Source organism: Athalia rosae, chromosome 2 (assembly GCF_917208135.1).
Source record: "Athalia rosae chromosome 2, iyAthRosa1.1, whole genome shotgun sequence".
NCBI classification, from domain to species: Eukaryota; Metazoa; Arthropoda; class Insecta; order Hymenoptera; family Athaliidae; genus Athalia; species Athalia rosae.
Window position 1 is genome coordinate 14,646,991 of NC_064027.1, and position 1,153,433 is coordinate 15,800,423.

General features: G+C 42.7%; 57 protein-coding genes, 8 long non-coding RNA genes and 1 other non-coding gene across 186 annotated transcripts; 43 read left to right on the forward strand and 23 right to left on the reverse strand.

Moving 5' to 3' along the window:
• Nucleotides 1-16,398: 16,398 nt before the first annotated feature.
• LOC125499994 lies at nt 16,399-17,837 on the forward strand. Its single transcript, XM_048650893.1, has 2 exons — nt 16,399-17,744; nt 17,819-17,837. Exons 1-2 carry the CDS (start codon nt 16,399-16,401, stop codon nt 17,835-17,837), a joined length of 1,365 nt encoding a protein of 454 aa, XP_048506850.1.
• Nucleotides 17,838-17,903: 66 nt separating this feature from the next.
• Nucleotides 17,904-44,209, forward strand: LOC125499804 (uncharacterized protein K02A2.6-like). The gene is made up of 2 exons (XM_048649407.1): nt 17,904-19,590; nt 43,116-44,209. Exons 1-2 carry the CDS (start codon nt 18,016-18,018, stop codon nt 44,016-44,018), a joined length of 2,478 nt encoding a protein of 825 aa, XP_048505364.1. The 5' UTR covers nt 17,904-18,015; the 3' UTR covers nt 44,019-44,209.
• A 28,320-nt stretch (nt 44,210-72,529) lies between these two features.
• On the forward strand, nt 72,530-98,976 carry LOC105684837. Of its 2 annotated transcripts, none has more exons than XM_048650788.1 (4): nt 72,530-75,536; nt 88,315-88,488; nt 95,277-95,463; nt 95,863-96,670. In XM_048650788.1, the coding sequence occupies exons 1-4, from the start codon at nt 72,732-72,734 to the stop codon at nt 95,952-95,954; spliced, it is 3,258 nt and encodes a 1,085-aa protein (XP_048506745.1). In that variant the 5' UTR covers nt 72,530-72,731; the 3' UTR covers nt 95,955-96,670. The 2 variants fall into 2 exon arrangements, with proteins under 2 accessions (XP_048506745.1, XP_012253921.2); XM_012398498.3 differs by lacking the exon at nt 95,863-96,670 and adding an exon at nt 96,677-98,976 and having other exon boundaries at nt 72,545-75,536.
• Nucleotides 98,977-99,051: 75 nt separating this feature from the next.
• On the reverse strand, nt 99,052-99,882 carry LOC105684786 (mediator of RNA polymerase II transcription subunit 22-like). Its single transcript, XM_012398414.3, has 2 exons — nt 99,653-99,882; nt 99,052-99,552 (listed from the first exon to the last, which is right to left on the reverse strand). Exons 1-2 carry the CDS (start codon nt 99,753-99,755, stop codon nt 99,233-99,235), a joined length of 423 nt encoding a protein of 140 aa, XP_012253837.1. The 5' UTR covers nt 99,756-99,882; the 3' UTR covers nt 99,052-99,232.
• Nucleotides 99,883-99,934: 52 nt separating this feature from the next.
• Nucleotides 99,935-108,999, forward strand: LOC105684853 (gamma-aminobutyric acid type B receptor subunit 1). Of its 3 annotated transcripts, none has more exons than XM_012398532.3 (13): nt 99,935-100,642; nt 101,073-101,220; nt 101,317-101,415; nt 101,504-101,638; nt 101,766-101,936; nt 102,051-102,549; nt 102,636-102,763; nt 102,840-103,132; nt 103,234-103,477; nt 104,447-104,690; nt 104,762-105,156; nt 105,232-105,370; nt 107,217-108,999. In XM_012398532.3, exons 2-13 carry the CDS (start codon nt 101,083-101,085, stop codon nt 107,234-107,236), a joined length of 2,505 nt encoding a protein of 834 aa, XP_012253955.1. In that variant the 5' UTR covers nt 99,935-100,642; nt 101,073-101,082; the 3' UTR covers nt 107,237-108,999. The 3 variants fall into 3 exon arrangements, with proteins under 3 accessions (XP_012253955.1, XP_048506746.1, XP_012253954.1); XM_048650789.1 differs by having other exon boundaries at nt 104,483-104,690; XM_012398531.3 differs by having other exon boundaries at nt 105,232-108,999.
• Nucleotides 108,873-112,532, reverse strand: LOC105684854 (synaptic vesicle glycoprotein 2B-like). 2 transcript variants are annotated; one of them, XM_012398534.2, is made up of 11 exons: nt 112,376-112,532; nt 112,195-112,275; nt 111,907-112,068; nt 111,573-111,735; nt 111,147-111,268; nt 110,804-111,042; nt 110,131-110,291; nt 109,682-110,049; nt 109,438-109,597; nt 109,220-109,347; nt 108,873-109,140 (listed from the first exon to the last, which is right to left on the reverse strand). In XM_012398534.2, exons 1-11 carry the CDS (start codon nt 112,410-112,412, stop codon nt 109,079-109,081), a joined length of 1,683 nt encoding a protein of 560 aa, XP_012253957.2. In that variant the 5' UTR covers nt 112,413-112,532; the 3' UTR covers nt 108,873-109,078. The 2 variants fall into 2 exon arrangements, with proteins under 2 accessions (XP_012253957.2, XP_048506747.1); XM_048650790.1 differs by lacking the exon at nt 112,376-112,532 and having other exon boundaries at nt 112,173-112,266.
• A 756-nt stretch (nt 112,533-113,288) lies between these two features.
• On the reverse strand, nt 113,289-115,418 carry LOC105684873. The gene is made up of 2 exons (XM_012398563.3): nt 115,228-115,418; nt 113,289-114,702 (listed from the first exon to the last, which is right to left on the reverse strand). The coding sequence occupies exons 1-2, from the start codon at nt 115,273-115,275 to the stop codon at nt 114,328-114,330; spliced, it is 423 nt and encodes a 140-aa protein (XP_012253986.1). The 5' UTR covers nt 115,276-115,418; the 3' UTR covers nt 113,289-114,327.
• LOC105684872 (nuclear pore complex protein Nup54) lies at nt 113,719-119,053 on the forward strand. The gene is made up of 5 exons (XM_012398562.3): nt 113,719-113,940; nt 116,323-116,784; nt 116,985-117,901; nt 118,044-118,271; nt 118,364-119,053. The coding sequence occupies exons 1-5, from the start codon at nt 113,841-113,843 to the stop codon at nt 118,484-118,486; spliced, it is 1,830 nt and encodes a 609-aa protein (XP_012253985.2). The 5' UTR covers nt 113,719-113,840; the 3' UTR covers nt 118,487-119,053.
• A 795-nt stretch (nt 119,054-119,848) lies between these two features.
• Nucleotides 119,849-127,720, reverse strand: LOC105684845 (zinc finger protein 43-like). Its single transcript, XM_012398516.3, has 3 exons — nt 125,404-127,720; nt 121,792-121,935; nt 119,849-121,672 (listed from the first exon to the last, which is right to left on the reverse strand). Exons 1-3 carry the CDS (start codon nt 125,784-125,786, stop codon nt 120,487-120,489), a joined length of 1,713 nt encoding a protein of 570 aa, XP_012253939.1. The 5' UTR covers nt 125,787-127,720; the 3' UTR covers nt 119,849-120,486.
• Nucleotides 127,721-155,746: 28,026 nt separating this feature from the next.
• Nucleotides 155,747-159,059, reverse strand: LOC105684747 (myrosinase 1-like). 2 transcript variants are annotated; one of them, XM_012398370.2, is made up of 9 exons: nt 158,543-159,059; nt 158,252-158,464; nt 158,079-158,179; nt 157,872-158,005; nt 157,460-157,799; nt 157,028-157,355; nt 156,784-156,934; nt 156,449-156,690; nt 155,747-156,356 (listed from the first exon to the last, which is right to left on the reverse strand). In XM_012398370.2, exons 2-9 carry the CDS (start codon nt 158,299-158,301, stop codon nt 156,170-156,172), a joined length of 1,533 nt encoding a protein of 510 aa, XP_012253793.2. In that variant the 5' UTR covers nt 158,302-158,464; nt 158,543-159,059; the 3' UTR covers nt 155,747-156,169. The 2 variants fall into 2 exon arrangements, with proteins under 2 accessions (XP_012253793.2, XP_048506608.1); XM_048650651.1 differs by lacking the exons at nt 158,079-158,179; nt 158,252-158,464; nt 158,543-159,059 and having other exon boundaries at nt 157,460-157,811; nt 157,872-158,009.
• A 372-nt stretch (nt 159,060-159,431) lies between these two features.
• Nucleotides 159,432-162,252, forward strand: LOC105684763 (T-complex protein 1 subunit zeta). The gene is made up of 7 exons (XM_012398388.3): nt 159,432-159,661; nt 159,950-160,541; nt 160,704-161,039; nt 161,128-161,193; nt 161,360-161,582; nt 161,685-161,853; nt 161,992-162,252. Exons 1-7 carry the CDS (start codon nt 159,525-159,527, stop codon nt 162,062-162,064), a joined length of 1,596 nt encoding a protein of 531 aa, XP_012253811.1. The 5' UTR covers nt 159,432-159,524; the 3' UTR covers nt 162,065-162,252.
• Nucleotides 162,253-162,401: 149 nt separating this feature from the next.
• Nucleotides 162,402-164,662, forward strand: LOC105684820 (beta-ureidopropionase). 3 transcript variants are annotated; one of them, XM_048650654.1, is made up of 5 exons: nt 162,402-162,939; nt 163,110-163,357; nt 163,443-163,831; nt 163,906-164,223; nt 164,471-164,662. In XM_048650654.1, exons 1-5 carry the CDS (start codon nt 162,872-162,874, stop codon nt 164,552-164,554), a joined length of 1,107 nt encoding a protein of 368 aa, XP_048506611.1. In that variant the 5' UTR covers nt 162,402-162,871; the 3' UTR covers nt 164,555-164,662. The 3 variants fall into 3 exon arrangements, with proteins under 3 accessions (XP_048506611.1, XP_048506612.1, XP_012253890.2); XM_048650655.1 differs by having other exon boundaries at nt 162,402-162,928; XM_012398467.3 differs by having other exon boundaries at nt 162,402-162,917.
• On the reverse strand, nt 164,249-168,407 carry LOC105684818 (peregrin). The gene is made up of 8 exons (XM_012398462.3): nt 168,146-168,407; nt 167,588-167,870; nt 166,628-167,471; nt 166,240-166,539; nt 165,958-166,132; nt 165,456-165,874; nt 164,943-165,356; nt 164,249-164,862 (listed from the first exon to the last, which is right to left on the reverse strand). Exons 1-8 carry the CDS (start codon nt 168,263-168,265, stop codon nt 164,682-164,684), a joined length of 2,736 nt encoding a protein of 911 aa, XP_012253885.2. The 5' UTR covers nt 168,266-168,407; the 3' UTR covers nt 164,249-164,681.
• On the forward strand, nt 165,649-166,247 carry LOC125499968. The gene is made up of 2 exons (XR_007277128.1): nt 165,649-165,790; nt 165,869-166,247. It is a non-coding gene; the product is annotated as an uncharacterized LOC125499968 (long non-coding RNA).
• A 38-nt stretch (nt 168,408-168,445) lies between the features above and the next one.
• LOC105684821 lies at nt 168,446-169,333 on the forward strand. The gene is made up of 2 exons (XM_012398468.3): nt 168,446-168,772; nt 168,957-169,333. The coding sequence occupies exons 1-2, from the start codon at nt 168,714-168,716 to the stop codon at nt 169,213-169,215; spliced, it is 318 nt and encodes a 105-aa protein (XP_012253891.2). The 5' UTR covers nt 168,446-168,713; the 3' UTR covers nt 169,216-169,333.
• Nucleotides 169,232-179,801, reverse strand: LOC105684819 (apoptosis-inducing factor 3). Of its 4 annotated transcripts, XM_012398463.3 has the most exons (10): nt 176,098-176,197; nt 176,007-176,039; nt 174,451-174,597; nt 173,424-173,716; nt 172,929-173,265; nt 172,428-172,778; nt 172,168-172,370; nt 171,202-171,418; nt 170,856-171,108; nt 169,232-169,960 (listed from the first exon to the last, which is right to left on the reverse strand). In XM_012398463.3, exons 3-10 carry the CDS (start codon nt 174,527-174,529, stop codon nt 169,804-169,806), a joined length of 1,890 nt encoding a protein of 629 aa, XP_012253886.2. In that variant the 5' UTR covers nt 174,530-174,597; nt 176,007-176,039; nt 176,098-176,197; the 3' UTR covers nt 169,232-169,803. The 4 variants fall into 4 exon arrangements, with proteins under 4 accessions (XP_012253886.2, XP_048506581.1, XP_012253887.2 ...); XM_048650624.1 differs by lacking the exons at nt 176,007-176,039; nt 176,098-176,197 and adding an exon at nt 179,674-179,801; XM_012398464.3 differs by lacking the exons at nt 174,451-174,597; nt 176,007-176,039; nt 176,098-176,197 and adding an exon at nt 174,256-174,411.
• LOC105684868 (anaphase-promoting complex subunit 7) lies at nt 176,063-180,651 on the forward strand. The gene is made up of 6 exons (XM_048650649.1): nt 176,063-177,695; nt 177,808-178,134; nt 178,198-178,607; nt 178,683-179,097; nt 179,167-179,441; nt 179,537-180,651. The coding sequence occupies exons 1-6, from the start codon at nt 177,627-177,629 to the stop codon at nt 179,769-179,771; spliced, it is 1,731 nt and encodes a 576-aa protein (XP_048506606.1). The 5' UTR covers nt 176,063-177,626; the 3' UTR covers nt 179,772-180,651.
• LOC105684867 (coiled-coil domain-containing protein 174) lies at nt 180,416-182,821 on the reverse strand. Its single transcript, XM_012398558.3, has one exon. The coding sequence runs from the start codon at nt 182,422-182,424 to the stop codon at nt 180,652-180,654; it is 1,773 nt and encodes a 590-aa protein (XP_012253981.2). The 5' UTR covers nt 182,425-182,821; the 3' UTR covers nt 180,416-180,651.
• A 230-nt stretch (nt 182,822-183,051) lies between these two features.
• LOC105684848 (serine/threonine-protein kinase 11-interacting protein) lies at nt 183,052-191,298 on the forward strand. Of its 3 annotated transcripts, none has more exons than XM_048650620.1 (19): nt 183,052-183,199; nt 183,314-183,938; nt 184,034-184,330; nt 184,497-184,690; nt 184,985-185,309; nt 185,398-185,817; nt 185,971-186,049; nt 186,138-186,312; nt 186,413-186,545; nt 186,667-186,858; nt 187,222-187,305; nt 188,021-188,156; nt 188,396-188,520; nt 188,592-188,759; nt 188,926-189,116; nt 189,196-189,293; nt 189,449-189,651; nt 189,758-190,062; nt 190,246-191,298. In XM_048650620.1, the coding sequence occupies exons 2-19, from the start codon at nt 183,473-183,475 to the stop codon at nt 190,438-190,440; spliced, it is 3,786 nt and encodes a 1,261-aa protein (XP_048506577.1). In that variant the 5' UTR covers nt 183,052-183,199; nt 183,314-183,472; the 3' UTR covers nt 190,441-191,298. The 3 variants fall into 3 exon arrangements, with proteins under 3 accessions (XP_048506577.1, XP_048506576.1, XP_012253946.2); XM_048650619.1 differs by having other exon boundaries at nt 183,057-183,199; nt 183,311-183,938; XM_012398523.3 differs by lacking the exon at nt 187,222-187,305 and having other exon boundaries at nt 183,074-183,938.
• A 1,609-nt stretch (nt 191,299-192,907) lies between these two features.
• Nucleotides 192,908-195,617, forward strand: LOC105684773 (carbonic anhydrase 2-like). Of its 2 annotated transcripts, none has more exons than XM_012398400.3 (8): nt 192,908-193,390; nt 193,969-194,050; nt 194,122-194,160; nt 194,258-194,425; nt 194,515-194,671; nt 194,806-194,911; nt 194,975-195,202; nt 195,289-195,617. In XM_012398400.3, the coding sequence occupies exons 2-8, from the start codon at nt 194,011-194,013 to the stop codon at nt 195,460-195,462; spliced, it is 912 nt and encodes a 303-aa protein (XP_012253823.2). In that variant the 5' UTR covers nt 192,908-193,390; nt 193,969-194,010; the 3' UTR covers nt 195,463-195,617. The 2 variants fall into 2 exon arrangements, with proteins under 2 accessions (XP_012253823.2, XP_012253824.2); XM_012398401.2 differs by lacking the exon at nt 192,908-193,390 and adding an exon at nt 193,469-193,610.
• A 180-nt stretch (nt 195,618-195,797) lies between these two features.
• Nucleotides 195,798-216,537, forward strand: LOC105684826 (intermembrane lipid transfer protein Vps13). Of its 6 annotated transcripts, XM_020851709.2 has the most exons (61): nt 195,798-196,154; nt 196,292-196,468; nt 197,104-197,190; nt 197,616-197,813; nt 197,911-198,143; nt 198,240-198,378; nt 198,461-198,707; nt 198,785-199,019; nt 199,085-199,202; nt 199,312-199,558; nt 199,663-199,917; nt 200,015-200,114; nt 200,232-200,471; nt 200,589-200,775; nt 201,017-201,102; nt 201,236-201,359; nt 201,472-201,713; nt 201,800-201,937; nt 202,024-202,168; nt 202,232-202,449; nt 202,548-202,700; nt 202,788-202,922; nt 203,050-203,222; nt 203,307-203,602; nt 203,702-203,838; nt 203,941-204,235; nt 204,392-204,666; nt 204,770-204,892; nt 204,992-205,094; nt 205,198-205,344; nt 205,461-205,660; nt 205,802-205,939; nt 206,021-206,140; nt 206,216-206,392; nt 206,510-206,692; nt 206,793-206,954; nt 207,021-207,178; nt 207,311-207,431; nt 208,005-208,181; nt 209,152-209,376; nt 209,455-209,670; nt 209,932-209,976; nt 210,267-210,332; nt 211,294-211,497; nt 211,654-211,791; nt 211,868-212,014; nt 212,144-212,292; nt 212,361-212,472; nt 212,556-212,794; nt 212,892-213,054; nt 213,161-213,377; nt 213,447-213,622; nt 213,712-213,831; nt 213,988-214,100; nt 214,175-214,488; nt 214,800-214,921; nt 215,015-215,184; nt 215,263-215,377; nt 215,534-215,665; nt 215,760-215,927; nt 216,070-216,537. In XM_020851709.2, exons 2-61 carry the CDS (start codon nt 196,369-196,371, stop codon nt 216,115-216,117), a joined length of 10,011 nt encoding a protein of 3,336 aa, XP_020707368.2. In that variant the 5' UTR covers nt 195,798-196,154; nt 196,292-196,368; the 3' UTR covers nt 216,118-216,537. The 6 variants fall into 6 exon arrangements, with proteins under 6 accessions (XP_020707368.2, XP_020707367.2, XP_020707369.2 ...); XM_020851708.2 differs by having other exon boundaries at nt 195,798-196,468; XM_020851710.2 differs by lacking the exon at nt 210,267-210,332 and having other exon boundaries at nt 195,798-196,468.
• On the reverse strand, nt 214,509-217,130 carry LOC105684827. Of its 2 annotated transcripts, XR_001102956.2 has the most exons (3): nt 217,001-217,130; nt 214,740-214,952; nt 214,509-214,586 (listed from the first exon to the last, which is right to left on the reverse strand). It is a non-coding gene; the product is annotated as an uncharacterized LOC105684827 (long non-coding RNA). The 2 variants fall into 2 exon arrangements; XR_007277129.1 differs by having other exon boundaries at nt 214,509-214,952.
• On the reverse strand, nt 215,534-216,911 carry LOC125499971. The gene is made up of 2 exons (XR_007277132.1): nt 216,779-216,911; nt 215,534-215,947 (listed from the first exon to the last, which is right to left on the reverse strand). It is a non-coding gene; the product is annotated as an uncharacterized LOC125499971 (long non-coding RNA).
• Nucleotides 216,785-224,540, forward strand: LOC105684851 (vacuolar protein sorting-associated protein 54). 5 transcript variants are annotated; one of them, XM_012398526.3, is made up of 13 exons: nt 216,785-217,027; nt 217,885-218,263; nt 218,346-218,448; nt 218,558-218,742; nt 218,951-219,150; nt 219,262-219,447; nt 219,556-219,682; nt 219,760-220,002; nt 220,085-220,507; nt 220,615-220,913; nt 220,990-221,207; nt 221,293-221,509; nt 221,590-224,540. In XM_012398526.3, the coding sequence occupies exons 1-13, from the start codon at nt 216,930-216,932 to the stop codon at nt 221,849-221,851; spliced, it is 2,940 nt and encodes a 979-aa protein (XP_012253949.2). In that variant the 5' UTR covers nt 216,785-216,929; the 3' UTR covers nt 221,852-224,540. The 5 variants fall into 5 exon arrangements, with proteins under 5 accessions (XP_012253949.2, XP_012253951.2, XP_048506579.1 ...); XM_012398528.3 differs by having other exon boundaries at nt 218,558-218,721; XM_048650622.1 differs by lacking the exon at nt 216,785-217,027 and adding an exon at nt 217,066-217,208.
• Nucleotides 224,540-227,741, forward strand: LOC105684852 (cytoplasmic dynein 2 light intermediate chain 1). Its single transcript, XM_012398530.3, has 7 exons — nt 224,540-224,550; nt 224,795-224,912; nt 225,518-225,619; nt 225,727-226,062; nt 227,134-227,291; nt 227,364-227,613; nt 227,670-227,741. Exons 1-7 carry the CDS (start codon nt 224,540-224,542, stop codon nt 227,739-227,741), a joined length of 1,047 nt encoding a protein of 348 aa, XP_012253953.2.
• Nucleotides 227,742-229,062: 1,321 nt separating this feature from the next.
• Nucleotides 229,063-284,925, forward strand: LOC105684843 (protein numb). 5 transcript variants are annotated; one of them, XM_048650626.1, is made up of 11 exons: nt 229,063-229,231; nt 229,420-229,473; nt 245,844-245,888; nt 276,472-276,636; nt 277,604-277,675; nt 278,037-278,255; nt 278,357-278,543; nt 278,658-278,915; nt 279,404-279,580; nt 279,669-280,105; nt 280,214-284,925. In XM_048650626.1, exons 4-11 carry the CDS (start codon nt 276,499-276,501, stop codon nt 280,502-280,504), a joined length of 1,779 nt encoding a protein of 592 aa, XP_048506583.1. In that variant the 5' UTR covers nt 229,063-229,231; nt 229,420-229,473; nt 245,844-245,888; nt 276,472-276,498; the 3' UTR covers nt 280,505-284,925. The 5 variants fall into 5 exon arrangements, with proteins under 5 accessions (XP_048506583.1, XP_020707357.2, XP_048506584.1 ...); XM_020851698.2 differs by having other exon boundaries at nt 229,063-229,473; XM_048650627.1 differs by lacking the exon at nt 245,844-245,888.
• LOC112694792 lies at nt 239,267-239,430 on the forward strand. The gene has a single exon (XR_003150184.1). It is a non-coding gene; the product is annotated as a U1 spliceosomal RNA (small nuclear RNA).
• On the reverse strand, nt 253,402-254,659 carry LOC125499966. The gene is made up of 4 exons (XM_048650657.1): nt 254,500-254,659; nt 254,203-254,394; nt 253,813-254,082; nt 253,402-253,664 (listed from the first exon to the last, which is right to left on the reverse strand). The coding sequence occupies exons 1-4, from the start codon at nt 254,542-254,544 to the stop codon at nt 253,440-253,442; spliced, it is 732 nt and encodes a 243-aa protein (XP_048506614.1). The 5' UTR covers nt 254,545-254,659; the 3' UTR covers nt 253,402-253,439.
• Nucleotides 284,926-285,009: 84 nt separating the features above from the next.
• Nucleotides 285,010-329,076, forward strand: LOC110116932 (DBF4-type zinc finger-containing protein 2 homolog). Of its 14 annotated transcripts, none has more exons than XR_007277103.1 (8): nt 287,381-288,209; nt 288,300-288,365; nt 323,150-323,437; nt 324,337-324,417; nt 324,726-324,932; nt 327,839-327,963; nt 328,568-328,694; nt 329,060-329,076. XR_007277103.1 is itself a non-coding variant. In XM_048650660.1 (7 exons), the coding sequence occupies exons 2-3, from the start codon at nt 286,884-286,886 to the stop codon at nt 287,369-287,371; spliced, it is 381 nt and encodes a 126-aa protein (XP_048506617.1). In that variant the 5' UTR covers nt 285,010-285,438; nt 285,509-286,883; the 3' UTR covers nt 287,372-288,209; nt 288,300-288,365; nt 327,839-327,963; nt 328,568-328,694; nt 329,060-329,076. The 14 variants fall into 14 exon arrangements, 1 of the variants encoding a protein (XP_048506617.1); XR_007277104.1 differs by having other exon boundaries at nt 287,381-288,165; XM_048650660.1 differs by lacking the exons at nt 323,150-323,437; nt 324,337-324,417; nt 324,726-324,932 and adding exons at nt 285,010-285,438; nt 285,509-287,042 and having other exon boundaries at nt 287,150-288,209.
• LOC105684788 lies at nt 328,502-444,004 on the reverse strand. Of its 15 annotated transcripts, none has more exons than XR_007277114.1 (7): nt 441,366-442,038; nt 440,396-440,629; nt 393,874-394,143; nt 338,708-339,312; nt 338,159-338,255; nt 329,933-330,024; nt 328,506-328,656 (listed from the first exon to the last, which is right to left on the reverse strand). It is a non-coding gene; the product is annotated as an uncharacterized LOC105684788 (long non-coding RNA). The 15 variants fall into 15 exon arrangements; XR_007277115.1 differs by having other exon boundaries at nt 393,874-394,120; nt 441,366-442,036; XR_007277125.1 differs by lacking the exons at nt 393,874-394,143; nt 441,366-442,038 and adding an exon at nt 443,867-444,004 and having other exon boundaries at nt 328,507-328,656; nt 440,396-440,626.
• LOC105692034 (CUGBP Elav-like family member 2) lies at nt 439,585-713,892 on the forward strand. 19 transcript variants are annotated; one of them, XM_048650635.1, is made up of 16 exons: nt 439,585-440,334; nt 472,161-474,064; nt 573,890-574,059; nt 617,146-617,228; nt 640,006-640,054; nt 688,356-688,561; nt 692,447-692,578; nt 694,107-694,368; nt 696,660-696,749; nt 697,813-697,854; nt 700,347-700,376; nt 701,751-701,873; nt 702,159-702,206; nt 703,335-703,574; nt 703,731-703,877; nt 706,343-713,892. In XM_048650635.1, exons 2-15 carry the CDS (start codon nt 473,895-473,897, stop codon nt 703,856-703,858), a joined length of 1,773 nt encoding a protein of 590 aa, XP_048506592.1. In that variant the 5' UTR covers nt 439,585-440,334; nt 472,161-473,894; the 3' UTR covers nt 703,859-703,877; nt 706,343-713,892. The 19 variants fall into 19 exon arrangements, with proteins under 19 accessions (XP_048506592.1, XP_048506594.1, XP_048506590.1 ...); XM_048650637.1 differs by having other exon boundaries at nt 697,813-697,842; XM_048650633.1 differs by having other exon boundaries at nt 439,586-440,334; nt 694,107-694,377; nt 706,346-713,892.
• LOC105692036 lies at nt 686,097-687,730 on the reverse strand. Its single transcript, XM_012410932.3, has 3 exons — nt 687,592-687,730; nt 686,601-687,015; nt 686,097-686,528 (listed from the first exon to the last, which is right to left on the reverse strand). Exons 1-3 carry the CDS (start codon nt 687,635-687,637, stop codon nt 686,165-686,167), a joined length of 825 nt encoding a protein of 274 aa, XP_012266355.2. The 5' UTR covers nt 687,638-687,730; the 3' UTR covers nt 686,097-686,164.
• Nucleotides 713,893-714,222: 330 nt separating the features above from the next.
• Nucleotides 714,223-715,057, reverse strand: LOC105691982 (flexible cuticle protein 12-like). The gene is made up of 2 exons (XM_012410837.3): nt 714,919-715,057; nt 714,223-714,606 (listed from the first exon to the last, which is right to left on the reverse strand). Exons 1-2 carry the CDS (start codon nt 714,997-714,999, stop codon nt 714,301-714,303), a joined length of 387 nt encoding a protein of 128 aa, XP_012266260.2. The 5' UTR covers nt 715,000-715,057; the 3' UTR covers nt 714,223-714,300.
• A 3,392-nt stretch (nt 715,058-718,449) lies between these two features.
• On the forward strand, nt 718,450-720,935 carry LOC125499967. 3 transcript variants are annotated; one of them, XR_007277110.1, is made up of 4 exons: nt 718,450-718,608; nt 719,360-719,456; nt 720,563-720,665; nt 720,877-720,933. It is a non-coding gene; the product is annotated as an uncharacterized LOC125499967 (long non-coding RNA). The 3 variants fall into 3 exon arrangements; XR_007277111.1 differs by lacking the exon at nt 718,450-718,608 and adding an exon at nt 718,695-718,829 and having other exon boundaries at nt 720,877-720,935; XR_007277112.1 differs by lacking the exon at nt 718,450-718,608 and adding an exon at nt 718,857-718,907 and having other exon boundaries at nt 720,877-720,935.
• Nucleotides 720,936-721,573: 638 nt separating this feature from the next.
• On the reverse strand, nt 721,574-755,429 carry LOC105692107 (carbohydrate sulfotransferase 11-like). Of its 4 annotated transcripts, XR_007277095.1 has the most exons (9): nt 743,542-743,887; nt 742,605-742,808; nt 742,389-742,537; nt 741,968-742,139; nt 741,734-741,893; nt 725,217-725,313; nt 723,219-723,319; nt 721,976-722,102; nt 721,574-721,610 (listed from the first exon to the last, which is right to left on the reverse strand). XR_007277095.1 is itself a non-coding variant. In XM_012411106.3 (7 exons), exons 2-7 carry the CDS (start codon nt 742,788-742,790, stop codon nt 740,628-740,630), a joined length of 1,113 nt encoding a protein of 370 aa, XP_012266529.2. In that variant the 5' UTR covers nt 742,791-742,808; nt 755,293-755,429; the 3' UTR covers nt 740,563-740,627. The 4 variants fall into 4 exon arrangements, 3 of the variants coding, with proteins under 3 accessions (XP_012266529.2, XP_012266528.2, XP_048506610.1); XM_012411106.3 differs by lacking the exons at nt 721,574-721,610; nt 721,976-722,102; nt 723,219-723,319; nt 725,217-725,313; nt 743,542-743,887 and adding exons at nt 740,563-740,873; nt 740,973-741,172; nt 755,293-755,429; XM_012411105.3 differs by lacking the exons at nt 721,574-721,610; nt 721,976-722,102; nt 723,219-723,319; nt 725,217-725,313 and adding exons at nt 740,563-740,873; nt 740,973-741,172 and having other exon boundaries at nt 743,542-743,879.
• Nucleotides 734,169-735,728, forward strand: LOC105692108 (larval cuticle protein 65Ag1-like). The gene is made up of 2 exons (XM_012411107.3): nt 734,169-734,324; nt 734,894-735,728. Exons 1-2 carry the CDS (start codon nt 734,313-734,315, stop codon nt 735,200-735,202), a joined length of 321 nt encoding a protein of 106 aa, XP_012266530.1. The 5' UTR covers nt 734,169-734,312; the 3' UTR covers nt 735,203-735,728.
• LOC105692106 lies at nt 735,923-759,624 on the forward strand. Its single transcript, XM_048650617.1, has 19 exons — nt 735,923-736,838; nt 737,622-737,911; nt 737,994-738,281; nt 738,371-740,437; nt 746,239-746,403; nt 746,477-746,662; nt 747,413-747,589; nt 747,657-747,822; nt 748,308-748,422; nt 748,504-748,627; nt 750,934-751,199; nt 751,280-751,445; nt 751,503-751,702; nt 751,787-752,188; nt 756,990-757,099; nt 757,931-758,229; nt 758,315-758,830; nt 758,989-759,228; nt 759,292-759,624. Exons 2-19 carry the CDS (start codon nt 737,726-737,728, stop codon nt 759,475-759,477), a joined length of 5,859 nt encoding a protein of 1,952 aa, XP_048506574.1. The 5' UTR covers nt 735,923-736,838; nt 737,622-737,725; the 3' UTR covers nt 759,478-759,624.
• On the forward strand, nt 748,884-750,927 carry LOC110117362. Its single transcript, XM_048650659.1, has 4 exons — nt 748,884-749,712; nt 750,128-750,200; nt 750,346-750,465; nt 750,562-750,927. The coding sequence occupies exons 1-4, from the start codon at nt 749,659-749,661 to the stop codon at nt 750,810-750,812; spliced, it is 498 nt and encodes a 165-aa protein (XP_048506616.1). The 5' UTR covers nt 748,884-749,658; the 3' UTR covers nt 750,813-750,927.
• LOC125499995 (TOG array regulator of axonemal microtubules protein 2-like) lies at nt 759,513-761,620 on the forward strand (the record flags this gene model as incomplete). The annotated part of the gene is made up of 5 exons (XM_048650894.1): nt 759,513-759,727; nt 759,789-759,984; nt 760,067-760,215; nt 760,321-760,479; nt 760,597-761,620. Coding segments are annotated over 5 exons (840 nt in total), but the record flags the coding sequence as incomplete, so codon positions are not given.
• Nucleotides 761,621-762,273: 653 nt separating this feature from the next.
• On the forward strand, nt 762,274-767,621 carry LOC105692033 (GMP reductase 1-like). 3 transcript variants are annotated; one of them, XR_007277096.1, is made up of 7 exons: nt 762,274-762,541; nt 763,255-763,374; nt 764,851-765,108; nt 765,443-765,631; nt 765,712-765,914; nt 766,053-766,299; nt 766,330-767,621. XR_007277096.1 is itself a non-coding variant. In XM_048650656.1 (7 exons), the coding sequence occupies exons 1-6, from the start codon at nt 762,455-762,457 to the stop codon at nt 766,246-766,248; spliced, it is 1,053 nt and encodes a 350-aa protein (XP_048506613.1). In that variant the 5' UTR covers nt 762,274-762,454; the 3' UTR covers nt 766,249-766,293; nt 766,330-767,621. The 3 variants fall into 3 exon arrangements, 2 of the variants coding, with proteins under 2 accessions (XP_048506613.1, XP_012266344.1); XM_048650656.1 differs by having other exon boundaries at nt 766,053-766,293; XM_012410921.3 differs by having other exon boundaries at nt 766,053-767,621.
• Nucleotides 766,841-780,472, reverse strand: LOC105692029 (far upstream element-binding protein 1). 9 transcript variants are annotated; one of them, XR_007277094.1, is made up of 16 exons: nt 780,158-780,469; nt 778,756-778,834; nt 778,191-778,406; nt 777,241-777,370; nt 776,197-776,451; nt 775,828-776,008; nt 775,501-775,701; nt 774,993-775,194; nt 774,676-774,833; nt 774,053-774,167; nt 773,738-773,908; nt 773,402-773,598; nt 772,961-773,275; nt 768,153-768,193; nt 767,434-767,516; nt 766,841-767,188 (listed from the first exon to the last, which is right to left on the reverse strand). XR_007277094.1 is itself a non-coding variant. In XM_012410912.3 (14 exons), exons 1-13 carry the CDS (start codon nt 780,239-780,241, stop codon nt 772,994-772,996), a joined length of 2,271 nt encoding a protein of 756 aa, XP_012266335.1. In that variant the 5' UTR covers nt 780,242-780,472; the 3' UTR covers nt 766,841-767,516; nt 772,961-772,993. The 9 variants fall into 9 exon arrangements, 6 of the variants coding, with proteins under 6 accessions (XP_012266335.1, XP_020711559.1, XP_020711558.1 ...); XR_007277093.1 differs by lacking the exon at nt 768,153-768,193; XR_007277092.1 differs by having other exon boundaries at nt 766,841-767,516.
• A 171-nt stretch (nt 780,473-780,643) lies between these two features.
• LOC105692032 (glutathione synthetase-like) lies at nt 780,644-784,276 on the forward strand. The gene is made up of 11 exons (XM_012410918.3): nt 780,644-780,985; nt 781,240-781,423; nt 781,552-781,627; nt 781,726-781,859; nt 781,931-781,973; nt 782,070-782,143; nt 782,296-782,460; nt 782,527-782,680; nt 782,764-782,871; nt 782,949-783,226; nt 783,328-784,276. Exons 1-11 carry the CDS (start codon nt 780,886-780,888, stop codon nt 783,452-783,454), a joined length of 1,443 nt encoding a protein of 480 aa, XP_012266341.2. The 5' UTR covers nt 780,644-780,885; the 3' UTR covers nt 783,455-784,276.
• LOC105692031 (cytochrome P450 4C1-like) lies at nt 783,974-788,371 on the reverse strand. 3 transcript variants are annotated; one of them, XM_012410917.3, is made up of 13 exons: nt 788,214-788,371; nt 787,255-787,436; nt 787,064-787,170; nt 786,899-786,989; nt 786,261-786,446; nt 786,117-786,186; nt 785,782-785,908; nt 785,616-785,700; nt 785,396-785,511; nt 785,192-785,260; nt 784,909-785,086; nt 784,645-784,824; nt 783,974-784,572 (listed from the first exon to the last, which is right to left on the reverse strand). In XM_012410917.3, exons 2-13 carry the CDS (start codon nt 787,430-787,432, stop codon nt 784,382-784,384), a joined length of 1,578 nt encoding a protein of 525 aa, XP_012266340.2. In that variant the 5' UTR covers nt 787,433-787,436; nt 788,214-788,371; the 3' UTR covers nt 783,974-784,381. The 3 variants fall into 3 exon arrangements, with proteins under 3 accessions (XP_012266340.2, XP_012266339.2, XP_048506607.1); XM_012410916.3 differs by having other exon boundaries at nt 787,255-787,443; XM_048650650.1 differs by lacking the exons at nt 786,899-786,989; nt 787,064-787,170; nt 787,255-787,436 and having other exon boundaries at nt 788,214-788,369.
• LOC125499969 lies at nt 786,726-790,371 on the forward strand. The gene is made up of 2 exons (XR_007277130.1): nt 786,726-787,004; nt 790,080-790,371. It is a non-coding gene; the product is annotated as an uncharacterized LOC125499969 (long non-coding RNA).
• Nucleotides 790,372-790,419: 48 nt separating this feature from the next.
• On the reverse strand, nt 790,420-801,362 carry LOC105692119 (vitellogenin receptor). Of its 2 annotated transcripts, none has more exons than XM_020855896.2 (32): nt 801,123-801,362; nt 800,388-800,454; nt 799,923-800,050; nt 799,632-799,766; nt 799,443-799,551; nt 799,138-799,284; nt 798,307-798,420; nt 798,088-798,213; nt 797,749-797,964; nt 797,464-797,635; nt 797,187-797,388; nt 796,896-797,087; nt 796,689-796,809; nt 796,403-796,543; nt 796,045-796,303; nt 795,761-795,957; nt 795,529-795,681; nt 795,304-795,434; nt 795,043-795,167; nt 794,747-794,940; nt 794,439-794,617; nt 794,112-794,356; nt 793,694-794,007; nt 793,378-793,617; nt 793,143-793,304; nt 792,903-793,048; nt 792,714-792,805; nt 792,401-792,638; nt 792,134-792,314; nt 791,765-792,047; nt 791,372-791,492; nt 790,420-790,791 (listed from the first exon to the last, which is right to left on the reverse strand). In XM_020855896.2, exons 2-32 carry the CDS (start codon nt 800,452-800,454, stop codon nt 790,675-790,677), a joined length of 5,247 nt encoding a protein of 1,748 aa, XP_020711555.2. In that variant the 5' UTR covers nt 801,123-801,362; the 3' UTR covers nt 790,420-790,674. The 2 variants fall into 2 exon arrangements, with proteins under 2 accessions (XP_020711555.2, XP_012266547.2); XM_012411124.2 differs by having other exon boundaries at nt 790,421-790,791; nt 793,143-793,301.
• LOC125499970 lies at nt 800,057-803,520 on the forward strand. Its single transcript, XR_007277131.1, has 3 exons — nt 800,057-800,463; nt 802,900-803,271; nt 803,438-803,520. It is a non-coding gene; the product is annotated as an uncharacterized LOC125499970 (long non-coding RNA).
• On the reverse strand, nt 801,693-803,523 carry LOC105691984 (zinc finger protein 880-like). The gene is made up of 3 exons (XM_012410839.2): nt 803,321-803,523; nt 802,251-802,935; nt 801,693-801,941 (listed from the first exon to the last, which is right to left on the reverse strand). Exons 1-3 carry the CDS (start codon nt 803,379-803,381, stop codon nt 801,773-801,775), a joined length of 915 nt encoding a protein of 304 aa, XP_012266262.2. The 5' UTR covers nt 803,382-803,523; the 3' UTR covers nt 801,693-801,772.
• A 429-nt stretch (nt 803,524-803,952) lies between these two features.
• Nucleotides 803,953-815,453, forward strand: LOC105692073 (ATP-dependent RNA helicase me31b). 2 transcript variants are annotated; one of them, XM_012411028.2, is made up of 8 exons: nt 803,953-804,321; nt 805,876-806,044; nt 806,387-806,593; nt 806,810-806,981; nt 807,083-807,233; nt 807,455-807,650; nt 807,764-807,934; nt 808,143-815,453. In XM_012411028.2, exons 2-8 carry the CDS (start codon nt 805,904-805,906, stop codon nt 808,437-808,439), a joined length of 1,335 nt encoding a protein of 444 aa, XP_012266451.1. In that variant the 5' UTR covers nt 803,953-804,321; nt 805,876-805,903; the 3' UTR covers nt 808,440-815,453. The 2 variants fall into 2 exon arrangements, with proteins under 2 accessions (XP_012266451.1, XP_020711513.1); XM_020855854.2 differs by lacking the exon at nt 803,953-804,321 and adding an exon at nt 804,982-805,002.
• Nucleotides 815,454-819,077: 3,624 nt separating this feature from the next.
• LOC105691986 (leucine-rich repeat, immunoglobulin-like domain and transmembrane domain-containing protein 2) lies at nt 819,078-826,443 on the forward strand. Its single transcript, XM_012410840.4, has one exon. It carries the CDS (start codon nt 820,327-820,329, stop codon nt 822,172-822,174), a length of 1,848 nt encoding a protein of 615 aa, XP_012266263.2. The 5' UTR covers nt 819,078-820,326; the 3' UTR covers nt 822,175-826,443.
• Nucleotides 826,444-837,215: 10,772 nt separating this feature from the next.
• Nucleotides 837,216-842,614, reverse strand: LOC105692016. 2 transcript variants are annotated; one of them, XM_012410883.2, is made up of 7 exons: nt 842,138-842,606; nt 840,647-840,769; nt 840,046-840,108; nt 839,920-839,982; nt 839,622-839,663; nt 839,018-839,092; nt 837,216-838,578 (listed from the first exon to the last, which is right to left on the reverse strand). In XM_012410883.2, the coding sequence occupies exons 1-7, from the start codon at nt 842,195-842,197 to the stop codon at nt 838,504-838,506; spliced, it is 501 nt and encodes a 166-aa protein (XP_012266306.2). In that variant the 5' UTR covers nt 842,198-842,606; the 3' UTR covers nt 837,216-838,503. The 2 variants fall into 2 exon arrangements, with proteins under 2 accessions (XP_012266306.2, XP_012266308.2); XM_012410885.2 differs by lacking the exon at nt 839,018-839,092 and having other exon boundaries at nt 842,138-842,614.
• A 58-nt stretch (nt 842,615-842,672) lies between these two features.
• LOC105692118 (arginine kinase-like) lies at nt 842,673-845,746 on the forward strand. Its single transcript, XM_012411122.3, has 3 exons — nt 842,673-843,342; nt 843,455-843,620; nt 844,279-845,746. Exons 1-3 carry the CDS (start codon nt 842,845-842,847, stop codon nt 844,728-844,730), a joined length of 1,116 nt encoding a protein of 371 aa, XP_012266545.2. The 5' UTR covers nt 842,673-842,844; the 3' UTR covers nt 844,731-845,746.
• Nucleotides 845,747-850,972: 5,226 nt separating this feature from the next.
• Nucleotides 850,973-871,246, reverse strand: LOC105692131. 6 transcript variants are annotated; one of them, XM_012411146.3, is made up of 13 exons: nt 862,335-864,215; nt 860,764-860,989; nt 858,617-858,732; nt 857,686-857,922; nt 856,681-856,832; nt 856,010-856,226; nt 855,522-855,683; nt 855,136-855,333; nt 854,914-855,029; nt 854,252-854,574; nt 853,864-854,166; nt 853,061-853,373; nt 850,973-852,222 (listed from the first exon to the last, which is right to left on the reverse strand). In XM_012411146.3, exons 1-13 carry the CDS (start codon nt 863,154-863,156, stop codon nt 852,045-852,047), a joined length of 3,363 nt encoding a protein of 1,120 aa, XP_012266569.2. In that variant the 5' UTR covers nt 863,157-864,215; the 3' UTR covers nt 850,973-852,044. The 6 variants fall into 6 exon arrangements, with proteins under 6 accessions (XP_012266569.2, XP_048506570.1, XP_048506569.1 ...); XM_048650613.1 differs by lacking the exon at nt 854,914-855,029 and adding an exon at nt 871,179-871,246 and having other exon boundaries at nt 855,136-855,683; nt 862,335-863,207; XM_048650612.1 differs by lacking the exon at nt 854,914-855,029 and adding an exon at nt 869,894-870,508 and having other exon boundaries at nt 855,136-855,683; nt 862,335-863,207.
• A 595-nt stretch (nt 871,247-871,841) lies between these two features.
• Nucleotides 871,842-886,203, forward strand: LOC105692121 (icarapin-like). The gene is made up of 4 exons (XM_012411129.3): nt 871,842-872,154; nt 876,656-876,805; nt 885,433-885,548; nt 885,641-886,203. The coding sequence occupies exons 1-4, from the start codon at nt 872,088-872,090 to the stop codon at nt 885,917-885,919; spliced, it is 612 nt and encodes a 203-aa protein (XP_012266552.2). The 5' UTR covers nt 871,842-872,087; the 3' UTR covers nt 885,920-886,203.
• A 3,789-nt stretch (nt 886,204-889,992) lies between these two features.
• Nucleotides 889,993-890,796, forward strand: LOC105692021 (BLOC-1-related complex subunit 7). The gene is made up of 2 exons (XM_012410891.3): nt 889,993-890,336; nt 890,427-890,796. Exons 1-2 carry the CDS (start codon nt 890,199-890,201, stop codon nt 890,604-890,606), a joined length of 318 nt encoding a protein of 105 aa, XP_012266314.1. The 5' UTR covers nt 889,993-890,198; the 3' UTR covers nt 890,607-890,796.
• Nucleotides 890,797-890,949: 153 nt separating this feature from the next.
• LOC105692005 (60S ribosomal protein L9) lies at nt 890,950-893,065 on the forward strand. Its single transcript, XM_012410867.3, has 4 exons — nt 890,950-891,099; nt 892,011-892,155; nt 892,407-892,734; nt 892,940-893,065. Exons 2-4 carry the CDS (start codon nt 892,018-892,020, stop codon nt 893,044-893,046), a joined length of 573 nt encoding a protein of 190 aa, XP_012266290.1. The 5' UTR covers nt 890,950-891,099; nt 892,011-892,017; the 3' UTR covers nt 893,047-893,065.
• A 5,326-nt stretch (nt 893,066-898,391) lies between these two features.
• Nucleotides 898,392-911,893, forward strand: LOC105692095 (ATP-binding cassette sub-family G member 4). Its single transcript, XM_012411081.3, has 13 exons — nt 898,392-898,654; nt 903,140-903,489; nt 906,398-906,581; nt 907,083-907,206; nt 908,480-908,625; nt 908,818-908,941; nt 909,045-909,159; nt 909,224-909,352; nt 909,439-909,557; nt 909,707-909,875; nt 910,066-910,322; nt 910,428-910,561; nt 910,661-911,893. Exons 2-13 carry the CDS (start codon nt 903,285-903,287, stop codon nt 910,872-910,874), a joined length of 1,920 nt encoding a protein of 639 aa, XP_012266504.1. The 5' UTR covers nt 898,392-898,654; nt 903,140-903,284; the 3' UTR covers nt 910,875-911,893.
• A 2,539-nt stretch (nt 911,894-914,432) lies between these two features.
• LOC105692113 (ATP-binding cassette sub-family G member 1) lies at nt 914,433-936,405 on the forward strand. Of its 3 annotated transcripts, none has more exons than XM_012411115.3 (10): nt 914,433-914,724; nt 925,345-925,784; nt 928,529-928,646; nt 929,966-930,161; nt 930,293-930,440; nt 930,752-930,991; nt 933,650-933,763; nt 933,852-934,130; nt 934,222-934,478; nt 934,900-936,405. In XM_012411115.3, the coding sequence occupies exons 2-10, from the start codon at nt 925,559-925,561 to the stop codon at nt 935,236-935,238; spliced, it is 1,917 nt and encodes a 638-aa protein (XP_012266538.2). In that variant the 5' UTR covers nt 914,433-914,724; nt 925,345-925,558; the 3' UTR covers nt 935,239-936,405. The 3 variants fall into 3 exon arrangements, with proteins under 3 accessions (XP_012266538.2, XP_012266537.2, XP_012266539.2); XM_012411114.3 differs by lacking the exon at nt 914,433-914,724 and adding an exon at nt 919,694-919,978; XM_012411116.3 differs by lacking the exon at nt 914,433-914,724 and adding an exon at nt 924,960-925,103.
• A 4,075-nt stretch (nt 936,406-940,480) lies between these two features.
• LOC105692126 (ATP-binding cassette sub-family G member 4-like) lies at nt 940,481-956,822 on the forward strand. 2 transcript variants are annotated; one of them, XM_012411134.3, is made up of 10 exons: nt 940,481-941,391; nt 947,518-947,635; nt 950,098-950,281; nt 950,780-950,925; nt 951,146-951,384; nt 952,347-952,645; nt 953,166-953,334; nt 953,433-953,689; nt 954,116-954,270; nt 954,524-956,822. In XM_012411134.3, exons 1-10 carry the CDS (start codon nt 941,301-941,303, stop codon nt 954,705-954,707), a joined length of 1,842 nt encoding a protein of 613 aa, XP_012266557.2. In that variant the 5' UTR covers nt 940,481-941,300; the 3' UTR covers nt 954,708-956,822. The 2 variants fall into 2 exon arrangements, with proteins under 2 accessions (XP_012266557.2, XP_048505173.1); XM_048649216.1 differs by lacking the exon at nt 940,481-941,391 and adding an exon at nt 941,516-941,534.
• A 2,100-nt stretch (nt 956,823-958,922) lies between these two features.
• Nucleotides 958,923-964,720, forward strand: LOC105692004 (ATP-binding cassette sub-family G member 4-like). Of its 2 annotated transcripts, XR_007277052.1 has the most exons (12): nt 958,923-959,584; nt 960,659-960,978; nt 961,552-961,725; nt 961,818-962,028; nt 962,101-962,214; nt 962,278-962,441; nt 962,528-962,696; nt 962,786-962,886; nt 962,980-963,135; nt 963,319-963,651; nt 964,204-964,322; nt 964,411-964,426. XR_007277052.1 is itself a non-coding variant. In XM_012410866.3 (11 exons), exons 1-11 carry the CDS (start codon nt 959,407-959,409, stop codon nt 964,637-964,639), a joined length of 1,935 nt encoding a protein of 644 aa, XP_012266289.2. In that variant the 5' UTR covers nt 958,930-959,406; the 3' UTR covers nt 964,640-964,720. The 2 variants fall into 2 exon arrangements, 1 of the variants encoding a protein (XP_012266289.2); XM_012410866.3 differs by lacking the exon at nt 963,319-963,651 and having other exon boundaries at nt 958,930-959,584; nt 964,411-964,720.
• A 296-nt stretch (nt 964,721-965,016) lies between these two features.
• LOC105692071 (unconventional myosin-XVIIIa) lies at nt 965,017-1,067,484 on the forward strand. Of its 7 annotated transcripts, XM_012411014.3 has the most exons (25): nt 965,017-965,650; nt 966,240-967,214; nt 980,352-980,486; nt 1,020,042-1,020,230; nt 1,020,907-1,021,083; nt 1,021,231-1,021,431; nt 1,022,889-1,023,041; nt 1,023,158-1,023,735; nt 1,023,821-1,024,003; nt 1,024,091-1,024,353; nt 1,024,436-1,024,598; nt 1,024,693-1,024,867; nt 1,025,440-1,025,598; nt 1,025,716-1,025,931; nt 1,058,065-1,058,193; nt 1,058,283-1,058,426; nt 1,058,621-1,058,710; nt 1,063,471-1,063,830; nt 1,063,979-1,064,133; nt 1,064,534-1,064,657; nt 1,064,750-1,065,204; nt 1,065,300-1,065,612; nt 1,065,697-1,065,960; nt 1,066,044-1,066,381; nt 1,066,486-1,067,484. In XM_012411014.3, exons 1-25 carry the CDS (start codon nt 965,516-965,518, stop codon nt 1,066,490-1,066,492), a joined length of 6,081 nt encoding a protein of 2,026 aa, XP_012266437.2. In that variant the 5' UTR covers nt 965,017-965,515; the 3' UTR covers nt 1,066,493-1,067,484. The 7 variants fall into 7 exon arrangements, with proteins under 7 accessions (XP_012266437.2, XP_012266439.2, XP_048506393.1 ...); XM_012411016.3 differs by lacking the exons at nt 965,017-965,650; nt 966,240-967,214; nt 980,352-980,486 and adding an exon at nt 1,006,006-1,007,306; XM_048650436.1 differs by lacking the exons at nt 965,017-965,650; nt 966,240-967,214; nt 980,352-980,486 and adding an exon at nt 1,013,398-1,013,418.
• Nucleotides 1,067,485-1,068,782: 1,298 nt separating this feature from the next.
• Nucleotides 1,068,783-1,076,810, forward strand: LOC105692002 (facilitated trehalose transporter Tret1-like). Of its 5 annotated transcripts, none has more exons than XM_012410864.3 (3): nt 1,068,783-1,069,073; nt 1,073,862-1,073,955; nt 1,074,362-1,076,810. In XM_012410864.3, the coding sequence occupies exons 2-3, from the start codon at nt 1,073,862-1,073,864 to the stop codon at nt 1,075,717-1,075,719; spliced, it is 1,452 nt and encodes a 483-aa protein (XP_012266287.1). In that variant the 5' UTR covers nt 1,068,783-1,069,073; the 3' UTR covers nt 1,075,720-1,076,810. The 5 variants fall into 5 exon arrangements, with proteins under 5 accessions (XP_012266287.1, XP_012266285.1, XP_012266288.1 ...); XM_012410862.3 differs by lacking the exon at nt 1,068,783-1,069,073 and adding an exon at nt 1,069,346-1,069,787; XM_012410865.3 differs by lacking the exon at nt 1,068,783-1,069,073 and adding an exon at nt 1,071,986-1,072,678.
• Nucleotides 1,076,601-1,090,213, forward strand: LOC105692088 (facilitated trehalose transporter Tret1-like). Of its 10 annotated transcripts, none has more exons than XM_012411062.3 (3): nt 1,076,601-1,076,810; nt 1,079,412-1,079,520; nt 1,079,687-1,081,515. In XM_012411062.3, exons 2-3 carry the CDS (start codon nt 1,079,460-1,079,462, stop codon nt 1,080,985-1,080,987), a joined length of 1,362 nt encoding a protein of 453 aa, XP_012266485.2. In that variant the 5' UTR covers nt 1,076,601-1,076,810; nt 1,079,412-1,079,459; the 3' UTR covers nt 1,080,988-1,081,515. The 10 variants fall into 10 exon arrangements, with proteins under 10 accessions (XP_012266485.2, XP_012266490.2, XP_012266494.2 ...); XM_012411067.3 differs by lacking the exons at nt 1,079,412-1,079,520; nt 1,079,687-1,081,515 and adding exons at nt 1,087,625-1,087,701; nt 1,087,821-1,090,213 and having other exon boundaries at nt 1,076,602-1,076,810; XM_012411071.3 differs by lacking the exons at nt 1,079,412-1,079,520; nt 1,079,687-1,081,515 and adding exons at nt 1,085,096-1,085,171; nt 1,085,341-1,087,270 and having other exon boundaries at nt 1,076,745-1,076,810.
• On the forward strand, nt 1,082,680-1,084,877 carry LOC110117363. Its single transcript, XR_007277053.1, has 2 exons — nt 1,082,680-1,083,529; nt 1,083,620-1,084,877. It is a non-coding gene; the product is annotated as an uncharacterized LOC110117363 (long non-coding RNA).
• A 1,373-nt stretch (nt 1,090,214-1,091,586) lies between the features above and the next one.
• Nucleotides 1,091,587-1,095,329, forward strand: LOC105692006 (facilitated trehalose transporter Tret1-like). The gene is made up of 2 exons (XM_012410869.3): nt 1,091,587-1,092,544; nt 1,093,885-1,095,329. Exons 1-2 carry the CDS (start codon nt 1,092,472-1,092,474, stop codon nt 1,095,237-1,095,239), a joined length of 1,428 nt encoding a protein of 475 aa, XP_012266292.2. The 5' UTR covers nt 1,091,587-1,092,471; the 3' UTR covers nt 1,095,240-1,095,329.
• A 28,287-nt stretch (nt 1,095,330-1,123,616) lies between these two features.
• Nucleotides 1,123,617-1,127,113, reverse strand: LOC105692091 (phenoloxidase 1). Its single transcript, XM_012411074.3, has 9 exons — nt 1,126,827-1,127,113; nt 1,126,563-1,126,755; nt 1,126,249-1,126,472; nt 1,125,948-1,126,150; nt 1,125,449-1,125,866; nt 1,125,237-1,125,365; nt 1,124,816-1,125,143; nt 1,124,494-1,124,726; nt 1,123,617-1,124,416 (listed from the first exon to the last, which is right to left on the reverse strand). The coding sequence occupies exons 1-9, from the start codon at nt 1,126,935-1,126,937 to the stop codon at nt 1,124,165-1,124,167; spliced, it is 2,091 nt and encodes a 696-aa protein (XP_012266497.2). The 5' UTR covers nt 1,126,938-1,127,113; the 3' UTR covers nt 1,123,617-1,124,164.
• A 2,186-nt stretch (nt 1,127,114-1,129,299) lies between these two features.
• On the reverse strand, nt 1,129,300-1,139,739 carry LOC105691987 (somatomedin-B and thrombospondin type-1 domain-containing protein-like). The gene is made up of 5 exons (XM_025747173.2): nt 1,138,432-1,139,739; nt 1,133,896-1,134,093; nt 1,133,732-1,133,804; nt 1,132,413-1,132,489; nt 1,129,300-1,130,115 (listed from the first exon to the last, which is right to left on the reverse strand). The coding sequence occupies exons 1-5, from the start codon at nt 1,138,679-1,138,681 to the stop codon at nt 1,129,910-1,129,912; spliced, it is 804 nt and encodes a 267-aa protein (XP_025602958.2). The 5' UTR covers nt 1,138,682-1,139,739; the 3' UTR covers nt 1,129,300-1,129,909.
• Between the last annotated feature and the right edge of the window lie 13,694 nt (nt 1,139,740-1,153,433).

The window sequence follows — 1,153,433 nt, forward strand, 5'->3', positions numbered from 1 at the left end:
CCAGAGTCGATAAACACCAAAGACTATAGTCTTTGAAGTTATTGATGCGATTATTCGAGATATCAGAATCGAAAAACATTGAAGTCTATGATCTTTGAAGTTATTGATGCGATTATTCGAGATCCCAAAGTCTAAAAAAATCGAATTTTATAATCTTTGACGTTATTGATGCAATTATTTGAGATCCCAAAGTCGGAAAACACCAGAAACTATAGTCTTTGACGTTATTGATGCGATAATTTGAGATCCCAGATTTGAAAAACACCAAATACTATAGTCTTTGACGTTCCTATGTGATTCTCTGAGATCCCAAAGTCGGAAAACAACGAAGACTATAGTCTTTGACGTTATTGATGCGATAATTTGAGATCCTAGAGTCGACGAACACCAGGAACCATAGTCTTAGACGTTTTTAAGTGATTTTCCGAGATCCCAAAGTCGAAAAAAACCGAATTTTATAGTCTTTGACGTTATTGATGCAATCATTTGAGATCTCAAATTTGGAAAACACCAAATACTATAGTCTTCGACGTTCCCATGTGATTTTCTGAGATCCCAAAGTCGGAAAACACCGAAGACTATAGTCTTTGACGTTATTGATGCGATAATTTGAGATCCCAAATTCGAAAATCACCAAATACTATAGTCTTTGACGTTCCTATGTGATTCTCTGAGATCCCAAAGTCGGAAAACACCAAAGACTATAGCCTTCAACGTTATTGATGCGATTATTTGAGATTCCAGAGTCAAAAAACACCGAAATCTATAGTCTTTGACGTTCCCATGTGATTCTCTGAGATCCCAAATCCGAGAAACACCGAAGACTATAGTCTTTGACGTTATTGATGCAATAATTTGAGATCCTTGATCTGAAAAACACCAAATACTGTAGTCTTCGACGTTCCTATGTGATTTTCTGAAATTCCAAAGTCAATAAACACCAAAGACTGTGGTCTTTGACGTTCTCAATATGATAATTCGAGATCCCAGAGTCAATAAACACCAAAGACTATAGTCTTTGAAGTAATTGATGCGATTATTCGAGACCTCAGAATCGAAAAACATTGAAGTCTATGGTCTTTGAAGTTATTGATGCGATTATTTGAGATCCCGAAGTCGAGAAAAACCGAATTTTATAGTCTTTGACGTTATTGATGCAATTATTTGAGATTCCAAAGTCGGAAAACACCAGGAACTATAGTCTTTGACGTTATTGATGCGATAATTTGAGATCCCAGATTCGAAAAACACCAAATACTATAGTCTTTGACGTTCCTATGTGATTCTCTGAGATCCCAAAGTCGAAAAACACCAAATTCTATAGTCTTCGACGTTCCCATGTGATTTTCTGAGATCCCAGAGTCGAAAAACACCGAACATTATAGTCTTTGACGTTTTTGATGCGACTATTTGAGATCCCAGAGTCGACAAACACCAAATTCTATAGTCTTTGACGTTCCCATGTGATTCTCTGAGATCCCAAATTCGGAAAACACCGAAGACTCTAGTCTTTGACGTTATTGATGCGATAATTTGAGATCCCAAATTCGAAAAACACCAAATACTATAGTCTTTGACGTTCCTATGTGATTCTCTGAGATCTCAAAGTCGGGAAACACCGAAGACTATAGTCTTTGACGTTATTGATGCGATTATTTGAGATCCCAGAGTCGACAAACACCAGGAACCATAGTCTTTGACGTTTTTAAGTGATTTTCCGAGATCCCAAAGTCGAAAAAAACCGAATTTTATAGTCTTTGACGTTATTGATTCGATTATTTGAGATCTCAAATTCGGAAAACACCACATACTATAGTCTTTGACGTTCCTATGTGATTTTCTGAGATCCCAAAGTCGGAAAAAACCGAAAACTGTAGTCTTTGACATTTCTAATACGATTATTCGAAATTCCAAGGTCGAAAAACATCAAGGACTATGGTCTTTGACGTTCTTCATATGATTATCCGAGATCCCAGAGTCGAAAAACAACGAAGACTATAGTCTTTGACGTTCTTAATATGATTATCCGAAATCCCAGAGTCAATAAACACCAAAGACTATAGTCTTTGACGTTCTTAATATGATTATCCGAAATCCCATAGTCGAAAAACAGCGAAGACTATGGTCTTTGAAGTTATTGATGCGATTTTCCGAGATCCCGAAGTCAAAAAACACCAAATTCTATAGTCTTCGACGTTCCCATGTGATTTTCTGAGATCCCAGAGTCGAAAAACACCGAACATTATAGTCTTTGACGTTTTTGATGCGATTATTTGAGATCCCATAGTCGACAAACACCAAATTCTATAGTCTTTGACGTTCCCATGTGATTCTCTGAGATCCCAAATTCGGAAAACACCGAAGACTATAGTCTTTGACGTTATTAATGCGATAATTTGAGATCCCAAATTCGAAAAACACCAAATACTATAGTCTTTGACGTTCCTATGTGATTCTCTGAGATCTCAAAGTCGAAAAACACCAAAGACTATAGTCTTTGACGTTATTGATGCGATTATTTGAGATCCCAGAGTCGACAAACACCAGGAACCATAGTCTTTGACGTTTTTAAGTGATTTTCCGAGATCCCAAAGTCGAAAAAAACCGAATTTTATAGTCTTTGACGTTATTGATTCAATTATTTGAGATCTCAAATTCGAAAAACACCACATACTATAGTCTTTGACGTTCCTATGTGATTTTATGAGATCCCAAAGTCGGAAAAAACCGAAAACTGTAGTCTTTGACATTTCTAATACGATTATTCGAAATTCCAAGGTCGAGAAACATCAAGGACTATGGTCTTTGACGTTCTTAATATGATTATCCGAGATCCCAGAGTCGAAAAACAACGAAGACTATGGTCTTTGAAGTTATTGATGCGATTATTCGAAATCCCGAAGTCAAAAAACACCAAATTCTTCAGTCTCCGACGTTCCCATGTGATTTTCTGAGATCCCAAAGTCGGAAAACAACAAACATTATAGTCTTTGACGTTTTTGATGCGATTATTTGAGATCCCAGAGTCGACAAACACCAAATTCTATAGTCTTTGACGTTCCCATGTGATTCTCTGAGATCCTAAATCCGAAAAACACCGAAGACTATAGTCTTTGACTTTATTGATGCGATAATTTGAGATCCTGAATTCAAAAAACACCAAATACTATAGCCTTCGACGTTCCTATGTGATTTTCTGAGATCCCAAAGTCGGAAAAAACCGAAAACTTTAGTCTTTGACATTTCTAATACGATTATTCGAAATCCCAAGCTCGAAAAACATCAAGGACTATGGTCTTTGACGTTCTTAATATGATTATCCGAGATCCCAGAGTCGGAAAACAACGAAGACTATGGTCTTTGAAGTTATTGATGCGATTATTCGAAATCCCGAAGTCAAAAAACACCAAATTTTATAGTCTTCGACGTTCCCATGTGATTTTCTGAGATCCCAAAGTCGGAAAACAACAAACATCTTAGTCTTTGACGTTTTTGATGCGATTATTTGAGATCCCAGAGTCGACAAACACCAAATTCTATAGTCTTTGACGTTCCTATGTGATTTTCTGAGATCCCAAAGTCGGAAAACACCGAAGACTATAGTCTTTGACGTTATTGATGCGATAATTTGAGATCCCAAATTCGAAAAACACCAAAATCTATAGTCTTTGACATTCCCATGTGATTCTCTGAAATCCCAAATCCGAAAAACACCGAAGACTATAGTCTTTGACGTTATTGATGCGATAATTTGAGATCCTAAATTCGAAAAACACCAAATACTATAGTCTTCGACGTTCTTAATATGATGATTCGAGATCCCAGAGTCAATAAACACCAAAGACTATAGTCTTTGAAGTTATTGATGCGATGATTCGAGATCTCAAAATCGAAAAACATTAAAGTCTATGGTCTTCAAAGTTGTTGATTCGATTATTCGAGATCCCAAAGTCGAAAAAAACCGAATTTCATAGTCTTTGACGTTATTGATGCAATTATTTGAGATCCCAAAGTCGCAAAACACCTGGAACTATAGTCTTCGACGTTATTGATGCGATAATTTGAGATCCCAAATTCGAAAAACACCAAATACTATAGTCTTTGACGTTTCTATTCGATTCTCTGAGATCCCAAAGTCGGAAAACACCAAAGACTATAGTCTTCGACGTTATTGATGCGATAATTCGAGATCCCAAATTCGAAAAACACCAAATACTATAGTCCTTGACGATCCTATGTGATTCTCTGAGATCTCAAGGTCGGGAAACACCAAAGACTATAGTCTTTGACGTTATTGATGCGATAATTTGAGATCCCAAATTCGAATAACATCAAATACTATAGTCTTGGACGTTCTTAATATGATAATTCGAGATCCCAGAGTCAATGAACACCAAAGACTATAGTCTTCGAAGTTATTGATGCGATGATTCGAGATCTCGAAATCGAAAAACATTGAAGTCTATGGTCTTTAAAGTTATTGATTCGATTATTCAAGATCCCAAAGCCGAAAAAAACCGAATTTTAGAGTCTTTGACGTTATTGATGCAATTATTTGAGATCCCAAAGCCGGAAAACACCTGGAACAATAGTCTTTGACGTTATTGATGCGATAATTTAAGATCCCAAATTCGAAAAACACCAAATACTATAGTCTTTGACGTTTCTATGTGATTCTCTGAAATCCCAAAGTCGAAAAACACCAAAGACTATAGTCTTTGACGTTATTGATGCGATAATTTGAGATCCCAAATTCGAAAAACACCAAATACTATAGTCTTTGACGTTCCTATGTGATTCTCTGAGATCCCAAAGTCGGAAAACACCAAAGACTATAGCCTTCAACGTTATTGATGCAATTATTTGAGATTCCAGAGTCAAAAAACACCAAAATCCATAGTTTTTGACGTTCCCATGTGATTCTCTGAGATCCCGAATCCGAAAAACTCCGAAGACTATAGTCTTTGACGTTATTGATGCGATAATTTGAGATCCTTAATTCGAAAAACACCAAATACTATAGTCTTCGACGTTCCTATGTGATTTTCTGAGATCCCAAAGTCAATAAACACCAAAGACTGTGGTCTTCGACGTTCTCAATATGATAATTCGAGATCCCAGAGTCGATAAACACCAAAGACTATAGTCTTTGAAGTTATTGATGCGATTATTCGAGATATCAGAATCGAAAAACATTGAAGTCTATGATCTTTGAAGTTATTGATGCGATTATTCGAGATCCCAAAGTCTAAAAAAATCGAATTTTATAATCTTTGACGTTATTGATGCAATTATTTGAGATCCCAAAGTCGGAAAACACCAGAAACTATAGTCTTTGACGTTATTGATGCGATAATTTGAGATCCCAGATTTGAAAAACACCAAATACTATAGTCTTTGACGTTCCTATGTGATTCTCTGAGATCCCAAAGTCGGAAAACAACGAAGACTATAGTCTTTGACGTTATTGATGCGATAATTTGAGATCCTAGAGTCGACGAACACCAGGAACCATAGTCTTAGACGTTTTTAAGTGATTTTCCGAGATCCCAAAGTCGAAAAAAACCGAATTTTATAGTCTTTGACGTTATTGATGCAATCATTTGAGATCTCAAATTTGGAAAACACCAAATACTATAGTCTTCGACGTTCCCATGTGATTTTCTGAGATCCCAAAGTCGGAAAACACCGAAGACTATAGTCTTTGACGTTATTGATGCGATAATTTGAGATCCCAAATTCGAAAATCACCAAATACTATAGTCTTTGACGTTCCTATGTGATTCTCTGAGATCCCAAAGTCGGAAAACACCAAAGACTATAGCCTTCAACGTTATTGATGCGATTATTTGAGATTCCAGAGTCAAAAAACACCGAAATCTATAGTCTTTGACGTTCCCATGTGATTCTCTGAGATCCCAAATCCGAGAAACACCGAAGACTATAGTCTTTGACGTTATTGATGCAATAATTTGAGATCCTTAATCTGAAAAACACCAAATACTATAGTCTTCGACGTTCCTATGTGATTTTCTGAAATTCCAAAGTCAATAAACACCAAAGACTGTGGTCTTTGACGTTCTCAATATGATAATTCGAGATCCCAGAGTCAATAAACACCAAAGACTATAGTCTTTGAAGTAATTGATGCGATTATTCGAGACCTCAGAATCGAAAAACATTGAAGTCTATGGTCTTTGAAGTTATTGATGCGATTATTTGAGATCCCGAAGTCGAGAAAAACCGAATTTTATAGTCTTTGACGTTATTGATGCAATTATTTGAGATTCCAAAGTCGGAAAACACCAGGAACTATAGTCTTTGACGTTATTGATGCGATAATTTGAGATCCCAGATTCGAAAAACACCAAATACTATAGTCTTTGACGTTCCTATGTGATTCTCTGAGATCCCAAAGTCGAAAAACACCAAATTCTATAGTCTTCGACGTTCCCATGTGATTTTCTGAGATCCCAGAGTCGAAAAACACCGAACATTATAGTCTTTGACGTTTTTGATGCGACTATTTGAGATCCCAGAGTCGACAAACACCAAATTCTATAGTCTTTGACGTTCCCATGTGATTCTCTGAGATCCCAAATTCGGAAAACACCGAAGACTCTAGTCTTTGACGTTATTGATGCGATAATTTGAGATCCCAAATTCGAAAAACACCAAATACTATAGTCTTTGACGTTCCTATGTGATTCTCTGAGATCTCAAAGTCGGGAAACACCGAAGACTATAGTCTTTGACGTTATTGATGCGATTATTTGAGATCCCAGAGTCGACAAACACCAGGAACCATAGTCTTTGACGTTTTTAAGTGATTTTCCGAGATCCCAAAGTCGAAAAAAACCGAATTTTATAGTCTTTGACGTTATTGATTCGATTATTTGAGATCTCAAATTCGGAAAACACCACATACTATAGTCTTTGACGTTCCTATGTGATTTTCTGAGATCCCAAAGTCGGAAAAAACCGAAAACTGTAGTCTTTGACATTTCTAATACGATTATTCGAAATTCCAAGGTCGAAAAACATCAAGGACTATGGTCTTTGACGTTCTTCATATGATTATCCGAGATCCCAGAGTCGAAAAACAACGAAGACTATAGTCTTTGACGTTCTTAATATGATTATCCGAAATCCCAGAGTCAATAAACACCAAAGACTATAGTCTTTGACGTTCTTAATATGATTATCCGAAATCCCATAGTCGAAAAACAGCGAAGACTATGGTCTTTGAAGTTATTGATGCGATTTTCCGAGATCCCGAAGTCAAAAAACACCAAATTCTATAGTCTTCGACGTTCCCATGTGATTTTCTGAGATCCCAGAGTCGAAAAACACCGAACATTATAGTCTTTGACGTTTTTGATGCGATTATTTGAGATCCCATAGTCGACAAACACCAAATTCTATAGTCTTTGACGTTCCCATGTGATTCTCTGAGATCCCAAATTCGGAAAACACCGAAGACTATAGTCTTTGACGTTATTAATGCGATAATTTGAGATCCCAAATTCGAAAAACACCAAATACTATAGTCTTTGACGTTCCTATGTGATTCTCTGAGATCTCAAAGTCGAAAAACACCAAAGACTATAGTCTTTGACGTTATTGATGCGATTATTTGAGATCCCAGAGTCGACAAACACCAGGAACCATAGTCTTTGACGTTTTTAAGTGATTTTCCGAGATCCCAAAGTCGAAAAAAACCGAATTTTATAGTCTTTGACGTTATTGATTCAATTATTTGAGATCTCAAATTCGAAAAACACCACATACTATAGTCTTTGACGTTCCTATGTGATTTTATGAGATCCCAAAGTCGGAAAAAACCGAAAACTGTAGTCTTTGACATTTCTAATACGATTATTCGAAATTCCAAGGTCGAGAAACATCAAGGACTATGGTCTTTGACGTTCTTAATATGATTATCCGAGATCCCAGAGTCGAAAAACAACGAAGACTATGGTCTTTGAAGTTATTGATGCGATTATTCGAAATCCCGAAGTCAAAAAACACCAAATTCTTCAGTCTCCGACGTTCCCATGTGATTTTCTGAGATCCCAAAGTCGGAAAACAACAAACATTATAGTCTTTGACGTTTTTGATGCGATTATTTGAGATCCCAGAGTCGACAAACACCAAATTCTATAGTCTTTGACGTTCCCATGTGATTCTCTGAGATCCTAAATCCGAAAAACACCGAAGACTATAGTCTTTGACTTTATTGATGCGATAATTTGAGATCCTGAATTCAAAAAACACCAAATACTATAGCCTTCGACGTTCCTATGTGATTTTCTGAGATCCCAAAGTCGGAAAAAACCGAAAACTTTAGTCTTTGACATTTCTAATACGATTATTCGAAATCCCAAGCTCGAAAAACATCAAGGACTATGGTCTTTGACGTTCTTAATATGATTATCCGAGATCCCAGAGTCGGAAAACAACGAAGACTATGGTCTTTGAAGTTATTGATGCGATTATTCGAAATCCCGAAGTCAAAAAACACCAAATTTTATAGTCTTCGACGTTCCCATGTGATTTTCTGAGATCCCAAAGTCGGAAAACAACAAACATCTTAGTCTTTGACGTTTTTGATGCGATTATTTGAGATCCCAGAGTCGACAAACACCAAATTCTATAGTCTTTGACGTTCCTATGTGATTTTCTGAGATCCCAAAGTCGGAAAACACCGAAGACTATAGTCTTTGACGTTATTGATGCGATAATTTGAGATCCCAAATTCGAAAAACACCAAAATCTATAGTCTTTGACATTCCCATGTGATTCTCTGAAATCCCAAATCCGAAAAACACCGAAGACTATAGTCTTTGACGTTATTGATGCGATGATTTGAGATCCTAAATTCGAAAAACACCAAATACTATAGTCTTCGACGTTCTTAATATGATGATTCGAGATCCCAGAGTCAATAAACACCAAAGACTATAGTCTTTGAAGTTATTGATGCGATGATTCGAGATCTCAAAATCGAAAAACATTAAAGTCTATGGTCTTCAAAGTTGTTGATTCGATTATTCGAGATCCCAAAGTCGAAAAAAACCGAATTTCATAGTCTTTGACGTTATTGATGCAATTATTTGAGATCCCAAAGTCGCAAAACACCTGGAACTATAGTCTTCGACGTTATTGATGCGATAATTTGAGATCCCAAATTCGAAAAACACCAAATACTATAGTCTTTGACGTTTCTATTCGATTCTCTGAGATCCCAAAGTCGGAAAACACCAAAGACTATAGTCTTCGACGTTATTGATGCGATAATTCGAGATCCCAAATTCGAAAAACACCAAATACTATAGTCCTTGACGATCCTATGTGATTCTCTGAGATCTCAAGGTCGGGAAACACCAAAGACTATAGTCTTTGACGTTATTGATGCGATAATTTGAGATCCCAAATTCGAATAACATCAAATACTATAGTCTTGGACGTTCTTAATATGATAATTCGAGATCCCAGAGTCAATGAACACCAAAGACTATAGTCTTCGAAGTTATTGATGCGATGATTCGAGATCTCGAAATCGAAAAACATTGAAGTCTATGGTCTTTAAAGTTATTGATTCGATTATTCAAGATCCCAAAGCCGAAAAAAAACCGAATTTTAGAGTCTTTGACGTTATTGATGCAATTATTTGAGATCCCAAAGCCGGAAAACACCTGGAACAATAGTCTTTGACGTTATTGATGCGATAATTTAAGATCCCAAATTCGAAAAACACCAAATACTATAGTCTTTGACGTTTCTATGTGATTCTCTGAAATCCCAAAGTCGAAAAACACCAAAGACTATAGTCTTTGACGTTATTGATGCGATAATTTGAGATCCCAAATTCGAAAAACACCAAATACTATAGTCCTCGACAATCCTATGTGATTCTCTGAGATCTCAAGGTCGGGAAACACCAAAGACTATAGTCTTTGACGTTATTGATGCGATAATTGAGGATCCCAAATTCGAAAAACACCAAATACTATAGTCTTCGACGTTTCTATGTGATTCTCTGAAATCCCAAAGTCGGAAAACACCAAAGACTATAGCCTTCAACGTTATTGATGCGATGATTTGAGATTCCAGAGTCAAAAAACACCAAAATCTATAGTCTTTGACGTTCCCATGTGATTCTCTGAGATCCCAAATCCGAAAAACACCGAAGACTATAGTCTTTGACGTTATCAATGCGATAATTTGAGATCCCAAATTCGAAAAACACCGAAATACTATAGTCTTGGACGTTCTTAATATGATAATTCGAGATCCCAGAGTCAATAAACACCAAAGACTATAGTCTTCGACGTTATTGATGCGATAATTTGAGATCCCAAATTCGAAAAACACCGAATACCATAGTCTTTGACGTTCCTTTGTGATTTTCTGAGATCCCAAAGTCGGAAAAAACCGGAACTGTAGTCTTTGACATTTCTAATACGATTATTAAAAATCCCAAGGTCGAAAAACATCAAGGACTATGGTCTTTGACGTTCTTGATATGATTATCCGAGATCCCAGAGTCGGAAGACAACGAAGACTATGGTCTTTGAAGTTATTGATGCGATTATTCGAGATCCCGAAATCAAAAAACACCAAATTCTATTATAAATCTTCGACGTTCCTATGTGATTTTCTGAGATCCCAAAGTCGAAAAACAACGAACATTATAGTCTTTGACGTTTTTGATGCGATTATTTGAGATCCCAGAGTCGACAAACACCAAATTCTATAGTCTTTGACGTTCCCATGTGATTTTCTGAGATCCCAAAGTCGAAAAACACCGAAGACTATAGTCTTTGACGTTATTGATGCGATAATTTGAGATCCTAAATTCGAAAAACACCGAAAACTATAGTCTTTGACGTTCCTATGTGATTTTCTGAGATCCCAAAGTCGGAAAAAACCGAAAACTGTAGTCTTTGACATTTCTAATACGATTATTCGTAATCCCAAGGTCGAAAAACATCAAGGACTATGGTCTTTGACGTTCTTGATATGATTATCCGAAATCCCAGAGTCGGAAGACAACGAAGACTATGGTCTTTGAAGTTATTGATCCGATTATTCGAGATCCCGAAGTCAAAAAACACCAAATACTATAGTCTTTGACGTTCCTATGTGATTCTCTGAGATCCCAAAGTCGGAAAACACCAAAGACTATAGCCTTCAACGTTATTGATGCGATTATTTGAGATTCCAGAGTCAAAACACACCAAAATCTATAGTCTTTGACGTTCCTATGTGATTCTCTGAGATCCCAAATCCGAAAAACACCGAAGACTATAGTCTTTGACTTTATTGATGCGATAATTCAAGATCCCGAATCCGAAAAACACCGAATACTATAGTCTTTGACGTTCCTATGTGATTTTCTGAGATCCCAAAGTCGAAAAAAACTGGAAACTGTAGTCTTTGACGTTTCTATTACGATTATTCGGAATCCCAAGGTCAAAAAACATCGAGGACTATAGTCTTTGACGTTCTTAATATGATTATCCGAAATCCCAGAGTCAATAAACACCAAAGACTATAGTCTTTGACGTTCTTAATATGATTATCCGAAATCCCATAGTCGGAAAACAACGAAGACTATGGTCTTTGAAGTTATTGATGCGATTTTCCGAGATCCCGGAGTCAAAAAACACCGAATTCTTTAGTCTTCGACGTTCCCATGTGATTTTCTGAGATCCCAGAGTCGAAAAACACCGAACATTATAGTCTCTGACGTTTTTGATGCGATTATTTGAGATCCCAGAGTCGACAAACACCAAATTCTATAGTCTTTGACGTTCCCATGTGATTCTCTGAGATCCTAAATTCGGAAAACACCGAAGACTATAGTCTTTGACGTTATTGATGCGATAATTTGAGATCCCAAATTCGAAAAACACCAAATACTATAGTCTTTGACGTTCCTATGTGATTCTCTGAGATCTCAAAGTCGGGAAACACCAAAGACTATAGTCTTTGACGTTATTGATGCGATTATTTGAGATCCCAGAGTCGACAAACACCAAATTCTATAGTCTCTGACGTTCCCATGTGATTTTCTGAGATCCCAAAGTCAATAAACACCAAAGACTGTGGTCTTTGACGTTCTCAATATGATAATTCGAGATCCCAGAGTCAATAAACACCAAAGACTATAGTCTTTGAAGTTATTGATGCGATTATTCGAGACCTCAAAATCGAAAAACATTGAAGTCTATGGTCTTTGAAGTTATTGTTGCGATTATTTGAGATCCCGAAGTCGGAAAAAACCGAATTTTATAGTCTTCGACGTTATTGATGCAATTATTTGAGATTCCAAAGTCGGAAAACACCAGGAACTATAGTCTTTGACGTTATTGATGCGATAATTTGAGATCCCAGATTCGAAAAACACCAAATACTATAGTCTTTGACGTTCCGATGTGATTCTCTGAGATCCCAAAGTCGAAAAACACCAAAGACTATAGTCTTTGACGTTATTGATGCGATAATTTGAGATCCCAAATTCGGAAAACACCGAATACTATAGTCTTTGACGTTCCTATGTGATTCTCTGAGATCTTAAAGTCGGGAAACACCAAAGACTATAGTCTTTGACGTTATTGATGCGATTATTTGAGATCCCAGAGTCGACAAACACCAGGAACCATAGTTTTTGACGTTTTTAAGTGATTTTCCGAGATCCCAAAGTCGGAAAAAACCGAATTTTATAGTCTATGACGTTATCGATGCAATTATTCGAGATCTCAAATTCGAAAAACACCAAATACTATAGTCTTTGACGTTCATTTGTGATTTTCTGAGATCCCAAAGTCGGAAAAAACCGAAAACTGTAGTCTTTGACATTTCTAATACGATTATTCGAAATCCCAAGGTCGAAAAACATCAAGGACTATGGTCTTTGACGTTCTTGATATGATTATCCGAGATCCCAAAGTCGGAAAACAACGAAGACTATGGTCTTTGAAGTTATTGATGCGATTATTCGAGATCCCGAAGTCAAAAAAATCCAAAAATCTATAGTCTTCGACGTTCCCATGTGATTTTCTGAGATCCCAAAGTCGGAAAACACCGAAGACTATAGTCTTTGACGTTATTGATGCGATAATTTGAGATCCCGAATTCGAAAAACACCAGATACTATAGTCTCCAACGTTCCTATGTGATTCTCTGAGATCCCAAAGTCGGAAAACACCGAAGACTATAGCCTTCAACGTTATTGATGCGATTATTTGAGATTCCAGAGTCAAAAAACACCAAAATCTATAGTCTTTGACGTTCTCATGTGATTCTTTGAGATTCTAAATCCGAAAAACACCGAAGACTATAGTCTTTGACGTTATTGATGCGATAATTCGAGATCCTAAATTCGAAAAACACCAAATACTATAGTCTTCGACGTTCTTAATATGATAATTCGAGATCCGAGAGTCAATAAACACCAAAGACTATAGTCTCTGAAGTTATTAATACGATGATTCGAGATCTCAAAATCGAAAAACACCAAATTCTATAGTCTCTGACGTTCTCATGTGATCTTCTGAGATCCCAAAGTTGGAAAACACTGAAGATTATGGTCTTTGACGTTATTGAAGCGATAATTCGAGATCCCGAATCCGAAAAACACCGAATACTATAGTCTTTGACGTTCCTATGTGATTTTCTGAGATCCCAAAGTCGAAAAAAACTGAAAACTGTAGTCTTTGACGTTTCTAATACGTTTATTCGGAATCCCAAGGTCAAAAAACATCGAGGACTATAGTCTTTGACGTTCTTAATATGATTATCCGAGATCCCAGAGTCGAAAAACAACGAAGACTATAGTCTTTGACGTTCTTAATATGATTATCCGAAATCCCAGAGTCAATAAACACCAAAGACTATAGTCTTTGACGTTCTTAATATGATCATCCGAAATCCCATAGTCGGAAAACAACGAAGACTATGGTCTTTGAAGTTATTGATGCGATTTTCCGAGATCCCGAAGTCAAAAAACACCAAATTCTATAGTCTTCGACGTTCCCATGTGATTTTCTGAGATCCCAGAGTCGAAAAACACCGAACATTATAGTCTTTGACGTTTTTGATGCGATTATTTGAGATCCCCGAGTCGACAAACACCAAATTCTATAGTCTTTGACGTTCCCATGTGATTCTCTGAGATCCCAAATTCGGAAAACACCGAAGACTATAGTCTTTGACGTTATTGATGCGATAATTTGAGATCCCAAATTCGAAAAACACCAAATACTATAGTCTTTGACGTTCCTATGTGATTCTCTGAGATCTCAAAGTCGGGAAACACCAAAGACTATAGTCTTTGACGTTATTGATGCGATTATTTGAGATCCCAGAGTCGACAAACACCAGGAACCATAGTCTTTGACGTTTTTAAGTGATTTTTCGAGATCCCAAAGTCGAAAAAAACCGAATTTCATAGTCTTTGACGTTATTGATTCAATTATTTGAGATCTCAAATTCGGAAAACACCAAATACTATAGTCGTTGACGTTCCTATGTGATTTTCTGAGATCCCAAAGTCGAAAAACAACGAACATTATAGTCTTTGACGTTTTTGATGCGATTATTTGAGATCCCAGAGTCGACAAACACCAAATTCTATAGTCTTTGACGTTCCCATGTGATTTTCTGAGATCCCAAAGTCGAAAAACACCGAAGACTATAGTCTTTGACGTTATTGATGCGATAATTTGAGATCCTAAATTCGAAAAACACCGAAAACTATAGTCTTTGACGTTCCTATGTGATTTTCTGAGATCCCAAAGTCGGAAAAAACCGAAAACTGTAGTCTTTGACATTTCTAATACGATTATTCGAAATTCCAAGGTCGAAAAACATCAAGGACTATGGTCTTTGACGTTCTTCATATGATTATCCGAGATCCCAGAGTCGAAAAACAACGAAGACTATAGTCTTTGACGTTCTTAATATGATTATCCGAAATCCCAGAGTCAATAAACACCAAAGACTATAGTCTTTTACGTTCTTAATATGATTATCCGAAATCCCATAGTCGAAAAACAACGAAGACTATGGTCTTTGAAGTTATTGATGCGATTTTCCGAGATCCCGAAGTCAAAAAACACCAAATTCTATAGTCTTCGACGTTCCCATGTGATTTTCTGAGATCCCAGAGTCGAAAAACACCGAACATTATAGTCTTTGACGTTTTTGATGCGATTATTTGAGATCCCAGAGTCGACAAACACCAAATTCTATAGTCTTTGACGTTCCCATGTGATTCTCTGAGATCCCAAATTCGGAAAACACCGAAGACCATAGTCTTTGACGTTATTGATGCGATAATTTGAGATCCCAAATTCGAAAAACACCAAATTCTATAGTCTCTGACGTTCCCATGTGATTTTCTGAGATCCTAAAGTCGGAAAACACCGAAGATTATAGTCTTTGACGTTATTGATGCGATAATTCGAGATCCCGAATCCGAAAAACACCAAATACTATAGCCTTTGACGTTCCTATGTGATTTTCTGAGATCCCAAAGTCGAAAAAAACTGGAAACTGTAGTCTTTGACGTTATTGATGCGATTTTCCGAGATCCCGAAGTCAAAAAACACAAAATTCTATAGTCTTTGACGTTCCCATGTGATTTTCTGAGATATCAAAGTCGGAAAACACCGAAGACTATAGTCTTTGACGTTATTGATGCGATAATTTGAGATCCCAAATTCGAAAAACACCAAATACTGTCATGTGTGCGCTAAAATATAATATATATATAATGTAGAGTAACGTAGGTGTAAGGAGACTATGTAATGATATTGTAAAAGTGCTCGTCAGTTCGTCGACGGCACGCTCACGGGAAAGACGTAAATAAAGATACACCTATATTAGTACATGTGTCTTTCAGTCCTTAACCCTGGAACCCAACTCACCCGTACATAACAGTTGGCGACGAGGACGGTTCAGGGATGGTATAATTGACAAAACCGTAATCGAAGAAAAAAAAAAAAAATTGTGTCTTCGGTCAAATTTTTAAAACGGAGTCGTTACAAGCGCCCGAGTTTTTCCAAGAATTCGTACACTGACTGACGTTGAATTTTCAACCGTGAGCCCGTGCGTCGTCGGAAAAACCGAGTTCTAAGCGAAATTTGAGGTTTTTCCTTACGTTATTTATGGCATTGAGCGCGAAACCAATACAAGTGGAAAAGCGCGAAGTTTTTTGTTGGTAAAATTACACGAGGACGTTACAAGAAAGCCGGAAGTGGAACGCCATTACATGTGTTCGGTTAATTTTCATTTATCGGCAGTGAGTTTTAAAAATTACAACGGTGAAAATTGCACGTGCAAAGAGATACGCAGTGGCCAAAGCGCGTGGTATACCTTTCTTACAAAATGGAACCGGAGTCAAAGGTTCTGGTTGAATTGTTCGATCCCGCCTCTATGCCATGGAAGCGATGGTTACAAAGGTTCGACGGTGCCATGACCATACATAAAATTACGGGTGAAGATAAAGTGCCTTATATTCTGCACCACTTGGGGGTTGCAAATTACGCCAAATTGTGCGATTTCTGCGATGATGTAGATCTCTACAAGCTAAAGTATACAGATTTGATCGCTTATTTGGCATCCTTGTTCGAAGATAAAGTCGTCGAGATTGCAGAAGCCTATAAATTCCACTGCAGGAAGCAAGGCCAAGGTGAATCCGTTAAAGATTATGTGACAGCACTCAAAAAGTTGTCACAGACATGTGGATTCGGGAGTTTTTTACAAACGGCGATTCGAAATCAGTTTGTTTACGGGTTAAATAACCCGGCGATTCGTCAACGTCTACTGGAAACGGAAACGCTGACCTTGGAAAAAGCGTTAAACGTCGCGTCGGCAATGGAATTGTCGAAAAAGGAAAACGAAGGCTTGAGTGGGTACGACGAGAGTATACAATTCGTTGCTACATCAGGAAGAAGAAGAGGTTCGCAGTTCAACGACCGAGATAAGTCTAGAAATTCAAATTTTAGAAGAGGCGGTAAGCAGTTTGGCGGTAAGAAGGGTAATGAAAGTTTTTGTTTTCGTTGCGGCTCCCCGGATCATATCGCAAATAAGTGTTCGTTGGACAAAAACGTAAAGTGCCGAGCATGTGGTGTCCTTGGACACATACAGAAAGTATGTTTCAAAACTAAATCGCCTCACGTTGGATTATTAGATTCCGAATATAATAACAAACAGTCGGGCTCGGAAAGCGACGAAAGTGAGCCGTTAAATGTTATCGAGGTGTTTGGTATCGAACACCCAGAAATGCGAGATAAAATTACGGTAAAGTTAAATGTAAACGGTCACGACGTTATGTTCGATCATGATACAGGCGCGGGATTTACGCTTATGAATGTTGATCAGGCAAAAGCGATTTTCAAACACGGAGTCATTTACGCGACAAAATTGACTGCTATTTCATACTGTCATACACCGATACAAGTTCAAGGTTTTATGATTGTTAAAGTAAAGTACAGAGATTCAATTTACAAATTAAACTTATATGTTACAAATTTAGTACGGCCCCCGTTGCTTGGCCGCGAATGGATGCGAATAATGCGGATGTTCCCGTTCGACGGTACAAATGAAGTGTGCAATAGCGTGATGGAAAAAGAGTCAAACATTGATAAAAAGACAGAGATTGAAAAGCTTTTTCAGAAATATCCAAATTTGCTTAAAGAGGACATGAGTCCTATTCATGAATTTAAAGCCACGTTGGTTTTGAAAGAAAATGCTACGCCGGTTTTTATAAAAGCAAGACGCGTTCCTTTTAGATTAATTCCCTTAGTCGAAACAGAGCTCGATAATTTAGAAAAAAAGGATATAATTGAGAAAGTTAACACATCTAAATTTGCCACGCCATTCGTGCCAGTTCTAAAAAAAAATAATACGGTACGTATTTGCGGTGATTTCAGCATAACCATAAACCCGCAGTTAATTGTCGATGAATACCATTTACCGACTACGGATGAACTATTGGCAGATATGGCTGGCTGTAAAATTTTTGCTAAAGTTGATTTATCTCAGGCTTATTTACAATTGTGTTTGGATGAAAAGAGCTCTGAAATCGTCGTATTAAATACGCATCGCGGTTTGTACAAATGTAAACGACTGTGGTATGGTTTAGCGCCCGCAGTTGCTATTTGGCAACGTTTTATGGAAAGCATTTTAGCGGGGATTAAAGGAGTCTCTGTCTTTATCGATGACATTAAGATGGGTGCGGCAAGTAGTAGTTTGTTAATTGAAACAATTGACGGTGTTTTTTCTCGTTTGAATGCATACAATGTACATGTGTGTAAAAGTAAGTGTACATTTTTTGAAAAATCTATCGTTTATTGCGGTTTAGTTTTAAGTGAACTAGGTATACGTAAAATGCCGGAAAAAATGATTGCTATCGAGAATATGCCGCGGCCAACGAACATTAGAGAATTGCAGTGTTTCATTGGTATGATAAATTATTACAATAGATTTATCCCGAAAGTTAGTTCGATTTTACACCCATTTTTTGAAATTTTACGTGGGAAGAAAACTTTTTCGTGGAACATTGATTGTGAAAAGGCTTTTCGTAAAGCTAAAAATGTTTTTCAAAGCGATGTTTGTTTGGCCTATCTTGACCCCAAACTTAAACTACTATTAGCTTCGGATGCGTCGCCCACCGGATGTGGGGCAGTTTTGTCCCATTCCTATCCAGACGGATCGGAGAGGCCCATTATGTTTATTTCAGCGACTTTTAATTCAACGCAGAGAAATTGGGCTCAAGTAGATAAGGAAGCTTATGCGATTGTCTGGGCTGTTAAGCGTTTGTACCAATACGTATATGGCAGAAAATTCGAATTGATAACAGATAATAGAGCCATTCAGCAAATTTTTTCACCGGATAAAAGTTTGCCTGTGTTCAGTGCGATGCGTATGCAGCACTATGCAATTTTTTTGCGGGGTTTTACGTATACCATTAGATTTAAGAAATCGGAACATAACGCTAATGCGGATTGCCTGTCACGTTTGCCGGTACCGGGCAGCGTAGAGAGTGTTGATGCACTGAGTGTGTTCTACATTAACTTGGTGTCCACCATACCAGTTACTTTTGAGGAAATTAAAAAAGAAATTGATTCTAAGCAAGATGCTGACATTTGTAAAGTCATTAATTTGATCAAACAAGGGAAAAAGTTAGAATCAAAAGACACTTGGAATTGTAACCCTTTGGAATTTAATTTGGAATTTGGAATACTGTTAAGGGGACACCAAGTTGTAATTCCACGCAAACTTAGAAAAAGTATGTTAGATCAATTACATGTCGGTCATTTTGGTATTGTCAAGATGAAAAATCTGGCTCGCGGGTACTGTTGGTGGCCAAATATCAGTTTAGATATCGAGCATAAGGCACGAAATTGTTACGAGTGCAATTTACATAGCAGGAATCCACCTGCGAATAAACTGCATATTTGGGAACCAGCCAGTGTTCCTTTCGAAAGAGTACATTGTGATTTTGCGGGGCCTTTTCTTGGGAAAATGTTTTTTCTATATGTAGATGCTTTTTCTAAGTGGCCGGAAGTACATGTGGTAAAAAACATAAAGACTGAAACAATTATTTTAAAATGTCGTGAAATATTTGCTATTTTTGGACTACCTAAAAATATTGTGTCGGACAATGGTCCGACGTTTAAAGCTACAGAATTTCATGAATTTTTACACAGTCACGGCATTTTGCATCGATTTTCTGCCCCTTACAATCCTCAAACAAACGGGCAGGTAGAAATTTATGTGAATACGATTAAACAATCTCTTAAGAAAATGTGCGAAAAAGTCTCAGATGTGCAAGAAGCATTATTACAAGTGTTAACGCAGTATCGTATCACACCTCAGGTTACAACGGGCAAAGCTCCTTCTGAGCTATTATTTGGTACGAAACCGAGGTGCACTTTAGATCTTTTAAAACCTGTACAAATAAAACAAACGATAGTGGAACATAATAATCAAATTCCGGTAAGAAAATTCAAACTGAATGATCGAGTCGCTTGTCGTAATTATGCAAATACACAAAAATGGTTTTTTGGTAGAATATTAAAAATTTTGGGAAAATGCCATTATTTGATTAAGTTAGATGATACCAGAATTTGGAAAAGACACGTAAATCAACTTAGAAAAATTGGAGAAGGCATTGAAAATAGAAGTACGCCCGATTATGATTATTATGTTCCACCTGAAGAGCAAATGGTTTTTTATGAGACTGTACAAAATGATGATGTATCTAACGCAGAGATCGCGAATGAAAGCGCGAATGCTTCGGCGGGTGAATTGGATGAAACCCCTCCGGTTGGCCCATCGGTCACGGAAATAGATAATCCTGTTGTAGAAAGGCCTATTTTAATACCTAGGCGAAAGCGAAAGCGACAGCCAAAATTTCCGGGAAAGTATGATGAATTTATTTGCGATATACCACCTAAAAGAAGTAAGAGTCAATAAAAATATGTATGTATTGGGATTTTTTTTTTTTTTTTTTTTTTTTTATTTCGAGGGGGAGTGTCATGTGTGCGCTAAAATATAATATATATATAATGTAGAGTAACGTAGGTGTAAGGAGACTATGTAATGATATTGTAAAAGTGCTCGTCAGTTCGTCGACGGCACGCTCACGGGAAAGACGTAAATAAAGATACACCTATATTAGTACATGTGTCTTTCAGTCCTTAACCCTGGAACCCAACTCACCCGTACATAACAAATACTATAGTCTTTGACGTTCCTATGTGATTCTCTGAGATCCCAAAGTCGGAAAACACCAAAGACTATAGCCTTCAACGTTATTGATGCGATTATTTGAGATTCCAGAGTCAAAAAACACCAAAATCCATAGTTTTTGACGTTCCCATGTGATTCTCTGAGATCCTGAATCCGAAAAACACCGAAGACTATAGTCTTTGACGTTATTGATGCGATAATTTGAGATCCTTAATTCGAAAAACACCAAATACTATAGTCTTCGACGTTCCTATGTGATTTTCTGAGATCCCAAAGTCAATAAACACCAAAGACTGTGGTCTTCGACGTTCTCAATATGATAATTCGAGATCCCAGAGTCGATGAACACCAAAGACTATAGTCTTTGAAGTTATTGATGCGATTATTCGAGATCTCAGAATCGAAAAACATTGAAGTCTATGATCTTTGAAGTTATTGATGCGATTATTCGAGATCCCAGAGTCTAAAAAAATCGAATTTTATAATCTTTGACGTTATTGATGCAATTATTTGAGATCCCAAAGTCGGAAAACACCAGAAACTATAGTCTTTGACGTTATTGATGCGATAATTTGAGATCCCAGATTTGAAAAACACCAAATACTATAGTCTTTGACGTTCCTATGTGATTCTCTGAGATCCCAAAGTCGGAAAACACCGAAGACTATAGTCTTTGACGTTATTGATGCGATAATTTGAGATCCCAGAGTCGACGAACACCAGGAACCATAGTCTTAGACGTTTTTAAGTGATTTTCCGAGATCCCAAAGTCGAAAAAAACCGAATTTTATAGTCTTTGACGTTATTGATGCAATCATTTGAGATCTCAAATTTGGAAAACACCAAATACTATAGTCTTCGACGTTCCCATGTGATTTTCTGAGATCCCAAAGTCGGAAAACACCGAAGACTATAGTCTTTGACGTTATTGATGCGATAATTTGAGATCCCAAATTCGAAAATCACCAAATACTATAGTCTTTGACGTTCCTATGTGATTCTCTGAGATCCCAAAGTCGGAAAACACCAAAGACTATAGCCTTCAACGTTATTGATGCGATTATTTGAGATTCCAGAGTCAAAAAACACCGAAATCTATAGTCTTTGACGTTCCCATGTGATTCTCTGAGATCCCAAATCCGAGAAACACCGAAGACTATAGTCTTTGACGTTATTGATGCAATAATTTGAGATCCTTAATCTGAAAAACACCAAATACTATAGTCTCCGACGTTCCTATGTGATTTTCTGAAATTCCAAAGTCAATAAACACCAAAGACTGTGGTCTTTGACGTTCTCAATATGATAATTCGAGATCCCAGAGTCAATAATTACCAAAGACTATAGTCTTTGAAGTTATTGATGCGATTATTCGAGACCTCAAAATCGAAAAACATTGAAGTCTATGGTCTTTGAAGTTATTGATGCGATTATTTGAGATTCCAGAGTCAAAAAACACCAAAATCTATAGTCTTTGACGTTCCCATGTGATTCTTTGAGATCCTAAATCCGAAAAACACCGAAGACTATAGTCTTTGACGTTATTGATGCGATAATTCGAGATCCTAAATTCGAAAAACACCAAATACTATAGTCTTCGACGTTCTTAATATGATAATTCGAGATCCGAGAGTCAATAAACACCAAAGACTATAGTCTTTGAAGTTATTAATACGATGATTCGAGATCTCAAAATCGAAAAACACCAAATTCTATAGTCTCTGACGTTCTCATGTGATTTTCTGAGATCCCAAAGTTGGAAAACACTGGAACAATAGTCTTTGACGTTATTGATGCGATAATTAAGGATCCCAAATTCGAAAAACACCAAATACTATAGTCCTCGACAATCCTATGTGATTCTCTGAGATCTCAAGGTCGGGAAACACCAAAGACTATAGTCTTTGACGTTATTGATGCGATAATTAAGGATCCCAAATTCGAAAAACACCAAATACTATAGTCTTCGACGTTTCTATGTGATTCTCTGAAATCCCAAAGTCGGAAAACACCAAAGACTATAGCCTTCAACGTTATTGATGCGATGATTTGAGATTCCAGAGTCAAAAAACACCAAAATCTATAGTCTTTGACGTTCCCATGTGATTTTCTGAGATCCCAAAGTCGGAAAACACCGAAGACTATAGTCTTTGACGTTATTGATGCGATAATTTGAGATCCCAAATTCGAAAAACCTCAAATACTATAGTCTTTGACGTTCCTATGTGATTTCTGAGATCCCAAAGTCGGAAAACACCAAAGACTATAGCCTTCAACGTTATTGATGCGATTATTTGAGATTCCAGAGTCAAAAAACACCAAAATTTATAGTCTTCGACGTTCCCATGTGATTCTCTGAGATCCCAAATCCGAAAAACACCGAAGACTATAGTCTTTGACTTTATTGATGCGATGATTTGAGATTCTGAATTCAAAAAACACCAAATAATATAGCCTTCGACGTTCCTATGTGATTTTCTGAGATCCCAGAGTCGGAAAAAACCGAAAACTTTAGTCTTTGACATTCCTAATACGATTATTCGAAATCCCAAGGTCGAAAAACATCAAGGACTATGGACTTTGACGTTCTTAATATGATTATCCGAGATCCCAGAGTCGGAAAACAACGAAGACTATGGTCTTTGACGTTATTGATGCGATAATTCGAGATCCCGAATCCGAAAAACACCGAATACTATAGTCTTTGACGTTCCTATGTGATTTTCTGAGATCCCAAAGTCGAAAAAAACTGGAACAATAGTCTTTGACGTTATTGATGCGATAATTAAGGATCCCAAATTCGAAAAACACCAAATACTATAGTCCTCGACAATCCTATGTGATTCTCTGAGATCTCAAGGTCGGGAAACACCAAAGACTATAGTCTTTGACGTTATTGATGCGATAATTAAGGATCCCAAATTCGAAAAACACCAAATACTATAGTCTTCGACGTTTCTATGTGATTCTCTGAAATCCCAAAGTCGGAAAACACCAAAGACTATAGCCTTCAACGTTATTGATGCGATGATTTGAGATTCCAGAGTCAAAAAACACCAAAATCTATAGTCTTTGACGTTCCCATGTGATTCTCTGAGATCCCAAATCCGAAAAACTGCGAAGACTATAGTCTTTGACGTTATCAATGCGATTATTTGAGATCCCAAATTCGAAAAACACCGAAATACTATAGTCTTGGACGTTCTTAATATGATAATTCGAGATCTCAGAGTCAATAAACACCAAAGACTATAGTCTTCGACGTTATTGATGCGATAATTTGAGATCCCAAATTCGAAAAACACCGAATACCATAGTCTTTGACGTTCCTATGTGATTTTCTGAGATCCCAAAGTCGGAAAAAACCGGAACTGTAGTCTTTGACATTTCTAATACGATTATTAAAAATCCCAAGGTCGAAAAACATCAAGGACTATGGTCTTTGACGTTTTTGATATGATTATCCGAGATCCCAGAGTCGGAAGACAACGAAGACTATGGTCTTTGAAGTTATTGATGCGATTATTCGAGATCCCGAAATCAAAAAACACCAATTTCTATTATAAATCTTCGACGTTCCTATGTGATTTTCTGAGATCCCAAAGTCGAAAAACAACGAACATTATAGTCTTTGACGTTTTTGATGCGATTATTTGAGATCCCAGAGTCGACAAACACCAAATTCTATAGTCTTTGACGTTCCCATGTGATTTTCTGAAATCCCAAAGTCGAAAAACACCGAAGACTATAGTCTTTGACGTTATTGATGCGATAATTTGAGATCCTAAATTCGAAAAACACCGAATACTATAGTCTTTGACGTTCCTATGTGATTTTCTGAGATCCCAAAGTCGGAAAAAACCGAAAACTGTAGTCTTTGACATTTCTAATACGATTATTCGTAATCCCAAGGTCGAAAAACATCAAGGACTATGGTCTTTGACGTTCTTGATATGATTATCCGAAATCCCAGATTCGGAAGACAACGAAGACTATGGTCTTTGAAGTTATTGATCCGATTATTCGAGATCCCGAAGTCAAAAAACACCAAATACTATAGTCTTTGACGTTCCTATGTGATTCTCTGAGATCCCAAAGTCGGAAAACACCAAAGACTATAGCCTTCAACGTTATTGATGCGATTATTTGAGATTCCAGAGTCAAAACACACCAAAATCTATAGTCTTTGACGTTCGTATGTGATTCTCTGAGATCCCAAATCCGAAAAACACCGAAGACTATAGTCTTTGACTTTATTGATGCGATAATTCAAGATCCCGAATCCGAAAAACACCGAATACTATAGTCTTTGACGTTCCTATGTGATTTTCTGAGATCCCAAAGTCGAAAAAAACTGGAAACTGTAGTCTTCGACGTTTCTATTACGATTATTCGGAATCCCAAGGTCAAAAAACATCGAGGACTATAGTCTTTGACGTTCTTAATATGATTATCCGAAATCCCAGAGTCAATAAACACCAAAGACTATAGTCTTTGACGTTCTTAATATGATTATCCGAAATCCCATAGTCGGAAAACAACGAAGACTATGGTCTTTGAAGTTATTGATGCGATTTTCCGAGATCCCGAAGTCAAAAAACACCAAATTCTATAGTCTTCGACGTTCCCATGTGATTTTCTGAGATCCCAGAGTCGAAAAACACCGAACATTATAGTCTCTGACGTTTTTGATGCGATTATTTGAGATCCCAGAGTCGACAAACACCAAATTCTATAGTCTTTGACGTTCCCATGTGATTCTCTGAGATCCTAAATTCGGAAAACACCGAAGACTATAGTCTTTGACGTTATTGATGCGATAATTTGAGATCCCAAATTCGAAAAACACCAAATACTATAGTCTTTGACGTTCCTATGTGATTCTCTGAGATCTCAAAGTCGGGAAACACCAAAGACTATAGTCTTTGACGTTATTGATGCGATTATTTGAGATCCCAGAGTCGACAAACACCAGGAACCATAGTCTTTGACGTTTTTAAGTGATTTTTCGAGATCCCAAAGTCGAAAAAAACCGAATTTTATAGTCTTTGACGTTATTGATTCAATTATTTGAGATCTCAAATTCGAAAAACACCAAATACTATAGACTTTGACGTTCCTTTGTGATTTTCTGAGATCCCAAAGTCGGAAAGAACCGAAAACTGTAGTCTTTGACATTTTTAATACGATTATTCGAAATCCCAAGGTCGAAAAACATCAAGGACTATGGTCTTTGACGTTCTTAATATGATTATCCGAGATCCCAGAGTCGGAAAACAACGAAGACTATGGTCTTTGAAGTTATTGATGCGATTATTCGAAATCCCGAAGTCAGAAAACACCAAATTCTATAGTCTTCGACGTTCCCATGTGATTTTCCGAGATCCCAAAGTCGGAAAATGACGAACATCTTAGTCTTTGACGTTTTTGATGCGATTATTTGAGATCCCACAGTCGACAAACACCAAATTCTATAGTTTTTGACGTTCCCATGTGATTTTCTGAGATCCCAAAGTCGGAAAACACCGAAGACTATAGTCTTTGACGTTATTGATGCGATAATTTGAGATCCCAAATTCGAAAAACACCAAAATCTATAGTCTTTGACATTCCCATGTGATTCTCTGAGATCCCAAATCCGAAAAACACCGAAGACTATAGTCTTTGACGTTATTGATGCGATAATTTGAGATCGAAAAATTCGAAAAACACCAAATACTATAGTCTTCGACGTTCCTAATATGATAATTCGAGATCCCAGAGTCAATAAACACCAAAGACAATAGTCTTTGAAGTTATTGATGCGATGATTCGAGATCTCAAAATCGAAAAACATTGAAGTCTATGGTCTTTAAAGTTATTGATTAGATTATTCGAGATCCCAAAGTCGAAGAAAACCGAATTTTATAGTCTTTGACGTTATTGATGCAATTATTTGAGATCCCAAAGTCGGAAAACACCTGGAACTATAGTCTTTGACGTTATTGATGCGATAATTCAAGATCCCAAATTTGAAAAACAGCGAATACTATAGTCTTTGACGTTTCTATGTGATTCTCTGAGATCCCAAAGTCGGAAAACACCAAAGACTATAGCCTTCAACGTTATTGATGCGATGATTTAAGATTCCAGAGTCAAAAAACACCAAAATCTATAGTCTTTGACGTTCCCATGTGAATCTCTGAGATCCCAAATCCGAAAAACACCAAAGACTATAGTCTTTGAAGTTATTGATGCGATGATTCGAGATCTCAAAATCGAAAAACATTGAAGTCTATGGTCTTTAAAGTTATTGATTCGATTATTCGAGATCCCAAAGTCGGAAAAAACCAAATTTTATAGTCTTTGACGTTATTGATGCAATTATTTGAAATCCCAAAGTCGGAAAACACCTGGAACTATAGTCTTTGACGTTATTGATGCGATAATTTAAGATCCCAAATTTGAAAAACACCAAATACTATAGTCTTTGACGTTCCTATGTGATTCTCTGAGATCCCAAAGTCGGAAAACACCGAAGACTATAGCCTTCAACGTTATTGATGCGATAATTTGAGATCCTAAATTCGAAAAACACCAAATACTATAGCCTCCGACGTTTCTATGTGATTTTCTGAGATCCCAAAGTCGGAAAAAACCGAAAACTTTAGTCTTTGACATTTCTAATACGATTATTCGAAATCCCAGGGTCGAAAAACATCAAGGACTATGGTCTAAGACGTTTTTAATATGATTATCCGAGATCCCAGAGTCGGAAAACAACGAAGACTATGGTCTTTGAAGTTATTGATGCGATAATTCAAGATCCCAAATTCGAAAAACACCAAATACTATAGTCTTTGACGTTTCTATGTGATTCTCTGAAATCCCAAAGTCGGAAAACACCAAAGACTATAGCCTTCAACGTTATTGATGCGATGATTTGAGATTCCAGAGTCAAAAAACACCAAAATCTATAGTCTTGGACGTTCTTAATATGATAATTCGAGATTCCAGAGTCAATAAACACCAAAGACTATAGTCTTTGACGTTATTGATGCGATAATTTGAGATCCCAAATTCGAAAAACACCGAATACTATAGTCTTTGACGTTCCTATGTGATTCTCTGAGATCCCAGAGTCGGAAAACACCGAAGACTATAGCCTTCAACGTTATTGATGCGATTATTTGAGATTCCAGAGTCAAAAAAAACCAAAATCTATAGTCTTTGACGTTTCCATGTGATTCTTTGAGATCCAGAATCCGAAAAACACCGATGACTATAGTCTTTGACGTTATTGATGCGATTATTTGAGATCCCAGAGTCGACAAACACCAGGAACCATAGTCTTTGACGTTTTTAAGTGATTTCCCGAGATCCCAAAGTCGAAAAAAACCGAATTTTATAGTCTTTGACGTTATTGATTCAATTATTTGAGATCTCAAATTCGAAAAACACCAAATACTATAGTCGTTGACGTTCCTTTGTGATTTTCTGAGATCCCAAAGTCGAAAAAAACTGAAAACTGTAGTCTTTGACATTTCTAATACGATTATTCGAAATTCCAAGGTCGAAAAACATCGAGGACTATAGTCTTTGACGTTCTCAATATGATTATCCGAGATCCTAGAGTCGGAAAACAACGAAGACTATAGTCTTCGCAGTTATTAATGCCATTATTCGAGTTTCCAAAGTCAAAAAAAACCGAAGACTGTAGTCTTTGTAGTTATTGATGCGATTATCTAAGATCCCAAAGTCAAAAAACATCGATCAACATAGTCTCCTACGTTTTACGTGATCATCTGAAATTCCGAAGTTGAGAAATATCAAAGACTATAGTCTTTGACGTTTTTGATGTGATAATTCAAGTTCCTAGAGTCGATTAACACCATTAACTACGGTCTCTAAAAATCCCATGTGATTTTCTGAGATCTCAAAGTCAATAAACACTGAAGACTGTGGTCTTTGACGTTCTTAATATGATAATTCGAGATCCCAGAGTCAATAAACACCAAAGACTATAGTCTTTAAAGTTATTGATGCGATTATTCGAGATCTCAAAATCAAAAAACATTGAAGTCTATGGTCTTTGAAGTTATTGATGCGATTATTTGAGATCCCGAAGTCGAAAAACAACAAACATTATAGTCTTTTACGTTTTTGATGCGATTATTCGAGATACCAGAGTCGACAAACACCAGGAACCATAGTCTTTGACGTTTTTAAGTGATTTTTCGGGATGCTAAAGTCGAAAAAAACCGAATTTTATAGTCTTTGACGTTATTGATGCAATCATTTGAGATCTCAAATTCGAAAAACACCAAATACTATAGACTTTGACGTTCCTTTGTGATTTTCTGAGATCCCAAAGTCGGAAAACACCGAAGACTATAGCCTTCAACGTTATTGATGCGATTATTCGAGATTCCAGAGTCAAAAAAAACCAAAATCTATAGTCTTTGACGTTCCCATGTGATTTTCTGAGATCCCAAAGTCGGAAAACACCGAAGACTATAGTCTTTGACGTTATTGATGCGATAATTTGAGATCCCAAATTCGAAAAACCTCAAATACTATAGTCTTTGACGTTCCTATGTGATTTCTGAGATCCCAAAGTCGGAAAACACCAAAGACTATAGCCTTCAACGTTATTGATGCGATTATTTGAGATTCCAGAGTCAAAAAACACCAAAATTTATAGTCTTCGACGTTCCCATGTGATTCTCTGAGATCCCAAATCCGAAAAACACCGAAGACTACAGTCTTTGACTTTATTGATGCGATGATTTGAGATTCTGAATTCAAAAAACACCAAATAATATAGCCTTCGACGTTCCTATGTGATTTTCTGAGATCCCAGAGTCGGAAAAAACCGAAAACTTTAGTCTTTGACATTCCTAATACGATTATTCGAAATCCCAAGGTCGAAAAACATCAAGGACTATGGACTTTGACGTTCTTAATATGATTATCCGAGATCCCAGAGTCGGAAAACAACGAAGACTATGGTCTTTGAAGTTATTGATGCGATTATTCGAAATCCCGAAGTCAAAAAACACCAAATTCTATAGTCTTCGACGTTCCCATGTGATTTTCTGAGATCTCAAATTCGGAAAACACCAAAATCTATAGTCTTTGACGTTCCCATGTGATTCTCTGAGATCCCGAATCCGAAAAACACCGAAGACTATAGTCTTTGACGTTATTGATGCGATAATTTGGGATCCTAAATTCGAAAAACACCAAATACTATAGTCTTCGACGTTCTTAATATGATAATTCGAGATCCCAGAGTCAATAAACACCAAAGACTATAGTCTTTGAAGTTATTGATGCGATGATTCGAGATCTCAAAATCGAAAAACATTGAAGTCTATGGTCTTTGAAGTTATTGATTCGATTATTCGAGATCCCAAAGTCGAAAAAAAACCGAATTTTATAGTCTTTGACGTTATTGATGCAATTATTTGAGATCCCAAAGTCGAAAAACACCTGGAACTATAGTCTTTGACGTTATTGATGCGATAATTCAAGATCCCAAATTCGAAAAACACCAAATACTATAGTCTTTGACGTTTCTATGTGATTCTCTGAGATCCCAAAGTCGGAAAACACCAAAGACTATAGTCTTTGACGTTATTGATGCGATAATTCGAGATCCCAAATTCGAAAAACACCAAATACTATAGTCCTTGACAATCCTATGTGATTCTCTGAAATCTCAAGGTCGGGAAACACCAAAGACTATAGTCTTTGACGTTATTGATGCGATAATTTGAGATCCCCAATTCGAAAAACATCAAATACTATAGTCTTGGACGTTCTTGATATGATAATTCGAGATTCCAGAGTCAATAAACACCAAAGACTATAGTCTTTGAAGTTATTGATGCGATGATTCGAGATCTCAAAATCGAAAAACATTGAAGTCTATGGTCTTTCAAGTTATTGATTCGATTATTCGAGATCCCAAAGTCGGAAAAAACCGAATTTCATAGTCTTTGACGTTATTGATGCGATAATTTGAGATCCCCAATTCGAAAAACACCAAATACTATAGTCTTCGACGTTTCTATGTGATTCTCTGAAATCCCAAAGTCGGAATACACCAAAGACTATAGCCTTCAACGTTATTGATGCGATGATTTGAGATTCCAGAGTCAAAAAACACCAAAATCTATAGTCTTTGACGTTCCCATGTGATTCTCTGAGATCCCAAATCCGAAAAACACCGAAGACTATAGTCTTTGACGTTATCAATGCGATAATTTGAGATCCCAAATTCGAAAAACACCGAAATACTATAGTCTTGGACGTTCTTAATATGATAATTCGAGATTCCAGAGTCAATAAACACCAAAGACTATAGTCTTTGAAGTTATTGATGCGATGATTCGAGATCTCAAAATCGAAAAACATTGAAGTCTATGGTCTTTAAAGTTATTGATTCGATTATTCGAGATCCCAAAGTCGGAAAAAACCGAATTTCATAGTCTTTGACGTTATTGATGCAATTATTTGAAATCCCAAAGTCGGAAAACACCTGGAACTATAGTCTTTGACGTTATTCATGCGATAATTTAAGATCCCAAATTTGAAAAACACCAAATACTATAGTCTTTGACGTTCCTATGTGATTCTCTGAGATCCCAAAGTCGGAAAACACCGAAGACTATAGCCTTCAACGTTATTGATGCGATAATTTGAGATCCTAAATTCGAAAAACACCAAATACTATAGCCTCCGACGTTCCTATGTGATTTTCTGAGATCCCAAAGTCGGAAAAAACCGAAAACTTTAGTCTTTGACATTTCTAATACGATTATTCGAAATCCCAGAGTCGGAAAACCACAAAGACTATGGTCTTTGAAGTTATTGATGCGATTATTCGAAATCCCGAAGTCAAAAAACACCAAATTCTATAGTCTTTGACGTTATTGATGCGATTATTTGAGATCCCAGAGTCGACAAACACCAGAAAACATAGTCTTTGACGTTTTCAAGTGATTTTCCGAGATCCCAAAGTCGAAAAAAACCGAATTTTATAGTCTTTGACGTTATTGATTCAATTATTTGAGATCTCGAGTTCGAAAAACACCAAATACTATAGTCTTTGACGTTCCTATGTGATTTTCTGAGATTCCAAAGTCGGAAAAAACCGAAAACTGTAGTCTTTGACATTTCCAATACGTTCATTCGGAATTCCAAGGTCGAAAAACATCGAGGACTATAGTCTTTGACGTTCTCAATATGATTATCCGAGATCCCAGAGTCGGAAAACAACGAAGACTATGGTCTTTGAAGATATTGATGCGATTATTCGAAATCCCGAAGTCAAAAAACACCAAATTCTATAGTCTTCGACGTTCCCATGTGATTTTCTGAAATCCCGAAGTCGGAAAACAACGAACATTATAGTCGTTGACGTTTTTGATGCGATTATTTGAGATCCCAGAGTCGGAAAACACCAAAGACTATAGTCTTTGACGTTATTGATGCGATAATTCGAGATCCCAAATTCGAAAAACACCAAATACTATAGTCCTTGACAATCCTATGTGATTCTCTGAAATCTCAAGGTCGGGAAACACCAAAGACTATAGTCTTTGACGTTATTGATGCGATAATTTGAGATCCCCAATTCGAAAAACATCAAATACTATAGTCTTGGACGTTCTTGATATGATAATTCGAGATCCCAGAGTCAATAAACAACAAAGACTATAGTCTTTGAAGTTATTGATGCGATGATTCGAGATCTCAAAATTGAAAAACATTGAGGTCTATGGTCTTTAAAGTTATTGATTCGATTATTCAAGATCCCAAAGTCGAAAAAAAACCGAATTTTATAGTCTTTGACGTTATTGATGCAATTATTTGAGATCCCAAAGTCGGAAAACACCTGGAACAATAGTCTTTGACGTTATTGATGCAATAATTTAAGATCCCAAATTCGAAAAACACCAAATACTATAGTCTTCGACGTTTCTATGTGATTCTCTGAAATCCCGAAGTCGAAAAGCACCGAAGACTATAGTCTTTGACGTTATTGATGCGATAATTTGAGATCCCAAATTCGAAAAACACCAAATACTATAGTCCTCGACAATCCTATGTGATTCTCTGAGATCTCAAGGTCGGAAAACACCAAAGACTATAGTCTTTGACGTTATTGATGCGATAATTTAAGATCCCAAATTCGAAAAACACCAAATACTATAGTCTTCGACGTTTCTATGTTATTCTCTGAAATCCCAAAGTCGGAATACACCAAAGACTATAGCCTTCAACGTTATTGATGCGATGATTTGAGATTCCAGAGTCAAAAAACACCAAAATCTATAGTCTTTGACGTTCCCATGTGATTCTCTGAGATCCCAAATCCGAAAAACACCGAAGACTATAGTCTTTGACGTTATCAATGCGATAATTTGAGATCCCAAATTCGAAAAACACCGAAATACTATAGTCTTGGACGTTCTTAATATGATAATTCGAGATTTCAGAGTCAATAAACACCAAAGACTATAGTCTTTGAAGTTATTGATGCGATGATTCGAGATCTCAAAATCGAAAAACATTGAAGTCTATGGTCTTTAAAGTTATTGATTCGATTATTCAAGATCCCAAAGTCGAAAAAAACTGAATTTTATAGTCTTTGACGTTATTGATGCAATTATTCGAGATCCCAAAGTCGGAAAACACCTGAAACTATAGTCTTTGACGTTATTGATGCGAAAATTTAAGATCCCAAATTCGAAAAACACCGAATACTATAGTCTTTGACGTTTCTATGTGATTCTCTGAAATCCCAAAGTCGAAAAACACCAAAGACTATAGCCTTCAACGTTATTGATGCGATGATTTGAGATTCCAGAGTCAAAAAACACCAAAATCCATAGTCCTCGACAATCCTATGTGATTCTCTGAGATCTCAAGGTCGGAAAACACCGAAGACTATAGTCTTCGACGTTATCAATGCGATAATTTGAGATCCCAAATTCGAAAAACACCGAAATACTATAGTCTTGGACGTTTCTATGTGATTCTCTGAAATCCCAAAGTCGGAAAACACCAAAGACTATAGCCTTCAACGTTATTGATGCGATGATTTGAGATTCCAGAGTCAAAAAACACCAAAATCTATAGTCTTTGACGTTCCCATGTGATTCTCTGAGATCCCAAATCCGAAAAACACCGAAGACTATAGTCTTTGACGTTATCAATGCGATAATTTGAGATCCCAAATTCGAAAAACACCGAAATACTATAGTCTTAGACGTTCTTAATATGATAATTCGAGATTCCAGAGTCAATAAACACCAAAGACTATAGTCTTTGAAGTTATTGATGCGATGATTCGAGATCTCAAAATCGAAAAACATTGAAGTTTATGGTCTTTGAAGTTATTGATTCGATTATTCGAGATCCCAAATTCGGAAAAAACCGAATTTTATAGTCTTTGACGTTATTGATGCAATTATTTGAAATCCCAAAGTCGGAAAACACCTGGAACTATAGTCTTTGACGTTATTGATGCGATAATTTGAGATCCCAAATTTGAAAAACACCAAATACTATAGTCTTTGACGTTCCTATGTGATTCTCTGAGATTCCAAAGTCGGAAAACACCGAAGACTATAGCCTTCAACGTTATTGATGCGATAATTTGAGATCCTAAATTCGAAAAACACCAAATACTATAGCCTCCGACGTTCCTATGTGATTTTCTGAGATCCCAAAGTCGGAAAAAACCGAAAACTTTAGTCTTTGACATTTCTAATACGATTATTCGAAATCCCAAGGTCGAAAAACATCAAGGACTATGGTCTTTGACGTTCCTATGTGATTTTCTGAGATTCCAAAGTCGGAAAAAACCGAAAACTGTAGTCTTTGACATTTCCAATACGTTCATTCGGAATTCCAAGGTCGAAAAACATCGAGGACTATAGTCTTTGACGTTCTCAATATGATTATCCGAGATCCCAGAGTCGGAAAACAACGAAGACTATGGTCTTTGAAGATATTGATGCGATTATTCGAAATCCCGAAGTCAAAAAACACCAAATTCTATAGTCTTCGACGTTCCCATGTGATTTTCTGAAATCCCAAAGTCGGAAAACAACGAACATTATAGTTCTTGACGTTTTTGATGCGATTATTTGAGATCCCAGAGTCGACAAACACCAATTTCTATAGTCTTTGACGTTCCCATGTGATTTTCTGAGATCCCAAAGTCCGAAAACACCGAATTGCATAGTCTTTGACGTTATTGATGCGATAATTTGGGATCCTAAATTCGAAAAACACCAAAATCTATAGTCTTTGACGTTCCCATGTGATTCTCTGAGATCCCAAATCCGAAAAACACCGAAGACTATAGTCTTTGACGTTATTGATGCGATAATTTGGGATCCTAAATTCGAAAAACACCAAATACTATAGTCTTCGACGTTCTTAATATGATAATTCGAGATCCCGGAGTCAATAAACACCAAAGACTATAGTCTTTGAAGTTATTGATGCGATGATTCGAGACTCAAAATCGAAAAACATTGAAGTCTATGGTCTTTGAAGTTATTGATTCGATTATTCGAGATCCCAAAGTCGGAAAAAAAACCAAATTTTATAGTCTTTGACGTTATTGATGCAATTATTTGAGATCCCAAAGTCGGAAAACACCTGGAACTATAGTCTTTGACGTTATTGATGCGATAATTTAAGATCCCAAATTCGAAAAACACCGAATACTATAGTCTTTGACGTTTCTATGTGATTCTCTGAGATCCCAAAGTCGGAAAACACCAAAGACTATAGTCTTTGACGTTATTGATGCGATAATTCGAGATCCCAAATTCGAAAAACACCAAATACTATAGTCCTTGACAATCCTATGTGATTCCCTGAGATCTCAAGGTCGGGAAACACCAAAGACTATAGTCTTTGACGTTATTGATGCGATAATTTGAGATCCCAAATTCGAAAAACATCAAATACTATAGTCTTGGACGTTCTTAATATGATAATTCGAGATCCCAGAGTCAATAAACACCAAAGACTATAGTCTTTGGAGTTATTGATGCGATGATTCGAGATCTCAAAATCGAAAAACATTGAAGTCTATGGTCTTTAAAGTTATTGATTCGATTATTCAAGATCCCAAAGTCGAAAAAAACCGAATTTTATAGTCTTTGACGTTATTGATGCAATTATTTGAGATCCCAAAGTCGGAAAACACCTGGAACTATAGTCTTTGACGTTATTGATGCGATAATTTAAGATCCCAAATTCGAAAAACACCAAATTCTATAGTCTTTGACGTTCCCATGTGATTTTCTGAGATCCCAAAGTCCGAAAACACCGAATTGCATAGTCTTTGACGTTATTGATGCGATAATTTGGGATCCTAAATTCGAAAAACACCAAAATCTATAGTCTTTGACGTTCCCATGTGATTCTCTGAGATCCCAAATCCGAAAAACACCGAAGACTATAGTCTTTGACGTTATTGATTCGATCATTCGAGATCCCAAAGTCGAAAAAAAACCGAATTTTATAGTCTTTGACGTTATTGATGCAATTATTTGAGATCCCAAAGTCGGAAAACACCTGGAACTATAGTCTTTGACGTTATTGATGCGATAATTTAAGATCCCAAATTCGAAAAACACCGAATACTATAGTCTTTGACGTTTCTATGTGATTCTCTGAGATCCCAAAGTCGGAAAACACCAAAGACTATAGTCTTTGACGTTATTGATGCGATAATTCGAGATCCCAAATTCGAAAAACACCAAATACTATAGTCCTTGACAATCCTATGTGATTCCCTGAGATCTCAAGGTCGGGAAACACCAAAGACTATAGTCTTTGACGTTATTGATGCGATAATTTGAGATCCCAAATTCGAAAAACATCAAATACTATAGTCTTGGACGTTCTTAATATGATAATTCGAGATCCCAGAGTCAATAAACACCAAAGACTATAGTCTTTGGAGTTATTGATGCGATGATTCGAGATCTCAAAATCGAAAAACATTGAAGTCTATGGTCTTTAAAGTTATTGATTCGATTATTCAAGATCCCAAAGTCGAAAAAAACCGAATTTTATAGTCTTTGACGTTATTGATGCAATTATTTGAGATCCCAAAGTCGGAAAACACCTGGAACTATAGTCTTTGACGTTATTGATGCGATAATTTAAGATCCCAAATTCGAAAAACACCAAATACTATAGTCTTTGACGTTTCTATGTGATTCTCTGAAATCCCAAAGTCGAGAAACACCAAAGACTATAGCCTTCAACGTTATTGATGCGATGATTTGAGATTCCAGAGTCAAAAAACACCAAAATCTATAGTCTTTGACGTTCCCATGTGATTCTCTGAGATCCCAAATCCGAAAAACACCGAAGACTATAGTCTCTGACGTTATCAATGCGATAATTTGAGATCCCAAATTCGAAAAACACCGAAATACTATAGTCTTGGACGTTTCTATGTGATTCTCTGAAATCCCAAAGTCGGAAAACACCAAAGACTATAGCCTTCAACGTTATTGATGCGATGATTTGAGATTCCAGAGTCAAAAAACACTAAAATCTATAGTCTTTGACGTTCCCATGTGATTCTCTGAGATCCCAAATCCGAAAAACACCGAAGACTATAGTCTTTGACGTTATCAATGCGATAATTTGAGATCCCAAATTCGAAAAACACCGAAATACTATAGTCTTGGACGTTTCTATGTGATTCTCCGAAATCCCAAAGTCGGAAAACACCAAAGACTATAGCCTTCAACGTTATTGATGCGATGATTTAAGATCCCAAATTTGAAAAACACCAAATACTATAGTCTTTGACGTTCCTATGTGATTCTCTGAGATTCCAAAGTCGGAAAACACCGAAGACTATAGCCTTCAACGTTATTGATGCGATAATTTGAGATCCTAAATTCGAAAAACACCAAATACTATAGCCTCCGACGTTCCTATGTGATTTTCTAAGATCCCAAAGTCGGAAAAAACCGAAAACTTTAGTCTTTGACATTTCTAATACGATTATTCGGAATCCCAAGGTCGAAAAACATCAAGGACTATGGTCTTTGACGTTCCTAATATGATTATCCGAGATCCCAGAGTCGGAAAACAACGAAGACTATGGTCTTTGAAGTTATTGATGCGATTATTCGAAATCCCGAAGTCAAAAAACACCAAATTCTATAGTCTTTGACGTTATTGATGCGATTATTTGAGATCCCAGAGTCGACAAACACCAGAAACCATAGTCTTTGACGTTTTTAAGTGATTCTCCGAGATCCCAAAGTCGAAAAAAACCGAATTTTATAGTCTTTGACGTTATTGATTCAATTATTTGAGATCTCGAGTTCGAAAAACACCAAATACTATAGTCTTTGACGTTCCTATGTGATTTTCTGAGATTCCAAAGTCGGAAAAAACCGAAAACTGTAGTCTTTGACATTTCTAATACGTTCATTCGGAATTCCAAGGTCGAAAAACATCGAGGACTATAGTCTTTGACGTTCTTAATATGATTATCCGAGATCCCAGAGTCGGAAAACAACGGAGACTATAGTCTTCGCAGTTATTAATGCCATTATTCGAGTTTCCAAAGTCAAAAAAAACCGAAGACTGTAGTCTTTGTAGTTATTGATGCGATTATCTAAGATCCCAAAGTCAAAAAACACCGATCAACATAGTCTCCTACGTTTTACGTGATCATCTGAAATTCCGAAGTTGAGAAATATCAAAGACTATAGTCTTCGACGTTTTTGATGTGATAATTCAAGTTCCCAGAGTCGATTAACACCATTAACTACGGTCTCTAAAAATCCCATGTGATTTTCTGAGATCTCAAAGTCAATGAACACCGAAGACTGTGGTCTTTGACGGTTTTAATATGATAATTCGAGATCCCAGAGTCAATAAACACTAAAGACTATAGTCTTGAAAGTTATTGATGCGATTATTCGAGATCTCAAAATCGAAAAACATTGAAGTCTATGGTCTTTGAAGTTATTGATGCGATTATTCGAGATCCCGGAGTCGAAAAACATCAAACATTATAGTCTTTTACGTTTTTGATGCGATTATTTAAGATCCCAGAGTCGACAAACACCAGGAACCATAGTCTTTGACGTTTTTAAGTGATTTTTCGAGATCCCAAAGTCGAAAAAAACCGAATTTTATATTCTTTGACGTTATTGATGCAATCATTTAAGATCCCAAATTCGAAAAACACCGAATACTATAGTCTTTGACGTTCCTATGTGATTTTCTGAGATCCCAAAGTCGGAAAAAACCGGAACTGTAGTCTTTGACATTTCTCATACGATTATTAAAAATCCCAAGGTCGAAAAACATCAAGGACTATGGTCTTTGACGTTCTTGATATGATTATCCAAGATCCCAGAGTCGGAAGACAACGAGGACTATGGTCTTTGAAGTTATTGATGCGATTATTCGAGATCCCGAAATCAAAAAACACCAAATTCTATTATAAATCTCCGACGTTCCTATGTGATTTTCTAACATCCCAAAGTCGAAAAACAACGAACATTATAGTCTTTGACGTTTTTGATGCGATTATTTGAGATTCCAGAGTCGACAAACACCAAATTCTATAGTCCTTGACAATCCTATGTGATTCTCTGAGATCTCAAGGTCGGGAAACACCAAAGACTATAGTCTTTGACGTTATTGATGCGATAATTTGAGATCCCAAATTCGAAAAACACCAAAATACTATAGTCTTGGACGTTCTTAATATGATATTTCGAGATCCCAGAGTCAATAAACACCAAAGACTATAGTCTTTGAAGTTATTGATGCGATGATTCAAGATCTCAAAATCGAAAAACATTGAAGTCTATGGTCTTTAAAGTTATTGATTCGATTATTCAAGATCCCAAATGTCATGTGTGCGCTAAAATATAATATATATATAATGTAGAGTAACGTAGGTGTAAGGAGACTATGTAATGATATTGTAAAAGTGCTCGTCAGTTCGTCGACGGCACGCTCACGGGAAAGACGTAAATAAAGATACACCTATATTAGTACATGTGTCTTTCAGTCCTTAACCCTGGAACCCAACTCACCCGTACATAACAGTTGGCGACGAGGACGGTTCAGGGATGGTATAATTGACAAAACCGTAATCGAAGAAAAAAAAAAAAATTGTGTCTTCGGTCAAATTTTTAAAACGGAGTCGTTACAAGCGCCCGAGTTTTTCCAAGAATTCGTACACTGACTGACGTTGAATTTTCAACCGTGAGCCCGTGCGTCGTCGGAAAAACCGAGTTCTAAGCGAAATTTGAGGTTTTTCCTTACGTTATTTATGGCATTGAGCGCGAAACCAATACAAGTGGAAAAGCGCGAAGTTTTTTGTTGGTAAAATTACACGAGGACGTTACAAGAAAGCCGGAAGTGGAACGCCATTACATGTGTTCGGTTAATTTTCATTTATCGGCAGTGAGTTTTAAAATTTACAACGGTGAAAATTGCACGTGCAAAGAGATACGCAGTGGCCAAAGCGCGTGGTATACCTTTCTTACAAAATGGAACCGGAGTCAAAGGTTCTGGTTGAATTGTTCGATCCCGCCTCTATGCCATGGAAGCGATGGTTACAAAGGTTCGACGGTGCCATGACCATACATAAAATTACGGGTGAAGATAAAGTGCCTTATATTCTGCACCACTTGGGGGTTGCAAATTACGCCAAGTTGTGCGATTTCTGCGATGATGTAGATCTCTACAAGCTAAAGTATACAGATTTGATCGCTTATTTGGCATCCGTGTTCGAAGATAAAGTCGTCGAGATTGCAGAAGCCTATAAATTCCACTGCAGGAAGCAAGGCCAAGGTGAATCCGTTAAAGATTATGTGACAGCACTCAAAAAGTTGTCACAGACATGTGGATTCGGGAGTTTTTTACAAACGGCGATTCGAAATCAGTTTGTTTACGGGTTAAATAACCCGGCGATTCGTCAACGTCTACTGGAAACGGAAACGCTGACCTTGGAAAAAGCGTTAAACGTCGCGTCGGCAATGGAATTGTCGAAAAAGGAAAACGAAGGCTTGAGTGGGTACGACGAGAGTATACAATTCGTTGCTACATCAGGAAGAAGAAGAGGTTCGCAGTTCAACGACCGAGATAAGTCAAGAAATTCAAATTTTAGAAGAGGCGGTAAGCAGTTTGGCGGTAAGAAGGGTAATGAAAGTTTTTGTTTTCGTTGCGGCTCCCCGGATCATATCGCTAATAAGTGTTCGTTGGACAAAAACGTAAAGTGCCGAGCATGTGGTGTCCTTGGACACATACAGAAAGTATGTTTCAAAACTAAATCGCCTCACGTTGGATTATTAGATTCCGAATATAATAACAAACAGTCGGGCTCGGAAAGCGACGAAAGTGAGCCGTTAAATGTTATCGAGGTGTTTGGTATCGAACACCCAGAAATGCGAGATAAAATTACGGTAAAGTTAAATGTAAACGGTCACGACGTTATGTTCGATCATGATACAGGCGCGGGATTTACGCTTATGAATGTTGATCAGGCAAAAGCGATTTTCAAACACGGAGTCATTTACGCGACAAAATTGACTGCTATTTCATACTGTCATACACCGATACAAGTTCAAGGTTTTATGATTGTTAAAGTAAAGTACAGAGATTCAATTTACAAATTAAACTTATATGTTACAAATTTAGTACGGCCCCCGTTGCTTGGCCGCGAATGGATGCGAATAATGCGGATGTTCCCGTTCGACGGTACAAATGAAGTGTGCAATAGCGTGATGGAAAAAGAGTCAAACATTGATAAAAAGACAGAGATTGAAAAGCTTTTTCAGAAATATCCAAATTTGCTTAAAGAGGACATGAGTCCTATTCATGAATTTAAAGCCACGTTGGTTTTGAAAGAAAATGCTACGCCGGTTTTTATAAAAGCAAGACGCGTTCCTTTTAGATTAATTCCCTTAGTCGAAACAGAGCTCGATAATTTAGAAAAAAAGGATATAATTGAGAAAGTTAACACATCTAAATTTGCCACGCCAATCGTGCCAGTTCTAAAAAAAAATAATACGGTACGTATTTGCGGTGATTTCAGCATAACCATAAACCCGCAGCTAATTGTCGATGAATACCATTTACCGACTACGGATGAACTATTGGCAGATATGGCTGGCTGTAAAATTTTTGCTAAAGTTGATTTATCTCAGGCTTATTTACAATTGTGTTTGGATGAAAAGAGCTCTGAAATCGTCGTATTAAATACGCATCGCGGTTTGTACAAATGTAAACGACTGTGGTATGGTTTAGCGCCCGCAGTTGCTATTTGGCAACGTTTTATGGAAAGCATTTTAGCGGGGATTAAAGGAGTCTCTGTCTTTATCGATGACATTAAGATGGGTGCGGCAAGTAGTAGTTTGTTAATTGAAACAATTGACGGTGTTTTTTCTCGTTTGAATGCATACAATGTACATGTGTGTAAAAGTAAGTGTACATTTTTTGAAAAATCTATCGTTTATTGCGGTTTAGTTTTGAGTGAACTAGGTATACGTAAAATGCCGGAAAAAATGATTGCTATCGAGAATATGCCGCGGCCAACGAACATTAGAGAATTGCAGTGTTTCATTGGTATGATAAATTATTACAATAGATTTATCCCGAAAGTTAGTTCGATTTTACACCCATTTTTTGAAATTTTACGTGGGAAGAAAACTTTTTCGTGGAACATTGATTGTGAAAAGGCTTTTCGTAAAGCTAAAAATGTTTTTCAAAGCGATGTTTGTTTGGCCTATTTTGACCCCAAATTTAAACTACTATTAGCTTCGGATGCGTCGCCCACCGGATGTGGGGCAGTTTTGTCCCATTCCTATCCAGACGGATCGGAGAGGCCCATTATGTTTATTTCAGCGACTTTTAATTCAACGCAGAGAAATTGGGCTCAAGTAGATAAGGAAGCTTATGCGATTGTCTGGGCTGTTAAGCGTTTGTACCAATACGTATATGGCAGAAAATTCGAATTGATAACAGATAATAGAGCCATTCAGCAAATTTTTTCACCGGATAAAAGTTTGCCTGTGTTCAGTGCGATGCGTATGCAGCACTATGCAATTTTTTTGCGGGGTTTTACGTATACCATTAGATTTAAGAAATCGGAACATAACGCTAATGCGGATTGCCTGTCACGTTTGCCGGTACCGGGCAGCGTAGAGAGTGTTGATACACTGAGTGTGTACTACATTAACTTGGTGTCCACCATACCAGTTACTTTTGAGGAAATTAAAAAAGAAATTGATTCTAAGCAAGATGCTTTTTCTAAGTGGCCGGAAGTACATGTGGTAAAAAACATAAAGACTGAAACAATTATTTTAAAATGTCGTGAAATATTTGCTATTTTTGGACTACCTAAAAATATTGTGTCGGACAATGGTCCGACGTTTAAAGCTACAGAATTTCATGAATTTTTACACAGTCACGGCATTTTGCATCGATTTTCTGCCCCTTACAACCCTCAAACAAACGGGCAGGTAGAAATTTATGTGAATACGATTAAACAATCTCTTAAGAAAATGTGCGAAAAAGTCTCAGATGTGCAAGAAGCATTATTACAAGTGTTAACGCAGTATCGTATCACACCTCAGGTTACAACGGGCAAAGCTCCTTCTGAGCTATTATTTGGTACGAAACCGAGGTGCACTTTAGATCTTTTAAAACCTGTACAAATAAAACAAACGATAGTGGAACATAATAATCAAATTCCGGTAAGAAAATTCAAACTGAATGATCGAGTCGCTTGTCGTAATTATGCAAATACACAAAAATGGTTTTTTGGTAGAATATTAAAAATTTTGGGAAAATGCCATTATTTGATTAAGTTAGATGATACCAGAATTTGGAAAAGACACGTAAATCAACTTAGAAAAATTGGAGAAGGCATTGAAAATAGAAGTACGCCCGATTATGATTATTATGTTCCACCTGAAGAGCAAATGGTTTTTTATGAGACTGTACAAAATGATGATGTATCTAACGCAGAGATCGCGAATGAAAGCGCGAATGCTTCGGCGGGTGAATTGGATGAAACCCCTCCGGTTGGCCCATCGGTCACGGAAATAGATAATCCTGTTGTAGAAAGGCCTATTTTAATACCTAGGCGAAAGCGAAAGCGACAGCCAAAATTTCCGGGAAAGTATGATGAATTTATTTGCGATATACCACCTAAAAGAAGTAAGAGTCAATAAAAATATGTATGTATTGGGATTTTTTTTTATTTCGAGGGGGAGTGTCATGTGTGCGCTAAAATATAATATATATATAATGTAGAGTAACGTAGGTGTAAGGAGACTATGTAATGATATTGTAAAAGTGCTCGTCAGTTCGTCGACGGCACGCTCACGGGAAAGACGTAAATAAAGATACACCTATATTAGTACATGTGTCTTTCAGTCCTTAACCCTGGAACCCAACTCACCCGTACATAACACCAAAGTCTAAAAAAACCGAATTTTATTGTCTTTGACGTTATTGATGCAATTATTTGAGATCCCAAAGTCGGAAAACACCTGGAACTATAGTCTTTGACGTTATTGATGCGATTATTTAAGATCCCAAATTTGAAAAACACCAAATACTATAGTCTTTGACGTTTCTATGTGATTCTCTGAAATCCCGAAGTCGGAAAACACTAAAGACTATAGTCTTTGACGTTATTGATGCGATAATTTGAGATCTCAAATTCGAAAAACACCACAGACTATAGTCTTTGACGTTCCTATGTGATTCTCTGAGATCTCAAGGTCGGGAAACACCAAAGACTATAGTCTTTGACGTTATTGATGCGATAATTTAAGATCCCAAATTCGAAAAACACCAAATACTATAGTCTTCGACGTTCCCATGTGATTTTCTGAGATCCCAAAGTCGAAAAACAACGAACATTATAGTCTTTGACGTTTTTGATGCGATTATTTGAGATCCCAGAGTCGACAAACACCAATTTCTATAGTCTTTGACGTTTCCATGTGATTTTCTGAGATCCCAAAGTCGGAAAACACCGAAGACTATAGTCTTTGACGTTTTTGATGCGATAATTTGAGATCCCAAATTCGAAAAACACCAAATACTATAGTCTTTGACGTTCCTATGTGATTCTCTGAGATCCCAAAGTCGGAAAACACCGAAGACTATAGCCTTCAACGTTATTGATGCGATAATCTGAGATCCCAAATTCGAAAAACACCAAATACTATAGTCTTTGACCTTCCTATGTGATTCTCTGAGATCCCAAAGTCGGAAAACACCGAAGACTTTAGTCTTTGACGTTATTGATGCGATTATTAGAGATTCCAGAGTCAAAAAACACCAAAATCTATAGTCTTTGAAGTTCCCATGTGATTCTCTGAGATCACAAATCCGAAAAACACCGAAGACTATAGTCCTTGACGTTATTGATGCGATAATTTGAGATCCTAAATTCGAAAAACACCAAATACTATAGTCTTCGACGTTCCTATGTGATTTTCTGAGATCCCAAAGTCAATAAACACCAAAGACTGTGGTCTTTGACGTTCTCAATATGATAATTCGAGATCCCAGAGTCAATAAACACCAAAGACTATAGTCTTTGAAGTTATTGATGCGATCATTCGAGATCTCAAAATCGAAAAACATTGAAGTCTATGGTCTTTGAAGTTATTGATGCGATTATTCGAGATCCCAAAGTCGAAAAAAACCGAATTCTATAATCTTTGACGTTATTGATGCAATTATTTAAGATCTCAAAGTCGGAAAACACCAGGAACTATAGTCTTTGACGTTATTGATGCGATAATTTGAGATCCCAGATTCGAAAAACACCAAATACTATAGTCTTTGACGTTCCTATGTGATTCTCTGAGATCCCAAAGTCGAAAAACACCAAAGACTATAGTCTTTGACGTTATTGATGCGATAATTTGAGATCCCAAATTCGAAAAACTCCGAATACTATAGTCTTTGACGTTCCTATGTGATTCTCTGAGATCTCAAAGTCGGGAAACACCAGGGACTATAGTCTTGGACGTTCTTAATATGATAATTCGAGATCCCAGAGTCAATAAACACGAAAGACTATAGTCTTTGAAGTTATTGATGCGATGATTCGAGATCTCAAAATCAAAAAACATTGAAGTCTATGGTCTTTAAAGTTATTGATTCGATTATTCAAGATCCCAAAGTCGGAAAAACCGAATTTTATAGTCTTTGACGTTATTGATGCAATTATTTGAGATCCCAGAGTCGACAAACACCAGAAACCATAGTCTTTGACGTTTTTAAGTGATTCTCCGAGATCCCAAAGTCGAAAAAAACCGAATTTTATAGTCTTTGACGTTATTGATTCAATTATTTGAGATCTCGAGTTCGAAAAACACCAAATACTATAGTCTTTGACGTTCCTATGTGATTTTCTGAGATTCCAAAGTCGGAAAAAACCGAAAACTGTAGTCTTTGACATTTCTAATACGTTCATTCGGAATTCCAAGGTCGAAAAACATCGAGGACTATAGTCTTTGACGTTCTTAATATGATTATCCGAGATCCCAGAGTCGGAAAACAACGGAGACTATAGTCTTCGCAGTTATTAATGCCATTATTCGAGTTTCCAAAGTCAAAAAAAACCGAAGACTGTAGTCTTTGTAGTTATTGATGCGATTATCTAAGATCCCAAAGTCAAAAAACACCGATCAACATAGTCTCCTACGTTTTACGTGATCATCTGAAATTCCGAAGTTGAGAAATATCAAAGACTATAGTCTTCGACGTTTTTGATGTGATAATTCAAGTTCCCAGAGTCGATTAACACCATTAACTACGGTCTCTAAAAATCCCATGTGATTTTCTGAGATCTCAAAGTCAATGAACACCGAAGACTGTGGTCTTTGACGGTTTTAATATGATAATTCGAGATCCCAGAGTCAATAAACACTAAAGACTATAGTCTTGAAAGTTATTGATGCGATTATTCGAGATCTCAAAATCGAAAAACATTGAAGTCTATGGTCTTTGAAGTTATTGATGCGATTATTCGAGATCCCGGAGTCGAAAAACATCAAACATTATAGTCTTTTACGTTTTTGATGCGATTATTTAAGATCCCAGAGTCGACAAACACCAGGAACCATAGTCTTTGACGTTTTTAAGTGATTTTTCGAGATCCCAAAGTCGAAAAAAACCGAATTTTATAGTCTTTGACGTTATTGATGCAATCATTTAAGATCCCAAATTCGAAAAACACCGAATACTATAGTCTTTGACGTTCCTATGTGATTTTCTGAGATCCCAAAGTCGGAAAAAACCGGAACTGTAGTCTTTGACATTTCTCATACGATTATTAAAAATCCCAAGGTCGAAAAACATCAAGGACTATGGTCTTTGACGTTCTTGATATGATTATCCAAGATCCCAGAGTCGGAAGACAACGAGGACTATGGTCTTTGAAGTTATTGATGCGATTATTCGAGATCCCGAAATCAAAAAACACCAAATTCTATTATAAATCTCCGACGTTCCTATGTGATTTTCTAAGATCCCAAAGTCGAAAAACAACGAACATTATAGTCTTTGACGTTTTTGATGCGATTATTTGAGATCCCAGAGTCGACAAACACCAAATTCTATAGTCCTTGACAATCCTATGTGATTCTCTGAGATCTCAAGGTCGGGAAACACCAAAGACTATAGTCTTTGACGTTATTGATGCGATAATTTGAGATCCCAAATTCGAAAAACACCAAAATACTATAGTCTTGGACGTTCTTAATATGATATTTCGAGATCCCAGAGTCAATAAACACCAAAGACTATAGTCTTTGAAGTTATTGATGCGATGATTCAAGATCTCAAAATCGAAAAACATTGAAGTCTATGGTCTTTGAAGTTATTGATTCGATTATTCAAGATCCCAAAGTCTAAAAAAACCGAATTTTATTGTCTTTGACGTTATTGATGCAATTATTTGAGATCCCAAAGTCGGAAAACACCTGGAACTATAGTCTTTGACGTTATTGATGCGATTATTTAAGATCCCAAATTTGAAAAACACCAAATACTATAGTCTTTGACGTTTCTATGTGATTCTCTGAAATCCCGAAGTCGGAAAACACTAAAGACTATAGTCTTTGACGTTATTGATGCGATAATTTGAGATCTCAAATTCGAAAAACACCACAGACTATAGTCTTTGACGTTCCTATGTGATTCTCTGAGATCTCAAGGTCGGGAAACACCAAAGACTATAGTCTTTGACGTTATTGATGCGATAATTTAAGATCCCAAATTCGAAAAACACAAAATACTATAGTCTTCGACGTTCCCATGTGATTTTCTGAGATCCCAAAGTCGAAAAACAACGAACATTATAGTCTTTGACGTTTTTGATGCGATTATTTGAGATCCCAGAGTCGACAAACACCAATTTCTATAGTCTTTGACGTTTCCACGTGATTTTCTGAGATCCCAAAGTCGGAAAACACCGAAGACTATAGTCTTTGACGTTTTTGATGCGATAATTTGAGATCCCAAATTCGAAAAACACCAAATACTATAGTCTTTGACGTTCCTATGTGATTCTCTGAGATCCCAAAGTCGGAAAACACCGAAGACTATAGCCTTCAACGTTATTGATGCGATAATCTGAGATCCCAAATTCGAAAAACACCAAATACTATAGTCTTTGACCTTCCTATGTGATTCTCTGAGATCCCAAAGTCGGAAAACACCGAAGACTTTAGTCTTTGACGTTATTGATGCGATTATTAGAGATTCCAGAGTCAAAAAACACCAAAATCTATAGTCTTTGAAGTTCCCATGTGATTCTCTGAGATCACAAATCCGAAAAACACCGAAGACTATAGTCTTTGACGTTATTGATGCGATAATTTGAGATCCTAAATTCGAAAAACACCAAATACTATAGTCTTCGACGTTCCTATGTGATTTTCTGAGATCCCAAAGTCAATAAACACCAAAGACTGTGGTCTTTGACGTTCTCAATATGATAATTCGAGATCCCAGAGTCAATAAACACCAAAGACTATAGTCTTTGAAGTTATTGATGCGATCATTCGAGATCTCAAAATCGAAAAACATTGAAGTCTATGGTCTTTGAAGTTATTGATGCGATTATTCGAGATCCCAAAGTCGAAAAAAACCGAATTCTATAATCTTTGACGTTATTGATGCAATTATTTAAGATCTCAAAGTCGGAAAACACCAGGAACTATAGTCTTTGACGTTATTGATGCGATAATTTGAGATCCCAGATTCGAAAAACACCAAATACTATAGTCTTTGACGTTCCTATGTGATTCTCTGAGATCCCAAAGTCGAAAAACACCAAAGACTATAGTCTTTGACGTTATTGATGCGATAATTTGAGATCCCAAATTCGAAAAACTCCGAATACTATAGTCTTTGACGTTCCTATGTGATTCTCTGAGATCTCAAAGTCGGGAAACACCAGGGACTATAGTCTTGGACGTTCTCAATATGATAATTCGAGATCCCAGAGTCAATAAACACGAAAGACTATAGTCTTTGAAGTTATTGATGCGATGATTCGAGATCTCAAAATCGAAAAACATTGAAGTCTATGGTCTTTAAAGTTATTGATTCGATTATTCAAGATCCCAAAGTCGGAAAAACCGAATTTTATAGTCTTTGACGTTATTGATGCAATTATTTGAGATCCCAAAGTCGGAAAACACCTGGAACTATAGTCTTTGACGTTATTGATGCGATTATTTAAGATCCCAAATTTGAAAAACACCAAATACTATAGTCTTTGACGTTTCTATGTGATTCTCTGAAATCCCGAAGTCGGAAAACACCAAAGACTATAGTCTTTGACGTTATTGATGCGATAATTTGAGATCCCAAATTCGAAAAACACCAAATACTATAGTCCTTGACAATCCTATGTGATTCTCTGAGATCTCAAGGTCGGGAAACACCAAAGACTATAGTCTTTGACGTTATTGATGCGATAATTTGAGATCCCAAATTCGAAAAACACCGAGATACTATAGTCTTGGACGTTCTTAATATGATAATTCGAGATCCCAGAGTCAATAAACACCGAAGACTATAGTCTTTGAAGTTATTGATGCGATAATTTGAGATCCCAAATTCGAAAAACACCGAATACTATAGTCTTTGACGTTCCTATGTGATTCTCTGAGATCCCAGAGTCGGAAAACACCGAAGACTATAGCCTTCAACGTTATTGATGCGATTATTTGAGATTCCAGAGTCAAAAAAAACCAAAATCTATAGTCTTTGACGTTTCCATGTGATTCTTTGAGATCCAGAATCCGAAAAACACCGATGACTATAGTCTTTGACGTTATTGATGCGATTATTTGAGATCCCAGAGTCGACAAACACCAGGAACCATAGTCTTTGACGTTTTTGAGTGATTTCCCGAGATCCCAAAGTCGAAAAAAACCGAATTTTATAGTCTTTGACGTTATTGATTCAATTATTTGAGATCTCAAATTCGAAAAACACCAAATACTATAGTCGTTGACGTTCCTTTGTGATTTTCTGAGATCCCAAAGTCGAAAAAAACTGAAAACTGTAGTCTTTGACATTTCTAATACGATTATTCGAAATTCCAAGGTCGAAAAACATTGAGGACTATAGTCTTTGACGTTCTCAATATGATTATCCGAGATCCTAGAGTCGGAAAACAACGAAGAATATAGTCTTCGCAGTTATTAATGCCATTATTCGAGTTTCCAAAGTCAAAAAAAACCGAAGACTGTAGTCTTTGTAGTTATTGATGCGATTATCTAAGATCCCAAAGTCAAAAAACACCGATCAACATAGTCTCCTACGTTTTACGTGATCATCTGAAATTCCGAAGTTGAGAAATATCAAAGACTATAGTCTTTGACGTTTTTGATGTGATAATTCAAGTTCCCAGAGTCGATTAACACCATTAACTACGGTCTCTAAAAATCCCATGTGATTTTCTGAGATCTCAAAGTCAATAAACACTGAAGACTGTGGTCTTTGACGTTCTTAATATGATAATTCGAGATCCCAGAGTCAATAAACACCAAAGACTATAGTCTTTAAAGTTATTGATGCGATTATTCGAGATCTCAAAATCAAAAAACATTAAAGTCTATGGTCTTTGAAGTTATTGATGCGATTATTTGAGATCCCGAAGTCGAAAAACAACAAACATTATAGTCTTTTACGTTTTTGATGCGATTATTCGAGATACCAGAGTCGACAAACACCAGGAACCATAGTCTTTGACGTTTTTAAGTGATTTTTCGGGATGCTAAAGTCGAAAAAAACCGAATTTTATAGTCTTTGACGTTATTGATGCAATCATTTGAGATCTCAAATTCGAAAAACACCAAATACTATGGACTTTGACGTTCCTTTGTGATTTTCTGAGATCCCAAAGTCGGAAAACACCGAAGACTATAGCCTTCAACGTTATTGATGCGATTATTCGAGATTCCAGAGTCAAAAAAAACCAAAATCTATAGTCTTTGACGTTCCCATGTGATTTTCTGAGATCCCAAAGTCGGAAAACACCGAAGACTATAGTCTTTGACGTTATTGATGCGATAATTTGAGATCCCAAATTCGAAAAACCTCAAATACTATAGTCTTTGACGTTCCTATGTGATTTCTGAGATCCCAAAGTCGGAAAACACCAAAGACTATAGCCTTCAACGTTATTGATGCGATTATTTGAGATTCCAGAGTCAAAAAACACCAAAATTTATAGTCTTCGACGTTCCCATGTGATTCTCTGAGATCCCAAATCCGAAAAACACCGAAGACTATAGTCTTTGACTTTATTGATGCGATGATTTGAGATTCTGAATTCAAAAAACACCAAATAATATAGCCTTCGACGTTCCTATGTGATTTTCTGAGATCCCAGAGTCGGAAAAAACCGAAAACTTTAGTCTTTGACATTCCTAATACGATTATTCGAAATCCCAAGGTCGAAAAACATCAAGGACTATGGACTTTGACGTTCTTAATATGATTATCCGAGATCCCAGAGTCGGAAAACAACGAAGACTATGGTCTTTGAAGTTATTGATGCGATTATTCGAAATCCCGAAGTCAAAAAACACCAAATTCTATAGTCTTCGACGTTCCCATGTGATTTTCTGAGATCTCAAATTCGGAAAACACCAAAATCTATAGTCTTTGACGTTCCCATGTGATTCTCTGAGATCCCGAATCCGAAAAACACCGAAGACTATAGTCTTTGACGTTTCCATGTGATTCTTTGAGATCCAGAATCCGAAAAACACCGATGACTATAGTCTTTGAAGTTATTGATGCGATGATTCGAGATCTCAAAATCGAAAAACATTGAAGTCTATGGTTTTTGAAGTTATTGATTCGATTATTCGAGATCCCAAAGTCGAAAAAAAACCGAATTTTATAGTCTTTGACGTTATTGATGCAATTATTTGAGATCCCAAAGTCGGAAAACACCTGGAACTATAGTCTTTGACGTTATTGATGCGATAATTCAAGATCCCAAATTCGAAAAACACCAAATACTATAGTCTTTGACGTTTCTATGTGATTCTCTGAGATCCCAAAGTCGGAAAACACCAAAGACTATAGTCTTTGACGTTATTGATGCGATAATTCGAGATCCCAAATTCGAAAAACACCAAATACTATAGTCCTTGACAATCCTATGCAATTATTTGAAATCCCAAAGTCGGAAAACACCTGGAACTATAGTCTTTGACGTTATTCATGCGATAATTTAAGATCCCAAATTTGAAAAACACCAAATACTATAGTCTTTGACGTTCCTATGTGATTCTCTGAGATCCCAAAGTCGGAAAACACCGAAGACTATAGCCTTCAACGTTATTGATGCGATAATTTGAGATCCTAAATTCGAAAAACACCAAATACTATAGCCTCCGACGTTCCTATGTGATTTTCTGAGATCCCAAAGTCGGAAAAAACCGAAAACTTTAGTCTTTGACATTTCTAATACGATTATTCGAAATCCCAGAGTCGGAAAACCACAAAGACTATGGTCTTTGAAGTTATTGATGCGATTATTCGAAATCCCGAAGTCAAAAAACACCAAATTCTATAGTCTTTGACGTTATTGATGCGATTATTTGAGATCCCAGAGTCGACAAACACCAGAAAACATAGTCTTTGACGTTTTCAAGTGATTTTCCGAGATCCCAAAGTCGAAAAAAACCGAATTTTATAGTCTTTGACGTTATTGATTCAATTATTTGAGATCTCGAGTTCGAAAAACACCAAATACTATAGTCTTTGACGTTCCTATGTGATTTTCTGAGATTCCAAAGTCGGAAAAAACCGAAAACTGTAGTCTTTGACATTTCCAATACGTTCATTCGGAATTCCAAGGTCGAAAAACATCGAGGACTATAGTCTTTGACGTTCTCAATATGATTATCCGAGATCCCAGAGTCGGAAAACAACGAAGACTATGGTCTTTGAAGATATTGATGCGATTATTCGAAATCCCGAAGTCAAAAAACACCAAATTCTATAGTCTTCGACGTTCCCATGTGATTTTCTGAAATCCCGAAGTCGGAAAACAACGAACATTATAGTCGTTGACGTTTTTGATGCGATTATTTGAGATCCCAGAGTCGACAAACACCAAATTCTATAGTCTTTGACGTTCCCATGTGATTCTCTGAGATCCCAAAGTCGGAAAACACCAAAGACTATAGTCTTTGACGTTATTGATGCGATAATTCGAGATCCCAAATTCGAAAAACACCAAATACTATAGTCCTTGACAATCCTATGTGATTCTCTGAAATCTCAAGGTCGGGAAACACCAAAGACTATAGTCTTTGACGTTATTGATGCGATAATTTGAGATCCCCAATTCGAAAAACATCAAATACTATAGTCTTGGACGTTCTTGATATGATAATTCGAGATCCCAGAGTCAATAAACAACAAAGACTATAGTCTTTGAAGTTATTGATGCGATGATTCGAGATCTCAAAATCGAAAAACATTGAGGTCTATGGTCTTTAAAGTTATTGATTCGATTATTCAAGATCCCAAAGTCGAAAAAAAACCGAATTTTATAGTCTTTGACGTTATTGATGCAATTATTTGAGATCCCAAAGTCGGAAAACACCTGGAACAATAGTCTTTGACGTTATTGATGCAATAATTTAAGATCCCAAATTCGAAAAACACCAAATACTATAGTCTTCGACGTTTCTATGTGATTCTCTGAAATCCCAAAGTCGAAAAGCACCAAAGACTATAGTCTTTGACGTTATTGATGCGATAATTTGAGATCCCAAATTCGAAAAACACCAAATACTATAGTCCTCGACAATCCTATGTGATTCTCTGAGATCTCAAGGTCGGAAAACACCAAAGACTATAGTCTTTGACGTTATTGATGCGATAATTTAAGATCCCAAATTCGAAAAACACCAAATACTATAGTCTTCGACGTTTCTATGTGATTCTCTGAAATCCCAAAGTCGGAATACACCAAAGACTATAGCCTTCAACGTTATTGATGCGATGATTTGAGATTCCAGAGTCAAAAAACACCAAAATCTATAGTCTTTGACGTTCCCATGTGATTCTCTGAGATCCCAAATCCGAAAAACACCGAAGACTATAGTCTTTGACGTTATCAATGCGATAATTTGAGATCCCAAATTCGAAAAACACCGAAATACTATAGTCTTGGACGTTCTTAATATGATAATTCGAGATTTCAGAGTCAATAAACACCAAAGACTATAGTCTTTGAAGTTATTGATGCGATGATTCGAGATCTCAAAATCGAAAAACATTGAAGTCTATGGTCTTTAAAGTTATTGATTCGATTATTCGAGATCCCAAAGTCGGTAAAAACCGAATTTCATAGTCTTTGACGTTATTGATGCAATTATTTGAAATCCCAAAGTCGGAAAACACCTGGAACTATAGTCTTTGACGTTATTCATGCGATAATTTAAGATCCCAAATTTGAAAAACACCAAATACTATAGTCTTTGACGTTCCTATGTGATTCTCTGAGATCCCAAAGTCGGAAAACACCAAAGACTATAGCCTTCAACGTTATTGATGCGATAATTTGAGATCCTAAATTCGAAAAACACCAAATACTATAGCCTCCGACGTTCCTATGTGATTTTCTGAGATCCCAAAGTCGGAAAAAACCGAAAACTTTAGTCTTTGACATTTCTAATACGATTATTCGAAATCCCAGAGTCGGAAAACCACGAAGACTATGGTCTTTGAAGTTATTGATGCGATTATTCGAAATCCCGAAGTCAAAAAACACCAAATTCTATAGTCTTTGACGTTATTGATGCGATTATTTGAGATCCCAGAGTCGACAAACACCAGAAAACATAGTCTTTGACGTTTTCACGTGATTTTCCGAGATCCCAAAGTCGAAAAAAACCGAATTTTATAGTCTTTGACGTTATTGATTCAATTATTTGAGATCTCGAGTTCGAAAAACACCAAATACTATAGTCTTTGACGTTCCTATGTGATTTTCTGAGATTCCAAAGTCGGAAGAAACCGAAAACTGTAGTCTTTGACATTTCCAATACGTTCATTCGGAATTCCAAGGTCGAAAAACATCGAGGACTATAGTCTTTGACGTTCTCAATATGATTATCCGAGATCCCAGAGTCGGAAAACAACGAAGACTATGGTCTTTGAAGATATTGATGCGATTATTCGAAATCCCGAAGTCAAAAAACACCAAATTCTATAGTCTTCGACGTTCCCATGTGATTTTCTGAAATCCCGAAGTCGGAAAACAACGAACATTATAGTCGTTGACGTTTTTGATGCGATTATTTGAGATCCCAGAGTCGACAAACACCAAATTCTATAGTCTTTGACGTTCCCATGTGATTTTCTGAGATCCCAAAGTCCGAAAACACCAAAGACTATAGTCTTTGACGTTATTGATGCGATAATTCGAGATCTCAAATTCAGAAAACACCAAAATCTATAGTCTTTGACGTTCCCATGTGATTCTCTGAGATCCCAAATCCGAAAAACACCGAAGACTATAGTCTTTGACGTTATTGATGCGATAATTTGGGATCCTAAATTCGAAAAACACCAAATACTATAGTCTTCGACGTTCTTAATATGATAATTCGAGATCCCGGAGTCAATAAACACCAAAGACTATAGTCTTTGAAGTTATTGATGCGATGATTCGAGATCTCAAAATCGAAAAACATTGAAGTCTATGGTCTTTAAAGTTATTGATTCGATTATTCAAGATCCCAAAGTCGAAAAAAACTAAATTTTATAGTCTTTGACGTTATTGATGCAATTATTTGAGATCCCAAAGTCGGAAAACACCTGAAACTATAGTCTTTGACGTTATTGATGCGAAAATTTAAGATCCCAAATTCGAAAAACACCGAATACTATAGTCTTTGACGTTTCTATGTGATTCTCTGAAATCCCAAAGTCGAAAAACACCAAAGACTATAGCCTTCAACGTTATTGATGCGATGATTTGAGATTCCAGAGTCAAAAAACACCAAAATCCATAGTCCTCGACAATCCTATGTGATTCTCTGAGATCTCAAGGTCGGAAAACACCGAAGACTATAGTCTTTGACGTTATCAATGCGATAATTTGAGATCCCAAATTCGAAAAACACCGAAATACTATAGTCTTGGACGTTTCTATGTGATTCTCTGAAATCCCAAAGTCGGAAAACACCAAAGACTATAGCCTTCAACGTTATTGATGCGATGATTTGAGATTCCAGAGTCAAAAAACACCAAAATCTATAGTCTTTGACGTTCCCATGTGATTCTCTGAGATCCCAAATCCGAAAAACACCGAAGACTATAGTCTTTGACGTTATCAATGCGATAATTTGAGATCCCAAATTCGAAAAACACCGAAATACTATAGTCTTAGACGTTCTTAATATGATAATTCGAGATTCCAGAGTCAATAAACACCAAAGACTATAGTCTTTGAAGTTATTGATGCGATGATTCGAGATCTCAAAATCGAAAAACATTGAAGTTTATGGTCTTTGAAGTTATTGATTCGATTATTCGAGATCCCAAATTCGGAAAAAACCGAATTTTATAGTCTTTGACGTTATTGATGCAATTATTTGAAATCCCAAAGTCGGAAAACACCTGGAACTATAGTCTTTGACGTTATTGATGCGATAATTTGAGATCCCAAATTTGAAAAACACCAAATACTATAGTCTTTGACGTTCCTATGTGATTCTCTGAGATTCCAAAGTCGGAAAACACCGAAGACTATAGCCTTCAACGTTATTGATGCGATAATTTGAGATCCTAAATTCGAAAAACACCAAATACTATAGCCTCCGACGTTCCTATGTGATTTTCTGAGATCCCAAAGTCGGAAAAAACCGAAAACTTTAGTCTTTGACATTTCTAATACGATTATTCGAAATCCCAAGGTCGAAAAACATCAAGGACTATGGTCCTTGACGTTCCTATGTGATTTTCTGAGATTCCAAAGTCGGAAAAAACCGAAAACTGTAGTCTTTGACATTTCCAATACGTTCATTCGGAATTCCAAGGTCGAAAAACATCGAGGACTATAGTCTTTGACGTTCTCAATATGATTATCCGAGATCCCAGAGTCGGAAAACAACGAAGACTATGGTCTTTGAAGATATTGATGCGATTATTCGAAATCCCGAAGTCAAAAAACACCAAATTCTATAGTCTTCGACGTTCCCATGTGATTTTCTGAAATCCCAAAGTCGGAAAACAACGAACATTATAGTTCTTGACGTTTTTGATGCGATTATTTGAGATCCCAGAGTCGACAAACACCAAATTCTATAGTCTTTGACGTTCCCATGTGATTTTCTGAGATCCCAAAGTCCGAAAACACCGAATTGCATAGTCTTTGACGTTATTGATGCGATAATTTGGGATCCTAAATTCGAAAAACACCAAAATCTATAGTCTTTGACGTTCCCATGTGATTCTCTGAGATCCCAAATCCGAAAAACACCGAAGACTATAGTCTTTGACGTTATTGATGCGATAATTTGGGATCCTAAATTCGAAAAACACCAAATACTATAGTCTTCGACGTTCTTAATATGATAATTCGAGATCCCGGAGTCAATAAACACCAAAGACTATAGTCTTTGAAGTTATTGATGCGATGATTCGAGACTCAAAATCGAAAAACATTGAAGTCTATGGTCTTTGAAGTTATTGATTCGATTATTCGAGATCCCAAAGTCGAAAAAAAACCGAATTTTATAGTCTTTGACGTTATTGATGCAATTATTTGAGATCCCAAAGTCGGAAAACACCTGGAACTATAGTCTTTGACGTTATTGATGCGATAATTTAAGATCCCAAATTCGAAAAACACCGAATACTATAGTCTTTGACGTTTCTATGTGATTCTCTGAGATCCCAAAGTCGGAAAACACCAAAGACTATAGTCTTTGACGTTATTGATGCGATAATTCAAGATCCCAAATTCGAAAAACACCAAATACTATAGTCCTTGACAATCCTATGTGATTCCCTGAGATCTCAAGGCCGGGAAACACCAAAGACTATAGTCTTTGACGTTATTGATGCGATAATTTGAGATCCCAAATTCGAAAAACATCAAATACTATAGTCTTGGACGTTCTTAATATGATAATTCGAGATCCCAGAGTCAATAAACACCAAAGACTATAGTCTTTGGAGTTATTGATGCGATGATTCGAGATCTCAAAATCGAAAAACATTGAAGTCTATGGTCTTTAAAGTTATTGATTCGATTATTCAAGATCCCAAAGTCGAAAAAAACCGAATTTTATAGTCTTTGACGTTATTGATGCAATTATTTGAGATCCCAAAGTCGGAAAACACCTGGAACTATAGTCTTTGACGTTATTGATGCGATAATTTAAGATCCCAAATTCGAAAAACACCAAATTCTATAGTCTTTGACGTTCCCATGTGATTTTCTGAGATCCCAAAGTCCGAAAACACCGAATTGCATAGTCTTTGACGTTATTGATGCGATAATTTGGGATCCTAAATTCGAAAAACACCAAAATCTATAGTCTTTGACGTTCCCATGTGATTCTCTGAGATCCCAAATCCGAAAAACACCGAAGACTATAGTCTTTGACGTTATTGATTCGATCATTCGAGATCCCAAAGTCGAAAAAAAACCGAATTTTATAGTCTTTGACGTTATTGATGCAATTATTTGAGATCCCAAAGTCGGAAAACACCTGGAACTATAGTCTTTGACGTTATTGATGCGATAATTTAAGATCCCAAATTCGAAAAACACCGAATACTATAGTCTTTGACGTTTCTATGTGATTCTCTGAGATCCCAAAGTCGGAAAACACCAAAGACTATAGTCTTTGACGTTATTGATGCGATAATTCGAGATCCCAAATTCGAAAAACACCAAATACTATAGTCCTTGACAATCCTATGTGATTCCCTGAGATCTCAAGGTCGGGAAACACCAAAGACTATAGTCTTTGACGTTATTGATGCGATAATTTGAGATCCCAAATTCGAAAAACATCAAATACTATAGTCTTGGACGTTCTTAATATGATAATTCGAGATCCCAGAGTCAATAAACACCAAAGACTATAGTCTTTGGAGTTATTGATGCGATGATTCGAGATCTCAAAATCGAAAAACATTGAAGTCTATGGTCTTTAAAGTTATTGATTCGATTATTCAAGATCCCAAAGTCGAAAAAAACCGAATTTTATAGTCTTTGACGTTATTGATGCAATTATTTGAGATCCCAAAGTCGGAAAACACCTGGAACTATAGTCTTTGACGTTATTGATGCGATAATTTAAGATCCCAAATTCGAAAAACACCAAATACTATAGTCTTTGACGTTTCTATGTGATTCTCTGAAATCCCAAAGTCGAGAAACACCAAAGACTATAGCCTTCAACGTTATTGATGCGATGATTTGAGATTCCAGAGTCAAAAAACACCAAAATCTATAGTCTTTGACGTTCCCATGTGATTCTCTGAGATCCCAAATCCGAAAAACACCGAAGACTATAGTCTCTGACGTTATCAATGCGATAATTTGAGATCCCAAATTCGAAAAACACCGAAATACTATAGTCTTGGACGTTTCTATGTGATTCTCTGAAATCCCAAAGTCGGAAAACACCAAAGACTATAGCCTTCAACGTTATTGATGCGATGATTTGAGATTCCAGAGTCAAAAAACACCAAAATCTATAGTCTTTGACGTTCCCATGTGATTCTCTGAGATCCCAAATCCGAAAAACACCGAAGACTATAGTCTTTGACGTTATCAATGCGATAATTTGAGATCCCAAATTCGAAAAACACCGAAATACTATAGTCTTGGACGTTTCTATGTGATTCTCCGAAATCCCAAAGTCGGAAAACACCAAAGACTATAGCCTTCAACGTTATTGATGCGATGATTTAAGATCCCAAATTTGAAAAACACCAAATACTATAGTCTTTGACGTTCCTATGTGATTCTCTGAGATTCCAAAGTCGGAAAACACCGAAGACTATAGCCTTCAACGTTATTGATGCGATAATTTGAGATCCTAAATTCGAAAAACACCAAATACTATAGCCTCCGACGTTCCTATGTGATTTTCTAAGATCCCAAAGTCGGAAAAAACCGAAAACTTTAGTCTTTGACATTTCTAATACGATTATTCGGAATCCCAAGGTCGAAAAACATCAAGGACTATGGTCTTTGACGTTCCTAATATGATTATCCGAGATCCCAGAGTCGGAAAACAACGAAGACTATGGTCTTTGAAGTTATTGATGCGATTATTCGAAATCCCGAAGTCAAAAAACACCAAATTCTATAGTCTTTGACGTTATTGATGCGATTATTCGAGATCCCAGAGTCGACAAACACCAGAAACCATAGTCTTTGACGTTTTTAAGTGATTCTCCGAGATCCCAAAGTCGAAAAAAACCGAATTTTATAGTCTTTGACGTTATTGATTCAATTATTTGAGATCTCGAGTTCGAAAAACACCAAATACTATAGTCTTTGACGTTCCTATGTGATTTTCTGAGATTCCAAAGTCGGAAAAAACCGAAAACTGTAGTCTTTGACATTTCTAATACGTTCATTCGGAATTCCAAGGTCGAAAAACATCGAGGACTATAGTCTTTGACGTTCATAATATGATTATCCGAGATCCCAGAGTCGGAAAACAACGGAGACTATAGTCTTCGCAGTTATTAATGCCATTATTCGAGTTTCCAAAGTCAAAAAAAACCGAAGACTGTAGTCTTTGTAGTTATTGATGCGATTATCTAAGATCCCAAAGTCAAAAAACACCGATCAACATAGTCTCCTACGTTTTACGTGATCATCTGAAATTCCGAAGTTGAGAAATATCAAAGACTATAGTCTTCGACGTTTTTGATGTGATAATTCAAGTTCCCAGAGTCGATTAACACCATTAACTACGGTCTCTAAAAATCCCATGTGATTTTCTGAGATCTCAAAGTCAATGAACACCGAAGACTGTGGTCTTTGACGGTTTTAATATGATAATTCGAGATCCCAGAGTCAATAAACACTAAAGACTATAGTCTTGAAAGTTATTGATGCGATTATTCGAGATCTCAAAATCGAAAAACATTGAAGTCTATGGTCTTTGAAGTTATTGATGCGATTATTCGAGATCCCGGAGTCGAAAAACATCAAACATTATAGTCTTTTACGTTTTTGATGCGATTATTTAAGATCCCAGAGTCGACAAACACCAGGAACCATAGTCTTTGACGTTTTTAAGTGATTTTTCGAGATCCCAAAGTCGAAAAAAACCGAATTTTATAGTCTTTGACGTTATTGATGCAATCATTTAAGATCCCAAATTCGAAAAACACCGAATACTATAGTCTTTGACGTTCCTATGTGATTTTCTGAGATCCCAAAGTCGGAAAAAACCGGAACTGTAGTCTTTGACATTTCTCATACGATTATTAAAAATCCCAAGGTCGAAAAACATCAAGGACTATGGTCTTTGACGTTCTTGATATGATTATCCAAGATCCCAGAGTCGGAAGACAACGAGGACTATGGTCTTTGAAGTTATTGATGCGATTATTCGAGATCCCGAAATCAAAAAACACCAAATTCTATTATAAATCTCCGACGTTCCTATGTGATTTTCTAAGATCCCAAAGTCGAAAAACAACGAACATTATAGTCTTTGACGTTTTTGATGCGATTATTTGAGATCCCAGAGTCGACAAACACCAAATTCTATAGTCCTTGACAATCCTATGTGATTCTCTGAGATCTCAAGGTCGGGAAACACCAAAGACTATAGCCTTCAACGTTATTGATGCGATTATTTGAAATTCCAGAGTCAAAAAACACCAAAATCTATAGTCTTTGACGTTATTGATGCGATAATTTGAGATCCCAAATTCGAAAAACACCAAAATACTATAGTCTTGGACGTTCTTAATATGATATTTCGAGATCCCAGAGTCAATAAACACCAAAGACTATAGTCTTTGAAGTTATTGATGCGATGATTCAAGATCTCAAATTCGGAAAACATTGAAGTCTATGGTCTTTAAAGTTATTGATTCGATTATTCAAGATCCCAAAGTCGGAAAAACCGAATTTTATAGTCTTTGACGTTATTGATGCAATTATTTGAGATCCCAAAGTCGGAAAACACCTGGAACTATAGTCTTTGACGTTATTGATGCGATTATTTAAGATCCCAAATTTGAAAAACACCAAATACTATAGTCTTTGACGTTTCTATGTGATTCTCTGAAATCCCGAAGTCGGAAAACACCAAAGACTATAGTCTTTGACGTTATTGATGCGATAATTTGAGATCCCAAATTCGAAAAACACCAAATACTATAGTCCTTGACAATCCTATGTGATTCTCTGAGATCTCAAGGTCGGGAAACACCAAAGACTATAGTCTTTGACGTTATTGATGCGATAATTTGAGATCCCAAATTCGAAAAACACCGAAATACTATAGTCTTGGACGTTTTTAATATGATAATTCGAGATCCCAGAGTCAATAAACACCGAAGACTATAGTCTTTGAAGTTATTGATGCGATGATTCGAGATCTCAAAATCGAAAAACATTGAAGTCTATGGTCTTCAAAGTTATTGATTCGATTATTCAAGATCCCAAAGTCGAAAAAAACCGAATTTTATAGTCTTTGACGTTATTGATGCAATCATTTGAGATCTCAAATTCGAAAAACACCGAATACTATAGTCTTTGACGTTCCTATGTGATTCTCTAAGATCCCAAAGTCGGGAAACACCAAAGACTATAGCCTTCAACGTTATTGATGCGATTATTTGAAATTCCAGAGTCAAAAAACACCAAAATCTATAGTCTTTGACGTTCCCATGTGATTTTCTGAGATCCCAAATATGAAAAACACCGAAGACTATAGTCTTTGACGTTATTGATGCGATAATTTGAGATCCTAAATTCGAAAAACACCAAATACTATAGTCTTCGACGTTCCTATGTGATTTTCTGAGATCCCAAAGTCGGAAAAAACCGAAAACTGTGGTCTTTGACATTTCTAATACGATTATTCGAAATCCCAAGGTCGAAAAACATCAAGGACTATGGTCTTTGACGTTCTTAATATGATTATCCGAGATCCCAGAGTCGGAAAACAACGAAGACTATGGTCTTTGAAGTTATTGATGCGATTATTCGAAATCCCGAAGTCAAAAAACACCAAACTCTATAGTCTTTGACGTTCCCATGTGATTTTCTGAGATCCCAAAGTCGGAAAAAAACGGACATTATAGTCTTTGACGTTTTTGATGCGATTATTTGAGATCCCAGAGTCGACAAACACCAAATTCTATAGTCTTTGACGTTCCCATGTGATTTTCTGAGATCCCAAAGTCGGAAAACACCGAAGACTATAGTCTTTGACGTTATCGATGCGATAATTTGAGATCCCAAATTCGAAAAACACCAAAATCTATAGTCTTCGACGTTCCCATGTGATTCTCTGAGATTCCAAATCCGAAAAACACCGAAGACTATAGTCTTTGACGTTATTTATGCGTTCATTTGAGATCCCAAAGTCAAAAAACACCAAATTCTATAGTCTCTGACGTTTCCATGTGATTTTCTGAGATCCCAAAGTTGGAAAACACCGAAAATCATAGTCTTTGACGTTATTGATGCGATAATTCGAGATCCCGAATCCGAAAAACACCGAATACTATAGTCTTTGACGTTCCTATGTGATTTTCCAGGATCCCAAAGTCGAAAAAAACTGGAATCTGTAGTCTTTGACGTTTCTCATACGATTATTCGGAATCCCAAGGTTCAAAAACATCGAGGACTATAGTCTTTGACGTTCTTAATATGATTATCCGAGATCCCAGAGTCGGAAAACAACGAAGACTATGGTCTTTGAAGTTATTGATGCGATTATTCGAAATCCCGAAGTCAAAAAACGCCAAATTCTATAGTCTTCGACGTTCCCATGTGATTTTCTGAGATCCCAAATTCGGAAAACAACGAACATCTTAGTCTTTGACGTTTTTGATGCGATTATTTGAGATCCCAGAGTCGACAAATACCAAATTCTATAGTCTTCGACGTCCCCATGTGATTTTCCGAGATCCCAAAGTCGGAAAACACCGAAGACTATAGCCTTTGACGTTCCTATGTGATTTTCCAGGATCCCAAAGTCGAAAAAAACTGGAATCTGTAGTCTTTGACGTTTCTCATACGATTATTCGGAATCCCAAGGTTCAAAAACATCGAGGACTATAGTCTTTGACGTTCTTAATATGATTATCCGAGATCCCAGAGTCGGAAAACAACGAAGACTATGGTCTTTGAAGTTATTGATGCGATTATTCGAAATCCCGAAGTCAAAAAACGTCAAATTCTATAGTCTTCGACGTTCCCATGTGATTTTCTGAGATCCCAAATTCGGAAAACAACGAACATCTTAGTCTTTGACGTTTTTGATGCGATTATTTGAGATCCCAGAGTCGACAAATACCAAATTCTATAGTCTTCGACGTCCCCATGTGATTTTCCGAGATCCCAAAGTCGGAAAACACCGAAGACTATAGCCTTTGACGTTATTGATGCGATTATTTGAGATCCCAGATTCGACAAATACCAAATTCTATAGTCTTCGACGTTCCTATGTGATTTTCTGAGATCCCAAAGTCAATAAACACCAAAGACTGTGGTTTTTGACGTTCTCAGTATGATAATTCGAGATCCCAGAGTCAATAAACACCAAAGACTATAGTCTTTGAAGTTATTGATGCGATGATTCGAGATTTCAAAATCGAAAAACATTGAAGTCTATGGTCTTTAAAGTTATTGATTCGATTATTCAAGATCCCAAAGTCGAAAAAAACCGAATTTTATAGTCTTTGACGTTATTGATGCAATTATTTAAGATCCCAAAGTCGGAAAACACCTGGAACTATAGTCTTTGACGTTATTGATGCGATTTTTTAAGATCCCAAATTTGAAAAACACCAAATACTATAGTCTTTGACGTTTCTATGTGATTCTCTGAAATCCCGAAGTCGGAAAACACCAAAGACTATAGTCTTTGACGTTATTGATGCGATAATTTGAGATCCCAAATTCGAAAAACACCAAATACTATAGTCCTTGACAATCCTATGTGATTTTCTGAGATCTCAAGGTCGGGAAACACCAAAGACTATAGTCTTTGACGTTATTGATGCGATAATTCAAGATCCCAAATTCGAAAAACACCAAATACTATAGTCTTCGACGTTCCTATGTGATTCTCCGAAATCCCAGAGTCGAAAAACAACGAAGACTATGGTCTTTGAAGTTATTGATGCGATTATTCGAGATCCCGAAGTCAAGAAACACCAAATTCTATGGTCTTTGACGTTCCCATGTGATTTTCTGAGATCCCAAAGTCGAAAAACAACGAACATTATAGTCTTTGACGTTTTTGATGCGATTATTTGAGATCCCAGAGTCGACAAACACCAAATTCTATAGTCTTTGACGTTTCCATGTGATTTTCTGAGATCCCAAAGTCGGAAAACACCGAAGACTATAGTCTTTGACGTTTTTGATGCGATAATTTGAGATCCCAAATTCGAAAAACACCAAATACTATAGTCTTTGACGTTCCTATGTGATTCTCTGAGATCCCAAAGTCGGAAAACACCGAAGACTATAGCCTTCAACGTTATTGATGCGATTATTTCAGATTCTAGAGTCAAAAAACACCAAAATCTATAGTCTTTGAAGTTCCCATGTGATTCTCTGAGATCCCAAATCCGAAAAACACCGAAGACTATAGTCTTTGACGTTATTGATGCGATAATTTGAGATCCTAAATTCGAAAAACACCAAATACTATAGTCTTCGACGTTCCTATGTGATTTTCTGAGATCCCAAAGTCAATAAACACCAAAGACTGTGGTCTTTGACGTTCTCAATATGATAATTCGAGATCCCAGAGTCAATGAACACCAAAGACTATAGTCTTTGAAGTTATTGATGCGATTATTCGAGATCTCAAAATCGTAAAACATTGAAGTCTATGGTCTTTGAAGTTATTGATGCGATTATTCGAGATCCCAAAGTCGAAAAAAACTGGAATCTGTAGTCTTTGACGTTTCTCATACGATTATTCGGAATCCCAAGGTTCAAAAACATCGAGGACTATAGTCTTTGACGTTCTTAATATGATTATCCGAGATCCCAGAGTCGGAAAACAACGAAGACTATGGTCTTTGAAGTTATTGATGCGATTATTCGAAATCCCGAAGTCAAAAAACGCCAAATTCTATAGTCTTCGACGTTCCCATGTGATTTTCTGAGATCCCAAATTCGGAAAACAACGAACATCTTAGTCTTTGACGTTTTTGATGCGATTATTTGAGATCCCAGAGTCGACAAATACCAAATTCTATAGTCTTCGACGTCCCCATGTGATTTTCCGAGATCCCAAAGTCGGAAAACACCGAAGACTATAGCCTTTGACGTTATTGATGCGATTATTTGAGATCCCAGATTCGACAAATATCAAATTCTATAGTCTTCGACGTTCCTATGTGATTTTCTGAGATCCCAAAGTCAATAAACACCAAAGACTGTGGTTTTTGACGTTCTCAGTATGATAATTCGAGATCCCAGAGTCAATAAACACCAAAGACTATAGTCTTTGAAGTTATTGATGCGATGATTCGAGATTTCAAAATCGAAAAACATTGAAGTCTATGGTCTTTAAAGTTATTGATTCGATTATTCAAGATCCCAAAGTCGAAAAAAACCGAATTTTATAGTCTTTGACGTTATTGATGCAATTATTTAAGATCCCAAAGTCGGAAAACACCTGGAACTATAGTCTTTGACGTTATTGATGCGATTTTTTAAGATCCCAAATTTGAAAAACACCAAATACTATAGTCTTTGACGTTTCTATGTGATTCTCTGAAATCCCGAAGTCGGAAAACACCAAAGACTATAGTCTTTGACGTTATTGATGCGATAATTTGAGATCCCAAATTCGAAAAACACCAAATACTATAGTCCTTGACAATCCTATGTGATTTTCTGAGATCTCAAGGTCGGGAAACACCAAAGACTATAGTCTTTGACGTTATTGATGCGATAATTCAAGATCCCAAATTCGAAAAACACCAAATACTATAGTCTTCGACGTTCCTATGTGATTCTCCGAAATCCCAGAGTCGAAAAACAACGAAGACTATGGTCTTTGAAGTTATTGATGCGATTATTCGAGATCCCGAAGTCAAGAAACACCAAATTCTATGGTCTTTGACGTTCCCATGTGATTTTCTGAGATCCCAAAGTCGAAAAACAACGAACATTATAGTCTTTGACGTTTTTGATGCGATTATTTGAGATCCCAGAGTCGACAAACACCAAATTCTATAGTCTTCGACGTTTCCATGTGATTTTCTGAGATCCCAAAGTCGGAAAACACCGAAGACTATAGTCTTTGACGTTTTTGATGCGATAATTTGAGATCCCAAATTCGAAAAACACCAAATACTATAGTCTTTGACGTTCCTATGTGATTCTTTGAGATCCCAAAGTCGAAAAACACCGAAGACTATAGCCGTCAACGTTATTGATGCGATTATTCGAGATCCCGAAGTCAAAAAACACAAAATTCTATAGTCTTCGACGTTCCCATGTGATTTTCTGAGATCACAAAGTCGAAAAACACCGAAGACTATAGTCTTTGACGTTTTTGATGCGATAATCTGAGATCCCAAATTCGAAAAACACCAAATACTATAGTCTTCGACGTTCCTATGTGATTTTCTGAGATCCCAAAGTCAATAAACACCAAAGACTGTGGTCTTTGACGTTCTCAATATGATAATTCGAGATCCCAGAGTCAATGAACACCAAAGACTATAGTCTTTGAAGTTATTGATGCGATTATTCGAGATCTCAAAATCGTAAAACATTGAAGTCTATGGTCTTTGAAGTTATTGATGCGATTATTCGAGATCCCAAAGTCGAAAAAAACCGAATTCTATAATCTTTGACGTTATTGATGCAATTATTTAAGATCTCAAAGTCGGAAAACACCAGGAACTATAGTCTTTGACGTTATTGATGCGATAATTTGAGATCCCAGATTCGAAAAACACCAAATACTATAGTCTTTGACGTTCCTATGTGATTCTCTGAGATCCCAAAGTCGAAAAACACCAAAGACTATAGTCTTCGACGTTATTGATGCGATTATTTGGGATCCCAAATTCGAAAAACACCAAATACTATAGTCTTTGACGTTCCTATGTGATTCTCTGAGATCCCAAAGTCGAAAAACACCAAAGATTAGAGTTTCTGACGTTTTTGATAATTTGAGATCTTGAAGTCAAAAAACACCATCAACTACGGTTTTTGACGTTCCCATGTTATTATCTGATAATTGCAAAGTCGAAAACACCGAAGACTATAGACTTTGACGTTTCTAATGCAATTATTCGGGATCTCAAAGTCGGAAAACGCCGAAGACTATAGTCTTTGACGTTATCGATGCGATTTTTTGAGATCCCGAAGTCGAAAAACACCAATGACCATGTTTTTTCACGTTTTTACGTGATTATCTGAGATTTCAGATTTGAAAAACATCGAAGATCATAGTCTTGAAAGTTACTGATGCGATTATTTCAGATCCCAAAGTCGAAAAACACCAGAGACTATAGTCTTTGTCGTTCCTATAAGATTTTTTGAGATCCCAAAGTCGAAAAAAACCAAAGACTATAGTCTTTGACGTTATTGATTTGATTATGTGAGATCCTAATTTCGGAAAACACCAAAGACCATAGTCTTTTACGTTCCTTTGTGATTTTTCGAGATTTCGAAGTCGAAAAACATCAAAGACTATGGTCTTCGACGTTATTGATGCGATTATTTGACATCCCAGATTCGAAAAACTCCAGGAACTATAATCTTTGACGTTTCCATGTGATTTTCTGAGATCTTAAAGTCAATAAACACCAAAGACTACAGTCTTCGAAGTTATTGATGCGATTATTCGAGATCCCAAAATCGGAAAACATTGAAAACTATGGTCATTGACGTTCTTCATGTGATAATCCGAGATCCCTGAGTCGAGAAACACCCAATTCTATAGTCTTCGACGTTTTTAATGCGATTATTTGAGATCCCAAAGTCGAAAAAAACCGAAGACCATAGTCTCCGACGTTATTGATGCAATTATTTCAGATCCCAAAGTCCAAAAACACCAGAGACTTTCGTCTTTGGCGTTTCCATGTGATTTTTCGAGATCCCAAAGTCGGAGAAAGCCAAAGACCATAGTCTTTGACATTCTTCATGCGAATATTTGAGATTCTAGGGTTAGATTACACGACTATAGTCTCCGGTGTTTTCCGACTTTCGGATTTCAGAAAATCACACTGGATCGTTAAAGACTATAGTTCCTGGTGTCTTTCGACTCTGGGATCTCAAATAATCGCATCAAAAATGTCAAAGACTATAGTCTCCGGTGTTTTCCGACTCTGGGATTTCAGAAAATCACATGGGAACGTCAAAGACTATAGTTTCTGGTGTTTTCCGACTTTAGGATTTCAGAAAATCACATGGGAACGTCAAAGACTATATTTTAGGTTGTTTTCTGACTTTGAGATTTTGGAAAATCTTATGGGAACGTCAAAGACTATAGTCTTCGGTGTTCTCCGACCCTGGAATCTCGAGAAATCGCGCGAAAAAATGTGCGAAGACTATAGTTTCAGGTTTTTTTCCCATCTAAGTATGTGCAAAATTTGAATTGGTCTTTAGGTCGATTCCGAATCATGGGTCAATGTAACCTGTGTGGTAAGACCGAATAAGTGCGGAGAGTCAGAGTCATAAGGTACTAAGTTTCTGATGATCTCATATCGGTAAAACAGACCCTACACCAACATTTAAAATTCATTTTCAGAATTTTTTGATTGTTAGGCCAAAATTCTACATTTTTTTTCATCTGGGTTTGCATATCATCTCAATGTATCCTGAGCTCATCCTTAGGAATCTGAATCTGCAAGTCATATTAATCTTACTCCGAAATTGATCAAGGTATCGGCATCTTTTCGCTTTTCGGAACAGAAAAACTGAAATATCTTTATGAGATCAATTCGTAGGTTAATTTAGTCAGCGGTTTCGTGTTCTTGGAATGATTTTTTTCCCTTGAGTCTGCATCTTCTGTTTCAAATATTTTGCAAAAAAGTCCTCAGTTTTCTTTGAAGAGTGCGTTGCTTTAAAATTGACCAATTGAAACGTACATTCGTACATCATACATGACTAAACTTCGCATAGACATTTGCGTCAGATTGTTTCATGCAGTTTTAGCATTACATGTAGTACATCCCAATTGTTAGTCGTATTTCAGTTTCTCTATGTAAAGCCAACTAACATGTGCCCCAACGGGCGAAACCATCAATTTCAATATTCTCCATTGTTATTTTTACATTTGAATGGCATGCATGAAAACCAAACGCCACCGACAATAAATATACATATATCCGCTTTCTAAGCGAAGCATGACAATTTCGTCGACCCTTTTTCAATGACGTTTTACAAATTGTTACTCATCAACTTTCCACATCCAGGAATGATGGATTCGCGGTACCTAATTACGATATTTGCGTAACCCGTTTGTACTCATACATAATAGGCATGATGGCACACGTCGAATCTGTACACCATCCATGGATAGAAGAGAGTATCCTCGTTGGCGGCGGTCCGATTCTAAAGGTTGTGGAATCAAGAAGTGCAAAAATCAATGTAATGAAATTTGAAAGAAAATCCTAAAATAACCACCAAGGTAAAGCAGCATTCTTAAATGATTCTCTCTGAAAAATTCTTCTAAACTGCCAATTTTTGATTCGATGGTGGAAATATTCGTCCAGTTTAGTCCGTTGTGCATTGTTTTGGATTTTTCGGGACAGTATTTCATTAATGACTTCCACAGTAGAATACCATGGATATGTTGAACATATCTATGATAATATAGCACAACTCAATATCACGCAGAATTCAAATCCTCAAGCTTCACCGATTGGAGTACATTTTGTGGTCCAACTTTACATGCCAGCGATGACACGCGCTACATAAATGCCATTATATACGTGATATGTGAGCATTATGTATCCGCCTATAACTTAATGGTATAATTGATGGCCGGGATCATTGCGCCTTTTCACTTGGGCGGTTGTTATGTTCTTCTCTTTCGTTAGCACGTAGTAACATGTTTCGTTGAAGGGAGTAAAATATTCTACTCTGAACAAATTTTGGTTGACCTTTGTTACTGTAACAAAACTCGTATCGGTGGACGAAACTGTTTTTTATTTTTCGATTACAAAAACCCACAAGTTTAGCTAAAAATGTTGATGCAAGTTCGTAATTATGGCTTATTATGGCATCGAGAATTACTTGTAATCAGGTTTCGATAATGATAATAACTGGACACCGAAGGCCTTTTACTCAATTTCATTGAGATTTTAATTCGATGCATCGCTACCCATGTAATTTTTGTCGTTCTCATAAAAACTGATAAATTTAGAATATCATTGTCTAAATGACGATGTAACATCATCATTCTGGTAAAAATAATTCCTGCTAAGAGTAAGATAAGATTATCATCAATAATCAGTAATTGATTATAGATCATAGAAACAATCGCTGCGAAGTGATGAAAATTCGCGATTAGCAAAACCTACGAAAATGATTGCACCCAATCAATATGATGTACGGAGGGAACGATTGAATGAAATCATTTCGTTGAGTCAATTTGTGTGTTTTTTATTAGGTAATTGAAATCGAAGGTTCCATCACTGAGTCAGTGATAAATAATTTGGGTCTTTCGAGAGAATGCCTCTCTGGTTGTGAATAATGAACGGAATACAGTTAAAAATGAGCGGCACCGTCCCGACGTGGAAACTGGAGTTGTTGCAGGTGTTGGATTCGGAAACTCGGCAGTTGCCCGCGCCGGTGTAAAATGGTTCGAAGTACGAGGTGGGGCGTTTCGATTTTCTAGCATCAGACTTCATTCGAGATACGTAGAGATTCGAGACTCGCTTAGTGTCTGCCGTCTGGTTAGTGTGACGTCAGATTGGGGGCGCGGGGCCCCAGAGTTGGACACGCAGGGTTTTATCGGTGTCGGTGTCGGCGGTGTCGGTGTCGGGCAGGTGTATCGGGTAGAATTTGTCAGAGTATTTCCCACTAAAGTACAAATTAATTTAACTAAATAATTAAGAGGGTTTTCAACCGGGTGCAAAGCAGCTCGGCCAAAGTGCGTGATATGATATCGGCTGTAGTTAAATAGTAAATAAAGTAACGAACGAGGGGAAACATGGCCTCTACTACGAGTAGCTCGTCAAACAACATCCCATCGGAAAATATTCCTCAATGGAAAAAAGACCTTATCCAACGCAGACGACAGCAGACCAAGGTCTTGGCTAATAACGGAGCCAGCGTAAAACTGTGTACGGCAGTTATCGCCGGTTTGGGAGGGGCTGAAACGTTTGATAACGGTTTGACAAGTGTTTCACATCAAGAATGTGTTGGTAATAGCAGCAGTTCCAACAGTGGTGGTGTTGGTGGGAACTCACGAACGACTGCTACTACTCACGACTCAAAATGTGTTGGTGTTGTCGCTCAGCATTCAGGAGCTTCAGGAGGGACGGCAACTGGCGCCGCTGACGGAGGATTGACTCATTTTCAGCCACAGAATACAGTCGCGGGCAACATGCGCCTTGAGACGGACGTGTTGTGTTCCGATTCGGATTATGATTTGAATTCGGTTAATAATAAAATGGTCGACAACAGATCCGAGACTAAAAACGTTATAACTAAATTAAAATCAAGCAAGTCTGACATGGAGCTGTCAAAGTTTAAAGCGCCGAGTGAAGATGGGGAAAGTGACAGTTCGGAGGAATTGCAGTATGGACCTGGAATAGTGAACAGATTGAGGAGTAAATACTTGAACCTAACGCTTCGGGAAATGAATAAATCGAGACCAACGGTACAGAATTTTCGACGAGCCACCAGCCTTGAGGATCTCCTAGATTGTGACGATGATCCCCCTGAGAAATCACCGAGGAAATACGCAAAACGTAATGTACCCGGTGTTTCGGTTAAAACCGAGAGGTACAGAAACAGTAACCGTGGTAATGATTCTATGAAGAGAGCTCGCAGTGTTGAAACCCTCCTTCGATATAATTCTGCCTCAGATGATGTTACCCCTCATATTGTGCCCAGCAGGTTTGTGGCCAGCATTCCAAAGCACGAACCACCCAATGATCACATTATTTTGATCGATAGGACCTCTGTGAAAATTGAAAACAAACTGGCTGATCCCGACAGGCCAAAACCGCTCAACAAACCTAGAAGAATAAAGTTGGTGGTCGATGAAACGGAGAGACCACCTCCAGATCTAGTCAAAACTACTATGCGGATCTTCGAGGGTTCCACAAAGAAACTCAAGCCAAAGGGAGAGGTCGCAGCTAAGGTGGCTACCTTCAAGACTATAAATGATACCTTCAAAGCTCAGAACCAGAAAAAGTTAATCCCCAAACCGCCGCTGCTATCTAAACCGTTTTCCAATGGTATCAAGCTGCCTACTTCCCCAAAGAAGATCGCACCCTCGATACCGACGGTAGAGAGATTAGAACATCCTGAACTTCAGCACGACAACGATGGTGTCATCACGGATCCTATTGTCCAGTCGGTTTCATCAGTTGTAAGCAAGTTCAGGCAAATAGAAATGTCTCAGTCGCCTTCTTCGTCTCCTGAGCCTCTTTGTAAACTCAAGTCATCTCCTATACCCAGTCCTGAGCCCCCGGTCAATAAATACAAGCTTTCACCAGAATCCAAAGTAAAATCACCTTCATCTACACCTGAACCAAGGCCTGTACCCGACCCGAGAATACCCTCTCCACAAATCCTCTCCCCTTTGTCTCCCAAGAAAGAAATACTCAGGCAAAATTCAACTCAATCAGTTGCTCCAAGTGTTGACCAAGAGATAGCAAGGCCTACATCAGCACCCGAGTTACCTAAGTTAGCTTGCGGTTCAGGTGAGTTAGTTGAGAGAAATTCAGAGGCTCCAAAGTTAAACTCTGCTGATTCGAGACAACAAATACCAGAAAGAATCGAGAGTCAGGATGATTGGAGAAAGGAAATGCCAAGGTCATCATCACCGGTTGACTCAAGTGCTGGCCAGGATGAGGAGAGCGAGGTTGTAGATGGCATAAAAAGCATTTCCAAAACCGCTTTGGAGAATATTGGAAAGGCTGGTACCACGATGCAGTTCAGCTTTAATAACAAGGCCGAAACGAATAAAAATTATTTACCCGGTAGAGGTCAGAATGGGCAGAATGCTAGCGAAAGTGTTTCAAAGCCTGTAATGGAGAAGCTTACAGACACCCAAGACGGAACCGCAATTCCTAGCAAGGCAATTAACAGTTCTTCTGCGGAAATTTCGGCAACAAATAATTCATTCTCAGTAGGAAATCTAATCGCCGTCCCAGATTCTTTCGTGGACTCATTGGAAAGCTCGGCGAATTTACTACAGGACAGGTTCGAGTCGACGGCGAATGGCGAAGCGAAAACTTCAGCCGAAAATGAGGACTCGGTTGTTGTTGCCGAGCCCCAAGTACGACACGAAATAAAAAGTTCGACTAACGAAAGTAAGCCAATCGGCGCTATCTCTAGCCTTGGATTAATGAAATCCACCACAACGGCGGCTAATCCGTCATACACGCAATGCAACGAAACTAAAACGATAAAGACACAAAAGACTGAAACGTCGTCGCCACCCCAAAAGCAGATCGGCATAATCCGGCCGTTAGTTTCTACCAAGACTCAGCCTTCGCAGCAGCAGCAAAATCTGAGCAATAGGGAGATGGAGAAAAACCTGATAAACAGGGTCAAGAGCATCGAACAACCAACGAAAGTTGTCGTCAGTTTAAAGAGTGCCGAGGAAATTCAACCAGTGAAAAAAACAAATACCGGTAGTGGTGGTGGTGGACTGTGGGATACTAAGCCGTGGAACGATCAGAACAACACTATGGTATTTAATTTCAGCAACCGAAAAGAAGTGCCGGATTACATAGAGAACGACGGATTACGAGTAAGAAGAAAACGTTCTAAACCAAAGGTGAGTGTCTACACACCATACGCACGCCGGTATTGTTCTGTCCAATACGAGGTGCAATATCTACACCATTGTCCTACAGGTATAAATAAAAATGTGTTTAATCTGCGTCTCGGTGGCGCATTCACCGGTCTTTTCAAAAGACTGAAACTCTTACGATATTCAGCGGAATTGAGCAGATCGTTCGATATACTCGTACACGCCTTGATGACAGAGTTGGTCTTTCACTTTTCTCCATGTACCTTGCAGCATATTGAATCGTGCAGTGCCTGAGGGAATTAACGAACGCCTTTGGAATTCTAAAGGCATTTCAACATTCAAAACGTCAAACGTTAACTGGTCAGGCACGCCGGTATTCCTGAGTTTTCGATTTCATCGGCTAACTGTACACCTACTCAGAAACAGGCGTACGCGTTAACAAAGGTTACAGCCTGTACAATTCATTTCCTCCATTAAATGAACAGCGTTTGTGCATATGTCATGTAATATCAAGGTTCAAAGCTTTATCGCGGGATAAACGGAATTCGCACTTTACGTTTCGGACAGTTACACGTCACGTTTCGAACATTGGATTTTGTTGAAGACAAAAGAGGCAGTCCACACGCATGAGCATGGTATCGCTGTATTGTCTCGTATTTCCAGTTCGATTCGCAAACGTACGTGCTTCATATTCTACAATTAAAGAACCTTACGCAGTTCCCTGAGAAACTCTAGAATCTCGCGTATCCAGCTAAATCAAATTTAAATCGAATAGTTTTATAAGACATCAGGGATACCTAAATTTGCCACTGCATGGATAAGTTTTCACCTCTGACGTCAAATTGCACAAGATCAGCATACATTCTTTAGATGTCGTCGATATAGTGCATAACGTACCTATGACATAAACAATGACATTCAGAACCCGAGATTCGAGTCGGTTACGAATTACAATGATATGATAAATTATGGTATCGAGTTACCAAAACTGTCTTTATGCAGTAACCGAAATTAAATCCTTCGATAGGAGAGAGAAAGAGAGAGAGAGCTACTTAATGAACTTCTTCGACAGTCATATACGCAAGCATATGACCAGTGGCACCAGTTTTCCGTGACGTCGCCCTTTGAAGGGCTTCGCCTTGTAGTACCTGGGATTCTGTGTTGATCGTTTTACGTGTTATACACAACTACTTAAGAGTGACGATTTGTCACATTAAAAAAAGGATTGACCTGAAAGTCCTACTCCTATACTCTTTCACATCATAGATATGAACTTACTTTCCTTCTTACGCACAGTACGTTAAGTTTCTCAGGAAGTTTGACCTCTCGTGTGAGTATCCTCATCATAGTACGTCATAGCACGTCTTTCATTTTATTTTTGACTTTGAACTCACCTAACGCGTTCCGCCTTCAAAATTATATACGTTTATCCGTTGCGTCTGTCGCGTGTCTGTAAGAATGGCCAACAAGTGGCGGTGAACAATCGAGTTCTTTCTCGCTTGGTTTCTCACATTTTATTTTTTTATCCCCCTTCTAATTGCATAATTAATTGTATCACAAACATTGAGCTCGCCTTATACCGAGTCTGACTATCAGTAAAATTAATAAAATGAAGAAAGAAAAAGAAAATGCTATCAAAGAAGGAATAACATTGTGTAACCTTATGTGGCGCGTGTGCGTATTGTGCAGCGCTATAAGTTTATCCATTCCAAATTGAAGTGAATGAAAAACTAATTGGCTAATTAAGTAACAGAAGTTTGTTGATAATTGAATGCCAGTGCATCCAGCGTGCATCGTTTTATCGCAGACCGACCTTATAACAATGGTACACAAACGACTGAGAAATGTGAATCAACAAACCTGTGCGCGATAATTAGATGAAGATTCTCGGGTCAGTCTGGATCAATTTTCGCAATTTCGGGAATCGCACGTTCCTGCATAAACTCGTATCACTTGTGATAGGGTAAGAAAAATAAAAAAAAAAAACAAATTGAGGATAAAAAATCCGACATTGTAAAAAATGATGAACTTGTCAGTTTTCATTATCGCTTTTTGTTAGTAAGATGTAACTGAAGCGTGTTAGCGATGGTGTTTTGGAACGTTTTTACCACGAATGATCAAAGAGGGCATATCTGGAATGCCAATGGTTAACAAAAGATGTTAGTCAACGAACCGGAAACTGGAGCATGCATCGGGAACACCTCTTCTCCCTGCACCGGGAGAATTTAATATTTCAGCTGGCGCTCACTGCATACCATGGGGTTGGAATTTTATAATCCCAACATTGCGCACATCGGCATTCGGAACAGCTATCCTATTCCGACTGTAGATTCCGCAGTCGCAGACATGTGCAGAGATGGTCTTATCGTAAATCGTTTCTGAGAACGAAAGGGGAGAAAAGAGACGGAAGTTCAGAACACTCCCGCTTATGCCTACTTGCCAACTTCCGTCTTCTTCTCAGCTTTACATCATGTCAACAAAAACGGCACAAAGGAGGCGAAAAAAGCCTCTAATACCGTGCAACCCGATGCGTGCGGTGAGCTCACGTCACGGCCGGCTGCCACGGAAAATCGCGTGTTTAAATTTCTCGTTAGTATTATACCTTTAGAAATAAAACGTCTAATTCAACCTCTTATCCATTTCACAGATATCACATGATCTTCGATGGACCAAAACCGATTGCAATTTTCCTAAGAAAATTCATCGCCTGCAAATTCAGACAATATGCATAATCTGTCTATTTCATATTCTCCGTGTGTGTATGTTAGCTCCGGCGCTTGAAGAAAACGATAAGATCGTTATCAGTTTTATGTTATCGATATTCTTTTTTTCTTCACGTCTGTTCTGTACGTGCGAGTAAAATTGATCCACACCGGTCGAGAAGACGTTACACGTATAAGCCACATGGACGGATTGCGGTTTGTAAAGTTGCTTGGATCAGATAATTTGTGTGTCTTATTACATAATTAGACGTAAAATCACGCGTTCTTTTCTCTCGTCTCTCTTCGAGTGGATATATCTGATTGAAAAGAGATCTATACATGCACGAGTATACCGATACGCGAGCTCGGTGCCATTGGAACTTTTTTGTAGCCTACGCCATCGCGATTGAGATCAATCGATACAAACGAATAAAAAGATATGACTAATCTTCCGATTAACCTATAACCATTCGCTCGATCAAAACCCTGTTAACTTTAATTAAATCCCAACGATGATTTTTTCTTTCATCATTTTGATGTATACTTATATATATTATGTATAAATACATAAATAACACGCGCGCTGTCCGTACACCGTAACGCGCTTTCCTAACAATCTGCAACAATTCTTAATTAGCATTTTTTGTAATTAGTGACGTCATTAGCAGATCGTACTACCTCAACGTACACTGCACCGTATACAAAAGTGATCAGCGCGATAGACTCGAAAATCGTGTACTCGGTTTCTTTCCTCTTTTTTTTCAATTACTTCGATAAATATCGCAAGCCATTTTTTCCAATGGTCGACCGATTTGCCTCGTTGAACAGAAAAATGTTACAGAGTCGACGCTTTATGTGGAAAAAATAAATGTCAATGCAACCAAAAATCCGCGATCGGTTCGCGCAAGGTGAAATTTCGTAATCGCGCCAGCTGGCTGTTCCGTTGTATGCGTATAATTGGTGGAAAGTGAACGTAGGTACGCATAATTACGCGTTATTATATGACCCAGCTGCCGCGGCCGCTGCGATTCCCTCCGACCTCGTGGAACTTAACGAGCAATTTTTCTTCGTACCTCTAATTGACAAAAGTTAAAATCCCACCTATTATACGGTGCAGTTCCTTATGAACGATTGACAATCGACGACATGTATTGTATAAGCAATTGGTTCACAGATTTTTCGTTTTTATTCATTTCATTATTCGAACAATATAGTTACACTTTGTTTCTTAAGTTCATATAATAGAAATGATGTAACGAGGAAATACTGTTGCCAGTAACATGTATTAATGCGTTTGATAAGAAACTTCAGAGTTGATAATTGCGGTCTGCGAATATACATATCATCACTCGGTTACGGGATTTTCTGTTTACTGCATTCGAGTCGTCTAGTTTTAATGATCTTTTGGGTAAACAGCATTTTATGGCAGGTTTGAATTCTACCAACGCATCGTACTTCATCAAATTCGTACGGATGCGCGTGTCCTTATCATATTGTATCTTACATTAAACGAAATGATTTTTCGCACATCTGGGACGACAAGTTTCACCGGTTTTTTCCATGATAATATTGTGTTCTTTTCCTTAAACCGTTCGACCGACGCAATACGCTGTCGTTGAAATGGACACGCGTGCGATATTATTCAAATGAAAATGATATCGTTCATTAGCTGCTTCAAACGCGGAGATATGGTTGTGGAAGTTCCCGCCATAAGTGAGAGGGACATCCTACCACCAACGTCCTGTTTAACTAAACCACTGATAACATCGCATCCTCTCTTCATATTTACTTCTGTCGAAGATAAACGTAGTTTCGATGCCATCGCTTACATTTTCTAACTCACTGACTTCGTTGAATAACTCTTGATACCAGTCAGAATTCCCCGATACATCAATGTCGACGGCTCTCGTCGAAAATATTTTTTCCTACACTCACGTACACGCGTATTACGTGTCACTCGTATGGCGTAATCTATTTTGGAACGAAAAGGTCGAATTTATTCCATGATACTCTGAAATGAAATTATGACAATGTAAACGAGTTTAATCATACGATCGAATTCAGGGTCGAGAGCGATTATCTCGACGTTAATCTCAAGTTCAAAATTCACCTTGTAATTTCGTTTTTTTTCTTTGTCTGCGAAATCGCAGTGCTCATATCGAAGATGCTGCGCGAATGTTCTTTTCTTGAAAATATATACGGGAAAGACTGCTGAATAAAATTTCTGCAAAAATGGCAATATTCGTTCGTTGCAGAGGACATTTCCACAGGTACATATATTGTTTATCGAGGGGTGTAAAAAAGTAATGCAAAAGATACAACGCTATTGTGTCGCAATTGACAGGAAATTGACACGACATTATAAACTCATATCTGACAATGACATAGCGTTATTATCACTATTATACACGTTAGGGTGTAACCTGTAAGCTTAAGCAGCTGCGCGACATGAACTCAGGCGAATAAACTTCGCTGTCATCGTCAGGTATACACGTAATGTTCCTATAATACTATCTGAGCGTGGGCGATGAAGAACAACCGGTGGTTATGCAATTTGACGTATTTTCAAATCAAAAGGAAAGGAAAAAACTTTATTTATTATTTCATCTACGGCCAGGTAGCAACGCTTAATCTTGTCTAAAAAGTGCTCAAAGTTCTGATGTAGTGTGCAAGCTCGTGCAGCGGTGAAGTTGCCGCATGCTGCTTTACTGCATAGGCGGAATGTGGCCTAGGTTGTAACATAACTGGACCCAACGACTGGCTGAGAGCTGAAACCAAGCTTGGAACTGAACTATCCAGCGACTTCAAGAGACATTTCGTCACCCGTGCACTCGACTGGACTGAAATGAAGCTTCCTAGTACACCTCACATTCTACTATTTTTACCGCATTTTACTCCATCCGTAATATATACTAATGCATCACTCTTTTTACCTCACATGCGGTACCGTCGCCTTGTGACCTCGGAGTAAACGAAGCCAGCAAGTTATGTCCGTTTAACCCGCGTTCCTTTTTCGTTCCATCCGTCATCGCTGACGACGATTTTCTTTTTCACTTTTCCGCATAAACGATTGAATTCGATGTTAAAGGCGACGCGTAGATCTACGTAGTTATAGATTTTAAAGAATTGAACAACGCGAATCAAAAATTCTCTTCCGGTCTTCGGCGGAAAATATTCTCTTCCACGCGTAAGTAGAGCGCGCCGACGACCTCGTGAAACGTGAAAAAAAAAATCGACGAAAGAAAATTTCTTCTCCAAAGCAATCTCGAAATGATCATTCGACGCGATGACGTGAAGCGTGTTCTGCAGGCGTGGCAAAATATCGTGCGCGTAAAAACGTTTTTTACCACGCGCCTATATTGATCGGAAAATTTATACGAACGACCGGTGATTGTAATGTACCGATATCGTGTGTAATAATCTCGTGTATATCGGTACGTATACATGGCTACACCTCATCAAACAAATCATTTTATGTACTATAGCCGCCAAACTTCCACGTAGGTATGATACACCTATGGGTGTTGATTGCGGATGTGTGATATCGATAAGTGATTATTTACAGCTTGAAAAATTCTGAACGATATTATCGATTTTCGAAGGAGCGTCGTGTGACTCATATTTACGACGGCGGTGACTGGTCGTTGCAGTAAAATTACACCGAATACGCTCGTCCGAAGGCACTCACGAAATTTTCATTCGAAAACCGTTACCTATTAGATTAGGGAATGGCCTAAATTCTTGGTTTTTCGAAACATTTATATATACTAAGTATTCGATCTTGTCGATAATTACCGTCCAGACGGGCGGGCGATGATTGCAAATACGCACGTAACACGGAGGTATGTGCATCACAGGATGTATTTCCGATCGGGGAATATTCAACTTTCTTTTCGACGATCATTTCTACTTGCGCTTAATTTATATTACGGTACGTATACGTGTGCAATTCACAGTGTATAGTGTAACGGGCGCGACTCGTGCGCAACCGGTATTATTGTTATTATGTACTTATGTACTCATAGCTATGTAAGTAATGATATTCTTTGTACGGACACACAGAGTTGTATGTACGTACGTACGACACGTTTTAAAATTCATGTACATAGCGCGGCCTTCGACCAGGAAATTGGATCGCAATAACTACGAGCGAAGATAACATTTACACTTAATATCGACTGTATCAAATATCACGCGCGCGCCATAATCTAAGCGAATAGTTAAGTATCGTAGAAATACCATGATTTAATTAAAAAGTTCAACTCAATGATCGCGCGATATCGATCGGTCAATAAACTCTCTGAATCTCATCTGCAAACTTGCTTCAAAATCCTGAATACCGTTCGATGTACTTGTAACGTCTATAATATCCTCGCCGATTATGCGGAGCTGATATACATCCTCTGATGTAACGTAGTTGAATCAAAAAGGAGAAGAACATTTGAAACAAAAAAACGAAAATATACCTTTCGTCATAATTAATTTGCATCCTCTCCCGCGTGCAGAGCCGTTTCATTTTCAATGTCTTATCCTCATATCTCTACGGTTCTTATTTTTTCTTTTTGTTTCATTCTGAGTGCAGTGCAGGGTGAATTAGAGGTCATTCGAAATACCTCAAATACTAATTTTCATAACGACCGTCGTTATCGTTCCTCGCCTCGTTATTATACAGCTTGTAGATCTGCTCGCATCGGATACTTCGTCGAAATATATTTTCATCATTCATTCACGCGTGTCCACTAATTCTTTGTCAACTTTCTACAAAATTCCGCTGGTTTCTTTTTTCTCCTGTATGTGAATTTTGTGTACCTCTAAGGTCAAAGCATCGTGACTATTTCGATTTTATTTTTATTTTTTTTTTCATTTTCTATTTAAACGCGTAAATTAGAAGTCATTTCTATATTGAAATATCTTTTAACAATGAGATCGAAAAAGCACGAATTATAATAGATCACGTACCGCATAGGTGAATGGTTTGTGAATTTGTGTTGAAAATTTTTTCTTAACTTTGAAAAAACTTATTTCATATGCGGAAGTTTGGCGTTAATTATACTGTGCATCCTACGTGTGAGAGAAAAGAATGGCACACTCGTTATCATATTCCCAATGTTATGTTATTAGCGGAGTAAAATATCTGCCGTTCACTGTTCAACAAAACGGTTGCATTCCGCGTAAAACTTGCGATCTTTGAAAACTACTCTCCAGCTTTTACTCGGATCGCCATATAACATGTACAAGACGTTTCTTCGTAAGACGTTGGAATGCTGTCAATGACTGGCGGTGGTTGCCATTTTGAAATAAACTTTGTCTCCTTTTTATTTATTTTTTTATCCTTTCTTCGCTCCGGTCTTTTTCTTTTTTGTTGACGTCACATGCAGTCAAGTTGACCGGGCACCAGAGGTTTACCTCATATCCTACGGAGTGACAGAAAAAGGAAAAAAAACCGTACCACAATTTCAAAATGCGATTCTAATTTCAGATATACCAGAAAAAAAAAACTGCGAGCTTTCATTCACTGTGCACCGAAATAAACGACAGCTTTTTTTTTTGAGAGCTTCGATTTTCGAGAGTCACAAGGGGTATAGTAGGGGATTTCTCCGGATCTTGAAGATATGAAGAATAGTGGATTTAAAAAAAAAAAAATAAATAAGTTCTGTGTACCCGTGTATAACATAACGCTTTATTGTAACGCACGATCGAGGAAAAAAGAATAATTTACTCGACCATAGTTAGATATATATATTTCTCGTACTTTTTATGTAGGTCGTACATACCCAACTACTGTTATCCGAAACATTGTGATTCACGGTATTAGTCTTATTAATTACACTAACAGAGCTGTAACAAAATGTGTAAGGTATTCGCGTACCGCGAGTAATTGTACATACGTGTAATAAGACGTGACAAATTGAAATACCGCTAATCCGATCTGAAGGAATTAGCATGCGGGCACTTTGTGAATCTGTTTGTTAATTTACCGAGCAATAGTTCTACTTCTTTTTCGACGTCAGAATCGACGGTCTATCCGCTCTTTCCTGAATTCCTGTAATAAAAATGAGAGTAACAAATGTGTATTGTACGTGATGATAACGAGGACGTATTTTGATGCGAAAAATTACAACGATGATGTTACTTCCTGGGCAAATTAAGTTAAGCAGTTCAGTTTTGCGGGGTTCGAATTTCATCCGGTAGTTCAGCGCAGCTGGTGCCCATTGACTGAAATCGAAAGAATGAATGTATATCGCCCAGACATATGGTCATTCCCTGGTGTATTAAGAAAGTAGAAGAAAAAATTGTTACTTTGAAAAAATCGAGGAAAAGGTGTAAAAAATGAACGTGCGAAAGGGAGTCGGTGTGACGCGCCTACTATTTCAGTTTCGAGAATTTGTAATCCTATATCCGGCGTCTAGAGCAATCCGAAGACCCTGACTCACAAAATCGAGAACGCTGACCCGCTCGGACGAGTCAGCGAAACTGAAAAAGGAAAATAAAAATGACAAGTCATTCTCGTATGTCAGTCAGTTTCGTGACTTGCGACAAATAATGTTGTTTTCGTAAAATTGGAAAAATCAACTTTTTCGATTAAAATTCATTCCCATCGATTTTTATTCCGATCAAGCGATGTGTCCTCGCTCTCGCTCCAGGTTATCTACGTCCCCATCTCCTTAATCATCGCTCGTTTTCATAATTTTTCATTTTTTATTCGAGTTTGGAATTTCCGTTTTTAACATTATCTTCGACGATAAAATTTATTTTCAAACACGATCCCCGTCGGCTTTTGCCGCTCTGCTCAGCTAATAAAATACAAGGTCCCGCAAGACCGGGCGAAGGACCGCGCTGCACCTGGAGTTTCTACTGCAGGTATACGCGCATATATTATACCCACAGGTATACGCTCGACCGGGCCACTTTTTTGGGACCGAGATAGTCGATTTCGACCGACAGCAGACATTTCGTAGCAATATCTACAACTGCGGAATCGTGCGACGAACCACATGGCCCCGCATGACCCCCCGGTGACCTACCCGTCAAAGCTCATGGAGTTGTGATTTGTTTTCGCTAACTCTTATTTTTGTTTTTGTAACTTCGCATCGGGTTTGAGGTAGAGGGGCGTTCGAAGCTTCCTTTTTTATATATAGGTACTCTACGTAAAGCTGCCACGTCGTCGAACGATTATTTTTAAAAAATCTCTCTCCTACTTTCGATCACGTTTGAAAAAATAATTAATAACTCGGAAGAAAGTTGTCGATAAAATATAAACACCGGTGCATGAATATTATTAATTAACGGAGAGGGAGACGGCCGAAACGAGTGTTGGACGTTTTTTTTATCTATTTCCCTCTCTCCGACTGAACGCATTTGACCGTAGAAGTTGAAAAAAATCTTCGCGAAGTATTTGCAAGAAGTTCTGCGACTTTTCCTCGGTAATTATATGCGGGTAAACGTCGAGGAAACTATGAAAGTTGTAAGACGAAGAAAAAGAAAATCCCGCATCGCTTCGATATACCGGAGTGGCGTATAATGACGACGACAATGAACTTGGCACGTTTATAAGTCCCTCTTTCTAGGCCCGTAGGCCCCGACGCGTCGCGGGCCGGGCGCCATGAGAAACTCCCATACTATTTTTCCATTCAACTGTCCACCGCGTTGGTCTTCGTATCACTGACTTTAGACCTTGAACCCCACTAGGTGTCGGCATCCTGCTGTCGCTGTTGCCGCTGCACCAGGCGTTCGTTAGCTATGTGTATCGGGCGACCGTTTGTCGCGTCCGATATACGTATACGCAGAATGCAACACGAGCATTTTACACATGGTAGACGTACGCGCGCGCGCGCGAATATTTTTAAAGAAGTCCTTTGTTCCTTTTCTTCGCGTGTTCAGCTCCGTCGTTCGTGATTATTTTTTTTCCTTTTTTTCTTTTTTATTAGATTATTTCGTACGGATCGTGTATGAATAATCAAATAAAGTTGAGACTTTCTCCTATAATGTAAGATATCTAAATCTGTAATCGTTGCTTTGCCAGCAGTCACGTGCTGCAGCTCGCCTTATAGTTTATCAGATCGAGATAGGGAAAATCGTGTTATCGTGAAATTTGGTTATCCGTATTGCTGTCGAATGAGGGAACAAAAGAACTGATAAAGGAAAACAGAATGAAAAGAAGAAGCGGCGGCTGCAGCTTTACAGCTTCGTCTGTAGTTCGTCCAATACTCTAAAAATCCATTGTTGACCCTAATTCGACGCTGATAAGTCATAATGCGGTCCAAGTTTAACCTGAATTCTTAAAAAAAACATTGTGTTCTCACTTCCGCCGAGGTCACTCGATCGGCTGCCCGCACGGGAGTCGCGGAAACGGAGCCCTGCGCGGGAATCAGGTAAAAAAATATATACCTGCAGTTAGAATTTTAACGCGATTCCGTATCCACAGCTCTGCACGGTCCATCGAATATTATCGTCGGATATTCATGCCGCTTTATGTTTATTGACCGAGATGAGGAATACTTTCATACCTGTACCTAACTTCCTACAACTGCAAGGCAGGCCGGCTATATCGCACCGCGTCCAAAATCTACGATCCCTGTAATCGCTTTGATGCCCCTGTTTCCAAGCGGAAATGGACCGGAAATTCTTCACGCAGCGACGCGCTCGAAGATGCCTACAATTTTTACACGCACGTAGCACGGCGTAACAGGGGATTCAATTCCGAATCGACGAGGCCGCGGCCCTGAATGTCTCATGCGTTTTTCACTTGCATATAGATTTATAAATCTCTTTACTTACTGATATACAAAGAGGATGGAAAAAAAAAGATGAAATGATTTCGAACCAAGAATATCCGTATAACGGCTCGAAATTATTTTCCCGAATATTAGCACCTCATAAATATAATATAATCCGAACGAGTGCAGCGCGTTTGAATAATTTAAATGATAATTTTTTAATCTGCGATGATTCCAATTGGAAACTTTTACTAAAAAGTATGTCGTACGTACACATGGATGAGTGCGTTGTTGGTATATAAATATTACGGAGTTCGTGTAAGTGAATCGTAATGTAATTACGTAGTTAATTAGGTGAAAAGAAAAAAGAAAAAAGGCTCAAATAAGAGGAGAAGAAAAAAATAAAACGTACAATATACGCAGTTCTAACGGCTGACCGTGACACTCGCCACCTCTCGCGGCACCGTGCACTGCTCTACTTTTGTTTGGAACATTCAAATCTAGATGAATTCATGTCACACTCAGACACGTGATAAAATAGTTTTACAACAACTGTACTTCCGGTTTGTAAATCAGCCGCTCAGGTGTGCTGCGGTCCCTCCATGTAACGACCACCTGCACGATGGCTCTTGACCTCCGCACGAACCGCACGCAACGGATCTAATTAATTTAAAGAATTTGAAAATTACACCACGCGTCAGCGATCATCGAGTCTGCTTTGTTTCGCACCGGATATTGGCGGTGAAAGAATCGAGAATCAACAGAAAAAATCAACCCTCGACGCCGTTTGATAATGCCCGATCCTGAAAGGGATTATCACTTGGAATTTTGTGATCGGGGTAACGCTTGTCTGCATCAGCATGATCGACAATCGATCGAGAGTACAACAATCACGCCCGTTATCGCGAGTCTTATTCATTTATTCACCGTGCCGTACGACAAGACACAACGTGATAATTCGTTGCGGGCGCTCATTGAAAAATTTAAATGACAAAACCTCTGCTCCGCTCTGCGCTCGCTGCATGGGAGATGAATTATTTGAATTCATCTTTTCAGTTCGTACGTTAACGCGCGTGTGTATGTGGTCTCCTTTTGCGTGACTGGAGACGACAAGATGTTTTATTGACGGAGGAATTGAAAAGAAACCGTAATAATAAGCCTTCCGGTATAGGCGTATAGATGCGACGATATACTTACGCATCCGCCCTACACGCCCGCTGCATTCGTTGCTGCTGCTGCTGCGAGCGCCGCCACGCCATGCCGTATCGACTTTTTCATTTTACTTTTTCGCATAGAAATCTTGAGAGTCGTACAGAGACGTGAACGGAATCGCGCAACTTGAACGATGTGAATTTCATTGGATTATTTTTTTTCGTTTTCCAGGCCAACGAGGGAGGCATAATAGTCTTGGACGCAACTTTGGATGCGTCGTCGACCGACGATACGGAATGGGAGATGACCGGAGGACCTCCGTCGCCCTGTAACGTCAGTTTCCTCAATGACAATATCCTCATCAACGGGAGAAGCAATTTGTCGAAACAGCCGCGCAACCACAAGGTAATCGATGAAAACCTCAAATTTTTCAATCCGAACAAATTCCGAAAACTAGATCTATTATTGAATCGTCGAATCCGTGCGGGATTGGATACGTACGCGTTACATGTGTAACTTCGGCGATATTGCAGGTCTATATTCTCGGAGTGAAACGAAAATTTCTCTCTCACTGGCATTGGTCCAGAAAAGTTCGATTCCGGTGCAGCGGCCGGCGTCGTTATATCGTGCCACTCGAATTCGGGGTGCGTCATCTTCGGCTTGACAACCCCCCTTATAGTCTGCGGTACTTTACACCGATCATGACGCACAGCGGATTTTCCCTGTAGATATATGTCTATCAGAGGACACGAGGACGCGTCTACTAACTCGACGATTTTACGAACAAATATTTTTTTTCATCGATATAAGTCGACAGCTTCTTCAATTAAACATCGTTGCGATACGATTGTAATTTATTTTTGATAACTAGCCGCCTGCTCATCGCCGATACTTATATAATAATCTGCGATAGTGAAACGCTGCGCATAACATAGCGAGGTCTTTTTCCGTTTTATATATGATCTATACGTAGGTTTATATTCGTTCCTAGCTTAGGCAGATAACGCACGTAAGATCTCCGATCTAAAAAAGTAATTATCGATATCATGTTTACCGAGAGTTATTAATACACATTTTTCTAATGACACCGAACCAATTTTTACACATGTGTGTGAAGAACTAGTTTGCCGAGAGGTTTCGTTTCATTAGTTTAATTGATTCGTCGAATTCATAGCGATCGGCCAATTAAACTTCGTCAATTCGCTGAATAATAATCTCCGCTGCACACGGCATTGGGAGATTGATTTTTTATAGCGACGCCGAGTAAATGGAGTACTTTCGCCATTTATTATATACCGTATATATACACCTGTGTACGTATACTATACACGTATATCCGATTGAAACGATGATCGTTACACACCGATTGTGAGAAAACGAGATGACGGACGTCAGTTGACGATGAAATATGGCTTATTGGACATTGTAAATTCGATTTAGCGCAGTTATTTATTATACGAGGTTTCGTAAAGAAAATTTTACAATGGAAAATCCTTTTATAGAATACTACAGAGACTCGCCATATATCATATTATGCCCGATAGAATTTTTATCTGGACGAAAATTTATCGTCAATTTATTTATTCTCATTCCATCTTCAATCCGTCAATCTTTACATGTTCATTTTTGTCGTTTTTTTTTTTGCATTTATTACATTTCTTTATTCATTTCTCCTTTGTTACGAACACCACACGCCATTGCGTCTGGCCAGATATATGATATTATATAAATTTTAGTCTTGAAATATTCCAAATGTGATATCCCGCAATGCGCATAGGTAAATTTTGACGAATAATTTAGCTGTGCATAAAGTATAAGGTGTGATACGATTTTATACGATAAAACAGGTCGATAAATATTTATCTTATTGATTGCGATACGTAATTATAACAATAGACCTTATCACGGTCGTACGCAGAAAATTTTCGACGAGACGAAGGAATTTTTTCGCCCCCTTCATGATCTTATTTCTTTTAACGGAATGTAAGGCGATTTTAAAGTCGAGACTGCTTTCCCATGGAAACTATACCATTACTCCTCCTCCTCCTCCTTCTCCTCCTCCGCTTTTCAGGTTGCGGAGAATGAGAAACGGATAATTGTGTTTTACGATCCATTTTGTTAGGATGATCGAACAGTAATTTCTCTCTGTGCAATTCCAACGGGATATATAATATAATTTAGATAAATTTTCTCAATCGCTTATCACTTTCACGGGATAATGCACAAGGATCGCGGAAGTTCGATGAAATATTATAACGATTTCTTGGTAAATCTCACTTCCGGTGTTATATTCATACCTCATTTACCGCTCGCTTTTCATCGTCATTAATTTTAAGTCACTTCGGGCAACTAATTGTGCAACTCCCAACAAATTCAACCGCCTACAACGGAAAATATCGGATTCATTGTCGGCTGCGCGAACAAAAGATAATAACGATCTTATCGTAATTCCTATTAGAAACTTGCATAAGAAACTTTTTTTTTTCTCTTCGTTTTTTATATCCTCATTCACGATCTGTATCTCGGCTCCGCGCGGCAGATAAGATACACGAACTTGAGCTGCACGGGCGTTTCACGCCGAATTACTTGAACCGAAAAATTGCACGAAGGTCGATAAAAAAATTATTCCTCGTTTCTTTTGCCACGAACCGACAAACGATGAAAATAAAAAAAACATGTACGTGCGAACGCTTAGTGCATATTTTTCGAAAAAAAACATCCGCCGCTTTCGTGCGGAATTTTTTTCAGCTCGATTTAGCTGACAATCGTCGGTAATTTTCTATCACCGTACATCGGGGACTGTGAGAAATCCTGAATTTATGTAACGATTCGCTAACGTATACCTTCTTCAACGAGGATTTTATAACTGTTGTACAAAGTAAAATAATGGAGTTGTAAGCGTTGCGGTCTCGACGTTTCCTCGCTCACTTTATACCCTACGCGACGAGGTCGTATTCACCGTTTATCCTTGGTTAATGTCGGAAATGTTTCGACCTGCGGAACATGACGATATTTACCGGCATGAACCTGGGAAGCGTTGAACTCCGCACCGCTAATTGGCTACTCCTCTTATAAATTGTACGCGGAAACCTGTCGCGCAATAATTGACATTCATAATACGTATAATATGGCGCATTTGTATCTCTCGGATATTTTTTACTTTCGTCTCTAGAGAATGAAAGAATAAAATGGACCGTGTAACATCGGTATCGGAGTGCATGGAAATCGGTTACAATGCCAGCCAACATTTCGCGCTCCACTTTGTCGTTTATACATGGTCATTGCGTTCGCTATGTCTCGCCCCTGAATCAATCCGTGTTTGAGTAACATGTCTATCGGTTTCATAAATATTTCTTCTTTCTTTTTAGCCGATGAATCACTGCATCACGACATTATTTTTACAACGTTCGTTTGAACCCGACTAAAGCACGGTATACATAATTTATTGTGCATAAAAACATTTTTAGAGTGATTTAGTACGAGGTGAATTGTTGCGATCCGCGTTCGACTATAGGTACGTTGCGTCACTGATGGGAATCGAGGTGACTTATATTCGCTGTTTTGCAGCAGCAGCTCCGAAGTTTCACCAAGATTATCGTTATAATTTTACCGCGGTATACGAGAGAAGATCTTGCCAAACTGTGCAGTGCTGTATACCCGTGCGATTAACGGAAAAAAATTAGAAGAAAAAAGGAACATCTTTCAAGCTGCGATCGTGCGCGGGCAGTTGGTGTTCCGTAGGTACACCCGGTTAGGTTGATTCTGGATCGCTTCGCGGCCAGGTGCGCGCTTGGACAACTTTTTTTCGTAGCTGGACGGCCCACGAAAAGTTGTCCGAACGAGCTTGGCTGCGGAGCGATTCACAATCGACCTAACCGGGCGTACTTACACGTATTTGTAGGTATGGATGAGGTACACAATGTAAGAAAAATCTGCTGTTAGTCAACGGTGAAAATGCTGGGCTTCCAGCAGCCAATTGTGAAAGGTAATTCTGTAAGGTATTATATCTATGCCTGGATAATGTTACCACAAGAGGCAATATCGCAATAATAAGCGTTAACTTCGATACGGTCGATTCAAGGCTGTGCAGTCATCTAATATACCGGTATCAAGAACCTTTTAGTTGTCCGTTAACAATTAGGTATTGTTAGGCGTTCTTTCACGCTTCAAACTAGGCGCATGCGGTTCATTCAAATTAGGAAACGTGTAGGTACCGCCATGCGAAAGAATATACGAGGCACCGTATCCAATTGTCGATGAGGTGAGTCCAAGATGTAAATCACAGGAAATGTAGATTCCAAGCGCCCGTCAGAAGACTGTGGAAGAAATTGTCTTTACTTTATTTTCAACGGTTTAAATTTTCAGTTCTCGAAAATTGTCAGCTTTCAAGCAAATCTATACCGCAAAATTTGAGATGACAAAAAAGAATTGAGAAAAAAACGTGAATCGGATGAAGAATGGCGAAGGAAAATCATGGATCGCGCGAGTGGTTGGCGTGTGGAATTCCTCTCACGTAGTCCGCTGCCGTATCGAAATACCGGTTGATATTTCGATTAATCTTTCGTTAGCTCCAGGGCGGTAAAGACCGACGAAGAATGCGAATCCGTAAAATACAGCAATAAATACGGGAATGGAAACGAGAAAGCAAGTTACACGTATTCGTGGTTTCTCGCTATAAAAGAGAGAAAGGAGAAGGCTCAACGGGCCGCGTGTAAGCACACGAGCCTCGGGCTAGGTCGTTGCGTATGTAAATGATAGACAAATGGATACCCGAGACGCAATGAACTCCAACACGCAGTCGTCCAATTGCCGTATAACGGTACTTATAGTAGCTCAATTCCTATGGGTATACCGTGCTAAAAGCGTCGAAGAAATTGAACTCGGAAGATTTCAACATTAGTTAAATATAATTTATAATATCATAAATGAATGCGAAAAGTGCGTGAGGATTTGCGTTTTATTGAAAAATATTTCCGTCTATAGGTTTCATTTTTTTTTAGATATATATAAATTTCTTTTTGGTCCTAAACCATTTTTATTTCTTCGTCAGTTTTGCCGTATATCGGATAAAATTATATTAAGCTGTCTGGGTATGCGTTATATTATATCATTTCATACGCGGTATGCGAAATATTTCGAAAAAATGAAAACTACGATCACGGTAAAGCAATTTACTTGAGGAATGAAATAATTTCGTAATTACTGCCTCTTGAATGGGAAACAAGTTTGCGTTGCAATTTCTTTAATGTATAATATATTCGCAACATAGCTGTGTAGGCAGCTATATTTCTATTTCTTTGCATTTATTCAATTATTTTAATACCATTTTTCAATTTCGATCTCTTACATTTGTTCCCAAAAATTTCAAGCTTATTTCCTTCGCCCGCTTAGATTTTCATTGAAAAAAATTCAGAACACTATAATACGTAGGAGGAATAGCGAGCTGATCGTCTATATGCGAAGTCGGGAAAGGAGTTTACTTTCTATCGATATTCGCAAACTCAAGCGTTGTGTTTCACTGCGGACAAAATCAACGATCGGATCATGGGGACACGAGTGCGGACACGTAATAGAAAGCCTTTGGTGATAAAATTTCGTTGAGAATGTGCTTCTTTATACAACACATGAGTAGAGAAATTCTGTTGCATAGATTAGTTGGAGCAACATACTGCGAAGAAAAATATTGTTGTATCATATTATGCTTTGGCACGCGACAATAACCGACGTCGACATGTATGCAATTATTGTCCATTATTCAAATTACTTAGCTATCATGGATAATATTTAGAAATCTCTATTTTGAATTCCGCTGCAGCAAACTTTCAAACGATCGTGGTTAAACTGCATATACACACGATTGATACGGCGTTGCGTGGGCGAGTGATCATTAGAAATTCTCTGCAGCTATCGCGAGCACCGTATTCGGAAACTTTTTATGAATTTATTTCTCGCGCTTGTCAGACTCGCGAATAACTTTTCTTTCCCTCGTGCCGGACGAAAATTTTTCGGGCGAAGAAGTTTTCTTCTCTTTATCGAGTAGAACTTTTTCTCCGAAGAAACGCAGTAGAGCTCTAAAATATCGTATTCACTTTTGAAAATTCGATGAATACAGATATGATCCAACAATTTGTTTACTGTTGTTTTCGAAATTCATGTATTTATATCGCATTTCAATTTGCAGCGTCGCGCTTTTTTACATTGTTTATAAGATACCGGAGCAGGAAACTGTTTACGAAGTTATGTTGTAATATTATAAAGAAGCTATACTTATCTCATAAACTTACTTCTTTTGCTACACATAAACTGCGCGTGCAAAGTCAGCGCTTGAAAATGATATCATTATAGTCACAGCAGCGTAAAGCAACGGTGGATTCATTTAATTAACCGCTGTAAGCAGTCATCTACTTGAAATAATCACTGGTACGGTTACGAGGTATTCAGAATTATTGCAACTATTATACGAATTTCAAACAACGTATTTATTTATAAACTTATGCAGAAATGAAAAACAAAAATGATCGTTCTTAAAAAAAAGCGACAACGATTTGCACGTATTCGATCGACCGATAATTTTGTCGTAGTTGATTGAATTTTCCACAATTAGAACGGAAATTCACATTTATTGTAAATATTTTTTGACACGTCACATTGGCATTTTTCTTTCGAGCTGATGTTTCCCCGGAAGACATATTAAATTAAATTGGTCGCGTAGACAAAATTTACTCGAATAGAGCTGGACCAGCAGTTTAATTCGTAGGTACATATTTCCGTTATGTTTAAAATTAAAACCTTGCAATACTTTTACTACGAAATGAAAATGACGCTCTTTACGGTGAATGAGTGTTGTTATGACGTCAGTTGGCCAAAAAGTCAGCTAGTGTGACTAGTTACTGTTATAAATGAAATGCTCCTGCGAGCTGTTATAAATATAGTCTGCTGTCCATAAATTTTATAACCGTTGATTGTAGCTGACTGATTTATTTTTAATACATGAGTTCGCAGGTATCATAGTTTGAAAAGTATCACTGCAGTACAGTACAACGTGTTATAAAATTAACACTGGAGTTTCTCCCCTGTTTGAAAAAAATAAAATAAAAAAAACAACTGTCCAAAGATTAATTGGAGTATGATTAAATTGTTCTTATTTCATATAATTATTACACTCAAAGTATTTCTTTCATTCCATTTTACAGTACCGCATCCAGTTTGACGATACAGCAACTAGAACATTTGAATATCCGAGTGAGGCATCGATGCTTATTGGTGAGGGCAGTAATGTTGCTGCAGAATCTTCCATTGATCGAACCGATGCTGTTAGAGATTCTGTCGAAAACAGACCATCATCGGTTAGCCCAACGCCTGGTATTCCATCGCTTTTAGGTATGTTTGAAGAAGATTTCCTTTATTATTTTTATACATTATTTATTATGAATTCCGAAATCTGATGTACGGGGTATCGTTTCATACCAAGTGGTCGTCAATAACACCAACTGATGAGCGCAGCAAAACAACGTAAACAATTCGTAATTTGCAAACTTGCAAATCCTCCGTCTACTTTGAAAAAGAATTTTGTTGTTCTTAGAAAATGACTTGCAAATTTCCACAATACAGGATATAGCTCCATGAAATTAAACTCAAAATCAATGTTTGACGTGTAATTATTCCTATCAGCACTCTTGCATGATTGCGTAATATTTGAGGTCATTAATCGTCCGTGATTAGTCTCATTGGCTCTTTCATATTGTTGAACTTCTTAATCTTTTTTCGGGTCTGTTACAGACAAGGCTTCGGGTGTTAGCTTCGACTTCACTGATCCTATTTCCTTAGAATTATCGCTTGGCTTAGACCCATCGGAAGAATCCTTTGTATAGTTCACTTCAACCATGTAATCGTCAGAGATCAGATGTAGTCATGTTTTAATTATGTCCAATTAGAATTATCAATCGCTTGTGATGATTCGCCATCAAAAGCAGTGCCAGAGATATCAGTTGTACTCGCACTTATACCAAAATGTTTTGGATACCTTGCTTCATATTTAGCTATTGAAACTAGAACTTTGCTCGTGAAAGTCCGTTCGTAGTTGAATCATTATTTCATACACGATTCGTCCTAAGTAATAATACTTCGCGATAAAATATGCACGACGAATGCACGAAGTCGATCATTATACCTCAAACAATCATTTCTCCGAATACCCAGCTCTTGATTTCAATCTCCATTCTACAAGATTAATGGCATCGCAGGTGCGAGTTTTGTGACCATAAAAGGACATCCATTTTTTTTAATAGCCTTGGTTAGATTAACAAAGATAATCAATGCCTATCGGTAGTTATCAGCTTCGTCAATACCATACTGTATTTGCACTCTGTTGAAAATGATTGGTCTTGGTATCTATAGTACAAGACTGTTACTCAAGTTCACAACTACCATTTGATATCAAATCTCGACAAGTTTTCATAGCTTCCCAGTTGTTTTAGAGCACGATTTTTTTCACTTGCTAACCAATTCTTCCGATGTTGTTAAATGATGTTTCATACCCCTATCAAAAACCTTTTATGTAGCTTGCTTATGGTTAGTGCTTGTCTCCTCGCAGGTGGAGGTGGTCTAGCCAGCTACACGCCAAGTAAAGTAGACCTGGCCTCAGACGGATTTGAACTCGGGGTTACCAGAGCATCGCCATCAACAACTGTCATTCGTGTGGAACAACCAGAAAGTCTGGGCGACGTTGACTACTTAAAACCTGCACAGGATGCTGGCGCATGGGGGTCTGAAACAACAGCGGACTTGTTGTTTTAAATTTGTATAGTTCGATAATGAATTTTTCGAATGGTCAAATTAACGGAAGAACTATTCATGTGCTTAGTCAAGCAGGATTCTAGTTCGGCGGAAGCTCACAGTATAAAAGCATGATAAAAACAAAGTAATTACACTTAAAGAGTATACTATGGTAGTGATTTAAGTTGGAGGTAAAGTAACGAAAGTCAAAAAGAGAATGCTTAGCAAGCAAATGAAATTTGAACAGTATCATTCCAAGTATATGCATTTACTCTATATATCTGTTATAAGTCAAGTTTTTCTAAATATTGAATTAAAATACTGCCAAATGAAAACACCTATTAAGTAATGTTTATCGAACGCCCATGATTTCGTCTTCCATTAGGGGTGGAAGACAATGGTGCATATCAGTTGTGAGAAAAGTCGAGTAAAAGGTTTTTTAAAATAAATTCAATATCACTTTTGAGATTGTTTAAAACATAACAATTACGGTATTTTAGCCAAAAATTGGAAATTGTATGTACGATTTATAAAAACTAGAATTAAAAATAACGCTAAAAATAAGAATGGAATAATGTCAGGTCGTAATACAATTGAAGTACACTGAAATGTAGACTTGTAAATCTTTTGCCAAAGTAGAACTTAAGTCTACTCAAGATAAATTTACGTACTTGTCATTTTCAAAGTAAAATTTTTAATTCCAAATTTTTGTCATTCCGTAAATGCGGTTTCACATTGAAGCGGACTTTCAATCATTCCTAGATTCTGTAACGAATTTCTAATTTGATAATGACTTAATAAGGTAATAAATAACTCACATCTGCTAATTTTATTGAGCATTATTTAACCCGGTATTAGTGTGAGTGTAAAGAAAAGTAAGCTTTTCAATTCGACCCGTGCTTAATTCTCATGCGTCGTGTTTGGATGTGGACCAAGAGCATATATTCATCAAAATCAGTCGTTTCTAACATAGAGTACTAGTTCGGAAAGTCCAATTGTTAATTATGATTATTAATTTTAAGTGACTTGAATTGTGTACATATTAAATTATTATTGGTCTTAAGTTGTGTCGGAACACAGTCTTTGTTAACGTTTCTGGGAAGCAAATTTCAATACCTAACTGCTTATTAATTTAAGTATAAATCATGATAATTGGATAATAATTTGTCATTTCGCGTACTGTCCGTTAAGAGATTTTTGATTCATGTTTCGGAGCTGAAATCAATAAACCCGTAATGTTCAAAACATCCTCTAAAAATGTTAAGTGTAGTATTTAAAGTGTGATTGAATTAAGATATGGTAAGCATAGTAGTAAGTATAACTTGAAGCTACGGAACGATTCAATTTTTTATAAACAGTGCTGAATAATTAGTTTTCAGTCACCATAACACTCCGTCAAAAGTCAAATATCATGCGTTCGGGAATCAAGTATACAAGTTGAGAATCAATGTAGTATAGGCAATAATAATCGGAACTGCAAATTTGTATGAAAATACCGAATCATTTTATGGTACTTCATCTTTGTGATGTAATGTGTTTTACTCCCTCATACTTTCCTTCTATTCTTTTCTAATTCTTGTCGTGTAGCCTAGTAGCTGGTATGTCAATGTCACGGCGTTCGCCCGTCATTGTGATATATTTGTTCGCGTGTAGAACGTTTAAAATTTCTCTTTGAGCCCATGCATCTGAACAAACCTGTTTTCCGTGTGTATATTTAGAGAACATTTAGTGAACATGAAAAAATTATGGGCGAGTAGTTGGCATATTACATCCCCGAATTTGGTGAATCTCCAGGCCCCTAATCATGGAAAAGAAATTCATTATCTTTTCTTGTTCATTCAATACTTGCATGGGCTTCATATCTTTATGTAAATTATTATTGTACAGTATCGTAATATACCCATCAGCGTAGTATGCAAGATATATAATTACATCATCATCTGAGTAAAAAACCTAGTATTATTCTAATTCTAAGATTGTAATTCCCATGAAGCATTCATTTACATTACAAACATACTTAATAATTAGAAAAAAAAAAAAAACAATTGTGTGATGTATCTACTGTACTGGAACTACGTGTTACGAAATATTAAAGTAATAAAGAAATAACGAAACTGATAAGCATCACTAACATTCTTTTTCACTCATTCGACAGACTCATAGTCTGCCTACCAAAAAAATAAGACAAGTGGGTTGTTTTTTTTTGTTATTGAAAACAGTTCTTTATTCAATTTTGTAAAATATTCCATTGGAATAATCTGAACAATCACCTTGTATACTGTGATCCACTTTCTTCAACTTTCTGGGACAAGCCAAGGTTCACAATAAAAGTTGTCACACCTCTCATACTTTCGAGTTTCACAAAATCACTAGTTCACTTATATATTGACGTATAATATTCTTCTTCCAAATCATAAAGATCAGCAGCCATGTCATCTCGTAGAGAAGCAAGTTTTTGATCGCATTCAGCCTGCTTGGTTCGAAATAATTTGCTATTTTGCGTAATAGCCTCGTTAACCGAGGGAAAGTCATTCAATATTAAATATTGCTTTATATCGGAGACTAGTTTCATTAAAGATTCTCCAGCACGCACAATATTTGCCGCACGAACATGCATTTCGTAGGTATCTTGCTCACACTGGGTCATACGTGACAGTTGCGTATCATTCTCACCCTTAGCTAGTTTTACGATTTCTGTAACAATGAAACGATGTCCATCAGTGAAGAATACCTTACTCAATAACAAATACTACATAACATGTACATAATAGTTTGAGGCTAGGTTACACTGTACCTTCAAAGTTTTCCAACATTGATTTCACATCGTCTTTCAGTCTTGTTGTATAAGATTTTAACAGTGCCTCCTTGCTCTGGGGTAAGGCTCGCTGAGCGGACATTTTGCGACAAATATTTACTATTTTTTATTGATAATAACATTAAGGTGAAAAAATTACAACGGCTTAGAATGTCAACAACACAATCAGGACTACAGCTTCGACGGGTTGTCGAGTACCATGACAAAAACATCAGCTGATAATCAGGCAGACGGTCATCTAGCGGACAAAATATTTACTTTTTCGTTCGACTGTTGTATCTGCTTGAATTCGTGTTGAATTTTATCGACCATTTCAAAAATTTGAAATGATGATTTCAGTTGGAATGTCGTTCCAACCGTTTGATCTTTTATAATCATATCAGATCATATCCGTTTTCATTCCAGAGTTATGACAGATATCAGTCAGGTATTCACACGAATGCTGCTCCTACATGAGAATCTTCATCTCTTTTCCCTGGAGTTTCCGACACACAGTTTCTACCCTTATCCCCACCACATTTACAACCCTCTTTGGCCAGGGCCAGAGCTCAAATCAATATGAACTGAATTACTCACAGGAGCCTCTCTGCTTCAGTGAAATCATTTTAGAAGAAGCACTTGTATTTGGTCACATTAAAATTGTGGAACATGAAGCTGTGCCAATAATTTTTACTTAATGACTGTATAAACCACCCTGTGACGTTGATTTTTTAAAATAGTATATATCGATTGAGTCAAACTATAAATATATAGTCATAGTTGAGTGTAGTTTATATCCAGTCAAAGTGAACTGCAATTGACACATTTTTTGACAGTACCTGTTGACATTTATTATATGTATGTATATTTTACCATGGATATTTTCTGCCACTTACGTCGCAAATTCCATGGCTCAACGATCTATAGTTGAGTTGATGTTGGAGGGTAGTTTTAAGGAGTTTTATCTGCACATCTTTGCCACAAGAAAAGGTATACTAGTGAGTTTATAGTATTTTTAGTTCAATCATTCTGATTAATTGTCAGTACAACAGTTGATTCATTTGATATATATTACACATACGATAAATTAATATAATTATTATACCATCCTAACATTTTATTTCTAATTCATTTTGTATCTCATACACATATAATAAATTGATGTGATTATTATACCATCCTGACATTTTATTTCTCATCCATTTTATACTTAATACTGCATATATAATGAATTAATAGAATTATTATACCATCCTGCCATTTTATTTATAATTAATTTTGTATCTCATACACATATAATAAATTGATACAATCATTATACCATCCTGCCATTTTATTTCTCATCCATTTTATACTTAATACACATATAATAGATTAATATAATCATCATACCATCGTAACAAATGGTTCATAATTCTAGGTATTCCACAATGTTGAAATTGTTGTTTGGCCTAACTACGTTAATTACGACAATTATCGAGGCATCGTTGCCTCCTGCAGAAGATAATGTCCTTCACATTGGTGGTATATTTCCAATTGCTGGTGAAGGGGGATGGCAGGGTGGTCAGGTATGGTGAATGTAGAATTATCATATTTTACGCATCTTGAAGGGCTTTTTGCAAAGGTAGAATGAAATTTTAATCAAACTACTGATATCATCACAGGCATGCATGCCAGCGGCAAACCTGGCCATGGATGATGTTAATCGTCAAAAGGATCTATTACCTGGGTTTACTCTGAAACTCCATTCTAACGATAGTGAGGTATAAAGATCCAAGTCCCAAATAAATATTGGTTTATCATAATCAGAGTATTTCATTTGATCTAATATTTTAATCTTATCAAAATTAGTGCGAGCCGGGTTTGGGAGCATCTGTTATGTACAACTTGTTGTACAACAAGCCACAAAAGCTGATGTTATTAGCGGGGTGCAGTACAGTATGTACCACAGTTGCAGAAGCTGCTAAAATGTGGAATTTGGTAGTTGTAAGTATATACGCGAATCACAATTGGCCGAAGTATAGCGAGAGGATACGTTATTAGATGAACGTATGAATTTATATTACCTCGCAACCTATTGCTAAAGTCTGTATAATTCATGTGATATTTTTAGTTATGCTACGGAGCTTCATCTCCAGCTTTGTCAGATCGAAATCGTTTTCCAACATTATTCAGAACTCATCCATCAGCTACAGTTCATAATCCGACCAGGATCAAGCTACTCCAAAAATTTGGATGGTCCCGTGTGGCTATTTTGCAGCAAGCCGAAGAAGTCTTCATTTCAGTGAGTCTTATTTTTAAATATCTGTAAAGGATCATGATGATGATGCAAATTCTCATCGCGCATCTGCTAAGAGGAGTGATACAACTCGTCGCAAAAATACATTTCTGCCCACAGACAGTGGAGGATTTGGAAGCTCGCTGCAAGGAAGCAGGGATTGAAATCGTAACTCGACAGAGTTTTTTGTCTGATCCTGCGGATGCGGTTCGCAATTTACGGCGTCAAGATGCTAGGGTCATAGTGGGTTTATTCTATGTCGTTGCAGCGAGGCGAGTGCTCTGCGAACTTTACCATCAAAATTTGTACGGCAAAAGTTATGTCTGGTTCTTCATTGGTTGGTACGAGGACGATTGGTTTGAGGTAAATTTGGATAAAGAAGGTATAACTTGCACTAAGGAAGAAATGCGGCAGGCAGCCGAAGGTCATTTAACGACAGAAGCTCTTATGTGGAATCAAAATAATCAGAAAACAATCAGTGGTATGACCTCAGAGGATTTCAGACAACGATTGAACAAAATGTTAGCGGAAGATGGCTACGATATTAATAACAATAGATACCCAGAGGGATACCAAGAAGCTCCACTTGCCTACGATGCTGTCTGGTCTGTAGCTTTAGGTAAGAATCTTCACAGCGACCGACAAAGCAAGGGTATTTCATTTATACAGGAGCCGTTCATTTATACAAAGCCGTCTGTTATACAGCATTCAACAAAACCATGGAAAAATTGAACAAACTTGGAAAGAGTTTGAAGAATTTCACTTACACCGATAAAGAGATAGCTGACGATATTTATTCGGCGATAAATTCAACCCAATTTCTCGGAGTTTCTGTGAGTGGCGAAAATAAATGAAGTCGAGCTTCTCACAAGACGAATATTCAGGTTTGAATTGAAAAATATTTTCCAGGGATACGTGGCGTTCAGCTCTCAAGGAGACAGGATCGCTCTGACGCAAATAGAGCAAGTTATAGACGGTGGTTACGTTAAACTTGGATATTATGATACCCAAAGTGATAATTTAACATGGTTAGGCAGGGAAAGGTGGAGAGGTGGCAAGGTTCCACAAGATAGAACAATTGTTCGCAAAGTTTTGAGAACGGTATCCTTACCGTTATTCATATGTATGGGAACAGTTTCATCGGCAGGAATTGTTATAGCCTTAGCCCTGATCATTTTCAATAGTTGGAATAGACATAGAAGGTAATCATGAACAAGTTGTTCATCGGAGAGTGATACCTACGTTTTAAAAAAAAATTTGAGTCAAGTTGATTAATAATTGTTTCTAATTACTCTTGCTCCAGAGTCATCATGTCATCACATCCTGTTTGCAACACGATAATGTTAACAGGTGTTATCACTTGTTTAGTTTCCGTGTTTCTTCTGGGCGCTGATGGCCGATTTGTAGATCCTTCAGAGTATCCAGGGATTTGTCAAGCGAGAGCTTGGATGTTGTCGACCGGATTCACTTTGGCGTTCGGAGCAATGTTTAGTAAAGTTTGGAGGGTGCACAGGTTGACGACGAAGACTAAAGCTGATCAAGCTAAGGTAAGGCTCAATTATTAAGACATTAATTGTACTATCCTAATGATTACACAAGTGTACATTTTTTATTCAAAAGTGACGTTATTTAGGAACCTTCGAAAACCAAAAATGATATCTGAGTACTCTATAGTCTTCGCACATGTCCTTAAATTACCACCAAAGGGTTTGAAGAATGATCAATTAAAAGATCTATTTTTTTCTGTAATCTCTTTATTATAAAATGAAACGGTATATCTCGATATAGCTAGGCTACAGCATAGGTTTTGAAGAATATTATCAATTATCGTGTAAAAACAAGGGTCATTCCACGTGAAACGGGCCACTTTTTCCAAAATATTCTTTGAACTTGATGAAACTTTTTTGCCGACGTAAGAAGTCTCAGAAATCATACACAGATCACTCATTAATGCCAAAATTCAAAAATTCCAAAAGCTACGATCGAACGATTTGAGATAAAAATTGCGAATTCGACAAAGTTTCATCAAGTTCAAAAAACTTTTTGCAAAAAGTACCCTGTTTAACGTTGAAAGCCCCGCGAGTAGCATAGAATCATCCCTCTATTTAAATGAATCAATAATGTAGCGATTTAGTAGCATGCTCACCAGCAAGTAACAATATCAATTTGTTATCATACAGCAGTCTCAGTTAAAGTTTGAATGCGAACTTTTCACCCTTGAAATTTTTAGGTAATGGTTTTTTGTGTACATTGCCCAACAATTGATATCTATTTTTCATCCACGTTACAACTTATAATATTTCCCACAATAAATGCTTTGCCCAATCACATGCAACGTATTGTATGTAAATTTATATGCACCACCTGTAAGAATTTTGGCATAGAATAGATGACACCGATTTTTAGAAATGTTTGGTAACACAAATACTAATATGGTATATTAATATTTAATCCTGCACGCTTTCCAGATCGGTTGCATTCCAATCCTGTATTCGTAATGTTTCCCCTTTTTCTAGTTATTTTTGGTTAAACAAAAAGTTTCATCTATACAGAAGAAGATTCAGCCGTGGAAGCTTTATACAATGGTGAGCGTCCTGCTGGCAGTTGACGTGATGATTTTAAGCGCATGGCAGATATTAGATCCATTGCAGCGACGTATTGAAATATTTCCATTAGAATCACCACTCTTTGGAGATGATGATGCCAGGATCCGACCTGAGTTGGAACACTGTGAAAGTGATCATAACATAATATGGCTCGGTAAATGGCACTCGTAATTTTTTATTAGTATAATTTTTACTCAGGGTTGAACTAATAAAAATCTCTTTCAGGCTTGATATATGGGTACAAAGGCATTGTATTAGTGTTCGGTCTATTTCTCGCCTACGAGACACGCAGTATTAAAGTAAAACAGATAAATGATTCGCGTTATGTTGGAATGTCGATCTATAATGTGGTAGTATTATGCCTCATCACAGCTCCGGTAACGATGGTAATTGCGAGTCAGCAAGATGCTAGTTTCGCCTTCGTAGCATTAGCTATAATATTCTGCTGTTTCCTAAGTATGGCTCTGATATTCGTACCGAAAGTAATAGAAGTTATACGGCATCCGAGAGATAAGGCAGAGTCAAAGTATAACCCAGATGTTGGTACATGCAAAGAAGACGAAGAACGATATCAAAAATTGCTGAACGAAAATGACGAGTTGCAGAAGTTGATCACTGCGGTAAACGATAACAATTTATCAATATTTTTCTAATCTACAATTCATAGGACCCGTCGATCTTGTTTGGTTTTGCAGAAAGAGGAGAAAATCAGGATACTGAAACAACGACTAGCTGAAAGGGATGCTGCTAAAGGAGGTACTACAAATATTCCAAAGGATTCTCTGATCGTAGCTGACTTTGTAACTGGAGAGGGAACGTCTGATAGTGCAATTGGTGGGGGTATTTCTATACATACACGATCATCTCGTGCTTCAGCTTCAGATATTGATTTTTCCGAATCGTATTTGTAAAATTTTTTAAGTTATTATATCTCATATAGATCAAGAGATTCCACAGAGCGTTATAGAGCATTGCAGAGCATGAAATTGGTTAATTAATCAATTCCCAATTAAGGATAAAATCAAACGCCCAAAACTTTTGTTACGTCCATCAAAAATGATTTCGTTTAATGCTATTCAGGCAAACGATATAAATTGTTCATTTTCTAACAGGTCATTATCAGATTAAAGTATAAGAGATAACTGCACAATCTCATAGAATGCCAAACGCTTAATAGTTAGAGTCCATTTTCGGGTTCGTTACAAAAAGAATTATTATTGGCTACCTGAAAAATCTTCGATCATAACTTTTAACTAAGGCTTTGAAAATAGAAGAAGCTTGCATGAGAACGGTTGCGCACACACAATATTTGAATACTAGATGATAATTAGTTCACAATTTTATGAATTTTTGAAAATATCAAATCGCACTTATAGATCACGAGGCTTTTACTTAAATTTCAAACGATACACAAACTAACGAAGTTATGGGAATTCTATAACTCTCATGAATGAGCTATTACGGTTGGCTTGAATGTCGATTAATCTCTGAATTATTAGTTTCAGGTAGCTAATTTAAGAAAATCTAATTACTACAAATATCGATCATCATGCATCGCTTCAGATCAATTTTTCCCTGATTATTATTATTATTATTTTCTTATTATTTACGATGGTAAATTGCAATACCGAACGCACGAATGTTGTACCTTTAGCCGTTCCTCCATTATGGATTTTTAGAAATACATATGTAGGTATGTAGAAATATTTAGAATGATGTGTGCGTACACATTCAATCATTAACTATGTGTATTGCATAAACTGGTCTACATATAACGAGATTAACGGAAAGTTCGAGTTAAATTCTGTGACTCTTAATGAATCGCGACCTTCACATTTATTACGAACGTTATTCTTCGCGTAGATGGAATCCATCTTGAGTAGGAAATATCGCGGCCTAAATGATTTTATTCGGATATCCTAGCAACGAAAATCTAAAATACGACTTGTTGCACGGTATAATTACGCCTACTTAGAACGAGTAAATTTGATTTTTTCACACTCAAAATTTGAATCTCGCCGCACCAAAAATTTGAGGATGAACTTTTATCATGACTATATCGAGAGAATAAAACAATAATCTCAAAATGAGCAAAATAAAACGAACTTAAAAATCGCAATTGTTGCCTCTGACATTTAGTCTTATGGGTCCAAAATAATAAAAATAAAAAAAATAAATACACTTTTGTACTATTTAAAGATACCAACTGGAACTTCTAGTTGAGTTGGAATTACGAAATACAGTCAAATCCGAGAAAATGATCATGTATATCTTCATTCTCAGAATTTATAATAGTAACTGTTTTGAAATTAGGTGAAATATAATTGCAGTTAAATCTCGTTAGACGATTAAATGCTGAATGTTTGCAGATTAATGTAAACCTCATGAAGCTTACTCCCAAATTGAAATGAATTTGTAGAAAATATAACGAATAGAAAAAGTGGTAATTGAACGTGCTAACGAGATTTAAATGCTTGATTTTTGAGTCCATTCATAAATTATTTGGGAGTCTTAATGAGGTAATACTCTACAGATATCATGTGATTGATTTACAATAGCCAGGAAGGCTGAAATACTCGTGTATAGTCAGAGACGTCAAAATTGTTTATGAATGGGACTAATATGTGTGTAGGACGATTATGCTATTTCAAGAAAACGGACTTTCATTTTTTGTTTTTAGAAACGGACCACGCTGGGTGACCGGGGGCTGTCGTCTATTAAACGAAAGGTTAATTAGTGAAAGAATGTATACCAAAACGAACAAAAAATAAATGAAGCATTCTCAGCCAATTATACAATTTCACTTGTATAAGATTTTAAGAAACCGACTGTAATGCAATATCGGATTTACTTACATGGTTTCATTACCATAGGGGAGGGATTTGTTTTTATCCTCATATTTAACATTTCGATCGGGAGTGCGTTACGATTGCTTATGACCATTGTTGTGTTATTCTGCGGTTCTCAACTTTTGAGTTCCTAATTGTTCGAGCAAGAGAATCTGTAGTCTGTCACATAATGAAATCATATCGCACAGGTTTCAGCACATCCAGTAAATCCGACGTTGTGTATACAAATACTTACAGTGCGAGGAAGGTCGTCTTTGTTGACATTCCTCACATCGAAATAATTAAATAAATACGAGTGTTTGATGCCACCGTGTGATTTTGGTATCATCTGTTGATTGCGATGAATCAATTCTACGATGTTTTCAAAGCTGTAAAACGATGAAGCGCACTACATGTACTGCAATTTTGATCATATGAATATCATCTCAAACGTTAATGTGATTTGACTGCAATTAGAAAATCCAGTGTAATTGATATACAATGTATCTAGCAATGTTTAGCGTACTTATTAGTGTATCGTAAGTAATAATCTATAGTAGAATATGACAATTATGAATACGTAGATAATCAAGGATAACAGATTATATCGTAAATTCGATATAATTATTGTACTTTTTTATTTCAATTGTATCAAAATTATACTTCTTTTTCTTAAACGTTAATACGATTCACCTACATACTTTCACGAAAATCAAGAGATTGTCTTCACATTTCCATTAATACATCTTTCACAAAACTTGAACACAAGTTATTGATAAATTTAATCAATAGATGTATGATTTGCGTAGCGTTTTTTACGCGTCTTATGTCGTATCTATACTGATTATTTATTGCACAAGTGAATTAAGTCGCAATTTAACGATAAATAAGGTGCTGTTTAACGGCCAACTGCCATTCTATGGAATGTTCTAGTTTCTGCTCATATTTATACCTCTAAGCTGAATAACTTTTGCTGGTATAGTTGACAAAGTTTATCTGATAATTTTTGATTTCTAGATTTGCTAGATTCGTACTGGTGTAGATATATTGGATGAAATTCGTTGAAAATATCTATATAACTTCGAATAAACAGTTCAACAGTTCAACGTTAGGTCCATATAATGAAGTTGATAATTATCATTCGCGTTTTGCAATACCTCACAAAAAATTCATCATTCTCAAAGCTATGGGTACCAAACTACAAACTTGGAACGCTGCTGAATAGTTTATGACGGTTTCATATTAGAGAAAATTATTTAATGAATGAATAAAATATCAAACGTTGAAGAAAGTACTATTATATTGTATATGTACGTTATAGAGAAATTAGAAATTTTTAATAAGTGTTTCTAAGAAATGGAATTTCATGAATGTCGTTATCTGTTATAATGAACTTGACGGAATCACTAATTTACAGCTCATGTATGACAGCTATTGTTATGTAATAATGCATAATGTACATTATGACATTTTAAAATCATACAAATATGTAACATACATGATAGGTGTGTAGTATTATACAGCTGTTTATTACACGCAGAAACTCTACAAGAGGTCCTAAACTCTACTGGATTACAAGATACAATTCATTTATATTTCAGTCAATAAAGCGAGTATGATTCGATAATACCATAATTCGTTCTTCACGAAGAACTTTTTTTTACATTTAGAGAGGTGACACCAATTTATTGTTGACTTTACTTCGTATTCGTTTCTACGACGGTTTTGGCAAAGCCAACGGATGTGTCGGCACAAAGAACGCAATAATTCCTCCAGCTGAAACAAATTTCGGGGTAGACATGAAAAAATAATTTTAAATTGATGTTTCGCATAATAATGGAAATCTAATACCGACCTATTACGACACTCCCGACGAAAAAAATTGGAACTTCGCAACTAACATCGAGCAACAATCCAAACAACACGTTGCTCAGAATTGCACCTGCTCTTCCCGAAAGTGTTGCTACTCCTGAAGTTATCGCGCTGCAGAAAAATCAATGAGATGTCTAAGAAATTTGATGATATAACAATATATAGATAGAACGTATGATGTTACAATTGTTATAAACTTACCTCACATTTGTTGGAAACAGGTCGACAATTCTACCGATAATTATCATATTTGCCATGGAACTGAATGCGGAGAACATGGAGGCAGCAATTAAATTTTGCGTCGAAGTTTTCAGCAAGTAGATCGCGCATCCGGATAGCCCGGCGAGCAACTGCGTTGCGACTATCGAGGAACAAATGGGCAAAAGCGATTAAAACATGTCGCATTTGAAAAATAGTTCGAAATAACATGACAAAATATTTTTACTTGGAAGAACTCTGCGATCCATACGATTCATCAAGTATCCGCTAGCCAGATTTCCAATAAGACAACTGAATCCTATTATTATCGTGTTGACGAATACTTTCTGATCTACAGAAATATTACAAAGTTCTGTGGTGCTCTCAGTTAATACCTGCATATACGGTAAGATAGTCGTCGACATGTTTTGAGGCTCAAGCTCTCTCGTCCACATCGAATTTTCAGTCATTCCAAGCACAGGAATCGTCGATTTATCATTATCTGATTGCAGATACGCCATTTCGCATATAGTTAGTGATTCATTCGGATGAGATACGTGAAAATTTTCGAATCGATTGAACAATTCTGGAAACCACAAGCCTAATCCGTAGTAGCTACAACAATGACACGTGTAGTATTACTTGATTATAAATTGAACCCATTAACTACAGTCATATATAAAAATTAATACCCACCCGAACATGTTTGCGCCTAGCATGCTTGCTACCAAAATCGTGTATTTTAATAACGGGGAAGAAAATATGCAGCAAAGTTGTTTCCACATATTTTTAAAAGGTCCTGATAGTGAATCACCTCGCTCACTGATTTTAGCATCATCGAAAACGAGTCTTTTAACCTGGAATGCGAAAAATATTCGAAATTAAGAGAATGCGTTCAATGTATCCATGTTGTATTTAGGATTGGTAGCAATCATTGTGGTGAGAAGATTGAAAATTTGTCCATTAGAGATTTCGATAAATTCGGTAGGACTTTTGATTTCCTCTATTTCATAGTAGAATACGAGTCATAAATATAAGGCATCAAGGTGTCAGCCAGCTGATAAGATCTAACGCGATATAAGATACAGAATTTCTGGCGCATGTGAGTATGAGTTGTCATATAATCGTATTTACAGAATCTACAGAAACACGACAAAAATTTATATCAATTACCCCTGGATTAAAGATAACCATAAATAGACGTGATTCTAAAGCACTACAAGAAATAGATAAAATATCACGAATACATGCGGTACAAAAGCTGGTCTGCCCTTTACAATGTCATGGAAAATTATGCGTATTATATATACTTATAATGAAGTGTAAGGATCTGTGTAGCTGTTCATCATTTCAGAGATAATATACGTACTGGAAAATCTTGTGTAATCCTATTTGTGTTCGCTGCATATATTTGCTTCATAATCTCCAATGCTTTAGCATGTTCTCCTTGAGAAAGTAAAAACTTAGGAGTTTCTGGATATAACGATAGGAGAAACCCGCTGATCAAAAGAGGCGCAGCAATTATAGAAATAAATAATTGCCACGAATTGTATGTGAACCCATACACCACAATATTCAATTCAATTGGAATTACCATCCACGCAAGAGCTATAAAATCAGGAAAATTTTTATATCCAAGGGCTACAGCAATTCAACGATGCATTCGCCAAAATTTGAAAAGTAACTAAAACTTCGATGAAAAGTAAACTCACCGGGTAAAACTATCCACGATACTGACCAAAAGAATCCCAGGTAACAAATACCAGCGGCTCTGAATTTTTCGCCATGAAACTCTCCGAACATTGTAAACAATAGGGATGATGGTCCTCCAATTCTGCAATGTGAATCGAATCTCCTAATGATTGCGTATTATACTTGCCACTTTCCAAACCTGCTCAACTTTTGAATCTCGATTTCATTCATCTTTTGTCTTCCAGTATTAACATTGAGATGATCCTATACATCTCTTGTATAATACTTGAAATAGAATTAGCAAATTAGCAAGCTTTTCAGAAAATTTGTGTTTTTAGAAAGTATTGAAAGATCGCAAATTGAATACACGTATCGTCGTTACATTCTCACAAAATTAGATTGTGCTGTAGCTGAAGGTATATTGTCATAAATAACTGCGAACGTACACAATTCCGTTAATAAAACGAAAGATGAACAGTGTAATGAAGTTTTGAGATAAGCTGGATAACAAAGTGACAAATCCATCAATGACAAGGGACCAAAGCATAATTCTTCTTCTGCCCATCGCGTCTGCAATAGCTCCTGAAGATATAGCGCTCAGCATGGCTCCTGCATGAAATTGAAGAATTGTACAGGCAGTGAAAATAGAGTCGAAACAATAACACTAAAAATACTGTGTGTTTAAAAAGACAGTACTATAGAACCATCATTGATTGTCAACCAAAAAATTTATGTTGCCATATGAATCGACTAATAAATATTATTCGACGATCAACTAACCGATTAAGAATGCTGAGTTCAGGTATCCCATTTGACTCGATGAAAGGCTTAGATCACATTGTGCGGAGGGCAGAACATAAGCAGTTGTACTGTATTGACAACCAACAGCAATCGCAACGAATCCGCAGACCAAAAGGAAGACTATGTTATACCGACCATATCCTGTAATTTTTGGATGAATTAAAAATTGTACCTTCGGCGATTTTAGTCGATAAATTAATCATGTAATTATCACAGCTCTGATTTATATTATCTGATGTACAAACGTATATGGTATGTGTGGTATACCCGTCAAAAGCATTGCTTCTTCAAAATTTGCCACCCCATCTCCATCTCCATCCACATTAAGTTTAACTCCCATCTGCACTTCTGGAAGCCGAATATATCGTGTCAATAAAAATTTTAAATTTGTCAATTTATTTGCGGATCATATTATAACACCACAGAATATCGATGAATCACAACGTACTTGCTGTAGTAACTTCTGCTCCACCGTTATAGGCCATCAATCATATTCCTAAGAAATTTTGGTAGAATATGCTTATATATATTGCCGCGCATGCAATGTCTCCTCCAACTTATTGTACGACTGTCACCGCTGATTTTTATTTCGAATCTTTGTATACTTTTTTTTTCTCAGTTGTATAACATTCGAGATACAGTGGCATAAATTACGATTATATACATTATCATTATTTGCATTTGATACTATCATAAAGATTGGGGAGTAGGAAGATGCTTAAGATATATGATTGTATGCAGAACGTGGTGTATGATGAGTCACCTCTTATATGGTCGACACCCAGCCAGGGCTACGGGCAGTTTTCGAAAGGTGGTTCAGATTGAAAATCGTGCTTTTCACAGTTTTATACTATCATAAAGATTAGGGAGTCAGAAGATGTTTGAGATATATGATTGTATAACGAAACTCTAATAAAACTTTGAATTCGAATCATCGACCCTAAAAATCGTGAGGTACCGATTCGCATGTAATTTCAAAAATTCAGTAATGGTAGCATGTGGTAATTGCATATGCCTTATATCACTTGAGTGCGAAATCTGGTAAGTTTGAGGATTTTTCATTGAGCCCTTTCGGAAATCATTGCGAGAGTTCGTCGTGATAAAATAACAGACCGACGTCTTTCCGGAAACCTGTTTTGATTGTTTTAAATTAGAAAAGATGATATTCGACCTATGCCAATACTTGTTTCCTATCATAAAATATGATGAAAAGAAAAATATTGTGGAGTAGAATCGGGCGCAGTCTAGATAATATTGGAAAATTTTTCTGCACCCTTGTATACGCTTTTGATGACCCAACTGCAAGTTATCGCGGTTGTATGCGCTGGTTTGTCAAATATGATGATAAGAATGGCAAAGTATCGGAAAAAAACATTGTGTTTATTCACAAAAATTGTATATGCAATCAATACAGTACAAGAGATGTATAGTATATATGTATAAATAATATATGTATGTACATGATACATGAATAAAATGGATTTCAGCCCTCAAGGTGCTATTATTGCGTATCTCATTACAACCTATGTAGTCATGTGGTTATTGGTTTTAAATAAAGTCAAGTTTATTCATCATTGATGGTTGAATGCGAATTTAGTGGTCCAGAATCATCCGGGCGAATCATCGTTGAAATGTAGTCATGTTCACGCATGCTTTTATTGTTAGACAGGTTTAAGTTCAATAATTTGAAATTGAGCGCCACGAAAAAGTATTCGCCGTTCTGAAAATATATTAGCCTTTGATGGCAGCACAATCGACCAATGACAACGCAAGGGACTTCTGCCTTTCTGCTTGTGAGGCGATTCCGCGTCTGGCTCCCAGTATAGAATGACTGCATGAATGTCCCTCACGGTCGTTGTTTAGAAGGTTATGTTTCGTTAACGTGTGCATTTATTTAAATAAAAGTAATTAATATGTCGTTTGGGACCGGCTTTGGAACTTCAACTCCCGCTGCAGCTCCCAATTTTGGATTTGGTACGCCCAGTTCCACTGCAGCTACCCCGGCTAAACCGAGTAAGTTAGAAACACGAACAGAATTTTCGAGTCCAATTGCGACTCATTTTTATACCAACCTCCCGAATGTTTCTGATTTGAAATCTCGAGATTTACGTGTTGCGTATTTTCTTAAATTGTAGCTGGAAATATCCAACTTTTCACTTTCCATATTCAATGTTTTACATTCTACAACACCGCTTTGATCAAGAAACGCGATGGATAACTGGTAAAAAAAAAATTGACATTTCAAAAGACATCTAAAGGTTAGTTAATATTGGTGATAGAATTCTGCCTGTATGGCTGCTAACATCTGATATCCTAATCACACATCGCTATTGCTTTCAAAATATTTTCGAAACGGATGAATAACTTTGAAGCGTACCAATCAAATTTTCAAGCGACCTGTTACTTAGTTAGTAATTTATCTGATGAAGAGTTGATTGATTTTGCCGAAGTCATAGATTCCTTTGGGGATACTTCCGAAGACATTCCATTCTCTGGGCAGTCCAAGTCGCACGACTCTTGATTTCTTCCATCCACAGGGCAGAATCCTTTCCTCCTCATCCTTGCAAATATGAAAGCAAGGACGCAGCACACCAAAACCAGAATTCCCAATAGTACTCCCATTATTATTAACACCGTGTTATTGGATTCGGAATCGGTGTGAGATGCTACAGCATCTGTCATTTCCGTCATATAAGTAGGAAATGTTATTGGCGTTGTTTCATCTAATTCATGCTGTTGGTCAAAAGTTGATTCTGTTGTTCCAGTTGTAAAACCCTATGTAAGATAGTGTTAGCATGAGTACATATCACAGGCTAGGTCACTAATGATAAAATTGGATGTTAGTAAATTTTTAAATATTACTGAGCTTCAATAATAACAAGAAATCAAAAGAATACCATTCATTTGTCAACACTAACAAACTGCCAAATATATGTTGGAATACGGTCCATATTATCAAATAAAAATCAATATTTAGATTCAGCAACATCTATAATAGCATTGAAGCACAGCGAGCAGACGTACTACTATTATGAAGATTAATGGAATCTTGTTATTTACGTCAAGTGGTTCGTCAGTTTCAAGTTCATGTATAAATTCTGTAGCCTCGTCCGGGGAACTTTCGCTAACTTGCCGAATAAAGTGACGGATGGGTTCATTGTAAGAGTCAGGCTTTTGCTGCGTTGGATCAAAATTAGACTTACTTTGACATAATGTTGGGCAAGAAACTTCTTAATTTGTCAGTCAAGAGATTAGGCTTATTTAATTTGTATGAATATGTGCTAACAATAAGATACGTACTTTAATGGCACCTATGCCTTTCACTAGTTTAGCTAGTTGTACAGACATTGTTGAAATTGTGATTGAAAATTTTCAATATCGTATGCACCGTGGACGAGTTCACTTGATATTCTCCACACTCTAACAGCAATCAGTGTTAGCAGCTCACATAAGTATACCACAGCCTTGATGTGAAGTAGAAATGGACTTCCGGCGATGAACAAGAGTCACGTGTTACAGGATATGTGGATTTCCCACCACAGAGATAAGTGGAATCGTTGAGGAACAGGATAACCCAAAGCATGAATTCCGATTTGCATCAGCCTTTGGTACTCATGGATGTTATTGAGATCCCAGTGGCTCTAAAATGAACTATAATCTTTGACTTGTCACAGTTCGATATCTCAGCCTCTAATACAAATTATTATAATTTTTTAAATTAGGTGCTCTTTCACTTTTTGACATTTTTGATTGCTGTATCTAACTTTGTTTGACATGGCTATTTGTCATTTGTTAATAGACAATACTCATCACCATACCATCTATGATTTAAATCCTCAACTTTGAAATCAATTGGTAGGTGATAAACAGCAAACATTTGGTACACAAACTTTAATGCTGATCAGAAATATTATCTTTTACACTATGGAACAAATGCTCAAGGTTTCTTTACATGTCATATTCGGCACTTTAAGATTTCAGTGTTAGTATTATTACCAGTTTCGAATTCTTGAGAGAGTTGGAAGTATCTTGTTTATGCTAGAAACATCATCATCGCCAACTTGGGACAATGTTAAAGTTCATTTGTGACAAATTTGAAATATTGCAAAAATGGGATTTTTATCTGAATCATTTATACAAACTGATGTTGTTATGACTCGAACATCTACACTTGGATTGTGATACATTCAGATATTGCTACTTCTAATGATTTCTTATTCATCAATAAAGCAATCCAATCGGACTTTGTCTGGGGAAAATTTCCGCCTCAGTTTTGAATGTAAATGCCACATATACGTGACCTCACAAATTTCCCTTATGTACAAAAAGTGAGAATGTTTTTTTCACTAAAATAATTTGTATTCCATGAACATTATTCTATCCACGTTATTCCAGCTGGGTTTGGGACACCATCGTTTGGCTTTGGTACACCAGCTACTTCAGCTCCAGCATTCGGGGCATTTGGTACTCCAGCAACCCAGACGCCTGCTTTTGGAACCAGCAGTGGATTCGGAACTTTAGGAGCAGTGGGATTTGGTACCCCCACCACAAGCTCGATAACATTTGGTACTCCAACTTCAACTTTTGGCTTTGGCACAGCTGGAGGATTTGGAAGTACACCGGCAACGGCATCAACGGGATTTAGTGGATTTGGAACAACTACGACTACAAGTTCAACAGGCTTTAGTGGATTTGGTGGATTTCCAACCACAGCAACTTCTTCAGCACCTAGTATGTTTTCTAGTTTTGCCGCTCCATCTACAAGCACAACAGGATTTGGAACATCATCCGGTTTTGGAGGATTTGGCACTAAACCAGCAATAACCAGTACTACCGGATTTGGTAGCTCGGGAGGAGGTATTGTATGATATGAGATAATATTATTGTTTACCTTGTCGATTCATAGTTACTATAGCCATGAGCCTACCAATGAGGGGAAAAAATTTGGTATCAATTCTAATCCATTTAGGACTCAATCTACCTATTTACTACAATGTGATGTCGCGATTCATAAAACCATTGGTAAAATCATGATTGCGAATAATCTTATTTTTCAGGAACTGTACTTCCCGGGTTCACATCAACTTTAACTCAACCTCACCAGCAGCAACTTCAGCAACTTCAGCAGCAACAGCAGCAACAATCTGTGAATACGATATCAGAAGCACTTTACAACGCAGTATTTAACTGCCAAATATTCAATGACGAACGTGATAATACTATCGCAAGATGGAACTTGATCCAAGCCTTATGGGGAACTGGAAAAGCATACTATTCGCTATCAGGACCCCCTATAGAATTGACCCAAGAAAATCCCTTGTGCAGATTCAAAGCAATTGGATATAGCCGTATGCCAGAAGCGGATAATAATGAAGGGTTGGTCGTTATTTGTTTTAACAAGAAGGAAAGTGAATTGAAAGAAGGAAAACAGGGGCTAATTACATCTCTTAACGGTATATTGGGAAATAGATCAAATTTAACAATAACCGTACATGGTATAAAGTCTATTGGTGAGAAAAAGAGCCAGATAACGGTCTGTACATCAGAGAAAGGTATCACGGGACTGCCAAGAAAAATACCAGCAAATGAATTGGTGAGTTATTTCATGCAACCTATGCAAAAACAACAACTTGCCCAGCTTGGCGTGGAAAATATTTTTCCACAAGTCAAACTGGACCCTATTCAGCTGAAAGAGTACTTGGATAATCCACCATCGTGTATCGATCCAAGATTATGGAAACAAGCGCAACTGGATAATCCAAATCCTGAGAAGTATATTCCGGTGCCTATGATTGGTTTCAATCAAGTTCAATATAGACTGAAATGCCAAGAAGAAGAAACTGTTAAACACAGAGCATTTCTTGACATGGCAGCTGAAAGAATACAAGGCTTGCAAAGACAGCATATTGCAACGCAGGCACGGTTGAAAGAACATCGAAGAACGCTCCTTGAACTGCAACATAGGGTCTTACAGGTGAATATAATGTTCATGATATTATATAATTTGAAAATATATGATCTTTCAAATGAATAGACTTGACTATTCATTATTCATTGGATAGACTAGAATTTATCGTTGATATAGATTTTCAGCTAAAAATTGACTTCCTATATAGGTACTTGTGCGGCAAGAAATAACGAGAAAAGTCGGTCTTGCATTGCAGTCAGAAGAAGAAGTATTAACAAATAGGTTTGAAGCGATGCACTCACAAATAAGTGCTCCGACACAGTTCAAAGGCAGAATAAGCGAAATGTTATCCCAATTGAGAATGAGGCGGCACATGGATTCGCAGAACCATGAACGATATACTATGGATCCTATCGCACAAGATGACATTAAAACTGTGAGTACATTCAACTATATAATGAACTGATGCTTACTTTAACTAGTTAGTTAGAATCATCTCATCATAATCTACCGTTATTCCTGATACAGTATTTGAGTATGGAACAGCAAGGAATGGCTCAACTAATTGCAACTATAAATGCCGATCTGGAGTGCCTGAAAATAATTAAAGATGGTATGTCTGACCTCCTCACCGGGCATAGCATCTCCTGAGATCACCAGTTGTTGCTCGTCCAACATATCAGGGATAAGCTATATGAAAGTCGGCTTTGTTTACCGTCTAACAAAAAAAAGAAAAGTGACTTTCTTCTATTACAAACAGTTACGTAACAAAGTGAATTACAGGTTTGTTAATCTGTTGAACTTTGAATCTCTGCCGAACTATGATTGTGGACAACAATTTTCGCCCTATAATTACCTTCGGCAAACTCGAAGTTTGTTAAGACATTACGAAATTGTGTTTAACCACCCAGCAATGCCAATATGATTCTGTGAATAGGGATTTCCAAAATAATTATAATTTATATTATCAGATTATTTTGTAATGTTATGCACAATCTTCAAACGAAAACAGTGAATTTCTTAGGTTCAAGATTTGTATAATTGTTAGATATAAAATGGGTTGTGTCAAATCAGACAACTGTAAAATGCTACTGTTGATTTTTGTTTCATAAAGTGCCAGGACATGTTGTAAATGTTCTTCAAATAATCTTGAAGAAAAAGAATTGTGAATAAAATTGTAAATCAATAAAAGTGAAGATGAATTCATATCGAAACGTATGATGTCTTCGATAATATTCACGCCATCGTGTATAATGTATTCACGATGAGGCTTAAGAACTCAAATTCCAACGAAATCCTTAATCTTCCCGTACCGGCGCTCCTCTGCTTTAATTCCGTAACTTATTGTTAGTCGGCGATCAACTTCCATAAGGTGAACACGTGTATCGAAATCATGTATTACTTAATTACTCGAACGTGAAAAATGTAGTAAATAAAATTATACCCCAAACATTTACGTGATGGTCGTTCAAGTCAGATGTGTTAAAAAGAAATTGTAAGAGTGCGTCATGATTGTTGCAGTGGATACGCAAATATCTTAAAATCCCATTATTCAAATATGACGTGATCCAACAGTCGCTGGAATTAAGAAGCTCTAAAGGCAGTTTATGGATCCGATGTTCGGAAGAGTTTTCGAAGAAATTCAAACAAATAATAATGAATACACACGTGTTTCATATTTCGACCTTCATTTGAAGAGGAACGAATGTGAAAATATAAATTTATTATCACTAGCTTACAAAGGTCAAGTTTTCAGTAGGTCAAGTAGAAGAACTGGTATGGAAGGATTGATCTTCTGACCTGACCTAAACAGATGACGTTAACAGGTAAATATTCACGTTTGAATTGATCTATCAGTACGCGATAATTTAAAGATACGTGTGAAAAGAACTATTTTATACCAAAAATTAGTGCAATGTAATCAAATGAATCGGGAATTATCTACTCACCTGTTTCCAACGACCTGAACTTGGATTCGTTGAGGTAAAAATAACTACAAAGAAGTCAAGCGGGTTCTTCATATAAATAATACGGTTTATTAGGTAGTCACATTGTTATACAGCTCATCTTGTAGAATAAGGCACTTCTTTTCACATTTTTATGTTTTTTTTTTATTTTTTTATTTACATTCGAAACAAAGTGAAGAATGCTTCTCACTTTTGTATCATGCCAGTTCAAAGGTCGTGATTATATATATGCATACGTATTCTGCGTAAACATATGAATATACATAGGATATACCAATGATGGTCTAAGGCAGCAATCGGTGATAACATTTTGGTACAAACTTGGAGCATAACATAACTTATCGTTAAAGCATGATAAGGCAAATAGATTATATTGAGCAAATCGTATTTGATTTCGAATATTTCTGATTGATTCGTATACATTTTAAATATATTTGGCTTTACTATTTGATCAAAACAACGGAATTTGTACACCGGTGGAATAGATTGAAATCTTTTTCAACGACACTTAGCCATCTGTGAAATTACCATTAAGATTTTTTTTTCGTTTTTTTGTTTCTTCTATTTGGTTTTCACATTTGCGTTTGAAATGGTAAGATAACAGGGCGGATAAAAGAATCGTGATAAGTGAAAGAAATTTCAATCTTGCATAGTATTTGGTAATCATGATCATTGAGTAGGTAATCATTTATTAATAGTCAGATCTAACGGCAGATCTTGTTCCATTTCTGTAACTGTGTCATTATTCTTCACCCTCAAATCTTGCCCGCAAGTATTTGTCGTGTCAGCCATGTTATTCCACATATTTTGTAAACCGTATTGGAGATCCACCGAACCAAGCAAATGCCTAAATAATGGATTTTGCGCTTTCGATATCAAGTCGGAGAGAATTTTCGTTTTTTCAAGTATGCTTTCGTTGCTATGATTACAACATTTATGATGACAGCAGCATTCCGTAGTTGCCTCTTTGGTCTCTTTCGGTTGTTCGATTTCCATTTTTACATCTTCAGCCCTTTTTATCACAGAATTCCTCGTCTCACATGTCGAAAGTTCTTTTCTTGGAATGCTGTTAACGATCGACTCTATGTTTCGATAATCAACCGTTGCTGCTGTTGTTATTGATCTTTGATATTCGCTCGGTTCCTCAATTTTTATTGGCGTGGATTGCATCGTGATTCTTGGGAAAATGTCGTGCGGTGGACTAGTACGGGGTGAAACGTCGGTATTCGGACACTGTGCGTAGAGTGGATTAGCTTGAATTCTTTCCGGTAAAATATAATTCTCATCGTATATTCTCGTATATACTTTTACGTCGTTTTCGAATTTCGAAGGGATAACGTGGCCCTCCTTCCTCTCAAGATTGTAAAAATTATTCCGTTCGACAAACTTTTGTTGTTCTTCAAAACTGTAACTCATTTTAGGACTCGAACTCGCGTTGCTCTCGATACTAGAATCCTTCTTATCCGATTCCGAAACATTCTGTTTCTCGGGGGTTTCGAATATCATTTTTTCCTGACTACTATTCTCGTCGAAACTTTTCTCCTGCATTTTATCGTTGTTGTTCACATAGTGTCTGTAAGTTTTAACGTGTTTTCTGAGGGACGAAGGATCCGTGTATCTCTTAGGGCAACCCGGTACTTTACAACAATACGGTTTATCCACGGCGTGTGTTCTCGTGTGTTTGAAACGATCCGACGAATTTGAGTACGCTTTGTTACATCCCTCAACCGGACAAACGTAAGGCCGTTCTCCCGTGTGAGAGCGGGCGTGAATTTTTAAATTCTCCGCGCGGCTGAAACTTTTGTCACATTGGAAACAATGGTGCGGCTTCTCGTTCGTGTGAGTACGGACATGCACCAGCATTTTGTACCTGGAAAAATGATGAAAAGTGTTAGCGTAACGTTTGAAGATTAACTAACGAACGACGAATCGCATTAGCCATCTTTTTCGAATTCCAGGGGATCTTAGCTATCGGGAAACGAATCTCACCTGGCATTAAATCCTCGATCGCCTCTCGCGCAGCCTTCCCATCCACAGTAAAACAACCCTTTCGGTCCAGGAGCCGCGTGCAATCTAGCAACGTGTCCGGCAAGTTGTTCCAAAGATGTAAACCATCGACCGCAATTGATCCATCTGTGAACAAAGATAAAAGGAACGTGAGCACGTTAATTAACTAATTTATTTCGATTTTTATGGCTCGCAGTTTATCTATTTATTTACAGCCCCTTAAAGTCTTCGTTTAAATTCCGTAATTACCGGAGAAACGAGAACTTCGAACGTTCCCAATCAGTGAAACAAGTTTTCGAGGCTCAACGGAATGGTGGGGAACGTGTGATTTGTGTTTTATCTTATTCGTTTCGAGTTTCACTTTTTTACTTTATCTAATTTTAAAAAACAAGAAGTTTGGCTACTCTCCTTCTGCCTTCATCATTATTGGTGGAAAGTCGCGATTATGATCAAGTATGAAATATATTTTGATCCAAATGAATTTCATATCGGTACAAGGGGGAAAAATATTTCCGCGTCATCGGGATTCATTGAAATATTTTTCAATTGATATGAGTTTTAATTTTGCAATTGCCTTCGTTTGACCCTACTTTATTTCTAGACATCTACTTGTTGTCGGTATCTATGGAGACGCTGTGTAATACTTTCATACCTATACGTGTGCATAATGTTAGCTGCTATTCCGATCATATTGGTATCGTAATAGCCGTTATATTTCTGCAACGAATCAATTCGAAGCATCGCTATAATTAACGGAAATTGTATTGCGTTCAATAAATATAAACATTGGCAAGTGATACGTGCTTTATACGCTCGCCTTATGAAGTGTTAAACGGGTCAAAGAGTCAGGCAATTTTAAATCCATGCGCATGCATTTGCTAATCACTTCAAATACTAATCAAAATCTACGAATGTAGCTTTTCCCCGTACATTAAGATGTGATTGACATTCGACCGAGTATTTTTTCTCGTCATTTCTGATATGATTCGGACTATTTTGCAGTTTTATCCAAGTTTCTTATTTCTGTAAATATTTATTTCTGAAAAACTGCAAAAATTTAATCGATATACTGATCATCTGTATGTTAGTTTAAAATTGAAAAAAAAAAAACAAAAAAGCTCAACGATTACTAATGAGAATGAGAAGATGAATTTCAGGCGTCAAAATTTATCTGTCATATGTATCCAAGCTGTAATAGACGGAATGAATGAAATTCCACTGCACATTTGACGTCGCGTTATCATTCTCTCTATATGTATAGTGCACCATAATTGTCAATTCTCTACGATCGAGTTTTGTACGTGTAAAAAACCAGAAGACACACGGTAACAAAAATCGTTCGTTTATATATCCTGAGAATACCGCGAATACACAATCTGAATTTCCATTAGAGCGGACTCCGTAATCTCCGTATTTGTACACGTGCCCGTGTACATTATTTCTGCGTTCACTATATTCGTATAAGCTGCACATATGCCGCCGCAGGTGCTTTCATCGGTTAACATTATGCTCCTAAATACGTACATTTGAAGATTATATTGACTAGATATCAGTATCTGCGGATGCAGTTCTCCATAATTTGAATCCCCGCTGCGTGTGGCCGTGATCGAACCATGTACGATTTCTACTTGCGGCAAAGCTAAAGGTTTCATGATTCTCCGTGTGCGACACAACTTATAGATAATTTGTACAAAGGCGTTTCTTCCTTGAACTTCGGTACTTACCATAAATGAACTCGTGAAAATATAGAATAAAAATTGAGCAAGGCTATCGTTATTTTACCAAATGAAGCCTAGTTTTTTCACACTTAAAATCTGACGCAGAATTTTCAAGTTGCGGTTCATCACATTTTAAGTATATGCACTGCGAACGTTCACAGCCTTTATCGGAATTCCAAAGATGAAGAAAAAAGGGACGCTATCGCATGAAAACAAATTCAAGACCGAAAAAAAGAACAGTGAGAAAGGGGGTGGGTCAGAGTTGACGTGAAACGTCCCTACATGTGTCTAGATGAGCATATAAGTATATAGAGCATTTATTTCTTCGACCAATAATAGCAGTACGGAGCTTTCTTCATTTATACATGCGACTATCTTTCACGTGATGACCGCGTGAATCAGAGATTATATGCGAACTTTTGCGAAAGTATTTTGCATACAAAATGGCGGTTCTGTTTGAACAATTTCTGCAGTTGTGAATTATTGGAATCGAACGATATCTGGAAATTCTGAATCAAATTATGTCGTGATAGGTACGTCAGCGAATATTTCCGGAAATCTACGTCATTTGAATTTACCGTAAATTAATCATTATACTACAACGATCATCGTCTTCAGACAGTTATTGATAACCGTAGTGGCAGATAAAGATACTGGATTTATACAGTAACCAGTTGTAACCAGAAATGAGACAGATAACGAGAAGAACGTTAATGCAGAGATAGCGCAGGTTTTGTTCGATACTTCATTATTTTTGCAGCAGTTCATCCCAAACAACGCGTCAGGAAATTGATTGACAATAACATTGAAACGCGGCGTTTTCTTTTATTCATACATTATTGTTTTTTTTTTTCGAATCATCGTCGAATTATAAATGCATATAACGGGAATTGAGACGATAATTGCGAGCGCGGCAGACTAATTAACCGAATGTTTGTATAGCAAATCGTAAGTCCGTGGAAGCGATAAATTGCACCTAGAGTTTATGGAAATGCAGGATTTGAAAATGTTACGTAAAAAGCTATTCGAAATTTGTCATTTTCGGGCAAAAATCGAGAAACAAATAAATGAGCGTTCATTTCTTCACTGATTTATTCACGACCATACTCGACGAAGATCATTGCAGGGGGTCTCGCAAGACTTGCTAATTCGAGATGCTCGCGGCCTCTGGATCGAAGTGCTAATGATACGCGATATTGGTACGGTCATTTACAGATTTTTATTTATATACCCAAAACCAATTAGCGCCTAACTTGTAGAACGTCTACTTTTTAATTACGGAAAATTCCACGCACGTTCGATTCACGTGTCAATCTTTGTTGTTCGCTGTCTGATTCGATTTACAAGGTTTGACGATAAAAAATGGAAATAATTTTTGGGAGTGAAGTCCTAACGGTAGAGAAGTGGAGATATATCTAGTCGCAAAAGCGCATGCGATTCTAAAAAGCAAACCAAATGTAGACATGAAATTCACCTCGGATCAAAGAGGACTATATGTAGGATCTTTATTGTATTAACTCAAAGAAAGACGTAACCCTCAAAAGTCGAGAAAGTTAAATTTTCAACTCTATGTATGCGACTTGAATGATCAACGTTCTTTTCAATTGGGTTCGTATATGGGCGTATACTCATGTAGGATCAGAATGACATAAAAAACGGAAAAATCCTGTGTGTACTCAGGAACCTCAGTGATCTCTTTTTTCAAAAAGCTGAATTGAAGAACCAAAGAATTTTTCTTATCATTCATTCCAACTGAGGTTTTTGGCGGTTTCTGGGAGTTCTGTGGCCGCTATATACATACGAAAATGAAAAAATGTGGGTTACGTCCTTCCGGTTGTTAGCCTTCGATGATAATAATAACTGATATAATTCTGACCTGCACTTGAGCTGCGTATTTTCTCCCCTCCTAACAGAGCCAAGTTCCAAGCTAGAATTTGAGGCGTCTGAGTCGCTGTGGGCCGGACTCGGAGGTCCTGCGGTTCCGAGGCTGTTGGGTGAAGCTCCAAGACTCGGAAGTCCTGCGGGTGGGGAAGTTCCTAGTTCTTCTTCAACGGGCATCCTGCGTGGCCAAGCCGAAAAGTCCGGCCGAGGATGGTCCAGGTTCAAATTTGAATAGTAGTTCGCAATTGGATTTCCCGAAAATGGAGTCACCAGGCTCCTGTACTCTGCAGGAGCGCTCCCCAGGAAGCTACCTGGGTAGCGAGCCACGCCGTAGGGACTAACGTGGTTTGGCATTCTGCCGGGTACGTAAACAATCATTTTATTTAGTTATATTTTTCCCTTTTCACAATTTCAATATGATTCTTTTGTTTTTTTCTTTTTCAATCTTTATACTTTGCAGTTATATACCCCGTAGACGTGCAGATTGTTTTTTTTTTGATCTTGTCTAAATTTTTTTTACAACGACGCGTAATCTAAGAGCATATACAAGGAAAACAAAAATTTCAATCGATGAAACGTGGAAATTTTGAGCTGGAATTTTACGCTTTTCCTTCCGATTTTTTTCCTCAAGTCCAGTTACGGACCCTACAGCGAGGTCCAAAATCCGCACCTCTTTCGACGCTAGATTTTCTTCGTTCTCATTTCTCTTTCTATGGTGAAAATAACAATGGGATAGGATGTACAACGGCGGTACGATAAGGGTGTTTCAATTAAACAGGTACAGTTACGGTATTGATATTAATGTTATCTGAATTTGAATTATGTCCAAATGTATGAAACTCGTGTTACTTTTTTCACATACGTACGACGATACGTATCACTGTTTTTTTCATCTTTAGCCAATTACCTTCTTTATTTTCAAATAAATTACAATTTTGTATCTCTATTTCCTTTTGAGAAAGGGGTTCGCCCCCGCCCCCGTTGATTTTATATTCGTTTATTCTGACCCTGAAATTTTCGTCTAACTAACGAATTTCAATGGGTCGGATTGCCCGTTTCGTCGACTCTAGCTGAAACCTTGTTAAATTTTGGCTTTGCTCAGACGACCGGACAAGAGGCGGCAAAATTTCTCCCCCGTATCATTCGAATTCCTCTAATTTTTTTGATATTAATTTTGTTCACTGTTTTTTTTTTTTTGTTTGTTTTTCACCCCTTTCTTCGCAAGACGTTTCAGGTCTCGCCAATCGGTTGCAGTTTGATTTTTTTCACGCTGTTGCAGCCGCCGCAACGCAGCCCGGCCTTCGAACACTATCGCGCACTAATTAAACACTTTGTCCGAGTCCGTATCGTCAGATGTACTTGAAACGGTTGGATTTTAGTATGCGATAGCTTAAGAATTGCTTGCTGTATTCTATGGAAAACATAACTACACTCGAACGAACAAATTCGTTTAACAAACACGGTTGATCCACCTTGGAAAGAATTTTTACAGATTGTTTTCAACGTGAGATTTTCTCTCTTTTCTTATTTTGTTCAAAGAATTCAGTTTTTTATTTTATTATTATTGTAATTCACAATCTATATGTATATATATGTATAAATAATGGCCTATGTATATCACGCGATTAAGTCGAACTTGAAGTCGATTTTAGTTTTTAATTACACTCGTAACCAAGATTTCCTGGACACGAGATTGTTCTCCTATGCTAGGAAAATGCTTTGTCACTATTAGTAGCCATGAGGAATGTTGGTGAGTTGATAACGTATGACTTTCAATCGATGACGTTAAAGTTGAACCGATTTCCTTTGTTCTCTTTCTCTTTCCTTCAGTTTAACGTATCGGAGTATTCAGCAGTGATATACAATTTCAAAGTCTCTCCAGACCGCCAATGACGTTGTAGTTTCAATTATTTATCGAAATGTTTCTCTGCGTTATCCAATGAATGTAAAGTTATGTAGCAGAAAGTAGAATTTTCAAATTTTTCTGATTTTTCATAAATGGAATCGATACTCATCAGGTCGTTCTCCTTTTCTATTGATTCTTTGACTTGCAACAGGTGGTACTTCCCTCCTTGGATATCAGGAACTGGACAACACCGCTGCAGTTTTACTCGTGAAATGAGCAAACAAAGACGCTGGTCTTTCAAAAACTTCTCGAGGAATTTATCACCGAACTCGATGGAATGATGTTATCATTAGACCGGTTTCGTTTCGTTAACTTCGATGAATTTTGGTATAAAGTAAACGAGAGATTGCGGTAGCAGGGGATAGTTTCGAGCTTCTAAATACTCGTCGGACTACCGAGTGGCAAACTAAGCTCGCCGTGTCCGTGGCCTCTCTATATACCAAGTGGCTATCAGTCCATCCCCACTATTTTTATACATTACAACCGTTTTGATAACGCGGAATATGCTTGAAACGGTGCGACACGTTTGACTTAGTAGTCAGTTGATCACACATAGCAGCGAACGAGTGCAAAGGCCCGTGTAACAGACCTACAACCGCAGACGACGGTGCTCTCCGAACGTAAAAATGAACTCATATATACGCACGTACGATGTACGTTTCTAGCTCAGATAACGTACCTTCAGATCTCACGAACACAATCGTCATATTATTTATATACATTATAATTTATACGGCACATGCAATCAGAATCTACTCGCTGCACTCGCGTTACGCGTTACACGTAAGTGTGCGTCGTACGCGCGTGTAATATTATCACCCCCTCAGCGTTAACACAGATAAAGATACCGCGAGATAAGGCGCAGCGCTCTTTTGCGGCATACATTCGTTAGAGCTGCAACATTATTATAAACTTACACATCTAACGGCTTCCAGAGCGAACGATGTTCAGCAGAATTATTACGACATCGTCTGGTTTTAACCGGATGTAACCGGTGATTTATAATCTATACACATATAATTACACACCACCCCCCCGAGGGCCGAACTATCGTCTTCACTGGACGTCGAATCCCCGATTCCAATTCTACGCGAATATACGTGCGTTGTCCGGTTGGTTCCACGCCGGATCAGCAATTAGATTTGGAAAATTAATCGTCTGACGGGAGGGTGACCGAGCGCTCAGCTACTTCATGGCTCCCGCTGTAATAATATTGTTCATTGAAAGTTGGGTTCGGCGTCGAATCTAATCGCTGGTTGAATTTGGAAAAATGTCACGGAGTCTGGGTACCGAGATGCTGATTTCGGTTGATTCACAGGGATATCGTTATCGAGGTTTAAGCTCGTTATTAACCCGTCGTCTGGCGGGTGCACAGCTTCGGTCTCGCAATTGTGTCTCGTTGAAATTTTTGCACCGAGTTCATTCCTATAGCAGGAATTCTCGAATCAAAATGCTTCGAGAAATGCACCCCGAGACTTGAGCTTTTTTCGCATTTCTCGTGAAAGGGTTTGAACCGACCAATTAGTACGTTGCACCTGACTTATTCTAACTTCCGATTGGTCGCGGTTCTCGTCGCATCAAATCCTGCTTGCGGGACAGTTCCTGCAGAGCCTAGTGTTCAAGCTTTTGACACCAAGGTTCATACCAAAAAATGGCGAAAAGACTCGGACTCTTCAAGGATGATCTGTACCAATGTTGGCCTCTGATGTTATATCTGTACTTGGGAGCTCTTGCGATTTTGGTGTCTAAAATTACGATGGACGCAGTATAGTTCGTTTGGTCAGCAGTCTTGATCAGCGTTTTCGCGAGTCAGGGCGTACGTGATGGAATAGCGTTTTAGGCCAGGAACGGTGCTAACGTACCGTCTACTCGAATTTCTTCGGTACCCATACTGATGGAAATCAAGTAGTACATAGATGTAATAGGAAACCTCGTACCTTAGTATAATCACACATTCAAAACTACGAAGCGAAGTTTTATTCATTCTTAGTTTTTGTTTTCTACGTCAAAAATAATTCTTGAAAATGTTCAATTTTCGAAAGAAATATGAAAAGATCTGAGGGAATTTATCAAGATATTTCTTTTAAAAGCTATTACCCGGACTCTTTATTGCGCCTATCAATTATTTCGTAATCACGTAATTTATAGGTCGAATCGGTCGCGTTTCAAATTTTTATGGGTTTGTTTAAAACAAATCCGAAGTTACGTCATACTTCCGCCAAACTTTCGACGTTCGCCATTACAAACCGTTTCATAGGTATAGGTAATATATGTTGTATCGTATGTACAGCTTGATATTCAAATGGAAAAGTACCACAGATTAGACACACTGATTTCGTGAAATTTCATATGGCGCGTGTCTGTTACCATTGCTATCCAGACCGATTTGGAAGATTGAGCGATAATGAATTTTGAATAGTCGAATGCAAAATTAATTTGACGTTGCTATAATATGAATATACGTGTATAATGCGCGGGGTTGAGTCGGAAGTCGATAGATGTTGTTATACACTAATTGACAAGTTGAAAATTACCTAACAGCATAATGTAAAAAACAGAGCTTCGCCGACTGATATCTATGCGAAATTTTCGTAAACTTTTTTCTTAGAGTTAGTCTTCCGATACTGTACATACACACACATCTTATATTGAAGAGGGCACAAAAAAGCATTCAATGTGCACGTGAGCACTAATATATAATGTGTACACTTTGCGTATCTACAAATGCTGTCTTTGTCATCTTTTATAGTTATCGGTATACAACAAATTCCTTGGTACACTGTACGACGTCCATATCCAACAATTACTTTATAAATCAGATAAATTAACACTAGCTACGTTACGCGTCACCAGACGTTTTAATATTTGTCATTTCTATTACACACCCAGGGTATGTACGGAGATCACGTACAACAAATTATTATTCAATACTCTGTGGGGGGGAAGGTATAATCATAATCAACAAAATTGAACTACGAACGAAATCGTGCGGCGAAAGATTCATCCTGAAATTCGGAAATTTTTATATTGTCGTTGCGTATATAAGTTATTGGTATTTCGTTATTTCGATTAATCCCGTTATCAGTTGGGCCGCAGAGTTATCCTTGATATAACTAGGTATGTATAAATGTGTTTATAGAATTCGTCAACGTAGTGTGAAATCCGGTCTTTGCGGGAGAGGAAAATTTTCGGGTCTACCGCAGATAAATAGTTTATCTTTATACTTATCTGTGTTCGTTATACCGGTGACAGAGTGGGGACAAACACGAATTGTGTATTATGTTTAATTCATCGCAAATTAACGAACGTTATTCCCGGCTAAATGACAGCCGTAAGAGCGATATAACGTCACGGGTGTTTAACCGTATAAATGATAGCCGCGTATTTTACACACACCCTAAATATTCCATCCCTATCATATTTTAACATTTTAGGTCACAAATATTATACCAACGCGGCGATTTCGCCGTAATATGTAATAATATGTTCGTGTATCTGTAAGCGTATAATGATTTATACACGAGATCATTAAACTTTGCGACTTTACGATTTTTTTAAAGGACATTCTGTCAAATTTATTGAATCGTGTATATCAAGAACCTAGAGCATTTCATTTTCATCGACTTCTCGATGTCATTGAAGCGGTCTGTAAACTTCAAGCGAACAAATTATCGCTTGGATATTTATTTTGGTAGAGAACAAATCGATCGAAGGCCCTGTCGTGCGTGGCATGTGACGATCGTCTAAAAAAAGAGCGAAAAATTACCCGATAATTTGAGGATTTCGATTTCGAAGTAATAAATCGAATATCTTTTTCAATCGTCTGAAAGAATTTCGACCTACAAAAAACGCAGAGTTATACGAAAAGATCGCGGATGATGCCTGAAGAAAAGCGAACAGGGAAGAAAAAAGAAAATTCGGAACAAGGGACGTTACGGGGGAGAAAAGAAGAGGAAAAAACTCGACCAATTTTTCGTCAACGCGCCCTACAGATGCCGAGATTAAAGATAAGATTTAAAAAATGAAAACTGTCCTTGAAAACACAACCGCGGCCATTGTCCAGCCTTTTTAACTACCGAGATGATCTTTTTGGGACGCATGTTATATACCATAAGTTGAGTTTTTCCTAAACGATTTTATCCCACCAGATCTTAACGACTTTTTTCGGTTTTTTCTATTACGGTAAGATTGAATTTTATTACTTGTAGCACATAATCCCCATCTCAAATTGACGTCCGATCGTCTACAGATACTTGACCGAGAATAGAAAAAGAAAACTATTTTTCTCTTTCTTTTTTAGGTCGCGTTCGAAAATTAAAAAATTCTTAAACTTCGGACCCATAATGTGGCGACCGTTTTTCGCACAGTTTATTTCATGGAGAAGAAAACCAAAGCCACGCATTCGCCTTTTTTTATTTTAAATTCATAAGAAATTTAAACGAGGATGCTCCATGAGATCAACTTCGATCGGATCGTTACCAGCTGCAATCGTTTTTCGTATTTTTCGTATGGCAAGAATCGAATCTGAAGTTATACAAGGTGTACCTACTTACGGCTCTCCCACGGCCCTCGTAGTCTGCAGGGACCACTTCTTAGCCTCTTGGAGGGCCAGCGAAGGGTATTTAAAAAACTGCTTTGAGCCCCCAACAGCGAAACTAAAATACCTTATGGTTCTACTCGAAACATACCCCCGCTGTGCAAGACCTTATACGCGTTACGTTGACGTTACGTAGGTATGGTGTACGAACATACCTATATTCCACGTAGTACCCATGCATAGAGTCGTTTCCATATACGTGTACACCTCCCCACATACATACACCTATGTATATCGGTGCGTGCGATCTCGCGTGCACTTTTCCGAAGGGGTATTTATACGAGAAAATCTACACCCCACCACGTGAATCTCCTCGCGTCGGTTCAAAATTAAAACTTAACATATAACGTACGCACCTATACCTACGAACACAGGCATCAATGATTGTTCTCACGCGTCTTCAGACTTTCGTAGAATACCCTTGACATCCCTTGATAGGAAATATATTATACGTAGAATGGAGTTTTTTGGTCAAAAGAATTCGAGTATGCAACCCATGCAGGTTTTATTATTTCACATATCGTACAATACATTCATCTCTCATTTGATTTTTTCTTTTCTTTCTTAATTGCTTGAAAATGAATCGATTGGATGAAAATTATTCCGAAACTCCGACGGGCGAAAAGGGCGATTAATACCCCCTACGACGCAGTGATAAGAATTCGGTAGTGTACTTCTAATTTTTTTTTGTTTTTTTTTTCTTTGTCCATAGGATTCGGGAACCTCGCTATACGAATGGGTTCGGCGTTGTCCCGATTCCTCGTCGAAATGGAATGTCATTTATTCAGATCTTGGATGATCATAAACGCATGATATCGCAGTTCCGGAGATCTCTGTAAGAGGTATCAATTCCGTACAGATATATTTACGTTCCATTAAACAGTGAGGATTCGTACACGGGCCATTAAGAAACATTATGGGAGGGCCGGTGTTCCTCCCCCTCATCCTCGCCACTCTATATGACACCCCAGGAAGAACGACGCCGCCTTCAGCGGTGCCTTTTGATCTCTCGAACGGAGCAGCAAACAGGTAGAGAATAAGATGCCGACTATACGGCGACCCGGTTCTTTCGTTTGGTGATCCTCTTGGAGGTCTTGGTTCCGATCTCTCGGTTTGGCTATAGCTCTCTCGTGAGTAAGTGAACCTATATAGGTGTATAACTATCACGCACACCCCTCGCTCCTAGCTGACGTTGCTGCACTGTTGCATTATGTGCAGGCGCGTCCTCCGGTCCTCCGTCCTTCGGTCCAGCGATCATGCATCGGTGAAAAGAACGTCGTGCACGTATCTCGAATCCTCTTCCTTTTCTTACCCGCTCACCCCAACGGGAAAATACGGTGGGTATTTATAGATTAAGATCCTGACGACAGGGCAAAGATTTTTCATTTAGATTTCATACCGATCCTAAACATATTTTTCGGCTCTTCAACGTCAACTGTATTTGTTGAGAGAACTTGCAGCGTACGATGAGTCTTCGAATTAGTAATCTGCTCCTTTAATTTTCCATCGTAATGATATCGTAAATTTCAATTTTTCTTGCCTATAAGACTGAAGTTTCATTGAAATTATTTCAGTTTGCTTAGCGGGGTTACAGATTTCTCGGTATGAATAGTTATTTAGATATAGTGTAGTTTCGCGTGAATGTGGTTTACGCGTAGCTGGCCCGCATGATTCCCGAGGATGTCGGGACAAATATTAGACGCCACCATGAGGTATACAGGGCATAACAATCTAAATTACAAACGTTACTCGTTGGGGAGGGTCGACGGAGAATAGCGGTGGTTGTTGATGATGCCGCGGGAAAGGAGAAAACCGAGAAGAAGAATAAAGGGGGTGATGGGGGGGATGGGGGGAAGAATCTTCTTGGTAGCAACAGCATCGGGATCGGGATCGGGATCGGCAGGAGCTATAGCAGCCGGTATAAGAGGCACCGGCGAACCTGGACCGGGACCCCTACCGTGGTCTCCCGCTGCGACCGGTAGCCATACTCTGTCTCGTTCGTTATACTCGGGCTCGACACGCCATTGCGATATTAATATTCCGCTTTTAGCTGAGATAAACGATAAATTAACCTCACCGTATACAATTTCCTACCGATCAAATATTTTTAATAATCTCGATAATCGACCCTGCCCAGCGCAGCCCAAAATTCAACATTTGTCGCTTATCAACTAATTCTTCTACGCGAATTACCCTCATGGATGTATTTTTTTTTCATCCCCGAAAAATTTTGTGATCATTTTTTATGGTTTCATTACAATTTTTCTATTCGTAATTTTGAATATTCGCAGTGATTTCAATAGGTACCATGGTAGCTGTACATGTTTCACCATATTCTTTGATACAGAAAACTCAATATTAGGAAACCGCAGAATTTGGAGTTGAAACTCGAAGAAATCCGAACTCCCAATATTGTTCCAAGAGACTGCGGCGGAAGTTTCAGTATTTACGCGGCGGTCAACGAATGTGAAACATTGGAGACACCGGCTACATACCTGCAAGCTGCAAATGCAAATCTCCTTCAAGAGGCGGTTGTGCGGAGACCACACGCGCAGTCTGATTCTTTAGAGGGACAACGTCGTGTTTAAGGTAAATATGAGAGTCAGGAATATACGGGCACCGGAGTGTTTACGCTCACCCCCTGGGACTGAGATCCCAACACCCTACAGCTTTGAGGGCAGATGAAAAAACAACTTTCACCCGTTTGTCTGTTTTTCCGCCTTTATTTTTTTGTTTCCTCTTTTTTTGCGAACTAAGTTAGAATGTTGAGAAAAATTTGGCGCTGAGGTGAAGTTTTCTAATCTCGTTCTGGTACATTATTGTAAAATCAAAACTCGGGATTATAACTAAAACTCACTTGCCCGGCCTTTGTCGGTTGCTGGCGCCAGGAACCTATTAAAAATAATGTTTAAAGAACGAATTATGGAAATGCATTCTGCGGGGGGATATACCATATCGCCGGATCCATCCATTCGGGTTCAAATTACAGGGGGCATCCGGCCCCCTGGGAGGAATATATTATGTTGATTTTCAAAATGAAGAGGGCGGTAAGGTGCGCGAGAGAGGCATTGCTTTTTTTCATCGCGATCATTTCGAGTCGTCATCTTCTTGCGCGGCGCATCTCCTTTTCTTTCTTTATTTCCGGTTTTTTCACAAGTGGCGATACCAGAGCGATCGATCTCCTTTTCTCCGTGGATATCCAAATGTCCGAACCACCATAAACTCGACAATATTCCGTGATATCCAAAGTTGTTCGTTATATCAAGGGGAAATACGAGCTCCAATTAACACAGAGACAACAAAAATAAAAAATAAAAAAAACAGAAATCGATTTATGGCAACGTGATTTCCCATAACATGGGAAAGGGTAAGGCGAGTCAATTAATTACAACACGGTGGCTACGACGTCGTTACATCCGTTCTGTCCTGTACTTTTAAGGCTTTGCGCGTAAGTAGAGGGACGTTGGTCGGTGGCTGGAAAATTGGAGAGGACCCTGTACCACACATCCTCTCTCTTACGGGCCCCCCGTCCCCCCGTCTTCCTCTCTCTTTTTCACTCTCTTTCTCTCCGTCCTCGTCTTCGTCCCTCTTGACCCAGCCGACAGCAGACGGGGCGACGTGGGAGGTCTCCACACCTAGACACTGCGAGAACCAAATCATTTGTCAATGCGGGTCAGTTTACCGATTCGTCCCACTACCACGGTGTTCCATAGAGAGTTTCATGCCGTTTTACGGTTAAACTTTTTTCAACCTATTCATTCGTGACCCCTCGGTATCGAAGGAGAAGACCCGCACGAAGTGTTGGTGTCTCGCGGGTAATGATGTTCATGGATTCGAGAGACGGGGTTTCTCAAATGTTCAAACATTTGCCAGGTCGTTATAGTTATGCGATTTTTTTTTTTTTCTTTTTCCATTTTTGTTTCCTCTTGTCGCGTGGTGTTTTTCTCCTCCGTTTGATTATGATATGAATATTCAGTCCTTTCGCGAGCGGATGCCCAAAGTTTCAAGTGGCTTTGGAAGACTTGGTGAAAAAATGGTAATAAAAAAAAAAGGAGAATGAAGAGAAGAAAAAAAAAAAAAAAACGTACGAAGAAGAAGAAGTTCGCTGGATACAGTACGGTGAAAGATTTATGAGAGTTGAAAGGTCGTATAACGCGGTAGAGCTCGACTGCATCCTGGCAGGGGGCCACCCGCCATTGTTGCTAATTGCGTTGCGGGCGAGGCCAACTCGTGGTGGTCCAACGCTTCGTTGCAGAGCCTAAGAAAGAGCAAAAGAAGAGGAGAGAGAGAGAGAGAGAAAGAGAGAATAAGAAAAATAAGAGAAAGAGAAAAATAAAATGAAAAAAAATTTTTGCTCCGCAGACTGCAGTAGGTAGCACACTGAGCTGACTGAGATTTTTACAACCTTTAAGAACTGCCTACCCCGACCACAAAAGGTCCCAACAGAGTTAGTTTTTGCACAAACATACGACAGCGGGTGCACCGAAGACGAGAGAAAAAGGTACAATAATGCGGTCGCGTTGTGTATATACAATACTTTGGAAATTTCCCGTATACCTAAACAGCGCATTGTTCAAAATACTATACTTGTTTTGGGTACATTTTCAAGACCCCCGCAGACTCTTATTATTTCCTGGAGAAAAATTCATCTCTTCCTTTTTTACAAATAGTTGTACCGTATTCCGTCCCACAGCGTTTGGTACATATCAGACGGCAGGTACCCAAATAAATACAAAAATGAAGATTCGCGCGACCAGTTCTCAAAGGACGACGAAAAGACCGTTGAGATCGCCATCCAATGACACCGCGGCACGTGCAGTATTTGTGAATCTTTTTAGAATTTATTTTTCGTTTGTTTTTTCGTCAACGGTGCAGGAGTATCTCGCGTTTTGTTCCCACGGGACAGGAACCCGGGATTCCCTGAGCGGGCCGAAGGTATGCAAATGCATCAACGCGTAAGATTCCTTAGTGGGACACCGCGGAAAGTTTGGGGGGAAACACAGCCACGGGACAGGACGCGGAGCTCCCCTTGCACTCAAAAAAACCTGAAGGAATATTAATATACGGATAAAAGAAACCTGTATTCGGTGCCTATCCCTTGTAGACTGGGACAAGTCACACCCCATACGGTGTAAGTTGTCTTTCCCATTTGGGACCCGCAGGGGAGAAATCGCAACGGTCCTGCGGGAAGATACCGGTTACCCGGGATCGCCGAGCGGGACCTTTCGTCCCGAAACCGGGAACTGCCTCCTGCCGCCGGTGCGGACTACGATTTTCTAGCTCTAGGACCCATGAGGTGTCGTTCTTGTCTAGCCATACGATTAGAGAAGTTCCTCGAACGGTTTGGCGTGTCGGACTCGATCCAACGGTCGGCGCTGGGTTCATAGGTGAGTCTCCTTTTCTCATTGCTTTTTTTTTTATTTTCAGATCTTTTATCTCCTGGAAGCAACGGCTATTCTAATCCGGCCGAACTCGGACAATCTCACGTAACTGTGCACCGTACGTTAAACATTAACTCGAATATTTTACCGGCTAACGAACAAAGTTCCGGTTTTTTTTTTTTTTTTTACCAAGTTTTTGTTTTCGTTTCTCTTTCCAACTTACGCTCCATCTGGTGCGACCAGCCGTATAGGTCTTCGGACACTCTGTGTGAGATATCGCCGAATTCAAGTTTGTCTCAATGACAGAGTCAGAAAAAAGATATGTGGGAATTCGGCGAGTATCGCAAATCGCTTCTGAGCTGGTTATTCATTTCTGTTTTTCTCATCGATACAAGCATACGGGCAAAAAGGTGAAATTTCTTCTATTCCTTTCCAAAATCTGGGAGAATGAAAAACGCACGATTCTCCCCTAACTAGGATCACACTGCGAGGCGACATCGTCATGAGATTCGCTACACCATAACAATAACGCGGGGTTTACTCTGCACCCCTGAGGTTACAATTTTTGTCCATGGGGGACCGACTGCAGTGTATTCAATGGGGTCCCAGGATGGGATTATCTCAGGTCAGGTACAGAGATCTCGGATTGTACGTACCTCCGAATACCATAACAATAATCGATTGTCGAGGTTTCGTGTCCCATGGAATCTCCTCAATGCCCTTGCGCAAAATTTTACGTCCATTCAAAAGTGTGGGAGATTGCTGACGGGGCAAAGCCCATACTCTCGATCCTTATGTCACATGAAAAAAGGCAGCCAACGGATTTTTCGTTCAGATAAAAATGAAGAAATGGGGAAAGAAGAAAATCGAGCGAAGTAAAAATAACATTGTACGCGGATCTTCCACCCCCACGAACCCGTGTGTCCCAAAAAGCTCAGAATGTAATATTTTTCGCCCGTTGATTCACGGTGGTGAAACTTGTTTTTTTTTTCATCATTTCCTCGTACAATTTGCACTTATTGTTAACAGTTTCAATTGTTATTCGCTTCTTTTGATCGTCAAATTGTGGCTATTAACAGAAAGTAACGATGCGGGTACGATCGGACCAGAGTTTGGTCTTTACGTTCTCACTTATCTTTTTTGTAGCCCACTTGCGATGAGTGGAGTTAATTGAAACACGGTCCACTAATTTTCATCGTCTCCTACTGTACCCGATGCCCTGATTATCTTTCAAACTGATCTGTTCCCCAAATCGATTCAAATTCGATTCTTCGAACAAAATACGAAGGTGATACAAAAATGTTATCCTGCCGGTGAACAACTATTCATTCGTAGAGCACAAAAAATAGATTCAATCTGCACGTCTTTGGGTTTTATGTTGAAATTTTGGATCCCAATAATTACTCGCCATTCGTTACCTGTCGTCCCAACGAGTAACAAATTTCTACACAGAATCATCCCTTCAAATTATAATCACGAAAGTTTGTAATAACTACTTGTATGAAACTCGTTTGTGTTTGTTCATTGAGGCGACCAAGTAAGGTCCGGTACAGTATTTCCGAAATCCTTAAAACTTCGATGTTACCGCAAGAACAACAATAACATTTGTTGTTATTGCTGTTATAACAATAACTATAACAATAACAAATTTTGTTATTGATGTTATAACAATAACTATAACAATCACAATTGTTGTTATTGTTGTTATTGTTGTTATACCAATGTCAATAACAATTGTTGTTATTGTGATAAAAAGACATTTACTCACCAATGGTATGTCGGCTGGGCAAAAAAAAACTATCCGTGAAGCGTTTAACAATGAAACTGAAGAATATTCCCCATGACACTTTTTTCCTCGTTTATGCTGTTATTTTATCTCCTTCGTTAAATTTCACTTATTTAAAAACAAAACCGGATATATATTTTGTTACGTATGTATACGTATTTTAGTTTTTTTTTTAACTTGGGTGTGAAAATAAGAATGTTTTCTTACGGTACAGGTCAAAAGTACAAGTTTGACAGTCTCACAGGCTAACAATAACAAACGATCTCGCGATCGTCAAGGGCAACCGTCTACTTACTCCGTAGAAAGAATGAGACCAAAACAATGAAAAAAAATGAAACCAAAAAACAACGTCAAATGAAACAAAACTGTTTATCCGAAACTGAAACGTTCTCGGACAAATATTAATTAAATAATTAATCAATGTCGCTTTAGAGAAATTACAGTACGACACGTGGGTCTCTTTAACTCTTTGGAAAGGTTCGTCCCTAAGAGCTCACAGCCTGATCCGTGTGATCCAAAGGATGATTTCAAACTGAGCAACGAGTGAGTAAGGAGGAAGGTCCTACCCGACTCCGAAGAGCGGTTCGTTGATTCGATGAGCATGGGCATCGGCATGGGCATGGGCATGGGTATGGGATTTGGGTCTCTCTTTTTTCAGGGTCTCTCCGCGTGGTTGATGGTGTGGCGCGGGCCCCGAGGGTCCCAAAGGACCCCGATATACGCGCCCCGCGGAGTGCGCAGGGAAAAAAGGGGGACCGAAGGATGGGCGGTGGCTACGGGGGAACGGAGTGGAGGGATCGGCTCCTACACTCTTCGCTCCACCACGTACGGTGCGCCGTACGCGCGCGTTCTCTCCACCAGCCTACGCATTTCTTGAGATGTATGCGAAGAGAAAGAGAGAGAGAGAGAGAGAGAGAGAGAGAGGGAGATGAAGAGAGACGAAGAAACGGATACATGCATGTTGCCGCTGCACTAAACACATACGTATCTATGGGAATAAGGAATATATCAGGTACGGGGTATATATGGGTTCATTCTCTGCCACCACTTTGCTTTTATACGCGCTTTTATCTCTGTGTGAGCGCCCCCACGATGCCGCTGCGCATAATCTTACTTATAGGTATACAGTAATCGCATGGGCCGGTAAGGCGCGGGGCCCCACAGAAACAGAATCCCCTGGAATAACCCTCGGGGATAGCTGAGCCTGCCATCGGTAGACATGCTGCACTTATAATACGTGCTTCCAGCAGCAGAAGCAGCAGCGGCAGCAAAAGCAGAAGCTTCTTCTTCGTCTTCGTCTTCTTCTTCTTCTTCTTCTTCTTCTTCTTCTTCTTCTTCTTCTTCTTCTTCATCTCAGCGAGGTGGAGCACGCCGCCACCAAAGCGCAGCCACACGCACATACAATGTTCATATTGTATGATATACCTTTCTATACCTATATATCATGTACACACATACACTGGTCACATATTTAGCCTGCACGAGCGCATCATCCTAATATACGACGGCCCCCTGCCACGGTTTGATACTACGAGAAGCTCCTTCACAGTCTTCACCCCGAAGAAACTTACGGCACTCGGTGTTCCTCTTTGTACGTAAACTTCGTTCGCCCTGAGATCGGGGGATTCCGTCCGTCCTCCATGTAATACAAAGAACGAAAATAAGAAACAAAACGGAAAAAAAAAAAAACCGCCAACAAAGATCTCGAAAACCTCGGCGATACGCGACCCAGAATAGTTGCCGAAGACCTGCGTACACACATACCGGGTGACAATGTTCGGTATTTCAAGTCCTGAAAAAATCGTCTGAAAATTCAACTCGGGCGTGTACAACGCGTACCTATGCAGACTCCGTACGCTTTGCCGGTGGTCGGACACGAGCACTTTTTCTTACGAGTTGCATGTCCTTAATAACACTGACAATCTGGCATCCCCGGAGTCCTCTATAGTCCAATACACCTAGCCGTAATACCCACGCGAGTACCTGCGCTGCGGTGCGCATCGTCGAGGTGGTATCGGTATTTTATGAATCGTATAGATATATTCAACGCACGCATATCCCACGCACGGGATCGTACCGGGACCCTCCGGCTCTCTTGTCACCCGTCTCGCATATGTTTCAGTAGAGGCGTGTACCGCGCTACACTCTTGCGGCTCACTGAAAGATCGGCTTTCTTCCTGAAGGGGAATGCTGATCCGAAGGGGTTAGAACCTGCAGCACATATTATACGAGATGAGATTGGTACTCGCGCGTTGCACGCCGCAGCACCTACAAGACTAAGCGATTAACCGGCGGTATGTGCCGATGCGCGTATGCCGGGGGATGGGAAAAAATGTAACGAAGCCGCATTTTATTATTTAAGTTTTTTCTATCTGTTTTTTTTTTCGTCGTCGATATTTTAACCTTTCGTTTTTCGAACCTCCAGCTATGTATTACAGTACGTACATCGTCCGAGGGTCTTCCGAATCAGGATACAAAGATTTGCCTCCTTTTGGTCTATACGTATACGAACATCGATCGAGACGAAGAGGAGGAATTATACTTTCGTCTGATTGTTTGTATCCCGGGGGCATGGTAACGTCGTTACGGCCGGGCAAACGAAATAATATGGAATATTTTGAACAAGTGGATTCGAATCGGTCGCTCATCAGATGGGGATATTAAGCGCATTATCCTCGGTGTCGTTCAGCAATTAACGCAATGACAGGACGTGGAACGAGTTAATTTACCACTGGTATAATATGATGTAACACGAGGGGACGAAACAGATGCGATTCCCTGAATGAAAACCTTTTTCGAGTCTCTGAGACGCTCGAGTAGCTGAACTACCCTATTGAATGGAGGGTTCGGTTAGCGTATACGGTTGAGCTTTGTGTACCGTGGACGTTTCAACCTCGTCAAAATTCTTGGCCTTTTTCCAAGTTGCGCCGCGCATTTCGCCAATGCGGTTTTCTACAGCTAACGCGATAATGTGCCCGGATACTCGTCAAGGAATTTTGGAAAACTTAAGCGGTTTATATCGATAGCTTCTTGAAATAAATCAAGCCAATTAGAAGCTAGAAAATCTCTACGGAACGGTCTCTGATTGGTCGAGTGATTTTCGGGCAACCCCGGTGGTCCCAATTAGGTCACTCGGGATCACGAGGAAGGCTCAGGTTGCGATCCTTCTGGGGCCCCCCTTGAGACCCCTTCGGTAAACCCCATCCAAACACCGCGATGCGAAGGAGGAAACCATCCGTGACGCGACGTCAGTTCTTGATCGCTAAAATTCGGTTACGAATTTGTTCGGCACTGTCAAACCGTGACACGCTTGTCTTTTTTTCCTCTTCATTCTTCTCTTTTTCTTAATTTTTTTTCTCCTCTTTTTTCAACTATGAGACATTCATGCCGAAGAATCGTTCCGATTCGTTAATATACGGACACGTGCGGGATAACCCTAACGAAGACTAATTTCCTCCTCGGTGCACATCGTTTTTGGACTAGTCGAAATTCCGCGAAATGTATCGGATAGAGAGTGTTAAGGACAAATGAAAGACGTTGGATGTCGACAGTTACGAATAAAAGAAAAGTAAATAGAAGAAAAGAAAAGGGCGTGCAGATCATTCGTGACGCAAGTATAACAGTAACGAATGATTTATCGTACGCATATACAATATTCGCACTTTAGAAGAAATATAAAAAGTAATTATATACTCAAGATCGCAACTGATCGATTACGGGATGACCTATATCTTATCGCTTTTTCCATAAAAGTATAACAGATTGTTGACGTTATCGTTTGGCAACTATACATATAGGTATATACATGAATGTAAGTAGTTATTGAAAGTTGCAAATAAACACTTGATACGATGAATCTTGAGATTAAATTTTTCTGTTTCGCGACACGGTTGTATCGTGCACGGTACATTAAGATACAGATACAACGATAGCAAGCGAAAATAGCTTGAGAATGGCCGACGAGAAAGGCTTTCATTAACTTTTCGTCACCAGAGTTTATTCATTAATTTTTTTTCACAGGGTTTCCGATAAGCAGACGACACGGCGAAAACCGACTCGCTTTTTACACCGCAGACACATAAACGTCTACGAGGGGCCCCCTTATCGCCATGGCTTGAGATGACACATTTCTTTGTTGTTTTTTTTTTTTTTTTTTCTCTTTTTCCCGTTTGATAAAAATCCAGTTTACGAAGCCTCGGGAGTTTGTTCTCGGGCCGTGAGACCGTCTTATCTAATCGCTTATGAAATCGTCTTGTAAAACCTTGGCCATAAGGGCCACACCGGCTTCGGAAGGGACCCACCGAGCGACGATAACAATTCCAGGGGTTCAGATAAAATAGGTTGTTAACCTCATTATTACAATTCTGAAAAGGGAAGAGTATAAAGTAATTCACGAGTTGCATATGTCATCCGAAAACAGTTGACCTACATGCAAGTTGTCAAACTATGGCTAACCAAATCTTGCATATATACTTTATTGTGATATTGAAATTACTTATGTTGTTTTTTTTACTCGAAATTTCAGGCCAAATAGTCCGACTTGGGTTACAAAGTTTTTATATTTAGCATTCTGAACGCGTGAAAGTAAAGTCTCGGATTCTGACCTCCGGAAATTCCTCCCGCCTGGACCCGTCGCGAAGGACCATCTGCCAAGAACCGTTGACAACATTTTGGTTCTCATGGGAATTCAATCGGGAATAATTGTAACGTCGCACACTCGTGCATTTTTCACGTTATACACGCCGCGCGTATAGATCCGATCGTGCAATAGTCGCGGATGAATTCTCGTCGGCTAATCAACGGTCATCAATTCCCTTTCAATCGAATGTATACGCCGCTCCGATATTGCGCAAGGTTTTTTACTCGTTTCATTTTTTTCAACTTTTTACTCTCAACGAAAACCCTTTTGTAATCGACGCGCTAATTCCTCCCGGCGAGGATCCCCGGTTCTATCTTTTTTTCTTCTCCTTCGCCGCGAGCTTTCTTGTTACGATGTGATTGTTGTGTGTAAAAAAAAAAAAAAGAAGGACACGAAAGATTCCGTTGCAGCACGTTACTTCGCTTTATATCGCGTGTCAGAGTTCGTTAGATTATCATATTATTATAATCGTATAACGTCTGCGTGGTATAGAAAACTGTTAGAAAAGGTTCTAATTCGCTTTCTCAATCGCCTTGCTCAGGCCCAAGAATTCCTCTATTCCTCGTCATTGCTCAACTGTGCAAACAACAGTTACAAATGGTCTTCCTGAATAAGCGCGCGTCTCTGCGGTACACTTCGCTTGTAAAAACGAACGTATCTCATTGTTAGTATCGTACCTTAGAGAAGGTCAGTCGCATCAATGTTCCGACAGACTCGAAGAAAATCTTATCTCCTCTCGATATAACGTCGAGAAAAAAATGACGAAGAATAATGATAAAAAATTAAATAAAAATTAGCCACACCTGTGGCACGTGGTTATCGATCAGTCTCGGCTCTCTTTTCTTCTAAACTAAAAGTATCAAAGTATACAACAATATTCGCTGCTCTAGATAATTTTGTACAAGGTAACCCATTTCTGTTACCTAGAGGTAATAAAATTCAACTCGTTTACTCGTTGCCGATAATACTTGAACACTTTTGAGGTGAAAAAGTGAGCATTACCTATCCAACAACAAATCACACCGGCAATAGACCAAGTCGACTGATCGTCGTTCGTTCACGGAAGGAAACTTTTCGTCTACTCCGTTCGTTCGGGGGATTGAGCGGGTCATCGGTCTCTTGGAGTAAAGCATCCGCATAAATTATCGCGTTCAAAAAAATTAAGTTTTCTTTCTCGTTACAGCGTTTAAGTTCCTCGTTACAGAAGTAAATGCCAACCGTAGGAACCTCGGTTGAGCGCAGCGTGTCTTGTCGTGGGCCAGCAGTGAGGAGGACTGAGAAGGATGAAAGAGGATGAAGGACGTGGAAGTGGAGAAGAAGAAGGAGAAAGAGGAGGCTGCCGGCTCGGCTCTGCTGGGGGCGGCTTGCTTACTTTTTTTTCTCTCTTTTTTTATCCCTCTCCTTCTTTATTTCTCTTCTTTTTCCTTTCTCTCTCCGTTCCTCGTCCGCGGTGCCGTCCGTCAGGGTCACCCCTCTTCTTCGTACACCGCCTAAAGGGACTCATCCCGGTTTCCTGGGGCCTGGGCGAGCCTGCGCCCCGTGCGTACGTGTTCCGTGTACGTGATATTTCTGCTTATGTGAGTGAGGAGGTTCTATGTATGGATGGAAGGGGAGAAGAGAGAGAGAGAAAGAGAAATGAAGAGAAAGAGTGAAAAGGAGACAGAGAGGCAGGCAAGGCTCCAAGGATGTAAGGGAGAAAGGGGGGCAACAGGTGGATACGCAGTCTGGGTTCACGGAGGAGCACCCGTGCACCCGCCTGGAACCCCTCTCGGTTTCTCTCTTCTCTTCTCTTCTCTTCTCTTCTCTTCTCTTCTGTTTTCTTACTCCTTTTTTCTCTTTTCTTGTTTTCTCTTCTCTTTTTACTCTTACCAAAGAGGTAAAGGTGCTCGTGGTGCACCCAGCAGCAGGATTTGACGTACCATCATATCCTTGCCTTTCGTACTGTATGATAATCTGAGTCGCATGCGTAATACGCGACAAAAGGGCGTAATCCACAAGATATCACACTTGAAGAAAACTCTGTGAATCTATCATAGGACTTCCTATCCCAATAGGTGCTTTTTTTGAATCAAACCTTCTGCTGTCAGAATAACGAAAAATTTCAAAGAAATGGAATTCTTGTTCAGCTAATCGAACGAAACTGGTTTCCATATTTATTGTTTGAGTTAAATTTTTCACAAATTATTCCATCGGGCGGGACGAGAGGACCCGAATTTCCAAAGAGGGTGAAGAATATGGAGGAGGCGTTGATCTAAAATATTGAATCGTTCATCGAGTCCACACGTTATACGGCTTTTTGTGGTTTACGACTTTTTGCTTCTCAGCCCTCGAGGATATCAAAGTCCATTTCACGTCGGCTACGTATATTCAATGTGCGATCTCATTCCTACACGTACATACAATGTTGGGATTGATAAGAAGATTACAAGCAGACGGGAGAAGTCCGATTTTCTTTCTTTTTATTTCCATCGAATTTTTTTCTCTCTTCGTTTCTTTCAAGCAAGATAGCCACGCGGTTGATGATGGGTAATATCTACGGGTACGTGACCGTGACGCCTGCAGCATGAAAGGAGTTGTGTCGTGCGCTTCGATATCATTTTAAACGTGTACGTATACGTATGTAGAACGTTGGTACCTGAGCTATGGAACATGCGTATGAAAATTACGTATACATACGTCAAGCGTTATTATGGTTTTAAGAGCGGTTATTCGTCGCGATAATAACCTTGTTAGGAAACTATACATGTCCGCAGACAGCTACATTGGAACCGTACCTCACGATATACGTATAAAGGCGATAAGCTGCAGTTGTTCGAAAATGTGTCGAACGAACGAATTTAACCTAGGTCGAATCGAACGGTGTCGTTTTACGTATAGCGCGGCGTTGAACTCTCCAGATTACGTGCGATGCTCCGTATGAATAATATACATACGGGGTGACCCATTTCGATCGTTCCAGCCGAATGTATTCGCCAGCGAAAGTCGATTCGAGGAAAAAAGTTGCATCGCATTGAGAGGGACAAATGATGCGGCTGAATAACTTTTTCGCTTTTTAATTTCTCTCCTCTCGTTTTCCAGATTCAAAGGAACATTTCAATTCACCGATCGATATGAATGAAAGGCTATTTTAAAACACCGATAAGAGAAAAAAGAAAAAACAACGTGAGATACGGTATATGCGAAACGATATACTTTTTGCAAATACTATTCTGATTCGACGGTCATTTTTAGCCATAAATATCACGCCACTTTTACGGTATAACACCCATTTCGGTTCACAAAAGTATACCTGCTACGGATGTTCAAAAACTTTGAAATGGGCCACCACGTACATAACTGTGATGTTGAGTAAGTTCGAGCCTCGATGTCAACGCGGATGTTGTTATCGGTTCGTCTCCTAATTTAAAGCGTATTATATAAATGCAATTGACGTTGAATCGGAATAAGAACAGTTGTGTCATTTGAAACTATGTATACCTACAATACGAATCACTACAGGTGAAACGAGATCGAATGAGAAATAAGTACAATCTCTGATGAAATGTCTCCGGATTCCGTAAATATTTTGTTCAATATCACGATGTCCTTGACCGAAAAATCGTTTAACCGTTCGCCCGCGGTTATTGTTATATCAAATTCAAAGATTTCGATGACATAACCGATGTCGTTCAATCTATACGATCGGGATTATGACGGGCGATTATCGCGATAACAGCGGTGGAAAATTTTTATAAAATACGATCCACGTGTTCGAAGTTAAAACACCAGGTGAATCGCGTACATATATATATACTAACCGAAAAGCATCATGTATTTTTGTAGGAGGCTTTTGATATTTTTTTAATACGCATATACACAATATATAAGGAGTGGGAGTTATCACACACATATATCCAAAAACATATACGTATACTCGTTCGGTAAAATAGGGCGACTGAGGTTTTTTTTTTTTGAAATTTTTTTGTATTCTTTTTTCTCTCTCTCTTTTCTATTTCCAAACTCTATTCAAAAGAAGGTTGAATAGAAGACGAAGAAGGCGCCTAGGAGAGCCCTAGGCTCGCATTGTGTAGACGCCTTTGCCGGTAACTAGTTTCCTTATGGCCTCAGGACCCTTTCTTTAATTTTTTTAAATTTCTATGCATCGTTTCGTCTCCCTCTTGGCCCATTTTTCTCGTACGGGTCCAGCTACGAAATAAGGTGCCCCCAAGGGCCTGCGGAGGCTACCCGGAGGAGGACCTGGAAATCCTTATTCTTTTTCTTTCCATCCTCTTCTTTTTATACTTCATTTCTTTCTCTTTTTATTTCATTTTCTTTTGCAGCAGCGAGCCGCGCGAACTTGTTTAAAGAGCTGGCTGGGTTGCGCGTATTATAACCAACGATGCGTCACCGCGTAGACGCGGTAAGGAATTGATACGGAAGGCACCAATAAGAAAAAATCTAATTGAACGTCAAAACAATATTTCTCGGTGGGTTATGCGTCGGCAATTATCAAAGGAGGGTCCTCGGCTCCAGTCACGCTCAAGACGGGAGCCATTCCAGATCCTATCTCATATAGTTACGTATCCAACCTCCCAACCACCTCTATTTCTCTCCTTTTTCTTCCCTCTCTCCCTCTCTCCCTCCCTCTCCCCCTCCCACTCTTTCTCTTCTTTTCCTCCTACATTTTCGTTTCGTCCCTTCCAGCCCTTTCAATTCATTCCAGAGATTCATCTCTAACCTGCAGTATCCTTATAGCCGGACCGCAACGCGCTGCAGGGTGACCATGTTAACCTTGGAATTTAAACGCGTCATGACTTTCCCCCAGATTATCAGCTCTATCTTAAATCAAACGGTTACGGTGAAGTTAATTTTTCCTTCACCTTCTTGTTTTATCTCGTAAAGTGGGGCTGCGGACAACCGTCGCGCAAGGGGTGCGTATACGTATGTTGTTCGCGAACGGAGTACAGCCAATAATCTTAAAGTCGTTCGTGGTCAAATTCCCATGTCTCCTACTACGCAGTGTAGTTTTCCGTTGTCCCTGTTTCCCATGGACTTCCTAAACATTGACTTCCTTAAGAAACGGAGCAGATGGCTTATTAATTCGATGACCACAACCCGCGTGCCCTCAAGTTCCCACCCCGACCAAAAGCACTTGTTACTTCCTTACCCAAACTCCAAGGTGGTGCCGGAGAGTTTTTGGGCGGGTACGTTACGTTCGTTCCCTTCGTCTCCCTCTTCATCTCCCTCTTTTTTCGTTATTTTGTCGTTACAACAAAATTCCGGTCGCTTCTCCATCGCAAAATTATTGTCTCTCGAAATTCAAGTCTCGATTAGGATTCCCATCCTAAGAATATTTCGCACGTCGAAATATAAAGATAGAAGCGAATCGTTTTTAGCAAGTGAGTAAAACGACATTGGTTTTCGGGAAAAGACGGTAGTTTCCACGAGGGTGAAACATCGGCTTACTATATGTATCGAGTGCATGTGCAGGAGGGCATATGGGTAGTGTGGCGTATACAGAGGTTTGAAAGAAAGGCGCAAGGTGCTGCCTCCACACTCGATCTCCACATGCCCACGTTGCAGTTGCGTTACGATCGCCGTCTTCTTCTGCTTCCACTTCTTCTTCTTCTTCCTCTTCTTCTTTCACTTCTTCTTCTTCTTCGACTGGGAGAAGCGCGGTGCGGTGAGGTCTTGGCCGTTACGGCAGCTGATTGTCGGACGAGCAGCAGGTGAATGTGGGAGAAGGTATTTCTCGCGTGTAAAGGTGTGTCCTTATACTATTGTTGCCAAGCGATCGACGAGAGTTCTTATAATTTTTTAACTATTCATTACCTATTTTCAACCAAGTCCGTAAAACCGAACCGTCGATCCTATCGGCTACCTGGTCTAAAATACGCCGATAACAACCACATTTCATTTCACACGCGTAGAAATGCGTGAATAGCGAGGTCTAGCTGTTCTCTTCTCGTCTCTACGATCGGTCTCTTATTCTTCATTTTATTCTACTGAATTTATTGGACTTTTTAATTTCGTTTTTTGAGGCACTTTGACCAGCTGCGAATGCAGAAATCAGGGTGCAGCAATATTAATCGTTATAGTTGTCTGTCGTTAATATCCAGCAGCTGCAACGAGCTAAAAAGTACAAGATTATACGACTGCATCGGGTCCTCCCGTAAAACCGAGAAGCGTAGTTATAAAATAGCCGATTAATTATCGGTGAAATGGTTGTACGCTTTGACTCGGATAAGATTACCATTTCATTCGTGGATAGGGTTACCGGTGCACCGATTATGTTGATCGCCCGAATTGTGGCCGTTACTAAACTTCGACGTCGTGTTTCGCTGTTTGAATTTAGTTCGTCCGTGCGTAATTTGTATCCTCGATCGAACGTCGATGAAATTCAAATAGCTGTATAGTCAGTGAAAACGATCCATCCGCGTATCGATTTCATTTGACCCCCCCCCCCTCAACCGAAAAAGGAAGTAAGAAGCAGGTCTTCGTCGGCGGTTCAAAAGGGTTGCTTATACTTTCCCACAACACCCGCGTCTGCGCATCAAATACATTTCCTTCTCAGGGTGCGCTGAGCGCTCTCACCTCATCCCCCGAAGACAGGAACCTTAAAATGCTCTCGTCGACCCCATGGATTTATGACCTGGCAACTAAAGATCTTGGATAGGTTATAGAGTCTCTGAAGAGTCCCGGTACCTACTGGCTTTTAGTTGTGGGGAAAATCACTGCTCTCAGTTTTCTCAGATTTTTTTTTTACTACTTCCTCTTTACTTTTTGTTACGATAGACAATGTAATGACGATGAATCTGGAGCACTTTCACTTTTGGACATCGATCGTTATGAGATCGATTATTTTTATTACGAAAATAAGAATTTTTTTAACGTTCCGAGTAAGAAAAAAAGCAAAAGAATTGAACAATTATAATGCGATGGATCTGGTGACGATAATTAGTCGATTTGATATATCGATTGGCAGTTATGTGCATGGGTGTTTTTTTTACGAAGCAGGCATCGTCGCTCGTCTCTCGCGGCATCGTCGTGTGTCAACTGTCAAAGAATTGTTTATGCCGGCTAAGATCACAAAGCCGAGATACAAAAAAAGGAATATAAGGAGCAGACGCTCGCGCCCGAGAGAAAGGGAGACGTACGACGAAGGATGAAGAAATAGGGAGAGAGGGAGAATGCGATATAGCTTGGGGTGATGCGTTTCACCTGTATGCTCGATACAGCTGCTGCTACCATGGCCTAAGCAACCTGCCGACCGACCACCGGTCGGTTGGCCCTTGGACGGTAAGGTGCTTCTTCGAGAACATCGAGAAAGTGGGGGGGGTTTGGGTCTCCTGCAGAAGACGTTGCTCGCAACGGAAATTTGTAGAAAGTGTGTATCGTTCGGTTCAATTTTTATAGGCATACCCATACGGAGCACGCCGAGTGGAGATCTGTCGTTGAGATGGCGAAGAAGGGAGGAGGGAAGGGAAGAAAAGGAAGCGAGAGAATAAGACGAGGGTGCGAGCTGGCCGGTGGAAGAAACGACTTTAAGTGTAGCACCACTTAAGTACACTTGTTCGATACACTTGTAGACTTTATACTTCTGACCAAATGGCACCTGGTGCACCTGACTCGAGGGCGAAGGTTTCAACGGTTCTTACCTTTCAATCTCTAATTATATTCCGTTCCTTTGTTAACCGATTCTTCGCGAGGGTCTGTTATCGAACATTGACCGCATACGTGTTCCATCATTTTTCCTCTTTCACTGGTTTATCGCTGGATTTGGTGTAACCGTGCAAAATTTGCTTCCCTTCTATCTACGGATCACGGTCCTGAATCCTTCGATCGGAACTATCGACGCGATGACATGATCGAATGGACGGCGGTTGCAGTACGGGGTTGAATATTCGTGTTGGGCTTCCGGAGACACGGGCGATGATAGTCAAGAATCAGCGATCGTCCGACAGACGATAATAGCTCGCGGCGACCATTAGATCGGGGACAGATAGAGAAGAAAAGAGTCTTCGCCAATGGACTAATAATACATACAAAACTCACTCCTCGCGGGTCTCCAGATCGTACGGGTTGCGAGCAACAGGTGTGTAGCAGGTGCGCGAGCCTCCGGATCGCCCAACGTTCGATGCTCTACGGGCGTCGTTCGCCACGACGAAGTTCCTCCGCGTTCACCTGACCCTCCGAAGGTCCCACGCGGGGCGGCGAGTCACCCAACGAACTTCCAACCGCGCGTTGTGTCTTTCGCCTCCTTCGGCTTCAACGCGGGAACCTTACGATGTAACCGCCTCATTCCTTGGCGCCCTTGCCGCGTGCATGCGATCCCCGCCATCCCCGTCCCTGGATAACCCGCCCCCGATTCCCTCCGACCGAGGCCTAGACGTAGAACGGAAAGGTTGCCAATGCTGTCGGGTGCGAGGCACCACCATCATCATCATCATCATCATCATTTTCTCCGAACGTATGGGACGCCCGATACAGTTTTAATACGTGAAGCAGAGGTGCAGCAGAGCCCCCTGCGCAGCAGGTGCACCGCAGGTGATTCTCCCTCCCCACTCTTTTATTATATATCGCGGGTCTCGTTTCTCCTTCTTGGTCCCCGTGGGACTCTTAGCTCTCCCGAGAGAGTGCCGCAGCACAACCGCACTCCGATGAACCGCGGCACAAGCCTCGTCTCTCCTCCCTCCTATCCTCCGGCCCCCGCAGTCGACCTTTTTCACCACCAAAAAATCGTTTCTCCAACGGTGGAATTTCGTACGTCCGGGACAGTACCGAAGCTAAGAGTCGACGAGCGAGTGACGAGCCGCCTCCGACGACACGTCCGCAAAGAATAATTCATTCTGGCGCTTTTTTTTTTTTACTCTACTTTTATCTTTTGTCCTGTTGTTTTTGTTTTTTTTTCTCCCTTTTCACCCACTCCCGAGATTAACCTTCTTCGACCAACAAGAATCTGATTCAAGCTCATTTGTCTCAATAGGTAAAACTGAACGTAGGTGAACCGAATGTAACGTCGTGTATAATAATTCGTCAATGACGTCACCATTGGTAACAATATTGAATCGTACATGGCATTACACTCCACTTCTGTGCTAGGAGGCGGATTGTTATTTTCCTCTCATTTATTAAGTAAAAAAAAGTCATCCATATCCTGATTAAGGACCACCCTAGTTGAGTAAGAAGGTACTTACATGAATTTTTACCTCGAATTTTTTCAGCCCTTGTGTTGAATTTCATTCCCAGGCGTAACCCAGCTATTGGACTATTAGGCTTCTGAGAGAATTACGTAATGATCAAAGTATCGTATGACCACCGTATGACCACTAATGGTGACTGGTCAATCCCGGCAATCGAAGCCTAACAAGATTTAATTCAAAAGCCGAGCCATGAAAATGGAGCTTTTCCAAATATATGGCTATTAGATGGACCATGCTTGACATAGAAAAATGGGTTCTGCTTAGAAATAAATTTGTTCATCTCAATTCAAAACTGAAAACGGATTAGAATTGGGGCGCATTTCGATCAATCGAAGTTTCCTTCCTCTTCTTCTCTTCCCGCGTTATTTCCTGGGTTTACACAGACCGACGTGATATTATTTTGATTCGGTTCGATTCAACAGGTGACTCTCTGCCATACGGAGAGCGCCAAGTGAAGCTAGACTGAAAGTACCTGCGGCTGAGGTTACGATTATTATTCGATAGAAAATATAACATGTGTTGGACACGCGCGACAGATGGCAAAAGTGTTGCCTTGTGCATCCGCAACAAAATTCGAACAAACTATTCTCAAGGCCATCTAATACCGTTCCTGGGGCAATCACACCTCGACAAATCATTAACGCCTCGTCGTCATTAGGCCAACTCGTCGATCTAAACCCCGATGAAGTCGGGTTCGGGTTCGAGTTTACCGGCGAAACTTTCGAACATCGAATCCTCCCGATGAGCTTGATAAATATTTGTACGCACGCTGTACAATCGATGATTATTATACGCTGCATTATTCATCTAATTTTGAACATTGATGGAGCAAGGGCTACAGAATCCCTACGAGGCGGGAGTCTACCGTATACGTTACTTCAGCGAGAATGAATGCGAGTTTGTTAAAAAGTTTAAGAATGGAAGAAGATTTTTTTGAATGGTACTAAGAATCGGCTGCCGAGCTTCGTTCTTTCATTCTCGAATGAAACGGCCAAAGACGTTATATACCTATACATATGTACAGTTGAAAAATGATCAGAAGTCGTAATAATCAACATAATGAAACACGATCTTTGGCCATCATTGATAAATTGTCAATCTATCAACTTTGAACCATATCTTGATTGAAATTATTCAATAACATTGTATGTATTTGATTTTTTCCTTCTCACGGCCCACGTTGCGTAGATAAATTATAATTGAGTTAACTTATTAATTATTACAAAAGAGCTGACAAGTCAGGCAATCATATTAGTGAAACGTTTAACCCCCCGTAAACACGTTATGCACACGTAGCTATAAGTTGTTTTACAATACAGAGGGTAGATTTATGGATGAAATCTCAAATAAACGCCTGCTTCCGTGCGCCCCGACGCGTGAAATGACCCCTAGCCCTCTGAGCCGCATGTAAACGCGCATGGGTATTTTCGAAGTACCTGCTCCACCAGTTATATCAGCAACTTATATAGTGCTAACGCCAAGTTCCGGTGGGACCGGAAACGGGCCCATATTCAGCGATATTCATAACTCAGACGCTTGACGCCGCGCCCACCACACCACCGTTCAGTTCGCCTGGCCCTACCTTACTTCATATGTATACCAGTCGGTGCAACGCGTCTAGGTATACATAAGTATTATAAATGCCGCACTCTGGGAAAACGGTTGAAAAGTGGGCAGATATTTAAATGCAGGTGGATTCACACCAGGGTTTTCACTCTATCGATGCGAACGAAAAATATAAATTCACCCCTTGATGTCCCTTGATTTCATGAAAGTCATTTCAACGGTAGTAGAAAATTCTTTCTAGATCAGCCTAGACGAACACTTCTCGATGCTTATCCATAGAATTGAGTTGTTGCTAATATATGGGACTGGCACATTGACCTGTGAAATAAATTGTCATCTCAATAATTGCCAACATATAATGTGTGGAATGAGTATTATGAAAAATGAGTATTATGAGTATTATTGTATTATGAAAAAGACCTTTAACCGTCACAGCTTCCTTGTGTTGGCATATTTGAGATAACGCTCGAGCTTCGGCGGCGATATAGGTGACGTCAATCGATTTTATATTGGTGTGTATATATACATGTATAATATATACATATTTTTATGAGGAATCGATTAACTCAAGTTCTTCTCATCAATCCGAATCTCGATTTAAAATATATTCACGAGACATAATATGGATCCGTTCACTGTTGCATACGAGTTTCTCTACATTATACGTATATAATGCAGTTGGATTCAGCAGTTAATTTTTTTTTTTTTTTTCTCCTTTATTCCATCAGTTCTGTTCATTGTTAATAAAGGTTAGATAAATGCAGCGAAGAAAATGTTCTAACCAATAATTCATCAGCTATTCATTACTGCGGGTTAAAGATCGTCGAATGAAAACGTCTCATTAATTAAATAAGACTTCTTTTTCAACGACGGCCATGTTCTTAACTGATACATCATATTCGCATTATTGACGATCGCAGAAGCGTCTGATTATCTTTACGACAATTTTTGCTAATTAGGAGGAATGAAACCGCTTAGATTATATCATGTTGTTGGACTAATCTAGTTATTGGAGCGAAACGAATTGGACATCGACATTTTGTATTCCAGACGATATTTATTTATACATTTCATATGCAGAATTAAGACGAGAATACATTGATTGATGGCGAGTCTATTTTGTCACGAATAATTTGAAGTCTGTTAGAGTTGGACAAAATTTTGAAAAACTAAACGTTGCTAATTTGGTATAGATGGTGGCAGAACAATTTCGAATAAAAGGAAATTCGCTTTTTAATAATTCAATGTATTTATTGTTTGCGTTGCTGTTTGTTTGCTTTCCACTGTCGATGATGTCAAGATTTACTCATCCAACATAAAGTACATAACCATCGCCGATAATGTAGACGAATGCCTGTTCTGTAAGGAGTATCTCTTGGTATCAGGGAATATTTTATACCATTGGTCGATTTTAACAAATGTGTAACATGATTATCGTCAATATTATACATAAGTGAATCTGATGGATAATTTTTTTTTAATATCTATATATTATCATAAAGAAATTGCCAACTGAGTGTCAGTTACTGAAATCAATCATCTTTCCCATCGAATCCGGAAAAATCGAAAGATTTCGATGTTTTTCTTTCTCGTCACGCCATTTCTAATGAAATATTTTCTTCGATAATGATCGTAGTAAAATTACATATGATAAAAGTTCGGAAATTTTTATTTGCAGATGATCGAAACGTGTAAGAACGAAATTCATGAAAACGGTCCCGATCTCGCGTGACAAGAGGAAAATTCTTTTTTCAACATCATCGACGAGTTTGTAGGTATCGGCAGAAGTTTACGGGATTTTATGACGTTTTTCCACCAGTACGTTGACAGTTTCGGGCTCCTCGGTGTTGAAGGATCATCGAAATCCACACTAACGATTCCGAATTTAACTCTGTGAATCAATAAGCGTGAAGGGAAAAAACTACTGAATTTTCATGCGCATATTCGAAACGTTCCGAAATATGTAAGAAGTTATGTACTTACGTGAAACCGGAGTTCCATTCGAAGAGATCAATGATGCTCCAAATAGTGTAAGCCTTTACATTACAGCCATCACGTTTGACCGCTTTCAATAATTCCGTCAAATAGAGGTAATGATACCTAATGCGATTGTAATCTTCAATTTCTCCGTGATCAGGACACCCATTTTCCGTTATCCATACCGGTGGGTTGTCATATTCGTCTTTCAACTTGCGAAGCAAATCACCAAAGGCGGAAGGCAAGACCTACAAAAAAATTCGCCGCAATGTCGTAATGGACGTATATTATTGTAATCCTAATGCATGATAAATGAGTAAAAATTTCAAATGGATAATTACATAAAAACCAATACCGGCGGATGCCTCCCAGCTAGGAAGAATACCATTTATCAAACCAGTGTCGGAATTATATATTCCCTTCCGTTCGTCGGGATCACGTGTAACGTAAACTGGTGTGTAATGATTAAAGGCAAAGTAATCCCAAGTTCCTCTGTAAACCATCAAATGAAAGAGAGTAATGAATATTTGTTCGGTAATGATCAGCGATTCGTAACCGCATATAAGTATGTAGGTATGAACTCACTTGATGTAGGATATCCACTTTTTAGAGAATCTTGGTAATCGAGAACGTGAGTAGCCTTGAGCTTTGCTGACCAAAGCCACTCTGCTTTTCATGATTTCGGGATAATCTCCCTTATAGATCGGATGAGCCATCCATCCACAGTCAAACTGAAAAGCAGTATCTACATCATTGCCATCCGCTGCAACATATCCCATGCATTGGAGTGCAATGCTAAGCTGACCATTTTGGGTTGCTCGAAACTCTTTGTCATACATGTGATAAGTCTTGGCATGGGCTTTCAAAATATTGTGTCCGCAAAGATACACCCCGACATCCCCGAGGTCTTTACCTGAATAAAAAAATGAACCAATAATAAAAACGATAGGCTCTAATCAGTTTTTGGCCATTTTTTAATCCATAATCGCCAAACTCGAAACAGAAATTTTCAAATACCCGGTGCTATTTGTAGCGAGTTCACGTAATAACCATAACGGCAAATTAAGGTGGGTTCGTTAATCGTTACCCATCTTTGCACCTTATCGCCCAAGGCTTTAAACATGATCCTAGCATAATCGACGAACAAGTCTACAATTATTTCGTTAGTCCATCCTCCCATTTCCTCCAAGAATTGCGGATGATCCCAGTGGTACAATGTAACGATCGGCTCGATACCGTTTTCCAACAGTTCATTGATCAAATTTTTATAATACTGGATTCCGTCTTTGTTTATTTGATTTGTGTATCCAGTTGGGAGGATACGTGACCAGCTGATTGAAAATCGGTAATAATCCAACTGAAACATTTACTGGAAATTCATTGTGATGTCACGTGCAATGCCGTATATTTTTCAAACTTTTCAACTCACCCCTAAGGATTTTATGTACTTAACATCCTCCTTGTATTTATAGTACGAATTGCTGGTGGTATCTCCGTTGCTTCCATCTGCTATTCGCTCTGGCTTGGTTTTTGTGAACCAATCCCATACGCTTTCGCCTCTTCCTGAAATCATCGATGATTTTACAGTCAGTGGATAACTGATATCTATATCAATTGTGTAAGATTCGTTTATTACCGCTGACGTTCCAAGCCCCTTCTACTTGATAAGATGAAGTTGCAGTCCCGATTAAAAAACCTTTGGGAAAAGTGAGATCCACACCTTTCCCCGAAGTAATTCTGGACGGTGATTTTTGAAATAACAGTGCAAAATTCTACATAAATTGAAGAATTAAAATGAAGAATACAAACCCAACGAAAGCCACATAGCTGAAGATCACAATTATCCAGACCTGCTTCATGGTAGCTTATGAATTCACTGCGAAATTCCTTTTTTACTGAAGCGTTTGTTCAACTATAACACCAGTTCCTTTCACAGCAGTTGTTTTTATAGGGAAGCATTAGTTTTAATTGGTCGATTGAATTAGAACTTTGCTTTTGAGACATGATCTGATAGGGTCGAACCTATGTGTGATAAAAACAGAAAAACAATTGTCCCGAGGCAATCAACAATTTCGATGATCTGTTTGATAATACCTATACCTATTGAGCGCAGTTAATTAGAGTTATTGATTCAGATTTGTCTCTAAAACATTAGAGACTGACCCAAATTTATCGATGAGGAGACGTGGCTTCTCTGCCGTTATGTATACAGCTGGTATGTTGCGCTCCTCGATATTTTTTTTTGTTTCCGATGTTGAAAAATAATTTATAGAAGAAACAATTAGGTTCACAGTATCGATGTGTAGATATTGCAATTGATAAATAAAACCTTGAAGTACTTCTGTGGATTTTTTCAAAACCTTAGTAAACTTTTCAGTAATTTTACACGCAGATGCGGAAGACCTATGTGAACTGTTCTACCTAAAGGGACAACAGATCCATTGACATTATTTGTAGTGCACGACTGCGAAGAAAACAACAATTTGCGGTCAAATCTAGCAGAATTGTCAAGAAAGGAGTTTAGTAACGTATACACTTCAGTATTGGGTTTTCTTCTGCAGGAAAAGATCTCGAATGCAAATTTGAATAGTGATGGTAGCAACATTGAGTAACTATACTATGGTAACGATCATGATTTTTCATTGCTTCTGCGGTCCTTTGAATTTTAAAGCAATTCTTAATTTGTAGAGCGCTGTTCAAGACATTTTTCGTGGTCAGCATCTGCAAATTATAACAACTGGATGTATAGAACGACGCTTGGAAATTCAATTTTCGAAAAGTGAAGAATAAATGCTCGCTGCGTCGCGTTCACATCGTGTCATAATCTTCTGTCAACATCAACCGTTGTCAATGACGTCAGTAGGTATGCTTGATTGCTCGCTGATCTCAATCCTAGGGAACTCAGCTTCGTCACTAGAAGTAAGTAATACATTGTGTTGCTTCGTAGTTGGCTAACTGGTCCAAAGTAATATAGGGAGATTGTATTTCTGTGATTCATGAGGCAGTGCAGTTGTTTCTCGAAGCGGGTGTATTTGCAGGCTAAGCTTTTGTAGAATTCACCGAAAACAAGAATAGTTAAGAAATGGCAGCGATAAGTCTTTTGAATCCCAAAGCTGAGTTTGCTCGAGCTGCTCAAGCTCTTGCAGTAAATATATCAGCAGCAAAGGGCATCCAAGATGTGATGAGAACAAACTTGGGGCCTAAGGGGACCATGAAAATGTGAGTATCTCCGCCGCACATGTGATTTGTCTTCGGCGATGTCAATGATAATTCACATTTATGGATCGTTATTTGAATTGATGTTCTGTATTCGTACAGACTCTCATCCCATTTTTTGGTGTAGAGTTGAATCGAAAAGTATCTCATTTTGAAATTCCTAACACTACATGACCATATAAGGCAATTTCACACCCACGGCATGAAACCATTTCGAGTCTGTCATGCCCCATTATTCGTTGATTAAAAATGATGAAATCAATGAACTGATAAAAAAAATTCGTTTTTTAGGCTGGTATCTGGAGCTGGTGATATCAAAATCACAAAAGATGGTAATGTCCTTTTGCACGAGATGCAAATCCAGCACCCTACAGCCTCACTCATTGCTCGTGCATCAACTGCCCAGGATGATATGACCGGTGATGGAACAACTAGCACTGTTCTGGTTATCGGAGAGCTTCTAAAGCAGGCTGATCTCTATATTTCTGAGGGTCTTCACCCTAGAATGCTTACAGAAGGATTCGAACTGGCCAGGGCTAAAACAATCGAAATTCTTGACTCACTAAAAATTCCAATTGAACCCACCAAGGAAGGCCTTCTGGATATAGCGAGGACTTCGCTAATGACGAAAATTCATCCTACTATTGCTGAAAAGCTTTCACATGTTTGCGTTGATGCTGTATTGACCATTAGACAGGGTGAACAACCGATTGATTTACATATGATTGAGATAATGGAAATGCAGCACCGAACTGCAGCTGATACTACTCTCGTTCGAGGCATTGTTATGGATCACGGATCCAGACATCCCGATATGCCTAAACGAGTCGAGAATGCTTACATTCTCACTTGCAATGTCAGCTTAGAATATGAAAAAAGCGAGGTATGTTGTTTTGAAGTTTATTCATACTTTATCTTCCTCCTGTGATTTTTATAGCGCATGAATTGTCTTGTGAAAAGACCCTCACAATATTCATATGACCAGTTTAAGATTGATTATTATCACTTTAAGTGGACACTAATGTCTTGTCCGTATATGCTACAGGTGAATAGTGGATTTTTCTATAAAACAGCAGAAGAGCGGGAGAAACTTTTGGCAGCAGAACGTGAATTCATTGAGAATCGTGTCAAGAAAATTATTGATTTGAAGAAAAAACTTTGTGATGGTACTAACAAGTCATTTGTTATACTAAATCAAAAAGGAATCGACCCACCTTCTCTTGACATGCTTGCTAAAGAAAACATTATTGCATTACGTCGTGCTAAGCGCAGAAATATGGAGCGTTTGGCACTTGCTTGTGGTGGAGCTGCTATGAACTCCGTCGATGATCTAGTAGAAGAAAATCTAGGGTGGGCTGGTCTGGTTTACGAGCACGTGTTGGTGAGTAGTACAAATATTTACCACCAAGATCGAAATTGCTTGTACCTTGAATTTTAATTTTGCATTGGCTTTTATTTTTTATCTTCAGGGTGAGACAAAGTACACTTTTGTGGAAGAATGCAAGAAGCCCACGTCTGTAACAATTCTCCTTAAAGTAAGTCAACCGTTAGATTTTCGAAAATATGAAATTGATATCGTTTTCTATCAGTGAATTCAACTCATGTTCTAAGTTAAATTCTAAGTTTAATTTCCTAATAATTCAATTGAACTTAGTTTTCTGATTGTATAAAGGCATTCGGTCATCCATTTTCCTTTTTTAGGGCCCGAATAAGTACACAATTGCGCAGCTGAAGGATGCAGTTCGTGATGGTCTCAGAGCAATCAACAATGCTATTAATGATCGGGCTGTTGTTCCTGGCGCTGGGGCAGTGGAAGTAGCTGCAAGTAGGGCACTTCATGCTTACAAAGAGCAAGTTAAAGGCAAGCAACGTCTCGGCGTACAGGCATATGCAGAGGCACTGCTGGTCATCCCTAAGACTCTAGGTGAGTTCCGATTCTTAGCATCGTAATTATTCTAATGCAAAAACCACTCATTCATTAATGACACATATAACAACTTGGGTATATGTTACGCTTATGTTTTAGCTATAAACAGTGGATTTGATGCGCAAGACAGTATTGTAAAGCTATTAGATGAATCGACAGCCTTAGGGGAAGCTGTTGGTCTGGATGTTTCGACTGGCGAAGCTCTTAAACCAGCTGATGCAGGAATATATGATAATTATGTTGTAAAAAAGCAAATTATCAATTCCTGGTGAGCCTTATTCATTTACATAGATAGTGTTCCGAATATTATTTTTTTTAATTATCGGTGAAGTATTGGGTACTTGTCTGTACAAGAATGTATATGGACTCTTAATTAACTTATGTATGTTTCTCTTCCAATTTGCAGTACCGTAATCGCCAGCAATCTCCTTCTGGTTGACGAAATAATGAGAGCGGGGATGTCTTCGCTCAAAGGATAAGAGACACTATATTCTTTAAGACTTGAATATTTATACATTTAATCACACCAGCTTACGAAAGTTGAACTTATCGTTCAGTTCACATTCAATTTTTATCCAGTTCACACGCATTTTGGTATACCGAATTTAAGCGCAGTATAACAATTTGTTACTAATTATGCTTGCGATCAATGAGTTAATATTTCTTACAAACGTCGTTTTCCTGTGTCACTCACCCCTCCAGTAAATACGTAGTTTTATTCTCTCAATTAAGGCGTTGAACGGCTAATGAGCTAAAAAAACATCAGAGGTAAGTCTGAAAAATCTATTATCTACAAGATTAGCCGATCAGAGCTGTTTGACAGTATCTATCCTGATTCAACGTTTTATTATGTCAAGTAAAGTTGTGTATGTATTATTACCGATTCCACAAGTGCTTTCAATTGAACGTTTGTGTATCATTAAATGCTCAATCAGTAGCGACTATAAATGGGGCACACCAAAGAGCAAAGGCTCATTCACCGTTTACTTTCAGTGAGACGACACTGCTGAAACGCGTCAGTTTCTTATCGCGCGGCAGTGGGTTCGGCAATAAATATTCGGGTTGCTCGTTATTCGTGTCCCGGTTGGTCCGCCACCATAAAAAAAAAACCAAAAAAATTCTCATATTAGTGGCATTTGAGACTTTTGATCCACTTCATATTGGGTTTGTACACGTCACTGAATACATACTCTTCTTTCATTTGAGAATTTGTGTTTAGTTGAATTCTTTTCATAAAATGGAATCTCGTACGTTGGAAGATATATTGAGTAAACATATACCAGAAGATGACCTACGTGAAGTCAAAAGAATTTTATATGGAGGAGAACTGGAGTGAGTATGATGTATGGAAAATGTAGGTCATTCTCATTTGTATTTGTGTTTTTGTTGGGTTACTTTTAAGTTTATACAACCTATTGGTAAAGGATGTACCAAAGTTTAAATGACAATTTTTGCTAGTCTGCCCTGTTAATCATGCCGGAGACTGAATTATTCATTTACTAACTAAGTTAATCATGCAAATAGGAAATTGGCCTTTGCAAATTCTGACAACAATCAGGATCTCGAGGTTCAGGGATGGAAATTTGATGCTTCTAAAGAACAGCTGCGACCGCCTCGTATCATCAGAGTCGGTTTGATACAACATTCTATTGTATTACCAACTACAAGCCCTGTAAAAGACCAAAGAGAAGCCATATACCAGAAAATCACAGCATATGTGACAGAAGCAGCTTCATGCGGTGTGAATATACTTTGCCTTCAAGAAGCATGGCGTGAGTGTGGGATTCAAAACAATTTTCAGCCTCGCAGCTAGTAAAATGGTTAATACTACAATTCTAAATGATTGGGAGTTTACAGCGATGCCATTTGCATTTTGCACACGGGAGAAAAAGCCATGGTGTGAGTTTGCAGAAGACGCTTTGACTGGACCTAGCAGTGAGCTGCTTCGAAAGTTAGCACAGCGCTATAATATGGTAATAATTTCACCTATTCTGGAACGGGATAGTGATAAAGGTGACACGATATGGAACACATGTGTAGTAATCGGTTCAGATGGTAATATTATTGGAAAACATAGAAAAAATCATATTCCACGCGTCGGAGACTTCAACGAATCAACGTATTACATGGAGGGTGATACGGGACATCCTGTCTTTGAGACACGGTTTGGTAAAATTGGAATCAATATTTGTTACGGGCGTCACCATCCACAAAATTGGATGATGTTTGGCATAAACGGAGCCGAGGTGTGTGCACATGATATGTACATACATGTCAAATAGAGGACATCTGAAGAGTTATCGTGTGTAAAAATTAATAGGTAGTATTCAACCCTTCTGCCACGGTAGGCTTACTTTCTGAGCCACTATGGCCAATTGAGGCCCGCAATGCAGCTATAGCAAATAGCTACTACACTTGTGCTATAAACCGGGTTGGTACGGAAGTTTTTCCCAACGCCTTTACATCTGGGGATGGCCGTCCTGCTCACAAAGACTTTGGTCACTTTTATGGGTCAAGTTATGTAGCTGCCCCAGATGGAAGTAGGACACCTGGACTCAGCCGTCATCGCGATGGTCTTCTTGTTGCTGAGCTAGATCTCAATCTTTGTCGCCAGAGCAAAGATTCTTGGGGATTCAGGGTGAGACTTGAATAAAGTTAGAAGATTACGTTTCAAAATTTGTATTGGGCGATAACAAAAACTCTACATTGCCTATCTCCAATTTCAAACACAAAGTATACCTTAAATTCATTATATAGATATTCTCTGTTATTGATTTACATAACTTGAAACTCTAGTCATATTATCGTATAAAATTGTACGTGGTACACGTAGTGTAAATTCTTAAGTAGGTACCTTGTTTGTAAAGTTTGTTACAAAATTTCAGATGACTCAAAGACTGGACCTATATGCTCGTGAACTTGCAGAGGTAGTCAAATCTGACTACAAGCCACATATAATACGCGAATGAGGCTACTAGAGTGACCCATCTTTAATATGTTCAGTTGCACAAAGTTGTACATTGATCATAAATACATGAAGTTCTCAATTATTTTAAAAATAAATACGTATTTCCAAAGGCTGTGAATTAAAAATTGTCACACGGGTGACGCCGCAGCAACAGTAGAGTTATGAGTTTGCTTACGGTAATGCAGTGCCTCTTGATATGCCTTTTTCACCGCTTTTCTGTCCGCTGGTTTTCGAGATTCTATTAATTTCCCTTCGTCCACCTCTTTTGATACTCCTAATTTTTCTAACTTTTCACCAGGTAGCCATTGCCTATAAAAATGTTAGTGAGCCAACACGAATTAGAAAAAATCTTTTGAATACCGTAAATAAATCAGGAAAGGTATACTGACCAGGTACGTTTTGTGTCAAAGAATAAAACAAGAAAAACTGGATCCTTGTAATTAGCTGCAAGTGCAAGTACGTCATCAGGGGGTGCTGGAATAGGTACACCTTTGTGTACGGTTCCTCTAGGCGTACCAGGATCTATGATCAGAGCAGGATACCAAGGATAGCCTCGGCACTTTGCCCACACGAGCTGTAGAGCCTCCAATCGATCATCATCTTCTGGTTCTTCATCAACTTCTTCTTCACCTTCTTCTTCTTCTTCGGCACTCTTTTCTTTCTCAGCTTCCAATTCTTTTTCAGCCTCTGTGTCAGCATCTTTCTTTTCAACGTCTGGGCTCGACGATCGACTCGTCGAACAACTACTGCAGCTAGAAGACTGACTTTCTGCTTCTCCTCCATCGCTATCCATTACACCACTCCTGGGTTAATATATGAATCATTGAGGAGAATTCCGCTACGATTTTTATCGCCCACAAAAGAATTCATGGGTGAGAATATTGATGAACAGTTTAACTCACCTGTAGACCCTGAAACTGTCTCCTTGTTTTTTCTGTTCCCCTTCGGATGCAGTAGGGACACCACTTCTGCTTGCGCGAGCTCTGGCCTTTCGCGTAAACAGTACAGCTGTGCGCCGATTAACTCCACCTCCACCTGTTTCCCTTTCGCCAGTTTGTGATTCGGAGTCACCTCTAGTTCGACCAGTTCTTTCTCGTTTCCGAAATTTAGAAGCTGTCGATTCTACTTCAACAACAGGATTAAATTCAGGATGGTCCTTGCGAGCTTGTTCGATGAGTGTCCCACCCTGCTCACGCATTCTAACTCCTGCTCGATAGAACATGGTATCCTTTCGATTGTAAGCAAGACAGTTTTTCACCATCAAGTTGAAGTCAGCTTCAAATGCTCCGATACTATCATATTCTTGTCTTTCTAGCTTCGCCTATGTTAGAGCAACAATATCAGAAGATCAGAATAGTAGATGAAGCAACTTATCTATTACAAATGAATTGAACTAATTCATACCTGCATTGTGGATAGATCCATGGGGTGTGATACTATGTCGAGATAATCTGTTACTTGTTCAGTATCAACTGGTTGACCAAATACATCATTTGTATCCCTGGATTTGATCCCCTCCAGAAGTGATCTGAGCACACTTTCCAGTGGACGAAGCTCATACCACATACACTTCTCCTTTCTATAATGAAAGAGTATGAATTATGGTTTGTTTCACTGAAAATTGGATTGAACTACGTAATTTGTACTCTACATTCTACAGATAGAATCAAATTAAAGCTTACTCACACTTTGAATAACTCTTTCTTAAGTTTTTCACGTTTCCGAACTAGTTCACAAAGAAGTCTTGCACGCTCCAAATCCTGACGTAAGCATTGCCAATATTTAAGTTGACGATAAAGTTCCCCCCTCAGCTCACCATCGGCTGGTGGTGATAAATGACCTCCTAATATTGGTGGGCGGGAATGTGGATGCGAACTCTGAAGCCTCCTCAGAAGAGGTACCCCATTTCGAAATTGACGTTTCAGAGTCCAATAAGCTATCAGCCTTTGTATCAGCTGGCTCTTTTTAGGTAAGCCTTCAGCTAGACTATTAAGTATTATCAAATATAGTAATTGTTAATTTCAAACTAACTCATCGAAACAAAATTTCCTCATAACACCTCCTTTCTTCTTACCTAGCAATTTCACGTATTCGTTCAGGTGGAATAGTGGGGATCGAAATAACTGGCGCTGAGGAACTCTTCTTGTTAGCTATAGCTCGTCGTCGGGCATCGGCTGGATTATTGGAAGGCTGATAATCTGGTGGCGCATGCCCCTCGCAGTACGCTGTCTTCTGCACAAGCATTGGTTCTCCATTGGCTGGCTGTACGGTACGCATTCTCATACAAAGTCCAGCTTGTTGGGCACATGTAACATGGAACGCTGCATAACAGCTGCTTTTATGACATTGTATGCATGCGCCTGCACCTCTTCTCTTACAAACACTGCACGTCAGCTTCCAACGTGCAGATGGAATACTTTCTATGCTGTCTATCGGCTCTAGAAATACTGTGTTGGCAAATCGCACCTCTGGGATCCATAGGGCACAAACTACATGTGCCCATGTTGCGGGACGATCTGTTTGCTTGAATGCTCCACCTCTATTGGGACATAAGACGCAATCTACAGCTCTAGATGGACTCTGTAAGCATCTTCTGCAGAGCCACTGCCCTTCGGGTATATAAGGCACTCCGTAACAGTCTTGATGGACAGCCAAATTGCACATGTCACAAAACAGGATTGCATTGCTGTTCTGACATTCGCCATCCATACAGATACAGCAAACGGCATCTTCATCCGCTGCAACACCTCCTCCTCCATTTGTTTGTTGCTGAAAATAGGACTCTTTTTCCAATCGATCCATCAATAACTCAAATATGTCAGCTGCTAAAGGTGGTTGAAGTCCCGCCGCGGCACGACGTTCATTAACAATCGCCAGCCATGCAGAGTCCTCTTCATCAAGATCATATTCGACCTCACCTGAAAAACGACTTGTTATCTATGTGGAATTCTCAAAATACTACCTGACTATGGCTTAAACAACCGACGGTAATTAAAGTTTACAGTATATTAGATGCTTGTGAGCTGTACACTACCATCAAGTTCTTCCCCACTGCGTTCCATGAATCGAACGTATGAGTTTGGAAGGGGTTCAGCTTCTCCAATTTGTCCTTCGTAGCCATCTAATGCTTTAACCGTGGCAACTGGCAATGAGCTAAGTATCGCCTTTTCCTCTCTGTCTTTATCAATCATTGAAGCATTTTTCTTATGGCTAGGATTTTTCTCATCTGCTTCAAATTCTTCAGAAGAAACAATGGGAATAGCTTCAGATATTGCAAGCTGATTCGACTTATTTCCTTCTTCTCCGATGGAATGCACCTGTGAGAGTGAAAATTAGATAGTTAGAGTAAAATTCGACGAGAAATGTTTCAGAGATTTTAGTTCGTAATAGAATAGTTATAACATGTATTAGTATTATCCTTCAGTTATTACTCTGTAACAAAATACCCAAACAAGAAAATAGTGAATTGAACAAATGTATGGTCAAACTGTAGATATCTGTGACTAAACTCAATGGCACTATCAGTATTCAAAATTGACATCATCAATTAACAAATAACATGTATTCGAAAGGAAGTACAGCACAAACGCACCAAAACAAATCGCGCGGCCTCCTGTGGACTTAGGATTTCCGAATCGCCTGGTACAGCAGAATCCCCAGGAGCGCCTATTCTGTTCCTTCCTTTCTTCTTGCTACTCTGAGGGGTGTTCATACTTGAATTATGATTTGATAATCATTTGAAATCCAACGCGTGTAAACGTCAACTGCTTGTTTATGCCAGGGTAGGAAAAAAAATGAAAACGAGCTTTGCAGCGAGGGTTATGAGTTAACGCGCTTTTACCGCCGACAGCGCCACGCGCCACTATGGGCCTGATTCACTGATCTCTACACTAGATCAGTGGCCTGATTAGGCCTGATGACTTGAACAGCGCTCCGTTAAACATAACTATTTGTAACATTACCAGTTCGGGCAAAATAACGCGTTGATCAGCGCCAATCAGCGAATTTCAGACCATGGACATATGAATAGTTCCAGACCTGAATCGCTTGCCTGTACTCTAGCACCAAGCTAGCACTAATTAATTAGTGGTTTTTCTAGAAAACCAGCTTCAGAAGAACTTTTGATATACACCAATAGTACAGTGAGTTAAGAGAAAAAAATGCGGCTTACTGCGATTTTGTTGCGAAAAAAGCTACCCAATGGTCATATCTTCAGAGGGTAAGAAATTGACTGATATTTTCTGTACAAATAGACTAACCTCCGAACTCGATCCCTATGAAGTTTTGTGTTAATAGGTAATCAGTCTTTATGGCAAATGTCAAAATTGGCTGATCCACTGTCTTGATTCGGAACTTCACTCCACGCCAACATAGGTACTTACCAAGTAACGATTTCTGTTTAGAAAAAATCGGCTAGTGAAACAAGTTGATGAGAAAAGCCTTAAGCAACTTCGATGGGACTACGAATTGGAGGAGCAAAATATGCTATTCCTGCGTCACCCTTATTTAACGGTAGAACAGTCATATGGCCACGCAACAGCTTACGGCAAACCTGAAAAGAGAATGGAAGGTTTGAAACAGCTTAAGATTGATAAGTTTTCCAGAACAACAACCCTAAAGGATAGACTTATGCATTTACAGACAAGTGAAACTTGGGATTGAAAGTGATAAAACATGATCTTTGATAGATACTTTAGAGTTGTTAATGCTCTGTTTACCTTACAGCAGATGAACAAACAATATGTACAGTAATATTTCAATTATAATACATTAAGAAGAACGATTCTTGTATAATGATATTTTTCTCTAGACTTCCATATCCTAACAATATTTTTTCAAAATCTCCAAGTATATTTTAGTTAGCATTCTAATTAATCAAAATTAGCATGACAAATGAACTCACTTATCAGAGGAGCCATAAACACTACCATTCATCCGTGTACAACAATTTCTTTCAAAGAACACGGTTTATTATGCTTCAGTACTGTGTTTTAATTTGAAAACAATTCAGAGGCAAAAGAGAGAGTCCATAATACCAATTGAATTACTCAGTTTTTCCGTGTGATAAATTTTATGTAACTGACCACAGTATGCTTGGAATTTGCCAGTACGGTATAGCATTGTTTTATGAACTCCTGAGTAAACATGAATTATCAATGGAAGTGGAAAGTTTTAAAATTTTTTAAATCATATTCCAAGTACATTGATAGTTTGCTGCTATTCTCCATTCAGCCAGTTGATGTTGGGCGTTTAGAGAACAAGGATTTTAGTCATACGAAAGTATGTACTAATCTGCTTAACATGACGTACATGGCTTATACTATTCTTGATTTGTCTAACGTTTTGTGGAACTATTGGATGTGTGTGGTAATTTCTTCTCAATAGATTTCCAAGACCCAACCCATTCCTAAAACAAGTACGCGTATGTTTTATAAAAAATAATATTATGAATATTTCGTTCACAAAATATTGATGAATGATTAACAAAATATAATAATTATAAAAGATGTACAATTCTTTAATGATAACTATGAACGGACATTTAACTGAAGGCCCCAATTAATTATTTTTACACTTTCTGTACATGTTACAAAATGGGTTCTCAATTACAAAATAAGACACAGTTATTTTACTTTCATAACGTGAAGATTTGTGTCTGGAATTGTGCTGTATACATATCTAAAATATAAATTTCAATGCTAGTGGTTTATTGGGATATTTCAACTTCAACAAAGTTGTTCTGCCTGCATTTAATGTAGATGCAATTGTGATATTTCCGACTAAATTTGAAAGTCAATAATCGATCACATCTTTCATAAAATATTCTGGCTGGAAAAAGGATTTTGACAATAATGCTTGGGAAGTATTCGTCCCTGTTCAATTGTGCTCATAATTTATTATATATATGTTTGAAAATTAATACTGGCTGTAACATTTAAAGATCATTTTCAATTCTATCTGTAAGACAAGATATTAAAAGTATGTTCACGTGTTCTGCACCATTAATTTCTTATTATGAAAAGATATAAACACTACAAGAGCTGTCAAAAGTCTCATTAATATCCAATTTGGTACAAATTAGGCTTTCTGATCAATTGCTGATAGTTTCTTTAAAAGCTAATGATTTTTATAATGCAAGTTCTACGACTGCGTGAACAGATCATGTAACTTTTGACAATTTTCATAGAGTAATGTACTTTTCTAAATGTATAGATGTGTTATTGACAGATTTTGTGTATACATATTATTTTCAGTTATGAACTAAATTGTGTTTGACCACCCTTTAAGAATCAATTTCTTACGACTTATTTTCTGATGCAGAGGCTGCTGGTAGCAAATCTTTCGGTTTGTTCGTCATCCAACCAAATGGGTCATTTTCCACTTCTTCTTCTGTCAACTCTCGTCCTTGGTACAATAGATTTGCAAAATCTGCTACTATTGGATCTCTGCCTACACTGCTCATAGCTATTACTTTGCCAGCTTTGAAATAGTAAGCAAAAAACTTGAAATTTTCTAATGAACCAAGAATCTTTATTCCAGTTGGTCTACCATGTCCTACAAAATAATTTATTCATCATGTTATGTGGCTATCAAATTCTTACATGCACACCATTAACTACATTGAGAAAGGAAGCTGTTATGACTCACCTGCATATCGATAACTTTTCCCAAATAACATAGTCCAAAAGAATGGCACTGCTCTCAATGGGGTTTCTTTTCCACAAATATTCAACGCAGCAATTTTCCCATGGTAATGTGCCAGTCCATAATGTCCTATGGCTGCCGGCAAATCTTTGGAACTGAACACGGGAGCGTATGCAATGTCACCACCAGCATATATGTTTTCAACATTTGTTTGCAGGTACTGCAAGAAAATGAATTTTGCCAATGATTTATTGAACTACTACTATACTGTTGAGCTACTTTTAACAATTCACAATTGAAATTTACTACCAGCCAACCAGCAATGCATTGTAGGTTTTGGATTATAAGATTCGATATATTACCTTGTCTACTAGAACACTACCATCTCTGTGTAGCTCAATCTCTTTCATTGGGACATCTTTCTATTACCATTAATAGTTTTTTTTACTAATTTTATATAAACGTTTTTCTTTGTTAGACATACCTGTGCGATTTGCTCAGCAATAGACCTCTGAGCTACAACTTTGAAGTGCGTTTCATTATCCTAGTATCACGAATTCAAGAATATTTCATTGATATTGCGACTTTTTCAGAAATTCAATTGGCGATTATAGTAGAGGAAAAAAAAAAAAAAATTGATTCTAATTACATAAACTGCTGTACCATTGACTTTGCAGATGACTAAAAATTTTTACTGACCTTTGGTAGTTTTTTGAAAGCCACTGTACTATCTCCCTAAGATATTGGATTAGTAATTGATGATGTAACGTAACTTCTGTATTAACTGAATTTATGGTTTTCATTTGGTTCATATGGTTTTTACCTTAGATTTCCGTTTACCTAATGCTTTTTTTTTACTCCTCGCATCTTTCTTACCATTAGTGACGCTTTTATTTTTCACATCTGGCTCCTCATCTGCCTTACAAGTTTCATAAGATTGAGTTTTATATTCAAATAATAATGCAATACCTTGTCTGTAGCTATGGTACCATCAGGACGAAGTTGCAACTGCGTTTCTTTCAGCCAGTCCGTACTGAATGTACAGCCAATTCCTAAAATAGCCATATCGCACTCGAGGTATGTTCCATCTTTCAGTTCAACTTGATTTAGAGTTTTTCCATCATCCTTTGGTATAAATCGAGCGATCGTGTTATCCAGAATGAATCGAACACCTTGGAAGAAATAGGATTATTCAAAATTCAGCTCCTATAATCGTTCAGGGTGTTCACCTTTCTGCTCAAATTCTTGTTTGATCCTCAATCCGATTTCTTCACCGTAAACAGCCTTGAAGGGTGCTGAATCCCGGCCGACTACTGTGACTGATGCACATTTGCCAACACAATAAGCAGCAGCTTCCATTCCAACAAAACCAAGTCCCAAGACTACAACATGCTTCTCAGAACCTATCTGGGCATAGACAGCGGCACTATCAGTAAATTCTCGCATAACAAATATATTGGCTAGGTCAACGCCAGGTACATCAGGCCATCTTGCAACACCTCCTGTTGCAATGAACAAATGATCATAAGCTAAGTCTTCATTAGTGCTTAGCTTCACAATTTTCCGATTTGTATCCAGCCCTGGAAGCGACAAAAAAAAAGTGTTCAAGAGAGTGAAATGTAAATTGTTTATATTTTTAGAGTATCTTCAGAGTAGAGAAGAGTATTGATTTCAGAATTCCAGCAACACATACACCTTACAATTGTTCATGAGGAGAATTTTTGACCTACCGATAGCCGGATTTCCAAGCAGAGTTTCAATGTTATGTTCATCGTAAAAGAGTTGGGACCTTAATAGGAGTTTGTCAATGGTTCCATCAATCACTTTGGAAACCTTGGGTCTGTCGTATGGAAGAGCAGATTCTTTGCAAACCATGACGATACGACCAGTAAAACCTTCTTGTCGCAGAGTTTCAGCGCAAGTTGCACCTGCTGGACCTCCTCCGACAATTACAACTGTCTTGGCACTCTCTGCTTTGAATGCAACCATTTGCTTGGTACGCTTGTTGGTTTCCAGTTCCTTGCGCTTAGCTCTTACTTTAACATCTCCATTATTGCTTACAGATACCTGTAAGTATGAGTATGATGAAAATTTGCCATTTTACAAATGCTCGTTACACTTGAATATGCAGTATCTATATTAATATCTATGATAGACACTTTTTACCACTGTCCAAATGATAAAAGTTTAGAATATGTCATGATATGTCATAATGGACAACTCACATTGTAGCATGGCAATGAATCTAAGCCAGGATAGTCTTCTATATCTCCAGTTTTGATGTTAAAGCAGGCTCCATGCCATGGACACCTGACTCGACCCTGACCTAGGGCACCGGTACTAAGCAAAGCGCCGTAATGCGAGCATTTCGTTCCTACGGCATGAAGTTCCCCGTCCTGTTTAATTAGTAGAATTTTACCACCATCTTCACCTAGGGGTAATAATTTCATCTCATTGTCCTTGATGTCGTTTTCATTGCAAACGACTCCTTCGACATAGTCTAGATCCATAGATTTACCTAAAGTATAACAAAATGATTATTATCTAATTCATTCAAAAAAACTTAACCATTGCATCATGAAATGAGTGATTTTGATTTACGTCAAGGTTAAATTCTTTCTGATATATTTTAAAAATCATGTAAAACTGAATGGTTTAACTGTCATCACGATAACTCACAAGAGCAACAACAACTTGCCACATTATACGATTCTCGGGGATTTGGTTTTATTGGCTTGTTACATGATGTACAATTTTCATTTTTTGTCAAGCTATTTCCACTTGGTTTTTTATCGGTCATTATTGAGTATTCCAAGTAAATTGAAAAGTAATGCACGAATTCAAAACGAGGAATCCTTTTAAATTGACCGATGGCAATTTAAAAAATTGAATGTGACGGAAATATTTTGGCGTCTGCTTGATCAGCTGACACCTGTCAGAATTTGAATCAAATTCTTATAGGTATTGTATGGTGTATTTGTATTTTTCTGATCATTTCATTGCTGATTCGAATGTGAAAGAATGAAAAAATGAGAGAATTATTCTCTTTGAACTTACTTTCAAATTCTTTCGAAGTCATAATTATTACACTTTTTATCAGAGACTTCCCGAATTTTCTATCGCGTATTTTTTCGTTGCTGTGTGATGAAGAAAAAACGAAGTTTGGAAACGTAGTTCAAAATTAGAACACGTCCTTTCTCTTGGATTATGTTCAGCGTATTAAATTATAATCAAATTATTATTACTACTTACTACTCTTCGTCGGTGACTTCTCCCCACTTTGTTTTTGTGCTTTGCTGGGGGAAAAGGTTTTACCACATTTGGCACCCATTTTCTTCTCATTCGTTGATACGATTTGATTTTGTATAGATATGCGGATCGCCGGCGTTGAATGTGGGCCTATTAGTAACATGCGCGAAGAAAACCACAAAATAGATTATAGTATATCAAAACAAATACATAGTGTGTCCCATTTCGAAAAACCCACTCAAATATCTCTGACTCAGCGGGAATATAAAATCAAATTTCAAAAACACAAGATCGTGAGTTTGAATTTAGAACAAAATTAGCGCTGTAAAATTGGCATCGGTGAGGTCAGATAATTATTTGGTTGAGTCAGTTTTAGCGGTAACAATTTGACTGCGTTTTCCCGATAACTAACAGAGTCATCAATTTCGCGTCGAAAATCGAATAAATTGGTATGATACTAGACAACTTTGAAACTGATGTGTTTTGAAAATATAAGATTGCGCAGTAATAATTTCGAACTCCTTTGCGCAGGTGTAAGAGGTATTGAAGGTATGAGCTGGTTTTTCTGTTTTCGTTCATTTTAATGGCGTAAAAGTTCGGACACTTTGCTTTCTCGATCAGGGTACATAATTACATTCACGGATGTGTCCCGACATCTGATGAAATACATTACTAATCCGTAATTATTGCGTACTTTCTTATCTGACATCGCCGGCTTCTTTCATCAAAGAGCTTCAACTAAAACTTCTCTTTCTATCGGCTAGTCTAGAAAATATTTATAAACGGGTTAAAAAGAAATCGGAACAACCCGTACAGACATAGATAAAAGTGATTATGCAATGGAAATATTAATGTACTATGACGACTACATATTTTGTATGAATAATTGTTGGTTTCATATGTTTTTATATGATATCGTAAACCAGCAAGGACATTATCAATATCTATCATCTATTCTAACGTAAAAGTTGTTTCTGATTCATAACTATCTCTGCGGTTTAACATTTTATAAATCTAGTAAACAATTACTGCGGTTCAACTACATGAATGTTTATTCAACGCCGGAAACTTGACCGATTTCAGGGAAGGAAAAAAAAATTGGTGAAAATCGTATACGAAACACTATAATAACGGTTGATTGTATCTCATGTTAATCTGTCTATTTATAAATATTGAGAAATATTGAGATACATTATAACACGCCTATCAAAGCTGGCTCATCAATAAGAAATTATCAACGACGCGATATCCTCTCACCGTAATATATTCTGTCAATATTTGCATTACGCGTGTATAAAAAATGGTGTTAAAAAAGAATTAAAAAGAAAGAACCGAAAGTCAGCTTTGAATAAAATTTGACACAGATTTCTGTAGATGGTGTTGACATAATTTGGTTTCTCAACATCTCAATGAACTATTGTCAATATTATCTTCTTCTCTATCACGAAATGTAATAATGTGAGAATTATTGCTACCGTTATTAACATTTTTTTTGTCTTGGCACGCTAATAAGAACTGTGGTATTTAAATAATATGTGTTGAATGTAAGTTAAGCCCACCTGTTACACCGCACGATACCCGGCTGGAACTGACTGAAACTGAGAGTGAGATATCTCAACTTCCTTGAAAGAGAAAGGATCACATACTTACAGCGGCTATCGGCCTTGTCGCTGCAAAATTTAGACTGGCACCGATCACCATGCGTTTTATTTCTACTACTATTCGTTTCTAGTTTAGGTCTAATTGTAAGCTAGAGCGAGTACAGATTTCTGGAATTCTCGACTATGGTTCATTAACATCTGAGCCAGTATATGTGTGTATACATATGCCTACTGCATCTATATCGTAACGTATAGTTGAAGATCGATAAATTACAGTTAACGTTAGCTCATGATGATTCCAGAACGTTTTTCAACTTCATAAGTATTAACAAAAACTTCATGCGTTTCACGAATAATGATCATTTGCATAATTATTACAGAACCTGCCCAAATTGTATTGCATCAAATATCATATTATGGGATTCCATATGGGACTTTATTTAATCGTACAAGTTTTCTTTAAGTTATTTCGAGCGAATTAAATATTATTTTATGATAGTTATTGCCAGTCTGAAATGAAATCTTTCACAAAGTAAAGGAATGTAGCTTTAAATTATAGATCATGACAATTGTGTATAATATATGCACAGATTGAAAATTGTACTTCAAACAATACAAGAACTAATTCCGAAGTTTTTGTATTTTATTAGATTCCACGTTTCACGTATCTCGGAAAAATTACAATGCACATATAATAATTATTAAGCATTGAACTTTAGGCAAATAATAAAACGACTGAGCTGAATATAGTTCAATATATCTATGATATTTAAAAAAAAATGTACGCTTATCTGATTAGTACGTGTCGGTTATAGTTTATCTGTATATCTAAAACGTGTAGACATTGTCTAGAGCGAAGAATGATTGATTCCTCGTCACAGTATCGTTGGCTGAAAATTGTCTTTCAATCTTCAGTCAACGATAGTATAGAGGTCTCAAATATGAAGGCGTTAACTGAAGATCAATACTCTTACAACATTTACAATCGACTTTATATTAAATATGAATACATGGAAGGCCGATAACGTGTCGCAGCACCGTTTCCGAGAATAGATTCAATCAGAAACGAGATCAGAAACGTTTAACATGACGCATAAGCTGACGCTTTCTCAAAAATTTTTTCGGTTTAATTACATTTTATAAGCACGATAAGTTATATCTATAGTGATAAGCGAGGTTCATAAAGTGTTCGCTGCTGTTTTGGCACACATTCGCAAATGATTACGTCGGTAATGCTGAATTTAATGCAAAATTGAATATTTTTAAAGCATATGCTGACTAGGAAACAACTACAATTTGTATGCATTGTCTGATGATTATCAACGACTGATGACATTGATTAATCTTCAGTCAACGCTGATGATTAGTTATTCGTTTGGGGTGGACTGTTCAAAATTACCGCTGACAGATACCGCCGACGACCGCGAGCGATCATCGATGACGTCATGACGTCAAAGTTCTACACTACGACAGCGTAGAGTGTACCCTAGTGTACTCAAAAGTGTACCATTGTGGTTAGTGTGCTTGTACACAAAACGAGCTGCTGTCAAAATAGCGTTTCTTTGGTTATTTCTAAAAATGTCGACTTTGTATGAACAGATAAAAATTTTATACGATCAAGAATTGTATTCGAATGTTATTGCCCTAGTAAGTTTAGTTTATTATTTCAATGTTCCAAAGAACAAAAAAAACCTCGAATTCATCGAAAAAGGGTTAAGTTTAATCTCCGGTTGTGAAATGTCACCATTATTATTTCCAGGCAAATTTTGTTCTGTCTTTGAGTGATCATAACAGTGAACTATTACCAGCACAGGCTAGATTCCTTACTTACGTCCACTGTGCAGATTCATATTTTCATCTATCCAAGTATCGAAAGGCTGAATCACTGTATAAAAAATCACTGCAATTTCGAAAAAGTCTTTTGAAATCTAAGGGTGCTACCAAACCCCCACCTGAAGGACAGAAGGAAATCATGTCCGACATCGATATCAAATATCAAATTCATTTATGCCTGGTTCAACTAAAGAATACTCAAGAAGCACTACAAGTATTACAGGGGATACCTGGCAAGCAGAGATCAGCTAAAGTAGGCACATTCTTTTTCACACAGCCCTTCTTTCATGCACTCATACTCTTAAATGTTCTTCAGGTTAATATGGCCCTGGCAAAAATGTTTCAAAAACAAGGAATGGAACGGTCAGCAATTGCATCGTATAAAGAGGTTTTACGAGAATGTCCACTGGCTTTATCTGCAGTGGAAGGTCTCCTTGCCCTAGGGGTTAAGGGAATTGAAGTTAATTCCATGATTGTCAATTCTATTACTAGTGTTCCGAGTCTGGAATGGCTGAATATGTGGATTAAAGCGCATGCCCATGTCCACAATCGAGAATACAACCATGCTATTACCTCATTCAGGTCATTGGACAATGCTAATTTTCTCAAAGATAATGTGACACTCTTGACAACAATGGGAGAATGCTACTACTTTGCTGGTGACAACAAAAATGCCTTGGCCTGCTTACGAAGAGCTAGGACGATAGAACCAGATTTCACTAAAGGGTTTATTTCATTTGCTGTCTGGTAAAAATATATGTTCATTGCAACCAGAATATTTCATTTCAATACTTTTTACAGCCTGGACATATATGCTGCTGTTTTGTACAAGACACAAAATATAAAAGAGTTAGAAAAATTAATACCGGTCATCACTCAGACTTCAGAATACACAGCTGAACTATATATTGCTATGGCTTATGCCCTTTATGCTGCTCATAAATTCAGTAAAGCATGCACGCTAATTGTTCAAGCACAGAATTTAGACCCATGTAGTATTGAGGCCATTATATTATGGGGAAATGTTCTCATAGAACAAAAGAAGTATCAGGAGGCATTACATCATTTTAGACAAGCTGCACTACTCAAACCTCATAGATATGAACCACATAAAGGCCTTGTGGATTGCTACATCGGAATGCATAGGCTAAGAGAAGCTCTCAATATTGCCAGTACAGGCTGCAAATTACTTGGACATACACCTCGAGCTCTAACGGTATTATTCTCTTTATGAAAAGATGCCGACGTATGATTTGACCAATACATTAACATAATTGTATTTTAGCTGTATGCATCAGTGTTAATGAAAGATCCAGTATCAGTTGGCAAGGCAAAAAACTTATTGGAGAAAGCTTTAAGTCAGGATGAATCATTTTTACCAGCGGTTTATTTGCTTGCTGAAATATATGAGCAAGAAATGAATTTAGAAGCAGCCATTGAATTACTTGGAAGACAAGTCGAGTTACAACCTACTTCAAAATTCCATCAAATGTTGGGTGATCTATGGGCTAGAGTTCACAATCAAGAGAAAGCTTTGGACCATTATGCCGTTGCCTTAAAGTAAGTGTGAACTTCCTACTTTATCTTATTGATTTGATCCCTCATTACTATAAAACTAGCTGATCTCATTGGATTTTTGCATGTTACTGTTCCAGTCTAGATCCACATAATAGACGCGCTCTGGAAGGACTACATCGGTTAGACAGCACTTCCACAAAATTGGAATCAACTTATTACATGTCAGTAGGTGACGAACATGCGGATGCAACGTATGACGTTGGAGACGGCTTACCAGATACGGATAACGATGAGGCAGCCGATGAAAGTGAAACAGAAGAAGTTTGGTCTGATATGGACTTGGAGGCAAACAGTCAACAGGGTAACTTGTGATTCACAGTCAATTGAACTAGCATGCATCTGGAAAGAAGGACGAAATCTTGTATCGAGTATTGTATGTTTGCGGTTCATTCTACGATCTTATAGAGGTAAATTCTCATTTCTGGAATAAAACTAGCATCATCAACACTTAGCAACACCAGTTGTATAATCTCAGTCTGATAATTCTACCAGGGCTTCTGAATCTTTACTAGGACTAAAAAAGTATTTGAATAACTGTGATTCAATTCATATTAATGAATATTAATGAAATTGTATAAAATTGTTAATGAATTAGATAGAATCTTGATTTACGGTGTGAACTATGCTTTACGAACAGGTAACACACTATGACAATGCATAAAGCATTGTGATAAATTTTTGTTTATGCTCCCACCAATCATTGATGATAGCTTAAGCGGTAGGAAATTACATTTGAATAGCAAAACTCTTTTGTGATTTTTGTTTTCACATTCGATAATTCTAAACATGTGGTGTTTGATGGATGACGATAATAAATCACAGCCGACGAACAGCCTGACTACAGCTAATATTAGAGTTGCGAATTAGCTTCCCGTTTCACATAGATGCCGTTATTTGGAAATATGTGATATTACTGGTATCATATGTGTCTCTTAACTACAAGTAAGTAAATGGTATTTGATTGATCAGTAATAAATCATGTATTTAATGCCTAAGTACATTATCCTTCTAAACAATCAAAACTGAGGCAAAATAGAAAAAATATCCTTAAAAATTAAATAATAATATAAGAAGTCAAAGATTTGAAACAACTCTCACAACAAAGGAAAGAAGATGAATGGGAAAATCTGAAATATGCTATGTACATGAACAGAAAGATTCTATTATTAAATAACTTATTGATATCTCTCAATCAGCTATACTTTTGCTTCTCGAAATTAGCCCTTAAATATTTGAGTCCTGCAGTTATTTTATCTTCATCCAAGTTGGATACCGAATCCCTATCACCTGGATTAAGTGACGAATTATGTACGTAATTTGGCTGTGTACCCAAAGTTACTTCAAGTTCTGGAACACTAGGTGGCATGGAATTTTGAAGGTGGTATTCCGTGGGTAAATATGTAAGGTTTGGGGGTGGAACTGGAGTCGGCGCCATTTGATCTGAGCCAGGTAACAAAATCTGCGAAGTGTTTGCAATGTCCAAATGGGGAGGGGGCTTGGAAAAATCAATATTAGATAACAATGTTCTCACATCATCTGATAGTGTCGGGAAAGACTTTTGCACTTGGGGTTGTTGTATGGGTGGTTCAGGGCATGGAGGTATTGGCCCGATCAAGTCAGAATCATTACTATTCGATGAATCTACATCAATCAATTCTGCTGTATATGGTTTCTTCACTGCCAGATCTCCTGATGTATCACCACATGTTGTAGTGTTACCATCAGAGGTATTGTTTGGATGAAAAATTGATGTATCATCTTGAGACACAGTTGTGGGGCTTTCCTCGTCCTTTGGTTCTAACTGACCTGCTTTTCTAAAATTTCTGTACAAAGGCCCGAATTCATCAATTCTGTCTTTTCGACGCTTGTTAATCCATTCCTCTTGTGACATCTCACGCCATCCTGGTCTTTTCCCTAGTAATTCACCGAAAGCTTTAATCTTATTTTCCACCTCAACAAGCGAATTCTTCTCTTTATATTCGATCATTTCTTTCTCAGATGTATCTTGTTTTTCTGCCTCGTGAGTTTCTTTAGGTTCAGTAGCAGTTTCATTATTCCGGTCACAGCTGTCACTTTCAATTTTTTCTTCTTCAGCTAGCTCTGGAGGTAATCCAGCTCTAATTCTCTGTCGTATTCTAGCTGCTTTCAACCTGTTCTGCTCCATCTTATCTTTCAACTCTTTAAGTCTCTGCATTTCCTTCTGTTTCTGGAGTGTTTCCTTCCTTAATGCATCTAAGTTCAGTTGCTGTTTAGCTCTCACTTCTTCATCTTGCGAAAATTCATAATATCCAACACCATGGGCTCTTGCTTCGTCAAAAAGGACATCTTGGTAATGAATATTCACCTTTTCAGTCAACTTTGCTGTCTGTTCCTCCCATTTTCTTCTCATCATTTCGATCTCTGGTTCTTTAGGAATAGCTTTGACAGTTTCTGCTGGCCTGGTATCCTCCACATCTACAGTGGCCTCTGATCTTTTCATTACTTCCTCTTTAACGAAATCATCTTTTTCTTGCATCCTTGACAAATCTCGTCGCAGACACTTTCTAGTACGTCCAAAACAATCCTGATACTCCACCCAATCTTCTTCTGGATCAGAGTTTGTCTCTTCATAGTCATCAGAGTGTATGAATTCTTCTTCTGATTCAGATTTATTCTCAAAGTCAACCAGAAAGTGTTCATTTTTATTGCTATGTGTTTTTTTTAAAGTCTCATATAGCCTAGTTTTAGCTTCTAGCATCAGTTTAGACTTTTTATGAGCCTTGATGTCATCGGTATCGGTAGGTTCTTTTTTAATTTCCAACTTAATAGTTCTGGGTTTTGGATTCTTTGCTTTATGCTTTGGTTGTATCAGGATAGGGTCTGCATTTACTTTTGCATCTTTAACTTCAGTTTGTTTTCGCAATAGTTCAGCTTTTAACCCGACCAGTGATGAATAATTAACGTTTATTTTTTTAGAATTGTTCATGATGAATATGAATATTCCTCAGGCAGTTGAAGATCTTTATGTTCATGATACGTGCACTTAATCAGTATATTTTAACCTTCTATTAATTTACTAGACAAATTAACATGAGTAGTGAGAGAATAAAATTATTTTCCAATATTCAAAGGTTAGAAGACGTATGTACATACGTCAAATATTTATGGTCTTCACAACCTTCTCTAGCCCTCCATATTTACAACATGGTAACAATCACTAATGCTTCGGGCATCTTCGGGTTACTACAGAGTGCTATATAGAGGCATAGAGAGCGTTGAGAGTAGATCATAAGTAGATAGAGTGAACCTTACGCCCTCTCACTAGACTACATACTAGTCTAGCTCTAGCGGCTGTTGACTCGTTGACACAAGATTAGTACTAACGTTGTACTACCAATGTTCAGTCAACGTTAGTACCAATTGGTACCAATAGCGTTGAGTCGTTGAGTGTAGATAGGTATACATACATATGTATACATATATATACTAGCGTTGACTGATGATCGGTACAGGATTGGTACTAAACTTCAGTCATCGGTAGTTCGTTGACGGTACTAAAGTGCCCGGCTGGCGCTGTTATTTTGCGACTTACCACCTTATGACTCTTACTTTTTGCAACTTGTCCGATGTTTCAGAGTGACAAGGAATTAGCTACAAGGAATGTATTGTATGAGAGTGATTTGATCTTGCATCACTGGTCAATTAAATAATTATTGAACTAATTGATTCCGTAAAATAATTCATAAGGATTTAATACTTCGGTGCGTTTTGACTGAAATGTATGAATGTGCAATGACTGATAATAATCAGTTATTGGAGGTTATAAGATTATATAATGAATTAAAAATTTTGTTATTGTTGTGACGATATAGTAGATTCCGCAGGATTGCGAGTTTTTTAAATGATTCATCGGTTCAACAAAGCTATTATGACCAGCGAAGATATCATTTTTGTTGAGTTGAGCTGCCTTTGAAGACCTAATATGCAAAAGAGGCGAGAACTATAATATTGCTTCATATAAAGAACTTCAAGAAATGTCCACTGCATCAAACAATACCCAGGGAATGCCTGGGATGGTTGAAATAATAGAACTTGCAAGACTATTGCGACAGAATGGTGACAAAGTGCTGAGTGCTACTAGCAAGTTATCTTTAACCACATCACTTTTGAATGATTTAAATGAAGCGTTCAGCCTAATTGTTGACGAAAATGAAGATTTGGAAATCTCTTTCCAAGTATGCAATAGCTCCACAAGTGACATATTCAGAGACCTTAAATTTCTTCATGATTTCGTGCAGAAGACCGTCAGCCTTAAAATTACACATAGGCAGAAGGATCGCAAAACATTAGTCGATATTACTAAATTTAGGCATTTGAAATACTTGGAATTGCAAAAGGTTTCTATTGAATCTGTCCATGGACTGCAAGGAATTAGAGGACAATTAGAAAGTGTAGTCTGCTCTGGTGGCAGAGGCGTTGGCTCCGTTGGAAGACTATTAGGTTTCAGAATTAATTATTCTCTTTTTTACATGAAAGGTTCCCTACCTAGTTCAAAAATGTTTGTTTGACTCCATTTTATTTTCTTTTGTCTGCAGCTGCTTGTGGTGGTGACGCAGGTGTTGGTTTTCTATGGGGATCGTTGCGTTCTTTGGCATTACCTTACAACGCTTTAGTCAGATTAGACAAATCTCTAGAACTAGCAACATGGTTACAGACATTAGACTTGAGCCATAATTTGATATCATCTGCCACTGAAATCAACTGTTTGCCAAACTTGAAGAATGTCAATCTTGGATATAATAAACTAGAGACTGTTCCAACTTTCAGTCAGGCTGTCTTTCATACCCTGCAAGTGGTGATATTGAAAAATAACTATATTGATAATCTGAGCGGTGAGTTTACATTGTTTGAAAATATTCTAAAATTTTATATTTTCAGATGAACTAAAAACCAACACATATCTGCTCAGCATTATTGAAACAGATAACTCATACTTTGTGATACATGAGTCATATCATGCATGTGTAAAATGGTATGTCATTTCATATTTTTGTGTAGGATTACAGGGTCTGGATTTCCTGTCTGAATTGGATTTATCGTACAATTGTTTGACCGAACATTCAGTTTTATGGCCCTTGGAATCAATGTCAGCCCTACTGTGGATATCCTTAGAAGGAAATCCTCTGTCATATCATCCAAAACATAGACTCTTATCTATAAAACATTTACATCCAAGCATAGCAGACAGTAAGGTACTTTGTGTGGCTTGTTATTATTATTTGTGATTATTTCAAATTTTATTCTACTATGAATCAATAAGTAAAATCCAACACTTGAGTCTACTTGAGTCTGAGTTGATCATAGGAGTAGACGAAACATCATATTAGAGCAGTTCATAAGTTATTGCCCACTTGTTCTCAAATCAAGATTTTTTCTTTCGAACTTAGATGAGCATTGTTATAATTTTGAATATTTTAAATACAAAATAACTATTTATTGTTTGATCGGTCTATTTTTGGGCTAATAAACAGATATTCTGATTATAGTTCGTCCTGGATCACATTTTGCTCTCTAAAGTTGAGAGGCAGGTGGTCAATGAAAACCGCTTCTTTTCTATTAGACCAACACGTTTTTCATCTGGTGATGATTTATCGTCCTTAACAAGTTCTGTAAGATCTGATCTTACATCAACTTCCATTGAGACCACAATGTTTACTGAGTCTATGATACAAAGCCAATACTCTGATCCTCCAGAAAGCGTACGCAGTTCTAAAGGCCGAAAGAAAACAAATGTAACAGTAGCAGTTATAGCGGGTGATGATTGCGATAAGGACGAAATTACGTTGAGTTCCAGTATCGCTTCGAGCATAGGTAATTAATCCCAACCTAATCACGTGTATACCTATACAGAAATTTTGATAGGAAAGAAAATAAATACAAATCTATATTCGTTGAATAGAAACGTCTATGGATCATTTGGAAACAAAAAAGCAAATTGTCGCACTTCGAGAAAAGTTTGGTGCAGATAACTGGCTGCATAGTCATGCGGCGACATTTGTTCAAGAAATCATGGGAATGCAAAACACATCTCGTCCTCTACTATCATCTACACCAGTCACTATGACTCCAATAGATACACCGCGTGTAACAACTATTTATGATTCTTCAACGTCCAAGTTAGATACTTCTACCTTGCCAGTAGACGCTAGTGTTGAGATCGAATCCATAGGAAAGTTTGGGGAAAATAAAGAATCATTAGATATTCCCGATGAAAAGGAAAAAGATATTTCTGATAAGACTGATTTGCTTGTCAGCAAAATTGTAGAAGTAACTACCGATAGCCAGTTGCAATCAGAAGGTCTATATGATCCTGATGAAGGTGGGTTTTCTCATTTTTGTGTCGTATTTTAATGCTATGCGATGAAATTCATATCCTGAGCTTATAATATGATGTGAAGTGCCAAGATGTTAGGCACGATTAAAATTGATACAGCGTTAGTAATAATCAATTACACTTCACTTCCATTATTAGAAGAAGGAGATATATACATAGTGCAGAAGAAAAAGACCAGAGATGAAACTGAGGAATTGTTTTTGATAGTCACTCCAAAGTAAGTTCTTTTTCATGTTTCATCTCTTGTGTAGCTATTTCTGTTGTCAATGCTTAATATATTCTATTTGTTTGGACTCTTATTGCAGAAATATAAAGGAAAAAGATTCGATAACCAGAAGGGTGATATGCCGGTGGGCTACCAATACTGTGCTCTCATGTGTAATGGGTAGAGGTGAAACAACTAGTGTAGATATTATTTTTGATACATCTAGAAGAGATCGACAAAATAGAACTTACTTCATGGAGCCTCACGATGCCAAGGTATTACCTATCCACAATTTGCATATCTTGAAAGTATATGTGTCCATATTAATTACACAAGTTTTCTCTTGATATGTCGCTTTATTTCTCGATTTTACAGCAACTTGTGGCCACAGTTGGTGAAGTAATAAATGCGCAGCCCATTACATTGAAAGTCTTCAAATGTATGAAGTGCTCCACACACTTTTCAGAGGATTCAGATAATACATTATTGATTTCAGCTATTGTACCAGGTGAGTATACTACTTTTATTTTTCATCGTAACAAACGTTCTAGCTAAGCAATGACAATACTTTCAAGGATAATATATTACAGTAAGCGATGGCAAACTAATATTCATGACAATTCTTTCAGAATCTACAGGACCAAAGTGCCCCACATGCAAAAGCACCTTAGTCATACAAACGGATGAATTGGCGACCCCTGTGATATTTGATGACACTGCTGCTATCAAAGGAAACGAAAGCAATGAATTGTCACAAGATCAATTAACAAAAGCTCCAAAGGATCAGGATTTAGAACATTCAGCATCGCATTCTAGTATTGGTGAGCTTTGAACTCATTACAACTGACATCTGGTAGAACAGTAATAACTCTTTCAATAACAAAAGACTGCTATTTGAGTATCCATTGTGCTCATACCACTTCTACGAGAATTCAGGACTAGTCACGTTTTGTTCAAATAATTTGTTCACCGATATTTATACGTATATATATATTGAATTAATAATAGGTGTTGTAGAATTCTGCCACATCAGTCATTGTTTTCTATTAACAGTTGCTCAGATTTAGCCATTTTCACGAAATATTATTTGATTTTATATCCCTGAGAATAGCGTTATTTTTGAAGTGATACTCCATGGTGCTCGCGACTTGCACCATAATATAATCTACTCATCCTCGGTGCAGGTACAATGGAAAGTGATATGCTAACTCTTACCAGTTCTATGGTGTACTTCGAATTTCACACCCAAGCCCAAGTCCAAGTTCAGTGTAAGCTTTATTCATAATAATTCATATCATCGAACAATCATAATGCTCTCATTTCCTTTTGCTAGTTGATTCATTTGTGTATGTCATCAATTATTTATAAGCAAAAACTGTAACAATATTAGTGGTGTTGAGGGCTCATCGAAATGCAATATAGCCCAAGTACATCATTAATAACTTTACTTTGCTACCATGTTCTCATCACCATTAACGTTTTATGGGTAAACTGTTGGCATGGTCTCGAATAAACTTTGTAGGTTCCAGAAAGTATCTCAACAAGTACGTATAACAGGACTACCTTGTTTAGCATCTGCACAGACTCACATCAACGAGTTTTAATATAATGATAATCAATTGTTTTATATTCTTCACTACAACGATGTCAAATTAGGACTATGTATGTTCTACAGATGTGATCAGTAGAATCAGTAGTATCCTGATATGTAATTCATTTATAGTAAAAAAAAGAGGATCTTTGAGTAGTTTGTACCAGACTAATTTTCGAATTTTCATGCTTACTTAATTTGAAGATTTGTCAAAAAGAAGCATATAGATTTAAAAAGTACCGAGCTGAATAAGTTCTGCAAGATGAATTTGACGTGACATTGTGAACGTATAAACAAAGAAAGTAAAAGTCATGTTACTCCGATAGTGAACTTTCTTCATGTCAATAATTACTGACCAAGAAAATATCAACTGCTTATTCTGTTTAAAATAGGCTCAGCAACTAGTCTTGATGAATCCAGGGAATCTACACCATCTGCCGGAACCATGACGAAAAAATATGAAAGTGACATAGAGATCTTGAGTAATCCGAGTCAGAGCAGTATTGAAGTGTTGGATGAAAATGCAAAGTACGTATTGAGTAAAAATTACTGCATTGCACTCTTGTCGTTTCATAAAAACTTCTGGATAGTAATGTTCTGTGGGTTTTTGATTAAAAATCAGTACATGATCTACTATTCTCATTGTGAGTCAAATAACTGATTGGCTGAACGGTCAAAACTCCATTTAGATTCGTCATATGATAGACTTTGAACTTGGAAAATGGATGTGCATATAATTTTCTGATTCAATTCATTTCTGCATGCAGATCAAATTTGACACCCAGTAGAAAAAGGTCATCTGAAGAAAGGCGAGTTGCAGTTGCTCCGTCTTTGTTGACAATTCCAGACACATCTCTACTCCCCGCTGGTTTAACGGAAAGCAGTTCTTCTGGTACGGTCTGGGAATATTTATTCCAATTTAGTTATGCAGACGTATTCTTATGCACCTGAACTTCCTTATAGGCTCTTTAACAGACAGCGTGTGTACTGCATATGAAAATAAAGCTTTGAAACTCATAGAACCCAATTTAAAATCAACTAAAACGTACAGAGAGATTGAACAAGAGGTACTGCGTGAAGAAAGAGAATCAACACCCCAATCTTCAACAAATTTGAGTGCAATGCTAGGAGGTAATATTCTTTTGAATAATAATTATAAGCAAATTCTGAATGATATAGATATTTTGCTAGTGATTTTGATACGGAAATTAGCGAGCACTTGCATCAGAATATTTCAAACAGTGTTGTGTTAGTTAAATTATTTAATTACATAATCATTTGATTTGATTCATTGCAGGATTATTGGAAACCCTAAAAATTGGCACAAGTAAATTATCATCACCCATATTGGAAACGGATCCAGTATTTTCAGGTAGCGCTATTCAATATTCATATACCGATTACCGAAGTGTTGATCACAGAGTGAAACTCCACATTATTCTGAATATTTTTGAGCACGAAAAAGAAGATCTAGTCCTTCTGCTTAGGGTAAGCGTATTTTGATCTCTGAATTCCTAAGCTTCCAACATGAACTGATTTGTGTTTTTTTGTTATTTTAAATTTTCAGGCGGAAATTTTAGCGAAAGATTCGGCAGAAACGTTTCCTGGATGTTTAATTTTGTCCACTTCTAAAGTTTACATTCTAAGGATTACTGGATCGGAAGGGTATGTCTTCAACTCTATAATTCCATTCAATGTCAAGGAATTTTTAAATTCCCAGACAAAACACGTATAAACTAACAACAGGATTCTGAGATAATGAGAGTACAATGAAAATACATTCTTATAATCATGAATAAGTAACATTCTTCAAATGTTAGGGAGGATCCCCAAAAATGGCTGCAAAAAGAATGTAGTTGGACTATGGATAGATTGCGAACGTTTGCTCCATTGCCTTTTAAACAAGGCATTCTAGTTGAATTGTATCAACCTGGCAAAGTCGGAGAGGGACCGTCAAATGCAACTGTTGTTTGTATTCTCCAAGATTTCCAAAGAACATCAAATTTCTTATCGTACCTCACTGGTATAAACCTCCTTTCAATCTACTTTCCATATTTCTTTGGTATTTGTATATTAAAATCTCCAAACTTCGAGGTAATATCCATATACTTGCGTTTCTTGTGTTACAGATTTACCATTACCTGGAAGTTGCGAGGTAGAATTCTCAGTACCCGAGCATTGTACGTCACGACTTCATCATCTCTTGACTTTTTCTGAAAATCACCAAGATGGTGACGCTGTGCGTTTACTTGCTCTGTTTTCTTGTTGTACAATAAAATACGACGATCAAACTATAGTTACGAAGGTTGCTGGATTGATAATAACAATGTCTGCATTATTGGTTATCGAAGATAACTTACAATGGCTAGTACTTGGAAGTCAAGAAACTCCTGCAATCAAAACTGAACAACCTATGAGCAACCTAATCTCAGTGGTCAGTAATTTTCATCAGATTGTAATTCATGTGAATGCATATATATTTAAACTGAAATTTACCACTATTATTTGGTTGCTTTTTGACTATCAAACTTTTCAAAAATGTACAATGATTTAGTTAATCATCATTTCATTTCGATACTCTCTGACCTGGTCGTTAATTGAAATATCTCATTTTTAGGAGCACAATGGAAGTTTGCTGAAGTTGAGCTATCTGGATGAACTAGCAAATAAAGAAGAAATTTGGACACTTGAATTTGTATCATCAGGGGCCGTTGAAACTGTAATAAATTCAATACAACCGCCATGGGAGGAACTTTTTTCCGTTCCTCTGCAAATCACCTCCGGAACGTCTCCAGATACTTTGAAAACATGAAAAGGTAGGATAATATTATAGCATATCGGAAAATTTTATTTATTTGTACAGAGTTAATCAGAAACATATATTCTTATGACCTAAATTTCATCGTAGACTCAAATGATGTAGTTAGCCTATTACGGTACCATTTTTTACTTTGTTGAACCTTTTTGTGATAAATAAAAAAATCATAGTTTTAGTCATAATGGCAATAATATAATATGACTTTTGTCAGCTGTGACCATAGCGAGCCAAAGCTTGGGTTGGTTCGTGTTTATTGTTAACAGTCCACCTGTTATTCTGATAGTCGATAGAAAATCATATCATATGAATTCTGATTTCCTATCTCCTATCTTATCTGTGCTTTTTGCATATTAATATTTTTTTTTTAATCTAGTTGAGGCAATCTAGAACTGTGTTGAAAACACTGAGTATTCATTTATTTCATATGAATGGTAAAGATTAACCAAGCCTACAAGTTCACAAAACGATTTTTTTGATTTAATGACGATTGATATTGATATAATATATTCACGCACATCTACTGAAAAATATTAAATATAGCCTGATCAGTAATGAAGAACTATTGGCATTATTATTGTTGGGCTGTGATGACACATATTCACCACTGAGTAATATAATAAATAGATGTTGCTGTAAATACCAGTGTTGGAATTGAAATGATACGTTTTATCAAAAGTTCGACAGTATACATACATTTATACACGCAATCATACGGTCTATTTCGGTGTAAAACTAAAGTATCACCATTCGTAGTTTAAATGATTTTCAAGTGCTGTAATAAAATCAACTAGACTATTTTATAAAACTAACAAATTGTATAAAAATAATGTTGAATAAATATTTTTCTATGAATATCTGAAATTCTTTTTGATGTGATGAAATCCAAATTGATGATTTGATCAATTCCGTTCAATTGATACAATCTATAAGATTCATGAAATGCCTTAAATATTCCGAGACACTTATCAAGATGTAGTAAGTTATTGCGTATCAATCAAATGGCGCCCATCACTTCATGTCAAGAGTAGTAATAGTTCACATGACGTAGGACTTTGTGTTTCAATGATTAAATGGTCAAGACACTGTAGGACTATACTAATGTATTCGGATACGATAATATATTTTCTTACATACAGATCCTCTATTCCGCATACTAACAATTCCGGGCATTGCTATTTTTCATGCATAGCCTGACTTAGTAAATATCTACTGATTTCAAGCATCACTATTTGCCTATCAAAGTACTGTCTGGTGAATGAGAAAAAATTGAGATTCATTGCGTTCTCCACAGTGAATTAAACATACTACGCGTCCTTTTCAGAGATGATTTGCCTAAATATGGATATATCAAAAATTGATCCTACTCTAAAAGATGCTGTGACACTAGAAACACTCTATTCAGAGATATTGGTGAACTAGATAGCAAAATAGCAAGTCTTACTCTTGCTTTTCATGCATTATTGGTAAATCTGCTGTGCGAAAATATCTGTCCAAAAATTCTCAATTCAAAACCTGTGCTTTCATTGACAGCTTGAGACTGATGGGTCTGTTTTATATGCAGATATTTCTTTTGTTTAACTTATATCCGCCCATCCATTCAGATAGCTGTTATAGGAGTTGCATATCAAATTGGTTTGTTGAACTTAAATGGACATTGGTCAAATTTAATGTTAACCAATTAGGACTAACATTGTGATTTAATGTCGAGGCGATGAGATGCCTCTTCATTAGTATATCAATCGAAAAGACAAATACATTTTTCTTCCAAGAAAAACTCTGTAATAATCATTTTGAAAAATCTATTGTTTGAGGAATTTATGATCTTTCTATGCACCATTCGGCAGAGATAGTTTCTTCTCTCTGCAGATCTGAGGCATATGACTGGAAATCTTAAAGCAAGAAGGCCTAAATTATCAGTTGAGGGATATGGTAATTTTGAATGCTTCATTGCTATGCCGTTCAGCTTGTAGATAGAATTCCATTATGTATGCTCAACACATAAGACTATTCAAATGTTCAGGAGACTTAATGTTTATTGCGGTGTAACGATCTACTATTGTAAGATAGAATGGTCCATAATTAATCGTTAATTTGATTAATTGGTCGTCAATTTTGCTGTTGATTTATATCACAGAACATATTCTATTTTCTTCATAAAATTGGAGTTGAATGTATCCATTTTCTTCGCTTACACTTTCATGTGATACATCATCATCATGAATAAAACTGCGATTTTCTATGAAAATTGATAAAAAAGAAGAATGTTTAACAAATCTTACTTAATTTGTAGACTATGGTCTGAAGATTTCCATACTTTCATGTTTCCAAGTAGATTTCATAAAATTCATTTTCGAGCTCTATATTTTTACCAGAGTTTATTGAGACATGGGTGAGACATCTCGATGTCTGATAAAATTAGAAGTTTCAAATTCTTTTTCGAAATTTGCTATTAATGATTATTTTATCAAGTTAAATGAATGTCGTAACACATTTCAATGGTTCATCTATGATAAAGGTTCCATTTGTTCTAACAGATGATAAAGCTAGAACCTTGGTGCATACTGCACTACTCATATTGCATAAGATGTGATGCTTTGCATTGTAATATTGTACTAGATATTATGCTAATCAAACTGCACGCAGTTTCGTTGCTTGTATTTCGTAAATTAGTTGAGGTACTGGGAATAACTCATTTAATCTTGCATTAGTTATCGATCCACTCAGTAGCATTTGTGAATATTAGGGATCTTGTCTAATCTTGCTAGATCAGACTCGAAAAATCCTAATATTAGATCTATGATATTAGTGATAATCACTTTTTTGAATCTGTAACTTTTCCCTGTTTTCATTTTCATTGAGCAATTCTTGATTTACTTTAGTGTCTTACTACCATGGTTACCCGTTCCAATATTTGACTTTATGAATTTTTTTAACTGCGAGAAGTGTGAGCTCATTTCCTTCAACCATTGACGATATTCATAAGTGTAGCTTTGAATAAGAAATTTTGTCACCTCACTTAAATGTGTTTATCTCTTGTAGTGAGAACAAAAACTGACCAATCGGTTCACTCGCATGGTAGTGTCAAAGTGTTGCCAGAATGTATTTAGGTTGGTCTCGATCAACCAATGCTATCACAGTCAGTCGTACACCTTTGAGAGGATAAGGTCAGTTCTCACGAATATTTTTGCGAGACCCACCATTGATCATTGAAATATTTTCAAACTTATGTCTTATAAGATGTTGACTGCAAAGTATGATTTTATTTTGGTGTTCGTTTTTGTCAAAATTTTTCCAGACCGATAGCACATTCTCACATTTTTACACTTAAGTGTACTTTCTTCCAATGAATACATTCAATTTGATAAGGGTTGTTGAGAAATATTTTGATTTTATTTGATCAACATTTTTTCTATCATTATGCAAACAATATTCGCAGAAAAGTTTTTGTTTTCAATACTTCTTATTTTTTAAACATTTGAAAAAGTATATAGAATTTTAAGTAATAACTAATCATTTCTTTAGATTTAACAGATTAGTTTCACAGTTACTCTCAAGCGGATCAACATGCATTATTTGATTCTTACAGCAGCATTATTTGCAATTTGTAAGTTCTTGAATACTGTTGCTTTGTTTCTAGAGTATAAATTATTTGTTGCAATTACTTTATACTTCCAGTGCAGTTTGTGAATGGAAATTTTGGCTACAGCCCGCGCCGTACGTACATTATTATCAATGTCAAGTACTTTGTTCCATATAGAATCCCAAGAATTTTTTGACAAATAGTGAATTATTTCTTGACTATTTGATCTAGATCAACACACTTGGGCAAAAGAGCACAAACACTGTTCTGGAGAATGGCAATCCCCTATAGCTCTTTCTTCAGCTCGAGCAGTACCATTACCTTTGCCAGCTTTGGAAATGATAAGCTTTCATAATCTATTATCTGGTCCGATAAATGTTACTAACAATGGGCATTCAGGTGAGTTTTAAAAAATTGTATCAGTGGCACTATAGTTAAATATTTTTGTTCTAAAAACAAATTATTCTTTTTCTTTTACACCCTGCTAGTGGCTTTATCAATCCCAAAAGCACACTTGGAAGAGCGTCTACCTCATGTATTCGGTGCCTTACTAAACAAAGGCCAGAACTATGAATTTGAGGGGCTTCACTTTCACTGGGGCATGAAGAATAATCGAGGCTCAGAACATATACTGAATGGAGTTAGGTATGCTTATTGGTATAAATTATACTATGTTAGTCAGAAGTTATCGCCAACACACATTAGGAAGATTGTTCCTTTCAATACTTGCTCTTTGCTTATTAGCTAGTAATTATGGAAAAGTGTATTGCTGATTTCAGGTACCCAATGGAGATGCACATTATACTTAGAAATGTTAAATACCCTAAATACGATGAAGCAGTACAATACAAGGATGGTCTTACTGTTTTAGGAATTTTTTTCCAGGTATATATCATCTTGTCTTGTGGGTCTCCATTCAAAGCATTGATCATATTATTTATTTTTTAGTTGCAAGAGGAAGACAATGAAAAGTTTGATCCCATATTGAGAACGTTACCGAATGTTCAATGGGTCAATTCTGTTGTACGAATGAACGCATCATTCACTCTGGCTTCTGTGATCCCAGAGGATACTGATATATTTTACACTTATAAAGGTTCACTTACTACTCCCCCCTGCAACGAGGCTGTCGTCTGGATTATTTTCCCCACTCCTGTGCAAATTTCTTTCAGACAAGTATTACAGAATTCCAAAACATTTTGATTAATGAAATTTTATTTAAAAAAAATTAGGTGATTTGAGGTGAATGTACAACTTTTCAGATGAGTAAATTCAGAATGCTTTCAAATGGGGAGGATGTATTAGCAGACAACTATAGACGGCTTCAAGATATCAGAAATAGAAAAGTATATGTAAGAAGACTGGATTCAAGGCATATGAATTATGAGGATGCGATCAACTTAGATATTGAGCAATTAGAATGGATCTGGCGGTAGGCACGTGGACTGAAGGACATCAAATCGGCAAATTTTCAGACATAGTTATGAAATAAGCATAGTAGCAGGTTATCTACTAGATCGATATTAAATGTGAATGAATTTTATGATAGATTATATTGTCTTTGATAAGTTAATAAAAAGCAATTCTCAGATTCAAGTTCTCCCTCCATGAAGTATTCTCTAGCCATCAATGCTGGTTACTGTCGGTAAAATAGGTGTTCATTTATAAATAATACCGTTGATCCTACACTCGTAACGATATATTATTACTTATTTTCAGTTGATCAGTAAGCTCTCTGTCATAGCTGTTACAAATCGGATATTTTTGTTACGAGCGTTGATCAGCGTTGATTGATACGGTTAGGTGCAGTGTCCGCATCGTAGCATGAGGTGAAATATCACCTACAGCAAATGCACCATCGAAAATACGCACAATACATGCATGTCATCAGCTGCTGACATTCTAGCCGATGCATTCTATGGAAACGACATGACATGAGTCCAGAAGTTGTGTTGTGTATGGCGTAAACTGACCGGACATAAAACGTAGATTATCCGGTCCGAAATAACGTTATCGGCTATAGTTAGCTAGTGCGTACAGTGGACTATGAGTGGACTATAATTTACGTCAGCTCCAAATTTAGCACTGCGGAGTGCCGTGTATGTGCTCAACACGTGCGATTCTTCTTGTACGTGACACACTGAACTCTACACATTGTGAACACTGATTACAGAAAGATGTTTTTTTACTCAACACTTGCAACGAACCTAAACTTAAATTTCAAAGTAATTGGACATTAGAGTTTCGATCAATTATTTGTTGCAGCGTGGAGTCAGTGCTGTTTGGAAACTGGAAGCTCTTACGTCATTTCAAGTGTTGTGTTTACAAAGCAAACGTCAAAAATGGTTTTTGAGTCTGTTGTCGCTGAACTCCTTAATAAGGTGTTAGGCGATTATGTTCAAAATCTTGATCACAAACAGTTAAAACTCAGCTTATGGGGAGGTAAGGATGATATGAAGACCATAGAAATTTCTTATTTTTCTCAGCAATGCAATATTGATGTTTTTTACTCATCAAGGGGGGTTCAATCATAGAATTTATGCAAATTCCTTACGTCTTATACTTTGTATAAGCTCTATGGGTCCAATAGCCCAATGTCAGTGCATTGATTGGTCTTTTTGAATCGGGTCAATGGATAACATGCTTAAATAGTTGACCCCCCAGTAATAATTTTGAATATTTAATGCAGCAAGGCATGCCTAATTGCTGTAATTACAGTTGTCTGTTTGTACGTACAATGTATATTGTATCATTGCTTCCCTATAGTTGAATAAGCCAATATGCAACCAAATATGTCATATCTAGGTGTTCCAAATCAGTGACAAACACAACTTGTGTCAGCACGAAAAAGAACAAGGAAGAGCAACTACCCTATAGATAGATTTTGAATGAAACTAGACTTTTTTTTTAATTGATACTTGTAACAATAGAGTATCATAGGACAATGAATTTGGAAATGACAATTAATGTAATATCTTGAACATTAATCATGCATTTACAATATCAAGAGCATGTGTAGGCATTTTTTTTAATTCTTGAACTAATGCTGCTAAGAATGTGTATTGTTCATATTTCAGGTGATGTAGTCCTGAAGGATCTGCTGATCAAAGACACAGCGCTCGATAAACTTGATCAACCTGTTAAATTAGCTTACGGCCGCTTGGGTAAATATTCTGATTATTGGGAATTCTCAGAACAATAGCGATGATACAGTTTTTTGCAATATTAATCATTAATTGAATCGCAGCTTCGTGTTTAGCGTCATTCAACCATGGGTTGATAATGTCATTGGTGTGGCTTGAAGATTTTATGCTTAGTTTATGATACGTCATTCTCAGTTTAACTAGCTCCACAATTATCAAGTACTAGGCTTATTATGTTCTGCTGAGATCACCGAGGCAAGACGTGGATTGAATATTAAATAATCATAATCAGATCCATGTATCCAATACGACTTTCATTAGAATAATAAAATCAAATAATTTTTATTATCATACAAATATGAAATCTGAGTGAAAGTAACAAACAAATTTTAGATTTCTTTCTTAAGGTATTTAGTTCTACACATTACATTTTTCAAACTTTTCAGGGAAGTTAATACTGAAGATCCCATTCAAGGATATGTGGAATGGCCAAGTCGATGCTATTATTGAAGAACTCTATCTACTGGTTGTGCCATGCAGCCAAACACAATATGATGCAGAAAAAGAAGCAAAGGCAGAGCTTGAAGCTAAGCAAGCGGAAATTGCAAGAGTGGAAAAATCTAAGCAGCAGGCTGATGTTAAAAGTAATTCTAATCCTCTTACCTAAGCTAGTTCATTATCATCAAGCTCGAATCTCATAACGATAAAATGTTTGATGTAATATCTGTTTCTTTTCTGCAGATCAAGAAAAGTTAGATGATTCAATGGTTGAAAAATTGGTTGCACGTATGATAAAGAACATTCATGTTGAAGTGAAAAAGATACATGTCAGGTATGAAGATCACACAACATTCAAGGATGCACCTTTTTCCGTTGGTCTCACTCTCAGCAACTTTACAGTTGAGAGTTGCAATGAGTCCTGGACAACAGGCGGAAACCTTAAGGATATGCATGCCATTGCACAAATATTCAAAGTCAGTTAAAACTAAGAATACCACTTGTACATTGATGTATGTAACACTCAATATTGTGCCAATATTATAATTATTGTGTTTAATTATTTCCTCCAGTTATGCACATTGGATGGGTTAGGAGTATATCTGAATCCAACGTTCAATCAGTTCAGTAAACAGCCTCAATCGGAATACAGTCAACTTTTTTCGTTAGGAATTGCTACTGTTGACTACAAACCTGTTGATTACCAGTATTGTGAGTGGAATTTTCTCATATTAGTTAATTTATATAACGTAATAACGTAACGATTTGATGATAATTGGCATTTTCATCTTAGTGTTGGGACCAATAAATGCTAACGTGAAATTGAAATTGAATCCAAAACCTGAAACGGATGGAAGCAATTACACGATTCCCAAAGTGTGGATGGATGCAGAAATGCAAAAGTTGAAAATTGGATTGAGCAAGATTCAATACCAAACAATAATGCGATTGGGTGAAGGGTTGGACAGAGCACAAAAGGCTGCCCCATACAAAAAATATAGGCCAAATTTAACATCGTATAGAGGCCATTACAAAGAATGGTGAGAATCCTTTCCCTTGTTTACAGTTCTTATCTTCACAAATCCTTATATGTAAACTGATAACTAATATTATATAGGTGGCAGTTTGCCTATACCTGCATTTTGGAAGAAACAGTGCGCAGGTGTCAAAAAAATTGGGATTGGAATCATATGAAACTGCACAGGGACACGTGTCGTAGTTATGCCAAAGCTTATCATGCAAAACTAACTAATAAAAAAGTAGCCCAAGAAATTGTGGATCACCTTACGCATTGTGAGCGGATTTTGGATGTCTTCAATTTGGTTATTATTCGACAACAAATCGAACTCGAGGTATTAATTGCATACATAAACAACATTTCAACACGTCATTCTAAATTTGAACAATAATATTCTAGGTAGAACGCCTTGCAGAGAAGGAGAAAGATCTCAAGGCAAAAAAAGGATGGTTTGGCTTTTTGTGGGGAAGTGCGCCGACGGAAGAAGAAGAGGATCTCAATTCAGCAGCAGCCATCAGTGAGTTTGAGGATGCTGTTATGTTTGTCTTTTCCAATTGCTGGAGTAATTTTATAGTACATAACAATTGTAACATTTATCAAATTCACAAAACATTCCTATTTAACAGTGCGCAAGTTCGAGGCAGCGATGACTCCACAGGAGAAAGAGAAGTTATATCGAGCCATTGATTACCAAGAAAATAGTGGCACCACACATTATCCAGAAACATACGAGGATATTGATTGCCGCTTCTTTTTACATGGCCTCGAGGTTTTTGTTCTGGATACTGAAAAAGAATATCCGCAAGTCCTAGACCTACAGTTCAACGGTGTTCAAGTTGGCTTCAAATCTCGGCCTTCTGGTAGTGGCATCATGTAAGTGCATAGAATTCTACTTGCAATGAATATAAAAACAGTTAATTAGTCAGTTTCAAACATTCCCCCACAGATTCTAAAATCAATCTTGTTCATAATTCTAGGGCTACTGCATCAATTAATGACTTAAAGCTGCTCGGTGTCAGGCAACAGGACACAGTGCCTGTCTTATTAACGTCAGAAGGAGGTTATTCTGATGCTGTATTATTTGCTGTAACTTATGAAAAAAATCCTATTGACAAGTTGTGTGGGGATCGTGTGATAGTCAAGGCTAGATCCGTTCAAGTCATTTATGATGCCTATACCATCATAGAACTAGTGAAAGTTTTCAGAATACAGGATACTTCCACATTGAATCAGTGGGTTACCTTATTTCAAAACCATTGAGAACACAGATTTTTTGTACACAGTTCAATGACTTTATAAACTATTAAATCATTCTGATTCGTTCTACAGACTCCAGGCTGCCGCTGCCATGCAATTGGAGGGCTTGAAAGAAATGTCAGCATTAGGTCTGGAATATGCTATCGAAAAGCATTCAGTACTAGATATTCAGGTAAATATTTGGATCACACATTTGATCTCACAATAAAATCGAGATCCGATCTTTTATCACACAGTGTACACGGCACGTGCCTAATATAAACATTTAATTTTTCTTTCAATTACATAGGTCGACCTACAAGCATCTCAACTAATTATTCCCCGGCAAGGTTTTTACACAGGCAATGAATCACTGTTCGTTCTTAACTTGGGTAGTCTGAAAGTTAATTCCCTGGAAAAACCAAAAGATAGTAAAGCCACTGCCACTGTTAAACAATTGGTTGACATGGGAAAATCAGAAGAAGATATTTTGACAGAACTACGGACGCACAGTTATGACAAATTTGTCATGAAAATAGTAAACTTCCAGGTAATTGTTGTTGTTTCATATTATTACGTTGCACCGCTTAGGTCGCTGCGTTGTAAAATGGTAGTTTACTAACTCCACCAGTTGATCCGTATTTTTATTCCTACAATCACTTTCTAGGCACTTGTCTGTTTGCCAAATGAAGATTGGCACCAAACTTTACTGACTAGCACAGTAGGAGCTATGACGGTGTTGAAGCCAATGACCTTAGAGGTTCAACTTGACAAGTGTTTGATTATGGATGATCCCCTGCTCCCTAAAATGAGAATTATAGGACAACTCCCATCTGTAGCCCTTGACATATCTGGTAAATACCTATTCATATCGAACCTCATATTTTGTGACTGCTGGGCATTGTGAAAAATTTTACATTGCATGGCTACATATCGTACATTCTCACATACTGAAGTTATTACTTCTTTGTTAGTGAATTATACAGAAACCTATTAAAGTATTCAAGTTTTCTAAGCTTAAAGTATTTGGGCACATCCTCTCTAGGAGTTTGTCAAAGGTATGCAGTCAATCTGTATTTTTGCAAATACTTTCAGATTCAAGATTGCTAGAAGCTCTTTCAATTGCACAAAGCATTCCCTTACCGCAGAACGAAGACATCCCTGCTCCGCAACCGTTAAGTGTATGTTATTTCATAATATCTGGTATACATTTTAACTATGGGGCTGAAACGTATTTGTCAGAGGAATTAAAATATTAGTCTTATATGAACAGCCTTTGTCTCATTGAGTGAAACGAGTTTCTTTAATTTGCAGACAAAATCAGTTTCTCAGATATCTTTGATGAAAGAATTATCTGCAATCCCTAGTATGATTGAAAAGAAGCCAAACGCTCCTGTGAAGCAAACAACAAATTTAGAAGCAAAGTTTGTTATGAAGGGTAAGCAAATTGAATACTAAAATAAACGGCTTGAAAAATACATATAATTCGATCAGAATATAACATAGAAGTTTTATCTGATTAATCTAGTTCTTGTCTCTGTTTCATGTAGAATTTGTTCTTGCTCTTTCGAAACAAGAAGGCTCAGTTGTAGACAAATCAGAGCCATTCCTTAAAGTGGAAGTATTAAAATTAGAAGCTGAGTTGATTCAGCGTTCATTTGATCAAGATGTGAAGCTGAGACTTGGTGGTGTGCAAGTCACACAATATCGTGAAAAAGGAGAGATACATATTATAGATACTCCAATGGCTAGTGGCATTGAAGAATATCTTATTGTTGTTCAACATGTAACTGTAAGTGGAAAAGTTTGCTGATACCAGAAATCGGGGATATCCCTATGATTTATAGTACTTATTATTGATGTACCTTCATTTTTCAGGTCAATAAACTTTCTCCAGAATTCACAACAGTTCATGGTTCTGTTCTTCAGTTATTACAGATGGAATTTACTAAGTTAGATGTGTTGCTTCATCAAGAAGCAATCATCAGCGTCCTTCAATTTGTTTCCAATGTACAGGTATTGATCAATTGAGTTCGCAAAAATTTTAATAACACTTCAGTAACTCCTTAAATAATGATTTGTGCCTTTTTTTATTCATTCAGGACAGGATGGCTAAGACTCCTCAATCAAGTATTGAGAATGAAGATACCGCACAAACGGCATATCGACTTGCAACAATCCATGAAGATTCACTTCAGTTCTCCAATCTTGGGAAAGAAAAACTTCTGAAGCCTACAGTTAATTTACGTGAGTAGGCCTTTTCACATTAGGTATTGAAATCATTCTCTAATGCGCTATTTTCTTAATCAGGGAAGAAAAAACGAGTAGTTGAATGTATAGATCTCAAGATCAAGGCAAAAGTTGGGTCAATAGGTATAAAAATGGCGAATGATGTCAGGGATATCAGCGCTTTTTTCATAGAAGGAATTGTTGCCGGTTATATTATGAAAGCTTCTTATTCACAAGTAAATGTGAATCTGGCTTCGATCAATGTTACAGACCTCAACCCAATATCTGCTTATCAAAATGTAAGTGTAGAGCCAGCAATAACATTGCAAAATTATTTCATTACAGATTGTTATAAATACAAAAAACTTGCCTAATACAATATTTAAAATTTTATTAGATAATCTCTGTGACAGGAACAGAGTCGTTACAAGTTCAAGCTGTAATATATAACGTCGAACCATGGGAGGTTGATAAAAATAACATGTCTATTAAAGTAGTTATGGGCTGTCATCGAGTAGTATTTTTGAACTCTTTTGTAACTGGAGTTATGGTAAATATTATAGACGTTTAAATTTCTTACCGCAATTCATCGTCAAACGTGTTTCTGAGTTGGTGGCGTGAAACATTTTGTTCACAGAATTTTTTGAATCATTTCCAAGCAGCACAAGAAGCTATTAAAGAAGCCTCAGCTGCTGCTGCTGAAGCTGCAAAAGAAAATATGAAAGATGTGCAGGAACGAGCTACTCGCATTGAATTAGCTGTTAAAATCAAGGTAGCAAATCAAAAATATTCTATAAGTTTCATAATATCTAATTTCATAACTTGATTTATGACATCGGACTAGATATATTTGTAAATAATCATGAGCCCTCATGGTTATTGTTTTATGTTTTGTACAGGCCCCAGTAGTGTATATACCAACAAACTCTAAGAGTGAACATGCTCTAATGCTTGATATGGGTAATTTAACAGTATCCAACATTTTGAAGAAGTTAGAAATTGTTAATGATGAAGGCAATTCTCCTGTAATCGATGAAATGAAAGTTGATCTGCAAGATATGAAACTATCAAGGTAAATCTTTACCGAGCGTCCGAAATTCATTTTTTGTACTACTTTTTTTTGCTGCCGATTATGAGTAACTTCTTTTGTGTGCAGGGTCAAACTGAACACAAGTGACTTTGTTGCTGATAACGAAGTGCTATTGCTGCAACCTGTCAGTTTCACTCTTGTCATCAAACGAAATTTATCTACGGCATGGTTTACTTCCATTCCTGATATCGATATGTCTGGTAGACTGAATAAAATTGAACTTTTGATTAGTCAGGAAGATTATGGAATGATGATGAAAGTTTTGAGTGAAAATTTAGGGGAAACCATTGATGATCCTGCACCTGATGTTGCTACTATTTCCAAAAACGTGGCTGTCGAGGATTGGAATAGACATCAATCAAGTGAGAGATAGGATTACTCCATTTACAATCTTAGTTTATTGCTATACAATCCGAAATTGTAACGTTGAAGGTTTTATTTAACCAATGTATTGTTTACAGTTAAGCCAGATTTGGAAGTTATGAGGCACAGCAAAGTGAAAGAATTTAAAGATTCAAAACAGATTCATACTGTAATGAAATTTGAATTCATCATGGATAGTTTAGTAGTCAGCTTATATACTGGAGGATCGAAGACGGTATGTTAGTCGCTGGATCTCTATCACTACCTTCATCAATTGCCAAAGTCAAAATAATATTTATTTCTAATTTACCTAATTTTTTTTAAATGACATTTCTAGCTTGCGTCTAAAATGTCTCCAATGCATCTACCCGAAAACGGATTGGCAAAGTTTAGTTTGTCTCATTTTGCTTTGAAAGGGCGAATGTTTGGTGATGGTTTGTTGGCTACTTCTATTTTGTTGATGAATTGCACATTGGATGATACAAGACCCAGCAGGGTGGGTTCTCTCACAAGAATAATGGAAAGGATCAGTGAACCACTCCAGAAGGATGATTCAAGTCCTGATAAGGAAGTTAAATCAGTTCGAAGTATGGTGGATATGACTTTGCGCAAAGGAACAAATGATACCTTTGGTATGTTACACATTTTTTTATTCATTGATTCAGCTGTTATCACTGCCCAGTTGAGAAAACTGTCTTCGATATAATTCAAGAAGCAGTTCTACAATATACTTTCATTTCATCTACCTCTTCACCAATAAGCTCATCTCACTGAACGTTATCTTGCAGTTGATGTCCGCGTATTCTCATTCAGCATAATAGTATCATTAGACTATCTTATGAAGATAAAGGATTTCTTCAACGTAGAGCAGTTGTCATCAAATCAAAATGCTGCACCCGTTGTGCAAAAAGGTTACAATGAAGTACCTGGTAAAAAAATGAGACCGTCAGGGACTGTCCAACCTGATACTGCCATGCTTACAGTCAATCTCCATATTGAAAAACCAGATATTATTCTTGTTGAAGATATGGATAACATTGATTCTAACTGCATTGTATTAAATGTAAGTTACATTTCAATTATACAATGCATCGGTAACAACCTAGCAATAGAAAATGATATACTTCAACAATGAAAAACTAATTTGGAATTTTGTTTCCCCACAGACGGAGCTCTTATTAAAATTAAGAATGGTGGGTGATCATCAAGCTATCACGGGATCGATCAAAGATATGTCCATCCTCACTGGAATTTACAATCCTCTACGGAGATCGGAATCAATTTATCAGGTATGGGGATATATTGTTTCAATCTAACATCGTTGTTGGAAGATAAGATTCTTTCACTACTAATTTGCTAATAATTGCGTGAATTTTATATCCCTGAAGGTGTTGAGACCATGTAGCATTAGCTTGGCAGGTTCTACGCCAGAAGGAAAAGGTTTACATGTTGACATATGCTGCACTGACATACACGTTTCTGTTTCTCCAGGTACAGAGAATATGAGAATATAACAATGAATATTTTTGTTGAGTTCATGTTTGTTCTCAAAAGGCTCATTTTCAAAGATCATTAATTTTCTTGTCTTCTACAGGCGTTATTGAGATGTTAAACAAAGTCGTTCAGACTGTCACAAAGAATCAACAGGTTGAAGATGAGTCAGTGAAGGTGGAACCAGATTACAGTGGAGTTTGGATGATTACTCCATTTAATGAAAATGATTATTGGTTTCTCAAAGCAGGTTAGTATTGCTGTAAATTTCAATTGAAATACAAATTTGTTGAAGAGCACCTTTATCATCTATCACGGACGATTCGTACTTGTGTGCTCTAAATATCAAAAGTCTCATATTTCTAGAAACGGCCGTTGAAGCAATGGAAGATCTTGCATTTGCGGAAAATGTAGAACCAGATGTAATTTATAAACAAGAACTCGCTATTGTAACCGCTCCCACTATTCTCCTAACTTTGGAAGCTGGTGTTGGCAATAAAACTCTACCTATGCTATTGTTTTATCTGGGCTTCCAGAGTAATGTAAATGACTGGAGCACGAAGACTGTAAGATTTTTTAGCAAACTATTTTGTTTCGAGTGTGTTAACTGTGGTATGGGTTTATTTACCAGATCAACGGTTAACAATACTTCTGTTACTGTTGAACGTATCTGATGGCTTACAAGAATTTGATTTGTATGATTGCAGATGAGCATTGAGTGTACTATGACTTTAGCTGTGGCATATTATAATAGTCGTCTTGCTTTATGGGAGCCACTGATAGAACCTATAGAATGTAATGAAAATGGAAAACGTAGTTCAACACCGTGGGAACTCAAAACTAAGGTGAATAATGATTCACTAATCAAAGATACCTAGTCAAAAGGTATGAATTACATTGACTTGATATAAATTGTTTAATTTCAGATTCAATTTAATGACCTCACGGTTGATTCGCAATCTGCAAGTGTCGCTAGTCCTGGTACAGAAAGTGAACCAGATTTACATCAGCAGACAGCGAAAATGTGTATAGACATCTCATCAATGGTAATTTAGGGGTATACATAATAAATCAGAATATGTTATGATTGAGCGATTTCTAAAAGAATAACTTTCTAATAGGAAAACTTGGAAATGACAGTCACTAAAACGTGCCTCGACGTTCTTAAGCAACTGGGTAATGCATTTTCGAATGCTATTGAACCTGACAAAAAACAAAGTCTTAAAATAGCTCCATATCTGTTGAAGAATGAGACTGGCTTATCCATGACCTTACATCTCGAGAACGGTCATTTTAAAGTAAGTTAATGATAGTTGGATTTCATCACGAATAATCTATTGTCATCGTTCGAATGTCAAAGAAGTATACCCTGAAAAGATACTTAATGAATGAAGAATGCATATCTTGTGAATTAGGTTGTCGAAGATCCAACAGTAGCTACAACGTCTAGTTCTGGATCTTATACAGAAGTAGTGCTTGAGTCTGGAGCATCGGTAGAATTGGCACCTACAGTTATGAAATCTGCAACAACTCATCTCCTCCAAGAACTTAAAGCTGAAACTGTCAAAATTAACAGTGATAACAAGTTCATCGTATCGGTAATGATCCAAGTTTCACCAATTGTTTCAAAAATATTTTCTGCTTCGTACAAAACCCTTCCGGGCTTTCATTTACATTGAAATATGGTTTTCATTATAGTTCAAAGGTCTCCAGAACAAGTTAGAAATTCCAGTGCTTCGTGCAGATAAGAGGTTCTTTCCCTTAAAGCATCGTGGGGATGGAGCAGACGAATGGGGTATCATTTCTGACGTAGTTGTTGAGGATGGAAGCACTATCCTCACTCTAAGAAGTGTGCTGCAGGTGAAGATCAATTCGTTGTTACAGTCGAATCTTAGGTGCAGATTTTATCATTTCGTAATCTTCTAGGTACATAATCACTTCAGCAAACCGGTATCAGTATATTACATGACGAAACGCGGTAATGAAGTGGAATGTGTGGGCACTGTAGAATCTGACAAGTGTCTCAATCTTCCATTAGATGCTGTGTATACGCCAACAAATGAGTTATTCTTCAGTGTTGAAGGGTACGTCAATTTTTCATTCCGTATTTTAATCATAAACATATGTATTTTTTTTATCCTTTGTGATTCTAATTTAACTTGTTGATGATTTCATGCTTTCATTTACCAAGTACTTATGTACTTTCGTGGTTATAGGTACACGGTTTCGATAATTCCATTCATATGGAAAGATCTTCAAAAAACAGTTTCTATGACTAAGTTACTGCAATGCGAGGCCAGATCTCGCCACGAATACGTTGAGCCGTTTTACATCAAGGTAAGATTTTGATTTCAAAACGTTTGACACAATTTAAACAAAAGTTGCCTAAGACGCGAGCAATGTGTGGAGTACAGATTTATGATCACGTATTTCAAGCATTTGGTAGTGTTATGATGTGATGTATTCGCACAACTTGATTTCGCAATTTAAATCAATGATTTTTACATGACGTAAACCAAATATTAGCCCATTATCTTAGCATGAATAGCAAATCACATGTTCAAATTTATTAAATTAAAATAGAATGCACATATTTCTCTACCTAATTCTATTTGCTCAGCTTTTTTATTGAGTCGGAATCACATATGGTTATTTCGATTTGTCTGAAACTTTATAAGTGAAATTTGTAATTGTAAGAAATAACGGAAGTGGCAGTGGTTTTTCTATTGCATTATTTTTGCCTATTCGAGCTGATGAAAAATTTATCAGCGAATGCTAAAGATTACCTATCATTGTGACCAATAATGATCGAATGAATAATTGCCATTTTTTTTTCGTTATTCCTGTTTCCTCGGCAAGCGATCTGAGAGTTCAATCAAATTTTCTATCGCCAGTATTCTCCATTTTTAGATGTTTTTCATGGCGATTATGGTCGGTAGTATCCTCTATAATAACAACACTCTTGGTTTATTACTAGACATAATCGACTGGCGTCTCAAATTAAATCGTTCTATATCTTATGTCGAGCATAGATGTTCAAGTATTGCTAAATCAAACGGATCCAAGTGTCTGGAAGGACCTATCCAGGTACTACGTTCCTCTCAATCAATGTCTGCTCAACACCTATGCACCCTGATGAAGTAATAAGGATTATTGAACTTCCGCATGCATACAAAGTTTCAGGCTGCCTAGATTATGATCAGACTATTAGAGATGTGTAGATTTTGTAGTAAGTAGTACACGGTAGTTTGAAATGTCTTTTTCATTCATTCTAAATAGTTTCATGAATTATGACAGATTATAATAACCGTAATGAAATTCCGCATATGCCTCACTTGCAAAGTATCTGCTGAGAGATACTATGTATACATATACATAGGGTGGCCTAAAAGAGAACGACTATTCTTTTGTTTGCGTCCTAGTATTAGGCTAACATGTTTCAAGAGCCCCCACTGAAGATCAGCTCGAGAACAATTTTTTTAGGGATTTCTCAAGATTTTCAAAAATTTCCAAAATGTTTTTTGGGCCACCCTAATATACATACATAATTATTCAACATATAATCATCAAAATTTGTTGATATTACTTGAATATCAATTCTGTTATACACTGTTACAACTTCACGGCTAGTTTAACTATATGCGATTTTATTTTTCGTACCACCTTCATGCTTTATTTATCCTATAAGTCATAGCGATCTGCTGGCATAGCTAGCGATGAATCCCTTTTTTTGATTACTGATTTTCGAACACCATGTTGTACTATGTTGTTGTTTGTCTTCGTATGCTGCGTTATTATAATTACGCTACCTCCTGCCTTTAATTTGGCTCAGTTTTCAGCGTATTTTTATCTTTGTATGTACATTATATTTTCAGAATAGTATTTGTAATACCTCATTCAAATTTAGAATTTTCTTCAAATTATCAATATATCAGTATTTACTCGCTAGCGTATAGGTAGATTGTTGGTATTAAATATGTGTGTTTCCCAATATTATGATAGAAAAAAAAAAATTCAATTTGTTTATTAATTGGTCACATGCACATTATACTTACAGGCAGTTGGAGAAATTGAACAAGTTTACTTTGAGAATACAAGTAGACACACTATGTCAAGTACAGTATATAATATTCATTTATATCCATCGGTATATTTGAAAAACTTCCTACCAATAGATATTATTATCACATTACCTGGTATTCCGGACGAACAACTCGTAGAAGCTAGTAAAATACTACAAATTCCTACAATCGAGCCTGGAAGATCCAGTATCGTTATTAAGGTGAATAATTAATTTTTAAAACATTCACTTAGTTTAATGATTATGGTTACTAATTTTTTTATTCCTACTGTTTGATAGTTACCACAGTATTTGGAAAAGGACTGGTCATGTAGAGTGGACATCCAAGGGAACCCACCTGAGTTTTCAGTTTGTTCATTCGAATCATATGACAGTGTGCAAAAGGTGGTTATGGACTTAGGAATGCACACATCTTTCAGACATGGTTCACTTATCATGGCATTATACTGCCCCTTCTGGATGTTGAACAAAACTGGACTTATGTTGTCCTACAGGGTAAGCTGAACAAGATCATGTCACTCATGAATGTTTGGGATTGTGAAAAAAATTAACAGTATGAGATAGGAAGTGACTTAAAAAATAATGCTATTCAGTATGTTCTTTCCTCTCCCTCACAAAGATGATCAGCCGTTACTGATATACTAACTATAAAGTTCACCAGAATACTTGCTTACCTACAGTATGTTGAGTTTGCTAGCGTGTGCAAATCATCGGCGGTGTATAAACGAATAATTATGGGTTCAAATTATTTTACAGAAATCGAGTAAAGCAGCAGTCAAAGAAAATTCAAGTCCTGCTAAGGTAGAAAATAATATACTGTGCTGAGTGTTGATGTGCTTATAATGTAGGATAGGTCGAAGAACGGCGGCTTCTAGTGTAGATGCAATTTTTTATTCAACATATTAAATACAATTGACGAGTTGCATGACAACACTCAAGAGCACAATTCAAATTCGTTATTCACTTGTTTTGAATGGTCGTAACTATGGCTCAAAAAAGCTAAACGTTCATTAGTCATTAAACTTACAGAGAAAATTATTAGATTTAATGAAACACTATTCGGATAATTTACACTAAAAGGTCTCTTTCAGAAATGGGTTTCCAGTTTAAAACCTCGTCGTCGCCATGGTGACGATGGCAGGGAAAAGAAAAAATCGGTGATTCAGTACATATGATTTGTTCATGTGGTTTTCTTCAAACAGCTTATTCATAAAACTCTCAAACTTTCTGAGTCTGCTAATCCCATAATAGCCAGTGGGTATTGCGTGACAGATTTGATACTATTCATCATTGCTTAAGATTTTACCAACGAATCGAATTGAATTATGAATGAAAGAACCCTGCTCCATTTAATATGCGAAATTCTTCCAAATTTACAGTTGAAGTGGTGTTCCAATTTGCTCATTTCTTTTTATCATCCTTAACGTAATTGGTTGTGTCATACTTTTCTGAATTCATTTGTTGTAATTATATGTAAGAATTGACATTTGGAGTTTCAACTCCCAATAATTTTTTTTAATTTTCATAAGATTTTTATTATGTCATTGCTGGTATAATTGCTTAAGTTCCGGATTCGGGAAGTTACGAGTTGGATGAATGTATTCTAGTAGTTATTATATGATTTACTTGTTGTCAAAAATATCTGATAGTATAATCACCAAATAACATGGATTACATTTCTGTTCGCAGCATGCGTTCTGGTGAAAAGCTATATTTAATTAATCATGCTAATAAGTAATTTTTTTTTTGTGTACTAGATTTTACAGAAATCTGTGCGTTCAATAATCACCATATTTGCATGTGTATCACACCAAGTGAATTAATGAGTCATTTGTTTTAATTTAGCAGTGAATTGAGCCAAGGTATCCAATTAAGCAAAAGATATCGTTCACTTGTTTATCCTCTATAAAGCTTACCGCAGAAGCTATAATACAATTATTTTGCCATACATGAAATTATTTTATCGTCCTAACACATAGTGTAATAGTTTGCCACAGCTGGAAGCAGAATTAAATCACAGAGTGAATTCGAATTTCATACTTCACGAATCACCCGCATTCACAAAGGTCAACGGATGTAGACTAATTTATTTTCATAAGTACTATATTTGATTTACAGAGTACGGAGGACAATTTGAACGTTCTTTATCATCCTGAGACCTACAAAGGAGTAATCCTATTTTCCTTTAATAAAAAGGCATTTTTTGGCAAAAAAAAAGCTATGGTCAGAGTTGAAGATGGAGCATGGTCGGACAAATTCTCTATTGATGTTGCAGGAAGCAAGGGGGCAGTTTCTTGTAAATACAATGGCATTATTTACCAGGTCAGCCAAGTTATGAATACAAAAAATTGAATAGTTCACACGAGTTTAATTACTCACTTTTGAGTTGAGATATCAATTGTTTATCATGTTCTACATAGTGCATCCAAAAAAATACCAAAAGTATCCTCACATATGATAAGGACTTGTTATTTTCAGATCGGTGTTCATAACCAGCTAACATATAATTCATTAACGAAACAAATCACATTTACCCCGTATTACGTACTGATGAATAATTCTGACTTCCTTATTGAATGTCAAGAAAGTGAGCGGCCTGCAGACCCTCTGTTTAAGGTGTGTAACATAACTTCAACTTGATAGCAATGCTGCTACATCGATGTAGTGAATAATGCAACATTATGTGATGCAGATTTTGCCCGGTGAATGTTCTTCATTTTGGCCACGTTCCGAACAAGCTGTAAAAACTTTGAAAGCAAAGGTTGCAGGGCATCCTGAAAAAACTGCAGCTTTTATCTACACTGATGTTCATACTACATTGTTGAAGCTTGACAATAAGGTATGTGTAGTAGTATCTAGATAACCGTCTTTACTCACAAGTTAGTATTACTTGTATGGCGAACGCAATTTACAGTACAATGTACAATCTTCATATAACTAATTGTAATATTTATTTTCTGTGGAATAGTATGGTGGGATTAACGTTGATGTACAAATTAATGAAGGTGGAGTGTACATCTCCATGTCCGGTTATACTCCAGGAAACGCACCTGCTTTAATAATCAATCATACTCCGCATACTATCAACCTTTGGGAAAAAGGATCTATGAACGTTAGGTACCTGACATCAGTAGCATGATTGCATACAAAAACTGACCCTGTTTTCATTGACTCAATATTTATAGATCCATTCAATCATACAACCGAATGTTCTACACGTGGGAGAATCCTGCGGGTTCAAGAACATTAGTTTGGGAAGACGGCAGTAAAAAAGAAATCGAAAATGATCTTCGAAAGGTAAATTAAATCTTTCTAAACAGTCACAGTTTTGGAATGTAATAATAACAACGTTTCTTGACTTTTCACTATTATTTTACAAGGATAATTTAGGGCCATTTATCGCACCGGACACAGAAGAAGAGGCATTTTATGTTTCATTCCTTGATGGTACTCAACGTGTTCTACTATTCACTACGAATTTCAAAATAGCTGAAGACTGCCAGTTGGCTGGGGATCTTGAAGTTATCGATCAAGAAATTACCCTAAATATTCATGGTGTTGGGATGTCGTTGGTGAACAACATTAGTAGAAAGGAACTTCTATACATGTGTATTGCTAGGTATTTTGAAAATTCCATTGTTGCTCACTTTTTTTTTATTCAATATCATCTCGTAGGCTAATATAATTTCATAGTTAACTATGCGAAATTGTTATAGCTCTGGGGTCATTTGGGAATCACAAAAATCTCGTGGAAGTCGATGGCGTGCATTCAATACAAAAGATGTTATTACCATTGAAGATGGTTACCAAAAGTATATTCGTGAACTTCAAATTGGCAGGGATCCACCCTACAAGGTCATGCTGGAACCCAAACTAGAGGTTTGTAGTTACAGGAATTCATAAATTTCGTTTTTTTTTACGGTACACCTTTGTTGTGAACAAAGGAGAATGCTAAACTGACTGATAATCGTACGGGATTTTAAAGGTGGATTATCTGAACATGGAGATATTGAAACCCCATCGGAGATATATTCGCCGGACTTTCCAAACTGGATTATGGGTTCAGCATCGTGCATCTGTACATCAAGTACAGCTGCATGCAAAAATAAACCGTCTGCAGATTGATAATCAACTTTCTGATTGCGTATTTCCAGTAATATTGGGTCCAGTTCCACCTCCAAAGAGTATCGCTCAGGATTCTGGTAAGGAATTAAAAAATTGATAAAAATTAATGTAATATGGTCTGACATATTTATTGAACTACATTTCAGTCATGAAGCCGTTTGCAGAAATGAGTTTGGTGAAACGATTACTCGAACATAGTACTGTACAACAATTCAGATATTTCAAGGTACTCATTCAAGAGTTCCATATCAAAGTCGATATTCAATTTATTGGTGCCATCATGGAGTTATTCAAAGACAATGAGACTACTGACGCCGAAGAGGTATGATTTGGATCAAATTTATTATCAATATGCCATATGATTGAGTCTGATAACACATTTGTGACATAATGCATTTCACTTTTATCTAGAGTGAATTGTTCCGACAAGACATGAAGTTGGTGAAAGAGCCTTTGCTGTATCATGTGACTTTAATAACAACAGCTGAACAAAAGAACTTCTTTGACTTGCTCCACTTTTCACCACTTAAGGTTTGCACATTTTTTTATCATTAAAATGAAAGCTGTAGATGACATGTTGCTTGGGGGTTGATTCATGCTCCAACAATTGATTTTGAATAATACTAATACGAATACTACTTTGAATAATGCTTATACTATAGATGTATTGAACCTATGCTATTACAGATTCATATTAGTTTTTCAATGACTGGAGGAGGGGCACAGTTGCCACAAGTGCTAAATGTATTGTTACAAGGAATTGGTGTTACTCTGACAGATATCAATGATATTGTGTTCAAGTAAGTCTGGTTTACTACATGTTTGAAGCTTTAGACTGTTACATTTGGGACTACTTATTCTGTTTTTATTACAGATTAGCATATTTCGAGAGAGAGTATACATTTATGCCCCACAATCAACTAATATCCGAGGCGACAAGTCATTATGTGGGTCAGGCAATCAAACAAGCGTACGTTCTAGTCTTGGGCTTGGATGTCATTGGGAATCCGTATGGTTTGGTTGTTGGCACAATGAAAGGCATCGAAGATTTATTCTATGAACCGTTTCAAGGGGCAATTCAGGGTCCTGGTGAATTTGCAGAAGGTTTATTGCTTGGCGTCAGAAGTATGTTCGGACATACTGTCGGTGGTATGGCTGGCGCTGTTTCCAAAATCACTGGAGCAATGGGTAATTGATGAAGAATACTCAATTCTACTTTCTATATATTAATTTTCGAATGGATTGAATCTTAAAATTGAAGCACGTCTTTGCAACTTCAATAATCACTGGAAAATTTAAAAGTTTCACTATTATTTAATATTGTTAGGGAATAATACATTTCTATACTTACTGATAGATTCAGTAGTGGGCTATTCCACGAATTTAAAAGTTTCACTATTATTTAATATTGTTAGGGAATAATACATTTCTATACTTACTGATAGATTCAGTAGTGGGCTATTCCACGAATGAGTATATGAAATTGAAATATTTCACAGGTAAGGGTATCGCTGCTCTCACATTTGATAAAGATTATCAACGTAGAAGGCAAGAACAGTTGAACAAACAACCAGCAAATTTGCAAGAAGGACTTGCACGAAGTGGTAAAGGTCTCGTCATGGTAATTATAATCAACCTATGGTGTAAAATACCTGAAATTATTAATTTCTTTTTTTTGATACATTGAAATGTTGAAATCTATATGTTGATATAGGGGGTATTTGATGGAGTGACTGGAGTTGTCATGAAGCCAATATCAGGTGCAAAAGAAGAAGGTGTCGAAGGATTTTTCAAAGGATTTGGAAAAGGTATGGTTGGATTTGTCACACGACCGGCTGCTGGAGTTATTGATTTTGCCAGTGGTTCGTTAGGCGCTGTTAAACGGTGGGTGTAATGTTTTTGATAGGTGAATTTATTTTGTTATTCGAAAGTGATGGCATGCTGATTTTGAATTTTTTATAGGGCCACGGAATTGAGTGAAGAAGTCAAAAGAGTTCGACCACCAAGATTCTTACAACCTGACAGTCTTGTTAGACCTTATATTCAACACGATGCCAATGGAAACAAAATCCTTTTTGTAAGTTCACATGATTTTTCGAATGATTTTGCTTTCATATTGGCGTTAAATAACAAATCACATCTGATCTGATTCAAAGAGTCCAGTTTAACAATTTGCAGCAAACTTAGGCTGATTTTTCTGTGAAACTGCAAACGTTTACGTCGATTCTTTCAGGAATTGGAGAAAGGAAAGTATGCCAATACCGACATTTATGTCTTTCATATTGAAGTAAACAAGGATGTGGTTCTTCTTACTGACAAACGTATAGCCTTTCTTAAACTTAGTGATCTATTTGGTGGATGGCAGGTTAGTGTGATAAACTCGTTGAAAAGTTTTCATATTTCAGTTGTACTGCTGTATCCTACTAATTGATTCTTTGTTTTCTTTACTTTGAAACTAGGTTGAATGGTCTTACACGTGGCAAGAAGTAAACAATGCCCCAAGAGTAACTGATAGGGGAGTAGAAGTTCCTGTGCGAGAAACTCAGAAGAAGAAGAAACTTGGTAACTTATTTGGTAGCACCGATCACGGCAAGCTCATATTAGTTCCGGATTTTGAAATCAGAAAGGTTGGTTCAAGCGTTGGTTTCTGTAGGAACAAAAATTTGAATATAGTTTATGCTGTTGCAACGTTCGTCATTCTCCAGTCTAAGTCTTTTTATTCATGAAATAATGAAAGACGTAACTAATTCAAAATATTTTCAATTCTAGTTACTATGCAGCAAAATTGAGGAGCAAATCAATCAAAGTTCATCGTGAAACGGACACCCATAAGACGAAAACTTCAGGTTCTACACTTTAGAGTCTAAGAAGACAAAAGCGCCTAATCATCAATATTGTCTTACTATATTGTACGACGAAATTTTTTCTTTAATACAGCTTTAATGCACACAGTATCTCTTTATTAATTCTTGTACTCTGAGACTGACATATATGGGTACGTATATGTAAATACGTATGGAAAAACAACCTCAGTGTAGAATTACAACTAGACACAACAATAATTTAGAACAAATAGTGATATTCTTACAGTTATACGTATATTGTCATGTTAGTATTCTGCATTAGTACATAAAGAAAAGGCTATATGAAATTTTACGCCTCAATTGTTAATGACATGGTTTGTACACAGAAGCTTTTTACCCACTGAAATATAATTATCGAATATCTATGAATGAATAAAAAGTACTTTATTATAGTGTATTCATCAAAAAATCCCATGAAAATACGATAATTAAAGTATTCACAAGAATTTTCGCGAATTTCGTCAGGTCCATGAAAATTGAATTGGTCCTGTTTGAATCCCCCTTATCTCTTTGCCCCTTATTTTCGACAAATCGGTACGTGGCATGTGATATCGTCGTCGCGAGACGGTGTCGCGTCGCATGCATGAATAACCTACTATACAAAGCTACTATACAGCTGTGCAGACAGCAGGCAGCGGCTGTCAAACGGCAGCATTGGTTTGGTGGGTTCGGTGTAGCTAAAAGCTTTACGAATTTTCGGTGTAAAATAAAACTTCTGATAAGTTTGGTAATTTATAAAATGGTGAGCTTGGTTGAAACGTGAACATGGCAAAAATTGTTACAGCTTCAGAAACGCCCGTGGTCACATATTCTTGTGAATATTGTACTAACCTTACCTTCAAGTACATTCAAGACTTCACAAGGTGGGTCCCTGATACGTTCATAATTCCAACTTTCATCATTATCTCGCCACGTTGCGGTGCTTCACTCGTGTTTGCCATCATGTCGCGTGACCTCGTATTTTAAGTACGATGTAAAATTTGTTTTAGTTAAAAATCTTCGAAAATACGTGGGTGGTCATACTATAAGTCCACACGTCATTAGGTATTGTCTGACAGATGATTGGGTATTTAACATTCTTTACATCTGACATACTAAGTCAATGATACATGAACATGTCTCATATTTTATAGCTTCTTCGACAGCCTGTGAATTATTCAAAACTTGCTTTACACACATACTCAAAGTTAGGTAGACTCCAAACTTTGAGTACGTAACTTATGTAGCTACATTTTTTGATGCTTAGAATTAAAACAATAATTTAATTAACTTCAACAGATCAAAACATGTTGATCATGATACAGGACAAATTTTTATCAGGCACAAACTGAATATCAATCATTCAAATCCATCATATGAATTTTAGACAGTTGTCAACCAAAATCCAAGGCTGACGTAAGTCATTTTTATCTGTTTTGCTATGTAGAGAGTATCAACAGCATTAGGGGACTTTGCTATTCATATGATAATTTCTATCATTTATATAACATATTCAATACCTATAGTACAGTCTGCATATGATAATAATTACTGTATTGTTATATCAAGAAGAATTACCATGTAAATATTGATATTCATTGTTAATTAAAGCTTCAGAAAACATAGTAATACTGCTAACTTTTTATTGCTCATGAGAATCCGTTGCAACAATATTTCAATGTTCTATCTGTGTCAATTTAAAACCCATTGAATGGTATTTAATTGCTGTTTACACTTTCAGGCACCTAAGAGATCAACATTGTTCAAGAGAAGGTGGTTCGTTTGTCTGTCGTTATGGATATAACGGTGTGTGCAACAGCTTACCCATTGAAGGCGTTTCGGATAAAGATTATGTAGCTCACGCAACAAAACATGCAACTATGCAACAGCTAAAAAAAAGTAATGGTCAGGTTGCGGGGTCAGTGCCTGCATGGACGGTGTATTCTGCTGCTCAAAACTTGCCAGCTGTGTTGAATGACCCTAACAAGGGAAAGCAGAGTAATTTCTTGACAAAAACCTGGGGTGATGCATTTGTCGAGAAAGTTGACATCCCCAAGAGCCCTCATCTTCCAGATATTACCATACAGCACTTTGACGCTTATATGAAAAAGATAGCAAGAGTTAGTTTTATTTGAATCATCAATTCTAACAAAGAACATGGATACATGATGAAAGATTTCATAATTTCTATGTATGTTGTAGAGATATCGTAAACATGCGCGAATGAACACCAACTCCAATAAACCTACTTCACCCAACGAATTACTACAAAATTTTCCCAATCTCAGAAAAGTGAAGTCTTTAGGTAATTATCATGATTAATCTCAACATTTATCAATAAGGGGTCCAAGAAGTCCCTTTATTTCTCACACACCGTTCGAAAATAATGAAACCTGTACGTATGTGTCTCTTAGAACGATCCCAATTCGATCTGACAAGCATCCCCAAAATTTTCTTGGTACCCCATTTGGATCTGGCTCAGAAAGAGAACTTTAATGCAGTGTTCCCATTTGCGAAGGAAGGGCTGTTGGATGAGGGTGGCAATATAGCCAGTCATGCAAAACTCATGCAGGAGAAAGTATGGACACGACTACACTCCGTAGGCCATCCTATGTACTTTTTGTGTTGTGTGTTGTTTTTCTTATATGTACTTGAATTCAAGCGTTAAATTCATGAAAAACTAAGGAAGTCAAATCTCTTCTGGCTAAGATTTAGAAAAGAATGTTTTGCAGTTGGATTTGTCCTTGTCTCAATGTTGATAAAGTTACAAGCTTAGTCCGCATATAAAAATTGTTCTCATTCTTCAGCTCAGTCACTATCTGGATATAATTGAGGTTCGAATAGCAGAGCAAGTAGCGTCCAAATCTCAAGCCTTTTTCCATGCAATGACATCACATGACGCGCTCATGGAACAACTGACGCAAACAATCAATGTATTAAAGGCTTTGAGAGAAAATATTCAGCAAATAGACAAAAGCCTTGTTAAAGACTCCTTAGAAATTTTACGGTATGTTAAATGAAGTTCTGTTGTTATGTGACAGAAACATAGTCAGTCATGTTGAAATTCGAGCAGATAAGGATATGGCAAGGTATTTAAGTCCGTTGTATAATATTGCAGTCTTGAACGTGCAAGGTGTAATCATTTGTTAGTCCAAGAAAAACTTAAACTGATGGCAACAGTACATCAGACACAGCCAATGATTCAGTTACTTCTATCTACACCAGATTATGTTGCAGCTTTAGATCTCATTTCTACGACTCAAGAAATCCTACTTCAAGAACTCAATGGTGTCCATAGTTTCAGGTATAGTAGAGCATTACCGTCCCAATATTACAAATTCAATGAGTATTATACATGATTTTGGTTGTTTGACTAGCTTAGCTATGTTTATGTATAACTTATATTTTCTAGACATCTCAGTTCACAATTGACTGAAATGGAAAGACTTATTGATAAAATGTTATCGACTGAATTCGAGCGCTATGCCACAGCTGACCTGAATAGACCACTAGGTGGAGAAAATATTGTTTTAGATGGGGTGAGCATAAGTAACTCCAAAATATGATAGTTAGCCTTGAAATTTTTAATAATGGACATGCTATATTTTTGTTACAGGACAAGTTGGTGTCAATTATATCAGGTCTTCTTCGTCAGAAACACTTCCAGTTTGTGGACACATACAAGGAAGAGGCTATTATGACTGTAAGAGCGGTAACTAAACAATGCGTGATAGAGGCTTTGGCTGCAAGTGATTCTTGTAGTGACAACCTAGAAGTCGGGACACTCTCTCTTGTTGAAAGGCTCTCCCTTCTCCATAGCACCATTCAATCGTTTACCTTCCTACTTCAAAGAGTCAAGGTTTGATTTGTATTCCATCACAGAAGATGTGTATCACCCTATTCAGTATTCGATATATTTTATAATCTATCTGTATTATTAGGCAGTCCATGATGTTATGCGTGATACGGCAGATCTTGCAGCTGGAAAAACAAGCAATTCAGGGGATAATTCGATGAATGATTGCTTATTGTCTCTGGATGAGCATAGTCGTGTTGCTGTCAAACTCTCTGACATGTTAACTTCAATTTGTGAATATTGTCATGAACGATTAGGCCACCTGTTATCTACAGCAGCTAGCGATAAAGATAAAACCCAAAGCGAAAAAGAGAAAGCGACTAATGATAGTGCAAGTAACAAACTAAATGACCGTGAAATTCAGAATTGGAACGATAAAGTTCACTGGCTAAGTGAAAAGGCAACGGCTCTGCAAGTTTGTCAGTTAGCTGCCATGGTTGAGGGATTCACTGTAACCTGTGAAAGACTTTGCGGTAAACAATGCACAGCTTTGCGTTCTGCATTTAAGGTGAGTTTAATCTGTTAAGACGTCTTTTTTCGAAAGTAAAAAATAAATAAACGGCTCCCTTATGGGAATAATTTTATCTGCAAAGTGAAAGCGCTCTATTATTTTAGGCCCAAGCAACCAAATTTGTTCAACGGTTTCATACTGAACGCAAAACCAAGATAAGCCTTCTTCTGGATTCTGAAAGGTGGCGTCAAGCAGATGTACCCCCTGAGTTCCAAACTCTTGTGAGCTATGTATATGAAAACAAGGCATTTCCAAACGACTCGAAACTTCGCGAAGATAGTGGGAAAAGTAAGAGGAAAGAGTCTGCCGAAGTATTGTCAAATTTTATATATATCGGAGATGAAAAGTATGCGGTTGTTGGAACCACCTTGATGCTGATACAAATGATTCATGAATACTGCAGGTATTTCTGCATTATATTTATTTCACGACTGATTTTTCGAATCATCTCGATTTATTTGTTCCTTTGATAATTTCAGCACAAGTACTGAGTTAGCTACATTATCAGGTACACTAGGAAGACATTTGGCCGAGCTTTTGCGTCATTTTAACTCCCGATGCTGTCAGCTCGTTCTCGGTGCTGGTGCCATGCACGCGGCTGGATTGAAAACGATTACTAGCACTATTCTGGTATTAGCTAGTCGTAGTTTGCAATTGCTGTTATGGTTTATGCCCTTTGTTAAAGCGCACTTCCAAGGTTTGTACCAAATGCTATAGATATTAACGTAGTACCCACCTCTAAAAAATAGTTTGCCTTTTATTTTTTATTTTCTATGCAACAGCGCTAGCAGATTATGGAAATAGTCGAGGAGTCGCGGGCGTAGCTTCAGTTACTGGAGGTGTTGCTCTACTGGATAGTGTGGAAAGAGATATCCGGGCCCATGTGAGAGAGATAGAAGGAAAAGTGTTGACTATTGTGGGTAGTCTAGTCGGGGCTCAATTATCGCAATGGACAGCTAGACCTCCAGTGCCCTCTCAGCCCTTCAAAAACATATCAAGGTAGGAAGCAATTATTATTCCATACTTTGTCATTAGTATTACCTAATCACAATAGCATTGTTTCTTTCTCGTATTATTAGGCACGTGGTTAAACTGCATGAGGCAGTTTCTAGTATTCTTCCATATTCGCAAATACAAACTCTTTATCGGAGTGTAAATACAACGCTTAAAGAAAAGCTCAGAGAGCAGTTGGTGAAAATGAATATTGTGAATAACGGCGGTCCACAACATGGAGTTGTTACATCTGAGCTGACCTTTTATCTCGAGGCATTGAAAACTCTGAAAGTACTACCTGCGGAGGAATTAAATGATGATTGGATGAATGCTATATGGACTAGATAACATGCAGAGCGTGTTGTTTATTGCGTCATGGAAACAATGCAGTTTTATAAACAGAGGTGACTGCACATCTCGATAGTTTTATCATGACTGAATATGATTTAAACATTCAAACAAAAGTATGCACATCCGTCCTAGGTTTGAAATTCATTCATCAAAACCTGCAAATTTGGATAGTTTGCAGTTGTGTGCAAAATTTTAGGTGCCAATTTTCTATCATTTTAACTTGAATTCTTATTTGTACATAAATTGTTACAGCTGCGTGTATAGTTAGTTGTAAAGTTTTGCATTTTCAACTCTCATCGTCAGTGGTGATATTTTCACTTTATCAATATGCAATATTTATGAACAGCAGTACAAATTATCTCCAACAATTCATGCTGGTTTAACTAAATACAGACATGATTTTTGATTTCAAGATTCATTTTATTTTGAATTTAATGCACGATTTGTGCCAATTGAAATGATTAGTGAAAAATTAGTGCAAAGTATAGGTATACGTGATCGCTAGTTAATTCAATATCTCTAAATGGTTGTAATTTGAATTTATGTATCTAATGATTATAGTAATGAAGTGTCTTCGCTTTAGTGTGCGCGGGCGTTATTCTCGTTACTTCAAGACTAAATTGCATCTGATATTTTATCTATCAGATGTGTATACCTACTCAAAATTGCTAGAAATAAATCATGTGTACACCTGTACATCTGTAGAAGTCAGAGCACCTTGTCAAAATAGCGTGAGAGAGAAAGCAATCAGTTGGGATCAGGCCTGAACCAAAGATGTAATATTCAACTTGACCTAGTAGAATGTTGCTTTTAAATCTAATTACCACTAAGAGTCTTAATCGAATCTAATGTTGCAATTGCGTAACTAAGTTTCGATGGAACTGAACTTGAGTCGTCCTTTTCAAACTTCGAATGACTGCGGCCACTGGTACACTATGATGCATGAAAATAAACAATGAGTATTATGAAATGCATGCCAATGACTGTATTATATTCATTTTCAAGTTTGGCAGTGCATTTTATCGTACTTTATGTTATGCATTAAGAATTTATTCAACGAGGTGACTCAGACTGACTACCAAATCATCTGGTACATCTCAATTGTAGAATATCCGTTATGCTATCGAGTGTCTAGTTGGATGACCAAAAGAACAGCAGGAAGCCAATACTTATTGTACTTTATTCGAGCATTTTGAACTTTTCGCATAGCACAGCTTGTGCTAAATCTAGTTAATGCTACTGTGTTTTGCTCTATACGAAAATAAGAATTTCGATTCTACTATCCTATCCAGGATATTGTAAGATGTAAATCAAATCTTTCGAGATTTTCGGCGATGCATGTCATAGCAGCAGCATTGATAATATTTATAAGCAAAGTACTTCCATATGCGTGAGATTTGTTAAAAAATAAAACTCACTGCTTAAATAAGATAGCATTTTGAATAATATGAACTATAATAGCTGGTAAATCGGGAGGTAATTTTGATATGTATGTCAAATGTACCTAACAATAAGTTGTATAATTACCTATATTGTGATGTATGAGAATTATTTAATCTAGCCCTCTAGTGCATAATATTATGATGATGAACTAGTTTCACCGCTTGTGAACCGTTATTCACTGCCATGAGATGGCATTGATCATTACATAACACGGGCATGTAAAATCCGATTTCGAATTCGATTTTGAACCCACAGCACATCATGATTCGATCATATGCAAGATGATATGTATAACTTTACAGAAGTATATGCCATTCTCATAATAGATATTACAGATTCAATTATGTATTACACAAAATATATAGGGCATTCATATAAATCCCGAATATCATAGAAATATCTTTAATTATTTTCTCATTAGCACGAAATAATATTTTTCAATCATGTTCAACCTCATTGAATGTTCGAGAAAAATGTTTTGCGTGTTATCCGCCGCGTGTAATCCTTGTTAAACTTTACTTAAAAATTTAATACAAAATGAATCGACGTTCCAGATTAAAATTCAATTAATTGAACTGTAAATTGTTTTGCCACAAATGTATTCATACCCCAGTTGCACGCACTCGAATCTTCGGAATCTCGAATTTCTTGGAGCCGCACCTTGCCTGTGTATAAATGTGGTGTAGAAAATATTCATGTACATAATTCCATTGTTACGTATTTTTAAGTAACTAGTAATGAACAGCGGATATATCAATGTAACGTTGTGTTTGTCTAGTCCCTGTTGTACATACATACACACATAACTGAGAAAATGATATCTATAACCGAAATTAATAAATATATTCGCAGATCTTACATACCTACGAATAATTTGTTGATATACAAATATAACATTACTAGATTTGGGATACTAGCTCTTGTTTACAGTTGTAGTTGCGTATTATAATAACTTACATAAACACTTATGCGACATAGAATTATCCGATGACACATTAAATATTCTGTTTATTTTATAAGGGCAACTAAATTGTTATAGATTGCATTTCTTAATTTCTACAAGATCGTGTCCGGCGGTCATACAGAAATTTTTGTATCATATCTACCTGCGTACATTATACTAAAGCGATGCTATGGCAACCCATATGCGCAAACAAAAGGCCAACCTTGCTTTGGCGAACAGTAAACGTATTAGCTGGTGACATTTGTAAATAAAAACAGCCGCGAGGTCAATTTGCCGATATGGAGAACATGTGAGTATAATTATTATTCCTCTGTTAATTTAAGCCCACGATTGGGCGCACCATATTGACAAATTGTGTGTATCCTTGCAACGGAATGAAGTGTTCATACTCGATCGAATTGAGTGATTCTACTAGGCTAAAATTTTAAGATGCGTTTCAATTAAAACAGTGATTATTTTTAGCGTTCGAGGGTGTTCTGTTGAAAGTGTTTGATGATTTTGTTTTATTTCTGTGATTGGTATTGTTTATTCAGAGATGGAAATATGAGAGAAATGGCACTACGACTATCATTAGAAGAGGAAGATAGGCGAAAGACCGATCCAGTGGAAACACACGAACGATCTATCATCATTTTAGGCAGTAAGGGGGTGGTAAGTAGTAGAAACAGCTCCGAGGTCAGACAAGTAGTCTTACGCATGAATGGTCAGACAAGTAGTTTAACGCGCGAGCGGTCAGACATCATCTGAAATGAATTACGTTTTATACTTGAACAAAATGAAAGCATAGATCGATTGACAATGACCTCTGAAGTCAATCTTGAGCTGTAATAAAATGCAGACAGAAATGCGATATTTGCACAGCAGAAACAGTTGGAATATGTAGCAGAAAAGCGACAGATGTATGTGAGCTGATGGACTCCGTACGTTCATCTCTTCGGGTTGTCCATCGATCGCTGTGCAGATGTATGGTCGTAAGTTGAATTGGAGCCTCCAGAAATTAGAAGGGTTTCATCAGACGGCGTTATATACAAAAACCTAGCCACGTCATTGGATTAAATACGTTCAATGGAAATAGCGATCAATTGATTTATAGACCTACACGCGTTCTCTTTCCATCCCATTGTTAATTGACTTTTAATTTGCCGACTGGCTGCAACGAACCGATGAGTTTAATCGCTGATAGCGATAGATTGAATGTAGCAATATCTCCGAAACACGCGTTTCTTCATCAAGATTGTATTTCGGAATATTTTCAGGGAAAAACAACGATGGTTTATCGTTTCTTGGAAAAAGAAGAGTCGCCTAAACCAACCATCGCCATGGACTATTCTTTTGGCCGCAAAGCCGGGAAGAGCTTGGTAAGTAAAAGTTTATCCTGAAAAAATGACCAGCATCTATGGAAATCGTATCGACTTGGGTCCAAGAAATATTACGTTCTCTTCATGAAATACGCGAAACCCTTCAGGTGAAAGACATTGTCCATGTTTGGGAGGTTGGCCCCTTGACGTCATCGCTTCTTTCTGCTGCAATGACGGGATCGGCATTGACCCATTCCCCTCATCATACGACTCTACTGATGATGTTGGATCTCTCGAAGCCAGAGGTTCTTTGGACTTCGTTAGAGGAATGTCTAACCATAGCTCGAAGCGCGATAAAAATGAGCTTCGACGATAAAACCATCCAGGCTATGAGGGAACAACGAAAAAATGAGAGGCAATTGCACCATGAAGTTCGAGGAGAAGAAGGGGAACCATTCCCGATGAAATTGTGCATCGTCGGTGGTAGATACGATGAATTTAAAGTAAGCCACGGGTTTGTAGCCACACTTATACCCCGCGACCTTCGCATGACCTCGAACAATAATTCCTGGCCTCCCCCTGTGCACGCTTTGTTAGAATAATCTGGGATTGTTTTAGCGATCCTATTGTCGAGGGGTCTAATAGCCGTTTTCGCTTCAGCAAAATATAATAAGCTTACCAATTGTGCGACTATTTTTGTGACTTTGCACCGTTCTTACGGTCAATGGCACACGACACAATCGGTTCGATGAACGCTGATAATTATGTCGATTGTGCATTTACTTCATTTTGCGTAATCATCGCCGCTTTTACAACCGTTACAAAATATCAAAGAAATGCAGGAAAAGTTCGAAATCCAAGCTGTCGATTTGACTTCCGTTCAAACGTGTCTCTTAAATAACAAATAGGCATCTCATTATGCGACAGTTTAACACAAGAATTGCCGAGCATTCTGAATGCATAAGTAATGTGCATACTAACACCGGAGCTCCCGAACCACATGGAATAAATTTTCTTCACGAGCCATACCTGCAGCATCTACCTCTTGCATTCACTTCGTGTATTTTTACACTATTGTACGTATAGTTATACCCCCATGCATACTTGCCTGAGGGACACGGAGGAAGATTATTTTTTCTTTATCAAGAGTTGCATCACACGTGGGATAAATCATGGCGCGACATTTTATAATTCCTTACTTCATTTCTTTGACTACAGTTCTTGACAATCGTTTTTTCATTCGTTTCGAACCATAAATATACTACTCCGTTGAAATGTCGCAGTCGTTCAACCTACATCCTCCAATGTGACAGATTGCAACCAAATACATCGAGAAATGAAATCGGTGAACACTAGGTACACTTCTACACGACTTTGACCTGCTCTGGCAGTCAAACGATTCCATAGATTCGGCATGAAACCGACAAAATGGCGACTCGAATCGGTTGGAATTATAGATGTTGGAAATTGATATTCGTCTTTTTACATAATTTTTATCCAACATTGCTAAAGGCTGTTGAGTTTAGCATTGGACAATTGCTGAGTGCATGTGAAAACGTAATGTATTCCGTTAGGAATTTGAACCGGATAAAAAGCAACTAATTGGTCGGACGCTGCGTGCAGTAGGGTACGCTTTGGGCGCCGGGCTTCAATATCACTCTAGCAGAGATACGGCGCTTGTACGAAGAACCAAGGACATGTTGTCACATTACGGATTCGGTGCTCAACCAATGTAAGTTTTCGGTGGCCCTTCGTGCTTCGATAAAATCGTAAATGATATTCATAAAAAGCTTAACTTATGCAGGAAATCCGTTACCACCGATTACGAGAAACCGTTGCTGATACCAGCCGGGATTGATTCCTTGGATCAGATAGGGTTGACTTTTCCACCAGGTCGAACAGCGAACATTTTGAACTCGATAAAACAGACATACGTCACTCATGTTCCTCAGGTAGCGAAGGAGGATGAGAATCCGCAAGATTTGGAAGATCCTGCCAACGATCCCAACTTCAAAGAACCAATCATAGACCGGCTGAGAGCGCAACGAGAAGAGGTATAGAATTTTCACGTTTTTTCATCGATAATATAAACATAATTATAATTGAACAGGAAATCGGAGTGCTCCTTCAGGAGATGCTGGAGGGCCGAGCCCTGAAGATACCGATTCCAGAGCCCATATAGAGATGGAGATCGCTAAATTGAAAATGGTTTCCATGAGGAGACGGTGTTGAACAGTCAATTCGACCGCATGAATATAACTGTGGACTTTACAGGCGGTCTTGTAACAAATTAGTTTTCAACCGTGTCTGGCGAGTGTCGCTCTTTAATTGAAGAAAATTATTTCACCTCGTACCTCTGAGCTTCTGATAGCACGTGACGCATTTCAATTGCAAAGGGCTATTGTGTTTTATAACACAACACGTGTATAATACGTGTGCCCGTGGAAACACATGTGTCAATGTTTCTATGCTTGTCTTCTTCTAGTCTCGACAGCCTTAGATGTGCTCTTTGTTATCACTGGTGTTCCGCGTCTGTTTCGTTTCAAAATAAAACGAGCTATTTATAATTTTACATTTGAGCAGGTCTTAGACCGCTCACGAGTTTCAGAGTTCGGTACGTTTCAATTATCGGTGTTCGTCGTTTACTGAATTTCAGTTCGCGTGTTTCACGATTGATTGCCATTAAAGAATTTGGAGGATTGAAAGATCCGAATACGCTTGGACCCACCGATTTCCAGCGGAGGTATAAGCTCACAATCAAGACGACAAAAATTGTACATAATCGCATACATAAAATACATATCAGTGCATATTTGTACATCTTTGCCTGATTGTAAGTACGTCGTACCTTCCAGGTATAAATAAAACCAGCACAATCGTCAGGCCTGATAATCATGACTCTCGATTGCACCCTGATTGTGACGCTGAAGTGGAGTGTGGAATTTTAAAAATGACAAAAATTGTACATGATCGCATACATAAAATACACATCAGTGCATATTTGTACACCTTTGCCTGATTGTTAGTACGTCGTACCTTCCAGGTATAAATAAAACCGGCACAATCGTCAGGCCTGATAATCATGACTCTCGATTGCACCCTGATTGTGACGCTGAAGTGGAGTGTGGAATTTTAAAAATGACAAAAATTGTACATGATCGCATACATAAAATACACATCAGTGCATATTTGTACACCTTTGCCTGATTGTTAGTACGTCGTACCTTCCAGGTATAAATAAAACCGGCACAATCGTCAGGCCTGATAATTATGACTCTCGATTGCACCCTGATTGTGACGCTGAAGTGGAGTGTGTAATTTTAATTCGAATGATTGAATGAGAAGAAGATTGTGCTGCCTGTCGCCAGGTGGCCGCGGCGCCGCGACGCGGGGGGGCCGCCCGACGCTCGCTCCTGGCGTCGGGGACTCCCCCCCTCTCTCCCTCGGAAGGTTCTCCTTGGCGTCCCGGTGCCTGCTGATAAGACAGTCAATGGTAACGCGTGCGCCAGTCAGGTTCGCGCGCATGCGTCTTTGTTCGCCGATAGTGGCTGGCAAGTAGTTCACGCAACCAGGCAGGCAGGCAGGCAGGCAGGCGAGAGAGACTTGCGTTCAGGAAAACGGTTCCCCGTCTCTTCTCCGCTTTGCGGCCGCGACTTGCCCGGCGAAATACTCGTAAGTTAGTAGTGAAAATGCTGCTCAGAGTGCGGCGATTGCCTTGAGCGAACCTGAGCGCTCGCTCGCCCACGGTACAGTATTCCGTACCGCGGTACCACGCCGGGTTTTAATATTCCCAAATTCGTATTAGTGTGATTCACGCGAGTGATTTTATCAGGGAAAAATTGTAAAGAACAATTTTCCAGGTGTGCTTTTCTTCGCCTACACAGTGACCGCATCCTCGGTTCCCAAGGTCGCAGGTGAGTTATGCTAAAGACAATATGTAAAAAAGCGCGTACTGGATTCAAAATTTGCGAGGATGCTGTTTATCGGCATGCGAACTCAGGTGCACAGGTGAATTGACTGCCGAATCAGGCCGTGTGTCGCGCTGATGTTGGTCCGTACGTGACCTTGTAATCAGCATTAGTGTGTTTATTTGAATTTTACTTTTATTTTGGTACATTTCTTTCATACGTTACATGTGTTCTCTCTTTAAGCGCCCCGCTCTTTCATTTACCGACGTAAGTATGATTTGCAATTCATCCATAGGTCTGACCGGGACCCTTGAGTGAGGTCCTGTCGTACTATTTTGAAAATTTTCTCTCGTATTGATCCTTGTTGCCGCATCGCAACTTTGATCAGGCACTAGATTTAGAAATGCGGTGGGCGGAACTACCGCAGACCTTACCGAAGGTCGCCCCGATGCGACAGACGTTCGCCGGTTATTCGAAATTCGAATGACGTATCGTACGCGGTTCCACCGTTTAATCGTTGAAAACGCCAATTTTTTGCTCAGTTTTTTGTCAGCCGTTTTACTTGCGGTGAATTTTAAATTCGCCATTCGATTCCCGTCGAGTTTTTAACCGGTTCTAAATATCCCACCGTACAGCCCGCGAGCGAATCCGAAGGTAGCGAGATATCCGAACTTCCTTTTAACGACAATGCCGGTATTTTCTACAGCCATTCGGATCGTGGACCAAAATCGGCAAATCGATTCGCCGCCTACGCACAAACTCGACTTGATTTCGATATTAGATTTCATCAAAGGCTCAGCTACCTCACAAGATAAGATCCGGTAATATCGCTCAATCAAATCATTTTCAGCCGGATGTATAATAACGACGATTCGTTATCACCCATCGATTGATAAAGATATGAAGTTAGTCCTGTGGTAAGCGAGCTCGTTGATACCTTCACAGATCCAAATTCATGGTAAACCAGATTTTCCTACTGATCAAATAATTCCGATTGCGTGATTCTTATACACACGCATGTGTCTATAACTTTTTTCTATCTCTTGAATCTATATCTAGCCGAGTTGTGGTGGGATTATATTAAATAACATCGTGAGCAGTCCACCGTGTCTTTGAGCGTCACGGTATGTGAATTGCACCAAGAATTTTGACGTTGGGTAATCAGCGACCACTTTTTTCCTTTTTATTATTTTGTATCAAATGTACATGCATTACCCACGCGCTTCTGAGGGAGCTCGTACCGCGCGTTAATATTAAATAATAATAACGATAGAGCACTCACTTTACACACTTGTAGGTATATAAATATAACACAATGGAAGAGCTATGCCCACGGTTTTACGTTGAGATATACCCCCACGCATAAATGTAATAGGGAAAGGAACGCGGTTCGCTGCTCCGTACGGTCTTACTGATTAGCAAAGAGTTACGAAAGAAATCATATCCACCGAATGCGTTTGCTTGTGACGATTTCGGATCAGAATCGTCGCGTTGCACGGTTCATCTTTTGGTTGAACATTCATAATAAGGGCTCACGCGAAATGCTGAGAAATATGCTGCAACCGAAATTTCGAAAGCGAGTTCTGATTACGTTGGCAAATATTTCGCTGATCATGACCTATGGTATTCGTGCATAACCAGGTCTCACTACCGTTAATCCCAATATATTGTTAATGATGCAGTATCAATGATTTTTCAGTTGCCATTACAGCCTTTCTACCAATTAGATATCAGGTTTCGAATTTTAGTTTCTGAATTCGTTTACATTACTCTTTCGTATTTAACGACAGACACTAAAATTAGATGCCTGGATTGAATGCTGAAGTAAAACAGAATCACCTCTTCTGGCTTCATCAAATCGCGCAGTGTAACATGAAAATGTATTACCTACAGGAAACCCAAATTTTCAATTCACAGACAATTCAAATCATAATGTATATATAAATGTATTCTGTTAGCATTTACATGACCGACAGGTACTTGTAGGGCAATATGCCCTCGAGAATGCTGATTGTGACCTTTACAGAAATCAATTTGCCTGATCAACTGAAAATCGTTCACAAGTACCTCGAGGTACGAAGGAGTACAAGATTGTAAAGGTACCCTTACTGCCCTAATTGCAGATCAACAACTACAACAGCTCGAATAGCCACCAGTTATTGTCCAGGCGTACACTACGTTGACCCTTCAGATTATAGGAGGATTCGCGACATCCCCGAGAAATAACCGGAGCACGATTTCACCTCCACTGATTGAGATTCTCGCTACTCAACTCTACGGTAAACCGGCATCTTGTCTGGACGTTCGGTCAACATTTCGCTCGTTATATCAGTTATTAATTAACATGCAGTGATGAATCGTGATATACATCCTAACATCTCTAAGGTTTCCGCCCTGCAAAGTTACTTTTTGCGAAACGAACGCACAATGAAATTATCGAGGTAATTCAATTCGGTGGAAAATCGATATTATGACGAGTGAAAATTTTTAACGAGATCGAAACGCTCAAAGTTTTCTCGGTTCCGAATCGCCGGACCGCGTATACCTATACATATAATACCGCTCTGCATGGCGGTGATCAAATTATACGAGTTATCGATCGAAGCGGAATTGTGGTACGTCCACAGTTCGGTCGCACTGCATTTGGTATACCGATATAACGATGAAAGTTTGGAAATATTTTTTGTTCAGAGGTCTTTAAAATTCACCATCAATTTTACAGTGGCAGCTGTCGTTTCCAATTCCCATATAATAGAAGCGCCAGCTATGGATATTTTTGAACTTTTTTAAAGTTCGGTTATCACGTCGTACCGAGTGGCTCCTAATTGACGCTGATCTGATCGATTTGACTTCGTAAAAAAGTTTCTAAAATTTTTTTCACGAATTGTACGATAACACGTACGTTCGCGAAGTCTTGTTGGAATTCATTGTTATAGGATTGAAGAAAAATTCACAGACACGCTGGGTTTGATTAACTTTTTTTTGTGGATACATACTATTTACTCTCATGTTACAACTCAAAACCGTTGTTCAATTCTCATTACATTTACGGCGCCTATACCATTCTTCTCCCGCTTCCGAAACCGCTTTATCTATACAACTTTTAGCGAGCATCAGATGTGACTCAATCTCGGATGATTTGTACGAAGATTAAGCTACGAAACCTATTAAAACCTACATGCACAGCTACACGCACAGTTGGCGCAGCAAGCTGTAAGGGAGAGTAGCGCAATAGTCTCGGGGAAAACCTTTATCGCGGGGCACGTTTCACCCCTAATTAAACGGGAAGCGTGTTGCCTGTGCAGTTGGCGCAATTGTCGAGCGGACGTCGCGTCGATTCGACCAAATAGGCGAAGCTGCTGCTGCTGAGGGCGAGAAGAGAAGACGTATTATTGTCGAGGGTTTGGAGCCGCGGTGGTCACGTGACGGTGGAATCATTTACGTACGTATTATACCGTAACGAAGTAGCTCCGGCTACGTCGGCGTCGCCGGAGCACGTTTTCTCGTTTTGTTAACCGATTCCCCGGTGGTACAAAAGTTCGCCGATGTTCTTCAGGGTATTCACGTCCACGTTCTACCCATCCGTCATTAAGCGCGACTCTACGACGCGGCTATCGGTCATTTCATCCCGTTGTAATCGTCGCTCGTATCTCATTCGATACAAATATCTTGCAGGGACAAAGAATCTTGGCGGATAAACGCGACAGTCGTAGGTCCGTTTCATTTGAGATGTGGAGGACTATGAGCTACGGTGAATACCTCGTCCTGCAGTAATATGGTCCAAACCGCTCCACGGCGGGTTTCGTCCTTGAATATCCTGTAGGAGGGTTCGATCCGAGCCGGTTAAACGGCCAATTATTTCCGATTCCATAGCGATTGTTATATGGCGAATATTTTTCTCTCTCTCTCTCTCTCTCTCCCTTCTGCGAAGAAGGTTTTCAAACCTAAACAGTAGTTCCTTGTACGGTTGAATTATTCGACAGCGGAATTGAAAACCGGTTAGTCGATCTCACCACTGACCGGAACACGTGGGTTGAAAACCTCGCACCGTGCGCTGAGATGCTGAAGTTTCAGGTGATTGAAGAAAACTTTGGAATCATCGACGTTCTTCGATCGTTAAAACCGTCGAGTACATAAATAACACCGAGCGTAAGTTTTACCCGGGGTCACGGCAAGTGTTCCAAAGACATGACAATTAATAATTGGAAAAAAAAATAGAATAAAATAAAATAAAAATTATGCTTACATTGGTGCGATAAGTAATTGCCGCAGCGATAAAGCAATATCGCGTACGTATATATATATATATATATATGTTTGCGGTGATCAGGGAGCATGGAACTGTAATTGCAAATATAAAAATATGTATACATAGTTATACACAGATGCAGCACGTTACGTTCCGCGCGATGATTAATCGATAGCGGTGATCAAGACGCGGATATCGCAAGCTCTACGCATTATACGTCTACAGCCGAACTGAAAACTCGTTGCAACGTAATCCAACGTCGTGTTCTCCTGTTACAATAAGCGTGCGTGTGCCAAATTTTTATTGGCACATATTCGCGTCTAGCGTCGAGACCCGAATAACGGACGTTATGCTGGAAAGATGGAAAGAATAATATCATAGATAATATTATATCGCGACGCAGAAAATTGCCGAAGAAACTTTGAGAGAAGGTTCTTCAACGATCCGTGAAACTGCACAACTTCGATCGTGATTATATACCTGCATTAAAACCGAGCCCAAGATCTTATTGTCGATAATGGTCTCGTTTATAGCGCGCGTATATAACTGCCGAGAGATTCGTAGGCGCACATACCTTTTACGGTCGTTGCATGATTTGTTTGGATAAATTGATGAGTTTCGTACAGAGGGAGAGAGATACTATATTTCGCGGAGGAGATGCGATCGCATCTTCCGTGGATTTGTCGCACATGCCGCGGTTCGACGTACGCCCTACGATCGTTCTACCGTGAATTTTTCACCTCAGCTGATCGCTGGTGTCCCGTCCGAAAAAAACGGAGGAGAAAACTACGCAACGTCGACACGTATCCCGTAGTACAGACGACAGGAAACGGAGCGAATTCGTAGCGCACAGGATACGCTCGCCCAATCGTGATTACAGTAATTATATTGGGACGATTGTTCGGATGATTATGAGCGCATAAGAATATACCTAGAGATAACTTTTGTTCGCGTACGATGTTGTATACGCATGTACGAAGCGCTTCGCCTCGTCGGTGCCTCTCCTATGCGCCTAACTGGTTGGAAATTTATTCTCATTTAACAACTTGATGTATGAGAGTAATTTTGATCCAGCTCTTTCTTCCTTTGGCTTGATTTTCAAATGCATAGGACAGAACGAAGAATGAAAGAGCCTTTGCTATTCCGATCTGCAACAGGATTTTATCTTATAGACATACCCATTGAATATATCGGTGATTTTCGATCTATCCATGTGATTTTATACTCGTAAATCACCTTTTTCTTCTGCGGTATACGGTGAACTCACAGAACGAGACAGGAAACGTAGGTTTTCCTTGCATCTTATCGCTAAAAACCGCAATTCTCGGTGCGTCCAACGTACCCGTGTCGATTCGTTGCTATTCGTTGAAATCGTCCAAGTGGATTTCATTGTTCTGCGCGTCGTTTTTCGGAAAACATTCAGTCGGGTTTTTCAGCGGTTTCGATCGGCAGGTGGTGCAACACGTTCCAATTGTTTCAATGTTTTCAACAGTTGACGTATTCGTTCGACACGTGCGGACGAGAGCCAATCGTCGCCTGGATCGAGATGACGAACGTACGTAGTACGATGGGCTGAACAAATAAATGTCGGTATACTGCGTTAAACTGGTTTCAGCTTATCGCTGAACGTACGCTCGGTTAACAAAGTATTAATAATCGTACTACTACTGCACATTACGATGTGCTGCTGTGTTCTTAGGAAGAAAAGTTGAGAACAATGGGACTCGTAGGTGTCACGGGGTCAGGCATCGTTTTACCGGCGATACTCCGTTAGCCGCGCGGGGTTATACACATTCACGTTGCGTGGCATAAAATATAATTGTGGAAAGTCACGCCGTTGCGGAGCGGATATCATTACTATAATACATGACCTTCGTTTCATTTGTAGTCATATTATGGTGAATAAAGGGGCTGACATTTATGCTAATTAATTAAATTTTATCAAGCCAAATTCGACCTCCGTTAACTCGGCGGAATTACATCGTCGACGCGGAATGAGAAGAAAACAAAAAAAATGGCCGATTCGGTACTCCTGTATCGCGGGCGGTATTGCGTTTTAAAAAAGTACTCCGTTGGCTTCGGGAGCACGATGGCGGATATTCCGTCGAAACGGTGAGTTGAAAGGCCATCCAATCCATGCGGGGCCTTCGCACAAATTTCGCCCACTTTTTTCACGATCAACTTCTCCGTTGGCTCTTGATGATTCTCATCTCTTGATAGATCGTCATTGCTGAAATATTTTGGGGCGAGGAAAGAATTTCGTCATCAACTGTAAGAGGTACTGAAAATAGTTGAAAAACGAGTGAACATGTAGGTACGTGATCTATAAACCTGAGATCATTTCGTTACTATTTTACGATGGCTCCATATTTACGAGACGATAATCTAACTTAGAGTAAAGTGATGTGGATAAACTAATTTATTTCGAAACCCAATAAAATTTCTCGTCTCATGTTTACCGAAGAAACACGTACCGTGCTTATAGAGAGTACTTGACTAACTGTCTGTGAAAAAGAGCATAGACAACCATCGTTAGGCCAATGGTTTTGCCGAGCTGGTGATACCGGATACGTTTTATAATCTATATAAACATACCTAATCTATAGCGGTGCCCATATTTGCTTGAAATTTGATCGATGCTGTGCAGCAGCTCGAATGAAGATTATAGTTGAATTAAATAAACTTCAATTCGTAGAGAAGGTTCAGTCATAATTAAACTGTTCTCTGTTATTGTTTGCGCCTTGAATTCGCGGGTACCTATATATTCAAATTACCAGATAACCCAGTCACGTGGCGAGCTTTTCTAAAAAAAAAAAAACTTCAAGTTATTTAAGTACTAATGAGAGCGGCGCTTTGTTCCGCGCGGTTGAAAAAAGGGATCGTGACTAAAACTGAGAAACAGGAGGTTTGGAGGGTTGATTCAACATGGCGGCGGACAGTTTACAGCTCGAAAGTATGGAATATGAACAAAAAAAAATATAAATAAATCAGTAACCGGGTTACCTCGTCGGAAATGGGATTTCGCGGTTGGCGCTACAGTGTACAGCAGACGCCTACGTAAGTACCTGGGCATTAACGGATGTCAGCCAGGCGGTGCAGGACCACATCGACTATACCGCGTTCTCTTATGATCTTTTCATTCAGTTTTTTATTAGCTTAGTCTGAGCTTTTACAGGTGATGCGACGTGCTTCAAACTTCGTAGCGACGAAGATCGATTTTCAAAACACTCGGGTCCATTTGCTCTCGGTATGGCAGGTTCGCATAGACCGTCCTTCTTTCCTCATCGGTTAACTCGGCTCTTCATTTTTTTTTTTTACCATATGAAAAATTTGTTCACTCGGCTCAACGTTCCCTTCCAGTATTATAGTCTCTCGTCTTTCAGCCACCTCTGCAGACACCCGATGCTGCCCGAAGTCTTTCCGCACGCAAGGACATACCGAGGCACGTTTTCACACCTCTCACCGGTCTCGTTAGAAGATGCGCCTTTTTTCTCCGGTATTTTTTTTTTTCTTTTCTTTCTTTCTCCTTCCTTCTTTCATTCCCTCTGTGATACTATACGTCGCGCGAGAACGCGTGTTGGCGCGATGAATTTTACTCCGACAGAAGATTATCGCCGTCGGGATAAACGAATAATGCCCGCCGTGTGCAGGCTCTGCGCGCGGAAAATCCGCGCTTCTTTCCGCTGAAATGGAAGAAGACGTCGAAGCAAATCTATGGGATGAATAATTTACAAGCGTATTTCTTCACGGTAACTACGTACCCAACAGGGTTATGGTTCGTCCCGAGCTTCCTACGATATCCTATTTATATTACTCGAGGCTTACGTCGGAAGAACAAGGCCTCCGTTTCAATCTCATGCGCTCAGGCAAGATTTATCGCAAAGTTTTCGAGAGAAAATTAAACGTACGCTCCGCACATTTGCCAGAACAAAATTAAGTGATTATAGAAATACGAAATAGTCTATCGTAATTTTTTTGCATCAATTAAACTTTACACCGTCGGGGTTACACCGCTCAACTAAGTCGATTTGAATTTCTTCTTTTCTCCATAATCTAATTCTCGGTATGTTTAATGTATTTTTGACGTCGAGTGTGTGTGACGTTTCCCCGTACCCACGATGATATACATATATTTATTCATTCTTTCTCTGCGCAGCTGCGGGTCCTAATTTAAAACTTTTAATTACAAACGTATACACGAATCGCGCTGCAAAGGCGATAATGTCACGTCCGTATCCCGTTAACACTGGTAAGTGAATCCCCGCATACCCTTGTGTATTATCGTATACGTAATCCAATTGAAGTTTGTGTGCAGTCGGAGACAAAGAAACGCAAAGAGAGAAAAAAAAAAAAAACATAACGTTGAGCGTCGCAAAAAGTATCTCAGTATAATTAGCTGTCGAGTTTCAACATTTTTTCCTCCCTTTTTGAGCGCTGATCTCCGAAATCGAATCTTTAAAAATTCCCCGCATAGTCGCCATGCATAATTCGGTCAGAACATTTATCTCGTACATATGGCCCCTAATTTATAGGTACTCGGAACGAGGATCATTCGTGATGATATAATTCATACATTCCTCTGTAATGATGGGTGTAAAAATTATATACGTGTTAAATTTTATATCTGAGTAGATATACTACTCTGCACGTTATACTCGACTCGTAGATCCAAAATTAACGTTTAAGGAAGAGTCGTCTAATCTGATATATCTTGATTGTCTCGACCTGAGAATAAATTTCTTTCCGGCGTTGGAAATTGAGTAGCTGGAGTTGGTCTGATTTTTGACGATCGAAAGTTTTTCACAATGCACCCGAGTACCTGTGGGGTTTTCGTCATCACCGTGGGCAATATGACGTGACCTTTGACTCTGGGGCACGAACCGTAAACAATGTAAAATGTGAAATTCGATACCCGAATTACCGATGAAGAGTGAAGCTCTACAACTCGCTCGAAAGCTCGAAAGCGTAACTATAATGTAATTTTGTTTTATTATAAAATAATATGATTAAGTATGTACTTATACACAGTTAAGATGATTATCTCGTAATTGCTACTTGTTCTCCTCCATGGGAGTTAATTCATTGGTACAGATATAACAGTGTCTCCGCGCATAAATGCTGGAATAAAACTTAATTAGTACTCGCGTTTTACGGAGAACATCTCTCCCCTTATTATTACACTTTACCCAAAAAAAAAACAAAAAAAACAAAGGGCCAATCAGTTGAGGAGAAAAAAGAAATACGAGACAGGAAAGCAACGCGAAACGCGATTCCCTGCGATTCAAAATAGCTCATATTTGCATTTGCATCACCTATACTATACTTGTATTCGTCGCGAGTCGTTTAATTTGAACGGCATTTTCGCACATAACGAGTCGATTCGTATTTTGTTTGTTGACATCCCCACCCGACCGGGTGTGACGTCAAAGGTTTCGCCAGACTCGAAATTTGTCCACCAGCTGGCCGAGCTATGAGATGTTCGTACTTTGTTTCCCGCGAGTAAAGTGTACCGGGAAACGTATAGAAGTGACAAAACTTGGAAGATCGATATAACTTACTTGGCGCGGAGGTTACCGTGATCACGAAGGTGGTTCCTCCTAGGTGAGGCCCTGCCATTGCACCCTGGCTGGGCTGACCCTTGCGAATACTCCTAACGTGGGTATATCGAGCGCACAATTTTTGATAGTCGGGATCTGCGTTCGCGCTGTCCCGGATCAACGGAACAAAGATAAATCGCCCACAGCGGGATAAAACTACTTACCGCAATGTGTACATTGCGTACTTGCGTGTACGTACATGCGTGTGTGTATCCCGTAGCTCCCAAATTAGTCGATGGCGAAACGTAAAGTTAATTAGATCGAGCTCCGCGAGTACGTACGCCGGCAGGGTTTAATCAGTCCTTTAGTGTTTTTTGATCGGATCATCGGGGGCGGCGCCAAATATTGTTCGACGCGTACACGCGATAATTGAGAAGTGACGGAGAAAGTATGATCGCTGAAAACGTCGAATAAAAAACGTGAACGAAAAAAAAAAACCAATTCACAATCCAAGTAATTAATCAATCGCGTTCGATCACAGCGCGATCTGATGGCTGCGAAATACAACGGAATTGTTGAATTAATATACGGGTTTTTGTTACGCGAGATTATTCAGTTGTTGAGCGCATAGATGAAAGCAGGTACTGTAATATTATGCTGTTCCAAATCAATTGTACTGTATCTATATCGGTCGTAGCGAGTTTCTGCGACTGAATAATTGATCAGCGTAATATGTATTCGTTTTGATTTCGTTTTATTTTTAGTGTCGCGGCTGGAATTAATCGATGAATAATTCGTTTCGAAAAGGTCGATTGTGCGGGTGTTTTATCGTTACGAAATGGAAAGAATCTTGCTTCATAAAAAGACTTCGTTTTAAGAAAAATAACTTTCTATCTCCTCGGTCAACAATTTTTGTATTATCAGATGCGAAACGGTCGTTGATTTCGAAGTCATTTTTTTATCGAAAATTTCACCGGCGCCCGTATCAATTATCTCGGCAATTTGTGATCGACGAACTCAATTCTATATCTCGTTAGTACAATGTATACAGCGCACCAATAGTTTATCATACCGTGCGTATGTTGTTGTTGTATATTGTGCATATTTTTGTTGACATAATTTTAATTAATCTTATGCGCTTCGTCGTTATACCGAAACGATAACTTCTCTCTCTGTACCAACTGATGTTGTGGGTATATACAGTATACACAAAAATTATGTACAACTATTCGAAAGGAAGTTCCAAGGGAAAATATGTAGAGCGGAAAGCAGCAGAGTTTCGGTCCCATAGGTAAAAACCTCATCACGTTCCTCTACAGTTTCTGATATCACTCCACGTCGTGGTAATACATTCATGAAAATTTGCTCATGGACAAACCCCTCTCTATTTATGGGACATTCCACGTCAAACGGACCACTTTTTCCAAAATATTTTTTGAACTTGATGGAGCTTTTTCGACGTCTCGAGGGATCTGAGAAGCCACGCTCAGGTCACATTTTTGACGGATTCGTGTTTCTGGAGTCAAAATACATTAGAAAAAGGTCGCATCATCGATTTCAAAAATACTTCATTCTTGGCTTAAAAATCGAGAAAATCCAAAACTCGTGATTTCCGAATGCATAACGTGTAGGTACACCATATTTCACACAGCTGAAACTAAAAGTCCCATGGTCACTTTCCCGTTGTATTTTTAATTGAACATGAAATTATTTTTCTACGATCCTTGATCGGTATTGCCGCTGCGTTATACTCGTCATTATTTGTGGTTATCATCGTTTCATCGGACTCCTTATCCCGGACGATAAAAATTTCTTCTTCAACATTGGAGGATGGTTCGAGTTTACGCTCGAAGGATTTTAGTACTTGTTCTACCGTTACTTTTGCGATAGACCTATAGGAGAGAATATACTATAATAATATTACATCCATTTCTATGGTATATTACCTTACTTTCGAAAGGAGATGCGCGTATAGGGCTATTCATAAACTTCCTGCTTTTCGAACATCTCTGTGGTACTTTTTCTTAGAATAATCACCGTTCCAATTCTGATATTGCACGGTATTGAATCTGGATAAAATCCGCGCGAGTATTTGTCATAATTTTCGTTCCGCAGCTTTATCGGTACCGAGAGTCAGGAGCATGATTAAAACTCCTCCTCCGATGCCCTACCGTTAGCTATTGTTCGCTGCTCTCTCTCTCTCTCTCATCGAGTTATATCGTATTTCGACCGAAGTAGACCAATTCGAGATAAAACCTGCAGCTGCAGTAGCTCCGTTTTAATTTCAATTCGAATTAACACCCACCGAGAACCTTCCTCGCTAATATCGTGCGAGAATAAACAACTGTACGAAACGAGAGGACGTCGGTACATGTAATATTAATGTCTCGGGAGACGTAGCCGTTACCCTGTTAAAGATAAGAATTAATTAATTTACGAATAAATTTCCCACTTAATTTCGAAAGCCTCTTTTCCACAGTGACTCTACTCATTGTTAGTTTCTTCGTCCTCGCAATTTTCTACAGCGAAAGATCGAATCGTTCGAGTGCAGTTCCGGAAACTTTTAAACAATTTCCCGAAACAATGTCCGTCAAGGCCACATAACTGCACGTCGACCCCGCAGACCTCTAAACTCGCGATCAGCAATTTTCGACGACTTTAAACAGGCAAAAGATAACTGCGCCGCGGGATCTTGCGACGTCCGGACCTCGATATCGACGATGTAACGTTTGAACAGCGTCCGTTTCATGGGTTGAAAATAATAGCATTTCGCTCGTTAGATTCACGCGGATTACGTGCAGTTGGCGAGTGAGGATTGTCTCGTCGAGCTGCCGAAGTATTGATTTTGGTTGAGTGCTTTTACCCGTGGATTAAAACGATGAAACAACTCATTCGTTCGATCACATCGCCATTTTTAACGGTATCGAGTACGTCGCTACGTTGTGCAGGTTCGTCGTTCGGAGCTGGCGTGTGAGTGCTAAAAGCTAACAGAAGTCCTAAAACGCCTAACGCCCGTGATTTCGACTCATCGACACGTACGACGTGCTTTTTCGTCCGAAGAATAAAGTCAAACGTTGTCGAATACTTCTTATAGCTTCCCCAGTTGATGAACGGAGTTTCTAATGGTATTAGAACAAAGTTGCAAGGTACGTAGATTTGATCCGATGTAATTTAAAGTCGGACTGAAACTACTGATTGGCTAAGTTTTGAAATATGCGTCATTGCAACGAGAACCAAGTGGAAAACAACTCGCTGTCGCTGGCTTTCTTTTTTTTTTTTTGGTTTGTTTTCACTTCTATTCGATCGTACGAAGTGTTTACCATAACAAACCTTCGGCGACCGAAAGGGTGAAATGTTAGTGAAATAATAACGCGAAATCTCCTCAGGCGGCAGGATTAAAATGTGTCTTACGATTATGATATATATACAGTTAGCGAATTGTGATAAACGTTCGAGAAAATCAATCATCCCGATTAATGGGGAGGTGATCAACGAATTCTGAGCGATTTATGATCCGCTAAACATACAAGTTTCACTCGTACGGGTCTAATCACGGTTCACCTGCATAGATCATGATCGATGTTGTACCACGGCGTTCGCGAACAGCGCGCGGGTTCAACACGCTGCTAATTACAGTCTCATAAATTATCTCGACATTCATTACCGCACTTGCTTATAACTTCGCAAACTAATAATGAGGTGTTATATACCCGATGTGGATTACGCGATTTTTGAAGAATTTGCCTTTTCCCCGTATTTTTTTTTTCAATCTTCTTCTACTCCACATTCGACGCTTGCGGGTATCATATCAAACTCGTCGATCCTGCGAATCATAGCTGGGATGAAAATTATTCAAAATTGGAAAATACGTTCTTGGTAACGTAATCAATATTTTGCGACGAGTTTATTGCTTATTTTCGAACCGGCATCGAATGTTTATCCGTAATTGGCGTGATTCTGGTACCTAATTTAATTTATATAACAGAATTACAGTCGACGCTGGAGGAATCGTAGTGGGCGATGAATTGATCACGAAGAGCCTTGGAATGTTACGCTATATACTCACAGCCGTGTGTAGAAAATTCAGATAATCATTGCACAGCGAACGTAGGAAAAGGAACTGATATGACCTTCGCAGAAAATTGCGGGGGCAGCCGATCGTATCGTTAAGCTCGTGCTGTTTCATCGGGTCCTCCGAATATCGCATTAAAGATCCTCATAAAATATGTCTAATCTACATTCGCACTCGCTCGATATCCCCGACTGAAATATCGCTCGTACAACGGCTGGACGAGATTGAGTCGTTAAAACTAACGATTCGGAGCGATGGAATCTCGCAGGAAGTGAAAATTATTCCCATATAACATCGTCGTTGCGTCACTGATACGGGAATAAAATGCGACACATCAGTAGACGGCACCACTTTCGACGGACACTACGACCACCGCTTCGAACGTGAGGATTATTTTGGGCGTACGCGGTTCCGCAAATGGCGAACATTAATTTTGGTTTACATCCTATTGCGCTGGGGCACAAAGCCCTTCAGCCCATTAGTGATGGTTGTGCACTCTCCCCTTCTCTCCGTTCAGCATGTGAGGCACGACTTTGGCTAACTGGTTTACCGGGTAAAAGCTTATTGCTATAGATGAACAGCGGTGGCAACGCGCGACGTACGGAGGTACGGTTCGGTCCAGGCGAAGGTAGCTGGGTAACCTGCGCTGCCGCAGATACAGGGACGTTTCTCATACAATTCTCGCTACCGCCGTATCCGTAGAACGAATAAACTACGATCCGATGCGTGGAACGCGTGCGGCTAGAAAATTAATTGTGCACATAGTTGTGCGTCGCGATGCGTGTACGCATTTATCGAGAAACGCGAGACTCGTAACTGCTGCCCGGGGATCCGGTTCGAGATCGTAAAAACTGCGTAAGAAATACACGGGGAAAACAGGCTGCGGAAATATAACATGTGCAAGAAAGCGATCTCCGTTCCATTTTTCCCGGTAAAAATGAGGACGAGAGGAGCCAGGTAGGATACCGCTGGTGCGTTCGAACGCGCGATCGATCCGCCACCGATCGACCCTTCTTTCGTTTCCAACGGCTCGTATTCGCTTCGTATAGTTTTTTTCGCGTCACTCGCAGACACTGCGTCGGCTATCGAGGTATCGAGGTCCGAAAATCAGCTACAGCCACCGTTGTTCGGATTTTCTTCGAACGTCCGAATAACGCGGTGCAAATTGCTTTTACCCACACCAGGCTAAAGGTTGCGCTCGGACTGGAATCTCCGGCTATAGCTCGCCGACCGGACGACGGGCACTTTCCTCATATGGAAAACATGAGCTCTGAAAACTCTGCCCTCGAGACGGATGGCCATGCAAGGGTGAAAGATCGTCCATTTCCATCGACTCGTTTCCGTCTAAAGTCCACCGTTCGTAGCTTTTTCTCTCTTCGCATAATATTCCGTGGGCACGATCCACCGCGAACACCTACGTCGCGGTTTATATTTTTCCATCGTACCTATTTATCGTAACGATTTTTCTCCGGTGTGTATTCTCGTCCGCTCGTCCGTAACCTTGGATTTGCTTTTTCGTCGTAAATTGCGGTAGCCCAGGTAATGCAATGTTATCTATGCATTTCCCGTACAGCCGCGGGGGTTGTGTGCATGTATCCGGTGGGTACGGTATGTTTGCGCGAGGGAATCGAGTGGCACGATCGTCTCCGATGGCGTCACCGTCGTTTTCCGACCCACTTCGTTTCAGTAACCGTGAAATGGCTCGAAGTATCATCCAGTTCCGAAAAGGGCTGCACGGCTACTTATCGACCGAACGGAAGTGTCGAAATTCTCAACATCTCGCCCGAAACAAGTCTGCCAAATTTTCGTTCGATAAACTTTGAGAAACCACCCGTGCAGCACCGCCTACACCACCCCTCGTACAACGGACGATATGATAGACCGTATCGGTAGTCGGGAGAAACGTCGTCGCCCGCCCTCACATTTTAACTGTACCTACCGCCTCGGCGTACAGATCCAATTTACTCCGGGCAAACGCGCAACATGCGTTTGAACCCGTGTCACAGGTCGAGTAGCTGGGGCACGAGGAAAACTTTCGAGTCTGGCCGCGAACTCGGACGAGTCTTAAAATTCGACCTGTCGAGTTATTCCCGGGCCCTCGCCGCCTCAATTTCACCTGCATAAATATACGGACGTACGTAGTATATATAACCGCGTATAGGTATACATTGGTATGTATGTACATGCCAGCGTCTCGTTGAAACTTCGTTTTTACTTGTACACAGTCCGAGTAAAGATGACAATTGGAGTCAGGGCGTTGTTGCACTCGTACGCGAAGTGCTGTTGCAGTTTTACAGTCTCTTCTGCAGTCTCTGCACTCGCAATTTATTTCCTTATATGTAGTACATGTGTGTGTGTGTGTGTGTGTAACGTGCGATACGCTGCAGCATGTTTCTTTGCACAATTTGCAACGAACTTGCGTCGCTACTTCGATCGCTTACCCGATTCGTTTCAATTATATTGCCGTGAAATTCTGTCTGATAATTTATTAATGTTTCGTGTTTTGTTTCCATTGCAGATTTATTCGCGGTATCGATCGGACCAGCTACATCCATCCGAATCGGTGAGCATTGTGTAACGTATATGATCGGTATGTGATCGTGACGCATTTATGATCGTTCGGTTTACACCGGTGCATTACGAGTGGAGAATGGTTTACGAGCACCGTCTGTTTTGCGGTTGAGTTCGGTATCCATTGGACCGTTATCTGTACAATTATAATTTAGCATGCATATCGCGTATCTATATTTAATCTGATTATGTTGCGAAATGCTTCTGTTCAGACGTAACACCGTCGCGTCGGTTCGTCGCTGATCAACATTCACGTTAGTACGGATGGCTGGGTTTACCCGGTGAATTTCTGTTCGTCTTCCTTTTTTTTTTTTTATCCTTTATCTTTTTTTTCTTCTTCACTCCCTCCTTCTTCTACACGGTGTATTTTCTGCTCTGTCTATCTTTCGCTACAAATCGAGCGAAACAAACAATTCCGCTCCAGATGCTTCATCATAGCCGAGCTCTTTCGTTGCGCGACGTAAGTTCACCGAGCGCATCAGCTGTTGCGGTATTATTTATTATTTTGCGTCACGATATTTCAGACGATTTCATTCCCATCGAAGATTCGTAGCTATTCGATGACCTCTGCACTTTGCGAATTGATCATTTGGCTATGTCGCTTTGTCGACTGTATGACCTTTTTGTGTTTTGTTTTGATCACACGACACGGCGCGATGTAATCTACCGTCAAAAACACGACCTCGCGGAGTTTTACCTCCCTTATGCACCCGATTTAATCGAAGGTCGCGATGAGTTCCGGGTGGAAAAATGCGCCGCATAACCGTACGCACGCGTTATGATCAATCTACCGTTTTTCGTCTACGTGTAACGTACAGTGTTTGCTTTCATTGTTATTTTGTTATGTGTTTGCTTTTTTTTTTTTTTTTTTTTTCTTGTTTCGCATCCGACAAAAGATCGCGCAGTGGTTACGTCAAGTATTGATCCGGCGTTGGAGGGATGCTGCGAATCACGCGCCGGCTATGGAACCACTCCCTCAAGACCGCTCGCTCCTCTTTCACCCCCGATGCCCCGACAGACTACGTTCCTACAATTTTTACGCTATCCCTTATCCGAGCGGCGAGTCCCCCGTGCATCTTGAAAATACACGCGTCGTTAGACCTTCACCCCCCCCCCCCTCCCTCTCTCAGTTGTCAAGTGCGCGGAATTCGAACGAAAACTCATTACCATGTCGAAGTATGCGACTCGAAATTTATCTACTTCGTTCTATAGTGGGGAACATCAGCGATTCTTTCTGAATATAATAATAGCCTATGTATTTGCGCAGTTTTCAAAAAGAAATGGTCGTTTTATCGCTTCGTTTGGATTTACGACGGAAATTTTCAAGGCCCGTCTCATATTGCGCGCATTTCTGAAGCGCGATGCGAAATATCGTGCAAGTATGGGGATTCCGTTGTAGCCATAGACATCGAAGATTCCCCCGCGGTGCGAATATGAGAGGGAAGTAATTTCGGGGGAAATATAATCTTCGGTGTAATTAGTTTACCGTGCGACGTTGTCACAGGCTTCGTAACATCCTCTGTATCGTACGGAGCTACATCGTTAATGACGATAACAATGATATATACAGCAACCCGATTCTGATGCAGCGACAGCTCGTGTAATGTCCTCGATTATTATTGCTCATTAGGATGCATTTGTGCAACCATGTTACAGTACGGCCTTCGCTATCTCCTCCGCTGTGCTGTTCACTTCTGTGATGTAAAACGCGGCGGAAGGTACGATGAAAAAACTGGCGCGATTTTCGACTGGGGGCAACTTGTTTTATTTATTCTTTGCAGCGATAACTTGACTCTACCGTCTACGTATATAATATGTACAGTCGACCTTTGCGAACCGATGTGATTGCACGGCAGAAGAAAATGGGGTGGTCTAATGGAACGGAAGACAACTTCCTCAATTCTCAAAGTCCCTAAGCGAACCGAGAGATTCAATATTCCGCACACCGGCGTCGCCGAATCGTTTTGTAAATTGAATGGATGGAAATTTACTTTTTTCCCCACTTCCAATTTCTCAGTATTCGCGCCTCCTCCGTTCCGACCGGTTACTTACTCCGTGTTTCGTTGAAATCTTTATCCATCGATTCCCTGCACAGTTTTATCGCAATATTAGGACGAAGAGGCGACGGGTCGCTACGTCCTTAACGTTCATCTCCGCAGCACGAACGAGCTCTTCATTTTCGCAGTAAAACTGATTACGTCCTACCAAATCCCTTCAAGGCTCCTCTTCAATCGAGCGCACTCCTCACGGCGTCGATTAGCTCGCTCGACGAGACGATAGTGCAGTCTATAAAAATCTATTGATTCTCGCACTGTACATCTACGTCGCTCTATTACACGATTAGCTAGGGTACGGAAACCGTTGCTGTCAGCGAAGCAACGTCGGTGCCCTGAACTGTTAATTGAGTAATTGGGAGCCAATTGAAATATTACAGATAGACTAGATTCGAAGTGCCACGAATCTTCGGACCCGTCGTCCGATTAATTTTCTGCGTTAGATCAGAGCAAACGCGCCGCAAGTGTTGGACCGCCCGGAAGCCGATCCGTCTTCAATACGACGTAACAGGCGTGTAATCGTCGTACCTTCTGAAACGGAGAGTCGGATCTCCCACGTCGTAAATAGGTACCTACTGATTAGTGTATCGCGTGCAAATAAAAAGAGTGGGCGATACACGCCGCCAGGCTTCATTGTCGCTGCGATAATATCTCCCCGTGTTTACGAAAGCGTATGTGAGGCGGCCCGTCATCCTCTGCAGATATCATTTTTAATACCGTACGCTCAGACGACGTATCATGAGATAACGAAAACAGCGTCACCGAAATTTTCTGAATTACCCAAAACAGTTCAATAGGACGCGATGGTCCTATTTTTCAAAATTATTCGGTAAAATCGTAACAAGGGTACGTAAATTTTGTCAAAATGAATAAACGAATGATACTTTCGGAGATGAACTTGAAGGCCAACCTTGAGCCTGTCCCGGGATAATATCACGTTTCACATTTCCCTAAACGCGTTACGTCCCGAAATGGAATGAAAAATGGGGATACTGGATGCTGTGCGGTTGGCAGTCCCTCGTGACTTGATCAAAAGTTGGAGTTGGACAACTCCTGTTTTTGCGACGGGGTCAGATGAGATCCCACATTTTTTGAGTCGGGCTGACATCCGGTCAATTGCACGGCTCATGTTTATTCCACCCATTTCGTACGCCTGGTCGACAGCGGCTGAAAATGGTAGACGTGTACCACGCAGTAATGGATTTTGCGATGTTATACATCATCCATCTTGGTTCCTCGGTTCAGGCGATTAATTTGGCTGCAATCGCGGGCAAAGATTGTTCGGCAGAAACCTCCAGCTCAGGACTCCTGAGGTTTAACAATCGGTGGTAATACGTTACCCTGATAACTATTTCTACCGACAATGGATACTCTCGGTTGAAACTTAAACCCCCGATCGTATACGGTATTATGAAATGGTGAGTCGCGCAGCGCGGCGAGAAGCCATAATATTCGAAATTCGAACGTCGAGCGGATTGTGGCAACGGTAGATATCGCCTAGGACCCATGAAGGGACAAACCCCATCCGGTTTCCTATCCTCTAGAACGTGCGTTCGAACTTTCGAAAGGTTTCTCACGACTTTTCGGATCAAAGTTTTTCCATATGTTGCAGTTTATTGAAATACGTCCGCGTATCGATTGCGAACCCGGTCGAACTAGTTGAAAACTTGGTCCATAACAGTTATAATATTCGTCAAGCCGTGTGGACATTCTTACCGAAACCCATCTCAAACGTCAACTGGATCAAATTTTCCTTTTTTTTTCTTTTCTATTTGACATACGGTAAATTGCACGTGATAATGAGATACCACACCCCAGAAAGCGGTTCGCTAACAAGTAAGTCGACTAGACAGCCGACCAGCTTTTCACACCCTTCGCTCGCAGGGCGTGTTTCTTCTTGAGAGAACACGCGCCATAAGGTGGGTGTTCATCTCACTTTGAGGTAAATTGCGTTGAGCCCGACGGGCATTACCATAATATGCGTAGATGCCTGTTTTTCACGGTTTATGGGGATACTTTTCAAGAGTATGGTTTCGTGTCTCTATGGTTATGAGATTTACATGACTGTCGACCGCCTCCTTCTCCACTCGGGCGATAGTTGTATGAACCGGTCAGTACCTCCGCTTGGTATCTCTTTCACACCTGAAATCATCACGCCCGCGGAATCTTTCGAGTATATTTTCACTCGACGCCACGTTCGCAATTTTTCAAGGAGTTTCAACTCCTAGCCTGATGTTTGTGTTAACGTTAACCGGCTCGCGGTTTCGATTGCACTTTGTACAGAGACAAAACATTCGTCATCGCGGAGAAATTCTTTGTTCAAGTCTTCCTTCGTTTGCGGTGTAAGTGCTCTTTTCTCTCCTTCGCCAGCAAATGGGACACAAGATGTCGTGGTTCGCGAACAGAATTTCTTTGAAATATTACAGATTCACAAGTTAACCCGCGGTTGAACCGAAAATATCATCGGAGCTTGGGCAAATGAAAGGTACGCGTAATGCGTGAAACGAACAGGAAACGAGTAGAGATATACCGCCACTTGGTGACTCGAGCGTGACCTTCTGGCGGCCTTGAACCTCCGCTGTCACAGCTCGTCGCCCGAGCCAACTTTAGCCAAGAGTTTTACGAAACCGTCAAACCTTCGCGTTTGTTCGGGTCGCTAACCAACGCGAGTTCAGCGAACCGTTCCTCGCAAACGCTGAACCCGCAAAATATATTTTCACAGGCTCACAGAGTGGTGATCTTTGGCCGATGAATCATTTTTTCAAACACCTCGAAGTCATGTTTCCGACGATATTATCCTTGTTTTCAATCCTCACCAACTCAATTATATGCCCATGCATCTGAATTGAGGAACGGAATTGTTTCATTGAACGGTGTTTCAGTTTTTGGTACGCACGTCGGTCGAAAATTGCTGATGACAATTTTTTTGTCGAGTGTCGAATTGCAGAAGTGATTCACGTACCGAATGTTGCTAGAGGTGTATCTGTATACTTTCTGAGCGCTAATTGTAAGCTTGCGTAGCCCTCGTCAGTCTGGCACATCGATCAACGAGCTTTGATTCAATTTGAAAAATTGTTGAAGGTGACGTTCCATGATGTGGCGTTTCAATGAACGGCACAAACGTTTGTGCCGTTGCTCAAACGGAAGCTATACTAAAACCAACGCGTGGGCATTAATCTTCGCTCGTTGACCCCATCAATTGTTTTGCTGCACTAAATTCGTTTAAACTGAGTACCATGGAAACGCATTACTATTTCAAAACTGAGATTCCACAAAGCATAGCGATAATTTTCACTTTTACTCCAACGTCGATAGCTATTTGCTACACTTTTTGATTAATTATTGGTCGGGGAAAAAAATATTTTTGCAATTTTAATGCGGTCAACTCTACCAAATTCCGATCATTCAGTCCTGGAGTTCGATCATTGAGTCTACTCGAACATTCGCTAGTAAGTTTCCATTTCTGCCATTGCGCTGCGCAGCTCGTTAGACTTTCTCGCAACTGAAACAATTCTCGTGGGATTCACAGTGCGCGCAATCGTCGATTTGCAGCAGTCGGGTTGTCGGAAGCCGTCATACAATTTTTCGACGTTTGATGAATCTTGTTCACACCTCATTATTTGATAAATGAAATTATTTCTATGATGTGAAACGTGATTTGGAATTTCTGGATTTACGTCGCTTGATAATTTTTCATACAGTTTCGAGCTTTTTCGCTCGGTGCGAGTTCTTTCGATCGCATTGCGAGTTTAGAGTGGACACTTTTTTTTTAAGATAAGAGGGAAAAATGTCAATAGCGTTATCATATCATTATCGCGTGATCGCTGTTTAAAAAATTAGAGAAATTTGGCCCGTGGAACAGATTGCTTTTTTCACAGATTAGGATGTTTGAACGAGATGTGGACAAGGAGATTTTACAAGGAAATTCCAAATTTTTCGCTTTCGTGAAACCCGATAAATTTGGACAATTCCTTCTTAGATTGAGAATCAATCTCTTTTTTTTTTCACACGTTCAATCAACTTTTACCCATATATATTACGAAAGAGTAATGTATAACCCAATTGCGAGCCTAGTATCGTAATCCGTGCTCTATTTTCATTTGAGAAAAGCTCCACGAATCGCGAGCTGAAAGCTTTCCTTCGATAATCGCGGATCGCGAAGTGTTCGAATATTTTTCAGGCGACGAATTGATAAAATCAATCCGTGCGCGACGTTTTATTTGGCCGTTCGAAATATTCCTCGTAAACTCCTCGATTGTTTTACAGAGAAGAAGGAATTATCTTCCATATTTTTATCAGGAAGAAACTGAAAAGTTAGTTCAGATCATTTAACTTTGAATCGTGTTCCGAAGTGAATTTTCCAGAAATTATTCGAGGGAACAATTTCGTATAAAATTTGCTCCCGAGAAAATTAGACATTTCGCATAAGGTTCGCCGGTGCGCTATGCGGAAACTTTGTTAACTCTCGAGACTTCCGCTTTCAAAGGGGTGATCTCGTTTGAACTTTGAAGAGGGTCGTAACTTTTAGTATTTCTTATGAACCTTGATCAAATTACTTTGTCTAGTTTTGGTCCCTCTTGTAGTCCTACAGAATAAAGCGAAACTTTTCTTCATCCGTTATCCACATAAGATCCTCCCGGTTTTCGCTCTACATATGCCACACATCGCAAAAATTAGAGAGTCAAGTGTTCTTTTTGATGCGGATGTTTTTTTCTCAGGATTTCGGCAGTAGCATCACGTCGTCATTGTCCTTAGTATATTCGCACGTCGCACTGTAGTAGCTACACGAGAAATTTCAGAATTTCTGTTCGCGTGCTGATTTCAATTGGCCTATTGAATAAGTCTGCGAAAACCTTCCGCCCGGTGAAATCGGGAGATGTGACTTTGCTGTTGCCGCTACAGGCTGTTATCTGAATTTGCCAGTCCTCGGACGAAGGCAGTGCTTTCCCGACGTCTGTCGCGTGTGGGAATACCCATTCTAAACTCTCCGCCGGGTGGAGGAGATATTGCGAAAATCGTTTCGCGAATTACCTACCACGGCAGAATTTTAACGACATTCGAGGCGAAAAGAGAAAAAAGATGGAAACAAAATTTGAAACGAGCAACGAATGATTGCGTCTGATTACCTCGCTTACATCCCTAACGCAACGGTGCGCTTTGAAAACTTTTCAATGTATTTTCGAATCCATGTTGCCCCTTGGAACCGAGGTGTCCCAATTGCGTAACAATGAATAGTGGCACGTCTCTCGGTAATCAACGTGCGCAATCACTAGCAAATGGAACATTATCAAATTCTTCGCAAATCGCACGAACGGCGACACACTACTTGTGCGCAGCGTCGTACCGCGGGTCGTTCGAAGCTAGGAGTTGAGGAACCGCTGGACTCAAAATCTGGAGGTGGTTTCTTTTTCTTTCGAAGAAAGGAAGGAAGAAAGAAAGGAGAACAAATGATCCCAGTGTTTGATTAAATAATATTGGCACGGTTATGATTACGATACAATTTTAGCGTTACTGTTGGCCTTTGCATTGTTCATGCACTTCTCGGCATCCGCGTATACCGCCGATAGTTTGACGACGATTCTCTGGAGGGCATGCGTGTCGAAGCAGTCTGGTAGTTTTTTAGGCAGTTCAGCGATTTCTTTGCGAATCTTTTCCGACTCGGCGATCAAATCATTCACGGTTGTCTTGTTTTTGTTCAGCACTGGTTGAGCGATCTAACGAACATACAAATGTTAGTACATACGCTACGGCGATATTGGTTTATGAAGAATGGAACAAATATTACTGCGCAAAATTATCGAAGTGATGGAAACAAAGAACGGAAAGAGATTCAAAAAAACATCCCACACTTGGAGTACTTACTCTCGATTGGCAGGAGTAAAATTTCCAAAAGCCACATTCGCTTTTTATCGATGCCAACGCGTCATTAGAAGTAGTGATCAGATCTTGCAATTGATTCGTCAGTTCGTGGTAGATCGCCTCAACTTCACTCGATTTTGCCTCGACGCAGTCTGCTTTAGGGTCCGTGATTTTCGCTAGCATAATTTCTAGCTCGGTGGTGTTGGTGCACAACGCGATGTCCGCCTCTGATAGGTTTCCGCGAGCGAACAGTTCATTCATTTCCGTAACGCACTGTCGGACAGATCAGACGTTGATTAGGAATTTTCATAATTACGCTCGCCGCTCAATCATCATTGACTATGATCGTCGAGATAAGTCTCGGCCATTCGATTCGCTCGAAACTAAAATTACCCGCTCTATCGCATCGTTCGCGGTATCCTCGATCAGTATCAGCAAGTCGGATGATATCTTCAAGTATCTTGACCAACTCGCCTGCAGATCGGACAAGCTCCCCTCAGCTTTGGCAGTCAACGACTTGAGCTGCTTTTCCGGGCCTTGGCCTATCAACGTAGACATGAAGCCGGAGAAGCCTGCTTGAGTGCCCTGCGAATTGAAAGAGTATATGAAAATAGGAACGCAACCGATTTCCTGAATTACGTCTTAACTTGATCATTTCTAGCTCTTTTTCATACTTTGATCTATACTCACACAGACAGTAGCCAGGATGCACAGAGCGATTGCGAACTTAGCCATATTATTCGCGATTACACGCTCGCAAAGAAGTTTTACTCGTTACATCTACGTTAGGTGAACACCTACTGAATTTGTAATTTTTTCGGAGATTACTTATAACGACAATCGAAGAAATATCACCCGGCACATTTTGAACACCTGTTTAAATCTCCAAACAAGCTTAGGGTCTCAAAATCAATATAGGAATTTAACTGTGTGCGTCACGTGCGTGCGTTATTATTGTGTGTTCAATATGTATCAATGATTGTATGTTCACTCAATCGAATTATTCGTGCAAACAGTGCGTAGATACGATACTGACTGAGGAAAAACACATACAGCATGATCCTATTTTTTTTAGGTAAAGCAGGCCCAATTGGAAAATCGGAAAATTGGTATTCGGTGATTCCGGGGGAGATTACCAACAGGGAGAGATGGTCACGTCCGAAAACCTTTTGTACCAGTCACAGCTTTTCGAATAGGTATGATGTTCTATTTAGTCAGCTTGAACTTCAGTTAGATTTCAGTTGAACTAGGTCCTCAAATTAATGAGCACGAAACTTTCCATCGAATTTGTTCATTATTTCCGATATAAAAGTCCACGCGTAGAGATATAATATTTGATCACGTGACGCTGCGTTGTATCAATATGGTTGAACGATTCAGTTGGTACGTTTTTTATTTTTTTCATCGAAAAGGTGTAATCATAATTGAATTGATCATAACAGATACGATTTGAACGCTCGTGATATTCCTTGTGTAACAATTTTTATACAAATTTACATTCGTACTTCAACTTGTATTCGATTTTCGAAACAAACTGTGTTCTAGTTTATGAGATTTTCCATCTGATAGTGCCAAATTCTTTTCAGTTTTTTTCAATAGGAGTAAATTACTTGCGGTAGAAGTCACTTTTCGTGTTTGGTTTACGCGTGATCTTTGGACCATGCGTAGCAGGCACCTACGGATAGGCTACCAGACATGCAGCAAAGTTATGCGTCCGTTCTCTGACCAACGGTAAAAATCAGAAATCTCCGTTTGTAAAGGCGATCAAAAAGATGGAAGCTAATAGAGCCTTGAAATACCAATAAAAATTAATATAGATTCGAGACTGTTCATACACCTTTTCAAATCAATGTATACGATTTCAATAATCCACGACACGCGGATTCGGCGTAATTTTCATTACTGAACAAAAATCCGCATCAATGTTAATCCACATATTATTTCACTATATTCAATTTCAATGGATATCCGCATGACTGGATACGGTTCGGATGGCGTTTAAAAAATCATCACGACACTGCTTTTTCATGAAATGTTACTTGAGCCAAATTTGCGATAAAAAAATTCGTCCGGGGAGGATACTCCGGACTGACAAATCATTGTAAAACTACCCTTTAACTGCTTTTTTGTCACGTGGCATCCCCATACGCAACCGTCCGTAGTCTGATCTTATATCCCCAGTTTTTTTAGCGCAGCCAGACCGTGACCGGAACTATAACAAGCGCCCCACGGCTAGGAAAGCACCCCTTTTGTAAACGGGGTACCTATGTGCGCGCCACACATCTCGGCTCAAGCGATCGCCGGTCATTGAACCCCGTAATTGAGGGTACCCGTGATAAGGGCGTTGCGCCAAACTCTTTACAACGTCGCATACAGAAACGTGGATGCATTTCACATTCGTCACAGTCATATACCTATAGGGGAAGAATGTAAGCATCAAAATTTCGAGATAGAAACGCCAATCGATGCGAGATTTCTTATCCTTTCGCATCCCGTGGGATGAGAACGCTGACTACCGCGGCGTGTATTGCAGCGTTTCGATCGTCTCGTTCGATTCATCAGTTTTATTCGATAACTACACACGTGTATGAAATCGAATGGAATAATCAGCGCCAGGTGTATACGTAACCGTCCGAAAATGGGAAATCCACCCGAACGGCCAACGGATCTTTGAATTTCATCGATATCGACTATACCTCGGGAAATTCACACCGATCGTTACTCTTCCAACGGGATGTCTATTAACGTGACACGATGTTCGGAAGCACCACCGAAACACGTAATTCCGCTTATCGCCGGAACAGGAAAGTAACGCGATACCCAAAGTGCCATGCAGGTCTCGGAACGACTGGCTCGAAGCGTATCGAGGGGCCGTATAAGCTGTTCGGGCACGTGCTCTTCCCCGATGTGAGATGAAAGATGCGCGTTATGAGAAAGCGAAAGAAAAACCGCCGACGAGGACCAGATGCCCGCTGGACGTTCCAGGTGCTTCTGTGTTTTTTGTTTCCCTCAGGAACCTAGAAATTTTATCTACATTTTTCGCCTTTAATTGTAAACTAGATTCCGCCTGTGAATTTGAACGTACCGGGGAACGAGGTGCGTTCCGGTTTTGAAATTTCACCATCTCGCACCGTACGGTACATCGTTACCGTGAGAATTATCCGCACAGTTACTGAATTGATATTTTCGTTCGGCAAATTGTTTCCAGCGAATAAATATTAACACGAATGACCTAATTCGAAGTAACGCCAATTCTCACCTGCTAATTTGCATTGTATTTGTAGTTTACATTCGCTGAACGGTGCACCTCGTTCACCATTGTCGTCCGAACGGTTTTCTTCGAGGATTTCTCGTGTGAACGAGGTAACGACCTTGACATGAGATTCTCAGGCAGCTACCGCAGCTTCGTTAACGGACGTGCATAATTGTGCTAACCTCATATGTATAATACGTCGCAGCGAAGGAGAAAACCTGCAAGTTTCGCGGGTTTTGAATAACTGAACGGAAACTCAAGCGCATTGTTAGAATTCTAGAACAACGATTATCGTTCTGCAAATCGTGTTATGGTATCCAATTCGCTGAATCAGTTTGCGATCGTTGGGTTGCGTGCATTATCGAATTTGACAAGTGAACGACACAGTTTTGCGGTATAGCGTGGTACACCTATACGACGCGTTGGTGAAGAGGGGTCGGTTGTAATTCTCTAACGAGTAACACATGTCGCCTACCTGTTGGGAAAAACTTATGGGAATTCACTACCATGTGGTTTGATCAACTATAGTACCATATGGTTTCACGGGCTTCGGGATTCACGTGGAATTCTCGCTGGATACGGATATCACGATTCGTTGTACCGCGCTCCGGAGTTCCGATGGGGTGAAGTAAACATTAGGAGGTACGAAATATGGCTTCGTCATACGCGTCGTTTCAGTTCTTACCTCTTATTCGTAACATAATAATATCCGTGAGTCGTGAGAGTTGATAACGACGATGCGTGTAATTCAAAAGTTCCCAGCGATTATTTTATAGCGGAAAATAGGATTTGACGACGAGAAAAGGAGAAAAAAGATTTTTAATTTTGCCGAGCGGCGAAAAGTTTTGCACAATCAACGGCCGGACACAACGTCGGTGAGACACGAGGAGGGATTGAAACCACCCAGCAGCACTTTTGCGTTTAATATTTAATGGGTTTTCGGAACTAGTTTGGTACTCGGGAACTTCCAGTACACGACACGTGCTTTGTCCGATTTCAACGTTGCTTTTGCGAATACATTGATTTAATTCACCGTCAAAGTTGAAGTGACTTCGCGGTAAAGCTACGATAACTGTGTACGACTACGTCATCTCTTCCATGTCTTCTTTGGTACTACAGGTATGGGTGCAAATAGAGGTATAGGAGAGTATCGCCTCTTCTAGGCAATTATTGGACTCAAGGCGATACCAAATTGCACAACGGATTCCAACAAGTTTCTACATCGGTGCGAGAAGACGAAGTAAGTCAACATCTCGGTTGACGTGAAGTCGGGATCAGATTTTACCCCCGATGTCATAAAGCCGAACATTTCGAATTCACGTCATGTTTGGACGGTAAAATTTAAAGCTTAGCAGAATCACGGAGTCTGCAAAGTTTGGCAGCTGCGGCGTGCTCGAAACTTGGATTCGGCTATATGCGGAGAACATTAAATTCTCCAGTTTATTATCCGGCAGGCAAACCTTCCGCGCAGCAGCTGGCACTTTGACGCATTCGTCTCTTGTTTCTCTACCGAATCCATAATTCAATATACATACCAAACGCACTTTCGGATGACCCGGTTACAAATAAATAAACAAATAGCGCGGAGGAACTGCGAGTTGTTTTTTAATTCAGTTCACGATATTTAAAGGGAATCTAATCATCGAATCCCTGGACTTTTTAATAGCATCGTTGGTGATACAAGTATCACTTTTTACAATCAGGTTTAATTGTCTCCAGTTACTGAATTTTGCAGTTGAAGATTCCGAAGAAAATAGACACCGCATATCGAAAACGAATCGAGTTAGACGGGAAATCGAACGTCGAAATCCAGGATTAGCTCATAGGTATTCAATAATATCTGGAAACTGATGTTTTTTTTCCAGTTATTTCCTTCCTTCGAATCCACTTCAAAGCGATAGCGCTAAACCGTCGGTGTCTTATTTTGAAATACTCTCCCGTTCGAAATGTATGTGACTGGAATCAATTCGAGAGAATAGCGTACGCTGGGATACACATAAATTTGAATTTTCAAACAGGTACGACGCGTTGTTAGAGACTGCGTCACGTAATGACGTCGAGTTTCGTATTAGTTTGCCATAAGAATACCGATCGCGAGATTCAGATTTTGCCTGTAGTTGACGTATACCTCGATACTATTCCACGTCCTTTCGTCTTTCTTCATTTTTTTAACGATAGCGAATCTCGACTGATGTACAAAATATGGACCAATGATATCGTCCTTCCAGTCGCCGAAGCGAATCGCCGGATTTTCTGCAATCGCAGAATTAATCGACGCAATGAAGAATCGATTCATTTGTATCATTCACGTTTCGTTTTGAAGTGCCGTAATGTCCGCGGTAAGGGCAAATTAACGTCGGTTCAATACTTCAATGAATGAGTCTGGTCTGGATCGTCAAGACATAACTTGATCTTTCCAGTTGTCTCGTTGAATCTGGTTTTGATCAAATGGCTACTGCGGTTCCTTCTATAAATATTACGTAAGTAGTCAGTTACCGCTCAATCGAGAGCAGACTTTTGACGGAACAGTGAGTATCCGAAAATAAGCGTAATCGCGTCGTTCCGCGTTCGCGAGTTTTACTACCGATGCTTACTTATTTCGTCGTCAAAAAAGCGACGTTTAACGATCAGAAGACCGCTGCAATTATAATTGTTTCTTTATGCTCGATTCGGTCTAATTACGGATCGTAGGAATGACCGCTGTGAAACTTGACCGTTGGAAGGATATCTATGATTGGAGACGAAGGATCGGCGGCTCCGCGCCTCAGGTGGGTATTTTATAATTTCGGAAATCTATTTCTCTCATGAGATTGTTAACGCAGAGGAAAATCGTCGATAATCAGATTCATGCGTCATCACGTTCCACAAATTTTACCTTATTAGAATTTCGACAAAGGTTGAAAAGTTTTAACGAAGGGACGGACGTATCGCGAAGTTGTGTACTGTTCGTATGAGCTGGGCAAAGTTATATATGAAATTATCCGTTCGGTATCCAGGAAAATAATTATGGCAGCTCGTCGGATGCTTCTGTTAATTAGGTAATAACTGATTTTGAATGGCTGACAATGAATTGCTGGAGATGAGTAGGTGAATTTCGCTTTTGTTAATCCGGTAGACCGTAAGGTTCAATGCGCAGAATAGAGGAAGGAGCTTAACTTCCAATTACATCTATACCTGCGGTCGTATCTGAACTACAAATCACCTCTGTCAACGTTCAGCTTTATGAATCGACGCTATCGTCGGCCCCCGGTTCTCCCTCGTAATCTCTCCATGGATTTACGATTATAACGATTTTCCGCAGATCGGTGGTTAGCCTTCTGTCAAAACAAAATCTCACCACGCGTATCGTTATGGAAAGAGGAATCGGCGAAAATGATTTCGAAATCCAATGGAATCCAGTCATCTCGGTGCAAAGTGCGCAACCTTGAAAAATTCGACAATTGAAATTCTTGTTCCGAAAACCATTAATTCCCTACAATAAGACCCGTAATCGTCGCGATCAAAATATTTCGACGTATCCCGGAAGGATCGGGGTTGGGGCTCCTGGCTGCTATCTCCGTTAGGCGACACCTTCGGCTCAGCCCACTTCACCCTCCGAACTAATCGGCAGATCCTTTTTCCTTTTCCTCGGGGACGAACGGATTTTGAACGCGCGTTCAAGACCGTTTTCAAAAATGAAATTCTCCCGTTACCGTTCCCGAGAACGGAGATTACCCGCTGCCTGAATTCCTGATCGCGGCTTAAAAAATTTCGCATCTCTCGTCCTCTTTCTATTCGGGGTGCGATTTTTTTCTCTGCCCTTTTTTTTTTTTGCCCAGGGTCACGTCCTACACTCGATGTTTTCAACGCTTCGCTGAAATTGCCGCGGAGTATCCTCATTTTGCGAACGGTTCAATGGAAAAACTGAGGTAAGAAAGGATAAGAATACGAATGAACAAAAAAGGACCGACACGGGAGACGAGTTGTTCTTCGCCTATAACTATGGTTACGACTGTGTTTTGTCGTGAATATTTTTTCTCCAGATTTTTCATTCCACTTTATAATTGGCTTCCGGTACAAAGAGGTACGGTGCTTCCTGCTCGTACTTTTTAATACAGGGTTTTTCTCCACTTTTTTCTCAGCCTCACTCGTTCCGTTTTACCCCTTGGGAATATTTTTTTTACCGCTGGATAGTTGATTTTTTTTTTTTTTCATTCTACTTTCATTTTTTACCAATTTCTATTTTTTCACTCCTCCGTACCCAGCGGAGCAGAGTTATTACCTTTTCGCGGATGAGCTCGAGGAGAAACTAGCCGCGATGTTCTAGCTTTATAACGTTGGCTTTCGGATGCAGTTCTTGTTCTTCGGCAGATGTACAACCATTTGCCGTAGCAGCTGCGCTCGCCCCACCATTCACCCTTACGCTAGCCGAGGCCCGCCGCATTTTCTGGTGCCCGTCGCACGCCGTGTTTGCTCCCTGAAAACTCGGCGATATTTCTCAGTAAACTTTTCGAAATACAAACAGACAAATCGAATCGTGACGATTCCCTCGATTCCTACACGAATTACAACCTGGGTCGCGATAATTTTACGATAAACACGCAGAGTCATGCACAATCGGCGAACGTTGGCGCATAGCTGCGCGTACACGTGGTTGTTATAAATAGATGTAGCAGCGGGCGTAATCAGGCCTCTCCTTCCGAACGCCGTGCTATCCGTTATCTCCGTCTTTCTCTCCTCCCCTCTCAATCCCTCTCTCTCTCTTTTTCAGCCGCCTTTATCCTATCTCCATCCCGTTTTTTTTACCTCTCCTCCTCCCTTCTCTCTCAGTTCCCGTCCCCGCCACGCAAACTTCTCGCTACGAGGGGCTGAACTCGTGCAAGTTTGAATCGTCGAGTTGTGCAGCGCGCGAGTTCCTCCATACGTCCTACGGGTTTCGGTTTGGGGGGAACGCGCGGTTTCAACGCTGCTACAGGCACAACCGTCATTTAATTGCGCGTCGATAATTTCAAAGTGCAAACAAACGTATTGCCGAACGCGAAATATCCTGCTTTCGGATGAAAACGGTTTCAAAAATTTGCGCGCGAGTTGTCAGATTCCGGTGCGGGTGAAAGTGTGCGGGAACTTTATCGAGTTGAGGTGTTCGTTTTTGATTCCGTTTTTTTTTTTTTCATCTACTCCGAGTGATTCGCGATACGCAGCCTTCGGAAAGATTATTTATCGTAATTGTATGTTCGCAATTGTGTGTCATCGTTTGACGGATAAAAATAATTATGAAATACTAACGACCGGAACTAAACGCGAATGTGATGAAACGAGATACTTGATATCTGAAATTCAATTGTACATCGAATACCTGAATCAGAATCAGGGATACCACAGGTGATAATTTCGAACGAAATAAATGAAACAAAGTTGGCGAACGACAGGTGGAAGTTGGACAGTTTGAAAACGACCGTGAGGAAAGTGGAATTCGGTAACGATTGCCGATCGATAATTGAGCGCGAACGAATTTCGCTTTCGAGATCCGATTAATTCACCTCCAAAGATATCAAACGAACTTTTGAGTTCCGGTGGGGTCGCCGGAAGTCGGCAAGCGTAACGTTGCCAACGGACAAACGTGGGAACTTGAAGAGCAGAGGTTTATGACAGCTGTTGCTGTTTACTGTTAGCACCACCTATGCCAACCCCACATGCGTAATTAATGAACACAATGCAATGGAACGATTAAACGGTCATCTGAAAATGAACATCGTCTCGTTTTCATAGTTGAGATGAATCTGAAATCGAAAACATAAACCGCCGGAATCTCTTCTCCAGATTACAGTTCGTGATCGAAATTCAAACAGGAAAATACCACCTCATTCGAGAGGGATAAGATAAACGATTGAATTTTTAGAATGCAGGAGAATCGTCGATGAAAGTTCGAGGGGATCGTGAATCGTGTGAAGACAACGCATAGCCAAAGGCACCTCGGGTGTTCTCAGCAAGTGACAAGAAACCGGTACAGTCGGAGCGTCAAGTATGACTGAATTACACCGAGGTCTTTCATCGGTTCGAAACGGTCTGGTACGTGGTGAAAACTGGTCGTTCTCGCTGTAGATTTTTGTGACGTCAGCTGAACGTAAGTTGCGTGAACCAAGTTTGACCGTTCAGTACGAGAAGGAAGCCCTGCCGGCCGGCTAGCAGCTCGCTATGGCTTCGACGCTCTTCAGCGGAGCAACGGAGTAACGTTTTTGAAATCGGAGGATCGGGTTCCGGGTTTCGATCGTGGGCGGAAATTTTTTTTCAACGCTCCGTTCTCGTCGTTGAAAGTTTTCTTCATTTGTGAGCGATCGAAAAGGAATCGTGCTGCTTTTCCGCCCGTGGTGAGTGCGTGACGACGTCCACGTTAGGAGTTTTGTGAAAATAATGTGCGTACCGTGAAATCGTAATTCGAATTTTCACCGATCCCGCCTGGATAGCAGTAGTAGAAGAATACAGTGGTGAAGAAAGTGAAACCAGTGTTAGGTGGATGAATAATCGTGCGATTAATTCCTTCGATTAATTTCTGTGCGGATTTAATTCTATCAGGCCGTTGAACTCGACGGCGTTGTTTCGACATGCGATACCGACATACCCAGGTTCCGATCACCTGTACTGTAATCAAACCGATTATTGTTGGATATTTGAAATATTTATGACTGTTACATCGACGTACGGTGAGAACTTGCGTAACAAACCCTTCGTTGAGTGCAAATAAGTAGAAAGGGGATAAATAACTCCAACGGTTTTTAAAACCGGGAACGAGTAATGCCCGCATAGTTAAGTGCAGTACGTGCAAAGGCTGATGCACCTGTATACTTTCGTCCCTGAGAAGGCTGAAAAATATTGTTACCTAGTACTTACGGACCCGTGAATACCAGCTACCTGTTCTTTGGATATTTACCTACTATCTTTCCCGAAGACATCGGCTCAAAATGGGGAATCATCCGTCCGCCCACCAACCGCTCGAAAGAGCCACTACCCATACTGGAAACAGTCTACGATTATCGGTAGGTCTGAAAATCTCTTCGATCGAAACTAGATAGTGGAGACGGTGAACGAATGGGTGGGTCACTTTCGAGTACCTGCATTCGGACGGCATGATCGTCGAATGACGAGTCACCGTTGTAAGGCATGCCATTTGTCGGCAATGATAACGAGTGTTCGTAACGAGACTGGTCAATTGTTTGTAGAAGGTTTCAGCGAACGATCGTAGATCATGGATCGACGACTTAGGTATGCGGCACGATCGAATCCATAGCAAGAAATCATCATGCGAAGGTTTTAGGTAGATATCTTGGGACAGAGAAAGGAAAAAAAGTTCCTGTACCAACTTAGGTATCAACACGAGGCGAAGCAAGATTACCCAAACTGGTCCTCTGAGGCCGTAGAAAGCGACCCGAGAGGCATTTGTTTGTACATATACGAAGCTGAAGCTGCCGCTGTGCTGCACAGATGTACTCGAGGCGCGCGCCTTCTTCGTGGAATGTAAACTGAAAACAACATATATAATATACACGTATCTCGTTCGGAGTTATTTCGAGTTTCGACTCTTTGCAGCAGCAGCAGTTTCGTATTTTTCATTCGACTGTACGATTCTTTCTCATATTCGATCAACGGGATCCGCTGAGCTGAATCTCGATCATGTCATACCGTAGTCCGAACGGCCAGTTACATAGGCAAATGATTTTTACACGCCAAGGTGTGGCGCGTGCGTCAGCTGCTGCACTGTTCGGAGAGTTCTTAGAACTTGAAAAAACGGCCCATGGGTCCCCTTTAGGATCCCATTGGGATTCGAGATCTGCAGCTGTTCGCCTCCTCTAGCCGATCTCCGCGTTGTGTCGGTTTAGTTTTTCTAAAATATCACTCGGATATTTCAGGACTTGCCTGGCACAGCGGAGCGCCGACGTTCCGATGATTTTACAAACTGAATCGTTCATTATGTACCTTACGTATGCGTTCCAGGAATCTGATTACATGCAAACGCCGTAGTTAGCTACCTGGAACAGGTAATTACTCGTGACTCTTTACCGTTGTTCGAATTGTCATTGAGCACACGGTGAAATAATTTTGAATCATCAAATTGCTACATTCTCCCGATGACCGCAGAGATCTTTGAGGAAACGCGATGATTCATTGTACGGCGACAACGGCAACGCGTTGCATGTAATGAAGTGGTAATCGATAAACCGAAAAGCGGGAGAAACTCGCTGGGGACGTTGCGATATCGCCTGCACCAATGAGCCCATGGGAATAAGGCGGAACAAGTAAATGTAGCTGGTATCCTCAGAAAGCTCATTATTACAGTCGCTCATTGTCATTTTGGACTGCGAGTGCGTGTCGCGCACGCCCAAATATACCATTAACTCGGTGTTATTGAATTAATTTGTTCAGTTTTTTGTTTCTCACATTCAGCGTTATCTCGATCCAACACGTAATATACGTGTTCGGGCGCACTTCAAGTTCGGCGCAACTGTTGCAATTTTGACATTCTCTACCGTCGGCTTTTGTTGCTAATTTTTTCATTTATCTCTTTCGAATGGCGAAAGACCTTGGAAACCACGTGCCAATGGAGCCCACGCAGTTCTTCGGAATATCCGGTGAACAACCTCGGTAAATATAACACGTATTCATCCATAATGGACGAACGTACGCGATCGCTGCACAATGACCTGTTGGTTGCCAATATTTGCGAAAAACTACGCGTTCGCCAGTGCCTCGACGACACGTGACTAAAGAAATACGAAATCGATCAGCGACCGGCAGCCGGTTCATACATTGTGCGCATATCCCACCCCTAGTTCCCTTTTCTCAAATACACGCATGGGTATGGAAATATACCAGCCATTATGCTGCGACAATCGTTGTATGAAACCACCATGATCATGGCGTACCTTACGGTTACCGATTTAACTGTAAAACAGGACGAACGAAAGTCACGTGTTCGCGGATCTTCGGCGAGCAGTGGAGTTGGAAATGATTATTTTGGAAACTCGACGAGCACGGAGTAGACGGGAAATAATCAGTCACTTTGTCGCGGACATTGTCACGGCAGGGGTGATGTACGAAATACGTTATACGCATTTAAGGGCTGGTTATGTGACGGTGTTTATTCTGACGTCTAACGCCGACTGTGACGCCATTAATTTGCAGAGAGGAGAACGCCAGTAGTTTCATATTTGATGCTGCGAGTAACTCGAGAACAAATTAGCTGTTACAGTATCTCTCTGTATATGTTCTATGCGAACGTACGTGCCCGTGTATGGCGCGTAGTTAGGTTGTGTGAACGGGAAACAGCGGTTCAAATAACCCAGTGTGATGCGCAGGTATGGCGTGTATTTTACGAAATGAAAGTATAGCATATAACTAAAGTGAAAAAGTTTGACTCCGCATAACCTGAGCGACCTTCTTTAAAATGCACCCTCGATCGTTGCTACGGACTTAGACCTTTAAAGTTCTTAATCGCGAACAAACGCCCGTTCGAATATTCACCCTCAGACGATAGAATTTATTGAATTATTCCGAGACTGCGGAGTATTTTGCATACAAGGTAAACTCGCTTTTACAGAGGCGGACAAATGTCGCCGTAGGACTTAGTGTAATTTAATTACTTACTCGGAAAATAATGCTCACGAAATAAACGCATTTATACCGTTCCCCGCGGGTCTGGTGGAAAAAAAATTGCTCGCTCAGAGATCGATGACGATCCGCAAGGTTGCCGATAATATTTTTGCTTTCGGCGCGGTCGACCGAGCAATCCACGCATTGATTTCCCCATCAATAATACAATGTCTGACTGATCGTTAGAGTAAGAATTTTCAGTGCAGCGAATCGGATAATCGCCAGTAATCATTTGGCAAACGAGTATTAAATCACCCTCATAAATTTCAAAGGAGACGGACTGGTTTCTTCTTGGAAACATCTACGAGTTTGCGTCGTTACCTTACTCGTTGGTTCACTTCGAACGACGACCTTCTTAGTTCGTAACACTCCGCGTACTCCAATACTCGTTTCTCTAACCGAAACGACCGACCAAAGAGAAAACAAAAATCCGTCCAAGACGAACTCTTCGGAGAACGGGAAGTCTTCGACCGAATGTGTCTCATTTCAATCCTAACTGTAGCCAAACATTTTCGAATGTCGAACGACGTCTCCGCGAACTTGGCCCACTTTGTAGCCGAATATCTCGTAGATGGACGTACGGCAACGTCGTGGGGTACTGTAACCCATGGATATCGGTTGCATTCTAATATCGAAAGCTAGAGATTCAGCTCTACTGCAGCGATGTCACAACACCGAGAACTCGATTATGCACTCGCTGGCTGGCTGCACCTCGTCGTCTACGCCGCTAAGGATAGAAATAAGTACACCTATCGTTTCGGTTCAGGTATAATCGAACCCAAGGGTAATCCTGGCTCTGCGCGTATCGGCCGGGTTCGTCCGTTTCCCTGCAGAACCTACTTTATACCTGGCTGCTATTGCAAACTGCATCGTGCCAGTGGTTACCAATTAAGTAACGGCGCGTTCCTCCGTTCGTTCGAAGATGGCGACGGATATTCCGAACGATCATATTTCTTTCGCATGCAAATTCTTGATCAGCTTCGCGCTCCGGTGCGTTCGTTCCATTTTTGGAGGGAAATAAAAACCCGGGGAGGAAAATTAATCCACCACGGAGAAACGGAATTCTATATAGGTATACGGGTAGTACGTGGAAAGTAGTTTCATCGAATACTGCGGATGATCGTATTACGTTGAAACTTCACTTGTACGATTACGTGTGAATAATCTACAAGGAAGTCAACTAGTCAACTACCGCGTCCGAGAGATGTGGCGATTGGTTAACCGCCCTGTATCGGTTCTGTCACTATACGTGCCGTTAACATACGTGATCGTACGTTGTACGTTCGTACAATGAGATCCTCTATAAAACCGATACCGATGTTGTATTCCGGATGATGGACTATAGCAGAAAGGGAGCTACTAACTTTGCCGCAAGCATCACCTTCACCCGTAGACGGTGAAAGGATTAGGAGGCTGCTGTCTGAACGGCGCTGCTCACCTGAGCAGGTATCGGTATAAGTAGTACGTTGTCATGAACTACTACCTTTTTAGCAAATATCAGATGAGAAGTAGACACGTATATATTTGTTCATTTTAATACGGGTCCACCTCGTCTTACCTGTTTTCTTATTTAGAATTAATTCGCGGGATGTCTGCAGGACACCGTCGCGAACGCGGATGAGAAGATCTCGCGGTTTTATCGATGGACCCGAATTTTCGATCCGCTGCTCTCAGCCAGCGGCCTTGAATCCAGCGGCGACGCGAAGTGCTCATTAATTCGATCAAACGTTCACACCGAGAATGAAAAATACAAGATATCCTCTACTTGGCCTTGAATTTTTACCGAACAATACGGTGAGACTGGAAAACGATCAACGATGTCCGGGATTCGGGCTGAATTGAAATTCTTCGGACACTTCGTTTCGATGACGAGTAAAGATCTTTAGAAACGAATCGATTGTGTGTCATAGAAATCGTTGGAAATGGGAAATTTAAAATTTAAAATCATTGAACACGGGAGTTACGAATCGGCGAAAAAAGTTCCCGACTTCACATGAAGGAACAATGACGCACCAGCACACACGAGGGGACCCGCCTGTATGAGGTTATCCTTGGTTTTGGTGTCGGTCGACGAACCCCACCTGGCAGTTTGACCCAGGGAATTTCTCTTCGAGTCTCTTTATGTATATGTATACGATTCCTATAGAGGGGTTCGGAGGTGACTATGGGACGTACGTTTAATGCCGTTGCTGAGACAGTGGATTGTGTTTCCACCTGGTGCGGGTATAACACATGCGCATCTACGACGGAGGTACATGAATATTGCAAGAAAGCATCCGGGTAGAATTTACTCCGGTGTTCATTCCTTCATCCACGGGGTCACGGAGATGATTCTCTCTCGGCTTCGGTTTATTTGTGGAAGTAACGCCAGGTTTCGGTAAGAAGGAAGAAAGAAAAAAAATAGGACGAAGAAAATTGTCTCGAAGGTAGTTTTTTTTTTTTTTTTAACTGTTGGCGCGGGGTGGCGTTCCGTTCACCTTGGCTCTGAACGATCAAAGGTTGAATACTGTGACAAAAAACCAGATGGTCAGCTTTTCTTAGGGTCTACGCGTCTGCGTCATCTCAGGCTCAAGAGGATTCTTCGTCGACCCTATCTCGACGTATACAGTCGATGAATCATTGCCAACTCACATACTTCCACATTTCCACCGATCTCGCATCCTGGCTTTTGTAATAAACGAAAAAAAAAAAGAAGAAAACAGCCCACAAAGTTATAACGATAAGATTATTGATCCGAGTATATCGGTGTAAATAAAATGTGCGATGGGAATTTCTTTCTCTACACTCGAGTCCACGGGAAGGACCAAAACTTATTAAGTCTGTTTCGTATTCATATCGCTTTTTTATTTTGAGGCTTCGCTTTCCGTTCAGAATGGTATTTAAACGGCCGACCGGGAATCATGTATATGTAGGTACGTCGGATCAGTATGCGCATCGACGTTTTCCGCCGCCCTTTTATACGACAAACGGAAGTCGATTTCGGCTTGGAGAGACCTCAAGCTCGCAAGATGAGCTTCGAATTTACTCATCACCGCACCTTCGTTCGTTCGCGATCGATGAATATTCGTTTGAATCTTTGACCGTCCCCCCGCGAACGTCCGCGATCCATCCGTGACCCCGTATCGCTTTATATTTGTCAACTGTTTAGCTCGACACTCCTCTTAGAAATTTAAATGGCGTACGGATGTACATAATTGAGTTGGACGGAACCGTGTGTACTTTTGTAACGGCGTTATTTAATGCAGCACAAGGTTGAAGGGTCACGTGACATACGGTCACGCCCGACCAACGGACCGTTTGTGCATGTGTAGGTATGTTGTATCTTCGTGATAAAAACCTTTGCATGCCCACTCGTACGGTAGCGAGTTATTCCCGTATTGCATTTGAATCTTGAGTCCGGATTACAATGATGTGGGTATAACCTTGTCGCGTGAAAGGTGAATTACGGTAGGAAAAAAAAACTCATCCTTACCGCGACTACCTTCGTGGCATTCCGGTGTGAATGTAGGTACTCATGGGTGCGTCGATGACTATGTACGTACGATGACGATAATGACGATTATCATAACGGCAACAATGACAGCCTCGTAACAATTTTGCATACAGATTGCAAAACACGTACCCTCCGTTTAACATTCGCATATATGGAACACCCTGCGACGCTGCAGTTAATTGGTTTCTTTTTGTTTTCCGAAGAGTTTTTTTTCCTCGCGAAGAATGGAAAACTGGAAAACGCGGGATCGGGGGTGAGAACGAAAATCGGTGCGAGAAAGGGGTCTCGCTATCCACCGGTGTTCGCGGTATCTTTGGCCCGAAAAAATGCAACCTGCAGTCGCATCGATTGGCACATTTCTCCACTCTCGCGCACATTACATCGAGATCGATAATTTATGTTATTACGTCAGACAAGGCGAGGGAAGCTTGTTTCGAGAATGCCAATTCGAATGCCTCCGAGAGTCCTCGTTTGTAATAATCCTCGTGTAATAAAATAACGTAATTAATTCCCGGGGAACACACGAGCTAAGTAATATCCTGCTGCACGTGCGGATTCGCGGCACAGTATATAGTTTAATTGCTTTGCAACTCTTGCTTTTCTTCTCTTTCCTATTCTCGTGCTGCTACTCGTTCGTTGGCATGCGGTGTGCAGTCGTTCCTTTCAAGATCTATGGAGGTATACAAAGATTGTTAATCTCGCCGTTGGCACGTGACTTATTAGTTAAACGAGAATGAATTATTATCTCGCAGTAAAAACCGTACGCCTCGATGGAAACTGGATTTTTTATTCCGCTCACTCATCGCGGAATTGAATCTCCGTACAAGTTTGTGTATATACACGTAACGTCGCGTCGCGATTGTGACTAACGATATGATCGACGTTTCAAATCACCATTGCCCGAATCGCGCGTAATCCCTTTTGATAGCGAGCGACTTCGGTAGCCGATAAAGCTGATTATGTCCTTTATCACCGTCGCTCCAGGCGTTATTTTTTTTATTCCGATAAGCAAAGATCGTGATCCGGTAAGCAGTTAAGCTTGTGATTCATCGTGCGAAAACACCCCCAGTTTTCCCGATCCGACCGGACGGAAAAAATCGGTGACTTGCACTTCGTTGGTATCAATCCGAAATCAATTCGAATACGCGTCTTTGTTCTGGTTTTTGTCACTTCGTGACTCGTCGTCTTCGAGGTTGCCAACTTCGTCGATGAAAATTGGATGAACAACCGTTCCGATGGATGAATGTGACCATTTTGGAGGGGTAAGGTTTTTTGAATTTCAGAATTTGTGACGAAAAAAATACGGCGTTAGCCAATCCACGAGCGTTCGTTGAAAGTCCAACCGATCCCGAGTAGGAATCAGGTGTAATGAAAAATCTGCGAATTCCACGTGAATTATTATTCATCTTTGCAGTGGCTCGTCGTGAGTTATCTCCACGTTGTCATCGTCATGGGAACGCGCTCGAAAGGCGAAAGAGCTTCGTATACATTTTTAATCCCCCGCAGTCCCACGGGAAGAAGTTGGAGTGGGTCACTCGGCGTTATCGAGTACCTCACGCTTAATTAGAACGCGTATCGCGATCGCTTTTACTTTTTTAGATTTCGGTAGAGAAACACCCGACCACTCGGCGCACGTGTTCGATTGAGTTGCAGGCGTTCTTTACTTTGGTTGTTAAGCCTATTAAATGCTCGGTAAACAAGCTAATCCGATCGCATCGAGTGTCCGCACGAATGACGCCACGTTTTCGCCATTAACCAATCCTGGAGTGCGATATCATCCCCCGTACATTATTCCAAAAGGATTATTATTCCCTCATCTTTTTTTTTTCATCATTTTTGTTTTTTATATTATGCTTGTTTATTTAGGCAATGGGAGCTGCCGTGCATACCTAGCCGCCTATCTTTATTTTCGCCCTTTGCGTTCGAAAGGTTAGCCTGTTTTCCTAGGATATCAATAGGGTAGGTGACAATTTCGCGCAAATCACTCCCCACGGAACGACCCCGTCGTTCAATTACGTTTCGTTTAAATTATTTACTTACTCTTTTTTCGTCGCAGCTTTTTTTTTTTTCTTTTTACGCGGTAAAGATAACACTCCACCGTTTCACCCCTGAACTTATATCGCGGTATCGTATATCTCCCTGCCCACGCTCTAATATCTTCTCCAAAAATAACACTCGACATCCTCTTTCTTTCGGGCGTTGAATTTTCATTCATCCGATATCGTCCCCCTCCGCTCGAAATATAAAAAAAAAAGGAAAAAGAAAAACGCCACCCCCCCTCCCTCCATCCGGGAATTGGTTCCCATGTCATATTCACACGTGAGGGTGAACTTGCGGGGCGATACGCTCGGATGAATGCAACGATATATCCATCGGGCGGTGCGTGTTGCAGGCTCGGTGTATTATAAATCGTGTATTTGAGGCGCGAGGGTGGATAATCGTGATCGCGCTCCGTCATTTTCATGCAAGATGTATACCGTGTGCGGACTTAGAAATTGGCTGGGCTGGTCCGAAGTGGTTTAAAAGTACCCACCCCACCCCACCCATCCGACCTGCCGCTCCGTTTCTCGTCATATCATCTCCCGCGCGGATGAAAATGTATTAAATTGCGATCCGTGGAAGCCCGCGCGGTCACGAGATAGACGTTTGTATACAGGCGTATCTGTACGTGGAAACAATCATCTAGATTGAAAGCAAACCTTGCCATGGTACACCCGGCAGACAAAAATAACATCGGAACATACCTGCCTATAGATATATATATTTGAACTCGCGTATAGTACATTATCAGATTTTTTTTTTTTTTTTTTTTCGCTGCAGGAATGCCTCGCATCAGGGAGCAGCGAGCCTATCTATCAACTTATGCTCTACTCCCCGAGTAATACGAACGCGGTTGTACGGTTATCGTTAATTTTATCGCGCGTTTTGTGCATTGTAAGCACGTCTTCCGGTGACGAAATATGCATCGTTACGCCGTTATAAAACGTTTTTGTATCTTTTAGCCGGTAAATTTGTCCGCGCGACGTTGAGCGACGAGTTTTTTTTTTTATTTTTTCATCGTTTTCATTCCGGTACTGAAAAACTGGGTGACCACATTCGCGGGTGTATCGTTGTTCGGTTTCATCGGAATGCAGCGGGAATATCCTGCCCCGTCTGATTCAAACAATTCCGACGATGCGCGGCATAATTAATTCTTACACCGCCGTCAGACAAAATCAATGCGTGCCAATTACCCCCCTGGGTAGCAACGAACGCTGTGACGTTAGTACCAGGTATTGTCAGACCTCGTACACCGGATGTTTGCCCGCATACATATATACGTATGCATGTACAGACGATTTTATGAACGAATACCTATAGATTACACTCCCCAGCCAACGCCGGTGACATTGCGTCCTACGTCCAAAATCGATGTTGCACATAATTCGGCTGGTTTTGGTAGCTCTCCTCGTATTCTGGGCTCGATATCATCGAAAAATCCACTATGCTGCAGCAGCGCAGAGTTTGATGCCGGAAGTTACGGTCGTAGAATTGAATTTTGTCTCTTGCAATAATATCGCCTCGCATTTTCACGTGCAGTAGCGGTGTTCACAGATGTCCACTCCACGTCTTTACTCTCGAGAGCATCGCGTCGTATCGGGGCGACTCGAAACAACCTTTGGATTTTGACTCGAGTTCACTCCCTGGGGTGAAAACGCTTCGGACCCGATTCACAAGTCTTACAAAAGAGGGAGAAAGGGTCGAGGGTCTGATATAAAAGGAACCATGGGAACCGAATTCAAGATTTCATTTATACAGGCTGCCTATCCTCGGAGATATATTCTTACACATATTGGTGTATACCTGTGATCATCTCCTGTACTTGTGATTTTCATGTTGTTTGAGAATGAATATTCGGCGAAACGAAAACGTTTTCATATTGCTCTGTATTAATGCGATGTTTCTTCGGAATTTAAAATTTCTTCGTCAGAATTGAAGGTGAATAACACCAGCCGACGACGAAAACATATTCATGTTATCCCTGTACATATGGGGAATTGAAAAACTGTAAAAGTTCCCGGTATTTCGCTAGTATTTGACTCACCCCAATTTCCGATAGCGACGATTTGCATCCATTAGGTCTGCTGCTTTAAGATTTTTAAGAATTTTCCTCGTATCGTGAAGTTAAAGTCGGAGAAAAAAACCTGTACAAATTAAAGAGAATGATTTTTTTTGAAGCTCACTCAGCACTAAAATCTCGGCTAAAATATATTTCGAGATGCATATCGCATCGAGTATTCGCCACTTTTACAAGGAGATAAAGGATCGCGGGCATTGCTTCATACACTTATAATATTCATAGAACACTTTTCTTATTTTTTGATTTTCATCATCTGAATTAAAAACTTTCGCTCTTACGAGTACCTACAAAGAGCCTGGATTTTACCGCGTGCCGATAGGTATAGGTGAGCTTCGGCTATTTCAAGGTTGATAAAATTAATGATTTTTTTTTCCTGTGAAATTAAGCATCGCATGAGCCGCTAAATATTGATTTACCGTTAACGACCGTTTCGCGTGTTTCCTAAAAAGTTATAAATATATAAAATTTTTAGTACAAATTCTTACGAACCATTGTCAGAATCGGACGATACACGAACGCTACGTTTGCTGTAGACAGTGCAGCAAAGAATGCCGCCATGCCTCCACGTAACGCGTGTTATACTTCGATTCATGCACTTGAAAAATTCGCATAATGTTCGACGATTTTTCTGGGAGCAAAAGTAGCAAGGACGCAATTCTTGGCGGGAATACAATGTGTAATGTGGAGTTTAATCATCGTCGTTAAAGCATCTTTGGGGCGGTTTTTGCTAGCGGCTAGTAGCCTCCCAGTTCTTTGTGGCCGGTTCGTTCGTTCCTGGGGTGGCACTTAGGGCTCAATTCAGAAGCATTCGTAGGGGACGCAAGGCGAACGAGGGTCTGATATAAAAGAAACCTTGGGAACCGAATTCAAGATTTCATCACAGGCTACGAACCTCGAACAAATGTCGCCGGGGAATTACCTGCAGCTAGTGTATTTTCTCATGATGAAAACCTTTCAGGGTCGGGTATACGTGTATACTAGTTTACAGGCCCTCGCAAATTCTTCGTTGTTCTCCGATCCCTCTTCTACACTCCGATACTATTTGCTTAATATATTATTTCTCGTGACGTAAGAAAAAAAAGAAAAAAAAAATTTTTACAAACACCGTACGGTCACCGATTAGATTGCCGCACGCCCATACACTTGTAAATTTTATCTGAATCTAATTTTCAACGATATCAAACAATCGATTCAACCAAGCTCGAGTTAGTGATCGCAGTGTCTTCTAGTTACTTCGAACCCGCTGTTCAAACTTTGGAGCATTCGTAAATTTTGGCTCGGCGAGCGCTGATCAATGGGCTTTATACACTAAGCTGGTTGGTGCTTAATATGCGTGCGCTCTAGGCCACGTGACACCATTGCAAAGACAAAATGCGGAAATTTTTCACCCGACAATTGATCGACGCGTGCAGTCCCATATGTTAATCGTGTGTGTCACCGACACGCGGTTATCTCGTGTGAAAACCCTTCGAAAAAAGGGTGCTGCTGCTAGTGTCCTGCGTACAGACCGTGGTCGTTTGAATAATTCACTGTCTGAAGAGGGAAAGATAAGCGGTTGGAGATCGCCTTTTCCGATCCCCTGCAAACGTAGTCGATCAAAATCGAGAGAAAAATTCGTCCTTCTTTGTTTCGGTACCCATTTTCATTTTGGGATACACCGCAGCTAGTTCTGGGATGCTCGACAATCTTCCTTTTTAACCTGTGCGGTTCGCTCGGTATTTAGGCCCCTAATTTTTCGTGATTAATATACGTAATCGCTGCAATTGCTGGTCCTGTTGCGGAAAAGTCCTGAGACATAATAGCGGCGGATATAGCAGTCTGTTTGGTACCGCGACATTTTACACCGTACAAAATTAGAGCGGTATAATGGGCACGACGCCAAATTGCGGAAGGTAAGTGGTTGAGACTGAAAACGTAGCTTTGGAGTCGTCCGATGGCCTATGCGCCACCGTTATACCGTTGCTGACACTTTCTTCGAACGGTGTGTATGGTGAGGAATAACTGTCTATGAATGGAGTGTATACGGCGATGCTGAAAATACGCCAGACTTACGATTCGCTAAGTTTCTCTAGAAACAGCTGTCGCATCTATAACCTTCGCTCTGTTCGTACGCACCGTGACGCAGTCAGCCGGTTAATTAATCGAATTTTTTTCCTTCCTCGTTATTTGCAGAAACGCGAGAGATCGCCGGGGAAAAGAATGGACCGGTTGCGGCGCAGCTTCCGAGACAGTTTCCGGAGGCGGAAGGACCCCCACATCCCTGAGTCCAGCAAACCGCATCAATGGCAGGCCGACGAAAGTGCTGTGCGATCGGCCACCTGCGTATTTCACGTCAAGGTATACTTATAAGCATCGCGCATTTATCAACTCTTTTCTTTTTTTTTTTCTGTTTTGCATCTTCAAACTTTCCAGTTGGGATATTGTACCTGTATTCGTACTTATATTTTCCGCGCACTACCTGCCGCGAGCTAGACAGCCACTTCATATCGCACTCTAGGCTGTGTAGGCTGTGCACGCTTGTAACTCGTTTTATTCAAAGTTTCGTTTCCTGAAAGGGCTGCGAAAAGCTTTTTTGAAGTCGCGGATTTTCGGAAAGCGCCCTTATTTGTTCCCTATGATATTGAAATATTTCAGCGAAGTTATAGTCTAAAATTTTGTTACCCCAGACTGATACTTTAGATCGATGTGATCGAATGATTACCCATTCTCCTTTCGTTTTCAATTTATTTATTTTTTTTATTTACTTTATCATTATTTTTGTAACTATGACATTTTTTTCTCCTCTCCTCTGCTTTACGATCCGTAAGAAAATTAATTTCGATGACAGAATGTTTGCGGAACCTGTGAGATCTGTGTTTTGGCAATATTTCAAAACTGAGATCATTACAATGTAGAGTAACGTTCCGGTCACGAGTGATTAATGCTACCACTAATGATGGATGAGCAATCAGTTATTGTATTGTACGTACATAATTCAACAATGACATATATCTACGACTACAAATCACATGAATTTACGAAGAGTTCGGTAATCAATCCTGGTAGAACTTATAAGAAGAATTTGTATAGCTATATACCACACCTTCTACAGCGTTTTCAAGCATTTACATGTTTAATACTTGAGCGGTTTCTGGAGAGCTCAGACCCTTTAATCTACCCAAGTTTCGAGTTACTTTCGAAAACAGGACTTTTGTCACCCTGCCTCCTTCTAGTAGTGAGAGATATCTTCGGTCAGGATAACATTGTTATATATCGAGATCTTGTAAGAACTTTGATAAAATTGTTATCTGTTCCCTCCTTACAGTACCTGGGGTGTGTAGAAGTTTTCGAATCCAGAGGAATGCAAGTCTGCGAAGAGGCGCTCAAAGTACTCAGGGTAAGTGCTCTATAATTTGGTGAATAACTACCCGCCGTATGTATCTAATGTTCAAGAAGCTCAATACTTCCCATTGTCAGAACGAATGTATCTTTCCACCGTTCCACTAAAATATCCGTTGACACGTCGACAAACAACCAAATTGATTATGAAATCCGAAGTATTTCCCTCTACCGAACCTCGGTTTTTGGCATGACGTTACTTTGGAATAACTCAAGTTTCGAGTTACATACCCAGAAAAAATTAGTACGAGATAAAGATCTGATTCTAATTATTCTACCATTCGCGTATTTTTTTCTGATTTGAAGACTAAATTTCAACTGACACCTGACTGATGCTTGCGTTTAACATTTTCTCACAGAATTCGAGACGGCGACCAGTTAGAGCGGTTCTTCATGTTTCGGGTGACGGTCTGCGCGTTGTTGAAGATGAAACAAAGGGACTGATTGTCGACCAGACCATAGAGAAGGTGTCGTTTTGCGCGCCCGATCGCAATCACGACAAAGGCTTTAGCTACATATGCCGAGATGGTACCACCAGAAGATGGATGTGCCACGGGTTTTTGGCGCTCAAGGAATCCGTAAGTGTACTCGTATTTTCGGGGAACTGATTTACAATCAGCTCATTACTCGTAATTAATCTGATGGAGATCTCACCTGACATAGCTAAATTTGATAACAGGGTGAAAGGTTGAGCCACGCTGTGGGATGTGCCTTCGCTGCTTGTCTAGAACGCAAACAGCGTAGGGATAAAGAATGTGGAGTAACAATGACCTTTGATCCAAAAAATTCAACATTCACAAGAAGTGGCAGCTTCAGGCAACCCAGTTTAACGGAACGATTGCAGGATTCGCACGAACGCGCAGTAGGTCAGTACATAATCCTCTTTTATTTAGAAAACTTAATTGAGAATTAGTTACCGTTGAATTGACAAGAATTCCAGGTGTGAGTCTCATGTGTATTTTTTGTTATCTTCGTTCCAGATGTTCCTCCGGTCAAACAGGTGTTTAATCCGTTTGCAATTGAACGCCCTCATGCAACACCATCGATGTTGGAACGACAAGGTTCGTTTAGAGGTTTCACGCAACTGAATCAAGCATCGCCATTTAAACGACAACTAAGTCTTCGAGTGAACGATCTTCCAAGTAATCTAGAACGCACCCGCAGCCACAGTCTTGAACCTACGGATCTTGCGAGAATGCCCCCAACGTTGCCCCACAATATACCACTCAAACCTCCTGGTAAGTCGTTAGTATAATAGTAAAAAGTACATAAGAAAATTTCTTGCATAATTTTTTCCAAAATGAAATTTTGGTTTTATGCAACAGATTTCGAAGGATACGACGAAGGTTAATATATTGTTAGTGTGCATACTGTCTGTTCATTCAGTGTTGTAATTTTCTGTTGTTATCGTAACAGTAATATGAGGAATTGATTGTTACACTTGTAGATAAGATATGGTGGACTTATTGGGTGTAAAAAAATCAGAACTGACAATTTTGAAACGGGTTCTTGTATGTTGCTTCACTATTTTAGAAGAAACCTGATATCATAAAGTTGTCCCTTTACAGTAGGTCTTTGCAGTGTCCATGTACAGGTGTAGTAGAGCCTGGGTCCTGACCTAGAATTGTTTTCAGAACTGTCCTATAGTCGAGTGATGTACCCAGCGTTGCACCGTGAACACCAGACATCAAAATCTCATAGATAATCATTATTGAATCATTTTTAGTGAGTCCCATTCCGGAAATATCGCCCGGAGGTCAGGATAGCGTCTCTGCGATGTGCCAGCAGCTCTCACGAGGGCTTTCACTCCTGTCGAGTAACGACGACTACGAATTAACGCAACCCTCGCGTTACACTTCCAATTCGGTAGCGAAACAATTGTTCAATACGATAACACCTCCAGGTTAGTGTTGAGTTCGTCGATTTTTCATTTGGTTTTTTTCTAGCTACTCGAACTTGTAATTGATTCTATTCCCATGCCTTTTTTACAGTGAGCAGCAATAATTCGCTGGACGATACGAAGATAAACAATAACATAAACAACAACAATATCAATCATGTCGGTCCAAGCTGGCAAGATACACCAGTGCTTGCCAACTCCAGGTTGACACCAATTCTGAATAGAAGCTGTAATCTCAGTCCTGTTCTTCCAAGGACATCGATAAGCCAATCGATAATGAATACACCGGCACCTACGAGCACTGTAGGAGTCTTCGGTACTCCACCGAATCCAAGTCCTGCATTTAGTTCCGCGTCTACTTCTTCGCTCGGTGGAACCACAACTCCTTCCTTAAATCGATCTCCAATTCCCATCAATACGGTAACACCGTTGAATCGCTCGCCAAACACCAGCATCGCATCTCCATCCCCCATTCCAACGAGTATCCAGCAGATAACGAATGTCACCAACAGCCAGCCAATCGCACAGGTAAATTAGTAGTATTTAGACGATTATTGCACGGAAAAATGTATTTCTTAAAATACAAAAAGGAGTGGACGAAAATTTATTAAAACAATCATTTTTTTCTCCTTGCAGATACAACCGGTAACAACAGCGACGAATTTACCCAAACCAGAACAATGGCTAGGAAGTGTGACTGGAGCCGTAGTTCCGATCCCCCCAAGTCCGAGGCGAGCGCCCGCGCTTCATTTACGTGCACATTCTCTTGGCTCTGCTGCTGGCAGTCAGGGTTTCGTATCACGCGGTGGTCCTTCAGATCCTTTTGATGCCGAGTGGGCTGAAATAGCTGCACGTAATCTTCAGCAATCTACGACAAATCCTTTTATTATGTCAAACGCTACGCAAGCTTTTCAGGTACAGTTGTAGCATCAGGAGTTTGTTAACAGTATCGCTAAATACTATCAGACCAATACGTAGTGACGGCTTCTCGTGCGCTCGCATTCAGAGCGATTGCGCGATAGAAAGTATTACACCTAAATCATGTACTTATCGAGAGTTGTTAATCGTCATTTAGCATTAAATTTAGTCTTGATTCTGATGCGTCAAACCGGAATTACTCATTAGCGGCGAATCCGATGTTACCTGACTCGTGTGGTGATGAAAATTGTTACATGCAATTTAAGAATGTACTTATATATCGATGTGATATAATGATAAAAAACAAGATGACATTCGCGCACAAATGTTACGATGCATAATTAAAGTAAATTACACAGTATAAGCTCATTGTTGGAAGCCTGAATATCTCTTTGATCAAAAGTAGTTCATAGTTGAGAACAACTTGAATTATTAGATTTTGTTTGGTCGAGAAATTTTCAATGCTACACTGACTGGAAACTGTGTCAATCGACTTGTTCCACGGAATTAACCTTTATGTGAATGTGTAGACGTTTCTTCATCATTATACTTTATCGTCATATGAGATGTCAATTTCAGAGGTCTAGTGAAATCTATCAATGTTTAACCGAAATTATCTATGCAGGATATCACTAATTTGCAGCAAGAGAAAAGTTATCTGTATTATAGGCTGCAGAGTGCTTACATATAGCCCCTGATATATGTAAACTTATCCTATAGTATACCATATAATATCGTAATCAAGAAATATGGTACCAGACGATTGTTGTCCATATGTTTATTTGGGTGCAAATTGTGGAAACGTACGATGATGTAGAGCAACGCGTTGTAGATAGTAGACAAGAGCAATCCAGAGTAGATCGGTTTCACATCTTTTTGCCGACATCAGTTCTGTGATACTGCTGAAACTCGTAACAGTTTCAATACAAGCGTGAAGATTTAACGAGCACATATAATTGTAGGAGTGGGAAATAAAACTGCAATATAGTAATGTACGTTTAATTTTAGTGATAAATATTTGAAATTTGTTGTTGGCGGGGTCAAATTTGAGTATTGAAAAAGAAAAGTTTTAACGCCTATAATGGTTACATTGTTATATAAACGTTGCCGATCATGAAATATTAAATTATCATACTCGATGAATACGCACCGTAGTAGGTAGTAGTCTTAATAACAGTTATAGCTGAACTGCAAAGTTATCGCAGATGCACGATATAGAATCAATAGAATACGGCACTAAACAATATTAAATGTCGCACTGAATTAAACGTTGCAAAAGTATACAGTACTATAGCACTCCTCATTATTCGTATCGACAGATTGTATCGTAAGCGAGAAAAATTCTTATATTGGGGAGTATCGGTTTTGTTTCTTTTTCACGACAACCATTTCAATTTTTATTTCGAAGTTTTACACCACTGACGTTCCATTTGATCTCTTTTTTTAGTCTGGAGAATCAGTCTGTATGGTGGAATGTATGATTATCGCATTTATCTACCTGCCATATTGGAAATATCGTTGGACCAACATAATTTTGAGGGGCATTTGATAGTTGAGCTAATTTAACAGATTGTCTCAATGTTGATGATGCGTACTGTTAGTACTCATGCCAATTCATTCGCGTTAGATAAATTTATCAATGAACTGACAATGATTGTTTACGAAAAACTGACAGGTATTGAATATAATTATTTCATTCCATAGGTAGTTCGCCGTGTTCCTTCGCCCATCTGAATTTAATTCGCGTATTATTATTATTATTATTATTATTATAGTTTGAATAGTGCCTTATAGTCAAATGTTATTAAAAATTCAACGTACTCTGACATTGCGGCATTCTGTTAAATGGGGATTATGTATAAGTATAGTATCGGCAAAAAAGTTAGTCTGCGAACTGTGATTCATTAACGAGGCCAGTACTTACTTGTGGAAAAGATATTGTTTACCTAAATATGAATTATCTTTACTCAAAAGCGACGCGCCTTATTTATACTTGTGGTACATGATATGTCCTATATTTTATAACAATCACGGTCAATCAAGCAAGAATTTGAATCAAACATTGCATGTTTGTGTATTAAAATCACCGAAAAGATTTGAGTCAAGTTCATTATATATCATACAATTAATAATCGAATGCATTTGAAGCGAGCGCGTATTTCACCGCATCGAATATTACAGGATCCCATGTAAATTTTATAAACAATAAGATTTCGCAAAATATTGAAAATATACAGAGATATATTGAATATTCAAAATTCATCTAAGTATGCACTGAATATAAAACTTGTTTAGAAATTTCAATAAGTATATATATATACAATCTCAATAATATTTGAAGTTACTTGTTAGAGGATATGGTAATTGCACAGTGTAGCGTTACTATACGTAATCCCGCAGAGTTTATCAAATAATATATTCGCATTTACTTCCTGCCGTATGAAATTAAGTTTTTGAAAGAAGGTGTCGCGCTAAAACGGTTGGAAAGAAAAAGAAATCCACTCACAGATCTATTCAGCATATGATGTTCGTACCTTTTGCTGTGTTGTTTGTCAAAAAAACCAATCACCGGACTCGCTATGCAGATAACAATACTATGAGCTTTCGAGCTACACGGACTTACAAACTACTAATTGCGAAGATTAGTAAAATTAGCATCAATATTTTTTCACCGTTACTTCAAAGGAACTAATACATTTTATCGGATAATATAGCATTTTCGAAGTATAAATGCAGGTCACAAGCAGCTTAATTTGATAATCATCACCGTATGTAATTCAATTTTATGATTAGTTGTATTGTCGAGGATGAAAACGAATTTAGATAATTTTTTGTTGATTGATAATTATCTATTGGCGATGTATGAGTTGTAAATAGAATAGTTGTTTAATATATTGCAAAAATAGATAATAAAAATACTACTCGAGTATGTCAATAGCGTGAAAAGTAAGTGAACGATATAAATTGATACCATGCTATTTATATGATTGCTCATATTACAGAGGAACAAGAAAAAAAAACCTAAATTAGATTCGAAAGAAATAGAGCAATTGTTAATTCACAGCAGTTCTACTGCTCACGCGAATATCTATAGTATTACATTCCTAATAGTATTTTCATGAGGCTGATTTTTGCGCATTTATATATCAATGTGTCGTCAGTGCTTCGATTTGGTTTGTAAGTACTTTTATTCGTTGAATTATTTTTGATAGAAGATTATAAAACACGTGTAAATTATAACGATTCTAACTGAAACGTATAGTGTGTAGATTGTATGTTTTAATCTCATCGGATGTTTCATATGTTGCGCATAAATATTTCGTCAACTTCTCAAACAAGTTGCACAAAAATCCGCCTCAATTATTACTGTCATTATCATTATCGTTAAGAATCTACTTTGGTGTTGGGATGAAATCGTGAAACACATTGATCGAGCGATACAAAGGAAAGAAACCGAAAAGTAAAATCGTCAGATAAATAAGAAAAAATGTCTAACAATATTTGAACAGCTGTTTGATTCAGTGAATATGGGAAATTAAAGTCAGCAGCACAAACAAACTCGTGGTACTTACCGCGGTACTTATCAGATATTGATGACTAATGTACTTAAATATTATACACAGCTTATTAGTGGAAAACGTCCAATGGAAAAATGAACTTTTTCCAAATTAAGTGTTAGGATTATTTCTTGTTCGTATATTAAATCGAGAAAGTGTACATATATGCCGCAACATAACGTAATAATGATATAATATATATTATACTTGCTGTTTGTCAATGTCTTATGTAAAACAACTTTGTTTAATTAATTAAATGTAATTCATTGAGGAGAAGTACGAAATTCGGTCGAAGCTGATTTCTGCTTTCTTGTTTCGTTCGAAGAGATTTTGTTGATTCGCTGTTGCAGGCTCATAGAATTATCAGTTTTTGATAAACCGAATAATTTTCCGAAGTTTCATACTTGTTAGTGAGCGATCAAGGAAGCAGTTACCAGTGCTCTGTGATCCACGAGATGGGAATGATGATATAAAATGACATAAAAAAAAATTGATTTGAAATCGGATGACCGTTCCGCAGTAGACTGAGAAAAATGCGATGGAATGGGCTTGGGCACAGATATTTAACGCATTTGGCTGTGATGATTCACTTCTCGTGGGGCACAAAGTATATGAGCCCTAAAAGCATGTAGATCAAATTCAACTTCAAACTGGTCGGTTGATGATCTTGGAGCAAGATACCAGTTTGATATTGATGTTATCGTGTATCCGCTATACCTGTAATAGTTGGTGCAGCGTTGTAAATACAGCAGAGATGATTGGATCATTTTACACATGATTTCAAAGTGTATATTTCTTAAAATACTTTGTTAATTTCACAATGTATTAGCCTCTGTATAAAAATACGATTTATTATAATATCTGTTGTGATTATCAAGTCGTTTGCTTTTACTACCGACGTATCGATACACAATTCCCGTTTTTCCGACGTTCAAATATCGCTCGATGATATTCAATTATTCTCAACTTCGACTGTTCTTTTTGCTCAAAACCGAAAAGGTCTCAAAATTAACCCCCACCAAATTTTGACTCTAAATTTTTGCATAACCTTTTTTTTCGTTAGTAATCGGATCCAAATTTCTTTACTCATGTCCCGCATGCCTATCGGCAGTTTTTCTTTCAATTTGACTTACAATTAGAAAAATTTGAACAGACATCTTTTACATATTCTATGCACGTATTTCCCGCATTGTAACTCTCTCCCAAGATCACCGTCACGATGTCGGAACTCCTGCAAATATTTAACACCTACCCTCCGAGCACGCCGTCCCGTTGCGGGCAAAGGCCACCACGAAATGCTCTAATCTGTCCTCGCTGTCCGCCGTCAGGACCAGTTTGCCCGGGGGAGTCAAACGTGAGATACCAGCTCACATACACGTGCAATAGGTACGGTAGTCTTTCTTTAATCTTTGTCGTCTCTTATTACATTAGATAATTCGGTTATTTTCCCTCAAAGGTCGACGTATGAGCCCTGTTATTTTCGGGGTATCCCTTCTTGTCCACCTCCACCAAATTCGCCGCCTCCGCCGATGCGTTGCGAGCTGAAATTCTTCGACTGCTGTGGAAAATCCGTCTGTAGAAAATGATCAAGCTGGTGATGACCTTTCATGTGCGATGAATCTTTATTATTGTGCAACAAAAAACACGTGAATTAAATTGAATAATAACCATGATTTTTCCGGCATGCAAAAATCTCTCAATAGTGAAAACAAACGTTGATGTGAGCTGCAATGTTATCAAATGTAAGTTATGACTATTATACGATATCAGGGGAATAATGAATGCCGAGTTTCAAACTTTTGAAAGCAATCGGCTGCGAAATGGCATCTCCAAAGGAAATGTTGAACGAACGGTAGAGAGTCGAGTATAGGTCTGAATTCGTTGGCCGAATTATTGAAAAAATTCAATACTTTTTTTTTTAGTTTTTTTGTCGTTATTATACTTTTTGCAGGCTCACGGTATGGTCTCAAAATATATGACAGCGTGTTAAATAATCTGGGAATTCGGTTCATTCTTCATTTTCCGCTAATATTGAGGGAAATTTGCCGTCCACCCTATGGCCTTGTACGCTCGAAACAAAGGGTACTAGGTTTTCAAACAAAAGAGCTATCGGAACATCTGGGTTCCGGTTAAAAATCATATATACAGATAGAAAAGTCAAAAGTCAAAATATTTTAACCCTTCAGGCGCATATTCGCAAAATTTTCCGTAGTTTAGAAGGATAATCTGCCCGATAGTAATTTAAACTCATTAAAGAACGAAAAAAAAAAATTATAAATTAATACGGAGTGGATGAAAAATTGATTATAAAAGCTAAATGTAATCGTCAAAGTTGGAATTTCCTCGAGAACAGCGATACTCTATATTACGTAGATTATATAAATTCCAGGTAATTTTTTTCTTTTCCTTCTTTTTTTTATTTTTTAATTAATTCACGGGCCGCAGAATTTTTAATTAACGTCACCATCAGCGGTAAGAAATATCCGACAGTTATTATTATATCGTCGGCGTGTCTATTCAATTGGAGTGGTTACATTTACATCTTTTTTCAATTTAATAAATTTCTCACGGAAGAGCATGGATTAAAAAAATCTGAAACGAAAAACATGAAAAAAAAGCATCTTTTGACAGGTTTGCATTGAATGCAGGTTTTGCTACCGCATCTGGGGTGTGCACCCATCACTCGTAATGAACTTGCAATCGTATAAAATCCCAAACGACGATACAGAACCAAACTCATCTCATCTGTTATGGTTGCAGCAATGAAAAAATAAAGAAATAAGTAAAAACGAAGAAAAGAAGAAGAAAGAAATACAGAAAAGCGAAGCAACATGTCGTGTCAAAGCGGAGAGATAATAAAGACGAGCACTTTACCCCCTCCCTGCTATCACTGCAGACCTCCACGTTTCAGCTGCCCCACGTACGGCTGCCCTCCACGAGAACCTCTTCAGCCGCGGCGTCCCTGCTTATCGGAATTTTGCGCACTACTCGCAAGTATTTTTTGACGCCGTTTGAAGTTCATCGTTAAACTGGGAGCGATTCTTTTCGGAATCGAAACGACAACGAGTAACGTAACGCGGTCAACTTATTTTCACAGAAATGTCGGCAACCCCCTGAAAAACCGCTGCCACCCCCTACCATTTGTATAGCCAGACCTTGTCCCGAACCGGTCAGTGAAGGACGTCCGTGTTTTCCATTATCCCCGAAAATTAAACCACCCCATTCCAGCGTCAGGTTTTGCATTCAAACTACCTGCAAGGGACAGACTTATTGTCCTTGTTACAACGCTGATATGCCCCGCTGTCGTTCGACGTATTGAGACTTTATCGAAAAAGTCGGTTCCATCCATTGCGGAAATTCTGTGAACACCCCCGTTACAGTTGTTAGATAACGTTGAAACGTCTGACGTTTCGTTGTTTTTTTATCCATTCACTTCTTTATACGCGTGCCATAGTATGACCGTCGGAATGTCCGGGGCCCACTCCATCGACGATCGTGTCACGAATTGCCGCGTACACCGTTCAAAATTTCGGGTAAAAAGTCAAAAAAAAAAAAAACGCATCGAATTATTCGCCGTGTTTATGTATCGGCCCATCCGCCTGAACATGGAGATGATATTATTTGACCGGTACGCTTCACGAGGTTTCAACTGCCGCTGTCCCTGTATCTACATTTAGTAGAGCATCTCCCGTGGGACCAAATTGATTGGCAAGCTTCATCATGCAAATATTATATACGGTTATCCTATGTACGAATGATGCCATATGAAAGTGTGTCTTTTGGAATACATGTACGCACGTATTGTACACGAGCGTTGTCAACTGCTCGTTATATAATACGGACCAGCCTCAATAAAATGAACGATTCTGTCGCGACGCGTCGATTGAAATTTTGGTAAATACATATTTTCAACGATCATCTACGTTGGCGATGGTTGGCGAAAGTTTACTTTTTCCCAAGCCGATCATTAAATTCGTACGAATACGACGCGATTCTCTCGCGAAGTTGAATCGCGCGACGACATCTGGAACACCGGTTACTCCACTCGTCTAGTGTACGATATTTATTAATCTGACCTTTCCAAGGATAGTCAACAGACGATAATCTCTTTCGGTAGGTTTCATTCATTCGTTCGGCGTCAGTTGTCCGGCAAGTAGGTACGCTAACAGTTTCTCATTGTACTTCCAAATGTGCGCGTCGCGGTGTGTATCTCGAGTCAATTTTATCGTGCAGTGGTGTGATTGCAGTTGATATCAGAAGAAAAAATTCGTCGCTGTTGCTGGCTGGCTTGTATCAGGGTGGCTCGAAGAAACGTAAGTGCAACAAGTATTTGCGTTTCAGATTCTAGAATCGCATGAGATTTACATTTTTGCTATACTATACAAGGTGGTAATAAATAATTCTGGCACTGAAACAATTAATCTTAGATAAGCAATGCATGTCCTGAGACGTCGCGTTCAGGCGTCTCAGGGCATCGAAGGTCGCAGGTCAATCGCCTAATGACCGACAATTATGGTGATTATTTTTAATAATTGAAACCTTTTAAATTATTGAATAATATAAAAAACGAATGAACCTCAACCTAAAATCTTCGTCTTCAGAATTGTAAGCGTAATACAGCTTTCGAGTTGGGGACGCGCGTTGCGTCGCCAACGACCAAGTTTTGTTTATGCTCTTTACTTACGACCTTCGATGCCCCGTGACGCCGTAACGCGACGTTTCTGGACATGAGTTGCTTATCTTACAATTAGATCACTTGTTTCAGTGCACTTTGTCTCTCCCTTGAGTTTGACAAAATTATTTATTAAGACATAACAACATAAGCATATTTTCAAATGTGGCGAATATATTGTTTATAATGATTTTTACGATAGTATCGACGTTGTGTTTGTTATAGTGAATAGAGCGAATGTTAATTATTTTGAAAACGCATAAACGTATAATTTGTTAGGTGCACTACGATTCCAATTTGGTTAATTAACGACTAACATGTAGACTTGCATAATTGAGGGCGAAGCTTTGGACTGTAGATATTGTAAGGTGTTATGAAACTAGGCGAGTTATGCTGCAAGGAATTGTATCGAAATTAGTTGGCAACCGCTTCCAAGCAGTTTCTAACTACAATAGTAACTTTGAAGTTTGACGGCGACGCGTCGGCTGTTGTCGAGCTGCGGTTAAGCCCAATGCCACTATGCCGGTGGTTGGGTGGTGCGCTTGGCAGTAAATTTGCGTATATTTATGTATAACGTTTGAATGCAATTGCTAAATTTCGTGTTCCCGTAACGTCGGTTGTAGGTTTTAAAAATAACCAACGTTCGATGACACACCTCCCCCTCCCCCCTCCGCACCCCCACCGATGTATCTCCCTCAGATTTGAATAACGAAAGCAAACGTTCACGGCTGCTCCTTTGATCCCTGATTTCCGCCGAGGGCTTTGAGCTTTTCAAACTTTTACACATGTCGAGTCTCAACGCCCGTTCGCACTACACACTACTCGACGTTAGTAGCTTGTCGAAAAAAAATTGAATTCCCGATGGATGTTTGTTCATCCAAGATCTCCTGTAAACCATCTCGCAAATCTCTCGATTTCGTAGAGAATATTTTTCTTCTTATTTAGAAATTTTTTTTTTCCAACCAACGCAAGGTTCTTTGCGGATTTCTCGCGTATACCTACTTGTTGAATGGAGATGTACGATTGATATCACGAACGCAACGGTCACTGGGATCATTTTTACAATTAAAAAAACAATTCCGGTCTCTGTCTGTTTGCTCATCTACATTTTCGAATCCGTGAAGATCAGAGAGAGGCTAATTCTGTTATGTTAGACACGTACGAGGTGGCCCGCAAAAAAACGACCGATTTTAAACAAGTCGAAACATTTGTTACCAAATATCTTGAAAGCGAATGTATATATCATACTTATACCAGGTATAGTAACGTGTATCTGATAGGGAACGGATACTGCAGATCGAGTGCATAATAGGAAGCCACCGAAACATTGAATTCTATGAATAGGTCAGCATTCGCCGTTCGGCACAATGGGAACTAAATTAATTAATTGTTATGGCGGAAATTTCAGTCATATCTAGGAAATCCTGGTTTGCAGGGATTATCAGACGGCTGGGGATGTATATTCCTTTGTTGGTCGGACGATCGTGAACTATTTTTTTTTTTTTGGCAAAGTTAATGTATACACAAATAGGAATAGAACGTGTTTCATGTGATTTGGCGTACCCAGAGAATCAGGGCCTTATGGTATTTTTGGAAATTCAGAGGACCGCATAAAGCGCCGCGTACGTGATACGACGTAGGTAGGTAAGTTGGAAAACCGAATGGGAGAAAGGAAAGATGAAAATTCCTTAGCTACGGTGACTTACTGCTCTGGTATGTATACAGAGTTGTTAGGTAGCAGTTGCTGCTGCTTAAATCTATTTGCATCTTACCAACGTCAAAGCGATACCGATCTGAATTGCTGTTCGGTCTGAAACTCTGAGTTTAGTGACGTAACGACAATACAAATAACCCGATGATATTCTTTTTTTGCACCGATTCGCAACGTTCCAACGACGAATACTTGGATCTATTCCTACAACATCTCTGATTTTTTTTTTGCTTTTTGCAATTTACCCTAACCGCGAAAGTACGCCAGTAATGTTGTACTCGTGCGTTGATTTTTCCTCAATTTTACTTCCGGTAGATCGCAGTAGTCACACATGCCCTTGATCTCTGTTCCGAGGACGATATAATCTTTTCCAATGACGTGAGATCAGTCGGCGAAACGAGATTCGCGGATCGTTGATCCCCGGCACTTGCGATCTGAGGCGTGTCTCGATCGAAGATCTTATCGCTTTTTGTCGTCCATTTGCGATTTTCTTTCGGAAAAGTGAGCTCAGCGATAATATGATAGAGACAGAATGCCGATAGCAACCAAACGCATTGTGTTAGTTTCGATTGAAGTCTTGGGAGACGTCGTTCTTCAGTGTGGGCTAAGAACCGCGGATGCGCGACTCGCCGAAATTTTTACCAAATATAATTGAGATGGTTTTATTTTTCTCACAGTTTATTAAATGGCAGGCGTACAAGATTTTGGAAATTTTCGTGAAAAGCAAATCGCATGTTCGCCTGATATTACAGGGGTCGGAATAAGTACGATTTCTTTTTTTGACCAACATTTTGCGAAGGGAGCGCTTCGTTGAGCATGTTTTCGCAGAGTTTGGATCCATCGCTAGTCTGCTATTGGTCTTCCGATGATTGGAATTTCTTGATATCGATATAACGTGCGGGTAGGCAGCAACCGGGAAGTAGTATATAGGCTGTCGGGAAAAAAGCTGTCGTACACGTACGATGTATTTCAGAAAATTAGGTTCTGCTTCTCCTACTTTCTTCTACGCTGAATCGAAGACCGAGCAGATGATCACATTGATCATTTCAAGTACAGTACATCGAACCAAATATATCACACGCAAGTGAAATCAACTCTCGAATAAACTGCGATAAACATTACAGGGCAATCAACAAAATAATTTTAATCCTATAAATTGTTCCTGAACAACTCGAACAGATTACAATGCACTGGGTGAGAAATGCCATTGGTGTAATACATATGTATACAGAGTCGGTACATTCGAATTTTCTTAGGATTGTCATTTCTTTTCACACAATGTAGGTATTCACGTATTTCCACTCTTTGGATTCTGACATTTATCTTGTTAATTCACAAACGCCGCGTCAGCTTCGCCTCGAGATTTCGCACAATCCTTGACATCCAGCGACGTGATAAAAATCAAAGTTTTCTCGACATCTAAACAGGGGCGATGACGTATTCTTGTCTAACTTTAGTATCCGTAAACAGACGTATTACGGTATGTCGCGTTCTCGTCCGCTCCGTCGTACTTTGTTCGATTGGGCGTTTCAACGCCTCAATTACTTTTTGATTTTATCGAAACTGATCCGGTAGTCACGCTGCTGTGCGTTACACCTGTGCGTTGGTCCCAGTTAATTAATGTCTGGACAAGGTATGTAGCCGGGTATACGATATACCATCGGTTGAGAATTTCCGGTATTTCCTTTGCTGTCCCTCCAACATACATATATACCTATTTACTATCGGGTATATATTTATAATATGTACACCATATATGCGTACACCCCTGGTAAGAAGTTGATTAAAAATACCTTCTACGAGAGCTTTCAGTTCCCACTGATTAAATTCTCCATATCCCATTAGACATTTGGTAAAATAAAATTCGCCATTAACCAGCTACCTCCGTTATTCATATACCAGCCGAAATCCTTTGGCTGACGTTGGTGACCGTAGGTAGATAGATAGATACCGGCTGCCCTCAGGCTAGGAATCCTTGATTGGGTTGACGGCCTGTAAACCACGGTCCAGCCGGATGGGATGTTGGTAGGTTGTTTTAAAACCACATGACCGAAAGTGGACGCCATGTTCTCCTCATCTCGGTTCGTCCCGGCTCAGACCCGTCGTGTTCACCCATTCGTCCAAAGAATCAGGAATTCGCTTTCAATTCTCTCGGTTTCCGCTTAATTGAACCCCGATAATCTCTGAACTTTCCCCTCAATTTTCGTACGCAATATCAGAGGCGGTGCATCGAACGTTGAACTTGCGTGACGCCAAAATCGTTGGCATAAAAATGTACATCTGAAACGACTACAGGATGACAAGATATGAAGGAATAGCTTTCATTTTCTTTTTTCTTTTTCTCATTTTGCACGTGAATAATAATCGAGTGTAGCTATAACTACCAATTTTTTCGTGCAAACATTTCCCTGATCGCGGACACGAAGGTGGAGTACACATTCGAATGCAAAAATAACGGAGCCCTGCAACCAGGTCAAAATCCTCGTAATCCTGGATTATCATAATAGGGTGATTTCTAGACAAATATATTGGTTCGCTTCGGCCGGCTATACCCGATACATTTAATGCAGTTGGTCGCCGGCTACACGTATCTGCCTATACCCCTAGGTATGTACAGCTATATACGTTCATATAGTGCTACTGTAAATGTTCATCGTTGCAGAGTCTCTATGTATGTATATACGTGTACGTACATACCATCCATATACTAGCTATATCTTGTTATACGGACGCTGCGCTTTTCCAGCTCTAATACCGTAAGGTATAGACACACGTATAGTTTATAGATTATACCGCACACGACGAGCTACGATGTAGTAAGAGAATCGATGAGAATTTTGTCGTATGAAATTCCGTAGTAGAAGCCTCGGCTCGATCGAAGATCTACGTCTGTCATGTATCAAATGCACGGGCTATAGAGACTCCGCCGCGAGACGACGCGACTGAGGGGGATTTTTCCGAATGATTTCGTTCCCGATGTCGCGATGATACAGATCAAGAAACTCCCGGGGGTTAAGACGACGAGGGAAGGGGCCTAATGTAGAAAACACTCTCTAGATCTCACGTGGATCGTTGTTCGCATCACCGAGACGAGCGAACCTGTTGTGTCAAAAGGAGAAAAAAAATTTTGCACAATATGTGGAACGTCTGGTCGTATACACTTTAGCTAGATTGACGTTTGTCTCGAATACGAAGGGTTCTTTGAAATCCGCCTACTCTTTTGAAATGCCTTTTTATTCCGTCCATCCCTGTAGAGTAATATCGTATTTGCTATGAAGTATAACCGATTATGCATGATATCGATAGATAACACAAGAAAAAGATCCAAAAGCTCAACTTCTGGATCTTTTTGATTTTTGAGTCAATACATTCGTACTTGAAAATTGTTGCCTTGGATCGGAAGCTTGCGGGAATTCGAAGACCATTTCCGAGAATTTGGCATGAGACTGTCCAATTAAAGTACGGATTATATTTCAGTCATCTACCTATAAATCTAATCAAAATAACGGAGGATCGTCAAATTTGCAGCGTAGCGATTTTATCTGTTTAATCTTTTGGAAAAAGCAAACCGCGTAAATTATTTAAAGTGGTTACCTACTGTATATTAAAGGGAGATCGCTGCGACGATGAGAACACTAAGAAAATTTATCTGCTGCGGAATATAAGTGGGAGTTTGGCTTAACGAGGCGAAAAGGTCCGCGTAGGGGTTGTTAAGATGTAAATGCGACGAGACGAAACTTTTCTTGTAGGCACTGTTGTCATTTTTACTTTCTTTTTTTTTTTTTTCTGTTCGTATTCTTTTTCGTTTCTCTTTTTATCCCCCCCCGACTGCTAACTGCAGGCTCAAAACTGCTCTGAGCTTCCTCAATTCCCGTTGTAAGCTTATATCCAATTAAATCAACAAGACCAAGTTTGTAACCTCTGCACGAAATAAAATTGGTCGAATTAAAATCAGGACAAAAGAAAAGAAAAAAAAAAAAAAAAACCAAGTAGAAACAAATCAATAATCCCGAGAAAGCCGCGGAGCAACGGTTTTTTTTTTTCACAGCGGGCCGGGTGTGCAACCACGGAGTACGAAGTTATGTATAATTTCAACCCTCTGATGAATTATAAAATAATATTCGGGATCATATATATGTATATTTTCGGGTGATATAATTTCAGCCGCTGCGACTCAACTATAAAAGCGTTGAAAAATATATCATATTCCAGTTGCAGGGTTCGGAGAAGCCATAATATATTCAGGTCCAAATATATCGCACGATATTTCTGTTCGTGCCATGTCACGTTAAGTTCGGAAATTGGTTGAACAATAGATGATTTTTTTCGAATATAGATATACAGATTTCATGTACATGAATTATGGGTATACCTACACGTTTTTAAGTGCTCGAAGAACACGTTTTGTGTCGGGTATACAATATACTCATTACATAAGCCGCGCATAATGGGTTTCATTATAATTACGGAGGAACAGTTCACTCTGTGCAGGGTTACAAGCGTAATACGCCAGTCACGTGGAGTTTGATGGCTCTGGCCACGTGCCCTCAGATTTGCGAGACGACCAGGACCGGACTAAACTTAGCCGTCGCTGTTACAACTACGGCGATTTCTTTAGCTGATGTTATATTTGTAATCTTCGCGTAAACGTTTATGTAAAATTAATGAGATCATATACATTTGCGAATATTTGCTATCCAGTTTGAACGAAAAATGCACCCTTGAGCGTTGTTGATAAGGAATGAGATGGCGTCTATTTTCGCACACTATTCGCTGTTGCTGGAAGAATGTAGGTACGTTTGTGTGGACGGAGATTAGTGTAGTACGTAAGCATATCTCGATGGTAGTATAGGTGCGGGTTATATTCTTTTCGCGTTTCGCGTTTCGGACATGTGTGATCGTAAATTTGGCGTGTCATTGAAGTGCAGAGCTTCAACAAGTTAACTCTCGTCGACAAATCACTTTTCCTATAGCTCGACTATAAGTTTCCTATATATAAGAAACTGTCACGTATTTGGTGAAAATGCATTGCCGACAGACGCATTTCCGACGTGATCCGAATATACTGCCAAGAAATTCCGTTGGATTTATGGAATCTAGTTTGAAACTATAATTTCTTGAATTAATCAACTCGACTTTAGCTATATGCGACTGGCGTGATTTAACACTCGTAGAACAGATGTAACGCCGACTCGAAGAAAATCGTGAAAAAAATATCGATTTCATATCTAGCCAACAAATCCGCTTGATCTTTTCGCAAACTACGATAACGATATTACCTATATTCTATAGTTATCGCGCTCGTCGAATATAAAAAAATGTGCATGTTAATTACGAAAATTACTCGTTCGCTGTCATGCGGCGTATTCTACCTACACGTTTCTCACCGTATAAATACACGTATTTTCTATTCAAAGGTTACCCCGCATGAGGTTATTTTGCCCTGCAGATAAAGTATATTTTTTTATTTATATTTCATTTTATATATTTTTTTTTTTTTTTTTCTTCATTTTTATTCACTTTTTTAAATTTTATTTTTTAGTCCAACGTAATTACGTTGGCAGCTCCGCCTGGCATTCCCTCCTTGCTATACAGCCGCTGTAGCGTGTATACCGCGTAATGTAAATCACAAGTTGTATCTCGTGTATTGCAATATCCGGACCATATCATGTTTAAAAATGTGATGGAAGGAAAGCGTACAGGTATACGCACGTAAAAAAGGAAAAATGCTGTACGCGATATAGGCTGCGGGGAAAATTCCCATTTTTGTCCGATTCGAATATATACGAAAATTCGTGTATACCTGTATTCGCGTGTATTTTATTTTTCTTTGGCCAATGATCGATCGCTGATTTTCGATACTCTACACCGCGAACGTTATACCGCGACGAGAATATCGAGTAATTAAAGAAATCAGCTTTTCAACGTAGAGTGAATTTCATAGACCCCGAGCACCTTTAGAAAAGGCAACAATGGAAGGGTTTTCATTTTCCCCTCCGCGAGGGCGGCCTGTGGCGGACGCGGAGACTCGTAATTGGATTCTCCGCTCTTCTGTCTTTGATAATTTAGACAAAGAGTTTATTTAATAGGGTAACCTGATGTTACAATGTCATTGAAATCTTTTTTATTCAGCCTTCGTATCCATGGTTTATCAGACTCTACGCCGTGGCGAAGTTTCTCTACCTGTACACTGTACGTCTATGAATTTTTCTTGACGTGTTCTCCCGAACCGTGCGTACAAAACTTGAAGCACTCCCCCCACGCTTTCTGGTTTACAATGTTTCTCTCCCATTTTTCGGATTTCTTATATCATATTATTATTATCATCATGATCGTGATTATTGTTATTATTATTACCTCGACTATTATCATTATTTCTTTTTCCTCCCTCTCTCGCTCTCACCTAGCTGGTGTTGTAAAAGTAATATCGATAATGGATCTCGCCATTGTGCGTGCGTTCGTTCTTCTGATATTAAGAAAAGTTCGGTACACCTGGGGACAGGAAATCTCTGTCGGGGAGAGTTGTGAGACATTTTCCTCACCGTCTCATTTTACAGGAAGGTAAAGAAATTTTTCTTCATTTTATTTCTCCCCGAGTTTTCTAAACTTATTATATAGGTACGATACGTTTTATGTAACACGCTATTTGCACCCACTGAATTTCACGGCTGCTTTCACGGCCATTCAATTCCGCCGCCGATCGGGAAATAACGTCGCAAATTTATTCAGTTTGCGGTATTTTTTGCGATTCCATCATCTCGCGCTCGGAAGAAACTTGACCGTCTCCTTACCACGCACTATAATATTCTCGCGAAATATTTCACGTGATATTTGGGCCAATTACGATACGAGCTTTCATTTCAAGATTCAACCGTCCAAAATTTTCCCACAACGCGGCCATGCCTTTGTACGGCGTTGTGGACACTCCTGACGAGCGTGGCCTACAATTAGGTAATTTCGGTAATGCAGTTCCGTGTACGTACCTTGAATGATGACGTGTTACCCAGCTGAATCGATTTGTGTACAGATTATCGTGATTAATTCTGTCATAATTATTATCTTCATTCGAATACCCGTTGTGTGTGTGGAGGTATGCAATTAGCAATCATCCGTCCGTCAATCAAAACACGCATTCAATTTTATTTCACAATAAATATATATGTGCGCTACGAGCCATAATTATCGCAACGAGCACACTCTAGACGGTAATAACTTTTTGTGAATTACACCCCTTTTGGATATTCATTGGTGTTTACAGAATATTACACCTTTTTTTTTTTTCATCTCCTCTCCTCACCGATCCCCGGTCCGGTCGTGTCTGTGAAAAAAGAGAAAAAAAAAAAAAAATAACAAGAATCAAGAATCGCGCTCGCAAAAAATAATCTTCAGCAGGCGAGTAATCAGATTTCGGCAGCGCGGAAGTGAGCGCGACAATTAGGTTTTCTGTGCCGGTAGTCCGGTTTTTACCCCGTCTCACCGACCGGCTCATCCTCTCCGCCCGCACCGAGACCGAAACATCGCGTTGGCCGCTAAAGGGTGAATGTGATACGCGAAGCGGGGGGGGGGGGGGGGGGGGGGGGGGGGGGCGAACGGAAAAAGAAAAAAGAGAAAAAAAAAAAAATTGCAAAAACCTGAAAAAGAGAAAACCAAATAACTGCCAACACAATTTACCTCAGACAGCGCTGCGCTACGCAACACTTCATGTAATTGTGTCCACCCATATATACCTGGTGTAGTTATATGCATAAAATATACTTCGTTTTATATGCACACCGTGCAGGGCAGAATAACAAAATAACGAAAACTGGTGTAGGTACCTATTTTGATACGCTAGCTCACACCGCGCGCCGATAGGCTGGTCGTCTGTCTCCCGAAATCATTGCGATTACGATCGCGGTATTCGAATCTGTCGAAATGTGCAAAAAAATTGATGGAAAGGAATTCTAATTGCGAGGTTCCTTGCCGGTCGTGGCTCATATTTATTCACCTTAGAAAATGCGCTAATTTTTTCCATCCCCATCCTTGCACGAATACACAATATATCCTACCTTTACTGACCAGTCGAGCTGACGAGTCGATCTGTCATCTGAAAATTAGCTTCTCTTCTCCCTCAATTTTTCTACTCATATTCTTTCCTTTTGGCTCGAAGCTGCCGCTGGCTTCCTGTCGCCCCGCCAGTTCTTTTAACCGATCTTCTGACTGCTCTCGTGATTCATGAGCTCATAAGCGTAACAGTAGCCCGCCTCTCTGTGCATATACCTATGTACAGTTTATATACCAACGCGCGAATATACGTAGATGTATATGTATGTATAGAAGTTTGCATTATAGATAGGCATGTATTTACACATACCGGTTTTGCCGCTCATCGATCAACTCGAGCAGAACACATCAGCGGTCAAGAGATATTAATCACGTCGCGACGTGACGTAGGTAGTGTTCACGATATACGGATATACATATATACCCCCGCATTGATACATGCGTATTAAATACACGTATGAATTTATGTATCCCCATTAAAGTTCGAGATAGAATGTTTCTTTTCTTTTGCGCTCACCGTATAATTCGGGATAACTAGTCGACGATTCCCTCTACACGGCGATGGCTCCTCCCGTGATTAGGTGATAAAATAATAGCTGAGGAAAAAGTAGGCGCGTACGTGCGGAGGATAAGTTGGAGGCGATATTCCGCCGAGCCCGGCCTTTACGACGGCGTTAAAACGCGCGGGGGCACCCGCGCGGAGGTCTCGGGGGTACCGAGCGAAACACCCGTTCGAGGTTTTTGGCGGGAAATTGACAATTTGGCGCGAAACTCTATCCCTTTGAGTGTGTGTGGGGGGGGGGGGGGGGGGGAGCTGGCCGTGTACGTACGGAAGGGTGTCCCTTTGCCATCCGCCTTCGCAGCCCGTTTTATTCCCAACCCGTCGGCCCCGCGAGCCACAAAGGATATTCTCGAGAATGTTTTTACATTATCTACGTGATATTGCAGGAAAAACAGGCGATATGAAATACCCGGGGCGGTGGGTTGTCGCATCGTAATTCCAGTAATATATTGAGTCTGGTGGTCCGCTTTTGATGTTACAGTGCCCCCCCCGGGCGTCAAAGTATTCCGATCAGAGAAGCGTTCGGTCTCTGTCTACTTTTCTCTTCTGCGAAGTGTTATATTTCCATCTTTTTCACTATACATGCAGTTTTTTTTCAGTTCATTTTATTTCCATCGAATCTCGATCCCCGGTACGGACGCGGGATTTTAAGTACATCACAACCGGGTTATAGGTACCTGCGCGATGCGCCCGAAACGAAGTTACCTCAATTTGGAACAAAAAACTGCTGCAATCCTCCGTTTCCCTCGTAGTGTGAAATCTGAAAATTGTTTACAGTCACGGGGATAGGAAATATTTTCCCATTCGTTCGGTTCGTTGAAAGTACATCTTTTTCGATCAGCCGATAGAATTGACTGGATGCAGATCACTGTAATATGCTTCCACTTATTCTTGGTTCTTAAATTCCGCCGGAGAACGACCTCATTTACATCATACTTTACCCTCTCGCATTTTTTTATCTCATGTCCAAAGGAATCTGAGGAATTGGGGATTCCCTCTACGCTGCTACCTCCGCTTGTATATTCCGGGAGCCCCACCGACTACTCTACATAAGTACACACTCTTACGTACGTTCGTACTTATGAAGAAAATAAAAACGTAAACGCTCCTCGTCTCGATTGAAATAAAAGCCACTTCAATTCCGACGTGAAATGTTATTCCAGTTCCATTGGATGCATTACACGTGTATGTGTAAGAAAGGTGGGTAGGTAGGTACCACGCACAGTGGCCTGGAAACTGCACTCACTACAATGCAGGTGAAAGATCCAGTGACTTGGTTTTTTCTCTCCCGAGATCGGATGTGTTAAACTGAGGAATTCCACATTACTTTTCGTTCTCGAACCAGGAATAAGGTGAAAAAGCTAAAAGTTGAATTTTCATCTCTGTGCACATTTTCTAAAGATTCGGATCATCTTGGGCAGCGTCTTTTTTTTTACTAGTGAAAGAAAAGTCGTACCTAGGCCGTAAAAAATTCTCAACGCCTGAATCTTCGCGAAGAATTATACCCACAGTTTCGAATGAAATGCAGCCAACCCCGGGGTTTTATAAGACTGCAGATAGGTTATCGGATAAGCCTTGCATTATTGCGAAAAGTGTAACAAATTATCCATCCAGCAGTATACACGGTGCTGTGCAGTTACGGGTAATACGGAGAGCGGCGCTTTTACCCTCTTTCTCGCTGTATCGCTAGTGCGGTGCTACTATAAAATATATCTAACCTGCGGAACCATTTTCGTTCGCTAATGTAAAATTATTACACCGAGTTTATTATTCAATCTACGACCTGCACGACTTAATTGCTTGGATTTTCATTTTCTTTTATTTCTCTTCATTGCTTTTCTTTTTTGTTTGATGTTTTTCCTTCTCTATTTTTTTTTCTAATATTTTTCACACGAACGTCCCTATATCCGGTTCGCGAGGTGAATTAAGTTTTTTCCCTACCTTAATCACCGGTAAGCTTATCAATCAGTATAGGTCCTTGTTATTCGAAAAAAAAATTTTGTCGTCGTTAACGCGAAATATACGAAAATTTATTACTCGCATCGAAGAAAAATATTTCCCGAACATACCGCGTTGTCATATTTTTTCGGTGAATAATCTGTGCGAAGAAAAAAAAAGAAAAAAAAACGAACTTATTTATCGTAGGTCTTTTTTTTTTTAATCTGCACGTGTGATTGGGGTAAGCGAGTTCGCAAGAATATACATATGTATATACTTTTAGTAGAGAGCAATCATGGTCCTTTTGAAACATTTTTGACTTTCATTTGATTTTATGGGAGCGATTCAAATCACCTGTGAAGTCTGGCACCTTTTGTATAATATTATGTACTCATCATACTAACGTCTTCGCTTCGCGCCTCTGGGCCGCGTTTCTATAGCTGAATTCATACCATTGATTGCATTAAGCGCTGGATAGCTCGCACATTTCCATTCTATATGAATATGAAAGGCCGCGAGAAGTGCTGTTAATTGCACTTCAACTTGAGTAAATTCAAATGTAGATGTGATCATGTATAGCTCGCAAGTCCCATGACGACCTACTGAGCGGCTTTTATCTTATTCCCGGTACCAGCGTCCGCAGTTCATCGATTTAATCAAGAATTCGCATTTATTGCACACGCCGAAATTTCGACCAGACAAACGGACAGATTTGACCCGTTTACGGGGTATTTTTTCGTCGCTCCGAAGGATTAAAAAATTACCGAGCTTTTTCGTGTTTAGCCGAACGTGAAACGGCGCCGAATTCGGGATGTCGAGTCGTGTCTGGCGATCACCGGGTCGTGGGAAAGCGCGTGTCTCAAAATTATTTGAAAATCGTCATACGACGTTGCGTCGAGTAAACTTTTTCCCGGCTTCGTAGCCGCGGACTCTTTCGATTGTTCCGATCTTTCGAAGACTGGAGTTTCGGCATAACGTTCGTGGGAGGTCTGAAGTCCGTTAGGAGTTTGAATTTTGGATTCCGACGAGTTTCTTCGTATCGAAGAGCTGCGTAGGTCGAGCTTCGAGGAATCGGCGCGATGAGTCTGCCGTGGCCGAAGATACATTTTCGTCCTGCCAGGAGCCGGCTTTATCTCGTTCATGAAATTTTGCGGTGTCCGCGGCGCTTTCACCTGTGTTGAAATAAAAATGCGCTGTGCTATAGATCGTCGATGGAGATAGAAATTTGAAAATATTTCTGCTACTTATAATATCCCCCACCGGTTTGTGTTCGGATTGCACGTTATCTTGACGGGTCTTCTTCGCTTGTTCTTCCACAACGTCGGTTCTTGTGTTTTCGGAAAGTTTGGTGACGATCGCGTTAACGGAGACCGTCTTCGGCCAGAAGTTATTGTCACCTAGTAACGGAGGGTATTTGAAAGGGCCGTGCATCGGGGAGGGTGGAGGCGTCGGTGGAGACCCTTCTTCGTTCTGATAAAAAATAAAGTTTTGTTTTCCTCTTTCTACTGGTGAAGATCATGAATTTCTATTCTGTTACTATGATATCAGGGTGCGGTCGATTCACCTCGGCGATTATAGAAGCCGTGGAGGATTTTCGTTCGGGGACGACTGCGAATTTGGGCAACTCGACTCTTTTCCATGGCAACGGAAGTTTCCCCGTTGACCGCACTTCTTTGTAACCGTCATCCATGTGTAGTTGAAGTAGGAGAAATTAAACGTTGGACGGTTATTTTATGCGATTCTAATTGCTGCTGTCAGATGAGGAGAAGAATAATTGAAAGTCAGGTGCCGCGATCGTCAATCTGTTAAAGTTTCTTCTTCGCAGGATAATCGTAGATTCGATTCGGGGGTAGGAACGGCGGGTGGAAAAATGTGGTTCTTAAAGTTGACCCGACAGTTTTCAACTCCGCAAATTGATGATTCTCAGTCCTTGGAATCGACTAATCGTTGGTTCATCACGTAAACATAAATGCCAGAGCAATTATCTATCGGTAATTTACAACGTGGTTTCGCCATTCTTACGACATTAAATTGAGGTAGCTGGCTGGCATGCAACTACGGCGGAAATCGGGTCACCACTAATTAATAAACCAAGTCTATGAACCAGGCGAGACTATCGATCCCGGTGAGGGATATTCGATCTGTTTTGATTTAGCTGTAGGCGTAGGATACGCTGCAGTTGTACGTACGGTGTATTTTATTACTTCTGAATTTCGAATTGAGCGGAATTTCCAATAAAATTGCAACGGCAATCTGCATAACATATTATTCGAAAGATGTATCGCGAAGAATTTAATATACTTCATGGAGTTGGCGGGGGAAATTTTTTTTTTCTTTTCTCCTATTATTGCAGTCAGTTGCGGTAAATGCGCTTTGCACGCACGACTGTCTCCTTATCTTTATCGATCTCGGAGGGGCGGGATATGAGCGAGGTGGAATGAAAAGCGCATATAAAAAGAAAAATGGATAAAAGAAATTGAGAAGAAGAAAAGAATGGAAAAATAAAATGAAATGAAATAAAATGTAATAAAATAAAACTAAACAACGCCCCATCACGACGTTGGAAAAATACGCCATCGCCGGTATAACGGAATATAATATACAAGGAGACTGGCGTATGCCGCGTCATCTTCTACACATGCACGGGCTCTCCTACCAGAATGCAGTAATGCATCACGGGCATAAACAGTATTACTTCACATTGCATACCTAATATCTTGAAAATAAAAATTGTCCCCGTTGAAGCTCGCGTTGTACGACGTACAACGAGATATCGCGAAAGTGATTTCGCCCTCGAGTGAAACATTCCCATTTTCATGAAAGATTATAGCTCGCGCACGGTTAGACAAAAATACCTATCCCGCAAGCGAGGGCGGCCATTTTGCTGTTTCCTAAAAAATATCGTTCGCCCCGACACCTGCCGATGCGTGGAAAATATGCCGGTATATTATTCGCTTCGATCGATTTTTAAGTCAATTACACGAGACGCGGGGGACTGCACGCTATTAATTTGATTTTCTCCCCATTAATAATGTTTACGAGAAACACATCGAGGCCTCGTCTCATCGGCTCAATTATTGGGCGGAATTTCCAAGCGATATTTTTGCAGGATTCCAGGGGAAGGAATGGGCAAGACCGTCGGGGGTGTAGTCGAGGGGCCGGAGCCGGGTAAAAGGTTGCGGGCCAGAAGGCTATGTAACCCAAACTTTATATAATACGTATATAGATATGTACATACGGCGCGGGGTGGTATCGACCCTTCGAGACGAACCGAGCGCAATATTTGCACAACATTAATTAAATCATTCTCGGTAATTTGACTATCAAGTTTCTTCTCACAATGTCTTCGCATACAAAGGCTGACGAGCCGTTTCGGTTTCTCGTTTACCGTGAGTACTTCGGCTGCCTTGCCTGCCTTTTGTTCGATCGCGAAATTGGAATATCTTCATCCGACGTCGACGCTTTATCAACATTTACTTCGCCCCTCAACCGCTCCCCCCCGCGACAAACGAACGGAAAAGATTTTCGAATGAGAAACTCAAAAATCTTTTGCGAGACCAATTTTTACCGCGTACGAATTCTTCTTCCGATTAGAATCTCGCTACTGCAATTTCGTTTTCAATGCAGCGCCGCAGGTGGTTCTAGAAAACATATTCGAAACGTATCGAATTAGTCGAACGATTTGATTCACAGCGTCATCGCTTTGTTTTCGGACGACAGTTTAATTAATCCCACCGAGTATGACGGACGTTCATTATAACCACTGGTCTCTCTCCCTGTGGCTGACGATGCGCTAGTTTTCAAGAATTTCTAGTTTTTTTTTTTCGTTAGATTCTAGTAATTGGTGACGTGAAAATAATTTTTTTTCAAAAAACTGAGGACTCAAAAAAAAAAAACTCCCACTGTTTCCGGCGAGTGGTTAAAAATCGTAGAAAAGTTTTGCGACGGGTTTTTCATGTAATTTTTGTTTTTCAATTTGTTTTTTTTTTTTTACTACAAATCTAAAATAAATCGAATATGTTGGACGATGGGCTCTTCAACTCGATGATTTCGATAGCCGGAATCTGCCAAGATTAACGATATACACTCATTAAAGAGACAGGCGGTAGACGGAACTACACCTATAGACCGTTGACCGCGATGTGACGGGGGTTCAAAACCGGACTGCTGATGCGGATGCTGAAATCGTTGACCTACGAACGGTAATTTGTCCCGGTCGAGTGCGACTACCCCCATTTTAAATATACATATGTACATAATATAGTTTGAGAGGAGCGAGGACACGAAAACCGCTTGCGTCTAGATAACTCTTTCCATATTTTCTCACCGCCATCAAAACTTTTGTAGGTATTGAAGATGGAAAGAAAAAAGAAAAATTGGAAAACTTTTGCAGTCCAAACATTAAATAGGGAGAAGATCATAGGTACTAGCGGTAGTCCGTATTTCTAGTTTCTTTACGTTGTTATATCGCCTATATACATAATATATGAGTGCATATAGAAATGATATAGACCCGCAAGTACATATCTCGACGATCTTCTGGCGGATATTAAATCCTCGTCACAACTTCCGCCGAATATCGTTTGACGGAAAATTCTCCATATTACATGGTAAACCGAATACACGTCTGTACATAATATTCCTATATATGGTCGGGGAGATACGTCAAAGTCAAAATTTTACGCGAAGACATTCTTTTTTCTCTCCCCCCCAATCAGATGTGCGGTAAACGAAAAAATCTGCAAAAATAAAACGGAGACGAACCAACCGTTCGAAACCTTTTGCTATTCGGAAGAAGAATCAAAAAAAGCTAATGAACAAAATATTTTCCCGTTCACGGTCTAGATACCGACGCGCGTTAAGTTGATATCCACGGAAAGACGTACGTGAATACATATGTACGTACGTACGTACCACATACGTATGTAGCTCGAAGCCAACGTTAACTTTGAAGTAGTAATGGATTCGTTGACAAAGAGAATTGGTAAGCGGCGGGATGACGAGACGCGGTGCAAGATAAGATACGAAAAAAAGAAAAGCCCGAAGGAGAGAGCGTCGAGCAATCGAATTACAGGGGTCGGTCCTGTTCGTCTGTCCGTTCGTGCTGCAAGCACCGCACGGCGAACAAAGCGAGATACACGCTTTTGTGGATACTTTTTTTTTTTTTTTTTTCTCGTTTTTCAACATTTCGTTTCTCCGCCCCAGCTAAGGATGGATGTACGTACGTACGTACGTCCTACATTTTTTTTTCCACCTTATATCTGTCGGTAAAACAATTCGCTACGTACTCGACGGATGGTAAAGTAGTTGGGGAAAAAAATTTTATCACGCAAAACGGATTATTTATTACACGGGGTTCGCAATGGCATTTGTTGATGAACGATTAGGTGGAACGCGTTATCCGTGATCCGAAGAATCGTCGAGCCCGAAAAAAATGGGGATAATATTCTTCTCCGAAGGGGTGGCGCAGAATCGGCGAGAAATACAAGATACGTAAGCAGCGGTACGTAACGCGAAAGAGGAGAATATTGAATATCGCGTTATAAAAATCGCTCGCTTGCAGCCGCTGGTTCGGGACATCGGGGGGCACAACGCAACGCGATTTACCAAGGGGATTTCGATATCTGTGCGGTTTGAGAAAATTGAAATAAAATGTCCCCACCGCTGTCGGGGAGATATGATGAAGAGCTTCGTGCGGTCGGAGTTATTCGCAAGTTCGGAAAATGTATCGCGGATTCAACGGAGAAACCAAAAACTGTAACAATAAACGACGTAGCCGTATAACGTTTCGAGCGATTCGGATCAACCCACCGTGCCGTCGATTGTTCCATCGTGTTGTAAACTTGTAATAGATTTGGCTAGTAATTGCAATTCACGATAATTACATGGAATACCGCAGCGGGAAATTGCTCGGAGAAGTGGTTTTGAGTGGGGCGAAGACGGATGGAAATCACACCTCCATTCCTACCGTTCCATCGATACAGAACGTTCGTACGCGACGTATATAAAACATCGTATACATATACATACATAATGGCGTAGCCGTAGGTTTAAAAAAAAAAAAATGTACGACTTGAATTACGAGCTCATACAACTAGACGAGAGAGTTCACTTGGATCAATTCGATGAATACCCACCTGAAAACCATGGAGGTTCGCTCAAAACCCGAAGCGTACTTTACCTCGATATATAATTATAAAAAGTTAGTCATCGCGCATCGCGAGCAAATTTACTCCACGGTCTATAGGCGCATCGCTAGAACTTTAGAAATTCCATTTCGACACTTGAAATAGTTCGCTCAATCGACGAGGGAAGAGTAAAAAAAAAAAAAAAAACAAAGGGAAGAACGTAGACGAAATATGGATGCGTGTTTAATGCGATATTATAAATGTGAGCGAGTGAATAGGAGAATAGGGAAAAGGATGATGGGCTCACAAGTTGTAACGTTGCAGATTGTAACGAGCTGTTGGAATATAACGTTCGCGAAATCATCGGGGTTTCTTGTGTATCGGTACAGGCTTATCTTCGCTCCGTAGCGCAACGAAATTGACTCGATTTGGGTCGCTGCGCTACGCGGTCCATTTCGCCATCGGGCATATTCCCGTCTGTCTGGATGTAACGTATAATATATCTACCGTCTGTAATCCCGCGCTATTTTCAAAGACCGTACGTTGCGCGTTGGCGGAAAAAATTTTTTGGGAAGCCGATTTCCCGCGACCGTCGCAATAGCGATCATCCGAGATCTGAGAGATCCGCGAATTATACAAATTCGCTTTGATTCGACATCCGAAATTTGTAAGTTTGTTATAATTGACCAATGTCGGGGGCTCTGCGTCGGTCCAATATTCTGATCTGCTAGCCACCGGTGGGCTATGCGTTTTGGTCGACAATAATCCGCTTACAGCTCCAACTTCATTAGGCTGAAGGCCGAAAGGGGTGGGAGTTAATGGGGTGGCGGTGGCTGTGGTCCTGGGGGAGATTAAATATGCTCCGAGAATGGGGTGTTGTATATTCTAAGCCGCTTAGCGTGGAATGCGTACTGCACTTGCATGTGTGCGATGTTTTTCGAACTTCCCGTTCGTTCGGTTCATACTACTTCGTACGTACGAGTACGAACCTTTCATACCCGGCGGCTTTCGAGGATCGAAGGAGCCGTACCTCGATTCGAGATTGATAACAAAGGGTGCTTTTATTCCCCGCTACTTCAAGACTATTGTGTTATATGTATACGTTCTTCCTTTCATTCTCTTTCCACCGATCACCCGCTGGATGTAACAACAAAAAAAAAATATTTCCTTCAGGTGTTATATCGATGAATTGTTGGATCGACGAGTGAAAAAAAGAATCACATTCGAGGAGTATCGGGGGTGAGTCGGGATCGCGACGAGTTGCGAATAACGAAGGACTCTGTCGTTCATTGGGCCCTCCTTTGGATCGCGATAATTTCACGAATACACTTTTCAATGGAACAATCCACACCGAATTTCGGCCTCGAGTGTTTACGGCGCGTACACGTGTAGTTGAAGATCGGAATTTTTGATGAAAAATAGAGTTGAAACGGCGGTGCGGGGGGAAAGTGTCTTCCGCAACCACCGGCACCCACCCTCCTCCTCTTCCCGTACAGTCCTCGCGGCAGCTCTTCTTCGCCCTCGTTGTGTCGCTCCACGGGGTGGTACTCGAGTATTTCCTCGGCGAAGGCGCGTGAGAAGATGTCTCGAGTATCTCACCAAACTCCGACAAATATTTGAGGAGCTTTTGTGCACATATGCGTCTCGCTTATTATTGTTAGGGTATCTAAAGATCCACCTGAGTTCCGTGTCCAAATTTAACGTACTTCAAGTCGTATTCCGAACGAGCTGCCGTTTTACCACTCGAAATAATCACCGAATGAATTTCGAATGAAGAGAAATGAACGAAATCCTTCTTCTCTTACTCGACTCTGAGATTTACTTTCTTATTCCTTCATCCGGTTCTTGTGATCGATTTTTTTTTCGCTTGTTCGCCCGCGAAACAATCGGTATCAAAATTCGGAAGAAAATCTCCATACATTTGGATGAAAATTGCGAGTCTTGAGTTCAGAATTGTTTCTGGTTGCATTCGATGTAATAAAATCGGAATAAAGAAGAGTCTCGTTTGGTATTTCTTTGACCAAAGTTACACAACAGTGGCTCTACTGACGTGAAAATTTGTCGCTTGGTCCGTTGCGGGGACGCCGGGAAAGCACCGGGCAATGATCACCGGTAAGTGACCCAACGTTTGCTTGCATTCTCTTGCAAATGATACCGATTCGAATTCATGGCTGGGGGGGGGGGGGGGGGTATATATGTATGTTCGTTCGATTGCATTGATCGCGTTCAATCGAACTTGTAAATTGAAATTAAATCGCACTCGCTAATATTCCCATCTAAATGTAAACGTGCAGAAGCATAATAGCCGGAGAGTTTTGTTGGCATATCGATTTTGACTTTATCGAAGGTAGCCGGGAACCCCTATCCTTTATCCGACTTCCGGAATGTTCGGCGATTCACCCGTTGTCATTTAAATGCCAGTCTTCCGATCGCGAAGTAAAGATTTTATAGCCGATGTTTGTAATTTGATATTAAGCGAAGATATCGCTAATTCGATATCGCGACGTTTAATCGATCGATGTGACGATAAATGATTTCACGTTAACCGCGGTACTTCGTTCCGTACGGTTCGTATCTAGCAAAAAAAAGTGAACGTGCGCGAAAATTGAACGTTGGGTTATTTTCGAAGTTGACTCGATGTCGTTGATCGTAAATCCGAGCGGCGGGCTAGATTCAGTCTTCTGGTCAGCATATGTAGTGGGGCATTATGCAAAGTGCGTTGCAGCTTATATTTCTTGGGGCGCGCAATAGGCGGACTTTATCGGCGATAAGTGCGCGATAGCGCTGTTTATATCCATCGCTTGTAGCAAACTTGTGGTAATACGACTTTCTCGGATATTACGTTATAGCTGCCGCCGGGTTCCCTGTGAACGGTCAGACGAATTTAGTTCGGATTTACACTCGGAGAACTACTGACTTTTCCAACCACGTTACACGCGCTACTTTGCATCCCCTTATTATTTTTCATTTTTCCATTAACCGCGTTTACGAGTTCCGTCAGACTTGGACCGAATATACGAAATAACGGGAGTATTTCGATTGGTAGGATCTCTGAAGCTAAATTGCAGACGGTTCGTCTTGAGAATAATGACGGTAGATTATACTTATCGAAGTTGCAGTTGCATCGGCACCGTTTCGGAGGAGAACACTTTATCATAATTAGAGCGCGTGGAGTTCACCGGGCGTAAGAATGGTACGACGGTGTTAGTTGAACTTAGATAATGGAATCGCAATTGCAAACAACAAAATCTTGAAGATACCATCAGCGTAGGAGATCTTCCTCATCTTTATTAATACACCCCGCAGTTTTAAGTTCGCGTTTCTTGACTACCTCGCCCAATATTTACGTTTCATTTTGCTGAAGCGCTTCATCCACAGGGGTTCTCAACTGTTTACTCGCCCTGATGAAGATGGCCATCTAGGTCAGAATATGAACCCTTGTTTTTTGGGCGAATTTTCAAGCTCTGTAAAACTCAACCGGGAAGGCGAACGATCCCCTCATCCAACGCGTACCGTAATTTTCTCATTTCGGCAGGGGGCGTTTCTTCATATTTTATGGAATCGCGGGCGTGCATTCCTCCTTGGCGATTCGAATGATGGGTGAAAGTTGAATCCGGTGTACACACTCGCCTATGCTTATACGAACAGATTGGCATACGGGGCGGTCCCACATTCGTGCTTGAGACACCTTGTACGGGATTACCGAGTGTCGTGTTGCCTCATCTCTTCATCTCCGCATCCGATACTTTGTATATAGAACAGTACGGCTCGGTGTATAGTATATTTATATCCCTCCGTTCGACACACGTTTGTACAAAGTTTTCCAATTAAATCGTTTACATTGGATTAACGGGTGGTCCTACGGGTAATGGCGTGTCTATAAGCTCGCCTAATCGAACCCTGCCCAGGTCCCTCGGCAAAGGGTGCTGCAGGTTCGGGGATGAGGAGGAAAATCCGGAGAAGTTTGCCCAGGTGGCATACCGGGCGTCGCTTTTTTCATCGACCGTAACGCGCCCGCGAACGCGTCAAAACGACGGGGAGATATAACAAAGTCGTATGTGTCGTGAAAATTCTTGAAAAACAAACTGCTCCATCGACGATTCGCAATATCCAACGAATAATGTGAATTCGGTTTGCAGTGAAAACGCAGCTTTATTATACTTCGACGAATTTCAAAGGTCGGCGGAGGTGGGGTAGGGTAGGTTATATAGGAAATGTAAACCGCGCTCAATTAAATAATTCCCTGTAGAGTCCATAGATGCAGAGGTTAAACCGATTACGTAGACAGAAGGATAACACAAAATGAAAATACTCGACTAATTATGGAAATCCGCAGTTGAATGTTTTTAAAATAAATAATCCAAATGGCAGCCGGTGTTATGATTGCTCGCGGCCATATCTCTCCGTCAGCTTTCCCTTCTACACACCCTTTCCCTTGACCCCTGAGCTCTCCCGTCCATTTCATCGCTGATCTTGCCCCGGGCGAACCCCCGTTGCACCGTGCGTGAAAACAGGGAAAATATTAATAAGAAGAAAAACGGAAAAAGAAACAAGAAAACAAATGGAAGTATAGAGAGAAACGCTCATTTTTAATACGTCAATTGTCCCCTTGGTCCGTCCGGTTTGTTTTCCCACTTTTTCTCGCGGTCGTACACCTGGTACGCGTTTGTCGATTTTGACTGACAAGGGAAACTGATTGATTTAGTTTTATCGATTCGTCGGTGCGGAGTTATTGTTAGAAACTAATTTGTTTCGTCTTGAGCTGAGCCAATATTCAGATGGTATACATACAGCAAAGGCATATAGCTCGGTACCGAGGATATATACAGCCGGGCAATTGGGTCGAGCATTAAAAATTTATCGTTGGACAATCGATTCCGAGGGTTTCGAACTAACTCTTTTTCAATCTGATTACAACCGTCGTACGTAGGCACTTTTATCGACGTGTGCTCACACGGTATCCGTGGCTATTTCTACTTCCGATACGCTACGTGCATGACTGGTATAAGGTATTGTACGCCACCGTATAAGTAGACGTAACGTTTGTCAAAGCGAATTTTAACCGGCACGTGAATATGTGTGTACGCCATTAATGTTACCTCGACGACAACCCGAGCATCACACGCGATTGTGGTATATCCGTTGATGGACTTACGAGTGCAGGGGTATTATGGCGCGTACGTGTTATCGATCGCATCCGACGATACCACGTATTAAAGTAAAAAAAGAATAAGAAGAAACTCCCAGAAAATTCAGAGAGTGAAGTTGTTGGCCGTCGACCGTAAAATCTATAAATTTGACATTCCGAATGAAATGAATGGATAAAAATGTTTGAAAATAATTTAAACCGGGTTAAAGTTATGTCCTCTGGATTAGGGAAGATTGAGTAGCAGGTTGTTATTATCTCAAGTGTCATATTTATCAATTGATACGTTAGTATTTTCTACGGCGGACAGACTACGCTTAACGACGCCACCCACACATCGGTGAATTCCGTGTGTATATAACGCGGGTTCCCGTTCGCGTAGGCCTTCGGGATTTATGGTCGTTTCCTGGCATATCAATATATTTAGAACCTGACGCGTAGAAGTGCACTGAATTATGAGATGTAGCCACTTATGCCGGGATTTATAGTTTATTCACTGGCCCTCCGACTCCGGTGAATGCGTAATGCAACCGTATATTCACCGCCACGTGCGAAATTCACCAGCGTCGTGGCGCCCCACCCCCCCCTCCCCCCTCCCGTCTCGACGTTCGCCAACCTGCCTACCGCTTGCCGGATATACATATATACATGTTCAACCGACCCACCCAGCAACCCGGTTAAACTTGCTAATTAATTGAATTAAACTCCTCGCCGACTTTACAACGATTCACATCTTCTCGTTTTCAAATTCATTTACCTCTTATTGTTCCACTTTCTTCACTACTAGTTATACACAACGCGTCGCGTTCGGGTGTACCGCCGGCTGCAGGTGCGAGTCGACCACAATTCACCACGAGTACCTGTGTTTCGATTTCTACCAATTTCCGAATAACTCATTTCACTGAATCGGACCTTTTTTTTTTTTTTGTTGCTGAATTGCAAAAAGTCGATTCAACGCCACGATTATATCGCTTCGTTCGGATCGGACCGGTGGTTTTACGTGATCCATGAGTACAAATATGGACCAGACAGGTCTGAGGCGTCGTTGGACATAGGCGAGTAATTTGAGGAAAAGTGAAGTTCGCAAAAAATCTAGCCATTAACGCGACGCCCGCAGATCAGAAACGCGACGCGACGAGCGGTTGGGCAGGACGTCATTCCTCCGGCGTTGAATTCCCGTCAAAGTAATTTTTGTCTCGTCCTACGAATTAACATTTTCAACTTACGGTTTGTCGCGTACTGCCCGGTTTGCCGTGAACAAGCGTCCGTGCACGGAAATTCATACGACCGACTCGACGAATGGTATTCTGGGCTGAATTGTAATTCGGTTTTCTCGAATCTAGAAGGAATTGTAATAATTCTCGGTGCTCGCAATTGGGAACGGGAAGTATTTAGCCAGGATTGCGTCGTCGGTTGCACCAGCCGCTGCAGTTGCAGGGGTGCAGTTTGTCGCGCGGGTGAGGTCAGACAACAACGACGCAAAGTTTATCCAGTGATTTAACGAGCGAGGTTCTGCTGACGTCCTAAATAATTGGCGGACCCCTAGCCATTCGTGTGACCCGAATGACCCGAATGACCGGGTGTATCAATCAACCGCCACTCTTCCGCCTCTTCTATGCTCCGACGCCCTCGCTAATTAACTGCCGGGCGTAAGTTGGTAAACGTGCAACAAAACGGGGTGAAAAATCTGCTTCGATATCGCGTTTTGTCATTGGCCACTGTGTATAGAGGAGGTTTGGGTTGTACGGTGGAAATGTATTTTTGCCGAAACTACAGAGTTAGGGTCGTTCCTTTTTTTTTTGCTTCCTAATTCTTAGGAGCAGCTCGCGAGATTCGATAATCGGGGTTAGGGAAAAGGCGAGCTTCTGATTAGATAATCTCGACCACTCGCGCTCGCTTTTCGAAGCTTTGTTGTTGCTCGCGGTGATAGTGAATTTCCGAGATCGCACCGCTGCCCCTACGCTATAACGTGTATTGTTGTAAGTGCCGCACGGGCAAACGAAGCAGGCAAGGCGCATTGTGGGTCGGGATTTATTTCCGCCTTTGTCTCTAACCAGTTCCCTGGGGACTGCTGGGAGCGATACGGGAGAACGAGAGAATTGTTTGTGCGGCTATACCTCGGCTCAAGGTGCCTGCAGCGCCTCTTGTTGCCAGCTATTACCCACCAAATTCCTAGAGAGGTTCCCGTTTCCGGGTTACGGAGACCCTTCCACGTCCTGAATACGGTTTCTTCTTTCCCGGGTCAAAGGGCTCCATTTTCAATCTTCGTCAGACCCAGAGGTTAAAAACAGAGAAATTAACATTCGCGACCTACGTTTAATTAACCGCGAATGCGGTTGAAAAAATTCCGATTCTTTTCAACTATATTTCTGAGCTCGTTGACGCAATTTTGAACGATAAACTTGAGGGCTGCTCTTGGTACAAAGTTTCGAGTTGTTTGGTTGGTGTCCGGCTGATATTTCTTTTCATTCGTTTAAAAAATTGAGACTCGCGGGGATTTTGCGTCGCGCGTTCATACCTTTTCGCGAGACGATGCGAGAGGAATAGATAACTTTTACGCCCGAAAGTTCCTCGAACTAGTAAACTACTACAGGAAGATGAACGACCTTTGCCGGGTCAGCGTGAGAAGAAGAAGAAGAAGAAGAAGAAGAATATGAGGGATATCCGACATCCGTAGCATCATGCGCAGCATCGAACGACCTCGGAAGACCCGTCGGAACATTTCACTCTTCAATGTAATAAAAGTAGCGAACCCACCCGCAGAACTCTTTGAAGAGTTATCGATCATAATAAAACTTCACCGAGTAACGACTTTGATAACTGGATTTCTTAGTTAAAGTGAATAAGCCTCATATAATCTCGCAGTAGTGCAGCGGAATTGTGCGAGCTATTTTTTAACACCTCATATCCTCACTTCAGAATGCTAGAATCACAGATATATTGAACTGTGCGAGCTATTTTTTAACACCTCATATCCTCACTTCAGAATGCTAGAATCACAGATATATTGAACTGTGCGAGCTATTATTTAACACCTCATATCCTCACTTCAGAATGCTAGAATCACAGATATATTGAACTGTGCGAGCTATTTTTGAACACTTCATATCCTTACTTCAGAATGCTAGAATCACAGATATATTGAACTGTGCGAGCTATTTTTGAACACTTTATATCCTCACTTCAGAATGCTAGAATCACAGATATATTGAACTGTGCGAGCTATTTTTTCAACACTTTATATCCTCACTTCAGAATGCTAGAATCACAGATATATTGAACTGTGCGAGCTATTTTTTAACACCTCATATCCTCACTTCAGAATGCTAGAATCACAGATATATTGAACTGTGCGAGCTATTTTTTAACACCTCATATCCTCACTTCAGAATGCTAGAATCACAGATATATTGAACTGTGCGAGCTATTTTTTAACACTTCATATCCTTACTTCAGAATGCTAGAATCACAGATATATTGAACTGTGCGAGCTATTTTTGAACACTTTATATCCTCACTTCAGAATGCTAGAATCATAGATATATTGAACCTAGAATTCACACTATAATCTTCGTATGCAATCCACACTGGATTCATCCCGCTAGTGCATTGGCTCTTTGTTGGATCGAAACAGTTTGCGGCTTTCGCAGACAATTTGAGCGACAAATCAGAGTGCGCGGAGATTAATCCGGAATAGATAGACTACGTGTGAAGAAAGGAGACAGATTTTCCAGAGTTTCCCTTATCCACGGTGTCTGCTTTTTGCAACATGCACCAATGATTCATCTTGCCATTAGTAAGGCGCTTTCAAAGGACACCTTCTCACAAACCCTCTTGAAATAGTTACCTTAGTGAATGCTCGTTTCCCACCCCTCACCCCTGCGGCCCGTTTGCCCCCTCATCAGTCAACACACAACTCAATTAAAGTCTTCCCCGCGCGCGGTATTGGGATCAGCAAATAGTAATCTTCGAGTAAATAGAATGTTTCAGACATATTTTCAAGAGCATAAAGGTCTCTTTCCGAGCCTATCGTAGGAACAGTTCCTCCTTTTTTTTTCTTCTTTCGACGATGCTAATTATCTCATAGTTTAAAAAATCTGATCGCAAATATCAGTGCCCTATCTGTATCCGGAGTCTCGGAACTCCGACCTGTAACCTCGGCTGACACGAAGTCGTCGTAAATGGCGAAGGGGGCCGAGTCAAGAGGGGCCTAGAGGGGCCGGTCGGAAAGACTGATGACGAATCACCCTCTTACCGAGCGAAGCAAAGTCTATGAGGCGAGTGCTCTCGTATCTCCCCCTTTCGACCCCCTTTCGTTGCTCCTCTAGACCCGCACGCCTGGTCGTACCGTGGTCTACCGCAGGGGTGGGAAGTGGGTCACTATTTATGTCAACGACAGAAACAAGAGACCCGTCGAGATGTGACGTCGGATGTGTTTTTGCCCTTAACTACTTAGGACCACCCCGTCAACCCATTTGCTGCCATCGCGAGCTTATTTAGGCTCGTTTGCTTTGGGCCAGGTTGTAGATTATAATTCAAATATTAGACAGTTTTACGAGCTACCTCGTTTTCCTGTGTACGCCGACGAGAATAAAGCTCTGGAAGAAACAAAACGAAAAAATTCTTATTTTGTTTTTATAACGTTAGAATAATACTGCATAATTATATGCATTAGGCAACGTATAAATTGTGTATGAAGTCGACCCACATCCGGCATCGCGGCTGTATAAAATTATAAAATACGAGGAATGTAATCTTATCTGCTTCGGGATCTAGTGAGTTTAATTTTCACGAGCAAGCTCGTTCGACGTAACGAACGAAGACGCAACTTCGGATGGTAAAGTTGATGTTTCTCTCAACTTCATCTGCTTTATTTTGCGACACTCCGCAAACCATACTCCGAGTCAACGGTGACCCTTCATTGTCAGTGAAATCTGATCTGATCGTACCTACGGTTTATATGGGATCTACGTGGTCTCTTTCGGTGGAATTATGACGTTGAATTTCGTAGCGGTCAAAGCTAGGTCATGAAATTCGGCGCTCGATTGTGTGATCAGCATAATAATCGTGTGCGTTTATGTCATGGGGTAACAAAAGTTTGAATTGTAATAATTGAACCGATTCGGAACTATTGAAACTGCAGCGGGTGGCGAAACTATGTTTAGCTTGTTTCCCGATGCACAATTGTTATAATATACATATAGAGGTATAGGTACGTACACAAATTTGACACGTCACGTTTGCGACCGTCACCATCGCAGCATACTAACGAGATAGTCCCTCTGATAGTTGTGTTAATACTTCGTTCGCTAGGAGTAACGCGGTTTCACCTAAGGGGTGACCCAGAAAAAAAATCGAGCAATTTTAAAACCGCGAGAATCAGGCTTTCGTCTCGCTTTTTTGAATGTTGACCAACGTCTACGCCTTACCGAGATACTCGTATACCTGACAAAAGTATTTCAAAAATGTAGCGGTCGAAAACATGAAAAAAAAAGTAGCGGTAAGAATAAAATGAAACCGGACTTCTTCTGGTTTCCAGTGAAAAAAAAAAGTTGGCAGGATTCGTTTACGCGTTTTTCGTTTTGTTTTTTTTCGAACTACCCTGTAGGTGATGCAGGCCGTTACCGATGCTCGAAACATGTTGGTATATAAATTTATGTATAATGTATTACCTATGGTATTACGTAGGGGATACGTAGCGGCACCGCGGGACGTTAGCATTATCAAGAGGTGTTATAATGCTACGTCAACTTAACGAGGTATACGTCCTTTGAAATGCCGGTTACCAAACTGACAGGTTGGCCCCTCCGGGGTCCGCGTAGCCCGGAACCCGAACGCTACGGAGCATTCGGTTCTCGAAATTTGACAGTTCATGTTTGTATTTATAGCGGAGTACAACTGCCGCTGTGAAAATAAAAGTAATTACTTCGTAATTGTTATCGGGTGTATTTGAGCACGGTTTTTATACAAAGAACACCCGAGATACGGGAGTATAGTACAGAGGGGCGAGTGTAGACGTGAAGAATAAAGGCGAACAGAATAAAAGATAAAAGCGAGAGAAAGAGAGAACGGCGAGTCCCATTTGCTTGACGTTACGGAAACTCGCTCCTAGCTATATTAAATTTGCATTTTCTACGTAATTGAGATTTCGAGTAATATATTTTCACGCGCACTTGATTAAATTTCATTTTATGGTTTTGGTTTCTGTAGGGGGGAAATTTCTCGAGAATTATTGCTTCCTCACGGTACAGAAAATTCACTCCCTCTCTTTCTATACCTAAACCTGTGCAGAACCTTTTCAACGAGAAGCAATATTACCCCCGCATCTCCGTCGCTATATCTTATCTTTATTTTTCAATATATACGCACTTTCATTTTTATGTACCCACCGTAATATTGACCGTGCATATTATCCGCTAAATTTACAACGATCTATATAATTACAGATCGTAAAACAATTCTTCCACCGTTTCGCGCACAGTCGAATCGGTCATCCCCTCCCCTTACTTTTGAGTTTACTTTTCATCATAGACGGATGATCAGTCCGTCCGATCCGTGTAAATCCGAAAAATGGCCGACGCCAATGAAGAAAAGGAGAAAAAGAGAATGTTAATGATGCGTAATTGCACGTACGTCTTTGCTTCGGAAAATACCCTCGAGTGACCCCTAATAATCAGACCGGCTGATTCACCCCCTTATTCCTTCACCTGTTCCCGAATGGCTACTCTGTAATTTCACCCGGCTTATAGTTCGCTTTCAGAAATAGGAAAATACCGCCCTATTCAGGTGAGACTAGGCAAATGTCGATAAGGATAGGCACGGAGGGTTTATAATATGGGGTTGTCGAACGCGAGTTTGAAGAACAAGCGGCTTCTATATACATGGGGCATTCCACGTCAAACGGGCCACTTTTTTAGAAATGTTTATCGAACTTGATGAAACTTTTTCGACTTCTTGACGGGTCTCAGAAACCTGCATGCTCAGACCACTTTTTTTGACGGATTCGTGTTTCTGGGGTCGAAATACATTAGAAATAAGTCATACGATCCGTATTAGAAATACTCAATTTTTTGTCCAAAAATCGAAAAAAGCCCAAGCGCTACCCCTAGGATTCTTTTCCACTTGAGAGTGAGAAATCAAAATTTTTTTGAATTGGGTTTTCAATAGTAATGTTATACTATTATTATACCTGCGTTTCAAGAATACGAAACCGCAAGCTAAATTAATCTACCTTTTGACATAGACCGAATCAGCGCGCAATCGTAATTGTTCTAAATTGTGAAGAACAAGGATATCTCGATGGGATTTCTTCCCGGTTCAATTTTATCGACTTCTTTGCGTTCGTTAGGCAAAAATATATACGAAAAACGTTCTGAAACTAATTTTTCCACAAACGAAGACCTCAGCCTTAAAAAAAGTTTCAAGTTCCAAAAATATTCTGGAAAGAGTGGCCCGTTTGGCGTGGAATGCCCCACATACCATGTGAAGGTAAAAACTGACCAACTCGAAATGGTTTGTTTCAAATAATAGAAAAAGGAATGAAATGAACAAAAACATACGAGTGAATGAACCCGTGCGAAGTTGTTGGAAAATGTACATTGTTGTAACACGGGATGATTATTAATTCGATAAGTATACTTTCGCGTCGTGTGCGTGTCGGTAGTCGTTACGGAGCGTCGCGACGTCCACGTCAGAAATACGATAGTATCTGTCTTGTGTGGATGTAAGTTATGTGTATACGTAGTAATATATGTGTGTGTGTACTGGTGGAAACGCTTTGTAAATACAATATGGCGATGGCAGCCGGGGAGTCATTAGAGTTACTGAGTTACCAAGGACGTGTAATGGCATACCGCTGTCTGGCGCTATCCGTACAACGAATTTGGTCACTTCCGAGAACGATTCGGGATATCGATTTCAATTTATTACTCACGCACGGCGGTTGGTATGTACCGTAGCAATTTGGGGCTGCTGAAATCTTAATTTTCATCAAGAAAACCCCGAGACAGCTGCCTCTATTTGCGAAGGGATCTCGAGTTTTTCAATTTTTCGTCAGTTATTATCAAAGAATTATCGTACAACTGAGACTTCGAAAAATTTGATCTTCTTTTTTTGGCTCAAGCTACACAATTTCGTCTAGTTTAATGTATATGTCCGCATGCTACGCTCAAATGAGAATTTGAAGAAATTCGTTGATCTTTTTGGCATCGTGTACATTTATTTTCGGCATTGCTGAATATGAATGGATAATAACGAAGCGAGATTTGTGTTTAAATTTTCGAAACGTTTCGCCCCTTGAATTATGTCCCTTCGGGAGTCGCTGCAGCGCTCGTTTCTTCTCCACTTCTTTAGTTTGGAGTCTCCGAGAGCCAATGCGCGTGAGTAAAAAAAGGAAGATACCGCACGGCGGTGGTAAAACTTTTCAATTAACCGCAACAATCACATTTCACTTATAATAGAAACTGAATCCGCATTCGCACTATACCACTTCATGCAAGGTTATCGTTCCGTTGATATCTTCACCCTTAACTCCATCGTAACCTCGATTCGGATGAATGCAAAAATAGAGAGAAAAAAAAAAAAAGAAATAGTTTTACCAGACATTATACAGTTGAGGAAAACGCGAGATAGTCCGATGCTAATGAACCGTTAAAGCGATGGCAGAGGGAAGCAGGGAGGGGGCGGGGGAGAGACTGTTGAAGGTTGATGTAGTTGAAACGTAACTAAATCCTCCGCGTGTAGCCATCTGCGCTACCCCCATTGTGAAATCGCTATTGTAGTCGTAGTACACCACAGTTTATATCTTTGAAACGCTAATGTCTTTCCGTAGTGGTTGCGTAGCAGCGTGGGGGTAACCTTATACCTACCTCGCGCACATGGATGCACACAGGGAAACACCTGCGTAAACAAACTCTGCAATTTCCGGTTCCCATCTAGAATTGTCAAATGGAAATATATAACCCTCGGGAGATCGTCGGGTCGGTACCGCCGCTTGCCATTCTTGTCTATATATATATATATATTCGTATTTATGCGACATGCGTGTCGATTCGACGTTATCCATCGGTTAATTCCTATCGTCGTTTCGTACGAGTAACAAAAATTTCTCCCGCCCCACGTTATTTCGTCTTTTTTTGCTTTCTTTTTTCGCTTCGACTTTTTATCGACGCGCATATTCAATTCAGATGTTCGTGCACCGCCGGAGAAGGTAAACGCGAAGATTTGATTCGACGCGCTACGCTCTTGTTCGAGAGATAAGGACGGCGCCAGGACGAAGGTCTCGGTCTTCCAACTCCGCCTCCAGCTTCGCTTGAAATCATAAACAGACACTTCTCGGGTAAGGAGGTACTTGTCGCCTGTTATCTCAGATTTTCTGACGTTTGAGGGTGGAAAGCGTTCTCTTTAGCATAATGAAACGATACGTATGCCGGACAACGGTGTGCCTGGTACCTACCGAGTGAATCAGGTATACGTATTATATATTATACAACGTGACGAAGCCAATTAAATTTTACTCTTGTCAAAATCATTTCGGTCGAAATGAAATATTGCAGAAAATTACGCTTTTTTAATCAACGTAATTTGTTTTTTAATTTTTTCAAATTCTCGCCGGTAACAAGTGTTCGTTTTATGCGAAACAAAGGTCGGCGTTCGATTCGTCCGTGGCCGTTGAAAGATTCCCGAAGGAATTGCAGGGTAATTCGAAGAAATAAGTTTTACGTACACGGAAAGCTTTCGATATTATTCGGCGAAGTAGCTCCGCGGTTTTTCCGGTGACGGGTTTGCTACGAGGTATACGTGAAGCGTTACCCATACTCCGGTGTGTGTACCGTAGGTTCAGTTTAGCTTTCGGGACTTAGGAATTCCGCGGTAATATTTTTTATTCATGGAAGAGTTTTTATACCCTCGCGGAATCTCGCTTATCGGTTACAAGCGTCGCAAAACCGAGAGCTGAGTTGAAAATTTTCTTATTTCATCTCACCTCTGAATACGGCTGCGTTATTCTCAATTTTTGAATTTCCAAAGAACTGCCTAGCGTGCTGAAAACCTACCGAGAAGGGTGAAAATAAAGGAGAGAAAAAACGAGAGAGATGAAGGAAAAAAATGTTAATGTAGCGTCGAGCTTTACTCGAGCTTGCAAAGAATTTTCCAACCTTCTCGGTGTACGGGAAATTCCCCGCCTCTGCAAGTTTCTCTATCCGCGGCCTACACCCTTCTCGCCCTCCAGATCCACCTCGTTCCGCCCTCCGCCCTCCGCCCTCAGCCCTCCACCCGGCACCGGCACCCGGCAAGGACGAGCACTTCGAGTTATTAGAACTAGAACAATGTCCCGGACGAGCATAATGCCGAGACTGAAGGTGTAGACGGTCTAACATGAAAGGGCTAAGCGTCCTCGCGACTGGCTAAGTTTGTACGTGAATAAACTCCCGATTCGTAGTGTGCGTTTCGCGCGTCTGTTCACGTTTTCACGTGTAAGAGATCGTGCGCTCGGTATAAGCGTATAGGTATACACGCCTATCGGAGTCTCTGAACTTTAGAGGATTCACTTTAATTAATTACATTAATTAGATAGCCGCAAGGACACGGTCGCGATGGGCACAGTTCACTCAATGCGCGCCGTTTGCTATTCCAATTAGTTAATGTCATGTTCCATCGCTTTCGATACCTTTTTTCATCCGTTTCCTTCGATGTTCGTACGGATATTTTTGTTTCACGAATTACGAGAAAACATCGCGTTCAGATAACGCGGCGTGCAACTTTCTGGAATCTCATGGTATCTTCCCACAATTTAAACTTATCTATATCCAAGCAAAGTGAATTTAGACAATCCTCGTACAGTTGATCGAAAGTCTATCAGACTTGAATAGGTAAAATCGAATTATTAATTTACATCCAGAGGGTAACTCGAGTGCGAGAAAATGAGGAGGACTCGAAGGATGTGAAACGCCCGAGTAACTTCCCTTTCGTCCTGAACGTGGCCCAGGATTATCTCAAAGAGCTGTTGCAACGGGCGGGAAGTTGGGTGGGCGAGCTGGGTTGGGGGCTTTCGAATTGTACCACCTGCAGAACAATCGGATGAGCTGTAGCTGGTAACGGATGTGACGTCAGCGGGCGCAATTTCCCGCGCGAATGGCAGTTAACCGCCAAACCCGAAATTGTCGTCAAATTGCGCGTAGGTATATAGGTAAGTAGCTACTGCCTATTTCGGGTTACTACAGCGAATTTCGATCGATCGAAATCGCTTTTATTTCTCGTTACGTTTCGTTCACCGCTCGCGCGCTAGTATTACCCATCGGTGTTCCTGCATGGTGCGGTAGGTCGTATTTTTTCACGGTGCAACGCGACAGCGGTGCTGCGGTTAATATCATTCAAAAATCCGTGAAATCACCTTCGTTTTTTTTCGAATATACCGCCACCGAAAAGTCCTTCCTTGAGAAAAACCGCGAAATTAAATTCTTCGGAAAAAAAAGGATCCGAATCAATCCAAAGAGACTCGGTAGATATCTTTTCAAACGAAATATTTTCTATCACGTAACGAATCTTTTCTACCCATTCGTATTGGCAGCGGTTAGGGCAACGCGACCACGACGTTGTGCTCAAAAATATTCGTCGATTCGATTAAAATTAGGCTGAAATGAAAGCTCGTTCTCGATTAATATGCTAAAAGTCTGTCGAAATTTCCCGAAATCCTGAAAATTTAGGCGATGTTTGAGAAAAAGAAGTCCCCCGTAGCAGTAAAGAGTTACCGCGAGTCTCTCGATTATTACACACGCGGTGAAGAGGACGTTCTAGGTGCGTAATAAAGACGAGATGGAGATGACGTTTTTCGATAACGATTTTTTCCATCAAGTTTTCGCCGATACCGATGATGCGACGTAGCGTGTGCATTAAACGTTGTCCATTAAGTATTCCTATGGGAAGAGGGGGGGAAAGCGGAGTGGGAGGAAAGGAGACGGGGAAATGGCTAACCAAATTTATGATTACGTAATCACGGCCTGGCCCGGAATAGGAGTCAACGTGTACTCGGTGCAGCCGGTGACTTCGATTGATAGCGTAATCCAATATTATAAATGGTTTCCGCAGAAAAGGAAGAAAGAGGTGGCTGTACGGAGCCACGGAGAAAGTGGATGAGGGAAGAAAGCTCAAAGGAAAGAGGGAAAGAAGGTAATTTATCACTGGGCGCTGTCTTACAGGGTTAATCCCTCTCTTATACGACCAGCTAGTACTGATTTATTCTTCCGCCTATGATTAATTGATTTCTAATGCCATAATATTTTTGACAGCCCATTAGTTTTATTAGTTTGTCAAATTCTTATGCCCTCCAGATATAATGTAGATACTCGAATTGAGTTTTGTTTTCAGAGTATATAATCAACTGTTAACTAACGCCTGTTAGCACAAATTTTCAAATCATCTACCAGAGCTGACTCAACAAAAGTGAAATAAAAAAAAATTTCTTCTCTTTTCTCCAGAGTTCATAAAGAAAATAAATGAATGGAAAAGAAGACCACGAAAATTTGCGAATGCAAAAAAGTAGAAAAATCTAGCAGCAATCAATGAAGTCGATTGGCTTTTGGTGGGTCGCGTTGGAGCAGCCAGTTTGTTTACGACTTGACGACCCTAGAAAAACCGCGCAGGTTACAACTTTATGAGTGAAATCCGTGGCAAGATATTCAGGGGTGAGAAAGTTACTTCTTTTTTCTCGACTCTTTTTCTCGTCGGTTCCGTTTTTTTTTTCTCTTCTTTCTTTCTTTCTTTTTTTTTTCTATTGAAACATCGAGTATTCGTTAGGTTCGTAACGCTGACTGTAGAGTTTGCGAATTGCTGACGTCAGCGTGTGAAATAACATTAGATTTTTTGCGGTGGAGGCCTTTTCGGATAATAGTGGGCCGTTTTCTTGCATACTTCTTAGGTAATGGGGCGAAACGTACGCTTAACATTGCCGAGGATTTATCGTGATCCATTTCTTGAAGGCCCGGAATATACGCGAACGACCAAACTGCGGGGGGGTAGGAGGCGAGGGGGCGAGGGGGCGAGGGCGCGGTGCGGTGCGGTGCGACGTTAAATCAAGGAGTTTTACACTCTCGCGCGGCAACCTTCAAACTTGAAATTTAATAGGACGGAAGCACGTAATAATACCTAATGGCGAATTCTCGCGAGAATTATGTATCTGTTGTCTCGGAAGCGACGAGTTATCTGTCTTTTTACTCGAAGTAGCTGCGATCCGAGTAAGTATCCGGACACGTCGCATCGATCTTCTCCAGATATTACACCGTTGGAAATTTGTTCGAAAGTTCGTCTGTAGCTTTCTCGATACCCTTAATGATATATTTTATTTACTGTCATCCGTCACTGTCATTCAGCCCTGATTTTCCATCCCCATCCCCCCTACTTGTTCCCATCAAGCGAACTTTTATGTATATACTTGTGTACGATATGTATAGGTATATGTATAACGTATACATGCGTACGTCATACGATTCCGGTGTACGCCGAGTTCTGTGATTTTTCTTTGCTTACTGCGCGTGGCGCCCCGTTCCGATGTAACGATGCAATTTAAATGTCTGAGATATTCTTTAGTTATATAAACTGGATGCAAAGAAAGGAAGAAATACCAGGGAAATAAAGATAACAATAATAGAAACAATAAGAGGTAATGGGCGAAGATATATCAACGTAGAAATACGTCGCGGGAAAGAGAAATGGCTCGTACGACCGGACCACACGAGTTTAATTTCCAGCGGCATGAAGAAACCGAGCGAAATATTCGGACTTTAGAAATTACTCGAACAGGAATAGCGAAAAAAAAGAGAAGAAAAAATCCCCGAAAAAAAACAATGTATGATTTTTAAACGACATCGCCCTATTTATTTTTCGACCTTTTTCGCGAAACGAGAAAGTTAATCTCGTCGTGAGGACGAAGACGAGGACGTTGGAGGATCGTCTTATTGTTATGGCCTCGTCTTTGTGGGGCGGGTTTCCTTATTGCCAACGTCGTATCGTCGTAATGAGTCCTACAGGACCGGGAGACCCGCAAACTGTGCGATGTGTGTGTGCCCCGCGCTTGAGTGTAGTTATACATACGTGTGTTGTATCGCGCATGCATAGTTTCAACTTTCCTGCATTATGTATGAAATGAGACGCGGTGCATAAATCCAAACTTCTTGCATAAACTGATAAGCAGCACCAGCTGGAACCGCACCACGTGCACTGATAGCTTACCTTGGGCTACTCGGTCGTACGTCTCCTCGTGGTGCACCTCACACTTCGCCCTCGCGATCGAAATTCGCGACAAATGACGTTCGACTCTCATTTTCCACCCTTAGGCTCCCTGCGATAGTCGGATAAAAAAAAAAATTACAGAACGAACGAAAGAAAAGAGGATTCGACGAATCGAATTCTCGAAACTGTGTGACCAATTTTTTGGGTCTTCAACATACGGATATACCTATAGCCGCGTATTATACATAACTTCGGGTGCAAAAAACTTCGCCTAGTAAATTAATTTCTCCAAATCAATCGTCGTTAGAAAGTCGTTCCTCAAAAATAACCGTGAAATGAAATTCCTTAATCCTCAGAGAAGATAGACTACCATCGTAGATATGTTCAATATATCCATGCTACCATGTGTCCCAGCGTTTACATTACAGTAGGTTTGGGTCCCTACTGTCAGGCGCCAAGTTTACGCTATAGCGCCACGTGTATTCACGGACCACGATTTGGCTCACCGCTATAGCGTAAACCTGGCGCCTGACAGTAAGAAACCAAACCTACTGTAGTGTAAAAGCTGGGACACGTGGTATGGTCCTTGCTAATTTTTTTGGTTGGTTCTTTGGAGTTTCGGGGTTTGAAAAATGGGCCAAGTAATTCTTTTTCCAAATTGAATAAGTTATTGCCAATTCATCGATATAAGATATGAAAAATTAAGGACATCCCGATGGAATTTATTGCAAGCCTTATCGGTACTAATTGTAAGTCATCGTGTTCGTTACTCATCTTCACGTAGGAAAAGCATCCCCGAATCATGGAGAACGAATACCTCACCTTCTCTTGCAAAAAAAAAACGCCGAACCTATAGCCTCCGATATTTTCCAAAATCTGAGATTAAAATTAGAACTTTTTTCCTACGCTATTTTTATGCATTCTGATCTCAGAAATTTGAATCTATACAAGCCAAATAATTCAATTACCAAAAGTGAACATGTTATCTCCAATTTATCGATCAGAAAAGTGAAGAGTCAAGGATATTTCGATATGATTCATTGCTAGCTTAATTCAATCGACGTCTTTGTGTTCGTTACGCATTCTAACGTAAAAAAAGCGTCCCGGAATAATTAGAAGGAATACATTACCTCTTGCATCGAAAGAACGTCAAACGTTACCGTCTCAATCGATCATCAGTCAAATTTTATACAAGCAATTCGGACTTCAATTATTCGATTGATGATGATTAATTAACAAGTACATCAATTCATACACGAAGCGGTATATGTGAAGTAATCGAATAAATTGCAGCCATTTACGAAACATCCGATCGGGGCCGTGTAATTCGGTACATGGCTAACAGAGTACATACGTGTTGCAGGTTTTTCGTCTTGGATGTAACGGCAGTTCGGCTTCAGTATGGCTTCAGCGATAGGAGCAGCGACATCAGGAGCGACATCAATAGCAATGATGCGGGTTCCTCAGAGCGACGATAGAGAGAGAACGGTGAGGAAGCTTTCTTATAAAATTTAGTTGTGTATTGCTTGAATCGTTCGCGCGAACGTTTCTATACCTATGTATTTTGATCACGCGCTCCTGACTATTCATACTAAAAACAGTCGTTAAAAATATACTCGCCCGGGTTATGAACGATTATCCTTTAGAATTCTGAGAGATTACTTTTCAATTATATCACGCGTTTTCTTCTGTTTTTGAATTATGAAATAATTAATTCATCTAACTAACTAATACGAATTTGATGCAGCTATTATTCTCGAACAACTATCTATACAAAATTTTTCTGATTTCTTTGGGCCGTCAATCAATTATTTTTCAAAGCGCACGAGCGACTGTTCTCCATTGCAGCTCGATTAAGTTCTCTGTTATGAGTTTCGCTAAAAGACGTATTGCTACTGCACTCGATGCAGCTTACGAAAAATTCCTCGGGATTTACGGGATGATTCTACAATGATTCACTCGATTTGCGTTCTCAATGAGATACGGAAAGATTTATTGATCTTATTCGTGGATACAAAAATAATATAAATATGAGTGGTTGTTACATCGTGACTTGAATTTTACATGTGATATTTGTTTTTCTTCCTGGTAGATGACCATTGCGTGATAAAACCAAATCAGGACATCGCCAAGTCTTCTCGACGAGATACATCCCTTCGTCTTCACCCAGTCGAGATGGATCTGCAACACATGAGACGTACAACTCCTTTTCTGCAGAGGTATGTTTCATTTAATTTATCCCTGTCGAGGGTCCCTAGTATGATTCAACATTTAGAGTCTTAGTATATGAATTGCACCCCCTCAGAAAAGATTTTCGAAATCCTCTTCATAAAATCAGATCACCCAGTATTACTTAATGTACTTATTATATTCATGCACCGTGATAATATAATTCATCAGACACGCCAATAAGGCAAGACAATAATGTATTATCACATAACTTGGTACAATTTATTACAATTCACACGTCTTATAAATTTATATACTGAGTCATAAAATAAGTTATACATTAGGTTACATGATAGGTTATACATTGAGTCATGTATTGCGTTAACTAATTATTTATTTGTTATTCATGTTACAGGTCAGAGTTCCTCCAACATCATTGCCCGGACTCCCCCTGTTCATCAGGGGGAGTCCACTGACCCGTCCCCTGGGACTGCGCGGCCTCCCACCGCCCCCGGGGTCCCAGGGGACCCAGTCCCCGAGGACATGTCTTCGGGGATGCGGTATCCCCGCTGGAGGGGATGCCATATCCCGAGGGACATGTCCTCGGGAACTGGTCTTCGGGGACACGTGTTCCCCCAGGGACACGTCCCCGGAGATGCGGTATCCCCGCTGGAGGGAATGCCGTGTCTTTGGGGGCGTGGCCTTGGGGGAATACGAGTCCTCGAAAATCCCGGGAAAAGGAGGTCCCAAGCGGTCACTCGTTTTCTTGATTTCTCTAGAGAAACGAAAAACAAAGTGTCCGCTTGAGGCCTCCTTTTCCCGGGCTTTTCGAGGACTCGTATTCCCCCAAGGCCACGCCCCCAAAGACACGGCATCCCCTCCAGCGGGGATACCGCATCTCCGGGGACGTGTCCCTGGGGGAACACGTGTCCCCGAAGACCAGTTCCCGAGGACATGTCCCTCGGGATATGGCATCCCCTCCAGCGGGGATACCGCATCCCCGAAGACATGTCCTCGGGGACTGGGTCCCCTGGGACCCCGGGGGCGGTGGGAGGCCGCGCAGTCCCAGGGGACGGGTCAGTGGACTCCCCCTGATGAACAGGGGGAGTCCGGGCAAACAGCAGCTACGGCGGCAGCATCTCCGGGTACCTACAATATACAACAAGTGCATTTGTAATGACGTTATGTAAGAATATATTACTGCTAATGTGATGTTATAACATATTAAATTGAATATATTTTCATAATACACTATCTTATATCATATTGACTGATGATTATTTCATACCTGTGAACGGGCATGTATAACTCCTGCCCTTCGTGGTTGGAAGTTGAATGCGTACTGTGACGGAATAGCCGCCGTGGTGGTTGATTGAAAGCCTGAAAAAATTTTCCCATAAAAAATAAAGTAGAATTGTAAACATGAACTTGAAATATATGAATAAATCGGTTCGAATGATAACAGTGGAGATTATTTCTCAATCTATGATAAATTCCCAAATTCCATATACATATAGACGTAGTATGATAATTAAACACGGGTACCACTATCCCGCGCTTAAAAACATCATAACTGAATGAGCGATAACATAGGAGTTCATGAATGTGTTGTTGATGATACCTAATTGATCGAAATTTCAACGACGAAGAATGTTCTTAGCACAAAGTTACGGCGCAAACTTTCTCGATTCGGTATTGGAGTGAATTTGGACACCACATCCGGATTCCTGAGATTCGAGTGTATGGATGAGCTTGTTCACTTCAAAAAACCGGTGAGCCTATAGCCTTGGATGTTTCTCGAGTGAAGAATTGTGTACATTTTATAATTTAATGAATGAATGTATAAATGACTGAATGAATGAATGGATGTATGAATGACTGAATAAATGAATGAATGCATGAATGACTGAATAAATGAATGAATGTATGAATGACTGAATAAATGAATGAATGAATGAATGGGATCAAATTTGGGTGTATCGGAATCATACTGATTGAATGATTATTCGATTGAATATTTAATTAATTAGTTGATAAATCAATGGATGAATGAATGAGTGCTCCCAAAGAACCAATAAACTGATCAACAGTCAAAAATACTATTCATCATAATTGATTTTTTAATGACTGACAATTGAACAGTCCGCAATCGTAGACGAGGCGATAGCTTAACATTTGATTTTATTGAAATCCTTTATGAATTAACAATTCGATAAGCCGAAGAAAAAAATGAAAAGCTGAAAAACTGAATCAATGGATGAATGGACACGTGAATCAAGTAGCATAAAAATCATACCAAGTGATGAATTATTCAAATGAATGAATAAATGACTGCATGAATGAATGATGGAATACTTGGATTCACAGGGATTGGAATTGTCCCAATTAATTGATATTCACTTTGATATACGCGTTAATCGCTTAACATTTGAAAAAGATACAGGGATTTTATGTTCAAAGTCTTGATTCGATGACTCAAACAATGGATGAATCACTGAATGGATGAATGAATGATCACATTAAATCCGGAGCATCGTAATCATGCCGCTGAATTGATATCAATGTCAATATACGCGACGATTGCTGGATATTAAGAGTGGATACGTCAGCATCATGAATGAATCTTGAATCCAAAGGATCAATGAATGAATGAATAACTGCATGAATGAATGATGGAATACTTGGATTCACAGGGATTGAAATTGTCCTGATTTATTGATATTCACTTTGATATACGCGACAATCGCTTAACATCCAGAAAAGATACAGGAATGTCATGTGCGAAGTCTTGATTTATTGAATAAAACAATGGATAGATTACTGAATGGATGAATGAATAAACACATTGATTCCGGAGCATCGTAATCATGCCGCTAAATTGATATCAATGTCAATATACGCGACGATTGCTGGATATTAAGAGTGGATACGGAGGCATCATGAATGAATCTTGAATCCAACGGATCAATGAATAAATGAATAACTGCATGAATGAATGATGGAATACTTGGATTCACAGAGATTGAAATTGTCCTAATTCATTGATATCCACTTCGATATACGCGTTAATCGCTTAACATTTAGAATAGATACAGGGATGTCATGTTCAAAGTCTTGATTTATTGAATCAAACAATGGATGAATCACTGAATGGATGAATGAATGATCACAATACTTCCGGAGCATCGTAATCATGCCGCTGAATTGATATCAATGTCAATATACGCGACGATTGCTGGATATTAAAAGTGAATACGTGAGCATCATGAATGAATCTTGAATCCAACGGATCAATGAATGAATGAATAACTGCATGAATGAATGATGGAATACTTGGATTCACAGGGATTGAAATTAACCTAATTCATTGATATTCACTTTGATATACGCGACAATCGCTTAACATTTAGAATAGATACAGGGATTTCATGTTCAAAGTCTTGATTCGATGACTCAAACAATGGATAAATCACTGAATGGATGAACGAATGATCATATTAAATTCGGAGCATCGTAATCATGCCGCTGCATTGATATCAATGTCAATATACGCGACCTATGCTAGATATTAAGAGTGGATACGTCAGCATCATGAATGAATCTTGAATTCGACGGATCAATGAATGAATAAATAACTGCCTGAATGAATGATGGAATACTTGGATTCACAGGGATTGGAATTGTTCCGATTTATTGATATTCACTTTGATATACGCGACAATCGCTTAACATCCAGAAAAGATACAGGAATGTCATGTTCAAAGTCTTGATCCGATAACCTAAACAATGAATAAATAACTGAATGGATGAATGGATGATCACAATAATTCCGGAGCATCGTAATCATGCCGCTGAATTGATATCAATGTCAATATACGCGACGATTGCTGGATATTAAGAGTGAATACGTGAGCATCATGTATGAATCTTAAATCCAACGAATCAATAAATGAATGAATGACTGCAGGAATGAATGATGGAATACTTGGATCCAGAGAGATTGAAATTGTCCTAATTCATTGATATTCACTTTGATATACGCGACAATTGCTCAACATCCGGAAAAAATACAGGAATGTCATGTTCAAAGTCTGGATTTATTGAATGAAACAATGGATAAATTACTGAATGGATGAATGAATAAACACATTGATTCCGGAGCATCGTAATCATGCCGCTGAATTGATATCAATGTCAATATACGCGACGATTGCTGGATATTAAGAGTGGATACGTCAGCATCATGAATGAATCTCGAATCCAACGGATCAATGAATGAATGAATAACTGCATGAATGAATGATGGAATACTTGGATTCACAGGGATTGAAATTGTCCTAATTCATTGATATCCACTTTGATATACGCGACAATCGCTTAACATTTAGAATAGATACAGGGATATCATGTTCAAAGTCTTGATTTATTGAATCAAACAATAGATGAATAACTGAATGGATGAATGAATGATCACATCAAATCCGGAGCATTGTAATCATGCTGCTGAATTGATATCAATGTCAATATACGCGACGATTGCTGGATATTAAGAGTGGATACGTAAGCATCATGAATGAATCTTGAATCCAACGAATCAATAAATGAATGAATGACTGCAGGAATGAATGAGGGAATACTTAGATTCAGAGGGATTGAAATTGTCCTAATTCATTGATATTCACTTTGATATACGCGACAATCGCTTAACATTCAGAAAAGATACAGGAATGTCATGTTCAAAGTCTGGATTTATTGAATGAAACAATGGAAAAATTACTGAATGGATGAACGAATGATCATATTAAATCCGGAGCATCGTAATCATGCCGCTGCATTGATATCAATGTCAATATACGCGACCTATGCTAGATATTAAGAGTGGATACGTCAGCATCATGAATGAATCTTGAATCCGACGGATCAATGAATGAATGAATAACTGCCCGAATGAATGATGGAATACTTGGATTCACAGGGATTGAAATTGTTCCGATTCATTGATATTCACTTTGATATACGCGACAATCGCTTAACATCCAGAAAAGATACAGGAATGTCATGTTCAAAGTCTTGATCCGATAACCTAAACAATGAATAAATAACTGAATGGATGAATGGATGATCACAATAATTCCGGAGCATCGTAATCATGCCGCTGAATTGATATCAATGTCAATATACGCGACGATTGCTGGATATTAAGAGTGAATACGTGAGCATCATGTATGAATCTTAGATCCAACGAATCAATAAATGAATGAATGACTGCAGGAATGAATGATGGAATACTTGGATTCACAGGGATTGAAATTGTCCTAATTCATTGATATCCACTTTGATATACGCGACAATCGCTTAACATTTAGAATAGATACAGGGATGTCATGTTTAAAGTCTTGATTTATTGAATCAAACAATAGATGAATAACTGAATGGATGAATGAATGATCACATCAAATCCGGAGCATCGTAATCATGCCGCTGAATTGATATCAATGTCAATATACGCGACGATTGCTGGATATTAAAAGTGAATACGTGAGCATCATGAACGAATCTCGAATCCAACGGATCAATGAATGAATGAATAACTGCATGAATGAATGATGAAATACTTGGATTCACAGGGACTGAAATTGTCCTAATTCATTGATATTCACTTTGATATACGCGTTAATCGCTTAACATTTAGAATAGATACAGGGATGTCATGTTCAAAGTCTTGATTTATTGAATCAAACAATGGATGAATCACTGAATGGATGAACGAATGATCATATTAAATCCGGAGCATCGTAATCATGCCGCTGCATTGATATCAATGTCAATATACGCGACCTATGCTAGATATTAAGAGTGGATACGTCAGCATCATGAATGAATCTTGAATCCGACGGATCAATGAATGAATGAATAACTGCCCGAATGAATGATGGAATACTTGGATTCACAGGGATTGAAATTAACCTAATTCATTGATATTCACTTTGATATACGCGACAATCGCTTAACATTTAGAATAGATACAGGGATATCATGTTCAAAGTCTTGATTTATTGAATCAAACAATAGATGAATAACTGAATGGATGAATGAATGATCACATCAAATCCGGAGCATTGTAATCATGCTGCTGAATTGATATCAATGTCAATATACGCGACGATTGCTGGATATTAAGAGTGGATACGTAAGCATCATGAATGAATCTTGAATCCAACGAATCAATAAATGAATGAATGACTGCAGGAATGAATGAGGGAATACTTAGATTCAGAGGGATTGAAATTGTCCTAATTCATTGATATTCACTTTGATATACGCGACAATCGCTTAACATTCAGAAAAGATACAGGAATGTCATGTTCAAAGTCTGGATTTATTGAATGAAACAATGGAAAAATTACTGAATGGATGAACGAATGATCATATTAAATCCGGAGCATCGTAATCATGCCGCTGCATTGATATCAATGTCAATATACGCGACCTATGCTAGATATTAAGAGTGGATACGTCAGCATCATGAATGAATCTTGAATCCGACGGATCAATGAATGAATGAATAACTGCATGAATGAAAGATGGAATACTTGGATTCACAGGGATTGAAATTAACCTAATTCATTGATATTCACTTTGATATACGCGACAATCGCTTAACATTTAGAATAGATACAGGGATTCCATGTTCAAAGTCTTGATTCGATGACTCAAACAATGGTTAAATCACTGAATGGATGAATGAATGATCACATCAAATCCGGAGCATTGTAATCATGCTGCTGAATTGATATCAATGTCAATATACGCGACGATTGCTGGATATTAAGAGTGGATACGTAAGCATCATGAATGAATCTTGAATCCAACGAATCAATAAATGAATGAATGACTGCAGGAATGAATGAGGGAATACTTAGATTCAGAGGGATTGAAATTGTCCTAATTCATTGATATTCACTTTGATATACGCGACAATCGCTTAACATTCAGAAAAGATACAGGAATGTCATGTTCAAAGTCTGGATTTATTGAATGAAACAATGGAAAAATTACTGAATGGATGAACGAATGATCATATTAAATCCGGAGCATCGTAATCATGCCGCTGCATTGATATCAATGTCAATATACGCGACCTATGCTAGATATTAAGAGTGGATACGTCAGCATCATGAATGAATCTTGAATTCGACGGATCAATGAATGAATGAATAACTGCCTGAATGAATGATGGAATACTTGGATTCACAGGGATTGAAATTGTTCCGATTTATTGATATTCACTTTGATATACGCGACAATCGCTTAACATCCAGAAAAGATACAGGAATGTCATGTTCAAAGTCTTGATCCGATAACCTAAACAATGAATAAATAACTGAATGGATGAATGGATGATCACAATAATTCCGGAGCATCGTAATCATGCCGCTGAATTGATATCAATGTCAATATACGCGACGATTGCTGGATATTAAGAGTGAATACGTGAGCATCATGTATGAATCTTGAATCCAACGAATCAATAAATGAATGAATGACTGCAGGAATGAATGATGGAATACTTGGATTCACAGGGATTGAAATTGTCCTAATTCATTGATATTCACTTTGATATACGCGACAATCGCTCAACATCCGGAAAAAATACAGGAATGTCATGTTCAAAGTCTGGATTTATTGAATGAAACAATGGATAAATTACTGAATGGATGAATGAATAAACACATTGATTCCGGAGCATCGTAATCATGCCGCTGAATTGATATCAATGTCAATATACGCGACGATTGCTGGATATTAAGAGTGGATACGTCAGCATCATGAATGAATCTCGAATCCAACGGATCAATGAATGAATGAATAACTGCATGAATGAATGATGGAATACTTGGATTCACAGGGATTGAAATTGTTCCGATTTATTGATATTCACTTTGATATACGCGACAATCGCTTAACATCCAGAAAAGATACAGGGATGTCATGTTCAAAGTCTTGATTTATTGAATCAAACAATGGATGAATCACTGAATGGATGAATGAATGATCACAATACTTCCGGAGCATCGTAATCATGCCGCTGAATTGATATCAATGTCAATATACGCGACGATTGCTGGATATTAAAAGTGAATACGTAAGCATCATGAATGAATCTTTAATCCAACGGATCAATGAATGAATGAATAACTGCATGAATGAATGATGGAATACTTGGATTCACAGGGATTCAAATTGTCCTAATTCATTGATATTCACTTTGATATACGCGTTAATCGCTTAACATTTAGAATAGATACAGGGATGTCATGTTCAAAGTCTTGACTCGATGACTCAAACAATGGATGAATAACTGAATGGATGAATGAATGATCACAATAATTCCGGAGCATCGTAATCATGCCGCTGAATTGATATCAATGTCAATATACGCGACGATTGCTGGATATTAAGAGTGAATACGTGAGCATCATGTATGAATCTTGAATCCAACGAATTAATAAATGAATGAATGACTGCAGGAATGAATGATGGAATACTTGGATCCAGAGGGATTGAAATTGTCCTGATTTATTGATATTCACTTTGATATACGCGACAATCGCTTAACATCCAGAAAAGATACAGGAATGTCATGTTCAAAGTCTTGATTCAATGAATCAAACATTGGATGAATAACTGAATGGATGAATGAATGAACATAATTATTCAGGAGCATCGCAATCATGCCTAATGATTGATACCTATTTTAATAGACGCGACGATTGATCAACATTGGCAGTGGATATATAAGCATCATGTATGAATCTTGAATCTAACGAATCAATAAATTGATGAATTACGAATGAATAAATGAATGTCTACATCAATCTATTAGGATCGAAATCATGCCGATCAATCCATCAACTTATTATTTGGCATGATTACGATGCTTTTAAATTTATGTGTTTATTCATCTGTTTATTTATTCATTCATTTATATATTCATCCATTTATTTATCCAGTTTTATATTCATTCATCCATCCACTCATCGTTCACGGCAATCGTGTACGCTGTTAGTGAGATATGCTTAGCGATGCACCGACGTACGGTGAGCGCGTAGAATAGAAATTAAAAGTTCGCAATCTCTTTCTAAATTCCACGAATTCATACGGTATAACGCAGCTGAGCGATGGTGTTTTCTGAACGATTAGCGTGGGTGAGCTCACGGTGAACCAATATCATTTGCAATCATTTCGCTTGCAGATTCAGATTCCTGAGATCAAAATACATCAAGATTGCGTGGGAAACTCTTTAACGAAAATTCCTGGTTCTGATTTAAGATTCTGAGAAATATCTCAAGGCTATGGGCTTGGCGTTTCTTTAAGACAAAAGGTAACGTTTCATAGAATGTCAATTCTAGTACGCTCATTGAATGCATTCTGACTCGAGGAATGCAAATCCTGCAGACCACTTCCGATTTTATTACAAGTCAACGTATAGAGAATAATAATTATCTCTTACCTGTAGATGAATTTTTCAGCACAACGTGCGTACAGTAGTTGAAAGTTGAACCGTATCGCGAAGAACTAGGCAAACTTGATGCCTGTCAAGCATAAATCTGAAATGCGAAAATACTATGTCAGAAACCGAGTCACATGTAAAATCGTACCTCAAATATATCAATAAATTCGTCCATGGAATGGCAATGAAGCATAATTTCAAATCAAAATCCCGATTATACCGTTCCGCGTACAGATCGGGAGCATCAAAACATGATGGTCACGGTAAAAACATTGCGTACCACTGCTTGTGTATACATTTCCGAGGTACGGAATTCACGAAATTTCCAACGATATAGGTCTTTCAGTAGCTACTGAAAATTGAGCACTTTTTCCAAATATGTAGATCAAATTGAACACTACTTCCCGAGTTACTACTCACAATCAATCAAAACTGCAAATTTGACTCGACATGTAAAAGATTCGTATGATTTTTCTATTTTGCTCGTTTAAACTTCACCAAAACAGAGAACTACGGCGCAGCAGTAACTGCGTATTAATCTTTATTTACCTCAATGTATCTCCATCTTTCTCTCTCTCCTCTTCAGCTTGTTCTTCCTCCTCTCCAAGGATGTACGCGATAGCCATCGATGTCGCTCCCGACGACGTCGCTTCGGCAGCTGCGGCCATACTGCCGTTGCTTCGGAAAAGAAGGATCTACGTACGAGACGCTCCGATGTCCGAATGCCGAATTTCACGTTCGCAATTCACCGTTTCATGACACTCGGATGGATCCGGCTCCATTCCGGTATTTTTTCAAAACATTTAAATTTAGCCGGAAATTTGTCGCATATACCGTGGAACAAACGTACGTGATTTTATGTCTATGAAAAACTGAACGGGGGTGTCGAGAGCTTCATATTCATTCCTTACAAAGTTTCCAGTAATCTTTTCTCGCACCGTTATTGCATTTTTTGCAAAAAAAGACGAGATTCCGAAATCGTGGCGTAATCATAGAACTATATGGGGCTTAGGATAAAATGTCACAGAGGTGAAAAGTTGCGCGTGTTCCTGGGATGGCCGGAATTTTTTGTTCAGAACTTTTTGGGCAATTTTTGTTTTTCTATTTTTGGTCGGGACTCCGATGATTGAAGGAAATTTGAAAATGATGAGAATCTATCAAGAAACAAAAATTTGTTCATTATTTCAATTTTGATTAATTATGATTTTTTTTTTTTTAGATATTCCGCTAAAATTACTGTAACAATTTTTATATAATTCTTTGAAATATAATTGTCACAATTTATCCAATAGAACTCGGAGAATTATCGTAACTTGAGTTGTTGAGTTTCAAGAGCTATCAGACTTGATACAAATAAAACTTGGTTGATAGAAACGAAATAGTCTCCCACCAGTTTTCCATTGGAAGAAAATCGCCTTTGCGCCGGTCAGATACTCCGTGGTATAGGTACGCCCGTTCTTTCGAATGTACTTGGCGCGAGGACTCCGCCGTGTCTCTTGATATGTGGTATAATAGTTATTACGTTGCATGCGCCAGGACGAGCAGGCGGACGGGAACACTGCCGTGTGGATTAATGTATCGCACCGGTGGAATAGGATGCATCGTTGAATGCATTAATAGTAATCTCGATGCATTTATCCAGTTGACTTAATGGAACAGTATCGTACATAGGATACAATCCCACACTCAATTATACAACCGGGGTAACTCGATGCGTTTTCATCCTTGACTTATTGTCAGTACATAACACATGCATACGTGCAACGAACGCGACGTTACTCTCAAATTTACAACTTGCGCGTATTGGATTCGCGTTTCCGTTGAATCTGCAACTCGTTATCTCATCGGTTTTCTCCAACTTTTTGAATAGGTAATAACGACGATTCGACGAACTCGATGTGCAATATCATATTCAGCATTATTAGGTACACATTACTCTCGTCTATTCTTATATACTTCACGTTGAGTAAGAAAAAGAGAAAGAATTACGGATACAGCGAGCTGTTGCGGTTTCTTTATGTTGCCTTGACAAATATTTCGTAGCGAAATGAAAGAACAGAATGTGACGTGCAGTCTATCTGCTTTTTATATATCGCATGTATATATACCGATTCATGTACCTAGATACGTTCGTGCAGGTAGTTAAGTAACTCGAGTCGTACCATGCCGAAGAGAATAGCGCCGTATATAAGTTTAGTAGAAAAACATCTCAAGATATTTTTCCTACTCGAAACCCGAGGACAAAAAGTCGAGGAGAAAAAATAAAATAAAAGCTCCTTTACAACAATAGCCCCGTGAACTAATTAGCTTTTGGTATCTGCTACAAATGTCTGTAGAAAATGAACGCCACACCCTCCGTCCACCCTTACAAAAGCGTCTAGGGTGATTCGATACGAAACTCCGGCGATCCGAAATCCACTTGATGGGAAACTGATCGATCGAGTTTCAACTCGCAGAGAAAAATCGCAAATATTTTTTTTTCAATTATCATAAACACCTTATTTTCTAGGCTATCGAAAGAGAAAAGCGATCCTTCCATTATATCCTTTTCTTCTTTTTTTTTTGGTTTTAATTGTTTTCAGCTGTTCTTCGGTATACGTGTGTGCCTCTCGTGGAAGCAGCGGCTCTCCTCCCGTCACTCACTTTTCATTTAAATTTAAACTGGCTAAAGTGCCCGTGTCACAGAAATTCGAACGCACTTACGGCTTCGGCAATCAATCAATGGATAAAAAATTTCGTTACGCGAATATTTCGTATTCAATTTCAGTTAGAGGTTCCTCTGGTACAGCTTTTAAAAGCCCGTATCGCTGTTGCCAGCGCCTCTATTGCGTGTTTCAATCAAGTATTATATTCGTATAGACAGATGGTATTTGAATTCACGCTTATATATTCATGGTTATTTGATAAAAAAAAAATAAATAAATAAATAATGTAAAAAAACCTGAATAAACGAAGAAATAATAAAAAAAAAAAAAAAAAAAAAACTGAAAAAGAAATCAATCCAGTTCAGTCGGGATTTGAACGGTATGAAAAAAAAGCAATAGAAGAAAAAGAAAAATAAAATACCATGACACGATTCTGTGTAGAGCGAAGCGATTCCGATGCGTGCGCTTTTTCTCGGAGATATTTAAAGCTCGTCCTTGTTCCGAGTTTTTCATCTTTCACCAAACAGTAATTATCTCGGAGATCTCCACGATTCTCGAGGTAATAGTTTCAAACTTTGATTTTTAATCGTTCTGAACCGTCCGTAATTTCGGTACGACGAAGCGCGGAGTTTTGTCGAAAAGTAAGTGGAATCGACGGATATGATCGGAGATTAGGCCCCACCCCCCTAAATTTCGGCGGTGATTCGTGACGTCGAATCGATGTCTTGAGCCTCATCGGTGGTGGACGGGGTCTCGTCTCCGGCGCGGGATCGGTTCGGTTCGATAGAATGGGGGTTAATTGAAACTTTAGGAAATGCGTCGCAATTAACGTAATTTGGATCCGCTGTCGGTAGCATTGTTCACAGTTGCGGTTGTATCGTGAGTCCCTCGAGGGGTGTGGGGCGTGGTTTTGTATTTGCATGTAGCCCCCCTGTCGTTATTCCCTCCGGGAGTGAAACACTCGCTCTATGCATACTCACCTATTTATGTTTTACACTCGAGCACTTGTCATTTTATGGAACCGCTCGTGTATCCACCGTATATTTACGCACACTTGCGACGCATACGATTCGGGGGATCAAGTGGTAATTCGCTAAAACGATATACCTAATCAAGAATTTCGATAATTTGATTTGACGTTCTCGAATGCGGTTGTTTTCGAAACCCATGGTCGCATGTTTGGTCGGCAACATTTTGTAAATACAAGTTATATCCGCCCACGAAATTCTTTTTTTTTCTTCTCTCCCCCGACCATACTTCGTCAACAATCTGTTTTTCTTGGCAAACTTCATCCCTTCTAGCCGATTTCTTTCGCAGGTTCCGCCGCTACCCGTATTTGAATTTAGTTCCTTCGGGGCATGGGAAAACAAGACCAATTAAAACTATATACAAAGTGAGTCTTTGCTGACCAAAGCCAGATCCACCCTCACCCCCCTCGTACAATTTGCCGTAGCGTTCGCCCCGTGGAACCACTTTTTCCAACCTTATATACTCCGCGGAAAAGTCGAGGAAACTTTTTCTCAGAGTCGGAGTCACGCGATCAAATTATAGTCCGAGAGGAGCTGCTGTGGGTAGCACCGGTTCGATAGGTTCGTTGGCAAAGTGTGCAAGCGACGAGAGAAACCTCTGTAAGGATATTTCGTTTCCGGTACCCCGGTGCAGCAGCAGCGGCTGACGTTCCCGACGCTTTGGATTGGTTCGTTTGCCGGTGGTTAGAAAATTGGCGTATTTTTCCTATACGTTCAACCGGAACTTTTCCCATAAACTAATTGACCAGCTTCAGGATATTAAAGATATTAAACGGACGAGTTTTTTGATCGAGGGCGGACGAAGGGGGGATTTCCAACGTCTCGCCAACCGAAACGGCCACTCCTATAATATTTCATTTATCAACCGGTGAGATGCTGCGAGCACTCGGAAACTGTATCGCGACGTAGTTTCGTATTACCCATTATCGTCGAAGATACGGATACGATGATTTCACCGCTGACGTATATATACCTCTACGTGTACCCGTTGACTGGGGCTACGTAGCAATTTTCTCGATTATTCGAACTCTGCAGTACCGCGAGTGAACCCGATACTCAACGTATAATCAATTCTTCTTCCCCCGCGGTCAAAATATTTGGTTTCTCCAATAATGGTGGATATACACGTACACCGTATTATTGCTTTAATAATTATTGTTAGCACGCGGCTAATGTACAGTCCGCTATGTCTGTCCATGAGCTTCCGTTAACGGAAACCCCCCCCAACACCCCCGCCACCCCGGACCAATATTGAACGTCGCGTATATTACGCTACGACCGCGCGTCTCCTGCGGACACATATTTGTTGATGATATTGTACAAATTACAGCAAAGTAAATTCGAGCCAAACCCACCCGTATGATTGTCGTACGGAGCCTTTTCAAAGTTGCGGATTATTTCTGGGTGAAACGGTCGGAACTTGTCATTTTTCCCAGGCTAGCTTGCAGAGATCGGGGGCGAATTTTTCCAGGCACTCTTATCGGACGTTTATTCTGCACGAAAAATTTTTCAGATTTCGGAACGCGCGATGTTAGCCGAGCAATGTTTTCCGAGGAATTCGATTGAGCGGTGGAAAATGGAGTTGTTTTCGCGCCGGTTCACTCGGCTGAAGTGGTATTTAATTGAAAAACGCGTTTCCTCGTGCTCGCGGGCGGACCGCAGGATTCAGATAAAATGTCATCACCGTTGGCTTGCCGACAAATTGTAACGCCGGATGAAAGGAGGGATAATTCCAATTAGGCCCGGTGATAGCCGAAGTAGGTGGTGGAATAAGATAAGGTTATTTATTTCACTGGCTAATTTATCTCGGATAAAAAGAGCTTAACTCGTAATGCAAACTGGATAGACGCCATGGATGTACATTATGGAAAAGCCATGAAGTCCTCGGGGACTCCGGAGAACTTGTAATCTCAAATTCAACGATACTCTAATTGCTTTTTTAATGACTCGTCGGACGGACGTCAGCGCGAATGAATTTTATTCAACCCTCCCGCATTTCTTTCGAGGATAGCGGAATACCTATGGGGCGAATTGGGGCAATGCGGACCCGCGAGGCAAGGCGGATGATTTTTTGTTTTCAACAGTTTCCGGGCCGCGCGGCGCTCCCCAAAGATCGTCCATTGCGCCCCGCGGATACGTTTCGCCTCGCTTACCCCTACCTACTTTTCATTTTTTCGAGTACGTACCTACCTATGTACACCTATATACAATACCTGCCTTATTCCCATCCACCTCTTTTCTCTCTTCTTTTAATACTATAAGCCTTAGGCTCTCGTGTTTCGCGTTAAGCGGATAACGAGATCATCGAGGGGCTTGCCGCGTTCGGAAAGCCGATCAAAATCGATCTCTTAGCTCACCCGCTCATCCCTTCATCCCTGGACGAGAGGAAAGTTGAAATCTAAAATCCGGAGGACTAACCCCCGGCGCACTATCCTTTCTGAATATATATTCTCAGCCCTCGCTGCCAATTCCACTTTCTCTCATTTCTCCTACACGTAGGGCTTCCGTTGCTGTAATTCCCGTATCGTTCGACCATCGTTGAAAAGGTCACCGTATCCACGGGGGATGGGCTGCGGAGGCAAAGAAAATCACCAAAAAAGCAGAGGGGAAGGGGTCAAACTTTGAGCGAAAGCTAAGAAAAAAAGTGGAAAATTTTCTCACTTTATGTCGCGGCCGGAGACGGTGGTGCGATGATAAAAATCCAGAACCGGTTTGCATATATCGATTCTGCGGAACGTCCTAACCGCGATTTTCAGGGATTACGTAGGCGTATAGGTATCCGGAGTATTTTTCCGTCCGACTCAGGTGCGCCGCTGCAATTTCCCCCAACCCCCCCCCCCCCCAACCCTTGGATTCGTTATTTAGTTGTCTCGATTTCGTTTAACGTAGAGCATAAATAAATTTCCGATAGCCGAGCGTCTCGCTGGTGCGCGTGGAGTGGGTCGGCGGACGTGTGGCCCGTGGCTATGTATACATACGTGGAGCAGAGGGGAGCCGATAGAGAGAAAATGGAGAGAAAAAGAGAGAAAGAGAAATAGATCGTGGACTTCAGTTTCGGAGGGAACGGAGGCGAGCAATCGTTGTCTACTCTATCGCCTCGCAAAGCACACTACACCACCAGTTCACGCGTCCGTCCTGCCTGCTCCGTTTGTGTCGCCTGCTCCGGCTCTCCATCGTGTGCTCTTTTCCGCTTTTTTACTCTCCTATTTGTCTATTTGGTTTTTATCGTAGATTTCTTTTTTCACCTTCACTCTCTCGGATGTTACGGTGGCTATCGAACAACGGTTCCGTACACAACGTTCGCAGAGTGCAGTCGCGATGCGAAATTTCCGAAAAACTTTATCGTTTCAAAAAAAGTAGGTCAATTTTCGAACAAACCGAACTTTCGAGCTCTTCTTCTCCCGCCCCGCAGGAAGTTCGGGGGCCGAACCGAGAACAGGGAAGAGCACGAACAGGTGGGGGCTGCAACGTCAACAAATATGGCGTCCAACAAGCACGCGTGAAACCACGTGTTGTCAGATACAGGACGTCGTTTCCTTGTTAATCAGGAACGGAGTATTTCGAATGATATTTCCGGATCACCGTTGCAAATATTTCAGAAGACAGGACGACGAATCGTACGAAATCCTCCGGACGTCTCTTCGATTCGAGATGAAGTTTTTATCATCCCTCTTGTTCCGCTGACTGTGAAATCGTCGGACGGTGGAAGCTCCCCATTATCGCGGAGCTAAAAAGTCCGACACCGCGGACTGTGCCAACGTTTTTTCTTTCGTTTTTTTTTTTTTTTTCTCTCCTTCTTTTATTTCGGACGGAAGAGTTCCTCTTATAATCACTTCGTTAAAATCACGGGGCGATAATTCTGTTTCCCATTCGTCAAGGGTTCGCTACCTTCTGCCCCTCGAGTAAAACTTTTCCCTTATATATCTATATATATACTTTTCTACGGATTAATTTACTCGGGAGAGTCGACGAGTCGTTATCGACCCAATCGTGACAATTCATTCATATCACCCGCTGTATACATCTCCCCAGCAAATTGCGAAGAACAACTCCGCAGCGATTAAATTTTCTAATTTATTCTATTAACGAATCATTTTCTTCCAGCAGTTTTTAAATCGTTCCTCACTGTATTGCGTATCGTGAACGATATCACCCGCTAATCGTTACCGAACGAAGTTCAGCTATTCTTTTTCTCACCGTCTCTATTTTGCCGAAGAAGATTTGAGGAGTCGACCCGCGGATACACGTGGACTATGAGCTTGTGTCAGTATCGTCTTGACGAACGATACCTGTTGCTAGTTATTTTTAAAGCAGTGTTAGTACTTTGTAATACTGGATTTCAGTAGTTTTATTAAAAATAAGTATCTACCTCCAAGTAAATCCTCGCTTGTGTTTAGTGAAGTGTTTAACGTCTTCTTTTCTCTAAACGGATTACTTCTTCACTCTTCTTTAGCTAGCTGCAGTAATAAGGTAAGTTACTCGGCTAATTCCTCTCTACGCCAACACCTATCGCTGTATACCTCACCTCGCACAGAATCGGTTTCTTCTAACCGTGAATAAATTTTTTATCCTTCCGCCCGGAAAATTATTGTGTCCCAACGGAATTTCCGTTGATAATTGTACCTTGTATACTTGTACCAAACGCTATTCGCGCGAGGCGACGTTTTTCAATTATTCGAATTGAGAATGCTCAATGATTCGTCCACCGCGACGAAAACTCGAGATAAAATTCACAGAGGAACCGCGAGATCTTCACATTATTTTCACATAATGGATTTAGTTTTTCAATATTTGAGAAAATTTGTGCTCAATAAGAGGAGGCGCCGTGTGCATCCGAGTGCAATTCCTGCAGAAACCCAATGTACTTTTAACTCAACTTTTAAAAAGGAATCGAAACTTAAGCGTTATAATTCAATGACTAAAGTGCAGTGCAACTGTTAGCCAGCTTTCGACTAATTGAATCAAGAGTTGCTCGGCGGGTGTCTCTGTGGGCTTGAATTACCGTTTTTCCAGGCTGCGGAATCTGCTCCGAATTATACCGTACACTTTTTTCTCTCTTGTGACTTTTAATCTTTTTTTCTCGAATTACGAGAATGTTTCAGAAATCGCGCTTCGTGTTCGGGATCGTTGTTAATTATTTTTCGATCGTTATTTTATCCTATAAGCCACGCAACATTATCGTTATATACGTATACACCGGTAAATAAACAGCGAGGTATAAATTTATAACAATTTCGCGAACGTGACTCGATTACGTTCTAGGCACTGACCAGTTAGCGCCAGGGATACCAATCATCTACGATCCATAAGTTCGTGCTTATCGAAATAAGTTACTGCTCGGCCACGTGGTGTACTGTAATTTCCTTAAATCGATGGCTCTCGTTATTCGAATCACCGAGAACGTGAGCACGTGGCACTTTATAATTTAATAGCGGAATGGAAAGATGCGACCTATACGAAAAAATCGGTACGCTATTGATCGATAATCTGCGCATGATCCTCGTCTGATTTAATAATACATGATCAATTAACGTGAATTCCGGTTGACGAGATTCTCGGAATGGTAATGTCGTTTCAGATGCTCTAAAGGTCATGACCCGTGACGAAGTCAGAATAATACAACCTCGTCCGTACATAGTAACGTAGATTAGATGACGTGGTTCAAGTATATACGTACGATACATGTAACCGCTGCCGACCTCCACGGATTGGTAAATGTTTACAGACCATTGGCTGATAAGAAATTACTTACCTATTACATGACATCGTCCCGCGTGTCGGGCGCAGGAACTTTTGAAGACTTTTCATCGACGCGACGAACGCTGATTTTTTTGTAGAAATTCACAGTTCTTCTTCTCTCGTACCGTCGTCAAAGCGTAACTGTGGCGTGCGGGGTGAACTTTGGAATTCCGTCAGAAGTATTTTTGTTCATATATTATATGTATAAATGAGACTCGGCGTTCATTCCGTACAAATATGATTTACCGACTCCGGCAATGAAGACCCGATCTGACGATGTTTTTTTTTTTTTTTATTTTTATTCGCATCATGAATTTTAATTGGCTGCAAAATTAAAGGATGAAAGAATGAATGTATGTCCGCCACTTCATTCGTTACACGTATAATGCGATATACGTACACGGTACGTTCGCCCACCTCGTTTCGCTGGTACAACCTAATCTCGATAATACCTCGAAAAGAGGTTTCATTTTTCCGAATATTTTAGAAGCTCGTAAAATTTTCGTCTCACGTTGACGCCGACGGGTAACGAGATACGGCCGGATTACAAAATTTTACCAATTTGAATAAAACGCGATGAAAATGATGCTCAACGCGGGTTATCAAACCCAAAACTCTACATTGAATGTAATTTTCTCGAGGTAATAATTACCGTATAATTCGACTCGAGAGAAGACTTTCATTTATTAAACAATCTTGTCAAAAACTTACTGAATACTGTTACATATTTACGTCGATTAAATAATTAATCGCTCAATTATCGTAGACCCTGTGCGTATCTATTATTCTCGGGGACTCGAAGTAACTATTTATAACATGCAGCGAAATTCTTCTCAACGAAATGAAGCGTAAAGTAAAGCGTTGAACTGCAGGTATAAAGGGGTAAAAAGAGGAGCATTGTATCCTCCCTAGTTTCCTTCGTTTTCCTAACGTTGTCGTGAATCATTGGGTGCTCCAGAATCCCGTTTAAGAGTACCGGAGCGTTGATAAGGAAGGTCAGGTCACGACGCCGCAACGTTAGGAACGAACGATGAGGGGAGAAAAAAGGCCGTAGAGACCGAGATAGAGCTAGAGATGGATTCCCGTTCACATGCGGATACGTATGTACTTCATGGATGTACGCGCGTAACACTCGGGGTTCTTCAATCTCCTTTGATTGGAGAAACTCGCTTCTTCTTTTTCTTTCGTGGCTTTTTTCGAATCACCCGACGTGCAGGACGGAAACTATCGCTGTTTTTTTTCTTTTCAGCCAAAGACCGTTGGTTTAGAACCTGCTCTAAGTACGCTACGTTTCGGTGTATACGAGCTAACGATACTTCTTCTACTCTGAAACATCCGACTAGTCGGTTAATTAGCTCTTCCAAGTGACATCTGAACCATTCAGAAATAGAATCGGAGATAAAGATATTAGTCTGTTAATAAGTTGGCACGATTTTGATTTATTTTTCGACCAATCCCTTATATTTGTTATAATTTGTGGTTATATCTCCGAGTCTCTCTATACACGGTGTGGTGTATTTTGAGATTTATTGGCGCGTTGGTACGCTTATGCGGATGAAAAGTTTTTTTACGCTTCTGGTACCTGTACACAGCGTCATGACAGCTACGGATTGAGCAATATTTTTTATTCGAACAACTGTTGTCCGGTAATTGGCTACAAGTTACATTATGCACGCAGTCGATATTCATGAAATAAGAACTAATTTTTTTTTTCCCTGAATTATGTTCGGATTTTTTTTTTTTTTTTTTCATCGAAATTTAACGATCTCTGATTACATCGGTTGTATTCCGAGGACGTGTTCGGCGTTGGAAATTGAATCCGATCTCAAACATCGGTTCTTTTCATCTTTCTCGAGCTACTTGACAGCTACAAATTTATAAAAGAGGATGTAGGTAATCAGCGTGAAACTTCCACCGCGCTTATAGTATTGTAATATAGAGCCGCGCGAACGGACAGCTGGGCCACGTCCAAAAGAAACTTGCCAATGACCCACATGATTTAAAAATAGAGGGGAGGATTCGTATCAGCGTTTAACATCTGTCCCATCATAGTCGCTGCCGGCGAATAGTTTCGCTTTCGTTTTGATCTTTAAAAAGATTTTTCTCTAAAAATGATCCGCCCAGTGTTGCGACGAACGATCGTTACGCACCACTCCGTCAAAATACGATCGAACGTCGTCACAATTGTTTCCCAACAATTTATCGACAGCTTAGCGCGTATACGCGTACGCATACGTATCGTTCCGGCGAACAACTATTTTTGGATCAAAAGCGGAATTTCTTTCATCTTTTTATTTTCTTTCGTTCATTTTAATTAGCGCATAGTTCGCGGTACACAGTAGTTCGAAGTTAAAGCGACTAGGAGTGTAACAAGTTGGTCCCGCTGTGGCGTTAATGAAAAAAATTAATATTTCTCCGTACGTGTAGCGCGAGCGAACTTTATAATCTTATATATAACACCGACAAACTTTAGTAACGACTAGTTCGTTTATCAGGCCGAATAGCCTTGGGGACGTCGAGTAATAAAAAATCTGAAATCGGCTGATAAGAACGACGACCAATCAGAACGAGGCGTTAAAGAAATAGGTTTACACCCGGGCTGCTAGCGGAGCTGGCTAACCGTTCACGATAGTTTCAGGCTCACGAACTATGCTCTGTGGAATTACCGCGACTCAACGTTATTATTAGCCCTACTACATCTACCTATACTCTATATTTACCCATCGCTGTTATCGTATATTTTTAGAAAATAACAATCATCGGACACGATCCGCGTGTATTCTTATCATACGTAATCGTACCTCTACGAGCTTTCGCTCGTAACGATTCCGTATCGATTCTACCAAGTTGGGCAAAATTTCTATTCTCTTCCTCGTTGAATTGCCGCGAGGAACAATATCGAGATTTTTGACCGTGAGTATCGCGAGTGACGGCAAATTTCTCAATCGTAACATCGTCGCGATCTGCATTTCGTCGATTCGCCGGGTCGATTTCGACGCTTAAAAAATATGTTCCATTCGGCGAACTCTGCAGCAGAAGCGATACGACGGTGGGGCGCCGCGACTCATCGATTCGTTCGGCCCATTAAAACGGGGCTAATTATTCTTTCTGCACATGTACACGGTATAATAGGAACCTCCAGAAACTGACTCGCGTGATCGCTACTAATTTACCTTCGTTCCAAAATCTCATCGCCAATTTCACGCCTCCGTTGAGTCCGGTAACCCATACGGGTTATCCCGGATCGAAGAGGAGAAGTTCCCCAAACAGCAAACGGCGAATAGTAGAGCCACTACCCTACCAATTAAAACATGCAAGTATTCAGACACGCGATGCAGTAACACCTTCCTCTAACCCAATTAGAAAACACTTCCCTCTCACCCGCCCCTCCCCGCCAACAAAAACCCGTATATATCCAACCCCCGACCGAGCCGCGAAACGGAATGGAAATTGAAACTTATACTTCTAACGAACGTTCGCCTGGGATGCGTGCACCACCGGCACGCGGTCACCTGCGTATATCGTGTGCGTTTTAATTTAGAGTTGTTCGCACGTTGTCCGGATTTAATGTGATTATATCAGCGTCAATCACGTTTATCATAGTCTCTGCGCGCCGTTGCTGACAATAGTAGTTGTCCGAAGAGCGAAGCAGCTGGTATCGTTATCGTTGCGCGTCACTCTTTGCAACGTACGGTATGGCAATTAGATTAAGATACGTCCCGCGAAAGTAGTAGGCTGGCTTTTAAACGTCGCGGTAACTAATTTGAGCGGCAACAAATTCCCCCACTTTATAAATTAACTCTTTCCCTTTATCTCGTCGCCCTTTTTCTTTCTCTCACTTTCTCTTCTACTCCGTCCGAAGTCGGGAGCCACACTTTTCCCTCCCGTTTCTAAACCGTTGTTAGAAAGTTAGGCACGCGCGCGCACAACATTTTGACACTCTTAGACACTTGTACGGTCGGCCGACAGTGAATTAAATTAATTCAAACTTTGTAGCTTGCAACAGTTTTTGACGAAGGAACTAATTTTCAGAGAACCGTAGTCACTCTCCGTCTGGAGGCCCTCGCGAAAATCTGCCCACTTAAAATTTCCCAAATTCCGAGAAAATAGCCCGAACTTTGGCGAGGATTGAACGCGGGCGAACGTATTTCGAATGTAATTTTTCACTTTTTTCCTCTATTTAATTTTTGTATTTTTACCGAACGTAATTTATGCGCACTGCAGCCCGCTTATGCGGATCTACCGAACACATTTATCACACGCGTCCAACGGAGTATGAGAACATATTCTAGGCCGTTTCTATCGTTTTTATACCTCGCCCGATGTAACATTATAGTCGAATCGAAAACTGTCAGATTCGTATAAATTTCACATAACATTTGCGTCAGCATATATGCATAATTCTGGCTACGTGCGCTTGACAAATGGCACCTTTTTGGATGAATTGAAAAGGGGTTTTTTCTTTTTCCTTTTTTTTTTTTTTCCTTTCACCCCCTTTCTTCGGATGGAACGAATGTTGAGGTACGTACCGACATTGAAACTTCTATATCAACTTTTTTTTTTCAGACGGGTACGACACTCGTTGTCGCATGGAAATTTAATCATAATTTTGATTAAAATAACTCACCTATCGATCTCAATAGATTATAGTATTTGAAATTCGAAATTTTTCCCAGCTCGTACAGATATCCTCGTTAATAACGTTGCGAGTTTCTATTTTACGAGTGCTAAGTGGAGCAGCGAAGCCGTCGACTATAAGTGAATGATCTTTCATTCCATTATGAATTCCTGCCTCGCGTACGTCGAGAATCCCGGGGGATATTTCACGGGATAACGTTAGCGAATGGGTCGAGTGACATCTCCGGCAGGCATGTTATACCGTATTCTTCGTACACCGAGAGCCGTCCGCGTGTCGACGACGGCTAATTTGCCGTTTTTAATTTTCTATTCTAAAGACCTTCAGCCTAGGGCCACGCGACAATTACGAGGATGACGGGACGACGCATATCGCGGGCTCAACGGAGAATCGCGACAACCACCCCATTCGTTGAACCCTTGATTCGATGGCGACGATGGAAGTGAACGAGACTTCGCGGGGGGCCTGCGACTCTGGACTTTAGGTGTAGGCGATAATCAGCCGAAGGATCGAGGAAAAGTTATCGTCGCGAAGTGGCGAAGTTATATACCTGTACGAAAAAAATGCAAAATCGACTGCATACTTTCGAAGGAAAGTAAAAATAGGTAGTGAGAACATATGGGATGAAAAATTTCACTCGAAGGTGATCCGCGTATTCCACGGTTATTTGAACAAATGAAGTAGAGTACACTTGGGTTTGTGTACAAATCTGGGTATACGTACGTAGGTACGTGGGATCGTAAAATATTGTGATTTACCGAGGAATGAACCGCGGAAGCATGGACGAACTCGTGAAACACACCCTCTCGCCGAATATGCTTCGTTTGAATTTGTATCCGCGACAACGTTTGTGCATCGTTTTATCATCATCTATTCCACACGACAGTTGTTTAAATGAGAAGTACCTTTTTTTTACAAAAGAAGAGGAAAAGAAAAATCGCGGTAACTTCAATCTGAACGGATAATTTATGAAATCTAAACACTGTAACCCGGTTATTGTAGGATATCGGTAATCGTCGACGTGTAAATTTTGGTAACGGAGGTACCATGCAAAAATCGTTTCCGGAAAAAAATCGGTTCTACGTTATTCGGTATATATTTCCATCTGCTCGTAATGGCCGAGTCAACGTGCAGTTGGCTTTTATAAATGGTGCAGAGGTCCGTTCGTTGCAGGTTCGACTGCTTAACCTTCACGTCGTCGAAACGTCTGAAACGTCAGTCAAAACGGACCTTACGCATAACGTAAAACGCACACCCCTGTCCCCCGGTCTCTCGATCCCGTTAGCCGCTCCCAGGATATAGCACGGAGTTTGCTCCCCGGGGATACGCGAAGCGGGAGAGGGAAGACGGGTGGAGAGAGAGAAAGAGTGATCCGGGAGGACGCGGGAGGGAGCAAAAAGTAGGAGAGGGAGAACGAGAAGGGATGGAGGGTTGTAGGGATAGAAGGGGGGGGGGGGTGGCGGCAAATTGAATCTCGCGCAAGACGTGACTGCCCCGCGGGAACATTGGGGCTCGCTGAAAATCACGACGCGATTCCCGACAGAACGGATATAATAGATATTACAGCTTGGTAAATGTATATTGTGTACCCAGGTATAGCTAAACCTCGTCTTATACGTACACGGGTGATGAGGGTGATTTTTTCAAATGTCGACACGGGTTTCGACTTTATGCTCATAGAATGGTTTCAAAGTTCGGAAAAGCTTTTTGTGCCGTGACAGAGGTCCGCGGACTTTTTTTTTTTTCTTTCACTTCTCTTCTCCCATCAAAGCCTTCTTCATGAAAAAAAAAAAAATGCTGCTGATTCCGTGAAAATTGATATTCGAAACCGTCGAAACGATAACTTTGTCTGAATTTTCGCCGATTCGAAATTATAGTTTTTCGTTCAAACCTTCGAATTTCTACCACGGGACCGCATGTATTTTTTTTTTTTTTTGGCTGAAACGAGGAAAATTTTAATCTATTACAATATTAAAATACAACAAAAGGAAAATGTTTCTCTGTAGCTTGAGAAAATTCTGAGATCACGAGGTGCAACTTCTTACCGGTATTTGGAAAATTCACCCGTACATATGTATATAAACGTATTTACCATGGGGCGGCGTACGAAGTTACGACGGGGAAACGATAAAACGTGAATTAAACTAACTCGCTGAGCATATACGTACGTACCTATGTATAAAGGTTTATGCTTGCCAGTAATAAGGCTGGTTCGTTCATTGGATTTACAACACATCTACGAACTTCGCCTGATAATGTTTCGTACACGATTTGCAGCAGATGCGAAGGAATCCATGGCGCGTGTGTCGGTTTTTACGTAAAGAAAGACGGTTTTTTGATCCGGCAATAATTTGCCTCGTTTGTTCGTGGGACAATCGATGAGTTTTATACGACAGAGTTTCATCTTTCTAATAGTTTTTCTTCGAAAACTCACGGGAAATCTCATGAAAATTAATAGAGAGGAAAATTGTCGATCGAATTTGTGTAATCGATTTATCTTTAGCGAGACGTCGAGATGGACCATTATTTCGGATCGTGTTTATTGTTTTGTACCGATGACAATCTATTTCTGTTTTATCGTTTGTACAGTATGTAGACTCGGATCGTTACCGCAATTTATTGTAGCTCAGAGTATAAAAATGTTTCTCCACAATTTCTCTATCGTTGTATCCGTCCGGCATCCCGCGGGCGAATCTCTCTCGCGAGATTTATACTATTTCTGGTAACAGCCTCTCCTTTTCATTAGAAAATAGGTTGAAAAGAAATATTTTTGATTTCCCTAATTTCCGCAGCCGGGATGTTGAAAATATATTTTCAACGGACACGTCAACCGACGTACAGACCGGGGCAGCGACGCGGTAACGCTATCGAACTGACCATACGTGGCGAGGCGAAGGCGAGCGGTAAATATCGCATGCGGTGTACCGTCGTATTCCGGAAAAGTAGTTCGATGGAAAACTCGCGTTTCGCTCCAGGTCGATTACGATACGAGTAATTTTAGTATCGGGTGAAATCAATATTTCGACTTATAAATTTATAAATTGTATAAACGACGAACGGCGTCTGCTATCGCGTGAATATTCGATTCGATGCCGCGGTACCGCGGAGCGTTGAAATTGAGAAGAGGTTAAAGGTAGGAAAACGAGAAGAAAGGAGAGAAGAGAAAAACGAAGGAATAGCAGCTGAGTGCAATAACGGGGCGGATTATATTCCACAAATTGTTAGGGAGTCGCGCACCCGCGCGGACTTTCATATATATAGCCCACGGTTTGTTTCCTTAATTCGAATTCAATTTGGGATAATAAAATTCGATTTTAATTAAAATACTCATTTGAACCTGAGAAAGCGACCTGCAAGGGGTGCGCTGTCTCAACGAATTAGCGTAATACTTGCACCGATTAAATCCGACCAAACGAATCAAGTCGCCGGTCGTACGACCATCGCGTGGAAACCAATAGTTTCTTCGGGAGGACTGCGGAGGGTAACGAACTCACTCCGCAACGCCAAAGCGTAACGAAGTGAGAAACCGTATTCTCGCCATAAGCCAGATGGAAAAACGCGATCTCCGGGTGCGAAACTACCGAAACAATCGACAGGGCGCTACGAGGAGCTTTCCGAGCTCGCACCTCGCTAGGACCAGATATGCGCGATGCCTCTCGGGTTCGCAACACCGGGCGATAGGAATTGCGGGCGTTCGTAACGGGCGGCTTTGCCGAAGTCGGGAAATCAGCGGAGCGTGCCGACGACGAGTTCGCTCGCAGTAGCGAGTCTCGGCGTCGGGTCAGCCGCGGCAAGGTCAGCGCCGCTAACATTCGCAGGCGTCGCGTCGCGGCGTCTCTTTCAAGATACAGACTCTAGGTACAGGCGATCACCGTATTGCAAAGATTATTTGCACTCCGCATTGAAAAGCCATGCAAATTTCAAATTTTCATATTTCCTTTTATTTCCAATTTTGAAAAACTTCAAACTTCCTGCGTCGTTCGGCGTCACCAGGCTGACTCTGATTCCCGATTCCGATTGTCGGTCGATTTTTGTTGCACCTTGCCAAGGGAGACCGACAATTTTTATTCAAAACACAAACAGGGACTGTTATACCATTTCTTCGACTGCAGTAGCAGAGTTTCGACGGAATTATCAACGGCACGTTGGCTCGCTCGTCTCGCTATCCTATTATACGTTATCCACCTCAAAGAATCTCCGATTACACGCGAAGCTCTAGCAGTTGAAGTATGAAATTCTGAAATTCTGAAATTCAAGCTCTCCCGAAAGCTCGTCAGACATCAGAGCTCGATTCGGGGCGAGCAAAGGAGGAGAATCATCCGGATTGTTTTAAATGTTTAACCAGTCCACATATTAACGGGGAGTTCGGTCGAACTACCGGCACCTGCGAAGGCGCATCGTACGTACAATACAGGCAACCGGTGAAACATTAACAAGCCTAACCACGTAAAACTAATATCAACTTTGTATTTAATTACGCTTAACTACCGTGTAACCTGGTAGCTCAGTTAATTATTGGTCGCGGCTATACGTATGTATAACTGCCGCTCTCGGGTGGGTATGGGTGGGTTATACGTTTTGCCGAGGCGAAATATACGAGTCGGTCTTGAGCGAACCTCCGTGTGATCGGAACTCCGCCAAGTACGGTGCGTGACCCATTCTCTCACGATCCTCGACCTCGACATCTGCAACCTCCGCGAATAAAAGTAAAATCTTCCTTCGTTCGTTCGTACGTTTGTTGTTTCATTTTATTTTCTTAAATATTCTACACGTAGTACGCGCTCCCTTTCGTATCGCCCGCTGTGCGGACGCGATGAAATTTTGATTAAAATCAGAGAACGAAGATCGATGTTGAATATTGGAAAATATAAATACATAAATAATAATAACAACGAATCTAGATTTAAATATAACTCCGAGTGATGTTTGTTAACGCGAGTCAATATTATGTACGAATTTTTATTTATTTATTTCTTTTTTTTCCGTTCTTTCGTTACGAGTATGATTATTACACATTTACATCGAGATTTGCATAGTATATTTCGAATACAACTTTGTGAACGCGAACGCGGCGGATATTAAAACATGATTTTATGATTAATACACTACCTGCGGGACTTCTCGTGGATATTTATCACAAATGAATGTTTTAATTATTTTTCGGAACAGCTGCACGAAATTATTTGATGTTGTTGAATTTGTATGCTTTCGCTGAAACGTATATCGCATACGTACGGGTCGTACATATCATCGCGGTACCTAACTAACAATAATTATCGCGCGTATTCGTATACATATACCAGTTGCGGTTGCGGCGAATAACATTCGTGGAAAGGATTTTTCAAATTCGTTAGCATTGTATTTTCAAATTCGTGGCTGATGTACATGGCTGTACCATAGATATATTGCTGTACGTTGTAATCGTTGCCTACATCTCGTGCGTTCGGAAGCGAAAACTGAGGACTTAGAACGCCTTTTGTCGCGATCGTTCGGTTTCCCATTTTTAGACAAGACGCGGAGGTTCCCAGGTAATCGCACACATCCGTTCCCGTAGAGAACCGAGTAGAATATCTGTATGTTCGGCATAATACGTATAACTATTTTCGAAAGTTTTCAAATAAATCCGGGGTAAATTGCCGTTTCGGGATGAAGGAGAGAAAACTTTTGGCCATTCGACTCGAACCCTGCGCACTTTCACACCTCTTCCGCAGCTATAAGCCACGCGCCAATTTCTTCGCTTCTTTTACCGTGCGGATATTCTAACATCCCTTTTAACCCGCAGCCACGGCGGCAGCGACCGTGGGCGAAAACCGAGGCGCCGAACTCCGGCGTATAATCTCCCCGTGCCCTCGAGACAACTTTATTAGCAGGAGATTCTTCAAGTTTTCAGATTTCTCGCATATAAATGCCCACCTCCGAAACTGCTGCTAATTCCGAATAATCCGGAGAAATCTTCGTACCGCGTACCGGATACACAACACTATTCACATAACTTGGCCTCCGCTTATCGACCGTACAAATAGGGCCAGCTCGAACTTTGTCATGTTTATGCGTAAATTTTCCGTTTTTGGAAATTTTGCGTCGCATCCTTCGATCGCGAAGGCGTCGAGGAGATCGGGTTCAGGTCGTGGCGGGGGATGGGCTCGAATGCAACGGGATTATTTTGTGCGATATATTTTTCCGGATTCCGTACTATCGCGTCTCCGTCTTAGCCAGGGTATACGCGCGTTCGGTGCTCGGCACTCGGCGCTTCGTCTCCTTTTTTTTTTTTTTCTTTTTTTTCTCTCGACCTCCCACCGCGCTTTCGGTGTCTCGCCTCTATTCGGTTCATATCATTACGGGGGTGCTACTCCATTCCGTTTTATTTACGCACCGGCGTGCCCAACGCAACCCAACCTGAACCCGGACCAACCCGGTCCGACGCAACCTCGTTCCGTTCCTTTTTTTTTTTTTCTTCTTCTCCGTATATACATCTCGTCGTTTCCTTTTCATCCTCCTCCCGTTCTTTATAACCACGTTTAACTTGCCAGCTCTTGCGTATTTTTTCTCGCACACCGAGTGACGACGCACCTCAGATCTTATTAGATTATTTATTTGAGGGTCGTGAGGACATCCCTGCCGCTTAAGGGACGCCCCTTGCGAACTTACCGTTGTTACTGCACAGCTGCGTAATGTGCAGAGTGTTTCCGTTCGGAGTCTTAGTATCCTATATAAATATCCAATGCTGTACTGTAAGTGAAAATTATAAACGAGAAATTCATGATATCTACCTGGGTAATATTAGTGGCTCGTTAAAGAGCCACGTGGCTAATTATAGGTTTCCTTATCGAAATTATTGAAACGCCCTGCACGCGCTCTATTTTTACGGCTCGATCGATCGGTTTGCCAAACCATTTTTGTTGGTAGGAAGAGTGATTTCTCTAAGTTTTTATATATATATATTTTTTTTTCCTCCTTTCCTATCCCGTTTTTTCCTCCCTCTTCTTTTTTTTTTTTTTTTCTTTACTTCGGGAAGAATTTCCTTCTGGGAGGGCGGTCGGAACTCAGATTATTTTATTCACATTTCCTACTCGTCTGAAGTTATTATGAGTAACTTCAAAGTTATGACTTATCGGAAAGAGCGATCGGCAAAGACCGGGAAAAAGAGGGTATGGAATTTAAATAATGATAATCATAATAATAATAATAATAAATAAGTGAATAAAAAATAACTCGCTTGCAGAAATACTCTTGTGAACTGAAATTAAAGTCAACTTGCGCACATACCTCTACCCGAGGCCTTCGGACAAGTTTTCATATTTTTTACATTTCCCTTTCTCTCTTTTTTCTTCCTCCTCGTCATTATTTTTCTCTCCAAACTCTCCCCGTTTTATCAGCTTCCGGCGATGGGCCAACGCGAACGATGTAACGTAGTCGTAGCGCGGTGCGGTCTCGGCTTTCTTGCTTCGAATGTCATATATTTTTCGCGCCCCCTCTCCCCTTTTCCACCCACCCCCCAGTTTAGTGGGTTTCTACGCTGGACATATAAATGTCCCCTTGCAACCCGTCTCGTAATATATAGGGGTTTATACCCTTGGGATAGCTTATACGTAGCCGGTACGGCGGAAGTTGTGCTTACAACATTCCATTCCGTAAGCCACCGATGCCCAAAAATTGCCTTTTTAATCTAGATTATACTGCTCGCGTTGCTACAAAAAACGGTCCCCGCTTCTCATCATCCCTCGTCGCGCCGAAGAAACTAAAAGAAAAGATAAAAAACAAAAATAAAAATAAAAGTAAGATAAATAAACGTACGTAAAAAATGATGGCGCTCTTGATCCTTATCAATTTTTGTACTTTCGGACGAACGTGGCAGAGTAAGATGGCGATAGTTTATCGACGGACCTCTCGACCGACGGGTGATTTGTAAATTTATCATCACCGTAGTTATATCGGGTGGTCATTGTAAGTTCGGTAAACCGGGGTATCCGGCAAGTGGAATTCAGATATGAGAAATGCTAACGAAAATTAGTTTATAGAATCTGGGCCCTCCAGGATCGGTGGGAGGTGGATAGAGATGGCCTCTAAACACCCTTCGGTGGTCGCCACCAGACTCGGTACACGCGTCTAGGGACTAGAGGGTTAAAACAGCCCTCGGTGAGTTTGGTCTGAGTGCGGGAGTGAAATATTGCCCTCTGGGAGGAGACCTGGGAAACCGAGAACCCGAGAAACTTGGGAACCTTGGAACCCGGTTCCAGTCTATCCTAACCGCGTACATCGAAGACCTCTTAAATTGTAACGACTACTTTATTGGCATTACCAAGAAACTGTAAGAAATCATTGAACTTTTCTTAACGTTTTTCTTTTTCAAACTTTCTTAAAGTTTCACCAGCGGCAACTGTCGAAGTACCTTAAAAGTAATTCGCGTTAGTTATTTTCGCGTTGATAAAAGTGTTTTTTTCTCCCTTCACTTCTCTTATTTTCTATCGTTATAAGCCATCGTTGATATTTCACCGAAACGCTGCACTCCGCTCTCGGGTCGGAGGAAGGTTTTGGTAAATCCGTCCAAATAATTGAACGCCAGCAATTATAAATTGACACACATGCCGTATACCATTGCCTACGTCGGCCTATAAATTGTTCGAAGGTTTTTGTCTAAGACGAAAACTAGAGAGCGTGAGGTTGACCAAGATGAGCACAGGCTAAAGCATCCTTGTTCTATGAATGGGGCTTTCCACGTCAAATGCGCCTTTTTGTTTTCAAATATTTTTTGAACTTGATAAAACTTTATCGACGTCTCGAGGGGTCTCAGGAACCATACTCAGACCACTTCTTTGACGGATTCGTGTTTCTCGGGTCAAAATATGTTAGAAAATGGTGACGCTATCAATTTTAAAAATACTTCATTTTTGGCCGAAAAATCGACATTTTTTCTAATTAGATTTTACACGGCATTCTGATACGCCCAATTTTTCGTCCTCCCGTTTGCCCGTCTAATAAAATTTGTAACGGCGGTGATCGAACGATTGAATAAACCGCGTTCCTTGGAATTGACATTGTAGACTCGAAAGTAATCTTAACAGAGCTTTAAAGCGTCCATAAATAAAGTCACGGATTTAAGAAGATCTGGTACAACGGCTTTCCGAGTCAAAACACGAACGACTACAGCCGCACGAAGTTCCATCCACCCGTCGAATCGATATCGAACTTACAAAATCACCCGAAATTCGCAAAAAAAAAAAAAAACCCCCTCAAACCTGAAAAAAGGCTTCGTATACTTCGAATTTTCATCGCCGTTCCATCGACTCGAGATACGCGATCGTGCGACATGCAGGTGCGAAAAGCGTCACTCGAGCGTCACTTTACCTCACATTTCACACGTCTATTCGCACTGTGTGCAATATTCGTTGTGGCGATATTTAGCGATGTGGCTTTTAAACGATATGTAAAAATATGCCGAGTGTTACGTTCGAACGCGCAACGGAACGAACAGTCTCAAGTTTTATCGCTGACGCACTACGTGTGCACTATCATCCGTAAAAAAGTAGGGCGAAAAATAGACGGGGGGAAAATAATAACATCATCGATATCGAAGCGAACGTCCGCTTCGATTTACCTCGGCGTCCCTCCTCCTTCCTCGCCTCGCTACGCGAATTCCCCGCTTATACATTCACCGTGTAAACGCTACTAGTTTTCACGGACAAACTGAGAGACGGGTACGCCAATTAAGCCAATTAACCACAAATTGTTGGGTTATAATAGCGAGGGAAATACGGTATATAATACGGGGTACGTATACGTACAACATCTCGTCGCGGTACCGGAGGGGGGAGGCGGGGGGGGGGGGGGGCTCGACGGGGGAAATGTATCTCGGCGAACACGCCGTGAATGTGTGACACGTCGTGCTTTCAAGCCACCTAAGGCAACGAGCTCGCTTGCATACTAATAAGCTTGCCAGTCGCTGAATGCGCCCTGCCTTAGCTGTTCGCGCATAATAGCGAGTCCATTTCAAGGGACGAGCTACGCCGCTGCCTCGTTTGCAAGATTTTAAAAGAGAACCGGTGCCGACGGTCGACGCGGCGCCACCAGAGACTCACCGACGATTCGAACGACCTTCCCGCGGTTCCTCGACGAATCGACGAACCAACCCAATCGACCCTGTCGGAGGGGAGTGGGGGGGAGGGGGTTCTAACGATCGTTGCACGGAAGAATCGGGAGTTGCACGCCGTTTGAATCGGACGAGGATCACGCGGCGATTACCGTGGCGAATACGGAGGTTTCTACGTTGCTGCGTGAAGGCAATATCGGGATAGAAATGTTAGGGCCAGACCAGCGCGAGTATTTATGCCCCGTACGTGCAGCTTGCGGCCCATCAAGCTCCGCCGGCTGTGGGGTTCGCTTATACCGTACAGGGTCTGCGCCGCCCATTTCGTTGGCTTGTTATTGCCGTTCGCATTGTACCTTACATAGAGAGCGTAGGTACGTACGTACACGTACGTACGTATGCCTCGGGAGTATATTTCGTCGGAGGGTGGACGAGGAGACGAGTGCGTTGAATCGTTTCCGCTGCCCCCCCTCCCCCCTCATCTCGCGAAATCAGAGGAGGAGAGTAGGCAGTTTGGGACAATTTTCCACCTCGCGGGGCGGTGTCGTTCCAAGGAAAATCGACGAGGTAGAATAAAAGAGGTTCATCAGATTTTCATATGAAATTTATTCCGCTCCCTACAAAGCTATCCGTTAATAATCTTCGTTGAAAAATATTCCTCGCTGCACTTTTGGTATATCTTTACCTTTGGCTCGTGGCGCTTTTGATATCTTTTATATATATCAAAGCCGTCGGCGGTATGGAACGGGCAGTCCGTGAGTTCAAAGACGCGAATGAAAAGACGCGAAAGATTACCTGTCCGATAAGGACCGTTATGGCCGTTGTCCTTTTCGAGGCAAGATCGTTGCGATAAGATGGAACCTTGCGCCGCGGTAACGCGGTGCGGTGCGGTGCGCTGCGGAGGCACCCCGAACGGTACGCGGCGTACACTGTAGCGACGCGACCGTGCACCCTTCTGGTTTGGGTATTTTACACGAAATACTCGAATCTGATTAAAAAAATTTCCAACGACGCTGTCGCGGTATTTCTTTTTTTCCTTGGGAGTAAAAAATGGCGCGGGTGCCGCTCTACAGGTGGACGCGTGCATCGAGCGATCCGGATTGTACAGGCGGCAAAGAGAATTGAAAATAACCGGACACGGGGTCTGTCAATTATACAAACAATCGGAAGGCCGTCGTCCCGGTCCTACAGAGTTTATCGCTCATTTTGGAAGCTGTAAAAGTAAAGGTACGGCGTTAGAACTTGATCGTGAAAACGAATGCGAATGTTTCCGGTGGGTCGGATCGTTAACCCGGTCGCTATTTTCTCTCTGCGTATAGTCCATCGGAACGATGTTTGGAAATCGTTTATTTTCCGATCCGTAAATGCGGATGTATTCGGATGGTTTAATTGCAATGGGCCGACCATGCGGTGCAGATGAATTGTACGTATCGTATTTCAGCGGGGATGGATATTATGCATATACACCGCATATAATATACACATTAAACACACGCACACACACAGACACTAGATATACATATATAGGTGGTTAGCGATTGTAATAATTAGACGTGAATTTATTGGGGGTGAAAGTTACGGACGCGTGGCTTTGCTTGCGTAACTAAATCTACGGTAGGGTAAATACATTTGCTCAGATAATTATCGCGCGCTAACGAGATATTGTTAAAAAGCGTTGTTATAGCTGCGGAAAGGCGAACAACGCGTGCAAAGGTTGGGTCAGAACAAAGGCCGAGAGAGCCGGTCTAATAGCCCTCGGTCGTTTTTCCTTCGTCGGCGGTAGCGCGGCGCGTTGTAACGGTCGGGGGTTTATATCCGTACGCATAGTTTAACGGTAAAGGATCGCATGTTGATTACCGGATAGCAAATATCTTGTAATCTTAAAGGGCTGGCGTGAACATGGAATTGGTCACGTGGCCACCTACTTAATCATTAGGAGCCATTAAGCCGCGGAAAATTAAGTAGCGGCCACGACGCGATGTAATCTTTGAGTCTGGCGCTCGGCAAATCGCCACGGAACACCACCTAATGCCACAACGTATTACACGACTCGCGCGATCAACCAACACGAGGAGGAAATATTCGGTTGGAATCGCCGATCGATAAAACACACGCCTCGCCGTAACGCGCCCCTCTAACTCCTGTTTACTCCCGTACCCCGCGACTCGGACGGTATCAAATACATACGTTATGTAATTTTATACTCACCGACACCGCTACCGGCGTCCATCATCCATGTACGTACGTCACATCTACTTCGTTTCGAGAACTGCGCCGGACACGCTGACCGTTTTCACTTCGAGGCGATTACGTAACCGACGACTTTCATACCCCGAGAGTGCTCGAAAACTTTACGGACTTCGAATTGTTATTGTTATTATTATTATTATTATCTACAAATTGGCCGGATATTCGTGCGTGGGTTCGAGATTCGTAGCGAAACCGCGATGTGTTCTAATATCTTGACAAGAATTCGGGTTCGAATATCCCGTTATAATATAGTGTACGGGGGTAGTTATACCCGTTATTGGTGAATCTCCATTGCGTGAGTGTTCACTGTAAATATTTTCCGAGTAAGTTTCGCGATCCTGTGGACATGGGAAACGTTGGACTATTTTCTGATTATCACTGAACAATGCGATAAGGTCCGTAATGTACATACCTCGTGGATTAACGTGAGTGTTCAAATAATTCGAGTAACGAGAGGAATTCGCTAAAAATCTTTCGGATACCCGTGGTACTCGCGAATTTAATTTTCAGCTTTATCGGCGATATCGAGGGGTATAAATAATAATTTCGCGTCTTACTCGCAAGTGGGTTTTGTCCGAAGTTGACCAATCGTCGACGTTTGTATTGAAAGTAGAAACATCAAAGCGCAGGACATTTGAAACTTTCACCGTTAGCTTCGACTGATTTTCCGAAAAACGGAACTTTAACAAACAGTCTTATAAATATATACGAGTCGGGAGGATCATTGCAGAGAGTCTCGCGATCTGGACGGTTTTTTTTTTTAATTGGCCCTTATCTTCGGGTAATTGTCAGAGATCCTTTTTCTCAGCGATGGAGTAAAGTAGAAAAAAAAATTCACTTCACTGCACAATGAGAATCAAATGAATCGTGGTGTATTGTTTGAAAGTTTTTGTTACATCTCTTCTTTTGTAACCAGTTTATAAATAATAATCCTTGTACGAATGAAGTTGAGGAGAGAAAAAAGGAAAGTAAACAATGGAACGACTGTAACACTCGCCGCTTTAAAATTACCAAATTGGCAGAGATGTTTCTTCGCCCATTGATACTCGTTTAATTTCGGGGAAACACGCATCGGCCGCTATTTACCGAAATAACTGAAAACACGCGTTGCCGCTTGTAAGGGGGAAAACGGAAACTCGGACCTTTTCGCTCCTCCACTCGGCTGCTGCGGATTTGAAATTCTTGAACCCACTCGCGGTTAGCTGATTCCCTCAGACACGTACCTGAATCGGTTCGGGTCACAGCCTGTTTGCAATGGCGGATGAAATACATTGAATTAGCTTCGCCTGGAAATAAGATTTCCCAGCGGCTGGGCGTTCGGGGACCGAGTGCTCTAAGGAAGGGGAAAGCATTGCCAATATCCTGTTTTTTCTAACTTGTTTTTTTTCCCTCTTCCATTTTGCTACCGTGAATCGGAATTAAATATTTGCCGTGGCGTGGCAGGCGGTGCGAGGAAGAAGTTCCCCCGGCGGTACGGAGGCTACGCGACGCGTTGTCGCATACGGTTTTACTCTGTTCTAGGTTTATATGCTACCCATTTTTTTACCTCCCTTCATCTCCTTGCCCGTTTATTTACCGGTTTCTCTCTTTTCAATTCTATTTAATCAATTTATTCACTCGTTTTTTCAGGTTCAGGTGTCCTTGCGACATTTTACCACCTGGCTATCCATCCGAAAGGTACGTCTCCCGTAATTAAATTTCAGGCTAGAACATTTTCCCGCAATGAATTTTCAACGCTTCTACCGGCACCGTCATATATTGTCTGTGTATACCTTCCAATTTTCAAGGTCGCTCGATTACAAACTGGCGGTGGCAAAAGTTCGAGACACGAATACAAATCGCTATTTAAGTCTGGCATAAGTCTGCTTTTCCTAAGGCTCTCGCTACGTAGGCTACACTACTTTGCCAAAACCCTTTTCGAGGCCATCGTCGTAAAAGCCGTCTGCCACGAGCCCAATTTCGACTCGATCTTATCGACACGACACTTTGAAATATCCAGCAGACGTCATGGTGATTTTACCCTTACTTAGACTCCACCGGCGACTGTAAACCATAGCCACCTAGCTTCGTAAGCCGTTAATCAGCAAACGATCTCCGATGCCTTTTAATAAAATACCTCACGCCTAATTCTTCAATTTTGTATACTCCATCTCCTTTGTCGTAATCCTCTCCCTGAACTGGCATCGCGTCATCGGACGTTAGCAGTGTCGCCATAGTTATCCGATCGATCGAGGAAAAAAAAGTGAAGCGAAAAATAAGTAAATAAAAATGAACGTCTGACGCGTGGCACCATTTTTCTTATTTCGTGTTAATCGTCTGATTGTGACGAGAAAAATAATCGGAACATCAAGCGAGTTCGAACAGTTGGGGGAAGAAAAAGCGTTGCGGTAGTACTGCGTTTGTGCTGCGAGTTTTCGAACACGGCGAAACTTTTCAGCTCAACAAATATCAATCGGTATAACTCTCCTGTTGGTTACGACAACCGTTGATTTAACCGCGGGCCGTGGGGCCCGGCTAGCGGAAACAGCTAGCCTATCCGGGATACTTATATGTTATTAATAATGACGATATTTGATGTGGCAGGCCTAGACCGCTCGTAGCTAATGGAGGATTATTAGTTCCCATCAAATACAGACGATTCCCTCAGTTCCGTGTGTATTACAAACATAGATATATCGAAGCGCGTATGCCGCGAACCTTATACCCGAAGCCGCATCATCATTTTCCGCACTTTGCGCGTCCCGCGCGTAATACCAACCCTATGGGTACATTGCCGTGTGTGGGGTAACGTTAATTTATTCACCGGTCCAAACATTGCCCCGGATGTAATTTCAATGCTTTCGCCGTTCGGATTGAAATCCGCTTCTGACCTACTCGAAACCGAAATTATCATCATTATCCATCTCACGACGAGAGTCAGATTTATTTTCAGCAGTTACCTACCCTATCTATTTGCCATTTTTTGCAAGGTAACAAATTTTTATCCGAACGATTCGAAACTACGTCCGTCGAAGCCATGTACCGCCGTCACGATTTCCATTGGGTTTCAAAAGCACCGAGCTTTGACAAATATTGTTGTGGAGCAATAGCCCGAACCCTATGCAGTTTTGATACCCAATCGTAATCAGGCCTCTCGTTCAAAGGGAACTGGGCTGAAATTAGCCGCTGGTATTTCATCGCTGACAAAGGTCGTTTCGGACATTGAAATAGAATAATAATAGTAATAGTGGACTTATCGCTGTTGGGGGTAGGGTACAAAAAACTGACGAAAAGAGGAAATGAAATGGATGATGGAGTATCTTGGAAAACTTGGGAGAAAAGCGGATCTTGTTCGTTGAAATCTGGTGACAACTGTCCACGAAAACTTTAACGAGTCAACGCATGTCGCCGTGATAAAGTCGTGGATTTGGTTGGGTTATCGACCAATCAGGCTTTTATGGTATCTGAGCGACATGTGGTGCCCCCGGAATTGATAGACGAGTGTCGTTCCTTCGGCACCCTCAGTTATACGGAGGGTCAAATTCGATTTCGGTTGGTGAATTTCTTTGGTAAAGTTTGTCACAGTTTGTTCATTATTCGGATATACTTCCGCGGGGTTGAGGAGCTAATAGTTTAATGAGGTTTTGAATTCTTATACTCTAAAGAGTTTGGAACCTGTTGCGCCACGCCGAAGATATGACTTTTATGGAGCTTTAAATTCACCCTGTGCTGGAGGTCGCACAACGAGGGCTGCCGTGAATCAGGAATTGTTGTTTTCCGAGGAGGATAAAATTAGTCGACTATATACGTCCGGAATGGTGCGATAAATCGCATTTCTTAACAGAGGGTAGGTGCCCGCCGGGTATATTTGCCGTTCTGAAGGTTAAATTGAAACAAACAACTTCAAGACCCCGTACGTTGTATTTTTACACACGAATACAAACCGACCCAATGACACCGTGCTTTTGAATTACTGGTGCAATTCTGCGCTTGGAAGTTATCTTAAATCCAGTACTCGTAGACACGATATGATGTTACTAGAAATATGAACCGCAGGCAGCCAACAGTGATTCTACTTTCGTCGAAGATCAAGTAACTCTCGCATTGATTGCGGCAATGCGGAAATGGAACCAGATAACACCGGTTATTCGGTCGTTCGGACTACTTTTCGTACGAAATCACCTCTGCACTTCAATTCTGTACCGCGGTAGCTGCGCCCTGTTGTATATCTACGTCCACTCCATAGATCAAGAAATTTGACGCTTACAGAATTTATTAGACACCACGTGGGCGGTGGTGCAAGCTAACCTGTGCCAGGTGTAAGAGGAACGGGACATAGAAAACAGAAGAGAGATGAGGAAACGATTTTACTCCACCGTGAAGAAATCATGTGCAATATGAATACTACATACAATTCTGCATGTATTTCAAACTTTACCGAATATTTTTCCTGATGAAACTTCGTGTATCGAAACGTTCGTCGACACATGGGCATGGTTACCGAGGATGAAGAAAAACGGTGTAAAATTTCAGTGCGATTTTGTCGTTGCAAAGAACGATCCTGGGTTTTACAGGGGTTGTAAATGAAAGTTTCGAAATGGCTATAAATGAGGACGGTATAGCGTATAGCCGAGTTTCCTTTGGGGGTAACGATTTCTGATCTCTATCCTATCGGATCTCAGTTTCTGGTCGGTTCTGGTAGTGGTCGAGACCCGAAGTACCTTTCGCGCATCTACATATTACCTAACCCCCGATTTTCCAGCGTTTCCCAAGTGCCATTCACCCTATTCATTACCCAGAAACACTTGACGGCGTGGTTTCAGGCGAGAGAGCCGGCGACCGAGTTCACTCCGTTGATCGAGACTAAACAGAACCCAGCGGAGCTCGCAAGGTCTGTTCACAGTTACGAACGCGGTAATGGGATTCCCCTGTTCGTTGGAACAATGATACGCCGCGCCGGGTCGGCGAGTATGAATCACGCGCGTCATAAGTGGACGGACTAGGTATATTTCGTCGAAATTTGCGAAAAAGCTGAGCGTTTTCTGTACGGACCGCGTGTTTCATTTGGCGTAATGCCCCTTTTCTCGTCCTACTCGCTCCTCATTTCCAATATCGTAAGATACTTTTGCTTCACTTCGCATCCGGTTACAACCATACCAGCGATATCGAGAGCACTTAACCATACCGGAAACTCAACACATCGGATAATGTCGCACGAAGATAACTCCGATGGCTGGTCAATATTGTCCTTTCGTATTGACGTCGTCGTCGCGACGCTGAACCCGCGTCGGTCGGACCGGACATCGAAGCGAAACGAAACGGGCTCTGAGTGCTCGACACACACGTTGGTTCCGAAATACTGGTATATTTTTATATCCGATTTTATCGATAACTTTTCAGTGACGTGTTCCGCCCACCCCGCTGATTGAAATGATCGAAACACCGAGTTTCTCCTTCGCTGGTTTTGCGTATTGATCATCGAAATTATCGTACCCGCGCGTTCCCAAAATATTCCGACGCTTTTTCGGACGGTCTTAACGATTCATCCGAAATCGGGTATGACGCGGGTCGCCTCGAGTGTTCTCAAGGTCCATTCAAACTCCGGTCAAAGTCGCTTTACGTCGATGCTTTAAAAAACCGGGTCTCAACAATGAGCGGAAGTTTTAAGTACCAATCCAGTTCAGACACAGCAGCTGTCGTTCCAGGACATAAAATTTCCGATAAAAATCCACAGGTCACAGGATTTCAGGTGAACATTCAAAGATGGATTTCGAGACCGATTGTTAATAATAGCGAGCATTTCGCTTCGGCTCGCCTCTCGCCCGTACCGATCCGTAGTCAGGGATGTGCCCCGCGTACCTACACTGCGGTATCACAATGGCACGAAAATCACTACCAGGTCAAATTTCTCTCACATCCCCCGGGCGGATCATATTTTGTCGAGTCCGTAGTGCGGCGTAACTTCGCTGTGATCCATACGTACGTTGCCGTAAATATATGGCTGTGTACCGCAGGTACGTTTCGGCATGGTTTGGTTTGGTCAGGTGGGGTACAGTGTACGGTACCTGCACGGGATGTCCGTGGAGCTGTGTAACGCGCAGTCGAAGCAGTAACACGGACGTCGACAAATCGAAATATTGAATAATAACCGGTCGCGCACAGCTGCGGACCGTAGTGGCAAAGTAACGAGGTTCGCCCATATGCATTCGTAGGACTAGCATGCCGTAGTATAGCCAGCCCATAACCGCGACCGACCACTCCGTTCCTCCACGTTGTTAATACTCGCGTTTCACGCAGTTTTGTTCACCTCGACGTACCGCCGTGTACGGTTTGTTCGATACGTCGTATAACTCCTTTTATTACGTCATAGAATTATTCGACCGTAGCCGTCCAGGTGATGGAATGTATGAAGTTGTTTCGACAATTTTTCGATAGCCGGGGGGTTGGTTGACGGATTAAAAATTTGACCGTTTTTGGTCTAGTAGCACGGGGCGCGAAACGATTTGTGAATAACGGAAAAGAGAAAAAGAGAAGAAAAATGCGAACCAGCGAACACGATCCCTGAATAAATCCCACGTTCAAAAGCGTCGGATACCGAAGCTCGGTAATGATCGGAGCGACTCGAAAAAGGGATCCATTCAACTTTTTGAAATCGTGGTACTCGGTAATCTTGATTGGCGAGTTTATACCGCGTACACGGGATACCCGTATTATTATCCTTGCCAATTAGCGAAATTGCATCTCGCGTTGGAGATCATATAGCCGGGCCCGCGTCATATCCCGCTGTTCTGAGCCTCCGATTCACCGGTTTCTATATGATATTGCATACCCACATATGCACTACCGACCTACCTTTATACCTAACCCGTTCGAACGCGGTGGGCTCAACTGCGTCAGCCGTTCTGTTGGAATTTATGCGATCAGACAAGGACCGCTGACCTCACCCCCTGTAGTCGGGCGAGCGAACGAACGCCGACGTTCCCGCGTCCACCTGCAGGAAACGATTCGAGCGTACACTTCGGTGTACATGTTTACCCTACCTTATACGAACACCCTCATCTCTGCATTCTCCGTACACCCCCTATATATATCTATACGTATATAGATATTATGCCACCGATAGGTATGTATATATTACACACGTAGTGGGCGGTGAAACCGCGACGATCTTGTTTTATTCCGAGAATCTCGCACTGTTCGCATCGATCGGTTTCTCGCTGACCTCCTCGGAGTCTTTCGCTGACTTTATCCGGATCGTTTTTTTTTCTTTTTCTATTTCGTTTCATTCGTTGCTCCGTTTTCGAAAATCGTTCTCCGACTCGGAATATTGCTTGGGAATTCCGAGCCGCTGTTTCGTAAAAATATCGGGGGGGAATTCGAGCTCGTGCATATAACTTGCGTGTTCGCAGTTACGTTGCGCGGTGTACTAAATAATATCTGCATACGTTGGTTGGCAAAAAGTGCAGCGAGTTTCGAGGCCATCACGAATAGGTTACGAGGTTCCTAGCTGGATTTTAGTGTTGTACGGCACTCGAGCGGAATCGGTTTCTTATTATCGTATAGGTACGAACACGGCGAAACGGAAGTTCTTGGAAACGTGTCATCTATCCCGAACGGTCTGAACCGCGCAGCTGGTCCTGCAGGACAACATTTTGGCGAATATCTGCGATACGTATAACACATGCATATTCTCCTAGCGGCGTGCCTCGGAGCGTCCGTATGAATGTCAAACGAAATTTTATCATCAAACCTTTCGAAAGCTCGATTGAAATCAAGCACGTTTTACACGCTCAAGTTGCACGTAAATATTGGTATTTATGCAAATTAACGAGACCCGTAACCCAATTACAAAACGCTCGAGAACATCCGAGGGCACGTCCGACGCGGTGCGACGACTCGGGTGTCCCGTACGAGACCCACTTCGAACCCGAAACTTATTTCAAAGTCAGTTTGTTTTTTTTTTCTTCTTCTTTGCAAACTCCGTTTTTTTTCAAACACGTGGAATCCAACCCTCGGATCGGCGAACTCCGTGAAATCGGCAGCTGGAGTTTTTATGAGATAACACTTGTTACGCAGATCATGCGACTGATGTATCTTTTTGACGGCGAAATTTTCGATGGAAATGTTCTTCTCATTCGCCTATAAATAACCTGATTACCCGTAAGCTTGGTACGCGAGACGCGGCGGGACGTTCGCTCGTTTGTAAAATTTTTATATGCTAATTTATCTTGCGGAGTGAAATGAAAAAAAAAAAAAAGTTGCGTATCTTATTCGTATTGCAGTACGTTCGCGGGTCACGGTGGGTCAACACATTTGGAAAGGTTGCAATTAATATCGGGATGAAAATCGGGCGTTGTAGCGGACGAGCTTTCGCAAAATAATATATCGCCGTTACATTCCAACACGTTATTAATCGCGATGGATACTGTTGTATAAAGGGGAACATGGAATCCTTAGAGAATTAAAGAATTTCCTTCGGGTATCAAAAAAGGAGTATCATTAATAATGGAAATTACATCTCTGACAATACGGTGTCGTCCTCTCCTCCGTCTTCTTGTTCTTTTTTCCCCCCTTTCTTACCTCGTTTCAAACTCGAAAAATTCCTTTTCACGAAATGAAATACTCCCTCCTTTTGAGGAAGACTTTTGTGCCGGGTTCTGACGTCTCGAGAAATCTCATCTCGATGGAAAATTTCAAAGCTGCAAGCAAGCCTTTCCTCGGGACTTTACTCGATCCAACGGAAACGCGCCGCCGTTGCTGTCAAACTTCGCCTCGGAACTGATAAATAAACCGATGTAGCCCGGAAATAAATGAGCGAATAAATGAATAAACAAATACAACCGGTGCGCGGGTTGCATCGATACCTACGGTGCCTTCAAAATACATACTTTGAATCGAAACTGGATTTCGGAAATAAAATTATTCACGTCAAACACGCGTCAGCTCGAACTCGACGTTGACTGCTATAAATATGACCCAGATAATGTTTGATCTGAGATTTTGCTCATACTTCAATCAATTCGATCCGCTTCAACGAATCCCCTCTTTTGACGAAGTATCGTGTAGGTACTTGATCCGATCGCGCGGAATCTAGGTTGAAATATCCGATCCTCTTATTTTCCCACAACTTTACTCGTCGCGTTCGTAATTTTTTCTCATTCGCAGCCCTCTAATTATTATCGCGTGACCTTCGCCGGGCTGATGGAAACCTCCGCGGGGTAGAGATTTCGGCTACGACTGTATAGTTAACGGATATAACGCGAATCGGCGAGCGCCCGATGCCCTCGCCGCTGTGAGGGCCGCGCCGCGTGCAGGGGCGATTAAAGCCTCGTTGACGTTACAAGTTTATCTGGAAATATGTTCGCACGGTTCGTCGTCGTTCTCTCGGGGAGAATATGTGCCCGTAAATTCGCTTCGGATGTATGTAGGCGCGTAGGAGAGGCGTCGAATACCTTATCGGTGCGAAATCTGTATTCAACCGACGTTACGGCGCACAAGGCTGATAATTCCGCTTTGATGCGAAACTGCCTCATTGAGCTGTGAATATTCTACGTTTACCACAACCGGAAATTATTATGTGGAAAGGTGGTAGGCGGCCCTTCGAATCTACCAGATCTATGGACGGATTCAGACTTGAAATTAGTGAGACGTGCTTCATTTCTCGTCCACCTAACAATCAATGAACGGACATGTATATATACCTGTACGTATGTACGTATACGTATGCAAACCTCGCGCGTCTACTACCTGAATCCGACAAATTTACCGAACGGTTTTTATCCATAGAAAATTTTTTACTCGTCGACAAGGAAAGCCACGTTTTTAATCCAATCATCGTGACCTGCGAACGATTGTTCGCTCCCGATGGTCCAATTGAAACTTTGAATCGAAAAATAAGCTCCAAATTTAGTGGAGAATCCGCAAGCCTTTGACAAACTTTTGATTTTGAAAGCAACGAAAAATTTCATGAAAAAGAAAAAACGAAAAAAAAAGAAAACGGTGCGTGCGTATTTATTACACAAAAAAAAAAGAACCATGCCGCCATTATAATTAACCGAATGGCGTGGCTTTGACGAGGCTTGGTTTTCGGTTGTAACCGACACGCAACTTGGCGTGCAAATATAATGCACTTAAACGACGATCTTCACGAAACGTTTAATTACGATTCGCGTATCGCGTTCGTTTTTTTTATTCCCGGAGAGCGTTTTAAACCCCTCGTTACATACCATCCCACAAATTCTTGACTAGGACATCGAAGGGCTTCAATTTTTATCGTTGATAAAAAGGGAGAAGAAAAAAAAACTAAACGAAATATAAATTTCGAACCTACACACCGGACAAGAATATAGGGAAAAAGAACAGCAAACTCCAAAGTTGCGTTGTACCTATAGGGGGGTTCAATTCAACGTCTGTCAATTCATGTCGCGGTCGCGACTGATATTGCGATAGCAAGTTGAAGACACCGGATGCGGTACACCCGCGGTATTCGTACACGGTTATACGTAGTTCGTACTCAAGTGTTGCGGCGTTGTATTCGTCCGTCAGTCGGGCAAAATAGCTGACCAGCTCAACGCCGTTGAGCCGGACAGCTCTGGAATGGCATCGAGACGTGAAATATATGCACGTGAAATCCAGACGTCGGAAATTTCAATAACACGTAACTCCTCGGGCAGCAACTCACCCTCCGGCTACCGTGTATCCGTGCCTTTAATTCCTCGTCGGAGGCTTCTCGCTCTCCAATCCACGCTTCAAGAGTCCATTCAACTAACCGTCGCGGTAGCTACGAGTCGAGCAATTCTCTGAGAGTAGCATCGGGCATTTCCCGTTCGCCGAGCCATCCTTACGAGAAGAAGCTTTCCGTCCTTGATGGCCTCGGGACGCGGTAACCGCAAAAAGGAGCATCTCCTAGGTTCCGTCGTTGTCCTGACCGCGTATCTCGTTCATTGCAAGAAGCGTCGCGTTCCACCCTCTTACTCCCTCTCGCGCTCGGTGCCGGGCGACGCTCTCCTCCGCTCCGCTCCGCTCTGTGCCCCGTTTCTGTTCGTACTTCCGCTCCAGAAAGCAAGGAGCTTAGAACTTCCGATGCGGAAGGGAACCGGGAGGATCTAGGCCTCGGCGTATTCGCTTACCGCATGTCACGGAAGACGGGGTTAACGCCAGTAATGAAAACCGACGGCGTTCAGCCAATGAATTACTTGATATTCAAAACCGAAACTCAGCAACGTATCCGAATCACTCGAAATATGATTTTCCACGATGCTCCGTAAAATTGTCCAACTGATACGAGAGAAGCACGTTAGTTACAGGGCGGACGAAAACATGGTGCAATCAATTTTTCTCACGGTTGTATTCGTAGCCCCAGGGGGATGGTGCAGGAAGACTGCGGAATACTCGCGAATCGAACGGGAGAAGGAAATCGGCAATCGGCACGCCTCCCGAAAGTATACGTGCTGAAAACGAAATTCGGCAAATTTATCAACATTTCAGTTACCTATACGCTACACCCCGCACCGTATCTACGTTCAGCTGATATCGGAGGCGATAAAATGTACGATGTGATTCGAACAACGGTAAATTATACCGGAGAACAATGCATTTGACATGGGCTGACTGTGAGAAAAGGGTGAATCTCCGGCTACGAAATACAGATAATTTAAGGAATCTCGACGTTGAGGAATGATCGTCGGTTCGGATTTGTTCTAGTGGAACTGGAAATCACTGCCACGTTGAAAATGGTAACAAATCAAAATATTTTATTACAATAACGTTATACTTATGTAGATGTCTTCCGAGGATCGTTTGCTCATTTTGAACTGTTTTTTGTTTTTTTCCAAAGATAAAAAATATTTGCCCCTGAAACATCTGCGTCTTTCAGACAATTATTTTTCACACTCGGCCCCTGCGAATTGAAAGCGATCTTTATAAATCATTGAGAAACTTCGCGCTTCATCGATTCCCGTGAAATAAAAATAGTTGGATGACGTTACTGGGTGATGGAATCGGCTCTCAGGGGAAGGCGGGGCAAAACGGGGTTCGTAAGTAAACCATGAGACAAAAAAGCAAATTTTGAAACATCCAGAATGATGTTTGAAATCCTTTTCGATCCCACTTTGCCCCTACGTTCCCTATATTGCGTGAACAGTAGAGCATTTTGAAAGCGAACAAATTTTCGGAGCGATGCTATAAAGTGTAGACGTTGATGAAGACCACGAGTGACGAGCAACGAGTACGAACCGGTACACGGGTGTACGGATATTCCCCAAAAACCCGGATTCCACGCTCTATAAACTTTGTCGCAGATAATTTCAACTTGAATTCCGTACCGTATCACCTTCGTTGAGAATACCTCCTTTGATCACAAAGAAACCGAAAATACATCGACGAATTTCCATACTCCATCGAGATATGCATGCCAATATCTCGGGCTCGGTAATATTTTAGTACGTATAGGTTCACCTGGACCAACTGCGCCGGCAATATTAGATATCCTTTGCCACATATTTCCTGACAAAACGAAACGAAAACGACTACTTCAAAGGGAGTCCGAAAAACTAACTTTCACGGGGAAGGGAATATTTCCAAAATTTCAACGTCTTCGTCGTACATTTATTTATCTTCTCTCAAAATCATCCCTTAGATGAATATATACGAGCCCCTCGTGTTTTATCAAGATTCAATAATTTTAATATCTTCTAAAAAAATTTTCGAAGAATGTCACTCGTCGGTCGGATATAATATTTACGAGCGGTCTCAGCTATCGAAAAAAAAACTTTGTAGTAACAAACAAAAAATACCGAACAAAGATGACAAAATTGTAAAACACTGTAATTAAAATTCTGTTGCTCGGGCGTGTGTTAGTTGAATTGTTTACCCTGTCGAGGTGAATTTTTTTGCAAATTTTCCGCTTCGTTCAAATAGTTTTAACATAGTATTCTAGAAAAGATGGAAAAAAAATTAACGCATATACAGGATGATTCATTCCAAGTGTCGAGAAGGGGAGGGACTCGATATAGGCACGAGGCCCCGCCCCTTTAGCCAATCAACAACTAGAAGAGTTCGGCATGTGATACAATTTATTGGAATAGGTGAGAAGTATCAACAACTACTTAACCAGGCTGTCAAGTATTCATTTATTTCGATTCAAATTGTTGAGCTCCACTGTCAATACAAACGTCGAGTGCTTATGAGCGCTTCCCTCCCATTCTCGACATTTGGAGTGACTCACCCTGTATGTAGGTAACGCACAGAGCACTACCGACCTGCAGTTACGTGGATTCGCGATCGCCAAGTGCAGTTACAGCGGAGTACGAAATTATTATCCAAAGTTGGACACGTTTGTAACGAAGTATCGATCTGTACCTCGAACAGAAAACGCTTTCAATGAAATTTGACGAAGTTAAATTATTTGAATGTATATCGCGTAAACCTCACAGCCGGATTGTGGGGAATCGAGGAGGCGGCGCAGCCGTCTTGTGTATCTTGGCGGTGGTGGCGACGGGTGACACCATTAACGTTAAGATGGAACTGTGACTTTCAACGTGGTAGTTCTCCCCGAGTTCGTTCGACCCATTCGCCACCCTCCACCTGAAATCGTAGCGGATTGCCGGCAGGGAAATGTTTGCGAAGGTATAGAGGGATAAGAGGGGGATATACTCTTTGGGGCGCAATATGGCGAATGACTAAGTAGATTTCGCACTCCGAACACAGACAGTTAACCGCCTAGTCGTCGTGAAATCTTACCCAAGCCGGATCGCGAGCGGCAACCCTTGGCTGAGTGTAGGCAACCTCGATACGCGCGCATACGTGATGTGGTTTTCTAGGCTTCACCTTTTTATCGGGGTTCCCGGGCCATATCCGGTCCACGCCAACGTAACCCGCGAATAACTAACTCTCATTTTCGTGGCGCACACCTACGAGAAACGAAGAACGCCCGTAAGGCGGAAAATAATGAAATATGAAATGCTTTCACCTGCCGATGTACGGTACATTGAGAATATGATGGATGAGAGTGGGGGAGGCTCAGAAATGGAGCAAGACGTATTGTTTCTTTCTAGCCACGCAGAGACCCGGAGGTAATGGAACCATCGTTCGGCGACGCTTTCTTCTTTCATACACTCTGCGAATTATTCACCTGATGTTTTGCAGGTGGCAAATATAGTTCTAATTTTCTTTTTTTTTTTTTTCTTTCACCAACGTTAAGAGGGTAGGGAAATTCATCGAGGAAGACGGAATATCGTCGTCAACGGGCGCACGATAGCCCGGAAATTTAGAGAGACCGTATAGCAGATACGCAGAGGTAAAGTTATAACTTTTGGGCTCTCGACGCCGAGTCGTGATTTGGGGGACGGCGGAACGCTTTCTGACTCTAATTCCTCGTTCCATTCGATAAATAAAGAAATACGCCTCTCGGCTCTTAAACGACGAGAAAGGAGGGAAAAGATTCCGAAGTGTCTCGAGGCGAGAAAAGTCCATTACGCGGTAAACAACCATAGCGAGTTGAAAGAGCTTTGATGAAAATCGTGTCCCAGTTGAACAATCGACACGTTCGTTATACGAACCGTCGCTCGTTGCGAACGGATGTTTTCCAACACGACGCGGTGTAAAAGGAGAGGGGAAAAAAAAAAATTTTCGCCGTCACTTTTCCATCTCGAGAACGCCTCGCAAGAATAACGTGTCGAGAAACTCCGATGGCCGCCGAAAATTATCCCCCTCCGGCAACCCGCACTCTCGCCGTATGGCGTACCGTTCGCGGAAAATGGCGGAATTCTGTCAGTTATGCGGAATATATCGCGAGAATTGTTAGACGCGATCGCTGCCGCTGCTCGGTTCGCACTTCCCTCGGTTCCCTGCGTCAATAATGGAGAAGGCTGTCAATTTCCCCGATTCACCGAGTTCCCCCCGGTCCTCCCTTCGTCCCGTAGTTTTCATCTCGCTTCTCCGCCGTCTTTATTTCTTTCGCCCCGTTTTCCTCAGCGCCTCCTCCTCATACCTCGCGTCGAGTCCCTTACTTATTTAGCTCTCATTTCTGCCACGACTGATGGGGTTAGCGTTTCTCTTTGCCAGACCTCTCGTTCTCTCGATTTCTACCTTCGGCTCCTCTATGTTTTCCCCCCGAATGAAACACGTACTAAACCTATTGAAATATTCAACCGCGTTTGTATTTATCTCCGACCGAGGCCATAATTACTATCTCTTGATTCCCCCGTTGCTTCGGCCAGTCGAGGGGCAAAGTTTCCTCTTAAAATCCTCGGTCGTGCGCGCGGACAAATCAGATTATAGGATACGAAAAGTGTTCGCGTTACTCTTCCGATCGAATGATTAAAACTACCATACCGCGGAGCGGCCGTTTTCTTTTTCTCCCATTAAATCGATTCCCATTCATCACGATTACAATTCCATTGATAAATCAGATTCGTTCGGAACGATCTTTTGTCCACAACGAAAAACTTTCACCCACCCACGCTCGGGTATATTATTCAATTCTTTTGACTTTACGTCGAGTCAAACTTCACTCCAATTTCACAACGTTGGGCCGCTCCGCAGTCGGAATCACCCCTCCTATCCGCCGGGGTATAGTTCAAACGATCTTCCGAACGCAGGTAAAGTTTATCGATATGATTTACGGCAGACGTCCGAGAGGAAAAGTGTTCCGGTTGATCGCGTTATTCAAAGTACTTCGAAAGTCCGCATAAATCGCTGGTACGCGACAACGAGGGAGGACCCCGCGACTCCCGCAGCGCCGTATTCGCTCGCACCCTTCTACGTCTCCTCCACCGGATATGTGTCCCTCGCATGTATTTCCACGGAGAGAACTCGCCAGCGTATTATACATCCTCGTCCATTATTTTACGGTATAAACCCGCTCGACTCGCTAGTTAAACAGAACGCGAACGACGTACAATTTCACGCGGCGTATTCGGATTAGTTTGCAAAGAGGTATACGTGCTCGTTGAAAAGTGATCGATTATCACCCGGTTATCCTTCAGCGCATTCGATTCTAGAAAACCCGGAATTATGCAATTGCGTGCCGATCGTATCTCCGCACATACGATCGAAACATTCGCGTTAAAAACTCTCGGCGAAGCGGAGGCCAACGGTCGCATTTTCCGATTCGGTTTAATCCGTTGCGCGAAGGTTGTTCCGCTCTACGTATGTATGCGAGGTACGTGTGGACCTACGATGCCGGACTAATCCTGAAAGTTCTGCGGTAAACGCGCCACGTGACTGCTAAGGATGTTGAGTTAACGGGTTCGCTGGAAGAAGGTGAATAACGCCGAGGGAGGCGAGAGTTGAAGGCGGACGCCCGGTGGCGGAGCACGCGGTACCACCGACGGGCGCTTAACTGCGGCTTAACATACGCGCACCACGAGCATACCCCCTGGGCCGAAGAAGTTTAAGTCAATCTTGGACTAAGCAAACGCTTCTGCCTCGCGCGGAACGACCGCTAACAAGAAGTTTGCTCACCCCTACACCGTGCATCGCGTACGTCGTTACCACCCTCACCCCCCCCCCTCCCCCACCCCCCGCATCTTCGATGAACTTTGACTCCCTCTCGGCCCTCCGAAGATCTCGCGGGGGGCGGGAGGTGGAATTTTTGCGAATTTGAATTATTATTACCATCGGTGAGGTATAGCCCAGCTACACGTCAGGCGGCACCGCTGCAGGAATCACCCGTTCAAATTACGTACAAAGAAAAGTGTATACCCGTCTCCGCGGGTACTAGCGGACAGTCTTTATACGGACAAGCGAGTAGCGCGTGACCTGATCTCAGAGTGGCTGATGGAATGAAAGAACGCGAAAGTCGAAGGTTGAGGGAGCATGAAGCCGATGAGTAGAATGAGAAAGAAAAACAAAAAGAAGAGGGTCGAGACTCCGTGGTCCGGTGGAAAGGGGAGCGAAGAGGTCCGTGTAGGAAGCCGCGGACCGTTCCCTCGGTACGTGACACGTGCTCTCGCACCATTTCGTACAGGGAAATTGTCGTTAATCGGGGAGGAGGTGGAAAATGGGTGGGAGGGGGGGGGGAATGAGAAGGGGATATCCAGAAGGTCGTCGGCGTGACTGACTACTGTCTAACCACGGATGTAGCGGTGGAGAGTCAAGAGTGGGTTGTAAAAGACGAGACCTGCGGGGTCCTGGGTGGGGCTCGAGGGCAAAGTAATTTTCTTTCGGAACCACTACGCCGCCCGCATTCCCTCCCCCCTCCCCCCCCCCAGACCCCCGACGGCGGTCACTTTTATTTCCTCTATCCTTATCTCTTTTTAGCCACGGCAGTTTGCTCGCTACGTCGATTTTCTACCCACTACCCACTACCCCGTACCGCCCCCGACATCCAACATCTTACCAAGGGTATACCAACTTCCGATGACTTTCGCCAAGTCGAGACGAGACGGTCCATTCCCGGTGAACTCTCGAGTCAAACTTGCTTACATGTGATAGGCCGATGCGGATCTCTTCGTCGCGCGGAATCGCCGCGTCGCGACGCTTTTCGTACCAATTTAAATTTCGACAAACTTCCGACGAATTATGCGACCGGAGGAGATAATCGATTTTTTACCAGTTTCTTTTTTTTCCTATTTTTCTTATTCGCTAGTTCGCTCATCACCCGTGTATGAGGGAAAACAAATATTTCCCTTGTTCGCCGAGGAATCTCTAGATTTCGAGCAAACCGCAGCCTACGAGGGGATGATGTCGCCGAAAGAATCTTACGGGGGTTGATGACTAGGGGGACAAAGCGAAGGGGACGAAGCTTCCCTCGAACCATGAAATTTCTTCACGGAATTTCGAACCTCTCACCCCAATCCTGTATCACCGTCATGGGTTTCTATTAATACGTACGTTTCGTGATCAGTTATTCTGAAAAACGACGTTACCGTAACGCAACGTACGATAAAAAGGGCGAAAGAAAAAAATACGAAGAAGAAACCCGATCGTTCGTGATGGATCAGTTGTTTGTGCGGTGTGTGTATACACTTATTATACACAATAATAATACACATATATTTGCCCGGGCAGAGTGAAACGCTCGCCGCACAAAAGAAAAAGAGATTCTTGATCCTCCCTGCAAACGAGCAGAAGCTGACCTCTGCTTTCGGGTATACTATACAGGGATGACGGAAGAAAAGAAAGAAAAATGTGCAGAGCACTTTGGGCTATGATCCGTGAGTTTAGTTGGCCACTGTACACCGTTGACTGGTCTCGAGTTTCAGGGCTGCAAGTAGTAAAAAGACAGTAAAGTGGGCCCGGTTTTAGTACTATGGGCATCAGGGCTAGGGCGGTACGTGCCCTATGAAAATTTCATGTCCCCTCTCGCCGCCCTTTTTTTTTGCCGCTCCGCTCTTATCTCTTTTACTCACCCGCACAATGTGGGTACACATACATATACGTATACACTTGAAGCTCCCGGTATACTTTCGGAATGGACGGAAGAGAAATTAAAAAAGTGTACGGAAATTTGCTTACCGAGGGTTAAAATGGGTTACCGCATGACAAATTAGACCTGCGTACACCCTCCCACGGCGTTAACTCGTTTAATTATGTTTTACGTCCATCGGGTTGGCGCGGTCGCCTCGTGTAAAATTGCTCCTAACCGTCGATGTTTCAAGAAATTTGATCAGATAGCGGCGTTTCAAAACAAAAACAGACGATGGAAGAAATGCGGAATTTTTCCGATAAGGAGGGAATCGAGAAATAGTTGCGGATATTACAGAGTTATCGTTCATCAGTTCCGCGGCGATCGTCACGGGGGTGTTGCGATGTAATTTTTTTTCAGCGATTACCCCGCCGAATCGATAGACCCGAAGGTGCTCGATATGCGTTGAATCGACATCGCGTTGCCAGGGTTCCGCTCGGTAAATATGATTCGACGTTAATGGCCAAGCCATGTGACAAAATCTCCTCAAGTGATATTTTATTTTGTGTTTTTTGTATGTATTAGTCTTTATCAATTTTCGGTCGCGAGGGCTTCAAAATTCCCATTGAGTGAATTAACGATACGTCGGGGGGTACGGCCGCGATTATTTTTCTCATCTTTTCTAACCAACGGCTGACGTTCATCGTTCGTGACTTGTTACGTGAGTTGAAACCAACCTCTGTACAATGTATATTTTCAACGTTCTCTTCCGTCGGCTCTTCGGATTCTTCGATATTCCATCAAACCGAACGAAACCTGACGCGCGGGTAACACCGCGGTAAACGTAAAATTATTTCGCCCCAACTAAGCTACCAATGATATACACCGAAATGAAAGCCGTTCTCGTTAGCCGAGGTTACTCCTTTGAAGCAACGCGAATCCCGTATATTTTGGCTGCCGTGACAAACGACGCGTGCCTAGCGAACGAAGCCCCCCGTGAACTTCCCGAAGGAGAGCGGAAGCAGTCTTACCCGCTCGCAACCGACTGCAACCCAGGCGACGGTTGGTTATCTATGGATCGGCGGCGACGCGGTGGCACCTCGGCACCGTCTTCGGTAAAATCAAGTCGTAACGGAGCCCGAGGTGTGTTGCGGCGGCGGCGGCGGCGGCGGGGGTTGTCCTCGGATAGCTAGAGAGCTTCGCCGCAATATTAAGACACCGTGCAGACGCGAAGCATCGCCTGGGAGTAATTAGCTTTCAGAAGTCGTCGGGTAGTGTCGCCGCAACAATACCTGAGTCCTCGTCTCATCCCCCCCTACTCCGTATCGCACACCCACTTCCGGCGGAGCTCCGCTGCTTTTAACGCTTAGCGTTCCGCGTGTTTAAGTGACGCGAGCGAGCATCCGTCGCCCCAGATGAGACGACGACTACCGGTAACCGTGGTAGTTGTTGGCTTCGGTGGTGGGTTGATGAATTCAAGCGCTCGCAAATCCCTTGTTAATCACCACCCGACCACCCGACCACCCGACCCCCCCCACCACCCCCAGATCCCCATATATCTCAGCTATATTGCAACCGTCTCGCGCGCGCTACGAAAGGGGGCTATGATTTTCCGATCTCCCGACTCCGAATTAGAACTCTGCCCTCCAACCGCGCGTTCGAGGGATTAGATTAAGTGGCGGGTATAAAATCCGGACGTTTGTCACACGCGACGTTGACTGAAATCGCGATCGTTGCGCGGAATCATGAAAGATAATCGCGGATCTCAGATCGTCCGATGATCGGCGGTGGCAGCGGCGCTCGTTAGAACGAAACGACGAGCGAAGGTGAAAATTGTTGAGAAAAAATGAGAGCGCGGATTGTCCGTAACAATTTATCCAATCAAACGTGTTCGCTCGACCGTATGTGCGTTCGAATTACACACGCCCAATGGGAATTCGGACGGGATGGGCGAACTACGACGCGTGGGGCACGCTCTTGTCGCGTCGAATCAATTTCACCTGAGAAAATGAAAGCGCGCTTCCGGTTCCCTTTATATTTTGTACATAAAGAAGCGGACGGTTTTTCTACCGTGTAACGAAATCGGCGATAGGACTCGGATTGAAATAAAGAAAATTGTTACGTCCATTTATGAGAGGAAAATTTGTCAAAGGACTCGAAGAAAATTAGACCCGAGACCGAATGACCGAGCAAATGTTTGCGCCAGCTTTGGTTTGTCATGATTTGAAATGGCCTGCCAATTTTAGGGGATCCTCGGGAGTGGCATGAGTCGCTTTTTTTCCCTTCTATTTATTTTCTATACATCGCCGAGGGTCGTCCCTTGCGATCCGCGACTCTTGGGATGAACGGAACCGGCGTGTGATTCGTGACTCGTGATTTTACGCGGTCGCTGTTATTGGGCATTGAGAAACCGCGACGTCGGACGCGTGCGGGGATGCGGCCGTGCGATTGTTTTTTTTTTTTCGAACGGAGAAAAATGACGGGAGGTTGAAAGACAGTCGGGAGAAAATAAAGATGACCGGGAGGGGCGGATCGGTGTCGTCCTTGCGAGCGAAGCTTAATCCAGACTTCCTCTCCCTGTGGGGACCGAGGAAGAGATAACGAGTGCTAAGAACTCAAATGGAGCTCACTCGGTACGGTCTGGTGATTGGAGGATAATGGAAAATAATTAAAGGGGATTACAGGCGAGGGAGAGGAGGAGAGAGATATCTAGGAAATGTGAGCGAGATGGAAGAAAGTCGTGGAAAAAAAAAATGGAAGACCCTGAGTATTCTTCACTCCATCGGTACCGGTGATAAAACAACCCCATAATATTCCTCCGTTCTTTTCATTCGTTCGGAGATGATCGATTTTATCGCGTCGTCGAGTTCGGAAAATAATTATGCCGAAGATTTTACGATAGTATGAAAAAAAAGAAAATCCCAAATTCGGATGTGAAAATACGGAAGTGATCCAGAGACGAGTAATCGAGTGTACGTTCGGCAGACCGACGGAGAAGGGTGAAATACGCAGGAAAATTGTAAGATAAAATGAAAGTTCCGGCGTCGCCTTTTCCACGGAGCCTCAAACAACTTTTCGGCGAATGGAGCAGGTGAAATTTCTTGACAAGAATAAGTTCCATTTCCAGGACACACTCTTATCCTTGGCACGATGAAACGAAGGGAACGTAGTGGGAATAGTGAGAATAAAGAGGGAGGGAGAGAGCGGGGGGAGAAAGGGGGCCATTCCACGTGCACTCAGCAACACATCGAGTTTGTATTCCTTCGCAAACTTCTCGACAACTCGTTTGAGGCTACCACCACATCGCTACCACTACCAACATCCACGGGCGAGTTTTCGCTACGCAAGTTTTCAACAGTTTCCTAAACAAGTCTTCCTCTGTGTTTCGTTACCTAGAAGATGTTCTGCTTACAAACTCGACTCCGATCTCTCTCTACCTCCCCCCCCCCCCCCCCGCCCCCATCCCCCTCCGTCGGAGCGAAGCCGCTTCCCGGAGAGGTTTCGAGAAATTCGATTCAAATTTCCACCCTGGAACAGAGTCGTGTTATTAAAAGCAAATGATACGAACCCTACGAAATTTATGGAGCCGATAATTCGTCCCCGAGCTCCGTGAAGGCTCACCACTATTTCGCCATTACGATCTTCGTAGTAATTATATCAATTTGCCGATTCCGAGTTGGTACGTTTGGTTTTTGTTTCGCTAAGTACCCGTACGAGAACCTTTGCATCGTCGTTGGAGGGCCGCGTAGATGATTATATGTACGTGGAGTCTGAAGCGTTTCCACGGATAAATATTCAAAAGCTCCAATTAGCGCGATTAGAATGACTACGAACTTATTAGCAGAGGAAAATTTGACGGTTTCGAGTGATACCGAGTACACGTACACGGTTGATCGTTTTTCGCGAAAATGTCTAATAGAATTCGCATTGATGATAACAAGTTGATTTTTGCTTTGAGCATATTTTATAAATATTTCCGAGCTCTCTTCGGTATTCGGATGGTTATAGTCGAAGTATAGCTAAATTGTAAAGTATTATGTAGAAAGGTCTAATTAAATTTCTACATTATTACGTTCCTTTGCGTTCCTCGCATTTGTTGAGTTTTAATCTGGCGAAGTAATATCTTAGGCTACATTAGGTACATCTTTCCCTCATCCCCCCTCTGCATCCCTTACCCTCGGGCTCGACTCTTGCCGGCTAATCAATGATTCAGCTCACCAATTACCAAGGCGCCTCGAAAAACACCCTCTCCTTACTGAAATATTCAGAAATCATCCCCTCCGCCGTTCCACCCCGATATTCCTTCCCCCCCCCCCCCCCCCCCCCCCCGTTCCCCCGCTCCGGCGCTACCGCCCTTCTTCGACCATTTCGGCTCACGAATTCCTCAAATTCGTTCCTCTGTGGGGCGCCCGAGCAGCTCCGTACGCGATCTGGCGGGAGGTGGGAGGGGGGGGGGGGGGGGAGGGATTCGTGTGTCAATGTCGGGTCCGTTACCACGTTACCAGGGGGTGGGATACCCTCGCGACGGAGGATGAGGGACGCGGAAGGTGAAAAGAGAGAGAGACGGAGAGGAAGACATCCGCTCGCCACCGATGGGAACTCGGCATCGTCGAGCATTTCGCGAGCGCTTATCGCGTCGTCCTACCCTTTTCACATTATGCTCTTTCGCTCTCCGTCGAGTAAGTTTCAATATTGCTCCTCCGTTTCCGTGATAAGGGAGGCGAATTTTCTCCCCCTTTTTTTTTTTTTTTTTTTTTTTTTTTTTCTTTCTCCCTTCTCGCAGAAGTGAGGGAAACGAGGCAGAGATGGAAGGTGATGCGAAACGAGACGTAAAAAAATAAAAGCAGAAGAGTCGCGCACGGACGTAAGGTCTTTGTTTCCCAAATGAAAAATTCACCGGTTGTTGCGTCTTTTATTATTTCTTCGCAGCGGAATTTTTCAAGGAATTCGTCTGTGCATGAATCGGGCAACGCTTCCACCCCTTCCGTCAGCCTTTCCTTTTCCTTACCGATGCTCACGTTTCTCGTCTTCTCGCCTCTTTATTTCTCGCCCGTTTCTCCTTATTCTTCCTTGTTTATTTCTATTTTCATTTCTCAACATGTATTCCGTTCCCCTGTTTTTTTTTTTTTTTTCTGTCCTCTTTTTCTCCTTTTGTCATACCTATTCCATCACCTTGGAAACCGGAGCCCGTCCCAGTCACTCTACGTCAGATATCTCCGTCGGGATGATTTTATCAATCGCTCCCCCGTCATTGTTACGCCTACGCTTTAAGGACCGTGACGATCGTAGCGCGTATTTCTCAAATTACTCGATCCGAAGACAATTTATTCATAAAATAATGCGAGCGTCGTTACAACGCCGCGTAACCTACGTTATCTTTCGCATGTTTCAGTATACCGTGACTCGTTTGCACCACTGTGTCTCGTCTACTAGTTCGCCAGTTTCGCCTAGCAAACCACGTGTAGCAAATTTAATGCCAATCAGGTACGGCGAAGACAGAGGGGAAGATCCGAGCGGGCAATCGTTGAGTAAGTGAGCTCCGTTATACCCGGCAGCCGAGACCGTCGTCCAAGAATCTGTATCGGCATACAAGGTATGAAAATTTCAAATCTCATTCTCCGACGGAATCACGAGTCGTCGGTTCGTACCGTATCAAAATGCGTTTTGATACGGAGCGGAGGCGAGGTATTCGACGTTCTTAGCTTCGTCTATTTCATCGTCTTCTGGGGTACGGAGAGTTCTTTGCAAACGCGAAACAAACGTCTCTCCGCTCTCATAATCATCTTAACAACTAAAGTTGTCGAGAACTTGGCAAAATCGCTTACTCCGCCGTCTGGTTATATACAGTGTACGTTACATAACGTGTACACCGTATATTCGAGCAACCGGCAAACCGTCTGCAAAGTATATTCACGCCCGCGAATGCTTTCCGACAATGAGTTGTTTCGGTTCACGAATGATGAAATTAAACCCTAACGTTCGGATGATATGGCGCGGAATCTGGCCGTTTCGGAGGGTCCGATGAGGGTGTGGAAATAATGGGATGACGTTAAGTTATGTATTAATTTATACGAAAGACAGCCCAGCTCTACGCAACTGCGAGCGCGAAAGGGTTATACAGGGTGAGTTACTCCAAGTGTCCAGAATGGGAGGGACTCGATACAGGCACGAGGCCACGCCCATTTAGTCAATCGACAAATAAAAAAATTTTGTTCCTAATAAAGGCGATTCAAATTAGCTGATTGGCTGAAGGGGCGGAGCCTCGTGCCTGTCAAGTCCCTCCCATTCTCGACACTTGGATTGACTCACCCTGTATACCTCCGTCGAGCCTCCGGGTTCGAGCGGAGGAAGGGCTACAATTTTTGGCGATATCGAACGATGTTTTTTCACAAGTTTTTGACGCAATGAGAAAATCATATCAGCGAATGCTCCGAGATGTCGTATAGCGATTGTGGTCGTTTCCCTTTTACGAGCAGACGGAAGTTTCCCAAAGGATTGATTCGCGAGAGGAAGCCAGTATACGAGGTAGCGATTCGAAGATTATATCGTACCATTCCGGAGGAGAAGAAGGTAAAAACAAAGTCTTCGATTCATTCGTAAATCACGAAGAGCCCTTGAATGCGTTTAATCACTCCCCACAGCTCTGTATCACTAAGCTGTCGTTCTTCTTTGCCAGCATCAAGAACTGCTCAGATGTTCGCGCTCGACTGGCGGTCATCATCGCCGCAAAAACTCACCCTTCTTCCGCGTTCGCTTTTTCTTTCGTCAACGCTCTCCACGTTTTTCCCGAGAAAGTATTTAAGGGATATTTTTTTACATTCCATTCGGCCCAACGACGGGCTCCGAGTGCCCGAGTTTCCGATGCGCGAAAGCCGCTTTTTTTTACAGCCGGCAATTATTCCTGCGAGTTGTTTTTATCGGCAATTGGAAAACAAAGTTATACTACCGCGTCGTTTGTTCGCCCTCATCGCGGGGAATATATTCATACGCCAGCTTTGTTCCCGCGGGTCTCAATTTCGTCGCACTTATATCTCGAGTATGGGAACAAGTGTTACCAAGAAGTGCAGAAAATTACAGAGTGCATGGGATTAAAGTAAGTCCTCGTCGCGCTGGCTGCTCGCAACTTCTTTGCCATAAACGAGTTTCAGACTTTGCTCTGTCATGGAGAAAACTTAGCGTGTTCCCGGCTACACGACCCGGCAGGATATATAAGTGTTGAGCGTAAGAAGTAATTCTCCTCCACACTTTGTACGAGCGTGTACTACTGATACTCATAGTTATACCCTGAAAAGGTGCCGTTGCAGAAAATGCGTCGCGATGAAAACTTAATTGTTCACATTCACCGGAGTTATACCTGCGGTACCGCCGGCGCGGTGTTATTACCTAGCTGAAGGGGGAGGATTTTAGAGGGCAGATTTTCATTTCTCTCTCTTTCTCTATAGCCGCCTTCAAATTTTTAGTGTATAATAAGGGAGCTGGAAGCATGGCTCCCGCATAAATGACACTTTATGATCGTTTTTAGGTACCCGCGTGTATTCCACGCTCCCCGCATATTAAAGCGTTTCACGTTATTTATAGAATAGGTGTACGCAACTGTCTTTTATGTCGCGTATATATAGAATAACAAAATTCTGGTAAACACACGGCGGTAGAAAAAAAAAAACGAAACAAAAAACGAAAAACAAAAAAGAAAAGCTCAGAATACGCCGCAAGCGTTCACCGAGTATGGCGAGGGTAAAATGGTATCGCGGTGAAATTAGCATTTTGGCTTTTCTTTTCCTCACGACCCCGGCGCGTATCGCACACGTAGCACCCACGCGTGCCGGTCGCTGCGGTGGCTGACGTGTCAGCCGTAGAAATTGCGCGTCGGAAAAAGAAAAAAACAAAACAAAAAAACCAAAAAAAAAAAAAAAAAACTGCAGTTTGAGAGAAAAAAATATACGTTAACGACGACGAGTCAACGTCCGCGCGCTGTACCAAGTTCACTGGAAGTAGCTTGAAGAGCCAGACGTCCGACCTCTTCGACCTTGGAAAACTTATACTAGAGCGTATTCCACGGCGGCTTTATATCTTTCACCTTCGGCTTTTCAGCGAGTCCTCTTTGTTACCGTGCCCGTTATATATTAATATCGCCGCGGTATCGCCGTACCGTCGTTAGCGCGAAAAAATATTTGAGGGGCCACTCGACGCGCGGTTCCCAAGAGTTCAACACGTTTCACCGCAGACCCGCGCCTTAATTTCCAAGAATTATATTCAACCGGAATAAATCTCTTATTTTCACGCCGACATTGTCCATTTACCGGAGGATGGTTTTCCACGTATATACACACACGTATTCCGGGGTGAAAGCGGTGAAGTTGAATAAAAAAAAAAGGGGGGAAAAAAGTGAAGAAGATTCTCGAGATGACAATTTGTCGAGGTCGGTTGGAGGACCTTTAATCTTCGGTCGCAACTTGTGACCCGGGAGTCGCGCCTCCAGCTCCACAAAGAAGTCGGGGGAGGCCGGGGCGACGGGGGCGACGGGGGCAGCGTGAGGGTGGAAATAGCGAGGGGCAGGGGGCCAGCGTGCTGTTGCTTGATGAATTGCTCTCTAGCGCGCGCCAAAGGTGGTCACAGGGAGGCTGAGAGTGAGAGCGGGACGAAAACGGGAACAGGATCTCACACTCTCAGCGATGGAGTAGCGCGAGGAGCTGAGAAAGGCTAAGAGGGGATTATGACATAAGTCAGTGACAGAAACAAGTCTTTTTGGCTAATGCGTCCTGCTTCGGTTTCATTCTTTTGATAGCCACCCTCTCCGAAGAATAAAAAAAAAAAGTAAAAAAAAAACGAAATGTTTATTTTACGACCGTCTATGAACTTGGAACTTGATACACGAGTCCCCCGTATATAGGTATACGCATTTCTTTTGACAGGCCAGCTGTCCGAGAGAAAAGAGGATCGTAATGAGAAATAAAATTCATACGATTGCGGATTGGAAAGTAATTTTGTTATTCGGGAAGTATATACGTATAGCCGGGATTTCATAAATAAAAAGCGTTGAACAGAAAAGAGAGCAAATTAGTGCCGAAGATGAATTTATGAGCGAATAAGGTCTGCGAGTTTTCTTTGACAAGGAAAAAAAATGTGAAAAAAAAAAATAATATAAAATAAATAAATAAATTACTAAAAATGTTATCCCCCAGGAAAAGCCCGTGGCGTTTCTGGTTAGAGAAAAGCTCTGATCTCCCTCAGTTGTAGCTCGTTTCGAAACGTTTTACCGCTTAAAAAATCATTTGCATATTCATCGACAAAGTTCGCGTTCATTTTTCAATTTCCACACCGCTCGACCGTGGCTGAATTTACTCTAAGCGCTCGCGTTCTAAAGGGGGGGGGGGGGGGGGGGGGGGTGGGCGAAAGCGTGACCATCCCCCGGTGGGTGGTGGGTTAAGTACGGAGAAATATTTCCTCAACTTTTAACAGCGATATACGCGACATTCGCCGAGGGACGGAAGCTCCACGCACTCGCCCCTCGGGTTTTCCCCGTTCCCTACCATCGTAATAAGCGCCCACGGTAATTCTAATCGGCCCTTCCAAATTTCGCCATAAGTTAACTTGCCACTTCTGAGTCGCGGGAGGGGTCTCGCCGGTTTATTTGAAGTTAATTATGACGAACAACAGCGTATTTTACTCGTCGGCCGTTTTTGCAAATCCGCAGTAGGAACTTTCTTCGATGAATAATTTTCGTATTTTTTACCCCTCTATTTTTCTTTTTATCCTTCTGCCCAAGACAAACTTCCGATTGATGGAGCTAATTGAAAATTATTTCAGCCGCGGAAAGTCATAAAAATTTACCGCATTCATATTTCCAATTGAAGAAATAAGAGTTACGAGCAACGTAATCGTTACGACGATGTTTCTAGACTCTCCTCCTCCCCCCCCCCGCCCGTAGCCGTCGTAAAAAATTAAGGTCCCGGCGTTAAAGGTCGTTTCGTGATTCTCTTTTACCTACGGCAGTTTTGTTCGCTTAAAGACCGTACGCACGTAACCTCTCGAGCGAACCGCGTTTTTCTGAATAATTCCGTTTCGTTCGTCGTTCGCCAAAATATATGCTCAAAATTCGTCGCGCTGTGTGCCGCGGATCCGTCTCCCCCGGCTGGTCGTAAATATCCAAGTAACGTTTGACGTAAGAACAACGTCGGGAAACGAAGGCTTCGGTGACCTCTCGTCAGTAGGAGACATTTTAACGATACATTTATATTTCGGTGCATCTTAGCCGGCGGAAAGAAAAAAAAAAGCAAAAACGAGGGAGTGGGGAAAAAAACCGTTTCGCAGATGATCGGACTCTCGTTGTTCGTCCGCTGTTCCGTAATATCACGAGTGAAATAGATACTTGAGTGGATCGGTTCGACACGGGGTCATGTATCGGCTCAATTCGCACGTACGTACACTGTGCGGCACCTGTGCTTTCTCCACCCTTGGGGGATACGGCGTAGTGTGTCATACCACCCCTGACACATATATATATATATATATATACGTTTGTGTCTGTGGGACCACGGCGCCGGGTTCCTATTGTTCCCTTCCGTTGTCGCTACCCCGGTGAATATCCCTTGATACCTGTGAGAGCCGACAAATGTTTTGAAGAGCAAAGTGACACGCAGACGGACAGGGAGACAGTCGTACCGCGCGACACCGTTGAGAAAAGGCAATATTTTCGCCAGTCTGATTCAGGAAAAATAATTACCGACCGACCCGTCGCGTACATTACACGCGGAGAGTCGCGTGTCATCTGACGATTTTCTGAAGACTTCGGGTGACGCGAGATCATCTTTTTTTCCCCATTGTTTCATTCGTTCGTTCATTTTTTTTTTTTCGTTTTCTTCAAATCCACTCGATTCTTTATTTCGCTATGTTTTTTTTTTTTTTTTCTTCTCATCATCGGTTCTTCGTCGCCTAACCGCGGGCGTGTCGATGTAAGCATAAACTAATGAAACTCAGCTACAACCGGAAATATTCTCGTACCTACCTCGGAGATTATAATTAATAACGGCGGCCAGGCTGTAGTAGCGGCGAACCGACGGCCCCCCCCTCCTTCACTCCGTTCATCCATTCCTCTTTTATTGTCAGTTTTTATTTTCTGCGGCGCCCCGTCAGCCTTTTTCCCGGATTCGTATATAGCTGGTATCGCATTGTTTCCGGTGAACCTTGTATCGATTGACGTCCCCTTACCCCTTTTCTCTCCCCGTTTTCACCCCATTCACTCTCCTCTGCACCTAGTAGGTATAAGCACCATTCGCTGTAAGTATGATAAAGTCAGTCCTGCATACACGTGTGAGATTGTATAGGTGTGATAAATTAGTCGGGCCTTCATAAACATTTCACAGCTGTTGCAGACAACTTCGCTTTCCCTCACCCCTCTGTAACAATTCTCCCTCTTTTACTCTAGCCGACCGTTCTTTCTCTGTCATATTTTTCTCCGTCCTACTCTCTCTCTCTCTCTCTCTCTCCCTCTCTCTCTCTCCCGTACCACCTAAATCTCGGCGCTATTTTTACCGATACCTGCGCTGCACGAGTACGCGTTATTACGATAGGGGTGTACCGTGTACTTCACTACGGATTCGCCGAAGAGATAAACGGAAATTTATGTCGTCACTTCGGCTCTGCGAAACAGTTCCTTCATTTCTATATATACATATAAATTCGCGGAGGATGCGTCGGCTGGATTCTTTCTTTTCTCCTCCTCTTAAACACCGCGATACACGCGCATTATACTCGTTATCTTCGCTTGTCGAAGCCCCGCGGGATCTCGCCGTGAGTAACGGAAGCATCTTCTCTCCGTCCTCTTGTGTCACGCGGGTCGTAGGAGATTCTCGCTATCGAGGATCGCGCCTCACTGACTGCGAAGAGCGATAGCGAGGCGACACCCTCGACGCGTCCGAGACAAGAGGGGTTTCTTCTTTATCCCTGTTTCTTCATTTTTACTAGATTCTGTTTTTTTCTTTCTTTCTTTCTTTCTTTCTTTCTTCTTCTTACCTCGCACGAATGAAACCAGATGGAAACGGACGTATTGACGTGACAATGGCGAGATGATGGGCTGCCTCGGAAAGGAAATAAGACGCTATCGTTTCGGGGTAGGTATACATATAGCGATTTCCCTGGGCGTGGCGTCGGAACTGCTTTGTTGTCTCAAGAATTGATACACCTCGCATACTCGTCCTTGGCTACACTTCGCGTGATTTACACCAGCATTCTAATTTCATTTCGTTATCGTTTTCTACGTATTGAATTTTTCTACCTTCCGAATGATTTTCTTCTTTTCCCGTACAAGCTGACTGCGTTACGAAGAGACGGAAGAGATGGCCTGATCGCGACGCCTACGCGGCGTTTGCGTCGAGATGAGATTGTGAAAAGTTTCGGTATGCAAGGATCCGGATGGTTAGATTAATTCCGTTTACCCGGAATAGCAGCGTGAAATCGTCAGAGAGAAGAACTTTGTCGTCTGAATTATAAGTGAAAGTTCGGAAGAATGATCTCGTAATTTTAGCGGGGGCCAGCTGCGGAGGAACGGAGGAAAACAGACAGCCGCGGGAACCGAGAGAACGAAGTGTGATTGAGAGACGTATATAGAGCGAAGTCAGCGGCACGGTGAAACTCGCGAGTCTTCGAGGGGGGGGGTGATTTCTTCGGTGAAAATATTTTTCCTCGCTCCTAGTTCCGTATAACTTGGGAATTTCACGAACACCTTCGTCCGGATACTCAAAGACCGCTCATAACCGACGAGCCGGGGCGGCGAGAGGGTTGAGAATTCTTTGCGAAGATCTCGAAAGCGCGGATGGACTCGATACGAACGTCTTCTTTGACTTTCTCGTACTGCGACCACCGCGAAAAAAAACCGAAGAAAGAAACTCTCGCTTCAAATTTCTTACAAACTTCGATCTCATTATCAAAGCCCCGACGAATTTTCCCGGAGTTCGACCAATCGCTGGCCACACCCTCCGAAAGCCTCGGGACTTCCGGACAGACGAACCCGTCTGCCGCAAAACAATCAACATTCCACTGTACGATCGCTCGATGCGTCTACGCGCACAATTGTACACGTGCGCGGGTGATTATATACCTACCGAAATATTAAATCCGGTTCCCTTCAACCCGGATGAGGATTGAAACTCTGGGAACGCGCGCGTCGCGTCTTTCGTCGGCATAAAAAATTCCGCGACTCGAAAACCGGGAGGATGCGCAAAGGACATACGTGAATAATGATATGTGATTGAATTGGTTACACCGTTTCGTTGAGATATTTGTGATTAATTTGCTGATTAGACCGGACGTGAAAAAATTCTCTTGGTTACGATACGAACGTCAGAAACGATTAAAACATTACCGCTCCAAAACCAACAGGATATATAGGTGTGTAAATAGCGTCGTCGGTACACATGCGCAACGGCGATTAATTAACGAAAGTGAAATCAAACATGCATAAATTTCCGGCTGCACCGCGAATCGACCGACCGATGAAAACCTTCGCGTTCACAATGGCCTGCAGAGCTGCGGGAATTATGTGTATCCAACATCTCTTACCCCCCGGTGAATCGGAGTCCACTGTTCACGTGGTCGTGCGGTGGCCAGTTCCCGGTAAATACAAGTGTCCGGAATTGTCACAACCCCCCGAGTATATCGTTGTTGTAATTCTACGTGTCCGAGACAAAAGAAATGTTTCTTGCTAGGTGGTAGCGTCTGCTGTACGTGTGACCCCATAAACTCTCCTTTGTTGGTTCATCAAACAAGGGTGCTCGACGCTTTGAATGATAATAAAAGAGAACGAAGCGTAAAATGCGACGGTCATACCGAAATGAGTAATCTCTGGGCGTATTCTTTGGAAATGGAATAATTCCAAAAAACTTCTCGAGTGAATTATCAGAGCGCTCTGGGTGGAACTGTCCGAAAAACCGCGCCCCATGGTATACGGGTCGAGAGTCGAAGGTTGTAACTTTGGCGGAAACGGCATTTTACTCGTGGAAGATTAATTCGATCGGCCCTGCAGGGTTGAGTCCGTTCGAAATAATTCAGAAAGTTAAACGCCGGTAATGAAGATTTTATACGTACAGGTCTGGTGTTGCTAACCGGCAGTTAACCTTCCTCCCGCGGACCTTTACTCTTCGGCGAACCGGAGATAATCTCCGAAACAATAAAACGCGATACGAGTAGAACAAGAAACTAGATTTCCAAGCTCGAACCGAGGAGCGCCCCGGTCCTTTGAGACTACAGGAGATCCTGAAGGAGGAAGCTGCGGCACCGATGCTACATGTTCTTGTTGAAATCCGGTCAGAGCAGGCGTCTAGCCACGCCTTTACACGTCATGTTTAAACTATTGCAAACCCCTGGCGACCGGCAGGATGATTTAGTAGACCGCAGATATAACTTACGACCCTCCAACCCGAGCACCCAACCCCCCATTGTATCAACGCTGTCATCTCTGCGCTGTATATATCCGCGAATGCAACTCCTGCGAACCCCCGAGTGCCTACACCGTTACCGCTGTAATATACAGGCTGAGTCACGCCGAGTGTCGAAAATGGGAGGGACTTGACAGGCACGAGGCCCCGCCCCTTCATCCAATCAACAACTGGAAGAGTTCGGTATGTCAGACAATTACTTGGGATAGGTAAGAAGTATCAACAACTACTTAAAACAAATGAATACCTAACAGCCTGGTTGAGTAGTCGTTGATATTTCCCACTTATCTCAAGTAATTGTATCACATAGCGAACTCTCCTAGTCGTTGATTGGCTGAAGGGGCGGGGCCTCGTGCCTGTCAAGTCCCTCCCATTCTCGACATTTCGCGTGATTCACCCTGTATAGTAGGAACCTAGATCAAGATGAGAATTCGTCGTCAACCGCGTCCTCGTTAGCGTTCGTCGAGGTTGTGATCGGCGCCCAGGTTTGGTTTGACTATTTTATCGATAAGTTGGAGAAAGTGAATACGTAGAAAGTGGGGGTTTTCCCAGTTTCTCGTGTTTGCGGACTCTTGAGCCGGAATTTCTTTGGTACAGAGAGACCCTTGTTGAACACTTACTTATCCGAACGCACCCCAAAGGCACCTTGGTGACCGATAATAGCTTCTGGCCCACGGCTCTCTCGGCCTGCTAGTATACTAAAGCGACCAGAGTTATGCTGACCCAAGAAACGTCCGCTTTCCTCCCCCACTAACGACCATCTTAACCATCTTAATGGTAGTTACGTGGTTTCGCAGTGAGATGTGTGCCTTGAACTTGTGGACTCTCCGCTCTGCGGAGCTGGTCAATCGTTAGACAGTTAGACGCGATATCCACCTTGGTTTAGTTGCGGTATAACCCCTCAAGTTTATAGTACCGGGCGAGGTATATCGCTTGGCCCGGTATTTTCGCTAATTATTCCGCCCAGTTGACTCGACGATTTTCATTTCGCGAAAATATCCACCGTCGTGGATAATAGTAATTGAAAATGTGAATGGGAAAATTTATTTACTCCAATTTCTTATCGCCGTAATAATTTACCTCGGGAAAGAGCTGCGGCATGATTATTTGATCGTCAAAGGTACCGTGGATTCGTCGGTTAAAAGGAGATTTCTAAAAGGGAAAATTACCCGGCATGTCCGGCCTTTAAAAGTAAATAAGGGGGCGGAGTGATATCTTGGGGGTAAACGAGGGGCTGTGTAAGTGGCTACATCAAATTACCACAGCTTTGAATCGTCCCGTTTTGTACCAGGTTGAATAAAGAAAAAGCTTTTACATCCGCAGGAGCAGTTCCGATTTGTATTCGAAAACTCCGACTGAACGACTGTATATATATATACACGGCGGGGTACACGCGTAAGGACCTCGAACATTTATCCTTATTAGATATTCGTCGGTTCTCAGATCTGACGCATAATTTACGTATGAATACGCGTGGGGCCCCGCGGAGCGTAGTGTACGGGATAACAACGACTAGGGGAAGAGTGAGAGACGCTGTTCAAATTGAAAACATAATAGACATTTTCATAATTCGTTCGGGCATCCCTCTCTCGGTATCCACCGCGATGCTCCTTTCTTATCCGTCCGGTTATTCGGACGTAATTAAAAGGTTGATGGAAATAAAAGCTCCATCAAACCCCCGATATTTCCAAGCGTCTGGAAAGCGTAATATTCGAGCAACCCGAGCCGCTCCGTAACCGCTAGACCTCCTCCCCCCCCCCCCCCCCCACCCCTCGCTGCGTATTGACTCAGCGTTTACCAGGAATTTCAAGCTCGAATAGTATTATTGGAGTTAATTGAATTCATAAGGGGGGGTGTATTGATACGACGACGGTCGAGCCTACCCCGGTGTACGGGGATCAATTCAGACGGAGTAAAAGGGGTTACCGTAACGGTGGGATGCGCGAGAGCGAGGGGGTGCAAGGGCATCGCCGAAGGAATTTGAAAGCGCCTCTTCCGTTCGCTCGTGGAAACTACGCTTTCAATAAGCTAATTGAATGACAATTACCGATTATATTTTATTCAATGGAATTAATTGGCGCGTCTGCAAAGGTATTGAACTCAGTTGCCGGCGTATAATTCTCTTTTGTTTATTATTATTGTCGTTATTGTTGCTCTCGTTATAATCGTCATTATCTGATACGGTGCGCCGCGGTCACTCGAGTCTTTTTCACAGGATCGGATTTATTTGGCGTACGGTACGCGCAAACTCTAAGGTTTTTTGTTTTCAGACAAAGGGCGTCGTCATCTCCTCTACTGATTGTGAGATACGAGAGCTTCAGCAGAATTCGAAAAATTCAACGCACTCGCACGTCTCGTGTATTCAATTTCAAGGAGAAATTACGAATTCCCGTGCGTAGAAATAAAATATCGATGAACGCGGACCACCGATCGTGACTCGAAAATATCATAACGAAAACCGGTGAATTTTTTATCAGCGCCATAGAGAAGTCAATTAGTGAATGAACATCGAGTGCCAATCTTGATTAACTGGAGTGAATGATGTACATGATAACGCTTTTAGAACGAACTCCCCCTTCTGAAGATCTCAGGAGAGTTGAAGCGCAGTATAAACCTATAGGTATATCCGCGCGTATACCTATGTACAATATACTCATCCCCGGGTGCTTATATACACATCTATATATATATATACATATACATATATATATATGCGAAGGAAAGAAAAGAGTGAGGGCGAGCGTGGGTTGGGTATAGAGAGCCGGATCAGAGTTGAACAAAGTTGTTCACGGTGCGCGGAGTCGAGGCGTCGCGACGCGACGCGACGCAACGCGAAACGTGGGTACGCGAGGCGACGCAACGAAAATCGGCCCACGTCGGGGATTCCCCTAGTCCATAGGTGCCCCCGAGGTATCCGCGCTCGATCCTCCGTACTTTCTACCTCATATTGTACCCCTCGATAGCGGGACACGTCTTTTTGTAGACCCCGTAGTGACCCGGAGGGCAGCTTATACTGCAACGAAAGTAATCCGCGAGGCGTCTATAGCTACGCCGTACGCTTTATCCAGTCGGGAAGTCAGTTGCTCTGCTGCGGAGTTCCGTTATTGTAATTATACCCGTTCGTCCTCGGGTTCTAAAATTGATTTCGTCTTGCTAGCGAATCACGATTTACGATTGCGACCGTGTAGGTGTAATAGTTAATTCGCATGAGCTAATTGAAAGTTTATAGTTGGCTCGGTTAATTGATGGTATAGGGGTAGAACGTTAGCCGGGGTTTCGCCAAACGGTCGGTAATCTCATTAAGTGTCCTTTGAACCGTTCGTGATCGGTCATTTCTAAGAGTACAAAGTAATCCCCAATGGTCAGGGATGTTCACCTGGACCATAATTGAAATTCCGTCCGGTGGGCGACCTCTTTGATTTTCAGATATCACGGACCTGATTCCAGGTGAATTCGACCGCCGAGGTATCAAGCGGTGTTATCGTCTTACTCGTAAACGCGTTTCGAAACCGGTACCCCGCCACTTTGTACGACTCGACGAATCGACCGGCTAACTCAAACGATGAAATTCTCCATCAACGTACGAACAATTATCGAATTGTATTTTTTCATATTTAAAAATTGTTTGAAAAAAAACTGACAATGTCCATCGCGACACGAGAGTACCAAATTACGCGAGACGCGAGTGGTTCAAAACTTATTGTTCGTCGCGTATAACTTGTAACGCGGCGTATATGCGCGCATGCAATTCCGATTTCACACCTGCTTCTCGCTTGTAAACATGAATTTATTCGCTCTTCATTTTCCCGGGAGAACAGAAGTCTCGGTAAAATTGACGCGTATCTGTATTGTGAGATAATTTTAACGGTGGCACCTACCCAGTTTTGTGTTCACGTGGGAAATAATCGCGACGTGTATTATATATATACATATATACAGTCTGGATATTGCGGCAACGGTGAAATTCAACTCTCCGCGAACGATGGAAGAACTTTATTTCGAACACAGATGTACGGGTCCATGAATATTGACCTGCATAATGATCGGCCATTGGTTTCTCTTCAGGAATAAAGTTTCGCGCACGTGGCTACGTCGACGTTGAATACGTGAGCATGAAAACCGGCCACCCCGGGGATATTGCGACATTTTCTGTTGCTTATTTTTATTTTTTTTTTTTCAAACCCCCAGGGTGCCTTGCGGGTAAAATTTCTCCTTGTAGGTGAAAAGTTGCCGGTCGGTGTAAAGACCGGGAATATTTTTGACTCGTACTTCTTGTCAACGATGAGAGTAGACGAGGTATAATATCGATAAGATTGCGTTTCGAATTTTTATTACCTTCTCAAACGAGAGGAGCTCGTCTGGCTAATTTTATTCATGAAAGATTATTTTACCATTGAATTTTCGTTTGAATTAACCGTACGCCGAGTTGAATTTTAGATAATTGAAGAAAATATGATAATTAAGGAGTCGGATGAAAAGACAAACAGCAAGTAATTAGGTGCTCTTGTATACTTTCAACTGCTTCACCTCGCTAAATAATTACGGTTGTGGGTCTTCAATGAGCTTTGGTGGTGGCCGCGAACGCAAATATTCGTTTATAAAATTTCAGACTACGGCTCTTGGCCTGGCCCATTCATTAGAAGCTCCCGAAATTGCGTCGCAAGGTTTTCTCCGTTTCAAACTTCATGCGAATAGAGTTTCGAACGGGTCCCTCCGACCTTAGATAACCGCGAACCTGCGGATTTTTCACATTTAATTAGTCTTTTCAATTATTCTCGAGCCCGTGAAATTTCCGACCGCGCAACGAATCCCGCCAAGGAATACGCCATCCTGTAATGCGTTAGCGGAAATAATCATCCCCTATGGGCTTAGAAACTTTTCTCCTTCGACACGACATCGAGGAGTCTGCAGTTCGTACAATATAGTCACAGTTCGACAAACGAATTCGAAACTTTTCTTATAGTTCCTTATAGGATTGGGACGACGCGGACCCTCGTCACGACTAACCCAACCTGATATATCAACCTTACCGACTACGTGGAGTGGGTACGAAAAAATTTTCCGCAAAAATTGCGAAGCGCGGGTACGAAAGCGCAGCACACGACGAGTGGACGGACGGAAAATTTTTCGCGCAAGTAGTCGTCCGCTAGGTGAGGGAGAGATTTTCGGAAAATAAAAAGCACCACGTAAAAATGAAATGATGAAAAATGACGTGAACAAGACACCTGCGGTAATATTTGCATATTCGTATTAACGGTACAGATACAGATAGCCTGAAATGCCATTTGCATGCTGAACGAATAAACTTTTTTTTTTTTATTCTTCATTTGGCCTCCTATCTATTTATTATTTACTATGTGTTATTACCTTTTTTTTTTTTTTTTCGCGGACAGACTGACGTAGCGAGGCGGACGCCGGTGATCCATGAGCTCACATTATAATATGATCGTGATAACGGCGAGTAATATTAGCTGCCATCGATCAACCGGAATGCGTCAGGCCACCGGTGCGTCGAGACGCCAAAAGCGTCCCACGCTACCCTATTTAAACTCCGCAGGTCCTCAGCTGAGGCTGCTCTTGAATTTTATTCACGCCTACCGTATGGCCGCGATGACGAATCGAACTGACGAAAAATTCGTTAGCCGTGAAGTTTTAACAATATTATCGCGATCCATTTCACAGTGATAAATCCGAGGAAACAAGTTCCACCGAAACAATGACCGTCTGCCGCAGGGTCTTGTGTTGTTGTTTTTGCTTTTTTTTTTTTTTTTTCTTCTTCGTTCTCACGAATCGCCAGGCCGTACTTTCAATTTTTTTCACCGCCCTCGCTGCAGCGCTGCTCGATGTATTCAAGAGGGGGAAAAAAGTGAATTCCGCATCAACGCAGCTTTTGTATCTGTATTCGCAGGAATGGGAACAGAATGCGGAAAATAAGTGAAGAAAAATAAACGTCCATCGCATAGTTGCACTAGCTGCACGGCGTATTGAATTACCGGTATAATGAGGGGCAGTTACGACGCCCCTTCCGAGCTATATATTACCGAGCTTTATGCACCGCTCTTCCGAAGCTGAAGAAAAATATTCGAGTTTTATCATTAAATTAAGCCGTCATTTTTCACATACAATTTCATATTTAATCACTCCTTTATGCAGAGTGAATGGATAACGCTTTTCATTCGATGTCTGTGTCCTGTGTGTGTGTGTATGAAACTGTTATTTTGCTAGGAAAAATATTAGCCGGAAAGTTTTCGGATATGCTACCGCCGCGCTATATATACATACAACAGGGCTGGCAAAAGTTTGAGAGATGGAAAAATAAATTGCTGAGAAAAATAAAGTGCCCGCTCAAGTTTATGCCGCGAAACTGCAGCACCGATTAGTATCGAATATTTTGAATAAATTTTCCAACTACCAATCTGTTCTTTCGAAAAGATCCGCTCCTGCAATGCGGTATAATTTTTCTCTTCCTCGTACAACGTTGCGGAGGGTCATTCCCGTGGCGAGAAAAACGGAAAATTCGTACTTGGGAATTTTTAAGGTTCTCCAGGAAAACAAAACCGAGGGAAATGGGATTTGGCTGACTCGAGCTTATGATTCGAACTGCACGAGAGCGCAAACGGTGAATTAATGTCTTTTAAAATTGAGTTGATAAAAAGAAACGGCGAAGAAAAGAGTCACGTACCGATGTGGCTCGTGCCAAGTGTTTCATTTCAATTAACCGAATACAGAGTGAAAATGGAAAGTAAAATAAAAACTAAAAAAATTTTTTCAAATAATAGTCGAGCGGAAGAAAAACCCTGCGACTTTACTATGTATATACATACATCGACTCCGCGAACGGACGTTCGAGATTCTCGTCACGAAGCAAAATGTTGCCTTGTCACCTTTTTTATTTTTTTTTTTTCTTTAGAAAATCTGTCCCGTAGTTTTCAACGTGTCAAAAGCGCTCAATTACTTTGCGGATTACGCGCTACTATAAAGTAGCATCAGCTATCGTTCGACCTAATGGTGCGGATAACGCGGACAAATTGTCACGGTCGATATTCAAATTCGAAACTCCCATACTTTTCGAAACTCGGAATATCTTTTGCAAGTGCAAACTTTGACGTGAAAAATCCTATCCGTCATGCGCGCGTCGTTTTTTTTTTTTTTTTTCGTCGCTTATATTTTTATCTCTCGTCGATGTTACCGTGGGACTTCGTTATTCTGTTACTCCTGACTTACGTTACGTTACGTAATAACGTTACCAGCAGTCCGGGACAGCATTATTGAATCATCATTAAATATTGACAAGGAACCCCGGCGTACGCTCTCATAACAATTACACGAAATCACAGTGATTACGTATCGATTTCGTAAATATTTTACATACGATACCTGATTAATCCTAAATGAGTTACAGGTATGGAGGTCGACGGTAACTGCACGCACCTATACACGTAGGTATTGTGTACATTGCGAACCTTGCGTGTCTAACTTAAAAATTAATCCACCATTTCCGTACTCGAAAAGCCACGTCGGCCTGCGGTCGATATATTTCCGATTCTCATCGTTCTCCAGATTCGTCAAAGTTCGTGAATTTTTGTCGCGGAATACGCGCGAGCGGGTTTACCGTAAGCGAGAACATTCCTGCCCCCGCGTTACGGTTCGCTCGGACTCAATACCGTTGAAATATTTTCGATACCTTTGGAAAATGAGTCCAAAAATACCGCGCCGGAGTCGATGATCGTTTTCCTGGCAAGTGCGACCCGACGTGTACACAGCGGTAACTAGATTAGCCCGTATATAGGGTCGTATATATGTGGCACACGTATGCGCCGAGCATACCGAAGACCGCGGAAACCTCATAGCGCCGGCCATTTGCGGAATGGTTTTTCATTTTCTCTTCGCTATACTACGGAAGGAGCAGCAACAGCTGCGCGGACTGTTTTTACGTATTCTCAAAAATGTTGCGCTATTTTCCTCCGTCCGGGTCGTTGAGATGGGCTGTTTTCAACCGGCGTACGGCGATATGCGCTTCCCGCGGGGGATCCCCGGTGGCAAACGGAAGGGAAAATCGAGGGGGGTGGGGGGAGGGGTAGGTTTTTCTTCCGAGACGATATTGACAATATCGTTCCACTCTTATTCTTGCGTCGGTTCCTCCGCCCTGCTGCAGCTCGATCTGCATTTTCTTTCATATATATGTATACATTTGCCACCGTATAGCGCGGATGAGATCGGAGATGACGTTCGGTTCGGAGCGGGTATTGTCTTTCGTTAAATGCCGGTGATTTCAATTCTCATACCGTTTCGAAGAAAGTTGATCGCCGATGGCGCGAGTTTAAATACGGGAAGGTGTTATCGAAAGCGAAATCACTCGTTGGAATTGGTTCTTTGACTGAGAAAGCGAAGAAGAAAACTTGGGCAAGATCAACAGAGCTTAATTTGAAACCGCTGATACAATATTTAATTTAAGTCTTAGTGCTCCGTTGGCAGGAGTCGGTACATCTACCCACCTATATATGTATATATGTATATATGTCTTGCTTCCGCAGCAGAGTCAGAGAGCCCAGAGGAGAATTTCAAAAGCGATGTTTAAGCATATAATTGCAGTGTGTACACACCCACCCCATCCCATTCCACTCAACTGGACGCTTCTCCTCTCTTTCAGTTGTACTCGAATGTATCCTTCTATTACGCGCGTATACTACGAGTTATACACTGAACTTTCGTTTCGCATTTCCCATTTCCTCTTTTCCGCTTTTCCAGATTTTTTTTCCTCCATTTTATTCACCGGGATCTCGTCTTACCTCTGTAACCTACGGTTGTGTTGCGGGTATACAAAGTGTAAAAAGCTCCCGTGCGGAGTCAAATGACCGGGTGTTGTACCCGCTCTTCGTAAAGATCCTCCGGCATTAAATAATCCAGACATCGTTCCCTACGAATATTTTGTTTCCGCTATTAAAAAGAAACTTGGAACTCGCGAAGCCTGGGGGGGGAGTGAAAACGGAACTCAGGATTCTGCTCATTGTTATATTAGCAGCGCAAATAATCCTCATGGTATCTCCCCGGCGAGCTTACCTCGGAGTTTACGGTCGCGCTGCACCCGTTATATACACGTTAGTTACCCCCCACCCGCACTCGAAATATCAAACTCGCGAACTCGACCGAAAAGTTTAAACAAAATACAACCAGCCTCGGCCATCCCCACTCGCAACCGCGGCACGTGTTGTACGCAGCTGTAACGTTATGTTAAACGCCAGATTTTCACGGCTGCACATTTCGCGGCGCTGGATGCTTCGGTTTTCAGCGTAAAGACGGAACAACGAATTCGAGCGATCGCGATCGTTTGGTCCGATACTGTCCTTCGACGGATGTCTCAATTTGCGATAAATCACCGTAGGCTTATCATCTGTCGGTAAATACCGTCGAAATCGAAGTATCATCGTGTTTGTTCTGTTAATGCTAAAACAACAAACCCCGTAGTTCATTCGATCCGCGCACGGTGCCTTTGAACTACACGCTATCCTCCCCCCCTCCCCCCTATAGCGCTATCCTCCTATCCCGTCCCAACCCCTTATCAAACCAAACACATGTGTGCCAAGGGCAGGCAGGCAAAGTAAGACTTTCTCCGTGTATCGAACATACATACATACATATATGTATACATATACACACGACGATAGTTATCCCACAGGAGAAGGGAGTCGACTACGATCCCCGGGCTTCCAGGATTACCCTATTTGCCGATTGCCGGTTCGTTCGAAGGAGCATATTGTCACAGCTATAACTACGAGCCATTAACATATATGCGTCTACGTCATCCGTTTCTCCTCTGATTTGTCGTCGTCGAGGCGTTTTACTCCCGGGCACGAGTCCCGCTTCGTTTCAATCGCAGGGACGTGCGGTATAGCGCGTATCTTTGATGTCTTATATTTAACGCGACGGTTCCCCTTAAGTTTCTACGAGCGTCGAAGAAACCCACCGCGGGATTCGCCGGTGACGTCACCGCGCAAGTTTTCGCGCTAACGAGCAACTCTGAAAGTGTATTCACGCATGTGTGTGTGTGTCTGTGTGCGCGTACGTTTAATACAACCACGCGAAGGTGGGGGTTGGACTGGTAAATTTGACGTACCCGCCGCGCACATACGGCACGTATGTTACGTAAGAAGCTTACGAAGTTCCCGGTATAAACGGCGCTAATGTACCTCTGTAATATCTTCAGTTCCTCTCCCCGCCGGCGCGGGCGGTCGATGCATTTTTCATATTTTCCTACTAGGCCTCCGGACAAACGTGAGCGCTTCCCCTCCCCTATCTCTGTACGCGATGCATTTACGTTTCATAGATTTTGCGTTAAGCGGATTTCATCCCCGCGTGTACACTCGACCGCGGTTCGTAAAATACACATGTGCCCCCGCCCCCCCGCTCTTTCTCTCGTTCACTTCGTTTCTCCTGATGCGAGAGCCGACCGTAAACCTCAAATGCTTAATGAAGTTGCATCGTGTAGAGACAATAAGAGGATTATATACCGTACCGGGCAAACCGCCGGTACCGGTTCCACACGTGTCCGGTAGCAAGCGTCGGTATTACATACAGCGACGCGCGTCTACGCGATGCACACGTTCGTATTATAACCGTTGCGAACATCAGCCGGAATACGGAGAATCCCGTCCACGAAAGGTGCGAATCGCTAATTAACCTGATATCGAATTTCATCGGCCGTAAAAAGGGGGGTTCGAAATTTCCGAACGCGGAATGACCTCGTGAGAAAATAAATCGCCTGGATTTATTTCTGAAACGGATTACTCTCGGTACCTGCCCGGTAGATGACCCATAGCGACGTACTCGGCTGCACCGGACAAGCCCGCGGCCGTGAGGAAAGAAGGAGCCGGATCCCCCGATCCGAACGAGATGGTCGTGTCCAACGACGCGGGATGCGGACCCACCGCGCTCCGCCGATGTTCGCGTTGATAAACTGCTGACTCTTGGTACATGAGAGCCATTATTGGAAAAATTAAGAGGGCTATTTATCCTGTCGGGTTTCCCCGAGCGTAAGAGCTGGAATCATTTTCCAAGGTTGCACACGGGTGTGTTCGGTCGCGGCGAATATTGTTATTTCGTTTTACCGGATGTAATTTCGTCGTGTACACGTGAAAAAGAAACAAAAAAACAAAAACAAAAACAAACATCGGTACGCGAAATATGTACATTCCGGTTGAATCTTCGCCGCGAGGGTGTCACGTGCGCTTCTTGTTGGGATAATCCTAAGATTTTACCGGTCGGAATACAGATGAATCCATCGGCAGGCTTTCGCTTACATTGCTTCGTATTTTTACGCTCGTTCCTGTTCTCTCTACCAAAACCACCCCTCACACGGTCTCTCTCTGTATGTACGCGTTATACCTGCGTTATATACCCCGTTTCTCCACCTCATTTACATCCTTTTGCTCCGTCTCTGTTCCTTTTCTTTCTCGCCTTTGCAGTCTCGCGATTCTCCTTCTTCCTCCTCCTCCCCCCCATCCGCCCCCCCCCCCCCCCTTCTTCTTCATTACTTTTCTTTCCGCCCCACACTCCCCGCTCATTTCACTCTCGAACGCCAATTCAGAGCTGCTTCTACGAGTTTTCTCCTTTTCCGCTCCTCTTCTTCAACATCCCCGGTCGTGGCCATCACGCATTACGCGGGGTAGGTTATTGAACGCTTTCCGTCAAAGGGCTATGCCGCCCGGTCGTGGGCCCTTTATTAAATTTCTAATAACGGAAATAATTGTTATTGAGATCGAGTCGAGAAGGATGCCGGTGGAGCTCGGATCCTGACGGTGGAAGATAGGAAATAGCTCAGAGCGAAAATGGCGCTTATATCTAATCGCGGACCAGGATGGGTAGGTCGTGTGTATCGGAGATGTGTATAGAAATACCGATGAAAGAACGATGGAGAATTTCCAGACGTATCCGCGGATGGCGAATTTCAACCATCGATCGGTGTACCGAAATCGTCGAATTTTCATTGGGGCCTCGTTATCCAGACTTTTGTCGAAACAATCGTATTCCGTTGAGAACGAAACTCGAAATTGCAGCAGTCTCGACTGACAACATTGACAACGAGGTTATCCGATGCGTGTCACCTTCGCACTCGGCAGTACCTACTACCTTATACTCGCGTCCGCTGCTCCCCCGTTTGACGTACGTGTCAAGATAATCTGGTTTTGGATTCGCCGGAGAACGTGGCTTTTCCTCCGCGCTTAATCATTTACGCTCTAGTCTCTTTACGACTAACGTTGCAGCTGCATTATACGACGCCGTGAATACGCCGAGCAAAACGGCACGTTATCCGTGGAATTTCATTACCGAAACCGATTGGACTCTTGTATCTCCCATGCGGTTATACTGAAACTTGAAACTTTTCCCGGTAATTTAAATCGCCTGAATCCAACTTATTTCCTTTTACAACCGCACAATTTACATCCGTAAAGGTCGATGCCCTGTGAAAAAGTGAAAAGTCCGTACAACGAGAGGAAGAATTGCGCAGATTTTTACATTAGATTAGATTCAAGAAATTTCACTCGCTATTTCTCCTTCCGTCGCACGGCAGCTTCGTATACGTATACGTACGGTATACGTATATCGAGTAATATGAGGAAATGAATTCCAGCTAGAATCACAGGTGCAACGCGGTACGCCGATCGAAGTCAATTATTTATTCCGCGGGATTCGAAACATTTTACTCCGATATACACTCGCCGTCGTAATGCACGATAAATTTCGGGGCATCCGAAATCGCCTTCGCGCCTTTTAAGCACGCCACCCTACGTATACGTCGGATCCCGGTGATAAATTCGGGACAGCCGCTTCGTGTACAACGCCGCAGAACGGTTTGCTCGGTCGGTCCACTCCGGGTTTCGTTCGATTGGGCCCGCGACTCAGACCATTCATAAAACATTCAGCCACTGAATTATTCCTCTGCAGTTTCCCATTGATTCGATATCCTCGAAGGTTACCATCAATCTAAATCTGCCTTACGATAGGGACACCGGGTTTCCCCGTATACGGTTGAAACCCTTTCAAATCCTCAATCATCGTGCGAAATATCTCGATTAGAAATACGTTTCTGCGGATACCGGGACGCGGATCCTGGATTCGCTCGCCTTGTGTATAAATCACCGTCTGTCGAACGGAAAAAAAACAAATAAGTTACGAGTCGGATACACGTCCTTCCTCAGTCGCGTGAATTGTTCCGACCCACATCCCGCGGTTATGGGGATATCGACGATACGATATTATGAAAAGATCCGAAAACGACGTCAAGCTGTACCCGACGCTCCGTGCGTCGATTGATCGTACACAGTCGGCCGACTGCTCGGTTCGGGGGGCCAACAAATTCCGTCGGACTCGCGACGCGTGCGGGGTGTACCATCTCATTGGCATTGCAGATGACAAATCGTTGGGATCGTTGGCTGAGAAACATACAGCGAAGAGAGAGATCAGGGTAAACACCGTTTGCGGCGAGCCATTAGCTAGCCAGAGAGGGATTCCGTGTTGTTCCATTCTAATCAACCGTCGGCAGCGTCGGCGTCACGACGCCAATCAATTGCACCTCCTGAATCCCCCAACGGCCACGGCTCTATTTTACCCGTCGAGGATTAGCTAATGGCCCGGCACTCGCAGCTGTTTTTTTTTAACGCGTCAGATTTACACCGTGTGCAAAATAAGTCGTTTTTTCCTCAAAAACTTCACCGATCCACTCGTTTCCATCTCTGATTCTCTCCCGTAGCTGCTACTCCCGCGGCCGATGTGCGCCCCCCACCCGGCGAACGATCTTCTCATCGCCCTCGTCAGCGCGCTAATTTTCAAGAACAAATGATCGCGCCTCGTTCCATGTTCGTAAAATATCATCAAGCGTTCGCGGTTGAGAAAAAAGGTACGGATGACTTTGTTTCGGTTTCTTTTGGTTCGGCACTATACCGCAACGGGCGACGTTTAACCGTTCTTTTTTTTTTCAAATCTTTTTCCTTCTCTTTTTATGATCATCTAGCAAAAAAGATCATTTCCAGCCCTCGGGATGACACAATGTAACAGCCCTCGCAAGTTGAAAGAAAAACGAACGATAAAATACGTCGCGTTCAATTAAGTTCTTCGTTTATCCGATCTGCTAGAATACATTTGTTTTCAACTGGGCGAATATGCGGAGAATGAAAAAAGAAAAAAAAGAAGTGAAAAATTCTACGGCGCAATCGGAACGTCCGTCAGATTATGCGCCGCGAAAAAGTAGTCGGCGCGGATTTAGGGAACACGTGACCCACGAGTCATTCGGCGCAGCCCGTCTCTCGTGTTCTTTCGTCCTTCGCCCCCGCAAAAGCCGCCGGAGATCATCGAACATCCGAGAGACACGGCCGCGCCGGTAGGTGGAGAGATACTTTAAAAATTGCTCCGGATTCGAAACGGCGACAATATCGTCGATCGTATTCTCCCGGCAATTTACATTTAATTAAATCCGAGAGCTTACAGGGAAACGTCGAACGCTGGGTGTTTCGAGGGTTGCGCGCCCGCGGATCCGAGCGATTCGCGATTCTCGCGCTATTTCCTCGCCGTTGAAATCTCGCCGGATTTCGGTGCCGAGACGCCGCGCTGCGCCGGTCCGAAGGTACTCGACGGGAATACGCAATGGGAACGCTCGCATACCGGAACGACTGCTGGAGTCTTTACGATTTCAGAGGAATTGTTTTTGATGCTGGTCGACCCGCGGGACTGCGGGGGGTGGCTCCCTTTTTTCCTCTTTTTTTCTTTTTTCTCTTCTTTCCTCTCCTCCGCCCTCCCGCCCTCCCGACCAGCCCGCCGCCCTCCGTTCGCCCTCCGCTCCCTGGTTCTCTCCCGCGAACCAGAACCGAATTAATGAAGTGTTTCCCCCTCGGTCTTCCCTCATGTTTCACATTCTCCCTGCGTTTTATATTGTCGTAATCCCATTGCGAAGTCCTCGCGTCGTTGTTAAATTTCTTACCGCCATTTGCGTGCATGTAAAATTACACGGCGCTCTCTACTACTACATCGTTAAATAATCCCATCTCGTGGATCCATCCGATCTGTGTGTCGGGTTTCTAAGTTTTGTTCTTTATTTCTATTTTTTTTTTTTCTTCTTTTTCGCTCGTCGAAGGCTCCGCTTACTTTTGATCGCTGTCGCGCCGGCTACAGTTTTTATCGAATGAGCATACCATTTTCACTTTTCTCTATTTTACGACCGTGTATTTTTATACCCCCGGCCGGAATATCTCGTATTTTTTACCCGTAGGCGTGTAATTTCGTAGCCGTGTCGAAGTCGTCTGGTAGCAACGGCGAGGCGCGTCCAGGTCGGATTTACGAGGGGAGAGATACCACGTCCGATTCACCTGCGCGAACGGAAATATCGTTCGGAGAGACCGCTCTGTACGCGCGGTCTCTCCGAAGAGAGCCAGAAAAACCTAAAGCGGGAATCGCGAGTCTCGCCGTACCCGCTGCGCTGCTTTCGGCTCCGAACTGACGACTGTTCTTTATCGGAGACACCGGTACGTTTAATTAAAAGAAAACCAGCTCAACGTCCGACATCGTCTCGTCCGAAGCCGTCCCCTTCCCTCCCTCCCGAAAAAAAAAACCTATCCGTGGAAATTCTGTTGCCTTAATTTCACCCCGTCTCGTCCAAAGTCTACCGATAACACGGAGTCTCTTCTAGATACATGTGGTTCTGTGTTCGAAGTGCTCTATCTTTTGTTTTTTTTTTTTTTTCTAATTCCCGATTCGCGGTGCTTCGACTATATATAACGTAGATCCAACGTGTATTCGGCGATGACGTACGACAGCCACTGCATCTCCTTTTTTTTTTTTGTTACAGACTCGTTCGTACGTTCATCCATAATTCCGAACGCATAACCCGTGCGAAGGAAGAGATTCCATACGTGGGGCACAATCAAACACGTGTCTTTCCACTTCGGCACAACGCCGCGCAATGTTTCGCTATAAGTTCGACGTGCACATGTACGCTGGCTGGCGCCTATATCGGGAGTACGGATGCGATGGATTTTTCCACCGTTGGAAAACACGTGCTACCGATAGAGCAAAGTACAGGAAAGATGAATTCTGAAAACCTGCCGGTGTGTCCAATTGATATTTCCCTTCTCGCTTCAACGTCGTCGCGTAGCTGGAATATTCTCGTTTTCCGCTCGCGTCAAACTCCGCACGAAATAAATGAAGCGGAAATGTGGAGAAAAAAAAAAAAAAAAAATGAAAAAGAAAAAAGCGTTCAAACAATACCGAACACACTTTTTCCGCTCTATTCTTATCGAACAATGGTTGAAAATCGGTTGTTCACTCGCCCCTGCCCCCCGCGGAGATCACGATCAGTTTTTATCGTTAGAAAATCGATTACTCAACGTTTCTTCTCGCGGTTCGTTGGAAAAATGCTCGAGTACTCTCGCACGGATATATCACGTGACTGCAGCGAATAAAGCGTACGTAGAGGAGCGAAATTAAATAGAAACCGGACTCGGGTCCACCGAATCAATCGAATCCGTGCTCGGGAGGTTTAATCGAATCCTCCGCAGGAAGAAGTATAATGAAACATTACGGGGACGGTCGCTCGCCCAAATAATTCCACTAATTTCGAACGCATTAGCGAGCGTATAACTGGATTTGTCGGAGCTAGGGCGTCGCACGGAGAGAAGTAAAAAGCACCGGGCATCTGCTTAGCGTGTACACCCACATGCAGTATGCGGACGCGGACGCGGACGCGCGTCGGATGGGTCAACGAACGAGTGGTAGTATCCTCTCCACTTATTTCTCTCCCACTTCGTCCATCTCCGTAGTCGCCCTCGGGGTGTTTCACCCCCTTCGCCGGGTTCCTATTTGGCGTCACCTCGTCCCGCGAGGGTTGTGCGGGCGCATTAGCGATGTACAGAACGAGAGTTTCGCCGCTCGATCATAAAACATCATATAAAAGTATGACGTACGCGAAGAAGAGAATTGCTATTGACTCGACCCGCGAAGGGGACATCCGCCGCTACCTTCTCGTTGTTGTCATTTCACTATCTCGAATGTACTCAGCCGGTATCTCTACTGCCGCTTGTAATTACCAGGGGGATTCGGCGTAGAGAGAGATACGCATGATTTCTTTGGGGATCCATTTCGATTTGTCACTCACGCCGTTACACGCGCGTTGCCCGCGTTCGCCGGATTATGCGGAATCGAGGCACACGTCCGACGATATCGACTCCGATTCGCGTAATCGCAGAGGCAAGAACGAAAGTGAGAGAGAAAAGGGACGAAAAATGAGCGAGCCGAATTTCGGTGAATTGAAATACGCGACGTGTTTCGGCTGCGGCTTTGCCGTAATTAAACATAGGCAACCTACCTTCGGGCGCTTTCCGATTCCGTGCGTAGATTTGCGCCGTTCGTTCTTGTCGGCGAGGCCGTTATCTCCGTTGTTATTATGCGATTATTACTATTGTTTAGCGTAGCTTTGTCAGGGTTGGAAAAAGGGGTGGGAAAGGGGTAAGGGCGCAGAGACGGTGACGCTCGGAACGATGGCGAGTAGGTGGTAGGTATACGTATAGAGCAGGAAATATGGCAGGGAGACGACGACGGGAGGGCTATCCATCTATCTATCAAAGCTGTCCGCCGCCACGGAGTGACAGCGTCGCGACGCCGCGTGTCCAGTCACTCTTGCAGCCCGGAAATTAAATACTGCCCCCGGGCTGGCTGATGCCTATATTTACATGGTTCAGGCTTTCCAAACAAAGATACGAAAGTTTGCACAAAGCTCATCGCTCCGGTGAATCGCAGGTTATACCGCAGGTATGGCGGACCGGATACCTATATACCTGCAGATGAAACACCGTATAAGGTACGTTTCTCTTGCCCGCACCTATGTTCACTCGTTATTTTTACCACCAGTCATAGGTAGGGGTATACCGTTGGAAATGGAACACAGGCTGAAAAACCAGAAGCAATTTTACCAGTATTTTATGGAAACTGTAGCATCGGATTCGCCGTATTTGATTTCGCTCGTCGTTTAAATTTTTTAGTCGTAATTTTTTTTTTTTTTCCAATTACATATACGATGTCATAACGCACGCATGTTGGGAGTTTTTTTTCTCGTCAGTCTACATCATTGTTATAGCAATTTGAATTTTGCGGTTAGCGTGTAATGGTATCTCGCTCAACATTGGACGTCCGAAATATTTTTTGAACTTGATCGAGCGACATGAATCGTATTTTATTGTATACGTTATGATAACATTCTAATATACAATTGGTTGAATAACCTACTGCTTTGGATTCACCTTGAAGATTGCTTTGTTTTTTAAATTTTCCAACTTACACGTTGAGAATTTCCCATTTGATTTTCTATCCAATCTAGACATCAACGGTGACGTCTTGAATTATTCTTCAATAGTAATATTTTCAGTCTAGTCGCAATCCGTCACCTCAAAATGAGAGCTGACGTATTGGAGAAATCAATCAGCAAACGAATAAAATTTTACAATAACGTCCAATCGGCCCTTAAGCACCACACGAGTTTCGAAACACGACGCTTATCTTGGATTTCAAATTTTCATCTCGTATTTCGAGTTTCGATTGGTTGTAAACTTTTCGGAGGAAATCGACTAAATTCAGTCAAGATGTGATATAATCCGCAGACGTTCTCCAACTTCGTTGTGATACAGTGATAATTGTTACAGATCTGATATTTTTCATTTAATTAGGTACGTCGCAGCACTTGGAAGATTCGTTAATAATGAAATTCAGGTAATGAGGGCAACGATAAAATTAACCAACGACTCACAGAGTGTTCCATGTATACGTATGTATATATGTACATACAAGTAGGTGAAGTTGAATTTTTAATAGCCCTGCGAAGGTGCAGGCTGCAGTGAAAAGGTGAACGCAGTAAGTTTATTGAGTCCAATCCGGGGGTCGTAGTAGCCGTCTTTTCCTTAGTTGTGGACGCCATTTTAAGCGGACTTTTACGACTTGGCGTCGTCAGACTTTTCATAACTTTCTAACGATGAAAATATTATCTTGCGCGTAGTAAAATTTATACGCTGTATAGTTTTTTTCACTCCCTAATATATACGAATAACCGTGTCGACCCGGCACGGACACCTGGGTCAAATTTTTATTCCTCATTCAATATGTTTTTTGTTTTTTTTCGTTTTTCTGCTCTTCGCGCTTTTTTCTCTTCCATTCTTTCGTACGACCATATCTTCACCGAAATCTATTCATCGCGTCCATTAACGAGGTGCCAACGAGTCACTTGACGCTATGTAAACTTGAATGAGAAAATCTAGGTCGCTCGGTGGAAACTTCTTCATCGTATCTCCGTAGATCAGATTTCTTATGCAAACCGGAGGTGTGTCTACATATAGATCGGAATTTGCGAACGCTAAATTACTGTACTTGACGCGAAACTTGAGTTTACGTCGGAAGTTCGGTTCGGGTACATACATGCGATTATACGCCTACGGTTATATATCCCCCGATATTTAATTATTCCTAAGACTTCGATACGCCAAAATGTACATTCGTCGGCCCTCGGCGTGGTTCTGCACCACCACTTCTTAACTGCTTGCTAAAGTAAAGACCGCACTGTTGGCGCTCCGAAGCGTTCGGGTGGGCAGATCTTCTCTCCCATCATTTCCTCCTCCGATTCTCCTCGGCTTCGCCGGGGATTGGGCTTTGGGTGGCGGGGTTCGGGGTTCGGGGTTGGCTTTGGCTTTGGGTCGGGTCGGGGTTGGGTTAGTTATCATTCCGACCAGGCGCACGGCAGAGACTTAGCTCGTGACTTAACGCTAGGAGAATCAGCCAAGCAGTCCCCGGCTCTGGATATGGGGCAAGTCGTGACGGATTCGGGTAGCTTTCTACCGTCCTTGTACGTCCAAGTGACAAAAGTTTCATCCAAGCCTCTTTGGAGCGCTGCCGATTAGATACTCTAAGGCGGCGCAAAACTGCAAAACCGACGATCCGTTTATTACTCCGCATGTTCGGGTTAGATTACTGCGAAAACTACGTATACCACCCTCCGTATACGGCGAACGCTAATCACATAACCAAGTGTAATCGTAACTTCGCTTTCCCCCACGTCGGATGCGCCGGAAAATTCTCGCGTAAAACTCGTATTATCGCTCACCCGCATTCCCATACAGATTCACCCCCCGCTAATTTTCCCACCATCCGGCTCTCCCGCTGGTCTTCTGCTTCCTTAAGTTCACACGGGCGCATAGAGGTATGCGATACCAACGTGATAAGAATTCACGATTAATTGCCAACAACTTCCTACCACATGTGGTCAGTATCAAGTCCTCGGCTTCGTTTATCGCGCGGTAATTAATGAGTGACAATTAATTCCTAAAAACGAGCCGCGTTTCTCGACGACCCGGCAATCAAATCAACCGTACAGAAACACTCGAGCGATATTACCCGATGTATCGTAGAATACGTTTCTGCAAGTAAGAAGTGTGAAAGAAAAATGGAAAAAAATCTGGAAAACTTTGGAGTTTGGGTCGCATGAAAATTTGCGACGCTTATCTGAGGTCCCCACGCCCCCGGAAAGTCGACGGTAGGAAGGAAGAAGAGCGAGAATAAGGGGCTCAGGTGGGGAAATTCTGACAGGAGGGTATTAATAGGAGGAAAAGCGAAGCGGTAACGTCTTGGGAGACATTTTTTATGATTGATGCACGTCTATACGGGTAGCCATATTTAGAGACTCCTCTCGGCGCTGGCGGTGCGCGGCGGCTGGTTCCTCCCGGTTCGCAGTTTTCCTCGTCCGCGAGGACTTTCACGAGCTGCGGGGAAAATTTCGCCGGAGACTTTCGAAAGTAAGCGACGCATCGAGGGCCTACGCCTGAACTCGGATCAATCGAACCATCGAGAGGCTTTTCCGTACGATCGGGAAAGCGTCAACGGTTAAATTTTGTCTCCGGCGAACGAACGTGATTCAAATACCTCGGAGCGAAAATTTTCCTCGGCCGGATCATCGAGGTTTTCGAAAAAAATTGCAAATTTAATCGCGTTTCAATTTACCGATTACAACATTATCGAATTATCTCTTGGGCTCGTCAATAGCGCTCCAGATGAGTAAATTCGCATACGGGCATAAGTAGCTAAGACCGTCAGGGGTTTGAAATGGGTCTTCGTAACTAATTCAGGACAATCCTCCGCTCGACGTGGTTCTATCGATGATGCGATTCGGGCTTTACCACAGTTGGTTTGCTCTGGTTTATTTTCGCCGTTTTTTTCCCCGCTCTTTGGCGGAAGGGCGCAGGGGAGGAGGGGGAGGGGGGGGGGGGGCAGAGGTAGGGGCGTAGGAATCTCCCGAGTAAAAAGAGCGACCGTCGGCGGAAACTAACCATTAGGAGGAGAACCGTGTCTATCCGGGGGACGCACGCATCGAGACGCACCTTACATATTATTGTGTTTTCGTACGGGGCACTCAAAAAACTGAAAACTGGAAACCCTGGAGACTGGAAATGGAAAAACAATGTAAAGGCGTGTGAAGAATAAAGAAACACTGTTTGGGATACACCCTCGGGATCCGAAAGAGGGAAAGTAATAAAGTGGGAAGTTAGAGGGATACGCGGGGGGAGAGAAGAAGGAGGAATACGGGCACGGAAGAGGATACGGAGAGAAAAAAAAGTGGAGAAAAAAAAAAGAAGAACGAAAATACGCGCGGGGGAGGGGGGGTTGACGTACACCGACTCGGGCGAGGAACAAACTTTTGCTTCTCTATGATAATGACGCTGTGATTTGTTTGCGCATTTGCCTCATAACGCCCCTCACCGTGTACATACAGATGATGCCGGGGCTTATAGCCGGATCACTGCATGATAACAACTTTCACTATCCTTATCGTGTTATTTATTCGTCGCTTCTGGGCCCCGTCGTTTTATGCACCGTTTTCGGATTCTCAACGAATTTAAGATCTTCCGTGTCAAGTTCATCTTTTCTCCTCGTGCACCCGGCGTATCCTTTCTGGGGGACCGGTGACGTTTATCGCTAATAAATTCTCCGGCATGAATAAGCCCCCACGTACGTCGTTCGGAATTATGTCATAAAAATACACCGGTATACGTATATCGGAATGCGATCGTTTACCAAGACTCGTGTGCACTCGTTTTTTCAAACTTCGAAGACCGTCTACATTCGTGTGCAGATAATGCGTACGTCTGTTTAGCGGTAATCGTCGGATCATTGTCAAAAAGTAAGATAGCTCGCTCGAGGCGATGGACACAAAGGTTGTTCAAAACTTTGGACTGAAATTATAAGTGGATAAAAAAAAAAAGGGAAGAAGCGAAAAGGAAAAAACTTTTGGTTCTCGACTCGTTTGGCAAAAACTGAATTAACTCTAATCTGCCGAGAAATAAAATTGTTTATAACTTGAGCAGCTCGACTTTTCAGTTTGACTTTTAATTATTTTAAGCGTCAGCTTGTTTGTTCTGGTGCGCCCTTCCCTGAGGTCGGTAAACGTAGCGGGCAAGGGGGAGGGGGGGGAGGGGATACAAATGCCGCGAATCGCTGGCGACCTAAAACGAATCGAATAATTGAAACAGACGCCAATATTGAATCGGATTTAATTTAGGTTACCCCAAATAATTTCGAAGAGATCTTCATTTTCTTCCCTTATCTCTCGGGGCTATAGCTGTTTACTTTCTTTCTCTCTTCCACTTTACATTCCTTTCAGATTTGTACCAACCGATTCACCTGAGGAGAGCCGAACTAATGATCATTCACAAGTTAATTGTAAAGTCAGAAGTTTCACGCCGGTGTTGAAAAGGACCGTTTGTAATTCTGAGCTCGTGTCGTTGGGCCAGAAGAAAAGTAAAATAGAAGAAGGATCGAGGAACTCCCGAAGCTCTTCTCATTGACTCTTCGAAACGGTTGACTCCTCCGACGGTCTCTCTACTAACGAGACACATCGTCCCGAACCGTGTTAAAGTTTTCCCCGAGAATTTCCGAGACGAGATTAAAGTACAGTGACTCGGGAAACGTGCCAAGATATTTCTCTTCTTTGTTTAAGAAACTCTCTTATCCGCGGCCGGCTACCCTCGCGATTCTCTCACACCGACGCTCCGCTCCCCCCGCCCGCCTCGGTCGAATTGCCAATCAATCCAGACGTTGCCAACGACCGTGCAAAAACTTTCCAGAAATAATGGCACACCTTTCGACTACGATGGAAAGAAATAAAAAAAAAAAAACAAAAAACAAAAAACAACGGAATACAAACAAATAGGATAGCTGAATGAGAGAAAACAACAAAACAAAGACAACAACGACGACGACGACGCCGCGTCTTTTCATTTCACCCTAAACTCGACGAAACTTGAGCACGATGCGGAGCCTCGCGCACGAGGTGCATAATACGCCGAGGGTAACGCAGCCACGAGAATATAGACGCGCGTGGTTTTCGATCGCGTGCGGTAATCCGGTTCCATTAAAAGCCATCAGCCAAAACAGTAGGTAACAAACAACTCAGGTCATGTTATCTTTCGGCTTACTCCCTTGTTCGGTTCATCCTGGATGAAGACCCGAGCCCTGCAGAGTTCGGAAAATCTGAACCTCGTGCCTCGATTGTCGCCCGGAGTCTAAGGGGATCTGACGTCAGAAGCGTAGCGAGCAGTCCGGAGTGTTTGGTTCCATTATCAGTCGGTTTATATCCGCCCGCTTGATTGGTTATACCGTCGTTGGATGAGCAAACGCTCAACGGCTCTGTTGACACTTGCGATTTTCCAAGAATCGGGATCAGGGGTGTGTGTATCTCTATACTCCACCGTTACCGCGACTCTCCTACCTCTCGTTGTTTCTCGATTCAGTCAACCGTGGCACCGTACGACTCTTCTACCCTCCCACACTCCGACGACCTCACGTTTCACCCGAGATAGAAATTTCGCTTAGACCTCCCGTCCGGATCGCGAAAATCAATACAAAGCTGCGCCTCATTCTTTCGTCAGCCGAGAACCTAATTAGACCAGAAATTTCCCCGACGCTGCTCTGCAATTTGAAATTCAGTCGGTCGACCTTGTAGTCGAATGTCGAAGCGCCGCGTCCTCCCTCCTCGAGGGTCTTCCACGGGCACCGCGAGTCCCGTGGTACGGCTGAGCAGGTTATATGACCGTATAAAAAATGCACAAGGTAAACTCGAGACCTTGGCGAGTCGGTACGTGTGCGTGTTCCACTGAGGGGGGGTAACCCGTTGAACTTTGGTTATTCTGACGTGTGTTCGTTCCTCGTACGGATGAATTATGAACAAAGAATGGAACGATAAAAGCGGAGGGAGTAAAAGGCGAACCGCGGCAACCGAGGGAAGGTAGATCGGCGACGTTTTAATACGAACCGCAGCTGACCCTATACCATCGCCGTCTCTGCTCTCTCGAAGAACACCGAATACCCCGAATGCGAAGGGATTGTCCGTTCGGCCCCGTTATTCATTCCTCGCCCACGCGCAACGCGTACGACACGCGGAGACTGCAATCGTGGCGAATAATCTCCCCGGTGTTCGTTGCACTTTGAATTTTTAATTTCCTCTCTTCGAATTACCAATTTCTCCAAACATCCCGATCCCAAAAAATTTCACGTTACGTTAGATATTATTCACCCGTACGCCGAAGGCCCCGTGTGCCGTTAACGCGAAAAAAAATGTGAATACATTTATGCGAATTTTCTTCAATTTATTTGCGTGCATGTATTCCCTCATCGATCGTAGTATCGGACCCTTTTCAATTTCGAAAACAAATTTGAGTTTCTGGCTGGCAACCCTGCCAAGTGTGCACGGCCGCCAGGCCACCCCGCCTTTTCATTCAACGTGCCAAACCGGCGCAGTCGAATAAGGGAGACGAATCGACGAATGGAAAAGTGGCAGAGAATCCGAAGGGAAGAGAAAAAAAAACTGAGGGACGCGGCCCCACGGCTGAATCCTCGACGGGCCCTTCGGTACAACGGAGTCAAAAAATTGTGTCGCTGACGTCAAGGAAGAGAAAGATGGAGGAGAAATAAAATAACGAAACAAAAAAAAAAAAAAAAGGGAAAAATAATATCCCCCCCCCCCCTCGCGTCGAAGTACACTTCCGTGTACAGCAAATTGAAACATCTGAACGTGCCTCATGTAGATTAAACCAACTGTCCGCGGTCCCCGGAATCGCAGACGCTCCCACGCGAGCCGGAATACATACATCGGGGGACACATTCGCTCGTACGCGGGATATACGTTGGCGTATTATCAACCGTACGTACGTACGTGTAACCGTCGAAAGGCGCGCGCGCCCAAGGCAGGACACGTGCCACCGAAGACTATGAATAGTGAGGGACGAAAGTCCTGTACGAGTCTCCTCGGTGTACCGGCACCCCGCGGTGTTCTCACGAGGATATTTGCCTCGGGGCGGGACGAACGGGCCAAAGAATCGACCTTCGCATGCCAACTACATAATGGGCGCGAATCAAAAGGCTCGTTGAATATCATTCCTCGCTTGCCGGCGTTATTCGTAGAGTAAATGATATACCGACCCGCGACGATTGAAAGCTCACGTGTGCGGAGGCTCTTCGTTTTCGGCGACGTTATTCTCCGATCTTGACTCAAATTTGATCACTACAACGCGGCGAAGCGGCGCGCGATCGTGTGCGATTCGCCGTTCGCAGAGACGCTTGGATAATCTTTCGATGTAGGGGAGGGGGCAAGGGGGTGTAATACGCGTTCGGACAATTACGCGATCGCGGTATCGAGGTGCGAGGTTAACGGACCATTCCGTTGGCGGGATGTGGTACGGCGGAATGGTGATGAATTTTATTCGCGAATGTCGTAATCCGGTCGGTTACTTTCCTAGAAGCAATACAAACCGCGGGGGTTCTATTAATTTGATTGGTTTCCGAACGGTCTGCGTAGACTCAGCCTTACGTCTAGACGTAAATTGTCATCAACGCGTTCCAATCTATACGATTCCAACGTTATGGGAGGAATAAATTTCGATGGACTTACTCTCCTATATAATACATATACGCTTATTTGCACCCCACCGCGCAACGGGACACACGTTATCTAAGCTGATCGAGCGGTAATCAAATAATTACCCCTGCGGAATGAGATTCTTTCTCTTTCTGGTCTACATGTTTATGTGTCGCACCTCGCAACGTCGGTATTCCGTTATTTACGTTATGATATCAACTCACGTTACACGTACCTCGAGTATCGATGTTCCGCCTCGTTGCGAAACCTCTCGATCAATCATATTATTTATTTTTTTTCTTTTTTTTTTTTCAAAGACAGTACACCGTAGCTCGAATAAGTAAGTACAGGGGTGGAGAATTGCGTAGAAGGGGGTTGAAGCACCGAGGACTGGAAGACCGCCACCGCGTCCCATCTGTCGGTCGTACCCCCGTCTCTTTGATGAATGTCAAATTGAACAACTTTTTACAAAGGAGATTATCATATTCTACCCCTCGTTTTCTGCACCGACAAATCTTGTCCAAATCCCCATTGCCACCGGAGTCGATGATGCGACATTCGCGTATATACCTACTTCACGTTACCGATACATATATATATATCGATTAGTATCGGTGTGTTATGACCGATTTGGCGTGATTTAAAATCATGAAAAATCGCCTATTCGAATGGTTAATCGAATCACTTCGTACCAGAGGTGGTGGGTCGATCGAACAGGTGAAGAAAAATCAATAGGGGCGCATCGCGAAGGCGAAGGAAACGGCATTAAAACAGCGCGCTGAGAAGATACAGAGTTCCATCTTCGAGACGGATGACGTGAGTGTAAAATTGATATTCCGTAACGTCGGGGGATCGTCTGGGCGGTATATGTGTATACGCCGCGCAGTCGGAGATCGGGGGAGGGATCCACGTCATTCGAGCGTCGGAGATTCGCTCGGAATCGCGGACCGTCGGGATTCGGTTTTCAACGTTTTTTTTGTTAATAAAAAAAAAAAAAAATAAAATAATCCAAAACAAACGACACGCGGACGGACGAGAGTAGCGAAAGTACGCGTCGCACCGACAAAATTCGGCACGAAAGTCGTCCGTTCTGAAATCGCAGGAGTGCGATTTATCCACGCTCTTACATCACAACAGTCGAAAGAAAAGGAGCCGAGCGCACATTTGCTTCTGACAGTGCAGCAGATAGGTCTAATGAGCACTTTGGTTTTTCTAGAGAGTGAAAAGTTATTTAGTCCTCCGGGGGGGGGTGGTACGGGGATCGCCTCTTTTTGATGATTACCGCCAGCGACGAGGAGGAGGAGGAGGAGGAGGAGGAGGAGGGAAAGGAAGCTTTGCCGCGGCCTAGCGTCGCGTCGTTTCGTTCCTTTCCGGCTGGCTAGTCGCGGTGCGGCGGCTGACTGCTTCGTTCGTTTATTTTCACTCGCTGCCGTTCTTATCAGATATGTAGAAACAAAGGTTACAAGGACCACGGGGTGAATTCGCAACCGCTCGTTCAAAGGGCGTAGATGTTATCCGAAGCATGGACGTGCGCTGCGCCGGGCATTTTTCATTAGGAGACTCTCTTTTGTTACGTGGATATTACATTTATGGAACGACTTTAATATGAAACGTAACACGGAAAGGAATACATCAATTCTAGGCTTCAACGTCGTATCCCACCCGCGAAGATCAAAATCCGCGGCCCCCGTGGTCGGGCCTAATGATAAACATATACCTATAGCACCTCCCTAGCTTCGGAGGAATAAACATTTTCAACTTGATTCTCGGTAGCCGTTTCATCCTAATTTATTGGCTCCTCTACCGCTGTGAGCTATTTTACTTTTCGGGTAAATATTTTTTGGAAGGAGTAAAAAATCTAAAAAAATAACTATGTCACGTTTGCTTCCATACATCGTGACCGCCATGGTTCCGCTAATTGCGTGAGCACATCGCGCACTCATATTAAAAAATGTCCAGTTTGAAAGTGCGCTCTGAAGAGGGTGCGATCCGACACCGGATCCGCAGTCTTTTGTAGTCGCTGAGATTGACCCGGCCGGAGTTAGTCCAACCGGGTAAACTGTCCTCGCGTCGCGCAGACTAGACCGATCAAGTGTACCCCGCACCTTGTTACCCCGGTAGAATAGCCCCTGCCGTAACGGGTGAAGATCGCATCAATCATGGACAAGGGATCATCTCCATCTGCCCATAAAATCTGCTACTCCTCGTTAGCAGGCCTCGTTATATTCAGTAGCTGCCATCCGTGGCTAGCGACGGGGCGGCGGGGTCGAAACGGAGCCACCATTCAAGTGTACGCAACGCTATCCCCAATTATTTCGCAGCTCACCTAATGGCGAACTACATGTTGGCCTAGGCCTAGCTCGGAGCACTGTTTCACATCGTTAAACGGACGCCCAAAGTTACGAAGTTTGTACGGAGGGGTGAGGGGCGGGGGGGAGGGGGGGAGATTTTCGGGGTGTTACCGGAGTATAACCGTGTGTAACCGGTGGCTTTATCGCTCCGTGGCGCTAATTTTGAGGTATCAGTTTCGCAGACGTATAAGGTAAAATATCGACGGAGTGTTTTGGAGAATAATATGATGATTCGCTTTTGGAGAAGTGCACAGCTAACTCGGTGGTGTAAAAATTAACGGCTTCCGGCTAGATTACACTTTCAGCGGATGGTGCTTTTAGGTAATGACCGATTCCGTCCTCGAACAACCAGAAACTCGGGGAAATTTAATATGAAACTCATTTGCTTAAAATACGTTGGACAGGTTAGAAAAGCACCACCTGCTCTTCCATTACAATAATTATCATCCCTCGTCATTTCGAACGTTAGGTGAGCTTGTACCGTGTTGTATAGAGAGTCGTTCCATACGAACCGGTTCGTTCACCTCTCGTCAAACATTAACAGCGCACAGCTGAGGTATACATCCGACAAACCGTAAAAGCTGATATTATATTTGATTGTCGCTCTATCGATATCTTCGTCACTCAATAACCGAGTAGGACGATGAATATTCGCCATGTTCCGTTCGTCTTACGAAATTACACGGTAGATAGAAGAGCAATTCAAATTTAGCAGCGAAATCGAATACCGCCAGGTAATGAGGAGCCGCGTTTCGGTGGTATGGATTGAATGTAGTAATTAGATAGAAATTCTTCAGATCTTTACGGAGAGAAAGAAAAAAAATAAATAAAATCCCCTCGAAGACGAAATGAGGAAGATATATATATAGACAGACATATATCGTACCCTCGAATGTTTACCGTGCGAAAGTTTTAACGATGGTAGGAGAGAAGACGAAGTAGAAGAAAAACGCCGTAGCGGTAAGAGGTGGTGAAGAAAAAAAAAAAAAAAAACAAGTTTCAAACAATCGAAGAATCAATGCTGATTCGTTAAATTTCACTTTCCGCCCCTACTTCGGACGACGGGATCGCCAACGTGAGATATCGAGTTGTCTATCCGCTTTGTCGAGGCAGCGGAAAAAAGGAAGAACAAAAAAGCGTAAGAAAAAACGAATTCGCGCGAAATGTGTACCCACGTATACCTACACACGTGTACAATAGGTGTGTGTGTATATATATATATAAAGAACGGCTTATGCTCTTCCAATTCCGCTGTGACAAAAGAACGATCCAAGGGCGTACCGTCGCCCGGACCACCCCGTTTCAACGGGAAAAGACTCGTCTCGATGACCACGTGGGTCGTACTCGTGAGCGCAGCAGACAAACAGTCCGCCCTTCCGCGGAAGAAACTCCTTTGGGGAATTGCGCCGCGTAGAGTTCGGTGCAGCGAACGACGGCCACCGACTTCCCACACAGGGAATATAGAGGGACGACGGCGGGCGGCGCGATGACTCCGGTCGCTTTCTTAATACACTTTTGCACGTGCACCCTACTCGCCGCGGCGGCCACTCCCTAGCAATCTTATAATTGCTAGCTCAGCCAATTCTGCGAATATCTACCGGCGAAGCAATTCGACCGAAAGACCTCTATATTGGCCGAAGCCTGAGGGCGAACGATCGACAAATTTGATTTTCCGTCCAAGGTGTTGATGAGGAGGGTTAATAAGCCGCCGTATAGAAACGCGAATGCGACAATGACTTACGTATAACGGATATTACGACGAGATTCGCCCCTGCGAATATGTATCTTGCGTAGCAATTTTTTCCGTGAAAACAAATTTTCGAATCTCGCAAAAATTACGGAGGGGTGGGGGGCCGCTCGACTCGTGCGGACCTTTTTGTCAAATTGCGTGGATTTGAAAATGACGATTTGATCGACGCTCCGCGCGACTGCTGTTCATTCAACCGGCGACAAGTTATATGGGATTCTAAGGTCACACGTGACGGATTTCTTCAAGTAAGCAAGTTTAAATTTGAAAGCTTTTGCCGCGACCCTGCGACGACTCTCGCTTTTACTCCCCTATACGTCTGGCGTTCTGTCCCAACATACATTCGCTCCTTATCGCTTGAATTAATCTTACTACCTGCCATGCGGATGTTCGCAAGCTCCGGCTTTCTCATACCCAAATGAGATTTGGCTCCGTCGTCACGTGAGCTTTATCATTTTCTCCGAACTGCATGTCGATCGCGCTACGATCGGCCCGATGAGCGTGCAAATTTCATTCAATTTTCCAGAATAGCGAGTTGATTGGCCCAAGACTCAACCCGTACGGGTGTTGTGCACGCGGAGGGAACATCCGAGCCGCTAGCGTAGTTCGATAAAAATGTCGGTTGTTTCACAAAAATGCCAAAACAAATTTACGCCCGAGTTTCCGCAACTTCGAATTTCTGTGAGATTATTAATTATAACTTTCAAGGGTTGTTTATTTTTGAGCGTTCAACCCCCAAGTCTCACCTCCCCCCCTCCCTCCCCCCCCACCCCTCAAATGTCGTATCCTTGACGCGCGAGCTTTATGAAGGCTTAATTAGGTTTAATAAACGGGGTGATTGATAATTACGGGGCATGAAGAATCTTGACGAACGTCAAATATTCGTTTTATTGCTAACCCCTACAGATTCCGGGCATAATTCTTTCAATATTTACCCGTATTCGAAATTTTATAGTAAAAACAATATCGGCCTCCCTGGAGACTCGAAAAATTTCAGAGACTGACAAAAAGGCGATGCAGGAATCTGTATATTTCAGTGGTTGACGCAAAAATCGATCGCCCAACGTCTTTGGAATTCTCGAGTGTTCGCCGCCCAGCTGTCGGTTCATCCCTCAGTCTGGAGCCAAGAATCGAAGTATGATTGCTCGTTATTATCTTATACCTCCGGATAATCACCCTTGTCCGCACCTAAGATTCTAGCCTATTGTCAGTTGCACGACCTGCGGTATTACGGGCTTCGAGAAACCGTATAGCGAATGCCGAATGAATAAATAACAATAACAATAATCATCAATAATAAAGAATGTCGAGGCATAGTTTGTCGCGAGCTGCAATTTCAGCATATCCTGTTTGTTATTTCAGGTAAGTGACAACCGAGTCGGCATTGATAAATAGAGACAGTGACGAGTTCGGATCGATATTTAAAAAAAAACGTGATGCTCCGACGGTGCGGAGCCTCATCGCATGTAAGTAAATTGTTTTTCTCTCTCTCTCTCTCTCTCTACGTTGTTTCAGTTGGCGGTTAGCTCCGGGAAATATTTCACTTGTCCTTGAAATACGACAGTAGTCCACTCCGATTACGAAATGTCCATATCGAGGACCTTACCTCGGCGGAGCTTCTGGTTAAATTTGAATCACGGCCGGGTGCGTTTCGTTTTATAGTTTAGAAGTACCCGAACGCGGATGTAGCCGAACAAGATTCATATTGGCGACGGTATTTTATTGTGGTTTCTCCGCGCTGTATAAAAATACCTATACAATACATCGAACGCCACGAATGATTTTCCGTACGTACGGATTTCGTTCTCGTCTCCATGGAAATAAGTCTACGCATGTTATGATTTTATTTTATCATTCGCCTAATGTAATACGCTCTTTTTTTACTCGTCTCCTATCGTGGCAATCAGTTTGCGAATATCAACGGAAAAAATTCACTCGGCTGATTCGATCGCGCAGACGATATTCTTTGCGTAAATAAATTTCACTTACTCAAATATACATCCACACCGTGGATGCACGCGACTCGTCGGTTTGTTTTTTTTACAAAGTTGCTCATTTCCCGCGACACGCGTCAAGCCGAATACGTCTTCGTATCTAATATTTTGCCCTTACGCCACCGTACGGTAAGAGAAAAAGTTGAACGTTGAATCTGGTACGAGAAGAAATCGTTTCTCCGATCCTCGTACCTTCGCCCACCCCGTACGAGGTGTACACCTATACCGTTCGGAATATCGTGTGGAGAAGTTCGTTTCTCGTTGTAGGACAATTTTTCTGGCGTAACTGACTCCACCCGCGTCGATAGTTTCATCGTCGTCGATGATTTTCTTAACCGGAACGGTATTACGGTAGTACAGCGGGAGTTGGTAACCCGGTATTTTACATAACATCGGAGAAACGAGGTCGCGTTCACCGATCGATACGAGATCGGAAAGATTATCTTGGAAGAAGTTCCCCGTGAAATTCGGTTGAGAAAAATTCGTCGATCAACACAATCAACGTCACGGTAATTATTCCCATCAGTTTTCCCATCAGACTTTTCCCGGATCGAGGCAATGAAACAAAAAAAAAAAAAACTCGATACGCCGTAGCGGATAATGAAACGGCGTAGAGATTTTTCACCTCGCATTTAACGCGGCTAGACCCGTGTTACGTACGTACCATAGATGCCCATGCCTCCGCATAATGTGCAGTGACTGAGCTTTGACGCGTGAGAATTTAAAGAGGCGCAACTTCTCGCAGCTTCGTAAACGACGCCTGCAACCCTCCGCTTCGATCGACGTACACAGTGGCGTGTATAAATTTTCGCGTGCGCACGTTCGTACGGTGCAGTTTTTCGCCACGGCTCTTATTATTTATTTTTTTTTTTTCGAAGCGTACGGCTGGAGACCGCAAATTTTTATCCGTTGGAAAGGAGTAGTGGCTCGAACGAAATTCTGAAAACTCGTTCGCCGCGGAGCAACGAACAGCTGGACACGAGAATTTCAGTTTTCGGGAAAAAATAAACCGGACGCCTGTCCTTGCGAAAATTTATTTGCGGGCGCTCCTGACGGGGCGAAAGGGAAGGGCGAAGCCTCCTGGCTCGGCGCCCGATACAGACGCGGATGTTCAAGTACCGGACGCGAACGCGTATTTTTTTCCCTCGAATCCAGTCGATTTTTTCATCGCGCGGCAACGCGATGGCGAATCATACTCGCCGGCAGCTCGGAGACGCGGAAAATCGAAGTTGGAAATTTTTCTCACCGTCGGATAATGCGGGCGACGGGGAACGAAGGTAAAACGCAGATCCCATCAGATTACGAGGCTCGCGTTCCTTTGATCCTGCGAGATACGGCGCAACCTCGCCGTGCCTATAGTTTTTCCCATCGGTGTCGGTGAGCCACGCAACGTGCGGAGGAGCTTTTCTCCCGAATAATCGCGCGCGGCAAAGGTTCTTCGCTGCAAATAGATGCGAAACGTGATAGGAAACAATACATTATATCCTCGACGTGCGTATACGTATAGGTGGTTACGGGTACGTAGGGTAGGTAGATACGCTCCGGGGGGGGGGGGGGGGGGGGGTGTGTAACGATACCGGGTACCCCGCAGGTACGGCGCACGGCCAGGGTTATTTATCACGAAAGCGTCTCGCGTTGGCAGGGCTCATCTCCACCGTATCTCTCCACCGGTAGCCGAGCCGGTAGATATCCTTCAGTCAAACGCGTGCATAGTTTAAAATCGGGCTTGCAGCGCAGTTTCCAGGGGGTAGAGGACAGTCTCCCGTAAGAAGGGATAAACGTCAAGCGATGTGTTTGATGGTCGTTTGAGCCCCGGGCTGCTCGTGTTTCTCCCGCTTCTGCTTCTCCCACTGTGTAACGTAGTCTACGAAATGCCCGGTAAATTGTAAGCGTGTCATCCGTAAAGTATTTCATCCATCAACTTCAATAAGAATAGACCTCACTTTGCGAATATGGACGGTTTTTACTAGTGGAGGTGGAGTGTCGTTGCGGACGACGGTCTTCTCGTGGATTCCCATCGCGTGGCGCGGCTGGGTGCGGAGAATATATGCAAAAATTGACAAAAATAGTTTTATCTATCGCTCGACGAACGCTAAAATCTTATTCGGTGTATCCAACAGGTAGATTGGAAATTCGCAAACAAACGCCTTGTTGATTTTCGTCCGTGTTCGTTCCTCTGCGCACCGAACCGTGAAAAATTGGATTAGTCGTTCCACCCTCTGATCGATTGCTCGCGTGTTATTTTCTGTTTTTTTTTTATTTTTTTATTTTGCGTTCGATGCTGATTCATGACGAAATTTTTAGCGTGCCTAAGTTGGCGTCAAATTGAATTTTCCATCGGCCCGCCGAATCTATCAAAGGCTATCTTTTCCTATTAACTTCACCTCGACCCGCACCTGCCCTACGCCATCCCCCGTCCATCCGATCGCGCATCCGCTTCCTTATCGATTTCACCTGGTATACAAATCCCCTTTTAGGTAACATTAGTCACTCCTCACCCAGTTATATAAGGTGAGCCGGTGGAGGTCCACTCTCGGGAAAACCCGACCTGCGGGGATGAAACCTTAAAGCCTCTTACGGGCGTACAGGAATACGCGTCGTGCCCATGTAAGTTGGGCTTCCATCGTCGCCTCGTAGCAACGCGTAAATTCTACGCGTATAACGCCCGCGTGATTACGCTTTTGCTCCGACTATTTACACGCGCGTTACGTCGATTCACACGTGTGCAGTGTACACACGTTACGTATAAACTGAGCTATCGGTGACAGTTACAAACGATGCATTATTATCCGAGACTCGCCGCGGGTGCGTCGAGGAACCGCGAAATATGACGTGCGGCAAACACCTGCTCGCTACGTCGAAGTTTACGGGAACGGCGGCTGTTGATAACGGAGTAGAGGACTCGACGACCGGAAGGGCGCTGGCGTGTGAAATCTGAACCGAAACGAAAATTAAAAGAACCCGAAAAACGACTGAAAGTTCGAACGCGAAATCTTTGCGGTGAACCTCAACGTGTCGAATTATTCAACATTATCGAGTGAAATCCGGCGTGATCGCTAATATTAAAACACGCGTCCTCTAGGAATAAAGAGAGCTGGAATATATTCCACTGAAATTGGCGTATTTTCCATTATCCTCAATTAATTCGGTTCAATTTTGATTGGTGGGGGTATCATAATGGCGGAACGATGTTGTATCCCGAATTCGGGAGAGCGTGGGGTTCAACAAGGCCCTTCTGCTTCTCACTTCGAAGTACTTACAATTAGAGTGGGAATATTTTTGAATCGGAGAATCGTGCGTTCGTTGGCGATTTTCGTATAACTTATCGAATCGATGACGAACCGTGCGATATCGCGTCTCTAACAATGTCAATCAATAGCTCCGCGATAACCTTCGACCCGTAGTCAGATTTCTACTCGTTGAACGGAACCAGAATCGCTTCTGGCCTATTTTCCACAAAACGTACAGAGAAGACGAACAGAATCCAGACGTAGGAGGATATCATTCGATATTTGCCATCTGAATTTCCTGCGATTCAACCTTGTGGAAAAACTAACAAGCCCCCCATCGACCGTGCGGTCGGAGTAACCCGTTACATACGTTCGAGAACAATGTCTCGTCGAATCGGTTGGATCTCTAAAGCTGAGGAGAGAAAATTCAACCGGAAAGGAGGCGGTAAATAGTCGACTCACCGACGACGGTCCGGCCATATACTTTATCCCCGACCTGTGACACTCATATTCGCTTAACCCGAGCTATGCCCCCCAGGTACGGTACAAGCGAAATATTTCGTACGTGATATGCAACCGCTATCAACACCGCGGTACACGTGTACGTACGTATTATGATACCGAGTGCCACGGAGCATCCGCGTGACCCATTCGCTCTTATTTACAACTTTCCATGTACCAGTTGTATTCAGCCGACACTCGACGAAAAAAAATTCGGAGCATTCCAACCGGGCAATGTCCACTTCGATCTTCCGACGGTCGACCGACGCGTCGAATACGTGATGCGTCAGCTGAGAAAACCGTCTCAATTTCGGTGCACCCGGACGTAGTTTCCGTTCCCGAGTATTCTTTTCTCGGTTCGCAGTGCTGCAGAATTTCCGACAATCGTTTCGTGACGTATAATTCAATAGCCGACACCATCAGCGGATTTGAATAACGTGCAGTTTGGTATAATTGCACGTGGTTTCTATGAAAGAGAGATTATCATTCTTCCTATAGCTGGGTTAGCAAAATGTGTCGTTACACATTATACCGTGTACAACTATCGAACAAAACGAGCGTCGTCCGGCTGTGCGAATTTCTCGTTATTCTTACGGTTGATTCGGTTATTTATTTTTTTTCAGTCTTGTTAATCCCGCGATTTGAAAAATCCATCAATGTTTGGGTATGTACGTACGTACGTACGTACGTTCAGTTTTCCCCGACGTGTCGTCGCGTCACGGGCACCGTATAACTCGCTCTCTCTGTGTGTACCTAAACTGAATTGTGAAACACGTCGGGTTGCCTCGGTTGGTCATTCGATGCGTATTTTCTGTAGGACTGAATTTCCGCATGTACCATTTCGACGAACGGTGGTGGCACCCTATTCCCAAAATGACCGCAGTAGTCGAACAGCTGCAAATGGTGAACGGTGAATACCAAACCCCCTGCGCACCTACTGTGCGAGCGAGTGCGTCAAAGGATTTATCAAGCATAATTGGCTTTCGAGCGATACGGGAAATAATAGCCGTAAAAAAGAAAGAAAAAAAAAATCAACGACGTCACACCCATTCGTACCCACCACTGCCCACGGAGTAGGGCATTTTTTATTATCCGCAAATTTCGATTCTGTCACTTTCAAAAACTGTTAATAAAGCTTGCGAAAACTTGCACGGGTCGAGCTCGATCTCCGGGTTCCTCTTCTCGAATCGAATCACTTTTTTCGGGGGTAATGAAACGGCAATCATTTCATTCTTCGATATTCCACATTCGGAATTCCGTCGAATGTCAGAATTACCGGTGACTTTTGACAGCAAATTATTAGCACAACGATGCGAGGATTCGTAGGCATATCTCGGCGCGGTTTCGTATAGTAGGCGGCGATGCAACACGTACGTACGTGCAAGTGGTACGGCTACGCATTATAACGCCGGTGGCGGTTGCCGCGATGCAGCGAGTAAATATAATCGTGACATAGGTCTTGGCAACGGGCACCGATGTTCTCCACCCACACTCCATCCATTACGTTGGGGGAACAGGTGCGCGGGCGCGTATTATTGCTGCGAACCTCCTACGGTGGAATCCGCGGACGATGTCCAGCCACCCGGATTCCCACAGCGATACGCCAGAAAGACTGCGGACAGTCGGAGAGAAGAGCGTTCGTTCTATTCGCCACGCGACAAATCTTCCTTGGGATAAAGAAAAAAATCATAAAAAATCCTCCGGGCAAAACGAAAAAATTAGAGAAAGAGAGCCGAGAAGAGGGGCGAAATTTTCAATTTCAGCAGATATCACGCGATGTTGTGCAGGTAAAAAGTTACCGGTCATCAATTCGCGGAGGTGGGAACAGAAATTTCACAGTTTTAAAACAATGTTGGGAAAAGTAGTTATTTTCGGAGATCCGCGAGAACCGTGAGTGAGGTACAGAGTCCATCGGCGTAACGGAAAGATCGAAATTCATAGGGAAGAGGGGTTTTGAGAGAGGGATCTAACGGGCGACGATATTTTCGCGTTCGTCGAACAAACGCGCCAACTTTTACTATTAGATACTAATTTAGCGAAGAGCCCTGGGAGGGGGGGGGGGAGGGTGTTGGAGGTTCGCCGTTCGGGCAGGAAGGCGTACCGACCGGTCCGGATAAACCTTGGCTTTCGGCCTGACCTCCCCCGTCCTCCTTCGCCCCGGTAGCCACCCACCCCCCGATCCCTCCCGACTTCCGCACCCGCGTGACCCGGCTGATCTGGAAACGTAGATATCCATAATTACCCGTGCCTTGTTCTAGCTTCGTTAATAGATCGATACATCCAGCGCCGACGAACGTTCTACCGAGCCCGCCGATCCCCGATACTCGATGACGATTTTTCAACCTATAATCGAAAATACATACCCCGTCATCCCCCTCCCCGAATTATTCGCAGCTTCAACCTTTGACCTATCGGTACGCGACGAGACCCGGAATCGGGAATCGGGATCCCGTGCATCGCATGTTCGCGAACGTACACTTTCGACTTGGGAGTTATAATGTAAGGTGGGTAAAATCGACGATGCGAGTAATCGGCTTTTATTTTCTACCGAATCGCAATCGCCGAAGACAACGGTGTTTTATAATTGCCAAAAAAATTTTTCGTTCATGCAACTGGTTAACACCGCCTCGTGCGGCACGCCAATGAAATGGTTTGGTATTAATCGGGGCGGGAGGGGGATACTTTTTTTTTCTCTCTTTTCTTCCACCGCGCGAGCGTGCGGATCTATTTGGCCGCTCGCGGCTGCAAGTAAACATAATAAATATCGACCGTGGTGAACGGGGGGCCACGTGGTGAACGCGGCTAAGGGATGAGATATATCGTTCAACCCTTCCGTTATTGACGGGGCTTCCAATGGGAATTGGTCACGCCAGCTACGGGTCGATAACTTCATTGTTACGTCGTAGCTGTAGCTGGGAGGGGTGAAGGGAGGGTGAGGGTGAGGGGGGGGGGGGGGGGGAGGAAAACTTACAATTAGACGGGCGGTGCGGTCCGATCCACTTTCAGTTTGAAAATTATCGCGAGTACCGTTCGTTTTAATTTTCGTCAAGTTTATCAGCGATCGTCGGCAGCCGGTATACTGCGTACGATGAATATGGGGAATTATCATCAATTATTCGTTGATTGCGTGGAATTTAATCGGGCACAGTTTATCGTTGGAAAATTCATGTAACATTGAACGGTGAAATTCAACGTTGAGTCGCCGATTGAATCGTCGCTATACCTATGTACGGTTCGATTGTATCGCGTCGCGAAAGTTGAAGCCGTTCAAAATGAACTTTTAACGCGTGTCCAAGTACGCGACCGGGGGTTGATTTTATTCTCGAACTGTTTAACGAATCGTTTGGAATTCATTACGCCCCCCACCCCCACCCCCATACAAACTTACTTCTCTTACCGCCGATTTATATCTCCCACCCGTCACAACCCGAAAAGAATGGCGTTTCGCCGTGGGACACACCCCGGGGCTGCGGATCGCGTCTTTTCGATAGCGGAAAAAAAAAATTGGCGCGTAAAAAAATAGATTTGAATTTATAAAAGGCGCAGCGTCTGCTCACCGTGTATACGGGGTGGCCTGCGCGGTACGTATAACCTGTACGTGTGTACGACACGAATATCTGAATTCCCCCCCTTTCCAACGGCACGCTTACTTTAGGCCTTATTTTTTCCACAAATCGAATAACGTTGGGGCTTAAGCGACGCGTTTGAAATACTTTCGATAAAATTTTCATATTTCAACGAACTCGTTTACCGCCCTGCGAATGACACAGCGGAAGCGTTATGCGGAAAAGGAAATCACTCGAATCGGACTATCGCGATTTTTTTTTTTTCACTTCTTTCCCGTATCCTTCCAGAGCATTTTTCTTTTTCATACTTTTTTTTTTGTTTTCTTGTCCCGAGATCTGGAAACGAAAATTCGCGACCGAGTGATCGATACACGCGCATGAATCCAATCGACGTAAAACGAAAAGTGTGCGGAAACGCGAGAACATCGTAGATCTTACATTGCAACGTTCGATAAATATTATCGTCATTCGCCTCGCTCGTAAAACGCGGACGTAACGCTAATGGAACGGCATCTTTCGAAACTATACAAACAGTGTTATTACTATTACGTTATACGGTACGCAAGTGTTCAACGGTGATTTGCCTCGTGCGAATCCTTCGGTTGGAAAAACGATGTTATATTACGTTGCACGAAAAATTCTTATTCAAATTTATAAGCGGTAGTTTCGACTGAAAAAGAGAGAGAGAACCTCAAAGCATAAAAAAACGTACGCAGAAAATGCTGCCCCTCTTCAAAACTCGAAAAACTTTTTCGAAAAGTCATTCGACGTTTGTGAAAAAATTTTTCGAGCGATCGCCGAAATTCAGATCCGTGTTCAATTTTCGATTAAAAACTGTCGGGAGATTAAATGTCGTGAAAATTTTTGTCATATTTTGATGACTTGAAAAAATTCTTTGAATTTTCGGAGCCGATTTGTCGATAGATGAGTATACGCTATCGAGAATTCTTCGAAAATCTCCTTTGATCCGATTCAAAATGGTCTTTCCGGGGGTTTCAAAAAAGCGGAGCCCTTCAAGCGAATAGCTTGTTTTCTCTTCATCTCAAACGGAACGTATAGTAACCCGAGTCTCTGAGATAACGTTATTAAAATCTATTTAGAATATATACGTATACACACGTATACATATATTCGTACGCCGGTGTTTCCCATCAAGGAAATATGTTATGAATATTGAGCAGATGCGCGATACGTGAGCCACCTGTATATATACGTACACCGTCGTGATGGATATTCCATATGTCTCCGGGAGATTGATTTTCGTCTTTTCACCCCTCGCCCCACCCCCCCACTATAACGAGATCCAACTTTCTTGATTTTCAAAAATTCTCCCAAACATAAACGCGACCCGAATTCGCAACGTCATCGACCGATCGTCGGACGCCCGAATCGAAACGCGTCTGGCACGGCGAATTTTTAATACCACTAAGATAAAGAGAAGAAGTCGAAGAAACGTAGGAGATAGATTTGGCGGGTGTCTCAAAACGTAGCGTCAGTGCAGCGCGAGGTGTTCGGCCGCCGCGGGTCGGCCCCCGGGGGGAACCGGAATGCTTGACACATTCCTGTTTGCGGTTACGCGGTCCATTGTGGCACGGTGAAAAGTGTAAATGGTAGTTGCACGCTGGGGGTTCTCCGGGGTTGTTGAGTTAAATGAAAACACGAGGCAGATAACAGCGCGGCGTACGGTGGCACATGTTCCTCGTATGATCTTTTTGTCGTCGCGCTTTCACAGTCGGGCTAATTAGTGTTAAACCCAGGAGCCTAAACTCTTAATACCTACGTGCAGCATCTCCATCACCATCAGCGGTGTAGCGGCGGCGGCGACGGCGGCGGCGGCGGCGGCGGCAGAAGCAGCGGTGCTCGTAGTTGTTCGCGATCAAAGCCACGCGTGCCTCTGACAGAAGACTAGAATGAACTTTGAAAGCCTTACACTCCTCCCAGGGAGCATCACCCCGCCGTATACCAGCTCCTTTCAAAACTTTCGTTTAAACTTCCGCAAATTACCACCAAAGTCGGAAAATAATTCCCTCGACATTAAATTCTGAATATATTAGCTCCTATATATATACTTTCCGTATAAAATACCGGGGGAAGTATTCTACCCCGTGCATAGTGTGCGCGCGGAACGTTTGCGGTAACAGACGGTGAAACATATCAACCGATTTTGTTCGCTCTTTCGCGGTAACCGTCGATTACGAACAACGAATTGAAAATGACTCGACGCCTCGAACTCGGTGGAAAATTTTACTCCCGAACGAAGGGGAACGGGCGAAGAAACGGAAACCGTTATCGACGGTCCTCTTCGCGGTCGAACCGAAACGCGGAATATTCTCCGAAGCCTCAGCTTCAGAAAGATATCAATACGTCGAATCTGTTTATCCGGAATAACATCATCGACGGTCTCGAATTTTCGAAAACAACTCGATGACGATTCTAATTGGCTGAATTCCCTCGTACGTTCGACGATTCCGAAATTATCCTGCAACAGCTGAACTGGAAGTGGAGGGTGACGGTACCGTGAGCGCGATTTCAAAATCGGCAGCTGCACATTCGAGGTGAGGTCTGAACTTCCGATCGTGCATTCCATTGCGCCGTGATGCACTTGCAATTTTCAAGGTCTGATCTTCGCGCCTCTCGAGTACCGCGCATCCTCGAAATCTTCCACCCCTTCGAAAAAAAAAAGGCAAATCGACAACCGGGGGTCTGTCCCACGATATCCGCAACGAAAAAAAACAACCAACCTTATCGCTGGTGGGGAAACAGAGGTGACTTCCTCTAAACTGAAAACGTGATTCCGCGGATCTGGCGTCTCCGCACCCTCGACGGTCGACGGTCATCCTCCGCGTCGCGTCCCGCCATCCAGCGTCGCGGCATCGTCGGCGGCATCGAATGTTCCTGCGTTGCGCCACGGGGGTGGCGTCGTTTGGTGGGGGTAGGTGCTTGCGGGGGCGGACAGGCGCTTGGCTGCGCTCCTCAGTCGACGTCAAGCCGTCGCGACGCGCGCTTATTCGTTACCAAATCGTCATCGACGCTTCGGCCATACGGTCGCACGCATTTCTCGGCCTTATAGCTATCGTAACTCCGAACCACCTGTTTCGCAAAAGTGTGCAAAAACGTATCCGGCGATCGATCGGGGAGGGAAAATAAACGGCCCCAATTCCAATCGATCCGATATTTATTCGTTAGATTTATTTGGACGAAATCAGTCGAGGCGGAGCCGACTTTGCCGTTGATATTTCGCCCGCGATTTTACCTCGTGGTATCTTCGCCCCGCTCACTACCTGGTTCATCGAATCGGTGCCACGGTCACCGATGGGGACTTACGATGTTCTTATGACGTCGACGGAGCGCAACCGTGGTCGACCGAGGACCAGTTCGTACTTACAGTAAAGGTTTCCGAGAGTGGTCAGTTTGAAAATTGAAATTGGACCAAAGTGCAAATCGTCGACAATCATTCGATTGAAATTTACCTGGTTTAATATGAACTGTGATAACGTCGGCACTTTGTCACTACCATGAGATTACGAAAGTGATCGGGATAGACAGACGTTTTTTAAACGTGTCCGTTTCAGCTTTCTCGTCGATATCCGACGAGGTATTCGAGAGTTGAGAGACGATTGAAATCATTCGAAATACAAAAAAATCAAGGAAACAATCAGTGTCAGAAGACAGGGTAAAGTGATAGTGAGAAGCACCATTGGATTATGCTTTTTGGGTAGGTGATCAGAACGTACAAATATAAATCATTGTCATGCAACAAATATCGTTTCCAATACCTGTGTCACAAGCAAAGAGATTCGAAGCCCCGCGTTTCCCGCGCCGATGATCTTCGCCTCTGTCATTTGTTTTCTTCTTCTTCTTCTTCGCTCACGGTGCAGCGATCGTCTTCTCTCGTTAGGCAGGTGTTTCCGTCATGGACGACGACGCCGTGAAATGTTGTAAAGTAAACGACGGCGAGGTGAAAAAATGACAAACACCAGCTTTACATATACCACCAGCTTTCATTGCTTCTGGAACAAAATAAGCAGTTTCACCTTGACTCGGAATGAAATTAAAATTCCACGACAAAGTTATCGCTCTTGTACTGTAAGGAAAAAAGAAAATGGCTGAAACTAGCGAGGACGCAATTAAACGAACAGATATAGGAAAACGGGATATCGGAGAATGAAAATGCGATAATTGAGACAACGATAAACAAGAATTCCATCCTTCCATCCCCGATGGAGCAGTGGATTTTCTCACCTAATGCGCAGCGAATTGTTTTAATTTTGTTTTTCATAGCGCTTCCTCTTCCGCTGGTGCACCGCGGTGGTTATTGTATCATCTTGTTGCCGTACGCACACGATGATAAAATAACGGATAGATTGGTGCAACACGTTTCCACTTTTATCCGTTGCTTTTATCGAATAATAACCGAGTAACGTTGAATATTTTTCAAGCGCCACTTGATCGCGTCTCTGTTATTGTAAGCCGCATCATTATCATGCGGCAACGAATGTGTTCGCGGAGTATATTATTATTCAGCGATAATATAAAAGGTTCGCCGATATACCGTCATAACTTCGACGTCGTCGATGTTACATTACATACCCGGCACCGGCCATTCAGTCAATAATCAATAACCGTACACACTACTCTCGTACTCGCATTAATATATACATATATACATATATATATAATTACTCACGTACGTAATGTGCGTAAAGTTACGCACACCCGTCGCAGTACACCTTTTCCGTCACTCACCGATAATTTTCGGTGTCGAGAAACAGCTCACATTTTGGAACTCCGTCAGTCGCCGGTGTTTTTCCCCCGCCGCGGCAATCGTGCCCTTTTTCACCTTCGCTTGTTTCTTCTCCTCATCTTACTCTCCTTCGATCTCACTCGCTCTCGCAAACTTTGTATAACGTACTTACGTGTCGTTGTACGCCGTATAATGCGCCACGGGATCGCTTTCTCTCCCCTTACGTTATCCGCACGATTCGATAAAACCGTTGTGTTGTATAAACACGTAGAGGCCGCCGCACACCACGGCCGTGAGGGACACACATGTTTCTATGACTTATCTCGTCGCTCGCTCAGCCAGCAATACGAGATGTTTGTCTTCCTCGGGGTTCGCCGCGGCGCTGCACGAGGCAATTTTTGTTTCTCTTCTAGTTTCGAAAATTTCTGTCCTTCGTTCGAACCTTTTCGACGTTGCTGTAAGAGGGAGTTCCCCCCCGATTTTCCAATTTTTGGAAAACAGCCGAACGGACGGCTCCGGCGAGGACTGAACGAAAATTATCGTCGTCCTACCGGCGATGCGTAGTTACGGTGGATTTTCTTCGAAACGTAATATCGAGGCTAGCTGCCGACGATGTTGCCGTTCTCGATCGGGGCGTACGGTACACTTGCACGTGAGTTACACGTGTACGTCGAAGTAGGGAAGGTGTGTTGATACAAGTGATATAACTACATAATCGTGGCAAGTAAACCGAACCAACTATAACTCGGTTCAATTGCGCAATACGTCGTCGTTCCGTAAAATCCCAGTCATCTGCAGTCCGGAGTTACTGCGAACGCGATAATTCGCCCTGCGGGGTGTTACGTCGTATACCGCTTCCTTTTCTAATACCCCAGCTTCCGCATAATTCGGTTGCAGTCAATGCATATATTCAATAATACGTGACAATACTATGCGGTGTGCTTTTCTTCCTTCGAAATTGTAAGCTCGTGCCGGAGCGGAGCGGAAGGTACGTGCCCCTTACTAATTGCAAGGTTACCGCCATCGCGGCGAGGGATGATGCAGATTCGACCTTGTTTGCCGCGCCGTACGAACGACGTCGCGCGAACTCTCCTCCCTCCCTCGTGGAGGGAGAATAACTTCTGCTTACACACGTCTTGGCCCTCCGATGAAAATCACCGGTTATTGTTCATCGGGGCCGCCGGTTAGACTCTCCGCCCAATTTCCCGCGTCGAAGGGTTTGTTTCCGGGTCGAAACTTGACGTTCGTTTTACGCGGCGTCACGCGCCTACCACCAGACGTCGTTGTTCTTCTGGTTTCTCATCGCGGATGATAAGGAACAACGACGAATGTATAGATCGGGAAAAGTTGCAGGTGGCGAGAAAATAGGAGAACAAGAAATAAGTAAATTCGAAAGTTGAAAGTAGGTAAGAATGACAAAGAAACGGGGGTATTGTTCATGCGCCAGCGAATAAGTAACCTTTTAAAAGTAGTTTGCCGGTGGTATGGGTGTGAAAATTTTTCTGTTAACGTTAGTTCGCCGGTATAAAGTGTAATACATACAATTTACATACGCTGGTATATAGGTGAGGGTATGTATAGGTATATTCATAGAGAGAGAGCCGGGGCAGCGATGTGCAGGTAACGTGGTAGGGAAACTGTTCAACAATTACCTCGAGAACGCTATTCTCCTGCAGCGGCAACGCCACCGTTTGTAGGTAGATGTGGAAGGAAGGGGTGGCGGCGAGGGGGTGAACAATGAATGTGGAGGGTTGAATAGAAAAATTTTAATATGAATGATTAGATTAGGTTTAAATTTCAAAGAAACCACCGCGTTCCCTCCAAAGGAAATAATGGAGGAAAGCGAAAAAAGAGAAATTATAATCATAATCTTGATAATGATAAAAGTATAAGGTGAAAAAATTATCTCCTCCGTTAAGAGGACGTATCTCATCTCACCTACGATATCTTTACTCAACGCTCGAAGAAAATTACACGCATTATTTTCACGTTTTTCCAACGAATGTGAATTTCTTGAACAATTTTCTTGGGTAGATGTTCGATCGTACGCATAACCGCAGCTTCTTAGCGACAATTTTTCCGAGTAAAAATGCAGGAAAAGACGATACGAGTATGATATTTGAATAAGACAAAGAGAAAGGATATAAAAACAAAAAAAAAAAAAAAGAAAAACAAGGAAAAAAAATAAAAAGAAAAGAAAGAAGAGTATAAAAATATTTCGCACTAAAAGCGAAATGTCAGCGTGCCAAGAGCGCAGTCAGCATTTGATCGCGGTATATGGGAGATGGTATAGGAACTACTACGTAAGTAGCTTTTCCTCTTTTCAACTCCGCCGTTTCGTTTCACCTCGCTGGCTAACAATATGATCGAATAAAGAAAAGGGGGCGTACGTCTCTCCTCCGCTTCACTCTACCTCTTTCTTATACACCTTTGGAAAATAGGAAGATAGTGCTGAAATATGCGTATAATTTACAATGGGAAAAATTTGTTAGGAGATACGTACCACCGCCGCCGTGGCTGCTGCCGCTGCCGCTGCCACACGTGATGTGAAAATGCGGTGTATATACGTACATACGTATGTATGTACATACGCCCGTTGAACCACGTGCGTAGAATATGTCCTACGACGAACGACGCGTACCACGTTGGGAAGCGAAACGATAATATACGATACATGGAATCTCATAGCCGAACCGATATAACGGAGAGACCCCAACGACGACTCGGCGTGTAATTGTAAATTTATTTCCAACCGTTTTCACCGCACCTACGATGTTGCCTTTCGCTAAAATTACATTCGCCACATAACGCGACTGTAGTTATACACGTTCTCGAAACTTCGGACATTGTATATATACATGTTATGTCTCGGAGTTGCTCCGAAACCGCGTAAAACGCGGATGACGAACGATCGGCGGAATTATCGAATATCATTGTACCGCGATCATTTTTATTTCTTCTTTTCTTTGTACCGCTATTCGAAACCAGCTGGAACAGAAAATCGACAAGGATGAGAAAATATTCGAACGGAAAACTCCCTCGAATTACGAGCGTGATTCGTGCACGGCGGTCAATTTTTCGCTTAAATTTTTTTCAAGAATCACTCGTACGCAAATTGTGCCCGAAAAAATTCGATTCGGTTTTTCCGCGCGGGGAATTCCTAGCGCGCCGTTGATTTTACGAAAAGCAACCTATCCGCACCGGGTCCCAAAAATATACGCAAGTTAACGGCAGCTAAATATATCACGTTGTCACGCTGCACGAATCCGTGCACCACTCATACGGTTACATATATATATATGCATATATACGTAGTTGACGAAACGGGAAACATTGCAGAAATTTTTTTATCATCGCAAACGCACATCATCCCCGCGAGGGCTGAGCTTCGGTAGAAACGGTGGATTCCGAAACGTTGATAAAAAATCGAACGCTCAAAGTTTGGAGAGAAATCAAGTTTGAAAAGAACCCCACCTCTCAACACGTTCAACTTTGATCCAGATTTTTGAAACTGCCACCCCCTAGTGCCGAGTGGGTCAGGCTGGGGGGTGATGGAAAAATTGTGCCTCGTAACGATAGCTCATAATTATTATATGTGTAGGCAAAACCTACAACCGTTCTCGTACAATAACTTGCCGCTGTACTTTTGGCCAAACAAAAATGATGATATGCCGCCGCTGCGCCGCTCGCGTTACTAATTCCTTAGCCTACAAGTTATATATATACGCTCTTCGCGAGGGGAGTTTCCCCTACGGATTAATAAGCACGGAGAACTTGCTGTGTGTGTACACGAGGGTGTTTAAAGGGTGAAGTAACGGAAGAGCGCCCTGCGCGCGTCGGCGAACGGACCGTGATTTGTTCGGATCTAATTTCATAATCCGACGACGCTCGAACGAACTCACGTGGTGGTAGGTATCGGGATACCCCTGTAGGCTGCACTGGCTGCTCCCAGGATCGAGATGCTCGAGACGATCGGTGGCGAACGACCGCGATTATAAGCCGCGGGTTTTTCACCTGAGCGTATCCGAAATGTTTGAAATTCCACTCCGGTTTTCATTCATAGAGAATATCGGAATCGCGGTGTTATCTATGTATACGTTATACGATAGCGCGGCGTCGGAAGCCGAAGGACAATGGGCAGGTATTACAGTTTGATAAGCAGTGGCTTCATCAGTGGAGGAGTGACAAAGCTACTCCGTTCCCATCCAGCGTGTGCAGCAAAACTAATTCTAATTTAGAGGAGACCGGTCAGACCTTCCTCACGGTTACCGACAGCACTAACTAGTCTTTGATACTACTGACTGTAGCCCGTTTCTAACGGGGGTGAACTCCCGCTGTTCGTTAACTGACAAAAACCTAGTTTCAACCTTGTTTGGAGTGACAGCGTCGGTATAGTGCAAAATTGGTTAATTAGTTTTGCGCGGGGAAACGACGATATACCTACTTTGCGTCCACCATTCGTACGACGAAACGACCTTTCCATCGAACTGCGAATAGGCGTTGATTTTTTTTCGTTACGAAACGCGAATTCTACGTCGTATATGATCCGGATCCGATGTAAGACCCCCAGAAACGGACGTTGCGCATCGTTGGGAAAATGTAGGTTGCCATCTGCTATCGTACAAAGTACTCAAATTAACCAACAGTCGACTACAGGAATTAGCGCGAGGTGTACAATGTGCAGCCTGACGTGCATCGCATTCAACGGGGTAATTGTTTGTCCATTATATCGTCATGTTCTCCCGAGTCGTAACGATTGTGCGTTATTATTATTTTTTATACACATATATGTAACGATCGTTATTGCCGCCGTCGTCGGCGTTATTGTCGGCGGTGTTATTACCGCACGTCATCCCGTTGCCGGTTGTCCCTATTTTCTCTCGTGAATTTATTTTAACGGAGGCGGGACGGAATAACGCGGCCTCAGCGAGGTAACGTATAAAGGGAAACGTACGTACGTAACGTAATGTAACGTAACGCGATGTGACGAGACTCCCCCACACTTTGGGACACTTCTGCGTCGTCTTATCGTTTAAAATACGTTACACACACCGAAACGCGAAGCAGCCGACCAACCGACCGACCGTCCGTCCGTGTACATATATCCCCGTGATTCTTGACGTACGGGCCGCGGAAAGTAATCGTCTGGAATAGTTGAAAATTCCGTGAGAATTTAGGGATGTAAACCCGGCGTCGGTTGCCCCGCACACCCCTCGGTACCTGGTCATATCGCTTAGCCGTCAGGCGTAAAAGAAAATTGGTCAGAACCAACGCGGCGTCGTCGCAGAGCCCAAGCCGGGTTTCGCTGCGCTATACGCGGGGACGATCATCAAGCCTGTTTGAAACACCATTTTGGAATATGACGTCACGGATGATTACGCTCAAATGACTATCGCTTATGGCTCAACGCCGTAAAAGAGCTTATCGCGTTTTTCTAACATCCAACCACCACATCTCACCCCGGTACCAACCGCGCAACCTCGCTATTCTCTCCTCTGGATACCGCAACCGTGTAAAGGTGCTCCAATAAGGTGGGCGCTGTACATTCATGGCCGTATAAACCTATTTTCTGCGGGTCATTCGAACACACGACATTCTACGGACGTCCGACGCGACAAAAACTTTCTGGGGAAAAATGAAAAAAAAAAAAGCTCATTTTTTGTTCTTTTTGTTTCAAAAGTCATTCCATCTTCCGACAATTTAAATTTTATTCCGCCAACATTTCCACGTGAATACCTCCCCGGCATTCACTTACGTAATGTAAATCCACGTTTCGCATCAAGCTTGTAATAACAAGCGTATGTACGTACCTATCGTTTGTGTCATTTTTTAATTACTTCGCGCTCTCTGCGCAGCGTCTCCTCTCGAGCACCTGTAATAAGTCGCGCCTAAAGGTCGCGAAGAACTTTACCCTTGAAGAGTGTACGTGTATATGTATAATAACGTGTACATTTCAGACCATTTCTCTTAGACTGCGATAACATAAATATTCGTTTACCGTGCACCGGGATCTTTTCTGTATGGGGTACCTGTACAGTTTTTCTTCAGGAAAGAAGAGTTATTCACCGAATATACCGTAGGATACCTTGTGCGGCTCCGCGTGTATCTGAAAAGAGACCCGAAATCGAAACTAAATTCAAACGAAATTAGAAAAGCTCTTCGTGTCACGGGACCAAAAATTTGAGTCCGATACGAAGCGCTAGCGATTCGAATCTATGCTGAAAACTAGCGTATCGACCGACGGTAACCTTTGCCGGACGTCCACGGTCGAATCATTAATTTCCATTCCTATTGGTGCAAAACTTTGAATCGGGATTACGCTGTTGGTCGCGTCGCGGTCGATTTCTTGAATGTGGAGTACCCACACCCCTTGGTCGTTATCTTTCGTCGTTGAATTATGAATATTACGAGCGTCGTCAAACGTCAGCGAATCAATCAGTCCCCTTATTACTATCTTCTTTATTTCTGAGAAGCTGCTCGTCATCCAATATCTCGCCTCGTATACCCCCCCCTATACCCTGTACGGTACGGCGGCGAAGAGCGGAAAGCTAAAATCGCTGAGCTCGCAGCATCCCGCTAAGTAGTACGAAGTAGCGATTTTCGGTCCGTTGTATACTCGAGGGGTCTAGCCAGCTAGCTGGGGATGTTTTCAGTTTGAAGTGGGTAGCTGCTGGCTGGGTGGCGTTGTACGCCGGTATGAGCTCGGATTTTGCGGGGTGGTTTCGTCGTTTCCCACGCTAAAATGCTTACCGCCGCGCGTTCGCGTTCGTTGGACTGAGAGATAGCCGAGCCACGGTGCCGACTAAGTATCATCCGAGAGCATTGCGGACACCGGCGCGCTACGCCCATAGACGACGCGACGCAACTTTTGCTAAACTCTCTGTACTGCCACTGTACGGAAATTTAAAACCTCCGCGTCTGCCGCGCAGCCTTGTATTCCTTATCGCACATCCGCTCTACTCGGTCTGTCCCGCGGACTCTGACGTTCGTTGCAAACGTATCGTATAACAAGGCGTGAAAAAAGGGAGGGATCGAGGGGGCGTGGAGAGATATAAATCAACGCGTGTCTCGATATACGTACGTACATGCGTAACGCCGTACAGTCGACGTTCGACGTGTAACGCGATTCCCGCGAATCATTCGCCTACACCAGATCGAACCACATGAGTAACTAAATTTTTTGGAGTCGGCGAATCGATCGATATCCGCGAAATCGGTCATCCGGTCGAGATACGCGCGAAGAAAGAGTCGAATAATTGGTGAGAAATATCTCCGTTGCTAAAATAACTTTGCGAGATGAAAGTTTTCGTACAGTATACGTGTATATATATACATTATTTTTATTGCCAAGTTTTTCGCGTTATATACCGTTGGAAATTTCACCATTGGCATAAAATCACTTCGGGGAGTTTCACCTCTATATCGCTGTTGTTTCGGTTGGGAAAAAATTTTCTTTTTCGTTACGTAACGAGTACGAGTATTATTTTCTTGCAGTTCTTTTGCGAAACTTCGGCTAATTTTTGTAGGGTATATACGATGTATCCCCGCAGTATACACGTAGTTATCCGCTCGATGATGTTAATGGCTCTTTTGGCGTTCCCCATCCCCCGTTCCGGGCTCGTTACACACGCCAAATACCCACACCTAGCTGGCATATCCGTGTCGCCGACAAAAAAAAAAAAAAAAAAAAAAGGAAGGAAAAAAAAAAACAACATTCGCACGAATCGCGAAATTTTCGCACTCATTTTTCGACGTTCGTGCAACGCTACCGGTGGCCCAGCACTTTTTTATTTCGCAGTTTATTTGCACCTTTTAATCAAGAATATCGAAACACTGCGGGACAGCGACTGCTGCGGCGTCGTTGCAGGTTCGCGTAGCCGATGGCTTTTGTACCTTGAAACCCGCGCGAGCGCGAGCCTGTCGATTCCGTGCCAAAACAAAAGTGCGGCAAGTCCGTTAGCGTAAACATGCAGTTTGACGCCATTTTGTAATTTCAAATTTAACGTCCGGCACATTCGAGTCACGGAGTTCGTTTTGGCCAACGTCGCGCCTCGAACGGAACGAGTGGTTGTAAAATTATTTTCGGTTCTAAACACTTCGCTCAATCACCGTCATCGGTCTTCACCGTCCGTACGAACGGATCGTAGGGGGCTCGACTGCCCGCCGCTCGGCCAAAAATCATAAAGCTCGATTACAAAAAGTTTCGAATATCAAGCGAACTTCCATCGCATCACGTGCCCGCTTTTTTCCTAGTTATTTATACGACGCGCCGATCACTCCGCAGCGATCAAAAATCAACGGATACCCTACGCGAGAGTGATGTTTCTTTCTTTTTTTTTTTTTTAAATTTTATTTCTTCCTCTCTAGTCCCGATACATTCCACGGGCACGAACGTCGATCTCCTTGGCAGGGTCTCCTCACGACACGGAATTCATATTCTCGCTATAAGTTCTGCTTAGTGACGAATCGGTTCGCGTCTATATTTCGGCGCTGGGCGTTTACTTCGTCAAGATATGCGGCGAGGAGCGGACCGATTCGTGGCCATGACTCACCGTTGCCAAGAACGAATGACCATCCGATATATCCGACACCGCCGCGTCTAGCGGACGAAAGAGAGTACGCCGTCTGTTGTCTCGAACGATCGTCCTAGCGAACGTTTTTTTGGTTTATTCTCGCGCTTCTCGCGGCCAGGAGGACATGAGGCTTGGCGAGAAACGAAGATCGCCCGTTAACGGACGACCGTCGTTATTCCGTTTGAGATTCCGGACAGGGTTCCGTTTACACGGTGCGAGAAAAGGTACGAGAGAACCGGAGCCTGTTTATTTGTCGAGTATTTTTTTTTTTCTTCTTTCTTTCTTTCTATTTTTCGCTGCGCTACTCGCGTCATGCACCCATTCGAAGTTCGAGTCGAAATGTATATATATATATACATGTAGGTCCGCGAGTGGTTCAACTTTAAAATTTAATTCGCGAAAATCGTGGAACTCTGGGTTCGTGCATCCGCGAAGCTCTCCGTTACACGGGTAGTATTTGTGGTTAGAGGGTGCTTAACTCGCGAGCAAGGCATAACGGGGTAGTTGGCTGTCTTCCCTCCTTCCCGCCTCCTTTTTCCCTATTCCTCTTTCTCCCTTTTTTTCTCCCCCCCTGACGCGGTGCACCTCTCTTATATTCTCCCATCGTCCGGAGAGCGCACACTCTCTCATAGTCGGCTAATTTGCGAACGTGTAACGAATACGCACAGCCCCCTGACTTCGCCTCATTATAAATAACAAAGGGTAACGACAATGCGCGAAGGGTGGGCTTTTAGTGCGTTCGTTTTCCAGCTACGCCGAGATTGCGTTACACGACCGCCCCTACCCATTGAAGGGAGGGGGGGGAGGGGAGGGGGTTGCTGCTATTTTATCTCATCGTCCGCGCGTACTCATCGCTGCGTAGGCTTGTGTCTTTTCTTTGACCGTTTCTGATCTGGAACGACGAATAACGACGAGGCGCTTCGGCATGAAAAGAACCTCGCGAGTCATTCTCCCCATGCGGTACAGCCGAGGCAGCACAACCGAGCTCGATGGTTTTCATCGCGATACCTTACGTAACGTCCGTTGCCCAACGAGGGGAGAGATTCTCCCATAGAGAATTTTCATAAAACCCTCGACTTCAATTAAAGACAAACCTCGATACAGCGAGCGCTCGACGAACGGTCTTATTTATATCAACTGTCGTTGACGCGACCCGCGTTTGCATTTGGATATTCGTACGTGTAAACCGCACGAGTAGGTATGCCTGTACGGAGAGTACATTTTTACTCCTCGCGGTACGTTCGAGTTATCATATATCGTTACGATTTCGCGAGAATTTTCTATTCGAGTCACTCGCGTCACGATAGCATCGCACGTATCGCGTCGTGTGATTCTTTTTTTTTTTGTTCGCTTTAATTTTATCTTCGCACATGTACTGGAATCTCTTCCGTTCGATTGATTATTATTCCAATGTCGCGAGCGGTAAATTATGTGGAAACCCTCGCTGGCGTCGTACGGACAATACGTCCATATGTGTACACGTATACGTATGCCGTATGAGCGTTATATGCAATCGCTTTACGGGGTTATTAAACATCGGCGTACATGTATATGTGTGTACGATCGACTAGCGACTGCATGCAGCACGCACTCGACGAATATCCGATAAAGAGCATAGTTCACCGATCTCCTCTTATTCCGTGATGCGTGGAGAATTATCGTCACGACCCCGACATCGCCCCGGTAAATAACGCGACTCGACGAACCCCCCGCATGCCTCGAAACTTGATACGGTTTCCCTGTACCGATGCCGAGTGCGTACATGTACGACAAATGTAACGCAAACGTCGACTGAAAAAAAAAAAGAAGAAAAAAAAAATACCCACGGAAATTCGCCAGCGTTTCGCCGGTTGTTTCGAGAAAAGTGCGATCCGCGAGGTGCGCGGTTCGGCGCGATCGTCGGTTCCGCGTTCAACCTGCAGGCGTGCCAGGCATCCGTATAACACCGCCGGCACCACCTTAACCCACTTGCGGATTATCGCGGGCAAGTTAATCGTCGCAACGATAATTGCACTCGGCCGCATCTGCGATGCCGTAACAAAAATTATACGGTACAACGACCGGCGTACGTCGTCTCCACTCGTACTCGTTACTCACGTGTTTTCCTACGCCCGTTTCCGCGGAATATCTACGCCTAGTTTGGACCTAGTCGACCGTCGCACGTATGGTTTACACGCGGACGCTGTACGTGCGCGGCGTGTCGCGCGATACGTTTTTAAGTAGACTACCCCTCGCGTGTGAGGCTCGCGGGTGTACACACGTGTACACCGCCGTTGATACGACTCGGGGTGGGAAAAATTGTGTGCGCGGAGCGAAAGTTACTTGTGTTAAAGGATCTCGCCGTTTAACGTTATAACCGCGGTTATAATTACCGTGCTCGTGTGCGAACTGAATAAATTTATACTTCGGCTCACGCCTAGCGCGACGTACGTAACGTTTTTCCCGCGCGCGAGTCGGCCGGCGGACCGAAATCTGATAAAAGCTATCGCTACCTACGCCAGCGGCAAGAGTCGGGAAATGGGATAGAAAGCACCCGCGTTCCGGAGAGTGAAGAGAACGGTGGTGACAAATCACCGGTAAAACGTCGCGTTCCTTTCATTTTACACGAGTCAAGAGCATTTATTGGAAATCGCGAAGTAGAATGGAAGAATTATTGCGCGATGAGGTTCGAGGGAAAAATTACTGCCGCCGGTATAAGCCGGTATCACATGTATGTACACGTACATACGTACGTGTCGGCGAAGTTCCTTTTTCGCGGCATAACGCGACGCGTTTTGTCCTCGTCCACCACCCGAATTAGACACACCTTTTTAACAATTACGTCGTCTAGCGACCCCCCCCCCCTGATTAATCTTACGTCTCCTTATTTTTGTTCCACGACGTGTATATATGTATATATTTCTCCTCTACTTTTTCCCACCATAAATTTTCGTCTTCGTCTATTTTTTTTTTTTTTTCTTCATTTTTCGCCCCTTTTTCGTTTTTTCTTTTCCATACGCAAGCGCGCGGTGATATTTTTGGACTTTCTTCGCCCGTTTTAACGCTCGCAGAACGCTCGTAGCCGTAACCTGTGACACGACGCGCAGCGCGTCGGATGAAACCAGCCGTTTAGACCCCATGCAGCGAAGCTTTTCCGAGTCACCGTGTCGGCGACCAGAGACTGGAAAGTTATTCTTATTCGGCTTCGCTCGATCGTCTCTCTCTCTTTTCCCAATCTTTTTGGTTGTTTTTTTTTTTTTTTTTCGTTTTCTTTCCGTCGAATCGTTGAAACGCGAGACACTTTTGACGAGACGAAAACGGACGACGAGACGACTCCCGTCTGACGTACGAAAATTTTCAAGGATCTCCGAGCGTTTCAATTATCGGAGCTTCGCAGTTCCGAACAGTTAAATTGCTCGTAGCGTCATTACGGTATAGTTGTTCGACTTGACGTCTACAAAAGATGCCAGTCGACGACGCGTATATACATACGTATACATGTCATAGCGTACACTTCGTCAGTGATTACTTCGTCGTTGAAAACATAGAGTTTCCACTTTATCCGCTCGAGTCGTTTAATCCCCGTGCAGCTGCATGAAATATTCCACCTCACACGGGTGGCGAACGAACGTGGGGGACACACCTTCGGCTGCTCGAGCTTTCGAGAGCGAGTGAGAGGGAAAATTAGAAATGTATCCACCCGGTGAGAAAAGGGGGGATGATGGGCGAGCGAGAGCGAACCCGATGGAAATCGAGTACTACGGTTACTACGAAGGGCGAAGTGGTTCGAGGGTGTCGAAGGTGAGGCGGCAGGGGCGGGCGATGAAGGCCTAGTAGAGATTGCGTCGGACCAGGTTGAACGGGGAATTCGTCGCGTCGTTCTTTTCGTAGCGAAAGACGTGTCTCGAGCCGTACACCGTGTACACCCGGCTCCGTCGCGTCCACGTAGCTAGGTAGGCAGGTAGTCAGTCCGCTGCAACTAGAGCTCCGACTCCTCCTAATAGCGTGTTAAATAATAAAATGTCTGTTTTATAATTGAAAGCAAAGTTTCCCAGCTGGAGGAACGAAATTAAACATATGCGAAGGAAGCCACCGGGCTTAGTTCTAGATTACAAGATTGCTCGCTGCTACTTTGTCCCTCATTCTACCGGCTGAATTATACACGGGAACGAAAAGCCTTCGCATGAAAATCTCACGACTGTATATGTATAGCAGGCGAATCGATAGCTTTATCCAGGGTGTACATGGGTACGTTACACGTACGTGTTGATTGTTTTTTTTTTTTTTTTTTTTTCTCTTCTTTTGTTGCAAACATCAATTAATCCGTTCCGACATGCTGTAGCGATGTACGACTACAACCGCAATTACGCGATCGCTTAATTATTACGTTGGATGGATTTTCAAATGATCGATGTTCCCTCGATATAGAAACGTCACACCAGTGACAAGGTTCTTATGACGGCCGACGTCTCATTCGTTAGATATTCGAACGTGCCTTATGCGAGGTGCTGCTTTTGTGTGAAAAAATTCTTCTCTCGTCTGTAAAACGTTGACGAAAGATGCGCGCGGTACATACGTATATGCAAACTTTCTTTAATACTCATATATGTATACGTATGTGTATGTAATATATACCACGTCACAAAGAGATGATGCAAGTCAAATTTATATTTTACGAAGATGCTTTGTATGCACACTGAAATATTAAGGTCATTTGTAATCTACGTTCACCTCAACATGTGGGAACGAGACATCTCGTGTGCGAGAAAAGAACGTACGCGAAGTGGAATGCTTTTTTCCACTATTTTATTTTCTCTCTATTTTTCTGTGCGAAGAGCTATTTTATTGTGGTGCGGAGCTTCCGCGGCTATATCTCGTTAATACACATTTCGATGGCGAGTTTCATCGGAAGCTCTGCGTAGTCGATTTTGGTTTGGAATCCGGGTTAAGATTCGCTTCTGCGGAGAGAAACTTCCAATATCCATACGTCGCAATCACGGAGACTTATGCTCTTTGTAAATGGCTTCCGTCGATACAGAAACGAATATACGATCCCAGGGTGAGAGTGCAGCGCCCGCCGCCTCGCCTCGTAGCCGGTAGTGGTACGTACGTACGTACACCCCGTCCGACCGAATAGCAAGAAATATTCCTCCGCGGTCGATCCCACGACTACGTCGAAATAGGCGAAAGTATCTCTTCTCATCTCCACTTTTCACGCGCCCGTTCGTAAACTAGAAACTGAAAAGGTTTCGGCCCTTCCGTAAAGTACGAGGTTCGTTTCCCACGCAGTGGATGTACGATTCGGGGATTTGATAACTCGAAAAAAACTCACAGCGAATCGATGCGAGTCGATCGGAAGAAGTTATGTTTATTTATTTATTTTTTTGTCCTTTTCTCCCTACGATACGTAATAAAATATTACACGGAATTTCCGTAGTCTTAGCGGACTGAGAGGATATCGCATGGTATCGTCTCGTACAAGCGCTGTGTAGTATTTGATTACCTTCCGAATAATCAGGCTCTAGATTTACCTCCGAGATCTCTGGGATTTTTCATAGTGTACATCGAATTACCCGTTCGGTTGCTCAAAATTTGTTATTCCATATTTAGATTCACATTTCCGTAAACATAACTTTCAGACTGTTTCTGATTTAGTGCGCCGCGACATGCTAGTAGCTCCGTAACACGGTATTCAATGCCAGACAATCTTCCGGGCTGTCGCACGACCCTAACTTGATTAAATTCAAATGGGATACAGGCTGATTAGCACGTGTACCTCAAAGCAGAAGAAACATCGATGGAAATTCGGGTGGCTCATAGCCCGACTAGGCTGACTATGAAATCAAAGCCCGCACCCTCCGCTTCCGTTTCCCGTGAATATTCATCGTTCATTTGTTCATTTCATTCGAATAATCGGGGGGCTGCACGTGAAGACCCATGAATTGAATTGAAAACACATCGCGAGTAACGAAGTCTGTTTTACACGGTACGATCGGTACGCCGACATGTCCGGCGCGATACTCGCAAATCTTCTTCAAATACTCGGCAATTTGTTTACGCAACGCAATCTCCGAAGGATCGAGTTTAACCCCCGGCGCGTCCGAGACTTCAGGTGCAACGTCCCGCGGCGATATTCGATCGGTAAAGAAGATCGGAAAAAAACTCATTACGATGTGTGTCGAGCGGGTATACCTGTATACACTTGCTCCCGAAGTCCCGGATGCGAAGGGGGAGGGGAGAGGAGGGGAGGGCGAAGAGTAAATAGTTCCGATAAAGTATCGTTTGATAGATAGATAGATACTTGGTAGCAGGGCAGCGCCTAGCTGCAGCTAACCTTTTCCCGTCCACACATCCGTTCATTTCTCAGTTATATATACCGCGCTAGACGATACCGTAATCCGAAGTGCAAACGTCTGAAGTATAGTGCAAAGTTGGCAGGGGATTTCAGAAAATGAAAAAGGATTTAAAACTTCGGTATGGCTTATACGAGCGAAAGTTCTCCACGGTACTTGTCGGAGTTTGGCAATAATTTGGACGGGGAGGGGGCGCGGTTAAAAAGATCCCCTTATTATTGGAACAAAGTGATTTTCTATTTTGATTCTATGAAAATCCTCTGCCAAAACTTCACACTCGTAATGTCGATACCAGACCCAGCGGACGGACGCAAGTTTACTCGACCACCGTCTCGACGGGGGGTACGACGTTTGCTTGTTTTCTGCCCGACGAGAGAGAGTCAAAGTTTGGCGTAGCTTGAAAATCACGTGGTAAGGAGAGGTGCTGTCCGGCGAAGGTAGCCCAGCCGGTGCTCCGCGAATCCCGAAATCGTTCAGGCCGGTGCGTGGAGCACCGCGCACCGTTCGCGGAATCCGATGCGGAAGTTTGCGGGAAAACTCCCCCGCTCCTTGATCACGTATTTTTCGATGATTTGCCGAGGCTTCACCTCAGCGACCGGTATGAGAAAAATCTACACTCCGATCGATTCGATCGGTGCTTTTTTTTTTGCGGCGCAATCGAAGGAACATAATAGTTGGAATTTTCTGAAGAACCGAGGCTCTCTGAAATCGCAAATTGTCTGTGAGGTCGCCGCAGAATTATTACAGCTGGGCTTGTTGTTTTGTCCGACATTGTTGGTTCGCTTGCGAAAGAAAGGAGGGCTGTTTGGCTTTCTTCTTTTCCCTCGTCCGAGAAGAGGAAAAAAAAGAAAAGAAAAGAAAAGAAAGAAAAAAAAAACTGACCATAAAAAGCCGACGTAATTCAACGTGGCACGAATGGCCTCGTCGTCTCGTTCCCCTTCGGCTTCGTCGTCGTTTTTGGAATAAGGACGGAAACAGCGTAGAATCCGAGACGTTGCCTGTCCGGGTGGTAAAGAAGAAACGTCTGGTGGCTGCGGTGCGGTGGCTGCTGGCAAAGTCCAAGGAGTTGTTAAAGGAAGAGAGAAAATCTAAGGAAATGTTTATCGAAAAGCCAGTAGCAATAAAGGTTATGGTATGGAAGAATCAAGAATCGATAGCCATGCGTTATGGGATAGCGGAGGGAGAGGTGGGTGGGTGGTCGGATCGTCGATGGAATCTTCCGGCTCCTAGCTTCTATCCCGGCCACTAGCGACCGATCAAGTAACTTTTCCCCACTAGTCAAAGTCTGGCCCTACTTCGAACTGAATATAAAAATAGTTTCGCTCTATCGAGACCCTATCGATTCGCGCTAAATCATTTTTTACCCAACTTATAACGGATCCCATCTGCACGAAGACGTTTTTTTGCCAGCAGCCAGTTTCGCAAACCAGATGAGATACGTCTTATAAAATGGTTTCTGGACATTACTCTCAATCAGAGATGTGTCCAGACTTTGCAGCGTTTATCGAGGATAAGAATCGTTAATCCTGATTCAAATTTTCACCAGGGACGTTACCACGAATGACACTACGCTCGATCCGCACCCCCCCCGTGTCTTGGCCATTCCGTGTAAAGCACTTAGGAAATTTCCGTTTCCAACCGATTATGGCCAGAGCGGCTATATACCGCTGTGCATAACGTAGGAGGGAAGGATATACCGAAACGATCGACGTTGGTTTCGCCGAGGATAGAGAGAAAAAAAAAAAAAGAAAAAAAAGAAACGAATAAAAAAAAGTACAGAAGCTCCCTCCGGGCGATCGCGAGTCGCGTATTCGAGAGCGAGGAGGAGGACACGGGTATTGGTAACATCGAGTTTTAGCTCGTTTTTATTTATTATTTCACCCTGGCCACGATCTGCCATCATCCCTGCACCGCCATCGTCGCGCGGGCGTTATCGCCTCCAATGCATACTGAAGAGAAGAAGTTAGTCTTGATACAATCCATCGATTTTGTTAGTATTAGAATGTTCGCGGCGAGGCGCGAACCGAATAACTAAACAGCCGACCCGAGGCTGTAAAAATAAACGAAAGCTCACGTTCTATAAATTGACCATTCATAATAACTTGGCACTCTAATTTGTTAGTTTGTTTGTGCTTGACGTCGCACACCATTACCTCGTAAATAAAATATACGCCACGAGATCCATATGGAATATTCTAGTTGAACTCGCATCGGGGCCAAAGCTGATTTGCTCACGATCGTGTACGGAAAATATGTTAACAACTCTCGTCTAATTGCAGCCACAATCGAATAACAGATCAGATCGATCATTCGCGCGAATAGCGAGCGCGTGTAACGTCGACGTTCAAAAAGTCCATAAAATCGATGGTATATAAATAGAAGATACGAGATCCAATTATAGAAAGAATATTTGGTCTCGGCGTCGCGGCGGCTACGGTTTCGAAAATCCACGGAAAACTAACCCCCGGAATCAAATGCTTCTTACTTGAATTTGCGACCCTTTTTTTTCCCTCGAGATAGTACATATTACTTTTATGGTAACAAGATATCCTTTTTTATGCTCTTCCGTAAACAAAAATCCACAGCCGTCGAGGTTTACGCCGAAACCCACTTTAGGCCTCTCCGTGGAACGGCCGCAACTTCTGACTTCCGAATCGCCCTTTGACTGCTGCCCTTTATCCTTTATCCTTTTCACATGAATTTTCAATCGGTCGCGTGGTTCGCAACCGAAACTTACCCAGCGTCTAACCCTCGGTATCGGGTCGATCCAGAGTCTCCGACGATATCGCCAATTTCGAATTCATATTTTTTGAATATTTAAAAAAGCGCCGCCTCATCCACATTCCCTTTTACTTTATCCCGCGTTCCGGTCGAACCGTGCCATTATATGTGACGAGTGACGCTGACCTTATGGCCTAATTCATTCAAATTCTTGACGCTTGACCTGGCCCAACTAATGCCGCTGACGTACCGTACGTACTTACATATCTACGTATAGACGCACAACATGTGATCTCGGGCTCTAAGAGCCACTCACGATCCACTCAAGTCTCCCGACTACCCGTACCATGTGTATACTCTCAACTCGGTACCCGGTTAGTCGTACGATTCGCGTGTACGCCACGTGTTCACACTGGTTTGGCAATGTTTACTTCCGAAGAGATGTGTTAATCTCCAGGTGAAATAGTGCACCGGACGCGAGTGTTCCATATATATATATCACTCGGAGATCTCATTAGTCAGTAATTTTCTCATCCGTGAAGAGAAGCCACTCAAACTTCCCGGATTGATTCGACGTTGTGTGTATACTTTCGATGTTCTCCCGATAACGGTTTCGATTACCGTACATATACATATCCGAAGCAACGTTGTGGCCTAGGTCTACGAATGAACGCATTCTTTGCGAGGCTGATCGATGCGTGCGAAAATGATTATACGATTGTTATCATCGTTGAAAACGATTGTTATCGTTCTCCGCTAGTACATTCCGTACGGTGCGTGCGATGCGCGAAAGATTCGAGATGTTCGAGCGAAGGAGTATCTCGGTGTTTTCGGATCGATTTCATCCGTTGTAGGTCAATCCGGGACTAGCGGAGGTAAACCTAATTGGCAAAGCTGTGATCGGTTCGCCCAAGTCGCGTACGCCTAGAACGCCAAAGTGGGTCGTTAACTTGGCAACCACAGGGGGACAAGTTTACTTTGACAAGTTAGAACTAGAGAATAATAGTCGGAATCGAATGACGTTAGACGAGCACGGAGGAAATGAAACTATCAAGTTTGCCATTTTTCCAAGCTATCGATTTACCGAAGCGATAGAAAATTAAAGTACGTAATCGCGTTGTCGAAAATTCGATTCAACTGCGGTGGAATTCTGGCACTGGAACAAAAAAAAAAAAAAATAGGGGGGGAGGGGTAGAGAAAAAGTATAGTTTTATGGATGTATTTTCCGGTCGGATAATCAATTGTATAAATACCCCGACGTCGCGTTGTATATGTAATTGCGTAGAGTGAAATCGGATAAAAGTATAATAACGCGTGTATGTATTTGTTCGGAAATTTAGTATGGCAACGGTATTGAAAAATAGAATCGTTTCGGTTATAGCGGGACGGATAAAATTAAATAGCTGACGCAACTGGGACAACAGATAGGTGTATAACTTAATCAGTATTATCCGGAAATTCGATGCCGTTGACATTGGTCCGGTAGAATCCGCCGGTTGAGAGCGGCGGAGGGGGGCGGGGGTAAAGTACGCGAACGATCTACCGAATTAAACATAAATATTCGAATGTTCAAATTGGCGATCCCCGCGACAATGCTTACGAATCACTCACCGCCAACAATTTGATAGCTTTTCAAATAGAAATTTCGATAATGCCTCGCTGTATATACGTAGAGCTCCGTTATGCTGTTCTCGGTGAGATTGAACTACATAAATTTTGCACAATTTTCAGTTTGGTTATTTTTAGACCCTACCCGTGTTCACGCCCGGTTAAAAGCTCTTTCGCGAAAAGCGAATAAATCGATTCCTCGATATCCGGGTGTGGCAAACAACGTAAACCGGAGATCATCTGATGAAATTCTTTCTGCCGAAAGATTCCTACTAAACACCTAACTTAGCAAAGATGAAATAGGAAAACTAAAAACCAACGGCGATGAAAAAGACGAACTTAAAAAAAAAAGACAAATTAACGCACGTCAGACATATCGATGAGAAACGTGGAGAACGCTCGGGTAGCCAATGTCATTGTCTTTTACTCCCGTAAGTCGAGGCCCCTCGCACGGCGGTTCCTTTCTACCTACGCGAATTTCCGTTTCCTCCTACGAATGCGGAGACAGTCCCCGTAGTTCGGGCGCAGGGGCGCCGCTGAATTTGCATGGTAACTGGGGCAGCCGGGGCAGGGACTTTCCGACAAACAGAATCGCTAAATCTGTACGCAAATTCGAGAGTTCCTCCGCATACCTATAGGGTACGCGATGCCAGTCAGTTTTCGTGTCCGTTCGCCGTAGCCGCCTGCTTGACGCTACTGGTTACGCTTTTCCTTTCCTCCGCAGCTTTTATATTTCAACGTACACCGAAAAGGTCGGAAAGGTTTCCCCCGAGTTCCTCGGTCAAATTTGTTTTCTCGCTGCGAATTCGTTCTTCCCATATGTACGTACGTACGTAGCGAGCGCCGCGGCGGGAATATTCAAATGAAATCGAACGAACAATACGCGCGAGTCGACGCCATTCAATTTTTTCGTCTTCGAATGACCTTTCGCGCGATCGTCAAAATTTTCACGCGGTGTGCGCGTGCTGCTGAACCGAAACGGCGGGTTCGGACGGTCGAAAGTATAGCCACTAAAATTGGCGTAGGACCCCTGCGACTCCGACACTACGCCGGGGGGATTAGTTAATAGATATGCATAACGGTAGAGCTGCAAATGAGTCAATTATGAAACAATGAAACAGTTAGCGGGCGCTAGTGGCACGACGACTCTGTTGCATGGCGAGTGCCAACTGGCGCTAACTTCACGTGCTAACTTAGTACCGTTGTTTCGTCGAGTTAACCAGCTAACTTCGTAGCAATCTGTTCTATCCCTCTGCCCCTATTGCGGTACCGGTACTCGCCCACCGGCTTCCATCTCGCGAACGCGAATCCATATCCCACCTCCTTACATCATGCCGCACCTTGCTACCCGCCGATTGATTTCCGCACCGCGAATCTTGGCCGAAAATATCAATTTTTCAATTATTTTATAACGATTCGTCGGGGGGACCGGGATAAGCAATTTATTCACCCCCCTCCGCCTCCCCGTTTCTCCACTTCGACAAAGCTTTTTTATTCACAAGGAATTCTTTCACGAGTTCGTTTGTCACGAGGCGACAGAGAAACGGTGTTAACATTTTGACAACTCCGTTATTTTTTTTTTCAACGTCCTCCGTGCCCCGGTGTTTCCGTACTGCACCGGCGTCAATATTTCCTCCCTTATAATAAATTGCCGCTTGTCAGCTCGCGTATAGGGAAACCATGAGAAACCTTACACGTAATGCAGGGGAGAGATTCATCGCGTGTTTTGCGACCTGTAATACCGTCTCATGTCGCTCGTAGCCGTTACAAGGTACCTTACCTTGTTCGTCTTCCGGATGAATTACACTAATGCCCAGTCTTAGGTGCACCGGCTTTATTCGCGGGGGTGCTCGACGAAGAGTGGTTCTCTTCCGTCGAACCGCGCCACTTTATTCTCATCTCCTGCACACGTCTCGACGTATTTTATCCGGCGTAAAAATAGCGAACCAAATGTGGCGAGAAAAAATGGAAAAACGGTACGCGATACCGAGGCAATAAGATGGAGGTAAAAATGACCGAGTAACTATCGCAGCTGGGTGAATAATACTGAAAAATGTGTCACACCGGAATCCCGTCGTTCCGGCTGTCGCGGCGTGGCTGCTGCAGTTTTGAATGGAGTTAAATCACGTAAATATACCGGTAAACTTTTCCGCGTGCCGTAGACGTTAACACTGCTAGAAATAATGGAGCCAATCTTACCTGGGTCTCGTATGCGCGCCTCATACCCAGAGACACACACACCGGGTGTATACCTATTTCAGTTTTCATCCGAACGTCGCGTCACACGAAATAATATAGAGAGCATTGGCAGGTGTACACCTTGAATGGTTTATTCGGGCGGTTAAATATTGACCGCGAACGATTCCTCGGCGACTGTTTTAGTCCGAGTAGCTCGTATAAATTTTTATCATCATCAACGTGCCAATTTTAGTTTTTTCTTTTCGTTCACCGATAAATTTTACGGAATGCGAAGAAATGAGAGATGGAAAAAGAGAAAAACGGATCGAACGCTCAGCGGGAAGATTCAGTATCTAAATATTTCCAATCCCGTCAAAATATCCAGTTTTTTTATTAATAGCGTTAGGATCTCACGTGGAGCGTCGTCGTTTCTCTCGCGGTGATGCACAGTCAGCCGTTACAGTTTTATGCGCAGATGATATTTCGTTTGTTCTTCTTCTGCTCTTTTTTTTTTTCTTTCTCGGCTCGTAAAAAATCGAGATCTTAAGCAGAGGCGGGATCGTGCGTCATATTTACCGACAAAATTTTTCATCGAGTCAAAAGCCCATTTTGTGGAAAATATACGAAGACCGCGATGAATCTCGAAAATCTGTACGCCCCACTCCGCGGTTGCGTCGCCCAAGTCGTAAAGTTGAACGCACGTTGGGCGACGTCGGATGAGGTATACGCGCGTCGTGTGCGATACACCGTAAAATCGTGATTCGCACAACGCGGTAGAACGACGAACGGAACGCATCTGGTTGTGACGCCGATCGGGGGCGTACGGACCAGCAGCTCTTCCTCGCACCAGATGTGACCCATAGGCACTTGGGGCGATAATATAGGAAATTCCGGTTACCGCCTACCAGATAAGGGGAAGAGAGGCGTTTCACACTCGGTGCCGATGCGTTGACGTATAGTATGCGAGATTTTGCAGCCGGGATCGCCAGCGATAAGTGGGCGCTGAGTTCGAACGTTGTGTTTCACATGGAAAACAAGGGAATCCTTTTTTACTTTCGTCGTTCGTTCGAACTCATTTGCCGGGCAAGGGTCCTCCGTCATCTTTCCGTCCGGAAGATGGAGGCGCCGCGGGGAATCGGACGGGAATCCAGTGGCCTTTGGAGCGATACGAATCCAGTAAAAACAAGCGAACACGACTCCCGTTTGTTAGGGTGTTAATTTAATCATTCCGTTCCGTAGACTTGCTCTGATTCTACCATAGGTAGGGTATATATGTATATCTCGCTCGTTCCTCTCAACGTCAACCCAACAGCAGCCGGCTGGTCCCTCCGGACCAATTGTGGAATTGCTTTGTCCCTAAATGGAGAAGGACGAACGCCGACTTGCTGCGCTGTATAAAATAACTCTCTCCGCTCTTCCTGCGTTCTGATGTAAAACCGATCGTTACACTTCGATATATCCGTAAACGGAAAATCGCGGTTCTCGCATCACGCGTGATTAACAATTCGAATCGAATCCATCTCTCGAAGAGTTCTCGATAATCACATCGCACCGCGTTTATACGAATAGGCGGCAGCTCATTATGCGAACAACGAGTATACGTGCACAGTCCTCGCAATCGATGCGTATTCTCCGGATGTTTAGCGGTCACAAAGCGGAGTCGAAAGTTGGTAGCGATGCGGAGGGCAACCGCCGTGCTCGCCAAAGGCGATATAGGGTGCCGTTAAATTCCGAAGCTGAATTCTCTGAATGGAGTTGGCGGAAACCGTTGATGCTATAGAGGAAAACATTAGCGAATTACGGTTTCCCGTCGAAGCAATCATGCTAATGCATTGGGTCATCGCGGCTTTGTACGCGCGCTGTCCTCGCGCGCTGTACACATGTACGTATCGCGTTGGAATTAATAATTCACAGCCGATAAACGAACACGCGATTGTCTTCGCCGTTTCGCCGGGCCGCCGACATTTGTCCGCGCGTTCGACGACGGTGCGAACGCGGCGATCCGCGCGGATAACGCAACATCAACGCCCTGCAAAACGCCCGTGTCGGCTTCGGCTTTAAGAACGTTTCGAACGGGCGCTATGCAACCACGGGGGGGGAACGCGGCGAACAACTATCCTCTTTAAGTCGTCTAACCCACCGAGTGAGTCGACCGACCCCAACGGTAGACGGACGCGCGGTATGACAACGGGGCGGCGGAGCTTACGTCAGCGGATGATACCGACGTAACGAAAGAAAAGTTCAACGCTACGGGATCGGAGATACGGGGCGTCGTTACGCGGCGATGCAAATTCTTCTTCGCTACGACCACTCATCGGATTTATCTCGAGTCCCCCGTGGCCAGAGTCGAGCTCGTATCACGACGATCTCTGGCCCGCCAGGACTCTACAATTCCGATGCCGCGGTTTTCATTAATCGGCAATAATACGCACATTTCGCGGCGGTTACGGTTGTCCTCGTTTACCCCCGTTCGTTTCGACGATTTTCGCTACCGCTAATTCGCCGGAAAACAAAAAAAAAACTATACAGCTAATGCAGGAGCGTTTTATTCCGGCTATAACACGGGGAGGAAGAGCCGCTCGAATCGAGGGTGCGAAAAAAGCCCTCTTCGCGCCGCGGTAATGGTCCATAGAATTTTGGGACACGGAAACACACCTGACGCCGTTCCCACGGAAATACGTCAAGCGGATGCCCGGCTCGCGTATACTTCGACGGAAGGTATGGAACACGAAGCTCGAACTTGGAACGGTCGTACGAATCGACGTTATGTAGGACAGTGTGATTGCGGTACACTAGCTCGCATTAATTATTGGGAGTCACTCTGACCCGGCATCGGGTCTGTGGCAATCGATACGAACGCGATTGAGCAGATGTTGGAACTGATACGGCTGCTTCGACATTTTTTTGAAATCGATTATCGATCGCGTCCAGCGGGAATAACCGGAATTCGAAATCGCAACATTTCTTTTCGTTGCTATCGACGTTTGCCGGTAACCTACGCGCGCTATCGCGGCGTTCGCTTTCGCGCTCAAGAAGTACATAAAGGCTTTTATCGAAATTAAATCGATCGGCCGAACGGATCGGCGAGTCCGAAGCCATTAGACAAATGAAGCGGATATTGTTACCGCGCGGTTTGTCGACTGTCCGCTAGCAAAATACTTCAACTTTGTCGCCGGACGTTGGGAAATAATCATCGGAGCGATTACTTCGGTAGACAAACATTTTTACTTGTTGCTGTTTCGCGCTCGGTAAGAGTCGACGGTACGACGGATTCACGATCGCGATAACTGTGTCGCGGTTCATCTCGTTCGATGAAAAATATGGTCGCGCAAGTTTTGAATTTAACTTACACTCGCGTATCCCTCTATTTCATACGACACGGTGTGCCGGCGGCAACGTTCTTCGGCGAGAAAAATATTACGGGTACCTACTTCGCAGCTTCGGGTGACTTGTGTTATTGAATTTGTTTGAAACTTTTCAAATTCGAACTGCACGAGTCGCGGGACTCTATCCGACCTCGTGAGCTCTGAACTAAATCTAACGAAATGAAAGAAATGGGCCATTTCGTTCCGTATTCCAAGCCGGTTCAAACCACTGACCATGCGCCCTTATACACCTAACGTGGTCTAAGAAATCATGGGAAGTCCGAAACGCGCCGCAAGTTGTCATCTGCGTAGCGCGCACGAGTTCCGGATGCGATATATTTTCCTTGCGTCAAAAATCCAGTCTCGAAGGTGCGCAAGTTTTTTCGTCCCACAGTGACGTGTGATGTTAGAAGTTAATTTATCCGTTTTTTCCGGTGTCGCGATTCAGGTATACCTACGGTGAATTATCTCGCGCGTTCGCACCTGAAAACCGATCTAAATTAATTCGGTTACAATTGACGTTCCGCAAAATTCCAAAGGCGAATAATCAAACCACAGTGGGGGGGGGGGGGGGGTTACAGGCGACTTATTATCGCAGCTTCAATTACCCTAATTGCAGAAATTATTCTTTCCGATTTCACCGATCGACGCTGTTGCTTCGTTCTTTTTTTTTTTTCAACTATCGGAAAATTGATCCGCTACCCCCGCGTACTCGCACCTCACCCCGATGCGACCGCCCGGTTCGAGGATAAATTGATATCAACTTTCTCGACTCCAGTTTTAATTGTTTCAGCTAATGTTCCCGGGTTACCCCGACGAAACCCGCGGTCTGTGTTCCGCGGATGGATGAAAATTTCTCTCACCCTCGCATAGTTCGGGATTCGCGCGCGCGCTCGACCGACGACCGGAGAACGTCGCTCTATAATTTCTTGGAAATAGTTGAGAGTAACGGGCGATGTTTGAAAATCCAGCCGGGTGTTATTCGGAGCGGAGTCGACTCGCGCGCGAGTCCGACGCGTCCCTGCTATCGCGCTTCACGAAGAGGGATAAGTGTTGTCCGTCCGGCGGTCAACACTCCGCGTTTCCCCCTCGCATAGCATTTCTTTAACTTATCGGAGTTGAAGAAGTTGGAAGTCGCTGGTGTGCTTTATACAAACCAACTAAAAGCTAGATAAATGATAAGAATACAACCGGATATCGGAATAGCACTTGTGCACGGTAGCGGAACGAATAAACGTAATACGCGTGGCAGGTTGCCAGTCGTTGTCCTCGATAAGCGAAGAATTCAAATCCATCGTATACGTATATGTATAATATATCGTCGCATTATTCATCGCGAATCTTTTGCTACACTCTCCCGGATTTATCCCCAACTGATTGACGCGGCTTTAATACTTTGTTATGCTATGGAATGGCGTCACGTACGTCAATACAGCGAACAAACTAGATAACGATTCGTAGAAGAAATACGAGTAGTTTCGTCTTACGCGTCATTGCCGTTCGTGCTCTGCAACCGCTGCAAAGTAACAAACGAAAACAAAGAAAAAAAAAAAAACAAAACAAAACAAAAACAAGAGAGACAAAAAAAAATACCGAACGAGCTGGTGGTAAAGGAATTTTCTCCCGACCTAACCGTAAAGATTATCCGCTGCGCGATGTGCTCGCTAAATTATGCCGCAGTCACTTCGTAGTTTTCATTTCCAACGTCACTTCGAGCTCCGTGTAGTTTGGCTCCCGCAGCCCCGGGGATATCGGGGCAAACTTTCCCCTCGGTCGAAAGACTTTTTTTTTTTTTCTTGACAACCGGATTTCGGCCGATGGGTAAACGAAGGTCGAAGGTCTCACGGCAAATGTCCCCTCATCAAGGAAAAAGTAGCTCTCGGCCTGGCTCTCCGGCTACCGGAGCTATATAATTGAGCAATCCGGTGATCGAAGATCCTGACACTTGATCGCGCGATCCAAGGTGGGGTCGGGGTCCGCTCCGACCCCGTTTTTCGCGAGTCCGTATATAAAAATAATGTCCGTAAAAAAAGAGTCCCGAGGGACCCCGTCGAAGCTCATTCATTATTTATCCCTCGCTTTTCTTTTGATTTTCGGTGCTCGTTTTTTTTTTTTTTTGTTCGTTTTTTATATCTTATTTGCTCGTTTCGAGTCATGTTTGACTCTCGGCCACCTCTTAATGCCAGAGTGAATTTATACCGACCTCCCAATCTCCGCGCGGAGCTGGAGTTTTCGCTAACTTTCAATTCCCCCCCCCCGGAAAAGTAAATAGAAAAACCTTGAGCAAAAAAAAAAAAAACTCCAAATACCTTCCGCGTCAACAGCCCTCGAATTAATGCAAACGAATCCAAAGAAATTAGTAGCTCATCTCAAATTCAATCGCCAGCGGAGAGTTCCGCGTGAATTTTTCTAAAAAAAAAAAAGAAAAAAAAAAAAAAAATAGCGCGTTCGCTCAATTTTTCTATCGCATTGGAAAAAATGTTGTTGTTTTTTTTTCCCCCTCGTCGTTGTCCGAACGATCGGAGACTTTCAACGAGCTCAGGATTCGAATAATTCGGCGAATCGAGTCGACGGTATTTGATTTCGGAATTTCCTCCGATAATGGAAGCTCGACCGGAAGTCCTAGAGGATTCGGTCTGGCAGCCGGTCGAATCAACTGCGTAAAAATTTAATTGAAAGAGCTTCGGCTGTCAATGACTGTATTCATACCGGGGCTTTGGCACGGTTCAGAGAAGGGTAGGGGGGGGGGGGGGGGGGATCAGCAGGGCGCGGGTTCGGGTATTACGCGTGTACCGAAAGCTGACCAAAAACAGTAATCCATCAATAGATCTGGGGGTTCAGACGAGGGGGCTCCCATCGCTAATCACTGATTAGTCAATTAGCTCGTGCAATTTTGTCAACGATATCCCCCGGCCCGAATTCTCTCGTACACACGCGTCACACGGCCCTGTCAAATAACACCATCGTTACCATACTTTATAGCTGATGTTTCAATTATGTTTCGCGACGATACGTTGGGCGGACTTTTGGGGCATCGCCGAATATCGTTTCGCAATTGCGAATCGCCCAAACGAGTGCAAGCGTCCGTATCTACTCCATCGCATAATCTACAATTTCGTCACACGTATCCGTTCAGGGGTGCGTTTCACCCTAAAATTGCGTCCATGGAAATTCTGACTCATGAGTGAAAAGTTTCTTCTCTACTTTTTTTTGGTTTCACCGTGACTCGGTATAGTAGTGGGGTATCCGCGCTTTTCCCCCGAGCTTCGTTCATTATGATTCACGTTTCGAATTTTTTGTTTGCCACGGTTTGGCGTTTGATGTCTCGTTGATCGATCGATGATATTTGTTTTATTACGTTACCTACAAACCTCACGCACGCGTTTTTTCCGCGATCCGACAATGAGCCAGGCGAATATCCAACGACGGCTGGTTGACGGGTGAACAAACGTGTACATCACGAGATGAATTAGTAATTACCGCAAACGCGACTTCGCGGTCGACCAACGAAACGGTTTGGAATTTTTTCGTAAAATATTCGCGAACTGAACGAGTCGAGTCGAAAAGCTCTTCGAAATCTGCGGTATATACAACGAGAAATCACGGAATGCTTATACTTGGTTATAGCACCGTAAATCTTCGGTGCTTGAGCACGTGTGTCGTTGGTTTTCCCGGAAACTGTGAGGCTGAGTATCGCGACTGAACTTCCGACTCTGAAGATATTCAGCGTCCGAATAAGACTCAACCGACTAACGAGACTCGCGTGACTAACGTAACAATTTTTTTTTTTTTTTGGCTAACCGTGAAAAATATTAAAAATCTGATACACGAGGTTGGATTTTTGGGACCTCCTCGGGATCATCTCGAAGTCTTGAATTTCCGATAAGAAAAGTGAAAAAAATTCAACCTCGATGAACAACGATCAGTGTTGGGAAACTAATTTCTACTAGCTTATTAAATATCGCTCCTCTTAGATTGAAGAGTGAAACTTTGCAGATTGCTGAAGGTGTACGTTGTAGATCCAACAATATCGAACTTCCAACAAATCAAGTATACACTCAGAGTTTGTTTAAGACCGTTCGCAAGATGATGATCTCGTAGAAAAACGTAGCGTAGAGAATGTTGAAAACCAAAAGAAAAAAAACAAAAAAAACAAAAACAAAAAGTAGTACGCAGCCGTAGTTTGCAGCGGGGTATTCTCACCTCGATTTTCTTCCGGAGCACGAGCCCTTAATTGTTCTTCGCCGTTACAGCGGCGGGCGTAGTGACACAGTTCTCAGTTACTCCGTGTTTCGCTTGTTTGACTTTCCAACAAATCCGAACACTCGTCTCCGCTGCAGTTCGGTTCGGTGGTATAGGTAGGTAGGTAGGTAGGTACGTCAACTATTGCGGGTGGTTTAACGTTCATATTATATTGAGTTAGGCTAAGTAAATACAAAAGCGTGCACCGGATGATGCTACAGCACCACCACCGCCACGCTGGAATCTGGATGGATTCGCGTACGACAATAGCTCATTGTCGTCCCGCAACGGTAATTGTTATTATTACCGTTACGTATCATTCCGGGTGGTGTGTAACCACGTCTCGTAGCGTCTGGTGCTTCGTCCTCGCTCGCCTCGCTCGCCTCGCTCGCCCCGTGTGCGCGCGTGTTTGCGTAGGCAACGCGGGTATGGCGCGGTATTTTCGTAAACACGTGATATGCTGCTCAGCCGTGCAACAGTCGTATCAATCTACGAATCCCGGGTAGTCGCACATCGGCGATGTTTGTCGTCGGAAAACAAACGGGTGCCAGTTTCCTCTCGTCATCTCCGTTTCACCGTGGGCCGGGGTTCCCTCTGCACGCCGATCAATTTCCGTTTTCGTACAACGGAGTCGTAAACTCGAATCAATTAGCTCGGTCGATCAGCGATTAATTTATCGTGTCGTCGTGGAGCGCGAGGCCTCTTTTACCTCGGGCGAATGTCGAACGGCGGAGCACTTTATCGTGGCGAATTACGCGGGAGCTAGCCTTAGCGATTCATCTGTATTCAACGGTCACTCGAGAGCGTAAGTCGAGCCGTCATCCGGATATACACCATAGGCCAACGGCTGAGTAGGGAACGGTGTTCGGTGCACCGGATGCAAATGTAACCGTGATCCGCGGAGTTGCAGAAATGAAAGAAAAGAGGGGAGAAAAAAAAAGAGGAGAATAAAAAAAAAAAAACAACATAAATAATGCAGCGTATTTTCTTCAGCCGAGAGGAACGTGCGATGAAATAGTTCGGTGGAGAACGTTGCGCGGATCCACGCTCTCGCGGTATAATGGAGTGAAAATATACATTTTTCAAATCCTTCTGTTATTGAAACTGGTGAGCTTATAAAATTGAAAAAGCGCAATTCCGAGTGTACAACTTTGTCGAATTTCAATTGCGCTTTGTGCTTTTTTCAACGTAAAAAAAAAAAATATATATTTCCATCGCTTCTCCGCATCCCGTTATACCGGGATCATTATATTAGTTGGCGGTTGTTTGGATTTCATTTCGTAGGGGTGAAACGCCTCGCGAGATATATGTCCCTTCAACCGGTAGTCGTTCGTCACGCGAACGCCAGACTTCCGACGAGTGCGGGAAGAAAAATATTCACCCTATCGTCACGTTCGTTTGTTTCGTTTCCAACCGTCCAAAAAAATCCACCGGCATGGGTAATAATAATCGCATAGGTACACCCAACGTCTAGAGATTGTAGGGGCGTAAATTTCACTCGCCAAAAACTGAAAGCGATCTACTTTCCAGTTTACGGCCCACCTGAATATATTTCCCATTGTTACGGATTCTGTACGTCTATTTGAGCCTCCGTAATGATTTTATCTGAAAAAAAGAAGAGAAGAAAAACTGAATTCAACATTTTTTCACGCGGGTCTTTGATCTCTTTGCTTGTGTGACTATCCGTTGATGGCGGAGGTGCATCGCCTCCGTTATCTGTAAAATAAAGAAAAGAAAGAAAAGAAAAAAAAACGAAAACCATGTACTGTTCCTTCCAGATAGCCAACGAGGCGACGTCTTTGCGACGCGCCGCTTCAGGATCATGAAGAAGCCTTCGAAATAACGACGAACGGAGAACCGTAGGACCTGCAGCGCGTCCACGTCCGCGGTTTAACTTTCGTGAGGTATATTGGACGAATAAAATAAATATATATTTATACCTATTTGATAATTAATCCATCGGGGAGTCGAGAGCGGAGCCTAAGGGCAGAGACAACGCGGTGAGATGGAGGGGACGGGAATCCAGGTATCTGATAACGCTTATCTGCAGCCGCGATAGCCGTGCGGCGCCGCTTCAGTCGTGGACCTCAGGTGCTTGTAGCCAGATCGAATCGAGCTCGGAACTTTTTGACCCACGTCAAAGCGAATTCGAAGTTAATTTTTCAAAAGATCTCAGTGCGGGATTCGTGTGATCCGCGTTATCGGGAAAGGATATCGAAGCGAAGGGAGCCGAAGGGCGCAAAGAACCGCGGCGCGGCGAGTTTTTAATTTGCCATATTTCGTATCGACGAGCGCGAGTAACGGTGAGAACGCGTTGTAAACGACAAGGGCGAACTCCGACGTTGGAATTCTGGGTAAAAAACAGGAAGCTCGCATCAACCGACCCGGCAAGCTCAGTTAAATTATTCCGCAGCCAGTTTCGCACTCACTTAACCGAGCTGGGGCATCCACCGACGGAAACTGCATTACAGACGCAGTCGCACGGCTAAATGCGCCACTCGCAATCCGTCTGTAACTTGGAAAGACCGCCTTTGACACCTCACACTTGCCAACAGGCTTCACCAGCCTTTCTGCCGACTACTCCTCTTTAACCTGCCACAACGCTCTAAGAGCCCCGCAGGAACAAAGGAACTACACCGAAACTCGTCGGGGCCCCCTATCCCCGGTGTGCAGACCAAGTTTCTAATTAAACTTGAACTTTTAATTGACTTATTATAAAGCTGCACCTTCTTCACTAAGCGGAAGGCTTTTCTCCACCTACTTTAGCCAGACCTTTATACGGCGACCGGGTGCGTTTCTGTTGTTGCCGGTGGTTCTTACCCCGGTGTTGTTACCGCTTGAAAAACGGCTGCGGTCTAGTGCGTTCGCGAGACTCTTTTCGGGTCTGAAGAGATCGGTCTGGTCCGTCGATACGATCCGCGGGGAGAAGGAAATCCGCGTGTATCGCTCCGCAAGGGAAATCGGTCGACCGGAAATCCGATATCTGATCAATCGACGTAGGTGATTTCTGGTAGCTTCTGGTTACTTGGGTCGTCCGTCGGTAATCGAAAGTACAACGAATCTAGACAGTTGGAACAATTGACTAGTCATTCTTATAACGAGTGTTTAGTGAGCTTTATAATTGCCAAATATAGTAACATATATATATATACTGACCAAATATATTAGTGAATTAAACCAAAGTGAACCAAAGAAAAAGAAAGAAGTTAACGTGTGTGAAAACTTGATCTGTTACGTACGTCGACATACATACACATAGATAAAATCGCGAGTTGAACCGTGCGCTGTAAATTTTGATATATTCTTAAGAAAGAAAAAAAAAAAAAAAAAAAACCAAAAACACCAAAACCAAAGATACGAAGGCCGGGACATCTCGTCCTAGCAGTTATCAAGTGTGTCCAACTGCGTTTGGGGGTTCAGACCTTCAAACCACAGGCAGAACGCTGTCTTCCGCAACGTTAGCCAGCGTACAGCTGGGCGGACACCGGGTCTTCGTCGCTAGGAGGGCCCCCATGAAAATGCTCCATTCGTTGAACGCCCTGGCGGGTAAGATCTCGCCAGGTTCACCGATCGACAGCAACGCCAACAAGGTTCACATGCACAACAACAACGTTGTACATCCTCATCCCTACTCCAAGCAACCGCCGCCGCAGCCGAGCAACGGTGACCAAAAGGAAAACACGTAAGTTCCATCTCTGACTAACTTCGATTCTTCGACGTGATTGTTGTGTGTCCTCCCGAAAAGAAAAGAAATCCCCCGATTTGAGCAGCGTGTGTTTTTTCCCATCACCCTCCGCACGGTATTTTGCGGGAAAAAATCGGAACGACTCGTGACAGTGTACGATGTAATTTGGAGCGACTTCGGTCGAAGCTCGAGCGAATAATGAAAACCTTCGGGTTCGCAAATGATACGAGAAGGGAACGTAAGAGTGGCAAATTAGTGGGCCAAGAATGAAGGGAAGGAAAATAATTGTGAGGTCGTTATTTTTCTTTTTTTTCTTCTCTTTCTTCTCGCTAAATTCTGATGTCTCATTGTAAATTGTACCAACATAAATACCGTGTTCATTTCAAGTAAGAGGGAGGCTTCGGCAACGCTGGATTGCGTATCGGGCTCTCCAGCTCTTCATTATTCCGTTACGCCACATAAACATAATACCCTGGGACCCACGGTGGAACCCCTCGAATAACTTGCTAAACTTCTTGGATACCATGACTAAGGGCTTTTTAAACCTGAAACGTTCGCTTCTGGATATTCTTAGTTTTCCCACTTATAACAGATATATATATATATGTATGTATATACATTTTTGTCGTTATTTCCATCAAGTTGATGAAACTCGAGAACGTAACTGATTATTTTTTCATCATTTTGTTTTTGTTTTTTTTCTTTTTTTTATTCTCTTTCACTTTTCTTTGACCTTACTTTCGAAGGAGAAATTTCACCGAGACGAAACGGAATTCGAAATCGTCAAAGAGGGAAAGATGGGTGTACAAGCTCACATACTTGAGCAAGCTTTTGCTTTCCTCATCACGAACGCAATTACCCTACTCATTTTCATTCTCGTAATTACTCACCTCTTGTGCTCGAGGAATAATTAGAGCGATCCGAGGATCGGCGTTGGCCTACGATCGTTATTATAACACATCTGGTATGCATCACACACTGCTATCTCTATTCAACTTTGATAAGGGCGTTTTTGCCCCGATGTTCAGAATTTTAACGTCGTTTATCGCCTCGTTTTGTTACGCTGCGGTTAACCTCCTTTTTTTTTTTTTTTTTGATATTCGGTTCGAGACTTTTTCAACTTCTTCGTGTTCACAACTTCGGGGTGAGCTTCTCGGACGTTGTTACGAATTGCGCAATAGTTAACCAGTGCGAAATATAAAGAAACACGTAACTACTGTAATATTTTACTTGGGTAACAGAAATTTTTACCGATTCTTTGAATGGGGGAAATTATCTCGTAACATTATGCGCCACATTTTGATCGAGAATATGAAATAGTTTGATAAACGAATTCAGGTACGAACGTAACGTGGATGATTATCTTCTTCAGTAACACGACCCCTGATTAATGTCATTTACTGGTACGTTCCGAAACTCGTTTCATGTCAGTTTTGATTTTCTGTTGATCAACGCCCATATTTTTCAGTCGACTGCAAATTCGTTGCATCGTTGGTGTACCGTTGCCGCGACAATCGTATCGGTGCACTCCGATGTAATTGAAATTTTTATGAATTAATTTCGACGGAACGTAATACGTTTCTGCAATCCGCACGGTAAACTACACGAGATATTTAAAATTAACGAACGCGTACCACGGTGTAGCTGATTTCGGATAAAATATCGCTACACCTTTCAGCGGATCATAAAAAATTTCCACACGCTGCAAACGTTTTTCATTTTTTCTCTCTCTCTCTCTCTCTACTCGCATCCAACGACGATGCGACGATTAGTCGAAAAAATTATACCCCTCTATCGGATTCCCCGACAACGTTTAGCCACCCTTAAAAATCTCCTCCGGGTTTAATTCGTCGTTCTCACCTCAGACCAATCTAATACACGTTGTATAACTCACGGCCGTTACCTTAATTTTATTAGACTCGCTCGCGGCGTTATCGCGCACCAGCGCACCAGATGCCTTATCTCTCCTACTATATGTATACAATGATACCCACCAATTTTTTTTTATTTTCCCTCCAGCTCCGCTATCTTTTATTTGTCACGGCTAATACGTAACTCTCCATCTGGCGCTCTCTTAGCAAGTGTTGTAAAACAGTTTCCGTGCTTCTTTTAACCGAAACTCTGCCGCGGCACCTGTAATGCCACCGTTTCGCCGACGACGAATATCATCGCGATCTCCGTGAAAATTAATCAAGCTCACGTGGGACGGATCGGGCGGAACAAAAAAAATTTTTACAGCTCCTCGTCCGTTCGTCCGTCGGATGGTCGGTATAAATTTCGCCGGACGATCGCTTCGACACCCACGGATGCGAATTCCCGCGAGGAGATTCCCGCGCAGCGAACCACAACGAGCCTCCACGGCCGTCCTATACAGTCCGAAGTCACGGCGACGAATACGACGAACGGACGAAGGGGTCGCCAAAGATTTACAACCACCCTTGACGGGCGAGAAAGAGGCGGCCGAGATACGGATCATAGTTTTGTCAAGGTTATATATCATCGCCCGATATGTAGATGTGGGGGTAGCGTAAAGGGCACGCGGGCGGAAAAAAGCCCGGCAAAAAAGCTCCGTAGTGATGGGAACTACGTAAATCCGCACGCTTCGTACGTCTACACTTCGTCCGATCCTAGAATGTTCTTGGGACATTTTAACCGATGGCTGCTCGTAGAATGCAATGACGCGTTCGCGGAAATCGAAATTCGTTTAACTCCGAATAATCTGTCCGAAGGTTAACGAAGGTCGTGTTTCTTGGCAACAAATGAGGATTCCTCGCACTATTCGAAACAAGATCACGGGTTCGATCGGTCTGTTTCGTGTCAAAGAGAAACTTATCGCTCCGATTCGTTGATGCGTTCGCTTTCGATTCTCGTTTGAAAATCCGTCCGTTCTTTTTTCACTCTTCGATTATTATTACTGACGCGTACGTGGCCGGTTAACCCAGCTGTGCGGGGTAAGGTTAGTGGACGTTTTCCTTCGTGTAGGTGAGATACACACGAGGGTGTGTAGATTTGAACAACTACGGGTGTGAAGCACACGTGTGTACGATATAATATATACCAACACTACACAGACCCCTCCGAGAACGGGCAATAAGTCAGATCGCGGTACCGCGATCGCGTGACTTATTGAATATATTCCTCCTCGCATTCCGACGTGAGCGAACATGACTGCTAACTAGAGTTATCGAGTTTTGCCGCAATTCCTCAGCTCGGATCGCGGTTGATATTCGCCGTATCGGGCGTCGCCGTCGATTATTTTTTTCACCGAGTAGTTTCACCCCAGCGCTTGTTAAATTTCGTAAGTACACGTGTCCGAGTCCCGCGTCTAAACGAAGGGCGGAATCGGAGGCGGGGTGGAAAAGCGATCAGAGAATGCGAAGATTCAATTTATTATTTTTTACATCGCCGCCGAAGATCAAAGAATATTTAAACCGCTCCCCTCGGCGTGTTTCGCCCCCATTCTCCCATCCCTCGCCGGTTATTCCTCCTCTCGAATTCATGAACAAATTTTTTCCTCTTTCTTCACCCTCCAATCACTGCTGGGGGATCTCTCTAATCGTCGGAAACTTAAGTTTGCATTTGAAGGAAAAGTTGTGTAAAAATTCACCGAAAAACTTGCGATACAATTCTTTGATTCCATCCGATGGGTCCCTAGAGTTTTACAGCTGTCTAAGTGATAGGTTGGAAGCTCGCCAGGACCGAGAATTGAATAAAAGTTCTTCGCACCAACAGCCGCAGTAACGTCCTCTGCAGCGCGGTGCGGACTCCGTCAGACACTTGAGCTCACGAGTTTTTTTTTTTCTTCTTTTTTTTTTTTCCTTTTCTCTTCCAGATAAGATAACGGGTCGAGTGTTTCTTTTTTCTTCATCCAAACGGAGAACATCAGAACCGCAAGAAATCGTTACGTTCTTTCTTTTTATTATTTGATATTCTTATCATTTTTTTTGATATTTTTTTTTCATTTTGTTTAACTTGTTTCTTTTCCGCGTTCCCATTTGGTTTTTTTCTGTTTTTTTCAAAAGTCTTCGTTTTTGTTTCAACGAACGCCGTATAATAATGTGTCCCGAATACTCCGGGGGATTATCGGGATGATGGAAGACTTGTGAAGCACGTGATCAATAAGACCCGGTGTTCACCAATGGCGTTGCATGTAACATCGACTCAATCATAAGTGGTGCACGGTTGGACGCTACGCGATGAGATTTAACGCGGCAAAAAAACATCCCCGGTGGAAATTTACCGCAGTGCACAGAAGAGGTGACGATCCCGTAGTGTCTAACTACGCCACTTATGATCAAGTCGAGTATACGTATAGATAGATAATATACAGGTAGCGAGCGAGGTTATTGCAGTAAATTCCGAAAGCCAGAGAAAATCTGAAAGTGACTGTATACGAAATCTTGGTGATCTCCCATTCGTCGAAAGAGGAGAGTCAGGGGTAGGTAGAGAGGGCGGGAGGGAGGGAGGGGTCCGTCTCTGCAGCCGACTCACGAAAGTTGGAACATCCCCCTGGAGAACGTCGAATTCCTGCTGGATGAGAGAAGTCTCGGAACTACCCCTTAACGCTACCGGTACCAGAAGTATAACACCGCCTGGCGCACCCGGGCGAACCTGCAGCAGACTGCAGCAGTCCCGTGTAACCCCAAGTCCCAAGCACGTACCGTTCGGCATTGTCACATATTCTGGGTGATGCCGGTGCCATGCCACCTGCTTTTCAGCCACGTTCCGCGACAGTCGCGACACGCAGCAGCTAGACGAGCTCCAAATCGTGTCACCTTCGTCCGCTCATACTTCACCTGTGCGGAACCGAAGAATCGTCAGCGTGAACACGGTGTCGCGCGGGTGGTGTGTCGTCGTCAATGCCGCAGACCGTGCGATCGGATAACCACGCGAGTTTCGCTCGTCGCATCAGTCCCCGTTTAAAGTACGTACACATGGGTATATGGGTACGTTGGCGCACTCTTCGTATGGATTTATACACGTGTAGAATTTGAAAGTCCGTTCGCACGTAGGGTGGGTAAGGTGCGGCGGTACGTAATGGCAGTCTTTCGTATAGAGCGTGGACACCGCGACGAAGCGAAAATATTTTTTTAACACAGTTCCGGAGTGGCTTGATTAAAGTACAAAGAGAAGTCGATGGTGGATTATCGATTCCACTCACCCCCTTTGGGATTCAATTTTCGAGTCAATCAATTTCCTCCTCCCCCCACCCCCCGTCCCCTATCCTCTTACACCTCCGTTACTCCCCTCCTTCCTCGAATTAGCCGATAAATTACTTCACCTTTGTTTCACGCGATCTGACAACGAGACCCCGAGTAGCTCTGCTCCTTCCTCCATAAATGTATACATGCACTCACACCTAGAGACAGACCACGTGGATAGATAGCGGTATAAATGGACACCTTCGCACTTATCACCAGACGGAATTACAACGTTTTTTGGGACTATCAAACCGCGTGTGGAACTTGTCAAAAAAAAAGCTCCGAAAAAAATCACGCGCTACTCCGAGCCTGATGCACTCGTATATGTACACGCGTATGGCTGTAGATACGTTGTCTGTAAATCACTCCGTCATATCTCACTCGGGTGGTACGCGTTGCTCGAGATAAAGAAGCCCGCAATCAGCCGAATTACCGAAATGATGAAGCGATTACGATCATTGTTACAGTTATCGCCGTTCTTTTATTAATATTATCATCGTTATCGCCGGACTGCACCGCTTGCGGCATATGTGGCGAGGGTTGCTTTTCCGAGGAACGACGTGGGTCAGGTTGGGTGATAAAAAGGACGAACGAAGCTAGGTTGCCCCGCGTCAGGTGGACTTACGACGGTTCGGATTCTGGCGAGTAAAATTTGAACCGTAAAAAAGTGTACCGTTCGACTGCAGCCCGGGAGCGTTGGAACGACTCGCGAAGTTTTCGCCCCCGGGGGGAAAACTAGAGCGATTTGTTTGTCGACGTCGCGATGGACAATGGTCATTCTAACGGAGGGCGCGCACGCGTGTTTACTGGAAAACAGATCTGAGATTTTGGGTAGAAGATAGAAAAAATATGTTTCGCGTCAGATTCGGGTGAAACATACGAAGAACGTCGAATCGAATATGTCGACTCTAGGGTGAATCGGGACGGAGAGAATCGGGGGATCTTAAACCCCGATAAATTGGGCCTCCGAAAAATTACGTGTATCCCATAAGATCCCCGATTTATAATTTATTGTACGCGATGTCTCCGGTGTTTAGAGCGTTCGTTTCCGTGCATCGATTCCCTCGCGGTATGTGGATTAACAAATGTCAATAAGTGGGTGCGATGATGAAAAAAAAAAAAATCAGAGAAAAAATCTCTGATTTCATCTGGTTTTTCGCGTGGCGACGCGGGACGCACGTTTAATGTGGACATTAGGTTGATTGAACTTTTGCCTCGGTAGCTTCGGTTTTAGGGGGAATCCGGTTGGGTACATGGAGTTTGATACTTGGTTTTGAACATTTTGTCGTTCATCTAGAAGCTAATTCGGTATTTTTAACGCATAGAGGGTGGACACAAAGCACGTTGTGTAGCAAAGCTGGAACGCATAATATCGCGATGCGTTTGATCAGAGATTTCATTAAAATCCGATACCGTTGCGCGATCGTTCGCGTATAAATATATTCAATTTTACAGGGTGAATTCTATTTGCGTTAATCAAGTTTCGCTCAACTCGCCCATAAAGCAGTTTTAACAATTTTGTCAATTAAACAAATCAAACAATTCACAACCCAACGTGTCCTTGACACAATCCTACCAAAGTTCTACGGGAATTTTCATTCGCTGATCGCCCGCCTCGCTCTCCGCTTAGGTATCTAAAAATTTACCGAAACGTCGCCCGACGAACGCCCCTTTTTTCTCCGCTGCTCATCGACTCGCGAAAAACTTACGAGACGAAACATCGGCAAGGAGCTTACCTACTACCTTATATTTCTGCAATTAATCCCACGAGCTATCGGATCGGTAGTTTACGGGGTTATAGCGGATATAACAGAGCTGAACCCTGTTGATCTTCGTGAGTAAACAATTAAGTGCCAATTATTCCTCGATCTCTAGTCGTTGACATGTATCTCGGGCGTATACGTATATGACGCCGCTTAGGGACGGTAACAGAACTTCTGGTTCGTCTCCTCGAAATCCCGCGGTTCACCCCCCCCCCCCCCCCCCGAGCGTTTCCTCCCCGCCGCTACCCCCGCCGTTACCTCATACTATACGCCCCTCTCCGCGACTCCCTTTCGCATTAGCATGTTATTGGGGGGTTGTTTACCTCCGGGTTAATCACCGCATCTAGTGGTTGAGCCGAAGCAAAGTGCTCGGGCGGTTCGGTGTCTGCTCTCGCTTCTATACAACGCGCTTCTTCTTAGCCCGGCTGAACCTTCGTCGGTCCCGTGTAGTTCGCTGCCTGAAATTTTACCTCCCCTACGACTACCTTTGCGGCTCATTCTCCACCCGTAGCCTATAATGACGACACGACCCTGTTTCGTTTATTCGACGCACGGGTTAAGGCAGACGTCGCGAGACGTTAGAGGGCGATGGGTGTGAAAAATCATCGAGCAACGACTGAGGGTTTGATGATGAAAAAGCGTCATTTATCGGACAATTGTGTCACGGACTTGTCGTGTTTTACGATTATACGAATTTCCTTTTTTTTCTTCTTTTGTTTTCGCTGCGAAGTGGAAGTTTTGGACTCCGCGTCGCGCCGAGATTCATTCGCTCTTGACGTCGTTTAAGCGCATAGCGGCGTCGCGGAGCGTCGCTCCGCTGTAGGTATATAAATATAGGTTTGCCGGGGGAAGTTAGTTATTACTGAACGCTGAGGAAGTTAATCAAGTGACTAAATAATAGAACAAAGCTCGATCGAGCGGTGACGCGTTATATATTAAACCCCCTGGAACGCTCGACTTTCTCCGCGAGGCTCACCGCCTTGTTGTTGCTAACCCTTACTTATAACTCCCTCCTACCTCTTGGATGACTTCGACCTTGCCAATAAGTTTAAATCACACGGCTGCCTTCTGCCGCCCCATATAATACGTAAAAACCTTAAGGGTACCGTTAGGGGACCCTTTAATAATTTCCACCTCAATCTCTCCCTTCGTATCTCGTGCGCTACCTCTTCACCCCCCTTCCCCCCTACCGTTATCTACTACGTAATCATGCGACGTTCCTTTTAATAACAAGTTACCTTTTTTCACTCCTTTATGTCTCTTCGATGTTTTTTTTTTTTTCTCTTCTTTTCTCTTTTGTCGCAAACTTTTCATACGTTTTTTTTGTTCCAGGTGAGTAAATTTCATGACAAACCTACATTATTTGGTGCCCGTCACGGCGGTGAGTAAAATGAAGTACCCGCCTGATTATGTGAAATAAAAATGGACGACGTGGAATTAGAATTTAAAGAAAAAACGGACGGACAGCAGATACGGGGTATGATACGAGAGAATCGAATACCTTTTATAAATCATTAGCTTTACATCCGGATCATCCAGGTCACGTGTTTTTGCTTCATCTGTCGCGCTCTGTTCATTCGTCGAATTTATTAAAAATGAATCGAACAATAAAGAGACAAACAATGTCTTTGAAAAAAGCGAATCAACGGCGAACAATGGGAAAAATCTAACGGTGAAAAATAGCGCGGAAAAATCGGTACGGGTCACAATTAGCCGGTGAAGCTATTCGCCGGAGTATTACCCGCAGTGTATATAACATGGAAAAATGGGCGGCAATGGGAAATACGAAGTTTGATATTTATAGCACTTGGATCGAGTTTCAATTATTGATGCTATATATGATGGAAATACATTCAATTACTAATCGGATTAGTAAAATATCCTACACAGAGAGAGAGGGAGTTTTCTTCTACAATGCGACCGTCGAGTGGAATTTCATCACGATTCACTCGCTAAATCGTTACGGGGGGCACATGGAATTCATTTTATTTCCATCATATACCGCTGCGCAACGAGTCAGTTACGTACGTACCACGCTATTACTGCGAAAAATCCTCGTTGTTCAACGCAGTGAAGTTGTACGCTGATTATTTTCTTCTCATCTCGAATTCCCGTCTCCGGAAAATTCCCGGTGCATCGTACGGATCGTACGATAATGTTGATGTTGCACCTTCGAAACTCTTAGACAATGTGACATTCCGACCTCACCCCCAGTTTCAATACTCCGCGACACTGTACGTCGCGCGATAACGTTAGCAAGGAATCCGCAATTATTAAATTGACATTTCGCGACGCCGACGAATCTCTCACAGTCATCTTACATTCCTAGGTGGGTTCGTGCAGCTGTGGGAAAAGGCTACCAAAAGGGAACAATTGATCCCTGAAAATTCCCAACGAATTTTATTTCGCTAATCAAAACTGCTTCGCAGCTGTTTTTCACATCGTATGTACGCGGACTGCACGAAATTCCGGAATATGTAGCTAGACAATGCGTATAGGTATGAAAGGGCGTTGAAACTATTGCTATGGATTTTTTTTTTGCTCACTTTTCTTTTTTCATTCCATATCGACTTCGCCTTTGGCACGGTTCGTTCGCGGGTCATACACTATATTCGTTGGGTGTATGGCATTCGTAACCCCGCTATCGGTACGTTCGAGCGAAAGAAAAAAAAAAGGAAAAAATATATACATGTATATATATATATCGTTTTCCGCCGGTGGTATCGGCGAATGCTTTTGAAACTGGAATGAATGAAAATAAACGAAACAGTAGGGAATATACAAGCTGTAAAGGAAACATTGTCCAGTTTGCCGGATTTGCCGCTGGTCTAAACAAAAGAACGTCACGATTTTTGCCGGGACAAAACGGGATACCGAGTGTCAAAGGGTGAGAATAAAAAAAAAAATAAAGGGTAGAAACCGGGAGATAACGGCTACGGAATCTCCGCACTGCCGGCGTCACTGCGGACCCGCTTCCGGTTTTGAATGGAGCGTTTCACAGCGAGATCTGATACACCGCTGAATCGACCGCGAATCGATAAGTATTGCATTATTCTTCGCGTTCCCGCGACCGGAATGAAAATACCTCACATCTCGTACAACGGCAGCGGTACCGCGCTAAAATATAACCGAGTCGGTATATTTCGAGCGACTCGAATATCGCGCGCGACGAAGAGAAAAGGAAGACGAAAAAGAACGAAAAAAAAACAGAAAAAAAAAAACAAAAAAATTACGCGAGCTGACGCAGCTCATCGCCGGTCGACCGGCGAATGTTCCGGTATCGGCCGCGGAGAGCGAGTTAAAATTTCTACCTCATGACGAGATAATTAAAAAACCAGAGAAGCACGTCGAAACTTTCGTAAAAACTAACGCCCACGCCTCGTTTTATACGATGTCCCGGATTTTTTTTTTCAAAGTTTCCCGCCCGTTTCGAACGTCGTAAATTTCTAAATCACCCGCCAAAATGAACGTTTATAGCTAATTGTTGCCTTTTTGATAACATTTGGGTTATGCACACTCGACTCGCATAATAATGAGTCACGCCGCGGCGTACGCGCCTCGCGCCTTACACCCTGTACATACATACATATATATATCCACTCGTATAGTTATACATACGCGCGTCTACATATACGTATGTACGCCGTGCACGGCAGTAACCCGACACACCCGGGTCCCCGTATGGAACCACAGATATTACGCTATCCAAACATAGGCGCGAGCTTATGCCCCGTAACATCTGCGTACGTGCGCCTGGGATAGGTAAGCCTAACCAAACCGTACGTATATACACACACACACATATAACCCTAGCGTATGTACACCGCTAGCGCAATAGGCATGATTCATTGTTGCACAAGGTTTGCGAAATTTAGCTAACGAAAATCCAACCTTGCGATATCGAGAATATGCTGCGGCGTAGACGCGGTAGCCGGACTGCAGTAATTACAACGTCGAATAAACCGTCCGGCGTAATAATCGTTCGAGCTTTCGAGTGAGTTGTTAATAATGTATGGAGCCGCGCGTACGGCGGGCTCGCGCGGATTCGTTCGATGGACCGTTTCCAACGGACGTTGTCAAACGTTACACGTCGAGAATTGTAGCTATTTTTTCACGCGTCGCGGTTCCGTTGGACAAATTCCTCGTTGCCGTTGTCACCTCATTAGGGGGCGGAGGGGGCTCGGATCTTTGATGTTTGCTTTTGTTTTATCGCCGTTTTTTTTCGCCCTCCCCCCCCTGCGATCCGGCTTTGGCTTTTCTCGGCCTTTTGGGTCTCGGATTCCGCAGCGTTGCAACACAGGCGTGTCCGCGTCTCGCGCGCTCCTCGAAACGTCCGGCCTTCCCGACACCCGAACGGTGGAGCATCCCAATCGTTTCTACTTGAAATCGAGCCAAGATCCGATATATCCACCGGGCGTCTCAATGAGGTGAAACGGGCCAGCTGCAGCTGCCAAACGAAGAGAAAAGTCGGAGGCACACATCGGGGCTTAATTAACAATTAATAGCCCACTCTTCTACCGCAAATTACCTCACTTCCGTTCGATAGATTCCGCGAAGATTAACCATTTCAGCCACCTGTCCGTCGTCGCTAGCGGGTTATTTTTACACCGCACATTCGACGCCGGCTGATATTGTTTCTTTGCTCCATTTTCACCCTCCTGTACTCGGTGAATTTGAATCTTCTCCACTTTCTCCGTTCGGTTGTCTTTTTGCTGCTTATTTTTTTTTTTTGTTCATCCGGTACAGCGGAGTTATTTCGATTTGAATAGGGCGAGGCCCGAGGCCACCTTTTACAAGCTCATCCAACGATACGCGACTTTACGGCCCTCCGGACTACGCGAAAGTATCGAATTAGGAGGGGCATTGGGAGAGGTGGTCAAAACTAGCGCCCGGGTCGCTTTCGAGCCCTACGTCGTTAACTGTCCGTCGGAATCTGTTCCCCTGAATTTATAGGGGTTCTCTCGTCGATTACCGTGTCGTACCGCATCCGTTGAGCGAGCGAGCGAACGACCGATGGAAATATATACGTAGCGCACCTAGAGTCGAAATCCTTCTCTCCTTTCTTCCTCTCATTTTCCATCCACCGAATCCGCCTGCATTTTTAAATTCCCCCCCCCCCCCCTTGCACCCCCGACGCTCCAATTAGGCGCGGCGCGAGTCCTATCCCCCAAGATCAGCGAGGGGTAAACCTCGAAAGCCAACGTTGATTCCTAATACGGTCGAACATTTCGCCGGGGAATATCGGGCCGGATCCTTCGATCCTAATTCAGTGAAAAGCAAAAAACGGACGGAGTGGGTATCCCCTCCGGTGTGTGTCGGCTCGCTCTTCGATCGGATGAAAATTTAGTATACATGATACGCCGGGGTTTTAGGGCGCAATTATTTGAAATTAGACGCGAACTAAAACGTCGTTCGGATGTGTTGTACTCGCGTACGTGTACACCGTACCTACACGTACTCGGTGCTCCGGTCGAGAACTAAATTTATCAAGCATCGGGTCGACCTTTCTTATCTCCCGACGGGATCTACGCCCGCCTTGGCTCGACTTCGAGCCATTTCCACGATCCGACGTCGTCGTCGGGATGCCGCCGCGACGGCAAAAGTCCCAAAGAAACTGAACTTTTCCACGACTACGTAATCCGCAATCAGCGTTCACTTTCATATGCAAATATACGTATGTATACACATATATAAATCGTGGTAATTTTGAATCGAGATCGAGCGTAATAAACGGCTGCGTGTACAAATCGTTTTTTAATCTATTTACGAATTCGTAGCGCGCGAGCAGCTAATATCGGCGTGGACGCCCATTACATGGTAACACGTGGGTGAGGGGGGGGGCGGAATCGGGAAAAGGGCGTAAGGTTGTACAGCGCCCGCGTGCGCCAACTTCTTTCTTCAACATTAATCACGAGCGACGTGTATTTCGAGCGACACGCTCTCTTTTGCGACTCGCGTTCCTCGACCAACGCCAACATTGCCGAAAGCTGCCGCCGCCGCCGTCGCTGCTGCCGCTGCACGGTTACGTAGGTACACCTTGTAACAAGGACATTAGGGACGCGGAATTTTGTTGCCTCGGCATAACGCGCCGGGTCAGATACACGAGGCGTGACCAGAATTCACCGCTCGTTTGACGCGCCATGAATTTTTAATATCCGACATGCCGCCTGCGCGAAATCTACCGCCGTTTGTTTACGGAGAGCGACCATCTTCTTTTTTTTTTTTTTCTCGTCGTCTCTCTCTCTCTCCCTCGTTTTTATTTATTTTTTTCTAATTTCATCCCCCACCCCTCTTCCCCAGGTTTCGCTCCTCTCACGGACCACGGCCGGTGAATTTCCATAGCCGCGCATAGCTTCGACGTTTCAACATCCCCGCGAATCGTGATTCCGAGGTCTATCAAAAGCTCGGAGCTTCAACCGCCGAAAGTGCGTTGATTATTCGCTTTTACCTGGCGGTCTTTGGGGGCGGGGGTGGGGAGGGGGGGGATGGGGGGGATGGGAAATGCAGGGGAGTCGATTTCATCGTTGCGTGTCACGTCGTTCGCGTGTCAGTAATTGTTTACCGCTGGACTTTACCATAAATTATTGTCGGAATACCGCGTCGCCTCCCTCCTACCACCCCCCTCGTCCGTCTCTCTCTCTCTCTCTCTTTTTTTTCCTCCGGGTCTCTCGCTCGACTGCAGCGAAACCGCGCTCCGACCTCTCGGGTATACACACATGTGACCGGTAGCGAGCTTTTGATGACACGTAGAAGTACCCTCATAAAAGCTTTAGGAAACCCATGTTCAACCGCGGTGGACTGATGGAAAATTTAGGACTTCTGGTTTAATGCAAGTTCGAGTCAGAGGTGTATATCGCCTAAAATTTGTAGATCGTTTTTCGGAGTTTGATTTCGAATTCGATCCCGCGATGATTAGAAAACTGTCGTCAATATGACAAACACGGCGGAATCACGTTTTCTAATTTCCGAAACTAGCCGGCGCGTTTGTACACGCGAGCTAATTATATCGGTTGATTGTGAGAATTTATTTTCGAGCTACGGCGAGCGACGACCTATTATACCGGTTTCTTTGCCGCCCCGCGCGATGTGACTAATGGTCTTGTGTGTTAGATATGACGGGAAAACAAGCGATTTGATTTGACGTACGATCGAAGCGTGTGCCGCGTCTACAACGAAAGGCCCGAGGTGTTACGGAACGCGCGCGCTGGATGGACGTTCGAAATTCGCGTTTTGAGATTTTTCGTTCGTTCGGTTTTCGATTCGAAGACGACTTCTCTCGAAACATCCGAAGATCGAATTATGTACCAAAAACAAAAAAAAAGAAAAGATCCCACATCTTCCGGAGTTGGAAAAAAAAAGTTCGTCGACGGGAACGAGACGGAAGCCGTTTATGATAATTGAATTGTAATTTATTTTCGTTAATTCACGAATGAAATGAAAAAAATATGTACCGGCACGGGTGTGCCCGACCACTTCACGGCGAGCGTATGAACGCGATGAATAATATAAGCTGGGTCTTTCAGTTCCGGGACTACCGCGTCGGGTTTTCCTATATATGCAGTTCTGCCTCAGTCGCCCTTATATACCTACCTACGCCCACGCTCTTCGGACGTTTCGCTTGCTCTATACCGCTAAAATATTCACGGGTAGTAATGGCCTGAGACTTCGCGCTGCCCGCACATCCAGCTGTCAGTTAAGCTCAAGTTTTCGGCGTATGAATTAGCGCGGGCCAGACGACTCGACTCGGGTGTCTGCGCTCTGCGACGAGAACCGACTCACCTTCGATTTTTTCCGAACCGATCGACCGTTTTCAAATCAAAATACAGCCTCGTAGTTTTCGTCTCGGCGGTAGAAGATTGGGGATGAAATGAGGACGGTAGCAGCGTGACGATTATCGACAAGACAGAGGCAGATATTATATACATTGAAAAGAAAATCGTAGAGGAGGCAGGAGAAAGGATATTCGAATGATATTTATGAAGGTTCGAATAAATGGTTGCGATCCTCGATATATTTCACTGCTGGGATCGGAGTGACTTATATAAAGAGTAAAAGTATAAAATGTCGAGAAGAACACAGGGAGGGGGAGGGGGAGGGGGAGGAGTACCTGGAGCTACGCTACGGCGCGTTGAATCTCTGGTGCAGCGCGGCGGTATTGCCGCGGCATTGCGGGACGCGCTGAGATTCGACTTGAGACTAGGAATATTTCAGTCACGTATAAAACTTTTTAATCCACGTTTTCCAATTTTTCTGCTGTCAACTTTGTCCTCTTCTGTTTGTGTCTGGAACGTTACTGGGTAGGTGGGTAGGTGGGTAGGTATTCCCCTGGTCGGTATACCGGTAGGGTCGAAGGTCCCTCGAGTTTCCAGCACCGGCTCCCGACGCTATACCGACGCTCCTAGCAATCTGCATCCTTTCTACCATGCGGTAATTCCAACCATCTCCAATAATAGGAATTCATGGTTTATCTCCCCGTATTCCGTCTCGGCCGCGTTACGTCTCCCGCCGTCCAAAGCCTCTCGTATAACACACGCCCAAATCCACCTACCAACTTCACCCATTTCTCATTCCATATCCATACGTACGTGGGTACCTTATACCCCTGTGCGAACACAGGTACACCTATTCATACGTAAGTACGACGTGTGTATCCATATCGTGTTGCAACGTCACGTAATCATTCCGCGCCGCCCCCCCCCCCCCCCCCCATATGTCTACGCGACGCCGTACGGAAGAAAGACGTAAAACCAACAACGAGTGGTAAATGCGAACGGAATCCGAGGCGTAATAGCGGGGGATCCGGACACGCGCGCGCGGGTCGAAAAGCTAAAATTGCGCTTTATTTCGCGATCACGACATCCGACGGACCCTGCGGTTCGTACAAAATTCGCGTGTTGTCAATTGAACGATTCTAATCTAGGGGCTGGTTTGGTCGATGCGTGCGGCTGCGAGACGCGTAGGTACGTCGAAGGAAAACCCCCCATATCCCCACCCCCCCCCGCACCACTTTGCCTTCGAATAATTCCGAGTCGCGTGCGACTAACGAACCGCCGCTCCTGTATCATATAGGCGAGGGAAACCCACACACACACACGCACGCACACACACACACGGGAATCCGGGATGCCGAAATTTATGGTATTTCGGGAATTGAATCGGTCGTACGGGCGGTTGGAAATTCGACAAAGATTGTCGTCCGCGGTTATAAAGGAATATCACGTGCTTTCATTGTCAACGTATAACCCTGTAACCTGAACTCCGAGCTTCTGCCGCCCGCCACCCCAATCTATACGCTATCGATTGATTCACCACCCGTCCGTTTGTGCAGGACGTTGGATAAACTCGAAGGCATTAGGAGAATTGCCCCCTAATTTTGGAACCCTTTTGTATATCGTCGCCGCAAATGTTCTAACTACCGTTTGTCACGACATTCGATTACTACACCGTACGTACGTACGTATGTACTTCGTTACTCTCTTTCCGAATACCCTCGTTTCGTCGTCCCCGTCGCGCAACCTTGTTCTCGCCATTTTTTTTTGCTCACTGCAAAGAAAAACCCCTTTAAAATTTCATCGTTTTCTTTCAACTCGTCGATCTCGTCTGCGATCTCATCTATATCATTTGTTTCGAGCTGTGAGTCGCGTACATATTTCGAACGTTTCTAAAATTGCGAAAATAAAATTAAGTCAACAATAAAGAAGGCGGTGTTCGACTCCCTCGCCGTTACTCCGTCGGCGTTATTCTGGGTGAGGAACCCGTTGGCACCGCGGCTAGAGCATACTATATACCTTCGTCGTATACAACCCGTAACTTGGACGGTTGAATGTCACGCGAAATTTAGTAGCGCGGCGCATCTAGTCTCTCCCTCTCTCTCTCGAGGCATTCGTTTGTTTTCGCCTACCGTTGGGTGTAATTTTAGCGATCAGGCGGACTTAGCGACGGACCGACCGACGTTTGTCACTCTCTTAATTGGCAGCTGATTGTTGTACGCCTATAATGCGCGCCCCGCGACCCGCAACATTTTATCGCGCGGACGCGAATGGACGGTTGCAACGTAGTCGTGCCGTGCGCCCACAGTACCTGCGCACCGATAATAGTTATCTCTGGCCCGAACGACTTTTCATTGCACGTTTGGTAAAATTCGATAAATCCATGCGCCGAATACTGTACGCCATGCGACGATTATACCCCGCTGCACATTGTTCAAAATTGCCTTCTATAACGCGACTTGATTTCACCGCCAGTTCGCTGATATGTCATTTAGATCAGCGTATCGTTTGGTGAAACGGGCCGCCCTTTTTATTGCCAACAATCACGAATATTCCGCTCATTTCATTCCGCGGACGTGTCCTATATGTATATACGTATCCGCTTATGTATGCATTAGAGAGAGATATACGTGTACCTGGTGCCTAATCGCCCGCTCAGATGTGACCTTGACCACTTGAAATTCGTTTTCCGTACTCTTTGATTTCGTGCGCGCCTATTGCGCTGAGTGCAGGCGTTGAATCGTCGAACGTACGTACGTACGTCTGGCGATATAATCTTGGACGTTCGTCCGTCGATTTAGTTGCGTGATCGGTCGATTACTCGATTCGTATATAAAACGTCACGCTTCGTCAACGTTCAACGCATTAAAAGTAAAATTACTGAATAAATGAGGAAAGCTTATTCACAAAGCAAAAAATTCCAATCCATGGAACGCGAAACGAAAGACGTACGAGGACGATGTACGTAGAGAGGTCGAATTATGGAAAAAAAAATTGTATACGGTGGTTGCAGGTTCGTCTGGCTCCAATACGCGTAATCAACAGGATCCTATTGAATTATCAATGTCCTTTGACGGCCGCAAGCTCGGCGATACAAAAAGGGAGAGCCATCTAACGGCTGAATACGTGCGGTTTCCGCTATGGTTAATAAAGAGAAATTCAATTAAAAAATCTGAAAGCGTAACCCCACCCCGTGGGTAGACATAACTCCTCTTGTCGACGAAGAAAGAGACATTTAGTTCGCGTCGGTGTGTCATCTCAGTTTCTTCAAGGTAGGAAAATTGAAGGAATTGCAGTTATTTGCTGAATCGCAATTTTTTTCTTTTCTTTTTTTTTTTTTTTTTTTTTTTCTCATTGCTCACATTACACCGTTGTCATTGGCGGTATTGGATCTAATCCGTCGGAGGAGATCCGGTGTAATTCGATTCGTCGTTAACGTCTCGAATATCGCGGTAGCCTCCCCCCACCCACCTCTTCGCCGTTATTTTTTTCATCGCCAAGCGAAGAGAAAAATTATCGTGCGATGAAATTCGCGGTTGAGAAAAAAAAAAAAAAATCATAAACACGATGAAATGAAAAGAGAGAGAAAAAAGATGGTCATTAAGAGGTATCGGAAGCCAAGGGGGTGGCCGGGTTTGGTAATTTTCTTTTGAGGGTGCACGATGATAATTGCGAAAGAAGCCCACGTCTTTACATTCCTGTTGCGATGAATGCTTATTACGTATACCCAAACAAAGCGGATGAGCTTTCGAGTTGCCGATTGAAAAATTATTGTGTCTTGAATTTTATCTTCGCGGAACGTGATCGGAGGATGAAAAATCTAATTAGATGAAAAAACAAGAGGAAGAATTACGTCAAAAAAATGAATAATTCTGGCGCTTTTCTCAGGTTACCATTTCAAAGCGATTACATAAGCCGGCTGACGTTCGCCGAGGCGTTGCGTTTCGGAGTCTAATTGAAGTTTAAAAATGTCGTTGGAAATTTTGAAAAATGTTATTCCTGACGTTGAAATCATCTCATTGAATTTATACTTCACGTCTGGGCCGAACTGATTCATCGTTTCGTCCGCGGTAACGACTTCTCATTGACCATTCGAATGTGGAATACGGTGACGAAGAATTTCCGAGCTTCGGACGATATCGCTTAAATTTCTCGGATGTGTTCCAGAAATAAAATCCAGTCTTCGGGGCAAGCTTCGTCGAATAAATCAGAACGTGGAGCATCGATAAAAAGCTCGTATGAATAAGATATGTTAATACGCTCGGGCGTATAAATAAATAAAGGACTACGGCTCCTTTTTACCTACCGTACTGTCGTCCGTTATTTATTTTCCCATTTGTTTTTTCCGCGGCTCCGACGGCTCACTGATTTTCAGCTACATTTATCTCCCCATCCGTCTTCGGGGATGCTGCGTAACTCCCCCGCCCCCACCCCCACCCCCTCGCTCTCCCTCCTCTTCTTTCCCCGCTTATATTTCCCCTCTTATTATTTCTGCCCTCCATACTTCGCTATAAGATTATGCAATTACTCGTCTCGCCAAGGATCCACCGCACCAATGTTGGCCCCGTTGGCCAACTGCACATCGTATTTACCCCTCCGAGTACACGCCCACGTGTGCGAATAAGTATACATACATATGGGTGTACAGGAGGCATCTTCCTACCGAGTATATGGCGAAGCTATGTACGAGGGCGTGTATGTACTTCCACGTGGAACTCCACTTGAGAAATTACACCGGGCCAAAATTTACACCGTTGTGTTTATTTACGTCCCGTATCTTCAGAACTGAGTCGACTCTCGGCAACGCAAAACTTTCGGCCCACCCCATCCCAGGCTTATTTACGTGTAGAGCTGTGACTCGTAAAAATGTGTATATGTGCCACCGAGCGCGAAAGAGACCTTGGGAACAGGACTATAGGCGATGATAGTTTCGCGGTGAGTAAAAAAAATCTGTAAACTCTTCGGATACGTTGTACGCGTACAGGACTATATAAAATACGCGTCGGAGAAAACGTTGTGCAAAATTTCGGAATTCGGTAAGCCGGCATTTCGCTCGAGCTGAAATACTTCTAGGTAAATGCCGAGCCAAATATGCCGTAAGAACGCAACTGGTACTTCGTCGTGGTATTTTTGCAGCCTCCCTTCCAGCCACAGCTTCCCACCTTTCCGTCCGCTTCCGGTATTCCCGCATAGTACGACGGATGGAAGTATTCCGTGTTGTACCGTGGATACGTCGCACGTCGGACGGGGACGACTGTGCGGTAAACGTACCTTGGAAAAGACGATCGATCGGCCGATCGCTCTTTTGCATTGTCGGAGGAAGTGTCGTTGACGAGGTCGTTGGCCTTGACGAACGCTGTCCGATAATCTCGCAGAGATCTGGCGCGAGTTTTTTTCCCTCGGCTCTGAGTCGGCCGAAGGCTCGCAGAGATCGGTGAAAATTTTCTATCGGACGAAAAAAGTCGACGACGTCTGATTGGCTCAATTAAACGAAACCGCTATATGCTCCAGGGTCTTCACCGATTTCCGATCGTTTATTTATGTCATCGTTGACCAATTAACGAGTGCTTTTATCCTCCTTCTTTCACATCAACCCCAGAGAACGTTTTTCTTCTTTTTCTCTTTTCTTTCTATTCCGTGGCATTCGATTTTTTTGCGACTCAAACTGTGTTTTGCAAACCGTTTCGTACCTACGACAGGTGCGTGAAATAACGAGTATTTAATCGCATTCGGCTGCTGAAATTTGCAAATTCCAAAAATACAACCCTCCTCTGGTTCTTGGTCACGGTCGGAAAGCAACCGCAATATTCCAGAGTCTAACGGATTTTCTAGTTACCGCCGTTCGTTACGCACCACCCCGCAGTTTCGATTGAAATTTCAGACTCGTGATTCCCCAACGCACGCTTATTACGAAAGAAGATTAAGCAGGTTCGACCGGAATTCGTTCGTTTCGCGAATATCCTCGTCGATGGCTAATTGTCGATTTTTTTTCACGTTCGAATCCGAGATTCCAAAGTTACCGCGACTCGCGCCAGTAAAAAGCGACGCGTGTGATCCGCCCTTTTGTCGTCGTCGATTCCAAAATGATACACTCTGTACTACCCTGTCTACAACCCTCGACGGTGTAACGTGCTGCAACCATGCGACGCTTTTCACCAGGATCTGACTGAAAGTGGAAAGAAAAAATCCCCGTCTCTTCGGAGTGGGGTAACACGCATCGCCGTACGGAAGCCTCTTTACGAGAGACGAGAGCCGAAAGAATGAAGATCACCCTCCTGGTACCGGAGGCGGAGGGGTAGGGAAAAATAAACACAAACACCTCCTCTGAAACCGTCCTAAATTAACGCTCAAAGTTTTCGCCCCATGGCAAAAGCAGAATTTCAGACCACGAGCGTAAATTCTCTGTAGAATTTTGACGCCAGCTATTCGGTCCTCGAAAATTGGCGTCCCGCGGCCCCCTCCGGATCGTGAAAATGACGACGCATATCCGCGTGTATGTATATGTTAGGGAAATACGTATCGCGCGGCAGCCACTTGGAGAGACGAAAATAACAGATTTCCAATTTCATTTTGATCTTTGGTGTATTTTTTTTTTTTTGTTTTTTTTTTTTTCAAACTCCGCGAAGCATTTTATGTAGAGATTATTGCAGCATCGGTCGTACACGCGATATATATGTATATGTACGTACCCTATACACGCGTAGTTACGTATGAAACCGGATACGCGTGCTAGTGACAATTGACGTCGTTGTTTGCGGGGGTGCCAAACCGTATCCAGCCAAATTAACTTGATCACCGATTTACGCACTGTCGCTCTGCAAATATTTCCAATTAGTTCGACATCCTTTGACCGATTTTACAAGAAATTTCAGCGAGTTTCATCAAATTGTCGAGGGGATCTTGTTCGCCGGATGTCATGCGGATATGGACAGCAATTTTATACGTAACTACGCGATGTCACTGGGTACAATTTTACCGTACCAGCTAAATGCTCGCGTATTTTCGATCGGGGATATCATATTTTCTCGGATGTAGAAAAAAGAATGAACAAAATATTGAAAAGAAACAATTTTCAATTCAAGATCAATTTCATTCCCCTACTTAAATCTTCCTGATTATTACAAATTTTCCGATATTGATCGTAAAATCCACCCGCGCGGCATATGAACGGGAAAAAGTTGTTGAAAAATAATGAATTTACACGTAGCGCGAAAAATGCGACGTTTGCAACGGTTGGTTGTAAGAAGTGTGGGGTGGGTGGGTGGGAGGAGGGGTGCCCCTTAAATTGCTGCTTTTTTCAACCGCGTCGAAATCCCTCGCAATTAAACGCAGTGGTCTTACCACGCGGGTACCGAATGAACGTCGAAAATATAAATATTCATGTATACTATTATGTATAATGGACGTACCTGTATGCATCGGTATACCTATATGTATAATACTGTATGCATGCACAGGCGAAAGATTTCCAGGAACGGAGTACCCAACGAGTCGCGGTGCAGAGCGTGTAAGTCGATTTCAGACGGGAAATGAATCGTCATCCGTCGTTGCGTCGCATCTCCTATCGACTTTTGACGTCGACGTTCCGCCGTGAAATAAATTTCTTTTCAAGGTGTCCGGTAGCTATACTTCATAATGCCGTCTCTGCCTACGTATAGATTCGTGTTTTTCCCTCTCCATTTGTACATTTATTTATTTATTTATTTATTTATTTATTTTTTCGACGGACCAATACGATCGAGACGTGTAATTCGCCTTTCGATTCGTCTTTCGCGAAGTCGCAATCGTTGGAAATTCAAATTTTCCACGCCCGTTCGACCAGAAGTCTCGACTGAAAAGTCATTTGGGAAGAATTACGCGCGGGCGAATCGACGCGACGGTTGAACAATATCGTTGGAATTTTCGATACCGTCAATCGTAAATGTAAAATTAGTCAGCTGGGACTTTCGAGCTGCCGCGGGTGATTTTTAACTGTAAAAACTATAATAAAATAAAATGAATACGAAAAAGCAAAAAAACATGAAAAAAGAAAGAAAAAAAATCAACCGTCCATCATTCGTCAAACGACGAGCGCATCCGATACCCATATACTGTAACTACCTTGTAGTTTTATTTGGTATTAACGAATGTATTTGTTACCGGTGACTGGCTTCGATTATACCTATATATGTATATGCAACGTGTACACACACCATCGCTGCACTGCGGTGAAAACGAAAACAACGGCAGCTACACTATACTCGCACGTTGCGTTTTCCGTCAACATATATGTATGTATACGTGTGTAACACATACTATACTATACTGCAACGTTGGTCAGCATTTTCATTTTTAACATTATTAAATTCGACGTACGGCTGATAAACGGGGGATTTGTCGGCGTGCAGATGCAGCGTGTCGATCGTTCGTACGATCACCGCTCGGAGGTATGCCTACTTTCCGCACACCTCCACCGCATCGTTGCGCCGTAGTTTTGACGGTATATCGAAACGCTCATTTGTCCGAATACGTCAATTTCGAATACTATCGGAGAAGGCTCGTATGTACACTATCCGTCCGTCGACGAACAGTCGAATTTTCGGACAAATAATATCCTCGTTTCCGTACGATCGTGCCACTTGGATTCGTTTGATTGGCTCGTCGCTTTGTGGGAATGCACGTGTAGTAGGTGGTGTACGTGTTGCACGGTGTTACACGTATCGCGGAGCGCCTTTTCCTTTTGTGTGTACGGAGAAGTTTTTGACTTCTAGCCGCGGTGTTCCGAGTCGCGGCGAAATCGCGGCGGTTGTTCGCTGTATAGCCGTGAGATGAAATGCAACGGCGCAAAGACGAGTATCTGGTAGTATTATTGCGAGGTATTGGTTACGGTCTGGAGAACCTGAAGAAAGACTGCCGCGATGCCTTGGGCTCTTCTCCTCCGGGCTCTCTTACGAGCGCAGAGAATGCTTCCTATTTGGTTCACTACCGGAGCCGCTGCCGCCCCCCCCCCCCCCCCCCCCCCCCCCGACTCCTACGTGTGCGCTGCAACTTTAGAATTCACGCGCCGATAGTTATTATTGGAGTAATACGCGTTATTCGCCGTCTATATTATAATATATATGTATATATTCGGGGCGGAATTCAGATTTAAGAACAACGGTGCAACGTATATAGCGCGCCTGTTTACGTCACTCCGAGTCAAACGTACGAGCGATTCCTTCGACGTTTCCATTCAATCAGTTCGGTGGTTTACGTATATGTATATTCGAAATCATATTCCGCGATCGAATAACCGCCCCAGTTGAATGGCGAATTGCATAGTTTCCAAAATTATCTTCCCCCGTCGAAATAGGTGTATCCACCACCCACGGTTTCGAGTGAACTTTTTTTTTTTTTCTTTTTTCTATGTTTTTACGCGTCATACGTATGCCAGTCGATTCGCGGGGTGGGCAACCAGCAACACCTGTCGCCTCGGCTAATCTGACGCACGTGTTTGCTCATGTGTTCTCTGGCTTTTAGCCAACGAATGGCAAACAGGCATCGCTCACAATCGAAGCCCTGACACGTCGGTCTTTTTTCTCTCATTTCGTTTCCAATTTGATCATTTTGTTTTCTCATCGTCAAAGTTCACAGTTGTAGAATTGGAAGATCTGCGAGAAAAGACCGAAACGTCCCCTCGTTCGGAAGCGACCGCGAGGTCTCGGGTTTACATTAACTGTTCGCTAATTGCTGGATCTTTGTCGAAAACTTTGCGAAACTTGTTTTTCGAGGTCACGAAAGGATGCGTATTTACGCATCTCATTTGGAAGATAAGATAAGGGCGCTCGACCGGTGTATCCTTTTGTTACTTTAACTAGAGCTTTCACACGGAATTAAAGTTTTCGTAAAAAACATGGCTTGAAAATTTTGATTTTACTTTTTTCTAAACTCTTCATGTTTCAGATTTAAAAATTAGTTCGTCCCCTCTACTTTAACCCCTATAAATTTCAAAGTGCGCCGAGAATCACTGGAGCGTGAGATAGGCGTCGATTGAAAGAAGTTGGGAATAAATCCCATCGAGATGAACTGAATTTTTTACATTTCAGATCAATAAAACGATTATAACTCGATCAATTTCATAACTGGGCTAATTTGGCTTTCGCATTCTGATTCCCGGGCAAAATACATCAGAATACCTGAAAATGAATGTCGATTTTTTTTTACATCATAATCGAAAAAGCTCCGAGGGGTAGCCAAGTTTTTCATTCGCCTAATTCCTCAAATTTCTCTTCTCTTTTTTATAACTCGGTGTCGGAAAAGTTATTTTCGCGCCGAGTACTAAAATTTGCAATTAGTTAGCTCCAGGGAGTCAAAAAAGAGAGGAGCGACCAAAAGGGCTTCCCACCCCTTTCCCTAGGGGGGGGAGAATCGCGAAACGAGAAAGTTGCAAAGTGCAGTCATCAACGAACGAGTACGTTTCAACAATTTTTCAAAATCCGTGAAACGAAATTCTGTTTTCATTTTTTTTTTCGTTTTTTTTTTTTCGTTTTTTTTTAAATAACAGGCATACACACATATAACGGATTCGCAAGCACTCGGAGAAGCTTGCAGGGTAAGTCAGAGGAAGGAGGGCTGCTTTCGATAAACCTACACCAAATTGGCTTTCGGAAAGCTACCCTAACCAAACCCGACGCACAACAACCCCCTCCCCACCTTACATCACACAGCGCAACTGTAACCGTAACCGTAACCGTAACCGTAACAGTAACGCACCAATTACGCAACCTGCGTATGTATATAAGACGCGAGATGCCGAGACGAACGGTATCGCGAGGTAATTAAGCTCCGCGAGTTTGCGGCTAGGTACAGGCTTTGAAGTACAGCAGCGTCCGCAAAATATACGAGGATTTTACATTTTCGAGTAGGTTTGAACGTAAATACACATCGCGGCGTTTAAACGACTTATTATACGACGACGAGGAACGTTCGAATTCCGTACGGACGTTCCGCACGCGGCGATACATTCGAACGCGTCAATCGATGAAAGTAGAAAACGAAGGGGTATCGGGTATACCGATAATATCGTATTAAGTGAAATGCACAGGTATCGCTTTTGCCGGTAGACTATAATAGAAAAGGCTTCGACGGTGGTTCAAAGCCCCTCAGGCTTTCAGCCAGACGAAGTATAAAGTACAGAAATCCACTGCATTGCGGAATGGCTGTTATATATATATATATACCATACGTTCACCTTACGCTAAATCTCCTCGCGAGTTCTATAGCTGTTGCGCTAGGTGAGGCTCGAGAAGTAACTTCTGCCGTACAGCCGAGTAAACGGCAGGTGTGGGTATACCGAGCGTCGCGACGCCCAGAGATACGTCACTGTCCCCCCACGGCTGCACTGACTTCGCTTTAATTACCCAGACCATCCTGAAGTCGTCCCGCGTGGCGTCTTCAGTTACGCGACACGTCCAGGTTGACGCCACCGTTGAATTATAATTGGCCGAGATACGCAAACTACGAATACGGAATACGTGCCGTACACACACACTACACCATGCTATACTGTATACTATATGTATACACGCTCCACGGATTAAAGGGCCCTTTTATCTTCCACTTCGCAGCCAATCTACTTTATTTAATGATGGTTAGAAAATTATCGCTACCCGGTCAACGTCCGCGGGCGATATGATATCATTAAAATCACGCGACGTACGTACGTACGTCGCCGTTGCACTTTATACATCCGTCGACAAACGAAATCTGCTACGATAGCAGGTATCCGCGTTTCTCCGTCGTTGACGACGACGGGGGAGGGGGTTCGGAGGAAGGGAGGGTGCTTAATTATTAGACGAGCCACGATAGCGAATGGCGATGTGTAATTATAACCCGTTAGGTGTCATGTGTCACTGTCATCAAGCCGCGTATCGCGACCGACGGTTATCGCGGGACTGCGTATGCGGCACAGCCCGTACGGGACGCGGAGAGAAATGTTTGTGGAAATCGGCGACGATCGCGAAAGCTGAAAAATTTCCGAAATCGAGGTACCTGCTCGTCAGGGGTCGGATCCGCGTGGTGCGGATTTTTGTATATCCGTACAGCGGTGCAGCGGGATTCAGACTCCTTCATTTTTTTTTTTTCTCTGAAACCTCTCGAGAAAAGCCCTTGAATTTATTACCAAACTCGCGGCGTAGAGGTATAAGGGTACACGTCAACTGCAATGCGGGAGAACCGGACAATAGTTATAAAACGTGTATAAGGGGGTTAGTTGAGAAAAGTTCGTCCACCGCCACTGTCTTTTATTTAGTTATTTTATTATTATCACTATTTTCATTTTTTTTTTTTATTTCGTTTTTTTTTTTTTCTTTTTACAAACCTCGCAGAGCCGAAAGTTTTCGCCGAAACAAAAACTGAGGAAAAATTGATTCAGCCTCCGACCGGAAAACTTGCCCACCCTCTTCGCGTGAGTGTACGCGGGATTTCCGGTACTCTTCGACTGCTAACAACGCGAACTTTGGGTCCTTCTCCTTTTACGGTGCGTGTAGAGGGTGGATATCTACCGCGTGCAGTGTACGACTTATACAATGATGCATAATCTACTTTCGCAAGACGAATAGCGTCCTCGGAACGAGTGTAAGACGGTTTCGGGGGGGCAGGGGGGACGAAGTTGCTTCGTTCCCCTCGGTGGCTGAGGATGCGTCCCGCGTTACGATTTTAATAAGAGAACCGAACCGGCGAGTGCCGTACCAGTTCTGCCACGCGCTCGGTAATAATAGGGGAAAAATAGCGAAGCCGTTTCGTTATAATTGGTTGATATCGCCAGGGGATCCTGTAAAAACGGTGGCGACGAAGAAGGTGCGCCCTCGCCGTCCTGGAGGGTTGGACATAACGGGGAAAGCGTATAAGGGTGTATCATATTTTCGCATTAAGGCATTTAACTAAATGGGAAAAGTTTCGTTTTTTATCTTTGCAAAATACTCGCAGGGAATGGTTCTTCCCTTTTCTTTCTCCCTTTTTTACTTCTTTTTTTATGTCTTAGAATCTTTTTTTTACAGTCTTGTACTTTTATTTTTTCTTTTTCGTATATATATTCTTCGCAAAAGTTTGACTTTTCGATAGGGCGTTACTTTTTATTCAGTCTCTAGACGGGCGGAGAGAACATAAATTATTTATTTTCTTTTTTTTTGTTCTCTCCTATCTCTAGTGATATCCACTCCCCCCCCCCCCCCCCTCCCCCCCAATCTTAAAAAATACTTGTCGTCACTCGACGAAAATTTCATTCATACTCAAACGTGCGCGAAGATATTTCACGGGAATATTACGAGATCTTGTAAGTCTGGCATAATGAGCAACTGTTATTGCTTATCAAGGAGATTGGCAATATCGATCGGGTGCGCTACTGTTACGCCAAGACGCGGCGAGTCCGGAAGACCGTCTAGAAATTTAAATTGCGTTAAATCGAATCGCGGAACTCCGTGTTTACCTCATCCTCCGTGACCTAGATAACTATCCACTTTAAATATCTTGCTCGTATAGTTTAAAATAAGTCACCTCGGTTTTATTTTTTTTTTTTACTCCCCTTTTTCCGGTGTTATAAGACGAGATCACGGGACCGATCCAAAACTCGTAAAACTTACATCTAAACGCAACGGTCCACGGAAAACTGTAACGCGCGAGATGTAACGGAAAGACATTTTTTCCCAACGTGCAATCGCCGGATAACGTTGCACTGCAATTATCTCTAAACAATCTCGAGAGCAGGGTATTTTCCAAAAGAAAAACAAAAAACACCGACTTATCTATATCTCATGGTCCGACGCTTCGTCAAAAGGTTTTGAACCGCGAACAATTGAAAAGATTACTGCCGCTTCGAAGCTTCCTCCATTTCCTCTGCGAGATACGTCCCTAAACAACGGACGGCAAAACGCACCCTAGATCAAGCGTTCGATTCTCGACTGCCGGGTGGAACAAAAAAAAAACCAAGATAATAAATAAATAAATAAAAGAAAAGAAAAAAATAATGTAAAACCATAGAAAAACCGAACAAAAATATAAACGCCCTACCTGCAAGGCGAACGGGGGGGGAGGGGGGTTGAGACAGACGGACAGTTATACGGAGCGAGGTACGTGACGTATCGGATATTTCCTCGTTCGAGCAACCGGTTGGCGTAGGCAGGCGGGCGGGCAGGCGTTCGTTCGTTCGTCGAGTCAGGATGGCAGGAGGATAGGATATAGGGCGGCGTGGCGTGCGCCTGACGATCGCCAACGGCGGTCAGTCTCGGGGGGGGTGGGGTGGTGGTGGAGAGAAACTCGGGGCAAGCGATTCAATTACAGCCTCCCTCCGCCTCGGTGCCGGTGAGTTCGACGGACCGGGGGGGGACCGCGGCGGAGGGGCGCACCGCGAAATCACTACCGCGATCGGTACGCCCCATCGCTCGCTAAGTGACCGCAGTACCGGTCAATGGATCAACAAAACATCGCGTAGGATCCATTCCGCGTCCATCCGTCCGTTCGCGTCTTGGCCGAGTTTATTCGACGACGTCGGTCGACCCGGAAGAATCTGAGAAGAGTAGGGGAGAAACGGTGTCAATTTTCGAGCGAACCGAGTGAAAACCGCGACTAAGAGTTTCGCGCGGTGGTGGATTAGAGAGAGGCGGCGGCGGCGGCGGAGAGAGACACGTCTCCGAGCGGTCTTTGTCACTCGGTGAACTTCTCGAAGAAACGTAGAGGGGTGAGAAACTGGAAAAGAGAAAAAGGGGGCAAGCCGAGAAAGAGAGAGGGAGGGAGAGGGAGAGGGAGAGAGTTTCATTATCCTTGTGTTTCTTCCCGTCGCTTTGCTGCTTCGCAAAGACCTGCCTGGCCCAGAGCTGCTGCCAATATCCAGTGGTTTATTTCCGGCAATCTACGGCGAGAATAGATGAGATCCAGGCCCAGTTCAACGAATACGATCCCCGGGATCACGGTAAACCCGCACCGCAGACGTTGCGGAGAGCTGGGAATCTTGCCACTTCGAGATACACCACGGGGTGAAAACTCCGAAAGAAAAATATATAGAAAGAAAGGAAAAAGATACGCGTCGATATCTATCCATTATTGATACTCTTTTGCTTCATCAGAATCGTCGGTGTTCGTTCTTTTGAGAACCCTGCGAGATCCACTTGTATTTCCTTCGGATTTATATATCGCATTTTCGACTCTCTCTCTTTCTCTTTCTTTTCATTTTTCCGTCCTTCCCTCCGTTCTTCTCGTCTCCGGGGAAAAAATCGAGACAAATCCAAAACACCTCCACAATACCTTCTTTTATCGAGTGGGTTTCGGGTTATGACCCTCCAAAGTACGAGAGTAAAATTTCTAGGTCCACGGACTTCGTCGAGCTTCCGAGAAGGCGCGGCCGTCGAAATTTTACTCCTTTGCTCCGTAGGGCGGCCATAACCCGGAACCCACTCAATAAATATAAGGGTTGGAATTCAGGGGTGTTTCGATTTGTCTCAATTTTTGACTGGTGCTTCCGTCTCTGATTCTCGTATAACGGTATAGGAAAAGGCAGGAAAAGAAAAAAAAAAAAAAAAAGAAGGAAAACAGAGGTATGAATTTCAGGGGTAAGGGTGATCGAACGCGATGAATTTTTCTCAAAAGTACATCGTACGGATAAAGGGAAACAGCGGGATGTATGACAGAACGTAGAGTAAAAAAAGTAGACAAAGAATAACGGACTTATAACGTATTCAGCGACGAAGAAACGAGCAAAACCTCTGACGACTTTACATACTGCTGAATCACATATTTCCAATTCAATCTGCTTCTGCTACCTCACGAACGGACGATCGAACGAAAAACCATTATTCTTGCGCGCCATCCCTCTCGGCGGGGAGCACGAGGAGCGGGAAAACGCGGCGACGTCGGGGGGGGGGGAGGGAGGGTGAGGGGGCGGAAGGGGGATAGGAAGAAGACGAAGGAGTCGCGCGAGCGAAGGTAAGGGAAAAGGAAATGCGGTATTGGGAGCACGAGGGCGTGCGGAACGGAGAGAGAAAGAAAGAGAGAGAGAGATATACGGATTGAAAAGTGCGGCAACGGAAAGAGAATGGAAGAGAAGCCGCACCGACGGCTGTACAGGGGGTTGCGACGTACTATCCGCGACCCGCGGTACAAGTTAGCATCGCCGGTTGACCCAGCCACAAAATATTACCCACGGTATCCCGCGCGGTTCGGATCTACGATGCACGTCGCGGTAACACCGTTCGTTTTCACCTACGTGCGGCTTTGACCTCTTCCGCGTATATTTCGCGTCTCCGCCACCCCCCCCCCTGAGGCGAAGTGGTAACGCGAGACCGACGTCGTACCACAAAGGCGACACTCCGCCGTGTTTAGCAGCAGCGCGTTCCTATCGCGCCGAGAGCCCCTCCGATCGGGTCACCGAGGTGGACGGTCGCAATCGAATCTCGTCGCTGCGTTACAGCGGATTACCAGTGTACGCCGTAGGTCGCGATTAGTCATCAATTGAAAGGAGATGGCCGAGTGACGTCCGCCCAAAAGGTCTTCGATGATTTTTCTGTCCACCGGTCGTTTGGTCGGTATCAAAAATTCGGAGGGACTGTACGAATCGATGAATTTTTATCGCCGAATAACCAGCCGACCGCGCCGATGTTTTCCCGCCGCTATTTCAATTACGAAATTTACCGCTATAATACCGGGAGGGAGGGAGGGAGGGAGGGAGACGTCGAACGAATTTTATTCACCGGTTAGAAACGCGATCGATTTATTTCAATGTGCATCGTTGCAGTCGGACTGCGTTAATAAGATCAAGGAGATCAGATATTTGCCATTTTTAAACAAGCTCCGCTCGTACGATTCGCGGACTTTGCGAAACCCGGCCGAAAGGGAAGTTGGAAAAAAGATAAACGAAATCGTACCAAGTTCAACTACGGCTAATGATATATATTGAAATTTTACGTTGTACCGGAACTCCGCGAATCCCTGACGGATCCTCAGTCTTTTTTTTTCCACGTAACCGTCGTCGTGTCGTTTCGTTTACCAACCTCGAAGTACTTGAAAATTTCCCGCGGGGTTCGACGTCGCCATGAAAGAAGTGTACGATGTACATATCCGCGAAAAGCGCAGCGGCAGAATAGGGTGAGAGCACGATAGGAAAATCTTAACAAACTTTTCTACCGTCGTATCGTTAGAGGTTTGAAAGCGTAGAGGTATGTACCTACGGCGCTAAAGTGAGCTGACGGGGCGCTCTCGAGACCGAAAAATTCTGGTGTACCCGGGCAGAGGACCGATGGGACAAAATACTTTGGAGCGTCGGGAAAATAACGAAACCGCGGAGACGACGCAATGCAGCCAACCAATAAACCCGGAAAAATAAAATATCGCTGGAGATGCTATCCATTTCGTATAAGCGGATCACGAGATATATAAATAGCTATATATGTATACATACATAGACATACATCCAGCCGTATACGTATCTTTGTATAAGTCGGAGGAGTGTCTAGCGTTCGCTTGTGTAGGAACGGCGCGGCGGCGGTGGGACGAGGGGTAACGCTATCCGGACTCGAAGCCACGGAAAGAGGGAAAGAATCTCTTTCGATTATTGGGACATTTCGTTTATAGCATTCTTTTTGCGATTGTATTTTATGGTAGCTTTTTTTCCCCTGTCCCGTATTATATTTTGGAGAGAGATTATTTGCCGGTGGACTAGCGGCCGCCGGTTCACTCAGCCCCGGACATTCCCGATATATGTATATAATACGCCGTCAGGGGAAGAAGAGCTTTACCCACTTCGCGATCAAGTGTCCCACGAAGAGTTCATCGTCTGGTTCGGTCCACACGGAGCTGTCGTTTCTTCAACGTCATCGTCGGGTTCCAATTCGGATACTTTTCAAGACCAACGATCGACGAATTGTTTTCAAAATGACGTCGTACGGGGGTTCCTTTTCCCGCACAATGAACGGGTGGGCGAGCTACGTCTCGTTTTTGGGACTCGGACAACTTTTGGGTCCCGACGATGCCGGTTCGCTTCGAGAGTGCACCCAACCGGTGAACCGAGTGGGAATCGCTAACTAAATTACTGATGCAAATAATGGTCTTGCCTTACCCCTAAGATTTACTGGTTTAGATTTTCGACCAACTTCGAGCATTAGGCTATTCATTGCCCCAACAAATAATACCACTAATACCACCTGCGGCCGTTAGCGATCTATCAATTTATCAACCCTCTTCTTCTTCCACCGACGCCACCGCCGCCGCCGCCGCCGCCAACATCCACGAGTGCCTCGCATTTTAGGGCTTATAATTACGTCGTCGTTGAATCTTGATCTCCTCGTTTTCGAAGAATTGACTCGAGCATCGGTCGAAATCACAGCACGTCGGAAACGACTGTACCGTCGACGTACATTTCATACAAGTACGATTATCCGATTGCATTGAAATCCATTTTTTCTCGCGTCGAAAAACGGTAGAAAAACGGACGGGAGGCAAAAGTGGAATAAATCACTACCGATTATTATCAATCTCACATCTGAACTCTCTCCCTATAGCTTATATGCGCCGTGTGCCACCCGTCTGAGCTGCAGATATATCTATCTGTCTCAATAAATCGGAGCCGGTAGCCACGGTGTGTACTCGGAGGCTGGGATATCTGGCACAAACAATAGCATCTGTCGCCAAGGTTCGAGAGAGTGGGAGCTATACAGAGGAGACACGGAGAGAGGTATGGGTGTAGGTATAGAAATAGTGGTAAAAGCGAGAAGGCAGGTTAGCTCGCCAGATTTCATGTTATTCCATCGAAGTTTATTGCCCCTAGATAACCCAGCCTAACCCCGAGTACGCGACCCCTTTGCTTCAGCTTCTTCTTATCGAGGATTTGCCCCCGAACCGTGCCGATAGTTAGCGCAATAACTATACCCCGACCGACTCCTCTGGAGATGCGTCGTTGCGGCCGCATGATGCCGCTTTCCATGCATCTGTATTTGCGATTCGGTTTTTTATCGGCGACTGCACAACGCTTACTCACGTCTACGTTTTATTTATTCGTTCACGATGGATGGAATTGATTAGGATTTCGAACGGGATTGAAAAGCGGTGTCGGACGTCGTACGACGGATCGAGCGTAATTCTACGTCGAAAGAATGAATGACGAGGGAAGCAGGAAACCTCGCCTATTCGTAACGTCGGTTTAATTAGTCGGGCGGTGAGGAGGTCCGTCCGTCCGTTCGACGACGGTACAGTTGAACGCTGCTCGGAAGATCAACTCTTCAAATCACTTCGTGTAATGTTTGCGTCGCCGCATTAGTTGGCTCAGACTGTGGACTAATGACTCGGAATATGTTCAACTACCACCGAACGTGCGGCTTGCATGGATCATGCGGTTCGCCCGCGACGCAACTAGTATATAGTATAGAGAGAGACCCACTGCGGAGAGACACACGGGTTGAGACTAGACCGGCGTGAGTATCAAATAGACGCGCGTATGATGTTCTGAAATAGGATGTCGCGTATACATGCCGAGTAATTAAGTTCTTGGCTTGGTTCGGCCGTTTAGTTCGTACCAGTCCATCTGTCGCTTCACCCCACGTACATATATACACCTCGATATCGAGCGAAATTCTATATCTCCGCTCCGACGACCTGATCCTTTTGCGAATTCTTTCTTTCTCCTTTTTATATCCCCCCCCACCTTTCGGTACGGTGCGTCGAGTCACTTAACTTCTTCGGAACGTGGTAACGATCGACGGAGACGAAGCTGGACGATTGAGGGAATTTTTTACTGCACGTTGTACAACCGCGTTAACGGTTACAAATTATACCGACATCGCCGTCGCATCGAGAATTCCGGTAAAATGTCTTCCGAGCTTGTAGTAGTTCGTTACATACGTAATACCGTGGAACTGCGGAACACGGTGCACCCGCACGAAACTTGGCTCAACTACTGGAAGAAAACTTCCGGCTATACGTTTGCTTTCAGCCTCGGAAAACCGCTACCACCTCTGCTTTGTGTTTATTAGCGCGTCTGGTTTACACCCTTATTCTCTGCAACGGTGTACAACGCCGTTGGTTACGGTGCCGCGGGTTATCGATTTCGCCAAAAATTACGACTTCCGGTTTTGAAAACTTGCAACGGATTTAGCGAACTACGCCGCGCGGATCGGAGCCGGCGGGGTTACAAAAAATACGAACGCGGCTGATTTCGAAGTGATCGTTTTTTTTCTCTCCTTTTAAAGTAAGAGTGCGCCGGTCGCACGTGCATGTTTTTTTTTTTTACTTCGAATGCCTCCGCTTGTTCGGTTACATTCAAAACTATTTTACGACCCCGCGAGTTTCCTCGGGGGAAAAATCTCGTAAAAATACTATAAATCCGGCAACATTCTATCTCGTCCATCGGCACGCTTGCTTCTAGCCGGTGTACCGGTACGAGATCTTTATGCCGCGAAACCGGCGCTAACGGGTCTACGGTGAAATAGCTTACGCGACCAACCTGGCGATTTGACTCCTGCGAAACGGCGATATTCGCATAGCAGCGTTCGGTACAGCTCAGTTTTTGCTACTAGAGCGAAGCACAGTAACGATTTATAAATCGCAAATAGTCCGAAGATTTCTTTCTGAAATATGAAAAATTAGCGAAAAAAAACTGTTTCGTTTTTTGGCTTCTGAACTAAGAAAAATCGACAGGTACTACGATCGTTGTATCTTTGCGATTGGTGAAATGAAGAGTTAAAGGTATCGAAAAATTCCGATCACACTTTGGTGGCACCTCATATAACGTAGATATTCAACTATCCGCAATAATCCCGTCAATAGCGGTGTATAATCACTCAATTTTGGAAGCTCGAGGCATAATAATGTTAATTCCGATGAAATTTGGATTATTCCGAAAGAGCGGGTAACAATAACCGACTGATTCGCGATGACCCAGATCCCATCGGCTTTCTACAGCTACGACGGAATCACCTGCAACGGTTGACGAATGGTGCAGTTTCAACCCCCCACCCGCGCACGTGTATATACATGTATGTCCATATACGCTCCAATTCCGCCCAAAATTGTTATGGATCAAAATAACGTTTTTTTTTTTTTTTTTTCCCTTCCCCCCCCCCCCCCCCCACAATGAAAACGCCGATGTAACTCACCGAACCAATTTTCTCCCCGCTATTGATAAGTGATAAATATAAAGCCGCAATTATCAGGGGCATTCCAGCGTGATATTGTTATCGTTTGATTACGCTACGAGGAACCTTCGTAATCCGGCAGGCATCGGTGCCACTGGTCAATATTGGTAAGAATCCGAGGCGTATTAGGTCCTGATATTGCTTCTTAAGCCGCTGCAGTCTGCACTTGTAATATATATCTCTATAAATCCGTATACGATCGTTTATAGGGTGGACCGTTTCGACTGATGAAAATTTCGATATTTATCGTCGCGTACGAACTCCGATTTCTCTAACGTTCGAAACTATCCGCGTGGCCATTCTTTGAACGATCTTGGAACCCGATCGATCCAAATTTTTTTCAAAATGGTCGCCGATCCTCTACACGGGGCGTCATTATAAAAATACGTATAAAATTATACCGATTTCATATCAACCACCCCATGTACATCATTTTTTGGGATTATCCCAGACGGTAAATTGAGGAAATTAGATTATTTCACGCGCGTTGCGATATCGAGAAGTTCATATCCGAAATTATCCGTCGGAATGGGTTTGGAAGAAGAAATCCTCCGGCAATAGATTTCTGAGCGGACTACACGACGATCGTCGGTATTATACGGATGTATGTACATGCGAATCGCGAGGTGGTTCCAGCAATAACGGGAGGCCAGACTCCGGAGTTGATTCTTTCGATCGTTACACCGGCTAACAATAGTTGGGCAGAAAAGCCAACCGGCAATATCGTAGCGGCCTACCCCGGGTCGACGTGCCGCGTACCCTCGGCGGGCACAGATTTGGCATTAAATGACATTTCGGCCCCCCCCCCCCCCCAACTTTCGTCTCATAAATGCGTAATTTCGGGAGGAAAATCTCATTGTACGGGCAGCTCCCTTGGGGCGTCATACGCGGGCTCGTGTTACACGTGCCATCATCCCGCCACCGCCGACTAACGCGTATACACCCTCCCCCCCCCTTCCCTCCCTTTAGTCGTCGGTGTCACCCACATACGTTACAAAACGGGCGATATAGGGACATTCCGCAACATTCGTCGCGCATCGCACGCTCGACACCTTTCGCCCTCGATAAGGAAACAACGTCACCTCATCGATTTTCAATCGAAAATCATCGGTTGCGATTAAACGGAGGGCGATGGAAGAAAAAAAAGAAAATACCGGGGGAGGTACATCTCTGTAACAAAGCTTGCGGTATAATTCGATGTGGGTACGCGGGTGCTGCCTAAGCGATAGGATCGATCCTTTCGACGAAGATTATCAAAGGGTGACAAATTTCGGCGTATATATACATACGTATGTAACCTTTGCTCTTTTGAACCGGTGAACCTTAGGTGGAAACCTTTGTCGGGTTGTATCCGCCTACCTGGTTCGCCCGGTTTTTACGCAGGTAGGTATTCGAACAAATGAATGCGATGGAAAAGGGTTACCCTACCCGCCGGCCCGCGGGATGGAGCGATGTACCGATAACCCCAGTACCGCGGGTTCGCCGGTGAATACGTATAATTCGACCCTTAGATTAAAACGTCCCGCCCCAGAAATATAAACGAGGCGTAGATTAAAACGCGCGGACGCCGTACGATAATCGCATACACCATGTGTCGGCGAAACGCGGTGAGATAAGCTCTTCCGAAATACACCGTGGTACGTATAGGTGGGTAAGGGGACCCGATTCAAACCGGACGTCGCAACGGTGGCCCCCCGCAAGCGCGCGCGGGGGGCGGGGGGGGGGGGGACAAGCCGAATTGTAAAACTCGCGATCGTTCGAAAGAGCGCCCTCCATTTTTCGCCTCTATATTCTCCGGCCATCCGTTACCGCCGCTTGACACATTTTCATCATCGAGATTCACGCAACGTGGTTGAATAATTTTCAGCCTCCCGTTTTTGCGTATTTCACAAATTTTCCCGTCATCGGTTTCGTCGGATTCGAGAGCGCGCGCGCGCGCTCGCTCGCTCGTCGCGATATTTCCCTTTGTTCGAGCCGGACGGGTGGGCAGGGTTGATACGTGGTATGGCGATTGGACGGGTCGCGACGCGCACGGGTTCAACTGAAATGTGATTGAGGCGCGCGCGCTTCGGGTGTCGACGTGTCGGCGTGTTAGCGTTCGCGCCGCGACGCCTCCGTTCGTTAACGGATCTCCCTCGGGGCCATCATCTTTCGCCATGGCCCCGCGACTCGCGGAGAGGGTTGCCAAAAATCACGCGCCAACACCGAGATAGTCTCCGGGGAGAGTATTTACGGCGTCATCGTTTTTTGGGGTTCGAGTTACCCGCGTCCCCCCAACCCCACCCCCATACCCATACCCATACCACCCCCCCGATATCGCCGCGCCGTACTCCACGCGCGTCTATCTCTGCGGCACGCCGTATAGTCGCTACAACGAAATTCCACTCTTTCGGCGAAATCTTCTCTTCCTTTTTTCCCCCCCCCCCCGCCCGCGCACCTAAATTCCAATAAAGAGGTTATCACCTGCGGAGTTATTTTCCAACTCGGGAGACGCTGCGCTGCGCGGTATTTCGGTGAACTCTTTTCTTTTTTTTTTGTTTCCACCCTCCCGGCGCGCGGAGAGAACGAGAATTAAACCGATCACTCTTAGCGCTCATCGCCGAGTGGATCACGCGTAAACGTATATATGGTATAGTATAGCGGGATTATTCGTTGAAACACGTAAGCCATTTACAGATCTATGCAGCCGGATCCCTTTTGACGGGTGAAACTCGACTGCGTCGTGGAGTACGTGCCTGCCAATTAACGATAACGTCATAAAGGATAAAGAGGAATTTGACTCTCGGTCGAGACGACTCAAAGGAAATTGAACGAAATCGTGTTCAATTATATCTAATTCATTCTGTGTATCGATTATATCCCCTTTACGAGACTGCTGAAATTTTCCACTTCGATGAGAAATCAGTCCGTGCGAATGTTCGAAGACCAACAACCGACGCCGTTGTATCGTTACACCGATTCGTTAACATCCGGATCGTGTTTCGACGGGGGTGGTGGAGGGTGGCGGAGGCGGCGGGGGGTGGTGGTGGGGGGGAGGGGGACGTAGACATAGCGGGAATATCTGAAGATCCCGTGGTGTCCCCATGGTATGTCCGGCAGGCAACGGGGTCGACTGGCATTGGCATTCGTGGACGTAGGAGCGAACGTGTCGGCTCGGTATTCCCGCGGTAGGATCGCTCGCTATTCCCCTGTTTACGCGTCGTCGAATAAGAATCTAGCTAATTGCTTAAATGGAAAATCGAACGTCGGATATCCCCTCTTTCGAAAATCGTCGAATTCCTCGATACATCCGATCACTTTTTTCGCTCGAACGTCGCTGCGATCTCGTTCTCTCCTTCGTCGAGATAAAGTAAACGACTCCTCCGACGAGTGACCGGGTATACGTATATATCTCTGAACGCACGAAAGATAACGTGGGAACTCTCCCAGCGTTCGAAACCCTCGAAAGATTAACTCCGAACCATTCGGAATGTTTCAGGAATGCGCGGAGCGATTCACCCGGTATAATTTCGTTAACGAGCCGGACGGCGCATCGCGCCCAAGGAAAATAAATAAATCCTCCCCACGTGTCAATAATCGAAGAAATAATTCTTTTTCCCCCAAGACATACACCTACGTGAAACCACATTTATACCCAGAGGGTGGGAAAGGGTGCGGGAATACGTACATATGTATATAGGTTCTGCGCCGGGTGTGTAACTCTATCAAGAAGAGATACTCCGTAATAAATTTGTCCCGGGGTGTGATAGCGCGCCCGGAGATACCCACGGCTAAGGTGGAGTGGCCTCGCGGAATTGGCAATACGTGCCGTAGTAGTAGTAGTCGTGGTTCACAGTGTTGCGGCTGTGTGGTGGTGCCAGCGGCGCCCGGTAGTTGGAAGAGAGGCTAGCTCAAGGGGTCGTCGGAGACAGATGGGGTAATTACTACGAGGTGTGCTGATAGCACGGCCTGCTGAGCCTCTGAGCCCCGCGTTCTGCAGGCGCCGGCTATCGTGTATACCGCTCGCAGGATCGCAGGGGGGATCCCGGGATCCCCAGGATCCTCCGATCCCCGAACGCGAACGCGGAGGCGGTGACCGCGGCCCACGGCTAACGCCGAATCCGGGGAGGTCGTCGACTCACTTCCGTTACCGAGCTACGGAAGTAGCGAGACTTTTGTCTTACCTCCCCCCCCCCCCCCCCCCCCGAATTATCGGAGCCGCGAATCGAACGAAGAAACGAACGGAGACCCGCGGGAATTACTCGTCTCTCGCAGCGACTAACTTCCGTTCATAAAAGCGTTGTAATCACATTCGCAGTTACCATACGTCCGCGTTTTCGAATCGCGGATGAAACGCGGCGAGCGCAGGAGCGAGAGACGCGGATGTTACAAAGAGGGAAAGCAAACATGGTAGAAAGTGGGAGGCATTAACGGGGTAGAAAAACAGGTGGCCAAAATCCCACGGCGTACGTTCAGGTTGGAAACTCACGGGATGACGAACCAGCCGGCGGAAAAGGTAGAGGGAGGTGGAGGACGCTGCAACCGCGAACACAAAGGGCGCGAGCGAGGGCACGCGGGCGGGGGGCTCTTGATTGCTGCCGCATAAATTAGCCCTACTCTTCGGAGTCGAGAGGGCCACGTGTTCCGGTACTCCGCGGCCGCGCCCTTATCCGTACTATTTTTCATCTCCGGTTATACGACATCGACGAATCGACGTGGCGCTGTTTCGACGCGACACGGTTTCGGACGAACCGGCAATCACCCCCGACTATTCGCACCGCGCTCAGCGTACGAATAGACGAGTTCAGTCGGTCGAAAGGCCGACTGACTCGTGTACGTGCGGCATTGTTATCCCTACGAACAAAAACAATTTTCCTCGCTTTATTACGCGAGATATCCCAGCGAACGAACGAACGAACGAACGAACCTCTTGCCAAGTGGTCTCTGTCATTGCGTCGTACAGTGTTGTAATATATACGCGGTGATCCCGGCGTGTACGTATGTGTCGAGGGAGAGGTGGTTCAGTTCCGCCGGTTGGTAGGAGAGGGTACGTAGCCCCCCCTCCCCCCTCCCCCGTACCATCTCGCGGACAATGTACCTGGCAGTACGCCAGTCATGCCGACCCAACAAATCCACCCATTGTCTGAGCTGAGCTCCATACCCTCGCCGCTGTTGATATCGTTGGATTTCCGTTGTACGTTCGAGGAGGGGAGGGGGAGGGGGCGGGATGCTCGGGCGCCCCCAACTTGAGGGTTGAAAGAAGCGTTTTCCGATTTTTTCCAAAAGAGTTATCGCCGCGATCGCTATCGCTATAATAATCATTATTACGACAATAACAAGGGCCATAACACCGGCGACCTACACCGTGTACGACACGAACATCTTCGTCCGCCCGCATTCCTTATTCCTCCGCGATCCTTTCGATTCGCTATCACGTGCCAACGACGCGAATCGAATGAGAAATTTCGCGTTCGACGTTTCGATTAAAAATTATGCGATGTTCGAATAATTTCAGGACAAATACGACGCCTTGTTTGTTACAAGAGGTTTGAATTTGTTTGTTATTCGTAACCGTTGCTGGCCCTTCGGTATACAGGGTGTTGATGAATAATTGAACCGAACTCAAGGGCATCGAAGGTCGCAGGTCAATCGCCTGATGACCGACAATTACGGTGATTATTTGTAATAATTGAAACCTTAAAAATTGATGAGTAACATACAAAACGAATGGACCCCAACCTAGAACCTCCGTCTTCCGAATTGTGTGCCAATGATCATCAGGCTTGAACCGTTTTTAACTTCGTTTCGTCCATTGTACGCGAAATGTGACACGCCACGATATTTACTTTACCAATAGAAATAGGTGTCCGACAGCCGACACTTCGCTAAACAAATAATTACTTTATGCTAATTTCTGAATGACGAGCCGCGTGCAGATCTCGCGTCCTTTTTTATAGTTTTTTTTTTCTGCATCCTTCGTTCCGTAGGGAATGTTTTTCACGGCCGTGTAGGTTTTTCGACGGGTACAAACTTTGTTCGGGTGCAAAATGCGGTCGACTTCGTTGATTAAAATTTCATCCACACGTGCGTATTGTACATGTGGAAATGGTATCGTACACACAAATTGAATAACATGACCAATTATTTTTGACGGTTAAAATTTTACGGAATTTGTAGTAAAATATATATATATATTTTTTTTTCCAACGCCCATTTATAACTCAAACTTTACGACATCTCTAACGTTTTTTTCCATTCAATTTTTCATTATTTTCTACTTTCGATTCGCCTATAAAATTTCAAACAAATCTTTTCAATTTGGTTTTCCAACGTTTTTACGGCTGTGTAGAAAAAAAAAAATTCACTCAGCAATCGATTACGGATCGATAAATCGAGAAATAAAAATCACGTACGCTTCGCAGGACGTAGTCATTGACGTTGGCTCGGAAGAAGAAAATCGAATGAATAAAAAATAAAAGAACGAAGAATCGAACAAAAAAATTTCGAGCTTGTGGCTATCATCGTAAATAATTCAAACATACCTACCTCAGTTTTATAGATAAACCTCGTAGATTGTACGTGAGAAAAAAGACAAAAATGATATAAAGAAAAAAAATATTCCGCACGTTATATTTGCGCATAAATCTTATACTATCCCTGGAGGTATTGTTATCATTATTTCTATTATATTTTCCATCGAATAAAAGTTTGATCGACACTGCTGGTTTACGCGCCTTTTTGTTCTTCGTAAAATAAAGTCCGTTGTATCTGTTTTTGTTACATTTCTTTTTTATCTTCATGTATAAATTTATGACAGCGATGAATTATGGGTACACGTTTTGCGTGTACGTATAGCGGGCGGCCGCTTATAAATCCTTGGTGAAAATTTTTTTTTTCCGAACGACCCACGTGCATCGCTGCGGTGTATCTTGGTTATCGAAATATCCACCAAAGGAGCTTACACATGTACACGTGTATACGCGCTCACCGCGACGGATGCTAATTATCGAACTTTCCCCAAGCTGTTTCTAATCGACTGCTCGAAACTATAACTCGATGCCCTGCGAGAGAGATATCGCGGCGCGCGGCGCGATGTATTCATCGACTGGTCAAAGGTCCGTCGGAGGGTTTACAAGCGCACGAACAACCCGTACGCCATCATAACTACGGAGCGACTAGGAGTACGGGTAAACCGCGAGACGACGCGTCGTCCCACCCGCCTCTTACCACCCCCTCGGCTGCGTCACCCGCTATTCCCACACCTGCGGGGAAAGCCGAGTCCCCTCGCAAAGTACCAAGACGCAATTAGCTCCAGATGCAATTTCTGATATCTCGTGGTTCGCGACTCATTACCACCCAGCTACGCGGTACGCGCGTTTCTCCGTCTGTTCCAACCCTCCGTGGAAACGAGGAGCGAGTTCGACGGGACAAAGAACGGTCTCGTACGGCTGCCGCTAGCGATCGCACGAATTATATCCGATCGCCAGACGCGACGCCGCCGAGTACGCGTGATCGATATCGAATTCGTTTCAATCCAACGTTGTTTTCTCGATCAAATTTTCTTCCATACCAACGTTTCTCGTCACCGGCGAACGAACCAAGGGGCCGCGAAGCGAGGCGATTTCGTCGCTTCCGAACGGAGGAGACGAAGAAACCCCCGCCGCACCTTCTTAGTCGTAATTGTGCGGAGCACCCGCTGTGCCTCGAGCGACGGGTACAGAGCAAGGAATCTAAATTAGTTAATTAATTAATTTCCCACGTATTTATCTTATCACTCACCGCGGATAACTCCGCAGACACGGCCACCATCAGATATATTAGTTTAGTTAGAGGTCCGGACTCACCCCCGGAGTCGCAAACTCCGTTTCTATACGCGAGCGCCACGCTCCCGCTCCCGCTGCTGCTCCGCTCTACGTTAACTACTCCGCCAGGACTGTACCCGGGATTAACCAAATAAACTTGCCAAGGCTTTCGCGTATTAGGAGGTGTAGATTTTACCAACTTAACTGCACTTTTTCATTACCCGCTTAATCCGAACAAGCCGATTCCCCCCTCCCCGGGAATTCGCTGCTCCGAGAAATCGCCGTAGAGTACGAACGAATCGCGACAATAATAATGCAGTTTCGTTATTCCGAGCCGCTTCGACGCTTACACTGATAAAATTCTCCTTTTTTTTTACTTTGTTTCAGGTAAGTAACGCAACCACCTATACACCGGATTATCCGTTGGCGGATTACCCGCCACTCCGGACGTATAACGTTTTAACGACTCGCAGTAGTCCAAGGTGCACTGGAGGGATAAGTAGAAACGCCCGTAAACGTATTAACGTAAGGTAGTAATTTTGCTAGCAATAAGGAAACCTCCGATGGATTACGGATATCTCGTCGCATGTCATGCTCTGTTCCGTCGCGTTACGACTGCAAGTTCCCAATGCTACACGCCCCGCATTGCCCGAACGAATTTAACGACGAGCTTAACGGTCACCGTCGTCGTCGTCGTCGTCTTGAACGCGCGCAATCCTCACCTTGAAACAATTCGAACGTCTGGCGAAAGTCTCAGGGTTACGACGCATCCGAGAAGTTATGTAACTCGAGTTCGCGGCGTCGAGATCCAGATGGTTCCAAAGGTCCGGACGAAGGAGAGGAGGCGGTGTTCGTATACTATTTGTAGATGAAAATGGGAAGCGCGCGGCACAGCGTTGAACGAGCGTATGGTAGAGTAGAGGGAGGAGAGAAGGTGGACAGCGACGTAAATAAGGGGGTGTTAAGAATCTCAATAGATTTTGTAGGAAGTTTGTGAAAAATAACGGGGTACCTGTTGCTTCGAATGTTGCTTGAAATTGAAACGATCCGCTCCGGTAAGCCATTCAGACAAGATCTGGATTTTGTCCGCCTCTTCGCTTCAATTCCAACTCGATTCTTCCATTGTTTTAGGCTTCAGGCTTTCGGCTTACCGATATCTGGTTTTCAACTACGCGGTGTCTCTCCTCTTCTTCTTCTCTCCCTTATTTTTATTCCGTTTCAATGGCTCACGTATCGAACAAATGGTGCGGGAAAATCTTTCGACGTTCGCTCGCCTACGCCACCACCACCCTTCGCCCTTCCGTGCGAATATTTTCACTCTGAGGCGATGTCGAATAGTTTTCCACAAGCATCCGCGCGACGCGATTACTCTTCGGAAAAAAATACACGACTCTCCGCCAAAATTAACAGAGATGTGATAACTTCGCTTCCGCAATGACGAATCTGCCTACGAAATTACTGGTGGACAAAAAAGAAGAGAAGGTGGTAAAAAAATCAAACGTCGGTCGTTGGAAAATTAGCGAACGTGGGCAACAGGTTGGGAAATGCGGAGATTTTCAAGTCGTCGAATAGTCTGGGCTCCGATGTGCCAACGGGCGTGCGAATCGAGCGTAGGATTCATCTTTCGAGGTATCTTTTCACGTCTCTTTTCTATACAGAACGGATCTGATCGTCAACTGAAACGAAGAATGATGAGTTACAAATGGCATTCCACCCACCGGATGCGGGCTAGAGACTTATACGTTCGCGAAGACGATTCAATGAGCTTCAATAACGCGTCAGACTTTTCAGCCTCGCAGTCAGACCTACTTGGGAAATACCTTTTATTTGTTTTCTTCACACGGATTTCAATTCCGTTAACCAAATTTTCTTTCTCCTTAAGCGAAGAACGCGATGAAAAATTCATTTTGAGATGGCGAGGAAAAAATCGAGAGGAGAAAAAACGAATTCCGGCTACCCTGTTTTCGGTGCGTCGGTCGAGGCATTTTCCCCTACGCAGATTTTGGTGCGGCTGTACATTCGCTTAGGGGCGTATAACTCGACGTCGCGTGGAATAAGGTCGTTGCCTGAAATATTGGCCGGGGTCGCCCGAATTTCTAGCGGCGTGTAACGATAATGAATTATTATCTCACCGAGCGTTGGACGATAATATCGGGCGTTTCCACGTGTCGTACAAAGTGGTTTTAATTCGGTCGGTCTTCGAGATAGAATGATAATTAACGGTAATCTGGACTCGGTAATTACACACGTATATTGTGCACGATGTTGTTGGAACGTAAAGTTCGCGTGGCGTTTGAATATTAATCGTGAAATATTCCCGTCCGTCGCGTCATACGGCGGGAATAAATGATAACGCTTTCGGCGTTCGAATTTTAATCAACGCCTACCTCGAACTTTCGAGTACCTGGTTCGTAAACTATTTGTCATGAAAAATAGGGGGAAACCCCGCAGTTGGGAACATCACCTCGCACGACGGTATCTAATGCCACGTGGGTTCAACGTCAAGTTCCCAACCGAGTTGGACTTAATCTGTTAAATCGTTTCATACTTGATGACATTGCATATTTGGAAGCGCTGGGTTAATTGGAATATCCGACCGCCGTACTTTATTCTAATTACTAATGTATACCTCGCACACTCGCGCGACCGTATGAATATGTCATACCCACCCCATCCTCCACCGTACGTCAAAGTCAAACTAACGGAATCGACGATTCCCATGGATTAAACAAGCGAACGTCGCCCGACGGTTGCTCCTATTTTCGGTAGTACTGCGCTTTAATATCGTCAAATAACAGGTGAACCGATATTATCGCAGCTTTTCGCAAAAGCCGCGCTGATGCGAATCTTCCGATAATGCGGACAATCGTGATTCGTTTCTCTCGACGTTTGTAAGCCCCACGCCGTTCGGCGGTCATTATTTCTGAAAAAAAACAAAAAAAAGTTTTCGATAATCCTACTGATATCCGGTATAATACGCGCAACGTTGAAAAGGCAACGCAGATCGCGTCGCGGTTTGTACGCGTTTCGGTAATTATTATCGCGCAATTCGCCGAAACTCCCCGTGTATACATATACAGAGATCCACGCCGAATCGGGATGTTCATTAATCCACCGTCATTTAGCTAATGAGAATTATCTCTCTACCAACGTGTTATTCTACCCGCGCCACTCCGTAATAATAGAAAATCGCGAAGCTTCGCCGTTGCGCTATTGTTTGAAAACCGGGCTTTGATATACCTACTCATTCAGCGACCGCGCCGTTCAGCGGCAGCAGAAGCGACGTCTGTGTACGCGATCAATTAAACCGATGCGAGGGAAATCAGCCGCGGAGTCAGCGGATTTCGCCGATGCAGAGACGCACATGCGAGGGCAACAGGTTCTTCTCCTCGAGAGAGAGAGAGGGAGAGATGGTTTTCATCGTCGGCGTCAGCGCCGCGTTCGAATATCGCCGCGACATCGGCAAAAAGCATCGTTCGCCACGCCCGATTCGATAGGCGGTTTTGAACAGCGAACGCGTACGAAAGTGTACAGATTTTATTGATACGGTGTACGGCGTCGCGTTTGCATATACTCGACAAAAAGTTGTTCACAATAATTTTGTTTCACGGTCGATTAAACCGCGGGATTCGGTTGGAAATCGTTGTTCTAGAGAGGTATGGATAAACGCCCGACAAGTTCACTGACTATGAACTTTGGGATCATAGGATGTGTATACGTTGTACACCTACCGCCGCGAGTATAGAGGAAGGCGGCGCGGGCGCTTTAAAAAAATCAACCATGCGAAAAATCGAATTAACTATATATATATATATATATAGAGAGAGAGAGTTTTATAGCTCCCGTCTACAGAGAAGCGATTCGAATACCACTTCAATTCTGCGCTTCGCACCAAAACGCTTCGCGTTCAACAACGCTTAAACGCGGTCCAGATACTTAATGTTGTGTAATGTCCTATTGTTGTAAACGCAAATCTTGACTGTAACCAAACTTACTTCTCGTCATTTGATTTCAATTTTTCACGAAAATTTCTTCGCGACGTTTCGGTTTAATTCACCGCGTCGAATCGTCGACAAAGAAAGAAAGAGAGAAAGACAGGGAGAAAGAAAGGGAGAAAGAAAGGAGTTGAGAAGTGGGACGAGGGTTGATACGGGGACGGAATTGTTTTTGCTAATAACCTTATACCGCGTCGGAGAGCCCGGCCAAACAAGAAGTGTTGAGATAAGCGCTCCGCGTCTCCTCCAGCGGTACTTCCGGTTCAACGTGGGGAAGAAATATCGCCGGTAAAGTGATAACTAAATTCTATTTCAAGGTTTCCAGCGGAACGCTCGTGAGCTATGATAACGTTGATTACCATTAATTTCATTCAGCTCGTCCCTGCCTCCTTTTTCTCCTATATTATCTTTCATTCGTACACTACATTTTCAAGGACTGCCGCGGACGCTAACGTTAACGGGGCCCCCCCCTGTTGTACACCACGCCTCACCTGAATATTCATGAGGATTGATTTTCTTTGGAAAATGCACGGGGAAAAAATATGGGGAACGGGGAGGATGAAAAACCCCAACGACCCGGACTATCGCCGAAGAACTATAGAGGACGCGGTGGTTTTATATCGCACGATATGCTTCGTACTTCTCGGTTATTCGGAAAAGTGGAATAAGAGCCGCGACCGAGAAAATGCAGACGTGACCATGTATGCCTATACACGCGTGTGTACGTAATTTATGCAAATGGAGAAAAACCTTATTTGCTATGGCTTAACGAAAGACCCACCCCCCTTTCCTTTCCCTCCCTCCCCCTTCAGCCCCCGTAGGAACGGAGCAAGAGGTAATTTACATTCGATTCAAGGAATCCAAATGTCTGTCGGCTAAAAGACTCTTCGTATAAGAATGCCCGGCTAGACTTTCGCCGGATATCCGGTATCTGCATAACTCCGATTCCTTCTCCTCTTCCGACTCTATATTTATTTATTTCATTTCAACTTGTCTCATTGTCATCGTAGTCGCGATCGTTACGTCATGGTCCTTTTTTTTTTCTGCGTCGTGTTACATCTTCCTTATTTTCCCCACTCCCGCTATTCCGCACGTAACCCCCGTGACCGTCTCTATACATAGACTCTGTACTCGGCAGAGTATCGACTGTACACGGACAGACAGACGAGTCTACTCGGAGTTCGTTCAGTTAGTCAAGCATTCGAAACTGCATGCAATTAAGCATTTGTTTTCTCCTCTCGCTCGCGCGGCTAGATAATATAAGTATATTATCCAGCCGCGCCAAGAAAGCTTTCCTCCCGCTTTCGTATTACAAAAGATCCACCGGGTGTATCTGCTTTTCTCCGTCCTTTTCTATTCCTCCGTCTCCGTCCGTCTCACGGTCATGGAATCGAGTCATCTATTTCACTTCTCATTTCGCCGAGTCACGTGAATCGCGGGGACAATTCCACCCAAGAGTGTCTCTCGTTCAACTCCGCGTTTGGTGTGGGTGCAACTATCGAGAGGGGGGATACAAGGTATTGCCGCTTGGGTATGCAGACTGAGAACTATTTCAAGCGCACGTTATTACAATACCAGAAGCTTTCGACTCACAGGTCGGAATAATACCATTCGGTAACATTTTGTTCCGAAGGGGGGGTTCGACGACGAACGAGGAGTAGGTGAGCTATACGCGGGTGGGTAGTCGTCGCCGTCGCATTGTGTACGTAGCGCGGTGTTATTTTCCATTACCCGAATTCCGTTAAATTTAGTCATTTCTATAAATTATACATCGGGGCAACGCTAACCTTGGGAACATGTCGACTCCGTAGGTGCATACGAAACACACCTCCTCCTTCGAGTATATTACAAACCTGCGACATACCTCATTTTCCGGAATTACATCTCTGTGCGTGAATCAGTATCTGAGGTTTTCGACCGCATATCTAGCCAATCGATGATAATTAGCTTATACCGGCAACCCGCAAGCCAGCTATCCGCCGCCCCCCCCTCCCTCCCTTCCTCCCTCTCTCCCCCCTCCCGTACCCAGCCGCCCTCGATCCGCTGTACAGTTGATATTCCATGCACCCTGCGACTTGTGGCACCTAACTCGATTTTAAACTTGGGAACTGCGGTTATCGCATTGGCTGCGGGACCGCGCGCCGTCTCCTCTGGCTAAACTTCTTCTGGATTCAACCGCTTTTTATATAATCCTGTTTCGCATCGCCTCAGCTCAGGAATACCGCATCGGATATAACCACCGCTCTAGTTTATTCAGGAGAAATTTTTACTATCCGTTAGGTTTTTTTCTTTTATCCGCCTTTTCTTTTCGTCGCTATTCGTTCGTACTTCGGCGATGGAACGATAACTTTTTTTTTTTTTTTTACTCACAATTCCGTCGGGGGCCGTAGACGTCCCGCGAGATCCTCGAAAGAGAATAAGCTGGAAGGCTCGCTCGCGGACGGCGTTGCGCGTAGGAGTATCCCGCGAAGAAATGGCGAAGAGATTCTATTTTCCTGGGAACAACCGGCACGTAACCACGACTAATTATTAGCGAGGATCCTATTACCTTGTCAAAGGCCATCCCCGCCTCGCAGCGCCAAGTGGCTAATAGCAGCCAGCTAGTAATGGTAGGTAATGGCTGGTAATAGAACTCGGTGAGTGCGCGTTGTAAAACTGGTTACTCGGATGGCCGCCAGCCCCTGCTGTGTGCAGCCTTAGAACGTAAATCTTATAGCTAGAACCCCGGTGGTCGACAACCGACCCCGCTCGCCTCGCGCGACCCACTTTCTTAATTGTTCCCCTATTAAAATCCACCCTGATTAATATTTATTATTTTTCACGCCCCTCGCGTTCGCGGAACCCAATGCGATCCTGCGCAATTTGATTTTCCATTTATTCATTCATTTATTTATTCTTCTCTTTTCTTTTTTACGAGCCGGAGAGAATTTCATCGGAAATGCACTACGCTTTGCGAAGACGTTTCGTCTACCGATTCCGCCACGGTTTAAACTTTGTATCGGATGGGAAGCTGGGCGAGCAAAATAAATGATCGACGACCGCGTGCAAAATGACGCCGACCTCAGATTGATCGTATAATGATCTCGACGCGGTTTATCGCCTCGTTAATTTGATCCGCTTATAATATAATGGGTAATCAGATTAACTGCACCCCGCAGATTTACCGCGTCTATGCATATGCGGGGATACCTATACAGAGACGTGTATACGTTGGGGCGTGTAGGGGCGACGTATACATAAATATTTATGTATCACGCGTGTATCTATGTATAATATTATATATTTATAATAAACCGATTGACGATACGCCCGAACGGGTGTATCGCACGGTGCGCGAGCTGGCGGGTGTGACACGTGACGAAACCGTTTTCAGATCGCGGAACCTTCTCCCTTCCCTCCCTTCCCCCCCCCTGCCCTCCGCGCTTATGCAAAACGATGCAGAACTATGTAAAGCAATGCTAATCTACCGATAAAACCCTGCAGCGACATGCGAACTAATACCCATGCGCACTGCCCCGACACCGGCGGTAACGTGTACCCCGCGAACTCACCCCCTCCCCCCATCTCCCCCTTCGTCCCCCCGATACAAGCTCGTATTTCTGGTAATCCCCGATTCTGTAAATCGCTTCCTAACCCCCTTCTTTCTTCCATTATCGACTCGACTCCCCGGTTCTTTTTAAGGGCTTTGTTGTTCGTCGCCGAGCGTTTCCTCGGCGACGCTCTCGTACCGCGGTACACCGCAGCAGCCTCCCATTACTCGCCAATCAATTTAACCCCGCAGTCTTTTATTCGACTCCTAATGAATCATCGGTCCATCGGTTCGGAACTTCTCGCTAATCGACGTCCTCGGAGGACCGACAACAACCGATATAGGTATATATATATGTACGAATCGAAAATGGCGCGCGGTTGTACAGTATTGCTGGAAAGCCTGGAATGATTTTTTTTTTCATTCAAAAAAGTAGAACGCCGTTTATAATTCCGTGAAAAACGTTTTTCACAGTGTTAAGAACGCGCGAAATAATATAGCGGGTGTCGCGGCGGGACGTCGGGGGCGGTTTGATTGCGAGGCGAAGAAAGGCGCTTCCGGATGCGGAAGAACCGCGGAGAGGAGAGTCCGCGGAGCAATCAATGCTTACGCGGGTATAGTGAGGTGCTTGTGTTTTCCATTACGAGAAAAGTTGACGAGCTCGTCTCCGGAGGGAAAGGCGAGCGGGCGAGGGTAGCGAAAGAGGCTCTAATTTATTCATTCGAGAAACGTACGCCGGTAGCGGCGATTGGGAGTGATATAACAAGCGAACAACGAGCATCTTGCATAATTTCGCGATTCAATTATTTACGTGCAGCACGCGCCAAGGTTTCGCCCGGACCGGCCGCCATTTTTCCGAGGAGCAATTCGTTCCTGACCTCACTTTTCAACGATTTATTAATCATTTTTACACAACGTTGCGCGCAGATAAATTCGACGAGGAAATTGCTTCATGGATTCTTCAATCGAACAAAATATACGAAGATCGCTCGCTCGGCGGCGTTATACTTTTACAACCTGGTGCGAGATGACGCCCGACTTCGTTATATTATGCAGCGAATCCAGCGAAATAGATTCAGCCGGTACATACCTACGACGTGTAGAAAATTCCGATAATTGATCGACGGTCGTAGTCGTATCTCGTCATCTCAGGTTCTCCCGTACTCGCAACGCCGCGTCTCCTCGGTATCTCGTTCCTCCCTCTTGTTGTATTTTTTTCGGAGTTTATTCAGCCCCTTACACGCTCCTCTTTTTTTTCCCACTTTTTTTTGTACTCTCCTAACCAAGTTTCTTGATCGAGGTTGGACGTGCCGTGGTGCAATAAAGAAGGAGTAGGAATTATGAACACTTAACTGAAGCGCTTGCAAAGGAAGCATTTAAAACTTGAGCTTTTCCCAAAGTTTTTTTTTTTTTTTTCTCTGTAAACATTAGGATCTCCGTCTCATCTTTTTTCTCCTACTTCTCCTTCCTCTCCTCGACGAATTATCCGGAAAAGCGGAGTAAGCACGTGCGACGCAACGGAGACTAGACGCCACTTTTATCCGCGGGATGCGGCGTGATCTAAATTTCAAAAAATACTCCGATACTTACGCGACGCGTCCCGCGCGCCCCGGCGGTTTTTACACGATCTCGTTATAACGTCTTCATTTCACCTCGTACGTCGAAACTTTCAAAGTTATTTATCCGGTCTCGTGTATCGCGCCCGCGGGTAAACGGACGTGGGTTGTAACCAAAGTAAGCTGGTCGTACAACCCGTACAGCGCCCAATAGTAAACTATTTCCAAACTTAAGTAAGTGTCGTTATCGTAAGTCTTGCGGACGCGCCCTCGTAAAAATATGCACGCCGGGGACAACATCGCGACGAATAAATTTGCGAGGACAAGATAAAAAAAAAAAACAACATTGGCGCGATAAAGATAACTGTAAACTTAACAGATTTCATGAACTGGTCTTGAAAATTCTCTTTATCGTTCACCCTGAGTGACTGCTTGTGCCGGATGAAATTTTCAATCGTAGCAAACGTTGCGATTCGCCTCGTCGTCGCCTAGAGTCTGAGAAAACCGAATTCAGCGTTTACTGCGAATGCGCCGACGATTTTCAGAAAATTTAAGACACTCGAGCCGTGCGTAGTTTGGAAGGTATAAAACTGGGGAAGGGTTCTTTTTTTTACTGCTAACTTGTAAGTTCACGGTTTGGAGCGGGCTTGCAAGCGCTGCGGCGGTCTCGAGAACTTTGGATTTTATACTTTCGGGGAAACTTGAAGTTTGTTTTTTATTCATTTTTGTTTTTTTCTTGTCTTTTTTTTTTTTTCTCTCTCTTCACCGTGACCTGCAGCGTGCGAAGTGTACGCCAAGTTATTATATTTGAGGGGGAGTGAGATTCGGAGCTTGGTAAATTGGGCCGCTGTATCAAAGTTGCTTTCTTGAGAAGACAGCGTAGGTTTGCAAAAAGAAAAATTTATATTTCAACGATCCAATGAATCCGGCCACTCGTTACGCACCCGTCGTCGTGTGAGTGACCGACTGACGTGATTTCTGTTTTCCGACAACCGCTAAACTCGCTCTCGCGTCGTTCCCGATTTAATAGAAGATTGATCGTTTTTACGTTTCGAAATGCGACCACGCGCACTTTCAAATATTAATTCGGCAAACACCCAACGGCACCGTACAAAAAGTCTCCAAGGAATATCATGCGCCCAAGAGATCCACGTGAAATAACAAGTTGGAAATTTTTTGTTCACATCATTTTATTTTTATTCCCTCTTCTTCTCTCCCTTGTATGTACATATAGTTTTTTTCTTTTCTCTTCGGATCTCATCCTTTCATCTGAAATAAAATAGTTTCATTTCTCGCACAGAGTAGACGTTATTATACATGCCACCCCGTGCCCGGGCGGCCGTAGTACCGCCACCTTCTTTCGTGAAAATTTTTCTTAAAGGAAATTAAACGTGAAATCCCCCCCTCCCCCCGTCCTCCCGCTATATAGTCCCCTGACACGTTTCGTATATTAAAATTTTCACCTTACAGCAAACTCGTTCTTTACAACCACCTTCGTCTCGTCAAAGTAATTAAAGATCGTCTTTGTTTTACGTCCTCATTATATAATTACAACAATGGAACTAGCGCGCGGAATCCTGCAGGTCATGTAATAGCAAAAGTGTTCCCGGTATAAAAGCCCCGATATTCACGTTATATGCAATTTATAACAATTCCCTCCTTCAAATAATCGCTCTACTCTCGTTAATGTTGCATTCGCTAATTATACACGTATTTGAACATCGACACCTGTCAGTCCGATGGAAAATTCTCTCAGTCCATGCGTCAAGTAATTATTCGCTGCGACTTCCCACATACATATATACGTAAGGGTGGAAAGAAGATTCTTATCTTTTTCACATCAACACCAGCTAACCTTAAAGAATTCGTTTCTCGTCTACGATACATATTACTCTACTCCATTATACCTTATGATTCGGTAGTAACATTCAAACTGTAATTTTAATCATAAAAGTTAGCTCGTATAATGCAAGTTATACGCTCCATCGTATACTAGCTCATTACCGTAATATTCCGACACACACATGTGCTGACCCACCTCTCGTGTACACACCTGCGCACACCCTCGTCCCCCGTAATATCGGCGTCGAAATCTTGCCCCAGAATTTGCAGTGCACAAAAGCGCGATGGCGTTGTGCACGACTGCCTCACTGCACCCTTGTACGGCGTTGGCAAAGCTTTTACGTTTTATGTATCGCTATAATTTTTTTTATTCATTTTTTACCCCAGTTGCGAGACGGCTAGTAACCGTCGCCTTCGTATCGCGTATCATGAAATAATCAACTCCTAGGACGAAGAAGAATTTTCAAAATTTTCATCCTCGATAACTAGTATGTGTATAAGATTTTTCTTGCACAGCTGAAAGAATTATCAACATCACAATGAACAACTGTGACTAGGATATATTTTCGCATCGATCCTGGAGAATAGAAATCGGTCCCGCTGACTCTGTAATAGAAAAACAAAGAAGGAAGAAGAAAAAAGCAGCGGCGTGTACATTATATTTTTCTATCGACGATTCTCGACGCTTTCTGTTTACAATTAGTTTCGTTATTTTCATTTTCTCGGGTTCTCGAGGGTTCGTCGCTCGGTGTTTACGAGGAATAAACGCGTCCCCGAGCGGTGCAAATTCGCATGTGTATTCATGACTCGTTGTGTACAGGTGTGACTCGACGCGACGTTATACCCATCAAACTGTTATAACCCGTGGCCGCGGTAGAGTCTAGGCGCTAGTTAGTCACGTTTAATCCGACGGTTAATCCTGCCAGGGATTGTGCGAAAGTGAACCGAATAGACAGCCGCGTTCTTATCAGCCAATAACGTCGGAGTTTAGGTCTCCCCGGATTTGACCACACGGCTTCAAGTACGCAATAATCTGTGCGCCAGGTTCTCCTTATCCTCAGTTCATGGTCACGCGTCGGGACGGTAAATTCAGTCGTCGAATTTCTTCGTTTTCTACCGCAAACGTGTACGTACACGGTTTTAGTGAAGTGAATCTCAACTACGTCGTAATAATAGATCAGTTTTATTCTCATTCGTCGGGAATTTAATCCAGTGCCATACGAATTTGTGAAAAACGTACCTCTCTTGTTGTTTTTAATTTTTTAACACACATGTGAGAAAATTGCTACACTCGATCGTATTAATAATTTACTTTTTCACCCTTCATTAGTTTTCCGTCCAGTAATTATTTTTCTTATCGCTTTTCCAGTAGGCTTTTGATAATTTCACTTGAAATTGTAGTAACAATTATTTTTCAATTGCTCAAAGTGCCCCAATTTGTCTGATTAATAAACTCGATAAATTTTTATCTGTACATCGTTGTTCCTAACCCATTAGGTACAGTTAATTTTCCCGAACGTTCAAAAATATTGGTAGAATTTTTGAAAAAATTTTGTACTCCGGGCCGCGGAATACAGTGTAGCTTCGTGATTAATTCCTTATAATTTACCGTTACGTATAAATTTCGAAAATGAAAACATTTTTTTTTTTTTCACTTTATTTTCAGCGACCTGTTCGGTCATAAAAACTGATAATAATAAATACCGATATTAACTTGTAACGTGGTACGTAAACGGCATTCAATGAGGTACTCACTTTTTCTCGAAACTTTCAAAAGCATGATGCCGGAGCGATATCTCGAGATAAATAACAACGATCCAACGAACATCATGCATCAGCTCGATTGGTAAGAAATTTCACCTGAGATTCTTCTTCATCAACATTTGTAACGATATTTCTAAAATCCCTTAAGAATTATCGATATCTCTGTGTAATTTATTTCCATATCATTCGTTCGACCTTGTCGTTATATTTCCAAGCGCACGTACGCCGTTCGAATTGACGATACATCGATTCGATGACCCAGAAAATATAGTCTCGTTATTTCGTACCATCGGAATATCTTCATCGCTCGATATTACCCGCTATACGACACTCTCTATTTACGGTACAGCGCCAGCGGTCACCCCTAGCCATTGTATACCGGTCGTCTATTCAACCGAAGGTCTGGTGGCATGGGAAGAAATATTTCAAACTCATACCCACCGTCCGAAGCAATTCGAAACTATTATACTACCTATGATTATTATTTCGTCGATAATAAGGCTGCGTTCGGAGGTGAAATTTTGCAATTATTAAGCGATTATTTTGAATGGCACACGCGCGCTGCATACAGGGTGTTATAAAATAATTATGGTAAATTCAAAGGTGGGGTGAATTGCACCGGAACGAGAAATCTTAGACAAGCAATCCATTTGTAATCGTTGTTATCGATCATAATCGATGACAATTGACTTGATTGTTTTCACGACGTTTTCAATTTCACGTGGACCACCCGTATCCCTCTGGTACATTTGATTAGGTAGACGAATATATCGTATAAGAGATATGCGTATAATATTACGTCGGGTGTGTGAAAGTATAGCGGTAAAGTTTAATGGAAACAATTTCATACGTATGTATACGTTGGTAGACGCCGTTGGCGAACACCTTTACGTACGGGGGCAACGATACGCCGGCCTTTTGTTTTTGAATCCCAAGAGTATCTTATACGAAGTCGTGCTGAAAACTTTTTTAACTCCACCGCATCCCGTGGATTACTAAATTTTCCAAACTAAGAAATTCAACTTTTCTCGCGCCCAAGGTATACACACCAACCTACTCGGAACGATAACGATAAAAACGATGATTATAATCAGAGCGAAATATCGCGCCGTCTGGTCCGACGTGTAACAAACTCGACGAACATCGCGGGCGACGAAGTTCGATTTTTGTTACCAACGGTACTCGGAAAATTTCCATCCACCCGAATGTTCGGCAATAATTTGTACACCGCTGTAACCCTCGGTAACCTTGGGCGTACAACGCGCGACCTACCCAGTGTTCAAACTTTAATGCACTGGGTATAGGTTATCAGATTCGGTGTGGCAAAAAGCCGAGTTTACTCGGGACCTCGGGGGCGGGGGCGAGTGCTCATCGACTGGAATGCAGATAGTGTAGTTGGACCACTGCCGGAAACTCCGGTCCGAGGTATGCGCGTCTTACAAGAGCCGGGAGTTATCCGAGTGGCGGGAACGTTTTCGCTCGAAAAGTATTCGGATCCGATCACTTTCGAAAAATAAGTCCATCTTCCGGATTCCGTCCCCTCGATTCCGGACGCGGAACTGTATTATTCGTACCTCAGTTTTCGTTACTCGTACACCAGCGTACGCCTATACAGTTGTGTATTAAGGGAGCTTTCGAAAGGGTGAGTTTGGAAGCGCGGCTGGTTTAGGGCTCACGAATCGCTGGCGCGCAGGACAGTTATCACTTATCAGGGGCCAGTTATCTTCTGTTTAGCACCATTGTGTCTCGGAGAGGGTGATAACGAATCAGCGTTACCAGGGGGTGCGGGACAATGGTGGCGCGCAGCTAGACACTGTGAGGGCCGAATAATTGAATTAAATTCCGATAAGGTCTTTTGCCACGTAGCAACACCGCGCGCCCCCCCTCCCCCCCTCCCCTCCCCCCCCGAACGCTACACGATGTACACCGTGTACAATAGAACCGCTCGAAATTATCCCTTCGCCATTTTCATTTTCGTTGTTTAGCCTTAGAAGTCTTTTTTTTCCTCCTAAGCGCACGAATGATGTTGCGCAAATTCTGAGATGTACGGACTGCGGGTGTGTTTTTTTTGTTTTTTGTTGTTTTTGAATTTTTACTTTCACTCCCTGAAACTCCGCGGTAAATATAGAATCCGCGTGTTTATCTCGCGCCAGCCAGCCAACTGAGCAAATATCGTATAGTATAATTGACGAGCTCTGCTGGCCAGTCCGACTAGACACTCTCGGCTCACTTACTTTTACAATTAATTCATACACGCGGTGTATCGTACATAGAATATCTATATATGTATATATGTACACGGGGCAACGAGGAACGCGGTAATAAAAAGATGGCTGGGATGTAAAACCATTAGGTATTTTATTTTCCATTTATACAGGATTTACGTATATAGCTGGATTTCGAATTAATGGCTTTATAATCATGATTGATATTGCAATATCGCTATTGAATGGAGATGAGCCGTTTTACTCTTATATCGCATAATTGATAACTCCGGTATTATATACGGAAATTTCTTTTTACATCCAGAATGGTACCTGGATACCGCTACGCTAATTCTATAAACATCGATGCCATTTTCGATGTAAATTATCATCCTCTCTCTCTCTCTCTCTCTCTCTCTCTCCCTTCGATATGGGAAATGAGGGGGAGTCCAACCCCTGCGGTTTACCGAATCTAATCAGGTTCTTATTAAGGTAACGCGGACGTACGGGGTTATACCTTGTGCAAACGTTGAACCTGTATTTACCCATTTTCATCGAGTTTTTCAGTAAAAACTATCCCATCTTCCGCGCGTACGACGCGTGTAAACGCGTGTAATTATTTCCCGTAGATCCTAGAGATAGCGCGTACGCCGGTAAATTAAAACGATAAATTGAAAGGGCCGAGGATGAATTCGAGAGTCGTCGTCGTCGTCGTTAGACCGCGAAGTCGGGACTTTCACCGGCTTCGAAAATGGAGGGGGAGGGGTTGACGGGTGTTCGGGCGCGGGGCGGCCCTACGGTCTAGGGATAATTGTTATCGTCCCTTATTGTCCCTAGGAATTGCGTTAGCGGGACACGGGGACGTGGGGACCGAGGGACGGAAGTATAGAGCGAATAGGACCGTTGACGCAACTAGATTCGACCGTTTGCTTACCAGCCCCGGACGCGGGACAGTTAATTTGCCAACCATTCGAATGGTCGACTTGCTCATCCCGCCTATTCCATAAAGTGTTGGAAACAGGACTGTTGGGGGTCGCTAATATTATTTGCCAAATGAGCCGGTGTTTTACCGAAAAGGGTCTAAGTATGTTACTTGCGCGGAGACACTCGGCAAAACAAACTACCCCCACTTCTATCCGACGTCGTTCTTCTATCTCGAATTACTATCGCCCCAATTATTTACACGGACGTTGCGACGAAATTTCTTCATTGCTCTGAAAAACAAAAAAAAAACTCGTCGGGACATTTGTCGCCGTTGTTACGATTCGCAAAAAAAAACAAAAAAAAAAAAATACATTCGCCAAAGATGCACGTACGGAACCCGCCCAGATACGTACGTCGCTTGTTCGAATCCCTCCGCAGCTGGATCAAGAAATGCCGGGCAGCCGGTGGACGACAAATTCCCGAGGTTGCTTGAGATCGTATCGCGGTACGTGGAGGGGGGGAGGGGGGGGGGGGGGGGTGACCCGAAATCCGATGTAATTGGAACTGTAATCCGAAGTTGGTTCTTAATCGCGGACAATAATGTATAACAATAGCGGGGCTACCGCGTGTATTAATAAACATCAGCCGAACCACAGATCCCGAAGATCCCTACCATTTGGCGCGAGGGCGCCCCTGCACCATCGCCTAGACTACAGCCGAGTCTGACCCTGCGTAAGTCAACCCCTATCGAAATAATTTTCCAAATCCTCGTACCCCTGGAAACCCGGGACTATAACCGTAGGTAATCTTGGCGACACTGTTTTCGACTCAACTTCGTAGATAATGTTTCGGGTTAAACTGTCCCCAGCCACTGTCAACGACTATTCCCTCCGAACTGTACGTTGTGCCCCGGGAGCGGGGGAATATTTCCTGACGAAATTATCGTACCTATATACATATCCCGGGGTGTTGTCACGTAGGTATATAGATACGGGCGGTGCGAATTCGGGTGATACGCGAAGTGGAGGTGATTTCTTAAAATTGTATTCCATCCTATTGTCGGGCCGAACGAAGTGAGAAGTCGCCACTCGATGAAATGAAATCTCCGGGTTTCCCCGATCTCTTGAAATTTGATTTTAAGATCGCGCGGGCGAAAACCCGTACCGAGAATAAAACATGACCCGATTCGGGAAAAAAATGTTCAATGGAACGTGCGTTAACTGCGTACACCCACTTCACGGGGGGGGAGAGAGAATACTTTTTCTCCGTAGAGAAAAAGTGCGAAAAATTGTTTGCCACTCGAAGCAATCGCTTGTTAACTTTCTCTCCGCGCTTTGCCGTAAGGCGGTGCTCCACTCTACTCGTTGAACCGTGCATAAAGGTCGTCAAAAGCGAGACAAGCAATACGCGGGAAAATCGCTTTGTGTTTCGTGTTTAGAGTCGAACGTCGAGAGACAAAAAAAAAAAAAGAAAAAAAAATCCAAAGTTTTTCCTCGAACCTTGAATCTTCAGCCTTCGAACGTTGCAGATTGGAAAATTGGCACGCATGAGCTGGAACGCCGGGAACAATCGACTTTTTTCTCGTTTCTTCTTCTTGTTTTGTTGATTTTTTTATTTTTTCGTTTTTTCTTCAACGCATTCAACATGGACGACTGTTATATTGATCTCATGTTTATAGCGAGAAATGCTCGAGATTCCTGAAACCCTCGGCGTGTCGTTTCTCGTTTGCCTCTACGAACAATAGATCCAACTGTGGCACCGAGAACCGCGGTGCAACTCCAGCCTGCACCAACCAAATAACGATAGATAGAAAAAGTTTGTCGTCAAAGAGCGCCGTTCGCGATCGCTACCTTTGCATAATTTCCCCAATTCCGTACAATTTTATCGACCAACTCCGTTACAGTTTCTTCGACATCTCGTGCGGATGACTGCTAACGGTGTTTCCGACGTTGTAAAACGCATCAAGGGTTAACTTTTGTCGTTGAAGAAATTTTAATCGTATCGAGTTACGTCAACGACATCGAAGAGTTTCGACGTTCGGCGAAATGGCGGCCGATCCCGAGCGTTGGGTGGAGTAATGAGCGGGCGCATCTTTTCGCCCTAGTTCGGCGGCGGTACGGCTCACGAAGATCAACGACCGGTGGACGTCGCGTACGAACGAACTCGTCGATGAAGACGAAATTGACCCCGAAATGCCGGGCGAAGGGGTCTTCGCGGTGGTACCGACTCGTCCGCTTTCCTTACAACCGGATACGAGGAAGACCTCCCTCAATTTGTCTGCACGTTCCTCTTTTTTTTTTGCCCAGCCCGCTCTTCAGTTCTCCTTCCCCTCCGGGTAGTTCATGGTCTTCCTCGAGGTTGACGTAATCTTTGACGAGGATGTCGGCTAAGATGGCTACCCCCGAGTGTGTGCATAGTTCAGCTGGTCCGGAGTGGCTGGCTGGCTGGCTGGCTGGCTGGCCTATCTCTTTGACACGCTCTCCCCCAGACCCTTCTTAAGGCCAAAGGACACTTCCGCTCTTCTTGGCTTCCTAATTAAGCGACCTCATCGCTTTCTTGGCCCTTTCATGTCTCTGTCATTACTTGACAAGAGACGGTTCGTAATCACCCTTATCGAAAGTGCAAAGATTCTCATCGTTCTCCGGCGTCACTCTACCGTTTAAGTGACGACGTATCGGTGTTCGCGGGGACGTATCATACATATACCTACTTTTCCCCATTACCTGTGGAGAAATTTTGAAATTTTGTCGCGAGTGCCCGCTTTCACACTAGCCAACTTACAATTAGGCGTTATTCGCTTATCAATTGAGCTCCGATCTTCGGAACTCCGTCGGCCGCACACACTTCGATCGAAATTCTTCTTTTTTTTTTCATTCGACAATCGCGACACTGAAACTGACGAAACCTTCGCTCTCTGCGTCGTGAAATTCATTTGGAAAAATTCCAATATACTCAAGACGTGGAATATACGCGCATTATGCCGCCCCGGTGCAGCTCGAATATTATTCAATTAAATGCTGCACGGTTCGAGCGGGGGTTTAATTAACAAAGAGGAGTGACCTAGTAGCGTTGCACTATTCAATGCTAGTTCGCCAGTCTTGCCGCTACCCAATCCAGCCACCAATGCGGCGGAAATTTGAACTCGGCAGAAATTCTGCCCCAATTACGAATTGGTAATTGGACCCCGCCAAGCGTATCGCGTCTGCCGATCTTCCTACAATTATCGATGGATCTTTAATCGAATTTTCTTATCGCTACACTGAGATTATTGGGCTTTTGTCATTTTTTATTGATTCTTCTCATCGCTCTCCGTTTTATCTATTTTCTATCCTCACGATACGATCGCCTACCTCCCTACGGGGCACTTCTCTCTCTCTCTCTGTTTGGCTTGCAATTTTTTTTTTTTTTCCCTCCCTTCCTCTCTATCTTAATTCTTTGTCTTGTTTACACGATGTAATTATACCGGAACGACACAAATACGTAGTCGCGCGGCGAACGAGATAATTGTCCCAAGAAATTGCTGATTGATTTTCTTCGATTGAGTCAGCGGCGCGCGCGGGTCGTACGAGGCGGTGGAATGAAAAAGGTACAATTCCCCATCGGTTATTCAATATCCATTGAAGCGACGGTGTAAAAGTACGGAAGTGAAAAGCAGCTATTGGGATTCTGATTGATCTTATATTGAGTTTGGAATTAGTTCTTCGGAAAAGTTATAACGGTATTTCAAAATTCCACCTTCTGGCACAATTAGCAAAATCTTTAAGACGGATCATTTGCAAGCTCTAATTTGCCGAGTTGATTTGGCGGAAAGCTTTGGAAGTTGAACTCGTGATGAGAAAGATGACGAGACAAAAGAATAAATGGTCGGAGATACCGGGATCGCCGTGGCTTCGCGAGACGGCGGGAGGGAGGGAGGGAGGGAGGGAAGCAAAGAAAACGAGAGCCGGAGCGAAGAGACGCGCACAAGAAAAGAGGCGGAGAAATCTCGACTAATTCAGTTGCACGCCGCTGAACTTTAGCTGCTGAACGCGCTGTTTTTTAATCGTCTCCGGTCTCTCCGTTCTGATATTCCTCTCGTTCCGTTTATTCGTCATTGTCAAGTATTTCGCTAATGAACATATTTCACTGACCACACTTATCGTTATATTGTTATCAATCTTCCATTTTCCCCATCCACATTTCACCTTCACCTGTTCTTCGCAACAACAAAACGCGATGAGAATGAGAATTTTAATTAACCCGGACAACGACTTTCGCCATGTTTTATCGGTTGCTCCGCTCTCGCGAAACAAAGAAGTGAAAGAAATGAAAATAAAAATGAAAATGAAAAAAAAAAAATATAATCAAATAAATAAATAAAATCCTGCAAAAAGCCCCAACAAATTTTGTTTTAATCTATTTACGTCGTCGACCATTCGCTTTTATACGCAGAGAGATAAGAGCTTCGAATTTTTTATTCATCCGCATTGTAAAACACGAGCGACTTGCTTCCCTTCACAGCTAATATCTGCTTGTCCGTTAATTATACGAATATCGTCGCTCCCGCGAATCCTATAAAAACGCCATGTTCGACAAATACGAGGACAAGTCATGCCACGATCACTTTGATAAATCCGCGTGTAACGTCGGCCGAGCGGCTGCAAGTAGAAAAATGAGATCAGCCGAGATAACTACGAGATTATGTGGAAATAAAACGGAATGATAAATGCAAGCTGGCTCGGTGTACGCGCCGACCTTAAGATTAATTGGTGACTGGTTCGTTACATGTCGTCCACTTACTCATCCCGCAGTTCTCATTTCCCTTCATATTCTAACGTGTACATGTACGGAAGAGAGGGGAAGGGCATCCCGCACCTTACACGTACAGGGTGTACCGTTTCGAAAAACATGCCCAAACACGGCGATAAACGAGCAATAAATTGAAAAATCGCCTCCCCTTTCACGCGCGCGACGACTCGCGCCTCCTAAACATGTTTCGATTCAACGCTCCTGGTTCACGGTACAGTTGAGCACATCCGTGGAAACGGGACACCCCGTATCTGCAGGTTCGCCTCGCGTACGTTCATTTGTTTCTCGCATACACGGGAGGTGAGCAGGGTTACCTACATGCGCCAAATGAGCGGCACGGATGGCAACTGGGAAGCTTGAAGGGGCGAAAGGGGGGGAAAAGGGGACCGCGGTAGAATGGGTCAGGGGAAGGACGCGTGCTAGGGGTGACTGTAACGAGAGTTAGCGCAAGAACGCCGATAAATTGTCCACCATTTCCTACTCAGTTCCTCCTCCTCCTCCATCCCCTTCTACCATCCCTTGTCCAAACCTACAAGTTATAACGTGGCGACTGAACTCTTGTTTACAAACTCCCTCACGGCATACCGATATGACTACCTACAATAGATCTTTGCTCGAGTTTGAGGCAAGTTTTTTCTTCTTCTTCTTTCTTTCTTTCTTTTACTTCGTACTTTTCTTTTCTTATCTCTTCTTCCGCATGCATGTATACATATATCCACGTCGGACGTTAAAGCTGCTTCTTCTTCTTCTCTCTCTATACTTTAACCTCCGACGGTTCGGACTTTCGATGGGCTTCTTTTCTTCGGTAATACGTGTCCGGCAGTCCTCGGAAGTACTTTTTTCCTCCTCATAACCCTCCTCCGTTCTCTTTCCGTTTCGACCCCGCGGTGCATCGTCCTCCTCCACTTCGTACTACGTAGTACCGGCACCGTAGCGGGATGTTAAGTTTGTCCCTCCGGAGGGATTAGCGCGATCGCGTGATCAGACGGAATGGGGTTTGTATATATGCAGCTCGCGTATCATCGGACACTACACGTGACTCTAGGGTGAGAGAGGGGAGGGGGTAGCCGTAGTCGGCGGTTTTAAACGTACGTGGGGAAGGGCGAACGGAAAACGGTGCAGGAAATAGGAGAGAGCGTGAGGGCCGTAGGTTGCTTCGCGTGTAACGCACAGTTGCATGGGGGAGGGGGCCATCCGACACAAAATCAATATATGCAGGTATGTCGAATTTTATATGGTCGCATCCTCGCCTAGTTTTGTTTTACCCCTACACACCCCTGCTGTATATACACCCTATCGCTGCAGTTGAATAGTTTTCGTCCGGTACAAAACTACCGTTTCCAAAAACAAAACGAAATAGAGAATCGATATACCCCCGGTAGAAATTCGAAAAACGAGAAGGGATGCGATTTTTTTTCTATTTCTCGGTGACGCAAATTGCACGTATTTTACACACGCCGGTACCAGTTTGCGATAAAATTAATCACCGGTCTATCATCGTTTCGTACGAAAGTATAACTGTCACGCTGGTACGCGATACCTGTAGCCGTATCCGTATAGATTTATCGGTCGATCGGTAAAAAAGTTTCTCTCCTTTGAGAAGAACAGATCCGTATAGATATAACGTGGGAATAATTTACCACGTATTATCCAAGATTAACGGTGGATAAAAGAGGAGAGGATGCGACGTGAGTAATTGTACGGAGGTAAGGTACTCAAACATCCGATCGATCTATTTCTGGTCAGGATTTGCGGATACGGTGATGATCGTGACGTTTGAAAATTGAGATAAAGCCTAATTAATACGGACGGTCTCGCCTCGGGCTATCGATCATTCGGCGAAAGTTATTAATACGATACTAATCAGGTGATCGAGGCTCCGCTGAATTTTAGTTTCATATGAAAACTCCGAGCCGTCGTAATTTATAACCGGGCAACGCTTGAACTCAATCTAGAGTAATTGTTTATCTGGGTAGCGCGGGCGGCTCTGCTGGCGGCGTGTTACGCTTCGAACGTGAAATAAACGACCGAGCCCCCACGCACGCATTCGTACGTACTTACGCGGTTTCCCGTGTGCGAAATTACATCTCACCGCATATGGCGGACTGACCGTAAATATCACCGGAGAGTTGATCGCAAATAAACCGGTGACCGTTACCGCTACCACTTTTATAGCTGGAAATAATTATTCGATGCATTATTCACGCGCCGAAGGGTGTTTTGCAGCGGCAACGCCCCGCTCTATCCGCGCCTAGAAAACTACCACGGAGGCCCGGCTCATTGAATCGGACGACCCCGTCCTCGTCCGCGCTCCCTTATGATGAAATAGATTATTTATTTTTTATTTTTTTTGTTTTTTTTCTTGTTTCTTTTCTATTTGTTTTTTAAAAGAAAAAACGAAAACACGCTACTTACGAAGTGTGAGCGATTTTTAATTGTTCCACTTGCAGCGTGTAAGCGGCTACTTATTCTTCAAAGTGTGCCGCGAGTAAAATTGCATTATTATATTTATGCACGCCGAGTAAGAAACACGAGTGCGCGGCAAAGTAGAGTTTGCACGTACACGCGTACAGGTATATATACACGTATACGTGTACCTATAAACCGAGGTGCGGCTGTGTGTATATAGGCGGGGTATGAAAAAAAAGAGCGGAGAAAAACGTAGGCACACAAATTTGCCTTATCGCTTGCTCGCGGGTCCGCAGCACGCGCAGACCGTATTTTTCTTCATTAGCAGGAGGCGCGTGGGTAAACCGAAAACAATTATGCAAATTCACTTGACACCGTCATGCTCACCGGTTGGCGGAATATCGCGGGTCGAAAGGAGGGGAAAAAATTATATCGCGAAAAATGAAAAAAAATAAAAAAAAAATGAAAACGAAGAAAAGGAAAAAATATATTTTTCCGAAGACAAACCACCCTCGGGACGTCGGCGACAATGTACTCCGACGCCCGAGTCACCGATCGACGTCTGATTTTACGCCTAACTTTTTTTACGAATTTTTTTTATCGCAGAGTCCGTCGAACTCGCAGCGTACAGGACCACCTCGATGTACGACTGGGCGCTCTGTTCGGTTAGCCTTGATCCTTCCCCCTCGACTCCGGGGGCCGTCCTCAGTTAATTTCCTGTGGCTAATGAAAGTCTATAACATCCCCTACGAAAACCCTCACCTCGTTGCAATGCCGTATTGTATCTATTTGCCCGCGCTTAAGTACGGCACCGTGCCTTACATACAACCGCTAGGGAACCGGCGCTATTAAAACCTCCGACGGTTCACGTTAACGCCCTCCACGCCGTGTCGCGTCCTCCACATCTGGTGCAGCGAGATGAACAATACCGTGAAATAATGTCGAACTGTTTGGTTGAACGCGAAAGGCTTACGATCAATCAATCGATCTGATCACCGGACGTGTGAGTGCAGACGATAGTCGTCCTTGAGAAACGTTTTCCGCTTTGGAAAAATTAACGGAGTCGGGAGTAAAGGAAAACCGAGTAGACCTCGGCGATGGTGTCGGATGGGACGGCGTCAACCTTTCCGACTCGACGGCGTCCTCGTATCGTTCGTATCTCGGGAAAAGATGCAAACTACTTTCGTTGGGAAAGTAAGTTCCCTCCGGCGTGGCAACAAACTTAATTTAACTTCACTTCGCCCGTTTTGCACGCTGACCTCTCTCTGCGGCATCTAGGGCTCGGCGTCGGCACAAACTTGCCCCAGCCTCATTCCTATACACGTACTTGGAACTTGGTGTTGAAATATTTTCAGGTGCGCTTATATTCGAGCGGCGCGACGCCTCGCTAAGATAATCAAAGGCGAACCCTCTCGTAGATCGAAATTCCACACGTCCGGCCCTGTAATCATTTGGGAAACAAATTTCGGAAAGAATTAATCACGGCAGTCGACTCCCGAACCCGGAGGTAAAAGGGCCCGGGTGATTGGATCGCGCCCCACCTATACAACGTACCTACCTCGCGGTCTCGAAATCCACACACGTTCGGACTCGCCACCAACACCCGTATCCGAAACAATAGGAAAAGTTTGTTCCTCCCCCTCGAATTATGGGCACAAATATACTTCCAGCAATCCCGCTAAACTACTTCGACCGTAGTATATATACCTCCGTTGCTCCGACAACCCCACGCCATAAATATACGTCACTTTACCCTTGACGTTTGCAATTACGACCTCTGATTACGCAGCTTTTGGCGCAGCGGTGTTCCCGTTCTACGTAAACGTAGCGAACCGTGTGTTACGCGAAACAGCTTGAAATCCCGCTACGCCGCGCGTTACCCGTTAAATCTTGATAATTATTGTGTACCAGCGGTTCGATTGGGGAAATTGGGGAAAATGGAATTATCGTCGCGGAGATTCGCGTTGTCCGTAATGCGACGTTGCGTAAGTAGGGTATACCGTACCGTACCGCGACGACTCGGCGAAACGTTCGTTTCACCTTTCGCCCGTCGCGGTCGGTCATCGGGCGTCGTTCGAAGACCGATCTCGAAAAAAACGAAAGACAACGGCGACGGGCCGTCGAGTGGGGTATACCCGAGTATGCAGATACGCGCGTGCCGCGCACCCTCCGCAACCCCTCGTAGGACAAAGCGAGGCGGAATGACGTCGCTACAGTACAGCTGTTCGGATGTTCTCGGTGGTCACGGCCAATGGTCAAGCGAACAATGCTCCGCCTAATTACATTTTCCCTTATCCCGTAGCTCCCGCTGCGCTCAATGCCCAAGTGCCCCGCAAGGGTCGTCGGGTGGCTCCGCGAGCCGCCTCCGCTCTTCGTCTCATCTTTTCTAGTATTCGTAAGTGTAACACTTGAGCCTCTCGCCCGACTACCACGAGCTTCCCCTACGCGCTGCCGCTGACTTTTACCCCATCCGCAATTACGCCGCCCGAGTTCCAGGGGGCGGAAACCCCCGAACCTCCGCCGACACGACGTATCCCACTAATTGCCGCAACGAAGAGCCGTTTCGCATCGACGGTATGAACTTTGGACCGTCCGTTTCGGGGCTAACGCGACCCCCGTGAACCTCGCGATTCGGTTGTTGCGGTAGCGTGTCCTTGCGGCAAACGAAAAGACGACACGTGGTCCGTCGAGCGTCGAATGTTATTTCGCGGCGATCGGAATATGCTACCGCGAATCGCCATTTGTTTGCGAACCAAAAATTTCGAAAAAAACGATTCCGAAAGGGGAAATAAACGCGATAACGGCGGAACGAAGTTTTCAGCGATAACGCGAACGTGTTGAATGCAAAGAAATATGGATAGTATATTCGAACAACTGGGACGCTTTAAAACCATGAACTATAGAGGTATGACTAGAGGCCGCAAGGTAATCGAACATCGATATATTATGTATCGGCCGTACGAGGGAATAACTCATACAACGCCATTATACGATTCATTCTCGTACCGCAGCGTACCGCAGAAATATACGGCGAAAAAATTTATTCAACGAACTAGTACGTTGCCGATACATCAACGGAATAATCGTTGCTCCGTACGTACGCACTATGAAACAAAAACACGCAGTTTCACATACACGTCGCTATATATTCGCAAAATCACCTCAGTCTATAGAATTGGACAGTACGAGGAACTCAATGCATCGAAAAAGCGAAAAAATTTCTTTTCCGTCTACAACGTTGTGTGATTCGAACGAAATAATATCTTAATTATACACATGACTCGGATTCGGATCGCCAAGTGCACCGCAGTAATTTCACCCAGATACATATAATGTATACCTATGTACTTGTACCTATGTGGCAGGAATGGAGAGCGAGACCACACATACGTGGTTCGGCTTACGACCTGGTCGTGACGCAAGCTCGTTGGCGAACGATTAAGTTAGGGTCAGGCGAGGGTTTTGGTCCAATATAAGGGTGGGTGAAAGTGAAACTTTCAAAAACAAGCCGCTACCGCTCGTCAGACGCGTATCATACCGACAGCTTTTCCGCCGAAAGCAGGCGCCGCCCGAACGGACCCACTTTCTCACCCTCCTCCCTCCGTTGTTGCCTTTTCCTCCTCCTCCTCCTTCTCCTCCGGCGGCGGCGGCGGCGGCGGCGGCGGCGGCGTTCTACAATATTGCGCCCTTTTATTAATGATCGTCGACGTGCGCCGCGTAATGGTCACCCAATCGATTAATCGAAATTCGATATCGCCCCGTCGGTTACCCTGCGTATACATGCCCCCGCATCGACTTTGTAAGCCTGCCCTAAAGGATATATATACACTCGGTATACCTATTTCGAAGGTCTTAGCCACTATCCAGCCATAATATACTTAATAGTATCATAAACGTCACCCCGGTTCGTTCGCGAGTGCGCTACGCTTGTCCCGCGTACGACCCGTGCGAGCCGGGTGGCGTAGATTCGTAAGGGCGCGGGGAAAATGTGTTTGCCTGTATATATGTATATATATATACGTACACCTATTAACCGCGGTATGGCCACTTCTACCGCAGTAACCGGGTAACAAGTATCCGCTCTACGTTACTAAGATGCACTTTCTCACACCCTAAGTGAGGGCGGAACTTGTATATTGTCGAAGAAACTTTGCTCTCGCAAATATTGTTCGATTCGCAAACATCGAGCCGCCTAAAGCGTTACGCACCATCGAAATCCCCGTAAAATTATTCGCGAACTACGACGCGTTTTTATCATTATTATTCCCGATTTCGTCCTAAATTTTATTTTTTGTCGGGGATTTCTGTTCGCGCGACGCACAACGCCGCCTTTGTGTTCTCCGTCTCACTTTCGAAGCTTTTCGCAATTCCCAACGCTGATTTCATCCTTCCGTAATTTTGAACCCCCCCCTCCCCCGAAGCAACGCAATTATGAAACTTTGACGGGCACATAAGAGGGTTTTGGTAGGGTTCGTTTGCCGTTGTGCATATGTATTTACCGCACGTATGAGCGCACTTACGGTACACCGGGTAGAGATTACTCACCTGCAGCTTACCTACCTGGGCCCTCGTTCGCCTCCCTACGTACGCGACGCCCAGGTTTCCGTACGAGTGCAACTTTGTCCCCGGAGGAAACGGGGCACCGAAAGTTTGGTGAATTTCGTTAATTTTCAGCAACTTCCGAAGTGACGGTAAATTTATAGTTGATCGAACGTAAGGTCGACTCGTTTCGCTCCTTACCGTGCAACCGAGGCTTTCCAGTCGTTCGCTGGAGGTATAGCGTAAACTTATTATATCTATATACCTACTCTGGGAACACCGCACTATGTCGATTTATCGAACTACGCCCACGGCTTCTACTCCCTAATGATAGTGCGATGAATTTTTAACGCCTCGAACGAACGGGCGGTGTGAATTATAGAGCTACCGAAATGACGCGTCAAATTATTCTCCACGGACTTTCCGACTCACCTGTCAACGAGGGACGGCCGCGCGGTGAAAAGAGGAACATTCGTCGAGGTGCGATAAAAAAAAAAACCAGTTCCTCGGACGTCGATCGACGAGCGAATAGTCAACCTCTGTGTTTTTTCGGTTTTTTGAGGACTCAACTGTTTCCAAAATACCGCAAAACGATCAGCCTAATTATCCAGCGAGACTTCGTAATGTGGGGTTAAACTCGGTACCCCTCGGTTCGTGCGTAGTCGGTAGTAATTTTCTGTATTTTTACACCGGTACCGACCGGTTAAATTGGCGCGGGGGTTTTTCGTAGCCGTTAAAGCGGAGGGTACAGCCGACCGCTAGGAGGCCGCAGAAATAACCCAAGTTATTAAATTCATTCTCAGGGTTGATTAACGCCGCTATGTAAAAAGGGCTGAAATATTGGAATGTTTTATAAAAACCGAAGCCACCCTCTCCCGGCCCCCCCCCCCCCCGGCAGACTTAATCCTCTTACCCGCCGGAATGTACACCCCCTATATATATGTATATGTGTATACGTATAGGTGTGTATGGAAAAGGGTTTCGGTCGTTCGAGGGAGAGAAACGGTGGCCGGTCTGGTACATTACGGACTTACACCGCTAAATTGATGACCGCAACCCCCGAAACTCGTACTTTCGTCGTACTCGTGTGCGATTCGCATTTTCGAAAATGTGTACGCAACCGGTCGGGCAACACGCGCCGCCGCCGCCGCTGTTGTTCGCAAAAACATGTTCGCGTGAACTCACCCCGCGACCGAAATATATATATATGTGTATACGTATGTATATATATACATACCTGCGCTACCGCTTTCCGTTTCCGGATTACGAATTATTATACCCGGAAATCCGATATGAAAAGTTCCTAACTGAAGGGGATTAGCTGCAGGCTTTCACGGGTTACGCCGTGTAGATGTGTGGATACGTGTGGGTACCTTCGGTAGAAATGTACGTATTAATGATGTTCGAAAATTTCGTGCACTCGAAATTCTACCGCTCCGCGAGGTTTTTTCCTCCACTCCTAAGATACTCGGATAAAAAATTCCATGTATATAAATTCCTCTTCGCGCTGGCTGGATTCGGTGCGAAATATATATATTTGGAGCGCTGCGCTCGAGAACGAAGAAAATAAAAAAAAAAATAAAAATTCTTCAGAGTCCAAGGATCCGAGTCGTCCAGACCACCTTGTACGAATGCTAGATCCGTTCGCTCCGTGCAAGTCCGGGCGTGACTCGAAATATTCGAAACGGCTTTTTGAACTGGAGAGGAAATCTATTGGTAAAAGTAAAACATGAAATACTTGTTCCAGCGAATGGGTTAATCCTGGAACGCGTATTGTGAACAGGCGAAGTAAAACCCTCGGTTACTTCCCTCATTTTCCACGTGAGATAAAAATGTCAGAATTCGATCCCACGGGGAAGGATCGGGCATCCCTGAGAAGATAAAATTTACGCGCGTACGATACATCTTCGACAATTACCAACTCTTGGAAATTTCCAAACTTTCAACATAAATCTCCGACATTTTTATGTGGCAACTTTTCCTTACCAACTTTTATCCGCAGCCTATAATATCTGTAAAACTGCCGCTGCAACGCCGACCCCGTGGTGTCCCCCGGCGCTATTCGTGTGACAATCTGATAACACCCGATTTCATGCACAGCTGATAACTAATAGCGGAAAAAGTTCGCGAAAGGCTGAAAAACTCGGTCGTCGTCGTTGTGCCTGCGTGTAAAATTTTCGCTAGCTTTCGTCGTCGCGGCCTCCTCCCGATCCGTTATATTTCAGATGATAATTCCGTCACCGAATCGGCACCCAGGTGCCCCGCGTCCACCTGTGCAACCTAATCGGGATAATGGCTTTGCCTTGTTATTCGAATGCTAATCGGCCCTGTACTCTCTATTCGGCGGACAAACTGGGCTAAAAGCCGCCGCCGTTCGAAATATCCCGTCTAACCCATTTACCACAGGGCTTTTCCTTTTCCATTATCATACGCGAGTAGGTATATACGTATGTAGGGGCCAAGTTACGGCCAACTGTAGTTTTTGTCAGCGTGTTTCTGCGTGGCCAGTTTCCCCCCTCCCCCCTCTCTACATGGGTTGCTTTTTCGACGCGTTCCACCCAAATTGGCCTCGGGAGTGCCTCCCGGGTCTTTTTGGTCGATTCATCAAAAACACCTATACCACCACTACTACTACTACTACTACGTAGGAATCGCCGGTAATCGGTTTTACCTATTCCCGTACGATAGATTTGTCGGCTCAAAATTCCGTTCGAAAAGAACAAACCGAGTGAACCGAATTTAGAAGAAATTTTCCACAATTATTATCATAAAGCGTCGATTACGTGCGATTGAATTATTTAGCGATTCTCTTCTTTTTCTGTTTGTGCCTGACGGACGTTCGTACTTCTGTAGGTATAGCACACCCAACCGTATATGCATTATCAATGACTTCCCGCGCAAGTAGTGTACGAGTGGTTGGGTCCCGTTGCGCTATTTTCATTAAAATTAATGCACAAAACGAAAGTAGTTCGCTCAACTCGGAAGCCTCGTCCGTCGGGGAGGGGCGGCGAGGGGAGGGGAGGGGAGGTAGTCCGTTTCGCTCTTCGGAGGAGGAGGAGGACCGGGAGAACGGGGAAAACGGGAGTAAGCCGGGGGTTGGTTGATTTACGAAGTAAGTTAGACGCGGGGGAACGCTAGTCGAGACTAGCGATGATCGATATCAATTTTTATATGACAACCGACCGGAAGCTATTAAACTTTTCGAACACATCGCTAGCCGCGCCTCGAGTGTATCCTATCCTCGTACCTCGGAGAGCACTCATTTTCCGGTAAAGATTAATCATCGGTCCGATGTAATTGGGAATAACGCACGATTTCGCGGTGCTGGGTGATCAAAAGAGGTTGACTTTTGTGACGTTCACCCGATACCGCGAGATCCAAGGTCAAAGTACGCGGTTTCGTATCGCGCACCGATGAAAACTTCTCATCAGCTTTTCAGCCGTCGCGTAACTAGGAGGATTATTAATAATCATTGCGAGCACGTTTCACTCTTGACTGGAACGACTTTTCTCGCTCGGGTGTTTTACTCTTTGCGGTAGTTGCGCGGTGTGGTCTACCTAACCCCAGACGTCGTCGCGGGGGTTTGAGGCAGCTACTTTTTTAAATTAATAACTTTCCAACGCCCCGCATTTCTCTCTTCAGTTGTATCTAGAGCGTTGGCTCGTTGCTACTTCTGCGACGTTTAATTTACATCGTCGTCATTAGCGATTTCCCTGATAAAAAAACTTGAAACATTTTCCAATTTATCCGAAGTTTACTTTCAAGAACAACTTTCTATCGGCAATTAAATCGCGCAATTCACGTAAAAGCATGCCGGTCACCGTTTGTCGCGTGCTCGCTCGTAGCCTCCGCCGAAGCTGCTTCTTCTTTTTTTTCTTCTTCTTCTTCTTCTTCTTCTTCTTATCTTCTTTTCCTTTTTCGCAGTCAGTCATTACTTGGCACACTTTTGTATAAGATCGAGGCGAACTGACAACCGTGAGCATCGCGTCGATAAAATACCCCGCTACTTTTTCTCGTCCCTCCTAAATAAGAAAAGCAACTTTGAGAGATTTTGCCCCGTCTCGATCCCTCGATGCTTCGATGCACTAAAAGCGAAAATCTGGTACGTCAACGCTAGTCATTCGATCGACGGAAGCTCTATTAAATCAGGCGATAGCTTCGGGCTTTCGGTTTATGGAGAAAATTGCATAAAAATGAACGACAGACGCCTCCTTCGCTCGGTATGCCGATAGAAACAACTAAAAACGAACGAAGCGAACGGCGAAAGAATCGAGTACCACCCGTGTCATCGTTGCTGTGCAAAATTTCCATTCGCGCCGTGTTATTTACGGCGTGAAAAAATGACACGCAGACCGGACGGGGGTTGAATTTTCGGTGATTATTTTCCAGGTGTCCATACGATGAGCGATGAAGCGTGTGTTACGGTTTTCCTCAACGACGCGAGCGGTACGACCGAGTAAACCTAGGAAGAGTATAAACACGGCAGGTTATTTGTATGTAAATGTCGAGCTCGGTGGCTAACCGGTAGCGAGCGGATGCACGCGGCATCCTCGGCTCGTTTCCAGAGCGGTTGCTCGCCGCGAAGAATTTCCGAGCTTTTAATAGGATCGCGTAACTTCGTTTCTGTACATCTATTGACTTTCCAGCCGAAACTGGAAAAGTATAAATCCCGCCACTCGTCCCTCCCCCACCCCCCTTCCCCCTCCCCACACACCTTCCACCCAGCGTGTCGATTTCGTCGGCCTCCACGAGATCGTGGAATAAAATTCTCGCCGATCATCCGAGCGAAGCTAAACCCCTACGGTGTGTACCGGCCAAAGTGACGTTATAACGTAGCGCCGCAGAGAAGGTCCGCCGCGAATCTGTTGGGAGAATTAACCGCGAGATTAACCGTTATAGGCTGGATGGACAGCCAACGCGGCAAGGTGATACCGTAGTCGACCCCTCGTTTTGACAAATATATCGTGCTCAGCCATACGTCATTTTGGTCGCTTAAGTTTACCACCACCACCGCCACCACCACCAACGTCGCGCCGCGCATCAGCCCTCGAAGCTACCGAAGGCTTCATCAAACTGATGGCGGAGTAATTATATTAGATATAGAATTAACCGCTAACCGGAAACCGGTACTTTGGTACGCGTATAGGCGCGTGTCTAACGCGGATGCGAGCGAACGAACGAACGATTGTCGATTTTTGCCAGATTGCTTGTATCGGTGAAAAAAGTTGAACTCGAAATATTGAGACCTCGCAGATACGAAGGTGCGTTAGAGACAACTTGGCGTGTAAGCTAACTTTATCCCGTCCACTTTTCAGCGCACTGTACCCCTCTAATCCACTTAGGTGCTGTTTTAATAATATCTCATGCCGGCATTAAAAAGCCACCCTGCGTAAGATTAAGCTTCGCTCTTCTTTGCATATACCCTGGCTTAATAAGCGCGGGGGTGTACAGGGGCGTACCCGTATTTGGGTTCTTATTATTTGCCTCGCTCGCCTTGTTTCACCGCATTTTTATTATCGTCGTCGCTCGACCGTTCATTGGTCGTCGCGCGGTTAAACCGAGCGGGTTATGTTTAATTCCTTCTTATTTTTTTTTCTTTCGAACGGAACAAGGGTGAACCGTGAACCGTGGGAGACCTTGTAACGACGCGATGCTCATCCCACGGTGTTTCGATAAATCTTCGGCGGCGTATCCATAGAGTCTATACGGCGAAAAGAAGAAGTACCAATTTCCAATCTGTGTTTAACTTCGGAAGTACACTTTTCCGCGCTGCAGTCCCGATGATATAGACTTGAGGGAATTGAGAATTGAGGAGAGGGAACCGAGAGAATGGAGATATAGGGTGAAACTGGAACACGGGGAGGGCGAGGGCTGATTTTCTCCTCTCCATAAAACTTGCAGGAAAACCGTACAGAGGAAGTTCAGTTGTGTTTTTCCGTTGTAGTACAGTTTCACTTGTCTTTTCCTTTGCTCGGTGTGGTGAGATTCGAGAGGCGAGTAGCAATCACGTAATGCAGTATCTACCTTATACCTCTGTTACCCTCCGCGGCTCCGCCCCCGTCCTACGCCGGAAACCCCAACTTCCACATTTTAGGGCTACCGGCCCTACGCCGGATGCCAAAGGTCCGGTTTAATAAGGGAACCAAACGCGGCGGTTGCTAAATAAATTTTGTAAATTTTACGCTCTCTCTCTTTCTCCTTTCTTCGATCCAACGACAAAGAAAAAAAAAAGAAATCTGCGTAATTGAATATTCCCATGCTAATAATATACAGGAAGAGGATGATTTTTTTTCTCTCCCATCGATTCGTCACTCTCTCGCCGCGAGTATAGTTAGCTTTTATAGTGGCAGAGGATATTTTATTACCTGTAGCCAAAGATTTCAACGGCTCTCCACCGACACTCGAGTTACGCCCCTGCGGAAGTCGTAATGGAAATGGAAGTGCTGGAATCTCGAGCCATTTCTCACACGATTCCCTACCGCGAAGCGCGGCCGCATCTGCGGAGATCCCACAACCTTCGGCTATGGACGGCCCGATGGCTCGGTCGTCAAATTTCCCGCGCTGATCGAAGTTTCAACGTCGTCCTCCTCCTTTCGTATTCGTGCCACCGGGTCGAGGTCACCTTTTGACCGATGCTGTCTCTCGACCGACCGTTCCGTCATCTTTCGATGTGACCTGGAAAACAACGATTTTGGATCCAGCGAGAATCGGGAATATTTTCAAATTTCGTACGCGTCAAAGGGTGGTTTCGATTCGCGACCGAGGTATTCTCCACGGGGGAATATCGCTCCGATTTCGGGGCTGCTCGTAGAGACGGAAAATGAAGGATTCGTTAAATTTTATTTTTAGCGGAGATTTCGCGGACCAAGAACCGCCGACTTATGGTAGCCTTAGGTACGTGTGTCGCGGTCGGAAACGACTCGTCGGGGTATGGAAACCGATATCGGGCGAGAGGTGGAGAGCGGAAAGGGATCGAGCACTTGAACCGAGAGGCTGCGGCATTTTATATATTTATATATAACGTTGCAGTCCTCCCGTTCGTGGTTTTTGCAAAAGGGGTCGGGGGGGGGGGGGGGGGGGGGGGGGTGGGATGCAAAGAGCATCGTAAAAGGGGATGAAACGGTGTCGGATGTACCGTATGGAAACGAACGACGTCGAGGTATTCGCGGATCTCTCCTCGCAAAAACGGAACCAAAAAAAAAGAACGAAAAAAAAAATTGAAAGAAATCTCCACAGTCTCGATTATTCCTTCTCCGCGTCGTGATTTATCTCGTTAGTTCGATCGACCTATTCCCAAGATACTATAGGGGCGTAAAGACACCGATGAGCTATTCCATGAAAACAGTGTCGAGAAGACCGATGAATTTATTGTCTCCGCACGTGGTTCTTGCCACCGTAAAGTTTTCGCCGTAGCGACGATCGGCCCCGGATTTGTTATGCGGACAAAAGGAGGTCTTGCCTCGCGTTGTCCGACCTCTCTCTCTTTCTCTCTCTCTCGTCTCAGACCAAACACGTGACTTATCTCGCACGTGGCACCAGCCTCTGGCCGAGCGACGGGGAGATACCGCCGTATCAGCGCCGCCCCGATGGCCCTCGAGGTCCTACGAGTGTGTCGACGCCCTCGAGTAGTACGTACCTACGTACACTGTGCTGCTCACTACCGCTCGTCGTTCGTCGAAGCTCACAGCTGCCCCACGGCAGCGTCGCATTGTTTCGAAATAGATAAAATTATTTCGGGTAACTCGACAGGCTTTTGTTGAGTTTTATTATCGAGGGTAACCAGCTGCGACATTCATCCCCGTATTACATCTTCCCTCGCATACCGTCTACCCACCCCGTATTTTCCGACATTCTCTTTTTTTTCATTGCAAGATATTCATTCGGTACGTACGAGGGCTGTATCGATTTTTTTTTTTTTTTGGTTTTTTTTGTGTGTTGTTTTTTTTTACACGGAGTCGCGTGCGCTGACGTTTGAGAAAAAAAAAAATCAGCCATACTTTTCCGGTATATCGAGAGCGATCAGTGAATTTTTTCCGCCATTCGAAGATCGAAGCGATTAATAGATATTATATATGGAAACGCCCGCTCGAAGCGACCGTAGACTGGTTCGTATCAAATGTGGGATTCCCACCTTTCCCACCTGTACGTTTTTTCGCGCGCGGTATCTCAGCGAAATCAAACGATTTCATCCGTCAAGTTCACCCTTTTATTCTCCTCGCGTAGCGGGTGAATCCTGAAAAGTAAAGTGCAGCATTGTGGGTTTACTTTGTCAAGTGATACCGGAAGCTTAAAACGAACGTGTATACGGCTCCCAGAACTGAGTGGCGGCTCGATGACACTAGAATGCGAGTGCTTTCGTAGGAGGAGAAGAAAAAAAGATGCTGGACGACGTTCGTTTCTCTCTCAATTTCTACTTTCGCGGTTGAATAAAATTGAAAAATGAATTCGGGCGCGGAGCGGCGGCCCGCTCCGAGGTGGTCGGTAGCTAGGCTACCGAGAGCGATCGATGAATCGTCCACTGACAATAAGAGCGGAGCCGAGTGAATTTTTTAAGTTCTTCATACCTCGAAAACCACGCCTCGTACTATGTCGCTAAGCTTCCCTCGGGATGTTATTTTTGTCGGAGCATTTCCAGCACGTATAAGGTGTCTCCGCGCGAGCGGTGTGTAGGTACGCGTTGTTTGCGCGCGTGGCGCGGGAATAAATTTTTCAGCCGCGTTGAGAAGCTTCGCCGGGATCGACGGGATCCGAAAAAATTTCGTACCTCCATCGAGGTATTTTTATGAACGGCATTTTTTTTTTTTTTTTCCTTCCGCTGGGAAATCAATCAGGCATTCAATGAAGCTTCTTTTCGTTGATACCGATTGATTTAATTACCTTTGTTTGCACAGTCGGGTTCTCGGCCTCGTACGAGTTCTGCTGCGGAGATTATAGGTTCGTATCCGGTTGTCTAGCTCGCCGCGTTACACCTTCTTGACTTCTCGTTCACGGGACTATAAAAGATTTAACACACCGCCCGGTGGACCGAGTAGTTATACGACGTCACGGTTTGTTTTCATATACGATTCTAAATTTCAACTCCACTAAATAATCCCGCAGTGCAGGAAGCCGGCCGATGCTAATGCGATTCCGATGGTTAAACTTAGTCCGTTAGATATACGACTACCACCCCTCCGACTATTAAATACTCCGAACTAAGGGACATGCGGGAGCACGCAAGCTTACGGCTTTCCAAACTCTACACCGGCAAATTTACGAGACTCCGAGTGACCCGAAAAGCCTCGCGCCATGGGGGAGGGGGGGGGGAGGTCAAGGATATTCATCCGTCAAAGGTAGCCGAAGCACATCCTACGGAGGGGGCCGCGTACGTCGTACGTTCGTTAAATTTCAATCTGACCGGAATCGAGGATCAGCCGAGATTCAATTGAATCCGATGACTCGCCGGAGCGGTGGGAAGTGAGTAAGTAGGAGGCAAAGGCATCTGCTTACGACTCACAATCAGATGCCTCGATAAAGTGTTCGCGACTTGTCAAAGCATCCGTTTAATTGACCGGGACCGTTCAACCTTGGACGTCCGCGTAACAAGCTTCTCTCGCCGCCGCCGCTGCCGTTGCCGTTGCCGCGCTGTTGCTTGCATCCATGCCCGCAAGCTCGCCGCGGATTCGTACGGAGCGCGCATACGGGGATTACCAAATGAATGCGCTACCCCCCGACTCCCCGTATCCCGATGCCGCCGCCGCCGCTGCCGCCGCTGCTGCTGCATCGTTGAATAAGCTCACGCGTCTAGCCAACGTGGGGTCCAGACACGCTTCAATGCATCCTGTCCGCGGTCTCGCTTGCTAATATCACCCAGGAAACCCTGGGAGTCCTCCCATTGTCCACCAGGGATCTCAATGGATCCTCTGAGTGGCTGCGGTTACGCGAATTTAATATGCATTGTCGTCGAAGACGTAGAGGTGTGCACCCGCTGGTAGATCTCATCCCGAGTGCGGGGAAACGTGGGACTCTGTTTTGCAAACAGTTGAATCTAATTGGATCCAAGTTTTTCCTCTTCTTTTTTTTTTTTTTTCTTGTTTTCTCTTATTTCCTTTCACCCCGTCAAATTGTATACCGGACAATCCCATTAGCAGCGGCCATCCAGGGAAGGGGGGGTGCATGTGAAACTCCGTTATCTGGATCTTATCTGATATGAAGAAAGCGTTAATTTCTAACGACTGGAAAAGGCTGACTCTGTTGTCGGGGTAAACAGGCGGGGCGTCGACGCTGCTCGTGCAGCGAACGGCGTTCGAGGTGGGTACTTTGCGTTAAGGTTTTAAGCAAGATATTCAGCTGCTGCAGATATCTTGAGCGAGGACTGCAGATGTTTCGCATTACCATAAAATCAGAGCCGGTTAAGCGGTAGATCTCGTTACGAGTATATTACGAATTCTCAATTCCACGTAGCGAATCGTTGGCTTCTGATAGCGCTCGAGCTTTCGGCTTGGGATTGCGAAGGTGGTCGTGGCCTCGGTAAAATAGGAAAGGGGATATACCCGTGAGATGGAACAAGAACGAGGATATAAGAATACAACGGGACCCGCGTCGCCGCACCGCCAGGAGAAAGAGGACGAGAAGGAGTAAGACAAAGAGCTGAAAGGAGGCGAAAAGAGAAAGAGAAAGAGAGAGAGAGAGAAATAGAGAAGCAGACAGGAAGAGCGGAAGAGAATTAGGAATGGAAGGCTGAATCTAGCAATTAGACGTCCGTTATTTAGGGAGACTTTGGTCGGGGAGGAGCGAAATTAGGCGTGTGCTCCTTTGCTAGGAGCGTTTTTCTCTCTCAGCCTCGAAGAATAGGGGAAAATCTTGCGGGGGTGTCGGTTGCCAGGCTACTCGAAAATTGAGAACAAACGAACAAAAAAACTGAAAACTCGTGAGAAGAAAAGGTGGACTAGAAAATATTCAATCTTTAATCGTTCGCGGAAGGGTTCGAAAACATCCCCGGATATTTCTCACCCGCCCCTGTAGACCGTTTCCGAAACTCCTCTCCCGAGGTATACGCTGATCCCTGCAGTACGAAATGTAAATTCGTACAGCTATCGCGAACGTAAGAAAATTAAGTCACACTCCCTTCCCTGAGATCGTTTAATACCCAAAAGATCTAACCGCGTCCTGTAAGCTTTAATACCGGAGGGCTCGTCTACAAAATAAGATTACTCGGCCACTTCTCTAATGCCAAGATGGCTTAGCCGAAGCTTGCTCGCGCCGCGGCATTATACAGGCGCAAAACTAATAAGCCTAAGGCCGTGGTTGCCCGGTCGGATGACTGGATGGTTGGCAACATCCTGTACCCGGAGAAAACCGCCACCCTCAGCCACCCTTTTTCTCCGACCTGCCGAGGCCGAGCCAAGGAAAAAGGTTTAGCCAAGGGATTTCGCAAATTCCGACGAACTTCTTAATTAAAACTACCTCCACCTTGGCGACACCCTTTTTCCACCCCGGTAATATATTATTTCATTGCCTCCCCTGTAATTGGCTACAGTCGGTGAGAAAGCGTTCGTTTCTTATGGAGAATTAGCTGCCGCTGACTAACACCTGATCTCCACTCCCCTCCCCCCCCGAGGAAAACCTTTCGAAATTTCGATGGAGAAAAAAAAAATCGAGTATCTCGACGTTTTCAATTTACGTATCGGACGGACGGTCTACGGGAGTTTTACCGCGTCCTCTGCATGAATACGCGCGTCCGCGTCCGCGCGTCGGCTTCTCCCTGAGAAACCGATTTCTCAGGTTCCGACCGTGTAACTGGTGTAATTGGCCGTTTCCTGCCTCTTCCTCTTCCCATTCGGTACAACGGACGTGAACGATACACTTACTTTGCGTGATTTCATTCTCGATTCATTACCCATCTGGATGGAGTTTGACGACCTAGAATTCCCGAATTCCACGTCATAAGCTATGAGCTTGACACCGGCTCCGCGATCTTCCGCGAAAATTATCTAATTCCGATGGCGGTGGTATAATTGGGTTAGTCGCGGGAGCGATAGCGGTTGTTTCTCATCCAGGACAATTGGGGTGCGAAATAAATTTTGATTCGGTGGAAGCCGGATCGAGAATTTCAACCTGATCCGAGACGTATGTACGTACTACCTACCTACTCGCGGAGGGTGGTACAGTACGGCGACGTGTGTCTTTCGGGTGTAATTCGGTAATTTATATACATTCGGTGGACCGTTTCCCGGCAATCGGGACCGCAATCAAACCAAATCCACCTTTACGACGGCTGTTTTAAGTGTCAATCGTTTCGAGATGGCCGTTAAAAGTGAGGTTTGGCAAAACTGAGAAACCGAGTGCAGAGGAGGCAACGCAGGGCGCGCGACGTTTCGAAATAAAGGCGACTATGTATGTACGTAAGAACGTCGTAAGAAATGTTCCCATTTGGGAAACGGTTTAGCGGCGACGACGACGACCTCGTCGCCTACACGCCGTCGTGTACCGGCGTTAGGGCCGAACGAGCATAAACCTTAATTCTAAATTAGAATCGAGAACCTCTTCTCCGCCCTTCGCACCCCCCTCACCTATACGCTCCGGTATAGGTACCCACCACCTCGCTTCTACAATTAACGGTACCCAGCGATTTGGAACGCGTTAAAAGTGAACGGCTTTGGAATCCAGCCAAACTCTCTTAAGACCCGAGACTGCGACTGCACGTAGCCGAACCCCTCGTCCGCGCAACCTTGCCAAAATCTTTTGTGACTTACCTGTCCAGAAAATTTCAACAATTAGTCAAACGTCGGGATCCCGAAATTACTTCGGGACTCGGGAACGCGAGGGAGGCGCGAGATGAAAAAAACTTCGCGACGAGTAGATCGAGTTATCCGAATTCTCGAAAAATCTGCGCTTGACGTATAGCGAAAAATTTGGAATTCAGAAAATCTATGGCGGGATCGCGTGATCGTTCGTAATGTTTTTATGATTGAGATTAATCGATAGGAGGTATACGGAAATGGAATTGGCTTCGAAAACAGATCGAGCATACACACACGTTTGACAGGTGAGGAATATGGGCCACATCGCGGTGACGAGTTCTCTTTAAAAGCAATTCCGAATTTGCAAATCTGAAACACACGGACGGTTGGATTACCTGTATCGCATCCCTATCCTCGCCCCAACCTCAAACAGAAATTCACGTGTACAAGGACGTCGGTGGACGCGATGAAAATACCCGTACCTATGCGTTGTAGCTGCAGCGGATGGACAGGAACACCAAACAGCAAGCGCTCGTTTTCCTTTTTTTATTTTTTTTTTTATATAAAAACGAGATGAAAATCAATACCCTTGCAGTCACTTCTGTAATATTCAATATGCAGCCATGCGGGTGCCGGCTATTCATCAATTCAAATCTGCAACTTTTCATTCATACAAATTCCACGCACAGAACACCACCACCACCACCACCACCACCCCCCCTCCGCAACCTGTCCTCCCCCCTCGTCCTCCGCGCCGCTATTCTCGGCACCCCGATCTTCCATACGTTAATGGATGCAGTTCCCCTCGGGGGTGAGCCGAAACGTATGACCCGATAGGGAAATCCAGCATACGTCCACCGCCGCTCGGATCTCCGCTCTCTCCTCTTCTTCCTCCCGATCCTCCTCTTCCTCTTTCTCCTCCTACGTGAAGCCCGGCGCTGCCCACGCCACTTCCGTCCCCCCCCCCCCTAACCCGGTCGAGTCGATTGCTATTGATTTTATTGACGGCGGAGTATTCGGGGCTACGCAAGCCTCGCGATTATCGCTCGCCCTTCGACATTCTTTCGCGTAAATTGAAATCCGGCAAATTTAGCGAAAGATTAAAGAGTGGCCTCTCAATTTACAAGCTCTACGCGGCCAATGTTCCGTGCGCGATAACCGTTCCCGTTTATTACACATCATACCCGACCTCCGAATTCTTATTTCTCCCTCCTTTCTCACTCCCCCCCCCCCCCCCTCCATCTTTCCTTTCTCCTCGAATAGATGAGAAACTTTCTTCATCCTCCCCGACGCACCCTCGGACCTGCATCTGATCCCTGTATACGACGGGGCAACCGACTGCCATTTGCAGAGCGACGATCGAACGCGATTTCGCCAGATTTCTCACCTCCGCGCGTTAATTACATCGACGGTTAAATGTGCATTCATTCAAAATTCACGTTACGAATCGGGGCTTCGATCTCGCATCCGTTGAGCGAGGCGGCTGGAGGGAAACCGTGGGAAATCGGGACGTGCGTAATTCGCCGGAATTATTTAAAGGAAACCAATCACCCGAAGAGAATCGTCTCATCGCCCGCCGCGCGAACCTTTGTGTCTGGAACACCCGCCGTTTCGTGTGATGATTTTTTCTAATAATTTCGAGATAAATCTTCGGCAGCGCAAGCAATTTCGAAGAAAATGATCAAAACGAACTCTCTGCCGCAAATTCATACGGTTCTCAGATTCTTAATTTTAACCCCTCGCGGTTCTGCTACCCCCTCGATGAAACGGAGTGGCGGGAGTCGTGATTACATACGGAGTTCTTCTTTGGACCCGCCGGCGCTCGGAGATCTTGGACATCTTTGATCACGAGACGTCTCTCTCTCTCTCTCTCTCTCTCTCTCTCTCTCTCTCTCTCTCTCTCTCTCCCTCTCTCTCGCCCGGTGAGCCGGCGGTACCGTCTTTATAATTTGAATGAGAACTTGATGCTTTTGATGTCTGCGCCCGCAGTAGGCGATGACCGCTCTGTGACATTCACTCCTACGACTCGCGGTTATCATCCCGATGGGATCGCGTGAATTTACAGCCTCGGTTGTTACAATTTCTGGTCAAATACGTAGGGGGTGTACCTCGTCGTCCCACGTGTCGCGAGGCTTTGAACCGCAACCTTTTTTTTCTACTCCTCCACCGTGCAAATCTGTCGAAGAAAATTTTAAACTCTGATATTCTAAGCGTGATATTTCGACGAACGCGACACCGTCCGTATCAACCGGCTAACGAAATATCGTAATTTTTGTTTCAGGTAAGTTTTGGGGGGTGGGGAGCGCACGATCTGCACCGCAGTCTTAATCAAGGGGTGAATAAATGTAGCCGCAACGGTTAAGGTAGACAATTTATTTATAAGTAATTAAGGTTCGAGGCACGCACGTTGTACCGTGGCGCGTATCGATCCTTTCATCTCGCCGCTTTGTGCGGACTTGAAACTTGCGGAACCAGCGGCGCGATAGACGGTTACGTATACATACCACCTATACGCGTAGGTATATCAACCGACCGACCGACCGACCGACCTATACCGACGTACCTTCGCCTACGTTATTTTGTAAAGGGTGGAAACCTCAGACTCCGAGACGTATGGTAAGGTACACACGCTCGCCATTAAATTATCACGGCCACTGCGTTCCCGGCGAGTTCCGGCTCCCGGAGTCTCCCGCAGGAAAGCTTAAAGCGTCTTTGGATTAAAAGCTTCGGGAGCTTCTCGGTCATTGGATTCTTCTGGATTAAAAACTTTGAAGGGCCGCTTTTAATACGGTAGGGAACTGCAGGGACGAAGTGCCGCCGCGGAGGGACCCGGAGAGGAATCTCGATCTGGTCCCTAATAATCGAAGTCTTCTCGTTCGTTGGAAATAATGTGGCGGCGAACTCCTCGCGAGGAATTCCTCGAGGCAAGGGGTTCAAAGGTTATCGGATATCCGGCCCTCGATGTACTCGAGCAAACGTTCGCTTAAACTTCGTTAAATTTCGTTCGCCTCGCCGGATTCGATGATTTCACAACGTCGACGAAGAAACCCCCGATAACCGTTCGAAAATTTTCGGAGCTATTGACCACGTATATTCGCATCTGTACATCGATCGGGTATTTGCTCAATTTTTTTTTTTTTTTTTTACATTTCTCTTGTCTTTTTCTCTCCATACAGGCGATTCGTAGGATCATAATTCCCCGATTGAAATCTCCGAGGGAAAATTTGAATAACTAGATTAGAATCCGGAAGAGGGAGGGAATTTTGCATTGTCAGCTTGTATAAGCCCGGAATTTCGGTCCATGAGTATTTGGAACACGAGTCTCCCTCAATTATCGTAATCCTTTTCGGTTCCGTGTTCACTGGGCTATGCTGCCCCCATTAATTTAATCTCCGAAAGGACTCGAAATCGCCCGTACCAAAGGAGGTGATATTATTACTAGAGTACGATTCGACGCCGCTCTATACTTCTCGAGCGAGTTATCAAATCTGATCTTAGGTACGTACCTACAGTTAAAAAAGGATCGGCTAAAACTGTACGCGAGAGCGTACGAAAGGTCGGTGAGGTGGAAGAGAATCTTGGATTGAATCGCACCGAAAGTGTTAAAACTTAGTCGCCAACTGTAACTCGATTCCATTTGCACAAATCCCCAAGTTATGCATCGCCGCGTGGTCTTTTAAAGTTCCTCTCTCTCTCTCGATCTCTCTCTCTTTCTTATTACCGTGACCTCGCAACTTTCAATAAGATACTACGCGCGAGCTACTACCGTGTTATAGTTTATCGTTAACAAGGTCTTTCGGTATCCAATGTCAAGTTCCACGCGGCGTTGCGGACATCCACTTCCCACGAGCCTCCGCCGAATCACTGACTCGCGATTGTCGACAGCGACCGGAGAAGCCGTATTATTCGATCGACGTTATTCGGCAGCCGTATCTCTTCAACGCGATATGTTTTCCCTCGGATTCTCATCGAACTACATTTTCGGCGACTGACTTTTGCCCGACTATTTTTGGACGGTGTTCACCCTCGTGTACGGGAAGGCGAGCACTTCGCTTACACGTCTACTACATACAACCGTACGGCGGAAAATGGTGCAAGGACAGATAGCCGAAGTTTTCCGTTGTATACGCGGCGGCCGATGATCGGGGTATATAGCTGTGAAACGAGTCACGCGCGCGTTTACGAGTAGAAGAAGTAGTGGTACGGGGGAGGCGGAACTACGGAGGCGGCGGTGAACGCGGACCACAAATTTTCACGCGTCTAAGCAGTTTGAAGTTTTTTTGCCAGTTCGCCCCAGTTCTCACGGCGACCTGCCCAAAGTGTTCTTGACCGTACGTCGTCCCTCGAATTTACGGAGATAATTTGCCTCTGTTTCGCATTTTCTACGAGTCACGGGTGGCGAAAATTCCCGAAATTCGCGTTCTCCTGATAGTCGCGAAACTCACCTATTATCCTAGTAGACGCAATGAATTTCAGGTGTGACCTGAAATTGATTTTCTTATCGTTAAGTTCCACCGATCCGTTATGACGAACTCGACGATTTTCTGTCATCACTGACCGATTCCGGACGTACCTTCGGTATTGGGCTTCGGCTGCGAAATCGGATATCCTGCGGGAACCTACCAACGATAGCTGCAGCACGCGTGACTTGATAAACGCGATCCTATCCCGTCCCGTCGCTCCGTCTTGGTGACGTTCGACGGTTTAATATTCCGTGAAATCGCGCCTCGTGTTTCCGGTAACCGAAAGACTCCGGACCCACACGGTTACACCCCGACGGCGAAACAATCGTCCCGAACAAGGACGAGCAAGCCTCGACCCTTTTCATTCTTTTCTTTTTATTTTTTTGTTTTTTTTTTGTTTTTTTTTTTGACAACGTTTACTCGGAAACGGATCGCGAGAAGATGAAGAAAGAGAACGCGAATACGAACGGAAGAGCGTGAATGACCCGTGTCTCTGTCGGACTATTTCCGCGATGATATATCGATCGACGTAGTTGACTTTGCTCGCACAATGTACGCACGTTTCGACGACACGTTTGACGTGCGAATCCTCGTATTCGAGGATTCGAGCGTTGTGTTTCCTCCGTGTCCTTTTCACTCTGTATATATATATATATATATATATGCGTGCGAAGGATTTAGCGAACGGTATACGTTGTTAATGTCGTATCGCCTGGTGTAGCGTCGTCGTCGTCGTCGTCTTCCCAAAGGACCCGTCCGGACTTATACTTACTAACTCACTCCGTATAGCGAAGGCAATAAAAGTCGGGTCAACTTGTTTTTCGCGGCGTGGGTTTATCCCCAGTTTATCGTCAATTTCTGCCGACCCTTGCCGAGAGAGGGAAAACCCGCCCCGACTAACCCTATACACTTCGTTTCTCGGTTAAGTTCGACGTTCGCTTCGTTTGTTTCATTTCATTCATTCGTTTCTCTATTTTACTCCGTTAATTATTGCGATTTTTTTCTTCTTTTTTTTTCTTCATTCGCTATTATTTCACTCCTCGGTCGCGTTCGGTTCCACCCGTTTCTCTTCGGTCCTTCTATTTTTCCACGAGGATATCCTTGGTCCTCGGTAAGTGGAAATCGACTCACCCTTGTTCTTATTTCCGTTCCATAATCCCTGTATCGGTCCCCTCGCACATCGGTCTCCGTATTGTTTAAGATTTTGATCAAAGAGCGATGTACTGCATATCTGCTTGTCTGGATTAACATGCGCCGTTCGTGACGGAAACGTTAAACCGCGAGAAATAAATTTATTTCGTATCCCCCACGGCCCTGGGTATTCGTTCGTTCGTCCGCTCATCTCGAGCACTCGTCACCGGGGGTGTACGTTTCGAGTTTCGAGTTTCCCTCGGTCGGAACCGCGCGCCGCGGAACGCGCGATATTGCTCATCTCTTATACGTTACGCGGCTTTCACGCGGGCTGAGAATTATTTGCAAGCGAGCCGTGAAGACGGAACAGAGCTCATATTTTCGAAGCTTGTAGGCGGTAATGCCAATTTCGTGGTTCGCTTTGTACCAAAAGCAGGAGGGGGGCGTATATGGTGTTGGTTTTTTACCGGAGGCGAACACCACCCTCGCCCTCCCGTCGTCTTCCATTCACGCTCCCTCTCGTTCGCTCTCGCCGTTTCTTCTTCTTCTTCCTCTTCTCCTTCCTTTTTTTTTTTCTTCTTCCTTCTTTTCCACCACCACCACCACCACCAACACCACCAACACCCCCCCGTAGCACTTGACAACGAACACGCCAAAGCCGCCTACGGGGCGCGCGCTTCACGGCTCACGCTTCGCGGAACGCATTCACGTCAGTCGCATACGGCGTCGTTCTCGTGCAACCTATAAGCGCGAGAAACACCCCGTTTCATCCATCCCTTACTTTACTCCGTAGACAATGACATTGACAGGTCTACAACTCGAGGAAAGGGAAGGGAAATAGTAGTAGAGCAGAGCGGAGACACGAAGAAGGGAAAAAGGAGGTTGGGGGATAGGGTGGGTGCCCCAGGTCGATTGAAATTGCAACGCTGTAATCGTAGAATCCCATCGATGCGTGCAAGGGGTGTGAAGCGCCGAGAATAATTGGTTCGTTTTTATTAATGTTGGGGTGGATTAAAGTTCACCTCGTCTTCGCGCAACGGTGTATATGTATAGTACTCCGAATAGCGTCGGTCGGGGTGGGTGAAAAGTAATTCGAACCGCATGTAGGAATATCGATGGAGAAGGGTCCCGCGGGTCGCGGACGGACGGGAGTAGGTTCCACGACGTAGAGAGAAGGGGTGTTTTCTTGAGACGAAACTCAAACTCGCCTTTGCCCATCGTTTCCTAATCTCCAATGACTGCTGGGGTGTAAAATAAAAACCGCCGCTACTAAACTAAACCAAATAGTGTGTAAAGCTGGGCGGCAGCTGAGGGGTTGCTTTGAGAGGATTGTCGGAGGGTTTTTCAGGGAGTAGGGCGGGGGGAAAAAAGTATCAAAAGAAAGAGTTCCGAAGGCGAGGAGGTCTCGCCTTGAAAGAAAGCACTCGCCAAACAAGACCGAGACGGTTGTAGAGGGAACGCCTCGGAGACAAAGCAAACAATTAGGAGTTGACAGTGTGGCGAGAGACGACGACGCCGTCGATGCAGTAGGGAAATGGAGGAATCGGAAGATGGGGAATTGAGAAGGAGACTCCGACTCCGACGACTGACGTCGGGGACGTAGATTGTATCGAATATCGTGGCCCTTATATCGGAACCGTGCATCGAGACGTAAAGCATAACTCCCACCCTCCCTCTGCACTCGTCACTCGCACCGTCGCGAAACCTCGTCGAGTAATACCGAAACAACTCGGCAGGGATATCCTTGAGGTTCGATATTCTAAAAATCGATCCAACTTCGGTCAACTTGTTACAATTCGACCGTATGAATTAGATTTCATTAGATTTTTTCAACTATTTCGAAGAACGTCACCGGTCATATGCTATTGACAACACTTGTTAGTTCTACTGACTGCATATTCTGGCTACTCCACTTTTTTTGAATTCTCTTTCGACTTTTTGAACGTGAATTCTTTCATTAAATTGAACCAAGAAAAAAATTTGGTTCGCTTGGTTCCCGGGGCGCCATTGAACGGTGCGCGATATTGTACGAATATCCAGATTGGATATTCCTGAAAATAGTTGAACGTCGTAATTATCAACGTTTCTCTCGAGGTATTGTATTGATGCGTATAACACGTCATCAATTTTCGAACAAGCGACAGAGTCGTCTCGGCGGAGTAACGCGACGACGCTATTGAAATTCATCGTTTGCGTCACAGCGTCTATAGGTACGCCGCAACAACAGCAGCGATTCGAGCGAGGGATTCGAGTTCAAACTGGAACCGCCAACGGTCGCCCATGGAGATTTTGCAAATGTCGCGTAAGACTGATGGCGGTACTCCGTCAGAAGCTACCGACGAACAAAAAGATCGCTCCTACGAATTGTCTGTCGTTCGTCGGTCGGATCGGAGACAAGACGAAACGGGGCGCGTCAACGATTCTGGATAGCGAAGCTCCGTCCGATCTTGAAGAAAAACAAAAAAAAAAAAAAAAGAAAGCTCACCCCAACGAAGATCCTCCGCGCACCGTCCCACCGTGCACATTTTCTTACTTACTGCACCTCTATAACTTGAATCCAATTAAAATTCACGCACCCACTTTCGCGAGCCTCCCCCCGGTCCTGCTTTCTTTTAGCGATCATAAACGGCCACGTGGCGAGTGTCTTAATATCAAAGTTTTTCTTAGAGTTTTCCCGTAATTTTGTAATTAAAAAGTTCTTCAGCTTCCATGCAAAGCTCTGCATAAACCATCCACAAAGTGAAGAGCCCTAACCCCCTCCTCTACTGTCAAAAAAGACGACGGTGCGGTTTTTTCTTCTCTTTACTTATTTTTTTTTTCTTTTTTAGGCTGCTTGATTTCGATTTGTTCGTTTGTTTCTATCTTTTTTCATTTATTATACGTTTAGCGAATGCGTTTTTTACAGTCTTTAGTCTCAACTCTGATTACGGTTTATACTTTCGCAGCTCGTCCTTCGTGGACCGTATTACAGATATTCCCGCGACCTCAACAAACTTTACTTTTTTCCTCTCTCTCTCTCGTAACGGGGCTTTCATCCCTATACATTTATTTTCCCGCTCACTGAAACGGTAAAACGGGGAAAGCATCCCTCCTCGTTAGACTATACGAAGAAATTTGCATATTGTAATCCACCGTGCATCACAACACCTTGATTTTCCTCGGCCTGTTGCGTCCTGGCTTTTACCAACGGACGGCTAGACGCGGCGGACGAATGAACGAACGGACACGGCGCCATTAGCGTCGCATAAATTAACGACACCCCTTTCCCCCGACTACAATCTATCGCTGGATTTATAACAACGTCACTTCTACACGCCGATCCCGGCTAAAGTTCTCAGAAACGATCATGCTCGGACGAACTGTTCTCTGCGGAATTGAAATTCGTTGAAAAACGAAACGAAATTTTCAACGTTGCTTGAAATTTAGGAAGAAAAAACTCCGCGCAAAATAACCGCGAATACCATTAACATCCGGTACGGGGGTAGAAGACTGTTCTGCCGCAACCCTCGCGTGGTCTCGAGGACTGACGATAAAAAAAAAATGAAAAAAGAAAAAAAAAAAAAAAATGACTCGAACGGTAAATATTTCAACGGTTCAACGGTAACAGTTTTCGCATACGTGGGACTACGGTGGCTCGGGTTGGCGGAAAAATTTAACCTGGAAGTCATGCCTTGTCGGTGAAAATCGGCAAAGGACTTGGCCTGTGCACCAAAAGACTCGAGTCACGTACGCTTGTGTATACGCGAGTTGATGCAGTTTACCCACTCGACATTCCAAACACTCAAAACTCAAGTTAATCGTCGAAACGAAAACGCTCAAGCCGCATCGCGGGACGGAGAGTTTACATATCCGGGACTTGGCAAACCATCCAATTTTTAGGATGCGATCAGGGTCGAGTCTGTACCGGTGAAAATTCTTCTTTTTTTCCAACAATCGTCATAGTTAGGTACCGAAAACCGATGGGAGACGTCGCGAACGTGCATAATTTCAACAGTCCTTGATTCCAACGGAAAAACATTGCGTTTCTATGTTTCGCAATTTTTAACTTTTGGAAATCGGAAAAGGGAGTCATCACTTCGTACGTGTTTCACTTGCTTGTCGTACGAACGACACGTGAGCCATGGAGTGGAATATATAGTTTTCGGCGAGATTGATTCAATATCAGTCCTCTTGTTTGCCGACTGATTGGTATACCGCGGTGGCAACAGCTGACGTCAACGTCTCCGCGGCTTCAAAGACAAACGGAAACTCCTGTAATCTGGTTTGCAGATAGCGTTCGGGTCGTTGACCTACCGAATCTGGTCGGTTCTCGAATTTGCAATTTTTTTTCGGCCACCCTAACGAGAACTTTGAGGGACCGGGGCTCTTTGTAGTCGTACACGTGTATGCCTGCGTTATGTTTTTTATTTCATTTTTTTTTTTTTCTTCTCCTCCCAAACCCTCGACCAACATTTTTCAGAGCATCTCCAGCTCCGGAAAATCTCGTTATACTTCGTGACGAATAAATCAATAAATAAATAAATAAATAAATGAATGAATAATTTCATCAATATTCATTACATCCAAATCGTTCTTTTAATTAATGATCATTAATGCCGATGTAACGTTCTAATTACGAATGAAACGAATTCCAGGTTTTTTATTTTGTTTTTATTTTATTTATTTTTTTTTCTTCACACCCGTCCTCGCTACGGACATACTTTTCCAAATCTTTTGACCCTTTCGAGAGGGTTGGGTGTTCAGAAATACGATTTCCGAGTACACCTCGAATATATAGATATATATATACTATATCCTTGGAAACAGAGAGGGGCAGAGAAGAGGCGCGAAGGGAGGGGACCGGTGTCTGGAATAATTATAATCAATTTACCTCGGATACGGGTCGGACTTCTGATAATGAGATCGAATTGGGCGAGAATATAAATACCGGCTAACGAGATGGGAAATTTACGAACTCTTGGCGAGGAGAGACACTTAAATCGGATTATTCGAGCGGCGGGTCCCAGCAGGTTGCCGAGTTTGACGCTGAGTGATACTTTCCTACATCGTTAAATCTTGAGGGGGGTCGAATCTCCCGATCGATTTTAAAATCGCTCCGAAGCCAACGGCTCCCAGGCAACGGACTGCGAACTCCTAAACTGTAATGAAACTCGCTTCATTTTTTGTCAACCCTTTAAACGTCCGAAGATCGATCGGCCGAACGATGCGGGTCAACCGATCGCTGGAGCAACAGGCGGTACAAAAACGGACTCGCTAAAGTGCGAAGTAATATTCATCAGACGCTGTATAACCTCGCCGTGAAGATGATATACATATCACGATGCACCGCGGCGCTGTACTACGCCGCGTGTACGTACTTCCATGAATATATATGGATACGGATAGACGAGGGGGATGATGATATCGTCGGACACCGAGCAACCGATATTCGGTCGGGAATTCGCGAGGACTTTTCGAGCAGCGTTAGAGCGGCGCGTTTCGCTGGAAATATGGATAACCGGAGTTTGGGGATGAAATTTTCATTCGACCCGGTACGATTCAGTTATCGTTGAGTTTTTCGAGAAACAATTCCGGTTGTGTTTTTGGCGGATGAAAAAAAAAATTGAAAAACGGAACATCTTTCGACCGGCTGTTATTGCAGAAATTCGCTCACTCTCGCCGGGTGAATTGAATTAATTCCTGAAACGCTATGATTAATTTCTATTAAAGATCCGCTATAAACAATGCACCGACGAATATTGCGAAATCCTCGTCCCTGCCGCGGGCCATTTCTCTTCCTTCCTGTCTTTAGTTTATCCAGGAATCGATATATATATACATCTCCGTCTCTCTGGGACACCGGGAACCACAGGAGACGCCCGCGCTTCATTCGCTTCGTCCTCTCCCGCGTAATACCGTGATATAGAGGCGGAGCACCCCGCCGGTGCTCAACCTGGATTGTTAGGGCGAGAAAATTATGGCGGGTTGAATGTTATTTAGCGGCCCTCGCGTCGCGGGTCCTTGTAACGTCCCGCGTCTCCGAAGTACGAGTCGAGGTACGACCCCGACCGCTGATCCGAGAGTCCTCGTCGATGGAAAAAGCGAATTTTATGATCCGGAAATCTATTTGTTCGGACGTCGCTATCGGCTGACAATTTTTTAACGAGTATCCGCGCCCGTTCGTTCGTCGCCCGTCAAAAATCCATTATCGGATATCCCGGTTCTCCGTCAAGGAGGGACGACCCGTATTTTTGTCTGCTTGCCATAATGGGTAATCCTGGAGGATCTGCTACCCACGGCTTATATGGGACCGAGTCTGCCCTCCGACGAACTCTCGAGTATCTCGGTTTTGACTCGTTTTACGCGACTACCGAATCCCCCGTCTCGATGCTCCCGGTGAATTGTCTTCCGTCGAAATCGACCGCGGCGACGACGATCCAACGTCTTCCAGGAAAACGGCTCACTCCTTCAAAGACGCTCTTCGAAAGGCAGGTTACAAATTTCGAGTCGACGTCGAAGCAACGGTTGACGAGTTTCGTGATGCTGAAGTTTGCGATCGGCGTTTCAAAGTTTCAATAATTTTACCAAAGATTTTCAAGATTACCGATCGTCGACCTCTGCACACATTCGCACGGCGAGAATCCCCGATTCTCCGTGTCCCTTTGTTCCCCCGCAGCCTCTTCCTCTCTCGCGAACGTCCCCCGTACCAACCCCCGCCTCTATCCCCGTTAACCCCGCGGACCGCAACTCTCCGGGGGCAGCGAACAACCCCCAGGAGAGACGTTACAAGGTCGCCCGCGCGATCGCACCCGAGTAGTACATCGAGGATGTGGAGCATAGCCGCCCCATAAAATATCGGCAAAGTTTTGAGGTACCGGTGCAAACGCCGTTGTTCGCTTGGTTCCGTTGACTTTTGGGAAAATCAAATAAATTATGGAAATTGATCGGTGTGGTGGTCGATGGCTCTTTTTGCTCCTTTTCTTTATTTTTTCTTATTCGTTATTTTTCGGTATCCGGAGAAGCGGACCGTCCGACGAAGAAGCGTTGTTTCGTCGTCAGAGATCAGTGGATATCTAGCGTTTGAATTATTTGCTCGGACTACGATCGATCGACCCACATAATTTATATATCTATTTTCAGCGCGGTTACCATCGCAGAATGATGTACGTCGATGCATCGGATGAGAGTGCATTCGATAACTGACTGCATTCCGTATTTAGCGTCGTGAAAAATACCTCGAAGTATCGCGAAACGAAACGTCCGAGTTTTCCCTGTTTGAAAAAGCAAAAGCGAGATACCGCGATAAATCGATAATAAACGAAAATCTCCCTCGAAGCATGCACATGCAGGTAAACGTCGTACCGATTTGGGACAAACGACACGCTACAGATATTTAACTTTATTGCCCTCTCGGAAAGACTTAATAGACCTCGGAGCTCATTAAGTGAATCGGTCACGCGTTGCCTCAAAGTAATTACTCCGATAGCTGTTTACTCACGAAAGGTTTTCTCTCTTCCAGTTGTTATTTTTCCCCCGTTCACTCATGTGCTCTGTTTTTTGTTTTTTTTTTGTTTTTCTTTTTCGCTCTAATTCATTTATTCTTCTTCAGACCGCCCGTCCAAACTTAATCTGGAAATATCGAATTTCTTCGATACGTTGCGAATGCTGCATGTTTTTTTTTTTTTTCTACTCGATATACCGACATGTGTCGGTGGTCAACGCGTTGTAGGAAGCGTGTAGCGAAGGAAGAGAAAAAATTCGGCCTAGCGTCGGTTCGAAGCGAACTCCGCATTTGGGGTAGTTTAAAGTCACTCCGCGTTCATCGACCTCGATCCAAAGAACTTTCGCCAAAAGTAGGGTCGAGGATCAGAAGGTGGTAGGTACAAGTCCAGGGGGGGGGGGGTCGAAGGTTGGCAGGGTATTGTGCGCAACATCGCACACTGATTGGCCTCTGGAATAAATGCGACCGTGTCACGGATAGGTCAGAGGAGGGTACGCGGGATCCGTGGCAAAAGAAATCTTGAATCTGGAAAATGGAAACTCGGAAACGGGGAGAACTCCCACCCGCCTTCGTATGAAAATAAAAAACGTCTCGTGGAGAGAAAAAAAAAAAAAAAACACGTCAGCACTTTTGCCGGGGATTCGCTACGTTCCTCGATTCGGGCGAATAAAAATTGCCGATAAAAATCCTGTCGGATGACGAGGCGGGTACATCACCTGTACGAATGCACCGTGCGTGTACGGTCCGTAGAGGGATTTTCCGGTCGTTCGAGGTATGCGGAAAAAAAAAAAGAGGAAGAAAGAAAGAAAGGAAGTAAAATAATTATATATCACGAATCCGACGAAATTTATCACCCGCGGCCTTTTGAATACTTCTCTCTCTTTTACCTCCTACGAAAGGGATGCTCCGATAAAGCTCTTCGCGCGTATCACGTGAAACGAAAAATACCTGTAGTGAGTAAAATGAATAGTGGTAGCGCTATACTTAATAAAAGTCAGACGTAGTTAATGGTGGGGCGTCGTCAACTTGGTTTTTCTTATTCGAGTCTCGGTATGGGTTTCGATGTACTTTATGATCCCTTGCGAAAATAAAGTAGCGCTAACCGAACAGATAACATCGATATCGAAGACGTGGAAACGGAGACCAGCCCCCGATCGAGTTTCCCACTACTCGCTTCGCTAGCCTTTGGCTTCTCTCCGAGTGGAGTTTGAGGGGCGAATTTCGGGACGGAGGCATCTGTCTATGCTGCTAGCTCGCGTGGCTCGGTAAGTCTACAGAAAAGGGATCGGACCGGCTCGAAGGGATCGAACGGCCTCGAAGGCTGGGGGGTAGTAAGTGCGCTTCTTTGATATACTTGACCTATCAGACTCGGTAATCCCGACGCCCGAACCAGACGGTGTACGAATAGCACGCCTGCTATCATAGGGAAAGCAGTGCTATCCACCTGACCGGTCAATCGAAGACGAATCAGTTTCACGTCCGAATCTTCAGAGTCTAAAATTCGGAACTGTTCAAAATTCACTTGAAAAAATTTGAGCGGCGAAACGCCAATCTAAAGAATTTTTCCCCCGTTCGATCAACTTTCCCGAGATCCGTTTCGACTCCGAGGGAAGAACGCGAGTTCCCGGTTTTCGAATCAATCATCCCCAGCTACGAGAATACCACTTCTCCGCCCGATTGTCAGTGAGCGTAAACGGCGAGATGGCTGCGATATAATCGACCGATGATAGGCCTCCGATAAGAAATCCGCAGAAGCGGTAGTTTGGCGTACAGCCATGTGAGAATGATCGGTTTCATGATTTTATCACTCGTTGTCGTGCTCTGCCAACTTTAAGACCCCATAACCCACTCTCGTTGTAACTTTGGCTGAAAATATACGAGCCGGGGTTACGCGTTACATGCACACGACTACCAACGGGGACACGGAAATTGGAGAAGAGAGCGAGACGAGGGGTTGGTATATAGGTACGTACGTACGTATGTGCGCATAGTTTGATGTAGACTCCGCTAGCGGCATCTTCCCCTTGAACCTAGCGGCCTAACTAATACCCGCTATAGATAGAAGATGAGAAGAGCAAGTCGGATGGAAAATCGCTTTAAACCTTGTCGGCTAATATTAACTTCGGAATACAAGGAGGCGGCAGCATCTTTCTGCCGTAGAATAAGATAGAAACAACGGTATATATACACTCCGTAGTCTTCTCCGTCGAGGCGACGATAACAAAATTGAAATTTCGCTCCGACCCGCCGATAAGCGCCGAAGAAAGCTCCTCCTCCTCCTCCTCGTCTTCGTTCGAATTCGGGGAAGTGCGGAGAAAACGAAAATGAACCGACTGACCGAAGTGCGACAGGTACCGAGGTATATCAGGTGTGCGCGCCTCGTCGCCGGGGTGGATTAACGGCGATGTTCGTGCACGATGACTGTTTTAACGTCGAGCTTTATGCAAGCGAAACTTTACGATGCAACAAACGCGGCGTCCGCAGCGTGAAACAGTAATGCCTTCCGCTCATATAACCACTCGTAGTCAACAGTCCACATAACTCATGCCTACACGGGCGGAGAGTGTGCACTGCAGCAAAAGCGGCCACGTTAAATGCCGACAAAACTCGGTCCAGCTATTTTTACCTGGCAAAGATCGTTACACGCTTCTGTACGCGGTTTATAAAACAGCCGCGGTGAAACAAATACCGCCATTATCATCGTCGTTCGCATCTGACGAACGTGTAGCCACTTTGAACGCTCTCGAAATACTTTTGACAATCGCGATGTGTAACGTATATACGAAGTCATTTGATGAATCATCGTTTTTTTTTTTTGTCATTTGTTTCAGCATGATGAACAATAACAGTGTGGAACAACCGGATCCCGACTACATAAAGATGTTCGTCGGCCAAGTTCCTCGGAGCATGGACGAGAACGATTTGCGGGCGATGTTCGAAGAGTTTGGCCGAGTTCACCAGATCAACGTTCTTCGGGACAAGGTCACAGGGAGTAGTAAAGGTACGTGAATGTCATATTCTTTATTTTACACTCAACCTGTCCGTCACCCCGCGATTCCAAAGTTATCGATATCTTCGTCGTCCGAGTCGCAATGACTGCGGTCATTCCGCAATCACAACATCGTGTAATTTTCACGACGAGCTTGAAATGGATGGACTCTGCTCAAAATCGAGTATACTTACCGATAGGTGTTGTAGATGGTCGGGTGCCTAAGCTAGGCAGAAGTTCCTCTATTGATTTCTTGCGACCACGTTACATTTTCCACTCTCCATTCCCCATTCATATCGTCCCAGTGTCTCTAAATTGACGTACTGACGTGGGTCTTGGGAATGGTGTAAGTTCTATTTGGACGAACGAGACGCGATCCAAGCGAAAGAAATGGATAGGAGTGGATAGAGAAAGAGAGAGAGAGAGAGAGAGCAATAGAAGAGAGAAATGTGGAGAAATGTGGAGAAACTGAGCAAGGACGAGAAACGAGAAGAGGGTACAGCGAGAGGAGAACGGAGAATCGCCGATGGAGGTAGAGAAGGTAGAAGGTGGTATGTAGCACGTAGGGATCGATGCTCAGACAGCGGTCGCCAGTCGCTTCCACGGCCCTTCCTCGGTCTATTGATCGGAGGGAGAACTGGGAAGTGGGAGGGTGAAAGTGAGGGTGAGGGAATTTCCTGCCCCCCCTCCCCTCCCCCTCCCCACCCCATCCACACGTAGGTATATATACGCTCACCTATAGGCACATGGAACGTAAACCGCCGTCCTCATGGAAAAACGTTGCCATTGGACGCAACCGAAAGCGGGGCATCCGCCGAGTCGGGTCAGTGTTGCCCCGACACCGACGATGAAAACCGTTCGGTTTTCCACGTAAAAATTCGTAGTTCAATGGAAATCCGCTGACCCAATTTACGCGTTCCGTCCTTGATTTATTTCGCATTTATTCGAAATTTTATTCGATCATCGTTTTGCGTGACTCATCTAATCGAGATTAACGCACGACTTGCTACGATGTTGTTACAAGATCGCGTTATTACCGGCGAATCGTTCCAACTATTAATCGAGCCAAAAAGTCGCTTGGGATCAGTTTTTGTCGCACAGGCGTCCGCTCGGCTACTCATTTTTGGGTATCAAGGATCCTTGGAACGACTGTAAAACCTCCAACTCGTAGGCCTAACTAATGTTCTACATCGGTGGCAGGTTTTTGCACGATGAACAGAACTATCCGTGTCGACTGACGTTGGATATCGCGACGTGTGAAGCGAGCGTGAGGGGGAAATAATTTTTTTCTAGTAAAACTGCAGACATGAAGAAAAAAAAATGAAAAAATGGCTCATAAGAAGAAATGAAAGATGCCAGAAGAACTGAGAGGACGCCGATAAGTCATTGGTGGAGATTTTTCAGGAAACTTTTCTATAGGCTTAGAAAGCTTAGCTGCCCGGATTTTGGGGCTTATGAAAGCACGCGAGATTCTTAAGCTTTTAAAGTTAAAGGGGGCGGCTCAGCCAAAGAGCAGCGAGTGGATTTACTTCTTGTATCCGCTTTGAATTTGCTTCTTAGTTTCTCCGTCTTTTTTCAACCTCTTCAGACTCCCATCACACTTTCAATAATCTGCGAGACGCGTTCTTGTGTTTTCGTTTTCAACGGTCGACTCTCACTCAAATATTCGTGCGTGCGTCTTTCGAATTTTCACTGTCCATACAATCCTCCAAACGGGCGTCCTAAAACGCGATTCGAGCCAAACGCGAATATTCTTTACCTTTGAACGATATCGCTGGTAATTAGTTCAAAATCTGGATAAAAATCATTCCGTACGACCTTCTGATTTCCGTGGATCTTTCCCTCCACGTTTTCAATCCCATATCGTGCGTATGATTTCACTATTTTGAAAAAGTCGCGGTTCGATGATACTCCGGAGTACCTATAGCCGCGTTGTTGGGATAACCCGGGACCGCCGTTACCGGGCTCGCTTTCGGTCCAAGGATTAGGATTCCGTAGGAAGGAAGAGGGCTGAGGGTGCCTACGGAGAATGATGAGGCGCCGGATCAGAAAGCGAGTGTCAATATTGGAGGAGGACAAACACGAGACTCTCGAAGACCCCGGTGGTCATCCGACGAATAAGGGAAAGGGTTCTCTCGAGTTGTTCGTACCAGCGAACTTGTATCCGTTGACTATGATTTTCGCTTTCAGATCGCTGAATTTTTCTCATATTCCTATACATACCAGGATCGCGGTTTTGAAAAAATTCGCACCGCGACAGCTATATTCTCTGGGAAGGAGAGAATAAATAATAAATGCGAAAGTTTGAGTGAAACGGAGTGCGATAGTGAGTGCAAAGTATACGGGACTTCGTCGCAAGGCTACTACTAGTACTCGCTCTTTTCATAAGAATTTCACGTCGCAGTTCGCCGTGTATATCGGCGTGTAGATTTGAAGTCGAAGAGGCAACGGAAGTCGGGAGTTTGTAATTAAAGAAAGTGCAGAGTTGTGTTGCAACGGACGGAGTGGAGCCGTTGGAACCTTGCACTCTGTGTTGTGACAGAAGACGACGCTAGGAAATAGAGGAGGTCCGAGGTGGCGCTAGCAAGAGGAGAGACAGATGGTACTGGAATCTTTAAAATTGTCGAATATCGCCCGTCCGCTATTGAACTCCAGTTCGACGTCTTCGCTCGACCTCCTCATTCCATCGGTGCGGTGCGTCTCCGCTAATGAATAGACATGTTATGAGAAGAACGAATGGAGAAATTTTACCCATTTTCACAACGCTATTCACAATTATTTCATCCGTAGCGGGAAATCACCCTTCTCGTTCGTCGATCGATTATGGAAATTATTTTTTCAAGGACGAATGGGCTCCCATATCACACATACACTTTATTACTGGAACAGTGTGCCAGCTATTGACAGCATCGCGATTTACTAATTCCTCTGATTATTTATAAAAATGAATACTACGTCGCATCGTGATTCATTTCAAGGGTAGAACGACGTCGCAGCGACGCAGTTGCCGAAAATAATGAAAACGACGTTAAAAATTTAAAGCAGCTGCGGCGTGAACATCGAGCAGTTTTTATCGTTCGTTTGATATATAGATGTTTTTTTTTTTTTCAAACTCGTTGCCACCGTTCCAACGTAAACACGTGTCTTCGATATCATTTGCCAATCGACGCGTCGTTTATATTCGGACGATTTTATTCGTTGGTTAAATATCGTTCGAGCGACGATAAAGTTCCCAATATAGAATTCGGATAACTTGAAACGTCGAATAAAATTGGCGGATCGACGGGGGGGAATCTAGCTGCGTTTCACAATAGGCGAGCAGAGAATTAACCTTCCATCTTGCTACCCCCACGCTTTTCGAGGCTCCGATCCTTTCCGACATGACGTCTTACATCCCTCGGATGCCGCGTAGCAACCCTTGCCGGGAATGGAGAGAAAGTGTCCTTCGTCCCGCGGTAGCGCGCGACGGTCTTTTGAATGGGGAAACACCGCGGGGGAAACACGGCGTTTCCTTCGGCGCACCCTTTGGGACTCGCGGAGTTTCCCTCTTTCGAGAGTCACGGTTCTCGCATAGAAATCGAGTTAATTTATTTCACCGCCCGAATACAGAAGGTCGAAGGCTGAAACCTCCGGGCTGGTTTCAGACATCCGGGGGCTTCTAGTTTTCGGTTGAATCGAAGGTTGGAAAGTCGAAGACTGACGGCTGATGGCTGATGGGTAACGGTCGAGCGCCGTAGCCGATTCCACGGTATGTCGGGTGGTTTCGCACTCGGCGTGATTTACCTTCCGCTTTCACCCGAGTCTCGACTCCGGTCCTCGGTAAGCTACGTCGCCGGGGTTCTTAGCCTCCGCTTCGAAATTCACTTTAATTCGTGGCACATAAAACGCGAGCGCCGTAAACACTCTGAGCGGCACTTAACAGACTTTCCTTTCATTTCCTCTAACTTCTCGTTTTCCCCGCGAAGAAATGACGAGGGGACGAGAAAAGAAACGGCGATGGAAAGGGGACGCTGAGAACGTGAGAAACAACTACGAGAACAAGCCGACGACGATTCAACAGAGTATTCTTACCCTCGCCCGTTTTTCCTGCGTTATAACACGTTCTACAGATTCTCCCTTCCCGCTGCACCTCACTTTTCTTATTTCTTCAATTCCTCACCATTTATTCTCGTACCGGAGATACTCGACTCCTATATCCCCCCCCCCCCCCCTCCGATTTTCCGTCCTCCTCCGTTCCCAACGACGGGGATAACTTCCAACCCACCCAAAAGTTTTGTTCGGCTATTGAAATAAAGAAAATACAAAATAGGGGGCAGAGGAAAAATCGATTCGATTCGTGAAACGCGATGGATGAGGGTGAATAAAAAAAAGAAATTCAACTCCCTTAAATCGAATGTACGCAGTATTCGCGTTTTCTCACCTCGCAATCCGAATGTAAGAACAAGAAAAAAAAAAAAGAAAAAGAAAAAAGAGTCGGGTGGCCCGCACTGCATGCACTCCGTGAGATTAGACGACGAAAAAGTTGAGGGAAACTTTTCCTGCGAGAGCGTTACTGGCATCAGGGTCGACTGGGTCGTTGACCCCGCCGGAAACGTGGGAACCGGTACCTGCCCTGAGAAACCATACCGTGCAGCCGGGCGCAGGGCGCAGGGGTGACAAGACGTATCTCGTTGAGACGAGGAGAAAACCTTTGTTGGGCGGTACACTTGATACAGTTAATTTATTAACCCTGTTGATTATAAATTTACATGGCAAATGGTTGGGATTAAATTAAAAATTGTAATTAAAATTCATGCGTATTATTCAACAAGCTCAAAAGGAGTCCCCTAGGAGACTTTGGGGGTGTTTAGTGATAATTGGACCGGAAACCGTGCGCCTTTGACTCGAGCTTCCCTCGTGCGCGAAGATTTCTTTGTTTAACGTGAGCCCTGGTTTCGTGCTAAGATTAAAATTCCATTTCGGTAATGTCTTCCGGGCGACGTACTTACGCGCCTGGGGTTTCTATAGCGTTGAATTTTTGGGAACGCCGTTTCGACGGAGGGAAAATAAAATATGAGTGGGTTGATTTTGTCCTTTTTATCAGGTCGAAAATCATCCAACGGACAAAAGATCGGCTGTACACGTTACAATAACCCGCGAAACGATCCGTCTCTCGGAAATTTTATTCGCCTTCTGCGGCCCGCTATTCGTTATTAAAATTAGCGGAGATCCAAAGGGACGACTCTAGGCCCGAGACGATTTCGAATTCGTACCACCCTCGTATTATAGCTGAATGCCGCGGACGTAAATTCCAGGTCGTTAGTTACGCTCGAATCGTTATAATCGTAAATTAATTTCATCTCTCGCGCCATGTTTTGCACGTGGAACGAAACGTGGCGATTTTATTTTATCCGGATGTATATGTATGTATATATGTACGCGGGAATAAATAGAGAGCAAAAAAAAAAAAAAAAATGAATAGGAAAAATTGGATTCAGGAAACAAAACCGAAAGAAAAACGTCGTCTACCTCCGATACAAGAAAGTTATGGAGGAGATCAAACATGATGTATTCTGAATACTGATTTTATGCGATCGCATCTAGTAAACTATGCATCCGTCATCTCCTTCCTCTGCACGGTAGACGACGTCGCATCAAAAACTCGCTTCCGAACGAACCTCTGTACGGCGTGGAGATCGGCAGCGATACTACCGTCACGCATTTGATCAGGCGACGAGAAAACTCTTCGAAATCTGTCTGGAATTTGCGATTCCGAATTGTTCGAAAGAGGCGCGCAATGACATTTCGATGCAGCGGATTTTGCGCTTCGCGATTTAATGTGCAAAGTGAATCGAGAAATAGATTCAACGGAAAATAGTGCGCGAAAAGAAAGAGGAGAGAGAGAAAAAATTTCATTTAGGAATAGGGGAGACAGAAAACATCGTAGAGACAGATAAAGCTCGCGTAAATCGTATACATAAATTAATTAGAAAGTTGGTAACTATTATTATTCCGGTGAGGTAAGCGCGGGCAACGTTTCCTCCGGGCTCTGTCTTCCTATTTATATCTCGTACTCCCCAAGACTGCGAATGCCAGACGTTTTGGAACGTTAGGGTGGGCGCGATGGAAAACGGGCGAAGGCGTCGCGAGACGACGCGCCCGTAGAAACACGATGGGGTGGCGGAGGAAGTGGAAAACCGAAGCGCGCCTTAATTTAAAGTTGCGTACGGGATTTAGACTTTGCAGTTTTCAATAAGGATAGGCGAATTGAATTTCGCAGACTACAATTTCATTGTAGATTATATACCGGCGCGAAACACCTGCCGAAGCTTTCGGAAAATACAATCTAGCGCGGTAGGCTCTTCGCTTCACCTTCGAAGACTCTCGTGGCCCGTAAAATTCTCCAAAATCGAACCCGATTACGAGAGGAAAAAAATACAAGACTCGAGACAAAATTCACCTTTATGGCGTAGGGCGTTTGTAATTTGATGATCGGCGCGCTATTTTTTTTCTCAGAATTATTTCTCCGAGCGTAAATATTATTTTTACAAATTGTACGAGGAAAATCTCCGAGCGTAGGAGTGGTATAGAGGCACTGGAGGACGGGATGAGCGGTCGGGTACTTTAAAAACGAGAAAACCTCGATAAACCGGCCGAAATGTGAAAAAAAAGGCGATTCGAAGGCATGTGTGCATTGCTAACGAGATAATGGAAAGGAAAGAAGCGAGTGCACGTACGTAGCGAGCAGTTCAGCTATCGGTGTAAAACAAAGTGAAAATCAACGAACTTGCACCGGATGCAAAAACGGCGCAGAGATACCCCATGCACGGACCTTACGACTGGCCAATTTTGTACGCCCTGGACGTCTGTAATCTCGTATCCGGAAAATTCTGGAAAACGAGGAATTCCGTAAACTCGAATAAAACTACGAAAATTATTGGTTAAGAGGGAGACGGATGCGCGGGCAACTTTTAAAAAGCCGATTTATTTACTCGGTTCGATCGACGTACCGATTGACCTTTTGACCGTTCTCTGACATTTCCTCTCAGACAATGAAAAAAAAAACACCGGCTGACGAAAGTATAGACATTCTGATTCAGGGGCATTCACTTTTCGCAATCAACCTAAACTTTGGCAGTCTTGGCTTCGAGCCCAGATTATAATAGCAGGGCTCTAAAGTTTAATTCCTCGAATCTCACTTCAGCTTTCTCTCGCACCCCTTTCTACTTCATGTTTCCACTTGGCCTCCCCATCCCTCGTATTCCCTTGTTCCTCCCTTTACAGTTCTCTTTTTTTCTTCCCCTACTTACTTACTTCAGCTACCCATCGCACAGTTTTAGTCACGCACGATTTTGGATCATCGTCGATTACGTAAATATTTATTAACACAAAAGTAGTTCAACTGCACCTATGTATCTCGATGGAGTTTTGTACGAACGCCCGAGGAAATTCGCGATCGGCTTATCCAAATTCTACGAACGGTGCTCGCGCGGAGCTTATCCGAGGACTTGTTGATTTTTTAACTCGGTTTCTGCACTCTCGCTCCTCATTACTCGACTTTTTATTTTTTACGCTTTTACCCGTTATCCACCTGAAAACGTCCACTCGACGAAAAATCCACTTATGGAAATGGATCTTCAATTTAAAACAGATTTACATTTCGTTTCTTTCTTCTCGTATTAAAGGTTATTCCCGGTGAGAGAAAAAAAAAACTGGATTATCGCGTCGTAAATCTGTAGCTCCGCTTCTCAACGTTCGTTTTGAAGATCTCCTATAAAAGTGATATCAACGCTTCGAATCCTGAGTTATAACTTTACCGAATGTTAAAGTTCAAAATTAAATTCTACCAATTCCGCGAAGTAGATGCTCGAGGACAATCGGAAAAACATCGCCTCTACGTGTCTCGTGCTCGTGTAGTTTCACCATTGGTATCTAACGCGAATTAAAAGAAGCAAATTACTCTTAGAAAAAAAAATTCGTCGATCGTATATTCGCTCTCGGATAGACGTTTGGTTTCGGTAGGCCGACGAGCCCCATTGAATACGATGAGGTGGGTCGATGGGGGCGGTTTTAAGAGGACCAGAGAAAGGGGGCGGGTTGAAAAGGGCCTGGACATTATCTCATATTATAATACACAATGAGATCTTCCAGGCAATAAGATTTCGCCCTAAATTTATGGCGGCGTATTTACACGGGAAAGGGGATGGTGTAACAAATTAGAACGATTTATCAAACGCATTTTCACCGGGTCGCCGCGTACTCGCTTGATATCCGTCCATTACTTCGTTTATAACATTTCTTCTGCTGCTCTATACATATATACCCTTATTTTGCTACATATGTTTCTCCGCGGCTTCGCCCAAGATACCTTTTATTTTTTCACGTTACGTTAGGTTATACCTCCTCCGCGTATACACGCGTGATTAATCACCGTTACATAATTCGTAGGAGTTTTTACCTCCGGTTGCAGCGCCGACAAATTTTCATTCGCTTTTCCATCGATCGTCGCTTTTGTTTCTCGATTTTTTTTTGTTTTTTTTTTTTGTTTTTTTCTCTGCACCGAACGCAGTTCTCATTTCAATGATTCACCGGCGATGGTACTTTCGCCCTGACGAACGCGAGGTATACTTATTCCAGGGCGGTTCTATCCGTGTAACGGAAAGTTGCGAGGCAGCGCACGTAATATCGGTAAAAAGAAAAGCACAATTGGAAAAAGTTCAAACATCGCGATCCGGTTCGTTGTTTCCACCGTTCTCCTCTTGTTTGACGAGTGAATTAGCCGTACATATACGAACAATTGGTTCTAGTTCCATCGTGTACCCGACTGTAAATGTAACCGTATACGACTCCTCGTAACGCGCTGCTTTTCTCTAAAGCCTTCCCTCCGTTCTCTCTCTCTTCGCCGCGGCTCCAACTGTTGCTGTGATTTAATGACTGCCGTGAATTAGAAGACCCCCAGCTACCGAGGGCAGTTAAATTTTCCACGTATAATCAAAGCTACGCGATAAACCTACAAAATTATAAATAAATCCAACGACGTTCGACGTTGCTTCGATTTGTACACACGTGTCAGTCGACCTGAAATCACGTGGCGTAGCGGTGAGGGGGGAAATTTTTCTCACAAATTTCCCTAAATTTTTCCAACGCGCAAAAAAAAATCTCGCAACGAGGGATCGGATCGGTGCTCAACCGCAAGGGTAGTTATTCAGTCGATCGTAATTCACTCTAAAAGTGATCGCTGCGGTATCTGGCTTATATTCAGCCCGTACGAATGGCGGGGCTATTAATTTTATTTCGTCAAAAGAAAGCAGAAAACGATGCAATAAAAGCTCAATCCCTCTAATGGAAACAAATCCCTTCCTTAGCCACGGAGTTTCCCCAACACACCGGCGCGCCACCGAGTTAGGTATGGAGGCATCATACATGTATATCCTTTTTTCGCCTAACCCTCCCGCGTCCCTCCAACATGCCACGGCAACGCCGTACAATTTGTAAAAGTATATCTCCTCCCTCCCCGGCACAAAACGAAGAAAAAAAAAAAAAAAAGAACTCCTTTTTCTCCATCCGTCCGTTCCCGGTCTCCTTCCTTCTTCTCCCGTTCCTCGACGAGTACAGTCGGATAACCCGATACAGCGAACAGATCGCGGTGAGGGGAGTGAAAAAATGGGGGGAGGGTGTGGGGGCACCCTTTGCTTCCGAGGCAACAACCCCCCCCGTCGTGCACATTTCAACAATAGCGAAATTATAAAATTAACGAGTAGCATCCATCAGGTAGCATAATACCGACGCATTAAGCTACGCTTGTGTGAAATTAAGTTTTTGCGGTCTACTCAATCTTGGTTAGGCTTCTGGTTCTCTCGACTCTCGCCCTGTTTTGTACGCTGCAAGAACGGACCACCGCGCCCCCCTCCCATTACGCGTATAAATGTGCACTGTAGATCATTTCTCTTCCGCGCGGATTATACAACTTTACCGCGTTGTATATAAAACCGAAGCAGAAGTCAACTTCCAACGTTCCCTATCCAGTGTGGAATATTTCATATCGTACTGATATTCGTACGAATATCGCGACGTTTTATTTATTTTGTTTGTTTTCAATTCATTCGCGATATCGTTCGCGATATTTTATTCGTTGAAATTAACGACACAGTTTAACGAGCTTTAACGCATTTTTCGTTCGTCGGTTACCCCGCGCCAACCGGGTCACAGCCAATTTATGAAGTCTAGGGGATTAACTGTAGCCCGTGCACTCTTTAACCCCCGTTGAACAATCAACGCGAAAATGGGATTAATCCTTCCTAACTCGATACGACGGATTCTTAACGGGCTATACATACAATATATACCAACACCGTGTATTTCTCTATCCATCCGTCTATCTTCGGGTATACGGATTCAGCCGGCATAGGCCCAAAGGGTCTTCCCCTTTATTATGATCGAATCGCGGCCCGTATCCATCCGATTACAATACCCACGTCGATGAGATGAAACAGCGGCCGAAGGGGAAAAGGGTTACTCGCCTCTCGATGATCATATTCGGCGGAAAATTATCATCCATCGTTCGGACGAACGAAGAGATGAAATCATTCCGCGGTGCAGCAACGTTCGGATCCTGTAAAATTTACACTCCTATAGAAATCTATGGAGAGGAATATCGAGGCTACGACGCTTTTCGCATGCCGGGGTATTCTCGGTCTCTGAAATATTTGTCATTTTCCAGAAGCTTGTTTGTCCCAGTTTTACTACGTCGCGGCATTGTTTCGCGTTATCTACTTTACCCCCCCCCCCCCCCCCCCGACTCCCGCCAGCGGGTACTTTAGCCCCTGACATGTCGACGGCGTACATGTACTTCCTGGACGACTTCGCGTGTTACTTGGACTCGAGCAAGTCGACCGGCGATAACTATGGAAAGTGTCGGGTGGGAATGTTTCGATGTTCGCGCGCAATAAAAGCAACTCTAGTGCACCACCACTGCCGCTGTACGTACCTATACGCTTTTCGAGCTTCGCAACCAACGAGAAAATGATCCCTTCCGCTCGATTATCCGTGGAATGCCGCCGCTCGGAGGGACACACGTACGTACGTATGACGGAGTGCTACGTGATTCCAGGTGCTTTGATACGATTAACGCAATTATAATCTCCTCTTTGTTTTTTGTGTTTTTTTTTGTGTTTTTTTTTTTTCTCTCTTCACTCGCAGCTCACGTTCTCCGTCGGATTATACTCGAACGAAATAATTGTCATTTTTTTTTTTTTTTTTTTATCGGAGTGAAACACGCATCAGTCGCCGCGCGGAGTAATTAATTTATCTCACTCTCTCTCGCGAATCGATTACCCGCCAATCTGCGGAGATTGGAAAAATTTCAGAGATTCGGGGACGAACGCACTCGTTGAAACGCGTCGCTGACCACCGGAAACGGGAGGAAAAGAAAGACGTAGAACGGAAAGGGTGTTGGAACGATAAGAGGAAATAATAGTTAAACGCTAACGACGCGACTCGCTTCGTTTTACTCGATAAGAGGAAAGCGTACGGGGGCTGTATAGCCTCCTGCGAACTGCAGACTTCTACCGCACGCCCGCGCCTCCCGTACTAATAGGTAAAATGTAGCCGGAGGATAGAAGTTGCGAATTTTCGTCGTGTTCTCTTGCTGCGTGTATTTTCGAGTCCGGACTAACGCACCGTTTAATTACCCTCGTTAATCCAAGAGGTAATCAAGCGTAGTCGGTATACTAGCTGCTGCAGCACCGTCGACCCGGCACAAAGGCTGCTCTCGGACGGGAAAATATGAGAATAATTATTTTATATATCCAGCTAGTTTCTACCCTCGTACGATAGTCGCGCTCTATAGACATATACGTATATACGTGTACGTATAGGTGTACGCCGAGCGTACGTCCGTGCGAAACGTACAAAGCCGAAAAAATATTCTCTGTAAACCTTGGAAAAGCGTTCTCTCGGCACTTTACGAGTGATTGTGCGATGAAATTTTTGATTTTTTTTTTTTTCACGTCGATGCCTATCCAAAGCAACGTACGGTGATTCGCAGTCGGTCATATTCGCTGTTATCGCATCGCACGACGTAAAATTTCCGTGTACAGTTGTATGTAAATTATACCTTTCTATACACATCCTGCGTACGTTCGTGTGCGAGAATAAAGTAACCCGAGTAAGTTGATAACCTTTAGCAAAACATTGTCGAACAACGGGCCGAAATATGTTACCCTACTCTACGGGTTCTATAAATTCAGCGTTAAAGTCTCCCACGTCAAATGTCATATTCTATTTCCTCCGGGTCGTATAAAAAAAACGTATCAGCGGAACGCCAATGTCTAGTTTTTTTTTTTCATCATTTCTCTTTCACTCGTTTTCTTCCTTTTTCATCGCCCGCGATTCTTCCAGAGGTCTACAAAGACGAAACTGGTCTAAATTTTGAAAAATATCAAAAAAATCACCACGACCCTCGCAATTGAGAAGCCTCAACGAATATCCGAGACCAATTTATATAATTACGTCCATAAAACTGGACGTTCGTTGTCCGCTGGTTCGAACTATAACGCGGAGTGCGGGATACTATACCGGTCGATTACTTTGAATTAAGAGTCGGTACTCGAACTTCGAGTGCGGTGAAGTATCCGAAGTCCGCTTGTCCGCAATAATTACGACGAACGCAGCTGAAGGGTTGCTCTCGAACGGTTCTACTTTCGACGATCCCCCGGGCTTTACTTCTGGCGTTCGACCCTTTTTGCCAACGTTCGTTGTACAGCCACGTTATTCGTTATACCTTTGACGGCCAAGGTTATTCGCGCCGCGAGGGTCACCGAGATATATAGAGATACATATTTCGCGGAATCGTTGACCCGTGAGGTGATATTCCGTCGCGGTTAATTATACCGAGAAAAAGAAAACACCCCTACGCAACTCGCACGTACTTCGGGAGTACAATTTAATTCTCTGAGCGTGTAACGCGTGGTAGTACCTAATGCTCAAATTTTTCCGCCGTAATTGAAATCTGGCACGTTTCGTCCTCGTTCTTTTTGTTCTCTCTCTCTCTCTCTCTCTCCCTCTCTATCTGCGTCGCTTCGTCTCTTTCTCTCCAGTCTTTGACGTTCCACCCTCGGTTCCACCGATAATCAGGCCGACGGGGAAAAACCGTGAATTGATACGAGACAAATTCAATCGTACTTTATTATCTCTCTTTTTTTATCTTCGTACGGTATGAACGGCTCAGGCCAGATAATTGGGCCGGAAGCTTAGAGCCCAATACCGCAGGTACAGCACTGCCGGAATCGCGGAATATAGGTACTATATTGGGGTACATCCGACTACAGTATTTATTTCTCGTCGGACAACGGTGTATTTTTTTAAAAAGCTTCGGTTGTTCTCGTTGAAATCATTATTGGTAATCATCCCTTTTTTTTTACGAATCGCCACCTATTTTCATTGACCAACAGTCGACTGTTCGGCGTTTGAGTCGGACTCCCTGAATTTTTCGATGATCATTAAACAGCGAAATTATCTTTGATCCGTGGCATCGCGTTGTAAAAAGATGTACGTAATCTACAGGGAATTGAGTTGCAGGTTGAACAAAGAAAGAAAGAAAGAAAAAAAGAAATAAGAAAATGAAAGAAACACTCGTAACTGATACGAGCGTTGGCGATGGGAAATCGGTGGTTAAATTTTTAAAACGAACGTCCGCAGACGCAGCTCTAGCCTAGCGGTTTCTCGCAGCGTTTGGCGGGGGAATACCGACTTTTCGCCCAAACCCGTATTCTCGCGGTATAGGTGTGTACTTGTACAGCGATGCTTCTCCTCGAATTCCTCCGCCCCCCGTCCCCCCCTCCGCCCGCCACGATGTTGCCCAAGCCGCGAACTCTGAACCTGGCAAAGTATATGAAACGAGAAAGAAAAAGAGAAGGAAAGAGCTATCGAGGCACACGGGGAATGGAAGGGAAAAAGCACGCTTTGCTCCGCGAGGTAGATCTTTGTCCGGCGGCCGCTTTTTCATTCTTTCTTCTTCCTTTTTTCACTGTTCATGTTTTTTTTTTTTTTTTCTACCTCCTCCTCTCCCTTTTTTGGCTTCCTATTTCTCTTTTTGCCGCATAACGACCGGACTCCGGAGATATGTCGATGATTTCGCCTTTGAGGGCGGATCCGAGGCACCACACCACTTTTACCTTGTACGTACGTGTGTGTATGCAGTACACCTCGGTGGCGTTTTCCCCCGCTGTTCGCCGCCTCCTGGCTTTGACTCCCTAATGACCTAGTCGCTGGGTATAATCGTGACTAGGAAGTCTTTCCTCCGTCGTTTGCGAAAGAGGGAATAATTCGAGTAACAACAAAGCGTAACCCTTCTTTCATGAATTTATTTTTTTCACCTCGTGCGTACGCCGTACTTGATTGTAAGTCTCGTACCTGCACTCGGGACTGAAACATTTCTTTTTTTTTTTTTTTCTTGTTTTCTCTTTGGCGGGGCGTTGAAAATATTTTTAGCGCAACCGGAGCGACTTTTGATCCATCCCGTCCTCGATTAACAAAGACCCTCCGTAAGGGTAGTTCGAAATCTCTGCGACTGCAAGGTGAAGAAGAAAACTGAAATTGCGGAATGACGCGAAATAACTCCGCGCGTACGTAACCGTCGTATAATTCTGATTCGTTTATTTAATTGACTAAATTCTATTATATTACGCGGACACAAATTTCGCGTATATAACGTAGGTATTCGCAAAGCATTACCATATTTTTTGACGTGAATTAATTTTATAATTCAATTGAAACGCGTTGAATAAACCGAATGTCATTTATTAATTTGATGACGTTGACGTTGATTTGTAATTCCATTAACAATTCCATTTCGTTTATACTCGAACTAATCTACTACCGATGCGGCTGAAAATTCTCTGAAAAACTTCGGGGCGTCGGTTCGGAAAACTAAAATAAAACGACGGAAAAACTTGAAAAAATTTTTCCGCCGAAGTAGCGCGAAAGGCGGCTCGGTCGAGTTGACCTTCGCAACGAGAAATCCGGTCTCGTTACCGCGCGCAATCCTCGGTATATATACATACATAAGTTTCTCGACGTTAAAAAAGTTCGCTGCCGCCCTCTCGTCGGACCCGTAGCCCGGTAGAGGAGGATGCTCGGTCGAAACAAGTGAAAGGGCCACGGCACGGAGTTTCTAAGCTAAGTTGTAATCTCCCGCAAGCAGTGCTGACGCGATAGGAGGACCGCACTACTTCCAGATAACTGTGCGCCCAAGAACATGCTAATCCTCCCCGAGGATTTACCGCGGGGTTGCGAGCCGAAGATTTTCCCGCCGTTCGGACGACTCGAGCCAACCGCCCCGGCAGATAGGGTACGCCAGCCGCTCTCTCTCGTTTATACGGTGGATGGCCCGGCACCCAATTTCTCGCCATTTATTCCGCGCGCGGCGCGGTATCGCGCGACGTTCAAGTTCGCGCAATTTAACGAGGGAGACTCGCTGCTGGGTGACAGCTGAAGTCCTCCTCGGAACCGTACCGACGCCCGCCGCGATGAAAGAACGTTGAAATAAAGGTGTATAACGACGGAGGAGTCTGGCTGCAGGCGAGATGCTCGTCGTCACGAAGGATATTTATGTATATATATTTCTGGCAGTTTTCGCCCTCGAATCCCAGACCGGCAATTAGGAACTTACGTTTTGCCGCGTCAACCCGACCCGCGTTTTATTCCCTCATCCGTAGTACATCCTTGCCTTTTTCCTCTTCTCTTTTCTCATCTCGCGCGCCTCGGCGATCCTCGCGACGCGGCAACAGATCCGTCATTAACGCGAACCCGTTGCTCGCGCTCGTCGACTCGTACCAACTGGTCAGATATCCAAATTTTTTTTCCGTCACTGTGAAACGCGAAACCCACTTCGAATTTGAAAATTAACGTCAGTAGGGATTCGTACGTTGCACGTTGTCTCCCGAACATGGCCGACAAATCCTTTGAGATATGATCAGATACGAGGAGAATCTCACAAGTGTCCATTATCTCGCCGCGCTGTCTATATACGTTCCCACTGCTTCTTTTTTTCACGATCGGCAGTAAAGGAGGAAAGATACATCAACGGAAGTCTTTTCCTATCCCCCCCCGTTTCACCCGCGTCTCCTCTACTCCCCCCCCCTCCCGTAAGATTCATTCTTATCCCGCGGGATCTACGCTCGCGATCCCCATATCCCTTTAATGGAATCAAACTGCGCTAAACGGTACGTGAAATCCACCAGTCACCCAATGTGATAACCGTTGCGATGCACTCGCGTGTTAAAGGCTCTCTATGTATATATCCGCCACGCCTTCCCCCTTCCCACCCCCCTGCACACGCGGCTCTTTATTATTTTCTCATGCCATTCGCTAGTCGCGTTCCATAATGCGCACAATAACGCGAGAGAAATGCCCAATCCGAGGGATTTTGTGGGCTTTGAATATCCCATAAAAATAAGATGATCGTTATTCGGAATTCTTGGGCATTCGCCATCTCGGAAACCTACAGCAAACGAGCATCGATACTAGCATAGTGTTTCAGGGTGTTGATGAATAATTGTGCTAAACTCAAGGGGGTGATAAAGTGCACTGAAACAAGTAATCTGGGCATCGAAGATCCAAAAGACGAAGGCTTCAGGTTGAGGTCCATTCCTTCGTATGTCGTTCATTCATTTTTAAAGTTTCAATTAATACAAATAATCACCGTAATTGTCGGTCATCAGGCGATTAACCTGCGACCTTCGATGCCCTGAGTCGCCTGAACGCGACGTCTTATCTAAGATTGCTTGTTTCATTGCACTTCGTCACCCCCTCGAGTTTGGCACAATTGTTTATCAACAGCGCGTATCGAAGGTCACCGCGACGGTTCGCGACAAGTTTCCGAGTTCGTTGGAATCAAAATACGAATGTCTCTCGAGTTTCCGTTGCACCGTTCGAACGCGCAGCTTTTGTTGTTATCGTAGAGGTTGACGCAAAGACGAGTGAAATTCTCGTCGGTTATTGAATCGCGGTTATACACGCGGTCACGAGATAACTTCAACGTTAAATCATACGGCGCGAGGTTGCCGGTGTATTTTTATTTTATGTAAATCCTACTTGAGAAATGGCGTGGAACCACACTTCACACCTTCCTTCAACCTCGAACCTACCCCCAGAAACCACCGCGCGAACCTTTTATCCTTCGCACTTCCCGTGCTTCTCGCCTCCTCCACATAACTCAACCACCGGGATGGTTGGTAATGCCGGTGGTAGTGGCGAAGGTAGAGGTACCGTTGGCGGTAGTTTGGGGGAGAAAGGGGGACGGGGGAACGGGGGGAGGAAGGGTGGTGCTTTTCAACAGCTCAAAAACCGACCCTTCACGCGAGAACTGCCTACCCACTTTCTAACGCCCTTTCAGCTTCCCGGTAACTCACTGGCCTATTCCGAGCATTTGTTTCCTCTTTCTCTCTTTTTTTTTTTTTTTTCTTTTTCATTCATTTATTCATTCATTTTATTTCAATTTATTTCTGCTTAACGACGCCCGCTTCTGCCTAGTTTTGAAAATCAACCGCGGAGAATAAAAATACGCTATTTCCCCGGTTTGATTCACCGGAGAGTTCTAGCCGCCGACTAGTCGTAGAAAAAGACTCGCGCTCTCTGAATCGGACTGCGACTCACAATTATAGCGACGAGTTAAAAACGCGTCGCGAATGAGATTTTTCCACGGATACACCGCGAGGTTGCCGCAAATATTTCTCACCGAGTCTCTCTCGTTACGACGTCGACAAAAAACCAGAAAACCGAATCTGCGATACACACCTACCTGTGCCGTGTGGGAAGAAAAAAAATCTGAAAAATCCCTTCAACAAATTCCGCTTGCACCGGAGACCTCGTATTCGATCTTTTGATCTTTGTTTTTGTCTTTTTTTTTGTTCTTTCGTTTTTCAAACAAGAAAAAAACTAACGCGGTAGCGCGGACGATTTTTTTTTTTTACGGTCCAGAAATGTATAGCGGATAAGCTGCGCGTAGTTTTTTTAAAATTGATTCGCCCGTCATCAAAATCTCACGTTCGCCTCCCACCCCCACGTCATCGCCCGACTCCGCCACCCTCTGCCACGTACCGAAAGCCACCTATCAAGGCACTTTACCGCATTGCCGCTTGAATAAAACATGCGCCATCCGCTGGTCTCCGCTCTAAATGCCGCCCACGTTTCGAATCCCTCGTGTTTAATAATAATTAAACCTTGCAGTTTTCCGTTGTTTGTCATACGTATATATCGATATTCGGACGTACGTGTGTACACCTGTATATATACATATGTATGCAAAATATGAACCCTGCGTAAGTCAACCTCAAACATTGTCAGCCGGGATTACTCGTTAAATCCGTGGATTATACTTCGGTTTTGTTTTCCCTTGCTCGGAAGATTACTATTTTGTTCCGGTAGTTCGACGGCGGTACGCTCAACGTATACTTTGTGTAGGGTTCTGGCTCCGTTTCCCCGCAGCTCGATTAACTACGGTAACTCTGAAAACTAATCGAACGAGAAAACTGTTTCACCCTTGCCGATAAAACCGAGGTGGGTCAAACGTACAAAGATATGAAGAGAACTCGGTGGTATCGGTCGAAAAGTTATGGGAAATCTATGAGATGAATCGGGGAATAAAAGGCACGTGCATGATCGCGGATCGTGAGGAATGAAACCGAACCCCCTCCCCCCCCCGATAACTGCTCCTGATATTATACGCTCACGGCGGAGGTTCGGGTGTGTCTGCCGTGGATTGCTCCGATTAACTTTACGAGAGGCACGTCATACGTAGAAAAATGAGAACGGAACGGCACCCCTGTATCCGAATCTCTTTCCATTTAATTATTTCCCCCCTCCCTCCCCTCCCCTCCCCCTCTCCACGTTTTTTCCTCTCTTTTCTCGTCCCGAAATTCCGGCGCGCTCTTTCGCCGTAACGGCGGCGCGGCCCTCCTTCTCTTATCGCGCAACGTTCACTTTTCCCGACCCGTGGGGGCCTCTGAAGAGGTATGAAGCGCGCATACAAACTACCCCTTCAAAAAAACCAGACAACCTGCAACGCCGGCGAAACTTGGAATGCTCCACCCGATTTTATAAGGGTGTACAGCCAGGGTGTCTTTGGGACTGTGTCCCGACGAAAAAAAGCTTAATGAAAATCGAAATAATAATTATGAATAGGGTTTATACGAAGGGTTGCGTTCGTTCGTTTAACAGAAGTTTCAATCGCGGTGTTTCGTTTTTCCGTTTTCTTCCCCATCGGATCGATCGGCTGCGTATCGTTTTTTGGAATTAGGTGATCGCGCGGCGTTCATTTATTTGTCGAAATTGATGGTGGTATTTATTTTCGTCCGGGGGTCTTTTTCGCCGTCGAACAACGAGGCGAAACTCTCAAATATCGTTCATGCGTGGGAAAAAAACAAAATCTTGAGTATCGTTTAACGGGTAAGTTTCGCCGAGCACTCGATTCGAAAATTTTGCCGAGTCCGCAATGACGTCGGAATAAGGGCCTCGGCTGCTGCTCCGGAGTTAAGGATAATTAAAAGAATGAATTAGTGACGGGGAAAAAAATAAAAGAAATGAAGTGGGTTACCGCGGGCCGCATGGCTCACGGGGTTTGTCGTTGTTAAACCTAATTCCGCGGCCTCGTAACTAACAATAATACGAAAACCCCCGCCCGATTCCAGCTCGGTGTTTTTCACCCCGCTTCGTTCTTGACTCTCTCGCAAAGTTACCAACGAAACAACTGGCTTGTTACGAGTAAAGATTTCATTATGCATAGCGGGGTAGCGGTATAATGTAATTCTCTGTCACATTTCAACCAACATGCCTCATTATATTACCGACTCACTTGCCTCCAACCAACCAACCGACCGACCAACCGACCGACCGACCGACCGACCCCCTTCTGTAACCTTCCGCAAGGTTCAGGAGGAGACCTGTACGCGGTGGTAGTTCTTCTCTCTTCAGGCGAGAGTAATACAATGCGGGGTTTCCTGGGCCGAGCGGGGCATCCGGGTCGCGCGTAGGGCTGCTGCGACGGGTAGTAAGCAAGGGTAGCCGAGGTATGGGTAGGTGGGTAGGTAGGTAGGTAGGTGGGTAGGTGGGTAGGTGGATAGGTAGGAGGTCGTCGTCGTTATACGTACGGGTTAGTAAGGTGGCAGTGACTGCCAGCGTGAAATAAGCTGCCAACCGAGACATACGGTCTCCTCTATTGTTTAACGGAGACAGCCTTTACCGAAGTCGGGTTACCGAAGCGCGAAGCAGCCGGTAGTTGATGGCGAAGATACGGGGCTGGTCGAATTTACATCAAGACGTCCGCTAGAATGGAAAATACACCGCGTAGCTGTGCAGCGGCAAAGCCGAAAGCGCCCGGATGAAATTCCGAGAAATAGAAACGCCTCGCGCGCGACGATCGCTTTTTGCCCTCCGCTAGCGAAACCCTGTATATATATACACACCTACATATTCGTGTATACCTATGTACTCGAAAACTCCGTTGAAGAAAATTTTCTCACCCACGCCCAAACTCCTCCTTAAATCTCGGGCACTCTTGAAAATCTCGCCAAAATAGAAGTGTCCGTGAATTTGCCGGCTGTACGTTCTCTCCAAATCGGTACATATATACCGTACGTACGTACGTATACATACGTGTACATGCTCGCCTATATACATTCGGCAAGTGTAAGCGAAGATATGCGAGAAAATTCAAGCGGATGTTGTACCTAAAGAAATAAAAGCTGCACGGGGGGGGGGTAGGAGTAGCTTGTTGCATCCAGACGGGATAAGCTGCGGTAAGCTCCATCTTGTTTACTTTGTACAATAGTGCAGCAACGATCGTAACACCCGTATATAGGTATACAGAGGTAACGGCGGCAACGACGGGGCGAACTCCCTTCTTGAGGAAGTTGCGTGTCCTTGTCGTAGGGCGAGCGCGATCGAGTATCGTTCCATTTTACCTGAAGGGATACACACACGTCGTGTTCGACGTGCGAGCGGTATACGCCCGTTGTACATGTGTGTCCTTTGCGCGTTCGTATTCGAAAGCCGGGGATTAAGTTAACGTAAGAAAAACATCGCGTGTTTGCTCGACGGCGGTTAAACGTAACGCGGATGTCCGCCGATTTCCGCGCGGATGTCTCGTTTCTCCCGGAGGGGAAAACATTTTTGCCGCTACGGCGAAAAACGGAATACTGATGAAAAAAAAAAAAAAAGAAAAAAAAAACAGGCGAAAGCAACGAGGGAGAGAGAGAAGAAAAAAGGAAGGAAAATTTGAGGACGCCGTTAGGGAGATAAAAGAAATTTGGTGATTGGCCGGCGGGCGTTTGACCCATAGTCGCGTACGTATATCGGTGGAAAGGGGAGGAAGAGAAAAAAATAAAGGGTACCGGCGTGCCGAAATGTAAAGTATAAAGTTCTCTCGCGTAAAATAAATGGCCGGGGACTCTCGCCCGGGTGACCTGAAACTAGACCCGATGGCCCATCAACGCGGCCGCGACCAGCGTCGGGAACGCCGGAAACCCGGAGACCATAAAAGTCCGGAATTAGGTGAAGCTGCGGCTTCGGTGATAACCGTTGCCCTCCTGGATAGGGACGATGTATATACGTGCCGATATATATATGAACCGTTCGCCTTACCACCGCCACGAGCCTGGATCGCACTTTTTTTACACTCTTCTGACCCTCCCACTTACCCTTAGAGAGATGCCCTCCCTCCCACCCCCTCCCTCTAAAATATCGTCCGGGGTCGCCCTTCGACCGACCAATTACGAATAATTTTATCATTTCGGGAATAAAAGAGGATGGACGTACAGGGGGTATAATCCTATTGATTCGCGAATTATTTCTATGTACCGAAGCAAATTGAGGATCGTGGGAATTTTAGTGGAATCAAAAGAGGCGAGCGGGGCCTTAGCATGCTGGATATAAAATTGTAGGGCGGAAAGTTTCTAGCTGAGAAAAGGAGGGAGGTGAATCGTCTGATTCCGCTGCTCCGTTCCCGGATCAACTGCGTAGGGAGCTTGTTGTTACCCATAGCCGAGTGTTCTTATTAAATTTACCTGGAATTCTACCGCCGTAGAAATGGTATATAATACGTACAACTTTAGGACCGTCAAATTCCCAACTAAATACCTCGACTAACTGGCTTACGGCGTACGCTACAGAACCACTCCGCTTCGTGCTTACCTACCGCCCAGATATTATACGCCTACGTGTGTGCCCGCGCTAACCGCTGCCCCATACGAACGGCGGCGAAACAACTGCTCCGCTCGATATTAACTTGCCGGTGTTACACCGGTAGATACACAATATTATCTTCGGTCTCCATCTTTTCCCGTTATTAATTAGGGATTTTAATCAGCTCTCCTCGGATAACGACGATCGCTCTAATTGTTCATGATTCGCCCTGAACTTGCGTACCAAATTTCACAAACGAATCACTCGTAATTTTGACATTCATTTTTGTTACAGGTAAGAAGACGCGTCCAGTCGGTTGAACCTTGTCGCGCGACTTATCGACTGTCGTATGTATATTAACAAGTAAGTCTATCTCTTCTCTTTTTTCCGCAACGATAATCTGCTCAGATTATCACGTTTTTTTTTAATCTTCTCGACTCGTTGGTAGAATCGAAGAAATCGTATTTTTTCGTCCAGCGGCTTTTCCATCTCATTTTCTCACCCTGTGTTCGTTGACTTTTTTCTATACTTAATTTTTTTTTTTCAATTTATTTTCGAACCATTCACTCGTCTCCTTCGTCACGTTGTATCTGTAAAAATTCTCGACGCGACGTCCCAATGAGCATCAAAGTGAGTAAAACATTTGATCGCAGTGAATGCGAACGCTGCTACCGCTACGTCTGTAATTCAGGGATTCCAGATTCTGGAAAGTGCAGAGGCGGGGGGGGGGGGGGAGGGGCGAGAGATAAAGAGACGGGGAGTACGAGGAATTCGAAGCAAGCGCAAAGAGTAGCCGGAAAGATATAGAAACGGAGAAAGGGAGGGGAGGGAGGGAACCCGTGAAGAGGAGGAGATGAGAGGAACCGAGAGACAATACAGTCAGCAGCAGACGCAGCAAATTGCCCGTTAATAATCCACCCGGGGGGGGGGGGGGGGTCACGGCATTGTAGTCGGGGGTAGGGATGAAATAATTCTACCCTGATCCGATGTAATTGCGACGGTGTACTTGAAAATTCAGAGACCGGGGCCCCCCGCTCTTGGAAAACGAAAATATTAGCATTCTGGCGCTATGGGGATTCTAAGGCCACCGTAGTCTTCTCGCGCGCGTTTCAGCCGGCCGGGATTTTTTCAAACAAGTTTTTCATCCCGCATCCCGTGGTCCCCATGTTTCTTTTTTCTGTTCGCGTAACCAGTCAACTACATTCAAAATGATCCGAATCTCGACACCTTTTTTTAAAAACTCGTACCACGAACTTTACTAACGCACTTTTCGCTCGGATGAAAAATACGCATCTAATATCTTCACGGTTTTTAACGCGCGTTTTGTCATCCTATCGGCATACGTATGTATACGTAAGCTTACGAAGCTGCGTGGCTTTAACACGGCCAGGTGAATTCGAAGTATGTAAGAAGCTCCCGCCGAGAGTCGTACGATTGATGTAGGGGTTGTGTAAAAATCACTTGTAGCCAGTAAATGCGCTTAGTATATTTACCCCACGTTCGATTCTTCGAGGATCTCCTGCTTCGCGGCGACGTATACGTCTCGCACATGAAAAATGGCGGTAAAAAAGGAGCTTAGCACGTCAAAGGATTGGGGCTGAGCGTTAAAAATTTGAATACGATTCGCCCGAGCTGTACACCGTCCAATTCAGAGTTTTCATTCCCACGTCTCCCCGCGATCTGGAAATTTCCGAATGTGTTTCGGAAAATCGGACGGAACAAAAAAAAAAATCCGACGCCGATAATCCCGCGCGCAGCTTTATTCGGGATAAGATGGCTCGTGGGTAGCGCTGACGTTTCGCGTTTCATTTTCCTTCCGAATTCAACGTGTACCGAAACATTCTGCTACGACCGCCGTCGTTGGATTCTCCCCGAAGAAAATAGAGTCGCCACCACAAATTTGTCAATAATCCCGACGGAGGTCCTGGTAGGATAGTTTACACGACCACGTGCCATTCCCCGGGCCGCAATTGAGGAGATCGTCTCTTCGACGAAAGCCATCCGGCGAACGAACTCTTTGACCGACCGACTTTGGTACGTGATTCGTGATGAGATCGCCCGGACAAGATAGACGTGTTCCCCCCCACTCCTACGGACTCGAGTCCTTATCAATTCGCACGTGTCTCGGAACGGTCGAAAAGATTTTCAGTCGAAGTTCACGTCACCCGCATAAGAAAATCTTCCCTTTTAATTGGGTTTTTCTTCACCCCTCCCCCCTCCCCCGACGAAACAAAGGAATGGGGAAACAAAAAAAAGTCCGAGTAGATAACCGCTGTACAGTTTCCATCCTATAAATATTTACGTAGAATTTCTCACGGTGCATGGGATTTGAATGGGGGGGGGGGGGGGAATTCGTCTGGCGTTAGTCCTGCGGAGGACTCTAACGGTGAACGGAATAAAGTGGATCCTCTTTATGTATACCCGCACGTTTTTCTTTGGTGCGTAATAAATATTTATTAGATCATAAACATTGATACACAAAGTCCCTTGTGCCGGGGCTTCTCGCAGCTAGTTCAAAGAAACTCACCTGTGTGGATAAACTGCGCGTAGCCCCGGATTATCCAAGGCGCAATCTACGGGAGTTAAAGACGCTGCGAGGATCGCAAAAAACCCTCCGTACCACCACCCGATGCTCACCCTCCACGGATATGACTTCAGCCTCGTCTTCGTATTAGGACAAGGGCGCACGGTTTCTCTCGGATATCCAAGCGTTTAATCAAGTTTACTGCACGAGGACACTGCACCCAAGCCATCCACCTCATCCTGGAATTGCGGGATAACCGTACATGTGTACGGGACGTATATACATATGTATGTATGTTTTGCCACCTGGATGAGCAACGCGTCGCGTCGGTACCGCAGCGATCCGAAGGGCTTAGCTCGCCGCGAATTAGGAGGGGAAAAGGGGCGCGGGTGCACAATTTGAAGATGTGGAAGCAGCAATTACCTCGGGGGGGAGGGGGGAGGCGGGGGGTCCTTCCATTAGACCGAGACAGATGAAATCGTTAATAGTCGAATCGTGAGACGGGGGAAAGATCAGGCGCCACCGCCGCAGCAGCTTTCATTTATCTAGCCGTCCTAAACGCTTATTGTGAGCTTCGTTGAGCCAAGAGTTACTATAGTTTCGTCGAACGTCTCTCGTGTTCTTGAACGGCGACACGTCTACGTAACCAGACGATCCCGTATCGAGGATCGTTATCCTTCATCCGCACCTTGTGGGTGTTTGTTTTTTTTCTTTCTCGTTTTTCTCTCATTGGTCGGTGTGTGATTCGTTGCGAGGTCGATTATGGTACTAGGATCGCATATTGGCACGGGATCGTAGTTTCGATTCGAAGGTGGAAAGTTATTTGACTATTTCCCGGGATGATAGTTACCTATATATACCGTTCGCTCCGAACCGAAGAGTCGAATATCTCTTTATATATGCATCTTTCGTGCTCTCAGCTATTATTCTCCGTCATAACTCGCATTCACCCAGGTGTCAGATATAACTTTTTACGAGGAAGGTTTATTTTGAAAGTTTCGAAACGCTGTCGCTAATTTTGCGATGTAGAGATTGGAGCGAAAGGGATTCGAGGATATATACGTATATTCACCGCGTAATAAAAGATCCATCCTCCATATACGAGCGCATCTCGTAGTTATATACATATAAAAGATATAAAACTATAACTACTACCACCCGGTGAAGTTTATACCTCCGTCGCGGACCGTCTATACCTCGCTACTGATTTACCAAAAACTTGCGAAATCCAGCTAGTTCGGATACCCGGGGGTCACTCGAAGATTAACTCGAAAATTTACCCCACCGATCTGCATAGCGAGCATTCGTCAAACGTGAGGTGCACCGATACCCGGTATACATACGTACGTATATACATATATTTAGAGCGGGCGCATGAACCCGCATAAAAATCCAAGAAGTGACGATTTCCCCGTCGGGTCCCTACGGATGTTGCAACGCAGAGCGCAAGCGTCCTCCAATCTTGGCGCGGTAGCGCCGGTACCGGGAGATGGAAGGAAGCGACGTGCTTTGAGTTCGCTAGCGACGTGATTGCTGCCCGGGCGTATAAACGCCGCACGACCGCCCTCTGCACCCGAGAATCACCAGAAATCTCCGCCACCCCCTCATCTTCTTGCCTCTCACCCCTTATCCAACGCCGCCTCGCTCTACGCTCAGACTTTCCCTGCCCCATATTTTTCAGCTTCACTTGCGAAGTTCTTTTTTTTTTTTTCTTTTCTCATTATTTGATTCTCTTTTTCTTTTTTTTTTTTTTACTAATTATTTACCGTCATACTAACCGTCGATCGGTAAGGGCGACTCGTTAGAAAAGTGACGATCGGGTCAGTTTTGCTGAAACAAATGTGAGGAGGATTTCGTTTTTGTGATTTTGATCGACCTCGACTGAGATTTTCTTTTATTACCTCACCGCGATCATGGGAGAAAAAAAAGTAATTTTAGAAAACAGGTGTTAAAGGTATAAACGAAATGTAGGTATATGATATACATCTGGATTTCGGTACACAGATATATATTCACTCTCCGTCGTCGTAACTCGGCGCGCAATTTCCGATGGGCAATTTATTCCCGAAGTGCACGTTATACCGGTGAAACAAATAAGAAGTAGAGAAAATCCGTGTGAGCCGTCAATTGTCGCTCGGAAATCCCCGGGAATAAGCGAACTGCTTAGAAGATCCTCAGTTTCGAGAGCAGTCTGCTGTCGATACCGCCGCAAACCCCCTTGAGAAATCTAAAATCTTGGTCGACTTCCGCCGACAAACTCCGTGGTCCGCGCGCGGCGTACACCTCCGTTGTACCCGCCTCTGTGTTACGTCGAAGCAACGAAGCCAACTAAACCGTTGCCTCTGAAAAGGAAGACGCGCAACCGGGGAATAGTTCGAGAGTTGCCGGGATGTTTCTTGCTCTGGAGCCTTATTACTAGCTAATGATATTACCCGAGGACCTTCCGAAAGCGAACCTCGAGACTGCGTCCCTTTCGTCCCACGGCTGAGATACGCTCGTCGAACATCGGCGGAAAAAAATCGACAAATCAGCAAGCGAAGTCTTGATCACTCGCGATTCAAATCACGCCAACTCACACGTATAATTCAAAGGATGTTCTCGACTTGCAATTTTTTTTCAATTCTTTTTTTTTTTTTTCATTTTTAGGACATCCTCTTCCACGACATACTTACCTCATAACGCGAAATAATGATCCGGGGCGTATGATTTCCCAGAGGGGGTTTGAAACGAAGAGGAAAAGGTCCATTGATTACAATCGTAATAAGTGTTTCTTTAATGACGTCGGAAATATCGTTTACGAGGGCGGTTATAAAGCGCGGTAAAAATGCCGGCAGATGCGGTATCGCCGCGGCGGCGCGGGTACGGCGTGTGGATTACCGAAGTAACGAACGTGGGGAGGAGAGGGGAGGAGTAAAAGGGTGTACGACAAGAAAGAGGAAATTGGGTTTCTACGCGTTCAAAGGTGGAGCGCAATCGGCATCGCGGTTAACGAAGGAGCCTTTAGCGTCCTTTGTTCTTAAATGACGGTAAAAAAGTGTAAGATGAAAAATGAGGATCGAACGAATGAGGAGGTAGAGAAACAAACGCGATTCCTTTTTCATTTTTTTATGTCATTTTTTTTTTTCTTTTCGCCTCCCCTCTGTCGGATATCCTCGTCAGCTCGGCGCTCGGCATTCCGTACCTCCTACCTACGTACGTACGTACGTACGTACACACACACATCCACCGGCCGCCGACTGGTTTTAACGAATCTATTAATTGAGGGTGGAAATTGAACCGGACCGAACCGGGTCCTACGTCCGTACACGATGAGTTTTGCAAATTCAACAGAAAAATATTAGCGAATTCACCTTTCGCCCTCGGTTTTTGTTCGAACTCGCGGAAAAAGGACGCAAATTTTGAAGAATCCTCTTCGAACTGCACAGCGAAATACCATTTTTCACGCGAAACGATATCGGCGTAGAGTTGTTTTTTTTTTTCAGCGAACCGCGAATAATATCCGCGAACTTCAAAACGTCGCGGAACGAAAAACTATTCATCCCGCCACGCGAAACTGTAACTCAATGCCGTGGGGTGAGGCGTGTCGCGAATGAACCCAGCGGGATGAGATGCTTATTCGATGTACATATAATACCGATGCGTGGAGGAATACCAGCCGTTGTCTCGATACCTACGACATCTCGATAGCTGTTTCCGTTCCAGCCCCGCCTCCATCCGTAACAGGTAAATTCGTGCGCGCGAAACTACCACTCGTACAGGAGCTACACCGTATTCCTCCCGTACGTACGAATACCCGCAAACAGGGTTGCGCGGTTACCGCGGTAGACAATTTGATTTCGACAAAACCCTTACCCGCGAACCTCCCCGCAAGTTTTCCCCGCCTCGCCTCACCTCGCCCTCCCCACCCCCCTCCTCTTTCAGCCGCAGAGAGGTGACGGGTCTCGTCATTCGAACTACGTTTCTCGGTAGGAAGATCAGATTAACTCCATCGCATCCTTTCAATCATTCGCGTGTGAATTTAAACCGATTATGCCCTAACGTCACACGACCAGCGAGAACCACTCGGCTGGCGGCTGAAGCTCGGGCGAATAGATGCGCATATCCGTAGCTATCGCTTACCTATACATGTATATATATGTATATTTATCTATACACGCATACGGGAGGTTGCAGCCAATTAGGAACTGCCAGCTGATGTAGTATTCATGAGTCACTCGTCATCCTCCGCGCCTACCGCCGCCGCTTGTATGTGTCATGTCATTTCATTCGCGATGACGCCTGTTTCGACCGTCGTCCTTGATGCCGTTTCGATCTTTCCGCGTGTGCCGTTTCACATACGCGACTGACCGCGCGTCCGTTATTATTCTCAGAAACGTAGGTGATAGCGGAGAGAGAGTCCTGACAGAGCCGGTCCAGGAGTAACGATATTTCATCCGTACCGCGCGCGATGCCGAGTGGTTTTTTGTTTTTCTCCTCCTTCTTTTTCGCGTGCAGGGGTTTCGACGCTCGGAGATACAATCGTGTTATTTTACACCTCGTTCGTCCCTGCGACGACTTGGCACGCGTGTAGCGGTTTTTTTCATTTTTCTCCATTTTTTATTTGAATAATTTTAAACGAGTGCTCTGTATTCATATACACAGAGAGAGAGAGATCTCCCGCCGGTGTACCGTTCATTACGAAGAAGTAATCTTCGGTGGAGATTCAAGCCCTGCTTTCAACCCTCTCCAAGGGTCTCGTCGACGCGGTGCCGCCGCTGTCCAGATTAAAAAGCACCCTCTCAGCGTACCGCGTTCCACGCGTACGCGTTGAACGCGGAACCCACCCGCTCGTGGAACGCGGCGGTGCGGGGGCTGCGGAGAGACGCGGCCGACGCGACCACCCCTCCCAACGAAACATATAATAACATGCTTGCGAAGCAGAATCGAGGGGTCGTCGGTCGGGGATGCCGGAGGTCCGCGGGGGGTCGGGTTTTGCGACCGGGTCGGGTTTGAGGCGGAACCGGAAGTTCGCCCGCTGTTCAAACTGTTCTAAATGCTCTGGATATACACCGGCTCTCTTCTCTCCGTTCCACTCCATTCCTTTTTCCAGCCCCTGTTATATATATATAAGTAGATTTTTCCCACCCCCCTCACCCCGTAACTCCCTCCGAAACTTCCTCCTCCTCCCCGTCCTCCTCCTCTTCTCTCCCCCCTCATCTTCAGCGCCCCGTACTACTACGGGATTTCGTACCAAGTACCTCTACCTACTCTGGCAAAAAGTTTTAACGCTAAACATATAGCAGCTATGCTGTTTCGTACCGACACGGAGGAACCTATTTATTAATTAGCGGTTCAAACTTTTGTTTATAATTATATTGCAACCTGAGAACGTTTTGCGGGGGTCAATACAGACGAACGCTGCGCATCTCGAAATCGGACTATTTCCGTACAGCGATGTACGCGACTCCCTGGTGGATCGATCAAACGTCGATTCAAACGTTGAGAGTGTGTTACATACGCCCGGGATTTCTCCGAATCACGGAATTTCCGAATTTTTTTCTTAGGACGCCGAGGCGACGTGGAGCAAAATTGGTCGCGTGCGGGATAACGGAGAGATTTTTCATAATGTGCGCACTTTGCGGTGATAGTCGAACGACGAAGGCGTAGGTACTCGTATGTATGTACACAGAAAGGATGTAACGGCTCTTCAGACATTCATGCGCAGTTACGATTCATAACCCCCTTTTTTGTCCGGGTGTTGGCACAGACGGCCGAACCTGACGCGATATGCGACGAGGCGGTTCGCGACTCGTCTTTCTCTACCCAGGTACACCGCCACCCACTTCCACGCTGAGATACTCAGACATCCAGTTCTGACGGTCCCTGGAATATCGCCCTTTGCCGTCGTTCGCCGTACTGAGCGGGCTGTCTCTTATTTGCTTGTCTTTGAAATTGGTCCGATCGCTCCGCTGTCTTGGATACGCTCGACCGAGTCTTTCGCAGCAAACGACGTCTCCACGGGCACTCTTTTTTCATCTTTATCGAGAAAATTATGGAATCAGAGTTGAATGAGGATTGAAAATTCATTCCTCGGGCATCCAAACCGTCGAAAATGACATTTATAATCAAAGTTGAACACTCTTTTGGATGGGTTACTTTCAGATTTTTAATCCCAAGATCGAAATACATAGAAATACCTTAGAAAACCTGATTTAAAAAAAAAAAAAAAACATTTTTTACAACATTTTTTGACCCCAGGAACACGAATCCGTGAAGCAGATCGAGCTACAAAACAATCCCATGTAGATATCTTTGCTTTTCCACTTTCTGGATCGACGGATTAGCGATAATCCGATCAATTCCACGAATGGATCGGGGGTATCCGCAACCGTGAATTTGGCACACCCTGTAGATGTAACGAGCTCGCGATAGTCGCCGGTTTCTTCGGTCCTACGGGATCCCGGGGAAGTCGTCGTCCCCCCCCCCCGGCTTCGTCGAGGTACCTGAGTAGCATTTTCCATCGGCTTGTCGGTTTCTCAGTCCGGGATTCAGACGTGGAACTCCCCGGTGTGTCCGAGGGGATAATGCGACCGATAAGTACCAATTATCGGAGTTACATCTCACGTATCATTCGTTAGCTTGTTACCGACGTCGAGACACCTGCGGAACAGAAATCAAATAGAAAAATATCTCCGACCGAGCACCGATGAAATCATCGCTCGTGTCTACCCCTCCCCCCCTCCCCGGGATCACGATCAGAAATATCCATTTCGATGCAAATCCCGCGAGAAAATAATGACCAATTATCGCTGATTGGCCGCCCAATCGAGGGCCGATCAAGTTCATACCTCCCCCTCCCCCTCCCCGCCACTGTTATGATCGGTTGAAATAAAAGAGGCGTCGTTGTAATTGAAAACAGTTCGATAAACGCGAGCGTCTAACAATTTCTCGCGTCGAGATACGCGATCTTGAATTTTCCCTCGAGCTTAAGCGGCGCTCGTTCGTCGTTGCGAGCGTACCCGGGCCCATCGGTTTCATCGACTATCCGAACAAACGTGGATGGGGGACCCGCTCGTTTTCACGGCCACTCCGCCACGCCAGTCATCGTTCATCTATACCTATATCGATCCGTGCGGAGGGCGTTGTACACGTAACGTAGGTACGTACAGACGATCAGACAATAAGTTTCGACAATATCCTCGTGCGCGACGCGAGGGGTGAAGAGCGGGGTAATCGACACGCGCATTAATATTCGCCGGATGTTCGTACGGCGAACGGTTATAGGTATGAGCGGGCGTACGACAGCGGAGCAGAGCGCGAGGAGGAACCTCGGGAGTGTGACAGGGGAGTATGACAAATGTGTCTTGTGACGGATTGCCGTGCCCTTTCCCTCCCGTTTTCATACCTCATCCGAGTTCGGAGGGTCGGTCGGTTCCATAGAATTCGTTGGAATTCTCAAATTATCGCTGAATTCTTGAACACTTTGATGTGTATCGCTCGGTTTAGAACTCGGAGGGCTTTTGGATATACATATATGTATATACACACGCCTCCGCGGACCCGCCTACATATTATTCGCTTGTACGTTACGTACGTAAAGGTCCGCGATTCGATTTAGAAATACTTGGCGTACTTTCTACGCTTCAACTTATTCTCGAAGCTTCGTGTTGTAACCGAGCGAAGTTGAAAAAACGGCGGGGAGGAATGGCTCGGTTTATCACCCCCTCAAAGGAAAAGCGGCGCGATACGGTTATTCTCTCGTTAGCGAAGGACAATTACCTTTCTCTCCCTCTCCCTCTCCCTCTTCCTCTCCCTCCCTCTCTCTCGGTTCCAACGCGAGGAGGCGTCGGGGGGGGTTGAGGCGCTAAACTCTTTTATTGAAAGTTGCGACAGCTACTTGTTTCTTTCAGTTTGAAACGAGGGGCTCTCCTCGAGTCCGCCTCGGGGCCCGTATAAAGCTGCCACGTTTGAACCTGACCCTATACACCCAGCTATTCAATTGTCCGGTCCGACACTCCGCCTACCCTTCCGTGAACCCATCTCGCCCGTTAAACCACCACCGACTACGAGACACCTGTTCCCTTCTCCCTCGGGCTCCCCCCCCACCCCTCTTCCCTCTTTCCTCCTCCCACGAACCCTGCCCCTGACGGGAACAGATCTGTTTATTATACCTCTGCCTCCGTATATTACAAACCAAATCACCTGGTGTACGGCTCGCTCTCGCCATGTGTGTGCCTCCCGGTTTGACACACTCACGCGCACATGCGTTCGACACAGGTGCGTAAGGCTTTTAGTACGTAGGTTATACACTCGTACGTACATTTACATCCCTCTGCTCTCGGGGGTACCCTACGTGTATCGGGTTATGCCACGCGTGCGTATACCAACGTATTTTCAAGTTACGACCAAGATTAACCGGACCAAGTTTATTCGGGGAATGCTGATTAGACGGAGTTACGGCACCTATTAGCGCGTGCGGACGTAGTTTCCGACGGTGAAAATGAGTCACGCCAAGTCCGGTCGGTTGCCTAGGATCGTGTACGTACGTTATCCAAGGAGAATGAAAAACGAAAAAATGTTTTTTCGGTCCAAAAATTTGTATCTAAGATATATTAGCGCGCGAGCTGTATGCGAGGGGGCGGGTATCGCGCTCCCGCTACTCGAAATCCCTCGATCGTGAAACCGAGTCGAGGAAACAACCGGCCGCACGGCGCAACCTTGCGTACGTATAATTCTACGATGCTGTCTCGCCCCGAAGTCACGCGAGGTAAATGTGCCATTGGTTAGAAATTCGTTCGTGCACGGTGGTCGTGTATGTATGTACATCACGGTATACGGTGTGCGCCGTACGCCTAACTAAATGTCGCCTCTTCATTGAAACTCTGGAAAGCCAGATGTAATTGCACGCCATGTTTAGCGCTATACAGCTTCATCCCTCCCCCCCCCCCCCCCCCCCCCCCCGTCCCTACATATTTCTAGTCCACGTTCACCTCGATGCGACTTCCGACGCCGTCATATTCGCCGTTAAATCCATTAGCCCTCCCGGCCGCTATTATTATTAGAATTGTGTTATTGTCTCAATTCCTGTTACAGCGACGCCGTTATTGTTATAGAGTGCAGTGTTGTTTGCAACAATGAAGTCACGTCACGCCGCCTGTTCCTCGCACACGGGCGGCGTAAGGGTGGGTGGGTGTACACCTAGGTACGTACGTACGGGGCGCTCTCTTGAATGGCCGCGTAAAAATCTCGAATGTAACGCGTACGGTGCGGTGCGGTGCGCGGCGAGCGAGTTCCTCGCCGTCGCCAGCTCTCTCTCTCATTTGCCAACGAGCTGCGGAAATACGATCGAGACGACGAGTGCGAATCCCGACTTGTTTCGCACCGCCGAACTCCACTCTCCTTGAATCGGAACGACGCGACGTCCTCGCGAAAATATCAACGATCCAAAGTATATATTTATTTTTTACTTTTTTTTTAAATTTTTGAAATTTTTCACATCGAATTCCAATGGCGATCGGCGATATCGAATATCTCCGCTCCCCCCCCCCCCTCGATCAATAACGGAGTTCCTCTCGATACGAGTAGCACCGGCGAACCACCGCGACACCCCCAACAATGGCGAGCGAAGCCCTTCCGCCGATGGAAACCGAACGATATCTTCCTTGGCTACCGACTACCCCGTAGCGCCGTTCGATTCCAGCGTTGCGATCGGACCTCGCCGAAACCTCGGCGAGTCCGCGCCATCCGACGATCTCCTATTATGAAACGATAGGACGGCGGTGGGAGTCCTCGCGATTACGGTGTGCAGCTGAATTTCCGTCATCGCGTCGAACAAAGGACGTGCCACGAGTTAATACGCTCACTCCGCATCCACTGCGGTTCGAATCGCGGCATTACCTTGCGCGGGAATGGAATTACCGCACGTAGCGCGGTGTTAACTAGAACAAGAGTATGGAGAGGTAGAAACGTACCGCGCGAGGAGTCAAGAATTCCGGGGAAAAAGATACTTCAACCTCCCCCCCGACTTTACATTCCGCGATGAGAAATCGTTCGACGAATTTTTGCGGTTGGGTGAAAATGTCCGTTGGATTTTTTTATGTTAACATCAAGTGAGTCGAGCTTCGCTCGAGACTCACGACGATGAACTTTGGGGATATCGATTACGGTTTGATCCGGTCAACCGAACCGATTACATTCATATTTTGGTGTACGGAGGACGGTCTTTCATGTTTGCGCGAGTACGGTATATACATATGTATGTGTAAACACACTGGATATATTTGACGAGGGGTCGTGTATCCCGATGTATATATATATATTTTCATCCGTTCGGTCGGCATCATTGGTATTCCACGAGCGTAAAAGATGACTTTTTCCCACGATAATATCCTTGGGAGCAGTTTTCAAGCTCCCGGACACAGTCCCCGGTGTCCACCGCGGCTCCCCGCGGTCTCTGCCGATAAGATTCTCATTTGTCGCCGGACTTATCGCGATAACCGAAGAATCGGGGAAGAGAAATAAAGAAAAAAAAACAGAAAATAAATAAAAAAGAAGGACGAACTTTCTTGCTTCATACCGATCACTTCGATTGGTATACGTACCAAAGAAAAAAATCAACCGATCGAATGCAATTGCGACTTATTTAATAAACAAGGAAATCATTAGACTCGACGACAAACGACCGACGTAGATCTGTTTATCCTCCGAACTCCGACTGTCGTTAGGATGAGTCATATCATTCCAAATAGCGAGTCTCGGTGGTTACGGTTGATATCGGCAGCTGCGCGGAACTCTTCTCCTCGCAACAAGAAACAGGAATATATTTGTACCTCGTGTTCTGTAACGGCCCACTTCCGGTAGACCCACAGGATTTCTAAGAGGAGGGCACTGGCTTCGGGAATGAGCGCTAAGCGGATCGAAACCTGAACCTGTTTCCGATGCTGGAGTGGATTGATCGTCGAAGACGGAAGCTATATTTGCGGTTTCTACCTTCCGACCTACGGGTACGCAGCTTCGTTCTCTCACCGATCGCAGAAATTAGATCGCTCGATTGATCAAAGATAACAGTTCCCTTATTTCCTAATTTGTTTTCCAAATTCGACGCGGACGTTGACCCCCCCCCCCCGCGGTCGCCGACGGCCCACAGCTAACCTCGTACCCGCGTGTGCGGCGATTTATACGCGAGTCCCCGAATCGCCTCTAAGTTTTATTTCCATCACGTTGCCGCGATGGAATATACGAGCGAACTCCGACACCCGTATACCCACCTCTAAGGATGTTAAGATTGAATTCCCCGTGGAAAATTGTGGCAATGTCCTATCCCATGAATGGCTTCTGTTCGCTGCGATGGAAACAAATATCCATCAAAGACCTTTAAAGTAGAAACGAAATTCTGAAATTCAGCGATATTTCCCCATACCAGAAAAAGCCCCCGGGCTCCTGGGAGAGATTTCTGTGTTGGCAATATCGAAGGGCTGGAATATACATGTATATATATATATATCTATAGGTGTACAGTGGCCGCCGGAAACATCCGCGCTCCGGTTGTACCGGCAGACCTAAGGGAGGAGAGAATTTATGAACACTGGACTGCTTCGGGTTTGATATCTTCATTGACATCTCAGCAGACCGCGCTACCCCTCGACTCCATTATACTCTATTATTTTATTTCGTAGCCCGCTGTCGTCGAAAATAAATCTCAAGCTGTACGGAAGTAACGCCGCTCGCGCTCTCGCTTGCAGTTTCGATATTTCGGAAAACTAAACTCAAAACGTACGTCGAATACACTCCGATTTTATAGGCGCGTATCGGGATCTCTATTCCGCGTAATTCACCGATCGCGTGTCTAGACTTTTCGAAACCCCCTACCCCTCGTGCTCCGCGTAATTTCGCGCTCTCCGCGCTCTGCGTTCGTCGTCGTCGTCGTCGTCGTCGTCGTCGTCGTTGTTGTAGGAATGATATTACCTCTCGCCGTTTGGAACGTATCGAGAAAAGTGTGCTCCGGACAAACAACGAAAACGCACTGCTGAAACGTGCCAGTCAACTTTATACATCTGCAGTACTTTTATAAGGCTATATTCGGTTGTTTTTTTTTTTTTTTTTTTTGTTTTTTTTTTAGGTTCTACCAACGAAACCCGCGCAGCGCTATTACTTACCGAGCCGGTCGTGCCGCTGCTTAATTTTACTGGCGAGCGTAACGTTGCCCCCAATATGAGCTTAATTCCTCCATATAACTCGATGAAAATGAAAATGTCCGAAACGTTATATCCGATATAATATTTTATAACGCGTTGCAGTGCCAATCTGAAAATTCCTACGCGCCGCTACCACTTCAGCTCCGACGAAATGAAGGAGGTAAAATATTTCGATACACGGACACAATCCGAGCCGGGTCGTAACCTCTTCTGTATGTCTCTCGCGATTAATTAGATCAGGCACAACCCGCCCTGTACTACCCATTTTTCGTTCATCTTTTTTATACGCTCCCGCGATAAAGAAACACCCTTACGGTCAAAAACTTTACCTTCAGAAATCGTGCAGCCGATTGTAACGAGAGCCCACGTGCATTGTTTTTTTTTTTTTTTTTTCGCCGACCCTCCTCGACTTCATTTCCTCGCGATAACCATAAATTTCCTTTTCTATGCGCTTCTTTTCTTTTTGTTTTTGTTTTTTTTTGGCCCCCACGCTGAATAAAACATGAACAGCCGCGAAGTCATCGAAACTTTTTGAACGCTGTGATAATACTTCGTCAGCGATGAGGTTTCGCCCTTAATTTCGCACGGGGTTTTGCAAACATTCAATTGGAATTCGGCCGGATTCAATTATTTTCTACTCGGGGCGCAACGAGTATAACTTTTCCATCGGCACCTAGGAGCGTCGAAAGACTGCGAGATATGGCGGAATGGATGATTCCGCCGAAGGGAGGGATCGGGGAACGTTGGCTAGGGAGAGCGAACATGTCCCAGTAGATTTCCCCGTGGACTCTGATCACGCATTGGCCGGGTATTAGCCGAGGCCCTTCGGGAATCGCGGGACCGTAGGAGACCTGCACTCGCATTTCGTTCGGCTGGAGCACATGCCTCTTTCTCTCGTTCCCCGTGGCTCGATTCTTTTTTCCTTCTCTTTCGTCTGATCCGCCGTCGACGACGTTATATGCTTGTTTTCATTAATAACCGCAGCCGGCTTTTTTTCCCCCCGATAATGTGTTCGGAGACCGCTCGAAAGGCGCGTTATAATTCGCGAGACGATCCGGTGGTTCGCGTGATCGTCCCTTCTGGGGATATTCCTCCTATATGTATACACACGTATATCGAGTCTAGACAACTCTTGTCCTTGTTTAAAATACTTTCGGGGATAAATCCGACGTCGTCAAAGCGATCCCCGGCGAACGAATGGCGAGAAAGTGATCGATAATTCGAAAAAGGCCCTACGGGGGAACGCTAAGGTCACGATCTTCCCGACGAACGAGTTTAACGCGGGCTTCCCTCCCCCTCCCCTTCCCCCCTCCCCCTAACCCCCCTGAGAATTTCCGCGAGATGAAAGTACCTACCCCACGCGGGAAAACAGATTTCGTAGTCATTACGCACCGAACGGTTGGTAATTAAAAAACATGATTACAACTCCGGCACGCAGCACTCGACAGCCACCGCGTAATGCATATTACGCAATAATCGGCCTCGCCAGGGTTGGGCTAAATTCCCCCGCAACGGTGGAAAAAGGGTAAAATATGCATATTAAACGTATCAGTGTAGCTGAGTGCCGTATGAATATTTAGCCCTCGTCGACGGATTCGCACGTTACATATCCGTACGTCACGTTATATACGTATACATATGTATGTATATTACCTACACCGTACGGGGATTCGTATTCGCAGAACGCGAGCGGACACCTTGAAACGTGCGCGACTCGACGGGCGTCGAGATCCGTACGGGCGGAACGAAAAGGAGAACGCGCTATTATTGTCACGGCAAACGGTAGAGATTTCACGCACCGTGTGTCGCCCGAGTATAATCGGTAGTCCAATTAGTGATAATTATGAGGTGAATTGGGAATTCCTACGAACGGCGGGCTAGGCGCGCTCTTTCTCCGGGTGAATCGCAGCCGCCGCTTTCCAATTTTTTGCTGACTCCGTGATTCGTAACATAAATTGAATTCGTTTCCGCCGAATGACGTCGCGACGGCGACTCTGCCCTCCCCCCCCCCCCCCCCCCCCCCCGTCACACGACTCGATTCGAGTCAACTCGTTACCGCGGAGATCCTTGACTCGACAATGCCAGAAATATCAGTTTTCGCAATACCTCGCCGAACTCGAGACGCCGTATCCTAAGCGTACGACACCCTCGAAGACGCGTCGAATTTCTTCGGACGCGGGACGTCCGTTCTTTTTTTCCGTCACTTTTATTTATTTTTTTTTTCTTCGCCCATCTTTTTTTCTCGGCGTCGTCCTACTTACGGGTATCGCGATAATCGCGGATGAGGAGGGACTCGCTCTCGTGCATCGGTGCGTCACGTTTCGCGGCGCTTATCGACGATCCAGGGGCAAGCCAGACGAGGAGTCTGTTGTTTTATGGAGTCTATCGCGTACGGTTTCTCCCCGGCACCGAACCCATACTTCACCGAAGCGAAAGAGGGTGAACGCTAACAGCCCCGGGCTCGCGGAGTCGCTCGCCGATCTGGAGAGTGATGCACGCGCGCGAAACTGTACACGGTCGGGCGACTCGACTCGACGATCATAAACATACTTTTTTATCTCATTCGAAGCGCGGCCTTGAACCTTGAATTCGGAAATCCGAGCATCCGCCGAACTGACGGGGCGTAAAATTTCAATGAATTTTCGTCGAGGCGCGCGTCGATTTTTTGAAAGATTACACCCTCGCCCTTGGAGAAGGTGAAAGCGCCGGCTACGTAGAGAGATGTACGGTAAGAGTAACTAATCTTTGGACATCATCGCCTAATAGACCTTTAAATCACACGCGGCAAATTTTCCCCTGCCGCCGGCACTGGGTGTAATACTCGTGTCTACAAATGGCCTCATTCGTCGGCGTGCCAACGCTACACGGCTGCCCCTCGACCCGCCGAAGAGAAGGATGAGGACGATGGCCTTCCTTCTCCCCTCCCGAGTTTCCACATCCCCTCGCCGCCGCGTCGCTCTTCCATCCCTCCCCGACCACCGTCGAATTCCGCGTGACGTATGTTATCGAAAGAAAAAAAAATGACGAACAACGACGACGCGGCGGTCCGACGAGGCGCATTTTTACCGACTCGAGTTCAGCATGCCGAATGTGAGACATCACCGGATTTTCTAGAATGGGTTCGATCGGTTTAACGAAGGGTGCCACAAGCGTGGCCCGAACATTGACGGATCGCGGCTGTGCCCCGCGGCGGTATGTATAGGCTGCCCTTTGGGTGGCGTTAGGATTGGGTGCTACTGATTTATCCGGAGGTTAGTTATACCGAGGTTTGGCTAGGTTATCCGAGCGTGTCAGCCCGAGGACGTGTACAGATTTGCTGTTTAGTTTTTTGTAATCCGCAACGCTCAACCGGCGTTAAACCCCTCGGCTTACGGAATCTCTGCGATTGAAAGAAACGCCAGCAACACCGTTCCTACGTTACTACAACATCAATCACTACCCCCCAAAAACCGCCGGCTACTTCTCCACGTGCCGCTTGAAAAAAAAACATCCGATTCCCCAAAATCCCCAACGCACACCCGCTACTCCTTCCCCTCCCCGCGGCGCGGATGGACCGCGGAATCGTGATCTTCCATTTCAAAATTAAAAGCCGAATCGGATTCTCGTTATTACTGCGATTGAGGGTAAATACTTGACATCGACGAATCTAACTTTTTTGGCGACACAAAAACTTTTGTACCGACCGAACGGTCCGCCGTTTCGATTTGGGCGTCGTCCAATCGTTCGGCGTCGTGGACGGGGGGTCGGGAGGATATGCAAGACTTCGATGAGGACTTCGTGGCCCGCCAAACTGTCAACCCGACTCGTTGGCGATATGTTGGTGGAATCGTACGAGGGAAAGGTCGACCGAGGGACTCGTGTCTGTAGGGGTATATCGATTACCGGTCATCTTCTGCCGACCGGTACGTTCGGTTCGGTGGCGACCGGACAGAAGAGAAGATTTTCGACCCTCCCGGGCTCCCGAGACTTTCTCGGGAGCTTTAGTCGCGAAATATTTTACATCTGTTGTGTTCGGAAAACGTTTGTTTGCTACGTCCGGTGCGTAACCTTGTACAACGCGGGGTATATAACCCAACGATTTATTCCTTCGCTTTGGTCTTATTCATGCAAATCTGTATCTCCCGCATCCATAATGCATCGTTATCCCAGCACCATCGTCTGTTTCTTCTCTCTGTTCCTTTTTTTTTTCGCTCTCATCCGATGTTGTAATTTTGGCTACTCGGTTCCTCACGTCCGATCTGGTCTTGGTTAGCTTCCAGTTCCAGTTTTCCGCCTTTATTATTTCGGATAGTTTTATCCTCGATAACCTCATAATTTAGCGGTGCGAAACCGACTCCCCTTAAATCTGGTCCGTAGCACCAAAGCTGCTGGGGGTTTTCTGTACTGCATGAAATGCGAGAGATGCTCGTGATTGATCGAACCGGTTTGCTCGTATGAGCGGAAGAGAGAGAGGGCGAGGGAGAGGGAGATAGGGAGAGGAGGGTATAGAGCACCGCGCGCGCGTTTGTTTCGGCATCATGTACACATACATTTACGTGGAAGTGGATGATGAGGAGAGGGAAAGAGAACACGTAGGTCTATATAGATATCAGAGATAATGAGAAAACATAATTTACAGTACTCTGCGCGCTCAGAATTTGCACACGCGCCAGCGCGCACACCCTGATTTATTGGTATAAAATACAAAAATATTAATTTTGAATCAAGACCAGATGGTTCGCCAACTTTGACCATAAATTCAATTCAACTTCCCTTACCCGATAATACACTGTAGGAGGAGAAGCAACAGCAGGTAAAGAGAGAAGGTACGTGTAGCTATTACGTGCGTATTATAAACGTACACCTTTTTCTTCCGTACACCCCCCGATTTTCAAGGCGAACACCCTCTGCAACGGGTAGAGGTGGTTCGAGTCAAAATGAAGATGAAAAACTCGTTCCAACGCTTAAATATCCGAGAACTCGGTCGTGCGACTCGATTGTACGAAGCTTTGACAAAGTTTAGGATCTCGATTGGGGGGGGGGGAGCCCACGCAGGTGTGCGTTATACCTAAGGCGAGCGAGCAAAGAAACCTACAAAGAGGATGAGGTCACGCAGTGCTGGAGGAGCTGCAGCAAATATTCTCCCGCTCACCCGTTAACTTCTCGTCCGAGTTTACGTGCATAGGCATACGACTGTTCCATTGATATATGATTACCTGCTCCAAGCGAACTCGAAAAATCATCCAATTTCGTACGCGCAAGCAGCAATTAACTGCTTTTCCCTTTTTCTGGTTAGGTTGGGGTAGGTGGGCGTCATTTTTCTTCTTTACCTGCCCTGTATTTGTTTTACTTGAAATGTCTCCTACTGGTTGAATAAAAGTGGGAAAAAAAAGAAAGAGAAGAGAAAAAAAGTGCGACGAGTGGACAGTGTTGAAAGTTTCGACGTAATGTCTGAACTGTATTGCCATCGACATTAATTGTCTTTAGCCTATGCTCCCTATACCGATAATATTTTTCAATTCGGACCGGAAGTAACGCCTAAGACTTGGAACTTGCCAGGATTAAGCCATGACTAATTTTCCATTCGCAAGTTCGATTGATCTATCTATTGAAAGAATCGAGTTTTCGCCAATTGTTGTCCTATAAGGAAAGTAGGCGAAGCTAGATAGTTTTTGGATCAGGAGGCATGATAACCACAATGCAAAATGTCGAGTAGTTCGAAATTTTCCAACTCCACGTAGCTCGATGATTTTTCACAATGCATTCGCGAGTTTTTCTCGCTTTCATTTTTAAGATAGGATAATAAATAGCAATTATCGTGATCCTCGATATTTTCTCATCAACGAACAAACTTCGCGCGTATAACAAACCTCGTAAATCAAATACTTTTGGAAACATGATTAATTCAGGATTTTTCGGTGTAGTATAGTAGTTTTTGTTTTTCAATTTTGTTTTTTTTACTCTTCTTCGTTTGTTTTTTCCATGGGATATTTTCGTCCCGTTATAACGTCAACCTCGAATTTTCACGCAGAGTCCGAACATCCGTTACAATTATCAGCTGCGTTACGTAGTTTGACAATTTCCTGGCAAATATGCTAATTTGATGAAAACAACTCGGTATTCTCGCGATCATCCCTGCGTGTAAATTCTCAATGTCCCGGCATCGCGTTCTAGTACATAACATGTATACGCAGCGGTATCTAATATTTTTAAGTGCTTTTAAGGGGGACTGAAGTCGCATGGGAATAATTTATCGTGTTTCAGGATGCTGTTTCGTTACGTTTTTTACAAGAAAAGCAGCCCTGGAGGCTCAAAATGCACTGCACAACATCAAGACGCTCAACGGGGTAAGTCAAGTTAATCTTTATCCGTTAGTTATGGCCAATCAATATCCGAACTTTTCGGAAGAGACGCAATCCGATGTAAGAAACTTTTTCATCCGACGGATAAAAGTTTCTACTTATGTTGTAATTTATTTCACAGAATAAATAGCCCGGAAAACGTATCGCCTCTCTTTTTCCCCGCGATATTTCTCATGCACCTTTTTCACGTGTTCGATTTGTTTCGCCGAATTTCTTTTCCCCGCTCGAAAGATTTCGGAGGAGTTCGAAGTATCCGAATTTTTACGGTCAGCGATTATCATATTCGCACAAAATTCACTTCGTTGATGTCTGACGCCCCCACCTCACCCTCCCCGTAGCAAACTCACGTTTTCCAGCTTCCTTCGAAAGTATTGCCAAAAATTGATCAACTTTTCAAACCATTTCATCTCGATCTTCGCGTATTTTCTATCGGATCAAAGCGCGATTGCTGTTTTAATCAAGTATAAAATTTTTACACTCGGATGTTCCGACATACTTTCATTTGGAAATGATTTACGTCCGTGGCCGATGTTTGTAGATAACTCTCAATTCTATGTGATGTAAATTACACTCGTATGTAGTACCTACGTATCCATACCTGTGCGATATTCTCATATTCATATAGATACAGGGTGTTAATGAATAATTGTGCCAAACTCGGGAGGATCTATGCCCTTTACCTACGACCTCCGATGCCCTGTAACGCCTGAACGCGACGTTTTCGAACATGGATTGCTCGTCTCAGATCACTTGTTTCAGCGAGCTTTATCTCTCCCTCAAATTTGGCACAATTATTTATTAACACCCTGTATATGTAGGTCATGTAGGTACAATGTACGCGTAACACCGTGGCTTCGTTTATATCATCTCGCGTAGGAGATACCGAGTCTCATCCCGTACTAAGATCTGCTTGTCTTGCACACTCCCGCACCTCCTTCGAATCTCTAAGCTCGAAACCGTCGTCGTTTCCTCGGAATCCAGAACAACGTTTCTTCAACGTTCGTCTCTCTCTCGCTCATTTTTTTCTTTTCTCTCTTCATCTCTTTCCTCCGCGGAGTCTACTTCCTCCTCTTCCACGTTTTCCATACCGATCTCGCCCTCTCCCTCCGCTATGTGTATGTATCTCCCCCCTTCTTTCCCCCTCTCTCTCTCTCTCTCTCTCTCTCTTTCTCTCTCGTTAACTGAGAGAATCTGTGACCTAATCCATTGAGTGCTTACATAAAGCCAGAAGCTTGCGGCGCCTACCGCACAGCGACGCCTTTGCCTCCGCGTGCTTAAGCCTGAGATATTTATTGTCATACAAATTACTCCCAACAGACTGCGAGACGGATGACATAGCTTTACCCACCGGTGGGAGTATGCAGAGGCTGGGGAGTGAGGAGTGGGGGGGGTGGAGGGGGGGTGAAAAAGGGGGTTAAAGTTAAGAGAGGTAGGGAAAGCCGAACTTGCAGAGATTACGCGTGTAATTAGAGCGCATGATTCATATCTACCGTCTACAAATTATTTCGAGAGAAAAAAAAAAAAAAAAAATACGGATACGGATACGACGTTGAAGAATCGAAATAAATTCGACACGTTAGCTTAATCTGGTTATTTGATTTCGAGGCTGATTGTGAGAATAAAAAGAAGAAAATCCAGTTTAGTCCCAGAAGTACAATTTATTGTTATTGTCCGCATTGGCGTGCGAGAGAAGCTTAAATTTTCTAAACAGAATTCGGATGATCTGAGAGTGAAAATGAAGGAGAAAACGAGAGCGCGGGGTACGATGAAAAATCGAATGCCGTAGCGTAAGAAGGGAAATAAAATAAACGAAACAAATCAAATGTACGTACATCTCTGTGAAGAGACAAAGCTATACGTGTGTGTGTGTACACACAGACTATACGGACCTGTGGAGATAAAACAACTCTCCGCCGGCATAAAAAGTGAATTACAGAGCGACGTTTTCGCAATGAAAGGGTTCGCTGAGTAGGAGGGTGGGGCTACGGAATACTATAGGTAAAAGAAGCGAGGAGGAAATAGGGAAGCCGTGCATTTGAAGAAGTTTAGCTTTATACCGGTATTGGATTCCGTTCGAAATACGAGGAGTTTCGAGACGACGATCAAGGCTGGAAAAGTCGTGAGTGATGCGACGCCTTCCCCGTTTTACTTTTTATCAAAAGCCTTCGCGAGATGATCCCCTTTTTCTCCTCCACACCCCCTCCCATTCCCACCCTCCGATCTTCCACGGTGCGTACGTTCGTGAATCAATTACCCCTGATCCATATTCCGATCGTCGTTTTCCAAATTCCTCGCCTCTAATTTTCCGTATCCACCTAGAGCTCCTATATGAACGTGTCTTATTATACAAGGAATTTTTTTAATAACTCAGGGTATTGTATTATTCGGCGTGTGTCACTTATACCAGAAGATTATCACCGTTGAATAGTTTATAGATAATTCGAATTGACGTAGCAACTTAACGCCCGGCGTAGCTTGCTAAAAACGAAGCTTCTCGTCTAGCTTCGCATCGGGAACATATCTCGACGTCGGCAAAGGCAAAAAAAAAATAAAAAAATAAGAGAAAACGTTTCCGTATAGTTACAGAAAAGTTTCAAGTGCAGACTCGACCCGTTAATATGTACCTACGTGATTATCGGAATTTACCGAATTTACCGAAATTCCGTTAGCTTTGAAATTTCCAGCAGCGAAAATCAACTCTTTACCGTAGAATGTCGCGTCGCGACGAAAAAATTCATTAACTCGTTCGTTGTAACGCGTTTGGTTTATAAAACAGTTTTTAAATTACACATTCACAAATGACCCTCGACACGTGCTACCAGGTTTTATTTTACCCTCAAACGCTGAGGTTAAATCGGTGTCATAACTTGTTCGGAATAGGTGTCCGATGTAAATTAATAATTTTGCAGACGACGAGACGGGCGGTACGTACGTATACGATGGTATACGTATACGCGGTGTGGCGTTTGCTCGAGTTCGTCCGCTTAACGAACATCTCCTCTACCTTCTAACGAGTAATTTAATAAATAATCACTCGTTATAATGCCTCCGGTAAGTCACCCTACCGCTTGATCAACCGCGTGTCCAGTACGAATAATTAAAACAAAACGTATTTAAAACAAAAACAAAAAAAACAACTTAAAAAATGACAAGTTTTTCTCAAAATTGCGTTTTCCCCGACAAAGCCGGCTCGCCCTCGGCCTCGGTACGCCTGTTCCCCCCCAGACCAACGCGCGTTTTATGTATACGCGAAATTTCACCCTTTTCACTTCTCTGCGATACATCGCCGTTACATGGCGAAAGAACGTGTACTGTACGCACGTACCTACACGTGCGGTGTATACAATGTGAACTTTTTCATTCAGCCCGAATATAATTCAAATGAATTTTCACGGTATGCACATTACGTGCATACATATAGAAGGGCGCGACGGGGCGACCCAGAGGGGGGTGTAAAGTTTTTTTTTTTTTCTTTTTATACGTTCTCCGATTATGCACACGGAGTTATCCTCGTTCGGTCCATAAGCTGTAAGTTGGTGTAATATATAAAATGGTAGCAACAATAGGAATACGTCGTTTTATTCTTGTTTCGCGATGTCGGATTCTCCTGGACTTACTCCAACTCGAAATATAGTCGGTACATCATCGCGGTGGTCGGCGGTGGGTAGTCTTTGGTAGACCAGAAGGCAGCGCGTTACACGGTACTATATACGAACTATATGAGCCAGCGGAGGCTGGAAGAGCCGATTCGTAGCGAAAACCACTAACCCACTTCTCTATCGGATAATAATTATGTTTAAGCTCGAGCCGAGGGAGAGCTTCGCCAGCGATCGTACGAGAGCTTCTGGGATTTTGAGGGCGCATGCGACCTGAAACCGGATCGGTAAAGTCACGATTTCGTCAATCGAATGTAAAAAGTATATTCGTTCGATCCGTTCGCTATGAGAGAATAACAAAAAGTACGGAGAATGGAGATGATTTGGGTACAGAGGCGAGTTACCCTATTTCTATAAAGCAGCGAAATGATAACCGTTTCCCCTGTTCGATGTACACGCACACGCACAAGCGACAATAGCCGATGACCCCGAATCCACGGCGAACACAAGTGTGTGTGTGTAAATCGCAAACGGCGTACCGGGTTCCCGAAAATTTTCTATATAACAGTCAATATGAACGGAATGTTGGTGAAATTTTTTATGAAGAATAGAGAGAAGAAAAAAAGAAAAAAAATTTAATAAACCGGTTCGTTCTCAATAACGCGTTCGGGGATCCGTAAGGAAGCACGCGAATGCGTAAGCGTCGTTCAACGAACACTCGAGCCGATTCCGACGAACGAACGCAGGAATTCCGGTTCAATTTTCATCCTCCGATTCTCAACTCTGAATTTCCCGATTCGGTTTTAAACCGACCGTTACGTTCGGCCCGACCATTGTCGCCAACCGTATCGTTAGCGTGACATTTTTTCGCACACCGGTCGAAAGTTAATTCGTATGATAACGTTTCGATTCGTATAATTTTCGTATGCTTTTTTTTTCCTGTTTTATCTTCTTCTTTGCGATTCCGGTGCTAATTAGGCATTTATTTATTCGAGAAGAGAGAAAATAATCGTAACTTCCGTGGAAAAGGTTGAATTACCAGCAGCCGCCCATAGCACATTTTCTACTGAAACAACGTCGAGAAAACGATACGCCGACGTCGCTGGGGGCGAGAGCGATGCGATATACCTAATTAGTATTTAGTCGGACCAGACAAGAACGATGGAAATTCTCTCCTGCTTCAGATTATTTTCTGCAGGTTTTCTCGGTACAACGTTATCGGACACTCGTATTATTAAAAATCTGGCTTTACAACGCCAAGGGAAAAATAAATGTATATATATATACGCGCGTATCACAAATGTGGAACGTTATAAGTACGGATACACGGGGAAAGCCGAAGTTCGGATTCGGATCGAGGGGGGGAGGGGGAGGGTGATGCGGAAAAGGTAAAAAGAATACTAGCCGGTTTTCATTTCTGATATTAAATTTCATTTTTCCCTCATCCGCGTACTCTTCGCGGAAGGTTGTTTTTCTCCTCGGTTTTTATCAGACGAACATCCATTATTTCGATTCTCAACGGTAGCTAAAACTCCACGAATAAACGGAGAACGGAAATAATTCACACGAAGTGTCTGACGCATGTTAGCAAACACTTGTCAAGTACAAACGTTGAAAGAGGAGAATCTCGGGTGGTGGAGAAACAAACACTACGGAATAATTTTACGACGCGGGTTTCATATTATACCGACCCTCTTTCCTAATTTTAGTTTGCACCGCCGCGCCATGGCGTCGCTCGGTATTTATACAGATATCAAATTGCAAACTAAACATTGCATTTGTTCCTGTGAAATTACAATAGTCGCCGATTCGTGGATAGATCAATCGTTTGTCGTTAATTTTTTTCTCACGAATATACATATGTTTGTTGGGTATTGTTCTGGAAAATCAAGTATGGCGGCCGCGCATACTTTGCCGGGGTAGTTTTTTGTTCGCTGAACGATTTCAGCGATTTGTAAAATCAAACGACAAATACACGTTTCTGATTTTTCTTCCCGTGTACACCGTTCGCGAAAGTACTTCCGTCAACCGGATACGATATCTTGAATTCCCTCGTTTCACTCTTCCTTCTTCTCCTCCGCTTCCTTTTCCTCCAAACTCAATCGATTGGCTTGTAAACTCCGCGGGCAAAATATTTACGAACGAATGTAGTGTCGAATCGAAAAATTGAATAAGTCGATTATTGCAAAATTTTAACAAAAATTTCCATTAATTATTTTTTTTCATTCTATCGCAAACATTATTTGACGGAATATCTCCGCATAAAAAATACCGCTAGCAAATATCGGTCGTTTTTAATTCGAATTGACAATTGGATGATCGACCGGTTGGAAATAACTTTTACTTCTTTTAATTAATATGCATGGTGATCGAACGTTTTTCTGTTGGCTGCAAAATGTTACGGTGTATTTAACGTACCGCCAAACCGCGGTAATGACGTCATCCAGTTTTTACCCGATGTTCAAAGATTGTTCACCCGAGCTTTTGCAACAATAAATAGAACAGGGGCCGTTGTTCATTTCAAGCCATTCGCTGCCATCTGTTGGATGTTAACCGAACGCAGCTATGTGACTCGGATGTGATGTTGTATAAGGTCAGGCGCTAATCCGTTACAATTATTAATATTAAATTGATTTTGTTAGAATCGGCGGAAAAATTTCGAAATTATCTGATTCTTCGATCCTTTGATTAATTCTCTCCCATTTAGATTTTTATTTCATTTTTGTATTTATTTTGTTTGATTCATTTAGATTCTTCGCGTGAATCAAAAAACGCCGGTAGATAAATCAAGAATTGAAATGTTAATAACTGAGGGGTGAGTTTTTCATACACGAAATTCGTACACGTATACAAATACGTAGAGCCGAATCGAAATTGTATCGAAAGACTCACTTGCAACCCGCTTCCGGTATTGCAATTAGATGAACAATTGAACTATACCGATTGTTCAAATACGACCCTCGCTGAGGAGGTGGTAGAGATCGAATTCGTGATAGGGAGAGGATCTTATTCGACCCAGAAAATCTTCAGCGTCAAGAGGACCCCTACGCTACACTTCCGCCCTCGTTTTCTCCTCCTCCGATATCTTCGCCTCTCGCTCTTCCTCCTCTCATCCATTTCAATTAGCCTTCGGGGCGGTAGGATTAATTCAAATAGCTTATAAATCAAGCCTCGCCCGAGCACGCGTTCCAAGACGGATCGCTCGCTCGTGTAATATTTTCAACGATTAAATATCCCCTGAATGAAACCACCTCGGAGGAACACCACCCCCTACCCGGTGGTATCGGAAAGAGTGAGTTACCAAACAAACTATGAATAAACATCGTTGGTGAATTTTCGGAATTTTGTCACTCCGTGCGCGTATCGACCTTTGAGGCGAAAAATTTCATCAGCCGACGAGTTTAACCGGCGTTGAATAAATGAAATATTCGGTACCGTTCCGTTTTGCTCTTGGAATTGAAACGCTCCGCGAGGAACCGGCACATTCTTCATTGAGTGACACAACCAGCGCTGACCCATATTTCAGTTTTAAATAACACCTCCTGCAGCAACGCGGCTGAGATCACTCTCAACTCACGTCTTTTGGTCTCGGTAAAGTCCGCCTTTTGTTTCGTTTCCTGAGTTGTCAGCTGCAGCGGCCCAGGAAGAAACGGTTCTTTCGGATTAGTCGCTTTTAGCTGATGTGAGACGTGCGGCTATTTTCTGAGCTCCTTGAAACTTCAGTTTCGTTTCCGGGATCTAATGGTACGTGACAATCGGGTGGAAATGGATTACCGGAATAAGTTCGGCTCCGGCGTTCCTCCCGGTTTCTAGGTGGTCGTAGCTCGCTCGGTATACAAACGCCTGTTTGAAAAATGCGAAAAAAAAGTGCAGACCTTTGTCATAAAAAAAAACAAAAAACAAACAAAACGAGGTGTACGAAACCCGAACGACTTTCGAACCCGTTTCGAACTTTAATACCTCGTATAAAACGGGGGACTTGTGATCGGTAAAGAATTCATAGTCGGTTAGCGAAACAGATGGGAATTTTCATGGATCTGGATCCAACTTCAAAGCTCTTGAATACCTAACAAATATTTTGCGTTTATCGTCACCGCTTCTTTCAAGTATACTACTCGGTATACAACAGGTGCTGTACAACTGACATTAAAATATACGCTACGCACAAAAATTAACGGGCCACCCTCTCTTTTGGCTCCGAAAACCATCCAATTTCCAAACCTTATGAACGGCTCGAAAAATTTGAGTATAGAGAGAGTTGAAAACAGAGAATTCCGAAGCTTATCGGAGCTTCACTTTTTAGACGCCTTCGGTCGACTTGAGTCGCGTTTTTTTGTTCTCTAGTTATACTCTTCCGATTCAACTCATGTCGAAAACATGTGAGCTTTTGACTTCGACTAATGGTCCGCTAATTTCTGCGCGTAGTGTATAAATCCAGCGGTGTTTGTCTACCCTTTGAAAGTTGAATTCCAAAAGTGATCACTTCTCTCGATTACAAGAGCTTGTAATAAGTTTAATCAAGATCCGCAGTCGTACCGCGGAGTAGTTGGCGTAATTTAATAAGCGACGTAGTAAAAATTCAAGGACATAGATGGAGTACGTATAAAATACGGAAAGGGACCCGCGGCTGACGGAGCTTCAGTCGATTCACTTATTCTCGCAAGCGGCTGGTTACACTATACGGGTTTGTGTAATACGTCGAGTACTACTTTTTTTTCCCCCGCAAATTAAGGCTTTTCCTCGTAGTTCTACAATACGTGATTAAAAAAATGCTTATTACCACTTTGGAAGCAGGCGGTGCGAGCGGTCCTTGAGTTACAAAAATGAGTCGAACGACCTAGCGCTGCAACGGAACGGGGAGGCCCGGTAACATGCGTAAACACGACCCCTGCTACGTAATAAGTGGGGTCTCTTCCTTCCAGGATGAAGGACTTTCAATTGGTTGCCTCTCGGCGTTCCTTACCTGACTACGTAATTTGCATGCAAATAACAGAGCTTTCGTTCTTGCCGGATTTTTCTTTTCCTTTTTTTTTTTTTTTTTTTTTTTTTTTCTATACTTCGCTACTTTTTTTCATCGCATTTATCGTCCGCGACCCGGTGGTCATCGCTGGTCCATATTTTTCTCCGGACTCTTGACAAAAATTTGCCGACCGGGGCGTACGGATTGTAAAGGTAATCTGGAAACGGGTCGCTTTGAACTTGCGCGTGAATAGCGACAGCGAGAGTTTGAAATTGTTGATAATTCACGCGGGTACGCGATATGATGGAGGAGGTGTATTACGTTCGAAACATATTTTACCGGGTGGGTACCATACATCAGTTGAGAGCAGGTCGGCCGCTTGTACGCCGAGGCACACGAACGTGGGTTAGTTGAAACAAATGATCTATAAGCAAATTTGGGCTAATTCGCTCGTCTAGACTGCGGGTTTTCTTCGGGGCCGGCAACTGTGAAAACAAAGAGAACGAAAAAAAAGAGGATCGATAAAATTTGCGCAAATATACAGGCTCGAGTCATAGCTGATGGGCCGTTTCGTTCGTGGAACGATATACACGTGCACACGAATTCGATTAGAGTTTTACACCGCGCTTCGAGTCGTAAACGAATTTCATTTTTACGTATGAAAGCTCGATTTCGATGACGAAATTGCGCGACGCGATTCAGTTACACGGGGCACGGACAATCTACTGCATCGAAATCGGATAATTTTATTCAACGAAAGTTTGATGAGAAAAGAAAAAAAAGAAAATGATTTCGCGCGATTCAAGAGCTTTTTTTCGCCGTACTTGTACATCGTATATATAAGATTTTTATCTTTATTTCTTTAATTTAGTTTATCGATATTGTAATCTTCAGTTAAACGGGACTGAAGTTATGTAACTGTCGGGAGTTTAACAGCTCGCGTTTGTCACGGAGCGCGAGAATTTTGTCATATGCAAATTACCGGAGACTGAAAAAGAGAAGAAATAACAATAACAGTGATAATAATAATGCCGGGCGAAAAAAATGAAAAGAAAAAATGAGGTAGGGAGGAAAAATAAGGAAATAGGCTTTCTGACAAATGTACGCCTTAAGAATTTTGAGAAAGATCCAAGATTACCTCACCCCACTTTGACACGCGCTCAGCGATGCATCCCTTGGAACAACACGAACCCGCCCACCTTACTTTCTTCTTTCCTTCCTATTGCCTTTTCTTTTCTTTTTCTTTTTTTTCTTTTTCGTTTTCTTTTTTTTCCCTCTTTTTCTCAGCAACAGCCAGACTTTTTGATCTCAACTTTCATAAAAGCTTCAGCTTGGTTACAGCACTTTTTCCACTTTTTCTGTGTCAACATGACGAGCCTCGCGTCTTCCGCCGAACGACAAAATTTCTAATCTTGACATATCGTCTTTTTAGACCTCGAATTCCCGCGTAGCTCATTTTTATATCCCTGATCCAAAATCGAAATCCGAAAAATTCATGCCGCAGGATTCGCGGAGCTACCCCGTCGAGTCTCAAATTTCACATGCGGATTTCACGTCGCTCTGATCCACTGAAATACAACGCGTTACCAGAGCAACAAAGTCAATCAGAGTGAAGCTGCGTTAGATTCAGCCTGGTTAGATTCTCCAACGAAAATAAACTAAGTTTATACGCAAGCGGTATCGGGAATTATCATGACGTGTTTTTCGACGCGTGTGCATCGCCGCGCCATGTAACGTACCTATACTCATACCCGTTAATGTACGCGTTCGCAAATTGAAAAACATAAAAACTTATAGCGCCCTCAAAATGAAAAAAAAAAAAATAATAACATCCCGCCAAAAAGTTTGCTGAAATTTTCTCGTCTGCAGAACGGAGCGGGAAACCTTCGTTCTCTTGTAGTACCTGCCTTCACGCTCGTCCTGTAGATTATTATTGAATCATAGGGTACGCAGAAGCGAGCAGGGATCACCGGTGACGCCATTTTTTCCGTCGACGTTGTCCGTCGCGTCGACGTCGGCCAATTGCGGCACATTACCCTATCTATACAGCCGAAACGAATGGGATGAAACAATTTTTACAACCGAATTGTTCGATGTTCAGTGGGTGCCTGGAAGTGAAAAGAATATTGCCTGCATGTACGGTCGAAAACGGGAACGAGGATCGTGGCGCGGGTCGGGTCGGTGTGGATATGGGGGTGGCTGCATCCTGCGACCGGGTGATTTACCGCGCCGGTATCGTATCCGCTGGGGAAAGAAGGGGCGAATGGCGGTGGGTGGGGAGGGGGGAGGGGGGGCAGGCAAGAGGTCGACGCTGTAGGGGTGGTCGCGTCGTGGTATGTCACGGATATGTTGGATGGGGTACCACCCCCCCATTCCCCGGACTATGGCCGCGCTGCCGTTCGAACATTGAAAAACAATAAAACGCATCGAAAAACCCTCGACGAGGGTGCTTCACGTCACATCGCAGGACCCAAACGAGAATTTAAGCGTTACCGAAATTCATATGTAGCTACATTTGCACTGTGTACATATATATGTATTTGTATAGAACTGAGGAAATTTTTGTACCATAGGTACTCAACATGGCGTAATATGGTTTTTGTTTTCTCTCAATTTTGATATTCCTTCAATGCAGATATCGCTGTTTCCGAAATTTCAAGTGTGTTTTTTTTTTCCCCCTAGTCGACGGCATCTCGACGGATTCGCCATTTTTTTTCGTAGCTATGAAAAATGTGTGCAATATTTTTCCTCCGAGTCTTTGATGTCGGCGATCGGGTTGATTTAATTTTCGAGTCCCCCTGTACACGTGACTAATGAAGGGATGCGTGTATCCATATCTCACGTGGCGAAGTGTGTCGCCGCACTATACACCGATATAATCAATGATCCCGTCAGCGTTGTAAACCCAGACAAATATCTCCACTCCGTGCCGGTAAACTTCCAATTTCCGTATATAGAGCGACGACAACGACGCCTCGACACTCCCTCTCGACGCCTCGTCCTCCCTCGACTATTTCCCGTCTGATCCGATTCTCGGAGCGACTCGCGATCGCCGCTATTTATTGTTTGCGATTTCTTAAATGATCTCTTCAGACGGCGGGAGGCGGTCTCCGAGAAGATTAAGAAATTCCTGACGGATGACAGCTATACGAATATACAGCGGTCTTTTCTCAGTCCTCGAGAAGAACTCTACTCGATCTACGACCCCTCGCTATACGACCGGTGATCACTTCGAACGTATCACTTCCAGAACAGTTCTACGTATAACAAACCCCCTGATATTACCGACTATTTTCTACTTTCCGCACGGATCGCACGATCGCGGCAAGGGATTCGATCGAACCGCGCGTTCCTTTCTCCTTGTTTTTTTTTTCTCCCCCATATCTCTTCCCTCCGTCCCCGCGAAGACCGGCTGTACGGATATCCCTCCGATTCGCCGGGCGAACTGCATCGCGGGAAAAAAAGCAGCCCCGCACGCACGGTGGAAAGCGCGGAGGAGACATCGGACGTGAAACCGTGCGGCAGACGACGCGACGGTCTGTACGGGGACAGGAATTCTTGACGACGTTACTTTTTATTTCATCGACGCGCCGAGGCCCCTGAAAAAGGAAACTAGCGTAGGGTAGGGGATGGCAAACTACCGGAAGCGTGGAACTGGAACGAGATGAGGGAAAGGGAAACGACGTAGAGACGTCGAGGGAACGAACGAACCCCCCGCCGCCTTTCCCCCTCGGCTGGAGCTGCTAGGGCGAGCTGCCAACTCCGCTTCTGGATTCACGGCATTTTTCAAATCGACCTGCTGCATCGCGCTCTCCCTGCAGCTAGGAGCTACCTACCTGACAAATGAATCGCTCCACCGTGAAACGGCATTGTTACATCACGTTTTCCACCTCACCTGGGAATATCGCTCTATACAAACGCCATCTTGAAATTACCTTTTGCAAACAGGAGGTCGATCTATAGAGAGTACATAGTAATTGGAATTCGAGCTTCCTTCCATGCCTTCGTGACTTCTTTTATCAATTCTTAAGACGTAAGAAAAATCGTTACATATATCCTATGCAGAGTTATCTCTCGGAAAGAAACACCGGCGATTCTCAAAGGATAACACTAATTAGCGGTATAACTTTAATGAATAACGGGAGTATGAAAAAAAAAACGAAAAAAAAAAATAAAACAAATCCTGAATTACATTATTTCATCAGATTCGTTTGAATGATCGGTACGTGTTCTTTCACCGTTGAGTTTTTCACTCAAGTTTTTATTAATGTTTTTTTTTTTTTTTTCTTTTAATTTTTTTCTCGTTCAACAAAAACTCGGAATTAAAAAGGATAAGGATGTAATGCACAAAGATATTGCGAGCCCCGACCGGATCGGACCATAGAATTAAAGGGTGCTGTAGCTACAGGATTCAGCATTAGTCTAATTGGCCGTCTCGTGCTAATTACAGGAGAATAATCATACGACGCCCGTTGGCGCTAGCCAAAGTTACGAAAATAGCGGTCGGCTATCTCATTTGAAGTGTGCACATATGGCGTACCGTTTGAAGTGCCTCCGTAGCTCCCGGGCCCCCGATAAGAACACAGACCTCCTCTGAAACAACAGCTGCCTATAGAAAAGCGACGTGCCTCAGAGACCGACTCGAAATATCCCCGTGATACGAACGTGATTGCTACAGTCGTTTACTACTTCCGTTACAGAGAGAGAGGATAGAGAGGGGAAAAAGATTGTTCGCACGTCGATCGTTCTTGAAGAGTACGCTTACCATTCGGATGCTTTTTTTATAAGGCACCGTTTCGATAAGCGGACCGTATTCGTCTTCCGTTCCGTCACAAGGATCGAGATGTCCGTCCGAAACGGACTATGGCTATTTCTGGTTCGTACTTCGGTCGAAAATAATTTTTGTAGAAGTGAAACTTAAGCTTTTCGATACAGCACATGTTTACTAATGATATATGTAGTTCTCAAAAGCCGCGAACGATGGCGAACATTTTGGAGTAACTGGCGTTTTGACGTTAATTGAAATTGCTCGATACTCTGGTCGTTTCCGGTATCGGGTCCCCCACGGGTCACGGTGTCGTCCTTCTTTCGTACAGCTCCGATCAACATATTGAAAATGAAATATAACGCGCGAGTTGTAAGTGGTGGGACGCGAGGCGGGTAGAGTTTTTCAATAAAAATCGATACTTCAATTTAGTTGCTCGACGGTTTTTCCTATCCCTATTTTTTGTCTCTCGCACCCGCACCCTTTTTTTGTCTCCCGCATCGGTATTCTTTTTTTTTTATGTTTTTTTTTCGTCTCACTCTCTTACCATCTCGCTCCCCTTCCCTCCCCCCCCCCCCCCCCCCCCCCCCTCGTCATCCCTATATCCTAGCCGCCTCGCGTCTCTCTGTCCACGCGTACGTGATCACCGCATTTTTTCTGTAAATCCATGCAGATTTTTCACGAGAAACCCTTCCCCCCTTTCCGTACGCCCCCCTTTCTCGCTACCTGCGCCCCCATAACTCTCTTTCTCTTTCTCCCATTTTTTGTCCTCTCTTTTCGCTCGCTCTGTTTCTCTCCCATTTCCCCCTCTCTTTCTATCGTCGATTTTTTTCATTCTGTCGACGCGACGCCGGCCGCGGGTACGTGAGTCGAATTTGTAACCAGCGATACAGGGCGCCTCTACTCCGGCGTAGGTGAACGGGGCGTTGGGTATGGGGGCGGTTTGCTGCCCGCTCTTTCATACCTATAGCGTCGCTATACCGGTACCGTGGTTCTCGGTTGACTTCTGTCACGTTTTTAATACGCCGGTCGAGATATTTTGGCTCCAGGCCCCCCCCCCCCCCACCCCTCCCGCCCGCCTTTCCCTCTCATCTGCCACGCAGCTTGCGCCTTCTTCGCCCTTTGCCCTTAATTTCGTATCCCTTTACCCCGCGAGGCCGTGGAATATACGCCCCTGGAATCAGGAAAACAGACGTTTGGAAAATTTTCTATAAACTCAATTTATATGTCTACACCTACAGCGTTCGTTTGACGGTAATAGGGATCCATTCGACGCGCTACATGATTTGATGTAATAAATTTGGAAAAAACCCTGAGCTATAGATTTTTCGTTATCGTTTCTCTTTTTCTGTTTCTCAATGACGATGAAGTTTTCCGTTGAAACGAACGTTACTGAAATTGATTTTTCGAGCAAAAGCTTGAAAGCTTTTCTGATAATTGAGAACTCGGTTTACTCCGGCGTTCATGCTTTTTCATACAAGTTTACACCGGGGACGTGATCTTTTAGTACGACCGGAGTAAAAAATCGTCCTTGGCTTCGGTTAGCCGATGTTAAATACCCGGGATTCATCCAAGCCGCTTTATTACGCAACTGGACGTGACGTAAGCTGCTGCGTAGCTACTGCAGAAGCGGACGGAAAACAAAAAAAAAAAAAATCGCGGAGAAAAAAAAAAAGTAAAAAAAAATTTCATGCGCCGAGACACGACTAAGGAGGAGGAAACTGAACGCGACGTAACGCAATAGTTCACGTAACCTTAACTAATCACACGTACAACAAATACGTATTGCAATGAATACGTTATAAGCCAATTAACTGCACGAGTTACGAAATTTCGCGGTGCAAAAATTGCATGGAAATTATTCGAAAAGTATTCTTTTCATTCTGGAGTCCACCCTAATGTCCGTCGAGATAATATTCAAAACTTAAATTCAACGTTCCGAACAGTCGTGTCAAACGAATCGAAGGCAGATATATGTACATTAAGCGACGACAGAATCTACAGTGGCGTGTGTAAGCTGTTACCGTTATTTACAGTCGTCGTATATAGTTGCAGCGGTTGGCGTGATATTTATTATTCCATTATACGCGTATACGTATACCTGTACCCGAACAAATATTGATTAATTGTAAATGACATGCGATGCGCACATTGCAAACATGACGAGTTTCTATATACTTTGGGCGGATCACGCGGTCTACTCCGACTGCAGCTTTGTAAAAATGATGTAGAAATCTGAGCCGAGCCGAAAGTCACTCGGCTACTCGAATTCAATTTTCTCTCCACTTGTCTCCGAGAGCGGTTGTATTCATTGTTTCTTTCATTGTCTTCGTACCGTGTGCACTTACAATTAGCTATACCACTCGACTCCGGTTATTTTTCAAGTCGAGTATTTAGCGATGGGTTGCCCCAGATTCGAGAAACTCCGTTTTTACTTGTACAGCCGACGAAAGAGCTTCCCCTCGCTTCGAGTACCTGCTCACCTCCGTTACGTCGAAGTGACAAATGTGACGATGAGCTGCGACGTTCTATCTAAATGGAGCTAGGGACGGACCTAGATGATTCTGCGACGCGTGCATTCGAATTTGTGAATTACTTTGATACGCGTAACGAATAATTTTGTAAACTTTTAATTCCACGGCTACGCGAAACAACGGTCGTCGATTCGATGGGATACGCTATGGTCGTACGCGGTACACATTCGCATGCGTGTACATGTGTATAGCCCGAATTTAATCAGTTTGATAATATCGTCGGTGAGTTTCGCGTTACGTTCGCCGTTGCCAGCTGATGTATGGTTTATCGTTACATAGAGAGAACCGTCGAAGGTGGGTTTCCGTGTATTGTTAGTTGCGCATTAGTAACCAGAGAGTGAAGTTATCGTGGAATGTACGTTACACGTATACCCATACGTATGTATATAGTAGTAGTCGGCGGTAGGTAGTCGGTGGATGATCGCTATGGTTGATGGGGTAGCGGAGCCGCGCGACGCGTCGCGACGGCTCGGTCGAATCTGCAACGCTATCGGTCCACGCTCTACGCCGTCGTTTCAAACCGGCTAATTTAGTAGGCTCAGTTTTCCGCGGATTATCGACTCGATTATTTACGGACCCGTTCAACTCCGATGTACAAACTCCGCGGGTGTGTATATTATATACATGTACAGACGAGAGTACCGCCCCCGCTAAACCACACTCGTATCCCGAACGCAATAAAACAGATCTCTCTACGTATATGTACATATATATGTTTCAAATTGTTTGCAAAAATGAAGATTGAAAGTTGCCCGACAACGCGGATTCAAATCGCTTTTTATACCACCGCGCCCCGTAATCCCCGGGACACATATTTTATTCGTTAATTAATAAATCGCTATTAAAAGCCATCGCTTTTCGAACCTTTTTATCGCGCTGGTGTTCAAAATTATCCCATTCTACGCAAAGATTTACTGTACAGCTTCCGTTCCGACACGCCCGCCGCAAAAAAAAAAAAAACAAATACCCGTTTGATATTCGAATGAAAATGTTGGGGAAACGAAAAAAAAAATTTCGCAAACTAGACGCGATACATTCCACAATTATTAGGTACGTATATATATTTTAATCGAGTTGTATGTGTAACAGAGCCGTAGCAGGGCGCAGCAGTTTTATTCAATTAGGCTCTTCACAGGCCAGTGCTGGAGCGGAGGGGCTAACAGGCCGGTTTACAGCTCGCGCCTCTTCCAATTCCCAACGTTTAAAGCTGCGATGTGGTGCGTGCCACAGATACGCCGTGAACGCGATTGTACGTACGTAGTGGGTGGCAGCTAGCCGAACAGTCAGCGGCCGCTGCCGTTGCTCTCGGTACGCATAGTTGGGAAGGGTCCCTTTTTGTTCCGTCGACCAATCAAACCGGCACACGTGAAATGCCGCGACGCGACGAGACGAAACTAGAGTTCATTTCATACGGCTGAAAGCGACGGAGAAAGCTCCCGAGTACATACGACAAAGAAAAAAAAACAACCCGTTCAATTTTCCTGCGAAGAAGTTTATTGAGAGCGAATTACGGAAGGAGAACTTGGGATGGGAACGATGAGAACGAATGAATTATTTCCGAATTTCGTTGGGGCCCGTTTCGTGTCCGACGAAGCGCTCGGGGATGCGCGAATTTGAGTAATTATATGAAGGGTTTTCGCGAAATGTTTCACGTATCGAGAACGATCGGGTGTAGCGTGCGTGTTTACCGCACTTCGGCATCGGTATAACGCGCGGATGCGGTGAATTACAATTAAAATTGCATCGGTGCGTATGCGCGTACGTACGTATAGTCGAATCGCGTAATTGTCGTCATGAATGAAATGAAAATGTACGTCGTACAAAAGCAACGGTGGCGGGGAGGGGTAGCGCGGAGCGCGGAGCTTCGCTAAATTCGAAACAAACGCTGTCTATTTATCAGCTGCGATTTACCGTGCGGCGAACATCGAGCGCAAAAGAGCGAGATGATACGTATTAATTATGCGTGAAAATGCGTGCAAAGTAGCGAAAGGACCGGGAAAATAATTGTATCGCCGCGTAAATCATACGGTGATTAATGATCACCCAACGAACCGTGCGCGAATCGGATATACGTATACGCGACGCTTTGTGCATTAAAAATATGCAGAGGCGTCGACGAAGCGACAGAACGTATTACAACTTACTCGGCGCATGATTTTCTCCCTTATACGTACAAGGAAATAAAATGACGACAAAAAAATGAAGGAAATATCATCGCACGCGATCCTCACGGCTTTGCAATATGTCGGGCAGAGGAATCCCCTCCCTCCCTCCCGCGCCCGCGCCCGCACACACACACACACACACAAACGTGTACGTTGCTTCTGAAAATCGAGCAGGACTCGACTCTGTTTTACGGGTATGGGTGAGGTGTGTACACGTATGTGTATAACCGAGCACTTCCAAAGTCAAAACAACCCGTGTTTTGCATCTATATGAATTCCATATCGCGTATGCAGTGCACGAGATCCCGTTTGGCTACCGTGTCACCTAGATGCGCGTAATTCAAGTCTTGACTTTTTCATCTTTTTATCTCGTCTTGTTTTTTTTTTTGTTTCTCTTTTTTGTTCTATTTTTTTTTTTTTTCTTTGTTATCATGTACGTACGTAGCGTTGATATTTTACTCGCGCCATTTGGCACGTATCCGTACAACTATCTCGTTTGTAACTTCGTACCGTACGTGTGTTTCATTTATTTATCGACGTATTTCGAAGACCCGAGTACGTATACCGTGTGCCCCGTTCTGAATTAATTGTACCGATCTAAAGACGTTGTTCGATTTCACGCAGAGCAGAACGGTTGAAATTAGGCGTTGGATAAAAAAAAATGTTTGTGAGATTGAATCGTGAGCCAAAATTGGGAAAATTTCAGCGCCGTACGAATTCAGGTAGACGCGGAACCGTTCGCTCTCCGCGGACGTGTGTTTCCTAGTCCATTTGCGGGCCGCAGGCGTTCGCTGCTCTCGTGGGGTTGCACCGGTGTACGCCGTTAAACGCAAGCAACACGACGCGACGGGAGTAGTTTATAATACTCCCCGGTATTTTACACGGATGTGGTGAAAATTTTTATTTCTCCTTTACACGCCGTAAATTCAAGTCACAATCGCGACTCGCGTTTTTTGAGTTTATAAATTTTACCGAAATTACTCAAGTGCACGCCCCTCCTCCACTCACTCTATGGAACTGCGGCGGGGAAAACATATTCACTTCCGTTCCATGTAGTATATCCACTTGTAAATGAAAACGTACACTACGTTTCTTTTTCTCATTCTTCGCGTCGCCCTCCGCCGCTCGGTTCCTTTTTCCGTTCATTTTCGCCTAATTGTCAGTCCGATGGAACAGCGATAACCGCGGAGCTTTTACACGATTCAAGGCTTTTGTCTCTGTCCGATCAAGATACGCGATTTAATTTATAGATAACTCTCGCGTTCAGGGACAAAAAGGGGGGGGGGGGGGGGGGGGGGATGGCGAATGTTTAGCGGGAAAGATGACATTGGAATCGAAATGGAGAAGGATTTATGATCGGGGAGGAGGCGATGAAAAGGGAATAATAAACGCGTCGGTTGTAACGAAAGTATAAAATTCACGGGGCACCCCGCACACGAAGGACACTCGAGGACACGAAGCGCCCTTAAAACGAGCACTCTTTACGGAGGCATCTGCAGGTGCCCCTCCCCCCTCCCCCTTCCCCCCGTTTCACGCTTACACCGGCACCCCCACCGTGCAGCCGGCGACGACGATACCTTCGTGCCACTGGCTTTTATCGCGCGGATATGAATTCGCAGGAATGACAAAAAAAAGAAAAAAGGGAGAAGAAAAAAAAATTAATCAAGCTGCGGAAAAACGTTTGCTGCAGTATTGTAATAAGAGCCCTTCATCCGGCGACTGCTGTCGCGGTGATAATTTGTTAATGTGATTATCCCGGTGTTGGGTAGGTAAGGGGCAATCGGGCTGCCAGGTGGTGGAACTCGGAGGATGAAAAGATACACGATGAGAAATTGTGATCGAAATTAAACTGACGAGAGAGAGAGAGAAAAAAAGGGAAGTAAGTGAAATCGGTAAAATATTTAATGGAAAAAGTACATCGTCGAGGCTCGCAGATTAAAAGAGCAGAGCGGTACAGCGACCGTCGTGCTTCGTGCGACGTATAGATTCGATTAAAATATTCTAATCTCGGTAAATAAGATTCTTCATAAATTTATAGTACACCCACGGTATAAAGGGATCCGGGGCGCTGTTTGTTCGCCGCGGTAATCTGCAGTTGAATTATATTCACGCGACAACAATAATTATGTGTGTGACGTACGCCGCGTGAAATATTGCCGCAAAACGAAAGGAGATATTTTATTTACTCCGATCATATGTCGCAGTTCGATATTCGCACTCTCGAATTTTCACCTCGCGTCAAAGGTTCTTCGACGCGGCAATTGACAGGGAACGACAAAACCTGTATCCGCTGGATTGACCAACGGATCTAATCAGCGCGTAAATTTGTAGCGGTAATTGAACAACCCCCGTTTAATCGCGATATAAAACCGCGTGAATGCGTCGAATTCGGTGAACCCGCGTGTACCGCGAGTGTACCGCGATTGTATCGACGAACCTCGACGGTGAAATTACACGCACTTTGTCGCGACGGGATGGATTCGAATCCAGACCTCCGCGTCGTGCGAATCTCATTCACCGGCAGTTTACTCAAGGAGCAATTAATTAACGAAGTCTTTCCTCTTAACTCCCGTCTCAATTTTATCTTCTCTTACCCCCGTACACAATGTACTCGAGCAGTGTTCCAGCGACACAAAGTCTTGCACCTCGCGAAGCGTTCCTCCTCTATTCTTCCCTACTAATAACACCGTCGCCTTAAAAGCACTGTAAATATAGGCACGGGTCCCCCGCTGCTCTACAGGGTTGAATGTGATGTAAATAGAACGTCTGTAACTCAACTTATTAAGAGGTGAATGTGTAAGGTGAAAGGTGAAAGGTAAAAGGTGAACGGCAAAATGCGGAGGACGGGAGTGTACCAGACGAGAGATGGAATATGGAAAGAAAGAGGGAACGTCGTGCAAAACTGTCTTCACTAAACCCTCCTCCAAGAACATTCCTTTTTTCACAGCCCTTCGCCAGGACGACGTTCGCTTTTTTGTATTAAAAAAACAAACAAAAGAAGAAAAAAACCTACACTCCGGCAGACCCGTACGTATGTTTGAGGATCGTCGCGTTACCATTCGACGCCTCATTCCTATTTATCTTTACGATCAATTAACACGCGGGCAATAACTGAACCTGCAAAGCGTTTCAAGGTCCGTAACACCTCGACGACCAGGACACATAGCGACCACTTAAAAATGTGAGGTTGATTCGAAGGTGTTTCGTAACCATTCAACGAATGGTTTGGCTAAGGGGGAAAACAAGCATGCCGAAGTTAGCTATTCGCCTCGGACGCGGTCCACGGTGCCTACGGTAATAATAAGGTCAAAAGGAACGAACGAACGAGCGAGAACGTCAACGAAATACGCGTCAATCGATCGTCTCTCTGCGGTTCTCAATTATTGAAATCGCCGGATTCGATGTGCGCTCTATCGCTCATCGTCCGTCACCCTCCGAAATAAATTCTTCCTCCGCGAAATCTCAGCGTCAAATGAAACCCGTTTCACACACGCTTTCGATCGATTATTGTCCCACATTATCCGACGAACTACATCCCTCAACTCGCTCCCACTCTGACTCAAACCGCTCGTTCCGTTAGTCGATACCACGTAGGGAGCTTCGAGGCCTCGCAGAAGCCAAGGGGACGCGAAATCCTCAAGACAAAAGGGTCGGTACGCGCGAAGTGCGTGCCGTGTGCGGATTGTTCGTAGGTCGAAAACTCTAGTCAAAGTATATCTGCGGAGAGTGCGTGTGGTGTACGCAAGGGCAACGGGGGGGAGGGGGTGTAGAGGTACAAGGGAACAGAGACGTCGACGTCGGACGTCACGTCACGTGACCGATCTGCGCCTCGCTAATGAGGAGTGATGAAGTAATTAACACTGCTTGCATTAGTCACGTGACCCCCCCTACGACTATATCTGTCTATTGTTACGTTGGCTCTCCGCACACGTGTGCCACGGGCTATCCGCTCGCGGGCGGGAATTGATATAGGAACGGTTGCATACGCCGGCGTACGAGCTCAGAATTATTCCAGATCAGTGATTCGGATCCGGATTGTGTGAGTAGCTGCGGCACCATTTAGCGAACAACCCTCTAATTGATAGCTATAATAAACGCGATACACGTCGATTGCGAGACATCGACGCAATTCCTTATTCGGACAACTGGCACACGTACCACGTGTTGATACACCTGGAGGTCTGCGCGGTTGTGACGTTGGAGACCGCGGGCCAGAAGGGCGAAGCCTACGTCATACTTTCCATCGGTAAGCGGCATTGTTCAATTTTACAGAAGATTCGAATCTCCGTTGTCGCCAGCAGCGGAGGAGGCGTCCCTGAAAAATTCGACGCGGTTCAACGTGGATATTGACTACTTTTGTTCGACTCCTTTCGAGCTTTCGAAATTCAATTTTCTCAGCGGTACGCGGGGTTTTTGGAATTTTTTCAAAACTGCCCTCAGCTATCTCACGGATACGAGAACAAACCGAATCGTTAAATTCTCGGAACAAACTTCCATTCAAACTAAACTGATTTACATGTTTCGTGGGTCGAGCCCTTTCGGTGTTCGGCCCTCGCGATGTAACCTCGTTACACTCAGTCAGGTAAAACAACCGTCTCTGGTTGAACTCGGTGCCAATCGTGTACAACCGTTTCGGACCTCGGGCAGTTCGTCCTTTACCTACACTATACCCGATCGAATGACGATCTGTAATATCACCGAGTACATGAAGTTTCTATGTTTTTTTTTTCTTTTTGTTACAGATGCATCATCCCATCCAGATGAAACCCGCCGACAGCGAGAACAGAAACGGTGAGTTAATTGTTGATTTCACAGTAACCCGAGTCAAAGAATCTGTTTTCACCCGATCTCGACTCGACAATGAAAATACGCGGACACGCGCAGCGGGTGCAGTAACGAAATATTCGTACAAACGGAAAGTTGAAACGAGAACGACGTTCCAGGGAAAATATGTTCCTCTGAAGTGAAACGATCTTTGCCCTGCCGCGCCATGTTCGCATGTAATTCAATTACAACGATACAGTAAGGAAATACCGTGGAGTAACTACAGGTAATATACCACGTATTCGTCTAACGTCTCCGCGTCTCGGAAGCAGCGAATCATGCAGGGTCGCGGGTTGCTCGGGGCACAAATTTACCAGAGAATGCAGTTCAAAGCAAGTTCATTACGTACTAATTAATTGGCTCAATCGAGAGGACTGTCTAGATTGCGTAGTCAGGAGCAGTGTTACATATATATATATATGTATAGAGAGAGGAGAGGCTAGGGCTTGGCTTCGGCTCGGGGTTGGACAAGCCGCCTCCTCGCGTATCCAGGACAACCGAGAGAAGTAACTGACGGTCGAACAGACAATTGAACATTCGGAGAACCGAGACCACGACGACGACCACGACGACGACGATACGCCGATCCTTTTGAAAAAAAAAACCATTGTCCGGATCTTCTTGTCTATATGTACCGTGGAAAACAGGTATACATATGTGTCTACACATTGTGGGTGGGTGCAAGAGTTTTGATAATCCTTTTTTTTTTTATGAACTTTTCTTGCCTTCATTAGCGGTGTTTGTCGATCGATTGCTCACGGAGGTTTAATTTGTCCCAGAAGATCTCAGGCGATAATAGCCTGCAGATTATTTTTCATCTTTCGAACTCTCGAATGGAAGGATCGATTGAAAGTTTGTGAAAATTCTTACGTTATGAAGCGGTGGTAATGTTCGACTCAACGAGAGAGTAAAAATGAAGGGGGAAATAATTAGTTTCAAGAAGTATTCTTCGCGCTCCGTATCGCCGCTAAATTGTTTCATGTATTACCCAGATGTCACGTAGTGCAGATAGCTGCAATTACACCCCTCGACTCATGGTACAGGTTCCACCCTTTGTAGGGTTCGAATTTATTTCTGACGAAAAAAGCTCTTCCAGCTGTCGCCTGGCGCTCAACTTCTTGTAAACGTTGACTCGTTCGTACATGGAAAATATCGTTAGAAAAAAAAGCGAACCTCCGACTGGCGAAGAGCATTATCATCATCGTTATTATTCCGGAGTCATAGCCGGTCAAATCTCCCGCATAAGTTGCTCACCGGTATCCACCGGTTTATCAGCTGCTCGCGACTGCTATCGATCGGAAATTCTAACTTTTTCTCCCCTTATTTTCATACCCACCCATCGGTTACGACGAAGTACACGGGTAGAAAACCGAGTCCTCGATAACCCGTAGTAAAGCGAGTACAAACGAACAACGATCACCTTTGTAAGAGCAGAACCGTAGAATCTCAACATCGGACATCCGTACCTGAATTATTTTCAACGAATGACGCACAACCGTCGCGTCGGTCGCCGACGTTTTCTTCGAAAGCTTTCAGAGATGAACAAAGCTGATAAGACTCACGGTTGCCGGGCAGTGGTTCGCCGTCTATATCGTTGGCGTGCACGTTCGACGGTGATCGTTGTCTAGGGTGACCGGGGGCCCTGGACGGACGGGGGGGGCGGAGGGGGGGGGGGGGGGGCAGGGGCAAGACAGGGCGAATGACGGAGGTTCCGAGGGACGGAGGGGAACGAAAGCTTTATTTATACGCGTGACATTCTGTTTATTTTGGCTGACAGCGCAAGCTCTCTACTAAGTGACGACCTCCCAACTGCTGCGGCCACTCCCACTGCCGCTACTATATCCGGTTTCAGAAATTTTATTTCAGTGTATTTACGACACTAAATAACCTTTATTGACTGAGGAACTTAAACTTAATTGCTCTTTAATTTTATTTCTTTTAAACTGGCGTACGTTCCGCGCGATTCCGGTCCTACGTTAAAAAAAAAAGGGGGGCGATCTCGCGAGGCCGAGAAAAAAAGCCGAAATTCAACGAAGCGACGAAGTGCAGCGTGCGCGTGTAACGCCCGTGAAAATATGTATAATATGAGCGAAGTTCGCTGTGCGGTGATATAATGTTGCACGGAGCCGTGTGCACTCGGTTACTCGTGTAACAGGTGGGTAGACTAACTTCGTTTAAAATTCGGAAATGAATAAAAATGTTTCACAAGTGTCGCGCGTACCGTCGGCGACGCAGTGCCACCCTTGAACGCGGTAAGGAAAAAATTATCGATAAAAAAAACAATTTTCAACCAAAGAATCGTTCGAAAAAACTTGTTTCTTTCTTTATTAATAAGAAGAGTCGTAATTGGATATTCTAAGAATCGAATGGAATATATATTTATTTCGATAACGGGGGATAAAGCTTTTTTCCGACGGTTATAAAGATGATAAAGACGAAGCGGAGGCTCATAAAAAGGGTGGATAGGATGAGCCGGTTGCAAAATATTGCTCGCTATTTATTATACGTAAATCGCGTGTAACGGGCAGCACCGCGGTGTGCGCTACGAGCGTGTAGTATACGTATATACCTATACGCGCTATATACCGTCAACGTCACGACACACGCCAGAAACTCTTCTCCGGTTTTCACCGATCCTTCGGTATTTGCACCAGCGATTCGCGCTCATCGTCTAACCTATTTCCGGTAATCTCGCGCTCAATTCGCAATTTTCTCACTTTCTTACCCTTCGCTGATGTTTTCTCATCTATACGAACGATTTTCACGGGCTACGGATCCACGGTGGCTACGATTTTCCGATATATGCGCTCGAACGAATGCCTAGATATCGGGTTTTTTGTCGGGAACAAACCGTGAGGTATGGGGGGCTGGCTCACGATCCGACAAAAAAACGCGACCATCCTCGATTCCAGCGCCCGCACTTCCGAAGCGCATTTAATTTTTCCTTACATTTATCCGTTCGTAGGTCGTTAATCCGACGGTCGGTGTTAACAATCTAACTTGCCCAGAAGTTGGAATCTTTGAGACGTCAAATCGCAGGGAAAATATTTGTAGAAATAACATCGCTAGACGGAAAAGTAAGTAACCGAATCTCCGCAGACAAATAACCGATGGACGAAATCGACTATCTGACGGAAATTATATAGGAATAATTTACTCCAGATAGTTCATATTTTGTCTTTTGTTGGCCGTATTTGTTTATCGTTTCGATGTATTCTCTAGCAACCGATACAAATAAGACTATCGCATCGGCCGAATAATGCAGAAGAATAAAATATTCCGGTGTTCAGTTGTTGTTTCAGTTGGGGAATGAAAAATTTGGTTACAGCGAACAACGAATATAATAGATTTAACGAGAGTTTGAGGGTAAAATAACACGTGTATACGGAAGAATAAAAACTGCAGTTACCAGCTGCTCCATAGACTCGGTCGAGAGTTACGCCGGGTCGAAAAGAATTTATCGACTTCGAAGCTCGTACGATGGAGCACCGCCGCCGCCGCCGCATCGGTCGTATACCGAAACGTTATAACTCGGGCACGAGGAGAATTTTAACCTTTTTTTAATCCGCGAAACTTTTACTCAGCGTCAGGAATATTTTACTACCACGGTTACACCGTTCCGGATGCCACGCGCATACCGTGTGCCGCGAACAAAAAAATTAAACGAATATCGGATATTTACATGGCCGAGCTCGACCCGATACAAAATTATATTCTCCTTCGTCGTCGACATTCGAGGAAAAGAGATACGCGATTGTTGCGGATTACGTAAAGCGATTGGCGAATTCCAATTATTCTATGAAGCGATCGATGTATGTATTAGGGTTGATCGAATCACATGGCAGCGCGGCGGATCGGAGTCGTTATACCCTTACGCGTTCGAGAAATCAGTATTAAGGATACGCGTGTACAGACGTAATGAGATCACGAGGCTATCAACGTGTCGAATGATTATAATATCATGGAAATCAATCGGCCCCAGTTACGAAGCGAACCCCATAAAGCGAGCGAGACTTCTCGTCTACGTAACACGAAGTTCGAAATTCTGTTCGGTACAACGCGCGCTCGAAACTCCGTGACCACTTTCTAATCGGAAAATCCTATCAAAGTTTACCGAGATTAGCGAAGTGAATGGTAAAGACTGCACAAAGAGCCTTCCAACGGTGCACACGAGCTACGCAATAAGTTTGGTTCGAGAAAATCGCGAGGATATATCGAGTCGGGGGAGATCGAAAATCGATGGACCGAATGTATCTCAGTTTACCTCGATTTATTCGCATAGTCGGTTATTGAAGTTATGATAAAACGAGGAAAAAAAGGAACCCGGAAATTCCGAACTCGAAGTAAACGCGCGCGGCTGGCAACGAGATGTATAACGTACCTCTGTATCGAGATAAAATCTCAAAATATTAATTACAAAGAAACGAAAACTAAAAAGAAAAAATACTCGAATAAAAAGAAAGCATGGCCCATTTACGCGAAAAGTTGTTCCCTTTATCTGGAAAATTCGAGAACCTTTATTGCGCGCCCTTCTTTAGCTGCTCGCGAGCGGAAGATTTGAGATTTTACGAGCGAGAACGCATACTGTTTACTGTACAGCTGGTGCTAATTTCAAACGAGCGTTATAGTGCCAAGAGATAAGCAAAACACCGCGTTTCCGGCGCAGAGAAAACGTTGATAATCCGGTAAACAAATACGGAGGCTGTATACCTACCCCAAACGTTGCCGCTACGGTCCGTAGAACGGAGATGAATCTTGTTAGCGGGAAAATTAGAGAAGAAATACGTCCTTCGGAGACGTAATCGATTATCGTCGCGGGCCGCGGTGCGGCGCTAAATCGATAAAAAGATTCGAATAATTTTTTCGAATGCGAAAAAAAAAACGTGGCGCGCGCGTGGAGGAAAAAAAAAGGTGAAGGAAATCAAACGGGTGTGGCGCGAACGCGGTGCGTGAGAAAGATGTGTTCGTCGAATCCTCGAGGGCGAAAAGAGAGGGGGGGGGGGGAAGGGGGGAAGGGGGGGACCTTCCAATTTCGCCGCGCGGTATCGCGCGCACCCCATTATGGAAAAATGGTAATACAAGTTGTATAATGTATGTATAACTATATTATACGCCGCTCTAGCGAACCCTTGGCAACTTCAAAGCTTGACGTAAATAAGAACCGCGAGGGAGTGAGTCTCTCCTACGTCGGAGGAGAGACTTTCCGTTTCGAATTTATCGGTAGAGCGGACGATCGGCGATCCTCGATCGGAAACGTTAGTCGCGGTAGCCGTTCCTCCTTTGCCGAAGATTACAAAACAACAAGGAGACCAGATACCGCCGACCCGACCCTCCCGGTGAAACTTTGAGGTGGAACGTACACACCCCAGCTCCCCTCTGTGTTTTCATCCATCTATACCGCACTCCCTTTGGGCGAAAGCAAGAAAACAGCCACGGTCAGTTTCTCGTATAATGTACCTCCGACCTATACCTCCGGTAAACTCGTAACATTAAACCAAACAAACATTACAAATAAAAAAAAAAACAACACACCGACCTACAGATAAAGTGTAAGGGAGAAAGAATATACGTATCATATACGGAGGGAGAGAAGGAAGTTACGCGCGTAGAATTTCGAGTTCATATCTTGAGGGAAAATAAGAAAATATACGTGGTCGCAATTTTACGGCGCGGGGGGATATTTCGTATGTGGTTTCGAATGGAACGACCTTCGATGGTTTTTCATTTCTAATTCACCGACTAGCCGATTGAGTTTTGCGTCGAATTGAAGCGCGGATGGGCAGAAACTGTAGCGTTAATGTGTATATTAGATTATAAATAATTGCTGCCGCCGCTGCTGCCGCTGCCGCTGCTGCTGCATCGTTTGATAATTTATGTAGCGGGAAATCGAATATCTCGAATTACCGCAGAAATGTTTCCAATGTCGAAAACCATTTCAGGTTTAAATAATTCACGCGGTGCCGCGACCCTCCCTCTTCCGGAAACCCCGACAAACCAAAACACGTTGGTCTACACGTTGTGCAATGCACATTTAATATGAACGCGAATAACATATTCACGCGTATGGGACATTCCACGTGAAACGAGCCAGTTTTTCTAAAATGTTTTCTGAACTCGACGAAACTTTTTCGACGTCTTGAGGACCACTCATTAACGCAAATAGTTGAAATTTCCAAATGCTAGACGAATCTGAAAGCCAAATTGATCTATTCCAAAAATTGATCGAGTTGTCGACGATTCATCGATCCAAAAAATGAAAAATCAAAGATGATTTCGGGACTCGAAAAATGGTACATCTTAATGACTTAACTCTTCTTCAGTTGCAATATCTCGTCGTTTGTGCAAAACTTGTTTTTCACAAATTTCACTCGTTTTCGTGATGGAATTGAGAAAAAAATCCCCCGTTTCCTGTGCGGTCTTCACGAACTTATCCGTACCAAATGTACCATCTTGAGATTGCGTCGAAAGAAAAAAAGGCAATTCTATAATGAGAATACAAAACCTGATTCCCGTTCTGAAACAGATATCGTATACCTACATTCGTACGATATACACCGTAAGCGAAATAACGAAGCTAAGAATGCGGTAAGCTCTTCTGAAAAGTTATGTGAAGTATCGCATTATGATCCCCGCATCCTTTAAGGATTCTGCAAAGTACATTTCACGTACTCGGAACGAGAATCTCGATTCCACAGTTCTTGCGGACTGAAAAACAAGGCCCTTATTCCCCACTCTCTGACTCACCTCGGTTCTGTTCACCTCCTTGACATTTACCCCCTTTTCCGCAGCGATAAATAATATTCCAATACATTTTGCTGTAAAACATAAAACAATCATCGTTTTTAACCCCGATCTAGTGGCAATTTCCACGTTTCGCGTCTTTCGAGAAATGAGCTTACAGCCTGATGGCTGCCGATGGAGTACATAAATAAAGACGGACGTTGAAGAGTTCCTTAAATGACCCCATTCAAAACCGCTTGACAAAAATAGCCGTTCGTCAGCACGCGCATCCGAAGCAGTTGCAGAATCTCGCCGTTGGTCTTTCCTTTGTGATCGCGGCGTGCAATGAATTCACAGCCGCGGTGCACGATTGATTTAGAATGAATTCTTACCACCCTTTTCGACTATTTCTATTCCGATTCGACTCTGACGCCTTCTCTTATTGTTAGTTAGTCGTATGAAGTTTTTAAATAACTTCGAACTCGCGACGCCGAATCCCGTCCATCTACGTGCGCACGTACACCGTACGATATTCTTTCAAAGACATACGTCACAAAGGCTGTTGAGGAGGAGGAGGAGGAGGAGGAGGAGGAGGAGGAGAAAAAAAAAACAACGGGAGGATCGAGGTTGCCGCATTTGTCATTTTCTCGTGGGCCAATAACACTCAATTATATCTTATCTGACGTTTATTTAGGCGGTTAGCTCCGATATTGAGCATTGTTCAACGCGTTCCAGGTATTCAGCATTGTACGCGAAAAGCGTGTACACGTATAACCTCCTATCGAGGCTTGTTTAACTGATAACAGCTCTTCGGACAATGAGCGCCGTTCCCGCCGTTTCAAACGCAACTCCACGCGTGACTGTAACACAACCGTCGACTCCGGCTCGCCTATTATTCTCCGCGACGGGTAATACTCAACACCGATGTATAACTAAACAATACCCCAGCAACCGCGATTGCTGTACCCGAGAAAGAAACGTTGCCACCGAGTTGCAAAAACAAATGGACGTTATTACGCTGTAGCGAACTAGGTAGTCCCGGTCGATCGGCGGATGATGTCACCTCGCGAGTTTTCTTCTCGCTTTTGTTCTTTTCGTTCTGGAGTTGGAAGAGTGCGCGAGGGGATGTCGGGAGAGACGATCGTCGCGGTAAATTTTCTCAAATGAGTGAAAGCTTGTCGAGCCGGTCTTACGATTATAAGCAAAATAACGCGACCAACGCTTCCCGCGGCTCTATATGCTCGACGAAATATCGAAGGCTTTTACGATACACCGTAAGCACAGGCCATTAATGGAAGCGATCGAGCGAAGGCGAAAGAAAACAGGGGAAAAAGATTTACAACATCGCCTTAGTCCACGATCCTAATAACCACCTACTGGTTAGGTTAGACACGGTTCACCTCGATCGATTTCTATAACGCACGTCATCATCATCTGCCGATCACTTTCTGCAGGCACTTGTACAGGGTGAGTCACTCAAAACGTCGGAAATGGGAGGGACTTGTCAGACTCGAGGCCCCGCCCCTTCGGCCAATCGACAAATAGAAGAGTTCGGTATGTGATACAATTTATTGGGATAGGTGAGTAATATCAACGATTACTCAACCAGTTTGTTCATAGGTATTCGTTTTTAATTTTGACGCTCGTAAGAACTTGATGTTTGTAGTAACAGAGAAGCTCAACAATTTGAATCACCTCTACGAACGTCGAAATAAATGAATACTCAACAGCCTGATTGAGTAGTCGTTGATATTTAGTCACCTATCCCAAGAAATTGTATCACATACCGAACTCTTCTATTTGTTGATTGGCTGAAGGGGCGGGGCCTCGTGCCTGACAAGTCCCTCCCATTTCTGACATTTGGATTGACTCAGCCTGTATATGAACGACGTTACGAAGCCGTCGGATATGTCCATTGTCCGAAATATCGATCATCTCTCCGAGATTCGATAAGGAAATAGAATTGTTTTCTTGTTCATCGAGAAATAGGGCTCGTTTATTTACAATTTCAATTAGTGCAACCGATGTTGCACCGGATCGTTAGCGGGGAAAACGATCGTGATGCAGTTCCGCTCATATCCGAGCCGAAGTCCCCTTGATTGGCATCTGTCAAGTCGCTCGTCTGACGCGATATTTCCTGTAGAGATACCGTACCGGTTCAAGACTTCATCGAAATCCCTCTCCATCGTGGATTGGTATTTGCAGTTATCCCTGTATATAGGTAAACGGTCACCGAACCTCCTCGTACACACCGGGAGTTCACCGATATATCCCCATCGCACGCATTATCCGTATCCCCGACGATATGGATCGACCTTCGGCAAACAACCGCCTATATTTCACCTTCGTAAAGGATCGGGGCTGGTTCGCCGTAGATGTTCGAGGCCAACGAGGACCTCGCGAACGGGGTCGAGCGGCGTAAAAGGGAAACAGACAGTGTTGATTTATGCCGCATCGATAGGGTGGGTTATTGAATTTTCTTCGATGATTCCGACGTCCAGCTAGTTTCGGTCGTGATACAATGCTTCGGAAAAATTGCCCTCAGCTACCGCTGTACACGGTCTCGCGTTATTGGAGGAAAATCGTATAATTTTCACGGTCATTTGCCGACGAGTCTTTATGCAATCTTCGTTTTCGTCGTTCGATCGCGCGTTTGTTTAAACATTGAAAATTTGTGTAGAATGATCAGCCGCGGGGCTAAAATCTGTGCAGATCGAACGATCGAATGAACTCGGTTCGTATCCGGCGGTAGGTCGTCTATTAGCTAATTACTCGACGATGGCGATAAACCGAGCGCCATCCATCACGGCTTTATAACTCGGAGTTTAAGTACTCCGTAATCTTTCCACGTGCCGGTTTTACTCTCGTCGTGTTTCGAATGGGGAATCAGAGGAGATCCGACGTATTGGCGAGATAGAGAAATAGGAATAGAGATATAGTCCTTTTACGCGGTATCGGTTTATTGCCCGATCGGGCGGAGGCAGATGCATCGGGCGATGGGTAACCCGCACGTATTGCGGGCTACGGAGCATCGAGTGTACGAGGCGTCAAGCGAGGAATGTGTATCCCGGGTAAGGAGGTGGGGGCGAGTTCTACCCCGACGTAATCGTCTAAATATTTGGCCGCCATCCAGCCCGCAGCATCGCCTCTCTTTCTTTTTCAGCTTCTTCCGACCCGTCTCCACATCCCCTTTTCGCCCTTTTCCTCTCCTCTACCCCCCCCCCCCTCCCTCTACTCCCCCCCTCCCTCTCATCTAGCGCTTTTCTTTTTATCCTCGGTTCGTCCGCTAACCTGCGAGCCGCGACGATCGGATCTATCTTTCCTCCATCGATTGTCCTACCAATAATAGAAAACCGATACACCCGGCCGAAGTAATTGGCTCTGCGTGGCAGAAATAGGAAACAAAAATTCTTCGATTCTCCGTGAGATCCCCCCCCCCCCCCCCCGCGATTCTTGACTTCCAGCCAACGTCATCTCGATATCGAGAATCCGGTGTCTCGCCGTTAGTCGATCTAAAATTAAAAAATTTTCAAAAGCAATACCGTAGGTCAGGTTACTCGACGAAATATCAGTCCTCTTCGTCGGCGTACTAAAAATCTTCCGCAATTCTGATTATTCAGTGATTGGCGCGGTGGTGCCGAAAATCCGAATGCAGGGTCGCGCGCGCAAAAAAAAAAAAAGAGACGAGTTGAAAAACGGAGGAAATCCAATCGGAAAACAAATATTATGCGAAACGTTTGGATATTCTTGCACCGGCTGGTGTTTCTACATAACTTCTGTCAAATCTGTCTGGTTAAAAGCCGGCTTTAAATATCCATCACTTCTGATGCGCCGGCGTAAGTTCAATCCTTGTACGATACCGCTATAATTATCACCCGACGCCTGGTGCGCGGTGGAAGATGCTTCTGCAGGTCGTATAAGTTTTATTCATCGCTTCAAAGCACTCGAAGCAGACTTCGTCGTAGATTATACGACGACGACGAGTATAAGTAGGTATACTATACAGTAGCTAACGAGTCGGATTAACCGTGAGCTTTGGGCGCTCTAAGATTCGTCGAGATGCAGCCTCTTTTGCACGCAGATCATGTTCGCCGGATCGTGCGCATATCCTTACAAAAATTTCAAATTTCACGGAATAACTCCAGCCTTTCGCCCTCTCGGATGCGCAGCCTGTAATTTTTCACTTTTCTTCGACGAACTTCCGACTCGAGCGGATTCGGACACTCCGTGTCCACGCGCGTGTCTCGAGATCGGGGCCATTTTATTACCTGTACCGTTTATGAATAACCGTCGAAATCAAAGGACTCGCGGAGCGATACGTCGAACGGATGTTTGCGTAGGTTCGCTTCTTTCCATGGTATGAAAAATTCCGACGGAAGATAAATATTAATGTTTCATTCGCGTAGCGTCCCTTGGCCGAGATTACGGCCAAGGGAGAGGAAGATACGGGGGGACAACACTACCTACGTTACACGTATAGCGAGCGCCCGCGTAGCTCGGTTCACACGAAAGAGGATCATGTCGCGTTCTCTTCGGCGTCCGGGTCGTGCGTGTTGCCCCTGCGTCTGAGTTCCCGTGGGCGTGCGTACGTATACCCGACGCTACAAGGCTCGAGCAGAAGAATGTGTGTATACCTATATTTCTCTCTACATTTCGGTTAAGCGATGCGTACGGATACGACTGATGAAAAGAATCCGGTAAAATAGGGAAGAATATATTTCGACGGTTCAAAATTCCGTACCGAACTACGTTGTATATTGTTCTCCCGATAAATAATACGGCGTATTGTACTTACAAAGTTTTTTGGGAACAATGAGCTGTCACGGTTCAAAGTTCCGAGAGCGCGGCGTATCAGCAGCTGTTTTCGCTGCGAGTTGATATAACGCAACGAGTACGAAACAACAGCCGCCTCTAATAATTACTACCGACTTATTACAACTTCGAACGTACGTAAGTGTCGTTTCTCATTACTTTGGTATGCGGGGTATATCCATATTTTCAACCGGATTTTTCGCACCTCGCTATCCACGTCTGGAGTTCGAGTCGACAAAAATCCGCCGTCCGGATTTCGATTAATTTCGAACGAAGTTCAACCGTAGATTGTAATAATTGACGCGGACGAATCGCCCCTCCGGCGTGCGCGAATATCCGTCGATCCGCGGCGTCGGGGAAAGACGAATAAAGGAGGAAACGAACGAAACTGAAGAAAAACAGAAACGGGCGAAGAATCGAGCTTTTCTCGGGGAACATTGAAGCCCGTTCGGACATCGATTACCGATTTCGGCTCGGACGTTGAACGCGAGCGCGATAACGATCGAAAATTTGTTAAAAGCGGTGAATGCATAATAAAAATTTCCGTCGTATAGGGGTCGACGTGATGCTAGAGACCCGGCTGTGACCTCTGGCGTATCTTAGGTCAGGTCAAAGGTCACGACCCGCGAGTACGTATGACAAACTTTCAGTGAAACCACCACCGTACGACGATGTAACGGCGGTGTAACGCGAGCTGGACGTCCGCATACGTCTTCGCGTTCCGATCGACGCGTCGACCGGCGTGCACCTCCACTACGGCGCACGTGTATTATATGAAAAAGGAAATGGCTGCATTTACGTTGCGGAGAGCGCGTGTTTAGTTTGAGGACAAGTCGCGGGGGCCCGAGGGGTGGTTGGTCGGTACGGCGTGCAGGCGGAAGTCGGGGGATAAGCTTTACCGCGCGTTCCACTGCATAAAGGACTCTGGTTGTGTTTCACCGTTGTGTTTCAAACACCTGCAGATTGTCTAAACTCTCATGTTTCAAGTATAACTTGCGCTAATTTCGAAACCCGCCGCGGCAACCCCGCGTTAAATAATATCTAAGCTGTTTCTTCGACTCGTTTTAACCTCGTTATACGTATAACGTTTTCGACTCGTGAACTCGCCGTCTTTAGAAAAAAACCTATACGCGATCGACGTTCGTGTTTGAACGAAATGATCTCCAAGTAGGATCGGTATGATTTTTTCTTGTCGTTCACACCGGTACGCTATATATGCTCGAGAAACTACGGGAGATACTTCGTACCTCGATGTCTCGACTGCTTTGATTCTTTGAAGAGGCGGCGGTCAGCCTTCTTCTTGAACGAGTTAGCGTTCGTCCGCTAACCCGTTCGCCTGTTACGTACAAAATTATCGATACCCGTCAAATTCTTCTACGTTGAAGTTCGCCCTGAACGTTGCGATTACGCCCGTCGAAGTCGTCTTTCTCGTATCCAGATGTACGCCGTGTCTCGGGTGATATTCGGTCACGATCCCGTTCGTCAGCGACCGACCGTGGGCCGTACGTCCGATTCGACGAGGGCGTCCGCCGCCGTGATCTTGAAGGTCATTTCAAATTGAGACAAATTAAAAACAATTGCTCCGTGCAGTGAACCCTAAAACGTCAGTTAGAGAACGGTGAAAACTGGCAGTGAATTCTACCTGCTTGTAAGCATCATTGGCGGTACGCCAAGCGCTGATAGAACGACTCGTGTTGATAGTATTCTAAAAATAAAAATACGTTCCATCACGGCAGTCCCTGTGTCACCCGACGGCGGCTATAACATGCGAAACGCGTACTCCGCGCAGCGTCTCGTGTAACCCGTGTAACATTATAGCCAACATCGCGAGAGCCAAGGTCAGGTGGTAATTGGCCATCCCTGATTCGGAAAATCAATCCGAATTTACGGAATCTCGTGTACGCCGCCGGATCGGGATTACAAAATCACGAAGCTCGGATTCGTTCGTTCGGAATCTCGAACCGTCGATCGAATATCATCTCAACGTTTGGCTCACGCGCGGAGATGGATAAAAACAATATTCATTTCATCAGCTTTGTCGTACTTTGCCGTGAAAAGTTTTGCTTCGTAACGCATTCGTTCGATCGTCGGTGATATTCAACAAGTTTTGCTTAAAGATGAACGTTCGGTCGTCTTTTATTTTCCAAGTGCACGCTGCACAAGACGCTGATGAAAATCCTTTTATTCCATTCGTCGTTCCGATATAACCTGTTTAGATACACGTAATGCGAGCGCGAGCTAAGGATAGATGATATCCCCGCGCGCATAAATAATGCATCGTCTCCGCGGAGACCCAGAAATATCCATAAAACATCAGCGGTGCGATGACCTCTGACAGTTCAATCGCCATTCGTTATTCATCAATAGGAGCCGGTATTCATCGATACGGGGCTCAAGTAAAACAAAAACAAGAAAAAGAGAACAAAAGAACGAGAGAAAAAAAAAAGAAAAGAAAAGGAAAAACAACCGGAAAGGGACGACAAACGCGTGTAGAGATAGAGAATTAGATCTGGGTACAGGTTTAGGGGAGAAAAGAAAGAGTTCCGCGGGTTTAAAACCGTAGCGATTCCTGTGTATTTTTAAAGAAGAAAAGAGGAAACTCGAGGCGGTTTCGTCGATAAAACCATATTCACCGAACCCCGCGACTCGCCCGCGTTTTGTTTCTCAAACTCTGACAAATGTAGCGTCGAAGCCGATCGGTGGTTCGCTTACGTTACCACACCTTCGCCCCGATCGATTTTCGATCGAAACGAATACCTACGCTACTTTTATCGTCCTCTCTTTTTTTACTTCGACGCGTTATCTTTTCGACCGAATAATCTTGGTACGGACGCGCTTGCTACGGCTCGTTGACTTTCGTGGACGTAATTTTTCCGTCGTTACGTGTATCCGGAGAACGGTCTCGAATTCGGCCGGCAGGTTGATTTTCATACGCTTTCCCGTCTAATTACCATGGTGAAACGTTGGCGTCGGAAAGTTTTATTTCCGTCGGTCCCTGCCGTTCACCAATTAGTCGTGTCACAGTTTAAATAACGAAACTCCCGCGGACGCGGACGTGTCAGCCACCTAACGCGTCTTCGACGGTTTATATACGGGTGGCCCGAAAGTAACCAAATAGCAAGAGGAGGAAGGGGAATAGAAAATTGAGAAAAGGAAGGGACGTCGAGAACCAAACAGAAAAATAGACAACGTGTCGTCACCGTCTCCTAGAATCGCTCCACTAAAACTATGAGAATCACGCTCCTCGTGTTCCGCGCTCCGCGAAGACATTCGTCGAAAACTGACCGTGGGATGCGTTCAGCTGCACACGTTGCTAAGGTAAACACACGGAACGACTCCGAGAATCGTAGATAAAAAAAAGAAAATAAAAAAAGAAATACAAGGAAGAGAAAAAGGAAACGGGGAGAGTCTACCCTTCTCGATTTATCACGGCTTTCAGATAAAAGCAGGAAATGGATGAACCTACGCGTACACCGGGAGGCTCATGACATGTCTATAGACTCAAAACTAGGTTCTCTCCTTTCCGAAGCTTATTCCGTACTTACTCGCAATATTTATCTGTTTACTTTGCCCGTACCCTGTTTGCTTTGCCAAGATTATGAAGACTACGGTAATGGGAGCGAGTCCGCGCGTTCATCTCGCAAAGGCGTCTATCTCCCCACCTTTATGGGTATATTGTTTTTTCCGTAAAGAACGATCGAGTTTATCGGAATGAAAAAAATTTTCAGAATTTATTACCGCTACCCGCAACGAGCAATAACCAACAAAAGCGATTTAACGATTTATCGATTTAGAGTTTAAATTTTATTCATCGCGAATGAAATGAGCTACAATTTTTTCGAAACAGTTCTCATTTTTACCGTCGATTTTGTTTCGTAATCGTCGTTCGGGAAAGACAAAAATTGCAAGACTGTTGACAACGAGCGGGATGGAACTGCCGAAGAAAAAGTTGAAAAATTGGAAAATGCACGCGTTCGTCGAGATCGTTGATCATCGTTGACGCGGAATTTAGGGTGCAAGAAATGAGGGACGAAACGAGCTTTCCGCTTTACATGAAAACCGGGAATAGAAACCGTATTACGTAAATGAAATAAACGAAGAAGAAATTGAGCATAATAGAAATGTCTACGCCACCGATTGTGCGTTGTAATCGTAACGGTTTATTTTAACGAGCTGCACATCCGCGTACATCCGTGTAGGGTATAATAATATAGACGCGTTTATTCATTTACGTGCGGCGTATCACGCGGACACGTGCGGGTGATCGCGCGATTCGATTTCATCTCCCTATACGACGAAGAACATTTAACCAACATTTCGCCAAAAAGTGAGAGCAGATCCGCTGCAGCAGCTCACTTTATGCATAATTAACGATGCCAATCAAGGCCGGCGCGTCACTTGAAATCGCCATAGCCATGTGTAATCGAGTTTTATTGGCAACACTTTGCCTTTTGATTCCAGAGGTCTTTTTTCCCCCCCTTCTCCCCCCCCCGTTTCAACTTTAACGTCCCATGAACGCGTACTTATGTATTCACTTTTTACGTTGCACGGTGTGCGCGTCTAAATCCATTACGTTTCATCATTTCGTTTTACGGCTGCATCGTTTCCGCCTCGTCAGCGGTACCGCGGCGCGGCGCTGCGACTTCCACGCGTTGCAACGTGATTAAAAGTCAGAATAAATTATTATCAGGAACGTATTGTCACTGAAAAATTTAACCTCTCGACACCGTCGATTTATTTTCTCAGACTTTTGACGAAAAACAAAATTCACTTCGAACCGCTTCCATGATTCATGCGAACCTTCTACTCGACACTTACCTACCTCGCTCCGCTTACGAGCTAATGATTCCAAGTCATTCGAAGTCATTAGGTTGCCGAAAAGGTCAACGAAGGGGACAAAATTGAACACTTCAATGAGTCATTATTAGTCGACTATTGTAAACGAGTAGATTGTTATTGCGAGGCGTTTTTTCCAGGTAGTGTAACAACTGCCGATAGCCCTGCAAATAAGAAACTAATCGGTATCTATGGAGAATATAATATTGAATAATAATGTGAGGTCTCTTTGTCAGCTGGAATCGTTCTTTCGCTAGCTTCATCCGAAGCTCGGTATCTGGAATTAATAAGTTTTCATGGCAAGAGTATGCTCTTACGGAAGAATATTTAATATTAGTTTAACTAATTGTAAAATACAATTAGTCAAACTTCGTTATTCGCAATACCGCGGCTCCGGTCCTACAAGGCTCTCGGATTACCGGCGTAAACGAATAGAGAATAGTAAAAAAGAAAAAAAAAAAAACGATACCACACCGCGAAGCTACCGCGAATCGAAGAACGAACGTCGATGTGTTAACGCAACGCGATGGAAGTTACTTTTAAATGCAATATTCACTAACAGGTATAAATAATGCGGGCAGTGGGTTAGCGCTAGTCGTTGAAAGTCGTTTCGGCCGTAGGTAGACCGTAAACAGGCTTTGAGTCGCCGCATACAAACGAGTGTAACGGTATAAGTCTCTCTCGATTCTACTTCTGTATTATTATAATGCGTTTCTGCATCGGAGTCATCTTCAAAAGCTTAACGAGGTAAACCTCGTCACACTGGTTATCCGATGTGTTTAGAATCCCGTCCGTCCTCGTCTTCGTCGATTTTCGAACCCCACCCCAGAATTTTGAAGCTACCGTCGTCACCGTCGCCGTATCTGCGACACATACGTCCATAAAGTCCTACGTCAACTTTGACCAGAGAAAAAACCCCCTACCAAACCGACCTTCACTCTCTCGTCATAAATCGTAGACGCAGGCGTTCAAACATAGATATCTTTCTGCGATACCACCCGAATACCGATTCCCAGAGTCATCGTGTTATCCCGAAAAACTATCCTACAAATAGATATACGCGACTCATCGAAATCGATAGCCCATTTGACTGGAGATCTTCGACGATGAAAAAAAAAAAAAAAAAAAAAACCAATGCAAAGAGAATCGCAAAATACGAGAGTTCGGAGCATTCCGGCGAATTGAATCGCGACTCCGGTTTTTTAAGTGGTCTGTCTTTTTTGCGATTGCCTAGAAAATTATGCGGCAGACGTAATCGCGAATAAGCGCGGGTGATTCATACCCGTCACGTGTGCATTGTTGGGATCAGCTGTTGCTAGTAAAAGCATCGTCCGTTCGAAGCGCTCTGATCGTCTGTCTCTGCGGCTGTGTTCTACTGCACGCGTAGATAGTCGCACTTGTTGAGCGACTCCCTGTAGACCGTCTCGCGTTATCCGGGGCGCTTCTTTAAACCGCGTAATACGCTAGTAGTAAAAATAAACAGATAAATAGATGATTGAATAAATAAATGAAAATTACCGGGTAATCAGACGATCCGGAGATAAGCGGTATTGGTGAACTTGCGTTTTTTACCCGCCGAAACTAGTGGAGAAGATTTTTTTACAATTTTTTACATTTCCTCGTTAAATTTCTTCGGAAAATTGAGGAGAAGACTGCGTAGGAGAGCGTCGTGCTATTCATCGTACCGTCAATTGATCCGCAGTTTCATTCAGTGAACTTTGCCACTGATTGTGAGCAGCGCATCGCTGTACAGTGAGAGAAGTGCTCGCTGTGTTCCGTTCAATTAGTGAACGGAGTTTGACGCAGTGTTTCTTTTCCATTTTTACCATTGGCGAAGAAGAGATCTCTCTCTCGTGTTGTATGTCGAAATAAGTGTGTAACAATCAATAAAATGATTATGTGATTCGATGATAAATTCGATTGTGATATTGACCCGTCATTAACTCGAAAAATTGCAAGGCTACATTGTGATCGATATCGCGATCCCCGTAAGAATAACGATCGCTAGATCGGATCGCGCCGCGCTAATATCAATCCCGTGTAATTGCCGAGAACACGCGCGCTCTAGACCCCGTACCTACGCTCTTCCGCCGTCTGTGGAAAAACCAATAGTTTCGCATAGAATAAAAATCCTATGCTCTGTTATTCGCTATTGTTGCGTAACCCGCGCACGTTTCAGCGATTGCATAATACATCGTACTTACGCGTACGAGATATCGTCGTCGTTCGCACGCTCGATCGACACGCGCTGGACCAGCCCGTCGTAAGTCGCCAGCGGTGAAACTCATCGATCCCGGGAAACATTTGACTGCCGAGAGTACACCTCGTTTATTCGGGGCTCTCCTTCCTATTCGAAAAACAATACGAAATTCGCGCGCCGCTCGACCTCGCTGCGATTATCTCGAGTCGCAAGATCGCTACCCATAGGATTCCGGAGCAAGGAAGACACGCCCACACCGGCAAACACCGGAATATACAACACAGTCCTTGGAGGAGAAGAAGTTCACGCCTTCCGATTCGTCTATATTTGCGGGCGAATCGAATCCCTCGAAAAATTTCGCTGGTATTTGAAATTTCGAATTTCACGCATACGGACGGAGACGTCTTCTCACCGGCTCGAGTTTCGAGTGCAACGCGGCAACGCGTTACCGCAACGTGGGCCAGATTTATGTAAAAGGTGTGACCGCCTTTTCACGGTAGATTTTTTCCACCGACACCGAAGTATACGCTACTAATACGGACGAACAGGTGGTCAGGTCGTATGCGACTGGACTTATTTACCGGGCCAATAAATAATTCGGTTGGCACGACGCGCTGCTAAGTGGCATAGCTCATAATTATACACCCGCGAGGGAGAAGAATTGAAAAGCGACAAAAATTTGAGTAGATAAAAAGAAAGAAAAAAAAAAAAACAAAAATCAGTGCCGCGCCCACACGACAACGCGCAAAGCTGCGGAAAAAGTGAAAAGTGCCGGGCTACGAAGGAGTTCCGAAATTCAGGCTATGATAACAATTTCATAAGGCCCAATGGCGATGAAGAGCAGAAAACAGTACAGCGGTGCCCATTTCGGCTCGCACACGCATTACCCCGCCATCAGTCCTGCGTATTGGGCCCCCCAAGCCCAGACCATGCCCTACTCGGTACCAGGTAATATGTCGTCGTCATCGGATTTCTGTTTTCTCATTCTTTCATCATCATCATCATCGTCACCTCCAGGTCCTCTTTACCTCGATGCATCGATCGGCGCTAGCTTCCGTTCGTTCCGAATTCCAATCGTCCCCTCGATTTACTTCGATATCGCGATTGTTGATCCGAAGATAAATTCGTTTACGAAGCGAGAAAGGAAAGAAAAAGAAGGAGTAGGAAAAGAATCTGATCAAATTTGAAGGGCTTACGGAAATTAATCAGGCACGAATCGCGAGCAATGTTGATTCTGTAATCGCGTTGATCGAGAATCGTTTTATCGATCGTTAAATCGTCCTCGAGGGAAACAATCAAAATTTTATCATCCGATTCTCGACGGCACATAATTATAATCTGATATCTTACAATTAGTACAGCCGACTCAATGATACGATCTATCGTATCGTTGGAAAAAAACAAATTCATGCCGAAAATTTGTCTACCGCTAATCTACTTGTTGTTGAGAGAAGGAATGAAAACCTGCGACGCGGAGGACGTTTGAAGGACTCGATGTTGATCGATGGAACATGTTCCACATTTTCCGTTGTGAAAAATAGCCTCTGTACGTACACGCGTAGAGAAACCGTTGATAAGAAATCGGACTTTCACGGTAGTCGGTAGCGCACGATGTTAATAAAATAATGCATTCCACGAGCAACAACATCTGTAAGCTGGTCAGGCAATAATAATGAGAAGCTATGAAACCTTAGCGCGACGCGTGGAATCGTCGTCGTGGAATTCTTGACTATAACACGACGAGGCTGCTGCTCGCGGGCTCGAAAAGCCACGAGGTAATTTGCCGCTCTCGATCGCGATTCTTTCTCGGTTTCAAAAAACTAACTTTTCGCCGAATATCTCAGCGACCGCGACACGGAGGCGGTCGAACGGACTCGAATTGAAATTAAAAAAAAGAGTAACCAAAACCGATGCACCGACGATCATTTCCTCCTCCTCCTCGTTGTTCTTTTTTACTTTTGTTTTACCCGTTTCGTTATTTTTACCTCTTCGTCGCGCGTTCGCCGTTAGCGATAAACCAGCTATAGGTTGAATCATAAAAAAAATGGCGTCTGCCGTTCCACGGTGACGAGGTATGCGGAGTCAACGCGTGCGATCGGTGATACGCCACGCCATTAATACTTATATGAGTTACACCATATGTGTATCGCGGTATGTATCGATTCCAATTGATATTCTACATGGTAGCCGCCGCCTTTGCTACTCAATCTTGGTATTTGCTTCGACGTGAAACTGCCCATTGTTCCTTCGTACATACGATTAGCAATTAATCGACCACCGCATCGGCGATCGTACCCGCTGACTCGCGCTCCTTATGGTAAGAAACAAACTTTGCAACCGGTGGGTAAAACTCACGCACCGGATGTAGATACGTTACGTACATATACGCGCGCGCGCGTGCTTTTAAAGAATTCTAATCACGTGTCGCGCGCGTATAGGTATACGCGTCTCTGTAATAACGCAGGTGGAATTATACGGAAGTCTTCCTGTCCAAAGTCTGCCTGGGAGAACGTGAATTCGCCGCCATAAACGGCTACCACCGATTGGATTATCCAGTGCTTAGAATGTGTCGATAAAAACGAGAAACTCAATGACGGTAAAAATAGAAACGTCTCTCTTTAATTATCCCGGCGCAATTACGTGTGGATTCCGTTGCGCCCATATACTCGTTTAGTTATAGTTTTCCCTTTCGCGCTAATTTTTTTTCACCGAGCACATATTTCCCTCGCGGGATTGCTTTCTTTTGCTATATACAAATTTCTTTCTCCCTCTGAATCATGAGAATATTTCTTCCTGCGCCGCATACCTCGATGCAGTTCTCTCCGTCCGGAAGATAACCCGCGAAAAATGTGTACGATGTATATGTATATGAAACAACGGCGGATCCCGTATAGGGACGATTGGTCGACGCGCGTCATGCCTTTGGAATCCGTTGGAGAAGCGCTTCGATACGCGCGTTTCGTCGTCGGAAGAAATGCAACTTCGGCGCAAACTCTGCGCATAACACGAAGATGATGGCTGCGTGAATTCACAGTCCCGTTATTATTATTAGCGCATCTAATATTCTAAATTTGATGCGCGCTCGATGACGAGGCGAGACGAGCCAATGATCGTATCTTTCCCATTTCATTTCCAAGACAAACAAACGCAGCTGATACATATTCCATGTATATATACACACATGTATATATCGCGCTGTAAATAACGCGAGCCTGTGACTTATCAGTCCCATTAATCGGACGTACATCTCGAAATCACGCGTCATTTTTTATTTCGGTATTATCGAAATTCTCAACTTCCTCTTCCTCCTTCTCCCGTGCAGTCGTGTTTACCGACCCCGCGCGTCAATTATCTCCCGACGAAAAGCAGCCAGCCAGCCCCCCCCCCCCCCCCCCCCCCTGGTCTTTCATCCGTTCTCGTTTTATCGCGACACTTCGCGGTGCACCGAAGGCGAACAATTGCGATCGCGTGGGCCACGTGTACAGGAGGCTCCGTCGAACACGAGGAACGCAGCACGTATACATACCTATCCCCGGTGTAATATTCGAAAGATTAGACCCTGTATGCTCGAACTATCGCATTATGTGTTACATGGTCTCCGCATTATACCGCCTGTATTACATTCGTGTAGGTAACGAGATCCGATCTATAAGCTCGCCGAGGAACAGATATAAATATACCCACGTGCAACGTGTACACCTCCGTCAGATCCACGTTACGTATATGTATGTATACCTACGGTATTTACCTACATACTCTTCTGGCTGAGGTGAAGCATTGTGCATTGCGATGGTGCAATTTCTCAAGGACGTTTACATGCCGCCGTTAACTGCGAATGTGTAGGACGTGTGGAGCCACGACGACGCCGACGACGAAGACTTTGCATGTGCCGAAGTCCAAGTCCACGTAATAACGGTGCACCACGCGTACACCTGGTTCGTCCGATTCTGAACCGCTTCGCGGCCAACCGCGCGTTTGGACAACTTTTTCCGCTCACCTGTGCCCTGCTAACAAAAGTTGTCCGAGCGAACTCGGCCGCGAAGCGATTCACGACCGACAACGCACCTGAACGGGTGTAAACGGCGACTCTGGTTCGCCGTGAGAATGGCAGAAAAATGAAACGAACAAAAGAAAAGGTGAAACGGCTGACGTTAATAAGGAATTCGCGAGCTAATTAGAAAATAAAAGAAAAAAAACCAACCAACCGAGAGACAAAACGAAAAAGAAGTCGTACGTATCACCTAATTACTAGACTGACGTAAATGTGTCATGTACTACGTCCACTTGAATATGTAAAACGAGAAACAACAAAAAAACTAGGGAGTACTTAAATACTTCTTATCTCGTGGGACAAGTTTATGGACGGTATTATAGTTGCATCGGAATGGAAAAATTATAGAGTCGATACATATGCATGGAAATAGTTTATCGTACAGCATTTCTTGGAGACGTTGTAACAAATACAAATTGATTTCGTTACACGTACGCGACGCGTCGGTGTGCGTGCGTGCGTGTGTAATGGACGAGCGCGAGTGTGGAATTAACGAAAAATACGTATAATATAAGCAAAGTATTATTATACGGAACGCGGTCGTCCTTGGCCTTTGTAACTGACGCGTGCTGTTCCGTAAGCTGTAATATCCGGAATGAATTAGAGGCGAACCGCCGGTGATGCTACCGCTGCAATCGAGAACGCATCGTGCGACACGTTTGCGTACCCCACTCGGTCGTTCGTTTATGCGTTGAACTTGCTCATTTTCTAATATTATACGACTTACATCGAGATGCGTGACATCATTAGCGTAACGTACGTACCCAAGAAAGATATACGGGGTGAGTCACTCGGACCATCGAAAATGGGAGGAGATTCTTATTCATTTGACGCGCGAGCCGAACATCTGCCGAATGAGAGATCCCTCCCGTTCGACGATAACTTCAAATCGACTCGAATCAAATCAAATCGTTTTGACGTTACGTCGTTTGCAATCGCGCGGCAAGTGAACAGCGGCGGCTGTACAGTCGCATCAACGGAATTAATTTCGCCTTTACGAAACCACCTGCAGCATCGGAGCGGCGACGACGACGACTACGACCTTCGGATCGGCGATCGAAAAATTTTTGACGAAAAAAAAAAGAAAAGAAACGGGGAGAAAAAAATCGTTTCGTCATTACCATGCAGGCTATTCGTAGTAATTATCGTTGAGAATGCTGCACGGCGTGTACATCGTAAAATAAATAGAAGCAGTTGTGTCAACTGCAATTTTATACGTACACTATATACGTTTTCACGATATGACGCAACGCGTTTAGTTTTCAGAGAGGACTTACGTGACGCGGCTTATATACATATACGTACGTGTATATCGTATGTACACAGCGCCGCGGAATCGCGGACCCCCGTAAGGTACCAGGTAATCTACCTACCTCCTCGCGAGCTTATAGTTACTAGTTGGATGGGCTATAAACTACACAATGTTTCTACGATACCGCGGCACTCGCGAGACTTTTTTTTTTCAAAAGCGTAGCCACGGCTACGCACGTCCGTAATCGCGACGTTTTCACTGCGTGTAAGTAAAATACAATCGATGCGTTTTAAAATCATCTGCCATTTATCGGCTTCCGCATTGCAAACGATTGTGCAGCGGTGGACCCGTCGCTTGGTAAAACCGAGGAAACGTCGACTGTATAAACTCGACCAAGTTTGCCCCTATATACATACCTATACCGCCGTCGTTGGAATGTAACCTGCGGAACGTGCTTATATGGTGTTTAATGGGAAACGTGTGCAGCGGCGGCAGCGGCGACCTGCGGGGAATCACCGTTACGGAGGGATACGTTTTGTACTATGATGACGTAATGGGCGTACGGGAAACTAGGACTTAAGGGTTAATCGTGGGTGGGGTGTATTTTACTATACTCTGTGTGTAAACAGGCGGTACGGGAACGCACCGGTACACACGAACGCTCGTAATATAACGTGGGTAAAATGAGGCTGCATCCGCAGAGCGTGTCGTAACTCGTAATAAAGTATTTTGCAATAATGGATTTGATTATGCGCGAGCCTCTCTCGCTAGCGGTTAATAATATTCCTCTATACCTCTGCGTATAATTTTCATAATTTTCAATACCAACTGGGAAGAAACTTCACGGTGCGTTTGTCTCGACGGCGAACGGGCCTCCAGCTATCGTAGACGTCGTACGATTTCATGAAAGAAAAAAAAAACAAAAAAAAAAACAAAAACCCAAAATCTGGAGACATATCTTTTAACAACCGAACTCTCGACACTTGCACAATTATACGATATTGTACATTTCATACTCGTCCAATTCGTTGCTTGATCGATTGTTCTCTTTTTTTCTTACAGGTGAGTCTTTAAAGTGATCGAATTCTGCGGGGTATTAGACTAAAACCGATCCAGGTATACCCTGAAGAACTGTGAGTAGTGAACAAATTTGTTACCAGTCCGAGCACCGTATAACCGTCGATTAGTTTCATCGTTAATTATATTTTATTCACGTTCGTGGACGAGAAGGTAATAAAAAAAAAAACGAAATGAGATAATCGCGAAAGTGGGGAGAATTTAGCGCATGTTTCTAATTACGATTGATAATTGAGGTTTTTAATCGGCCATCACTTTTCACGTCGTATTACCGCGACGACGCGGTCGCTCGGGTAACGCAAGTTTTTTGACAGTTAGGTCATGGCCTGTAAATACATAAGTACGTATGTACGAAGCACCTGTTCACGATTCCCACTATATAGGTACACGAAAATAGTCTTTGACTGGAAAGCGGAGTCTACCTTATATCACATAGACTCTCGTGGCACTTTGCCTAGCAAGAAGTCGACGCTTTTTCTTATTTTCTATGTTATACCAGCAAATTGGACGAGGTGTCACCATCTGAGACGTCGTAGGTTCCCATGACGGTGGACTAGCCATAGTTACACCTTCGTTAGAATTTATTTAGCCCCAAAGTTATTTATAACGCTTCAATTATTCGCGGGCTGAAAATTTCTTTTTTTTTTTTTTTGTTTCTTTCTTTTTGCAGGTGCAAAAGCCGACGATATTTTTAGATTTCGCTGAAGTTTTCGCGATGCGTTTTATTCGTTTGTATGTTTTTATTTTTAAACAACGTTGTTTCCGATCGCGTACAGCAGTGGGCGCGAAAAACTTTAATTCACTGCCTACTCGCCCCTTCACATTTTTATCTTTTGCACAATTGCGTGATAAATTATAATACATAATATAGGTAACAAAAAAAAAAACAGAATAGAATAAAAAAAATGTGTGTAAATAAAACTGAAAAGTGGCACACACGTGTAATTTATTTATTTATTTTTTTTTCTTTTCGTGTACATGTACATACGCTGAATACATAATTTGCATTTTGCCATGTACAGCAGAGGCCGGTTGATAATCTCATTCGTCCCACCGCGCAATATATTCTTTTGAAATATACGCAATAGCTGTATTAATCTAAATTTCTCCAGTCCGGTAAGAAAAATATACTCCCATAGGGCAAATCGACGTTCCAATCTCACGCAATGTTTATTCATTCTTTATTATAAAGCGTAAGTTTCGTGTATATATACGTTTGTATCACCGTTACGACCACGCACGCTATACGATCGTAGCTTATGCTACGAAAGCTCTTCAAAAACCAGGTTCTCGTTCCTCGCTACAATTTTTGTCTTTTCTTTATTTTCTCTTTTTATTCTCAGCCACTTTCTTCTCATTAGCGATGAAACTCGATGATTCGTTAAATTAGATAAATAATTCGTGCGGATCGAATAACAAGCGAGATCTTTATTTTCCGACAGCTCTTATACTGCATCTCGTATCATCTCTCGCGTCTTTGAAATGTTTCAGCATGACTTATTTACTTTTCTTCTTGAAAAAAAAAACAAAAAAAAAAAAAACAAAAAAACAAATCGTAGTACAAACGAGATCGCTTGACCGAATAAGCCACGGCTTGTACGAGATGATGCATTGAGCTCGAGCCATTCGGGATCTCGTGTAATATCGTTATATAGAAAAATACGAATCCGCTGCTCTTCGTTAATCCCGTCAGAGTCGATCAAAGCCAACGCGGACGGTTTTTTTGTTAAACGATCGTTATCCCCCCCCCGATAACCTACCTCAACGTGACTAGAAAAAATAAATAAACGCAGAATATAAGCGCGCAGTCATCGCGCAGTGTAAATCAGATTATAAAATCTCCGAAGATGGAGCAGCGCGAAGAAGCGGTAAAATATTTGTGGAATCCGCGAGGCGATAGTTGAAAAGTTTCAAACGAAGATAATTCGCCACTGCAGCGTATCAGCGGGAGCTTTGACTCGGAGCGTCGGGGAAAAAAAAAAAAAAAAAAATATCCGAAAAGTTTCTTCGAAATTTTTCCATTCTTCTTTTATTATACCCGCCACTTGACTCATCCGACTTACACCCGACCTGAATATATTTAAAACTCGAGAAATGTTTCCCCCAGTCGAATGGTCTTCGTTTTTTTTTTCATTTTTTTTTTTTTTTTCACCCGAGAAACTCCGCTCGACTTTTGATTTATTTTATTTTTTCTCAATCGAGACGGGCGCACGTGAAACGAACCGGCTGCAGGTGCCGCTGGCTCGGACCGAATCGCGCGCGTTCTCTAAATTTTATCCTATTAGCACCGAGCTCGCACGCGTTTTCCCGATCCGACTCGAGAAAAACCTCTTCTCTAAAAATGGTCATGCGTTTATATTTATCCCCAGAGATACCGAGACTTACCGACTCGCGCGAATACTATCTGAGGAATGTATGAAAGTAGCCGTTAACATCTAATACCGTCGCGCGAAATTCCGCGCTACTGGATCCGCCGCGCGCGACTAGCTGTGCGTATACGCGGCGGTGGCGGCGTCTTCCATCCGGTGCATACTCACTTATATCAGCTCGTGAATTTCACCTCGCGCGCAAGTTTATCGTCAAAACAAACTACCCGCTTTACGAGCGTATCCCGCAAGGAAACTTGAAAATTTATTTATTAAATTCGCATGAGAACGAGACCGTCGTACGCCTCATGCGGCCACTAAACTGCAACGTACGCTCGCGGCACCCCGAGGATACGGTGTGGTACACGGGGGTTTCCCATGAATATACATACGAGTTTCGTTCATGCAAAACCACCACCACCACTTTGTTCCCCCCCCCCCCCCCCCCCGCGAAAGTTACGGCCAAAGTTACACACGTTACACTTTTTCACCTTGTTCCCCCCCCGGCTGGACGTTAACAACAATTGAAGTTACAACGTAAGGGGAAGAAATAAATTTTCCCGCATTTTTCGGCTTGCCGCGTGGAATAATATTTCTGCACCGGACTAAGTTGTTTCATGCTTTTATTAGCGCGCGAGCGCGGAGGTTCGCAACCGTCGAGTGCGTAAGGAGGTGAAAGTTATCGTGATTTATGTACGCATGTGTGCGTTTTGCTTCTTTTTTCTTTTTCTTTTTTTTTTTTTTGCTTTTTGCTTTTACCTCAACGCGTTCGTACACATAGCATAGTTTTGGTGGTCGGTTCTCGGAGTAGGTAGGCGAACACGTGCGCGCGATATCTCTGAGGTACGTATATCATACATCGGGGAATGTATGAATGGGTCTATGGAAAAACAACGTAGGCGTCTAGAAACCTTGGCTATAACCGACCAGGCCACCGGCTAATAGCGCTCGCAGCCGAAATTTGTCGGTACGGTCGAGAGTTTCGGACACGGGATATGCGAACGGGCCGCGGGCTTTTTATCTATATAATAACGAAGTGAAACTCGCGCGGGAAAATTGTTTATGGGAGGAGATAAAAAATACGAAGTTTACCGAAAAGTATACAGAAGCTTCGTATATCGACCTAATGTATGTCGCCTGTTGTATACGTATACACGCACCGCGCGGAATTCAAAATTGCCGAAAGAATTACCGCGCGGAAAGAATATTTTATGCCTACGACTCGGAGACTACGGTGCGCGTCGAGCGCTATTTTTCGTCAGTGAAAGTCCTCGGTAAGAAGAACTTTGCAATTCAAACGGAGTAGTGGAGTTGCCCTCGTAGTTATTCGTACGATAGGGTCCTTCGAGGCTCCTTGCGGCAAGCGTATAAATTCAATTGTCAACTATGAACGACGCCGTTGTATCGTAGGTATGGTAAAAATATGGCGCCGGGTCGTCTGGTTCAACTCAATTTTATTAAACACATCTGCTACTTTGGTTGCATCGGTACAGATACTCGCGATAACGAGGAGAGTGAGAATTAGTCGCGGCAAATACTTCGGTCGTTTTTACTCGTCTCGTTATTTTTGGTACGTACGTGTCTCTGGAAATAGGAAGAAAAACGAACGCGAAGGGGAAGAGGGAAAGACGGAAAACGGAGTGAAGAAAATAAAAAAAAAAAAGAAAAAACTCAAAAAAAAAAAAAGGTCGCGGTGTTAGTTTAAAAAATAATATCGTGCTCGCATGCCGCGAGGGGCGATAAAGTTTGCGATATTCATAAATGCGTCCACCCTCGTTAGAGAACGGGGACGGTCGACGAAGCTCTTTACACTCTGACGTAGTGTGAAACGCAGTCACGAATTACGTTGGGTATAACGTTCGCTCGGCCTTTCCGTAAAGTTAGTCAATTACGTGGGTCGCGTGCCGGCGTCCCGACGACCGACGATAAACGCCTCGCCGAAAGATCCGGGGCTATGCAAAGTACGAGGTATACGCATCCGTATAATGCTACACATAACGGACCACCGCTCCCATATAACTTGACTAATATTTTTTCTTTCGACCCGAGCGTAGAGAGAAATTCAGCCGCGAGAAACCGAGAGATGAATTGAATAAAGAAAAACAAAAAGTATGTAGTATTCGCGAAAATATGTTGTCGGTCGAAAAATCCGCTCGAAAATTCTGGACCAGGACGATATGTCGGCGCGAAGCACGCGGCGGTGGATCAAAATATCGATCGGGCGTGGGCCGTTGATAAGTCGAAGTGAAAAGTTTCAGGGTGAAGTAACGTTACGTGTCAGTTGATGCAATTGAGTTAACAACGTCCGCAGAGTGGAGTTTCGTGGATTATACTTTCGTTGGAGGCTCGTAGTTCAGACGTATAGTGCGTTCCGAATGGTCAGCAGAGTACGACGACGGCTTACTCTCGCGTGGTCAAGGACTTCGCCCCCGCGATACGCGAATATGTGCGTCAAGAAAGAACTACGAAAAAATAAAAAAAAATAAAAAACAAATAGAAAACATTCGAGGGGTGCGTACCCCATGTATACGACTACTCGTGATACTTTTGTTGCTCGGAGCTTGCGGCTCACTTATTGGCCGCGAGTTCTTGTCGGTCGTTCGGTCGTCATTGGCTACAGACGTCGCGCCACTTCACACCTGGGCCCACCGTGCTTCGAACTCGTATGTATGTACCACAGGGTTGTTCCTGAGGTCGTCGACGACGATCGGTATCGGTAACTCGTGGGGGTATGCGGCCAAATAACGTTCGGACGAGGAGAGTACGACGGGGACTCCGGACGCCGAGCGGGTCTCCCTTTCTTGTTTGCATTTGACCCAGTCCCCTTGCCGTGTGGTCATTGCCCTCCGAGTGTTCAACCGTGAAAACGGGACGGCTATCTATCTCGCATGCTCCGTGGCTCCTCTTCGCTCATTCTTTCCGTCACGTGTTGGGGGGGGGGAGGGGGGAGGGGGGGGGGGAAAGAAAAAGAAAAGAAAAAGAAAAGAAAAAAAGAAAGGAAGAATTTCAACCGGGACTCGCGCCGCGGTTCTGCGGAAGGATGACAAATTTTTATCGCACCAGGCGACATGTGCGCGGTAACCGTTGATGGTACGACGGAGTGCGCGTCGTCGACGTATTAACGGACGCGACCCGCGCTCGTCGAAATTTCACCTTGACTTTTTCAACCGAACTGTACCGCAGATTTCGGTGTACGTACACGGTACGTTTTTGAAGGCAATTTCATCGGCGGGAGATCTGCTCCACTTGCATCCGTCGTGAAATCGTTGTACCCGCTTCATACTTAAAAAATGCGTATTTTTTTCATGATTTTCTCATTGTTCTTCATCGTGCGAAAGTTTCGAGGCGAATTCAAAAAAATTGACTCTCTCAGCAGCAGGCGAGAACGATCTTTCGACGAGTAGGTATGGGCATCGCGGCTGACCTACAACAGCGCGTCCCGCGGTTTATACCGTTTTAAGATTTGATCTATGGCGGGTGTGACACACGCGGAACATTCGATGACAGCTGCCGGCGGTCGGGTTCTGGAAACTTGAAGCGACAGCGAGAGCGATGGCTTTAATAATTCGGTAATAACATCCGTCCGCCGAATATATCGGCACTCGTCAAACTCAACGGTGATGATCGTTGAACACTGAAAAAAAGAGCGATTGTTTCCACGTAACTCGGTGAATTTCATGACCAACCGGGTCGCGATAATCCAGTTTATCCAGACAACGGCGAATGATAATTTTTATGAATTTGAATACGTGCGAACGATTAGCCGCCGCCGCGCTAACCGCGCGCTTCGGAGTTAGCACGTGGTTCATAAATACGATGACGTAAGAAGACCGGTGACGGTTTCTCGTTTGCCACGCCCGTTTCAAAAGCGCCGATCTCCACTCGGCCTCACTCCCGCACTAGGTAGCGAACCTTCTCTCCCCGTTTTATCAATGGACCTCGCAGCAAAACCGTTCGAAGTAGTTTTCAATGAAATTTCGCGCAAGATCGAATACGTCGCGTCGCGTATCACACTCGACGTTCTCCCCTTGTTCGCGAAACGATGCAGAAAAACTTGACGAGCGCAACGAGACCGTCGCGAATTTTTCTGTTTTTTTTTTTTTTTTTCGTCTTCTTTTAAGTAGTCGGCATAACGAAAAAAATGAGAAAATTAACAATCGTCCATCCGAGGATCGAAAAGATGAAAATCGACGAGTTTCAAATCGCCTGTTCCAAAAATAATTTCGATCGAACGACCACATCGCTTGCATTCATTGTCAGCTTCATGTGCATCGAATTCAATTTTTCCGAAATCGCGATCGATTAACGTGGGTGAAAAACGAAGCAGATATCGAGTTTTCATCCCCCGCCGTTCCGTTTCCAAGGGTTTGAAGAACCTCGCGCGTTACGCTCTATGATATATTAGAGTCTCGCACGTACGCGGGAGCGCGCGGCGCTCTACGGTATGATATTGCAGAATTTGGAAGAGCTCCAAACACAATTGTTATATAACGTAGCCGATGTGTAATATTCTTGTAATCCCCGCGGCGGCGGGTGAATAATTGCTCGCCAATATAAATGAGATGATCATTGTGTTCGGGGAATCGTGTTATAATATACGCGCGTTCCTATGTATGCAGCTGTGCGATTATTAGATGTAACGGTATCAACGATCGTTGCGAACGCAGTTTTCGTTCATGCTTCACACACCTAGCCACCTACTATACGTATGACACCGACGCCCGTATTACGCGTTCCTAGCTCTACCCGAAACGTCGCGTTCGTTTCTTGGTCAGTACTAAAGGAGACAGCCCGACGATATAATGCACGAGGGAAACTTCGCCATCCAAACTCGTATATACACCGTACACCTACTAATATTTATGTTGTTCACCTATATCTGGACTCGTAAAACGCTTATGTTATATGTCCCCGTCACTGTCCGTCGCTCGGTTATACGTATGTAACGTATACGTGTATACATACGCACTTTTCACGCGGGTATATGTAATAGTTATATTACGCGCGCGAGTATGCGACGCACAATATAACGCGGCGGTATTTCGTACATTTTCGCCAAAGTCGAAGTGAACACGGGAAAATTATAAATAGACAAAGTTAGATACGAAGTCGTTGTTACACGAACACGCGATTCCATCTCCTCACCAGTCCGATCTGTGAGGTGGCAAAATTATCGGCAGAAAATTTATGTACCCGTAACCGCAACGACGCAGCAGGCGTTTTCAGTCAATTATACGGGAAGATACGTTTCACCTGTGCGAGCGGCCCTCGTGCTCAAGCGGATGATCTTCTCGAAGTGATCATTGTCGAAAATGCAACGATATTATAATTATTTGAGATCGAAATTGGGATGCTCGCCAATAAGCGAGGCGCTTGGATTTAATTTATTGTCTTCGACGATACCGCGGTGTTATGTTGCGTTGTATGAAAAGAAGGAGAGCCGATGGTTGTGTGTTGTATAGGTTGTAACGATTTTCCCAACAGTTCGTAAACTCAATCGAAAACACGTGTGTACGCGACAAATGTCATTAAGAAAGTCGGTATGGGGAGGGGATGATTTGTCGCAACGTTTCTTTTTTTATTTTTTCTCTTTTCTTTGTCTTATTATTTCTTTTTTCGATACGTGCGTCGTTCGATTAACAACGACACATCGAGACCTTCGGAAATACTGGCGAAGAGAAAATTTCCATCGAACAGATTCTGAAAAGCTTGATGTCTACATCAGAACATTTTTGCGAGTTGTTGAACAATCATTGCAGCCAACTCGTGCAAAGTTTTTTTTTTTAATTTTCGACCCCATTATGTCGTATACGCATTTTTCAATTTTTCACGTCTTTGCGCTTCTCGTTTCTATTCCTTTTCATTTCGGTTAACAAGCGTGATGTATTGAATCGTAAAAAAAAAAGCTTCGTAGATGATTGCCCATTAAAATAATTTTATAGTGTTTGAATTATTTGTGACTATAAGCTAAATTCGTTCAAAGCTATAGAATTTCTCGAGGGCGTCGCTGCGATACGCTATACACACGCGTTTGATCCATGGGCACAAGCCGTCAGTGAACGGTGGATCTTTCACGAGTATGAGATCTCCGTATTCCGTCTCGTGCCGACTATTAATAGATGGCAACTAGAACCTAGTAGCAGTTTGTTAGGCGGTGCGCCCTGCGACTGTTGGTACTCGCGAGGAAAATCTCGCATCTCTAGCGAACTGCGCTTGGCTCGTTCGACGATTTGTGGCTTTCGTCCAGTCCAGACGTAAGAACCGCCGCAACCACTGGAACTACTGGATCGGCCACTTCGGATATTTTACGTTTAATGCACCGGGACTTACGAGGCGTATACCTGCTTCTGCTCTTACCGGAAAGGGTCGAGAGTTTACTTCGCGTACATGTCGGAGTGGAACTTTCAGGTTCTCAGTGACGTCTGCACGTCGGGACTTCCATAGATCCGGCGCACGGGATGCTCAAAAAATTCTCGGTGCATCGCTGTGCCGTTATTCGTTTGCGTGCTGAAGGAAACGATTGTTTTTTCAGCATGCAGAAATCGATTCTCGGATCACAATCGTCTCTTCAGCATGCAGAAATCGATTCTCGGCTCACAATCGTCTTTTCAGCATGCACAAATCGATTCTCGGATCACAATCGTTTTTTCAGCATGCAGAAATCGATTCTCGGATCACAATCGTCTTTTCAGCATGCAGAAATCGATTCTCGGATCACAATCGTTTTTTTTTTAGCATGCAGAAATCGATTCTCGGATCACAATTGTTTTTTTAGCATGCACAAATCGATTCTCGGATCACAATTGTTTTTTTAGCATGCACAAATCGATTCTCAGATCACAATCGTTTTTTTAGCATGCACAAATCGCTCCTCGGATCACAATCGTTTTTTTAGCATGCACAAATCGCTCCTCGGATCACAATCGTTTTTTTAGCATGCAGAAATCGATTCTCGGATGACAATTTGTCACATAGGTCATATCGGATCCCGCTTTGCACGATTATTGGGCCTCGGTACAAGAAAAACTTCTCACCGAACGCTCTGACAATGCTCTAAATTTTCCATCTATTTATACTTATACCCACCCAGCGACGTTGTGACACTTGCATATAGTCCGATTCTCGATCGCCGATGACTTATGACGCCTCGGTACGCGAAGCATTATTTTTACTTCTACATATAGCATATCGCTTTTTTAGCATAGGTATGTGTTCTCGGAAGCTCCGAGTTAAGAAATCATACGATACTCGAATCGTCTCGTGTCTACCATCTTCGATTTGCGGTACAACGGTCTTTGTGTTCGCGGTGGAGTATATTCGTGCTTCGGATTCCTTTTTTTTTGTGATTCTCTTATTGTTAATAAAATTCGAAAGAAGAACTTCGTCAATCACTTTCGCAACACGACTAGCTTATAATAAAAATCAACGCCGAGGCTTCCATCTGTTATTCTTTGATTTTATTTGTAATTCACTACATACATCTCGTGGAAAAAGGAACAGAAAAAAAAAAAAAAAAAAAAAAAAACAGGCGAGAGAAAAGAGGCGAGAAAACGAAGAAGATGGAAAAATTACGTGTTTGTCAGAAAAAGAACAGCCGCGCGCGCTACCCTGCGGACCCGCGGAGATTTCGATATGTATTCAAGTGTCACATTCGTATATCACAAAGCACCGGTTGGATAAGTCTTTACATTTTCACGGATGAATGAGACCTTTCGACGAAACTTTGAGCTGTACAAATACTCTAGACGCCTTTTTATAAACGCGACGCGATATCCATAGATCGTATATACCTCGCACCGAATGTCACTTCGATACAAACCGAAATCGAAAAATCTGTTTCTTTCGCGCGTATAGTCTCTTGACGTGGAGTTTAAGAGCATCGATGTTCGACGTTCGATTCGATGCCTTATCTCTTTCACTCTCGTCGAGGGAAATCCGCGCCGGATCGATCGGTGGATAATTCAAGGTCAAAAACGCCCACGAGACACCGGATCGAATCAGCTGTGCTAAATAGTACAGCGTGTAAAAATACCTACGCTCTCTCGTTGCTGGCATTTAGTATTAGTCAGAGCCGATACGCGTTACCTATACCTTCGTGGAAATTTACGCAAAAAAAAAAAAAAAAATCAAGATAACAGAGTTGAAGCGAAAGCATCATAATCTGATATCTTTCGGTGCTCCGTTTTATGGAAAAATTCGAGCGATCCCTCGATTGTTCGGCGCAGTATCGCGTATGAAATGCGGTATGCGTTGAGCGCACCAATAAAAATACTAGTCATTAGGTAAGGGGAGCGCTCCACCGAGGTAAGATTTATTTGCCGAAACAAGCAACGCGCGTCAGTAGAATATCGCAAGCTCGACATTTAAGCCGTTGCACACGGTTGGAGATAAGCTCTTGCCTTACAATTTCAAGCTAAGATAAACAAGAAAACCCGCGACGAGAAATCAGCGGTCCTTAACGCAACGGTTGAAGGCCGTATAATTGGTAATTAGACAATTACCTAGCAGGCGCCTAATCGTTGAATCAATTTTCGCGTGCCGCCTCAAACTCCGCTATATTGTATATATATATATATATATATATAAGTAACGCAAATACGAGATGAACTCCCGCGGAACAACGAGAGGTACGGTAAATACCGAGGTTACCCCGCTTGCTCGCAGAGGGTTGCGACTCTCGTTTTCTTTCATATATGCATACGACTAAACCGATACCCGCGCGCGCTAATTGCTAGCCAAGACTCAAATTATTGCAAATTAAAGTCTCCTTCTCGCGATCATATACGTTCATATACACATACCTCATACACATACGTCGGCTGGATGTTGATGATCAGCCTTCCGATCTATTCACGTTCGGTATTCGTGTCGATGCAATCTCTGCACCTCTTCGCACCTTACGTAATTATTTGTTTGTCCCGTATAGTCGTGTGTTGTTCTCGAGATGTAACCGAATATATTCTATACGTAGATATACATATAACGTTATATCGACGCCTGCATAAATTCACGAAGGTACGTACGTACGTACCTATGTCATCCCATGGTCAGAATATGACATTAGACGACATGTTCCGTACACGAGCGTACGTACGTATACGTTGCGCAGTGTGTGTGTGATTTGAAAAAAACGGTGGCATCGCAAGCAGATATTATATTTTCGTCACGATCGTGCCACCGCGAGACGTCGCGTCTTCGGTTGGTGGCCTCGTCGGTTCTCCTAAACACATGTACGCCTGTATGTATTTCATACAGGGTATATATTATTACTGGCGTACATACTTTAATGAAATGACGAAACGAATTATAGAGCCGTCCATATCCTAGCGAAGTACCGCGGTCACGCGTGAACGCACGAACTGCAATTTGACGGGGTTTATTGTAATTGACATTACTGGGCGTATTAAGGTGGCCCGTGCCTTGATCTCTAGCCTCGGGTCGACGCGTCACGTCCTGTTAATTGTCGCGTAGCTCAGAGAACAACGGAGAAACGCGGCTCTCTCTCTCTCTCTCTCTCCGAGTCGTCTTTCTTTCGGAAGTTCGAAACTCTTTCGCCCTCCGATATGAAAAATCGATCGCCGGCAACGTGCGGACGCCGATTTCGCTGTAAAGAAAACAAAAATAAGTTCACCGAAACGTAAATTTCGTACGGCACGTGTAACCGGAACACGTGACAATGCGAAGGAAAATCGATGAAATTACAACGTCACAGTTCATACTTTTCTTATACCCTCGTCGCGAGCCATCGGCGATACTCGTTCGTGCGTATTGACGTACGAATGAAATTGCCGTAGGACTTTTTTTTACTCGATACGGTGCAATTGTACGGTATCCGGAGCCCCGGTAGACCGCTGTTCAACGTACGCGTAATGCTCTAACGTTCTTTATTTTTACACACGACATGACCCTCCTCACGCTATTGTGCGGGACGCGTGTACACCTACGATATACACGATGTATAAGTATAACCCTGGGAAAAAGAAGAACAAAAAATCGCGGAATACAAGTTACACGCAAAATATGGACGTAATGCGTACGGCGAAGGTATGTCGTGTGAGTAATAATTTCAGCTGCAAGTGTACGATACACCTGGGATACGTACGTACGTACGTGTACTTAGCGATTCGCGTGCAAACTACGCGCGTTCCTATCTACGTTACACGTATACACGCTGGCAAATGTACACATCGGCCACAAACGACTTCTGCCGTGCTACCCTGACGCAACCTACTTTAATGCCGTCGAGTAACCGATTACGCGCTTCGTACAGCGTTCGCTAAAGTCCTCCGCAGAACTTACTGTAATTGTTTTTTTTTTTTTTTTCTTTCAAACTTTGTTTTTCCTGCGTCGCTGTTCGCATTTCCTGTCCAATTCACCGGCGGTATCCGATCGATGAATTCGTCAACCGGTAAGGTTTTGCGTCCATTTGTCGAGATAGAAACAAAAATAAGAAGTGAGTGAATTGTGCTAGTCCGAAAAAACCTTTGAATGCCTCTAACGCGTGATTATGTGTCAACGTATAGTTGAGTGTTGTAAAAGCCAGCAGAGAGCACATGGCTAGGATGCATGAATTAATGTATATTGTATATACTATACATAGCTATATCTGTATGGATATACGGAGGTAGCAGCTCCGATCGTAAGTGGGACAAACGGCTAGCAAGTAGGTAGCGAATAGATAGGTACAATAATATATGTAGACAATTATAAGCATCAACGTGTACAGTTCAGTGACAGTGGCACGATATATCTATGGCAATGAAGGAGACTACGTACGCGTAATTATTACGGTGGTATAAGTTTCGTTGGAGTGTATATATATATATATATATATATATATGGTGGACGTAATGTGGAAATCGTTGGACAAAATATAGAACACCTTGTGCTATAAGGAGTAGGTATAACGACGACTCGCGCTGCGTCTATAGTTGACTTATCAGAGCGTGAGTGAATATCGCCCAAGCCTATGGGTATGTATGTATATTGTATACATATGTACGCGAAGCTTATTGCTTGACATCGCGTATATATAATTACGATTCCATATCCACGCCGAGGGGACGGGGAATCGCGAACCGTTAATTAGCCGAGAAGTCGCGCGTGGTGTGCTCGTATCACCTTCCTAAACAATTTCCAATTGTTCACCGAATTTCACAACGTTGTACGGAGTCTGAAATTTTTCGTGGATGGTCCGCAGGTCGATTTTTTCCATTTTCATCCCACGTTCGAATCGTGCGATTGCTGCATATTAGAGTCGAGTTCACACTGATCAAGAGTAGGGGTGAAAGATGGTCTCGCGTACGGTGGATTCCGAGTCGTTTATGGTTTTTGATTCGCGGCTTATCTTTTGACGGCAGAGTGACGTCAGCGTCGGATTACAAAATGGCGATGGTATGCACAACGGACGTTATCGATGTGTCGTTGAAAAATTATTGTATGCCACACGAAGTAACTCGAGACTTTTTTTTCTCTTTTCACTCGAGCGAACGAAACCGATAACTGTGTTAACACCTGATCAATCATTATCTGCCGAGGGCACGACGGTTGAGTGCAAAAGAGATTCTCATTGAGAAAAATACAAATTCGAGTTGCAGAATTAGTTTTGAATATTGATACAAATATAGCCTCGATTTTTTCTCTTACGATTAGATTCGAACTAGACGGGGGTCGATATAGATATTTAAGAGCGAATCGAAAGGGTTTTCACTGTCCGTACGGACTACGTACGGCGAATGTTAATTCGCATTGCCTCGAATATTAAATTTACGAAAAAGTGAAAATGAAAATTTATAACACAACGGAATATTGCAATGTGGCGCGCGAGCGCGCGCGTCTAATGCCACTACTATAGTAGTGTTCATAAATAACGATTCCGACAAAGCACGCTATCTTCGGTAATGAAACCGAGTAGATTAGCAGCTAATATCTGAGCAGTCGATAAATCGATTAAGCATCGACTATAAATACCGAACGGTAGAGACCGACGAAAGGTAGCCGCGCTGTACGGAAAAAAACTTATACGGTATAGAAATCGACTCGTGTGTTTCGGTACACGTAAACCCAGCTGTGAAATCACGATATTCTAGTTAATTATTTGGAGTTGAGTTTTTTGTCTCCGTCTCTCTCTCTCTCTCTCTCTCTATCCAAGAATTCCGTACAGTCATCGGAGAGATATATACACGCGTGTATAACAAATAACCGTATCAATCATTTGTGCGAGAAACACCTGAACTAAAAAATATGTTTTTCAATCAAGATCCGAACAATATACCTGATAGTTTGCTTTGGTAATATGCATAATTTTTCCCCTCTCCCTATTGCGACATGACTCAATATATTCTATTTTTTGCTCGTAATCAACACCGCTGCCGCCTTATGTATATCGATAGTTTATGCAACTAGACTTCTTCGCGAACGATGCAATGCGACAATTTACTTTTCCATCCGTCCATTGTCAACGAACGTGTGGCGACGATATGCTTGCACACGCGCGCATGATGATATTACACGGAATCGTCACCGAGCTCTATGATTGTTACTGTATAACACTATAACCGGAACTTTCTATACCGCGTATATTTAGCGGGGGCGTAAAAACCTGTCGTGAAACTAGTTCGATCGAATTCGACGCGATCCAACGGATGTGTACGTTCCGCGGACGCCACATTCCTACGTATGTATACACATGTATACGAGACCGCTGGAAAAGCAGTCGTCGAGCTGGCGTTTGCGACGACGTTCGCTCGTCCCATCCAACGCTCGCTGAGAGCCTTCGACCGTCACCGCACCGGGACTGACCGGAAGGAACCCGGCGACGCCGACGTTCCGTTTTCCATACAAATGCGCTCTCCTACCCCCTTGAAGCGATCGTCCGGCCTCGCCTCGCGCAACGTTCCTCGCTTCGCCTTCGCCGATTCTTTTCTCAGACTCGCGGCGAAATCGGTGCGACAAACGAATAACAACGAATAAACGAATTGCAAAACGGCGCTCAATTATCATCGGCGACGGTTAGGTGCGGGTAAAAGTAGCGTCGGATTGCGAACGCGTGAAAATTTTCAACGCAACAATTTTCTACGCGGAGTTGAGACATACATCGTAGAGAATTATGTCACAGAGAATGATGCCTACCTATACCTACCTAACGCTGCGGCCGGTTCCACAACGGGCATCAGCTCGCGACACCTCGGCATTAGTATGGGGATCGCGATCTCCGCAGGATGTGACGTCACGAATCTCGGTGCCCCTTTTCGAAGAATCGTCCACCTCATTCCTCGTTACCGGGCTCCGTTGTTTCAACGGATTTTTTTTTTTTTTTTTTTACGGGTGCGCCCGCCTCGCGAACGTCGAACGAAAATTTTTCATATTTTTACGTGTACGTATTATACATCCATTCGAACGGGGCATTCTATGTGGTCACGAGTCGTCGCGGTTCGCGAATAGGTGCACGATAAAAATGCACTCGTCAAAAATTTCGTCGCTTGACTCATCGGCGTCGAGGAGAGTCCGAAATCGGTAGGCGCAGCTGAGGGAAATATTGCGCTCGGTAACAACGACGCGGATTTTGCGTTTATCCGGCGCCGCAAGGACGACGAATTAGTTTTTTTTTTTTTTTTCTGAAAACACGCGTCGTTACCTGCAGCGTTCTCGGGGCAATTAAAATTTTCTGCCGCACCTACGGTCATACTTCGCCTAAAATGATAATCAACGTCCATAGTAAATTATTTTCACGAGTCAATTACCCACCTCGCCGAACTTACCGACGTATCTCGGCCGACTCAGTTTTGGCACGGTGTGCAGTTTTACTGCAGTCGCGCGGGACTTTTGAAAACCGAGTCGCCCTGCCGATCTTAGACGCGCGTAGTACGTATAATTTCGAAACAATAATGTTTCGAGTAGCGTGTAGGTAAAACTCGTTGCACAATTGATGTGTTTCCGCACCGCTCACGTATCCGTGACTTCTACAGCTTTCTCCGACTCGTGAAGACTTTTTTTTTCTCTGCGGTTTTTTTTTTCTTTTCTTTTTTCTTTGTTCCACGCTTAACTTCTCTCTCGTATTCCCAGTCTTCGAGGCATCCGCTAACGCACTGTGTGTAGAAAAACCTACGCAGGATACTTATTTTACATCACAACGGTGCATCGGAGTTTTCTCCGCGGTGTAAACTCGCCGTGATTCGACGATGGCGCATTACATGTATAGCTGCGTGCCACTCTACGACCAATCGATATGCAGGATACTCCGCCGTGGGGTAATTCGAATAATGCCTTTGCTTTCTCGCCTCGACTCCGCTCAATCGCATCAACGTCGCGTTAATTCTTGAAACTGTCGGCAATTAATTTTAATAATTATAACCAATCGGCGGTTCTCGACCTCAAACTGTTCCATATCGCGTCGATCATCGACTCATTTTTCCTCATAGACCCGGATCGAATAATCACCCCCTTCGTTTCTTTTGTTCGTTTTATTCGCTGGAATTACCTATACTCGATCGCAGGTCGAAACGAAAGAAGAAGAGAAAGGTGACGACGACGACGAAGAAACAAAAAAAGAAGCAAAAATGTTGAAAAAATAAAGTGCCCACGTATTTATTCTTGTACATGTATATAACTGTACGGTGCGCGGCTGATTGTGAGGTAATTTACGTGGTACGTATAGACGCGATACCCCACAACTGTGGTGTACACGCGTATACCGCAATGGGATCCAACGCGGAGAACTTTGTGCGTAATTCGCAGCCGTTGTCTTCACTCATCTTCGTACTTATCCCCACACAGCATGGGGCTGAGGTTGTTCTCGGATCCCACCGTAATCCGCGTATTGCGGTAAGCGCACTACGATTCTACGGGACCTAATTATTTCGTAAACCGAAACCTATCCGCCAACCGACAAAGGGCAATCCGCTAAATGGAATAATCGAAGACGCCGCCGCCGCCGCTCCGCACCGCGTTTTGCGCTTAAATATAGTTTCGATATGTACGGGTAATCGTGAATTATGTATGTACACGCGTCGAGGCGTACTTTGCATATAGTGTACACGGGGTGACTCCCTTTGTTCGGAATGAACCGGAAGTTGGAATCGGATTTTTCGTACGTCGACGAGCTGTAGATGGAATCGAAAACTAGAAAATTGTGAAACCGTCCGTACGTTTATTGTTTTGAAACTGGTGAAAATTTTTCGCAGCTAATTTTCGCGTCCGCGGTAACGTGCGGGTGTGAGGTAATGAAAATTAAAAATAATATCCGAGACAGATTTTCGATATTACAACCGGACGAACTTTATGTTAGTTCGTTACGCCGATAGCCGGGCCCACCCCGTCTACTAGCATCTAGCTGCGTACTAATAATGTTCTATGTATGCATATTATACCTACAGTTCAGTTAATGCGGCTAAAATTTACTAGCTTAATATTGTACCGTCAGAAATTACATTAACAAAGTTAGCTCGGTGCTCCGCTTTTGAATGGCGCGGCCGGTGTGGCTCGAGTAAAACAGTAAAGGAGCTTAGAATATGTACAAACTACTACTACCCCCCTAACGGTTAACGGAACAAAATCTATTCTGAATTAACCCACTACGACCTGACCTTATACAAATGGTTTCTTGTAGGTGGTTAACTTCTTCAAGAATCCCACTTGCTGACGTACCGCAGCACTTTTGTTCGAAGATTGTTATTCCACATCTACGTAACGATCCTTGACCCGCATGGAACAAATTCAACATCGGTCGGGTCGAAAAGTAAAAGGCGAAAAATTGAGAGGCTCGACTCGTACGAAGACGCGTAAAACAAGACATTCGATTGGTTAATCGCCTAACGCCACACCGACCGGTAACGACGTGTCCATCGATCGGTTCGACTTGGAATCCAATGATATACGTTCAGAGGTCATTCAAAAAAAAAAAAAAAGGGCTGATCCACAGCGTCCACATTTCGCCGATTTTTGAGTCGATCGGTCGAGCCGTCCGGAAATGGACCGGACACATTGGGGACGTCGCACTAATTTGCTCGAGTAGTTTATCTTCGTCGATTACGTTTCCACTGTATTCTTCGCTACGTACGTCGCGCATTACTTTACACGTGATCCTTAAGGCTACATTTTTCCGCGAACGCGATGTAGTTCGGAGAGGAGAAATATACAATATACGGTATGGAGGAGAGAAAAAGTTTGTAGTACAAACAACGGGCCATTAGCGCTGACACTCGAACAACACGGCGGGGCAGCCCGGGCTGGCTCTAGCCTCTCCCGGTATTTCCGTTCTCATGTTCGATATACGTACCCATCCCCGCCACCCCCCCGCCACCCCCACGCCACCCCCACGCGTGTTCGATATTATATTCGCGAGACAATAGCCCCGTGAAAACCAGCTCCAAGTTTCAGAGAAAATGGCTTCTCACCGACAAATGGACCCTCGTAACGGGATACTGTGCAACGTACGTAACTCACCCTTGTAGGACCTCCGAGCGAATGCTGTATAGTTTCCGGTCATTGCCCCGAGCTACGGCGAGCGTATAAAACGTGGAGTATAACGCTCCCAAGTTGTTTATCGTCGTTACTCGAATATCACGCAATGATGTAATCGAAAAATTGCCGACAAGCCGGAGATTGAGAATCGGAGATTATTGCCGCGCGCGTATGCATTTATGATAGCGCACGTACGAGTTACCGAACGGGGGGGAGGGTACCGGTACCACCAGCCATTTCCAAGTTGTGTAACACAAAGTTTTAAGTGGATTGTGTTTCTACAACATTATCATAACAATAACAGACTCCTGTATATGTGTACCGCGGCGCGGCGTGCGCCGCGGTATGTTCAGTACATGAGGATAATTAGAACCCGAGGAGGAAGAACTCGCAGCAACCCCAGCGGTCCGAAGCTGCGCTTCAATCTGCCCCCGGAGTCTCCTGCATTTTCCATACCAACGTAGGTACGCTGCGATGGGAATATGCAGTAGGTGCAACCGGGGCGGCGCTCAACGAGCGAGTGCATTAAACGCGAACAGGGTGCGTGGATGCGTGGATGGATGCATGAATGCTCGTATCCCTGTACGCCGGCGAACCACGGCACCGCGGCACCGGCGCCTCTTCCCCCCCCTCCAAACCCCCCGTCCGCGTTAACCTTCCCATCCACCTAGCCGCCGCATCCGCGATATATTTCCTCCACGTCTCGTTTCCCTAATGAGTGCTTACACGCGCCGCAGGCGAGGGAGCGGACCGCAATGCACAATGCTTTTGATTTTACTTGCTCGTTGGATTGGTTTCGAACGGTTTCGCGCCGAGTTTCCGTCGAAGCCCGAAGGGATATTTTCGCCTCCCCCCCCCCCTCCCGTATTTTTACGACGAGATGGGCCGACGTATCCTCCTCAGGAGTGAGGAAAAGAGACCCAACGCGAGATTCGCTTCGATACGCGAATTTTTCTACATTTTCCACGCGATGTAGGCCATCGCATCGCGGAGCGCAGGAAACACTAGGTCTAATCGGTACCAACGATCTTGGAGATTTCAGACCAAGACACGCGACTTGCATCTATAGAAAGATACTTTCATTTTTTTTCTCCGTTGCGTAAGCGACTCGCAAACGATTTCTTTTCAGTAAAGTCACGTAGGTACACGTAGATGTGCTGCAACAGCGCGACATTTATTTGTAACAAGTATCATATGCGCCATCTTCTTCCCGATTGAACGCCAGGGAAAATCGCACGATAGCAACGTGGACTGAAATCCGGGACGTTTTTTTTGGACTTTTTCTCAAGCGATACGGTATATGTGTATCCCGGAAAATTGAGTGAATCGGTAACGGCAGTCGGGTTGTCTAATTTATTTGTAAATTTTTGAATTCAGTTTCGAAGATATAGCGTAGCGAGGGGATTGAACCGCGACGCGTGAATCATCCGCGGTATTGGCCGAGCGATTCACATCTGGGGCTTCTATATCTACCGCCCCGCAGGAGTGGAGAAAATTGAATAAACCAATATAGACGTTATCGGAGAGCTATCGGGGCTTCCGAACAAACTATCACTTGATTTCGTACCCTTCCACAGGTATTTCATTCTTTGCTCGCTCACTCATTTACTCAATTACCGGCTTTCTCCTCTACTCATTTACCCGCTAACTCAACCTGTCGAACAAACACCCAACCTCCGACTTTTTCATCGCAATTATCCAAAGGAGACCCCCAAGATATTCGAGATTTTTCACCGCAATGTCCGTAAGGGCGGATTTCTGTTTCCCGCGCACTCTTTCGATTCGTTTATGAAAGTTCTTTTGGCTCCCACGTTCTTATACCCAAAATAATTCAATTTTTCATTTTTTGGTCCACCGGTTTCCTTACCGGTTTTCCCCACTGTTTATCTTAAATAAGCCGCTTAAGGCATCGTACATTGGCCTATTTCCCGATCCAATTTTTTTGCTTCTTCTTTTTTTTTTTTTTTTTTTTACTTTCTTCTCTACCGATCCTAAATAAATATTGATCTCTCGGGTTGGCTAAATTTTTTATGGACTCCATATCCTCCCATATATTCATAAGAAAAATATCCTCCGTTCGCGGGGCGTATTTTCTATTTTCCATTCGCTCGTTCAATAAATCTTCTTGTTACACTTCGAATACTACCAGGCTCGTCGTTTCCTTCCGTTCATACGACTGTCCTCTATCTCTGTTTTTTTTTCTTTTTACTCTCTTTTAATTTGACTCAACGAAATTCGTCACTTGATTTTTTTATTTCGAAATTTCTACATTTGATGAATGAGCTAAACAATTTCTTTTCTATCATTCCTCGATAACCGTGCTGCTGCTGTTCTCGGTTACAACATCGGTATTGGCAGCTACCAGGTTGAGCTGATCGCTCAATGCTAAAAATTTGTGCCACAGCAGCACGCTGACATGAGCCTCGGCGATAACCGCTTTTTCTTGAATGTCGCGAACGATCGATTTCAAGGCAGGAACCAAATACTTGTTGATAGCCACGGCTCGGAATTCATCCTGAAGGTCGGCGTAAGCGGTGCCAGCTCCTTTGTAAGCTGCACTCAACAAATTCTTCTGAAATTTGGACAACGCCGACAAATCCGTTTCCAAAACCAGGGCCAAATTGTTCAGCAGTTCGGACAGTGTGTGAACGGCGAGTTTTCCACCACTGCGCAAAAATGAAAAAAACGTCTGTGAGTTGAAACGAAGAACGGCCGATAAGAAACCGTTTCACACTCACCTTGACGACGATTTTTGAGAGTCGGATTTTTCTTTTTTCGGGGGTTTGGGAAGTTTCGTCATTGCGTTACCTCCGAGTGTTTGCGGAATGAGATTGAAAGCTTCCTCGATTTTTTGATTGAGAAACTGGAGCGGTAAATCCAAGGAGTTTGCCGGTGCTCCGACCGGCAGTTGTTCCAATTGGTAGTTGAAGTTCTCCAGGCCCACCCTGAGCACCGAGACTTGCAGGTAGCTTTGGATGTTGACTTGCCGGAGCAGATCGTCGGAGACGCGCGTGATGTACGATGCCGTTTCGTTCAAAACAATATCGCGTAGATGTTCGGTTGTCTGACCTTCGATTGAGGTCGAAGGCAGGGAATTTCCTCCGGCCACAAACGCCGCGGGTAATCCATTGCTCTTAACCTGGCCCAGGCAATCTGTACGGGAGTCGAATGACGAGTTAGAAAAATTTGAAACACTAGGAAGCACGATTTTCACCGGTTGCACTATCCATGTTTAGTTTTCGACTCGGTTTTCGAAGCCATCTGTGTCGCAGAGAGAGGTAGTACGCGGTGCTCGGGAAAAGAATGATTGGAAAAATGGGAATTAATATATATATACAACGGTTTATTGTTTTCCACGTCAATATTGTTCACTCTTTTATTCCTTTTACGCAACGTCAAAAACTAATTACGAGTCTGTCATTGCCTCGTTCCGAGCCGTTACGATTCACGTGATATAATTGTCGAGTCTCGAGTTTGTCACGTTTGGAATAACGTCATGACTCCCGGAGGCAGCTAGTTTTACATTTTCTAATTCACTGTCATTTGCCCTAACGTCGGTTATTTAGCGGTTTTAGCGGTGAGTTGGCGCTAAAATTACAGCGTTGTGATATTTCGGTAGCACGGTATATAAAAATCAGAACGATGTGACGAGTTGGTGCCTCGCCAGGCAATAGATTTAAGCCTAACTCTATTAAATTATGAATAATTTGACGCCTCGCCTGTGCTCACCCTGGACGATAAAAGCGCCGATTATTGCTACGAGAATAGGCTTCATCTCTAACGTTCGACAGTCTCGATACTACTGTTTTAATTGCTTCGAAAAATCGTCGCATTTATACCGCACGTCGAGTGCATCCGTATCGGAGCAACGACTATCCGAGATTCTAGGAATTGTTTTAGCGATATTGATTATTGCATCGATAACCTGATTCTTTAACCGATTGTTATTCGCGATTGTTTATTCGACGTTCTCTCACTCGAACGCGTATATATATATATATATATACATATATATCTATAACTCTCGATGCACCGGCGTTGGATGAGATAACGGTGACTCCCTTGAACCGACCACTCGAAAAGTACGAAATCGCTATACCTCCCGCAAACTAAAACGATAAAGCGTATCCTGCTTTTTATCGACTCGCCGCGATAAACTACTCCGCGATCCAGAGGAATCCGGAGAAAAATAAAAAATATAAAATATCTATGTATGTTTATACCGAGTGGGGGATCGCTCCTCGGTACAACAAATAAAAATCCTAAGAAATAGAGAGAAGAAAAAAAAAGAAAAGGAAAACACGTAGTACAAAGAAAAAAAAAACAAAAAAAGAAACGAATGAAACCCGGATGAAAAACAAAGTCCTCTGGAAATATTTCCAAAGTTTACTTAATACATCGATCGCACATATACATTGCGAGCGGGTATATGTGCCGGCGATTGTTTCTTTTTTTGAAAAAATAAAAAAAATTCCCTCTTTCTCTTGTTTCAGAGCGGAAGTTGTTCGTTGGAATGCTTTCGAAAAAGTACGGTGAAATCGATGTACGAAGTATGTTCGGCGTATACGGCTCCATAGAAGAATGCACGGTCCTCAGAGACACCGCGGGTCAGAGCAAAGGATGTGCCTTCGTGACGTTCGCCAGTAAACAGTACGCCATCAACGCCATCAAATCCTTGCATCATTCGCAGACGATGGAGGTGAGTTGTCTTCTGCTATTGTCACACACCCCCCCTTCGCTATTTTTTTCCATTTTCCGATTCATCCGTTCACCCCGTAAAAGTAGAGTTGCTCCAGGATCGTATACATGTATACGTATACACACGAAATGACCCGTCGTCACGAGTCGTGCCGAATGTAAAAACATCCGTGACGCGTACCTACATAACGTGTATCCGATGGAAAATGGTCCGCGCCACTATTACGCGTCGATTTCCCTCAATCATTCATATGATTCTAGCGATACGCGTTACCAATTTGGAACGCGCATACCTACATGTATACGTATACGTATGGCTGTGCGTAGAGTAACCACACAGCTATAAAGTAACGCGTGTTACTTCGGGTTTTCGAACGGCGCGAGTGTACCTGTTTAACATTTCACATATTGATTGGTGATCCTATAAATACGTTAGCCGAGGGTAAAGGCGGGCGCGGCGGAGGTACGTAGTTAATGTGTATCGGTGTATTCGGTGCCTTGTGCCGCGCTACGAACTGCATCCATCCACCCACCGTTGCAACTACGGCGCATTGAATTGATCATTACCAGTTCGTAATTTCATTTCATAGAATTTTCCCGATCGACGCGCCGAAACTCGCGTCTTCGATTTACAATCTATCTTTGATTGGGATCTTCGAAGTTTCCATCGATTCGCTTTTCAAACTATCCCATAAATGTACATATGTATACGGGTACATACACACACCTACACGTACATTTCACGCGATTGAAAAGTTTAATCAAACACGATAAATCATCGAGGATATTTCTCTCATCGATATTTATAACGATTTAATTAGATTCTGATCACCCGTGTCGAAAGAATTCTGTTTTTTTTTTTTTTTTCTTTTTTGCTAGATAATTTTCTTTTTCTTCGTATTCGTTTTTTCGCCAACCGTTCTCAACTGCGGATCGGAAGCGACAGAGTTGAAATGAAAAGGTGTGTCGGGGTTATGGAAACGGAAACCGTTGGGACGATTACATTTGCATACAACGATCGAAGATAGTCGGCTCTATTTTTATAATGCAGATACGAAAAGTTTTTACTGCAACGAACGGTGTAACGTTTCATACTTATTTACTTCGTATATCGTGGCGGCTAAGTTCAGACTTGAAGTAGATAAGAATGAGCCGCAAATTATCGGGGGCTGACGTCGTTCCAAAGTCGGTCAAATTTTCAACGTTCGGCCGATGTACGAGGTTCCTCGGTAATAACGTAATAATACCGAAGGAGTCAGTCGGTGAAGAACAGTCAGCTTTCGCCGTTGCGCGAGCAGAACAACGCGGTCCAAGTCCCCGAGGAACAAGGTTATTAGGAAATTCGGTTATTGGCTTCCCGGAATTGTCTGGATGTAAATCCACTTTCCTTTATCAGCATAATATTTCCCCCGAAGACAGACAGACAGACCAGACAGACAGACGAGACGACGCGCTCGGTCCTTTGTGAGAAGACGATGCAAATCGTCGAGGTTCCTAACGCAATTGAAAATTTTGTCACTGTACCCGATATATTTCCGGGAATAGGGGTCTCGGATCTCACCCGCGCTCCCGAAAAGCGGCGACATCGCAGCTTTTTTTTTTTCTTTTTTTTTTTTCTTCGCTTCATTCGGATGTCCAGGTCCCGGCTTAGGCCGACTTTGGAATATTGGCTCACGTCATACCTACGCCTATCGCGGAACAGGGAACACGGATTCAGAATAGGCCGCACGCGGCGACGAGCCGAAGCGACGAAGGGGGGGGGGGGGGGGGGGGAATAAAGGAAGCTGGGGGAAAAACCGAAGGGATGGTAAAGAATTTCATTTCCCTCGTACGGAATACTTTATTGGATTTATCCATGGTAATCTAGGTTTATTCCTAAACCACGCGTCCGCCTGTTGTACGTGTGCATGTACATCGCCTATACCGTACGCTTGTACATGTGGTGATCGTAATATTGAATATGCGGTACGTATATAATGTGCGCCTAGCGCGCCTATAAAGAATCTCAAGGTTTTATCAGACGTTGAAACGTACACGTACGTCCGAACGAAATTATTCCCCGTAGGAAGCGGGCGAGTCCGTTATTATTGGGAATAGAAATCGTCAGTCGTCGTTCGCGGGAATAAACAAACGCGACGTGTGACACAGCGGTCTCATTTATCGAAAATACGAGGTGTCAATGCGCGAGAATAACAATGAAACCTCTCGTATCGCCCGACGTTCGTTTACAATTACCGCGATGTACGAACGGCGATCATTCGTCGTCGTCGATGATCCAGCGGTAAACTCGTCGTTCGCAGCCTTAGTCGTAACTTCTTTGTTCGTCGCCTGAAATCCGGTAGTCCGGGTCCGATGGGAAGAGCGAAGAGTAGCCGAGGAGGCGAACCGTCAGCCGTCAGCCGTCGGCCACCGGGGTGTGAATGCCTGTCCGGTCGGTGGCAAACGTCCAAAATATTCACCGAAAAGAAACACAGCCCAAGAGGCTGCGCGTAGTCGACAAACGCCAACTACAATGACTACGAGGTCGCCGACTATTTTTATAGGTAAGAGTCGGTTACGTGATCGGACTTGCATGCTGAAATAAACAATTTTACGACAGCTAGTCGCCTTCGAATCTAAGCTACGCTTCGGTTACGCCATTATTTTATCGGCGATGGATAAACCGACGCTAATATTACCGACGCTAGGGGAAAATCGTAAATACCTCCAACCAGAGGTACGTACGTACGTACGAAACCAGATAGATCTTTACCCCGAGCCGATGTTCGCGCTAAACGATTCTTACAAATTCAACGTGTTATTTTCGGTTCGACGAAAATGAAAATCTCAAGCAATCATCATCGTTCGTAGGGAAAAAGGTACTCGGTGTTTCTCCAACTATCGAAATGATTCGGTATGCAAGTTCGTTCGAAGTTTCACGGGTACTTTACTCGGAGAATTTCAAGTGCGAAATGCCGAAAGTATACATATATGCATAATACGTACGTACATACGATATTCATTTGGGTGAATGTTGAGGTGTACGTGCATAGCCGGGTAGGTGGTATATTACAGGTATATGCATTTATTCGTTAAATAGTTAGAGCCGTGTAAGTATAAGAAGTTGGAGAAAAGTACATTGGACGTTTCACGACTCCTTCCATCTTATATATCCCGTAGTATACATTGCCGGCTATATTCCGGTTCCATATAACAGCTAGTATACACACCGTATAGCTATTGCATACGGATAAATGGAATTGCGAAACGTTAGCTACCAAGCCGGATAACTTTAATCCACTATTGCGCATATACGCCGGAAGTAGATTGTGCCGCCGTATAACGTTGTGGCGTGCAGACGATTCGACTCAACTCTGCATTTACTGTACACAGGAGTAATCTGGTCCATTCGAAATTCACGTTGATCGATGAGATACGAACTGCCGGCAACTCCGTTCGAATTACCTGATCTTCTAATACGCTGGAATGCGAACCCCACGTTTTTCCGATTTTTCGATTTGACGAGCCCGATGTTGATTGGATTTTACATATTTATTTTTATTTCACCTTTGGATACATACGCGTATCCAACCCAACCAATTCCAGAGTGTAGCGGAGGGACGCAAATTTCACCTCCCGGTGCCAAGCGGTTCACCAGACACCATTTTAATGTCATGAATATTCCCAGTTATGGAAGTACGCGATGGTATAAGTTTCCTGTAACTCCTGTACTCCACCTTGCGGTTAACCAGTACGATCACATTTTTGATTCCAATTTTGTCGCCGAGACAGCGAGACGCGATTGGCTGTTGCCGCGGCTCCGATAATGGGACGAACAAAGCCGATCGTCGATTACCCGAGCCGAATATCCTCATTAAATTTGGTCTCCTTCGTTTCATTGTCGCAGGGTTGCTCGTCGCCGCTGGTAGTTAAATTTGCGGACACGCAGAAGGAAAAGGACCAAAAAAGGATGCAGCAGATTCAGGCGAATCTATGGAACCTCGCGGGTGTCAACATGGCGCCGCACTACCTTACGACCGTGAGTATACCGTAACTTATCATAACTTACACGTGTACATGTTTACGAGGAGCAAAGTAACTTCATCCCTTGGGAGAAAAAGAAAAAAAAAAAAGAAGAGGAAAAGAGGACGCTATCCACTTTATCGGGTGGCGAGGAGGCGAACGTGTGAAACACACATGGCTACACGTGTATGTACACACGCATTCGTGTATGCACCTATATTCAAACTTCAGGTGTACATATACGTAAGAAATGCTCCTTATGGTCGAAAGTTTAACGAAACATCGTCCACGTATAGCTTGTAGGGAATAGAAGGTACTTCTCTTTAACCCCTTAACCTACAATGACGGGCATAGCCCGCGTACGATGGTTGGGCCAAACCCGAATTTTACGGGCATAGCCCGCGTACGGTGATTGGGCCAGAAGTAAATATTACGGGCATAGCCCGCGGACGGTGATCGGGCCCGATGTAAATATTACGTGGAATATTTGATACGCATTTACAGTCTGATGCAATAATTGTGGTAGGCGCAAGTATTACAAAATATTTATTTATACTTGTATACTTGTATACAATTTCGGCCCAACATCTTCGAATCTAAATCGTAGGTTAAGGGGTTAACGACGGAAGTCATTTTTTGACTATTCTACGATTATTTCTAGCGACTAATCAGCTCTGAGAATATTTTTCCTATCGGTATTTGAAAGCTTTTTTTAGCCTCATCTGAAAACATTCGACGGCATCTAATTGGCGAGGAAGAGGCCTTTTCATCTTATATCCCTAAAAACCTTAAGTTTATCGGCCAGAAACCCAAAATTATGCATCAAAAATGATGAAAAGTAGAATTTTCATAGTTGCTGAGAGTTAAAAAAGCCAAATTGTTATTTGAATTATTTTTGCGATCACTATTACTGTAGTGCGACATCGTATGGGAGGGGGGGGCAGACGTTCATTGCTCTTTTTGCGTCTGGGAAGCATCCTCCGTCGATACCGAACTAACTAATTAAACGGTAGTCGTCAAAGATGCCATAAAATTTCCGCCATTTTTTTCCACTACCAAAGGAAAGCACTTAAAAGGACTCGAAGCTTTTCAAGCCGCGAGGGAAGACCATTAGAACCCCCTGAGGGTCGGAGATGCACTACTGTTATACTTTTTCCCATGCCATGAGAACGTCAATGGTAACAAAATATCGGATAATTATTCCGTAACGAAGTTATTGCTAGAATAACTGTACGTAGACGCGGTTGAACGCAGAAGCCCTGTCGCTTGTTACCGTATAGTCAGCGCATCGCGTAGTTCTCGGACGCAGTTTTTAACGAGAAAATTACTTTTCCCTCCCACGTCTACGGCGCTGCGGTGATTCACTTTCGTCAGTCCATCGCACAATGTAATAGCCCATTCGCTGCGATTGCTAATATCATTAATATCGCCGTATCGGTGGTTCTAGCGAATCGCGGTTCGAACGTTCGACGACAAATTACGAAGGTCCGTAGCTTCAGCCATAGGATTTCAAAGGGGGTGTTTTTTTCTTCATCCAATTTCAGAACGAAACGCATTCGTTGGCGCCAGCCTCGCTGCAACTTCTGCAGCAACTTCAAGCGTCGTCGAACGCCGGCACGCCGGCGGGGGCAGCCAACGCCAATGCACTTACCAACGTGCAACATCAGCTTCTGCTGCAGCAACACCTCGGTCTTGGGGGAGCGACGCCGACCGCAGCGGCACCTCAAACTGTACCGAGTCCGCCTGAGATAAATCCCGCGAATTTACAGAGTCTGGCGACGCTGGCGTCACTTAGCAACTCGGCGGGTGAGTACGGTCAGTGCTCGTCCAGTTTTTTTTATTTTCTATTATTACATTTACTTACATAAACCTTACGCTTCCTTCGGTTCGCTTTTCGGGTTTAATCGAGACGATGCAGAAGTTTTCCTGGTTCAGGTTGTTTAATTTTTTTTTTTTTTTTTTTCGATTTTTTGAATAAATTTTTAATTTTAGGTAACACCGGTTCCCACTCCGGTATCAGGTACTAAAATTGTTCCCAAAACCTCGCGATGCACGTCAGGACTTATAGAATGTCGTAAATGAGTCATGGTTTGACATCTTCATAATTTATTCAATTTCGAAATCTTTATTTCGAGGGTATTCAACTTTATATATATATACACCTGATACCTGTACATTATATTACATCAGTCAGTACAAGCCGCAAAGCGACCTCCATTAGTCCACTTTCTCTCTTTTCTCAAGAAAGAAAGAAAGAAAGTAAGAAAAAAAAACTCGACAAAAAAGTATCTTCTTTGCGCGTCTCATAGATTTTCTCACCCCATTTTGGTTGGAAGACAAAAATGAGAAAAAGACTCGAAAATAAATCTCTAACGCTTAGCCATCTTTAATTTATATTCCCGTTCATCCATAACTTTTAACGCCGGGCGTGTAATACTACTTGTACAAAGCTTCGGGCGCACGTCGGTGGTTAACTTTTAGTAGAAAGTAATTAATCTCGTAAGGAAGCTCGCGGTACCTTGGAGAGTTAATTAACCCACGTCGCATAGTATAAGGTTGTATCAGCCGGCGAATAAGAACTTCTTGTCGGTAGTCTTCGAACCGAATAAACTATTAACAGATTCGTCGTAGTTTAAATGTTTTCAAAAATGTCGAAGCCCAGGTCGAAGTGAATCAAAATTTATTCCGCTTCCAAAAAACCTAATCGCTCGCAATTTTATTTGAATCAGGAAAGGAAAATGTGAAAAAAAATAACGAGTTATCTTATCATCCGTAATAGGTTACATTTAATTAATGCACGCCTGATAGGTTGGCTCGTAAATTTGACCCCTGAAAAGAAGAGAAAAGGAGAAAGAAAAAGCGAAAAAAAAAGTTCGAAGAGATCGTTCCCCTGCAGAAAGATTTTCTTTCCTACGTGACTTTATAGCCGCCATTAAATGCATGTAAGTCCAGCGAAGCGTAAGGGCGGGAACGTGTTTCGAGTTTCAGAGGACCCGACCCCAAGATTGGAAGAATTAAATCCCCGGCTTGTTTTTCAGAGCTTTCATCTGAGTTTTGCCCTAACGGTTTACGCGACCGCGGATCTTACTTATCCCGCAAACGATAAAACGTACTACTACTCAAAGCTCCCGTATACAACCGAGATATTTTGTCATGATGAGAAAACTGTAAACTGAAAAATGTCAAAGCGGGAAGCGTTATTTTCTTTACACCATTTGTATAAAAAATTGCGATATCCATTCACGCGTCTCCTCTGCAGAAGAGGAAAGGAATGAGTCTATAAAAAAATTGACGGAAGCTCTGAAAATTAATGTTACTCGCGTGTCACGCGCATAACGATGGTCATTATTGTTTATGTCATCGTACGATATTGTTTCGTCGGTGCATATTTTTATCGTTTTGAAATTTTCGCATTTTCAATTACAACGTTCCGCGTATACCTTATACATACATACCTTATACTCTTGCGAAACGTGGTAACGCTGGCACGCAGATGCTGCAACTTACATAAAATTATATACCTGCATGCCCCTTTTAATTAAGGGTTGAAATGCGAAATACCACCGCAACGGTTACACACGTACGACAATTTAATCAGATTATATCAATCCGCGGACGGCAATTTATTGTCCGAGTAAGTCGTCGACGTCGAGTTAATTAGTGCAATTCATCCCTTAGACGGTAGATCATATAGTAGAACGAAGCACTGCAGGGGCGTATAACCCGGTAATTCGTTGATTAATTAACAACCAGTTTACACCGTATTACAGGGACCTCCAAGGCTTGCTGCACAGATCAGCGAAAGTTAATGTTACGTATGTGTGCAATACGTATGTATATATACTTGATCATGTGTGAAATAGGTGCAATATCATTTGACATTGAGATTATTTCGGAATATCCTATAAACGAAGAAACTTCTTCGCAAAGATAAATTTTGATTTTTAGACAAAAAAAAACTTCTTGAACTCTGCAGCTTGCAAAACCTAATAACATAGTTGAAACACAATCCAGCTATGGTTTTTCTGGAGGCTTTAGTACCTACATTCCTGCGGTACGGACGAATGAGGAATCATGAAAAAAAATTTCAAATGCAGGTGCAGGAGTGTCACCTATGAGTATGCAGAACCTTGTCACCTTAGCCGCTATGACTGGTGGAAATGGCAACCTTCAAGTTTCTCCAAACAGTGAGTACCAGATGCCAGGACCTTTTTTTTCTTCACAGGTTCCCGATTTCTCTTTGATTTAGCTCTCCCCATTTTGTGAACAAACTTTTTTTCGTTTATTCGAGATAACCTTCGCAATTTTATACGATCAAGAACGAAATTTTCGAAAAAACTTGGTGATTAAAAAAAAGCATATCAATTTCTTCAACTGCATAACTTGAGAAAGGTCCAAATTATTTTTGTGTAGCAATAAAATTTGTCCTACGTGATCGCAGAGTGCAGGTGCCGGTAATAATTGTCCGATAGAGGAAATGGTGGATGTGAGAAAGGAAAAATAATAAGTAAATCATCTTTTTCTCTTTTTTTTCAAATAGATTTTGTATCAGAGATGGATATATATGTATCTCGGTATATACCTACTACATTCAATTCCGAAGGTGATTGATTTTAAATCCGCTTATGATTTTATAATTGATTGTAAACATTACACCGATGGATTCCATGTTTTGTACTATTCTCGCTTAATTCATTCCTACCCATCCACGTAACTGTTATTATTGTATTTTGTATAAGGTATACTGTACAAGTGTACGATATACATATGTGTACATAATAATAATCATTGTCAATATAATGCATTATATTATTATCTGTATAATGTATTATACCTAGCTCAATTTTCAATTAACGCTTCACACTGTTGTATTCATCACGATCTCTATGATTATTATAATTAATATTCGATTGCATGCAATGGTTTTGTCGCTTCAGCTTTGAAAACTTCATTTAATATAAATTTCACGTCGTGTACATAGCGTTCGCATACGTCATTCTATAATTCACGTCAAGAATCAAAATTGACAATCAATTTACGTCATCTTTCAATTTGTCTTCTTCAAAAACGTGCGTAGAACAATAAAGTTCAACATCTCTGTCTTCTCTTTCCACTATTGAATTACGTATCTCGAAACTAGGTCCAAAATGGTCGCGATATGTACCAATAAGTCTAATTTTGGTAATCATGTTTACAATTACAAGTTTAACATGGATGCATGCTCATATTATGTGGTTGCGTGTGTTTCAGCGCTGAGCGGGTTGGCGAACTCAACTGCAGGTATGTCGCTATGTACGTGTCGCACTGCCTGGTATAGTATTAACCATTACTAAACTAGATTTAATTGGTAACCCAATTAGGAAGCCTTGACTAACGACGGTTTGATTTCTGTACACCCGCTTCACTGGCTGCATACGTTGTGAACAACAATTTTTTGTTCACAACGTATTAGAATATAACACGTTATGTACCGTGCGGAGATAGTGCCAAGGAAAATTCTGTACACACCAGGTCGCGTGGAATTATTTATACGTGTATTCGCGTATTCGCTATGTGTACATGTATACTACAGGTATATGCATACACAAATCTGAAATCTGATTATGAATAAGGTCGGTGGAAAATGATATCGTTCTGCAGGTAGAAGGTAATAAATGAAATTCTAAGCCCTCCGAAGCGTACGCCAAGTTAGAATTCAGATGGAATGAAATAACCGTAAACCCCCACCCCCTTCTCCTCCCTTCTGCTCCTTTTCCATCCCCCTATTCACCTTAGATTTCTGTATAATACGGGCAAAGCTCACCACTGTGGCGTTCTCCCTCGCGTATATGTATACATATATATCTCGTGTATTATGCAAAACGTGTTCCGAGTGACCGCGACTCGAATTTCTTTTTGAAAATAAAAAAAAATAATTCAATACCGGGTAAGAATTTAACGTTGAAAAATTCTAGTTATTTCACACCGTTAGAAATGCAATATCGATAGAATCGGTCAAACTTTCAATCCGAAAGCCCAGATGGGACTATATTTCACGTCATACCATGTATCTTGGAAAACTGAGAAAAAAAAAAAAAAAGATACGATTCTTCGCTCGATCTTAGTCTGACGGTGTAACTATGCTACAAAATTACTTAATTAGTAGCTTCGCTTTCAAGGCCTGAATCCACAGTTGACAAAAGCTCCATTCAGATTCGAGTGCACTCTCATAGGTAGCATAACAGGTAAGACTCATTCAGCTCGAGCGTAACACCACCACTTTGCTCAATGTACGGTTTAACGCTTTTTCACAAAACTAACGTCGTATATACACACAACCGGATTCATATTTTACCGTATAAAATATCTCGTCTTTTGTGATGAATATACCCGTCATAGGGCAAAGAATCAAGAAGGTGTGAGACGCGAAGAACTTGGGGAATGAAAAAACTCGATTACCCGGCACCGTGTGATTGGAATCTGCATAAAGTATTTTTCGCGTTCTTCAATTCTGTGAAATATTTTTTTCAAAATCAACTCTTCCGTCAGCGGGGTAGATTGGATTCGCGAAGCCCGCTGTACTCGAACTGAAGTAATTTTCATGTTTCTCAATTTCGTTCGCTTTGATGGCAACGTATGGTCCGTCGTTGTATCGGCGTAATGGCGAGCATTTGGCGACCATAATTTTCGATTTACATTCGTCGAAGTAGAAAGTAAAAAGAAAAAAAACAAAATCAAAGCGCCGAAAGAAAACTCTTATCAAGACCCCATTGAACGTTGCTTCGTTCTATAGCTGCATAGATATAATATGCGACGGCGCAACAATTTCAATTGCAAATCTGCAACCTCATCGCGTCCGACAAAACTTGCTAATTACGTAGATCACACTAATTGGACGACTCTCGAAAGTTAGAAACAATTAATCTCCGACTGCAATGATAAACCGCAACTCTGCAAGCCGAGCCACCCCGCCCACCTTCATCTCTAACTTTTGTACCCCGCCTATAAAACCCATTATTTTATTTTACATTAAAAGTCAAAAGGAACGTAGCGGTGTCGACGGTTGGGACGCCGCCCCCCCGAGTCACTTCGGTTGAATTCGAGTCTGGTGCTTTTCCAAATTTTGAATTTATACACGAAAAAGAAATGCAGATCGTTCGACGATAGTTGAAACATCCATCGGAAAACCCGCGCTAATGTTAATCGTTCGTTATGAGAATTTTCGCGAAATTGTTGCGGATATCCAGGAAGTGATTTCATCTCCCATAACACTCCCGTATTTATACTACCACGCCGTGCAGAATTTCCGCTCGGAATACAGTGGAGGCATTGCACGGGATTTTTATTCCACGTATATCGAACAATATTATGAATAAATTTGCATCGAAAACGCCACGTTATACGTATACAACCCACAGTATCCGGTGTAAACTGAATTCATGGGGATATTTTTGACGATTCTACGAAATCTCGTGACTCGTGAATGTGTACCTACGTACGCGGTACACTTACTGGTTTTTTACGGACCTGCGTCTCGTTTTCATATCTGCAGAATAATATAAATTCCACGCACACGCGCTTACATTCGCCCGAACGTACTCAAGAATCTTAAAAAAAAAAATGACAACGATTACTCCGAGTTGAATATGACGTGCTCGCCGAACGATCTTCATTTATTCTTGACCCTTCCGTCGATATAAACGCTTGAGAATTCTTATCGAGCTTTGAAGATGTATTTTACAATTTCGAGTTCGAAAATATGTCTTCGATGATATTTTAACGATTTATATCTTTTCCGGATACAGCTGCGCTACTCGGAAAGACGGGAAGTACAGGTGAGAACAAGTACTTTTCTTGTGCCAAGAAATAAGTTGTGTCTCAGCATATAATAAGCATGGGAACGGTGCATCGCATAGTGCTAGTTTTAAAATTTGAATTTTTGTTTTTTTGCATTCTAGCTAGTTATGATGATGTTTTCAATGTTTTTCTTTGAGGCCGCAGTAAATTAGCAGAACTTTTGTGCGTTTTAATTGACATATTATATTGTTGCTAATTTTGTCAACGACCTGTCTATTATCTGGTTATTTATCATACAATTATGCACCCAATCTTACGTATATTACACGTATTTGCATATACGCATATTCCACGTACGTGTGTATCTATTAATCACCTGTATTATCCACGCTTCTATATATTTAACCACTGTCACGTAGTTTTGCGATAATTTTTTTATCATTTCTAAAAATTGCTATCAAAAAATATCACAAAAAAAAAAAAAAAAAGCAACCAAAATCGAAAACTGCATGGGGTGTTGCGCAACCTGTTAATGCCATCCGTTCCTTATGTTCAAATGTTTTCCGGAAAGTGCATTGGACATATTCAAAATATCGTACGAAGTAGCCTGACTCTGAAATATCTAATTTTCACGATGTGTGTAACGAGGTTGTAATTTTCCAGATTCGGTAGCAAATTGTTACACTACTTTTGTGTCGCATAGTCTTAGAACAATTTTCTTTGTTTAGCAATTTGTTGTATTTGGTCTTTTCTTTGTATATACCTATACTTGTAGTTGTGAGTTACATGTAGGTGCGGTAAACAAATATTTTTCATTATACCGACGTCTGCTTAGCATACTAATTATTTATACGCATATCATTCGCGAACATTTCGATAAAATAGTGAAAATAGATTATGCTCCTTTTTTTTCTTCGATCGCGATTTTTATTTTCATCGAATAACGTCGACGCGTGGATCGAACGACGTCTGCCGTAGCGCATCTCATTCATACTTTAGAAAAAAGTCATCGTCATGACGTTCCGAATTTCGTCTGTTTGCTACCTTGGAACAATCGATTTAATTAGGCTCTAAATTCGATTGGTGGCTTTCAAGTCAGCGGCTGTTCAAACGAAAAAACTTGTTTTCGACTATATGTGGAATCAATTCACGGGTATTTAACCACATCGCCGTCTAGGATCGTTAATATCAATATTGATGTTATGATTATCGCTATACTATTTTGCTTTTCAAATTATACGTGATAATTTATTTCCTCTGGTTTGTTAACGAATCGACCCGTAGATTAAACCGATAGCCGAGCAATTTAGCGGAACAATTGTATTCCGTGCGACAATTCCTGGGGTTTTAACATCCACTAAAGTGATTAACAAACAATGACATTGTTCTCTAATGATTTTACTAATTTTCAGGGCCCACGGGAGGAAGTTTGAGTCCCGTGACGTCACTGGCGCTCAATTCGTTGACCGGAGCACCGTTGAACGGACTCCAAGATTCCCTGAGCAACGCTTATTCGAGCTTACAGCAATACGCAGGTCGGTTCAAATAACACACTATAATTTACGATAGGCGTTGCATTACGTAAGAATATGCGGAGTGCATCGGATCTGAAAATTACGTCGAACGTAAATGAGTTCGAATAACACTGCGACGATAATTTCTATGCTCGATATACACCATGAACAGTTATGGCGCACATTTGTACGTATTATTCGCGCCTGACAATTGCGACGTGATACCTACGCGTCGAAATAAAAATGAAAAGAAATACGACTGGAGGCGGAATTTCCGATCTGATTTTCAAATTTTTCGAATTAAAGCTCTCATTGGAAAGACAACGGTGACTGTGGAAAAGAAAGAGTTGCATAGTGAGTACCTACATAATGGATTCGATCGCATATTCATGCATTAATTTTGTGTACGCCTTATATTAAACCCTTGTTTAATGCGTATATTTTGCCTGATGCTCGATATTATGGGTTTTCGATAATTTCCTTGATTTTATTACGCATTGGTTGATTTTATTTTTTTTTTTTTTTCTTAACTTTATTCTTGATATTCGGAGTCGGTTTCGGTGGCAGTGAAATTCACCCTTTCCGCATTATTTCGTATAGAACTTGTCATTTCGATCCGCAGTCATGCTTTACAATATGATTGTAAACATATCATTTTCACATCGCATGCCGAAATGCATAAAAATAGCTAAAGATCATGAATATAAATGAAAATAAAATGATTCACAAATTTTGGGCGTACATATTGGTTGAATGTTGAACACATTATGCTGATAAAAGTATATATATATATTTATTTACGCACGTAATAAATGAAATACCAGCCTGCATAATATTGCCATAAATTTTCTTCGCTAACTTACCGTTGACGTTTGCAAAACTAGAAAAACTTGATAAAAATAACTACTCGGAGGTAAAAACATTAATGTAAAACGTGTACACGGATAAATGGCATTGATGTAAACTGAATATATCTAAACTAGTTTCTCTGCAGTCGAAAATCAATTATTAGGAATAAGTACTGCGGCTCTTACGTCTATATTTTGGATTATGCAGAATAGCGTCAAGTTGTGATATGGCAGTTGATCTGCTGAGAAAGAAAGTTTTTCACGTGACAAAAAATAAAATAAATAAAAAACATTTCGTGAATCTACATAACCATAATTGTATAAAGATACGTTTATGCATTCATTATACTATTCGGTACACTGACTAACGATTCTTCTTTCATCCTCTTGCGAGTATATTTTTGGCTTTTATATTCTGCACATCGCATTAGAAAGTAGCATAAATATTTAATTTACGATTAGGTTTATATACTTATATCGCATGTGATATTAATTTTGAACAATTATCTATCGATAGTTTAATCTTTGTGTTTCTTTTTTTTTTTCATCTAATTTCGTTTCGATTTTCGAAACTTCGTCTTCGTACCCCGTACAAGATGAACAATTAATGTTTCTACTACTACCGACATTGCAGGGTTTCCGGCGTTTACCGGAGCTGCGGCGGCTGCGGCGGCTGCAGCGGCAGCAGCCCAAAATTCCACCACCGGTCCTGCCGGGAAACAGATCGAAGGCCCCGAGGGTGGCAACCTCTTCATTTATCATCTCCCTCAAGAGTTTAGCGACACCGACCTCGCCTCCACTTTTCTGCCATTCGGCAATGTCGTGTCCGCTAAAGTTTTCATAGACAAACAGACGAACCTCAGCAAATGTTTTGGTGAGCATTGAATTGTCGAATGCTGCGTTTAAGAAAAAAATGAATGAAAAACAGATCTAGCAATTATTTCGTCACCTCGTTCGTCTCGCTGAAAATTGCGACGGACTTTACAGCTGTTTCTTCGATGTCAATTGATAAATATCATGTTTATTTAAGGTTTTGTATCGTACGACAACGCGGCGAGTGCACAGGCGGCTATTCAGGCGATGAACGGTTTCCAAATTGGCACTAAACGATTGAAAGTACAGTTGAAGCGGTCGAAGGAAGCGGCGAGGCCTTACTAACCACCGTCGATTATCGTAGGTACTAAATGAAAACCCACGGCTATTGCGAGGCTACAACCTCCGTTAGCTATTCAACACCTACGTTTATATATAATATACAAATTACACCACTTTCATACATGCATTGAGAAACACTGCCAAATACGCGTCGTCCACATATGAAAAAAAAAAATTAAAACGAACGTTGGAAGATGTTGATGAGTATCTAGGAGATAGGTAACGATAACTATCCCATTTTTATACAATTAATTAATTTCGTGGAATACAAATTAACAACCAACAACCACGCGTAAATCTTGTTATTTGTTAATATTTCTTTTTCTATCTACTGTTTCTGAGATCAAAATATTTTTCATAGAGTATCTTTACATATGTGATTCTCCTCTTGTATCTATATTATTCATCATTCTATATTCGAGGCATACGATCGTTCGACGATAAAGAAGTCAATGCTTTCTAGTCGATTAGTATTTCGGCAGTTGATTTTTTTTTTTTTTTTGTATTTTTAAGAATATGTAGGTAAATGATTTTATCTAGCTGATGACGAGGCGATCGTTCGAAACGAATTAGAAATCAATCATAACAACTGCTGTATTCTGTGATATATTTAATATAAAGATATTTTATTATTTAGTCTATTTCAAAAAATAAAAAAACAAGACTGACTTGATTTTTCATGTACTGCAAATGACATTTTTCATTAATGGATTCTGACGGCAGGTCCTTTATGTTTCGAAATAGATGAAAAAATATAATTGTTTACGTATACAGTTTTGTTATACATGTGTACATAGGTGTATGCGGCACAAATTTCTTTTTTTCTTGCGCTAACGTTGTTTTTTGCATCGATTTTTGTATAAATTTGACGTACAAGAATCTACGAGTTTTTAATGTTTGTTGATTTGTTTTTTTTTATATATATATTTATATATATATATATTTTTCTATCACTTATTCTGTTTTGTTTAACTGTATGTCGTAGTTACATGTCGTCATTAACGTTTTTGAGAGCTTACGTTCTTAAAATTTGTCGAGAACTTCTTGTACCTATGATGTGCACTCTACGTTATATTACTCTTTTGATCTCTAGATAAATTTATGCAGGTAAAAGAAAAACTCTTCAAAATATTCCATTGATTACTTATCGTTCGAGTGTACGCGTAAATTTTTTGTATTCTAAACGATGAATTCTGGTATTCTCACTCGTTTTCCGAATGATTCAAAACTAGGTAGCTATGGTAAAAATCAGAATCTAGGGTTGTGATAGCAGAGAAAAAGTAAACCAATCCGTTGCCTACTCATATCAAATATAGGAATACCTACATATACACCCCATAATCTATATTTATGAAAAAAAAAAAATACATGTGCCAAGAAAAAAAAAATATCTAATGATAAAGAAGAGTAAACACCATTCCTCCCTGCGTAATACTACATATAACGCCTTACGAGTTCTCTTCGACACGTAAGTGCAGCTGCTGATTGTGAGCATACATTGATTTTTAAACCTCTAATCGGATCTCTCTTACCTAAGGGAACTCGCACGGCTTTACATAATCTTAATTGTTGTGTTCTAACTTAATACGTGCTTTCAGTGTTTCATATATGTATATATATACATATATTCAATATGGATATACATATATATACGTTTATTTTTTTTCGCCACGTTTTAGGAGTGCACTGCCATGTGGTAATTTCAAGTACAAACTTTTGAGACTGTTCACATTTTTCGTGATAATTTTTATATTCATTTTTGTTATTACTATTATTATTATCAATGTTAATATTATTATGTTATTCACTATAGTTAACGACGCTGCGAAGCTTTATTAGTTAGAACTAACATCGTTGAATGGAGGGGTGGTGTTGGCCTGGGGGCATCGTACATCAAATCTAATCTTTCGTTTTCCAAGTTCATGTAAAAAAAGAAAAAGAAAAAGAGAAAAGAGAAAAGAAAAAAAAAACTCTCATGTCGATGCCTAAATCTGGCAAAACAAATATCCAAAGAATTGAAATAATCACAGCCAATTTATGAGATTGATGATGAGAAAGTAAGATCGAACGATATTCGAATATAGACGTGCCCGAGAACGCGAACCGCGGTGATGAATTATTTTTTATGGATTTTTTGAAAAATCAATGTTGTCTATAAATTCATCATATTGGTCACGTCTGTATAGATCGAAGGCAATTCTCTAACTTCGAATCAATTAGTGGAGAACGGTGCGACGATGCCCCCCAAAAGTACCTCTCATTACCGAAGTCCGAATTTTCACACCCTCCCGGTGCATCTTTTGCTGTATCTATACTGTATCGTTCTTAGCAATAATTATTGACCCGACAGACTAATTTTTGAAAATGAAAATGAGAAAAAAAATGAGAAAAAAATCAAGGGATGCGCGGTGAGGGTGCAAATCGAGACAGAGGGTGTTTATTCGGTGTGGTGGTGACTAACATGTCCGCGTGTTGTTTGTGTGCCAGCAGGTGGCCTGTGACCATGTGACCATGTGACCATGTATTCGACCGGAGTCGCCGCGCCATGTCCGTCTCAGTCAGTCACAATCAATTTCTCAATCAGTCTATATATATATGTGTGTCGGTGCAACCAAACATAAAAAAAAAAAAAAAAAAATAAGAAAGAAAGAAAATCGCCCACCTCTCACCTCATTTCATCCATTTTTTCCCAATCCATTTCATCCCAACTTTGCCCTCACCTCTGCACCTCGTCTCACAATCAGTCCACTTCATTCGATCGATCGATATAATATACTGTATTACCGCTGTACCAAATGACCATAGGCTTACCTATAATATGCGAAGAAAGAGAAAAACGCTAACGAACCCAAATAAATATTTAAAAAAACAAAAAACTTTTAAAAGTAACAAAAAAAAAAAAACAAGTATGAAAATAATAAACTTAAATTAACACCGTATAGGAAAGAGCTGTGTGTGTTGCAAAGGGATCGGTACGGCCAGATTTATATCGGTTTATAACGATCGCTGTCATGCAGGTATATGAATAATACGTGTGTAATATGTGTGAAAACAAGAGTCCAGTATATAATAGAATAATTCACACCACCTTGTCTATATCATTATAGATAAGATTAATAAAAATAGCTATATTAACATGTATATATATATATATATATATATATGGATATATATATTTGTGTACCTCACGATTCTTCACACACAAAACATATGAATTCACACACACATACATACAATTTGTTGCTACTATTATTGATATATGTATAATTAAATTTGTTCTCAACGAGCGAACGTTTTATGATGAGAAAAAAATGAAAAACATAAAAAACATCTTTAAAAACAGGGAAAGGAAGATAAGAAAATAGAAAAGAGAAGAAATATACATATATAAATAACAATAATAATAATAACATCAAACAAACAAAATAGCATATATTATTACATATAAATTAGATTTATTAAACGTTGACTGAAAATTATTTTTATCGGATAATTATCAGAATATTGGACGAAATCGTCCTATTATATATAGTGGCGCTAATGCCGTGTGTTTATATCGACGAATGAGATATGATGAATAACGTTTGACTATGGAACGTTCAATCATTCGCTGTAATTCATCGATTCATTAAATTCATTCATTCATTGAATCACGTGTATAAAATATACTATATGAGGGATAAGAAGAAAAACCATCAACTAAAAAAAAACACAAATATATTATATGAACGATAATTTACTATCTAACATTCGTAAAGAGAAACCAAAAAAACATAAATCAAGGAGACGAAAAAACAAAAAACAAAAAAAAAATTATATATAAGAGACATTTTGTAAAGACTTTGTATAAGATTGTACCATATACGCTGTTATTGGACTATAGAATTGTGTAATAGTAGGTGTGTGTGTCTATGCGTCTGTCAGTTTTTATTCCCTTTTTGGGTACAAAACAGAACGTACGTTCAAAGGAGGAGAAATGAAAAGTTTAAAACATGTTTTTTTTACCAAAACAAAAAAAACAAAAAAAGAACAAACTTGCGCGCCCTCGTCTTTCCATTATTAATCACCCCACTTCATCGTACTAACGCGCTAATAACTTTCCACTCATACATACCTGCATAAATGATTAACGATTAGGAAAAATCAAAAAAACAAGTGAAAGAAAATTATTTTCTAAACGCTGAACGTATAGGGCATTCGCGCCAATCCACTGGAATAGAAAAAACTCAAAAAATCGGACACACCAACCCCCGGCGGCAGTTTACCGAAATATACATACTTCTCTCACAATTTGCACGAACAATCCCACTTTTGCTACAGATATATGAATTATATTTTGGTTTCGTTGAGTATCTGATTTTTATTTGATTTTTTTTTTTTTTTTTTGTTACGCTTATTTGTTAGCATGTTCGAAATTGACGTATGAAATTTATTTGCTTTCGCCGTGTACGTGTGTAATACTTGCAATTACGGAAACGTACACTCACATGTTTTGTGTAAAAATCGATTCCATATTGAATTTTTATTTCGATAGTTATTTTTTCAATTATTTGTAGCCAAGCGTGGATATCACCTCAATGACGTGTGAGAAACAATCAATTAATGTGTAAGTGGTTTGACGTGTTCTATCTTCAGTTCACTTTTTCCTTTTACAATTTTTGAGAGACTTATACACCGTGTTTACGGAATACGATTTACATTTTGCTATTTTTTACAAATCCAATTTCGTTTCTCCATAATTTTTATGACGTTTAAAAAATTCTACGTAGTATTTGAATCGTAAAATCAGGTATTCCTAGATTATTATTTTTTTCTTTTTAATTACCAAAATTTTACGATCTTGGTAGGTTTTTGAATGATCATAACGCGGTTTTCGCATGCAGCGGGCATTTGGCTAGGCGCACGTTGAGATAAAACCTTCGAGCGAGATACCAAAGATGTGTCTTAACCGATGTATGTATGTACTTACGAAAAGCTATTATATATATCACTAACAAACTGTTAGAGTAATTGACTAACAATATCTGATATCTTGAAGCACACAAAATAGAGCCTAGTCAAAAGTGTTAACTGTTTATATTGTCTTCGTAATATTAATTATTTTTAGAAATATATCATTATCATTATCATTGTTATTATTATTACGATTATTATTGATTCGTAGTCGTTTAGTTTCCATATTATTTTTTGTTTGTCTTAAGTTTTTTTTTTTTTTTTCTCTTACGTTATTCAAATTGGTACTACTACCGCTATTATAATGAACCTGGGATTTTTAGTTTGCGCAAATGATGATGACGTGGCTTGTTCTAGTGAAATTTTAACTAGCAACTTGTACATGCTCTGCAAGATTATTTTTTTTTTCTCACCATCCAAGCTGTGTACCTGTAATAAGAGAGAAACGCAATTTCTTTACCGCTTCGGCAAGGCATAGACTTGAATGGATACCATTGAATCAATATATAAATTTGCAGTTTATGTATAAAAATTATTATACAACGGATACATGAATATCGTATCTACTCGCGCATGAGTCTGTTGAAAAAAGTTATTTTAAAAATAGGATTTTCACCTCACTCACAATTAAATAGCTAAGAAATTATTTACGCTGACGCAATGAATTAAGCGACACTGTTACAGTTTTTTTTCTTTCGTGCGTTATCGTTACACACTTGTAAGTTAGATAGTTGAAATTGGATTCTGCGAGTCCTGCTGCAGATGTTGACTACATAATATGCGACGGAAATTTTTCTTTGCTATTTCTAAACTATTGACTAAACTGCAGTCTATAATTATTAACAAATTGCGCTTAGTGCTGAGTATAATCTGCAAAGTCGATGTTCAATTTGAGAAAAAAACCTTTATTTTTACCACCATATCGACGCCGACGCAAATGTATCGACGCTTATGTCGTAACGAACATGTACTTAAATTAATATCTGCATTTTTTCTGAAAGCTATTTCATAATGCTATTATCATCCAAAAGCGGGGCAGATGTGCAGCAGTGATATGGTCACGCGCAAAAGTTTAACGTGCACTTTGTGAATTTCTAATGTATATATTGCGTACGTGCACTATGTATTGTGTATATCATATGCACACATATCGTCTATATCCTAACCGTATATTCTTTTTTTAGTTTGCTTTTCGTATTTTCATCCGTTTGTTGAGTTCTCTAACATGTTTTTCCTGTTTTTCTTGATCTGCTTATATTTCGTTTCTTTTTCATAGATGAATTAAATTAAAAATTCGAATCGTCGTACGTCGCGATATTCTTATTCCTGAAGCGAAGAGGGGAAACAATTCAATGAAATTGAAAATTGTATCAAATAATGAGAGAAAAAAAAAATCATTCATTCCTATGCAGAGACACACGCGTGATTGGTACGCTTGCGTCGGTCGCAATTAACTTCTATACACTAAAATATACCTATTATAATCAAATTGTTTCGTTACTATAATATTTATTTACGGTAGTCATATTATATGTATATACATATATTTATATATGTGTATATTAGTGATACACGTAAAAATATTCAGCGGTGTTTCATTATTGTTACCAATTGTTCATTATTATGTAGTACGCTATTTTTATTATTATCACTATCATAATTATAATGATTTAACTCACAAGCAGCTATATAGAATTGAAGGGCTATTAAAAAAAAAAGGAAAAAAACTAAAACTAAACTAGGTGGTTTTTATACCTGTACATGCAAATATTTGAAACGAGCTGTGTCATTGCGATAGTCAACGATACAAACTATAAGTCTTATAGTATACTGTATTGATCATTTGTTATACATTATTAGCTAATTATTAGTAGGTCTACATATATTATTGTTATTATCATTATTACGATTATGATTATCATTATAATTATTATTATTTACTGCTAAAAGTTATATTTGTTCAATTTTTTTGTTTCGTAGAATGTTTATTTTTCTTTTTTTCTCTCTCCAGCATTTGATGCTTGTACCTCTGTATGTATGGGGCAATGGGATACCCGAATTGATTTACGGATACGTTACTTATTCCATAATTATTGCTGGAAAAACAAAAAACAAAAAAAAAAACATATCTATTGCAGCAAGTAATCATCAGTTTATAGATTATTGTAAATCAGTTTGAATAATTTTTCAATTTTCAATCCCTACGCGGCTTGAGGCTTCTATTCAGTATGTACTTAACGATTATTGAAATTTAATTAGTTCATTGAAGATCATCTTGTTAATGCAAGATTGAAATAGAGAAAAAGTAAAGCGCGGTCGTAAAAATTAAACGAAGTGAAATAGAATTTTACAAACCGCTTCGTTTCACGAATAGTAAGTTGAACCAAATATTGTTCATTCTGGTCTCTTTTAACCAAATAAGGAGGGAATATATGCCTATAGATAAAATATCGGATTCCAATGCTCCAGTTTTATAAAACAGCTGAGTGACGTTAAGACGCGTCGTGGTGCTCGAAATTTTTCCAACCGACGTTAAATATGTACTTCAGTGTTCAATGTTCTCTGGGCATCGTGTGTAACGACATCGTATTTAATACCATTATCATATCGCCCGCTGCGAAGGAACATAATTTCACGTTATATTTGTATTTTGACAATGGTTCAAAGTCATCGTTGTCCATCCTTCATCTTACAATCGGCACCACGACGTCACGTCGGCTCAGGGCAGCTCGGTCAGTATGAGGCGTATGTCAAATGTCAATATATTTATTTTGTTGGTTTAATTATTATTGCTTTTATTATTTACCCCGTCCCACGATCCCACCACAATACCTTTTGTCGCGCATGACGTTTACAATCATAATACTAAAAGTTTTTCTTCAACGTTAGATTTCACAGCCATATTTTGAACGGTAACATTTCGTCGACGGCCAGCCGTATACGTTCAGCCATTCCCCACCTCCCCCTTGATTAAATTCTTTCGAAAAACGATCTACGATGCATACACACGAGTAGTTTGAAAAAAAAAAAACAAACGGAGGCAAAACATCAATTCATTAATTGAATGAAAAAAAATACAAAATATTTTTCTGTGAATAGTAGATTTGAAATACGGAAGCTCTAATTACTTTGTTATCTACCTACCCACCTATAGTACACGTAGGTAATAACACATAATCTGCATCATTTTACATACGTACGTTACTACTTGTGATCTGTGGACGTGTAACATAATTTAAAAGAAAAGGTGGAAAACGAAAAAAAAAAAAAATAATTATAATAACAGTGTTTGATATTCTGATTGTGCTCGCCAATCTTTTTGATGTAACTGACAAAATTTTGTGTGATCTCCTTATAATCAGCATCTCGGAATCGGTTTGTGATTCTGTATCGTTTTTTAAATCAATCAATCAATCCAAAGAGGGCCTGGGGCAATGCTGCTGATCGTTGAATATTGGTAAATTCCAACGAATGCGATAGAAAATTTTAACCATTTAAGGTAATAATCATTTACGATGTACATACAATAACACAGCGCCAAAAATTCTACAAACATATAAGGATATTAAATATTCTGGCGCATTTTAAAAAAAGTGAGAGGTGCACATTCATTTCTTTGTCGCGGAGTAGATATGCCGCTAGGAAAAGAGAGTCCTTTGGATCAAAAAACGCGGAGACTGGTTACGAAATCTCCAAAAACCTAAGCAGTTCAGTTCCGAATTTTAAATCAAGATTCACGGCAGCAAGCCGCGACGCGATCGGCGTTTAATTTACAACTACAGGTAAACTTAAAACGAAGGAATGTAAATTGTAGACCGCATGTATAAAAGAAAATTATTTGAACGAATTCGTAAGTAAAATAATTCGCGCGCAAGAATCTAGTCTCTTGTTCCGTATTCGTTATATGTTTAATTGGAAATGTGATATATTCAACGAATTGTCAGCAACGCTGCACCGTCAAGTGCACACCCACACGTGTATCGTTGTATAAATGATAAATAATATTGAGTGTGAATATGAATTAGGCATAACTGTGGCCATTGCAAGATCACATTGCATTGATCATATGTATTGTATAAAGAGAAGGAAAAGAAAAAAAAAAAAAAAAAAACTTCACCGTTATGATTTCATAAGTTTTGCTAACTTTGTACGGTAAAAAGATTCAAGCTTCAAAATTTTCTAGACAATGCTGCATGAATCTTTTTTCGATACAGATGAGCTTCGATAATTGTTAACTGTTTGTACATCGGACGATGATTGAAAAGACGTTGATCGAGTGAATAAAATTGAAAAGGATTGATTAACTCTTTAGGTAATCACGCTACATACAAATTACGGTCATTGGAATATTTGTGCAAAACTTTTGCTTTTTCTTTGTTGAAACAAGATCTCATTTTTCGCAGTCGTATACATCGAAGCGCATGTAATTCATCAATTGAGATTTACAATGAAATTTATCAATATTGAAACGCACATCCATGTATGCGACAATCCGTTCAACTGCGTGAATTCACATCGAAGATATTGTAAATGTGAATGAAACGCACAGCTTTATTATCTATGTTAAATTTCGAAAGGTTTTTGAAACCACCAGACTCCATAGTAATCGGCAATTTTTTAAACGGCAGCTATACTCTAACAAAAACTCGAGCAAAGTCTTTGATTCGCAACGTATAAAATCAGTATGAAAATTATGAAGAGAAAAAAAATAACTAAAATATATAATGACAATGAGAAGAGCAAAGAAACGAAGGTGAGCACCAAGTGCATCATTTTAGCGTATAGGCCAACTGCAGAGACATATAATTAATTATTAATATTAATATTAAACATATTAATATAATGATTTATCACATAGTGTATGTCTATCGCACCTAAGAATCACCGTAGTTTAAAGAGTAACGATTTAGATTTTGTATATTGCGTGCGGGAGTATAGACGTGTGATATAAAAAAAAAAAACTAAAAAAAAAAAAAAACTAAAAAAAAAAACCGAAAAAAAGATGAATAAAAAACAGAAAAAATGTGTGCGCCAGACGCGCCATAGTTAGGGCAGCAAGTTAATAAATCGTATTTTGGAATTAACTCTTTTTCATCTGCTCTGAATTTTTGCGAATATCCTCCATTCCCAACCCTTTCACTCTCAGCAAAAAGAACAAAAGGACCGAAAAAAAAAACGAGAACATTGACAAGGTGAGTAAAGTTTGTAACACGTACAGTAGGCAGCGGGGTAAAGTGGAGAATACCAATAATTTTGTTAAAATTCTTTTAAAAATGATCGAAGAGGACTTCAAACATTCAGGATTTGAAATGTTTTTTTTCTCACGGTTTCCTCAAATACCTCGTTTCGCCCCGCCTTCTCCAATTTATATAAATTCGTTTGGATCACTCGTGGGCATTGAATATAATTTTTTCTTTTTTTATAAAAAAATGTTTGTTTTATTCAATATCATATACATCGTAGAGCAGTCGAAGTGAAGCGAGGGATGGTATTCAGACGGGGATATGATCGCCCTCGGCACGGAATCCGTCCTTGTCGGCGGTGTATTTTGTGATGTACTGAACGTTGTCCACGGGGTTGATCCATGAGTAGCTTCCGACAATTCTGTAATACTGATCCTCCGTACCCGCGTCCGTGAGCTGAGCGGTCTCCTCTCTGGTCGCACCGTTCGAAAGTTGGTAACCAAACTTGTAATCGGCTACCCCTATGTTGTCGGAGGGTGTCTCGTTGACGACCGTGATCTCCGAGTCGAGAGGTGCTGCGATGACAACGGCCATTAGGGCGGCGAAAGCGACGAGCTAAAACGGGATAGATAAAATTTTAGACATCAATCACCCGAAATTTTGTTTGTGTGCAGTAGAGAATTTCATTTTAATGACGAGTTGAAGAATGATTTACGACTTCTTTTATTGGAAACTATTAATACTGATAATCTCCGCGAGAACAGAAGTGATAATGTATAGATATCCCTGACGAATTACACTTTCTCTTATTTGGACGCGTGTAACAGTTAACGTTTCAGGAGATGCACGTGAGACCGCCGGTCTTCTGGGAGGCCAACACCTTTCTAGTCACAAATTTAATGGCAAACATCCGAACACTCTACCTACCAATTTCATGTCGATGAAGTTGAGTTTGGATCCGTCCTGAGAAGAAGACTTTTTGGAACTGTTGCCTGCAGAGGAACTCATCTCAGTTTATATAGTCAGTCTTCCGACCGGTCGACCGACGCCATGACACCTGCCGAAATTCATTCGCTTTTTGTTAGCTACCAGCGACAGCGGCACTCGTCTCTCAAAGGAGCCAATTGACGACTCTCTGTCAAGTATTGGTGTTTGATTATGGAATTCGATTCCAAAAGGATTCACGTAAATCGCACCCATATTTTTACTTCCGAATTTAGTAATATGATTGGAGTTTGAACGAGAAGTTCATTCATCGAAACATCGGGGGAAGAAAACGGAGAGAAATTTTCCGTTGAAAAAAGCGATCACATATCGGTGTATCGAGAAAAGATTCCGATACGCGATTCTTCTCTATATTTATGCTGTTTCCAACCGTACACAATATATCGTAGTCACGTAGAATATCTTCAATATATTTTGTTGGCTAACATCCAAATGGCGTATACGAATACCTGCTGTAATTTTGTCAAAGTTATCGGTAGGTATCTGAAAAGCAAATTTTATCTAATAACATTGGCAAACGTTCGTTTTGTTTTCTTCTCAGCACGAATACCGGCGCAGGTGCTCCTAAATTTCAATGCTGTCAAATGGATTTGCAATGGGGTTTATTTACTGCAATTCGAGTCATCTTTTATTTGTATTTTTGTTTCGTGCTTTCCGGAACATTGGAAACAGAGGGCGAAATTATAAAATTGCGCAACCTGTAGCTCCGCGAAGTTTTGGTTTACAACGAACAACTCAAGGATCAGCATATCTCAAATCCTTGATATTTGGATAGCTTTCGAATGATAGAATCTTATGCTTACACATCGCTGTAAAGAGCGGTAATACCACATGCGTATACGTAATTCTATTATATTGATTGGGTAACTTCCTATGCATGATAGACGTACACCGGTATTTCAAGTGGTTAGATAGATTTCTAACAGACTTACGAAATCCTGCTCTATGCAAACTCCCTGGAGCAAATTTCATGTTAATTTGCTATCCAAACAAAATTTTAGCGTTGCAATTTTCGTTGTATAATAATCCACCGGTGATATGGAAATTACCTAACGCTGTAGATTTTAATTCGAAATTCATCCCAACAACTATTCCTGGAAAACATCACGCCTCGAACAGTCGCGTGTAGTCATATTACTGCAATGCAGTTCAATATATGCTCATTATTCAATAAGATCATACGTACAACATTTGGCCCGCTGTTCGGCTAAGCATCACTAGATAGTACATTTCTATATTTCGTACACGTAATTGTACTTTCAGAGGCCAACCGGCCAATGACTTGGTGAATTAATGAGTTATACAAATACATTTTACAGTATACACGTGAGAAGCAAAGGGCTTACTAACGTTTATTCTATCGGCCATTTTCTCAGCTACGCTTAAAACGTGGATTGCATGACTGAAAAGTGACAGTAACGATAAGATGGAGAGGCTTCAAATAACGGAATCAAACCAGACTTCCACAGGTATACCAGATTCTTCATACAAAAATGATTTCGCTTCAACCCAGAAGTCATGTGATTTGTCTATCTTCGTCCAGTTATAAAATCGCAAGTTTTTCAGAATGCATTGCGCGCGTTAAATATTTCCACGATGACATGAGATTATGTTCGAATGAAACAGAGGTGATTGAACCTCTCAGACAGAAAGAAGGTGTAGAGAATCGAGTCTAGTTTTTTTCATTTGAATTCAAAGCACAGTATCGCTCGTGAGTGAGATGAAAATATTTTTAGTTTCGTGCATCGTGTGACCGTTATCTTCGTGAAGACTAACGTCGTAATAAAAAAAAACGGCTGATACAATACGCCACTCTGTTGAGATCAGCGAAGAAAATTGTATTTACACCGATTGAAAAATGTGCAACGATATCGTTGCCTTGGAAAATAGCGTAGATGCTAAAAAGTCGTTGATATAGTCATACTTCCATCTCCAGGGTCGACATGAAATCATATTCTTACGAGCTTCAGGTTTTTCAGAGGAAGTGATAAATTGTCGCAACAGCTGCTTTTCAACATAGTCGATGATCAATGAATAAAATATTAACCGAAATCGGACGATAAATATCTCCGTTTGGCGTTTTGATACATGCATCCTCCGAAGTAGACAGAGCTCTGAATGCAGTGTATAATTAACTTGGCGTATGACATAGAATTGTATGATCATCGATATTTATTACATATTGACCGCCGTAGTTGGTCATCACTGATGCTGTGAAGGTCTACCGCTATTTATCATTCTATATTGCAATCCCGCAATCGTTTGAGTAACCAGAGACCGAAGAATTTGCAAAATATCAACCACTGTGAAAAATCATATCCCTGATCGGGAAAAAGTGGCCACCGACGATGAGTAGTCCAGAAGCAATTCAGGGAACGCGTTGAGGTAACGATTCATAATGACGGAAGATTCGAATTGAACGATTTTATTTTCGATTGTAAAATCGACGCCCTATCGCTTTCCTGTATCGTTTAAAAAAATTCAAAAGCTCCAACGACGGATTCCAATGTTCACTTGAATATTTTCGGATGTTTCTTGCGTCGTGAGCTCAAGTTATTGTCAATATATTTTGGCCTCATGAATACGAAGCTGTCTTATAAATTGAGCTGGCAATGAATCCTATTAAAATACCTCCATTTATTCGCTTCTGGAGCTGCGATGATTCGACCATTAATAGATTTGGATGATATCCATATGTTGATTTAGATAAGAGAATTCGAAATGATGTCATGACAAAATTATTGCGGAGAAAACTTTTTTGAACGTGAACGAATCTCTGGTGAACATAATCATGTGTTACCATTTATTTGGCATCGTCGTTTGATCAATAATCAGGAAGCATTCTTGTGATTATCTGCTTGCTTGACATTCATTACACCCTGTACCCATCGCTCCTTAGATTCTTTCATCAGGATTTCATCGACAAACACATCATGACATCATCCTTTGACTCGGAATACCTCCTCAGGTTTCCTATTCTCCTGATACAAATTTCTACTCAGGAGCAAACTTTCAATTTTCAGAGCCGGTATTCTGGAGCTCTACGTTATCGGTGCCGGTTTGTAGCGAAGGATGAAATTTATATCAGGAAAACAGGAAACCTGAGGAGGTGGTCCGAGACCCCATGAGCCTCATCGTGTGCATGCCTTCAATCCTGTATATTTATTCCTAGTATGATAAAGAGAGCGACTGATGCCTTGCATGATTAACTATATGCCTGTCTGTGCATGAAATCAATCAATCATGCTACGATACACTGTAAAATGTGCAAAGACTATAGTCTTTGATGTTTTACACTCCAAAATCCCAAAGAATCGCGTCAAGAATTAGCAAAGATTTTGAAAAATGAAGCTCTCATACCGCCGTTCAGTTGTGTCACGAAAAAAGTTCACGGAAAATTCCGAGTAATCTCGGAACAGTCAATTGCCAATGTGCAATTCGGTATTCGACCATTGCAGCGTCTCGTACGTAGATCCTCCTTTTCCGAGGCAACGGCAGTATGGCCGCAGCAGCCAAAGCGACGTCGTCATCGGGAGCGACATCGGTGCTAGTGCGTAAATCCTTTGAGAAGAGATAGAAGAAGCTAGCGAGGAGAGAGAGACATACATTGGGGTAAGGATTAGCAATGAATTAGTACGCGGTTACTACAGCGCCACATATTTGGTTGACAATGAGTCCCGTGTCCAGTTTTGATTGAGCAGTAACTCGGGAAGTAGTGTGCCGTTTGTTCCACATATTCTGAAAAAGCATCTGACAATCGGTAGCTACTGGAAGACTTATATCATTGGAAATTTCGTGAATTCTGTAACTCGGATATTTTTCCATAAGAACTGGTGAGCATAATGTTTTTACCGTGACCATCGTATGTCCGGGCTCCCGATCGGTCAGCACTTCGTCTCAATAAATTTGAGGTAGGAACGCAGAATTTTGATAGATTTTGAGTAACGTTTGAACTCGATGGTGGGAAGGATTAAGATCTTTTCGCAAAAACGGAATACTTCGGTTCTTTCCAATTGTATTCCTCGTATTTTTGATTGAGGAACCATGAGGGTCATGATTTTGCGCCGCAGAAATATCTTCTATCGTTGAAATTCTGAACAACTATAGGTAGCTAGGCCATTACACATCCCTATGTTTCTATATTCATATACTTAATTAACAATATTCTGATTGATTTTGAAATAGTTTTGACAAGAGTTTGGATACTATATAAAATCTTCTGCCTTACATTACGGAAGGTATCAATGGGGTATTACTTAAAATTATGATTCATTGCCATTTTATGAACCAATTCATTGAAATACTTGAGGTTTATGATGTTACTATCTTACGTGGTTTCTAAAATAATATTTCCGCATTTCAGATTAATACTTGGCAGTCGTCCAAGTTGCTTAGTTCTCCGCAATACGGTTCTACTTTCAACTACTATCCCTACGTTGTGCTGAAGAATTCGTAAACAGGTAAGAAATGATTGTTATCCTGCATTCGTTGACTTGTTATGAGATCAGAAGTGGTTTGTCTGATTTGCATTTCTGGAGTCAGAATGCATTCAATGAACGTACTAGAATTGACATTCTATGAAACTTTGCCTTTTGCCTCAAAAAAACGGCAAGCCTCAGATATTTCTTAAAATTTGAGATGAGAATTAGGAATTTTTTCAAAGAGTTTTTCAAACAGTCAAAGTGTTTATTAATCTCAAGAGTTGAGAATGAAGGATATCTCTATGAGATTTATTGCTAGCTTTACTCGACGAATCGCGGAGATCGCGACATGACAATTAATAATTAGTAATAATATTTATGTAATCATTTATTTATTTATTCATTTATTTAGTTAGTTATCTATTGATTTATTTATTGAATTATAAATTGATACCTGATGCCTATCTACTTCCAATGTAAAGCAATCGTCGCGTCTATGATTACAGACTGTTTTAGTAATCGAACAATTAATCAATAACAATAGTATTTTGAACAGTTGCTTAAACAATTAGTATTCCAGAAGCCTGTTTTAATGTCCAAATTCATGGTACGGTGAATTTTGAAGACGGATAATTCCAACTTGCAAATTTGGATTCCTGAGATCAAAATAGATAATAATAGCATAGAAAACTCCATAAGAAAAATTATCGGAAATCGTCTCAAATTTTGAGGATATCCTAAGGCGATAGGCTTATACCGTCTTTTTGAGGTGAGAAAGATTATTCATATTTTGGAATCTCAGGGATCTGAATCTGGTGTCCGAATTCACTCGTATACAGAATAGAGAAAGTTGGCGCCGTAACTTGATGCTAAGAATATTCTTTATCGCTGAAATTTCGAACAATTAGGTATATTCAATTTCACGTTAATGAACTCCCATATTAGTACTTATTCAATCATAATGTTCTCAAGTGCGGGATAGTGGTCCCCGCGTGCAAACATCATAATTCGTCTATCCGGAGGATTTTGGAATTTATTATAGGTTTAAAAAAGATCTTCGCTGTTATATGGTCAACAAATTTATTCATATATCGTAGGTTCAGGTTTACAATTTTACTTTATTTCTTATATGACATTTTTTTCAGGCTTTCAATACGTCATCACGGTGCCTAGTTCTTCGCAGTACTCATTCAACTTCCAACCACGAAGGGCAGGAGTTATACATGGCATCGCACAATTCGTTTACAGGTATGAAATAAGTATCAGTATGATATAACAATAAGTTGGAGTATATTATAAAAATATATTCAATGTAATATATTATAACATCACATTGGCAATAATATATTAACAGATAATATAATATAACATTCAATTAATATATTGACATAGAATACCGTATTGGTAATAATATATTCTTATATTATGTCATTAATATTCAATCTTCCATATGCTTCAGGTACCCAAAGATGCTGCCACCGTAGCTGCTGTTTGCCCGGACTCCCCCTGTTCATCGGGGGGAGTCCACTGACCCGTCCCCTGGGACTGCGCGGCCTCCCACCGCCCCCGGGGTCCCAGGGGACCCAGTCCCCGAGGACATGTCTTCGGGGATGCGGTATCCCCGCTGGAGGGGATGCCATATCCCGAGGGACATGTCCTCGGGAACTGGTCTTCGGGGACACGTGTTCCCCCAGGGACACGTCCCCGGAGATGCGGTATCCCCGCTGGAGGGGATGCCGTGTCTTTTGGGGCGTGGCCTTGGCGGAATACGAGTCCTCGAAAATCCCGGGAAAAGGAGGCCTCAAGCGGACACTTTGTTTTTCGTTTCTCTAGAGAAATCAAGAAAACGAGTGACCGCTTGGGACCTCCTTTTCCCGGGTTTTTCGAGGACTCGTATTCCCCCAAGGCCACGCCCCCAAAGACACGGCATCCCCTCCAGCGGGGATACCGCATCTCCGGGGACGTGTCCCTGGGGGAACACGTGTCCCCGAAGACCAGTTCCCGAGGACATGTCCCTCGGGATATGGCATCCCCTCCAGCGGGGATACCGCATCCCCGAAGACATGTCCTCGGGGACTGGGTCCCCTGGGACCCCGGGGGCGGTGGGAGGCCGCGCAGTCCCAGGGGACGGGTCAGTGGACTCCCCCCGATGAACAGGGGGAGTCCGGGCAATGACGTTGGAGGAACTCTGACCTGTAACATGAATAACAAATAAATAATTAGTTAACGCAATACATGACTCAATGTATGACCTATCATGTAACCTAATGTATAACTTATTTTATGACTCAGTATATAAATATATAAGACGTGTGAATTGTAATAAATTGTACCAAGTTATGTGATAATACATTATTGTCTTGCCTTATTGGCGTGTCTGATGAATTATATTATCGAGGTGCATGAATATAATAAGTACATTGGGTAATACTGGGTGATCTGATTTTATGAAGAGGATTTCGAAAATCTTTTCCAAAGGGGTGCAATTCATATACTAAGACTCTAAATGTTGAATCATACTAGGGACCCTCGACAGGGATAAATTGAATGAAACATACCTCTGCAGGAAAGGAGTTGTACGTCTCATGTGTTGCAGATCCATCTCGACTGGGTGAAGACGAAGGGAAGTATCTCGTCGAACAGACTCGGTGATGTCCTGATTTGGTTTCATCACGCAATGGTCATCTACCAGGAAGAAAAACAAATATCACATGTAAAATTCAAGTCACGATGTAACAACCACTCATATTTATATTATTTTTGTATCCACGAATAAGATCAATAAATCTTTCCGTATCTCATTGAGAACACAAATCGAGTGAATCATTGTAGAATTATCCCGCAAATCCCGAGGAATTTTTCATAAGCTGCATTGAGTGCAGTAGCAATACGTCCTTTAGCGAAACTCACAACAGAGAACATAATCGAGCTGCAATGGAGAACAGTCGCTCGTGCGATTTGAAAAATAATTCATTGACGGCCCAAAGAAATCAGAAGAATTTTGTATAGATAGTTGTTCGAAAATAATAGCTGCATCAAATTTGTATTAGTTAGTTCAATGAATTAATCATTTCATAATTCAAAAACAGAAGAAAACGCGTTATTCGATTGAGAAGTCATCTCTCAGAATTCTAAAGGATAATCGTTCATAACCCCGGCGAGTATATTTTTAACGACTGTTTTTAGTATGAATAGTCGAGAGCGAGTGATCGCAATACATAAAGGAACGTTTGCGCAACCGATTTAACACGTTAAGTGCCACGCGGTTTTATAGCGACTTCCCCGTCAGGCCGCGCGTGCAGGTATCGTAGTGCAGCAATGCGAAGCGCAATACTGGCAAATTAGAATTTACTCGATGGAAATTTTAAAACGTATTAGGGCCATTGTTTTTTAGCATAATGGAAGGTATTTCGGTTCGAAAGGGAATGCTTATGTAAGCATTCATTCAACACGTTAGGCCCCTCGCCTGTTTCAGCAGTGCGAAAATATTGCAAATCGTGCTATGAAGAAAATGCGGCACAGAGTGGCAGAAAAATAGCACGAAACTTGACCAAACAGGTTATAACATTTTGTGACACTTGCGAGGGACAACCTTTTTTATGTTTACCTTGTTTCAATAAAATTCATTAAAGTTTTCTGAAAAAATGTTCAATTTTTACCTTTATTATCATATTTTATACTGTCAGTCACCGGTGACTGACGCGGCCTGAACGGAAAGGTCGGTGTCAGTCACCGGTGACTGACGTGGCACTCAACGTGTTAAGCAATATTCAACTATATTTTATGTGAAGTTCTGCTCACCGTTCTCTCTCTCCATCGTCGCTCTGAGGAACCTGCATTGCCACTGACGTCGCTCCCGATGTCGCCGAAACTGAACTGCCGTTTCATCGAAGACGGAAAACCTACGACATGAATGTACTCTGTTAACCATATGCCAAATTACACGCCCCTGATCGGATGTTTCGCGATTGGCTGCAATTCATTTGATTACTATACAATATACATATAACGCTTCGTGTCTGAATTGATGAACTCGTTGATTAATTATCATCAATCGAATAATTGTGGTCCGAATCGCTCGTATAAGATTTGAGTGATATCAATTGAAATGTTGGCAAAAACAGAAAAACGAAAAGGAGAGAACTCCAATCAGTTTACTGATCTCTGTGCCATGTTATAAGCAAATGAACCAATTTATAAAAACTCTCATCGGTCGAAGATTTTTCCCCCCGAATCGTGTAATATATCTGAGGCCATAGGCTTGGCATTTCTTCGAGGCAAAAAGTAAAGTAATCGATCTAATTGTTTCGAAACGCTTTTTATACGTTGGACTGCATAGCGAACACGAATATGTCATTTAAATTAGGCTACAGTAATAAAGTCAGTTGAGATATCCTTGATTTTTTACGATTATTTTCATTCTGAGCTGAACTTACTCAACAAATTCGTATTCTTGGGGTGAAGATACATTGGCGAAATGTCCAGCAAACGATTTCGAGAATATGTACTTTATTTGCGGCCCTAAAATTGAAAGAATCCAGAGGGGACACCCTTGGATTTTTTCCTGATTTAGGGGTTGAATTTCGACTTTTTTTTGTTATAGGGATATGCCGAAAAATCTCAGGAAGTTTGATCTCAAAAACTTGAAGCAATTGACCAAATCGAACTGAGATCAGAACCAATCGGGATATCTCAATTTTTTCGTTGCGAAAGAAAAAATGTTGCTCGTGACCCGCCGTTTTAAGACAAAGATGTCATCAAAATATTAACAATTTTAAAGCAAAATAGTCGTGTTAACTATCGCGAGCTCGGAAATGAACAAATGTCTGTCACCCGCTCTTATAATGCATAATATCGCATTGTATGAAAAAAAAAAATCTGAATTTTCTTCTATTTTGTACACTTGGTGACTCTGATTCTGCACTGCAGACCTGTGCTTTAGTACGGCAGAATGCGACAGAATTGAACTTTCTGAGTATACTCTGAATCATTCAAGTATGTTTTGAATTTATACATATTTACTTTCTTAAACGGTTTGCGGTTACATAGAATTCGCAGAATCATCGCGAAGGGATGCCGCCACTTTGGTGGACAATAGGGTGATTTACGAGGTGTGAACAAGATCTTTATTAGGTGTTGACAGCTCGTCTAACACCTGTTACTAGTAGGAGTAAGAGGAGCAGTGATTTCACACCTAATCATCAATGCGAAGGTTCTATATTGTGTTTAAAGTCAGCGCGTGCCGGCCGTCACAATGCCTACAGCACGTGTAAAAATAGGGCGTTGCAATCTACGACATAAGCTCCCCCTTGATTGCGTGAGCCGAAACTTGACACCGCACTCCGCGCGGAGTGCATTCGCCTAATGTTTTTTAGATCTGGATTTCGGTGCGAGAAAGCTGAGCGTGGTGCGAGGACGGCACGAGGCGTTGCGCCGCGCAGCGGTAGGAGTACGAACGAGATCGAGAGCGCTCGAGCGCTCGAGCGCGGCCCGCTAGAACATCCCAGATTTTTCACAATTTCGATCCATAAATTCGCGATGAATAAGAATAATACCAATTATTCAGGTGTGCAATTTTCTATAAAGAATCATTTGGCTCGCGGATTCGGACTCCTGAGATCAAAATACGTAGGGATAGTGTGGGAAACTCTTTGAAAAAAATTCCTAATTTTGATATCAAATTCCGAGAAATATCTAAGGCTGGCCATTTTTTTGTGGCAAAAGGTAGAGTTTTGTAGAATGTCAATTCTAGTACGCTCATTCACTCTTTCATAACACACTCTAACGATCATTTCTTACTTGTTTACGAATTCTTCAGCACAACGTAGGTATAGTGGTTGAAAGTCGAACCGTATTGCGGAGAACTAAGCAACTTGGACGTCTGCCAAGTATGAATCTGAAATGCGAAAATAACATGTCAGAAACCAAGTGAAATTGTAAAATTGGACCTCAAATATATCAATAAATTCGTTCGTGAAATGACAATGGATCGTAATTTTAAACCAGAATCCCGATGATAGGTACCTTCCGTAATGTTAGACCAAAAAATTGATAGTATTCAAACTTCTTTTAATACTATTCCGAAATCAGTTAGATTATGGTTAATTAAGTTTATGGACATAGGAATATAATAATGTGTAACGAACTAGGTGTTATCCAGAATTCGAACGATAAAAGATATTTCTGCAGCGCAAAATCGTGACCTTCCTACTCCCCCAATCTAGAATACAGGGAATATAATTGTGAATAATTGAAGATTCCCGTTTTTGCGCAAAGATCTCAATCGCTCCCACCATCGAGTTGAATCGTTACTTAAAATCTATGAAAATTTCACGTTCATGTCGCATTATTTCCAGCTAAAATTCTTTGAAACGAATTGCCGACCGATCGGGAGCCCGGACATACATACGATGGTCACGGTAAAAACATTATGCTCACCAGTGCTTACGGAAAAATCTCCGAGTTACAGAATTCACGAAATTTCCATTGACATAGGTCTTTCAGTAGCTGCTACCGATTGTCAAGCACTTTTTCAAAATATGTAGAACAAACGGCACACTACTTCCCGAGTTACTGCTCAATCACAACTGGACAGCGGACTCGTTGTCAACCAAATATGTGGCGCTGTAGTAACCGTGTACTAATTCATTGCTAATCCTCACCCCAATGTATGTCTCTCTCCTCGCTAGCTTCTTCTATCTCTTCTCAAAGGATTTACGCACTAGCATCGATGTCGCTCCCGATGACGACGGAGGAGGATCGACGTACGAGACGCTGCAATGGTCGAATACCGAATTGCACGTTCGCAATTGACTGTTCCGAGATTACTCGGAATTTTCCGTGAACTTTTTTCATGAAAAACAACGGCGGTGTGAGAGCTTCATTTTTCAAAATCTTTGCTAATTTTTGACGCGATTCTTTGGGATTTCGGGGTGAAAAACACCAAGGTCTATAGTCTTTGCACATTTTACATTGTATCGAAGCATGATTGAATGATTTCATGCACAGACAGGCATATAGTTAATCATGCAAGGCATCAGTCGCTCTCTCTATCATACTAGGAATAAATATACAGGATTGAAGGCATGCACACGATGAGGCACATGGGGTCGCGGACCACCTCCTCAGGTTTCCTGTTCTCCTCATACAAATTTCCACTCTCGGACCAACTATCAATTTTCAGGCTCGGTATTCCAGCGCTCTACATTATCGGTGCCTATTTGTTTTAATGCATGATTGAATGATTGAATCCACAATAAGGAATATGCTGAGGCCTGCAAGCAACTATGTAATGTCTTGGTCATCCGGCACAGAAATGGCATTGAATATGCATGATTGCATAGGATCAGGCCTGTAAGCGACTGAGTAATGTCTCGATCATACTCTATTTGAGTAGGATTGAATACACAGGATGGGTCGCATTCACATGTCATCATTATCGAACCAACAAGCATTCATAAGTTTGTTTTCGTTCATTCAAAAATTGCCTGTTCTGAGTACACTTGAATTAATTATTTGACGGTTATTCGTCTTTATAGATATATATTTCAAAACCAAAAACATAGCAACATCATCTACAAGATATACGTCCATCTTATTGCCACAATATTTCACCAATCATTTCGATAAATACTAGACATGAAGACACCACGACTCATTCGTACGTTATCATTCATACACCATCCATCTATCATAATTAATCTTCGAATTCGAACCCTAAGACTTGGACCCTCTTTCTCTTGAGAGTAAGCAGATGCACGTCGGTGTGGTACGACGTCTGATTTCGGCACCAGTTTTGTTCGGTGACGACGCTGACCCCATGTGAACGACGTCTTCGCGAGACGTCAAATCGACGCTTGAGCGTAACATCTCGTTTTGGATCTGCTTCAGCAATATCGTCTTGCAGAATCTGGTTCAAGACCGTCGCATCTCTGAATTCTTAATAATACCGACAGTATACGAAACCGAAATAACCACAAAACGTAGTGTAGTGCAATGCTTGCATGCTAGATCTATGATGCTAGTTTATTATCAATACAATCGACCCATCTTCACCAGCATTTCCTAGCGTAGTTTGAAAAACAGGAAACCATTTAAGATAAATAATTGGAGTTGCATAAATTATCCATGTTTGCTGTTAAAGATTCTCGACTAATTACAGCTGTATCGAATAGCAAAGATAAGTAAATTGTCCTCGAACATAATAGCTCGACTCGATCAACATCAGCGCGTGAATAATCCAGGGAACAATTGCCGATGAATATAATGATCTAAAAAAAAAAAAAGAAAAATCAAAAAAGTAAATTTCGCAATCTCTCGTAGGATATTATAATTACGTAAGACTTGTTAATGTTCAGCCTATGCACCGTACCTGTATTTTTCAACCTGCAGAGGCTAACGATTTTGTAATTATATGTGCACTAATGCGCGTTTTCTGATTCCGACGTTACACTATTATACAACTGGCAAGATTAATTAATCGATCTCTGCCTATCAACGAAATTCGCGTATGTGATGTCATTATAAACTCCCCGATGTGGATGTCATAATAAATTCGTAGCCATATGGTATCGCCGTTGAGTCTTAACATAATTCCTCGAAAGTCTTCGACCCGATTTTTTTATTTTCTATCATAAAGAGAAAAAGTTCCTCAGCGAAAAATAGATGCTACCAGATCTGACAAGTCAAGTTGAACTTTCTTCTGCGAATGCAGCCGAATGAGGTAATCGTGAATCCGTCGTAACTGAGGGATAAATGGCGTCCCGGGGAACTTGAAGCGCGGATCGATGCGAGAAAAGCAACCGACGATAACGTTCGCCGAGTCCTGAAAGTCGTCACCTGGCCGAACTCTCTTCTCGACTGGCCGTCGAGGTGCTTTGATCCGAAGCTCCGACTCACTACCCCAACGTATCGTCATTCGAAATATCCTCGTCGACTACAGGCAACGGAGTTGGATTTGGCGAGGGTGATTACTGCGACAGCCACGGAAAAAGCGACCGCAACGATCATCTGTGGAACATTACGATGACAACTCGGTGAAAGGTTGTTGAAAAATTTCAGAAATTTGGAAACATGTAGAAATCGGATCCAAGACTGAATTGAATTCGAAGGATGGAAATTCCCTCACACGAACAAGGACATCGCAGAAAACTGCGTGCCACGTGACGATGAGCAATGAACTGTATTGATTTTGTTTCGCTATATAGTTACGCACATCGACGGTTGGAATGTCGAATCGTAGTCATGTGGGAATTTTATAGGTTGAACTTGAAACCGCCGTCTCGGATGTATCCGCGGTGTCAAATGCATAGTAAGCAAATGCAGAATGGATTACATGATTGCGCTGCAATATGATACCTCGGAGCTCTATCTGTCTAACAATAAGCGTGAATAATCTACTCGAAGCTATCTGATTGCGTGATACGCCGCACCATTGTCAAGGAGACGATTATGTCGTATGTGTCTTAATTACAGGTGACACAGCTATGAATCATTCGGATAATTGAATTCAAAATTAATACCGCGAAAGCGTGTGAAGTCCTGCGAACTCTCTGAACCCGAAAAGATAACGCGAGGTTTGACGAAGGTTCGTCGAAAAATACGCAGTCACGCACGGTTTCGCTGCATTGCATAATGCATCGAAATCCAACGTGGCTGCCTCCTTTTTTCCTACAGTATCTCGTATTAGAACTGTCCAACGATTACTTCCGATGATAAAATCATCCGAGAATTTCGCTGAACGAGGAGAGAGTAGTGAGAGTATGACGTATACAAGTAATAGTCGGTAAATGACGAGTAGATAAATCGTTCGCGTAATCGGTCGTGATGAAAAAATTTTGAACCCCGAACTCGAGTCGTCCGCTCATCAGTATCAATTACCCAATTACGAATCCTGTGTGGCAATGAAAAGAAAGTGATGTCACCGACCCCTCGAGCCACTCGTATTAATTAGCCTCAATATTCGGGAGGCCAGCTTGAAAATAATTCATCTTGCGCATCAACTCGAAACCACTCGTCATTCTTCTCACTATTTCGATTCTTATTTGAAAAAATGAAGACACTTTAATGCCGAGTGTTTGATTAAATTTCTGCCAACCGCAAGACGGTGCAGGACCTTGAAGAATGAAATCGTTGCATCCATTGCGACTCCGAAACGTGATGAAGATGGAACAAAACAAGGTGACCAAACGTTTAGTACCTACCGGTCAAAGCAAGCGAGTAAAACAATTGCGCAACGCACCAGATGACACCAATAGTTTAAATGCCACACTATCGACCAGCTTCTACGATTGTCGGCACAGATATTACCCGTAATTTATTATTTGTATACATTTTCGAAAAGGAAATAAGCCGCTGATCGGCTGCGGTGTCGATCGCTGGCGCAGGAATCGGTAGAACTTTCATGCATACAATTTCAATTTCCGAATCTGTGATAGTCGGCTACACGGACAAGCTGAGGATACGTCCGTACGAATGAAAAAAGTAAAAAGATATCTATCACACAACGATTGCGCTGGAGATCTACGATTTACGAATCAGCTGAAACGATCAAAGGGCCGGATCATCCGACACGTGAAACAAAAAACCAACTCGGATACTGGTACGATGTTTTTTTTTCCCAGAGACAAGAAAACGAACCGCGTTTCGGATGCTAATCACTTCCCGGCGGCCGAACCGGAGCCTGATGCAAGAATGCCTTAATCCAATCCAATCGACATGTTGTTAGTTAGTCTCAAATGGCCGGGCGGATATCATTCGAATACCTAGGGAGCGATTCTTATCTATAATAGATCGTGAAAGACGCATTAGATTCTATCGCCTGTTTTGTGGTATTCCTTTAATTGAATGCCATCTCTATGCACGCGCTCGGTTGGATATTACGGCACGCTGCATCAGAAATGTAGAGGGAAATAAAAATTTCATTACGTAACAGAACCCTCTATCTATTGTGTCAAACTGGTCGCGAACTATAGACCAAACGCGATTTATACATTTCACTTTTCACCCATCATTTGCAGTTCTGCACGACGTGTACGTTCAATCTACGGTTAACTCGGGTCGCATGCAAATCTACGTACCTACGTATGTGTGTACCCGAACGACCTTTGAGGCTGGAAAGACCGTTGCGAAATCCAACGAGGCTGGATAGATGACACACACTGGTTACTAACGGCAGGTGTTCGCTGAACATGGCAAAAATTTAATCCAGAGAAAACAGCGAGGCTGAATTTACGAGTCTATTATCCGATGAATTATGCGCGCGTATGTTCCATGCCGGATGTATTTTGACGGTTGCTGCATTAATCGAAGATTATCAATGCTTGGAAAAAGTGCGTCTCAAAATTACCCGGATTCACATTCATCCGATTTATCTCAATTTTTTACTTACATCTCTGAAATTTAGAGCCGTAAAATCTGGCGATCTACACCGAACTAAACACATAAATTTCTATGGACTTGAATAGACTTGAACTAGACAATACTAGACCAGACCAGAGTCAGACTGGACTTTCCAATATTCGTAAACGCTGTAAAAGGTGAATTTTTAAGAGGCGTCGAATTTTTGTCGATAATTAGTGGAATCGCCAAGTAATTTCCGCCTGGAGAAAAAGAATTAAGAAAAAAATTATTTGGAATGCAGATGCGGATGGTTATTGTAACGACGATATTCGAGTTTCAAAGCATTTTGATTTCCCAATACCTCAGCAGACGATCGGACTCAGCCCTGTCGGAGGGCTCGTTCCGTACTAAAGGTATCATAAATTTTCTTCCAAAATTATCACCGGGCCTGGATGGGATGAATAGAAAATAGTAGAGACAGCCTAGTATTGCATCAATGAACATTGGATCGGTTACCTTCGAGATGGGGTTAATTAATATAATGCGTACGTTTTTCTCCGTGTATATAAATGGAAATCGATGAATTATTGCAGCAACCATACGTCCCTGGCATCTCTTTCTGCTTATATATGTATGCGATATGACCTATACAAATATGCCGAGGGAATTTAAATGCGGAAGAAAATAACCGTGCAGATCTTTTCACTCCCGAAAATTCCGAAGGGATTTTTACTTGAAAAAATTTACACGTCTCGCACCTGAATTGAATCCGAAATCGGGTAGCGTCTTCGTAACGCGAAAAATTCTGATAATTGTTACCGGCAAAATTACTGAAAATTCATCGGTGGATGTGACATTTAGTTTACCGTGGTTTGCAGCACTGAAGAAAGTTAGTGACATAACGTAGTGTGACCTTGCCATTTGAAGATGCGCCGCACAGCCTGCGGCACCCTATTCCGTATACCTTGTGCCTATATCGGTCTCCGATTGTGACCCGCGCGTCTTACATCTCACGTCCAGAATCCCATCGCTCCTGTCATACGTACACTTGCGCAATAGATTCTCTCGCTGGTTTTTTTTTTTCTTTTTTTTTTCTTTATTTTTTTTTAACACACTATCAGCCTCCCCATATTCTCCCGCGGGATTGCACAAATATTTCTGTACACTGCGGAATGTCAGAATAATTGACTTGTATTTATTCGCCGTTGATGCTCGTTCTTTCTTTTTTTTTTTTTTTTTCTTCCAAGATCTCCGCTTCTATGGAGAGGAATATAAAAAAGAATCCCTGAAAAGGATCCGTTTCCACATCTGCCACGACGTGACACTAATCGCCAATACTTGGCGCCCGTCACTTGACATGCTTTTAACGTACGGTTAGTTCGAAATGATAACGATCCGCGAAGGGACCTTCGGGGTCGGCGGTGACCCGGCAAAATTTTTTGCCTCCAATGGCCGCATCGCGACTCGGTTTCCGTTGAAAGAGGGCCCAAATCCTGATTCTTGGAACGGAGTTCGCGAGACTTGAAATTTTCGAAATGCACATCTACCTAATTGGGTACACAAAATTACCCCGAGCGTTACTGCGGGCATTTCGTTCGTTCACCTTTTTTTTAGTATCTGAATATATTTTTCACCGAAGGTCGACAGGCATGACCATTCATACTTTCACAACCGAAAGCGTCTTCCCCGCAGAAGACCGTGATTTATGTCGCCGAAACTGTGCACATTACACGCACACGAGCTCGTACAAGGGAGCGATTGGAGTATGATTAAGAAATAAATCACAAACCTTCTTTTACGGCTAGACGATATAAGCTTTTTACGCGACTCGGCGTTTTTCTCAGATATTTCTCTTTATTTTGAAATCGAATGGAAACCTGGCGGGTAATTTCACCCGAAACAATGAAAAAAATGAATTTTCGCAGGCCACAACGAATCGAAAAAATTTCTCGGATTACCCGGAGAGTGCTCGTGACGTGTAATACTGTGTCGCGATTATACGACATCATCATCAAGCAGGTCGCATGGAGCCCGAACAGACATCTTTATAGTGGGTCAATTTTGTATAATACTTAATAAAATTGCGCGTATGTTTTTTACTGCAGAAACATAAGCGAGCAAGAATATCATGAATGGTTAATGGAAATCTTCGATAAAGGACACGTTGCACACGCTGGAAAATCCGGTTGCGAAACCTTCGGGACGCGACTTTAAATATATGGACCAAAAAATGGTGAGGCTGAAAGCCAGCAGCGTCGGGAGAACAACTGTACTTGATTTAACAAACAAATAAATACATGGGCTGGATTCGACACAAGTTTGAATATGACGATCGATAAAATATCAAATAAGTGCAAAGGATAAAGACGTCGCCGCAGAGGCAAATTATGTACCTATCGGATCCGGTCGGATTGCAATTTTTTTTCGTCTCGTGCAATACGATTTAAAGGCAGATCGCATTTATCCGCGACGAGGTTAAACGGACTTCCGCGATCGGGTGAATATTCTCGTTCAATACCTGAAGTCAGCCTTGTTTAATTTTCACTATTCGGCTCTGAGTTTTCGATTCTCTGTATTAAACGAACTAAACGTACACCGATAATATTTGCGTTAACAACAATTCTTTTTCTCTATAATTCACCGTTATTGTGGCAATGATTTATACAGACGTGCATTAGTCGTGCGATTCGTTTGAAAAAAAAACATTTTTATTCACCATCGTGGATCTTTTTTAACCCCTCAAGTTACTCAGATTTAATCAAGTGTACGTCGAGCGTCGAAAATATGCGTAAGCGCCCGTTTCATAGACGAGAGAATCGGCTTACGTAATCCGATTAATGCATCGATCTTTTTTAAACGCCTGCAGCGGCAAACGTTAGGAGTCGGTGTCGTATATACGGTCAATATTTGCTGTAATAGAAATTTTTTTCAACGCGGTCAATAAGTCCGCTAAATTTACCCAAGACGTTAGCGCGAGCTGCGCATAGAGAGATTCACACAAATTATAAACCGATTTCGCCGAACTAACGAAATTAACTGACGAAAGTGAAACTTTTGCTGATTACGGGATCGCAAAAATCGAAATAATACGATCACGCGACGTGTAACATTTTTGTTTGACCGTAAAATAAACGAACGCATTGGTTAAAAAAAAAAAAAAAAAAAATCTGACCGGGATCTCGAATTTTCCGAAACGTTGGACAATCATCCCTTGGAATATCCTGGAGCACATATTGAGACAGAGTACAATACAGAAGCGCCGATTATAATCGCGTATTTGGAGAGAAGATACTTTCGTTAACCTCCGTGAAGTGTCTAACAGACACAGGTGGCTTACTACATTTGCGATGTGAATACGTACAACAACGTCCTTGCATAGTTACCTTTAGCAAGTTATTGGAAGGGGTAAGCGAAGAGGACAATTATCCAGCTATATAAAGGGACTTGCAACGTACATCATCAGTATCACGTATCCGCTACTCTGGAGATTAATCGATATACCGAGAGTAATCTTCGTCCGATCCTAGGAGTCTGTTCAGAAGAGAAATATTCATCATGAAGATCACGGTGGGTCGTCATAAGTCGGAAGGACTGAGAATTATAAAATATTGAAATAGGGGAAAGGCGAAAGGATCGCGATTTGCTCTCCTGTTCCTAAAAACAGTGATTATTAAGTGAAGATGTTTAGTGATGTTCTATACTAAGTCGCGCATCCAGATTGATTCTAAAGGGTTCTCTCGGACGCCATTTTAGTCGGGGAAAAACAACAAGAATTGAGAGTATGGAGATCGGTTCATATTCTTTTTTCCTAATCAAATCGCGGGCGTTCGAAAGTCATGACATAAAATGATCTATGACCTGTTTCACATTTTGTTCATACAATTTTAGAAGAGTTCAAAATATTAATAAGCAAATCATGAATCATGAGCCACTTCGATCATTTTTTCTCGTGGCACACTATTTGCCCTGCTAAGAAGCATTTTCATTTAGAACTGTGCTTTGTATCGGTAAATCTTCGAAAGTTTTCCAACTCCCTTAGAAAAATCCTCAGGTTACAAGCGCTCCAATTCATGATTCAATGATTCGAAATTCATTTAAATGAAATAATCAGTTTACACGAAACTCACGCGTTTCAGATTTTCCTGTTCGCCGCCATGCTCGCTACAGCACTATCCGCTCCGCAAGGAAATCCGAACGCCGAAGTGACGATCACGAGACAGGAAGAACAGAACAACATCGGAGTAGGCGGTTACAAATACAGTTACGAGCAGAGCGATGGACAAAAAAAAGAAGAAACAGCCGAAGTGGTGGATGAAGGAACTGAAGAACAAAGTTTGTCCGTGAAGGGCAGCTACAGCTTTGTCATCGACGGTAAAACCTACTTGGTCACGTACACAGCTGGAAAGGACGGATACCAAGCCACCGCCGAACACATTCCCAAGTAGATCAACAACATCCGCCTTGCCAAAATCTTCCCAAATTTCGACCATGCTCTTCTGAAAGGAACGTTACAACGGACAATTGCAATGCCATTTTTGTGGTGATTCTCTCGGACGGCCTGACAGATCGGATGTCTTCAGCGATGACATTTCTTCGATGATCATCGTTTTATTGTAGCTATCAGTTTGGTCGCCTCGACTCGAGTGGAAGAAGAAAAAACAAATCGCACTTATGTATACTATGTATTTCCATACGCCCTGGTCGAGGTTGTCATAGTTTTATATGACTTCTGATAAACCGGCTGTTGAATCAATTGAGATAATCAAACTAAAGAAAACTGCGTCCGAAAAGAATTTACCTTGATTTTTTCTAACGTTATCCTGCAATGTTTCGAAACAGCGCAAAGCTGATTTGCAAAATTCCTTATTCAAACTAATTATGCTTATATACCGAGGTACAACGTGGGTTGTTTGTTTAACAATATAAGTTGATAAGAATGTCGCGTACAAATAATAAAATTTTTACACATAATTGATGAATCCTTGACGCCTTGTACCATCCAACGACCATTGCAGGTGCAGCAAAATTAACGTACATATGAAGGATAAAAAGTAGGGATAAAGTAAGCTTGCAATTTAGGGAAATCAAAAGCTGAAAAAAATTCGAATACCCGATGGAATTAGACGAGCATATCGTCTCACAGTTTCAGGACCGCCGCGTCGCTCCGAGGGAATATAAGGGGTGTTTCGAGCCACTCTGAATAATAAACAAGCGCAACAATCAATCGCTGATAGCTCACGGTGATTGATGCCCCAACTTGGTTATTCAACGCGAATAGAAACATCGACTGAAATTAGAAACGTAACTCTCATTCGATCGTACTATTGTCCGCAATTTCCCAGCTATACTTTTTACACGCCGATCAGTCACCGTTAATAGGCGATCAGTCGTTTACCGGTCAGTTGTAATTCCGGTCAATTTTCTCACCGAGTTTCTTGACTCAGAATCGAAAATCGTCGCGCGATAAATAGAAGATACTTCGGAGCCGTTCAAAAATTTTTTAAAAATCCTCGAAACATTTCGGTGCGAAGTAACCGTACGAGGATACCCGATATCGACACGCGGCGAGAGCAGCGAGCCCTGATCTCCTTCGCATGCATTTATTCATTCCTTATCTTCACGGCGTATCGGGTGCGTTGCACGTGCACGAGACGTATGAAGGGAAACGGGGATTCCCCATGGCGAGACGCTGCACCGGTCGTACGTTTCTTTCACCGGCACCTGAATACGGGAACGCCAATAGTCCTGCGTGGTCACACCTCCCCTGTCCTGCAGCCTCTTCGCGGCTGCCGCCTCCCGGCGGGGTGAATCGGTCGATATTTTCACTATACCGTACGAAGAACTGGGTAGCAGCAACCACCTTGCTGGTTATAAGAGCGTCGAGCGGCAGTCACATGCCCGATACCGGTGGCTAGCGGTCGAACTCTGGATTCGCGTCGTCGGGCCTCGCCAACGATGTCGTGTGCTCGTATTTTCGGAAAATTGAACCGCGGAAATTCGGGGAATACCAGAGAAACTGCGACGCCGCCCTCCGTCTCGTGACTGGACCTCCGATAAACCCGCGTCTCAAAGTCTTTGGAGGTAATTTTTTTATCGGGCTCACCGCGCCAGGACGAGATCCTCGGGAACGTAATTTAATTGGGGCATGGTATCGTAATTATTCAGTCAGTTGGTCGAAAATAAGAACGCTACAATTTCTATTATGTTCACGATTCAGGCCTGGGTAATTTCGTACCAACTTCGAGCGCGAGGGTACGAAGAGTTCGTTGTAGGATATACAGGCGTTGTTAATTGGATGATTATACCGAGAACTTGATGAGCTACTTTGAACGCTCCGTTGGTCGTGTAATTATTCATCATCCAATCATTGAACACTTGGAATACGTTGAATGTAATTTTGGATTTTTCGACGTGACCTATATTCGAGAAAATAAGTCCACACCGCCGTAGAATCGAGTGGAATTCGGACGACGCCGTGTAAGGCAAGGCGATCGTCACCTGCTTTAGAATTTCACATACCATTATGCAGCCCCACATTCGTGTGTACTACTTCTACGGAGGGGTTGGGCCACCCGCTACCGCGACCCCAGATCTTTTGATAAATTTAACGTTTCCTTTGCAACATTATACACCAGGCCGTTGTAAACTTATCATTAGTTCGGGTCAAAGGACGAGGTATCCCCTGGCTTGGAAAATAATTCGATCACCTACTTTTTGACAAGTTTTTTTTTTTACCGTCCCAAAAAACACACGGCGCCGCTAAAAAGTCTCACCAATCGCAGGGGATCGGCAGTTAAATGATTTTTCGAATTTTCACATTGCCCCGGCAAGTATAGTTCTACAAATTGAAGGTCCTTTACGCAGATCCTTCGAAAAAACGACACCAATCGACACGAAACAATTTCCCAACGACCGCAACGATGACGACGAGATAGTCCGAGGTAACGGATCATGGAATCTGTAGGGTCATGCCTGCTCGCTTGGAAGTGGCACCGAAGATGACGGGGTCTACGAGTTCGAGGGCACCACAACCGCCCAAGGACGTTGCGCCTAAAACTGAACAGCATCATACGACACGGGGAAAAATGACACCGAGGCCGCAATCGGGGCAATCGGGACAGCCGATACAATTGACCCCGCTGTGGGAACACGTGGTGAGCGTAATTATCTTCGCGTATATAATTAGTAGCTCTCCTTTCCACGATTCGTCACACCGTCGTTTCATTATTCGCTTAGGTTCGGACTCGTCGGTTTCCGGTAACCGTAGACACGGAATCTACGTTCCGTGAAATTTCCGACCGACTGCGAGATCCCGAGTGGGAAGTCAGACAGCACGCACTCAGAGTACTCGTCGATGTTCTGCCCGTACTCGATCAAAACCTCGTCGACGAGTTGATGGTTCCGGTCGTCCCGGAACTGGTCACTAACCTGGGTCATCCGGCACCGGCTGTTAGAAAGGGCGCGCTGGATACCCTCAGAGTTTATCTTTGCTACAGTCAAGAGAAGAAAAACATGTTCCAAAAGGTACGCGGAGGCGCAGGTTTTCACCCGTTTCTCGATTCGTCCGTTGTAACGCTCACGGTGACTCTAAGGCTCGATTCATTTTTTTTCAGATACTGGACGAAGGCTTCACCCGACCGGACGTTCTCGACAACTTTCAGAGCAACGTCAGCATGGGGGTGATCCTAAGCGTTCCATCTCTGCTCTTTCCATCCGCCGGGAGTCCCAGGCCCCCGGAAGGTGCTCTGAAATTCGCTATAAATGCGTTGGCATCGCGTCTGGTCCAAGTTACTCATCAGGAGGCTGCGCTGAGATCTTTGGCAAGGATTCGCGAGATAATCGGTCCCAAAGAGTTCAATTCGTACATGGTGGATTACAACGCGAATGTGAAACGTGATTTCGATGTACTATGTGAAGTTTACCGCGTGAACGTCGACCAGGACGATCGGGTGGTATCGAATGTTGATTCGAAAGACGGGGAAATCGAAGGAATTGTGCCGTTGAACAAACGGTGGAACAGCGACAGCGAATCTTCCGACGATATAGACGACTGCGCGGACGACGACGATGATCGGGACGATATACTGGTGGGACCGATGCCACCGGGTCGCGTGGTGTTGGAAACCGAGATAAAATTCGACGAGGAAACGGCGATCACCATGACGATTTTGGAAGAGAAAGCGAAAAACCGCGACCTCGCTAATTCCGAAACCGACAGCGATTACGATGCTGAAGACGCTGGCATTATTCAAGTTATCGAAGACGCTCTGCCGGAGCGTAGGAAAACGCGTAGGAGGGTACGTTTCGGTGGAGAAATTGTGAAACTTCGAACGCCGGACAGCGACGAGGCGAGCGTTGGAAAAGTGGAAATACCAAGGACGAAGATACCGCTTCCATTATTCCCGGCTACGAAAATGCCGCTCGATCATCGCAGGTCCTTCTCGCAACCTACCAGTCCCACCCATTCGAAATACTCGAAAAAACGTTCGCTCTCCAGCAGTCCGAAGAGAGAAATTTACACGCACAATGCGTTGCTCAGTCCCAAAAAGGGAATTCTCACGAGATCCGGCAGTCCCGTATTCCTCATTCGTCCCGCAAAGCCGAAAAAAGAGAAACAGAAAAATCTGTCGAAGAAAATTTCCGAGACGCCCAACGGAGTGGCGAGAAATTCGACGCAATTGAAACAGATCACGGAAATCGCGCGAGCCGATGAAATATCGACGACCGAAAACCCTGGAAACAACCAGGGGGATGCTGAAGTCGCGAACGCGCGCGAAGAGCAAACGATTCCAACGGAGTTTGACAAGGAGACGATCAATTTGGCGAAGAGCGCCGCGGACGGCGATCATCGCACCGGCTTCACTGCGCCGCAGCAAATCGATCCTGATAACCAAGCGAAAGATCGAAGCCCAGCAAAAACACCAAGCCTGGCGAACACGCCGAAGGGATCACCGAAGCGCTCATCCCGACCGTCGAGCCGTGTGAATTTCGACGTGTTCCCGAAACAGGAGAGAAACTATATTCTCATGGAGTTGTCTAGTCCGGAAAGAAAGAAGCACGCCGATATGATAAACGCCGTGAATGACGCGCGCAATGATTTTTCACCATTCGGGGAGGCGGTGAACGATGTGCCGATCGGCGCGAATATTACGACCTCCAAATCGGAAGCGGCCTTACCCGATCAATCGCTCAACCGGATAATCGATGGTATTTCGAAGTCCGCGACCCAAACGCCGGGCAACCCACAAACGGCGATGACGCAACATTTTCCGACGACAATGAAAACGACTCGGCAAAATGCCAGCAATATCGTGCTCACCGATGCCCAGGAAAAGTTGACGAAAGACCGCGATTTTTCGTCGAATGTTTCGCACGTGAGAAATATTCAAAATTCGAAGGAATTCGTGGAGAATTTCAGAGGAAGCTACGCGGCGGGAATCGCCGAGCCTCGGAAAAAAGAGAGTGAAAATTTTAGTGCGCGCACCGATATCGGTGTTGAGAAAAATCGTAGCTTTCGCGAATTGACAACTGAGAGGCAAACTGCGTCGTCGAACGGACTGGAAACGGAAAGCGAAAGTTTGACCGGCAGCAGCAGCGAAGGTGAAGGACACTCGCAGGAACCCAGCTGGGAAGAACTTGGATTAGTTAATCAAGAAACTTTGAACGACCTTCACAATAAGGTAAGCGAACAAATCGGTAAAAAAAGATTCTTACCCCGGTTGATTTGGAAAATTGAGGATTGAAAAATCTATTCGAGGTGATCCAAATATACTCGTTTCAATGGTGGGCCGAAAACCGAAGATTTGAGAACTGAAGTTTTTTTTTTAACAATTTACATGTTTTATTTCGCAATTTGTGAATAAAAGACGGTCAGGATCCATCGGACGTTGTATATTCATAATAATTGACCGGCCAGACGGGCGAATAGTCGAACATTTGGAAGTCTAGCTTGAATTTGTCGTAAAGCCTCGCTACCATGCCGGGACTTAGTTGACTGAAGTAAACCTTTGCAGCGTTAGATTTATCGCTATTTCTGTGTCTCCATCTGGGACTTATTTTGTTCTCCAATCCCAATTCGTATATCGCGAATATCTGGTCCCTCCACAAAGTTTCGACCTGTGGAACCGAATAGAAACGTCACGTCACAAGATAGATTCTGTCTGATTCCTTTCCTATCAATCTCCTGAGAGAGAAGAAAAAAACGAAAAAAATAACCTTGGCAATCAAATCAAATTTGACGATACAAGGTGCGCAGAAAAGGTAATAAGGCATCCAGTGGTCGTCTCCGTAGCTCGCTAAATCCGTGTCGATCAAATATTGGACGAATTCTCTCCACGTGGGCTCGATTCCAGCGGGAGGAGGAACGCCCTTTTTTCTAATCACTTGATCGGGTCTCGGGGGCGAAACTTTCTCATCTGAAATTTGCAAGACGTTAGCTGAGGTTCGAAGGATTCGAAAAAATTCCACCTCGTCCGGCGTACCGACTTACTCGAATCCGTAGAATTATTTTCTCGATCGAACCAAAAGCAACATCCCCAACGTCTCACGTTGCACGCAAGTTGGCGTGCATAATATGCACTTAGAATTATTTTTCAGTGAAACGTTAACGCGAAGAATGCTATCGGCTCCGTAGCTCACAAACATCGATATTAGCACAACGGCTATTGTTGCAAGTGATTGGCGTATGAAATAAGGGGACTGAAGGTCGAACGGTCACCCTTTCTTTACCATTTGGTATAAGTTGTCAGTGTGATGTAAGTATAGGGTGTGTAACGCGTCATCGATAGCGTGTTTCGTCCAACAATAAGTAGACGGAACGGTTGACGGCTAATCATGTGTACCGATATACGCTGAACGGCCGCCATCTTTGCCAGAAGGTTTTCTCGCCGATTATACGTACCATAAATGGGGGGCAAAAACATAAACACCGAACATCGATGGGGGCAGAAGAAACGAATCGATTCCCATCGTCTTACCTCGATACTTTCTCACAATTTTCGATCCATATTTTTCGTAGAAATGAAGAGTTCCGTGTTTTCGGCCAGCCACAGAATTTTCCAATTTATCGCGGTACGCACTGAGAAGTCGTTCGAAGGGGTGACGAACCACCAATAGATTTGCGCTTTTTTTCATCGCCTGTAAAGCAGTTGAAACGTCTTTCTCGTCAGTGGAAAAAAAAACGATCCGAAGACATATTCTCAATTACAAACCTCGTCTGCTTCCGGAAATTCCATTGCCGGTAGAACCTTTCTAGCAATCGTTGAAATCTGTTGGCGTCCATCGTCGAGTTCGTTTTCCGAGATTCCATTAAGTAGGCATAAATTATAAAGCCACGTTGTACTTCCAGCTTTGTATATCGGACAATAGGAGATATTGTGCGCCCTGCGGGAATGGTTTGTTACATAATACAGCGAGATCGTCGTAGATTTAGACCAATGGAAAATCGATTGCGAGCTAGAGATTCAATTTTTTTCTCATCTGACGATAAGATCTCGGCAAATGCATCGGCGGATGAAAATCAATCAAATCGCGTGTCATTCATACCGATTGCTATTTACATTATCATACGTCCATTCATGCATCGCAGTACATGAACCCGTATTTTTCTTTATATCAATAATTTTTACTAACTCGTCGATGTAAAGTACGGTGTACTGCGGCGCCGGCGGATGTTTCCACAGAGGTTCGATTTCCGGTTGGCCGTAAGAACCCAGATAATTATCTTTGCAAGTATCCTCGACCAATCGAACGCGTCGTCTATTTTCCGCCGATGCTTCTCTCTGAAATCAAAATTCCATCCCACTTATTCGTTTCCCCTACCGCGAACGCCGGAACGATTCGATTTACCAAAAGTGATCTAAGCTCGTGGCTGTCCGTGGGAATCGTTCGGCTCTCCTCTTCAACAATCGCTAATCCGATCGTGACGAGAATAATAATTATCGATCCGGAAACTACGAATCTCTCGATCGCGCCCTTAAATTTAAATTTCGCGCGTCTGTAACGGCTCAGTATCCTGCCGGTAAACCGAGACATCGTTCCTCGAGTCGACAACTGAAATATGAAAAAAAATGCTCTCATGTTATCGTCGAATTGTGCAGCATGAAAAATCTCAGACAGAATTGGATAGGACGCAATCCATACGGGCGTTAAGTTATTCTATATTTTGGGTCCATTATTCGCACGCCAGGTCTCAATTCGGGCTAATTTGAAAGTCCGTATGCAGGTCGGTGACCTGGGAATATTTAACGTACCGCCATTGTCCGGAGGGCTTCGGAAATCCAATTTTCTTAGATTTGTATACCGGGTTTGTTCGGTTGTCATTTTTTCACCGCGACGCGACGCGACGCCCGCTATTATTGGTATAATAAATTTAATGAAATTCCTTGGAAATAAACGTTTCCGCGTGACGTCAGGTTTTCTTTCTTTCTCACCGCGATTACCTGAAACGACGCCGCGTGACCTCATCGGTACGTCGGTCTAATGAAATACAGAGAAAAATCGATTTTCAAAGTAAAAACATTCGAGAGTATATTGTAATACGTATAACCGTTGCGCAGGATAAATTGATACAGGGTCCTGACGCACGCAACGAACCGTACACATACCACGGTGTACAAAACAAAAAGCTCAAACACTTTTTCAACCATACTAGGGATATTATTAAAATTGCATAAGAGAACTTTAGTATACATTATATGTACACTCGATTCGCGCACCTGGCACGAATTATGGATACATCGGGTAGTTGAAAATCTTCAATTTCTACAGGTGTACACAGACTCACCTGAAAACATTCCATACACCTGCGCCGGTCAAGGAGAGACTACCAGACCGTACCGGAAACTTCAAGGCGCTCGAATTCCATCGAACAAATGTATACCTCGCATTGAAACTAATTGTAAACTAATTCCTGGAATAAAACTGCTCAACGAATCGGTGAAAATTTGCCGGAATTGATTCACAAATTCACCGTACAGCTGTACAGTGAAAATCAATGACGAGCGCGGTTATATAGTTCAACGAGCGCGATTGAAAATATGAATCACCTTTCATATACGCATACATAAATAGCGAGGCGATGTTGTTGATGTCACGAGTGAACACCGACTGCCATCGCTAATGGATCCTGTAACGTGGGCCGCAGTGGGAGAAAACCGCTCACCTTGAGAAGACAGGTTAACGAACCTCCTCCTGCATACAAACCCAACTACTGGATGCTCCCTGAAATATTTACCGTTTCCGCACCTCTATCGACCGCGATCGTGCGACTCGTCGGCGAGCCACGCGTATTCTCGGACCTGCGAAATTTTCACCCCGTTTATGACTCTGATTTCTACCGGGATAAACCAAATACATCACGGACATGTAGGGTGGATACGTGGCCCGAACGGCTTAGCGCAAATGATAGAGTATCGGTCGTTTAATCAAGGGGTAGTTTACGCTCGGCGGCAAGTGAGCGAACAAGTAGTAATTTCCTTTATAGTCGGACACCGAGCGCGGCCAAAGCACTGCGAATTACAAGCAGTGCGTACAACGTTGTTCATCTTATTATCGGTTTACTTGAGCCCACTTGACGGCGGGGGTATCGCAAAATGGAAACCATTCAACGTACACTACGCGTTATCATGGTCAGAGAAAAAAAAATCTCTCCGATTCATTCGATTACGAGGTGGGTATGTACTTTACAAAAGCAACGCAATCTCCGCGATTGGGGCACGTGTACACGGTCAAAGTGTGTCATTCGATATTTGACACAACAAAGGATAAGCCCCGGCGGAATCGCACGTGCTGGAAAACAGCGTGAAAATCTTTCGTTATCGTCGGGCACATCGACCACTTTCAGTAGGTCAGTGCGCGGAACACGCGGACGTAAGAATAGAAACAAACTAGTTCGAAGGAAGTGCGAGCCGATAATCACCCTTTCGAAGAAAAATTTCACGGCCCGTCGAATCGATACACAATTTCCATCCCCGTTTTCACGGTACCGCGACTTTTCGATAACCCCTATAGATGTTCGCCTGTTCGTTCCGAAGGCTTTTGTTAGCTATTTTTCGCCGATTTCGAGTATCGCGTAAAATAGACATAGCCGTTTCGCAGCGAAGCTTTCGAGTTTGGAGAAGTTTTCTCAAAGAACCGACGCGAGGTGGTATCGAACAAACTTTCCGTATCACCGTACACCGGAGTAAAATCGAGTAATTTTCTTCAACGCGATAAGCAACGGTACGGTGTACTTATACCTCTTGGGATTTATTTAAGTGTACGCGCGCAGCAACTCCCTTCGGACTTGCGAACCGCGTCGCAATAAGGGTGCATATTTTGCCACCGCATTTGCATCTACGTAGCAGAGTAAAGTGTGCCGCATCACGTGAGTCTAATGCATTATCACGTGGTTCTTGTGCCGGCAGGAAAAGACGATTGAATATTGAAACGGTATCCCTCGATCCTTATTTCAATCAAGCTTTCGTTTCCGCTCAATTATACTCGCCTATTGTGATTTCAATGAGGTGCCGCTGAAATTAAACTTACATCGCATCCGATTATACATATATGCGTGTACGATTCGCAGAATTGAAATTTCAAAGTCGGCATAAATTTTTTAAAATTCAAGGCCGCCCGACGCGAATTCATCCGCTGGTCAAATTCATTCATATCGAACAATGAGCCGAACGGAGAAAAGTTCAAACGCAAGTTAACAACTCTTGAGTCGAGAAGCTTCAATTATCGTGTCTATAGTGTATCCTGAGAATAAATCAGCGAACATGCGATATCCTCTGTAACATAGATTAACGGTCTTAACGGGACTATTATATATTTTATACATATTTTACGAGGCTCGCACATTGCACGCAACACGTGCTTAATTATTCCATTGCAACATTGCGGTATTGGTACAATACACACAAATCGTCGGAAAGGCTGAACACGCTGTACCGCAGGTATAAAACAAAGCAAAGAAAACTTAATTTCATAATTATTAAAACTATTCGCCGACTGTATCGCTGCCGCCGTACTGCGGTTTTTAAAAAAACTTTACTCGGTCGATAATTGTAACAAAGCACATCAAGAGAATAACGTGAAAATGATAAGTTCGCCGGCTAATGGCTGCAATTGAAGTTGAGAACTTTCAGATTTAATAATGTTTTAATTCTCCCTATAATACGGACTCCGCAATCAACGGCTCGCAGGTGCTACTGTATGTACGTATCGAGTTGAAAATTAAACCCGGTACCTGGGACAGGAGCATAAATACATAAATCATTCGTACAAAAGCTTCGGTGAACAAAAGAAAACGGCCAATGTGCGACCGTTCGCTTTTCATAAATCAGCGTGCAAAGAATACAAACTTATACAGCTACGTACGTTGTCATGCAAATGTTGGATTCGTTATTCATTCCCCGTCACATCGCACCTCGTCCTTCGCCGACACACTTATCGATGTTAATTATAATGAGAACAAAAAAAAAATATTTTTACCCCGCAGGATGACTGGCGCGCCAGAGTACGGGGTCTCGAACGTCTCGCCTCCGCCCTAAAAACCTCTTCAGCTTTGGCGGCCATCGAGCCCAGATTAGGTTCACTTCTTCAATCTGTTTTGGGCGGTGAAAGGAGCTGCCGGATAGCAGCAGCCGGAATGGCCGTGGCAAGGGTGGGTATAGTTGCTATTCCAAAGAATGGGAGAATTCGTCAAATTAATTCGAACGACCGATCATTGAAAATAGGTGGTAATTTCCGGTGTCTCGGAGGACGCTCTGAGGAGAAGACTGCCTCAGTTGGCCTGGGGGTTGACTCGACAAGGTGGTCCGCACGCGGCACAACTCGCTAGAATCGCGATGCTTCGTCTGAGGCCCGCTCTTCTATTGGACCAGCTTCTCCAACCGCACTGTCTCGGGGCCAGGAACGGAAAGGTAACCCGACGTACCGGGCGGGAGGCGAAAATTTTCCGTCGTCGCTCGTCGACTCGTCGAGCCGAGTGCTCGTGAAAAAATTTCCGTACATGATTAGGGAAACACCATGAGCGGGGTGCACGTGCATCGGCCCAGTTTCTCGCCACTTTGTTTCAGTCGACGTCGTAAATTTTCTGCCGCAAATTAGAGGTTGCGATTTACGAGAGCAAACGATACAGAGAAAACTCGTCATTTTTCAATAACCGCAGCTACTAGAGGCAGCTCGATTGCGGAGTAAATTTTTACACAGAACAAACACGAAGCGGGACTATACTTATATACAAACCCTACCGCATCTTTATTCGAGTGCCTATACAGCCGCGTGTACTTGATTGATGAAGTGCCCGATTTTGTTGACCCTACGGGTCGTGAGTTAATATCGCGGGGGATATAATACACCGACCTAGGAAATTCGAAGTAACTAAAGTAGCACAGTTCGCCAGATATACGTGCGATACGTCAAGTTTTCTAATCTTGGCAGTTGCCCTCCTCTGTATTATATATACACGAGAACAATCATATGTACGCATGATCGCGTGATCGCGATCGCCACGGCCCAATAGGCTCAACCTATGACCCGATATAAGCGTTGTGAGACCTCATTAGTTTCTAGGCCTGAAGAAACCAGTATTTCGAATCTTGTACCCGCGTCGTCTGAGTACTTCGAAAACCGATGAAAGAAATTTTTGATGAAACTCCGATTATTTTCAGACCAGGGAGAACGCCTTGCAGCTCCTCATCTTCTCGTTGGTGACCTTCCCTAGCACGGAATTCAAGGTTCACACCGTCGCCCGTAGGGTTGCCGAAACGGTCGGCGATCGCCGTAAAAGGGTTAGACAAGCTGCCCTCGACACGCTCGCTGTATTGGGTCAAATTTACGAAACGGAGGTAGGAGGTATTTTTGATAAAAACCTGACGATTACATGTTGAAGATATATTGTTTGCTAATTTTCAGGAGGTTTTGGAAGCCGGAGAGAGAGCCGCGAGCGGTAGGCACGACTGCGATTCGATGAAAGCAGCGATCAGGTCACGTCTGGCTAGAAAATCCTTGCCACTCGTCTCCGCCGACGGTCTCGTGGTCTATGGATTGCAGATTTCACCCAACGTTCGAATCGCAACGGGTTGGAAATTTTACTTTTCTAATTATCCTGATAGATCCGAATGACACGTCGAGGTTCGATTCTCCGGAGAACGTGATCGTTGAGCTTTTTTTTAGCTCGAAATACTGCAAGCCGCTGAAAACGATCGAGTGCAAAAATTTCCGAACGGAGGCACTAGCATTCTCGATTCGCAAAACCGATATTTTCCAAGATAACTTACACCGGCGAATACATTTTTCTCCTTGACGTGTAATTTCCAAATTCGTCGGTCGAGATTATTTCGCGCACACGCTAAAGGCGAGCGAAATTTTGCAAAGGTTGAAATTGTAGGATCGTTTCGATAACAATGGCCAAATCTCTGACGTCACGCGCAACCTTGCAGGTGTCAAACCTAAACGACTTGACGAAAAAGAAAAACAAAAAAAAAAACAGCGAAACGTCAGATCAAAAAATTACGAATAAATCTAAAATCTGAAATAAAATATCTGGAATTGAAAATCTCGCAGGGGCTGACGTCGATTGGATCGTTGCCGGAAGTGGGTCGCTGTCGCCAGGTTCCGGACGAAGCAGGGGTCAACTGATCGGAATGACGGCCAGATTGGACAGCGCGAGTATTTTCAGGTGCGGGATTATCGTCGACTGGATTCAACTTGATATACGCAACGAATCATGTTCAGCAATTTCATGAATCTTACGTTTCAGGTCCGAGTCAGCTAGAATCAACAGCCCTTGGGCAGAGCGACAGGAAGTTATTGCCGTGCAAGGAGTCGGCGTTGGTCCGAGGGAACAAGCTTTCGCTTGGCAAGTTCTTCCCGTTCAGAATCAAGTAAGAAACGCGTTCGTCGATTCAATTATCCTTTAGTGAAAAAGACTACGGTATGCGGGTACTCGTGCTGCTATTGCGTCTGTCCGGTGACGAAGGCTTCCCTATTACATGTGTACTCGCATTTAGATATACATCATGAGCTTAATAAAACAAAGTTGAATAATTTTAATTAACCATATGGTCGCATGATTATATCACTGCGTGACATTTTTTTTTTTTCTTGTTTTCTTTTTTTGTCAAAAGTTCAAAAGTTCGAATGCTGCTAACAGCGGAGTAAATTTATCCTTGTTTAATTTAAAGTCGGTCACGAGACATGCGCACCCTGGATAGTAAATTCTTTCAACTCTTTCCACCCCGCAACGACTCATAGTTTGCATTTCACCACTTCGGTACGCATTTCAATTTGATGCGCTTCATACACATAAGAATATTGAGAAAAAAACATACATAAATTAAAAATCGTAGCGAATCCGATTAAGCTCTTCTCATCGATCATCGAACGATCGCAAACGCATTCGCTCGTCGATTGGGATGACTGCAAATCGAAGGGATACAGTTTTTTAATAATAATAATAATAATAAGCGCGTTTTATGCATTTCGAATTCAGAAGCGATATCGATCGAAGCGTTTTAATAAGGGGTTGTTTCTCGACGGTGTCGATAAGCAGCAACCTTGAGACTGTTTTTTGCGTGTCGCTAGTTCAAATCGGCGACGCCGAGCGCCGGTACCCTTAGCAACGTCCGACCCACGTCATCGTCTTGAGACTTCAACGCCAGTGCGACGAAATCACCCGGAACGAATGAAAAAAAAATTAATCACAATAAGAATGTACGTCGACGACGTCCTAACGGTACGGCGAACGCGAACGTCGCCTGGTCACCTCCCCGCGATCATGTACGTCCGAATAATTCATCCCGATAAATTTAAATCGCGTCGCTCGAGTTTGATCAGAATTTGAAAATCTCGGGATAGCCCGTCCCTCCTACCGATAAAATACATCGACCACTGATAATTGGTAACGCCCGCAAACATGCTGTTGTGTCGTCTGATCGGCAACAAGCCATTCCTCTATACTTTACTGCAGGTGAGTGATTCGACTAATTGATCAACTATAATATGAGCAACTTCGTTGATTCGCTGCACCACGATCGATCGATCGGACCACGTGTCCTTTGAAACGCGGCGTTACGCGGGTTAATTAATTCCGATATCGATTCGCCCGTTGATGGAAAATCGGTATCGCCGTCCGCCATTGGTCGAGGCACTTGTTTCCGCAATTGTCAATCGCCGAGGATTCAGGGTTAAAATCTTTTTACTAAAATTGACCATATTTTTTACTATGATTTTCAACGGAATGCATGGAAATTTTTTTCTCAAAATTCGATCAACATGTCCCGATTAAACATCTCATATTTTTTTAAAGTGAAAAAGGTTACGAGGACTGATTACGTCAGACGATAAACACACGTGATTCAGAAACATTGTGGTTAATGTTACAGGATGACCAACGCCCCACGGAAGGGGTGGCATGGGCTTCTGAGGGTCGAAATGTCAGTACTGAATTTTCAAACGGTATTTATCATTGTGGATGATTTATGAATACAATTTTTGTCTCGAACGATACATAGGACATAATTGACGTGACGCGGAATTAGATTTCGCAATTTTGAAACGCAAAGAAAAAAAAAAAAAAAAATTCTTTATTCTTTGCATTCAGCGAACGCAGCACGTCCCTTTTACCTTCGACTACAAGAACCACTTAGTATCACGAGAACGCCGGACAAGCAAACGTTGCTTCTGACCAGAAACGATCTGGTGGGAGGTAAAGATTTTATCGGTAACATAATTGGGACTATTTTTTATCAGCAACTACCCTGCGTTGACGAAACGAGAAAAACAGACGTCATTCCCAACCGCTTGAATTTCCCCTCAGGTAATAATTCGGAGGATAGGTTCGTCAGACTGGAAGATAAACTGAAAAAATACTATACTTCCTCGAGCAGCTCTCACGACTTCGTGAAAAGAGACACGCGTAGTAACGGCGAGGTCAGGAGCGACCAATCGAATTATCCGCGAATCGCTCATGAATACCTACGAAAGCAATTCTACGAATTGTGCAGGGAAAAGGTACGCCAACTACAGTCGAGATTATTTCAATATTTTCTTTCACTCTTAACACGCTAGACACGCTCTGTGCCGTTAGTTTCTACTTTCCCGTACCGGCATACCGTGAGTCGTTTTCGAAAGGTCTCAAACAACGCGGGCCCCGATTTCCCCCCCTAACTATTGAGACGTAAAATTTCAGGGTCGCATGAGGAGCAACCCTCCTCCCCAAGAAGGTCCCGGTAACAGAGCCGAGTCCCGAATCCCGATTCTGAACACAAGAGAGCGAGGATCGCCTATGAAGGAGTCGTCGAACGATAAGCTGATGCGTCGGGGCGCCGGGGTCGGCGAAGCACCCATCGCTGGAATGACGTTGAACGAAATATCGCGACGGGTAACGCCGGGTTCTTCGATCGCCGCGGATCCCGGGGGATTCTACAGACTTGACTCCCGCGACGACAACGTCGGGTAAGGATATCGGACGTCGAAAATAGTTTTCGATAATGTTGGGAGTTGAATTTAAAGAAACGGTTTGTTTTTTGCATAAGATATGCCTCGATGTACCAACGCCGGAGACGACTCGTCGGAAGCAACGCGTTTCAAATGACACCGGACGTTCAGAATCAATTCCCTTCACCCGGACAGCGATACGGGAACAATCAGCAAGGGAGGAAGTTGCCAGAGCACATGGACGGGGAGACCAGAACTTCTAGGGTATGAGTGTCGAGTCTACCGATCGTCCAATCATTTCTGATTCTCCTATTCTTACAGGGGCGAAACGAACCAATGAGGGATTCAGCGCTGCCCGAAATGTCAGCCGTTAATTACCAAACAGCTAATTCGGAAAATCGAGGCATGTCCCACAGTTCGGAGAGGAGAAAACGATCGCAATCGCGATCGCGGGAGCGACGGTGCGAGGTCGAAACCAGAACGGCTCCTTGCACACCGAAAACGTCGACCACTCGAGACACGTGAGCGTTATCTTTTCAGCGTTAATATCGAGGAAAACGCCACGGACGATTAACGACACCTTCGATTTTCATTTTCACCTGCAGTTACGGCACCATGTATCAACGACGACGTCGTCTCATAGAAGGGAACGCATTTTTGGCCCTAGAAACAGGTCCGAGTGGGACGAATTATTACCAACAGACGCGTCGCTACTCTCGTCATCCCTCGGATAAGAGCGACCCTCCGAATCCCGTGGATAGACCGAGTAGAGGTAGCGATGCGCGACGATCGTACAACGAACATGTCAGGGAATCGGTGCTAAAACTTCCGGAGAGGGGCCAAGGTATGACGGAAATACCGACGGTCAATCTGAACGAGATGAAAATCAACCGTGGAGGGTCGTCACGGGGTTCGGACGAGAGACAACAACAGCGCAGGCCGAAATCGCGCAACGAAGAAAACGGACCCGGGGATAACGCGGACGCAAAAATTGGCTCCGTGTTTACGTGAGTAACGATCAGCCCCCGTTTTTATTTTATTTTTTCTTTTCTTTCTCGCAATTTCGAGAAACTTGTCGTTGCCGGATCATCCGGCGTTCGGTTGGCGAGCTGCGCCTGAAAATCACCTGTCGCGAGACACGGGCAACTTTTTATGACGAATCCCGGATAGTCGATGGTTACCAAGGTATCTACTCGCCCTTGTTTTCGGGGATACGAACGAACCCCATGGCGAATTCCTGCATTTCTGTACACGGAACCGCGAGACCCGGTTGCGGGATCGTTGCGGTGTCTGTACGCGGAGTCGGTCGTGCGTTTTCATTGAACCATCGCTGGGCGTTCAACAGTTACCTCTTTCCACGCGACGTCGCGATCCCCGCTTGATGTGTTCTACGTGCACACGCGACCATTGATTTTCCCGGATACCTATGTATAGCGGCGTATCGCGAGTCGCGTGGAAGGTTCGTGTAAAGTCAAGTTTTGCGATAAGACGTTCGGGGCCCGACGCGCCGCTCCGTTTTTATTTTACGTCGAACGCGTACGTGTACCGTATAAGTTCACCCGTACCGGGGGTGGGCCAATCTCAGTCGCGGAAGAAGCGTCTACGCAGCCGTTTCCGCGATCAGATGATCGGAAGCACACCTTGGAAGTCGGTGGAACCCGATCGTGAAAATAATTGGTACTCCGTTAAATCGCTGCAGAAATGGCCGCACTGCTCATGCTTGGGGTACGTTATGCACGTGCACAGAGTATCAACCGCATCTTATCGGTTAATTATTCAAATCACTGCTTCTGAGTAGAGAACAACGTCATTCCCATGATCGCATGATTCGTTACGGAAAGTAACAGAACACGATGACGCTTGAATGAGTCACGAGATCGAAATTCGTTTGAATAATCCAGTTTTGTCTTCGTGAAAATATCCGGAGTTCGTTTTTCTCTCGATTCGCGCTGAATTCGATGGAGAGGCATCGTTGAGCCCTTTCGATTCTCATCCTCGTCAGGGGCGAATTTGAAACTTGACCCCGTCTACGCACCGCAACGCACTCGACCGTTGAATATTATTATTAGACTCACAAGCCGCGTACCGGGGGGTTGTCGCGTGTTCGACGGTGATTCGGCTTGGTCAGATACACCGAAACAAAGTGATACAAAAAGCACAAAAAAACGCGATCGACTATCAAGATCACCCCAAAAATGGGTCAGAATTAGGTCGACTGACCTTCGGTAGGAGAAGCCAGCAGCGTCTACATCGTTTGCATCGAATTTTTTCGAGTCCACTGATGATCGGTACCGGTCACAAACCGATTCACCTTTTTTGGTTGACAGTTGACAATCAGAACTCTATACACCGTGCCAGTGATAAAGCACTTAGTAACTCGTTCGGACTAACGGTATATTCCTTATCGATGATGGAACAAGAAAATAATATACGGGTACGCGCGAAGATGGTTTTCGAAATCCGTTGCCAAGCGAAAAAATTCTATCACCCTTTTTTTCGATCGACGGGGCTACATGTCGCGTTAAGTGAACACGAAGATACGCACCTTTTGCAGGTTTTCGGCAGATCTGTAGAGCAGATTAAGTTTGCCGATTCCATGTCACGGAGTCGTTTATAATTGTGTTCGAGATACGCGCGTGTTACGTGTTACAGACAAATTTCGATGAGCTAAACACTTGCTTTCGTGGTCCGATTCGCAACGTGTTTATACAACAGTGCGATTCCGAGGCGATAATTGAACGCAGATAAGGTTTTTCAAATTCCGTAGTTCGTATGCAAACCTACGATATATTCACGGGCGTGTGTGAAACGCAGAACTGAGTGAGTGACGTGGACATTTCTTCGCGCTGTTCAAACGAATTGAAATCATCGTGGGTCCGAAAAAAATCGATTCCAGGTTTACGACCGTGTGTTGACAGAAGAAAAGCTCCACATTTGACATTTACATCACATGCATTATATTTTCGCGATCGATTCCACGTACGGCTTGTACTACGTACCCTGTTATATGATAATAAGATCTTATATTATGTATTCCAATGTACGTACATACATAGTTCTCGAAACAGACGCATTCTTTGACTGTCCTTTCGGAATAGTCGAAACTCCTTTGGACTTTGTTTATTAGAAAAAAAAAAAAAAAATCAGATAAGACTGGACAAAACCAAGGGGGTGTTCGAATAAAATATATCGGTGCATGAACTTTGCATCGCATGACTCATTCGTACGCCTCACAATTATGCATGCTAATTTATGTGCTAGAAAAGGTTGGATAGAACCGCCATTCGTTGAATATGTTTGAACGTACGCAATAATCCGCTATGGGAGAACATTTCTCCTTCGAATCATATCGGGCGACTGTGTGTAATGCGGTATAAACGCAAGTCTCGGATATTTTTAGCGTCTCGTCGCGTAAAGATGGGGAAGTGAGATTCGTGCGTCAAACTTTCAGACCGCCAAAGTATTCCGTGAAGAACAACCAACCTTCCTCAGAATTCGACGAAAGTCGCGATAGCGGTTCGCCGCGTCTTACGATTCGCACGCCTCTCGCACCCCTCGCTTTAACCCTTAGTGACGTCAGACCGGCGTAGAACCGAGGTGGGGGTCAACGCGGTCACTAGCCACCGCTGTTGTGTGCGCGTGTATCGGATGCCCATTACGTGTAAAATACAGTCCGTACACAGAGCGGCTGTACTTTCGTATGCACGTATCGCGGGGTTCAGGTGGGACTATAGAACGATGGGGCCGCGAGGAAGCGGCGGTCAGCGTCGCGACGCCCGGCCATGCGGGTGGCAGTTGCGTTTGCGATAGCGTCACGTGTCGGACGTATGTATAGACCCAGTGCTGCGCATATCGAGCTCGATAAAAACCCATGGTGATATCAATTTGACCGTGGTACGGAGCCCTCGAGCTATTGAGACTCCAGTATGTTACCTAGTCGCGACATACGAGCCATGGATTGTATTCCAGGGGACGTACGAATAACTCCACGGATTCATCGACGCGATTTTAGAATCAACTGATGAACATTTTTCTACATCGATGTAATTGCGAGACCTCGACGTTCTCACGCCACGTGGTAGCGTCGATTTTTTATTAAAATACAATTTACCTGACTTCGTGCACCGCGGTATTGCCACGAAATCTCTGCCGATGATGTTATTCCTGGTCCGGCCGATCGAACACTGAACGTTACTACTTGTGGCGTCAGGACGCCGGACGCAAGAGGAATTATCGGTCAGACGAACACTGGTGCCTATGTATGGTGTTGCCATTACTTTATTGTGAGATACGTCCGTCCACTACGCACTGACATCTACTGACTTAATGTTACAAGTGCGATTTTCCCTCGTCTAATTGTAAGTGAAGTAAAGAAGATTTTTCGCCGATAATGAACGACGATCAATGGCGAAGCGCGCGAATGAATTGTGCGTCGAAAAGACGAATGATTACCGTTAAACGAACTGCAACAAGAATCACGTGTATTTAACGATCATGCGGCGAATAATTGATACCGGCCTGGTATCAGCAATTATATGTATATCACATGTGATACAAGCCGAGCTAACGACTAGCAATGTAACGGGCGAATAAATAGGAACTTTTTATCACTTGAAAGAATATGATGAATCTGCCGATGAAAACTTTGCTTTGAGTTGAATTCTGAATAGTTCTTGAAAATTTCGTGCATCCAAGTGTGTTTGGATGAAAATCCGATTTGATATTGTCAACAACTCGAAACATGATATTCAAGTTTTGCGTGTGGCCCTCGGAGGTGAAAGAGAGCAAAGATGAGGACCAAAAAGTTCTCTCGGGAGATTGTAGAAAAAGTGAACGTCCGATGACGGAGAAAAGTTTGGCTGGGAGCGCAATGTTTTGTTGCCCTTGCGTCTTTAGGTCGAGGAAAACTGTGGATGTTGAACACCAAAAAACTCCCGTCATCGCTCTCGCCTTAAACCAAACTTCGGAGACGTCGAATGCTCCTGCACAGTGAGAATGATATTTAAAAATAATTTTTTGTCTTTTGTTTAGCGGTGGGAAATGATCTGGTTTGATCTTCACTTTTGTCGATGATATTACACACAATCGATCCGACGTTCGTTGTGGTAAAAATATTTCAGGAAATCTCATTTCATCGTTCTAGAAAATCCGATTCAACGACAGATTTGAATCGTTTCATGGAAGCAGCTGGCACCAATGACTATTCATCTATTCTACATTACGTGGGGGGTTCATTCGTTTGCAGTTGAAACGATGTTAATATTACAAGGGCTTTTGTGACCTGAATGAAGCCAGTCGCAATAATTTATTCTAGTTTTGACAAAAAAAATGTATAAGAGCTACCGTAACGCGTGTCACGAAAAACATGAATGCTTTTATATAATTAATGATGAGCACAGCTTTCGTTATTCAAAGTTGTATAAAGTTGAATGGTGGAACATGATACGTTAGATTTTACATACGTTCACAACTGAGGCCGAAATTGCGACGAAACATTCACGTCGTGTTATTAACGTCACGATTGTTTCAAAATTTCCCTTTTACCGGTGCCGAACCGGTAAAAGTCGATCAATATTTTAGTGAACTTTATTTTCAACTAAAAACCAAAAGTAGGTCAGGGTGGCTTTGTGGCCGATCGAATCTTTACGACCGGACATAAAACATGTATTTGGTAACGCACCGGGCTAAAATTGAACGATAAAATTTCACTTCCTTAATTTTGTACACTCAACGACTTGGGAATATCCGATAATTCTTCGAGCTGTGTCGATATCCAATGAAATTGAACAACGACATTCGATTTTACAGAGATAAAACTGTCGTGGATGACGAGGACTATGACATCCGACGTCAGACTTCGTCGCGATCATCCGTCTACGAAATTCAGAGTACCAGTAGCAGAAATTCTCAATATCAAGGTGCGTATCGACGGCAAAATTCAACTATGACTCTTCCAAGCAGCCTGCTCGTCGTGTAAGCAGCTACGAACTTCAATGAGAACTACCTAACGAGTGACTGAGATGTTGGAAAATATCTCACTTGAGCGTATTATACGAACTATGATTTTTCGAAAATATTGTCTTTCTTCGATTCAGGCTTTCTGAAGTTGATAGTTACTCTTAGATTCCTGATATTCATTCGCTAAAGAGCCTCGAAATTCGCCCGATAACATTCATGCGTGAGAAAGATGGTCGATAAAATTCGCGATGACTAAATATTACAGATATGTCAAATGTTCGTCGCAGCTTATTCAGCGTAAGTGTCTGTAATTTTGTCCGCGATTGCCAACTGGGAAACTAGAACATGAGGTTCTTAACCCCTTCCGGAATGGATGTATACAATACATGTATACACATTAGCTACCTACACCGCACGCCTAGGTACACCTACATAAAATGGTGGTAGCTTGCATCGAATCGATAAGGCAGCGGTCAAGTTACCGGATGACCGGAAATGCTTTCGCTTGGGCATGAATTTTCAATTCATAAAGTTCTATTAAAGTTTCATTAACAGAAAAAGATGTTTCAGCGAGTAACACGTTCGATATATCTATGGTGACATTCCAAGCTGATGCAATATGACCTATGCGAAAGAAAAATGAACTCACCCTCGACACGTCAAACTTGATCGATGATCGAGGGATGACACGCAATCGTTATATCAATAGCTCAATTAACCTACAGTACAGATCCTTCGCTCCCAGGGAATCTTTTTCTTTCAATCATTCACCCAAGATTATTTCACCGCAGATTCATCATTAACAGTTAAAAGAGCCACTCAGGACATCAATGAATTCGAAGACGACGCCGATCGTCCGGCGAGTGCTAATAGCTCGAATTCGAACATATCAGTGAACAAAAGCACTGAAACTAGAATTCACAAAGTGAATGGTAACCACCGAAACAGCGAAGATGAAATACGAAGCCGAAGCAATAGTCCAGGGAGTCGTAACAGCGGATCGTCAACCCCCCGTAGTCAAACGGCCGCGTTCGACGTCATGCCCTTTGAAACGGTACCGGAAAGGAGGAATTCCGTGAACTCTTACGTCGTAAGATTCCGAAGACAAATTTCCATAACTGTTCAGTCCCATTCGCCGATCAATCACGAGAACCTTTCGTTGTTCTGTTTCCCAGATATCTCTGAGCTCGAAAAGGTCGAACCTTCCCGACGAGTCGATCGCGGTTGAAATTGAGGACGAAAATTTCAGTACTTCGGACATCGAAGCGGACGAACAAACCGACGATCAATCGCTGCAAGACAAACTAAGCCATGATTACGAGAACCAAAATTTCGGCGACGACACCGACGACACGTTCGACAATAAACTTACGCGAATAAAAGGCTCCACTCGCATGCCATTCGGCAGCTCTACGGAAAGCGAGTTCTCTCAAATTACTCCGAGAGATTCATCGTTCCGGCCCAATAAGTCCTTCAATAGGGCAGGGGATTCACCCCGTTCCTCGCACTCCTTCCAGCAGCTCGCCGAAGAAGAATCTATAGCCTCCTCCAAGCAATCTTTGACATCCAAAGAGTCCAGAGAAACCGTCGTGTCGAATCACGGCGCAAACAAGATTCTCCCGAGCTACGAAATCGAGGAAGACGAAACGAAGCAGAACGTCGCTTATGGTTATTCGTCGCCTAAATCATCGGTGGGTGAATTCCAAATGTCCACATCACGATTCCAAGATAATTTGACACTGCGCAAGATCATGCGACTCCAGTTCGTTCTGGTATTGCGGATCTCGATGTCAAAAAAAAAATAAAAACAGGTTTCGCAATTTAATGATCATGCTTTATCGCCCGATAGGAGTCATTTGTCGAAGAAGCACGCGATTTACCCGACGAAGATGAAGAGGAACCTACACCGGATGACTCTGGATCCATGCCGTCTTTGGGGTCACGTAGTTTCCAAGAACTTGATCGACCAGAATTATACAGTACCAGTAATTCTGCTTCGATAGTCAGGTCTTCGCACAGTCATTCCAACGAACAGATAGAACTGGAAGACGGTGCATACGGAGAGGAGGCAGCCGATCATTCGAACGCGGTAGGCACTCGGGCTCCGGCACTTCCCCGAAATTATCGATGTGATTCGCAACGTAATTTTCAGACCCCCGACTCGAGGAATTCGAGAAACGGCTTGAGAACACCTGCGAAAGATGCTACGCCCACTCCGGAACCGAGCGAATTTTCAACACCCGGCAAATCCAGTCGAAACGAGCGACCGCAAAGTCAAATCGGTTCGGATCTTCCGAATGTTGCGGTCAGCAGGGTAAAGTTGAACGATATGCCGTGAAACAATGAAAAAGTATCAAAGAAAAGTATTAACAAATTTTTCATTATACTCCACAGGCTGACCAATCATTGACACCGGGATCAGCAGCTCATCCGGCTAAAACTCAGGCATCAAAAGTCCCGCGAATCAAACCAAAACCTCGAGTAAATCATACATCAAACTCTCACGCGACTCAAAATGTTACCAAGCAATCGGAGAAGCCAAAAGCCGTTGCCCAGCTCTGTTTTACTCAACTGGAAAGCAAAGATTGGTAAGGTCATTAAATCTGAAGGGGTAATTTCCAGAAATACGTAATTCTGTCTATCCACCAGGGAGGTGATAATCAAGGGATTGAAGTCTCTCTCCCAAATCGCACGACAAAATCCCGCGCAGCTAGAGTTATGTGGGCCAGGAACTCTAGGACGGGTTCTTGGACGACACGTACGAAATCTTCGTTCCCAAGTTTCTCGAGCGGCTTGTTTGGCTGCCGGTGATGTATTTCTGGCCCAGCCCAAAGGCATTGAGCAGGTGAAAACTTTTTCATGTAATCTCTGCGTTGATACGGTATGTTACTTTTTCGCCATTTTCATCGAAATTTCACTCGTTTCAGGAAATCGACGACATAGCGGGACCGTTACTCCATAGAACAGCTGACACAAACAAATTTCTTCGGGCAGACAGCAACGCCGCGTTAGACCATCTGATCGAGTCAATTTCGCCCCATAAAACGATAGGTGTAATCGTTAATCGCGGAGGAATGTAAGAAAAACAGGATATCATATTTGATTGTATTGTCGAGTCATAATACCCGAAAACTATGTACAAGGTGTATAAATTACCCTCAATTTTTTTACCTGTTCGAAGGCACCAGAATGCAATTGTTCGGGCAACAACGGGGAGGCTTTTGTCAAATATCGTAGACCGCATCGGAGTTGATCAAGCGATGAATTTACCTCGTGAAGCTCGTGACAAAATTTTAGTCACAGGTGCCAAGCTGTTAATAGACGGCAACTTGGACGCAAGGTGAGCTATTTTTAGTCGTGTATAGATTTCGATTTTATTCAACACCTCTTCAAGAATAACGACTGCCACAGGTGAGGCCATGAGTTATTTATGAATCTGCATTATGTTCACCCACAGAAATCACGCGAAGAAAATATTTCGAGGCCTTTCGCACTGCGAGGGATTCCACAAGGCATTGACGGACGCCGTACCGGAAACCACGCTCCGTCACATCGACAAAACGTTGAGGACTTTGTAATCATCAATTACATCCACGGCAACTCACATCCTAATGCGCCTATGAAATATTTACGGGGTTGCAATTTTCATTCTACTGATATTTGTAAAAAAAAAAAAAAACAAAAACAAAAAAAATTATCCAACTACGGTCGTGACTCACTAATCGGCACCGGCCTTGTACGGATATGTGGTCCTTCGAATTTTGTAATTTTTTCATTGTTCGCCGAGAGGTCAAGTACCGAAGAACCAGTAAATTAGGATTTTTTTCTTGCCTCGAAAACAACGCGCGGCAATTGGTAATCAACCGTTGAGGTTGAGAATTCTTTCCGTCCAAAAGGGTTTCAAGAATGCTCACATTCGTGGTGAATTTTTTCCAAGAGTTTATGATGTCCTGCTTCACCGACTCGATTTAAAGTGAGTTGCATGAAGCACGTTGCAATTCAACGAGATAAAAAAGTTCACTTATTGTGGCAATGATGCTATTCCAGGATGGAATAATATTCTGTTGCGACGCAAGTGATTTTATTTCATGTATTACTCTTATACGTACGTCCGATAATGAATCGTAGCAAGCCAATTGTATTTTTATCTATGTATTTGTTTATTTTCAGCATGAAAACGTTTTTACGCAATATACTTATACTCAAAATTGAAATGTCCGTCATACGTGATCATATGGAACGACGTATTTGTGAGACGTGTGAAAATTGTGATTGATTGGATGAATCTAGCGGAGAGAGGAAATTATTTTAACATACGAAACGTTATAGATTGTTTAATGATTTTATCAAACTTAACAGGCGGAGCCTTATGTTATTTATTATTAATTATATTTCGCATTTATTGTAATGCATAAATTTTATCGAGTATATTATATTAGAACCGTTCAATGAAGTGATGAAAATATAATGTGTAATTATTTTATTGGATAATTATTTCACCTAAATTCTCGTACCCATATAATCCGAGTCTTTGGGGGACCATTTCACAACGTTTGCCACCCGCAAATGAGGAAAATTTCACATTGGCCGTAAAAGTGACAAACGTTTGTGAAATGGTTGCCTACAAGTAGCGTGAAAGAAACCCCTACATCGGATTCCATCAGTATGGAAGATCTTCCAGTAAAGATTCAGAGAATAGATTGCATTTGAAGAACGCTGAAACTATCAATGATATTGCGTCTGGAAGATCGGAAATTTGAACTGACTTAAGGCTCAACTTGAGCAATTCAGGAATCTCATTTTATGCATTTCATTCATCGTTAATATCTTACAATTGAATCCTCTCAATTCTAATACCGCCATATCTTTATCATATCATTGATTTCTTATCATTCGCAAGCAGTCATGATCTCCTGTGGATGAGTTTGGGAACATATAAAAATTAGGTAATCTCAATTAACGCGCTCCGATTCCCTTGATCTTGGCGGGAATCAATGAACTTGCATCGTTATCAAACTGCATAATTCATCGTTATCAACAGAATCAACTGTTTTATCGTATAGCGCTTGAACCAACGTATCAGAAGCAAGAACTAGAACTTTCCTGACGCGTGCGTAGTGTATATTTTACTGAGCTGATATGGCTCTTTAGTAAAACTGTATAATAAATTTCCAAGCTAGCGTATTTTTATACCATCGACCTAATCGCACAGTACGGTAGCACAGTGATCATTTGTTAAAGTTAGTTGAGACGTCGTTGTCTGCTTAGGGATTGATGTTATCTTAAAATTTGAAAAGTCTGCATATACGAATAAGATGCCGAATATTATTAATGATATTAAATTAGACTTTAAGGATGTTATGCTACGGCCGAAGAGGAGTACTCTTAAAAGTAGATCAGACGTAAGTACATTAACATTTTGTATGAAATTTTTTTCGCTGAAATTCGAGCTCATTCCAACAATACTTTGGACGAATTCGCGGCATTGACAAAATACTTGTTCACCCGTAGGATCACGAATCCGATGATGAACCTTGGTCCAAAAAAAAATTTTGCAGTTCTATAATACAATCTTCATCTTCTTTTTCAACGTTGAAATAATTTCTATTTACTTTTACTTAAACTTCGCGCGTGCATAATTTTCCGAATTCCCATTCATTTCTTTTAAAAGGCACAATTTTGCATCAAATCCACTACTTGACAACAGAATTAAAGTATTTCGTGACATAAGATAATATCTGTGTTTATTGTAGTCAAGGGTAACTTGCAATTAGGAAACATCATCCTTTAAGCAAATGATGCTGTCAGAAACTAATCGATGAGAATTATCATGGTACAACACCACCTTCCATCCAACCAAAATGATCATCATTATTTTTTGTCCAAGAATATACTCAGTGATATATCGACTGGAAAAAAATGATGAAATGTAAGAAAGGTTGCTTCCAACTTGCATTATTGATCGAATGTCAAGTAACTTGCGGAAAGATACAACAAATTGAATCTCATTTCTGAAGTATTTCTAGAAAATGACAAAAACATAATGATGTGCAATGCAGAAAAAGACCTCTTTAAATTAAGAACCACCCACTGAAATGTTTTTATTTTCCCACAGGTCGATCTCTATAGGGAAATGAAATTTCGGAATTCAAAACGCACCTACAAGGGTATCCCTGTAATGGCATCAAATATGGATACTATTGGTACATTCGATATGGCCAAAACACTGACGAAGGTTTGTTGAAATTGTATAACTGTATTGCAATATGAATTTGCAATTTTTAAAACGTAAATGTAATCGATAGTATTACAGTTCAATCGACCGAGTTGATTCAGTCATTCGACAAAAATTCGGCAGGCTAGAATTATAAGCGAAATACATGATAATTTTGTATAATTACTGCTAATTGGTCAAATAATACTTATTATACGTGAATTTTAATAATACCGACATGAATTTGGACTCCATGGCTTCAAAATTCCACCCTGTGCAAGCCTTTTCATTATGTTTAAATATCGGACATCTAAAAACATAAGAACTTTCATTCCGTTTGAATTCCGAGTATGGAAAATGGTGGCGCAAGTTGGCCAGTCAGGAGCCCTGTGTCAAATTCGAATACTCCTATATGTATACATATGATATGTATATGATTATGCGAGCTCATGATAGCTCGGAAAATGTTTATTTTTTCAAGGATAGCAAGATATATGAGAAAACTAAAATATTCCTCGATTCAATCAGGTAATGATTGAAAAAGTAACTTTTCTTCAGGATTATATAGAAAACCTGAAACAAATAATTCAGTGAAAATTTCGCAATCAAGAAGTTTGATGTGAAAATTCACAAAAAATTACGTGAACTTCAATCATACCGTATGCAACTTTTATCCAAATTTCGGTAGAATCCTGAAATTATGTTGTCTAAATTTTGTTATGTCGATATTAGGAGAAAAACCATCCACATGTATTTCCTCGAAGTAAAACTTTGATAAAAGCGCTAGTATTGATGTACGGTGTACGCGATAACCGCACTAATTAGCGATTAGAAAAACTATGAGAAAAATCCATTATTTCAACTTATACTATTCGTAGTAATGGAAAATTTGGTTGACAATGTACCATGTTTCATCAGAAGTTGTAATACACAATGCTTATCTTTGTCAAAGATAATTAAATTTCTATATTTTTACGTCAGGAGTCGTACGCCAAAAGTGCGGGTCGAGCGAGAAAAAAAAGTTGTCAAATCATCATTCGTTGTAACTTTTGCGTTACATTGCTGCGTCGACGATACATTTGCAAATGATAATAATGCTTCTTCATCAACTTGAGTCGCTTGAGGAAGCATTCTTTACACTCGACGACTTTTTCACCCAGGTGAACTCAAAACGGCTTCGCGTATATTCAACGAATTATTCTTACAGATAATATGAAATTACTTCACATGCATAAAATGACATAAAATAATTATATTTCGATTTTTCTGGTATCTTTACATCTCAGAAGAGTAATTAGACAACTGTAACAACCGTCTGGAACAGTTTGATGAACAAATCAAACATTAACCGTCTCTTACCCGCTAATATACTTTTTGCAGAAGACCAAATAACGAGTGAGAGTTGTATTTCGAGCGCAGGGGTTAATCAATCCATTAATCTCCTTCTGATGTAAAACATATTTTCAAAGTCAATTGAAAGGCTTACATTTTTTTCAGCATGGATTGTTCACCACGATACACAAATACTACACAGCGGAGGAATGGAAAGATTTTGCAGCCAAGCATCCGGAATGCGTTGGAAACGTTGCAGTCAGCTCAGGAACAAGTCAGGAAGACTTTGAACGTCTTTCAAGTATTCTGAAATCAGTCCCAGAACTATCGTTCATTTGCTTAGATGTTGCTAATGGGTATTCGCAACACTTCGTTGAATTTGTTAGAAGAGTTCGATTCGCCTTCCCAGATCACACAATAATTGTGAGTCGGTAATTTTAATTTCAAATTGCATATAAAATTGCAGATTACTGGTCACCATAATCTGACTAAGACGAGAGTAAAAACGGAAGATGTGTTTCGGCCAGTACGACTATAGTTATTTATGCTGTTCATTTCAAGATATTAAAAATTTAAAAGATGATCCAACAGACTACTACCAATTCTCCTTCGAATTGATCTTCCAATGTCATTTTGGCCACTTCGGAATTGTTATCCACCGATCTGATAATGTTTATGATTACAGCCCTTCTTCGTAGACTAGTTTTTTCACAGATCAACTGGATGTTTGAAAATAATCTGAGATATTGTTTTATAGGCTGGCAATGTTGTAACTGGGGAAATGGTTGAAGAGCTAATATTGTCTGGCGCTGATGTGATCAAAGTGGGAATAGGTCCAGGCTCTGTCTGTACTACACGAATGAAAACTGGAGTTGGCTACCCCCAATTAAGTGCCGTTATCGAGTGTGCGGATGCGGCACATGGTTTAAACGGACATATTATTTCTGTAAGAGTCATAGAATGTACTAATTGTGTTTTGAACTGAATCTTGCAATTGAGATTTTTCGATTCATATTATATTTATAGGACGGAGGTTGTACATGCGCCGGCGATTTGGCTAAGGCCTTTGGTGCCGGTGCTGACTTTGTCATGGCCGGGGGTATGTTTGCAGGACATGATCAATGCGGCGGAGAAACAATAGAGAAAGATGGAAAACGGTTTAAACTATTTTATGGCATGGCATCGACTACCGCCATGAAAAAACATGCCGGTGGAGTTGCAGAGTACAGGTAAATCGTTCGCCAAACCCTCCAAATATGGAAAACCTTGAGTTTGTAAAAGAAATAGCGTATGCAGATCATTTTATGAGATACATTTTGGTCATATTTAATGTTTGATACCAACGAATTTCTTCTAATGGACTACAGATCGTCGGAAGGCAAGACCGTTGAAATTCCATATAAAGGTGATGTGGAGGGTACAGTATTGGATATGCTAGGTGGACTTCGTTCGGCATGCACGTATACCGGAGCAGCTCGTTTGCAAGAACTCCCACGACGAGCCACATTTATACGCTGTACTCAGCAATTAAATCCTGTTTATGGTCCACCACCAATCTATTAAACTTTAGTGCGGCTAATTGAACGGAGTGATGAGAATGTTATACATATATATATCTATATATATATATATATATATATATACATATATATATTAAATAATTGTTGTCGTAGTGTTTATAGTGAAGTTTGTAGATTATTTGCTTGATAATAATATTTATAGAAGGTATAAGATATAATTGCTTATTTATCTGTTTGGTATAGCCCAATTTCTATTCATCAAATAACAACCATAATGCACAAATTAGATATAAGTTCCAAATTTTTGATCATGTTATGTACACATAGAGTATTAATGTAAAATGAATTTGTGCATAGCGTGCAATTTATTTATTTTCATCTATTTTGATCTATTGTACTTTGTGATGAACTGATGGTTCCTAACTGCCAGATGTAGCCTATAGTTTCATTTGCTTATCTACAAGCTTATGATGATGTGATTGTATTGTATATGCTATAACCGAGTTACAGTGACATTAACGTAGCACGTTGACTATTCAATGTAGGATTATGGAGAAAATAACTAATAAACAAATGAAACTATATGAGGCAAAATGTAAATTCAAAGTTTGAAGCTACAATCAAGAACACGAATGTAATTTAGTACGATTGTTTTATTGTGAAAAAAATACGATCTACATTTTCACTGCCACTAGTAAGTTTTACATTTATTATAAGAGCATGATGAATCGTTGACCTTTCACAAACAGCTTTAGCCTACAAGACACAAGTGATCATGAATTCAATCAACAAATACAATATAAAATTGGCAAACCATTAGAATTATCAATTACACTTCTGCTCAGAATACATTCAACTCATTTTTTACAATTAGTTTTCAGTATTCCACAATTATATATTACTCACCCTAATCCACATCACTTCGTATGCTCTGCACAATAAAAATGATACGTGAGAGATTTCTATGCCTGCGTCGGAAATAGCTATAAGTTCAGAATAAAAAGCAGCATATGAATACATCGAAAATCACGAAAGATATGTCAAAACTATACAAATGAATTATGGTCTAATGGCACAATATACTATTAAGGTTGTACATTAGTCATTACAATCCTATTTCAAATAAGCTTTAGCGACTAAGCAGCCAGATACCATGCGCACACCCATTCATTAATTATTTTACCTGCAAGCACATTCTGATTAAAGTATGATTTAAAGACATACGTACGTGTGCTAAGGATTTGATTGCCTGTTCCACGGAGCGTAATGATAAGGGAAAACCTCTGCAAATTGATTGGACGTTTTCAACTCCTGTACAGCAAAAAGTTTGTTCACTCTAGATAATTGTACAACTCAAATAATGCATTGTAATTACTTGTTATGGGAGGCACAATAAAAATGTACATTGAAGACATACATCTCTTAACAAAGCTGTTGTCTGTTTCATACAAAGTTCTTTTTTATCAATCACCAAACAAATAACACATGTAATCGTCATTGAGTATGAAATTTGTAATTAAGGTTTGTATGCAGGAAAGTAGTAGACCACGTGAAAAAGGAAAATGAACTGATGAATTTTATCAAAATTCATACTGATGATGAATCATTCAAGTTACATGAAAAATATACAGAATACGGAAACCAAATCAAACATACGTATTAAGTGTGTACACACTTAAGGATCACCAAAAACATTGCGATTTATACTTATAAACATACATTGATACGTTCGGATCTCCAGAACACAATCCTGTATGTCTTTTGCCAAATATTCACCAACTGGATAGCAAATATCGAAAAAAGGTAAATGTACGATAGAGCATGACCTAAAGTAAATATGAATAATACTCTGATAGCAGCCAAAACAACTTACATAACTTGAAGTTAGTGAGAATTTTGTAAACACGGTTGCATTAGATACAAAATCAAATCAATAAGAATTCGTACCTTATATTACTGTCTGATATCGGAATTCCTCAGCACTGAACCTATTAATGATTAATTTATCAAATATACTGCGCGCGTAAGAATTATTTAAATTGGCTGTCTACACGAAATTCATATAATTGTTTCACAAAATAGATATACTAAAAATTACAAATTATTGTTGCAATATTAGATCAGAATCATCATGATAAACACTTGTTTTTCGATTTAAACAGGTGAATGAAGCTATTGTTGAATTATACATGTCGAGAGTGTATGAATGTTATGATTAATATTAACAGGTATTAAATTTACAATGTAACTTCATGTGCATAAAGCAATTTAGATATGCAGGATATGTAAATGGGGCATGAAAGAGATAATTGCACAACTTTAAATGAGCATCAGCTATTACATTTCATAACGAACAAGAATTGACGATGACGGTTCCAACTCTGTTTTGCTGACGTGAACAGCTAAATAAGAAATTGTAGTAACATGGAGTAACATGAAGTGATAATCATACCTGTAAGGAGCTTGGAGTTATAACGATTACACCGCATCAGATCATTATGGGAATAGAATTGGAAATTCAAAATCAACATACCATTATATCAGGACTCATGATATAAAGTATACCTTCAACTCATCAAGTATCGAGACCATAGATTTAGAAAATTGTTACTAACAGGCAATAAGTGTATCATAACAGGGTAAATTTTTGAATACGCCAGTAGTGCACAGCTGCTGGTTTCCTAATAACGCATTATCAAGCCATATGGAATAGAGAAGTGAACTCAACATTGGGTTGTGCAGTCCTATTACTGAACAGCTGTAATGCTTCACCTTATCATCCCATTTGAACCTAGAAATGGTACTGGTATCGTTGATGATTCAAGTAAAAATAAGTCACAGTTGTATTTTCTGATATAATACCATAGTGCACTGAACAGGATAATGTAATTCATTTGCATACATACATAGTATAACTAAACTATTATCGGCAATACAAGTCAATATTGAACAATTTATCCCTACTTATGCATGGAAACATGTCAACATGGGCTCATGTAAGTATTAACGTTCTCTATCATTGATAAACAAAACGGTTATTATATTTTTTGTAAAATAATTGACGAACAAATATCCTATTGCATTAGTTTTGTATCATAATATTATTTTAGTGAAATTCTACAGTAGGCATTTGAAATTAGAGATATGATGAAATATATAGATTTTAGTTGAGCTCTGGTTCCCTTTTTTCATTCATCTGCTGCATCCCCTGGTAATTTTAATCCATCTTACAGTTATGTATTATGGAACACAAATACATATCATAGAAAATGAAACACTGATGGACAGCATATCAGGAATAATTTACCCTACTGACTTCAATAAATTTCAGATTGCCTTATTACCTATAATTAAAACATAAATCGTATTCTACAATATATGAAAAGAAGCATTTTGGATAATATTTGTTGAGATATATATGTTATATATATATGTATATATATATATATGTGTGTATATATACGTGTAGTATAAGACATAGTCAGTACTATTGATCGCATGAAATGAGGTATAATTTTTCATTGTAGCCAATTCATAACTCTCAGCGTGAATATTACACGAAGATATAGCAGCATTAACCATGTCCCAATGGAAAGCTATCTGAAATCTATCTGAAATAAACAATTCATTACAATACATACAATCATTAAAAATGATAGCTCACATCAACTTCACAGGAATATTATGCATTGCTTGCATCTTTATTTTCTATATGCTCTTCGTTCTTCATATACCAAGTCTTGTTGAAGTCAAGCGCTATATGAATTCTTTCATTATCTCACACGAAATACTGTATCAGCCATTTTTTACAGTCGTCTCCGAACTATTTAGTGTCACATTTAATAAGCTTTTTGAAATTGAACTAGAAATCAATTATTTTATCAAGTATTACCACACATCTCAGCTCACGTATATTGCTATTTTGATTCATTAGGAATCAGATGACCACAAATATCCCAATTTTTATTAATTCTAAAAATCATTGATATCAATAACTCATATATTCTCTTTGCTCCATTGAGCTGCAAACTCATGCACACACCCCATGTACCAATGTGTTATTACACTCATTGGAATCTTGACACGTTATGTCAGACAAAAAATTAAATTGATGATTACCAAAATAGTAGTATGATACAATAACAAAAAATTTTCTCATAAGAATTTTGCATATGATCTACGATCATAATAGAGGAAAACATTACTGTTTGACAAAAATTTGATTTGACAACTTTTGATCCATTACCCTGGCTTGTGTCATACTGCAAAGCACTATCAAAATTCATGATTACGATTTGTAAGATTATTTAATATTGTACACGTCTGGAATTAGGTTGGTTAAAAATTTAGTTATGACCAGTTCTTCATTCAAATTATATCAAATCATTCACTATTTTTTGCTTCAAATTGTGGATGTGATTGAATGAGACTAACAGAGAGTGCCATAAAATCCAGTAGAATTGTATACCTTACTCGTCACCGTTGGACGGCCACTTTTTAGAGGTATGAATAAATACCCAACTATAGTTAGAAAACACTATCAACAATTCATGTTAACGATATGCTAGATGTTAGCAGTATCGTTCGAAGAATTACTAATCAATAACAGTTGAACAACTCGCCCAATTCAAGCTGTTAATTTGTCATACCTCAAAATTTATGTTAGGCATTGACTAAATATAGGGTTTATGCATCACTTAATAACTGTAGAGTCCTATCAACTGGAGCCTACATCGGATGCTATCGGGCCAGAGAAGGTACTTAGCACACCACCGTAACATCGATTGAAGGTAGAGCGAGGGCGATTAGCTTGGCGTTCTTTCCAGATATATATGTATTGCAGTTCGAGAAGCTACATATCAAGAAGCTTCGCAAGCTGCAACTCGATTGTCTCTAAGAATGAGATTAACATTCATTCTTTTGAAATCAAAATTTTCTCTACAGTCACTTTACTCGCTGAACCGGTAAGCGATGTTCAGAAGAGGACATACTCGGAAACATTACTGTAAATCAGAAAGCTGTGTGTACCATACATAATCATTTTTATTCGTAAACTGAAAATGAGCTCTAGAATAAATGGTGATTGGACTATGTTATGCGCTAAATTATCAGGCAACACAGTCAGGAAGAAGTGTTCGATTTTACTCACGCACAGAGTTGTAGAAGTTGCATTCAATCGAGGTAAGTGAACATACATTTCAAAAGACAAGGTTCAAATAAAGGAGTTAAGTAGAGTTGTGCATTTTTTTTGTTTTTTTTTTAAACAGAATTGAAGCTATTGAAATCTAGCAAGATAGAATTGTTTGATTCGAGCAGGATAATTTTGTAACCCAATGCACAAATTATTCCTTCATAATATAGTCCAATCACACTATTTCATCTGTTCATTTTTGGTTCTTAGATACTATTTGTTACACATAATATATCTTGGGAAAGCTCATGATGCGCAAATTTAGAACGACTCAAACTTCGGTAAAAGTTCAAGTGACAGGGATGTTGCACGTTTTTTCTGCCTAATAATACAGTTTTAGACAAAACAAGACAGTGTTTCTGTTGTTTGTTTTTTGTTTCCTTTTTTTTAATATTTTTATTACCATTAGATACTTAATTATAATAAATGAAATGTCGGTACGGACTAACTGAATGTGCCAAAGTATGCCAATTTCATAATAATCAATATGAGATTGTCAAATTATGATACGAGCGTACATATATGATATCCAGAAAGTTATTGCAAGTATTAAAAAAAAAATTAAACCATTGGTTGTCGGAAGTCACATAGTAGCCAAAATGACTCATGGTAAACGTGTGATTATGTTTTGCTACTCTATCGAGTAGTCATCTCTTATACCTTTCCTGACATTGAACTGGAGACTGATGCATTCTTGTTCTAGCAGCATACTGCGGATCGATATCTAGCACTTATTCATCGGTGCCTGCAAGTGATGTATGTTGGCGCTGTAATGAATAAACGAAGTACATACAAACAGTTAGCAAAGCTTACATATGGCCATGATATAAGTGATGCGACGTGAAGTAACAACTGCAACAATAAAAATAAAACAAACCGTGGGGAAAAGAGGGCTATAGTATAAATGAGTGATAAAAGTGCAAATTCTAAATGGCGAAATATTTTCAAATGGCTTACTGACAATACTTTCAGATAAAAAACAAGACATTTCCAATTTTATTAATTTGCTTCAAGATTCCACAACAATGGTTCAATTAAGGCAAAATAATTGCAGATACTTTCTGGGTAACAGTGTACACATGATATATTATATATAGGTATATATTTGATGAATAAATAAATGAAAAAATCAATGCCACACTGATAATAACCTGTACTTTTTGTTTAAAACACAGTTGCAAATACACCATAATGGGTGCTGATAGCATTCGGCGAACCACATCTGCAATGAATTTTACAACAGGTTGAAAAACAAACTAATTTCCAACATATTATTCAATGTGAGCACATATTCAATATTTTAACCAGTCAATGTTCAAGTTAAGAATAAATGCACTTAACAGATATATGAAATCATACCGCAGCGAGTATTCATTATTGTGGTAAACATAATAAAATTGCAGACTGTAATAACAACCTACACCTATACCTATTAGGATAAATATCACAAATTAAGAGACAAAACGATATAAAAGACATGCATCTTTCTTGTTATAATATACATATTAATGTAGGCATTTATGCCCAAAGGTATACAGATAGGTATAAGTATATTTCTACTTACGTATTATCTGTCTCATCTTTCGTACGTTGAAGCTTAGTTGTCGGAGTTTGGCTGGGAATATGAATAATTCTGATAGCCAGCTGGAAAGGGGGGAGCTTGTTGCCCTGATTGCGGCTGGGTCGTAGAACCCGTACTACCGGCATAATAACCCGCTGGAGCAGATCCTGGTCCCATTCCTGGATAGCTACCATAACTCTGAGGAAACGATGTTGGGGTTCCGGTTTGTGGCCCAGCTGATTGCCCCTGTAATGCTTGTTGCATTTGAGGCTGTGCCAGCTGATTTCCTTGTAAGCCCAACTGAAAAGAATCCACGTTCTAAACCCAATGGAATGTAGTTCAGTTCTTAGGCCTTGCATTCATACTCATAGTAAATACGGCTATGTAAAATATTGATAGGTGAATCAAGTTTCTATTATATGATAATATCAATGTGGCTTTTACCTTTCCGGCCTTCATCTGCGCCTCTATGGCCTCAGCTTCCTTAACTTTGCCAATACTTCTGTAATATTCTGCCCACTGAGCACTATAATCTGCCTGTCCTCCATTTTGTGCTGCACTTTGTGGTTGTTGTTGTTGTGGTTGTGGAACAGCTCCTGCAGATCCACTAGGTGCTGGATTAGCTTGACTAGGAGCATTTCCTACAAAGATTCGTTCCCAGGTAATTCAACACCGCGATTAGAGTACGACATATCAAAAGACTATACACGCAGTGACAAATAATGAGAAAATTTCAGAGAATACTATCCACATAGCGACATGAAAAAATAGAGGACTAACCTGGTTGTGGTTGCGCTGCATCTGGCTTTCCTTGTTTCGCCTGTTGTTCGATCATGTCAGCTTCTCTATGCATGCCAAGAGACCGATAATATTCTGCCCACTGTGCACTATAATCTGGTTGCCCCGTTTGTGGATTGACGTGTACCCCACCGGGTGCCGCACCTGGACCACCTACAACAAGAACACACAAATAAAATTTTAAATAGTAGAACTAAAGCAGTTTCAACATTTGCTGAAAATAAAAGCACAGATATTTTGAACCTATAAGCGTGAATGTTTTTCAAAATAAAACGGTGCGGTGCCAAATATAATTACTTGTATCATTGGATTGAGCTTGATTCGGCCAAGATTGATATCCTGATCCAGAATTCCAATTTGGATTGTATCCAATAGCACCTTGACCTCCAGAGAAGGGAGCTCCGCTCGGACTCTGTAATTCATAGAATTCCTCCAATCTTTCACCAAGTACTACAGAACTGTGCTGTGGTACTATAAGATTTTAAGCACCATGTTCTGATTACAAGTTCACATATAATTCAAGTAGTTTTGAATGATGCGGCATTACATATGGTTGCAATTCAGCATATCACAAAAACACAGACTGACATAAATGGTGAGAAAGGTTTATGTTTCTGCAACCTATAAACGTGAATTATAGAAAGAAGTCTAGTGGTTAGCACGATGATCTCATGATTTATATGCGCCTAATTATTGGGAAGAATTGACTTGCATTCAGCAATGCTTCTGCAAGCAAAACCGAAGGTAAGGAGGTATTCAGGCAAGCGCCTGCTGGTCTTTGTGATTTCCATACATCCATCTCATTTCAATATATTCTACTTATGAAGTTAGTATGCAAAATAGTGTGAAAACATTTTTTGTAGTAGGCATTGGACTAAAGAAATAAACAATTCGTCAAAGCAATGTAAAAAATCACTTACCAATCCAAGTCTCTCGCTGAATATTCTTTTTGCATGCTCCACTTGATCTGGACTTCCACGGATGATGAAAATCTTCTCATTTTCGTTGCTCTGATTCCTCCGATCAAGTTCGCAGTGTGCTCCAGTTTGTTGATTGATCTGTTTAATGGTTTCACCACCTGAAGACAGTTGAATATAGTTCTGTAAAATTGTGTTAATGCTCTGGCTAGCAGCAGTTAGGGGCATAGTAATGTTTGTTGGGATGTAGGATTCTACATGTTTTCTTTTCAACGTTTGACAAACTCGAAATATTCTGAAGATGATATTTTAGCTTTTACCTTTGCCAATTATAATTCCACATTTAGTCGATGGCACAGTGAATGTTGTTTCAACCTTATCCTGGCCCATAGGTCCACCCTGGCGTCTATCCCAGCCACCTCCAAACTCGTTAGAATTTCGGCCACTGCCAAATCCATTACCACGTGGTCCACCAGCGCCTCGACCACCCCCTGCCATTGGATTTCTTCCATCATCCCGTCGCTACAGAATTACATAGTTTATAAAGTTATAACTCTCTTTGTGATGAAACTCAAAATTTTATCAAACAGAAAAACAGGGTAACTGGATCAGTTTCAAAGCTAATATAAATCACGTTATTCAGTTGAGTCATTCGGGTGACAAAAGAGGGTCATTTCGATATCAGTTATTGGCAAGAATTCGAAAGAACGAAACCTTTACGTTTCCCTGCATTCTTTTTTGATATTCAAAAAGGAATTCAGCAGCATATGGCACATTTTCGCCAAAATTTGGTCTGTACTCTCAGGCTATAACAAAGTTTACAATTACACTGTCAATTAAATCCTGGATACGTTGTCTTGCTTGTTCTACAGCCTGATGCTTCCCAGAAAGTAAACATTTTCGATCACCTGGACCATCTTCTCTGCCTTGCTGGAATTGCACACGGGCCCCCGTCTCCGCTTGGATTTTTTTTATCATGTCGCCACCTTTTCCAATAACAACACCTACTGCAGCTCGAGGTACAAGTACCTAATAAAAAATTATCATCAATTTATTCAAATGTTAGCTATTCAACTTATTCAAGTGTACAGGTACAATTTTGCTTCTTTTTTATCTAATATACTTGATGATGTAAAATAACTGATAGCAACGAACCTCAACTCCGTCAGTATTCTGAGAACCTTGATTGAATCCGTTGTCGGTGTTATTATAATTGGCACCTCCTCTTTCTGCTCCTCTTTGCGATCCTCTGTGAAACATTTGCATTTCCTTTTCAGCTATTAGTTCATAGACCAACTGTTTGGCATATTCAACTTTCTGTGGATCTCCTGTTATTCTGGAAGGGTCAATAAAGTTTGTATTGTAATCTGTACATTTGATGAGGACTAATGCACCATAACAGAACTCGATCGATTTTCAACGAATTTCTGACAAAAGTACATTTCTAATGCATATAATCTGAACACTGACAAAACCGAATAAATAAAGGATGGACAATGGAAAATGTAATAAATCTAAATTTACCTTAATGGTTTTTCTTGTTCTTGCGAAGGGCCTTCTTGGATAACAACCATCTTAGCCCCAGACTTTTCTTGCAGCTGCTTAATTGTTTCACCTCCTTTGCCAATGATCAGACCAACTTTAGGACCTGGGATCATTATTTCAACAAACCCAGGGTGGCTGATTACTCCACCACTACTGCTGCCAATATTCATATCACCAATTCCTTCCGTTCTGCTTCTTTGATTAACGATTGAAAGGACTAATTCTTTGGCACGACTGAAATATTATTTGAGTATCACTTGGCTGATGTGATTAGACAAAGCATAGATAAATAATACAATGATGGATATTCATATTGCGTGATCTCAGGAAATTGAAGTTAATTTTCAATATCTATGCCACATTTATTAAAAATCAATTAGATATTCTTATCACGGCACCATAAGTTTGTCAGACAGAAGCATTCAAAATTTACTTCACACTGAAGATTACGACCTTTGATATCAATCTAGTCATAGAATTGGGAGTTAAAATTATTGAAGAGTTAAAGTCTGGTTAAAATCAATGTGTGCGTGTCCTTGGGATCAACACAAGAATGAAAATAAATATTGATGAAATCAACAATAGTCATCAGATTGTTATGCCATCACCCCAGAAACTGCTAGTATGTAGTACAGAAAGTAACGATGCTTTCAAGGTAGTAGAAATTTGAATCATACTTCAGAAAAAAAATATTTTTTTGGAAACGCAAGAAAGGGAGAGTATGAATACAATCACAATACACACGAGATTTACCTATACAATGAAGTTACCACATATTTTGATCCCGCCATCACTAATTGTTGTTATCATAGGGCGATCCGAGACTGACTAGACTTTGTTATAATTTCGAATCAAGTATCATTCATGATACAATAATTGATGATATCTTTACAATTTATGAGCAGAATTTAAGAGCTAACTCTATAGTGCCGAGACAAATTCATCATAAAAATAATGGGTAATGATAATTTTTATTTCAATAATACAACTTCCAAAGCAAAGAAAGAATGAAAAGTGAATTACTTGACAGCTTCTCTGGATCCTGTCAGAGTACAGACTCGCTCAGGCAATCCACCACTTTCAGGTGCCATTTGTATTTTGCATCCGGTTTCACTTTGCAATCTTGTAATTTGTTCTCCACCTCTACCAATTACTGAAAACAGGTGAAGAACATGGTCATTAGCATTCAACCAAAGACAGGAATTGAAGATTTGCCAATGAGTCACACATGTTTAATGTATGACCTAAAGCTCAAAAGCACAATTGTGAGAAACATGAAACATGTGCATTTATACTTCAAGTTTTCAGAAATTGTGGTAGGAAATTTTACAGAACTTGTAAAGCATTGCTTAGCAAATTTCAGAAATAATGGTTTGGCTGGAAAATTATGAAACTTACTGTAAAATTCATTTTTGTATCCTTCAACCATTGGATTCAATAAATTATGAATATATACCATACAGGATATGGACTTTTTAGTGAAATATCATTGCATTTTCCCACCTGAGATAATTTACTACCAGTTGCATCACTGTTTTATAAAATAACTCTACTTGATCTTGGCAAAGAAATAATTACAAGCCAGTATAATTTTACAGGTGTTGTAACATTAATGATTTCCAGACATACAACAATAACTGCATGATAAGTTTCTGTGATTCTTGATATTTATTAACATTATTAGAAAAAAAAGAGGATAGATAATTTCATAATTTCTTGTGTATTTACTGACAATCACGAAGGTTAGAAAGTAGCGAATGGAAATCACAGCTAACAAAAAAGCTGTTATATCATATCCACAAAATTATTCATGACTTGCAGCAGCAACAACAGATTCAACAGAAATGGTAACAGTTGTGCATGAATGGAAGATCTCGTAAATTTTTCTTTCTTTATTAAATACAACTAACAACAGTGGTTGGTGTAAGAATTTTGTTTACTCAAGGGGGAATGTGAATAATGTTTATACTTACTCAGCCCAACCATTTTATCTGGAACTCTAATATCCTCATTACAGATACCTCCCATTCCAGCCATGACGGCAGGAGGCGAAGTTGATTGAACAGCTACTCTAGCCGCTACAGCTGCTTGAGCTGCAGCTTCACTGATAGAAGTACCAGTGGGCGGGCCCCCCCGTAGCCCAATCAGGGGTTCTGCTACTAAAGCCGCCACTTTTTTAGCTTCTGGCTCTGGAGAAGTTAAAAAAATGACATTTGCTTGGGCAGAATTCAGATACTCATAATATGATGAACGAAAAACAATGCTGTATTACAAATCGATTGGTTTAATAATATAGAATAACAGATGCTTTTCAAATTAAAACCTACTCGATCATTACCAACACGTTTATGATGTGGCAGTAAAGACCTTGCACTAAGCTAATACAGATAATTATACATAACAATGATTGTGGTGAACCTAAAATTAAATTAAACTGTCCAAATTGACCATGGGTTAATGGTAGAAGCTACACAATGAAAAGAGAAATCGATAGATCATAAGGTAATCAACAAGAGTGTAGAGATTGATTTGTCTCACCTGGGCAATCTTCAAGAGGACGCTTCAACTTTTGTTCGGTACTACCTTGGGAGCCTGCTGGATTTATTTTAGCTGCAATCTGAGAAAAGAAAATTAAAATCTCAAATCAAGTTTCTACGATACATGGTTTAATGAACTCTGGTTTATTATTGATTCATCTGATTGGTTATTATTTTTGAAAATGTAATTGATCAGATACATTAAATTATGAAATAAGATTAATATATAAGTGATTTTAAATCATACATGAGCCAAGTATGACTTAGATTTAGAGATAAACAGGCACTTTCAATATTCTGTGGTTCTAACTGTTGGCGTACAGAGCAACAAGTGAGAAAATTTTCGTACATATTAAATAAGTGAGACAAGAATATGAGGAGGGGTTTGGACAATACTGCTCTTCAAACTGTGCAACCTAGAGGTGGCGTGCAGCCCTTTCTGACTACAATGGGAATGGAAGGGGTTAAACCATTATGCCCACCTGCAGAACATGAAATCCTTTGTATTGCCTTGCTAGCACAGTATACAATCATGAGTAAGGGGTAAGAAAATTTATCTTGAGATATATTGTACAGATTATGAAGAATCATTTTACAGTGCTGAAGCTGTGACGCAATATAATAAAACAACATGCAAGAAAACATGCTCTGCTGAGCTATTATTGCGTTGGAAAATTCATGTCTCTTGCAAACAACCAATCAACTAACAGAAATTTCCCAAAGACTAAGATTCGGGTGGATATTTTTTTATCACTCTGGTAAAAAAGTCTACATGCATATAAGGTATAGGGACGTGCGAAAGCTCTCATATTGGAACTTATATTTCCATAAAGCTATGATCAGTCGTTGCTCATAAACATCACCTGAATTATTTGGACAAAGACGCAGAGTCAACTAGTTGCAAACCGTTGATATATTAATACAACAGTACATCAAAAAAGTGAGAAAAAAAATTTCAGAATGGTGAAGTGTAGAAGCAATTTTTTTGGTAGTACAGTAAATTTTTTTAATCGAATATTGGTGGTCAACTAAACGTTAATGACCGATCTGTAAATGTAAACTTTGTAGAAAATGAAAAATTTCAACTTACGCATCTATTGTTAAATCAAGATAGAAGCAGCAGTTAGATAGACAATGAGCTACTATGCTGACATTTCTTTTCGACTCACAGGGTAAAAATGAAAAGTTTTGACAGAAGTGAAAAATAAATGTAAGAAAAAAATATAATTATAATAAACATGGATTCAAAGCATCGTAAAATCCGGAAAGCATCTGTGTGAATATGCATGCATGTGCCACCCAAGCAAGCTATTGCAAGTGGGGCAAATCTTGAGCGGCCATGCGGCGTATTTGACGGTTAAAATAAGGTCCTGAAATGAATGTGACTAATTTAGTATCCTTACCTGTTTGGCGCGTTGCAGGGCAGCTGCAAATGCAGAACTTTGACTGAAATTTTGTGGCGGAGCGACCGCTGAATAATCACTCATGATGAACCATGAAGGGGAAGGACGATGAAATCCGCTCTATTTTCTCCGGGTCTGTCTTTTACTATCCAAACTTCGGTAACGTGAGTTCGAGTAATTGAAATACCTCGAAAATCTTGCTCTGGATGCTGACGCTACCTTCTGAATATTTTATTTTAGACGGGATAGCCTCAGCACCGATCCGCAAAAGAAACCCACAATACACCGCAAGGCGCAAGCGTCGGCCACGAACGATGCCGAGTGAGCTAGAAATGTATCACATTGTAGAAGGCATCCTGCCAATTTTCCAATGCATTCACGAACGATGAGCGCTGTCACTTTAGTTAGACGACAAAAGCCTTTGAGAGGTCTTCATGACGTCGTATCATGTATACCCCCGTATGTTTGTTTATTTCATTACAAATCACATCACTGACATTACGTCATGTCTGAATTCGTTGGTGTGAAACGTATTTCCCCCAAATGATATCGGATATATTGAACTTATGATTGGGTGTAGATTAGATAATTTCGTATCTCGTGATGTTGAATTGCAATTTTCATAACTGTATCTCGTTTGACATTATAATATGTGCCTAATATAAGTAGTCAGTCTGAACCAGTGTTGTTTTATAATTCAACATCACGATCATCACCGTGTGATAATTATGAGTTCTGCACGGTTAAATCCTTGCATCAGACTTCCTCTCTCTCCAGAAGTATTGGAAGAAATTACATCAAAAGCAAAAGATTGGCTTGTTATGCATGGTCAGTGTTTACGTGTTCATACTTCTTGCTATGAGTTCTCGCATCATTACTTTATTTTAACACTAACAATTGGTAATATTATTTCATTTAGGAAGAATCGGTTATTTGTTAAAAATACTCACCATCTCTCTTTCATGAAGTTAGTTTCACAAACTAAACTGGTATTGCATAAATAATGTTATCTGTATGTCACGACATTTTTTTTCATAGTTATTTGTATATGTCGTGTGAATTCTTGGTACATTAAATTTCAGGAGCTTGCATGAGATCCAAACATCAATTGAATACGGATGAGGTACACCATGCCCCTTTTGTTTTATTACCAACTTCCTTCCCGCGTGACGAATTCAAAAAAGCAATAGAAGTGCAGGAGATTATTAATGAATTGATGAATACAGTTGCCCATGATCATGAATTTTTAACAGCAACCTTAAAAAGGTAAGTATTTCAGAATCACAAAACCAATGTTTCAAGGAGTTAATTTTCTCAAAGTAAGATTTGGAAGAGCTTTCATGTTCTCGATGATCTGTATTGTTTGCCTAAGCCATCGTTTCATTACTTTGCAGCACAATTGAAGTGGACGATTTCACTGCAAAACTATTTGAAATTTATCAGACCGTATTACGTGAGGGTTTTGAACAGGTAAACAGTTTTATGTTCAACAAACAGCAAGAAGTTGATTAGATAATAGAATCATAAGCGCAAGATGCATATCAACCCAACGTATATTTTTCTTCCAGAAACTTAGTTTAGGATTGATAAGATCCGATTACTTGTTGCACAGTCTTGAAGACACTACTATTAAGCAAGTTGAAGTAAACACAATTGCCTCGAGCTTTGCTGGAATAGCAACCTGTATCACAGATTATCATAGGTATGGTTCACCTACAACTTTTAAAATCCTTAAGGGAATCATTATTTTTGAATTTAAAATGTAATCAACAGATACATCTTGCAAGAATTGGACCATGAAAGTCAATTGAAAAATGTAAGTTTTTTTTTTAATCGTTGATGATGATGCCATTAAAGTATAACAGAATAACTAGTAATTAACAAATGACAGCCTAATTCAAACTATTTATAGATTCCCGAAAACAATGCTCTCTCTGGTCTCTGTGATGGATTGGTTCGTGCTTGGGAATTATATAATGTTGAATCGTGAGTGTAATTTATAAATACCATAGCACTGTGAAATCCTAATTACAAGACATGACTATTTGTGGTGTGCAAAGCAACACTCTGAAACCCTATTGCAGATTTTGAATTATTCCACATTGAATCATATTCATGTAATTTCTTATCATTCACAGGGCTGTTATATTATTTGTTGTCGAAGATACGACACTCAACATATGTGATCAGAGGTTTCACGAATTTGAAATCCGAAAAAAAAATTCTAAAATTAAAATTCTTAGAAAATCTTTAGGAGAATTGGCTTCTGAAGCCCGCCTTGGACAAGTTCGAGACTTAATTGTGTGAGTGATTAGATTTGTTCAAATTTCTCTTTTAATGTGCACAAAATCAACATTGGATTTTTTTAGAGGAGACTTCACAGTAGCCGTAGTGTACTTTCGCTCTGGTTATGAACCAGCACAGTATCCTACTCAGAAGGAATGGGAGGCAAGGTTATTGATAGAAAAGTCCTCTGCCATAAAGTGTCCATCGATACACTATCACCTGGCTGGAACCAAGAAGGTACGCACGAGACATTCACTGTACATATTGGTAAACATATACTAAAGATTACCAACGATGATCAAATGCCTGATAAATTACAGGTTCAACAAGAACTGGCCACACCTGGTGCACTAGAAAGATTTCTGAAGGATCAAAGTATTTCCGAGAAAATACGAAATGTATTCACTGGCCTTTATTCACTAGACTTTGTAAGTCCACATTTTTTGAGAAAATTTTGATTCATAATTACATTATCATTGTTTGCTTACCTTGTGGATTCAAACAGAATATGGAGGGAGAAAAGGCAGTTGAAATGGGCTTGAAAGATCCAAACAAATACGTTTTGAAGCCACAACGAGAAGGGGGGGGAAATAATGTATATGGCGAAGCTGTACGCCAGAAGTTAGAAGTCATGAAAGACTCTAAGGAACGAACAGCATGGATTCTTATGGATTGTATCCGTCCTCCTTTGCAAGAAACTTATATAATACGGCCGGGCAATCCAAATGAAGCTGAACTACAGGACGTCATTACTGAACTAGGAATATATGGAGTAATTATTGGGTGTGTAAACAAATATTACCTTACATCATAGAAGGATTCTATTTTATGAATGATTAAAACAGAATTGATCAAATCATTCATATCTACTTTGTATATTTCAGGAGCTCAAACACGATAAAGATGAATAAGCAAGTCGGTCATCTCCTTCGATCTAAACCAGCAAGTGCAAACGAAGGTGGAGTCGTAATGGGTGTAGGAGCTCTCGACAGCCCTTATCTTATATCTTAAAGATTATTACAACTTGCCTTGTCACTTTAGCAAATTTGTAAATTGGAAAGAATAGATTGTACAGGGGTGACTAGGTACTCAAGTTTTTAAATTTTATCTAACGATGATAGCCTTGAGATATCTTATTCATTAATAACTCAATCGGGTTTATTGAATCAAATGATTCTATTTCAAATTTTCTGTATTTTCATTCATTCCGTAGCTCATATTTCTGGTTATGTGCAATACTCTACTCTTACCCTTACGGTTACAATGAAGGTTACTGTACTATTTATCGTTATTAGGCATCACTACTACCGTTGTTACTATTGTTATTATTGCGAACGACTTTCAATTCAATTTATGGTCATGAGAGAATGTTCAACATTTGATGTTGATAAAATTGCATATTTTTCAAAATGTAATAAAAAATTTATATTTTTATAGAGTTTATGAGTATTGGTGAATTTGCACATATTTATCTTAATAATGCAAATCTATAATTAGAGAATATTGAATGTACAATCCAGACATTAACTGTCTCATTGCATAGTTTTCTGTTTTATTCCCATACGTACAGATAGTATATTTGCATCATTACTGCTGAAAGCAATAAATTTTCGACCAACATACGAAAATATGCATGTATATTGTATATATATGTATATGTATGTACATATTATTTTTAGAATATTTGGGGCCTATATTTGTTGCACTAAACTACTCACTAACTAGTAGTGTTGGTTTTGTAAGATTGAATATTTTATTATTATTATGAGATGGAAATTTTATATTAAAAATTTATTGGCAAGTATAATAAAAAATTATAATTGAAAAAAAAAATCCAATAATTATTTATCACTTAGCATACATTGGAAAGTTAATTTTGCATAGAGCAACGAAATTAATTGTATGAAATCGTAGATATACTGGATATACTCAACGTATCTATGATGGAACGGAACAACCCTTCGCTACCCGTCTTTCGATTCTCACCGTAATGGGTTCAACCGGTTTTAACATAAGGTCTGCCTTCAATTTGATATTTTCTATTGGTACGACGTTGTCTTTTTTGAGTGTATAGCTCCGAAGAACTGTTGCCAGAAGTGCCTTCATGGCCATCATAGCATATTTTCCACCTAAAATTTTTATGACAATTTCATGTTAATAATACAACCGATATCGCAGAAGTCAGTTTACGTATAGTTTACCTAGACAATTTCGAGGCCCAGCACTGAATGGTAGATAACAGTACGGATGCCGTTTCGCAGTTTCTTCGGGAAGAAATCTGTCAGGGTCAAATTTCAGCGGGTGTGGCCAGTATTCAGGATTTCGATGAGCTTTCAAAATTCCGATGACAACTGAACTACCTTTCGGCAACGTGTGTTCGCCTGAAATCAAAAAATTTCACTTATTTAAGTTTATTTAGTACGCGACAAACATGGGTAAGTAAAAGTGACGGAATTCCTAAATACCTATATTTAAATCATCCGTCACTGCACGAACAAGAATGGGCGCAATAGGAAATAGACGCATTGTTTCTTTGATGACCCTTTCCATGTACTCCATACGTTGCAAATCTTCGCATCTTACGCTCCGCTCGTTGGTATCATCATTCCCATAAATTTCACAAAGTTCTTGGAAAACTTTGTCCTGCACAGGATATGAAGTAATAATTCAACTATTCAGAATCTCTGTTGGAGCAATTTTGCATAACTTCTAAAAAAAAACGCGCTCTCCAAATTAATTAAGATATACCTGTACATCCGGATGAGACGCCAGCATCAACAGCACGAAAGAATTTATGGTTGCTGTGGTATCATTTCCCTATAATAAAAAAAATGTCACGGTTATCAATCCAAAACGTCGACTTGGAAAACGAGAAAATTGGCTGCGATGATTCATCTAAAACATCAGTAAACGAATTCTTCTGATTTTCTGATAAGGCATAATAATACGTACGGCGACTATCATCGTATCAACTTCTTCGCGAAGCTCGATATCTGTAAACCCTGCTCCATTATGAGATAGTTCCATCAATAGATCTAGAAAAGCTTTCTTCCGGCGTGCGGTGATGCCTGCAAGGTTTCGATATTACAGATTGAATTTTCCTCACCCTAATTTCTGTAGTCAAAGAACGATATGAGAAATTGTGGTGAAATTAAAATGACCGGTAACTCACTTATGCACGGTTCACTTTCTCCATTTTCTTTCGATTCAGGTATTCCATTGCTTTTGATGAGTCTCATTTTCTTTTTCCGTATCACCTGTGATTCGATGTCAAAACCAAACGTTTTTTTTTAATTTCATTTCTATAAAAAAAAGCAATATTACTTGCGACAACTCACCTCACTTGTAAGCTCATGCAGATACTTGATACATTCCTTCTGGCTTTTTCCAAGTTGCGTACGGTTGAAAATAAAATCTGGATGAAGCCAGACCTGAAACATCCGTCTGTATATCCCACCCGTGATCCTGAAAGCACAAATATGTCATCATTCTTACAGCAATAAGTGAAATTATAAGTAAACAAGTAATTCATCTAGGTCATCAATAAAATTACACGAACTATCTTGTGTTCCTGTTCTATTAAATTGTTAGAAAAAGCTCAGTTCAATACATCTATGCTTACACATAAAGAATTTCAACTAAAAAGAAATTGAACTGATGATCATCATAATACCTTTTTACAGCTTCCACGTAATGAACATTGGACTCCGTCTGCGCTTTAACCGACACCCCCATGGCAGTTTCTGGCACGCACAAGCAATAATTTTTATTTGCAATCGCCCAATGAATTAAACATCGATTGCAAGTGAGAACTTACCGCAAATAATATCTAACGTGCACAAGGACACGTAATGAAATACGTCAAACTCGGCGCCGTCTAATTCGATCTCCATTTGTTGAACCATGACCTTAGATTGAGCGTCAAATACCTCAACGAAGGATTCGAGGATTCTTTGATTGAAAGTCGGCATGATGAGCTTTCGATGCACGCGCCACTTGGACGCTGCCAGAAAAAAAATTATCGTTATCCATTGAAATTAATAATCAATAACAATCAACACATCAGCTACTGATTGTGAGTGACGACAAGCTTGCATCCGAAGTTCGAATTTTTTATGCAACCAAGAGAATTCATGAACTTGAAATAATAGTACACAATCACTTAGGGCATCTTTCGAAATTGCTACATTTAAAATAATTGGATTTTCATACACGGAGTAATTACGTTTCTGTGGTGAAAAAAAAATGATCAGTACGTGTGAGGTATGAGGTGTACGTCCTTCTCGCTGCAACAGTATGATAATATTTCACGTCGTAATATAATACGAGTGGTGCACAGATATATTTATGTATGCTTGACGCGCGTTTTATAGAGGCAGTCCAGTAATTCACTCACTTGTACCTTAAGCACGTTGCCATCAAGATTTTCAGTAATAATAATATAACATAACTAACCAGGAGCCGTGAATAATCCTGTCCCTAGCCATGGTCGGATAAATTTGTACAACTCTTCCTTTTCGATGGTTTTTTGACTGAGGAAAATTGTCTGAAAAATGATCAGGTACATTTATTCATTTCAAGTGTTCTCAGAAGCAGTCAACGCTACCGCCATATCGTCACCTTCATTTGGTCGGGGTTGCTGACGCAAAGAAATAAGCGATGCCCTAGCCACACGCGGAAAGGCGATGGGTACGAATCCAGCAGCTCCATTGCTTTTCTTAAAATATCTGCGCACGTGTAGAGGAAATAAATCAGAATCAAAAGCATTCGATTAAATCAAATTAAATGATACATCGCATGTAATATTATACCTTCGGTACTTCCAACAAATTTAAGCGCGTTGCCTAAAAATGGTAACAAAGGCGGTCCGCAAAATTGTGACGCTTGTTTGTACAAACGTAATCTTCGCAGGTGGTACATAATTATACTAATCAATCCACAGATTATTGCGGAGCAGATGATAAAAGAGCTGATGCTTAGGGTTGCCATTATTCTGCAATGTAATAATTATTATGTAATATTCAATTTGCATTTCACACGGGCGGTATAAGGTCAACTACGGGTTGCCCTTGAAGAGATTACGTGTAGGGCAAGATATGAATGTTCTTTTTATTACGTCTACACAGTTTTGCATCAGAATTTGGAAACACCGAGCAATGTTCACTTTGACCTAGAGTAATCGGCACGCTGCTTCCGCCGGGTCACGTTAACCCCAAGTCGTTTGTACTACCTTGACGTATACGTGCGAATAGTTTATAATTTATCTGCGACTCTGTGACCACGTTCGTCGTAATTGCATGACGACTCTAAACTAGGCAGTTTTTTCATGTGTTTTTTTTTTTTCTTCGGTACCCCATGTATAAGCGCCAATGTGATATACATTGCAAATTTCTCGCGATTATCGGGATTCAATCACGGCATCCGATAATCATTATTTACGTGAACATTTTCAAATCCCCATTTTGCCATGAAACTCAAACAATATCGTAAACTCGGAATTTGACTGATTGATCATTGCACGTTCAAAGGTCTTATAATTATTTGAGAGACTTGTATAGGGAATTATTCCTTGAGCCACTCGACAAAACAGAAAAACCTTCATAATTCTTCATTAATAATAGCAGCTATGAGCTAATATCTATGATTGCTCCTGAGATGAAATTATTTTTCATGCTCCTTATCAATAAAATCGAATAAACTTATACACACAAGTGAAATGCCAGAACAAGATTTTTAGTACACAAGAATTACATGAGTTATTCGATCTTACCCGATAAGTGAGGGAATCAATTTCAGATCGAAATCGAAGACAAATATGTAGCCCGAAAGGTTCTCCGAGACTTTGTTTGTTTATGCTACCTTTACAGCACGATAATCGAAGAACAATACGTACACCGTGGCGGTTAACAAACAACTGGTCTAGTAAACAAGCAAGCTTTTACTAAGTTGAGGTACTTCCCTCCAGTAAAAATTACGCGTATAGAATCCCACTCTCAATGATCCTACTATGATACGGACGTCCTAGCTGAAGGTTGAGTCATCGCGGATGGCGCAAATTTGGATGGAAGTAACATAGTATCATTCTCAGTCATTGGAGCCCTATAATTTTCCTTATATATTTTTACACTAATATATGATATTTCACACTGATCCTTCAACAATTTTGATAAGCCCCCAAATTTTTACTAAGAAATGAACGTAATACGTAGATTCTGCTCAGAAATAAATCCTCCTGTGAAGCATGCATGTTGTCAGTATTCTAGAATCATAGATATTATACATGAGAATGATGAGGAAGCCATGCGGAATTAACCTGAATAAAACCTTGACCCGTTATGACCTTCTCAGAACTACTTCGAGCTATATGTGACTGTTTCTCCTGGTGGGTAATAGTATTTTCAAGATTCTTGGCAAATAGTCGTTTGAACACATTTAGAAATTGATAGCCGACATGGCGAGTAAAATTTGAGTTTCCGGTGTATTTCCATGCATCCTACTTATTTTAGTGCAGATCAAACGCAATCATACCTTGAACCTTTACCAAGCTGCGAAAATATGACCGCGGCCTTCCACGTCAGTCACTTTTTCTAAGATACTTTTCGGAATATTCGGAACAACATAGAAATTAGCGGAATATCCATACGGACATACGGAATATCTTTTACATACACTACGCACAAACATTAGCGGGCCACCCTGTTTTCGGCAAATAAAAAGCCGATTTCGGAGCCTCATGACTACTCGAAAAATTAGGATAGAGAGTTGTAAAACAAAAACCATTTTGAAGATCGAAGTGTCACCTTTAAGATGCTTTCATCCGATTTGACTTGCGTTTGTTTGTTTACTAGTTACACTCTCCCGAATCAACTCATGTCGAAAACGCAAAGTAAACTTTTGACTTTGAGAAGGTGCACCGGGTGCCTGAGTCGTTTGATATGAATTTTTCCGATGTCATCTTAAAAGTTGAAATGTCCCCTTCGAAACACGTTTTTTAAATTCTTTGTACGATTTTTTTTCCATGAATTACGTGACTCTAAAGCAATTATTGTCCCTAAATCTTTGATCGAATACGCTGACCGACCCAGTTATCGTATCGAGGTTTTTCACGAAACGATTTTGAAACTCAAAACTTCGACTTTACGAAACTCTATTGCAGTATTTTTTTATCTGAATTGTCGAAGCTCGGTTACACAGAAGATATAAATCCTACCGAGCGACCTTCACGTGGTACACCTTCGGTAATGCTATTGCCGGAGGTAATTGACATTTCAACCTTCTAAATAACATCGGAAAAATTCATATCCAACGACTCAGGCACCCGGTGCACCTTCTCAAAGTCAAAAGTTCACTTCGCGGTTTCGACATGATTTGATTCGGGAGAGTGTAACTAGTGAACAAACAAAAAACGCAAGTCAAATCGGATGAAAGCATCTTAAAGGTGACACTTCAATCTTCAAAATGGTTTTTTTTTTTACAACTCTCTATCCTAATTTTTCGAGGAGTGATAAGGCTTCGAAATTGGCTTTTTTTACCAAAAACAGGATGGCCCGCTAATTTTTGTGAATAGTGTATTTCACTTACTAAGTAAGTACGTTAAGTATCCCATCGTATACGTAATTTTAGAAATTTTTCTCAGGTCCACCTGGGTAGAAATATGGAAAACAGCGGAAACAACGAAACTCTCAAGACATCGAAAAAGTTTCATCAAGTTCGAAAAATATCTCGGAAAAATATCTTGGCCCGTTTGACGTGGAAAGCGCCGAATATACACCATTTATTCTTTGGTAATCGCATGAACAGTTTCATGACAATATTCCACATCGCATAGATTGCTGCAGCTCTCATGTGATATATACTTAAATACAATTATAATTTACAATGGTCTGTAAATGATGTATTCCAAAATTTAATAAAAACGCTTAAATTTATTCATCGATTTTTTTTTTCTGTTTTTTGGAAATCTTTTTTTTTTTTAATAAGCGTTTGAAATTCTTTTTGTACACATACATATAACAAAAATACTAAAAAGTTTATCAAAATATAATTTAACATATATAATTTACAATATATGACATATAAAACGTATTTGATTAGTAATCTCCACAATGGTAGATAATAAAATACTTTAGATTTTACTATACACAAGGGAACAATCCAGGTAAAGACTGCAAATATGAGCGTGCTTTGACTTTAAATTTTCACATTTGTACATCGACATATTCGTTAACACATCAGTGTATAAGTCGAGCATGTGGGAGGTAATTTCCATCCTCGCTTTCACTCGTCAAGATATCTTCACCGTCCTTTAATTGCAGCGTCCGTTTCGTGGGCACCATGGTTTCCGGAATCTGAATTGCAACGATTTTGAACATAAATTTCGTTCATCACTCAGATTGACCTTTAAATTTGTTAATAGTCTAAATTGGTTGTTCTTAATCAGTCGTTGCTTCGGTTTTAATCCATGAGAATCCAAAGAGTCATCGATCTCGAGTGGTACAGTTTCATTGTGAGTTTGTTTGATCAGCAACAAACTGATGTTGTTTGATTATGATATGATTTCCATAATGATACGCTACATAGAATAGTAACGAAGTAGAGTTTGATCATAACGGGAATTGTCTTAAATTGATCCCCAAAATAAACGAGCTATTAGAAATTCTATGAGTCGATTATACCGACTGGTGAATGGAGCGATAATCCTACATGTACTATTAGTATGTTCACCGCGTGACATCTTTATAAAACAAAGTTAGAGCGTGCCTAAAGAGAAGAACACTCTTGTTGTATCATATTTGTTAGGGCGGGATGCTGAATAATACCATCGTCGATTTTCGTACGTTGCGTAATTTGGTCTGTACAACCACGAAATTGTGTTCGAATCAGATTTCTAAACATCAAAAATATAATTGACTTGCTATAATTGCTCACCTTGGAACGGATCTCGACGGTCGGATTGACGTATTCGTGTTCTCCGGGTGGGATCATCAGCGAGTTTGCGTCCGGAAGTAATATAGGATCGCACCCAAAATTTGGATTTTGAAAGTGTATGCTGTAAAAGTGAGAACATGTTTCACAACATCATTCAACTTTATTGAATTATCGTTCGCCTTTCAATAATAAAAATGTCAGAATCACCCCGAGTTAGGGAACATATCGTTAGACGCGTTGCATAACATACAACACTACAGTAAGATCAGAGATCGAATAGTCGTCGAGCATTTCTGATGCATGCTCTTATATAAATAATTCGATCACGCAATTATCTATGAAGATGTTGAATTAATCATGCCATAGCGCGAGATGTACCTGAGATTAACTTACCTTAAATCGCACTTGCCAGCGTCGAGCCTTCTCTTCTGGTAATAGTAATAGGCTGCTAGTATAATGATGCAGATAAAGATGGTGGTTAAAATTCCCGCGACGTAACCGCCCTCGTATTTATCCGATACAGGGGGTCCGAAATCAGGTGCTCGAAGAATGGTCACATTGCTGCATACCTCGTTCGACGGAACAACTGTCCCATTTTGGCACAGACAACCAATCCCTCCCTTATTTATGACGCACATGTTGCTGCAGTTATGTGCTTGGCAAACGTTATTGTTGACTGAAAAATTGAAAAAAAACGTCATGAGTTATATCCCGATCGCAGTTGTTTATTATGCATGAAATTTATTTGAATTGTATAAGTACCTGCCGGTTGTCTCGATACTTGCATAATCGCGAAATGTTCCTCGTTATGAGATGCGGTTATTAGAATCTCTCGGCAAGTTCCATTTCCGCCGAATAATGAGCAGCTAGTCATTTTACCAGTACCTGGGGTCAGCCAGAAAAGGGAATTGTCGAATAAATTTAAGCCATATGGACGGTGAACCTAGAATACGGTGAATACGGTGTGATGTAAAAGTTTTAATAATTTGAAAGAGAGCTAAGGGATATTTGAAGGAGAAATTTACTTACGTTTGAAGAAAACACAATACTGCGATCGTTACCATTTAGATCTGATCTCTCGATTAGATGCAAAAGCCGATCGGCCCAGTATAAACGTCCTCTGGAATGATCGACTGCAAGTCCGCTAACAAGCCCCAATTCTTTTGAAGCAATTAAAACCGGATTTTTCCCCGTCATATCGGCTCGATGAATTTCACTGGTTGGTTTCATTTGCGACCACGAATCCGATTGCCCCCAAAAGATAAAGCTGCAAGAAAATAGGAATCGAAATGAATCAAGGCATTTCAACGAGTCCCATAATTTTTAATATTTCTCAATTTACCCGTTCGCTGGATCGACCGTCATGGCGTTAACGATACTGTCGGAGTTGATCTCCAGAACGTGCGCAAATTTTCGCTCTTCCAAATTACATATCTAAGCGTCGAATGGATTTGAAACAAAAATCAGTTTTAACGTGGAAAGTAATTGGAGCAGATCTTTTAACGGGAAATGGATTGATTATCAGACCAACCTTGATAGCCTGTGGACTCTGAGCGTCATAAAAGTACACATTATCAGTTGCCCAATCGACGGATATGGCTCTGGGTTTTCCGATCTTTGTCACGTTCCGTCTCTCCTTTGTTTCCAACGATAGTTGAAAAATCGTTCCTGTGATCTCTGAAAATGATTTTGAAAATAAATTTTAGGCCTCGAACTCCAGACAACATGACATCGCGAGACTCATGTTTCGTCAAATACAAACGTATCCCACCTGAACTCCAGTAGACCATTTTCTTGGCAATGTTCAAGTCGACATCATTTATACCAACGCCAATACCAGACTCGGAATAAATTATTTCTACCGTATCAACAGATTGTGAAATCTTTCTGATGTCATCTTTGGTTGCCAGTACTATCTCCATTGGTGGACCTGCTAGGTAGAAATCCACCCCTCTGATCAATCAATTCTTAAGCTTCTCTAGAAAAAAGTGGAATGGTTGTCTTACCGGCTACTTTACAGGTTCGTCCGTCTGAACGTAGCAGGAATCCAGCAAAACATGAGCAGGAAAATGATCCCATTTTATTCTGGCAATCCTGGGAGCACATGCCGAGCTCACACTCATCGATATCTTCGCAAGAGAAACCGTCGCTTTTCAGCCGATATCCTTTCGCACAGCCACAAATCGGACCGGAAGGTGTCTTGTAACAGATTCCCTCGCATGGATTTTTGGGTGTACATGCGGTCTCTTAACGGAAATAGAAAATCAAAATATCATGAATAAGATGGACTTGATGCTTTCACTCCTCTCACACTATACTCACCACATCTCCCGTTTTCGTCGCTCTGGTCGTAGCAATCAACAATCTTATTGCAAACGCTACTGTACGGAATGCAGGCCCCACTGACGCATTTGTACTCTTCGCAGTGAGCCGCTGCAACTCTGTTGTTATCTTCGATTTCGGTGGTGTGACCAGCACAATCCTGCTCGTCAGATCCGTCACCGCAATCGTCCTGGTGATCGCATCTCCAATCCATGGGAATACACTTGTCGTTCTTACACGTGAAGTCACCCGGTTCGCAGTCGGTGCAAAGAAGTTCGTCGTCTTTCATCGGACAATTCGGAACCCCATCACATCTGTGAAATGAGATAATTGTTTGTTTTTTTTTTTTGCATCAAAATCAAGCTCACACAAATTCCCCGCGATTCGCGGCTTTGAAAAAAGTTACAAAGGTTCTTACCTAGCTTCGACGGGAAGGCATTTGTTGGTTCCAAAACAGCGAAATTCATTTGTCCCGCAAGAGATCAAGGTTTTCTTCTCTTCGTCTGAGCAAGGCACTTCGTCAGATCCGTCGCCGCAGTCATTGACCAGGTCGCAGACCAGCAGCCGATCAATGCAGCGATTATTCCGGCAAGTAAACATGTTCGGACTGCAAGTGACTGCTGTGCATTCCGCGTTCTCGTCAGATGCATCCGGGCAGTCGACCTGAATTATGTATTCGAACAGTTATGACATATTTTCAACCGTTTGAATGAACGTTGACTACGCAATCTTTCGAGTCACTCACCTGCCCGTCACATTCCCAGGACTTCGGTATGCATCCACCGATCTTGCAAGCAAAAGATCTTTCCGGGTCACAAGTGTGATCATTGCAGTTCTCCTCGTCCGAACCATCGATGCAGTCTTTGCGTCCGTCACAAACCGAATATTTCGAGACGCATTTACCGTGTCGGCATTGGAATTCGTCTGAGAAAAGATGATGCGGGGTTAAAACAATATGAATATTCAAAGTCTGACCAAGGTTTTTCGAGAAAATCGAGTAATTTGTTTCCGGAGGATACTACAGACTTTATTTTTAGCTCGGATCGGTATCACCTTCATCGCACGATTTGTGCTCGCAGTCGTCTTCGTCGGAACGATCCGTGCAATCGTAATTTGAGTCGCAACGCGTACTATCGGGGACGCAATCTCCGTTTTTACATTTGAAGCGATGGATACCACAGATTACAGATTCTGAGTGACAGTCAGCTTCATCTTCGCCTTTCGGACAATCCTTCACTCCGTTGCACCTACGCAATGCGAATGAAATCAATCATCATGTGTCACTATTATCGAACTCTTGTAGCAAAATTGTCTTCTGTATGAATTAAATCAACGTTGTAAAACTTCACTTTTTGATCTTGTCGATACAGCTACCATCGGACGCGCATTTCATCTCGTAGACCTTGCAGTTGATCTGAGTTATACAAGTGCTGTTGTCGACGTCCAGAATCATTCCAGATGGGCAGCTACATGTCTATAATATTTACAGAATTCAATTACAAATCACCAATTGAACGGTTGATGGCCTGATTTCTGACAATGAGAGTTAACAATTCCTCTTTCTCATCGTACGTGGAAATTTGTTTTATCAATTTTTTCTTTCAACTCACGCGCAATTGATCAGAAACGACGAGGCAAACGTGCGAGCACCCGCCATTAGCGCTCCGGCAGGGGTGTTGTATCGGCTTTCCAATGTGCACCATGGCCACCAAATGCAATTTTTCCATGTTATCAGGAACCCCTGATTAGAAGTAACAATAATTTTTAGTGCTCATATAGCGAGTTTCAGTACAAGTGAGGCAGTATCGGGGATTTCACAATGCCCCCGAGCTTACCTAATGTGATCTTCTTCTCTCCTGGTATGTTTCCAAGCTTATCCGCCCAATACAAACGCTTGGAAGCGTACGAAGTCCAAAATATTTCATTGCCCAGAATCGCCAGGCTTACAGGAGCCTGCACGTTCGGTCTGAATCGATGTCTGTCGGTGCCTTGAATCATTCATTCGTCAATTGAAAATGCAGTTTTCGCGTTCGCCGTGCATTAGAAGAAAATGAAGCTTTGAAATACCTTCTAACGAAGTACTTTCGATTATTTCCGCGCCTTGGTCGGCCCAAAAAATACGCCCCAAGTGGGCATCGTACACGATCGAAACCGAAGGACCAAGCAAACCAGATTCAACTACATGAGTCTGGCTGCCAGTTCCGCTCATTTGCATTTTGTCGATATGAATGCCATCGGGTGATTTCAAAACAACGTACATCAAGCTGTAAGGACGATTGTAACGATTGATTACATTACTTGAAAAATGCTGCGACACGATCACGTCTAATAATTCCAAGTATTCGACTCACCCGTGTTCAGGAATAACCGCTAGATCGATAGGCACAGCTTCCATTCGTTCTCTAATCATCGCCCTTTCGTTTGTGTTGAGACTGTAAACTTCGATATTGTGAAAAAGGGCGTCACACCAGTATAAGTTCCTTCCTACGTTGTCAAAGTCCATCGCACTGACGCGACCGATTTCTGTCGAGAGGAGCGTGACCGTTTCTCCAGTATTCGGATCGTACTTGAATATTATATTCCGAAGTTGATCACTCGCTAAGATGGTGCCTAGTTTTAGAGACAACAGATGTTTTTGTTATCAACTTTTCTGTCTATTCGATATTATCGAGTGACGCCGAATGTGAAGAGAAAAAAAACTCTGCTTACCCCCCTGCGGATCATAAGTGATAGCCGTAATATCCTGACGCAAGAAAATTGCAGATAGTTTTGGCTTTCCCAATACTTCGTGATGAATTTCTATGAACATATGACCTGCGCCGACCATTATCTTCTTTTCCTTTTCCGTTGCTAAAAAAATCATAGCAAAAACAACTTTGAGTTGCAATGAAACACGGGAGAAATGAAATTTGCGCAATCAGATCAAATAAATATGACGGGTACATCGTCTACTACGAATTGTGTACAGGTAATTCGAAATTAGAACTCCTACAACCTCGACAGCGGTGCCTATCTTGACCCAATTCTTTGTCCGCCGGGCAAGCACAAGAATACGTTGCGTTAGGTGCCAACAAACAGATGTGAGAACATAGGCCAGCGATGCAAGGGTTTGGCATCTGAAAAAAATCAAATATTTTACTTTTGAACACAGAATTTCGTTTAAAATTCGACCGGTGTTTCGATGTTATGCACAAACAATCACCTTTGGTTTAAGGGTAGAGTGAAAGATGTGTATTCCGTAGATCGACTTTTTTTCTTTCGCAACAGTAACGTGACCCTTTCCCGTGAATTTGTTACACGACTGGATGCTGTTGGTCTTCCAATCGCTCCAGTACAATTTATTCTCAAAGATTGCTATCGAGTACGGGTGCTCCGCCACCGAGTGCAGAACAATCTAGATTTCAAAAATAAACATATATCAATTACATTCGAAAGTATTCGATTTGTCGTATGAGCAACCTATAGCGTTATACTGCAGGGATCGCATACTCACTCTACGATCACTTCCGTCCAACTTGATGGTCTCTATGATTTTCAGTTTGGCGTCAACCCAGTATAATCTCTCGTTCGGGTAATCTATCGTCAAGCCATTTGGCCAGACTATATTTTCGGTGATAAACGCCGTGATATTTTTTCCATCCATATGCGCTCTCGATATCTGAGGTTTCTCCCCCCAGTCGCTCCAGAACATCTCTCTGCGGTGACAATTATATTATAAAAACTGGAGAAAGCGAGATATTGTTTTCCTGAGAACTCGAATGCCCTCTTACCCTTTTGACGGTAGCAAACTAATGCCCCGTGGTTTGTCAGCGTATTCGCGAACGATTACCGTGCAAGTTAATCCGTTATTGGTGCATACTGCAATGTGTTGCATTTGACCGTCGGTGAAGTACAAGTTGCCAGTTACCCAATCAACTGCTATATCTTCTGGGATTCCAAGTCCTGAATAATATCGAATTATCGTATGAAAAGTTAAGATTATTTCACCCTGATGAATTATCGATATTTGCAGTGACAGTCCGAAGTATAAATTTTTACTAGGTATTCAAGTTCACCTGCGGTAATGATGACCTCTCTTTCTGATCCATCTTCCTTGCTTCGAACAATCGCTTCGTCGCCAAGCTGGACATCGGACCAGTAAACGTAGTCTGTGTCGATAGAAACGCCGACTACGTGCTGCAGCTTACGGGCAACGTAAAACATCACCTGAGAGGTGAGGTAAAGGCCGCGAATGTCGGTCTTCGAGGAGTAAATCATTACAGCTTCACCGACTGCGCAAAAAATTTGAATATTCAGTACTCGTATGTGTCGTATAAAATTAGGTGTATCAGAATATACCGTAATTGCGATGGGTTCTTAACATTCGAATAAAATTGTCAGAAAAAATTACGTACGGTCAGTCTTGCAGGTACGTTTGTCATCTTGCAAAGTGTAGTCTGATTTGCAGCTACAGCGGTACGAGCCCTCGAGATTTTCGCAGGTTTGATCACAAATTCCATAGGTAAGACATTCGTTTATATCTGCAATAAAAGATGGAAAAAAATGCACCGTAGAAGCGTTAGTGCTTCTTATTTTTTTGTTCTGCGTAGTCATGCATTTTCCAAATTTCTCACCGACGCAGATTTTCTCTTTCAGTAATTCGTAGCCTGGTCGACAAGAGCAGGCGGCACCCTTTGGCGTTCTATTGCAGAAGTGATCGCAGGTTCCGTTGGTACATTGTTGCTCAGCTGGAAACGGGAGATTATTAATAATGTTTATCTTGCGATTCAAAGATTTTTTGACAACGTGATTTTATTCTGCATCCTCGGAACGTTTCCTGATATGAAAAGAAAATTATTACTTGCCCTACTACGGTGGGAGAGAGGGTAAAAATTGTGTACGAATGGTAGAACGTTTACGGGGAATTCGAACTGATTTCAGTAATACAGTGATCAATTCAATCTACGATAGATCAACAAATTGTACTTCTAATCCGATCAATTTTCCATTTCGATTCACGCGCGTGGTTTGACGATAAGTACTGTTTATAAAGCGACAGTGACGTAAACTTGATTTTTGTTTTTAATCACAGACGTGTGGAGCACACGAGCCAACTTGACCGACAAATTGCTGGCATACGAAGTCTCATTATTGCTCTTGTCTATCTTGGGTACCCTTCGGTAAATGCAGGAAATGACAGAGACGGCGACTCCGTATCACGTTGACAACTAAATTGCCGTTTTGCACTTGGTTGACCGGTTAGAAGTACGTACGTGCGTACGTTACTACGTTAGCCGACGAAAGGCAGAGAAATTTATCGGTGAATCGTAAGAATATTACATCATTTCTGCATTCTTATCATTTTTAAAGTTATTCGAATAAGTGAACCACAATATACAATGGAAATAATACAATCTGTGCTCCGGTGATCGTCACTGCGATTCGTGTGGAATTTTGGCGCTTACCAATTCTGCACCCATCCACATCTTCGTCACTACCATCGGGACAATTCGGCCTCGTATCACAGACAATTTTCAACGAGATACAATCACGATTTGCGCACAAAAAATAACCCCTCTCTGGTGTACACTCTTCCGGCGTCAATTTGTGAGCTATCAGAGGGTGGAAAAAAAAATTTATTATCTCATGTTGTGACTGGTTCAACTCTTGGTTCGAACTACATCGGATATCGTTTCGTTTGATTACTACTCCGGGAACACCGTACGAAAACGAAGTATGCGAAATGATTTGCAGGGAGTTTTTTACTCACTGCAATCCTCTTCGTCGCTGTTATCTTTACAATCGTTGACGCCGTCACATTTCCATTCCTTCGGTATGCAATATCCATTTTTACACTTGAACCCATCGGTGCAATTATGCTGCAAGGGAAAAACGGAAACAATTAAACATTTTGACTAAGAAAACACCGACGAACAAATTCGAAGGTAGATCGACTCACTTCTCTGCTACAGCCAAGGGTCTCATCGCTTGAGTCCAAACAATCGTGATTACCATCGCAGACGAAATCTTCTGAAATGCACATGTTATCCGAGCATCGAAACTCGTCCGCGCGACATTCTACATCCGGCTTAAACTGTCGGAGAACAATTGTTACGTTGATCAGAATTCGTGATAATTATAAATTAACCCTGTCCCCCTAAGGAATTCTCATGGTCATATCAATCCAAGTTGATAGATTCACTGTCTTGAGACAATCACCGTTGTACTCACGATCAATAACGATACACACCTTGAACTCCGCGCAATCTTTTTCATCTGAAAAATCACCGCAATCATCTTCGCCGTCGCAAACGAAAAAATGACTTAAGCATCTACTATTGTCGCACCTGAACCATTGCGATCCCGTGCATGGATTATCTGAAAATTGTTAGTTACTTCAAATAAAAAACCATCGAAAAGCGAAGAAGCATTCCGTAATATGAAATGTACACGAAATTACAAAGGTTGCGAAGAATTCTGCCGATGAATGTGAACTTTCAAAGTTTTTTTTCACGCTTTCGATGAACATAAGAACGTTGTATATCCACAGTGGATTATATCATGCAACTAATCATGTCCTACAAATATAAGTGTAACAAATGCGTTATTTTCTAAAACACGCAAATTCGAAGAGACAAAACTGAAGTTCGATTGTCTTTTTGAAAGGACAAAATTTTATCGTCGGATGAGGTCCTAGATTAATGAACAAACTCACCCTCAGAGAGAAGTACACAGCCATTGAAGAAGTGAAAGATCACTATTGAAAAAATTATATATCGCATCTGTGAACAGTAAGTTTGAAAAATTTTTTAATTTTATTATAATTTGTCGTATAAACAGGATCACAGTTAGAACAAAATATTTGTGTTATTCGTCCTGCATGAGGAGTGACGAGCAACTGACAAGATAACCACGCTACAATATTCGAGACTGACAATGAACGACTAAATGTTGGGGGAGGAAATGGTTTCCTGTAAAACATTATCAGTGGACAGACGAGACAACAATTTAGTCCGATAAGCTGAATCATTACAATATCTTTCGACCCTTCTTACCTCGATATCCATGTATCGGATGACTACTGATTTCCTGAATGAAAAATTCTAAGAATTGCGGAACAATATTGATATTTGACACGTAAGGAACTCAATGAACATCGCTTGGGTTGCGAAAAATTCAAATTTAGCTTCGGTAACCGTTGGTTCACAACGTGTGATATTTTCCGACATGTTTACTCAAAATTAGTCACAGTATCTGTCAAAAGAACCAATCCATGCCCGCGTTCAGCTAATTTTAAGTGTAAAAATATCATTTCCTCTAATTATAAGCTAATTGATCATATTAGATTCACCGGTAAAATTATCTCACCGGGATAATGGCGGCACGTGTTTCAAAAAGTTGATCGACTTTGGTTTCGTGGTAATAGGTTTATTAATTGCATATAACTTACCGCCCAGAGAGAAGGTTGATGAAAATTATCGGAAAAGCGTTAACGAATAATTATAATTTAGAAACGATACAAATATATTAACTAGACGACGACAACCACGGTACTGCTCAATTCTCGGGCACGCAGACCTGAGCGGGGGCAGAATAATGAACCTATACGAAAATATTAAAGGTCAGATAATACAATTTCTGTACAAAGCCGAGGCACGTGCGAAGGGAAATCGCTTGAATATCTATGCCAAGCACATAAATAAACAGCTTTGTCATTTGAACTTTGTAGCTTGTAACCGTTCAAATATAAGATCAGTACGAAAGTATGATGGGCGAAATTATCTAACGATACGCCGATAATTTAGGTACACGAACCGTCAAATTCAAACAATTTTTCTGGGTAATCTATGAAATATCGCATGCGGTGTGTACAGATTGTTGTTTTATGACGTATGATAGAATCTGCTCTTCGAAAAAAGGAATTCTGAGCGAGGAATTGCATGTATAGTCATGCAATTGACTATAGATTTACCTGAGCATGCGAAAAAAATCTTTACTGAACATCTTCAACAAACTTCAACTTTATTGTGGACAAAAAATAACGGTGGTACTTCTCGTATCCCGTGTATACATCATATTTCACTTTGATACATATTGCACCTATGAATTAATATTATTTTCTTTCCTCTGCGAAATTCGGTACTTCCGACATGCTTCTGGACAGTGACGTTCCAGATACCGTCGTTGTGAAAAGGCTTTCAAACAGACTCCGCACCTCCACTGCCATTGATGATGATTTCTTGTTCGTTGATGAGCCCTTAAGTTAGATCTAAACAGAATTAATATATCTCATTAGGCCTGACGATTGTATTCATACGATGTGTCAGTGAATTAATGGCGCTAAATCATTTGACCCCCTGAGTAACGGATGAATCTGCCATCTGACCCAATATCTTCAGCATATCAGTTCGCAGAAACATTTCCGGTGAAAAGATAAAATTATCACGAGCAGGAAATTATTTTTAATTTTTTTTTTCTTCTACGACGTGTGCATGACCTATTGCCGTTGTATCATAAAACGAGTATTTCGTGAAGATAATTTTAGTGCAATACTATGAACATTGAAATTTGGACGCACCGATCGGCGAACGATTTGTGGCAAACCGGACACTCGAAAGGTCTTTCGCCGGTATGAAGTCGAAGATGGCCTTTCAACACCCATGGTCTGTCAAAGCTTTTCCGGCAATAGGGACAGTAGTGCAAAGCTTTGTTGCGTTTCCACGTTTGAGCATTGTTGGTTTCTGCGGTGGGATAATTGCTTCCGTCGTCGTAATACTGCATGGTTTTGATCAAAGTATTGTTAGCTGGTAAGCGTATAGTTGGTGATAACTCATCTACCCCTTGAATTTTGTTGTTACAGTTTTTTTTTGGAGTGTTAACGATATCGTTTCGTTCCCTGGCACCCACTGTGGTTTCGATAAAGTTTAGTTTCTTGTTGTTACTACTTTTGAAAATTTCCATCTGTTCTTTATCAAATTCGTTTTGTGCGTCGATATCACTACAGGGATAATTATTTACAGAGCATGCACTCATAGACAACATATCGCTCGTTTTGTTGAAATCAATCAATCGCAATCCTAGTTCCTCGGGGATTGACGTGTTCCACAACATGCTGTCGTCTTTGTTAAAACTGTACCGCGTGACAATAGAAAGTTTTGGACATGTCCACATGTTGCTTGACTTCATGCATAATTCTTTGCTATGACCTTTTTTTCTCGTATCTGTAGATATCGCTGGCAACCACGACACGGAAAGATCAGCCTCTATGAAAAACAAGATTTTTGTCAGTATGACAAGATAAATTGGAAAACATACTCAATTGCAATCGCTCTGCAAACTAAGTGCGTGTGGCTCAGAATCCGAAAATACAAAACTGCTACCTGTAGAAATAATTCAAAAGGGAGAAAAAAACCGCTCAAGTGCAACGACATAAGTTCTGGTTTGTAATCCAAGATCAACAAAAAGGAGAATTCCTATGAATTTAACCTGCACCCAATGTTGAATGTAAAAGTGACGAATGAAACTATACGGGTTCTTCGAACCATCAGATAACGAAGGGAGTCAGGAACTTGCCGACACTACAGTAATGACAGATCTTGGTACGTCGAAGTGGAGTACAATGATAAAATCTTATTACATTATACCTACCGTCGTGAAATTGATTTGTTTTTTGATATCTCGTCATGGACTTGATCAGACAGTGCGGCATATTTCTTAACGAGTGTGGCAAAAATATATTCAAATTAAATGTATCTTTTTTAACAGGTGTAAAAGTAGCAGCGATCTACTGCACTTGCAAATCACGAGTAAGACGTGTTCTAAAATATTGTTTTTTGATGAAAAAGGGCATAGATGCACTGGCGCAGATGATTGTGTCAATTTTTTGAAAAAAATGCATATCGCAGTATCCTGGGATTTTGCCAATGAAATATTGGTTGAAAAATCTGGAATCCGTGTTCAGTTTTTCCCTGGAAATTGGAGTAGTAAGGCTTGGACTGGAAGCTGGGTGTTTGCTGCATTTCTATAGGGTATAAATTGAAAATCGGATTTCATTATTAATGAATGTGGATCAGTGGATCGTTATCCTCGTGTCCTCGGAAGCATGGAAAATGCGATCCTTGAGCTTTCTGAAGCGCAAGCTTGCGACGCCGCATTATCCGCGAATAACGAGACGCTTATGATGGAGGGATGTCGATGATTGGCTCATTTTCAAGCTGCTTCTAATGGACGTGTGAGCGCGCCCATGAAGAGGCGAGATCTGTCGTGGTCGGGTCGGGCAGCAGTCAGTCACTCTGTTGTTACTGGTTTCATGGAACGCCACGCATCGAGCGCCACAAGATAATCGCTTGTATTCTGAGGAGTGTTTTTATTCCTTTCATGATACACATCGTGTTATATTCACGGATAGAAATTATTGCCCGCAGTTGACGCAGCGCGTTGATTGAAAGTTGTTTAAAAGAAAAACCACAGTAGTATTGTATATTTCGTGTAATATTTCGACAACTCATACGCAGAACAAAATTGTGCTTCGAAGTGGAGTCTGGCGAGGCCGCACAGCCAAGATTCTAAAAAGTTGACATTGGAACGGCCATTTTGGCGTGTTTCCGAATCGAGTGCTGTGTTCAGCATCGATATCCATCCATTTCAAGGTAAGATGCTCTCTACTTGCAATTATTTCTCGTACTAGCAAACTTAATTGAACCTCAAAATGTTTAGTTAATTCACAGCACCCGATTACGCCTAAGCGTTTATCAGTTTCATTACAAAGCAAAGTTCAAAGAACTCGGCACTGACGGTAATGGATTCATGTGTATCATGTTAGCTCGTAATTTTACCCAATATTGTTTTAACAATACTCGAAAAAATCGGCTAGAGGTTTTCGACTTGCTCATCAAACATTTCAACACAAGACAACATGTTCGTTTATTTAGCTCTGGTAGGTTAGATTAATAATAACGGAATTTTCAGTTACAAAAAGAAAATGATACTCCATTAGCATAGCCTGAAGCCTGGTTCATACAGCCATTTAGTATTGGCCCAATACATTCGTAATGGAGGATATACTGGGTTTGCCCATATTCCCCACATTGTAATGCGGCTCTCATTCCGTTTTTGAATTAGCCTATAATATTTTATTCAAACAATTTGAATTTTGTGAGTCAAAAAAAATAGTAATTTATATAACTGGGCCAGTTTTTTTTTTTTTTTTTTTTTAGCAACCAAGTGTGTCATTTACCATATCATCTCTGAGTCCCCCTTTGGCTCGTTCCATGTGGTTGGTGTGCTAATGGTGATTTGCAGTAACAATCAGTGGCACGCTCATTGAAAATGTAACGTTTTTCTGTCACAAGCAACTGTTTTTAGTCAACACATGCAGAAGATACCCTATTTAGCATAAACTTTGCAGGTTGATTGTAATTAGTCGCAATACTTTCAACATCATTCTCTGTATGAAATATCAATATTGTATATTGTGACATATTCCTTTATGAGTTGATCGCCATTGCTCTTCATAATTTACGTTTTAAGCTAAGAGATTTTGAATAACATGTCATGCTTAAGCCTTGCGAGGTATGACAACATAAACACAATTCTTTTTTCACCGATGAAGTTTATGCCAAATGAAAGAGTACCTGTTCAAAGTTCAGCTTAGTTTGTATTCTTTTTTCTATCATTTTGTGTAACTTCAGTTCTTTTCTACTTCGATATCTTAGATTCCTTTGTTGTCCTATACAATCATCAATTATTTTTCAACTTTACTCTAGAGATGCTACCATTATCATTAATCTGTTATCTATGAGATGAAAAAAGTCAATATCTATTAGAAAAAACCATTAACCGTTATGTTCTGAATAATTCTTCCCAGAGGTCATACCAGACTCAAGGTTGAACCCCATCATTACAGTGTTAGAAATAAATAAACCTCGTTCTAACAGGATCCTAGCCTTTGGATGTAGTAATATTCTTAGTCATTCCACATCAACCTACTCTCTACAACAAAGTTTCAGTGTTCTTTACTGGTCAAAAGAAGCACACTGAATGTGCACTGAATATAATTTTATCTCTTTTTTTCCAAAAAAAATAGGATAGGAAGTCCTATACTACACCACTTTTGGCTCAGTGAAGAATGCTATTTCTGTAGCAAACAGAACTATGGTTGCATGTTATTTGATCTATTTTTTTGTTTTTCTTTTCGTTTCCAGAAGATAAAGACATTGCAAAGCCTGCAATATGATGACCGAAAATCATATTAATTCTAACCACATGCTGAATTCCGGCTTGGGTCCAAAAGCAGATCTAGAGAAAATGGACGATATAGGCTGGAAGGCCAAACTGAAAATTCCGCCCAAAGATAAACGCATCAAAACAAGTGTAAGCATCTAACTAGAAACTATAAGCATATCGAGAATCCGACACCATATCAGTTTCAAAATAAGTTGAAAAAGAAGTTCTAATATAGCTTAGAGATCTAACATTTGCAGTGAGCTGTTGATTTTTTTATTGATAAACCTCTTACAATACATATTCCTTTTATTATAAATACCATAACTTGGTGCTCAATTCTGGCCCACCTTCTCATATGAATCACTCCAAGATAGTATTATTCAATGACCCATTGGTTCATTACGATCGATCAGGTCCTTGAAAAGTATTTCAGACAAAGCTTGGAGAAATTAATTAGTATTGTAGCAATGATTATACACTGGATTCCAGGATGTTACGGACACACGTGGCAATGAATTCGAGGAATTCTGTTTGAAGCGTGAATTATTAATGGGTATTTTTGAGAAAGGGTGGGAAAAGCCATCACCAATACAGGAAGCAAGTATTCCAATAGCTCTATCCGGCAAAGATGTACTAGCCCGAGCTAAAAATGGTACAGGCAAGACTGGTGCATACTCGATCCCCGTACTGGAACAGGTAGAAAAACAAGTCCTTGATTCATAAGTTTCAGTTTGAATGTATGAATGAAATGGTAAATCATCGATGAACAATTTTTTTTCGTAATGACTATTCTTTCTGATTGGTTACCATTCTGTTCATGCAATTCAGCTCGTAAAAAGAATATCAAAAATCAATCTCAATCGAATCAGTGAAGAGTACTTAATAAACTATTTTAATTTCTCACACTCTCAGATAGATCCACGAAAAGATGTAATTCAAGCATTAGTCATAGTCCCTACTAGAGAATTGGCACTGCAGACATCCCAAATATGCATTGAGCTTGCAAAGCATATGGACATTAAGGTGATGGTCACCACTGGTGGGACTAATCTTCGCGATGACATTATGAGGATTTACCAAAAGGGTTAGTTAGTTTTTTTTGAAAATCTAACAAATAGCTCTGTAATATAATACCTATTTTCTCCGATGAAAATTAGTGTATTCATTGAGCTTGATGATTTTCAGTGCAAGCAATCATTGCAACACCGGGACGTATCCTTGATCTTATGGATAAAAATGTTGCAAATATGGATCATTGCAGAATTCTCGTATTGGATGAGGCTGATAAGCTCCTATCCCAAGATTTCAAAGGCATGTTGGATCATGTCATATCCAGGTACGATAGTCAACCCATGATCTAAATCGATTTTTAATCAATCTAATTGAATATAAAATTATTGATTATCTTCTCATGTTATGTGCTGTACCTCTCTGAAACACAAAAGTATCAACGTTTATTGTCTGCAATGTGAATTAATATGTATTTCTGTTGCTAACATCAATGACAATCAGTACCAATTCTGATACTTTACAGAGCATTTTTAATTTTTTTTCTAGACTGCCACAAGAACGTCAAATTCTCTTGTATTCTGCTACATTTCCCCTAACTGTAAAGCAATTCATGGAAAAGCATCTCAGAGATCCATATGAAATTAATCTGATGGAAGAACTGACTTTAAAAGGAGTGACACAATACTACGCTTTTGTACAGGAACGCCAGAAAGTGCACTGCCTTAATACACTTTTTTCTAAGGTACACATGACAAAATAGCAAATAGATATGACGCTTGTCAAACCCTTGTGTTTTCAAAGCTTATATTTTCACAGTGAGTTGATAAATTACATGTTTATTATGTTTATTTTCAGTTACAAATCACACAGAGCATAATCTTCTGCAATTCAACACAACGTGTTGAGTTACTTGCTAAGAAAATAACAGATCTCGGTTACTGCTGTTATTACATACATGCAAAAATGGCACAGGCACACCGAAATCGTGTGTTTCATGATTTCCGCGCAGGACTTTGCCGAAACCTGGTGAGTACTCTGATAAATGAATTTGAAATGGAACCCATGAGATCTAGAGCTCGCGATTTATGCAAAACTATTTTTGGAAATTTTTATTAATCTTCATTCACGTCGATTACGAAGACGTATTAAACTTGCTTGACATGTGTCAAATTACGTGTTGAACAAGATATTTCGGGATTAGAAGCTAATCACAACAATTGTCATGTCATTTCAGGTTTGTAGTGATTTATTCACTCGTGGAATTGACGTGCAAGCTGTGAACGTCGTAATAAACTTTGACTTTCCGAAAATGGCTGAGACATACTTGCATCGTATTGGTCGTTCAGGTAGATTTGGACATTTGGGTATCGCGATCAATCTAATAACTTATGAAGATCGTTTCGCTCTACACCGCATAGAGCAAGAACTAGGAACTGAGATAAAACCGATCCCAAAGGTAATAGATCCCAGTTTGTACGTAGCAAGAGCAGAAGAGAGTAGCATTTTGGAAGAAGGAAACGTATCGAAGTAATTTGAAAGATATTCGTAATTTTTAAAAATGCTCAAAGCATGTTAAGAGAGTGGAAAAGTGATTTGTTGAGCGCGAACGGAGTGCATACATATGCTTTGAACTCACATTAAGTGAAAAGTTACTTAAGTCTGAAGATAGTAAGTCGACTAATGCTTAGCAGTGTAAAAAAGACAGAAACAGTGCTATGAACATTCATTTAGATAAAAAGTGATTTCGAGGGTACGAAGTGAGAAAATTTCCAACCATCATCATTATTTAGGCGAAGGGATGAATAAGTTACTTGTAAATATTATGCTGAGCATGTAATAATCGCCTACTTCGCTCAGCAAACTCAGTGATTGATGTGTTGCGAGTGCCAGTGTGATGTCATTCTTTGTACATAAATACATATACATGTACATATACAATGTAAACCAGAGTCAAGCCATCATCAAGAGCACAATATAAAAAAAAAACTAAAATGAAAAAAAAAAAAAAGATTAAACGTAATTATTGATTATTGCATTTTAACATGAGTGTAAATAATACTAAAGAGAACAAATGAATACCCAGCGTAATTTTAATAGCAAATTTTTATACAATGGCTTCATAAGTTCAACATGATTTCGTCATCGTAGGAAAATTGAGAAAGGGCATTTGTGATATGAAATTCTTCTTGCTGAATGATATTTCGATTTTTCATCTGCTACATAAGCCCATTCTTTCTTTACGCTCTAACTTGAATGTATTCATTTTTGGATTCTGGTACAACGATTATCAAAATGTTACATATGAAATAATATTACTAGTTGATTGTGGCTTGATTTTGTTGCCTAATTATGTCATACAACTCTGAAATTCAAATCACTATCATAAAAACGTTTATTTTGTGTTTATTCAAACCGTATATTGTAATTATAATTTTTTTTTTCTTGATTTGAACGTGATTCAATTTTGTAAAGTATTGTGATTGAGAATCAGACGTTGTAAAATTGACTAGTTTTATACAATTATTTTTATAAATAACTGGCTGGTGGAATTTGTATCAAATTCTTGTCATTTTTGTCTACTCTCCGTGAGATTCAGACTAAGCAGCAGAGAAAAAAAATAAGAAATTTTCATGGAATCAGTGTTTCGCGCAATTCACACAGCATACATACCTATGTATCATCTTATCATAATCAAAAACTCGAAAACAAAATAACTCAAATAAATGAAACCACCAGCCTATGACCTAGATTTATCAAATGAACTACATACACAACAATAGGCAATAGTTGAACGTTTCATAATTAACGCAACAAAGGTTAAATATGAGATATTTATACTCGCAAAATGGTTTACAATGTCTTTGCTCATATAATTTGGATGGTGCTTAACGATTCCGATGTTGAAATTAATACAGGCACTCGCGAGTAATGGTCCAAAGCTATCAAATATTATACCACCAAATACTCGTAGTATTTATTATATTTCCGACCCAAGTTCACGGTTGAAGTAAAGTACGAAAACTAAGAAAAAAGTGATGATCCATCGAATGCATCTTTAAGTGTTAACTAACCAACTAATTTATACAGATGAGCTCAATTTTGAGATCTGAGAACGGAATTGCGAGTCCTTGGCTCACGGATGACTGCATGCATCCGTGCACGTCTTTTATTTTTCTGAGACATGTGTCGCTAAGTTATGCATGTGTCTGTTATATGCAAGTGCGTGCAACAGACCTCCATGAAGAGATTTGTTGCAACGAAAAAAACTTGATACTAGTTTTATATCGTGCTCGTACGTTAAAATGTTGTATTGAAGTGATGTTTAGGTACGTTCATCACGAAAAGATAATTGTTCAAATGAAATAAGAGGATCAACAAGTATCGATTAGTAGTTCAAAATAAATTTTCGCGATACAATTCGATTACTACAATCATGCTAAATCCTCGACAGAATATCGCGCACGTGAAAATATTATCTGTAAAACAATTTTTAATCAGGTAATAAATTTGTACATATTAGATCACCAAAACGTGACACTAGATTTAGATTAAAAAAAAAATTTTCGTCGCACTTGCATATTTTTCAAACCGAAGCAGTTTGAAAATGTATCAATGAAAAAATTTCTCGGGAATGACATGTCCAGATATTCTGATTTATATTTTTATCCTGGTATGCGATTTACATATAGTGAAAATAGTCCAACTTGATGCTGCGGCTCGACGTGAATTAGAGAAGAAAGCGGTACATGCTACAATTAAAAGCTCATCAACACAGAATGAAAGGGACGACTGATTACCCGTATTCTAATTAAAAAATTTTATCTTCGGAATGAAATTACTTTCACACACGCGTTAAATATACAATTCGATCTTTACGCGCATTCATCGATAGTTAAATTAATATCATTCTGCTTACTGTTTATTTATTTATTTATTATTCTTTCAAATTGAATGAATTTAGTCGCTCTGGATCTTTGCGCCTTAGCCGAATCGAAATAAAAGGTATATCTTCATCAAAGTTATGGATTCGAATTGTGTGAGGAAATATTGTAAACCATTCCTATAAATATTATCAAAATTATTTGTCTTGCGCAGTGGTGTTGCCGAATCATCGACGCTACTGCAATTTAAATGTTTCAAAAGCATTAGGAGGTTTCCATATACCAACATCATATGGATCAAACAAACAAATGGTTCTTTGAACAACTGATTAGTTGACAATGATCAAAGAAACTAATCTTTAAAACATCTACCATGATGTAGCGATTATGGTAGATGTTTATTGAGAAACAGCAGTTTCTCCACTTTATCTTAAAAGTGAAGTAAAAAATTTTGAGAGACCATCTTCTCTTATATACATATATATCGGTATCTTCCAAAAACATTTCTAAATTTTGGCATCTGAATATTGGTTATTTAAATTAATTTAACACCTCTACACTGCAGATTTTCAGAGGTACGCTAGAAAAAGAAAAAAGAAACAACTTTACCATAATTTTATTGGGTACTTGTGTTACCTTTACATTAATTATTAGCATATGCAGTTTTTTTGTTTTTGCCCCAACAGAGATTCAGACTTTTTTTTTCGCAATTTTTAAATTACTGTAGCTGCATATCGACGATAGTGTCACTTTATTTGATTTTATTTTTCGTTTTTTGGCCGTAATCTCAGTATATTCTGGTACACGAATCCCCCTTCAATTTAGATTATCACTCCTGCGAAATAATTGTTGACTAGTTACCTCTAGATTTATCTAATTCCCGGTTATTCGAATCAAATATCTTTCTCCAAAAATTATAGTAAAAAAAGAAACCAAATGAATTTAAACGAGTTCGTCAACTTTCTGCACAGCACATAGACCAGGGTCTACATATAATTTTTTCTAACGCAGTTTTCCCGTCTCTTTTAGCTTTAAGAAAAACTGCAAACGAATGAAAAAAAAAAAATATGGCGATGATATTAATAATTAATAACAATGCCGGAAACAATTATTGTTTCACATATTTTACTATATTTGAATGTACAAATATATTTCCATCAGATGATTTATCTTTTTTTTTGTCTTCTTTCTCTGTCTTTCTTTCTATTTCTTTTCAATCTTTCTTTCTCACTTTCTTTTATCTGTGTAGATGAATTTCTATAAATTTTGCAGACGTGGCACTGTAGATCATGAATTTGTATAATACTATCATTTTATGTTAAAAATTCAAATCGAGTAGGAAAAGCAATTCGTTTTTTCTATTATTATTTCCTACTCTGCATATGAACAATACGCCACTAGACTGCGTTCTTCTCATAAATAATCCCATGTGCAAATATGGTGTTCATTCTGTCGTTTATCAAGTAAATTTTATAAGTTGCGAAAGGCGAAGATCTTCTGTCTCTAGTGGATCTAATATAACGACACACAAAATGAATTCAGCTAATACGACGAGCATGCTCTTTGAAACCAAATTCTTGTATATTAGGTGTATTGATTCATACATACATAAAAAAAATTCACTTTCCATCGGATGATAAATTTCTTGCCGTCCATGACATTTGTTCAAAAAAAAATTTGCGCCTTTCGCACTTCATATGGGAATAATAATTCTGTTGAATGATAAGAGCAAAAATGTTGAGAAAAAATATAATAAAAAAAAAAAAACTAAAAAACGAAAACAAGAAAAAAAATGTAAAACGTAAAAAACTCTCGATAACAATAAAACGATCAAATTATTTGAAAAATCTCCATTGATACACCACTTTGATACCGAATCATAATTTTTACGTTGATTACCCACGAATACGTATACACATAATGCTTTGCGTCAAGAGGCAGACGTTGGGAATAATCAATAAATTGAATAGAAATAATTGATGAACGGTTCGAGTTTGTGATGGCATTGTTGGAATATTTAGGTTGTAATAAGTGTAGCGATGGGCTTCTATCTCTTGATGCAATGTAAAATAGAAGTGGTATATGTGTTTATGGATTACTGTATTCTGACCAACAGGCTATGGAGTCAATGGGCATTGTGTCAATATTTTATCAGCCAATCTGACCTTTGTATATTAATCATATATTCCTTGCCATACATACATATGTAACAGGTATTGATGAAAATTTTTCGAAGATAATTATTATTTTACTAACGTACTGTAGGCTCCACATCCGTATTATAAAAAGAAAAAGAATCTCGGTGTTGTGTAATGATATTGCAGCGAAAATCTCTCAAATTTGGCAATATGGTATGAAACCAGACTCTATGTGAAGATTAAGAGAAAAAAAGTGAATTTTCTAAGTTGCTGGTATGAATGTGAAATATCATGTATAATTCCAAGTTGAAAATCTCAACCCACGACGCACTGATAAAAATTTGAATCATCTATTGTGTATTATATGTAGGTCATTTTCCATTTTGCTGTTTGTTCATCGATCGAATCAAAATTTCGTTCTCAGACGTACATGATTTGACCAACAGCGCTGGCTGCTGATTAATATTTGATAAGATATCGAATGTACGGTAAACTGATTGCGAATTTGAAAAAACTGTCATTTCAAATACGGAAATTTAAATTTTTCGGATAATAATTCCGACAGACAGTTATTCATACCTCATACGTACTATTGTATTGAAATTATTACACATTCGTACCAGTAACATCATTTACCGATTGAAACCAAAAAATTGATTTGCCTATTCGTATCACATTCCTGTATTTTCGATTTCCTTCACTAGAGACGGAAGTTTCACAGCGCCTGTTCAGATTGTTTTATAAGTTCACGAAGAGCGGCTAATATATATGGGGATGAACAGAAGTGCTAAATTGCATTAGCGAACAGAACCGAAATTCAAGCAAACTACAAAAAATTGAAAACGAAAAAAAAAATTGGGGCTATAAAAGACTAGACTAGACTATGGAGAATTACAAAACGACATTAGTGACGTTCAGTATTAGATGTTTCATCGAAAACGTCATGCGTAATCACAGAATCAACACTGGTACAATTATTAGTGAAAACCATTCGAATAGAAACAAAGTAGAGGAAAAATCTTCCCGATTATTCACAGCCTCTAATTCATCATTCATTCAATCAAATCATTTCCAATCGAAAAAACAATCGTATGACACTCTGGCATAAAAATAAATTACCCCATGATTGTTCAAAATGTTCGGCCACATATGATTCTTCCTTTGATTGCAGGAAATATTCATTTGAAAGAAAAAAAAACCTGAAATAGTAAATTGGGGGAATACGTAGTGATTGTGATTAAATATGAGTTCACTTTTGTGCGGCCAAGCGAATCGCTATTGTTTTCCATTTTTTTTTTCCTCAATTTTCTTTTTATTTCTATTCATTAGAAGACCACCCTATGACTGTGGGTAGGGAAAAGTGTATTGTAAATTTTTTTAGTCAATGCGAGTGTCCGTCATACGTGTAATTGAATTGTGGAAAACCGATGTAGTTTGGCCGGTGCAGCCAGATACGCTCCGCACCGAAAATACGGACGTGTCATTCATCCGTATAATCTCGCATTGACAATCAAAATGTAACACTTTATCTCTACCGTAACAACGTCAACGAATACGTATATGAATGATACACCTGTATATGTTTTATGGCTTAGAGGGTACATGTGAAAAAAAAAAAAACAACAACAACGGATCAAAATATGATACGTCATTCAATGCGAATAAAAAATTTTCGAATAATGAGATTATGCAGCAAAAAAAAATCAGTAATGTTATAATCAATTGATGATTGATTTAACGTCTCCATTCGAAGAAAGAGCAAATGATTCTTCAGAGCAGCTACAATTGAAACAAGCAAAAAACCAATCATCCAACCAACCAACCAACAACAAAAAAAATGTAACAAAAAAATTTTTTTTAAATCTTACGTTTCAATGTCACAAGACCAGTTTACGACGTCGTACATTTATTAATTCGAAAAACCGCTAGAAAATGATCGAAGTGAACTTTGTCTGTGTGACATTGAAAATTCAAATTTGTCAACCCTATAGCATCGCAATTAGAAGTTGCAGTGGATAATGGAACTCAATAGAAGTTGTTTTTTGTTTTCATCAATCATTTTTTGTTGTCCACTGCAACTTCTATTTAAATTTTCTATCATGTTCGAAAGGTTGATTGTATGTCATACACCTATTGTACAATATCCCATAATCATGCGTTGCTTCGCATTTCAGTTACTATATTCTCAGTTACAACCAGGCTTGTCTGTTATACTTTGTCAATCGATTTTGTCGATTAACATGTAAAAACTATGAACAAATCAAATGTTATTTTTCAAATTTATATATACTGTGTATGTATATTTATTTTTGAATTTTAAAGGTGGGTTTGTACTAAATTTTCTTCCAAATGATTCTTAATTTTCTTATACGTACCTATACTTGATTTAAGTTTCGGACAAACCCAGCCTATAAAAAAGAAAAAGACAAAAACCGAACAGAAAATGCATGTCAAATTATTATTTCATAACAAGGAAACGAAGTTGCGATGCGTTCGTTCCTGAATAAAATTCCGATTCAACATAAACACCATCGTCTACTTCTCTTTATTGTCATACCTCTACATTTTTGTTTAACTTTGAGCAATTTAGGTCGACTATAGGATCCGGAAGTTAGCTCCTTGGAGACTAATCACATTATCGAGGACTTTACCAAATTATAATACCTGCGATCGATCTTCTCTCGATTTACTCATCGAGAATAAAGAAAAAAAAAGAACGCGCGCGGTATACGTACGTACGTACATCACCCCTAAAGTTAGAATCCGTCACGCGATTACTCACTGAAACCAGTACCTCTTCCAGATGAGCTTTCCCCGGAATAGCACAGGTGATGACCACAGGCTTTGCTGTAATCCAGGTTCATTGATTGCCGCAACAAAGTGCCGTGATATCAGAAGATTGTAGCGCTTCTGCGGTCAACGGGGACCGTTTTATTTACTACTCGATAAACTTATAACCGAAGAAATCCTTTTCCGTCAATTCGGGAACCGCAATCTTTTTTAGCACTACCCCCCCTGCAAACTTGCGCCATATCCCGATACTCGGGTGAAATTCTTCCAAAAAATCATTCCCGATACAGTTTCGTAGACAAAATTACGAATACCCGTGTATACGCAACGTATGGTTCACTGCGAAACTTACTAGTTTGATTTGAATTTTTTTATCTCTTCTGCCGGGGGGTTCGATTCTACGGGGGATGAATCTTGTCCAGTTTTCGCACCGAATCGGAAAAGGGAGCGCGTCTCCATCGAGCGACGTTTGTTGTAAGGCTGTAATCTTTCTTTGGAAATTAGCCCTAACCCGAAGTTACCCACCCCCGTATATCTGGCATCCCCTTTTACTTCACTCTCTCTCTTCATCCCCCCGTTAATCGCTCGCCCCTTTTCACAGGAGCTGGGTACGTCAGCTGCAGCTGAAGGGATCTCGAAGTGAAGGCCAAAGTTAGAATTTCGATCCTACAGAACGTCAGTTATTACCCTCATCATTATGGCCATATGCCTTATACATACATGTATGTATACAGGTATATGGCATCCGCATGTAATACATATACCACGTATGATCGTTGGGGGTAGTTAAGTTCAGCTACTGAATTGCAGGCTTTCAGATGAGATCCACGGCATTTTAGCGTGCTCCTGGCATTATGTACGCTTTTATACCCAACCCGGGTATACCACACCATATTCTGCGAGGGTATGTAAGTTATAAGGGCTGCCTGCTTAGAAAGTAAATGTTTTCTGCTTGGTTATACTAAACGCGCTGAGACTCTGGACTAGCATCCCCGCGCGGGCGACGCGATGTACGGTATTATTGAGCGCGTGAGATTTTTTCTTTTCTTTTTTTTTTTTCTTTCACCCTCCTTCCCTTTTCGCTTATCATTATTTTATCTTATTATTTTCAGATCTGTACACGACTATTTGCACGTAAATATATATATTTGTTTTTCCGGATTTCTCGCGGATCGCGTCAAAAACGATCTTGCAGAAAATTACACGTATACCTTCCATAGACGGGGATGAGAAATGAGTAGTCGATATTTCCATCGAGCTTGTATTATAGGGAAAAGGGTGTTTATTTTTCAATATAAACGTCATTCACTCGCTATACTATAGATATACATACGTACACGTACGTCGTACATCTACAATTTATTCTACGTATATCGTGAATACCGATTACTGCACAACCCGCCATTTACAAGGGAATAATATTTTTCTCCTATAATTCAACGATCAGAATTTATTATCACTGCATATAAAATATCTAGATTTATCCCCTGATGCAGGCTAGATAAACCTCGTGGATACAAAAACAAGAAAAAAACAGAATAAAATAAAACAATGAAAAATAGAACGGCATGTAAATGCAGCTCACCTCTTCAACAATTTAGCTACGTGTAACATCGTGGCGAACGGTGTTGAACGCACGTTTAATTGCGCCCTCGAATCTTTACGATCGTATGTGTTCCTACTTTATACATATGTATAACGCGCGTTTAGGACGCGAGGATATCTCGCGGGATGGCCTCGCCGATTTCGGTTGCGGCCTGGCGAAGGCCGGAGGAAAACATAAATAAATAAATAAATAAATAAATAAATAAATAAATAAACAAAAATAGAAAAAGAGTCGGTGTATACCATAAATATTTCCGAACCAACTGCGAGTCTGCAGGCTATTACAGGTGTTATAGCGCGAGGAGGGAGAAAAATATATGGCTTAGGACAAGTAGAGACGGAGGCGAACACAAACACAATTCCGGGCATACAAAGAGCGGGAAGAGCGGTAAGAGAGCAGTAAGCGGCACCCACGACGTCTTGTTATGATTGAGGGTGGAATTTAATAAAACTACGACAATAGACGATAATATATAATTTTTCATCGTCTATATACCTCGTTCTATATGTACAAGCGTCGAGGATAGCAGTTATACCACATAGGTATCTCAATTCACCGATACGCGTACACATCCGTAATGTGAACATGTGTATACGCAGCTATGAAATTACGTTTCACGGACGTTCGTTCGGTTTAGGGTATGAGAGAAAGAGACCTTTGAGCCGAGTTGATTGTTGTTTGTGAAAATTAAACCAGGGAAATTGCGTGTTTGTGTCACGTTTCCGATTTTACATCCTTATCGAAGAAGTGAATCTATCGCGAAGTAATAGAGGCTGCCTCGAGGGGTAGTTTGCGGACAAACAAATGCCCAGGGATAAAAAAAACGAGGAAACGAAACGAACGGAATAAAAAAAAAAAAAAAAAAAAAAAAAAAAAACGAATGAAAGAAAAATAATAATACGGAGGATATCCACATGTGTATCGAAACGATACACATGTGGTGGTACTTGGGTATAAGTATACCATTCGTACGTACGTTGATACATCGGATAGTAATCAAGAGGGTTGCGAACGACAGTTTATCCATTCCTTGTTAAAATAAAATGATCGTCGGATATTACAGATGAAATCGAGAATACCGACTCCGAGAAATAAGTATTTTATTTTTATTTCTTTCTTTCGAAACAACGAAATGAAATGATTATTTTAGCCGGCGGATGCGAAGATTTCCCCTGATTCGTGCGAATCGGTGAAAATATCGGGGACGATATAGTCGAGAAGCTGTGTCTCGGAAATCAGTAGTCAATTCGACTTTCGGTCTCTCTATACCCCTTCCCATTTGAGTGCTTCCATCAACCGGAAGCGGTGGAATCAAAGGTTATTGATTTAGGCACTGAATTAGGACTAAAAGGCCTTTCAACGTGAGTTTCTTCATAAACGCCCTTCACCTCCTCGGCGTCGTACAACCGCCGGTTTCTTCTTCGTTCTCCGCCTCCCATCTTCACCTCGAGTCCCTCGCGTTGTCGTTCCGTGCCGACACGGCCGATATGGGAAAGAGACCAACGCCGTGAGCCGGGGCGACGGATAAACCCATCAAAACTCACGTCATTCTCGAATACTCTGTGGAAAATGAATCTAAATAAATTCCGAGTAACGGACATCTCCCGTCCGCGGAACAGCGCGAAACTATATATACCTCTATAGTTTAGCGCTATCATTCATTTTTCCTACGTCCGTGTCGACGTACCTCCGTACCGCAAAGCGCTGCGCGTCCCACGCGTCTAACTGTACGGATAAATCTTAAATAAATAAATAAGTAAGGATGGGGGAAAAAAAAAAAATAAATAAAATCAAAAATACGTATCGCGATACAGGTATTCGTAATCACTATGGCAGTGCATTTAACCACTTTGTGAAATAACCGTATATTTTAATGTGACGTAGCATTCGATACGTTGGGGGTTGCGCGCGCCTTCCTCCATGGGGTGGGAAAGCACCGAGAGACAGGGGTGCGCAGGGGTTGGTTCGTAGGGGTTCGTGGCGGGGGACTCCTCGGTGGGGAGTGTAGTACAAGCGAGCCAGGGGAAGTTCTCTGGTATAGCTGCGAGAAGGGTGCGCCCTACTTCGTGTCAGGGAACGCTTAGTTGTGCGTTATTGTTTGTTAAAAAAGCTCCTCTCTCTGATAATAAAATTCTTTGCCACGGGAAAGAGAAATTTATCCGGTAAAATTGATAATCGACGTTGCATAGGTTCGGAATGACGATTAAACAAACGTACGAATAAGATATCCGTTGCGCGATGCAGCATCAGGTTGTATCGGTTGATTTTTTTTCACAGTTCCGAGGTCCTTAAACGATGCGGATGGTGCGCGGGACTCGATATATTTGCCTGAAAAATGTATACGTGCATTAGTATCGGGTGTTTATAAACGACGGCGAACAAACCTCTTTAAACAAAGTGTCATATCCATCGTTTGTAATTCCTGTAATTTGTCGTTGAATTTTTCTTTCCTTCTTTTTTTCCTCTTTTTCCTTACGTTGACAAGTGTGTGAGATTTTTATTCCTCCAAAAGGTGACCGGAAAAAGTTGGACAGCCCGTAAAGTCGTACGTAGTACACCCTGGGGAGAGAGGCGTTTCGCTATAAGGGTTGATACGCGATACGTGTGACGACGACACTTACCATCGAGTGTTGTTGGTGGAAAAGTGCTTTGCTAAAATCTCGGTTTACGAACGAACGTGTACGCCGGACGCGGTGCCGGAAGTAAAAGTTTTTTTTCCCCATCGTCCGATGATCACGTTTAATTCGAAGAAACGCATTACGTGCAGACTACCGCCCGATCCTGCAGTGACCGTTCGTGATTTCAGTTATGCCATCGACTCCCGCGAGCAAAGTCGAGCCCTCGAGCCAGTATAAAAGTAAATCTTCGATGAGAATGACTGTCGAGCGGACGGATCCGGGTTCCAATTTAGTTTCGAAGTTGGATACATTCAATTTTTCATCGACAACGGTGTGAAATTAATTTCGATCGCGTATCCACTGCGCGATAAATTATCGCGGCATCATGAACTTTCTACACCTAATTTACGCCTCAGCAATGTTCGTCGTTGCTTTCGGGGAGAAGTGCTCGGACAAATGTTCTTGCAAATGGAAGAACGGCAAGCAGACGGTGGAATGTGCGGATCGTTCCCTGGTCACTATTCCGAAGTGGATCGATTCGGAGACCCAAGTGTTGGACATGAGTGGAAATAAACTTAAGATATTGTCGAAAAACATTTTTAAACAGCTAGGACTTACCAATCTACAGCGACTGTATCTCCGCAGTTGTCACATCGATCGAATCGACAGCAAGGCTCTGGCCGGTTTGACTAATCTCGTCGAGTTGGACCTGAGCAACAATTTGCTCACGGCGATACCCGACGCCAGTTTCGCCGACACTCAGTTCCTCCGGGACCTGATCCTCTCGCATAATCCGGTGCAGAAGGTGCCCGCAAACGCCCTGAAGAACACACCGAATCTCGTCAAACTCGACATATCACATTGCAAAATACGAGAGATCGAATCCAAGGCGTTCGACGGACTGGACCTCCTCGAAAATCTGAAACTGAACAACAATCGCCTCATGAATCTCCACTCGAGCACGTTCGAGTCCCTCGGCAAGCTAACCAGTATCGCTCTGCAGGAGAATCCCTGGCTCTGCGACTGTCGACTGAGGGAAATCAAAATTTGGCTCCTGAAACGGAACATGCCTACCCTCGTAGCACCGGTGTGTCGGTCCGGGCCGGAACAGCTATTGAACAAAATGTTCTCGGAACTCACCGTCGACGACTTTGCCTGCCGTCCAGTTCTCCTCGTCGTCACTCGTTACGCCGAGGCCACGATAGGCGAGAACGCCAGCATAGTGTGTCGCGTGAGCGCCACACCGGAGGCCCAAATAAAGTGGTATTGGAACGGAAGACTGCTCTCGAATCACACGGCCTTCAGCAGTTTCCAAAAAATACTGATATTCGAAGACGGTGAATTCCAGAAGAAGAGCACACTGGTATTGACGAACGCACAGGAGGCTGACTCGAGCGAGTTTTATTGCGTCGCCGAGAATCGTGCGGGAAGTGTCGAGGCCAATTTCACCCTTCACGTGTCGCTAAGAACTGCGGGAATGTCCACCCTCGGCTCGGGACAAATAGCCGGCATTTCCGCGGCACTCGTTGTCTTAATTCTCTTCATCCTACTGATCATCCTCGTCCTATTCATTCGTCTCAGAAGAATGCCACTGAAGGAGATCAAGTCACCGGGGGTATTGCAGGACGGCGTTTCGGGCTCCGGAGCGGCCGAGGGCGCGTCGTCTCGGAGAAAACCCGAGAACAACGAGACCGCGTCGTTCGCAACGTTCGCCGAGGCGAAACCGCCCGCTTCCCTAAATCTAAATTACGTCCAAAAACCTTACGTGTTTACCGAGAACGAGTACACGTTCGCCCACTACACCGACAACCGTTCGGTCCCCACGTCGGGCCCGGGTCCCTGCTACTCCTCGACGACGTCGTTGATGCTGGTCGAGAATCCCGACCTGATAAGGGATACGCGGCGCAGTTCCTCCGAAGAGGTGAAACCGTTCAACTCGGGTGGCTACAGCATAGAGGTGGAGAACAACAAACTCCTCTACTCTAACTGTGTGTGGGAGTCGAAGGAGCAGATCCCCGTCGGCGGCTTCGTCGGCAAGGACATGTCGACCATAGCCGCGTCCGTGGACACGGTTCAAGTCGCGAGTTCCGTTCCACCCGGTGCTAAACAGATACGGGTATGGCAGAAGGGGGTGCCCGTGCTCCCCCCCGTCTCGGCTCTGAAACGAGTCCTCGGCTCGACCAGGAGTTCCCCCGACGAAGGATACCAGGAAGGCACCGGTACGGACGTCTAGGTACCGCTTCTTCATTACTGCGACGCCCGACACAGATACTTGGAGTTACGCAGACGGCATCCGGATGATTACAACTAAAATACACGAGAAGCAAAGCTGAAAGACTGTTTTCGTAATTACCGGGCCATTGGTTTCGTGCCGGACGGGCAGTAGTGAAATTAATTAGTGGTTATCGAGACGAGCGGGAGGAGTATTTTCTTCGCGTCGACCCGATGCATAAATAAGTATATATTACCTGTAGCCCATTGACTGGGGGCTCCGGTAGGGGAGGTCTGTACCGAAGGTCCAGTTCGACTGGACGTAGTCGGTGCGGAGGAGAAACCTAAATAACGAAAGGAAAGAGGAAAAAAAAAATATTCTATAGTGAGATAAGAAAAGTCAGGACAATGTCATTGTTTCAGTGGTCTTATAGCACAATATTGACGGGTAATTTCTATACGGCAATGCCAAAATATACAATTTATAAGTAAAGACTGTAAATGTTCCAAAAAATGTATAGTTAGCGAGGGTAAATTATTAAAGTCACATGTTGGTATATAAATGGATTTTCTATATAGTCAATTCAATTAGAAATTACGCTATAGTATAAATGGTATAATGATAAGAGATGAAGCGAAGTAAAAAAAAAAAAACAAACAAACAAAAACGAAAAAGAACGGCTGCACTCCGCAAGGGGTAGCTGGCGTATAAACAACGCCGTGCGTATATATCAATATTATACGGCACACTATATACCGAAATGCGTTTTATACAGGTATATTACATACGTCATTCATGCGACTATAATCGAAGTTGTTGACGTAATTTGCTGCCGTTGCTGCTGCCGTTGCTGCCGCTGCTGCTGGTGCCGCCGCAAAGCCATACGTATTCGTAGACGTAACACGCATTTATACCTGTAGCGAGGTCCTAAATTTCCGTGATGTCTCCTTCAGCAATTTTCGTCCCCTTTTCATCCCCTCAAATATAACGTATATCAGTATTTTCTTCTATACGAGCGTATTACTCGGAGCAATTGATAGTATCTGCGCTACCGCTACCGCCGGATTAAGAGCGACTATTAAGTTAAACGTACTCGAGTTAGCGGCGGCGCGGTTTAGAGAAACGATTATTTTCTATATCTATATCAATCTATCTATACTCGCGGTATATCGATAAGACGAATAACAGCTCACTCAGCTTACCGCCATTCCTCGAATCAATCCCCTCTGATATCGTACCGTTTAAAAACGCAACGGTGAAGTTATACAGCTGTGTACGTGCGCCGTCGCGACAGTTTTCATCCTCGTTCCGAATAATTTATCCGTCGAATTTAAAAATATCTCTTCATTTCAGCCGCGTTTACTTACTGCTACACTCCGTCCCCGTACCGTAAAATAACAATTAACGATCTTCCGCGAGTTCGTCTCAAAATCCACCGCGGGTTCGAACGCAAGGGAAAACAACTATCGGGGCGAACCGGATCGATCGACGCGCTACCCGGATCCACCCCCCGAGCGCGATTATTCGATACGGAAACTGGATCCTCGTCCGCCTCGTCTCTTGACCTCGTCCGAATCGTCGGCATTTTTTTGCGTTTCTTGTGCAGCTCCGTTATTTTTCAATTTTTTTTTTTTTCTTCATTTTCGACGCACCCCCCCCTTCGCTCGTCCGCCCTTTTTCCGAGGGAAGCTGGCTGCACGGCGAAGAATTCCGCCCGCGAAGGGTGAGGCTCGTTACCTCGGAATTCTCCTCGCTCGTCCTCCGAACCTCGATAGTCTTTCGTCTTTCATCTCGTCCATTTTTTTCCTCGATCAATTGCCCAGAATGATTGAGACTTTAGCGATTGACGCACGACTAGTCATACACACCGGCGTTCCCGCCGCTTCCGACGCTGCTGCAGGCATCGCACGATCCTTGCCGGTGACAAACTGGGGGACATATAGACGGGAACGCTGATGGAAAACGTATCACGGCCACGGGAATGGCCTCCGTTAAAAAGTTTCATACGTACGATATACATGTATATATACAGGCACGTACACAACAACCTATGTAAAGTGTATATATATATATATACTGCGAACGAAGCTCCGAGAGTTTTGCTTTTTTCCCGTTGTGCATAATATGCGGGTATCGCATTTTTTTCTGCGCCAGGGCCGACGAATATTCTCTATCGTATACCTATATTTGCCGTTGTAACGCGTACGCCGGCCGTATTTGTACACAATTAAAACTACAAATAATTGGGGGCAAAAGAAATCATTGTTATTATCGAATGAATAAATAACACGGACCCAACGCGGTCCCGCACATGTAAATATATTTGATACAGGGTGAAAATTTGCTCAGGCGAGGAGGGTACGATACCTACTTCGAACGGTTGATCGAGATCGAAATTATACGACGATTGTTTCATAAATCGCGTTACTTCGGTCGACGTTATCTTAAGGAGCGATTGGAAATCGTAGCGAATGACAACGTTATCTTTTGTCTAAACCCCGGAGTCCGCGTGGTGACAAAAGATCGGAAGTCCGAAGTGGAAACTGTAATGCGAAAGATGACGTATAAAATATACGGTGTATACGTATTACAACAGAGTGGCTAATTGCAAGTGGGGTGTTCTTTGAGGAACGTTAAAAACAGACGAAACACGCTAATCGACGCGTTTTACCCCATTGCACGTAATGAAGTTTTTCTAATTATTAATCTTATTACGACCATCAAACACGAGCGTGAGTGTGAATATATATTTTTTATTAACGTGTTTTATATAGGTGGTAATTTAATTAACGCGCGTTGCGAAAGTGCGTGCCTCAGAGTTACTCAAAAATATACAAATACATATATACCTATGGACATTATACCGTCTACATTGTGGAGGGAAGATGAGGGGAAAATCTTTTTAATTGCTCGTCAATTGTTTCTACATCTTTACGAGATGTAATCCAAATAAAATAACAAAGAACCCCCCCCCCCCGGGGTTTTGTCGAAATAATGAATTAATTTTTATTTCTCTTTTATTCATTCGGTCTCTTGTTTTTTTCTTTCTTTTTCTTGTTTTTTTTTTCTTGTTTAATTTTACAAAATATCTCGGGTTCGCCGCCGCTGCATCGGATTTTATTTCAACCAATTTTAATATTGAAATTTTAACGTGATAAAATATTAAAAACCTCTAGTTTCGATTGAATTTAATGTAACCACTGAGTCGGAACGAATGTTATTTCCGCGCCGCAGCTGTTATACCCATTATACCTATACCTATTATGTACCTATATAGATACGCGTCGTATTATAACATCGACCCGATGAAAGCTCGCACATTTATTTGTGGCGAATCGGAAGTTTGCGAAAACTTTTTCAATTTTTATAACGCTCACCTTTTTAACCGTACGTAGACGCCTCATTGATGCCGTCGAGTCGCGCGGTACGGCGAGGAGGGACTGCAGTTCGTTCCGCGGATCGACGGAATAAAATAATTCTCGTCGATAAATCGCGGGAAAAGATTTTCACGAGAAAAAAGGAAATAAATTCGAAAGATTCGACGCGATTCGAAGTAATTAAATTTCGGGTCACAATTTATGGTGTACATGAAAAAGAGAAAGAAAAAAGGAAATCGGATCCCTATATGTATAACGAGAAGGTATAATATGTGAAACGGGGATCCGAGTCGTAAAAAAAAAAGTTTAGCGATAATGGCAAGCCCGCGAAACGCGTTATCCGTGTATAACGACAACGGTATAAAATTAGGGAAATCGGTTGAAAGGCCAAAACTAAAAATGTAACGATGTCAAGTTTTTAAGTATTTTTTATCCGTTGCTCGTCGCGGTTCGACTGCGGTACACGGAGTCAGTTTTTAACGACCTCGATTACCAGTGATTTTCTTCCGTTCTTTTTCTCTTTTATCGCTTCATTCGCTCCTTTCGAATCGATCTATTTTATTTTACAACCTCCGATAAACAACGCATCACTTCGGCGTGCATTCCGCAATCGATCCGGCCCACGCAAGATATTCCAACGATTTTTGTTATTTTAGTTTCATCAGCATCGGCAGCTGGTGTCGAAAAATGTATGAATTACCGAACCCTTTGCAATCGCAACACGATTAATCTCACAAGTATTGAATTTTAATGAAATTCCCGATTATGGAAATAATTTGGAAACACGACACTCGTAATACCCCGCGACGCGACGACCGTCGAACGAAGGCTCGCAATCAGCTAAGGATAAAATTTGACGCTCAATTCTCGATGAAAAATAAAAAAAAAAGAAAACAAAAAAAAAAGGAACAAACCAAAAGAGAAACTAATGAAACAATGCAGTGCTCATATACCTGTATATCTAGACCTAAAAATCGAAGGCAAGTAATCCCTAAAGTCTAGACAATAGAATTTCTCCTTCAGGGATATAATTCATTTTCCAACGATTAAATTAGGATTTCGGGGAGAAAAATGAACGCAGAAAGAAAATTTGCTCATCGCCCGCCGTAAGCTACCCCATAGATATACGTATACTCAATCGTACACAATTTCGGAATTTCGTTTCGTGTTCAGAAATTAGAGGTATCGATCCATAGCCTCCGTAGCTACGTTATATATATTCTATATATACTTAAATCAGACCGGCGTATACAGAGCGCATGATATGTACATACGTATATATGTATACGTATACACGTACATATCGTTCGCGTGAATATTTTTTTTCTATCCTTCACCCGTAGCTCGTAAATTCTTCCCATTAACACTTAAGTGATGCAGAAGGATCAATCACGAGGCTAATTACCGAGGCGTGGGTGACTCGGGACAAAAAAGGATAAGAAAAGAGAAGAAAAAGAAAAAGAAAAAAAAAACAATATGAAAAAAAACAGTGAATAAAGTAGAAGAGTAGAAGATAGGGCAAAATCAGAGCGACACAATGGGAAATAATAAAAATGAAGGAAAAAGAGTCGCGTTAGAAACAAGCGCGGAGCGGCGAAAATGGCATTGAAAGTCGGCTCGCGGTGGTGCGAAATAAAAATTTAAATTCAAATTTAACTCTACGTGATCCACCTAATCTCACTCCCTTATTTCGAGTCCCGGCTCTCCCCTTCGTTCTCCCCGCCGCTCGTTTCTACCTATACACCCCCCCGACTTATTCCACCTCTATACATAGTTACGTACGTACCTACGTAACTCGGATGTGCAGGTGCGGGTTTACGAAAGAACCCTGAACGTATACCACCCACATCTTCACTCACACACGCCCATTTTTCTCCAGAGCTATATCCACTTCCGCCGTTTTAGATCCTCCGCTCGTCCAAGAGAAACAAATTGCGCCCGAACAGAGCGCAATTGTCCGCCCGTGTGATCCGAGCATAAGTCCAAAGCGCCACTACTATACGTATAAAACGTCGTTCACTGCACAGGGAGGACAATATCTTTCTTATTCCATCCCGTCTACGTATATATGTATATATGTATGTATATTCTTCTTCCTCTTCCCTCGCACGGTTTTATGGCTTATTTCAGAGATTTTTAAAGCCGCGCTATACACTAGAGGTGAAAATTAGTCGGGAATAAGTACGACGTGCATACGTAAGGTATACATGTACACGAGGTGTGTATCGTTGTGCGGTAACGCGTCATTCCATTGAAAATTTGTAATCAGAAGGAGTGGCTGTTTCTGGATTTTGATAATTTAACGTTTTCAAGAGAGATGTTATCGCAACTCCTTTCACAAAACTGAACAAACAGGGTGGTGGGGGGGGGCGGGTGCAGGTGCACGGAGTTAACACAGAGCCACCTCTATTCCGCTTTACGTATAAGGGATGATTGTTATTTTCGTGAAATATATTTCACGAAAATGCGGTGTAATACGCTCGTGCACTTTGATGGTACCACATACGGTTACTTTTTCGTTCGCTATATATACCTACCAACATACCGACCCGATGCCAGTAGCTGAACTAATTAGAACTGAGGCAATACCGGGGGAGGCAAGAACGCCGTTCCCGGGACTATTTGCGGCGCGCTATTATACCTATACGTACACCTGCATCTCGCCCCGTGCTCAGTTTCGTAATTCTCTTTGGCAAAATAAATTGAGCTTGTTCAAAGTTCGCGTTTGTTTCCCTCCCTGAAATAATGAATTTGGAACAAAAGACCCAAGTGTCATTTGATTACGTAATATGTACAGCGCACTTATGCCGCCTAACTTTCGCTTACGTATGCATACATATATTCACGAATTCGTATTTCGCTTTTACTTTTCACAAAATTATCAATCCGAATAACCTTCGCTTCGTACCGATTTCCTTCTCGCCACGTGTTTACATTCCTCCTTGTATACACGTAAACGTAAACATATTCGTGGAAAACGTATACCCCGTGAAAATACATACGTACGTACACGTATCTCTTGTCTATACCATGAAAATCTTAGTTCCCCGCAGTGCAGTCTCAGCCTTACAAATCGTGCATATTTTCCGCACCGCGAAGAGAATCGAGTTTCCAACGGCGGGGGGAAGGGAGTGGGGGGTTCGATATCGGAGCATCGTTTCAACGGTAGTATTGTTATATCTGACAAATGTTCGAAAGCACTAGACGGTAGCTCGCAGCAGGCAACCACCCGCTACCGTGTCCAAGCTCAAGGCTATTTGATATTTTCATGAAGATATTTATTGCGTCGAGGATCACGGGAACGGAAAATATATCCTACTCCTCAGACTCATCCACTTCTCCGATTTCTTTTCTTCGTTTCTAATTCTTCCCGCGATCGTTTTATGTACCTCTACCTACGATTCTATTGGCGAACAAACACTTTTATCGTACGCTCTTATTAATTGTATATTCTTACAAAGGTGGAATAATTGAAAGGCGGTTATTATATGTATACGATAAATTAATAATCGCGTGGAACGATAATAATGAAAACTTAAAAATATTCTATCCGTTCGGTATATATGATTCTCGGCTAACGGTGAAAAAAAAAAAAAACAAGTAGAAATTACAATCAGTATAAGAGAGCAAAAAACAAAAGGGTCAAAAGAGAGAGAAGCAAAAAAGAGGGGGAAAAGAAAGAAAAAAAAAAATTAAAGCAATCTGTAACCGCCACTCCTTATTTCTGTCCGCTTCGCCGCAGAGCTAAGGTTTTTCTTTTAACGAAAATATAAAAGAAGTACGTGACTGAATTAGAAATATTTCGCAATAGGATTTCTATTGATATGCTACTCCCCATCCCTATTCCCCTTTGATTTCGCAACCGAAGCATTGATAAGAAGGCGTATCGTTCGATTTCTTTTTCAGTAGCACACTCCGTACAGATATGTATACATATACATACCTATATACCTATGATATAATACGAATATAGTATAGAGTCGTCGATCACTCTCGCGTAAAGACGAGGTCTCAGGTTAAAGGACCTGTACAGGTTTTTTTGTTTTTTCTATACCCATTCATTTCTTTTTTTTTCCGCTCGGCTATACACCTCGATAATACAGTTGTACACTCGTACCCGCGGTTTGCGTAGCCAATTCCAGCGACTTTAGAACGACGATAGTAAAAGCTGGATAAATTCGGGAGCCAAAAACCGTCGGAGGACATGATCTAACCGACCGCGAAGCCTCCGTATACCCCTATACCTCTATCCCCCCCTACACTTACAGTACGCGATACACTCGATACGGTATCGTATTGCGCGAGTAGGCGGCGGCGGCTGCAGAAATTCACCCCCCTGGCATAGAATCGAGAAAATAAACGAACGCGTTTAATCTAGCGAAAATATTTCCGTACCACTGCGAAGATATTTGAGCGTATCGCGTATCGTGCGTGTAAGACAGATCTGTATATATCATCGAAAAACGCGTGCGGGAATCGTAAAATCGGCGTACGCCGTACGTAACCAGACGCCAAGTATAATTCATCTCTGCTACGGAGAGAGATAGAGAGAGATAGGCAGATGTATAATGTATATATACGTGTACGTGTACATTTGAGATGGAATGGAATATCATCCGTATATACGTGGGGCACACATCCACCCTTATTCAGTTCCCGGGTCGGCGCGATCCCCAGACTCCTACATGCCGAGTGTGTAGCGTCGGTTATACGTATACATATATAGTATATATACGGATAGAAACCTGCGGTCTGACCATACCCGAAATTACTACTGCCGCGTTATACGCCATTTTAACTACTGCGGGCAGTTTAAGCCACGCGAGCCACCGATATACCTGAAACTTTGTATACATTAGTAATGGTCGTACGTGTTTGTCGTACAACCGATTAATGATTTTCTCCTCGTATTGTATACACACACACACGCGGAGCATCGACGAATTGATGATACACGTGCGTAACGATGCACGCAAATATCAACCGCATCGTCGTTGATACACGTGTGCGTATTGTCGAAACGGGGTGAATCGGGTAGAACGAAGGAAATATAAATACGCATCGACGGTAGCGGGTATCGACGCGACGACGGAGTTTACCGAGGGGGGTGGGTGTGGGGGTGAGAGTGGGGGTGGGGGGGTAGGAAATCCTACGTACGTACGTACGTAGCCCCCCCCCGGCTGTGTACGATCGAATTGAAAAATGTTCGGTAAGAGAGGATAGTCAATTTATTATCGAGCAATGCCGGGGTGTAGAAAGAGCGCGTTAGTCTTGGCTCCGTTCGATGTTCGCCTCCTGAACGCTGCCGTTCGTAGACGACGAGGGTGCCCGAAGCAGCGTCCCGACGCGGGAATCGATAATATCCGAACTCCGCGGGTGGAGAGAGAGAGAGAGAGAGAGAGAGAGAGAGAGAGAGAGGCGAAGAGAGAGGCGAAAGAGAGAGAGAGGGAAAGAGAGAGCTTTTGCCGCCGCCGTTCCAGACCGCTTGGGTACAACCAAAACTGTAAGAGACCCCCGTTGTTTATGGACGTAGGTGTACGTGTGGGTGCGCGTACACCCCCCTTCCCCCTGCCCCCCTCCGCCCCCCCGAAAACATATATACCGGCGGGGTGTACGCGGAGGAGGGTAAGATTTTGGGGTCGGCCGTGTGTAGATTCGGGGAGGAAAGTTGTATAATACTTGGTAGGGAACCGCAACGCGGGGAAGGTGTGACGTTTCCAGCCCCCCCAGCTTCCCCCCTTCCCTCCGCCGGCTGGCGAAGGTTGCCTTCCCACGGGAATACAGGGAATACACGAGGGTAGCGTTTCCGTAGAGTCGACGTTCCCGATGCCACCCCGTTTCGGGGTACACCGGTCCGCGGCCGCCCGCTGCAAGGGACGTCGGTAGTCAATGGCGTCGAAGCGTGTCTGAGAGCCACGTGACGCGCGCAGGCGTCTACTCCACGGTTGTTGTTCCCTTGACGTAAAGTCTTTGTCAACGTCCCCCGCCGACCGTTTCGTCGGAAAATGGCGGATCTGGTTCGGGGCACCGCCAACCAGATCGAACCAGCGGCCAATTTTATCGTATCCGTTCTGACAAACGGTTCGCGCCGTAGCCCTGGGCTCCTTTTTACACCGCCCGACGCCGACGATACGTTTCCACACTCGGGGGTGGAAACGCGTTGCGGGCGGCCGACGTTTTGAGAACGACGTTGTCGCTGATCTCAGCCACGACGTAGAATCTCTAGGCGTTTGATAGGGAAAATAAACGAATGAATAAACAAATAACTGGACGACGATGGAAGACACAACCCTCGCTACGTCACCCCCTGAAATATCAACCTTTTCACCTATTTTTTTTTTTTTTTTTTGTCACTTTTTAGATTCCTTTGTCATTTCCTCTACTTTTGTCCCTTCGTAAGGCGTTGCCGAAGCCACAGCAACAGTTTTGCATTGAAATTTATGAGGTGAAAAAAATTTATGGGCAGTTTTCTCCGGCGTATTGTATACGTATACATATGTATAAAGCTTGGCGAATAGTCCATCCGCGACAAACGATGTCAATGCAGACGTGTATAGTGTACGTGGTATAATTCGTGGTATATACATATAGGTATACGTTTTATGTATATAATACCTAATTATCTATATCCTACGACCTCTTCGATATTATAGTCGTATATACTGTTATGATATTACCCATCGTTAGTATACTGTAACTGTACCGTTGAGTTGATAGATGTCTATTACGATATACCTAAGATGCAAATTTTGTCGTCAGTTTGGTATAGGATATCAATTCACTACGTTATAAGGGAAGGAGAGAAAAACATAGAAGAGCAAAGAGATCGAAAAATGAACAAAAATAATAATGAAGAAAAAAAACAAACAAACAACCAACTATTCGAGGTGTATAAATAATTCCAATTGTGCTGTACGGTCACGAACGAATGAATGTATCTAAAATAATAATAATAATTGAACAGTGATCGTGGAGTCTCACTGAAAAGTTTCATATTTTTCGTGGAGCGTATATTTATATTAAGTATGTTGATAAAACGAAAATGATTGATAAGAATAAATGAATTGAATAAATAAATGAATAAAAAGAGACAAAAAAAAGAAAGAAAAGAAAATGAATAAAATAAAATAACGATGTTGAAATGTCAAAGAAACATGTATATGCTGTTCTACATCCATTCCTATATATTATCATACATATATATTATTTAACATCGTTGGAAGCTGAAATTTCACCAAGTATTCGAAAACAGGGGAAACTATGAGACGTACTTCCGTTTTTCATTTTCATCCAATTTCTCGACGATAACATCGACATTACAAAAGGCAATAATTTTATCCAAACAAACTCGATGGTACAACACGCAGCAGAGGTGCGAGCCCAAAAAAAAGAGTGGGAAACACGGGGGCGTAGAGGAGGGGAGAGGAGGGGGGAGGGGAGGAGAGGAGAGGCTATACCGGATTTGGTAAAGAGCGGGCGGGAAGAATTTTCCCCGAATCGATAAGAGCTGTACCAACGTTGATAATGTATGGCATAAGTTCGCGACTCTTATACATAACTTATATTATACAGGTATATTTATACACGTATAGGTATACGCGTACGTACGTATAATACCTGCGAGATTCAGCCGAGACAAGCGGAAGAATTTTCTCGCCCTTAAGCGGGCGGGTAATATCAGGGGGGATGGTGCGAAGGGGGGGCGGAGGTTAGCAAAACTTCTTGCGGCTGTCAAGTTCAATCCAACTGGGTAGCGCCGACCGAGCTCTTCTACCGACTCAATCACTCACTTGTCCTACTCCAACGCTTTTGTGCGCTTTGTCAAGAGCGACGATGTTGCTGCTTCCGGGCCGTACCGAGATACCGTTTCTCCCTCGCAACCCAGACCGTACCATCCACTTCTCTCTCTCTCTCTCGCTCTCTCTCTTTTTCTCTTACTCCGCACTCCGCACTCGTAACTCACATTACACGTATTCGTTAGGACCGGTGTACGTACCTCCACAGGTATCCGGTCTCCTCGTCGCGAGTCCGTTTCGAGGAAAAAGCTCGGCGTTTATCTGGAAACGGCGACACGGCACGGCGGTGCGAAACGGCGTAGCCCGGAGGTGGACGTACAGTTGTGTATATAAGTAAAATTCACGTCTACTACGTAATCGTACGTGTGGATACATTGATACTTGTTACAGGGGAGAGGCGGAGGTTTCGACAAAGGCAACGTTAGAGAGTACGGATTTCTCGTAGCTAACAGCGTTAGCGAACATTTTTATTAAACCCTAGGGAACAAAGACTGGAGGAAAATAACCAAATACAGCTCGGTGACTCGGGCAGGGTAGTTTCTTACCCGAGGCGAATATCTGCCAAGGACAGGGACGCGCCGAGGGCGAAAGAGAATCGGAGAACACCGTCGCGCGATCCAGATAAAACGGAGAGAGAGAGAGAGCGCGCGGCGAGGCGAACCTGGAGATGGGAGGTGAAAGAGAAAAAGGCGAGGAGAGGAGAGAAGGGAGGGAGGGAGGTAAAGATGCTCGTAGAGAAAGCGGGAGAAATTTGGCGTCTGAAGGTTTTCCCGATATTTCTTCGCTCGGCTCTCCTACGCTGTCGTGAATTGGCCAATTCTCAATTATTAATGCCGCGTTAAATCGCGATAAAGGAATACCTCCCTGCACCCCCGCCCACCCCCTCCCAGCTCCTCGCCACTCCGTACGAAGAAAGGCGTCTAGCTGCTGCACGTGATATAGTTGTCACAATTAAATCTCCCCCTCGAACGGGTACACTCTCATCGCCAATTACAGTGGCAACCCTGTTTCAACCCGCGCGTCGTTATAACTAAATTATTCGCGTGGTTTTACTTCGAAGATGAACACGTTACGCGCACATAATAGAATCATTGAATTTTAGCCGCTCTATTACAAGGTCATATTCGAGCTACCGATATATTCGCAATTGTCGGATAGACGCGTGTTCGAAGCAACCGACTGTTTCCTTTTTTTTTTTTTCGGGGGGTGGGTTTTTTTCAGTCTCGTCGACGTTCAAACTTCGTCGCTGAAAGATCGTAAGATTCCCCGATAAAAGAACGCGAGCGTCCGAAAGCTATTTTTCTTTCGCCTGACGAACGCCTAATCGTCCGGAGATTTTACATGATATTTCGATCGTGTTACGGCACATAGAGTGCAGGGTACGTTGCGCAGATATGGGGTGCATGTAATAATTTTATGCAGCTCATGTACGGTACATGGATCGAATGTATAGATAGAACTCCGATGAGCTCGTGCACCGTCTTTATTGATCTACTAAAGGTAAGTGCTGAAATTTTATGGGTAAAAAGGGCGAAAGCCTGGTACCGGTTAGGTTATTATACCTATAGGATTTCCAAAATTTATTACGTCATTATTTTTCACCTCGCCATGCCATACGGATAGTTTTAACGTCCCGAAGTAAAACAATCACCGAACCAATTTTATCCCCCTTCAAGTCTGGCTTGGCTTCCCAACGATTCGAAGCTTACCAAAGTTTGTTCTAGTGTAAAAAAAAGCGGAGAGCGCGATAGAGGGGGGGGGGGGGGGGGATGAAAAAAAATTGAAGAAAAAAAAAAAAGCAAAAAAAAGCAAAAAAGAAACGAGAAACGGAGGGTAAAGGAACGAAGCCAAAGTTCCGTTCGAATTAAAGTAAATTCCTTCGATCTTGCGACTGAGGCTCTCGTTGGTTTGTGACCCGTCAGCAGGATTTCACCCCCGTCGATCGTAAAATTAATTTTGGAAAGCCAGTTGGAGTGAGCAGGTCGTAAGCCGAAGCTTAGGTGAGAATTTCCATGATCCAATGAAGCCAATCGTTGGAGTATCTTTCGTCTTCGTTGGCTCGGTAAAGCGCGACCAACGCTCTTGTAAAATCACTGCCGAATGCGCTAACTCGTTTCGCTTAATTCCCGCCCATAATTGATTCAAGAATCGAAACGAAAAAAATCCCCTTCCTTGGACGCCGTGATGTACCCGTATGCTCGAATTTCGCGTGGCGTCGATACAGCAGCTTTTAACTCAAAGCCCCGCGCTTTGAAATTCCATTTTTCCCCATTGCGATCGGTTTATTTTTTTACGGACAAAATTCAAGTGGGAACGCGTACACCACCTCGCGTCTCACCGTTTGTCGTTCGTTCTTTTGTCGATGGCCGGAAGGGAATGTAAAACGGTTAGGGAAGAAACGCCAACGAAATCTAACGTCTTACACGCTTGACACCGTATGACGCGTACAATTTCCGCCTGAATCTTTCCATTTTACCGATACGTAACGGACGAAAGTGTGCGTAACCCGCTGGTTTCATTTTATTTTTTCGCACCGCCTCGCAACGTTTTTTTTTATTCGTTTTTTATTCCCTCCTTTTCGCACACACACACACACACACACACACACACACGCGTACGTACGGACAGGTGCGACGTGCACGGTGATCGGCACGTAAGACGATATCTTCGCGCATCTTGAAATTTTCTTCTCATTTTTTTCCCAGTCGCCTATATTCTCGCGCTATAAACTGCACGTATATTTTTCAGTTACGCTGCATTTTACGCGGGGAGAAACGAGAGAGAAAAAATTATAAAATCGTCGCACTTTTATGCAAGCTCTTTTTTTATCTTCGGCCGTAGACATTTCTTTCGACGAATTGAAAGGTCATCCCATAGACTTCTTGAAATGCGCTGAGACTGTACGCGAATGTCCTATACCCCTGCAGGTGATACGGCCGCCTCGTACAATTTTTATATGCTTATAGTTTTTATGCCTGTAACCGCAATATCACAAGGACGTGAAAAAAGTTCAAGTCCGATAATAGCGGCGATTATAATCTGCGACCGCTGCTTTACTCGCGGATTCTATACGTAGTAATTTGCGATACCCCGCCTGCGTTTAGCTTCGGCGAGTGGAAACGAGACGAATAAGAAATGAAAGAGAAATTGAAAAAAAAATAGTAACCGAAAACTAAGCTGCGGTTTTTTTTGTTTTTTTTTTTTCGTTCGCCCGCCGAACACGCCGCAGCATCTTCAATTTTTACAGAGATCGATGTATCTCGTTTCAAGGTCGACGGTGGAACAGAATGAAAAGAGAGAAAATATAATTATAATAACGAATATGAAAATACACGAATGTTCAGTAAATTGAATTAGCATCTAGATCTTTTTATTTTTATTTTTTTTTTCACAAAGAGTCCAACCGAGTAAGCTTCTTTTAAGATAAATACGTATTAGATGCTGGGCGTTTCTGCAGACGGTCCCTAATTCTCTCAAAGCTCTCAAGAGTATTCCTCAACGTCGCGTCATTCTCCAAAGTATAAGGTATAATAAAAGATCTCTACGTTCTAGAGACGGCACAGCGTTTAGTTCTACCCTCTCAGTTGCACAATTACCTAACAAAATCTCATCGATTTCTACGCTTATAAATATATAATTATGTAAATTTGCCTACCTAATACTCGTAAAAGGGTAAAAAAAAAAAGTATTTCTTCCACGTGATCAACCGTCGGGTGAAATACAAGCGAATGAAAAATCGTACTATGATTTTTTAAGTATTACATCGTTTTCCGCGTAAGCTAAAAATTATTCAACGCAAGTATTACGCTTAAATGAATACGCGGCATTGCGTATACGTATACGAACGGGTTTGACAACCGCTTATCATTCGGAGAGAGAGAGAGAGAGAGAGAGAGAGAGAGAGAGAGAGAGAGAGAGAAATTTATTCGCATGGTAGGATATTTACGTTATCTGGTTGGTTCATTCGGCAGCGAGTGCATGGGGGCCGTTTCGTACGTACGTACGTGGCTTTATTTTAACTCCGTCCGATGATTATTATTATTGTTTCATTTTTTCATTCATTTTATTTAAAAGCAAATAAAATAAAAAAAAACAAAAAAAACTCCTCGTTCCGAAACGGCACAACAATTTGTCGTTCGTTTGACGTATTTATGTAGATTTATATATATACAGGTGTGTTATTGCATATACACGTGTATACGCGCGCATCATCTTTGCCGATTTATAATACAAGCCGCGCGTCCTCTATTTTCCGGCGATTCGATTCTATCCTGGCGCGAATTGGTCAAGAATTTTACGGTTCATCCGATCAATTCGCATCTGTTACTGCAGATGTTCCACGCTTGATTGGCTCCGGTAATGGCAACGGGAGAATCAATCCACTCGGTAATTAGTGAATCGTAGCAAAGGGTAAATTGTACGTGCATTCGACAGTTCGATGGTATTGATTCAATGACCGGAACTTAATTATAGCCGCAGCTAGTTCGTTATATATTCCGAAAGTAAAAATTCACCGTGCGTTTGCAGAAAATAAAAAAAATAAATAAATAAAAACAAAACAAAATATCATCCCCGCAACGTTTTTGTACGTACCATATGCGGTGGATCACCTGCGTAAATATCCTCATAAAATCGCGTATAATTCCGAGTAAAAGTTAATTCCAAGAAGACCCAAATCTTGGGATATTTTTACGCCATCGGGGCGCAGGAAGTAAAGCATCGGCGAAGGAGTAACAAAAAAAAAAAAGATAAAAATCAAATGGAACGCAGGTATATTTACGTTGGATATGTTCACATATTGCGGAACTGCTGCAGCTGGAGGGTCGTATTTATGGGTGTGCGGTGCGGTGACGTTATGACGAAGTGCATATTTTATACTCAACTTTGTCCAACTGTCGAACGAAATTTGTGCTCGCAGTTCGCACGTACGTCCGAAGGGGGCAAGTGGTGATAGAAAGCTTCCGAATACCGTAACGATAAATAATCCGTAACAAATCGAACACTGTGAATTACCGCGCGTTCTCCCGACCGGCGTATACCCCGTTGAGAATTTTGATTGCCATCCCGCGAACTTTTCTTTGTTTTTTTTCTCGCTTTCTTTTTCTTCTCTGTTTCAAATTATTTTTGTTCGTTTTTGGTTTTTTCTCTCTCTCTCGTCCGGCGTCGACGATCGTTCGTTACGCCGTCACGGGCTCCATATTACGGCAAAATACCCTCGGTGATCTTGATTTTCGCCATTGCGATTTCGGTGCCTGTCGAGGAGAAGATAGCAGTAGTCTCTTAGATCGGGGCGAATCGATGAAGATAATAACGGAGGATATATGGATTTCGACGGTTGGAGAATAGCGGAGGTTATTCGCATCGATCGATACTATACAGGGAATAGATGGTTATTACGATGACTCGTTACACGTCTGGTATAATTATACGGAAGTCGTTTACGTTCGGATTTAATTCATCGCGAGCTTTCAACTCGTTCCGCAAATTCTTAGATCTCCTATCGCGATTATTATTCTACAAATTTATCCAACGATTACCGAGAACTTAGGTACCCGCTACTGCACCGCGCGAGATGGCTTCGGATTCACTTCACTTCCAACAAATTTCAATCACTGCTACAGTAGTTGGCCGGTTAAAGAGGTAAAAGATTTTCAACGAGAGAAGGAAGGAGTATCTTTTATCTGTGCGTACCTCTGGATTAAGGAGCTTGTTCATGCAAGATATTCTGCTGTTCATTATTTCAATCTCGAGCCGCTCCTTCCACAGCTATTAGGAGTTCACACATTAGACTGGTGCAAAGAATTACGCTCAAGTTTGAGATTCTGTCGGAATGTGTTTGGTACCCTCGTGAAATTAAATTTGATGAAAAAAAAAAAACAGTCCATCTACCTTTTTTTCTGTCTAGTTGAAAATTAAAACCGATCAATACACTTGAAAACCTAAAACAATTACGTCGGATTAAACACGGACACGAGTAGTTTTTCTGGATCAATAAATATTCCGGAAGATGTTTTTGCTTCCACATTTTTAAATTTTCGAAAACATTTTTTTTTCCGTTTTTCTATTTTTTAAGTCAACTTCAAACGGGTAATAGATGCAAAATTGGAAGCGAAAACTGCGATAGCTATTGAATTTTTCACGGTGAAGAGGTATCCGAGTGTTCGCGAGAGGCATAAAATCGAAAAATTGATCATTTTTTCTCGAATCGGTTTAATCCTTGTATAATTGAAGAAATAAATTAGGTGAAAGGATTTTCGTGTTTTGAATGCATGAATATTGTATAGCGAAAACTCACGGTTCTCTTGGCTTTCTCTTGAAAGACGTCGGTCTGCTTGAGCTGAAAACATTTGAATAATTTAAGTGTTCGATGGAATAAGAGAAGGGAATACGAAAAATTGACCAATCTAAAAACCATCAAATTTTTGCATAAAATTTGCAGAAGGGTCGGCGATTAGACGTGACAGTCGATTTTTGATCATTGAAAAAGGATTATAAAAATTATATCATTTATAAAAATAATGAAGAATTTGTAAGCTGAATCAAATGTCCTTGACTGACTGGAAAGTTAATTCCACCGAATCCAATCTACTCACGTGTTTGTGAATGCAATTATACGCAGGTCTGATATCCAACACGCTCTCCTTTCTCGGAAGTTTCTGCAACGTTCGAACACTCGGTCATCGTCGTACTTTTAACTACGGGTTACAAAAATGACCAACCTGATCGGCGTCGTCCTGTAACCTTTTGGATATTTTCTCGTTTCTGCCGACCGTGGCGATGCTCTGTAAATAAGGTATTCGATGAAGCGAGATACGAAGCGAATCCAAAATCTGCAGTAAACAAGCGGTGTAATTAGCGCGTTAGGAAATCCCGACTTTTCAAGAATTCCGTAATTATTTACGCCGATGCCTTCGCACGGTACAATAGAAAGGGATAACGCCGGGTACGCGGGGTGACGAAGGTCGCTATATCTAGATAGGGAGTTGCTTTTCTCTAGCCCGAAGTTCAATTCAAAGTAACCGTTATCTGATAATTATAAAGTTGCGTCGTTACTTAGGGCGAACCAGAGCCGTCACTAGGTGCCAAAACATTTGGAAAGTTTTGCCCCAGCAGACGTGAGTAATTACCTTACCGGGTGACTGTGGGCTCTAAGTTGGCGTTAATAGGTGAAAAACATGGGAAACCTTGATAATTGAAAAGGCTACGTTGCCCCCCCCCCCGCGCGCGCGACTCGAAACGATCCACGTTACGCGTCGATAAATTCTTATCCGAATCATTCGGATTCGAAGCTTCGATCAAGTGGCAAACCATTCGACTCACTATAAGCGCGGAAGCAATTAATAGCGCCGCGAACGATGACATGATAAAAGTTATGATTCCGCATGGGGCGTCCAGGTGAAATAAAAATCTGAGATCGTTGTCCCTCGACTTGAGCTGGTACGCCTGAAAAATGAAGAACATTAACCGGTTAAACTTGGCGAAAGTATAAATCACTGAACTAACCGACGTCGTAAAACGAGGATATACACGAACCCCCTTCGGATTGAAGGTAGGTATGTGCGACGTATAGATATAACGTATACGCCCCGTTACGACGCAACACCGCCGACGTGTTTGCCCTTTCTTAAGGTCAACCGAGTTCAGCCCAACGAATGCTCGAATTGTTCTAATTTTCTTTATTGCAATTATACTTGCAACCTTGTGCCGTATTTACGGGAATGTTATTTTACCCTCTGTTATGTTTTTAAAAAATAAAATAGTAATTATCAAGAGAACGCCATTGTGAAACGTGACGCTAAACACGGGGGAGTCGTGATGAAAATGACTGGTGGTCGGCTCGGGTTTTGAAAGTCACAGGAGTTCCCGATATAATCTCCGTTGAGTCGTGACGCAATGCGACTCCACGTGAACCAACCACCCGGTCACGACATGAGAAAGTGATTGCCGTCTGGTAACGATGTAAATACACCCGTACACCCGCCGCTATACATAATGCATGCACATACCCGGTTATATGTATCAAACTTACAAGTACATAAAACAACCGAGAAAAATTTCAATCTCTTCAAAGTTGGCTCGGGGTTTGCTGAGAAATCACGCTTGACCCTTTTCCAACCCTCGAAGATTCGTATCCTTCTCTATAACGTGCGTTCAACGTGTTTGTACTACGAAATGCCCCGAAAAGCACGTCTCACGTGACCGTCGCCCCCTGTCTCTCTCTCTCTCTCTCTCTCGAGCTTTTTGAAGAAGCCAACTTCCACGGCCTTTTGTCATACTTATCGCCGGAGTTACCCTGCACCGTACACACCATCTCTCCCCCCTGTCTTCGGCCACCTGGTTGCCATTAAAATATTATTCCAACGCGATTCTCGACGACCATCGTATCTCCATTAATTCCTGCAAGACGTTCTCCCTTCTTTTTATATTTGCTTCCGATTTTCCCATTCTACCTCCTTCTTTCTCCATCTCTCTCTCTCTCTCTCTCTCTTCAATACGCTGTAACCTAAGTGCGCTTTCAAAGTAAAAGCTCTCGGGGAATCGAGATTAACACGAACGACTGTTAACCCTCGGTGTTCTTGAGCATCGCGATTGCCACGAGCGCGTTAACCTTCGACAAGGGAAGATAATGCGAGAGCTTTTATCCGATCGAACAAACGGACACGGAGCGGGAGGATACCGGACTCTATTCGCCGACTGTATTTATACACTAGATCCGGTAAACACGTTGTCAGCTTGAAATATTTAACCTGTCCGTACGTCGCTTTGATTCGCCAACTATTTTTCTCTACTCCGGGGTTCTCGGAAGCTTACCAGCGAATCCAGACCGTGCGGGGAACCGGAGTAGCAAAACGACATCCCGGTGGTAACCATTACTTTGTTGTTTTTTTTTTTTTCTTTCTCTTTTTCTCTCTTCCCCCTTATTTCACTCGTCAATCGATGACTTGATTTCTTCGAAAAAATAAAATTTTATCGGCCACCGCACAACGAGTAACAATTTTCATTCCCCATGATAAAATGCCAAACAATTTCTGACGTCACGTGGCAAGCTCATGTCTCACGTAACACTTCAATTGTTCGCAAGGAACTGTTCCGCTCGTTTCCCGCACGCAAACTTTTAACTTTCATTCATTAAAGTCCTATCCCATTACGGGTCGCACAATGACTCGTGGGAAATTCGCCTCATTTTACTCACTTGAATTTTCAAGACCGGGAAGAACCACCGTGAAATTATCGCTGGGACCCTGCGGTACGTCTTTATTTTTTTTCCCGCCCCCTTTTTTTTTTGTTTTTTTCGGTGTCGCGTCAAAATAGGAATCGGCAACGATCTTCAAATATCGTTACGACCCCGCCGACGTTTCGTCGTCCTCGTAAATTCCGAGGAAAAAAAATCCAAAATTCACACGTCAAATGGAGTGAAATTTTCCGAACGAACGGTAGTCGCCGAGTCGATGATACGTCGTATCGGATTCACCGCTATTCGGATTCGATAAGACAGAGAAATAAAAATAATAAGAAAAATGTGCGACAAACGGTTGTGCTCGTGTCGAAAAAAATCGGCGGCAATGGCCGTCGATCCGGCAACCCTCGAGAAATTGGAGGAGGGTTACGATTTGCTAAGTACGAGCAACAGCCCGTCGCTTCTAAAGAAATACCTGACGCGCGAAATCTTTGATCAGCTTAAGAAAAGAAAAACAAGTTACGGATCGACCCTCCTGCACGTAATTCAGTCCGGACTTAAGAATTTGGATTCCGGAGTCGGAATCTACGCGCCTGATCCCGAGGCCTATACTTTGTTCGCCGAATTGTTCGATCCAATAATCGAAGATTATCACGGAGGCTTCACTTCCAAGGACATTCATCCCCTGCCGGACTGGGGGAGTCCCGCTGACATGGGAAACTTGGATCCTTCGGGAGAGTACGTCATATCGACCAGGGTGCGCACCGGGCGATCACTCGCCGACTTTCCTTTCAACCCCAGTATGACCGAGAGCCAGTACGAAGAGATTCAGACACAGGTATTCGTGAGAAATAAAAAAATAAAATCAAAAAAAAAATCGAACGACTCGAGTTTGGGCGATGAACCGATCTCCGATTTGGTTGACATAATTCGCGTGTAATCGTTCGAAGGTAGTGGAAGCGTTCGGCAAATTGGAGGGGGAGTTGAAGGGACAGTATTATCCGTTGACGGGGATGCAGAAGGATGTACAGAAAAAGCTGATCGACGATCATTTCCTCTTCAAGGAAGGCGATCGATTCCTTCAGGCGGCCGAAGCCTGTAAATACTGGCCAACGGGTGAGACGTTTATCTTTAATTTAATAACTCTCGGACCGTCTCGACGGCTTAAAGTCGTCCGTCAAAGCGCGTTCGCTGTAGGGAATATGCAAAGTTAATTTTCTCCCCGATATGGAGTAACGGCTGAAGGTTTCTCATTGGCGAGGAAAATATAAACGTTATGAATGGAAAATGAGGGAGAGTTAGTTGCGCGAGGGCATCGGCGTTCCACGGAATAGATCAGCAGACAATAGAGCCTTATCCCTAATCCGCGGATCTATAAAGCTTTAACGAAATCCTCCAACTTCTTAATTCCTGGGATTCGGTAATAGGACTTTGAATGGCTCGAATCTATCCCAGCCGGCGTCGCGACCGCGCGCGCGTGTATATGTATAGATAGCCTCCAAATCACAGAAGAATACCCGGTATACTTTGCGCGTTCGATTGGGCTCCCGCTGTGTTATCCGCAGCTTTTCGAGCTAATCTATCCCCGAATAATGGTCCGTCTAGTTTTACTTGCAATAGGAGATCGTCGCTCTATTCCCCTGGAATTGTCATTACGCGTTGACACCGGTGATTTACGATGAAAAAGAGAGATATGGGAAAATTTTATTCCACCAAACGTTGAATTCGTTTTGACTCTATTGTTTGTTTTTATTTTTCTTCCTACTCTTCGCAGGTAGAGGGATATACTTGAACGACGCGAAGACGTTCTTAGTCTGGTGTAACGAGGAGGATCATCTTCGCATAATATCGATGCAAGAGGGTGGAGATTTGGGCGAGGTCTACGAGCGACTGGTTAGGGCTGTCACGTCGCTGGAGCGAAAATTGACGTTCAGTAGAAACGAGAGAATCGGCTACCTTAATTTTTGCCCAACGAATCTCGGTAACGCCGTGCGCGCCTCGGTGCACGCGAAGCTGCCAAAATTGTCGGCGAATTTGAAAAAGTTCGAGGAAATCGCGGGGATGTACAACCTCCAAGTCAGAGGTACCAGAGGCGAACACGAAGAGGGAGAAGGCGGAGTTTTTGATATAAGCAACAAGCGGAGGATGGGATTGACGGAGTACGAAGCTTTGATAGAAATGAGGAACGGCGTCCTGGAAATGATCAGACTCGAGAAAGAAAGCTGATCTTATACGGGATATCGCACGGCGCACTCATCTCCAGGGATTTCATATTCCAGACCTGCCGCTAATATATATCGACCGTATATTATTCCTACTCACGCTCCTCTCTCATGAATCAAGACGAAGAACGCCTTCTCCGAACTTCTTTCTTCATTTCTTCATTTGTCGCGTGGGGGGGGGAGGTTCAACGATCGTCCGATGATCTTTAAGAGCCGCCAAAATTACTCGGCAAAAAAAATTGAGCAAAAATTGAAATCAAAAAAAGTCGTACACTCCATGGCATTCGGTGAACGTTAGCGCACGTCGCTCGCTATTCTAATACTCAACTTCTGAAATGTGCACGATATTTAATCATGTAAATGTCGCTCAATTCTTGAAACCTCAACGGAATCGGTTCGTTCCGAAGGAATAACCCCGTACGGTGACGTACAATGACAAAAGTATCGAAATACTCGAGAACGTTCTCGTGTACCGAATTACCTATAGCAACGAGTAAAACGATTTTCTTGAATAGAGACTTGATATAATTGACTGTAGCAAGCTGGGACGTTGTTCGTTCCCAACTTTGAATGTAATTTCCGAAGCGGGGTTTTCAACGACGTGTCTACGCGGAGTAATGATAAATTTAAGTAGCGCGGGTTTCTTATACACGTAGTGGAAAAGAAGGAAAGAAAAAAAGAAAAAACAGAAAAAAATGGAAAAAAATGGAAAAAAATGGATTCGTTTGAGGGAACGATATTACCGGTTGGTGTTCGTTCATTTTTCTTAGTGATATTTCAAAGTTTAGTTCGAAAAATAAAAGAGGGAATGGAAAAATAAAAAAAAAAAAAAAAGGTCGCCCTGCAGTCGACGTCCCGGATATAAAAGTAAAACTTTACTTGTCAAATAAGGTTCTCATATACGAAGTTATCGGTGTTTTAGAGTCATGATAATTGGCAAGAATTGTCGGAGTAGTATTTAACCATTTCCATGGGAATTTTTTTTTTACTCCCTCCCTCCCTCCCTTTTCTTTTCTTTTTTTTTTTTCTCTCTTTTTCAAACGACTCAAGTTCCGGAGTGGAGATAATTTTTCCAACAGAGCAAGAAATAACTCGAGGGCCGAAAATTTCACTCTCTCTCTTTCTCGCTCTCTATTCGCTCGGTGTATAAAGTTGCCCGATAAATGTTGTCTAAATTGCTCCTTTGTCTCAATGAAGAATCCCAGGGGTGTTTCAAGATCTTGATTCGACTATACTACAGACCTTCTGAAACATCGAACGAGTTATACTCCGTCCGGATATTGCGAAACAGAAGAAAGAAAAAGAGAAAAAGCAAAAAAAAAAACAAAAAAAAACGAGCGAATAAAATTACACCGCGAAATCTACGGTGAACATCACATTTTACGTTTAATCGTGACAATTATTGTCATACTTTTTGGCGAGGGGGAAATTGTTACCCCTTACCTCTTCATATTTCACGTCCACTTAGCGCACCGCACGGACAACTGCGTTCCATGTAGATTTAATAGCGCATGCCACCGCATGTGATCCGGGCTTATTTTGTACCCTACACAGACGTACGGTACGGTAGGTAGGTAGGTAGGTAGGTAGGTAGGTACTTACGTTGTACATCGAAGCTTATAAGTTGCTGCGTATGTAAATTATAGACTCCTCAAGTTCTTATCTCAACCGGCGCGGCGGCGGCGGCGGCGGCGGCGGGGCGAAAGTAGGTATACCGACGACGGCGAAGAGTTCAAACAAGAAGGGGGGAGAGAGAGAGAGAGAGAGAGAGAGACCGGGAAGGCAAAGATACCGCTCCTCCGTTCCGAAATCTCTGCGTTGCTCTTGAATCTAATTAAAATATCACACCTGAACCGGCGACAATACACGTTATACACGCGCAACGAATACCTCAAATACATAAACAAGAAGAGCAAACAACCGTGGAAACAAGCCGACAAAAACTTGGGGGAGCCCGGCCTCTAATTGGCACGGTGTCAACTGTAGTAACGTAAAATACAACCATAAACACCGAACCGCCTGCGTTCGGATCAAATTCGCTTACATCGTTACCCCTGAAATTGCGTCAAATCCCGAAATCGATGTTTGCGATTCTTTTCCTCCAGAGTAGGCAAATCTTACCCCAAATACGGTGAAATTCCGGAAGCCACTTGGTCACGGTCAACGCCCCCGCTGAACCTGCTTACGGATAGCTGATTGTGAGTAAAAATTAGGGAACAAAACTGGCGGAACGTAGTCGCCAGCTGCGGTGAGACAACTGGACAACCTTCCCGAATTAGGTGGGATTGGCGGTTTGAGCACGTGGTGACAAGCGGACAACGAGGATCGTCTCGCCGTTCCGCAGACGGCGTCAAAAGGTTAATTTTCACGTACGGTTGCAAAAGGGGAGCCCCGTACCATTCCGAGCGAGGAACTGTTCCGCTGGGACGGAACCCGGGGACGCCGAACTCGTAAAGTGGCTCGGCCACGGTCCGGTCCATTGGCCCGTAATTGCAGATAAACACCTCGACGCGTTCTCTCGGGTCCGGGGGGGGGGGGGGTCGGGGCTCCTCGCCTTACCGAGGTCCTCGGCGCCCGCAGACGATCCTAGAAACGGCCCGAGGTGATGTCTTCCGGTTAAAATCCGGTTTAACAAATTTTCGAATCACGCGGGGGTAAGCGGGGGGATCGCACGGAATTTCATCGGTACACCGACGACCGTTTCGCCGCCGTTTTTCCCCCCCTTGAAAAATGACCATCCTCGCTACCGTGACGGTTACCTCGTCGTCGTTCGAAACAAGCGACAACAGGTACACGGCGGAGTTACAGCTGAAGGGGAACAGAGGCGAGAGAATAAGACGGGGTGGACCGGGAATCCCCTCGGACGGATCCCCCGAGGGGCTACGCCGGAGGCAACACACGAGATAAGATAGCGCAGATATCATGGATTTTCCAACGGCGTGTTATCTGGCGTTGAGCGGGCTGGCTCCTGCAAGGATTGCGCGGGTAATGGAAGTGAATTTAGTTCACATGCGAAGAACCACGCGATAATCCGCCTGCGGTTTCCAATTTACGCAGCTGACCGAATCGACGCCATGGTTGAAAGTCTGCGGTGCACGTGTACCTGTACCGGCTAAACAATGGCCACCGAGCATCAAAACGCAAGGAACACAAATGAAACATCGAAATCGCCGAAAACATTTTTCCTCGTTTCGGACTATTTTATTTCGTCCAGTTTTTTTTTTTTTTTTCCAAACACGATATTTCGAACGCATTCGGCTGTGCTTACTTCGCTTTATTATTATCATCGTTGCACTCCTTTTTTTTTTTTTGTTTTACAAAAGCCGGTAGAACTCCGCGTTTGGAAAATCACATGGGAGAAAATATGATGTACAAGATTAGATTAAGTCAACCCCACTTTCCCACCGTCGAAATCATTCACTTCGTTTAACCAAGTATCGATGTGCTACATCAGACGCATAAAGCTCCGGTCGTGTGCTCATAAATTTTCCTCGAACCTTGTATCACGTTTACCTTATCAACCGCGAGTCGGATCATCGTAACGGTAACATCGAGGAGTCGTCATACTACGCGTGCGTAACAATCAATATGAATATACACAAAGAAGAATTCATTTACTTTGAAATGGATTTCGAATATTGCGATGTACGTGAATATTCCTCACGGCTGAAAGATCGAGGTGACGCACGCAACGGCTTGAAATATACGACGTAACGCCATAAATTCCCGTCGGTTATAACATTTGAGACGTGGCCAGGAGAACTTGAATTTTATCGCCGAGAAGTTCGTCGCGGGGGTATAATAAGTACATATTGTATGTACATACCTATATCGCTGCGCCGGAATGAACTAGAAATGATTAGGTATAGGAAGAGCGAGTGTAGGTACAGGGATGAAATAAATTTGCAATACGATTGACCGAGGACTTTGGTAGGGTGTAACGTTTCTCCTCTACTTTATCCACTCGCGGGTCGAATACCGTCGCAGCTTTCAACGATAGGGATACAGAGTCGGTGGTTGTATATTTATAGAGCGGGGGTTCGAATACCGCGACATTTTCTCCCGTTATTCGAAATGAAAGCTCAGCTTTTCAAATTGTTTGAAAAGCTTTCTCAACTGAATCGAGAACTGGTAAACTGACGTAGTCGATGTGGAAATCGAAACATTCCCTTTATCGAAAAATAATAAATCCATCGATAATAAACCACCGGGTTTTTAGAATTTATCGAGAAAATCACTCGACCTCGCCGCGAGTCGGCGGGGAAAAATTATTCCTCTCGCCGCCCGACGACGTTTCCCTCCCTCGAAATTTCGAAACTCCGTATCCGCGCTGATTAAAATCTCGCGTCTAATGAATTAATCGAACGTTTATTGCCAGTGGATGAGAGGCGTCGATTTGCGTCATTTGAAGCCTGTTTCGCGTTGCGGAGGTTGCGCACCGGGATTTCTCCGACTCACGCTCCGTTGGATTCTTATCCGATTCGGAGGATACCGCCGGCAATCTCACCGACGTCTTAGACTCCGGAGCAATCATTTACGGAATCTTTCAACTGAAACGATCAAAGGTCGGCTGGGGCTAAACTGATCAACTGTAACACGAGAAGCTTATATTCGGCGTGGCTCTCCGGCGGACCGCAGCGCGCTCAACTTTACTCATTTGTATTTATTCAATATTTCCGTGTCCTCGTTTCGGCGTCAACAAAGTTGACGTTCGATGAAATTAAAGGGAAGAAATTTCGACTCTTACCGATAACTATAGGGACCGAAGGTTTCCGGCACATCGCCAAGTTTTGCGGTGCGCAACGGGTATTTCTTCGGAAGGACACTTAACGCCTAGCAGGTGAGTATTTCCGTTGTCTTGTCGTATCATCCCTTGGGGAGCAAAAGGACACCGAGAGAACAAGGGAGGTACGGAGAGAGAGAAAGACAGAGAGAGAGAGAGAGAGAGAGAGAGACACACGTCGACGTTAGACACAACGTCGCTTGGGAATTTCGTCGACGACGAGCTTTCCAGGGCTTCCGCGTTATCATCTCGAACGTATACGTCGTACCTGCCCCCCCCCCCCCCCCTCCCCCCGAACGAATCGAAGCTTTGAGGATGAGACGAGACGAGCTTTCGGTATTACCGGGTATAACGACAAATCGTATGTGTAACACAAACGCGCCGGTATATCGTTCGACTTCTTCCACGTCTCTTCATTTTTATCATTGTTATCGTTGTTGTATATAAATTTTATTTTATTTTATTTTATATTTGTTTTTGTTGTTCGTTCTGCACCTGCGAGCTAGGTGTTTCGAATCATTGTCGGAGGCGACGTAACGGAGTGACGGGAAGACGTGTGTAATACGAGTGTGCACGAGTAACGGCAACGATCGCTTCATTCCGTGCAGCGAGACTAATGTTGTTTTTATTTTATTTTTTTTTGTTTTTCTCTCTTATTTTGCTCGGATCCCCAATTCGCCGAGAATTTATCATTCATTTTGCGCCCGAGCCTTTTGTTTCGGGACTTTGAAGAGGTGGCTTTTAATTTGGAGTGAAACTATTTATGCAAATACGCTCGAACGACGGATTTAACGAAAGAATCCTGATTTCAGATAAAATAGGGTACGTCGATTATTTGTAAATCTCGTCGGTAGCGGCGGCTAAAATCCGTGGAATGAGCGTCGAACGAGAACGGTAAAATAAACGAGGACGGATTCCAATACAGGTAGGTATGTCGTGTCGGAATGCTCCGTGTCTTCGAAATCCCGCCGGTCGCGGCGCACGTATTCCGTTTTCGCGTGCGAAAGAACGAGCATTTTATATTATGTATACACGTATTTCGAAGATGAAGACCGACACGGGAGGCACGTGATGCGAGATAATCGAGTGTATACATAATTACATTGATAACGGTTTTCGTTCGTTCGTTCGACGGACGGACGGACGGACGGACGGATGGATTTTAAACGGAGCCGAGCGAGCGATCCGCAATTAATTCGAAAGGGAAGAGAGCTCGAGTGGATCAAAGTTCGGCGTCGGTCAATTAAAAAGTAAACCTGATGATCGGAACAAAACGAGTATTGGTTATCGTGCAGTGATTGGTGCTTTGTTTCGAGCGCAATGTATCAAGGACTCGGGAATTGAGTGGAGAACGGGTTCGACCGAACGAACGAGAGAATGGTAAAAGGGGAAGTAATGTAAACAGTCGCAGGTGATTCCGCGATCAGACGAGAGGCACTCGGCAGCGATTCTCGTCGTTCATTTTTTCTTATTTTTTTTTTGTTTTAAATTTTTTTATTAAAATTCACTACGGCGTAAGCTACTTACAGAATAAGACTGCAGGAGCGACGGCGGAATTTACTCACATATGATAGCGGCAAGCTTGACAGGTGCGAATCCTGGAATTTATCGAGCATACACATGACCTATAATACGTTACATTATGAATCGCGCAACAGGAACGCTTGCGAGCTTATGAAGCTCGAGGAATTTACTCCGCTGCTTTGTTCGATATGGTTATAGGTAGTTCGATATAGCGATCCTACTCTACGTGGGATGTCGAGGAGCAGCGAGGGTGGTTTATCATATCTGCACAATCACAGCTCTGTTTGAACTATTGCGTAGGCGCTCCCCCGTACTAGCCGCCTCTGAAATCGGATATCAATCTCGCGAGTGTGTACTGACAATGAAATTTACACGTACACGTATCAGTCCCTGGTATGAAAACTGCAAATATAAAATCTACGAATTATCGTGATAATCTCTATACGAACGTTACATCGTGCACTTGACATTCATTTGATTATTCTACGGTTCTGGATCGAAATTTTGTGCTCACTAAACTCGGAGGACGAGTCGATTAGTTAGATATATTTAAAAATGAATCTTTCCAGGCGGTTGCTCAACAATTAAGTAGCCCCGAATTGGGTAGCTTGACGTTAATTGGACCGCGTGGGGCGTGAGGAGGGAATACGCTTCCTTTACTTTTATTTTAAAAAAAAAAAAAAGAAAATTTCTCATCATTCGCTTTCTGTTTTCTTTTTTTTTTGTTTGTCCACTAATAGCGAAACCGTGTGCGACGGGTTTTAATAGTACAGAGATTTTAGTTTGGTAAAAAAAAAAACAATGGAGTAACGGGAAGGCAGATTTATCCGAATTTACGCGATCCAATTAGCAATTGGTATTCTCGGTCGGAAGTCAACCTTTTCTATCCCGAGGACATCGTCTCCCGAGATCTTTGATCCCGAAATCCCCGATCAAGGGAAATCCCTCCGCAAAGTCGAGGGGCGGGGGGGGTGGGGGTGGGGGGGTGATTTTAAGGAAAACGGCGCTACGCTACGGACTTTCGGGAGCGTTTTCCTTCCACGCGAGGATTGTGTTCATGTCCGTGATGCCTCGCGTGCTCCAAGGTTCCAGTGGATCCGGAGTAGATTCGGGTGATGCCGTGGCGGGTTCCGGGCCCGCAGATTTTTCCCTCCTCTTAACGGATCTGTCTACCTCCTTCGGCGCCACTCTGCAAGGGATAGCATTAAATGAGAAATCTGAAGTAACTACACAACACTTGCCGTGCGAAATACCGATTGCTATATATCCGGGCTAATCCGCAGGCTGCTGCAGGGATTATCCTGTTGGAGTAGGCTTATACGTTCGCGTCGCACGGAATTTAGCAACTTTAGTTACCTTGAAAATAATACAGCTCCCGCGTTAAACCCGCGGCGTGGAGCGATTGTTATTTAGGCGAAACCGGGTCAAAGCCGCGACGAATACATGCAACCCGTGAATCTAGACAATGGAAGTGTTGACAAGGAAATCAGTTAATATTTCAACAAGGTGTGTTCCGACGCTCCAACATCTACGCGCGCTAATTTCCAACGTCGACGCTTCCAGTCGCTTCAAGTTACTAGCGCATAGTGGCGTTAAAAAAATATTATCCCACCGTCGCTTGAAATTTCGAACGATGAGAGAAAAAAAAAAATAAGATAAATGATTTTCGCGTAAAGGAGTAAATATTGGCGATTGTATATACGTGTGTATATCCGCGTGGTTGTATACGTACGTAGAAATTTATTACGCCGAACAAAGTACGCCTGCGGTGTGCGGAAAACAAAAAGAAAAGGAACACACGTTGACCACCCCTAAAATATCGTGTACCGTCGGTGAATATATACACAACGATGCTTTAATGTTGAATAGCTCAAGCAAACACCATTCATAGATTACAATGCATTCCGACGTTTCAATTGAACTAGAAAATTCATTGATCGAGTGCATATACCGGTTCCGAGGTAAAATTATTGCTTTTGTGGCTCCCCGAACAGTTTAGGTACGTGTTTATTTTCCATCGAACGTACCTATTCTTCGCGGTCTTGACGGACCTGTGTTTGCCGGCGGCCTTTGACGTTGTCCCGTGACCGTTCGCCGCTAAGTTCGTCAAAGTTTCCGTTTTCGGCGGTGTGGAAATTTTCACCGTCTCGTTCTCACGTGAGTTGAACCGGTCCTCCGGTTCGTCCATCAAACGGCGATAGCCGGCGTTGAGGTCCGCGGAAGGGGATGAGGACGAACTGTCGTCGTCGCCGCGGTAGGAATATTTCCTACTCGATGCGAGTCTGCTGCTCGCTGATCGGATTCTTCGCAGTCGAGTTTCCGCCCCGAGAAGAGCGTTGTCTAAAAAATCGATGACCTCGTATCAAACGGCGGAATAGAGTGGACTGGAGTTATACGCGGGGGGAGGGGGGGAAAACGATAATCGGTATTATTTCAGTCGCCGGTATAACGACGGAGTTGATAGCTCCGGCTGTAGATTTCCGAACGAGTGTAGTACGTAAATGTAAGACGAGGACGGCGCGGAGGAGAGGAGAGGAGAGGAGAGTTTTTCCTTTTATAATCCGTAAAGCACCATCGAGAATGTGATTTATATGGAAAGTTTTAATTCGATACTTTCGCCGATATAATGCCGTTCCCTTCGGTAGGTACGACGACGACGACGAGTGAATCGTACGAGATTTTCGTTACGCTCGAGATACGGCCGAAGGTCGGACGAGAGAAAAAAAATATTTCACATCGCGTGTAATTCATGAGTTTTCTGGATAGCGACGATAAAATCGGGCTGATTTGGGATGAATGTAAAGGAGACGGTGAGAGGAGGCTGACTAACCTCCGTGAATGTCGTTATCGCTCGATTCGATCAAGAATTGTTTTTTGGCGGTAAAGGTCGAGGGAAGAAGCTTGGTAATTGATCGGCGTTGATGAGCGTGCTGCAATGCCGCGGCTGCGTCGCCGGCCTCCGAAATAAATTGAGCCGTTTTTGCAATGTTAAGTAAGGTCGCGTCGTCGCAGGACGGATTTTCGGCGGTGATAACGAGATCGAGTAACGGATCCGGGTTTTCCGTTACGTCGGGTAATTTTAAATTCCGAACGTCTTTATCCTCCAGCCGCACCCCAAATAGCTCGCCTGCAACTGAAGCGTAAGAAACGGTCAAATTACGCGAGAAAACTCCCACCCCTACGGTCTCAACCCTAACGGGATTCCTTATGTAACTCACGGGTTTCCGTAATAAACGGCTTTCTCTCGGAATTGGCACCGATGATTGGTTTTTTTTCAATCAATTCCGAAATCCCCGGTGCTTTTCCGGGAGCCTGTGCCGGCTTCTGGGTCACCTGCGGCTGCTGCTGGATCGGCGGCTGTGGCTGGAGGTGCGTTTTTGAAACTTTCGACGGAGCCAACGGATTGGCCGTAGTCGGTATTCCTTGGGTGGCCGTAGTTATGTCCAAATCGTGAGCGAACGCCATAACGTCAAGAGCAGCTGTCAGGGCATCACCAAAACCGCCAGTTAAGGCCGTAACTTCCGACGGCTCAACCGCGGCACTAAAAGAAAATCCGCAATTTATATTTTTCCATTTTATAACGTTCGATCGATTCCGACGGATATACGGGGGCATTGCGCGTCAAGCGGGACACTTTTTCCAAAATATTCAACGTAGAAATTCAAAATTCTCCAAAAAGCTACGAATTTGAGATCAAAAGATCGAATCAATTTTCGGAGAAATTCAGTCAAAATACGTTTGAGAAGTGTCCTGCGTTCGATTTTCAAAATACTTCATTCATCAGGTCCAAAAACGTTTTGGAAAAAGTGGCCCATCTGATCTGCGATGCTCCGTACAAGTTATACGATTCCAACGATGATACGAGCGGTATGATTCGTACCTCGGCGGAACGCGTACCGGCGTCGAAAAGGAAGTCCTTCCCCACATTATGAAACGTAGTTCTTCGCCGGTCATACCCCGTTTTCTGAGTTCGTTTATCGTCACTTTTCCGACGTGCTGTAACGCGAACGAGAAGCGCACCGATAACACGTTTAATATGAAAACTTCGGTGGACGGTCGTTTTTGTCAAGTGGACGAGAACAAGGGGGGGTGTTTCAATTACCTTCCAATTAGCGACCGCACCCTTGCGCTGTTTCGCCCTCGTCTTAGACTTGCTTTTGATAACCATAACTCCCCGTTGCTCCGAGGCGGGATTATTTGGGTCGTCACCTGGCCCGAGTTTAATGCTATACTCCTGAAGATAATTATGCGCGTCCTTCTGGGAAACAGCTCGCTCCAAGGACACGACGATCTTAGCCCACTGAAACGACGCACGGATATAGGGGATAAAATCGGGGCCGGTGTGTTCGGAATTAAATTTAGCGAATTCTGTGCGAATATAGTAGCGATTCTGTACGGAAAGCTCGATAGCCGACGATATATATGTATGTATATGTATATATATATCGCCATCAATTCGTAGCTGATTGATTGTGCAGCGATAGGGACCTGCTTCACCCATTCCTTCTCGCTCTGCTCGATGACGTGAGCGTAAGTGTTCCCCATCATGGCTATCAACATGTTCAGCAGTAGTATGGGAACGAGAACCATAAAAATGGCGAACACCGTTTTACTCAGATTTGGGTACGTCGTAAAGCTTAGCTCCGGGTACTGAAATTCATATTAAATGAAATTACGACTTTGCAGGGTAAGATAGGTGTCAATTATCTCATCAGATACCATGATCGCGCTACCCTCGAGTTGTGCGTCGTTTAACGTCTATTATAACACCGTATCTATATACCTGTCTACTTAATATATACATATATACCTATGCATATAATACGTGTGTATAGATACAATTTATGCAAAAGTTATTCACGGGTATAAATCGGCGGAGGTAAAATCCGCCCCCCCCATGCCGCCCGGTCGTTTGCGTAACGGTTAAAATACCGATATTCCAATATTTTTTCGGGAGATATATGTATAATACTTACGTTGTAGTCGCCAAGGGTAATTTGAAACAGTGCCATCCAAGTAGAAGGGTAGGAGCTATAGAGGGAGGATTTCACTCCGGGGAATCCTTTGTAAAGAAAGTAAAAGGACTGCGAGAATCCGAATAACACAACGGTGTATATCATTCCAAAAGTCAACATGTCGCCGGTTATCATGCTGTAGACCATAGTCACAAAAGGTCCGGTCAGTCGTACGGCCCTGAAAAAAAAAAATAAAAACATCGAGGAGTACAATTCGCGAATTCGATCGGAATCTCGACGTTCTCTTCGAAACATGTTGACCCAACCTTGTTCGAAATATGATTTCTTCGCTACGTGTATTTTGCTCTACCATTCGGCCGGCCCCGCGGTAGGTACGCGTCGTTATGAAAATCAAAGTCAAATATTATCAGGAATTTCACCCTCGCGTTTTTCCGGATTTACCGTCGTTTCGCCCAGACCCATTTTTTTCCCCACTTTCAAAAAAAGAACTTTTCGAATAAGATCCGACCACCTGCACCGTCATCCATTGGGCTGAGGGTCGCAACTGAAATGTCTTGCGTTGAATCTATACACACCCCCATCCATATGGATATACAGGTATACGAGATGCGTTCGCGAGGGTATCCCCTTATCACTCCCGGTAGATTTTCCAAAATACTTTAATGCCTTACCCTGCGAAGAACATAAGGAGAAACCAGGATCCGGGTACGGCCACGACGAGGATCGCGTCTTCGGCGTGTCGATTTTCGGCAAGGCGGTACGGGATGCATGCGAGAATCAACAGATTGCTCGCTAAGAATATGAATTTCGCCGGTTCGTGACTCTGCGGAAATAACGGGGTAAAGAAACGAGAATAAATAAATAAGGAACCTTTTATGGATGTTGTGAGGGCGGTTTCGTGGGCGCGCGTAACGCGTACAGAGGGATGTTCGGTCGTCGCGATCTCGTTTCGGGGAATCCCCGTTTCTTTTGCACAATTAATACGATTCAAGGCACACTCTGCCGCGATTGCAATTCCACTTTCTGAGACACCTTGTTCTCGAATCGCTTCTTTGCCTCTTCGTACGATACGTAACGTGAATTTAAACGAACTTGACGGGACGCATCGATTCCGAATTCACCTCGTGTCCCCCGGGATGGGATAACTTTTTATTTTTATTATTATTTCCCCCTCTTGTTAACAATTTTTTGTTTACGTATTTCATTCCCTTCGACTTATATACATAGGTATATATATGTATATATCTTTTCGTTACATAAGGCAGATTCCCGCGGCTCGAATTCATCTTTTATACAACACAATAGAATACCTATAACGTATAACCTTCCCGCCGCGAGGCATACCCGCCTTCAAATTATACATTCCACTTTCAAATTACGACCGCTCCCGTTCCAGATTTGGTGTCTGAACAAACTCGACTCGGACCCGCGACGGGGTGACACGTTTTCCAACGATACACGGACGATGATCAGGTAGAAACGAGTCGGCGGTGAAAGAATTTCGCGTGCAACCCGCGGGCAAACGTAACGTAGAAATTACAACGTGAGCAAAGTCCGTTGATATCGTTGTACGCTCCTGTAGCTTACACTATATTGTACGCGTTAAGCAGCGGTTACAATCGCATTGTTTAGCGGGAATAATAAGGGCGCGCGAGTTGCCTCGGCGGCGGTCGTACCAGCTGTCTGAGGAATGATAAAAGCCCGATGTTGACGACTTCGCCGCCCAATTGTATGAGGATGTAGCTAAGGACTCCGAGTACGGTCATGGCTTCCGCTATTGTTCTTGCGACGTCCGTCGGGTCCTCCGGCCAGGCGAGAAGTTCGGAATCCGCGTCGCCGGGACGAAGATAAACGGCCAATGATAACGACACCAGATGAAACACGAGGATAACCAGTCGTTTCAAGAACTGGAGCTGTTGGAACGGAGACCCGTAAGAAAGGGGGAATTGTCAATATTTATGCCAGACGTGTCTAACCGAGCGGATAACGAGCCCTCGAGCCGATCCGACGCGGATGAAGAAAATATCCGATCGAAAGAGCAACGAAACTGGAATGATAAATTCGGAGAAAATAAAAGCCGATAGGCTTCGGAGGAATTCGGACGATGTACCGTCGCTGCTCTTTCGTGAGCTTCCGCCGAGTCAATTTTATGAGGGAAGTGGATATTCGGTATCTGAAATTAACCGCGTGGGCGAATCCCCCGTACTACGGAGGAGTTCGCTTCGCATCGCGACGAAGTGTAACCGTACGCCGGAATCTAGAGCGTTGGCGACTAAATTTTTTAGCAACTATGGATTATTTCATTGTCGCCTACCGTCGCGGGAGAAACGAATGAATCGAACACTCGCGGTTCTGAGAAAATTCGCTCCGTGAAAAGCGGGGAGAGAGAGAAGAAAGAAAGAAAAGAAAAAAAAAAAAAAATAAAAGAAACATCGAAAAACTAGAGACGACAAAAAATAACAAAAAAAAAGCACTCGATTTATAAGAGGCGCGGTATTGGGAAAAATTAATCTTGTGGAATGGAAAACTCCTTCCATTGGGCGTCGGTGTACTTTCTATAGAAAAATAATATTGTATATCTATGATCAGAATAGATCTGCATCTCACGCGGGCGAAAGTCTTCCATTTTTCTTCAAGGAGCCGTTGAATAATTCCCCCGTCTAGCATGTCCAAATGTTCTTCCTTGGTTCCATTCAGTATAATAAATAGCGCCGAGTTCCAGTCTGAAAGAAAAATTTTTCTAATTTTTTACATGTATATAGTATATGATATTTTGCCTCGAAGCTCCCGGAGTCTCTGAGAACGAGGTAAATTGGATCGGAAGAAAATTTTCCATTTTTGAGAAATTGATGCAACTGATGGGGGAAAAAAGATACACAAAAAGTAAGCAGCGTAAGAGAGTGCGAGAGAGAGAGAGAGAGATAGATAGAGACGGAGAAAGAAGAGCTTTGAGTCGAGTCGATACGATGAAATTAACCTGGAGATGAAAGAATCGTTGAGGGAAGTTTTACGGCATCCTACCGAGGAAAGATACGGTCTCATGCAAATGGTATACGACGCGGTAGGGAAGCTGGAAATATCGCGATAAGCACCTAGCTTATTTTACGACTAGTACAGTTCAAGACTTTTCGTATACGGATAACAATGCCATTCCTCGAGATAATTAAATTAATTATTACCCTCCGAGTATCTTCTATCTCCACGGTGGTTATGACTGTACGTACCTACACCCGACGTACGTACGTCTACGTACGTGATAACGTCGAACGTCACGGTAATATCGCTCCGTTAGCTTCGAAAGTTTCGCCTTTGCTAGCCGTGTAACGCAAGTATGTAATGTAACAAAGCACCCTACAATTACAGTAATACATTTCGAAATGGTCTCGGCTTTATTCGTTTTTAGATTGAACTCAAACGAGCGGGGGGATGGCGCATGTTCTACTTCGCTCTGTACGTGAACCTGCAAGCCGAGTATAATTGGCCACACTTAATTAGTGCAACGTTATCCGATTAACGAGTGGATTACACTGAATAGATTTATACGCCTGGCAACCGTTTCATCATCCGCGAATAACGTTACGAGTAACGTCGTTTCAACGGGGAGCGAATCTCGTCTAGGAATTAGCGATGATTGTTCGTTTTTTTTTTTTCTGTTTTTTTTTTTTTTTCTCTTTTCTCTTCGTTGCCGTACAAGCGATTCCTCTATTCCCCGAATGATTATCAAGCGGGGTGGGTGTTACGCAACGCGCGACCCGTTCGTTTTTCCTGCAGGGTCTTCGGGGAACCGGCTGGAAATCGTTCGAGGACGCTTCGAGTGTCGTTTCGCCTTGTGTGTCCGATGTCAATTTCTTTAGGGAAAAAGTAGAAAATTTTCGTACAAAACTTAGCGATCGCGGTTGTGTACACGAAAATAAAAAAGCTGAAAAGCACCGACGAGTTAAGTGGTACGGTTAGCAAGAGCCACTGGAATAGAGATTTTGCACTTTAGATTATTGATTTTCGGGGCGATTGCCGTACGACTTGCGCCCTTCTTGCTCCCGGTGTGAAGTGTATATATAGCGCGTTGGCCGAAGCAGGCAAGGGACACGTGGGCGGGGAGGCTTTGATATATTACGGAGCATAAAGGGATCTAACGAAATTGACATTTTCAGCCTTACGTTATTTATTATCCGGCTTTTCCGCAATGTAGGCCAAAATTCTCGGACGATTTACCTTTTTAAAAAGACGTGACGACTTTCGTCGCCGGGGGTGTAATAAAACCGATGTGAATAATACCGCGGTCCGCGACCGGACCCGTAAGCCTTCCGCCCGCGTCGCTCGTAAGTCGACCGATTAAGAGGAAGAGAATAGCCGAAAAAATCCGCGTCGAACCCCGACGCTCGTACACGCATGTATATGTATATATGTATATATCCGTTTCAGCCGTCCCCACCGCTCTATAATCAAACCACCTTTTACAATAAACAAAAACACGCGGACTCGTATATGAATCCCGTTCCGCTTATTACCGAACCATTCATACGGGGGCGCGCGCGCACGTGAAAACCGCACAACATTCGAGAGCCTTTGTCCACTCTCGAAAACGACAAAACCAGAGACTCGAATTGAACCGACCGGTCCGACTGGCCCGACCCCCGTTGTAATTACTTCACCCCCCCCAACCCCCATCCCCCCTCTCTATTTCCACACGTGCGTCGAGTAGGTGCAGGGAAAATTGGTTGTGAGCTCGAAACAATCCTCGTCATTGAACGTACTTGTTCGGCCGTCGGGTAACAGGGTGTCCAGCGCGTTGAGTGGGTAGGCGGAGCACGTGATGTTGCTGTAGCGCCAGAATTCCTTCGCCGAGAGCTCCAGCATTTCTCTGAAGACTTCGGCGCGCCCCAGCTGGCAAGCGAGGGTCAGGGGCGTCAGTCCAGCGGAATTGGCGATCCCGTTGCGAGCCGGCAGTTTGGGGTGCCTCAGCGCGTAACCGAACATGTCCTGGAAGATGACGTTGCCCGGAATGATTTCCGTGCGCGCGACCGTTTACGCCGCTTGGACTCCGCGTAGGGGTACGGGGAGGGCCGAGGTATTATTCTACTTGACTGAGAGCAATCGGGGCCGAGAATTGGTCGGCCTCTGCGCTAGAGATCTACGAGACAACGCCGGCCGGCGTGTTCTCTTGATTAAGTCTCGCACGTGACCAAAACGGTACGGCACCCTACCTCCCCCACCCCCACCCCCCGAAGGAGCCCTTCGAACGTCGTAAACTATGAAACAGCTGCAGCCGCCGTTCTTGGATATCAAAAAGCCACCGGTATATATACACACGTACACCTGTACCGTATACGTGTGTATGTATACTTGTACGTACGTACGTAACTTGCACGACGACGTGTACTTGACTCGGTTGTATAACGTGTGTATCGTACGTATATCGGATGCATCCGCCGATACCCTCCGCCAGCTCTGACGTCGGCCTTTTTCCACGTTATACCCGCGGCGACGGCGGATTAATAAATAAATATCGATTGACGTGAAAATGTGGCGCTAGCGAAAACCTCCAGACTCCGGTACAGTCGCCGTATTACACACACCCCCTCCCTCCCCCCTCCCCCCCTCTCTACATACAATTACGTGCATGCTAAATCTGTATTGTGTTCGCCCAGGTATGGGTATGAGCGTTATACTGTCATGTAAAATGTACATAATATTACACGTAGCTCGACACACACGCGAGAAACTACCGCTCCGGCGGCGTAGTACGAGAGTGGGGTCGATTGTGTGTCGTTTGGTTGTACGGGAACCGGGAGATAGGAGAGGAATTTTTCCCGAGCTCAAATTGCACCGGTGGAATAATATTTTTGTTGGAAATATTTTCGAGCTAAGAATCCGGTGCAACGGAAGATCGGTTGTCTCCCCGTTGTTTCGCGTTGTCCCCGTCCAATTACGAAAAATATCGCGATCGAAAATGTTGCGCGGTTGCCCCTTTAATCACCGCAACGTGTCCGCCACGGGGCATAAGAGAGATTTGAAAAATGTTATCCGACGGAGGAAATCCGCCCATTGGCTTTGCCGGGATCTAGTCGCGACGTTCGCTCGCAACTTTTGCAGCGGTTGGAGGGAAAAATTAATCTTCCCCTAGTTACGCGACGTCTTCGGATTGAAGAAGATTTCCGAGAAAGTAATCGTCGGATTCGCTTAGCGAAACGCGTGGGGATATTCAAATCGTTTCATTCGCATAAAATACGGAAAAGCTCTCGTATGAACGGACGTGAACGGCGAGGCGTCGTTTCGTCGGAGGTAGGGCTATCCGATACGCGTATCATTGCAGTTACATACGCACCAATTTGTCGCATACGACAACCATGTGCAAAATCATATTTCCGAAGGAGTCCCGTTCGTCGGGATGAGCGCCGGAGTCCAACAGTAGATTATAGACGCTCTCGTTGGCGCAACACGCCGCCCAGGCAAGGGGATACTCCCCGAGGTAGGCGAGACCTTCGTAGTCGGTAGTCCTCGCGGGATTCATCCGCTGCTGATCCCTGGGTAGGAAAAAGCTTCCGGTCGCTCTCTGCGAGACGGTGGCACCGGCCTCCACCAGGTCTTGGACGAGCTCGTTGTTGTTGTAGGCGATGGCCAGATGAAGAGCGCTGGCTCCGAGGTACTCCTCGCCCTCGACGACGTCGATGGCCAGCTTGGGGAAACACTTGAGGAGGATGCGCGCGATCCTGGTGTGCACTCTGGTGTCGCATATAATGAGGACGTGGAGCAGGGTCTCCCCGAGGGAGCCGCGGTACTGCATTTGCCAGCAGGCGTCGTGGTCCTTCCATTGAGCGAGGGGATCAAATCTGGATAACGAAGCTTCAATTGGCAGAACGACTTCCTCGAGGTCCCGGAATTTCCACCTCAGATACTCCGCCCTGTTGATCACCTGGCCCTTACCGTCGGCGTACATCAGCACGCTGAATTGTTCCCTCACAACCTTCTCGACCTCCACCTGACCACCGGCGTTGTATGCCTCGATCAACTCGCCGCCCTTCTTGTAGTTGGCCAAACGGTAGAGGAGACACTGATCCTGGTTACTCGCCTGGCTGATGACCCGGTCGAGGATCGACCCGGCGTTGACCTGGCTCTCGCGCCCTCGACAGGAACACAAACCACCCATTCAAACATTCTTATCGAGGTCCTCGGTTGTTTCTCGCTTTCACCGATTTAACTGCAGATTTAACAATCGTCGCGAACCGCGAATGAGGATCGTCATTTTTTTTTTTTTCTCTTTCCCCGCTTCTTTCGCGCACCTCTTTTCGAAGCACCGAGCTAAACCGAATGCCGGAAAGTAGGCGGAGGAAACCTTATCGAGGACCTTTAACGAGGAAAACCGAGCCTCGGACAATCCATAAACGGTACCTGGTGCCGGCAGGTACCACGGGGTCACCGGGTAACCCGGGTTTCCAACGATCGCCCTTAATTTTTTGACCGCGTCAATTTACATCCCGCGCGCTCCGGATATAATCCGGAGTTTTATTGACCGCAACGAGTTTCGTACGCGAACGCGTTTAACGATTATCGAGTTCGCCTTTGAAGTTATATTATTACGCGTACGTCCGAAAAGCTCACCGCCTGTCGTGGGATCGAGCCGGTGGCCGGTTGGCGAGGGCCAAAACCAAAAGTGAGAAAAAATTTTCCTTCCACGCTATTCGAAGGCGGAAAAAACGATACCGATAACATTTTGCGAAAATCCGTATAGCATTGTAGCGAGGCGCGATGTCGACTACGTGCAGCCGACCTGGAAGGAAGAACTTCCACGAGAATTCATATCGAACGTTGCCCTTGGTAACCCGTAAACAAGCCGATATTGGAATTCGTAGCTACGGGCTGTCCGTCTACGGAATGCAACGAATAAACACCCTCACCCTTTTATCACCCCGACGTGAATTTTCCTAATGAAAATTTCCAACGCTGTACATCGATAGCCATTTTTTTTTTATCGCCGTCGATCGATCGAGGCCCCTTTCGCAGACACTCGTAATAATTGTTATACCTCCGACATTCGGCACCACCTGCGCACCGGCTACTCCAAACTACTTTTCCATCGGACATATATTCTCGCGTTACTCACAAATTTTTCCGAGATCTATAATTCTCCTTTATAGGTTTTCGAGACACCTTAACGCCCGCTCCCACATATCAGCTCCCTCCCCGACAAATAACCTGCGTTATCGTAAATTTCGCCAACAATTTTTACCTTGTTAACAATGATAACGTCCGCCATTTTCGACTCCATCAACGCGGACGAGAGGGAGGAATTCAAGCTCAGGCTTAGTTCAGACTGTTTACCGAGTCGCTTCGCACACAGGTAGGTGGGTGGGTAGGTATTCGCACACAATTATCCCTGAGATAATGAAAGCCCTGAAATAATAATACACGTGAATAATTAAGTTGGAAATATAATTACCCCCTTCCGCAAATAATTCAAGTCAGAAACGGGCGGCCCGTTGTATTCCTTCGGATTTTCAACCACCACCCGCCACGATGTTATATTTTTAACCCCGTCGCGGATTTCGACCTTACGAGGTACTCGATGAGGTCGCATCGTCGAACCGAAATCTCAACTGTCGACTTCCGCATCCGTGCGATTTTCCGGTTGAACAAAAAAAAATAGCCAACGACAACTTGTTCGAATCATTTTCATATTTCTTGGGACGAGAAAAGAGATGCGACGACATCGGACGAGAGACACCGTCTGAAATATATTCGATAATCGGCGGGCGATTATGCAAATTTAAACATTGGAAATACTTTCTCGAGTTGTAGATAATCGTCTATAGAGTTTGGAGTGGGGTGATATAATAATTATCGATAGTTAGGGGGGAAGGGGGGTGGGGGAGATGAGGCAATTTAAATGATATAGTCGCATTGTTTTGTTGACGACAAAAGTTGATAACCGAGAATAAGAGGCGGAAGAAGAAGAAGAAGAAGCGGCACTTATCTCCTTAGATAAATATCTATAGCGTTTTCCTTCGTTCTAAAGACCGCCTCTCCGTCTCTTCTAATTGTCTGTAATCTCGACTATACGTGTATATATACGTATACAGTAGCCACTCAGCTAAGGGACTGAATTCAATCAAGCTCAACTTCGTAAAATCGGATTCGAACAAAAGTGAGCGTAACAATTGCGGCCGTTCAACAAATTATACCTCTAACTACACGTAATTACGTGAATATATATATATATCGTACGATGTATACGTTCAATACGAAGGACGAAAGCGTGCCGCTGATTTTGGAAATTTCATACAGTTTTCGCAGCGAAACTTCGCGCGTGTGTGTGTGTATAATACAAACTGTTGGAAAACGCATCGCGTGTAGTACGTCAAGCTGTCAACGGGTGTCGTTCAGTTTTCCAAAAATTTATCTGCATAAATATAACGCGTATCGGTGAATATTGCATTTGACATCATATCGAGTACAGCGACGTACCGTATAATTCGATTGTTATACGGGATTTGCCATTATTTATTACACACCGCCGTCAAACGAACTCGATAATTATTCCATATAATAACATCAAAAAATAACAAAACTATTATCACCGCGGTTATAACACTTTGCGAAACCCCATAAATCACATCCCTCCTAAACCCTCCGTTATACCGCAGCGATCGGAGAATTGATATGAATATTCCTGGAGAAGTACAAACAATTTCGAAAAAACCAAAAACAAAAAACAAGAGAAAAAAAAAAAAACATAAACAAGAAGAAAGAAAAAAAAAGCATTTTTCCTCTTCCCCTCGGTAACATCCACGGTACACAGAACGCAAATGCATAATATATACCTACTCGTTTCTTATCGGTATAACGTGATCCTGCAGCGAGTATACGCTCGGATGTAAGTATGATATTTTGAAAGCGGTATACACACGCCGGCTATATACCTACCGAAGTTGTTTGCATAATCGAAGTTGTATGCGACATCCCCGGTAAGAAGGCTTTTCCTGGCTGCTTGGTTTGTAAATTTTATAAACTTTACAAACGACAGAGCTACCTCGGCGGTAAAGTGGTGTCCGCGTAATCTGCCGCGATACGTATACGTATACGTATATACAATACCGACACGTGTGCACATCGGGACGAGTATCGTAGTCCGCCGCGGCGGAGAGCAAAGTGCATGATTTTTCAGTCTCCCTATTTCTACTGTTTTTTTTAATTTATTTATTACAATTTTCGCATCGCTTCGGACCGCCAGGCGTAAAGACGATATTTACCCGCGACGCCGTACCTGTTATACCTACTCACATCGGTTCGAAAGGAGCGGTGAGGAAAAAAAAAAATCGCGTCTAGCCTCGGAGTTGTGTACGACGCCATTGTCGGACGTAATACGCGTTATCTAAATAAGACGTGGGGTACAATTTCCGCTTCGTAATACACCGATCTTGGCGTCAATATTCATCGCGGTGTGTCAGACCAGCGCCAAATGAATAGTACGAACTTCGCATATGGATTAACTAATTGCGAAGCTGAGTACCGAGCTGACTCGCGAGGCGGGGATGCCAAAACGCCGACTCAAGTGGTCGAGGAACGTGCGTTGCATATCTATTCCCGGATGAGTGGTTCTTTGTCGCCTGGGTGCAGGTGGCTTTACCTGTACACATTTTAAACTGCTTTCCCAGTCTCCCCCCCCCCCCCCCCCCCCACCCTGTTGTCTTACTCGGACGCCTTCGATTCGCGTTACAGGTAGAGCCTCGACGTACTCGACGCGCGTCCAGTCCCGAGGGATACGCGGGAATAGACAAGAGAGCGCGGCGATGGAAAAGAAGAAAAAAGGAACCGAGGGAGAGGAGAGGAACAAGTATTACGGGAAGTCGCCTCCTCGTATTATCCGGTCTCGCAGGTGCGGCGAACCGGTAGAACGGAGTCCGCGAGACCGCGAGGCCTCGCGATGCCGGGACACCAGGTGAGGTATTTGAAAAATTCGAACGGGGGTGGGGGAGGGGGGCTCGAGTTCGCGCGAACACTCGTAACTTTGGATCGTTGACCGCTTTGATGCGTCGCGAGCTGGACCCCGCGCGTTTCGCGGTATTCGTGCGTTTGATGTTACGCCAAACCCGATAGCTACTCGATCCCGTACGGAGCAGAGGGATCGCTCGCTGCCGCTATACCTTACCTTCCGTACGCCGCGAATACCTTTCAGGCGAAATCAATCGAAGGTATAGAGTGAGTATAACGATATCAACTCAACTTTCGTTTATAGAGTTCCGCGAAGCGATTTCATCGAAAAGCTCTATTGTCTTTTTTTTTTTTTTTTCTTCTATTCTTTATTTCTTTTCTTTCGGAAAAAACAAAAGACCCCCGTACACGTACCGCGTCACTCCTGCTCGGGGATGCCTGTAGGTATATACGTATACGTATATCGAATTCGATGAAAATTTCCAGATTTTAATTGGGCCAATAAGGCGTACTAATTATAACAGGGAATCATACCGAACACACGATGCCTTCGTCAATACCGCACAACGCACCGAGAAAATTGTTGGAATCAACATAATTATTTTAATCACCTTCATCATTAGTCGATTCCTGGGTTAGACGCGTCGTGCATCTGTTGTCTACAATTTCGTATAACGTGTTATTGCTTCGAATTCGTGGTAAATCGTTACGAATCGAGTCACATGTGACCAGAGTATTTTTATAGATATCGCGGGTTATCTCAATGTTCTTAGAATCCTATCGTTGTATATGCAAATATATACATTACACATACATAAGCCACAGATCCATGTTATACGCATACGAATATACAATACATACGACACGTCGTGTAATTGCGTCGATGGCGAAGGTTGTAGAATTTTCTGTATGAATCGAGTGGTGATCGTTCCTCTGGAGTCGAGCTAAACTCGAGACTAGCGATAACGTGGAATAATAAATAAAATATAAGCGGAAAAAGAATGAAGAAAAAGATAAAATGAAAATAAAAAAAAAAAAAAAGAAGGGATCGGAACCGCTCGTTCCGACCGATGCTCGCTTAAACTTTGAACTCGAACTGCTCGACGTTTTGGATTATTTGGCGAACACGGGTGCACGGATTTTCTACGTATACGCTTTTGAAATTAAAATATAATGAAAAATTAATTACCCTTCAACAAAGACGCTAACTACGCTAACGAATTCAGTTAGGCCGAAACTTTCTCCCCGTTAAAGTACAAGGTATTCGATAAATAAAAAACGAAAATCAAATTAAAATAACAAAAATTTCAGCACGGTGTACCGTGTTCCAAACTTAGGGAATTTCGCGTCAGATTTCCATATCGGATTAATGGAAATTCGAAATTTTTCGGGAGCGAATCGAATACTCTTCTCCCGATAGTCTACACAAACGAATGGCTCTGTAAGTAATCATTAGAGTGTAGTAAACGACGAGGACGTATAGATTTATCGGGTAACGAGATTAGGATTTCGGTCTCGCCCCGTTGATTTATCGAACTGCAGCGGCGTGTGACCGTAATGAAAATGGCCGAGGCGCGGATTCGTAAATTACGATTCAAGGAGCACGCGGAAATATGATACAAGGTATCCGCGGTTCAAATGAAAATAGATCCGGCAGGTATTATAATGGTAAAATTGAATCGTCGAGGAGACCCTACTTATTATACCAACCTCAGTCAGCCGCGCGGAGCCAGACCGACGTACCCCCTCCCCCCCCCCCACCCCAAGACGTTAGGGGTAGACCGTACTTACTTCTGTCCCGTTGTCAAAACTTATTGCGAGGCTTTAACCGGCTACGTACCTATCCGCACTTAGATTTCAGCACACGAACTTGTTGTGCCATAATTGAATCAGCTCTATACGTATACGTATATATAAAGTTTGAAATTCACCGATGTATAGCGAATAAATTATCCAACATGCGGTGGCTGCACGTGCGACGCGGTACAGTCGCGCTACCGGTAGTCCGAAGATATCCTTTCCCGGTCTCAAATTTTCATCGGTTATTCGATTCACCGTCGATAAATATTAGTCGAATCGCTTCGAACGATGATTGCCGCGGAACCGCGGTCATCGGGGTGTGGAAAAAAAAAAAAAAAAAAAAAGTCATCGGCGTTTACAGATTTACGATAATTGTGAAAACATATCGAATAACAAAATTGTTGTTATCTTACACCCGCAGCCACGGGATACAATATTGGGTCTAACGTTACCTCGCTCGTCTTATGTATTTATCGTCGGGGATAATCTTACATTTTATCGGCGTAAAAGCGCGTAATATTAGCTTCTCAACGTCGCGCTTTTCTCGGATGAAATATGAAGGGAAAAAGAAGAAAAAAAAAATAAAATAATCGACACGTACACCGACGTGTATATAAGGTAGTTTTATACTCGAAGAAGCCTCCGCGGCCACTCGCCCCGAGTAAATATGACTCTCCTACCCCCCCCCCCCCCCCCCCCCCCCCCCCCCCCTTCGAGTTCGACGTTAAAATTGAGTTGCGCGTCACGTGTCCCTCCCAACTCCTAACTCAAGGATCATTTCCCCTTGATAACTTGACTCGAGACTTAATTTTACGACTCGCGATATCGCGTGTTTAAGAGCCCTGCGAAAGTAACGAAGCATCTTTTTAAGAACGCACGTAACGCGTAACCGACTCGGTAACCTTTCAATTAGGTTCGCCTAGCGCATCGGCCTCTGCTCGAACCGTTCCGTGCCACCGAGGGGGGGAAACGAGGGTGGAGGTCGCGCCGGTTCCGCTCTCCTCTTCTCCCCCCCCCCCCCCGCCCCTCATTATTTCCTCTCACCCGGATTAAAGACCCAGCGATTATTCCGGTCACTTCGTTAGGCGAAAAGAAAGAGCGAAAGAAGCGGAGAGGATCGCAGATTCCGCACGGCTAGCGACCGACACGTAATACCTGCGCAGCCATGAATATTGCGCTCGGCGATTTTTCGCCGTTCCTTTTTTTTTTCCGCCGGCGATTTCTAGCCGCGGCGGCCACGGGGATATATTGCAAAACTGAGGTAATGTCCGTCTGTACGGTTATATATATAGCTGTCGGCGAAAGGACTCGCGGAGGGGTTCAGCCCACAAGGCCCAACGGAGCACAACGGTCCCCCGGATTCTTTCTACCAGATGTTTCTAACGCGGACAACGCCGCTATACGCTGCAATATGGCGAATATTCGGAGCGGCGAACGCGACGGAGGAGACGCTGAAAAAAATTGAAGCGAACGAGAAAAGGAAAAAAAGAGGAAAAATATTACAGCGATACTCGATAACAATGGAAAAGGGCAATAAAAAAGCACTTTCACGCACTCCCGAATTGTTTATACTAACAATGAAAATTTGGACAGCGTTATAAATACGTATATACGTATATACAGGGTGATTCGTTTCGTTCGCCCCGGGGCAGCGTGTTACAAATAGCCGAGGATATGAGAATTGAAATTGAAAAAAAATATGTACATGGAAACGGAATAATAAGCAAATAATTCAGCTCGTGTAAAACGAGATCTTCCCATGTAGAATACTATATATATATATATACACGTTTGATGACCGTGACCTTGGTTACCCGTGGAGATGGATTGTAACCTTGGTTTTCAAAAGTTGCAGGAATAAATTACGTTCCATCGGAATACGCGAACACAGCAAAACGGCTCACTCGAGCAGAGGTATACATTTTCTGCTCACCAGCTTGTGCGTTGTATGTAATTTCAGATTACGGGAAAATACGTACGAGTGTAACGTATGTAGCGTATAATCCGAAAGAAACAAGATCGACCTTCGCCCGACCTTCGCGACGCTTTTTGGACTGGATTTTACAATGTAGCGCGAACTTCTTTTCACCTTGAGAATCCTTGTAAGTTTGGTCTTAAATATACTATATATTTATATGTATTCCGGTATCTTCCAGACGTACGACGATATCCGTCCGTAACAGAGGGGATTAAAATGAATCACCCTGTTGGCGCGATAGACGGCATTGCCAAAATCAGAGATGAGAGTTTGTTGGTAATTGGTTTTCAGCAACGATTCGTCGGATGTCAGTTGTAAATAGGTAGAACCGCGTTTCGCTTCCTGTTTATAATACACGTAGCTACGCGTATACCTATACATACGCTACGAAAATTCAGCACATCATACGCGTAAGCACAGGTATTATATAGAGGTATATTCCCACTAGGTACGCGTACATACGTAAATACATATCACCGAGAATACACAGGTACAGGTAAAGCCAACTAATTACGCGTCGTGTACGAGGCGCCTTACACTACGTGACAAATAATTCCTGGAATGAATTAACTGCGCTCGTTCGTTTTTCATGAATCATAAAACGGGGAAGCGAGCTTAACATTAATCAGCGCCGGGGGAGGGGAGGATCGCAAGGTCGCCCCAAGAATTTACTGGAACATCTTCTCGAACAAAAATAACGAACGTTACGTTCCCATGTACGCGCGGTACCAACCTCGCCTCGTATCGGTTCTTGCTCTCAAAAAAAACACGACGTGCATCGTGACCCCCGCGTGACCGACGCCGTCGTGCGGGTCGCGGTTCCCGAGTGCATTTTCTGGAACTTGCAGACGAAGCGGATCCGCGGGGAAAAATTGCGCGAAATGTACGAACCGGCGAACTTTCGTGAACCCGAGTACGTTCATGCGTGTACAAAGTGTATCTTGTAAGAATATGGGGATGTATGTATATAGATATATTGAATTACGTGCAGTAAATATGATACCATTGCGTGTACGAGTGACGTTGGCGCGGCGAGACACGAGGCGGTGTAAGGGACGCTCGTAAGTGGAAAGGCCAGGGATTGGTCGACCGCCGGTTGCCGTATGGCATATAGTAACTAGCGGCAAAAATTCTGCTGCAGAACATTACTGCGATTTGAGTAAGCCAGTTGAGTGACCTTGATCGACAACCGCGTCTCACGTTCGCGATCGTTATTCAGTTTTCGTCGGTTTCGAGTGGCAGTTGTTTTCGGTTTTTTTCTCTTTTTTATTGTTTTCTTGTTGTTGTTGTTCGTTTGTTCGATTCGAAGTTTGAAACAAATTTGACAGAAACAAGTTTACCAAATAAACGAAGAAAAAAAAAAAAAAGAAAATGAAGAGTGCGACACGGTTCCTCACCTTCGCTTTGGCACTCGTTGCCGTTGCTCAGGCCTATCCAGGTAGGATCGTCAGATGGAAATTTTCAAATTAAGTTCAAATTAAGTTCATCGTCATTGCCTAACGGCGCCCGAATCAGAGATTTTAGATAGACGGTTGCGCAACGGATGTCTGAACAGTTCGCTTCTTCGTATTCTTCATTGTACGCGCTGCTAGCCAGAATATGAAAGTAAATCTCCGACTGCTCCCGTGTTCGACGATAATTGATTTCAGAAGTCGTACGACGACGGTCTCAGCTGTCCAACAATTTCGTCCATTCGCGATACCACGGGAACTCGCGTAAGTTAGAAACGATCGAACTGGAACACCATCAACGATGTGTTCGCGGTGATACAATCGACGATTTGTTGAAAACACCCGCGTATACGCGCAATGTTTATTAATCATATCATCAATATTCATGACCGGTTGATTAGCGATCTATATGTGTACTTCCGTAATTGTCTTGTACGTTGTACCGGTCGGTCGACTTGTTGCAAAGTTTCCCGGCGTCACACACTTCGTTTTCAAAGTCACGCGATTACCCCCGCGACTCGTCAACGGTTCGACAGATGTGGATCGTGACGTGGATTCTTAACGATTACATTTCAAATTTTGCATCGAAGAATTTGATTCGGAGAATTCGATGACTCGCACCTTTGTAGCATCCTTCGCTGACGCGGCTGAAAATTACCGCCGTTGTTCGAATAGTTGCGAAGAAATATTTTTTTCAAATCCTCGAACAACAAGTACATAACGCAAAGTTCTGGACTATTCGATATAACGTAGGGAGCTTCGCCGTAAGACGTAATAAAAATACCGCGCGCATCAGCTTCGTTAAGTTCGACGTTGTAGGTAGGATCCGGTGCGACAGTTACATCTGGCGTGAAATTCAATTGTTCGTAGCCCTCGTTATCCGCTCGTTCTCTTTAATCAAAGGTGATCCCAAAAGGGAAATAATATTTCATATTTCGGCCTCGTCTATTTATTCCTATTTCGTTTCGTTGATCCGCCCGTCAGAACCTCGTCATTATTGATATGTCCCTCGTTGCGTGAAATATTCACTATTTATATACAAGATGTCAAGATATACAAATTTGATACATCGGGACCGGAGCAACTCTCCTCCTCGCGCTCGTAAGAATTGCATAGGCGCGCCATTTGTTTGATAATATAAATTATTCAACGCCCGTTTACAAAAGGGGCGAACGTTGAAGTATGTACGTATAGGTATATGTACAGTACGTACGCGTGTATGGGTTATACACGGGCCGGTGCGCCAAGTAGCGACGAAAAGTTTCGCAAACTTTCAAAATTCGAATACGAACGAATGCGAATGCGTGTTTTCACATCTCGCATGCTAACGTAGGTATATTACACGTTTATACAGGTATACTTCTTCTGGTGTACTCCCTTATAAACTGCGCCCTTACATTTTTATACAAATTTAAAGTTTTGCAATTTTATACATCGACTAAGAAGCAGAAAAAAAAAAAGAGACAAACAAAAGGAGAGGAAAAAAAAAGGAAATGGCCGTGCAATGATAATAAATATTTTCCCTCACGTTCCCCTATGCTCCCTTGTTTTTTCTTTTCCTACATTAATCTTTCCGAACGATAGCTCGGCAGCGTGGGTATATTTTCATCATTTCGAGAAAACTTTTGAACCGCTTATTGTTCGGCGCGTAGGTGTGTCTCATAAGATGACCTTTATTTCGAATCGGGGAATCGGAGAAATGACGTCGCCCCCCACCGAAATCCCTGGAAAACGTTACAAAGATGATTATAACGTCGTCGAGGTATTTTCGCATCTCTTTTGTTCCCTCTACACGGTATTTATTTACCGATATTTCTCTCACCCTCCGGTGCACGCGCGTTTAAATTCCGGCGTTCAAAAAAATCGTGCGGGGGCGTTCGATGTATATATCTATCCATCGACTATCAATACGCGCGCCCATCGCACAACGCCACGTGTTTCTGCACATTCGTCCTACAGGATTCCAGAACGTGAACGTTGACTTTTCCGGCTAAACGTACGCGGCGTAGCGGGGTGAGCTTGCGATAATCGCCTGTAACGTGCGCCGATGACTTTCCTCCGGGTTGCGTTGCCGCGGAGAAGCTGTTGACCTTAGAAGAGTAATGGGAATTGGTTTAATGCCAATGGCGAGAAGCGTTCCGACCGCGCGGCGACCTCTTTTCAAATTTCAAAAAAACAAACCGGTACAACGTAACGCGTATTATACCCAACGACGCTTTTGTTACAACGAATGGATAATAATATAAGCGACAACGTATGCGAACAATTGGAATTGCGCAATGGCTGACAATGCCGACAACGTAAACGGCCTTCCCTTCGAAAAACTTTATCATCGGAGTTTACAACGCAAACGTATATCATACGCGCGTTGCACGCACTCCCCCAGTTGTCGAGTGCAGTTGTGCAAAAATAGATACGGTACGAGTAGTTGAGAAAAAAAAAATCAATAATTTCAATAACGCGATTTCGATATCGTTTTCACTTTTTAACGACGCGCACTTCGGAAATTTGCAAAATTCGAACATCGTACACCGATACTATAGTACATGTAGTATACACCACGGCGTATCCAGACGCCTGCGCCTGTACGTAATATTTCTGTACGTTGAAGAAACTGGCTCGGAGCGTGTTGCTTTTTTTCTCTTTTTTCTTTTTTCATTGCAATTTTTTTCCTCGTTTCTTATGCGCTCCGCGTCGTATCCGCGCGGTACATCGATGGTCCTTGGTCGGTACGGGTCCGTACGTAGCGATCGGAGACCGGTTTTCCGGTACCTACGTGCACGTTATTATACACCAGGTTCTGTGTGTACCGAATCCTTTGCAACACGTTTCGCCTGAACTTTGCTGCAGGTGATGCCGGCGGTGGAACTGCGCGGTTTACGTACGTACGTTCTACGTACCTGTTCCCAAATAAACGTACCCCGTCGGTCCCTCTAATCTACACCTAATTCCGCGCGATTATATCCCGATTACGAACAAATTACGTCATACTCTATAACCGCTCGACGTAGATAATATTCGTAATTTTGCGCATAACTAATTTTGCAACGGTGTCGGTGTACGTACCGTACGTATACGTACGCGGCGGAGTACAGCCGTAACGGAACCACATCATTTGCGTATTGTTTCATTACGTAAACGCCAAACGCCTCGCTTATACCCCATGGGGGTTTCGTTTCTGCAGTATCCGATCCGATTTACGCGACGTAGAGAAGCGATGGTATAATTAAAGAGATTTTCGATGTCGCACAGATACATATATATATATAGATACGTACATACATATTTAAGTGGTGCTCCGGTCGAGAATTAAACTTATTACCGAGAAATCCGCGATCCTTCGGCTCATTTTCCCTACCATTGTTCCCCCCTCGTATACGTACGTACACGTATACCTATACTCGTACATACGTGTATAATCAATGCTCGTTACTTGCGGCCGTCGCGAAGCCACCGTTCCGTCCGCGGGTCTGTCACTCGTTACACGAGTGTAATTAAAATTGCAAGGTCATGTGGGAAGCGTTCCAATATTACCGTATAATCGTATTATCGGTTTAGGGTTTCGTGTCGCCCCAACGACGACTTCGCCTCTTCTTATTTTTCGCGTCCTCTCCAAGGTCTTTGTACAGCAAAGACTCTCATTATACCGCGCTTAAGTCCGTCTCGAATTACACCGAAGCTCGGTATATGCATAATATACATATATATGTATATGTATATATGTATTTATATATGTATATATATATTCGCCCGTGCACCGCGTTAGTCTCGTGTAATATTATATGGAGAAATTATGCTGATTTTTCTCAAGCAAAGCAGCGAACGCTTTACACGCGTGAATGCGGTATATTGTGCCACGTTGGAAAAACTGATTTTCATTAGCACCGAATACATGGGATTCAAGTTCTTTGTCGGCCTTAATATAATATCAATTCGAATCGAAGAACCGGCGCTCCGGCGGTATCGGAAGTTTTTAATATCGTTAAATTTCAATGAGGAAATAAGAGAGGCTCAATTGTACGTACATTCGTACCGCTGATTTCAATGAATAAATTAGAGACTACACGGCCCCGAAGTCGTGCCATTTCGATGAGGAGGCAGCGAGGAAAGAGAGAAAAATAAAAAGAGTTAAAAACTAGGAGGGGGGGAGGGGGGGGAGCTTGAACAATTGCATTTTTCCACGAAGTGATATTACCTACTTGATTCGATATAATCATATCCCGGATTAAGCTAATTTGCAGACGGTATACGCACGTAGATATGTGTGTGTGTGCGGAGAGCCGTACGTCCGTAAAATCGTGCCAGCGTTGCACGCTGCGCAGTTCCAATATGACATTAATTATGTAACGTTACATTGCATCGGTGTAAATAGCGAAAAATTGAAAAAAAAAAAAAGAACACGTACGAACCTATATGGAAATTGACGATCATAGACAGATCTACAAGTTCTGTACTTGCGATAATGAATATTGTACTAATTTTTTCCAGGGACGCGTTCTTCGAAACCCGAGAGTTCGGCTGAAGAACCTGAACAGCTTTTCATCATCGGCGGAGGATCCGATCTCGAGGATGGATTTGACAAGGGATTCTTCGCTTCGATTCAAGACCCTTTTGACGGCTTTCTGACGAGCGTGCAAAGTACGTAAATCTGTAGTATAATATTAGAAAGAAAGAAAGAAAAAAACAAAAAAACAAAAAACAAAATGAAAACACCAAACATTCAACGAGTAGGTGTCCGCACGAATCACGAATCAAAGTTTGAACGGAGGCCTCCTGCTGGTAAAAAAGCGCCGTTAAAAGTCCCCTGAATTTACTTTGGAACCGTTTCCCAAGCGTACATCGACGACCCCTCGAAAACCATTCCCCACTCTCCGGAGACTTGACGTGATTGCGGATTTACATTTCGTCATCTCGACGGAGATGGGGGCGGATATGGTTTTCAAAGGCACCTTGTAGCGGGCCATTTGTTCGCGCGTGTCATCAGAGGACACGTGTTGATAATAACGTTAACTCGTTGCACCTTCAATCGAAAATATACCCACCCACGCGCGATCCGTTTCACGTTTCTTCTTCGTTTTTTTTTTTTTTTTTTTTTTTGTTCGTACGCGTTTTTTTTTCCACGTAATTTCAACGCGTTCCGCGCCCTTTCGACGATGCGTAACCGACGGTAAATTCGAGGAAAAATTCGAGGAGAATTCGTTTTTTTTTTAATAAACGTTGTACAAAAGAAATATGGAAATACTAATTTTCATTTTCTATATAGGAAAATTTTATACGGTAAAAAAGATATGGTGATGCGCGCGCGTACATAATGCATAGCCATAGTTGAAAAGGTACGGTGTACGGGTGGTAAAGCGAGCGTTAAGTTTTATTTTCCACATGCGGCGAGAAGGAAGAACCTTGTCACCGGACTCTACAGGGATACGGTCTAGCTGCTTGATTTGCATCACAAAATGGGTGGCGTTAAAGAAAATAGCGGGGTAGAAGGTCGAGCGCCCGTTAGATTCACAAGTTGAACCTCGACGGCTATCCTGGGATGTGCTACTCATTGTCCTTTGCGGACCCTTGTTGACATCCTGATGTCTTTCGTCTGTCCCTGGCGCCGCGCAAACTTTCAGGTCTCCTCCACCCTCACCTCACTCGCTGCCCCTCGAGAGGTCGATGTGAATAAGAAGGAGATCGAGTGGCCTGTGCTCCGCAGAAACGATTAACGCTAAGGCGTCGTTCGACGGCTCGGGTTTGATGCATCAATGTACGTGACTTCGACGTCGGCTCCGACCGGCCGGTCGTGTGCATGCCGGGGCTATTTCTCAAGGTCGACGTGTCTAGCGATTCCATAAGTCGGCCAATGAAACCTGCCATTTTTTTGTTGCCTTTACCCCCCCCCCTTTTCCTCGTCTGGAACGAATTGATGGTGAAATATCAAAATTTCAGAGCAGAGAGCACGTGAAAAGTAAAGGTGCAGGAGGCGAAGAGAAAAGGGGGGCAAAAAACGTGGTGCGGTTCGGTCATGATTTGTCGATGAAATATCGTCGAGGGATGTCCCCGTTGAACTGGCTGGTCTAGTTTATAAACGTGGGGGTTCGTGAAATCGTTAATAGTTGTGTCGTGTGCGACTCTGATGTGTGTCGCGTGACTTCAGGTCTGAGGAACAAACAACACGTCGAGCTATTTATCCAACACCGAACGTCGGCCTCGGTGTACTCGTACGAAGCTTTATTATATGGGCCATTCCACGTGAACCGGATCAGTCACCTCTCAGATATTTTTTTAATTTGGCATGTCGATTGTCCATGGGGAGTTAGATTTTTGTGCCGAAGGATTTTTGAATTAGTGCAAATTTCGATTTATTATGAACAATCGAAAAATTGAGAGGCGGTTTCTTTAAAAAATCATAACTTCGTCAAAAATGATGTGAGATTTAATTTTTTTTTTTAAATTTACGCGGATGAGGCTATAGATTTATGAAAAAAATAAATCGTGCCGAAAAAATTTATTTATCATTTGTTTATTTGACAATGAATTTTTAAATGATTTTTAAAACACTGATGGATAGCACCAAAAAATTTAAAAAAAATGCTGACATATACTTTGAACTATACTACAGCCTGTGAATTAATTTCAGAGATGCGTTCGGCTTTGTTTTCGAGTAAAAAATCATCGAAGTTGGCGGCGCGCATAAATTCGAGCTCGTCGACGCCTATGCGCGTGATGACGCGCGTCGAGCGACAGAGACCCTATCTACTCTCTACGGACGCTACTTGGTGTACGCTCGACCGCGGTATTCACGAGTCATTTTCGCGATGATAGACACCGTTAAAAAATCTGGAAAAAATTCCATAGCTTCCCCATAACACGGCAAAGCCATAGAGTAAGTTTCAGAGATGTGTTATTTCTCGTTTTCGAGATATCCGGACGCATTGGGACTCCGCGCTCGCTACTTGGTAGACACTCGGCGGCGGGATTCACGAGTCATTTTCGCGATGATCGACACCGTTTAAAAATCTGAAAAAAATTCCATAGCTTCCCCATAACACGGCAAAGCCATAGAGTAATTTCCAGAGATGTGTTATTTCTCGTTTTCGAGATATCCGGACGCATTGGGACTTTCCATGCTCGCTACTTGGTAGACACTCGGCGGCGGAATTCACGAGTCATTTTCGCGATGATCGACACCGTTTAAAAATCTGAAAAAAATTCCATAGCTTCCCCATAGCACGGCAAAGCCATAGAGTGAGTTACAGAGATGTGTTATTTCTCGTTTTCGAGATATCCGGACGCATTGGGACTCCGCGCTCGCTACTTGGTAGACACTCGGCGGCGGAATTCACGAGTCATTTTCGCGATGATCGACACCGTTTAAAAATCTGAAAAAAATTCCATAGCTTCCCCATAACACGGCAAAGCCATAGAGTAATTTCCAGAGATGTGTTATTTCTCGTTTTCGAGATATCCGGACGCATTGGGACTCCGCGCTCGCTACTTGGTAGACACTCGGCGGCGGAATTCACGAGTCATTTTCGCGATGATCGACACCGTTTAAAAATCTGAAAAAAATTCCATAGCTTCCCCATAACACGGCAAAGCCATAGAGTAATTTCCAGAGATGTGTTATTTCTCGTTTTCGAGATATCCGGACGCATTGGGACTTTCCATGCTCGCTACTTGGTAGACACTCGGCGGCGGGATTCACGAGTCATTTTCGCGATGATCGACACCGTTTAAAAATCTGAAAAAAATTCCATAGCTTCCCCATAACACGGCAAAGCCATAGAGTAATTTCCAGAGATGTGTTATTTCTCGTTTTCGAGATATCCGGACGCATTGGGACTTTCCATGCTCGCTACTTGGTAGACACTCGGCGGCGGAATTCACGAGTCATTTTCGCGATGATCGACACCGTTTAAAAATCTGAAAAAAATTCCATAGCTTCCCCATAGCACGGCAAAGCCATAGAGTGAGTTACAGAGATGTGTTATTTCTCGTTTTCGAGATATCCGGACGCATTGGGACTCCGCGCTCGCTACTTGGTAGACACTCGGCGGCGGAATTCACGAGTCATTTTCGCGATGATCGACACCGTTTAAAAATCTGAAAAAAATTCCATAGCTTCCCCATAACACGGCAAAGCCATAGAGTAATTTCCAGAGATGTGTTATTTCTCGTTTTCGAGATATCCGGACGCATTGGGACTCCGCGCTCGCTACTTGGTAGACACTCGGCGGCGGAATTCACGAGTCATTTTCGCGATGATCGACACCGTTTAAAAATCTGAAAAAAATTCCATAGCTTCCCCATAACACGGCAAAGCCATAGAGTAATTTCCAGAGATGTGTTATTTCTCGTTTTCGAGATATCCGGACGCATTGGGACTTTCCATGCTCGCTACTTGGTAGACACTCGGCGGCGGAATTCACGAGTCATTTTCGCGATGATCGACACCGTTTAAAAATCTGAAAAAAATTCCATAGCTTCCCCATAACACGGCAAAGCCATAGAGTAATTTCCAGAGATGTGTTATTTCTCGTTTTCGAGATATCCGGACGCATTGGGACTTTCCATGCTCGCTACTTGGTAGACACTCGGCGGCGGAATTCACGAGTCATTTTCGCGATGATCGACACCGTTTAAAAATCTGAAAAAAATTCCATAGCTTCCCCATAACACGGCAAAGCCATAGAGTAATTTCCAGAGATGTGTTATTTCTCGTTTTCGAGATATCCGGACGCATTGGGACTCCGCGCTCGCTACTTGGTAGACACTCGGCGGCGGAATTCACGAGTCATTTTCGCGATGATCGACACCGTTTAAAAATCTGAAAAAAATTCCATAGCTTCCCCATAACACGGCAAAGCCATAGAGTAATTTCCAGAGATGTGTTATTTCTCGTTTTCGAGATATCCGGACGCATTGGGACTTTCCATGCTCGCTACTTGGTAGACACTCGGCGGCGGAATTCACGAGTCATTTTCGCGATGATCGACACCGTTTAAAAATCTGAAAAAAATTCCATAGCTTCCCCATAACACGGCAAAGCCATAGAGTAATTTCCAGAGATGTGTTATTTCTCGTTTTCGAGATATCCGGACGCATTGGGACTCCGCGCTCGCTACTTGGTAGACACTCGGCGGCGGAATTCACGAGTCATTTTCGCGATGATCGACACCGTTTAAAAATCTGAAAAAAATTCCATAGCTTCCCCATAACACGGCAAAGCCATAGAGTGAGTTACAGAGATGTGTTATTTCTCGTTTTCGAGATATCCGGACGCATTGGGACTCCGCGCTCGCTACTTGGTAGACACTCGGCGGCGGAATTCACGAGTCTTTTTCGCGATGATCGACACCGTTTAAAAATCTGAAAAAAATTCCATAGCTTCCCCATAACACGGCAAAGCCATAGAGTAATTTCCAGAGATGTGTTATTTCTCTTTTTCGAGATATTATTGTGGCTTAATATGTCCAAGTAGCAAGCGCGGAGTGCCATATGCGTCCCTATATCTCGAAAACGAGAAATAACACATCTCTGAAACTTACTCTATGGCTTTGCCGTGTTATGGGGAAGCTATGGAATTTTTTCCAGATTTTTTAACGGTGTCTATCATCGCGAAAATGACTCGTGAATACCGCGGTCGAGCGTACACCAAGTAGCGTCCGTAGAGAGTAGATAGGGTCTCTGTCGCTCGACGCGCGTCATCACGCGCATAGGCGTCGACGAGCTCGAATTTATGCGCGCCGCCAACTTCGATGATTTTTTACTCGAAAACAAAGCCGAACGCATCTCTGAAATTAATTCACAGGCTGTAGTATAGTTCAAAGTATATGTCAGCATTTTTTTTAAATTTTTTGGTGCTATCCATCAGTGTTTTAAAAATCATTTAAAAATTCATTGTCAAATAAACAAATGATAAATAAACTTTTTCGGCACGATTTATTTTTTTCATAAATCTATAGCCTCATCCGCGTAAATTTAAAAAAAAAAATTAAATCTAACATCATTTTTGACGAAGTTATGATTTTTTAAAGAAACCGCCTCTCAATTTTTCGATTGTTCATAATAAATCGAAATTTGCACTAATTCAAAAATCCTTCGGCACAAAAATCTAACTCCCCATGGACAATCGACATGCCAAATTAAAAAAATATCTGAGAGGTGACTGATCCGGTTCACGTGGAATGGCCCATATGTATACGCTTGAAAAGCAACTTCTCGCTTATATGTGTATACACATATGTATTATCGAAGGGTAAAAACTATTTACGTACTCGCGACGAATGCGAGTGACTCTTAACGACCGTAAGCGCGTATACCGTATTGTGGGTGTGTATTAAAGCGGAGGTAATTCATGAAGTCTGCCGATTCATAATTCCCGATTCACGTGTACGTGTATCTTATCTCGTATTCCAACTTCTTCGAAGAGTACGTCGAACGATTTAATCGTAAATTGTAATTGGCGCGACACACATCCATTATTCATATAACGCATGCATGTAGCGACGCAAAGGACCCCGAAGTTTTAAACGTTTCATTTAATGAACATTTAACCGACATTCCGCGGTTAACCGGCGAAACGAACAATCGCGATATTAATTCGACGAGTTAAATGAAGGCTTTACCTCACCCACGATTTCCCGACGACGCGCCATACATACACAGTTGGCTGCGCTAGCTATATACATACATACATATATATACAGAACCCGCACGGGGAAACTCAAGAGTCGGGGTGTAATTGTTCCGTCTTATTAACAAGGCGAGGCGCGTCGCTTCTCCGCGCTACTTAAGGAACCCCGACATATTTATCAAAACTTATTAAATGGCCTGGAAACACGGAGACCATAGGGTGCAGGACGTACGGGATAATGCGGAGGGTGGAAGAAAAAAAGAAATGTAAAAACGCGCCTCGCGGGCTTGACGAATCCCGGGTTAGCCGGCGCGCCGCATGAGAAAAGTGAGCGGGGGGGCTCTTTCCGACTCTCGCAAAAGCATATTATCCGCGAGCGCTACGCCAATTCGTTTCCAGAATATACGTATAGCTATACATACACACCGTATGCGTTGTACCCGATGTGTTACGATAAATCTCGCTCGCGTTGATGGCGTAATTTTCGAGCGTAGTGACGCAAAATGTAAAAATTAAGGACAACGCCTCCGAACAACTCGCGGTGACAAGGTCGCATTGTAACCGAGTCGCGTACGGGCGGTCTCGCGTTTGAATTTTTCCATCTGTATCAGACGCGATTCGCATTCCCTCTTGTCAATGAAAAAAATAGACGCGCGTGTATTATATACGGCAGATATTCGCAGCGGTATCGTTTATGCTGCGTACTTTCACCGCGACACGACGACGAACCGAACACAACCGCTGCGTCGGTCCCGCGGCGTAGGTGGAAATGCTCGAATTCGCTGCGTGTTTTCAGCTGCCGAACGGACGCGTTCGACCGCCAACTAGTTGCTCCGGCGTGTTATTGCACAGCCGTACCTATACCCTCTGGCCTCCGTACCTCCATTCAGATGATTGTGTCCCCATCGTATCGTTGTCACAAAATTGCAGACCCGCACGCCATCCTTTGTGTTTCCACGGCCGTTCCACCTTTCCTCATCTTCCTAAATTATCACGTAAAGATTCCCCGCCTATCCTCGTAACAACAATGCCCGTATCGTATGACCCATATACAGAACTGTATATCCGTATTTTGCGTTACAACCGAAACTTGTACGCCGGAATAACCGCGCTCCTATATATATAATGTACATACATATTTCCTCGAATCGATTACAACGGAGAAAAGTTTAGCGCGGAATTTCGAAAACTGCAGTTGGAAATTACATACGCGTGGTCGAAAAGAGGTTTTCAAAGGTGATGATTCCCTCTCGGATCGGACGTCTTTTCAATTTTTATTTTTATTTTTAACGAAGCGTATGCACGGAGTCGCTTTCACCCGAACAAATGTATGTAGGTGGATGTGCACACGTAGTCGTTCGTTGTATGTACATGGAAACCTTCAGCATCCGCGGCATCACCCGTGTACATGTACATGTATACGTACATACCTTATATGGGACGGAACGAGCGCGACGGATTTTTAGGATAAAACGTAAATGCGGAAGCGTGTCAATTGGTGCTCCCGCGCTCGGCGGAGACGCTCGTATTATACCTATATAGATTTTACAGGCTAGAAGGCCCCGATGAAAAGGGGATTGATGGTGTTACGGGGTGAAAAAGATGTATGGAGCGCACTGACAAGCCTCAGAAAGAAGGACACGGAAATGATTTTTAAATTTACTAACCTTTTCCATCGCTTGACCATCCGACGCTGCACGAGCCGCCCCGTCATGAGACGTAGACGGATCGTCATCGCGCGGATGCGGAATCATTGAGTCGCGAAACGAGGCTGAAAAATAAATTTCGACTCAAGGGTAAAAAAAGAAAGAGACGTAGAGAAAGAAGAAGAAGAAGAAGAGAAAAACGACGAAGAGAGAAACCTGCAGTAATCGCTTCTTTATATGTATATTAAGTACATACATAATGTATACATAACGCTGCAGTTACAGCGGGTAATGTGTCCTCATGTACGAGATTATAAACTTCAAGTATATATCCAAGATGGTATAGCCAGTATAAGCAAAAATTATTGCAGCTTCTCAAGTATTTAGGGCTAGCCGCTAGGTAGAAAAAAATTAATGGGTCTTAGCTGGTTCTGCAGCGCAGGCGAGGGCAAGATCGTTCTTCGGTAAAAAAGCTCGACAAAGTTCGAAAAAACAAAAAAAAAAAAACCGAGATAGAGAGAGAGAGACAAAAAAAGAGGACGAAAAAAGAAACGTACGGGGGTAGAGGGAAACTATACAGCGTCGGCTCCACTTTACTTTGTTTCGCGATGTTCTCTCGGGAGATGTAAATTTATTTTATAATGAGCCATTTGCTTTGAAACATCGAGCAATAACGTGGACGGCATTTGCTTCGGTGGTTCTTGCAACGGGTTCACCTTATTCCATGACAGTTTGACGGTAACAAATGGCGATAGGAAATTCAGGGAAAATGGTTGATTTAACTCCCACTACAGAATCCGCAATGTTAATAACATTCCAAGTCGCGCGGAAACATCGCCGTGGGAGATGTTTTGCCTGTTAATATTTTTCTCAAACGTGCCTAAAGTCCCGCACCTCCGAACTCCGTAGGCTAGGAGGGCGGTTCCGACGACGAGCAGTCACGTTCCGAAATAAAAATTACCGAATATTAATAACGGCGATCAACATTTTTTCAGGCATGATGAGCAGACTCAGGAAACAAATGTTCGACGCTCTGCCGAACTATCACGGCGCGGGATTCTTCGGATTCGGCGATATTCCCGAAGGAGCTAATTCCACCTCCACAACGAAGGTCAGTAAACGTAACATCCGTTTGACGAGAGTGAAGCGAATCGCACTTGTTGTTTAACGGCGATTAAAAATCTTCCTCAATATCGCGAACAGGTAATCGACGGTCACCTCGTAACGATAAACGAAACGACGTACGCCACCGGTGACGACAACTCGGGATCGGTATTTCGCATCCGAATCGTCGATATAAAACCAGACGACGAGGAGACGATCGGTAATCCGGACGCGGAAGGTATCGCAACGGCGAATCCCGACGATGAACTTCAGCCGACCCAGACCACCCGAGCATCGGTTGACCGCGACGTCGAATCCGTCGAAGATTTCAACGAGAACGAGATACCGAAACGACTCGTTCAGGTGACGGCAGCCTGAACGTCTAATAATTTATGATCGAATGAAAGGCACTGTTTTACGTATTTATATACTTATGTGTGTAACGTTAAGTTCGTAATGATGATAAATGTAATATTGACGGCATATAGTCTCTGTAATTATTACAATGCGTATATAAATACATCGGATTCGTTATGGCGAAACCGTAATACACCTGTTATACATAAAAGTTATATACAATATAATATATTTCGTCTTACGATCGGTAGATCAAATATACTATATACATATAATTATAAATATAATATATGCAACCTGTGGAATGTTTTGTTAAGTTTATTATTATTATTATTTTTTATTTTTATTTATGGATAGAATTACACGTTACAACACACTTGTAAGTATACTTATTCGCGGAGACTGGCCCTCGACAAACCAAAACCAAGAGAATATCTACTCGGATACGACTGTAACATGTTCGGGCAAAGGATTTCAACCACCGACTTCTTATGTACGTACTTCAAAGTGCAGCACTTCGCCAGAAGTGTATCGCAGAAATTTCTATACGCGAGTAGAAAACGAGATCAAATTCAGAAACTACGTTTCGTGATTATACCGGTGGCTGATGTCTCTACTTTGTGTTTCAATATCTCAACACAGACACGCATTGTAATAATCCTCGTCGAACCGCGGCTGCAGTCTTCGTTCGCAGACCGTTGCACTTCGACTCGGATACGTCTAAGGTTTCCATATCGTCTGCACGAAGCTATTTATCTTTTTCAAGTTTTTTTCTCATCTTAATCTCGTTATTATTTGTTTTTTTTTTTCAAACGCGGGGGCTAGCGATGGCGATCTCGCACCGCCGGCGAGTTTTCCCGGTTTATTCAACGTGCGGAGAATTTCAGATTCTGCATAAAGATGTCAACAACGAGTCAGCGATTTTCAACAACGAGAGCATTCCACCAGATTAACTTTCAAATATCCATACGCTTACTCTCACCCTGCATGCACAGTACTTCATACATACGGTAGCATGCATTTAGGCATGTGCGCTTCGCCCGAAAATTTACAAAACACAGCACGGAACGAACCCCATTTTTCTTCCCTTCAATTTTGACCTCGCCAAGATTTTTTAATCATCACCAGTTCTGTTTATATTGAGGCTAACACACACACACACATAAGCACGTTGATTACTGTGATCCAAAAAAATCGAATGAAATATCACCTCGTCGTACGGATGCTTTATCGCAATATTTTTCGTAATATTACTACTACAGTTTCGCTAAACGTTGACAGAAAGAGTCGAATCAATCTTGAAATGTTGCCACCGCTGCCGCTGATGTTGCAACGTATAAGGCTTCGGATATGATTGAAAGATTGCAGCATCGTTTATTATATCTATGTATGCCACCGTAAAACTAACCACATCACCCGTTATGCGCTGTGAATAATTCTATATCATTAAAGAACTTAATGTGCCGATAAAACATCACGTCGAGTTGGCCTCGAATGCTTGAAGAGGAGCCTCGCAAACTCAATAATTCGACGAGGTGTACGTACAGTACACGTACTGCAATACGTAAAAGGTGAGTCCGCTGATCGTTACCCCTTCGATAGATTCATGGATGAAAAATCGAAGTTCAATCCGCAGATATATTTGATCGATTGCGAATTGTTGAAATTCTTCACAGGTGATGTTTACGAGATATTTTTCTACAATTTTATAATAATTCGTAGGTATTTATGTACAGTACGGTTCGACGCCAGGATCAAGCACTTTATATGAATCTTAAAAAATTGCGGGTCGTTGAAAGCTCAGCTCTTTGAATTTATGCACGCCAAGCGTAAAGTCAAAAATTATGTAAATCGTCCCTGCGACATTTCTTTTTTTATTTTCTATTCAACGCAGATGGATACAGTTTTTCTTCCTCATGTTTTAAATGGTTTGTATAAATGTATAGCTATGTCCATATTAAAAGGATCTTATGGTGGAATTATGAAAAACAAAACATATACATACCGATTTGGTTGGTACTTGTTTCATGTTGTATAATAATTGTGTTTAATCGTTGAACTTTGAAAAGTTGAAAGGTGAATTGGACAAAAATGAAAGGTAACCTTCTCTCAATACCTTATTATTATTAATTATGTATTATATATGATTCATGTAATACGACAGAAGCCGATATTTGGTGATTGGATGGATACTATTATCGATTATTAGTAATGACGAAGGATGTTGTGGAGAAGAAAATCGATGGAACATCCTTCAATGGGGCGGTAATGTGGGTATACATCTTACACCAGGAAGGCATCGTGTACACGTTGAGTTATCACAATTTATCGCAGTCGTTGTAGTATTATAATTTTATAATTGTGATAATTATCCAGTGATTGTGTATACATATATATTATACGATTCGATCGTATCATCGAATAATTAATTCGTTCATTCATCGTGCGGTGATCGCGTATAATTCAAAAAGCATTCTCATCCACCGAATAAACCAAGGGAAGACAACTCGAGGATTTCGATGCGTTAGGGTGTAGCTAACGAGCAATTATTTTCCCTGTCTGCAATCGTCTCAAGATTCATTTCTCAGCATCGCGAAGAGATATGTATTACGAGGATATTCAAAGAAAAAGTTTCGAACGCCCATCTCTTAACAAAGAAATAAAATCTTTGCCGAATTCATCAAATGATCACATTGTCCAGAATCGGTGGGAGGGGCCACGTCTATACGGTTTGCTGCATGATAAGGGATTATATGTATGTATGAATACGCGCTGATATTATTGAGGTATTTTCAGCACTCACTGCCGAGAAGTAGAAATTATTCAGAAAGTGATTCAATATTTATTGCGTTCTTAATGGAGTCTAGACTCCTATCGATTTCAATATACATAATAAACTTGTGCCATTTTCGAAGCCACTTTTATACTTTTAACGAGGCTAACTTCAATTTTTTTCATTTATTTATTTATTTTTGTTTTTTTGTACAAGTTGAAGAAATCCCGTAAGATTTCACACGGTGCTCTTGCTCACCTATTTCTTCCGCCGACTGCGGTTTACGTTGAAGAAACAAACGGAGAAAAAAAAAATCTACCACATTAATTGGAATTATTTTTCATCTTCGGACTAGTGATGAACTAGAAAAATTTCTCACCGGAATCCTTCGTGAGTTTACTGTCCTGCAATCGACCTGTTACCTATGATGTATGATAATTTCTATCAAGAATATGAAAACTTAAATTAGTAATTCTACTCGAATTATGCCTCACTCGTGTATTTCAGATATTGTAATGAGCAGTTACAGAAATGTTCCTGCCGCAATTAACTTCTATTATGCATGCATTACATCATAAGCACCTAATTTATATTTTTGGTATGAGCAGTGGTATAAGTTGTAGGTCAGATTAAATAAAAAATGAAAATTACAATAATTACTCAGACATTCTCTTATTACACTTGTAAATGAGGGGACTATGTAAATAAATTTCGTTGGGGCCATTCTTAATTTTAACATTTTTTATACGATACTACCTATCTACTCTCAACGCTTGTAAATTGTAATATGCTTTTGATTCAGAATGCCATGTTATGTGGGAAAAAGAATCTGATTCCTAGATTAGCCTGATTAGTGAGACATTCGCGTACAGATACATCTTCTCAGGTCCCTGTATGAATACCTATTTTTTAATCAACGATGCATTCAATAAATCATTATATTTATGCAACGAATATACGACAGCAGCGCTTCGCTCTAGGTTTATGAAACTAAGCGGACGTTCGATATTTGATTTTCGCGTATTCCTACGCCGGTGTCTTCTCCCAAATGCATTTGAACAAAATATATCGGTGACTGCTTCGTTGTGTGGATATCTCCGGATGTGTTACGAGAATATCTGCAAGCTCCATTCAATCAAATTCCCACAATCTAAGCTGCAAGCAAACCTTGAATGTGATATAATAAAAAGAATCTGATTATGCGATGAAACTTAGTCATAAATTTCTGGTGTCAGGGGCGCATGACGAACCGCCAACCAATCGCGTTCCTTCTCTCATGGTCAATGAATGCTGAGCTTTAGGCGCTAAAATTCGCTCGCTTCTTGTACGTCAGGCTTGAGTAAGAGCAGTGGAGTGACGCGATCGATATGCTTGGTTTATTAGAATTTCATCCTACCCCAGCTGTTATCTGGCATTTATTGGTGGAACGAAAATGTGAGTAGATCCAAGCAGCCTGGTTAGAAATTATAATTCGACCAGTACTCAGCGGCATAAGACTGCTACAAAAGAACCCAATCCGAGTATAGCATGGCCTCGGCATCAAGTACAAGTGCTCGAAGCCTGTTTGTTGATTCAAAGATGAGGTTAGCAGACAGAGTGCAAGTTAATGTCAATAATGTTGCCTCGTTAGCCCGGCAAATACAGAGGGGATCCCGTAGCAGCGAGGTAATGCTAATAGTTTCTGTATATTTTAACTTTTTGTGTTTTAAAATTCAACGAATTGAAATACTTATGGCATTCGAAATTTTGAATTAGATATTAATGCATTCCTCGAGGAATTTCGCGCTGCAGGAAAACGGTTTCGAAAATGCGGAAGCGAATTTGAAGAAACTAGCGCTCATCACGGCTCATTTAGAATTCCAACTAGATGCCATCGATAGGAGTTCTGGAAAATTGGAAGAAGTCACGGAACAAGTACGTGCCATGCAAAGATGAAGATTCGGAAGGGCACTAATATGTTGAACTTCATTCCCAATCTGCCGAATGAAACGAAGGCAGAAAAACTTTCAACTCGAAACTCTTCTAAAGAAGAAATAAAAATTCCGTCTTTATTGAAAATATGTTCTCATATTGTGTGTCACAGTACTGAAATGGAAAATGGATAATAAATACAATTACTATGCAACACTTCTCTCTTTTCATTTTCTTCCTCGATAGCAACCGTTGACTGAAGATTGGTACTTCCGTTGTTAACGTAGTAACCATGGCAACTGAGTCCTTTTGGTACCTCGTACGATCGTTTCAAATTGGCGCATGCATTCCCGCCATGAGCGGCATCCACGCTACCTGGCGGAACTTGTCCAGGTCAGCTTTCGTGGTACGTTACGCCGTTCTATCTTCTGCTCGGTGATTTCAACTACCATGCCACCGAAGACGTAAAATTTTTCTCTGAACGTCCCTTTTCCGGTTACACTGTAGCGCGTGTCAGGTAACGAAAATTGTTGTAATTTTATATCCACGGCCATCTGATTTATCTATTCAGAAATTGGATGGCTTCTTATTAAAATAACGTTCAATATGTTGTGCTAGGCCGTTATATTGAATTATTTCCCTGAACTGGATTATGTGAGACGCTAAAACTTATTCTAACCTCGCTACCGAGTATTGTCAACAATACGTTTCGCTATGTCACCAGTGTGTTGCCTGTTCATAATTGATGGAGTGATAATTTTCAACCGCATCTACTCTGGATAGAAAGATCAAGCAGTCTTTCTTGAGCTCATACCTCCAAACCATCGATCATGTGCATTCGAAATGCAGTAATGCATGCTGTGTTGATGTGTTTGACTAGGGCCCACAGTGGATGTCTACTGTTCAGTTTGGTTTTTAACTCAAATAAACTCAATTTAACGATGCTCTGATCTATTGGAAATTCGGGAATCTATTTGCGGAGTTAATCCCGTGATTCTGTATTAACTGTAATTCCTTTTACATCATGAGTTGTTTGCAAAGTACTTGGCTCACTCGACTTTTGGATTTCACCTTCAATTTATCTAATAACGTCGTGAAGCTAACAGTTGAGTGATTTCCGTATGTTCAATAGTTTTTTGTAGATCTTTTTCAGTCATGAGAGTTTATTACGGGTCCTCATATTATTCATCTGTTAACATAACCTGTTTGTCTTCAATACATTCACTGCAGCATTTCTGAGTATAACAAAACATTATTAAAATAAATTGTCATAACTTGTTTCAAAATTAGCTGTATTAAGTTATTCTTTCACGTGCCTGGATCAAAGATTATCATACCCTTCAGCCTGACAGTTGAGCCAAATCCACAGCCATTACTACCATGTTATTCTTGCACCTTTGTACATAAGATATTTTTGGTTTGTTCTAGCTGCAGGATGAAGCAGATCGTCACGAACCAAACAGTCAAGATCCCTGAAGGATTGACTGTCTCCGTGAAGTCACGGACAGTCACCGTTAAGGGACCACGAGGCGTTTTGAAGCGTTCTTTTAAACACTTGGCCCTCGATATTCGTGTAAGCATTACTATTCATTTGGCGTTATTCTTTATAATAGATGTATAGTTGTTTTTATAGAATGCATCAATCTTATTGAGAATCTAGTCTTCTGCATTCAATTGTAATCAATGATGATTTTTTGGATTCCCCTTCATTTTACAATAAATGATAAATCCGTTCTGACGACACAAATTGAAGCAAAGATATTTCTTTTCAATTATTTTAACAAGCAGTATTTTCATCCAAAATTTCTAATTTTCTTGTTATAGATGGTAAATCCAAGGCTATTGAAAGTCGAGAAATGGTTCGGAACCAAAAAGGAGTTGGCTGCTGTACGCACGGTCTGCTCCCACATTGAAAACATGTTGAAGGGTGTTACCAAGGGATATCAGTATAAAATGCGTGCTGTATACGCCCATTTCCCCATTAACTGTGTGACAACGGAAAACAACACCGTAATTGAGATCCGTAATTTCCTTGGTGAAAAATTCATCCGCCGAGTCAAGATGGCAAACGGTGTTACTGTCGCCAACTCAGCCAAGCAAAAGGATGAACTAATCCTAGAAGGAAATTCTCTCGAAGACGTTTCCCGTTCCGGTGAGTCAAATATCTTTACTCTGTTTGGAAATATTGACAGTAAGATGTACAAGTTCCATTCTGTGAAAAATGTCAGGTAGTTTATATTACAAGATTGACGCGAATTATGATGATTGAAGAGTTTTTCTTTTTCCAAACTACCTTGAAGTCTAAACTCGCAAATTGATTTGATGACTTTATTTTTTCGAATGATTTTCTGTTTTAGCGGCATTAATCCAGCAATCCACGACCGTAAAAAACAAGGATATCAGAAAGTTCTTGGACGGTCTTTATGTTTCTGAGAAAACGACAGTTGTACAAGATGACGAATAAAAATGTTTAACGCATTGAATTCGCGTATGATTATTGAAAAAAATTATACAAAATAAAACTCACACAAATTTTATAAAACCCATACATCAAGTTCTCATTCCACCGATATTTCCGATTCGTAAGGTTCGTCGCAATGACGAGCAGGTATACCTACGTTCGATACTTACATCAAGTTCAACCATCCAAAACACTCGATTTGTTTCTTCTCGCACTAGCAAACCTGCTCTCGTTGCATCTATGTATGTTCAGCTCTGTTTGAAGTTTTCAATAAAAATGCGTTTCCGTTGATATCGTTGGGTCTGCTGCCCTGAAAGAATTCCGGGCTGAACAATGACATCGAATATTCGCATACGGTCGGTTCAGCCATCCGAAAATTGAAATTTTGTACTTCGGTCTATTCAGTAATACAACTAGATTGTTTCGGAACTGCATTTCAAAACCAGACAACACTGATATATAAATGAAGAATGATTCAGTCCGCAAAAGATGAGCATACTCACGTAGATTTTTCGATAACAAAAATATTTAGAAAATTTTTGGTCAAGTTGGTGGAAGTTTTGAATATGGTTTACACGTTACTCGGGCAGGTTTGACGATGCACCTCATTACCTCGACAGGAAACGTAAAGCTCATTTATTGTTTGCTACTGTGCTGTGGATTAAATCATCGTGATGCAGCATTTAACCGCGATCTGAACAGCAATTATTGACAGGTACATCGACGGTATTAATTATGATCGGGGACAATTTTGCCCGTTCACGATTCGGTGATTATTTGCGTCAAGTATATAAGGATTGTACGATCAAACGGATTGCAACTCTTGACCTTGTATCAAGGTCTGTTTGTTCGTACAGGTGCAAACGGTCTACTCGCGACTGTCCCAACAGATATAATTACGTAAGTTGCATTTAATGCACCTGACAATCGTCAAGATCACGTGAAAATAGAAATAATAGAAAATCAAGGTGCAATATTGATAATTTCATGTAATTTTCATTGATACAGATGTTGGACACAGGGTCTCTGACGTACTCTATGCAGTAGATGCATCATAGCTGAACAATCACCGTGTTAAGCAATTTTTAATCAGATTTTCGCCATTTATTTAATTATGTCGCTAAGTGTACTTTGCTCCGTCAAGATTAAAATCGAATCACCAAGGTCTCCGCGCAACCTTGTCAGCTGAGCTTTGTCGTTTGGAACCGAATGTCCCAGAATTGATTATGGTGGTGCAACATAGATATACATGTGGGTATATCATACGCATAGTGAGCCATCATAACTCAATTGATTTTAATATACCTGATTCCTCGAAGCATTGATATCAAAATCGACATTGATTGTTTAACTATGAGTTTATGTTTATATTTTATCGAAATGAACATTCTGAGTATACACTCGATAAATATAGATGTACTTTTGAGAATATCAGATGGACTCTGTCCTTCGCGTATCTGAAATGCGTATATGCTTCTGTGATTGCGTCGGACGTATTATTCATCGTTAGCACTCCAAGTGAGCCAGCGAGAGTTTCAAAGTTTGGCCTCTGTGGTGGTTATCGCCTTTTGTCTCTTCTTGGGGTCGCGGAGCTCAATTTACACATATACACCAACATTAGAAAAGTTTTACTTCAATTCCGCAAGCCAATATGTTCCCTTGGCTCGTGATATTCGACAGAATTATATAAAAAAAAATGTTATTCATCTATTTTCGAGAAGTCGTCATCGATTTAATTGCACATTACATTATTGCAATCGTAATTTTTTTCTCTCTCAACATTTCGCAGCATCGTTTTGATTTCCCTCGAATTTTAAGACCAGAAACTCGCTCATGGGCAGTGAATTTACACGCTAATGGAACTTCCGTTCTCTGCAGCTATGCTATTTAACTGACAACTACGACATTCAAGTTCAAAATAATTATCGTTCGCCAGTCCCCTGCAGTCGGTCGGCTCTATGAAAAATGAGAGAAAAAAAGTGTGCTTCGGACGTTCCGCTCATTGTCGTGGGAAATTGAAATTTCTATCCGGCACGAGAAATAATTAAACCAGTTTTTTCCATCGGTTAGAAGAGGACTCGAGAAGACTCGGTTCTCGGGGCCTGAATCTTCGCTTTGCAGAAAAAAGCCGCGCACGTAACGCGGTTGGCTCTCCAAAAATAAGTCACGGGAGCAGAATGGAGTGCGACGTCACGGTGGCTCAAGGGTTGTGCTCGACTCTCTTCGTAGAGATGTAATAAAATTTGAAAAATAATAACAACAATAATAACAGTAATAATGATGAATGAATGAAAATCCGATGGCACACTAGTCGAATTGAGTCCCGTAAAACGAAACGGAAGAGAGACTCGAAATTTAGGGAAGAGTCTACTCGTAGACGGCTGAAACTATACCTCTACCTCTGCCATCGTAGAGCTTCACTTGAAAAAAAGCTCTCGCATAAGAAGAAACGTGGAAAATCAACGCGGCAAAAGTTGCACCGGATCGTGGATAATTAATTCGCTGACTCTTTTTCTAAAGTTGTACAATTTCTGCTTTCGCATAGTGTATATGTAGATATACTGCGGTATGAATTATTTCTTATCTTTATATTTTCGAATTGTTTTCCGTTTTGTTTGTTTTCTTGTTGTGTTGTTTTCTTCTGTGTTTGTTTCCGACGCGTAAAACATAAGATCATACGTACCTGATATGGTGAACAATTATTCTCCGCAATTATAGTAACACTCGAAGATCGAACAGAATAAATATTAGAAACAAATGGCACCTCGGATAATTTACGTGAACATCAAATTTATTTATTCATCTCTATGTAGATCGGAAATACATAAGCTATTAATTTCATTGATCGATATTTGTAATTTGACAATATCAAGAGGATAATTAACGTGCCTTCAGAATACGTGTATATATTAACTGAGGAAATTTGGTCTTCTTGTCAATGAGAGACGAGAGTGAAAGAATAGATGAGAGATGGCTTGTCGCGAGTAAATATGGTTAGACAAAGGATATTTACCTAGTTCGGTTGTAGATTATCGTGAGGCACAATGAACGCGAATCTCCTTGACAAATTTCTACTCAATGTCCTTTCAAAATTTTATTTGAACGGATAAAAGTTCCATCTGAATTTAAATATGAATGAAACGAGTAGGTTGAATTCGCTTGAGGGACCTTCGGTCTTTTACTATGAAGTCATTAACCCTTAACCACGTTTTAACGAACTTCCGATTCCTATTTCCCCCGAGTACCTACCGTGGTAAAATTGCGCAGCAATACAAGTTACTCCTACAGATATGAAAGTGCAAAAATACAGATATAATTACGAAGTAGTTTGTTTTATTAGTCCGACGGGAAAGATGCAACTCCTTTGCTACAATAACCGCATTCCACTCGACTCTTCCGAACAATATCGGAACGAAGTTGATGAAACCGTAATTATCAGAGTTGAAACAGCACCGCGATGTTGAATAACCAATCGTAATGCAGTGACCAAGTTTCAGCGTCCGGTAAAATACTCTTATTGGAATATCGTCAAATATTTACGAGCAAAGTTCACAGCAATAATTTCCCGCTATTATCACCGTGGCTTCCAAAATACTAATTCATAATAATAATGATGATGATAAGGAAAGAAAGATCCAATTCACGAAGGCAACTCGGACATCAGAGACTTCCTTCTTGCATGATGGGGCAAAGATCAATTTTGTTATTTGCGGATGGGATAAGACACGTGGTTTTCAAAATATTTGTGACAGTATATTTTCTTTTTTCGCGTAACAACGTGCTCTCGTTCCATCCCGCAAATTTTATACCCGCGCCCAATTCTCACGGACTAAGCATTTCAATGGCAAATTTCGAAAATTCGGACGTCACTTATCGGTTTGCATCGAAGGATCTCACATAAAAATGAATGGCACTTATTTAGTTAATTTTATAGTATTAATTTTCATCAGAAGCGATAATAGCGAAGAACATTCGTCACTATGCTCTAATTAACAATAAATGATAATAGATTATTGTATACTGTTCTTTTACCAGGAAACATTATAATGTTCTATTCGCGTCGCGCTTTTAATCTCTACGAAACGAGTAAAAAGAGAAGGTAGAAATAAAAAAAGACTAAATAAAAATTCGGAGAAACATCTTTAAATTCATGAAACTGACGAGAGATGAGTGTTGCACCGTATATACTATAATACGCCGACCGGTGCAGCTATTTTAAAACAGAAAAATTGAATGAAAGTTGTCTCCGGTAAAGTTCATATATAATTCAACGAGTTCGTTGGTTGGTAAAATTAATTTATCACATACTTAGGAACGGTATATTACTGCGCTAACACGTGTGATGTAATTACATTACATGGCCTATCTGATCTGTTGAACTCTGTCACATTTTTTTCATCTCAAAGTTATAACAGTGTTTATGGAAACTGCAACTAGGAATATACGAACTTATGATTATGCACTTTTTTCTCCTCTTTCCTTTTTTTTTTTTTTTCCTCATACCGTACAACTTCACGCAGCAATCATTAATCGCACGCAATCAATGAATGAAAAAATATTGCAGAAAAACCCGTTAATAAAGATAGTCATCATATATCGCTTACCGGTTGATATACGTAGTGCACATGTGGGGCGTGTGCGTGTCTGTCACATATATTTTATATCGTCTCACGTGAAGAAGATTAAGAATGAAAAAAAGAAGAACGAAACGATATGGTATTGTAAAAGGCTTCCATAATTTAACAAATGCCGCTGTGCGATGATGCAAATTTATCGGTATCCGTGTTTAAATATTGTTTTCTTTATCGTATCTTCTTTGTTACGGAAGAATTGGGAATCGTGCCAACAAACTACGCGTCTTTAATTAATTCATGATCGATTATCGTATACGACGCGTTTCGTACAAATGGTGGTAAAATTACAAGAGGCGCCTGATATGTAATACTTGACGTAGGAATACTTTCTCGATGTGTTGGGCGATTAATTTTTTTTTTTTTTAAATCGATCGTATTTCAAAATTGTACGTAGGTATTGCTTGTTTTTCTTCTGCCGCTCTTTCCATCGGCCGAAGTGCGTCGATCGTCATAACGCGATGAATGAGATATCGGCGAAATTTTTCTTAAATCTATGAAAAGATCAATTACGAAGGCGATCGGCGATGACGGAAAACGCATCAAAGTAAGTTTATCGCACAGGGCAGAAGTTGCTGGTGCAGCCGGAGTGCACGGTGCACAGCGTCGTTTCTCGGATGGAATAAGATAGAATTGCTGAAGAGACTGCAGAGACGAGTCTGTATTGGAACGAAGCGAGCGATTCAGTGAGTCAGAGTTTCTTCTTTGGTTAGCTCTGGCGAATCGTGATACTGACAATAATGTTAGTTGGTGGTAGATCGCCGGACGACGGTTAGTTAGTCAGTGCAAAACAAGCTCCATAAACAGTCGGAACAGAAAAGCGTTCGAGGAAGAAGAGCCTTCCGTTGTTTCCGGCGTTCAATTATCGCAATATAGTGCAAATTGTTAACACAGATATTCGGCAAAACTGGTTCCTTTTTCAATTGATTATACTCGAAATCGATTTACCGCAAATATCGTTAAACGAGCGCAAAATTATGGTACGTATGAAGATAAAATTTTCATGTTTAATTAATTTTTTTACTCAACGAAGTTGATAATTAAAAAGTATGCCACAAAAGTGTGCAGATGTTTTTTTGTTTGTGAAAATATACATTATACGACAGATGACACACGTGTTCGCGATGTGTTGCGCGTAGAAACTCAGACTATACTTACGAATTTCAAACGGTCGGACCGAAGGTGAAACAGCTGGGTCAAAATTAAGTTGAAATAATTAGAAATAGAAAAAAAAAACAAGTAACGTTCGGTAGAAATTGGAATCATATATTCTTCATTCAAAATCTGTCCCCTCGACTCTTCCGCCTTTTTTTCCGTCCAGTATAATCAGTAGAGGTTGTCATGACCCAATTATCGTTATTACACCATATTATAATCTCGTTGGTACTTTTGTCGGAAAATTTTTACAGCCCGATATTGCCGCGAAGATTCAAAAATTTCCTTGACAACCGATTTACATAATCAATGTTCAACTTTAGGGGCATTACAACGTGTGACGTCAGTGGCAACGAAAAAAAATATGTAGATTTTGATTCCGGATACATACCGCACACGAACTTATTGCCGTTCATCGGACGACAATCTGTTATATTCTAGCTAGACTTTTTTCTCACGTCACATTCGTTCGTTAAAAATGCTCATATTTATCACGATGTACAGCGCTTCGATTCGGCTCACCTACGATATGGGATTGCGGTATTGACGATGATCCCGAATAAAATGTAGAGAGTCTTTTCAGTTTCCGCTCCCTTTCTCTATTCTTCACATTTCATAAAATCGAAGAACCTTGACACGGGTCTCTGGAACCTTTGATCCTTCGAATTCATTCGATTCAATGTGCACGAGACGTTTTGATCCTTAAAATCCAGTCGATGGACGATCGCTATATTTTTATAAGGAGAGTTGTAGCGTATTTTCATCTGCCGTGAGTGGATTTTCTTCGGAACGACCGCCGTAATGCAACCTTCGTAAGGTTCGAGTGAAAGTAACGTGGCACTGAATGTAACACAGCACCTCGTTACGGTGGTTGGCTATCCAATCGGATCGAGTTGGTCCATTGCTTACCGGCACGATAATTTGAAGGTGAAGATCAATTCATTGTGTCGAATATCAAATGTGCGACTTTGAAACGTTGTACACAAGGTTTTGCCCGAGAAACTAACAGAATTTTTCGTTGGATTGAATAATTGACCTTGAGCTCAACATTTGAAAAGTTTCGAGAAGCCAGATATAGGTCCATCGGATATCCCTACAATGTTCGCATATCGTGCAACAGGTTTTTTGAAACAGGTTTCAGTATGCCTAGAACCTCGCATAGGTTAAGGGAACTCGATTAAAAATTATTAAAAAATTTAACTGGTTTGTTCATGCGTGGATTGGACATGCGAACGCAGGACACGGTAGGTACGTACATAAGTCTCAGGTTTCCCGAATTGTTCGGTAACGCACGATGATGAGAATGAAAATTTATTCATACCATTATACGTTCCGCTAATTTACGCTATCCGTTAATGGTTATCTCGTAGTCGTTTAGATGTGGCTTGAAACGCAATTTGAAAATTTGCCCGACGACCTGGTCGAACCGTGCTTATGATGTTTGAATATCCTTCGGATATATGCCATTTCGAAAGTGCAATCTGTGTATCAGTTAGAGCCAAAATTATGGAAATAGGAGATCGTTGGTTTTCGAAATAAGTATAAGAATAATATGTGCGAATACGCGGATTCAAATTGCGGTTCGATTTTTTCAGATGGGTTCGGTCTGAAATGACCGTTTCGATAAAATTCTGGCAGAAGCTCAATCGAAACGGTCCGACGAACGAAAATAAGAAATTGTTCAAACGAACTTGTCTGTGCCCACGTAAAAGAAATTCAAGCGCACTGCAATAATTGCACAAAATATAAGAGCGGAAATTACGAATAAGTTCTCGTATCGATCGCAATGTCGCATTAACATCGTGCTGCACCAACCGAAACTTGTATTTGCATTCATTCGCGTTCGCAGTTATTGCATAAACAAGACGAACATTGTAATTTTTACGTTACTCCTCCCGTTTCGCCAAGATTCTGATTTTCTATTTCGTTTCGTTTGTGTTTCTCGTTACATTAAGCTACAAGGTCGATCGATCCCAGAGAAGAATGCCTTTCAGAAAGTATAAATAGGGTAGTTCAAACCGGAACACGAAATTGTTCGTGACGCGTTGACTGCAAATTTTAGTATAATTTTCATGCGGACCAAATGTCGTCTACCTTTATTTCATTAACCCGAATAAGTATTCAATCGACTCTCAACCTTTACTAGGCTCGGTACGTGCGTTGATCTTACAGCTTCTGCAGGGGATACAATTAATATTCCTATCCAGGCACGTGCGTCGTTCAGGGTTGCGCTGTAATAACGTATAATGGGTACCATAAAAAGCATATTCTGTAACCGTCAGAGGTCGAACCCCGTGCCCGGAAGAGAAATTATTTATTATTCCAGATTTATACGCCAAAAGCTTATTACGCCCGATGAAGTTTGTCTCTAACCAAATACAGCTGTGGAAAAAAATTATTTCGAGTTTCCGCACTCCTCCGCCTATACAATGTAGATATGTACCTATGTATTAAGAAAAAAAAGAAATCCAAATCCTTTCGGTGGTATACGAAATCGTCATTGATCTTCGGCTTTGTTCTCGATTCTGCAAACAATTCCAGAGGAGATCTGTGTTTGCGAGGTAAACGGAGGCCCAAGCCGCGAGTTTGAATTGTTTGCTCTCCTTCTGCAGGCGAAACTGTACGAGCCAAGGAATGACATTATTGGTGGATTTATTTCCCTCGTAAGCTCTCTCGTGCCGGCATGGCATTAGGCTTATTTTATCTCCGAACGTTGGCAACCGCGAGCGTTTTTCGTTCGTTGTCTTTTCTTTTTTTTTTTTGTTTTTTTTTATTAATTTATTCATTACTTTCAATTTCGCTTATCTATTTTTCATATCGCGGTATGCGGATCACCGTTTACGAGCACGCGCACCTTTTTTTGTCAATTCAATACAAGTTTCACTTGCGGTGAGGGAAACTAACTATACTGCACTTGCTGCGCAATCATCGCCGTTCGCCAAGTGGAAAAAAACCCTTTCCACCGGTTCGTTGAAACAATCGGATTATCCGATCCCTCGCCGAGCTATATACACGGCTAATTCATTTTCTTACCTCTTAATCGAATGATGATGCCCGCGAAAAGGTTCTCTCCGTTGTAACAACATACCCATAACTTATAAATTATGGATGACTCGTCGCGAATCCTGAAAGAATTCCACGTATCCTTGTGAGAAAAAATAAAAACGAAGAAGAGAAAAGCTCAAGGTGGAAAAGAGAGTTCAGGGAATGTTTGGAAACCCGTACATCATACGCAGCTGACAGAGGACTCGGGCTTTCATGATATTTTTCGTGATTTTCCAATCTATAACAGGTATATATATCTGTAGATTTTGTGTGCAGAAAAAAAGGCAATAAAATTCCACTGTACATTTGTCTATTGGAAATAGCGCGATTATCCGCACGGCATTTCTCGATTTCACACCCTGTGTGTGCGTGCGCGTGTGTGTGTGAGTTATATCGCGCTGCAGCTGAAGACAATGACATCGTTTATGATAAACGGCAAGAAGTTACTGGGAAAAACACGTTTCATGGTATACGTGAAAATAATTGAGGCGATTTTACACCTCGTGTCATATCCAACGTGCGTAATTATAGAAAATACAACACGATGAAACGTGCATACATAGTTTATTTTATGAAATAATGTCGCAAACGTTATGTACGTTCGTTATTGAATGAGTCACGACAAAAACGTTGGACTTTGACACGTGTACCAGTTGTCCTATTGTTTCTCGATTTATTATCTGCACTCGCTCGGTCACGTGATTGATAACTCGAAGACTGATACCGAAATCCAGCTGTCGTATCGATACTTGACATTACAAAATCATGGAACAACCGTTATCTCCGCATCGATTCACCTCCTTATTCAAATTCTTACCGAATATCCCCCAGAATCGCTCACCTATATAATTTATGGTAAAAAAAGTGTACACGATAGGCAGAGATAAGATAAAACACGCAGTATAATAACAAGATCTCGGACAAATCCGATCTGCGAATGGTCAAGGTCTTGCAATGCCACCGGAAGGTTGATCGACTCTTCGTCCGCGATGGTACGAGAATTCTTGAAGATTCCAAGCAATTGCAACGCTACGTATCCGAAGATTGTTGAGCGTGCGACCTGTATCTAATCAGATGTGTCGTTGCGGGTAGGCTTTGAAAGTGAAAAAAAAAAAAACAGAGTAGCACGTGGACACGTTATAACTTATAACATAATGTAGCAACGCACGTATCGATATACACTTAAGGAATGTTTTCGTGTGGCACCCCGTTGTTCTCCGCTCTGGGGTCACTACCGTCTTGTATTGTTATCATTTACTTTACAGTGCGTCGTGCGAAGATCATTCCCTCGATGACCACGGGCCAGTGAACGTCGTTCTCTTTCAACCGGAGCGTACGATCTTCGAGGAGGAGAGAAACAAAAGAAAAAAAAAAACAAGAAGAAGAAGAAGAAGAAGAAGTTATCCGATCATGGAGGTGCTGATGCACGAGGCGTCGAGGGCGCCGGATGCGACGTATAACCCTGAAGTGAGTGCTGCACCCGCGGGATCAATCGCCGTGGACCAAACTGCGAACGGCCTTGTTCAGCCGGTTTCTATGACAAAGCCAAAAAAACAACCGGTCGACATACTTTTCGAAGATCTTTCCTACACGGTATCACTCGGTTTCAGAAAAGGTGAGTTTGAATGAACGCGACCACCGAACTAACTCGTTTCAATATTAATTATCATCGTCATTCGCAGCGCGGAGATCATTGGGGTCCGCCGTTGTATGCACGCTCTCTATTTTCAGATCTATTTCCACCCGCTCCGCTCCCCCTTATCTTATGCACTGCGATAATCTTCGCTTATTTTTCACTCCAATTTCAACCGCAGCTTCGCTGCAGCTGTATTTATAATAATATTAACGCTGAGCTATATGTAATTATTGAGAGAACTTTTCTCAAGAAGGCCGACTTGACATAAATTCATTGTACGCGCGATATAGGTAAAAATATTTTTTTTCCGTCACCGGTGCATAAGCACGTAAATTATGTGCGGAAACTGCGGTATAGCGAATCTCATTCATGCTTCAGTTATTCCGCATAGGGTTTCGCGTCGTCGTTTACAGGCTCGTTCGTTAAATCTCGGTATCGCTCGACGGATGCGTTCGACGCTACAAAGTATGATCTATACATATGTATATGCGGTTATCAAATGACTGCACGCGTCAATTGCTGCGGGGCGGGGGATCGAGAAATATGGAAATCAGAATTAGATATTGCATGGGAACGATGCCACATGCACGCACTTATGCTGTATCGTTTCATTGAAAATTGCGCAACCTCCGTCCAATATCGCGATGTAAATTGAAGACCTATCGACAAGACGATGAACAAGTTATCTGAACTGCGATTAAATTATCAAGCGTGATCTTGCCATTTGATTAAGATTTTCAATGTCATTTGAAAAGATTCGATTCAAAATTTCGTCCAAATCAACGAACTGGATTGGAAAATTACCCACCGTGTACATATATACATAGGTGTGCACGTGTTGGTCCGGTTATTCAAATTCCGTCTTTACGAGAATTGCCGATATTTTATATTTATTTATGACGCCAGTTTTCAATGCCAACTATCGGAGGACCGTTCGAACGCGGTCTCGCAATTAACGGCAAAAATCACCGTCCGGATTCCGGATCGCGGAATCCGAATTTACCAAACCCGTGCGTCGGTATCGATTGAAATGATTGTATCGTTCGGATGATTATTTTTTCTCCTTTGATGCACGTACATTATTAGCAGCTGTCATCGACTTCGAAGAAGTATCCGTCGTCGTTAAGCGTTCAAAGGTTATTGATCACGTACTCGTAACTCGCATGACAAACGAGTCCCATTAATTCGAAGTACCTCTGCATTCCAAGATTCTGGATTCGCCTTTCAGCATAATTACTCAAAGTCAACGGTGATATAGGATTGCATATTACATTTTATAGATTTTGTTGTTATTTTTTTTTGTATCCAGTAGTTTGCTGCGAATCGCTCGTTCGCGTCATTCCATGTCTGTTCCGATTGTGGATCTATAAATAAAAATTTTTTTTTTTTCCGATCTCTGTAATCGGCGACAAATATCAGAATAAATATCAACGATGAAAACAGATATATGTATATACCGAGGGTCCCAGAGGGAACTGGCCACTCGTACAAAAATATATACATATACATATGTATATGTATTTTGGAGCAAAGTACAATTCATAATTCAATACAATTACTCAACGTCGAAGCGGAGCGGCAAGGTCTCGGGCCCGAAAAACAACGCATCCGTGATTAATCTCTTTGATTGTTTTTTCACGCGGATGAAAAAATAACGAAAAGAAAATAACGTCATACCGGCGAATTTAAATATGAAATTGAAAAAAAAAAAAAAGCTGTCGTATGTCATAGAATCGAAAATCAACCGGGGGCGAGGGGTGGGGGCGTAGGAAAAAAAAACGTATCCGGGAGCGCATGTGTGCAGTCACACATCGTACACTGTGCGCGACTTGAATGTATGAAAAAACGAGATAAACTCGATTAAATATGCATACACTAGCTGTAACATATAATTATTAAAGATCCATTATACATGCACTGCAGTTCGAGACCGGCGTATGTTTTCATATTAGGTCAGAAGTACATTGACTTTTGAACTTTCCTAGAAAAGCAACTGCAGCACGCGTGGAAATCTTAATATTTTATATCACCTCATCCAGCGCGGATGTGCTCGAAGATTAGATTCGTACAAAAGGGAACGTGGATTACTTCGTGCGCGTGGCATCGGCAGTTTTAATGCAGCAATTCTTCCGACTCTCGATTCAACGGAAGAGGAGGTCTCTGACCCCCGTCCGGTTATGATATAATCGGGCTTATTCGGCTACCTCGACGCGGAACAATATTCGGACCTAAAGGAATCTACGAACCCCCCGCCGGTCAAAAATCGATGGGGTCATCGAGGAGGGGTCGTACGGCGACTCTGCCGCTGCACGGTTCGGATCGTGGCAACAAAAAAAAAAAAAATAAAACAAAAACATGGAGTAATTCAGTTTTTTCTCATTCCATTTCGCGGGGGGTAACACTCGCACTTTTCCGGGCTCATTTTTTCTCCCCAAGTTATAACGTAAAATGCCGGCGAGTGCTTCTCGAGGGGAAAAACAACCGTTGTATACAGGAGCGTCTAGCCTCTCGACAGTTGTGATAAATAATTCCCGCTCTCGCCTCGTTTGTGTTAATTAATCTTGAAAATTACGACTACGATATCGGCGCAACTCGTGTTTAGGTGCAGTGGATTCCGGGGCTGAAAAATTAGGTCTTTTATAATTAGCGAACTCCTGCAGACACAACTGTAGTAGAACGTGGTTCGATCGTCCTTCCGCTTTTCCGTAAATTTTAATGGAAGTGCTCTTTTTTACTCGTCCGCTGTTTTCGTTTGTTCATATATTTATATACTCACGGAAATAGCAGGTATATCGATCTAGTTCCTATTTACCGAGCGGGGGAAGCACATTGTCGGGTCACTGAGAGCGGTTCGTTGCTAAAATAGATATTTTTAACGCTTTGACAGGTGAGAAGAGAATCTTACACAGGATTAATGGAAGATTACCAGCCCGAGAGCTAATTGCAATTATGGGACCCTCCGGTGCTGGAAAATCAACCCTTCTCGATGTCCTTTCGGGATATCGCATCACGGGGGTCGAAGGAACAGTTCTGGTCAACGGTCGCTCTCGTAATCTGAACGTTTTCAGACGGTAGGAATAAACCTGATCCCCCTATTTTCAAGGTCAAGTACATATCGATGAAAAACACAAATCAATTACCGCGTAGTTGAATAAAAATCGAAGTAATTAAAATGAAAAGAAAAAAATACCAAAAGAACTTTCAACTGTAAACGAATGCACGAGTTTCGACGCAAAATTCTTGTTGTGTCGCACAAGGAATTCTAGTACTTTGACCGAGTAATAAAAACATCATGTTACTTAAATATACGTCGATCAACATTCTTATCTCATTTTTCGACTTAAAAACCAAACAGATCTTAGTTTCAATGATAAATACACAATTTTTCCAAACATTTCACAACGTATTCGATCATTACCCTACATTCGACCGATAGGTACAAGAGAACTTTGATTCGTGTACTTTGTTCTTTTTTTTTTTTAACTTTGAAAATGCAACGTCAAATTTTACGGGCGTAACACCTGCAGTCGACGAGAAATCTCAATAACATGAAATTTCGTATCCTTCCTCAGGTCCAGCGCTTACATCACACAGGATGACAGACTGCAACCTCTTTTAACGGTCATTGAAAACATGAGGATAGCAGCAGATTTGAAGATGAAAACCAGCACTTCAATCTACGAAAAGGAGGCTACCGTAAGTAACGGTTACACTTAAGCGAATCCATCTCGTCTATGTCACGTGGCGATAAAGAGGTGCAGGGCAAAATTTCGGTGACCCAGGCCTAGAATTTTTCCGACTCTTGTTCGCAAATTAAAAAAAAATGCCGATCAATCGCGCGAATGTTGGAGAAAAAATTCAACGACGTTATGACGGTGCTAGTAACCTTGATGGAAATATCTCTATTTCAGTTTATACCGAATGATTTAGCGTCTTTCATTGAAACTTCGACTAGTGAAGTGATTAAGGCCACCGCGCGGATAACGTTCTTTTATGCGCGTGAATCTGCGTTTCAGTTAGCTCGCTATTACAATCAGCTATAATAATTCACTAACAATAAGTTCGAGTCACTAAGTACGATAACCCTTGGTATATGGCATTAGGTGTATTTACATGTACACGTAAACGTACGGATCGGAAAAGAAATTTGTTAAAAAGAGTTGCACTTTACGTCTCGGATAATACGGGCGCATACGAATGTTTTGATTCGCTCTTGACGCAGGGAATCTTATTACTCGGATAATCAACAACGCTGTGTATATATGTACATATGTATATATGCACCGTTGTTTTGCTTACAAACTGACAACTAACGTTCGTCTCAAATCTAATGTATTATCATCGTTTAATTATTATCTCTGACTGTGAGCTGAGGGAACCTTCTTGTTTTCCATGTAGCTTGCACCGACAAATTCTATTACAACGATGCTTATACATATATGTACGATGAATGAATAATTATTCAACATCCATTTATTAAATTGCGATGGCACGTCGACTATCTAAAAATTCACGAAGACGTATTACAACACAGTTTGTCGTCGCTCGGATATAACGACGTTATAATGCATAGTTGAAAATGTGCACCGAGTAATTAAATGTGTCATCCTTTGCACACATATCAATGTCAAGCTCGCGAGTTGGCTTCGCTTCTAAGGCCATCGAGTTTTCATCTCCCGTATCGCTTGGTTATTGTCACCGCATTCGAATCCGGTTTTTTACTTTTTATTACTTTTTTTTTTTTTTTTTTTCTTCTAATTTCTTCACGCTGCAAATCGGTAGTGCGCATCGTTGCTGCAAATTATTATCCAGGACAGCTGGAGTTCCGATAGATTCAGTATATGCCGCGGAAGAGTTTTTTTGTATGGTTGTATCATTAAAAACTTGAACGATCATCATGGGCGTTGAGTGGGTATAATTTGAAAAAAAAAAAAAATGTAAATCTAAACTCTCTAATCGCACGTTCCAGATAGAAGAGATCCTCACCAAACTTGGCCTCTACGGGCACATGCACACTAGGGCCAGCAGGCTCAGTGGGGGTCAAAAAAAGAGACTGTCCATCGCTTTGGAATTGGTGAACAATCCTCTCGTTATGTTTCTGGACGAACCCACCACGTAAGTTTTCTAACGATTGAAAATTTAGTGTCGACGATCGAATACCGTCCACGCAAGAGAAACGCGTTACTCGAACAGTTGAGTGGACAAAATTTTGCGGTAGCGGTTTCGAAGAAACCGACCACTCGAGGAGGATTTTCAAGATCGATCGGTCGCAACTTCCAGATCAAAAATGCTGTTTTTTATTTTCAGAGGTTTGGACAGCTCATCCTGTACACAAGTTGTGAAATTATTACAAGTTCTCGCGCGACAAGGACGAACTATAGTTTGTACCATTCATCAACCGAGTGCTTCGCTCTTCCAACTTTTCGATCAGGTGAGGCTGCAATTTTTCAATCGAAAACGTTCGCGTTGTGAAAATACAAACCACTTCAAATCTTAACTTACGCTAATTTGCCAAAAACCTTTTTCCCGAACAGGTGTACGTCCTGGCTAGAGGGGAATGTCTGTACCAAGGGGCAGCGAGTCAGATGGTTCCGTACCTGGATAGTGTGAAATTGCCTTGTCCAGTTTATCACAATCCAGCGGATTATGGTAATGTATTTTGTTACGCGGTATACGCGTAATATGAAAATACTGATTTCCCATCGGATTACAGTGATAGAATTGGCGTGCGGGGAACACGGCGAGGATAAAATCGACACATTGGTCGGGGCGATGCAAAATGGTAGAAGTATTCAATGGTTTACAAATCGTGACGCGATATTGGATGCGGTTGCCTTGCGTGGTGAGTTTTATTTTCGAATTCGAAGAAATTCGCGTAGATCGTTACAGCTGAAATTTGAATCTGGAAAATTTTCATTTCACAATCAGCTAAACACCCGCTGAAAGAATCTGGTTTCTATGAAAAAGTATCGAGCCAGGAAACTTCGCAATGGAATCAATTGAAAGTTCTTCTCAGAAGAGGATACCTGAAAACCAAAAGAGACACTGTGAGTATGAAAACAATATCGATTCAAGGTTCTAGAATAAGCCTATATATTTTTCATGTTCTCGACCATCGGTCGTCTAGGGAAATCATTCGCAAAAAAAATTATATAAATCACAATTTACAATCTATAGCCGGACCTTTGAATTTCAGACACTGACCCACCTCCGCTTAGCTGTAAACATCTTCACTGGGATTATGCTTGGAACATTGTTCTTACACGCCGGTGATGAAGGCGCCAGAGTTTTGGATAACTACAATCTCCTCTTTTCCATCCTCATGCATCACATGATGACCACTATGATGTTGACCATACTCACCTGTTAGTATGATCAACTACCGTATACCGTGTGTCGATAATTGTTAGGATAGAACATTTTTTTTCTCATTTCGTTTATCGGTAAACACCTTATTAGACAGCCGTGGGTATTCGACTGCGAACGTAGTCGAGGTGAATAATTTATTTCGGTTCGACGGTTAAAAAAAAAAAAAAATCGAATTATTTTTTTCAGTTCCAACCGAGATGAGCATTCTGCAGAAGGAACATTTCAACCGGTGGTACAGTCTGAGATCTTACTACATCTCCGTCACTCTGGTAGACATTCCGGTTTCCATAGTTTGCTGCCTCTTGTTCACGGTGATCGTTTACTTCATGTCGGCGCAGCCTCTCGAAATCGAACGATTTTCCATGTTCCTCGCTATAAGTTTGCTGGTCTCCTTCGTCGCTCAAAGCTTCGGACTCATGATCGGAGCCGTATTCAACGTCGTGGTGAGTCGGCCGATCGACAATAATATTATGACGAAAATTTTCAAAATACATTCCAATTGGAAGACTCGATCACGATATTCTTCAATTTTTTTTTTTTTTTTGTAGAACGGAACTTTCCTCGGCCCGACCATTTCCGTACCGATGATGATGTTTGCCGGCTTCGGAGTGAGCTTGCGCGATCTGCCGCCCTATCTGAAATGGGGTAGCTACGTCAGTTACCTGCGATATGGGCTCGAAGGGTGCGATTGTTTTTTCAATTTTCTTTAATGTATCGCCGTTCGATTATGCGGATTTCGAGAATTTGAAATGTGTGTGTGTTTTTTTTTTTCGTTCAACAGATACGTCGGTGCGATCTACGGACTGGATCGGCAAACGCTCGCCTGTCAAACGGAGCAATACTGTCACTACAGATACCCGAAAAAGTTCCTCATGGAAGTAGCGATGGACCCGGATCAGTTTTGGTTCGACATATCCGCGCTGGCCGTCATTTTACTACTGACTCGTCTCATAGCCCTCCTGTTGCTCAGGTTCAAGCTGATCTCGTCTCGATAAATAAAACTAACATAAGCACCGCATAGCAGTTCGGGTGCGATCAGACGCTAGGATAAAACTACATATTTATTATGTGCGGGGTGTTGAGAAATCGCGACGCGTCTATTGGTCGGTAGCGGCCGCTGAGGACACGAGAAATAAATCGGTTCAATTTTTTCGCTCCTCCTCGGTATAAGCGGTAACGGCCAAGTCACGGACCGACGGCGGAGTGAATTTTTCTTATCTCCGACAATGATATTAGCTACGCGAAGAAGACTTGGATGAATTTGTCCGACCAAACACCTCGATACCGTTTAAAAGATGGGCGCGGTGAGCGCGAAACTTTCATTGCATCGGGATAATCCCAGAGGATAAGTAGCGACTAGATTTCGTAGAATAAAATCAATTGATTGCAATAACTCGTACGAGAGTCTGGATTATCCTTGACTCGCGTTAAAAAATAGGCCGCGCGCTGCGCACTTGCGCTTCGGATCAGACGTTGAACTCCCTCCGTATACGTTGGTGTAATTACCGTGCAGGTATACGAAGATGTTGACGGCACTTTTCGGGGGGCTCATTTTTCAGCGACTTTTCTCATCGATCGTCGGGCTATACGCGTGACACCGCTTTTCTACGTGCGTTATAGCGTGAGTCGACGGGTATGAAAAAAAAACGAAATTGAGATCAAAGAAAAAATGTAACCATGGTAAAAAATCATACGCGGTAAATTTATCAATGCAATTTTATTCGTATTATATTATTATAGTCAACCGTTGCTCAATTTTTGATAAACCAAACCGATTCATATCTATATATATATATATATACACGGTATTTTGTTAACGGTGTGATGTACACGGACGAAATATTAATCAACCTTACAAAATGATAATTAGATATAATGGTTAGAATTTTATACCTCTGTAAGATTTACAATTAATCTTAAAATTGAACGAATATGGTCATTTTTATTTGACCGTTTGTTAAGATTAAATTAAAAAAAAACTGTAAATAATAAAAGTGTGTTCACTTTTCCAATATCACGTGCAGATTCAGTGTCTTCGCCGTATATTATTTACGATATAATACAGTATCTGGATTTTCAGCTACAGTAAATATTTCGATAATGGCATTGTTCCGGGTTAACCGTTTCTCGAGTGGAGCTACACTATAAATTCCACGCGTGACACGTAAGTTTCCGGTTTCCTCCGATCCGCGAATCATCCCCCCCTCTTCGCATCCTGCCGGCTGTACTTGAAACGGGTTTAACAGCGGCTACCGAGCGCGGTTTCACTGAATTCCTCTCACTTCCTCGTCAGTGGGCGATTGTGAGAAGTTCCCCTCTTCGCCCTCTCGACGTGTGACAAAGGTGTTAGCGAACTCTGGGAGTCTCGCCCGCAGGCCGGTTTTATAACAGCTATACATCGCATCAACAGATTTCGCTAATTTCGAATCACTCCGCAAGACGTCTCGTTGCTTACGGCATTGATTCTGAAATTATAGCGGATCGTCGCGATGTAATTTCTTTTTTTTTTCTTTTTCGCTTTCGTTTCAATTTTTCAATCGTTGCCGTTGATGTTCGAAATGGCGAGCACGTCGTTCATCTTTCATTCGAAAAGCTCTTTCGGCTGTTCGAGCGTTGATTGATCATGTGACTCCGCGAACCCCATTTTCAGTCCACCGCACATAACGGTTCTTTGCAAAAATCAATCAATAAATAAAAGTAAAAAAAAAAAAAAAACAAGTGATTACATAACTGTCCGGGTAGCACGACGATAATTGCTCACGCATGTGATATGTAAACAAGTTTAGTTGTTGAATGTAATCGAGTCATTGAAAAAACAATGTCGGCCTTGCCGTAGGTGCACTCGAAATATGCATATTATTCGAATGTTCCGATGAATGTATGGTGTGTATTTTTATCGATTAGTAAGACTCGACAATTACCCTCAAGTCTCGCAGTTACGTTACGGTACATAGTCAACCTTCGCGTGCACCTCTTCCGCTCTTTGGCGTTACCTGCTGTCAAACTCAAGGTGAAGATCATTGAAACAAGATAATCTGAAACCGCGCGGTCGGACAAAAAATATCATCAGACTTATCTACAGAAATATACCGCGGTTTGTTACATACCCGCGTCGGGGTTCTTCGAAAATCTCCACGGGATTTACCCGACTCGATATCGATACGGATTATTCATTGCCATGGAAATTTACGTAGAACGTACACCGAAAATCCGGGGTACAAATTCATGCACACCAAGAGCGAATCACGTTTTTTCTTTTTTTTCTTATAATTCTCGAAGTGAAGATGAAATAGTTGACGTTCCACAGTCGAATCGATTTAGGATTATTTTTATCGATATTGGTCAATAATGTATACTTACGAAATGATTTTTTTTTTTTTATAAACATACAGGTATTCAATTTGTTGGATTACGATAAGTTTCATCTCCTTGACCGATTTCCACAACTGAACGAGTATCGTGCATCGTCAATCATCCGGATTGAGGTAAATACATGTATAAAAATGTCAATTGCCGCTGTGTGTAACGAGTGTGCACGCGCGGTTATCGCGTAATATTATGGAAATTTTTTGTTTCATACGTCGCCTTCGCTATTACCGATATCGAATCATATCGTGTACGCACACCGTAAGTAACGACGAGTATCCACGTGTTCGTTTTTGGATCATCGCGTACCTGGGGCTGGCCCACTCGCGTCTCGACCATTTCGTCGTAAATGTTACTTTCTCCGAGCCAGTTCTGACCGCGGCTGCTGTACGCTCGATCGTTAACTTGGTCATTAAAACGTCCGCATGAACGCGAAGGAAAGGAAAACCGTTCTAGCTGCCTATTTTGCTATAAGAAAAAAAAAAAAAAAATACATTTAAAGTAAGCAAAGTTCGCTCATCAACGGTACCGATTCAACGATGGTGGACACCAAACGAGCTGACCCGTGGTCTTCGAGGCGTATAGTTCACGCGTTCGTAATCGATGCCTGTAAAAACGCCATTACTACTTCCTCCTAAATTGCAGGTACTAAACCCATACCGGTGATTAGCATAAATCACGATCGTTCAATGGAATCAGAATTTTTTTTAGCTAAATGAATTCCAAGACTTCGATGATCTCCCGTCGTCGTCGTCGTTTCCTTGTATATACGCTGATTACGGGGTTGAATAATCGTCGCACTTTCGTTGTAGACTGAGGAAACGCAACCCTTTTTTGTCATCTCAGCTGCGCGACAAGTTCGAAGGAGTTTTATTTTCCCCTAGAACGCGTCAGTTGCGAAAAGTTTTAAAACGGCGAATGTGCGTTTCCTGCAGCATCGCAAACCACGTACTTTCATGTACACGATTTTCTACTTTTACCGTGACAACTTCGCGCAACGTTACAACCGTTGCAGCGCGAAACGATCCTTGTGTTCGGTGACCTATATAAGATGCACTCTCTATCCACGGTGGTATGAAACCGCTGTACGCACGTACGTCAGAATGATATTCTCTCTCTCCGGAGCCCGTTCTCCTTAGACCGCGGACTCGAGAGCTAATACGTTCTGCTCAAGTGTCTCGCCGGACCATCGGCAAGTCTTGCGAGTCGACCCAGAATGTACCCAGTCCCTCCGGAGAAATGTCTTGATGCCGGTCCTCGGAAATCGTCTGCAATCGTTACTCGCTCTCCGCTCGACGAACATCCGATAGCATTTTTCGCGACGCGTTACCACGATCAATAAGTTATCGAATCAGTGACGATAGTTCGTTTCTTTCCCTGTTCATTTTTCGCCTCATCGTGAGCAAATTGTGTGCACCGTACAGTTCCGACGTCGAGTTTGAGTATTACATGGTTTCAACGATAGCCCCATACCCCAAGGTAACGAACAATAATATTTTTCGTTCGAATAAATCTTCGTTGCCCGCGAGCATTTGAAAACGTGCAACACGTACGTTCGTTACATGATGATATATTAGGAACGGTACCCTATTCAGGGTCGTCGTATTTGTTCCTCGAAGTTAGGGTGGGAGGTACGTAGGATCGATCTGGAGCAGACGGAATTGAATTAACGGTGCATGTCACGGGAATAATTAATCAACGTCCTACATCGGGTAACACGTATAACGGGAGTCGACGGTGTATAGCGCTTGGTGTCGCGATAATTTTTCTCGCTCCCCATCGGCCGTGGGTGTAACCTACAGCTGCGGAGGATACTCGGCATACCGTGAAATTGGCGTTCGAAAAAGTATAATAATGGAAAAACGATTATTCTACATCACCCGTGCAAAGCTGCTATCAGAGCAATGTTACTGTAAATATTTCTACTGCGATTAAAGGATCGCTCAAATGCAGGATACTATGATCGGTAGCGAATAATTCTGTATGTATATCTATATAATTTTGATAATCCATCTGAGAAAAGACTGAGGGAAGGTAAGTAGAAATAGATTTCAACTCCGTCGAGGGAATGGAGAGCGTTGAGGAGTTTTTTGAAAATTCGAACGATATGACGAAAAGTAAAAAACTATACGTACCTACCTACCTATCGCGTTGCGAAATTATTTTGCATCCGATGTTCATCTGGTCTCGTGCGGTTCAACGTACCGGGCAATTATAATATTTTCACGACCAAAAGGCCAGGCGAGATACCCTTCTTTATATTTCGACGATTCCCAAATTCCGATAACAAAACACTTCGCTCGGTAATTAATGGAAAGATATGAGACAAAGTGATGTTTTTATTTATTTCGGTTAATAATTATCGACGAAATATAATTTTGAGCCGTTGACTCACTAGTATTTTTGTACGGTGAAGAAAAGCGGATTCGCATAGGTATACCGTATCGAAAAATTGCCGATATTATAATTATAGCGCGTGCAGATATTGCAGCCGCCGGTGCGCACGTTGATATTCCGACGGGTAAAAAAAATTCTTTCGCTTGTGTGCGCGAAAATCACGTGACTTTAATCATATCCCGGATTCTGGAATAATACGCGAAATTTCGGAGATTTTTAACAACAATAATTGTGCATATCTCCGGCCGTGGTAAATATCAATAAAAAATTCTATCTCCGTTAAATTTTTGCAAAATCAAAAGGCGGCGTGCACCGAGACGCAGTCTGAGAAAAACAAAAAATACTCCGTCATCCCCCTCCAATGTAATTTCCATCGACGAAATTAACAAAGAACAACGGGGTCGTATGCTCCGCTGATCTACAGAAATTACCGTTTCACCGATCGCTTTGGAGTACCGATCAGCCCGGAGCATTCTCTTTATCAAAAAATTAATCGATTTCAACGGCGTATTCGTATGTACGGTGAATTTTGCAATAATCGGTTGAACGTCGATCGTAGCCTATGAAGCAATACTTTAGAATTCATGCTTTTGAATGTACGTGAAATAAAAAAAATTCTATACAATCAATTATTATACCTGCTACGGCAATCGAATAGCGTTGTAGTGCAATTATTTATTGTACGATTGCGAGTGTCAATCGGGTTTGTCTGGTCCGACTGCGTTATGCTAATTATTATTGATGCTGTAGAAACTAATTAGTTAGAACGTGTTGAAGACGCTTTTTTCGACCGGCTAGATGATGATCATTTTTCATGAATTATGCATGCCGATATACCTGTACGTCTGTTTCGTTGAATGGAACCGATGTATTTTGTTTGATTTCTAGCATTCCGGTCCTCCACGTTCGATTCGAAAACACAGATGCTTTAAAAAAATTTGCAATTCTATCAATTTACTATTTCGATTGAATTTTCCTCGTTGTCTCGAATCGGCATGGGGAAAAGAAAATCCAATAACATTCGTGATAACAATTCATAACATTCAGATGGCGATATTTGTTGCTTCACAAACGTTCGCTAAATACATAACTCGTTAATATATTCGTAATTTTTGTTTACAATTCAAGATCAGTCGTTGTCTGTATGGAGTTTCCGATTTTTATTAAAATCCTCAGCACGATTTATATGAAAATTGTGGTTTGTCGATAAGTGGAAACTCTGGTGATCGCAGAAATTACCTGCAGGTATGCGTATACATCTGTGCCGAAGGTATACTAATTGGATTATCATCGTCATTCGTAAGATACAATGAATATTCATGAATTCCGTAAACTATTCACGATGTTTCCACGTAGAACAATGACTATTTTTCTTGTTTCCTTTTTTTTTCTCTACAACTAGTTTTATGCATGTCGCAATGGAATAGAATTTCGAAATAATCAAGCGACCTCACCTGCGCGATGGGTACGGTAAAATATCTAGTATATTTAAACATTTTTACAAAACTGTTGTTTGTAATTTTTATAAATTTACTTGTTTATAAAATTATATAAACGAAGAATAAGAAAGCGGTGGAAAGTTAAACATGTTTGTCAAGATTGTTTCAACTGTACGTCCAAATAAGTTTTCGGATTTTGACAAAAAATATTTCAATTAACCGAATCACGTGAATGACGTGGCCCCTTCTAGTGGTTGTTACACTTTGATTTCGCTACAAGTGGAATTTTGATCAGTCGTTCCTCATAATCTCGCTCGAGTATAAAATAGAAATCAAAGAGCGGCGGGTCGTAAGAAAAAACGGCACCACGTTACGTGCACTTTCTCCTCTGATGTTATAATGAAAATTATTCCGTACATCGACACTGAAGAACGAGAAAAAAAAAAAAAAAAAAAATTTCGAACGATAAGGCGATTCCCCGTCGAATTTAATGATCGGTTTCATGTTCGAACCGAGCATATGATTATAGATATAAGTACGAAAGCATTTCGGCAACAGCATGTTCTATAGATTTGACTGTATCGATCGCACAAATTTTAAGCCATGCATGTATCGACGATCGATCGGCCCAGTTGTGAGTCGGATTGAATAATTCTCGCGCAAAGGGCATAGGAACTTTCATTCCAAATGATAAACGCGAACGCACGCGACGGTGTGGAAATTTTCCAATGATTCTGGTTTCTCGTTTCTCCACTGTCTGATATTTCCGTTATGAAACGTGAAAATATGGCGCTGGTTCTATCCGTACAGATGTCCCGAGCAAGATGTGAAATACACCGCATAACACACGTTGCAATAATAATAATCGATGCAAGAAATCGGGCGGCGTTGATATCGAACGGCGTGCGTTGCGAAAAGGGACCACGTGATTCGACGAATGCGGTCACTCATATCTGGACGATACAGCTCACCGTTACTTTGACGTATCGTGAAATTTTATAGTAACCGATCAACGATTCTGAATGGGCAACGCTATTCTCCGGCAATGACGTCTATCTGGATACGTTATATTCTACAAACGTAACGCAACTCTCGGTCACGAAGTATATCCCCCTACGTCACAAAGACGTCGTCACGTTCGCGTTACGCTCAAATCTCACTCGTAACAACGAAGCCAAAATTGACGCACAAAAATCACTCTTACGGTCGTTCGTTAAGTTTCCTCAAAGTTCATCCGCTCCAATCGCGATGACATCTCGCGCATATCATGGTAATGGAGAATTTTAAATACCCTCTGGCCTTCTGACGGAAACTTGGCACTTTCCCTAATGAATGTTATGCGCGCGGTCGTGTGTCAAACGTTTTACAAATTTTCAGAGCTTAATTCCGACGGTGTGAATCCCTCGGACGATTCGAGCGTATCTCGCTTATATTCGAGTGGGGAAAATAAACGGTGTTTTTCAATTTTCTGTTCACTCTCGATGTCGTTGCATGGTGAGAAAACCGCAGCCTCGCCGTACGCGTTCCGCCGATCGTTGATCCAATCGGGTGACTTCGATGTCCGACGCGAACTGCGAAGTGCGATTGGTAAAATAGTTTTGTTTACGCGATAATGCGAATAACATTTGAACGAAGCAGGAGCGACACCAGGGTCGAGTGATCTTGATATCGTTATCTAAGACTCCCGAATATACGTCTGCCTCCGACGGATTCGATTCAATGAAATCGGTCGGCGTCGCATAACGCGACGATCGAACGATATATCTGTTGTACAAATTTCCGCGAGTAAACAAACGACACTAATACGATACAAATATTTGTGCGGTGACTCGTAGATCCGATATCTCGCGATTCTTTGATTAGCTTTATCGTCGGTACGATGCAAATATTTGTAATTTTCGATTGCGATCACATCCAACCGATGGCCTTGAAATCGTACGTTACACGATCGCGTATACGACGTCCATTCGCACCAGGTACGACGGATGGACTACCCGAGTGTCGGCGGGAAGTGATTCGGTATTTATTACATATCCTTTTTATCGTTGTCTCGTTACGGCCAGGACACGTTGTTGGACGGAAATTTTTATTCGGCCCGCGATGGACCGCGGGCCGCCTTCGGCGGCTCGCCACTTTCCAGAGTTCGAAAAGCTCGAGATTGTACATCGCTAGAGATCACGGCCAAAGAGCGATTATCGCGAATGCCGGCGATATCTTTCCAACCCCCCTACCAACTCGCGACTCGCCCTTGGCAAGAAGCAAGTGCGACGAGCTGAAAACAAACGACAAATCGGTTGAGTCAATGATACCAGACGTTCCGTACAACGTCCACGTCTCGTAAACATACGTATACGTATTCGTTCTAGAGTCATTCCGTGTCGGGGAGCTTGATCTCGTACGGTCAGCGGACGAGACTAGATCATTCGGTTATCCGCGAGTTGTAATTAAAAAAAAAGAAGAAACCACTATCAGATGCACATACACGGATGGGTGTAGAGGCGCGATATTATATTCCCTCCTTTTTTGTCCGACGGTTGTTTATGCCGCCCACCGTGTGTCTGGTGTGTATGAGTTTGGTCAAAGTGTTCGAAGTAACGCGCCGCAGAAGAGTGGGAATAATTTTGATCGCTCCCTATCCCCCGGCTGCTGTTCGTTAACCAAGCAAACATTGAATTGTTGTTAGTAGGAACTGAGAAGTGAACCTGGCTAGTTGTGCTTTCGCGGGTCAGTCCGGAGTCACGAATATACCTCGACCGTTTTCGCTGTGTCTCGACGAGAATTTGAGCTTTTTTCTTTTCTTTTTTTTTTTGGTTTTTTGGCTTTTTCATTTCTGCGAGTGAGACGAATATCTCTTCGGAAATTTGAAAAAAAAATCACTAAACACCGACATTCCGATTGTGAGTATTCTCACGTTAATTGAAACAAGTATAATTTCTTTGCTATTTTATTTAAACAAAACGAAGTATTTTCTGAGGTGGTAACGCGCGATATTTTTCGAAGGTTCATTTTATTCATTTTCATTTCATCGTGTCATTTGTTCCTTTTTGAATCGGCAACGCGCACGTGGTCGCGTTTGTGCGAGGTCCACGTCGCGACGAATTGTGAAATCTTCGTCGTTCGCCACATGAATGGAAAAACGAACTGGACCACATTTCCTTTCATTCCGCTCGGGGGTACATTTCAGCGTTTCACTCCGAGGTTCGTTACCGAAGGGCGATTATTTGGGGAAAAGAAATTTTCAACTACAGACTGCGTCGAAAATATTAAAAAATTCTCAACTGACGTAGGGACGATTCGTCGTACACACATGTGTACGTATACTTTTTGTTTTTTCGGTTATATTGTCAACACGCGATAAATTGGGGGCTTGATTCGTCACAATCTACTTCACGATCGCGCATCGTTACGCGATGATCCGTGTAGATTGGCGAATCGTGAATCGAAAACATTGCGTATTATCTACAGATCCATCGGCTGATAGATCGTAAGTTGCGTTCCACCGCGTTGTACATATGGTCACGTGCTACACATGCGTTTGATTACCGAGCGTGTGAAATTTGTAAAACAAACGTGGATCCTCGTGTCGACCGACGTACACATCATATAGGTATACCGATTTCATAGCACCGTTATGATACGAAGTATATAATGATTTCGAATCGATCCATTATCTTGATCAATTTAAAGTTTCGGGGGCACGCGTTTAGTGCGAGGTTCAAGAAACTCCCGAGTTTTTCCGGCGTCATATGACATCGAGAAAAAGAATAAAAATCGCCGGAATTTTTATACGTATTATAGGTACGGTGCATTGTAAAAATGCATACAGTGCGCATCGTCATTTCTCATTGATATTCAAGTCTCGTTCGATTTGCCATTCTCGATCCGCTAAGGAACGATTCTCGCGAATTCTCTCCTCACCCTTTCATCGACTCTAATAACGCGCTGCATCGAGTATCGAGATGTCGTTTGATTTCGAAAAAACTTCGAATTTTCGAATTCACTGCGCGCTTCGATTTCACACTGTGAGAGTAATCTCGAATTCCACGTCGCATTCGTATCAACGGAATGAGAACGCGAAACGTGGAGTCGTGCGGCACGCTCCGGTGCACCTACATAACACCCATACGAATAGCCGACATCTATAATCTTGGAAATTAGCATGGGAAGATTAGTCATTAAGCGTGAATCTGTCATTGTTATGTCACGCTCAAGGGATCGTCTGTCCGCTGACGCGTATCAATCAATTAGGCACGCCGGCGGGTCGGCTCCCGATCGCGACTCGCGCGAGTATTAATCTCATCAGCCGGTGCAGCCCGACGTCGTTTGATATGAATTTGATGTCTGAGCGGCGCGAACACGCTTGTAAACGACTGAATATTAAAATTCCCAACGACCGGTCGCACCCGACAGTCCGTTGCGCGAATTTCAATTCGACGTTCATCGAACGTGACCACTGACTTCCAGGACTTCCTCGTAAAACGATCGTATACACCTTGAATTCTCGATCGGTTTTTGCATCTACCGGCGCTAATCGATACCCGTAGATCGCACAGAGGCGTTAAATTATCCGCGCGATATGCGCATACGCGATCCAGGGATTACGTAAAAATCAGCGAGTACAAAAATGCACGCGCATATTTTAACCGACTACGTTTGCATCGTAGAAACAAATAACGCCCGAAGAATTGTTTCCATCCAATGACATAACACTAATCTAGTCTGGCACGCGGATTTTTATGCATTATCTCATGCTGAATTTACATGTCATCAAGGTGATGCTACTCATTGTCGGATGCGGTTTCTCAGACGATATTACGCTGTATTCATTTTGGAGCATCTATCCTTTGTCTAGAATTCTAGAAACTTTACGTAATAACTGAAACAAAGGAAGAATTGCGCGTCGTGCATTCCGGTGATCCTAAAATTATTCAGGGACATGCTGGCTGGTCCGCCCGATCGTGTCACCGGTTTTTCTAAGCTTGCATCCTAACGAGAAAAAATATAACAATGAACTACTTATAAATCACCTCAGAAAAGTACAGCTTACTTTGATCCCTATTTTAAAATGAATCAACGTTGACAAGATGTTATTTTGGTGTAATAATGTATAGAATCATTTAAGATTATAGACACCTCCGATAATTGCTACAGGTGTCATATACAATTATAGATAGAATTATCAAGAGAACGGATGCTGTAGCGATTTTACCCGTGATTTATAATTTAATCACAAGCTACACTTGTGATATTAGTAATGATCCATAATTTATCTTTAGTGAGACACACTTAGTCTATTATTATCACCGAGTGAATAAAAAGTTTGAATATTATTCGGAGGAATTCATCCATCAGAATCAGCCGCGGTCTAATACCCGCACAGCAAGGAGATAAAAACTTGTTATAGATCTCAAGTCTTTTGCAATTTTTTAGGCAAATTTTTCCTTTTTTCAAAGATAATACAAACGTATCTACTCGTTGCGGCGCGTTGAGAATTAAGAGATGAAATGTTCGAGTAATGAAGAGATGAGCATATTGCAGAAATGAAATTTTCGATAACGAAGATGGGCGTATCTTATTTGTTTATTTTCGTTGAATCTTCATTTTTCTTCTCTTTTTTTTTTCTTTGAAATTATGTAATCGAATTATGAACTTTCACGATTATCGGATTATCCGCGCACGTTTTGTCGTTTATCTTCGTTTCGAGAAATTATTTTTACCGCGCGTTGCAAAGTTTATCCTGCAAATATTACGTGATATCATATGAACTCTACCGTTTCAAAGATACATAATAATACACGTCGCATGAAATCTCTCCAAATCTCTTTTAAACACGTAATACGCGAAAGATTGAAATATCAAAACGTGAGGACTTCTCTTAAACAATATCCAGTAACGTCCGTCAGTCCCAGCTGTGCTTTCAAAAGACATCCTCGCGTTTGACGATACAGCACGAATCTTTATCTCCCGTTTGTAAGCTCATCTTGTTTGTTTCGAATCGACAACAATCGTTCAACGCTTATTCCTCTGGATGTGTGTTTACAAATTGAAATATTCCATGGAAAATATAGCGGTTTCATGCCTTACTCAACCATCGTTATAAAAATAATTAAGTAATAAAAGTTACTTAAAACCGTCGTCCTATCTCAATCGTTGAACAACAATACAATAGACGTTGCTTTTATCTTCTTACCAATTAATTAGCGATATCGCATTACATGTGTCGGAATAAAATAAACTATATCATTCGTACCACCGTGCGGTGCGGTAGATGGGGTAATCTGACTTTGTGGTGCTTTTGAAAAATTGAAAAATTTTTGGTGGGAATGCAGATGAAATATGACTGTTCTGGTATCGCGATGATTTATGGGTCGCTGAATTCAAGGTCATCCGTTTCAAGCGGGAATTGAAAACTTAGCGATTTGAATAAATGAATAGTATTGTTCAACGAACAAGGCCGTACGGTGCGTGTAACGCACCATGCCTGGATTCGCATGGCAACTCGTTTAAAATGATAACTCGATAAACACTCCTACGACGAGAATGTGGAATTCGTCGTTATCGCGGAAGGAAATCGCGTTGTTCGCGTACCAACTCGACTCACTTCATCGTCGGTAGCGCGATGCTTTCAACTGTAGCTTTCGAGATTCTCTCAACCACCGTATAATGACCGTAATGATCTTTAGACCGCGATGATTCTTTGCGTCGAATTTCCGTGAGGCCGACCGGCATAAAAATATAATCGGGACTCGAATAGGCGAAACGATTTTTCGCAATAAGCTCGTTTCGCCAAGTCGAACGAGCTCCTCGGCTCGACTCGAGTAGAACATAATTGGTGAATAATCTGGCTTTTGATATTTATCGCAATTGCGATACGAACAGCAGGATGCGAAGAAGACGCCAAGCGTGTCCGTTGCCAAGCAATCCACCTAAATTGGCTACCATTCCAAGTGCGTCGTGCTGTAGGTGGAAGTAGAACTTGCGCACTAAAGCTCCGGGTATACCATACAAGAAACCCAACCTAAGCTGCTCTCGCGATATCAACGACGCGTTGGGGACGTAGGTAGGCTTAGCAGAAAGTAGTGCTTGTAATCGGGTTATTAGCTGTTCGTTGTTCGAACTTCCTAGTGAAGTGACTTCGTTCGATTTTTAATCGGATGTCATCGATTGAGTGACCGAATTCACGGGACAAGTCGGTGAAAATTACCTCGATTACGAATCGATGATTCCGGGAAGTGCGCCACCCTTTTATCACACTCCCTATACGGTCGCCATTTGCTCGAGGCGTGCAATCTAATTCGCTAATTCAATGGGCTCAACGGCGATCACCTCCGACGTTCAAATGCATCGACTTTGCACGTGAGATCACGCGAGCGCCGGAGAAAGTCCTGTCGCAAAATACAAAGGGTTTTTCATTTCGTTCGCGAGAAATCTGAAGATTTTCGCGCGCGTCGCGTTTAAAAATGCGAAACAATTTTTGAACGAAATTTCGAAATACCCGCAGGTATAAAAACAGTGCGCAAAAGTTATCGTAAAATGTATCGCAGAGGCGTATCCGAAATTGACGGATGTCGCACGTTGACTCATCATTTGTTTCTTGTCCCTTGACATAACGTGACGCAAACGAAGCACGCGTACGCTACGATGTAGATGTTATTAGGAGTGACGACGTTCGTCTTATGTTACGAGAAATAAAAGACGGTCGAGTTCGATTCGATGTTTCGCGATCTGCATCGATGAAATTTACTCTGTACGTTCGAAGAAAATGAGATAATTTTATCCGAGGCGTTTACGACACGTACAAGACGGATGCGATGCGAAGAAAAAATTCATTAGAGGAAAATGAAAAAAGTGAGCGATAAAATGAAGGATATCGCGGAGTGTGTATGTACATATATATACGATTGGAATATTACACTTTCTTTCTACACGACTGTCGCGATATACGCGATAACTACCAATGGTGAATTGAAGTTCTTCATGTATAGGCATACATATGGAAAGTGGCGAATGACGTCCATCCGGGTACATAAATTTATTCTGAATAAGTATACTCATTGTGTCGTAGCGACATACGAAGAACGACGGGAGGTAACGTCGTGTTGCGGGTCAGGCGAATATACAGCACGTACATATGAGTGCATATCATACCCGCCATTTTTAATTATCATGGTCGAGCTCGATTCATTTTTTCAACCTAAGTTCCCTCGACCGTCTTCTCTTCGCGATTGTCATTTCAATCGGATGTCAATTTTCATTGTTTCAGGCGCAGCTGCAAGGAGAAACAACGAATTACCATTTCACGTGACTTTTGAACGGTGTTTCGAACGGTGGAAAGTTCGCATTCGAAATCGATCATGAGGAATCAGTGCTGAGAGTGTCGTATTCCATCGTCGTGTTATGGAAACCGAGCGGTAGATAATTAAGGTGGACTCTGATATAATTCGCTATCATTAATTCGGTGAACGTTATCGTGCAACATGACGACTGTGACAACCACAACACAATGCTCGCCGTCCAGGTCATCGCTGAGTTGCTGCCAAGGCGAAGATGGAAGTCACGAGAATTTTCAAGTTCAAGACCCGGGAAACAACAATTACCTTCTCCAAGAAAAACACTCGTTCCCCAAACGACCCGAAATCGATTTGGCCTTCAAAGATGTCAGGTACAACGTCAGGCAGTGGAACATTCGCAAGCTCGTTCCAGGTACGAAAATAATCCATCAAAAACCCCCTCGGTAATATTGTCCGATCAATTTTTTTACTCGCTTTAACGCAGGCCCGCAATAAATATCATCGATTACGATACCGCGTGCCAACTTCTTAACGCACCGTGACGTGTAAATTTATTTTGCTTCGTTTTTGGCACACCTTCGTGCACCTCATTGCGTCAGTCGTACGGCTGCACGTATTGCTTTCAGGGATCGAGATATCGGTGTTGGACCTCATGCAAGTAGACTGGACGATTTAACCTTTCCGAATGTGCCATCAATTATGGACCGCTTGTATAACGATTAAAAATTTCGTCTTTCGTGGCGCGTTTAAACTTTACCGTAAAAAGTTGCGCCCTTGGTTTTTTCGGTTGTTTTATACATCGTCGAACAAGTTTCTACTTATCGAGGTTGAATTACTCGATTGTAACGCGATTTGTTATACCTCCGTAACGCAGTTATTTAATTCAATACCGTCGGTTGCTTTGAAACATTGAAACATCGAGGTCTCGAATGTGAAAATGAAAACGGAAATGAATCACGACGATATTTTATGAATTATCGAAAGAAAATGGAACAGTCGTACCGTACAGTGCGCGATAAGAAACTTGGAATTGTCATAATTTTTCATTTAATCGCGTTACACATATTGCAGACGTGACACCGATCATAACGCACGACCTAAATACATCGTACAATGATTCGAGGCGTTCGATCTCATTGTTGTCTGCGGGGTATCCTTGAACCATCATTGAGAGATCAGCACTCCACATTTTTTACAATATACCCGGCAACTCGTCTTCGGTGCCAGTCTAGATAATGTTGAAAAAACTGTGCATATAAGTATAAGCGTTACTTACAGTAAAACACTTCGCATCGTGCCGACGTTTTGTCAATGCTTTTTGCAATGTTTTTTTTTTCCCAATGAAATTTCTTCAAGCGAATGCAAAAATCTGCAGACGATCAAAGGTCATAGCCAATTCATTGTCAGCGCGGCGTCCGATCAGCCAAGGTTGAAATCCGAAGATAAAGCTTCCGTCTATTAGGAGGAGAAGAGTCAACGGCACGTGTGTTTCATTTAAAATCAATAAATCTGTTTTCCAAATTTTGCTGAGGCGAATAACAATACGTTTCATTATCGATAATATACGAATAACTATCGGTTGCCGCTATACGTCGACCTCGAATAGTAGAAATTTGGCTGAATTGGGCCGCGAGAAATTTGAAATTTGAAATTTGTATGGAACTAAAATTCCACGGAAGAAAGGCTAACGAAGTTTTAACGATGTTCCTCTATTTTCGATATTACTTTTCAACGTGAGTTTGAAGCGTGCCTCTTGTAATTGAGGAGTCTAATTCTAATTCATTTCTTTTTTCCCACCGTTCCTGCGTAATCACATAGCCAGATCTATCGAGTCATTCGTCAATTATCATTCAAGATTTCAAACTGTTTTTAAACGGAAAAACTGGTCTTTTTTGTTTGGGAAATTAACAACGGAAGACAACCAGCTGCACGCGTCCGGGCGTTTTGTATCGAAAGAAAAAATTCCACACTCAATCATTCGATGTTTTTTATTTTCACTTTTTCTCGCGAGGTGCGCAACGACGAACGCAAATTACTTGTAATTAGGTATAATCAATCACTGCGATGAACGCGTGACACAATCGCGACGCTCTTAACCGTTTGAAATCTTCTTTTTGCACGACCGTATATTCTACTATTCGTGTAAACTTGAGAATTGCTAATTCCATCGCCGTCGAATTCTACAAATAACGGCATCGGTTGTGCGTACGACGTCGCGCACTCGAAATATCGGAATTTCGCGTACGGTTGTAAAAATATTAACGCAAACACCGATTACGTTTATGTAAATTCTACTCTTCGGTTAGACCGCGCGCGATTCAACCTTGAGTAGCTAAGTACCTCCGGCTGTCGCGCGAAATTCAATCGATTGTTCTCACATGCCTGACCGTACCGCATAGGCAGGTGTGCGTTCGTTTTAGAGTTGAGCTAAAAATAGCTGTATCTATAATCGAATTCCCGTTGTAAAATATTTCGCGTTTAATCCACGTCTTTAAACGGTTCAGACGTCGAAGTCGAAATTCTCATTAATACAAATTATTTGAACTCAGATGAACCTCGTCCCGCCGTATTTGTAGACGGATAAGCGGTCAGTCCCCGCGTAACTCCTTCGAATTCGGACCTTGATTCAATGTCAATCACACGTTACGGCTACGCCGCTTTTATTGCGATATAGCTACAACCACTTTTTACATTTCGCTCTACCGATTATCCAGATCTCTTTTAATCGTCAATCTTCGAAGACGACGCGCATTTCGCCAAGCTTCTGTCCACGTGGTCCGTCTCACGCGTTGACTTTGACCGGACTGGTGTTGCGAGAAAAAATATTCGTCCAGTGAAGCACGTTTGTTTACGACAAATTCGTTGAACTGTCTAGCCCCTTTTATCAGTTGAAGTTGTGTATTCCTACGATGACATTACAGATTACGTTCGCGCGCGGATCTGAGGTACTTTTTGAACGATGTTGTAAAATTACGATGCCCGGGTTCAAGATCGTCATCTACGAAATGATGTGCCGAATTACCGAGGTGACGCGAATTTCCGTGAACGCGCATAGTTATAAATTAACGCTAATTGGCTCGTTGAAAATAATCTCTTAACGAATAATTCTAAGATTTAAAAGTATTCACATCCACTTTTGAAACTTCACGCTTACAGAAACAAAGGAAATCCTACACGGAGTCAGCGGTGAATTCAGAGCCGGCGAATTGGCCGCTATCATGGGACCATCGGGAGCTGGAAAGTCGACTCTTTTGAACGTCCTCGCCGGTTTCAAGTGAGTGTCGAAACACGTACTTTGCGAGACAGAAGTAAAATAAACAGAAATATTATTCGTCGAGTGTACGAGAAGCCCGAGGGGAGCTCTACGTCGCACGAGCTCGAGTTTTACTTTTTATTTTTCAAGATTGAAAAGATTTCTCCTTTTTAATTACTCTTTTTTCGGCGACAACGATCGATCGTTCGGAAACGGTCGTTACCGTACGAAATCAGTCGCGATCATTCGCGACCACCGCGCTCCCGCAGTTCTTCGGAGATCTAGAAAGCAATTTTTCGATCGCACCTACGTCCCTCGCGTCGTCTCCACCGCGAGATTATAATTACGCTGCGCAATTGATGAAACGCGCGCAGTGACTCGACCACTCGTACGTACGTATGTATGTATCTTAACTTCGATTACAGGTTTCCTCACTTCTACGCGACTTACGTTTTTATCTCGCAGGAAGTGAGTGCATAACCCCGTGTGCGATACATCTATGTACGTATGTACGCGATGTGATGTAACCACGGTATAATAACCGAGGACATTTCGCCGCGGAGTCATTGCAAGAATTACGATCGCTGTACGGCTCCGATAGTCGCACATTTTGATTATCGGGTTCGCCAGCTGCGCACAGCGACGAACATCAATAATGCGACGCGGGAGTCATATTTTTACGCCGTAGCTGCTTATATGACTCGTTCAAATTACCGTATCACATGCCGAGTATACGGTTAACCGTTTCATTGTACAGCCCGGCTGATACGTATTACCTACACCTCCACGCTTTCTACTCTCCTCCGCGTGTCCAGCTGTTGTTCGTCCCAGAGTCGAAGTCGCGGAAATACAATGCCGCCAAAAATTTCGACCGTTCGAAAGTCGCCCGAAAAACTGGCAGCTGGTATCCGGCGTTGGTCTTGAACTCTCATCGCTTAATCGTGGATGATTACATTAAAGCATCGAACGCGCTGCACATTCGCACGTGAAATTATGCACGCGGTATTATATGGCGTGTCTTTTTCTCCGCGGCAAATATCGCGTCGGTATAGGTGCGTACAGGTGAATCATCGTTCATGTTCCCGACGGGTGAATCGCGGCGCGCGAGAAGGTAGAGTCTTGCGTAATTCGATGCAAATACCGTGCAGCTAGAGAACGGACATTCGTGCATGTGTATATCGCGTAGCCGCACATAAATCAATTACGAGTTTGCGGTCGAGCGGCGACTATTTCCTGGTTATTAATGGCATGAATTACGGGGGAAAGGAAGTAGGATACTGAAATATAGGAATTATTACGGTACGTAGGTATCATAATCGAAATTGACTCGGTGCCTTCAGTGTTCAAGGTGCGTCCGGTGAAATCTTGGTAAACGGCAGGATGCGAGTAGCCCACAGCGAAAGGTGGCGTCAAACCTCCTGCTACATTCAACAGGATTCGCATCTGAGGGCAGGGCTGACCGCCGGAGAGGCTATGACCTTAGCGGCTCATCTGAAACTCGGTTACACCATAAGCTCGGCGTACAAACACAATCAGGTTGGTGTTTTTTGGTGGCGGCGAGAGAAAAAGGAAGTCCCTGCATCGGGGGGGACCGCGGTGTCATTTTTCGCAACGATGCGGTCGGTTCAACGCCGACGTTATGATTCAATTCCACGTTGGTGTTTCAGGTATTAGAACTGCTGGAGATACTCGGTCTCAGTCACTGCTACGAGACACTTTGCGGTCGGCTTTCTGGTGGGCAAAAAAAACGACTCGACATAGCCCTAGAACTGCTCAGCAACCCGTCGGTGTTGTTCTTGGACGAACCTACGACAGGTAAACTAATTTCGATGCCTCTCCTCTCGATCAACTTCCTTTCATGGCAGCGATATGGTGCAAATCAGGTTTCACTTTTACCCGCGATTTGCCGAGCACTCTTCGCGTCCACGTTACGATAATTAACGTTACGTACGCGATGGCATCATCTACTAGAAGCTCGAACTTCTAACGTAGTTGGACGAATGAAATTTCCCCCCCCCCCCCTTTTTTTTTTTTGCCTTCTTCGTCCACCTCGTTTTTGTAAGACCTCAATTGCCTACGATGTTTCGTAATTTTGAGAATTGCGTTTCGCCACATTAACATTGCAGGCCTTGACTCGTCGTCGTGCAGCCAGTGCATTGCACTGTTGAGAAGGCTCGCCAGAGTTGAGAGACGAACGGTGGTTTGCACAATCCATCAACCGAGCGCTCTCCAATTCGAGATGTTCGATTCTTTGTACGCTCTCTCCGCCGGCCATTGTATCTACAGGGGGCCCATACAGTCCGTGGTGCCGCATCTGAGCTCCATCGGAGCTCAGTGTCCGTCGTATCACAATCCCGCTGATTTTCGTGAGTAAAAATATCTTGTTCCTATTTTCAATAACTCTCCCGATCGCTACAGGCAGCTATATCTCGAAATATTCCTTTGACCGTTGGAACGGTCGGGCGATTGTCAAATTTTCATTTCTCCGAAGGTTTTCCTCTTTTTTTTTTTATTTTTCTTTCTGAAAATTTCCGTTCAAACAATTCAGCCCCACGATTTTCTCTAATCACTGGAAATTAGCTACCGGCTCGAACGGCTGTTGATCGCCGACCCGCGTGGGACAGAATTTTCCTACGTACTCTAAGATGTAAACAGTTTTCTCTGATAGTTATCGAGGCTTCGTAAAACTCCGGAGCTCGAATCGACGGTGGAAGTCAACGATACGTACCGCTGTAAACGGAAATTTATTCCACATAACGGCGCGAACCCGTACCCAGCCGTTTATGAGTCAGATCTGGATCCGGTCAAAAGTTGTTTAAATTGCACTCGCGGAATTTTTCGTCTTTTTTTTTTCTTCCAATCTCGCGCCTTGAGAAATTATTGTGACTAATTTTTCTCAATGATGCTGCGTGCGAATCGTCGATTAAAACCAGTTGTTGTGGTTGGACATGTGGAACGGAGCGAAGTGGCCGCGTTACAGGAGTTCACGGACCTGTCTGCGCGATTGTTACACGATCTTGAAATAAATTTTTCGCCGCGAGTCAATTATAATTCGAATGTCGTATAAAAGTAAAAGTTATCATAAACCGGCAGTATAATCGGCGGGCCGAGTATTTTCGAATGTGATTATTAGCGCGGTGAGTCGTTGTCCGGCAGTTAAAAAAAAAAAAGTAATAAAAATAAGAAAAAAATAAAATAAAATAAAGAAGGAAAAAAACAAACCGCTTTCAGAGAGCTGCTACTTTCGTTCGGTCAATTGACTCGGTTGATAATGAGAAGTATAATCAAGTAGCTCGAACGACATGGAAAGTGAATTAATATTATTTATTCACTTTCCTATATCTACTAATTGATTAATTCATTTATTTAATTACAATAATTTGCTTGTAAATGAGATTGTAAAATATTGTGAACTTTGAATTATCGTATCGCAATGTTTAACACGCAAGTCAAATCATAGCAAAGATATCGTCGAAGACCTCGATTGACGCGGAGAACAAGAATAAGAGAAAAAGTCGCCCGTCTTCGGCGATGCATTTGTGAAGTTACGCCGGCTGTTATCGATTCGCTAAATTTTTCTTAACCCCCCGCATACCATAGAGATAGTTGACAGCTGTCTACGAAATGACAATCCACAATCGATTCAATGTCGTAATTTTTTCAATCGTTATAATGAATAGCCTCCGGTTCTCGCGTACTGCAGTATAGGTATACGTCATAGGCATGGTATATATTGCGATTCCTTTCATCAGAGTAGTTCCTTATCGATCGATACGATCTCTTTTCACGCGGGAATTAATCTATCGATATACGAAATGGCGTAATATAATTGCTCTATAATTAAATTCGAACTCGTGATTCAAAAACTAGACCCTATAGACATCTAATTTCTTTTTTTTTCCCAACACCTGCAATACCTGTTCATTGTGTTGTCACCTCAACTTTATTTATCGTTAGTTGCATTAAAATTTTTTGTTCACATTGCAAATAAAACGCAACTTTACATTCACTATTAACGTCAACGATGGCTGAGGAGTAAATTTTAATTATACACTTTTGATTGGATTTTCAATGTACGTGTGCAAAAAAAATTTGTTCAGGTGGAAAAAAGAAATCTCGCTATTTCAATACGAATCTAACGCGCCCAAATTCATCTATTTCCGATCGTTTGGTCCTGAGATATAACAGAAAACGTGACTGCAGATTGAATTGAAGGAGAACTTTATACTTTGGCAGACCGCGCTGGAGCGCTCGCGAGTTGCAATGGTTTCTATTTTTGCCATCGCGCTGCGCAGCTCCCTAGACTTTCTCATTACTTTCTCACTGTCGAAAGAATTCTCGTGGGACTTATAAAGCGCACGCTGAGTAAATTTCATAGCCGTGAGCTCACTCACCCCATTGAATGCCCGTGATGAGTTTGGGTGGTTTTTTTGTGACACATGCTTGTGCAATAAAAGGGATGTAAAATAATCAACGGGTCTATGATATACTTTTTACTTCTGTCTTTCTTTTTCTTTTTTTGTTCACTGCGTCGTGAGCTAGATTTCTAACGATGAAAACGCTTCTTGGATATTTCAATTTTACTTTTCTCAAAACTCTGCACGTTTAAAATTTTTTTTTCATTTTTGGCCTTTAGTTAATTTTCTCTACTTCAACCTTCGTGGATTTCAAAATGGGTCGAGAGTCTATTTCATATAAAGATCTATTTGTTGTTCCAAAATGTGATGAAATAACGAACTTGAGGGATGTATCTTGGTTGATGTCACCAAGGATAACCATATTTTTACAAATTATTTGGATTTCTTTCATTAAAATAAATTTTAACTTTCAATTGAGATCAAAATACCGTAGGCAACTTTATGAAAAAAAATTGTTCGGGGCAAAATAGAGTTGGGAACTGAGCCCATCGAGATATCCTGGATTCTCCACTTTTTGGATCGAAATATTGGCTATAACTCGATCAGTTCTACGTCCCATAGGTACAACGACATCAAAATAACGATAACATTCTCCCTGATTCACAGTAATGGAAGTTGCGATCGGCGAATACGGCATCTCGGTAGATACCCTAGCAATGGCGGTCAATAAATCGGAGTGGGCGTGTAAAAAATCTACGATTTACGGGTTCAAACCTGAAAGTGAGTTGCGACACCACGCACGTTTGGTTTTCTATCGAATCCGCGCAAAAATAATACAAGTATTAAATTCACCCCGTTACTCGCACAGTTTCTCCGCCATCCACCGCAGTTACCAAGGACCCACCGCCTCCGGCCGGCTTTCTTGCCCAATGCTTTCTCCTGTACAAACGGAAGCTGCTTTGTATGAAGAGGGACCACACTCTACTGGTCGTTAGACTTTTGTGCCACCTGCTTATCGGCGTGATATTTGGTTATTTGTACAGAGGTAGCGGTTACCGAGCCACCGGAGTTCTCGCTAACTACGCCTACCTCTACGGATCGTTATTGTTGATAGTTTACACCGGAAAGATGGCCGTCACATTGGCATGTGAGTCGAATACGTTAATTTATCCTCGACGAAATTGTTACGACGAGTGCTCGTTGGTTCATTACATGTGTGTTTTTGTTTATAATTTCAGTACCATTAGAGATGCAAATTCTAACGAGAGAACATTTCAATCGATGGTATCGACTCGCTCCGTACTACATAAGTACCTTGCTCTTCGAGATACCGTTTCAGGCGGCTTGCGCGGCTACTTATCTCGCCGTAAGTTATTGGCTCACCGGACAACCGATCGAAACGCACAGGATCTTGTGTTTTCTCATAGTCAGTATAGCCGCAAGTTTGACCGCACAGGCGTGGGGATTCTTCATCGGCGCAACGGCACCCGTCAGGGTAACTTTGACTCATTTTACTTTAACGGTGGAATAGAAAAAAATCAGAAGAAAAACTAACTCCCGTACACGACCGATTTCCGTTCTGTTTATTCGTCCGTGTTTTTTCGCACGTTCGTTAACCCGCCGAGAATTGCCTCGATTAATTATTCAACGATGCTCGTTGGATTTCAGCAATACGCGCGAATTAGGCGACGTCGAATTCCGTCGTCATTTTTTTGATTCAGCACTTAAAACTCACCCGAAACTCTTTGAGCAAGAGGTGCTGCTTGTCCTAATGTATATCACAACAATTTTACTCAGCATTATAATTTAACGCGATCCTTTCACCTTTCGGAGGCGAGAAGTTGCGGGGAATGACAAAATTCCCATCGTTATGATCATTTTATGTATGTACGTGTGTTTTTTCTCTTGATTTTTAGATCGCAGTATTCGCCGGTCCGATTATCGCTGTCCTCTTCTCCGTGTTCGGATTCTGCATTCGCTACATGGACACGCCAGCCGCGTTTCGCTGGATTTTTCACATATCGTACTTCAGAGCGGGCTTTCACAGCCTCGTTTACACCGTCTACGGTTTCGGGAGGACCGATCTCAACTGCGAGGACGTTTACTGTCACTACAAGAAACCGATCAAATTTTTAAAAGAAATGGAAATAAACGACATCAACGTCGTTAACAACTTGGTTCTCATAGTCGGCATCGGAGTTTTGATGCATCTATTAACCGCCAGCGCACTTTGGTGCAAATTGAATCGAAGATAATACGATAAAATGGATCGATGGACAGGAACGTTCAATTTTTTTTCCAATTACAAAATTAACTTCGAAAGTGCGTTGAAACGCGTGTGCAGCAGAACTGCATCGATATTTTGCAACGGACATTATTTTCACCGTCGTTCGGCACGTATATCTGTACGATGAGGCGGAAAATTTTTACACATTATGGAAAAATTTCTTCACGGGAGAAGCGAATCGCGATAAATTATCGCGCACTCGGAATGAAATATAGTGTAATGTGCGATGCGATTATGCACTGATCGGAATACTTAAAGCCACGATCGATCGGTATTAAAATTTTTATTTCTAATTTTATATCGCTGTTTTTTTTGTTTTTTTTTCTTAATTTTATTTACCAGAAACCGATTGCACAAGAAGAGAAAGAATCAATTTTTTTTCACAAGATCTCGACACATGAAGTTGCTCTCTGAAGCGGGGAACGAGTCCGATGCGATTACTAAATTCTTCGGTTAAGAAATACCGATGATGGTGTAGTAATTGATTAAAAAATAAATAAATAAATAAATAACATAATATAATATAATGAACGGCACGTGGAGCTGAACTCTGGTGAATATATAATATGTGGTCGTATCTATACTCTGTTGTGATATTACTGCATAAATGATTTTTATTGTGTGGCACTGATAGTTACAAAGCTGATAGGTTTAACAATTAGGAGGCTCTCTTAATCAATGAGATCTCATGAATTTCTCTGACCCGCGTATATTCGTTTTATTGTTTTTCGTGAGCACAGAGAGAGTGAAAGATATTTTATTTGTTTTCAATTAGCTGATTAGCGGAAATATTTTCCGCACTTATTAGGATAATAAGAAAGCAAACAAAAAACAAAAAAAAAAGAAGAAATTTCTTATCGCGTACTTTACATATTAGATGATCCCTCCGTATAATCTCATATGGGCGCCATACATGATTGGCGTTGGGCATAAAAAATATATCTCTTACAGGGTGAATCGTTCCTAATAAAAATAAACTTGCAACGTTATTCGTTGGGTTATATTTATGGAACGTAATCGTGAAGGACTGTAAATTGAGTAATGATGAAAGTCAATAATAATTGCCTATGTATTTTTGTATTATGTTTAATTCTTAGATTATAATTAAATTAAATTATTGTATAATTGATTGTTATTTTTCTGTGGTTTCAATTCTTCCCATCCCGCAATACAACGATTTTCCATTCCCAATGCTAATCACACGACAGCCGTACACCTCTACTTATTCGCAATGTGACGAAGATCGATCACGTTCGGAAATAAGCGTCCAGATAGAAGATTATTGCGAGAAACGTGGCACGAGAAATGAGATCAGATTGATCCACGACACGGCTTTTGACCGGTATCAATGATTCGCATTAAGCATATCTATCGATCGATTGCTTAAAATAGTTTGGGCGATCTAATGAAACCGCGTCCAAAGTATTACTGTGCTAGATTTCATCGATGTTAGGTAAATGTCTGTTGACAGTAGCGACGCAGTTGGCATTGCGTTATTATGTAAATACCGTTTGTATAATTTATCCATTCATAACCGGAAACCCTACACAATATTACGTTACGCCGTCAGTAAGTAAATTACTTGAGATCAACATTTGTAGTAAACTATGCGAACGTAAAACTCCAGATCTTGTCTTTTTATTCTCTTTTCATGATTCCATAAGAGTAGAACATGACCGAAACTCGATCGTTACTGGTCTGCTGAAAATTCTTCATTCACTCGGCAAGAAACAAAGAAACCACCGTTCGAACTTATCAAAGTGGATTCGAATTTCATAAGTCCGAATACGCGCATGGCAATAGCCATCGTCGTTGGTCGACCTATTTCAAAAGTGCGATGACGTAACAATTTTTCAAATCCTGCCACCTGTGCAAACATTTTCATTTTCTCTCCAGCAATGAGCTCTGTTCGTGGGAAATCTGTACCTCGTTGCTTTGACTGGAGATTTATCTTCAGTGAACGGCTTCGTGAAAGTGAAAGTGCTAGGTGGATTCTATCCTCAGAACGATTAAAAATTCTGATCGCCAAACATTCACGAATCGTCCAACAGAGTGCAGCACGTTAGGATCGCCTAGCGACGTTCGTCTCACGTTCAAATCGTTGACCGATGATTGGTGATCTTCGGTCAACTTTCAAACTTTCAAATGCGGCTCGGCTAGAAAATCAGCGATTCAAATCTAGTAGTTGCGTCGTTCGAATTTTATTACCATCAGCGGATGCTCGATTCTTCGTCGTCGACAAATGAAGAATTGAAACATCGGTAATAATGCAAACTCAACGGAAGTGAGGAATCGATGAAGAAGCTTGAGAATTTATCGACCTCTATGAAATTCAAATAATAACCAGTACAATTTCTCGTTATCATCTTGTCAGGGCAAACATTCCTGCAATATCGGTCGGATGATTGATGTTTCATTGGTTAACAATTTGTTTCGCACGTGATATTCAAAAAATATTATACACGCGTCATTAATTGATTCGAAAAACACAATGCACATCGATCATCAAACTGATTTTGTTTTCATTCTCGACGTTCACGCTCGAGGGGAGGTCTTGTTTTCTGCTTCTCTTCTCGTCTTTTTTCTCCGTACCAACTTTCTTTGTGCTCAATTTGAAAATATATTTGCATGTACTCCGATCACCTGAGCGAACGCGGATTTTCCTCAACAACTATAAGGAAAATATGGACCGTATGATACAACTGCGTCGTCACGCGTGCTGAATACAAAAGTGTCGAGTGATTGGCAATTTGCTTTTCATAACCACTTCAAAAGTTGCTACGCAAAAATTGCTCGCTTTTCAATGAGCATAAAGTATGTTGCATGTCTCGGCTGTTGTGATTATCGCTAAATTTATCGTCTGTATGGTAGAAAAGAGAAGCAGTTGCATTTTTAGCACTTAATCGTCTATGTATACTATCTATAATTGGATCGTGTGGATAACGATGATTACATTTATAATCTCCTTAGGTTAAGTACCCCTAGACGAAGCAAAATGATCACATTAAAGATGAAGAGTGTCAATTACAGTGCAGTACGACTCTGCGTGACCGTTTGGCAAAGTGGCGTTTGTTTAGTCATTATGAACGGTCAGAGGTCAGAAGCAGTTGTGCTGCTTAATAGTCGAGAGCTATAATGAAATGCGGTGTAATGCGTCACGTGGCACTGTGCAGACAATAATCTCGTCGTCAGTCAAATTCCAGAAGTTGTAAACAATCGAGACGTGATGCGGCAGCTTTTATCTCAAAATGTTGGAATTTCCAACGCTATGGGGATCGCAGGTAGCTAATTGTAAGAATCAGAATTTCTAATGAAGAACGTTTTTTCAAACCATCGGCCGTTTGGCGTTTCCAGAGTCAAAATTCGAAAAAATTAAACATTTCTCGTCGAATCCAAAGTTTTTTGGTCTCGGATCCTGAAACAAAGCCATCATATTTTGTCTAGTAAAAGAGATCATCAACTCAAGTCATTCGAACTATCTATGAAAAACAAATCTACACCAATTTGATAAGAGGATCTTAATGTTAAACGTTTAGGACTAAAAAAAAAAAAAGAAAATATTGGATTCGGTCTAAGGATATACACATAGTCCGGATGTTTCAGGACAAATATAGGTGTGTTATTTTATATTTTTCTTCCATCGGTGTCGTCGCTCTCGATATGCGAGTAAAATGTGCATGAAATTGCGAGGGATGAAGTATTCGTATTTTCGTTCGCGATCGCCAGACCTTCCTCGGACTAAATCAATTCGGCATCCCGAAACAAATCCTTTGTTACCGTTCGGTTTTACCGAATCGGAGGTGTCTCTATGGTTACCGACACCCCCTTGACATAGCACCCGACTCCGATGAGGCGTGAAAATACGGACGTCTGGGCCTCGCTAAGAGTAAGCGCGATCCAAGAATAACGTTACTACAGGCTACTAAATTTGACCGAACATTTCACTCAATTCTATATATACACATCGTACGGGGGTGACCACCTCGACTCGATCAGCCCGCGAAACTTGACAATCTCGATTACACCTGATATCGTTAGCTCACGCGATTCTTGTGAGCTTTTGAACCCCGTTGTTGTCTCGCAAGTGCCTGACAATGGCGATTAAAGAATTTCTAGATAGTTTCAATGACTCGTTTCGTAGTTGTGATTAACGAGAGATAAGGTATTTCGAATGACTCGCATCGAACGACCTCGATACATCGAGATATCGAGACGTCGTGGCGCGAAAAATTATGCGAATTCGAAATCGGAGACGAGTTCGATTTTGAAATCTTAACCGGGGCGTTTTACCCGAGAAGAAAGAAAAAAATCTCATCCGTCAAATCGTGGTGGATTGGGCTGCTCAAGTTCAGATAGACGCGGTACGTGCACGCGCTCGTTTCAGGATTCTAATGCGTAGGAAGTACTTGTACACGTGCCGTTTGCTGCAGTCACCGGAGTAGTCATTGTCCCGCTCGGTACGCAGATTAAAATAGGCACATTTTTACCATACAGGATGATTCACATCGTACAATTAACAACTGCACGTGTAACCATATCATCCGCGTATTACTTATCCCGCATATAGGTACGTACGTACGTATATACGTACCACACGGCTCGGAAAAGAAGATTCGGACAGCTGCTCCGAAATGTCAGTTCTCTCCGCACGTGTATTAACATACAAGTGGATGCACGGAGACGGCGACACACGCACACGTGGGATGTAAATGACCACGGCGACTTGGGGACCATAAAATTCCAACCCATACAACGTGGATTCTCTCCCATTCCTGCACCGCCATAGCGCTTTGTCGTAAGCGCCGTACGCTGCACACGCGTCGCCCGACGGAGTCGGTCGGTCGGTCGGTCGGTCGGGTCGGTCGTCGTCGACCAATCCCATAAACGAATACAAAGGAAGCTGGGAATTACGCGTACACTTACGAGACATCGGCGCACGCTTACCAACGCAATGGTAAACGCATTCCGATTCTATTGGTCGAAATTGATAAACGAGGTGGTATTAGTTGGATCGTGGCGAAGTCGCGCGGGCTTAGAGTGTAGGTTCAAACGAATGTTAACGTACATATTTATATCAGCACGTGTACTTATCGCTCACAGGCGCACACTGTATCTACGATGCGTGTACGTATACGATACCACCGATTCCACATCGGCCGCGTTCATTATGATTATCATAGTAAAGTGGCAAGAAAAGCCAGCCTCGGTAACTACAGTCAGTCAGTTAAGCCGCGCCCACGGTTGCGACCAGACGCCGTTCGATGCGGCAACAAGAAAACACATTCGTACAGAAACGCGGGTCTTGACGATTAATTTGTACAAATTTTTTTCTTTTTCTTCAAGACAAAATAAATGAAGTATATCAGGAAAATGGGCCGTGCGACAATTGGTTTCTCATTCCATATAATTATTTAGCGGATAAATTTTTTCTTTCTACCTAGATATAAAAGATTGCCTGTATACAGTTGAAGTGATAACAGTCCGAACTTTCGACTCTGATCCCTAGAGAAAGTCAGCTGCAGCGAGTTTCATGTATAAACGTGTAAACGCGTCTTCGTTGCCAGGAATGAATACAACACGCTTATTTCTCCCGTATCTAATAAGAGGATACTTTACGGAATGTAATCCGTTTGTGAACGCTATAAAATTGTGATAGTGATTAATTCGCTTAATCGTTTAGATTGACATTACACGCATGTGTACGATATTATACACAACCGTATATCTTTGAATAAGTTTTTTTTTTTCTTTGTTTCCCTCACTGATTACTCGGTGGTTGTAATAAATGCTTACGAAGGTCTTCGAACCGCGCGATGTAAATATTGAAATCACGTGTGAAGTCGTATGTGTCCACTGCGTATGCCCGTATATCTATACGTACGTACCACTTGAGGATTATATGCTGCACGTGTGCGGAATACGCGGTGGTTAAAAATACCGGAAACAACGCTTGTCAGAAGTTGACAAAAGGCGGGTGGAATTTTGACCCTCGACTCAACCATCGAAACGAAGAATTCCGAGCCAGTCAACATGAACCCAACATCGCCTAAAATCAGTAGGACCATAGACCTAGGATTCACTGACATCACGTATACCGTCAGAACCGGTATTCTTTCCAGAGGTAATCGTCCTTTCTTCAACCCTCGTCCTTCTTCGCAGCCTCTAATGCGCTACATCGAGGAATCGATAGGCTCGCATGCCTCTTGTATACAAAGGGAAGCTAGACGAAACGAACTCACGTGCAGTTCTCCCACCCTCGTAAATGTACGTCCGCTCAGCGTGCAGTAAATTTTCATCCATTGTATAAAAAATTTATTCAATTTAATTTTTTTCCATATTCAAATTGACACGATCCTTTTTGTTTTTCGTGTCAAACGAAGGTTTTTCTTTTCACTTTGCTTTATAGTTTTCACGTACATGGGAATAATAGACGTTGTGTAATTTGTACAGCTGAAACACTTTATTCACCATGCACATGTATATGAGTAATTTTTTGTCCCCTTATAATTCATGTTTAATTAATTAATGTAAATAGATAACGACGCGCGCATGTGAACGTAAAATAGATAATAGGCGAATCGTAGCGATGTCAGGAACGGTGTACAACAATTTTTGATAGCGAATGAAAAAACATATGCACGTTGTTTGGACAGTCATTAATCAATTCAGTTTACAAATTGAAGTGTCATTGACCTTTACTCGAGCCTGGCTTTTCATATAGGGTTGAATGAATTTATACTATCTTTCGTTGTCAGTCTGCGCTGCTATCCCCTTAGCAGTTGGCGGCTGAGATCGTGTTGCCATGTAACGCCGCACATGCTTTAAATATATCTACCCGCGCTTCAAACGTGGGCACAGATCCCATCCTCACTTTAGTTTCGTATGAGATCTATGTATGGTGCATATCGTGCCTAGTCACCCACCCCGTGACCTTGAATCATCGGTCAACATTTCTTCTCTCTTTCTGTTCAATTTCTCATCTAGCATTCATAAAAATTTTTGTCGCATAACGAAATTGAAATTTTTCATTTTTTTGAAATTACTTATTTTTTATTTTTATCATGTATTCCTCTGTATTTAACGAATCACTTGATCCGCCGCAAAAATTACGCTGCTGTCCGAAGCGGTTTCAAAAAAATTTTATGTTCAAGATTCGCGAATGGGTTTTTCAGACGCGAACAGGATGGCGATACCGGTTTTTTTCTAATATCTTTTATTTTTTCTAGAGGCATTGAAATATGAAAGAGACGATTTTTAAGATGTTTTTCGCTTCCATTCTCGTGCACGCGTGGAATGACGTTTTGAAATACCCTTTAAATTTTATCGTACGGCTACAAGAGACGCCGTAAAAAAAAAGTCTTCTGCAAAACGTATGCGAACATTTATCGTTTCTCGGAGCGAGAAATTCATCTAGGTGTGAAAATAAAAAGATCGAAGAAATGTTAAGTCGAGAGGTTCACGGGCTCGGCATGATTTGGCATGAAATAAACGTCGTCGTATAGAATTATGATAAGTTCCTTGACCTGTACACCCAGCTAGATTATTTCCACCCGAAATTGGATGATAAAAATAAAAATTCAAACTTCAAATTCAAATGAAGAAGAGGAAATTTAAACCAAATTCGGTGATAAAGTACGTACGTTCTTCGACCTTGAATTCTTAGATAGAACGCCATCTGGTTACTCTTCCCAAAGTATCCCTCTCGTGAGATTTATCAGCTCGATGGTTTGGAAGTACACAGTACCTCGTATGCGTATGTAGGCCGAACTGAGAAAAAAAAAAATTTATCACGCGTCATCCATTGTGGTCATTGTTCCCAGCGAACACTGGTTTCAGTGATTTCAAAGTCTAATGGCCATATACATGCGGTTATTACAACTGAAATTGTAATCGCTGAAAGCTTAATGTGATGCGTCGGTGTCAGATTATCACGAAAATAACATTTGAGCAAACGTTTCAATCATACACGGGCACACCTACGTCGCATAATCTGTGCATATCCTTAGTATGAATTCTTATTGTTAGACAATGGGATTAAATATAACACCCTTGTCTCTCGACTTCTTATCTTGTGACCAACGTCTGAAACGTGCCTGCGGAATTCTTCGGATTTCTTGGGGTCAACAGCGCGAGTCGATCCGATAAAGACCTCACCCCCACGCAAAGAATGATCGCTCTTCTTTTTATTATAACTGACGAAATTCACTCTGAAAAATATTCTTCGTTTCGAAAGATCTTCATTTCGAAGGTCGAAATTGGATAATTTTCTTGCTCATTTCTTCAAAAAAACTAACAATGAGGGTGAAACCGCTTTCGAGCGAAGGCAATTTTTCAGTTGATGAAATGGCACCTCGCGATACCTTCTATTTTTGAATCGTACAACAGCGAGTTTTTCATCGATACAAATTCACCTGAATCGTATCCTCCTTCGAGGCTCCGTCTTCATTTCTCTGAGGCATATATATAGAGATAATACATATATATACATATGCACGTTTATGTATCTTCCTCGAATACCTGCATCCAGCTGCGAAGGAGGGTAAGCCCGCACCTAGTGTCCAAACGTAGTAAAAGACCGGTTTCAGGTAGGATGTGAGTGGAGGGCCCGTTTTTTCCATTTCACAATCAGTCTTTTTCCGATGATATCATTAGCAGCTACATCCATTGAATAACATAATTATATATTTACGTGCCTAGATCCGAACTCACGAGCGTTCTATTTTCAGGGTGAAAATATTACTCCTAATTATTTATTTGAAATGTGTCCATGCTAAATATTTTCGCCTCCCCAACGTAGGAAACAAATCCGATTCTAAACGGACGAAAAAACGAAATTTCCCTTTCTCTCGAGTCTCCGTATGCCACAGAAAAAAATCTATCTCATAACCGTTGGGGTCAAATGCTCACGACTTCGATAGCCCCGGTATTTTACATGTACACTTGGCCTAATCACAACTGGTGTAGTTAGACACTGCGCGACGGGATGCAGGTTGGCGCAAAATATCCCTAGAGGGAGTTTACGTACGATCGGTGGGGATCGAACCGCTCGCGATCGCCACCTCTGCTGTACACTGCTGTGAATTCCTCCTAGGGATATTTTGTGCCAACCCGAATCTCGTCGCGTAGTGTCTAACTGCACCACTTTTTATTGAGCCAAGTATACGTACGGGAGACACGATTCGCGATACGAATCCAGATCGTTATCATCCAGAGATAATTGGATTTGGTGTCCTCTCCGCAATTCGATTGATACAATGTTTCATGGAATCGAACAATGTAGTCTGATCGTCGATCATTTGCTGATAATTTGAGGCGCTCATGATTATTGATATCAATGAGATAGCATGCAAAGAAAGCACGAAAATCGAAGGAAAATGAAATTTTCGTCGAAGATTTCCTTTCTTCGAAAACATCCGAATATAGAGGGTAAAACGAGCTTGAATTTCACTTTCTTCATCTGATCGTTTCTCAAGTACACGATGTGATCGAGTCATAAATAATACCGTGGAAAAGTGGAAAAGTATCATAGTCGGCGAATATTCAGTTTTGTTGAAAAAAAAAGAGAATGAAAAAAAAATACCGAAGCCACTCGCTTATACTGCGGATACGTGATGAAGATCGTGTTAGGTAATATCAAAGTGTAACGATGTAGTACGAGTTTCTTGTTGCTCGGGTTGCGTCGTAGCGCTGCAAGAGTTGCTTAAAAAAAAGGAATTAATGGTTTCAACTCCGAGGCCGAAGATATAAAATCATATCACATATCTTACAATCAGTATAAGATTTCCATAATTACGTTAAAGCTGCAGAGCAAAGATTCGAGTTTATTGAGTAGAACACGCGAGATGCAATATACAAACATGGACACGTTTCGCGTCCATGAAGAATTGAGAACTAGCGTTATTCCAGTTTCCATACGATTCAACTGTGAGCTGAAACATTATTTCGCGATGAGCGCGAACGGGATCAAAGAAAGCTCGGGGATCAACGGTGCCTTATCAAGATCTGGTCTGTGCTAAGGTCCGATAGGGATGGATTATCGCCGGAATTTATATCGGCTTCAAAATATCCCCTCATCGAAAACTGCTCATTCACCATTACTGTATATAAAATATTCTCAATAATGACGAGTATGTATCCCGCATACATTCAGACGAATAAATGTCGTGCACCTTCTTTCCCTAAAATTTGCACAAAACTTCGAATACGGATCGAATCATCGCTTCGATGGAACTTTGAAATTCTCAATTATGTACACAACTAGATGAAGAACCGCGGTACAAATCGCACACGTATACATACGTGCGGAAAATCAGGTTTATTTTTAGTTGGGAAGAAAAATAAGACTAAAAACATTGATAATCAATTGGTGCGGAATAATAACGCTTGTATAATTAATCAATGAGTCGTAAATCTTTCAAACTAGTTTATGAATTAGAGTTGACTGCTTATAAAATGGTTTCTTCGAAGGAGTAATTACGCGTTTATTGGTTCGTGACCGAAATTTGATTCGTAAAGAATGCTTCTTTTTTTTTCAAACAAATATATTTTCAAGCGTACCGATCACACCGTGCTCCTTTGAAATGGAGCTGATCAACTGTAGGTATGTTAGGGTGACCCTGCAAGAAAAAAAAAACAATATTTTTTTACGACGCTTACGAAAATGCTATAATAGTTCAACGTGTTTTAAAAGCCCCTACCGAAGATCAGCGAACCCTGAAATTCTTTTCTTCGAGCTTATTCTTGGAGGGGGCTCTTGAAACATGTTAAAAAAAAAAACACCGTTTTCTCTCGGGCTACCCTAAGGTACGTGTAGCGGAGACTTAATGGTGGCTGAATTACCGATAGTGAAAACTTGATGTATTTCACGTTACACAATGCACGATAACAATGTTTTCTCAAAATTTACTCCTTACATAATTTTTTCTCAAACTAAAATTTGTTCGTGATAAGGGATAACCTTTCCACTCGAGATTCTCCGAGTTCGCTCGCACTTGAAAATTTCATGAACCGAAGTAAATCCGACCGAGTATGGGCTTTATCGTTCGGAATATTGAAAAATGTATTCTTTTGTTGATTAACTCCAATCGAACTAAAACCAAATAATGGTGAATAGTGCGTACGAGGTACAATCGCCTTTATGAAGGGAGGATTATCAACCAGATAGACAACTGATTGAAAATCAAACGTTTTATCACGCCATATATTTGACTTGGCGACAATGTTACTTCGAATACAACAAAGTCACAAAATCTCGTATCGTAATCTCCATCAGATTATTTTTTACTCCATCTGGAATAGAGCAGGCACTTGGGGACAAACATGGGGAAGGCAGGGATGATCGGATCACCAGATAAATCGAACCACTCAATGGGAAGTCACTACTTGACCCTATACGCTTTTACCAAATGGCTCAATTTACCTGTTGGCCCAATCATCCCTACTTTCTCTCATCCTTTGCCAGTGCGGGTCGCCAGTGACCCGTAGGAACGGAATTTATAAAAATTTGAAATTTGAAATAAGAAATTATTCTCGTTTACTCATCCTATCATCGGTGTCATACTTTTAAATCCACATAGGTATTTATCCACCTATCATTACGTGCGATGATTCTCTTGTATTTATTTAGAGATCGAACCTATCGTTATTTATAGATAAACTACGATCTTGTTTGCATAAGCTGCACCGCAATCGACTATTAGCCATTTTCGGAATGCTTCGTTCTCGTTGTCTCGTTGGTTTCATTCACGGCATTTATTAGCAGCGAGATCAGAAGCTAAGAAAAAAAAAATTTCTTGTTCTATCCGAATATGTGGCGAATGAGATATATCTTCACGATTTATCGAATACTTTTCTAAAGGTCATTACGTCGAGCATAATCATTCAATCGATAATCAAATCAATCTCACTTTGTTCCATAAAAAAACCGGACAGTAAAAATAATAACTGATCCGAAGATACCGATTGCAGAAGAACTGCAGGACAAAAAAGCAGCTGTGACTAATTCTGTTTTAAAACCATCGCAGGTGTTCCCAGCAGATGTATCAAATTCTTGAAAGATAGTCGCGGCGTAAGGTCGCGGTATTCAGTTGAATCAGATAATAATTTCCCTGGGTTTTCCCGATGAAGATGAATGTAACGATGAGAGTAAAAACTGAGAGAGAATACTCGAGTTATCGATAAAATATAATGAAAACGAATTTCAGGTTCACGTTTCTCTGTGTAAAAAATTTGTGGTCTTGTCTGTTAGGAAGGCGACAGCTATTGAAAACTGTCTCCGGGAATTTTAGAGCCGGGGAGTTGACCGCCATCTTGGGACCCTCGGGAGCCGGCAAGACCACCCTTATGAACATCTTGGCGGGTTTCACGTGAGTATTCGATGTCTTTGAAGAATCCTAACAAATCAGCATTTTTTTTTTCGCCGTCCCGAGGACGCGTTGCATGTACACCGAATATCGCGTAGGGTCTATATATGTATTTGAGATAATCGGATGGAAATAGTTCGTACGGTTAATCGATTCATTTGAAGAGGAATGCGGTGGAAACGAGTTTAGCAATGATTATAATTACTTATTTCAATTCTCGGAGTATTCCAGTTTCCACTGTCAATGTAAAGGGTGATGGAATATGTCGCGGCGTGTTCGATAATTCGCGCAACGCTCCCGCGGTCCAATCAACGCTCTCCGATGCAGCGGACCCAGATCGCGACGAGGTTTATACCTGGTGAACGATTATTTTCTTGCATCGGTGCACGTGCACCAGGCGCATATGTACCCGGTGAGGTTCTCAAGGGCGAGTTGCGGCTACGTAATGTTTGACAAAAAAAGCCAGAACTCGTTTCGTATAATTTCATGGTATGAGTTGAACGTGCACGTCGTGAATGTACCTTCTCTTTACCCAATACAAGCTTATTCCAGTCGTGGATATCGTGCAACGGGTTCCCCACGCCGACCGATGATTTCTCGCGAGCAAAAGCCGCACGCTTTACGGCGTAACATTCCTGTGCGTTATATTTCGAACCCCGTATACATCGACGTAAAAGCAGAAGTGAACGGTAAATGAAGAAAAGTTGAAATTTTCATCCGGAACCGCGTAAATAATTTCACTCTCCGTATATCGTGCGTCAACGAGATCCGTACTAATTCATTTTATATATTTACCTAATCTCTGTGGGTTACAGCTGAGAATAATGGAGCCTAATTTTACATCATACATGATGAGAAATTAATCGATATGGCCCGGGTTGTTGTTTCAGAGGTAATTGAGAGCCGAAAATTTCAAGAATATATATAAGCGAGATCCTAATTACGTTATTTATTTTGGACGCCGTTCTCTTGTCCAGACTTGGATATTTTTAGATCACACTTATCCGGTTTGATTACGTATTCTTTCAAATTAACTCACCGGACCACGAGGGCCGTTCCCGCTTGTTCGAGATGTAAAAAGACGTTTTCAAAATAACATGAAAAAAGAACGAATAGATCCCCCAATAAAATTTTACAAAAAATCATTCGATCCCGTGTGTATGTTACATGTGCGCGTATACATACGTCCGTATATTCTTATGCTCATTTTATTCTGATTGGATTTGTTTCGCCGTCCAGTGAATAAATTAGCAGGTGAAAAAAAAAAAGCGGGCTCCGCGTCTTTTTAGCATATTTTTGTCAAGGCGACCGGTTGCTGTTCTAGACACGGGAATTTGAATCTCATAGTTCGTATGCCGATTAATTCATTTCGAATGCCTTCTATTAAAATGACAGATACATGGAAATCGAGAGAATCATATCGAGAGATCATTCTTATTTTCGACCCTATTAGGCGGGCGATGCGGGACAGCCTCGCAGCGTTCGCGTACGCGGCATCTGTAATAAAGTTTGTATATCGCGAAAGGAAGATGATAACGAATATCCGGTGGCAGAAAGCTGGTTCTTTGAAATTAATCTACAGTACAATATGGAAATGAATTCGTTGCAGATGGATGCCGATGGATGATACAGACACAGAACGCGGGAGGCTGTCGGTCGCGTAGCGATCAGACGTCTATAACACACGGCTTTTTTATTCGTCTGACATCTATTTTTGGTCGTGGAATATTCAATCGATTATCCTGATTTAGAATGACATTAACGAAGCTGCGGATCGCGCTTAACGTACTTTACGGAATAGTTATCTGAACAGCGATCTTTTATTACAATATATTGCGACAATGGTAAATTATTTGCTGATATGTCATGCATTTTTTTCAATTTGCGAATTATCGTCATAACGCACCGGCGGCTAGCAGAGAGTCCTGCACAATCTTTTCTACGATATACCGAGCGAATATCATCCCAGATGACGATGAATCAAAAAACACAATACGATATCTACCACATAAGCGGTTGGATATAATACATATGTATGAGTGCGTTGGACCGCAGCAATATAAATACAGAGGGTTATCGTGCAATTATCGTAATTTAAAGCGTTAATAACAGTACGGAGGTTAAAGGCCGAGCAATCACAGTATTTCAAGAATTATCGATGGAAATAGCGTGCGAGTTATCTTCACCGCTAAACATCGAAATTCATTTTCCACAAACTCACGACGGCCATCGCCGAATCAGCCTCGCCGAATTACTCCTCTTCCCAAATTTTCTCTCTCCCTTTTTTTTTTTCTCTTCTTCTCTCTCGTTTCTCTCTCACCCTCCAACAGGATTATGGTTGGATGTGAGAAAGACTGGGCGCGCCGAATTTTCTGATCGTTTAAAAATACGTATGTACCCACGATTCAAAGGTGGTTACATAAGACCTCTTGGCGATCGGATTGTACGATTGTTTCTTCCTCTAGCACGAAAACGTACGAGGGACAGGTGACCGTGAACGGCCTTCCCAGGAACTTGGTCGATTTTCGTCGATGTTCGGCTTACATCATGCAGGACGACAACATGCAACCTTTGCTAACGTGCGGAGAGGCTATGCGTATCGCTGCGGAGCTTAAGCTCAGTCTCAACTCACAGGAAAAATTCAAGAGGGTAAGTTCACGGAAGTTGGGTACAGTAGGATTTGTGGTATTTACCGTGTGTCCCAGCGTTCACACTACGGTATGTCGGTAAGTCAATGGTAAAATCAAGGTGGCGCTACAGGGAAGGTGGCACCTGACGGCAGGCAACCGGATATACTGCGGTTCAAATCTGGGACACGCGGTATACTTGACGAAGCCAAAAGAAAAAGAACTTTGTAGGATTTGAATTTGTTTGACTTTTGTGACAATTATTTGAAACTATCCTTTTTTTGGAGAATGCAAGTCACGTTGTCGTAGGTGTAGAAAATTAAATGGGGCTTATTATAAGCCTTACGCTAATCGAACGACGAATTAATTTTTGATCAAAGCTTTTGGGCCATCAGCTGATATCCGAGCGGCTCTAAGTCAGACACGTAAAATGATATAAAAAAGAAAAAAATGAAAAAAAAAAACAACTGTTCCAACATTGTATATTACAATCGAAGGTAATTTATCCGCTTTTGCAAAGGTGGAACAGATCCTCGTTGCCCTTGGTCTCAGCGAATCGAGGGATACTTTAACCGCAGAACTTAGTGGGGGTCAAAGAAAAAGGCTTGCGATCGGTTTAGAGCTGATCAATAATCCTCCGGTGATGTTTTTCGACGAACCAACCAGGTAAGGCATTATATCCTCTGATTTCAACAGGGAAATGCCAACGTGATTATCGTTTGTCATTCACGCTGTACAAATAATGATAATTTCGGATGCAGATGTGAATTTTTTCCATCAATTTAATTATGATAATGTCCGTTCAGATCGTAACCGGCGACTCGTTAGCGAGATCGATTTCGACGATTTCATTCGATGGTTTGTTTTTTTTTGTTTCTTCACCCAGCGGACTGGACAGCGTCGGTTCTAAACAGTGTCTTGGAATTTTGAAAGCGCTGGCGAGAGAAGGTCGGACGGTAATATGCAGCATTCACCAGCCGAGTGCACTTTTGTTCGACATGATCGATCATCTGTACGTAGTAGCCGACGGGTACTGTATTTACACGGGAGGAACCGGCAACTTGGTTCCTTACCTGGCAGCCTCCGGTCTATGCTGCCCCGAATACCATAATCCAGCTGATTTCGGTGAGTAAGAGAGGTACGAGCGGTGCTGGAATTACCCATTTGCGAAATCCGTTTGACCTTCTTCACCAACCGCCGTGCAGTTTGATTTTTGTTCTTACCGTTAGTCAGTAAGTGCAAGTTGCACGGTTCAATTATGCGTTTCTCGCATGACTTGATATACCCTCAACTGCAAATAGATAACTGCATATCGCAATATAGAAAGGCAAGGCGTTTGATGACCTTAGTCTTTGTTAGTGTTCCACTTTGTACCTACATGCATACCCGTAATATCTGCAACGTGTATGCCGACGATCGCCCTCGAGAAATCCTGACGCATAATTAACCATTGTCTCCGGATAAATGGCCTCACTGTTCGCGCGGCAAAAGTAGCGTAACTCCTGATTTTTCGTCAATTCTTTCACGTAGTCCAGAAACGATCGAAGACAGGCGTCGATCGGTGGATTGTAAAAATGAATTCCGTCTACGAGATCGTGTCTTGATCGAAAAATAATCACTTTCATCGATCGATTTATCTGCAGACAGATGTGAGGTCAATTTATCGAAGGTAGCCGCAGGTGCGCAGCTTATCATTGCTCACATATTGTGACCGCGACACATGTGATCTTAATGAAATCTACTTTGTTCTTTTTATTGAGAATAATTACCGGCGCCCGGAGCAAGGTTACTTATTCTACTTTTAAATATATTCCTTCGCAAGATGCACATAAGCAACATAACGGTATACACTAACTGCGGTCGATCGTCGTAGCGACTATGTGTTTGTAAGGAAAAAGTATTATTTGTGGTCCAGAGATTTGTAGAGGAAATTTTATTATTGCAATTCAGAGCTGTTGCAAGAGGCGAAAAAAAAAGTCCTCGGCCTTGATATTCAATATAATAATAGTACCCCGATGTTATGACGATGATAATTGATGGATGTATTCTTAAGTTGTTCGTTTGTTCATTTATTTATTGGCGTCTAGTCGTGGAAGTCACGGTCGGAGATTACGGAGATTTCAATGATTCGCTTACCAGGGAAATTGAGAATGGAAAGAACGAAAGTTGGCGATCACTAGCGACGGGAGGAACGTCAAAAGTCGTAGAAATGATCGCTTCGGATATTACAACGTCGCCTTGGGTGCTACAAAATTCATCGGCTCGTGCTACCGTTGGCTCCGACGGGAAAGAAACGAAATGTAAACCAAGCGAATATGGCACAGGTGCTTGGAAACAGCTCTGCGTACTTCTCAAGAGGAACGTCGTAAGGCTTTCCAGGGACAAGGTGATAAAATATCACTTATTTATCAATAGCAACCAGCGTAATCGACGTAATAATCAAAGATTTCATTCAACGCACGTGAATACGAACACCTGACTTTTATTTTCACGATCTTAGACGTCTGACAAATAGGTGGACAAGTACACGTATATAACAATAATTCTCTTATCTTAGAATATTTACGCTCAGATGAATCACATCTTACAATTAATTCCTTTACTATTCGTTTGTCAGTTGTAACGAATTTTCTAAAAAAGGAACAGGAAAAGAAGGAACATGTGTTTCTTACAGAACGCCAGGCGAAAAATACCTCAGATATAGAATGAATCAACAAACACATTTTTATCATATCGCAGCGAACTTCCTGTGCTATGCTTATCGTTGAATATAGCCGTGGGGTTTTTTGAATACTTTCTGCGGCTCTGTTCACTTTTTTTTTTCAACTCGTGGCTCTGAAAATTCGAAAATACAATGCCTGAAGTCCTTCGAATCTCTGGGAATAATTTTTATCCTAATTTTTCAGGTTCTCATGTTCACGAGAATGATAATGCATCTTGTCATCGCAATGCTAGTAGGGACGCTCTACTATCAAATCGGTCAGGACGCAGCTTACGCGCTCGACAACTACAGTTTGCTATTCTTCAATTTGATGTTCGTCATGTTCAGCGCATTTAGTGCCGCGGTCATCACGTGTGAGTTTTTTCCGAAATCTCGTTTAATTTACAGACGAATGATAAGTTGATCGTGAGTTCGACAATTTTACGAATAACGTTTTCAAATGAAATTCTAGTTCCCTCGGAGGTTGAGATCGTAATAAGAGAGCACTTCAATCGATGGTACAAGCTCCGTACCTTTTACCTGGCGAATAGGCTGGCTGATTTTCCTGTCCAGATAGCCGCCGTCTTCACGTTCACCCTGGTAGTATTTTTCATGAGTGGTCAACTGCCCGAAATCCGAAGATTACTCATGTACATACTGACGTGCACCGTCGTTAGTCTCGTCGCTCAGACAGCCGGTCTCATTGTCGGCATAGCTATGGACATACAAGTGAGCTATTTTTCATATTTTTTCCCCTGGAAATATATTCTTTCCTTAATCCTTGTCGGATCAAAGCTCGCTGCAGCTTGACCTCGACCGATCGCCCCTCGATATTTTACCTATAATGAAGTTGTTCAACTTTCACGCGGGAACATTTTCAAACGTGTCACTAGCACTCTACAAGTGGAAAATTGAACGTTGGTCGGTGGGGTATAAAAGTGCAGTATAAAAGTGAAAGTAAAATTACTCGCAACTGTGCATTTGTTTGAGATCTTCATCGTGTTTGTTTTTTTCAATTTTCTTTTTGACTTTTCGAGCGTTTTCCTTTTCTTGCTTCGCACTCACGGAAATCGCGACCATTATACAACTCCTGGTATGCCAGTAAATTATTTTTTACATTACCTCGATAACCATCAATTTATATTACATTTACAGCATGGCGTCATTTTTGGCCCCTTCATTATCCTGCCGTTTATGATATTCAGCGGATTCTTCGTTCATCTAACCGATGCTCATCCTTGGTTGCATTGGTTGTTTCACCTTTCTTTTCTCAAATACGGATTCGAAGGTCTCATGGTCGCCGTTTACGGGTCAGTATATTACGTGTACACCCGCTCAGGTTGATTGTGAATCGTTTCGCGGCCAAGCTCGCTTGGACAACTATTCTCAGCCGGCTTGTCAGCTACACAAGAAAGTTTTCCAAACGCGCGCTTGGCCGCGAAGCAATTCACAATCAACCTAACCGTACGTACACTTGGCTTAATCACAAGTGGTGTACATACATACGGCTACTGATCGTAAGTTTCTGAATTATCGATAAATCTTTCTTATTCGTTTCCGTAGGGATCGATCGAAAATGGACTGTTCGCAGGATTATTGCCACTACAGGTATCCCAAGCAATTGTTGAAGACGGTTGATATGACCAATGCCGAATACTGGTTCAGTATTTCACTTCTGATCGGACTCTATCTCACTCTGGAGATTACAGCCTACGTCGCTCTCAGAATAAGATTGAAACATCGCTAGCGATTATTCTATGACAGACAGTTCAAATCATCTAGAGGATGAAAATTTATCGTTCTAATATGAAACTCCGCGATACGATCAGTAATAAATTTAGCACTGATTAAATTATTCAACAAATAAGTTGCGAACGTTTGGCTCGCATTAAGACCATCTGGAGTCGTTATCAAGTTTTTTTTTTTTTATTTTCATAACGCCAACTACCGATCTCTGTATGATATTCTCGAATCAAAAGGGTCGTACAGAGATGTCTAGAAATAGATCCGCCACTTATCGCGAAGAAGCCAACTTTTGATCGGATCCTAAAAGTAACATTCAGTGAATTTTGAGCGAGCTGTAGAGATTAAATTAATTTAAGTAATGAAAAATATTCTTCTGTTACCTAAACCAGTTGTACCGACTTTTGTATTCGGTGAAAATCTTGCCGGATTATAATAACGTTAACAAAGAAAAATTTATATACGTAGCGTTTGTTTGAGGCAAATTTAATTATTATCCGTAGATAAACATTCGGTGGACTGAAAGGATGTACAGGTAAAATATGTAGATACACAACTGCGCGTCGTAGTTTCACCAGATTATTGTATCATTCATTTTTTTCCCAACTCCAGAATCAGTGCTCTGAGAATGTATGTAGAACATATTTCTATCGATATACGTACGCATGTTACTCATTATTATTTTGTCTTTTCTTTTTTACTCGGAATACATATTCATATATAGATATAACTATACATTATCGCTACCATTGTACACCTGTAAAACACCGAAAAATCGTCAGGTCAGCAACATCTAGTCATTTCTTTCACCGGAAAAACTAAATAAGCAAGGCTTACGGTTTTGGCTGAATAAATTTTGACGTTGAACGGGACAATATTTCATGACGAGTTTTCAATAATGAAAGATTAGATAGAAAGTTTTTTTGCTCAAATTAGAGATAAATATGGGTTATACAATATCTGTCTACATATTGATCTAGCGTTGAAAGCTCTACTATACACTAATAATAGGATTACTCCATGCCCGCGTTTATCGTCGACATTATTATATATGATAAATATTGAGAGGGAGATGATGCATTATTTCGTTAGTATAATTTGTTCTTCTATCACTTATTATGGATTGTAAATATAGGTTTGAATATAATTAAGGATTTGCGTGTACGTAACTGGCCTGTCAACGATCAAAAAATTGCAGCTGGTAGTTCGCTGAGTTCGAACAAATTTAATAAGGCGCTAAATGACGCCATCTGATTTTGTACAAATCAATTTCATAGAAATATCCATGAGATTATTCAAGGGACCACATAGGCAATGCTAGATTTATACATAAGTACTTCTGTTAAAAATATAATTACATTGTTACCACATATGAAATATACTTTTTCATTTCCTTTAACCGTCTGTCTGATCATAATAGTACGCAAGAGAGTCTCAGATTAATAAAATCAGCACATTCTTTATTTTGTGCCCAGAAAATATTCCAAGTTTTTCGAGTTTTATAGCGTTAGTGTTTGATTGAAATTTTCATCATGTCAGTAGAAAAAATGAGCAAAGTATTATCGCCGTATTGCGGAGAAAAAGTGTTACTCATTGTAGTAAGAAATGCTGAATGACAGAATATACAGAGTTTGTAAATAAAGTACAACGCAATGTAATGAAAGAAAAAAAAAAGTGTGAATCTATATCAAATATGTTGAGGGCATGAAGCCATTTCCAATTTTTATATCATTGCATTATATCGCATCCAATGTAACTGTACGAATATAAGATAGGTGCGGGTCCGCCCTATTGACCTAATTTAAATAAGAATTTATAATAGTATGTTAAAATCGTCGTCAAGTATGAGGGAAGTGAAGAATCATCTAGTTCGCAACGAGGAACAGAACTGCGCATTATATTTTAGAAAACTATGTAAAGTGCTTGAAAATACAACAGTGTCTTTTCTTGGGTTGGTATCATTCTATGAAAATGTAAAAATATGTAACATTGTTTGCTCAATCCCAACAGTTTAACTCAACATACTGATTTCGAAGTTTTGTAAGAGATTTGATTTATGAAAGACACAGCACTGCCAAATACACCGTAATAATTAATAAATGATATATTTTACTATGAAGTTCTGTTACCATTTTTCTTCCAGTATAATTTTGATATTCTTCAGATCGAAACAAAAAACTGCGAACTACTTTCGACTTCACAAAATCTGAAAGATCGTAAATTGGTAATCTAAACATTCCTATGTTTTTGCGTATACATATACGTGTAGCCGTTGAATACAAGTTAATTTTTCTATAGAAAAATCTACGGGCCGCAGACAAAATCGAATAGAAACCGATCGATGAAGTTCGAAATAGAAGCTTAGGAACTTTCAACGCGCGCGGTTGGATTCGGAAATTGAATATTTTCAAAATTGTCAATCATGCAGTTGCGATTTGCTGCATTTTCGGGGTATCGTCTTTGATGAAAAAAGTCCAGACTCTCAACGAATCACGGGGGACCGGTTCAGTGCAAAAACGTATTTACGAGCATTCCAAGTTTTGAGTAATTATTCATATTCAATTCCTGCAGGCCATGAATAGACGCGAACGATCATCATTTAAAAATCCTTCATTGTCTTTGTTTCGACAAATTGATCGAAAAATTATTCCACGTGGAAATAATCGTGTTCACGAATGAATAAAATTAAAGTGCATTTCGAAGTCACATTATACGTGGCACTGATACGTGAGTGCCAGGACCGAAGTGCAATCCTTCAAAATGAGGGATCGTACACAGATATGTATAATCGGACCACCAGTTAAATTGATATACTTTTATACTTTTATTTATTATACTTTTCAGCGGAACGGTCCGATTGATTCGGTGATCTGATTATCTCTAATTTTCAATTACTTCATGAGATTATCAATTCTAAATTGCATCTTCGTATTCGCTCAGAAATTTTATGGAAATTAATTATACCGGTGACTCGTCGATAAAGTTTGTTGTTTTTGAAGCCGCCGATTGGCGTTATTTTAGTCTTATTATGTCATGAATTATGCGAGGAATTTTCGGGCGGAACGTTTTATAAAGTTGTTTCCTTCAAAGCCTGCAATTATCGAATGAACCGATAATATAATCTCTGAAGTTCACAGCTAACCTCTGAACATTGTTGACCGACGAATATATAGTAGTGTGGTGAACGCTTGTTAGACGAAAAAATGATTTTCTCTTACATAAGAATTTTTAATATTTTTCCCGTTCGTATGGCTTTTTTTCTTTTCTGCATTCCAACCGGTCATCGATGGCCGCAGCATTGAATGCAAAGTCTAAGAAATCTGAATGCCCTCGCTGCCGCGTTAAGCTTGCGCGAATAAACGTACTATTAGCGTTAGTACGTACCAGATAAAAACAATTACTGCTGTAAAATAAGCATGCAGAATATTAACCGATTCAATTAATTAGAGGGTCCACATTTTGTTGAAGCGATTTTGCGAAATCGAGGAAAAGAAGTACGTTATCTTTAATTTTTTGATAAAACGTCTTATCGCTGTGACCTGAACCTACAAGAATTTGGAACAAATAGTTGATCCATATTTTTCAAATATACGTAGATTTGTCGGATAGTTATCGGAAGTAACATGCTTCATGCCATTGCTCTCGTTCTAATATCCATAGAAGGCGAGGCAAAATGAGGTACCCCAAGAATTTTGTAAAATTTGTTTAAAAATGATCGAAAAGGACTTCAAACATCATTCTGGATTTTAAAGCTTCGTTTTTTTGTCACTCGTTTCAAAGAAATATCGAAGGTAATAACTTCAGATGTTGATACAACTTTCATTATCAAAATTCAATTGAATAATTAATAATGTGTTTTTCTCATGACAATTTAAAATCTTTCTTATCTACCTACTTCAAATACAAATAAGAGAAAGAAGTTTCGAAAAGCTCGGGCTTTCCTCAAGTTATACCCCGACTTGCCCCGCCTGCTCCCATAATAAAAAGAACAGGTGGTAATCTAAAAACCAAGTTGTCGTTAAAATCGAAACCGGGCAACCCTGAATTTTTTAGGAAGAATATCGTTAACCGGTATCTTATCAAATTATGCGGTTACTATAAGCGAACAACGCGTTAGCAAAGAGGTCGCTGTTTTTCTTTGTACTCTAATCTCCGGCAATATTCACGGGCATTAACAAATAGACCTATACTAATATGCAATTGCTGTTTGTTTGTCTGCTGCTGTCGGACACAACGAGGAGTTCGCGATGCCGAGAGACAGAATCGAGCGACGACGAGCTTTATCTTGCCCCACCATCATTCAGCCGGGTCGTTGGAAAGTGGCCTCTCCTATCTTCGGCTAGCTTATACACGCGTCATGAGATTGAATCAACGTCTGACCGTGTTATTGTCGGCAGTGTGCACGCTGCATTATTGTCAGAAGGAAGGTGAACGTGCGGAAATCATTCGAAAAACTTTATTTGCTCTTAGTTAATGATAATTGAAAGCGGTTCGGAATGTCGTGAGTACATTCTTCTGGTCATATGCCGTTAGAAACGGTCGCAGCGAATCGGAAATCATTGTGATAAAGTGCAAGTGATTGGCGCGAATCACAGTCCTTGATATAAGTGAAAATCTGACGCGGTGATACGAATGAGATCTGAGTGCGTAAAAGTTAATGAAATATTTGGTGATACGTGAATCGTCGATAACTGACAGTAAATATGACGACAAATGGACGAGATTTTATGCAATTGCGATCGGAAGGAAGACCGATACCTGTCATATTACCCCAGCCCGACGTCGATAGCAAATTATTAGATATCGAGACTTCCATACCTGCGACTCCGAAACTCTCCATCGAATTCAACAATTTGAGCTACTCGGTTTGCTGCAGAAAAGGCGAGTTTACATCCTAATTGAATACTGGTTCACATCTAAGATCTTATATCCTGACGCTATCACATTTTCAACTTAAGGCTATTTGCATATTACACGCCGGCCACATCGAAATAAATGAAGATATTTAAAAGCGAGAATGTAAGATGGTGACTGAAAGGGTAACATGAAATCAAACATCGCGAAATTCATTATTGGCGCGAGATAAATTGTGTTCGTCTTACGGATGGCTCTGATATAGAAAGTAAAGCAGGAACAAGGTAAATTGCCTCTGAGAGAAAGTTAACTCGTATCACGTGAAAAGTCTGGAGGCGACAAGTTTCATTGTAGGCTTTCAATTTTATACGGCTTCTTCCTCATCAGTATTTGCAGGACTTATACCCCTACCTCTTTTATCCGATCTTGACTATGTGGATGGTATTGAGATCTACAAGTTTGGAACATTTTTTTTGTCAACTTTTTTAATTTTCGAAGCAACGCGTTGCTTCGCGTATTAATGCCTCGGTAGAAGTCCGTACGCTACCACAGATTCTATAGATAAAAGCTTTGCGGTGGTAAAATAAATTTCAAAAACATATTGTCCCGCAATATAAAATTTACGCGGTACAATTTATCACACGAGTGACGTATTTAGCGTAGGCATATTCGTTTTTGAAGGTCACAAATGAATTTCTCCATAGCTGTTCGTTGTTTACTTTGAATGGGCTTGGGAGAATAACATTGAGAACCGTCCACGTCCACCATTTGTAAAGAATGCTTTACATTAAAACCAGTAGATATTACATACTTGGGTGTACAACGGTGTCAGTCCGGCAAAGTGCATCTAGCAGTCATGGTGAAATGCAAACATGTTTACCTTGGTAGTGTTTTACATGCGTATACGTACGAGGTCTTGTATGGAATTCGAATTAGGTACTCTTTGCGTCGCTTCAAACGTTCATAACAGGAATCTTTCGGACTACGGGTCTGAGTTGGTCTGTTCGGCTGTTATTTGCTATACATAATTCGTACGATAATCACGAGGGGAATAAAGCCTATTAACCACTCTTAAAAATCTTCCATTTTCCTAATCAACAGGTAGCAAACAAAAGAAAGATATCCTTCGTTCGGTGTCTGGGTATTTTCGTCCGGGTCGTTTGACCGCTATAATCGGACCGTCCGGTGCTGGAAAGACATCGCTTTTGAGCATAATTTCAGGGCTCAGATCGTCGAACTTGAAGGGTTCGATCACCGTGAACGGCGCCGAAAGAAATAGCGAACTCTTCCGAAGGCAGGCCTGCTACATTCCACAGCAATTCGCACTGTTGCCTCTTCTCACCGTCCGCGAAACCCTGCGAATTGCCGCTGACCTGAAACTCGGATCGCTTATCCACACCGCCGAATTTAAGAGCCGCACTGTAAGCATATCGCCGATTTTACTCTAAACCACGGATATACAATAGCTATTCTATCCATGTGGTGTTCATGTTTCGGAAATCTGATATTCACCTTATACACGTATCATGTGCGCAATCTAGACGGCATTCTACGTCCAAGAAAAAAACATGGACAAGCCGTGAGTGCTATTGATATTTAGGGGGAAAAATAATAAATCGCAATCGATGGATTTATTATTCCCGTTCACAACGAATAAAATTCTGGATGAAAAGCAGGCGGAGAAATGTTTGGTTCTGGGAGCAAAGTTGTAGTGAGATTTTGGGAGGAATACACATTTTGGATTGAAAAATTTTCAAAGGATGTGTGGCCGATAATTTTTCTAGAAGATGTTTTTGGGTATGGAATTTCGGAGTTTTCCAAGACAAAGGATTTTGTCTAGTTAGCATTAGAGCAGGTCCAGTTTTAGGAAGATGAGCTTTCACGGATTCTTGAAGTAATTTAGATATTTCAAGTACGAAAAAAGTGCAATTTGAGAAGTGAGTTCGATGCATTATGGTGAAGTTTGTTTCAATTTCATCATCCGCATTATCCAGGTAAACGACATCGTCGCCAACCTCGGACTCTTATCATGCCTTGATACGTACGCGGGAGACCTGAGCGGTGGTGAAAGGAAAAGACTTTCGATCGGAGTCGAGCTCATAACTAATCCACCGGTAATGCTTCTGGACGAACCAACGAGTGGGTTGGACAGTGCAGGATCTGCACAGGTGAGCTTTGTCGAACATCAATCGGATTTCACCGCAGTTTGATTGCGCGCATCGTCGTCGCGTCAAATTTTATTGGGCGCGAATGGTTTCAGGTGATGACCTTACTGAGCTCGCTGGCTCAAGCGGGTAGAACGGTGGTCTGTGCTGTCCATCAGCCTGGCAGTCAATTGATATCTTTGTTCGACGATATCGTTGTTTTGTCTCGTGGTCGAATAGTCTATTGTGGTCCACGAGATGAAATTCTAGAGACGTTTGCCAGCGTTGGTTACACTTGCCCCCAACTTTACAACATTGCAGATTTTGGTAAGGAAGAATCGGCCGTTCGTGTTCCGAAGAGTGATGTTCATTTCTCACCTTAACAAACTTACTTTGCAGTGCTCGAGGTCGTTACAACGCCGCAAGTTGACCTGGATCGAATCTTAGAAGTTAGAAACGCGAAATTCGAAGCGAATAAACTTCCGCCTTATTTGTCCGCCGTTGCTCAAAATAGTGAGTTTCGTTGAGGTTTCTTCAAATTTATTGAAGATTACATTGTTTCTGTGACGATTGCAGAGCGGCAGATAGTCAATGGCTCGGGGCCCCCGTTGAACATTTATTCCGGAACCAACGGCGCCCACAATGAATGCGTTCCAGGGAAAGCACTCCACGCAAGGTCCGGATGGAAACAGTTTTTGATTCTCATCCACAGATCGATAATATGCGCGCGAAGAGACAACGTGAGATTATTATTCATTATCGTTCATATTGGAGATGACGTGTCCGGTAAGGATACACTTGTTTAACATTTACTCCCGGTTTGCAGACGTTGACGAAACTCAGGATAGCGGCTCATTTGGCCGTAGGTTTGCTATTAGGATTCGTATTTTACGATTCTGCAAATGACGCAGTTCGAATTCAAAGCAATGTAGCTTGCGTTTTCACCTCCCTCTTGTTTCTGTTCTTCGGTAGTGCAATGCCAGCTGTGCAGATGTGTAAGTAGAAACCGCCAAATATCCCCTGACAAAAAATCCAACCCGTGTGATCCTTTTACGCGGTGACTGTAAGTAGAATTATTTTACAGTCCCGATCGAAGCTGCGGTTATTCTTCGCGAACATTTGAACAATTGGTACTCGCTGTGGTCCTACTACGTGGCGAAAGTTCTCGCGGATCTTCCAATACAGGTAGAGATACATGTCCGGCTGATCAATAATTGATGATCTACAACAAATTTGGGAGTATCACTTCTACCACTTTGAGAAATATTATCTGTTAAGATCATCTGTCCAACCTGCTTTCTGGTGTTCGTTTACTGGCTAACCGGACAACCCCTTGAATTTGACCGGATTTGGCGAGTTTGGCTAATCTGCGTTTTACTAACCATTCTCGCACAATCCTTCGGCATCGCGGCGGGGACAGCATGCGGTTCACAGGTATTGTATACAAAATCTGCTCTACGTTTTGTTTACAAACCTTTAAAATATGCACCTACTAGTATTGCACGCTCGCGCTGTGTGAAATGTTTTTTATCGGTTGTTGAAAATTGTTCAACAACCAGACTACATGCATGGTTTTCGTCACATTCGTGGTATGGAGCCCAATGACTGCAATTACAGCAACAACTGAAACGAAGCGACGTGGAAATCTGTAAAGTGGACGACTTGGATGTCGAAATCTACGTCGAAGACCACAAAATCCTTTGAAACCCATGAAATGGACAATCCGAATGACAGAAACCATGACGCGGATGACCTGGATTTCACAAACCATGATGTGGACGTTCTGACCTCGAAACCTGTGAAGCGGTCGACCTGGACGTAAAAAACTGGCAAACGGACGACCATGATGTCAGATGATGATGCGAAAGATCTGAACGTTGAAAACTACGAATCGGACGATTTGGGATGATATACATAGAGAGCGGCGTACATGAAACACATTTTACTATGGTTATTGTCGTATTCATTTCACTGTCAAGATTTTTGTATACATAGAGAGAGAGAGAGAGAAGAGAGATGTATGAAAAAATATCACCTTTATTCCACAGAAAAAATTTTACACGAAAGTTTTCAATGAGTACATAAAACGGGGCATCTTTTGCCCTTGTTATTATTATCGGTTCGATCGTTAAACGCGATATGCTTATCTGACATCAACTTTGGAGCCCAGAACAAAGGCCTTCTTATTACATTTTAACTGAATAACATATGATAAGAAATTATAACATCACATTGGGCAGTTTGGTTCGTACATGCGACATTCAATGTTCTAGCTTCGCCCATCACGACACAGTCAGTCGTCGAGCTTTCAATTGGTATTAATACGCTCATGATTAGAAGAATTGAGTCGGTCAAGACTCAACCTATGCTATAGCTTGAGCATACGCTACAGATATATTTACGGACAGTTCGCGCAGTCGCGAGTCCATGGCCAATTCCGAACTGAAATCTTTGAACTAACTTTCTTTTTGACGACCTCATGAAACTTTGTATCCTTTGCAGATTGGAGTTTTCTTGGTACCCGCGTTGAATCTCCCCTTGTTTTTATTCGCCGGATTCTTCATCAACCTTGGAGAGGTCTCCGTCTATCTTCAGCCACTCTGCTACATCAGTTATTTTAGGTTTGTATTGATACGACGAAATAGTAAAACCTTTGACGTATAGTTTCATTTTACATGTGAAAAATAAAATCATGGAGTTGGATTTCAGGTATGCCTTCGAGGGTGTTCTTCAAGCATTGTATGGAAATTCGCGACAGAAACTTTCCTGTTCCGCAGCCTTCTGCGTCCTGAGATTACCATCGAGAATTCTTGCCAGCTTTGATATGCCATCGGCACCATTCTATGTCTTAATTCTCGTTATGCTAGTTTGGATTCTAGGGCTACATATTTGCGTGTACGCGTTATTTCGATGGAAAATTTATCTCGCAACAAAGTAAAATTTACGAAATAGATTACATTAAGATTAACTCAAATGGATGTGCATTAGGTTTAAAGGATTAATAAATTTCTTAACAATGCGATGTGTTGATAATTTGATTGAATTTGAATTGAAATTTGAACAATGCTATGCAGGTGGGGAATAATTGCATCCAGATGGACTCAGACCTTCGACGGTCGATAAAACGGTGTTTTACACTATGGTAATTGTGGATTAGAATAAGACATTAAGGGATGATCAGAGAGAACTCTGCGATTCGTTCTGGAATTCGAAAAGAGATCGCGCTAGCGTACAAAGCCCTGCTCAAGCGCCGAGTGGGCTTAGACGACGGTTGTAAGGCATTTGGTCGTACTGCCATGACAGTGTGCCGTCCAACACCAACAAGGTGGTGGATTCACGGTGCTGCGTTGAATGTGCTTTAAATAAGTATCAAGTGTTGGGTGTTTACGATTTGTTAGATTTTACTGTGATAGAAGTGGAGCATTTGGCTTATGACATGATCATAATATTGGATCAACTGTTACTGTGAAATGCTCGGTAATAATATTAAGGCGAATGTTAACGCGGTTGCAGTGTTGTGACGTCTCGTGTTGTGTTGGCTGTCAATTTCGGCGGCCAAGCGTGAAGAATTTTACTACTAGTCCCCGCAGAGGCTGGATCTCCGGGGTTGACCGTCAAAATTATCGATACAATACAGATTACTTAGGAGAAATAATTAAGTGCAACGGCTCGTGATTAGTGAAGATAAACGCGACGATAAAACCGTACGATAACTCGACTCGCTCGCAGTCGCCGGCGACTCAGGGATGAGTACTGAATTATTGATTTGCGTTGAAAGAAGTGTGAAGTAAACAGATAAGAGCCGTGTATAAAGATGTTTAATTTCATGAAAAAAGCAGCGGAGAAAGATGACAAGGAGAAACGAAAACGCGAGAAGAAGGAAAGAAAGGAAATCAAAAAACGGGATCGCGGTAGCATGTCGGCCGAGGAACTTCTTCGTCTTGACGAGGTTTGTATCGTGTTACAATCTTTATATATTCCTGTTGCATACTTTTCACATCTATAGGCTTATTTTTGTTATAAATTTGAAAACTCCGTTTCGAAACGCGCGTTTAATATGCCGCCTCCAATACTCAAAGATTGTGGGCGTTTGGTTGCCAATCACCTGTCTCACCCAGCAGACTGACCACGCCACTCGACATTCTTCTTGTTTACATCACGACGCGATTTGTATGCTAAAATGACATTTGTAAGTTAAAACCCGGCCATCCTTCTCACTGATTTACAGTCATCGAAAGTCGTAAAATTTTCATCGTCAGCTCGTGAATGGGCCGGAATAAATCCATTCATACTCTACTCCAAAACGTAAGATACACGTATGTAGGTATTTAAGTAGTAAAATTCAAAATTTTATTCGAAGTTCATTCTCTGGACACAGAAGTATAAATCTGCAGAAAAACTGCATTTTAAAATGACGTTGAAGAATATTATCATACCCTGTATGCACTTGACCCTTCATATGAATCAAGTTGCTTTTTTTTATTTTTGGTTTTTCGTCATTCTACGTATAATTCCTTTTTTTTTCTATCAATCTGCAGGTTCGAAGGTCGCTAAAAATACGAGGTCGCCGCAAGGAAAAGGAAAAGTTACCCAGTGGGATAACTGCTGATTACAGTGCATCGTTCTTTGCACCTCTGGATCGGGATTTGCTGGAAAGTATCCACCACCCAGCTGGTACGAGCTGGTCTCGGGGTACGGGTGATGGTTTGACTCAAAGCGATTCTTCAGAAGCATCTCTGACTTCATTGACAACAGCGGGTGGTAAAACACTACCCCCATTGCCTCCAAAGCCTCCTAAACGCGGGATCTTAAAGGGCCCTAGACTCAGTATTACTAGTATTACATCCGAAATTAGCGTGACTCAAAATGGAAATGAAAACCACCAGGACTCTAATGTCCTAGTGAGAAATACTCTGCAGAACGAGGTCATTACCTACCAAAATGTTCCAAATTTGAATAACCTAGGGCTCAACAAGGAGGAAGGGTTTAGCGAAGAAGAATCATATAGGAGAAGTCCTCAGCACAGGGACAATAAACTCCTGCAGGTTGTAACCAGTGCGAGCCCCTCCGCTGATTCTTTAACAGACACAACAAACTCCAGCTTCGCTACACCACCGTTCAGCATGTCTCCAGTGGGTGAATCACAAGGATTTTCCCGGTGGAGATCGTCAGGATCTTTCGAGGAACAAGGTGTTGAACTTGCTCTACCTGAGATAGTTCCTCTGAAGCTACCGGATCCAAGAGAACTAACGATCCAGAGACAACCTCCACCCCGAAACGATTTTGGATTCTCTTTAAGACGTGCTATGATTGTCGAACGTGGTGCCAATGGTGTTAATCAAATGAAGCCTGTAATATTTGCGGAGCCTGGTGCTATTGTGCAAAATAATAATGAAACTGGATTACTCCCTGGCGATCGGCTTATCGAGGTCAACGGAATTAACGTTAATGATAAATCTAGAGAGGAAATTATCGATCTCATCAAGAGCTCGACCAACAGTGTCACCGTCAAGGTAAGCCCAACTTTTATATTCAATTAGAGCGCAGGAATAAACCTCCCTTAACGTGGCAAAGCCAAATGGGCTGTATCGCAACTGAAACATAACAGATTTTGTTGCTAATTCGTTGCCAAACAAAAAAATTCATTGCTCCTACGGATTCGGGAAAAACTGAGGCTCTGCTGGCTTCCTGGTTCTTTAAAAAAAAATTTGCGGCTAAAATAAAGCGACTTCGAAGCACTTCGTTATTGACGCAGCTGCAACATGCCGCTACTAAACGTCTCGAATTTGTTGCTGCTAAAGCCTTCTATTGGTCAAATTTTATCAGCAACAAATTTAGGAAGCCTTGTACTCGCCATATTCCAGCCGCAACAAATTCAAAACGTTCAGTAGCGGCATGTTTCAGCTGTGTCAATATTAGAATGCTTCGAAGTCGCTTTATTTTAGCCGCAAATATTTTTTCAAAGAACCAGGACTAACGAGCAACAAGCTTGCAACAAATTTTCAATTCTTGACCTTAAGCCAGCAGAGCCTCAGTTTTTCCCAAATCCGCAGGAGCAATAAAATTCTTTGTTCGGCAACAAATTGGCAACAAAATCTGTGATGTTCCAGTTGCGAATCCGCCCATTTGGCTTTGCCACGTTAAGGGACGTCAGGAATAACTTGCTCATAAATTCCCGTTACCTCTTACAAGTTGAAATGGTAACTACAAGAAGATAATGAGTTGTAATCTAATTTCCAAATTCCATTTATCGTTCGTTATTATGGTTACGTATATTTCCAGTTAATTCATTTTGAATTAGTTCGAAGCCTTGCACGTATGAGTCAGTTATGGCATCCGGTACCTTGGTCCCAGTATAAATGTACAATAAAATTTGATAAGCTGCACTTCGTTTTACGAGATCCTCGTAAAATTACGTACAAGATTAATGCCGGAGAAATTGCTTACAACACAATTATCTGTTTACTGCACGAAGACCTCGTTTCTCATTTCGTCTCAATTTCATTTCAGTTAAAAATTCGTTAGGTACTTCGATATGACGTGATCATTCGAGTTAGTGATATGTAAATTGTATTTAAACGCGCACATCTTTTACATTCAGAAACCATTTCAAGCTAACGGCTTGTCGGCTACTCAAATCATTTGTCACGGACACGATAATGTGTTGGACAGAAATACATTGGCAAATAAAAAGAAATGGCGTTACTCAAATCTAGATCGCAGGGATGAACGGACCGCATCGGTGTAGTAAGGTTTTAATCTTCATTAGTGTGCGATATTCTGTGTTACTTCACTAAGGCGGATTTATTTTCGACTTCATCAGCGTAGTAAACAGTACCTACAATATCGCAAACCCGATTGCAAACCGTTAGCTCTCAGAAATCGACCAATACGTATTGCATACGTCCGAGTGATATGGGTTTCTAATCGGAGCAGTCCGTGATTTTATCGGCGATCTTTCGCGATCTTTGACTGGCGGCGTGTTACGCGTGGGTATTTCAATATGCTCAAAAAGGAATTCAGGTTGTGGAATGTGTCGCAGGCACGGTTGTTGTTAACCGGGTTCAATTAGTCTGGGACAGAAGCTCGAGATGGTGCACAATCATTTCGTATTAATAATTCGGTCAACTGGTAACCTTCGACCTTTTCTCGAGTATACCGAGAAATTTTACGGCTCTCCTCGATATAAATTCTATTGTCCAACGAGCCCCGACAATCACTGAATCTGCATCAGTTTTTACTCTCACAGCGATTCATGGCACAAGCTGCCCGCGGTATGGTTCACGGGAACGTACATTCCTCCCTTTTTTTTTTTTACCTGCAGGAAATTTTTTGGACTCGGGCATCCCCCTAGGTCTTGAGTCTCGATTTACCTGCTTCAGATATACATCCCAATCCTCGACGATCTTATACCTGGACTTCGAAAGAGCCAATAAGGGTCTAAGTTTTTGAAAATAATATGCAGGAGGTTCCCGTGCAGCGTTGGCAGATTTTCATTTCATCTTCGTTGGGGACGGTAAAATGTACCGTATGCCCCTTCGCTCTTCGCTTCCATCTTTTTTCTAGACTTCGCCTATATCATGTTTTCTCTGATCAGTCTTACGCTTGAAATCGAGACCGATACGAAGGCAAATTAGTAATTATATTTTCAAGTTTTCAGTCCAATATGCTTCGACCGTGTCGAAAAACCATCGACATACGTCCACAACGTATTTTATATATTATTTCACCGCTACAGCGTAGACTGTCGTAGGTTGCTACTATACACATGTGTTTGTGAATATTAGATATCGGAGTATTTGCGATAATTTATTTTTAGCTTTCAGGTAATATCACTCCATATGTTGGTTCAATTCGATGTACTGTAATTCGTGTAAAAAATGAAGCAACGTAGTCCAGCTGCACCGGTATAATATTCATCGTTTAAAATCATATATGCGACTGAATATATTTGCCTGCACCGACGTGCATGTTAAAAAGACGAGGGGACTGATATAAGGAAGAAGCGTACATAACACGGTGAAAACCTGACCTGTTTTTTCTCACCGGAAAAAAGACATCTGGAATTACAGGATCGTCGGATTAGCCATGCGATAAGGCGAGTTTACTTGGTCGGCCTGTGCCCACATATCCTGGGGATATCTAACCGCTATCTTATTTCATTTCCCATCTCCTGACCGAAGTTTAGTCGAGACTTCGATTCCTTCCAACAAACGCTTTAACCACTCCAGGATATTCCTACAAACAAGAAAACCTACCGGGTATTTTTTTCCTCCGTCGTAAAACCTTGCCACTAAATAATATCATATTTCTTTCGTATCACATTTTATATGCTCTTCGTAAAAGTCCTCTGCGAATGTACACCAATAATAAAGTAGTTTATGAATATCGTTACGTATTCTAAAAAATAACGTAACACCAGATATAGGTATCGATTTATTATCTACTTTGCTCGATGTTTTAACGATCGGGAAAATTCTCCACGACCTCGTTAGTCATTGATTGCATCGACGTAGGTATACGAGTGGAAAAAGACGACGCGTATACGTTAGCTACGTGTTGAAAACGGACAGAGAGACTGGCTAAAGTATAATTATGGTTCTGCAAAGCAGGGCGTATAAAGCTGACCTTACGAACGTCAGGTGGTTCATTAAACCTGTACGAATGAAAAACTACCCATCTCCTTCTTTTTTCTGGCGCCTCCTCGTGTTTATTTATCATCCAACGTGTGCCTTCTGGCCTATCTTGAGTCCCACTTCTTGTCGACGCAAACGTACGCTATGCGTCGTCGTCGTCGTCGTCGTCGTTTTTCTCGTTTTGCAAACTAAAATCTTGGACACCAGCCATCGTTAGGGTAGTGAAATATTAACAACCGAAATTCATCCCGCACACCGTAGCACTCGACTGTCTCTCGCAGACTTTTATCGCATCCGCGGTTGTAGACTCGCGTTTGCTGAAAAGTAGGGGTGAAAAAAAAAAACTCGCAAATTTGCGTGAAAAATCATCGAGCGACGAAATGTTGGAAATTCGATGACATTCGCATCACGCCTACCAACAAGAACGTTTGGAAAGTAATGCAAATGTGCGGTGCATCGAAGAGAAAAATGTTTTCACATTTTTTTCTTTTCATATAAACTTTCTTTCTCGGTCACCGCTGACGGAAATTCTCTCACGCTTTTCTTTTCCTTTGAAGAGCAGCAATTTTTTCGCGGACATCACTATAGGTTAGTAGGTACCGATTCGACAGAATTCGTTTAATTTTTCTGATATTTCTTCAACTTTTTTTCACCAGCAGCTGTGATATGTATTTTACATTTCGTGTCTGCACATCTCCCCGTCCCATCCGTGTACGTAATAATTTACGTAACGAATTTTCTGTAACACGGAAGAAAGAAAAAAAAAAAAACCCCTACAATTCAGATCGTAGTAGTAGTAGCGCGCGGAAGTAGACGAAACCCCGCGAGCGTTAGACCTTCCAGGAAATAAGTAATAGATCCAAAACAACCAAAATCTCGATCCCGCGCAGCATCTCTTTGTGTGCACCAAGCTACTGCACAGGGTCATCACACCACGGGTGCATATTTTCCCACACGCGTATACTATACGTACATTGAAAAGCATCGCACACATTCGTTCCTATCTTTCGCGTTACTCGGGGTAATTCACCCTACGCATTTGTAACTATAAACGTACGCGAGTTTGTTTTTTCGTAACAACTTACGCACATCTATTCTCCGAGTATGCGTTAAATCAACGCGGTTTCGGATTTTGGAATGAGTTTTTTTTTTCAGAGCTTTAGTGGAAACGTTCAAATTTACCTCCGGGAGGTTCCACGGTGCGTGATTCTTATTATTTTCATTTTCTTTAATATTTAAAGAAAAAGAGTCGAATTCGTTCGAAGAATTTTCTCCGTGCATATCCTGAAAGAAAGCGATGTAGTGTAAAAATCCACCCCTCGCGCGATCCGGATGAAGATGGGTTTTGGTCCTCGATCATTCGCCGTACTCCGCGTTATTGTAACGTCTCCGTACCACGTGTATAACCCACACACGTACACAAATCTGTACGAGCACGCGCATATTATAGCGTGGGTATACTATCCACGCGATATCTATTGTTAAGGGGCATTCTTCACGCTTTTGTTCCACCAATAGTTTTCGTAGAATATACAGCGGTGCAACTCTGTGTGTATGTATATACGTAGTCTACCGTTTTGTTCGCTCTCTGCTTAATATGAGAATAAATGAACAAAAAAAAAAAAAAAAACGAAAATGTATGCAGGTATATATACATATACGTCTATTTTATCCAAGTCAAACAAACGAGATGTCCGGAGCAGTCTTCTCATTCTTACCCGCCATTGGGTTCTTTCGGCGTCCAAAAAATAACGAGAACAACTAGACACTCGGGATTTTCTTCCCTCGAAATTCGCGTACCCTTTTACAGAACTCCTAATTTTCCGCTCGAAGAAGATCGTACACGAGTTCCATGTGGTCGCCGAGCTCCACCGAAAGGGAAGAGAAGTAATCTTCCCCCTTGTATCGACCAAGAGGCAGACGGTGCGGTCAAAGACTTGGTCCGCCAATTACGCTTACAATGTCACCCTACGACCGGCGGAGTAGAGGGAAGATATTTGGAAGGGGGAATAATTGCGGATGGCGCCAGGCGCGAAGAGATCTGCCTAACGCGCTGCTATAAGCGATGCAAAAACTCGAGATTAACGGATTAACAGATGCGAGAGGATCGGGCTGCCGTGTGGACTACCGGCAGGGGGGGGGGGGGGGGAATCGGGGTGACTGTGTGTCACCCAGATCCGCGCGTGTTCCCTGTGGATCTTTAGCATCATAGTAGTTCGTAGTAACGATGAGTAGTCCAAGTGGAAGACGACGGTTGCCGTTTACTCATTCCCACGCGCGTGTATATCCGAAACTCCGACGTCCGTGTATATTATTCTGAAATTATACTTATAAATATAAAATCAGAACAGATACAGCGGATATACGCTCATAATAGATGGAATGACGTAGGAAGTCCTTTTCGTCGATTTTAAAAGAATTTTTTACAAAAATCTTTGGGGTGCCGTATTCACCGTCTTTGTCGTGCACACGCGGTGTCCTTTTCGAATCTGTATAAAAATACGAAAAAGGCAAATGATTCGGCTAGGCGACGAGTCGGCGTTGTAACATCCAATCCCCGATAAGAGACGCGCCTATTGTACCGTCGACGTTACAGTTTGATCGCTGTCTCAGCTGGTGGCTCGGCGCCAAGTAAAGAGATAAGAAAGAAAACAATTAAATGTAATGGGAACGTTCGCCGTTCGCAACGACGAATACTCCCGTACCATCCCAGCTGTTGGATGGTGAAAATAGTTGATCGGGTTCCAGGTAATTTTACTGGCTCTTCGCGTCCGCGTAACTCGTACGTGATATTCGAGTGAAAAGTTACTTTGCCGCTGATACTGGATTACAGCGCGTGCATAGATATATATCGCCGGTAGGCACGTGAATGGAAATGAACAAGAACACGCAGTTCTACGCGTTCCGTCTCGAGGACTCGATACAGGGGAGGACTCGTCGAGGGCGAGATATAATATGAATGGAGCGACAGGATGAGGCCTATATTTCCTGCATCGGGTTTAATGGTTCAATAAAGGGCGCCTATGCCGAGGCCAGAACGTAGCGGTAGCGAGGGAAGGGCGATTCTTCAATTGAAAGTGTTGCCCTTTGTAACCGACTGCCGAGCATGGTAATTCTATTTAAAGCTGCACATAATCTCGGGGTCTGCACGTCAACAAAATTCTACGCAGACGCATCCACCTAATCGTATGTTGCACATCGGCGGCAGCTCTTTCTTCGCCTCTACTTTGATCCTATACGAATTATTTGCTTTTTTTTTCTAATGGGATTTGACCCTTGCCACTTTTGTCTAAATGGCTCGAGACGTTTGAAAAAATTCTATGATGTGTATCTTTTTTTCAGTTCTGTAATGAAAAAAGAAAAAAGTACATATCTGTATATACTGTAAGGTTCGAGCGACCATCAGGTCAACGCATTTGAAATGAGAGCGTCCAGGTTATGCGCGGTGAACGTGATCGTATGTGTGGAGGAGAGCACACCCCCGTGGGGCACAACCTGATCAAGTTATGTGAATAGGACTGCGAGCCTATCTTCTAATGTATATGCAAGAATGCTGCACTTTCTCTCCTCCCACTTTCCGCCGAGGGCATATTATACTTGTGTAAAACAGTTTTGATTTACATAAAGTATAGCTATATACATATATATATATATATGTGGAGGCATATGGATGCGTGTACGTATAATGCAACGTGAAGATTTGGTTTGCCGGAAGGCCGACGCTCTCATCGCACTTCGCGTCATAGTTATACCTATACACTTTATTCTCATTCGTTATCGTATTTATTTTTACCATTCATTCTCCGTACGATTTACTCAAATGCAGCTATTGCGCAGTTGCATCCGCATCTGAATCGCGCGCCCGAAGAAAAAAACGAAGCTGCAAAACCGAAGACTCGTGTAATTTTCTCTACCATGCAACAAGGGCTCGATACATCGATCGATCGATCGTATTGGTTCCTAGTAAACGGACAAGGGAATGAGAATGGGAATGCGAACGGGTGTGGGTAGACCTATTCTCGACCCTGAAGATAATATCGCTACAGTGCGTAGAAAAACTGGATGAGAGGAGTCTCTGTGTGCGCCGCAGCTTCGTATGCATATATGTATACGTTTCAACGACGCGGAAAGTGTCGCGAACGGCTGCATCCCCGGAGAGGTGTGAGAAAGAAAAACTGGGACAAAAGTTGCGACGGATGGTATACGCGCAACGTTCGATTGTGAGCGAAACGAAAAGGTGAAACGATATGGAAACGGAGAAACATCGCGAAACAGCGCGATAATTCTGCACACTCGGCTCAGTTGTCAGTTGGAGAAAAAAGCCTTTATACGTATATTTAGCGCTATTCGCGTTAAATGGCTCTCTTCGGTCCGATAGCCGTTAGCGGTATAGTTTTACAGCGTTTCTGCACGAGAATGCTTCAAGCAGCGGTACCTCGCGCACTGGTGAGTGACGCCGATCGAGCGATTCGAAGTAATCCTGAATCACGGTATCTCACCTTCGCGGCGCCTGTAAAAGAATGCGCGAATACAGTCCTGCGAAACCTGCAGCGTTTCTATATTAATTAATTGTAAGAGTCACCGCCGCGCCGGACATTCCAGAATTTTCCTTCCCCCTTCGCAACTGTAACCGCGATTCCTCGCTTTTCGATTCGAACACTCGTACGATTTCATTATTTCGAGATTTCTCGGCGGCAACGCGGTTTCTGCCTGAATTTTAGTTCATTGCCACGGAATCACCGTACACGCCGTGTATATATATATAACGCGCGCGGTAACCGCGCGCGGATATATCCGAGCACCAGTATAGCCCAGCTGACGCATAAACGTATATTAAAGTTGGACGGGCCAAAGCGCGATACGCGTATAAATAACCATCGCTGGCCAACCGTGCCGATTAAACACGCTGAGTGTAACAGTAAACAAAAGGCGGTTTCAATACCGATCGCGCACGACACACGAGAAACTTTATATGTGTACACGCGCGTAAAACGCCGTCATCCATCTGCTTCGATAAAATTATTTACTCGCTCATTCTTATTTGTTTTATTTTTTTTTTTTTTTCTCTGTCACATGTCGAAACACACTTTTCCATTCACCCTCATTCGGCGGACGTCAATCCCTGCGCGCGTTATTGTCTCCCCTGCCCCCCGCCCTCCCTTTTACGCACGTTTGTTCAGTGTCAGGTGAATTTCAGCGGCGCTTTTTTTCTACCGGACACGAGGCGACACGAGGAAGCGTGAAATGTTTGAAAAAAAACCCCGCAAGTAAACCTTGAAACATTGTCGATAAACTCGCCACACCTATACAGATAATGGGGTCAACAATGCTCGGCACACCGATGCCGGTGCTAGTAATGTGTAGGTAAAACTTCGCCGCTGCAGGTGAAGTAGAAACGAACTGTCGTATATTATATGCACACCTTGTACGTGTACCAGGTATGTAGACGTTGAACGTCGTGAGTACTTATCGTCGCTGACAGTTGTGTTCTACGCGAAGGAGTTTACAGTGTTAACTGTAAACGTCGTCGTTTCGTGCAGCAGGAAACCGGAAGCCGGTTAAACGGACGCGTCGAGTTATGCCACGTGCATTTCGTAACCCCCCCCCTCGGCGTATACGTATACGTATGACAAGAGCCACGGGGAATCCGTGGGTGGAATTGATAAGCGGATGATCATAATAATTATGGTAACTCGGTGACACGAGGCCAATAATAATCCTCCTTAACGAATGCTACACCGCGCTAACCGATCCGCGTCAATGTCTCCTCTCTCTCTCGTGTATATGCTATTACGATCACGAGTGCGCGTGCCACCGATCTCAACGCCTACTATTTCGTCACAATCCGTGTCGTTGTGATATCTCGGGAATCGTGCGTCATTTCCGCATGGATAGGACGCTGTGATCTATGGTCTTCGCCGTTGAAATCTGTGCAGATTTGTAAATTGGTAATTCGCGAATGCTGGATGCTGGATGATTCTCGTGCATAGATTTGAAAAAGTGAAGCGAGTGTCGTGTTGACACTTCGAGCGTCGCGCTGCATCTATCCGGTCGACGGAAACGCTTCTTTCGAAGCTTTGCGGCACACAATGGAACGAACCGGCGACTGTAATTTCCCTTCGAAGAATATCACGAATTCTATTTAAGGGGTACGTGCGTACGTACCCATAGGTGTTCACGCGTACACCTTGGTACACGTGTAGGTAGAAAATGCGATATTGACTGCGCCTAGGCGTGAAAGCCTCCTTTTTTTTCACAGCCCTCCGCGTCGTCGAAGATCAAAAAAGTATCTCGTCCCGTTCGTTCGTTATTCCCTCGACGACTGTGAGCTGCATGATTCGCTTATTTTCCGTACACCGATATACATATATTTCTATTATGCATTGTTCATTCTTCGTACATACATATACACTGTGATGATAAAAATAGTAATCTGTTTGCGAGAGGCTATACGCCAGCTCTACCGTGTGATGTGTGCCTAGGTATTACACTCGTGCACCCAAGTGCCCGGTTATAACCGCGTTATCAAACTGTACAGCGAACTCGAGGGAATGAGAAATTTTGTTCAGAAACAAGTGAAAATATCCTCATCAACCTCATGCGTAAATTTCATTGAGACGATCAGCTGTTTCCGATCATGACACAGAAATCTGTGCTTTGAAGAGAAGGAAGAAAAAAAAGCAGATTCGGGACAGACCTCAGGTTGAAATTTGTGTAAAAATGGCGAGACGTATATTCCTTGTCGAGTATATCCCCGAATCGGAGATCTCTATTCCGATTCCTCGTCAACTTTTCATTTTTTTTACCTAACGCGTACATATCAATTATTTCATCGAACGCGTACTCCGCACGTACCACGTAATATAACCGCGCCACTTCAATCCGTGTATAATGGGACATGACGTGTGATGTAGTGCGCTTATACAGAATCGTGTATAGGTACACAGGGACAATGATCGCACACGCGGACTGTCCGCCACTCGTCGTCGAGCGTATAATTCCATCGGGATCATAATACCGGTGTGGGTACGGTGGTGCAGAGTTTCGTATTATATACATAATAGAGAAAGGTTTTCGGTAGGTACGTCGTACTCGTTGTTGTTTTGTGCAGCGAGAAATGCCCTTCGGTGTCCTCGACGGAGAGACGTGCTTTGGTTCTCCGTTCTTGGAACACTGCGGATTATATATATATGTGTGTATAGTAGGAAATTTTCTACCTTTTCAACACACCACGATTTCCCGCACGCGAGAAACCGTTTACCTTTTATATATGTATACATATACGTATATTCGTACATTAACGGGTGTCTAGGGTGAATTAATACGAGCATTGTAAGGTCCGACCTTTTATAACCAGCCAAAAGATCGTCGCCTTCGCTTTTTCTTCTCCTTCTTTTTCTTTTTCTTCTTCTTCGTCTTATGATGTCACAGACTCGCGAAGCAGAGTGCCAGCTGACACTAACGCTCATTATTGATCTACTTTCGTAAGGTCGATCTGTTATTTGGCCACGTCAATTAGAAGTAGTGGCGATCGATAGATCTAAAAAATTCCATTCAACAGCAATCAATCGTCGCATGATTAGCTTCTACGACGCGAGCTAGTCGGGGACTGACTTTCATCTGTACGAAGTTTCTTTGTGAATCGATGCATTTTACAACGTTCACGGTCAGACGAGATCGCACCTCCGTAAAGTTGGCGATCGCGCGCAATATTCTTTCAAGTGGAAATCGCGATCCGCAGGAATGCGGACGCTCGAATGTCATTCCAGCTATAAAGTATTATATATATATGGAATATCTGCGACGATCTAAAAATTTGATCCAGAAAGAACATTTTTCGGGCGATATTTATTCGTATCGAGTTACGTAATTTCTTTCTTTCTTATTTTTTCTTTTCTCCTTTTTTTTTTTTTTTTTCGTAAATGATATTTCTCGTCGTTTCTCGATTCATCTCGCGACGGGCCCGCGATAAATTTGTCCCGGTCGCGGCGTCACGCGTGCTGGATGTACCCCGGGTGATACGAATCTGTATAATAAAATCGTGACCGTGTCTCACAGTTTCACATACATAGATGAGTTACGCTCCGCAGTTAATCATTCATTTATTTATCTCTTTATCTGTATAACTTATTTCTATGGGCTGCGAGGCTTTTCCACACTCGCGTGTATCATACGTACTTACGTACACATATGTCTCGTAATTAATACGGGAGATTTCATCGCACGTCGCGCCTCGCGCCGATCTTTCCGCGTTTACTTAAATCACCGACACCGCCGCGATCACTCACGACGATCGCGAGCCCGACAAACCTCCATATTTGTAAATTCATTTTTCATCTTTTCGAAAATCGTCGACGTCCGTCCTCGTTTGTTTTTACGTAACCGGCTGATGATTATCATTTTCGTGCAGCGTCGTTAAAAGTTAACGGCACGGGAATCGCGCGAACGCCAACCGATCCGCACGTGTGTTTACGAGAAAATAATTTCTCCGTTATCACAGTTTCGCCGAGTGTTCAGTTTCAAACTCTGCCTAAAATTCATCGGGGTGATGGAAATTCCGATGCGGCGCCACGTGTCGTTAGATGGGGATATACGTATAGTCGGAGTCGCGGTTGGCCTTTAGCGGGTATTCGGTATAGGTGAACAATGAACTCGAGGAGGCATCTCCTTCGCCCGCGTTCTCATCCCCAACGATTTCGCGTCGTCGGTCGTGCGGGCGTCGCGATACGTACGACGCGCGATACGTACGAACGCCACCGGTCCTTTTAGGGATCTCGGCGGTTCATTGTCGACGGAACAATGCGTGTTTCGGTAAACAAACAGTCGATTAAAGTTACGTCCGTCGGGACGAGTGCAGTAGCGGAGATTGAACATCACGAGTATTCTCTCCGAGAGGAGAAGGAAAGACGACGATCGAGCGACGAGCCATTAATTATGTGAAATTAATTATCGCGTCTCGAGAAGCAGCTTGCTTCGTTATCTCGTCGTTCCGGTATAATTGAAATTTTACGGTGTATATATTCTGTTGCCGCGTATATTATTATACCGCATATATTTTAAAATCGAGTTTCTAAGCTCCGTACGCACGGAGGTCTTCGAGCACAATTCTACTCGTCAGCGTGTAACGCGATGTCTTTGCTGACAACATCGAGCTACGAGGCTAAAGGATGCGAAGCCTCCGATTACGCTTTCGCGTCAAACTTCACACGAGTTATTTTCAACTCTTGTCATACACGCTGTAACTTCGTCTCTACCGTACATCTCAACGACTGCGCGGAAAGTGAGACCCGGCTATTGCGGACGCCGCCGCGTGTTGCAGCGTCTTTTTCTTCAGCAGCTTCTCCGAATACTCGAATTTTAGTTACACGCGAGATAAAAACCCCCCGACTTATCGTCGTGAGCCGATGAGTGTATTTATTTTACGTCCCGCACCCATTTACTCGGAATTACAGGAAATTTTCGGAACCACGAAACTTTTTTCATCCGCGACGACTTGGTCACGGTCGGTTGTACATCACCTAGTTCGTGATATCGTACCTCATATATTCGTTGAATCCGAGTTGAGTAACTTCCCGCTATATGCATACATATAATTCCTCAATTTGAATCAATTCGACTAATTGGAGGGTAAACATCGTGGGCATGCGGAACACTCGATTGCCGAAGCCTGCACCGCATCGCCTGTGTTATACGCAAACGTACGGTCCTACCGATGTAGGTACCTCAAACTCCACCGACGTACATTATTGTACGTGTACACGTGTACATTCGACACGTGGGTACACGCGCGCTCGCTCGCGTCCACGTTCGTCGGCAGAGGAACCGCGTGCTCCAAAATTGAATCACCTTAGGCAGACGCGTGATAACGACTGCGTCAATTGATCACCTATTAATTAGGCCATTAACCAATTAGCCTCCGTTCCCTCCTTATTACGATCGCTCCACAACGATCGACGATACCGATCGGGCGTCGTTCGGCATGTTTCATCCAATTTTTTTTGTTCTATAATACAGGTGCAGCCTGTGGCAGAATTATCGGAATTGTCACGACGCGGCGGTAGCGACGGTACCCACGTGGTTCTCGCGCCAGCTAATATTCAGAGTGGAACGCTGAGAAGATCGGGGAGTTTGCGGTTTCATCAGAACACGGTAAGATTTATTACATTTTCGAGAAAAATTCTGTTTTTTGTTTTTTTTTTTTTAACGCGACTCGTTGATAACTTATGCATGCGCATGAGATGACGCAAGGAGAAACAAAAAAAAAAAAAAAAAAAAAAGTGAAAAAGTAAGGGGAAAAAAACACTTGAATAATTAATCGACACTCGCGTGTACGATTCGTGTGGACGGTAAAAAAAAAACTCGTGCGAGTTCATAATTCATTTGACGCGGGTTATTGTTAATTGCATTATTGTCGTAATTTTTTTTTTTTTTTGCCACCTTTTCGCGGCGTACGCAAAAATTGGGATACATATACATATACATAGCCACGGGACCAGCAGCTGTTTTGGTAAATTGTAAGCGACGCGTTCAAACATGGTATTTGAAAGCGGTCGACGTGTATCACTCGCATTGTTTGGGCTTCCGGGTCTTCGGCATATTTGTAACGACGTGGTAGACCCGCGTGTGACCTGCGGTATACTTACGATACAAGGGGCGTACCGATAAATCCGGTTTGCGTAAAAATTAACGCAATCTGTTGCGGCTGTATTGTGTACATACAGAGTCGCCGGTAAGATGAGCCTGACGTAATAATAAAACGTTAGGGTTTCTCGCCATAATCTCCTGAGAGGCTCGTGACCTTTGACACAAAGTCGAAAGTTCGTGCCTCCGTAGAAAACGACGATGATCGTCGTCGTCGTCGCTAACTTCGTCGTTCCGTACCAGGGGCAACGTCGCGGACGGCTCAACGTCCTTCCCTTCTTTCTTTCTCTCTAATTTTTATCTTCGTCTACGCGTTTATCTTCGTCTCTCGACCGTTCTCCCTCTTATTATTCGTTGCGCCAACGACGACATCTGCGTATAATTCTCTAATCCTCAAGACACCGCTTCGATCCCGGAGCTACCCGATTATCCCGCGCAAACGAGTATATACGCTCGGTTCCCGCACCTCCTGTGTATACGTATACGTACATACCGAGGTACTGCAATATGCACACCGATTTCTCCGACCGCTGCAACTTCACACTTTGCTTCTATGTCTCTCTGTACGTACCAGCGAACGTATCGAACTCGGTATCATATCTGCTATACGTTTCAGTCCGCTACAATTTAGCTGTAAAAATATTTCAGAGTAATATCTGTAGATGTGTACAGGACTCGAAGGAGTAACTCGTGCGTGTCGCCCGTATTATATGTCTTACCGCACGGGTGTGTGAGTAAGATTATATATATACCTATTTGTAGTTGGTCTCTTTGCAGTGTCTTCGAACCGACCGGTGTGTGCACCGCACACGATTCACGCCCCTAGGCAATAATATCACGCCAACGGAGTCACGTATAATTTTTCAATAGGAATACCGCATAAACTTCGAGTTTTACTTCCTCTTAAAACCGAATAGGTCCCCCCTCGCTTTGACACGCGACACAGCGGGCGTGTTTCACTATGCCTTCGCGCGTTATACCTACCAGGCTTTTTTCTTTTTTTTTTCCCTTCTCCGTTTTGCTTTTGCTTTTCCATTTTCTTTTTTTCTTTTTTTTTCATTCATCACGGTTGCCCTCCTAAAGAGATCGCTTACCTCCGCGTTACCCGATCAACAAAAATATCACTGTATCAAATCAACGCATCGGCGCAGAATAACCGCGCGCGCGCTGTATATATATACTTCCTAGAAAATTTTCAATAAATTATACACCGTGTTAAAATTTTATTCACCGTTGCCCCGAGAGTTTTCAGGTTGAAAAAATTTTTTTCGTGTACCATTTTTTTTAACGCGTGTGGTCTAGTTGAGAGGAACGGGAACAATCGGGCTTATGAAATTTGTGAAAGTTTTTTCTCACCAAATGTACGTACAGCCGGTATATGTACATACAGTTCACTACGTAGCTATACGTTTTTGACTAGACCGAATTACGTGAAAAGTTTCGCTCGCTTTACGTGATTAAATCGTGAGAGTTAACCGAGTGTTCGATATGATTATCGAATTTTGCCTCGGAAACTATTCGCTACCGCCTACGTTACATTATACGTTTTCGCGCTAGCGGATTTTTGAAGTGCGCGCCGCTTTACGCGAGCACGAATGAGGAGCTGGCGTGTTGAATTTCCCGCGAAATTTCGCACCATTCGGAGGGCGATGTAGCGGTCGGCATCGTCGGTGATTGGTCGGGCCGCGAGCTCGGCAACGTTCGGTTCGCTGGCGATGACGTCGACTGCGGCGGTACATATAATATACCCGGTGCCCCCCCCCCCCCTCCCCGTGAGTAGGATAAAGACGGCTCGATGCCCGTTTCCACCCACATTCCCCAAGGCGTAGCTTATAGTAATCGGGTAACGGGATCAAGCGCGGTATCGTGCTGTTGTATCTGCTTAGTTCTACGCCCGTGTCTAGTTTTATTCCTTTATATACACTCACGTGTAAACTACGGCTATAACTCGCTGCTGCAATATCTGCACTGGTATGCGTTCGTCGTAATATACAGTGTATTAGTATTACGTATACGTGTTTAATACATAAGTATACGTGTATAACCACCGCGATGCCACCGACACATAGGTGATATTATAAAAGAGAATTCTCAACGCAACGACCATATCGGGTATTAACTTTCTTATAAATTATATTCACATGGTTCGCTGTTGCTTAACACTTGAGAATTACACTGTACACGTTTCGGCTGTACCTCCGTTCCTTTATTATTTTTTTTTTTTTGGTTTCTTTTTTTTTTTTTGGTTTGAATCTCGTTATCACGGACGCTCGGACCCGTCTTCGTCCGACTACCAGATTTTTCTTCGATTTAATTTCGACTCCGTTTCCAGATGATCGCGCAGATTATCATTCTTTGACATACAAGGAGCTCGAACGTGAGCTTTTATGGGCGTTTACGTACTCGAGGTTCCACATTTTCTTTGACAGAATCTCGCCTCAGAGGTCATAACTATCTCACAGGAACGCTTCACCTCGATCGAGAGACTCACCCCTGCATATGTATATGTATACGTACAATGTACATACGTTACAGGTACAATAAACTTGGTTATTATGTATTACAATCAGTTTCTGCTACGTGCCGGAGGTTCGTCTCGTCGTTTGTGAAATCAGAGAGAGAGATGAGATGAGGCGTTTTGCGATAACGAAGCGCGAAATCGCTGGAGAATCAATCGCCTGTGTATCTCACAACGATGAAACTGGTAAACAAATCTGACTGTTTGTAAAAAAAAAATGTTTAAAATTATTGTACACGGTTTATCGAGTTCGCACGAAACTCCCAAATTCACGTCCATTTTTCACCTGACGCAGAGGGTGAGAAATCGTTCCGGTCACCGGAAATGTCACCGGCTTGGATTAGAGGGAAATTTGACGTCCCACGTGAACAGGCATAGCGTATAATATGCGCGATAAAAGGAAAAAAAAATGAGAAACAGAAAAGAGCACAACTATCGCGTATATAGTACCAGCCGTTGGAGAAGCCTTTGAAATGAATCGAGCGAGCCTTGAAATGAGGTCTAGCTTCGCGATGGTTCAGTGACACCCCTCTCGGTGTTACGTTTGGCTACGGGTTCTATCGGACTGGACTCGGCGTCGCGGCATACAACTTTCCAACTCGGGATAAATTGTCGTTCGCGCCAAATTCGAATAATTTTCGCGAACGGTCATCGAATACGAATTGACCTTGCCCGCGAACGCAGCCGAGAGAGAGATGTATGAAGTACGATGTGCATCGACGTATCGACCGCGACGATATACGAAAAGCACTCGTCAGTCTCTTCTTCCGACGTATCCATACCTATATACATAAGACTTGGTTTATTATCGTACCACACCAAACGTCTTTGCCAACTTTGAAAAGCTCCTTTATTGTAGTACCGAGCTCCGGCGATGTCAGCTGCCGAAATTGATCGGCTTTTAAGATATCTATAGTATCCGTTCGAAGCAGATGTGGAGGATCAGACTATTCTCATCTCGTATATACACAACGTATCCATTGAAGGGTGCTGCTCTGACGCTGTGAGTGCCAAGACTAGAAATACTGTTTGGAAAATCATTGCATTATCCTACCGCATTTTTTTTTCTCCTCAATTTTTTGTTTTTTTTGCAAATTGCAAAGATACGTAACAACTTACCGTTACGACCGTTCGTGCAACAGCTGTTCGTAAGTGACGAGGTGATTTCTAATTTTTGCGACCGTGAATTTTTCGAAGAGATTATCCATCTCGTATCTCCAGACCGCACAGCGTCGCGGGGATGGTTACCGAGAAGTCAGGGACAACGAGACGCTCGTCTTATTGGGGTGCAATGAAACGCGCAAATAATCCGGGAGGATCCATTCGCCGATGAAGACCACCCTTCGAAGGCAGCGAGATCGAATTATCGATTTTCACGGCGAGTGACGGGGGTGTCGTCCCGCGGCGTGGAATGTTCGTAATTTTATCAGCATTTTTCGATTCACGATCGGTCCGCTTTATATACATATATAATTCTTGCGCCGCGAGAAACAAAATGGCCGCGTTGAATGCTTAATTCGATATCGGTGAGCGCAGGCGAGACATAACGAACATCTCGTTAATAATTAGCGCACGGATGGGATAGTCGTTAGCGATCCGATTAGAACCTAGCAATTCGCAACGCTTCGATACGACGGATATTTTAATAGCGTTAATAGCCGCGTTAACGTCCCGCGATGAAAAAAAAAACAACTCGACCACACGTATATCTGGTATGCCTGGAACAACGATCCCCGTAACACGATATCGAGATGTATTCACCGCAGGGTCGTTAACCCGATAAACAAATAATGGATTCCTGCAGTATTGTGTATACGTGTGTATTGCAACGGACGTATTTTGTTGGAGAAAGTTTGAAGAGCGCTACTCGTTTACTTATATATTGCCGGCCAATTTTACGTCAACTTTCGAGTATATACCGATCATTGCAATTGCAATATAAACAATCTTCTTGTGTGTTTTATTTTGTACATACGTACGTCAACGGGATAAAAGAACCTCGCCGTTGATTATACACCATTTATCAAACAATGGACATCGATTTGACGGTCGTTATACCCATCGTCATTGATTCGCGATAATTGCGATATTATATACTCGACCGTACGATTAACGTTACAGCGTTTGAAAATCGAACCGCCGCAGGTACATCATGCGATCTACGTATATGTATATAGGAAAAGTTGTAAAATTAATATCGCGCGTCCGCATGGATCTATGCGCTATTCGCCGTCTACGGTCGAGAGACCTACGAGTTGTACATTGTACGTGAACCGTACGCAGCGATGAATCAGACTTTTAATTATGCGCCCCTGACAGGTTAACTTGGAGAACGCCCACCGCCGCATAAACCACGTGACGCTAGTACCAGAAAGGGGAGGTTTCCAACTCTCGTTTCCGAAAGCCATCTGGAATTATTACGCACCCGAGCGCACGCTCGCCGATATACAACTCTCCCCTATTTCTGCCTCGATATCAACCCTCGTTCGTTCGTTCGTTCGTTCGCAGCGAAAAATAGACAATCGACGCGATTACAGCCGTATACCGTACAACGCGGACCCTAATTCGCTAGAAATAACAACGGGATCGATGTGCGAATATCGGTAAAAAAAAAAAAAAAAAAACAACAAAAAGAAACGAAGACAATCCGAGTGAAACAAACGAATCGTATCGCGCGAAGGAGAGTCGTACACTTTCCTGTACGTCAGCAGCCGCCGGTTCGAAGAGGAGATTCGCGACGAGATCGCCGAGGTCTTCCAGATTGCCGCGTAACCAGAAGGAAACCATATCCGTGTACGCGTCGCGGAGGCGGAAGTCGTAGCCGGTGGAGCTATAACGCCCGGTGGTAGTATCGACTAACGCTGATCGATGTCACATTCCGGAATATTTTCTGCCTGTGCAGCTTCTATGGTCAAACAACCTGCGTTGTCTCTCAGATCGCACACGGACGATTCGCGTGTCGCTGGTACAGTCGTAAATACGTTACCACGCACGAACGCAACACACGCGTGCGATTAGTCATGACCCAAAGTCTGCTGTGTATTGTATAGCTCCGCGCGCTGACCGCAGCGTTCGCCTCGCACTCGGGCGTATGGGTACTATGTATAGGTGGACGGACTCGTGCGGTTTGCAAAAAAAAAACAATCACGACGAATTGAAAGAAAGAAAGAAAAAAACGGAAAAACAAAAAAAACCGCAAGGCATTACCGGAAGGTACACATAACCCGTCGAGGCTGCAACGGCGTTTCGAGCCGCGTATACTGTACGTATATGCTCGCTCACTTTGCACGACCTAGCCCAAGAAATTCTACGGATATATTACACGAAGGAAAAGAATATTATAATAACACTTTACAGTGAATTATTACGCCTAGGTACTGTGGAGGACGGGGAATTGGCTATACATATGTATAGAATGTGATTTCTGAGAGGTAGGTATATATGTAATTTCTTTTTAATTATTACAAAGCGGGATGTACGTTGTAATGCGCTTTTATGATCTTTCGACGCGATCGATGGGTCCATATAGAAAACCGTCTTGCGATTCATTAGCAATATCAATTTCGGTGACGCCATTTTTTTAGTACCTACCTAAATATTTCGGTAGAACCGACCAACGTTTCGCAATATTTTTCAAAAAAACTACCAGCCGTTATATCTTCGAAATACATGTTCATCCGTTCTCTGAATAATTTCGAGCGAAATTTTCAATTTTCAACCGAGTGACCAATTAACTCTCTTTCGATTCTGGAACCCCAACGAAAATATACCGCAATCTTAGAAACTCGCGCAAAATTTAGAAAGCATCATATCGAGGGTAGAAATTCGCACGAGTCAATGTCGAACGGGTGCTGACAATTCTGGTTCTCCTTTATAACACAAAAAACTGCCAAATCGTCCCCCGGACCTCTCCGTCCGTCAGGACAATATGGCGCCGGTACTAATTAGATTTTCATCGCACGTACTATAACATACGTATACGTAACCATAAATAAGATCAGCGTGGCGCGCACCCTAAAATAAAAATTATGTCACTCTTGTGTACGGGATGTATGTATGGTCCTTCTTCCCGCACGGAGTGCGGAGCGGCGGCAGACATCCCGGCGACGCGTCCGTCCGTGGGGCGGCCGCCATAACACCTTACATCTATACTGCATCGATCCGGAGCACGCGACATCGCGGTCTTCGCCGCATCGATCTGTTTCATCCCTCGCGGGGATTAGATTCGTACCCCGCTATTCCAACCCCCTACATCGGGAGAAACTTTACGACGCATTACACGTATATGTCTATCAACCATATACCCACCGCGTGTGCTCGAGAGTAGATGAAATTCTCTCCACTGCGTTATATATATGCATCGGAGGATCTCACGAATACCGGAAATAGATATTAAACGAAATGTGTATAATGCTCGCGTCGGTCAGGCGCGACGATGAAAACGAAAGTTGACGAATGTTATAATCACGACTCGCGGAATTATCGGTTTCCATTTGTCCAAGATACTCTACGCGGTTATATCGTTATTCGCATAATAGCAATCCCGAGTGAATTTCTTCGTCGAATTATATACCCGCAATTCTATACCCACAGCTGATTTACAGCACTTCAAGATCGATCGGTCTGGAAAATTTTCTACCCTCTTTATCGGTTAACCACCTATTTTCCGGCACGAGGACCGTCGAAGTAGATCACGTAGTCGTAGGTTGTGGAAATAAATAGACTCCAAAACGCGTAAATTTTTTGAAAATCGAGCGGTGCGGTCACGAGTCCTGACGCGGGCTGCTGCAGAAATATAGGTGGTAGTCGGGTGGGTACAGGGGGAGAGCAAGATATATGTACACGTCGTATACAGTTGTTGTGTCGCGGACTGTGTTTCAGTGTTTCTTAATTGGCGTGCGCCGCGACTCGTGGGAAACAGTGCCATTAATTATTTAATCGTTTCTGCTCCGGTATATATACATATAGGCGACGTACGTACGGTACGAACGATTCGTTTTCTCGCCCGACATTTTCTCCGATTTCAAACTCATTCGGCGATACCTGTCGAATGTCTCCTGCGTCGCATCGCCTGGGGTATATATTATAGGTACGTACGTACATACATATGTGTTCGTCTTACCTACGGAGAGAGATCATACTTATCGATATTTTATATCGAGCTCAACTTACTTATTTTTCACGTGCAAATGATGGTGTACACGAAAACGATAATGAAAACCTACGGCAGCGGAGGACCTTGGGGAAATTGGACAGGATTTGGAGGCCAACCCCCTCGGTCCGGTACGCGCGTGTGTCTTGTACACAGGAATTACTAACACTAGGGTTACGTTATGTACCGACGTCCGTATGTCGTGTACAATAAAATCAATCGAAGGGAGAAAGGCGTGTAGTGTGCGGGGAAACGGACCGGGTATTCTGGAACTGGGGCATCCGGCGCCAGGATTATTCGATCCTGCGAGAATGGCTCCCTCGTAGAAAAATTGCAGAAGCCGCTCGTTTGTCCGATTCTTCGACGATACGGAGAGCGATTACACGTTTGTTGTAAGCACCGCGTCGTCTCGTGAGGATAATTTCAAAGTTTGCATGATTTAACGCAATATCCTTCGCATTATATCGCGACGGATGAAAAGGAAAATGTAGGTGCCTGCGGTCGTAAATTGGTCAATAAAGAAAATCGCGCAAAGGGGATGGGTGTGAGTCAGGCGGTTCACTAGCCGCAAAGTGAGTTCAAGCGCCCGGAAATTTACCGCGCAGGGGTTGGAGGAGGGGTGCTAAAATTGGGTGTGGCTCGGCGAAAACTGGCCGGAAATTCTCACGGCGTTCGACCGACGCACCGCGCCAGCGGTGCGGAGGATTTCAAATACATTCGACACGGCCGATACGAATATCACCGATTTTCGATTACCGGTCGATGTGATTCCGACTTCGATGTGAGTCTCGAAGGTTTTTATCCGCGTGGTACACGTCTGCGAAACTTACGACTTTATTTATGCGTTAAGCAGATACATAAGTCCGAAATACGTGGATCTGTATTAATATAACCGATGCACTTGCAACGACGTGGTCGATGCCTCGGCATTCGAACTGCGGTACTGACGGCGCGGCGCCTGGCGTCGAGAGTGAAACGTGACCGCCTAGGCTTGCGAGACGGCGAACTCCGGCGCGGAGGCGATATCGCATATAGAGCGTCGCGTCGGTCTCGGGTCGCGCAAAGGAAAGTTTATGTACACGAGCCGCTCGCGGTTCCTAGAGAACTTTAAATACCGAATCGTAAATTTATCCTAGAACGGATCCGTTCCCTTCGATCCACCTATATGCCGCCGTAACGCGGAGTCGCGCGGCTCGTTCGAGACGGCCGATCGATGTGCTCCGAAAATCGACGATCGCGTGGGCGACTCCGGAGGATCGAGGCGTATCAGATGAGTCACGTATGTTAATCGGCGAATTCCGAAGCCGATTATAATAACCTCTCTCGGCCGCGTTGCACTTCCAGATGGACGGCCCTGTTCTCAGTGATATCCCGCTCGTGATCCCGCTTATAAATATCATATACACACCGATATTACAACGTGCGCTATTATTTGTAGGCTTCGTTACTCCGACCGTGTGCGGGGATATGTATACTGCAGATGCCCCTTCGGTCGGAGCTTTCGAAGAGCTTATGCCAGTCGAGTGATCAATTGGAAAACAACTTCGGAGCTGAAGTAGCTCTTCGCTTCCTCCCTCTTCGTTCTTTATCCGTTGTATATATATGTATAATATGTATAGTTTTTCGTCGTTGTATTATCTTTTACCCGCAACGGAGCGGAGGGCGGATCGCCCGCGCTAGCGCGTATTTACGCGCGCACGGTGGTCATTCAATTTTCAACGGGAATTGAAAAGCGGGAAGGAAAAAGAAAAAAAAAATAATCATACACGTTGCCAACGTCTCACGCGGGTTGAACGAACTCCAACAATAAACTAATTGCCACTTGCCGCGCGTTAAATACCCGCGTATAAGACGCTAAACGATCATATGGTGTGCTTTTGAGTGTTCCGACTCAAGAGGGACTGGTACCGTGGAATGATAGAGTCGCGTGATAAACCACTTAACGGTCTCTACAGCCCGCTCCATTTTTTTCCCGTTTTTCCATAGCCCCGAGACTCTGGCGTTAAAACGAACTGGATCGTCCGAAATCTTCGCAGACGGGGGTAATTCGGCGGAAACCGAGGTAGCGGAGGCGAGATCGACGAAGAGGCTACTCGCGACCGTAATCACCGCTCGCAATTAGCCAAACGATTCGTATTAATTACCGCTACGCGAATTCTCCGTTGCCCGCACCACCTCTGTATACGTATAAGTACCTACACACCTTATCGGAAGCCGCGCGATGTTATTCTTTTATTTATTTTTGCCCCTTTAACGCCGCGATGGCGTCATATACACGCGTGATGTATCGTTGCAATTATAAACGGAGATATTATTTATTTCTCCTAATTAATAACGATTAAACGTAATACGCGTATATCGCACAGCGTTTCTCTGTTGTAACGTTTCCTGGAAACCGCGGTATCGCCTCGACACTTGATACAAAGATAAAAAGTCATCGCGCGTATCTGAAAAATTTATCAAAGCCCGTATCTGTTCTATACCGTAACGGACGCGTTCGGAAAATTGCGATATTCATTTTTTTTTTTTTCAATTTTTCAAACCGTCGGATCCATCGGGTCATTTTCTACACCGTTACACGAATCTATGGGAACCGTACTCATACACGGCGATCTGTGCCACCTATGCGCACGTGTACCTAACCGAACACTATACGATAATCGCAACGGCGATAAAATATCGCTACGGTATAAATGTCAAGAGAAATCACAAGTCGTTTGGAAACGTATGAGTCACGATATTCGATCGTGCGTCGGGCTACCTGGTGCATTCCCACTTCGATGATACACACACACGCGCGCGCGATTATTGAGATTGTAATAAAAAAAAACCAGTGAAATTTATCAGCCTCGTTTTACTCGTCAAGTTGGACTTTGATCGAGTGCCGACGTAGTTACAAGGTCGTGTCATTAACGACGTTCGGTACCTGTTGTCCGTCGCTGCTGCTGCTGCACTCGTAAACCGTCAAAATTTTCACGCTTTGGACATATTTTTTTGGTTTTTTTCACGGGAACGATCTATTCGCACGATCACTGGATCGCCTCGTTCACATCAGCTAGTGAACCTCGATTTACAAGACGTCCTTGAACGTACTTTCTAACATGACGATACGTAATAATGACGTATTATATACTGATGATTTTTGGGAGATTCCCGTTACGCTACCTCGCGTGCAGCGTATGGTCCCATTCATTTAATATCCGGTTACGAACGAAACGAACGTTCAATTGTTCAATCGGTATTCGGATGCTGCTTCTCATTTTATTTTAACTTTTTCTTTTCACTTTTCTTTTTTTTTTTTATCACACCTCTACACATCCGCGACGATGACTGTGATATAGTTATACGGTCAAGAATCTATACATAGCACACCGCCAGACGAGTTTGGAAAATATCGTAGGCATGCTAGACTCGTTACATCATCTTTCGATATTCATTCATGCGTTCATCTCTTGACGATTTTACCGCGTAAAATATATCCGTGGACACTCCCATGTAATTCGACGTCGTTTGAACTTGGATATTTTTCTCGTTTCTTTCTTTTTTTTTTTTCTTTACTCGGATGATTTTGCTCGGTGGAATGTTTAAACGCCTATTGGTTGATAAATACGACGGGCGGCAAACATGAGCGCATATGATAATACGATAAACATACGGTACTTGAATTAAAATCAATGAAACAAGTACACGTGTAAGTGAACTCGCCGATGCATAAAATGTTATGTTTATAGCCGAGAGATTGTGGGTACATGTAAGAAAGATATAGCTGTGATGTATGATATAAATTGGATAAGTACGGAAAAATTAACGGTTACTTAATGTCCATTTGGAAGCGAAGTTTTCTTTTATTTACCTTATTTATATATTCGGTGAGGTAATGAAACATTTTACGACGAAAATCACCATTAAAATTGTACAATAGTTGACCGGTGGGGCGATTCGTTAGCCGAGGAACCTTATATGTAACGATAGGTATGTGAGCGCGCAATATATATAAGTATATTAATTGCCGCAATGTGCAACGGACCGTTAACCGTGAAAATGACGTCAGTTTCTAAACATATAATCGAACTAGAAATATATATTTACGTACACACCGCGTATAAGTTTATGTTAAGTAAGTTTGAACTTGCGCGTATAAGCTCTTCACCTTTGTTAAATAAAAATCAAACCTCGAAATGCACCTGACGCTTAAACTGCCGCTATATTTATACCTCCGCGTACAATTAACATTCAGTTATGGTAAACTATGCGTTTTGTACCAGGTAATATGTTACATAAAATCACGGGCATGTATACATGGGGAACAAGTCACCCATACCTTTTATGCGGTTGCTAAGTTCTCCAATGACCTCACGATGCTGCCGCATCTCGGAAAATATTCTACCTTCACGAAAAATTATTTATTACAGGTTTAAAAAAAAGTGGTGTTTTTTAGCGAGAAGAATTTTATGAAAACCCCTTATCTAATACTCGAACCCAGTGTGGAAAGGTGAGTGTTGTAAAAATTAAACAGCGAGCTATATTATCGACCGAAATCGCTTTTTTTTAGGTTTTGATGCGTTGCGCCCTCTGACGTCGTCGGTAATGTAGACATCTGCTTTCTGATTGAAAAAGAAATCTACCTTATCTTTTGTCGTTAAAAGGAGATCGACAACCGATAAACGGATCTCTGAGAGATTCGTTTCTCGCGTCACAGTGCGCGCGTAAGCGCTGACAGATATGAAAATCACTCTTTTTTTTAATTCAATTTTAGTTGATGTGAAAACTTGAATTTCGTGTAATTAAATTTTACTTGAATTACTCGCGGAGCGATGTAATTTGATTATCGTATGTTTAATCCTGAATTAGCCGAGCTATGGCTTCTTCGGTGTTTTTTGACAAACCCTATAAAAAATTTATCGCCCTCGCAATGGTGACACGTAATTCATCCCCCATTGATTTCTATGAGGTGAAAAAGGTGCGTGCTTGCTGTTCGACTTGATCAATGAAATGTGGTTGATTTGTGTGCTTCCCTGACAATGAGTCAGCATTTCCATGAACTCTTCGTTATGATGCGGATTAGACCAGATTCAGATACATACCTACATCATTTTTATTACCGAACGTTCTTTATCCTTTAATCCAGCCAACTTTGGTCATACCGGAAATTCTCAACTCCTGATCGTGTCCTCGTATCAAAAATGTCGGCGATCAATTTATACTGAAACGATGACCGCTATGGTACTGATTTGATCGATTATTCTTCGACGTATAAAAAATGTCACCGCATTATTTTAATCGGAGACTTTTTATTCGATTGTTTTTGCGAAACGGTTGAAAGTAGACCGCGTTCATTCCGCGTTCCGTTAATTTCTCTTTTTTCTTTTACTTGTGATCGCCTGTTAAATATTTATCGGTTCTAGGAATATATCAATATAAATTTGAAGATCACCTATATGGTATACACGGCTTGCAGAAATTACCGGTATATACGCAGTAAATAATTAGCGATCTGAATAAATCTTCGAAAGATTATCTCACTCGATGCAACTCTAGTCGGCTTCGAATATGGAAGATAAAAAATTCAAGGCTAAGCTCCTGAAAATCGCCAGGAAATATTACCTGCTCTTCGTTACATAATATCCTACTTCTGTTCGTCTTTCCTACGCAATATCTATTTCCGTATAATAGAACATAATTGAACAATCAGTGTTACCCTGCGGAATAATTTGATTCGCTATCAATTCCACGGCTATATCATTCAGAGCGTATTCATGATGAACGTAAGTCGAATCTTTATCGGAACGACTTCTTCCGCTTTCGGCTGTCCCTAAATATTCTTTCTTCTTTCAGAATACATTTTCTTCTTCTATTCCAGCTGCAATCCTTGGATTCGACTTTTTTTTCATCTCTGTTGTGGATAATATCTCTCGGAAGTTCATTTTTCCGTCACGATTGTCTTAATACGTCATAATTAGCTGCGCGCGCTTTTATATATAGATACCTACATTTATTTTACCATAGCGGAGTGCGACCGTATTTCAGATTGTGGATATGAAACGTCGTTGTGCGTATACGCACCCCGTAATAGTTACGGTAGTATTTCATATTCTCTTATCACTTCAGATACATCAGCTGACTTTATTTATAAACTGGTTCATTTTTAGCGTCCCCCAGTTTTATGTTTCCTTTATTCGACTGCAGCTCCTGCTGCTGCCGCCGCTGCCGCCGCTGCAACGCTGCTATATCTGCCGCTCGAGAATTATATTTGTCGTTTAATTTACGTATGCCGCATATCCAGGGATAAGTGCATTATATACCTATAGGGTGCATACAACGTACATAAGGATTGCCGCTACAAACGCGGAGTAAAACGCACGTGCACCGCCGATCCAGTAGGTATAACGCATGCTATATGTGGAAATGTAACGCGTGTCGCACACTGCCTTCTTTGGTTACGAGTATTTTCATAATTTATCCGTCGATTCAATTCCGTCGATATACGTTTCTTCTCATTCTTTACGCGACTCTCCTTTATTTTCTCTCCTATATACGCATTACTATATACCACCCCCCCCCCCTCCCTATTATTTCCATGGACGTTTTTATTCAGTTTTTTTATTCCTCATTTTTCATCTCTTTATCGTATCGCTGCTGTGTACCCGGCGATCTACCTTTTTAGGATTTGCTCGCTATACGATTCGTTTAATAATGTATTTATTCATCGCATATTACATGCGCACGTATATAAGTATATATATACACCCATCAGATGTTCCCTAGATCGTCTATTTTTTTTTCACCTATAAAAGTAAATCGTCACTCCTTTTATGCGGTAAATTTGACGAAACGTCGGATGAATCGTAATATAGTTACAGCGCCTGATTTCGAACGTGGTATCCTACCGTGCAGGTTTTTTTTTTTTTCTTTTTTTTTCGGCAATCGTTTCAAATTCGAAACCCACGCCGATCGAATGGTGCAACGCCCACACTTTTTAACACGGGCGAATAAAATATCGAAGCGCAGCCCGCGTAGTCCCATATTACGCTACGCGACCAGCGAACGATGCTAATTCATGAATCACCAACGATTATCGGACATTCGAACTCCGGTTGCCCGGGTCTGTTCCCGGTCAGCTGAAGGTGGGCGTTTCGATTTGCATTCCGACTTTTCATTGAGCCTTTCTGGGACCTGATTTTACTTTTGTTTCGAGGTCGTGCGGCCGAGTCCGTGTCGCGCGACGGTCCATCTGTCCTCCTCTTGCGCCCGGGAATCGAATCGTTGCGCTTATCGCCGTCATGAGCGTAGAATTTTCATGCCGTGTGCGACTCGAAGGAGAGGAGACGGCCGTCGCCGTAAATCAGCCGATGAAATCGAGCCCGCGCGTAACTCACGAGCGGTTAATTTGTATAATATTGTAGTTTATGGTCTCCGGTGCGAAACTCAGACATCAATCGGTGACTGTGTTGACGTCTATCAGCCGGCGATTATGCAGCGCTTTACCATAAAAGTTCATAAAAACATACAGTGGGGTACAATTAACGCCTCGCATTAAATCCTGCAATTGCATTCCTGGATATGTATCATAGGTGGAAAACGGAGTCGGAATTTTGCTCTGGACAATTTCACGAGCTTTCTAAACAACCACCTGCAGACCAAATGCAGATTGTCGAAAAATCGGTCCTAGCTCCATCGATTACAATCGCATAGCGGACGAACTATAGTTACACGAGATCTTCCTACTCGCACGGTGTGATCCTATAGATAGTCGAACACCTTCTACGAGTCATGGCTTCCCATATAAGCGTATATTGTGTGAATTTAGCACACATGCACCCGTTGCAGTCGTTGCTTCCGTTTGACCAGCATACGACTAATATCTCAGCCCGAGCGTTCGAATGAATCAGACGGTGCGACCGCCGTGGAAATATCGCTCGATATTCAAGAGCAAAGCTTGACCACCTTGTAAGCCACGTACCGAAAGAACGGAACAGCCCCTGCAACGTCCACTACAGTTGCGACCTTTTCGCGAGGTATTGATATAATGCGTCTTGCGAGGAACCCGGATTTAACGAAATTCTGCGGATTGATCATCTTACGCAATCGACCACCTCATATCTCGCTCTGTATTATTTTCAGAACGAATAACTCTTCGCAAACCACACGGCTGCCGGTATTATAAACCACATTCAATGCTTGATTATCGTATAGTCGATCGGGATGTATTTCACGCCCAAATAATGTATATTCTACAAACGTGCGCAGTTATGATTTATATGTTTAGTCTTATTTTCGCGGACCTGCAAACCGCTAATTAGGTTATCTGTGGGCACGCCTGTATTAAACGACTACCCGAGCAGAAAATTAATCCGGCTGTGATCTGGCCCTGGCTAGGCATGCCTGATAAGACCGATCAGGCCCCAATCAGGCATAAATTTTGGATTGTGCCCTGATCAGGTATTTTAGTCAGGCCCTGATATCGTGCCTTGGGTCCCCCTGATTTGGAGCCTGAGGCTACCCGGATCAGAGCCTTAGGCCACCAGATCTGTACCTGAGACCACCCTGAAGTGTGCCCAGGTTATGTAATAAATCAATGAATTGCTGAGCGTGGCTCATGTATGTCTGAATTATTTAGTGATCAAGTCTCGACCCGATTCGATTCGCCTAGCACTTTCTGATTAATCCTCGAGCTGAGTGCAATCAGACAACATGCGCCAGGCATACCTTAACCTCAACTGACGAGGCCTCGATTCGAGTCCCGACAAGCAAAACGCATCAGACATGCCTTAACCTTGACTGATCAGGCCCGGGTCCGAATTCTATCAGGCAGAACGCGTCAGACATGCCTTAACCTTGACTGATCAGGCCCGTGTCCGAATTCTATCAGGGAAAACGCGTCAGGCATACCTGACGTCGACTGATCAGGCCCGGGTCCGAATTCTATCAGACGAAACGCGTCAGACATGCCTTAACCTTGACTGATCAGGCCCGTGTCCGAATTCTATCAGGGAAAACGCGTCAGGCATACCTGACGTCGACTGATCAGGCCCGGGTCCGAATTCTATCAGGCGAAACGCATCAGGCATACCTGACGTCGACTGATCGGGCTCTGACCATCCCTGATTGTGCCCGGATCATGACTCGATCCGGCTCGCCGGGTCAGGCAAACCGGACAGATACCTTAACCGGCCCAGATCAGACTTCAGGCCACCTGATTAATTTTTTGCTCGGTTATATAAGCGTTTGGTTTCGCTGTTCATACGATCTTCGATTTCCACTCGCAAGATATTTTTCTTCTTCAATTTCTTTCTCTTTCCATTTTTCACGATCACAGCCAGCTGGCCGCGATGGGCGAAACGAAAACTCGGGGCGAGTGATCGGATCGAGGTTACAGCGCGTTCCGTCGTACGCGAAGGCTGGCAGAAACAAAAGATACAGAAAATCGCCCACCACCTTAGGATCCAGTCATAGTGCGGGCATAGATATAAAGTTCAATATATATATCCATGCGATGCAGGTCTAAAACTTATCTACTCTAGACGTTCTCGATTTTTCTTTTATTCGGACGTCCCACGTGCCGCAATATAATCGAGACCCTCTGTGAAAATGAGGATTCCGAGACTGCAATATACGCACGCCTACCTTTTTCGGCGTATGAAGTGCAGCCGATGTTCAACACCGCGACGTGTATCGGGAAAATCCGAAATAATTTCAATCCGCAACTTCGAGTCTCGATGAAAAAAAAAAAAAAAATTACATTTTCGTGAATCGTCCGATATGTACTTACATTTCAAGTAGATATTCTCGCGTAACAAATAAATGAGTTGGAATAAATCGTCTCGTTAGAGTGCCGTTACCCGGCCATAATCTGAACCAGTAGTTAGAGCTGCATCGGGTATCAATTAACACGAAGATAATTAAATAGCGGTACAGACAAAGTTTAAGGCGTGATATTTTTTCATCATAACTTTTTGGCGGTGCGCGTAAGCGGGCTGCTTTTATAACGAGCACCTCAGTAATATACGCGCTGTATACACACACACACATTATGTAGACAGGTACGCAGGTAACATACAGATAGCGCGAATATAGTAATTAATTGTTTAATTTATGTTTCGCTCCCAAAGTTATGCGATCAGATTTGCCTCCGGTCTTTCACGAGCAAACAACGTACACTCTGCAGCTGATTCACCTCAGCCGATATCATCGCACCTGAATCTAACGTACGGTAAACGCGCTCGGATTTTAATCATCGAAGACCGACAAAACTTTCGAGCTTGATAATATCCTCGATTCTGGTCGGATCGGAGGCGGTAAAAATAATAATGCAACCATTTAACAGGTGATGTATTTTCCCGTACAGATTGCAATTATTCGACAATCCTCTTCAACGTCTTAACGTTACAACAATGTAAATATTATTGCGCGTCGATGTCGCGGTAAAAAAGAAACCGGTATACGCGTAGCCGTTTCGACTTAACGGTCGTAAAGTATGGGTCAAGGTGTGGTCTAGTCGAAAATAAATTTTCAAACTTAATAATTATTCTCCGTTTCATTGTTCTTTCCATACCAGATGTACCAAGGTGTGTACCGACGATGACGTTACACCTTTCGAGGTACATTTTTATGCCGCAGCGACATATCGAATCGTCTTCCACGGAGACGAGATCGGTGTGCCAGATTTTCGGTTCGGAAAGAATAAAATTTCCGATATTTACCAGAAGCCGAAGCTGCCGTGAAGACCGCGACCGGAAAGTATAAAATCTGGACATCTGGTGAGCCGGTTCGTTTCCCGAAAAAAAAAATACAAGCGCCAGTCTTGCCGCCTTAAGGGCTCCGGTACCTACGTACGTACGTAATAAGGGACGGCATTTCCGGCTACTTTCGCAACGCCCCACTATAATCCGGAGAGGAGACTCGCACGTGGCTCGGAGGAACACGTGGGTTGAATCCATGGCTCGAACGACACACGGATGCGTACGTGAAATGTACACGTAACAGTCCGACGAAAGCGTCTCGAAAGTATACGTCAATCATTACCAACGTACACGCGAAATAAGAATTCTTCTTCATCGCGAACGAGGATGAAATGTCACTTCAAAGGTTACGGATATACCTCTTCTTCTCGTTCTCCTTATTTTTTTTATTTATTTTTTGTTTTTTTTGTTGCTTCGTTGCCCGCGTCGACCAGTATTTGGACGCGTATAAAGAATCGGACGTACCGGCTCTTACCGATCCTTTAGCACCGTTATCCTTATTTGGAATCGCGCGAGTTTATTTCTAAGCAGGATTTTCCGCCCCGCGCGTATATCGACGAACGCGGAAAGATGCATCCGATGCTGATTCATGCCGCCGCCGTAAGAAAGTAGATAGGCGAACGCGGTCGAATGACGGATATCGCGCTGCTGTTGCTGCAGCTCCGGCTCGCGGAAGCCCACAGCCGACACGTGTTCGGAAACCGACCGACGGACTCTTTCTCCATAATCGAATCTATGCGGCGATCCGCATAGATAGAAACTGAGGTATGTACGTTACCGTTTCACAATCAGTTGAATATACGTCGCGTCCGGTTTATGCTCGGCTGAAAAATTGATCCGAACGAACGAAATTTTGATATAATTTCTTATGTACCTTTTATGACTCATGCGATCTTGTTCTTGGGATTGATTGGAGCGTTATTCGCCCTTTTCAATCAGATCTATGATAAAGGCGTGAATCGACGATGCGCCGGTATCCGAGCATCAGGTATGTATATACATATATAACGTCCTATGACTCGCCCGCGCCACAGGTACATTTTACGAAGGAAGTAAATTTTACCTCCGTTTCGCAGATCTACACACTATCGCTCGATATATATACGTGGGAGAACCAGCTCGACGGCAGAGAGCACTAAAAATAACCCGGTGCAATCGGTTCGACCGTAATATATATATACCTATATATATACCTATACCTATGGGTGTGACACATGTACGCAACCTATGCGCGTAGACTCGCCTGTGGACATCCGTCACGTGGTAGCCCAAATATTGTTGATCGTAAAACCAACAAATGATCGTGACAAAAATGAAAGTGCACGTAGCGAAAATAGAATTTCGATAACGTCGCTCGTAATATAAACGTCGACCTTTTCGCAGGTTGCGTGTCATTATAGCGCGGGCCGCAGTTTTGCTGCGACACGGAGCCGGATCGAGAACCCTAATAAAAATTGAAATGGACAACCCGAAGACGGTTGGCCGAGTCCGAACCTGCAGAACCGCTAACCTGATCTCGCGTACTTACTTTTATATTTATACGTATACTCGTGCGTCTCCGCGAAGCGCGAACCGACTGCAGCAGGCCCAATTAAGGTTCAAATCGAGCTTGAGCAACGCTCGACTACGTAGCCGCGTTATACGTCGTACGTACCACTGTACAGGTATAACGCCGCCGCCCACGGTTTTTCGCCCACCTGACCAAATGACGTTCACGGTTGCTCGCGGATTAGAACTCACGCGACATATATTGTTCGTATACGGTAGAGATGCACGCGCGCGGTGACGCGACGGTCGAAAAAATAATTTCTCTCCCTCCGATATTTAATCTCACGTTATTCAATTCAAGATTACCATCGGATTCGATGAATTTGATTTTCTGAAAAAGTTCTCATACTTTGAGAAATCTGAACTTTTTTTTCACACCCCGATTTATACCTGTGCATCCGGCGAGTGAATCGTTGTACCGTAATATTTGCAATTAGTTGAGGTATTCAAGGGTAGGGTGCAGAAGATTGTCCGAAAAAAAAAAAAAGAAAAAAAAAAAACGGTACCGGTATTCGCGTATATATGCAGATGCAGTAAATTTAATAAAATTTATAGCGTCGTTAACCCCCCCGCGAAATAATCGAACCGCCAAAGTTTTATCGGCCTAGGAATTACATCGGCGTTTAAGAGCGCTAAACTTTCGCGCATATGTAATTCAGACTTGATCGTAACCGACTACTTTACACGTCAGCTTTTATCGACGTGATCTATGGCCACTTATTACATCGTTAAAATCTTCGGATATCGGTATGGTTTTTGCTACGTAACTCAAAGATGTATAGGTACCACCGGGTACCTAAAATATATGAATTTATGTCGCTGTCGTCGTCGTTATATTCGTTGCATTTATACATTCGACGTTTACCAGCAACGTCGAAAGCTGCGTAAAGTTTGAAAAGTATTCGTGGGCGCGACTACGCTGCATTGCCGCATCTCATATCTTCCGCAATAATTATTATACTGCCGGAGATTTGCGACTAACAATGGATTGTGTAACGTTCGTAAAGATGCATACGGTATATAAAATCCACGTATATGTGTAGGTATACGTTGCGGATTGCAGTAGGTAGCGGTAAAAGCGAACTCGACTCGGAAAAAAAGATCATTGTTCGTCTTTGAAGTAAAAATTTTATTACACCGTCTTTCATTTGTGATTTAACAGTATGTATGGGGCATTCCACGTCAAACTGGCCACTGTTTCAAAAATGTTTTCTGAACTTGAACAAAAAAAAAGACCAAGCTTCAGATTTTTTTAGGGTTCTCTCGTGGATTTTGATATCAGAAATTCGAATCCACAAACCGAGTCGATTCTTCTCCGAATTGTGGAAAATCAAGGATATATCTCTATGGGATTTATTCCCAACTAATTGATGCAACGATGGAACATGATTTCTTCATTTCCGTTGTTAGGGGGTCAGCATGTATCAGCTGTCCACACGTCACATACCGCCGCCCTTCGATCGAAACCCGTACAAATGTGTTCGTTCGATATCCCGTTGGTAATTGACAAGCGCGAGTGCAGATGTGAAAATGGGAACTCGTTATACAATAATTTCATTAGATCCATAAGAGATAGGTATACGTGGGTATAGGATCGCTTCTGGATGTACGATAATTAGACCGTGTCGTTGATATAAGTTTTGGACGCACCGCAAATAGGACGTTGTCAGTTACGCGGATTACCTGCTCGTCACGTCGTCGAGATGCGTGAATATAAAATTGTAACCTGGCGACCGAGTGCAACGGAGACCAGTTTCAATTTCTGGTCAACGCCTAACGGTGCATCGCGATACCATTACATATAATATCCACGGTGTCTGACCGACAGGCTTAGAACGATCCAAAAAACATCCAATACCGAAGAGTCTCGAGTCTCGAATTCGGCTTGATTTTTATCGAACGGCCGTCGATATGTGGGTTAAATACGCGGTAGCGGCATTCCGTGGCGAACGTGAGGGAAATTGACGTCGTCACCTCGAGGGATCGGTAAATGTAGGGGAATACGACGCCGGTGTCTCGTTGGCTGGATGCTGAAACCGTTGCAGCGGCGGGTGCAGCGGCGGGTGCATCGACGGTAGCTGCCGGCAGCAACGGAATCGGTGGATAGAAACCTGGAGGCAATCATGCGTGAACACGCGCCCGTCGCACGCACGACGCACAGCGTGGCACGTCGCACAACCGTCCTTGGCGACAACGCGAGACGCCCGATATCGATACACTTCGAATATTATATCGACGTGCCATTTTTCAAATCGACGAACTCCGCTTTCGCTTTTTGCTCGTTTCTGACGCAATTTTCGAGACCATTCTTTGTTCTATAAGTCAGACATCATCGACTTCGGTACGCAGCCCGCCACTCGCGTCCTTCTGAATTTCAACAATGAGTATATATGTATATGTCGTGTGTACTCTGATTATCGTTCGAATGACAAAATTGACAGCGTATAGCCGCGGGGCATTAGAATTCGATGTTTTTTGACAGGTTCTCGTCGCGAGTGCGCGATACCTTGTCGTTGGAAACGCAAAAATTTACAAACACTTCAACGAATGATATTATCACGGCTTGTAAGCATATCATTATAATAAATCATCGTGTACTTAACATATGCATCGACATGCAACGCAGGTATCGATACACCTTTGTTAGGCCTACCAATCATTGTTTTTTCATTGCATTATTATTGTAATTTTTTGCCTCTTAATCTTTCCTTTTCTTTTTTTTTCTTTTTCCTTTTTTTCTTTTTCGTCTTTTTTTCTGCACCCGACAAGCTGTCCGCCTCTGATCGGTTGGCTTTCACAACATCGCAGCGTGTAACGTACCGTGTGGTCTGACGTCAAGAAAAGGTTCACATATAATACATAATACGTGCGACAACTTCAACTCCGAAAAATTGAGCGCGTGCCAACCGAAGCGGTGAAACAGATTGAATAATAAACCCTCGCGATTGTCTCAGCCGTTGCAACTTTTACGAGCGGTTTGTACTCGAAGAAAAATAAGCCGAGCCTTGTTGAATCCGAACTCCCACCCGCAGCTGCGAAATTCGGCATTCTGGAAGTATAACCGACGCGTATATGGCGCACCGTACTCCCGAAAACGGGGCAGGGGAAAACTCGTCGGAGCGAAGGAAGCGAAGGACAACTATTGCGAGATGATCGTGACCTGGCTCAACATGAAACTACCCGGGCGGTCGCTGATTCAACTTTCTCGAAAGTTAGGAGATCCGGTGGAGCAGTCGGTGCGCACCGACTGCTCTTCAGAAACAATAGATATCGGCGCCGGTGTGGAGTTGGAGATTTACGTCGTCGCCGTGCTCGAGATGCTAAGAATAGGGGGTAACGATTCCCGCCCTACACTGCGCTGCAGCCCGTAGCTCTACGCTCTAGAACCGGCCTAACAGTTTCCTGGATAAACCGGGCGCGGTTATTTCGTCTGCAATGACGCGTGCGTCCGTTACCCGTGAGCCCGGCAGGACCGAAACTCTACTTACAATTAGATACGTTGGTACGCGACACGCGACGCGTATGTGCGCGTGTGCTACCGACGGGCGCACTAGGATATATTTCTAAATTCTAATTCCGTGCGAAGCGAAATGCTGCAGCTAGGAGACCGGAGATGGAAAAACCGTCGGTGCGGCGCTCTCCATCCGGAAAACCTTGACGAGGAAGCGAAGAGAAAAACGAAAAAGAAAAAGACTCGTTTGTTTTGAAAGAAAATATCACCGCCTAGGAGGGCACGCGAACTTACGTATCCGGTAACCTTTAATCTTTCGTTGAAGACGACGCCGAACGTCGTGGGGAATACGCACCTGATCACTGACTGACTGTTCGAATTTTTCCATGGCTCGAAAATGAGAGATTCTTCGACGGCGAGGATTACGAAGCATCAGCGTAAAATTTTTATCCACGAAAGCAAAAAAAGTTTGTTCTGGACATGTAGAATTTGACTTCGCTCTTCGGGACTCGTTTGAGGAAGCCCAACCGCGGCGCGTGGTCGGAAAACATCTTCCTATGGATTCTTTTTGTGGAACGGAATACGCTTCACGCGATACGTTAGCTGCCTTTATCGAGGATTGGTTCGATTTACCCCAGGGGTATATTCCCGCGAGCGTTTATAAATTGTTAAAACATCCGGAGGTAATCAATCAGAATCTGCAGTTTGTCTTGGCCACCCGGTCGGTCGAGGTGTCTTCGCTCTAACGAGCTTTTAATTGAACCGATAACTCCTCCGTGGGACCCTGAGATCCCATCTTGCATTCTACATATGCACGGTTCTCGGATCTCGCGGTGGTTCAAATTATCGACCTGCGATGTAAAAATTTCAACTAATAGAATTAACTTTTCCGTTTCTATCGATGCTCATTCGTTACATGATCATACCGTTCTACGCCAACATGTGAGTGGCTTTTGCATGCACAACATATATGTGTGGCTTTTGCATTCACAACATATATGTGTGGCTTATGCATGCACAACATATATGTGTGGCTTTTGCATTCACAACATATATGTGTGGCTTTTGCATGCACAACATATATGTGTGGCTCATGCATGCACACTATATATGTGTGGCTCATGCATGCACACTATATATATGTGGCTTATGCATGCAGAACATATATGTGTGGCTTTTGCATGCACAACATATATGTGTGGCTCATGCATGCACAACATATATGTGTGGCTCATGCATGCACAACATATATGAGTAGCTTATGCAAGCAAAGGTTTATTATTAACGCGCGAGGCGAATAATGTATCGATATTCCCGACCTTCGGCGTGGAAATCGTTGCGTTTTCGTAATACTGTAACGGGAATCCTTCTCGATCCCCACGTGTTACCTTAGCGCGAACGAAAGAAAAATGTGATTCGAAGTGACCGATTCCGCTTTTCCGATACTTTCTATCCACATTGCCGAAGTAAGCTGTTGTCGTGTCAGGGTTGAGATTATAGTTGAGGACAACAAGTGATCGAGGAACACGGAGTGGCGTGTACGAGAGATTGTCGCGTTCCTCTCCCTGTGGTACTCCGACGGGCGACGACGCCTCGCGTCTCGCCGAGTCGGTCAGTTCTTGAGCGACTCGCGGCCGTCACGCTCCGCGCCTAGACACCGCCGACGCCGACGCCGACGTTGAAGTCCGTGAGTCTGAGACAACATGTGAATACCAGCGGTAAACCTCATCCGAGTGTTCTTTGGCTCCAGGCCCAGAAAATTATCCCGAGCGTAAACTTTGGCGAATTATTATGCACCTCGCGTCGCGACGTCGACGCTGGCTAAACGAACCGTTAATCACTTTTGAGTAACGCTCTCATTTATCCCGCGAGGGTATATTGTTTTTTTCGTTCACCGGCCCCGCGAACCCGATCAAATCGGGCGAAACGAAATTCTCCGCTCCCCGTTCCAGTGATGTTTTGTGGAAAAAATAATTCTTAGCCCGCGGTCGTGATTCTTTCGATAATAATACGGTGACGTGTGCGGGGTACTACGGTGGTCGACGAAATGTCGCCCAATCCCGCAGCGAGTAAAATGCACCATCACAAGGCGTGCAAGGGCAAAGCCCACGGTAGCGGGATAGCCAAGCAAAATTCAAAAGCGGCCGTGATCACCTCGTCGAGTACCAGATCGGGATGCAAGTCGTCATCACCCATCCAGAAAAAGGACTCCAAGTCCAGTTTGAACGGGCGGGCCGATTCGGCGGAGGGTGGCAGAAAGGTCAGCAGAAACAGCGTCAGCTCATGGGAGTACAGCGACACCGACAGTTTGAACTCCTCCGAACACGGGGTGGACAGCGTCGATCAGGCGAGTCACATGATAAAGAAGATCAGTCAGGTGTTGAACGGAATCGATGACAAGAGTAACGTAAACGATCGCCAGTCTCCTCTGGGATCGGTACAGAGCGTCAAACTTCGCCGGAGAGTATCGAACGGCAACGATGCCGCCAAATTGTTATCGAAGAAGGAGAGTTGGGCGGAAACTCTGAGGGGTCGAGTGGACCCGAACAAATTCAAAGAAATGGAAGCCGGCTGGGACGACAGCAGCATCATCAAAGTCCCGAAGGAGCGGAAATGGCATCGGATCACCGCGGAGATCGAGCAACGCCCGGGTAAAAATTGCTGCGAGTATTCCGTGGAAAAAATCGTAGCCAGGAGCAACTCTCTGCCGAAAAAGACGTCTACGTCGCTCCGAAAAATCGTGAAAAGAACCCGCAGCAGCCCCGTGAAAACCCTGTACGACGTCGTCGAATGGGAGGAACTACTGGAACTCGCCCAGGCCAGGAAACCGTCCACGCCGGGAAAAGGGAACGACGGGAATCGGGGCTACCTCAAGGACCTCCGCACCCTCCTTCAGAATAAAGCGCCGCAACCTTTCAAGGTCAGCGTCAGCCCCGCGATCGCTTTGATTTTTTTCCTCGTTCTCGAAAGCTTCTGAGAAAAAACGAACGAGTATAACGAACATCCGCGCGCGGTGTTCGAGCGTTGATTTTTATCGCCCAAGGGGTGCTGCGTTTGGTATTTGTGGCTGGTGAAGCGCAGCTTCTTGTATCCGAGTCTGGCGTCGTTCGTTTTTGTTCTACTTTTGAATTTTAGTGGGAGCGAGTTCATTACGAAAATCAGGACCATCTGGTACCAGCTGTTATTGCTTATTACACGCGATACGTTACTTCGAAACGGCTGTCACACGCCTCGATGTTAAACGTTTAGTTACACGCTCCTCTATTCAGGATCGCGAGCGGCGCATTTGCATTTCGACGAAAGATGCGAAACGAGCTCGTCTATCAGGCTCTCCAGAATTTTGTTTTCAAAGTGATCGCAGATTAAATGGGACCTCGGGGCCCGTACACCGGCGGCACACATGTGCGGAATACAAATAACCGCTGTAATTTTCGCCAATTAGCTCGGGACAAACGAGCTTTTGTTGCGTCAAACAAACGACGTAGGTCTTCGATAATGGATACCTTACAACCGCGTCTTACGCGATAGAGACTGTGTACCCAGCGATCTTAGCTATTACGCGGGTGCGTAAATTACCTTAGATATATATAAATATATACATGATATCGTTATTATTACGTTTGTTCAAATTGAAATATTTGACTAAAATATTCACGATTCTACTTTCACTCGTCGCCATGAGGCGTGTCGCGTCCGATTCAACGTACCTCGCAATGTTACTTATTGCCCATCTACACTCGTTTGCAGTATTTCAAATACATAGAATTTATTATACCTGCACCCGTTATTATTCTTTTAACCTTTAAATATCTTCGAGCAACGTTATAAACCTTCACTTGCATAACGATATATTACCAGAGGTTTATATCCTCGAAAGCTGCGGTTGTAACGTATCGTACGACGAACCTGCGATTTTTTTTCCAACACTTTTTACTGATTTTGTTTGAGAAACTCGAAAAAAAAAAAATAAGAAACTCGTTTCGACGATTCCTCAAAACAAACGTAATTTTCGATTTGAAAAAATTCCTCTCGCAGGTGTATTAACAGCCTTGTTAAGCCGGGTAAAGAATTTTAAGTGGTATATTGGAAGTATTTATTTTATCTTATCCGTAAAAAATTCTTCGGCTTAACTCACGGTTCGTTTATTTTTCTGTTGCAGGTAAAAATCGCTCTTCGAATTACAAGTGAGCGAGCGCGCGGAGCTCGTGAGTACGTTCTAAGTTTCGTTGCGTTATATCTATCGTTCGGCATTTGGCCGAAAATTTAGAGCCGCGGGACCTAATCGAATAATAAAATGAATCGCTCGGAACCCGATGAAAGTTTTTCGAAGTTTCGAGTCCGTAAACCATCGTTAATCGATCGCGTGTTTTATGCCGATGGATAATTCATCCGGTTAATTGCCGCGGTCTCACGATACAGCCGCGATCATTACGAAATTGATGATATTTTATTGAGCTAATCGAGAAACACAGTTATCGATCACGAGAGTAGGAATACACTGGTATTTCGCTAATTAGAAACGCTGCTTCCGTCTTGGAAGAAAAAAAAAAAATTCGATCCAAAATGCCGCGGGGATATAAACGAAAGTTAAAATTAGATTCAACGACTCAAAATACCTTTTAGCATCTTACAGCGATTAATCAATTTTTTCGGTTTTCCGTATCCCCCCATGAGGTCCGTTAAAAAATCATTCGGGTTTACGTCAAATCCAGTTGAATGGGTAAACAATTTTGCAACTCGGAGTAAACGTTTTTAACGTTATTGTGATTCCTGTTTCGGTCGGTTCGCGACCAGATTCTTCGCTGCCCGGTGGCCATAATTCTGTGCATTTTTAAAACTGGTTTTTTTTTTTCTTTTTCTTCTTCTTCTTCTTCTTCCTTACGTTTTTCGAGTCGCGTATAATTTGGCGGTTTCGAGGAATGCGGATACGTTGGTATGTCGTGTAAACGAAGATTCATCGCGATATACGAGAACCTTTCGTCGTTCGGGAGTCGAAGGAACGCTGAGATAGCCGATAAGAGAGTATTTCTCGTCCGTCACTATTTGCACCCGATATCGCCGTTTCCTATCGGAATAAAACAAGCGTCGAGACAAAAATCGTTCCGAACGCTGAAACAACTGAATCATCGTCCGCAGGAATTCGAGTTCCGCTAAACGACGAAATTCGTGAAATTTCATTCGCGGACGAATTACTTACAATTAGCTGTCAACGGAGTTAGTCTCAGAGACATATCGGTCTAGAATCTAATGGCTCACGACTACCGCGATCGTTTCATATACGGTTGAAGGTTATTGCGTTAGATACTCCGCATTGAATCGCCGCCGTTTCCCCTCCCCAGCTTCGTTATGATCGATTACTTTCCTTCGATTTCTGTAATTATCAATCCGACACAGAGCCGTTGATAAAACGTCTCTGTCTCGTTTCCATCGGTTTTAATAATTTGTCGAACGACACACTCTGCAGACTAGCGATTATTTAATATATGTATATATATGGATCGATTTATTTTCCACCGAGGTAAACGGATCGATTCGCTACCGCACACCACAGCTGCGGTTCTACAGTTGCAGTTTTCTACGCGGTGGTAATCTCGTTTCATGAAAAGACTACGTACGTGTATCGCTTCGCGTCGCGTCCCTCGGGCGGAGGTGTACGACGGCGAACCCGAGGAACTTAATCGAGCCGGTTTAAATTAATTAATAATTACGAACGCCGACAGTGACGTATTTACATACGTAAGACGCTCGTACGCCCCCCGATCCGATACCACCCCACCCACCCCACCCAGCCGCACATCGGCGCGGTCCGAGCCGGCGAGCAGGTTGCCCGACACGACGATAATAAATTTTCACGTTACGGTTCAACTTGGCTCAAAGGCGCCAGATACCAGACGTCGTATTCCCAAACGAAAAGCTCGAACGTAATCAGCGAGTACGCGTGCACGAGGTAGATCGTGTTTGAACTTCGGGCCAAATAAGATAGTGGAACAGACCGAGAGCCCCCAAGGTTGACTAGATAATATTTCGGAGTCGTCATCCGCCGACCCGGAGAATAGAGAACGAAATTTGGTGCTTTTTTTTTCGGCGTTATCTTCGCGAGGTGGCCAGATGTACATTGTACACGTATCGCGGGGATTTTCGGTTCAAGGACGCGCGTATGGGAGGACCTTGTCGTTCCCGCGGTGTAACGGCGCGGCGATCGAAAGGTCTTACATTATGTGTCGAATATGGTAATGCATTATAACCACGCATCGGCCTAGATTCGCGCGACAATAACCGTCGGCCATCGACTATTGTAAACTCAAGCGTATAGTATACTTATATTATATATAAAATTAAGTGACATCTCGGCTCCTGGGCGTTCGCGGTGCAGCCGAGACTCGAGGGGTCACGCATTCTCATGTATGGGTACTATCAGGTTTTCCGTCCTACCGGCCAGCTCTCCGGTCACAATATTGAATTTATGCACATTTGAATAATAACCACCTTACGACTAACAACTAGTGGCACCGGTAGGCAGCCGCGGTTTATTTCATACTTCGATACCGTACGTACGTACGTACGTTCGATAGCTACGTTTTAAATACACTCCGTGTGCACGTAGGAGGAATTCCATCGATAATGCTCAAGGCTTTGTCCGCTATTGCGGCCCTACGCCAACCAGCCGGAGAGATTATGAAATTATCAGCGTCAGAGACGTTACTTACAATGGAGATTATCGACGGCCGGGAATCTATTCCTTATTATTTGAAAAAAAATGTCATCGATTTCTTACGTGTATATTCGCTTCCGCGTTTTTGAAGGAAAAATTTTGTTCGATCCTTTGAAATACGTGTACCTATGTTATATACCCTGATTTCCGCGTCCTTATCGCGGTTGACTTTTTGACGCACGAAGGTGATATTTATTTTTAGAAACTAGAACTGCAGACTTCGTTCGGTCTTCGCGCGTCCCCATTTTTTCGAATGTCGAGAAACCGAGTGAAAAAAAAAAAAAATAAAATAATAAAAACAAACGACCAAGAGTCGTCCGTATTATTTATATAGGTATATATTATTATTCCTTCCACGTTCATTAATTACGTATTTTATTGCCCGGCCGACTAGACGCAAAAATGATTAATCAGTCGATGAATAAGCGAGTGTACAGCATCTGCGGTTGTGGAGTTGTTGGAAAAAGTTCGCCACGTCGTGGGTGCGCGGGGGTTTCAATAATTAATGAACACGTGGCCGCGGTATAACCGCGTGTTCGTAATTAAATTTTCACGTAACGCACGTGTCGGGAATTTTTAAAAGCGGCGCTTCGGCGCCCGATATCTCTTATCCCGCGGGTGTCGTACCTACCTACCTACCTACCTACCTACCTGCCGCCGGTGTACGACACAGCGCGCGCAATTTCAGAACGTCACCCGGAAGTGCGCACGTGTAATAACAGTCTTGTAATTCTCTTTTATGCCCCCGTATCGCCGGCTACAGCTTTAATTGGAATGCAGCCAAATGGGTATTGTAATTTGTTGTTTAGTATTCAAGTAACTAACCGAACCGCGCGGTCCTTAAGCGGCACGGTTGTACATACATATATTTCGCCGGGAACTTGAAATCGCACGGGATACATACGAGCGGCACAAATATAACGCGATGACCCTCGACGTCTGTCCCGTGAGAAATTTAATGCAGATTATCCGCGTGCCCGCCGATATACGTATATACATATATCAATAAAAAAGGATCATTCGGAACTCGGACTCCAAAATGTGCGAATCTCATATACGGAAATCTGCAGAGCTATATTTCGAACTCGGTTAGTCGCGGCGATAGTCGTATACGTGGTACAGTTTTTTTTTTCTTTTTCTCTTTTTTCTTTTTTTCTTTTTCTTCGGACACTGCAAGCGATCGTGTTTCTGCTTATATTATGCGTCATGTGGTGCGATTCTTCCCACATCAGCTCGGGCGCACGCAACTCGCCGCTATACGTACGTACGTACGTACCGTATAATGTCTCAACTCGGTCTGTTTAAAGTTGCTCGTTTCTCCCATTGGTACGATCGTCATAGTAAATGAAAAAAAAAAAAAAAAAAAAAGTGAAGCGGTTTCGTTGTCAAGGTGCGTTGCAACCTGCACCAGGCGCCGAGATTTTCTTTAGCATACGTATCTCTGTACGCTCAATACTCGCTTTATTCCGGCTGTGCGAGGATCTGAAAAAATCCTGTGAGCTAAAATTTCCAACGGCGTTTATTTATTTTATTCGTATTTCATACGTACAGTGGAAAATACTATACGCGACGAGTTTTCTAGTCGCCGAAATGAGCCGATGCGCGTATAAATAGCGATATATATATATACAGGGTGAGTTTTTCCAAACTCCGGGATTGGGAGGAGCCTAATTCGGATGATTCGCGGTGGGGCGCCGCTCGGCTTCCTCATTCGTTGGGCACGCTGCAATCCTGACTCGGCTTTCTTCGTTCTTTCAACTATTTTCGTGCGCGGCGCGCCGATTGGACAAGGAAACCGAACGAGGCTCCTCCCATCTTCGGAGTTTGAAACGACTCACTCTGTATATATACGTCGGGTGCTGGCGTTCTGCGGTCGATCCGCAGCGGAAAGGTCCCTAACCGTTGTAGCTATAATTAAAAACAACCTGTTGAATCGGAATTAAAGTGCGAACGCTACACGGCGCGATATGGTTAATTAATTCACGGAAGAAACCGCTTGTTTTGTCACCTTTGCCAAGGTCATCGATCATCGGCCACGGCGCACCGCGCGCTTACACACGTGTGCATAACAGGCGAGAACGATCCGCGGCGTCTCATCGAAAAATTTGTATCTCTTGCAGGGATACCGCGCGATAAATTTTGCGTTTGTCATATATTCGTCTAACGGATGATCGTTCGACGTCGCTCTTCGTCGAGGCGGGTCGGATCGGCTATCGGATGCCCCCCTTAAATTTTCACCTTGGAAGTTTCACGAGTCGCGTATCCTACGCACACCGCATCGTCGCGGCGAGTAAAAACTACAGAGAGACTCCGCATGCAGGTTGGTCAATATATAGCGCCAAATACGGATGTGGACAAGGCTGCCAAAACGCCGGTACACATATATATTCGTTCGTCGGATTGTTGTTGTCGTTACGTCACACGTCGTACGCGCCGTTCGATGTTTAAAATATATCTGCGAAAAGATACGGCGAGAGTAGCGTTCGCGCTCGCTCTGGACCTCCAGAGAATTATGGTCAAGAACGTATTCGCGCGCTATTTCGTTACTCCGATAGTTTGCGGTATCCGTTTGTCTTCGGTATTGTTCTAAAAAAAAGCGACGCCAGAAGATCGTTAAAGTGCGGGGATCGTAAAACCTCAAAATATCAGAGGTCGGATTTAAAGGGCGCGGATGCGTTTCGCGGAGATACGCGAATCCGTCGAATGTCCCGTTTACAGCTTTGTATCTGCGGATGATAAGGCGCATCAGTTTTACGATCATATACGACCCGTCCGATTACTTCGCGTCGGATATTATTTCAAAATAACATGTACACACACCATATAATCCCCATCGGCGATATCGCCTCGGATCATTTATTTGATCGAGCATAATTTTCTCGACGCGTGAAAGGCTCCTCTGTCCGTCCTGATAAAGAGCTCGTATCAATTTACATACATACATACATACACCGTGAACGGACATGACCGTGTTCCAGTTAGTTCATTAAGACTCGTTAAAAATCGGTTACAACTAATTCATCTTAAAATTTATGTAATCACCGCGGTAGCATCGTATATAATTAACCGGCTGCTCATTATTTCTCCATCGAACAGTTATAAAACAAGACATCACCTCTCCTGATTCTTTTTTTTTTTTTTTTCTTTTAAACTCTGGCAAAATTATTCGATTTCCTACCAGACTCGTCACCTTCGGCCGTTACCGCGATTCCAATAAATTCGAACGAATTTAAATTCGACCTGCTCCTCGTTTAATTTTCATTCCTCGTAGAAGAACATGTGCTGCTGCTGCGTCGTCGTCGTCGTCGTCGTTGGAAAAAAAAATGCCGCGAGACACATGATACTCGTATCTGGCGCACACTCTTGTACCGCGTGCATACGCGTCGACTGCACTACTTGAGACGTCTGGAGACGCGTATTCTATTTTTTTTTTATTTTTCGTTTCTTACCAGCGCAAGCCAAATAATTTCAAGCCTGACCTGACCCAACTCATCCGACTCGTTACGACTCTGGTTGTACGATACTCGACCGCACACGCGAAAACATGAGAGGTCCGCAGAGGAATAGGAAAATTAGTTTCTCTAGGCGCGACGAATAGGCGACGATCGGGACTCGCTCGATCTTCATTTTTGACGCGGAGAGGAAAAAATGAACGCTGTTATTCGAGAGCCTCGGCTGCCTCCGGGCTGTACCGACGACGTAACGTTATACGAAGTAGTAACTTGACGGTAGTAGTAGCAGCAGATCTGATTTTGTCTATCGAATTACGTTCGTAAATCACACTTCACTTCTGTCACATCTCAGCGACATACGAGACGCGATAATTTCAGTCATTATTCCATTGTTGCTGTCAATCAATCCTCTTAGGACGAGCGAACAAGTCGTTCGTGTAGGAAACAATCTTTATACCTAACGAGATTCAACTGTACGTCTAGCTGATTGTTACACACGCGTATTATTCGTCGTTCGGATTATGCACCTGCGGGAATATTTATCCTTGGTACGATTTCGACACAGATCGGATGATAATTTTCGTAGAATCACTCGGTGGAATCCTTGCCGCACACCTACGCGTGAATTACACGCGGATGAATAACAATAATAATATTCGGCGTTCGTAACGAAGCTGTCATACATACATATAATAAAGTGACGGGGAAATATTTTAACGATCCGTGCAGGTTGAGGGGGCGAAATGAAAAATTGTATCGGTAATACAACAGTAGAGGGATGTGGATATACGACGTATAGTTCGTATATAATGTCTGTATTATACACCGTTCGAGAAGATCATCTGGTGAAAGACGATACCAATTTTGGTCGGTCGGTTTCCTTTGAACGAGATAAAGGGTATAATTCAATGGGTAAATTGTTTGCGCGTTTGCGCGTTCGCGCGGCCCGAATGAAAAAAAATTTCGTAAGATGGGTAATTTGAGTGTTAGTTTAAACGGCAGATGTACCGCGCGCGGCACTATGCCGCAGGCATGCGATCTGTAAAAGTGAAACGTGAAATAAGTCGTTCGCGAAACCACAGAAAATACTTGTAATCAACGGCTGTATAGCTCCCGCGCGCAACCTTTTATATATTGTACGAAAGATTTTTGAAAAAGAAATCTTCTCGCAGCCGCGTATAACGCTACCGCGTGTTCCAATTACCATTGCAGTGCGCTCGTATATATAGTTGAATAGCTATAACACGCACTGTCGAACTTACACCGGTCGTACGGATAGAGGAAAACTCTGGTAACACCCGGGCCGTAACATCGTTTCGTAGAAATCTAAAAGAAGAGCCATCTCCGCGTATAATACGCAACGCGGTGGTTAAGTAGCTCCTTAACAGTTCGTAACGCTTTGGAATTCAGAGCAACTTATCCTGCATCCTGTTTTAACCTAAGGAACAATGAAACAAATCGTCGGGAGGAGTAGAAGGTAGAAAGGCGAATCGTTTCTTCGGCGAAAACCGAAGCTTGAGCATTAATTATATTTAGGGATCGCGGGTTGATTAACCGCAGCGTGCGGTTCGACGGTTGAAAAATTGACTCGCTCGCTCGGCGCCATGTATACGGGGGAAAAAAAACAGCGATTAAGAGATACGTCGATCGCAAATTTGCTTCCCGCGCATATTTGGCGACGTGCAGCGCCCCGCCCCGCCCCGCGCGCGGTTCTCTTCGATAGATTTAGGAGAGAAGTTTGCGCGCCGTGTGACCGGCTCGAGTACATCGTCGAAGCTCGTGCGATTAAATTCGAAATGAAAAGTTGAGCGTTCGTTAATCCACCTTATAAGGTGCCGAAAACGTACAACGTCGTTTTATTCAAGGCTAGACACCTCGGCGGACGCTGCTACTGCAGCGTATATGCAACTCTTCTCTTCACGCTCAATTATACTTTTACGTCGCATCTCGTGCCGCGGTAGAGGTGCGGTACTTTTGGACGTGTGTAAAAACTGAAAAGTAACAGCTATGGTCCCTTCATATTTTACGAATATACGAATCTTGATTAAAAAAAAATTTTCACGAAGCGCGTTACTAGGTTTACCGTGAAATTTTTACCAATGTTTAATTAAAAGTTTGAACACGAAATAAATTTATTCTCCGAAGTAATCTTTTAAATGTCGTGCGAAACTTTCCCCGTAACTGCGTAATTTGATTGAATTTCATTTTTCCCTCTCGATCGATTACATCGCCGCCGTTGGTGGTACCTCCCGTCTCCTTGAAATCTCACATCTCGAAGTGGTCCAGGGACGCTGAGTGAGAGAGAAAGAGAGCGAAAGAAATTTCAATTTGTCCCTTGTACGTTGCTGTATAGTTTCACGTCGGAAAGAGTTCGATTCAAAAGTAAGGAAAATAAAGATCGTTAATCGTACGTACGGTTGCGGTTTACCGATCGGCACCTGAGACAGCGAAGATGAAATAGAAAAAAAAAACAATTATATTCTCCCAAACGAAAGCAGGTTGTGTAGCCAATGCATTCGCACTTGTACCTATCTCAAGTGCACAGCAATCAAAGTTCAAGCAACGGAAAGCAGCAGATTTCTGTAACGGATAAACAGATAGGACCAATCAAGACACACGTATATCCGCGGGTGGCCCTCAAAGTTGAGCCGTTTAACGTTTGACCCAAGGCGTATTACGGCCATTTACGGTATGTCAAAGGGTACGCTACGAGGTTCGATATAACGGGCACGATTCATTTAATTATCTACACTTAGCCTTGTTAGCCGAATTAATTGATAGGATAACTTCGATCGTTGCCCCGAAGACCTTTAGCGTCATGCAGGCTCGCGATGCAACAAAATGGTAGCATAGCTTTCGACCCACGATCGTTCTAACGGTTCGTTACACTCGTAGAGACACTACGCGTTACAGAATATATGTATGTGTGTATTTCGTGCACCACGCGCGTTACACGGCGAATGGCGCGGAGAAATTAGTACGATATGATGATCGTCGGATTCGTATGCCTCGCGTCCTAATGTAATAAGATCGAGAATTTTATCGCATCCAACGCCGCGGAATTACGCGTGAAAATAACACAAGCTCGGTATTCCAACGGCGCGAGATTTTTTTTTTTTTTCTTCAAATATTACCTTCGAAGTGGAAATAAATTTCCAAACTTGTAACACCGTCTTTATATGTCAGCCGTTGGTCCGACGTTATTGTTTCTCCCGTCAAAGACTGTTACGGTAGTTTATGAAATGCACTCAATTGTTCCTTTGTTGTATTACACGGGTCATTATATATGTGTGTTCTCAACGGTGAGTCATCGTATCGCGTAACGCGATCGCATTTTCGATGCAAATCATGATAATTATCACAGTATTCACCGAGTTGGTGACACGCGTCTGAAAACATCTGAGCAAATAATATAATTGCGCTCAAGTTACGTAAAGAATATGTATAGTATATATACTGCAGGGCTTTGACCTGCGACGTAAAAACCGGTAAAACGTTAACTATCTGGTTTTTTTCTGATTTCTGTTTTTAGTTTTTTTTTTTTTTTTTCCAATTTTTACGAGGAATTCAGAGACGAAGAAATTGCAGTTATCGAGTGACAGCACCTTCGTTTATTTTTTACAATTTTATCTCCGATCGACAATTCCTTCAATTGATTTAATTTCCGTCGTCACAACTCCCCCGCGCTTATACTATAGAAGTCAGAATCAGATGCAATCGAGGACTAATGGAGTCGGTCACTTAAAATTACAAAATTTCATCCCGTCGTATTATACGGCGTGTGATAATTTCGAATTTTTCGAATGTACATAATTATTAAGCGACGATTCGAATACCGGTATAATATACGCTTGTACACGTGTGCGGAGTAACGTCCACGAGGCGGTCAAGTTTTTCGAGGAATCGGAAATTTCGAGTCGAATAAAATTGTGATTAAAAAAATAAAGTGTGCGTTATATGTTATTTCGAATAAGCGAGACATTTACAGTGTTTTAAGAATATCAGATTACTTCGACTTCTATACCATATATACCCTGACACGTAGGGTCACGTTATAAATATATATGTATATACCCTCGCGATGCACATGAACTGAAGAAATAAACAGCATCACGCCTCGCTGTATAAACGATTTGAGATGATACCAACGCTACTATTCGGGATGCTGCGCACATCGCTGCACGTTTCGTTATAGGTATATCTACCTGTTATAATAAACGTGTGCATTACAAAATGCATATTATCTCCAGATGAGAAGTCGAGTGTTTCGAATGTTCGTAGATGTTCATTTCGAGCTTGCGTCGTGTATACCGAGGGGTTACCATCGGTCAAGTGGACATGCGTTCACAGCGACCGTTTCACACATATATCAGACTCGTCAGCTGGGGAATAAATATGCATCTGGTAACGAGCTCGGCATCCCATAGAACCTCGCGGAAATTTCTCGAGTCAATTTTATCCGCGACCACGTGCACAATTATTTACCCCCCCTCCTTATTCAGGTGTAATTGATGTGCTACGTTGCTTGGACACGTGTTTTTCTTGGGTTTCGCGTACTTATATAGGGAAGAGGATGGAACGCGATCGATATGCGAGCGCGTGTAAACTCTACATTTACGTACATGTACGACGCTTACTCAATAGTTAAAATGTTTTTCCGTAAGGTAATTATCGCGTTTTTCCTATCATTGGACATCGTTTCAGAGCTCAATTAGGATAATGGCAACGATGGATCGAATGCATCGAGAGTTGATGATCTAATGACTTTTAATAGCCCAGTTTTTTTTTCAACTATACGATGAAAATGAGATGTGATAACTATATTTGCTGAACGGTGTATACAGTTTAGCATTTCTTCACCGATGTTTTTCGATGGGATATCGTCCGGTACGAAAAAAACAACGATGAAGAGGATGATTTTCAATGAACATTTCAAATTTGGAAAATCCAAACAAAATCAAAAACGATTCGTTTCAACGCTTGCACTGTTTTACTGACTAAAGATCATGCGACTCCACGGGTACACTTGTAGTTCGAACTAGTCGGAGCGAAAGGCGTTTGAAACGTGTTACCGTGAGTCGGAGACGCGATTTTCCGTTCGAGCCAAGCTTTTATGATGCTTGACGCGTTCGCCTGGAAAGAAGCGGGGAAATTAATAACCATTGAACGTACGATACCAAAGACCAAACCCATCTTTCAGCTCATGACAAACGTTCGAAACAACGGCACAATCTTATCCCTGAACTTGTACCGTTCACTTAACAAAATGCTCCTTCATTTCGCGGTGGTTTCTTACGTTATTTTATACATCATTGATCTCGCCCTTCCATGGAAGTCACGAAAGTATAAAAATTCGGTAACCGAGTGTTTTCGAAAAAACATCACGATCATTAAAGAACCGGTGCGAGAATTTTCCGTCCCTTGAAAATCACAGCAGGTTTTCTTTTCAATTTGGAAGTTACGATAATTTTTTGTTTTCTAATCATTACAGGCGCGATCGGAGGAACATCTGGCACAGGAGCAGGCGTGGCTCGCTGCAGAAAGGGTTTGGCTGTTACACAGAAGCGGATTTTCCGCGGCAACGAGATGTGGTCTCGCAGATCCGGATACTGGAAAGCTCCGGGTGCGCCTTTTGCCGTCCGGCGACGAGGTTCTCGTCGACGAAGAGGACGTCGAAAAGGTAAATAACAATGACGTCTTATTAATGTAAAAGAAAAAAGAAAGGAATCGTGAGAAACAAATTCGTCAAGCTGATCGTCGTTCGATCCGTCCCGCCAAATCTGTAATTCGAAAATAGTATCCTCATATACATGTTACGATGTAGTACGGAACAATCTTTAATTTCTTCTGCCCAGAGGACCTCGCCTGTATCAATATAATTGTTGTACTTTGTATATTGGCCGAATGGCGTCAATGGGCAACGATAATATTATGACGGTCTCATTCTTCTCTGACGATAAGAAGTGAACAGTACTAACAGCGAACGTTGATCAGGCATTAGTCGTCGAGTTTTTCTGTTCCATTTTGATCGATATATTATACAAATCTTTACTACAACGATGTCGTACTGGATTAGCGTGGTTTGTACACCCTCCGTTCATTGCCCACACCTATGCGTTGTAGCGTAATTAACGGACGACTTTACTAATGCATATAAATTGCATTAGCGCAATCAGTGCTCCGTATAATTGACTTGCTGCGTCCGTTGGTCGTGGAAATAGTTTGATTTCTTAAAGAGTTCACGCGATTCTATTTCGACGATCGCAAACGTTGACTCGAGTTACCGAAATTGTTGAGATTCCTGATGCGAACTTTTTCGTAATAAGTGTACTTTAATCATGTATTTGATTTTTCAGGCAAACCCACCGCAGTTTGACAAAGCTGAAGAATTATCACAGCTGCGATTTTTAAACGAATCATCGGTACTTCACACTCTCAGACAAAGATATGCGAGCAATTTAATTCACACGTACGCAGGCGACAGCATGATCGTGATCAATCCGGTCGCACCGCTCGCAATATACTCTGAAAAGGTTTGATTTAAATCTTCCGATTCGTTTACTTTCATTCATAACTTATACTGTGAGATATCGATGTAAACATGTATATATATCACGGAGGTGAGAATAAGTCGTTCGACGAGGAGCTGCTGTAATATTTCTTTCCCGTTATAATTACAGGTCGTGCACATGTTCAAGGGCTGCAAAAGTGAAGATATGCCGCCGCACATTTACGCCGTGGCGCAAGCAGCGTACAGAGGGATGTTAGCGACCAGGAGAGATCATTCGCTCGTTTTACTTGGACGTAGTGGAGCCGGAAAAACTACTAATTTTAAACACGCCTTACACTACCTCGTCTTGGCGGCGGGAACTGTAAATAAGGTCAGAATCCATTCGTCTAGCTGATGAACAGATGCGCTCGTTATTCATTATCCGTAACTATCGTGTGTACGCGATGAAATGGAATCACCATTAGGCAGAGATTGATTACATCGGCACACAGAAAGAAGAAGTAGTCTACATTTGATTAGCCCTACCTAGGGTTATTTATTTCAATGCGCTGAATCCGAATTTGTGCCGGTCGGTTTGCCCCGTACACCCTCAAAATTTAGTAAATTGGAAGAAACCGTCAATGGCTAGAAGCTTTCCGTGGAAAATAAATTTTATACGATGCCTTCTTCCGAAAAACTTACAGACAAGAAAGCTTCCCACGAAATATCAGTTTTTCTACACTTTTTCACGGCTAAACCCGTCAAAAGAAAATGTCACATATTTGAAGTATCTATCTCTTGGTCTAACTAACTTATGAAAAAATTCTGGACTGATAATACGTCAACTTATTCTATTGGAGAGTCGTTCAGCCAATCAACTTCTTTCGGAATTTTTGATGCATGTAGACTTACAATCAGCCTCCTCCCGATCTCATGATTCTGGAAGCCATGCGATCAAACGAACACTTGAGAAACGATTAAGGGTATTTCATGAATAACACAATTTCCGATGAAAGAAATATATGTAAACTTTATTAAGAAAGTAACATATCGTGACGTAGCGTAGCACCACGTCCGTTTAGACGCTAACCTTATTCAGATCTAATAGCGCCGTGCTACGGTTGCTCCGAGTAACTACATAAAATGCACCATTCACGCTGCGTAGCGACTAGCGGCACCTGACGTATGCATCTGAGTACTCGGACCATTTTACTCAACGAAAATACCGGACTAGGCTATACATTATTAGGTTAGCTAGACAGAAATATGTGAGCTGATTCTATTCGCGAGTCGTTCAGCCAATCAACTTCTTTCAACATGTTTGACGCATGCGGATTCGTTCCCCTCCCACTTTCACCATTCTCCAAGCCACGCGATTGGACGAACGCGTATATAATGCGCGAACATTATTCGATTCGCGAGTCGTTCAGCCAATCAACTTCTTTCAACATGTTTGACGCATGCGGATTCGTTCCCCTCCCACTTTCACCATTCTCCAAGCCACGCGATTGGACGAACGCGTATATAATGCGCGAACATTATTCGATTCGCGAGTCGTTCAGCCAATCAACTTCTTTCAACATGTTTGACGCATGCGGATTCGTTCCCCTCCTACTTTCACCATTCTCCAAGCCATGCGATTGGACGAACGCGTATATATGGTACCAAAAAATCGTGGCGGTAGTTCTCTATTGTTACTTACTAGATACAAAAACAATTCTTTCTTCATTCATAAAAACTGAGTTGTTATGCCATTTTTAATTCTTTGGTCCTTTAAATGGATCTTCACAAATTCTTATCGTTCTTTCTGAGTATTTTGAAAAACAAAAAAAATCGATTTCTTTGCAGATTCTGACAATCGAAAAGCTGAATGCGGTCTTTACTGTATTAGAAGCATTCGGTAACAGCAGAACTCACATGAATTCAAACGCGACACGATTCACCCAGTTATTCAGCTTGGATTTTGATCAGTCTGGTCAAATAGCATCCGCATCTTTGCAAGTAAGAGTTTTATTTTGTTACCAATGATAAATTTCACTTCTAAACAAATCTCACTATTTGATTTCGAACTCCGTCATGTTCCTACCAAATTCCAAAACTTATCTATTCGTCTTCAGGTCCTGCTTCTAGAAAGGTCGAGAATCGGTCGTCGTTCCGATGGAGATCCCACTTTCCACGCAGTATACAGACTTCTCGCAGGAGCCGAAGGTCCATTACGGAAGGAGCTTCATTTGACCAACTTGGTCGCCGAAAATAACCCATTTATTACACCCCTTCAAAAGCACGAAGACAAACAGCGGGCTATGGTCGAGTTTAACCGTATAGTGGCTGCCTTCAAGATCCTGGGAATGTCGGAAACTGAGGAAAAAGTCATCTGGCTTGTGTTAGCTGGAATATACCACCTCAGTTGCGCCGGTGCCGTGAAAGCTGGAACAAGTTCGCAGAGTCGTTGGCAATTCGGGAGAGTTGAATGCGCGGAAAGGGCAGCAACTCTGTTGGGCACTTCGGTTGAAGAATTGAGCAGAATGGTGTTCTCCTGTAACGGTGGTGGAGGCACACCCAATACCTCTAGGCCGACGCTGAGAACACCAAGTCCTGAGCAAAGCAAAGATGTTACCGGATTGGAGGCTTTGGAGGGTCTGCTCGTTGGACTTTATTCGGAAGTTTTCCACTGCGTGGCCGCACTCATCAACAGGTGAGCTCTTGACAACCCCTCATCACTTGGAAGCCGAGTTTGAAAGGCGGAAAGGATTAATCGTCGGTTCTCGTCGTCATTTCAGATCAATATCAGCGCCTGTCCACACCGTTTCGTCACTTCTTCTCTGCGACGCGCCTGGTTTCCAGAATCCAGCTTCATGCGGCCGACAAACAGGAGCTACATTCGAAGATCTTTGTCACAACTACCTGCAAGAGAGACTTCAATTACTCTTTTATCATACCACACTTGTGGCTCCGAAGGACAGGTAAAATGGATAGAGATTGTAGATAACATTCAAGATACTTGATTACTGATGATTTCGTGGGAATTCATGAGATTCTTTTATTTCCAGATATGCTCAAGAAGGCATTGATATAGACCACGACGATGACTACGGTTTTGGCGGAGCTGGGTCACCACAGGCGTTGGTTTCCCTTTTGGACAGGGGTGGCTCGCAGGGTGCTGCTATGCTGAGAGCTAGTCAAAGTGATCTCAGTAGCAGTCGACAAGCGGAACGGCGTGGGCTATTGTGGCTTTTGGACGAAGAGGCGGCATGTCCAGGAGGCAGCGACGAAGCCTTCCTGGATAGATTGTTCTCTCATTACGGAGATCGAGGTATTGTTCGATTATACAATTTCTGACTCGATTATTTTCAATTTGACAAATTGAAACATGTGTGATAATTTAATCTCTACAGATCACCAGATGCTACTGCGAAAAGCTCCAGGCAACAACCAATTTGTTCTCCAACATCTGCAAGGAACCAATCCAGTTTTATATACGGCGACTGGCTGGTTACGAGCTACTCGAGAAAATCCAGTCGCCAAGAGCGCCATCACCGTTCTCCAAGAAAGTCAGAGGTAGGACTTCTCATCTGCTTTAAAGAGACGACTTGGAATCCGAAACATGACATGGAAACATGTTCTAACGAGGGATGTACTTATATCATTTCAGGGAGGATGTTAATAGACTGTTCGTATGCGCTCGCGGAGCCGGAGTTTCCAGTGCTCTGAGTGGCTCGGTGCACGGACTCGAAGGTTCGCAGTCTTTGAGGCGAGCTTCTAGCATACGCAGGACCTTCACAGCTGTTAAACGAAAAAACGTTTGCTTACAAGTCAAATTTTCTGTCGTAAGTGTTCTAATACTGTAACATTGAAATACTACAAACATTTTTTCTATATTTTCGACGTCTATGAATTGCGATAATATGATGACATAAGGCCCGTTTCAACCTTGATGCGTACTGTTTGATATTGTTCTCATAAAGAAAAATGAATTTGCGAATCACCATATCGCACACTCATTCATTAGAGCGATTGGCCCTCGCCCCTTTTTTTTCATGAGAGTAATCGAGAATACTGAAACTGATATCAAGCAGAATAAGTGGGAGTTGTGTAGAGTCAAAGGTTTTCCGCGCTATCAGTGGCACTGCGAGATTATTCATGTTTAATGACTTTGCGGTGTCATATCAGACTCATGCAAACCATTGTCGGAAGCTGACAGTTAAACACGAACAGCTGGAGTCGCCATGTTTTGTAGCTATCAATCTACTTGTATTTATCATATCTCTTGGCTGTCGTCGATTGTATTAACTTTCGTTGTGTTTGGCGTGATCAGTGGAAGATATTTGAATTTGGTGATTATTATTACGCTCAGCTAAGGTTTCTGGCAATATTTGACCGATTCGCTATCTGCTTCTAGGATGGGCTTATCGAGACCCTGCGGAGGACTCGTGTCAAGTTCGTCCACTGTCTGTTACCGCAACACAACGCAGGCTGCACGGATAACAAGAGTCTTCTTTCCGTCAAATCCAATCAGAGCGAGGATAGCATTATCAACGTACCTCTCCTTCGATCCCAGGTAAAAGGAGTTCGAAAACATTGATTAATTCAATCGCTATTGAACGATAGGACCCTCGAGTTTTTTCGCGTATAAGAATGTGAAACCAATCCTCAATCTCTGATCTTCAATCTCCAGATTCGGGGAAGTCAAATCATCGAAGCAATTCGTCTACATAAAGTTGGTTTCCCTAAACATATGCCTCTCGGCGAGTTTCGACGTCGTTTTGGACTGTTGGCGAGCGATAACAACATTCGCCCAGGAAGTCCTGTAGCCGACGAGCGTCGCGAAGTCGAGGACATGCTACTGTCGGTCGACGTCGATCCAGCTTCCTACCGTGTTGGCCAAAGCCAGGTGAGTTACTCAAAAAAAATTAAACGCACGTTCTGATTCTCTTTTCTGCTTTCGCATATTCGCGCTTCTTAGAAATGGTGAAAGAAAGTTTATTTACAAATGCAAAATCATGCAGCGTATTCTAGTCCAAGCGGATAATCATCCGCATTAGAATTGTGCGAATCGGTGGAATCCGGAGTTGTATGCGGAATTGATGTTTCCTTTGAACTCTGCCTACGTTCATTCGCTCACAACTTTAGCAAAGATACGTGATTGTGAATAGAGCACGCGCTAGGAATTCAAATATTATTACTAGTGCGTTGACCTCTTTCGAAAGCGTTTGTATATATTATTATAATCTGCGGCATTTGTCCTATTCCGAATTCAGCTTTTACCGGCTCATTCGCCGCCTGCCCAGGGGCACGTTCTTAATAAGCTTTTACGATTTTACCGACATTCAAATGGCACCGTGAATACGACAATGAATCTCTTTTGTTACGGTTGAGCCCGCGAAGTGTCGAGAAAAAAAAAGCAGAAATCTCAATTAATTCCGACGAACGGTAGAAATCATACAAATTTCAGGAAGCAAATACCGGTGTGTCCAATCGCTTCGTCTGGTTCGATGTAAATTTTTCGCCTCGGCGCTGATATTCGTTTGAAATAATGATAATGCACGTGAAATTCAAGAGGGTCAAGAGACCGTTGACACAATGTCGAGAGAGCTCTTCGCGACGTATTCGCCGCGGAAGTTTATCGATAAAAAATTATTTACGATCTATGGCGTGGGATGAATTATCCGATCTAGGCACGGACGATGAGCCGACTCTGTTGACTCAAATGTTTCTCACCGGGAAGAGAAATAGAAATTGTTAGCGGTTGTTAAATATTGATTCACTCTGATATTAGTTAACGTCGAGTGAAATCCGTTTCTCACACACTCATTCCGCTTTATTGAACTGCTTTCATACTCTTGACTGACGCGGTTGAGAAAAAAAAAAAATTACGATTGCCTCTGGACTCGGACGCGTTTCTGTCCGTCTCTGCAGTCTAACGGCGCAGCGCTGCTTTCACTGATATCGGAAAAATGACCGATAACTTTCCAGAAAAAATAGATCCCCCGTATAAGTTAGTTTTCGATCAACTTTTTTCAACGATCGTCACAATATCTTTGAATAATCGCAAAGTTACGAATCTCGAATCGTCGACGTTCTTACGTACGAATGATAGCCGTTGCAACCCAGATATGCATGTCTTTAATTATTGCCCTCGAGTGGCGAAACCTGAGATACCGAATGAAATTTACTGCAACGTCGTGTTACAATGCACCTCGGCAAGTCAACGTCGGTGATACTTTTCAACGATTATATCCGTACGTCGTAGTTCACAAGTTTTATGTACGACCACGGTATATTCCATCATTTTCTGCGGTCCATTTGACGAAAATTTTGAAAGTTTTCGGAAATACGTTTGGGAAAACGGTCTCGAACTTTCGGTGATTATAGAGTCGGTCGAGTCGGTTACAGACTCTGCGTGTGTACGTGCCCAAAGAAAACGGTCCGGTAATTGTAAGAAAGTGGTCCAAGGGCAAAATGAATGAATATCTTCTTTGGCTTCGTTTTCTTGGACCTCCATGTCTGCATGCGCGTACCCCGGAGCTGTAGAAAGTTCCGAATTTATTCCTCATTGTCAGCGATGTCGGTCGTCTCTTTGATTTCTTTTCGCGGAATTGATTCCCCGCCGGACAACAATAAAATAATTCGCTTGATATTCTCAACAAAAAAAAAAAAACCGAAATTCTCTAATTTGATTTTTCCTCTTCGTTTCATCGACGAGACGAAGTGTACGTGCGATGCATATGTTCGTACCTACGGTATAAGTATCGCGATAACGATTCCGAGGGCACGTCAATCGTCGTAAAAATCATAACGACACTTTATTACCGCGATTTAATAATGACAGCAATTGAGTTGATGTCCGCGGTGTAGTACGACCGCGTTGAACGCGCTCTTCTCAACACCGTACAACGCGTACGTACGCTTATAATGATCGAGGCGCTGAACCACCTGACTCTGGCTGCGGGTCGTTAAACTTTTATCGCCAGTGTCTGGCGCCGGTCTATCATTCTAATTTTCTTTATTTCTTTTCTTTCCTTTAATCGGCAACGCGATTATTCTTGCAATTTTACATCATCACCGTTATCAGCTCCTCCGGTATACAATGCGCTTTATGTAATAATTCATTTCCGCACTTACGTACACATATATACACGCGTTATCTCATACTTTGTATCGAAATTCGATCTACGCTGCTATACCCATCCCTTCATGAATCGGTCGATCGCTACGGTCGTCAAATATTCGAAGCCCGCGTTTACCTCTCCGCCGATTAATGGGAGATTTTTTACTCCTTTCTTATGTCAGCTCGACGATGTATTTATTCCGATTCATATATGTACGCACGGCTCTCGCTACTCTTGTGGGATGCTGCACGAAATGAAAAGAAAAATAATCAAACGATAAAACTGGTTTTAACACATAACGGCATTCGATTTGGTGCTGGACCGGTCGCTGCAGCGAAACGCGACCGATAAGCAAACCAAACGAAAGTAGCCAGACTCGAAGACCGGGCCTAACCGTGACCACCTGATCGCGACGAGACGAGGGGCTCATCGTCGCGAATCGAGCTTAAATGTTTGTTTGTGTTTTTTTTTTTCTTCATTTAGTTTCCATCGTCACTTTCGACCAGGTCTTCTGTCCCCGGATGTAACGGAAAGCACAAAATTGCGTCAAAGTAGATTGCAATTGAGAGCTTCGAAGAACCAATATAATTGGTAGGCCGAGGAAAATTGAGAATAAGATATGCGATAACGTTATACGTAACATAGAGAAACGATCCGTTGTAATAGGAGTATTAACCCGCGACTAGCTGTGTACGAGATGATTTTTTTTCCTCTATAGTGTACAGAAACGACGTTGTTATTGGAATTCTTCCATCGCCGCGAAGCATAATTCTTTCGTTTGAAGAGCTGCAGCGGCAACAGCAACGGCCGGCACGAGGATATCGGTATCTCGCGTCCGCTAAAAGGCTCGCCTCGGTACCGTTAAGACGTCCATCAACGCAAGGTTGGAAACCGCCGAAGCTTTCGTAAAAATAATGCTTTTATAGTCATTGGCCGTTGCATAAGTGGCGTTGGTGAAATCACGCGTATCTCTTTCGACCCCTCTCTTCGTTCTCCTTTGAAAATATACCATACGCTGCACGCCAGCTCCTTCCATTCGTTTCGTTTCACCGATATACATACATATATACGTATATATATCTATCGTCGTTTCGCGCCATCCCCCGTGTTCCTCCGATGACTTGCATACAGGAAGGTGACGCGAGTTCAGCGACTAACGCGTGAAAACCACGTACGATTAAATCAATATTATATACAAATCTTCCGGAGTCACGTAAGATAATAAAAAAAGAAGAAGAAAGAAAATAAGGAAAGAAAAAAAAAAACAACAACAACGTAATCATTTCAACGCTTTCGACCAGGAAGTTCTGTTTCCGTGATTGGAGAGTCCGAGATGATCGGCTATTACGAATTGCAGGCACAACGCGTTTCAACGTGGATGAAAAGAGAGAAAAACAAAAAGAAACAAAATAGTTATTCGTGTACTACATCTTCGTCTCCCGTAAACATTCGTGTCACTAGAAATCAAGGAGAAGACAATAAATGGTAATTCGTAGAGCGGAGGCCCGTTGAATCGAGAGTTTCTCATTATGCTCGCTCGCGACACAGTGTTAAGGTATGAATACTGCCTACGTTAAAATCCTTGGTAAAACACCTACGCGTATTTATTCATCGCTCGTAACACCGAACGGTGTGGAATGCAATCGCGGTGTGAAGTACCGCGCGCAGTCATGCCTACACGTTACGGAGGATGTCACGTCCGCACGTGTTAGTTAAGGGCTATCGACTGGTCGCGTCTCACAAGCTTCGAGTTTGTCAGAAGATCATGATCGTCTAATATCCACAATCGTCCGTTACGTATCATGAATTTTTTAGCGTTTACAGGGTGCGTCGACACCTTACGTAATAAAAATGTAGTGCCCGAATAACTCGTTCGACTGTAGCAGTAGGTGAGAAGGAGGTAATCTTCCTGGAAATTTTCAGACCGTACTTCTATTATACGGGAATCGTTACCTTAGGAATTATAATTACCTTGGGAACATGTTCGCTGCGATAAAGGTTACCTTTAATTAGAAGGATTTCGGTCTACCGTTTCAGGCGGTACATAGGTTCACCGAACAATGACCGTGCACGTGATTTTTACATTCCTCGTAACATCCGAACCTGAATTATAATCACGGAATTTCGTTGGTTCATATTCTTATCTTCGGTTGTTTGTTCTCGCCGCGGTGTACGATGCGGCGGTGCGCGGGAAGGGAATAATCGGAATCAGCTGACGATACGTATTTCTAATGGAATTCATCGGGTATTAACTATCCGCGTACCACGGAGCCGCGCACGCGATGTCTTCGGGGCGAAGGCAAATCGCTTTTAAAATCCCAACCGTTTGACTTTAAGTACGCGCTTTGTTCGCCAGGCAATTCCGATTGCAATTTCAACCGCTATTCACTTTTCTCTATTTCCCCCATCTCCCCATTACCCGCGACTCGTTTAACTCCTTGTAGATATTCCAAACGTACTTATATGTATACCGCATCCCGCGTCGCGAGATAGTTTCTTCCTGGGTGCTGACCCCGCAACGTTTCGTTCGCCAAAGACTCTCCCCCGTTCGCCTGCCGCGCGTATATTATATATTACACGTATACGTATGTACGTATGTATACGACTTTGACACGCATTCCTACGTGTATCTACAAATGCGATAGCCTTGTACTTAAACGAACATCGAAAGAAAAAAAAAAAAGATATGAATCGGTAGGAATCGCGAGTAAAACTAATAGTCGATTCTTCGTTTATCTAGGTTTTTTCTAATGCGTGGGTTGTACGCATAAAAGTTATGCTAATCGGTGTAATTTATACGCTTATATATACATATACATACAATATGTACGCGGATGGTGAAACAATAATATATTGTTTTTCACTACTAATGTAAAGATTGTCAAGTTTTACGGCGTATCTGTACCAAATTTTTGTCTGCTTTTTATTTTTCGCAGCCGCGATATTGCCCCCGCGATCGTTATTCATTCGATCTTTCGGTTGTTCCTTAGCTGCCGCGCGTACGTACGGTAGAAATAAAGGAGAGCATCGGGATATTACCGAAGCAGTGATCATGCTCCCTATTTGCATAATGGCATTTCTCGTTGTTGGGTCTCGTATTTAACCGGGGGGATATATATACATAAGGGGCTGACGGTCACTGTTCGTACTCCCGGCTATCTCAGTCATCGTGCTTGTTATTTGCAGCGCGGAAAAAATGCTAATTACGAACAAGGTGCTCGGGAATGGAGCGCGAAAAGGCCAACGAATAGTCCATCCGAGATGGAATCGATTCTGACCTTAAATTGCGCTTTCCTCCCCACTTTTCACGAACTGACTGATTTTGTGATTTTGTTTGTTTTTTTTGTTCTTATCTTTAACTTCGTGACACTATGAGAAATTTGTTCTTTTTCATCATCGTCATCATCGTCGAACAATCTGTATAATGTATAAAAACTTTGCGAGCGAAATCTTATCGATTATTTTCACCGATCTCTTCGAAAGTGTTTTTTTTTTTTTTTCTCCTTTTTTCTCTTATTCTCAGATTGCAGTTGCGAGACACAAGAGCGATTCGAACACGGTTAAAATTACGAAGGAGCTCAGCGACGTAGATAAATGTGATGAAAAAAAAAGTAGTCGTCGAGTCGTTACGCGCCTGGGTCGATCGTTATTATGGATAGATAGGCTGTCCGCGTTTGGATTCAGTCGATTTCTTAGAGAACTCGATTAGAAATCAACCGACTGGTTTTACTCCTCCGGCAACATGCGATTCATTTGCAAAACCGCCTCGCCGCCGGTCGTCGAATGCTTCGTATAGAAAAGAAATCGAAACTAGTCGAAATTAATTACGACCATCTGCCTACGCCCGGGTTTTTTGACTCCCGAAGTCGAATGTTCCCCCTCGAAGACTGCGGAGAGCGAACGGTCAGCCTGTAAAAAGAAATCGGCTAGCTCGCGCGGCCCTCCGGCATCGAGGTACGTCTTGAGTAGGCATACTACCTGTACTCAGGTAGAGAAGTTTTTTATTCGCCTCTCAGCGCAAATTTCTTTCCCTCTTCGAAAAAACGGGAGGGTATAGCGCGCGATTCTTTCTTTTATGAAATATGTACGTATACGTATATATGTGAAGAAGATACGGTTTTATAAAAATCTACCAATAAACGTTAATCGCCCATCGTTACTAAAAAAAAAAAAATTCCTCCATTGTTCGATGACCTTAATTAGCGAAAGTACAATCCACGCCGAGGAGATACCGAAATGGCGTATCAACGTCTTTTCGATCGGTCGGCCGCACGGATGACTGTTGGCACGTGTCCTCGAAAAAGCTGGGTCACGTGACGTTTTTTTTTTTTTTTTTCCTCTCGTCTTCTTCGTTTTTTCTTTCTTTTCTCACACGCTCGGAAAATGCCACGACGTCGCGCTTGCATCGGCCGTTAACTCTCCGCGTTTGATTTGCCGGTTTATAAGTGTTACGCCGGTCGATGAGCCGTTCGAAAAGACGCAATCGTTTCGGCTCACATATTTTTATACCCGTACGTATGTGTAACGCGTACGGTAGTATACAGCGTTCATACAACGTCGCCTGACAATTCTTTCGTTGTAATAAATTTTTTTTTTCACCTCCGTTTTTTTATGCCCCCAAGATTAAAATTCGAACATTTTTACAACATCGGGTTGTGTCGAGCGTTTGTGTAAATTGCAAATCGACATTTGAGACGAGCCTTTGTGGCCTTAGCTCGTGTCGCAATAAAGGTTGTAACACAACGTGTGTGCGCGTGTGCGCGTGTGTCGACGTATGTACAATTATTGCACGTGATGAAACGAAGTCCTTGAATTAACGCCTCTGCAACTTTTTCAATCGAATGATTTATACCTCTATTTACTGTTTAATTCTCGCGTGTCGAACCTCGGTATATAACGGCTGATCGATACGCGTGTTATACCTACCTATACATGTACCTAGCCGCTGGTGAAATTTATCCCGGTCATTCATCGGTGGAAATCAATTTGAACGCAAAAATAATTTCTCGTTCTCATTGTACAAACGTAAATAGCGGGAACGGTTGGATCCGCACCTCATTACCGTCTGATCGATATACATATTACACGGGGATCGAATTTCAGCGAGTCTTATTCATTTTTTTCTCTACACCGAGTACACAACGTACGTACTTCCGAATACAACTGACTTGTTTATAGGGTTGTCAACGAGCCGAACCCAGCCAATGTGGTTTGATTCGATAAAATTTTTGGATCCCCGCTACATCGCACGCACAGGCATACGTATACGCGCGATCGTTCATCTGTTCGTGTTGTAATAAAAATTTTATAATTAAAACGCCGGTACTACGTTACGTATAGTTAACCGACTCGCAACAAGTACAAGGCGCGTACTGCTGCTGCAGATCCGACCATCCTACACGGTAGTCGGACGTATTATAATTTAGTCGAAACGTGTTCGCCTCCGCATCTCCGAACCCTCTGCGGTATACTCGTATATGAAAGCTGGTCCTCTGTCGCTGTTAATTTTGTTGCTACCATTTTTATTTTTATTTCTATTTATTTTTATTTTTTTGTTTGTTTGTTTCTCGTTAATTTATGTATTTTTCTTTCTTTCGACACCAGCTATAATGATCGTACGGCTGCTGTTCGTGAAAATGATAACAATTAAGATACGTTTCGAATCGTCGTTTTTGGGCGGGTATAATACTCCACATGCATTGTACGTATATAAGGTGGATGACATCGGTGTGCTTATTTTACGCAATGCACATATTATACCTGTACGACGATAATCCTAAGGCAAGCGAAGTTTTCATTTCTCTCAATCATTTCGAAGAGCTCTAAAAGTGGTTCGTAATATATCCTGAGGTATACGTATACGTACAGGTATTATCGGTAATTTAAGAGTTTGACCGATACCATAAGTGTTTCTCCACCATTTTTCGGTTAACCGGTCGTTGGACTCCGCATCTGCGTTGCGGCGAGCTATCTGTGTTATACATATACCTATATTTACATGTATATATTTTCGATATTACGTACCTCGTACACGTACGTGCCATCATTTTTGAAGCTATTATAGAAATTGGGGAGCTAATAGCCGAGGCACAAAATTCCTAGATGAAAGTGAACCATCCGTCTATACATATATACATACTGTGATATATACTTTTCGTTATGCAGCTTTTACATTTTAGTAGAACTACACGGTATGTGATTTGTTTCTGGAAAAATTATGTGGAATCATATCACGCGTCAAAGATAATCGGATATTTTTCCTAATTTTTTAATCATAAAGGCGGTTTCGTAATCGCGATTTAAAATGACGGAAGCATAATACCTGTCCCGCGATGATTTATGCGTTCATCTTTTTGTCAAAAAAGAATAGAAAAGAAAAAAAAAAATCCTTTCGGAGTTCAAGCACATGATGTACAGGTGAGCCGATCAATCGATGAAAAAGGTAAAAAAAAAAAAAACTTCCGGTGTTCAACGTACATGTACATAGCGTTGGTCCATCTGTGTGAAAGATTTAATTTGGAACCAGACGAGTCTGAGAAGAAATCGCGATCCGATTCGAGGATGTGATTCAAATCGAACGTGTCGAGAAAAAAACACGCGCGAAATAGTGAATTCAAAAAAAGAAGAACGATCAAAAGAGAATAAAAAAAAATATATGATCGACACCATCGGTCGTTCAATTGCAAAAAATCTCACGCCGAATTTAATCTCCCGAATAAATTGCGAACATTGTTCGTCCGTTAATTAGATCGATCATATCGCGGTGCAGGCGCAGGAAATCCCGATAACCAATATCGTTTTTTCTTATTTGATTATTCGATTTTTGTATCCCACACGATCAACCGTCGATCACCATGCCGTGTCGATCGTATTTTCTATTTCCGAACCGTTCCTCTCACACAATTTTTCAAACAATTCTCTTCGTCATATTCAAAGGAAAGGAAGCTGACACGAGAACGACGTTTATTTTACCCGAGGCTTTTGCCTCTTGTACCGGGTCATAAATCGCTCCGTCACTCTCCCCGCGATCGTGACATCCACCGTTAACCACCGCGTGTAAATTACACCCGTACGTAGGTATTATACTATATGAAATATATTATACCTCCTCACGTATAACTCTTTCGCTATACGAGTATACAGAGCTCGTGGCCCGCGCAACATTTTCTCAAAAGATCCCAAGAATCTCAAGTTCCTCAAGCCCGGAATACAGCCGTGGTCTTTAACTCGCCACCGCTATTAACGTACTTGACCGTTCATTACCGCACCGTATCTATGCTCGACAACCATCGTCGGTTGCGTTGGTTGGTTGGTTGAAACCACCGGAGCCAAGGGATCACGGAACTTCGCTCTCCCTCTACTTTATACATTCAATAAACGTCGCGGCCGTATCGTCCCGTACTCGCTAACCCTGTACACCTTCCTCGGACTCGACGGATTTACGTCCGTCGCTTTCTTATAGCCTGTTTTATTTCGTTCGCTCGTCGCCCGTTCAACGTTGAGAATTCAGAAATCAGAAAACTCCCGGAGTTTCGCGCGATTCCGTCGGGGCGTCACCGAATTCGGATCGTTTCCTATGAGGTAGAAATTTCATCGGCGGACGCTCGTAGTAGTTAGTTCGGAAGCTGCCGGGCTGTTTCACCTTTCCCATTATATCCTTCGACTCGCGATGTTCACGGCAGTGACGTGTGGTTTACACAAGTCACGATGAGATACGTCCCCCGTGTTCTACCCGTACGTTTACGACTCCCGGCAACTATCGGTTACGAGTAATTCATATGCTAAAGGGCTTACTCGGGTTTTATCGTAAAACGAACTGTACACACACCACGAATAGTACAGCTGTTAAAAACCCGGCTCACCGTCTACTTCACGTGGCGCAGTTAAGAGAGACCAGATCGAAAAACAATCGACAGCCCTCGTTAAATCTGCTTCTCGGAGTTGAGAAGAAAAAGAAATACATAAATAAATAAACCAAAAAAACTACTTTCGAACCACCGCGGAAAGAACGAAACACACAAAAACCGACCGAAAGAATACAAAAGCTTCCCGACGTACATATGGGGGTCCGGATTGCCGTAAAGGAATGTCGACAAATTTGACGTCTCTTGCGCCTTTTTAACACATTTTCGACACTTGAACTTTGGGGAACATGAAGACAGAGAGTTCTTTTTATTTCGGTCGTACAGTGGCGTAATAATTATCACGTTACGAGACAAGGTCGGTTGGGCCGCGTGTGAAATTTTTGAGCTCGAAAAAATAAATTCTCGCAACTTCTCTTCGGACGGTTGTCCTGATTCGCCCCCAGTGTCAACGCTCGGCGGCGGTCGTAATGTACTCGGTAAAAATTTAGCGACGTTGACCTACGTTTACCGTTATTTATTACCCCGGGGGTTCCGTGTACGGGGCATTCGCGATCGACGACTATATGTACAATGTGTTCGAATAATAATCAGAGCGTGACGTGGTGCGAGGTTAGCGTCATAGAACATCGCGAGGATATACAGGCAATAATAAGCGGTCCATCTCTGAACTTGGTGTATAAATGGAACGCAACGCGACCGCACGGAAGAGGAATGCAGCGGGATAACCGAAGGTGGTGGTCACCTACCCGCCATTGTAATACAGCGTACACGCGATGTCCTATGCTCTGTGTTACACGGACGCAACGGAATCCGTAGCACACGTGAGAGCTACTCACACCTGTCTCAAAAAACCGCGAGATCTCCGCTGCGGATTATATCGCGAACTCGCAAAGGTCAAACCGCGCGGACCCTGTTTCGCACGCGTTTCCGCCTCCGTCATATGTCATACTCGTTATTCCTGCACCTGCGGAATTTCTGCGCGCACGCACCTCGTGTCCGGAAAGAATCGTGATAGGGAAGAAATTTTTTCTTATTGCGTATACGAACTTGAATTGATTTTCACACTTTTCGAAGGGGACGAATTTCACAGGGGATGCGACGGAATCCGTAGTTCGATGGAATACGATACTTGCACGGTCGATGAAAATTGTTAGCGCTCCACCTTCGTTTCGAACGCGAGATATTATTTGTTTACCCATTTTTTTTTTAATTCGACCTTTTCTATATTTTTTTCTTCTTCTCCGCAACGTCAAGTTTGTGAGAGAGTAACGCGAGGTACCTGAAACCCGGCGCCGCCTTTCTTTCGAGGCTACTACTTTCCCCTGCAACTACGTGTGTGCAGCGCACCACCGCCACGGTTCAACGTCTCGTACACGTTTCAGATACATACGTACACGGCTATCGACGACGTCGCCCGTGTCCCTCCGAGAGATAATATAACGCGCATCCGAAGTACACCTCGCTGTAAAATATCCGCGTTAGTCAAACATCCCGTAACGGCTTTTGTGTAAACGAAATAAAAAAAAATATGTACGTACTCACGTACTTCCATCTTCCCGTTTTACTATCGGTGGTCCACCGTTTCCCGCTACTCGCGACGCTCGGCTACGTTTGCGCATTTTTTTTTTTTTCTCCCCCCGCCGCACCGAACGACCGACAACTGTTCCCACTCGTGTAGCAGGAGACTTTAATAACCGAGCGTGTGCATTGCATTTCTCTGCCATTATTATCCGTAAGTACGTCCATTGCAATGTCAATTGCGCGATGTCATTACGCCGCGTGTATAACGTGTACCGGTAGTAGGCAAACCCGTACGTCGTCGTTACGTCGCGTCCCGCGTACTTACATTCCCCGTGCGAAGAATTATATAATTCAAATTTGTTGGGGAAAATTATTTGCCCCTGACGAGTAAGGCGATCTTCTGTACGACCAGCGCGTATTATACTCGTTGGTTATACGTGTAGTGTGCTCGCGTCTATCGAGTGGGGGACTAGCTCGATCCCTGCCTTGAGCTAAAGCGCGGATTAAATTTAGCTATTGTAGGTCGTTAAATACAGATTAGAGTTACGTGTGTAGTATACAATCGTGTGCAGTACGAATGGTACTGCACGCTTAAGCGTTTCGATATGGGGATTCATTTTTTTTTTTTTTGGTACGAAAATTCTGGACGAAAGTATTTGCGGAGGGAAAAAAAATTCCCGTCACACAGAGTCGTTCGATCGTTGAATATGTACAAGGGTGGTCTATTTTACTTGGATCGATATCGAAATTTCAGGTACTTAACGTGCTTCCCGCGAGGCATAGGTAGGTAGGTAGGTAGGTAGGTAGGTACAACGTACGTCCGTATCATAACGAGCGCAAAACTCGGGGGCCGTTCGTCGAATGAAATGGAATAAAAAAAAAATCGAAGATCGCGGCGACGACGTTCGGAGGAGGGAAAATCTTTTGCGGCGGCGTAAAATCAAAGAAGAAGAAGAAGTAGAAGAATAAGAAGAAGAAGAAGAATAAGAAGAAGAAGAAGCTGCTCGGTTTAACGTCTCCGGGGATATCGTGGTTGAAGGATCTTACCGAAGGCGGTTTGGGATAGCAGAGGAAGAGTTAAGACGTAAATCTACGGCACCCTGGTAATAATACGCCGGCTCGCTGTCCCACTCGATACGACGTTCACAATCATTGCTAGCCACCGCGTCCGTCCATCGCGCGGGGTGTAAGAAACCTCTCCGCCAGTTCCCCCCCGGGGCAATTCCAAAGCTTATCTTCGCTACGGGGAAGATAAAAATGATGGGGGGGACGGAAGAAACAAAAAAACAAAAAAAAATTGCGACGTCGTTAAACTGGCGCAGTACTAAGCCAATCGCGTGTATTTTCCATCCATGAAATCCAATGCGAGACCGCTGCGGAGTTTATTCTCCCAGTGCTTTTGAACCTCTACCGAGGCTAAGGGAATTTACAAGGTTTATTTATCTCGGCACGTTGGGCGGTGGCGGCGGCGTTTCCAAGGAAACCGAACTCCCGTCGACCGAAAAATCAAAAACCATCCCTCTTGATGTTGCGCTTCGGTTTTCTTGTTTTTTCTTTTTTTTCTTTTGCTTTTTCTTTGCTCCGCATCAATTTTGTTTCATTCGTTTCGAAATCCCGCGGTGATTCGACCGACTCGGAAATTGGGGGATTCGCCGTTCCTCGGATAATCATTCCGCGAAACGAGTCGACGTTCTCGCGGAACGCGTGGGGTATATAGAAGTGTGCGCTGATATTTACCGCCTTATAAAACTGACCCACACGCGTCTATCCGTACGGAGCACAATATGTGGGCCACGTGAAAGCCACCACTACAAATACTTTTTACTCTCTCGACGGGCGCTTTTGTGCCCCGCTAATTGGGCCGCTGCAACGTTTCCAGTTTGGAGTTCAATTCTAAGATATATAATAATACCGCAAACCTTCCTCGATTCCATTTCAGCCGTACACTCGTTACTTTCAACTTTTTCTAAAACTTCGCGACGTTGTATTTATTTATTTATTTCTGTTTTTTTATTTTTTCTCTTTTGTTTTTTTGTTTTTCGGCTACGACAATTTGCAGCTTATTACGCCCGCGTGCCTGAGGATAGTTTTTTTTCGCACGCGCGAACGACCAATATACCGCGGCGAGCGATCGCAGCTGCTGCGGGTTCGGCGAAGCAACAGGTGGCAGATTTTCTTGTCGCGCTTCAATTCGACTGCTGCACGGGGGGGGTTTTTACGACGTCCCGGCGGCGCGTACACGACGCGTGTAACGCGTCCCAGGGGTCGGTTCGCTCTTAGGGTCCGCGAATCATATTCCGCCGTATCTTTACATCGTCGTGTACCTCGTTGGCTCGAAAGTTCGCCTATTATTCGCACCCCGTTAATTGGGACGCGTTAGAAATCGTTAGCGAATACCGTCGACGGTCGACTCATCGCCCGATCCACACTGGATATACAGAAGACAGACGACCCGAAGGTGTGCGACGACGTGTGTATACGTGTGTCCGCGCGCTACCGCACATCCGTGAAATCTAACGTGTTTTCGACGTTCGAACCTTTTACGGTTATCAGCTTAATACCTCGATCCGATCGATCGATCGATCTCTCCGCGGTATACGTACAAGCGATTGTCAACGCGTCGAAATATACCGCGTCTTCATTCCAACGGATAGTTGCGGGGGAGGGGCGGGGGGGAAGTAAAAATTGACGATTTGGGCTCCGATCGTGGGAACGGAGGGGAATCCCCGGGCGTATGAATCGGCAGCCGATTCGTCTCCTCGGTCGGTATCGGGCGGACCTGTGAGCGTACACCTGCAGTTTCGTCGATTTTTGATCGCTCTTGTTACCTAGATCAGGAGTTGAGTGTTACACCAGTACCTTTCTCCCGTGGCATTACACTTGAGATTGTTTAGAGGCGGCGCGGCGCGCAGCGCCCGTCAAATATCTCTCGGTTGAGTTTCTGAGGACGTTTGTTGAGGAAGGCCCGCGCGGTGCAACAAGCGAGGGGATACAGAGGAGGCGAACGGGCATAATAGGTTTCTCCCGTTTCCGTGTGGAAGCGCGTTAATATTCAAAGCTGCAGAACGCTTAAAGTTTAAGGAGTCCCTATAGCGTCGACGTCGCACCGCGTCATTCGCGCTCAGCCAGCAGAGCCGGTCCGCTCTGCCAATTCTGGTATTTCCGCCGTAAAACAGGCTCACCGTAGATCATCCGGACTGGGTCACGGTTATCACTTTGTCGCCGCTCGCGAGATATACCGCAATCTAATTTCAACCGGGTCTAATCGGGACTAAGTAAGTGGAATGTTGAACTTGGAATTCAGGGTCAGGATTAATTATATGAGGAATATCGCGTAATAGATCGAGATTCGCGAATTCCGGGTCAATCGAATGCGTCGAATTAAAGTTTCTCAAAAAAATAAAAAAAAAAAAAAACACGCTGTATGTGTGTGTATATATATTTTTCAGATATACATATGTATATTCGTTCAGTAAGGATATTTTATTGTTTTTCATCAGATCGCAGGAGATAAATTCTTCTTCTCGTCTCATCCCCGTTTGAACGAACGCACGAAAAATCGACGGAATACTTTTCACTCGTGCGATTCGAGTATTCGGTTCACGCGTTATAGTCTGCACATATCAAACTCTCCGCGATATACATACCGCGTTACCTCCGTAAATATTTCATCCACGGAATTCCGGTGGGCTCTATTTTTCTGGGTCAATCGAATGCGTTTGATCGACGAACGAAACTCTTCTTTTCTCGTTCAGCGCTTTGTCGCAACTACGCGGACTGAAATCTCTGTATATAATACATTTGGACTCTATCGGACGATCAACGATCGCAATATCGAACCGAATCGAATTATACACGGCGAACGGATTGGCTTTCGAAAATTCACTCGCGAACTGCAGCAGCCGCGTGCACAAGTTTTTTTTTTTGTTTTTCTTTGTTTTTTTTTTTTTTCAAAGTTCGTTGATTAAAAAAAGGAAACGGCGCACGTCGGACGATTCCGATCCGGGTATATATTTTATATCGGGATAGCGATAGACGACGATAGAATTTCACTGTAATTATACCCGCACACGTGATTCGTACAAATTCATTATCGATCGTTTTTACCGTTACATGTACACTGTACGTCGTGATCAAATATTCAGCGAATATCGAAGCGGTATTTAATGATTGATAATTTAAGTTATTTAGAAAGATTCCGATACAAGTTCTCGCACGGCATTATACCCGTGGTGTAGTAATATCGCGCAGAGGCACCAAAACCCCGTTTTCACTCTCGTCCAGTCGTACACCGTGTGTACACACAAGTATACCGTTTTTACCTCGATCGCTGACGTAATCCCTCGCCCTTTGTTTCAACTTTTACTATTTTTCCACACACGTGGCGTGTACCCGCATCGTCGCTCTACGCGAGGCCAGGATTCGCCGGCGGTGCAATCAGTCCGCAAATAACAACGCCTCGGTAATTAAATGCTAATGTTCGTTTATATTGATGCTAAGTAAGTGCTCCGCGGATGGCCGGCGCTTCACGGGACGGAGAAAACCGGGTTCGCGACACTCGCTCCTTTCGTTGACTCCGAACGCTTTGCATAGTTTTACATAACAGAAGAACCGGTATATACAACGTGTACAATACCCCGCGCATCCGCACGTCACGACGACGGATAACTCGATCCACTCGAAGACGCGCCTCGGCATTTCCGTTTCAATTTTCTCCGATCGCCAACATTTCCCCGAATTTTGTTTTTGTTGTTGTTTTTTTCTTTCCTCGACATCAGGGGGGAAAATTCGACCGGATATCGGAGCGCGGGATCGAGGGGGTTGGAGGAATATGGTGGAGGATCGGTTCGGCTCGTCGCTTTCTCGATCCTTCCGGTTTGGGGTCGCGCCGGGTCGAAACTCGGCGATAAAAGTCGGCCCTCCGGCCAGTTTGAGTAACAGGTGCCCCGCCACCTCGCCGGAGAAAGGTATAAAACGCTCACGACGATGACCTCTATTCGTCCGCTCTGCCTCCGGGAATATTGTTTTAACCCGCGTTTACTCCTCGTCGGCTCTCTCGTGTCTCCGGGTAGATATCGAGAAAAATTTATTACACCGCCGCCGCCGCACTCGCCGTATTATATATTTTGCGCGGGATGAATTTTTTTTAGTCGTACGTCGTTTCGTCGGTTCCCACGATGGATAAAAATAATTTTTGTTTTTGTTTTTTTTCTTTCCAAGTCGTATGCACCGAACGCTACGATAGCGTTGAGAATCTTCGAGCGAACGACCAGCAACGGTATACAACGGCTTTACAACGTACAATTTGAGTGATTTAATTCTCGACAATTATTTCATTTGAAATGACACGTTCACGATCGTACGATCGGCTGTTATTTGTCTCGAATGGTGAATTACCTCGTGAAATAACTTTCGCATTCGTTGTAATTATCATAACATCGAGCGGTTTAGCGTAGCGTACAGTATTCGGGCTTTGTAACGCGCGTTATACGGTAAATGAGATGAGTAAAAAATGATCGTTCCGATGTATAAAATACACGTCGGCGGGGTACGGCGGGAGGTATGTGTATATATATAAATATACGGTAAATAACGTGTATACGCGAGGGTAAGGTATATATATATATATATACATATACCTAGTTACGAATCCGGCAAAGAAAAATGGTAGGTCGTTAATTCTGATCGGTGCAAAGTCAGTCGTACGGAATTCAATCGAATTGAATCGCGTACCACGCGAACGGTCTTAGACGCCATAAATGATAAGCGGACGCGACCGAACGAACGTGCCTCGAATTAAAAATATTCCTTATACGTTCGTACCGAGGTGAATAACTTTTCACTCGCGTTACACGCTTACGTACGTACGTACGGGGCGATGTTTGTTTAGTTACCTACCTACCCGCGCCGCAATATCGTCCCGTTGATCTCCGCCGGGGCAAAATAGACTCCCCCCCCCCCCCCCCCCCCCGCCCCCCTGTTCGATACACCGACGTTCGGAAATCATCGCAAGACTATACATAAGTACATATACATCGCAGGTGCATCTCCGCTATATAATGAGTAGAACATTTTGCGAGCGCGCGCTCGTTTCTTCGCCGATCGACGTTTTGTTACGGACTATACCCGCCGCAACGCCGCCGCTAAACGTACGGAAGATTATCCGGACTCTCGGGGTCTAATTAGAGATCCCAATTAACGGTTTTAATTATTTAATTAACAGTCTCGGGTAGGTCAAGTTCACGCCGCACAATGATGGGATGTTACGTAATCAAGATTACACGTATATACGCGCGCGCAAGAAATCCTTACCGGCTCGCGGTGGTATATGTATACGTCCGGGAGATGCGGGTATAGGGATAAGAAAAACTCCCATTTACCGAGCCTCCGATAAATACATCGTTCGCGTTTACAATTAGACCCGTAAATATGAATTACACCTACCTTCACTTCCCCCCCCCCCCCCCCCTGTTTCGAAACGGAATGAAAAAGATATAAAATTCATTACGGAACTTACGCTTGTTTCTCGGCGTATTGTCTTACACGGTTGGAAATCAAAGAATTTCTTCATTCGTTCGTTCGAAGGGATACAATTTTACAATATGCACTTTTCGACGTAATTGACTCGTATTTTATCGTCGACTATGCAAGCTAATGGAGATGTTTTTTTTTTTTTTTTTTTTTTTTTTTTTTGTTTTTTCTACGGTACATTACTCGAATCGAGTCCTCGCTCTACGGCACCTGTGTTGAATCGCCAGCGACTCGGATCATAGAAAGGCTTTTATGAGCCGGGCGATGTTTTATTTCGATAGATTTACTCGGCTTTTTCGTTGCCTCCAAGATACCTACGAAGCCACCAGGCGTGTCTCACCACCGATCACCGTGAAACATTCCTCGCTTCATTCATTACCGATCGCTATCCGAATTCAATCGTGATTCGCCGAGATTGATCCATTATAACGCTGGCAAACAGATGCCCCTGGCGAATATATATATACAGCCCGGAGTAACAATATACATATATATATGTATACGTACAAAGCCTCTGAAAATAAACGAGTCTTCGAACTCGAGTCATGGATGGTCGGTCGCTACATTAATATACCTTATACCCTAGCTACTGCCGTTGCACCGCCACATGATTCGGATCATCCAAAATTCACCTTATGCAACGCCATTCGTCTTTTTGCGATCGATCGCCAGCACGTGTTCCTGAACAAATTTTCCCCTCGAGAATTTTCGCCACGTACCGTACAGGGTGTTTACGAATAATCGTGCGCTGAAACGAGTATGCCTATCGTTAGATATAAACAACCTATGGTTCGAGTCGTCGCGTTCAGGCGCCTCGGGGCATCGAAGGTCGCAGGTCGATCGCCCGATGACCGACAATTACGGCGATCGTTTGTAGTAATTGAAAATAATTGAAAATTGACGAATAATATTCAAAATTAACGGACCCCGACCGAAGAAGCCTTCGTCTTCCGAATTGTGTGCCAATGGCCAGGCTTCGTCTATTTTCTTTACCTTCGACCTTCGATGACCTGTAACATGAATCGCTTCTCTCGCAGATTACCCGTTTCAGTGCGCTTTATCTCCCCCCCTTGAGTTTTGCACAGTTATTTGTCAACACCCTGTATGTTAGCAATTTCATCAACTTGCCATCATAGTGACGTATAAAAAGTAAACGGTTTTAATTCTTAATAATGCGTTCGAAAAAAGAATCTCCTTTGTACGACGAATATGTGGTCGCTCTTCTATTCATATCGTCAGTCTTGGATCGGTCGGATCTGACGTCCAGATATCGGTGTCCGATCACATCGGAAGATAATATCTAGATCTCACTCGGCGTTAGTAAAATGGCGGTCACGAAAACTTAGGAGCGTTAATATTGCCGCTTGAAATTCTTTTGTTCTACATCCTCGGAAATTATGACAATTCCGATATATTCAACCGTACAAAACTCGTCGAGGTGACGGATCCGTTACGATCGTCCAACCGTGATATCGCGCCAAAATTCAAATTCATCCTTGCGTGTCGTTAAAAAATTTCTCACGTCATCGCGATCGAGCTCGTTCGTTACTGTTCGCCAATCGGTATCACGTCGCGTGGTCGCAAATATCTGTGCACGCGCACGCCGCAGATCGTATGCGAATTTCGAGGTACGATACGGAGGATGTCTCCGGATCGCGTTAAACCCAAGACGAGACGGCATTAGCGGCGAAGTAGTCGACGTTGTCGGTCGACGGTCTTTCAAAGGTTGAACGTCTCGACGTATATACTATAATCAGTTTTATTTTCCATCTTTTTTCGATTTTTCTCTTTCCTTCCTTCGTTATTTCTCTCTTCGAATCACCACGGTAATTACAACCACGTCTCTAAATGGAAACTAGTTTTCACCGGATACTGAAAAACACCGTCTAGAATTGCAAGTTTCCTTGGAAAACTACCTTTTAAGCGATCGGCAGCTATACCCGTGCAGGCTGCGGTATGCGTGTACCTCGCGGTATATAGCTGCGCCCGATCCCCTCACGTTATCTAACGAATGAGTATCGTGCGTAACACAAAAAACGAGAAAAAAAATTAAAAAGAAAAAAGAAACAGAGGAAAAAGTTTGACAAACCGCGGGCGCGGACTGACCAGCTTGCGTATATCGTGACTCTTATGCTCAATTCCTCGGACCAAGAACTTCGACTCCTGACGGCACGCGAGCCGAAATTTTCGTTCAATTTTGCCATTCGTAGATATTCGCTTCATTTTGATGAGAAAAAAAAAAAAAAATGAACCAAGACAACCTCAATTTTGTAATCCGAAGTTTCTTTTTTTTTTTTTTTTTTACCTGAGACACGGATCGCGCGTTAGACGCGACACGGAAAGCGTTGGCCGTTTAAACAAACGGAGTCACGATTCGCGGCTCGAGTAAGCGTGAACGCGCGTATTCTCTTCATAAAAAGTGACAACACGCGCTAGGAGCGAAAAGTACTATATATATATAGAGAGAGAATACGGGTGCATCGCGTGTACGCGGTGATAGTCGAAGTAATTATGAGAGAAGCGCGTAAATTGCAGCTGAGTAAACACCGAAAGTTTCTTAATATATCTACCTTTCCTACCTACCTACCTACCTAGTGCGCGCGAGCTTTATTCAGCGCTTGGGTTGCTCAGCGGCGGCGGTAGCCGTTGTACCTGCGTTGCGGAGACGGTTCACTAACCGTGAAAAAGGCGTAGGTTGCAGGTTCACGTGTGTCCCGACCGCGAGGAAGCGATGATTGATGAGTAAACAATGAATATAGGTTTCTGGGACTCCGAACGAACGCCGAGCAAAGATATACGTATGTATATACAGTCGGCTCTCTTCGAGCGGTAGAAAAAGAAGAGATAAGCCGAACGTATTAGGGGATTCTTTTAGTTTTTCATTTTTTTATTTTTAATTTTTTCTCCTGAAAAAAATTGACTTTCGAAAAACCAGTTTTTAAATTAAAAATTTAACACGTTACGGAGTTCGACGGTACATCTAACGCCCGTATTCAAATCAGCGATACACGGCGCTTCCTCGAAATCACCTTATATATATATATATTATTTGCATAACTTACACGTTTTTAATGGGCATCGACGATGAAAAAATTTTCTGTATATTATATGCGTTTCTCATGATCTTTAGAATTTGGAAAACGTTTCAGAACTCGTTTCTCCGTTCAAAGTTGTACGTATATACCTGATCTAGGCTATAGATATTCATATGGTATATACATAAATATGAATAACAGATGCAGAGAAATGAACTGCAGGGCGTAAAATTTAACGTTACAACTTTCTAATTACTCTCCATTATCATTCGCTGTCACGGCAGCTAATTAATTAATTATGACGATTCCGATTCTCCACCCGCGTAAAAAATGCAAGTCCATCATCACCATACATAAACCCCCCCATATACGTACAAGCCGCAGTCTCTCCATATTCAATTCTGGCGAGCGGTTTCATCGCTCGGATATGAAACGTCGGCGTTTTCAAGGTTCGTTCGTAACGAGTTTCAAAGTGAAGTGCACACCACCAGAAATTCACCGTAAATTCAGACTCCCGTAACAGAGAATTGTCGGCGAGCGCATCGCGGGCGTCCCGGCGCTCTTCCATCCGTAACAAAGTAGATGAAAACTAGTCGCAGCGTAACGGGGCGAATCGGACGCGCCTCCGACAAAAGAAGGCGACAACCAAAACGAGGGCGAAGTACGCGGAGTCTCGAGAAGTGGACCGTGTCCGCTTCGAATAGATCCGAATACACCGGGGCCCCCATCGCTACCCGAAAATAATGAAAGACGCGTTCGATCGAATGACACGAGAAATGTACGTGTCCCGCTGCGCGGCGAGGCGAAGAAAAGTCTCCACGCGTCCGCGCTCCGACTTCGACTCGTGTCGGCGCGATCCAGAAATTACACCGTGAACCGATTCCGCATTTCTGAGGCTTCGGCGACGGAAGCGCGGCGTACGTACGATTCGAATAATTTTGACATTTATCCTTCGACGTTGTATTGCAATCCGCTCGGATGGCGTAAGATCTCCGCCCGTAAAGTAGGGTGACCCAGCTACGGGCGATGAGCGTTCGTTATGGGGAGAAAAAGAAAGAAAAAAAGAACGTTGCCTGGCTAATTAATATGATAATTATTGCCGCGTGATGCGCGTTGCCAGCTTTGATTGCGGCTCTATTAAATAGAAACTATATTTATACGGGTTGCGTTCATCTTTCACCGGTATCTTCGCTTTGTAGCGCGGGGCCACTGCATGAAGAATTTTATTCAAACTCACAATCGCAATTCACCATTTCATCGGAACGTTAATTTTTACGCCGTTCGCGGATACCGATGAGGATATCGCGTCTGCGAAAAATAATCGCTTCGCGTACTTCTTCTCCTCTTTCTTATCCTCGGTTGAAAAAAACGCGTTCCCCGCGTCTTTCGAGGTCTTGAAAATACAACGTACAGAAAAAAAAAAGTTTTTCAATTCGGAACAACCGATTCTAAGAAAGTTCCGCGATTCCCCAATTTATCGAACGTCTTCCTTCGCGTGTGTACCGGTGAGCGGAGAATCGCACCGCGGGACGGCCCGCCGTCAGCCGTCGCAGTTACGACGCAGCTGCATCTCCGAAGTCGCCGAGAGTCGGCCGCACGAACGCAATTTTTAAACGACCCGCAGACATGTATCGACCGCACCGGGGGTTTAAATCAACGTGTGTTTCGTCGGCCGAAAAAAACTATCCAGCCCGCGCGGCAATAAATTACATTGTTTTGCGCGCGAACTTGATTGCAAATGGCCCCGTATACTCTCCTGACCTCTTTGTGCACCGCGCTAAATCATTCGCTTCGGCGAATAACGACGTTCCAACCGATTCGAAAAACGGAATACAATATCAACGCGCTCGCGATTATATATATTCGCCACCGATCGAACCTCGTTTTCGATCGTCGCACTTTTTAATTAAAACCGGTTTCTCAGGGAATAGAAAAATTCGATTTCCATGTTTTTTTTTTTTTTTTTTTAGATCGCCAAAAATCGGCAAAAAGCGATTCGTCGCGCTTTTCTCCGTAGTTTTTAAAAACAATGATCGTTCGAGGCACCGCTGGGCGCACCGTGTATATTCAAAAGCATCGACGATGCGCTCGACGAGCACACAACGTCTGCCCACGGGTATCGTACACAACGTGCAGTGCAGTACGTACGTACTACGGAATAAGAAAAGCCCGGGGTAATTGCATCTTATACGAACGTCGTTTCGCATCTGGGTCGGTTCGTAGCGCAAAGTACAGAGCGCTACGTAGATGATAGATATCGCTGAGCCGGCGTTGAGCCCGCAAAACGAGCCGTACCACCTATCTGTAACGGCTAGGGTACGGAGACGCGGCGGTACGCCGGAGTGCGCGGGATTCGAAACGTGATTTCCCGAGGCTCGTTGGCGCCCTAAGGAGAGTCCCTCGGGTACGCGGTGCATCGGTGCGCGGGTCTCTAGCCCCCCCCCCTTCCCCCCTTCTCAACGCGGAGATAGTCGCAGATTGTGAGCGCATTTCAGGGGACGCCCTGGAATTTATCGCAGCGAACGCTGAGGTCGTTGAGGTCAAACGTCCCTCACGGCTCGAGATCGTTTACGCGACTTACGTACCTCCGGGAGACGCTCACGCCCAAAGTTTCGCTCTGTAAAGGTAGCCGGCGTGCGACTCGCGTGATTAAAATTCCCGTTCGTTCGTTATCAGCGGCGACCCCTTCCCGTCTCCAGCGATTCGAATTAGATCGCCGTTTGCATTTTTCCGCCGGCTTTGAGCGAAATTAATTATCTTCCCGTACGACAATCGCCCCGTGGTGTGATCGAGTATAGGTATAGCAATACAACGTTATTCGAGCGTATGACGTACCGTTAGACACGAAAGAGACGTGATCGAAGCGTCGGTACAGTATAGAGAAATATAGACACGAAAGTCAACGAGCAATTCTAATGTAATTTCACGTTACAATTATTGTATACGTGATACGATGTTGGATTCAATAAACGAGATTATCCGGGGAGGGTTACCGTCTGTGACTACATCCGTGTCCATTATGTATACCGAGAATCTCGTGTACATTATAATGAACTCCTCTTGGCGGGGCGCTGGCAGAGCTCGTTTCTATTTTTCGATAGCTGTAAAACTAGAATTGAGTTTCAGGTGTTTTACGAACGCGGTTTCCCAACCCAGCTCATCGATCTTCCCGCTTATTTTTTCATTCTTTATTCATTCCTTTTTCTCCTCCTCTTCTCTTCTACAGGTATATTACACACTAGCTACCATGGTTCGGCTTTCGCGGGTCGGACAGCGCGCCGCATGTTTCTGGCCACAATAAAGCAGGCCCAACACCTCGTACATATCTTCTCTTGGTGTTTTTTTTTTTAATTTGATTTTTTGATTTTTCTTTTCTTTTTTTTTTTTTCATTGTTTTACGGTCAATACAAACGTCACCTACTACGCGATGATCCGTTTCCCCGGTCGTTACTAGCCCCGCTAACGACCGAGATCATTAAGCTCTCGACTCCGGTCTGTACCTATCGTTTCGCTCTTGTTCCTTACTTTTTCTCATTCCGTCTCATCCTCTCACGTTTTTCCGCACAATCTTCCGATTTTATATTCCAGTTCCGGTTCGTCGGGTTTATTTAAATTCGATCGAAATATCCCGATAGCTGCACAACACTGTACATGTATACAACTCGTGTACGTAATAATCCGCTCCGCCGTCGATACACTGGAAACTATATACATATATACACGGTCATCTAATAATAGTCTTGTCAGAATATCGAATCGTTTCGCTGATGCAGACCCGATCAAATCCACGACTGCCGACGTACGTACGTGTTTACGTGTGTACGAATAATATATCTAGACCGTTAGCCGATCGACGAATTGAAATCGTTTACGTAAGTCTTCCGGCATCAATTTTAGTCTATATACGTATACAGCGGAATATTACCGGTCCAAAATTTAATCTTGCACGGGGGATACACACCGCGTACATCTTTTTCGTCGGTATTCGATTTTTTTTCATTTTTTCTTTTTACCCTCAGTTTTTTGCGGAAAGAAAAAAGGTAGAAGAAAATTCACACCCTTGCGAAACGATTTTGAAACGTTTCGCTCGACCGGGTAAAAAAGGTTTTCCTCCCTTTTCGTCAGCTGACGAAAAAAAAAAAAAAAAACGAATGCAGATGTAAAATAAACGAAACCTTGAAAAAGAAGCCGTCGGACCAAAACTGAAATCGAAGGGTGATAAGGTGCAGGAGGTCGGAGAGGCAATGAGAGACGCACCCTCGTTACAACGTGTACTCGATTCGTGTTATCTCGTCGTGTCGCTTTTGGTAATAATTAATTTCATAGACGATCGGCTCCGTTTATATCTCGCATAATGCGCCGTATATTGCGCAACGTTTGTCGAATCGTAAATATTATTACAGTTAACAACATCGTTGGAAGTTCTGTCGTTGGCCAACGCGTCTCTGCGTTTCTGACACGCTAAGGTTTATGTGTTACTTGCGCAACAAACTTCGGACGCACACACGTATATACATACATATATATATATATACACACATGTATACGTACAATATATAAATAGTCAGAAGTAACAGCATCGGGTCCTCCCCGGTCCTCGATACAAACCGAGTTCGGATGCTGCAGCGTCGTCGCGAGCGTATATCAAGCAGAATATCAGGACCCCCTTCCCCCCCCCTCCCCGGCCCCCCGTACCACCTCCGGTGTGCCTACACGTTGCGCGCTCCGTTCCCTAACAGGTAAGCAGGTGCGCCAATGTCGAGAATCTCGAGCAGGATTTTAGAGCGAAAGAACCCGTAGCGCGGCTACGGGGGTATATAACGAGTCGGACAAAACCCTCGGGTCCGCCAGTATTTGGATTAGTGCAACGACGCGGTTCCCAACCACCACCCCGATCCTTCACCGTTTTGCTTGCTTAGCACCGCGCTCACGTTCGCCCGAGAAAGGAGTCGCCTCGAAATATGTTCTGCCTATTTTTCTCCTCCGTGTAAAGGGATTCCGGGAGTTTAGGAGAAAACGAGAAAAACAGAAAAACAGAAAAAAAGAAGGGACGCAGAGTCCGGCCGCGGCCGGTACATCGAAATTCCGAAGAATGATCGGAAAAACGACGTGTAACGGAGATAATTTGACAATATTATTCATTGGAAATCTGTCGATTTTATTATCATCGCGCAACGAGTGTCCCGTTTCGGTTGAGACATGGAAATTTGTCGGTCGTCGTTCCGCGGTGTCGTGTATCGGCCTCGGAACGATTCGTTATCTGTGAGGAAATTCTTTCGGCGATCGTCGGCCGAATGTACACGAAATTTCCTCCAGCGATTCGACGCGCTTTTTCCACCGCGTGGGTATCCGTCTCTCCTTGTCGGACGGGATTCGGTTATTGCCTTCTGCTTTATTTTCGTTCCTCTTAATTTTTCCTTTTTCCTTTTTTTTTTTTCATTTTATCCGATACCGATTCAAAATTTATGCGTCGTGTGCTCGCACGATCGAGAAAGAGAGAGCAGCGGAATTACGATAGGTGGGTGATCGTATACCGTGCGTACATACATACATACGTACGTGTACTCTACGTAGAGTACGGCGTTTCGAACCACGGCGCGATAAAACTGTTCCACTTGGGATATATTTTTCAATGTCTCGGCCGCGCCTCGAGACCACTTTCACTGGGTGAGTGCTGCTCTTCGTCTTCCTCGTCGAGTTATATTCCTACGATATATTTTTCGATTCACCCGAGTCAAACCTGCACGGAGGATCCGCGTGGGCATTGGAACTCGATTCAACGGAGATCGAATAATATATCGGCGACGATCGTCTCGCACGAGATGCGCGACACTTTATATATACATATGTGTGTAATACGTATGCTGAAAATTATGCAACCTACACCGCGCCGGTTCGCCGGTGAAGCGTGCGATTATTTCACGTACTTACACCGGATTCGTATACCCGCCATTTTCCACATTATTTCGTTCAATTAATTCCCTGCTCTGTTTTTCTTATTGTTCTACTTCTCTTCTATTTTCTTTTGCTCTCCCCATCCGTATTATATATTATACAAGAGCGAATTCTGCGTAGTCCACCTATTATTACGGCGATGAAATCGCGTTGCATAGGGTTACACGGTTACCGTCTGGCGATGCTTCCCAGGCTAGAATTTTATTCCACTTCCCTTTTTTTTTTTTTTTTTTTGTTATCCCCCCTTATAATCGAGCTCCCGATCTCGCTCTACTCCCATACATATATATATATACATACATATATTCCACCGTTCGCTTATGTACAACGTAACCTGACTTACCTCACATGGAAGCGCGGGGCAATCAGTCCTCCTCCTCCCTGTAACATCTTTCTTATATTCTAATTCTATTCTCAGTTCATTTCCGCTTCTATTTACCCGCCGTTCCACGATCCCGCAGAAATAATTACTCCGCTCCTCCGTATCGCCGCGGAGCTCTTTCCTACGGGGGCAACAACGTGAAGGGGAAACCGAATGGGATGTATCATTACAGCGGTGTACCGAATCCGAATAAATCGTTTTTCCAGACGCAGCGAGGAAGATGATATCCGAAGGCGGCGCGAATGCGTAATTAGCAATTACCGATTGATAATGTATCCCGGTCTCGTTGCGGACAATCGGTGCAGAATTTAACCTTCGTTTTAAATTAATAATAGCGTTGCAGGGGAAGTTTATTTTTCGTAACCGTACAGGAGCCGGCGATCGCGAGCTAGGCGGTACAAGTAGTCGCCGGACGATACCGGCTACGGTAGTCGGAGCCGCAACCGGTCGCGTGGACGGGAGGGTACCGATTGTGTCGGTTCTTCGGTACGGTCAGGTGCGGGAAGTGGGGAACAAGGTGCACAGGAGACACAGGGGGGCGCACCTGACTGACTGGATCCCCGTCTCTCGATGCCGAGAATCGTGTTCCTGGATTCAGTCCTAGCCAGTGCCGCGCGCTGCAATGTCGCCGGTAGTCCGTCTCGCTTTCAAATTCGCTTATTCCGTCGCAGTACTCGGGACGATTTCAACCGTCGACGAATCACGGTCGATCGGATCTCTGTGAAAATATGCGATATCGTTGACCGAGCCGATAAGAAACGCGAAAATCTACTCGAATTAAGAAAGACCGACCGGGAGCGCGTTCGTGATCGAATTTCGTCGGGTGGTCGCGGATCGAAATCGATACACGAAAATTCCTCGAAAGCTTGATTTTTCTCGGCGAAGGTCGGAGGCGATACATCGCGCCGTTTCTCGGCCTCTCCATTTTTGTCACGCTTTCTGCGAACGTCGACGTTGCGTTTCTCGAGAAAAAAGTGCGAGGCACCCGACACTATCACGCTCCGTGCGATCCCGTATCGGAATCGGCAAGTGCCTCCGAGTCTTACGGCGATGCCTTCGCGGTGCTAGAGAAATCGCTCGAGTATCTCCGGAGTGCGAATAGGAGAAAAAAAAAGAAGAAAAATTCTTGTCACGGTGTCGCGAAGCGGATCACCCGGTCGAACCGCAGATGCAGATTCTCTTTCGAACTGCCGAAGACCCTCGATCCCACAAGGATCCCATTGTAAATCGGGTGGAGGATAGCCGAGTAAGGAGGCTGTCAACGACTCCCACCGGATCGGAGTGTCGTTGATGATTTATACCTGTGAGAGACGCGAGCTCGATCGCGAGTCGTGATCACACACAGGAGAACCTTCGAACGACTCGAGTGTCACGTTCGTCGGACGATCGTTGTGCGAAAAAAAAGAAGAAGAGGTTCGTGAAACTCGGACAAGTTCTATTCGAAATCTATGCGTCGACTCGCGCGCTGATCGGACCATTGATCGCTCGGAAGTAGATATAACAAAGTAACCATGGCGTCGGCAAAGGGTGTTTGTGTCCCGAAGAGCGGGAGTACCGGTATCCAAAAGTTGTACAACGGCCCCAATTGGTCGCCGTCCGGAAGTCAACGTTTGGCGAAAGCCAGGAGCACGTCGAATATCGCGAGACAGTTGACGCTGTCCACGGCCTCGCCGCCGCCTCAGCATCAACAAAGTGGCAATAAAAACGACGAGAGAAACTCGACGACGAGCAACAAACGGCCGATCGCTACCACCTCCCCGTCGAATAGATCCGGGGCGAGTGCCGTTGGTATAAAAAGTGCGCGAGGTGCTACGACAGCGGCGACGAAGTCGGCCGCGCAAAACGTGACCGTGATACAAATATCGGATAACGACACCGGTTCGCCGACGAATAATTGCAGCGGTAACGGCCCCGTTCCGGCGGCCCGATGTTCCCAGCTAACTCCGAAAGCTCGTCCGGCCCTCAGCAGACTGAGCAGGAGCACGCTCTCGTTGAGCCCCGCGAAGAGCGAAGCGAGGAAGAAATCGGAACGCAAGGACAAGGAGAACTCATGTACCATCCTGGAAGACAGAGCGCTGCTGAAAAAAGGGCTGCCCTGCACACCGGACAAAATTCCGAAAAAGCCGGACGCCCTTCGCAGAAAGAGTCTCAACCGATCCACCAGTCTGTGGAACGTCCCTGCAGACTCCGAACAGCATCAGGCGGTCACCCCTAAAAACAGGCAAATCCAGAACGGATACAGCAGAAGCAACCCCGGAAATGGAAAGTCGGAGAGCAGAGGGATCCTCAACAGGACGACCAGCCTGTGGAGCGTACCGTGCGATTCGGGAGCGGGAAAAATGTCGAGGGCGAAATCCGTATCGGGATTGCGACCCAGTCGTATCCCTCTGTTCACCCAACATTTCGCCACACCTCCTCAGGCCATTGTTAATTCATCTCTGGGCGATCTAACTCGCGTAGATCGTTGCGCAGAGGGAATTACGCCGAAGATGGTGCGGGGTTGCGACGAGGTCGACCGTTCGGTCGAGGAACACATTTACGAGAACTGTCAGGGTTCCCTAGCGAAAGCGGATGATTCGATTTATCAAAATTGCCGGTCGAACTTGCCAACGACGACGAAGGATTCGCTAACCTACGAGAACCTCAGGGATCACAGGAGCTCTCTGGAGGGGATCGACGTTCTGAAGAATGAAACCACCGCCGGAAAAGTTCCGGTGGAGAAAAAAGAGCTTTTGCGGACAAAGTCCGTGCCGCTGGAAGTCCACCAGGTCGTAGACCTGGAGAAACGCGTTCAACAATTGATGGCCGAATTGGACGACGACGAGAACGACGCTAAAGCGTCGAAACCGGTGAAAATAGATCTGAAAACTTGCCGCGCCAATCTGGAGAAGAGCAAAGAAGTGCTTTCGCGAAGTCGCGAGAATCTGAACAAAAGCAGAGAGGAACTTGCCAGGAGTAAGGAAAACCTTACGCGGAGTCAGGAGACCTTGGAACGTAGTCGAGGCTTCGCCAAGAGTCACGAGAGTCTCCTTCGCAGAGGTGAACCGGAGACCAACATCCAGGAAATCCGGCGAAACTGGGAGAACCAGATAAAAAAATCGCAGCAGATCGAAACCCCGGTGGCAAAGTCGTCACCCTGCAAGTCGGCGAGCAAACCGAAGATCAACTCGAGCACCGTTAACCTCACGAAGAAACCACCGCCGGTTCCGCTGCCGACAGACGCGGTATTGGAAGCGAAGAGATTGAACAGCGCGAAACGCGCCAAGGACATCGAACACCTCGTCAATTTCTTCAACTGCAAAAATACCGACGTCGTTCAGCAGGCCGCGCCCACGTCGAAGGAAATCATCGGCCACGGCGAATGGAGCAAGGAAAAAGCCGTGCCCATTACCCCGATAATCGACGATAACAAGGATTTATCGAAGAAGGACAAAGTGGATAAGATCAGCGGTTACATATCCGACGACAATTGTTCGGAGGACAGCGGACACATGAGCAACGAGAACGACACCGAGTGGAAGGACCGTCAGGAGCAGTTGAAAAAATTCAACAAGAGCGAGGAGTTTCTCAAGGAGATTATCCAGGATCTGGACACCAGTTTGGAGAGGACTATAGAGGTGTTCAACGCCACGCCGATAGTTCAACGATTCGTTCCCAGCGACGAGAAGAAATTGGCGCGAAAAAGTTTGTCGACCTCGAGCGGCGCGAGCAGCATCGAAAGCTGGGAGGAAACAAAATCGCCAAGTCAAAGGAGCAGCGAGAGCGAAAGCTGGAAGGCTGCAGCCGGTGCCGCAACTCTGAAAAATAGCGCTTCTGTAACAGCTTCTGCGGCTATCCCATTGGCCGAAAGACAACAGGTCATCATTAAAACTACACGCTACCGTACTCAGGTAGTGGGAGCTTGGTTGTGGAATTAATTTGCAGGGATTGTTTATTTTTTTTTTTTACGATCACGATGATTTTTTCATTTTGTATTTCCGTTCGTTCGATTATTTATGCTGTTTCAGCGAACGCCTGGTTTCCTTCCTTCCTTTCCGTGTAACGAGCGTAAACGTTTCGTGCGATAGTCGAAGTGATGGGAACTCTTTTGGATTTATATGTTTCAATCGCGCAACGTCACGTCTCGCTTTTTTAATTGCATTACCTGCAGTGTTACGGATTACTCAATCGACGTGACCGCTAAATCCGTTGTTACTCGAATCGGATATTCCTTCTTCGGTCATCGACCTTGCGAATGATCGTCCGTTGACGGTGAAAATTAATTCGAAATTTCTCCGAACCGTAGAATTTTCTAACGCTGCATCGATTCGTACTCCACCACGATTTAACGCTCATTGGTTGGCTTTTGTAAAAATTTCACTAATCCTAAGCCGCTTCTTCTTCTCATATGTTTGCTGAATACATTCTATACTTCCGGCGCAGGCTTATTAACAAAAAATTGCCATACAGGTACATCGCGTACGTTCACCCAGCTGACAAAAAAAACAAACAAAAAAATTGCTTGCATTACTTCTTGCGTTTAACGGTTTTGCTTCTACTATATATTGCGCCCTATCTCGCTCATTCCTCGCAACCGGATCGTCGTAATCTCGTTATAATTGGACGCGTGTCAATTTTTGTTCGCAGATATTTTTCCGCTCCGGAGCCTTGGAACAACTGGAGTCGCAGAGGGACGAGAAACTGACCGGTCACGTTATCTTACTGCAGGCGAGATGCCGCGGATATCTGGCGCGTCGCAAACTCAACACCTTGAAGGTACGTACACACCTTTACTCCAGCGATGATCTTGCCTTTTTAATATCTCTCATTTTTGACTCACTGGTATTTCGTTTCGTTCACCTCAGCTCCAGGATATGGCGGTGCGGTGCATACAGAGAAATGTGAGAAAGTTGATGTCGGTGCGAGAATGGCCCTGGTGGCGTCTTTACGTGAAGGTGGCACCCTTGCTGAACGTTCACCGAACGGAAGATCAATTGAAAGCGAGAACGGTGAGTGATCTCCAGTCGAAGCGTTTCATTTCCATCGTGACCAATAATTATTATTCCGAACTTCGCGAACCGTGAAGCGAAAGTCGAACGTACGACGCTCTGTCGTCGTGTAATTTGTCCGTCCAACCAGTCGCGGGACAGATAAAGAAAGTATAATCACCGGTTGACACTTGTCTTTTACCGATCGGTTGCAGGAAGAACTCGAGGTGCTCAGGGCGAAGGTCGAAAGGTTGGAACAAGAAAGGAATCACCTGAAACACGACAACGACAAATTGGAGACGAAGGTGAGTTTCAGTGAAATTTAAACCTTGATTTGTTGAAACCGATCGTGAAATCGATACGGCGGATCGCAGATATCTTGGAAGGATCGCGCGCGAGAAATGTCATCGCGAATCATAGAAATAAGATATAACAACGTTTGGCGGATGTCCAAAAATTTTGCCAAAAAAAAATTCCCGTCGTGATACAGATTCCGATTATTTTGGGGGTAAAATAATCCACACCGACTTTTCATCGTCTCTGTTCAATTCTGCGGGCGGCCATCAATCAAATTTGTGAACTTCTAAAAGCTTCGCGCCGCGTTCTCACGCTCGTAATATTGAGGAGTTTTCTATTCGCTTTAGGAAAACCGAATTTTCCCTCGGATATTCACACTGTTTGGAAAAAATCGTGTAATCGTTGGAGAAATTTTTCGTTTCGCTCGCGCTCGAGTGACGTGGACCATTCATCGAACACCACTCCGTGCCATTATTTCTGTCTATTCACCTCCTATTTGAACTCCGTCAAAATAAAGGCTCGGCATTGTTCGCCATTTCGGTTTCGAGTCGAGCATGTATTTAACTTGATGAGCCTCGATTAGCGCTCATAAGAATCCTTTTGTGCGTTTCCATGGTCCGAAATTAAGTCATTCGAATCCGTGTGCGGAGGGCGTGAATAGATCCGTTCATCACAATGTGCCGCTTGAGTAATTTCTTTTTCATCTCGGACGGCCCTTCGGACGCTGTGATCTTCAGTCGTCGAGTTCACGCCATGTCGGATCGGGTTGAAATCGCTCTTTGAAAACTCACGCGTGCGTCAATCGCAAAGACGTACCGTGGTCTCTCGATCTGTTAACAATATCGATTTACGGTAATTTCACGTCCACGCAGTTCAGTTTGTAAATTTTCATCTCGACGATTCATGCACACGTTTTCTGCCACCGAAACGCACGTAAGTTTCGATCTAAAAACTCCTCGGGATTGCCGCACGTTACTTTACAGCTTATTACGTAAAGGCTTATCCGGTGTAAACAACCGATAAAAATGAAATTCGTCGCGCTTTGTACGTGCCAACTCTTCGTGCGTGGAATTCTTTCGTCTATTCTGGTCATATCGCCCGGAATCGAAGATCTTCTATCAACAAATAGAACGAGTTTTTAATTACACGGAACTCGCGCTATGGACCCTTACAAACCGCTGAAAAAAAAAACAAAAAAAAAACAAAAAAAAAAAACAACTGGAGAGAACCGAATCTTTTTGTCCATCGAACAGTAATCGAGTATTAAACCTACGTCCGATCCGTCCACCTTACTTTTTACTCCTTAACTCCGGACAGCTCGCTTTTGTAATATGACGATGATGATTTTCTAAGCTGTACCGAAGCCTATGAGATTGTAATCAAATACCCCGAATACTCGGAACCGCACTCTCCTACCCTCTACGCGATCGTCGCCGCAGATGGATGGCTAAAAAATTACCTCGAAAGAAGCCTCCTAAAGAAGTAAGAATTCATCGTTACAACGTACGGAAACGCATCGATTGACCGAAGCAGAGGAAACACCCGGAACCAAACGTCGGAGTCGTTGACCTCGTCTCGCTGTCTCACGTCAGTTAAAGGTGACGGTTGCCACGACTCGCACACCTGCTGCTCGTAAACCATCGGATTTCGCATCGCCGTGGTACGGATTCGACGATCAACGAAACGTTTCGAGAGAAATCCGCAGGGGAGGGACGAATAAATGACCGATATACGAGGATCTCGCGACTCCGCCGAAATGATGCGAAGCTTATTATTAACTCGGAGTTCCCCTCGCTGCACGTCGCCTGCCTCAATCGTTGCATACGCCGAAATTAACGCCACCGCATGTTTAATAGCTCGTGTAATCAAGACTGACGGATGCCGCGCGGCAAATCAAAGGGGATTCCCCCGAACGAGGGCTTCAAAGGACCGTCAGGATTCGTCGGAGTTTTCCGGTCTGTTCGCAATGGATAAACTTGTCACCTGAAAGAAGGATAAATACGATATAACAATGAAAAATGAAAGCCGGAAACAGGTGTTCGAAGAATGTTCGAAACCGGCGTCACCGGTGATGTTTGGATTTTTATCGGAGAATCGAATTATCCGTCAACGAGCGGTTTCTCTCTCTCTCTTTCTGCATTGATTTCCGACGAGATTTCTTTCACTCATTGTCGGTGCCGTCGTTGTGACGAGTACTTTTCTATATTTACTTCGCGACACTCGGACGCGACGCAATAATATTTTTTTCCCCGAGCTCGGATGCGACGGTGGGGAAAAACTCTTTGGAGAAGCTCGGATATTAATATTTCGTTCGGAAAAGTAGAACGCGTCGGTCGTACTTGCCAATTATGCTTTATAAAAGTTGTGTCCAGATGACGGTGACTCGTTGCGTAATACTGTGCACTCCACGCTTCTGCGACGAGAGAATCTACTACAATCGATGCTTGTAATGCATCGCTCATGTATTCCCGACACGCATCCATCCCGATTTGGGTTAAGCGAACCTCGGCAAATATATTCCATCTGGGTTATAAAGCTACCTCTACCTACGTTCATCTGACCTGGATTCTCGATATGATGCCCGGTCATTTTTAGGGCGGAACTTTCCCGACTGCCGTTAACCGATAGACACACTGCACTCGTCGAACAAAGCGGAACCCATGAAACGAATCGAATAACGACATCGACAAAAAATTGTCATCTCGGTTTTTCGACCAGATTCCGCTCATTTTAGCGGATCGTATCCAATCCAAGAATCATCTGAAATGACATCAATGAGCACGTTTTCACCTGTATTCTGGGAATAGAAGAGTTCGGTTCACATGTCATATACGGCATCCACTGTACTGCTAATTGATTAACGGTCTCTTCGCGTCGTCGACTCTACGCAATGATTCTCCGGTAATTTTTGCAGCTCTCTTCTCCTCTCGATCGTTACGCTTGAATGCACCCTGCAGCTCCCCCGGGAAGCAGGAGAGAGACGCGTATACTGGCTGGTAGTTGGCCAGCTTCCAATTCCCTCTGTCTTTTCTCAGAATAACTCAGAGGTGACCACCACCTCCTTCACCACCTCCATTTCTACGGACGTTTTGCCGATGGGAACACCTCTAAGGTTTAACGCAAACGGCAGTTGCAGTTTCGACTCTCACAGAGTCGGTCCGCTCATCCCAGGGGATAAGGTCCGATCCTTTTCACCGGATGTCGGCGTTACGCAACTTTTGAGCTACTCGAAAAACGACCAACGAAACCCGCAACCGAATTAAACCACGAATCGATGGCCCGATTTCCCTCTATGCTCGGATAACGAAACGACCGCGAGAACTGTCGTTTTGTCAAAATAACAGGTGCTTTGTATTCTTCATGTGCAGCGATAAAAAAAAAAAAAGAAAAAAAAAACAAGTGCAAAACTCGATTCGCGGAGTCTCGACGATATGTCGTAGAGGCTCTAACAAGCGAAAGGAAGTGGTGATTCAGCTACGTGTTTCATTCGGAGAAAATTGTTTTACAATATTGTACAGGAGTGTCACGATGTAGCGACTGCGAGTAACAGGAAATGCCCAACAATAGCTGGTCTACAGGAATCTTACAACTCGGCGAACAATGCTAACCGTCGTCTCGTACATCGTACGTGACAATAGGTAGTCTGAGTAAGCAGCGTTTAAACCTCCCCGTCAATCTGTCAGATATCGAGAATCCGCTGGAACGATGACGAGCCTCTAGAAACGCGACCCCGGTCACCTCGCAGCATTCGCACCGAGAATCGTGAAATAATCGAACATGCCTCTGGCACCTACTATGTACGCCGGGCCCATATCATCGGCAATGGGTTCAACTTTCGCAGAAAACGGTTTCGCCCATCCCGCGACGAGGAGGCCAGTTATGCCTCTGAGAAAATCGATGACCAGCGACCTGGCCGCTGGTATCGTTGGAAATTTATCGCGAAGACCGCCGCTTCCCCCGGCTCATTTTCAGCAGAGACCTTTGAACAAAATAGCGGTGATAAAGCCCAACGCTACGACGAAAATCGTCAGTAGAAGTCCTTCGCCATGTCTGTCGATCGGTTCGAAAAGCTGCAGATCGTTGACGCCGGTATCGTCGAGGTCAGCGAGGTCACCGTCGTTTGGCTCGGTCGGTTCTCTTTCGGAAAAATCACCGACACCCAGGCGAACTTTTCCGCAAGAGTGCGTGCCCGTGAAACTCGACGAATTGAAGGACAAGGAACAAGCACCGGTGGTGTTCGACGCCAGTCTCAATTTCGTCCTTGGTATCGAGAAGCAGAAGGTTCGCCAATCTTTCAAGCCGACCGCCGCTCATCTGGAACCCGCCACCGCGTCTTCTTATCTCTCGTCGAGAATCTCGGAGTTTCTTCAGCGAACGGATCACATTATGGACGAATGGAAGAGCACGGGGCGTAAAGACGATTCGACGGATTTAGGCTCCCTGACCTCCCTACCTCACAACGACAAACATCGCCCCTTGGGTCGAAGTCAAAGTGCGACAAACATTATGATCAAGGGATTTCAGTACTTTAGTCGCGGCAACAGTGTCGCCAAAAGTTCTTCCGGCTCCCTGCCTCGGTTGTCCGAGGACAGATCACTTTCCGAGTACGATGGTGACGAGGTATAGCCTTCTTTCGAATAATCACGGCTGAGATCGTTCGCCTACCGATCTCTGTCATTTCTAACGATATTATCGATCATTCGTAGAGAAAATTTTCTGGAGTATACGATGTCATCTGATGAAAGGACGTCCCCTTTGTTTTTTTTAGCTGAGCGAAGTCACGGCGGACTTTGCGGAAGAACATTCGACGTCAACCCTTGCGGCGGAACGTATCGACGTCGAGACGTCCGAACGTCATCGTTTGGAACGTGAACTGCAAGATGTCACGGAGGCTAATAAAAATTTACAGCAAACAACGGAGCGACTGGAAATGGAACTTTTGTACGCCAGGGCCGCCGATCTGAACGGCGTAGCGTCCGATGGCGAGGACGGCGACGACGGAGGTGTCTACAAGCAGAGGTACGAACACGCGGTCAGGGAACTGGAATTCACCAAAAGGAAAATGGCCCAACAACACGAAGACGACCTTGAACAGTTGGTCGGATTGAAGAAACAACTGGAAAAAAAGGTAGGCGGAATGTTTATCGATGATGATATTTTTGGAACTTCCGGAAGACCGGCGTCTCACGGTTGTTTCCGAGGCGATACGTAAAAATTCGTTCCGAAAATATTGGGTAGGGCAATTAAATTCTGACTCGGTACGTGATTATTTATAGTTGGCCGACGCCTACGAGGAAGTTGAGGAACAACGGCAAGTCGTAGGTCAGTGGAAACGCCGAGTGCAGAAGCTGAACGGCGAGATGCACGACCTACGTTTGCTGCTGGAGGAACAAACGGCAAGAAACAATCTGCTGGAAAAGAAACAACGCAAGTGAGTCGAAATCAATCGTAATGTTTGATTTGTAGAGCTGTAAATTCGTTAATGTTTTCTATCGTCGAATCTAAATTTCGGAGGTATGCGATACAGGCGAATGAAAAACGCTTTGTAAATTTCATCATAGCAGGCGCCGTTATGCCATTAGTTAAAACAGATAAGATTCCGAATTCGTTATTTCCAACAAGTGTTTGGCTTCTGTCCAAGCACCTCAGTACCAGCTTCGCGATTGAATAATTACATTGGCATACGCGCTTGGATGTGTCTATCCGTTGGCCACTAGTGGATTTGATCCAGCTCTTCGCTAGAGGAATATTGATCGCTTTTCACGTCAAATGAGACGGTGCCGGCAGGTGAATAGTGCAAAATTTACAAACGTAAATTCTTCTGTCTATAGATTCGACTCGGAAACTCAGAATTTGATGGACGATCTCAGACAGGAGAAAACTCTCCGAGAACGTATCGCCAGAGAGAAAGAATTGGCCATAGCGGAGAAATTCACCGTTGAACAGAACTTGAGTGTGAGTATTCTCGAATGATTTAGGATAAACAAAAAAAAAAAACAAACTCCAATCACACTTTGCTATGTGTATATCATATATTTTTATCGCAGGATGCTAGATTGGAAATCGAACTGAAGGAAGAACGACTTCATGCATTAACTCGGGACTTGGAGGACTTGACTTTCGGCGGTAAGACTGAGGAGGAAGTGGCACAGCTGAAAAAGGCGAAACACGAATTGGAGAAAAAAACAAAGGACCAAGAAGAAGAACTCGATGATTTTGCCGGACAAGTGCAGCTCCTTGAACAGGCGAAACTTAGACTCGAAATGAGCATCGAGCAGCAAAGAAAAGAAATGCGAAAAGAGATGCAGCAGAGAGACGAAGAACTTGAAGAGGTGCGCGGCAACGCGCACAAGAAGGTCAAGGCTCTCGAAGTGCAATTAGAAACTGAACACGAAGAAAGGACGATTCTCTTGCGAGAGAAACACGAACTTGAACGTCGATTAGTCGCCTTCGAAGAACAGGACAGAACTGACCGTGCCGCAGACGCTGAGGCTATGCAAAGGTGAGTCTGGCGTTAAATTCGAAATTAATAAAATCCCATTTCGTATTCGTTGACAAATAACCACGACTGATATATGTTTTGTTGGGTTGATGCAGACTGAAGAGAGACTTGAAAAGGACGAGAGCGCTGCTTCGCGACGCGCAGACGATGCTGGAGCGTACGAAAGGCGATTCGGCTGGTAAAGCAGCCCTTCGCCAATTGAAAAATCAGTTGGAAGATGCCGAATGCGCGAGGGCCGTTGCCGTTAAAGCGAAGCAAGCCTTGGAAGTTGAATTAAACGAAACGCAAGCCGCTCTAGAAGAAGCGTCGCGTCTTCGTTCCGACGCCGACGAACGAGCGAACGCTGCCTCAAGAGAAAGAACAGATTTGCGCTCGCAACTGGAAGAAAACGAAGAAGAACTAGCAGAGGTTTGTGAACCAATTCACACTTATCTGTTCCCTGAATTTTCAACTTTGCAACTTTGATTAAAAATTTCACTTCTTCCCAAACAGGTGCTGAAAAAGTATCGAGCGGTAGTGCAACAAGTATCCGCGGAGCAAGCCCAGCTCCAAGAAGCCCACGCCCAAGTGGCCACTCTAGAAGCGGAGAGGTCTTCTCTCAAGGACCAACTGACTGAACTGTCTCAGCGTCTCGAATCTGTAGAACAACACGGTGACCCTACCGCCAACAGTCTCGCTACTCGGCGTTTAGAATTCCGCACCAAGGAGCTGGAGAGTAAGCTGGAATTGGAACAAACCACGAGAGCTCGACTTGAGGTGAGTTGAATTCTTATCGCCGACTGACCCGATTCGCAATTATCGAAGATCTGTATCTAACGGTGTTCTCGTTTCGTCGACAGACTCAAATCGCCAGACTGAAAGAGAACGTGGATAAACTGCACACGGAAACTGCGTTGCTAAGGACAAAAGAGCAGACAGCCCAGGACGCTGCTAGGCGGTTACAGCGATCCCTTAGGGAGGCTCGCGACGAGGCGACCGCAGCCACAGCACGTGAACACGAATCGACGAGGGCGCGTCGTGACCTTGAAAAGACATTGGAGGCTGCCGAAGCCGAGACGAAAGTCGCACGCGACGATCTGCGTTTGGCTCTTCAGAGGATCGATGACCTCCAGAGCGCCATACAGGGTGAACTAGACCTCGATTGCAGCGAGGAGGCGACCACTGACAATAGCGATAGGTGAGAAATTACTCAAAAATCATTTTCCATGGTTGTATCAGAATTCGCGAACGGAATCTTTATCTCCCGCGAGCTATTTAATAACTTATTAAATCGCCTTTCAGTGATTGAGCAGACCCACTTCGACGTGTCTGTGCACTCATAAATACAAAGTGGAAACTAAAACTGCAAGAGCGAAAGAGAGACGAGAATTGGCGCGGAGGGAACGATCCGATGCCAGGGAAGATGCAGTTCCAACGGAACGGAGTTATATGAGCTGACCGTTGTCAGCAGTGGGCAATGAATTTATAGAAGATATTTTCGAGGAATTGAAATGATATATCGCAGTCTTCTTGTGCTTAATAAATAACACGTATTAACTAGGGACCGTGTAGATTTCATTTTGTATTAAATATTTCGCTGCGCGACTGTAAACGACTGCAGGTGTGATCAGAGCGACTATAGTATTATTTTTACTATGTTAGTAAATAATGAATCAAATGAATAAAATAAATAAGCAATGCTGTTCTGTGAGTGGTTACCCCTTAGCTGTATCAATGACACCTTCAATATTGAATTTATACCTCCAGTTCAAGTTTTAGTCCCAGCAAGTGCGCGCGACCAAGGATATTAGGTGTTTTGTATCGCTTGCATCGATCACTATGGTTCCTCTCGCTTTTGTACGCTGTTGGTGCTACCGCCGTTGATTGTCAATGATCAATTGTCTTCCAATTATTTCGGCAATCCCGTCAACGTAAAAATCAAATCATCGTCATTCTAACGAAAAGTAATTACCGATAACTTTACTCAACAAAGTATGCTAGGAATGCGCTATCGTGTAAAATAAGTATATTACGTATACACCGAGAGTGTCAAACAACGGTCACGGTCAAAGAAACTGCGCAGTTGAACTCTGTAATGTAATTATTATCCGCCGCATGAGTTAATTATTATAGCACTTCAGCCCTTTGCAAGCAGCGACAACATTGGTTGAACCTGTCGACTCGATATTAGATGTTTGTATAAATGACAAATATGTGGTTATTATCATAATTAATATTAATTATTGTCTTTAAGGATTTATGTAACTTATTGCTTTGTAAAATGCAAATCTTATTTAATTATTTTCTCAAGTACTCTTTCTCCCTTCCTCTCTCTCTCTGGTCTCTTCATCCCATATGTTATACCTGGAATTTTAATACACTCTGCCAAAAATACAGTAAAAGGAGTAATCGATCTCGTTCGTTCACTCAATACCTAATATCCCACCTCTCAATTGATCCGCGTAAATGGTTCAGCATTCGACACATTCTCAGCTCGGTTGCCGTTTGTGCGTGTGAAAATAAAACCCTCTGAATTTAATTGTAGTACCGGGCTCCGTTGCTACGTGTCCACAGTTCTGAATTATCGTGAGAATGTTTTCATTTATTCACGTACTATATCGTGCAATTAATGGATGGTACGTAGAATTTTGATAGCCCGTTGAATTTTACAATTCGAGCGGTGCGTGTGGTAGATAGCGGCGATACACACATTTTTTCTATTCCGGTTGTCACGGACGAAAACGGGCTATAACAATCTCGTGTTTAACAAGCCGATTAGACTTGGTTCGGCGAGATAGTTCACGGGTCAATTACTGACAATAATATGCGATAAAACGTGTTCCGCTGTATTTGAACATTCGTTTTACTCCCAATCCAGATGTACCGAATGCGCGTGAAGCAATCATAGAAGAATCGTATTCTTTCTGAAACTGGATACATTGGACGCGATTTTTTCCACTTTGAATACCGCAGCGGAATTTCGGTGACCGTTACGTACCGGCTGGCAAAATTTGCGACCAAACTCTGGAATTGGGACCGAATTAATGAAACAACGCCCGTTGTTGATCGATGGTATCTATTTTATTTTCAGTTCAAATATGATGGCCGCTAATTACATCAAAGCAATGCTGCAGCAGTCGCGTTAATGAAATTACTTTTTAACAAGAATTAAACACGCTATACGATGCGGTGCTCGAAGTTCGAAAACCACGAGGATCGTATAGCCGAGCTGTATCAAACAATGTCGGGTCGGATATATCCTCGTATCGTATGGCCGAACTGAATTGGCAATCGGCTAACGCATTTACAGAAATTCCGAATTCCAATACTCGGCGAAGAGTTAATTAAAAAACTAATTCCCGTCAACAAAATTGGGAACGAAATACACATCGCGGCACTGTGCTCTCACAACAGCGCGAGACAATAACCAAGGCTACATATACATGCAGCGCATGTGTACATACCAGATACCTATAATGCCGAGTTTTGTGAGCAATTCGATTTTTCTTTTTCCATTTTTATCTTATCCACTTCCGACGATCTAAAGTCGGGTACGGAAAAAAATTGCGTAACATTTCATAGAAGAATTATCGCGGGGTTATCGATGTGAAGTCTATTAATATTCGTTCGAAATCAGTCGTTCGTCAAATCAGTCTGTAACGAAATAATATCATTGTTCTATTCGCGATTCAGAAAAGTCGCCAATGTCACATCTGATGTTACATTATCATCTCTCATTTCTTGCCAAGCAAAGATAATTGAATATTCTGTCGACACCTAACACCTTGTTTAGCATCCAGTGTGTTTAGCATATCGGAAATTTGATCGGTATCAATTTCAATGAGGGATGGTAAGAAATTGCCGATGTTAAGCTGAACCATCTTCTCTTCGTAAGTACCTTATTTTTAAAAAGGGTCTACTCAAATTCCGAGTTTGTTTTCAACCCTTTTTCAGTCTGTTATATTCATTGCGATATAGTGAACAAACTGTTACGGTCTAATGGTTCGAAGTTCGTTGAAATATTGATACTAGAAAAAAAGAGTATGAATGAAAGAAATGCCCTCATGCGAAAGCTATATATGCGGCAATGTGGACTTTTTTCTAGGTAGCCTTTTATCTAATCGTGGAAAACGAAAGCATTAAAGTTAAAGTCCTTATCACAACGTCATGTACTATCGTTGAATATCCATCATCCAACGAGTCTATCATCAGCTGCGCCAGCATCTCGATTTTTATTATAACAGAAATTACTTAATACAAAGGAATTCTGCAAAGTAATTTAACACCGTACCGCTAAAATTTACTTCATTAATTAATTAATATTGTGAGAGAAGAAACACGGTGTAATAATGAATGTTGAATAATGAGTTCAACGAGTAATGTTATAATACACGTGTATATATTGGATTTAAAATCTGTTATTTAACCGCACGTTCTATTTCCGATATTTATCCAATGATCGTATAAATGAATTGCCATTTGCAAGTTTTGCATCTAGAGAAGATACATTAATAATAAGTGTTTCGCTGTTGCGGTTGTTCGACAACAATTAGTGAAAAATAAAACATTCAGAAATGGATAAAGTGAACGCTGCGGACACCTTGGTGAGAATTCTCAAAGCATATCTAATGTTACCGAGTATATTCTTCAATTTCATGCTATTTATATGAGGACGTAGTATGAGGTTATGTTAGCAGCCACACGTGGATCAGATAAGCATGTCTGTTAAGAATTCTCATTTCATAAGTGATAAGTTATCACGCCGATTTCATAATACATATGGGATCACATGAGTATTCTGAAATTTGATATTCCACAATTTCGAGATCTCGCTTGATCACACACCAGTTTCATTAGAGATCGATGAACCGCTGAAGCTGATTTGAAAATCGAGAAGCTAGCGAAACCTAGGATCTACAAATTCTAAACACTGAGTTTCCAAGCTCTGATTGCCAACAATTCGACGACCCACCGCGGCAGCGCGTTGAACAAATCTAAACTAAAATGAGCCAATGACTCGACACCGCGCTATAGAAAACGAATCAGGATTGGCGGATGCCTAGCAACTCGATCACCCGCGAAAACTTTCACGATCACTGCGTTCGCGCCAAGAATCCATGGATCATACTCGAATGGCGTCGTAGGCAAGATCCGGGACTTTTGAATCGATAGTTTCTACGCGAACGCTGCAGCGTTCTAATCGAAGCATCGTCGTTAATTTTCGGGCCATTATCCAGCTTCAATTGAAAATAATTAATTAATTCTCGTAAGCCACTCTCTTCGCCTTTGTCTCGAATTATTTGGCGGTCCGCCAAAACACGCTTTCGTGATTACGAAGCAGGTAGCGCGGCCATAATACGAACAACGCACGTTGCATGCATATGCGTTGAAATCTAAAACAATACCGCTTTGTATTTCTACTAGCAAAATTATGCTCAACAGTTTACTCATGGAGTTATCCGAATCGCCATCAATTGAACGCTACAATGAATTAATGAGGCGAAACAGTCTTGTCAGAGCTTATGATTCATCTATTGTCTATGAGCTCCGAAAATTTTGCTCAATTATACTTTTAGGCACGCCTTGTTCTCTTCCTCAAATACTTTTCAACTCGTTTCATTTTTTTTTTAACTATTCAATTATTTTTATTCCAAACACACGCGACAATATTGACGAATCAGAGATAGAGAGAGAGAGAGAGCGAAACAGAATTCATGCGATTACACGTACGGTTGTGCGTGGAGGAACGCTGAGGGCACTCTCGCACCCGTTTGAAATACGACTTTGATATAAATACAGATGGTTAAACGCGTACGTACCAATTAAACATTGGTACATATAAACGATCGTTCTCATGATGCCGAAGTTTCATGGAACCTGGAAACGATAGCGTGTACGTGTAGACGTATATGAATAGGTATTCAACCAGAGTAACTAATCATAAACGGAATTGTGGGGTGGTCGGATATGAGTTGGATATTTGAGGAATCAAGTTTGATATTCAGTTGATGTGTATTTGCGCATGAGTATAATAATGCTGTGCTTATTATATGGCATTAGTTAATAGTATAATACGTACGAACGTTTATATAGTTTCGAACTTAATACACGTTACGTATTTGCACATGCGACACAATTATCCTCGCACCCATGGGTAAACCTATAGATGATATTTTGTTCTATAATTGTTACCAACTAACTACAGCGAGGATATCAACTACACATCGTGTTTCCTTCTTTCTCTTCCGATTTTCACATCAGTTCGTGCAGAATATAAATCACATATTATATTCGTCTGTAATATGGTACACGAACTTACTTTCAATTATTTTTGGAGCAACGTTAGAATATTTGAATATACAGTATCGCTCATTAAGAAAGACGGAAAGAGAGAGAAAAAGTGAAGAAAATATTGCCAAAAATTTTTAATCATTTTATCGCATTGCCGCACCCAGCTCGTGTGTGATGTGATGTGATATATTTTATGTACCGATCAGTTTATCAAAATCAAATCTATCAAAAAAGAGTTACGATGTTATGTGAAAAAATAATAAAATAATAACAAAGATGAAAAGAATCTGATGAAATTGACCACATCCTTTCTATACGTAGGCTCCTGTGTATGCTTTCGGTAGATTATATAAATATATTTTCCCTGAGAAGCATGCGCTCGAGGAGGCATAGATTATTTTTGGTCAACCTCCCACACCGTCAAACAACTCGCGAGTAGCCCTGCGGAGGTAAATCCGCCGGAGAAAAGAAGAAAACGAAAGGAGAAAAAGAGAGAAACAAAAGAGCGGTTATAGCAGCCGCACACGTTCGGGATGCGACGTTTTGAGTCCCAGAAGCCAATCCCAGTTACCAGCTTATAACGACACAATACACCGCGCTATTTTCATTGTACTTTCATCGACTACTCTCCCCAGAAATTTTTCCTCGAATCTTTCACACCGCAGTAAATAAATCTCGTTACGATTAATCAGCGGTAGTTGTTTTATTTTTAATTTTTTTTTTTTTCTCCTCTCGAAGAACGTCTTCGATCGTTGCAAATTAAAATTCATATCATCCACCACCCTATTTTATATCAATGTTTATTGAACTTCGATAACCTGATACAAACTCCCCTTTGATGTTTTTTACACGGAGTTTGGGATATTTTGAGTTATCAGAATCTCTGGTACGAATGTAAATGTTTTCAATAGCGCTTGTCGTCGCGGGTGTTTCGGAACTCTTGAGCTTGTGGCTCACATAATTGTGCTTCGTGATTATACATACATACGTATACCCATTCGTACAAGGGTATGCTAGTAGACCGGCATCTATTATAGTTTATAGTGCAAACTTTAAGAACCTCCGAAAATCTGAAAGCCTCTGTCTTTGGTATGTTTGTAATATTTCGCGTGGAAATTTACTACGCTTGTACAGCCGCTCGATGAAACAACCCATCTGTGCTTGATGTATACCATCGTCGTCAGTAGACGATGTGCACAATCAGGTATATGCCAAAAATTAGACAAATATCGTAATTTATTTGCTCAATTACTTCCGTGTATGTATACTAGCATGCTTAATAAAATGAAATTGATAGAATCGATGACATTTGATGATCATTTCAATTTTGTGAATAAATCTTTCGCTCAAAATTCGATGCAGCGTAACCGACCTATTTTATTTTGGATCCGACAGTGAACAATATAAATATGTACGCCCGGTGCACCTAACTCGAGTTCTACGATTCGAATAAAATATCGATTTAAACTACTGCGGACTGACAGTGAAACCGATTTGCCCGAGTCCGGAACCAATTTTATAATTTCCGGTATAGCGGCAGAATGCATTGATTAGATAATGCATCTAACTGATTAAATGCAGCCTTTGAAAAAGAAAGAAAAAAAAGAAACAGTGCACGTGGGCGCGACAAGGTGTAAAGTTACTCGCCTACGCCGATACACAACCGCAATTTCTCGCAGTTCTATTGATTACATCGAAGTTTGTATGATTACTTGTCGCACGTGCTACGGACATCGTAATTATCAATAATAAGATTAAGGTCAATTGAGCCGCAGTTCGAAGTGGTTAATGAAACTTACAAAGAGTTACATTTCTAAACAGCGAGTAAACAAGCCTCAACAGTTGACCGGTCGCTGGTCAATCGGTGAAGTCTCGAGGTACCTGTCGCTCCTCAACGATAAGATTTTCTCACGTCATTCGCCAATTACAATTCAACGTAGCAAAAGTAGAATTTATCACAAACCCTGTCACCTAAAAATGGTAACTTATTTCGCGTGTAACGTTAATTCGAGGATCGTACGTAACACGTCAGAGATAGTTTTCCGTGATGGACGTGAATTTCTTTCCCGCCAATAGTCGCGAGTTCATGACCACTACGTTACAGCGTGAGAAATTCTATTTCTCCATCGCGATGAAAGAACAACGCGTGAAACAGTTCGCATTCATGTAGTCGTGGTTTCCGTATCAACTCTTGATACGGTCGTACCCTCCGTAAATTGCGAAGATTGTAGCGGCAGAAAAATCTGACGTTGTTGCAGACTTTTCTACGATCCGAATGACGTTGATTCGATTTACACAAACGTTACATCACGAGATGTTAGCGTGTCGGAGATATTCTTTCGTTGATACTTATCTGCTCTTCGTTGGTTTTTTTTTTCTTTTTCAAGATGAAACACCCGGAACTAACTGATATCTGTCGACTCAAAATGGACCAACACTCCAATCGGACGCAGTGGAAGCAATGGATGGCGAGCATCACCGGTGAGCTTTCAATTACTACGGTGTCTATGTGTAGCGATGAGTGATAATTTTCAAATCTTCAACACCTGAAGAACTGCGCTCTTCCAGCTTCCAATAGAAAAAAAAAAAAATGGAATCAATCCCATCGACTCGTTTGAATTTTACCCATGTTTTAGCGCCAATCGGTCGATTGGAGCTTTTTTGTGATTCAAGTCGATCTTTGAAAATTGAAAGAAAAAACGACTGACGACGAGCTTATTTGGGGAACATTTTATTGGAAATGCCAGGACGCAACTTTTGACCATTTTTTGATACTAATTTTTCAAGTAACCCCCAGCGACGACGCATTCTAGATACAAGTGTATATGTTGGATTGGTGTGACTCCGTCACGTCGTATCGAGGATCTATTTTTCATGACTTTTACAGCGACATTGTCAATGACGTCCGTCGGCACTGTTTACGGATGGTACACGACATCGATAGGGCGTCTTCAGTCCGAGGGTTCCCCGGTGCCTTTTACGGTCGACGAGGGAGGCTGGCTGTTGTCTCTAACGGTGTTAGGGTCGATGATCGGTCCGTTTATCGGAGCCGCGATGGCGGACAACATCGGTCGCAAAAAGACCCTCCTCATTTCTACCCTCTACTTCATAATCGGTTGGCTGATGATAATCTTCGGTGAAAACGTGCCGTCTTACTACATATCCAGATTGATACTTGGCGTCGGTGTCGGTGTTTCGTACACAACGAATCCCATGTACGTCTCCGAAGTAGCGGACGTGAACATTCGCGGTGCTCTCGGTACACTGATAGCTACGAACGTGTTCACGGGTTCACTTTTCGCCTGTCTGGTCGGTCCCTGGGTGTCGACAAAAGTCCTAACGATAATTCTCCTTTTCATACCTCTTCTATTCATAGTGACGTTCATCTGGTTCCCGGAGAGTCCTTACTACCTCGCAGCTAAAGGTAGAAGCGAAGAGGCAATCAAGGCAATTTCATTTTTAAAGGGCATCGACGATAGGGCGGAAGCCAAGGAGGAACTGGATATAATTCTGAAGAATATCAACGACAATATAGACACGCAAAATTTCAAAGACAAACTGTCCGAACTTCGACTCCCGAATAACCTACGGGCCCTCATGATAATCACCGGACTTATAGCCGCTCAACAGTTGAGTGGATCTTTCATCACGATTTCCTACCTGGAAACGCTGTTCACCGATGCACAGATCGCCCTCGAACCCCACGTAGCGACCAGTATTGTTCTGGCGGTCAGTCTTGTTTCCAGCGGACTTTCCACTTCGACGGTGGAGAAGGCCGGCAGAAGGCCTCTGCTATTCGCCTCAACGTTGGGCACCACAGCGACCCTCGCTATTCTCGCCACTTATATTTTATTGGAGAAAAAAACCGCCGTGGATCTGTCGAGCGTGAACTGGATTCCCATACTCGACGTTATCGTGTTTCAAATTGTGTACCAAGTAGGCTTGGGGACTTTGACTAACGCTTTGATAGGCGAACTTTTCCCAACGAACGTTAAGGCCATAGCAGGCGCGACTATCACAGTCACCGATGGTATTCTCGGCTTCGCTATTTCAAAACTTTATCAAGTTATGGGGGAACTTCTTGGGGTGTACGTGGTCTATTATTTCTTCGCTGGATCTTGTTTTCTCGCATTTTTCTTCGTATTTGCTTTTGTACCGGAAACTAAGAACAAGACATTCGCCGAGATCCAGACCGATTTGACCGAGAGTAGTTTCAAGTGTGCGAGACGAAGGAATAAGATCTGATTTTCTAAGTTTCTTCCTTTTTATTTCGTTAAAATCGTTTTTTATCATCAGTCATCTAAATACGTACCTAAAATCCTACTGAACTTTGCTCACCGTGTATATGTCTGTATAACCGTTATCTAGGATCTAGGAATACTAATTAAAAATCGTACCATGTGCGTCTATGTGACGCGGGAATAATAATCGCGATTGTTATACGTGTATGTGAAAACTTAATGTTTGTTATCGAAGTAAAAAAAAAATTTAGGACTTGTGGATACGTTGGTCTCACATGTTATCTAAAGAAAATGAAATAAGTGTATCCCTATTAATGTGTTTTGATAAAAGACAAATTTCATACAAAAAAAAAGTAGAACAAAAACTAAGTTAGATCACGCAATGAACCAATGTGATTGATCTCCTCGATATTGTTTTTTGTTTTTGGGCGGGGGGAGAAAATAAAAACCAACGAATAAATGACAAACTACTATAATGTACACAGGCAAGACTAAACTAGGGCGAAACAATTTTCGGTGTGCCTTCTGAAGTGAAATAAAATCAGCTCACATAGACAACCTGTACGTGTATGTCAAACCGATGACTTTCAACCCCCACACTCTAATTATATATTCTCTGTATGAAATTCGTTCTTAATTTTCAGTTCATTTTCAACTTCAGCCCAAGCGGAACATTCTGATCTTCAAGAAAGTACGTCCGACGATGGCTCCGAATTTTTTGTCAAAGATTCGATGGCCCAGGAGTTAGGGTCAGAGAATGATAATTATTCCACAATGATTACTTGTTTCCCGATCTTTGAATTCGCTTCAAACGCATGACTATACCCCCAAGATATACGCCTGCGCATATGTAACACTCATCAAGGCTAGAGTAGGTCAGGTTGGGGGAGTTGCGTTGTATTGCGAAGATTGATCGAATATTTTCATCCTCAATGTCCGACATTACTGACCTGGCATTTGAATTTATTCTAAATATTTACTCTCGTGAGCAGGTTTATTCGTAAATTCTGTACTCGGTGCATCGACAAGGTACGGGGCAATTAAGGTGCACCTGTTACTGAAGTGAAAGCAAGCTCAGCGCAAGCGCGGAAACACGTAAGTCACGATATATCTATACTATTTGCTATATTTTCTGTGGAAGATGCGCAGTTTGTACGGAATAGATAACATCTGGAAAAGAAAGCAGTACGAATTTAACACGAATGATGTTCGTTAAACGATAAACTGCTATTCACTTGTCTTCGGTGTCAAATAAGGGATGAAATTCTAACTATAGCGGGGTGAGACTAACGAAGTAGTTTTACCATTGGTCATAGGGCGTGCTGTGCAGCGATCATTTGGAAGGCTCCAAGTTGGAAATAATGCTTTGATCGATGATCGATTCATGCATATGGCTTTTCATTATCATTTCTAAATACAATGCTCTTCTTTTATTCCGACTGTCTAACTTTGGGTGAACATTTTTCGAAGCAAACAACAAATTTCTACATCAATCCGAAGAAACTTCTGACCTCCACAAGCCATATCATCTCGTCGTGTAAGCGCCAGTAATAATAGAACACGGGCAAATCTTTGAAAAAAAAGAACAAGCTCGTCGCCCAAGAACAAGATCCCCACCTGCGCGGAGTTTTCCATAAAACATTTGGCTTCTGATCAGATTGCAGATCTGCGAAATTTTGGATTTCGATCCTGAACCATGCTAACATTCGAACTGACAATGAGAAAAGTCTTCGGTTACCGCGGAGACGATCTTGCCGATATTATCTCTCGATTTGATCCCGCCTCTACAGTGCTCCGTCGATAACGATGTTAGCCGCGTAAAAAGAGATGGCGGTTTATGCTGCTGAAATTTGAGATCGGATCCCCAGGCCTTCGCAATCGGTCTACCAACGCGAGGTCCCTAGGTATGTAAAATGTGTGCATTACACGCGTGTTCGAGGCTAGCGTTCGCCTCGCGGGCTGTCGCGCCAACCTCGTCTATCTCTCTTACAAGAATCGATTCCCCCTCCAAGTGCCGGTTTCGGTCAAAGATCTAAAAAACGATGGTACATCCGTATAATGCCACGTGCCACGACGCGCAATAGGCCCCAGTGGACCGCGCCCGAAGTTTGGCGGCGTCGAATAAATTCCGTTTCATCGAGTGCGTCGGCATTGCACAATCGGTGCAGCTAATGTAAACATAAAAACGTGACGAACTTAAATATTCAAGTTCACTAACAGCATCTTTATCATATTGGACACACATTTTCAACCAATCGAGAACGATCGGTAAGCGCCATTTTATTGAATGCACAGTAGGAAGATTTGACCTTCACGTTGGTTGCATGTTTATTCTCGACACTAACGCATACCGATCACTAACTAATACGCACGTGCATCCTGGTTCATAGCGATCCGATCTTGTTTATTAGATTCAAATGAGATGGATGAAAAAAAGCACCCACCTGACATCGATGGTGTATGAGTATACATAGTTTACAGTTAAGGCTGGATTCAGGTCATCCGCGTCAGATGTACGCGGTAACGCGGACCGCCGTCGAGACCCGACCAATCGAGAGCAGCCGAATTATTTTGAAGCGCTCGGATTGGTCGGCGTTCTACCGCGCTCCGCTTCTCTGCTTGAATTCTGAACCAGCCTCGGCTCTTCCTGAAACAAAAAGACAGGGAAGCGGAGGCTCGTGAACTGAACATTTCGCATTGGTACGCGGCGGTTCGCCTCTGTTCGGTGTGCGTCGGCCTTGATGAGTCGAACTGGCGCAGACGTAGACGTCGATGATGCAATTCGAATTCAGTGCGACGCCAAGAATAAACTTCGCATCCGCATTTGGTCGTGCCTCAATTCTATCGGCAAACAAAATTTATTGATCGCAATATATTTCCTCGTGTGATACTTTGATCAATTTGCTTCGAGGCGCCAATCTTCAAGTGTACGATTTGAATGAGATTTTAATGTTCTTAGCCGAGTTTACCTGCGAATCATCGATGTTAACGGTTTGGCTGGTGATTAATGTCATCCGAAAAATTGATATCTCTTTAATAGTTTCACGAAATTTTGTGGCACGGATGATGCATGCGTTTCCGCAGTGATTCTCAAAGTAGCAGCAGCACTGGTCTTCGACGTCAAGATACTTGCGCATGACTGATCGTTTTATGCTGACGTAAGAATACGAAGAATCTTTAAGAGACTTCATTCTGGGGATCATAAAATCCACGTAATCTCCATACTGATAAAGATTCGACAAACATTGTCACATGCAATTCATACTCCACATGATACAGTCGGCGGATCTCCGACCGTGTTGCCGCAAATCCAAGCACAATGTTTGATCAAATTAAATGTCAAATGATGACGCGATTCGAGCGATTCACCCGTTATGGATAAAAACCAACCGGGTCAACATGAACTCGCAGACATGAAATCCGGCCACAATGATTTTAAACCCAAAAAAAAACTCGTCTCATTTTTCATTTTCGACCAATTCGCATCACGGAAGTGCTCAACCATCGGAATCATTTCATTACATGGGTGCCTGAGAAAACCTGGGGTTTCCTTATGATCTGAGGAAGGTGGATTTATAGGTAGGTGCGGACACACGATCATATTTATGCATCAAAATGGAATTTCATTTTTTTTTTCAAATCAAGCTCATCAAAGATCAATCGGCTGCAGTGATGCTGAAAGCGATTAATTTCCAGGTTCAATATCGCCGTCCACTTCATTGATATCTGAGCAACAATAAAACGATGGGCATTTACAACGGAAAAAGTCAATCGCGATTGCGGCAGTGGTTGGCGGCGCTATCAAGTAAGTTTTTTTTCCCTTCGAATTTAGCTATGAATATTATCCATCTATATTAACACGTACATCTGCGGTCGGTAGTAATTTCACCGACATAATATGACATTTGTTTTTTTCCTCTCTACCGCAACGACACCTCAAAATTTCATGGTAAATATTTATCTGTCAACAGCCACGCTGGTGATGGTCATCATCAGTACGGTGGGTCCCATAGTGCAACTCAATCAAATGAAGTTCAGGATACACGTATCCGTTGATCTTACGGAATTTTATTGGAACGAGCTTGCTGTACACGCCGGCGTTGTAATTGGAGTAGTTATCGGAGCAATAATAGCGGACAACTTGGGACGAAAATTTGCGCTCCTTCTGACACCGATATCCGTTGTAAGCGGAATAATCGAATACTTTTCGACGAGTATAGGGTTTAACTACGTTTTCCTGGTGATTCTTGGGATCAGTGTAGGGATCACCGTCGTCGCGGTGCCTCTTTACATTTCCGAAATAGCCGACGATGAAATTCGTGGCAACCTTCTGGTGCTTCAGGTGGTTGGAATTCAAGTTTGGCAGCTTCTATTGTTCGCCATCGGTCATGCGATTAACTATAAAATGGTGACTCAGGCTATCACGGCAATTCCTTTGTTTTTCTTGCTCGCCTTTATATGGTTCCCGGAGACTCCTTATTACTTGGTTTCCAAGAAGAAGTACGAAGATGCGGCCAAGTCACTCGCCTTCTTCAGAGGAATCGACGAAACGCGAGCGATGGAGCAGCTCGAAGAGGTTGTCGTTACCATCCAAGAGGGTGGTAACCAACGAGGAACATCTGGTAAGATCCCGCAATTGTTCCAATGGAGAAGTGTCAAAGGTCTCCTCATCGTCGGTACGTTGATTTTAACGCAATGGCAGACACACTGGTATTTCCAATTCCACGAGAACAACAGTTATCTGATCCAATCTCTATTTGAGCTGCCCACGCGTCATCTGTCCAATATAATTAGCTGTACGCTGCAAGTGATTTTTTACGGTATTCTATGTGTGTCGATCAACGCGTTCGGGGCAAAGCTCTGTTTGGTAGTCGCTACCGTTGGAACATTGACTATGGTGGTAATATCCTGGTTATTGCTGGAAGTGTCGAACCTCTATGTAACCGCTGCCGGAATGTTTTTCACCAACATATGCCAAGTTATAGTTGTCGGTATTACGGTCGGCTTAGTCGGAGCATTATTTTCGATGAATGTTAAAAGTGGAGCTATTATTTTACTCGTAATATTCAAATCCATTTTGCCAATACTGACATTCCAGTTGTTCAAATTAAACGTTCCGATATTATCCACTATAAATGTAGTTTCGATCATCGTTAATGCACTAGCCTTTCTGATAACGGTGTTGTTTGTTCCGAATACTAAGAGAAAATCGCTTCTCGAAATTCAGGCCCAAATGGCGGGCAAGGGCCGGGATATACCTAGGAATATTTAATCATGCAGGGAAATTGCGGCGGCGGTGAATTTATTTTTTTACAAAGCCATAGTACGCAAAAACTATTAGATATAATAGGATTTTTTATCCAAACGATTAAGCTATGTTCAATAACAAGTGGGAACGATTATTATTGGTGATTTTGAACGTTGATACCGTGTACTTCCGCGAAAGAAATTTTTTTTTCCATGATAGGTGTTTTTACAAATTTACATTGATTTTTGCGGTCACTAGACAAAATTACGTTCATAATAACTGCCGATTGTCATATCGACTGTCAATTTATTGAGGATCAACGAATATGTGAATGAAGAATATTTGACTTCAGTTGATTCAGCACCTCGATGACATTGTAATTTCTAAAATTAACTATAGCGGGAAAATTTGCGGGAATGAAATACAGTGAGGAATGTTATCTAGTACCTATACATATATACTGCTACCATGTATAATCAGGTTCAGGACTCATACGTGTGAATGACATATGATGGTTGTTATACGAAAATAAATTTATAAAAAAATATTGAATCATTGCTTGTTATTAGTTTTATGTTTTTTCAAGCGAACAATATGCAATCCTTGTCAACATCGATGTGGACAAATCTTGTTAATCACTTGACATGATTAGTGGAAAAGCTCCGAGAAATGACGATTCAAAACTAATCGACATCCGATCAAATAATAACAAGACATTCTGTAGCCCATCTTGAGCAAATTTTAATTCTACAATTATGCAAAGTGTGCAAGGATAAGTCTCATGTATCATGAGCATTGATTGACACTTCGAACGTTCGGCGTAACGCCTAATTGAGAGTATAGAGGAAGAAATCTTATTTTCCCTATACCGGCGGAAGTTAGTATAATCCGAATATAATCTTTTGCACATACTTTTTCGATAAGTTCGCAAGCATGGAATCGTTTTTCTTTGTTTTTTTTTTTTTTGGTTTTTTATCCGTATATCAACCTTTGTTAGAATTATGGAGCCTGTTTTACATAACTATGGCAACTGAATAGCAATATCAAAAACCCCTTCTACCGCTATCTCGCTTATCGAGGGTTTATAAGGATGCGCGATTATTTCCGACTGCCACTTTAATAAAGTTTTGCAATGGTTACACTAGTGCCAAAATTACTTCAACAGTTTTGAGTAGTTGCCGCATTCGAACACTTCATTGTTTTCGGTATAGAAAAATCATTAAGCATTGTGGAATTTGAGTAAGACTGTGTTTGTGCTTTATCTTATCTCTTTTTAACAAAAACAAAGTAACAAAAAGAACTATGGGAAATAATTTTCTCGTTCGAAAATTCATAACTTCTCCATTTTGAAATATTTTGTTCGAAAAAGTGTTAGGATATATTTGACAGATATGAGACTTCGAGAGAGAAGATGATATAATAACGCGCTAATCAGCACGTTTGGGCAAGCAGATAGTGAACCACATCGGCGGGTGATGTACAGTGTGCGAATTTGATGGAACGGATTCGCAAAAACAAATGAGCCTAAAATTTTGTTAGGCACAAGTATAACCCACGTGACCGTTGATGGTTAATTCTGGACTTTCGATATTTAATTCTCAAATCATAATCATCAACTTTCAATCGCCTAAAAATTTCAATTATTTAAAAAAGAGTCTTCAATTTCTAAAGTATCCGGCGATTAATCTCACCGGCCAATTTCATTGAAGGTGAGTAAATAAAATAAGATCAAGAATCTTTGTACAATAATTCAGTCGAAGGAGTTTTACTCTGATGACGTATCAAATTTCATTTACTGTAGTTACGACTTTAAGACCAACAATAAGGCTGCTTCAGCGACATTGATTTACCGCTCATCCTTTGTGCGTGATTGTGTGACAATAATGAGCGACGGTACTTCTAGCTACGAATCAATTAATTATTTTGAGGCTTGCTTCAAATTTCATTGACCCGAGTTTGGGTGGTTCGTACGAGCTATTGGCGACAGTCGGTCTTCCCACCGAGCTTCGCACACGAAAGTAATAACGCTCTCATTTTACGTCTGCGCTATAAACGGAGTCACCGGATGTTGAAAAAGGAAAATCATGAAATTTCTCAACTTGACAATCGACAAAAATGTACGTGCGTTAAGACGGAGATGATCTCTGCAAATTCTCCGCGAAGGCTTGGGCCTTCTTGCGAAAGAGATCGTTCGTGATTCACAACTTTTTTTTCGATCTCCACTCGGGTTTCTACGGAGCCAATATCGGAACGAGTGCATTAAGCGCTGAGTTTTACTCGAGAAAAAACTATTTCTCGATGTGGCTTTCGAGGTAAGTATATTTCACATTATCACATTATATATCCCACATTGGATCCATTGTCCCAAAAGAAGACGTCATCTGTAACGAGAATCATGATCATGTATTTTTAAGCGTACGTTTTCAAAGACACTCGTGTTACAGATGAGGAGCTGACGAATAATAACGTATCGTATAATCAACGCTTACTCATCATTTTGGGATAATGACTCCAATAGAAGAAGGATCTAGTTTACGATGGAAGCAATGACTTGCGGCGTTGGTTGGTGAGTTTCAATGATTCGTCGTTATCCAGTTTACCGGAACACCCATTATTATCAACCTTCCACAAATTTCTGTATCTCTGTGATCCACAGTAACATCAGCGATGATAAATGTGGGCAACGAAAGATACTGGCTTTCCCGAACACGAAAAAATGTTGCGAACTCGAATGTCCTACCGGAAGAATACAAATATTACACCTTGGTTGGATTTTTCCATTTTATCGATGAGCGGCGTGATCGGAGCGATTCTCGGGGCAGTTTTAGCCGACCGATTCGGCAGGAGATCAGCCTTGTTATCGACGAGTGTATTAGCGATCGGTCAAATGATGGGTAGTTGTTCTACGGACGCCAAGTTCGCGGTGCTTTGTTGATGCTTCAACTCCCGTTCTTCTACGGTGGGAAATTGATTGCCGTTGGAATCCGTCCGATACTGCCGGTCGAGAACGTGTGTTACATTCTGTTTATCATCACGTGTATATTTCTCGCCGGTTTTATCCGGCTCCCCGAAACTCCTCACTATTTGGTATCGAGGAAAAAATATCCAAAGGCGACCGAGTCGTTGATATTTTACCGCGGTGTAAAAACCGGCGAGGCGGACGCCGAGGTGGACTCGTTGATAAACACTTTGGCAGTTTGGTTGATATCAGTGGCCGAGGATGTTGCGGTAAGACTCGCGAATTGTGCGAATTGAATCCACGTTCAAATAACCATTTACGCGATAAGCTTCGTTTGCGGTATTCTAATTGTTTTTACAGTTGATATAATTGGGCGCAGATCGTTCTTGTTGTGCTCAACCTTCGTGGGTTTTAAGCTGGTAATAATCGACCTGTTCTTAGGAGGTAAAGAGTCCCACCGGCCGGTGTGTTACGCGATCGTTATTACCTTGCAATTTTATCAGCTTATTATTTCCGCCATTCCGTTGGCTTACGTCGGGGAATTGTTTTCGACGAATGTTGAGGCTTTCGCGATTTCGACGGTCACGACGTTCAACCTGTTGATCAGTTTTGTGGTCATTCTAGTAGTTGAGTTTACCGGTGAGGATATCAATTTCATCGTTCTCGCTATAATGACCTTTATTTCTTTTCCTGTAACTCTTACCTTCGCTCCCGAAACCAAACGAAAGTCTTTTTCAAGTGTCCAACGCGAATCGGACAAATCCGCACTGATGCAAACAGATAGCCAATATTCGGTATATTCGACGGATTCCAATTGTTCAGCCGAAGCTATGAGTTCGTATGATTGAAATTTATTCACCTTTAGTCCATGTCATAAATGCGTACTTAATAAATAATCTTGTACTACTTATTTAATTATTCCTACCTAATAAATATGAAAAATGTTATCAATGTACGTACCTACCTTGATGTAAATAAACCACCACACGTTCACCTCTTCACCAGATGAGAAATGAGATTCGACCCAATCGTCATTTTTTATCGTCAGATACGCGAAGATTCAATGGTATACTCGAAAAAAAAAAAAAAACTCATCCCTTGTTTGGCACCTAAAAAACTTGACGTGAAAACATTTGCACGAGACACTAATTCGCAATTGCATTTAATATGCAGAGAAAATCTGAAGTTATGAATTCCGCACATGGTACGTATGGAACACCTTGGAAGGAATGGCTGGCTGCATCGGCAGGTGAGTTTTGGACAAAGTCCACGCAAATAAGTAGAACGTGAAGAATGATTGATGAACTTTTTTTCTTTCCTCTCCGTTCCGTAGTTAAATTTAACTGTAGTAGCTAGTCCGCGAACTGACGGTAAAGAAATACCGTTCGAATAATCGTGAAACCTTCGATTGTTTGCAGCTTCCGTTACGCTGCTCCTTACCAGCGCTGACATTATCTGGATCGACTGGAGTATCCAGGAAACATCGGATGCGATAGCCAATACGGTTCTCATCATAGTCGGAGCGATTGTCGGGGCAGTTTCTGCTGACACTTTCGGTCGCAAGATAACCCTACTCGTTACGTTGCTTTTTGTTATACCTCGTCTTCTCAGCTGGTTTATGTATCCGCGTTTCGTAACAACGTGTCTGCTGTTCTTTGGATCAGGTGTGGGTTGCACGGTAGTTCCTCTTTACATCAGCGAAATAGCCGGGCCCTCCAATCGCGCTATTCTAATGGTTCTTCCGTTGCCATTTTATTTCCTAGAGATTTTCGCTCTGCATATCTCGATTAGGGTATTCAACTTTTTCACTTGGCTCTCATACGCCAAAAGTGTAGTTCTCATCGGTTCGCTATTTTTTTCGGGGATCGTACTCGCGGTATTCCCAGAGACCCCGCAATATTTGTACTGGTCAGGAAGACACGAGGAGGCGTTCAGATCGCAAGATTTTTTCAGGGGGATCCACCACGGAGAAACGATAAAAAATACAGTAGAATCACCATCCATGGATCCTCGTGTAACGACACAAGTGAACAACGCACCGGGGCAAGAGAGGTTCGCGAGGGTTAGTGAAATAATGAAATTTGAAAATCGGAGGAGTATGACGATGATATTTATTCTGATACTGTTCAAATGGGCCAGCGGATTCCGTAGAAATTTGATGATTGCGGCGGTCATGTCGGCGAATCACCAGTACACGATCACTTGCGTCATTGCACTGGAAATAATTTTCAGTGCCTGCCTAATGTTGACGATCAATTTCTTCCAGCGTAAGATGTGTCTGTGTTTCGTGATTTTCATGAATTTCGTCGCTGTACTGATCGGTTTGACTCCCATAGGGAAAATTTACTGGCTAATGGTAGGGAGTATTTTTGTACAGACACTTGGACATATCGTACTTTTGGCCGTCACACTTTCTTACATAGGTACTTTTTTCCCAACCAGCATCAGATCCTTGGCAAGTGTGATTGCGATTTCTTTCGAAGTGCTGATAAGAAATGTTACTTCCAAAATGGATGATCATATGTCGTTAGCGATGACTATTGGACACCCCTTGACGCAAATATCCAATTACATTTTTGCATTGGTTCTCTTTCTTGGCCTCTTTGTAGTGATAATGTTTTTCCCGAAAGCCAAGAGGGACTCGTATGCCGAAATCGGAGATCAAATTCTCGAGAATCGAGAATAGCTTTCGGAATGTCCGTCATTTTTGGCTTCTCGAAGGAAAAAGCTTCATACGTTTCAATGTCAATTGATGTCATTACTTAGCTCTTTTAACGATCTGACAAAGTATCCACTGCAACTTCAAGACTGTGCTTTTAATCATTGTTGGGTTGAATCTATAATTGCGATGCTGAACCTAACGCTAATTACATACTGGTAGTATTATTGCAACGCAGCTGTCTCTATGATAGAATAAAAGTAGTCTCGGGGAACCGTGAATACAGTGAATCACACTTTTTTCGAATATACTCCAGAAACGATCCGATAACATCCATCGGCATTGACAGAAACCAATGATTTCAAAGAGCCAATTAAAGCGCACATCATTGAAAACTGGGTATTACAATATTTGTAGACCTTTGCTTTCATATCCCAAGACTTATTGGAGACTTTTTTTTATACGAATAGAAAACAATTCTGTCCATGCACAACCAGTCATAGCCAATGCAGTGCAGTGACATCGCATCGTGACTGCCGTGTATACATCACATGCTCAGTTGACTTACTTTGTACTCCAGATTCGCTGTTGCCACACTTTCCCTTTACATTGTCGTTGTTCAATATTGTAACTGTATTTATGTATAACTTATTTATTGCTCTATGAATAAAAAACGATTATCAAATCGATCGACCGTATTTTCATTCGCCGGACACTAACTCTCCTTTACCCGAATATCCTTAGCAATAATTCAGACAACTTCTGCAGAGATTCAATTCAGAAGGATACGGCAGTAAAAAAAAAATGGATCTGATGAATGAGGTTTTTCTCCCGAGAATGGTAGATAACAATTATCTGCAATTACATGTAATTCGTGCATGCAATGTTCTCTGATCGAGCTATCATTTCAAGCATGCAAACATCGCTATGAGCTCTCTGTATGCTAGATTATTAGATATTGTCAAGCACATGCAACATCCCACTCGCTTCTTAGATGAATAACAATAATCCAAAGCAGATTTAAACCTGTAAACTTTTCACAGATAGTATCCGGTAAAGATGAATTTCCAAAGCGGCGAGGTGCAGTCATCCTGGAGGCAATGGGTGGGAGCGGCTGCAGGTGAGTTTTTTGTTGATTTGAAAGTCTGAAAATGAATTTTCAAATACATGCCGATCAATTTATAACAGTCTTCGATTCCAAGCAGTCGGACTGATGTATATCTTTTTGTTTCCATACAGCTTCCAGCATACTGCTCCACCAGAGCCTTGAAATCCCTTGGGTATCCCAATCTGACACCTCCGATAGTATCGGTGCTGTTCCTCGAATCAGAGACGGTTCCCTTTTCATATTTGGAGCTGTCGTTGGAGCGGTATTGGCCGATACTTTTGGCCGCAAAAAGGTCCTGCTATCGTCATCGATCTTCGTAGTTCTACGAATGCTCAGTTTCATATTTCAAGAAGACTCATGGGTGTGGATAGTGGACCTCTTCGTCCAGATTGGTTCGGGATTGACGTGTACCGTCGTACCTATTTACATATCTGAAATCGCTGGCACCAAAAACCGTCCTCACCTGTTGGTGCTTCAATTGCTCGCCTTCGGCTTGGGAATGTTCACCGCTATGCTGGGATTCGCAGCTTTGTTAGCCAGCGAGTCTCCGACGGTCGGGGATATCTTTGACGGTGCAGTGCTGGCTGTTTCGGTGGTATTTTTCGTCGTCACATTGTCCTTCTACCCGGAAACACCCTATTACTTGAACGCAAAACAACGCTATCAAGAAGCAGCTAGATCTGTCGCTTTTCTCACCGGGATCAGACACGTTAAAATCCGAGAAGATAACGCGACGACCGTCCAGCTCATCCGTGCAAATACGCCGTCGGACTTGAACATCGGCTGTTTCGGTAAAATACAGGAGGTGATGAAATTTCCTAATCGCAAGAGTCTCGCGATTATCTTCACAATAATTATGTTGAGATGGTCAAGTGGGCAGCAGAGAAATGACGCCGTTTTATGGTACTATTGCACTCGTAACAATCTTATGAATATTACGGGTTCCCTTCTTATAGCCTACGGCATAAGAGTCGTTCTCATTTCGTTCATAGTGGCAACCATTCGTATTTTCACGCGAAAAATATCCGTGCTTCTGATCGTTATTGCCAGTTTCGTCGTAGGTATTGCCGGTATGATACCTTTCGACGGAAACACCTGGTTAGTTGTTTCAGTTTTCTCGTTACAACATTTCGTCCATCTGATTCTTATCGGTGTTACACTCGCTTACACGGGACTGTTCTTTCCAACGTCTGTCAGAGCCCTTGCCATCGCGATTGTGCTGAGCTTCGAAATATTTATACGAAATTTGTCCATCGTGTCACAAACACTCGTTCTACCTACACTGAGCTTATACGTAAATGCAGGCGCTTTGTTCGTGGGATTCTTCATGATGCTCGTTGTATTTCCGAAAGTGAACAAACTGCCAAATTTTGAAATGGACATAGATACTTCCGGAGAAGTTCTATGCCTCTCGTGAAAATCGATACTCGTACAACTTTATCGCGGTTACCGCGTGATTTTTTATGTTTCGTTGTTTATGGAAATTAGATTCTCAAGCCGTGAAATGTTAAATAAGAAGCTGCTATGCATAAGAGAAGATCGTACGATTTTCATCGTAAAAATTATCCAGTCACGCATTTCTGAACCGACATGTGAAATAAACTACCTCATTCGCACCTTACAATTAGTTGGAAATAATCGAATTCATAGTTTTTCCGACCAACCACTGAGATAATAATTTTGTAACTATGCTTGGAACATGTTATATTTAGAACACTATATTTTTTATATAATATAAATATTTATGTGCATTTATATTTTTGTTGACACGTGAATGAATCAGTGATGAAAATGCAACTCACGGAGGATTAATTGGATAAAAAAACAATTGCCTCGAATACTGATACATAAAATATTAATATCGATGATAAATATGTTAGTAACTCTTAGAGATTAAGTGTGCCAGATTTCTTATGTGTTCTCAAACAGTGCGTCAATCGAAATAATAATTACGCTTACAATGTATTTATTGAAACATTTTGATACCAATGAAGATTGTTTTCAGCCTCGATTTACTTCTCTCTTTACTTTCGACTATATTTTATATTGCATAACTATGTTAGAAATTGTTAAGTTAATCTCGAAAAATTGTTCGTATATGATTTATGCTGTTCAAACTTTTCGACGATTTCAAACCATGGTACTTACACGCTCTCAACTACATTTTTAGTGTTCGTTACACGCCGCTTGAAATAGTAGTTGTACGAGAACAATATGATATTCATAACCATGTACCGGGCGAGTATTATCAGGTATCCCAGAATGGTTTCTCAATTACTACAGTCATCAGCCGTGGAACCATCTACTGCACATTCGTGTCTGTACGAGAAACGATGAAAGTGTGACGTGTGGTTATCTTACAATGCTTTTTTTGAGTGCACAACGATAACAACGTAATGACAATACTAATCGATTTTGTTTTCTCAGGAAATCAAAAAAAAAAAATTAGCGGTCACAAAACCATTTCTTGAGTAACTGTGATCAAATTTTGTTAATTTTCAAATAAAACTGATGAATATGCAAACAATTGAATGAAACCGTCGCTGAAAGAAACGTCTATGCTACCTGCCTCTAGTTTTTTCAATGGATTGTTGTTCGATTGTTTAGCATCATCACGATTCCAGTGGAGAACCTGCAGTCGAGATCGTGAGCAAATTTTGTAACTATGCTATAGATTTGCATGTATTTTATTATGCGTGTGTTTTTATTCATAGCTCAAAAAATGAGAATGCTAAAGCGTGGTAGTCATGCCTCATAAAATCAGTTACACGTCATAAAAGTCTGGATGTACCCGTCGGCTAGGAGTTTATCTCAATTGATTCTGATGATCAAACTTTGATGCAACAGCCGTGGACACGATGATCAGAATCATAGCGTAGAACGTAGTAACACTTTGCTCGATGATATCTGAACGTGAGATTTATTTCATAATCCGTATGATTCCGAATACTGAGACCCCCTTTACAATTTTGAAAAAATCGATTCCTTTCACATGCCTATTTCGAAAGTTTAATAATTTGAGAGTATACCGGAAACAGAAAAAATCCAAATATTGAATATTTTCAGAGTTAAAGTATAGAGCTCCGGGCCGGCATACAGCGACTCAAGTATTTGTAGTTTGGTAGACCGTTGGATACATTGTAGGCATGCTGAACGAACGTTGCCCGAGCAATAAAGTCAGTTCAGCTTGAAAGTTTGTCGTGCGCGGTCGAGTTTCTCAAATTAATGGTAAGTTTTCATCGAAAACAATGATGAGACGAGAGTGCAAGACGAAACCGGATGAGTCTTTTTGGGACAACAGCAGCAGGTGGAAAATGTCCAATTTTTCGAGGAAGCTGGAGGTTTATTATATGCGCCTAGAATCGCTGATTGATCGGTAAGACCTTTAACGCACGAAAGAAAACTTCAGTTCCCAGCAAGGAGTAGATCACGCTTTGGTTACAAACAAAACGTTTTCTGTACAAATGTTTTTACTTTACATGAATAACTCAAGAAATAAATACAGGCAAAAAAGTAAATATCTGCAGGGCTGAGTTCAAATGCCCACAAAAGCTACGGCTGGGGCAGGAAGGCCACACGACAGGAATTGAAATGGCGTCTTTTAAAAGTTGAATTAATAGTCTTACAATATTGAAACTTCAAAAGCGATTATGTCGAAACTACATTTTTGAAATTGCGCGTGCCATAGCTCAAAGAGTTATCGACTGATTTGGCTGAAATTCAGGGAGACTTCTGTCTATAACATTATCGAAAGGATGTACCTACAGTTTCAGGGATACCGCGTAAGTAAAGTATGTTTTTGGGGTAAAAAATGTCGAAAAAATAGTCGAAAATTCGCTAATTTGATCCGAAATCCTACGCATTTTTTGATGTTATACTTTTTCATAATTTCATACGCTTATCCCTTCCCTGGGCATGGCAGTGAACGAGAAAAAAATGTTCATTTTCATTGAAATCAATAAATGGAAGAAGTGTGACAACTGCAACACTTTTCGATGACATACGAAAAACGTGTTAAAACACCAACACTTTAAAAGTGTAATGAAACGATGTGAAAAATTTTGAAATGACGCGAATGTTTTATCAGTTTTGAAAAAATTCACAAAAAATGATTCATTCTCGAGCGTCTAAGGGTACGGGGTTGCTTCCCGTAAACGCTGTCGAATAGACGCGTCAATGCCAAGTCTAACAAGTAATTTTTGTAATTTCTGCAATCTCTCTTCGATGATAAAATTTCCACATGATTTCTCACACAGTCGTAACGACGTCGGGTCGGATTATCTGAATAGATATTCCACGTCTCCCACCATCTCTATGAACAGCCTGCTACTTCGATATATTTAAGAATACTTGCATTGATGTGTCAACAGTCGGACTTGCTCATTTGTTTATTATTCGTCAACAGTAATTTTCACTCCAGTAGTAAATATTCCGATCTAACTCATACTCTCGCAGACGACTGATAGCAAATCAGACGATTGGGATGGTTCAGTGAATTTCTACTCGGAATCGTATCGAACCGGATAAACTACTCGTATTATTCATTTTATTGCTGTAATTTGTTCGCAATAACAAAAAAGCATTAACGGTTCATAGATCAAGTTGAGCTGTCTCTGCGACTGTGCTGGTGGATGTGCCACGTGTACGTAATTTGTCAAAACTTGATTCGAGAAATCCCAGTGTAAACTATAAAGCCTGGATTGTCCAGACACATCGGTTTACTGTCTGCTCGCCGATTCGCCGGTATGTCACGCTAGTCGGTGCCATGATTGATCAAAAACTATGACAACAACAAATAAGGAAATGAAAAACGGCGGAAGGACGCAGTGGAAGCAATGGTTGGGAGGGATAACAGGTCAGTTTTTTTAATTGTATCCTAACACTAAGCTATCCGACGATCAACAGTTTCCTCGCTCCCGCCGACGTTGATATGCATAACAATTAATTCATTGGATGCCAACCTCTATCAGGGTCATAACACTTTCGACAATGATAACAGCCGCTGTTCGTGCCAACAACGCTTCCTGTCGGCTGCATATCGTATACCAATTATGAAATCACATCACCTCATTACGACGAATAGATCAGAATTTATAGATCAATAGATCTGATCGTAGCTATTGATCCTCTTGAGATATACCATCAGTCATTTGGGTAATTACACAGATTACGGGCTAGCTCTCCAAATGACGTCCGACTTGGTGACATCACTTAAAAAAAACCAATTGGAGTACTTAACTATGGGAATTAAGTGTCGCAAAGTGATAATGAAAAAGTAAATAATGAGTAAAATGGATCAAATCCTTTGTAAACAGTTAGAAAACCGTCAGCCCTTGAAACGATCGTGGGCCCCGGGGTAAAATGTTTTTTACACTTACAAGTAGGTGGTGACGAGTAGCAAAGACCATTGCGTACAACAATAAGCCACCTATTTTGTTTTTGGTTACCCCCTGGTTGAGTCGGGATTGTATCTAGGTGCTCAAATAGCGAGCGACCTCAAACTATGCGTTGCACATGTCCGATGTGTATGTCCGCTATTTCAACGTTTCGATACGATGTTGACCTAACCAGAAGGCGACCAAGGTCAAAATAGGTGGCCTGGCGCGCGTGGCGGGATACCAGAGCGAATATTCCAGGTTACGGGATAGGATCGACGATATCACTACATTGGATATATTAGATTTCGATGGTCTTATTGATGCTTTCTTCAATATTATGTATCTGAAATGAACTCAACTTGAACTATTTTTCTATCATTTCATTATTTACGTTCACTACTCTGTCATGGAGTCGGCATAACTTGAGCCAGAATCAACAAGGATCAGTTGAATCGAACCTGCAACTTTACTCATTACTTTTCGACACTTATTGTTCATGGGTAATTACTCCCAGTGACATCGGCAACTTTGATGTCATTTGGATCTCTAGCCTACAATCTATATCTATAATTACCAATGTACAATTTTATCTTTCACCGAATCGATACTCGGCTACGCGGTATAATTCAATGGTACGTTATCGGCGGCCGTTGGTATAGTAAACAATTTTTGAGTCATGTCCCGTGTTTTTTCTATTTCCCTACTTTTTATCATCTTATTTCCTTGACAAGGCGGTAAAATCTCGTCGCGCAACGTAATCCGAGAAACGAGCATTTTCCCAATGACGTAACGTGGGCTGTTTAATTTTCTGCAACAGCAACCTTGACTATGGTATCCATCGGCACGGTGTACGGATGGGCGACCACGAATCTCTCGAGATTGACGTCCAGCGATTCCCATATCGTTATGACGACGGACCAGACCTCCTGGATAGTCTCGCTGACGGGGATCGGGAGTATGATCGGACCCTTCCTAGGAGCGGCAGCGGCCGACAAGGTCGGTCCTAGAAATACCTTGTTGCTGACCAGTCTGTTCTTCTCAACCGGGTGGCTGATCGACATATTCGCGACAAAAGTCGCGGAGCTCTACGTAGCTCGTGTCATACTCGGCATAGGAATCGGTATATCCTACACGACGAATCCCATGTACATATCCGGTATAGCCGACGTCAACATTCGAGGTGCCCTTGGCACTCTTACGGCGGTGAACGTCTTCATCGGGTCGCTGTCCACCTGTATCATCGGACCCTTCATCGCTGTGAGAACGCTTTCAATTATCTTGCTAGCCGTTCCCGTCCTCTTCGTTATTCTGTTCATCTGGTTTCCCGAAACTCCGGGATACCTGGCTTGGAAGGGGCACAATGAAAAGGCCGTTAGGTCGCTGCTTTTTTATAAGGGTATGAAAACCCGTGAAGAAGCGGAAGAGGAACTGAACAAAGTGATCTTGAATCTTGAGAAAAATGCGAACACCGAAAACTGGCCTAAGAAATTGCGAAAGATGTTGCTACCGAACAATCGCAAGGCGCTCGGAATACTCTTGGTTCTGATAATAACTCAGTCGATGAGCGGAAACTACACGACGATGGCGTATCTTGAAGTTTTGTTCCAGACGGCCGACATCGGGATAGACACTAATTTAGCCACCGTGATCGTTTTAATCGTTGGATTAATGGCAGCCGCGCTCGCAACCGTTACGATAGAAAGAATCGGCCGAAGAATGTTGCTGATCACTTCCACGTCCAGTTCGTTTGTAGTCCTAGGACTACTGGCGACCTATTTGGTCGCGAATGCGAACGGTATCGATTTGGAAGCCGTGAATTGGTTACCCGTGTTTTTGCTCGTCGTCTTTCAAGTGACTTATCAGCTCGGGATTGGCGCACTTCCCGACGCTTTGATCGGCGAATTATTTCCAGCCGATGTAATGAGTATCGGCAGTGCGTCGGCGACCATTTCAGACGGTATACTAGGCCTGATAATTTCAAAGCTCTATACGGTCATCGGAGAGGCTCTAGGCGAATACGTCACGTATTATATATTTTCCGGTTCTTGTTTCCTGGCGCTTATTTTCGTAATACTATTCGTTCCGGAAACCATGAACAAAGATTTCAACCAAATACAAGAAGAATTGGCAGACAGCAGACTGCAGTGTTTTAGAAAAAAGGAGAGAAAATAACGAAACTGGTTTTTTGTATTGTGTAGTAATTATAACAAATGAAAACGTCAAAATAACATTGCAATAAATCCGAACGTATTGCAGTAAAGTGAAACGAAAATACTATACTTTTTTTCTTACACTATTGCATTTCCTCTACCACCAAAGAGTCGTACATTTCTGAAAATTGTACGTAATGTTTCTTCGGTAAGTGGTAACATTATCGGCCTAATTCTCGACCTCATCGAATGAGAAAGTATCCCCTCAAATCCGGTCATTCGGTTGGTAAGTGACGGTCGGGTGATTTTCTGTACTAAACCAGTACTGATCAAAAGTTAAAAAAAACAAAGCATCACCCGCCACATGCGCCGCTGACGGTCCTTCCACTGTTTGGTTTGAAATTGTTACTCTCTAAGTAGTTTTGGTAGGCTAAAAGTTTACACAGAGTCCACGTCACACCCTCGCTCCGTTTGCCGTCGAATAAACTCGCGAAGGGCTACTCTACGCTTCGTTAATCCAAAGTGAAACGAGGGTGCTAGTAAGTAAGAAGAGTATATCACCTGTCTTTGGCATTTCCATGGGGGTCGCTGCGACGTTCGTTCGTAACTTATATATAACGGGCTTATTATTGGACGGAAAAATTTCATCGCCAATTAGATTCGCGAGTACATAGGATCACATTTTTTTTTTTTTTCAAAGGGTTCCAAATTTCATGGTGTTCCGCGGTGCCGTTCCTATCCTATCGTACCCCGTAACGAAGCTTATCGCCGACGTGAAATATCAATTTTTTATTTCGTTCGTTCATAGCCCGGGAAAACGTACTCTTTTCTTCGTTACACTTGTAATGAGAACATTCAAATTATCAAATAATGGGATCAAAAGAGCAGGTCGGTGATGAGCCGATATGCCGGGCGGCGTTGTATCATTGTCTGCGCGAGCAGTCCGCCGCGCTCGTGGCTGCTCGTTAAAATAATTTTTTCATTTTTTTTTTTTTTTTTTTTTCTTTTTACACCTCGTTAGTTATTTGGCACTTGCACCGTTGAATTTTCCACAGAGCTGCTTTGCGCTTCCGGGAATTCTTGTTCAACTCTTTTCATTTTTTTTTTCTTTCCTTCCCTCTCTTTGTTTCGCGGAATATCGTCCGTACGTCGAATCAATTAGAGTAACGACCATTTTCGAAATAGGAGGCACCGCGGACCTTTTTTTTTTGTATCCGTTAATCAGATGACGGCAGCCTCCGCACTCGAATCATCGACGTTGTTTCGCGTCGCGAAACCGCCGAAATATGTCAAATTTCATTAATCCTGACCAGGCTGAAGTACGCGCATCCAACATCGTCGTTATACGTATACGTTAACCGTTGACAGATTCCAGCCGAAATTAATTATCATCTACGGGTGGTAAATTCCGATGAGTTCGTCACGTGGTTTAGTACGATCAGAATCAGTTTGGCTCATGCATAAAATACGGAATCAACTCGCGGCCACGACAGCGAGGTAAATTTCACCGTTGTCCTGAATGGCTTGTAAAATCAATACCACGTTAGTTTCGGGAATGCCACGTATATAGTTTTCCCGGTAGAATACTCGGCAAATCTTTCGCGGATCAAGTGATGGAAAAAACGGCAACGTCCGACTGTATGGTACAGAGCTGTTCCCAAGAAACAACCGAGCATTTTTTTTCTCCTGTATAAGAAGAAGCGTGGCGCTAGTTCGCCTTATAGTACGTAAGGTATATAGTATGTTACGCTGATCGCAGCATTGCGCAGCTGGGACACCGAACGACTGTAAGGCAGCCACGGCAAACGAGATCCAAGAAAGTTCAGTTTAGTGCTCAAGCTCCAGGGTACGACAGACATTTATTTTGCATAGAGAGGAGACTCGATTTTGCTGCACGTGCGGGCGATAGGAGAATACCATGTATTTTCGTTAGCGTTCCCGTGATGAGCGGATAATCCTTCAGGTAGCCTACGTGATCCAGAGGTTTGTATACGACAGACGGTTCAAACTGAGGTAATTCACATCCGAAAAACTTGATTCAATAAGAGCTGAGAATAAGCATCGTGAGGGTCAGCAGAATCCAAATATCTCGCTGACAACGCTTGACGAAAACGCTAAAAGTCGATGGCGTCTCACTTTCTGAAAATTGATGAAAACGACGAAACGAAGGGAATGAAACAAAAACCAATGAAATCGATGAGGTATTCAGTTTTCTGAATATTATATTCAAACGACGGTTTTCGAAGTGAACCACACGGAACGATCGAACGGAGTGATTCAGACACCCTTGTCGGATATCTAATCACAATTTTACACCAGACATGATTTCGGCGATATTCCGTCCATCGCAGACTTTCGAATTAATCCTATAATTGTTCTATAGCCCCGATACGATCGAGAACACTTCAAACTTCCCCAAAGGCGATACAGGTGTTGCTTAACCGCGATAACGAAAATTACGGGAAAAAAAAAAAAGAAGTAAACAAGTTTCGTTTTCATATCGCATAGCGGGGAGTATCTCGGATCGTCGGTTGGATCGCAACCTTTAATCTATATACTAGAGAGGGAAGCGGGATCGCCGGGGGTTCGAAATAAAGCAAAATGAAAACACCTCCGTGGGCCACGGTTACCCACGGCGTCATCTCGAAGGATTAAATTCTGCGCTACCGGCTCGTATAACTCTGAGATCGTAGCAAAAGGGAACTATGAGATATACGCTCGCGTATAAACCCCCGTCCGTATGAGAAACGCTCGCGTTTACCGAGGACGGTCTTTCGCGAAGATTATTTCAGAGACGGCAAAGGTTTCGGCTCGTCTCACGTACGCGGGTCGTCGATATGGCTGACGTGCACACGTGTAATTATACGTGTGTGTAACCACACGTGCATCGTCGGAATTATTGTTTAAACTTCACACTTTCGCGAGTGAATATAATTTCCATGCGATTGTCGTTATATTTCGAATCTTCATTATTCTATGGTATAAAGCGGAACGCGGAAGGTAATTCGAAATGCTTACCGATGTAGAGGAGATAGGCGAGACAAAGCCGCCTATTTCGGTATCCTATCCCTAAATCCGACAATCAGGACATATTGTCCAAGAGATTCTGGCTGAACGTATATAGCTACGCCGCGAGCTGGTTCTCATATTTGTGAACTTGCTTAATTCCCGGGCAAACTGTAACTCCATATTCTCCACGAAATTCCCTCCGACACAGTTATGACGTAGAGTTCGAAGTTATGCAACCGTGACGTATATGAATACGTCCACCGGTAACAGTTTCCACGTAGCCAACACCGCGGAATAACCTTTGCGGAAATTCCGAATTCAGTTTTTCCATTCGACTTTTCAAAATCTTACCGACCAATTACTTTTGCATCCGAAGTGGCGTAATTTGTGCAGATTTTTAGGGGCGGACGTTACGGTTGCGCGTCCGTATTTATCTTCGTTTCTTCCGCAGCCTCCGAAATAATGATTTTTTACTCTCGTGCCCGAGCTGTCCGCTCGCGCGTGTATGGAAATCGGTATGCGTTCTTCCGAACGGCGGTAAGAAAAACCTCGGCAATCTTCGTTGCGAAAATATGGCGGAAACTTTTCACTCCAATATATTACGGATGTTGTGTATGAGCGTATTATTTTGCCGAGAAATTTATTGCCCCGGGCTTTTCACGGAGGTACAACGTACAGGTAGGTATACGCCGACCGCGTGGCGGACAAACAAAACCACCTGATAAACCTTATTTTTCCCCGTTGGAAAACGATGAATTTTTTCAACGACAAACCTTACCGAACGCGCGATGCACATGTGATCGTCACGTGCGATCGCCGTTTCTGAATAATCGCAAAATCTCTTCCGCCGATAACGAGCCAGGCTTGGATCGATACGAGTTTCATTTATTTCCAATTATTTCGACAGTCGACAAACAGCGATTAATTGCATTTCCTTCCCGAGGTCATAATCAGCGAGCCACTTGAAAATTGGGAGAGTTGGAATATATCATAGGGAGTGATAATGGAGAGAGAGTCGGTTACGCAGGTGATCGGCAGCTGTGAAATTTGCAATTAATGCGCGGTATGACGACACCCTCGAAGAAGTGATCCGGAAACACAGATGAAGCTTCCAATTGGACCAGCTGGCTAATCGAGAGGCGAACGGGCGCAACCCTCGCGCTCGCGCTGAATCTGCATGACGCGATACGCCTTTTGACTACGGTATGAGCGAATGTCGAACATCGAGACTCGAAAATGAGTCAGACTCGAGTCGCCAAAGTTGGATGAACCACTTGAAAAAACAAAAAAAAGCAACGTGGTAAGGGCACGATTTCTATTGGATTCAATTACACCTCGTCATGGTGGTCAATATTTCCGATTAACTAGTTTTTCGTAATTAAACTTTTCACGCGATCCACGACGTTGATTAAGTTTCGAGATAAGTCGATGTAAACTACCTTCGAGTTGATGATAGTTTCTCAGTAAAACTTACACGACGTGATCAGAATTAAACTTTCGTAAAACTTTCGCGAAGATGTAATTCGATTCGCGTAGGGCGTGTCACTCTCGGCAATATAATCGAGTTTTATTCAACCGGCGTGTCCCAGCTCGCAAAAAAAAAAGTTTTTGATAGGTGCTCCAAATTCTTCTTTTTTTTTTCTCTCTTTTGGTCAGTGCGAGGTACGCTGAAATCCGTTGTTCACTTACCGGATCGATTCGCGGTACTCCAACTGCTGTTATATCCTACCAAAATCAACTTACAGAGACAAACTCTCGAAGATACCTAATCCGAAAACTACTTTTTCGTCCGTTTCACGGACGAAAATTTCACTCTCTCCATACTCTGATGATATTTCTTTCAACCCGGTGGATGGTATCGAGTTTCGTTGTGACCTCGAACAAGGTGTGTTTACCCTCGTTGATTTCTCCGGTAAGGAACACACGCGTACGTATACATAGTCGATATATTTATGGTACTACGTTTCTCGATAGTCGTCCGAAGCGATTCCCAGTGCAGTTCAACAGTTGGCTCGATACATCTGACGCTGGATCGGACGGGCGCGTCGTGTTCGGAGTTGCGCCAAGTGATCGATAGAATTTTTAAGGTGAAATTACAATTTCGCGGAGACGGAAGTTCTCGCACAAGGTACATCCGGTATAGCGCGAGAGTATAAGGTATTTCGGTTATTTTGATAAACAAAAAAAACAAAATTAACGAACGAATAAATATTCCGAGTACACGGGGCTGGGTCGGACACGAGCCTAAAATTTGATGCTTTCAATTAATCCCCGAAGTCTTTTCACGAAGACCAACGACCGTTATAATTAATTGAAATCGCGCTTTGCGTTCTCATCCCCCCCCGAAACGTCCTTCTCCGTCGGAGTGGTACGTCAAAATTTCACGTCACGATCCTCGGATATCTCGTACAATTGCCAGAATATACTCCAGACCTCTTTACACTTTCCACGACTGTTCGTATAATCCCTCCGCACGACGCGACCTTACTTTAAGAATATTTTCAATTAATTTAGCCATCCCCGTTTATTCATACTCACGTGTATTTTTTCTGTTCTCGGAACACATTTTTTTTTCTTTTTTTTTTGTTTCAAACATTATTCATTCGCTCTTCTTCTTCGTCCCACTTACGCCCGCAGAGAAAATAGTTGACACGGTTAATTAAATTCTGTTTTTAAATCACGCGTATACAGCGCAAACCTCTCATCGCAAAGGTGCTTTGAAGGTGAGAATAATAACGGTCGACGACGTTGGCGCCTTGAAAGCGCGTAAGCGTCATCTCGAGAGGGTCAACATCTTTCTTGACTCCGAGTAACAAGCTTTGAGTAACGCACTTATCCTCCACGGCAACGGCGGTGTAGGCCTCGTGACCGCGTCGCCACGTCGCCCGCGACGTAAATAATTCTAGGGGGGGATTTATTCACCCGTTTCTCGAGCGACACACGGCAGTGGTTTCCTAACGCTACACCGGTTTTCGGTTCTCCCCGCACCTGTACCGGAAGTCCTTTCGGAAGTCATTCGCCGCAATGAAGCGAGTGAGACTCGTAGCGATGTTATTCTTTGATCATGACGTACGATGACATCGTGAATAACAGCCGAAGAAGGCGTATCGCATCGCGAAGTTTTCGCTAAATTTATCGTCTCCCAAGGACAGAAAAGTTTAGTTTGCTTTTTCCGAGCTTATAATACGAAGCCAAGACGCTCTGTGTCTGTTCGCTCGGAGTTTTGCGCATATGAAAGATTATTTCTCGAGCGTTTCTCTCCTCGGTTTTCTCATATTTCTACGCGTCAACGGTTCAACCAGAGATACAAATTTATCGGGTTCCCTTCGTGCCGTACGCTTTTCAAACCGATACACCTCCCGTATCTCGCTTCCATTCCGGCTTCGCGAAATTCTTAGAAAATCCTACAGCAGTAGCCTGCTATACGTTCCAACGAATTCTATACCTATTATGCATATATATAAGCGTAGTAAAAAATTTGCGTCCGTTGAAGAGTTGAGTAACTTTTTTTTTCAGAAATGGACGGAAAAAGTGAAAGTATAAAAAAAAAAAAGTAATACCTCTTCATTAATCCTCGCAGGTTCAAAAAATATGTTTCAAGTTTCTATGGTTACACGTAACACGCCCACCGACTGATGCTTTTCAATTTCTATTTCAACTTTATTCAAATAAGGATGAAAAGCTTCGGAATTGTTAACGTTTCCATTTGCTCTACCCGCAACGTTCTATTCTATGGGTATACCTTGCATACGCGAATCTTTTGCCACACACATACCTACGTTATATATGTACATGTATACCGAATTTTCGGACGACTCTCCAGATATCCGGCGAAGGAACGTTCGCTAGGGCGGAAGTTCACTTTATTCCGAGCTATTGGGTGAACTGAGTAAAACTGACCATGCACGGACCGACTAACAAGCTCTGGAAAATCTTGCCCGCCGAATATGAGACGGTGAATAAAATCCGTCTTCGTATTAACGGAGACGTGGTCCGGACGCGATTTGCGAGGAGAAAAAAAAACCGAAAAAAAATAAAAAAATAAAACTAAGGTACAAAATGTCGAGGACGTATTATCTATCAACTCCGATTCAAATTGGTGTACTATACCTGCTCGCTGCGAGCGTGCGGGTAAAAGTTTATCCGCACAGCCGTCGGGGGAAGGGGGGGGGGTTTGAGTCGGATTTAAAACGGCTGTCCACTTTGAATTTCCACCTCTCGTCGCAGTTTATATACGCAAATTTATTGAAATTTTTACCTCCCTAACAGTGGTGTATATAGAGGTAAAACCAAACAGACGTGTTCCCGAGGATAATGTAATATATCTATACGTGTAGGTATGTATCAACCTGGGTTGAAATTCCCGCGATCCGTTTGCCGCGCATATTTTACACTTCGCGTTATTCGACCAGGTAGAGAAATTCTCGAAATACAAACGTATCGTAGATATACCCGGTCGGTATCTTCTTCTTTTTTTTTTTTTTTCACTTGATCTCGTGTACAGCTATCGTCTTGTATTCGATTCGGTTACGAGCGAAAAATTTTCGTGCTTCAATTTTGACTCGAAAGTCTTCGCGCACTTTCGTATTACAACGTTCTTCCGCTCTCGAGTTCACCGATACATCTGCTTCGATTTGAGAAAAGCTAATAAAGATAATTAATAAATATACAGTCAGTTCCTGTATCGTTCGGGATCCGTTTATGCCCTCGAGCGGCTGTTTTTTCATTTATGAAGAGTGAAAAATTTTCCATCCGGACTTGAAGAATGTTCCCGAGCCTCCGCAAGAACGGCCGTAGAGTACGAGAACGAAGTATAGTTATATGTGAGAAAATGAGGGGTAGAGAATAAAATATTAGGCGAGTGGTATACTGTGTATTTGCGAACATATTTCAAGATCTTTTTCTCGGGGGCAAAACCGGCTTACCGTTGACGCTTCGCCGATAGCTGGCTCTTATTTACGGCTATTCGAGGATCAAATACACTCGACCGGATCGAAAGATTAACGAAACACCGCGCCAACCACCGCCACTTACGATACGTTGTGCGAGCGGCGAGTGCGAAAAGAGGATTTCCACACGCTCGGAAAAAAGCACGCCGACTTCTGAGTCGAGCTTATTCTTGGCCGAAATCACTGCGGAATGGATTCCGGAATACGCGATTCCTCGCCAATGTCCCGGTCTCTTTTTTTTTTTCTCAAGCTCTATTTTTTTTTCGCCCGGATCGAAAATTTGCGTCCAATCGGCGCACGTCCGTTATTAGTTTCCACTCTTAATGCAATTACCAAAATTCCGCGACACCGCGTCGCGGCGCGACCGTAGAGGCTCGCTCGAACCGGCTCGAGAAATTTAATCCCGCGCGCGCGAACGGAACTAGGTCGTTCCTTGCACCCGGAAAAGTTAGGGGATTATACCCAGAAGGCTCGAGCACTCGGAAATTGATTTACAACCCGAATATATCGGTTAGTTATTTCTTAATATTTTATCCCCGACCACCTCTCCGGCCCGCGACACGTAACCAGATACACGTATTTTACGAGTCACTTCGACCCCCCCCCCCTTTGGGTCACGTTTTTCCAGAGGCCATTAATCCTTCGCGCAAGGTTTATGTAAAGTACGACGTCTACATCGCGATTGTTATATCGCGTCGAAACGCTTCAACGGATCCGGAAAATACGAGCGAAGGCAACGCCAGCCAATAAACGTACTTCGAAGTCCGACAAATTGACAACCGCCGTATATCCCTTCTTTCTTCATTTCTTACCGATGATAATTGATCCGAAGTTTCATCCGTTTCGAGAGTGAATTTTTCTCATTTCGTCACAACGCGCGTTAGTGAAGAGAGATAAAAATCAGATGAAACTGGATTAGAAATATGGAGGCGATCTTTCATTCCGATCAAAGGCTGATGTTTAATATCCCGAACGAATTCGATTTTTTTTTTTTTTTGTCGATTCGGAATTAGCTTAGATGAAAAATATCGTTCGTCGTTCCTCGTGTCATCTTCGTGCAAGAATCTATAGCGGAGTCATTCAACACGAAAGTCGTGGTCTTAATGACGATCAATCACGCTTCGTATTAATAAACAATTAGTCGAATCGCTGGCGTCTCGGGATTACGTGAGGGGATTGCGATGTGGACTGGCGGGAGGATATAAATCATGAGTTTTTGGGGTACGGAGGGAGGAGGGTCGACTCAGCGAGTATGAACAACACCTGGTGTCTTCATAAATTATTATTTCGCTGGAGGTTCCATCTCGTGAGAAAGGCGAGCAAAGTTTTACCCAAACGCCGTTAAAGAACTCGACGTCCGTCCGAGTCAAACGAGGTAGTCACCGCTGTACACGAAGTAGATGTTTCCCGAGATCTGAGGATGAAGGCCGTAAGCCGCAAAAGTAAAAAAAAAAAAAAAAAACGACGTCGCATAACTTCGCCAAGTTTGAAATTCGAGTATTCTGAAAAAATGGCAACCCGAATCACGGTGGTGTGTCAAAAAGCAGTTTTAAAGATTTACATTCGATTCTTATCGCGTTGCAAGAATTTCGCGCTCGTTGACGGAATAATTTTATAAGCGGCGATAATGATCGGTTTCATCGAGTTATTTGTTCGACAAATTTACTCAGTCAGTCCCCTCGTAATTCAATGAAAGGGGACAAAAGAGTCGTGACTTCGGGTCGGCATATTTGCTGTACCGATAAATTCAATTGTTATAAATTTACAAAACGACATTTCTGCAAATCTTATTTAGCATCACACGCACCATGTAATAATAACCCGACGATGTTCAAAATTAGGTGAAATTTGATTTTCAATCAATGACGATTAATCGCAGTCTACCTTGAGCGTGACGTAGTCTGTCGGCTTCCGTTCGAAGAGCCTGACTCGACAAATCGATTCCAAAAGTCGTCGAGAACCACGAAATATGTACGTACAGTGAATTCGTATCAACAGCCAACTATTAGCCGAGACAGCGGAATTCCAATTTCAATCGAAACGACGAATTTGGAAAAGTTCGAGTTATCAGGTAACGAGGTGGCTAATCAACCCGACATAATTAACGAAACGGATAATCGAACACGTGCTCGAACAAGTTTGAATAAATCATACGATTCGAAGGAAGGCTCTACACACTCGAACAGTCTGATATGGTAAATCTGCGAGTGCTTTTATCGTTTTACGGGCATAACCATAAAATTCCAGAGTGTCTTGTTCCGCGTCCCTGTAACCCCGAACTCAATCCCTTCCGAACGAAATCTTACTTTCGAAGGTTTACGATCCTCCCTCCCCGAAGGATCATATCCTGAAAAACGTAGGAGCCCCCTCTCCGATACCGGCGACTTAACCGCCCACCAACTTATTCCAAACTCGTCAAGTCGATAGACTGCACGGTAACGAAATACGTGAGAAACGATTCCCTTCCATATAACGTTGAAAAATGTTGATCCAGACGCCCGACCTTTTTTCAAACTTTTCCCGCCATAGTTTAAGCCTCGATGTATATTGTTTCGGGGAGGGATGCGTTCTCGAGACCTGAATATTTAAGCGGGACGGCTTCGATTTTCAGCAAACCTTTGCCATTGGAATCCAAGGGTGAAAAAAGTTGAAATTATTTTACTTAAGACGAAAGACGAAAAAGAGAAAAAAAAAAAGAAAAAAAAAAAAAAACAGGTCAAGTTTCACGAACATATCTCGTTACTTATTAACGTGTGAAATGTTTGCGGAAAATTCTCGTTACCAAGTTCTCCGTTTCCCTTGGCCAAAGTTCGTGTACATTTTCTAAATCAGTTACGGATGTGTACCGCGTAAATTATTAATATATCTGAGACGGGAAATTTTTCAAGATGGGTACCATATAAAACCGGTTGCCTGTATATGCATGCAAGCAATGCATTTAAATTAGGAGGTAATTTAAGACACAATTTGAATAATAACACCTCGAAGTAATATGAACTGAGCCTCATAACAAATTGTGCTTCATTTTCACCCCCAGTTCGTTCGCCGCACCGTACGTCGCGTATAGGTGTATATACCTATCCCCCGATACCAACCCCCCGCGTCTTTCCCCTTGCTCTTTTCACTTTTTTTTTACAGAATATTCAAACTTTCAAATAAACTAGCCCATTATTACTTATTCCGAACTTTTTCTGTCGAGTTTCTTTCCTAGGATGTTTAATTGAATTTCAGATAGGTACGCGAAGAATCCTGGAATATAGAATAAATAAAAGACGGAGCTTTTTTATCAGGGTTGAAAATCAATCCAATCTACACTGAAATCTTTATAAAATTCTTCACGCGAACGTGATTTATCTCCGACTCCTACCGGCACATGGGACGATGTGTGTAATTTGGATGAAATGAAGCACGTTTGCTAGGAGGAAGAAAAAACAACGAAAAACAAAACGATATCAACGCGAAGTTCTGCTTCAATCGTAATATCGCATCGCTAAATTGTTACACGATTGAGTGAATTTTATCTTTACTTCTTTTTTCAATTAACCAAATACCGATCGCGTCGAGTGCCAAAATTCCGAAGATCAACTATCGGACGATCGTAAGTCGTGAGATACGCGAGATTTCAAAGAATATATACTGTGTATAACCCGAAGACCGAGTTACAAGTGATTTAGAGTAATCGAATATTTAATTGAAAGTCTATCTCGAAATTGAATTCATTCGACGAGCGATAGTGCCGGCGGAAAAAAAACTCGGACGGTAAAATTGAATCCAGATTTTCATCAGCCGATAGTTCTTCCATTTTTTCCGTTGGGAATATCCTCATCTGTACCCACGCTGTACGTACATATATACGTACGATTCTTTTGACGACCCGTACCTACGTACACTCGCTCGGAGCGCTTGTTTTTTTTTTCTTCTTTTTTTTTTTTTTCTCTTTGCTTCAGTTCTGTTTTATATGCAAACATCAATTTATTACACGGTAATAAATACCGTACGGAGTTCAATAAGAAGATTGGTTTGAAAAAGAAGAAAAATGAAAAATTTTAGTACATCTCGTAATTTGCATTTCTGTCGGTCATTTTAAAAAAAAAAAAAAAAAATTCTCAAACACCGAATAGAAAAACAAAAAAATATCGATCTGTATTTGTACTGTATGTACATAGCGATTCTGAAACTGGGTACGATATATTTGTCAACGAAAAATGTTTGAACGGTAAAAAATTTATTGCACAAAATTACACGATTCCAATCGGCGTTTTAAAAAAAAACAAGTTTGCGCGTGTTTGCGCAAAGATAGCGTACTTGTGTAGGGGCGCTCGAAATGCCTCGAAATATAGATCGGACCCGCCGCGCGTTCGTCGCCAACCAGAGTTTTCTTTACGAATGAGGTCTACACGTGCCCTATCTCATCCGCGCTTCGCGCTTCTCCTGCAACTTTCGCAAGTTGTACGTCTTTCCGACTACCACCGTTTTTTACACGGATTCGCGAATCAGCCGTATCTGATCCGCGATTGTCGGTGAAAGTGTGTGTCGGAAATCACTGCAGGTAATACGTGTGTGACCCTTCGCCTGACACCCTTTCGACCTTCGTCAGAAGGTTTTCCGCTCCCCCGAAAATTGTCGGAAAATTTTGCAGGGCTGATTTTATCTTTTCGGATTACCCGAGCCAACCCTTCGGACGTCCAAGCCGAAATCCTATGCACGTCGGGATTCGAACCTCCGCGAATTTGATACAAAACCACGAAAACCATTTCGAACGAATGGTTCGTACAAAGAAAGATTTTCGAGATTCAGTTTCACCGATGAAAAGCGAGCGGTCCTCTGCAACGATTTTTTGTTTTATAAAGTTTAATTTTCCACATCGCGACGAAGAAAATGATGAAAAACAAAAAATGAAAAAAAAACGAATCGAAGACACAACGATTCGTCGAGTGTTAATCTGCGAGCACACTTTTTTTTTTGCGACGAACTGGGATATACGTATATCGTACAGAGATGCGTATACCGTCTACGTGTGTGTGCGAGTAGTTGAGCAAGTATTTCCATTTTCCATTCCCGTTTTCATTGAGATTCACGCTAACCGAAGGAGGGAGGCAAAAAGCTCTCGGGCCGCGTAGAGAGTTTCCAAATGAGTCCAAGAGAGAAGAAGAGCGGGATTCCCATGCGGCAACTGGGCGGAAGGGGAGTCGAAATTGTCTAACGGATTACTGCTCTAAGGAGTATAAGAGGAAGAGGGCCTAAGCGAGCGACGATGTTTGCGGTGGGGAAGGTTGTCGCGGGCTTAGGTAGAGGTTCGAAAGCTCGTCGGTCGGTAGGTGGGCGCAGGCACGAAAGGCTCTCCTGCAACGATATACATATATCGGCCGTCGTGCGTAAACGTGACTATGCTCCAACTATATTTCGAGGCCGGGTAATGAAAAATTCGGACCGTCGGCGAAACTGAGCACGTCTGAAACCGACCGATGCCGTGTTTCCGGACTTTTCAGCTTTCCCGTGAAATTGAATCCGATTTTGGATTTCCAATTGAGATACTCTCCGAAATCACTTTTTTCGCTTCGGATCTTCATACCGTAAAACGGACGCGGATGAAAATTTACGCATTCAAAGCTTCGAACCGACGTTGTCCGACGTACGACCTACTCAGGTACATCGCTAACTTCGGCCTGCTTTGTATCCTCAACTTTACGATCGTACGGGACGTCTTTCCTATGTACGAATTAGCATGTTTTTTCCAGCCTTTTTCAATCCCGTAAGAAAAATTCTCGTCCCGCCGCGACGCTAACTTTCGCGGAAGGAAATAACGTCGTAACTCGATGTACGAAAGAATGATCCCCGCGGAGTTACGATTGGAGGAACAAAAAGCGAATCGTTTCATCCAGACAGAGTGTGCGCGCATTGTACGAAACATGACCGTACTTACGTACGTACGTACGTACGTTGAAAATGGGAATTCGATTCTAAGCGCGATCCGGTTCGCTGACGTAGAAAAACTGACGAAAGTTGGAACATTTTTTCTTTTCAATCAATATCAACAATGTCGCTGCGTCCGATATGACCCTGGAGGCGGTTTGTGGAATCCATTCATTCGATGCGCGGGTTTCACGGAATTACAATTTACATAACCCATACAGTCGACGAAAAGCGGATACATGCGCCGAATGAAATCCAAGTGAAAATCACTGCGCTCTTCGACGATATGCTGACAAAGGTTACGCGGAATTTCCGAGCGGAGAGGAAAAAATTTCTGCACGCCGATTCGAATTCGACCGAGAATTTTCATCGACCGATACCCCCGTGTCGTTGGAACGATAGACGCGATTGCGCGAATGTCTTTTAAATTTTCGCTAAGATCGGATCGACGATCGGTCGATCTTACCGGGTGATCGGCGGTCGGGCTTGAAGGGAGGAGATGAAGAAGTCAATAGTGGGGACAAAGCGATGAGATTTCATCGGGTTCGATGAAGCGACTCGGGATCTGCATGTCTGCTGTGATAGCGGCGGTTTACCTCCGCGATTTTTGAACACCCGACTGCGGATGCGGCCCTATATTAGCTTCCGGCGGAAATCGGCTGTCGGTCGTTCCCATCCCCCACACTTTTACTTATTTTCTACCTTTCTCTTCGAGCCTGCCGTTAAACCGGAAGAAGCTCGAGTCACTCGCTTTTGTATGAAATTTCATTTTTAAATTCCTAGAAGTTACGCGATCGGACGATTGCTGTAGATATCCCCGTCGGTTCGCGTTTCACCGAATGAAAATTTCCCCCCCCCCCCCCCCCCCCCCCATATTCGCGACGTCTGTGGCGAAATTGTAAAATGTCATCAAAATAACAAAGATGAACCGTGGGCACGCTCTGTTTCTAAAGATTGAAAAATCTCTCGTACCCGACCGTCGGAAGGGTTGGCTAATACCGCACGTAGTCAGTAGAAGTCCGTCGTCGTTCAAAACCGGAAATTACTCCCAAGGTTGGAGGAGCAGGTGAACGTGGAGATGTGACGTAGCTGAATATACATCCAGCGTAAATTAGATGAAAGAACTGGTTCGCCATCAACGTTGAAAATTATATTTATTCCAAAAATACGAGAGCACGGGGGCGCGGAGAGGTATTCGCGAAAATGACGGTGTTTCCCGCACGTCGTAAGTGAGTCAAATTGCAGTTGTATTTGTTTGAGAGGGTGTCGGCGGAGGGGTGAGGAGGGGAGGGGGGGAAACATATTTGAAAGTCAAATGGTCGGATGATTCTATTAACCGGTAAAATGGTAGACAACGCCGACGGAATGAGGACTCTATGCGCAATCACTGCGGTCTTCCGCCGCCCCGATTTATACTTCGAGCTTTTTATCGAGCCCCTCAAACTCCTTCGAATTTTTCAACGGCGCGACCGTTTTTCGGCGTCACGTTGCCCGGATCTCCCGAAATTCTTCGTAACTTTACGAACGTTATGAAACAAATTCATGGTTTTTAATTATATCCGACCGTATTTACGCGAACTATAAACAAACAGATTGCCTCGGCGATTACACAGGTATGAGGTATTTTATATACGTACGTTGCAGATGTGGAAAATATATGTAGCGAATTTATTTTATTCCAGTCCGCCGGTGTGCGCTAATATTCTTTTTCAACTGCAGCGAAAACAGGTGCGGCACACGTAGCGTTTAAAAATTACTTTCGCATTTTATGTCTCGCCAATCTTTGTCAGCTCTTAAATTTTTATCGGGAAAAATTTTTATTCTCATTTATAGCTACTGCGCGGGTATAACTTGTATATTTCGCAATGCGAATCGAGCGGATCGAACGATGTCAGAAGCTCCATTCGTCGTAGTCCTGCAGACAGTTAGGATATAGAAACTGAACAATATCTCTGGTATTGAATTCACCGTCTCTACGGTGTATAAGTTTTTCTATTAACCATATCCGCGTCTCCCAGCTTTATTCCATACGTCGTCCACACGTATCCCCCAGGACTTCATTCAGGTGTTTCGTAACAGGACTGCGCAATGTACTTTATACTCACGTATATAGGTGCAATATAATATGAGTATATAGCTAGACGGAAAATTGCATTCCTCTCGAAACGAAATAACGCGAGTTGTTGGAAGCTCTGGACATCAATTTCAGTTCGTTCTGCGGACAAGAGAAAACAAAAAACAAAACCAAAAAGAAAACCATCCGCGAGAATCATTTACTCGAAAACTTTCGCGGTTGCAAAAACTCGCGTTTCGAGACACGTATCAGAAAAAACAAGTTCCGAAGGACACGGGCGAACTCCTCGAAGACCGTACGCGAGAATATCACCTGCGCTATCTCGCTTTATAACGACGTACCCTGGAGGCCAATTAAATTTTTTCAGATATCCATGCAGGCGGTTATATTCGATGTGCATACTTTAGGATTTGAATAGCGCGGAACGGAGAACCGTTTTACCATAACGAGGTAAAAAAAGAAAAAGAAAGAAAAACGAAGCACTGTCAGATTCTCCCTGGAACCTGAGGGGAGCACGGGAATGGGTTTTAATATTGTCCCGTGAGGATCTATTGCGGATTCGAATCCGGGGTCAGCCGTCAAAGGATATTGAAATCCCGACCCGCCGATTATAACGTGTCTACAAATATAACGAAATTCATTCATTGCCCATTTCTTCGAGCACTTCAAACGATTTCTTCTCAACGACCAGATACGCGCGTCGGTTTTTCAGCCGATCGTTCGTTATCCCCCGGCCGTGTCGCCGCGCCGCTACGATTGAAATAAAATTCGATAAGTTCAGTCGAAGCTGCGGTTCGAACGGCGTACGGGCATACCTATAGTTCGATACCCGGGTGGGTATCTCCTGTGACGTTGTACGCGGAATCCGTATTCGCAAGCTATTTTCGAGTAGCTGGCGCACATGGTACGATCACAGAGGGTTATGTATAACGCTAATACATAGACGGATCTGAATAATAGTCACCGCGAGACGTGGAGCAGCTAGCTAACTTATGGGTATATGGAAGGTCGTCGTTATATAGGAGGAAACTATTATGACGCTCTCTTTTGTCACGATGGAATTTCTCATAGCGGAATTTTCGGCTGGGAATATCGCTTCTTTAGCGGGAAGAAAAGAAACAGAGAGAAACCGGGGGGGAGGGGTGAGCCAGAAAGAATATAGGGGTGAAGGGTCAAATTGAGGGGATAACGCCAAATTACGACGGTTTCATTGCCGCGTTATTTTTCCACTCTTCCTTTTTCTTCCGCTCTTTTTGTATTTATATATATATATATATCTATACGCGCTAGCGATGTCCTCTGCACGCGCTGTATACAGGTATACGAACAACGGGGGTGTGCCGAGCAGGGGTCCATTCAAATCGGATCGATAATAATCGGTCCGTCTTCTCGCGACCCACCCCATCGTCCGGGTATGGGTATCGCTGCGAATAACGACACTCGCTTGACAAATAAAAGAAAAGACATCGAGTTTTCAATTTCTCCTATACACCTATCTTTGCCTCGAACGAGAACCGGGGAAACTAACCTTCACGTCGGTGCTCGCAGTATAGCGACGATTGTTCGTTCGGTTGAACTTAATCATTTCTTTCTACTTTCCATTGTCAATTTTCTATAACGAGCCATCGAATGTTTCTAATTAGACGTTAATTAAAACATTGAGGAAAATGTCGAGGCAATTAACTGGCCTCGATTTTCATCGATTGGATATGCCAAGACACTGCAGCGAGAATATATAATTTGTAGACTTTGTGACATTTTTTTTATTCCGGCAACATTCGGGACGCGAGTGAAAAAACCTCGGTGATATCCTGCATTCGAGATGAGAAGTACGAGCGGTCCTCGTAGCGTCATTCGTCTGTTTTATTTAGATTTTATTTCTGGGGAACTTTATACGCGAAATGTGAAAAGCGAGACTCGAGTGTTCGCGGAAACGGGACAGCGGATTTAAAGCAAATAATGTGACCCGAGGGTACGGCCGCTGTAACTTGGAATTCCAACGGCCAAGTTGGCCCCTCGTAATTTTCAATGCATGCACATATACATATCCGACAAAGGGTCAAGTAAAACTATTCGCAAAACGATGAGAGGAGAATTCAATCGAACAGCGCTAATTAGGTGCAGGGTGCAGCAGAAATGGTGAATAATGTTAAATCAGCTGCCAGCGCGAGCCGGGAAATTCGAGGAAGCCTTTCAATCTCACAGCTGACGAATTGCCGGAATATCTCAACGTCGAAGTGTTCGCTGTGTAACCGGGAAGTTAATAAAAAGTTCCAAGCGAATGAACGAGGTGAAATTAGTTGCGATCTGACGTCAGATAATGGACCAATATTTATTTTCAGTTTCTCGTGTCGACGCATCGGCGCGAACCCGCGCTAAAATGTTCGACCTCGAATCGGAAAGAATGAAAACAACATTGGCGGGCAACTTAATTTCAACGGGATTAAAAATAACGCGAGTCAACGGGCGAATAATTAAATTATTTATATCAATTTGCATGAATTAATACGTTTAATTTAGAAACCCCGACAACAGTGCCCTCAAAGGATCTCGAAAATCCCACGGCACATTTTCCCTTTGTGCGTAACGACGTCCCCGATGCCCCGAACCTCCGAACGAACTTATGCATTCCGGATTATCCGTCACACTCCATTTCCTTTCTCCAAAGTCGGTCGAAGCTATTTCCAAAACTTTCGTGCGCCGCACGTCTAGCGTTCGGCATCGGATTACCTGGTTTCAGTTGCGAAAGGAAAATTTTAAGGGGCCACGTATCGACGAAGAAAACATTTTCGTACTTCCGGCGGGGATTCCTCATTTTTAGCGCCACGGGGAATCCCGTCTCTTTTCGCATCCTTTGTTCGTCGAGTGAGCCAATTACCGCGAGCGCGACGATCGTTTCGTTTCGCGTCGCGCTGTTTCCGAGCGTCGCGCAAATTCTTCGCTGGGTGAGCGTCGCGACGTCGTTCGCGATGGTTCGGAGGTGGGAAGCGAGACTTTTACATTTTCCCTACACGCGGCATTACTTTGTCGAGTTTAATGCAGACTGTCGCCATCACCGCCATATCCTGAACTAATATCCTCGGAAAAGGGATGTTTCACTCGCCCGACAATGGCCCAATATCTCCGCACTTGTGTATACCTATACGTACACGTGCGCGCTCTCGCGCGTATACCGAGGTCTGCAGTGTGCCTGACGTTGGCAGGCTGTTGCAAACCGGAAGATCATTCGAAGGGCCGAATAATACCGAACGACGAGATGCGACAGGGCGGAATATACCGAGAAACCCGGTCCGCCGTTCCGTACCAATCTATTTGCAAATGCGACTACTACGCTTCCGCAGATTTTGGAGCTCAATTAAAACCGACAGAAATAATCCGTTTGCGAATTCGTACGTCGCGTGAACACGCGAATCCAGAGTATGACGAAATTGTACGACGATTTCTTTTCTTTTTTCATCGAAATGCGAGCTACTGATACGAACGCGCGCAGCTGCGTTCTCGCTCGAAAAACAATTGGACAGCGTACCGCGCGAAAGCCCGCAGAAAAAAAAAAAGACGATCGAAATTTCTCGCCACTTCCCGGGCAGCGCCGAATGACAATGAACTTGGGATGGGATTTAAGAACGGTTCGTTGGCTCTGTAAAAGACGCGAAGAGTTTGCTCGAAGTAACGAGGCACCTGGGTAACCGTAGACCACAGTTTATAGTGCGGTTCTTAAACTCTATCTCTCAACTCGGAAATCTGTTCTGAATCAGAATGGGAAAACTTTACCCCACTCCATATTATTTACCAGAAAGGAGCTGAGTTTCACTACTCGACATTTCGAATCGTGTAAAATATCAGCGAGAAGATGTGGGGCTTTTGCATAATCCCTATTCGCATTTCAATAATCCAATTCCTTGGAGATGAATAACTCTCTTCGGTAAGGTAGACGTTAAACGTCCGTTTCAATAACCCACTCGGACGAACGTTTTCATTGGTTAGAAAATACGACGCTCTATCCAATTTACACGAAGTTAAAATTTCTCCAATCAAATGACGTTTCTAGGTCGAGTTTTTTGTCGCCCCGTCACATTTCTCGTTACATCTGACCTCTCGCGAAATATATAGAGAGCCCCAGCATCTTGTGACCGCGTGATATTATTACTGTACAACGCCGCTGGAGAAACCTACTTCGCAAATAGTCTCATTACAAAACAACTGAGCGCGGAACAATGTCATCTCACGGAACATATTCCTCGTACACGCGAGATTCTAGCGTTCCACTTTAGTCGCCGGACTGCAGCGAGGAGTATTTCAGAGCTCTGAGAACAAGATCGCTCTCATTAAGCCAGGAATTTTAATTGCGGCCGAACGTTGAGCGTGCCATTTTCTGTTTTTTTTTTTTTTGTTTTTTTCTCATTCAATTATCCCGACGTATCGGTCGTTCAATTTTATTGCTCGAGATTGGCCTTCACGTCTGCGCTAGCGGTGCATAGCGTTGAAGTGGACGCGAGCTTATTCTATTGACTCAACTTACGTGTGTCATAAAGGTAGTGGAACACGTTAACGGGCTTCCAGGATATTTCCGTGTCCATTACGACCCTGCGGATATAGCGCTATTAAAATTCAAACTTTTACGACGCTTTTAGTCCGTAGTTTTTACGATACCCTATGAGCCGAATATCTACGGTATCAACTGTAAGTTGACGACGCGATGGACATTCCTATCATGAAGTGCGAATATGTTCGACAAGGGCTAGAAGAAACCCTGAGAACGTATCAAATTGATCTGAAATTCAAAAGACCGCGCGTTCCGACCGCGTCGCAATCAGACCGTGTATTTTATACACTCGAAATTTTTGGAGGAAAAGTTTTCCCCGCGAGCACAAAACTCTTATATACATATGTATATATGATATAGTGCTTCGTGAGTGGGTACGACGTTTTGTACCATCTCCCTAGATTTGGAGTCAGCGGAACAAAAAAAAAAAAAATTCCTAAGTCGAAAAATGTCTTGTGGGAAAACTTAAGTCGAGTGGTTTTCCGATCGGAGGACGTTTATTCGAAAGTAGTATACGATTCGATGCGCCCGCGGTACTTGAATACATCTCACGGCGGAGGCGCATCTCCACCGACAGACAATGTAGACAATCGACTTGAGATATCCTCGCAAGAGAAAAAAGAAAAAAAAGGCAAAACCTTAACGTCTGCCGTCCCACTGTACCGATGCACGTATACAGGTATACGTATACGAGCTTTCCACCCTACGGTAAACCCTCCAACTTTTATTTTCACTCGTCCAAAAAAGCCAAGACCATCGACGGAATGGAATGTGCTATAGCATTTTTTTTTTTTTTCTACCTCACGGGTATATTCGTCTCCGACAACTCGGCCTACTTAATCTATCCACTGTAAATGAGGACGAGTTTTCGAAATAATTTCAAATGGTCTTTTGGACAAAAAAAAAATTTCCCCCCCAACCCCGAACCTCGACGCTCGAGATTTTCTTGATTGAATCGCCGACGAGATAGCCGCTAACGAATTACTCGGACGGTAAACATTCGGCGGTCTGCTCCGTATAGCGCGTTAACAATGATTTCTCACAGGTCCGACCAACTTTGAGAATCTTTTGTATAACTCCGCTGGGTCAGAAGTCATCTCGAAAGGTTAAATTCCCCGGTGGCGGACTGCGACGCGACGTTAGAATTTTATTCTGTAATTGACTTTCTCTATATCGTCGTGGTTGTCCATCCCTCCGTCGTCCGCCGGTGACGCGAAGCATTCGGATTGGAGCCAATTTCTTCCCCGTCACTCCTGATGGCCGTTCACACTCCAAGGCAGCTTCCCCATTTATCTTGTCCAATCCACTCGGCCCCGCCGTAACCCAACCCGACCCTACGACGGCTCCCCTGTCTTTCCGTCTGTTTGTCCGTCTGTTTGTCTATCTTACCGCCGAGGTTTCGCCGCCCCCGGCCACCGGGTAAAACTAAATCACTGGGCTTTTGGGGGGCGGGACACCGCGGAGGCACGCATCGGAGTGCTGTGTACGCGAGTAACTCGACGCTGAAAGTTCCAACACCGATATCGGGCGGGATACAAGGTTTCGCTAAAAGTGAACATTGTTTCGATTCTCTTTTTATTTATTTATTTATTTATTTGTTTTGTTTTCACAACACACGCGACGCACCGTTGTGGGTAGAGCGAAATATTCGCTCCGAAACTGTGGATTTCCGAGGTTTCGTCTGTCCGTTTTTTGTCTAGACCGATTTAATTGATATTAAATTTTCCGGGCCGGACATTAACCGAAAAGCTGGTCTCTAATATCGGCGGCGGCGGCAATTACCCGCAGGTCGCTTCACTTTTAATCAAGTTGGCCGAATCATCGTCCATCAATTCCTGCGTCTGCGGCGCAACGCGGCGATGCTTCGGCTTTGATTGGAGCGGGTTTGATTTGGAGGAGAAATCGGCTCACAAAGAGCTCGAACGCAACAATTTGCCCGCCTCGCTGTTCCATCGAGCGCGGTACTGTAACGGGTGTTCAACGTACACACCTACATATGGAACCAGCTGTCGATGCAACGCGCACCTACCGGATCTACAACGAGCTTGGCGACGCTTAATTGCCAGGATCAGTTGACACAGGGACGAAGACTCGTCAGATCCTCTTGCGTGCACGTATGCAAATCACAAACCAATCGGAACCCTCGTTGCCAAGCTTTCGATTCGAATCGTGTGTGTGTAGGCGTAAGGCTTCTTCCGTAAGCTATGCTCCGATCATTCGATCGAACTTACCGTTCCTCGGATACGATGAGGAGAGAGGAACCTCGAACCGTTAAAGCCACTCTTGATTTCTGTCAGAATTAACATCCCCACAAACAACTGCAGTAGGATCTGGTCTAATTTTCGGTATTTCCGGACGGGTCTTATTTATTACACGCTTAGGAGCAATTGACAACATTCCAACACACAACATACTCGACTCATCACGCTCGCCATTTTTTTTTTTTTTGGTCTTTTTTCATTTTCGATACCTGCGCAGCCATACGCACCGTTCGATTCAAAGTCGTTGGTACATCGACGTGCGAATGTGTTTACGTTGCAAAATTAATTTAGCAAGATCCGGTCGATGTCCGCGGATTTCTAGCGGTTCGATATTCCGCCGGAAGATTGTATGTAATTTCCTTCCTTCCTCGGTAACGTCAGCGTTCGACGGGGGGGTTCGGTACGGTATATCCAGTGCAGCCCGGTGAATCATGACGCCCGGTAAGATTACGGAATTCCCAACGTCCCGAGGTGTACAAATCGCCAGAAACTTCCCACGTCCGCAAACCGGAGCTGGTGAACCAGGCGGCAGGAATTTGAGCAATAACTCAATAATTGCCGCGTGCACGTCATTGTGTGTATCGCGTTACTGTTGTACGATGCGGCGACGCAACTTCCGTGCGACGATTTCGAATGTTTGACGATCTTCCGGCGAAACTGTGCGCTCCAAAAAAACATTGTTGAAATGATTTCTGTGCAGCGCGTCGCCGAGTAACTGCAGTTTACTGCGCGTTAGTTTGAAATAACGTGGTCCGAGAACGACGATCTGAGTCGCTAGTGAAATCATTCGACCACCTCGAAAAGGAACCACGGAAATCGGGGTGATCGAATCGCTGAAATCGGACGTACAGAGTCGCCGGACACCGATCAGCTGAATCTATTTCATATTTGTGATATCCGGTGTAAAATTATTGAAATCACAAAGAAATTATCTGCAGGAATCGATTTCATTCTGAAATCATTGGTACGCCGATACCAGGAGCGAATAGCCCCTGGATCTAATTGTAAGTTCTGAGGATAATTAGGGAGGAAGGGGAGCGGCGGATAAAATTTTCAGACGTTCGCCGAAACGATGGTCACGTCTAGACGTTACGTCGAGTAGCGAAGTGAATTTCAATTTTCGAGCACCTGTCGACGTTCGGAAGGATTGAGCCTCGCTAACGTGGAACCTTAGAAATCTTATTTCTGGCAATCGCTCTCTCTGGTTTGACGGTGGCTCTTGCCCGCCACCAGATCTGATTAGTCGCACGCGTGCCTCCCCTTGTTTCCAACTAATCTACGCCTCGTATCCCTTCGCTGTGACTGTCCAACGATTGCTCCGGTTTGGAGATCGGATTGCTGCGCCAGATTCGGTCGACTTAATTCGCTACACGGCACAATTTTTGCGCTCAATCGGACAGAGTTGACGAAAGAACGGCCGATGGAGCGAAATTACGTCCGGGAAAACATTGTCATGATTGACAGAACAATTCGAGATGAGCAGCGAAATTTCAGTGGTTGAAATTTCCGCCCGACGAAAGAACTTGATGAAGGTCGACACGGGGAAATCTCGATCGTTAGCTTACAATCAGAGCAGAGAAAAAAAGGAATTCGAACACCGGCTAAATTTCGGGATATCTTCTGTCTTATGCGCATCTGTGTTGTGAAATACATCGTTGTAAATCTCGAGAGGATGTTCAGGTTTCGTTTTTCATTCTTGTTTAGTTTTTCCCTAGCCTGGATTGGATATCCTTGCGGGAAACTCGTCGATCAATCACGCTACCAACTTAGAGGATATCAGGTTCGATGAATTTTCAAAGTGCGAAGTTCCATTCGATGCCGTATAAAGATCCGCTGTTCCAGGATCACCTCCCACAGTGACGTATACACAATACATACGTATCTGGTCACATGACATTGTACATAAGGTATCCGGTATAAGTATACAAGTATATGCACCAGACAATTTATGACGTCACGGTCCCATGTGGTTGTTGGCTACACTTCCTCGATATTTTCGTTTTCGACTCGTCAATCCTTTCCCACGTGATCACGCTGACCCTAGCATTCGAAGTGGTAACATTGCCCTGATATCCATAGAATTCGATACGAATCACAAATTTTTTTTTTTGTTTTTTGAAAATCGTTCCAGAGTTGAGCCGCGTACATACATGTACGTTGTATGTTCGCGGTGTAGGTCGCGAATTATTTTTTCAAGTAACTTTTTTTTCCGTTTTTTCTTTTAATCCCGGATTCCTTTTATTTTTTACAACACACCGTGCGGTACGACTCCCCCGCGACACCGCGCGAACCCTCACGTAACTCGTATTAAAAGGCTATTCTTTAACATCTGTCCCCTTTCCCGGCAGTTGGCATCGCAAACTTTAAATTCCACGCCCTGTCACGTACAATTTTGTCATCGCTTGCCCATTTGGGTTCACGCGGGTAGGAATTATGGCCGGTTGTCTATAGCAACGGGGACGTATTGAAGGGTATTAATTTTTACCGTAACCGTCATAAAACTGTACCACCCGGTCGCATTCCTGACCGAAGTGCGATTTAACGTCCGTCGAAATACACCGAAACCGCCGTTGTCCGGTTTAGACGGTGGCTGTGCTCGAAATTAATGGTTTTCAACCTCTCGATTGGTACGGGAAAATCTAGTAACGTCAGAGTCCGACGATCTACTAATAGATTCCGGAGCTTCGCGGGCTTTGGAATCTATGTCATGTTACTCTCTCTCTCTCGAGAGAGAGCGATGTTGAGATAACTGCAATGAGCAACAAGACGTGTCGTAGAACATTGTGTAATTCGGTTGCTATTTACCTCTCAATTCTATTATGTGGAATTCAATTATTTAAACGTGCATTCCCGTTGGTTCCACACCTCCGATGCATCGTTGTAATCGATCGATCTAACAACAATAGATTTGTTAATTTATAACAATGAATGAATAAATTAATTTATGAATAAATTCTCAGATCTACAGCTCTTCGCTATTGATTATCAATTTCACATCACTACTTTGCACACGCATGTTAAGAGTTTTTTTTTTGTTTTTTGTCAATCTACATTATTACATAAGACAAGATAATTAATTCAGTAGGGGAATTCGACGGAGTTTCTCAAGCGGCTGAGATCCTAAAAAGTCAAACGGTGCGACTCCATCCAGAAAAGCATGTTCAGCAAGTATAACAAAGCAGGTTCCCGACATCGGCGCACTCGGAATTTTCTAAATGTTTCAAGAGCCTTCTCGATCTTGAAAAAACCGTTCAATGAGTTGAAAACAAATAATTGAAAATCTCTCCGGACGTACAAAACACCTGCAACGAGCTCGAGTAAAGTTTTCCTGCAATTGGTCCTCATAACGAAGGTTACGGTTGAGAGTAGAAGAACTTTTGAGAAGCGCCCTCTTCCTCCTCATTGCATTTTTCAACTTTTTCAGTGGAAAAATAAAAGAACCTCGGGATGAAGTTACGATAGCTGAACACTCGACGAGGGTGAAACACCGAGCTCGTCATGAATGATGCAAAGGATAACATCGAGACCTCGCGTAGCTTTCTTGACAGCCGCAAGCTCCGTACCGAGACTATATATCCATACATTAGAATATATATATACGTATTGCGTATGTATGAGTGAATGTAATACACGAAAGGGAATTCGCTGCTCACTTAGAGCTCGGTAGGTGCCAGAGGTATGAAGTTTTCATTCGGATCGTCCGGCTCAACGTAGAACCCAAAATGACAATGAAAATCGATCGATCTCACGAGACGCGTAGATTTCCTACGTTCGTTTAATCGATGGTGTAACATGGTGTAAACACGAATCCCCGAGGGGTTGCGATTCGTTCGGCTATCCCGATTGCACACCTCAAAATTCCTCGTCGTAATTCAATCTTGAGGTCCGTTGCTTTCGTGCGCAAAAATATTTTTCAAATAAGTATAGCAATCCTGACGATACGATCGATATTGTCAATCGTACTTGGTAACGACAACCCATATATAAATTTATAGTATGAAAACCGACTTGTAAAGAAAACCAAACAAGATAGACGGGAACCTACTACCCCGTTTTCATTGGTCACAATTATAATTTTTTCCAGGAAGCTCAGTGTTAAACTTTTGTAAAGCAATCATTGTGTATAAAGAGTTATTACGAGGGTCAGACTTTCGTGACTGCGCAAACCCATTTTATAAGGCTTTTCATTCGTCAGGTGAAAGAAGAAAACTTTTCCCATTCTAATGTATTCTGGAGTAAGACCCGTTATTTATGCAAATTCCGACACTCTTATCTTCATTCCTAAGCTGTTCCAATCTGAGAGAATTAAAAAAAAAAAAAAAAAAAAAAGGCGATAAAACAGAAAAAGTAAGACAGAAAAAAAAATCTAAAGATCTGTACTGCGTGGAAATTACAATGAATATCAATAGGAGCGCCGTTTCATTCATTTGGGACATCCAACCGTTCGCGAAGATTATTTCTGCACTTCTCAACTCTGATGAGCACCGTATCACACTGAGAAAATAGTTTAATTACAGTTAACAAGATTTATTCGCTGTTATCAAATCGTATAGTTGCATATGGCGAAATAGATATCCAGTTACGAATGTAAAATCTTTCATTTGAATACATTCTGTTGCATGAAATAAGGATTTGTTTATAGTTAAGAAATCATCAATTTCCTTCAGAAGCGTGTCTCGTCATACCAAACAAACGACTATGTTATTCAAGTTTTCACAATTTCAACTGAAATCAAGTCATCTTGATAGTTGACCAACCCTCAACTCCTGGTCACCAGCCAAATGACGAAGCTCTGGCGTAATACACGCCGTACCTCTGAGGTGTGTATGCCAGGCGCGAATCTCGACAACCAAAAATTTGAATAGTGCAACCGGGCAACCTACGAGGTATGGTGTTTGTCTCTCAGTGCCATTGACTTTCAAGTCTATGTGGTCATCAGGGTGGTCATAGACCACCGCCATGTTACTTTGCTCGCTCGCGCCGGAGCTTCGCCACTTGGCCGTCGACCAAGCCCATTGGATAAGAATCTCATCTCGCTTAATTAACCTCAAGCATCGTCCAAGCATCATCGAAATTTAACATTGAATCGATTTGAGATCCGTACAGATTACACTTACTTTCGGACGTAGATTGGAGTTCTCGTTTCACATTGAAGAGCAAAGAGGAACCGAGCAGGTACGTACGAGTACGAGCGAACGATTGGAGCGGATTAGCCGGGAGGCGAAAGTTAATTAATATTATACACGCAGTACTTATTTGTGCTTGATTACAATGAGAGTCCACACGGGCGACTAAATTAGAATCATCACATCTACATCAAGATCCCTAAAGCTGATTGCGCCGGTAGCGCTTCGGTTGATATCCTGTTCCTACTCCAACAGCAGCAGAGAATAGTCATCACAAAATGGCGTCTAAACTGTTCGATAATGGCCGCGTTACCTCAAATATGAGGAGTTCTCGAATATGACCAAACTTATAATTCACGCAATTTGTTGGATGTGGTATTTCAAAGCAAACGAAAAAAAATATTGAATACATTTCCAACTTATTTGATTAACATATCGAAGTACCAAATGAATGTATCCAATTGTCACGACAAAACTCTTTTCTCAGTCATACGATGTGTGAGGTTATAATGAAAAACGTGCTATTTGTATTTAATGATATTGGTGTACACATATATTTGTGCTTTTTTTTATTTTCATTTCTTTATATAGATTTACACGATACAATGTTCTTATGTTTTTTTTTTTTTTTTTTTGAGCATCCGTAGACATATTATATCTAAGCGTAATATATACAGCGTAATAATCGGGTGGTTGTGCATATAATTTTACAATGATTTATGAAAATATGATTTTTTTTACTGTACCTAAACATCATGTATTTGTACCATATCAAGAAATGAAGATATCAGTCAGCTATTGGTATCTCACAATCGGTATGTCCAAGAATAAATTTCAGTTGAAAAATTGCGGTTGTCAACAAATCGAATATCCTCATTCGCAAACAAATTAAATACCAAAATCGTAGTCCTTTTTTTCAAAGCCGAGTCAGACCACGCAGATTATCATTGCTAGAAAACCAAACTCCCCAAAAATGAAATAAATCGGAGTCCTTGAATTTTTACGCAATGAAATCTGTCCCTGATGGAAATAAACCAGAACGAGCAACATCCTCTTCACCCTGAAAATCCTCTTACGCAAATGTGAGAGAATTCGAGGTGTCGTCGGTACCGGCGCTCCTTGGAGGTACAACGGTATCGATGAAACGAATGTCAACTTTGGTGACGAACATGTTGCTGGTGCGGAACAGCGCCAGAGTCTCAACACCGTCAGGTATACGTCTGTCGAATGGATATCCCATGGCACGTGCGTCGGGATATTTGCTGTCTTTGATTCCGCAGTAGCTCGAGGCATCGGTGCAAGTAGTCGTTACGTCTTGATCGACCTGAAAATTCATCGATAGGCGGGGATCAGATCGTGCCGAGGATGTTCGATCGATAATTCGTTGAAAAATCTGCTCACCCTGTCGCCGTTGTAATCCGAAATCATGACGAAGAGATCGCAGGGGAATCCTTCCTTGGTGCCCTTGGGAATGAGCATGTGTTGCGGCCAACCGCATCCGCAGAAGTTGAACTGCTCCAAGTTGTCGCCACTGATAGGCCTGTTCTGATCCAGATTTCTGAATGTACGCTCGAATGGAATTGTCACAGAAGATTCATCGGATCTACGTTGGATCGTGTTGTTTCCGGGACGAACTATACGGTTCGAAAACAAAGTCCATACATCAGACGACTTACCGCTTGTCAGCAATGATCGGATTAACGAAAATTTTCAATTTACTCACGAGTCACTGTGAATCTGTCCAGTTCGATCATGAGATCCTTCTGATCTCGCATGGTGATGGGAAGTCCACGTTCGTCGAGTTTCGGTCCTAGGAAGATACGGCAAGTACCCATCACCGCAGAATTGTTGGCGTTGTTGACGGCAATTCGGTAGGTGAACGGCGAGTGATTCAGATGAGTGAATCGTGCCAATACGGCACCACGGGGTGTAAAGTCAAGACCACGCGAAAGATCGACGTCGCTCTGTTGCCAGAATGTAGACAATACGTTGGTCGGTTGATTGGGGGTAACGAGCTGACAGTCGGTTACGGTCACGCCTGGGTAAACGAGCTAAAAAAACCAAACATGGGATATCAGCACGATCGCAAATGCTTACCACTTAGGGATCGGAGAACTCGAAATCTGCATGTGATTCGTATTAACCTGTTGCTGTGAGTAGGATGGCAGAGTGTTTTTGTGTTCATTGAACATGTCATTGATCGTCGCGTGCCATCTGTAGAAAATTGGATCCCTCATAGCGGTAGCTGAGTCTCCCATCACACCGAATGTTTCCTGAAAAAATATCAATGAAACAATGACAAAAAACGGCTATCGAGCAATAACGTCGACACCGGAACTGTTCCGGTTTCACTCACCAAGTAACGGTGATCCGGATCGTGGCAGAAAGAAATGGCGACGTGTCCAAAGTTGTGCAAATCACCGTAGAGATTAGGATTCGGTGTCAAAATACTGGCCTCCATTATGTTACCCAGCACGTCGATTCCTCCCTTTTCCGTTAGCAAAATTCGTTGTCCACGGGAGTCTGTAACGGCACCCTGGTGGATGGCCTCGAAGATTCGATCCCTCCATCTTTGCAGATCCTGGATGTCGAAGTTCAGTTGATCCACCGGACGATTAATGTCCTTGAGGACCGCACCCGCCGTACGGGCTGGCCATGTCCTACTCGATACAAGAGAGTCCAATTTCGGGAAGTACGCCTCGGGAATCGGCTCCGACCAGTTGATGAAGCGCGTCACGCGTCCCAAACGGTTCGAAAGACGCTCGCAGTTGTAACTGTAAAAGTAGCAATTTGGAGAATCGTCGCTTCAAGCGAAAATATCAAGTCCCACGATGGGGTGACCACTCGGTACCAACCGTGCGAGAATCTGCTGGTGCATGTAGTAGAATAATTCCCCGCGTCTGTCCTTCGCGACGATGTCTCTCGCAGCTTCGAAGGGATAGACGAGATGCCAATGCCAGTGATGGAGATTTATACCCAAGTCTTCTCTGAAGTAGGCGACGCGGTGCTCGTCGTCGAGATCGGAGGCGGTGTAATCTTTCGGGATGATGATCGGTTGCTGCGTGAGAAGAGGTGAGATTATTATTTCGCTTCTCGAAGAGTCTCCGGATACCTATCGACCGGACGCGTGAAACGCGTGAGTCGTAAAATTCTTACGCGAGCTCCGGCCGGGACCAAGTTAGCTTCTTCTTTGGCTCGGGAGAAGACACCGCTGTCCATAAACTTTCCTGGAAAGACTTCGGACAGCGGAGGAATCGGAAGGTTCTTGGTGTCGGGGCGGTGAAGGATCGCCACCGACATGGCGTAAATGAACAAATTCGGGTTCACTCGATCCCTGCAGTAGACACAGGCGGACAGGAAGTCATCGGTGGTTCGCATTCCTGTGTGATATCGACGCAATGTTAGTTTACAAGGTTGTCCCGCGACAACGATTTCATCGCCCCCCCCGAAGATCTTCTCGTCCGGCTTACCTACGAAGATGTCGATTAACCTGGCGGCTATTTTACGATGATGGGGAATGAACAACGAGAAGGGGTCACGACGTCCCAATTCCAAGGGGATTCTGAGATCAGGTAGAGTGATCTCGCGGATCTGGATCTTCGATTCCGTGTCATCGGCAAAACGGTTGACCACGTCTACGGCAACCGGGCGGATCCGGTCCGGCTGTAGAAAGATATTTCATCAGTTGATCGATTTTCAATCTTTAACGTAGAAATTTTCGGGTGAAAACTTACGAAGTAAGTGCCGGGGATGTCGAAGGCCACCTTCTTCTCGCCTTTCGGCACGTAGACCGGCTCGGCCGGCCGGTCGAAGAGATAAAGAATGTCCGATAGCTTTGCACTCATTTTTATCTATATATATATATCTTCGAATCAAAGTTAGACAGTTATCTAACAACGAGAGAAATTCGTCGGAAGGAAGCGAACGAGGGGAATTTCGTTGACGCGACTAATTTTCAGCCGGGGGACAGGATCTAGTCCGTCGGTGCACTTCGATGAACACAAACTGACTGATGCTCAATGCCAACTCTGGCAGCTACTTATACGCGAGTCAAAGGATATAGCGGTCAGCGGTTTCTTGATAAATCAGCGCTACAATAAACAATTTGAAAAACTTGTATCGTAGGGCGTAGTCGGACTTAGACACAGTCAGGGCTTTATGAAATGGGTTGGTACACGTCACTCGGTCCGTCTTGAAGAATTTTAAATAATTATTTCTGTGTCTGAAAGTAACGAAATACACGGAGAGTATACATACCGCGGTTTTGTACACTTGAGGCAAAAGTATACCAGACACTTTGAAATATTGCGGCTAACTGTTTCCTATTGACGTTATTCCCCTGCGAAAGATCCGTATCTTGCTTATAACGTTCGAGTAATTAGCTCGAAAGAATTTTCTTGATATCGTTCTATCGAAGTAGATGTACGAAGCGGTAGTGAAAAGAAGTCGTTATAAATCAATGAGGCTCGTGATTCCTTTCAAACTGGATTTTCACGAGCCGAGACGAACGCCTCAAAACACCTAACTTGACCTATCCCATCAAAATAGTTGTAGAGATTTCGTAATTGCTTGTGTTGCGGTCGTTAAGATAAAAGATTTTCTCTCTCAAATTGAAATGTTCATGTTGAGTAATTAGCAGCCGAGCACAGTCCCCCTAAAATCGTTTACTATCGTCCGGTCAGAGGTCCGACTACGTAGCGATAAAAAATATAAAAATACTCCATTTATCGTCTGCATTACTCTGTGATATTATGCAAGTGTCGAGACACGAAAAGTCCCATCCTGTTTTCACTGCATTTCACAAAAACATCGGTCCGATTCGAAGAAGTGGCTAACCGCGCGAAGGAACTAATAGCCGTATCTACGTTCGTTCGACTTGTTTTGTTCGAAAGCAAAACTCCGGCTAGTTTTCATATATCATTCCGCTACACCGTTTATTCCGTGGAAAACATCCGGGCTTCCGTGCGTTTTCCTTCGGGACTTCGGGTCAGATTAGCCCGCATATCGGCCACCGTATAGGCAGGCACGTTTCCCCGAGAATCCCACTCCGCACCCCTCACCGAGAACACCACGTCTCGACGCCGTCGGATCCAACTCGCCCAACATCTCCTTAATTTCTATGCGGACGCGAATACCCCGACGTCATAATACCCATGAACCGTCGTAGCCCCATAGTTTCGCCGACCGCGCTCGTACAAATTGTCCGATCTATTTAGAGAAACGCATATCTCGCCGCCCATTTATTTCACCGCGATGCCCCCGAGCACTGGGAATTATTGGTATAACTTTGAAATTACTGAGTTCACTAAACGCAGTCAGAATCTGATAAAACTCGACCGTCTGAGAGTTCGTACAACAGAAGATAGTGCCGAATGTCTCAGGATTTCATTTTAAACGGATGAGAGTGGTGCGAGAAAAATTGAAGCGTTTGGGCTCGCTTCAATTTTCACCTCGGGCACTTTTTTTTTCATCCATTTCGGTCGATAACTCGGAGATATCGCGGACTGTAGCGAATATTGAATCGTTCCTCAGGCGGGCAAACTGCGGAGTAACGCTGAGCACCTTTTGTCGCCGCTTCGGAATCTTGTTACCTAAAATGTAACAGCTTTTAAATGAAATCCCCAGTAGAGAAGGCTTCGACTAATATTATTTTATCTCCGCCACTTTCCATTACTGCTGCAGCGTCTGAATTTGTTTATTTTTATTTTATTTTACTTGACGTTTTTTTTTTTTGTTTTTTTTTTCATTTTTCTTCCATCTCGTCACGACCCCCTGAAAACTCTTCCGCGTTCTCGCCGTTTTATTTTTCTCTCTCTCTTCAAGAAAGGGAGATGAAGAGGGTGGTATTTCTCAATCTGTGAATTTGCAAGGAAACGAGCACTTAGCAGACGGCCAGACCTCGACAAAGTTTGCGCTGTGTTTTACATCTCTCTCCTACCGAGATTACGAAATTTTCAACGGCAATTCGGTCTTTGATAGTGTTCCGGTTACTCCAAATTTAATAGCTGCGTCAAAAGAATTCTAATATAACAAACTCCACGCTCAATGTAGATCCTGAAATTGCGAAAAATCTGCCAACACGTTCCTCTCCGATAACTGAGATTACAAAAATTTACGGCATCGTCTCAATTATACCATCGATTTACGGGATATACGTTTTATTGTGCGCGTCTCTTACATGACTCGTTACGAAGCTCGTATAGCTGATATGTGGTCACAGTGTCTAAAATAATTTTTATTATGCATTTATAGAGAATATTACAATCAGTATCGTTACAACTAATTCTTAAGTTTTAATTAACAACGTATGCGTAAGTATCTATAGGGATATTAGGTTACTGTATATATGAATGGTACATACTAACATAAGTATACAATGTATATATATGTATGTGTGATTTTATGTACAATCCACTGAAGCGTCATCAGGGAGGCCAATTACACATAAAGTTCCATGGAAATACTCGTCCAAGAAACTACCCGGTAGCAATAGGTATTACGGCTAAACGAAATCAGCTTTAGGATCTCGCAACTCCCAGGGGGGATATGTCTGGGTGAAACCTACGCCGGCATAAGCCAACCAGCTAATTGATTACGCTCCTTATACTTCTCTTAAACGTATAATAACTTTAAGTTGAAATGGTACTTGAAAGCAGGTTTTATATGTACAGGGGGAGGGGGGTGATCAGCCGATCGAAACAGGGGCTTCTACGCCGCGGACATGTCCGGTAAGGTGATTAAATTTTATTCCCGAAGACACCCGCGTCCAGTCGGAGCTTCGCCGTGGCTCCGGAAAAGCGTCGACTCCGTTTCCATTTCAAACAAAAAGGAATAGGGCTTGGGGTTGGCACTCCGCGGCGTCGCATTTCGGACCGGTTTTCAAGGTGCGGATCCACTTGCCGTGACAATGCGCCGATGACAAAATGCTCCACCTGTCACCGTCCGATTCCCCGTCGCCCTGACATCGCCAATCCAGAACACGGCGTAAGGCACGAGCCTGACAACGCACGCAGACTTGAGAACCTGAAAACAAACGAGATTTCGACGTTACGGATGGCGTTGGTTTCCCCCCTTTGTTTCCAGGGTACGGTGTTACCTGCAGTCATTCGGGAAATCAAATTTCATATGCAAAAGCACGGTTACCCGATAACCCGAAAACGAATCTGGTAAAAGTGGTGGGGGGAAAAAAAAAGGGGAAAAAGCGACTCGATTGAATAATACTTTTTGAATTGTGGAACGTGATAAAACCTCCGGAGCGAGTGACGCGCGCGTTTTTTTCTTTGTCTATCACGGGCGACCGCCGTGGTGCGTCGTCGGCGAAACTTTGAAACGCGGAGAAATCAATTTCCGTTCGAAAAATACGAGAATGCTCACACCCTCGAATTTCGTCTAACACGCTTTGGTTTTCCACTAGTTTTAATAAAATTCTCACGTCTGCGAGGGCGACTCGCCTCTAGTCGCGCGTCGCCGGTAAATGAATGACTTTTTATCGATTTGATGTGTGGATTCAAAAAGAAGAAGAAGAAGAAGCTACTTTGTAATTATTCAGTTTCCTACTGTTCGAAACGGGGATAAATATGAGGCGGGGAAATAATTTTAATTTCGGAGGTAATCTCCGAGGAGATAAAATGTGGAACTCCCCCCCGAGGTGACGGGAGTTTCTCACCCTCGTAGCTAATTTAAAGCGGTAGAGCACGTCGGTGTACAAGACGAGGAGTGGAAAATTACGCAAATGCCGAGCCCGAGGTACAATATTTCGGGAACGGAGTCGTTGTTTTTTGTTAAAATTATATACCTTTTCCAAACTTTCTTCAATTATAATCCCTACAATTAAAGCTCGCGGTCGGAATTGAGGTAACAGATGAGAAACGAGAGACTCGTGGATACAAGCGAAGATTTCGAGGGAGCGAACTCGACAGAAACAGAGAATGACGACATTGAAATTTTTTCCAAAAAAAAAGACTCTCGTTCCAACGGAGACGCCTCCGCCCCCACTCATTGTCGGGACGGAACGATCTTGACCCTTTCGAGATCATCGAGTTCGCCGGGCAAACAACCACTCGAAAACCCGACAATCGCACTTGTCCGATCCTGTGCCAGGATGTCCGCCCACACCTCTCGACCTAATGCTTTCGACCCGCACGTACGTACGTACGTACCTATCTACGCTACCGGGAGTGATCCTTCAGCCAACTTCACTCGGTTCGAGTACCTCGTCGTCAACAGGCAAAATACATAAAAACACAAATAGATTGTTTCGTCTCTAAAGCGGAATCACCATTTCGCCGTTCGCCCGTCCCTCTGACCGCGGGACTCGCGAAACCGATATCTGTCCCGACGAATACTGTACAACCTCTGCCACGTGCCGGCACGCTGCAATAAAAGTAAAAACCGAATTATTACAGATAACGTTTCTCACGCTACAGGATATATTCGAGCGAATCAACAATTCCCTTTTTGCTGATTTCTGTCACGCTCCCCATCTTCTTTATACATGTACAGTATACCCATGTCAACCACGCGCCGCGTCGTTACGTACCGATATATCGATCCGACTGTCGATAAAATAAATATGAATATTCTCAATCGATGGGCATGTTCCGAATGTTTATTAGGGTAATTGCGAAGCGTCTGCGTAGGTGGTCAAGAATCAAACGGGGTAGAAATATCACGTGTGTGGACTGCGGGGGAATTTCCGACGGAATTCTTGCCGTCGAATGTTCCATGTTCGTCGATTTCGCGGCGATCGACGTTATTATTGTAATTTTTTTCTTTCCCCTTTGTTTCATTTTACCGTTTTATGGAAGGTCGAGCGTTTCGGGATACCTATACACCCGCGTACCGAGCAATACCACCACCTACTCCTACTCCGCCTTTTCCGGTCAACAAAGCCAGAATTTGTTGAATCCGGTAAATCAGATTCTGTTTACCGCTTCCTTGAGCACAAAAGGATCATCTCTGCGAACAGAGTAAACTGTTTTCGAAAACGATAACGGAAACAAAAGAACGATGTATAATATCGTTACAGAAACTATCGGAGAAAGGAGTGAAAGAACTGACTGACTTCTTATCCGACATCCTCCATTGCGGTCGTGGTCAACTGTTTATCCAACTGACAGTAGAAACACACGTAACCAGCGGAACACGCTCCCTATCTCTTGATTACAAGCTAGTTTATCGTGGATGATGGTAGATATCGTATTTAATTCAAACGAATTTATCAAGAGGTTCGATTATTTTATGACTGAAATAAAAATTAAACGTTAGCGTACAACAATAAAAAAAAAAAAAAAAACTGAAAATTATCAAGTACATCTTACCCGCGTTCAGTTTCGCCAAAGAAGGATCCTTGCAACATGCTTTGGTAGCTCTTATGACCTTGAAAACGACGCAGTAGCTGAAAAAAAATTCAAATCGATCAGCGACATAATTTTTCACGTAAAGTTCATCGAAAACGATCATTCGAATAACAGCTGCATGATGAATAGGTGATCATATTCCGAAATTTTTTACACGGTCGCCTAGGGGTCGCGTTAAAAATCCCTGAGAATTTCGTATTTATCTCGAGGAGACCGAAAGTGGAATGAACATTGGCGAGAATTATCTACCCTCGCAGCTCATTTCGCTCGACCGTTCGTAACACTTCCAGGTCATTTCCTCAGCGAAAAATAAATACGAGCTAGTAACGGAAGTTGCGAATAACGCGATAATTCTGCCCTTTGATTTTCTAGGCGAAAGACAAACTCGTTCAAAATTCGTTCGTTTAAGGCCAAAAGCAAGATCGTTCGAAAATGACGGAAAAACTAGAACAGGGTTTTATAATCGTCCCGTATCCTCTTTCTCTGCGAATATAATACGAGAGCGACTCCAGATACTATTAAAACGAGAATAGGCAAAGTGAGCTTCGTACAAGGCGAACACAAATGATTGCGCGCGTTACCGGGCCGAATTGAATCGCTCGCCTTGTAGCGTACGTAGTGCAGTACGTACGTACGTACGTTAGCGGGGGTATTGTAATTCCTCGTTAACCGCGTTTCCTTTATTCCACATTGTGTAATGCACATTTCGCGTTCGTTTATTTCTCGAGAACCGAGTGTCGGCCGCATTTGAACAATAAATGAAAATCAACGGGGTTAATTCGACTTCAATGAAAACACCCGCGCAGGGGGGGGGGTTTTCCGAGTTGCGCACCACCGCGGGTGCACAGCTTTTATATTCGCAATATCTTTGAAAGGGTTCCCCGGTCGGAGTTCCTCACCGTGGAAATCTGAGGAAAGTTTCTCTAAATGGTTGCCATAACGACCGGACGCGTAATGGAAAGCTAGAAGATTTTCCAAGTGCAAAGATGCACCCGTACGTCCGACGGGGGTTCTTCAAAAAGTTATCGACTCGATGGGTAGGCGGTACTTCGAACCGATTGAATTCACTTTGCTGTAACCGCAGACTTTCGATAACTTCCTTCGATCGACTAGTCTACAGAATTTGATAAAACAAGTGCCATGCGAGAGAGTTCGCATGATACACCCGTTCGGAAAGCTAACGGGTGGGCAAACTGTATGGAATCGTGTCTTCGACATTTCAAACCATCCAGAGGGAGTCGTCGAAAAAAAAAAAAAAAGGAAGGAAGGGAAAAACCCACCTCTCGGAAACGGTGTTTTCGTCGCTCCGCTCCGGCAGTCCGTCCAAATTTTTCGGCAACAGCAAAGCGACTTCTAAAATCATGAAAGTTGTGCACAATTATCATATCCGAGTCAACGATGATCGAAGACTTTTCATTCGCCGATAATCCGACGATTTTCGAACCTTTCAGAGCAGCGCTGTAATTCCGTCGATGACAATCGTCGCTGCTCTGACAACCTCTGCTTTCTTCCAACTGGGGACAGTGTTTTCCTCCATTTTTATCGGCGTTCACGATGATTCTTGATCTGGTTTGGCTACCTGGTCCGCATTTGCTGTCGCAAACCGACCACTGACTCCACTCCGAGACCGCACAGTCAACGACTTGAACAATAAATAAACGGCACGTGTATCGCCATAAAAATTGAAAGAAAAAATAATTTTTTTTCACATTCTCGCACAACTAACCGCGATAAGAGAAAAAAAAAAAAAAAAAAAACACGTTAACAAATGAATTACATTCGCGACAGAAGTTTATCCGTTTAATAAAATGTTTCTCGATAAACTTCCAGTTAAAGTTTACTTCTTTTCTCCTATTTTTTTTTTTTTTTTTATGTAACTAACGCGACTAGTCGACTTTATTTTACTTCGCGCTCTACCTACTTATTACGCGGGGTAAAAGAAACGATTACACAAAAGGCATTTTGTACCGGATCTTCGAAGCAAGAACATTTCTGGCGATTCTCCGGCAGAAAACTATCCGGAAGTCGGTTAAACCGGAAGTTAAGTAGTTGGAAGAAAATTTCCTTTCCCCCGACGGGACGAGGGGTACGAAATAAATAAACTAAAACTGCGGTGGCGTTGCAGAGACAACACCCCGGAGAGCGAAATGTGAAATACGTACTATGTTTTCGAATAGTACGACAATCACGTACCACCGAACCGCCGTATACATTACTATACCTTTCGTTTCTCCGTTTTTCTTTCTTTCTTTCTTTCTTTTTTTTTGTTTTCTACCTGTCTGGGCGTCGGTCGAACGGAGGTGAAACACGAAGAAATAAGGCAATAAAAATTCGAGTAATAGAAATAAGAATCGTAGCGTAGCTACGGCAATTAAAAGACTTCTAACTGGCGCTGAGCCAGACTCAGCAGTTTGTCCTCGACTGCTCCTGACTCCTACGCTTCATGATGATTTAACAAATTGTACCCAGCTACTCATTCTTCAAGCACTGGATGGGTAACTATTAACTTTGAATTATTGCACTCTTTCTTCGTGCAGCTGTATTCCCTGTCCTCCGTTTTTCATATTCTACTCCCGGAGGCGTGCTAACGAAAAGTTTGTCTCCCGAAACACTCCGAGGGGGGTGGGGTGAGGGGTGGGAGAGGGTGGAGCGAGGAAAATTGTTGGCATCGCGCAACCCGCGCAGCATTTTCAAATAATATTTAAAAACATTGAAATATTCAGACGCCTCGAAGAGACGGAGAATCGTTACTTATGTGTGGTATAAAAAAATGTCCACCGCGACTATATACTTCTCGATTGAGTATGAAAAAAAAAACTCAATTTTAACCTTGATTGTCTCTCTATGCAGCGTGCATTGTGAAAAATATGTGAAAAAACTACAGCAATTATTCCTGAATCTGATCGTGGTTAAAAGTTGTAACGTGTTATACGCGAACGCTGACGAAGTTTTCACGATAAACGTGACGTAATTTGCAATTTAATTAACAATTTCTATTTCATCTTGCTCAATTCTCTGCTTCGTCGGGACGCGATGAATGGAATGCTACATCGGAAAACTTTGTAACAATTTAAAAATCTTTCACTTCGATAAAATAACCCGATGAGAGAGCCGCGGTAGTGACTATAACCCGCATTTTATTGGTCGAGGGATTTTCGGTGGTGGAGTCAATTTTTGGACTGGGAGGATGTACGGAAGAGAAAAAAAAATCGCAGGACCCGACATCGAGCCCTCGGGGATGAATTCCACTTCCGCAACGTTTCGCGAAAGATAAGTCAGCTAATAAAGAAAAAAAAAAAAAAAAAAAACTGATATAAAAATAGACCGAGACGAGAGAAAAAAAAATCTGTTTAAAGGTGATCAAATTTAATGGAATGGAAAATTACGGCGAAAGAATGAAAAAAGTGCTTAAAATCGCGTAACCATTCCTCCTCCAGATTAATACCCACCTCGAAATTTTTACTCGCGCAAGCTTTTAGATCTACTTAGGGATTTAATGGCCCGTAACTAACAATAAGAAGCAATCGAGGCTTAGGTGGTTGAATAATAAATATATATACGTATACGTATAAATTTCGTCGCTAATAATAATAGTAAAAAAAAATAGTATTCTTTGGCGCAGCAATACTCAAGTTTGTTACGTCACTCGTTACGTAGAGAAAACCCATTTAAGCGAAAAAAAAACGAACAAAGAAAAATTAATTACGAACGTTCGCGTGAAAAGCTGTGACCTTTAAAAAGTGGCGAAGGTTAGGGCGGATATGAAATCCGAACGAAAATGTTCGAGTGAAAAACTGTGTTTTAGGTAAGAAGAAGGAGTAGGTACACATTACGTACATTACGTTGATCCACAATGGATATTGGAAGGGATTAAAAAGGATAGGAGATGAATAGCCTTGAGATGAACAATAAATTAGAACATCATTTTCAATTTTTCCCTAAGGGGTGTACGTACACAAGCTTTACTTGCAATTGACGTCAATGGGCTTTTCATTCGCGTGGGAGCCACGCTGGTTTGATCAATTCTCTCTCTTTAGAGTGAGAAATTTCGCGAAAGCGACGGAAGAGACGAGCGATGGCCTATAGTCATAGGCGGTATTCATTTCCTGCTCTACAAAAGCCAAATTCCAAAACGAACCCTCCTCCCTGCCATATAATTAAAAGCAACGTTACGCCGCTACAGATCCGAACCATTTCTCGGTTAGCGAAGCGATGAGTCTACTGGAAACTAACATAATATACACGGATCGGATTATCCGTACGGGATAACAAGCGAACGAGGCTGTAAACCACCTCTCAGAATCTGCGATACACGAACGTTAAAACAGACGTTTCAATCGATCGAAACTAGACTACGATTTATCGTATAACGTATCGGAAATTCGTTTCCCTTCATTTCTTCGCACTCCCGATCGTCGGCCAAAAAAGTTGTCTCTTTTTTCCTTCTCATCCGCAGACTCTCCAGAGTACGGTCCGCGTAAGCCTTTTCGTGGTTCGTACGGGGAGTTGAACCGGTGGGGAGAGGAGAGCAAGTTTTTCGATTTTTGAAATTGACGAAAAGTTAGTCGGATCCGCGTCCGGACAAATTAAATGACATGCGGGCTCGAGGATGGTCCTCTGTGTCCGTTTGATCGTTCGTCCCGCGTTTCCGTTTGATGCTCGTCAATCGGTGTATTACGACGAATTTCCGCAATTCCCACGACAAATGAAACGGCGGGCGGACCGATTGCCGGCTCCACGTTCGAGCGTGAAGTTTTCAAAGTTTGACTTTAACGACGTATTACGTAATCCCCGTAGAATTGCACAGTCGAAAGCTCGGATCGCGGCGCATCCCGTAAATTAACCCGTAACCGTACCAATTAGTACCCCTCAGTTTCGCGTGAATCGCGAGCGCCGAATCGCCGCTATATATTTCCGAAGAAATCGACGTTCGTGGGATGCGGAGATCGATGATAAAGAGAGGGGAGAAAAAGAAACGGAACGACGACGAAAAACAAATACACGACGTGCGAGTGTTAATCTTCGAAAGAATGTACGTTCGCTGATAGTCGAGGGGGAGGGGCGAGGGGGGGGAGGGGGGAGGGGGGGGAGGGAAGTGGAAAGTATAATCGAAAAAAACTGTTTGCAACCAGCGGGGCGAACAAACGGAATGAGAGTTTTCACCGATAAGATTAATAAATCTTCTCGGTGCGCGGGTGTGATTTGAATCTCCCACATCCACACGGCGAACGGATCGCGCTCGGTGTTTTTTTCTTTTTTTTTTTTTTTTTTCCGAAGCGCGGATCAGTGCCAACAATCGCCCGTTAGTTTTCCCTGCGATATTTATTAAAGAGGAGATACCGGCAAAGGAAATAGAGAATCGGCTAAATAACCATTACCCAGACATTTTAAGGTTGCGGAATTTTCCAACAGGGCGAGTGGTAGGAAAAGTAGCGAAGGCTGTAAAATTGAAGATACAATTTTCAATTTTTCACCCCCGCCAGGCTATTTCCATCATTGGCCCACATTTATCGCGCGATAATAACGAAAAATAGAAGGGAAAAAAACATCGTTTCGATTTCGTAGACAGCTGTTGAAATCCCGCGAAGTAATTTATTCAGCCTTTTCGCGATAAATTTACGAAACTAGTCAATAATCCCCCTTTCGCTCCCTCGGGGGAGGGGGAGGTGAACTTTGTGTGAGCAAGCTTTACGTGTATCCATCCGCGGAAGAACGCCGCGCGGAACACGAGGAGACACGATTCCTTCCTCCTGAATAAATATCGATATCTATTTATAATGTCTCGACCCTCTTTCTTACGTAAGTATACACAACTACGAGGGTGAACTTCCACGGCATCGACGCTGAATTTCCTATTCTCCGAATAGAATATTCCCTCTGACAACGAAGTGGTCGTAGTACGATTTGTATACGGGGGGGTGGGGGGGGGTCTACGTTGTACGTGATCGACGCGGTTGAACATGAGGATAATAAAAATCACCTCCGCAGCTATCCTTGAAGTCGTTACAGCAGTCGCCCAATTTCAAGCAAGCGTGATCGCAGTAACACGGCTTATCTTGGGGTCCTTCAATTATGGCGTTGGGTGAAGTTTTCTGGACGACGCACGCCGAGTCCCTCCCCGAACAGCAAAGTTTCGCCTCCTTGCAACTACCGGCGTAAATTAATTGGACGAATTGAATGGCCGTTAGAAGAACTGGGAAAAAAATGGTCTTCAAAGTTACATTCTTCATTATTATATTATTGAGACGCGTTTCATTTGTGTAGATGGGGGGGGTGGTGGGGTGGATCGCGCACTGCCGTTTGTTTAACGATCCTCGATTGTTAATTCAATTGCGTAACTTCACTTCCACGTAACAGCCAATTTAGAAATTTCAATTTCCTCGCCCGCCTCGACTCGTACGTTAAATAATACAATAATAATAACAACAACAACAACAAAACACTCGATTAATTAACGGTGGCTTAATTAGCGCGAATCTTTAAATATTACACGCGTTTGCTTTTATTTATTCATACCGTACCAATGTATATATTTTCCTTTCCTTTTTTTTTTTTTTTTTTTCTTATATTTAATTAGGTATTACTCCAATTAATTAATTACAACTAAACGAGAACACCGATGAATACATCTATGGTATGACGTTCTAATTAAACACGAGGACATCCGAAACTTATGGCACCGTGGAGTCCGTGTTGAACGCGGTGTTCGACACACCGAAAATAACATACATTGTTACACCGGTTTATACACGCGGGCAGCTGTTATCCGCCAGATTTTACGTGACGATCCGGCTATTTTCTCGATTCATTAACGAACCCCGGACCAGTATTGTGTTACACCGATCACCTATACTTTCCGACTCAATTAATTACCGGCACAACATTTGCTGACACAATATTTACACGGCGGTATAGCTGACCCGCTACCTATATCCCATGAATAATGCATCTATCATTCAATTATCGGAAACTAATAACTAACGATCAAAGCTAATTCTCTTCGAACGAAACGCCGGCTTTCGAACCGTCTCGATATAGTATTTATTCCCACGCGTTCGTGGTACGGTGGTACACCGAATTCAATGACACCCGTAATCCCTCGCAGTGTTTTCTCTCCCCGTATTCACCAGAGTGTTTCGACGAATTCAACGCGTCGTATTTACGGGGAAAGTTTCGGGCGCGGCGAATCAACGGAGAAGACGGCAAGAAAGAAACGCAATCCCCTTGCTCGGTCACGTCGCGGGGTCGAACTGCGCGACCCTACTAAAGCTAAAGTCGAGAATTCGCGCCCTGCTCGCGAACGACGGGACACGGGACCTTAGCGCATGTCCCAAAATTCAAGAGAAATCAGCAAACAATTTATTAAACAAGATACCGAGCCGCGGTACGTAGCGAGAGCGTATGTAGGTTTACAGAGGGTACGATATCGTCGATTATGGATTTGGCGAACGTAGGGAATCCCGCGAACTTTTCATCCCTTATCCCTTGACGGAGAGCAGAAAATTTTACGCTCCAGCGGCTGCGCCGCACCGGTGCAAAGTCGGGGTGTACCCTGATTAAAGAGCTTTTTCGCGATGCACCTGCGTTTGTAAAATTAAAGCGCGGGCATATGTATACGTTGTACACGGCTGTATATCGGATGGTCAGGGGCACCCCTTTGCAAATTGGGAACAGCGGTTGCCACGGGGGGATGTTAATTTAAAGAGGACGGAGGGGAAGGGGATATAGCGGCCGAAACGAGCCCACCCTTCAACGCGTGCACCGCGCTGTTCGGCCGAAAGGTTTATTTAGCAATGATTGATGATTGGGCTACCGACGTTTGAAATATGACGCAACAGCCCACACCCGACGGTGGCTTACATGTGCATACGGGGGATATTCGTTTCTTGCTGATTTTTTTTTTTTTTTTATATTGTTTTTCTTTTCTTTTTTTTTTGTTTCTAGTCGTTGCTCGAAAACGAATGAAAATAACGTGGCGTCATTGTATGTACGCGCGATAGCGGGTTCTTGGGTATTTCGATAAAAAATTAATACCTCTATTTTCAGCGGATAATAATTCCGATAAACGTCGCAGGATTTATGCACGAGCTTTAGCTACGGTATACGGTGTAGGTACTGCAAAGAGCGGTGGCGTTTAATACATTTGCGCAAAGTCTTGAGTATATAAACCTGACGAGGAAATATAATAGAAGGACATTGACAAACTCGAAGTACCGCTTCTGCGCTCACTTTGAATGAACAAAGTTTCAAGAGAGAGGATAGAGAGAGAGAGAGAGAGTTCCGAATTTGAGAAGTGCGAACACCGTGACAACGATCGACTCGGCATGTTCGCTCTCCGAACAAGCGAAACTATAAATACGGGGGCGTGTAAAAAAAAAAGTGTTTTCGTTTCGGAATCTGGCAGCTGAAAATGCTCCGTGAAAGAGTTTTTTCAGCTACCTGGACCGTCACTTTGTAAACTTCCGGTTTATTTTCGTTGTACATGTACACCTCGCTCGGCCGAAGTTTCCGTAGTTTTTGAAGACTAATTTTTCCCACTCGCGGTTTTCACAACTTTACATTCACAACGTCACTCTACTTATGCAAATCGTGACAGGCCGCTAACGCTTCTCATCTTTTTCAACGGACTCTCACGGCAAAGTTTTGCAGACGGCGGCACGCGTTCACGGTTGTACGACGCACGCAACAAACAACCTCGGAGATCTTCAAAGGAGCCCGAAACCTTTCGGTAGACAAACATCCGTACCATTGGCAGCCCTTTTTGCTGCCCCGAAGTATGTATTTTCCACCTCAGAGGACGTCCAGATCCCTCGGTTGCGACGTCCGAAGTCCTGCCCGCGTACGGTCCTGGTCGTGCCATACACGCGACGCTGCGACGCTACCGTTCCGAGCCATTTCGGGTGATCGGGACTCTCGGCGGATGACGACGGCCTTTCCTACGAAGGGCAAATATTTGCTCAAATTTACTCATCCGGTGTTGACCAGACTTTGAAATCGAGCAAATGATCGCCCTCGCGATATCGGCAATTCGAGGTTTTGCATTTCCTACCAAGTTAACGTACGGCCGATAACGTCAGATCTGATCCAGAACGGGGAAATCTTGATATCACGCGAGGTCGCCAGAGATCTCAAAGAACCTTGTTGATTTAGCCGGGGTCCTCGGGGATCGTAGCTTAGACGAATAACGGGGCTGCAATGGGTCCGTTTTTCACGCATATTACGTGGAAAACGGAAATCCCACGGCGACTCGGGTGTGTTTCGCCCACCGCAGAGCTGAAAGGTGTCGCGCGAATCTCGTAGGAGTCGAAGTAAAAAATGTCTTCGAATCGCGTCAAATGAAAAGGAACATGACAGCGTCGTAGCTGGGAATTCAGGGAGTATCGCGAAGCGCGCTCTTTGTTTTACTTTCGTCGGATAGCGTGGGCGTAGGATCGAGAGAGCGGTTGAGTTGCTTCGAGGTCTGTTCGGAAGTAATGTTTTCCCCATAAATTCGAGATATTCCACAACCCCCGCTTTCAACTCCCACTTCCGATTCTCATATTCTCTACGCTTCCTCCCACTTTGTTTTCTATTGCTTTATTTATAATACCTCTTTGGGCTCCCCCTAACTTCGTAGATTTCTATTTATTCTCTCCATTTTTCTCCTACGTTATTTCCGCGTATCGATGCTTTTCTGGTTAGACACCGTTCCCGTTAAAAAGCGACTTCTCATAACGGCCGGATAACTCCGACTCGCGTCTCATTCGGAAAAATAAATAAATTTGTCCCTTGGACAAGAATTTATCTCGCGGTATTATTCCCAAGATTAATTGTCCTTCTTTTCTCTCCGAGGTTCGACGGAGCGCGGATGGGATGCGACCCGCGTGCCTCGCCCACGTACACCTCGCGCACCGCGCGTTATAGTTTATACGTCGTTGCCAACTATCTAGCGACTTTCTTACGCTTTTTACGACCGGACGATAAAATAAAAGTCGGTCTCCCGACGGACCATCGACGACCGATCGTCGACCGAGCCCGATTCCCTATTCCCGCTCGCGGCGCGCGGTCAACGGATAAAATTATTCCCATTCACAATTCAAATCATCCGTGCATCGCGGGATCGACGAATTTCCCGTACCCCGCCCGCCGCTGTGGGAATTACACAAGCTACGCGGTACTAAAGTCGTTACGCCGCGGTAAATTGACAATTTTCACTCATATATATTCCTCGATGCTTACTCTTATATGCGCCCGACTGACCGACGGGCATAATTTAGTTCTGCCGGGCGATATGTAAATTTATTCCTACTGGCGTGTACGGAAATTAGGAAACTTCGAATACCTCGATCCACTTCGAGTAATCGCTTCGCAGATCCGGAGTAATACGGAGTCGATCCGTGATGACGTTGAAATCGCGCTCGGAGACCAGATTTTTTCATATCCAATGAACGACGAACTCGATTAATTTTTAGGTGATATATCGGCACGTGGAATCCGATCGAGGAGTGTTGGGAAGGGAATTCAAAAGAAACGATAAACCGCGGAACAAGACGAACGATTTAGTTTCTCGTTTTAGCGAATACGTATGTATGTATGTATGCATATACCTGTGAGAAGTGCGGAGCAACGCGGGTAACAAAACTGGGTGAAATAGGCGCGTATATTGCGTGCCTTTTGAACGATGTTCGTGAGACGAGAATGAATAATGCATGCATTCGGCTCTTGAATTTCCGTCAGTTTTTTAGAACGAGTGGCTGCTTTGAGGGCCTTTCAAGGTTTTGAGCCTGAGCTCTCGCGATTCGCTTTTCCATTCCGCACGAAAAAATTGCAAAGCGACTAGCCAACCATCCGTTTTTACCCGGGGATCAATTATTACCCGATATTTCATCCCGCGAACAATCTCAAAACCATACCGTAACGCGACGATCGAAATAACCGTATCATGTACGATTCAATATTCGTAGATTTCTAAATGTTCTAAATTCAAAATTCTGAGTTGATAGTGTCGATCTATTTCACAGTGGATAAAGATATTCGCCGAAGATTTGCAACTCTTTAGAAGTGAGAGATGAGTTGTGTTACAAATTGCAGAGCTTTTTTAATGATTTATTTATTTGTTTGGTTTTATTTTTTGCAAACGGCTGAATTCCGCGATACGTGCGGTTATACGGACGGATGCGCGCGATGTAGCGTTCTTTTTTTTTACATGAATATGAAATTTTGAGTTTTTCCAAAAATGCGGGCGTTCCCGGTCCCGTTGAATGAAGCGGTGCCTCGGTTACAAGCACTCGGGATATGAGTTCATCGCTAAAAACGACTAGCGCCCCATTTACTATTAACCAGAGCCGGGAATATGCAGTAGGTATATTTCTCGAATACTTGAAAAGTTAAAAAAAACTTATCCCGGCAATATAAAGCAAACGGAAAAGTTTAAGATTACAAAAGTTTTTGTTTTCTCGTACTCCATACGCTGGAAGCGGTTCCAGCGGTGTCTTTGAATAAAAAAAAAAAACAAAAGAAACGAGAAAAAAAACCGAAAATATTTTCATACCAGACATTCGCAGCTGGAGATACCCTCGATATTTAGGCGAGTTGCGAATTTAAAATCGCGTCTACCGAAGCGTCTCTTCATATTTACGCAGCCTGAAACATTTGAAAAACAACTCATCGAAGTAGCAATCCTTTCAAAAAGTTCGAGTGTAGCACAAGTACTTGCCTATGTTACCGAAAGCCTAAAACGCCCGCCCGAAAAAATGTTTTCAGTTTTTTTTTGTTTGTTTTTTTCGCGAAAATGCAAACCCGAATTTTCGTACTCAATGTTAAATTGAAACGCAAACGCGCTATCACGAGTGTACGTAATATTATACATTATGTATTTATACGATTCATACCCTTTTATATTCAACCGGCTAGGAGAGAGAGGATCCATTGTTTTCAAATGCGAAATAAAACGTTCGCCGGATGGTGGAACGATCGCGGGACCAAGGCTGACGTGCACACACCATCCACCAGCTGTTGTCGATGTCTGCGGGCCACATTAAAACTGCATTTGACTAACGGCGGACCGTAGCCCGCGCTGCGTTTGACGTAACAGATTTATCGAATTTGATCGAAACATTTTTGACGGCATATCGCACGCGAGCTGTTCGAATGAAATTTCGTTTTTTCTCTGTACGCATTCCCGAGTTTCGGAAAAAATAGTTTCCAAATTTCAAGCTCCGCTCTACCTCGTGTAACCGATATGTATACGAAGTTATGAAAGTTCGATATGCACCTATAAATTTCTAGTACTCCGATTTATGATAATCGTTTCAGTTTTGTTGGGGACCAAACAAAACCAAAATGGAGTGTTGTTTTTATTAAAGAATTCAGGGGAATCTGAAAAACGAATTAAGATCCATAATTTTGGAAGAGCTTTCGATCAATTCTGTTGGAAATGGTCGCCGTTTTTGAAAATTGGCCACGCTTTATAGAGAAAAGGAAAATTTTCGGCTGAACCGTTTGTTTGTTTTATATACATTCGGTATAGGTGTACAGCTGTAGATAAATCGAACTCGTGAACATGGCCATTTACCGAAGATATATGGCGATCTGCAAGTGGAGAATAATGACCGCACCTCGTGGCGCTGGAATAATTTGTCGACGGTTCAAATACAGCTGCCGGAAAGCCAATAGAAAAGCTTAAAATTCTTCAAGATTTACGACGGCCGATTGCGCAAATAATCCTCGTGTATATACGGATTCCCCGAATTCGCGTTAAAACTATAATATTCGTGAATTCAATTTTATAAACGAAGAAATCGAACTACGATATTCTTAATCAAATCCTCGAACCTCCACGGTATGCCGCGGTAATGGTCGTAACGATCCTAACAACGGAGTAACCGAATTAACGCCTCGACATTTCGAACGAGATTGAAAACCGTGTCAAAATTATACACAGAGTGTACAAACCTCGGGAACGGGTGAGAGGAGGGGAAAGAAGAACAAACGAAAATCTGGGAATAACAAGAAGATGGAATAAATTATCGTCATTTCTCGAGACAGCCGAGTAATTCGAATTTCAATGCGATGACGGGGTCGCAACGCCACCTCGTTGATAGCATTTAACCGAATTGGAAGAAAACCCGAAACGCGTACAGTTCGCGGTGGCTTACAAAGCTCGCTTTTAACGCGCCTCCCGAGCAGAAAATTAATCCGGCTGTGATCCGGCCCTGGCTAGGCATGCCTGATTGGACCGATCAGGCCCCAATCAGGCATAAATATTCGGCGTGGATCAATTATGTAACGCTGCTAACGTCCGGCCCTGATTAGGCATTCAAATCGGGCCCCAATCAGGCGTTTGGATTGTGCCCTGATCAGGTATTTTAGTCAGGCCCTGATATCGTGCCTTGGGTCCCCCTGATTTGGAGCCTGAGGCTACCTGGATCAGTGCCTCGGGCCACCCAGATCTGTACCTGCGACCACCCTGAAGTGTGTCCAGGTTATGTAATAAATAAATGAATTGCTGAACGTGGCTCATGTATGTCTGAATTATTTGGTGATCAAGTCTCGACCCGATTCGATTCGCCTAGCACTATCTGATCAATCCTCGAGCTGAGTGCAATCAGGCAAAATGCGCCAGGCATACCTTAACCTCAACTGACGAGGCCTCGATTCGAGTCCCGACAAGCAAAACGCATTAGAAATGCCTTAACCTTGACTGATCAGGCCCGGGTCTGAATTCTATCAGGTAGCCCGCGTCAGGCGTGCCCTAACGCCGACTGATCAGGCCCGGTCCGAATTCTATCAGGCGAAACGAGTCAGGCGTGCCCTAACGTCGACTGATCAGGCCCGGGTCCGAATTCTATCAGGCGAAACGTGTCAGGCATACCTAACGTCGACTGATCAGGCCCGGGCCGGAACTGTATCAGGCAAAAAGTTGCAGGCGTGCCACAACCTCGACTGATCGGGCTCTGACCATCCCTGATTAGGCCCGGATCATGACCCGACCGGCTGGCCGGGTCAGGCAAACCGGACAGATACCTTAACCGGTCCAGATCAGACATCAGGCCACCTGATTAATTTTCTGCTTGGACTGAGGTTACCAGATTTTTTGACATCGCGAGTTAGCGTTTAACGCCGGGCTTCGAAATATTGATTAATCGCCTAATTCCATATCTGATTCGTTAAAGGTATAAGCAATTATGCCGGTATTGAACGCCGTTAGGAAATATACCTACATAACATCTCATGAACATCTGCGCCGGAGAGGATTGAAGTAGAAATCGTTATTCGTTACCGGAATTTATGGAACAAAAATAAGCGCCACGTGTACGACTGACACACCCCCCATCGTGTATCGTATACCCGAGTTTTTTTCACGACACAGAAATTTTCATTCTCATAATAACGCATTTTCGGAAACCAGCTGATCGGCAAAAAAAAAAAAAAACATTAAGTACAGCGTCCGCTTCCCAGAAGAATTGGCATGCTCGAAAATTTCGATAAAAAGTTGAAGCTCCATAAAGTCTGTGCAGTACATCGCCTCCGGGAATATATTTTCTCTATTTTTCGCTCTACGCGAGACGTAAAATCTCGGCATTCGATAAGACAGAGGGTTTTTCCCGAGTGCCAAGATTTGTCGTGATCTTAATGGCGGGCCGAGGTGAACCATCATCATCATCATCTACGTCTGAAAAGTTTGCTCGTTGAAAGAAATCGTCGGAATATATTCCGGAGTTTTCGACCCTCAAGAATTTTCACGTTCTCCAAGGATAAAAACGTGTCTCTCCCGCAGATGAATAGCCAGCCACTCGTCCTCCCGCGACGCGAAATTTTGAATAATCCCCCCGGTGGAAAAAATATGAACAAAACGGCCCACCTTCGATACCACACGGAGTCGCGGAACCCCGAGATCCCCGAAAAAAAATTCTCCTTCTTTGAAACAGAAACCACGATTCAAGGTTATTTTTATGCCGAGTCCTTCGCTACCGAAAGCCTTATGCAAATTCTTATATTTTTATTGAAAACCCGTTTCATGGAAATGATAAATTTAATGAAAAGACTTCATTAAACGCTGCCTTATAAGCGTTCGAGACGCATCGGATATTCAATTTGAAGAATTTTCTTTTCTCTCCTTTCTCTCGTCCTACAAAATCCTCACATCGAATATATGTATGTAGGTGTATAAGAGCGACAACATTCTGGCCCGAAATTAATAATTTCTCCTCGAACTTTGGAATTTTATTGTTCTTGGCGTTCGTGAAAACCCTCCGAAGCTTCGGCTATCACGATTGAACGATTTTCCGAGGCCGCTGAGGGAATAAAAAAAAGAAAAAAACTCAATAAAGTAACCAGCTAAAATCACAAGAAGTTATTGGCCTGATAAATGTGGGCGGCGCCTTTTTCCGAAGCTCGTATACCAGGAGGAAAATGATCATTCCCAACCAGATTCCACCCCTTTAACGATCTCGTTTTTGAAATCGACAGCTCGTAACGACCGACGCTCTGATACGCACGTGTATACACCTGTATCAACGTAGCAGACGCTGACGGATCGCATATGTATACCACACGCGGGGAATTTCGTAGGGATAGGACTACTGAATATATCCGATCCATGTACACATGACGGCGCATGCCAACTCCTCGTTAACTACAAGACGGTACAGCGTGTATCAGATAAGGTTCGAGCATGTGTGTAACTGGCATGCCATTCCATCATTACTATGTATCATATTCCCAATATATACCTGTGATATGTAAATACGAGTTGCGCGCACACACACGCACACGGGGCGTTTTACATCTCCGAAGTTTCGATCGACGATAGGTAAGGTATATCTGGTGGGTAACTTGATATTCGGTCGAATCGGCGAATGGAGTAGGCTATGGGAATATACCTACGTGTGTATGCTGGGGAATTATATCCGGTGAAAAAAAAAAAAAAAAGAAGGAGGAGGAGGAGGAGGAGGAAAAAATCCGTGCAATTCAAGTCCGATTCGATGTTCGGGGGGGAATTTATACGGGGTGCATGTTTAATTTTCCGGGCTTTCGAAACTGGGATTAATTAATCGAGAGATGGGAAAACTGGGATTTTATCTTCATCGCTTGACCTTCTATTGTTCGAGGTTGTCAACGGGCGCGAATAAAGCCCTAAAAAATGAAAGAGGCGGAGGGCGGGGGGGGAGGAGGGAATACGCGTTCGGAATACCGGTAGCGCGCGGGAGTTATGCGGGCTGAAAGCTTTCTGAATTACGCGCGAATAAATATGAAATAATCGCTACCTTGCGGAAATACATATTACGATTGGGAAAATTCGATCCCAAATTGACTACTACTAGCGACGCGCAATTACATATACATATATATCTACCTACAATTGAAAGGTCTTTCAAAGATTCGCCACGCTACGTAACTACGATCTTCAATTCCCCGTACAAGCCGACAATTGACATTCGCCGCCGAGAGCGGTGTGAACGATTGCACTTATTTTCCACTTCCCTGAAATCATCTCTGACGTCTCTCAATTCACCGGAATAAATCATACCGCCGTCTACTCCCACGCGGCACTCGGAACAGAAAAATGCCATCGTACTTCCAAGGAAATGCAATTTCTCTAATTGCGAACCCCCGTTCGATCTTTGACTCGGTAGGAATGAAAACAAAAAACAAAAAAAAAAAAAACATACAAACGATCGCTTTCGACGAGGTCGGATTCGTCTTCCCCACCTATCGAATCATGAATTCCATCTTACGAGGTCGAACTTCTGTGTATTTCTCCAATTATTCGGTGACAGCCGAGCGACGAACAACCGTTGGCCGGTCTTCGCGAGCGAAGGATACGTACGTACGTACGCTATACTGCAAACATACGTTCCGTCGACGAGACCGCAGGTCGATGGAGTTGCCAGCTGAAATTAACACGCTGCAGGACGTTTCCAACTCGAGCAAATATAGCTCGACGTAGCGGTAACAAACTTGCGGTGTATAACCTCAGCGGAGAGTCCGATGAAATTATCGCAATCGGAACCGAAGATAAGATAAAGGCTGGCATTTTGTAAGGTATAGTGAGTCGCTGTGATTACATATATATATATCGTCGGTGTTCGACGAGTACTGGTTGAGGTCATCGTTCCGTTCCACGAAGAGCTCGGCCGTAAATCACTAATTGTTTACGATGTAATTTTTATCACATCCGGTCCTTACTCTCGTCGAAGGACATCGATTTTGTAGAATCTAATCAATGGTTGAAGATCTCGTTCGCCGCCATTATCACAGTTGCGTTTCACCTTCGCTCCGCGGGGGTGGAGACGTTCGAAGGTGTCAGTTTCGGCACTCTGACCGAGAACGTACCGCAATTAAAATTTCTACGACGGACCCGCAGGTGGTCCCGATCGGTGTCAAAAATGCAATAACTAAAATTGAACTGCCGGGATGACGGGTGCAGGTTTTCATTAGTAAGCCAACCTCATACCGTTCAAACGACGCGTCGCGACGACGCTCGCGACGGAAGCCGAACCAGAAAAGTAGATCGAGGGTGGCTCGTATATACATATATACCTATACCGTTGCTTCGAGGGATTCGGAAAACTCCTTCGCGGAAAGGTCGTAAAAATTTGTGATAAAGGAACCTCGTGCAGCCGGCTTAACCGTGGAAGCGAAAACGGTCCCGATGATTTGCCGCTCTCGATATTCGAATAATAATCTGACAACGATTTTCATTTCTCTCTTTCATTTCCCATTTCGAATAACGACGAACGATCTTACCTATGAATACCTCGTAAAGCAAACTACGTGTTTTTTTTTTTTTTTTTTTCTTACATCCCATGTGTGTTTCGAGTACGTTAACGATGGTAAAAATGGAATCGGCACAAAACTTCCCTGCCCCCCGGTAAAATCAGCTCTCGGAAATTCTTCGACTGTGAAATCAAAATCATTGCACCTCCGGAGACTAACCGGCGAGTTTCGAACTTTTGCTTCACGTTGTACGAACCTGGAGCACCCGATTGTTTCCAATATTCCGACCGCCGAACTTTTCCCCCCGATCGATTCCACCTTCGCTTTCGCATAGGTCTCGTTTTCCGACGATACCGTCGGGTAATCGGTTCACCTTTCGCGGCCGTCGAAACGCAATATTTTTTTTTCTCTTTTTTCTCGCCTCCGGTCGGCACGCGGCTACCGAAATCTAGTTTCGATCGGTCCAATCGAGACGCTAATGATTTTCAGGAGCACGCGGAGATGAACATAATTCGCTTTGCGCCGCGGACGCGTCACGAGCAGTTCCCGCACGGTTTGCTCTACACCCCTGCGCCTGACAAGAGGTAACTTCGCTGTTCGGTGTATCCGTGCACCTGGAAATGCCCGTATATCGCGGTACGACGTCGGGATTCCGTCCTCGCAACTTTGCCGGCGGATCGTATAATTTGAATTATAGAATTAACCGGCGTGTGTATAGAGCTAGTTGCGGAGTAAGGAAAACCGTTTGAAAATGGGAGAATTGTCAGCGAGTGCAGTGCGCTCCGAACGGTTCGAATAAATCGAGAACACCCGTCGCGAAAATTCCGACTTTTGTTTCACAGTCGGGTTTATAACATTTCCAAGAACGAAAGTTGTCGTACGGCTACACGTTGCATATAATGGGCTGTATTATTATGCATGTGACAGTTTTACTTTATTATACCCCGTAAAAATCCAACGCTGACGTCGGAATTATCCGAAGACAGTGATTTAGCGATAGGAGCGGGAGAAATAACGGTCGCGACTTATCGCGAGTATCGCGATTCTCCCGGAAAAGTTGTCTCCGAACCGACCGCACGCGCGGGTGTCGCATAACGTGTGTAATCGTACAATTCACGCAGTTTGCACTCTGTTCGTACCTACCGGAAATTTTCGGACATTTCGTTGCTCCGTAATGCGCTTTATTCCAATCGGATGAGAGAAGAAGACTCCGGACAACTTAGTTATTTACCTCGTGAGCTTTTAGTTCGTCGAAAAACCGATTAGGTTGCTATTTAAAGGGATAGTTGAAACGCGACTTACTCTTCCAGCGCCCAGTTGTCGATAAATCAACCTTCTAATCCCGGTCTGCTTCAACATTTACTCGATACACGGAACCCGCTGAGAATCTTTTCCGGGTATTTATTCCGTTGCTTTTTTCTGCTCCGAATTCGTCGCCCGTACGTTCGATCGAATTGTTTTATTCTCCGCTCGGACGATCGGTGCAGTTTTCTATAAATACACATATCGGCGTACGCTTCGAATAATGGAAATTCGATGATTGGTCTATAGGCCAGTTTCCACTCAGGTGGTGACCAACGACCGTGTGCGGAAGCTGTCGTAAAAGATAATGGAGGTTTGAACCTGCGATCATCCGAGCGCCCGTATGCCGCCTATACGTGTACATACCTACATACGCACATGTATAGCCGGTATCATTTTTCCATCAAAATGCTCATTTCACGGTTATATTCGCCTGTGTGTTTCGAACCCCTCCCGGGTATTTAGCTCGCAACGGAATACCCTTCGCTTTCGTCGATCGATCCCCAAACACAGCTATCAATGCGGGGCGTCCCTAACGAGAATATCGCTGATTTTTTCACCACCCCACTACCGTAAACGACCGGGTGCCACCGTAGGCCGAAGCGGCGCATATCGGGGACGATAATTGATTTCGATTATTAGCTCGCCGAAAAATCGTTTCATCGGTTGTACACATCGGTAATGACGACCGACGTTATCGAGGGAACGTGATTCGGCTTACTTCGCTTCGTGATTTTCACGCGGGCAAAAACTCCGAGCGCTGACCTTATATTCTTCGTCTTTTATTTCACAGCGAATGATATATTTGCGCGTGCAAATCTTCCGCCCGACTTTCCGCCACGAGGTATATATGTATATATGTATATATATGTATATATATATGTATCGTGTGTATGTAAATTACGTGTGGACTGCGTGATAGAAATTAATCTTGTTGCCACCACTATAGGTGTAATCGTTGAACTTGTATAATCTACGTAGTCGACTGTACAAAGCACACGGCGAGATGTTGTTTGTGGGGTGAAATTGCATCGTATAATACATACCTGGGAAAGCATTGCGAGTACACAGTTATATACCATACATATAAAGCTCCGACCAAACGCTTAGACTCTCGGTACGAGGCACGATTTTCGCTTTATCTTTACCGTATAAACATTTGTCACTGTCACATAGGTCGCCATTGGTTGTTGTTGCGAATTGTAGTTTTGCGCACCCGGCTGAGGCGTACACTGGTATGTACGTACGTGTTCGGTGATCCCGTTTTTGATCTTCTGCTACGTTAACTCCTTATCGTTCGTTTCTTCATTTTTCTGTTCAGTTTTTGTTTCGGTTTTTTCCGGAAACTTGTAAGTTTGCATTTTTTGAGACGGAGAGTAATTAGAGAATGAAATTTTCGTCAAGCCTTTGGATACATGACGCGGCTTTATCGGGAACGTTCGATAACTACGGCATGTCGGGGAAACAATTACATTCAATTAGGAGGTTTTCATGCGGTTCGTTAGAAGCCACCCTTCGGGATATAGCACTTGAAGGTAGCTACAAATTGTTCCCGTCGATTCGATAAATTACGTAATTGGTAAATTAGGGAAACCCGCGCGTAGGTAGGATATATGGTAGCGAAAATTGAAACAGGGACCGATGAAATTTATCCGATACGCGATTCGAGGCCTAAAAACACGCCGGCACAACCGCGTAAATACCTATCACAAAATCATCCCCTACTACTACACAATACTCTGTATTGTCAACGATATTGACCGAGGAAACGGGGATTTCTGAAATAATTCTGCGGAAGTGAATCCCGTCGTCGGATGGTCTCAGGAATCGTCGACGTATAATTACGTGATCCTTATCAGGCAGCCAACCGCACCGTGCGTTCGCCCGGGACGACAGTTGACACGACGGTATTCGCGTGTTGATTTTGAGCGTGTACGGGAAATCGTCTTCAACCGTGAGCCTCTCGTTATTATCGCCGTA

Excerpts from the sequence above, each read along its gene's own strand:
- LOC105684853 (XM_012398531.3), top strand. The coding sequence starts at position 101,083 with ATGTTGAAATTGTTGTTTGGCCTAACTACGTTAATTACGACAATTATC. Across the intron at positions 101,221-101,316 it reads GGGGATGGCAGGGTGGTCAG|GCATGCATGCCAGCGGCAAA; the intron begins GTATGGTGAATG and ends ATATCATCACAG. Across the intron at positions 102,764-102,839 it reads CCCAATTTCTCGGAGTTTCT|GGATACGTGGCGTTCAGCTC; the intron begins GTGAGTGGCGAA and ends AATATTTTCCAG.
- LOC105692091 (XM_012411074.3), bottom strand. The coding sequence starts at position 1,126,937 with ATGAGTGCAAAGCTATCGGACATTCTTTATCTCTTCGACCGGCCGGCC. Across the intron at positions 1,126,151-1,126,248 it reads TGGTCCCGGCCGGAGCTCGC|CAACCGATCATCATCCCGAA; the intron begins GTAAGAATTTTA and ends CTTCTCACGCAG. Across the intron at positions 1,125,366-1,125,448 it reads ATCCGGATCACCGTTACTTG|GAAACATTCGGTGTGATGGG; the intron begins GTGAGTGAAACC and ends ATATTTTTTCAG.
- LOC105684837 (XM_012398498.3), top strand. The coding sequence starts at position 72,732 with ATGGCCTCTACTACGAGTAGCTCGTCAAACAACATCCCATCGGAAAAT. Across the intron at positions 75,537-88,314 it reads GAAAACGTTCTAAACCAAAG|GCCAACGAGGGAGGCATAAT; the intron begins GTGAGTGTCTAC and ends TTCGTTTTCCAG. Across the intron at positions 95,464-96,676 it reads TGGTATTCCATCGCTTTTAG|GTGGAGGTGGTCTAGCCAGC; the intron begins GTATGTTTGAAG and ends GTCTCCTCGCAG.
- LOC105692095 (XM_012411081.3), top strand. The coding sequence starts at position 903,285 with ATGGAGGTGCTGATGCACGAGGCGTCGAGGGCGCCGGATGCGACGTAT. Across the intron at positions 908,626-908,817 it reads TTTCTGGACGAACCCACCAC|AGGTTTGGACAGCTCATCCT; the intron begins GTAAGTTTTCTA and ends TTTTATTTTCAG. Across the intron at positions 909,160-909,223 it reads TCACAATCCAGCGGATTATG|TGATAGAATTGGCGTGCGGG; the intron begins GTAATGTATTTT and ends ATCGGATTACAG.
- LOC105692006 (XM_012410869.3), top strand. The coding sequence starts at position 1,092,472 with ATGACAACAACAAATAAGGAAATGAAAAACGGCGGAAGGACGCAGTGG. Across the intron at positions 1,092,545-1,093,884 it reads ATGGTTGGGAGGGATAACAG|CAACCTTGACTATGGTATCC; the intron begins GTCAGTTTTTTT and ends TTTCTGCAACAG.
- LOC105692002 (XM_048650438.1), top strand. The coding sequence starts at position 1,073,263 with ATGAAACTTACAAAGAGTTACATTTCTAAACAGCGAGTAAACAAGCCT. Across the intron at positions 1,073,455-1,073,861 it reads AACCCTGTCACCTAAAAATG|ATGAAACACCCGGAACTAAC; the intron begins GTAACTTATTTC and ends TTCTTTTTCAAG. Across the intron at positions 1,073,956-1,074,361 it reads ATGGATGGCGAGCATCACCG|CGACATTGTCAATGACGTCC; the intron begins GTGAGCTTTCAA and ends TGACTTTTACAG.
- LOC105692029 (XM_012410912.3), bottom strand. The coding sequence starts at position 780,241 with ATGAGTGATTATTCAGCGGTCGCTCCGCCACAAAATTTCAGTCAAAGT. Across the intron at positions 778,835-780,157 it reads CCCTGCAACGCGCCAAACAG|ATTGCAGCTAAAATAAATCC; the intron begins GTAAGGATACTA and ends TTCTTTTCTCAG. Across the intron at positions 775,702-775,827 it reads AGAATACTGACGGAGTTGAG|GTACTTGTACCTCGAGCTGC; the intron begins GTTCGTTGCTAT and ends ATTTTTTATTAG.
- LOC125499966 (XM_048650657.1), bottom strand. The coding sequence starts at position 254,544 with ATGGCTAAGTTCGCAATCGCTCTGTGCATCCTGGCTACTGTCTGT. Across the intron at positions 254,083-254,202 it reads CGAACGATGCGATAGAGCGG|TGCGTTACGGAAATGAATGA; the intron begins GTAATTTTAGTT and ends TCTGTCCGACAG. Across the intron at positions 253,665-253,812 it reads TTTACTCCTGCCAATCGAGA|ATCGCTCAACCAGTGCTGAA; the intron begins GTAAGTACTCCA and ends TATGTTCGTTAG.
- LOC105684867 (XM_012398558.3), bottom strand. The coding sequence starts at position 182,424 with ATGAACAATTCTAAAAAAATAAACGTTAATTATTCATCACTGGTCGGG.
- LOC125499804 (XM_048649407.1), top strand. The coding sequence starts at position 18,016 with ATGGCTGGCTGTAAAATTTTTGCTAAAGTTGATTTATCTCAGGCTTAT. Across the intron at positions 19,591-43,115 it reads AGTGGCCGGAAGTACATGTG|GTAAAAAACATAAAGACTGA; the intron begins GTAAAAAACATA and ends GAAGTACATGTG.
- LOC105684747 (XM_012398370.2), bottom strand. The coding sequence starts at position 158,301 with ATGAAGCAGGTCTGGATAATTGTGATCTTCAGCTATGTGGCTTTCGTT. Across the intron at positions 156,691-156,783 it reads CCGCCGGTATTGGTTTTTAT|GTCTTGCCTTCCGCCTTTGG; the intron begins GTAATTATCCAT and ends ATTTTTTTGTAG. Across the intron at positions 156,357-156,448 it reads GAATGGAACTCCGGTTTCAC|AGTTAAATTCGGAATCGTTA; the intron begins GTAAGTACATAA and ends ATTGATTCACAG.
- LOC105684843 (XM_012398512.3), top strand. The coding sequence starts at position 264,001 with ATGGGGAATCATCCGTCCGCCCACCAACCGCTCGAAAGAGCCACTACC. Across the intron at positions 278,256-278,356 it reads TTTTGGCGCTCAAGGAATCC|GGTGAAAGGTTGAGCCACGC; the intron begins GTAAGTGTACTC and ends ATTTGATAACAG. Across the intron at positions 278,544-278,657 it reads TTCGCACGAACGCGCAGTAG|ATGTTCCTCCGGTCAAACAG; the intron begins GTCAGTACATAA and ends TCTTCGTTCCAG.
- LOC105684818 (XM_012398462.3), bottom strand. The coding sequence starts at position 168,265 with ATGAACACCCCTCAGAGTAGCAAGAAGAAAGGAAGGAACAGAATAGGC. Across the intron at positions 166,540-166,627 it reads CGAATACGTGAAATTGCTAG|TCTAGCTGAAGGCTTACCTA; the intron begins GTAAGAAGAAAG and ends AATACTTAATAG. Across the intron at positions 164,863-164,942 it reads TTTGACACAAAACGTACCTG|GCAATGGCTACCTGGTGAAA; the intron begins GTCAGTATACCT and ends ACATTTTTATAG.
- LOC105684773 (XM_012398400.3), top strand. The coding sequence starts at position 194,011 with ATGCATTATTTGATTCTTACAGCAGCATTATTTGCAATTT. Across the intron at positions 194,912-194,974 it reads TTTTAGGAATTTTTTTCCAG|TTGCAAGAGGAAGACAATGA; the intron begins GTATATATCATC and ends TTTATTTTTTAG. Across the intron at positions 195,203-195,288 it reads TGCAAATTTCTTTCAGACAA|ATGAGTAAATTCAGAATGCT; the intron begins GTATTACAGAAT and ends ACAACTTTTCAG.
- LOC105692004 (XM_012410866.3), top strand. The coding sequence starts at position 959,407 with ATGACGACAAATGGACGAGATTTTATGCAATTGCGATCGGAAGGAAGA. Across the intron at positions 962,442-962,527 it reads TATGCGCGCGAAGAGACAAC|ACGTTGACGAAACTCAGGAT; the intron begins GTGAGATTATTA and ends CCCGGTTTGCAG. Across the intron at positions 962,697-962,785 it reads AATGCCAGCTGTGCAGATGT|TCCCGATCGAAGCTGCGGTT; the intron begins GTAAGTAGAAAC and ends ATTATTTTACAG.
- LOC105684845 (XM_012398516.3), bottom strand. The coding sequence starts at position 125,786 with ATGATTGTTTACGTACCCGGCAGAATGCCAAACCACGTTAGTCCCTAC. Across the intron at positions 121,936-125,403 it reads AATACGCAGCTCAAGTGCAG|ATGGATCAATTGCGGTCGAT; the intron begins GTCAGAATTATA and ends CTTTGTTCACAG. Across the intron at positions 121,673-121,791 it reads GATCGAGGATTTAATGCCAG|GTACAAAATGCTGGTGCATG; the intron begins GTGAGATTCGTT and ends TCATTTTTCCAG.
- LOC105691982 (XM_012410837.3), bottom strand. The coding sequence starts at position 714,999 with ATGAGTTCCTCTGCAGGCAACAGTTCCAAAAAGTCTTCTTCTCAGGAC. Across the intron at positions 714,607-714,918 it reads ACTTCATCGACATGAAATTG|CTCGTCGCTTTCGCCGCCCT; the intron begins GTAGGTAGAGTG and ends ATCCCGTTTTAG.
- LOC105684868 (XM_048650649.1), top strand. The coding sequence starts at position 177,627 with ATGTCGACTTTGTATGAACAGATAAAAATTTTATACGATCAAGAATTG. Across the intron at positions 177,696-177,807 it reads ATTCGAATGTTATTGCCCTA|GCAAATTTTGTTCTGTCTTT; the intron begins GTAAGTTTAGTT and ends TATTATTTCCAG. Across the intron at positions 178,608-178,682 it reads GAACCAGATTTCACTAAAGG|CCTGGACATATATGCTGCTG; the intron begins GTTTATTTCATT and ends TACTTTTTACAG.
- LOC105692131 (XM_048650613.1), bottom strand. The coding sequence starts at position 863,156 with ATGGGTGGTTTGTGTTCCTGTCGAGGGCGCGAGAGCCAGGTCAACGCC. Across the intron at positions 855,684-856,009 it reads TTACCCTTGGCGACTACAAC|TACCCGGAGCTAAGCTTTAC; the intron begins GTAAGTATTATA and ends TATGAATTTCAG. Across the intron at positions 852,223-853,060 it reads GTCAAGACCGCGAAGAATAG|AGTGGCGCCGAAGGAGGTAG; the intron begins GTACGTTCGATG and ends TATCCCTTGCAG.
- LOC105691987 (XM_025747173.2), bottom strand. The coding sequence starts at position 1,138,681 with ATGAAGAATGTAACTTTGAAGACCATTTTTTTCCCAGTTCTTCTAACG. Across the intron at positions 1,132,490-1,133,731 it reads GAAAACACCGTTTCCGAGAG|CTACTGCGTCGTTTTCAAGG; the intron begins GTGGGTTTTTCC and ends ATTTTTTTTCAG. Across the intron at positions 1,130,116-1,132,412 it reads TTTGGCGAAACTGAACGCGG|GTTCTCAAGTCTGCGTGCGT; the intron begins GTAAGATGTACT and ends GTTTGTTTTCAG.
- LOC105692036 (XM_012410932.3), bottom strand. The coding sequence starts at position 687,637 with ATGAAGCCTATTCTCGTAGCAATAATCGGCGCTTTTATCGTCCAGG. Across the intron at positions 687,016-687,591 it reads CGGCGCTTTTATCGTCCAGG|ATTGCCTGGGCCAGGTTAAG; the intron begins GTGAGCACAGGC and ends ACTCCCGTACAG. Across the intron at positions 686,529-686,600 it reads TCTCAAAAATCGTCGTCAAG|TGGTGGAAAACTCGCCGTTC; the intron begins GTGAGTGTGAAA and ends ATTTTTGCGCAG.
- LOC105684872 (XM_012398562.3), top strand. The coding sequence starts at position 113,841 with ATGTCGTTTGGGACCGGCTTTGGAACTTCAACTCCCGCTGCAGCTCCC. Across the intron at positions 113,941-116,322 it reads AGCTACCCCGGCTAAACCGA|CTGGGTTTGGGACACCATCG; the intron begins GTAAGTTAGAAA and ends ACGTTATTCCAG. Across the intron at positions 118,272-118,363 it reads CACAAGATGACATTAAAACT|TATTTGAGTATGGAACAGCA; the intron begins GTGAGTACATTC and ends TTCCTGATACAG.
- LOC105692126 (XM_012411134.3), top strand. The coding sequence starts at position 941,301 with ATGAACCCAACATCGCCTAAAATCAGTAGGACCATAGACCTAGGATTC. Across the intron at positions 941,392-947,517 it reads AACCGGTATTCTTTCCAGAG|GAAGGCGACAGCTATTGAAA; the intron begins GTAATCGTCCTT and ends CTTGTCTGTTAG. Across the intron at positions 951,385-952,346 it reads CCATAATCCAGCTGATTTCG|TCGTGGAAGTCACGGTCGGA; the intron begins GTGAGTAAGAGA and ends ATTGGCGTCTAG.
- LOC105684821 (XM_012398468.3), top strand. The coding sequence starts at position 168,714 with ATGCGGCTTACTGCGATTTTGTTGCGAAAAAAGCTACCCAATGGTCAT. Across the intron at positions 168,773-168,956 it reads AATGGTCATATCTTCAGAGG|AAAAAATCGGCTAGTGAAAC; the intron begins GTAAGAAATTGA and ends ATTTCTGTTTAG.
- LOC105692088 (XM_012411062.3), top strand. The coding sequence starts at position 1,079,460 with ATGGGCATTTACAACGGAAAAAGTCAATCGCGATTGCGGCAGTGGTTG. Across the intron at positions 1,079,521-1,079,686 it reads GTGGTTGGCGGCGCTATCAA|CCACGCTGGTGATGGTCATC; the intron begins GTAAGTTTTTTT and ends ATCTGTCAACAG.
- LOC105692107 (XM_012411105.3), bottom strand. Across the intron at positions 741,894-741,967 it reads AATTTCCGGAAGCAGACGAG|GCGATGAAAAAAAGCGCAAA; the intron begins GTTTGTAATTGA and ends ACTGCTTTACAG. Across the intron at positions 740,874-740,972 it reads AATTTGATTTGATTGCCAAG|GTCGAAACTTTGTGGAGGGA; the intron begins GTTATTTTTTTC and ends TCGGTTCCACAG.
- LOC105684852 (XM_012398530.3), top strand. Across the intron at positions 225,620-225,726 it reads GCAAAGCCGGGAAGAGCTTG|GTGAAAGACATTGTCCATGT; the intron begins GTAAGTAAAAGT and ends GAAACCCTTCAG. Across the intron at positions 227,614-227,669 it reads TGAGAGCGCAACGAGAAGAG|GAAATCGGAGTGCTCCTTCA; the intron begins GTATAGAATTTT and ends ATAATTGAACAG.
- LOC105692113 (XM_012411115.3), top strand. The coding sequence starts at position 925,559 with ATGACGACTGTGACAACCACAACACAATGCTCGCCGTCCAGGTCATCG. Across the intron at positions 933,764-933,851 it reads TTACGGGTTCAAACCTGAAA|TTTCTCCGCCATCCACCGCA; the intron begins GTGAGTTGCGAC and ends TTACTCGCACAG. Across the intron at positions 934,479-934,899 it reads GCGCAACGGCACCCGTCAGG|ATCGCAGTATTCGCCGGTCC; the intron begins GTAACTTTGACT and ends CTTGATTTTTAG.
- LOC105684786 (XM_012398414.3), bottom strand. The coding sequence starts at position 99,755 with ATGTCCGCTCAGCGAGCCTTACCCCAGAGCAAGGAGGCACTGTTAAAA. Across the intron at positions 99,553-99,652 it reads AATGTTGGAAAACTTTGAAG|AAATCGTAAAACTAGCTAAG; the intron begins GTACAGTGTAAC and ends TCATTGTTACAG.
- LOC105692031 (XM_012410917.3), bottom strand. The coding sequence starts at position 787,432 with ATGGCAACCCTAAGCATCAGCTCTTTTATCATCTGCTCCGCAATAATC. Across the intron at positions 785,909-786,116 it reads TACGTGGAAGCTGTAAAAAG|GATCACGGGTGGGATATACA; the intron begins GTATTATGATGA and ends TTGTGCTTTCAG. Across the intron at positions 785,087-785,191 it reads CGTCTCATCCGGATGTACAG|GACAAAGTTTTCCAAGAACT; the intron begins GTATATCTTAAT and ends TATCCTGTGCAG.
- LOC110117362 (XM_048650659.1), top strand. The coding sequence starts at position 749,659 with ATGCTGTTGTGTCGTCTGATCGGCAACAAGCCATTCCTCTATACTTTA. Across the intron at positions 750,201-750,345 it reads CAGTACTGAATTTTCAAACG|CGAACGCAGCACGTCCCTTT; the intron begins GTATTTATCATT and ends CTTTGCATTCAG. Across the intron at positions 750,466-750,561 it reads GGGAGGTAAAGATTTTATCG|GTAATAATTCGGAGGATAGG; the intron begins GTAACATAATTG and ends ATTTCCCCTCAG.
- LOC105692016 (XM_012410883.2), bottom strand. The coding sequence starts at position 842,197 with ATGGTTACCACCGGGATGTCGTTTTGCTACTCCGGTTCCCCGCACGGT. Across the intron at positions 839,983-840,045 it reads TACAGGACGACGCCGATCAG|AAACTTCCGAGAAAGGAGAG; the intron begins GTTGGTCATTTT and ends CGAACGTTGCAG. Across the intron at positions 839,664-839,919 it reads ATAATTGCATTCACAAACAC|CTCAAGCAGACCGACGTCTT; the intron begins GTGAGTAGATTG and ends AAATGTTTTCAG.
- LOC110116932 (XM_048650660.1), top strand. The coding sequence starts at position 286,884 with ATGTCGTGTCAAAGCGGAGAGATAATAAAGACGAGCACTTTACCCCCT. Across the intron at positions 287,043-287,149 it reads CGGAATTTTGCGCACTACTC|AAATGTCGGCAACCCCCTGA; the intron begins GCAAGTATTTTT and ends TTATTTTCACAG.
- LOC105684819 (XM_012398465.3), bottom strand. The coding sequence starts at position 173,998 with ATGACCGATAAAAAACCAAGTGGAAATAGCTTGACAAAAAATGAAAAT. Across the intron at positions 172,779-172,928 it reads GCTTGGAAATCCGGCTATCG|GGCTGGATACAAATCGGAAA; the intron begins GTAGGTCAAAAA and ends TGTCGCTTCCAG. Across the intron at positions 171,419-172,167 it reads GTACCATAGCTACAGACAAG|TACCTGCAAACAAATGTTGA; the intron begins GTATTGCATTAT and ends ATTTTCTTGCAG.
- LOC105692032 (XM_012410918.3), top strand. The coding sequence starts at position 780,886 with ATGAGTTCTGCACGGTTAAATCCTTGCATCAGACTTCCTCTCTCTCCA. Across the intron at positions 780,986-781,239 it reads AGATTGGCTTGTTATGCATG|GAGCTTGCATGAGATCCAAA; the intron begins GTCAGTGTTTAC and ends ATTAAATTTCAG. Across the intron at positions 781,974-782,069 it reads ATGAAAGTCAATTGAAAAAT|ATTCCCGAAAACAATGCTCT; the intron begins GTAAGTTTTTTT and ends AACTATTTATAG.
- LOC105692106 (XM_048650617.1), top strand. The coding sequence starts at position 737,726 with ATGCCTGCTCGCTTGGAAGTGGCACCGAAGATGACGGGGTCTACGAGT. Across the intron at positions 748,628-750,933 it reads TTCTTCCCGTTCAGAATCAA|GGTCGCATGAGGAGCAACCC; the intron begins GTAAGAAACGCG and ends GTAAAATTTCAG. Across the intron at positions 751,703-751,786 it reads ACGTCGACCACTCGAGACAC|TTACGGCACCATGTATCAAC; the intron begins GTGAGCGTTATC and ends TTTCACCTGCAG.
- LOC105684848 (XM_048650620.1), top strand. The coding sequence starts at position 183,473 with ATGTCCACTGCATCAAACAATACCCAGGGAATGCCTGGGATGGTTGAA. Across the intron at positions 188,157-188,395 it reads GTGTTGGATGAAAATGCAAA|ATCAAATTTGACACCCAGTA; the intron begins GTACGTATTGAG and ends TTCTGCATGCAG. Across the intron at positions 189,652-189,757 it reads TTTCTTATCGTACCTCACTG|ATTTACCATTACCTGGAAGT; the intron begins GTATAAACCTCC and ends CTTGTGTTACAG.
- LOC105691986 (XM_012410840.4), top strand. The coding sequence starts at position 820,327 with ATGAACTTTCTACACCTAATTTACGCCTCAGCAATGTTCGTCGTTGCT.
- LOC105692021 (XM_012410891.3), top strand. The coding sequence starts at position 890,199 with ATGGCCTCGGCATCAAGTACAAGTGCTCGAAGCCTGTTTGTTGATTCA. Across the intron at positions 890,337-890,426 it reads GGGGATCCCGTAGCAGCGAG|ATATTAATGCATTCCTCGAG; the intron begins GTAATGCTAATA and ends ATTTTGAATTAG.
- LOC105684763 (XM_012398388.3), top strand. The coding sequence starts at position 159,525 with ATGGCAGCGATAAGTCTTTTGAATCCCAAAGCTGAGTTTGCTCGAGCT. Across the intron at positions 161,040-161,127 it reads TGGTTTACGAGCACGTGTTG|GGTGAGACAAAGTACACTTT; the intron begins GTGAGTAGTACA and ends TTTTATCTTCAG. Across the intron at positions 161,194-161,359 it reads CTGTAACAATTCTCCTTAAA|GGCCCGAATAAGTACACAAT; the intron begins GTAAGTCAACCG and ends TTCCTTTTTTAG.
- LOC105692118 (XM_012411122.3), top strand. The coding sequence starts at position 842,845 with ATGTGCGACAAACGGTTGTGCTCGTGTCGAAAAAAATCGGCGGCAATG. Across the intron at positions 843,343-843,454 it reads ACGAAGAGATTCAGACACAG|GTAGTGGAAGCGTTCGGCAA; the intron begins GTATTCGTGAGA and ends AATCGTTCGAAG. Across the intron at positions 843,621-844,278 it reads CTGTAAATACTGGCCAACGG|GTAGAGGGATATACTTGAAC; the intron begins GTGAGACGTTTA and ends TACTCTTCGCAG.
- LOC105684826 (XM_020851708.2), top strand. The coding sequence starts at position 196,369 with ATGGTTTTTGAGTCTGTTGTCGCTGAACTCCTTAATAAGGTGTTAGGC. Across the intron at positions 199,203-199,311 it reads CAATTCAGCAGCAGCCATCA|TGCGCAAGTTCGAGGCAGCG; the intron begins GTGAGTTTGAGG and ends CCTATTTAACAG. Across the intron at positions 202,450-202,547 it reads CAATATCTGCTTATCAAAAT|ATAATCTCTGTGACAGGAAC; the intron begins GTAAGTGTAGAG and ends AAATTTTATTAG.
- LOC105684854 (XM_012398534.2), bottom strand. The coding sequence starts at position 112,412 with ATGGCCTATAACGGTGGAGCAGAAGTTACTACAGCAA. Across the intron at positions 111,736-111,906 it reads GAACTCAGCATTCTTAATCG|GAGCCATGCTGAGCGCTATA; the intron begins GTTAGTTGATCG and ends AATTTCATGCAG. Across the intron at positions 110,050-110,130 it reads CTAGGCGCAAACATGTTCGG|CTACTACGGATTAGGCTTGT; the intron begins GTGGGTATTAAT and ends TCATTGTTGTAG.
- LOC105692071 (XM_012411014.3), top strand. The coding sequence starts at position 965,516 with ATGTTTAATTTCATGAAAAAAGCAGCGGAGAAAGATGACAAGGAGAAA. Across the intron at positions 1,024,354-1,024,435 it reads CTCTCATTACGGAGATCGAG|ATCACCAGATGCTACTGCGA; the intron begins GTATTGTTCGAT and ends TAATCTCTACAG. Across the intron at positions 1,065,205-1,065,299 it reads GACGCTGAGGCTATGCAAAG|ACTGAAGAGAGACTTGAAAA; the intron begins GTGAGTCTGGCG and ends GGGTTGATGCAG.
- LOC125499994 (XM_048650893.1), top strand. The coding sequence starts at position 16,399 with ATGGAACCGGAGTCAAAGGTTCTGGTTGAATTGTTCGATCCCGCCTCT.
- LOC105691984 (XM_012410839.2), bottom strand. The coding sequence starts at position 803,381 with ATGCCGCACTGTCTGATCAAGTCCATGACGAGATATCAAAAAACAAAT. Across the intron at positions 802,936-803,320 it reads AACAAATCAATTTCACGACG|AGGCTGATCTTTCCGTGTCG; the intron begins GTAGGTATAATG and ends TGTTTTTCATAG. Across the intron at positions 801,942-802,250 it reads CACAAATCGTTCGCCGATCG|ATCTAACTTAAGGGCTCATC; the intron begins GTGCGTCCAAAT and ends AATTCTGTTTAG.
- LOC105684820 (XM_012398467.3), top strand. The coding sequence starts at position 162,823 with ATGGAATCTCGTACGTTGGAAGATATATTGAGTAAACATATACCAGAA. Across the intron at positions 162,918-163,109 it reads TTATATGGAGGAGAACTGGA|GAAATTGGCCTTTGCAAATT; the intron begins GTGAGTATGATG and ends TCATGCAAATAG. Across the intron at positions 163,358-163,442 it reads TTGCCTTCAAGAAGCATGGC|CGATGCCATTTGCATTTTGC; the intron begins GTGAGTGTGGGA and ends GGGAGTTTACAG.
- LOC105684873 (XM_012398563.3), bottom strand. The coding sequence starts at position 115,275 with ATGTCTGTACAACTAGCTAAACTAGTGAAAGGCATAGGTGCCATTAAA. Across the intron at positions 114,703-115,227 it reads AAGGCATAGGTGCCATTAAA|GGTTTTACAACTGGAACAAC; the intron begins GTACGTATCTTA and ends TATCTTACATAG.
- LOC105692119 (XM_020855896.2), bottom strand. The coding sequence starts at position 800,454 with ATGCGATATATAATTTTTTCAATAGTGATCTTTCACTTCTTCAATGGC. Across the intron at positions 794,357-794,438 it reads CCTGGGAATGTGACGGGCAG|GTCGACTGCCCGGATGCATC; the intron begins GTGAGTGACTCG and ends TACATAATTCAG. Across the intron at positions 792,048-792,133 it reads AGTATCGAGACAACCGGCAG|TCAACAATAACGTTTGCCAA; the intron begins GTACTTATACAA and ends TCAATTTTTCAG.
- LOC105692005 (XM_012410867.3), top strand. The coding sequence starts at position 892,018 with ATGAAGCAGATCGTCACGAACCAAACAGTCAAGATCCCTGAAGGATTG. Across the intron at positions 892,156-892,406 it reads ACTTGGCCCTCGATATTCGT|ATGGTAAATCCAAGGCTATT; the intron begins GTAAGCATTACT and ends TTCTTGTTATAG. Across the intron at positions 892,735-892,939 it reads CGAAGACGTTTCCCGTTCCG|CGGCATTAATCCAGCAATCC; the intron begins GTGAGTCAAATA and ends TTTCTGTTTTAG.
- LOC105692073 (XM_012411028.2), top strand. The coding sequence starts at position 805,904 with ATGATGACCGAAAATCATATTAATTCTAACCACATGCTGAATTCCGGC. Across the intron at positions 806,594-806,809 it reads CGATCCCCGTACTGGAACAG|ATAGATCCACGAAAAGATGT; the intron begins GTAGAAAAACAA and ends TCACACTCTCAG. Across the intron at positions 806,982-807,082 it reads TATGAGGATTTACCAAAAGG|TGCAAGCAATCATTGCAACA; the intron begins GTTAGTTAGTTT and ends GATGATTTTCAG.
- LOC105692034 (XM_048650633.1), top strand. The coding sequence starts at position 473,895 with ATGAAAATGCTCCATTCGTTGAACGCCCTGGCGGGTAAGATCTCGCCA. Across the intron at positions 640,055-688,355 it reads CGACAGCGAGAACAGAAACG|AGCGGAAGTTGTTCGTTGGA; the intron begins GTGAGTTAATTG and ends CTCTTGTTTCAG. Across the intron at positions 703,575-703,730 it reads GAACCTCAGCAAATGTTTTG|GTTTTGTATCGTACGACAAC; the intron begins GTGAGCATTGAA and ends TGTTTATTTAAG.
- LOC105692033 (XM_012410921.3), top strand. The coding sequence starts at position 762,455 with ATGCCGAATATTATTAATGATATTAAATTAGACTTTAAGGATGTTATG. Across the intron at positions 762,542-763,254 it reads CTCTTAAAAGTAGATCAGAC|GTCGATCTCTATAGGGAAAT; the intron begins GTAAGTACATTA and ends ATTTTCCCACAG. Across the intron at positions 765,109-765,442 it reads TCCCAGATCACACAATAATT|GCTGGCAATGTTGTAACTGG; the intron begins GTGAGTCGGTAA and ends ATTGTTTTATAG.
- LOC105684851 (XM_012398526.3), top strand. The coding sequence starts at position 216,930 with ATGGCAAAAATTGTTACAGCTTCAGAAACGCCCGTGGTCACATATTCT. Across the intron at positions 220,508-220,614 it reads CTTTGCGTTCTGCATTTAAG|GCCCAAGCAACCAAATTTGT; the intron begins GTGAGTTTAATC and ends CTATTATTTTAG. Across the intron at positions 220,914-220,989 it reads ATGATTCATGAATACTGCAG|CACAAGTACTGAGTTAGCTA; the intron begins GTATTTCTGCAT and ends TGATAATTTCAG.
- LOC105692121 (XM_012411129.3), top strand. The coding sequence starts at position 872,088 with ATGAAGAGTGCGACACGGTTCCTCACCTTCGCTTTGGCACTCGTTGCC. Across the intron at positions 872,155-876,655 it reads CGTTGCTCAGGCCTATCCAG|GGACGCGTTCTTCGAAACCC; the intron begins GTAGGATCGTCA and ends AATTTTTTCCAG. Across the intron at positions 885,549-885,640 it reads ATTCCACCTCCACAACGAAG|GTAATCGACGGTCACCTCGT; the intron begins GTCAGTAAACGT and ends TATCGCGAACAG.